Source organism: Caretta caretta, chromosome 3 (assembly GCF_965140235.1).
Source record: "Caretta caretta isolate rCarCar2 chromosome 3, rCarCar1.hap1, whole genome shotgun sequence".
Taxonomy (NCBI): Eukaryota; Metazoa; Chordata; order Testudines; family Cheloniidae; genus Caretta; species Caretta caretta.
The window spans coordinates 110,159,726-111,237,676 of record NC_134208.1 but is presented as its reverse complement, the minus strand read 5'-3'; the positions used below and the strand labels follow the sequence as shown (position 1 = coordinate 111,237,676).

The 1,077,951-nt window shown below is 41.7% G+C and overlaps 4 protein-coding genes, 4 long non-coding RNA genes and 1 other non-coding gene across 11 annotated transcripts; 3 read left to right on the top strand and 6 right to left on the bottom strand.

Moving 5' to 3' along the window:
* Positions 1 to 310,571: 310,571 nt before the first annotated feature.
* On the bottom strand, positions 310,572 to 315,886 carry LOC125634089 (uncharacterized). Its single transcript, XR_007355790.2, has 3 exons — positions 315,825 to 315,886; positions 314,994 to 315,137; positions 310,572 to 313,511 (listed from the first exon to the last, which is right to left on the bottom strand). It is a non-coding gene; the product is annotated as an uncharacterized LOC125634089 (long non-coding RNA).
* Positions 315,887 to 336,083: 20,197 nt separating this feature from the next.
* LOC125634967 (uncharacterized) lies at positions 336,084 to 358,742 on the bottom strand. Its single transcript, XR_007356100.2, has 3 exons — positions 358,517 to 358,742; positions 336,723 to 336,928; positions 336,084 to 336,451 (listed from the first exon to the last, which is right to left on the bottom strand). It is a non-coding gene; the product is annotated as an uncharacterized LOC125634967 (long non-coding RNA).
* Positions 358,743 to 360,168: 1,426 nt separating this feature from the next.
* On the bottom strand, positions 360,169 to 937,800 carry UTRN (utrophin). 3 transcript variants are annotated; one of them, XM_048844328.2, is made up of 77 exons: positions 937,596 to 937,800; positions 935,883 to 936,049; positions 826,798 to 826,859; positions 810,427 to 810,519; positions 809,517 to 809,594; positions 803,741 to 803,833; positions 802,653 to 802,825; positions 799,039 to 799,154; positions 797,593 to 797,756; positions 796,722 to 796,922; positions 795,487 to 795,668; positions 794,593 to 794,743; positions 792,601 to 792,720; positions 790,372 to 790,473; positions 785,442 to 785,549; positions 784,682 to 784,861; positions 783,160 to 783,329; positions 778,987 to 779,110; positions 775,808 to 775,895; positions 770,971 to 771,209; positions 770,540 to 770,720; positions 754,655 to 754,800; positions 752,157 to 752,369; positions 741,295 to 741,408; positions 740,249 to 740,404; positions 737,563 to 737,733; positions 735,246 to 735,425; positions 734,350 to 734,484; positions 733,703 to 733,852; positions 731,508 to 731,669; positions 731,082 to 731,210; positions 728,173 to 728,346; positions 727,372 to 727,527; positions 723,547 to 723,717; positions 719,855 to 720,034; positions 716,795 to 716,923; positions 716,492 to 716,662; positions 715,301 to 715,462; positions 714,520 to 714,657; positions 713,968 to 714,120; positions 702,181 to 702,357; positions 696,712 to 696,900; positions 694,498 to 694,670; positions 685,898 to 686,048; positions 684,306 to 684,481; positions 682,833 to 682,968; positions 680,371 to 680,520; positions 679,137 to 679,221; positions 673,016 to 673,230; positions 671,655 to 671,772; positions 668,129 to 668,334; positions 665,541 to 665,695; positions 656,971 to 657,160; positions 557,512 to 557,684; positions 549,168 to 549,324; positions 520,013 to 520,142; positions 502,974 to 503,242; positions 500,611 to 500,757; positions 499,088 to 499,166; positions 495,327 to 495,387; positions 478,226 to 478,287; positions 476,778 to 476,852; positions 467,764 to 467,965; positions 457,034 to 457,119; positions 448,072 to 448,229; positions 444,387 to 444,553; positions 438,918 to 439,029; positions 417,708 to 417,844; positions 415,470 to 415,508; positions 415,173 to 415,238; positions 406,360 to 406,425; positions 392,433 to 392,591; positions 391,760 to 392,003; positions 376,696 to 376,804; positions 374,829 to 374,915; positions 364,700 to 364,722; positions 360,169 to 362,384 (listed from the first exon to the last, which is right to left on the bottom strand). In XM_048844328.2, the coding sequence occupies exons 2-77, from the start codon at positions 935,959 to 935,961 to the stop codon at positions 362,376 to 362,378; spliced, it is 10,632 nt and encodes a 3,543-aa protein (XP_048700285.2). In that variant the 5' UTR covers positions 935,962 to 936,049; positions 937,596 to 937,800; the 3' UTR covers positions 360,169 to 362,375. The 3 variants fall into 3 exon arrangements, with proteins under 3 accessions (XP_048700285.2, XP_048700284.2, XP_048700287.1); XM_048844327.2 differs by lacking the exons at positions 935,883 to 936,049; positions 937,596 to 937,800 and adding an exon at positions 877,004 to 877,125; XM_048844330.2 differs by lacking the exons at positions 656,971 to 657,160; positions 665,541 to 665,695; positions 668,129 to 668,334; ... (48 more) ...; positions 935,883 to 936,049; positions 937,596 to 937,800 and adding an exon at positions 648,332 to 648,927.
* LOC125634092 (uncharacterized) lies at positions 761,083 to 763,100 on the top strand. Its single transcript, XM_048844331.2, has 2 exons — positions 761,083 to 761,992; positions 762,581 to 763,100. Exons 1-2 carry the CDS (start codon positions 761,410 to 761,412, stop codon positions 762,733 to 762,735), a joined length of 738 nt encoding a protein of 245 aa, XP_048700288.2. The 5' UTR covers positions 761,083 to 761,409; the 3' UTR covers positions 762,736 to 763,100.
* Positions 937,801 to 979,694: 41,894 nt separating the features above from the next.
* On the bottom strand, positions 979,695 to 979,777 carry TRNAL-UAA (transfer RNA leucine (anticodon UAA)). The gene has a single exon. It is a non-coding gene; the product is annotated as a tRNA-Leu (tRNA).
* Positions 979,778 to 993,137: 13,360 nt separating this feature from the next.
* STX11 (syntaxin 11) lies at positions 993,138 to 1,019,828 on the bottom strand. Its single transcript, XM_048844333.2, is given in 3 exon segments — positions 993,138 to 996,511; positions 1,019,538 to 1,019,769; positions 1,019,772 to 1,019,828. Coding segments are annotated over 3 exon segments (1,161 nt in total). The 3' UTR covers positions 993,138 to 995,639.
* A 7,964-nt stretch (positions 1,019,829 to 1,027,792) lies between these two features.
* LOC142071575 (uncharacterized) lies at positions 1,027,793 to 1,044,223 on the bottom strand. The gene is made up of 6 exons (XR_012667690.1): positions 1,044,137 to 1,044,223; positions 1,042,687 to 1,042,840; positions 1,039,153 to 1,039,246; positions 1,034,446 to 1,034,547; positions 1,031,333 to 1,031,486; positions 1,027,793 to 1,028,765 (listed from the first exon to the last, which is right to left on the bottom strand). It is a non-coding gene; the product is annotated as an uncharacterized LOC142071575 (long non-coding RNA).
* Positions 1,044,224 to 1,061,516: 17,293 nt separating this feature from the next.
* Positions 1,061,517 to 1,062,502, top strand: SF3B5 (splicing factor 3b subunit 5). Its single transcript, XM_048844334.2, has one exon. It carries the CDS (start codon positions 1,061,686 to 1,061,688, stop codon positions 1,061,944 to 1,061,946), a length of 261 nt encoding a protein of 86 aa, XP_048700291.1. The 5' UTR covers positions 1,061,517 to 1,061,685; the 3' UTR covers positions 1,061,947 to 1,062,502.
* A 226-nt stretch (positions 1,062,503 to 1,062,728) lies between these two features.
* LOC142071574 (uncharacterized) lies at positions 1,062,729 to 1,066,009 on the top strand. The gene is made up of 2 exons (XR_012667689.1): positions 1,062,729 to 1,065,627; positions 1,065,663 to 1,066,009. It is a non-coding gene; the product is annotated as an uncharacterized LOC142071574 (long non-coding RNA).
* The last annotated feature ends 11,942 nt before the right edge of the window (positions 1,066,010 to 1,077,951 follow it).

The window sequence follows — 1,077,951 nt, the reverse complement described above, 5'->3', positions numbered from 1 at the left end:
AAGCACTCTTGGCCCGTAATGCAGGCTTCACTGCGTGGCCAGGGTGCATTGAGGGACAGAGATGGCACAGAACAAATGAGTGTAACACAGCAGGGCAGACAAATTGTGACCAGATCTGTGCGTTACTTTTGGCTATGCTCATTTATTAGGGTTGCTCTTCTGGTGGGGGGGGGGGAGGGGGTGTCTGTAATTCTATCAATGTACTGCTTGTGTCACTTGTGTTCTCACATGGAGTTCTACTTCTCCCTTCTGCAAGTCCCCTCCCAATGGAGCTATCCTGCAGGACCTAGGTTCCCCGGGGCTGGGTTCTTCCAGCCCCAGAATCAGATGAACACACACACACACAGATCATGTCGGAGAGGACTGGGTTAATCAGCACTCCCAAGCTGACCCTCCTATATGTCCCTCAACTCAGCAGGCTGGGTCGAGCAGCACTTCCAAGCTGCCACCCTCATATGCCATGGACAGCGCACTGGGATAGAGAACCCCTGAGCAGGCTGGGTGGAGCAGCACTTTCAGTCTGCCACACTCATATGCCCCAGATTCAGCACGTCCCTCTCCCCACTTTCACGTTACTATTGTTCTGGTGGTAACTCACTTGATGAGCAAACCCCACAGGATTTTTGGGCGCTGCAGGGATCTTTAGCTTAGGTATGAGGAGAGTTGCTGCTGAGCGATGGGGAAGTCAAAAAACACCCATGAGGGGGAGAGAGAGAGAGAGAAGCAAACAGCTTAACCATGAAAGATATTTATTGCCAGGTAATAACCATACAAGGGGAGCCAAACAAACAAAACAGTTACAATATTAAATCTAACTTAAATTTGATTATAAAAGTCAGGTTTAGAAAACTATAACTGATCACACAAGTCAGGGTCAGAAGGCTACCCCTAGAGAGAGAGAAAGAGAGAGAGAGAGCTGGGTTCTCACCACTCCATGAAGCTTGAATCAATCGGGGTTTCCAGGTGGTGGTGGTAGCTCAGGGTCCGGAGTTGTCAAGGTTCCTCCCCCACTCTGAACTCTAGGGTACAGATGTGGGGACCTGCATGAAAACCTCCTAAGCTTATCTTTACCAGCTTAGGTCAAAACTTCCCCAAGGTACAAAATATTCCACCCGTTGTCCTTGGACTGGCCGCTACCACCACCAAACTAATACTGGTTACTGGGGAAGAGCTGTTTGGATGCGTCTTTCCCCCCAAAATACTCCCCAAAACCTTGCACCCCACTTCCTGGACAAGGTTTGGTAAAAAGCCTCACCCATTTGCCTAGGTGACTACAGACCCAGACCCTTGGATCTTAAGAACAATGAACAATCCTCCCAACACTTGCACCCCCCCTTTCCTGGGAAATGTTGGATAAAAAGCCTCACCAATTTGCATAGGTGACCACAGACCCAAACCCTTGGATCTGAGAACAATGAAAAAGCATTCAGTTTTCTTACAAGAAGACTTTTAATAGAAATAGAAGTAAATAGAAGTAAAGAAATCACCTCTGTAAAATCAGGATGGTAGATATCTTACAGGGTAATTAGATTCAAAACATAGAGAATCCCTCTAGGCAAAAACTTAAGTTACAAAAAAGATACACAGACAGAAATAGTTATTCTATTCAGCACAATTCTTTTCTCAGCCATTTAAAGAAATCATAATCTAACACATACCTAGCTAGATTACTTACTAAAAGTTCTAAGACTCCATTCCTGGTCTATCCCCGGCAGAAACAGCATATAGACAGACAGAGACCCTTTGTTTCTCTCCCTCCTCCCAGCTTTTGAAAGTATCTTGTCTCCTCATTGGTCATTTTGGTCAGGTGCCAGCGAGGTTACCTTTAGCTTCTTAACCCTTTACAGGTGAGAGGAGCTTTCCCCTGGCCAGGAGGGATTTCAAAGGGGTTTACCCTTCCCTTTTTATTTATGACAGGAGTGCTGGAGACAGGCAGCACCATCAGTCAGGAGAAGATGAAGTCCCCATGGAACTGATACAGACTTTGGATCCAGGCATCAGAGCACTTACTTGAGCATGGGTCGGAGTTTTAGTAGGGAAAGAACAATGTGTTAGGGGGCTTATTCCTTCACCCACTTATTCACTGGTCCTTCTCGCATGAACAGAGAGCAACAATACCCGAAGTCCAAAGGTGCAAACAATTCGATGTTTATTGGGGTGAACTTCCAGCAAGCATGATTCCAGTTTCCTTCCTTAGTGTCCCCCTTCCCAGCTCTGACACCACAGAGCCTTACCTGTGTCCCTGTTCCCATTCCCCCCCTTAGCAAAACACGATTCCAATTTCCCCACCCCCATTCCCTGTTCCCATCCCTCCCCTCAATTCCTGATTGACTGCAGACTATATAGTAAAACTTGAGTTCTGCTTAGCTATACCTTAACCAATCATTTTACTGAAATTTAACTAACCAATCCTAACATATTGTAACATGCTTATTTAACCAATTATATCTCACCACCTTAATTAGTTTACACCCAGAAAAATTAATTATACAGCAGACAGAAATAATCACAAAACCAGACAGAGATTATACAGACAAACAATAGGGAAATGGGGACTACAATGATAGAACACGACCAAAATGAGGATTTCACATCCCAGCTATTGATAAGTGAGTTCTTGCCAGACAGGATGCTATCAAACTAAGTTTCCTTTTACATTTTCTAGGCGCTTCCCTTTCCCTGGAGGAGATAGATCAGATCACCTTTCTAAGAGCCCCAGATTGCCTTATTTCAGTGTGACTAGTTTGAAATGTGAGGATGCGACCGTTCGCTTCCCAGCTTATGGCTGCCTCTTCTGCTTCTCCAGAGATCTTAGCCTAAGAACAGGGCCTCAGGCTGTCACAGTAAGAGAAGGCCCTTACACAAGCAGACAGTGATTTTGATTCTTTCTTTTATATCTCTATAACTAGCTAAGTGATAAGAATACTCCTAAATTCTTAGAGTATAGGCCTTTACAGACAGGCCTGAATATCTATATCCTAACTGTGACAGGGTCGGGCCAGATGGCTATAGGAGAGTAATAGAAGGCAGATATATTAGCCCCAGGCTAAGTAGGTCCATTTTCCCTGGGTAAGGTAACAGGGAAGGTTCCAGAACAATTAGGAACCTTCTGGAGACAATTAAGACAGGCTGATTAGAGCATCTGCAGCCAATCAAGAAGCTGCTAGAATCAATTAAGGCAGACTAATCAGGGCACCTGGGTTTTGAAAAGGAGCTCACTTCAGTTTGTGGTGTGCGTGTGGGGAGTTGGGAGTTGGGAGCAAGAGGCACTAGGAGCTGCGAGTGAGAACGCAGACTGTTGGAGGACTGAGGTGTACAAGCATTATCAGACACGAGGAGGAAGGTCCTATGGTGAAGATAAAGAAGGTGTTGGGAGGAGGCCATGGGGAAGTAGCCCAGGGAGGTGCAGCTGTCGCACAGCTGTTCCAAGAGGCACTCTAGACAGCTGCATTCCACAGGGCCCTGGGCTGGAACCGGGAGTAGAGGGCGGGCCCGGGTTCCCCCCAAATCCTCCCAACTCCTGGTCAGACACAGGAGGAGTCGACCTGGACTGTGGGTTCAAAAAACGGCTAAGCTGAGGGCTGCCGTGAAGCTCCAAGGTGAGCAAATCTGCCAATAAACGCAAGACCCACCAAGGTAGAGCAGGAACTTTGTTACATAACACAATGGATCAAGGGAGAACACTAGATTTGTTTATGGGTAAACTGATGACTTAAAGTCAAAAATGTTCTTAAGTACTTTGCAGAATAGGAGCCTCAGAGAGGGATGTTGTGAAGCTAAATTAGTTCATGTCCCAGTTTACTTTGGAAGTGCTGGTTCTGAGCCTCGGCTTGGGGGAAAACATGTAGCAGTTCAGTTCCTATAAGCCCCTGGTCACTGGGAGAGCAGCTTTTTCTCTGGGCATGTTTACTATGCAGCACTTTAATAACCAGTCTTACCCCGTATATTAATATATACAATATAAACATGTGCGCCTTAAGAAACCATCATTGTTCCCACACACCAGCAACTCTTCTAACGCTTGCTGATCTGCTTTTAAGTTTCATTTAATCACTGATCTTGATGAGCGACAGCAAACAGCAGGAGATATGAACCATTCCGCATAGCTAGCTACTCCAAAAGGGTCTACGGCTGGAGGCGGTGAATGGCTTTTGTGAGTCAGTAAACATCAAAGTGAAGCACATAGTGCCTGCAGAAGTATTGTGAGTTTACGCCAATGCTCTGGATCTGGGGCTAACACTTCCCTACCTTATAGTTATGTGTATTGATTCTAGCGGTAATGGAGTGTATCTTTAAAGAACAAGCTCTTGTTCTGAGATTCTTGTCTATTCCTGAGAAAGCTTCTTTGATTCGAGCCTTCCACAGCCCTTGGTTCAATCTCTCTTCTTCCCCTCAGGAACTCTTGTTTGGGTGAAAAGGCAGCAGGTGCCTTTCAGAAAAACGGCCAAGCTGAGGGCTGCTGTGAAGCTCCAAGGTGAGCAAATCCACCAATAAGTGCAAGATCCACCAAGGTAGAGGGGGAACTTTGTCACAACTGGTGTGAGAAGTGGGATCTGGTATTCACAGTGCGGCGGAAGAAGGAGGGTGTTTGGAAGGGAAAAAAAAAAAAAGGGAAGAAGCACACCGGGTTAAACTAGCAGCACCAAGCCCTAGAGCTCAGGTGACTGGGCCACCAGGAGAACCCAGGTGGAAAAAGAGAGGCGCTGAAGGCCCACCAGAAGCCACAAAAAGTTGGAGCACTAAGGGGGAAGAGGATCGTGATGTTAGACTACCCAAACCAAGAGACCAGGGAATGGCTAGGGCTCCATACAGATGTTACGCCTGCGGGAAGTGGGGACACATAGCTGCACAGTGTCCCAATGCCGAGGAGCCTATGCAGTGTAACCTGGGAAACTGGGCAGACCCATGCTCCCTAATCCACCTTGTGGGGGTCTCACTAGCCCCATATATGTACACTAGACCAGTGAAGCTAAATAGGATAGAGACCACAGCACTGGTTGATTCGGGGAGTGCTATCATGCTTGTCTCAGGGAAGCTCGTGAAGCGTAGTCAGCTGCTGTGGGCTAAGCATACGGGGATAACATGTGTCCATGGGACAGTTGGTTATTACCCCACCATCCCAGTAAAAATCAAGATTCAGGGAAACATTACTGAGGTAGCAGCAGGTGTAGTCCCTAAACTCCCATACCCACTGCTCATAGGGAGGGACTTCCCAGGGTTTGGAGACTTACTCCCGATAGGCGAATTGGAGAAAGGGGGAAGCCCTAAAAGTAGTGAGGCATCCACAGTAGACTGTCAACCCCCAACCTTCTCTGAACTATCCCCAGATTTGTTCTCCACTCCCAGACAGCGTAGAAAGATGAAAAGGGAAAGAAGGGCAGCTAAGGCCTTGGGAACCCGAATACTGGCCCAAAGCCAGAGGGTCACTCTCGTAAGTAGGCGGACCCAAGCAGCTGAAAAGGAGGCTACCCAGGAGGGAGAAGCACCCGAGTCTGACCCACACCCTAACACCTCTGAACCAGTAGAGGCAACAGAGACTGACTCCCTAGATCTCAGGCAATTAGCCCCAGGAGAGGAAATTTTGGATGGGACCAGGCTGAAGACCCAAGGTACAACAACATTAGGAAGGAGGTGACCAAAATAGATCCCCGTGGAAGGGTCCCCGTGAAATAGGTCCCCGTGGAAGGGAAAATCCAGGGACCAGGACCCTACTTCATAATGAAGAAGAATCTCTTATACCGGGTTGCACCAGTACAGGGACAGAAGGTACAGCAGATCCTAGTACCTCAAAAACACCAGAATGCTGTATTAAGTCTGGCCCATAGTCATCTTTTTGGGGGGCATTTGGGGCAAGAGAAGACCCTGGCATGGGTCCTGCAACGATTCTTCTGGCTCGGAGTATACGAAGAAGTGCGGAGGTACTGTACGTCCTGCCTGGAGTGTCAGCTGCACAGTCCCCATCCCCACTTGAGGGCACCTTTAATACCCCTTCCCATCATAGAGGTCCCCTTTGAGCGAATAGCCATGGATCTAGTGGGACCCCTGGAGAAGACAGCCCGGGGCCACCAATATATACTTTTCGTTCTGGATTATGCTACTCGCTACCCAGAAGCCGTCCCCCTGCGGAACATGGCCTCTAAAACAATAGCTAAAGAGTTGGTGGGGATCTTTGCCCGAGTGGGGCTACCAAAGGAGATATTAACAGACCAAGGTACCCCATTTATGTCGAAGCTAATGAAGGACCTCTGTATGATGTTCCATATACATACCCTGAGAACTTCAGTCTATCATCCGCAGACCGATGGGCTGGTAGAAAGTTTTAACTGAACCCTCAAGGCAATGATAAGGAAAGTGGTAAGTCGAGACAGGAAGGATTGGGACACCCTACTACCCTACCTTATGTTTGCAATCCGGGAGGTACCTCAGGCCTCAACTGGGTTCTCCCCCTTTGAATTATTATACGGACGCCACCCTGATGGCATACTAGATATTGCAAAAGAAATCTGGGAAGAGGAACCCAATGAGGGGAGAAATATAATTGACCATGTGTTGCAGATGCGAGAACGGATAGCCCAGGTCACCCCTATTGTACGGGAACATTTGGAAAAGGGGCAGGAGGCCCAGCGAACCCATTACAATCGTCAGGCAAAAGTCTGACAGTTCCAACCAGGGGATTGGGTGATGGTGTTGGTACCCATGGCAGAAAGCAAGCTTTTGGCCCAATGGCAGGGGCCCTATGAGGTGGTTGAACCCGAGGGGAAAGTAAGCTACAAGGTGCGGCAGCCAGGAAGCCGGAAACAAGAACAAATTTATCACATTAACCTCTTAAAGCCTTGGCACCAACGAGAGGCATGTGTAGTGGCCCAAGAGACCCCGATCCAGGGAAATAATATGCAGGAGCAGATCAGGATATCCACTGATCTGACACCAAATCAGAAGAAAGAGGTAACTGAGATGATCAACGAATACCAGGATGTGTTTTCAATCAAACCAGGCTGGACCACCGAAGCATATCACCACATTATCACAGACCCTGCGGCAAAGATAACTTTAAGGCCCTATCGGGTCCCAGCAGCAAAAAGGGAGGAGATCAAGGCAGAGGTAAAAAGAATGTTGGAGCTGGGAGTCATTGAAGAGTCCCACAGTCAGTGGTCAAGCCTGATTGTGTTGTTGCCCAAACCCGATGGCACCACTAGGTTTTGTAATGACTTTTACCGGCTGAATGAGATATCCAAATTCGATGCATACCCCACTGCAATGCCCGATTTTTGACCACCCTTGATTTAACAAAGGGATACTGGCAGATTACCCTTGCCAGAGATGCGAAAGAAAAGACGGCATTCTCTACACCAGAGGGTCTGTTTCAATATACTTTTCTTCCTTTTGGACTGCATGGGGCACCTGCCACCTTCCAGCGTTTTATGGACAAGCTCCTACTTCCCCATACCAGTTATGCAGCGGCATACCTGGATGATGTGATTATTCACACCCCCCAACTGGAAACCCACTTAGGAAAGGTGGAAGCAGTTCTGGAAAAGCTAAGACAGGTTGGCCTCACCGCCAACCCAGCCAAGTGTTCTATAGGGCTAGCCGAGGCTAAATACCTTGGCTACATTGTGGGAAGGGGCATGGTCAAGCCCCAACTAAACAAACTAGAGGCTGTCCAAAATTGGCCCTGGCCAAACTGGAAAAAGCAAGTCTGGGCATTCCTGGGTGTGATGGAGTACTACTGACAATTTATTCCCCATTTTGCCACCAGAGTGAGTCCCCTGACAGACCTGATAAAAGCCCAGGGTCCAGACATGGTGAAGTGGACAGATGCCGCAGAGAAAGCATTCATGGATCTACAGACAGCCATCTGCAGTAACCCCGTGCTTATAGCCCCAGACTTCAACAAAGAATTCATTTTACAAACAGATGCATCTGAAATAGGATTGGGAGCTGTCCTATCGCAGATGGTCGGAGATGAAGAACACCCAATTCTCTACCTCAGCTGGAAACTCCTCCCGAGAGAGCAGAAGTATGTCGTGGTTGAAAGAGAGTGCCTAGCTGTGAAATGGGCCATGGAAACAAGACGTTATTACCTTCTGGGACAACGGTTTACCTTTGTGACCGAGCATGCACCCCTCCAGTGGATGCAGCAAAATAAAGAGAAGAACACAAGGGTGACCAGATGGTTCCTGTTCCTACAACCTTTCCAATTCACCATACAACACCGGGCTGGAAGCCACCATGGCAATGCAGATGGCTTGTCACGAGTACACTGCCTGATGTCCAAGTTGCCCAACCCCGTAGTGTTGAGCAGAGAGGGGGGGGATATGTGACAGGGTCAGGCCAGATGGCTATAGGAGAGTAATAGAAGGCAGATATATTAGCCCCAGGCTAAGTAGGTCCCTTTTCCCTGGGTAAGGTAACAGGGAAGGTTCCAGAACAATCAGGAACCTTCTGGAGACAATTAAGACAGACAGGCTGATTAGAACACCTGCAGCCAATCAAGAAGCTCCTCTCCCCATACAGCGATCAGATCCCGTACCTCCCGTTCGGTCCATGCTGGAGCTCTTTTGCGATTCTGGGACTCCATCATGGTCACCTCTGCTGATGAGCTCTGCATGGTCACCTGCAGCTTGCCACGCTGGCCAAACAGGAAATTGAAATTCAAAATTTCACAGGCCTTTTCCTGTCTACCTGGCCAGTGCATCTGAGTTGAGAGTGCTGTCCAGAGCAGACACAATGGAGCACTCTGGGATAGCTCCCAGAGACCAATACCATCCAATTGTGTCCACAGCACCCCAAATTTGACCCAGCAAGGCCGATTTCAGCACTAATCCCCTTGTCGGGGGTGGAGTAAGGAAATCGATTTTAAGAGCCCTTTAAGTCGAAAAAAAGGGCTTTGTCATGTGGATGGGTGCAGGGTTAAATCGATTTAATGCTGCTAAATTTGACCTCAACTCCTATTGTAGACCAGGGCTAAGTGTTCATCATGAGTAGGAGATTTGCAATGTGGCCCAAATGTAAAGATTATACACAGATACATGATCAGATCCTGCAGTCCTAACTCAGTTTAAACTCCCATTGATCTCATGGACAGTTTTGTATGAGTAAGGGCTTTCAGCATGTGGTCTATATAAAATAAGAAAACACAGTCCATAGGAAATAAATGTTCCATAAGAAAAGAGAAAGGTAGCAGATAAAGGAATAGTAATGCCTCATCAAACATTTTATGGATTTAAATGTTGATCTACACATCAGTACCTTCTTTCATTACGGACTAATACTGTATATAGAACTGAGGCTATGTCTATCTGGCCCTTACGGAGTTGTGATCTGCAGTGTTGTTGATCTGCAGTGTTGTTAAGTCCCCAGTAGGGACGCTGCAGGTGTGAACTAAAAGGTACTTAGTTTATATTCGTGTGGTCCTCTTTAAACAGTGCGCACCACAATTTACACTCCCATAGTCTGAGTTGCGGGGTCACATAAACAAGCCTGTGTGTCCTTGAAGGACTGGTGAAACACAGCATTCATATTCTTTCAATATGATACTCTTAAAATGTCTTCCAGACTAATTTGATTTCCTCTTTCTCTCTTTCAAATCGTCTCTTGCTATGCATTTATTGAATTTTTCATTGTAGTTTTTACTGGCCTTTGAGTAAATGCTGTGAAGTACTAGCTGAAGGTTTTTTAAAAGTTTGATTTCAAAGTCTTAATTTTTAAGGCTGCAAATGAAAATTGTAGAGTTTTTCTTTAAGAATGCATTATTCTGTCTCTGAAAAGAATTTTTCAATTTTTTCCGTGCTTTTGAAATGGAATTTCCATTTTCATTTCTATTGCTGGAGGAAAGTGAAACCTACCACCAAAGAAGGTGACATTCCTTATTCAGATTAGTTTGCTATAATTTCTCCAAAAACACCCAAAGTGCAAGCCCAGTGCATCCCAATCAATCCTGTCAGTTATTTGTTACGGGAGGACTAGGAGTCTGTGAATTAGTCTTTGCTTCTTTCATCAGACTGTCAGGACATTTTTTTTTTCCTTTTTAGAGAATAATATCAGCTTACATCTGTGCACCTTTCATCTCCAAGGACCAATAGCACTTCACTATGTATCTGTCTTATCTGTCTGCTGGAATCACTGTACCTACTGTTGAAACGTGCCTGCCAAAACCTCAGGAGTAGGAAATGGCAACTGTTTAACAACTTACAGCAACACTACAACATAGTTACAGAGAGAAGTAAATAAGAATCCAGTGGAAACTGCAGGGGAAAATTAGATTAAAATGTCACCTGTAAAAACGAAGATGGAACTAACATTGCTATCTGAATAACAATATGCTTTGTTGCATCTCTTGTCTGCTTATTGCCTCTTTTACATTTTAAGAGCCTTCCAGAGGCGGCTTTGTTTCTTTATTTGGCTGTAAAGTGCCTAGCACACTTTGAACACTATGGCCAATGCTTTCAGAAGTGCCCATTAATTTCTGGGTGCCTCCATTTTTCGTTGCTTCATGGGAGACACCTCAGGCCTGACTTTCAGAGATGCTGAGCCCCACATCTCCAGTTAAAAACAATAGGAGTTAAGGGTGCTCGATGGCTCTGAAATTCAGACCCTAGGTGTCTCAAGGTAGGCACCCAAAATTAGTGGACACTTACAAAAATATTGTCTGTAATAATAATAAATTAATGAGGTTTGAAAGATATATTTAGTCAAGTTTGAGTTTGGTTGGACTGGAGGGGGGTGTTAGCAGAGCCGTCCCTAGGGTATGGCGAATTGGGGTGACGGCTCTGGGCCTCGCGCTCTGGGGGGCACCGTGGGCCAGCACAATTGGCCAGCATGGTCGGTCGTTCACAGAGGTGACGGATTTCACAGAAGTGACGGATTTGTCATTTCTGCCTCGGGCTCCACACTCCTCCTAAGGACGGTCCTGCGTGTTAGCACTCACACTTACATAAAATACTGTGGGATCAAGTAGTCAGGGGCTCTTTAACACCTGATATGAACAATAGCACAACCAGTAGCACGGTATCCCTGAACTCTCTGCTGGTGCATTGGGTCAATACTAGGTCAGAAAGACACATGCAACCTGCACAGTCACTGTTGCAATTTCCTAAACACCTGAATTATACTGTGCCAGAAAATAGGCAGCGAGTGAAGTGGTCCAGAAGATGCCACTGCCTATGGCAGCATTCTCTGTTTGAAGCTCTCTGAATTTTCTGTGTCATAAGTTATTCTGACAATTCTTTTGCCAGAAGCTGGGAATGGCCGACAGGGGATGGATCACTTGGTGATTACCTGTTCTGTTCATTCCTTCTGGGGCACCTGGCATTGGCCACTATCGGTAGACAGGACACTGGGCTAGATGGACCTTTGGTCTGGCCCAGTATGGCCGTTCTTATGCTTATGACTGGGAATACAGAAGAGTGATTCCACAGTATTGGCATTGGTATTGGACTGAAAGATTTCAATCTCTATTAGCTGAGATCATATAGAAGAATCTAAGATACAGAGGAAAGGTCTGAAGAATCAAACAGTGTTACATGCCCATTTTTCAATCTTGAGGAAAGTAGTAAGGTCATTCACGTGGATAGCTTTTTGGGTATGATGTTTGTCATGAAAATTCTGTTGATCCTACAAAGCACAGCCCTCTCCATGTTGAGGTCATGCCACTAAGGCAGAAATAGATGCATATTTCTAGATCATCTTTGGCACTTCCCACTGTACAGGTGGTTTTTTATCGCAGCTACTTGTGAACACAGAATAATTATGTGCAGTTGATTCAGTTTGCTGAAGAGCTTTACTGGAAAATTGGTATTCATGGTAATAAATAATCCCTAATAATCATGGTGATGATTTGGTCATCATCAGACATAATTACATAGGAACCCTATTAATTAATATCATTTGCTAATCATTACTCAGTTAAGTGCATGTGGAAGAATGTAAAATTGAGTAAATAACTTTCAGATATGAAGTCCTTTTAGGCAGGCTCATGCAACTCACCTGGTACAGTTACAGTGTAAGATCTAAGACTAATTGAGCTCATACTGTGCCTCTCCATTACCTGAAACTCAGCTACACTGAAATGAGATTAAAGGGCTGCAAGGGATATTATGTTTTTAAAATACAGACAATTCACGCCTGGTTCCCAGATAAGCATAAATCCATATTAATGTATAACTGAACAATAGTTTATATGTAAGTTGCCATAGCAATCAGCATATTGTGCCATCTGGGACCTTCCTTGGCATGTCAGGGGAAAAATAATGACTGAAGCTACTCAAAACTTTGTTATACAATGGCATTAGGTTAACCTGCAGTGTGACTGGTTGTTTACCATGGTGATATAGGAACGGAAGACTTGCCCTTCTAGATTAGATCATTTGTTTATCTAGCTTAGCATTTTGCCTCCTGTAGTGATATTTTAGAGGAAGATGGAAGGCTCCCAGAATCCACCTCTTCAGTTATGCTATACTGTGTACAGAGGAGAAAAATCCCTCCAGAACCCTGCTGGCAATTAGCTTACACCCAGAAGCATGATATTCAATTATCCTTATTATTTCATCTTGCAGAACTGCAAATGGTGCTTAATGATCACATGACACTCTCCAGCCCTTTTAGAAACCCATTCACGTTCCAGGACTCTTTGACCTCTTGTGGAAGTAAATCCTGTAGGCAGAACTTGAAAGCACTATTCCTTTTTATTTGTCTGAAATTTAATTTCATAGAGTGTCCTCTTGTTTCCCTGCTCAGGGGCAGGGGAAAAGGCAGGACAGGACAGTTATAGGTCCATCAATGGCTATTAGCTTGGATGGGCAGGGATGGTGCCCCTACCTTGTTTGCCAGAAGCTGGGAATGGGCAACAGAGGGTGGATCACTTGGTGATTACCTGTTCTGTTCATTCCCTCTGGGGCACCTGGCATTGGACACTGTCGGAAGACAGGATACTTGGCAAGATGGACCTTGGTCTGACCCAGTATGGCCGTTCTTATGTTCTTATCCTCACACCATTCACAATGATGAGCACATCAGTTAATTCTACTCTAACTCTTCTTCCCAGACTCAATAAGCCTAGTTTCTGCAATATGTCAATCTTTCATCCCTCTAGCTAGTTGTGTTGCCCTTCCCTGGAGTTTTTTAATCTTGTCTGTACCTTTCTCAAAGTGAGGCAGTTGAAATCGAGCACAGTGCTCCAAATGAGGGTGTAGCACTGGTCAATATAATGCCACTGAAATACTTTCTGTATTATTTTCTATCCATTAAAAAAATATAACCAACCATCTTCTATGTGTTTTTAAAAGCTACTACACACTGGTCCAAACATTCATCTGGGATAAAACAAAAGGGCCCAATTTTGGCCTGTTGTGAATTGTCTTGGGACAGAGTAGTGTGAGGAAGAGTTATAGCAGAGGAGCAGAGGTTACTCAAGCCATCTACTGGCAATCTCTGGCTAGAGCAATGGGTGCTGACACACTGATCTCTGCAGCACTTCTACTCCAAAAGGAAGCTCAATGGGTTTGCTCCCTGGGGAAGAAGATGCAAAGATAAGAACAGGAGGAGGATTTAAAGGGAGCATTGAAGACAGTGGCAAAGAAGGAGCTTAGAGAGACACTAGGAGTTAAACATGAGGGAAAGTTTTGTTGAACAAAGATGTTCAGAACTCATGTCCTTTTAATTTCTCTGACACAGTGTCAAAGATTTCTCACAGCAAGCTAAGTACATGAGAAAGAGATGACGTCAAGTAAGTATTTCAAGAAGGCTAAATCTGTTAGCAGCGTCAGCATTGCTGAAGTAAGAAACGGAAGGAGGAAGAGATCAGGAGATTTGTTTAATAGAGAGGGTGGATAGATCAGCCTGATAGGTTTGTCAGTTGCACAATAGGCTGCTGTCCTGGAAGAGACCTCACCTGAAGAGCAATGGCTGCCTTTATATAGATCTGGCTGGGAAAGTGCAGGAAGGGAAGTTTACACTGCCTGTGGTAGGATGGAGTATTCAGCAATATTACCCTGGAAAGACAGCTATTGCAGTTTTCCCCCAGTGTTATCCATCAGGCCTCATGCCAGGGTCCTGAGGGATTTATCGGAAACCCACAAGTTATAAACCCTAATCCCCACCGCACACATTTCATGGTGACCAAAGGAAAACTAGACATGTCTTCCTTTGAAGTCCCCAAATGTTGTTTCTTACATGGCCTCACAAATTACTACAGAAAAGTGAGGGATGGTCCCATGCCTGTGGGATTGAGGGTGCTGCCCACAAAATGCCAAACTGTGCACCCTTACCAGTCTCAGAATGAAAGGCTGTGATTGATTCTTGGACAGCACACTGTCCAGATTGCCAGGCTTGCTAGGATTCTGTTGTGGTATTACACAATCAGAGTGCGAGGTTTGCCTTTCTAGTGACAAGGTATTTCTGCGTTCAAGTGGGATATAAGCAAAAAAAAAAAAAAAAAAAAATGGAGTGGGGGGCCTAAATTTCGTATCCTATGGCTAATGTAAAAAGGAAGGAAAAGAAACCATGAAAAACTAAAAATGATATAAAAGGTCTGACAAATACCCAGAAAATCTAAAGAAATTAAACCAAGAACTCCAGCCCTAACTACATATGTAGTAAGGCTCCAATCCTGTCCTGATCTACCATATAATGATGTTCTCCGATTCACCCATGCCAGTAAGGGGTTCAGTCAATGTCTCCCTGGTAACCCTAGGTTTCTTGAGTCAGAACTCTGGCCCCAACAGCCTGCCAGCAGCCCACCAGGCTCCCCTTGGCTTTGCCCAACCTGTTTATTCCTTGCGGACTGATCTTAGTACCCTCCCAGCCCCGAATATGCCCCCAAATCATTGTCCTGCAGGGTCCAGTCCCTCTCACTGGACCGCCACAGAAAAAGTATTCAGTTCACTGCCTCTACAGAGACAGGATAACGTTCCAACTTGTCAGCTTACCAGTGGCCCACACTTACACACTTACTGAACTTACACAGCACTGATGATTTATGATGAAAGCAAAACAATTTTATTAACAAAAGAGCAGAGTGTAGGGAGCCAGGGTGGCCTCCCTCCGAACCAGAAGGTAAAGAGCCATTCTGTCAGCCGGAGTGGGCGGAGCCAGGCCTAGCTTACTCCAGCCCCCCAGAAGGGAAGGGGTGGAACAGGAAGTACAAAAGGTGGGGCCCTTAGCCCAGTCAGGGCAGCACCAGGGAGGGAAACAGACACAGGCTGCTCCCTATAGAGCCTGCTGCTGAGCCAGGGGATGCCCTGGACCAGGGGACTCCTGACCTTGAGGAAGGACTTGGGCTACCAGGACTGCCGGCCGCAGAGTACCCCGAGGGACTGGAGGAGCCAGGCAGTGACCCGAGCCCGAGTGAGGCCAATGCTGAGGGTGAGCTGGAGCTACCAGGGCTACCGGTGGCTGAATATCCTGATGAGTTGGAGGAATCAGAGGAACCCACTCGAGAGACCGGATAGGAAGTAGCCTGGGGCAGAACTGGACAGTGCGGTGAGTCAGTATTTGGTCAGCATGTTGAGGACGGATCCCCACTGACTCAGTGGTGGGACCCTCTCCTCCCTCCACTGTCAAGGCCCAGGGCCGGACCACAGTGGAGTCGGGTGGGCCTGCGTTCCCCTACCCTGCCTCAGGGTGGCAGAACCCTGATAAAGAGCTCTGACTCTTGCTGGCAATCCCCGGCCTGAGGAGCATGTCACTGACTCTTGCCGGCGCTCCCTGGCCTGAGGGGTGCATCACAGACTCTGGCCAGTACTCCTGTGTTGCGCCAATTACGACGGCACACCTCCTTCCGCTAATTCCCCGTCGATGGAGAGGTATGATCAACACCTTTTGGCGAGGCAGTAGCTCCCCTATACCACCCAGTGGCTCCATGGACCAACTGGGACCTTGCTACACAGGGATTAAGTGATGCCAAGTAAAAGACAAAAAGAACGAGGAGTACTTGTGGCACCTTCGAGAGTAACAGTTAGTCTCTAAGGTGCCACAAGTACTCCTCGTTCTTTTTGTTGATACAGACTAACACAGCTACCACTCTGAAAGTAAAAAACAGAAGGTAGAGATTATTACAAGCAAACAAAGGGAAAACATACATTTAAAAGTCTAAAACTTAATCTAGCAAGAGACAAGTTTGGTTTCTTTTGCTCCCAGTCTCCTTTCCAACTTTGTAGTGGACAGCTGGCCAAGTGAGATCAAATTGCATGGTTTCTTTGAAGTGTAACTTAGGGATTCACTCGCCCTCTCTTTATAGTTCAGTGAACCTTTGAAATCAATTCTTCTGAAAGGTCCCCTCAGATAAAGTTGCTTAGTTCAGGAGTAAAGGAGCCATGAGGTCTGGAATATGAGGCTGTATGCTGGTTCCTCCTCCACTGGTAGTTGCTACCATGCAAATTATCTCTTTGTACTGCAACCTCCAATATAAACAAAGAGTGCACTGAATTTGGGCCACACCTGGTTTGAGATGTTGAGCTCTTTCCTTTGTCTGGAGAAAACTTGTTTATCAACTCCTCCTGACATGCCTGGTTTAAATACCTTTTTTCGTCACAGGCTTTAAAGCATAATATTAGTGAATATCCATAATTTCACATACAGCATCGTTACACATATTTTACATTGATATTAACCAGTGTGTTATTAGTTTCAAATGATATCTCAGAAGACCTATTTTGTTCAAAAATCATTGTAGTAGTGTGTAGGGTGTGAATACAGGGGTGCCTAGGGTTACACACTTGCTTAACTGAGTAGTAGGATTGCAGTTTTTGCCATTGGCTTCAGTAGGAGTACTCCCAAGTGAAAAGATAAGCATGTGGATAAGTCTTTATAGGCTCTGGGCCTACTGTAATTGGGAGAAAATGCACCGTCAGTGCTGCCCTAGTTTGCAGGTAATGGTGTATCTGTTCTAAAGTGCCACCATGATAGCACTTCAGATAATTCTGCCACATTCCATTCCCACACATATAGGTAGCCAACTTTATCGTGCAATGTTTCATAGATTTCATAGATATTAAGGTCAGAAGGGACCATTATGATCATCTAGTCTGACCTCCTGCACAATGCAGGCCACCAATCTCACCCACCCACTCCTGCAATAAACCTCTCACCTATGACTGAGCTATTGAAGTCCTATGTTATTGTATAGGTCTCCAGAAACTGGGTAATCACATTCTGTATATTACACCAATGTACAGGGATCACACAAGAATAGCATGATATCTCATTGCATATGTCGGTTTACATCTGCGACTTATTTTCAACTACAGAACAATTGTTCATAACCTGGGCACAATGATATGCACAGGAGAATTCTAGTTTTTCCAGATGCTCTGATCTGTAAAATAAGTGATATCACAACTGACATTTCTTTGTTTAATACCGTTAGGTCCTAACCTTCTCCCATAGAATTCAATGACAAAACTCCTGTTTTTAACCTTGTCCTCCCATTTTGTAGAATCTGCTTCAGGGTACATTTTACCTAATTATTAAATTCCTCCAGCAACAGACTTTTCAGTCTCTCCTATTGAGTGTCTTAGGCCCTAACCCTTTTGACTGAATTACAGAAAAGATTTAAGGCTCCTGAATAATGGGTTTGCATTGCAATATGTTGGATTCAGCAGATTTAACTGACCGTACTAATGGCATGTTGATATCTTCTGCCAATAAATAGCCTCACAAAATAACATCCTGTAATAATAGAGAGGATCTTATAAAATCCCCTAATGTTGTGTAGAAATGCATTAGGTTTACTTTGGAGGATTAATTATTATTCATTCAATAAGAATTGACAGATCAACTAATTCACAGATTAATTCCTTAGAGAAGGAAATTAAACTTCTTCAGGCGGAACACACTAAACCTGGAAAATTGAGTTATCTTTCAAGAACTGCCCTTTAAGAAACTTTCTCTCAATGATCTTTGTGCTAAATAGGCATTTGCTTCCAACATGACAGAAAATTGGAGATAAAGATGCTAAGGTGGAGGCAAATTAAGTAGGAAGATAGTTCAAGAACACTCCCATTGATCAACAGTCACTGTGTGCGGTACTAGAACATACAACAAAGGAGGAGATAAATAATGAGTAATTGCTATAGGAATTATATGTCTGATATGCATCTAAACAAAAACAAATACCACGACCGGAAAATTGGGTCGTTAACTTTCTGTACTTTTGTGGGAGAAGCTGATGAAATGATCTTGCATTTGTTATCTCGCTGAACAAGGGTTGAACTTAGTCAAACAGAAATTATAAATGGGCTTTAGGTGAAGTTTCATAAGACCTTGAGTCCCTAAAGGACAGATACTCTGATTAAGATGTATCAAATCATTATTTATTCAGTACAGGACAATTAAGTTCTTCTTGCTATAAATTCAAGTAAAATACTTCATCTTTGATGTTCACATAGATGAAGTTTTCCTTTTTAATGTGAAAATCTTCACTACAACCAATGAAAAGAACTGACCCTTCAGCTGCAGACCCTATTGCTAAAATATTCAGGATGGTAGGACAGAAGTTATAATGAAATCTTTCAACTGCACTGGACTGTTTGGACCAAATTCATCCCTGCTGCAAATAGACATGTCTCCACTGAAATCAATGGATTCCTTCCACATACTCCAGGGCTGAATTTGGTCTGTTTTACATTTATTGGAGAAATCCTCCAAGCATTAATTTAATGCTCTTTCTAGATAAGGAGAAGATTTTTGATGTATTTAGCATTTTAAAATTGCATTATATTAGAAAATGTGACTGTAGGTTTCTGGTTTCTCACATGGCTTACATATGTGGTTCTGTTGCAGTCTCACTCTTTATCATGAGGAACTAGACAAGTGCGTCCTCTCTCATTTGCCATGATGATAGAACCCTTATCTACAGCAGGCAGAGAACAGCTGTCTAGTGATGGGTCACAGCAGAAATAGAGGAATAAAAATATCACTTTGCAAGAAGATGTTTCATTATTGCAGAACTGTTTTTTTCCCCTAGCATTTTGTCTTGGTGTTGTAGATGGGAGGGTGAAAAAGTGCGAATAATAACCATGCAATAACTCTCTTTCTCTGCATAGGGATTACAATTTCAAGGCATATTATCAATTCATGTACTCTCAGATACATACAGCTGTGGTTTATTGGATAAAGAGAGTGAAAATAGAAAAAATGGCTGGATTTACTTCTCTCATTAATCAGAGGAACAAATTGCATTAAGAAGTTGATGTTTCTCTGGAGCAGGAAACTAATGATTCTGTGAAAGACATATAGGAAATAATACTGAACCGCTGCAAGTCTTCTACTAACTACCGCCAAGAGCAGCAAACATTAGACATAAATGAATAATCCCAAACCGAGTAGAACAGCCATTAGATACAATGATAGAAAACCTCCTTTCACAATCTCTGGCATCAACCTTCCTATGCAATTACAAATTGGCAGAAACAAACAATCGGCTTTGAAACAAGACAAAGAACGATGGGGAAGCCTGACTTGTTGCTGTAAGTGAATGAACCTCTATCTTCCAACGCCACTTTAAAAAAGTGAATAAATGAGAACATATTACTTTGTCCCTTGTGCCCTTCAGAAAAATCACTTAAAAAGGTCAGCCTACTTCAGATTTCTGCTACTATTAAATCAAGGAAGAGCTACTTGAAGAGCCATTAGAGATGAGCCAAAACAAAAACCTGGGATCTTTGGAATTTCCCCTGGCTAGCCAGTCCATCCAGTCCCCTGTTTGGAGGGGTCTTTCTCACAGTAACAGGAAAGAAAAACATTTTAAAAAGAAGGAAAGCTGATTGTAAGATCACAGAAAATTGGCCAGAGGATAATAGTACCTGAAATTACTTTAAAATGTGTTTCAAAAAATTGACTAGATCTCTAGTGGGCAGTGTCCTTGTAAGGTAAGTGCACTCGTTCCAGGCTGTTACTACAGAGGAAGCTTTCATTACCATCCCCAGGTTCAGTTTGGAACTGGTCAATCTGTCTTTCATATCTTTTGGATTGGGCAGAGAGAATGAGGTGGCATCACTTCTTACAGATTAACAGCAAGTACACAGTATAATAATGGACTCTGAGCCTGATTCTCCTCTAATTTACACCTGTTTTACACTGTTGTAACTCCATTGACTTCAACTGAATTCCTGAATCAGGCCCTATATTGTCCCAAATCATCCCTATTGAACTCATGCTTTCTTTAAACAACCTTTGGCTTGGTGTACCACTATTATTTATATTTTGGTAGCACCTAGTGGCCCCAACTGAAACTGGGGACCCACTGTGCTCGGTGCTGTATAGATTCAGAGTAAGAGAGAGTTCCTGACCTGTAGGGTTTACAAACTAACTAGAGAAGGAAAGACAAGAGAGGGACAGAGCAGTGAAGTGATTTGCCTAAAGTCACACACAAGGTTAGTGGCAGAGCTGGAAATAGCCCTGTGCCCTACCTGCTAGAGCATATTACCTCTCAAATGCATGTTGCTGAACTTTGGCAAATAGGAATACTGGACTCTGGGGCTTGCCTGTTTATTCTAAACTCATCTGAATGTCTGTTTAACTCTCAATTATATATGCTGAGCCTGTCCCACTGAAAATGTACACGAGTATTTCTGTGATCACTGGTCTAAACTGACTCTGGCTAATCCAAAGTGGAAACTTTGGAGAAACAAACAAAAAAAAAAATGTAAACATCAGGACTCAGAAAAAGGACCATGAAATCACAGGAATGCACTGTTATTGTGGTCTTAAACTACTTTGGTTTATTGGAAGGAAAGAAAGAAAGACTTTTAATTTAAGTTCTCTGAAAACAGAAGATTGAGCATGCCCATAATTTCATAAGAGAGGCAAACAAATTACATGTTACCATAAAGAACCAGATGCTCATTGTGGCCATTGCAAATTGAAATGATGGTGTTGGCAATCTTCTGAAGCTTTAGAGAGTTGAATGTATCATTATAAACCTCTCTACCACACTGCCTCTCTACCACAGCAAAGTGTGCAAATCTCTAGGAAAAAGGGACAGTAGGAAAACAAGCTACTGTACTGACCCCGTCAGAAGTCAAAAGAGAATAAAAAAGTGCTCTACATAATAAAAAATTGCTCTAAAAATTCCAAATACATTGTGAGACCTTTCTGCTTATTGGAATTGGCATCTTAATGCCTATGAAGTTAAGAGCCGGTGAGCATTATCATTATAGACCCAAATTGTTAGTAATTTAAACCATTCACTCTAAACTGAGACTTGCTATGAAGTGTCTCAGTTCAGAAACACAATATTTTTTAACCATTTCAAAGAAAAAAACCTCTTGATCTTCCCAGGTAAGTGGATTATTATATTGTAATTGATCCATGCCCTTGGGATTCAACCTCCATTGGGTTTTTTAATTTTAATAGTTCAATAAAGTTATAAATTGCCCAAATGCTCTTTCACTTCTGTTTGCATTATAATACATTATTTATGGTAAACCCTCAGTCACATCAATTAACTTAGTGGAATAGCCTAGGTATAAATGAGAACAGAATTTGGCCTTTAGATACATAAAAATCCTTGACAAGTAATTACCGCTAGAATGTGGTTTAGATACTTGTTGGTATTTTACGATGGCCAAAATACTGAGCTTTAAAAACACAGCAAATTGGCTGACATGAGATCCCTTTTCAACAGAAATGCAATCAATATTTCTACACAAGAGACCAATTAGTATGATAGACCAAAACAACTCAGACTTGTACAAGCATGTGATAAATGAAGGTGCGGGGTTTGCTCCCTTTTATGGACACCCAGCCAGCCAGTAGCTATAATATCCCTCTTAGTAGCTGTTTCTTAATTGTTCTACCCGTAGAGGGTTAAAAAGTCTCATTGCTGTGCATAGGTAAAAGGAAGTGAGTGGGCACCTGGCCAAAAGAGCCAATGGGAAGGGTAGAACTTTTTAAAATTGAAAAACGACTTCTCTTTTGTCTGTCATTGTTCTCCCAGGAAGAGGCAGACAGGGCAACAGCTATGCTGTAAAAAGCTTGGGCCAGGTATGAAAAAATCATCAATATCCTACCTAGAAACTATTTATTTAAAACCCCAGATATGTAAGTATATCAGGAAAATGTCTAGGAAGACGCGATTAGGTTTATTTCTTTTATTTCTTTATGGCTTGTGGATTCCTCTGTGCTAACCCCAAATGCTTTTGTTTTGCTTGTAACCTTTTAGCTGGACCTCAAGAAAGCTATTCTTGGTGCAATAACTTGTTTGTACTATACACTGAAATGTAAGTACAGTATTTATATTCCAAATAATTATATGGTAAAAATGAGAAAGTAAGCAATATTTCAGTAATAGTGTGCTGTGACACTTTTGTATTTCTATGACTGATTTTGTAAGCGAATAGTTTTTAAGTGAGGTGAAACTTGGAGTACGCAAGACAAATCAGACCCCTGAAAGGGGTACAGTATTCTGGAAAGGTTGAGAGTCACTGAGTTAGAACACATTTTGACCCTTTCATCTCCAGTTCTGAGGGTAATTCTGTCAATGTCTGTAACAGACAATGAACTATGACATTCTTGCAACAGTCAGAGCTATAGATAGATTAGAGATAAATAGAAACTGGCATGCAGATTTCCAAGATGACAACCTGTAGGCTTGTGTAGACAAGGAAAAGTTTCTCTGGTGTGAAAAAAACAACATAATAGCCTGTTTTCGTAGCAGTTCTGTATCTGGAGAGTCTGAGAACAGAGTGCCCAATCCTGCACTGCTTACTCAGGAGAGTGATCCTGACTCATGTGAGTAGTCCTATTGAAGGGAGGATTGCTTGCCTGAGAAAGGGCTACAGGCAGGCTGCACACTGTACTGGGCACAGGGATTAATCTGTAAGTGGGAAAATCGCAAAAATTATATCCAGTATACATGTGACCTTAACTCTGCCCCTTGTGATTGTGCACTATGATACAGTTTTTAATTGAATGATCATGTACTATTTCTCAAATAAAATATGCCAAGGTCTTGGAAAAAATTGTAAAGGAGAAAGTAGTTAAGGACATTGAGGTCAATGGTAATTGGGACAAAATACAACATGGTTTTACAAAAGGTAGATCATGTCAAACCAACCTGATCTCCTTCTTTGAGAAGGTAACAGATTTTTTTAGACAAAGGAAACGCAGTGGATCTAATTTACCTCGATTTCAGTAAGGCATTTGATACGGTTCCACATGGGGAATTATTAGTTAAATTGAAAAAGATAGGGATCAATATGAAAATTGAAAGATGGATAAGGAACTGGTTAAAGGGAACACTACAACGGGTCACACTGAAAGGTGGAGTTCCTCAGGGATCGGTTTTGGGACCAATCTTATTTAATCTTTTTATAACTGACCTTGGCACAAAAAGCCAGAGTGTGCTAATAAAGTTTGCAGATGACACAAAGCTGGGAGGTATTGCCAATACAGAGAAGGACCAGGATATCATACAGAATGATCTGGAGGACCTTGTAAACTGGAGTAATAGCAATAGGATGAAATTTAATAGTGAAAAGTGCAAGGTCATGCATTTAGGGATTAATAACAAGAATTTTTGTTATAAACTGGGGACGCATCACTTGGAAGTAACAGAGGAGGAGAACGACCTCGGAGTACTGGTTGATCACAGGATGACGATGAGCCGCCAATGTCATATGGCCATGAAAAGAGCTAATGCGGTCTTGGGATGCATCAGGCGAGGTATTTCCAGTAGAGATAAGGAGGTTTTAGTACCATTATACAAGACACTGGTGAGACCTCACCTGGAATACTGTGTGCAGTTCTGGTCTCCAATGTTTAAGAAGGATGAATTCAAACTGGAACAGGTACAAAGAAGGGCTACTAGGATGATCCGAGGAATGGAAAACCTGTCTTATGAAATGAAACTCAAAGAGCTTGGCTTGTTTAGCCTAACCAAAAGAAGCCTGAGGGGAGATACGATTGCTCTCTATAAATATATCAGAGGGATAAATACCGGAGAGGGAGAGGAATTATTTAAGCTCAGTACAAATGTGGACACAAGAACAAATGGATATAAACTGGCCATCAGGAAGTTTAGACTTGAAATTAGACAAAGGTTTCTAACCATCAGAGGAGTGAAGTTCTGCAACAGCCTTCCAAGGGAAGCAGTGGGGGCAAAAGACATATATGGCTTCAAGACTAGGCTTGATAAGTTTATGGAAGGGATGATATGATGGGATAGCCTAATTTTGGCAATTAATTGATCTTCGACTATTAGCAGCAGATATGCCCAATGGTCTGTGATGGGATGTTGTATGGGGTGGGATCTGAGTTACTACAGAGAATTCTTTCCTGGGTATCTGGCTGGTGAATCTTGCCCACATGCTCAGGGTTTAGCTGATCACCATATTTGGGGTCAGGAAGGAATTTTCCTCCAGGGCAGATTGGAAGAAGCCCTGGGGGTTTTTCGCCTTCCTCTGCAGCGTGGGGCACGGGTCACTTGCTGAGGATTCTCTGCACCTTGAAGTCTTTAAACCACGATTTATATGGGTGAGAGGACATAGGTGAGAGGATTATTGCAAGAGTGGGTGGGTGAGATTCTGTGGCCTGCATTGTGCAGGAGGTCAGACTAGACAATCATAATGGTCCCTTCGGACCTTAAAGTTTATGATTCTATGACTTTACCCAGGGTACAATCTGAACCGATGAACAGCTGTGTCCCCTCAGTTCTCCAACCTGGGGTGACTTTTACACTGCTTTGCTGTGAGAGCCACCACTTCTGGTCTGCTCACACACAATCTCCAGCATGTAAGTTATTCCCAGTTGTATTGTATGAGTGCTATGGCCAGCCACTTTTGAATTATACTGCAGAGCAACACCAGCAAATTCCCAGTCCTAGACTTTCCTCAGAAATGTATGTCTTGTACTGCCCAGCCCTCTCCTAGACAATGCACACTCATATAAAGTCCATCATTTTATTAATAGAAAATGTTATGCACAAATCCTGTTATCCCAAATGGAGTTTCCCAAACACGTCAATCCAAACACATTAGGTTTACATAAAACAATAAAACAAGTTTATTAAGTACAGAAGGATCGATTTTAAGTGATTACAAGTAATGAGGCACAAAAGTCAGAATTTTTCTTTACAAGAAAATAAAAGTAAAACACCTAAATTAACAAGCTAAGTGAATTCAAAGCAATACTTCTATATCACCATGTTTCAGCAGTCTTACTGGTTGAATTTCTTTCAGTCAACATCCCTCCCCCAGTCCAGTGCTGCTTCCTTGTTCTTCAGGTATTGTCAATGCCATGGGTAGAGAGAAAGGGAAAAATAATTTGAGGCATCTGTTCTTCCTTCTTATAGTTCTTTCTCTTCTTTGAGAATCATCTCCAGCAGAGGTTCAGAGACAGAAACTCTGTGTTGCCAGGAACCCAAAGCTGTTTCTTTGTCAAAATGTAAATTTTTCACTCATACCCTCTTTCCTGCCAAAGAATGGCCACTTAACCAGGGGATGGGCCACAAGAGGCATACAGTATACTACACATCTACCTAAGCATGTAGAGAACAAAAATATTAGGGGAGGTATTTCACTGAATAACCATCAAAAGTTTATATAAAATTCTTTTTTTTTTTTTGGAAAATAAGTAAAAAAAGTCAGAATACAAAAAGAAATGCTAACTCCACATCTCAATACAGAGTGTAAGGCTCAAAGGTACTTTAGAATTCTCTTTGTATTGTTACAACATTAAACATTGGATTGTGGTTTGTGGGTTGTTGATAAAGGAACTCCAATCTGCTTTTACTGTCGCTCCCACACCTTAGTTAAAACACATATTAAAAATTAAATAATTGGATTTCAAAAGTGAAATAATCATTCGTTCTGGGAAAGTTTCCCTTTTTTTCTTATACATTCAGTAAAGTCATTCAGAGGATAAAATGTTGTTTAAATGTTTCTTACCAGACCTAAGAGTCTTTCTTGGAGGATGGGGGGAGGAGGAGAGGAGAAAAGATCAATCACTGGGTGGATTTTGGTTCAAATATTCTTGGTAAGATTATTCCTGCTTTTTAGACAAATACCCATGAGAGGGGAAGAAAAAGGACAGAAAAGAAATGAAAACTTCTGTGTCTGATACTGGCTTCATTGAAGCACTGCAGGCAGGAAACCAGTGCACAGGGTCAGTCATGAAAAGGTGTGTTTTTACCTCTGGACCCCAGCTCAGATCTCTAGTCTGGGGTGACCTCTGTTTGGCATTCTCTGGCTTCCTCCCACCACTTCTCCTTCATGCTGTGGCTCCTTATGTTGTCTCAGCCTATCATGCTGGTTATGGTGATGGTATAATGAATCTGAATTAATTCCCAGCAGTAGTGAAGCCTGGAATTGAACAGAAGACAAAAAGATTGGAAAGAGAGAACATAAAATGAGGACAAAGCAAAACACAAGGAAAGGGAACAGCAAGAATTCGAAGGTTGCTAAGGATTCTGCTGGCATGTTCACTGGTCATTCTGTGATCTAGATATATTGAAGAATTACCCTGGAGTCCATGGGTAAAAGTGAGATGGCCTTGAATGTGATCTCCAGATATGAGGATCCCTAGGAACTCCCCTTAGCCATGTTTCTCTCTCTAAAATGTCCAGAAAAGACATGGTCAATCAACATCTTCCCAACTTGTACAGTCAATGTTTCTAACATCATGATTGCTTTACAATTCAAGGAATTTCTGCTCCATTGTTGTGCTGTGTTGTGACCTCAATAGTCTTTGGACATCTATTTCACCATTGCATTTCAGCCTAAACATACTCATTTCTTGTAATTACTTTGGCTTCGTCTTGTACTTCATCTTGGTTTTTATGAACAATTTTATATGACATCTTTACAAGACAAGATGATCAACTATTACCTTTCACCCACCTGGTTTCAGCAAGGCATTTGAAAATCCAGCAAATGTTTTGAAATCTCCATTGCGTTCCTACATGTTGCCAGCATATCTGCTAATTCATCTCCCCCTTTTAATGAAATAATTTCTTTATTAAAAATACATTTTAATTCAACTAGCAGAATAACAAGACCTGCAGCAAGACAGCCACTCAGTTACTAAACTACATTTCCTAAAAAGCCAATATGCTTAAGAGCAAAAGGTTACACCACTTTCCTGAATATAAAATGCTTCAGCTTCTGCCTGTGTCGCCATTAAAAACTGCATATTACTTCAACAAGAGCACCAGGGGAAAGTAGCGGCTTTTTTATATCCTTAGTCCTTTTGTTGCAGAAGAAATCCTACAATTTACAAACAAAATGTGGTACCTTTAACAATATAAATCTCTGCATTATACAACACCTCCTTCTTGGTTGCATAAGACTAATTACAAAATTAGAGTTTTTATTTACTTTCCCCCAGACAGAACAAACCTCCGTCCATGTATAAAATCTTCTTAAGGATTCAGAGCTCTTTAAATACATCTTTTACGCAATACACTCCTTACTACAGAGAAAGACTTGCATATGTCAGGGTTACTTTAGGACATGTCAAAAGATTAATAAAAAGTCTGCTGACCAAGAAGCAAAAATCATTCAGATCCTTAAAAAAAAAAAAAGAATTAAAGTCTTCTCTAGTTAAAAAAAAAACAACCAACCCAAACCTCCTACATTTTGCACACAGATCCAGTAATTCATCTCTTCCTTTTAATGCAATAATTCCTTTATTTAAAATACATTTTAATTAAACCAACAAAATTACAAGGTCTGCAGCAAAACTGCCACTTGGTTACTAAATTACATTTCCTAAAAGCCTGTACACTTAAGGTTACACCACTCTCCCAGATAGAAGCAAAAAAACATTAAAAAAAAATCCATCCTCATACTGGCAGATCTCTGTTCCCATGCTGATTCATTTCTGTATTTCAGGATTGAGGCTTTGGTGCTGTAGAGAGTCACCTTGTCTAATTCCACACTTAAACTGAGTGTCTATCACTGCCAAGCTTATATGTCCTGAACTATTGGTAGAGAAGTATTTTAGGATTCTTATGAATACTTTTTAATTTGAATGTGTCGTTCACACCAGTATCTCAGAGAGATTTAATAATGAGGCATTGGTGTGGTACATTTAATAATTCTCAGGGGGGTAAAATGGCTTTTTTAACATCCGCTGTAAAAGAACTGAGAAGAGGATTTTGATGTTTTCTCTCTCTCTCTTTTTTGATAATTTTTTTAAAATACAAATTTCTTCCAACTTCATTTGTCAACATTAACATACTATGTGACTTTGAAGGCTCTTCTTCCCTGGCAGGCACTTTGTCTGTCATTGCCATTGTGCTGTATTGTCACAGGCATTGAGAACTCATTTGTAGTCCAGACACCAACAAACTTTAGCAGCATGAGTTCCCTACGGTGAAGCAATTATTCCATCCGAGGGCTCTTATTATCCTCATCATGCCATTAATTTCTGTATGATTTAAACATGTATTTACCAGTATCTGTTAGTTATATAGCACTGACATCCTAGGTGTAATTCTTGAAAAACAGCTAACCTTCTGTTTCCAAGTTCTGAATGAAATTAAGTTGATATTCTCAGACCTTTTTTTTTTTTTACAGTTGGGGCACGTTTGTACACTTAGAGGTCAGGTCTTCGGAGGTGCACTCATTACTCTCATAACTCCCCATAAAGGAGCTGAAGTATAATGGGAAGTTTCAGGCAACCTGAGTTATAGGCAGCGCTGCCAGCTGTAGCTGTACCAGCTGTGTCTATAATTAGGGCATTTCTTGCACACTCAGAACTCTCATTTGCCTCAGTGGACACTTTGGATTTGCTAGGAATGCAGGCTTGGGGTCTATATGGGTACAAGGCATAGCTTATCATTTTTGGCAGGAAGAGTTTGCACACTGAGGACAAAAGATTTAAAGGACTTGATTCTAGCCTCATGCTTCAGTCATTCTTTCCATTGATGTCAGTGGGACTTTTCTGATAAGTGAAGGTTGTAGGATCTGATTGATATTTTGCAAAAAATATTAACTAGATAGAGTAGTCATTAAGGCTAGATTTTGATATCCTTACTTACATTAAGTAGCACCCTTATTCTACAAGTAGTCCCATGGACTTCAACAAGGGTAAAGGTATCAGAAACTAGCCCTAAATATTTTATCTGAAGATGTAAGCAGGGTCTGAATGAGCTCTCCCCTGACATCTAGTGATGAGTTGGGGGAAAATTCTTCAGGAACACACCATATTTGCATAAACACACCCTCTGCCTAGGTACTCAGCAGAGGGAGCTGCTTTGCCAAAGTGATCAATTGCGTCTGTGGGTTACAAATCACTCCACTCGTTATATTTTGCTTTCCACAACCAAATCTCTGTACAACTTTTCATGAGTGATGTACCCGAGTATTCGGGGCAAAAGATCTATCTGGCTTTAAGATTAAACTCGGTAAGTTTATGGAGGAGATGGTATGATGGGATAACATGGTTTTGGTAATTAAATATTCATGGTAAATAGGCCCAATGGCCTGTGATGGGATATTAGATGGGGTGGGATCTGAGTTACCCAGGAAAGAATTTTCTGTAGTGTCTGGCTGGTAAATCTTGCCCATATGCTCAGGGTTTAGCTGATCACCATATTTGGGGTCAGGAAGGAATTTTCCTCCAGGGCAGATTGGAAGAGGCCCTGGAGGTTTTTCGCCTTCCTCTGTAGCATGGGGCACGGGTCACTTGCTGGAGGATTCTCTGCTCCTTGAAGTCTTTAAACCACAATTTGAGGACTTCAATAGCTCAGACATAGGTGAGAGGTTTTTTGTAGGAGGGGTGGGTGAAATTCTGTGGCCTGTGTTGTGCAGGAGGTCAGACTAGATGATCATAATGGTCCCTTCTGACCTAAATATCTATGAATCTATGAATATCTAAACTGTATTGTTAAATCTATTCACCTGAATTTGGGTTATTGCTGTTTATGTGCTCTATGTATCATATGACTTTTAAAAACTAACTTTATATTTGTGGATAATCTAAGCACTATAATACCAAGATGTACAGACACTCTTTTCCCAACCTATGTATTATATAATTTTTTAAACATTAGCTTTAATAAATTGTTTAAATTTTAATTCAGGGGTAATGAAGTGTTGTTATCCCTGTTGTATAAGGAAAGGGCAGCAGAACTGTGCTTAGCCTGCCCTCACTGAGAGGTTCCCCCTAAACTACCTCACTTGCTAAGCAGGGGGTAGGGATGCCAAATCTCAGTGAAAGAGAGCGAGAGAGTAGGGATGGGTATTCCTACCTCGTGGTGTGGGCTCTGCCTAGGGAATGCTAGACATCATTTGACTCTCACTCTCCAGTTTATAGACTGAGTTGATTCAGATGCCTTGTATTGTTCAGTGATCACTAGAGCTGAAATCACTGATAACCAGGTACTGAGCCTTAGCTCTGGGGTGGGACAGTGTTGCAGTGAAAGAGACTGCAAAGCCTTCACTAGTAGTGAGGTTCCCCACTATCCTCTGAAATGACCAAGAGTTGAAATCACTGAGAGCTGGGTGAAGTGATCACCCCTCGGCACTTGCTGTCGCAGCACAGAGACAGCAGAGTGCGGTGCCAGTCGCAGCAGAGTGAATGAAGGACGGCACAGTGGCCGATGGCGAGCCGCAAGAGCGGTGAGCAGTGACTGCAGAGTGAATGGTGGCAACTGTGAAGCAGTTGCAGCGGTGGTGCATCAGCTGAGGTGTTGCTGGGTGCTTCCAACGCACCCCCCTTGCGTGGGAGGTGAGCTGACGTGAATGCCCCTCGGAATTGTGGGTCTTTGCTGACCAAGAACGGCAACTCTGAGTGGAGTGCAGCGGAATGAGAGGGGAGTGATGTGGTAAAGGAACATTTGCTGTTGGACTTTCATAACTCAAGGTGAGAAACTGAGGCAAAGGGCACTGCCCAGCATACTCTGGGGTGGGTGTTTGCTCATGGTCATATGCTTTCAAATCATGGTTGTGGTATTTGCCCAAATTAATGCTGCGTTCTTTTTCCCTTTAAAAGTTTTCTTTGCTATACACAGACTCAGTACTTGCGAGAAGGGAAGTATTGCCTCTTCGAGGTGCCCCCAGGTGGTGGTAAATTTTCCAGATTACTGGGTGGAGACTCAAGCCAGTTCTGTTTTGTACTATTAAGGGGAACCCCTAGATATTGAACTTGGCCCTTGCTGCTGCTGACTGCACTGGGCAGAAGGGTTACAAAGAAAATATTAATAACCAGACAAAATATTAAATTAAGTGTTTACAAATACAATATGATGTATCAGAGCTCTGTTTTGAAACAAATGTTTATTTCCTGAAGGTCAATTAATATTGCACCAAATGCGAAAAGAACCATACCAGATTATAAGTGTCTCTCATGTGTTCAGGTTTGTAGGCAATAAATCCAGGTAAATATTAAAGAATTTAGTGCTACTTTCACAAGAAGGTACAATGAAAGTGTAGTTTCAAAAACTTGCTAGTTTATCTAGTCATGTATAAGTTCCAAGCAGGACATAAAATTATTTTAATTGGTCACAGTTTTCATCTCCCAGAATTATTATTATAGTAATTTATTTGTAGTTTATGTGCACTGAGCTGGACTGACTTTGTTAATAGGAATGAAAAGCAATATTTGCAACAGGTAATTAACTGGTGGCAAATAAATTTGGGATGGGTTAGTGATTGGCAACATCAAAAGCACAAGAAATTTGGTAGCATATTCAAAGTGTATACAGACATATCCAAAACCCACTAGTTGAAAAACCAGCCTGGAAATGTAATGCAAAGTCTTTTCCACCAAATTTTGGGGCTTCTTGGTTTCTCTCTGGTTGGAAATATCACAGTAGCTTTTACCTAGTTCAGTAGTAGCCTGACTTTCCAAGGAGCTGAGCACTCTTACCCCCTGTTGAAGTCAATGGAAATTAAGGGTGTTCAGCACCTCACATAATTGGGCTCTGTGTCTGCCTCTGGACCCAGCCCAAACTAGAAAGTGTAGAGACACACTGACATTTTTTAAAATGATAATAAAAGAATTTTAAGTGCATGTTTCAAGCTTAAAGACATTTGGACTGGGTTTCAGGCTTTACAGGAAGTTCCGATAATTTATTATAATGTTCAAACTAGTTCATTCTTCCCTGCAGATTCTCTGCTTCTGACAAGAAGCATGAAAAGGGGCCACATCATAGCAGGAGAATTGTTTGACACAGCTCCCTAGTCAATAAGAGTTTCACTTCCTTCCAGAAATGCATGAGGGTTTAATGGGAAATATCTAGATCATGCTTCATGTCAAAGTTTTCATGCACAGCTCAGGTTTATGGACAGGATGAGCAAGTCAAAATTCTGTACTGGACTATCAGTCTATTCAGATGTTTTTCAAGGGGGGAAAAGCCTTTCCCTTTCTCTTTCTAATCTTTTCTATAATGTACCACTGTAATATCACTATAGTATCTAAGCACCAGATGAAAGTGGTCTTGTTCTGCTTCAGGATAGATGATAAGTCCCATTCAGGTAACAGAATAAGGAATTCTGCTTATATATCCTTATTCAATAATCACCTACATTTTTCTATGTAAAGGTTCCTTCTTGGGGCGGGTGTTATCAATATTTTTTTCACTTGCAACCCAAAGACACCCACTGTTTTCATTGTTACCTGAGATCTGCGCATTCAGGGTGCCATATATAGCCAAAGTAGGCATTTATATTCAGTGCACATACACTGGATAATTTCTCTTTTAAAAATAAAATAGATTAATAGAATATATTGGATTGTAGGTTAAGTGTACAGCTACATGTTCAATCCAGAGAAGAGGGAATGCAGCTTCCCAGAGAGAAGGAAACTACTGGCAGTGGGAGAAAGAGGAAAAGGGAAGAGAAGCAGAAGGTAAAAGAGGTAGTCCATGGGGTGTTCAGTGAATGTAGAGCATGTAAAGTGGAAGGGTAATAGAGGCTTGCAGCATGCAACAATTGATCATTAGGTGACGGTGATCAGTGTACCCATTCATTCTCCAAGGATATCTTCAGTACGTACTGCAGGGATGCAAGTGGTTTACCTCCCTTTGCCACCTTGGGCTGTCTAGGATCCTCCGATTGCAGCCCTGCCATTTGTCCTGTATGTCCAACACTTTTTCCTGCAGGTTTTTGTTCAGGCCCCCTTGTTGCCTCTGCAGCCCAAGATTGGTCCTCTAAAGCTAATCCAGTCTTCCACCCCTGACATCCAGCAGTCAGTCACTGTAGGCACCGACCTGCCTCCAGAGTTGGTTTCAAGTTAATGATGTCTTCTGACATAACTTTAAGCCCTGAGAATATTTGCTCTTCACCCTCTTATCTCATGCCTGGCCACCTAGCTGAAATTCCATTCTCAATGCAGAGGGCACGACTTGTTTCTACTTTTTCAATAGACTTTGCTCTGAGATATGTGAGAGGAATTTTTTGACCTCCTTGTGAGCTTTGAAATCTTTTAGAGCACCCTAGATGCTTTGGGGTTAGGATCAATTAAGTAAAATCTGTTTTGTAGGGGCTTGGTGACAAGAATTCAGAATGTGGCAGCCGTGTGATGCACAAACAATTTCACATTTACAAAAATCATGAATTGCATATGCCATGAGGTGATATATATTCAAGAAATCTACGTGCTGCATCTGATTATATTTGGAATATGATCGTGGCAATATATCTATATCTTGTTGCCACGATCATCTTCCAGATATAAACATATAAAACTTACTCTGCAGAAAATATTGTGACCATCCATGCTTCCCCACAGAAAACAACTTAGGTTGAGAACCCCTGTTATAAGGAATTAGGCAAACTAACACAATAATTATGTAACAAAAATATCTATTTATGCCAGTGACTACAAAACACTACAGTACTTATACAAGAGGATTGCAAAATCCACAATTTTTATAAAATTTCACTTTGAAATTGAGAACATTCTAATTTTCACACTGTTGCTTTCCTACTATACCGCACAATTAAACAGTCTGATTGTAGGTCCGTGAAGTACTGTTCATCTCTGTGGAATCCTTTACATTCTGACCTAGGACTTGCACAAACTCTGCAATGTAATAAAAGATGAATGTGAGAGATACTGGACATTGTACTGGCTGCCAGTGGTGCCTTACATAAACAATGCCATAATTGGAGAATGGAGATGGAGAATCAGTGTTACAAATACAAAAAGGACAAAATCAGGAGGAAAGGGTTTGAATCTTTGGGCTTCTGAAAAACTATGACAAAAAACAGTATCATACTTTTAAAACTAGAAATAAGTGCTTGTCTTTGTCCTTTTAATCATTGTTCAGCTTGACGATTTAATGATTTGTTCCAATCTGCCCTCTATTAAAGACTCCCCATTTGAAGGTGTTTTAATGGCCCAAGGGCTTGTCTTACATAAATATTTAATACCAAATACAATTGAAGTAGAATGTTCGTAATCCCTCATCTTCATACTTAATGTGTATAAGGCACCACTTAAATAAAAGGAAGCACAGGGCTGCAGGGCAATAGCATTAATTAAGACTTCTACTCTCCTTTATATACATGTCTACAGTATTATGTTTGCCCGTCCTGCACTAATTTTCAAAGCCTGACATGAAAAGAGTATGTTTTACTGTTAGGCATCAATACAGAAAGTTGCTGATTATAAATAACATGAAGCAGAGACTGACATGTTCCACCTGCCCAAACCAAAAGATTTCTCTTAGTTCCGCAAAGACTTTGGCAAACTGCAGACCTAAAACAAGAAGCAGATGTTGGTATGCATGCGACACTGATAAAGTAACTCACCTTAGGGAGGTGGGGGGCTTGGAGGTAGGTTCCTCACTTTCCCAGTAGTATTCCCCCTTTCATGATAGTATGTTGGCTTCCTATTTTGGCTTCCCAGGCAGTAGGTGATCATAATTTCAAATCAAGAGAAGAACAAGGCCCACTGTAACAGTTTCTGGGTCAAAGCTTGGGCCTTGCAGAGGTACTAAGTGTTCTCATGGTCAGTAAAAACCTGTGCCGGGTGGCAATGGTGATGCCATTTTTCAAAAGCAATTTTTATTATGAGGCGCTCGTTGGCCAATATTTCATAGTTAAGAACATAAGAATTCCATATTGTGTCAGACCAATGGTCCATCTAGCCCCGTATTCTGTCTTCCAACAGTGGCTAGAGCCAGGTGCTTCAGAGGGAATGAACAGAACAGGACAATCATCAAGTGACCCATCCCCTGTCATTCATTCCCAGCTTCTGGCAATCAGAGGCTAGGGAAACACAGAGCATGGCTAATACCATTGAGGTACCTATCCTCCAGAACTTATCTAATTCTTTGTTGAACCCTGTTATAATTTTGGCCTTCACAACATCCCCTGGGAACTTGTTCCACAGGTTGGCTGTGCATTGTGTGAAGAAGTACTTCCTTGTGTTTGTTTTAAACCAGCTGCCTATTAATTTCGTCAGGTGACACCTAGTTCTTGTGTTATGTGAAGAAGTAAATAGCATGTCCTTATTCACTTTCTCCATAGCATTCACAATTTTATAGACCTCTATCATATTCTCTCTTAGTCATCACTTTTTCAAGATGAAAAGTCCCAGTCTTTTTAATCTCTTCTCAGACGGAAGCTGTTTCATATGCTTAATCATTTTTGTTGCCCTTCTCTGTCCCTTTCCCAATTCTAATATATCTTTTTTAGATGGGGTGACCAGAACTGCATGTGGGCATACCATGGTGGGCATACCATGGATTTATATAGGGGCATTTATGATATTTTCTGTCTTATTATCTATTCCTTTCCTAATGATTCCTAACATTCTGTTAGACTTTTTGACTGCCACTGCATACTGAGCAGATGTTTTCAGAGAACTATTCACAATAACTTCAAGATCTCTTTCTTGAGTGATAAGAAGCTAATTTACAACCCATCATTTTGAATGTATAGTTAGATTATGTTTTCCCAGGGCATTACTTTGCATTTATCAACACTGAATTTCATCTGCCATGTTGTTGCCAAGTCAACTAGTTTTGTGAGATCCCTTTGTAACTGTCATAGATATAAAGGGAAGGGTAACCACCTTTCTGTATACAGAACTATAAAATCCCTCCTGGCCAGAGGCAAAACCCTTTCCCCTGTAAAGGGTTAACAAGCTAGGATAACCTCGCTGGCACCTGACCAAAATGACCAATGAGGAGACAAGATACTTTCAAAGCTTGGGGGGGCGGAGGGGGGAACAAAGGGTCTGTCTGTCTGTGTGATGCTTTTGCCAGGAACAGATCAGGAATGCTCTTCATAACTCCTCAGAACTTCTGTTAAGTTAGTAAGTAATCTAGCTAGAAAATGTGTTAGATTTTCTTTGTTTTAATGGCTGGTAAAATAAGCTGTGCTAGAGGGAATGTATATTCCTGTTTTTGTGTCTGTATGTAACTTAAGGTTTTGCCTAGAGGGATTCTCTATGTTTTGAATCTGATTATCCTGTAAGGTATTTACCATCCTGATTTTACAGAGGTGATTCTTTTAAATTTTCTTTAATGAAAATTCTTCTTTTAAGAACCTGATTGCTTTTTCATTGTTCTTAAGATCCAAGGGTTTGGGTCTGTGTTCACCTATGCAAATTGGTGAGGATTTTTATCAAGCCTTGCCCAGGAAAGGGGGTGTAGGGTTTGGGGGGATATTGTGGGGGGAAGACATCTCCAAGTGGGCTCTTTCCCTGTTCTTTGTTTAACACGCTTGGTGGTGGCAGCATAGGGTTCAAGAACAAGGCAAAGTTTGTACCTTGATGAAGTTTTTAACCTAAGCTGGTAAGAATTAGCTTAGGGGGTCTTTCATGCAGGTCCCCACATCTGTACCCTAGAGTTCAGAGTGGGGAAGGAACCTTGACAATAACTCTTCGCAGTCTGCTTTGGACTTATCTATCTTGAGTAATTCTGTATCATTTGCAAATTTTGCCACCTTACTGTTTACCCCTTTTCCAGCTCATTTATGAATTTGTTGAACAGCACTGGTCCCAGTACAGATCCCTGGGGGACACTACTACTTACCTTTTTCCATTCTGAAAACTGGCCATTTATTCCTATCCTTTGTGTTCTGTCTTTTAGCCAGTTACTGATCCATGAGAGGACCTTCCCTCTTCTCCCATGACTGCTTACTTTGCTTAAGAGCCTTTTGGTGAGGGACCTTGTCAAAGGTTTCTGAAAGTCCAAGTACACTATATTCACTGGATCATCTTTGTCCACGTGTTTGTTGACCCCCTCAGAGAATTCTAATAGCTTGGTGAGGCATGAATTCCCTTTACAAAAGCCATGTATGTGGACTTCCCCAACAAATCGAGTTCATCTATGTGTCTGATAATTCTGTTGTTTATTATAGTTTCAACCAATTTGCCTGGTACTGAAGTCAGGCTTACCGGTTTGTAATTTCCAGGATCACCTCTGGAGCTCTTTTTAAAAATTGGCGTCACATTAGCTATCCTCCAGTCATCTGGTACAGAAGCCTATTTAAATGATAAGTTACAGACTACGGTTAGTAGTTCTGCAATTTCATATTTGAGTTCCTTCAGAACTCTTGGGTGAATACCATCTGGTCCCGGTGACTTATTACTGTTTCATTTATCAATTTATTCCTAAACCTCCACTAATGACATCTCATTCTGGGACAGTTCCTCAGATTTATCATCTAAACAGTATGGTGCAGGTGTGGGAATCTCCCTCACATCCTCTGCAGTGAAGACTGAGGCAAAGAATTAATTTAGCTTCTCCACAAAGGCCTTATCTTCCTTGAGTGCTCCTTTAGCATCTTGGTTGTCCAACAGCCCCACTGATTGTTTGGCAGGCTTCCTTCTTCTGATATACTTAAATTCTTTTTTTTTTTTTTTTTTTGCTGTTAGCTTTGAGTCTTTGTCTGGTTGCTCTTCAAATTTCTTTTTGGCCTAATTACACTTTTAAACTTGAGTTAATTTGTGCAGGAGTAAGTTTTTGAGAGAAGTATGCACAAAGATGCAGAACTGACTGGAATCTGTGTTGCTGTGCAAAAACAGCCCTGCAGGCCATGTTGGACTCATCCATTTCCATTATAAATGGGTGAGTCGGGTCAGTTTGTGCCAGTTTTGGGGCTGTGGTGAAGGCAGACTTCAGCTGGCCAAAAGCAGGCTGGGCTTCTGGTGACCAAATGAACAAAACAGCATTATGAAGGAGGGAAGCCAGGAATTATTTGTTCAGAGAAGTTGGCAATAAACCACTTATAAAAATTCACAAAGCCCAGGAAGTGCTGAAGTTCTTGGAGGGTCCAAGGTGCTTTCTAGTTATGGATGGCTTTCACCTTCTGTGGGTCCATCTGAATACCCTCCAGGGTGATGATGTAACATAAAAATTCAGTGGTCAAAGGAGCTCTTCCCTAGTTTGGCATACAAACCATAGTTTTTCCAGGATGGACCAGACATGACGATAGTGCTATTCAGGGCCCTCAGAAAACATTGAGTCTGTGTGTAGAAAACAAACTTTTAATAAAATGTGGAAAGTAACCCAGTATTAATTTGGGAAAGCACCACAAGCATAATTCATAAGCATAAGACCATGAGCAAAATACCCACCCCAGAGAACATTGGGCAGCATCCTTTGCCTCAGGTTCTCACCTTGTGGTGAGAAAGTCCAACAAACAAAAATTTCTTTAACATGCCTCTCCCTCAACCACACTCCACTCACAGTTGTCCTTGGTCAGTGGAGACCCAGAGTTCAGAGGTGCATTCGTGTGAGTTTACCTCCGCCCTGGGAGAAAGGCACCTAGTTCACTCTGCCATTGCTCCTGACAGTTGGCCGGCAACTCTGCTGCAGCCTCTTGGATGTCTTGAAGTCCTACCACTTGACACAGTATCCATAATGTTCTAGCTATAGTGAAGACTGGTCTGTTGTGATAATTGGGCCTACAAATTTACCCTAACTGAGAATTCAATTGAGAATACCCTAATTCAACTGTAGAAAGTGAGTGAAAGTTCATAAAGATGTCACAATAACCTATAATAACAAATGTTGATGGGAAAATGATTTCAAAAGGGAGACAGAAAGACTGACAAAAAGGCCTATTGGTATAACTCAAGGACTGTGCTAAGACCATGTTTAGCAGTCAAGAAGAGTATGGAACCAGGAATCAATGATCCAAAATCAGTGTGTTGGAAACTAGGCCTGAGTGGTGGACAAACTAATGAAGGGATGGACTATTCTGCCCGCTACTCCCTTTGTGGGTCCTTAAGGAAGCAGGCTTTGGGGAGAAAAATTGGCTAACGAGGCAAACTTCACCATATGGCTGTCAACCTTCCACCTCCTGGGACCCAAAGCCTTTGACATCCTGATTCTGAGAGATGTCTGGACAAGACTAGGCCGGAGAGAGGGACCCAGATATATCACCACCTCTGCTGACTCCAGCTAAATCCCAAACCCACCTTGGATGAAATGGGATTGGACTTTAAAAATAGCAGCAGCAACAACAGCTCCAGCTCATCTCGACTAACTTCTCTTTCCCCCAAAAGGACAGTTATTACCATCTTTGATACCGTCTTCTAAAAACTCTCTCCAGTTAACACATTGGCCAAATCACTCACTGACCAAAGACTTGATTTTCCACAGCCTTTGCTAGAAGCATCTGTTAAAACTGGAAATGCCTCATCAAGGTTCAAGTCTTTCAAAATCATTTCTAAATACAGTCTACTTCCTGCAGCTGACATTGCTCTGATGCTTGTTATTTTCCTTCTCTGTGCCATCTCTAAGTCACAATGCTTCACAGGACATATAACCAACAGGAGTCCTCATATGCAATTTACAGGCGTACATCAGTTGAGATATTTGTAGTGCAGTCCATGGTTGTTGTATACGGTCTTGGAAGGTCATCTTTTTCTTTGTTGGTTGTAACTTTATCATGAAGGTCCTGCTGTTTGAAAACTGAAAGCAGATTATCAATATCTTAGTTGCAGAATTTTTTTTCCCAAGAAGCCCTACTTCTGGAAGTTTTTGTAGGGAATTTTCATTTGCCCCATTGATCTGTTCTAGAATCCCATTCAGACTTTTAATCAGGTTTTATGTTTTTAGTTACACTTTACTAGACACCTAGAAACACTCAAAAACAGAGGTCATATAAATAAAAATATATTACTTTGATTAATAATAGGAAAAAATAGGTGACACTTTCCAGAGTTTTATTATATGATCAGTAAGTCCCCATATAGGTAGAGCTCTGTGCTGGCACGTAGTCTGACTGAGTTTAATAGCGCTCCATGTGAGTGCAGACGTCTGTTCACATAGAGCACATAGCAGGATTGGGGCCACCATGGGCCAATTTTTACTTTCACTTCTATAATTTGGAGGAGAGCAAAGCTGTCCATGAAAGTTCTGCATATTTGTTTTCATATTTTTGGTCCATTGTTCATATCCAAATGTGAATATTGCTTCAGTTTAAGATGGGGACATTTTTTATTTTATATTTTCTTTTTGTTTCATCATGTTGTTTTCTTAGTTTCTTCTTTGCATCTTTCTCTCCTTGTGTTTATCTGCAATATTTCTCTTCTATCTTATTTTCATTTCATCTCTCCCTCCAGGGCACAGAACCCTCTCCCTCACCTTCCGCAGATCCTGGCATGAAATTGTTCAGCATCATTTCATACCATGAAGTACCAAGGGAGAAACACTCTTTCCTGCAGGTATTTTGAGGTTGTTCACTGGAAATACTATAATAATGGCAGTGGCAAAGACAATCTTATTTTATTTCAGTTGATCTGTACTCTCTTCATATTTGTTGCTGCATCAAAGCCATGGGGGTCTCTGAGGTTGCCCCTGCCCTGTACCTCTGTCCTGCCTGGCTGATGTCAGGGTCTCTCTGTCAAGTCACCAGATATGTTCATATTTGGGACTTATGCTCGTTTTGGCAAATAGTTTTTTTTTAAAGTGTCAAATTTGTACTGATCATAGTGAAAGATTTGCAAAGCTCTTCATCAAACTTTAGTTTAAAGAGATGAAGTTCCTGTGGTTTCAGATGCATGGCAACAGGTGAGGATCATGGAGCCTCAGAAAAGAGAAAAATTCGGGCAGATGCTGGTAATTATATGGAGATAATTTAGTTAGAATATTGGGCTGATTCTCCATGGCATAGCACTTGGTAAGCTCCTTTACATCTGTTCAAACTACAAAACCAAATCAGAAGGTAACATTGTATACCCACTTCACACAGGTGCAAGGCAGGGAAGAAGCAGGCCCACTGATTACCTCCTCTGCCCATATTGCATATATTAGTAATGAAATGTTCATCCTGTGCAGTTGAATGTCAGATTTCGACTCGAGGGGCAGTGTGGCAGGAGTGTGTGTGGGAGAATATAGGGTGATATGGATATAAACTAGGGCTGTCAAGTGATTAAAAAAATTAATCATGTGATTAATTGCACTATTAATAATAGAATACCATCTATTTAAATATTTTTTGATGTTTTTTACATTTTCAAATATATTGATTTCAATTACAACACAGAATACAAAGTGTACAGTGCTCACTTTATATTTATTTTTGATTACAAATATTTGTGCTGTAAAAAACAAATGAAGTAGTATTTTTTAATTCACCTCATACAAGTACGGTAGTGCAATCTCTTTGTCATGAAAGTGAATTTACAAATGTAGAATTATGTACAAAAAATAACTGCATTCAAAAGTAAAATGTAAAACTTTATAGCCTACAAGTCCACTCAGTCCTACTTCTTGTTCAGTCAGTCACTCAGACAAACAAGTTTGTTTACATTTTCAGGAGATAATGCTGCCCACTTCTTGTTTACAATGTAGCCTGAAAGTGAGAAAAGATGTTTACATGGCACTGTTGTAACTGGCGTTGTAAGATATTTACATGCCAGATGCACTAAAGATCCACACCATTGCAGAGGACATGTGTTCATGCTGATGATGGGTTCTGCTCAATAACAATCCAAAGCACTGCAGACCAATGCATGTTCACTTTCATCATTTGAATCAGATGCCACCAGCAGAAGATTGATTTTATTTTTTGGTGGTTCAGGTTCTGTAGTTTCCACATCAAAGTATTGCTCTTTAAGACTTCTGAAAGCATGCTCCACACCTTATTCCTCTCAGATTTGGAAGGCACTTCAGATTCTTAAACCTTGGGTTGAGTGCTGTAGCTATCTTTAGAAATCTCACATTGGTACCTTCCTTGCATTTTGTCAAATCTGCAGTGAAAGTATTCTTAAAACGAACAACATGTACTGGGTCATCATCCAAGACTGCGATAATATGAAATACATGGCAGAATGTGGGTAAAATAGAGCAGGAGACATACAGTTCTCCCCCCAAGGAGTTCAGTCAAAATTTAATTAACACATTTTTTTAACGAGCATCATCACCAAGATTTCCTATGGCTTAATTTTGTGTTCAGGAGTTACTGGGATGGTCTGTGTTCTACAGACTTCATTATTAGAAATAGTAGTAGTAGTCTGTCTGGTACACTGATCATATATGGAGAATAGATGCAGGTCCTGATTTTGCAAACACTCACACCCCTGAGTATCTTTCTGCACGTGAGCTGTCTCACTGAGCCCAATTCACCGTTGCCTGCACCACGTGTAGTCATTTACACCAGTGCAAAATAGGTGTAAAACCCTGCCAAATCAGAGCAGTGGAATCTTGCACTCACTGTACACCACTGTAAATGACAACATGATGACAGGAGCATGGTGAATCAGGGCCACCAAGTTTAAATGTTTGCAATATGAGGGCCAGAGTTGGTTATATACCCCAACCTGTGGATCACTTTTTTTTAATTGATAAAATATTGTCCCCATATCAACCCTCTTTTTTGGGAGAGTCATGGGTGGAAAGGAAGCACAATCCTTCACTCTACTCTTCCCACACCCTGCTGCATTGCTCTGTTGCCTGATTTTACTAAGGGTATCAATCTAGTGCCTTTGAGTTTAAATGATGCAATATGCCCTTATGCCTGAGATGTTAAATCAATTCACAGTTCGGCTTCCTGAATGTACTCTGCCAATTATTTCAGGCAGAGCCCTATTGATCTAAATAAACTCCCCACATAAAACAGTTCCCATCCCAGAAAGGGTAGAATACTGAGGCTATAAAATCATTTTTGTTTCTAACTCTGCAAAAACAGGACCATTTTTTAAACTTTTATGACAAACAAGCTTGTAAATTTTAACAAGAAATAAGGATTGAATTTGGAATATAATTGCTTTCTGTCCTCTCTACATTTGATAGATTGACAGAAATCAGCACTCTAAAAGGGCATGGAGGGAAGTAACTGACAGGCTTTTAAAATTTATTGTGAGCACAGTAGAATTTTGCATATAGGTATAATCACCATCTCTAAATGTTTGTATATAACCTGTCTTTTAAGAAATATAAAAATCCAAGTTTCTGGCTTCTTTTAATCATTAAAGATCCTGTGACACTTCATTCAAGTTAAGTTTTAGCCCTACTGTTCTGGCCAAATTCCAGCTTAGCTAATTAAATTTGACCTCGCTCTACAATTTCAGCTAGATATAGCATTCTACTTCACTCCCTCCCCTAAACTCTGTGACTCGGTATTGTTGCTGTGTGTTGCTAATTAGGTGTTTCCAACTCTAAGTACCTCTCCATCCCACAGCTTCCTGCTGCTCTTTATAAGGGAATCAGCTCTTCCATACACAGCTGGTTCTATGAATTAAACCCCACCTCAGTTGAGGCAGGCAGGGCTAATTGGAGGGGTTGGTCAGACCCAGATCTCGATCCCTTTACAGTCACCTTTCCACTCTTTATTGTATTTTGGAGCCAACCAGTGGACTGCACAGCCCTCATTGTTAGTTAGTATAGCCTCAGAGTCTCTGTAATGTATGCTCTGCTTCCCAGGGCACTCTACAGGATGTGGGAAACAGAAGAAAACAGGAACATGGCAGTGTTCTGACCAAGTCCCTCCCCTTACTGCCCTTGGCATATCTCCTGCACCAGGATCTGGGAGGATAACTGGTGGAGCACCATTTCAGCTCTTCTAAACTGGTAGGGGAGTGTCTGCTTATGCTTGGTGTATTACGTGGGAGCAGTTTTTGCCCTTTTACTGCACCTATATGCTGCTAGAGCAACATAAGAGGGCATTAGTGCAGAGATAATCCCAAACCTACTGAAGGAAATGGAAAGACCCCTGTTCACTTCCATCAGCTTTAGATCAGACCCCAGTGTTGGCTTTCTGCTTTTAAACAGTGCTTCATATACCAGCTGACTTCTTCTTTAAGTAAAAATATAAAACCAAGTTGTTTCCTGGACATATTTCCCACCTATTGAAGAAGGAGAGTGCTCAGCCATTGGAAAAAAGATAGTATAGCTCCCTAAAAGGGCAGTCATTATTAGATTTAGTAGGTCTCTCGCTGTTTACTCTGACTACATGTGTACATTACAAGCAGTGTATTTTCTACTGTTCTCCACACCACGCTGGCAGAGATGTGATTTTGAGGGTGATTGAGCACACCCCATTTTTCAAATCTATAGCAATTATGGAAACATGTGCTAAATTGTGTTGTGCTTAACCAAGGTGAAGATTTACAGTGTTCAATAGCAATCATCATTCTTAATTGCTTAGCTGTGGTCATGTGGCCATACATTAGGCTAGAACATACAGCAGATAGGGACCCACTGCTTTATGACCTTTTAAATGGTTTTGGTTTAATACTGCCTGTAAGATTCCCCTTTGCTTCTTTATTTTTTAACGTTCCATAGTCATAATTCTTCTATTGAAAAGGGTCTGGGAGACAGAATAGGAGAGCAAATACTGGCCTCAGGCCTCAGCATTTGACAGACAGCACAGGAGAATGAATGCTCACTGTTTCTCTCAAATGTCGTCTTTCTTTCTGGGCTTCACATACTGCTGCATTCATTATTTGCATCATGGTAGTGTGCAGGCCCCAACCATGATCAGGGCCCTACTGTGCTAGGAATATACACATGTACATAGTGAGAGCCAATCCCTGTCCCAAAGAGCTTACAGTCTAAATAGACAAGACAGACAGAATGTAGGAGGGAAAACAGAGGCACAGAAAGGTGAAGCGATTTCCTCAAGATCGTACAGTTGATGGCTGAGCAAGGTCTAGAAACCAGGTCTTCTAGCCCAGTACCCTAAGCATCTGCAGCTCTGTAATGTGAGTCCTCAGCCCTGGAGCACTCCCTGGCAGCCCAGTTCAGCCCTGCCATTGCATCTCTGCCTCATTTTCCCCCAAAATGAAAGTTTTAATAAGTCCACTGAGGCAGACCATCACATGAAAAGGCCTCCTCATCATCATCGCTAGCTGAAGAGAGGAGGGGCAGAGTGAAATGGGGGATTGGCAGACTAAGGTTATGTCCAAGGTCCCTTACCAGTGGCCTTTATGATCCAGAACCCTCCTCAGGAGTCAGGGGCCTCTTGGCTCTAGCAGTATAAGGGTCCCTCTTCTTGGGTCAAGGTTACCCCCCCATGGATGCCATACCACAAGGACCCTTCCTCAGAACAGTGCATAATTCCTCTAATCTAGGATTTCTGCTGTTGCCTGATAGAGTCTGTTATAGTAGACGCAAAAAGAAAAGGAGGACTTGTGGCACCTTAGAGACTAACAAATTTATTTGAGCATAAGCTTTTGTGAGCTACATTGGATGCATCTGATGAAGTGAGCTGTAGCTCACAAAAGCTTATGCTCAAATAAATTTGTTAGTCTCTAAGGTGCCACACGTCCTCCTTTTCTTTTTGCAGATACAGACTAACACGGCTATGTCAAGGTTCCTTCCCCACTCTGAACTCTAGGGTACAGATGTGGGGACCTGCATGAAAACCTCCTAAGCTTACTTTTACCAGCTTAGGTTAAAACTTCCCCAAGGTACAAACTATTTTACCTTTTGCCCTTGGACTTTCGCTCCCACCACCAAACGTCTAACTGGTACATTATTAGGAAAGAGTCCGTTTGGAAAAGTCTTTCCCCTCCCAAAATCTTCACAAAAGTTACCCCCCCCTTCCTGGGGAAGGTTTGATAAAAATCCTCACCAATATGCATAGGTGACCACAGACCCAAACCCTTGGATCTCAAGAACAATGAAAAAGCATTCAGACTCTTAAAAGAAGAATTTTAATAGAAGAAAAAGTAAAAAGAATCACCTCTGTAAAATCAGGATGGTAAATACCTCACAGGATAATTATATTCAAAACATAGAGAATCCCTCTAGGCAAAACCTTAAGTTACAAAAAGACACAAAAACAGGAATATCCATTCCATTCAGCACAGCTTATTTTACCAGCCATTTAAAGAAATCAGAATCTAACGCATATCTGGCTAGATTACGTACTAAGTTCTAAGACTCCATTCCTGTTCTGTCCCCGGCAAAAGCATCACACAGACAGAGAGAGAGGCTTTGTTTCTCCCTCCCCCCAGCTTTTGAAAGTATCTTGTCTCCTCATTGGTCATTTTGGTCAGGTGCCAGCAAGGTTATCCTAGCTTCTTAACCCTTTACAGGTGAAACGGGTTTTCCTCTGGCCAGGAGGGATTTTAAAGGTGTTTACCGATCCCTTTATATTTATGACAGGCTGCTACTCTGAAACCTGTCATTATAGTAGACAGTTTGTCTGAGATTTAGCATAGTCCTTTCTTTCCGGAAACTCATAGACTCATAGACTTTAAGGTCAGAAGGGACCATTATGATCATCTAGTCTGACCTCCTGCACAACACAGGCCACAGAATCTCACCCACCCACTCCTGCAATAATCCTCTCACCTATGTCTGAGCTATTGAAGTCCTCAAATCATGGTTGAAAGACTTCAAGGTGCAGAGAATCCTCCAGCAAGTGATCCATGCCCCACGCAGCAGAGGAAGGCAAAAAACCCCCAAAAAACCCCTCTGCCAATCTGCCCTGGAGGAAAATTCCTTCCTGACCCCAAATATGGTTATCAGCTGAACCCTGAGCATGTGGGCAAGATTAACCAGCCAGACACCCAGGAAAGAATTCTCTGTAGTAACTCAGATCCCATCCCACCTAACATCCCATCACAGGCCATTGGGTCTATTTACCACTAATAATCAAACATCAATAAATTGCCAAAATTATGTTATCCCATCATACCATCTCCTCCATAAACTTATTGAGCTTAATCTTGAAGCCAAATAGGTCTTTTCCCCCCACTGCTTCCCTTGGAAGGCTGTTCCAGAACTTCACTCCTCTGATGGTTAAATAATTCCAACCCAGTGGACTGTCTCCTATGATCTTCCCAGCCAATCTCTCAGACCTCTAGCTTAGGCAGAGGATCTGGTGAAACTTTAGGCATTATGAGAATTAGCAACATTGCCTTAACATTTGTTAAGGAAACTACTAGTATTTACTTATTGAACCCGAGATTTCATTGCTCTCTTAAGTTAAAACCATTCAAAAAATGGAGGCGGTTTCAGTTAATAAACTGAATAACTTATACAAATCTTTCAATTAATTAGATCAACATTTAGAAATAATAGACATATGTACAGAGGAACTAGAAAACTGACTAGCTGTGCAACTGAACTAGAAACAATTCAATCTGTAGATCCTGTGGTTAGGGATAATATACAGATGTGAAGAAAAACTGAGAATCCCCTTAAACACAATAATCTGAGTTTTCAGTTTTCTTAAGGTTCTTAACGGTCCCTGAATTTAAAAAAAACCTTCAAGAGACCATGCCTTTTTCTGAAAAGGCAATTTAAAAAAAAAAACTGATGAATTTTAAGCTAGCAATATTATCTCTGGCTGTCTGATCTTCAACTGTAAGGAATTTCTCCTGATTGCTAAATCTTTGGTATAGAACATGACAGGGTGTGCTGGCATTTGAACTGCAGTCCAGGAGGGATGTCCATTCATAGTCTGGAATACTGGAGAGATCTGAGTCCCATGAGAGTCAGGAAAGTGTAAATGTTTGTTCTCAAGGTGAAATAGTTGGCATGCAGCAAAATAGACCTTAGCAGATAGCATGCACTTTCAATGGCACTTTACAGCATCCAGCATGTGATCATTGTCACTGTGCCTCAGTTGATCACAGCTGAGAATGCCAGATTCAGGACAGATGGTATGAAACAGGGCAGACCCACCCTATTCTGGTGGTTATTCTGTCATTAAAATTTTCCAAGTCAGCAACAAAATGAGCTTCTGTATCACCACACTGGTAATCAAGAAGCCAAAAAAAGTCCCCTAAGGCATTCTAGCTCTTGGCTCACCATCCAGACAACTGGACATTATTATGAGAGGTTTACAGAAAGCCAGATTCATAATACATAAAGTTCTTCCAATTCTAAGGGACCAGCCACTTAGCCAGGCCAATATCTAACTCAGATCCTACCCCAAAATTATGCTAGTAGCCAATCCTTTAGTATCTAAAAACTAAAGGTTTATTAATTTAAAAGAAAAGAAGAGCATTATTAAACGGTTAAAGGGGATCATTTCGATTACAACTGATTTTCAGAGATGCAGGTCAGGATCATAGCAGTGATATAAATCTGCGAGCTTGTAAAAAGTCTCTCTAGATTCCCCCAAACAAATTGGGGGTCATTCAGTTCCCTGTTTTAAGCTTCCTTGTTAGAAATCCAGTCAAGAGAAGTGAAGCAGGAAATGAAAACAAAGCCGTGATGTCACAGTCTGCAATTTATAGCCCAGCCCAGGTGCATGGAAAGATACTGGCTCAAGGTAGAGTCCAGGGTCACATGAGCATGAAAAGTTACTGGTAGAAGATGGAGTCTTAGGTCACATGTCCTCATCACATGTCCTTACACGGTTTGCTGGATCATGGCCACTGGCTTCTCGCTGTCTGAGGCATCTACAGTAAAGGCCGACTGGGTGGGATGGGTTTCTGCAATGGGCCATTGTGAGAGTAGAGTGTCCTTAATGGACTACCAATACATAGCTGTCTAGCCCTAATGTAAATCCTATCTGGAGGGTGTCACCTGCGAACACAACACATGTTTGAGATACAAATACATAGCCAATATTCATAACTTCAGCTACAGTGATGATACATGGATTTAACCAAGATAATCATACTTGATAGACTGTACCTTTTCCATTGACACCTTACATGATACACTTTGTACAGGATTTGTTGCAATTGTGCAACAGTGGTAGCAACAATGATGTAAATCGTCATCTTCCTTCTCATACAGCACCACAGTCGTGACAACCTTAAAATCACATTCATTGCAGGACGGATGTAGGAGAATCTAATTTCAGCATTGCTTTTTCATTCCCTGTGATCATCCCTACGACATCTTTCTTTCCTTGCAATTTTTACTAGGAAAGCATATTTCCCAAATGAAGAAAAAGCTGCTGAGATTACAGTTATTGTGAGCTGCCACGTAATGCAGCACTTTTTTTGCTGTGTAATCCCATCCTGAATAGAAGGGAAACAGGTTCATTGTAGCTTACATGAGAGTCTTGTTGCTGTTCTTGGCATTAATGTGGAAAAGTGATGGTAAATATAGTGTGGAGTGCTCTATGATGCTCAGGCATTCTGCCCAAGTACACAGACCCCTTCGCTGTGAAGCAGAGTATTGAAATGCAACCGTGTTGTCGTGGCCCCCTTCAAGCACCCTTCTTCCTTCCCTGGCGCCTGTAGGGTAAATACGCAGCCCTCCTAATCTTTCTGGTCTTAGAAACAACTTGAAAAAGTCTCAAGTAACAAAAAAATAAGGTGGCAGAGTTACTGTGTCATCACCTTTATTGCTGTGAGTTTCACATATTCTGGAGATGATCCCATGGTAAATGCCATTCTGATTCTATTAAGGTTAAATTTCAAATAGACAGTGAAGGGCAAAGCCAGAGCTGAAATTAATTACAGAGAACAGTGCACATCTGCTTCCTGACACCTGCTTGAAGTCACTGATGCTGACACCAAAATGGGTTAATCCTTCTTCAGAGTCCAGTGCGCAGCTCAAGAGCTCGATGTTGCTAAATGACAAGATAAGTCCATTTTGAAATAGAAGGATCGGGGTGAGGGAAGAAATTAAAGTACAAATTGTAAATCATGCCTAACAGCAGAGAAATTATTCTTCTGTCATCAGCCAGTTTCCCCTTGGCTTATAGCAAACAAAATAGCTCAGTACAGATGCACCACAAATTAATGGCCTTGAATAAAGTAATAGGAGGGTATAATGAGACACTTATCCTTCTAGTAATTGATATCTAATTTTGTTCCTGTGTTGTGGTTTAAACCCCTCCTCCCCCCGATCTTAGTGCTCATGGAAAGCGGATGTTATCAGCCCTTGTCTCTATGCTTGCATTTATTTTCAGATTTCCAGCCATTGCACTAATATTGGTGCCACTCCACTGATGCTGGGAGTGCTAGTGGAGACAGGTTGCTGGTGGTCTAGCCACGGCACCACCTAACCTGTTGACTTGCACACACGGAAGAGGAGACTTACAAGAATCTCTAGATTTATATAAAAGCTTCTTTCATGCAAAGGGAAATATCTTGCATATTATTTTACCACTCAATTGATTTATTTTATAATTGCATGGCCGTGATTATCTTTCAAACATAACTGTGGGTTTCTTGCATTATTTTTGTAAAGCCATATTCCATCCATGGTACAGCCCTGAGCACTCATACAAGCATTGACTGTAGACAATCAAGAGGAAACACTAGTTGCCAATAACCATAATCTCTCTCCAGCAAATCAAAGTAGTCATCTGAAGAACAAGGTGTGATTGTTCCCAGGGTGAAATTAACCCCTTTGCAGTGGTTCAGTTGAAGGCTTCTTCACACAAAAGAATTGCATTGGTAACCTTGTGCTGAGGGAGGGAAGGCATGGTTAGCATGGACTTGTACAGGGGCTTCTAAACCATGATGTGCTAGCAAAGCAGTCTCTCAGCTTGCCCCAAATACATTGGCATGGAGTGTTGCAATTTGGGGGGTGGGGAATGTGGCTGCAGGGACCACTACATTTATACTTACATAGATCCTTAGGGTGGGAACCATCATACATGTGAGTAGAGGTAGCAGCTGCTATATCAGAGGCTACAGTAGTAACCTTTCCCTGGTTAGGATGACTATTTTGCCTGCCTATGACCTCACCCTCACAGAATGCATGACATAAATAGTTCAACTTTCATCACTCTGCCATGATTCTAGTGATACTGCAGGTCTCAGGGGCAAGCAATGGTCAGTTTTTATTTATGTATGTGCATGCACCCCATAAATCCATTTAATAAAATCCTTTTATCATGTGTCCTTCACCTACTCACCTGCATCTGACTCACTGCCTCAACTTCCCACTTCAGCGTTCCAAACCTCAGCACAGCTTTAAACAGCTATTGTCAAAAATGAAAGAAAAATCAACCTACCACCAGAAAAATGTCTCCTTACCCCACTTTCCTTTTCAAATGGCATTGGGCCAGGCCCAAGGATGGGCAGTATACAGTGCTGCCCCAGGGATGAGTTGAAGGGCTTGTATCTCACAACTCTGCAGAACTGGGGAAATGGAAGCTCTTTATACCATTGGAAAAGGGATTTCCCCCTGAGATACACACCACTTAGTGCTTCCCCATGGGATGGTTGCCATGATATTGTACCTTAAATTCACCAGATTATTGTTTATAAAAAAAAGATGATATTTAGGTAATTTAGAGGTGGTTTAAGTTTATTAGCTTTGATTTTTCCCTCCTTCAGAGTCTCGTTCAGTTGGGCGGCATGGTGCTAAGTGACTCATCTCTTTGAAGGCAGATAAGATAAATAGCCCCAATATAAATGTTTTAAAACTCTCTCAAACACATTTCTCAAGTAATTTTTCCTCTGTCTAGGCAGCATAGGTAGGATACTTGATGGTGCAATGTGGTGTAGAGGTGGTATGCAAACTGACTATTCATGGTCTCCAGGCTTTTCCAAGCTTGTGTTGACAAAAACTTTTATCTCACAGCATCATGTGTTCTCTCCACAGGCAGCACGAGACAGCTTATACAGCTCTTGAGACTACATCAGAATGGAAGGGCTTATATAAATGAAAGAGAGCCTATTTAGTGGCAAATGAGTGATATAGACAGGATAGTAATTTTCAATTTTATAAACTGATCTAGATATAGATATAGATATGATGTGTGCATGCATGTTTTTTTTCTTGATATGTGCATGGAACTCCCATTATATGGTACAGATAAGCTGCTGTACAATGAAAGTAAACTAAATCCCTATGGGTTGAAGTATGAATCTTAGATACATGCGGGGGGTTCACTCAATACTACATGTTTAGAGCCACATTTTCAGCCTTTAAATTTCTGCCCAAAATTGAATGCCAGTTGCATACTTGAATACTTACATGTCCAGCTTCCTCATTTCAGGCACATTTCATGTTGCTAGAAGTGCAAATAATCTGCTATGGTCTTCCAATTCATTTTGCTGGGGCAAAAACAGAGGTTGACGCACAGCCTGGCTGTAACATTACCAAGCGTTGTTCCAGGGGCACCGAGATAGGTTACTTTAGCTTGTCTTGCTGCATGGGTGCAGAAGAGACAGGAAGTACCCTAAACAACGGGTTTTGTGTAGAAAAATGGAATGTTGGCCAAATTATCAAAGGAGGCTGCTTAGTGTAAGCGTCTATAGTGACATCTTGGGATCAGACATTTTGGTTTCACTGCTCAGACTCCTGAGCAGGCTCTGTTTATATGCCAGACTAAGCTACTGTACTGTACCTGCCTGTTTAACCAGCAGGAGAAAGACAAAAGCTTTGCTTTCCAAACATTACAAAACAACGAATGGAAGCAAACCAGGGGACAAACCCCATTTAAAATACCTCCTTGGCATAAAAGTGCAGAACTGCCAAAGCCTCTCAATGAAATGCAGTAAAAACACTTTAAAATATATGTTAATGGGAAAGCTCCCAAGTGTTTTATAATCATATCGCTACTTAATTAGTACAGGTGTTCCGTTGACTGGGGAGGATGTAACGACCGCATTGCTGCCAAGTGTAGAACTAAACACCAGTGCTTATCAAACTAAGAAAAATGCACCAGGGTCTAAAGTCCCTGTAATATGTTTGATTCCTTTAGAAAAACAAGCAAAGAACAATGAACACATTTCCTTACACAACATTTTATATTTATAGTCAAAAGCCAAAACATACAGTAAAAATAATTTCATATCATTCCCAGCACTTCCATGCTGCTTTTCATCTCAGTATCTCTGGATGCCTTTTGATGGGCAGGTACAACTAATATATGTTGTCTCAATTCCCCCCGACCCCCTTCGGTAAGGAGGCAAATATTATAATGTGAATCGGCACAGGCAAGAGGATGAGCTGTATAATCCCATAGGCTTCTTCCACTTGTAGTTTCTAAATTATCCATTTTATAGACGGGTGAAGTGAGACACTGAGGCGTTTGTGATTTGCTTAAGTGAATGGATGAGGCAGGAGCAGGTGAGTGCTGGATCCCAGGTCTGAGCTTTGACCACTCAGTGTCACTCTCGCGAGTGAGAACAATCAGGCACTGACTTGTAGTCAGTGGGGTTCGGTGTGAGTGTAGCGAATTGCAAGATCAGAGGCTGTTTGACTACGAAGCGCGGTTGCCTCCCTCCTTGGTTCTGTTTAGGAGGAAACATTTTTCTTTAAATGGGGAAACAAACGTTTTAATTTCCCCCAATCTCTCCCTTTCCCTGTGACTGGGTCTACCCCTGGGTCTTGAGGGCTTACTGCAAGCTAAGAGGCAACCTTAGATGAGAGCCTCTTGTTAAAATATTCACTGTGAATTCCTCTGTGGTGGTGTCAATGTAGTGACCTGAGACTGCATACAGTGGAGTTAGATTTCCATATAGGCAGATTCTGCTTTATTTAGCTTTTAAAAAGAAGAGATTTCATTCCTGGCGAGAGATGGCATGGAGTACTTAACAGTTCTGCCTGGGGTGCAGGTGTGGGAAGCTAGGGTCTGGGTCATCTGGTGAGAGGCCACTGCCACTGCCAGTAAAGCAGAGAAGGGTTTGGATATTCCATCTTTATCTTCTTTTAAATTCTGAAATTCCCTTTCACTCTCAGGAACCAAACTCTCCTGCTCCTCCCCCAACCCTACCCTGCTCCCTGCCCTGAGTCCCCACCCTAAACAAACACCCTCTGTGACGTTCTGCTCATCCGTGCAGTTGAGTTTCTCTGGCACCTGAATGACCTAGTTCAAAGTACCCTGTGCATTAAGTGGTTCTGAAATGTGCTCGCCTCCGGGCCCTGTTTTTGCAGCACCACATACTTTATTAGATTTGACCTCAAAACTTTTATGGTTTTCATGTGAGATCCATTTCAAGCGGTAATTACTGCTCATTGTGGTCTACACGGCCAAACACACTGATATAAATATTCACGCCTCTGTGTGTCAAGGCACTGGCAGGCTCAGAGACCTTTTTCCAAAGAAAGCTGCTGCCTTATCAAGTAGGATCATGAGCGAGCCATTGGGTCTGAGCCATTCCCAGCAAAAAGTTCAAAACCCCTTAGGAAGGGGCACGCTCAGCAGGGGTCAATGGCTGATCTGGAGCTCCTGCTGACACTACTAAAATCCACCAACATCTGCTATACTTTGGGCACAGTTTTTGTTTCTGGGTGCTCATCCTGATTCTTAACGTTAGTAGCAGATGGATCTGGTTTTGAATGCTGCTGAATCTCTAGACTCCCCCAAAATCACAAAGAAGCAGAGCCTCTTTGTCAGCCCGGCACAGGGCACCACTCAAGCCAAGGCTGGAAACTCACTGACCAAAAAATTATTAATGAATAATTCTCTAAATTCTGTCAATGCTTGTATTTAGAGTAAGATCTCCCCCTCTCCCCTCCCCGATTATCAATTTCTTGATATCAATGCAGCCAAAATCTGCATCTCCCTCAGCTAACAGAAAAACAACAAATTTGGCTGGATTCCTTGTTACGTAGCTCTGAAATTATGGCTGTCCTAGGTGACATGACATTGGGTAAAGCCCCAGGCATAGACCGCTTTTCTGCTAAATGTTATGCCCGATTCAGACACCCTAGCTTCTGAAGTAGACATTGAGGCTTTGGGTAGAGACACTATGCAGCCCTAATCTCAGTCATGCTTAAGTCAGACAAAAATGCTCAAGAATGTGTTATTAACCAATATCAACTCTGATATTAAAGTATTGTCTAAAATCCTAGCTGGGCCATTAGAAAAAGTAATGAGGAATACAACACATCCAGACCAGGTGGGTTTTATACAAAAGAGACATGGGTCAGACTACACTTGTCCTCTTATCAGTGTGCTGTCCTACTATCAAAGCTCCTCAGAACTGATGGTTATTTTGTCACTGGACATGAAAAAAGCATTTGACAGAGTTAATTGGAAGTATTTATTCCTCAGTCTACAAAAATTGGGATTTGGTCCCTCTTTCCATTTCCTGGATTAGACTTTTGTACTCCAGTCCTAGTGCCTGTGTAGTCACTAATATCTAAATCTCCCTTCCTTTCAGTCTTCATCATGGTACTATACAGGGCTATCCCCACCACCACCCCTTCCTATTCGATCTGGCCTTAAAGAAACTGTCAGTACAAATCAGACTGCAAAAATAGGGTCCCAAGAGATGATAATATGCTTACATGCTGCTGATATACTTTTATTCATCAACAGCCCCCTTCAGGCCATCCCCAACATATTACAAACTATTGAATTGTTTGGAAAAATCTCAGGGTACAGATTAATTGGCACAAGTCAGAGGATTTCAGTATCTCTCAAGGTGTGCATAATGTCACCCTCTTAGATCATGCTTTTCACTGGCAGCAGATGGAAATTAGGTACATCAAGGAACATCGGGGGGTTGGATGGGGCAGGAGTCCTGGGGGGGCGGGGTTGGGCAACAACCCCCTTGTGGGGTGAGGAGGTAACCCATTGTTAAGATTTTGGCAGCTCACCACTGGATGTACCTGAGGCATTTGGCTTCCACTAGCCCAGTTGTACATTTGGATGGGTTAGCGGTGACACCCACTTTCCTCATGGTTTCTAGTACTGCATCCACCAGGTGGGTCTTCCAGTCTTGGCTGTGTATGACCACATCATCCAAAAAAGCGGCTGCATATTTGGCATGTAGATGTAATAGTTTATCAGTATGTTGCTGGAAGATTGTTCGTGCTTCATACAATCCAAAAGGGGGGACCATGTACTGATATAGGCCCTCTGGTATAGAAAAGGCAGTCTTCTCTATGGCCACCTCTGTCAGAGGCATTTGCCAATACCCTTTATTGATCAGGTTAAGAGCAGACAAGAATTTTGCTCTTCCCTTATTGTCAGTTAGCTTGTCTATTTGAGGTATGTGGTAGCATCAAACTGGGACATCTCATAAATTGGAAGTGATTGCAGAACCTCATGGCAGCATCTGGTCAGGTATCAGAACGATTGGACTGGACCATTGATTCTAGGACTCTTTGATGACTCCCAGCTCCAGCATCCTTCTAACTTCTATACTGATCCCTTCTCTTTTGGCCTCAGGGATCCAGTATGGTTTAACCTTCACCTTTACTCCTGGATTTGTGATGATGTGGTGACGAGCTTCTGTGGGTCTGCCTGCCTTCTCTGACAACACATTGTGGTTTTGCTCAATCTTGAAGACTTTTGTACATTGTTCAGGGGTCAATTCAGGAATTTTTACTCGTCCCTAGTTTATCTTCCTGGAGTGGTGTCTCTAGGGTGACCATATAAGCTCCTCTGTCTTGCCAGTAATGGGTTGACGTGGTAGATTTGCTTCTGCTTTCAATGATCAAGTTGTCCGTTTTTAAAGTGAATTTACCCAATGGCCTCTATTACTTCATATGGTCCCTGCCATCTGGCCAAGACCTTGTTTTCTGCTATGACACCACCACTGTTACCCAATCCCCTGGCTGGAGTTTCCAGACCTTCACTTGATGATTATAATAGGCCTGTTGGGCCTGTTGTGCTTTTTTCAGATGTTCCTGCACTTTGGGGGTTACCTGCACTAATCTATCCTGCATCTGTGTCACGTACTCAATGATGTTCATTCCTTGACGAAGCTGTTCCTTCCAGCCCTCCTTGGCAATGTCCCATATGCTGCCAGAGTGGCGACTATATAGCAACTCCAGGGGGAAACTCCCATGGAAGCCTGGGGAATATTCCTTATAGCAAAACAACAGGTAGGGTAGCAAGGTACCCCAATTCTTCCCATTTCATCTCACTACTTTCCATACCACGCCCTTCAGCATTCTGTTAAAACTGTCAACCAGGCCACCAGCCTGTGGATGGTAAACCGAGGTTCATAGGGCCTGCATTTGAAGCCTTGCACACAGGTCCGTCATCAACTTTGACACAAAGGGAGTCCCTTGATCCATCAGAATCTCTTGGCTATTCCTACCCAAAAGAAAATTTGGATTAACTCCTTTGCTATCATCTACCGAGAAACCCACAGTTTCAGTGAAAGAAGGAGAGAAATAAAGGAGAAATTACCTCTGAGACAGTAAATATGACTCTGTCCCTCCTGTGAGTTACACATTTTTATGTACAGGGTTCCTATGCCCAGGAACCCTGTCTTTAACAGCATCCATCACCATATTTTCAGCTAGCAAATATAATTCAAATGTTACTTGTTAAAAAAAAAAAAAAAAAGGAGGCTATGATTTTTGTGTTTTACGTGGAACTGTAGCTGTGTCTAGTACTCACATTAGGTCTCACTTTTGATCCTAGATGTGCTGTGAAAAAGGGCCTTGCATCATAATGAAAACATAGTGAAGCGTAAACTAAACTTTGTTGAACATGTCTGCACTGTACGAGTATTTATATAGTGCTCCCAAGGTCTTGGCCCCCGAATGCACTGGGTTCAGTGTAAAACCAGGAATGGCTTCTCTGAGGGCACTCTTCTTTGGCAGTTCCAAAGTCCTGGTCTGGAGTTTGGAGGGATTATTCCAAGAATCTTGCAAACACATGACACATTTGAAAGTTTTAACAAAATCTCTGATTTTGATCACGATCCTTGATGACAAGCTGCTAAGAGACAATGTTGAATCTGCCTTGATAGAAGCTGTCTAAAATATGAATAATCTGGCAATAAAATAAGCTTCTTGGGAGCTATAGGGATCAAGAATTAGCATCTATCCTGTTCAAGTTTTGAAAATAGCTGACTCTGCAACTTCTGAATGCCAGGGAGAGACGTGAGCTTCTCTCAGTTTGCCCTGTGACTCTGCTTCCAATTTTAATGAACTAACATTTATCTCTTGTTTTTCAGAATGCAGCCTCCCACTCTAACTAAAATGAAGTGTGTTCAGATGCGTCTCCCTCTGTCGCAGACTGTGAGGCCAACTGGTTCCTTGAAACAAATGGGAGCACAAGGTTGGGATGTCAGTGATAACTTTTACTACACCTTTTAAAAAGAAATTGGCACCCAACTTCCTTAAAGACTCTAGTGGCACCAGGGTGAATAAGCAGCTGTCTCCTCTACTTCAGGAAGCAAGGATACTTAACCCTCCTAAAGAAAACGATCCCTTGCTGTGATGAAGCAATACATCTTCTAGCTGAGATGTGTACCTTCAGATTGAAGGAGCTGTTATTATTCTCCACCTAATCAAGGATGTACTGCAGACAAGACACATAAAAATGAGCAGCTCCTTCGCAGGACGCCTGCATATTCCTCCACATAATGCCCTCTCTGGAATTGCTCACCTCATGAGCAGCTGCCCATTTCCATCGTGCTGCAAAAGCCTTTTCATCACAGCACTGGAAGCATTTATGAGTTATGCTCACAAAATTGGCATCGGGCTCCTCCTGGGACGGGCTCTGATTTTGTTCTGTATGGGAGTGCCTGTCCTGCAGTAGTTACAATTGCTCTCATTTACATAGATATCTCCTTCTTCAACAGGCCCACAGCCGGGCTGTCTTTTTATATCTGTTGCTTTTTGAAAGGCCTTGTCATGAACCATCTTCAGTAATACAAATTAGAACTGTTAAGGAGAGTGAACTTTGTTACACTGTCTGCCTGTCTCAGAATCTGAAACTTCTTCTATAGGTGGGTCGTGAATATAGGACTTGAATGAAGAACTAGAGAGAGAAGTAATTTACTCTCTCTGCCCTATTACTGCTTAACTTTGGCTATAGCTGCAATTTGAGAATGTATCTGAGCTCCTTCCAGTAGTGCATTCAGCAACATGACTAACATCTATCATGTGTGGTTCATTCTCTCTCTCCCCCTGTCCCCAGGTGGAAAACTCTGTGTGTGTGTGTGTGTGTGTGTGTTGTTATTTTTGCTAAGGTTTTGATTAAGGGGATTTTATTTAAATGTACACATTGTTGTATGTTTGATAGAGAAGGACGGTTGAAGAAGTATGCCTTGCGCTTGGAGCAGGAGGTGGTGTGATTTTGTGGTGGTCTTTAGTTTCTTTAGTTACATGTTCCACAGTCTCAGACTGATCCTGACAAAGTTCTGTCTTCTGCACAGACAAGCTTTATCCTTATAGTAGAAAATTCTATTGTGCCTGAGGAGCAGAGTTGTTGACCCTGGTCTTTATCCCAGGTGATGTTATAGATATGCTTTGCCTATGCCATTGAGCACCTTCAAGATAAGTACTGAGATTTTAAACTTGCCTTGGGTATTCTATGGGAAGCCAGAGTAGAGGGCAGAGGACAGGTCTGATATGCTTGTGGTAGCCCATGTTGCTGAGGAGACCTATGAATATGAGTTCATGTTCCCTAGAAAGGGGTATTTTAATTTAATTGTCAAGCTTTTAAATTTTAAAATAAAATCTGCAAATACTGATTTGTATCCTTAAAGAAACTAGCTTTCATTTTGTTGTGCCCCTTTTGTGTTCTTGTTTTAAGCTCGAATTCTCAAACATTTGCAAAGAGCAAATTTCAAATAGTAAAATTAACCAACAAAGCAAATAGTGAATTTCAAAGTTTGTACTCAAATTTGTGTTTGAATGTTTTCACTGTTGTTGGTTAGTTACTTGAAAGGGATGACAATTTTTCACTGATGAAAACTGGCTTTTTGAAGTAACAGAAACTTTAATGAGAATTTACATTTTTGTCAAAATTTTGTGGATTTTCATCAAAAACTGAAATGAATTTTTGCAGGTTTTTGACAACTGAAAATCAAAAAAGTTTGAGTTTCAGGTTTGGGGGTTTTGTTGTTGAAAACCCCAAAAAACTCCACAATGTGGACAAAAATAAAAAAAATTGTTTTGTTAAAAATATTTTTGCAGCAAATAAAATACATTTTTGACCAGCTCTGTTAGTTACACAAGGCTAAATAGTGTTTATTAGACACAGTCCATTGTAATGGCAGGCATTCTGTGTCAGAGAGTTGCCTGCTTGAGGAGCCCCCTGGCTGTGCTTGGGGAGGAGGGAATAAGAAACTAAGGAGTGTAGCATACTGCCCCCTGCATGGTGAGCCAGTTCCACAGGATGGAGCCATGGTTCTGCCTGGTCCCTCCCCCTTCTTGGCAAGTTACTCCATGGGCTTTGGGGACTGGAGAAGCAACTCAAAAGCAGTCCCTTCACTATTCCTCCTCCAAGTGCATGGGTTATGATTCTTACACTGGCTGTGCTACTGAGAGAATGTCCATACTTCCTTCCCACAATTGCATGGCTATGGAAGGGACAGTCATAATGTGTCTTTTACTTCTCTACTTAGGGAAGAGAAACAATACTTGTGGTTTAAGTAATTAGCCAACACAGCATACATCTTAACCCTTAGCAGTGAGCTGCTTGCACATGATTTGAAGATCAAGAATTATATGCTAAGGAAATTTCCAAATAATTTCAAACAATAAATAAAATCAGAGGATTTTTTCCCCATTTGTTTGTGGAAAATTTGCAAATAGAATCAGGAGAAATTGATCAAATACATTTATCCTTTATTATTTGACCAAGATTATTTGAAAAAAATATGTGTACTTGTTTAAAAATGTATGTTGCTATGCAAATCTTTTCTTCTTTTCCCCATATACATTAGAGTTGGAAAAGTTTCATTAGCTCACAGGTTCCCAGCCTTGGGATCCTGAACTTCTGCTAGAGGATTGCAAATAGGTTTCAAGGGACCACGACCATCCTTCTTTTAAGAATATAGGACTAGAGGGGCCTCTTAGGTCATTGAATCTAAACCCCTGGTATGACAGGCATATAATCCCATTCATAAACATTTTAAGAGCCAGCCATCTTAAAACTAGTAAATGGTTTATCTCATTATTCCTAGTGGGAGGTTGTTCCAGAGCCTCACTCTGATGCTTAGAAACCTTCTTTCAATTTCCAGATTAAATTTATTCACGGCCAGTTTATACCCATTTGTTCTTTTTCTTTATGGTTAGATGGAAAGGGGTCCTGAAATGTATGAGACGATCCTGAGCCTTTTTTTTTAAATGCCATGGACCAAAGCTCAGGAAAGGTTGAGAAACACTCTTACATCATCTTCCATTATTAGTACAGAATTCCTCCTTACACTATGTTCACCTGTGGTTTATCCAATTTTAAATAGTACACTTCTCTCCTGAAAGAACATAGACTTCTGAAGCCAGAAGGGACCATATTATGACCTCCTGCATCACACAGGTTATAAAATTTCACTCAGTGATTCCACAGTCTAACACTCTGTCAGAGTGCATAAATCTTGGGTAGAGTTTATTTCTTTATTGACTGGTAAATCTCTTCTGCTCTAACATGTACATTTCAAAGGGCTCTCACCCTGACCTGCCATTTAAATCAATTTTTGATAAAATTAGATCAGTCTGTCCAAAATAATTACTCCTTTTCATTTTGAAGGATGACAGCTTGCTTTTATTCTTTGCTTAAAAGCTGTGCCAATACCAGCCCTGTTCTTATTTGATTCCTTCATAAACTTTGGATTCTGAAATTAGAGGAGATTACAGCCTCTTGGATTAGTTGCCTAGACCCCATCCTCGAAAACGTACAAAGCTGGCAAATGAGCCAAAGGTTAGCCTTACGGGTTGATTTCTGCTTAGCAAATGAGAGGGTATTATGGTTCCCTTCCTATACACGGGGTATATAGCAATAGTCATAACAAAACTACTCTCTACCCAGTCCTTGCGGCTAAGCAATAAATGTATAGACTATCAAGATGGTCAATGGATTTTTTTACTATCTGAGATACAAACCTTTGTCCCCCTTCTCCATTGAATCTAGTCTCCTGCTTATATTCTGCCATGATAGGGGCTGTTACCATCTTTTGAACAATGTGAGAGAAAAGGTGGCTGGTGACTGTCATAAATATAAAAGGAAGGGTAAACACCTTTAAATCCCTCCTGGCCAGAGGAAAACCCTTTCACCTGTAAAGGGTTAAGAAGCTAAGATAACCTCGCTGGCACCTGACCAAAATAACCAATGAGGAGACAAGATATTTTCAAAGCTGGGGGCGGGGAGAAACAAAGTTTCTCTCTGTCTATGTGATGCTTTAGCCGGGACCAGAGCACAAATGCAGGTCAGAACTCCTGTAAAGAGTTAGTAATCAATCTAGTTAGATATGCATTAGATTCTGTTTCGTTTAAATGGCTGATAAAGTAAGTTGTGCTGAATGGAATGTATATTCCTGTTTTTGTGTCTTTTTGTAACTTAAGGTTTTGCCTAGAGGGATTCTCTATGTTTTGCATCTGATAACCCTGTAAGGTATTTACCACCCCGATTTTACAGAGGTGATTCTTTTACTTTTTCTTTAATTAAAATTCTCCTTTTAAGAACCTGATTGCTTTTCATTGCTCTTAAGATCCAAGGGTTTGGATCTGTGTTCACCTATGCAAATTAGTGAGGATTTTTATCAAGCCTTCCCCAGGAAAGGGGGTGTAGTGCTTGGGGGGATATTTTTTGGGGGGAGACATTTCCAAGTGGGCACTTCCCCTGTTATTCTTTGTGTAACACTTTGGTGGTGGCAGCTTTTAACCTAAGCTGGTAAGAATAAGCTTAGAGGGTCTTTCATGCAGGTCCCCACATCTGTACCCTAGAGTTCAGAGTGGGGAAGGAACCTTGACAGTGACATCACATACAAGTGATTACTTCTGGCCATAGGAATGTCCAATAGAGTTCTCTACAGGTAGTATCCTGTTTTTTGTGGTTCCTGTCTGTTGGTGCTTGCAATCATAAAAGAATGTCCTTATTACACAGAAAGCATCCCCTGTGCCCTCAATCCCTGTCATATGACCCCTTTTGGAGATCACAGAGCAGCACTTAGCAACCATATTGTGGGTTCCCTGGATCTGTACGGTATTCACTCCTCTACTGTATTTCAGGCAGATGACTGGTTCCTGATGTGGTATGAAAGTAGTCGCTTATTTCTTTCCTGCAACATTTCTTCTGCACCCAGCCTGAGCTTGCATAATATGAGTGGAGGGAAGGTTGGTCTATACACATCTGAGTAGCATTTGCACTTCTGATGTCATAGGTTTCCTGGGTTTGTGGGTTCTTCCTTTACGCAGTGGTCACCACATAGGTGTGGCCTGGCTTCCATCTGAGGTCCCCACACAGGATGGAAGTGATGGAATATTTGGTAACAAGTGTTCTGAGTGGTGGCTGGGTAGCATAGCCTCATGTGACAGCTGATTTTGAAAATCCTGTCTCATGAGTGTGCAGCTAGAGCCGGAGTCCCATATTTTCAAAACTCCAGCACTGCCCACCTTATTTTTTTGAAATTTCACTGGTATCCAGAGCTACCAAAATAGAGCATGCAGATTTCCTGCTGTGCACACAGATCATCCCCTTTGAAAATTTCCCTGTACATTTTCCACTCACTTTTTGAAATTACATAGGTACCTTTACGCATGAGCTGTTAAGTATGTTTATTAAGCAGCCTTTCCTGTTTAAATTTAAAACACACATTATTACAACAGTATGTGAATATGTAACAGAACATCCTCTAACACTGGCCTTATGATTTCAAGCGTGATGTAGAACTTTAAATAGATCCTCTTAGAGAGAGAGAAACTTTCACTCAATTCCTTTCTTCATGCATAAAAAAAGGTTTAGGCTAGCTTCTAAATCTCCTGATGACAGCATCATATAAAATATCATTTTAAAATAAAATAACTAAATCACTTATTCCATATTTTCTCTTAACAAGAGAAAATTACTTCATTTTAGCCAACCACAGAAAAAGGAATCTTAGTGGCATGCTTACGTTTTGGCAAATTGTTTCTTCATCTGAAATTTTATTTTCCATGAAGCCTTGAAACTATTTCTGTTCGCTGCATCAAGGCTTCGGGCCTGTAATCACCAGTGATATGCATAACATTATTATTAATAAAATACATGTTTGATGAGCCCCATTCTCCTAATGTATTCAGGCAATACAAAACAAAACAAAACTCCACAATTCCCCTGCTTAAGAAAAATACAGATATTGAGCCAATGTGAAATGTTTCAATAATAGCTAGAACTGAGGAGCAAATTAGACCCTCCAAATAAAAATCCAACAGAAGGACTTGAAAAGCATTAGCAAGGAAGGCTTTGGATGCTTGTGGTTAAGACACTAGTTGGGGACTCAGGAGGTCCAGTTTCTAGCTCTGTCATAGAGCTCCCATGTAACCATGGGCAAGTCACATAATCTCTGCAATTCACAAATCTATAGAATGGGTCCAATCATACTTAATAGCTCTGACTCTTTGTCTTGTCTATCTAAATTGTAAGATTTTTGTGGCAGGTACCGTCTCTTAGTCTGTACCGTGCTTATAGCAATCGGGCTCTAATCTCAGTTGGGGTCTCTAGCTGCTACTGTAGTATAAATAACAAATGCTCTTTACAACAAACTCTTTTTTTCCAAGGTGGGGTGCATCCCACACCCGGAGTGTGGGAATAGACGGCTACGATAAGTATAGGGGAAGTCTGGAGCAAGCCTCAGAGAGAGTTATGAACCATATCTCAACCCCATATCTCAGACTTATCTCAACCCCAAATGCAAACCAAGTCCTGTTGCTGAACTTTGGGCACTGCATATTATTGGGTGCGCTGGTCACAGCACTCTTCCTCTTGGAAGTCTATGGTTTTAAAGGAAGTTCTGGACAGAATGTTATTACATTGTGAGGAAGAAGGGAACTTAACCCAATTAGTTTCTGTTTCAATCAATGCTGGTCAGGCACACTGTAGGGCTGCACATGAGTCTTTGTCCTAATATACGGATTTTAAAAATCCAATACATGACTAGAAAATAAAAAGGATTGACGTTTCACTTGAGCTATCCGTTCCCTCCCTTTAATCGGGCAAATAGACCCCACATGAGGGAACTCCCAGCAGGAGACCTTCATCCCGACCCTAAGGAGAGTTCAGTGAACTCCCAGGGCAAGCCGGACAGACTAAGCCTGAGTCAGCAGCCCAGCCAGAGAGATTTCTTGAAACCCTCTATGCGTGGGCAGCATTGTGGACTTTCCCCCACTTTGATAGACACTCTATTGGGGTTTGTGATTATCATTTTGACCCATCCGAAAAGACTTAAGAAGGCCCACAAAGGGCAGGACCCCCTTGCAAGTAGTGAGGAACTAGGGCCCTGTGCTGGAGCCACCCAGTGTAAATAATGGGGTGCAGTCAGGTTCTCCCACTATCTGGGGGAAGAACTTCAGGGAACTCTGTTATGCTCCCCAAACCACTCTGCTTAGACAAAATACAACAAACTTCTGTGTGGATTCTTCCATCCTCTCAGTGTGTGGTCCCCCTTTCTGGGTTCTGGTGTGAAATTTTGTCGCAAAGTGACATGCCTGCCACAGTTGCTTTTTGAGAGTGATTTGCTATAGGCTCCCTGTAAGTCTTCAATGTAGACTCTATCTGCAACCAACTTCATGAAACAAGTTTGGGATTGCTCACAAAAGAGACAACGAATGCCATACTGTGATGCATTCTGATGATCATTGTGTTTTGACTTTGTCATTTGAGGTTTTTCTCCAACTCACTGTTCTTATTACTGATTCTCTATCTGTAATAAATAACACAAATGTGAATGACCTTTTTAATCTTCTTTTCCTTTTTATGTTACTTTTTTGTACATTACATTTCTAATGACCTTACTAAATGACCTGAATTTAATAAGATATAATACTTTAAAAAATAAGAAAAAAACATAAAATGTTAATGTCCTTGTTCTGCTGATGCCTAAGTGACCAGCAATCAAATTTACCTTCTACTGCCTTTTATGTGGAGAAAGATATATTTATGTGACTTTCCTATTTAAATGACCCAGACTAGTTATTCTTCTCTATAAATTAGCACAAGAAACTTGGATAAAGTTACAGTAACATGAGAAATAAGAAGTTCATTGTATAACATTATTGTTTCATAGGCAATTTGTAGTTGTGACCTCTTGCCATGCAACTCTTTGTTGCCTTGCAGTTTCTGTCATTGGCACTTCATGACAGTGATACTTTCAGATACAGTTATTACTCGTGACAAGATTTCAAATTGAATTCTTTGTTTGTAAAGGGATCACTATCATGTGGTGTGGCCTTCATCCTTCCTTTATAACCTCCATTTGGGAGGTAAGGCAAGAAAAACAAAATTAGGAAGATATAAGGCTCTCTCTTTCCTGCTTTTCCCTTCTGCCCATGTTTGTATTTTTTTCCTCCTCCAAAATATAATACAACATATATTGCCTGTTGTCATCATGTACATTAGCTAAGCATTCATACTCTACAGCAGTATTCACTGCTTCACAGTTTAAATTGCAGTCTGTTCATTTGCTTGGTGAGCAAAGATACTGGGCATGTCTATACTACAGACTTACATTGACCTATGCGAGGTCAATTTACAGCCAGCGCATTAATTACTGGGGTGACTGATATCCACACTGCCCCCTTTCTGTTGGTGGTGTGCATCCTCACAAACAGTACCTACATCAACTGAAGAGGAGCAGTGTGAAGGGCTGAGAGTCAGTGCTCTCAGCTCCCTGTATCTCCCCACTGGGAGCTCTGCTGCCCTCCCAGGGTCTCAGCTCCCCACTCCTGGATGCAGCTGTGAAATTGACAAGACAGCCAACAGGTGATATAAGTAACGCAGTGTCTACACAGATACTAGGTCACTCAAACTACACCGACATAAGCCCTATGCCTCTTGTGGAGGTGGAGTTATTATGTCAGTGTAGTAGGGCACTTACATCAGTGGGAGCAGAGTGTACTGCCTTACATTGACCTAACTGTGTAGTGTAGACTAGGCTTTAGAGATTCTGGGAAAGGATCTTTTCTTCTTTACTGTGTATTCCATCCCCACACACACATACCCCTCACATTTTATCAGGATGTGGCCATACAAATGGGCTTTTCAAGAGCAAATGTACAATTCCCAGAGGGAGGGAGATTGTAAAAACTGGTGTGATGGGCTAATTAGACTTTAGGACCCTATCTGTGTCTGAACAATGGCCCTGATTCTGCTCTGACCATTTTTGCACCAGTATGACTTCAGTGGAGTTGTTCATGATTTGCAGCAGTGTGAGATCAGAATCAAGCTTTACACCGTCCGAATATCATGTCAAATCATAAAATATACAAATAGATCATGTGAAAATTAGATTCTATTAAATTTCATATCTTCTAAAAAAAGATACAAATATTGAGTGTGACACATTAGTTCACATCCTATTTTGAAGCTCCTTTTGCATATACTGTTTGTAACTCTGTAGATAGTCTTGTGGTTAAAGCAGTGACCTGAGAGTCTTAAAATCTGGCTTCAATTCCTGGCTCTGCTACTTACTTCCTATGTGACCTTTAACAAGACCATCAGTGAAATAAAGATAACATCTTGTCTATTTAGATTATAAACTCTTCAGGACAGGGACTGTATCTTACTTTAGGTATGTACAGTACCTAGCACAATGGGACCCGCATCTTGGTGGGTGCCTGTAGAAGCTACTGTGATTCAAATGACAGAGATAAAAATAAGCTCTCATTTTTCTCTTTTAAGAGACTGATACATTGACATGGTGGAAACTATCTATGGAAACATAACTATCTTATTTATTGTATAAGATGAACGACATTGACAAATTTCACGTAGTATGAGAGGAGTTTGTCTCATATAAAGGAAAACACAGATGTTCATATACGAGGCTGATAGCTGTTGTAGGAAGAGAAAGAAAGAAGGAAGGCAGATGTCACATCTCTGATCCTGCAAAGACTTACGTACTTGCTTAACTTGAAGTCGCTTCATTGGGTTTCCTCATAATGCATAAACTTAAGCATGTGGATGCATCTTTTCAGGTTTGAGGCCTATTTTTAAGTGTTTTGTTTACCTATAGTTTATTTTTAAGTGTAGGTTAAAATCAATCGAGACCTGATAAAATGGAAAATAACGGAAGATAGGAAATCACTAAGCTATGGAAGGAATATCTCACCCTAATTGGCATGAAGTCTCTTCACTTTTGTTTTTGAGGGCAAAATGATTACAAAGTTTTTAGGGTGACTGCCTCTCATATTAGCTGGGCATGCATCAGAAAATACTTCTGATTATTTTTGGCCTCTCACCATACAACAACATGGCTGAATTGGAGTTCCTAATTTTCACGTTAGTATGCATTAACAGCCCAAGAAAACCATCTCTAAACATCCAACTCAGAATTTTCTAATGTGTTGCATAAGCAAAGCACTGCTACAATTAATATTTTTGCATAAAAAGAATAAAACTCATTTGAATCAGCTATACACTGCCTCCTCTCAGTGAAATGCTTCTATGACTCCACCTGAATGCATTCAGTAAACTTTTGTATACACATTTACAGTATGTTGTTCTGAATATATTTATGACATTTCTTTTTATAGAAAAGTAATTATATTAATTCTCCAAGCTATCACAATATCATTATGACCTGGATTCCCAAGAGGCGTCTTTTAAAATTAAAAGAGATTCTGCCAAAGATTACATGTGGCATAATCTTCCCAACTAAAACTGAGTATGTAAATGTATCTGGGGAATCATAGCCCAGCTAATAGCTTCATCATCTCCCTTTTGAAGCACTATCCCTGGAAGTTTCAGTGGAGAACCTAAAATGCTTTGCCTGCTAAATGATTTACCAGCATTTCCTTTTGGTCACACCAAGCAAAATTCGGCCAGGCCCTCAACCGATGTAAATCAACACTGATGTCAGGAGAGCTGTGCTGACTTACAGTGGCTGAGGGCCTGACCCGCTTCTATTCATTTGTTTCTCTGCCAAACCCTCTTCCAACAATATCATGTGCTAGTTGTTTTTTCAAGGCAGAAGCATGTCGAGAATGATAAAGTAGCCATGTGTAGTACATTTAATATCAGACTCTTGGGTGATTGCTATTTCATAAGTAATTGAGCATTTTCTGAACTAGGTTTTGTATGATCATTAATGTTATACACACCTCTTTGTATCTTATACTTTTGACTTCTATAGCATGTTCCAGTTCAGGATTTTGAAGTGGTTTACAAACATTAGTAAATTAAACCTCACAATTCTCCAGTGAGGCAGGTAAATTGTATCCTCGCAAATTTACATATGGTGAAACTGAGGCACAGAACATCAAATGACTTGCCCATGACAAATGGCTGTGATTGCAATAAAATTCAAGTCCTCATTTCCATTCCTATGTTTGAATGTCAGGGCTATCATTTCCCCCTAATAAAATATGTATTATATATAGGTGTGTGTGTACATACAGTTAATACATTGCTTTTATTTATATTACAGTAGCATCCAGAAGGCTCAATCAGGATCAGGCCCCGTTGTGCTAGGTGCTGTATAAATACATAAAAGATACAGTCCTTGCACCCAAAGAGATTATTTGATTCTTTTGCAAGCAAACATGTATACTTTTTAATATACATTTGCAAATGTTTTATGATTACAAATAGAATTGCTAGTAGATTCTCACATTTAGGAACACATGAATAGGTGATAAATAATTATATTCAGCCTTACATATTTGCATATTCATTCCCTCTTTGTGTGACATCTGTTTTTTTTTTCATGGTGCATTCTTTTGGGGTGCAGTTTAATTGAAATCTTATGATTAGTTTCACTCAGCATGAGAGCCCACATTTTAGTGAACATTTCCATCATCATGGGTAAGTGACAGGTTTCAGAGTAAGTTTCATGGGTAAGTGGTTATCCATCAGTAGTTAAAATAGTGTGGAGCACAATGGAACCATATCACCTGCTTCTCAAAAAGCAGGAGTAGCCTTTTGTGCTTCTACAAGGAGTACAGTCCATTTCCTATACGGTGAAATGGCAGCACACCTCACTTCTCTCAGTTCTGCATTTTCATATTGTGCCATATCAGAAAGCATCATGTGACATCATCACACAATGAAACAACTGATCCAAGTATCCCGTGGTAGCCTGCAGTTCTGAGGTCGACGATTCAGTGTGTCACTGCCTGACTCTGATGACAACTCCTGTGCAATCTAGGTTGGGGGTAGGCTCAATCCTAGGAGCATGGAGGAGAAAGGGAATTAGTAACGTGTGTATGGCTGCATAGCTAGTTAGAATGCACTGGATGGAGGTTTCCTGTTAAAGAGGAGTGAGACCATATGATGTACCCCGGTGAAGGCCACATACAGAGGGAGAAATATAGCTTTCCAGAGGCACTTGAATTATTATCGTATGGAGTTCTCAGGAAACATGAAGTGGCTCAAGCTCAGTGCTGTGTTGCGTAAGGACACAAATATTAACTATCCCACTAGCATTGGTGGAGCATGGCACCCGGAACTGGTGCTGAATCTGACAGCCTACAGCCATCAAAGTCTATGGGTATGTCTACTATGCACACGAACTCAGGCTGTGACTCAGGTTTGAGCCCAAGTCCCCCCTCCATCCATACACAAATCAGTCTGACTCAGGCCAGCAAGCACTTAGGACCTGGGTCCTAAGACCCAGGTGGGGAGTGGGTGTGGGCACGGAGTCCTTCTCTGACTTGGGCCCAAGCTCTGTCATTTTGCAGTGTGGATGCAGGTCAAGTTGCAGACCCAGAAGATTTGCATAGTGCAGTATTGGTGCATTAGCACAGCTGTGTGACCCAACTCCAACAACTGTAAACCCAGGTTTACAATGCTGTGCGGGTGCAAAAGCGTGGGCTTGGAAACACCAAGCCTGGGTCCCACAGATCCAGTGTTGCAATTCAGTTACTTTATGAGATTCCCACTCCTTATAAGCTCTGATTCAACGTCATTGCAATGGAAGCTACTCGGGTGTCTGTCTGAGACAGAGCAAACTTGTTTAGAAAGGAACTAGTGAGACACTCTTATGTTTAGCAAAAAGAAAAGGAGTACTTGTGGCACCTTAGAGACTAACCAATTTATTTGAGCATGAGCTTTCGTGAGCTACAGCTCACTTCATCAGATCTGTTAACATCTGATGAAGTGAGCTGTAGCTCACGAAAGCTCATGCTCAAATAAATTGGTTAGTCTCTAAGGTGCCACAAGTACTCCTTTTCTTTTTGCGAATACAGACTAACACGGCTGTTCCTCTGAAACCTGTCTTATGTTTAGGAAGCCAGAATCTACCATCAGATATGCCTGCTTCTGGCTCTCATCGATTTCAGTAGGAGCACATCTGAGGGCAGAATCTGACCCAAATTTTTGATCATACATATAATAGCATTATATGTATAAAATTAAAATGTAAAAATAATTAGCCATTGGGCTGCTTGTGCTGAGGGTTTTCATTGACTGGGACCCCGGGATGGAACAACCTGCCTAATTATCTTGTAACATCAACAACAGTGGAAAAACTGCTGCTAGAAACCTTTGTAGTATTTCTCCACACAAAAACACTTGCAGGTCCCCCTTGTGTTAAATTTTCTTCTCCCGTGGCATTTTGCTTGGCTGGTATTTATCTTGAGAAGTTATTTTGTTCTGAAGTGCTTTCCAAATATTTTTTCCACCTCACTTAACTGTGTTCCCAATCCTTCCAGTAATCAGAAAATGTCAGACCTGAAAGTAAAAATGTCAGACATATAAGGAGAAATCCCTCTAAATGACATTGAATTCACTTTGTAGAGCTTCAAAGAGTTTAAAAATAGCTTTTAGATATATAAAAATTCTACATTCTATATCGTCTCTGTTATTCTTAAGGAATTAAATCAGTTTCCATGTTTTATTTGCTATAGTAGGTCTAATGCTTTTTTGGTTGTTTGTCTCTAAGACCTGGAGCTTTTAGAAAGTCTTTAGGTTCCTTTTTTTGCCCTGAATACAATTATCTATGGAAGGCTATAAATACTTGTGTGATTTCTACGACCCCTTAACCTCTTATCACAGTTCTGTCTGCCTGCTTCTTCCCCCCCCCCCCCGCCACTGGCATCCTCACCTTTGACTTGATGTTACTGTACTCTTAGTATCTTTCGTTTCATCATTCTCAGTCCCTTGTTTCTCTGTTGGGCTACTCGAGAACTGATTCATTGCTTTTCAAACTGAATCTAATTTTCTCTGTCTTTACCACCCACCTTTCTAACTTTATTGTTTGTAACTCCAATTCTTTATGTTCCGTATATTGCTCCTTTTGTGCTGTATTACATGTATTATTCTCCTCCTCCTGAAAGCCACCTTAATCATTTCCCACAGCAGGGTCAATGGGATGCCTTTCTCCTTCTTCTCAATCTATGGAGGTTGAAAAAACTTTTATATTCCCAGGCTCCTTTTGCAGTATTTATCTGTTAACTTTTGAAGACCAGCTTTGTCTATTGCTGAATGAGGTTTTCTGATGCATGGTCATGTAAGATTTCACCTATCTATGAACTGCGGCGGAGGGGGTCGGGGGGGGGGAGGGAGGGAAAGATGGGGGAATCTTTCCTGGAATAGGAAATGAGGATGTGTCTATATCTCTTCCCATCCTTCCCTTGAACAAGATCTTCTCTACTGTTGTACTTCTGGTTCTAAACTTCCATTGACTGGTCACCCCAAAAAATCTAGTCTACACTGGCCGCGCTTTAACATGGCTTGTGTGGTCCATGGCGTTGTGCTGGGAGAGCTCTCCCAGCGCTCTAAAACACCACCTCCACAAGAGGTGGCTCCCAGCACTGGTGCGCTGTCTACACTGGTGCTTTACAGCTCTGAAACTTGCAGCGCTCAGGGGGGTGTTTTTTCGCTCCCCTGAGTGAGAAAGTTGCAGTGCTGTAAATTGCCAGTGTAGACAAGCCCTTAAATGTCTTCAAACTTCCTCTGTCATTGACATGCTTGTGCTATGTATGTCTTTGTAACTTTCTTAAAGAAAATATTTTTGGAGCATATCTGTCCCAAGAGGATTTCAGTTAGTTTTTGCTCAGAGAGGGTGAAATTCAACCCTGGTAAACGGCCACTGCAAGATCTAAGTGACACTTAGGCCCAATTTTGAATGCGTAAGTGGTACATAGAGCTTGTGGTGGTGAATTATTATTGAACAAGTTTATTATAGTAGAACCTAAGGACCAGCCAGGATGGGGAGCCCATTGTGCTAGGCGCTGAAAATCCAGTCCAAACTGTAGAAAGTTCTCTGAATGTCCACAGGTCCCAGCTTTGGCTGCTTCTGCAGCTGCTCCTACTGGCTGTTTCCTCTGCAGTTTTTCCCTAATGACACATTAGTTCTGGAGCCTCCAGAGTGTGTGGGAGCTGTCACCCATATACAGTTCTGAGTATCAGGGTGGGGGTCCTGGCTGTAGGGGTGGGCCCAACTGGGTCTCAATTTACCCTCCCCTCCTGAGTGCAACAGTCCCTACTGCACTGGGTGCTTCACCCAGAGCAATTTTCAGCAGTACTCTTCTCTGAGACCACTTGCCTTAGTAAGAATCCAGCAGCACTGCTTCGTGAATTTAAATGGCCACCACCCTCTTCGCTCATCGTCTTTTCTCCTGTTTAGTTTTTCAATAAAAAAAGGAGCAATGACACAGTTTAGTCTTAATTGCTTTTATTTTAGATAAAGGGAAAGAAGAACAAACCAACAAAGAACAGTATCTCTCTGATACAGGCTCTGCCAGCTGCCGCACAATGACAACTGTCTTTGCTGACAGCAAGCACATAGAAATTTAAAGGTGCTAGAACATAAGCACCATGACTGCATGACACGCCAGGCTTCCCTAGCCCTTCTATATGTGGGAGCAAAAACCTTGCTGACCCTCTTTAAACATTTCTTGGAGTGAAGTGCTACTGGAATAATCAGCGCCTATCTGATCTACTGCAATTGTAAGCCCAGTTGTTGGAAAGTAGGTACAAGTTCATAAAATGTTACAATAACCAGTAACAATGAATGCTGATAGAAAAGATATGAAAAGGAAACAGGCTGAATTAGCCCAAATAAAAGGGGTGACTGATGCTACCCAAGCACTGTGTTAGGGTCATGACTGATAAAGAAGAAGAGAACAGGATCAGCAATCAGTGGGCCAAAATTGGTGTGTTGGAAGTTAAGCCTAATCAGTGAACAAAATAAATGTGGGAATGGCCTATGCCACTCATCACTCCTTGAAGTTTTAAAAAGAGAAACTTTGGGACCAAAGTGGCCAACAGGGATCTTCTTCACTCCAGAACTTCTGCCATTCACTTTTTCTTTTTGCAAGTACAGACTAACACGGCTGCTACTCTGAAACCTGTCAATTATTGGGGTGTCCTCCTGACCCACACTGGTGAGGATGCCTGAAAATCACTAAATAACCAGTGAGTACGCCAGCCTGATACATGTAAGATCCTGTTGCATCTTCTGTTGCTTCACGTGTTCCTTTATGTCCCCCACTATTTTTCTCCTGTGTTCTCGTTCTCTCTCTCTCAGCTTTTCATCTGATCCTAAGACCAGCTGCACCACACAGCACAACAAACCGGAATGAGGCTGCCCATTCAGCTCTGCCCTGTTTGAGAAGGACCAGTGAAAGCAAGGGACCTACCAGATCAGTCGGGTGGCATCCCATAGCAAGAAATTAAGCCAGAATCCAGAATAACTGTTATCAAATTTCTAGCTCATGGTATCCATCCATGATTGACCAGCAACCTTGTATCCTGAGAACATCAACAAAAGCCGTGTTTCCCCCACCTGTACTTTCCTATCTCGTTTCCCTCTTGCGTCTGTCTGTTTTGCCAAAAGGCAGAAAATGTAAACACTGTTCTCAGTGATCAATTCAAAATCCAACAGGGTTAATCCTTTCTTCCCCACTCTCGGAAGGATTGCATGATAGAACAGGAGGTCTAACCGATATCCTCTCTCTCAAAAAGGGACTTAATCAGTTTTGATTGTTTGCTTTGTTGGACAATTTAAGTTTCAAAATGCTTTGTTTTATTGTTGATTCTTTTCCACTTGTGTATCCCAGTCAATGTATGTTCCAATTTTGGCATGAATTTTCGTTTTTGTGCCTTGGAGCTAATCAGACCAAGATCTCTGTGCTCAAAACCTTGAACCTAGTTTAACTGTTCAGTGTTGCATGGTGACAGGGTCATGTTAATACCTTTGACCCTCTGGGCTCATTTAGCCCATCCAAGTTAACGCAACTGTGTCTCCCCTATCTTACTGTGATCTCTCCTCTCCTAGTTCTACTGGTGTCCATTTTTAATGAAGTAACTCTGTCAGGCCTTAAATTGGCCTCCTGCTCCTGGATGAATTTCACCAATTGTGATCAGCTGCTCAACTTGCTGTTCTAACTGCTCATCAAGTGCCTCCTCATGTTGTTGGTGGGCCTTCCCCAGTTCCCATTCAGCATACCTGCACCTAGTTTCTGCAGCCTGTCTCTTTTGAGATTATTGTGCTCTGTTATAGCCTTTCCTTAACACACATTAATGCCTAGAAGCAGATTACTTCAATTGTAAGCTCTTTGAGGCAGGGACTGTCTTTTTGTTCTGCATTTATTTAAGCTCTGGAACACACTGGCTAGGGAGGTTGTGGAATCTCCATCATTGGAGGTTTTTAAGACCAGGTTAGACAAACACCTCTCAGGAATGGTCTAGTTATTACATAGTCCTGCCTTGAGTGCAGGGGACTGCACTAGATGACTTCCTGAGGTTCTTTTCATTCCTACACTTCTATGATTTGTACAGTACCTAGCACAATGGGTCCCTGGGACTTCTGGGCACTATGTGATCCATATAATAAATAATATGCTGTACTGGGCTCAGCTTCTGAATTACCACCTTGAGTCCTAATGTCTCCAAAACCTATGCTCAAAACCCTCTAAAACTTATAATCAGGAAAAGGAGGAAGATAAAACCCAGAAGATTCCATCTGTGTGGATTTTGACAATAAAATAGAAATTATCTCGGATTAGATGGCTTTGGGAATTGAGAATGGAGTCATCAGCCTTTCACTTTGAGATCACTGGTTCAAATTCAGTCCAATTTGTGATTGAATGAAATTCTTTACTATCTAATGACAGCTCAGCAGTTCAAAGAAAACATTGTTTAGCTAAGTCTGGTGCCTCCTAGTGGACAGGAGTCTATATCACAAGCACCTATATCACAGCTGCTACTACTTGACATCCTGATCAGCAGCCTCAGAGGACCAAAAGGCTATTAATACTGAAATACCCACTCGCTCCTAGAGGTGCTCCAAGAAGTCTAGGTTTATGGTGTACTGGTAAGACAAAGTGAGGAAGCTTAAGAGTGGTTGCCTTCATTATACCTGTTCTGTGAGTAGAGAACATCAGCCTCCACTGGTCTCCATCTGGCACCTTTTACCAGAGCTAAATGTACACTGAGAAAGCAAACTAAAAGCATCCCATTAGGTTAAAACTGGCATATTGTATAACTCTAGGAAGTCTAGTCTTTTTTTTTTTTCCCTTTTGTGGACACACTCATTCAACCAGATAACTGTGTAGAAAGAGAGCAACTCATGTCAAGGGACATAACTGGGGCTGAGATAAGAGGCATTTCTGGTTGAGAATATGTTCACAGGCCATTGAATTAAATGGAAAGACTCCCCTTAGATTTCAAATGACTTTGGATAAGGCCTAAATGGAGGGTGGATACATGAGATTGTATTGTATTTAATGGCTTACCTTTTCTAATATTAGTGCTTGCTTTTCCTTACTACTCTCCCTGGGATATTATTCATGATGTGTCTGTGTAAGCTAATTCCAATGCAATGTTTCCATTCCACTTGCTGCCTCCCTCTTTAGGTAAGCAATCAGGTCACTCTGTATGCAGGATTGTAATAGAACTATCAAGGGAGGTTTTTGTGCAAGGCAAAAATTTTGGGGGAAAAAAAACACTATTATTTTCCTCATTAGTGTGTAAATTAGTAATTTTCCTCGTTATTTTAAAAGAAAATATTCCCAAGAGTAAACAGGCAAAGAAGTTCAATTTTGGATCTATTTACTCTGGCAATATTTTTTATGCAAGAAGCATCAATGATTTTGTGTTGCATAGAAGAATGATGCAGAACCACTAATTAAACTCATTAGAACTTCTGTCACAGCTAGAGGGGCTTATAAAGTATTTGAGTTAATTAGGATAGAACTGCTTATATTTTTTTTCCAAATCAAAAGATTTAAGAAAAGAGAAACAAGGTGCCTGGTGTTATTTCAGGCAATGTGAATAAAATATAACATAAGTGTCAAGAACGTTTCACTTATTGAAAATTTCTGGTCCATCAAAAATAATTTGGATATTTTAATAATGTGGAATCTAAAATGTAATGTCAGTTTTATCTACATGTTAAGATGAGGCTGGAGTTTTGTGAATTGACCCCTAGGAGATATTTGATTTCTCTATTCGTATTGAGAGAACGTGATCCAGAATTACTTTTTCAGTAGTAGGGCAATCTTTTTCTCCAACCAAATTTCTACCTCTAGGCCATATCTACACAAGGGAAACTTTCTAAAGATTCACATACTGGCCCACCTCCACCAGCATTACCAACATGGGGAGTCCTAGTGTTGATGGGTTTCCAGCCACCACTGGCATTGTTAACAACTGCATCATGTGACCTTGTTCAGAGTAGAGCTGAGTGATTTTTTGTTTTGTTTTGTTTTTGTTTCAGTAAGAAGCTGAAAAAATCAGTTTGGGTTCAAAATGAACCTTTTTTTGGGTTCTGCAAACTGAAAAATCAATCTCTAATTCCTAGTAGTTAGCATTAAAAACACTGGTGGCCCATCTACATTATGGTTTCCAATCTTGCTACATTCTGGTGGAACAGAGCAGGTGTTAGCAGCAATGGGAATGTTTTAGAAAACATCTCTAGTGCAGACATCACTATAGTTGTGGGAGGATAGTTCTGTTTTCATGTCTACTGACTTCTCTGTCTATGTCTTCACTATCATTTTCAGCTGTCCCTGCCTACTGACTCAGCTCATGTTAAATGTCCTGGTGGTGTGGGCAGGGTCTACCAAGTTCCACATACACTTCAACCTCTCAATCTAACATGGATTGGGGAACGCAGGTTTTAGATCACTTGTCTAATGCAGATGAAACTCCTACTATACACAAGGCCTCTATTGACAGGGTGCTGATAGTGGTGATGGGTTTTTTGCAACGTAGACAGTAATTCAATATAGTAACCATATGGTAATGACTTTGTCACTGCCAACCTGCCTGCATTTGAACTGGTGAAGTAGAAATGAAAGGTTCTTTATCCCATTACCAATTTTTCAAGAACATCAATATCTGCACCAGAAAAATGAAAATGGACTAGTTCTCTACGCATTCTAGTGTCATAGAATTTAAGGTCAGATGGGACCAGCTCATAATTTAATCTGACCTCCTATATATCACTGGCCACCAACTCCACCCCCACACTAAACCCAACAACTGAAATTAGACCAAGGTATTACAGCCCACAGGAGACTCACCTATTATGTGCCATGGGGAGAGAATAGGCAGAGTTGAGGTGCACCAGTGCCTAAGGCCCTTGTAATGGCAGAGTATTAATTAAGGGACATATGTAGATTATCCCGGCAAGCAGCCTTCACCCCATGCTGCATAGGAAGGCAAAATATCCCCAAGAGGACTGTCAATATGATCTAGGGGGGACATTCCTTCCTAATCCCACATATGGTGATCAGTTAGACCCTAAAAACGTAAGCAACAATCAGCTAGCCAAGCACCCAAGAGAGAATGCTCAGTGCTGCCTCAGAGCCCAGGCCCACCCCCTGTCCAATGTCCCATCTCCAGCCATGGCCATCTCTGATGCTTCAGGGGAAGACAACTAACCCCTTCCCTACCCAGGATACATGGGGGATAAGGGTGAATCCCTTCCTCACCCTGCTGGTGACCGGCTGAAAACCTGAAGCATGAGCTTTTAAGAACATAAGACATAAGCCAGAAGTGAGCCCCAGGACTGTTGAGCCCTGGCCCATACTATTACAAACAACCTTGTCATACAATCATACTCATAAATTTATCCAACTCTCTCTTAAAATTAATTGTTTGCCCCCACAAACTATTGGGTGGCTGTTCCAGAGCCTCACCCCACTGATGATTAGAAACCTTCTTCTAATTTCCAGCCTGAATTTGTTCATGGCCAGCTTACACTCATTAGTTCTTGGGACAACATTGTCCTTTAACTTAAATAGCTCCTCAGTCTCCCTAGTATTTGCCTCTGTGGTGTATTTATAGAGCGCAATCATATCTCCTCTCAGCCTTATTTTTGCTAGACTAATCAAGCTAAGCTCTTCCAGTCTCCTCTCATAAGACAGGACCTCCATTCCCTTGATCATCCTAGTAGCACTTCTCTGCACCCATTCCAGTTGAAATTCATCTTTCTTGGACATGGGTGACCAGAATTGAACACTGTTCCAAATGAGATCTAAGCAGTGCCTTGTACAATGGCATTAACAAACATCTCTATCTTTACTGGAAATGCCTTGCCTGATGCATCTTAGGTTCACATTTGCCTTTTCAACAGCTGTATCACATTGATGGCTCATAGTCATCCTGTCATTGACAAACACACTCTGATCTCACTCCTGCTCTGTTGCCTCCAACTGATGCGACCCAAGCTTGTAGCAGAAATTCTTATAATTAGATCCTCAGTGTATGCCCTTGTACTGTGTACTATTGAATTTCATCCCACTTCTGTCACTCCAGGCTTGAAAGTCATCCAGATCTTCCTCTAGAATATTTCAGTTCTTCTTTGTATTGACAATGCCTCTCAACTTTGTATCAGCAGCAAACTTCATTAGCATATTTCTACTTTTTGTGTCCAGGTGTGACAGGGTTGGGGAAAACACCGTTCAGTGCGGGGCGAAGGCACCCCGTCACACTTCTAACTCCAGTCTATATACTCACCCTTCTTAGCGGGGAGTGAGGCCCAATGGCCAGAGTCAATAAATTGGCTCCAGACGGCAGGGCAGTAAGGCCCAGTGGCTAAGTCAATAAGTTCACCCTAATGAGACAGGGCAATGTGGCCCAATGGTCAGCAACAATAGACTTGCCCCTCTTAGTAGGCCTAGTAGCCCTAATCAGTACATTCACCCCAGGAAGACAGGGTAGTAAGCCCTAATGGACAGAGTTCATAGATTCACCCTCCTTGGCAGGGCAATGAGGCCTAGTGGCCAAATTCAGCCCAGTTTGCAGGGCCGTGTGGCCCACTGGCCAATGTCAATAGATTTGTCCTAGTTAGCAGGACTGTAAGGCCTAGCAGCCAAAGTCCATAGATTTGCCCTTCTCAGTATGGTAGTGAGGCCTAATGGCTAGAGTCCATGTATTCACCCCAATAGCTGGGCAGTGTAGCCCAATGGCCAAAGTCAATAACTTTGCCCCTCTTAGCAGGGCAGTGAGGCCCCGTAGCCACAATCAGTACATTCGCCCCAGGAAGACAGGGCAGTAAGGCTTACGGGCCAGAGTCCATAGATTTGCCCTTCTCGGCAGGGCAGGGAGGCCTAGTGGCCAAACTCAGTCGGGAAGGGGGCCGCACAGACAAGGAGGGGGGTGGCAGCCCTGATAGGGGGGTCCAGGCCCTCCCTCACCACTGGGCCCCAACCCAGGGCCCAGGTAGTGGAAGGCGCATGTGCCACTGAGTCAGCAGGCGGGTGGGGGGGTTCCAACTGAAACATGCTGACTCAAAACTCCAGTTCACTAACCAGGCCACTATCTAATTCCCCTGGGTTGCTTCCTACCATAGCACCCGTTGCTGCGGTCTGGGTGTCTCTGCTGTCTCCAGGTTCCCCAGTCTGCACTGTCCCCAGTGATTCCTGATGCAGCGGGGTCTCAGTAGGCACCTTAGTGTCTGCTTGGGTTACAGTGTCTCTGATCTCTATGGCCTTGGGTTTTGGCTGATCCTCAACTAGAGCCAGCTGAGCACTTCCCTCCTCCTCAGCAGTCAGTCCCAACTGAGCTGAGCTGCTCCCTATTATACCAGTGCACTTGGAGCATGCCCAGTAGAGTAAAGGGGGCATGGCTTCCTCAACCCACAATGTAGGGTTAACCCTTCCCCGTCCAGTGCGGGGCGAGTGCACCTAGTCACACCAGGTCATTAAAAAAAATACTAAATAAGATCAGGCTTGTGATTGATCCTTGAGGAACTACACTAGTAACCTCCCTCCAGTCCAATAGTTCACTAGTTTCAAATAGCAAAAAAAGGACAAACATCCCAAGGCTGACAAGTAATCAAACAAGTATGTTTGTTCTATCATTAAAGAACAGGGAAGTCACACAAGTGTTGATGAGAGGAAAAAAACCCCTCCCAATAGTAACTAGTTTTATGCCCCAAATAGCAAACATATATAAGGAATATGAAATTAAATTTAGAGCACAGTGAATATTAAATCCTTTTTTACTGTAATTCTCTCTCTAAGACTCAATCTATGGGTAGATGATTTACAACTCTAGCATTAAAATAAAAAGGAATTAGCGTTCACTCCTGGAGATATGGAGATGAGGCAATGGGACTCCCCTGCTCATTAGTGGGAGAACAGACATGTTGTGTTTGATTACTAGTCAGTCTTGGGGGTTCTATTCCTTTCTCATTGATTAAAATGTATAGAGAACCAGCCAGTCTGGTGATGTTTTCCAGGTACGGCAAGCAATATAAGATTGCCAAATCCATGTTTTAGCCAAGATATATTACCCTAAATAAATGCTGCTGTGAGCTGCTCATCAGAGATTGGAACTTCAGTGAACAGTTTCTTCTAACCTTTTAAAACCCCTCCTTTCTAAAATAGAGAAGAAAAGAGATTTACAAAGTTCTGAAATCCACTTCAGTGGTTCCTAGTGTGCTTATGGTCTAATCTGTAGTTGGTGCAACACAGCTCATCACTCTTCTTGTGCTGTATTGGAATTTTTATTAATTAATTTTAGTCTTTCTCTTTCCTCTATCTTGGGACACTGTTTTCACTGTGCAGGATAGAATCACTCTCACTGAAGTCAATGGCATTTTTATATATTCCATTGGGGGTATAATTAGGTACCCAGAAGAGGATGTTGAAAAGTCCAACCCCATCCCAATGCAGGATTCTTCACTATAATATATTCCATAATGCTCTAAGTTGAAATGACCTTTGTAATAGTTACCCCCACTTTCTGGAAAGGGAGTTCATGGAACAAATTCATAGTTCTGATTGGTGACTTATTGGTTCTGAATATGAGTGAAGTTAACAACTGATTTTTTTATTTAGGTACTAATATTTAACCTTCACTTTCTCTGCACTAGCTTAACTGGCAACCTCAGTTCTGACCTCACCACTTGTGCAGAATAATTGATTCTTGTTCTCTTTGTAACATCCCTTTAGATATTTATCAACATTATGTTTACTCTGTCATCTTTTCTCCAGACTGAACATGTCTAGTTCTCAAAATCTTTTTTGAAAGCTCTCACTGTCCAAACTTTTCATCATTTCTCTTGCCCTCCAATTATCTTGTTTCAATTTGTTTGTCTGTCTTTGTTCTGGAGTTGCTGATTAATGCTTGCCATCAGCTAAACAATTGTTTAATGAGAATCTTAAAATGAACTATCAGAGAGGAAAGGGAAGAGCAGGATAAGTGAAGGAGAATGGAGGAGAAAAGAAAAGATAAAGAAAAGATAGCCATATTTTAATGGCAAAGCTATTTTGCTAAAGAAGTCCTCAATGGCCCTTTCCCCTCATTCAAAGTGTACAAATTTCATTTTTTTCATAGTTTCCAAGGCCAGAAAGGACCGTTGTGGCCATCTAGTCTGACCTCTTGTATAACAAAAAGCATAGAACTTCCTTCCCCTAATTCCCAGAGTAGATCTTTCTGAAAAACATCCAGTTTTGATTTTAAAATGGCCAGTGATGGAGAATCCACCATGACAATTTGTAAATTATTCCAATGATTAATTACTCTCACTGTCAAAAAGGTACACCTTATTTCCTGTCTGAATGTGTCTAGATTCAACTTCCAGCCATTGGATCATGTTATAACTTTCTCTGCTACATTTTGAAAAGTCCACTATTAAATGTTTGTTTCCCATCTAGACACTTATAGACTGTAATCAAGTCACCCTTTAACCTTCTCTTTGTTAAGATAAATAGATTGAGCTCTGACTGTATCACTATAAGGTATGTTTTCTAATCCTTTAGTAGTTCTCACGGCTCTTCTGTGACCCCTCTCCAATTATCACCATCCTTCTTGATATTAAAAGCATTTTCGTGGATTTTTTAAGCCATCATGCCAGAAACACTTTGGAGAGCAGGGTGGCACAGCAAGCTATTTTTTGTAGGCACAGTTCATGTTTTGTAACTCTTCTTACTTAACCTGCTTGCCCATTTACTAGCCTACAAACCTCTAAGCCTCTTTGGGAAAGGGAATAGGAAGGGGCAGAAAAGCAAGCAGGGAGATGTAAGAGAGGATAGCAAAGAAGGCCCAGTCTGTACTTAGGTTTAAATCATGATGCTAGCAGTAGTTCTATGCTATCAGTTTGCCTGCCCAGTGGTGGCAAAACTGATTGATTTGTGTCTCCTCCCTTCCTGCCGGCAGCTGAGAATCTGAGCCAAAAAGTGACTTATCTTACTATTTCCATCAGTGATAATTTTGGTCTACTGTATTTAGCAATATTTTTCATATTTCCTTATTCCTATGGAAGGATAGGGGTGCACAGTCTTCTCCATTTCGCAGAGGAATAAGGAAATACGAAAAATATTGCAAAATACAGTAGACCAAAATTATCACTGATGGAAAACTCAGATACTTGCTTTGTGGACTGTGGTTTCTACTAAAATGGCCAAAATATATCTAACACTGCATTCTCTAGATTGGCCAAGGCAGTTATCAAAGAATTCTTCATTAGGTTTTTTAAAAAATTGTTCTATATGTTGGCTAGTATATAGTCTCCGGATCCTCGTGCCCTTTCATCTTCGCTCTTTTATTGCTTTCCCCATCCCAGAGTTCTCTTTGGATTTCTGGAGAACTGAAGGTCAATTAAAAGGTGGTCTAATGCTACTTGCTTGTTTAACAATATCCCATCTATATTGATGATGTAATTAAAATGTTACAAATTATGAATGCCACTAGAAAATGCTTAGTCATCCCTGCCAGACTTCTAGTCCTTGCTCCAAAGCATGGGAGCACTAGAGCTTGTCAGAAAAAAGGTCACTAGCATTTTTTTTAATGGGCAAAACCCCATATTTTCCCCCTAGTCTTGCTCTTGAAAATGGCTGAACTGTTTTGGCTGAAGTTTAAAAAAAAATCTTCATACTCAGGCAGACACCTGGTATGGAAAATGTTAGCTCAAATGGATACAGTTCGGCAAAGCTATAAGGAACTGAAACAGGGTCTTCTAATGGGAAGTGTCAAATAACCTTATTAATAGGTGGTGCTTATCATATAAACTATATACATATAAAAGTAACAATACTTTATGGATACATATATACTCTTAACACAACAATAGATTATTTGAGCTAAATTTGATGTTGGTATAAAAGTATGCACTAGTCTACAAACTTAAATGGAGCTGCCCTCATTTACACCACTGGTAAATGTGGTCCAATGTCTGTGCCTTTGTATCAAGATAAGACCCTTATCATTAGCATAATTGCTTAAATGAATGTTCTAGTAAACAAAATGCAAACACAATATAACAAAACAATACTTTGTTGCAGGCACTGACATTACTTATAATAAGAACATGAGGAATTTGATAAATTAAGCCAATTTGAAGTAAGTGAAGAAAGACTAAAAGCTCTGGGAAATCTTATCTGAAATCCAAGCTGCAGGTGGTTCATAAAGCAGCCAAGTTATGGTGAGCATACCAAGGCAGCATTGCCTTCTCTTTAGCTGGTAAATGCTGTCTGTTCATAGAAGCCAGGGAACAACTGGCAGATGTTATAAAAACTAAGGAAGAAGATGTATAATGCATGAAACAAGAAGATGCTATCATTTAAAAACACTTAGATAGGCCCACTTTCCTTTACAGTAGAACCTCAGAGTTATGAACACCAGAGTTAAGAACTGACTAGTCAACTGCACTCCTCATTTGGAACCAGAAGTAGACAATCAAGCAGCAGCAGAGACCCATCCCCAGAAAAAAAACAAATACAGTACAGTACTGTGTATAAAGTGAACTACTAAAAAAATAAAGAGACAGCAGCATTTTTCTTCTGCATGGTAAAGTTTCAAAGCTGTATTAAGTCAATATTCATTTGTAAACTCTTGAAAGAATAGCCACAACGTTTTGTTCAGAGTTACAAACATTTCAGATTTAAGAACAACCTCCATTCTCGAGATGTTTCAGAATAACAGCCGTGTTAATCTGTATTCGCAAAAAGAAAAGGAGTACTTGTGGCACCTTAGAGACTAACCAATTTATTTGAGCATAAGCTTTCGTGAGCTACAGCACCTATGATGGGAACCACAAATTAATAGCACACGACCTAAAAAAACGCACAGCAACCCTCATGACTAAAAGATTTAGTAACAAAGGGCAAGTGGTCTACACACACAAGGACTAGAGGCCTCTGCCCACACACAAAACTATTTCATGTGTCCTTCTCCCCTGCCTTGCCACTGTCCCCTTGCAGAAATGAAGATGTAATATAAACTGTCCTCCTGCCTCACCTAGAAAAGAGGATGTAATAGTGATCTGCTAGAGGGCATTGATACAAAGTTGGTCTTGGTTCTCTTACCACAACAGATAAGGGAATAAATGGGAGGTAAACCCATTGACGTTGGTGGAGACACATTGGTATAACAGTGTGAGATGAGACTCTCACCGTAGGTGTCTTAAGGTTATCTGTACACTCTAGGCTAATGAGGTTATGTACTATTAGTTAGGAGATAAATCAAGATAACTAAGCAAATTTCATGAGTTTTGGTTCACAGCAACCTCCTGTGTATTTCTTCTTACTTTTCTATTTATCTAAAATCCCTAATTTAGACTTGGCCTCCTGCATTGATATCCTAGCTATTACTATAGAGTAACATTGTGTTCCTGAGGAAAAGGGATCTGCACACCTTCTCTTTAGAGCTAGATTATCTATTACATCCCCCTTGTTCCTGGGTTTAGGGGCAAGAGAGAAGGTGCATTAAGGGATGGGTGGTTTATACTATGGTTGAAATGGTTATACACCCAAACAGATGTTATTCCGCACCCACAAAGTACTTCTTTCTCCCAGAAACTGCTTAGGATAAGGGACAGTGATTGCTTTCTATTGGCGTACCCTGCAAAAGAATGTTACTATGATCTCATTCTCATTACTCTTCTGCAGCTTATTTCGCTGTCATTTGTCTTTCATTCTAATCTCAGTTGCCTCGTGATCTCAGCATTCCCCACGACCCCCCATTTGCCACTCCGAGCCCTGGGAATAAACTGATGATTCTAAAGAGGTAAAAACAAAAGTAAATTCTCCTGCACAAGTTGCTACCATGGAACTCACTCCCTGAATGGAGGAAACAGCCTGTGGTAGAGTCTCTCTGTCTGTCCTCATTAATACCTACTGACAGATAGTTGCTCAATTACTCTAATTCTTAATTTTCTTCCTACCCTGCAAAGCTCCAGAACATTCTCTGCTCAGACTTGCCACTCACCACATTTTCAGCCCCTCTAACCACAGCTTTTGCAGCAATTAAAAATCAATGTACTTAGCGGATACCCCAAACTGTGATACTTCTGAAGCCCTCATTTACAGAGCCACAGCTGTGGGTTTCCATACGGACAGCTTTACGATTTCACCTTTTCCTTTTCTAATTAACTCCTGCTTGTGCTATAGTGTACATGAGGATTCTCTTTTACCCTTTTGCTGTTAACAATAAGTATCTCAGTTTTATAAGAAGTGAGATGAGATTGTAGTCAAGGGAAGTTTCAAAATGGCAGTGTTTTTTGCTTTGTGGATCTCCATCTTCAAACATTAAACTTTTAGGTGTCCGTAAGATACAGGTCCTATCAAACCTGTATTGTTCCCCTGGACACTTTTGAAAATAACCTGTCTTTGCTCTTTGCTGGGAATTGTACCCTCCGCCATAACTAGAAAACAGAGGGTTGTACACAATCATTTACCTTTATTTGTCTTCAGGTTCAATGTCCTGCCCAGATGCATTACCACAAGGATTTTTTAAAAATTAATTTCAACTAATTTTGACATTAGCCTGTAAAATGAGAGGTGCAGTTCTCTGATCCTGAGTCAGTGGGCTGCCATTAGAGGCTACTGATTTTGCAATGCATTTGTACAACTTTCTTTAAAATCACAGAAATATTATATCAGGCCACAAGCAGATTGCGACAGTTTATGCCATTCTGAAACCAACAGGAATAATGCTTTGCACTTACAATAATAATACTTTTAAATGTGCAATGTTTGGTACAAACAAATTACTTACTGGATGTGGTACTTGCCTTTAAACATCTCAAAGCACTTTACCAACATTCACCACTCTATTATAGCGGTTTAATAGAGTGGTGACTCACATCCAATGTTTGTAAAGTGCTCTGAGAAACTTGAAGACCAAGACACCATATGCTACTGGCTTAGGGACAGAAACTATGGAGTTACCCCAGCATAAAAATGGTGGTATTGTGTAGTATTATACCCATTTTACAGTAATATAAAGTTACTTATCTAGTAATTCAGTGTAAAGCCAGGAACAGGATCCAGGAATACTAACTCCAAGCCCTCTGTTAGAAATGCATGATCACATACCTTCTCTACTACAGGACATTTGTGTTCAGCACATGCAAATTCAAGATGTTGATTTCCTTCTGCAAAATATAAGCAAGATCACAAGGTGCAAATCCCAGATGGAGCTGACATGATTACAGGGCTAGCTGTACCTCTGCTGCCTTTGTGGTCTCTCTGAGTTCACCCTCTCAAGTGTCAGGCCCTATACCTTTACCGATCCTGGGACGGACTTCCACAATTCTCCCACTCTTAGCCTGGGCCCTGGGCTTACAGTAGTTGTGTTATAAACCATGCTTACCCAGAAGCTACAACTGAGTTCAGATACCTGCAGTTCTTCCCTTTGGGAATGTGTGACTAGTGGTAACCACTGATTATACAGCCTTCTTACAACAAAGTACTGTTTATTTTGCAATATGAGCAAAGCATTTAGAGAAAAAGGATTTTAAAAGAACCAACCGTCTACACATGTCTGTCTTCCTGAAAGACTCACCGTTCCCTGATGGTAACCTAACCAGGCCTAACTTCTTCAGGCCCCCTATGCCCCATTTCTCAACTGGGATCTTGTGTCTCAGTCTGGTTCTCCTGAATGACGACCTCTCTTCCTTGAGAGAATGTTCCTTTTTTAACCTGCCACAGTTTTTTTGATTTCCTGGCCTTTTCCTGGCCTGGCTTTGTCTCTTAACAACACTTGATTGTTTCAGAATAACAGCCGTGTTAGTCTGTATTCGCAAAAAGAAAAGGAGTACTTGGAGTAAGGAGAGTGATCACTTTAGATAAGCTATTACCAGCAGGAGAGTGGGGTGGGAGGAGGTATTTTTTCATGCTTTGTGTGTATATAAAAAGATCTTCTACACTTTCCACAGTATGCATCCGATGAAGAGAGCTGTAGCTCACGAAAGCTTATGCTCAAATAAATTGGATAGTCTCTAAGGTGCCACAAGTACTCCTTTTCTTTTTACTTAATTGTTCACTAAGGAGGCTGATACTGAGCCATTCTTCTTTTTTTTTCCTGTTTGTTTATCTCAACAGCCTCCTATTAAACAAAGCCAATATATTTAAACATTTGAATAAATCGGTCAACAAACACTATTCATACATTATTACAGAGCAGCTCCAAATTCATCACAGCAGCTTCTTGAGTTTCTTCAATATTATGAACTGATTCTGAATTGAGGCTGCACTGTTTAAACAAGATTTTCAGCTGAGAATTACAGCATGACTTCAGATTTATATAGTTTGGGGATAATTTTTATTTAACGGCCACTTCTGGTATTTGGATCAATCTGTTTGTGGGATGGTATTGAACAAAAGTTCCAGTATAGGTGCATCTAACGTAGCATGAGAGATCATCGTTACTAAAAGGAATACCCCAAATGAGTAACAGCTAGTTAATATTTAAGCTCCAGTTGTATTCTCTCTATAAAAAAAGTATAGTAGGATTCTATGTAAATTCTGTCTCAATGACTTCAGACAGAATTTCCTCACTTTTCTAGTTAAAATAAGTCTGTTCCATCAGTTCTGAAACCTAACTCTGGAATTTAAGAATCAAGCTATTCCATTTCTGGCTTGTGCACTATCACTGGGAATAAGGATTTTGCAATAGGCATTTAGTTAACAATTCTGATGATGATGCACAAACTGGAATAGAATTCGGCTTGTTTTCCTGGAATTGTGATAGCTCTGCGGTGCTCAGAGATGTAAAAGTAGTTAAAATTTATTTTTGTTGCAAAGTAGATATGGCCGAAAATATAAATAGGGAGATGATCTCTGCAATGGTGCCATTTTCACAGAAACTTTTCTGTCAATGATCTAACTTTAAAATGTAAGGCTTTGATCGTGCAAAAGCTTATGCACATGTATAACTTTATGCATGGTGAGTAGCACAGTGAGCAGTCCACTGACTTCAGTGAACTACTCCATATTGTGTACATTTTTATCACATTTTAAGTGTCTGGCCCAATGTTTGAATTTGAGGGAGAAATCTTCAAGCCATTATGGTTGTCAATACTCCATTAGTGGATTGGATGTAGCCGAGTTTTCAGTATGCTACTGTTCTACAGAAATCGGGCTTCTCTTGGGAAGATTGTGTGGAAAAAATAAGAACAGTATATTTATTATTCTTGCCTTATTTTCATTTTCTATTTTTTTCATCTTTTTAATGTTTCAGTATCTCCTTCCTCAATTTTTCTTCCTTCTCCCCTTTCCTTGTACTTTTTTCTCCCCCTTTCCATGTTGAAACTAGAAAAGGGGTAGGGGATGGAAGAGTAAAAAGGGGGAGGAAGGAAAACAGATTAAATGAAGACTCCAAAACTTAAATATTATTTTAAAAGGCTACATTTTTTAATTTTAATTGGAACATTTTGAAAATCTTTTTTCATGGACTTTTAAAAAAATATTCAAAACAATTTGGTCAACCTTAACTGGTTATCTGGTAAAAAGCCAAAGTAGTTTTGTCATGACCAAAATGAGGTATATCATTCACATTTCCCTGGGTAAGATGCTGGACCATTAAAAGGAAAGTCCTGAGGATGAGATTGAAAATAGCACTTTCCAGTTTTCACCATCCTCTATTGGCTGTAATAGTACTGGGTTTGTGTATTTGTTTTTTCATTCTTTTTATTGATCTTTCTCGCTCACATAAATGATTGCTCCAGAAACTCTTTCACAATCGCATAAAGTGCTTCTGTATTATATTGCCCACTACCCTCTGCATGTTCTCATAGCACATTTTATACAGGACAGCTATGGAAAATTTAAAACACAATTGCCATGTAAGTCCTCTGTTCTTTTCCTTGGGAGACATTGCTTCTAGTATTTAGGTAAGGGGACTTGAGTCACGCTGTTAAGATTTATTTCCAACCCTGTCAGTGACTCAGTCTGTAACTTTGGGCACGATATCTCTCTATGTCTCAGGTTTCCCATTTGTAATATGGGGATAAAAATACTTCTCTCTTTGGGAGTATTATGAGGCTTAATTAATTAATATCTGTAGAATGCTGTGACACCCTTGAAGTACTATAGAAGTGCAAAGTGACTGTGTTCTTTTTCACCCTATGTATGCACATGGTATGTATAGAATCTTCTGTAAGCCTTATCCTGGGAGCAAGGGGTGGCATAATCTAGGCTATAAATGTGTTTCATTTATTTGGTTTTCTTTTCTAGCAGTTGCATGCACAAGAATAGACAACCATCAGAGTCAAATTCTCTCCTTCATGCAGTTTCATAAACAAGTGGAGAATCAAGAAGCGAGAGTGGCCTAACATCACCACGCTAGGCCCCACTTGGTCCGGCTCACTTTGTCAAGGCCAGAATATATTGGTTCCCTGCTGAGGCCACATTGATCCAGGATAATGCTTTGACTTCTCTCTCTCACTGACTCTGTTACGAGGAACACTGTGAGTGAAAAGAAGCTTCACACCATGATGCTGTTTTTCTGCGTGACGCCCAGCAGGGGTGGGGGGTGGGGGAGGAGAGAATAAAGGACAAATGAAGGGCAAGGGCGAATAAGGTTATAATTCTTCAGCTGCTGTCAGTTCCTTTCATGTGTCTAATGTTTTGCTGTATAAATGGAGGACATTACTTGTATCACAGAAGTCTTATATCAAAGAAGAAACAAAAGCTGGCCAAAGGGACCTTCAGTGGGACTCATTAAAAGACTCCTCAGGTAATCAAATGCCTCTTTCTCAGGCCTGTTGGAAAATTAGTTATCTAATAATCGGTAGGTGGTAGCCAAAGACAGCCACCCATCTCATAGTCTGTGTCTCTCTAGCTAAACCTCCCAATGCACATGTTATCAATTATTGCTAGATGCCAGCCTCCAGCAGAAATTACATAAGCATGTTGGAAGTGGTCTGCAGTCAGTGCTAGTGTTATCTGCACACGTAATGGCTATATGTCCTGTCCTTTGAGTTTTACATAATAACTTCATTAGTGTACGAAAACGTGTGTTTTTTTACTGGTAGATGTACGTGCATATATTTGTGTGTGTGTATATACATACAAACATAAATAAGTGTGTTTGTACATTTATGTGTAATTCATTCTTAAGTGTTCAATTTAGTGATATAGTAACCTTTGTCAAGGGAAAACATTTAAAGACATAATTTGGATGATATTCTAAGCTAGTACTTTAGCTTGTGTTGCATTTCCCAGATTTGAAATGCTCATAATTCAGCACAATTACTGGGAAGCCTGTGATTTACTCACATTTTGCATAGGATTTACAGCAAATACACATTGCTAGTGTATGGCTTTTATAGCTTGCCCTCATTATGTCATTGTGACAAAATAACCCTACTAAAATATATCCAAATTATATAGAATATGCACTGATTATGCCAAAGGTTTTCAGTTCCTGAGAAAAGTTCTTAGTCATGCAATTAGATCATATTTTGCTACAGACAGGTACTTTTCCTAATGTATTGCAAATGCCCAAAATTGACCTAATTAAGCTAAATGTTTTAAGCAAGTCTTAATCCACAAACTACATTGTGCTGCTAGATTTATGCTTTACACTTCATCAGAGTGCAATTTAGAATCCACCTCACCATTTATGTCAGTAACAGTATCCTTTTTTTTCTTTTTTAATTTAGGTAAATTATAATATTTGTGACGATGAAGGCCTGCTAAACTCAGACTAGAGCCAAGATGGTTTATTTGCTGAAAATTCTTCCAGAAATCTCTGCCAAGACACACCAGTTTTAGCATGCAGAACTTCTATTCCCCTTTTCACAAACATGCTTCCCAACGGCATGCCATGACAGTTTTAGTAAGTAAGTAGGTGGTACAACACAGCGTGCTCCATGCGGTGCAAGGTCACACAGTGCAGAGAATGCCATTTTGTGTGAGGGCCAGACAGAATCAGCCTAGTTGGCCAGATTTGTCCCATTTGTGCCATTTGGACAGTGCACAGTCGGTCAGGTATGCAGGGCACGCAATGCCTTGCATACATAGACTGCAAACCACTGATGCTTCCTCAGGCTCCAGTGATGTCTGCTGTTCTCATTCTGTCTCTGCAGGCCCCATTAAAGTCTTCAGTTCCAATTATTTGCACCCCCCAGACACTATTCCTTTCTACAGCCCTGTAAACTCTGCTCTTGCTTATGTTCTCCTATAACATCCTCCTCTGGACTCAGTATTAGTGTCTCTTCTTTGCCTTCAACATCCTTCTAATAAAATCTACTGTTCCTCTGGTTCACCAACACCCTGCCCTCTTCCAGCTTTCTGTTCCCATCACTTGCCTCATCATCTCCTACCCCAAAATATGGTGTTCATGGCAGATATGGCAACTTCCTGCAGTATCCTTGGAAGGCATTGTTGTATTAAATTTATGTATCACTGTGGGCCAGGATTGTACGTAACTCTCTAGAGGGGAGATGTGACAGATATTGCAACCCCATGCAGTATCTTTCGGATTCATTGCTCTAAATGAATGGCTTATATATGATTGTGTTCTACTCCGTGGGGGACAACTATCACAGCTCCTCCAGAAACTAAAAACAGTGGGTGGCGATTAAGGCAAATTAACCTGATTGCACTCCCCCCTGCCCAAGAGGTACCACCTTCTGGAGAGGCTCACATATACTTTCCAGAGACCAACAGAAAAAGATAGGACTTTTGGATAAACAGCCTGAGTTTAAACTGGCTCACGGCCTTCCGTCTGATCCAGCAAACAGAAAGGGCCTTATGTCCAAGGGGGGTTCCCAGTCCTTGCAGAAGGGTTGGAAGGACTTGACCTACTAGGGCTCCATAAGACAGAAGGGTGACCTCTGGTAAGTGATGAGTTTGTGTGTAAGTTCTTTTATTGTTTTTAAAGTTTTCTCTTGCAATGCTTTCACCTTATGAATACATGTGCTTGAGTATAACGGACTGTGTGGTAACTGGTAACTGCGGGCAATTATGCTGTTCATAGCCCTTGGCGAGAAAGCAAAGTGCAGATGCTGGCCTGTTTGGAAAGTCTGGCTCACTGGGAATATCACAGTGTAAGACAGGGAATTGTGCAGCCTTGAAAACCCTGGTCAGGAGGCACAGAGACGTGGGTCTCTGCCCAAAAGAGGTGATGGCTGAGAGCTAGAAAGCTAAAAGTGGGTGCCTTTGGTGGATCATGGAGGGGTAATAAAGGTACAGCTGCCCTGAACAGTGGCAGTGTTCTCTCTCCCATGGGGGAAAAAGGAAGAAAATCACAAATACGGATAGAAAATGAAACATGTACGAAGAGCAAAAATATTTCTTTCAAACACCAATCTTAAATTCCTCTTACATGTAAGGACTGTTACTTAAACTGAGGAAATGAAAAGAAAATGTGATAGAGTTTCATTTGAAATAGCCGACCCCTCACGCTGAAGGAATCTGAAATGAGCCAACATGAGCTTTGCATTCTACTTTCTCTCCTCTGTTTTTTTTAAAAGAAACTGACATTATTTCAAACCTGTCATGTCTCATTCTAAATAATTTAAGAATTTGTACACTGCTGCTGCCGATCTTGTTTGTCTCGACCAGCAGTCCCCTCAGGATAAGGTGTTTATAAGTTAAAAAAATAAATGTTATAACTAAATAAATAATACTTTCAACTGTTCTGCTGGCATTCGCTTGTAGCCAGTGAAACAGAAGTGGGAGGCCTTGGAGAGCTGAGGGGAAGCAGCAAAAAACAGAAATGGAGAATCTGAGTGCTCTCTCCCAGGGAAATTTGAAATGCCAGGTACAAATTCCTTCATTTTAGATAAATTTAAGGCAATTCAGCCTCTCACTCCAGTTAAACTCAGCTGACAATAATCATGCTCACTGGACCTATCAAACACCCTCTTCCTCGTACACACACTCATGCCTCAGCCATTCTCTCATGCAATCACTTATGCTTACTGCCTCTCTCTCTCATTTCTCTGTCACACAAACATATGCACTCTTATGATTTCTCAGGTGGGGCGCGGGGGGGGGGCAGAAAGCAGGGGAGAGTAGAGGGTGGGGTCCTGTGAGGCAGTGTGTGTGAGAGGCACAGGGCAGGGAGTGGGGGAGGGGTGGGAAGGAGTGGAAGGGGGCAGAGGACTGTGTAGGGATGAGGTGCAGAGTGGGGTTCTGGAGGTGGGGATTCTCAGGCACTTGGTGTGTGGGGGCCACAGGAGAAAGAAGAGCTGCTGGAAGCGGGGCATGAGGTGGAGTCCAGGTGGCAGGCATTGGGTGGAGTTCCATAAGAGGAGGAGGAGCTGCTGGTTGCTAGAGGGGTGGAGCCTTTACCAAGGCTTCAGCCAGCCACTTTTCTACATGTGTTCCCTGGGGGTTGAGTATACTTTCCCTCAGGGGAAAGGCGTATAAATTTGAGTATCACTGACCAGTGTGATATTTTTCTGGTATATTGTTTTATCCTAGTGACAGAAATATTTGTGCAAAACAATTATGTGGTGACAATTATGTAGGAAAATGTGTACGTTCAAATTTTAAAGAAGTCACTTTAGATTGTACTTCTTTTAGTGTGTAGGTGCTACAATAAAGGCTGAACACCTGCTTCCTATCAAAATTAAACTTAGGGTTCTTGTTGGCACACATCCCTCGATGGAAAACATCTCACCCTTAAATCAACAGACCAACTACCTATAGCCTTGCAATCACGACACAATACCAGAGCCACATCAATCATGAAGTTCAACTGCAATGAGCCCCTGTGGAGAAAGGCTCTTGTAGGCAAAGGGTTGACAATGAATCCCCATGTGTTTGTCCAACCTCTAAATCAAATTACATTTCTGGAAGAGGTGCATGCCTAGAGACCCGAGTTATAAACGATACTTGCAAATTGAGACCCAGCAACATCTTGTGAGGTGCAATACTGCAAGCTGTGGTTTTCTGATGTTGTCAGCAGCTTTTCAGTTCAGCGCAGCAGCAATCCAATTTAAATGGCCATCAAAGCAGAGCTGAATGCATTAAATGGGTCTCATTAATGTCATATTTAATTTAGTGGTTCAGTGTTGAAGATGTTCATCACTGTCCTTTGCTAAATTCTGAACTTGTGGCCAACAAGCTTTATAAATTATATTTACATCTTAGGCAAGATAAACATTGAAGAGTTCACATTTCCAAACAGAAAAGGAGTACTTGTGGCACCTTAGAGACTAACCAATTTATTTGAGCATAAGCTTTCATGAGCTACAGCTCACTTCAACTGCTCCATGTTCTGTTCCCTTTTTATTTTTATATTTTTTAAACCTGCTACGGTTGGATGACCAGTTTTCCCTTGGTTACTGATCTAGAGCATCCTAGGAAATCTTGATGGGGAGAAAACCACAACAAGGCAAATAACACCTAATTAAGAACTTTTTGTTCGCTCACTCTCTTGCTGCACAGGTCAATCCAGTCTTTTCCCACTTTGTAGACCACTTGAAACGACTGGGACTTCCTACTAACCATAGAGATCTGGCTGCCCTTTACTAAAATCAAGGAGACTTGTATTAGATGTCCTGTGAAGGTGATTCGTCCTCTTCTTAGGGACACGTGAAATATAGATGGAAGTTCTCACCTATGGGCACTGCACAGCTACTTCACCCTTTCCAGAACTGGCCTTTGGGCCCTTAATTTGGGAGATGCAGAAATGTAAATGAGAATCTTAGCTTTCATCTTCTTAAAAATAAAAAGAAGTAAAATTGCTAGCCCTGTTCCTTTTGAGGACAGCCTATGTGAACCAATTGCTAGGCTTGAAAGGAACAAGCATCTGGATACTTTATTTCTGCAGCAGGAAGTGGCAATGGGTTGTGGCAGGGAGAAACCTAGAGTAAAGTGTGACAGTAATCTTTTACTAAGCTTTGAGCCAATCTGCATTCCATATGACTGTATAATATTAGCCAGCAGGGTATGTAATGTACTAAACTGGAGTATTAGACCCGAAGGGCAAGTGTAAACTTCGTGAACTGTTGAACTTTCCAACATAGATCAGAATTGCAAAAAAAATATTTGTGCTAAATAATTGCATATTAAAGCCACTGTGAAAATTCAAAATTTAACAGACTGGAAATATTTGGAATGCAGCAATGCCAAAAGTAGCCTACAGATGATCGTGGACAGCATAGTAGATAGAAAGGATACAATATGACAGAAAAAAATTAATTTGTGATTTTGAGCTAAACTCGCAAAGGCATCCTCTCCTCATCCAAACACCAAGGAACCAATAATCCTTCTTTATGTGCCGAAGCATAGACCATACCTAAATAAACAAGTTCAGTTTGTCAACTCAGTACCGGAAAGATGTCAGTGAATTGGAGATCATTCAATTTGGAGAACAGCAACAAAAGTAATTGTTATATAATGGTTTGAGATATGAGAAAGATAATAAGAATTGATCAAATCATGGCCAATTGTGTATGTGGGAAGGAATAAGATGTCCATTTGCAAGTATTTAAAGAGTGTGAATATTAAGGAACAAGAGGTATTGGTTAACATCAGCAGCAAAGAAAAATTTAGGGTGAATATCAGGAAACATCCTAATCTCAAAATGTATTAGATTGTAGAAAAATCACCCAAAGGGTATTTCAATGCTTAAGTCATTTAAAACTAGCCTGGGCAAAACATGCTTTTCAAAAATCCTACCTGGAATGTGTAATTGACCTTAGAATCTTTAAAATTAAGCAAGTCGAACATAAAGGGCCATTTTCATTGTTAGTGAATTCTTATGGGTATTCAGGTTTGGAAAATACTAAGGGTCAAATCCTGAAAGATGCTGAGCAGTTGCATTTCTAAGTCTGTATCTTCACTAAGAAGAAAGGCGAGTTTTTGATGTGAGGTAAAATCTTTGTGAAGACAAGGCAGTTAGTAATTTTCACACAAATTAGCAGGTCTAGTGAAAGACTGCCTAGTCGCAGGATTTGTCTGTTTGTGTTTATCTCCCATGCCTAATACAAATCTCACCTATCAAGGGGCGCCTATGCAATTCAGATGGCAATGGCTGCACAGTTTGAAAGCTTTGGTTCCAGCTAATAGGAGGCTCTGCGGAAAACAGAAGACATGGTGATAACAATTGACAGACAATGCTGTTTTGACTGACTAATGACAGTAAAGCACAGAAATTCTAACAATAATAACTCAAGAAGACTAAATGTAATATCAAAGAATCTCCCATTATTGAATTTTTAGTGGTATTTCCAAAGGTGGAGACACTGGGTATAACCAAGCTTTTTTAAAAAAATTTTTGCAATGAATTTCGAAAATCTTTTTGTTTCAAAAAAAAGAAAAGGAGTACTTGTAGCACCTTAGAGACTAACCAATTTATTTGAGCATGAGCTTTCGTGAGCTACAGCTCACTTCATCAGATGTATACCGTGGAAACTCCCATCCCACTGTCCTGCTGGTAATAGCTTATCTAAAGTGATCATCAGGTGGGCCATTTCCAGCACAAATCCAGGTTTTCTCACCCTCCACCCCCCCACACACAAATTCACTCTCCTGCTGGTGCTAGCCCATCCAAAGTGACAACTCTTTACATAACCAAGTCGGGCTATTTCCTGCATAAATCCAGGTTTGCTCACATCCCCCCCACCCCCATACACACACAAACTCACTCTCCTGCTGGTAATAGCTCATCTAAACTGACCACTCTCCAAGTTTAAATCCAAGTTAAACCAGAACAGCTGGGGGGGGGGGGGTAGGAAAAAACAAGAGGAAACAGGCTACCTTGCATAATGACTTAGCCACTCCCAGTCTCTATTTAAGCCTAAATTAATAGTATCCAATCTGCAAATGAATTCCAATTCAGCAGTTTCTCGCTGGAGTCTGGATTTGAAGTTTTTTTGTTTTAAGATAGCGACCTTCATGTCTGTGATTGCGTGACCAGAGAGATTGAAGTGTTCTCCGACTGGTTTATGAATGTTATAATTCTTGACATCTGATTTGTGTCCATTTATTCTTTTACGTAGAGACTGTCCAGTTTGACCAATGTACATGGCAGAGGGGCATTGCTGGCACATGATGGCATATATCACATTGGTGGATGTGCAGGTGAACGAGCCTCTGATAGTGTGGCTGATGTTATTAGGCCCTGTGATGGTGTCCCCTGAATAGATATGTGGGCACAATTGGCAACGGGCTTTGTTGCAAGGATAAGTTCCTGGGTTAGTGGTTCTGTTGTGTGGTATGTGGTTTGTGGCAAGTAATTTCAAAATGACCATGCTGTATATTTATTGGAAATGGTCACAGTAGTGCATTACTTTAGCTCCTCCTACAATCCCCTAATAGCAAAGGTCAGAATGATCATCAGTGAAAAAAATAATAATGCTGAGAAATTTATTGTTAGACTTCAAGAATTACCCCCATTAAGGTGATTGGGACAGTCCACTCCTCTCTTAAAGCTGTTGTTTCAGGTTGTCTGTTTGTGGATTCAAGAGGACAGCATTGCATTAGTTCACATTCAGATGGTTTTCTTCATAATCAGAAGTGTTTATTTTTAAAAAGAACTTCATGGGCCTTGAGGATACTCAGTACCTGACAGAAAGCACTCAGCAACTTATCTGATTTGACTCTTTGACAGTAAGCTCTTTGGGAAAGGTACTATGTCTTTCCATATGCTTAGTAAAGTTCTATGCATACCTATGATGGTGAAGAATATTCAGTGACCAAGTGGAATAATAGCATGCAATTTATTCTCTTGTGCAGAAGTGGCTGCTTTTCAGTGATGGGTAAGTGATATCAATTTTGCTGCAAGTGGATTGGGATCCTTTGGGTCAAGAGGTGCTCTACAAATTTACGCATCAGAAAGGACGGGTTGAGTGTACACACCAGAAAGAGTGAAAGTCGAGTTTATTCACAAATGTAGCATTAGAGTTTGTGTTTTCCTTGTTTCAAAGAAGCTAAAGTGGTCAGAATGTATTTTGCATATTAATGCTGTATATTAATATATGTTATATTTTCTCATCCTTTTAAATTCATCCTGTTATAATGGCACAGGTTGCATTAGTTGGTGTCAGTCTAAGTGCAACGCTTTGATAGAACATGATATGGCATAAGATGGATGTTCAGCTCCATAACATACTTTTTCAAAGCTTGTGTTGTTAAATTTTCAAATAGTTGAATGAGATTTTTGATGTCCTATCACCATATCTTTATCAGCCCAGTGAACAGAATGCCACACCAAAACTCAGTATTTTTAGCAACCTCTGGGTATAATGGCAACCACTGCATCAATTAGGTCCTTATTACAAGAAATAGCTCATATGATTTTGGTTAAGCTCTCACAGTGTGTTGTGTTAACTGAACTCTTAATAATGAGAACACAGTCTTCTGGCAGATTTGAGTTAATGCAGTGGGTGTGTTATGGTTCTATAGTACACCATGTTCTTAGTGCATTTTGAACAATTTAAATATTAGATTATGCAAGTAGAACTCATGATTAGTTCTGGTTGGGAAAATGTTTTTTTTTTCCGGTGGAAAATGTGGTTTCTTCAGTCATCAAATTAACAGAATTTTGCCATAAAATATTTTCAATTTTCTGCTGGGAAAATTGAAACAAAATGTTTAGTTTTGGATTGAGTTGACCGGAATTAAAACCTTTAATTTTGGGTTAATTCTCCATTAATTTGCATCTGCCTGAACCATCTTAGTACTTCGTGGGTATTGCCGTTGAAGTGCCTCATCCCCTATTTACTTCTGTGGACCCGGCCACATCTCCAGTGCTACACCCTGGTCTCCCTCTGGCTGAACCATTGAGGTGCATCATGGGAGCTATAGTCTGGCAGGGAAGCCCAGCCCTTACGGGAGAATAGGGGCAAGATGCACCATGACAGAACAAGCAGACGCAGTTAAATGTTGAACCAACATGTAGCACAACATTTTGATTCGGGAATATGACAACATTTTATTTTGATAGAAAAAGTTGAAATAAAACATTTGGCTATTTCCAAATCAAAATTCTTCTGAACCTTTTGTTCTGTGAAAATTTTTGATACTTCAACTTTTCATCAGGATGAAAACAAGTGTCAAAATATCGAATTTCCCAGAGGACAGAAATTCTGACTTTTGATCAGCTGTGCTCATGAGCCAGATTTCCAAGCTATCTCACTGGCTTGGAGAGAAGACTGTGGATATGAGAAAGAGAGCTATTTCAGGGAAGTGGTGGAGGAATTTGGGAGCTCTCCAGAGCTTCTTGTTAAAATTCTGCAGCCAAGTTGAAGGCACAGGCAGAAAAGATTTCCCTGGGTCTAATTTGAAGGGTCACCTCCTTTTTACAAAGAGCTTGATTATCCGTTCCAAATACAACTCTTCTCTCTGAGCTCATAAACTACTTCTGAAGAGCAAACTTTTGCCTTTGGAATACACAAGATTTCATCACATGTAAGGTATGCTTCAGAAATTGTCGTTGTAGAGTATAAGCCTAGTCCCCTATGAGGTCTTCCACCTTCCAGCACCAATTACTTCTCAGGGTAAATTATAAACATTTTCAATCAGTGCTGCTTAATATAATTTTGTCTGCCTGTTGTGTAGTGGTGCTGCCTGACTGCCTCCTTGCTTGTGGTCATTATGTTTCTGTGGGAAAAGAAATGAATAGATTTCCCTGTCTCTTTCCCCTCCACTATGCATTCACAGACCATCTCAGTGAAGTAGAAGAAAGGGGGACATGATTGAGAGGGCTTTGTCCTCTCTCCATAAGAGATTGTTGTTAAATATGTCGCCTTTGGGCAAGTTTTATCAAATAAATAAGTCTTGTAGTGCTCTCTAAAATTTGTTTGCAGTGTTGCTGTATGAGAGAGACCAAGTTGGTAAGGTAATATATTTTATTGGACCAACTTCTGTTGGCGGAAAAGGTTTTGAACTACACAGAATTCTTCTCTGCAGAACAGCTTTAAAAGACGAGCCTGGGAACTTAAATTCATAACGCTGCTGGACACTGATAGTCAGGGACATTGGTTTTATGGCTCATTACAACAATCTGTGACATACACCTGCCTGCTAACTGTTAATGGCCCTCTTGAAACCCCTTATATATAACAATCCAACCTTTATTGCCCACTCCATCTCAAGTGAGATCCTACAACATGTGTTAACCCTTATGCTTAACTATCTGTCCCAACTTGTATTTAGCTCAGACACTCTGATTTCTTTCCCCAGACCTGAAGGAAAATTCCAAGTAGTTCAAAAGGTTTTACCTTCCACCAACAGAAGTTGGTCCAGTAAAATATATTACCTTGCCTATCTTGTCTCTCTCTAAAATTTTTCAGACTTTGGATCATTCTAATCTCCCTTAGTAGTTCCTTGTGCCTCAGCCGTGAATACTTTATCTCAGGTCTCCTGATCTCATCCTGGGTTTGGTTAGCTGCATTGTTCCAGAGGAATGCCCTTGTCTCAGTGAGTCAGGGATGAAGAATCAGTCTCTACAGTAGCTACCTTATTTCCTGTCTGAATTTGTCTAGCTTCAATTTCCAGCCATTGGATCATGTTATACCATTCTCTGTTAGACTGAAGAGTCTGTTATTAAATATTTGCTTCCCATGTAGATACGTACAGCCTGTTATCAAGTCACGACTTAACCTTCTCTTTGTTAAACTTAGTAGATTGAGCTCCTTGAGTCTACTACTATAAGGTATGGTTTCTAATCCTTTAGTCATTCTTATGGCTCTTCTCTGAACCCTCTCCAATTTGTCAATATCCTTCTTGAATTGTGGGCACCAGCAGCTGTGTATTACATCAGCAGTCACATCATCATCAAACCAGAGTAAAATGACCTCTCTACACCTACTGGAAATTCCCTTGTTTATGTATCCAAGGATTGGCCACAGTGTCACACTGAGAACTCATGTTCAGCTGATTATGCACTGTGACCCCCCAACCCACAGCCATCCCACACACCACCACAAATCTTTTTTCAGAGTCATTGCTTCCCAGGATAGGGTCCCCCATACTGAAAGTATGGTCTACATTTTCTGTTCCTATATGTATACGTTTACATTTGGCCATATTAAAAGGGACATTGTGTGCTTAAGTCCAGCTTACCAAACGATCCACATCGCTCTGTATCAGTGACCCATCCTCATCATTATTTACCACTTCCCCAATTTTTGCATCATCTGCAAACTTTATCAATGATGGTTTTATGTTTTCTTTCAGGTATTTAATAAAAAACGTTAAATATCATAGTACCAAGAACCAATCCCTGAGGGACCCCACTAGAAACACACCAATTCGATGAAGATTACCCATTTAAAATTACATTTTGTGACCTAACAATTATCCAGTTTTTAATCCATTTAATGTGTGCCATGTTAATTTTATATCTTTCTAGTTTTCTGATCAAAATGTTACATGGTACCAAGTCAAATGCCTCGCAGAAATCTAAGTATATTACATCAACACTGTTACCTGCAATCTCATAAAAAAAGATAAATTAATTTGATGGCATCCATCTATCATAAATCCATGATGATTGGCAATAATTACGGTACCCACCTTTAATTCTTTATTAATCAGGTCCCAGTATCATTCATTTGGCGATTTCTTCCAAGCCTGTTATGTATATTTGTTTAAGGCAAAGGTCTTGGAATCAGGAAATCTGAGTTCTATTTGATGAGTCTGACACACATTTCCAATTTGACCTTTGGTAAGTCACTTAACTCCACTGTGTTTCAGTTTCCTCATCTGTAAAATGGAAATAATATTGCTCACCAACCCTACTTCAGCAAGGTGTTGTGAAGTTAAATACACTGACATTTGTAAATTGTTTAGATGTTGTCTGATGGAAGGGGCTGCTAAAGTCCAAAGTACTGTATTTTTATTATTGTTTTATTATAAAACTGAAATCACAAGAAAAAGAAAATATGTTTAAGTTTTCAAAATTTCATGGCCCGGAAGTGAAGCTATTCAAACCTTATGAAAATCACACCATTTTTTCCTCCCCAGTGAAGAAGACAACTTCCTTTGTACTTAAATAACCCTCTTTCCTTTGAGGAGCTCAAAGCACTTTATAAATATGACTAAATTAAGCCCCACAGTGCAATAAATCCACGTAGAGACAGTTACAGTACAGGCCCCTGTGGAGCTGGTACTACAAACCTTGGTCTTTCAACTCCAACATAACCGACCTTCACCGCTGGAGCTGGTATAACAGTGGGAGCTATCTGCTAGTAGTACAAGAAGTAGTAGGCCCTTCTATCCCTTATGTTGGCCAAATGCTTGAGAATGACATCACACACTTCACCAGTACATTACAACACCCCTTTAAGAAAGGCAGATATTATAATAGTCATTTAACAAATGAGCAAAGTAGGCACAATGGCCCAGATCTTCAAAGTTGTTTATTTAGACTCTTAACTCCCATCGATTACCTTTGAGGATCTGGGCCATTGTGCCTACTTTATCCATTTGTGAAATGGTTGTTATAATCTGTGTCTTGATTTCAATGGAAGTAAATACCTTTGAGGATTTGGGCCAATGTACTGAAATGATTTTTTTTTCAAGGTCAACCGGAGTCAGTGGCAGAGCCAAGACCAGTATCAAAAAGGCCTGACATTTACTTGGTTGTTCTCAGCCCTCAATTTCCCTTCCTTTCTCACACACATTCTTTTGCAGAGCACTTTGAAATGAGAGGGGAGATGTTATTGTGGCTAGTGACTTTCTAGCCAAATGGTGGTAAAAAAATTCAGTACAAGGGCTGGAACTATGTTTAAATTTATTTTATAATTCTACATAATTAGTCCCCCAGTGCTGAGTCAAGATTTTATATGGAAGACTATACTGCTACTTCAGAGATAATCAAACCAATGTATGACACTTCGTTCCCAACCAGATTGGCAATCAGCTGTAGCAATTCAGCAAACTGAGCCACAAGGCAATGTAATTAAGCAATAAGCCACAGAATGACATGCGTTAGTAAGCTAGTGCAGCAAGCCTCAGATAGGCTGTGAGGCACGAAGTCTAATAATGCACATCCAGAAATAGCTGATTACTATTAGAACATGTGTGGAAAACAGCATTTGTACCTTATTTTTTCCTAATCATACAATAATTTGGAGGAAATGTATATGGATAATCAGAATATCCAGAGTTACAACCATAAGAATTAAAGATTTGAACCTGTAAGGTGCTAGGCACCCTGGCACTGATCCAGCAAAGCACTTAAGTATGACAAGAAGTTAGTGCATGCATGTGACATTATCAAAAAGATTCCCCACCACCCCTGTCCAATCTGCTTTGAGTAATCAGTGTCCAAAGCCAGTCTCCCATTTTTAACATGAAAAACCTCTTTAATGGGGCACCTATGCATCATCAAATTAAACCCAATTTCCAGAAAGTTTCTACTTGTTAGTCTCAATGGGCTAAACCAGAGGTGGGCAAACTTTTTGGCCCAAGGGACACATCGGGGTTGCAAAACTGTATGGAGGGCCGGGTAGGGAAGGCTGTGACTCCCCAAACAGCCTGGCCCCCTTCCTCTTATCCACCCCCTGACTCCCCCCCTCAGAAACTCCAACCCATCCAACCCCTCCCCAGCTCCTTGTCCCTGATTGCCCCCTTCCAGGACCCCCCACCCCTAACCAGATCCCTGGGACCCCACCCCCTATCTAACCACCCCCGCTCCCTGTCCCCTGACTGCCCTCTCCTGGGGACCCCCCCGCCCCTAACTATCCCCCGGGACCCCACCCCTGACTGCCCTGACCCCTATTCCCACCCCCAGTCCCTGACAGGTCCCCGGGACTCCCATGCCTATCCAACGCCCCCTGCTCCCCATCCCTGACTGCCCCCCAGAACCTCCGCCCCATCCAACTGCCCCCTGCTCCCTGTCTGCCCCCACAGAACCCCCTTATCCACCCCCCTGCTCCCCACTCCCTGCTCCCTTACCATGCCGCTCAGAGTGGCAGGACTGGAAGCCGCACCGCCCTGCCGGAGCCAGTCACACTTCCCACGTGGCAGCATGGCTGCAGGGGAGGGGGGTAACAGGAAAAGGGCCAGGGCTAGCCTCCCCAGCCAGGAGCTCAAGGGCTGGGCCAGATGTGGCCCGTGGGCCATAGTTAGCCCACCTCTGGCCTAAACTTACTCAAAATGGGAATAATTATGTATAGAGAGATGCAGCTCTTTTAGAGGTAATTATGGTAACCATACCGATATATGAATGAGACAATAAATGTCTCCCAAAGGGCTAGAAGATTTTCAGCCTCTTGGGTTTATGCACTTTTGGAAAATTTTATATCTACTCCTTTCTACTATAATTAGAATAATTACCAACTATTCCCACCAATGTAATTATGGAACTATTTTCCAGTTTCTTTGAAATAAACATGATTAATTACATCAGTCCCCATCTTCCCATATAGTAAAGTAGAGAAATACTGCATTTTTTCGAAGAACTCAGAAATTTTTCAGATAATCTCTTGGTTTATGGTCCAGCCCATGATTTATGGTATTTTCCTCGATAAATGTTTCTGCCTTTTTGAAAAGCAGTCTGCTTGCCTGAAAGTTTTTAATTTTGCAAATTATTTTTGTTTTGTGTAATAAGGTTCAATCCAGTCTTCCGTAGCACTGAAGGGAAGAACATAAAAACATTTGAAAAGGGAAGAATTACAGCTTTTCTGGAAGCAGAGAAAATGGCAAAGCCACCTCAGAAACACAGAAGGAAGGGGAGCTGCACTGAAGTGTTTGTAGGTTGAGGCAGGAGAACCCAAATAGCACCATGAGATATTTTTTCACAATTCTTGTGAAATTTCACAACAATGAAAATAAGTATATTTTTTGCTGGGCCCAAAGAAACATTGAAGAGAGGTTTTCTGAGGTGTCATGCCCTGAATTAATTCTATTCTTGGCCTTTGAGTCTTTCATGGGCTAACGTTGTGCCCTGAGGCATCATTCAATCTAGTAACGGACCTGGGAAGGGGTTATGCTATACAATATCCAGGAGCTTCCAAGTTCTGCCTTTAGCCTTACGTGCAAAACTTGCATAACACAGCTGTAACATATTCTCTGACTTCCCAGTAGAAACTGCCTTTTGCAATGACATAATGTTCAGGTGGAGGCATGAAATGATTAAGAATTCAGCAAAAACATGAATTTTCATGAGCAGTATACATTTTTATTTTCTCATAGATCTTTATCCACCAGGCGCTCAGGGACATTTCTCAAATGCCTGAGGACAGGCTATTTAGTGAAAACAAAAGTAACAGGCAAACAAAATGACGGAGACAACTCTAAAAGTCAATTCTGCCCAAAGTACTAAACGCATTAAAAATGTCTACTACTATCACCATCATCATTACTGAATATTGATAAATATTCAAAAAAAGAATTAGATAAATTCATGGCTGATAAGTGCATTGTTGGCTATTAGCCAAGAGGGTCCGGGATTCAACCCTCTGTTCTGGTTATCCCTACACCTCTGACTGCCAGATACTAGGACTAGACAACAGGGGATGGGTTACTCAATAATTGCCCTGTTCTGTTCATTCCCTCTGAAGCATCTGACATTGGCCTCTGTCAGAAGACTGGATAATGGACTAGATGGAGCATGGGTCTGATCCAGTATGGCCATTCTGATGTTCTTAAGTAGTGCCCAGAGGCCTCAGTCAGGAGCTAGGTGCCATACAAACATAGGGGTGAGGTCCCAGAGACCTGGAGACAGGTGAACGTTGTACCTCTCACACCAATTAAATACCAGCAAAACAGGCAGAGGACAAATATATCCTTAGATATTTGACTACTGTTTATTCAATACTCACAGTATATCTGCCTGCAAAAATACTAGCACACTTGCCCAATTTTGTTGAATACTGACGTGTGATAAACATATATGATTTGGTAAGTCTGAGCAGAGTCTGTAGTTTTACTCAATTTAATAATACCATCTTAAACAACACATCTTGGATGTGTAAAGAGGCTCATTCTGTAATGGTGACATGCTGCTAAGCGGAGCGACTCGATGATCACAGCATGAAGTTTAAAATAATAAGTAACAGCCAACATGGATATGTCAAGTACAAATCATGCTGTACCAATCTACTTTCTTTCTTTGACAGGGTTACTGGCAGTAGACATGATATCTCTTGATTTTAGTAAGGCTTTTGACACAGTGCCACATGATATTCTCATAAGCAAACTAGGAAAGTGGGCTCTAGATGAAGTTAATATAAGGTAGTTGCAGAACTGTTTGAAAGAGAATAGTCATCAATGGTTCGCCGTCAAACTAGGAGGGTGTATCTAGTGGGGTCCTCACAGTGGTCAGTTATACAGTCCTGGGTCCAGTACTATTCAATATTTTTATTAATTACTTGGATAATAGCGTGGAAAGTATGCTTATACGATTTAAGGATGACACCAAACGAGGAAGGGGTTGCAAGCACTTTGGAGGACAGGATTAGCATTCAAAAAATGATAAATTGGAGAAAGCGTCTGAAATCAAAAAGATGCAATTCAGTAAAGCCAAGTGCAAAGGGTATATGCAAAAACTACTTGAGTGATCAGATGATTTACAGTGCAAACTGTAGTTTTCTGACCAGTGCTTGGTCTGATTTGAACTTGGGGAGTATGCAACAGTGACGGGTGGCCATAGTTACTTAGTAATGCAATGACAGCTAGAAAGGTTCAAGACACCCTTATGGAACATGAAACAGTTCATGAGTTTTATGTATCCCAAATGGAATAAAGGGAACTGACTTGGGGTGCCTGGTGACCTCTCTACATTCTTTTTCAGGACATTTGTATCCATCTGATTACAAGCACTATTTAGCATTGCAGAACTCTTTGAGAGATCAAATGCAAATGCCTAGAAATAAGTGCCTCCAAGGAAGTTAAGAAGGAAATGGTTCAATGCCAAAGGAGAAAACTGGCATCAGCTAAATTTACAAAGGACTTTAGGACAAAAGGTGGGGTGGCCTCTTCTGATATACTTTCAGGATGTAAGGAAAAGAGATTGCAGCAGGATATGGAATGTTGGCATGTTGAGGATAGTTCAGGAATATTACAGTAAATTATTTTAGGAACAAACCATTTCTCCTTCCCAGCTGCAGCAGGAGTTGGACAGTACTGCAGGTTTTTCAACACTGGCAGATAAGGAACAGGATTTACTTGTGAGACCAATAGAGGAAATGGAGGTTTGTGCAGCTAGCTTGTCACTGAAGAAAGGAACATCCTGGGGGCTAACAGTTTGAATGGCATTTTTTCAGAAGTTTATGGATCCACTCTCAATGATGCTCTTGTGCTGTCACTGATACCTTGCCTAAAGGCACACTGGGATCTTCCTTTTATGAAGGCTTTTTAATATTTTTTAAAAAGAGGATTTGGGAGATATTCCTCTTTTGAACACATATTACAAAATGTTGGCTTCCATTCTAGGCAAGGGTTTGAGGGAAATAGCAGGGAAATTATTGCATCCTTCTCAGTGTAATGCCGTTAAACATCACATGGTGACATTTTATGTAGTTTATGAGAAGTAATTGAGATTGGGCCACAGATAGAATAGCAGGGTTAGCTTTTGATAGCGTGAATCTTCCTTCCTTATTGTCGGTCCTGTCTCCCACAGGATCGTATGGTATTCTCCCACAGTTTATTAACTGACTGAGGTTTCTGCATGTTCATGCACTAAGCATCTCTTTAGTAAATGAGTGGAGGAGAAAGGCTATACAGACACATTTGGGGATAAGGCCTGGGTCTCCCTTGAGTCCACTGTTGTATGGTTTTTCTTTGCTGTGGGCAGTGAATGGTGCCAGAAGATGTCAGGGATTAAGGGGGAGAGGAATTGCATGCTATGAATGGAAAGCCTCACCCATGCAGATGATGGCAGAGTGCTGGTGGGCAGTGAGGAAGGTAGGGACACATTCTTTGGCACGTCACATAATTATTCAGCTGTGGCTGCAGCAGTGATTAACATGAAGAGCAAGGCTTTGTGGGTGGGGATTTCAGGGTGCTCTTTCTCGCTTCCAGAGAAGTTGATAACTGTGATGAGTCCTCCCAGGGTGATAGATATTTTGGGATTCTTCTTTGGTGGTGATTCAGTAACTAAGGTAAACTGGGAGAAGTAGTTTGCCTCCCACCAGGTTAAGGTACTGAGGTGGAAGAGATGGTTCATGATATTGGCAAAAAGGGCGAGGTTAATTAAAACATCCCAGATACCCCTTAGCATTTATACAGCATATGTGTATCCTTCCCCCGGAAAACTGTGGGTGAAATTGACCGGGTTATTTTTACAGATGTTCTGGGGTAATGAAGAGAAGTATAATCTACCTGCCAGCTAAAGAAGGGAGTTTGGGGACAGTTTGCCCTGAAGATTTCTTGATGGTGTTGGGTTTTGTTTTCTAATTTTCATAGAGTTCAGATGCATGGCCACTCATATGCCAGTGTTACTGGGAAATGTCACAAGGGAAGAAATAGAGTACTGGTAAGAAAAATGGGATGAGGCCCCTACAATTTTTTGTTTGTTTGTTTCTGGAACAGCACAGACGACTCTCTCTTACATACAACTTTAAGATGCATTTCCCATTGGCAAGTTCAGGCAACAGCATTCTAGCACTGTGGCTCACAGTTTCGAGAGCACTATATCAGAGTGTGCTTCAGGAATAAGAACATAAGAATGGCCATACTGGGTCAGACAAATGGGCCATCTAGTCCAAAATCCTGTGTTCTGACAGTGGCCAATGCCAGCTGCTTCAAAGGGAATGAACAGTACAGGGCAACTTATGATACTGGATTAATCTTCTAGTTTTCAGGCCAAAGAGTCTGTGTGGGAGGGGGTGGATGATTTTTTCTTGTATTTGGGATTTATTCTGATTGTGACTGTAATTTCTCGTTTTTTATTTTGAAGTTTTTATTTCAATAAACATGAACAAACAGTTCATGAGTTCAACAACAATAACAGCAACAGTTCAACAATAAACATGAGTGCAAACAGGAGAATTTCTGAAATAACCAGCTAGAGGGAAAGAAAAACAGTAAACAGCTGAGTGAGATGAAGGAAAAATATTTCGGGGTAGCTATGAAGTTATATTATGTATTTACTTGAAAACTGAACAAACATCTACCAGTTTTCATGATTAAAATGGCTTAAATTAAGGTAATAATAAGGAGTCCAGTGGCACCTTAAAGACTAACAGATTTATTTGGGCATAAGCTTTCATGGGCTAGACCCCACTTCATTGGATGCATGGGTTCTAGCCCAGAAAAGCTTATGCCCAAATAAATCTGTTAGTCTTTAAGGTGCCACCGGACTCGTTGTTGTTTTTGTGGCTACAGACTAACACGGCTACCCCCAATACTTAAATTAAGGTAGTTTCATTGAATAAATGCTATTAAACTTTTATGTATTCTGCCTCTGAAAAGAATATTTTAAGGTGGGAGGAAAAATATGTTAAATAAGTAATCCTGTGGGAATAGCATTTACATTACCGTAATTAAATGCAATCATAACGTTGGAAATTATGCACAGAGAGGTTGAGGGCTGATTTAATACTCAGGGCAGGGAGCATAGAATGTAATTTATGAATTAAGGGTGTTTGCAGTGATAACTTATTGAAAGGAAAGAGGTAAAAGGGATAATGGAATGGGGAGATAGGAACAAAGTTTACAGAGGAAAGGCTGGGAAAAGGCAGTTAAGAAGAGGGAAAATGGGGTGGGATGAAGAAAGAAAGAGGAAAAAAGCAGCAGAAGGAGGGAAAGTGAAGCAGTGGAAAAGCAAGAAGGGAAGGAGGGCAAGGCACTGAGGCAGCAAGGTGCTTAAATACATGCCTAACTTTAAGCATATGTGGCGGAAAGGGGAGTAGGAAGGCGAAGGGGTATTGCCAGATCTGTGAATGAGAGATGCGCAGGATTTCTGTGTATGGAGTTGGGAACAATCTATCAATGGAAGGACATTGTTACTCAGGATTCCTGTCTATAATGGGTCAGTTATTGCACAAAATAAATCATGTGTTTTGGGAAAGGAAAAGACAGAATTAATCGGGGGTGGGGGTTGGTTATATGGAAATGTTGAACACATAGGGACATGGTGGTGGGTGCACAGGGAGAATCCAAAGGTTCACCAGGGATGGAGAGACACAGAAGGAGGGGACCCAAAGAGGGGGGGGAAAACCCAAAACCTTCCCAACTCTCATGATACAGATGAACAGGAGAGAGGTATGGAGGCTCTCTGAGGGATAGAGTGGGGAAGATGCCCCACGACTCCCACCACAACCCTCCTGCTGCAGCTTCCCACATCCTGCCTTCCTCTTAGCATTGTTGCAAGAACTTCTGCATTTAAAACGGTAGTAACTTATGCAAACACCAGTTTTTCACGGGTGTAACTCATTGGATGTTTTCCTGATTTACACTAGGGTGTCTGAAGGGTGACTCGGGCCCAATCTTCCATAGACGTGTGATGGGAGATGCATGAAGACACAAGGTCTTATTGTTTTGGTGCAGATTTAGGGCAAATAATGTCCTTGTCTCATTGCCTGTGGAAGATCTTCTGGCAGTGGAAAATGATGCATCATAGTAAGGTAGCACCTGATTTAGGGGAATGCACAGTGGGTATGCAGCTCCGGTGAGATGCAGGGGTTTGCTTTGCAATGGCTCACTGCACACCATGAGGGCAGGTAAGGATAGAGCATGTGTGGGAGAAGGCAGGGCTGGAAAATATGCTGCTCTAGAGCTTTGCCTCCTGTATAGGGGTGCTTTGAGAGCCATGGTTGCTCCTGCAGCTAGCTAAGACTAGAGCAGGTCCCTGCACACTCCATGGCATAGGATCAGAGGGTTCCTTTCCCCACTTATCCTCCTAGCCCCAGCTCAAATGCTTGAGTTGGTCACTGGAAAATGGATTTGCCCCCTTAACAAAATGTAACTCGCCATGCTGGCAAGTAGAGAATTCCAAATAAACACCAAGTGGACATTTTTGTTGTTGTTGCCATAAATGTTGAGTTGTGAAATGTTTTTCAATGTTCTAAAAAGCTACATATTGCACCTGAAATTTCAAACTGTTCCATCTCTAAGGAAGCTGCTGCTTAATCTGTTTTAAAAATCACATAAATGTGCCTATGGGCTTGTGCAGTACTGGATGCGTTCCTGATTGATTTGCATATGCACCTGACTAGATAGGTGTCTAGCTAACCATGTGCCTGGGCAGGCAGAAGATGTGGGTGTACACTTCTAGAAGTGTGTGCACCACACAGGACTGCATATCTATGCATGGCAATGTGTGCCTACAGATTGACTGAAAATACAATGCCCAAGAGACTAAGATAGATTAACAGGCTAAAAGCGATGAGCTCTGTTTATCCGCAGAACAGGTGCAGCATGGGAAATGGCAGTGTAAGATTCCTTATACCGAATCCTTGTGCAGAAACCACAACTTGGGGTCTGGGCATGTCAGTAATTCATTCTCTGTATTCCTTCGGTCCTTGGCTTCTATGCCAAACAGAGCTAATCATGTTGGTGGATTCAGTGAAGTGGAGTCCTGTCAAATAGGAAATAGATTGAAATCAACCCATTTTACATATGATATCCTCCAGCCATCAGATGATAATGACTTTCTGTCACTACCCAGGTTTAGTGGATTCACACCAGCAACTTAGAGGAGAAGAGCTCTAGACCTCATAATCAATGCCCTGAGCAACTCAGTCTACCACTGTTAAATTGTTTTCAAGATGAGTTTTGGCTTCAGAGCAAAATTCAAGTTTCCCCCCGCTCTGAGCTGTATTGATTTATGGCATTAGATATTCAATTCTTTACTTGTGACTCAGAAACTGAATTTCCATAAATAAAAAGGGTTAGTGAAATATTGAAATAGATGGCTGTCTGAAAAATGCTTGCAACTCATTTTTCTTTATAAAAAAAAAAAAGCTCAGCTTGGCTTGCATTTATAGCGGAATGAAGAGAATCTGTAGCCATGTGAAATGGGGTTTCAGGAAAGGTTTTAAGGACCAATTACCTTAAAATAACGTGGCTTTCCTTTAAATGCAGGGATATCAATAACAGACTGTTGTTCTTGAAGCCAATGATACTGGGGTAATGTAGCTACAGTGGTGCCTTTCAGCTTTTTGTTCAGCTATAAAAAGCAGCAGGGGCATCAAATATTGAAGAGCACATCAGGCATCTCTCTGAATTTATGTATGTTTGCTCAAGGTCTGCAACATTGTAAATGCTACTGGGATTTCACTCAGGTAAAAGCCTTCAGCACATTGATGTAGGTCAAATTTGGGGGCAGCTTTTTACTAAGTCGTCCTAAGGGATTACTGGTAGAGAAACACTAGAGGGGACAAGTCCAGTATTTTTATTTTATTTTAATGCAGAGAGCTCATCACTTTTCCATACCTCCAGGACATCTCAAAATAAGCATTCTGGGGGTAGGGGTGGGGATATCACTGAAGCAGAGTTTTAGGGGCTTAAGTTTTAGAAAGACTTAAGGATGTTAAACAAACAGTAAAGTAGGGAGTCACATCATCATCTTCTGAGGACATCTGTAACACTGAATTGCTTTAGGGTATTCTCTCTTCACAGAGGGTTTTACCATGATATTAATTTAACAGACTTTTCAGGAACTTTGCCCCCAAAGTCCTTTTCTGAAATCTTCAAAGCGCTCTGCAACTCAAACCAGATTTAAAGAAATAGACAAGAGTCTGATTTGAGAGGTAAGGGTTCATTGGGGTGAGTTTATATTTAACCACGTGCCTTCCGTTAGAATGCTAGAATTTTCCAGGTTGCCCGCTGAGTGAATGCTTCAATTGCGGGTGTGTGTGAGTGCACATTTTAACAAGCAGATTTAAACAAGAGGAGATGCTGCATAATATATCAGCCCACACAAAGAAACCTGTTACGGTTTTGAGCAAATACCAGCATATTGCATGATGAGCAAGTTAAAAACGTACAAAAATAAAAAAGTTACAAACCCAAGCAAATAGGGTTTAAGGTGCACTTCCACAACAAGACACAGTCACACTCAAATAACAACTGCATACCTCGCTCTCCTCCATTGTGTTGGTAACCTTGTAGTAGTCTCAGAAAAAAGCAGAAAGTATTGTATTTTATTTTTTATAGTTCGATTCAGAAAGTGTATTTTCTTTTTCGTTGTAAAAGCGTATTCATTTGGATATCTTTACTTGTCATGACTCCATCTGCCACCTGTTAAAAAAAGGATGCATAAGCACCCTTTGAACATCCAACTCTACAAAAAGCAACAAAGCATTTGTCTTTTTGAAAATGGCTTCCCCTATGACCACTAGGACCAAATAAACCTTGTTTTTTGGATTACTGAACGAAAACTGAATTTGTAATGGAATGCATTGGGAAGTTACATTTAACAGAGCCAGTAGCGTTGCAAACTCTTTAGCTACCTTTGATGATGACTGTTCCATGTAATGAAATGGATGCAAATCTGAGACTTTGTTTCTGATGCCTCTACTGATGTGTGGAATGTAGTAGATGGTGGTTGTGCAACTAGTGAAGTCTTCATCTCTGGGTGGAAGAGTAGAGGTTACGCAGAGATAGACAGGGAACTGGTTTGTTTCCTTTGCATTAGATCTGGTGGAATGGAGAGTCAGCTATTTTCAATGGATCTATGATGATTTACAGCTGAGGCTCTGACCTGTTTTGTGCAACCTACCTTAGTTGATACACCGTGTAGTGTTTGTATATATGGTTATATTGTGCACATACATCTGTCCTCAGTCTACAAATCGTTAAAGTGAAATTATAGTTAGAAAAGTGACTAAAAAGGGCATTGTGAAAATTCTATACTTATTCTCGTGCTGACTTCCCTATTAGGTACTGTGTGCTGAGTTTACAATGCTTGCAAAGTCTTAATTTTTGTAATGCATCAGCCTAACAAATTCAACTGGAGCCCTGAAGCTCAAATGGTTTTCTGTTTCTTACATCAAAACTTCTGCAATCATAATGGAACTGAAAGTTTCCTGGATGATTCACAAGACAGTCTAGACTCCAGTTCACCTTTATACACCTTTGTTGGCTCTCCAATACGAAGAGGAGTAAATAGTTAGGGTCAAAATTTTCACACCTGGATGCCAGAAGTTAGGTTGATCTGATGTTCAGGATTGTTGAGCACCCACAAATCCCATTGAAAGAGGCACGTGGCTATCTCACCATACACTGTCATTTTATCTCACGTGTATTTTAAGGTCATGGTTGTTGCAATCAAGATCTCTTCTGAACAAGGCATACTAATGTTCCTTACTTTTACTCATAAAGCCATATATATATATATATATACACACACACACACAATGATTCATAGTTTAGTTCTAGTCAAAAAATAACAGATTTGTCTCCGTGCAATACCTACATGTCCTGTAAATGTGTCCCTCTCTCAGGCACTGCCTCCTTGGTTAGCTTTTTTTTTTTTTTTTCGTATCGGGAAGAGGGCAGGGGCTGCTTTTGAAGGGTTAGTGACATCATGTTATCGTTTGATAAATGGTGTGACACTGACTTTTTGTGCTAGCGAGTGGCAAACAGAAACTTCATTTACCGCTCGTCACATCTGTACATAGAAATCATTTTGCCACTGTGGTATATGTCACTCTGCACAATGGGGACAAATGATGCTTAGAAATAGAGAAATTGAAGGATTTTTTTAATTATCCTTTTGCTTCCTTATTCAACAAGTCCCTAATTTAAATAAGGTTAAAATCACATTGCAGCAGTGCACCAATACTCTGTTTTAAATACATTTTGGCCATTAATGGACTTGAAGTTTACATTGGCTGTTTCTGTTACCTTTACAGCATAAAATCCTAAGGAATCATTCTTTGCCCTTCCCTGCCTTTCAGTCAAGCATCGCAAAGCACTTGACAAACATTAATTACACCTGGGAGCAAGCAGCTGTGGTAGTTAGTATTATGATGTCTAAGTAGGAAACCTGTTGTTGTCTCAAGCTCTGTTGCATTCAAGCAGCCACTTGCATTCTTTTACATTTACCATACTGGCATTTGCGAGCAGTTAATGACCAGATAAGTACCAGTGGGAATGCAGGAGTTCATTCTCAACATTTAGCTGAGGTTTTAATGAAAAAATGTCACATTCAGGAAGAATCCTGGGTAATGATTGGCTGAAAACAGCCATGTGATCAGTCTGTAGAAAGTGCATAATCCTAAAGTATGAAACAATGTTAACCAGTTAAATTTCATATCAAAATGATTGCAAACAATTGGCTGCAAACTTAGAACCTAACACTGCTCATAGTTTTATGTAGCTCCATTGATTTATTTGGAGCTATTCCTCATTAATCATAGTGCCAAACAAAATCAGGCTGTAAACTTTTTCTGGAGCTCCAGTTTCATTGCTTTCTTAGATCATTAGTTTAAAAATAACAGCACTTTCTGAGGTTTACATAGCTAGATGGATGTCTAAGCTAGGTGCTTGAATGACTGTAATGAAGAGTATATGCAATAATATATACATTGTCTCTCAAAGTAAATTAGACCTCAATCAGACTTTAGCTTAAAAGGTTAAATCACTTACCCCAGCCTACACAGCAAAAGGGAGCAATAGAGTAGAACCCAGGATGCTTCAATTCTTGACCTCTTCCTACTTATTCCAAAATTATTAAAATCTAGCACCATTATAAATAAAATTAAATATGTATTTTACATTAGCAATGTGATCTCTGTTATTTCAGTAATGTGCCATTCCCTTGACAAAAGTATTCTCTATAAAGACAAAGACTGAATAAAGATAATCCTCACCCTTCAAAATTTCTGTGTGACAGCTTTTGTTTGACTGGACTCTTCGGTTTGGATTGCCAAATGGCAGAAGACACATTTGCCTGGATCCAAGAGACTGAGTACAAAAATGAAGCTGAAGATTATGCACTGCATGTCCTAGAAAGTAATTTGTCTTTTGCTGGCGCACTTTCGGGAAGAAGTAGTTTCTGGAGTAAGGCAGAGCATGGAGAAGTTTGGTTTAAAATATGCATCTGTTTCTACAGATCCAGATCGTGTAACTTGGTGAACATCACACTAAGGACACTGCAGTTACTGTACATTTTGTTTTTTAAATGAAGTTTTCTAAGTAAATTTTTAAGGTTGTACATGAGTGCTTTGTTGTCATATGCTTAACGTTTATGTACTTAAGTCTGGTTTTAGTTGACTAGGGCTCTGACACTAAGTGATAGAGTAGAGAATTGGGTCCCTGGGGTGGGATCTTTCAAAAGCAAAGTTCCCAGTTACATCAATACTAGTCACTGCTGATGTCCACTATTCATTTTCTGTGTTGAATACACACACTATAAATGAGAAAACTGTTTAACATCAACAAACCTAGAGGGAAGGACAGTGCTGTAGAAAGCTCAGACAAATAGGTTTGAATAACAATGTCCAGTGATTCTAATAGATATTAACTGCATTATAATGCCTGAAGATGCTTTACATGTTGTAAGCACCACATGGCAGAATATCAGAGTAAGTGCTGTGGTATACAGTCCGCTGGAAGGGTACATCAACATTTGAGCGAGGGGTGTAATTTCCAGCCACACAAATACTAGCTTTGATAAGGACAGCATGCTAAAATAGTAGTGTTAGCCAGGGTGGTGCAGGTGGAGGAACAGGCTTGCCAACTCAAGTACAATCCCACCATGCTCTAGGCATCTAGTCAAGTTGCTCAGGCTGTCCCACTGCCCATGCTGCCCCACTTCTATGTTTAGCGCACTTGCTCGATGAAAGCTAGCATGCGTATGGTCACCTGAGCTGGGAATTATACCCTCAGCTCACCTGTAGACATATCCTACATGTCTGGTTGTGTGCTCTGTGTACTATGAGCTCGAAGGCAAACGCTGTAGGTGCTGCAAACACTAGGCTCGACAGGCTCTAGGTCTCAGTGGATTCCTATAAATACACACTTTGAGTAATCGAGGACTGCTTTACTACAGCTTCCAGAAACACAAAGTGCAAACACCATAGGCCCAACTGCTTTTAACAGTTACAAGGAAAAGATCAACACAGATCATAACCCATCCCTAAGGACAGACGACACTAAACTGGGAGGAGTGGTAGATACGCTGGAAGGTAGGGAAACGATACAGAGGGACCTAGACAAATTGGAGGATGGGGCCAAAAGGTTCAACAAGGACAAGTGCAGAGTCCAGCACTTAAGACGGAAGAATCCCATGCACCGCTACAAACTTGGGACCGAGCAGCTAAGCAGCAGTTTTGCAGAAAAGCACCTTGGGGTTACAGTGGGCGAGAAGCTGGATATGAGTCAACAGTGTGCCCTTGTTGCCAAGAAGGCTAATGGCATTTTGGGCTGTATAAGTAGGAGCATTGCCAGCAGATAGAGGGACGTGATCATTCCCCTCTATTTGGCATTGGTGAGGCCTCATCTGGAGTACTGTGTCCAGTTTTGGGCCCCACACTACAAGAAGGATGTGGAAAAATTGGAAAGAGTCCAGTGAAGGGCAACAAAAATGATTAGGGGACTGGAACACATGACTTATGAGGAGAGGCTGAGGGAACTGGGATTTTTTAGTCTGCAGAAGTGAAGAATGAGGCAGGATTTGATAGTTGCTTTCAACTACCTGAAAGGGGGGTCCAAAGAGGATGGATCTAGACTGTTCTCAGTGGTAGCAGATGACAGAACGAGGGGTAATGGTCTCAAGTTGCAGTGGGGGAGGTTTAGGTTGGAAATTAGGAACTTTTTCACTAGGAGGGTGGTGAAGCACTGGAATGCGTTACCTAGGGAGGAGGTGGAATCTCCTTCCTTAAAGGTTTTTAAGGTCCGGTTTGACAAAGCCCTGGCTGGGATGATTTAGTTGGGAATTGGTCCTACTTTCAGCAGGGGGTTGGACTAGATGACCTCCTGAGGTCCCTTCCAACCCTGATATTCTATGATTCTATGACAGCCCAGTACAGGGAGCTAATGGCAAGCATCTCACTATCCTCTTGCCACCAACCCACTCCACTGTATCCTCTTGCTGCAGCTACTGCGAGCCACTGGGGATGGGGAGATGTCTTCCAAGTTCTTAGACTGCCTTGTCTTTGCGCCACAGTCAGCTTCTCCAGTCTCTGCCCCTCCTCCCATGCAGCCTCTGGTTCTCTCCTGTGCCTGCTCCCTTCTGACCTCAAGGAGTACTTCCCTTTCCTGTACTCTGGGGATTATGCAATCCTCTACTGGCTGTCAGACTTGGGCATAGCACAGTGCAGGTTCATTATAAGACAAGTGCTTCTTATTTCATAGGATCCCAAAGCTCTTGGATACCTGGGTTAGGCAGAATCTGGCTGGGGGAGCCCAGGATTGGTACTGAACCTCTCACTTTCTGTCTCTGCCAGCACGCCCACCCCTGTTCCTTCTGCCACCATTGACACAGCCTCCCCACTCCGTCATGCCTCTTTGCAGCAGCCAGGGGTGCCCCCGGAATTTTTTCACATGGTACATACATGTATCACATGAGCCAGGGAGATCCCACAAATCACCACCAATCCCTGTGGAGCCATCCCCACAGCAGCCACTGGCCCCAGCACCTCACCCACCAAGTCGGCGCATGCTCAGCTCCTGTTGGGTTGGAGAGCAAGCCCGCCACACACACACCTCGCAGTGGGAGCTCCTGGAGACAGAGGCGCGACCGGGCCAACCTGAGTGACACTGCAACCCCCATGCACCAGGTTCCAATGCCACTCGGTGTGGGAGCCTATCAAACCAGGGGCTTGCGGCAAAGTGCCCCTTTTGCTCCCCTCCCCACTCTGAGCATCCCTACTGCCAATGGTACATAGTGTGTACCCAGCTGCAGGCACCATTTGTCACAGCTGCAGCTTCATGTGCCAGATAGCTAAAGAAAACGGGTCAGGAGAAAGTGCTGTGCAACTAATAACACCACAGGATCAAAGGCATTGTATTACCTGAACACCTTTAATCTATTCCTGACTAAAGTACCAGCGCAATACATAAAGGCCTTTTCAAATGATGTTGGCAGTGCTGTTGTAGCCGTGCTGATCCCAGGATATTAGCAAGACGAGGTAATATCTTTTACTGGCGCCAACCTATGGCTCTTGAAAGGAACCCGACAGACAACTATATACAAGAAACCCAGGGATCACCACATGTCCCTTTACAGAGCCAGGAACCACCCCAAACACACCAAAAAATCTGTAATCTACAGCCAGGCCCTCAGATACTACGGAATATACTTCGAGGACAAAGTCTGGTATATATAACTTACCACACTTAAAACCACCTTCCCCAAATAAGTACACTCCGCTAGAGAAATAGATTGCATATTTGGGCCACCCAAATACCCTGAGAGAAGCTGCTTCAATGTAGGGGCGAGGGGTGGGGGGGACCACCAACCACACATGCCTAGTTGTCATCTAGCATCCCACACTTACTACCCCAAACAATCACAATGTATACTCAGTGTGGGGACCACAGCCTGAAAGAAATCTTTCCCAGACCCTCCTCTTCTGGCCTTTAAACAACCATCCAACCTTGCCAAGCTGAACATCAGAAGCAAACTACCCACATACTAGGATGTACCAACACAAAGCTGTTATGCTTATACAAAGCACATGAGATCTTTTTATAGGGGAAAAGGCAACACCCCACATTTATTGAGAATACAGCAGTTAGCATATACTTTTCAGTCACACATACACATACCATGCACACAGTCCCGCCAGTCGATGTTTATAATTACCAGTCCAGAGTCTGGATCAAATTTAGTGGCCAGCCAGATTGGTCACAGAGGGGAGCTGGGCTCTGTTGGTCATGATCTGATGCTCCTGGAGTTGTTGGCAAGACGAACCCAAAGCCCCATGGCAAAGCACCCTGTTCTTATAGTCTTTTTTCCTCCATTGAAGTCTGTGGATTTTGCTGTGTCAGTTTATGACTGGTTACTCCTCAGTGAGTGTTATCTTTTGATGGTCCAAAACACCTCCGGGAGGGTCATTGTGTCTGGTTTCAATTTAATCAATTATCTTGTGGTTTAGGATGCCAGCCTTCACCTCAGGGTCGTCAGTCTGCCCCTCCTCAACCATGGATGCGCTTTGATGGTTCTCTGGTGTCTCTGAGTCTATTCACTCCTCCTCCCTTGGCCATCTGGCTTCAAAAATGGCCTTCACATCTTATCTTTCCCTGATGCATACATTCCTCATTCACACAAACAGTTCTTTGCAGAGACCTTCAAAAGGTAACAAATAGCAGTGTTTTATATTGAACAAGAACGGCATCATAAATTAGACCTTACTAAATCTTGTAACTGTCCTTTCCCACATTGGGGCCTGGGCCTCCGAAATTAACATAGACACAGACAAAATCCTGTCTGTTACTTACAAGGCATGAAAAGAAAATGGCTAATACTAGTATCCACTATCCTATTCATTTATTCAAATACCTTAATTCTTACTAAAAAACATACAATGTATATAGCCAAAACATAATCAATTATATAACACAGTACCCATGGTACAACAAAGCGGCACCAGACCCTGCCAGAACAACTGATGCAAATGCTACAATGATCAATATCCCCACAACACACCTGTCAAGATCCTGTGTCCTACACAAGCCTATCACAACATGTGGTATATCTCTAGTCCACTAAATGCCCCTATAACAACTATGTGGATGAAACGAGACAATCACTATGCTCCAGAATGAGCTCACATAGAAAAATGATAAAAGACCAAAACACCCTATCACCTGTGGGTGAACACTTTTCACAAAACAGTTACTCCATATCGGACCCCCTCAGTCCTTCTCCTCAAAGGAAACCTGCCCAATACCTTCAAAAGACGAGCCTGGGAGCTTAAATTCATAACTTTGCTAGACACTAGAAATCATGGCCCCAATAAAGACACAGAATTTGTGGTGCCCTACAGCAGTCAGTAACCCCCACCCCCACCCCACCCCCCACACTTTGTCCAAGGACTACAGGGATGTTAACTGCCCACTTCACCTTGAATGGTCTCTTGCGACATGTGTTATCTCCTTATGCTTAACAATCTGTTCCTCCTTGTGACATTCTGAGTACGTTTGCCAGACCTGATGAAGTGCTCTGTGCAAGCTCAAAAGCTTGCTTCTCTCACCAACAGCAGTTGGTCCACTAAGAGATATTAGCTTACCCACCTTGTTTTTTCAAATGATGCAATGGATCCAGTTCTGAAGGTTTTTTACCTATTCAAATAATAAAAGCACTTAAATATCTCAGTGTATAATCCTGCAAATCCTAATTTAAATTAACAATTGGAACACAAATTGGGGTGGGGGGAGGGGTCAGCAAAGGGACTCATCATGTAAGAACTACTTTCATGAGTAAAGATTTTCAAGTGTGAGCCCTCATGTTTGTTAGAGAGACATAAGTTATTAAATCAGAACCATTTACCACAGTAACTGTTTTTTATAAATATACCTCTCCTAGGATGATATGCTCATTGCTGGGATGGGCATCATAATCTCCTCCTACATCTATCAACACAGAAAGAGGTTCTGGGTAAGCTCTGTGTGGTAATAGGGAGACTGAAAAAATGACACTCCATTTACTTCTTATACATCTTCTGATGTGTATCTTTTCTTTTTTAAGTGCTCATATGTCCCCACAGTACTATAGTGTCTGAGCACCTCACCATCTATGCCGGTATCCTCACAGGGATGCTGTGGTTAATAGTGTTAGCCCCATTTTACAGATGGGAAATTGAGGCACAAAGAACCGGAGTGACTTACTCAAGGTCGTGCAACTAACGAATTTGCCAGCTACACACTATAGCTTCCTCTCACCTCTCATACGCTCCAATGTATGGGGGACGGTATAGATACCATAGCAAAGAAAAAACGTTAATCCTCAAGATGTGTGCACCGACATCTTCGGCACCCCACATTACCTTATCACTGTTGCTTTTCTCCTTCTCTCCCCTAATCTCCCCCATATGTTTGTTCACACCTTTCATGCATCTTGACTCTGTAGGCTTGGCAAATGTGTTATGGTAATTACTGAAGTGCAGTAAATATGAAGCTGCTGTGGGACAGCTTTTATTTATCTGTAATGCGTAATTTATCGGGCCACAGAAATAATAATAAAATAAACGCAGCGGATGAGTTATGAACATTATTAGTGTACGTTGAATATGCAACTCCGATGTGTGTAAGTCTTCTGCCAGATGGTACTGGCAGCAACAAGGGGTTTAATATGCAGGGGTTCCTTTTAACCAGGGCTGGCCTTACAGGTGGGCGACCGCCCTGAGCGCTGTGGTCAAGAGGCTGCAGGAGGGCTGTGCCCACCCGGAAGGCAGGGGGAGGGGATAAACAGGGCTGCAATGTGGGAGCCACACACTCACACACGTCCCCACTCCACCCTCCTGGCAGCATGACACCTGCAGCACCATCCTGGCTCCACCTGCTGCTGTTCTGCCTGCGAGTGGCCTCATTTCCCCTAAGGCTGGCCCTGCTCTTTTCCCGAAGAGCAGGGCCTGCTCTTAACAGAACCAACTCCTGCCCCCACCCAGAGATCAGGGAAAACTAACCATCACCTCTGGGTACCCTTAAGGGTACATCTACATGGGGATAAAAACCCACAGCTGCCCCGGGTCAGCTGACTCGAGCTCACAGGGATTAGGCACCAGGGCTGAAAAATTGCTGTGTAGACATTTGGACTCAGGCAACACTGTCCCTCCACCAGGTCTAAACTTCAGCCCCTGGACTAGTGATTTCAGCTCCAGTAATCACTGAGATGAAAGGATGTTGTTTTTTTTTTTTCCCATAGATATTTAGGTCAGAAGGGACCATTATGATCATCTAGTCTGACCTCCTGCACAACGCAGGCCACAGAATTTCACCCACCACTCCTGCGAAAAACCTCTCACCTATGTCTGAGCTATTGAAGTCCTCAAATCGTGGTTTAGAGACTTCAAGGAGCAGAGAATCCTCCTGCAAGTGACCCGTGCCCCATGCTACAGAGGAAGGCGAAAAACCTCCAGGGCCTCTTCCAATCTGCCCTGGAGGAAAATTCCTTCCCAACCCCAAATATGGTGATCAGCTAAACCCTGAGCATATGAGCAAGATTCACCAGCTAGATATAGATACTACAGAAAATTCTTTCCTAGGTAACTCAGATCCCACCCCATCTAATATCACATCACAGGCCATTGGGCCTATTTACCATGAATATTTAATTACCAAAACCATGTTATCCCATCATATCATCTCCTCCATAAACTTATCGAGTTTAATCTTAAAGCCAGACAGATCTTTTGCCCCCACTGCTTCCCTTGGAAGGCTATTCCAAAACTTCACTCCTCTGATGGTTAGAAACCTTTGTCTAATTTCAAGTCTAAACTTCCCAATAACCAGTTTATATCCATTTGTTCTTGTGTCCACATTGGTACTGAGCTTAAATAATTCCTCTCCCTCTCCAGTATTTATCCCTCTGATATATTTATAGAGAGCAATCATATCTCTCCTCAACCTTCTTTTAGTTAGCCAAGCTCCTTGAGTCTAAACAAGCCAAGCTCCTTGAGTCTCCTTTCATAAGACAAGTTTTCCATTCCTTGGATCATCCTAGTAGCCCTTCTCTGTACCTGTTCCAGTTTGAATTCATCCTTCTTAAACGTGGGAGACCAGAACTGCACACAGTATTCCAGGTGAGGTCTCACCAGTGCCTTGTATAACGGTACTAAAACCTCCTTATCCCTACTGGAAATACCTCTCCTGATGCATCCCAAGACTGCATTAGCTTTTTTCATGGCCATATCACATTGGCAGCTCATAGTCATCCTATGATCAATCAATACTCCAAGGTCCTTCTCCTCCTCCGTTACTTCTAATTGATGCGTCCCCAGCTTATAACTAAAATTCTTGTTATTAATCCCTAAATGCATGACCTTACACGTCTCACTATTAAATTTCATCCTATTACTATTACTCCAGTTTACAAGGTCATCCAGATCCTCCTGTAGGATATCCCTGTCCCTCTCTAAATTGGCAATACCTCCCAGCTTTGTATCATCCGCAAACTTTATTAGCACACTCCCACTTTTTGTGCCGAGGTCAGTAATAAAAAGATTAAATAAGATTGGTCCCAAAACTGATCCTTGAGCAACTCCACTTGTAACCTCCCTCCAGCCTGACAGTTCACCTTTCAGTAGGACCCATTGTAGTCTCCCCTTTAACCAATTGCTTATCCACCTTTCAATTTTCCTACTGATCCCCATCTTATCCAATTTAACTACTAATTCCCCATGTGGCACGGTATCAAACGCCTTACTGAAATCTAGGTAAATTAGATCCACTGTGTTTCCTTTGTCTAAAAAATCTGTTACTTTCTCAAAGAAGGAAATCAGGTTGGTTTGGCACTATCTACCTTTTGTAAAATCACATTGTATTTTGTCCCATTTACCATTGACTTCAATGTCCTTAACTACCTTCTCCTTCAAAATTTTTTCCAAGACCTTGCATACTACAGATGTCAAACTAACAGGCCTATAGTTACCCGGATCACATTTTTTCCCTTTCTTAAAAATAGGAACTATGTTAGCAATTCTCCAATCATACGGTACAACCCCTGAGTTTACAGATTCATTAAAAATTCTTGCTAATGGGCTTGCAATTTCATGTGCCAATTCCTTTAATATTCTTGGATGAAGATTATCTGGGCCCCCTGATTTAGTCATTTAATATGGGATTTAGTCCCATTAAGCTGTTTGAGTTTTGCTTTTACCTCAGATATGGTAATATCTACCTCCATATCCTCATTCCCATTTGTCATGCTACCATTATCCCTAAGATCCTCTTTAGTCTTATTAAAGACGGAGGCAAAATATTTGTTTAGATGTTGGGCCAAATTGGGTTCTTAATTGAGTCTGATCCGCTCTGTCTTTAAACACTGAAGAGACAGGTCATGCAGTATGGCGGACTCTTTAAATAGCAGCCACACCCCCACATAAGTGTACATGTCCCCACCCCCTCTGACTTCCACTTGGACATGGCATTACTACACCCTGCTTAGCGAGCGAGGCTGAATTTAGGGTTACCCTGCTAAATCAGGGTATATTACGTATAGTTCAGCCCTTTAGTCAGACGATAAGGATAACAACATTTCATTGCCCCTGCAGCCAATACTAAAGTGAATTTTAACCCCAAACAGCCAAGATCGATCACTTTCTCAAAGCAGCTCTATCCCCGATCACCTAGGAAAAGTATGTGTGTCTATGCAACTACAGTCACCTCCTGAGGTCTTCCTCTGCCCCAGTTCATCCATAGCTGGCAGGGGAGAGCTCATTCACACCCTGGCTCACACATGTCAGTTTTAGGTAACTGTCTAATCATAACCACCCTGGAAGTAAGGCACTGGAACCCTTTATAAGGGTAAAAGTGACCATAAATTACATGAGGACAATCTTTAGCTATATTCCTCTTAAGCTGTTACCATCCATATGGATGTTGTATCCCTCTTTGGATTTTTAGTGTGTTCCTTAAATTACTGTTCATGAGACTGATTCTCTTTTTCAGGTTTTTCTATGTTTGAAAAGTTATAAGGGATCTGTTTCATAGGGGCAACTACATATGCTTTGTCATATATAAGTGAATTGTTCAGCCTCACTTCCATATAATCTTCATAGTTTTTTCTTTTTAATGTCATAAAAGAGTGACATTCAGGTATGAATTTAAATGTTTCCCGAGATACTTTTCGTAGTGACTATGATTCTTTAATAAATCTGAAATCCTATGTTCTCATTAATTAACAAAAAGAGTGATTAAACAAATTTGTTTGAAGGAGTAGGTTTATATCTATAGATGGCACACTCTTATTTTTCATAGTTTCCTTGCAAAGCAGAAAACCAGAATCTGAATATACTAGCGGTGAATAGATTTCAGAGTAGCAGCCATGTTAGTCTGTATCCGCAAAAAGAACAGGAATACTTGTGGCACCTTAGAGACTAACCAATTTATTTGAGCATAAGCTTTCGTGGTCTACAAGCTTATGCTCAAATAAATTGGTTAGTCTCTAAGGTGCCACAAGTCCTCCTGTTCTTTTAGTGGTGAATAGTTTCTTATCAACTGCCTTAGGAACCACAAAAAGAACATGAATGTCAGGAAAGGGAAAATAAATCTTTTATGTACTTCTGCTGAAATTGATGGTATTACATAGGGGTGAATTTAGTAGCCCATTGCTTATCTTTGCACAGGCAAAACTCTACTGTGGGCTTGGGGATGATGGAACAGAGAACAAACAGGGTTAAAGATGATCATGTTTCTTGTGTCTGCCGTGGTCTGTCTTTTGCTGTCCTCTTCTAATCTATGCTGTGAGACACTGAGCCTGAAATGAAGCAAAATTAAAGTGTTTCATTATAACTAGGGAAAGCCCATTCACTTACTATATCAGCATGGCCTATTGCTTCTAAAGATCACAAGTGCCAAGAATTATTATGAATACTTGAGGTCATGTCTGTCAGACTTTGGAATCAGAATGGTACCTTTCATAGCAATGAATAAAGCTGATGTAATAGTTCATACATGTATATTCTGCTTTTTAGGAACAGGAGAGATACAAACTTAGGGTCTAGTGTTGCAAACAGTTACTACTGGGAGCAGACTTCTCATGGTAGTAGGGCTTATTCACAATAGAAAATAGTTGTAGGATATTATGCCTTTAAGATATGGGTAAATGAAGACTGCGGTGGTAGTTTCTATTATTAATTTTTTGTTGAAAAAGCTTAATTTGTGACCTGAGAAATAGTGAAGTGTGTCGCCATCCATTGCAATGCTCAGTTTTTATGCCACCACTTTTTAGTTAGCAGATTTTGAGGAGTATTTAATGTTGGGCTCAGTCCTGTTCCCACTGAATTTCATGGCAAAACTCCTACTGATTGTTCCCCAGAGCAGAACCGGGTCCATTGTATGACTGTCTAACTTGAAGAATAAGAGAAACCTATGTAAATACACACAGCACCTGTAACTCTGATACAAAACAGAGTAAAGCAAGATCAGAATCTATACCCAGATATGGAGTACCCTTTGCTATAATTAGCAAATAGTAGAAACATGCAGTTCTTCTTCTTAAATTGCTACATCAGGACCTGAAATATTGTCTTGAATCTCTCTCTGTGCAGCTGTCTTCAAAAAGAGAGAACAGTGATTCTGAAAATGTTTGGCTCATATGGTCACCCATAGTACAAATAATAATGAACTAATAAAATAATAAGCTAAAATAGAGAATCCAGAAATTTATTAAACTTTTTTTTAATTATTCTGGGTTTGATTCATTTTGATTTTCATGAGTTGGTTCCATTAGATTGAACTGAAGCTAATTTGTTCAACACTATTTAGAAAATCGCGCTAGAGCATGTTTCATTGGTCCTTTCCTGTGTGCAAGTATTTAGTAATCTGATTGTTGTCAAGTACTATATGGCAAACTCCATCCAACTTTCCTGATTTCCCCACCACCACCTTTAGTTCCCCCAGAAAATACATAATCTTCTCCAAAGTCAATAGCCGGATAGATAAGCAAATGAGTGAATCTTTATTTTCCCCCTGACATATGCCACCTCTACAGATCTAATGCCAGCTGATAGAGTGATATGGTTATACACCATAATCAAGTAGATTATGCACAGACTTGATTAGCACCAAGAATATTTTAATAGCCAAGTCAAAAGCAATCTGGAAATGTTTATTGATAAAAATAATTGGGAAGATAAATTCAAGCATGACTAGGGAGAACATATAAATATCAAAATTACGCTTCATTTAGTCAGTTTTAAATGAGTTCATTCCAAATATACTTCTGAAACTAATCAGAGCTGAGTAATGCCCAGATCAGGTTTACACGCATGACCTATGAATCCACAAGCATCTACAATAGGGTGACCAAACAGCAAGTATGAAAAATCGGGACAAGGGATGCGGAGGTAATAGGAACCTATAGAAGAAAAAGACCCAAAAATCGGGACTGTCCCTATAAAATCGGGCCTTCTGGTCACCCTAATTTACAGTAAGTTTCATCCTCTAGTTAGGGGACTGTCATTTGAAAATGCCTGGAGAATGGGAAGTTGGCTGCCTGAAGTAAAGTCTGGTACATAGCTGACATAAACTTTTTAGTGCTCCACTGCCTTTGTAAATCTACTTACTGCATGACAATATAGTTTCGATCGTATTCACTTGCTGTCCAGGCTACTGCTAAATGAACACCAGTCTTACACAACACACTTTACAGAAGTTCCCATGGGTAGCAGAAAGTGGACCATTGTGTGCTCCAGAAAACCATGCTCTACCCAAGAAAATGAAAATTTACTTCTCAACCTCTGCTAAGCTCCATATTAATACCTTTGTTGGATCACGTGCTGTTTGTTCCCCATTTAGGTATTCTTGCAGGCTGGCAGGGTACAGAATCCACATTTTACAGTCTCTCGCTCCCAGGATCCACCATTAGCCTCCCTCTTGTCACCAGGAGTGGGCAGGTATGTGAAAAGTTCCATTTATAGAGCTGCTTTCAGTTGTTGTTGCAAACTGCTTTACAGTAATTCATGAAGCTTCACAACACTCCTGACTGGTAGGTAAATATTGTTAAACCCATTCTACAACTGTGAAAACTGACAAATGACAAGGTTCAGAGACTTGATGAAGGTCATTTAAACAGCAAATCAGCAGCAGAACTAATCATACAACACAGCAACTAGAGTTTAAAAAACAGGAGACTAAAATTAAGGGTTTAATTCTGTATTTCGGCACCTAAATAAATGACCTGATTTTCAGAGGTGCTGCTGAGGTCCAACTGCTCCCATTGATTTAAATGGGAGCTGTTGGGCACTCAGCACTTTTGAAAATCAGGTTTAGCAGGTGCCTAAATAAGACAGCAACTTTAGCCTCCTGGGCTGGGTTTTGGGGATTCGTGTGCCTCACTCCCCTTGGCTCCTTTGAAAATCCCAACCCTATTTTAAAAAAATTCTTGCCTCAGAAGTCCTGTCTCCCCATCCCTTGTTCTAAGCTTTAGTCATCACTTTCTCTCTCAAAATCCACACATACCTCTCAAACAACACATATCTCTAAAGTTCAGAAAAATGTTTAAACAGAATCCGTTTTCAAACAATTTCCTTTTTTTAGGGGAAAAAACACTGGGGATTTTCATTATTGCCAAGTTCAGAACAAAACAAAGCAAAAATACAAGTCTTGTCACTTGAAATTTTTAGCTCCCCGCGTTTCCTTTTTCTTTTTCAAAGAACTGTCTGAAATGCCAAGGATGGCTGAAATAATAAATCAAGTAGACATCTGGAAAAAATATCTTTACTTCAGTGCCAAAATGGGGGAAACTACCCTAGCAGTGGGTGGCACATGGATGCATTAATGGAAGTGTGATATAGCATGGTTTATACATACTTTATAAAATTGTTTTGGTAAATGACATTGCTGCCAACTTACCCTTTAAAACAGGTGATATTTAAACAATTTGGGGCTGATTCTTCTCTCGCTTGCATTAGTGTAAATCAGGACTGACTTCACTGAAGACAATGAAGTGATACTGCTGAAAGTGAAAGGAGAATTACGTCAGTTGGTCACAGGAATGTATTAGTTTATGCATCCTGAGGGGAAGCTGGGAGGCATTTCACACTCTAACAAAGCCTTCATTAACTACGGATCTGGAGGCTGTTAATACTTCAGTAAAATATTTTCAGCTGTTTATCTCAGCAGTATTATTTCATTCTAAAAGGAAAAAAGTTATGGCTTTAGGTAAATATATTGTGATCTCCATCTGAATGTGATTACAAAGCATCTCTAATGGATAAAGGTAAAATAGGAAAGTAAGTATTTAAAACCACTAATCAAAAAGAAAGATAACTTGAGTCAAAAGAGAAGAGCACAAGTATTTGTTACATTGTCTGACTTATGAATTGAGTCCATGGATCTATAATTTTTTGCAATATGTCTCATCCAGGCACAGCTCTAGTGGTTCTAAGGACACATCTCTTCCCTCAACACAAGAACAAACATCAATTCAAACATCCATTGTTGAGGTAGTGGCTGACTATGATTTTTGTGCAGGAGCGCCTCATTTCCATTAACCCTCAGAGAGCTGACAGTTGGCAAATATCTATCTGGGTTTTCAGGAGCCTGGCTGGGGTCACTTGATGAGCAGTTGAGGAGAGTTTCCTGTAGCAGTGATATTAGACACACTGGACCTCTTGCAGTCCCAAACTGCTTCTCAGCTCTTGGCTGCCAGCACCTCTCCTTGACCCCCATGTTGCACAGCACACCACATATGCCCACATCTCCACTGTCAGTTATCAGTATGACCCACAAGCTGGTAATCAGCAGGGTGGAAAATGGGAGTGCACACCTGGAGCGAGAGAGACAACTGGCTACAAGCCAGAACAGGTGCTGATGGCAACAGGAACAGCAGCATGGGTGAGATGGGAGAGTGACATGAGTGCATACACCATGGAGAGGGGCATTTATTGTACAGAACCCTATCCTGGGGTGAAGTCTCAAGGAGCTGAAAGGTGCCAGGAAGTCATTTTAACCAACAAAACCATAAAGCAAAACTCCTGTTGAAAGAAAGCACAGAACAGAACCAAAGAAAAGATGCAAACTGAGTTTAGCTTAAAGGATGAAGATTGATTAGAGCTTTCTAGGGTACAGTATTGTTTTAGTAACAGACTACAATGTCCCTAGGCTGAGAGAAAGCACACAAATGTGGGCCATTGGAAATTATTCTTGAGCTGTTAAGTTGGACATATCTTTTCAGAGAGCACATGGCAACTTCCTCATCAGAGTGAGGAAGCGAGCGGTGAGCATAGCAGGGCACATTAGTCAGCTGCATCTGGAACTCAAGCTGTTGGTTTTGACCTATAGAGGCCAAAGGGAAGGGTGATATTTTCTAAAGCACCTATGTGACCTAGCAGCCTAAGTCCCGTTCCCAAAAGTGAGTTGATTAGGCAATTAGGACTGGGCAACTTAAGTCACTTTGGTGCTTTTTAAATATTTACCCCAAATGTAAATCACAAGTGAGGCAAGGCAAGGGAGCATCTGTGTATGTCTACATGGCAAAAAAAAAGAACAAAAAACCCCCACCTTGTGGCAGTGAGTCTGTAGCCTGGGTCTACAGACTTGGGCTCGCACTACAGTGCTAAAAATAGCCATGGAGGGTATGTCTACTCAGGGATAAAAGCCCAGTGGCATGGCTGCAGCTGGCCTTGGTCAGCTGACTCAGGCTCACAGGGCTAAAAATTGCTGTGTAGATGTTTAGGCTTGGGATGGAGTTTGGGCTCTGAGACCTTCCATCGTTGTAGGGTCCCAGAGCTTGGGCTCCAGCCTGAGCCTAAATGTCTACACAGCAGTTCTTCAGCCCCGCAGCCCAAGCACTGCAAGCCCAAGTCAGCTGACCCAGGCCAGCCATGGGGTTTTTTATCCCCATGTAGACATATCCATAGACTCCCAGGCTCAGGCTCTGAAGCCTGAGAAAGGGGGGAGCCGTGTTTGTCTGTTTGTTTGTTTTTGCCATGTAGCTATACCCTCTAGGGTCAGCTGCTGGAACCCCTAGGAACAGCAAATAGTGGGCACACTCAAAATATTTACTTAGGTGCTAGAGAAATTATCAGTTCTAGCATTATTCTCCGTTTTAACTACAAGGAATATTTCTGAAACCTTTTCAAAATCTGGCCCTTAGGCACTTTAGAAAATGTTACCTAGCTGACCACTGTATTTACCTGTCAGTGTGTCCACGAACAGAGGGGTAAAGGGTGCTCCCCACCATTGAGCATCTGAAGAGACTCAATGTGAAGTTTCTAAGCTTTTGGGAGGAATCATTTAAATTGAAAAGAGAGAGAGAAAGAGATTAATTGAAAATATGTACAGATATGAGTCAGCGCTTATGCAACTGCTTAACACCAGAGTCAGCACTACAGCTATGGCATAATCTCCTTTGATACGTTGTACAGTATATACCATTATCCATGGATAATTAGTATATCTTTAGTTCCTAAAGAGCTTCTTTTTAACACTTTAATAGTTGTGACTATTTCATAGCATAGAGAGTAACAATTACTTCTATACAATGAGAATAGAAAATATTACCTGTGGGACTTCAAACAGAAATTTAATTACAAACCAAACAAGTGTATCACTTCATACCTGAAAAAGATAATATTAAGTCTGGTCTACCCACACATTTTGTACTAATATAGCTATGTCTGCAAGGGGTATGATTTTTCACCAAAATAGTTATACCAGGACAATTCCTAAAGTTGTCAGTAGAGTTATATAAGTACAAAGTTGCCTTATATCCATGCAGCTTTATCCCTCTTCCCATACAGGAAGAAGTTATAATAGGCTAAGTACCGTTGTACCAGTATAACAGTGTAACCAGGGAGATTGTAGTGTACTCTACTGGTACAGTTAAAAAGATACAACTTACGTTGTACACAAGACCTGAATGACATTGGAAAGCAGAATCAAATTGTCTCTGGTAACAAATCAGGGTTTCACTAGTGCAGCTTTTCTATATATTTAATACAATTTTGTCATTCGTGCTGCAGTTATGGGGCTTAGAGGAGTTTTTAACATATGGATTTTTCTATTCTGCTGAATTTCAAATAACTATTGTTTGCCAAGGGTCAAAAGTGGAAGGAGAAACTTTATGCGGCTCTTGATCCTTGCCATCCAAAAGTTATATGGCACATCAGTTCTTGTTCATCCCACAATAGCATGCTAAACTGTGTGCTGGCAACTGTGTGAGCCCGTCATATATCGTGCATAGCCAGAGTAAGCATGTGGTCATATTTTTCCCTGCCTGATGCCTAGTTTCTCATCTTCCTGCAACTGTAATACTGGCAGTGAGGCAAAAGGGTTAGAAATGTATGGGTGCAAACATGTATTCCACTACATTCATTTTGTCTGTATGTGACTGAATATATTTTGAAGGTTTCTTTCTTGGCCAGAATTAATTCATTGATCGATTCTGTTCTAAGGGAAGGAAGGACAGATCCTAGCACACCTCCTGTCCATTACTTTTTACCTCCAAAAAGGAGGAGAAGTTGGAGGTGAAGAACTGGTAGGAAAGCTCCACAAACTTTTTCTTCATTTCTGGTATAATGACAAGATTCCAGAAGACTTGAGAAACACTAACATTGTTACAATCTTTAAGGAAGGAGATAACCCAGAGTGTGGAAACTATCGAGGCAGTGCCTTGCGATCTACAGCAGGGAAAATTCTTGCCTGTATCCCCTTAAACCAATTACTTTCCCTTGTTGAGGAAATATTGCTGGAACCTCAGTGAGGTTTTAGACCATCCCACGGGACAACTGACATGATCTTTGTTGCCCGCCAAATCTAGGAAAAGTCTAAGGAGCAAAATCAGGACCTGTACATGGCTTCCATCGATTTGACAAAGGCCTTTGATTCTGTCAATCACAAAGCCCTGTGGAAAGTGCTGGCCAGATTTGGCTTCCCTCCAAAATTTAGTAAGGTCCTAAGGCTTCTCCATAATCAGATGACGGCCACGGTTCTCTGTAATGGCCTGGAGACAGAACCTTTCATCATCAAAACTGGGGTTAAGCAAGGATACCTTATTGTCCCAACCCTGTTCTCCATCTATTTAGCAGTCATTTTGGTACTCGTTAAAGACCACCTCCCCAATGCAGTTGACATTCAATACAGAACGGATGGGCAGCTCTTTAATCTTCAGCGTCTCCGCTCAAAGTCTAAAGTCCTCAAGGCATCCATTACTGAGCTTCAGTATGCTGATGATTGTGTCATCCTCACGCACACTGAGAATGACATTTAGTCCATGCTGGATTTTTTTGCACAAGCTTACCAAAGCCTAGGACTCTCACTCAATATTGAGAAGACTAAAGTGCTCAATCCACCTGCTTCAGGCCTTGCACATGACCCACCACAAATCACCATCGAGGGACAGACTTTGGAGACTGTGAAGCACTTTTGCTACTTCTGTGCCAACTTTCTCAAAATACAAAAATTGACAGTGAGATCCAGCACCGGATCCAGTGTGCAAGTGCTTTCTTTGGGAAATTCCTCCAATGCATTTTCATGGGCTGTGACCTACGGCAGGACACCAAGATCCAGGTCTATAAGACAATTGTTCCTACACGCCTCTATGGATGTGAAACCTGGGTGACCTATCGACAGCACCTCAAGAGTTTGGAGAGGTACCACCAATGATGCATCCGGAAGACCCTTCGCGTCAAGTGGCAAGATCGCTGCACTAACACCAGCATCCTTGCTGAAGCCAATGTCACCAGCATTGAAGCAATGATCCTCATGCACCGACTTTGCTGGGCTGGACATTATGTGCGGATGCCAGAGTCTTGCCTCCCAAAACAAGTCCTCTACTCTCAGCTCACCCATGGTCAGAGATCCTGTGGTGGTCAGAGGAAACACTACAAAGACACACTGAAAGCATATCTTAAGAAAACTGAAGTGGACATCACAAGCTGGGAAGATCAAGCCACCAACCGCCCTCAATGGCACCACATCCTCCATCAGGCAGTAGCCTGCTTCGAGGAGAAGTGCCTTACCCTCAAAGCTGAAAAGAGAGAGATGAAGGAAAAAGAAAGAACTTTCTCCCAGCAGGCTGCTGGCCTGCCACAAAATGTCTGTATCTACTGTGGGTGGACTTCCAGTACCAGGATCGGACTCCTGAGTCATCTCAGGACCCATATGTAAATCCAGGGTAGAGATCATCTTCAAATCAAGGGATTCCCCAATCAATCACTTTTTACCTGAGATATATGTGCACGCATTGTGTTGTATGTGAACGAGCAAGCCACAACATTCAATAAATTGAAATTGAGTGTATTAGTTTTCAACTGGATTTTTAAATGGTGGTATGACTGAGGCAATGGAATGCAGACATAGTGTAGCTCACACTGTGCTGGCTCAAGCTGTCACAAATGTTTGGGCAATAGATTTGCAGAAGAATGACGATTGCACTCAGGTGTGTGCATTATCAGCAATACCCCATCATACCCCTCTTGTCAGGAGTAACGTTTTGTATATATATGCCACTTGTGACCTTCCTTTGAAAATTCTCAGTTGGCACATGCACCACTGATGCCTGTTGCTGCATATGCTAAGGCCGGACGTAGTGCTCCAAACACTTTGAAAAGGTAGCCCATGGTGATGGTTCCAGCTTTTAATATTCACTCTTTGATCAAGTCAGGGTTTTTTGTTTCTGGCTTTGTGGTATGAGGTTCTTTTTATGGGGGAAGGATGTGTCTGCATAGGGATTCTATTGACAATCAGACAGCAAACGTGAGCTGGAGGAAAATGTTCATCTATAGCTAGTTCTTACTCGTATAACCCTGTTTGTTGTCCAAAAAATTAATAGAATCTTATTTAAACCCTTCAACATTTACTAGCACTGTAGTTAAGTACAACCTAATTCCAGTCTAAGCAAGTGTGCCTCTAGTTTCCAAGCAATAATGTCAGTATGACACAATAGAACAAAAGTGTAAGTCACTTCCACAGCAGTCTCCTTAGTTTAGATTGATTTAGTCAGTACTTACAGCATGCACTAAGAGGTATAACTAGGTTCAAAAAGAAATCTGGAGGATAGGTCCATCAATAGCTATTTGGTCAGGGACACAACATGCTCCAGATATCCCTAAACGTCCACCTGCCAGAAGCTGGGACGGGATGGATCACTCGAAATTGCCCTGTTCTGTACACTCGCTCTGAAGCATCCAGCACTGGCCACTGTCAGAGACAAGATAATAGGCTAAATAGACCATTGGTCTAACTCAGTATGGCGATTCTTATGTCCAAAAGGAATATTGAGAGGAAAAGGGCAGGAATAAAATTCTAGAAAGAGAAACTTTTTTTGTCTTCAGAGGATACTTCCTATGAGGGTGAAATGCCTAATTTTGATAATTCTGGCAGGACTATCAGACCCAACCACTTAAACTGAAATCTGGAGCAAGCAATAGCTCACTCAGACACTGGAGTTTCTGAGGTCTGGTTCCATGCATCTCACTGACTGAGCTGATGTGATATAACCAGGGCATGTTAGATGAAACTCACGTCATTAGAAGTGATGGCCCCCATCACTGGGTGCAGAATTATTAGACACTGACAGAAAGTGCTATGAAGAACATCCAGTTGACTCAAAGCATTCATAAATTCTTTGTCTCCCTTTTCTTTTCTTCTGGTGTGGGATTGAAAGCAGTTTTCTCTGGACCATTTAATTAGCCTGTCAGTATATGTTTGGAGGCCTGCTAATTCATGAGCCTATAAGACTGATTTATGGCGTGCGATGTCAGTACTCTCAGATGGAAGAAGAGAATGAAGACAAGCTTCAAATCAAAATCACACCACAGCAGAACCATAGGAATGTAAGGCTGGAAGGGACCTCTAGTCCTTCCCCCGCCATGCTGAGGCAAGATTGAGTCTATCTAGATCATCCCTGTCAAAATTAATACTGAGATGTTTCTTTGTATAAGTTTTTTTTATTGTACTGCCATGATAGTGTGACTTCTTTGTTTTGTACAGGACCAAAAGAAAAAAAAAGCCGAAAGAGTAGAAACACATGCCACTGCCCTGTGGCCATAGTACTACCGGTGTCTCCTGCTCTAGTTATAGGAAGAGATCACAGAATTATTGCAGGATTCTGAGTCAGTGAATTTTCATTGAGTCAAAGATATTAAGGTCAAACGAGGCCATTACAACTATCTACCCTGACTTCTTGCATAACCCAGTCGATAGCCTTTCAGCCAATAATTCTTGCCTGGAGAGCATAACTTCTGGTTGAGCTAAAGCATCTCTTTAAAAAACAAAACATATATTTTAGTAATCTTTAAATTGGGCCCACACTCTGCCTTGCAAAAAAAAAATTGCTATTCAAAAATCTCCATTAGCCAAGTTTTGCTTTTTAAAACTAGAAGCTTAAAGCTGGGCTCCAAAGAGGGAAATCTTCAAAACACCTAAGGGATTTAGGAACCACAGGTGCCAGCTTCCTCCTTGCCCTGAGGGTGCTCAGCAACACCCAGGCCATGCCCCCACTCCACACCTTCCCCCAACCCCCACTTCTTCCCCCCCAGTTCTGCCCTCTCCCCCAAGCATGCCCCATCCCTGCTCCTCCCCTCCTGCCCAGCACCTCCTGCACGTCGCGAAACAGATGATTGCGGCAGGCAGGACACACTGGAACGGAGGGGGAGCAGATACTTGGCAAGGCTGCTGGAGGGGTACGGAAGGAGCTGGCTGCCTGTGGGTGCTAAGCACCCACTAATTTTTTTCCGTGGAGCAGGCTTGGAGCACCCACAAAGTTGGCATCTGTGTTAGGAACCCAAGACCCACTGCAAGTCAATGGAACTTGCACCCTCAGTCCATTACACATCTAAAAATCAACCCAACATCCATATTTAGGGGTGGGATCTTAACACATGTACACACACACACACACAAAGGCACCTAGCTCACATTAGCTTTCAATGGAAATTGGGTGCCTACCTCCTTTAGGCACTTCTGAAAATCCCACATTAGGCTCCTAAGTGACCAGATTTTTGAAAGTGTTGAGTACCCTAGAGCTCCCATTGAACTCAATAGGTGTTGGAAAACCAGACCCCTTATTTAGAAGTCCAACTTCAAGGTCCTATGTTTGATTACTGTTTTCCCTGTAAACGGCACTTGCAATAAGTACTTTGTACATGTGTTTTAACCTTTTGCAATGTGGAGAGCGCAGATGTCTGTGGCTTCTTCCTCATCTGCCTTTCCAGTTAGCAAAAGAAACTGTGCCAATAACTTCTGGAGGTGCTCCACTCCTGCAGCTGTGTTCTACATGCAGGGAATGCAGGAGATTATTTTCTTAAGTTTAGTTTGTTGGCTCCCAGACACTATTCCAGCAAACTGAAATTTTAGTTTTCCTTTGATATTCCCAGCTCCCTGCCAATCTCAGGGCACGAGAAGAAGAGACCGGGACCCTCCTACCACTTCCAGCTGAGCTCCCAAGTTTTAGGGTTACAAGTCCTCCTTTTCTTTTTGCGGATACAGACTAACACGGCTGCTACTCTGAAACCTGTCATTTTCCAAGGGGCCGTCATTATGCCCAAGCAACTGCTTTGCATGCTATCCCTTGCACACAAATAACAATGTATGAATTCCTACTCCCAGCTAGGCCTGTGGTGTAACGTGCTTTGAGATCTACTGATGAGAAAAGCTAAACATTATTACAAAAAGCATGGGTGCCTTGCCTACAGAAATGTTTGTGTGCAACAGATAGACATGGATACAGCAAGAGAGGCCACATTTTGAAAATCTGATTCTTAACATCAACAGGATTAATTTCCTAGTGCCACAGCTGTGTAATTCCTTTTATGAAGTGATGCCCCTTTCACCAGCTGGGACGGAGTCAAAAACCCTGAGAGCTCGGGACAGTGCACTTAAACACCAGAGCAATAAGCACTTTAGAAATAGTAGTGGAAGATTAGATTACGGAAAAAATACAGCTGCACGGAGAGTTTTAAAAAAGTGAATAGGAGGTGAGGGCACTTAGAAACTTGAAGGAGGCACTCACCGCCTTACGTTACCAGGCCTTTTATCAGAGTTTAACAGAAAATTTACTGGTTTCAGAGTAGCAGCGGTGTTAGTCTCTAAGGTGCCACAAGTCCTCCTTTTCTTTTTGAGAATATAGACTAACAAATTTATTCGAGCATAAGCTTTCGTGAGCATCCGATGAAGTGAGCTGTAGCTCACGAAAACTCATGGTCAAATAAATTTGTTAGTCTCTAAGGTGCCACAAGTACTCCTCTTCTTTTTAGAAAATTCACTGTGTATTTAGTATATTACCCAGATTACCTGCACCTGAGTACAAGCATAATGGACTTTTGGTGACCTTATCAGACTTTTGTATATTTCCTCTTACTTATTACATATCTAGCACTATGCATGTGCATGGTGTTATCTCTGTATCCTTGACTGTGCTGTTTTACCCCATACCCATGCCATTGTACTACGTCCCTACATTAAGTGTATTTACAAGATCCCTCCAGTGCTCAGATCTATACTATGTAAAGAGGACCAATATTGTGTAGAACTCCTCCTCAGCATGTCTACATATAGCAGATAGGATGAAAGAATACATACAATTTAATGTGTCAAAATGCATTCGGTACTTATTTAACAATAAGTTATTAAGGAATCGAAGGATAGGGTCCTGGAGTTGGGGGCTCTTTTTTTAGGGTTTACTATACGTATTATAAAATCTGGTGCTGTCTATAATCTTCCTTCAGCTCACTCCTCCTCTCCTGTTTTCAGAAATATTTCTTCACTACTGAGCACCATTGAAAGAACCATGGACGACCTCCCACAGAGTAATGGGGCCCACTTATTTTATATACACACACAGGTTCCTCGAAAGGGTAGTTATCTTACCCAGATAATCTGTCGGTCATCTGGAAATATAATGGCCTTTTCCAGCTACCTTTAATTCCACATTAACAAGTTGTATGGAATAACTAGAAGTGTTCCTGTATCTCAGTGGCATTCAAAGCTAGGGATGGGTTCTGACCCTTATTGAAAGAGGGAGTCCGATTTTATCCAGGATCTTTTACAAAATGGTGAAGTGCACCCTAATACAGAGCCCATTGTGCTCTTGGATGTTTCTTTAACAGATCTGCTCTAGGAATTATTTTGGGGGGGTTCTATGGCCTGTGTTTATAGGAGGTCAGACTAGATGACCACAATGGTTCCTTCTGGCCTACCAATTCTCTCTTTTACATTGGGTTGGAGGGAGTTCTATTTTTCTCCCTCCCTAGGGGGCTTAATATTTTCCATGCAGTCCCAGTACATCCAGGAAATGTGCTCATCCATAGGGATGATTCTGGTACATTCTGATGGAAACTGTGGCCCGAGCACTTACAGAATCCAGCAGGATACCTGAGGAAAAACAAGGCTTCTTCCTTGGGAATAAATACGTGAATATACTATAACATTTTCTGAAAAATTCATATCAAATAATAGAGTTGAAAACTGGGAGCCCAGCTTTTAGCATCACATGTGTAGGGCCATTTCACAAGGATTCTATTTACAGTGTTCAGGCACAGAAGTTCTACTCAATTTTATGCCACAGCAACTTTACCCAGTACAGGTGTTCAGCTTTTGTTAATATTCTGAATCAGTCTGTCCACGTAAAAACCCATTCCATAAAATATGTATGCTCCTTTAATGTCTGGTTAGCGTTACATGTACAGTAGCCAAGAAGATGCTGCACTTCAATTATTCAGAACCCCCCCTTTCTCCCTACATACTGTACAAGTCACTATTTTCCCCCATAAGTTTGCCCAACTCAGAAAGGGACAAGAGGTTGTGAAGACACACCACAATGCTTCACTGTGAAATATGCCACTGAAACAAAACGTAATTGAAAAGGTAGACAAGTAAATCAAATGAATCAATTGCAGCAGCCTGAAGGTGATCCTATCAGGTCCTCAGTGCCAATTTTGGAAGTGAGCAGTGCTGTGCATTAGGAATACAGTGTTTTGTGACATTACTCAGGGTACAATCTGGACTGTTGAACAGCTATATCCCCTTAATTCTTTAGCCTGGGGTGCCTTTTACACTGCTATGCTGTCAGAATATCCATTCCCAGCTTGCTCAGCTTTCAGCATGCAAATTCACTCCCAGCTAAAACCATGAGCACTCTGACCAGTCACTCATGAATTACATACAGGATGACACCTGGAAGTTTGTAGTCCCAGCCTTGTTCCCCCAGAAATGTGTGTCTTGTTCAGTAGTGTGCTGGACAGTACAATGCAAGTTCAGAGAAAGGCCATCATTTCCGATGAAAAAGATAATGCACTAGTTTTGTTATCCCAAATGGAGTTTCCCCACACACTTTAATCCAAATACACTGGTTAAGATAAGATAAAATAAGTTTATTAACTACAGAAAGATAGATTTTAAGTGATTACAAGTGATGATGCATGAAAGTCAGGATTTGGGTACAAAAAATAAAAAAAGAGTAATACACATGCTAATACCTAATTTAACAAGCTAAGTGCACCTAAAAGCAAAGGTTTTGTCTCACCATATGCTGCTGTAAATTTCATAGGCTGGCTCTCCTTTCAGCCTGGGACCACTCCCCCTAGTTCAAGTTCTTTCAGAGTCCTTGATGTTCCTCCTGCTTTATAATTCAGTTCTTTGTATTAGAAACATCTTTGCTGAGTCATGGTGACACGCAATCCATTGTGGATGTGAGGTTTGAATTGTCCCTGTGAGGAAATGTAAATTTCTTGTTTGCACCTTCCTCCGCTGGAGGATGGCCACTTAAATGGGTAATGGCCTGTGAACACCTGTCTGGGATGCTAGTATGTCTTTGTCTCTGAAAAAGGTATTATCCAGAATTACGCATATTTCAGTAATCATACAGTAGAATCTTATAACTTGGCATACAATGTTGCTACACATCTTAACAGGTTAAAGGTATTCAGCAAATTTTGATTTTTCAAATGATATTTTGTACAAAATATGTATCAGTCTTGCAAAAGGGGTGACCATAATAGTATAGACTGTCACATATATATTTGGGCTTTGTAGAAGAAGGGGGAAAGGCTGAAAGACTCATGGCTATTATAAACTCACTTCTGGGAACAACAGTGTGTGAGAGAGAAACTAACCATTTCCTGATAACCATTAGTAATAATAAAAGTCAGATCCTCAGATGATGTATTCTGGCACAGTTCCATAGATTTTTAATGGAAGTATGCTGATTTACACAAGCTGAGGACCTGGCCCTTGGACCTTACATAGCACTGTGGATGCTTTAGATGGGCAGGAATCACTCTTCCACTACTAAAACACAGGTTTCAGAGTAACAGCCGTGTTAGTCTGTATTCGCAAAAAGAAAAGGAGTACTTGTGGCACCTTAGAGACTAACCAATTTATTTGAGCATGAGCTTTCGTGAGCTACAGCTCACTTCATCAGATGTATCAGTGAGCTGTAGCTCACGAAAGCTCATGCTCAAATAAATTGGTTAGTCTCTAAGGTGCCACAAGTACTCCTTTTCTTTTTACTAAAACACAATCACCTCTGGGACAGGATCTGGCAGTTGTTTCACAGCTCATGGTAATGTTACAAAATAGTTTCGAGCAGGATATTAAGAAAAATATCACATGCCATTGAAACTGCTATGGAAATTTAGATATAGAATATAATTATTTCCTGATTGGGATCACCAGCTGTATGGCCACCTTTTTCTATATTCATGTTGCCAGTGACCAGTCTGCTTCAGCAAATATTTGCCTAGGCCCTCAGCCCAACTCTTCTCTCACACTCATTTTACAGATGTATAAATCCACTGAACTCCATCCTGTTTGTGGAAGTAGATCCAAGACCAGTGAGAAGGGTGTCCTATTAGACACATCATGTCATCTTCCTCACAAACAACCAGAACACAAAATCCTTCTCAAAAGTAACCAGATAACCATTTAATAGCCTCTAGAACACATCTCCTTACAAGGGGAAAAACACTAAAAGAAAAGAAACTGGTAATCACAGTACTAAATTATAACTGGATAGAATGCTCCTTGCTTGCTGAAATCTGGTAGTGCACATATTGTGAGCACTGAATTAGACTTCTAGGAAAAATCTTAAAAGCATTGTTCTTTCTCTATCGAGTCAAGCTGTCCTTCGTGACCCATCTCTTAAGATGAAAGGGTGGCGTTTTGTCAGCTCTTCAGCTCCATCCAATGTAGAGTGTAATTCTTTTCTCTCTGGGTGGTAGATATAGGAAGATTTTTTTTTTCCCATAACAATTTACTTTTAATTAAAATGCATATTTCTGGACAATCCAATTAGCTTGGAGTTTTTCTTATGTTTTCAAACTAATTTCCTTCACACTTTTAGCACTTCTAAAAATATACACTGCCTTCTCTATTTCCATTAGCCATAAGGGTACGGACTCCAGGTCAGGGACAGTGTTAATTTTGTGCCATGTACAAAGCAAAGTGCATGATCTATGCTTAGCAAACAATTATAATAAGTCCCATTCCTTCATTTGATTTTTGGGAATGCAACAAGAATGTGGGTGTTATCGATGCAGTATGGAACACAATAAGCCCACCCCACACCAATGTATACTTTTCATTTAGAACCACACTTCTTTGTACTACTCCTTCCAACTCCTGCATTAAAGACTTTCAGCACTGAAACCGTCTCCTCTATCCATCATTCAGAACGGTAGCACAGGTAAGACTGACAAAGAATACAGAATTATTTTATAACTAACTGGAGTTGGAAACCATTTCTAACTAAATTAAAGATTAGCCACTGGGAATCACTCCCATTATTTACAATCTCTAGCTAAATTAAAGTGAGCTGTGGTTTTGCAAGGACCTTCAGCTAACCTGTCATGGCTCTCTGACTATAAAGCTCAGAATTTTCTTTAGATATGATGGGGGCGGGAAGTTAATCTTGAACTAAAGAAGGATTTTTTTGTGCAGTGTGGAGGAAGCATCTGTTAAATTTATTAACTGAAGTCTACAGTTGTCAATTGAAATGATTGCAGAATATCTATCCTCACAGCTGGAGAATGTTTACTTTAACAACTTCATTCCCAGAACCAGCTATGCAAATGTTGACTTATTCAGGAGAAAGGGAGACTTACAAAAATCTCAGAGAAAGTCCTCTCCACAGGAAAACCTCAGAAACCACACTTAAATTCTAATTACCTCATTTCACAGATCCTCTTCTGGGCCAGTGACCCTTCATAATTTCACCTGCCAGTCTACTCAGTACAGAAAGAAAAGAAAAGCTGTTATCAAAATACAACACTCCTTCAAAAACCAAGGATTTGTCTACATGGGGGAATTAATCTAGAATTAAGTAGGGTGTGATGTTTAAGCAGAATAGCCAACCTTGATTAGCTCCCTGTGTACATGTTCTTATTCCAAAATAAGAGTACATTATCCTGAATTAGCTTAATCTACTTCCAAAATAGATTAAACTCATTCAGAATAAGGCACTTTTATCCCAGAATAAGAATGTCCACACATGGAGCTAATCAGGAATAGTTAATTAGGAACAGCTATTCTGGAATAACTCTCCATGCAGACAATCCTTACCTTGTAATTTACACACCAATTCCTGCACTCAGTATGATGCAGGCAGTTCTTTGGAGGCTGCTTCAGAGATTAAAGGTGTTGTTGCAGTGTTAAAACATGGGACTATTTCACCAAAAGATATACATAATTGTACAGACACATATACACAGAGTTTATATACATGTGATGATAGGATTTTTCTTCAATTTCTTAAGATGTCTCCTAAAAGCAATCCACACAGCAGTGGATGTTGGAATACTGCGGTCATAAGAAATATTAATTTAGTGTCCTTCTCTATGATGGAGCTGTTTCATATAGTCCTTAAGGCTGAAGCTAGATTCCCTCCAGGATCCATGATGGATTTGAAAAACAAGGATGTGAAAACACTAGCTACAAGCTGACACCCATGTAAAAAACATTTTCTGGCCTTTGCCAGAATCAGCTCCTTAGGAGCAGCACACTGGGATATTTCCCAAAGAGAAAGTCTTAGATATATTACAATTACTTTTAGCAATGCTTCCCAAAAGCCAAAGGTTACTTGAACAGATGAGGGAGGGAGAGACACCTCATGCACAGAGACAGACTTTCATGTGTTTTTCTTTCTACCATTCCTCATATTCTGTCATATGCCTTCAGTGAAATTTTAGTAACGTTTTTCCTCTGCTGGTGAGCTGTAACAATATAGTCCTTGGGACTCTGACATTGTAATTTGTTGCCATGACAATGATAGTGATATAATAAATTAAGCTACTGCAAGGTCTCTGTGCCTCCAGACAGAGGCTGCAGGAGATGGGGGGCATAGAAATTTGATTTAAAACTTATGAGAAAATGTCCCCCGTCCCTCCCCCAGCAGCAAATATAGAGTATCTGCTGCTCCCATTGAAATTAATGGCAGTTCTTCCACGTACATCAATAAGAGCAGCATAAGGCAGAGTTTGTCGTGGAGATTATTATGCAGAAACAAGAGCCTGTGAGAAATAAAAGCTGCTTTTGCAATCCCATATTATAAATCCATTCTTGCTTTTTGGATTTTTTCTCTCCATGAAAATAAGAGTTAAAAGTCTGAGCAATGAGATTGGGTGGTAATCTCCAAAGTATGACACTTTGTTTTTTAAAAGGACGTGTTTGGCTATTTTCCTTGCTCAGGGAAGACAAACCCTCCTAAATAGGCTTTGCCAGTGATTACGGACCCACTGGTCATGACACAGTGATATACAAGATGAGTGTCAAGTCAAACTGATCACTTAATGAGCGAAGGCCTTAAGACAGTATCCTTCAGCACTCACTCACATGCATAGTCTTTAATCACCTGAATAGGTCCATTGAAATCAAGGATTAATATAAGTGAGAACTGATTCCATGGCTAAAGGTTGAGGATTGGGTCCTAAAAGAGACTAATTTTGATCTATGTCACCAACTATTTTCCTTTTCTATGATAGTAATAAAAAGCCACATCTGTCATTGGTTGTCTAGGTATGACAAATGGATGGTCTTGGTCCAAATATCAAGAGACAGCAATCTGCATGCATGAATGATCGTCAGAATCAACACTAATGATCATTCTTCATAGAGGTTTCAGTGGAGAGACTGAAGGCTACATATCTAAGGAGACCAAACTACCATTTCATTCTTAGATGTGAGCCCTCTCTCTCTCTCTCTCTCTCTCTCTCGAGTTCAGGATTCAGTCACACAGCCAGGGTGGGTAGAGAAACTTGCAAGAACAAGACTGGCTTCACCCGGCAAACTCAAACAGCAGCAACATTTTCAAAAGTGCTTAAGAGACATGTAGGCACTTCTGAAAAGTTTTCCATTGCTTGTGTTTGCAGGGCTAGCTAGTTTTTTGTGTCCCTGTAAGCTGAGCACATTTGATACAGAAAGAATTCAGGCCCAGATCCACAAAGGTACTTAGGCCCCTAAATCCCAGTTTTAGGCTTCACTGTGGACTGCAGAACTTCTGTTCAGCTGCTTTCTCATCTTGTAAGCACCTACACTCACTCAGCAGCTAAACTGTCAGGGTAAAAGTTCCCTAGGTGCCTGTGTCTGACTCTGGCCATGCATACTGCTGCCTCTCTCTAGGCACCCAGATGCCCATCTTCTGCCTTAGTCCCAGCACAATCCACAAACTGAGGAAAGCTAGGCAGAGGAGCACCTCTCTCACCTGCCGGGCCTGATCTGGTAGGAATGCTCAGAGGCTGCCTACTGCTTCAGACTCCATTCAAAATCTGCCCATGGAAGAGATGGTGGTGACGGTGCCCACCTTATAACTTTTAGCCCTGTGGTTAAAGCACGCACCTGGCATATGGGAAAGCCAGGTTTAATTCTCCCCTCTGTCTGATGGGGAGAAGGATTTGAACGGGAGTCTTGTCACCTCTCAGGAGAAAGCCATAACCTTTGGGATATGTGATATTCTCATGTGGGGTTCCCTGTCACTCCTGTTGGAGTTGTTCCACTTTGGATGAACATTTTAATAGCCAGAGAAAGAATCAGAATCACTCTATGGTCTGATAGTTAAGGCTCCCACCTAGGACGGGGAAGATCCAGGGTGCAGTCCCTGTGCTTCAATGGCTCTCTAATTAGTTATACAAAGTGGAACAGCTTCAACGGGAGACACTGACTGAACCCACATCAGACTATCCCATAGCTCAATAGTTAGAGCACTCCCCTGTAGAGGTGGGAGATCCCTGTTCAAATCCTCTCTCCACATCAAGCAGGGGGAATTGAACCTGGCTCTCCCACATCCCAGGTGAGTGGTTTAACCACTGGCTAAAAATTAAGGAGAGCATCACCACTGGCCACTTTGCAAGGAATGGGGCAGGTGCCTAACTCACAAGAAACAACTTAGGTGCCTAAGCTGTCTTATCTGCAGATGGCAGATTCCCAGAGGTGGATCATTAAGCAGGGCTAGGCTCCTCCCCTCAGCCTAGATTTAGGTGCCCAACTCTGTGAGAGAGGCAGGGCACTTTTCTCTTGGTAAATCAAGACTAAAGTATATTGTTTCTCAAATTATTGTGAAGTAAGTTTTAGAATCTTATCAGACAATTGAAACTCCTTTAAGTATGGGCAAAACAATTTATTTAAGGGCAAGTCAAGTCTGTTTATTATTAATAATCTCAACAGTTGATAGCCAGGCAAAGTAGGCAATCTTAATTAAATCCAATGGAATCAAAGAAAATATTTAAACCAGTTACTTAGAAAAAGCCATTTACAGAACGGTTTTAAAAACAGGCTAATTATAAATATTAATAATCCTAAATCCAAATAAAATCCCACTATCTTTCTTTTCCCCCAGAGTTTAGCCCTGTCTCTTCTCCAGGAATACATGGTCTGACCACTTGGTGATTCACAGCAGAAACATTCGGTAAATTACGTTACAACAGCCTTTCGATATTCCAATAAAATCATGACAGGAGTTTTAAACCTAATTCCCTGGCAGTGTTAGTTAACTTTCTCTCACCAATCCATTTTGAAGTTTACGGGAGGTTTTACTTGAGCTGGTTTCTTCTGGAGACTTCGGTTTTCTTAGCTGTTTGAGGCAGCTTGCTTCTAGAGTGCTGTGTTTAAGCAAGGTAGCAGAGGGTGGGAGGGAAGTGATGCTTACTTCAGAGTCTTTAGGCCCTTCTCCTTCCTAGTGTCATGAAAGGAAAGAAAAACACACCTCCTTCCAGCATGTTTAGATTCAGAATTTGTTGCTGTCACCCTTTCATTGGCTTTATGCCTTCAGGGTTGGCTCAGTTGCCAAGAAAGCAAGAGCTAAATATAACTTTGAAAGTTCTTTTGTTCATCCATTCTCTGAGATATTCTTTCAATTGATTAGAGTTTGACAGGAAATGAAATTCTGTTTTCAAAGAGTCCAAACAGTCCTGTTCTTTATAGAAAAGTTCTTAGTTCTCAGAACAGTCTTTTAAAACTAAGTAAGTCTTACAAAGCCTTTAGCTTAAATAATTAAAAATCTTATAATAATTTTTGGAGAGATGAATCTTGTCTTTCAGAGTTGGTTTAGGGTAGCCTGAGCACTGCCAGTAATTAATCAATTTCCTATTAATATACATATTCTATAATTAAATGGCTTCTTACACTAGTAATTAGTTTAGCATCAAATGACCTTGTGATATTTGTACATAAAACATCTTACTATTCACATAACAATGTTATCAGACAGTTACTATATGAAGACTTGCATTTAGATAAAAATATAAATTTTAAAAGACATTTATGCTATCTTCAGCATTTGAAAAACAAACAAAGTTTTCAAATTTCAGTGGACACATGAGTTGGAAGTAACCAATATCTTCTATAAAAGATTTCCCACCATAAATATTCTCCAAGTTTGAATAAGGAAGACGTTAGTGTGTTTACAAAAGAAATCAATTTCAATAATATTTCTAGAATCCTTTGGTGAGTTTAAACTAAGGTTTCTCTTTGCAAAGATGAGGGCTAAAACCACTTTGACGTGGTTTATAGGTTTGATAACACACCCTAGGCCTGCCTCTTCTTGGAGTTTTCTAAATAAAAATAAAAACATCCTCACATTTTGACACAACCAGAACTCTTTCTCAAACACAAATAATTTACAAAATCTGTTAGACTAAGATATCCCAATTGGTATAGATATGATCTTTTACAAGAGGGATGACCCTATCCTTTGATAAGACTGTGATAGGTTTGGTTGCCTTTTGTCCAAATGGTTTCCCGATTTACTACCTACCATTTATAACTATATTGCAATTTGTAGTTGTCACAGAGAAGTGTAACTGCACCTATATTTCCTCTCTGTAGTCTCTGGGCTCCCAGCCCCTCAGCTGTCACCTCTCTTGAGTGGAGACCTGTATCTCTCTCCCTCCTGACTGGGTTTGTTTCAGGCTGTACAGTTCCCTGCAAACACTGTGATATCCTCAGGAAGCCAGGCTGCCTAAACAGGCCAGTGTCTGCACTTTGCTTTCTCTACGAAGGGTACGAACAGCTTTTGCCAGATACCACACAGAAAGCACGTTTCAGGTGAAAGAATTACGAGGAAACATAAAAACAACAACATTTCCTATGTGCTTGCTAACAGCTTATCAGAGATCACTCATCAATCTTATGGTGCCTCAGTAGGCCAAAGTCCTTCCAAGCTGTGATGAGTGGTGTTGTGTGTTACCTTCCTGTTCTGTTTCCTGCTTCCTGAACTCAGTTTAAAAATCAGGCTACTTATCCAAAAGTCCTTTCCTTGTCTGTTGGTCTCTGGAGAATTCAGACTAAACTAGTATATACAAACCTCTCCAGGTGATGATTCTGGAGGTGTTACAGCATGAGTGAATTTGCCTAATCACCCACACTGTTCTTAGTTCTTGGAAAATCCGTGGTCACTTCCACCTTAGAATTACATGCAATCCCTGTCCCACAATGATACATTAACTCAATATAGTAAGATCTCCTAAAAATATTTCAGGGAAATTGCCATATCTGCCCCAGTAATTACAAACTCATATAGAGTATTCTATACAAAGGACAGATCACAATAACTAACACTTATGTACATCTTTAAAAACACAGTATAAAAGAAAGTAGTATAGAACATTAAAGCAAAACAGGAGTTATAATGTTGGATTCCAAAATATGCGTAAACACACTTGAAGGTAATAAAGGCCATAAAGCCATGTTTAACTTTGACATTTGCTTGTCCTTTGAAGATAAGGTAGAAACCTCATGAGACTCCTTTGGTCAGCTTGAATATTTCCTATAATTAAGAAAATAGATATGCATATGAGGTGCTTTCCTCCAAGCACATATATATGAAAGTAATGATAAATATATTGTGAGCTTCAGTAAAGGCACAGTCATGTTTAATGAGCCGATATTAAAATTATAATAATTTTAATACAATTTTGCATCAATATTGATATATCTCACTGACAGTGCCTAAGTGCCTAACTCAGGCTTTGTGGATCACACTGTTGTTCCAGTGATTTCTAGGTGCCTAGAAGTTAAGCACCACAATGCTGAGCACTGCAATCCCTAAGTCCTTTTGTGGACCTGGGCCTCAAAGCCACTAAACACGGAATCCAAAAAGGCTATTTTTGCAGCTACTTTTCAGAGTGATTTGCACCCAGATCAACCCCTGCTTTTCCCACTAAGTACTGCGAATACACAGATGTCCATGGGAAAAACATGGGTATCTGTCAAGGTTCCTTCCCCACTCTGAACTCTAGGGTACAGATGTGGGGACCTGCACGAAAAACCCCCTAAGCTTATTTTTACCAGCTTAGGTTAAAACTTCCCCAAGGTACAAACTATTTTACCTTTTGCCCCTGGACTCTATTGCTGCCACCATCAAGCGTCTAACAGATATATAACCAGGAAAGAGCCCACTTGGAAACGTCTTTCCCCACAAAATCCTCCCAAACCCTATACCCCCTTTCCTGGGGAAGGATTGATAAAAATCCTCACCAATTTGCATAGGTGAACACAGACCCAAACCCTTGGATCTTAAGAACAATGAAAAAGCAATCAGGTTCTTAAAAGAAGAAGAATTTTAATTAAAGTAAAAGAATCACCTCTGTAAAATCAGGATGGTAAATACCTAACAGGGTAATCAGATTCAAAACATAGAGAATTCCTCTAGGCAAAACCTTAAGTTACAAAGACACAAAAACAGGACTATACATTCCATTCAGCACAACTTATTTTATCAGCCATTTAAACAAAACAGAATCTAACGCATATCTAACTAGATTGCTTATTAGCCCTTTACAGGAGTTCTGACCTGCATTCCTGCTCTGGTCCCGGCAAAAGCAGCACACGGACGAGACAGCCTTTGTTTCTCCCCCCTTCCAGATTTGAAAGTATCTTGTCTCCTCATTGGTCATTTTGGTCAGGTGTCAGTGAGGTTATCCTAGCTTAACCCTTTACAGGTGAAAGGGTTTTTCCTCTGGCCAGGAAGGATTTAAAGGTGTTTACCCTTCCCTTTATATTTATGACAGTGTCCTACTACGGCGTTGGAACAATGACTATCTGACTGAGCTACAACCTGAAGACAAGATACTCTTTGGCTGCATCTATGCAATCCTGGAACCAGAACTAGCTGCTCTACATTTCTGTCTTCAGGAGAATCTGGGCAATGGGTTTAGCCCCTGTTCTTTTTGTCAAAAAAGGGGGATCCTGCACCTATGCTTGGATTACGGGACCCTCAGACAAGTAACTTTCAGAAACCTGTACCCCTCTTGCTCAACCTGGAGTTGTCTGACCATGTGCAAACATCCCAGTTATTCACTAAGCTTGACCTGCAAGGAGCCTATAACTGGTCAGGATAGGAGCAGGAATGGAAGATGGCTTTTCAAACCAGGCATGGCCATTATAAATACTTGATAATACCACTTGGTCTCACATGCCTGCCTTTGAAGTGATGCCACTACCTAGAAGGGCCCCAGCACCCAATAAAGTGTACATGGATCATAAAAATTTATATCTTCTCAAGGCTAACATACTAAACCACAAACAACTCTGGGTCCTGTCCTGCACATGTTTTAACTTACCACCCCAGAACAAGGCCACCAAGGGTCACTCAGGGTGACTTGTACAGAACCACCATGCATCCTTACGCCCTGCAATTTTCTGGACACCACCATTTCCCAAGCCCTCATATCTTTAATCTGGTCAGTGAAGGGGGAGGAGCATCCTCCCAGGAATTCAAGATTGGAAGCAAGAGGTAACATCAGATATGGGATGGCTTACTCTCAGCGTACGGTCACCTATATGTTCTGCTAGGATGCCCACAACTGGAGATACTGAGACTCAGCCACAACTCCTGATAGCAGGCTTCAGCCACCTCAAGACCCTTCTCTGGATTGCCTGCTCCTTCTGGTGTCCCTGGATGTGTGCAATTGTGCATTCCTAGGTAGATTCTTTCAAGGTATGCACTCATACCAAGAGGCTGCACACAAGATCGCTCGGCACTCTGCAAGCCACCTGATAGACCTTGGGAGGCCATCACCTTCAATTTTATAGTGGAGCTCCCTGTATCTGACAGTTATTCCATCATCTTCACCATGGTCAAACAGTTAACCAACATGGCCCACTTTTCCCCCATTGCATACCTTCCCACCAGAGAAGAGATGGCTCAGCTCCTGGTGGTGCAGATTGTCTGTCTCCATGGACTCCCTAAACTGGTCACATCTGACTGAGGTCTGCAATTTGTTTTGCAATTCTGGTGCAATACCCTGTGGCTGCCTGGGGTCTGTGCCTACACATGCTCCGCCTATTACCCCAGATCATTGGCCAGTCCAAGACAGTGAATCAGGTTTTAGAACAGTGTCTATGGTACTTTAAAAATTGTCATCAGAATGACTGGTTAGCTTTCCTGCTCCAGGCAGAATTTGCTACAATAATGCTGATCATGTCTCCAGGGGGCAGAGTCCATTCTATTTGAACTTTGGGTTCCATCCCTGTCTCCATCTGGCTATACCTGCCATCTCCACAAACCCTGCAGCCACGAGCTGGGTCTGGCACATCCACAAAGTCCAGGAAGAGCTTAAGATGCAACTTGAAAATGCAAAAAGGGAGTACTAGTGATACACTGACCAGAAAGGCCCAATGTTTGCAGTTGGACAGAAGGTCTGGCTCTCAGCACAACACATGGACTGGTTTTGTTGCAAACTAGCCAGGTGATCAACCTAGTAACTGTCAGGCTCCGACTGTCCAGATCCAGCAGGGTTCATTCAGTGTTCCATGTATTGCTGCTGAAACCGCATGTCAATAACTCCTTTGCTCACTGACAACAACTGCCACTTCCTCCAGTACAGGCCCAAGGTCATGATGAATATGAGGTCCGTGAGATTTTTGGATTCTAAAAATCAAACACTTCCCTCTGCTACCTCATTGATTGGTAAGGTTACAGCCCCAAGGAGTGCTCCTGATGATGGTCATCCAGGTCCATGCGCCTGACTTTGTAACAGCCTTCCATTCATTCCACCCAGTTAAATCTGGCCTGGTATGTATGTGGGGTGCCCCTAGAGAAAGAAGTCACATAAGGAATGGCAGGACTCAAACCCAGGTCAGCAGAGCCACCAAGCAACAGGCACCTCCACACCACTACTTGACAACAACAATGCACAAACCACTGCAGATGTACACTACAGGAAGTCCCTCCCGTGAGATCTGATTAGCAGCTGCCTTGGAGGCTCCTGATTGGCCCCTTGACCTCATATAAGATCATGGAGCATACCAGGAAATGTCTAGGTAACAATGTGGATCCATGCTGAACTGTCACAACCAATTCTGCTCCCAAACCTCTGGCATCGGCTTTGACTTGGACTCGGACTCTCTCTCTGGACCTGAAATCTTGACACAAGTTCTAACCTCTGGTAATGACCTCAGCCCAGAAATCTGACCTTGAGCAGCTCATGCCCTGACACCTGTCCCAGGACCCTGATTGTCCTTCCTGAATAAGCTATACCCCTTTATACCAATATTCCACCCATGAGATTTATCTCATCAAGACTCAGTGATGAGAATTAAGTCACAATTTAGCTTGTATACTGACACTTCCAGTTCTTCCTATTTATTCCCCATGATCCTGGTATTTGTGTATGGACATCTATGATTCCTCTTTGTCATGCTGTCTGGCATGGCTTACAACTGAGTGTGCCAAAATCAGGGCAGACTGTCAGAAAACAAGGCAGACACCCTAAATTGGTGGTATTTCCATAATTAGATTTCACCAATCCAGTAACAAATGTGTACTCCTGGATCACTACATTAGTCTTACCAGGGAGTCACAAACAGTCCCCTTAGGCTCTCCAGCCCCTCTTTACAGCCCAGACAAACTCAACTTTGTGATGAAAAGTTATTAAAACCAAAAATCATCTCACCATAGGTTACTCCCAACCAAGGGGTTGGTCACTTACCCCAGGTCAGTGGATACTCTGGATCTCACCCCAAAGACAATGCTAAGAAAAAGAAATGAGAGTTATTGAGACATTAAACCAGGTAAAATACATTAACTGGTGATTCCAAGTTTGTAGGTCCAAAGTGCTAGCAGAGATGTAATGACCTGCTAGCTTTCCATAAGTCTCTCAGGGTTACCCAACATAATTTTGGAGTTCTCTGTCCAATCGCTCAGTGTTTCACCGTGTCAGAATCCATCAGTCCAGAGATACAGAATCGCTTATAGCTGTTTTCCCCAGAAAGCAGTCTGGCAAAGGTCCCTTACAGCATGAGTCTATAGATTCCCCATTGCTGAATACAATGACCTGTGCTTTGCAGTTTGCATGCTTCTCCATTTACAGTTCTAAGGCTTCAATCCCATTTCATGGGCAATTAGATTTCAGATATATGCATAATGCATTTAGTTACAGTAATTCAAATAATCATTCATTAGTTTTCATGAATAATGTGATAGCCAGAAACAATCCTTCATTAGTTTTCATGCAGTTTTATGCATTAAGTAAATTCTCATCCCAAAACGATCACACACTTTTGATCTGGGGTTATCTAATTACAGGGTCTACATATATAACAAATTGTAATGCAATAGCATTCAACTGGTTACAGATAAATGAAGACAATACTATCACATTGCCTTTGAACTATGCCAACACACAAGTGAAGTGGCCTGATCACTTTACAATGCCTTTTTGATTTCTATTAGCATGCAAATGAGTTAGTGTGCTGCCTTGGTCTGAGCGGGCAACCTGCAAGCCTCACAACCTTATTATAATTGCTCTCCTAACTTGTAGCCCTCTGTTAAGGTCACCCTTTCTTGTACCCACCTGTGGGCTTTTGTCAGCCTCTTTGAACCTAGCTTAAAGCTCTTCTCAGTAGGTTGAAGAGTCAGTCTCTGAAGATGCTGTTCTCCTTCCTGGTCAGGTGGACCCCATCTTTTCCTGTTATACCCATTCCCATCTCCTCACTCCAGTCTTTGCTTGTATGCCAGTGCCATGTACTGAGCACCCTTGCTTTCAGCTCCCCACCCATTTCAGCACTGGTGCCTGTGACATCCACTAGACCTGTTCATCCCCATCCCAGTCTTGGCATTCTGGAAACATGCTTTGACATGGAGACAGAAATGGGGGGTATGGAAGTGGTTTGCGGGGCAGAGAAGATGCTCCCTACGTTCCCCCACTGCACAGTTCTGACCCCTTCCTTTCCACACTCCCCTGCACTGCTCTGGCCTCCCCTCTTATCTGAGAAGTAGCACCAACTGGGGGAAGGGTAAGCACCACTTCTATTTCCTGAAAGTATGTTACTGGAGGGGAAGATGCCCAACTTTCCCCTTTATGGCTCTGCTCTGTCAGCACTTTTGAGCTCCCAGCCAGCAAAGGTCCCTTTGGGAATGACCCATATTTGGAGAGGGATCACAGAAAACTACTTTTTTTGGAAACCCAATTCTTCATCAAAACTCTAGTCAAACTGGGCTTTAAAAACAGCATTGGGATGTTCTGTCTTCTAGGGGTGTGCTGACACCTTAGTAGCTGTGTCAGAGCACAGTCTTAAGGGATGAAGGTTGGCAAGAAGGCAGAGGTCCCACTCTGCACCCTTGCAGCCCCCACACTCTGAATTGCTCTAACATGTCTTCTCCACCCCATTTCACCCTCACTGCTGTAACACACTCCCCATATTCCCTAGCTCTGCTCCAGAAAAGTTATATCAGGAGCCCCTTGACCAAATGATCCAGCCATTTGCTTTCATCTGATCACACTCAGTTCCATTGTTCAGGAAAATGTAGCTCACGAAAGCTTACGCTCAAATACATTTGTTAGTCTCTAAGATGCCACAAGTCCTCCTTTTCTTTTTGCGGATACAGACTAACACGGCTGCTACTCTGAAACCTATAACAATTATGACTCAGGCTCTTCTTATACCCTACTTACTAGAGTCAGTCATCTTCCCTTTATTTCATTAATGCGGATTTCCATGACAATACTTTTGGTCGTAGGAAACAATTTCCAAAAGCAGCCCCTGTAGAAAGTAAGGACCATGCAGAACACATGTTCTCTGAAAGCTGCCAAGGGTAAGGCACATGAATGTAGCTCAGGTTCAATGACCACAGCATGTCTCCTTGAGCCACCCCAGTCACAGTTACGACAGACTGTCTGCAAACTTTTTGGCTTCATCAGAACCCTAATCTTTGCTGCAGGTATACAATTCATTCTCTTAGCTGCATCAGTTTAACTTGTTCTTACCTGGAGTTCCAAACTTCACTCCAATATCTTTTTGTATATTACTTCCTCAAAGGAGCAATGGGGCTGTGCATTAGCTGAGATCAATCCCAAGTGGGTAGCTTACAGTGACAGTATGTGCACAAAAAAATATAAGAACCAAGTGATTTTGTAAATATATGATTTTTATGAGGGGGTTTTTCTCAGGAACCTCTTGCACAAGTGACCCCACATTGAGCCAACCTACTGTACCCTTCACCCCCAAGAGGTACAGCAAATTGCAAGACTATCTGAATCAGCATATGGATTTTAGAGTGCTTAGAATAGTTGTCCTTTAAACAGTAAGTGATTTTCAACCTGGACTATAGTAGAGCCTCTCTGATATAATATATATGCAAATACCATGGATGCCAGAGCACCTCCTCTGCTCTTTCAACTTCCCAAAGACCATCAAGAATCAAATGCACCATCTTTTGCTATTAAAACCACCAGTTTTCCCTTATGAGCTAAAGTAGAAAATCCAGTACTAGAGAACTATCATATAAATAGCTCTGACAAAGTTCCATATATATTTATTTCAGTAGTGGGCAGTTATGCACATGCACAAACACACACCGACTTCAGGGTGCTCTTTAATATCTTCATTTTACTACACACTTTCACATTCATTCGTAGAGCAAATTTGTTGCTCTCAGATCTCTATGGCAGTATTCAACTTTGATTTCCCACTCTCCCTAGAGCTGTGGCTCTCTCCTTGATGTCAATGGGAGAGCTGTACATGGAGTGAAAGTATAATACCAAAGCAGAGCAGTATGCTGTGTTGATCTGAGAAAAGAAATTTGCCTTTAGTGTTTTAACCAAGTTACAAGTGAAGATATAGGTCTCGCAGCTTGTGCAGATACCCTGCACAAATTTATAAGCCATTTTGCCATCGTTCTGTCCATTTCTCACATTCTATATTTCCAAATATCATTCTGATTGCAGTCAAGTTTCTATCCGCACAGGATGCTGCTTGTATCCTTGGAAAGGATGGAAGATATTTAATTTCCTAGAATTAAGGATAGAGGACACTGACAGGAGAGGAAAAAAACAAACACTTTCACATGGCAATAGAACTGGCCTTGGAAGGAGTGAAAAATGATAACTAAAATTTAGAAATCTCTAAAAATCCCTAAAATTGCTTTTCTTTATAAAATAATGTTCTACATTTAAAATCCAATATATCATTGTGTACCTAGATTAGAATCATATGCCTAATGCTATTATAGAGGAGGAATTCTGGATCTTCAAGTATTAAGCTTCCATTTCTAACGCTGAGTTGGCCTTAAAAAAAAAAACACCTAGGATTTAAATTAGGACTGTCAATTAATCTCAGTTAACTCACACAATTAACTAAAAAAATTAATCATGATTATCGCACTGTCAAACAATAGAATACCAATTGAAATTTAATAAATATTTTTGGATGTTTTCTACATTTTCAAATATATTGATTTCAGTTACAACACAGAATACAAAGTGTATAGTGCTCACTTTATATTTATTTTTGATTACAAATATATGCACTGTAAAAAAGAAATCGTATTTTTCAATTCACCTCATACAAGTACTGTAGTGCAATCTCTTTCTCATGAAAGTTGAACTTACAAATGTAGCATTTTGTACAAAAAACTGCATTCAAAAATAAAACCTTGTAAAGTTTTAGAGCCTACAAGTCCATTCAGTCTTACTTCAGCCAATTGCTCAGACAAACAAGTTTGGTTAAAATTTGCAGGAGATAATGCTGCCAAATTCTTGTTTACAATGTCACCTGAAAGTGAGAACAGGCGTTCGCATGGCACTTTTATAACCGGCGTTGCAAGGTATTTATGTGTCAGATGCACTAAACATTTGTATGCCCCTTCATTCTTCAGCCACCATTTCAGAGGACATGCTTCCATGCAGATGCTGCTTGTTAAAAAAAAGCGTTAATTACATTTGTGACTGAACTCCTTGGAGGAGAATTGCATGTCTCCTGTTCTGTTTTACCTGCATTCTGCCATATATTTCATGCCATAGCAGTCTTGGATGATGAGCCAGGAAGTGTTCATTTTAAGAACACTTTCACAGCAGATTTGACAAAATGCAAAGAAGGTACCTGCAAGTGTTGGGAGGATTGTTCATTGTTCTTAAGATCCAAGGGTCTGGGTCTGTAGTCACCTAGGCAAATTGGTGAGGCTTTTTACCAAACCTTGTCCAGGAAGTGGGGTGCAAGGTTTTGGGAAGTATTTTGCGGGGAAAGACGTGTCCAAACAGCTCTTCCCCAGTAACCAGTATTAGTTTGGTGGTGGTAGCGGCCAATCCAAGGACAAAGGGTGGAATATTTTGTACCTTGGGGAAGTTTTGACCTAAGCTGGTAAAGATAAGCTTAGGAGGTTTTTCATGCAGGTCTCCATATCTGTACCCTAGAGTTCAGAGTGGGGGAGGAACCTTGACAGTACCAATGTGAGATTTCTAAAAATAGCTACAGTATTTAACCCAAGGTTTAAGAATCTGAAGTGCCTTCCAAAATCTGAGCAGGGCGAGGTGTGGAGCATGCTTTCAGAAGACTTAAGAGCAACACTCCGATGCAGAAACTACAGAACCCGAACCACCAAAAAAAGAAAATCAACCTTCTGCTGGTGGCATCTGACTCAGATGATGAAAATGAACGTGCATTTGTCTGCTCTGCTTTGGATTGTTAACGAGCAGAACCTGTCATCAGCATGGCCTCATGTCCACTCGAATGGTGGTTGAAGCATGAAGGAACATATGAATCTGGCGCATTTGGCACATAAATATCTTGTGGTGCTGGCTACAACAGTGCCATGTGAATGCCTGTTCTCACTTTCAGGTGACACTGTAAACAAGAAAAGGAGTACTTGTGGCACCTTAGAGACTAACCAATTTATTTGAGCATGAGCTTTCGTGAGCTACAGCTCACTTCATCAGATGTTTACCGTGGAAACTGCAGCAGACTTTATATACACACAGAGAATATGAAACAATACCTCCTCCCACCCCACTGTCCTGCTGGTAATAGCTTATCTAAAGTGATCAACAGGTGGGCCATTTCCAGCACAAATCCAGGTTTTCTCACCCTCCACCCCCCTACCAGCAGGACAGTGGGGTGGGAGGAGGTATTGTTTCATATTCTCTGTGTGTATATAAAGTCTGCTGTAGTTTCCACGGTAAACATCTGATGAAGTGAGCTGTAGCTCACGAAAGCTCATGCTCAAATAAATTGGTTAGTCTCTAAGGTGCCACAAGTACTCCTTTTCTTTTTGCGAATACAGACTAACACGGCTGTTCCTCTGAAACTGTAAACAAGAATTTGGCAACATTATCTCCTGCAAATTTTAACCAAACTTGTTTGTCTGAGCAATTGGCTGAAGTAAGACTGAATGGACTTGTAGGCTCTAAAGCTTTACATTGTTTTATTTTTGAATGCAGTTTTTTGTACATAATCCTACATTTGTAAGTTCAATTTTCATGATAAAGAGATTGCACTACAGTACTTGTATGAGGTGAATTGAAAAATACGATTTCTTTTGTTTTTTTTACAGTGCAAATACTTGTAATCAAAACTAAATATAAAATGAGCACTGTATACTTTGTATTCTGTGTGGTAATTGAAATCAATATATTTGAAAATGTAGAAAACACCCAAAAATATTTAAATAAATGGTATTCTATTCTTGTTTAACAGTGCGATTAATCATGATTAATTATTTTAATGGCTTGACAGCCCTAATTTAAATCTCTCCTTGGTCTACTAGTGATTACTGTCCTGTGTCTGGGACAGGGTAACTTTAGGGGAAGAATTCCACAATTTGGAAGGAAAGAAGGCTCTGGGAAGATTGTTTTTATATTTAAAAATGAGACCTGTCTGAAAGTGCCCAGAAGCTTTCAATGTCTGAAATTTACAATCTTAGTATTGCTGCATTTTATACCAGATGAAGGCTAATTAATATTAATATATCACAAACACACACAACCCCTTATGAATAACACCTTACATATGAAATGGTGGTTTTGTGTACTTTTCCACAACATAGGTACCCGGTTTTGTTTTGCTCAGTCTTTTGTATAATTAATCTGATGTTTTGAAAGTCAATGTTAATGTATGGGCTAAATCCTCAACCAGTATAAATTGATGTAACATAAGAACGGTCATACTGGGTCAGACCAACGGTCCATCTAGCCCAGTATTCTGTCTGACAGTGGCCAATGCCATGCCAGATACTTCAGAGGGAATGAACAGAACAGATAATCATCAAATGGTACATCCCCCGTCACCCATTCTCAGCTTCTGGCAAACAGAGGCTAGGGACATTTCAGAGCATGGTTTTGCATCCCTGTCCACCCTGGCTAATAGCCATTCATGGACCTATCCTCCATGAATTTATCAAGTTCTTTTTTGAATCCTGTTATAGTCTTGACATTCACAACGTTTTGTAAATTCCTTGTTTACAGCAGCTGAAGATCTGGCTGGCTGTTTACTATTCATCCCTGATAAACACTCTGAGAGTCAGGCATACTTTGTCATCAGGAGGTTTAGTTGGACTATTCAGTGTTTTTTTGTTTCATTTTGTTTTGGTTGGTTGTCTTCCCCCTCGCCCCTCACACACACTTTCAGGGCAATTTCCTGTGGCTGCCTTCATATAACCCCCTCCCCTGGTTAGTTTGTGAGTTTTCATTTCTTATGTTGATGTTATATCACTTAAGCCACACACATATACTCTGTGGAGTTTCTTTGATTCCAGAAATTTATCATTTCTATGGGTTTTGCAAGACAGTAATTAGGAGTGAAAATTAAACTTTTATTTGGATTAAAATTCAACCAGCAAACAGCAGAGAAAGACTAATCTTACAAGGATAATGCTGCTCTACTGGAAACATTAGTGAGTGTTTGAACTGAAAAATCAATCTTACTGTTACCTTGGATGCATGGTGCACTGGCAAAACTAGGGACTGGGATGTGCCATGTAAAGCAGTATAATATTGGTCATGTTACATGCTGAAATAAGGCAATGTGAAAAGTTCCTAAAGTTATAAAAATCTTGTTTATTAACAGTGCTTCTGGCCATCACCTGGGAGTGATACCTGGCTTCGAGTTAACCCAGGACTCTTAGGCTCTCATCCTGCAATAAGCAGGAGGACCCTTGCCCCCACACTGAGCCTCATTCAAGCCACTGGGATGCAGTTGTAGGATGAAGGCCTTAGATTGGATCAACAAGAGCTGAGAGAGTCACCACCTAAAGATAACCCCTTTAGCAACTCTCTCACTGTTAAATGACTATATTACAGGTCACTGCCACAACAATTTTTCAAACATTCCTACCCCTATCCCCTGTGATGGCAAACTATGTCCACTGATACTGAGGGGAACCCAGACCAGTTTCTAGCATTCCCTCCCCAACAATGACTTGGTCTGGGTTCCCTCCAAAATCAACAAAGATTGGCTGTTGATTTCACAGATCCCAAGGGCCACCTCTGGACAGCTGTGGGGAGGAATATATACAATCCACGTTTTTTGGTTAAAAAAAATCACTGACACAACAGCCATGCTACTTTCACAATGAAAAGGTTTGGAATGAAAAATGAAATGAGAGCTCGTATTAGCCTTGACCTAGCTAGACTTCCAAAAATGGCGGGGCGGGCAGAGTACAACCCTGGGCTACATGGCCCACAAAAGCTAACTCTGACAGGATCAAACCCTACAGTGACTTTCTCACTTTGTCAGAATCTTCTGAGTCTGTCAGATTCCCAAAGCAATGAGCAGCATTTAACAGAGGAGACAATTGTCAGCTTGGGTGTAGAGTCGATGGATAATAAGGGCAGGGCTATTTCTGCTTTGTGTATCATACGCTTCCCAAGCCTGTCTTGAGAGGAAAAGTGAGGTCTGCTAATAGAAGACAGTCTAAAGCCATAATGACCCCTCTCTACAGTTAGCTCTGTTCACTCTGAATTTTAAGGCCAGACTGTGACTGGCCCTTAGCAAGTTTGCAGGGGGGTGGGGGGGAAATGAGGTGCCTTCCCTGCTGCCTGCCCCTGAGCTTGGGAGCACAAGCACTGTACACATCTAGTGCTGTCAGTACGGCAAACTTCCACAAAAGCAATGAAGTGAGTCAAGGCCGTGGCCCCACCTCTCTGCACACCAGCTAGTAGAGGGGAGTGCATGCTACACTCTGTCTCAGAGTGGCAGAAGTGCTATAATGTGTGCCCCCGAGAAGAAATCCTGACTGAACTCCACCCCTCCAGAGGCTCCAAGTGCAGTGTGGCCTGGCTGTGGCTTTAAAACAATCTAACCCTCTGGTGTAAAAACGATGCACATGGAATGATTTTAGAAACCCCAAACATCTGATTTACCTCTGTGATCACAGTGTGGGTTATCCAACGCCAGCCAACATACAAAGTAATTGAAAACACTTGGGTCAGAAGGGATCGTGCTGTGGTACTACTACGAATGAATAATTAAAGAAATCTAAATTGCAGGACTTCAGACAAAAACTTGTACAGTCTTTAAAGACCTATAAGTAAGGCCCTACTTGAATTGTGGAATGATTGTCAAATAATTGAGGCTGAGTTACAGACAAGACATAGAAAATTGTAGAAAAGTAATAATAGACCTTAGGTAATTGTGGTAATTTAGAAAAGCCAGAGAAGAACTATTTGTTTAAGAAAAATTTGCTGGAATAATATAAATACTCAAGTATTATGTTATACCTGCTAATTTTTTTTGATAACCAAACATTTTGCTGCAACTATATTACAGTCCTTAATGCGTGGGGCTGACAGCCACAGCCATAGCTGCTATCTGCCTGGGTAAATGGGTTTCTACTGTACTAATAGGGTAACGTGTGTGCTGCAAACTTCAAAATGTATGCAAAATTGTGGACTGTGCAAAGTAAGCTAATTAAAATCAAAATTGCAGTGAAAGCCTAATATTGTGTGATCCACAATTTTGCAAATTAAGTAGGCCATTACCTATAAAAACCAGTATCCACCCTTAGCTGAGTTTTTTTAAAGTCAGCAATGGGTTAATGGAAACTTTAGCTTCTTCGATAAAGCTGCCTAAAAATCAAAATGGCTATATACAGGAAATGGAAGGAGGGACATGTCACTAAGGAAGTATACATGAGAATAATTTGAATGTGTAGGGACAAAAATCAGGAAAGCCAAGGCAAGGAATGAATTACAGCTTGCAAGAAATGTTAGACAACAAGAAGGGGTTCTACAAATGTCTGACAAAAAAAGAAAGATCAGAGATGGTGTGTGTCCGTGCTCAATGGAGAAGGTAGGGTAACCAGACAGGAAATGTGAAAAATTGGGACGGGGGTGGGTGGGGGGGTGTAATAAGAGCCAAAAAATCGGGACTGTCCCTATGAAATCAGGACATCCAGTCACCCTAGGAGAAGGTAGGCAGAGCTGCTCAATGCCTACTTTGCCTCACTCCTCTCAGAAAAAACATCATGACTAGACAACTAGTGAAGTTACCATAGACAAAGGGGAAGGGATGCAGATCAGGATAAGTAAAGAACATGTCAGAGATCTTCTGACCAATTTGAATAAATTCAAGTCAATGGGGCTTGATGCTATTCACCTCAGGATGCTGAAGGAATTAGCTGAAGAAATCTCAGAGCCAGGGGCAATAATATTTGCAAACTCATGGATGACAGGAGAGGTCCCAGAAGACTGGAGAAAAGGGCACTTTGTTAACCTCTTTTAAAAGGGGAAGAAAGAGAAGCTGGGGAACCAGTTCAGTCAGCCGGACCTCAGTACTGAGAAACTACTAGAGCAATGTATAAAACATTCAATTTGCAAATACTGGAGGAAGAAGGGGTTGCACCAAGCATGGATTTGCCAAGAACAAATCATGACAAACCAGCTTATTTCCTTCGACAGGGTAACTGGTTTGGTGGATAGGGGGAATGCAGTGGACATAATATACCTGGACTTCAGCAAGGCTTTTGACACATAGTTTCACATGACATTCTCATAAGTAAGCTGGAGAAATGCGGGCTCAGTGGAACTACCATTAAGTGGATACATAATTGGTTAAACCACCACAAACAGTAACTATTAATGGAATGATGTCTGATTGGAGGGAGGTCTGAAGTGGAGTTCCACAGGGATATGTTTTGGGTTCAGTGTTTAACATCTTTATTTATGACCTGGCTGTAGGAATAGAGAGCATACTGATCAAATTTTCAGATGACACATAGCTAGGGGGAGTTGCAAACACTTGGGAGGATAGAACTAAAATTCAAAGAGATCTTGATAAATTGGAGAACTGGACTATAGACAACAAAATGAAATTCAACAAAGACAAATGTAAGGTGCTACACTTAGGGAAGAAAAACCAAATGCACAAATACAGAATGGGGGATAACTGGCTTGGCAGCAGCACTGCTGAGACAGATCTGGGAGCTGTGGTGGATCGCAACCTCAACATGAGTCAATGTGATGCTGTTGCAGAAAAAGCCAGTGCAATTTTGAGTTGCATTAACAGAGGCATAGCATGAAAGTCATGGGAGGTGATAGTGCCACTCTACTCAGTGTTGGTTAGGCCTGAGCTGGAGTACTGTGTCCAATTTTGGTCACCAATGTATAGCAAGGATGTGGAGAAACTGGAAAGGATCCAGAGGTGAGTGACAAAGATGATCAAAGGGATGGAATGCAAGCCATCTGAGCAAAGGCTGAAGGAAGGGGGTATGTTTAGTTTGGAAAAAAGGCAATTGAAGGGGGACATGATGGTGGTCTTTAAAGGCTGCCATAAAAAGATGGAGAAAAGTTGTTCTCTCTTGCCACAGAGGGCAGGACAAGAGGCAATGGATTCAAATTACAGCATAGCAGATTTAAATTAAATCTCAGGATAAACTTCCAAACTGTAAGAACAGTAGGACAATGGAACAGACTGCCTAGTGAAGTTGTGGAAGCTCCTTTGCTGGAGGTTTTCAAAAGGAGGCTGGAGAGCCATCTGTCTTTGATAGTTTGGCCACAACAAATCCTGCATCTTGGCAGGGGGTTAGACTAGATGACCCTTGATCCATTTTAACCCTAAGGTTTGATGATATATTGTTAATGGCAAAGGATGATGTCCTAGCATTTATATAGATGGAAACTTTCAAAATGTTTCAAAAATGCATCCCGACTGCCAGCATTTGTCATGTTATCATTACAAAGCAAGAGAGATCAAAGGTAGGAAGCACTGTGAGTCCAAATAAAATACCACAGTATTCTGCAGGAATAACTCAAACTGTTGTCATGCATCTATTGCACACTGTAGGGCTTTGGAGCATGGCTCCAGAATAAAATAAAGATTCCTTGTCCTTTGTTTTATATCTATTCTGTTGCCAGTAATGCTGCAAACTGACTAGCCATATACAAATGTTTTCTTTTAGAGTTTGTGAAAGATCCCCAAGTTGTTTTCTGAGACTACAGATGTATGACTCTCAAGTCAGAAACAACTGGTTGAGTGTTTTATCACTTCCAATGCCCCTTCCACCTCTAAGGGCTTGTCTATACTACCCGTGTCTAATATAGATGCAATAAATCGAATGATGAGCACTCTCCCGTTGATTCCAGTACTCCACCAGAATGAGGAGCACAAGTGGAGTCGATGGGAGAGCATCAGCTGTTGACTTACCACAGTGACGACACCGCGGTAAGTAGATCTAAGTACATCGACTTCAGCTACGCTATTCACGTAGCTGAAGTTGCGTATCTTAGATCAACCCCATGCGGTAGTGTTGACAAGCCCTAACTTACCACTTTAGGTGTCACTTTTATCATTAACACTTCAAATGCCCCTTTCACTCAGAAAGTACTTGGCAAAAAGAGGTGTCTCTAAATACATGGGATTTAAGCCTCCTTCAAAAGGCCTAGACAACAAATAATGTAGTGGGCCAAATTCTTCCCTAACATACCCCCTTAAAATTCCATTGAGGTCAGGGCAGAACTAAATTAATTCCATCTCCACTTACACCAAGTTGATGCAAATCTAGAGGTTGGGTGGTTGTTAGTTACAAATTCTATAACAAAAAAACCACTGTATAATAAAGCCTACCACTAATAAAGTGGCAGAAGGGGACATTTGTAACATATTTTAACAAAACAAGTCTAGTTCTTTATCATTAATTTTTTCAATGAGACTTCATGGACTACATTTTCAGAAATGTCTAGCTGTTTTAGGTACCAAAATTAAGCCATCTTAAAGGGGTCTGATTTTCTGAGGGCAGGATGCTCAGAACTTTCTAAAAAACAGTCCTCCTTACAGTATCTCAAATTGGGCATCCAAAAACAGAGGCACCACAAATGACGAATCACTTTGGAAAAATGAAGTCCATGTGTAAAACCTTCAAAAGTGCCAAAGTCACTTAGGAGCCCAAGTCCCATTGCAAGTCATTGATTTAGGTGCTTTTAAAAACAGGACTTTTTTAGGTGCTTTTGACACTTTTTACCCCGTCTTTTATTTTCCCAAACAAAGGCTATCAGACATAATATTTCATAGGCTGATGGGGAGGCACGATGTCAAGTGTGAGCAGACCTGGGCTCTGTTTCCAATCTTGTTGCTGTCAAAAAGAGGCCTGTCAGAGGCTTTGTTTCCAGACTCAGAGCACCCAGCAGCATTTTATTTCCTGCTCTAGTGTTAAAGGATGGACAGGTTGCCAACCTTCCACAAGACCTATGGATACAAAAGGGCAGGGGCCTTCCTTGCCAGCTCTGTCAAAGAGCCATCAGCCAATCTGGAATGTCCTGGAATGGGAGAACAGGCCAGTCTTTACATCTGAGAAGTCAGTGGAGCAGGTGAGGTAAAAGAAACTGAAGTTTTTTAGAGGAGATGCCTAACGGTAACTGCAAGGGAGGTCAAAGTCTGCTGTGGGGAAGGGTTTGCATGGAAAATGCAAGATGAACAGAGGTGATTTCAGTGTGGGAAGGAGATTCCTAAGAGCCTGTTGTAGGGTATAGGCAGCTCCCCAGATCCTATACTGGAAAGGGATCTTTTCGGGGACCAGAGGAGGAAATCACTGGCTTTGCATGAAAGCCATGAGGGCAGAGATAAGGGGAGGATACTGCTTCTCTAGTGCAGGGAGGATGGAGTAGGAGACCCAGAAGTTCCTGGTTTCCAAGCCCTGTGAAAAAATTCTAGTGAAGAAGTGGGCTTTGCCTGCGCTGTAGAAGCCACAAGCAGAGGAAGCATTTTACACCTTAAAAGAACACCTTTTATCACTCAAGACAATTATCTCTGATGTGAATCAAGTAGTCTGTCTGATCGTCAAGTATTGCCCACCTTTAGTGCTGCTGCCTCTCTTTATCAGAGCCTTTTCCTTTTACTGTGAAAGCCTTTGTGAATCCAGCCAGCAAAACATTAAATATTTTATGCCTTTTCTGTAATAAAAAAAGTCTGCATCTGTCTTAAAATGCTTATTTAAAGGGCTCATGATCAAACTACAGTAGCTGCAAGCTCAAAGAATTTTCTCAATGGTGGGACATCTGATGGGTGTCCTGATTTTCACAATGGGTATCTCAATATATTCAGCAATGTGTTTGTTTAAATATTCACACTTGTTTGCTTATAAGCAAGCTTTTAACGTATTTAATTTTGGAGGGTACTCAAACTCACTCTCTCCTGGCCCCCTCAGGACTTGTGGTATGCCATTAATGCGTCCTCCTAAGGTATTGTTAGCAGCTCCATGCTGTCATTCTGCAAGATATATTACCCAGAGGTAAGTTAATTGTTAGTTGGTATAAAATTTATGATGTGCTGTGAAGTGTCACATGAAGTGTTTCATGGAGCAACAAAATAAAAAAGCAGAGAGAACAAGTAACTGCTAAGCCTTCAGGCATTGCATATACATTTATGAGATCCTCTACAATTCACTTCTCCAGCTTGTTTTCCTAAAGTTGCCATGGGTTTATTTTCAACTAAAATACAAAATAGTACCTCTAACATTCATTTGTTTAAAGTGGACTTCACTCTGTGATTAGTAAAGTACTAATAATGATGCCTACATTTACAAACATGTCCTTCATGGCAAACCCGGACCCATGGTAATGGCTCAGAGCTATCTCAACACTGTTGTAAAAACCTTCTGTGTTCAATTCCACACACCCCGATTTAGTAGGAGCCACATTAAGCCTTTTATTTGACCAAAGTTACTAAGTTTTCCTACTCACTGCCTGGAAGTGTTGCCTGAAGTATTATAGGGATTCCTTTGTAAGAGGGAAATGTCTCTCTGTAGAAGATTTCAGTCGCTAGATGTTTTCATGATGTTCATACTTAACTCTTCTACAGTATTTTACATGAAGAAAGTGCTATACTAACATTAACTAATTAAGCCGTATAACACCTCTTATAAAGGAAATAACTGCCTCAGTTGGCCCATTTATAAAATAGACATAGCATAGGTAAAAATGACTTACCTAGAGGTAACACTGTGCTTAGAACTCAAGAGTTCTTGACTGTCTAACCTTTGCGTATTCCTATTTACCAAAGCTACTCTTATATAGTGACTGTTTGCAAGTGCTGACTTTGATGGTGAGCACTCCCTCTACCAATTTCTAATGTACCCAATTACTGTGGTAATTGCTGAGATCCAGCTCCATGGTTATTGCACTATTTAAATCAGAACTGCAGAGATGCGGCTATCTTGGTTCAGTGGAAGCTCACAAGGAATGGATTAAGAGGAAGCATTCTTCCATGGAACTCTGTGCTGAGGAGTCTTCTACCCCTTCACAGACTGGATTAAATTGAGGTGAGCAGAAGGGTGAAAGAGAGAAGTTTGCATTTCCTGTTTCAGAAAAACAAAAGTTCTCTTATCTTTTGAGGTGGAGGCCCATTGACTCAGAGAATCACTGCAACCTTGGCTTTCACAGGCCCCTAGTGATGCCTTTCGGATTGCCTGTAATACAGAACGAAGTGGTAGCCATTATAATAATGAACAAAGGACAAGCTATCTTAGAGTACCATTCCACTATCTGGTTTGCTTTTAGGGCTGGGTTCAGAGAGGTTCAGAACCAACTGAACAGTTTTTCCTAGAGATGAACTCTTCCTTGTTCTGTGGGTCTGGAGTGTATAGAATTGTTTTCATGACAGGATGTTGCAACAGAAATGTCTAAGTAGTGTCTGGCAAAATTAGCTCCCCACATTCAGGTTTGCCGCAGAAGGTTACATTATGTTCTGATTTACTCCCAAACAGTTTGCCAAGCACTATTTTGTTTACAAACCACCAGGGCTCAATTTCAGAAAACTGCCATTTTACAGAAATCATTTTCAGGGTCTTACTCTTTCCTGAGGATTTAAAGCATGGAAATTTGGGCCCTGACATACATTATAAGCACAAAGATATAGATGAAGCATGGAGAACAAGGAGGAGCTGTCTTCGTAAAGCAAGGGTCCTAGAACACAGGCAGGGCTGGTCTTGGAAAATGCTGCCACACCACAAAATTACTTTATTGAGGTAGTTAACAGGAGTAACAGGAACCTGGAAAATTGAGCAGGAGCAGTGCCATCTGTTGGCAATGCCTAACATATATCATTTCCCTCATCATGATTAATGAATCACCACTCCGTAGCCCACATTGATCATCACTCTATATTCAAACAGCCAATGCACAGCAGTGTTACTGTCAGGCCACTGGTTCGTGATGAAAGATACTGAAGGGCCAACCGTTCTCAGCAAGAAATTTGTCTAAATTAGCATTTTCCTGCATTCCCTAGATTGTGATTTTTACTAATTTGTTCACCACTTGAAATGTTTGACGAAAGTTGTGCATGAACAAATTCTATCCTTTGGATTTGCTACAAGTTTGCTTGTTTGCCACAAGTATCAATAGTGAAGCTGTCTAATTGGTCATCTAAGTCACATGGCATTGTGTCTGTTCCCTGACAGCTTTTTCAAGATGGCCTTGTGAGTGCTTCTGTTGTGAATATTTGCACAGATATAAATTTATATGAATATTCGAGGGATTTTCTCATGGGACATTCTTGCAAATGTAAAGATATGTCACTTGCATTGATGTTTGTGGGAAACTAATAAATAAGGTTGTAAATTAGTAGAGCTGGTCAAAAAAGTGATTCTATTTTCCATGACAAATTTCAAAGAACATAAATTGTTCATTTTAATTGAAATTTGAAGAATTTTTTGGGTTAACACCCCTCCAAACCAGAGTTTTTGACAATGAAAATTGTAAAGCTGATTTTGTTTTCAGATTTCAACCCCCTCAGCCCCCAATGACTTGTGTTTTCAGTAAAAATAAATAAATAAAAACAGATTTATTTGCAGAAAAGAGGACTGGAGGGGAATGAACCAATCTGAGAAAAAAAGATGTACATCTAGAGAAATAAGAAAAAAGGTGCTTACCCAGGAAAAGGTAGTAAGGAACAGGCACAAGAATGTCTATGAACTGTTGGGAAAGGAAGGGGTAATTCAGGCAGAGTATTTTGTTTTTAGGTATTGTCTGAAAAAAGGCTGCAAACCACTGGGGGTGGAATAATACAGGTATGCCCAAGGGATTTGTTTCTATGGGTGATTTTATAAACTGTGAACTGATAGCAGGAGCAAAATCATAAAGAAAGAGCCATTTGGAAAGTGGTGTCTTGGGAGCTATAAACACAAATCCTGTTGTTTGCTAACAGGATTTATGAGCAGAATTCCCCATTTGCAATGTTACAGACTATGTCCTGAAAAGATCAGAATATATCCAGTGTTGCTTTATTTAATCTGCTCATTTTTATTCCTTTATTTTTCCTTACTACTCAAGGTGTCATCATATTCCCAGCAAGAGGGAACGTTTGCCGGGGGTGCAGCACTTGTCGGCTGCATTGGTATGGGAATTAAACTGTGTAATTTCATCCCCTGAGAGCCAAATTCTGCTCTCAGTTGCACTGCACACAGGAGTAACTCTGAATTCCAGAGTCACTCTGGATTTACACTGGTACAACTAAGAAAAAAAAAGAAGTAAGGCCTGAGAAGCTACTGTGAGTGGCAGCTTTCGAAGAGTCCTGACTTTTCACTAGCAATTAAAAAAAAATCTTTTCTAGCACACTTAAATGTGCAGGGTAATTATGAGCAAGGAAACAGGCATTTCTTACATTCCCTGAAGACTGGGGGCTTATTATCCTCTAATGTAAATTGGTGTAAATCAGGAGTAACCCACTGAAGTCAATGATGCTATCGTGGTGTAAAACCAGTGTGCTAAGGGAATCCAACTCTGTGTCTAATCATGTTTTGCTTCATCCTAATGAGATAAAACAAATTCTTCCTGCCATCTGATTTGAGTTCTGTTAAGGGAGATAAATAGGTGCCAACACACCTTTCTACAAAATTCTATCTTAAGATACATGTCTTTGATGATGGGTTTGCATAGGTGTTGCCACAACCAAAAGTAAAACATTCAATTATTGAAATGTAACTTTTTCATCACTTTGGAAAGAAAATTTAGCTCAGATGATTTGTTTAATAGCTTATCCTACTAATAATTTTTAAATAAATTACAAGACCCCTGTCCATAGCTCTAGGTGCTGTACAATAACTGAAGAAAACAACTTACAAATCCAATTCAAAATACAAACAGAAGGGTGAAATTCTCCCCTGTGCCAAGAGCCAGCACAAGGCCAATGCAAATCTCAAAATAAGCTTAAATGTCTTCATGCTGGCCCTCCCCACAGAAGTAAATTTTACCCCAAGTGAAACTTTAAGCCCAATCAAAGTCATTCACACTGAAAAACATCACCTCTGAAACTAAATAATAAAATTATTTTGCTATCTGAGAGAAAAAAGGGAGGAGCACCTTGCCCCACACGTGTTTGTCAACTGGGAAACAAACAAAAACAAAAGCTCCTGCTAATACCACTGGAAGTGAAGTCTGCAGGGAGATATTCAGACAGAAGCTGTCTTTGGCACAAGAGTTACAGCCAGTGTCACATGAGCTCAGAGGAAGAAGCCATGATCCAAACTGGAAGCATCCCTTCACATCTCCTTTTATCTGTAATCATGATGGACCTGTCTGAAATGTGATCCATATCTATTCATTCAGGGGATAATAAAAAAATTAATTAAAAGTCCCTTTCAAAATTACATCAAATTTGTATCTACTGTAGTTGATTATGTGTAACTATTCTGGACAGTTTGGTGGAATAATCTGGATTGTGCTTCATCCTGAGATGCAGATATTTTGGTCTAGTCATCTTGAATATTACATTCCAGTTCATCACTGCCTTGAATCTTGTGTAGTCATTTCCATGAGTGTGAGGTAGATGTAAAATAGTACCATTCTGGTCTGATAGCATTTGACATCCCCTTGGCACTGGTATAAATGACTGTACAAGGCACAGGGCAACTGAGAATCAAGCAACTGAGCATCTTAGAAAATAATATCACTAGATACCAGAGACCAAGTCAAGGCTATGAAACTGGTGTCTGTAGTTGTTTCATCTTATTTGCTTAGGAATTCAATATTAGTCGCTTGTATCTCCATCTGTGTTTGTTTTTCCACAGAAGCTGTTAAGAGGAGAGAGAGAGAGAGAGAGATTATGCTTCAGAGGAGATGGGGAGAATTTCTTTATCTGCATCTATTGAATTAGTTATATTTTGTGGCGTGGAAGCTGGTTCTATTCAGTGTATATTGGTCATTTTTAAAATAAATTTTAGGTTCTTATAAATCCATGCTAAGTATATAAATATTAGATCTTTCAATTGGTTCCAAACCTAACTAGAGCTGCTAGAAAATTAACATTCTAGGTCAGGACTCAGAATAAGCCTTGTGGATGGGGGGAAGTGGTAAAGTTTTTGATACGGTCTCGCATGACCTTCTCATAAACAAACTAGGGAAATACAACCTGGATGGAGCTACTATAAGGTGGGTGCAAAACTGGTTGGAAAACCGTTCCCAGCGAGTAGTTATCAGTGGTTCACAGTCATGCTGGAAGGACATAAGAAGGGTGGTCCCGCAGGGATGAGTTCTGGGTCCGGTCCTGTTCAATGTCTTCATCAGTTATTTAGATAATGCCATAGAGAGCACACTTATAAAGTTTGCAGACGATACCAAGATGGGAGGGGTTGCAAGTGCTTTGGAGGATAGGATTAAAATTCAAAATGATCTGGACAAACTGGAGAAATGGTCTGCAGTAAATAGGATGAAATTCAATAAGGACAAATTTAGGAAGGAACAATCAGTTGCACACATACAAAATGGGAAATGATTGCCTCGGAAGGAGTCCTGCGGAAAGGGATCTGGGGGTCATAGTGGACCACAAGCTAAATATGAGTCAACAGTGTAACGCTGTTGCAAAAAAAAGCAAACATCATTCTGAATGTATTAGCAGGAGTTTTGTAAGCAAGATACGAGAAGTAATTCTTCTGCTCTACTCTGCGCTGATTAGGCCTCAGCTGGAGTATTGTGTCCAGTTCTGGGTTTCACATTCCAGGAAAGATGTGGACAAATTAGAGAGAGTCCAGAGAAGGGCGACAAAATTATTCAAGATCAAGAAAACTTGACCTATGAGGGAAGATTGAAAAAATTGGGTTTGTTTAGTCTGGAAAAGAGAAGACTGAGGATATAACCATTTTCAAGTACATAAAAGTTTGTTACGAGGAGGAGGGAGAAAAATTGTTCTTAACCTCTGAGGATAGGACAAGAAGCAATGGGCTTAAATTTGCAGCAAGGGAGGTTTAGGTTGGACATTGGGAAAAGCTTCTTGTCAGGGTGGTTAAGCACTGGAATAAATTGCCTAGGGAGGTTGTGGAGTCTCCATCATTGGAGATTTTTAAGAGCAGGTTAGACAAACACTGTCAGGAGTGGTCTAGATTAGTGGTGGGCAACCTGCAGCCTGTGGGAATGGCGAACCGCTGCTACTGGGAGCTGCAGGTGGCCGTGCCTGTGGATGGTCAATGTAAACACTGTCTCGCAGCCCACCAGCGGATTACCCCGACGGGCCGCGGGCAGCTCGCAGGCTGCCCACCACTAGTCTAAATAATACTTAGTCCTGCCATGAGTGCAGGGGACTGAACTAGATTACATCTTGAGGTCCCTTCCAGTCCTATGATTCTATGATAATATATGGGCTTAATTCCATGCTCTGGCATGGATTTCCTATGTGACCTTGGGCAAGTCACTTAGCACTAGATCTACAAGGGATTTAGGCACCTACTGCCATTTCAGGCACATAAGTCCAAAATTTTAATCCTCAAAACCTCTTGTTCATCAACTCCATAGATGCCTAAATTCCCTTGGCAACTAAATTTCTACTGGCAAATATCCTATAGCGACTAAATTTCTACCACCTGACTAAACTTTTGCACATGTGCAAAGCTCCCTAAATCCTGATGCTGCAGGGCTGCTCAGTGCCTAGCTCATGCCTCAGTTGCAGCTGGATTCACAGACTAGACATTCCCTTGCCTATCATGCCTGCAGGACCCAATCTAGTAGGTGAGCTCTGAAAATGCTTAACTCCATGTGAAAGATAACAATAGTACCCCACTTTCCTTTCCCCTATGTACAATAGCCAGTGATTAAAGTACTCACCCAGGATGTGGGAAACCCAAATTCAAATCCCCACTCTGCCTGATGTGGAGCAGGGACGTGGACCCAGGTCTCCTAGCAGAGTGCTCTAACCCAGGGGCTATTCTGGTGTGGGTCTCCTTCAATCTCTCCAGTTGAAGCAGTTCCACATTGTATAAATAATTAAGTAGTCATTGGAGTAGGGGTATTCTACCCAGAGGCTATAGTAAATCATCACTGGGCCAGTGAATGAAGTATTTCATACAAAGTGGAATGACGACTACACCTGTTTCCCCCCCTCCGTGATCCCTTAAGGGCACATGCTCTAGGCTCCTGGCTCCATAGCCGTCACCTCTCTTGGGTAGATACACATGTCTTTCTCCCTCCTGAACAGGGTTTTTCCAGGCTGCACAGTGCCCTGACTACACTGTGATACCCCCAGCAAGCCAGGCTGCCTAAACAGGCCACTGTCTGAACTTTGCTTTCTCTCTGAAGGATATGAACAGCTGAATAGGGCTGTATTAAGGGGCAGGCAACCCAGGCAACTGCCTGGGGTGCAGGGCTCGAGGTGTGCCAGGATCAGGGGGCTGTTTTTTGTTATGAGTGACAAAAGGAAAAATAGAATGTTTGAAGTAACACGTTTCAGGTATTCCGTATGTGGATTCGTTTTTCACTAACCGCCTAGAATGTCCTGGACTTTTGTAGAATCTCCAGACTTTGTGAGAACTACATTTTCCTCAAACGTCCTAGAATGTTGTCAGCCGTGCCCTTGTGGCTATATAAGGGGCAGGGCATCGCCAGTCAGTCAGTGAGATACAAGAATGAATTTAAGTGAAGTGAAAGCCCAGAGGCGATATTGTGAACCTTGTTTTATTGTGAATGTGTACTTGTATTTTAATGAGTTCAGACTCATTTAAGGATGCTGCAGAAAACTGCCATGTCTGTCCAAAATACAATGGAGAGCTATATATCCTACTCATTCCCCCTACAGACTGCTTGTACAATCCTCTGCATGCTGACAAGAAACATGTTCAGTGGCAAACTATATCAATTCTATACCGATGAGTGCAATGTTACATACCTGAGTCTCAGTACCGAGCACTTTTGCTGCCAGACGAAAAGCCAATCTCCAACAGGACTTGTGTGCTCAGAGAGACTCTCTACATTAAGAAGCTGTTGCGCTATCTAATTTTATGGGACAGAGGAGGAGGAGAGATCTGTAGCTCAAATGAAACAAAGATGGCAGCATTAATCACAGCTGTGGTGCAGCATGAACGTTAGGTATTAATAGAAACATGTAAACCATGAGAAATAAAGAGCTTTGGAGTCAGGTCTTGATGGCTGTGTTCAGACCATTAGAAGGAGATTAATAGGATGTGAGATGCATTACCGATCAAAGGTCTGCACGCAACTCTGAAAACTAATGTGTATTTGCCATAAGAGTAAACAGTCTCCACTGTAAAATTAAATATATAAGACTATGACAAAGCAGGGCACGTGACTCACCACCTCAGCGCCGCCTGCTGACCGTCTTGGGGATTAGCTCTCAGCCCTTCCAGTCTGCCTTCGACTAGTAGTGTCACACCTGCCATCTTCTCTCTTTGGACCTGCATCACTCCCCAGACCACGGCATCCTCTTCTGGGCACAGTCCTCTGGCTGTGCCCCCATTCCGGTATCTCCCCACTTCTGGGGGACCAGCAGTCCTTAGTCCCTCCACTTACCTCAGCAGCCAACTGCAGTCCAAGGTCCAGCCCCTCGCCTCAGTCTGGATACCAGCCACTCTCCTCATTGGCAAGTGGGGTGCAAGGGCGGGGAACGACCCAGGCCTGCCCACTACTCTGGGTCCCAACCCAGGGACCCTATAGCCAGCAGCCACCTACTACCCTCTTCCAATCTGCTGCCTATTTTCCCTTGGCCACTTCCCCCATAGCCCTAGCACCCTCTCAGCCCTTGTAGCAAGGCCCCAGCCTGGCAATGTTCAGGCAGCAGCTCACCCTTGCACTCTGCTGCCCCTGCCTACTACTCTATCTATGGTGCTTCTTCAGGCAACCAGTCCTCCTCTCTTGCCTTCCAGGGAGAGATTCTGTTTGCGCTGCTGAGCAGCCCTTTATATACGGCCCTCACCAGCCCTGATTGGCTGCTCCAGCAAGCCTTCCCCCTATTGGTGGGCTCAATAAACCCTTTCCTGATTCGTGGGTTCTGTGCAGCCTCCCTGGTGCTGCTTTTAACCCCTTCTTCTCTCTGTGTGGGGCAGCCATCCCACCACAAGGACCCTTAAAAACACATGCGGGGAGGCCTGATTCTTAAAATCAGCCACCCCACTTTTACCTGTGGATTATGGAGTTAGATGTCTGCCTGCTTCCTATTTTGTCCACAATTATTTGTAGGCAAAAAAAGAGAGAAAGCAAATTAAGGCCCATAGTGTGTATGAAGTACAATAATGTGATTCTTAGCTTGGAGACTTGGCTTGCAACAGCTTTTCTACAAAAGATAGAAACATAATTGGCTGGCACAAACAAAAAAATATCTAGAGCCAAAACAACAATATAACAATTGTTTATAGCCATTGGGTGAACTTGATACAGTTTAGTGGCTCAAATACCATTGAAAACTGCAAACGCTTATTTGAAACTGGCCCACACTTCTTTGTCTGTCACATTAGGCCTCACTAAAGCATGCTCTGTTTTTAGATTTCTGGTATTATGTTGTGCCATGCATATTAGATATGCAGTGTATTGACCTTTCTGTTTTCTGTCCTGTGTGATTCCAGGATATGTAGATGGAAAATCGAAACAGGTAAACAATTTCAGGCGTCAGACTGAGGTCTAGGTTTGGTCTGAGCTAGTTCATATTTTATCTGAACCAGCTTTGCCCATCCCATTACCACACAAGGACCTAATGAATTACGGCCAATTTTTCAAAAACTTTATTTCGTGCACACATACAATTATTACACTCAACCTGTTGCTTGCTCAAACACAAATTTTTTGTTGCAAACACAAATGTGGGATCTAACAAAGGCCATTTGAAAAGCTGTTGCTAAACATGAAAAGCATTGGTTAAACACCAAGCAATGATTATTGCAGACGGTTGGCAATGTCAGGACATGGTACAATATACCAGGGTATGGTGCCAACATCCTAGGGAAGTAAAGCTTTCCTTTCACTCCTTGCCTCAGAGAACTATGCACAACTTCCATAAATAGGACAGGCAAGAGTACAAAGGCCTCGCAAAGAAAAGTGACATGAGACAGGGTCACCTTGCAAAAGTCTGCAGAAGGAACTCAAAGTCATGATCTTATATCATGACAGTCTGAGGAACAATATTCATAAGCACTTGACATTTCAATTATGGTGAACACTAGGAAGGCTTGAGTGATTAAAAATAAAAGTAAATGGAGTCAAGCACTGCATCCATTCTCTCTATATGAGACCTTAAGCCGGTGCATCAGTGCACAAGACTGAGCAAGAGACAAGAGGTTTATGAGATATAGTTTCAGAAAGATGCACCTGAGTGAAGTCCCTCTGCAGCTTCTATTCTGGTTTATAAACTCAGACATCTTTCAGTTTAACTTTTAAAAATCATATAAATTAAAGATTGAAAAGACCTGTTTATTCATCTAGTTCTCACTCATTTTTCACAGAACACAAAATGCACCCCTGGCTTCACCATGACCATCAAAGGCCCACAATCCTTTGTGGCAACAAGGATTATTCAGCTGGGGTCATATAGCAAGAACCCATGTCTGGGTTTGGTTGCGGGAGACTGATGTTTCGTGGGATAATGGTTCGGAGTCTTCTTCCTTCTCCTCCCTGCCTTCACAGCTCTCACTGCTGCAGGTAACACTGGTTCAAGAGGCAGTTTACTCTTAACCTGCTCTTGCCCAATCCCTCTAGGTTCTAGGGTAGGATTATTCTGTCTCTTCCCCACCACCCCTCCCTGACCCAAACTTGTGGAATGTAACCTAACAGACATTTGCTCACTACCTGCTTGTGGGTCATACCATGCAGTTTGAGACTTATTGCTCTAGTTCATCCACCCGCGGGTTTCCTTCAGCGTATTCTTTCTCCAAGACTTTATCCAGTTTAGTTTTATTTGTCCCTGGCAGATTAATACTCCGTCACTTCCCTTGGGAGACTACTCCACGGTCTAGCAATTCACCATCAGACAATCAACTATACAAACTGCGTTTTACAAGCTGCTGCTAGTTTTGGTTCTTCTCAGAAACCATCTCTCTGTTCCTAGATTGCTTTGAGATGAGGAAAGTAAGGAAGAGATTATGGTGATCTGTATAAAAATATCTTCCTGGGATTCCCCTCAGAGGGTAGCCGGACTTCCATCTGAGAAAAATATGTTGTAATTAGAGCTGTGCAAAATGTTCCTGCCAGTACATAAAAGCACCAAAAAAAAAAAATAGCCAGAGGGTTTCATTCAAAACACAAAAATTCAGACTAGGATGAGTTGATTATGAGTTTGTTACCAAACTGACCCCTGGGCTATTGGGTCTGAAGGGGAGAAACCCTGAAGAAGTGAGTAAATGCTTGTATCATCCTCATGAGGTGAGCATACTGCATTATATGCAGCTTGAATACCCTGAAACATTGGATGGGAATGTGGAATCTGAACCCAGATCAGAACTTCAGTTAGCCTCTCTCTTTCCAATGGGTTGCATGAAAACCTGGGATTAGAAACACCCCAGTACTTTGCAGGGTTAAAAACCTATATCCAATGCTGGCACTTGGGTCCATCTCTAGTTGCAATAAAGCAGAGTATGTTGCATAAGAAAAGTGATAAAGATGTGAAAATACATTAATTGAAATATGTCATATTTGAGATGGTCCATCCCTTTCATGGCTCAGGCTTAATGACTTCTGTCCTCAAGATACTCATTACCACTATTATCTTAAAGACAGGAGTTCCTTTCAAGTGTCATAGGGCAAAATGGCTCCCTTTTTGTCAAAAAAGGAACCTCTGAAAGATTGGTCTTGTTTTGGCAACTGAGGTTATTCAACTGAGCCATCTTAAAGGGCTTTTTACTCTTGAAGCCAAAGTTGTTTTGCTAAGCTCTGAAAGGGTTGCTACCTCTGTTGGTAAAACTGTCATTTGCATTTACGATTGATATCCCACTTCAGTAACTTGTCATTAAAATGGACTAGGAGTTCAATATCTTTTGCCTTTTTCAACTATTTTCTCTCTCCACAAGGACTAACCCACTTTGGAGCCCAAACTCTTCTTGACCATTTGGAAAGCGGGACAGTCTGAAGAGATGCATCTGGCTTGTGTTTGACAACTGGTGACCCCACGCAAGAATAGATTTAACCAGTCAGCAGAACCCCTCCACCAGTTGACATCTGGACTTGCATAGATTCATAGATACTAAGGTCAGAAGGGACCATTATGATCATCTAGTCCGAACTCCTGCACAACGCAGGCCACAGAATCTCACCCACCCACTCCTGCAAAAAAACCTCTCACCTATGTCTGAGCTATTGAAGTCCCCAAATCGTGGTTTAAAGACTTCAAGGAGCAGAGAATCCTCCAGCAAGTGACCCGGGCCCCATGTTACAGAGGAAGGCGAAAAACCTCCAGGTCCTCTTCCAATCTGCCCTGGAGGAAAATTCCTTCCTGAATCCAAATATGGCAATCAGCTAAACCCTGAGCATATGGGCAAGATTCACCAGCAGGATACTACAGAAAGCTCCTGGTTAGCTCAGATCCCACCTCATCTAACATCCCATCACAGGCCATTAGGCCTATTTACCATGAATATTTAAAGGTCAATTAATTACCAAAATCATGTTATCCCATCATACCATCTCCTCCATAAATTTATTGAGTTTAATCTTCAAGCCAGATAGATCTTTTGCCCCCGCTGCTTCCCTTGGAAGGCTATTCCAAAACTTCACTCCTCTGATGGTTAGAAACCTTTGTCTAATTTCAAGTCTAAACTTCCCAATGACCAGTTTATATCCATTTGTTCTTGTGTCCACATTGGTACTGAGCTTAAATAATTCCTCTCCCTCTCCGGTATTTATCCCTCTGATATATTTATAGAGAGCAATCATATCTCCCCTCAACCTTCTTTCAGTTAAGCTAAACAAGCCAAGTTCCTTGAGTCTCCTTTCATAAGACAAGTTTTCCATTCCTCGGATCATCCTAGTAGCCCTTCTCTGTACCTGTTCCAGTTTGAATTCATCCTTCTTAAACATGGGAGACCAGAATTGCACACAGTATTCCAGGTGAGGTCTCACCACTGCCTAGTATAACGATATAAAAACCTCCTTATCCCTGCTGGAAATACCTCTCCTGATGCATCCCAAGACCGCATTAGCTTTTTTCACGGCCATATCACATTGGCAGCTCATAGTCATCCTATGATCAACCAATACTCCCAGGTCCTTCTCCTCCTCCGTTACTTCTAATTGATGCGTCCCCAGCTTATAACTAAAATTCTTGTTATTAATCCCTAAATGCATAACCTTACACTTCTCACTATTAAATTTCAACCTATTACTATTACTCCAGTTTACAAGGTCCTCCAGATCCTCCTGTATGATATCCCGGTCCTTCTCTAAATTGGCAATACCTCCCAGCTTTGTATCATCTGCAAACTTTATTAGCACACTCCCACTTTTTGTGCCGAGGTCAGTAATAAAAAGATTAAATAAGATTGGTCCCAAAACTGATCCTTGAGGAACTCCACTTGTAACCTCCCTCCAGCCTGACAGTTCACCTTTCAGTAGGACCCATTGCAGTGTGTGTCCATCACATTTCTACAGATACCATTTGAACTAGAACCCTGAAGGCGTATGACCAGTTTCCAAGCCCACTAGAGGGACAGTATAACACTGATGACATCTCTGCAGGTGTTAGAGCACCAGCAAAGTTTTACTTTGGATTATAGAGAACCACTCTCTTATGTTTTGTTGTCAGTCAATTGGCAATGACGCTAATTGTAAGAGAAGTGTTGTACAATGTATTTATTCATTTATTGTGTTTTTAAACAGTGGCAGGTACCGCTTTGACTCCCCTTGGCAAACACGACCAGCTTCATGGCTTGTCTTTCTATACTATAAGAGATGGCCTCCGCAAGAAAAGTTCATATGAATTAAATATAAATACTGATCTTGTAGCAACTTAAAAGAGTTCATGAATTAATTATAGCATGGTCATTGAATATTAGTCTTAAATTATGCACAGATGCGAATGTTATATTTATTGTCATTTAATCATACAAAGACATCTGTTAGAACATTAAAAAACTAGCAAACTTTTTCCATAAAACAAAGAGCCATAGCTAATTTGCAGAATGTAAGGTAATTATTTGGCTTCTTTTTAATGAATGTACTGAAAATCCTGAATGACCATGACATTAACTGCATGCCTAATGCTTTATTTTAGGACACCTTCCAAGCATCATGCAGAATAGTGTGCACAGAGCTTAATGATCATAGTTTTGTATTGAACAGTTGGCCCCCTGGCACACATACCTTTCTTGTAAGTATGAAAGGTCTTTATAATTTGAGATGCAACATCTTACTCCTGCATCTGCCTCCTTACATGGGAATTGAGACAGGAGAAAGCCAAGCGAATTGCCCAAGGTCACAGTGTGAGTCAGTAATAGATCTGAAATTGGAATTCAGGCCCTATCCTTCTCCATTGTTCAATTGTCTGCTGTCATCTTTCACAAAAGATGAAATTTAAATAATGTTAGGACTCAGCTAACACCACAAAAGCCCTCAATTTCCAAGCAAACCCCCAAACTCCATCCTTAACTTAGCCCGTTGTCTGTAAGTAATGTGAAGTCTTAAAGGTAAGAGATTTTAAGTATCTAACAATACTACTTCTGCATAATCTGGCAGGAGAAACAGGGAAATGTCTGCCTTAACTCTAAACGTCCTTACTTTTGTGCGTATGATTCAAATTCTTATCATGATCTGAACATTTAAATAATTTAAATAATGGCATCCTGGTTTGTATCATTATGCTTAAAAGTTCTGGTACCATTTTAACCAGAATCTGTAAACTCTGAGTTCAACATAGAAAACTGTCAGCTTGTGTCAAACTTGATAATGAATGATCACACTAGTAGGGACTGGAAATATTTGTATTTATTTGTTGTGGATCAAAGGCCTGTTTCTCTACTCACTTACACTGGTTTACATCATTGTAACCCTGCTGACTTCAATGCAGCTCGTCACAGTTTACGTGGGTGTATGAGAAGAATCCAGTCCTCGTGTCCCCTGCATAGATCTGTCCTTGTCAGTTGTGGAACTGGGCAGTCTAGAAAGTTGGAACCTAAATGACTGAACTAACTGGACATTTCTTTAGTTAAAAGCTGCCTTTCCTAGGTTTTGCTTAATGGTCAAGTCTCTTATCTTAGGATTATTTTGACTAACACCCCACACCCAAGGATCTTTCACTATACATTTTTCAGGTAGTTAGCTCCTTACATCATGTGCCTGCAAGGGTTGGGGGGGGAGATACCAGTGAAAGGAGGACACTCAGGCCTAAGAATAGTAAACTAGGCTTTATTGAAGGAAGGAAGGAAGGAAGGAAGGAAGGAAGGAAGGAAGAACTTACACTCCAATCTGCGCAGGGAGCCCCTAGGACACGTGGAGGGGCTGCAGGGGACTCTGGCCGTTCGGGACAGCTGACCAGGCAGGACTTCCCCGGGGGGGGAGTCCTCTGCGGCGCTATATTTTCCGCGCTTATCTCGGGGTTACATGGGGTCAACAGCTGGTTACATTCTTATATGTATGATTTATGCTTATTACAGAAACTAACTTGTTTACAGGCAAAAATATGCTGAGCTATGCTACAATATCTTTTGGCAGGGTTTGTCGGACAAAGTTCATTGAAACTGCCTGTATCCTTCGCTTACATCCAGTCACGTACTCAGTCCAGCACTTAGCTCCTCGCCAATCTTCCACAACCTTGCCCCTACACTCTACCCCTTGGCTGACTGAGGTGTATTAGTTACTGCCACCAGTGCACGGCAAGTGTGTGCACTGGTTTGGGGGTTGTTAGTCGAGCCAGGAGGGTGGAGGAGCAATTCACGCAGCATTGAAGAATGACAAACATACATACAAAGCCCAGTCATCCAATCAATAGCAGGAGCCCAATGCGTCTCCCCCAGGTGCCGAGATCTGGAAGCCAGAAGGTAAGCCACCGCCAAGGGTCATCCATACAGAAGCCTCAGAGCCCACGTCATGTAACACCTTCAAGTGGTCCATCACATTATGAACATCAGTCTCGATGCACTTATCCTGATTTGAGTAAAAACAACAACTTTCATTAATCAAAGCACAAATGTCGCCTTGAGCGGCTAATAAATAGTCCAATGCCATATGATTTTGTAAGACAACTTGCAACAAAGAAGCTACTTCTAATTGCAGGGCTTGGATTGCATCTATGGTATTATTCTCTATAACCTCTAATGTGGGTGAAATATTTACAATAGCCCGCTCAGGTTTGGCCACCCCTAGCCAGGGGAGGAAAGCGTGGACAAACTGATGGAAGCCCGTGGGTCTCTGCACAATGGGGTTTGGGCTCCGTCGTGGTCATGCCACCAATATGTAATTATGCACTGCATGAGCGTGCACTGCGGCCCATGGAATGCCAGCACTTGCCAATTGGGGGGCATGTGAGCAGTACCAACAGTTCGACTTGTTACCTGCTAGTGCCACCGATTGCATCCACTGGACGGCCGAGTTGTGGTGCCAAGTGGCTTGGGCACCTATTGCAGCTAAAATTAGTTCAAGGATTATGCCATAGAGAACATGCCGTAGGGCCATCACAGGTGTCCGCCTTCAGGTGGCGTGACCAGGACACTCCATGGACCCACCCAAACTGCAGTGCGGCGGTTATGGTTGCCTGGAAGAAAGACGCTTAGAGGGCACATAAATTGGGGTATCTTCCCCTTTTAGCAGTACGAGGTGTCTCCGGGACCATCAGCTAGGATTTCCCCTTCAAGTGGGTTATGTTTGGTGGGGTCGTGGACCCAAACTGCATGTCCAGTCGAGCCGAACCCCCCCATCCGAGTGGTGGGTGCAAGCGCATCCACTTCCTATACATTTGCGCTCGCAAATCAACTGCCCAATACATTCGCCTTGGGGAAGGGTTACTGCCTGTGGGCTATTGTGAACCAAAAGCACCTTAACCTCCCTGGTATAGTCAGTGTCAATTACTCCCACTGCAACATTTATGCCCTTAAGGGCCGGACTGCTGCATGGGGCAATGCGCCCATAATAGCCTTGTGGTAGTCCTATTGCTAAGCCAGTACTTACAAGGTTCCGGCTATTGGGCTGTAGAGTGAGGGACCCGCAGCAAGACCAGCACTTCCCGGGTTGGCCCGAATGGGGAGGTGGGCTTGCGGGTGCAGGCGTGCACTCACAACACATGCGCTCGATGACCTCCCCCTTGAATCTAGCGTACGGGGTGGAGCCGTACAGAGGGCGGAAATTGAGCACAGCCATGGGCTGGCGAAGATTACAGCTCCACCTGGCCAGGGACTCAGTGGGAGATAGTTTGGGTAACTGTTCTTTAAGCAAGCCATTCATGCGTTCAGTGAGCCTGATGCCCTGCAGGTGGTATGCAATGTGGAACACCCACGCAATCCCCCATCCCCTAGCCCATTTTCTTACTTCCATTCCCATAAAATGGGTTCCCTGGTCACTTTGCACCTCAAGGGGGGGATCTGTAGTAGCGGATGAGTTCTTCCATCCCCTTATAGTCTGCTCCTGTGTGGCACTCGCGCATGGGTATACAAAGAGCAGACCTGAATATGTGTCTACTGCAGTTAGCGCGTATTTATGTCACTGACTTTCAGGCGGCGGGCTGATGTAGTCCACCTGCCATACTTCCCCAGGTTTCTGACCTCACTTCAGGTACCCCTTCTCTGCTTTTAAGCGCTGGGGGGAGAGCCTGGTACACTGTGGGCAGTGCTGGCAGGCATCCTGCTGCGCACTAATCGTCGTCTGCAAGCCATGATCGGTGGCCCATTGCATTGCTTTTTCCCCTCCCAGATGACCACTCTTTGATGTATCCACTCGGCCAGACCGGGGGCGGCTACTACATATACTGTGACTATGTCATCTACCTCTCTGTTGAACCGGGCCTCCTCTGATTCCCCCGTCAGGTGGGCATCTACTTGACAGACAGCAACAGGCCTTTAGCTACAGGCATCCAAAATGGCAGGCTACATGTTGTAACCCCAAAGGGATTTGTCATGCACCTTCCAGCCAGTCGCATGCCAGACAGCCATCCATTGTGTCATGCCTTTATAGACTGCCCAGCTATCCGTATACATATGAAGGGGCCCTTGGTTCTCTGTGATGGTCATGAATGCCGCCCATAGCTCAGCCCACTGACTAGACAGGCCAGGGCCAGTTTCGAACAGTATTTCCTCAAGGCAGGGATTATATGCAGCCACTTGCCACCATTGTTCTGCCCCCCTGTATGAGGCCGATCCATCAGTGACCCACACGACCTCTCGTTGTTGTTCGGTTAAGGAGGGATAGAGAGGGGCCTCCATACAGGGGGGTTGAGGCACTTCAACCGGGGGGCATAAGTGTGCTGGCCTCCGGAGGGCAGTTCCTCGAAGGTGACAGCACCCAGAAGCCATGCATGCGCATCGGTAATGCTTGCCTGGGTCATTTGCATACGCAGCTGCAGGTAGTGTTTCCACTTCCATAAGGTCTGAGTCTGGCTACCCCAGTCCGTGTGAGTGGGCTTTTGTCCCAGACCCAAAGCATAATCGGAAGCAGGGTACGCACCTTTACAGGCTTTGCACCCATTATGGGCTCAGTTTGCTGAAGGGCCCATACTACTGCAAGCAGCTGCTGCTCAAGGGGTGTATAACGCTCAGACGAGCCTCGTAGGGATCGCGACCAATACTCAAAGGGGTCCTTTCGAGATGACGCTTGCTGCCACAGCCCCCATGAGGCCACATGGTCAACCACCGTTACCTCGAGTTCAAAGGGGATGCCTCATCTGCCTGGGCTCAGCACTGCGTGTTGGCTGAGCGCCTCTTTAGCCTGCTGGAATGCGGCATGCTGCTTGGCCCCCCCACCTAAACGTGACTTTCTTCCAGATTACTGCTTGTATGGGCTGCAAGATGTACCCTAGATGGGGAATAAATGTGCGCCAATACCCAAGGAGGCCCAGGAAAGTTTGGGCTTGGCTTACTCTAGTGGGTTCTGGGAAGTGGGTAATTTTTGTGGGATCTTACGTTGAGGCCCCGACCAAAGTATTCCCAAGAGGATCACCTCCTGGCTGGGCCCCTGGATTTTACTAGGGTTGACAGCCCATCCCCTGGCTGCCAGAGCCTGCAACACATTGTTCTTGGCCTCGGAGAGTGCCACCTCATCGGGCCCGCTCAGCAGGACATCATCAATATAGTGCTCTAGTACCACTCCCTCTGGAAGGACTAGGTCTCGACTAACCAACTGGTGGCAGATGGTTGGGCTATGCTTGTAGCCCTGAAGCAGCACAGTGAAAGTGTACTGCCGATCCTCCCATGTAAAGGCAAATTGATCCTGGCTCTGTGGGGCAATGGAAAAGAAGGTATTTGCCAAGTCCACCACGACATGCCACTGCCCTACTCGCGTCGCGAGGCGCTCCATGATGGAGACCATGTTGGGAACTGCCGCTGTCAGGATTGGGGTGACCCTATTCAGGTTGCGGTAGTCTACTGTCGTGCACCAGGTTCCGGCCTTTTCACGGACTGGCCAAATTGGGCTGTTAAATGCACTCATGATGGGCGAATGATGTCCGCCTAGAGCAGACCTGTAACGGTAGCGGTTATTTCCTCATGCCCACCAGGTATCCAATACTGTTTGGCATTGACCACTGTGGTGGGGGTCAGAAGCACCATGGGGTCCCACTGCGGATGCCCCCACTTATGGTTACAACCGCTCGGACATACAGCGGGCGCCCAAAAGAAAAGGGTCCCCATTGGGTATCTATGGCCTGCCCTTGGAGGAGGTGGAAGTCAACGAATGGCTACGCAGGTGGTGTCGGAGAGAAGGCTTTGGATTCTTTGACCATGGGATGGTGTTCCATGAAGGAGGAGTGCTGGGCAGAGACGGGCTCCACCTTACAAAGAGAGGGAAGAGCATCTTTGCGAGCAGGCTGGCTAACCTAGTGAGGAGGGCTTTAAACTAGGTTCACCGGGGGAAGGAGACCAAAGCCCTGAGGTAAGTGGGAAAGCAGGATACCGGGAGGCAGCACAGGCAGGAATGTCTGTGAGGGGAGGGCTCCTGCCTCATACTGAGAATGAGGGGCGATCAGCAGGTTATCTCAAGTGCTTATATACAAATGCACAAAGCCTTGGAAACAAGCAGGGAGAACTGGAGGCCCTGGTGATGTCAAGGAATTATGATGTGATTGGAATAACAAAGACTTGGTGGGATAACTCACATGACTGGAGTACTGTCATGGATGGTTATAAACTGTTCAGGAAGGACAGACAGGGCAGAAAAGGTGGGGGAGTAGCACTGTATGTAAGGGAGCAGTATGACTGCTCAGAACTCCGGTACGAAACTGCAGAAAAACCTGAGTGTCTCTGGATTAAGTTTAGAAGTGTGAGCAGCAGGAGTGATGTAGTGGTGGGAGTCTGCTATAGACCACCGGACCAGGGGGATGAGGCTTTCTTCCGGCAGCTCGCAGAAGCTACTAGATCGCACACCCTGGTTCTCATGGGTGACTTTAATTTTCCTGATATCTGCTGGGAGAGCAATACAGCGGTGCATAGACAATCCAGGAAGTTTTTGGAAAGCGTAGGGGACAATTTCCTGGTGCAAGTGCTAGAGGAGCCAACTAGGGGGGGAGCTTTTCTTGACCTGCTGCTCACAAACCGGGAAGAATTAGTAGGGGAAGCAAAAGTGGATGGGAATCTGGGAGGCAGTGACCATGAGTTGGTTGAGTTCAGGATCCTGACACAGGGAAGAAAGGTAAGCAGCAGGATACGGACCCTGGACTTCAGGAAAGCAGACTTCGACTCCCTCAGGGAACGGATGGGTAGGATCCCCTGGGGGACTAACATGAAGGGGAAAGGAGTCCAGGAGAGCTGGCTGTATTTCAAGGAATCCCTGTTGAGGTTACAGGGACAAACCATCCCGATGTGTCGAAAGAATAGTAAATATGGCAGGCGACCAGCTTGGCTTAACGGTAAAATCCTAGCGGATCTTAAGCATAAAAAAGAAGCTTACAAGAAGTGGAAGGTTGGACATATGACCAGGGAAGAGTATAAAAATATTGCTCGGGCATGTAGGAATGAAATTAGGAGGGCCAAATCGCACCTGGAGCTGCAGCTAGCGAGAGATGTTAGGAGTAACAAGAAGGGTTTCTTCAGGTATGCTGGAAACAAGAAGAAAGCCAAGGAAAGTGTGGGTCCCTTAATGAATGAGGGAGGCAACCTAGTGACAGAGGATGTGGAAAAAGCTAATGTACTCAATGCTTTTTTTGCCTCTGTCTTCATGAACAAGGTCCGCTCCCAGACTGCTGCGCTGGGCATCACAACATGGGGAGTAGAGAGCCAGCCCTCTGTGGAGAAAGAGGTGGTTAGGGACTATTTAGAAAAGCTGGACGTGCACAAGTCCATGGGGCCGGACGAGTTGCATCTGAGAGTGCTAAAGGAACTGGCGGCTGTGATTGCAGAGCCATTGGCCTTTATCTTTGAAAACTCGTGGCGAACGGGGGAAGTCCCGGATGACTGGAAAAAGGCTTATGTAGTGCCAATCTTTAAAAAAGAGAAGAAGGAGGATCCTGGGAACTACAGGCCAGTCAGCCTCACTTCAGTCCCCGGAAAAATCATGGAGCAGTTCCTCAAGGAATCAATCCTGAAGCACTTACATGAGAGGAAAGTGATCAGGAACAGTCAGCATGGATTCACCAAGGGAAGGTCATGCCTGACTAATCTAATCGCCTTCTATGATGAGATTACTGGTTCTGTGGATGTAAGCAGTGGATGTATTGTATCTTAACTTTAGCAAAGCTTTTGACACGGTCTCCCACAGTATTCTTGTCAGCAAGTTAAAGAAGTATGGGCTGGATGAATGCACTATAAGGTGAGTAGAAAGTTGGCTAGATTGTCGGGCTCAACGGGTAGTGATCAATGGCTCCATGTCTAGTTGGCAGCCGGTGTCAAGTGGAGTGCCCCAGGGGTTGGTCCTGGGGCCGGTTTTGTTCAATATCTTCATAAATGATCTGGAGGATGGTGTGGATTGCACTCTCAGCAAATTTGCAGATGATACTAAACTGGGAGGAGTGGTAGACACGCTGGAGGGCAGGGATAGGGTACAGAGGGACCTAGACAAATTGGAGGATTGGGCCAAAAGAAATCTGATGAGGTTCACTAAGGATAAGTGCAGGGTTCTGCACTTAGGACGAAAGAACCCAATGCACAGCTACAGACTAGGGACCGAATGGCTAGGCAGCAGTTCTGCGGAAAAGGACCTGGGGTGACAGTGGACGAGAAGCTGGATATGAGTCAGCAGTGTGCCCTTGTTGCCAAGAAGGCCAATGGCATTTTGGGATGTATAAGTAGGGGCATAGCGAGCAGATCGAGGGACGTGATCGTCCCCCTCTATTCGACATTGGTGAGGCCTCATCTGGAGTACTGTGTCCAGTTTTGGGCCCCACACTACAAGAAGGATGTGGATAAATTGGAAAGAGTCCAGCGAAGGGCAACAAAAATGATTATGGGTCTGGAACACATGACTTATGAGGAGAGGCTGAGGGAACTGGGATTATTTAGTCTGCGGAAGAGAAGAATGAGGGGGGATTTGATAGCTGCTTTCAACTACCTGAGAGGTGGTTCCAGAGAGGATGGTTCTAGACTATTCTCAGTGGTGGAAGAGGACAGGACAAGGAGTAATGATCTCAAGTTGCAGTGGGGGAGGTTTAGGTTGGATATTCGGAAAAACTTTTTCACTAGGAGGGTGGTGAAACACTGGAATGCGTTGCCTAGGGAGGTGGTGGAATCTCCTTCCTTAGAAGTTTTTAAGGTCAGGCTTGACAAAGCCCTGGCTGGGATGATTTAATTGGGGATGGGTCCTGCTTTTGAGCAGGGGGTTGGACTAGATGAGCTCCTGAGGTCCCTTCCAACCCTGATATTCTATGATTCTATCATTCTATGAGGTCTATACCCAATATGTATACATGAATCACATTCAGGTGATTAAAACGGTGACTCGTATGTGGGGGGGGGGGCTTCCTGATGGCCAGCCGTAACTGCATTGGTGCAGACCAAATGTCCGCCCCTCCAAGGCCACTCACTGTTACCAACCAGCCCCAACAGGGCGGGGTGCCATGCAATATAGTCACCTCCACTCCTGTGTCCACAAGGGCCATTACTCGTTGTCGCGCCCTGCTAGGCCAATAGATCTCTACTGGGACATAAGGGCAGTAGTCCCCCACTACATAGCGCCTTACCTCCAGGACTGGGGGGGTGAGGGGGAACCACCACCACGTCAATACTGGGCGGGCAGTTTCCATTCAATATAGTCTGCCTGTGGGGCAGACTGTTGGGGCTGCTGGGGGATGCCATCTACCTTGTTTTGGGGTCCCCCTTTTCATCCGGGCCCCCATCCTTTCCTTGGTACGCTGTTCCGGCTTAAGCTGTAACCAGCGTTTTAACAGCTCAGCATTGGTTTTCCCATCCACTTCCCTCAGGGGAATCTTTAAACATAGTATTGTGGCTAACCCTCTCCTTTTACTCCACATTCACCTGCCGCGGCTTTGTGGTTTTCATCATACTGTCAATTTCCGTTAATTGGATCATGAGCTGTGCCTCATCCCCCACCAACCCTACGACTCCCCCAACCATCGGCAAGATCATCGCCTTGAGGTGTGTGGAGGGGGGGGGGGCATTCCACAGAAGCCTGGTATGGATCAGCTCTACGAAAATGCTCAGCAAAGATGCCGGTGAGCATCCCCAGTGGCCGGAGCTCGCTAACCCCCTCTGGGAAGGAGGCCCACTGTTCCAACCCATCATCCTTGTCTACAGGCAACCTGCAGATGATTTTGACAGCCATGGTCAACCATGCCATGAGGGAGGGATATGGATAACTCGCCTCCAAGTTGGCCCCTATCTTGAGACTCCTACGAAGGAGGGGGTCTCTGGTGAGGGAGCCCATCCTGCCTACCTCAGCGGGGGAAAGGGTAATCGCATCTGCTCCATCGTCCCACAACCATAGCAGCCAGGCCAGCAGTGATTCCTTGGGAAGCTGCTTGAAACGCTGCACAAAATCCTGTATCTCGGAGGATTTATATTCCCAGATAAAATCCCTTCCTACCATTTGATCGTTCTCCCATGCGGTCCCTCGTATTGTGTCTCGACAATGGGCTGCAGTTGTGGGTACAGTCCCGCCTTCCCCCTCCCCGGGAGACTCGTCCCCACTTGTCTCCCAAATGTCCCCATCCCAGGTCTCTAGATTCCAGTCGCTTTTGCGTACCAGTACGCGTACGGCAAGGGGATGCACGTCTTGCTGTCCTCCCTTTCGCAACCGGCTGTTCGCAATGTGAGCCGCCATAACCATGCATCGGTGCTCTAACCGCTCGGCCCATTCGGCCGTACTAGTGATGACTTCTTGGGTTAGTGAATGGGCCTCATTTGCTTGCTGCAAATCAGCCTCTAATCTTCCTATCCTCTGGCGCTGAACCAGCAGCGTCTCATCCACCGCATGAAGCGTGGTCAGGAAGACCCATCCCAGGTCCCCCACTGCTTTTCGCTCTGCGGGTCCTACTTTGTCCAGCCGGAGCTTGAATATCAGTTCCTCCAGCCTAACTGGGGTAACCCCCAGCTCCTGCTCTAGCTCCGGCCATGCAGCGGGAGCAACCAACCCTACCAGCTTGCAAGCCACCGGTGCCCACCATCCCGTCGAGGGCCACCCGGGGATGCGGCTCTCTCCCTCCCCCTTATCCTTCCTTCCTCAAAGAGGCATCCCTCCACTGGTGTCCTGTTCGTGACGCCAATTGTGCCCGCAAGGGCCGGGTGGGGGAGATACTAGTGAAAGGAGGACACTCAGACCTAAGAATAGTAAACTATGCTTTATTGAAGGAAGGAAGAATTTACACTCCAATCTGCGCAGGGAGCCCCTAGGACAAGTGGAGGGGCTGCAGGGGACTCTGGCCGTTCGGGACAGCTGACCAGGCAGGACTCTGCCGGGGGGGGGAGTCCTCTGCGGTGCTATATTCTCCGCGCTTATCTCAGGGTTACATGGGGTCAACAACTGGTTACATTCTTATATGTATGATTTATGCTTATTACAGAAACTAACTTGTTTACAGGCAAAAATATGCTGAGCTATGCTACAATATCTTTTGGAAGGGTCTGTCAGACAAAGTTAATTGAAACTGCCTGCATCCTCCACTTACATCCAGTCACGTACTCAGTCCACCACTTAGCTCCTCGCCAATCTTCCGCAACCTTGCCCCTACACATAGTCTATATTCATGTGGGAATTAAAAGGCTTTAAAATGACAGGTTTATTTTTATTTCCAAAATAACGATGCCACTAGTGAGTTACGTGAGATTCCGATGAAGTGGTGTGTTTAATAGGAGTATTAAGGGAAGAGTGCCAACCGCAGTCCTATTCAGAGCCGGTGAAGATGTTGCAATTCAAGCCAAGCCAAGCCTTTAATACTGGCTGTTCTGTGATGCAGAAATGGAACCACACCAATGCAAACATCCTATTCATCCATAAAAGCCACTAAATGCTTCCCTCTTCCTACCATTCAGACAACATTCAGGTTCAATGCCAGGGGTTCCAAAGCACTTTCATAGTGTAGTTCACATTTTAATATAGGATTGTCATGTGGTATTTGCCTTCAATCCTCCAATTCAGAAATGCCTAACATCCTGGGGAAACTACAGTGATTGTTTACATGAAAAAGCAATACCGGGAAAGGATTTATTCGTTTGCACCTGTCTTTAATGTGACTTATTCTTGTGAAAAAAATTAATTAGTTTCCCCTTCTATCTGTTCTGTACCTGTCAATCCCCTGTACCTCCTCTGCTAACTCCTGCCCTTTTCCTCCTCTCCCCCTGCATGTGCTTCCCAGTTGCTCCTGTTTTCCTGCTGTGCCATACTGCCTAGCAGGCTTTATTCCCTTTCCCCTGTCCCTTTCCCCTGCTTACCTGGACATTCCTTTTTAACAGATGGCTGGCAACCCACAGGTTGTTCCTATTTCTTCTCACTCTCCTTTGTAGCAAAGGCCCCTAACACAAACATCTAGACTTCTTGTTTGCAGCTGCCTTTATGGCCTTCCCAATAAGTCTTTGCAATTCAGAGCCAGCCTCCCACTACAAACCTCCTACAGGACTTTTCTTGGCTTGGTCCATGTTTTGTGCTCATGTCTGTTCCAGCATGATGCATACTAATTTCTTTCTTTAAGAGTGTGGTTTAACCCATTGGGCATTACCCATTATAAAACATAATTGCATCTTCCAGCTTGAATATTGGATGGTGATATTTTTACCAAAGAACTGGGAGTGAGACTTTTGACATTCTTTTAATCTAATGTAATTTCTAGTTTGGGTCTTCTAATGTTTTGCTTGAGATGGTACTAGATGTTCAATTTCCCTTGTTTGTTTCTTTTGGTATATTGATTAGCAGAGCCATTCTAGTCCTTACACACCTCAGACTGTAAGTTCTGTGGTATTTAGACTTCTACTAAGAAAGCTCTGACATCAATTGGGATTCAATTGGGTTCATAAAAAAAAGTAAGAGCAGCAAATGATATTGGTTACCTGTAGCATTTATCGAAGATGAAAAAGCCATGCTGGAATCAGTGGGCAACAAACTACAGTGTTGTAAAAATAAAGTATTTTACTGTAACAGAATATTGATTTGCCACAATATTTAGTAATGTATATTAATATCCTATCATGAAACCCCTGCTGTTAGCAACTATTAGCATGCTCAATATATTCAGAGTATTTTTGGTTTTGTTTGAGAGAGGAAGCCAGATGAATGAATCCTAAAATGGAAACAAATTAAGATTTTTTAATGTATTTTAAATGAATATTTTACTAATGCTTTCAATAATACAAGAAACATACAACTAATTATGGCCAATCCAATCCAGCCTTGAGTGACAGAACATTGAAGAGGCCTAACAAACTGAAGTGTTTGAGACAGTTATGCAGCAAGTAATTTGTACTAACCCCCTAATCACTGGATCTAGACACCCCTTTTTCAGCTCTGGGTCAATATATGAATTTTGCATCTGGCCCCTTTATAAAGGTCAAAGCCAAAACCTCAAATCCAAACATTCCCAAATTTTGGGAAAGTTCAGATCCTAACAATGCAGCTAAAGCCCATAACAAACACCAGAGAAAAAAGGCAGGCACTGATAGGAAACCTACATTATTCATTACTCTGTCAGATGTTTTGAACTATTGCTCATATAAATGAATTTCTTTAAATAAAATGACATGGTGATTTGGTCTCCCCATTAAAAAGAGTGATAGTGACATTTGGTGGCCATCTGTCCATAGCTCTAAGAAAGAGAAAAATCACTTTTCATCAGAAAATCACCAGAAAAATCTCTGGTGTTTCCCATGTCTCAGGTGCATCGAAGAAAAGCCAAAATTTACAATATAGAACTAGAAAAACCAAATCAGTATATACATGATTGATAGTGATTTGTGATGATTGCAATACAATATTAAGAATTCTTTACAGACTGTCCTATTGGGGCAATTCTTGCATTTCTGTTCTTAATAACGATCTATTCAGGAAGCTTTAACAGGCTTACAAATCATTACTAGGTAAACATGAGAAATAAAACATCAGACATTACAACACTGAGCTTATTTTTTTGTTTAGAGAAACATTATGCAGTAAACATCAAATTTCTGTGCCTAGCAGGGTGTTACCGTATTACAGAGTGAGCCTTTTTACACTACTCAGGATGTGTCATTTCAGCTGATTTTATTAAATTGAATGGAACTCCTGACTCTGTACATATTTATCGAAAAAGGTATGTTAATTGAACCATTCATATTCAACAACATTGGGCAGGTGAGCTCGATTCTGTTTTGCAAGTGAAGGTGCTTTGAATATTGAATAAATAATAACCAAATATCTAAGTATCTATTTGTCTTCTGCCTATTTTGCTGGGGAGGTAATTGGTGCTTTAATTTTTCCATTACCACCCCCTCCCATATTTTTGGACCATTCCTCTCATTTGGGGCCATTTTTCTTTTTACAGTGAGAGGCTATCCATAGCCTAGTTGCTACTGGCAGCTGTGAGATTAATTTTTCAATTCTTTGCACACGGCCATTTCCACGAAGAAAGCCTAGGAGGATACGACTTACCCATCAGTGTGCAGCAACGGCACACATGCACCCTTTTGACATGCATACGTTCATAGATTGGAACGAGTGTCACAAGCAGAAAGACTACACATGTCATTTTGATCAGGGAGACGTTAACATCAAGAGCCATATTGATGAGTATCCTTCTGCTGTGTGATAAGGAAAGGGTCTAGCTTTGCAGCGGGGGAAGAATTTCTATATTTGTCTAATTACATATCATTAGAAATTCTAATAATAAATGCTCATCTGTGGTGCCCTCTCCCTGCTGTTGCCCTCTATTTTTACTCCCTGTAAACAAGGTCCTTACAAATCTCAGTATGGGGTAGAATTTTAAATCTTCAGCTCCAATTATTTTCTCTCTTTCTGACACCTCAGCAGGAAACTGGAAACCTTATCAGCAGAGACGGGGGGGGGGGAGGGAACCAAAATAGTTACGCTCCTTTCCTCTGAGAAATACATTGAGTGTGCCTGTGGAATCAATAATCTGTGATTGTAATAGAGAAATGGGGCAATGGACTTTTCACTCCTGAGTCTCAAAGACCGCTGAATCCCCAGACAGACTATGTTCAGGGAGGAGCATGGCTAGGAAGTCAAAGGGTGCAAATTCAGACCCCAATCCAATTAAATTTAATGAGACAACTGACACATGAGTTTGTAGGATCAGGGCCTAAATATGCATTTTGTATATGCATTTCCATTGGAAGTCAGGCCAGTCCCTACAGGATGTGAGAAACATGGATCAGTTTAGGACTTTACATAAGACAACCTTATTGTTCAAGCCTTACCTTAACACTTCTACTGTGTTGCTACAGAAAATCCATTGTTATATTTTTCACTGTGTGCGATACACCATTTTCCAGCACCTAAATCTGAATAGTTTAAGTCGCTGATGGATGTCCAGGATTAAATTGTGGTAAACTGGTACCTATTTAAATGACTTCTATGAAAATAAATGACTGTTGCTAGAAGCTCAGCAATAATCTCCAAGCAGTTTACAAACAATGAATGAAGCCTCTTAAAACCCCAGTGAGACATTATTTTCTCCATTTTACAGATGGGGACACCAAAGCCCAGAGAGATTTAATTGGCCTTCTTTAGGATACCCAGTGAGTCCGGGGCACAGTCCCAAATGTTCTCACTCCCATTTCCATACATCAACCAGTACACCAGGCCTGCCGTAACTTTCATTTGAACTTCATTTGATTTTCACAAAAAGTTCTCCCAGGTTACTACCTACTATAGAGAAACAAAAGTATCAAAACTTTAGCCACACTCTTCTTAATGGGAATGGCATATTAAAGTGCAAATATCTAATGCAGCTTCCTCCAGTGTCCCCAGAAATATCCTTTGATAAATAATGGGGGTGAATAGAAAGCATGAGAAAACTGGATCACCAGAAAAAGCTCCTTTTTAACAATTTTTTCTTTAATTCTCACAAGAGAATTAAGTTGAGGTATTGATATTTGAATGCAGGGGCAACGTCAGCCTCTTCCCAGTGGGGCCAGGGGAGGTGGGCTAGACAGAAAATTGGGGGGCTGTGCTATACATCTCAAACTGGGGGATGCACCCCCCTTCTCCCCGGGAGTGTAAAATGTATTCGGGTGTGGGGACCGGAGCTGCCCAGCTCTGAAGGCAGCGCAGAAGTAAGGATGGCTATACCACACCATGTCATCCTTACTTCTGTGTAATGTTTGACCTTTGCACTGGGAGGGGTGGCTACAGGAGGGATAAGGCAAATTTTGGAGTGGCTATCGCTCCCACAATCCCTCTCCCCTCCTCCCACCCGCACCACTCCTGTTTGAATCTTCTGAAGAATAGATGAGGAAGTGGAAGTCACCGCATTCGGAAAGGCAGAGAGGGACAAACATTTGCAATAATACCCAACCTCTTTTCAGCAACTCCTAACCTTCCCAGGCTCAAAGGGCCTGAAAAACAGTGGAGCCCCTTCTGTTCTGCTGTGCGTGAGCATGTAGAAGGGTGGCTGAACTTCTGTCCACAATGGACTTTGCACAACCTGCTCAGCTGTCTCTGGCAGTATGAAGGGTGTGAAGGCAGAGCCAGTGGTGTGGCTGGTAAGTCTACACACAGGGTCTGTACCAGGCCATTGCTACTACTACAGTACAGACCAGAGGCTTCAGCAGTGGCTGCATGTGCCTGCTGGGAGAGGAAGCTTTAGTTGCAATTGAGTAGGTCCTTGCATGAATCCCAGGAACCCTGGTTTTCCGTGAGAGATGAGAATTTGACTGAGTACTCAAATACAAGTTTACTACATTTCTTTTTTTAATTATATCAGTTTAGTCCTGGTCAGAAGTGTCTGATTGACAGCCCCGGAGACTGAAGCCCTCTGCTTATTCACAAAACAAACAGAGGCAGTGAAAGCTTTCCTACACATCCCAGCCCACTGGACCAGAGCCTGATTTGGAGAAACCCTCTAGAACAGTAGTTCAATTTCCATGCCCCCTTCAGGCTTTGGCTTCTCTAGTGAGCTCAGAAGTCAGCCAACTAACCATAGGTATGTTCGGGGTAGTCAACATTTATGACTTGGAGCCATTTATTGTGTACATGGCTAACCCGTGTATCTGTATGAACTTAATACTGTTACTCTTGTCCTCTTTTCTCCCTCTTCCCATCTATCATGTGTTATGCTCACTTGTTCTCTCTTGTCTTAAATTAGATTGGCAGCTCTCCAGGACAGGAATTATGTCTTCCTCTGTATTGGTAAGGCACATAGCAAAGGGGGCCCCAGTGCTAAGTGGGGCTTGTAGACACTCCTGCAATACCAAATTGCAGTTTTGCAGTTTAGTGGCCAGCATTGCACATCTTAAATGCAGATGTCATGGAGTTGTCTTCCTCAATAGTTCTAGCCCATCAGGTCACCTTGGAATTCTACTCTCAGGCCTTGTACCTACAGAGTGTCACAACTGGTTCTTTCAGCTGAGCCTGATGACTAGCCAGGCTATCCTCCAGGCTGGTTAATGAACTCGGCTAGGTTGCATTAGGATGGCCTAATTGGACAGCCTGGATGATTGGCTGAAGGAAGCCTGCAGATCTGCAGCAGCAGCAGCAATGTTGCTGATTGTTTCTGCCCTGTTCCTGTCTTGCTCCAGTTCTGTGTTTCCTTCCTGGTTTCTGATTCTGGTTCAGACCTTTGGCTCTGGTCCCTAGTTTCTGCCTCTGGCTCCTGGCCCCCTCAGTCCAGTTCTAACCACTCAGGTGGGCTGCTGGTGTGTGGGCTCCTGACAAGAAGTAGCCTGGATTCATCTCCCTAACTCTCATAAGATTACTTCCTCTTTCTTGCAACCACTACATCACCTGTTCTCTAGGGAATACTCCTGAGTTCAGCTACATTTTAAGAAGTTTTGCACAACCAGAGGAGCTGTGCAAAGTACAGTAGGAGAAAAGCTCCAGGCATGAATAAACAACAACCCACCAGCAGTGCCAAGAAATGCTTGCTAGTAAAGAATGTTGTTGAAAACAGAAAGAGGATGAATCCTAAATTGTACTGGCTACTGTCAATAGATGAAGAAAGGAAATAGGATGCTTGGTGAAGCAGAGCCAGACCTCCATAACCAAGATAGATAATCCAAAAAAAGTATGAGCGAAGCAGAAAGGGTGTGGGTGAGGAAGAAGCCCAAGAAAATTAAAGTTGTTCTTTACAGGCTGCAGGGGTGATTACATGAAAAGGAAAAAGAAGAAGAAGAAGAAGAAGCAACAGTAGCTGTTTGCATCTCCTGACTGAAGGAAGAAGTGCTTTAACACCCAGAATGCTGGCATTTTTCACACTGCTAGCTAAGTGAATCTATAGGATGATATATAGGTCTGGATTTTACCTAGCCCTTACCTGTGTGAGCAGTTGCAGGAAGGGAGTAAAGAGCCTCCTCCCATCTTGTGTGACCTGCTTAAACAGGAGCTGCTCCCTAATTATTCTCTGAGGAGCATAAGAGGAGTGAGGACCAGGCAGAGCCCTGGCTCCACACATGCAGTAGGGTGTGTGTGGTGGGAGGAAGGAATATGGTGCACGCTTTAATAGGATGTAACAATTTGCTTGCTCCTCCATGCTCTGAGGATCTCCAGGAGACATCTTTTGCCTAAAGGAGGCAGAATGCTTACCCTGAGGCAGCATGGCTCTGAACTGCCCTCAAAACGGTACTGTGCCTAAAAGACCCAGCCTTGCCCAGAGGTAATAAACGATGATGTGAGTGTGGAATTCATATCTGTTCTAGCTTTATGAAGCTTTCCCTTTATCTAGCTGATTAGTATCAAGAGAGATTTCTAAATATCAGGCTAAAACGCAAGGCTTGATCCTCCACTGCATGGCACATTGGGTAAATGTTTACACAGTTCCAATCTCATGGGCAACAGGCATTGCAGGCCAGGGGAGACTGAGCCTACCCAAACAGCCAGGTGTGACCCCACCCACACTCCACCCCAAGGCCGCCCTCCTGCTTCCTGCTCTTCCTCCTTGGCCCAGAGTGGGGGTGGGACTTGGGCAGCCAGCCTGTGGTGACATAGGGCACCTAGGGCCAGTGTTCAGGCCACCCAATGCTGGGGTTACCTGCCCAGCACTCCAGGACTGGGGGACTATACATATATATATATATGAGCACAATATGTTATTGTTGGACAGGAATTTAAGAAAAAGGAATATAACTTGCAAATGAACTACTGGAACATAAATATGGCTGCTCAAACAACCTGGAAAGGGGAGGAAACAAAATCACACCTTCTTCTGTTGGAACAGTCTGGTGGTCCTCACCCATGGCCAGGTCTCCCATTGGACATAAGATTTTCGGTAAAACAGAGGAAGAGCTTAATCCCAGTGCTGCTTATTCCAGAGAACAGGGCAAAGTTCTCAAGCAAGTTAAAAGAGAAGATGACAGTATGGGAGATAGGTGCCCAGGCACTTTTGAAAATGCCCGTAGGTGCCTATCAGCATCTTTAAGCACCTAAATATCTTTAAAGCCTGCCCTATAAAGATTTATGCAACTAGAACTACCCACATTAGTAAAGTTACTCACATGCATCTGCATTTGCCGGACTGGACCTTACACAGAGGTGAAAGTAAGCCGGTACGCCGGTGCGCCGTACCAGGACCGGCTTTCTGAGAGGGCAATTTAAAGCCCTGGGGTAGCGGCGGCGGGGCTGCAGCAGGGATTTAAAGGGCGCCGGAGCTCCAGCACCCGCCACCCTCCCGGGGCCCTTTAAATCCCTGCCTGAGCCCTGCTGCCAAAGCCCTGGGGTAGCGGCAGCGGGGCTCCGGAAGGGATTGAAAGGACCAGGGTGGTAGCGGTGGCTGGAGCCCCGAGCCCTTTAAATCCCTGCCTGAGCCCTGTTGCCCGAGTCCTAGGGTAGGGGCGGCAGGGCTCTGGTGGGGTAAAGCCACCGCTACTGCCCCGGCCCTTTAAATCACCACCGGAGCCCTGCTGCCAAAGCCCTGGGGCGGCAGCGGTGGGGCTCCAGCGGGCATTTAAAGGGCCGGGGCGGTAGCAGCGGCTGGAGCCCTGGGGCCCTTTAAATCCCCAACGGAGCTCGGCCACTGCTACCCCAGGGCTCGGGCAGCAGAGCTCAGGCGGAGATTTAAAGGGCTCAGGGCTCCGGCAGCTGCTACCACAGCAGAGCCCCAGGCCCTTTAAAGCTCTGCCAAAGCTCAGAGCCCCGGGGTAGCGGTGGCAGCCGGGAGCCCCCAGGGCTCCTCAGTGATTTAAAAGGCCCGGGGCTCTGCTGCGGTAGTGGCAGCTGGAGCCCTGGGCCCTTTAAATCACCCCCGAGCCTCAGGGCTCCCAGCCGCCTCTGCAGCTGGTAGCTCGGGGGTAATTTAAAGGGCCCCGGGCTCCCAGCCGCCACTGCGGCAGCTGGAGCCCTGGCCCTTTAAATCAAGATTTAAAGGGCCCCGGGGATTTAAGGCCCTGCCTCTTCCGGTTGAGGCCACACCTCTTCTGATTGAGGCCATGCCCCCTGCTCAGGACTCTGGCGTACCGGTAAGTCCTCTAACTTAGTTTCACCCCTGACCTTACATTAATTGAGCTACACTCATACCACACTGAACAAATCCCCCGAGGCTTTTTGCCCAGATGGTGGGAGAACCTGAAACACCCAGTTATTTACCCCAGGTGTCTTCAGCCTGCTCTTTACATGTTCCAAGGGGCCCTTGCTCTTTGCAGGCCTTCTTAAATCTAGCTGGCTTGCCCTGGGAGTTTGCTGCACTCTCCATAAAGTCAGAGTAAAGAGCTCCTGGCTGGGAGTTCCCTCCATGGCTTCAGGAGTCACTCCTTCAGTCTACTCACTGCTTAGAACGATCCGCATCCTCCCGCTCCATCCCCACTGCTGACTGCAGTTTCCTCCCTTTTAAAGGCCTCCTTGCCATGCATGCCTAACATATCTGGAGGCATAGGGCTAGCCTTGTCCCCAGCATCTCTCTGGGACCCTCCTCTCCAGTGTGGGGTCTATACACCACATCACATCCACATTCAAATTTGTGGAGTATTGCACATGGTTAAAACAAATGCATATATTTGTGTAAACTATTCTTTATTTGATCTTAAAACTTCTAATGCACAGCACTAAGTTCACCTAAACCTACCCCAGAAGTTGCTATCAAAAATGCATAATCTGTTATTTTTCTCTTTTCAAAGAAGACTTTCTTACGCACTCTAACCTTTCTCATAAATATTCTGCTACAAAATTGCAGCACATTCAATCTACTGACTGAGTCAGTTGACACACGCTGGTACAATCAACATAAACTGAGCTGTTTATTTGCAGGCTATGTTGCTACAAGTCTATAAAAGTATGTAAAGCTATTGAGTAAGTAGTCCACACAACACCCCTGGATGAACTACCAGAAACAAAGGCCTTTTTTCCCCTATGGGTAGAGCTAATCAAATGATGGGGGGAAATACATTTGTGAATAATTATTCCAAAATCCAAAATTTGCCATTAATATTTTATACAAAGATTGGTTTGACCAGTTTTAGTTGTGAGTTAAAGCAGGGGACCCTCTTTAAGGATGCCTCTCAGAAAAAGAATAGCAGTACGTCTCGTTCTGACAGACCACTAAACGGCAGAATAAAATACATGCTAAACACCAAGGATATTTTAGGAAATGTAAAAGGCTTACATGGGATCAGCAAATTTTACACTAACCAAGCAAATGTTAAAACAAAAGTAAGATTAAAAGAACTTGGCAGAATGAGGCAGGCTAAAAATAACTCTATTCAGGGTAAAGTTAAACATAATACAGAGAAACTAATTGTATCATGCAGTTAAAAACACCTCTCTATAAAGGCCTATAAAAACAGAAAAACAACATAATAAACAATACTAGAGGAGATAGAGGAAGACAAGTAAATAAGGAAAACAGGCCATAGTTTTCACAGAAGGTTTAAAGAGTGAAAGAGCAATCAAAAGCACACATCAAAGGGAGGAGAGATAGGTAGCGCAGAGAACTACAGCGTCAGCATCACCATAGGATCAAATCCAGTTAAGGTTATAGTGGAAATGAGTGAGGTGGTTTCCTCCTAGCCTGTGGTGTTTGTGCACACAGGACAGAACTGTTAGACAATTTGACACGATTAGCCAAAGAAGCCTCGAAACAGAACAACATTCCTGCAGTAGTGTCTTTCCAGCAGTGGTTGCTAAACTGGTCCATGGGCTACTAGTGGACAGCAAAAAGCTGGCTGGTCGCAGCTGGCTGGCACTAGCTTTTCCTTTTTTCTAGCTGCTAAATTGAATAAAAAGACAGCTAGAATACGTATGAATTACTTTTCCTAATATTACCTGTCTACATCAGCAATTGCTGTCGTTCCATAGGGATGTAACAAAGGAGAGAGGAAGTGCTCCTCACAGTTGTGAATGGGCTAGGAGGTGGCCCATGTGATTGAAAATGAAAGGGGGCGTGAATCAACAATACAAATCTATTACCTTGTGGTCCACACTACAAATTTCTTGTGAGGAATTCTTGCTTTTTAGCATTGTATTTAGGATGTTGTCAGCTGTCTACCAGAATATCCATTATAAGCTCTCCTTTTCAGAGGAAAATATTTTGGAATCCACTTCATAAGAATTTGTGTCCCAATCAATGGCCATTCTTCCCTATTAAGTTAAATTCTCAACTAACAGAAGATACCTTGTTATACCTTAAATGGTTCTCCATTGCTCCCAAATTGCTTCACTTCACTGCATGAGTCTGTTGACTCAATGAAGATATAAAGATAATTAGGTCTGCCTTTAGGAAAGGCAGAAAGTGATTTTTCCCCATACTGAGCTAAATGCTATACCAGAGAGATAGGATGCCAAGTTTTGGAGAAGACTTGTGATGCTGCTCACCTAAGAGAAAGAGGGCATTAAATAGAGCTTTAAGAGGGCCTTTGCTGAACTATCACTGCAGAGGTCACTTGAGGAAAGCAGAATTTACACCCAGGTATCCCTCTGAGTCTTACTTTATCACACAAATACAGATATAAACAACAAGCGACAGTAAGTCCAGGTTCACTTTCTTGGGGTGGAAAACAGAGTGAGGTAGGAGGAGCAAATTTCAGCAGAGTGCTGGAGTTTTAGTTTCATAGAGAACTTTATTATGATAATTAAAAATATCCACAGATTTGAACGATTTGATCTTATTATTGCTACTGCTGTTCTCCCCTCTGCCTTACCTCCTGTTGTTTGCTATCCTGACTTGTTGCCTCTGCACTGGGACTTGTTGCCTCTGTAAGTTCCTGTTGTTTGACTGACCAAGGCTCAGAGCAAGAGAATTTTCAGGTGAGAGCTCCTCATGTCTGAAACTTACCTTGTCATAAAATCCATAAGAGAATGGGGTTTAGAGTTTCAGGGCACAATGAAGACCTTTATCTAACTATTATGCCAGACTCTACAAGTTTTTCATTTAAACAGGTTCATAACCTCGTTTGTCATTTTAATCTGCTTCTGAGTTTCCCAGACATCACTGCACTGTGGGCACTGCACAAAATAGGAGGCATTTTTAAAAAATGCATAAATGTCAACACTAGACAACACAAGTTGTCAAAATATGTCTTCTCTTAGTCTACCAAGGCTTTAGAATAATCAGTGCATGCATCCTGCTGGCAGTGGCAGAGGACCGAAATAGACTAAGATATTAGATTGGTAGTGGCAAGAGCAGCAAATATTTAAAGCTAAGGATATTCCTCAGAAACATTCCTCCCCTTTGAAGATTGGGGAAATTTCAGTCTACATCCACACTGAGTCTTGGGCTCACCTCTTATCCTGCCTTCTTTCGAAGAACACTGAACTTCTCACAGAACTGAGGCAAATTCAGTTAAGCCAAATGCAATGGTGTATCTGAGGACAGGGTTTGACCTGCTACTTTGGTCTTCCAATACCTGGGTGATCATAATACAGAGTGTGTGTTCTTTAGCACTGTTCCAGATGTCAAGCACATCTTTAGGCTTTACTGCCAGCAACTTTGGCTAATCTCTCTACCATTCCACCAACCCAGTAATAGTCAGAGCTGATCAGGTTTAGTGGCGACTATAGCTAGAAGGAAAAAACTCTTATTACTGAAATGGTTTACTGCTCTCAGGGTACGTCTACACTACGAAATTAGGTCGAATTTATAGAAGTCGGTTTTTTAGAAATCGTTTTTATATATTTGAGTGTGTGTGTGTCCACAGAAAATGCTCTAAGTGCATTAAGTACATTAACTCGGCAGAGTGCTTCCACAGTACCAAGGCAAGCGTCGACTTCCGGAGTGTTGCACTGTGGATAGCTATCCCACAGTTCCCCGCAGTCTCCGGAAATGAGATTCAAAAGTTCGTGGTTCTTTTCCTGTCTACCTGGCCAGTGCATCTGAGTTGAGAGTGCTGTCCAGAGCGGTCACAATGGAGCACTCTGGGATAGCTTCCGGAGGCCAATACTGTCGAATTGTGTCCACAGTACCCCAGATTCAACCCGGCAAGGCCGATTTAAGCGCTAATCCACTTGTCAGGGGTGGAGTAAGGAAATCAATTTTAAGAGCCCTTTAAGTCAAAAAAAGGGCTTCATCGTGTGGACGGGTGCAGGTTTACATCGATTTAATGCTGCTAAATTCGACCTAAAGTCCTAGTGTAGACCAGGGCTCAGAGAGCAATGGCTAGCATACCAGCAGCAGTCTGACCTTCGATCCTTAATAATGGCACGCACACACACACACACACACACACACACACACAGGGGCAGCTACTTTTACAGGGCATTGGGAACAGTATGTCATGAGTTTATGAGTAATGAAAGACTTCAAGGGCACTTTATATGAAATGGTGCTAAGTACTTTCTCTGCCCTAGCAAAGGTCCATTAGTTATCACTTTAATCGAGTCAGTGCATTAGTCTTCAAGACGAACTTTCACATTGGCATTCCTGGGAGGCTATGGAATGCACAGGAACAAAAGACAAGAAAGTCTGTCTGAAGTGTTATGTCAATATAATTTACTGTAGGTCTTGCTCTAATATCTAGTATGGCAGCTCACCATAAGATAAATGTGTCTCCTCAATTCATCTTGACAGGTAGGTGGGGTATCCTTTTTTCCTTATTGGCCAGATTTTCAACTGGTGTAAAATAGCATTGCTTCATTGACTTCAACAGAGCTACAGTGATTTACAAAAGTTGAAGATCTAGCCCTACCATTATTTTGTTCTTCCTTCATTTAGTTTCTTGTATATATCTAGTGTTTTTAATGTCCCATTTCACTGTCACTGTCAAAGAATCATCTACTGTTTTATTAAAATTTTAAGTGAACTCAGTGTGGGTGAAAAGTGCCAGATTGACAGCCCTAGAAACTAAATCCTCTAATTCTATCCATGGAGTTACAGCATGGGGAGCAGGAGTACAAAACAGCACCCTGAAAAACTGCTTCAACCTTTTGCCTGGGGTTCTAACTTACAAAGGTTTGAGGGCACTGCAACATCCAAGCCCATTCAATTCTTGGCCTCACTGTTGATGCTAATAGTGATGCTCATAATTAATGGGTAATTCTTGGACTGTACATTGTGTTCTGGAAGACACTTGAAGAGTTAATACAAAGCCAGAAGTAGTATTGATTGCCTCCGTCAAGTCCAGCTTTTGGTGATAAAGCAATTACCTGTTTTGCAGCAGTTCTTGTGCTTTTTGATCCTGCCTGCCCCGCAACCGTGACATTGTGTCAGGACTGGCTGGATCCCACAGAGAGAAAACAAAGGGACAGGAATAAAGGCAGAAAGGGCAAGTAAGAAGAGGCTTTGTTTCCATCACTCTAAAATACCAGAGCAGCTGGAAGAAGAGGGTGTGCTGCTAGGCTACATTGAAAGACAGACAGTGGAGAGAAAGCAATTAAAACTGTGGAGGGCAGTAGAAGCAACACCCAGATGAGAAGACAAAGAGAAAAGCAACCAGAGCAGAGAAAAATAAGCTCTGCTGTAAGCGTATATGCCTCTCTACATTCCCTGCACTACAGAATGACACATTGTTTATGTGCACTTCATACAGTGCAGCCAATTCATGCTATTTTATTGAGAGTCTGGCAATATGTCATGTTTTACTTAAAGCCCCAGTTCCTGGAAACAAGTAGAATTCTCAACGTTTATTTTCTGAAAAATGTATATTTCTAGTCCTCATTATTGCAGTGGAAAGCTTGAAAATGTGACTGGGTGCACGCAAAAAGCTCAGAAACCAGAAGGCAAATAAAAAGAACCCCACATTTGCTGCTGTTTTTAAATATCGTGATTGGGAGGAGGGACTGACTCCTGAGTTTTGAACATCTGAGGTTAGCAATACTTTAATGTTTGAAATTTGAGCTGTTTAGATTGGACACAAAATCATACAGTATGTTACTGTTCTCTAATTGGATGAGAATAAATGTTAAAATCTGTTTCTGAATATTAATCCTTATGAATGTGACTTTGAAATTTGCTCTTTGTTAACTAGTCTACAATGTTCTTCTAAAATTCACGGTTTTGGTGAATGATAAACTAATTTGCTCAAATATTGATGGAAAGCAAAACACAAACAGGACACGGACATGGCTGAAGCAAATGTATATGAAAACTTGAACAAGTAATAGTGGAGGAGTTTTGGAGGATTGTCCGAGCAGTAGTCTACTAAATCCTGTTTTCTTTGGGGAATGGTAATGGTCCTGACTGTCACTGCAAAAGATTCAATCAGCTACCTGACTATCTAAAATATGTTCGCCAATTTCTGTGCCACTAGCAACCAAAATTCTAAAGTGGACCACCAGTTGGCTATGCTTACGGTATGGACATCCAACCAAGAATCAGCTTTTTTAGAAGAACCAAAAGAAATCATCAACTCTGACCAACCAGAAGGAGCAGTGCAAAACTTTTCTCAGTAGCTCTAGGAATCTTTCCAGTAGGCAGGAGAAAGGAACTGTACATCTACAGAGAAACATCCTGTGAAAATAAACACATTGCCTATCACCATTAGACAAGCTTTCCACCGCAGTAAAAAAAATCTCCCTGGACATTTTCATTCTGCACACTATTACAATCAGAAAACAAAACAATCAACCCTGTAAGCATGAGATGAAAGTAAAATTCAAGAAAAAAGTACATTTGAAATAAATCAGCATGATAAAGCTAAACTGCCTAGAATCAAAACATGCACACACACAGACCTGGAATTGAAAAATCATATGCTTAAGGGAAACCAAATCAAAGCACAGATTAGTGAGGAAAGTCTACAATAATCAGACTGAGGAATATACATGTGAATACCACGAATCAAAAACCTTACACCTCAAATGACTGCCATCTCTGCCGGTCACACATTATTTTTTCGTATCAGTCAACCCACACCTACAAAAAAATGAATACCAATTAAGAACTCTATAATAAAGATAACAATAAAAAGAGAACTCTGTTACCCACAGTTAAGAAAGGCATGAAGTGAAGGAGCATTTAAACAGAGGTGTTTCCAATAAAAACAAAAGATAAAAAAGAATCTGTTGGGAGTGTAGAGTGGGAAACTGAGCCATATTTCCACCCAATTTAGGGTTAATCAGTTTTTGCCTTTGTTTAATACTTTTCAGACAGAATTATTGTCATTTATAGTGTCTGGACACATATTTCTGACAGATGAGTAGTAACACACAAGACGGATTAGGTAAATGGGCCCAAACTACTGCATTCTGGGGCACCAAGAATTCCTTTTTTCCTCCATGATGGTCATCACCTCCCCTGAGCTCCTGGTCTGGTCTTCAGTCTCGTTCTTCAGTTTCTGATCTGGCATTTCTCCAGTTTAGGGCCCATTTTCACATGTATTCTAATACATTTTCACATTCTCCATAGGGCTGTCAACTGATTTAAAAAATTAATCAAAATTAATCATGCTATTAAACAATAGAATACCATTTATTTAAATATTTTGGATGTTTTCTACATTTTCAAATATATTGATTTCAATTACAACACAGAATACAAAATGTACAGTATTCACTTTATATTTATTTTTATTACAAATATTTGCACTGTAAAAAAAACAAAAAAAATTGTATTTTTAAATTCGCCCATTACACGTACTGTGGTGCAATCTCTTTATCATGAAAGTTGAATTTACAAAAGTAGAAATGTTAAAAAAAAAAACATGTAAAACTTTAGAGCCTACAAATCCACTCAGTCCTACTTCTTGTTCAGCCAGTCGCTAAGACAAACAAGTTCATTTACATTTGCAGGAGATAATGCTGCCCGCTTCTTGTTTACAATGTCACTTTAAAGCGAGAACAGGCATTCACATGGCACCGTTGTAGCCGACATCACAAAATATTTACGTGCCAGATGTGTTAAAGATTCATATGTCCCTTCATGCTTCAACCACCATTTCTGAGGACATGCATCCATGCTGATGATGGGTTCTTCTCAATAACAATTCAAAACAGTGCGGACCAATGCATGTTCATTTTCATCATCTGAGTCAGATGCCACCAACAGAAGATTGATTTTCTTTTTTGGTGGTTCGGGTTCTGTAATTTCCGCCTTGGAGTGTTGCTCTTTTAAGAATTCTGTAAGCATTCTCCACACATCGTCTCTCTCAGATTTTGGAAGGCACTTCAGATTCTTAAACATTGGGTCGCGTCATGTATCTATCCTTAGAAATCTCACATTGGTACCTTCTTTGCATTTTGTCATATCTGCAGTGAAAGTGTTCTTAAAATGAACAACATGTGCTGGGTCATCATCCAAGACTGCTATAACATGAAATATATGGCAGAATGTAGGTAAAACAGAGAGGAGGCATACAATTCTCCCCCAAGGAGTTCAGTCACAAATTTAATTAACACATTTTTTTTTTTTAACAAGCAGCATCAACATATTCTCTGGAATGGTGGCCGAAGCATGAAGGCGCATACGAATGTTTAGCATATATAGCATGTAAATACCTTGCAATGCTGGCTACAAAAGCGCTATGCGAATGTCTGTTCTCACTTTCAGGTGACATTGTAAATGTAAATAAACTTGTTTGTCTTAGAAGTTGGCTGACTGACTGTGTAGACTAGTAGGCTCTAAAGTTCTACACTGTTTTGTTTTTGAGTGCAGTTATGTAACAAAAAATCTACATTTGTAAGTTGCACTTTCACAATAACGAGATTGCATTATAGTGTTTGTATGAAGTGAACTGAAAAATACTATTTCATTTGTAATCAAAAATAATACTATAAAGTGAGCACTGTACACTTTGTATTCTGTGTTGTAATTGAAGTCAATATATTTGAAAATGTAGAAGATCAAAAATATTTAATAAATTTCAATTGGTATTCTATTGTTTAACAGTGAGATTAAAACTGTGATTAATCACGATTAATTTCTTTTAATTGTGATAAATTTTTTGAGTTAATCGTGTGAGTTAACTGCGATTAATCAAGAGCCGTAATTCTCCATTACCTAATTTTCCTCCAATCACCATTCAACACATTATCACCCATTGATTTTTACATGACTCATGTACAAGTGTTAATCACCTAATGTCTACAATTTTCCTGCCAAATTTACAGTTTCTGGGTTGTGTTGCCCTGGGTCACCCTCTGTCTAAGTTTCCCAGAAACAGGGGAGGGGATTTTTTAAGCATTACATGTCTGTATCTCTTACTTACATCTTCCAACACTTCACATTATTTATCTTGCCAACAATATCATTGTAAACAAATCAGCAAATTTTATCATAGAGAAATTAATGAAAATACACTTATGCCAGGCAAATCTTGCCCGGCATGTTATCTTCGCTATACTTACTCAATATCCATCATTACAATTTATTAAAAATATAGTTAACAATGCTTGTAATCTTAGCATTAGCAATCCTCCATTTTAATGTTATAGATCTGCACATGTTTTTATAAGTATATTATCGTCCGCTCCTCTCAATCCCCCTCAAAATTAGAAGGGGGTTATGGAGAGCACACTCTGATAGATTCTTTAATGTCAACATTTCTTATGTTCTACAAACACAAATTTGTCAGGGGATTTTTACTCAAAGTCAAAAATACTTGGTGCTTTTTTATAACTAAATCCCATCTGTATTTTTTCTGTTACAAAATTTTAGGTTCTCTGGGTTTTAGGCATCAGTTTTTTGTCGGTTTTAATGATTCTTCAACAAGTCACAGAAAAAATTCCAACCAAAAATTACAAACAATATTAAAAATAAGCATTTTTATCCAGCCTCAATGGAATTTCCCTAAGAAAACTCAATATGTGTCTATAAAAACTGCTCAAATCAAGCAGTGCTGATAGCAAATTTCATAGCTTTACCCACAAGCCCAGCATTTTAAAAACCATTACTTTTCTGGCAATCACTGCTGTATTAATTTAAATGTAGTATATGGGCCAAAGATTTTAACACAACCCAGTCTCTGTCCAACTTTAAACATTGTTAAACAAGATTAGGTGTTTGGTATGCAGAGACCTCAGTTTGCTTCGTACCATGGCAAACACACCATTAAGAATCCTTTTATTAAAATACAAAAAAAGAAGGGGAAACAATTGAAGCATTTGAAATATAAGGTATTAAACAAGGTTTTCTGTGACCATTGTTGCATGGAGGGGCCACACTGAGCTTGTTCAGTCAGGGCAAACTGCAAAAGAATGGGGCAAACGATCCTCCAAACTGGTGGTTATTCTAATAAATATTAGAATATTGCACCCAAGTTTCATCTCAATGTTAATATTCCCTTCTGATCTCTGAATCAATGGACTATAGTAACAGACAGGAACCCTCTGGTTACATGGTTAACATCTAACAAGATATAAGTAAACAGATACCATTAATATTTACTTCTACTTCTCTAACCATATAGGTTTACATTTCAAAGCGCTAGTCTATCTAACGTGGCTTTGTTAGCTATTTATAAGGAATGGCCCTAATTTCCATGTATATACTTTTCTAATATGCCTTCAAAGGTTGAATTTGGGTCATTTAGCCTGCTAGTCGCCTAAACCTTTCTGGCTCAATGTCACACTTTCATTTTAAGAACATCCCTTATTCCCTTTTCCTTTAGTTGGAAACAGGTTTTAGAAGGAACCCCCCCTTGTTTGACAATCTCTTAGAGCAGAGTTTCCCAAACTGTGGTCCATGGACCACCAGTGGTCCATGAGCTCCATTCAGGTGGTCCGTGGATAGTTCCCTCTAAGGTTCGTGCTTGGGTGGTCACACACGAGAGAATGAAGGGCCACCCACCTCATTAGTGGAGCTGCACAGGCGTGGGTCCACTAATTAGGTGCCTGGACTCTGGAGAAGATGCACTTGTAAGGTGAGGTGGTGGCCTTGGGGGGGAATAGGGAGTAGGTGGGAGGGGGCTGTGCAGTGAGAAGAGGGGGTGGGGGGAATTTGGGATGTATAGGGCTGCGGCAGCCAGAGAAAGAGGTAACTTTCCCCAGCTCCAGGGCTGTCGCCGCAGGGGAGAGACAGCCCTCCTTCCCAGCCTCAGCTGTGTGGTGGGGGAGAGACCCCCTCCTTCCCAGCCACAGCTCGGGGGCTGCCATGGCGGTGGAGAGAGGGCACATCCATTGCATTAGAAAGGTAAGACTACTGATATTAAAATATGAGTTGTGTGCTTTTATTTGTAGAACAAAAAAAGATAATTATTATTAAGGGTTTTTTTTATATAGTGCTTTTATCCAAAGCACTTTACAATAGTTAGCTAATGGTACAAACAACATTTGGAAAGATCATTAAGTGACCCGCTGAGACCCTCAGCAATTTTCAAGTGGTCCACGAAAAAAGAAGTTTGAGAACCACTATCTTAGATGGTATCAAAGATAGTAATAATTGTCCTTTGGGGGAGAAGAGAAGAAGTCAGCTGAGATGGCCTGGGGCAGTTGTTGCTGCTCTTATTAAAGTTCAATCCCATTTTATCCAGGTGAAGTTTGGGATTCAGCTGAAGCCCAGGTAGGTACCAATGTCATCTGGCTCCCTTTTTGCCCAAGTCTGGTCAGGACATCTCTCAGGATCAAGATGATGAAGGCCCAGGATCCCAGGAGGGGACAGCCATAATGGTGAAACTAGATCATTTTTTTCCATAAAGTCTCTTTCCTTAAGTACCCATGGAGGGTAGGCAGAATAGCATTTTGTCCACAAATTAGACCTAGTTTTCAACACACCGATTTTGGTTCACTTTATTTCTGGTTCCAAACTTTTCTTGTTATTAGCATGATCTTCATACAGTCCTTGAGTTATATCAGGAGGCCTTCTTGTTTGTTGTAACTCAGTCTGTCTCCCTTTTGTACCTTTCCCCATCAACATTTGTTATATTAAGTTATTGTATCGTATTATGAATTTTCAAATACATTTTACCTGACCTCACAATTAGGGGAAATTTGTAGGCCCAATTATGATGACATAATCATAATCTGATTATCTATCTGTTATATCATTTCTATCTACATATTATCCATTTTTACACATGCACACAAAAAACAAGACAATCAGTCAATTTCATAACAATGAAGTGAAATTAATCCACTTATGTTGTTTGTTTTGTAATATTGCATAATTTGGGTCCTGATTTAGTTGAATAAAAGACTGCATAATCCCATATTTAACTGTGAGACTAGGTGGTAAATTATGATTAAAGACAGAAAATAGCACTTGGGTTCAGTCAGATATCAGCTGCATTTGTATTAGCTATTTTAAAGAGAATAAAAGAAAATTCAATTTCAAGAGAGAAAATAAAATAAGAATGAAAATTCTTCTCCATAGTTTTTACACTATAATTAGTCTGTCTTGTGCCCAAAAGGATGTGGAAGAAAACCAGAGCATATTATCTGAGTGACAATGACTAATGAAAATAATAGTAAAGTAGTGACAGCTTTTTCTAATACAAAAAGGACCATTAGGCACAAAAATGCTGCTGTCGCACACATTGCTACAGGACTCTGGTATTTTCATGTGTTTATAATCAGTGGTTGGCTAATACTGCAAAAAGTTTTCCATTAATAACCCTATAAAATTTGTTCATGAATTTGCGTCAGCTGAGTTTACTGGAAGGAATACCTGATGACATAGCAAAATTTAAGAATATTCAGAATATTTTCTGAAGGTGTGTTTTGAATTCAAAACCATGAGTATGTTAATCTTATTCAGAGAGTTAAATTTATTCTTTTGCCACTTCTAATCCCATTTTTGTTATGGGATGTCACTTAACTTCATGACTTAGTGAGGTTACTAGTTCAAATTGCAAACCAAAAATGTTTGGATAGTCATCCAAAATTCTGGATGCTTATTTAAAACACTGAAACTTTTGAGGTTCCCCCATCTACAGTGACAAGATAGCAGCAGAAGCACCACCAATGTCTTTTCTCAGCCAAACAGGTATATGGTTCAACACCCAAGAATAGTCTGAGACATATCACATGGTCTGGCTGACAGATTTTTTTCCACTGAATTATATAATGATGTGATTTGTGTTCAATAACAAGGAAGCATCCCTGCAGTTTCTGTGTGGCAAACAAACGTTTGTCTAAAATAAGCGGTACTATACTCTGTCATAATACCAACTGGCAGTTAAACCAAACTTAGCCATTAGAAGAGTCCTACATCTCCAGTATGAAATTGCTGTGAGTGTTACCCTCTCACCACTTTTGCTGAATTAGAATAACTTTTCTAACAGAGAAAACAGCTAAAGAGAAACTTCCCAATGGCCAGGTCAGTCAGAGCAGACATGAATTTTCTCAGCTTGAAGTCAGTCATATATCACAAAATCCTATTCCTGTAGATTTTAACTTCTTTGTTGTTATCAGATAGTCTCACTTGAGTGGGAACTACTGTATTTTTTAATATAAAGGCTGCTGGGAAAGAATTCAAATACTGCTCATTTGCATCATTTTTCTGAATCTCCATAATTGACTGAAGAGGTAATTGATTGCAGCTTGTGCTTAAAATGACATGTGGGCACACCAGTCTCTTTTAGAAGACTGAAAACTTCTAAATGTTTGTTACCATTAACAGAGATCCGATTTTTGACCCTGAGATATGAGGTTTTATTGATGTTACTAGGCCTGTACCTACCAAAATGTTCTGTTACTGTAGAAATCACTGCAGAACCCTAGAGGTCTTGCTTGCCTGAGCACATCCTGATTCAGCAATCGAAAGATGCTTCTTTTTCCCTCCATCCCTGAGCTCAAGATATACCTTGAAATCAAAAGCCTCGACCCATTTCTCTGGGGGTTTGAAATCCATTCCCTCCATCCCCACACAGGACAACAGGTTTTACAAATCTTCCTGGTCAGTTTTATATCTGTCTTGTGGGCAGAGCACCTACTGACAGCATGTGCTTGCCTTCCTATACAAACGTTCTGAGAAGAAGATAGAGGATTTACCTGAAGTCTTTGGTGAGATTTTCAAAGCTGCCTTGGACACACAATTCCCATTGAATCCCAGTCTTCATTTTGATTCCCTCTGCACCAGGTGCAAGTGGAATTTGGAAAACGTGGCTGGCCTGCTTTGCTTAGTTGATGTCTTTACCCAGTTTCATGGCAGCTGCAAAAGGCTACTGCTGAGTCTTCTCTGGTGAGGTTGAGGTTAAAGTCCCCATGATTTTCCATTAAGTTGTGCTAGGGGCTACAAATATTTGAGACATCCATTCTGGGATGAAGCAACATAATTAAGACTAATTTCCTGAGCACAAACTGAGGGACAATGGCAATTATTTTGGAATTTCTACCTTATTTGTCAACAGGCTTCTTTTATTCCCTCTTCTGCTTTTCTCCTTTGTTCTCTGCTGTATTTTCCCATTTAAAAATAGTTTCTCTGGAATACATTCACAAACAGAGTAACCATAATATAGCTGTGATTCAAAAGAAAAAAAAAGAAAAACGTTCTAAAAAATTCAGATTTTTAAAAGAAGACACACTGTGTTCTTGTTGCACCCTGAAAACTCTGTTCTTGCACGCACAAACCAATATTTTTGCACAGATATTGGGTAACTTAATTATTTACATGTGCCAATTACCCAAATTATGAACACAAATACCACTTTGTGCATGCAAATGCAAGTTTTTGCTGGTGCAGGGGAAGTGTGTTAATCCATAATCTTTAAGCATTCTGAAAATTTGAACCAAAGTTGCGTCCTTTTTTTCCAAACCCCAGAAGCAGAAAATTCCTTTGGTGAGTTTTGAATACAGTTCAACAAGCCAGAAGATTGGATCTGGAACACCTGACCCAGTTCAGTCACTATCAAGATTAGAAGATCCTCTTTTTCAATTCATGGGCATTTCAGGGTTAGTTTAAGTTTGTACAAAGTTTTAGTTCATTTTTAAGTGTTTTAGAATCTGCTCATTTCTAGTCACTACTGAACTAGACTATCTTCAGATCAGGAGTGGAAATCTTAATATAGCAATATAAATCACCTGCCCCTTGACAAAACAAAAAATTTGAAAGTAAATAATTTGGTGCATTCTTGATAACATTACAGAAATTATTACCATCAATTCATTCTGCTTTGAAAATGAGAACAGGAGTTCAAGTCATTTTTAAAGTAAAATTTCTAATTTTACATTTGACGCATTGAGTTGCCCTGTCTTCATCTACTGATCTCTGGAGCCATACCATTGTGTGCTGTGTTCCCATCAGATCTCATACGCTAGGCAATTTTGAGATGGGTCAGTACTTGGATGAAAGTCCTGTTAGGAATACCTAATTATTATAAGGAATGGGGTTGGTAATTGCAGTGGATGGCACTCTTCCTTCCAAATCTGTTTAGAAACAATGCCCTAGCATAGTGATAGGATACGATATGCTGCTAGAAAAGGTGCATTTCAAATAGAATGGTCTTGGAAACTTCTGTGCATGAAATACTCCTCAAAAAGTAGAAAGATTCATAATGAGTAGAGTGTAAACACCATTGTCCTGGCCATATGTCCTGGCTATATTTCTCCATGGGTAATTTGCTAATCTAAATTCCCCTGGAAATTAAACAAAGTATTTTACCTCCTCTTTTAAACTGTTGTGTAGTTTATGGTGTACTCTGTTGATCAGCGGTACCACTCTCGGGGTTAATAATTGGTGGTGCTAATGAAGAAAGATTGATCTCCAAACTGTTGAGATTTGGAAGAATTGGTTTGGTATTTCACTGCCCAACCACCTACAAGTAGGTACATGGATATCTCATTGTTTGGAAGTAGTTGACCTTTTTGAACTACAAATCCCTCTCTAACAGGAATCATTTGTTTTTAAGATTCAAGGGAATGCTGAACAACTCAGTTACTCAGAGGCTCTCTGTCTGGAATGGAATTTCTTCAGTAATTTAGAACATCTATAACAAGCCATTAAAAGAGTGGAAGTAAAACTAAGCAAAAAAATCACTAATGATTTCCAATAACCATGTTTTCTAATTACGTTAGACATGCTAATGGACTTTCCAGTTACCATTCTGGAAGATATATCAGAAATAGGAATCAGAATTAGGATATAGTAAGTAGGCTCCCCCCTACCCCCCGGGTTACCTGCTGCGGTGCAGGTTGCCCCCCTCGACCCGCCCCAGCTCCCCTCCGCTCCGCCTCCCTGGGCCTGAGCATGAAGCCACCACTTGCTTCTCAGGCCCCCCCAACCCCGGCTTCCCGCGTGAACATTTGTGTCACAGGAAGCCAGGGGAGGGGGCAGAGAAGCAGAGCGGGGCAGTGCGTTCAGGGGAGGAGGCGGAGCGGAGGTGAAGTGAGCTGGGGCTGGGCGCGCGGCGGGGAGCTGCCGGTGGGTGCTCTGCACCCACCAAATTCTCCCCTTGGGGGCTCCAGCCCCGGAGCACCCATGGAGTCGGCACCTAAGGTGCCACTTTTGATGTGATCAGTGGGGGGAGCGGCCGCTGCTCCCCCCCAGCTACACTACCCCGCCCCTAGGAGACAGAGGGACCTGCCGGATGCTTCCCGGGAGCTGCCCCAGGTAAGCACCACCGGGACTCCTCACCTCACCCCCTGGCAGGTCAGTCCCTCTGGCTCTTAGGGGTCGGGCAGGATGGGCACCCACTACGGTGGCCCACAAGACCCTCCTGCCCGGTTCTGGGGGCAGTCAGGGGACAGGGGAGGGGGGTGGATGGGGCAGGGGTCCCGGGTGAGCATCAAGGAACGTGGGGGGTTGGATGGGGCAGGAGTTCTGGGGGACAGGGGCAGGCCACAACCTCCTCGTGGGGTGAGGAGGGAACCGGTTGTTAAGATTTTGGCACCTCATCACTGCATAGACTCACACATAGGTGTGGGAAGTAAAGGTGTGGGGGGTGCTGCAACCCCCACCCCCAATGTTTTATGTGGGGTCCCGGCTGCTGGTTGCGCATGCAGGGTCTCAGCTCCCGGCCCTGCACATGGGGTCCTGGCTACCAGTCCCACGCCCAGCCCTACACACAGGGTCCTAGCTTCTGGCCCCGCACCTGAGGGTCCTAGCTGCCAGTCCTGCACGCGGGGCTCCGTACCTGCCCCCAACCATGGCCCCGGCCTTAGTCCTCTTACCCCTCTCCAAGTCCCCCCCGCAACCCTCCTGGAGACATGACCCTGCTCCCAGAGTCACCTCAGGGGGTGGGAGGGCAAGGTAAAAAGTTTGGGGATAGTTTTGCTGACTTTCAGCACCCCCACTATTAGAAGTGTTCTAGCACCATGGGACTCTCAGAAATGTAAGACTAGAAAGGACATCAAGAGGTCATCTAGTCCAGCCCCCTGTGCTGAGGCAGGTCCAAGTAAACCTAGACCACCCCTGACAGAGGTTTGTCTTAAAAGCCTCTAATGATAGGGATTCCACAACCTCCCTATTCCAGAGCTTAACTATTCTTATAGTTAGATTTTTTTCCCTACTATCTAACCTAAATCCCCCTTGCTGCAGATTAAGCCCATTACTTTTTGCCCTATCTTTGGTGGATTGGAGAACAATTGATCATCATCCTCTTTATAACAGCCAATACCATATTTCAAGACCATTATCAGGTCCTCCTTCTGTTTTCTTTTCTCAAAACCAAACATGCCCAGTATATTTAACCTTTCCTTGTAGATCAGGTTTTCTAAGCTGTTTATCATTTTTGTTGCTCTCCTTTCATTTTCTGCATTGTCCACATCTTTCCTAAAGTGCACTGCCCAAAACTAGACACAATACTCCAGCTGAGGCACCAAGCAAAGCTGAACAGTTACTTCCCGTGTCTTATATATGACACTCCTATTAATACACCCCAGAATATTAGCCCTTTTAGTCCTTGTCACTTTGTTGGCTCATATTCCATTTTTGATCCACTATAGCCCGGATTCTTTTCTGCTGTACTATAGCTTACCCAGTTATTCCCCATTTTGTAGGTGTTAATTTGATTTTTTCTTCCTAAATGTAGTACTTTGCACTTGTCTTTATCGAACTTCATCTTGCTGATTTCAGACCAATTCTCTAATTTGTAAAGATCATTTTGAATTCTAATCCTGTCCTCCAAAGTGCTCCCAGTGTGTTGTCGTATACAAATGTTATAAGCTTACTTTCTACTCCATTATGTAAATCATTAAAGTATTGAATATTAGTGGATGTCAGACAGACCCCTTGTGGCACCCCACTAGACACAGTATGAAAGTGTTACAAACTACACCTGAGAGGACACGCATACAAATGCTACGAATTATACCCGGTAGGACACGCACACCAATGCTACGAAGTATACCTGATAGGTCACGCACAGTTCGAATCTAGGCTGAGGCACATAAACAAAGTCCACAACTGCAGAGTTCCTAAAAGACACTAAGTTTATTACACTCGAGCGTGGTGCCCCCCTGTTAGCCAGGAGGGGACCCTGAATACAGATTATACAAAGGTTATATACTTTTTAGCAAAGCATGTTGCCCTCGTGCATCGGAAACCTTAGCCAATAAACAAACCCTTTTCTTATCTACCACTTATCCCTGCTTGGTGCATTCCTCGTGCTAAACCAGTATGTTAATTACACAGCATGGTCCTAAAGCCATGCATCAGTAACTTTTATTATCAGGATGGGAGGCCTCACATCAAAGGCCAAGAGATAGGGAGTTAGAGACTGACAAAAAACGGATACTGGGAGTCAAGGCAGGCTGGAGACAAGGAGGAGGATTTTCACAGGGATTCAGTATCTAAGGATCACTCCTCCTGGTGTATGATGTGCTTGCTTTTAGACAATGGTGGGCCCCAAACCAAAATGGAGTCACATGTGCTAACTTTTCCTTAACAAAAGCAACCCCCTGATAACTATTTTTTCAGCACAGGTTTTCAATCACTTTATAGTGCACCCACATTAAAGTAATTTCATCTTGACCACATTTCCCTAGTTTGCTTACAAGAACGTGGGATTGTGTCAACATGTTTATTAAAATCACGGTAAATCACTCCCCCGCTCCATCCACTAAACCAGTAACCTGTCAAAGAAGTAAATTAGTTTGATGTGGCATGATTTGTTCTTGACAAATCCATGTTGGCTATTACTTATCATCTGATTATCCTCTGGGTGCTTACAAATTGATTGTTTAATATATTTTTCCAGCTATCTAAGTTAGGCTGACTGGTCCATAATTCCCTGAGTCGCCTTTTCTTCCCCTTTTTAAAGATAGGTACTATGTTTGCCCTTCTCTGGTCTTTTGGGATCTCACCCAACCTCCACGAGTTCTCAAATCACTAATAGTTCCAAGATTGCTTCAGCTAGTTCCTTAAGTATCCTACAGTGAATTTTATCAGGCCCTTCTGATTTGAATACATCTAACTTATCTAAATATTCTTTAACCTGTTCTTTCCCTATTCTGGTTTGTGCTTCTTCCCTCTTGTTGTTAAGATTATTTGTATTAACCATCTGGCACAGTTATCTTTTTTAGGGAAGACTGAAGCAAAATAGCCATTAAATATTAGCTCTCCTTCCCCACTAAGCAGTGGACCCACATTTTCCCTCTTTCTTTTGCTCCTACTGTGCTTATAGAACCTGTCCTTATTGTCTTTATAGCCCTTGCTAAGTGTAGGTCATTTTAGGCCTTACCGTTTCTGAAGTTGTCTCTACCTGCGTGCTATTTTTTTTTACTCCTCCTTAGCAACTTGTCCACTTTTCGTATGGTTCCTTTTGATTTTCAGATCACTGAAGAGCTCCATATTGGCCTTCTACTATTTTACTTATCTTTTCTTCACATTGGGATAATTTGCTGTTGTGCCTATAATAGTGTCTCTCAGAAACTGCTAACTCTCCTGAACTCTTTTTTCCCTTAGGTTTTCTTCCTGTGGGACTTTACCTACTAGTGCTCTGAGTTGGTTAAAGTATGCTTTTTTAAGTCCATTGTCCTTATTCTGGTGCTCTTACTCCTGTCTTTCTGTATGTCGGAGCCAACCCTCAGCAGTGCCAGTCCCCTGGCAACCCAATGAGTGCATAGAAGCTGTCTGATCGATTGCACCACCTGACTGGCTGCAGGAGTCTGCAGATAAATACTTAAGCTCAGGAGCAGCAGCAGTCCAATGGCTGCTCAATGCATTCCTAGCTTGCAGCTGCACTTGGTCCTGTCCCTGCCTCCACTGTCTCTAGCCTTGCTCTACCCCAGCCCCAGCCTGTAACTGCTCCCGTCCCTACCTCCTTCCTGACTCTGATTCAGAACCCTCGACTCCATCCTCTGACTGCCATTCAGGTTAACCCTTTGGTTTAGGTTTTGACCTCTGGCTCCCGGCTCAGACCCTCGGCTCCACCTTCTGACTGCAGCTGCGGATAACTCTTCAGCTTAGGCTTTGGTCTCTAACTCCACCTATGACCCTGAGCTTTGCTCCTAGACCTGTCCCATGTGGATGCAGGTCTAACTAGACTCTTGCTTCAACCACTAAGCCAGACTGCCCAAAACTCAATCACTGACACCTTAAAATCATGCAGCCTATCGTTTCATGTTCACTTTCACCCAAGTTTCCTTCCACTTTCAGATTCACAACCAATTACTCCTGCAAGTCAGAATCAAATCTAAAATGGCAGTCCCATGACTACTTCCTCTATATTTTTTTTAAAAAACAAGAAATTGTCTGCAACACATTCCAATAACTTACTGGACATTTTGTGTTTTGCTGCATTACTTTTCCAACCAATATCTGGCTAGATGAATCCACATCCCCCAGCTCTTGTGGTTTGGATATTTCTGTAATTTGTTCTAGAAATGCCTCATCCACGTCTTCTTCCTGATTTGAGGGTCTATAGTAGACTCTAACATGACATCCCCCCTGGGTTTTTTTCACTTTTTATCTTAACCCAGAGACTTTCAACTGCTCTGCCTCTCACTTCCTTCTGTACTTCAGAGCAAGTGTGTACCTTCTTGATGTACAATGCAACACCTCCTTCTTTTTCCCCTGCCTGTTCTTCCTGAACCAGCTATGCCTTTCTTTACGAATATTCCTGTCAACATTTATCCCACCAAGTCTCAAAGATGCCAATTCTGTCGGAATTTTTCTTGTGTACTAAGACCTCCAGTTCTTCCTGTTTATACCCCATACTTGTATTTTTGTTTCAACACCTACGATATTAGGAGATGCTCAACACAGTTTTCCCCCATTACTCCTATGACCTTATGAACATAAGTATTTTCACCGTTATATAACGGTACTACAATTATTTTCTTTCTTCTTTATATGATACCAGACATTTCACTGCCTGTTAGAATTGGTCGACTATTGTAGTTTACCCTGACTATAACTTTACAGAACAGAAATATCTCCAGGCTTGTTTGTATTCCGTAAGGCAATTAATTTAACATGTCCCCCTTACGTTTATGAACAATCAGCATTGCCTTGAGAAATATTTTAAGGCATGTCTCTGTTATCTCTGAAACGGTAAAACATATAGCTTCCTTGAGATTCTGACTATAGAGTGGAACTCCAAATTATGGAGAATTATTTCAGCATGGTGTCAATTCACCATCCATTTGTATGCATGCAGCTTAGTTCACACAAATCATTGTACACAGTGGTAGAGCCAGGTTTTGCAACCAGGGAGGGTGTGAGTCATTGGTGGTGCCACTTTCAATTATTCATACAGTCTAAGGCCGGAAGGGACCATTATGATCATCTAGTCTAACCTTCTGCATATCACAAGCCATAGAATTTCCCCAAAATAATTCCTAGAGCAGATCTTTTAGAAAAACAGCCAATCTTGATTTTAAAATGGTCGGTGATGGAGAATTCACCACGACCCTTGGTACATTGTTCTAATTACCCTCACTATTAAAAAAGTATGCCCTATTTCAGTCTAATTTGTCTACCTTTAACTTCTAGCCATTGGATAAGGTTACACATTTCTTTGCTACAGAGAAGAGTCCATTATTAAATATTTGTTCCCCATGTAGGTACTGATAGTCTGTGATCAATCACTCCTTAACCTTTATTTTGTTAAGCTAAATAGATTGAGCTCCTTGAGTCTATCACTATGAAGCATGTTGTCTAATGCTTTAAACATTCTCATGGCTCTTCTCTGAATGCTCTCCCATTTATCAACATCCCGCTTGAATTTTGAGCACCAGAAATGGATGCAGTATTCCAGCAGCAGTGGTTGCACCACTACCAAATACAGAGGTAAAATTACCTCTCTGCTCCTACTTGATATTCCCGTTTATACATCCAGGATCGCATTAGCTCTTTTGGCCACAAGCGTCACACTGAGAGCTCATGTTCAGCTGATTATCCACCACAACCCTCAAATCTTTTTCAGAGTCACTGCTTTCCAGGAGAGAGTCCTCCATCCTGTAAATATGGCCCTATATTCTTTGTTCCTAAATGTATACATTTACATTTATCTATATTAAAGCACATATTGTTATAGCTATTGGCTTGCTAATTTCACCCATTATCATGCCTGCGTATTTTACACTCTATCATACCTGGCACTGCAACACCAATCTCAGCCTGGTATCAAGGGGCGGTCCTGGGGGAGGAGGGGTTGGAAAGCGAGTCCTCCCAGCACACACTTGGCAGCAGCAGCTCCTGTCTCATTTCGCTGCAATTCCTTTCAGGTTCGCCCCAGCCAATGGAGGGTCAGACAGGCCAAATTTCAGTGAGTCCCGTTGCAACACGGTGCATGAGGACTCAGCACCACACAATCCCATGCGCTATGTCACAAAGCCCATAGTGGGAAGCCAGGGCCAGCTCCATGGGAAACAAATTACTGCTGCTGGGTGAGTGCAGGGTAGGCTCGATTTTCAGCCCCTTTCTGAAAATTTGTGTTGTACACCCAGTGCTTGAATTATGGGGGCAAAATTAGGGGGCCCTGAATGAATGCAGATGTCCGGGAAGCAGCACAGAGCTAGGTGCCACAGTATCTCTTGGCCAGCTTCTGTACTGGCAGCCTCCATGTTGCTGAATTGAGCCGAACCCCGCTGTGGCAAGAGTGTCTTCTGCCCTCTACCTTTACCTCCTACCTTCTGCCTTGCCTCCTCTGCTACCCTTAATTGACCTTTGGCCTTTACCTGTTAATCCTTGTCTTCTGGCCCTGCCGCATCCGTTCCCCCAACTGTCCCTGACGTAGTACACCAAAGGTATATGTATCTCTTTACACACCAATGACAGATTTATATGAGTGTAGCCCATTTACATGGGTGAATAGGGTTTTGTGCATGTAGTGAACTCTACCATTCATGTGCAAAATGATATTGAGCAAGTGAGGCAAAGCAACAAAATGCACCAATTGAGGCCATATGTTGACAATTCTGCCCCCAAACGTAAACTAAATATTTTTATATCATTTTATTAATTATTTGATGTTGGTCTTGTTGTGGTCATTTTTTAACTACTCTTTAAGGCGCTTAGCTAGAAAGAATGTCTTGATTTGGGAAGTAAATTATTGTCTTCACAGCAGATCAAGTCTGCATTTTCCTTTAAATGCTATCATATATTACACCGTGTCTATCTGTTAGTTGAGCATGGATTTAAAAATGGAAGTTATTGACTGACTTTGGAGATAAAAAAAAATACGGAATTGCATAAGTTACAATAATAACATAATTAGAGACCCAAACCTGTACCAGCTAATTGGCTCTTAGTGCATGCAAGAATAAAAAGCTTAAAGATTATTTTATTGACAATGACAATAGACAATATGAAAACATCCACGCATTAAACAAACTACTCCTGAAAACACTTAGAGAAAGCTGTTTCAACATAATATCATTGCTAAAGAAGGTGAGCACCTAATTAAAAGGAGACCAACTGAATGTCAGAGTCGACTAATCATGTCATCAGCCAATTAGGGGAAGCAGCAATTTCATAGGGAGATTACAAAAGCAATGAAGGGGGAGCACAATCATTTTGATTTAAAGTGGTTTTAACTTTAATCATGAAAGGCACATCTGTCATTAGCTGTATAATCTAAAATGGCTCTTTTTTAGTTCTCTTCAGCCACTGTAGAGCACAAAACAGTCACTTTGACTTCTTCTTCAAAAATGTGATGAGGTGATTAAAATGAAGAGAGACCAGTGAGTGTCTTCCTATCCTCTTGGCTGCATTCCTTCCAGCTCATTAACACTGTGGGCTAAAATTTTTCATGCCACATCTCAACTAGCACTCTGAAAGGAGACACAAGGGGTGAACTTTTCTCTCTGTGCCGACTTTGAGTTGAAAATTCAGAATTGTTTTCTTTTATCTCTAATGTATCCAGATGCCATAGCAATGAGTGCCCTAGGGCCTTGATCCTACATAGACCAGGTACAGATTATTGTACCGATAGGGCCAAACCCTACTATGACTGCTTTGTGCCACACATGTCTACACTTACCTCTGGAGCGATCGATCCAGCAGGGGTCGATTTATCACACCTAGTGAAAACGCGATAAATTGACCGCTGAGCACTCTCCCATCGACTCCAGTACTCCACTGGAGCAAGAAGCGTATGTGGAGTCGACGGGGGAGCGGCAGCAGTCAACCTACCACAGTGATGACACCACGGTAAGTAGCTCTAAGTACGTTGACTTCAGCTACGCTATTTTCGTAGCTGAAGTTGTTTAACTTAGACTGATATAGCTCGCCCCCCTAGTGTAGACCAGGCCTCAGGTGAGGCAACTTAAAGTCAGCTTAATCAGGGCCTCCTGAGGATACTTCCTACACTGGAGTCCTCCCCTTAAGTGGCACAAAGCCAGTGAAGCAGTTCCTAGGCCACCACTTCCCACTCCTGGTGTAAGGAGTGTGTCTGGGGTGTGCTTCTGCTCCAGGAATTTCTGGCTGTTTGAACAGGCCAGGAGCAGCTGCTGTGTGTTAGTGCTGCCTTCAGACTGCATCGAGACAGTGCACGTGGGATCCAAGAGGTGCAAAAGTATCTCACCCTCCTTCCAGTTTTTCACTAAGGCCATGTCTCCACTACAAACAGTGGTTGATGCAAGGTATGTCAGCATACAGCTTTTGAAGTTTGTATATTGCTTGTGTAAGTGCATCATTACCAGGAGTGCTTGCATGAATGTAATGTGCAGTGCACCATTAGCAACTATCCCAGTGTGCTACACGTCATCATCCAACACAATGTCTTGTGGGAAATTTTTGCAATGTGTTGTGGGATAGCAATGACTTGCCCAGGAATCTTTAGGATCAAGGGTTAAGTACCCAGCATGCAACTTTCTCCATCCCCTAGTGCAGTCCCCACCCCAACGGTCCTGTCACCTTCAGGCACACCCTCAGGTGACCTGTGTGTGGCCACATCCCCCTCCCCATCGTCACTTTTGGGTCCTACCCCCAGGTCAGCCCCACACAGCCCTAGCCCCATTGCCTTCATTAGACTGGCCACATGTAACCAACAGCACTTGGCCCAGTTAACTATCCTACTGGTGATCTGTGAGCCAGACTAGCCTCTGGGTCCCTCTCCTATCACTGGGCTGAATCTGTGGGGCTAACAGGAGGTTTTGTTTCCCTGTGAGCTGACAACTCTGACTGTTACCTCCAGGAGGCATTCTGCACATCACAAAGGAACTGTTAAACCATAGGTACTTCTTGCGGCTAACGGCAACTGGTAACAGAGCTGACTGCTATCCCCTCCTTTCTGTGATGCCAGTCTTTTGGGAGCACATTCCATAACTAATCAGTGAACTCCCTATACTTTATGAACCCATCTTGGCCCTGAGGGACTGGGCTCCCCACAGCGGCTCAGGCTCCCTGGGCAGCTCTTACCATGGCTTCTTACCAGCTTCTGTTCAGGCCAGGAGGCAGGGCCCTTAGGGGAAGGAGAGGAGCAGGGGGTGGGGCCCCATGGCTCAGGGTGTGGGTGGGCCAAATGTTCTTTGTGCCCGGGGCCTTTGCACATAGACACCGGAATGCAAGCAACATTGACAGTGGAGAAGCAAGTGGTGATCATGCTCTGGAAGCTTGTAATGCTGATTTTCTACTGGTCGGTGGGAAATCAGTTCAGAGTTGGAAAAGTCATGCACATGTGTAGAGCCATTAATTGTCTCCTGCTATGCAGGACCATGATGCTCAGCAGTGTGCAGGAAATAGATCTGGAGCAATGGGGTTCCCGAACTGCAATGGGGCAATAGACGGTACGCATATCTCTATTTTGCCACAGAGTACATCAACAGAAAGGACTACTTTTCTATGGTTCTGGATCACAGGGGATGCTACATTAATGTCAATGTGGGCTGGTCAGGGAAGGTGCATGATGCTCACATCTTTAGGAACACAGGACTATTCAGAAAGGGGGGACAAGAGGTCTTGGGACTCTGGTCGTGTGTGTGGGCAGTGGAAGGGGCAGAGCCGGGGACTAGCATCCCCGAAGTGGGGCTCCACCCACTGCCCATGAGTACAGACAGCCTTTCCTGACTGGTGGAATACTATTCACAATATTGAGATGCCAGTAGTGATTCTGGGAGACCCAGCCTAATCCTTAATCCTCTGGCTCATGAAGACATACACTAGCCGCCACGATAGCACCAAGGAACAATTCTACCAGCTCAATAGGTGCAGAATGACTGTTGAATCTGCTTTTGGCAGATTGAAGGGATGCTGGCAGTGTTTACGCACTGGAGTGGATCTAAGGGAGAAAAATATCCCAATGGTTATTATGTAGAATCATAGAATATCAGGGTGGAAAGGACCTCAGGAGGTCATCTAGTCCAACCCCCTGCTCAAGCAGGACCAATCTCCAAGTAATTCATCCCAGCCAGGGCTTTGTCAAGCCTGACTTTAAAAATCTCTGAGGAAGGAGATTCCACCACCTCCCTAGGTAACTCATTCCAGTGCTTCACCACCCTCCTAGTGAAAACATTTTTCCTAATATCCACCCTAAATCTCCCTCACTGCAACTTGATACCATTACTCCTTGTTCTGTCATCTGGTACCACTGAGAACAGTCTAGATCCATCCTCTTTGGAACCCCCTTTCAGGTAGTTGAAAGCAGCTATCAAATCCCTCCTCATTCTTCTCTTCTGCAGACTAAATAATCCCTGTTCCCTCAGCCTCTCTTCATAAATCATGTGCTCCAGCCCCCTAATCATTTTTGTTGCCCTTCGCTGGACTCTCTCCAATTTATCCACATCCTTCTTGTAGTGTGGGGCCCAAAACTACGCTACCCTTCCATCTTAAATTAAAAATATGAGTAAATTCAAGGCAGGACAGCTAGCAGCTATCCAAGGTGCTGAGAAAGGACTACTACAGGAACTTCAGCTTCATAAGGTAGGATCTGAGGTATGGCATCCAGAGCTACAACAGCCTCTACAGAAAGTGCCCCCATGTTCCCCTGCACGTTCCGCCCCCCCCCACCCTTGTTCAATCTCTGTAGGTTAGCTCCAAGAGGGATTTTTTCTTCCTCTCTTTCTCACCTTTTTTTTAGCCAGATTATTTTAAGAGTCAAATATTTTTTACCCATGCTCAGCCTTTCAAAAAATCATGAAGGGATTTTTACCACAAAAGTTACAGCTCTGCAATCTGATTTTGGAAACCACTGCACAACCTGTTGCAGTCAGTGAGCAAAGCCAATTGTCTTCATGCACAGAAAAGTGTGACGTAGGACTATACTTCTCCTACCACATAGTCTTGCAGACACAAACTTATTAAAATTTAGCACCACTCTCTCATGTTGTTTACTGCATTTGAGGCAGCAAATTAAGTAGGTAGAGTTCAAAGTGTGGCATGGCCATTTACTGTGCAGATATATTATTGGAAATATGCCTTTGCACTGTTAATCACTCATGCTATAATGAAGGCTGAATGGGAAATTAGGTGTCAAACAAGGCTGTATTTCTTTTGTGGAGAACTCACCATATCATGAAAAATACTCTTGCTCGCTTATATTTTTTTTCCTTCCCTTGATTGTTTGGAAATAGCTTTCTTGGTACTTGGTACAGTCTCCTAGCATTTCTTTAACGTCTGCAGATTTCAAACAATATAATGACAGTAAATAATCATCCTGTACTTGAAATTACATCTCCTTTATTTCTTGAAATGCAGAACAATATTTGAAAGGAGACCTGGAAACAGTGCTAAGAAAGCTGAGGGAACAGCACAGCCAGGAGCATCAGAACATAGATAAAAGACGGTGTCTAGTATCTCTTCAGTTTAATCAGTCATCTCAAAATGTTGATGAAGAAACCAAGGACTTCCACAGTGAGTGAAAGGAAACAATAAGAGCAGTTTTATACGGCACAACTTATGACAGATGTGCCCTTTGTGATTAATGTTAGAACCCCTTTAAATCAAAAAGGATTATGTTCCCCTGGAGTTTTGGGATTTTTTACCCTTCCCCAATGCAACTGCATAATCCCTTAATTAGCTGGCTGACTAATTGTTAGAATCAGACCTACATCATTCATTTGAACTAGACATGCTCTGACTGACAGCTCTCTGGGTATAATTTATTTTACAAAGCCACTTTTTAAAACAAAGATATATCTAAAGGTTGTATTAAAGACTCTACCTTAAATTGTAAAAACTAACTTTTGCAAGGGAGTTATCACTGATTTCTTTAGTCATAAAATGAAGCCCAGGGAGGAAAGCAGATGTTGCATATAATTTGAGTGGAAAGTTGATGTCTCTTGGGCCTTGCTGAAGCTAAATAGTAACAAAAGCTATGTATTGAATTTGTGCAAGAAAGTATACATCAAAGGAACTGCATAGTCCAGGGAGCTGGAAATGAGATAGTAACAATATCCAGTCACTATCAATCAGATTGTCACCATTTTGGAATGAATATCTGTTTTAGTATGAAATGAATTATTGTGTTAGTCCAGTTCCTAATGTGCAGGTGTCCACATCACAAACAAAAAAAAAATCTGTGGGATTAGCTTGGAATCTTTCTTAGCACTCTCAGTGGTATGCTATTGAGTGGGCAGAGGAGCTGAACTGTGAAAATCTCCTCAGTCCAGTATTGGGGAACATTAGCAGGGAGGTATGTGGTAAAGCTTGCACTGCTACTGCCTCAGGATGAGAAGACTTCACTCTAGGGCTGGTGAACATGTTGGAATGGCAGCCCCAAATATTTCCTACCGAAAAAGATGAGAGGAGTTGTTCTACCTATGTATCTCTGGATTTTATACTTCTACCCGTCACCACAGTATCTGATCATCTTCAGCATAAAATCAATAGCAATAATGAAGTGCCTAATGGTCTTCATGGAGTCTCTAGCATGTCTCCTTTTTCAGGGTCAAAACTCTGCTTGGGATTTTGGGTTGGTTAGGGTTTTGGAGTAGAGGGCATGTCAGCATTGTGACTGTCATTCTTGTGGTGGATAGGCTTTTTAAAGAGGAAGGTTTTGGAAGCCTTGCCCTCGCTTTCAGTGGCAACAGGATGAGACCATGAGGGCCTGATTTTGAGAGGTCCTGAAAACCCAGAAGTCCAATGGGAGCTATGGGCTGAGCACCTCTGAACATCAGGACCTTAGAGTCTAGAACCTCAACACTAATGTGTGTGTGTTCATCCACCTCTAGTTATAACGTTTCCTCTACCACCCCAGTCCTGCCAGCACTTGTGCACATACACTGTACATAGTCCCCGTCCTTTTCACAATACCACGCACCCCATGCTATGGAATAAATGGTAGGAGAGCAGTTGGGGTGAAATATTAGATGGCAGTTTAACCCCTCCTGATTAAAAGAGTTCTCATTTTAAACATATGCAGATTTAGGATTTTTATTTTTTTGACACAACACTAATTCCAGTCACGTCAACATAAAAATTGATGGGCATTCTTCAAAGCCACAGTGAGAGGCTGGGTAATAAACTATGCATCACAAAAAACTAAGTTATGGTTACACAGGAGGGAAATGAAAACTTGTCTGCCAACTAAAAAGCCCTGAAACAAAACACAAGAGACCCCAGTCACCTACATTATATTCCAAAGTTTACCAACTATCCTGTAATTGCAAAATATATCACAATAAAGGAAACTTAGCGTTTTACAAAATAGGGAATTTGGCTGGAAGGATATTAACTGCAAAATACCAAAGCCACAGCTAAAGGAAGTAATTATTGTTCCTCAAAGATTATTCCTCCTGCAGGAGTTATAACTACCTCATCAAACCAAATAAAAATGGTATTCTTACAATTTCTATCAACAGCCATTTCTGCCTCAGATGCAGTAGGCAGGAAAGAATACATGGACAGTGTCCCATTAGTACAACTCACATTAGATAAAACAATATGCTAAATGCTGCCATAATGGGAGAGGAAATGGAAATTGCTATTTAAAACCCAGTGAAGGGAAACCTCCAGGGGAGAGAGGCTTGTTATTGAACTTTACACTATAATCCAGGAAGACATTGGACTGTTTAAACAGCAATTGTAAGAGGAGTGTCTCTTTTCAGGTACCTGTTTTTTATGATAAGAAATGATCTAAACTTGTGTGCCCAAACAAGGTCAGGAAATGGCCTTCATCATGCACAGAACTGCCTAATGTCACTGATAGAGATGGATTCGAAAAAAATCCTTTAAAAAGAAAAATCAGCCAGACTGGAACAAACCCTGCATAAAATGCGCTTAGACCCTGAGAAGTGGGGAAGTAAGAAGGGTTTTGTAATAGGGAGATTAACTGCTGACAATGTAAAAAACAAAACAAAACAAAAAACACACCCCACAAAGAATATAATTCAAGTGACATATGAATTGCACATTGTTGATGCAGTGTTGTAGCCATGTAGGTTCCAGGAAAGCTTGTCTCTCTCACCAATGGAAGTTGGTCCAATAAAAATATATTCTCTCACCTACCTCATCTTTGTAATATGCGTCTCAGGTCCTTGCAATTGTGGTTTCTATCATTGCACACAACGCCTTTGCTGGGGATGAGTCAGATTATGAATGTTTGCAACATGGTTAAGCACTCAGAGCCAGAAAACTGTAAGGTTCTACATGCAGCATTCAGCGTTAACTCTCTCAATCCCCTTGTGTCCATGCATTACAACAGTTTTTAATTAAATGCGTGATTGCACACTATTTCTCAACTAATTCAACAATATGTTTTCCTGCAAGCTTAGATACATGTATAACATTACTTCTTTCATTCTTTTATGCTTGTACTAATTTCATTGTTTAGATGGATACTTTTGAGATGGTAAATTCTTGCCTCTCTATGGTATGTATTTTAACGATTTGGTGCCAGATTGTGATTGGCCTCTGAGCACATGTGCATGGTGGTTGGGTACAAGGTACTGGTGTTGGATCATGAAACAATTAAAGAGTTTCATAGAAATGGATGCTTTCTTCTTACAGCAAAAAAAAAAAAAAACTACTAGCTTGTGGAATATAGTGCATTCTTTAGGGATGACAAGGTATGGCTGGCCAAACATTCTGAATTCTAGAATATCCATCAATAGACACTGGAGATATTCAAGCGGTGGTGATGGATGAAAGGTAAAAAAGATGAAAATCTAGCATGAAATGAAAAAAGTGATTTGGTTTTCCCAAAATAGGCAGTATAACATAAAAAACACCACGGTGTCTGTACAGTTATAAGAACTAAAGGAAAATTCCCCTGCATTCGTTATTTTTCTTCACTAAATATGAAATCAAGCAGGTCTGGAGGATGCTTACATTTCCAAAAGAATGTATATATCTGTTTACATCTGGATTCCCTTATAATGAGAGAATCTTTGCCAACACCAGAGAAAGTCTGGATCTGTCTGAAGAATGCACTGAAACACAGTTAGGAGGACTTTTCCTTTAAGAAGTCAAAACATACCAATACTTTTCACAGCCAGATTTTTTCCCCCACTCCATATAGATCAAAAAGGATATTGGAACATTTAAATAGCCAGGAGAATTTATTTCAGATAAAAATGAGCTAACGATGTCCCATATCTAAAGATTAAATATTGAAATAACTTCTCCGCTCTATTCAATTTTGCACGATGTTGACAGTGATAAACTGCATGATGAAGTGGGAGTTCAGTTTAAGACAGAAATGATTCCCCCCAGAGGGGACACGAGGGCTGCTAGTAGTGTGATGGTGTAAGAGAAAAGTTAAATTAACATAATCAGTTGCATCCTGGTACACAGGCATTGGTCGGATAGTACTCTTGTCCGTTAATGGCATCTTTATGCGTAGGAGTGATTGTTTTTTGTAAGACTTCCTTTAAGATGTGACCAACCACTGTCAGGATATGAACAAGGATTAAATTTCAAATAAAAGAGATTGAAAACAAATAGATGTTGCCCACCAAAAACTTTCCAAATGAGCCAGACTCTACCACTGCAGCAGCTAGCTTCACGCAAACAGCTTTCATTAAAAAGACAGTCTGGAAGCATGTGTAATTCCTTGGGCATATTAGTGATAGAAAGGTAAGGAAGCTGGCATTTGATTCATAAAAATTGACAGAATCATAATTTCAATTATGTCACCCTCTGAGGTGGAGCAGGGGGATTTACTCTCAGCTCTAGGTCCTCTGGTTGCTGGAAATTTTCATAATACAATATCATAAATTAGTTAAGTTGGGTATCATTTGAAAGCCCTTTCTTCCATGAACACAATGGTACCAAACATGACAAACCTAGTAGATTAGAGATAGATATGGGGAATTCTATGCCAACAAAAAATTAAAATTCTGCGCACAATATTTTAAAATTCTCCATATTTTATTTGTCAATACAACATGATATAATCACACCAGTTTCAATTATTTTTGGTAATTTATTGCAAAATACCTGTCAGTAAGTATGTTGTAATAACAGGCAACAACAGATTCGGGAAATGTTTTTTGACGAATAGATTCCCTACTGGCATATTAATAGAGAACTGAGTAATAATTCATTTAAACTACAATACAGAACTGTCTTTCCCTCCCCCTTTTGGCCCTGTGCCTCCACTCCCATTCAGCCCCTGCCCCCGTCTGTCCTTTCCCACTAGCCCTTATGAGCCCGTCTGCGCCCCCCCCCCCACCCAAGCAGCCCTACACTGTCTGTCTCCCCCATCCCATCTCCTGACCCGGCCCAACAGCCGTTGTGAAGAGGGCACTGCAGGTTCTTCCTCTTCCTTAGCTGGCTGGGAGCTGCTGCTCTGTTCTATTGCCACAGCACCCTGCAGTGGACAAAAGGTGGAACTGCACCAAACTTTCCAGCTGAAGCAGTTTACTGAACAAAAAATTAAAAATATGCATGGCACATTAATTATGCACATGTGCAGTGGTACATAATTCCTCCAGGAGTATATAGGTTACAAATCAATTTTTGGTTAATTATTAGGGCTGTCAAGAGATTAAAAAACCAATCGCTATTAATCACACAATTAACTGTGCTGTTAAACAATAGAATACCATTTATTTAAATATTTTTGGATGTTTTCTACATTTTCAAATATAATTATTTCAGTTACAACACAGAACACAAAGGTACAGTACTCATTTTATATTTATAACAAATATTTGCACTGTGAAAAACAAAAAATAGTATTTTTCAATTCATCTAATACAAGTACTGTAGTGCAATCTCTATCATGAAAGTTGAATTTATAAGTGTAGAATTATGTACAAAAAACTGTATTCAGAAATAAAACAATGGACATCTTTGGAGACTACGAGTCTACTCAGTCCTACTTCTTGTTCAGCCAATTGCTAAGACAAACAAATTTGTTTACATTTACAGGAGATAATGCTGCCTGCTTCATGTTTACAGTGTCACCTGAAAGTGAGAACAGGCATTCGCATGGCACTGTTTATTTATGATATTTATGTGTCAAATGTGCTAAAGATTCATATGTCTCTTTGAGCAGGGGGTTGGACTAGATGACCTCCTGAGGTCCCTTCCAACCCTGATATTCTAGGATTCTGTGCTTCAACCACCATTCTAGAGGACATGCATCCATGCTGATGACGGGTTTTGCTTGATAACAATCCAAAGCAGTGCAGACCAATGCATGTTCATTTTCATAATCTGAGTCAGATGCCACCAGCAGAAGGTTGATTTTCTTTTTTGGTGGTTCGGGTTCTGTAGTTTCCACATCAAAGTGTTGCTCTTTTAAGACTTCTGAAAGCATGCTCCACGCCTTGTCCCTTTCAGACTTTGGAAGGCACTTCAGATTCTTAAACCTTGGGTCGATTGCTGTAGCTATCTTTAGAAATCTCACATTGGTAGCTTCTTTGCATTTTGCCAAATCAGGCTGGCCTTACCATGAGGAGAACTGAGGCAGCCACCTCAGGTGCCAGACTGTAGGCGGGAGGGTGGGGTGCTCCACGAAGACCCAGAGTTTCAAAGTTCTGGCCCAAGCGAGCAGGTATGGGGGTGTCATTTGAGCTCCCTGCCTCAGTTGCCAAAATGTTGTGGGCCAGCCCTGGTGAAGGTGTCCTTAAAATGAAGAACATGTGCTAGGTCATCATCCAAGACTGCTAGAACATGAAAAATATGGCAGAATGCAGTTAAATTGGAGCAGGAGACATACAATTCTCCCCCAAGGAGTTCAGTCACAAATTTAATTAACACTTTTTTTTTTCAAAGCGTGTCATCAGCATGGAAGCACGTCCTGTGGAATGGTGGCCAAAGCATGAAGGCGCATACGAATGTTTAGCACGTAAATACCTTGCAATGTCAGCTACAAAATTGCCACACATATGCCTAATCTCACTTTCAGGTGACATTGTAAATAAGAAGGCAGCATTACCTCCTGTAAATGTAAACAAGCTTGTTTTCTTAGCGATTGGCTGAAGAAGTAGGACTGAGTGGACTTGTAGGCTCTAAAGTTTTGCATTGTTTTGTTTGAGTGCAGTTATGTAACAAAAATTCTACATTTGTAAATTGCACTTTCACAAAAAAGATTGCACTACAGTACTTGTATGAGGTGAATTGAAAAATACCATTTTTGTTGATCATTTTACAGTGCAAATATTTGTAATATAAAGTGAGCACTGTACACATTATATTCTGTGTTGTAATTGAAATCAATGTATTTGAAAATGTGGAAAAATATCCAAAAATATTTAATAAATTTAAGTTGGTATTCTATTGCTTAACAGTGCAATTAAAACCGCAATTAATCATGATTAATTTTTTTTAGTTAATCATGTGAGTTAACTGCGATTAATTGACAGCCCTATTAATTATACTATAACACAGGGATGCATTGCTTACACAAAAAAAAAAGACATTGATCTTTGGTATTTGTAGGGAAGTTAGCCTTGACACGTAGGACTAAAAACATTTATCAAAGTCATCCTCAGTGTTATCTCCATCTAGGACACGATTGCTAGACACTGATCCTCATCTGTGCTGCATTCACACATCTCTGTATGAGGCAGGCTGCTAGCCTAACATTTGAAGGGTGGTAAGCATCTAGTCTTTGCACATGAGCATTTGTTTAGCTGGAGGGTTGATTCAGGATTGCATAGTATTTCACACAACTCATATGATCAGTCCATCCTCAAGACCCATCCAGGCCTGATTGAGCTGGTGGGTGGGGGGTGTAGTTTTGAATCTGCTCAATCGTCCCTAGAGACTTTCTAGCACTAATTTGTCAACACAATGAGATTTTACTGCATTATGCTAACAGACTACATTTCGGGATTCTCTATGCAGAAAAGGAGAGATGGAAAATGTATTTACCCACTTAGAGCAATGCCTCTCTCAATCTGCTGTGATTTGAAACCATTGCAGTTAGCAAGACCCAGATCCTCAAAAGGTATTTAGATAACTCCCTTTGATTTCAGTGAGAGCTAGGTAAGTGCCTAAGTACCTTTGTGGGATTGTTCTCAAGGTTCCAAACAAAGACCCAGCCACTGAGCTGCGGCTGAGTAATGATTGAGGTAACATGGAGTGGAGGGAAGGCAAGGGAATGTGAAAGTGACTTAAAGGTACATTTCTTTTCCCATGATGGAGGGAGAACTCCAAGGCTACATCTACACTATAAACTAGGGATGGGATTCCCCTGCTCCTAAACTCAGCATGACTCAGCCATGCCTCCACTGCTACCCATGTTACGATGGCTATACTGTTGTTTATACTCATGCTAGCTTGATGACAGCTAGTGCAAGTATGCATATACAAGCAGGGAATCACACCCCAGCTCATAGCGTAGACATAGCATTAGACAGCTAGGCCCAATCCCCTAGAAGATTTTGAGTATCGGGACTTTAAATTGGATTCTATGTTCAATGGGGAGTGGAGCACCAGGCTGGGGGTTCTCAGGGTCCGGTGTTGCTGAGCAGGCAGGCAGGCAATGTTTTCTATCAGTTGGAGTATCATGGGGTAGGTAAACCCTGTCCCGGGTGTCAGGTCACATGTGGCCAAAAGAAAAGGCAGAGGCGGTACTGCAGCCAGTTAGGTTCTATGCTGACAACCCTTATTATAAAATGTGGTAGTATTGCCTAGTGACTGGGGTCAGTAAAGATGCCCTTCCACACAGGGCTGTGTGGCCCAATGGCTAAAGTCAATAAAGCAACCCTCCCAGTCAGGGCAGCATGGCCTAATGGCCAAAGTCAGTAGAGTGGCCCTTTCATTCAGAGAAGCAGAACCTAAGAGACTTAGTCAATAATGCGGCCCTTCCACTCAGGACGGTGTGGCCTAATGGCTGGAGTCAATAAAGCAGCCCTTTACAGGCAGAGCAGTGTCTCCTAGTGGCCAGAGTCAATAAAGTTGCCCACTTCTGGGGTATCGTGTGGTCTATTGGCTCATTGGGGAAGTGGGACACCACCACCAGTGTGGAGCCCAGGGTAGGGGGACTTGGGCCCTCCCTATTCCTCCAAGTCCCAGCCCAGGGCCCTTGCAGTGGTGAGGGTGCTCACCACTGAGACAACGGGGATCCTTCCAAAACACACCAACCCATTTCCTGGTTCACTCAGAGAAAAATCAAAGTTTCCTGGGCTGCTTCTTACCCTTTCTCCCTCAGCGATACTCCACGGTCCCCCTGGGTCTCTGGGGTCCTCAAGTGACTTAGTCCCTGCCAGCATGGCCTCTTCTCTGGCCTCGGCAGACTGCGTGGAGTCCATCTGAAGCTCTACGTGCTGTGGCTCTGTAGTCAGAGCCTGAAGCAGCTCCCTGGAGAGAGCCTGCAGTCATACGCCCCCCCTTCAGCAGCTTGCCCTGATGGAGTTGGGCTGCTTCCTTTTATACTCTGCGTCCAGGCTGAGCATGCCCAGCAGAGTCAGATGGGCAGGGCTTCCTCAGCCTGCAGAGCACAGTTAGCCCTTTCAGGGCTGGTGCAAGGTAGGTACACCCCTTCACATGGAGCTTCTTCTAGAGTGCTTGGAAAGTGGAAGTGTATAGTTATTGCTGCCCTATCTATTTCAGCACCCAATTGCATTTGTTCCTGGAATTCCCAAATATCTGTGTAATGTACATATTTGATTACATTCTGTATATTTTCATCTATTTATACCTCACTAAGTTATGGGAAAGAAGTAGCTTCCTTCAATATTAAAGATGTTAAGCCAAGTTAAACTTGTGCTATGTTTCTGTACAACATTTATGCTATTAAAGTTTCAGTTTATTTTCCACATGTGCCTTAATCTTTATAGTTTAAGATCTGGTTCCAAATAATTACAGGAGGTAAATCCTGCTTAAATAGGATCAGGGAAGCAGAAGAATGTCTCACATGAGGGATTTAGAGCACTCAACTGACACTAGAATTTAAAGTCACAGTTGATTACCAATGATGAAAATAATGTGTAAGTATTCTCCTGAAGTAACCAGAACTACCTGTTCTTAAATTTTAAAGCAAATTCTTTTCCCCTGTAGAGCAGGCAAAAGAGTCTTACAAAGTCTAGAGAATCCTTCAGGAAATCCGTTTTTTCCCCCATTACAATGCATGGTGTCTCTTATATAAATGGTATCCTGCTACAGATAAATATACCACACAGTGGCTGAATACAACTGAACACTAACCTACCATTCATAGTAAAATGTTCTCATTAAGCACCTTTTAGTTCAAGATCCTTGCTCCAAAATACCATGCTATGACTGCCTGCAAATTCTCACTGAATGCAGCTGTTCCAGTAGCAACTGCTTATTGATGATCCTTAAGATTTGAGTAGGGTATAAGGAAAAGTCACTCAGGCAATGACTGTAACGGTTTGACTTACATTGTAAGTTCTTTGAGGCAGCGACTTTTTTTTGTTTTGTGTTTGTATAGCCCCTCGCACAATGGGGCCTGGTCCACGATTAGGGCTCTTGGGCACTACCACAATAAATACATACAAGACGAATAAACTGGATACAGTCTGCCCTCAGTTGTACTTGAGCAACCAAATTTTAGCTAATTGTAGTCAATATGGTCTTGTGGGTAAACTGAGGGCAGAATCTGGCCTATTTATTTAACCATGTAGAAGACTACTGTGAGAGAGTCAGGAAGCCATATCAGAATCTTCTCAGTTGCTTATTTGTGAAGAAGAGAGAAAGCGGAGTTCTTCATTACCCCTCCCCATATCTTCTCATCATGAAGCCAATGACTTGGAGTAGGATGCAAGGTTCAGATACAAAATGGAAAGGAGGTTGCTTCACCCCCTGCCTTGCTCTTTTCCTTTTACTGAAGCAGCAAGGAGAACATTATTGGTCTTCTTTTCCCTCTCTGTGTAGTCCCTTTTATCTCATTGCCTTATTTCTGACTTATTTTTCTCTCAGTGAGAGAATAGATTTTTTCCCCCTGAAAACTCAATGATACTTAGTAATTAACAAATAGAGATGTGCAAATTGTCCTTCTCCTCCTTGATTTGACCTGGACCACAAGCATCATCAAATTATCCTGGAAGAGCTGTTCATCTTTGTGGTGGGGTAGTTGCCCCATCCACTGAGAAAAAGGCTGGAACAGGCCTTTTGAGTCTGCGCAGACCAGCAGCCAATCAATAAAGGCCTGTGGAGGCCCAATCAGGGGAAGGAAGAGGCAGCCAATCTACAGGCTGCCTAGCAGAGAAGAAGGTAGTCTCTCTGTGACTAGTGAGGGAGAAGGACAGGCTCCTGAAGTAAGGGAGCCTGCCCAGCACTGCTCTGTCCAAGGTGCTGGCTCCAGGTGCAGGAGAGCGCTCCAGCCCCCTTACCTGCCAGGCTGCAGACCCTGCTACAGAGGGCTGAGAAGGTGCACAGGGCCAAAGGGGAACTGGCCCAGGGAAGAATAGGCGGACAAGAGGGGAATGAAGGATGGCAGAAAGAGGCTGCTGCCAGAGGGTCCCTGGGTCGGTACTCCCTCTTCCCCCCCTTACACTGTACCTGGCCATGGAAGATGGTGGCCAGTATAGACTGCATCTTGGCCCTGAGCTAAGGGGCCAGACTTTGGGTTGTGGTTGGTCACTGAGGCAGGTGAGAGTCCCAAAAACTGCTGTTAATGCCTCCCCACCCCCGCAGGGGGTGAGTCTGGAGTAGAGGGCACTGCTGGAGGGCAGTGTCCTGAAGCGGACGCCACCAAGCGGGGAGCAACGCAGGTCCCAGGGCAGCAGACCAGACAATGGGCAAGACACCATGCGCTGAGGACGCTCAGCAGCAGACAGAGCTAATTCCCAGAACAACCAGTGGGAGGTGCCAGCAGTGGTGAGTCTTGAACCCTGTCACAATCTGTGTGAAACTAAAAAGGAATTAAAATATCACATGGTGTTGTGAGATTTCCACCCTGAACTAAATACATTTTGAATCTAACCTTTTGACATTCTGCCCATCATCACTAAGAACTAGAGAAGAGACAAGTCATTTTGGACTGATGTTTCTGGACTTTTATTTCCCCACAACCTCCTACCTCTCATACTGTTTTTTTTTCTTCCCATCATAGCGAGTACTCTTGCTCCTGAGGATATAGTTCAGGTCAAGACCCCCAAGATGCAGAAAGCCATGGTCACACTTTATAATGAAAGTATTGCAATTTTGGTGATTATGCTTTTTGATGAAAATTTTCCAGTAATTGATGTAATCAGAAGGTTAATTACTCAGTGCACCTTTGGTTTCAGAGCTCTTATAAGTACTTTTAGAATGGTATTTATGCTATAAGAGATTACATCCAACCCCTTCTGTCCAAACTATGTTAAAAGAACATTATGGTTGCAAAGTCCAGCACTTAAAAGTTAGGAAATGCCAGAATTTAGGTTGCCTGTGCAACCTTAATTTGCTTCTCCCACCTCCTCTTGAGCATTTTGCTACAGTCTTTAATTACATGATCTCATGATTTTTCCCCACAAGATCCAGCCTTAAGTGAATTTAATATCACTTTATCTTCATCATTCAATGTGTGGCCCCATGCCTTATTTACCACACACCAACCAAACCATGCACTGATTACAGAATTACTAAATTTCCTCATGGGCATCTCTTTTGTGCTCTCACCCATAATAGCTGAGTACTTCACAAACAGTAATGAATTTATCTTCACAACTTCCCCTGTGAAAAATAGGTGGTGATATTCTCATTTTACAACCAGGGAAATCGAGGCACAGAGATTATTATTTTTAACAACATCTAAATTGGGGGAAAAAATCCTCTAGTTTTCTGTGCCCAAATTGAAACACATAGGGCTTGGTTTTTTCAGAGTACTTAGCAGCATTTTATAGCGCTTTAAATGTTCAAAGCACAACTCCTATTGATTTCAGTTGTCAGTAGTGGAAATCCATCGATTCGCGGATGATCTTTACCACGGATTTACATATTCATCCCAAGATGACTCGGGAGTCTAATTCTGGAACCACAGATCCACCCGCAGTTACAGATATTTCCTGGCAGGGCAGCTGCCTGCTGGGAGAAAGTTCCCTCTTTTTCAGCTTAGCCAATCCTAAGCATCTTGTCCTCTAACTGCCAAGGTGCTTGTCCTCAGAGTGGGCCATTGCCAGATGGAGGATGTGGTGCCATTGAGGTCAGTTGGTGGCTTGCTCCTCCCAGCTTGTGATGTCCACATCAGTTTTCTTTAGATATGCTTTCAGTGGGTCTGTGTAGTGTTTCTTCTGATCAGTAAAGGATCTCTGACCATGGGTGAGCTGAGAGTAGAGGGCTTGTTTTGGGAGGTGAGAATCTGGCATCTGCACACAATGTCCAACCCAGTTGAGTTGGTGCATAAGGATCATTGCTTCAATGTTGGGGACATTGGCTTCAGTGAGGATACGGGCATTAATGCAGCGATCTTCCCATTTGATGAGAAGCATCTTCTGGAGGTATTGGTGGTGGTACCTCTCCAGACTCTTGACATAGGTCATCCAGGTTTCGCATCCATAGAGGAGTGTAGGGATGACAACTGACATAGATCTGAATCTTGATGTCCTTCTCTAGGTCATGATCCATGAAAACGTGTTGGAGCAGTTTCCCAAAGGAAGCACTTGCGCACTGGATTCTGTGCTGGATCTCACTGTCTATTTTTGTATTTTGAGAGATTTGGCTGCCAAGGTAGCAGAAGTGCTTAACAGTCTCCAAAGTCTGTCCCCTGATGGCAATTTGTGGTGGGTCATATGCAAGGCCTGAGGCAGGCTGATAGAGCACTTTAGTCTTAATATTAAGTGAGTCCTAAGCTTTGGTCAGTTTGTGCAAAAAGCTTTTTGAATTCAGTTATGGTTACAAGGGCTGAGCCCTTCTGCAAATCTGGCTCCATGTGTCTCAGGTTGGGCATCCAGAAAATGAGGAACACACAATCAGTGAACATCTTTGAAAAGTCTGGTTTAAGTGAATCTTGACTGACATCACACAGGAATTCTGTGGCAGAGGCAGGGATAGAATCCAGTTCTCCAGAGCAGCACTCATTTTCCTTAACCATGAGATCCTTTCTTTTCCTACAGGGCCCTGCCTCATTCACTGCACACCTTCCAACTTCTGAAACAAATGAGGCATGCTGAGTACAGACAAGTCTTCATCACACAAACCTATTTTTTCCCCCCACACAGGGAACGAATGTGATCATGTAATTAATTGTAGATTGTATCATAATGCATACTCAAAGGGGGGTTGTAGCGAGGCGCACGCTGGACCCCTCTGGTTTCGGAGGAACACCTCTGCTTGACGCAACACCAAGGTTCTTTATTTACAGTTCTTTTCCTGCCACCACTTTCCACCTATGTACAAGTTTCACAGCCAACTTTGCCAAGTGCAGGCCTGGCTAGCAACAGATCAGAAGGCTCCCACCTCCCTCTGTGCCTGTCCGTTCTCTCCCCACCTTCCTGTGGCTTCCTCCCAGCCTTTATAGCCCAGGCTAATGAGGCTGGCAGGTGCTGCCCATTACCAGGCAGACACAGGGCTATTCAACCAGCCCCAATCCATTGGCAGGGGCTGATTAAGTGCTTCTCACTCAGCACCCTGTCACAGGGCTTAATTAAGACTGCACAGGCAACCTTAATTCTGACTTTCTCAGTTTTCAGTGCTTGACTTTGCAACTTTAACTTTTTTTAAAAAAAAATATAGATGGATGTAATTTCCTAATTTTTTTAAAAATACAGACTGAAAGACAGGAACCATGTTGACCCACAACAGGGGTCATCAGCAAGGTCTGGCCCATTAGAGCAACAGTCCAGAGCTCTATCACTTGAGCTAGTAACTGGTAGCAGTAGTAGGCAGTTATCTTCTGTGTAAAATAGTCACTAGATGGGAAGGACAGACACACTTTGCCAGTGGACAGAGGACTGTACAGACTAATGACTCCTGGGTTCAATTCCAGGTTCTGTAGGGGAATGTGCACTAGTAGCTAGACTCTCTGCCTCATGTCCCTAGTCTGTCTCGGTCCCTTTTTGCTGCTATCTTCCCTGTGCCCATACCTGGTCTCTGGGCCCTTACTATCTCTCCCTCAGCTCCTGCCTCCCCTTTGTTCCTATCCAGCCCCTCCGTTCCTGCCCCCATCCCACTCTGCCCCTATCCCCTCCTCCCCATTCCGATCCATCCACCATAGCTCCTGTACTAGTGTCCTTACAGTCACTGTATTATGAAGTGTAATTGGCAACACTTTGTTCTTTGGTTTTAGCAAGCAACTTTCTTTACTATTGCAAAAAGTAGTTGGAACTACATTGCAGGGTGAGGAGAAGAAAATGTAGGTTACATACCTGTAAGCTGGAAGTTCTTTAAGATGTGTGGTTCCTGTGTATATTCAACATGTGGATACACAAGCACATCATACACCTGACATTGGTTGTTTAGTGTTCACTGATCTGCACCTGCATGTTGCTTTCCTTATGCTCTGAACCAAGGGTGTAAGTCTAAAATATCAAGGATGTCTACAGATTCTGGAGATGACTGGTTACTTTGCACCAAGGAAGAACTACTCCTCCATTTAGCCAGATAACATTTTTCTGGTGAAGTCTTAGATGGTGAATAGATTGAACTGCCTCCCAGCATGAGCATTCTAGGTATGGTGCCTGTCCAAATAGCAGGCCATGAAGTGAAGGGGGCCTGTGCTGGGATGTCTGGTCTTGCCATTTTCCAGAGATGATAGACCCAGGAAGTGTTGGGTGCTGATGGGCAGATGCGTTAGCAGAAGGTCCAGAAACCAGAATTGTCTGAGCCAGTTGGGTGCTATAAAAATAACTTGAGCTTTATCATTTCAAATCTCCTGCAGAACTTTGATAACAGAGGGATGGAAGGAAAGGCATACTTAAGATGCTCTTCTATTATGGACAGACTATCAGCCCAGGAGCTGAGACCCAGAGTTTCTCTGCAGCAGTAAAGGGTGAACTTCTTGTTTGTTTAGGATGCAAACAGATCCCAGGATGATGATACCCGTAGTGTGAAGATCTTTTTCAAAATGGAATTGTGTATTCTCCACTCATGGTCCGTGGAGAAGTGGTTGCTGAGATTGTCCACTAGATAATTCTGTACATTTGGTGGGTATGTAGCAGAGAGAATTGTGGTTTCTGATGCACCACTTTCTTAAATTGCTTCTAAGCTGAGAGGACTGGATTTTGCTCCACCTTGTTTATGTAAAAGACAGTCATCATATTGTCTGACATTATTTGGACATGGCAAGATTAAATAAGTGAGAGGAATGCATTGCTGGCTAGATGACTAGAAAGCTGCTATGCATCATGGCTTCCTGGGAAGATGAAGATTTTCCAGCTGGACTCCCCATCCAATGAAGGATGCATCTGTGACAATAGTCACATTGTGGGAGTTCCTTTCATCACACCCATACACTTGTTCTGGGTTCATCCATAAGCCAACGGAATCTGTGACCTTGGCAGGAATTGTTACTCTATTGCCTCACTGACAGAGAGCACATGAACACCAGACTAGAGCCAGGGCTGTAGGCAAGTAGGTGAAGTGATGAATGGTGTTACGTAAATATATAATGCCATATGGTCTAGAAGGGAAAAGCAGACCTTGACAGTGGCTCATGGTCTGAAAGTGACTTGTCTTATCAAATTGTTTGTATATTGGAATCTTTCCAAAGTGATTTAGGCCCTTGATGAGATCAAATGTAGGGTTGCTCTCAAAGTCTATAATCCTTGAGAGAGTTAACATGGGCTTTTCTTTGTTGAGACAGATTCCCAAAGCTGCTAGAAGATGGAGCAAGAACCAAGTCACTGATGAGACCTCCTGACTGGAGTGACCCATTAGGAGCGAGATGTCCAGATACAGAATTATGTAGCTGTGATGTCTCATTTGGGCCACTGCTACTATGAAGACCTTAGTGAAGACCCTGGGTGCTGTTGTAGCCTGAATGGAAGTACTCTGAACTAGCAGTATTCTTGTCCTACCGGAAACTTGAGCCAAGATCTGAGAGAGGTCTTTTCCATAAAATGTTTTCTCAGCTAGAACTCTTGAGGCTTGAAGGGGAGACAAGTGACAAATGCTGCTCTTCACTGAGATATGCACCTCTCACAGACAATAGAGGCAGTGTTGGTGCTTGTGGCTCACAGAGAAGGAGTGGGGGTAGGAGACAATTGTTAAACCCTCAAACTCTGGGCACAGTCTTTGCCCATGGGAAGAAACTCTCCAGGGCAGGGAGAAAACTAAACTATACTAACTCTGCTAAGACTAAAAGTTCTAACTAGACTACAATACAAAAACTATTTACAATATATTCATAGCCCTGGTCTACACTAGGACTTTAGATCGAATTTAGCAGCGTTAAATCGATTTAAACCTGCACCCGTCCACACAATGAAGCCCTTTATTTCGACTTAAAGGGCTCTTAAAATCGATTTCCTTACTCCACCCCTGACAAGTGGATTAGCGCTTAAATCGACCTTGCCGGCTCGAATTTGGGGTACTGTGGACACAATTCGATGGTATTGGCCTCCGGGAGCTATCCCAGAGTGCTCCATTCTGACCGCTCTGGACAGCGCTCTCAACTCAGATGCACTGGCCAGGTAGACAGGAAAAGAACCGCGAACTTTTGAATCTCATTTCCTGTTTGGCCAGCGTGGCAAGCTGCAGGTGACCATGCAGAGCTCATCAGCAGAGGTGACCATGATGGAGTCCCAGAATCGCAAAAGAGCTCCAGCATGGACTGAACGGGAGGTACGGGATCTGATCGCTGTTTGGGGAGAGGAATCCGTGCTATCAGAACTCCGTTCCAGTTTTCGAAATGCCAAAACCTTTCTGAAAATCTCCCAGGGCATGAAGGACAGAGGCCATAACAGGGACCCGAAGCAGTGCCGCGTGAAACTGAAGGAGCTGAGGCAAGCCTACCAGAAAACCAGAGAGGCGAACGGCCGCTCTGGGTCAGAGCCCCAAACATGCCGCTTCTATGATGAGCTGCATGCCATTTTAGGGGGTTCAGCCACCACTACCCCAGCCGTGTTGTTTGACTCCTTCAATGGAGATGGAGGCAATACAGAAGTAGGTTTTGGGGACGAAGAAGATGATGAGGAGGAGGTTGTAGATAGCTCACAGCAAGCAAGCGGAGAAACCGGTTTTCCCGACAGCCAGGAACTGTTTCTCACCCTAGACCTGGAGCCAGTACCCCCCGAACCCACCCAAGGCTGCCTCCTGGACTCAGCAGGCGGAGAAGGGACCTCTGGTGAGTGTACCTTTTAAAATGCTATACATGGTTTAAAAGCAAGCATGTGAAAGGATTACTTTGCCCTGGCATTTGCGGTTCTGCCTTTGCAAAAGGTTTCTGGGGAGGGCAGCCTTATTTCGTCCTTCATGGTAGGACACTTTACCACTCCAGGCCAGCAACACGTACTGGGGAATCACTGTAGAACAAAGCATTGCAGTGTATGTTTGCTGGCATTCAACCAAAATCCGTTCACGCGGTGGGAGGAGGCAAAATGCGACCTTGTAACGAAAGCACATGTGCTATGTATGTAATGTTAACTTTCAAGGTTTACCCTGAAAGAGTGTAGCCACTGTTTTATAAAATGTGTCTTTTTAAATACCGCTGTCCCTTTTTTTTTCTCCACCAGCTGCATGTGTTTCAATGATCACAGGATCTTCTCCTTCCCAGAGGCTAGTGAAGCTTAGAAAGAAAAAAAAACGCACTCGCGATGAAATGTTCTCCGAGCTCATGCTGTCCTCCCACACTGACAGAGCACAGACGAATGCGTGGAGGCAAATAATGTCAGAGTGCAGGAAAGCACAAAATGACCGGGAGGAGAGGTGGAGGGCTGAAGAGAGTAAGTGGCGGGCTGAAGAGAGTAAGTGGCGGGCTGAAGACAGGGCTGAAGCTCAAAGGTGGCGGCAGCGTGATGAGAGGAGGCAGGATTCAATGCTGAGGCTGCTGCAGGACCAAACCAGTATGCTCCAGTGTATGGTTGAGCTGCAGCAAAGGCAGCTGGAGCACAGACTGCCACTGCAGCCCCTCTGTAACCAACCGCCCTCCTCCCCAAGTTCCATAGCCTCCACACCCAGACGCCCAAGAACACGGTGGGGAGGCCTCCGGCCAACCAGCCACTCCCCCACAGAGGATTGCCCAAAAAAAAGAAGGCTGTCATTCAATAAATTTTAAAGTTGTAAACTTTTAAAGTGCTGTGCTTAAAGTGCTGTGTGGCATTTTCCTTCCCTCCTCCACCACCCCTCCTGGGATACCTTGGTAGTCATCCCCCTGTTTGTGTGATGAATGAATAACGAATGCATGACTGTGAAGCAGCAATGACTTTATTGGCTCTGCAAGCAATGATTAAAGGGAGGAGGGGAGGGTGGTTAGCTTACAGGGAAGTAGAGTGAACCAAGGGGCGGGGGGGTTCATCAAGGAGAAACAAACAGAACTTTTACACCGTAGCCTGGCCAGTCATGAAACTGTTTTTCAAAGCTTCTCTGATGCGTACCGCGCCCTCCTGTGCTCTTCTAACCGCCCTGGTGTCTGGCTGCGCGTAACCAGCAGCCAGGCGATTTGCCTCAACCTCCCACCCCGCCATAAACGTCTCCCCCTTACTCTCACAGATATTGTGGAGCACACAGCAAGCAGTAATAACAGTGGGAATATTGGTTTCGCTGAGGTCTAAGCGAGTCAATAAACTGCGCCAGCGCGCCTTTAAACGTCCAAATGCACATTCTACCACCATTCTGCACTTGCTCAGCCTGTAGTTGAACAGCTCCTGACCACTGTCCAGGCTGCCTGTGTACGGCTTCATGAGCCATGGCATTAAGGGGTAGGCTGGGTCCCCAAGGATACATATAGGCATTTCAACATCCCCAACAGTTATTTTCTGGTCTGGGAATAAAGTCCCTTCCTGCAGCTTTTGAAACAGACCAGAGTTCCTGAAGATGCGAGCATCATGCACCTTTCCCGGCCATCCCACGTTGATGTTGGTGAAACGTCCCTTGTGATCCACCAGAGCTTGCAGCACTATTGAAAAGTACCCCTTGCGGTTTATGTACTCGGCGGCTTGGTGCTCCGGTGCCAAGATAGGGATATGGGTTCCATCTATAGCCCCACCACAGTTAGGGAATCCCATTGCAGCAAAGCCATCCACTATGACCTGCACATTTCCCAGGGTCACTACCCTTGATATCAGCAGATCTTTGATTGCGTGGGCTACTTGCATCACAGCAGCCCCCACAGTAGATTTGCCCACTCCAAATTGATTCCCAACTGACCGGTAGCTGTCTGGCGTTGCAAGCTTCCACAGGGCTATCGCCACTCGCTTCTCAACTGTGAGGGCTGCTCTCATCTTGGTATTCATGCGCTTCAGGACAGGGGAAAGCAAGTCACAAAGTTCCATGAAAGTGCCCTTACGCATGCGAAAGTTTCGTAGCCACTGGGAATCGTCCCAGACCTGCAACACTATGCGGTCCCACCAGTCTGTGCTTGTTTCCCGAGCCCAGAATCGGCGTTCCACAGCATGAACCTGCCCCATTAGCACCATGATGCATGCATTGGCAGGGCCCATGCTTTCAGAGAAATCTGTGTCCATGTCCTGATCACTCACGGGACCGCGCTGACGTCGCCTCCTCGCCCGGTATCGCGTTGCCAGGTTCTGGTGCTGCATATACTGCTGAATAATGCGTGTGGTGGTTAATGTGCTCCTAATTGCCAAAGTGAGCTGAGCGGGCTCCATGCTTGCCGTGGTATGGCGTCCGCACAGAAAAAAGGCGCGGAACGATTGTCTGCCGTTGCTCTGACGGAGGGAGGGGCGACTGACGACACGGCTTACAGGGTTGGCTTCAGGGAGCTAAAATCAACAAAGGGGGTGCCTGTACATCAAGGAGTATTTCAGGCAGGACTGCACGGAGGGTTCCAATAAGAAATGGTGCACCTAAGTTATCGTTGTTATTGGAACAAGGAGGTTAGCCTGGCCTCTGATTGATACATGGCTAGATTTACCTCGCTGCACCTTCTCTGTGAGTGACTGCAGTGTGACCTAGAGGAATGAGTCCCCTAGACAGGGGAGGAGGCAAATGAGTACAAAACAAATCTGGTCTATTTCTTGTTTTGACCCACTCCATCTATCTTTTACATCTTTGGCTGGCAGCAGACGGTGCAGAAGGACTGCATGCCATCCACATCTCATGGCTGCTTGGCAGAAGATGGTACAGTACGCCTGCTAGCCATCCCCATCTCTTGCCTGCCTGGCAGAAGATGGTGCAATACGACTGCTAGCAATCCTCATCTCTTGCCTGCCTGGCAGAAGATGGTACAGTACGACTGCTAGCAGTCCGTATCGCCTGCCTGCTCACCATAAGATGGTTCAATAGGACTGACTGCAGGACTAAAGAGAATGACCTGGTCAAGTCACTCCAAATTTAGTCCCTGCGCCCATGTCTGCCCAGGCGCTCCCAGCCGACGCGGCCAGGAGCACCTCGGACACGATGAGGACGACTACCAGTCGTATTGCACCGTCTGCTGCCAGAAGGCAAGGGGTTGCTGCTACTGTGCAGCAAAGCCGTACCGCGTCTGCCAGCACCCAGGAGACATAGGGTGACGGTTACCTGAGCGGGCTCCATGCTTGCTGTGGTATGGCGTCTGCACAGGTAACTCAGGAAAAAAGGCGCGAAATGATTGTCTGCCCTTGCTTTCACGGAGGGAGGGAGGGAACGGGGGCCTGACGACACGTACCCAGAACCACCCGCGACAATGTTTTAGCCCCATCAGAGCGCTCCATTGTGACTGCTCTGGACAGCACTCTCAGATGCCCGATTGTTTGCCATTGCTCTGACGCTGGGAGGGGCGCTTACAGGGTTGGCTTCAGGGAGCTAAAATCAACAAAGGGGGTGGCTTTACATCAAGGAGTATTTCAGGCAGGACTTCACAGAGGGTTCCAATAAGAAATGGTGCACCTAAGTTATTGTCCTTATTGGAGCAAGAAGGTTAGCCTGGCCTCTGATTGATACATGGCTAGATTTACCTCGCTGCACCTTGACTGCAGTGTGATCTAGAAGAATGAGTCCCCTAGACAGGGGAGGGGGGGGAAGCAAATGAGTACAAAACAAATCTGGTCTATTTCTTGTTTTGACCCACTCCATCTATCTTTTACATCTTTGGCTGGCAGCAGACGGACTGCATGCCATCCACATCTCATGACTGCTCGGCAGAAGATGGTACAGCACGACTGCTAGCAGTCCGTATCGCCTGCCCGCTCACCATAAGACGGTTCAATAGGACTGACTGCAGGACTAAAGAGAATGACCTGGTCAAGTCACTCCAAATTTAGTCCCTGTGCCCATGTCTGCCCAGGCGCTCCTGATCGACCTCACAGAGGCGACCAGGAGCACCTCAGACATGACGATGACGGCTACCAGTCGTACTGTACCGTCTGCTGCCACAAGGCAAGGGGTTGCTGCTACTGTGTAGCAATGCCGTACCGCGTCTGCCAGCACCCAGGAGACATAGGGTGACGGTTACCTGAGCGGGCTCCATGCTTGCCATGGTATGGCGTCTGCACAGGTAACTCAGGAAAAAAGGCGCGAAATGATTGTCTGCCCTTGCTTTCACGGGGGGAGGGAGGGAACGGGAGGCTGACGATATGTACCCAGAACCACCCGCGACAATGTTTTAGCCCCATCAGGCATTGGGATCTCAACCCAGAATTCCAATGGGCAGCGGAGACTGCGGGAACTGTGGGATAGCTACCCACAGTGCAACGCTCCGGAAGTCGACGCTTGCCTCGGTACTGTGGAAGCGCTCCGCCGAGTTAATGCACTTAATGCACTTAGAGCATTTACTGTGGGGACACACACACTCGAATTTATAAAACCGATTTCTAAAAAACCGACTTCTATAAATTCGACCTTATTCCGTAGTGTAGACATACCCATAGCTTCACTAAGAAGAAAGAAGCACAGACAAATCTGTGGACACAGAGGATTCTGACTCAGGCCAGTAAGAAGGAACTAGAGACATGTCAGTCCACACCGAGCCTTACACCCTTGGTTCAAAGGACAAGGAGAGCAACCATGCAGGTAAAGACCAAACACCTACTTTCTAGAAATCTCTGATCTCAGGCACGTGGTGTGCATGTGTACCCATGTGTAGAATACACATGGGGACTAGTACTTGAAGAATCAATTACTCTTTTCCACTTTGGGTGCTTTACTGAAAAGCAAATTTAGGCACTTTCTTCTTCGTGAGCACAATTCTTTGCACAACTGTGTTTGTAAGATTCATGTCATGCAGTTCATAGAATATCAGAGTTGGAAGGGACCTCAGGAAGACCTCTGTGGTTTTACTGGTTGTATCATTTAACTGAGTATGGACACAGTGAAATGAACAGGGATGGTCAAAACAAGGTAATAGGAAAAACTGTTTCAATAGCATTTGGCAGCCTCATAGCAAAATATTTAAAGCAAGAGCACCATTTAACTGTGTACCATTCCCCTTATGTATTTTCAGTCTTTTCATTATCTTTTTGATATTAAGTAGCCTCATCCTAGCATTTTAAACTCCTCCTCGGTTATATTTAAATGTGTTACCACTCTTGGCAGGTGTGAACAATTAAGTCTAGATAGGTTTAGATATTATTTACCCAATAAATGAGTCCCATCATCCACCCAGGAGTGCAACCAACCTTACATATAATTGCATGGTTTCAAAGGGAGCAATTGAAGATATTTGCAGAACAGGGGCAGTATCTAGTTCAACAGCTAAATTTATACTATAAGGCAAAGAGTGGAATTAGAAAAGGTCACCTGGCAGCATTACACAATTGTCGATGTGATCACTTGTCACGGGCAACGAGGTTCTGCCTTCTCTTGTGTTCAAACTACAGAGCACAACAGTGGCAGCAGAGACCTCATTTTTGCAAATACTTTGCTAGAGTCTCCAATGATGTATCAGAGGTCTATTTTTCAGGGAAGAATGAAGTGGCCAGCAATACTGACATTCTTTTTTTCATATCATTGCCCTCTGCTGTCAAATACAGAGAAGGAATCTAGCAAAAGCTAAAGGGTTGTGGGGTTTGGAACATCTGTTAATAATATCATACATGGGAATCTTAACTTCACATGCCATATGTAATGGGGCTCAACTCACCACTGTGGTGCCTCCTGCTGGCCATCCTGGGAATTCTCTCTCCTTTCACCAGAGCGCCCTCATCTAGTGGTGTCTTGCCCATCCTCACTCTCGCCTCCAAGACCCACGTTGCTCCCTGGACCACGGCGTCCTCTTCTGGACACAGCCCTCTGGCTGTGCCCCACTCAGTTCTGTCCTGAAAGTCCTCAGTCCAGGCACTTGCCTTGGTGGCAAACTGCAGTCTCTGGTCTAGCCACTCACCTCAGTGGCAAACTGCAGTCCATGCTCTGGCCACTCCCCTCAGTGGCAGGTGGGGAGGCACGAGGGGTGGAGAGGGGACCCAGGGCCACCCACCACCCAGGGCCACCCAGGTCCAGGCCCAGGGACCCTGTAGCCAACAGCCATGTACTGCTCCTCCTCCTACTCTGCTGTCTGTTTCCCTGGGCCATTTCCCCACAGCCCTAGCACCTTCTCCACCCTTGTATCAGGGCCTCAGGGCTTGTCTACACTACCGCCCGGGGTCAATCTAAGATACACAACTTTAGCTACATGAATAGCTTAGCTGAAGTTGACGTACTTAGATCTACTTACCGCAGTGTCTTCACTCCGGTAAGTCAACAGCTGAAACTCTGGTCAACTTCGCTTGTGCTCCTTGTTCTGCTGGAGTACCAGAGTCAATGGGAAAGCGCTCAGTGGTCAATTTATTGCATTTATACTAGATGCGATAAAGTGACCCCCTACCCCACCCCACTGGATCGATCGCTGCATGCCGATCCGGTAGGTAGTGTAGACAAGCTCTTTTCAGTCTGGCAGACATTAGGTGGAGCTCCCTCTTGCTCCCCTGACCCTGCCAGGCACTGCTCTGTCCATTGTGCTGTCTCTCTCTACCCTACTATAGGACAGTCCTCCTCCCTTGGCCTCCTGGGAAAGACTGCCTCTGTTCTGCTCAGCAGCCCTTCTTATGTGGGCCAGCCTGGTGCTGATTGGCTGCTCCACCAAGCCTTCTCTCTATTGGCTGGCTCAGTAAGTCATCTTCTAATTGGCTGGGTTCTGCACAACCTCCCCAAGGCTACTTTAACCCTTCTTCTGCCTGTGTGGGGCAGCCGCCCCACCACCACCATTTTATCAGGACAATACTCACCAGCAAATTATGAGTAAGGTTACAATTTTTTCAGGGTTATTTTTAGTAAAAGTCATGGACAGATTACAGGCAAACAACAAAAATTCATGGGAGCTGTGACCAGCCCATGACTTTTACTAAAAATAATGGGGGGATACAGTGCAGGGGAGGGAAGGAATGATAGCTGGAGCCCCAGTGGTGGGGGGATTGAGAGCCCAAGCCCCAACACAGGGGGTAGGGGGACTGATAGCCCCATGGCCCTGGGGCTGGCACAGTCCCAGATCCAGACCCTGCTGCAGCCACGAGGAATGAACAGTCTTGGCTCCAGCCATGGGGGACGGGGAGGGTGCACCATCCTGTCTGCAGCCACGGGGGAGGAAGGGGAGGCACAGCCCTGGCTCTAGCTGAAGCTGTGCAGGGAGAGAGGCACATAGCCCTGGCTGAATCTGCAGGGCAGGGATGCACAGCCCCAGCTCCAGCCCCGGCTGAAGCCCCGGGGTGGGAGGTGCACAGCCAGACTCCTGCTGCAGCTGTGATGGGGGAGCACAGCCCCGGCTCCAGCTGAAGCTGCAGGTCCAGGGCACAGAGCCCAGCTCTGCCTCCATTACTGACAGCTGATGTGGAAGTCACAGAGGTCTGGTAAAGTGACAGAATCCATGACCTCCATGACTAAATCATATCCTTAATTATGAGTTTTCAAATGACACCTTACAATATTATTACAGTTATGTGTAGGCTGTGAATACAGGGCTATATTCCATCACAAGGATGTAATAAAAATGTGGCACAGGATTCCAGTTAAGAGGCTGCCTTTAGTTCCTGGCCTCAATGACATGAATCGTCATTAGCAAATTTTATATCCCACTCCCATATGCACTCATTTCAATGGTTATTGTTTCTCAGGAGTTCGTATGTGTCTGACATCACTCACTGACTTCGGACTTGTACATCACTAATACTGAGAGCAAGCCCAGGCCCCCTTTCTCCAAAATAGAGCCATTTACAATGGAGGGTCTCTAAAAGGCAATACTTTATAGTATTAATGGGCTTCAAATAACCCTACAGTGCAGAATCCTCAGCTGGTCAGTCTGTCATAGAGCTTTTTGGCCAAACCTAGAAATTATCACTGTTTGTTAAGCACACATTGGCTCCCTCACCTCTCTCACAGGGCTCAGTAATGATTTCTGCAATCAGTCACATCTGCACCATTAACAATAGTATGTTATCGTACTTATAGCATAGCACAGGTTGTTGCATTGACTTTTTGTTTTAATACAGTGGTTATGTGGGTGCATCTTCCCAGTTTATAAGCTATTAGAATAACTGAAGTCCTATCTCTGACAAAAAATTACCAATAGATTGTGGAATGCAAACAAATTTAAAAAGTCTGACCTTTGTCACATTTAATTTTTATATTTTCATTCTTTTAAAATAAATTCTATGTAAATATAAAAGTGATTCTGGAATAAAGTATTTTTTAAATCAACAGCTTAGACTGCAAGTTCCTTGGGGCAGAGTCATGTTCTGCGATTGTACAGCACCTAGCACAACGGGTTCCTGGTCCATGAGTGGGGGCTTCTAGGCACTATGGTAATAAACATATTAAATACATTAAAATGCAACTGGAGACAACAAATATCATTAATCTGAGAGATAAGATAAGTGAGGTAGTATTTTTACTACTTGTGTAAATCTTAGGTACTTATATGTCTCTCTTCCCCCTACCCATCATCCCACACACACCATAGTATCCAAGCCCTCAAAATCTAATGTGTTTATCGTCACAAAAAAACCCATAGATAGGGAAGTGCTATTATCCCAATTTTAAAAATGGAGAACTAAAAACACTAAGTGGCTTGACCAAGATCACAGAAGATGTTAGCAAAGCATGGGATCAAACTACTTGAGCTAGCTTCCTAACCTCTGGACTGTCACTCTGCTTCTCTTCATTGCCTGATTTTCAGATTGTTGAACATGCAGCAGCTCCCATTGACTCAGCACTTCTGAAGAGGAGGACATTTATTTGGCACCTAAAAACAACATATGAGCCTCACCCATTTTTAAAAATATTGATCTTCATGTACATTTAGGCCCTTATCCGCCTAACTGATTCAAATGAGAGGAAGGGATTGCCTGTGTGGAGCAGTTTGCAGGATTGGGATAGTGGATGTTATTGTTGCAATATATTTCTTAGAATTTCAGATGTATTTTTATCTTTAAATACATTTTATTCTATACACAGGTCAGCCACCATATTTAGACCAGCCTTAGCAGGGTTTTCTGTTAGTGTACCCTGACTGGCCCATGCCAGGACTTTCATCTCATACCCATTTGGTTGGGCATCCTTTGCTCACAGGACTGGTATCTTCTCTCAGTCAGCCCTGACAGACAGAAGTCCCATGTTTATTCACAGAAAGGGTATACTGTAGACAGAGAGATGCCCCATACAATCCTGCCAAAGTGCATGACTGACTTGGACATACATCGTGGTGAAAGAGTCAGAGGTAAGAATTTTGATCAGTCTCTACACTCATTTGGTCCTTGGCATCTCTACCTACAGTGGTGCTAAGTAGGTCTCATTTTTGTCATGTGGATGCCTTAATACTGGATCAAGACCTCTGGCTCTTTTCCAAGAAGAATATAAAATTCAGATGGTAGTGGCTAGCTTTTGGTCACTACCATCCCAAGCTTGGTTCAAACAAAGGTCAACTAGAACTTTATTTTCCCTTACTAATCCCCCATGCCATACAGCCTTCGCCATCCCCCTATTCCGTCATATTAGGTGTGACAAAGCTCTGTCCTTACCTCCGTTGGTCCCGTGTTCCCTGGCAGATTTCGCTAGGCTCAGAGGCTCACTGTGACCCTGCACATAACCCTTCTCTCTCTAGAGAGAAGGGTCAGTCTACTGAGCCACTTTCATCATAAGCCAGCGAGGGAGGTGAGGAGAAGTTATCCTTCCTTGCATAGTCTCTGTTGTCTCCCAGTCTCAGTGATTAATCGGGGGGTAAAGGTGGGGCAGGGGAGCCTGGGCCCACCCTCTACTCCAGGCTCCAGCCCAGGGACCCTAGTAGTATCAGTTATGGTAGCTGACCTTTTAGAAACATTACATGTACAATTCCCTGGGCTACTTCCCCCACAGCAGCCCTCACTTCAAGCTCCACTTCACCCTTACCTCAGGGCCTCCTTCCTTGTGCCTGATATGGCATGTACTACTCAGCCTCTTCAACAGCGCAACTTCCTCCCACAGCTCCTGACATGCACACCTACCTGACTAACTGGGAGGCTTTTAACTAGTTTCAGCCAGCCCCTGATTGGCTTCAGGTGTCCCAATCAACCTAGTCTTCTCCCTGCATTCTGGAAAGTTCTTAATTGGCCCCAGGTGTCTTAATTGACCTGGAGCAGCTGCCATTTCACTTATCCTCGTACCAGGGATTTGTTTAACCTGGAGCTAATATCTATCTCCCACTACTTTTCTATAGTCATCTGGTAATGCATAGGTAATACATCCATATGGTTTATACTCTTACTGCATAAAGGCCTTGAAAGAGAAGCATTAATGTAGTGTTGAAAGGCAAATCCACCAGAGTCTGGCAGGTCCTAGCAGATTATATTAAAGTGATCAGCCTGATGAATGTTCAGGTTCTGATGCTTTTCTTTTAAAAAAAAAACCTTGTCTCCATTAAGACTTTTTTTTTAATTGTGATTGAAAGATGAAAGAGCCTCATGACCTTTAAGAAATCTTTCGCCCTCCTCTCTGCCTACTTCCTCCTACAGCACTCTTCCATTAAAAATATAAAAAACATTTATACTTTTCTTTTTAATTGAACAAGATCAGCTCCAGTTCCTGCCAGGCATCACTCAGATGCAAACTGAGTACTAATTGCACGTACTAATACTAATAGTACTCAAATTGCAAGTACTAATAATCAGAGTCACTTGCTAGTAGGGATAGAAGCCCCTGAAACTGAACTCTCCACAGCAAGCTGGATTTCATTATGTTGCTTTTCTATTTAATATCTGCTTTTAAAGGTTAGAGGAAGAAACTCTCTTGATGTATACCTGAGATTTGTTTACTTTGCTGATCCTTGCCAGATGACAGTTTTCAATGTCCACAGCAATCATTTCTAGTCTCATGCAGACCTAATTTTGTCCTGTTGAGCATAAAGGCAGCTATACTGCAACATCTCAGGATAACTCCTATGACAGGTGTTAATTACATAGGTATACAATACACAGTGATTTATCATGGGCAAACTTCACACAGACACCTATTCCATATAAGTCAACGTCTGTGTTAGGACAGAAAGATTTTGCCTCATGTAATTCTATGATAAGACTATGTAAGTAAAGCTTATTTTTACTGTATTTCTAAGCTCTGCAAAGCAAAATGTTATAGTCTGTGGAAGTAGGGAGGATATTTGAGATTGTCTTTATTTACACTATTACTGCACTATAACTAACATAGTATCTATGGTAAAGCATAATTGTATATGCCATAAGAATGGCCATACTGGGTCAGATCATTGGTCCATCTAGCCCAGTATCAGGTCTTCCAACAATGGCTAGCACACGATTCAACAGAAGGCATGAACAGGACAGGGCAATTATCAAGTGATCCATCCCCTGTCATCCAGTCCCAGTTTCTAGCAATCAGAGGTATAGGGATACTCAGAGCATGGGGTTGTGTCTCTGACCAGCTTGGCTAATAGCCATTGATGGACCGATCCTCCATGAACTTATCTAATTCATTTTTTAGCCCAGTTATACTTTTGGCCTTCACAACATCCCCTGGCAACACGTTCCACAGGTTAACTGTGCATTGTGTAAAGAAGTACTTCCTTATGTTTGATTTAAACCTGCCGCCTCTTAATTTCATTGTGTAACCCCTGATTCTTGCGCTTTGTGAAGGGGTAAATAACACTTCCTTATTCACTTTTTCTACATCATTCATGATTTTATAGACCTCTCTCATATTGCCCCTTAGTCATCTTTGTTCAAAGCTGACCAGTCCAAGGCTTTTTAATCTCTCCTCACATGTAAGCTGTTCCATATCCCTAATCATTTTTGTAGCCCTTCTCTGTACTTTTTCTTAATTCTTTCTTGACATAGGGCAACTATAACTGCATGCAGGGTGTGGGTGTACCATACATTTATATAGTGGTATTATGATATTTTCTATTATTATCTATTCTTTCCTAAGGGTTCCCAATGTTCTGTTAGCTTTTTTGACTGCCACTGCACATTGAGCAGATGTTTTCAGAGAACTATCCACGATGACCTCAAAATCTCCTTCTTGAGTGGTAGCCGCCAATTTAGAGCCCATCATTTTGTTTGTATAGCTGGGATTATGTTTTCCAATGTGCATTACTTTCCATTTATCATCACTGAATTTCATCTGTCATTTTATTGCCCAGTCACCCAGTTCTGTGAGATCCCTTGGTACTCCTCAGAGTCATTTTTGGCCTCAGGGCCCAGACATATAAACAAGCTTTTCAATATTATTATATATTTAATCTCTATACTTATTTTTTCCTCCAGGTGGCCCAGCTAAATTCTGCTGTAATTAGTTCATTTAACACTAATGATTGCATGGCTTTTGCCAGGTGCTCTCAGAGAGTAGCAGATGAGTTGTTCCTCACAAATCTCATCTAAAGATCAGAAACTCAGTCTCAGACTCATGTCATGGTCACTGGTGACCCTCAAAAGTGATACGACCAGTGATTTGAAGTTCAGTCTTCTATTTTCATTCAGGAAGACAAGAAATAAATGAGGGAGGGAAATTATGTATTCTATTGTTAATTCAATCAAAAATATATTCTAATAAAACAACGAATTGTTGAAAAGATTATTCACAAAAGTGAAATTTCAGAAGGGTTATTTTTCTATAACTTGTCATGATCTTTTTTATCTAAACTTTTACTGAAAAATTTCAATAGCCATTCTGATAACATTTTCAATAATATTTGAAATAAAATATTTTTAAAGGCACAAATTTTTGTGAAAAACAAAAATTTCAATATTTTTAAAAAGGCCATTTTTCAACTAAAAATGCTTAGTTTGAAAAATTTTGACCAACTTTATTTACAATATTGGTGAATTTATTTGTGGGAAATTAAGGACCTCTTTGTGGATATTTTAAGATATTGGCTATACATTTTTCAAATCATTTAGTTAAATGAATAACATCATCCTTTATATAAAACAAACTACATGCCAACTGTCTGAGTCACCTCCCGCTTGGGTTGTAGAATTATTTGGGATCTCAGTATATTAAATCCATCAGCATATTTTCTGATAATACTTATGCAAATATTTTTCAAGTTGCTACTACTTAGTTTTTTCCTTAGTGGGTGGAAGTTTTCTACTCACATTGCGGTGCTGACTTAAATTAGACAATTTTGTACAAGCAGAAGAGGTGGTGAAATACAGTATCTAGTTTAGTTCCATCTGGATATATCTCAATACCCCAAGCCCTAATTTATTTTTCACATCAAAAACTTGGCATAGTTCACTTGTGCATCTCTAAGGACTTAAAAGAAATATAACCTCACAACACAGCAGTTCTGTTCACAACATATAGCAAATATGTAAGAGTTACTGAAGGCTAATCTTACAGTGGTTTGAGAGGATTCAGTGTCTAGATCAGCTACAGTAGTGAAACTGTCATTAGACTAAGAAAAGGAGTACTTGTTGCACCTTAGAGACTAACCAATTTATTTGAGCACGAAAGCTCATGCTCAAATAAATTGGTTAGTCTCTAAGGTGCCACAAGTACTCCTTTTCTTTTTGCGAATACAGACTAACACGGCTGTTCCTCTGAAACCTGTCATTAGACTGCGGACTTTGTTTAGCTAATATAATGTATAACGTTACTACTCAGATAATAGGTAGTGAATTGTCTCTCATGTGCCTTTCAAAACAATTCCAAACACTAATGTGGCAAAGTAGATAGAGCCATTACTCACATCGTCCTTTGTGGGGGCCCCCAAAGTAGGTGCTCCAGGCATGGTCATCAGGTCAGCATGTTCCATTGTATGCCAGAGCACACAGGCTTTTAAAAGGGGGTTACACTATTGCCAACATACCTCATATGTATTCAATAATGGTTTCAGCCTCTTTTCCTAATACGTACTTCAACACCTCAATAATATTGGGATCCCAAACTTAGAAAGGTCAATTAGCCATGTATGTTATATTCATTAGCATTTATGTCAATTAGTTGCCATGGTATACCTGCAGTTAGTACATGAAAGTTTCAGTTAATCTCAACATCCATTACATTTTTCCTAAAATTCCAACAGTCTATTCTTGTAGTTTTGTACTTCCCCTTTTCCCAGCACATAACAATTTTGTTTACGGTTATACTTACCTTGAGACTTAAGGTCACGAGTCAGTTAGTTCCTTATTGCAAGCTACTCATGTGGAGGTAGGCCTTGGTTATTTTAAGCTAATTGTCAGATAGGCCTGAAGGTCTTGCATTACAACAATATTTATGCCTTATCTATAAAACCTAGATGTGGCTCTTATACAAATGGTCACTACACTACTATAGATACTCTGGTGATGAGGATAGTGTAAGAACCTACACAGAATGGAACTAAACTGAAATACTGGTCTTGCTCCTGCCATGGTTTGCAGGATCTTATCAGATAGTCCTACATATAGTATATGTACAGGAGATGAATTCTGCAGTGCTCTAGGTAACTCTATACGTTATTGTAGCAAGACAGGACTCACCCTTGCAGCGCCTCCTGCCGGTCTCTCAGAGAATTAGCTCTTCCAGCCTCTGGAGCGCCCTCTGCAGGCCAGTGTCCCACTTGCTGCTGGCCCCCGTGTCCCTCCCAGACCCTGGTGCCCCTTCATCCTGGGGTGCTGCCCCCGGCAGTATCCCCACAGTCTCAGGGTCCCCCTTCTCCAGGGAACCCCCACTTACTATCCCCACCTCACCTCAGTCTTTGGCTACTGCCAGTCACCACTGAGCCCCCGCACACTGGGATAGACTGCAGCGTATAAGCCAATCATCACAGGCAAGGTGGGGTTTGGACCTACTGCCTCTTCCTACCTTTGGGCTGTCCCCTACAACCCCAGTACCTATCCAGCCTTACACTAGGCCTGCAGCCTGAGGAGTTTCCAAGCTGGAGCTCCCCAGCTCCCTTGGCCTTCCCCCAGCACTGCTCCAGCTCAGGTACTCTAGTACACACCCCAGAAGCCAGGCCCTTCTCCCTCTACAGCTAGAGAAGACTCTGGCTACTCCTAGCCCACTGCCCTCTTATAAGGGCCAGCTGAGGCCTGATTGGGGCATGGCCACAGCTAAGCCAGCTTCCCCCAATCAGCCTGGGAACTGCTTGCTCCCAGCTACAGCCCTCTCCCAGGTCTGATTTCAAGCCCTTCAGGAGCAGGTGGCCACCCGACTACCAGAGGGAGGCCTCCCTCTTCTCTGGCTGCCCTGCTGGCTGGAGCCCTCCCTCTTCTCTGGCTGGAGCTCCTTCTCCCTCCCTTGAGCTGTTGCTGGTTAGAGTGCTCCTTCCCTGGATTGCTGCTGACACTGCTGTTGGGGGGGGCTTGCCCACCTGTCCCCTCCTCCACCTCTCAAGGGAGAAGCCAGGACCCCACTACTGCCACCCGTGAGGGGTCCTTCCTGCCTGGCCACTAGGGCTGCTGCTGCTCCATTTGTCCTGGGGAGCTGCTAGAGTCTGGAGCAGGAAGACAACTGAGAGGATCATCGGCTGCTGGGGGAGCACACAGACACTCTGGAGACCACTGTGGAGGGGACCATTAAGGACTGAGTGACTATCGAACTGCGCTTTTGTGGTGGGAGTCCTGACTGTCTGTGGGGACGTAGGGGGTGTGGTGTGGAGCCTACCCCCTGGTCCATCTGTCCCCCCACCAACTCCTACCACCAGCATTGCCCCCTACCACCACCACCAGCCAGCCACTTAATATCTGCCTCAAGCTCCTGCCTCTAGGACTCCGCTGCTTGCCTGGCCTGCCGCGCCCATTTCCACCATTTGGGCCTGCAGCAGCAGCCAGCTAACCATTGACTTTTCACAAGCACATGTGGGTGCACTTACTCCCCCCCCTTTTTTTTTGGACTGCCCCCCCCTCTGATTACAGCCCTTTGTCCCCCCCGATTCTTTGCTTAAGCCCTTTGCAAGCCCAGTTTGTTTGCCTGCCCTCCCTTTTCCCTCTGCGGTGCGGTTTGGTTGTCCCACCCGAGCCCTACAGCTAGCCCCTTGGTTCCCTTGCCCCACCCCCAGCCTGGTTGCTCCCCTTCCTTTACGGCAACCCCGTTGCCCTGATTGGCTCCTCCCTTTGTGCCCCCATCCCCCTGTTTGGGTTGATCACTGCACCCCCCTGACGTTATTGCAACCTTCCCTCCCCTAGTGCACCTAGAGGAGCCAGACTTCCATCCTAGGTTGGTAACTGACCCCCCGCCCCCCAGTCCTTTATAGCCCCCATATCTGCCCCCCCCATTTCGGTGCCCTCCTCCCCTGCCTGCAGCCTAGGGGGGAAGAGTGGTTGACCTCCCCCTCCTTTTCTCCAGTATTTTTCCCTAGCTCATTGTGGCGGGAGATACGATGGGGTGGGATCCCTGGGGCAGACCCCGCCCCCCTGACACCTCCCCTAGCCTCTACTTCAACCACTGCTGTCGAACCACCTGCTATCACCCCCACTGGGGCACTGGCAGGGGCAGGCAATGGGGTGACCTCCACTGCTGCCACGTCCCTCGCCCCCTCCAATTCTGGGAGAGCTCCCCCAGACGGCGGGAAGGGCTGGGGAAAAAAGAAGGGAGAGAGCCCCGCTAAAAAGACTAGGCCCTCCATGGCAGGGGCTGACCCACTGCTGCAGCCCTGCCTTTGGCCGCGGCATCCCTCCCCGCTGCTCCCTCCACCAGCACCGGGGACGCCCCCCCTCTGGCTCCTGGAGCGTATGCCCAGGTGGCAGCAGCCCTCCCCCCGCTGCCAACTACTACGTCATCTCTCCCAGCCACCACCGCTGTTACCATCCCTAGCGGCCGGGGCTCCTTCCCTACCTTGACCAGGAAGCACGGCGTCCGTTACCTCCTGGTGCCCGCCTCACCCCACGTGGGTGGTAGGGCACACAGCCATTGTGGCGGCCGCAAGAATGTATGGCAAGGTCATCTTTTTCCTTGCCTCAGAGGCTGCCACCCAGGAGGCAGGGGAGAAGGGCCGGGGGGGGGGTGCGTGTTCATCCCCCTGGAGCCGCTGGGGGATCTGGGTGCCCGTGTAGTCCTGACCTCCATTCCTCCCCCAGTGCTGCCCTCCCTCTCTACCCTGGGGAAACCGGTCTCTGTCATCAGCCCTCTCCTGCTGGGCTGCAAAGACCCCGCCCTCCGTCACATTCTCTCATTCCGCCGGCAGGGCCAGATACAAGTGCCGCTGCCGGTGCATGATGGAGAGGCACTTGAGGGGTCTTTCCTGGTCCCCTACCAGGGGGCCCATTAGCGGGTGCATTATTCCACGGGGGAGGTCCCTCGCTACCTCTGCCGGGCGATGGGGTATGTCTGGAGGGACTGCCCCTTGGCCCGCATGGAGGAGCACCCGGGATGCCCGAGCCCTGGGAGGGCGCCAGCCCTGTTATTGCCGGTGCACCTGGCTGCCTGGCACCCGGAGCCACCCCTCCTCCTTCTCAGTCCACCACTGCTCCCGCTCGGGCCCAAGGGGTAATCCCCCCCAGTGTGCCCAGATGAGTGAGAGAGCCCTGCCTCTGCTGCATGCACTCTGACGGGGCCCGTAGAGGAGGGTGCGGTGGGGGTATCGCCAGGAGTGGGAGAGGGCCCCCCCCAGGGGGAATCTGCTCTCCCTCGTGCTGCCCCACCATTGCCTTCCTAAGTCCCCGAGTCATCTTCCCTGCCCCCAGACCCAATCCCTGTTACTCAGCCTGCAGACAATGCCATGGATGGCTGGACCCTAATACAGGGAAAGCGGGGCAAGTAGAAGGCTCGCGCTCTGCTCCTGCCATCCGATGTGGAGGCCCGCCGGAAAACTAGGAAGGGGGGCACCGCTGTTAAGTCTTCCACCCTGTCCACAGCCACATTCCATCCACCGCTGCCAGCTGGGGAAGACACGGCAGCACCTGAGATGAGCACCACCCCTCTGTCGGGGTCCCTCCCCATGGAGGCCTCTGATGGAGCCCCTCCTGCCCACTTAAAAGCTGAAGCCCCTGCGAGTCCCAAAGCGAGCGTCGCCCCGGATGCTGGCGGGGAGGGACCCGGGGTGGTGGGAGGTGATCTCCCCTCCATCTATGAGGAGATTGAGGCCCTGGGTCTGACCCCGGTCACCCAGCAGGAAGACAACCCTCTGCCAGTGGGCCTCAACCTGAGCAACCTCAACCTGGCCCCCCCTTCCCCATGCCTCCTCCCCCTGACCACTGCTTCTGCTCCTGTCTCGGAGGGTCCCCTGGAGTCTTCGACCTGCCCGGTCACAGGTGGCACTCCACTGATGGCCACCGAGGCTGCTGAGGCAACGGCCAGTGCCTTGTGGCTGGGACCCGAGTTACCGGGGTATCCCCTGTTGACGTGGGGCAACCGACTTCCTTCCTGGGCGGGGCCCCCACTGAAAATTGCCCACCTTCTGATGCCATGGCTGTCACACCTGCTGTTGAGCCTGAGCCCAGCATCACTGGGGACCCGCTCCCCATCCCTCAGACCCCTGAGCCAGACTGAGGGGAGACACCTCCCAGCGGCCTAGTTATTGGGACCCAGGATCCCGCCTCTGTCCCTCTCCCCAACCCTACTCCTGACCCCGTCCCTATCCACTCCACCTCCTGCGATGCCATTGCCGCCCCTGGGGGTGTCTCCTTCCCTCTCCTGGAGGGTGACCCCCAGAGAGCGGCCTTTGTGTTTCCCTGTCCCGACCCACTAGGGGTTGCTATCTTCCCTCCGCCGCCCCTATTGAGCAGGGGTCTGAGGCAGGCCACGTGGCGCCGGCCCATCGGGCGCCACGTCGAGGGTCCGCACCTTGCCTGCCCGTCTCGGTGGGCCACAGGGCTGTGCCAGAGGCCCCACCGGGGGCTAGTGACCCCACCCCCCATCGGCTGCGAGAAGAGCTGTGGGAGTTTCTAGAAAACGTCTGTGGCTCCCGTAATAAGGTGCAGCTCGCTCTCCAGCGATGAGGGGATTTTCATCAAATCCTCCAGGCAGTAAGGGCCTTTATGGGGGACAGTAAAAGGACCAGGAAGCAGGGCGCCATGGCTTATCACCGGGCCCCCAGCTTCCGTGACTCCCTGCTCAGCTTTGGGGTAGGTCACGGTTTGCTGCACGGCCCACTGGGGGCAGTGAGCGTCCCTGCCAGTGAGGATCCCCCCAGCCCTCCTCATGGCACCTATCACCTTTGCAACACTGAACACCCGGGACTGTAGGATGGGTCTCCGCAGGTGCCAGTTGCTCTCCTTCCTTTGGTAGGGGGTTTTTCTGCAGGAGACCCATACGGATCTGGCCGTCGAAGACAGCTGGCGGCTGGAGTGGGGGGACAGGGTCTACTTTAGCCATCTCACAGTTCGTATGGCTGGAGTGGCGACCCTGTCCTCCCCCGACCTACGGCCCAAGGTGCTGGAGGTCGCCGAGGCTGTGCCAGGCAACCTGCTGCACCTCCGGGTCCGCATGGAGGGGCTCGTGGTCAACCTCATTAACGTCTATGCCCCTACATCAGGCCCAGAGTGGCTGCATTTTTATCAGCAGGCATCTGCCTTCCTCAGCTCCTTGGATCCCCATAAGTGCCTGGTCCTGGGCAGGGACTTTAACGCCACCCTCGAGGAACGGGACCGCTCGTGGACCAAGCAGAGCCTGGCCGCCACAGACATCCTCCAGGAGATTGTCGAACATCACTCCCTGGTGGATGTCTGGCGCGACCACCACCCGGACGATGTCTCGAAGTTTAACTATGTCCGGGTGGAGGCCCATCGGTCGTGCCACTCCCAGTTGGACTGCATCTATTTGTCACGCTTCCACCTTTCACAGGCCCACTGCTCCAGCATCCGACCAGCCCCTTTTTCAGATCACCATCTGGCCACCATGACAGCCTCGCTTGGAATCTATGAATCTACAGAAATGACAAAACCCAAATTATTAACCACCAACCAAACCACAATCAGCAAAAAATGATGTGCAAATGACTGAGGCTGTACTGTATATTAAAATTAACCTTGTGTTATAATGGGTCTAGTTCTCTACTGTTGTGCACTTTGTGTAGTTATTTACAGCTGCAGAAAGTGAGTGTGAAATGCTACCATTGGTGTAAAGTATGGGAGAATTGTGATTTAGAGAGATCTGTGTCTATGTAACTAGATGTGAACTAGGAGCCATAGGCTTCCTATTTTGGGAAAAATGCATGTAGGAGGCAGGAAGGATCATTAATTTCCTCACCACCATCACATCAAGATACAGTTTTCCCCACAGGAAAGGGGTTTCAAGCCCCTAAACTGAAGATTTGGGACATCTAGTGAGACCCGGGACATCCACACAGCCCTTCCCCCATTGGGCCTTTCCCTCTCCCACCAGAAACTGGCAGCAGGATTTAAGGTAGCATGCCTCAGAGCACCCAGCTCTCAGAGCATTCTGGCCTTAGCTGTCAGGCTAGGCCCTGCTACATCCAAAAAAAAAAGCAGAGAATCTGGTGTTTACTTTGTTTGAACCCTGTGATGCCAGTACGAAAAAATCAATTACATTTTCTTTGTCGTTGTCAATTTGACTTTATTTCACTGCATGGGACTCCTTTTTCAAAATCAATGATGTTGCAACAATGTAAGTGACAGATATGTTTTCAAAATCTGTGTGTTTTCATTCAGACTGTGATTAATAGTTTGAGAGGGGGTTCAGTATGATATGGATGAATTAATTATTTCCTCTTAGTTCTTCCAGCTTTCTACAATGAACAAAAAAAAGTGACATCCTATCAAAGATATTTAACTCTCACAAAAGAACCCAAGTTAAAAGAATAATTTAAACTGAGATCTGTTTTAGTAACTAAGCAATTGATATCACAAAATTGGAAATCCTTCTTATCCTAAAAAGAGACCCAATTTATGAGAGGATCTAAGTGAATTAGCTGCGGGGGAGGGGAGGGCAGGATTTCAGCCAAAAGACAGAAATTAAGTAATGTCACCTAGGATTCATAGTTCCTACTTATACTGTTATTCTGAGCAGTTCTGGTGACTGCTTAGGCCACAGACTGTGGTTGGCGCAAGTTCCATCAGGATACTGCTGCCGCAGTTATGTCGCTCGGGCAGGCGCAGACTTCTCTGATTGCGTCAGCACTGTGTGTACTCACCAGGAGTGCTTGTGTCAATGTGAAGTGAGGTGCACCACGAGTAGAGATCCCAATGTGCCGTGTGCCGTTGTCTAGCACAGTGTCTTTTGGGAAATTTTTGCAACGTGCTGTAGAATCAAAATGACTGGAAGCTAGAGGTCAACTTTCTCCATCCCATAACGCCATTCATATCCTATAATTTTCATGCCTTTTTAAAAAATCCTATAAACCTGTGTGGTGCTTTTCACATCTGCCATCTCTGAGAGAAGCATGGAGCCTGCAGAGCTATGCACTAGTCTCCAGAACATTGAAAATACAGGACACATGATTCTCCTGTACTTGCAAACCCCCAGGAAGTAGTGCAACAACAGGGGACATGACAGTTTCTTAAAGGAAAGTTTGCTGTGGGACAAAGGAAAAAAAATTCAAGATTGCTGGTGGCATTCACAGAGCAGCTGCAAACGGTGAAGCACCACTTCTGGGTCGAAGTCACAAGCACTGACTGGTGGGATCATAGCATAACACAGGTCTGGGACAACGAGCACCAGCTGCGGAACTTTCACACGCAAAAGGCCATGCTGCTGAATCTGTGGGCCGAGCTCACACCAGCTCTCGAGCAAGGGAACCACAATGAGAACTGCTTTGACAGTGAAGAAATAAATGGCAATCGCACTGTGGAAACTTGCAGTGCTGGCTGGCTACTGGTGAGTGGGAAATCATTTTGGAGTTGGAAAATCCACTGTTGGAATTGTTGTCTTTAAGTGCATAGGGCCATTAATCATCTTTTGCTAGGCGGGACTGAGAGTCTCAGCAATGTGCAGTGGATGCATTTGGAGCAATGGGTTTCCCAAACTGGGGCACGGGGAGAGAGACAGTATGCATGTCCCTATTTTGGCACCAGATCACCTTGCCCCAGATAACATCAACAGAAAGGGCTACTTTTCTATGGTTACTTTTCTACATTGCCAGCCTATTTACTGCAATGGTGCCAGTTGAACTCCTTGCAGAGTGGCATGGGAAACAAGGAGGAAGAAACAAGGCAGCCATCCCTAGAAACATTCAGGAGAGGATTGCGGAGTACCTCCACGAAAGTTTCATCTCTCAGTAGGATAAAAGGGACATCCCTACACACATAACCAAATTGCTCTGCATGCTGCCTGTCCCCTATCCTAACCCAACAGGAGAATGAAAAGCAGGTGCGAGCTCCACATCTGTTTGTTGTATCTCTACTTCCGCTCATACGAGTAAAACAGTGAACAGTGGAAACCTTTTTCATGTTAACTTAGGGATGGTCCAGGCACCATCTTTAAACTTAAACACTGTAAGGAAAAATGCATGCACACACTTATCCAAGTTTCCTTCCCCTTCATCAGGCTCATCTGGGATTGGCTGGACTGTGGCTCTCTCACACAGGCCCTGACTCTCTGCATGGCTGCAGTCCCTTGCCATGTCTTTCTTCTCCTTCTGTTCTTGGGGTGGGGTGGGGGAGGGGGAAGTCTGTCTTACACTCCTCTGAGGTATCCAAAGTGACCTAAAGGGTGCTGGTGGGTCTTCACCAAGAATGACACAGAGCTCCTCATAGAAGCGGCAGGTTTATGGCAAAGCACTGGATCTATTGTTGCACTCCCTGGCCTTGTAGTATTCCTAGAAAAATCCCTTCACATGGCACAGCTTCTGATCCCTGTCTCACCCTATGGCCTGCATCCCCCATGCAATCTGCTCAAGGATATCCATGTTAGTATAGCTGGTCTGTAGCTGCGATTGCTCAGCCTCTTCTCCCCACAGGTCCAGGACAACCGATAATTCCTGTCTACTCCAGGCAGGAGCAAATCTAGGGTATGGAGCCAACATGGTCAACTAGGCAGTTGCACACAACGAGGGTGAGCTGCTAAGTGGGCTCACCAAGGTGGGAAATCAGGAAAAGCCATTTCAAAAACATGCAAGGGATTTAAAGGAGCAGGTGGCTTCCGGTCTCTGTGATCCCTGGGCAGTGGAGTTTAAAATGATGGCCAGCGCTTTGTCACAGCAAACAGGGCATTATGGGACAGCTGCTGTAGGAAAGTTAGGTTCTATGCCATTCAGGGAGATGGTTTTACTGTGTCATTGTAATGGGGCAGTGTAGGCTGCGTGGCCATCCCTCCCAGTCACTCTCTGAGGGGGGCCATGCCTCCTCACTGCCATGTACTGTACAGGTGAGCTCAAAGGGGGGAATTAGCTGCACCTAGTGCTCCAGCCCTACAGCCAGGCAGAACAATAAAACAGTCTATGAGCCCCGAGGCAGCAAACAGTGAGTAGGCTCTGGCCTGCAATCAGGGCAGAGCGGTTAAGCAGTCTAAGAGCCCCAGGTAAGGGTGAGCACCTACAGAGTCTAGGGGCTCAGGTAAGGGTGAGCAAGCAGTAGGGTACCACAGACCTCCTGGCCTAGGTTGGGGTGGCAGGAGTTAGGGGAACACGGACCCATCCAACTCCACCGCATCCCGGCTCAGGACCCTAACAAAGGGGGAGTGGTCCACCACTGCCTCAGTGGGGATCTGCAACTGGGTCAGCAGGGATCCACCCACAACACGCTGACCCTTTATCAGGCCAACATTCAACCAGACAGTCATCTAGTTCCCCTGGGCTACTTCCTACCTCCCTGGGGTTTGGTACCTCTATACCATGAGGGTCGTCCGTTATCTCGGGGATCTCTGGCCAGTCCTCAAGGAGGCAGCCCCGGCAGCTCCTCTGCAGGCTCCAACAGCAGACGGAATGCATCTGTCTCCTGTGGCAGCTCCATACCAAGTGAGCTGCAGGGCCTGCCTTTTGTACTTCCGCTTCCTGTCTCGTCCTTCCGCTTCTGGCAGGGCGGGCGTGGCTCTCCTGGTTCCACCCACCAGGGGGTGTGTTGTGGTCCCTCCTAGTCACTCTCTGAATTGGGGGGCACATCTCATTACAGGCGTTTATGTCTGTCAGAGACAAATTTTCATGCAGACACATGCACACACGAGTCATTTTAAGGTTTCTTTTAGATCACAAACTTCTTTGAGATGGCAGGTTATGTTCACACTCAATTAACATTACTGTCAGGATGAGGGAATCAGAAACCCACTCACTTAAGACAAAAGGGAGCTGTCTATCTGCCCAGGAGTTTGGACGGAGTGGCAGAGGGCTTTTGCGGAATATTGTTAGTGTTTTGGAAAGGGGAAGGCAGAACACACAGAAGCTGAGAACAGGGAGAGAGAGGCAGAGGCAAAAAAACAAGAAAGCCAAGAAATAGCCTCTGAGCACAGCATGACCCTGGAAAAAGCTAGAGAGAGTGCTCTTGGGTCTAGTGTTGCATAAAGAGGGCTTGGGCAGTAAACTAAGAAGTGCTCCTTTTGTTCTTGGTTTCTCCTGAATTTGGCGAAGCAGGATTTTGTACCTTCCTTGTAAATAAACAAGACTGCATCAAAGAAAAACACAGACTCCATCAATTTCTACTTCCAACTGGAACATCCTCAGGGCCCCAAACTTTGACTAGCCACTTGGGTCAAAAAGGGGCAGCAGAACAGTACTCCTTGTGCTTTCCCTCGTATAGCCACACAAAAGCAACTATGAGACAATATAGCCCACAGTGATGAGCTATAGCCCTTGTTCCAAGCAGCTTTTATAAAGAAACACAACACACAGGGTAACATTTCAGTAGAGGGAGGATGTGGAGAGTATTGATGAGGAGAAGTGTGGAAGGATTGCTTGGGTTTGAAAAAGAGCATGAGTGCTTGGTTGATGAGGATAGGATGATAATTCCAGGAAGAAGATGCAGTGTTTTAGACAGCACAAATCTAGAATGGGGGAGAAGTGAAGTAAGGAGTAAGGCAAGCTGATTGAGAACGGCATCTGAGGTGGGAGAGGGCGTACTGGGAAATTAGAACAGAGCGGTAGGAGGGACATAATTACAAAACAAGGAGCTTGAGTTTGAAATTTTGTTAGGGACAGGAAGTTAATGGAGTTATTCAAAGTGGGGTTAATTTTATTGACCTTGTAGTGTAGGGCCCAAAACTGGACACAGTACTCCAGATGAGGCCTCACCAATAAGGATGTGGATAAATTGGAGAGAGTCCAGCGAAGGGCAACAAAAATGATTAGGGGTCTAGAACACATGACTTATGAGGAGAGGCTGAGGGAGCTGGGATTGTTTAGCCTGCAGAAGAGAAGAATGAGGGGGGATTTGATAGCTGCTTTCAACTACCTGAAAGGGGGTTCCAAAGAGGATGGCTCTAGACTGTTCTCAATGGTAGCAGATGACAGAACGAGGAGTAATGGTCTCAAGTTGCAGTGGGGGAGGTTTAGATTGGATATTAGGAAAAACTTTTTCACTATGAGGGTGGTGAAACACTGGAATGCGTTACCTAGGGAGGTGGAAGAATCTCCTTCCTTAGAGGTTTTTAAGGTCAGGCTTGACAAAGCCCTGGCTGGGATGATTTAACTGGGAATTGGTCCTGCTTCGAGCACGGGGTTGGACTAGATGACCACCTGAGGTGCCTTCCAACCCTGATATTCTATGATTCTATGATCTCTCTCTCTCTCTATATATATATATATGATGTATATAGAAACATACTCATTCATATACAATGTATAAAACACCACACAAATTGTTTATCTCATATCTGAATACTGCAACAGAAAAAACATTTTTGTACGTGTGTGCTGTTTTTAGCTGTATACACACAGCCTATCCTATGAAAAGGAACCTGCAGTCTGCACTGCAACAACAGTATAATGTTTAGTAGAAAATTCTCTTTTATATGATACTGTGGCTATCAATAAGAAGTATTTGATGATTTAACTGGGAATTGGTCCTGCTTCGAGCAGGGGGTTGGACTAGATGACCTTCAGGGGTCCCTTCCAAGCCTGATATTCTATGATTCTATGATTCTATTTTTTTAATGACTGGTTTGCCATTTTTTCGCTGTGTTCCTATGACAGCAATTATCTCATAGTTGCAGGGATTGTGACTGGGCATGGTATTTTTGTATAGTGTAATTTCCTCTGATTACTATATTGTGTAACATGAATGCTGCACTTCATCATGCTATACAATATCATAGCAAGTGTGCGTGGCTGCTGCCTTGCCTGTGGCTTCTGTGGATAAGGAAATGAAATATTAAATTGAAGGAAGACTTCTGGTTAACACAATTATTCGCTTACTGGACTGCACTTTCAGTATGCATAAAAGATAGAAGAAAACTGGAAAGAATAAGAAATTACACAATTTCTCTTCATAAAGATATTTTAAAAATCATCAAAAAGCAGAAATTAATTCATACAGAGTTCCTGTTACTAATGCTGACTAGGCTTTGGAAGCAACCAGAGTAATATCTAGTTATTTATATAATGTAATTAATGCAATACTGAATGTCTAGGGGTTATTTGGGGATTATTACAAGTTTATTTGAAGCTTCAGGTTATTTAATTAGCATTTCTTATTCCACCCTGCATCCCAAATAGCATCATAAGACCACTCAGCCATAACGTATAGTACCCTAGCCTGACAAGAATCTAGAACAATTTATACACTACGTTACACCAATGCTGTAGGTACAGTCAAGGTAAGCCAGTGATTTATCAGGTAATTATTGTGCTAGTCCCACCCAAACAGCAGTCTCTTCACTTGGTATTGCCTTATTGGACTTAACTCCAGATTTGTGCCAGGGTAACATAGCAGAATTTGTCCCTGTGTATTTAATCTTGTAGAAGGGGTGAGATGGGGAGGAAGACATTCAATCCATTCATTGTTTTTTCCTAGCTAGCACCTGGAACAGTTAAATGCACAGTAATTTTCCTGAGGCCTTGATGTGCTACTGCATGAAGGTTGTGCCCTTTAAACTACAGAATAATTACCTGAGTAATGATTCACTTACTGCAGTGAGAGTGCTGCAAATAACAAAGTCCTGTGTTCCTCTTGGCCTAGAACGCTGTGACGCTAGCCTTATGACTTCAGCAGAACTATTCCAGAGTTACACCAAGACAACAGAGTCTGGACCACTCTGCTGTCAAAAAAGAAAGGCACCTTTTTGTTTGACTCTTTAACCTTTGAGGACAGTAAAGCTGATGATGAGCTGCTAAGTGTGTGAGCTGCCATGAATGTAGGGCTGATTCTTGGAGATTAAAATCATTGAAGGTCACAAAGCTGCTAAAACTTTCAGAGATAATCAGGCAGATAATGCACTAAAGATTAAAAATGATCTATAGTTTCTGAGACTTGCTGTCACTCTTTCTGACTCACAGTTTGAAATGCAGTTGTGTCAGTATCTGATAGCCTGGTGAACTGCCCCAAAAAACTTCCACATGGGAAACTGCTGACCTACAAGTATGTTATTACTGGGAGAACCTTCACTAGGATCTAATGCTTCCAGGAGCGACAGAAAGAAGTAGGAGATCATACTCTGAGGACATAGAACTGTACCAGTGTCAAAAACACCTGACTTTTTCATTGATGAAATTATAAGTGTTTAAAGATTACACAGTTGTGTACAAAAGGGCTGACTGTAACTCTTTGCTATTTTAAGTTCAAGGGGGGAGGGAAATATTAGTTTCTGGCATAAGCAGTTTTGTACAGTTCACTCAGAGAGGCGGGCAGGTTTTTTGTTTTGTTTTGTTTTTTACAAAGGAAAATCTGCTCTTGGCTTCCTGAAAAAAAAGTGAAACATACTGTGATGGGTTGGATCACAACTGATGTGCCAAGACTACTTCTGCCCCTGCTTTCCCTGCCGGCTTGGGACTCCAGCACCCTGTCTTGTTGAGCCAGACACAGCAGTCTGCTCCAACACAGACCCAGGGTCTGAACCATGTGCCCCAAAGCTTCAATGGTAACTTAGCAAGGATCAGACTGATGAGTACCTACTAACACTCCAGAATCACCATCTCCCTGTCCTCTTCAAGCACACAGATACAGGGATGAGGAAATCTACTGGCCTCATTTCTAAGCTGCTAGGAGGCAGGGGCTTCAACAGAGGTGTGTTGGGAAGCTGCTTAACTCTGTCTCTCAGCACCTACTGCCTCAGCCTCTTGTGTGGCGGCTCTGCATCATCTGGTGACTCAGAGTTCAATACCATTGACTTTCAAGTACCAAAGCTCCCCGTGCATCAAGGAGCCTTTGCTTGGTGGCACCCCCTATTTAACTAATCATGCTGCTGGGATTGAGTGTGGGGCCAGGTCTTTATTCACATGAATGATGCTGCTACTGAGTCCCAGTGATCAGAGTCTCAGGTTCTATCTTTCATGGTTTACTGGTCCATCCTAATGTCGGACTTATAGGAGTCTCCTTGGAGCATGTCTAGGAAGACTTGGAGGTGGACATACGTTGCCTGTACATGCCATCAGTTCTGGAGGAAGGGGCTGATTGCTGGGCTTCATTAGGATGTAAGATTTTAAAAAGGAAGGTTTTGGAGCATGAGAAACACCTGTGCGCTTTCAGGAAATAACACACTGGGCTTCAGGCTTCGAGAACTCATTCCTGAAGGGCTTAGTGCCATGCAGCACTGAGTGGAGCTTAGGCTGTCTTGAGACACACAGGATTGTTGTTGTAATGTTCCCTGGAGAGCCAGACACATTTGGCTGTGAGTCAACCTTGCCAGTGGAACTGAAATAAAACCCTCTATTAAAGACCTACAATGGTGGTCTACATCACTGTTCGAACTAAGTCATCTGAACCCCAGTGACCCAGCCAGGGCTGCCACAGTGGGCAAATAATAAATAAGGTGAGAAAGAGAAGCCCCAGATAGGGAGCAAAGAAATCAATTTGTTTTTCAAATTAGGAAGAAATGCTGGGGGGGGGGGGGATTTAAAGAACGAATGTAACTACTTCATGAAAAGACAGTAAAATCACATGAAAAAATCAGGATTCATAGGCCAATAAATTTAAAAGGCCTTTAAGGACTGAATTTTTTCTTTAAAGCAGACAAAGTTTTCAATAAAAGTGTTATCCCTGACTGAGTCTTTTTCCAATGGGGACTGACTTAGCAAACTGATTGGAGAGCAACCACATGCTTTTGACTTTTCTACCTGGAGTTTATGCCTTCCTTCTTACATGATTGTTGCCCTGCCCTTTGTTGAAGAATGGTTTTGCCCCTGCAGTTTTTACAAGCACAAATGATATTCTAGGCAATCCAGTTTAATTTCTACCTTAAGATGGTTTTGAATTGATAAGTGAGTTCTGTTTGACACCATTCCAGTTTTAATGGGCTTTGACACACATTCTGCACAGCTCAGAGGAAATGCTCTTCTTCATGAAGTGTAGGTGGAAACTGGGCTAGCAACAGTATTTATTGATTGATTGATTATTCAATAAGAATCAGGGCCACATTGTGCAAGGCACTGTATGCACATGTAATAAAAAACTCAAAGAGTTTATAATCCAAGTGCATGATGAGAGACAACAAGTAGATAAACAAATGAGGGAGGGAGGGAGGGAGGATAAGGTAACTGTTATTGTGTTCAGTGATGACTCATTGCTTAAGGTGTTTATTCTGTGTCTGATTCCAACTGGCTTTATTAGAACAAGAGCTTCACTGTCTGCAAAGCTCAGCCCTTAAAGTCATGAACAACCATGAAACAATCATGTCTAATACAAGTAGCTGTCACAGCACACCAACTTTCTAAATCAGCTGCATACCTAGTCTCTCTTCAACCACAGCTGAAACAGTTATCCCTAGCTTGGTTTCAAGTGCTTCCTGGGCAGGGCCTATATTATTTATTTATTTACTTCCCTCTGGCGGAAATTACTTTTATGTCAGCTTCATTCCAAGGATCTTTTCTTCTTCCCCTTGTCAGGCAATTCAGATAGGGAAAACCCCTTATAATCCTCACTGAATGGGCCTTTTTCAGTCTGTCTAAAACCAAGCCAAAACAGTGGAAAAGAAAATCACTCACAAGACCTTTGGAAACTAAGCAATATAATTCAAATTAATATTATCTACTTGGACATATTCTTGGCAGGCATATAATTTTGCCTAATAAAGCTAAGTTATTCTACACACGCACACACACACACACATAGACAAAGAAGAGTGGAAAGTCCCAAGGAACTTAATGGTGTGTACTGTAATTGTGTTCCATTAGTCTTTTTTCCTTCAGGTGATGCTAAGTGGCCTTAGTAATAAAAGATTACAGTGACAAAGGTTTTTACATTTCAATTAAGGGCTGTGATTAATGAATATGTTATCTTAGTATTAATGGACTGGCAGTTTGTGACAAGTTGAAGACATAATGGCTTCTACCATTACTTTTATGATAATAGATGTTAGCACTTTAATATTAATATTTCTCACATCACATCAATGTGGCAAAAAATCACCTACTAAATAAGGAATGATTAGAAAAGGGTCTCTGGGGGAAGGCCTTTTGGAAAAGAAAATACTCATTAAAGTATAAAGGAGAAAAGGGAGGAAACAGCTGGCAGGCCTCCAGGTTCTGAACCTTGTCTGCTGAAATTCCTGCTTGCAGCCACTGTTTCTCCATAAACTTGCCTAACTTGTGGAAGGAAAGGGATACAGGTTACTGTGACATACTGGGGTTCACCCAGGTTAGTAATGGCTTCAGTCACTGTCTGACCTATACCCCTGGGATTCTTGTGGCTGTGAAGCTTTGGTCCAAAGCTCTGACCCAACAGCCTACCAGCAGCCCACGTGCCTTACCCTGGCTTTGCCAACCTGGGTATTGCTTGCAGGCTGACATTAGTGCCCTTCCAGCCCTGAATTCATCCCCAAATCATCGTACTGCAGTGAGCAGTCCCTCTCCCTGGACCTTCATAGAGAAAGAGTTAGGTTGGCTGCCTTTACAGAGACAGAAAAATACTCTAAGCCTTCTAGAATCAGACACTTTACTGAATTTACCTAGCACTGATGATCGATAATGAAAGCAAAAGAAGTTTATTAACACAAGAACATGGATTAAGTGATACCAAGAAAAAAAGATAAAGGTAGAAATGGTTATAAGCAAATACAAGTGAAAATATGCATCTGAAAGTCTAAAATTGAATCTAGCAAGTTACAGTCTTTGTTCAAGATGGTTTCTCTCACTCTCAGTCTCCTTTCCAGCTTTTTACTGGCAGGCTTGGCCAGGACCCATCACAGGGATCAAATCACTTGATTTCTTTGTCTCCCAAGGTGAAGGATAAAGATGAAGTCTCCTCTCTGTTCCTTATATCCCCAAAGAGATGTCTTTGTCAGGAAGGCCCCTGAGGACTCTGTCTCCTGTCTCTCTCTCTCTGTCTCTGAGATGCAGGAGCCATGTTAATTCCCTGTCTCCTAGTTCAGGATAACCACCCCTTCCCCCTGCGCCCCACCCCACCCGTTTAGCTCAATGGTTTTGTTTACTGATAATAAATAAATTAGGGTAAACCCAGATTTTTTGTCTAGGACAGAACAGTTTCTCTCTTTCACCTAGGCTAGACTGTCTGGTCTCAAACATATTCTAGTAACATCATACATAACTAACAACTTCACACATAACGTTAAAGTGCATTTTACAATTATATTAGTAACCAGCATGTTATTAGCTTTTATGTGATACCTCACAAGGCATATTTTGTACAAATATTATTGTGGTAGTGAATAGGATGTGAATATAGGGATGCCTGGTCACAATCACTTAGTAACAAACTGCATTGCATTTAATGTCCTTGAGACTCTTGATGCATCAAAAATACTCCCATTTATATTTTAGTAACATTGGGGAACGTACTAATGAGATAGCCTTGTTTTAATTCAGAGTCTACATATTTGTATAAGTATCTTATTATTTATTAATAAATTAAATACTTAAGTCAAGTCCTTTTATACATACCTGCTCGCTCTTTGTGGCTCCCTTTTGATTTATGGACTAACTCAACAGAACAAAAAAAGACCACCTAGTATCACAGAGAGGAGCCCAGTGGAGGAGTAAATCAGCAAAATAGTGACCCTGTTTCAAGGCAACTTCTGTTCATTACATAGGTTCGGTCACATTCAGCAAAACCACTCAAGAAACTCACACACAGCCAAGTGAGTCATGAAAAATCCTCTGAAGAAATTAGACTGGGCTTCTGTTTGTTTCTGGATTTTAGTGATGCTCTGGTTCAAAACACTTCTTTTTGTCCAACATGACATTTTTCTTTGGTTGTTTTTTGTCTTAGTGCTTGTCTGCCTTGCCTGTTTAGGCCCTGATCCTGCAATGAGCTCTGTACTGGCAGACGCCCACTGAAGTCACTGAAGGATCGAGGTATTAGACTGTAAGCTTTTGGGGGCAGGTACCATCTCTTTCTCCATGTCTGTAAAACTTACCACAATGGAGCCCTTATCCTAACAGACCCCTTTGGTGTAATACAAATTTTAAAATAAAAATTAATCTATTCTTCCCACAGTTCTCCTCTTTTCTTCTCACTGTGTGTTGAAGGTCAATCAATCTCTTACTAATGCACTTTTTTTCTTAAATTGAATTTCATCCAAATGCACACAAGCATTTAACATAATAAGCAAGTCAGTCTGAACAAAGTAAGCATAGTACTTTAGTGGAAATAAAATTGTCAGTCCTAGAAGTCTCCCAGATTTTGGCAGGAACAAATGGTCAGTGGCAAATTCATGCTTGAAGTGTGTTATTTCATATTCTTCTTCTTCTTTCATCTTGACTTATTTTCCAATTTATAAGGTATCATCCAGAAAATGATGGAACTAGAAAAATGACCATACGACATAGAGGACCAACAATGAACCACATTTAATGGCTAATAAATAGTTAAAATGACCAATCCATGAACAACTCATCCAGGCTAGTCAGTCATTGTGCATACTTAAAATGAACAAAAGCATTTGCAGAAATCAGGATTGCCTCATGAACCGTTGGTAAATAAAAACAAAGGAATTCAGCCAGCTCAAATTGTAAGCAGGCATTTGACAGTGACATGGCATATAACATTTAAGATTTCTCTATTGATAGAAGCCCAAAATGATGTGTCAGGTTTCTAGAATTTCTTGTGAAAATTCCTGCCTCTCTCATTTTGAATTATTTTAGTACAGAAAGTTGTAATTTTAGCCAAAGCTTTTATGGCTAGTCTTGCAAGCTTCCTGAAGATTTCCTCCACCCCCACAGGTTTCTACAGAAAGTCCTGTAGGTATGGGTACTTTTTCAATAGATATTTATTTCTAGTTTACAAAATCTGTCCACAATTACCTCGCCTGGGCTACTGGACTAACTAAAGGATTTAAGAAAGGCTTTTGTTTATTATGTTTAGGTAGTTAGTCGGAGAGTGTCTCTTTTCCAACAAATGTATGCGCTCTCTCAACAGCAAGACATTTACCAAAAAAAAAAAAAGTCTGTATTAAATTCCCAAATGCCCACTCTCTTGTATGGTGTATCCTGCTCATTAAATAAGGCTGTACAAGGAATTTCTTTTAAAAACTGTGCTTTTTGTCCCACACAAAAATAGCTTAAACTGTTAGGGTCCCACTCTGGAACGTTTACAGAAAACCTCAACACTGTTGCAAAATCTTATTGTTTTCCATTCTAGCATCTCACTGGTGAATCTGCACCCATATTTTAGCTAATGTTACAAATTCTTCCTTCCTTCCTCCTTTGAATGTTCCTGGAATTTTCCTGAAATTCCTCTCTCCACACCCTGTGAGAAACTCAACTTTAAATGGTTATTTAAAAATGAAAAATTGTTAGATGTGAAGGATGTTTTTCAGTTTCTGGTATTATATTGAATACAGGTTGAAACAAAGGTCTTGCATATAGATGCTTAGTAGCATAGCCGGGAAGAAAGAAAAATCAGCTTTGATGAAGGTGAGCTAATGCAAATGGGTATGAACAAGGGTGTTTCTATAAATGAATGAAGGTACTGAATGCCAAGTAATGTTATCTCTAAGCGATTAAACATCATGACTGGAGAAACAAATGCCTTCGCTGGCCAAATTAATAATAATTCTTTCCTGTGATCCAAATGGTCACCAAAGGGTGCTTCTCACCTCAAGGGAGTCTATGGTTCAGAAAACCAAAAAACCTCCAGCCAGTAATTTAGGTGTAGGATTCAGATACTCTTACTCATGTTGGGAAGTAAATTTACACCACAAGTAGCCACATAGAAGCCAATGGGCTACAAAGAGAATAATAAATAAGAACAAGCAATGACAAACAGTATAGTAATTCAGCCCAATTACAATCACTCTGTCTCTCTCTTTGAGAACTTCCATCTGAAGTTGCACTTTCTAGCAGAGAGAGATCCTCTTCCTGTTGGGACACGTTCACTAGAAGAGAAGCTGAAATAGACGCTGATTATCCAGAATCAACAAGTTGATCCCATCTGTTTATGACAAACTATTTAGGCAATTTACTAATAGGCCCAGGATGTTGTGTTCCCCAAAGTCAGATCTTAACTTAAGTCCCATGCCCATATGATTACTAACTATCATGCTATCCATGCTATTATCAAGAATTTTACAAGTGGGAAGGCTACTTTAATTCTATTTCTTGAAGAAAATGTTTAAAGAGTATTCACTTAAGATCTCAGCATGTATTTTTTAACCCATAGAGTTGCTTAAAGACTGGTTTTTCAAAAGGCTGGTAAACAGAAATCAGGAGTCAAATTCAAGTTAAATCCCACAAAATCTGTTTTAGCTAAACTAGATGTTCCAAGTTAGGCATATTGACACCTAGAAGGATACAAGCAGTTGTTAAGGGGTCATTTCCAACCATCCCTTCTCATATTCCAAAATGAAAGGAGAGTCACACCAGGATTTGGGTATGGAAAAGGGAGTCTCATTATGGAAAAAGTTGAGAATCACCCTGACCTAACTGATCTCCTTGTTTGCTCGCCAGGAACATGATGTGCTAATAATGTTCAAGAATTAGCATGAGAAACTGTTAGTACAATTTAAGATTATATGTCATTACCCCCAGCTAAAATCAACTTCAGTACTACTGACCTTTGCCTGGGGCACGACTTACGTTTGAACTTTAAACGATAAACCCTGGATGATAGCGATGACACCTTTTTCCGGGGTAACACCACCTGAAGAATTCTTCAAAAGGGAGCTCTCTGCACTTCCTTTAAGAGGGCCTGAATCTTCACTGCCTTGCACTTTAGGAAGTCACTTGCGCCTCTGCAAAATGGCAGTAAAACATTACTATTCAGATTTGGTAGCATTTTTACACCTCTTTTTCACAGGTGTAGATGATCACAAAATTGCAAGGAAGTGGAGAATCAGATCCTGTACATGTCAGGCAAGTCTACGCTACAAAATTAAGTCTACTTAAGTTACTTTGACAAACAGCCACTGCAGTTATTAAATCAATTTTTCATGTCCACACTACGCTCCTTCTGTTGGCAGAGCGCGTCCTCCTCACCAGGAATTCTTCCACTGATTTAACTGTAAGCATGGAGCATTCTGGGGCACTGTCCGCGGAGCCGTGCCGCGAGGGGCTGGCAGCCCGGGCACCTTCTGCTCTAAAAGAAAGGACTCTAAAGTGCCTTTAAAGTTTTATTTTTAAACCTTCTCATAGTCAGTTCAGTGTCTGAGATATCATTCCAGTTCCACAACTGTTTAACACATAGTTGGTCAAATCATTTTAAAAATTGGAGTTTAAAATGCAAAGATTTGGGCATTAAGAGCACTAAAAATAAAGATGGTGCATCATTAATCTGGCATAAACCGAAGCTACATTTTTCTTTTAACTTACTATTCTTTGACGGATGAGTGTTGTAAAGATAAGCAGTGGGGGGAAATGCTCCATTACAGTTAATGGACAGTATATGCAGACCATAGGGAGAGAGCGGGAATGGGTAGACAGCTAAAGAACTAATGAGTCAAAATAAATAATGAATAATCAAAAGATTTTCTCAGCTCTGAGACTAGCCAAGATTAAATGCAAATAGCATTAAAAGCTGGTAACAATCAATTATGCTGTTTAAATTCCCCTCGTATTCACCCCATAAGCCTATGTTGTACTTTGCAGGTCCTGGAATGATAAATGGAAATTCAGTTGAATGCTTTAATGGACACCATCATTCTCTGAATGGCATCCTCCGAACTGCATATTATGCAGCCCACAAAGGTTTAGTGGAAATCAACCATTAATACAAATGCATCCCAACAGTCGGGTTGGATGGCTCCTGGCTTGTATCAACACACTGCATCCCAGGTGTATGATGAGGTGATCTGCTTTTCAAAATGAGAAGTGGGCAGAACTGTTTCAGAGAAGTCTGGATACCTCCAAACACTGAAGTGTAACTCTTCTGCCTGGTGTCAGTCACTGCCCAGTTCAGCAACAGGTCTCAGGGACCTCTCTTCAAATAAATATAATGTACGGCTCAAGTATCCACCTAAAATGTTATCCACTCCCAACATTTAGGAATTTAAAAATCTGGCATCCTTTCCAGGTGTCTCTTCGCCATTCACAAGCACACAGGAGTCCTTGGGAATATGAAACCACAAACACCTTTTATCTGGGAAACATAAAATAACCATATACTTACATAAAAATAAAACTAAGTAAATCCCAATATATCACAAGAATGGCTGACACCAAAGTCCCAGTTAATAGTTGTCCTGTTTACTGAGGCCCAGAACTCTTATGCACAAGACAGTTCCCACCCACTTACAGACTCATTCACAAAGCCAAATAGACTAAGTGGTAGTCAAGTGTCTGTCAAGGGTGGCTTCTCTGCACCAGTCCAGCAGCAAAGCCCACACTATACTTTTGTTCCAACATGCATCGACTTGGTCTAGCTCCACCAGCTCAGCTGCTGCCTACTCCAGATGAGGAACTCAACTCCTCCACCACTGGTCCAATCCACAAAGTAAGCTGTACATAGGGTTCAGAATCTATGGGAAGGAAACCCAGAGCAAAGAAGAACCCGTAAGGAGCTTAGACAGAGTGCTCTGGTCTCCCCTGTTTCTGGCACAAAGGGCGGGGCTGGCTTGGCTCCGCCCACTAGGGGGTCTGAGGTGGCTCCTCCCCGTCAGGCTTAGAGGGAGGCCACTCTGCCGCACTACACTAACATTCAGTTCATAAAATGGTTCATAAAATGTCACATCTGCGGCTAATTTCCATTATCAGGTTCCTGCTTATGTTCAGAAAAGAAAATGAAGTTTGGCACAAAAGAATGTAAAATCAAAAGCAAGCTGGTATCAAAAGCTCTGTGGACCAGTTGTCAATGACCTTTAGTGTGTCAGTCACTGATGGAAATCTCTTGGAGTAATTAACAGTAATAGCATAGAATGTGTTTTGCCTCACAAACTTCTAAAAGCCCCAGATTCATTTAGATCTACAAAACACTATATTCTCTTGGTATTGGATATCTGATTTAGTTCTATAACCACCATATTGTTTGGGTGCTGGATATCTGTTCCCCCGTTAAGAATATCTTCACCTACTTTCATGCATCACTTTGGTAGTCCATCAGAGCTGCATGAGCTAAAAGTTGCTCACGAGGTGCTTGAGCCAAATGGAGTGCCCACAACTCTGGAGTTTACTTTCCTGACTGGTATGACAGCTCCAAATGGCTCACTTTTAGCTTGGTACAAGGCCTTTCTCTCAAGCTTTGGCCTAAATGAAGGGGGTAGGGTATATGGTTATTTACTTTGCTTTTATGAAAAATCTTTTTCTTTCTGCTTTTGGCTTAAAATGTAAAGACCAAAGACTGTGTACATCTGTAGACTTAGGGATAATGCTAATTCTTTTAATTATACATAGCCAAATAATAGATATCTTCTTTCAAAGGAGCATCTCAATTTGCATGTGAAGTGGCATAACCACAAAACCCCATGTACAACCAAGGAATGGAAATGGATTCAAGACCCTGGTCTGGTGGCATAAAAGAGCTGTAACTGGCTGGATCTGGTCCCCCAGGAACATAAGTTCTCCACTTGGTGTAGAGCGTCAGGAATAACCCCGTACCCTCCCTCTCATAGACTCCAGTACAGGGTGTGTGTGACAACAGCGTGGCTGGAAGAAGTGGAATGTGGCTGTGTAACAACTATTCTCAGCTGCCAGATGACTCCTTAATGGCAGTTCAGCAGTGGCTGAAGCAAGAATCCAGGGCTGCGAGGATGGCTTAAAGCAATCTTTGCCATGCCCACCTTGGATGGTGAAGTAAGTGGACCCAGCTCCACCCATAAAATCGAGTGATAAGAGGTCTACCTGATTTGCATAAGAAAATGTTGTTTGCATGCATGTCTTCCAGTTTATCTAAACATGCAGATGACCGCACACACAAAATTAGGGATCAAAGGTAGGGGACATACTGATCTCTCCTTGAAGACTTGATCCTCGTTGTTAAGTGAGTGAATGGTTTTTACTGCACTGATCTAAAGCAATACTGGAGGATGCCAGAAAATGGCATCAAGGTCTCTTTAGATCTCAAATAGAGTGAAAGAAAGCAGAACCATAAAAGGAACAACTGCTCGAGCCAGTTGTAGCCTCTCGTATAAAAATGCTGCATCTGCTACTAAAGCTGAAACTTTCCAGCTGCAGCGAGGGTCAGATACCGGTTTCCTGAATTAAGCTGCACACAGAGGGATGTCCAGGAAAGGATGGAAGAAAACAAAAAGTCCACAGCTCAGCTAAGAAATACTTACCCTTCTGCTCTCTTTTCATTGCTTTCTTTCCATGTTTATCCTTCATGCTATGGCAATGATGTTGTGTGCTAATAGCACCACCAGATGTATTCCTTGACAGATGCTTCTGGATGATTTCTCCAGCTACTGAATAACTAAGGTCTGATTCTCCATTGCCCTGCATATTGTGTAGCCATTTACTTATGTGCAGAGTGAGTATAAAATGCTACCACCATCATGAGCAAGTGAAGAATTCTGATTTGGTAGTATTTTACACCCACTTTGCGCAGTTGTAAATACATGACTGCACAAAAGGCACGGCAGTGGAAAAATTGGGTCCACTAAATTTGGTTGTTGGTTTTGTTTGTCGGTTTTTGGAGAAACAATTTTTTGGGCAGAGTACAAGGAGGGTTGGGTTACCCAGATATACTGGTACCTTGGCTATCAGTGTAAGTATTCCGAGCCCGGGCCAAATCTAATCATAAGCCAAAGAGATAAGCTTTAACAAAGCTTTGACAGCTTTAATATAACAGGAATTAGATACCCCATTGGGGCACACTGAGATGTCGAGCTACTGAGATTGCAGTGTAATTTTTTTTGTCTGACATATCCATTAGTTGAAGTTCAGACTTATAGCTTTTGTCAATAGGATCAATATAAAGCATGAAAATTTTCAAAGCTCCTGTATCTATTGCCTGGCTACCTTTATTTTTTTAATAAGCAGCTCAGTTTCCCTTAAAGCTGTTAACAATCAAGAGAAACAAATTGTGTTGCCTTTGAAGTGCCTGAAAAGGATCACTGGTATTAACATCTCCAAGATATGGACACTTTTAATACCATTTCCCAATTTGTGCCTGAAAGCTTAGTGAACAATGAGAGCCCACATTAATGAACACAGCCTTTCAATTAAAAAAATAAATAAATAGAGTCCAAGTCTTTGTTTAGCTCTTCATAAATTACTCTAGTTTCTTTGCCATTGTTTTCACACTCAGAGAGAATGTGAATATCTAGTGGGACTAGAGTATAGTAAAGAAGGGGCAACATTAGACTGTAATCAGTATAAAGGTCATTGTTTAATAAGGAACCTGGATATAAACAGGGCTTTGTAGATTTGTTTTTTCTAGTTCCCAGACCAATTAACAAGAACCTGTGTTGCCAAGCATCACCACACAGGGTCTGCCTAAAAGGGAGAGGATTCCTGACTACATGCTAGTGATAGCTCATTCATTTCATATTAGAAGTGGGCCCAAACTGGACAAATCAGTAAGTCAACTAGAAAATCCAACTGATGGTATGATGATGGAGAAGCAGAGCCACAAGAAAGTTCTTCATTTGAAACAGGGAATCTTCGCAGCTAAGTTTAAGACAAGCATTGGGTGTTGGAATGTTAGATTACTTTGGAGCACAGGTAGGCTGATACAAGTTTTCAGAGAAATAAAAATCTTTGGCCTAAGTATACTTGGACTGAGGGGGATAAGATGGATTGGATGAGGCAAATTATCATTGCAGGGCATGATTATTTTATATTCTGATTGAGAGGATGACAACACTGGTAAGGGGTAGGCTTCTTATTGAGCAAAGAAGCTACTAAAGGACTGAAAGAATGGGAACCTGTAACTTCAAGAATATTGACTGCATGCTTTGTGACAAACCATGCAAAAGTCACAGTTATTCAGTGTTATGCACCATCAGATGATAGGGATGAGCAGGTCAGACTGTTTCTGTGAAAGATTGCAGAACATCCTTGCAACATGATGTTGTGATCTGTAAGAGAAATCTAAATGCACAGGTTGATGATGATCATAGTGGAAAGAACTCATTACCAACAGACATGGCATCCCAGGACAGAGTGACAATGGAGAACATTTTGTTGAACTATGCAGTCTTCGCTTTGGAGTTCTTTTGTATCACTACCTCTACCTGGAAAAGTGCTTTGCATTCTCATTTTGAATAGGATGAAAACTGGTATTCATAAAGTACTCAGGGAAGGACAGGCTGGATTTCAATCTGGTAGGTCATATTCTGACCAGATTTTCACCTTGAGAAGACTTTTTGAGAAAGGCTTAAAATACCAGCAGAAGATGGTTTTTAACTTCCTTGATTTTACAAAAGCATTTGCTAGTGTCCACAGAGAAGCCCTTTGGACAATTTGAAGCACTATATAATTCCAGCAAAGACTGTCAATTTGATAAAAGCTTTATACCACAAGTCTGTGTGCTGCATTAGGATAGCAAGTGGAGACACGAAGGAGTTAAAGATGGTTATTGGTGTACGGCAAGGTTGAGTATTATTTCCCCCCGGCCCCATCTCTTCTGCATTGCTATAGACAGTGTGATGAGAAGGGTGACAGCTGCTGCAGAGGACACTGGTATTATTTGGGCAAGAGCTAAGCTCTGAGATTTAGATTTTGCAGATGATATAGTCATACTGAGCAAAAAAGCAGACGTGGCCAAAGTGGAACTTCATATCAGTACACAGAAGACTAAGATCACGGAGACAGGAGAGAATTCTGTCAATGCTGGTGGATATCTTGATTGATGGAGAAGAGTATGAAAGAGCTGAGGACTTCATCTATCTTGGAAGTACAATAAATGCTAATGGCCGGCACACTAAAAAAAAAAAGTGAAGGCAAGCATCAGCAGAGTAAGTGGATCATTTTCCCATTCGTCAAACATTTGGAAGAGTAAAAAAATGCATCTACACACTCAAATGGGATTGCCCAACCCTATTGTCCTCCCAGCACTATTTGACAGCTCAGAAATATGGCAGATGGGGGAAGCACACAACAGAAAGCTGAGTGCACTCCAACAGCATTGTTTAAGAATAACCGTGGGAATTCGTTGGAGATCGTGTAAGCAGTGTGAAAGTGTTGGCTGCAAAGGTCAGCAGACTCAATAATCAGACAGAGACAGCTACTATGCTTTGGCCATGTCTCAGGCTACCACACAGAAGCAGCCCAAGGTAGGTCTGAGACTGGATCCCACCTGGAGGGAACAGAAGGCATGGAGGACAAAGAATGACCTATTGCAAGACCATAATGGAAACATCCTTTTTGATTAAGATAACTTATGATGAAGTCCAACATCTTGCTCTGGACAGGCAGCAATGGGAAAAATGGGTTGTCTCATTGCCACTAGGCACGGGAGATTCTAAAGCTCAAAAGCTTTATTAGGACTGAACAAATTAGTCTCCATGAGCAATCAGGTTCTATTCAACAGGGGTACAATAACTGAAGAACCTAAAGTTTCTTCGCTCCAGGTATATTTCCATTCACTGCCAAGACTAACAGAAAGCACAAGGTGATACATCTCTTCACTCCATGGAAGCTTATACTATTGATGGACGCAGCATGCTCAAAGAGAAAAGTCAATGAAAGGTCTGTAGGAAATAGATTGATCTCACACCCTCACTCATTCACACAAAAAGGAACACGCGTCTATTCTGTGTCTTTTCGACCAGGAATATCTGTGCGTCTCCAAATTTTTGACCGCTGTTCAGAATGAGCGCTTTAGGGTCCTGCTTCAGCAAAGCAGTTCAAGCCATTCCTAAGTTTATCCTTAAGTCCAACTGACTAACAATAGCCACTGCTTCATCAGCAAAGAGCGAAGCTGAATGCAGAACTAAATGTAGAACTTTATTAAATCCTGTGTGCCTTGTACCTACCTACCTACTGCCCTGTCCATGGGGCTGCATTGCTCCTAGCCTAATTAGTTCTCCTTCCACAACAGTCCTTCCAGGATCGTGGGCTCTCTGACTCCAGTTCCATTGATCGTGATTAGGGCTACATTTATGTCATGGAGGTCATGAAAGTGACAGAATCTGTGACTTCCAGAGACCTCCATCACATTCTCTGCTTCAGCCCTAGGGTCTGTGGGACTCTGGAACTGGCAGCCAGAGGAGCCCTGGCAGGGTTCTAGCAACAGCTGACAGCAGTGACAAGGGGCCCCCTCCAAAGTTGCAGCAAGAGGTGACAGACTCCTGAAGGGGCCCTCTTCAGGGTTCCAGTGACAGGAGACAGCCTCGCGTGGGGGAATAGGTAGGGGGCAAGCAGCTGGGATGTCCCATTTTCATTTTGGGAAATATGGTCACCCTGCAGCTCCCAGCTGCTCTGCGTGGAGGGGACCCCCCCATTCAGATTCCAGCTGCCTGCAGGTGGAGGGGGAACCCCACAGCTCCCAGCCACCATGGTGGCAGGGGAAACCATGGAGCTGCAGCAGCAAAAGTCACAGACAGGTCACAGCATCCATGAATTCTTGTTTATTGCCTGTGACCTGTCCATGACTTTTACTAAAAATAACCATGACAAAATCTTAGCCTTAATCATGATATAACCGCCAAAAGGTAATAGCTTCAAGAAAACATAATCCATCATACTCTTCTCCATAGGGAAGTTCTTGCACCTTTTCTTGGGTTGCTATTTTGAAATCTTGATGGCTTCTGTTTCCTCCTTTTGGAAAACTCCAAATCCATGACATTATTTTAGCTAGGATTCTGTCCAAGGAATTGGCTGCATCCTGGAGACCCCACCTGCTGTATGGCTGCATCAAAATACCCTAACATGTTAAAAGGGTATTTCTCAGATTTTGATTCAGTATGGAAATTAAACTACTCTGTCACTACCTAGAAGTGTTGCCTTCATGTAAGGTTTAAGGCATACTGGTGGGTAGATGAAAGAAGGTTGCATTCCTGCTGCCAAACTGTACTGGTTCCGTGGATGCTGGCATTTTCGCAAGCATTAAAATCTGTGCAAAAAATAGTGTCTAATAGAACACTGTACTGCAGCACAGAAAATAATAGAAGTGGCATACATTAAATATGCTACCCAGTGGAAACCTGCAATCTAATCTTACCTAGCTATGAACATCACATTGAATTCCTGGCACTGTAATACCTACAGTGTTCATTTGCCTCATTTTTATGTTGATCTCAAGCTCATCCTCTTATAAAAAATGAAGAGATCAGCAAATATTCAAGATATTTTTATCAGCATTAAACAGTCATTGTATTCAATTTTCTCTTTCATTATGCATACCACATTACCCATTTAATCCCAAACAAATACACTCATATATATATACACATAAGATTTGCCAAGAAGTTATTGTGGAGTGAGTTTATGGAGATCCTGAATTTCTTGTACCTACCTACCTACCTATGGAATGCATAATACATCAAGGAGGACTTACCAATGAGTGCTTTGTTCTATGGATAAATTACAAGTAGGGATGATTCTACGCCTGAGCCCCAGACCTGAACATTCCAAAAGGCTGGGAAATTCTCATTGGAAGAGGATCCAAATTTTGCACCTAGCTTCTCTGAACAATAGGTGAAATCAGAAGCCCATATCAGAACACCTGAAACTTTGGGAAAGTTGGAATCTAGATCCAGTTCTGAACTTTGCAGAAAGTGCCACTTTCTACTTGGATCCAATAGGCTCCAATTAAATTATCTCACTAAGAGTCTTAAATTAGGCATAAATGTTTTATTACGAAGGGCTTTAAAGACTCTCACTTGTTTTTCTTTTCTTTTTTAAATCACGTGGATTCAAAGGCTGAAATGTTAGAGAACTGCGAATTGATGAATAAGTTATGAAACACACTGAGGAGAAGAAAGTGCAGAAATACAAATCAGAATTCCAGCTCTAACTATGAAGGACATTTCAAGTTGCACTCACCCTGTCTCTGCGGATATATTTTAAATAGGCCATCAACACAAGTTTTTCTTAAAAGACTGTTCCCTCCCCCTTTTATCATAACTAAGGATTGAGTTAATATTTTGAGTCCAGTGTTCAAATCCAATTTAAAAGGGTGGTTGCCCTGTCAGTTCCTTGATCCTCATTTGTTTAAAAATTGGCCCTCCCTTGAAGAAAGACAGGCAGGCAGGAGGGCCAGGAACCAGCAATTAGGGATTTGCATCTCAAGGTGGATGCAATCGGGACAGTCACCCTCCCAAATGCCAGAGTTGCGGAGAAGGAACAGGGAGAGGCAAAGTTGGTTTCATTGCCTCTGCAAAATTACTATTTGGGTCTGATCTCCTCCACACCCGTCTTCATTATAAGCAGGACTGCCACCATTACTCCTCTCAATGCTCAGGAAGACTTTTGAACTACAAAGAGCAGGAGAGGAAACTGGAGCTGTTTCAGGCCAATCCTTCTCTACCCCTTCTGGATCTGGGTGAGCTGCAGTATTGCCATCCCTGAAGAATTCAAAAAAATTAATAGCTGGCTGGGATTTTAAATAAATAAATAGAATTGGGACCCTTTGTCTTTACCTTTTAGCATTGGAGCATTTGAAGTTCACATATGCAAGTTTTTCCTTACAACAGTGATGCTAGAAACTTACATTTATATAGAAAGCTGAGCTTCTCAGCTAATCACAGGTACGCAAGAGCTGAGGATTAAAGAAATACATCAAATATCATGAGAGTCAAAATAAACACATCAGAATTAGCAACACTGGAGCTTAATCCTTCGATCTGGGATGGGCCAAGGAGTGAGGGTCTAGCCAGACATAGCTTCATTTCTGCTACCCTCCAGGAAATTATGTAAAAGGTTGTCGTGTTAGGGAGCAAGTAGCCTGGCAGTCGCTCTATTACAAAATAGGGTTTGTAGAGCAGATCAGAACACAAAGTTCTTGTTTTCGCAGCCAGTGACATTGGCCACAGCTTTTCCTGCTCCCCTGCCTCAACTCCCTGGCATCTGTGGAATTTTGGGATGGTGCTACTCCCCCGCAGCTCTCTCTGCCCCAGCCAGAAAGATGTCTCTGGGGAAGAGCCATTATCTGCTTTCCTACCTGCCAATCTCTATAGTGAGCCTGTCCTGTCCCCCAGTTACTAATGTGACTTGGAATGAAGCATAGCTTGGATCCTGTTCCTGATCTCCAGCTGCCTGTAGGAATTCCTGGTGCTATTCCTCTGCCTGATAGTTGCTGAAGAATGTCACTCTTCATCAGCCATGCTACATTCTCCAGCCTTCCTCCTTGCTGTAGCCATGAGGGCTTAGGATACAGCAACTCTTTAAAGTCATAAGTGAAAATGTGTTTGATTGGTGTTATCTGGACCGGTGATCTGCTACGTCACTCCAATCCTTGACTCTGGGAGCCATCATTACCCTGCTCTGCTGTGAGAACCCCCATTCCTGGGCTGTTCACGCACAGCCTCTGGCATGTAAGCTGCTCCCAACTATTTGCAGCTGAATGACACTAGTTAATATCTCCGGTCCCAGACACAACCCTCGGAACCTCTGTCTTACAGTGTCCAGTTATGCTTGCTGGACGCTGCAAGCTTATCTGAGTTTGTCAATTTAACAGAGAAATTGATATGCACCAGGCTTGTTATCCCAAGGGGAGTCTCTGACATGCTTTAAACCAAATGCACTACTTCAGGTAGAACAAACAAACAGATTTATTAACTACAGAGATAGATTTTAAGTGATAATAAGTCTAAGCATAAGAAGTCGTATTTGGTCAAATGAAATAAAAGCAAAATGCATTCTAAGCTGATCTTAACACTTTCAGTGCCCTTACAATCTTAGATGCTTCTCACTACAGGCTGGCTGGTTGCTCTTCAGCCAGGCTCTCCCCTTTGATCAGCACTTCAGTTGTTTGGTGGTGATGGCTGTAGATGAAGGTGGAAGAGAGAGAGAGAGAGAGAGCATGGCAAACGTCTCTCCCTTTTATCATGTCCTTTCTTCCGTCTTGGCTTTACCCCCATCTTCAGAGTCAGGTGAGCATTACCTCATCGCAGTCCCAAACTGACCAAAGGAAGGGGGGTGACTCCCTCAAGAGTCCAACAGATCCTTTGTTGTTGCCTAGGCCAGTGTCCTTTGTTCCTGTGAGGCTGGGCTGGTTTTGTCCCATACATGCCCTGATGAAGTGTGAACTGTCCCTCTGCTTCTGGAGAGTTTTGCCTGGGCTTGCTTTAAGCCATGAGGACACATTTACAGCCTCATAACTATATACATGAAATTACAACCTACAATATTACTACAACAACAATGCTGAGTGTATCATGAGCCTTCTGAAGACACCCAACATGACAAACTTTGCATTAGATACCATACAATCATATTATAAGGATGAACATGGGGGTGCTGGGTGTTCAGTACAGACTGTCACATCCACCCTAATTTAAATATATAATAAACACAGACACACACACGATCACAATACACTCTGCTCCAGAGGGGCAAAGGACTGTAGTAATGGAGAGTGAGAGTTGTATGGGGCAAAACTTGGTGAAGTACTTGCTCAAACATTATGCATGGTTCCAAATAGTGCTCTCACACTCACTCTCTTTTCTGAGCAAGAAATTCACGGACACATTTTCATAAAGAAAAAAACAGGTTCAGCTCCCCAGCTGCAGTTTAAATGTCTCACTTGAAGAGAAGAAAAAAAGCAGCAGCAGCAGTCAGTCTATGGACCCAACATGACTTAAAAGATCGTCCCTTTTTAATCTTAATGACAGCATGTTGATATTTCTATGCATCAGCAAGAAAGTACACAAAAAGATTCATGGCCATTAGCATGTTCCCACTTCACCATAGTAACTTATGTTTCAAAACCAAAGCTCATCTTCATTCACAAGTGATACCACAGCAAACAAACATTAAATAAATGTATTGATTAGAAACATTTTACATCAGTTAGTTTCCCTAATAGAGGAATCATTTAAGAACACTTTACCAGATGCCCAAAAAGCCACAGTTGAGAAACCGACCTGGTTTAGAGGGGAAGTGAAGACAACTATTAAAAAAATAATAAATAACAAATGGAAGAAAGTGGAAGTTGATAGTAATGAATATAAATCAGAAGACAGGAATTGTAGAAATTTGCAAGGGGACACAAAGAGAACTCTATAGCCAGTGGAGTTAAGGACAATAAGGAGTTTTTAAAAATATATTAGGAACAAAAAGAATCTTGACAATGGTATTGGTCCAGTGTTAGATGGAAATGGTAGAATTATCAAGAATAATACAGAAGTATTCAATAAATATTTCTGTTCTGTATTTAGGGAAAAACATGAGAGAGTCTTATCATATGGTGATTACAACACTCTTTCCATTCTGCTTGTATCTCTGGGGGGTGTTAAACAGAAGCTACTAGAGTTACAAATTTTTAAATCAGGAGGTCCAGTTAACTTGCATCCAAGAACTTTAAAAGAGCTGGCTGAGGAGCTTGCTGGACCGTTATTGCTGGTTTTCAATAAGCCTTGGAGCACTGTGAAAAGTCCAGAAGACTGGAAGAAAACTAATGTGCCAATTTTTAAAAAAGTAAATGGGATTACCTAGGTAATTATAGGCCAGTAAACTTGACATTGATCTCAGCAAGATAAATGGAGTAGCTGATATGGAACTCAATTAATAAAGAATTAAAAGAAGATAACTTGATTACAGCCTATAACTATCTATGTGGGGAACAAATATTTAATAATGGGCTCTTCAGTCTAGCAGAGAAAGTTATTACATGACAATGTCTGGAAATTGAAGCTGCACAAATTCTTACTGGCAATAAGGTGTACATTTTTTAATGCTCTCGCACTCACTCACATTTTTTAAGGTCAAAATAATTAACCATTAGAACAATTTACCAAGAGTCATGGTGGATTCTCCACTGACACTTTTTAAAACACAATTGGATACTTTTCTAAAAGATATGCACTAGGGATTATTGTGGGGAAGTTCTATGTGTTATACAAGAGGTCAGACTAGGTGATCAGAATGGTACCTTCTGGCCTAGGACTCTATGAACCTATGAAAATTAGTATTTTATAAAATGGGTATAGTTTTCCAATTAGAAGGTAAACTTTTCCAACACTGTATGTCAGCTAGCAAAAGGCAAGCCTCAAAAAGTTGAGTTCTGTTCTGATAAGCCCCCAAAAGTTTGGATCCTTACCTTTCTCTAGCTGTTTTTAACCATGCTATAGAATTTCATAGTGTGGATATAATTCTTTATTAAAGTCAATAGGCTGGCTCAAAAAGTCTATAAAATAGTTATTTTGTATTATATTCTAGAGGACTTTTCCATAATGGTTGTAGTTTGACCAATTAATTCTCCCATCCCTCAAGTTAAAATGTCAAGTTTTGTGAGGAAATATAAATGACATACAAAGGAAATTGCTAAAAATTTCCTTTCTCCCTAATGGCATCACATGCAACCTGTGCTGGCAAAGCTAGTCACTCAGTGCTCAATGGAGGTGTACGCAGCCATCTGGCCACTGTGTTTTTTTAAACTATTTTTACATGATTACTTCAAATAATGACTTACATCTCCTAAAAGTGAACATCAGTTAGAAAAAGAAAAAAACTTCCCAGAAGATTTGGCAGCATATCACAGATTACTAATGAGGAACCAAAAGTTGCCAAGGAGAATGGTCCCATCTCAGATGTCACTTTTGATAAATAGCTTTAAGTAAAGATGCCTTCAACAGGAACCTCCTGTCTTGGTGAAAACTTAGTTTCTGTGATAACCCAAGCCCTTGATTTCCTTGTAATGAACTAAGAAGCCAATTTCAAATTCTTCACAAAAGACAGTGTCACTAATTATTTCATACCCAAAATTTCCCCATCACTTTATTGTTAAACATGGATATTTTGCATCACATTCTCAGCTGATGTCAATCAATCTAGCTTCATGACAGTCAATGGAGTTATGCCAATTCATACCAACTGAAAATGTGACCCTTTATTTGTAGATTGTTGGCTGTTTGGAGCAGGGATTACTTCATCTTCTGTGTTTGAAAAACACCTAGCATGTTTTGGGTACTACCACAATATACATTAATCATCATCATGGGTATAAATTTTAGAGAGTAGCTTTTCCCCTCTTATGCTGAGAGATCTTGTACTGTGAAGGCTATTTGTTTTTAAAAATCCCCATGATGTAATACTAATGGAAAATAATAATAAATATCATTACAACAACAAAACCAATACTGATTTACTAAAAGTTGCATCCATTCCCCTAAGTGTTTTTAAAACACCATTTGTGGGAGCTAAAGAAAATCTATTGTTTCCCCTGTGGAATACAGAGAACAATAAAACATGTTTATTTCAAGTTAATAAAACCAGAATTGCGAAGCCTCTCATCTTGTGTGCTTGAGAATGGAGACTGAAGACCCCAAATGACAAGTCAGGATACCTCACCAAGAGTCTGTGGTAACACTTACAAGAGTTTTATATCAGTGTAACTCTATTGACTATAACAGTTACTCCTGATTAATACTAGTGCAACAGAGATAAGAAACCTGAACTATTATACCATAGGGAGTCATCAGTGGCAGCCAGATGGTTGGTGTTTGTGCGTAACTAAGTGGTAATCAGAAAGAGTGCCTTTACTTAGACTAGTTTCCATATCTATGCAGAAGTTAATCAGGACATGTTTGCAGTGATGGCCTGGTTTAGTCATCAAAAGAGATTGTTTCTTGCATATCATCATATAACAAGACAATTTACCATGAGCCATGCCCCCATAATAATTCTGCTTAAGTTGTAAAGATAAATCAAGCATTAGTAGACTGATATGGTCACCGTCCAGGGGTTATGGATCAGATAAATACACATTAAAAGGGATTGCATGTTGACCCATAAGATGTTTGGTGGCCTCTGAGAAATGAACTATTTGTCACAAACCTTTTCACAGTAGATAGGTGCCCACAGCATAAAAAAAACTCCACCAACCTAAATAGTGCCCTTATAGCCAGTCTCAGGAGAAAGGCCAAGGACTGGACTGGCATGAAGATTGAACTATCACATCTTGAAGGCCAGACTGGAGGCAGAAAGCTAGTGCAGTTGGAAGAGCTTGCTCTGCCAGTCCTCTAAATTTACCTATTTTGTTGATAAACAGGGAATTTCTGTCTCCAGAATTGTCAATCTCACATTTTCACCAGGTACTGAATTTACACCATAAACATTAAAGAAAAAATTTAAAAGTTTCAGAAATCATTACATTACAGTCTGAAGGTCTTTATTAAAGAAATGAGGTACAACAATCCACTCTTCTAGCTGCTTTTATGATAGTACTGAGGTAAAATTACCTTCTGATGGAAGAGGGGCTTTTTATTAAATTGTAAATACACGATGCAACAAACACATGTAACAATGAATTAAGAGAGAAAACAGATGAGAAGAGGAAAGAGTCTTCATGAATTGTGGGATTCTCATTTCCGGTTAGTCTGTAGAAAGATAAAGCTTAGTAAATGTAAAACTAATCCTAAGGATGACAAAGAGAAAAGTAAATTCAGCTGGATCGTTAAGAGTGTTAGGAAGGTCTGTATAGATGCATAGATTATACACCAACAAACTAAACATACAAAAAATGGTTATACTCTACAATTAATTCAATTCAGTCTAACTTCCCCTCCCCCGGCCCATTCACCCCTCCACCTCTGAACAAAGAAGAGCAAAAATTTCAAAAAACCTAAAGATGAGGTAGATGGAGGAGAAAGACTCCATGAGACAATCAAAAAAAGAGAATTTAATAGCAGTATAGACACACCCTTCATGATTAATCACCGTTGGGAGGCTCCTGCCACAGGCCATCTGCAGGTGTTTAATTGCAGTGTAGGCATACCCTAATTGGTCTAACTGGATTTTGAGAAACAAAAGACAGGGATTATTCCAAAAATGGTGAATCCTTTTGTATCAGCAATTCCATTTAATTAATTTAAAACTGAAATTGAACTTTTTCAATGTATTTAAGAAAATAAGACTAAAGAGTTTTTTGCACTATTAAACCATGTAGTCAGGACAAAGAAGTTGATAGCTCCCTCAGATAGAGTAAAAGATTATAGAGTCTGCAGAGTAAAGTTTCCCCTGCAATGAACTCAAACCCTTCAATTGAGATGTACAACGTATTAACCTACAGTTCTTGAAAATATGATAATAAAGGAAATTGATATGAAAATATGATAATAAAGGAAATATGATAATAAAGGATAATTTTAAAAGATATTCTCTTAGTGTGAGAAGGCATTTCAGATTACCTAAGTAAGGCTGAAGATGTCAGTTTTACGAAAAGATGGAGGAGAAGATTGTTAGTCTTTTTAGAAATTAAATAGAGAGTCACATAACATGAAGATATGTGACAACATGACAGTAATTTCAATAGACTGAAGTGTGAACCCAATTATCCCAAACAAATGAAAAATGCTCCTATTATTATAAGTATAACTGTATTATTTAAACAATACCATATGTGTACTAGAGGCTTTATAGACAAATAAAAGGACCAGATCTGTAATTTAGACTAAAGAGAGCAATAAATAATGATGAACAAGTATGTGGGTGGGGAAAGAATCAGGAGGACAAGGGATATTATACAGAGTGATCATGAGATATGTTTCTGTTGCGTACACTTCATCTCTTAAACTGCTTGATTCAGCAGCAATGGAAGGCTTGTCAAAAGTCTTGCTGTTACTGGGGTCCTAGTGGGGAGCCAGCTATGATCACTCAATTAGGGTGAACTGCAAAGAATGGGGCAGACAATCCCCATACAGCTGGTGGATATTCCACTACTTAGATTCACCAACCCAGCATAAAACAGCTTCTTTATTACCTTACTGGTTACTCAGAAGTCCAAACAACACACTTCCCTAAAAGTGATCCAGCCTTAGGCCTCCATCCAGGTACCCACGTCAAATATGATGAAAATTTCTGTAAATCTTATTTCATCATATAAAAGAAAAGGTTCTACCAATCCCAAAGGATCGGACACATTACCTCCCAGGTTAATGAATGTTTCAGATCTTACCCAAATACACGCTACAGCCGGTTCTTATTAATTAAACTAAAATTTATTACAAAACAAGAGAGTATGGTTAAAAGATCAATATACATACAGACATGAGTTCAATCCATTGAGGTTCAGATTCATAGAAGAGATGGTGAGCTCTGTAGTTGCAAAGAGTTCCTTTAGAATTCAGTTAATAGGTTATAGTCCAATATCCAAATATCATATTCCCCGTGTAGCAGCATAACGGGAACCTCAGTCTTGCGACTCAAACTTCCCCTGATGAAGCCTAAGCAGATCTGAGATGACGGAATCAGGACCCAAGGATCTTTTATACAATTTCATGTCTTTTGACAAGTTGGAGTTCAAAAGGCAATTAGCATGACTTTGAAGGAAGTCCATCACTGCCTTATGTTAAATCTATAGCTAAGTACCAATTTGCTTGTTCCTCCACCATTCACACATTGTTTGCTATACATTTCAAAGAGATGAATACAGAGATATCCTGTGTTTACAATTCATTTTAATGATCGGATGTTCTTTTGACCTCTGAATTATTAGAATACAGCATAGACAGGGACCATTGATTACACTGTCAACCCTATTCATACATATGTAAATACACAAAAACACAAACATTATCTCCCCATGTGTCTTTTGAGCGTTATTTATTTTGCAGAATGTATAACCCTTTCTGGCCATGCATCACACTTGCAAAGGGTTGTGAAGGAGGTAGGAGAAATTGCATGACATACAAGACCAGGGAGGATGTTCCAGGCATAGAAGGCAGCATGAAAAACAGCATCTAGTGCAGATTCAAAACTGCAAACTGTACTAAGTTAATAAAGCATGGTTGGGCCCATTTACTTATCAGGGTCCCAACACACTGCCTGTGCCTTCATAGCTGTGGGAATTAGGGGTGTTGGGGGTGCTGCTACACCCCCAGTTTTGAAGTGGTTTCCATTATATACAGAGTTTACAGTTCAGTTCAATGCCTCTCAGCATCCCCACTACACAGATTGTTCCAGCTCCCCTGCCTTCTACTGCAATGAAAGGCAATTCACCCACACTGAAGGTCCGATAACCTTTAGCAGTCATATTGTAGCCTAGCAATTCTTGTAGGATGATATACTCATATCATGCAGGAAAGACACAAGGGCCTCACAGAATACCAAGATTGAGGCCAAAAGTCAGTTTGGTGGCTCAAATTAGGTCAGAACCTAAACCAAAATGTGAAATCTTACTAGGCTTTCAGAATAAGCAGAAAGACCCAACTCAGAGAACTTTGATACCTATAGCCATAGGTGCTTGAACTAGGGGGCTGCCGCACCCCCTGGCTTGAAGTGGTTTCCATCATATACAGGGTTTAGTTTGGTTCAATGGCTCTCAGCACCCCCAATATACAGATTGTTCCAGCACCACTGCCAATAGCATTAGACTATGACAAAGAATACCCATAGGCTGGTGAGAGAAAGACAGATGTTCCCATCTGATAACCAATAATCATTTTTATAGATTTTTAGAAATTCCACTACTCTGTAGCCGCCACAGTACAATGGACATAGGACAACTGAAAGACATTTTTTCTTACGCAACATTGTGGAAGAAGGTCACATTTTCACCCCTCTACGTTCCACAATTTTGGGATACAATATGGGGGACATTATTTCCATCCTTCACTCTATAAAGAGGAACGGACTGGTGGCAAACTTTACAACAAAGAGATCCTGCATTAGTTCTGCTGGTGTATAGAACAACCTCCATATCAGTCATCAGAGCAAACCCAGTTCAGCTGCTTAGGAGTTGACTGACCAGAAGTATTGAACACAAGCTGCTGGCATTAGATGTAGTTACACTCAGAGATCCATCCTACATGGTTGTGTGTGACCAAGGCATTCAGTACAAAGGAAACAGTCAACATCATCATCTGGCTTCAAACCCAAATTAATTGCTGTGTGACCCTAGTGGCAATAGTTGTATACCATGAAAACCTCCTAAGCTTACTTTTACCAGCTTAGGGTTAAAACTTCCCCAAGGTACAAACTATTTTACCCTTTGCCCTTGGACTTTCGCTGCCACCACCAAACGTTTATCTGGGTTTATTTATTAGGAAAGCGTCGTTTGGAAATGTCTTTCCCCCCAAAATCCTCTCAATCCTTGCACCCCACTTCCTGGGGAAGGTTTGGTAAAAATCCTCACCAATTTGCATAGGTGACCACAGACCCAAACCCTTGGATCTTAAGAACAATGAAAAAGCATTCAGGTTCTGAAAAGAAGGATTTTAATAGAAGTAAAAAGTAAAAAAGAATCACCTCTGTAAAATCAGGATGGTAAATACCTTACAGGGAAATTAGATTCAAAACATAGAGAATCCCTCTAGGCAAAACCTTAAGTTACAAAAAGACACACAGACAGGAATATCCATTCTATTCAGCACAGCTTAATTTCTCAGCCATTTAAAGAAATCATAATCTAACGCATATCTAGCTAGATTACTTACTAAATTCTAAGACTCCATTGAATGCATCCGATGAAGTGAGCTGTAGCACATGAAAGCTTATGCTCAAATAAATTGGTTAGTCTCTAAAGTGCCACAAGAACTCCTTTTCTTTTAGCCTTAATAAAGAGAGGTAACTCTTAGGGCTTGGCTACACTTGCAGACGTAGAGCGCTGGGAGTTAAATCAGCCTTCAGAGACTGCAGCAGGGAAAACACTGCCGTGTGCTTACACTATCTGCTGCAAGCCCACTGGCGTGGCCACATTAGCAGCTCTTGCAATGCCACAAAGAGCAGAGCATTGTGGTAGTTATCCCAGCGTACAAGTGGCTGCAGCATGCTTTTCAAATGGGGTGTGTGTGGAGTGTTACAGGGAGTGTGTTGTGTTTATGTGGGGGGAAAGACAGTGTGTTTTGGGGGGCAGAGAGCGTGTCAGCATGCCGTCTTCTAAATTCAGACAGCAGCAGACCCCCCGCCTCCGGTCTCTCTCTCTCTCACACACACACTCACAGCATTCTACCATAATGGTTGCTTTGTCCTGGAGCAGATAAGCAGCCGGCTGTCAGAAACGGAGCTTTGAAAGGGGATATCCGCATGCCTGCAGCCGAATTCAAAACAATGACCAGAGGCGCCACTTGACTTCAGGGGAATATGGGACATTTCCGGAGGCCAATCACAGTGCAATAATGTAACACATCGTCCACGCTGACACCAAGGCATTTCAGCCGGGGTGCAGCACGCTGTATGCTTCTCGTGAAGGTGGATTACCAGGAGCGCTCCAGCTGCAGAGTCCAGGCGCTCTAAGTGCCTTGCCAGTGTGGACACCTCAGGAATTAGGGCGCCCGGGGCTGACTTAATGCATTCTAACTTGCAAGTGTAGCCAAGCCCTTAATGAAAATAGATCTTTGAAAAGAGTCCTATTTACTGAGTTTATATACTTTTGGGATTTTGCTAATCAACTTGGCAAAACCATGCTCAAATGCCAGAAGATGACTAGCTCTGGATGAGGGTTAAGCTGATGACTCATCTAGATCTATTAATTCTTATTAAAGAATATACAGAAAAAGGAGTGGAGTGGCAGGGCTGGAGAAGGGATTGAGTGAGTTTAACTCTATAGAGCACGAAGCCAGATAGAAGGGTGCCGGGGACAGTTCTATGCAGAAGATCTAAACAATCAGAGAGAGAGGCAAAAAGAGGCAGTATAGCTTCACAAATAATAATGTTTTCTAGAGCTGGTCAAAAATGGGAAAGGAATGTTGCAAAAATAATTTAAATTTCTGAAGTTGTTTCAATTTTGCAGGGTTCAAAACAGAATGATTTTCAGTTTTATGCAAAAAACATTTTTTGATATTTCACAATTTTGAATTTTAAAATTTTTCAAAAGTCATTGTTTTTCTTTTTTCTTCTTTTTCCCACTGAATTCAATAGAAAGAATGATGTCCAGAGGTTTGTTCTTCACTTTTTTTCCCCCTACTCTAACTTTTCAAATGTTAAAGAAATTTTGGAAAGTTAGAGTGGCAAAAGGAAAAATTAAAATTGGGAAATGAGAAATGACCTGGGGATCATCCATTTTGCTACATTTGTGGGTTGGGAATCCTAAAACAAGACACAAATTTTGAAATTTTCTATTTCAACCAAAGAAAATCCAGAAAACTTCTGGAAAATAAAACAAAGCTTTTTGCAAAAGATTTTGGTTTTGAAAAAGGTAATTTTCCTTTATAAATAATAAACTGCATGAAAGATTTCAGCCAGCTCTACTGTTCTCCTTATTCTAATAAAGTTCCTTTTTCAGTGTTAAAAGAAAAACTGGTTTCAGAGTGGTAGCCGTGTTAGTCTGTATCAGCAAAAACAACGAGGCATCCTTGTGGCATCTTAGCGACTAACAAATTCCTTTGGGCATAAGCTTTTGTGGGCTAGAACCCACTTCATCAGAAGCATTGAGTCGAAAATACAGTAGCAGGTATAAATACACAGCACATGAAAAGATGGGAGTTGCCTCTAACAGACCTAAAAGTGGCAATTCTTGAACAAAAAAACTTCACAAACAGACTCCAACATGAAACTGCAAAACTGGAATTAATTTGCAAACTGGACACCATCAAATTAGGCCTGAATAAAGACTGGGAGTGGTTGGGTCATTATAGAACCTAATTTCCCCCTACTGTTATTCACACCTTCTTGTCAACTGTTTGAAATAGGCCACTCTCATTACCACTACAAAAGTGATTTTTCCTCCCGTTGTATCCTACCGTTAATTGAATTGGCCTCATTAGACTGACCCCCCACTCAGTAAGGCAACTCCCATCTTTTCATGTGCTATGTGTTTATATACCTGCCTACTGTATTTTTCACTCCATGCATCTGATGAAGTGGGTTTTAGCCCGCGAAAGCTTATGCCCAAACAAATTTGTTAGTCTCTAAGGTGCCACAAGGACTCCTGGTTGTTTTTTTTTAAAAGAAAAACTATTTGTGATTCTCTATCACTGTCATATAACCAGCTATTCCCTTGAATTAAAAATAATTATCTGTCTAACAACAATGGTTATGTGTGTGTTTTCTTTAAAAAAAATACACAGAATAAATTATTTGCATATAATTTTCCAGATAAATTTCTCATGAACTAAGTACAGGTTTAAAAAAATAAAATAAAAACAAAAACCTCCTCTAAATCCCTTATATTTGTAAGTGTCTTGTAATTTTCAATATCTTACTAATGCATTCAGAAAACAATATGGGAACCCTCCAGTGGGTAATTTAACACCAGTATGTTTGCATGGCTTCTTACCAGAGACTATTTCATTTATTGAATAAAGTGCCTGATATTTCAAAGCCATTGAGTTCAAATCCTATAAGGGTTGTAATTTTTATGAAATATTAATCAGACATTTTCTCTCAGAATTAAATTATGAAAAATTATACCATTAATGAGTTTTATCTTTCAAGGAATATTTGCCACCTAAATTTGGTTTATTGTTATTAGCTTTTAGAATTAACTAAGAAACGTGCTTTTAGGACTCTTTCAGAGGTTTTTTTAAAATTGTATCATTAAAATATTGATATGGTCAGAAAGATCAAATGTAAAAATGGCATCTTCTTACTCAGCAGATTGGCTCCAAAGATATATCTTATTACTATACAAAAAATAAATAAAGTGTACTGCTTTTCATTTATGTTAGCACTGCAGAGCTAATTTAACTTTGGGAGAATAAGCTAAATTCTCTTTTGGCTTATGCATCATCAGCAGAATTGTTACGTAACTTCCAACTGCAGGGGGAAGGATAGCTCAGTGGTTTGAGCATTGGCCTGCTAAAGCCAGGGTTGTGAGTTCAATCCTTGAGGAGGCCATTTAGGGATGTGGGGAAAAAATGGGGATTGGCCCTGCTTTGAGCAGGGGGTTGGACTACATGACCTACTGAGGTCCCTTCCAACCCTGATATTCTATGATTTCCCACTGGTGATGAAGTGTGAAATAGAAAGAACACAGACTGACTTAGTTTCTGGGTACAGTTTACCAGACCAGCAATTAGAAAAACAACAGCATCTTTTGACTGGTAAATTGAACAAATTTTATATGGAGACTCAGAGAAAAACACAGAGCATCACAAGGTCATTGTTACAGAGTCACATTTCATTGTAGAACCACATTTCTACTGCATTAGTGGAAAAATATGGGCACCCTCTACTGGTTAAAATAATAAATATGTTCAGATGAATATTAGTGTTTGCTGCAAAGATATGGGGAGAAATTTTGGCCCTAAATAAGTCAATGGGAATTTTGTCATTGACTTCTGTGGGACCAGGATTATTTATAGAAGAAAATAAAAAGAAGTATATATGCACAGTTCAGGCTATTTCCTATGGTTGGGGGGTACTGGTTCAGCCATTTGCCTATAGGCAGAACCCCAATAGCTCTGCTTTGGCTCACTTTCCCTGAGATCACAGTTGGTTATGACCCTTCCACTCACAATAGCAGAAGACTTAATGAAAAAAAAAAAGGGAATTCACACAAATGAAGGGAGCATGTTTTGATTATTAAGCCCATTACACAAATTGCTTCAAATCGTAAACATTAGTTTGGGAATCAAGTCTTTATTTTTATTTCCATTTATCTGGAAGGACCATTGAACCAAAGGAAAACACATGGAACACTGGCAGAGTTGGAGCTTTGCTATGTTTGGGCTGGAAACTGAAATCCATCCTCGCCCACATGGTGCCCACAGAAGAATCCCCAGACATTCCAACCTGAAGAAGCAACCATGATTAAAAACGAACAATGTGCTTCTGCCCACTCAAGGTAATGTAACACGTCGTCCACACTGACACCCGGGCGTTTCAGCCGGGGTGCAGCAAGCTAAATGCTTCTCATGAAGGTGGATTATCAGGAGTGCTCCAGTTGCAGAGTCCAGGCGCTCTAAGTGCCTTGCCAATGTGGACACCTCAGGAGTTAGGGCGCCCGGGGCACAATGACCCTTAGCCCATAAACCTGGATAGCTGGTAGTGTATACTGAGCATTCGTACAGATTTCCTGGGACAGCTACTGCAAAAAAAGGATGATCACAAGAAAACCTGGACAGGTGGTACACTACTGTCCCTCTTCTCCCTCCTCCAGTTCCTGTCACCCTCCACCTCTACTCTTCCCCATCCTCTGGCTCCTGGAACCCCTCTCCCCTCCCCTTCTATTTCTCACCACTTTGCATTCCAATCAGGCTGCTGCATCTTCCTCCTTGAGTCCTTGCTACCTGGGTATCAGCACTGAGGTCATTGAGAGAAAAGGAGAGACATTTCCCTGCCTGGAGCCATTGTGGCCCCTGGCAACAAGAGGAGCAACTGTAGGAAACATCATGCTCAGCTCTTGTAGCCCTTGTCTGAAGTGTGCTCCAAAACTCTGTGTGCACAGTGTGTGTGCACTCTAGTTGCACATAGGAGCAGTGAGGGAATGGAGCATTTTCAGTGCAGATGGAATCTTTGGAGAATTAAACTGCCAAACTCTACAAAGTCTCTACTGAGCATGTGCAAACTGAAAATTCAGTGACTTAGAACTTGGTCAAATTTAGGTATATTTTCATGAGGACAGCAAAAAGCACATCCCTGACACCAGGGCAACACCTTCCTCTCATTCCTCCCCCCATTCCAGACATTTCAAGTCTCTGCTCCAAAGTATGAAGGAGCAAGAGCTTCTCAAAGTGGTTGTAAGAATTTAATATGGGAGAAACAACCTATTTTCCCTAATCTCGTTACCAGAAATGGCTGAACAATTTTTGCTGAATCTTTCCAAAAAAGCCTTCAGCACAAGACAGACTCTCAACCTTAACTACAGTCAGCAGTTCCAGTTCCAACTATAGTAGTTGTATTAAAAATATCTACTAGCTCTAATACAAAAAATAAATTCTGTATATCTTGAGGATTCAAAACTATTAGGTTTTAAGCTAGGGAATGTCTTTTTTATTAACGTTATGTGTGTGTACAATACTTACCAGAGTCAGCCTGGAGGGCTGCAGTAGAAGTAAATATGAATTAATAAACTAATAGTCATAACGATAATGTCATACTATGAACCTATACACTTTGTGTCTATGATGCACATTTGATGAGGGATAAGGTTCAGGAATTTTTTCCTCCAAAAACTGATTCATCCCTAATAAAACGCCAGAGCTCGCGGTAGCTATAACATTGCTTACTGAACCATCACCATGGATGCTGTTTAAATGAAGATTTTCTTAACAGCACCTGTGGCTGAGATGAGGAAATTAGCTATTGAAAAAGAAATGTGTGTCATTAATGGTATATTGTGCATTCAGGGATGATGGGAGCTATTGCAAACAGAGCTCACTAGGACAGAAATATCCAGTTTTTTCAAAAGCCTGTTTTAAATTCAATTTATAAAGCCCAAACTGGGTTGACAGTAAAACCAAATCCTACCGAGCTATTTGCGACCTTGGCTCACATGCTGAGCCTCCTAAAGAAGACCAGAGATTCAGTCCATATACTATACACTTCCTCACTTAGTTTGTCTTGTTTTCCACTTGTTTGACTTCCATTCCTCTGCTGTCAATTTTCTCTCTTGCCCTACTCAGTCTCTACTTAAATATCAGGACAAGTGATTTGCTTGCTGTATGGTTCAGTATAATTGAAAGTGTTTCCAGCCTCAAATGGTCAAAAATCATGACTCAGGTCCCAACAAATCATAAAATTGGCTTAAAGAATCAAAGTTTTTTCAAAGGATACATTCTAGGTTTTTATTTGCTTTTGGTGAGGTTAGTAGTTAGGGTACACACAGGTCACTTTTCAGGCCTCTCTCTTCAACACTTAGGCCTAGAAACTTACTTAAAAAAAAGAAAGAAAGCTGAGATTGCCACATAAGCAGAGGATTCAGGAGCTGGGGCTTTATGACATACACCAAATAACCCAAGATTTATGAAAAAAATTCCAAGACCTGGTGACACTGCGACATTTCTTTTGTGTTCTCTTTAATGATGTCCTCTTTTAGCATCTTCTTTTGTCTAGCTGTAAAATCAATTGTAGCTGGTTTAGGGCCAGATTATGATCCCTTATTCACACTGAATAGTACCTTACACCACAAACAGTTCCACTGAATTCAGTGCAGTTAGGTACTACTTCATGTGAGTAAGAAAATACTCTGTAAAGGAGAGGAATGAAATGATGTTATGGAGTGATCATGTTATATAAAGATTTATTAATACTAATAACGCAAGAGAGAAAACATTCACGTGAAAAGACAAACATTCAACATGCCAGGCCTCTTTGCTAAACTAGGATATGCCACTGGGATTTGTTTTAAGCAGCTGTAAACTTTTCTGACATCTGTTTTATTGCTTCCTCATCGGCATAGCTGCTACTGAATATCAACAGCACAGGCTACCAACACAGGATGAGCGGAGTCAAATCTCATCTTGGGAATTTCTGCTCCATTCTGGAGTTAGGGAAAGTGAGGCTGTGATTTGCTAATGGTCAGGCAGGAAGTACATAAAAAAAGCAGGATCAGAGTCCAGATCTTGTGATTCGTAACCTTAATATTTCTTCATGAGCCCGCAGCAGAGCTCCTGCATATTGCACAACAACATCAGCCTTTAAGAGGATCCTGCTAAAGGGAGAGTGTTTTGACACCAGTATCCTGAAATAGTATAGGGAGAAGATTAAAGAAATCTGGGGGGGAAAGGGCCTAGAATCAATGACATTGATAGTCATGTAAGCAGTGTCAGGATGAGCTCCACCCTGACATCTGGTGGTGAGGTGTGACAAGTTGTGGAAAAGAACTTCAGGGGCCGATCTCATTTGCATAGGCACACCCACCACGCCTAGAATGAGACCATAGCTGCCCAAATGGTCACTTTGGCTGCTGTGGGATCCCCAGTGTCTCTGTTATTGGGGCAGGAAGAATAAATTGTTATTACCCTGATTATGGGAACTGTGCTTGGAACTGTATGTGGCCTTTTGTTATGATGGAGGGATTCACCATCAACTAAGTAGCACTCGCTAGGCAAGGGTCATGGGTTCCAAAACTGTGTGAATGGAGAGAGGCTGGGGACAAGTATTAATACTTGGTGGCTACGGGCTCCTTGGTGAGGGCCTTACATGCTAATTGCACTTCCTCCTCTCTCCACTGTGGAATATCAGAGCTAATTTTGATTTCATTAGAAGTCTAGTTATAGGCTGCTGAGCTCATTTTGGGCTGACAGTGCACCAGCACTGGGGCTCCCCTACTACAAGCTGAATTCACCTAAGAGCTGAAATCACTGAGTGTTGTGTTAAGTAGTGGGGGAGCCTGAAGATATATTGTGGAGCAGTTGGCGGGCCGGCTGGAGTGCCTTGCGGACCGGCTGGTGGAGCAGTTTGTGGATGGCAGGAGCTGCTTGTGGGCCGTGGAGCTGAGCGAAGGAGTTCGTGGGGCGGCTGGCGGAGTGGAGCGCAGCTGAGCGAAGGAGTTCGTGGGGCGGCTGGCGGAGCGGAGCGCAGCTGAGCGAAGGAGTTCGTGGGGCGGCTGGCGGAGCGGAGCGCTGCTATGGAGCTATGGGGCGGTCAGCTTCAGATCATGTAAGGTGCCTCTTACCCCCGTCCCATTTCCACCCAGGTTGGGAGGTAAAGCTCCGCAGACAAACTTTCGAACTCTGGGGCTGCCCTGACCAGGGACAGAGACTTTTGGGGCATTGGACTTTTGGGACTTTGAGTGATTTGGGGTTGCTGGACTCAAGAACCAAAGGGAAAAGGGCATGCCCCAATTTGCTTGGGGTGGGTTTTTTTTTTTGCTCATGGGTTGTGTTATGAATCCTGTTGGTGGTGTTTCCCAAACATAATGCCACATTGTTTCTCTCTGTTATTAAAAGGCTTTTGCTACACTCAGACTATGTGCTTGCGAGAGGGGAAGTATTGCCTCTTGGAGGCACCCAGCGGGGGTGGTATATATTTGTCCCAGGTCACTGGGTGGGGGCTCGAGCCGGTTTGCATTGTGTTATTGGAAATGGATCCCCTAGATATTGAACCCGGCCCTTGTTGCTGCCAACTCTGACGGGCAGAAGGGTTACATTTATCTATCCAGGATGTGCTGTTCTTGCAGTAAACAAAGCAAAAGAAAAGAGTCTGTTAACTCCAAAGCACATTTAAAGAAAGTGATTTTGGCCAAACTAGATTAACAGCAAATCATTTGAGGTAATTTAAATTGGTTGCTTACACCTTGAGTTTGTTTGATTTCTTTAACTCACCTGAACTTTCACCACTTCCTCTCCTAGCTTCAATTAATCTTGTGTTCTCCAAGCATTGCTAGAAATATAATATGCAGTACGATATTATGAAGCTTTCACAGCGTTCATGCTCTGCACATGTTTTCCTGGACAGGTTTCACAGCAAACAAGTCATGCTTTGCTGTCTGGTTAATCCTCTTAATAGAAGTGATGGGGAGCCAGGAGAACCAGCACCTTCAGTTTCCTCTTCGTTGTAACAAGTGGGTGTACAGAGAAACAGCATTGACCCAGTCACTTCCCCGAACTCTACACACATTGGGGGACAGAATTTAACTATTTATGGATATATTTTAACAGTAGACACAAGATGTGTAACACATCACATTCTGGGTTTTCCTTGGTCCTGGTCTTTTCATCCACAGGCTGGCAGTGTCCATGTTGGCTATGCAGGCGTGTTACTCTGTGCCTGGGAAAACAGAGAAAGAAGCTTTTTTCAACAGTAATAACTCCCCCACTGTGTCCAGTATAAGGAGAGCTCTCTATAACCCGGGTCACTGCCATGCCAGGTTTGTGGGAGTATGCAAATAGATAGGCTAGATCCACAACATAGCATGCATGGTTAGTAGGTAGCTCATCTTCAGACATACCAAATATTCCCTTCAGGCACCCTTAAGCTTTTCTCCCATCTTTCTTCAGATCCAGCAGCAGGTTTCCCCCCGCCCCCCATTTCAAAGTGTTCTCTGCTTTGAGAAAACGGTTTATTCCTTCCCACCATCACAGTGGGTTAATTCTGTTCAGAGAGGATTCTATGTTAGTAGTGTTATATGTTGACATATGAGACTTGATAGCATCATTTAATGTGATGTTTCAAATGTGCCACTGAATATGCATTGAGACTGTACTGCAGGAAACAACCAGGCTGCTTTGGAATTAGGAGTGAAATATGGGAATCCATAGAGAATGTAGATTCATTATTGGGGGCTTGCAGGTTCTCTGTTTGCACTAGAAGATTTCTTGTCAGCTGTCCAGATGTCTGGCTATTTTAACATCCAGAGTGTACTCTCTAATACAAACAGCGCCTTAGAAATGTCTACAAAAAATTAAGTGGTTTTTACTTTTAAATTAAATTATATTTAACATTTAAAAGGTCATATTCATTTACCATTTAAATTATATTTAACATTTAAAAGGCCAAATTCTAAATGGTCCAGGAACACATGCACATTTATGCTGCAAATGAAGAACACACCTGTATTCTGAGTGATAGCAATTCCCTTCTCCTGAGCTTTCCCGCCACCCACTACATACAATATACTCCAGAGCAGTGTGTGTTTGTATAGTGGAACTCTACATGGTTAGGTCAGAAGGCATACATGTGTAAACATGCAGATCTTATTCCCTGATAATAGACCCTCATTCCCCAATAATATTGCCCCAATATACTCCTGCATGGCTTCAGTGTTAGAAGGCCAATGGAAACTCTGAAGAATGGCAACCAATTTTCATAATGCCAGAATTTGCCCTTAAATGTTTTCCCTCATCTCCTTCCCTTAGGCAACAAATCTGCTGCGTAGTATCTTGAGGCTGTACTTATTCCATTGCATGAAGTAAAAACTATAAATGCACACTAAGTCATTTGTTCTTTACCCTAATCCAAAACTGGCCTTCTGAAACAGGGTATTGATATATACACCGAAGTACAGATACTAGCATATAGCAGACTGGGACTGGGTCAGTCAGAGCCATTTCCAACCTAAAGCACATAGCAATGGCAAATATACCAGTTTGTTCATTATTTTCTTCCTAGACACAAGGGAGAGAATGTTAAAGCTAAAAATAAACCCCAACACCTGTACTTTTTTCTTGTACGGAAAACTGGCATCCAACAGAACAAGATGACTAACCAGCTCCTGGTGATGAATATTCCTCCCACAGACAGAAATCTTACCTCACCTGTCTCTCCCCGCTGAACTCTGATTGTGCTTGTTCATGTCAGGCAAGCATTTGCAGGGCAAGACTGCAGGCTCTGGGAACATGCTGAGACACCTTATGCATTTTCCTCCAGCTCTTTGCACAGCCATGTAGGTGCAGCCTGAGTTTAAAAATGACACACAACTTTGATGCGTAGCTGCAGCTAGATTCTAAAGTACATAACCTGCTACATTAATTTTTATGTGTTTAATCATTATTATCAGCTGTTCAGTGCAGCTGCAAAAGTTTCAGGCATCCAAACATAAGTTAATGCTTGATTGCTTTTATAGGAAAGAACCTCCCTCCCTCACAGCAACTTCCTCCGTTTCACTGATGTTTCAGATGCAACGCTATTTAAATTTCATTGCCAGTTGCATCTCATTTACAAAGGTAACAGAGTGATGGGAGGGGAGTATGAAATTGGGATTGAGTTGGTTGAACTTTATGGCTAGAACCTAGCCACATATTTCTTCTGTTGTCCGTACTTCTTCTAACAAATAAATACTCCCATGTAATGCAGAAGGAATTAATGTCTTTGTGCCCACTCATAGGTGTAGCCAAATGATTTGAAACCAGAAGCAAGCATGGAATGTTTTATTGTGAGACGGTAATTATCTCGGCCACAGGAAGATCACAATACAGTATCATATTACAGTAGGGAGTGCAATTTTCTGATAGCTAGTGGCATTATGAATGTTGTATTGTGGTCATGTGAGACATGAAAGCATCACTTAATATGAAATTTGAGCTGTACCACCACATATGCACTGAGATCAGGAAAGAAATTAAAGGGAAAAAAGAACCCTACCTTGCTTTCCTTTTGAGTGTCTCAGTGAAACTGGAGTGGAGGACAGAATGTCAGAGGCTGTAGAAATTGGAAGGAAGATGAAGAGCAGCACAAGGAAACTTTCAGTTTAACCAGTTCTGTGATTAATTTAGTTTTGCTCATTCTTACGTCACCTCCCCCCCCCCACCATCAGGAATAAGCTAATCTCCCCATCCTTTGACTTACACAGGTGTGCCAACCAGCACACTACATGTTCCAGAGGTTGTCTGCCTTTAATGACCATGTGCAAGTGTAGTGCTGCAGCCACACACTGTACATTTCAAGAGAAGATAATGGCCTATCATAAAAACTTCCTTCTTACCCAAGGGAGACTCTTCTCTCCAAGATCAGAGGAACATTCGCAGGAACATAAAAACTTTCACACTGTGACTTCTTTTGCAACACAGACAAAAAAAATTCCTCCCCAAATGTCATTCTATGATCAGAAAAAGACAAAAAGGATATTCGGTGATCAGACTGAACTCTGTGTCTGGAAGTTAAGTTACTCACACTCCACTGAGCCCATGCCTTATTAGTTTGAGAGATCCTGACACTCTTCTTGGGATAAAAGAAAAAATGACCACATACCCCGCAGCTTAAAATGTCTATGCTATTAAATCTGGTGAAATAGAGAGTGCTGGCCCATGTGGCCAGCTAAAAAAAAACAGCATGCAGAAGAAGAGAGCTGGACACCTTACTACAATGGAGGAGGAACTATCTTTGAAGAGCCTGCGGGCCATACCTGGTGTCCTGCATTACACAGTACATTGCGTATTACTATGATACTACCATACCTCCCAATGTCTCCCACATTTGCCTCTCTCCCTATTGTGAGATTGCACTCCATATGTTTTATGGAAATATGCTTATGAGTGTGAATATGATGTAACTGGAATATGCTTTATGCAAGAGGTCTCTTGTAAGGTATCATTACAAAGCTGATAATCGACTGAGTGTGTTAATCTTATTTGTATGCATGTATCATTCTTGTATCTGAAGCTAGAAATATGAAGTATAACTCTGAGGCCCTATTGTAATTATGCAGAGTATGTGCCTTTAATGATGGTTTAGAATCTTGATGGCTCCCATTGACTAGAACAATTGGTTGTAAATGGTTTATTTACCTGCAAGCCTTCCTGTGTGAGCCAGCCCAGGAAGAATGGAGGTTAGGGTCTCACAGGACATGTGAGCATGTCACCTCATACTGGAATCCATCTTAAACCTGGTGCTTTTCCATTTAGGAGGAGGGTTGGGGACCCAGAGAAACAAAAGATTCTTGCCTTGTGCCAAAGCTATAAAAGGGGGTGGAACAGAACAAAGGTGGCTGCCAGTCATGAGAACACCCCTGTTTTCCACCTAAGAAGTCTGCTAGAAGAAACAAGGACTGTACCAGGGGAAAGGATTGGGCCCAGACTAGGAAGGAGTCTAGTCTGTGAAAGAAGCTTATTGGAACATCTCTGAGGGTGAGATTTTACCTGTAAACAGTTTCTTAATGTATTAGTCTTAGACTTACGTGTTTTTGCTTTATTTTGCTTGGTGGTTTACTTTGTTCTGTCTGTTACTACTTGAAACCACTTAAATCCTACTTTTTATTCTTAATAAAATCACTTTTGTTTATTATTGAACCCAGCGTAAGTGATTAATACCTGGGGGGGAGCAAAAAGTTGTGCATACCTCTCTATCAGTGATATAGAGGGTGAAAATTTTATGAGTTTACCCTGTATAAGCTTTATACAGAGTAAAACAGATTTATTTGGAGTTTGGATCCCATTAGGAGGTGGGTGTCTGGGTGCTGGAGATAGGAGACCTGCTGAGCAGTTTTTGGTTTAAGCCTGCAGCTTTGGGGGTGTGGACCAGACCTGGGTCTGTGTTGCAGGAGCCTCGTGGTGTCTGGCTCAACAAGGCAGGGTTCTGGAGTCCCAGGCTGGCAGGGAAAATGGGCTCAGAGGTAATCTCAGCACATCAGGTGACAATCCCAAGTGCACCTCTGTGACCAAACCGGTCACACCTATGACTTCAGAGTTCAGGCCACTGTGTGATGTCCCTAATGATGCCCTTCATTTCAGGATCAGCATCCCTCATTGTCACTAATCTTGTGATTTAGTATGTCCCATATTGTGGCATTATAATTCCACGGCACCTTAGGCAACTGCCTATGTCATCTGTCCCTAAAATTGGCCCTGGGCAGAGCATGGATAGGAGATCAAAGGATGAGGTTACATACCATGAACACTGCAACTATATAGGCACAAGTTCAGGATGCAGCAAACCTCCAACATAAGCTCTAAACTCTGAATTCTCCTACTTCCCTCACTATGTGTCAAAATCTCATTTGTAGCTTGGATTTGTTCATTTTAACAATAAAACATGTTAAAATAATCTGTCAGGGAAAGTGCCTGAGAGTTGACCCAAAAGACTAAAGCAGCTGTAGTGATGGGAGCTGTTCTGCTGTCTCTGGTAAATGCATACCAGTACTTAGACCCAGAGCATTTCACATTAATATTATAAGAATTTTGTTCACCAGTTAGACTCTGACCTAAGGACAACCACATTATTTTGTATGCACAGTAATTACTCATCCGTTAATAGTCCTCCATCTATCCCACTCAATCCAATAAATCCATATGATAGCACTATCTAAAGCAGCAAATCCATTTTAAAGCTCTACTGAAGAAAAGCTAAACAAAAATGTGTATGCCACGTGATCATTCAATACTACTCACTAGTACTGTTGACCCTCCATGGGAACAATAGTAGATTTAAAAATTGAAAGAAACTAACGACAAAACCCAAGAACTACACAGTTCTTCTCTCCCTTCACCCCATCCCACCTCAACCTTCCAGCCCACAATGACCCACTCGCTGTACATTTAACCTATCCACCAATGGCTGCTACACTATACCTATGAGTTACTTGTGTGAAACAGAAAATGACATCACCAACTTTAAGTACAACCTCCAACTATCTCTGACTTTAATACTCATATTATCCTTGATAAATCACCAACCAGCAGCTCATCTCCACTCAGATTAAAAGGAAGTGTTGGACATATCTGGAATATTTACTCCAGATGCCAACACTGACTCCCACATGAAGCCGTTACATGGAAATCAGCTGGTGTGAGGAAATGTGGGTGTCTAAGAGAAACCTTAAGATGAATCCATAGCAGAGACGGCAGAACAGTCAATCTCCACAGCGTAGAGTAATGGAATCAGCAGTAAATGACAGAGAGGGACGGAAGAGACTCGTTTCCACCTGTGCACCACAGTTGGCTTGAGAAGGACATAATAATAGTAATAATAATGCGTAATTCCTTTATGGCTTTCCATTGGCTGGCAGGTTGACTCCCTAGGCCAGCCAGAGAGAAATGCTGTTTATGCCATGTATGACTTTCTACCTACTCACCAGTACTAGGGAACATAGAGGGTGACAAGTGGTTGGCATCCATAGTAGCTCACTTTGGCTGGCCTCAAGAATGGACCTGCTGGCCATTTAGCCGTTATGTCTGCTACCTGGGGGTGGCAAAAAGGGAGAACTTATTTCCACTAGGTTTTCCCAGAAGAAAGCTAGGCATTCCCAAAATTACCCACCCATACTATTCACAGCCCAGAAAACAGACTCTGATCTACAGCTACACTGCATTCCAGAAAAAAAATATTGGCCTCAAATGCTACTGCAGCATAATGCACCAAGATATTCTCTCTGATGAAGAAAGAGCAGTCTGTGTTGTATTTATGACAGCTTACTGATCAAAGCAAGACAGGCTCTTAGATGAGTACACTGTGTCTCTTACACCTTACCAGTGGTATGTGAACAACAGCCAAAGAAGACATTCTTTTTCTAACAGGATATTGGGATAGCTTTGAGGCTCAGAGAGCAGGTAGGATTCCTATTTCCTGCATTGCCACAGGGCATTGCACTTCTGCTGTTACCAATACATAGAGGCAGCAGCAAGCAAACACACAAGAAAACAGCTGTGCTCCAAATTGCTCATTTCCCTCACACATGCACAGACCATACAAAAACAGCTGGATTGTCCAGTCACAAAGTATCACACCTGTCTTCTTCACTGGAGGCAATGTTAGCCAATGTAAAAAATACTTGGGGATTCTGGTTCACACATCTGCTGCTTCACCTGTTAATTTCATTTTATCATGCAGGATTTTCTTGACAGTGAACAGCAGACAACCATCACGTTGGAGCTGGTGTGCAAGATTTGGAACCATTTAAGCCACTCTATGAATAGTTATGAGATTTTTGCCCAAATCCATTATCCTTAAAAACACACACACACCCTTGCAGTGCTTTAGGTAATCAAGCCTGATGCCATGCTACTGTAACGCTGACAGACCCCAGTCATCAGCAGGCAGGATCAAACCTGGGGCCTCTGGAGCTTAGTGCATGAGCCTCTACCGCATGAACTGAAAGCCATCTGGCTGTTAGCTAAGGCTGTAGAGCAGACTCATTTTCTCTCTTTCTCTCTCTCTCTCTCTAAGGGGTCTCGGTGCCACTAAATGGGACAGAACACCACACCCAGAAGGTGTGTGGGTTACCTACTTCCCCTAGGTGAGGAAGCGTGTCCTGAACTTGAGACTTTCCAGTTGAAATCCTGGACGAGCCCCCACTTGTAACACTGACAGACCCTGGTTGGTGGGAGGGATCGAACCTGGGACCTTAGTGCATGAGCCTCTACCTCATGAGCTAAAAGCCAGCAGGCTGTTAGCTCAGGCTGTAGAGCAGACTCATTTTCTCTCTCTAAGTGGTCTTAGTGCTACCAGATGGGACAGAACACCACACCCAGAAGGTGTGTGGGTTACACTACCTCCTACATGATTAAACTATCACTACTACGCTCTTATACCTCCTGCGCTGGGGGCTTGGGGGTCAGGGGAATAAGGCAGGTCACAGGCAGCTGAGTGTAAGGAGAGAATTCAACCTTTGATTGAAATTCAACTCCACCATCACCTTCTTCTAACATCACTCACACAGAACTAGTACCCTATCTGATCACAAATCAGGACAGCTGATAGTATAAGAATAAGTGGTAGTGACACTGATCTCTAAGGTCATTGAACTAAAACTTAAATAGCTAAAGTGAGCTCTGTTATTTAATACTGGAATAAAAGACTATCATTTAGTGTTCAAAAAAAAGCATCTGGCCAAACTTGCACCAACCCTCCTCACTTTTCTTCAGTTGCTTCAAGCTCCTATGGCTAACCCTGGAGCATCCTCCCCCAGGACCCCTCGCTATCCCCTCTTCACTTTGGAGAGTTATGCAGCCACTGTGGAGTGAGTGCAGGATGGGCTCATTTTCCAATTCCCCCAGTCCTTCCCTCTACAACAGGCTGAGATAGAAACAGCAATCCTCACACATATGCCTGACCGCAGGGCCTGATGGTTTTACTCAGCCCCTCCCAAGAATATTTTCACCATCCTCCTATGGACAGAGGTGATGCTAGTGGTCAGAGGAAAGCAATCTGAAGAGTTTGCAGCCACAGGGCAGTCTCATGGGGTTGAAAACACACACTCACAATTGGTCAGTTTGGTCTGCGGTACAAGTGCTCCTAGATACTTCCTGAACGCTAAGCTCTCACATAGCAGCAACTGCAAGTAGTAAAAGGAGACACTAGTGAGCTGTAGTTCACGAAAGCTTATGCTCAAATAAATTGGTTAGTCTCTAAGGTGCCACAAGTCCTCCTTTTCTTTTTGTCCTATCCCAGTAGACAATGACCCAGCCTCAGCTCTACCAGCTTTCTTCATTTCTCATCTGGTTTATGGCAATGTGATATACCTGGGCATGAAGATACCATCCCTTAAGAAACTCCAACTAGTATAGAATGCTGCGGTGCAGTGGTTCTCAACCAGGCTATGTGTACCCCTGGAGGTACGCAGAGGTCTTCCAGGGGGTACGCAGAGGTCTTCCAGGGGGTACATCAACTCATCTAGATATTTGCCTAGTTTTACAACAGGTACATAAAAAGCACTAGCAAAGTCAGTACAAACTAAAATTCCGTACAGACAATGAGTTATTTATACTGCTTTATATACTATACCAGTGGTTCTCAAACTGTGGGAGAGTTTGTTTTAATGCAGTCACCAGAGCCAGCATTAGATTCGCTAGGGCCCAGGGCAGCAAGCTGTACAGTACTGAACCCAAAGCCTGAGTTTTTAAGTGAGGTGAAACTTGGGGCACACCAGACAAATCAGACTCCTGAAAGGGGCATAGTGATCTGGAAAGGTTGAGAACCACTGCTGCACTGCACCTCCTCAGCAGTACAGGCTACCACAAGGCCAAAATAACCTGTCCTCTGATCTCTATACTGAATCAATACTGCATATAATACTGAATTAACTCAAAATCTTGGTCATTATCTTTAGAGCCCTCTGCAGATACAAAAAAATTGGATCCGCATCTGATCCACATCCGCGATAATTAACTTGTATCCGACCCATGAGCCGTACTCCACCTTTTATATGTATCCACATCTGCACCAGCACTGTAAGAGCCCTGCGCGGATACAAAAATTTGGATCTGCATCTAATCCGCAAGCCGCAAAGATGGTAAACCATACAACGGCATCCATGGATGAAGATGTCTGCGGATATAAAGCAGTTATCCACGGGTTTGCATGGCTCTATTTATCTTCACAGAGTTCAATAGCCTGGGACCAGAATACCTAAAAGATCATCTTGAGCTCAGGATGAAGACCACGGTTGATAACTCCTCTCCTCTGGCACAATGGAATTCTCTACATTAAGGGCAAAACTCATCTGTGCAGGAGATAGAGCTTTCTTGGGGGCTGGTCCAAGAATGTAGAATGAATGCCCAGGAGCTATGAACCATCACAATCTTCACCACCTTCCATTCCAAGTACAAGATGGACTTTTTTTTTTAAAACCTTGCCTTCTCTACAATAAACATATAGCAGCATGTATTTCACAAAAAATAATCAAAAAGCCTACAAGAACAAAACACTCAGTTGCACACACAGTTCTCCCTCGGGGGAGAAGCAAAGAGAGAGAATGAAGCACAGATGAATAATGACAGTCACATCACTTAATGTGCTACTGGAAGGTGCTCAGATACTACAGTGATGAGGGCGGTGTAAGAACCTATATAGAATAGAAATGCTGGAGAGAGAGAAAGAGAGAGATCTGTGATTGCAAGTAAAATTATTAGTTAATTGCAAAGATTTTCTACTGCAAATATTTTTCAGAACTGTGTGCTAAATCAGAGACCTGATAAATCTGTACATCCATGGATTTCAAATATGTGAAACTGTTGAAAATCTGTTGTTGCTTCACTTTACTTACCAAGGCCTGAGTGCTGTGTTTGTCCTCCAACAGCGGATGATATCACAATTGCAAGGCTTTGTAATGTTTGGTTTGCTTGGGTGGGTTATAAACTAATCTGTAGGCAGCAGCAGCTGCACCTAATGATTTTTAGTCAGAGGGAGAGATAAAAAGATTCAGGGGAAGACAGACGTTACTCATGCTCAGTCTCTGAAAGGAAGGGCATCAAAGCCAACAGTAAGTCATTCTGTCAGGCCGAGCTCCTATACATTCAGAGAAACACAAATTAAACCACTATTTGTCGTAGCACCTTTTAGTTCATGCCCTGGTTTCAGAAACCAGCCTGTGAGGTGCATTAATGTTGATGGCTGCTGCAGGTGCTCAGCACCTTTTAGCAGTTACACAGCATTTTGCAGGATAAGTCCATACAAATGCAAGAAGGTTGCAATGTTATGCCTTGAAGAGATTGGCTGCTGTTGCAGTACAAACACCAGTTCCTGAACTCAGGTCTAGGCAGATCATAGAACCAGACTGAAGAGGCAGTCATTTGATTAAAAGGATATTAGATTTAGGTGTGATGACAAAGCAGGGGGTGAGGACACGGAAATTTGTTTTTGGCAAATTTTGGTTCAAAAAGACAATCTCCTCCTGAGATCAGCTATTCTCACAAGAGTCCCATGTTCTTGGGCTGAAGACTAGTGAGAATAGCTGTTCCTGCAAATTTTTGGCTGCATACAAACCAGAACCATACAACACGTTCCTTCTGGTTCTGAAACTAACCTACAACACTGAAGCAGCAAATTCAGATCCAAGGACTTGAACCTAGGTCTTCCCTGAAATAGGAAGGGGGGTGGATTAGGGGCTGCGATTTTGGCCCATCTCTATTTTCAGTTTTTAAGTTTACATATGCTGTATATGCTATCAGATGCATGCCCACAGCTCCCATTAAAGTCAATGGGAGCTGCATTTTTTCACATATCCTTTTACTTATTTGGGATCTTTACCTATTAAGTGAACATTGCAGTTTATATTTAAGAAATTGGCATGCTGTAAGGGTACGTTAACATTCCAGTTTCCCCAAGAGCAATACATAGATACAATCTTATGAACCAAATGTTAACAATCCTTTGTGGCTGGAAAATGAAATGATGCAGCTGAAAGGACCTGGCCCAGGGACAACTGGGGAGGCGGGTGAGGGGAGGTGTGAAGATGGTCAGTCCTTATAATAGATTAATTGCATCCCAGCTGTTCACCTGTACCATCCTGTGATAAGGGCCTGTTGTTATAATCCTTCTGAAAAATAACAACTCGACATGCATAGTACTTCCCATGCTGTTTTAATGGGAGTTATGTTCCAAACTGCACATTAGTCACAGATTATTGATAGGACATTAAATTCCAGCAGAGCCAGAACAAGTTTTCACAGGAAGGTTTACTTCATAACTGTCCCACTGACTGCATGAAGCCAGGATGGAGGGAAAGGGAGCGTCAAGCCGATGTACTGTTCTAGGCAGCTCGGTATTATGCAAACCACAATTTATTTCACTGGGTGTTTGCATGAAAAAAGAGTTCCACGAATATAACAGTGGATCTGGAAGAGCAGCACAGAGGACAGTGTCAATTGTTTTTCTCAGTGCAGCTGTCCAAAGCAGTAATATTGACTGTGGGAAGTGGTTACTTTGCACTATCTGTGTACGTCTCATTATGAAGCCATGGAGTGATTTTCCTCCCCTTTGTTTTTTACACTATAATTAAAAATAAGACAATTCCCAAATACCAAATACTATGTTAAGGGCATTACTTAAACCAAATAAAGACAAGAAAATCTCTCCTTAACTTGTCCCTCGTTGCCCATGCTATACCACTTGTGAGGTCTCCCGTGCTTCTGAGACTCTTTCAGAGCTACTCTGAGATCACAAAGAACTCCCTGCAAACATCAAAAGATGAGCCATTTCTCCCTCCATAAACTAAAGAATATTGCGACCACTTTAATCCCTGCTTCTTTTGAAGTCTAAAAGCCTAGGGCAGATACTCGACTGCAAAATAAAACTTTCCTTGGCTCCACCTAGCAAGTGAAACACAAAATGACAATCAAATGAATTTCCTGAAGCCTGACACTCATTATTTATACAGCACCTAATAATCTACATACTTATATCTGACCCTTCTTTTTTGATAATAATTTATAGGTAATATTTCCATTTTATTATCAGGGTTGTTTTGAAGAGTCTCTGAAAGCATAACGATCCTTCCGTTTTGTTTTTACTAGGGCTGTTGATTAATCGCAGTTAATTCACACGATTAACTAAAAAAAATTAATCGTGATTAATCGCACTGTTATACAATAGAATACCAATAGAAATGTATTAAATATTTTTGGTGTTTTTCTACATTTTCAAATATATCAATTTCAATTACAACAGAGAATACAAAGTGTACAGTGCTCACTTTATATGATTTTTATTACAAATATTTACACTGTAAAAATGATAAACAAAAGAAATAGTATTTTTCAATTCACCTCATACAAGTACTGTAGTGCAATCCCTTTATGATGAAAGTGTAACTTACAAATGTAGTTTTTCTTGTTACATAACTGCACTCAAAAACAAAACAATGTAAAACTTTAGAACCTACAAGTCCACGCAGTCCTACTTCTTGTTTCGCCAATCGCTAAGAGAAACAAGTTTGTTTTCAGCTACAGGAGATAATGCTGCCAACTTCAGCAAAGAAAGTGAGAACAGGCATTCACATGGCATTGTTGGCTGATGTCCCAAGATATTTACATGCCAGATGCACTAAAGATTCATATGCCTCTTCATGCTTCAGCCTTTGTTCCAGAGGACATGCTTCCGTGCTGATGGCGCTCGTTAAAAAAATAATGCGTTAATTAAATTTGTGACTGAACTCCTTGAGGGAGAATTGTATGTCTCCTGCTATGTTTTACCTGCATTCTGCCATATATTTCATGTTATAGCAATCTCAGACGATGACCCAGCATATGTCGTTCGTTTTAAGAACGCTTTCACTGCAAATTTGACAAAATGCAAAGAAGATACCAATGTGAAATTTCTAAAGATAGCTACAGCATTTGACCCAAGACTTAAGAATCTGAAGTGCCTTCCAAAATCTGAAGGGGACGAGGTGTGGAGCATGCTTTCAGATGTCTTAAAAGAGCAATGCTCCAATGCAGAAACTACAGAACTCAAATCACCAAAAAAAAAAATCCACCTTCGCTGGTGGCATCTAACTCAGATGTTGAAAATGGACATGCGTTGGTCCACACTGCTTTGGATGGTTATTGAGCAGAATCAGTCATCAGCATGAATGCATGTCCTCTGGAATGGTGGTTGAAGCATCAAGGGACATATGAATCTTTAGTGCATTTGGCATTTAAATATCTTGCAATGCTGGCTACAACAGGTGCCATAAAAATGCCTGTTCTCACTTTCAGGTGACCTTGTAAACAAGAAATAGGCAGCATTATCTTCTGCAAAAGTAAACAAATCTGTTTGTCTGAATGATTGGCTGAAAAAGAAGTAGGAACGATTAGACTTGTAGGCTCTAAAGTTTTACATTGTTTTATTTTTGAAGGCAGGTTTTTTTGGTACATAATTCTGCATTTGTATGGTTCAGCTTTCATGATAAAGAGACTGCACTACCGTACTTATATTCGGTGAATTGAAAAATACTACTACTTTTGTTTTTTACAGTGCAAATATTTGGAATAAAAAATAAATATAAAGTGAGCACTGTACACTTTGTATTCTGTGTTGTAATTGAAATTAATTTATTTGAAAATGTAGAAAACACCCAAAAATATTTAAATAAATTTAAATGCTATTCTATTATTGTTTAACAGTGTGATTAATCACTATTAATTTTTTAAAATTGCTTGACAGCCCTAGTTTTTACTCCTACTTATCTTCAGTCTCCCTACATCACAGTAACTATCTCTGTAGAGGAGGAGAGCTAGGTGCAGTCACTTCAGTGTAACTGCTGAATCAAAAATAGCTAGATGAGAAACTATGGAGAGACCCAAGGTACCTTCTGCACTTCAGGGACAGAACATGCTGCCTCCCCAGCACTACTACTGGACAAAGAGTGAAGGACTGATCATGATACACAGCCATTTATCTAGGCAGTCTTCAAAAAGGGAGTAGAATCAAGTGACCCAGAAGTCTTTGCTTGCCTGTGTGTATTCTTCATATGGCTTAATGGTTATATAGAATGCTTGCAATATTATTACAATTCAGCATAGTATTTGTGAACCCATGGGTTATGTTCATCCTGTCTGTACTGATGTTTGGGATTTGTATAACAGGTACAAGAGGAGAAGACCTAAATGGGAAGAAAGAAACAGGAAGGTGAGGTCCTGCTGAGAGGAGACAGCCAGGAGACTGAGAACTAGGAATTTGCTCTGTTTGTGTATGTTGCTGTGCTGTGCTTGATGAATCAGACTGGGAGAGGACAATTAATCCTGTTGTGTAAAAATCTGATGAGCAGGCTTTTCAACACAACTGGTACCATGACTCAGAACATGAGAGGTAAGCTTGTTCTGGTTTCCGATAATGGAGGACATTTGTGGGACAAGACCTTCATTATCTGAACAAGACATTTTTACCTCAGGTTAACTGATCTGTCAATTCACTCATTGTACTTTCCACACTTGTAAAAAGCTAGTGTGTTCCAACATGTTTGATACAGGCTATGGATGTAAAACACAAAATTGATAAGCAATTAACGCAAGGCAAAAAATTCTACTGAGGACAAGTGCTATATAATTTACCTTACAAAAAAACAAGTAATTATACTGTGAACACTACAAAGTCTCCTAGTTGAAATGGCATCTATTACTCCAACAATCCCACACAGACATTATCAAAAACTCCTAGCCATGTCCCCTTTTTGACTCTCTGATTCTATGAATATTCCTTTGCCTTGGTTCTTTAGTGAAGTGTTCTTAATGAACTGGTGCTGCTCTATTCCCTTCATAGGCAAATATTTCTGCTGAAGCAGATCCCCGATAGCTGCCGACACGTACACACACAATGCAGATTGGTGATTACTATCTGCTAGTTACATGACAGGAAATCAATTTAACCTCCATTACAATATTAAACCAGTGGAAATTACATTTAAATTATCTTACAAAGTCTGACTCAAAGAAATTAAAGCTGAACCTTTGAGTTTGAGTTAAACCTCAACAAAGTTGTGTAAGTCACTATAGAGCAGGGGTGGGCAAACTTTTTAGCCCGAGGGCCACATCTGGGCATGGAAATTGTTTGGCGGGCCATAAATGATCACAAAATTGGAGGTTGGGGTGCAGGAAGTGGTGAGGGCTCTGGCTGGGGTGCGGGTTCTGGGGTGGGGCTGGGGATGAGGGGTTGGGGTGCAAGAGGGTACTCTGGGCTTGGACTGAGGGGTTCAGAGGGTGGGAGGAGGATCAGGAATAGGGCAGGAGGTTGGGGCACAGGAGGGGGTCAGGGGTGCAGGCTCCAGGTGGCACTTGCTTCAAGCAGGTCCCAGAGGCACATCCCCCCTCCAGCTCCTACACAGAGGCGCTGCCCCCGTCCTCAGGCTCCACCCATGCAGCTCCCATTGGCCATGGTTCCTGTCCAATGGGAGCTGCGGGGGCAGCAGCATGTGGAGCCCCCTGGCTGCCCCTACACGTAGGATCCAGAAAGGGGGACATGCTGCTGCTTCCAGGAGCTGTGCAGAGCGGGGCAGGGCAAGCTCCTGACCCCACTCCCCAGCTGGAGTGCCAGAGCACGGCAAGCTCCGGACCCCGCTCCCTGGCGGGAACTCGAGGGCCGGATTAAAACTTTTGGAGGGCCGGATACAGCCCCTGGGCCGTAGTTTGCCCACCCCTGCTATAGAGCCATAATAGTGACTCACTCCATACAAATGCTTTCATCCTGAAAACACTTAGGCACGTTGTGTTGCCTACCCCAAATGTTCAAAAATCATGAGTCGGATCTCAAAATATAATGAGAGTGGCTCAAAAATAAGATATTTTAAAATAATAAGTTGTGGGGAGGTTACTTGCCTTTTGTTTTTTCAGCCTTTAGAGTTTACATTTTCCAGCTTTTTCTCTGCAACCATGAAGCCTAGAAATTAATTTTTTTAAATGAAAGCTGAGATTGATTCTCGTGACTCCAGGTGCTGGAGCTTTAAGACCACCACCCAATATCACAGAAGTTGGCAACACTGCCAAGGTGAATAGTCCCATTGAACTCAATGGAACTAGCCACACATGCAACTGTTTGCAGGACCAATGCTTAAGGCTGCTACTAGCTTTCCATTATAAGTACAATATTTATGCATATACCAACTTCCTTTAAGAAATCCTGTTCCACTTTATTTTTATCATGTGTGGTCTCCTGCCAGATATCATGCATGTAAAAAAACTGAGATTAATTGAACAAGGAAGGCGTAGCAGAGATGGGAGAATTTTACTTAGATTTGTCTTTTCAGTTTCACATCTTTCATATATATATTTAAAAATAGATTGGTGTAGAAACTCCAGATTTGTTTTATTCCTCTGTCTGCAATAAAGAAAGTGCCTTTGAGATTTTTAGGGAAGGGTTGGGGTTAATTTCCCAAATACTTCTCTCTAATTCTGCATTATGAATTCCACTGCTCTCAGGTTGATATACTATAGGTAAGGCTCTGTGTTTGTCATGGAGATCATGGATTCCGTGATTTTCTTGGATTTCTGCAGCAGCTGGTGTGTCTGGCCTGGGGGCTGCCTGAGCAGTTCGGGCAGCCCCCAGGCCAGGCACACCAGCTGCTGCGGGTGCAATCTCTGCTCCCCCCCCGGCCCCCCAGCAGCAGGAGTTTGGGTGTGTGTGGGGGTGCTCAGGGCTGGGGATTGGGGCAGTGCTTACCTGAAGCAGGGGGCTCCCCTCCCTCAGATCCTAGCTCCACATGCTGCCTTTGCCAGCAGACACTGCCCCCGCAGCTCCCATTGGCCATGGCTCCCAGCCAATGGGAGCTGCAAAACCGGGGCTTGGGGAGGAGCAGAGGCAGCATTTGGAGCTCAGGAGCCAGGTAGGGATCCCGCCCCAGCCCCACCAACCCTCCCACCCCAGCACCCGCAGGGCCTCCCCAAGGCCGCATCCTTCCCTCCCCCCACGGCCATCCCGAGTCCTCCCACAAGTTTTAGTCAGGGGTATACAGTGAATTTTTGTTTACTGCCCATAACCTGTCCATGACTTTTACTAAAAATACCCGTGACTAAAACGTAGCCTTAACTATAGGACATTTGCAGTGGTGATTGCAAATGTCCTATAGTTAGATTGCAGATTCTTAAAACAGATTGCAGGTTCTTAAAACCTATAGATGGACTAGCAGGATTAAAATACAAATAAACTGTGGTTCTACTCTTTAAAGAGACTAAGTGTAGATTATGAAGATTTACCTTTGTTGTGTCTCAATGATGCCTAATCAAACGTGTTTACTTTACAATTACAAGAAACTTCTTATTGGCTTTAAAATCAACCTGAGTTCTTTCCTTCTTGTATATTGCCAACAACAAAGGCCAGATAAATGCCCGATGTATATCCTTCACTGCATTTCTTCAAATTCTGCCTTCACTGTGAAACTCCATTAGTGTCATTAGGTTTACCCAGCTGTAAAGCACACAGGAGTCGAGCAGAGGTTTCAGAATCTACGGCTTGATTCAAAATACAAAAAAAAAAAAGGGTAACTGCTAAAATATGCAATTTATCTATTGTGAGATTTCCTAGTGGGAACATTCACTGATTTGCTGGATCATCTGCCATGCTGCCTCTCATGCTCAGAAAAAAAATTATACACCCAAAGATGCCTATAACATTCCTACAGGCTCTTTGTAAGGTAAATTGCAGACAGAATAGATTTTTCAAGGAAGTATGAAAAAAAGTGATGAAGTAGTATTGCACATAGGAAAAACATGGAAGCTGACTCCTGACATTACCATGCAGCGATTAAAGGACTGTAGGGAGCCAGGGTGGCTCCCCTCCGAACCAGAGGGTAAAGAGCCACCCTCTGAGCCTGAGTGGGCGGGGCCAGGCCAAGCTTCCACCAATCCCCGGAAGGAGATAGGTGGGACAGGAAGTACAAAGGGCGGGGCCCTCTGCCCAGTGAGGAGAGCACCTGGGAGGCAGACAGACACAGGCTGCTCCCTCGCAATCCTGCTGCTGACCCAGGCGAAGCCCTGGGCAAGGAGGAGCCTGACCAGGGGGAAGGCCTGTGGCAACCTGGGCTGCCGGCCGCTGAATACCCAGAGGACCTGGAGGGGCCTGACGGCAGCCCAGGCCAGCGTGAGTCCGATACCGAGGGGGAGCGGGGGTGGCCCGCAGCGGAATACCTGGAGGAGATGGAGGGACCGGAGCGACCCGCCTGAGAGAGACCGGGTAGGAAGTAGCCCAGGGGCCCAACTACACCGTGGGGTGGGTGTGTTTGGTCAGCGGGTGTGGATTGCCCCGCTGACCCAGCGGCGGGACCTTCGCCTCCCACCACTGTCAGGGCCCTGGGCTGGAACGCAGTGGAGTTGGGTGGGCCTGTGTTCCCCTACCCCGGCGCTCCCCCTGCCGGAGGGGCGCGCTATGGACTCTTGCCGGCGCTCCCCCTGCCTGAGGGGCGCGCTACGGACTCTTGCCAGCGCTCCCCCTGCCTGAGGGGCGCGCTACGGACTCTGGCCGGCACACCTTCCCGCTAATTCCCCAATGCCTGGGAGGTGGGGCCAAGGCCTGCCACGGAGACCATTGCTCTCCATCGCCCCTAGGGGCTCAGAGGACCGACCGACACCTGTCACAAGGATATAATCTGAGCAGGCCTGTCTGAACCTACGCTGAACGACCATTCATGCGACCAGGCATCTGGCTTACCAAAATCCCAGTTTTCCAATTAGGTCCATGTTATGCCCAGGCAAAACACCATTGAAAGGTCTGCCAATGCAGACCTGATTGCAGGGCTGGGACCTAGCAGAGCTGGTAGAAGAATACTCACAGCATATTTAAAAATGTTTTCCCATCAGTTGCCAAATAGGTCATTCAGTAAGGTATTATTTTCCCACTAGTCAACCAGCTCGCTAGATAAATACATCAGCAAATACAACTATTCTCTTCTCTGGCTTATTAGCAAATAATGTATTCAGAAATTATTTCTTTCAGTATCCTACCTGCTCTACTGGGTAGTGTTCACAGTGCAATGCACATAGACAGCGTGATTACCACTTAGTGGCCATCAACAGAACTGCAGCCTTAGAAAAAATGGTTATTTTTTTCCATTCTCTAACTATGATAACCTGTCTGAACATATAGGCCCTGATCCTGCAGTTGGCTCCTCATGTGCAGACCCCCCTACCTACATGAAACCTGATCAGTGGGGCAGATTCTCAGCTGGTAAAAACTGTCGTAGCTCCATTGAAGAGCTGCCCCAATGGATCTCCACACAGGCTCAGTGTTCATGGGGTCAATTTCAGGATCAGAGCCTTAGACAGCAATTAAATGAATAATTTGTCATCTACGAGCTTAACATGCAATACATTAACAACAAATTCCATATATACAAAAACTTTTTTAGGTTATGTGCATGAAGGCATGAATTCAAAAGGACAGTATCAATATTAAGAAATAGTTTGCTATGCTGGGCTAAAAAGTGATCCATAAATGAACACAGAGGCACTCTTGAAATTAACCTGAAGGACAGTAATAAATCTTCATCACCTCCAACCTCCTGAAATTTCAATAGGGATGCAACAAAATATAACTGACCAAATCCTCAGAGGGCTTAAACTCTGATTTAAATCTCTCTCACACAAACACACACACACAGACCCACACACACACGGGGCTATCCTGCAGTGAAATCCATGGAGTTATATCAGAAGACAACTACCTCAATTTTTTCCTAGGGTTTCTCTCCTAGTGCAGGGTAGGGTTGTGAGCTGCAGTTTCCTGGTCCATTTCCAACTAAGGCAATTATTCTTGGAAAAGTGTTGCTGGGGCTGTTAACTGGCCAATGCATTCTGTCTGAGAGGCGACTGCCTTTCAATGATGGGTGAAGCAGTGTCTGTATATGATCCATATAGCACTTCACAATCTTTCTGGATGAAACATCTTTTACTGGTTGTTTAACCTGTGGGACTGAGTGAAGCCATTTTGTAAGCATGAGGTATTATTAATACTCCCCCTTCGTGCGAGCCTAGGGAAAAATCTCACTTGGGTTTATCACAGATTTTAAAAAATTTCTTCATATTATGGCTTTGTATTGAAGTTCAAAGCTTGACTCATAGTAAAAAAATAAGTTTGATTTTTAAAAACAGCTTTTGTAGCCTTTGTCTAGGTGACTTAGCTTTAAAATGTTTAATTACTAATTTCAAAAGGCAAAAGAAGTGGCTATTCCTAAAGCCCACCTTTGCTCAACGCTTTCTTCTACCCAGTACTCCACAATACTTAAATGTCTAAAATATATTTGGGAAGAAAAATGTCATCACTTTGAGTGTTCAGAGATTTAACTTTGATCAGAAAATTTACTGGCAACTGTGTCATTGGTGGTATAATAATCTATGGAGGTATGCTTCTAATTGACAAAGACAAATCCCTCTCACTTAATTCTACAGTGGGATAGGGGAAAATATCTATTTTCTTTGTAAATCCATATTTCCATGCTTTCATAGAGATGGATATAATCTCCTCCAATTGGAGAAAAGGTAATGGGAAAAATTACAAGAAGCAGTGTATTCATGAGTGTCCCTGTATATTAACTGCTCTTGAAAAGTGAATTAAAAGAATCAGACTGTACTTCTTTTTATGTAGTCTATTGTGTTACCTATATTATTACATTATTAGCATAAATCCATATGCAATATGACATGAAGCAACCTAACTTGCTGTTCATATTCACTTTACAACTGCTTTAGTAATTGTAATGAAAAGAAATGCAACAATGGCAAACTGACAAGCAAAAGTTAGATTCCCAGACAGCTAATCCTGCTTTTTAGGTTTGGTTTACTTTGAACCAAATATAAAGCTATTATCATCAGTGTCATCAAGAGGCAACATTCAAGGGAACATTTTTTTTTAATCACAGCAAAAAAGTTGATATTTCATCATCTGGCAAAGTTATTCTTTAAAACAATCTTTTCCCAGCAACTTCACACTCAAACATTACTTTATAAGGCAAAGGAATAGTAGAAGTGAGTCAATTTTCATACCGTGGTAGTCATATGCAAGCCAATGGGAATGTCCAGAAGGAAACAATGTCACTAATTGGCAAGGGGGCAACTGCACTGACCATCTTAAACAAGATTTAGTCTTTGAAAATCTACAGCTTAAAGACCAAATTATGAAACTTCAGTTTAACTGTTATTTCCATTTTAACATATGGATGGAAAAGCTGGAAATCCACCAAGTGTTTATACAGGCATTTCAATGCCTTCAAAAGCAAATCCCTTAGGAAAGTACGAGGTATTAATGAATTTATAACCAATACTGAGCTCCATCAGAGAATTCAATAATCATGAAGCTCTAATGTTACCCAGTAAAGAAGAGAGAAATATCTTGGATAAGTGTTAAGCATGAAGCAAGAGAACGCTGTTGCCTGCTGACTGTGAGGGTGTTGGTTCATGTTTTTGCTGTGACAATGCACAGGTTGATTATACCCCACGTCCTGCAACGAAGATTCACTAACTGGGCAAATCAACTTTGGTGGCTGTCTGGCTACCAGCTAGCAGACAAAACAGTAAAGCCATTGTGACTCTCAACACTTCTTTAAGGCATTTCAAATACTGCACCGTGTCGAGTCTCTTCCCTTATAAACTTTAAAAAGCCGTCTCTGGGAGGTGAACATCTAGGTCACAGCAGTGTGCCTAGAACAGTTTACATTTCAGATTGTTTTCATTAGTTGCAGCTCTGATATGTCTGAGTCTACGCTGAGGAGTAATCTTTGAACAAGACTCACACACAGCTGCAAACATCTCCCAGTCTTCTCAGTCACTAGCTGCAGCCTGTGTGCAGTGGGGAGATCTATGTGAGCCTCATTACTTTCTTCTGGTATTTTTCCACTCTAAAAAGCAATTCACACATGTGATGTTTACCCCTCTGAGGAATGCATCTGCTGTATTTCATTGTACACTTTTTAGAAGTGCAGCCATGTAAATATAAAACTTGGTGAAATAACTACTGAAAATAGGTGATTTATTTTCAAATCGATATCTGCCCTGATTATTCCAGTAGCTTGAGAGTACTGAACCTTGGGGTGGGGGGGTGCTGAGTCTTACAAGCCTCAATCATCTATTGTCTTTTATGTTACTGCTGTGAAAAGATGGGAAAGAGATGCTGAATCTCTACAGAAATATCTAATAAGGCATTGTAACGTGATCAGTAGTTTAACATTTTTACCAAATTTACTTGATTCATTAAGGCTTTTTTGATGTATTTGGGGAGGGATGATCCCTTGATTCCTCCAGGACTTTGAAGAGATGCCCCCCTTCATCTACCCTCTTGATGCTCACAAGCATCACGATACCACACATTGAATGCAAACACATTGCAAGTGGCCACAGGGCAGAGGGTAATTTAGCACAATTATTAGAAAGTGCTTAGTATGAATGTGACAGGTTTGTATTCTAGTTACATTGCAACATAACACTGAATTCAATTGGGGGAGTTGTTCAACCATGAATAGAGACTGTTCACCTCTAAGGGGTTGCAGGGCTGGGTCCTCAGAGGGTAGCTTTTTCATAGAATCATAGAAGATTAGGGTTGGAAGAGACCTCTGGAGGTCATCTAGTCCAACCCCCTGCTCAAAGCAGGACCAACCCCCAACTAAATCATCCCAGCCAGTGTTGACAGATTTTAGGAAGGTCAGAGAACAGTCAAGATATTTGTCTCCCTACGCGCATCTATCATCAGGGTTTAAGATCGCCCAAAATAAAAACCAATAAGGGAGTGTAGGAGTAAAATGCAGGTATGTTTATTAGACCAACAACAGTCAAACAAGGTAAGTAAACGGGATATGCTCTAAAGGACTGCCAACACAGATAAGTAAGGTAAATAGGTAAAGGTGACACTAACTATACTGACTGTGACCAAAAAGGGTTTACACCCTCTCCAAGATGGGTCCCAGGTAAGGGGTATGAGGAACTTGAAAGGTCTCTACCATTTCTTGTAGCTTATGTCTGGAGCTTCACGACCTCACGACGCAGATTGGGTCCGGAACCGACCAGGTGACTCAGTGGGGTGAGGAGTGGACCTCAGGCAACAGGTAGGTGGTAACTCTGCTTGATGCTGGTGATTCTTCTTTCTCCTATCCTGCATCGGCGTGGCTGCAAGTAAGATCCAGGTGAGAGGGTGGCAGCTAGAAGCTCACCCTTGCGTGCAAGTGTGTTAAACCCTCCCACAACCCTAAGGTGCAATGTTCTGGCTTATGCACCTGAGTAGAACACACTGCTGTGGTCCAGCACTCTGCCACTCAGATGGGCAGCCCCGTCCTTCTGGCATGCTAGCCCTTATATGCCCTGCTGTTCCTGGTCAGATTGCATGTCACATGGTTATTTGGTTTCCCACCTTTTCGGTGGGAAGGGCGAAAAACTATACCTGAGGAGCGGGAAGAAGGGCATCCAAGATGGATTCCTAGTTGTTGTTGCCAGAAATTCAAGATGGCGTGTGGTTATTAATGCCAAAACAGAAATTTCGCCCCTTCTGTCCCCTCCTTGTCAGCAACCATTCCCTTCAAACATCGGGATCTGATGCCGGCACACCTGGATTTCTTGTCTACCTTTCTGAAATTGTTGTGAGCCCACCTGTATTGTGACAAATGCAATATAAACATAAAAAATTGCAAAGAAAACAAGATCCTAAAAGATGCACCAATATGTGCCAGGATTCAGCAACCTTGGTGGGGGTCAGTGAACAGAGATTTCCACCAATTACTTATAGCCGCTGTCCTCTTCACTCTTTTGAGAAGAACCGCTTCTATTTGTTCTGATGAGTGGTGAACGATAAGCATAGCTGATTACATGGTTCTATGACCTCATTGACATGCCTGGTGAAGTCTGGGTGCTCCATCAGTTGGCTGATAAGTGAGATGTTTAGTCCCAGACTCACCAGTTCGACATGGTCATAAAGATAGTACGTAGTTTGAATGGCTCTAGATGTCATCCTTTCTGATTGAAACATCACACACCTCTATGGTTAAGACAAAACATAAGCACAAGTTTGGGTGGATGTCATTATCTAGTCATTATTGACAGGCTGGCTATGGTCAGGGGTTCCTATGGTCAGGGGTTCCTGTTTGATTAAGAAATGGCAATGTGGGTGGGGAGCCTTCTGAGGATATGGAACGGATTCTCCTCTGGTGTGACTCCATTGCCTTCATGAAGTTAATCCTGATTTACTCTAGCATAAGCAAAAGCGAATCTGCTCTTATAAATTCCCCACTTTGGCCTCTTGGAGCTCAGTACTAGAGCTGTCCCTGTGCAAGATGGAATAAAACTGTTCTCTCTTTGATTTTAAATGCTGTTTCTGACCAGCTTTGTTTCAGGGCCCTGCCACAGGTCCTCAACTCACGGAGCACAGCCCCAAGCCAGGACAGCCTGCAGTCTTGTGATTGCAATTCAGGAAACAAAATGTACATACAAAATCAAAAGCATCCTTCATTCCAGTAAGGCTCATGTTAATTTCAGTTCTTAATCAAGCAAGCTTACTGATCTGTGGAGAGAGAGACTGTCAAACAGATGTATCCCAGGATACCTCTTGTTTGTCTACAAAGCTTGATTCATAATTTTTCATAACAAAATGAAACACAGGTTGATGTTTCATTTCAACAAGTCTTAGTGTTCAACCTCTGACTGAGTAAATTCATTACAGGAACAGGGCCTAGGATTTGGGGGAGGAAGTGACATTCTTATTCAAGTCCATGTTTTATCCAGTCAAGTTTTAATTTGTTCACATCTGTCTTTATGGAAAATTGAAAGGGGCTATAATTACAGCCTGTTGGAAGCAAGTAGGTAAGAACCATACTTTCCGTTACTGAGGGGCCACTGGGATTAGAGAGAGGGATTTACATCTGGGCAGAGATTCTTTTTGCCTCTCTCTCTCTGCCATCTATTAAAACCTCATCACCAACCAATACACACTAAAAGGCATCTAGCAAAATCAGCTGAAGCCTCTCATGTGCCTCAAGGCTTCTGTCAAGAGAAGATCAACAGATGAGTAGGAGAGGGCTATCTTCTCTTTCAAAGAGCTGCCTTGACTGAGTGTTACACTAATATTTTAACTGGGCCGTACTGGGAAGGAAAGTTTCCCCAGTGGCTACAGAGAAGCACTTGAGTCTCTTGAGGTTCTAGGAAAGTGAGGGGGGGTGGGGGAGGGGAAGTTGTTTGACTTGGTTGTAACATAACATAACATGCCAGCTGTGCACACTGCACTCCAGCATGCAGACAGGTTACTGCGAAAGGCTGGGCTTTGCTTCTTGTATTTTGGGCTGTGATGTCATCATGGTTAGTGCTCTAGTTGGGTGTTGTTCCAGTGGGGACCACAGCAGGATTCACTACTGACTTAAAGTGGATGCTCTCTTCAGGCTGCGAGGTCTTTGGGTTCAGAGACAGATGATTGCACAGGCTTTCCTGCCACCATCACTTCCTTTTCTACAGCTTAAACTACTTACTGAAACAAAATACCACAGGGATGAGCACCTTATAAATGAGAAAGCTCTATTAGCAGTGCAACAAGGAATCATTTGTCTGATAGAAATAACCTGACCTTTCTGTAGTAGCTAGTTGTTTTTCAAAGCTTCATTCATACTAATTTAATTCTTGCCACAAGTTTGCCATAGGAAATATTATGATGGCTGTAAAGCGTTCGTTTTCCCCCAGTGACAAGAAACAATGACTAACCTGTTCCCTAACTGTTGTTCTTCGAGGTGTTGCCCATGTCCATTCCACTTCAAGTGTGCATGTGCCCAATTGGAGATTTTTCCCTCACTGGTATCCATCAAGGTGGCATACGTGCCCTCTGCTACCTCACACTGCTGCACTATAGGCTGAAGGACAAAGCCAACCCTGGCCCACCCCCCAGTGCCTTCTTACCAAACAGACTTCTACACCCAGGAGAAGGAGGGTGGGTTGTGGAATGGACACGTGCAACACATCTCAAATAGGTCAGTAACCATTCCTTCTTCTTCGAGTACAGCACATGTCCATTCCACTTTAGGTAACTCGGGAGCAGTTTGGTCTCGAGGTGGGATCAGAGTCTACCTGAACAAGCAGAATGCTAATGCTTTCCTGACTTCCAAAGTGTGGAGTCTCTTTTAATCTTCATGAGCATGAGACTTTGGTAGAAAGAAGGTAGATATGCTGCCTGCTTGACGTGGAAGTGAGACCACTTTTGTGAGACATGTCAGAGGGACAAGTGAATTTTGTCATTGAAGAAGGCTGTATATAGAAGTCCATACAATTGAGCACGTAGTTCACCTGCTTTCCTGGCTGAGGTGATTCCAACAGTAAAGTCTACCTTCAATGAAAGATTTAGCAAGGAACAGGTAGATAAATAGAACAATTATAAATCGGAGGATGGGGGGGGGAGGAAGCCAAGATAGCTGCCAGATGGACCTTGATGGAACTAATGGTTAGACATTGTTTTAGGAATAAGAGATAGTCCAGAATACAGCGCATTAGAGCCGGGTCCAGGGAAACCCTTGGCCCAGATGGAAACCCTCCTTATACTTTGCCAGGTCAGTATACCTAGTAGATGTCTTTCTACTACTTAAAAGTAGATCATGAACTCTCTTTGAACAAACCACTTCCTGGGAGGTTAGCCACGGCGCATCCAGCTGTCAGGTGGAGGCCCTGCAGGTTGGGATGGAGGAAGTGATCGTGATCCTGAGAGATTGGGGCTCAGTCTGGTGGTAGAGTCAGTGCCTGATTTTCACCAACAATCTGGGAAGGAGTGGAACTGAAGGAAATCTATATAGAAACTTGTCTCTGTAGGGCAAAAGGAAAGCATCTGGCTGTGACCTAATCAAGAACAAAACTGATGACACTTTCTGTTGACTTTCATTGCAAAGAGGTCTATATGGGGAGGCCCTCAGAACTGGAAAATGCATCGGGCCATGTCTGGAAGGAGAAACCACTCATGATGACTGGTGAAAGATCTGATAAATTGTTCTGTACACCCATAAAGTGAGAGGTTTTGAGGTTAATTGAACTGGTGATGCAAAAGTCCCATAGCCCAAAAGCCTCTCTGCATAGCAGAGTCAACTGGCCTCCTCCTTGCCTGTTCACATAGAACATGGCTGCTGTATTCTCTGTAAATACAAGCATATTTCTTCTCTTGACAAGCCAGTTGACTAGCCCTCAACTCCCTTACATTTATACATATTTAAATACTGTGTAGACCAGGGATTGGCAACCTTTCAGAAGTGGTGTGCTGAGTCTTCATTTATTCACTTTAATTTAAGGTTTCACGTGCCAGTAATACATTTTAACATTTTTAGAAGGTCTCTCTCCATAAGTCTATATATTATATAATTAAACTATTGTCGTATGTAAAGTAAACAAGGTTTCCAAAATGTTTAAGAAGCTTAATTGAAAATTAAATTAAAATGCTGATCTTATGCCACTGGCCTGCTCAGCCCGCTGTCAGCCTGGGGTTCTGTTCACCTAGGCTGGCAGCAGGCTGAGCGGGGCCAGCATCCGGGACCCCAGACCAGCAGTGGGCTGAGTGGTTCAGCTCGCTGCCATTCAGCCCACTACTGATCTGGGATTCTGTCCGCCGGCTCCTTCCAGCCAGGGTCCCGGCTGCCAGCCCCGCTGAGCCTGCTGCCAGTCTGGGATCCCGGCCCTGCGCACACAGAGTGGGTACCTACCTTCTCCCTGGTTCTAGCCCATTCTCTTCCTCTCTCTCTGCACTGAGCTAAGGGTGGGAGTGCACTGAACACAGGGATGGGGGTGAAGGAGCAGGCTGGGGGTTGGGGTGCAGGGTCTGGCCAGTAGCTAGAATGAGGGAGGGGGGTCAGGGTTGGGGCAAGAGGTTTGGGTGTGGAGTGCTTACCTGGACAGCTCCCATTTGGTGCGAGGAGTGCAGGTGGGAATGTGGGACGGTGCAGGAGCTCCTGTTTGGTGCTCAGGGTGGGGGTGGGAATGTGGGGGGTGCAAGAGTCAGGACATGAGGTGTAGGGGGGCTGGCTATGTGTGGGGGGTGCAGGAGTCAGGGCTGGGTATGTGTGGGGAGGGTTCAGGGCAGGAGGCTGCGGTGTGGGGGGGTGCATGGGTCAGGGCAGAGGGCTGGGTGTGTGTGAGGGGGTGCAGAAGTCAGGGCATGGGGTGTGGAGGGGCTGAGTATATGCGGGGGGTGCTGAAGTCAGGACTGGGGTCGTGGGGAGGTGCAGGGATCAGTGCAGGAGGCTGGGGTGTGCAGGGGTTCAGGGGTCCAGGCAGAGGGCTGGGAGTGTATGTGGGGGGGTGCAGGGCAGAGGGCTGGGGGTGTGGGCTAGGCTCGTAGGGGTGCTCCCAGCCCCCTGCCCAGAGCAGCTCACGGCAGGGGGCTGGAGGGGAAATGCCGATTCCACCCCCTTCCCCAAGGCCCCGTCTCCGCCTCCTTCCTGGAGCAGTGAGTGCGCTGCGGCTCTGCTTCTCCCTCTCCCTCGCAAGGGCCTGATCGGCAGCAGGGAGGGAGAGGAGTAGGGGCAGGAACCCAGCATGGCGGGGGAGCTGGGAGCTTGCCTGCCCTGCAGCAGTAGCCGGCAGGACCAAGCTTCTTCACTTTGCCCCCGCAGGGTGGGGGGAGGCGGAGAAGAGTGGGTCGGGGCGGGCAGGATTTTTAATGGCACGCTGCTGCCTGCTGGGGTCCCGGCCCCGCTCAGCCCGCTGCCGGCCTGGGTTCGGCAGCAGGCTGAGTGGGGCCAGCGGCTGGGACCCGGCAGGCAGCAGCGTGCCATTAAAAATTGGCACGCGTGCCATAGGTTGCCGACCCCTGGTGTAGACCATAAACCTTGTATCTGTAGGGAACCCAGGTGAGCTCCCCAACCTAGGGCGCAAGTGTCTGTATGCAGAGTTAAAGCTGGCTGAGGAGGGGCAAACAGAAGCCGCACGCACGAAGGATTTGTCCACCCGTTTAGAGAGGACAAGATCTGAGTGGGCACTAGCACCACCATGTCTAGAGGGTAATGAACTGGAGAGTACACCAAAGCTAGCAACTTTTACAGTTTCCTGAGATGGTGCCTGGCATATCAGACAACGTAAGTACATGAAGCCACATGCTCCAATGCCTGAGTCAATGTTGTACTATCACGGTAGGATAAGCCTTCAGCAATGGCCAGTTTCATCTGAAATCCTGACAGAGGAATAAAAGCCTTGGGTTCTGTAGAGTCTAGGACCACTCCTATAAACTCTGTGTTTTGTACAGAAGAGACTTCTCTGTTGATAAGTTCTAGTGTATTGAAGATGGATTGGAGGAGAGACCGGCGGGACAGCACTTGAGCTTGGATTGGCTTTTCATCAGCCAGTCATCAAAGTACATAAACACGTGTATTCCTGACCTCCTCAACAACATCACTACCATCTACATTGTGAAAACTCAGGAAGCTATGGACAGGCCAAATGGTAACATTATAAACTGGTAATGGAATTGATGGACCATTAATATGAGGAATTCCCTATGGCTTTGATGAATAGCCACATGGAAACATGTCTCTTTCAAGTCAAGAGCAGCATACCAATGTCCAGGATCCAGAAAGGGAATAATAGAAGCTAACATGACCATGAGAAATTTTATTTTCTTCAGATGTTTGTTGAGCTGCCACAGGTCTAGTATAAGGACTGAGAGCTTCTTTTGCTTTCAGGATTAGGAATTAGCGGGAGTAAAACTCCTTCCCCCTGAATAACTGAGGAACTTTCTCCACGGCTCCCTGCCGGAGGAGAGATTGCACCTCCCAAAGAAGAGCTTCACTATAAGAATGGTCCCTGAAAGGGATGAGGAAGGAGGGATGTGAAGGAGGGATAAAAATAAATTGAAGGGTGTATCCCAATTCCACTGTGCTTTAGGACCAGCTGGTCTGAAGTGAAGCAGGACCAAGCATTTAGGCAGTGGGATAGCCAGATAGCAAACAGAGGAGTAGGAGAAGCTGGCACCATGGAAGCTGATATGCTGTCCTTGATAAACACATCAGAATATTTGCTTTGCTCCCAGATTGGCTACATGAACGAGGAGTTGCAAATGAAGGAGGGGTGGTCTTCTTCTATAACCTCTGCTCTTTTTCTTGTTAGCTCCTGGTAGCAAGGCATGAAAGTAGGAAAGTGGTGTGGCTGCTGAGGAGAGAACTTCCTTTTCTTTGTGGCAGGTGTATAAATGCCCAGTATTTTTAGCATTACCCAGAACCCCTTCAGCCTATGCAGTTTGTCAGAGCAGGCTCCTCAATGGGCAGATCCTATATGATCTGTTGGACCTCTTGAGGGAGACCTGATGACTGGAGCCATGAACATCTATGTATTGTAATGGTCAATGCCATCCTGCAGAGTCAGCAGCATCCAGACCTGTCTGAAGTGAGGTTCTAGCCATTAATTTACCCTCATCCACCACTGTAAGAAATTTTTGCCTCATGCCTTCTGGAAGTCGGTCCTGAAATTTTAATACACTGTACTAGAGGTTAAAGTCGTAGTGTCCCAGCATTGGCTACTGGTTAGCAATCCTGAGCTGCAGGCCAGCCATTGACTAAAGCTTTCTTCCAGACTGAGTATTTTAGTATCCTTTGATTTTGGGCAGATGCCTGCTGCCCCGCCCCCATGATCTCACTGCTTAGCAGCTGAGACCAACAACCACCCCAGTAGGAGGGGTGTAAAAATGCTTGTACCACCCCAGAGGGTACAAAATACTCGCATTCAGCCCACTTTAATGTGGGTGGAAGGGAAGCCAGAACCTGCTATAGTACTATGGTGGGCTCCAGAATAGCTTCATTAATTGGAAGTGCCATCCAAGGTGGTCCTACAGCAGTCAACATGTCAATCAGACTAGCGAAATCTCTTCCACCTGGATATCCAAGGTAGAAGTCACCCTCATTGATGGGGGGAATAACCTTCTGACACCACTGCCTTGTCAGGTGAAGAGGAGGATTGGGGATGGTGGAGCCTCCTCTGGCACAACCAAGGTGAGGATTTACCAGAGGACCATCCTCCTTTTCAGTATTAAGTGCAGTACTGTGCAAGGGCTTCCCACTTGTACTAGGCCTTGACACCTACTTGAGGAAGCAGAGCTGGTAGGACAACATGCAGAAGATGACCTGTTGGAAGGCAGAAACCCCCAAAAGGTTCCAAAATAGGCATTGGTCAGGACCCAGAGCCCAATTCCTTCGAGACCATAGATCCATAATGGCACGCCAAGATGGGCCCATCAGTAGGTTCCATTGGGGTAAGCCCTTGGAGGGGAATGGTGAGGTACAAGACATGACTACAATACGTATGACCCAACCTCTGAGTCCAAAGATGAATCAGCTTCCTCTGACCAATGGAGGGGCTGTTCCTATCAGTGCCAGTGAACAGTGCTGAGAGCCCAGAAAAGATGGCATGGGAGAGATTGCTGCTGGTTTCCCTCTGGATGGCACAAACGATGAAGCAATTAAAGATCTAGAGTGACCACAGTACCAAACGTTGGGTGGTAGTGATGAGTTGATAGCCGCTTGCTGGTGTGACAACACAGATGGCACCACTAAAAACTCAGTGGTACCACTTCAGGGGCCTGTCGCAATGTGGCCTGTGCTGGCACTGGCATCAACAGTCTCACATGAGCAGACGACTGCTACAGGAAGTGCCTCAACTTTGAGTGCACTCTACTTCCTTTGCTCACATGCTTGCTGGACTTTGGTGACAGGGATCTCCCAGAAGCCGAGTCCTTCCAGGACAACTTGCAGTACTTCTTCCTCAGCACTGGGGAAGGAGACTGGTGCTAGGATCTAGCCAACACAGGAGGGCTGCTCCTGATGGAAGCAGGAGTGCTCGGCAGCCATTCTGAGCGGGAAGACTCTGCAGGTGGGCACAGAGCTGCCTCCATCTGTAGAAATTTAAAGTCTGGCTGCCATGTCTCTCTTGATCCTTGGTGTAAAGTCCCTACAAATGGAGACCAATCCCTGATCAGAGACTCTCAGAAACACTTTAGGCAACTGCACTGAGGGTCACTTACTGACACTGGCTTTCTGCAGGAATGACCAAGTTTGAAACCTGGTGACATGGGCATGCTTCAGCCCTGATACCGAAACCCAACAAAGGGAACCAAAGTGCATAACAACACTGAAAAAGAGACAATACTAAAAACCACCCGACGCCAAAACTATGGCTAAAGCAGTACCAACTATGTACAGAATAGGCAAACTGGGAAAACTTGCAAAGGTAGGATAAGATGCTACAACAAATGTCACGGGCGCTAAGAAGGAACTGAGTGGGGATGCTCTGCCATTTATACCATTGTGCAGTGGCACGAAGTGGGCACATGCACCACCCCAGCTGGTACCGCTGAAGGAAAAAATCTCCACCAACTGTGCACTGAGTGCACACACAACGGAATGGCATGGACATGTGCAATCACTCGAAGAAGAATTGTTTGCATGTCCATCAGCTGTTCAAATATTTTTAAACAAGTATGTTGTGCTAGTTTGTATAGGTATAACAAGGGCGACTGAGGGGAAGAAAAGGAGGATAGAAAAGCTGCCTGCCCTAGTGCACGCATCGTTTATAGTCCTCAATGGAACTGACATTGTCACAAGCACTTGGCATTCATTCCTGTGTGAATGTGGCATGATGAATTCTTGGCTTTCCATTTATCAAGGGTCAGTGGATTCAAGACAAAGTTAAAATGGATCTTTAAAGTGCCATGGGTTAGAAAACATGCAAGTTAAAGTCCAAAGGAATTTCTAAACCTCATGGCTTTGGAAGATGTAGAAGGGCCAGAATCTGGCATAAAACTTAAGTGACGATTCATGCTTTTATTACTTACTGTGACATTTAATTGCCCTAGTGGATGGTTTCACACACTCCCAGACAGAATTCTGTCCAGATTAAAAACTGCAGATTGTTACAGCAGAAATCTTGCCCACCCGAAGCATTTTCAACATGTCCACCTGTCAGTCTTTGAACTGACTACTCAGGTCTCATACAGATAGGATAGATATTCTGTTTTACAGAAAATATCTGGTGTGGCTTATTTTAGCAACTTCCTTGTGATTTATTCATTGAGTGAAGCATTGAGGTCCAGCCAAGAAGCTGCCCAATGATTCACACCTACAGGTGTAAAACCACCAGGCTCAGAGATTTATGTGTAGCCAGGTCGTTCAAATTGGGAATTGCCCGGTCTTTCTCCTCCTGACACTATCTCAGTTTCAGCTTTCAAGTTTCATCTCAGACTGCACCTGTCTGACTTGCCATATTCCAAAGCACAATGAAGTGCTAATTTACTTTTCACTGAAGTACCTTGGCATTCAGCATCTGGAAGCGTGATGGCTTGATGTGATCCATCTATCTTTGACAGACTGATTCTCTATTAGTAACTTCAAACCTGATGACTTTTGTAAAGGTAAACAACAGGAGGAGAAGGTGGAGATATTGATAATACATGGCACTTCTACAGAGTCTTTTATCTAAGAATCTCAAATTTCTTAAACAATTGATGGAGCCTCACAACACTCTGGTGAAGCAGGCATTATTGTAATTTTGCAGATATGTAAAGTGAAGCAAGAGAAATGACATAAATCGCTCAAGGTTACAAAGGGAGTCTCTTTCAGACTAGGATTAGAAACCATGGATGAAATCCTGGATCCACTGAAGTCAGGGGGAGTTTTGCCATTGACTTCAACCCAAATCTCCTGACGCATAGACCCATAAGCTATCCACTGGGCCATGCTTCCTTCCTCTTCATATAGGGATAACTGGGGAACATTACCTCATCAAGAGCATTTTAAGATGCCCATTGGTTGCATTTTTAAAAGGTCATCCTAATTTTACTGTGGCCTCTTTCAAGTCCAGCAAGCCTGGCTTGCAGGATATCAGAGTATCTCAAAATAAATGTTGGAAAAAGTATGGAAAGAGAGTCATAGGTGAGAGGTGCTGGCCACTTTGTTTCATTCAGTGTTGGAAGATGCTCAGATGTTACACGGATGGGTGTAGTGTAAGTAGGGGAACAGAATAAAATCCTAAACTAAGGCTGATAAAACCTTTATATTTCATCATGACTTATTCTTTCTATAGCCATAATGTAATGATTCTGGCTGACCCTGAACTTTGAAAACCTCCCTCCATTTTTTGCCATCTTACATTGCTTTAGACATTAGGCAATGTGTTTTCAAATCAGATTGCAGGAGTTAGCATCTAAGAATCCCATGCCACTTCTCCTCGCAAGGCCTTGTTCATCATTTTAAAAAAAAATTGCCCTAAGCTAGTATGGTTCTTAAAATGAAATATCAAAGTGTTGTAGTTTTCTGTTTGTTTTAGCTGTTTGATAAAAGATTAAAGTCTATTCCCTAGAACGGTGTTCAACACACCACAGAGTGCTCCCCAGTGAAAACAACCAAGAGATGGCAACTTCTATCTTGTTTGATTCCCAGCATTCAGTAGAATAACTAATCATGTCTCAGTGCTCTGAAAGCTGGTCAAGACTCATTCCTGTATGGTAGGTACTGTCAAATGCAAAGAACTGAAGGGAGAATGGGAGTCTCCCTTCAAACTGTGGATGTATCGATGCAGCTGTGCCACTGTAAGCTCTGTAGCATAGCCATAACCCAAGACTGAATCTCCTTTGTGAATCTGCCCCTCCTGGTGCATGGGTTGTAACTGGAAGCTAGCCAAGTCTCTAAGCTCTGCCCCAACACCATGGAATTGCAAGTAGCACCAAATATGAGAGACAAGCTCATCCTTGCCATCCAGAATGCAGAAGCCAAGACAGTTTTAAGCTCTGGTAGACTCTGCCACTGTGCTTCGTGTGCGTGATTTTCTCTGCCGAGGAACATTTCATATAGCTGATGATTCCCGGGAGCTCTTTGCCTGTGAAACAGACCTGACCTTTTCAAGCTCTTTACTCCAGGGTGCTTTACAATAACTAAAACCATTCATTGAAACATCACCACGTAAACCAAGGTTACAAATCCAGCCAAGCTTGTAAACTGATGCCATTAACATTGCTTTTGTTATTAGGAATGAACATATGCAAATTCCCAGCTTTGTGATTTCACCCTTTCATCTCTTGATGGTGATAGAGTCAGGATATATTCATTGGCTTTAGCTACATCTCTCCTATGTAGTAGTCCTCTCTGTTCTAGGGCAGCTCAGTGTTAAGGTATAAAACAAATATCACCTGCAAAACCTCACCTGCTGCCAACTGGGCGCTTGTGCAGAGAATACCTTCAGGTATCATATACCTCCAGCTCTGAACTGTCATTAATCACAACACATCAAGGATATGTAACTATAGCTCCTTCTGGCTCCTGTCCTGGTGCAGCCCCAGTCAGCCACTCTGTCCCTCCCAGGCTTGGGGCAGGTTCTCAGCTGCTTCACTATGTGATGATCTGCTCCCTGTAACCCTCTTGTCCAGAGCTCAGACACACACCCCGTCACACTCCTTCTCTCCACATCCCTGGAACAACCAACATTTCCTCTTCCCGGAGCAATTAGCTCTTCCTTCCCCTTAGGACAAGCTTTTAAAGGGGCCATGCTGTACTCTATAAACTACAAGGGGGTTACAAATATAACTATTTCTCTTACTGACACAAACAAAACAGTAGAGAGGGTTCCAATTACTGATTCAAGAAGAATGTAGTGTCCATCAGGTCATAGAGGATGGGGATTTCTCAGGTGTGCGTATATAGTATTCATCCATAGTTGCCATGTCTCCAATGACCTCATATTAATACCTGTAGGGCTAAAATCCCAGTAAGTTGAAAGTTAGGAATCAGAAAAAACTTTGTCCAAAGAAAGGCCCCAACACACCACCACCAACTTCATCACCTGTAGCTTTAGGAAAGCCAAACTTCAGCTAGACTTCTCCTTTTTAACCTGAAGCAGAAACACTTCTGTGCTCCAGCACCAGTCATACAAATCAATATTATACCCTGTTTAATACACACACTGATTTGCTGGTAATGTTTCAGCTCACAGAGCTTTTGTCAAAATGATTTAAGCAGACAAGTCATCTGCCGCCCAATCCATAATCGGGTTTTCATGCTTAGGTTGTCCTAAATGCACATGTATAGGATCAAGGATCTTGCTGCTGGAAAAATTGAATTGCTCAGTTGAAAAACGTCACAGTCTTTCAATAGCCCATATCCTAGCTCTCTCTCTCTCTCTCGCTGCAATGGGTATACCAAGTAGGTAAGAGAACAAAACATTTATTTTATATCTTAATTTATAAAATGTGTCCTATTACAAGAAGCCTTAGTGTAAACATACACAATTGAAAACAACAATTACTGTTTAAAATCACAAGATTCCAGCTCTCTCAATTTACAAACACAGTCGTACATCCTGCTAAACCTGCCTGCACCCTTCCTCAAGCACAACCTGGGGGCAAGAAGAGGATCCACCATGCCTACAAGGTCAGGAAACTCAATTCCAGAGTTGAGCAGCCTCCACTAATAGCATCCAGTCACCTGCCTCCTTATACTTAGCTCTGGGAACGGAATTGCTTGAGGGCATCATTGCTAGAGTCCTGCACCGATAAAAATTTATATCCGCAGATGCAGACACCCACGGATATAAATCGGTATCCGCAGAACAGCAGGGCTCTCCCAGGAACCGCAGCAGTGAAAGGAGCAGAACGTGGGGCCAGAGCGCCATGTCAGCAGCTCCTCTGGCACAGCTGTTCCGCCCCCAGCCCCACCCCACTGGCAGCTGTCCCTGGTGGCACGCTCATGTTCAAGTGGCACACACGCCCCCAGACAGGAGATGCAGACAGCTGCGTGGAAGGGGGGGGGGGAGGAGGAGGACTGGGGGTGGGCAGAGCCGGATTAACCTTTTGTGGGCCCGGCGCCCAACATATCTGTGTGCCCCATGGGGGCAGTAGAGCATGGTGCAGGGGGGTTGGGCCCTGGAGTGAGTGGCTGGCCAGGGGCATGGCATGGCGGGGCAACCCTGCTCTGCCCAGCCCAGGGTGAGGGCATTATTTACAAACTGGCAGTTGCCAGACGCACAGTGGCCCACCCAGCCCTATGCTGCCAGCATGCCCCTTCCCCTCCGGGGGGGGCATGACATGCCACAGAGCCCCCCCACCCAACACTGGAACAGCCCTCAAATTCCCTATGGCACAACACCACCCACGCCAGGATATAGATATTCAAGCCTGTCTGTAAAGACCTATACTTTAAGAATTTAGGTATATGTTTATCATTTAGCTAGTTATAGAGGCATAAAAGAAAGAATCTGTGTAAGGGCCTTCTCTCACCATGACAGTCAATCTGGGGCTGTTGGAAAGGTGAACCAATCTATCACCTCCAGAGAAAGGGAAGAGCCTAGAAGATGTAAAAGGAAATTTAGTTTGATAGTTTTCTGCCTGTTAAGAACTCAACTTATCAATAGACACAGCTGGGAAACCCTTATGTCTTTATAGATGTAGTTGTGAAAACCTCACTTCTGTATTGTTTTGTCATTATAGTTCCCCCTTTACTATTGTTTATTTGCATGGTCTCTGTTTGGTTCTGTGATTGTTTCTGTCTGCTGTATAATTAATTTTGCTGGATGTAAACTAATTAAGGTGGGGGGATATAATTGGTTAGCTAATCATGTTACAGTATGCTAGAATTGGTTAGGTAAATTTCAGTAGAATGATTGGTTAAAGTACAGCTAAGAATATTACTATATAAATTAGGGGCAAACAGGAAGTAAGTTGGGATTCAAAATAAGAAAAAAGGAACTTGGATTTAAGCTTGTTGGAAGGTCACCCCAATAAACATCAAATTGTTTGCACTTTCGGACTTCGGGTATTGTTTCTCTCTGTTTATGCGAGAAGGACCAGGGAAGTGAGAGGGTGAAGGAATAAGTCCCCTAACAAGCCCCTCCACAACTGCCCAGCACCTCGCACAGAACCCCCACTCCCTAGTGCCCAACACACACAGATCTTCCCCACCCCCTCACAGCCCAGCACCCCGCCCCTCCAGACGACCTGCCTCCCAGCTGCATGCACCAGCCCTGCTGAGAGGCGACTGTCTGCCAGTGCAGGTCCCATGGTGGGGAATAACTCCAGCCCCTCGGGAGCGGTACAATCAGCCAGGGCCTGCCCCAGCCAGCCTCCCTTAGGACCCACTCGCCTGGAGGGGCCCAGCCAAACCCGCATACTGTCCCACCCAACTGGCTGAGACTGGCCAGGCTTCTGCACCAGTCCCAGACAGCTCAGCTCTGGGGAGGCAGGTGAGGCCCCACAGGTGGTGGGAAGCGGAGACTTCCTGGAGCTGGAGGTGCACTGGGGTCCGTTCAGGGGGCAGAGAGAAGCCAGCGGGTGGGGCCAGGAGGTGAAGAGGAGCCCTCGGTGGGTAGGCCGGCCAAGAGGAGCAAGAGCTGGGCAGGATGGGGAGAGCCAGCGGGCTGCTGGGGTCTCAGGCACAGTGCAAGCAGAGCAGGGTAGTGCGCCTTCTGAGCATGGGCCTGGCTCCATGGCATCACTGACTCCATTGTAAACCTGGCACTGGAGGTGGGGCTGCAGGTACAGCTGCGCCAGAGGAGCTGCCGGCGTGGGGCACTGGCTCCTGGGAGTGGCAGCTCCACGTTCTGCTCCTTTTGCCGCTGCGGTTCTCGTGAAAGCCCTGAGGTTCTGCGGATACCCATTTATAGCCACAGCTATGAATTTGTATCCACACAAGACTCTAGCCATCTGAACTCAAATGTCTGGGCAGTACATGAGGAAAGGTGTGGTCTCTTAAATAGCCAAGACCCATTAAAATCAAAATCTTGAACTGATCATGTAACTGAATAGTAATCCAGAGTTTTTCTGCTGTAACATACTGCTGGCAGCCAGTACCACCAGAGGCTCCAGGGAGGCCCTATACAGAACGCATTCCAGTAAGCCAATATGGAGGTCTCAAATGCAAGTCACCGTGTTTGCAGAAAATGGTGTGTTCTAGCCTGAGAAAAGGGGAGACAACTATCCTGGGAAGGGGTTGGACAATTTCAAGCAGGTACGCCCAGGAGATAAGAAAGGACTCATAAATCCAAAACTGCTTCTTGTTTGTAAACCACCAGTTGAACTAAAGCACTGTGTCCCCTAGCTGGAGGCCGCAACAGGTTTAAAGGTTCATAAATTGTGTGTGTGTGTGTGTAGAAGAGAGTTAGAGTGAGTTTGTCCATTGTGTGCTTGCTTGAAGATTACAGTGTGGTCTGTTTTGGGGGCTATGTGCTGAGCCAAGTGGCCTAGCAGGCTACACTGAGAGCTTGCTATCAAGGCTCTTGCCTGCTATTCCTTGATCCCTAATCCCTTTAGGATCTTCTGACAAGAGGGCAGGGCTAACTCAGGGAGAAGAGAGGGGTTAAAAAGTCAGCTCCTAAACAACCAGTGGATCAACAGAGACTTTTGCAATGGAGTTTAGAGAGGGAGCATGAGAAGCAGCTACATCCAACAAACATTCTCTAAATTTAGGCCAATAAACATCCTTCACCCCCTCAAACAAACAAGACCCAGCAAGAGTAAAAATAATGCAGGCAGAAGTACAGCAGCAGAGTAGGGGCAATCCAGTTTATTGCACTGAATGCAGCAGATATTATTATGATGTATGTATGCATTCAGTGCTGGTAGCTTATAGCCCTACAGGGTATGGGTTCCTGAGGACAGAGTGGCTGAACTGGAGGAGTTAATGGAGACAGAAAGGTACATAGAGGCACAATAGAGCAGTCCCACCCCCCCACCCCCCCGTCTGACAGCCTGTGTGCTGTTAAGAAGGATGAAAATCTCAAAGAAGGAGATCATCAAGCTAGACTGTAGTGACACAGTCCCATAGTTGAGACCCTCCTTCCAGATGATATCATGGTATCCTCTCACACTGAGGATACCCATCTTGAAGAGGGAACACCAGTTACTAGAACGAGCAAGGTAATAGTGGTGGGAGATTCAATTATAAAAAATACAAATGCTTGAAATCTTAATACTAACATGGGTGAACTAGAATGCCTGGCATAAAAGGAGAAAATTGATATAATGTGCATTACAGAAACTTGTTGGAATGCAGATAATCAATGGGACATGGTAATACCAGAGCACAAATATATAGAAACAACAGGGTAGATTGTGCTGGTGTGGGAGTGGCATTATATGTGAAAGAATGCATAGTGGCAAATACAGTAAAAATCGTAAATTAACCAAACTGTAACATGGAATCTCTATAGATAGAAATTCTCTGCTTGAACAAGGAGTATAACAGTAGGAATATACTACCAACCACCTGACTTGGATGATGATGGTGATTGTGAAATGCTCAGGAAGATTAGAGAGGGTACAAAGGCAGAAAACACTATAATAATGGGAGATTTCAACTATCCTCATATTGACTGGGTATATATCACCTCAGGAAGGGATTCAGAGAGAAAATCCTTAGACACTGACTGCTTCTTGGAGCAGGTTGTCCTGGAACCCACAAGGGGAGAGGCAATCCTTGATTTAGTCATAAGCGGAGCATGGGATCTTGTCCAAGAGGTGAATATAGCTGAACCACTTGGTGGTAGAAACCATAATGTAATTCAATGTATCATCTCTTCAGGGGACGGAAATGCCAAAGAAATCAACCATTGTAGCATTTAACTTTAAAAATGAGAACTACATAAAAATGAGGAAGCCAGTTAAATGGAAATTAAAAAGAAGTCACAAGGGTGAAATGCCTGCAAACTGCATGGAGACCATGCAAAAACACCATAATAGAGGCTCAAACTATATGTATACCCACATGAAAAATAAAAAGTAGTAAGACGACAAAAAAAAAAGCCACTAGGGCTAGCCATCAGATTAAAAGAGGTAGTTAGAGACAAAAAGACACCCTTTAAAAATTGGAAGTCAAATACTCCTGAGGAAAATAACAAGGAGAATAAATTCTGTCAAGTCAAGTGTAAAAGTATAATTAGACAGATCAAGAAAGAATTTGAAGAGCAACTAGCAAAAGACACAAGAACTAATAGCAAAAAAAAAATGTTTATGTAATCTGAAGAAGGGAGGCTGACAACCAGTCAGTGGGGGCCCTGTACTATGCTAAAGGAGCACTCAGAGATGATAAAGGCCATTATGGAGAAGCTAAATGAATACTTTGCACTGGTCTTCACTGCAGAGGATATGAAGGAGAGCCATACACCCGAGCCATTCTTTTTAGGTGACTATCTGAGAAACTGTCCCAGATTGAGGTGTCAGTAGAGGTTTTCGAACAAATTAAACAATAAATCACCAGGACCAGACAGTATTCACCCAAGAGTTCTGAAGGAACTCAAATATGAAATTGCAAAACTATTAACTTGTTATGTAATCTATTGCTTAATTAAGTCTCTGTACAAGATGACTAGAGGGTAACTAAAGTAACGCCAATTTTTTAAAAAAGGCTCCAGAGACTATCCTGGCAATTACAAACCAGGAAGCCTAACTTCAGACCAGGCAAATGAGGTGAAACCACAGTAAAGAATAGAATGATCGGACACACAGATAAAAACAATATTTTGGGGAAGAATCCACCGAGCTTTTATAAAGGGGAATCATATCTCACCAAGTACAATTCTTTGAGGGGGTCATCAAGCATCTGGACAAGGGTGATCCAGTAGATATAGTGTACTTGGACTTTCAGGAAGCCTTTAACAAGGTACCCTCAAAGGCTCTCAAGTAAAGTAAGCAGTCATGGGATAAGAGAGAAGGCCCTCTCATAGTCAGTAACTGGTTAAAAGATAGGAAAAAGGATCAGAACAAAGGGTCAGTTTTCACATTGGAAAGGGGGAAAATAGCTGGGGTTCCCCAGAGTTCTGTATGGGGACTTGTGCTGCTCAACAAATTGATAAATGATCTGGAAAAATGAACAAACAGTTAGGTGGCAAAGTTTGCAGACGATACAAAATTAATCAAGATGGTTAAGTTCAAAGCTGACTGCAAGAGTTACAAAGGGATTTCACAAAACAGGGCAATAAAATATCAACAATGAATTTCATCTGCCAAGTGCAAAGTAATGCACATTGGGAAACATAATTCCAACTATATACACAAAATGATGGGAGTCTAAATTAGCTGTTACCCCTCAAGGAAATTATCTCAGAGCCGTCATGGATAAGTTTTGAAAACATCCGCTCAATGTGCAATTAGGATCCATTAAGAAAGGGATAGATAATAATAATGCCACTCTATAAATCGATGCTATGCCCATACCTTGAATAATGTGTGTTCAGTTCGGGTCTCCCCATGTAAAAAAATATTAGAATTGGAAAAGATGCAGAGAAGGGCAACAGAAATTATTAGGGGGTATGGAACAGCTTCCATACGTGGAGCAATTAAAAAGCCGGGGACTGTTCTGCTTAGAAAAGGGGGAATGTGATACAGGTCTATAAAATGATGAATGGTGTGAAAAAAGTAATTGTTATTTACCCCTCCATGTAACACATGACCTAGGGGGTCACCCAATGACATTAAAACAAAAAAGCAGATTTAAAACAAATGTAAGGACTTCTTCACACAACTCACACTCAACCTGTGGAACTGGGATGTTGTAAAGGCCAAAAGTATAGCCAGGTTTAAAAAAGGAATTAGATAAGTTCATGGAAGATAGACCTATCAATGGCTATTAACTATAATGGTCAGGGATGCAACTCCATGCTCTGGTTGTCCCTAAACCTCTAACTATGAGAAACTGGGTCACTTAAAATTGCTCTGTTCAGTTCATCTGTCACTGACCACTGTCAGAAGACAGGATACTGGGCTAGATGGACCACTGGTCTCACCCAGTAGGGCTGGTCTTCTGTTTGCCAGCATTTTGCCCATGGGGATGAAAAAAAATACAAAAAGCTGATCCCATCTGCCTCCTGAGAAACCCCCCAAAGAAAGTTTGGATTTAATGTTAGATGTCTGAGAAAGGGTGGGTGGGGTGTCCTGGTGTGTGTTTTCCTACTGAAAGGGAGTGAGTTTTCATTAAAGAAGAGAGATTAGGCTGCCTTTCTGTGAGGCTGGCCTAGCCTATGGTTTTCTTACCTGGTAAATCAGATAAGGAGGAATTTCAGATTGCCCTGTAATCCTATCCCTTTCATTCAACCCTAGCCTTCATTCTAAACTAGGAGAAGAAATCCCACCACCTTCACCATGTTTTAACCCATAATACTCTGTGCACCACCAAGAACAGAGTATATTGGTAATTAACCTGGGAGAGTCTTGGGTAATGTTTTTAAGGGTAATGTTTTTAAGGCTGACGACAGCCAGCAAGACTTCAGATAGGTTTTCCTGGCCTTTTAGGGAAAACCAAAAATACCTCATCCTGCTGTAATTCCAATAGTTAGCAAATGGCTAATTAGACTTTTAATTTAGTCATGGAATGTTTACAAAATTATAAGAGAGCGCTCATCCAGTACTCTCAGTATCACCGAGAGACTTTTAAAAATACACAAATGGAGAAGGGATCGAAAGCTGAAGAAACAGGCACACAGTTCAAGGTACACACACGCACATTTTCTCTTTCTCACTGCTCCACTTCCCTATCCAGGGTCCTTTGGTAGTATTGGATTCTATAGGGATCTCTTTCTGCTTTGAATACAACTCAAGATTTTTTTTTAGTTGATAGAAAGAGTCTTACTCTTCAACAGAAGTTTAGTGGTTTCTTTTGGGAGGCTTTTAATTTCATGACTGTGAAAATGTGCTTCAGCAAATACCTGTAGTCCTCATACGCAACCCAAAGTAATGGGGGCAGGGCCTGTCTCTTTAAGAGAAAGAATACCTCTCCTTTTCCTGGTTTGGAGCCAGAGCCCATAACGATGGCTACCATATCAAAGTATGGGAAGGGTGAGGGCCAGTGCCCATCTTATAGATTTTGTTTCTAGAAAAAGACTGCGTTTGTAGCAAACATACCCCTGGAAACAATGGAGGAAGTAGGTGAGGATGCTGGGAACACATCAGCTTTGTGTGTGTGAAGAGGGGAGAATTTTCTGGAAGGAGAGGTAAAGTCAGATTCAGCCACCAGGAAAGGCTCATTAATCCACTCTAGCATCTCAGCAGAATTGTGGGTTTGACCACTGACACCCCTTATCTACAGAAGTCATGACACCTAGATTCTCGGGCTGCTTCATGGAGACCTTTGCCTCCACAATCTTCTTTCCCCCTTTAGGGAAAATGCATGGACAGCTCAAGAACTGCTTCAGCCACTGCCTTGCTCGACTGTGGAAAGGGGATTTCATGGTGAAAGCCAAAATGGCCCTGTAGCGATGCGACGACTCACCGGTGTGGAGCCTCCTGCTGGTCATCTGGGAATTAGCTCTTTTCCAGCTTACGGAGCGCCCTCTGCAGGCTGGTGTCTCACCTGCCGCTGACCCTGTGTCCCTCCCGGACCCCGGTGCCCCTTTAGCTTGGGGTTCTGCCCCAGAAATATCCCCACATTCTGGGTCTCCCTCCCTGGGGAACCCCCAACCCTCTAAATCCATCTTGCTTCAGTGGCTACTGCCAGTCATCATCTAATCCCCCGCTCATTGGGGCAGACTGCAGTGTAACAGCCACTCATCATTGGCAAGGGGTTAGGACCAGGTGCCTCTGCCTATTCCCAGGCTGCCCCTCTGCAGACCCCGTACCTTTCTGGGCCTTTACCAAGGCCTTCAGTCTGGGGGTTTACCAGGCTGGAGCTCCCCAGCTTCCTTTGCCCTTCCCCAGCACTGCTCCGCTTAAGGTACCTCGCTCTCAGGCAGCTAGCCCTTCCCACTCAGCTTCTGGCCCACAGCCCTCTTATAAGGGCCAGCTGGGCCCTGATTAAGCCAGCCACATCTGTGGTCAGCTACATAGTCAGGGCCAGCTCTAGGTTTTTTGCCACCCCAAGCAAAAAAATTTTTTGGCCGCCCCCTCCTTTTTCATGTGAGGCTTTTACACGTGTATCTGCCTGTACCTGAATTGGGGTCCTGCCAAATGAATTAACAGTACTGGGGTTCACCCCGGCTTTCAGCAGCAGCCACACCCTCTTCACGTCCCCCTGAGCCGCGGCGTTAGCCAGCAGGTCCCTCTCGCCGCCTGCACGCCTGAGGGCACCAAACAGCCAGCTCGCCCCGAGCTCCCCCACTCCACTGCGTTAACTAGCGGCACTGCTGGGACTGCCCAGCATGATAGATTTGCACCGCCTTTTTTTTCCTTACAGTCCCACCCCACCCCGATCCTGCAGGGGCACCTGTGTGCAGGGCTCCCCCCCGCCGCGGGAACGATCCCAGGAGTAACTTGGCCGTCGTCTCCCTGCTCACCTGCTCACGCGCACTCCCCATGCAGCGAGAGACCGCAGGGAAGTGGCGGGGGCGGCTGCAGTGGCTGGGTTTGGAAAGCAATCCCTGCCCCTCGCAGGCGCCCTGCCGAGAGCTGTCCCCCTCCCCTGCTAGCGCTGCGTGCCTTCCTAGCTTTCCTCCGCCCTGATGCTTCACTCCCTGCACAGCCGGTCTCCTCTCCTCCCAGCTGCAGTGTGTCCCCCCGCCTTGCTCAGTCACCCCCGCACACGGGCATCCCCCCCACGCAACCCCCTCCGCACTGAGCCTTGAGCGCTCACTCTCTCCTGCAAAGAGGGGCGCCCTGTGGCTGGGCTCACCACCAGCTAAGCACCGTCTCCTCTACCGTGACTTTGCCGCTTGACAGCGAATCTGGACCCAAGCCAGTCTCAGCCGGCCAAAATCGCTCTCCTGATCTCGACAGAGCGACCCACGTGGTGGATTTTTTCGGAAAAAAAAAAAAAAAAGATGGCCAGAATGCCACCCCTGGAAATGTGCGGGCTCAAGCACATGATTGTTTTGCTTGTACCTAGAGCCAGTCCTGTACATAGTCAGCTTCCCCCAGCTTCACTCCCCTTATTTCCAGCCACAGCCCTCTCCCGAGCTGCATTTACCATTGGCTTCCCAGGCAGAGCTCTTGCTGAAAGGGCTATGGAGAAAGAGGCACTAACGGGATAGGCAGGAGATGCATAAAAATGAATTTATTTGTCTTTAATGATTTAAGGGTTAAGTGTGATCTCCAAAGTGTGATGTGAGTACACTAAGGGTCTAATTTTCAGAGGTGCTAAGTGCATCTGTAAATCATGTCCTAGACCACTGTTCCACATCTTGCCTATTCCCCTTAAGAACATCGGAATGGCCATACTGGGTCAGAGCAAAAGTCCATCCAGCCCAGTATCCTGTGGGCAATGCCAGGTGGCCAATGCCAGGTGCCCCAGATGGAGTGAACCTAACAGGTAATGAACAAGTGATCTCCCTTCCACTCTACAAACACACAAGCATACATTTAAAAGGCTATGCCTGATTGTGTTCCCTCCTTTAAAATTTTCTAGTAAATGTAGCAATTTTAAAGAAGATCAATTCCTATTTCAAATCATTTTTTTTAAATTGACTATTGGATCATTTGCAAATAAGTTGCTTTTCCCCATAGCTTGTTTTATTTTTTTTTTAAATACAAAATGTATATAAGTAGCATCAACCAACCTTGTTTGGAAACTACAGCAAATTGTTTAAAATATGTATTCACATATTATTTGTAATACATACAGTATATATTTTTTTAAAGCAAGCAGTCAATTGCTTGGTTGTTTAAATTTAAATCTGCCACACAGCAGAGAAGGATTGCAGAGTGTCTGTGTCACCAAAGAAGGAAAATTGCAGAAGAATATGCAGAGATTTATTTTTTAATTTCCCCCATATGTTGTTTTCATAAATGTACCTTGAAGCCTGAAATACTATCCCACGGGAATAGTTTTTAAAATGTGGTTCATTTCCGAGCTGAGGAATATCAAAGCAATCTTGTGTTAAAAATTAATTTTATTTCAAATGAAATGTATAATATGTATCCAGATTAGAAGGGAGAAGAGTGATCATTCTCTACCACAAAACTCAAAAGAATGACATACCTTTTCTCAATGTTACTGCAATATACTCCTTTTATTTATTATTGTCTCAGAGGAAGAATGTTACAATGTAGTGTTTTAAGTAGCTTTTACTTGGCAGAAGAGTAGAGGACATAGCTTGCATACAAACACAGGCAGAAAAACAATTTTATACATAACCTTTCACAGACAGAACAAAAAAGCCACCAAATTGACTACTGAGACCTTTTGAATTCAGGGAATTTTTTAAAAGGATTTCTTGCATTGATATGATGTGGCCTGGTAAAAACAAAATACCTTGCAGAGAACAGAGCATAAAGCTATTTTCAATACTACTCATGAAGATTGGGTCTGAGGTAGAAAGGCGGTCATGGCTTTTCCTCTTCTGTAAAACTATTTTCCTTCTCAAAATAACTCTACTACAAATATATTTTTTCATAGATGAAGGAATCCTATAATAGCCAGTCTCTCCCCATCCCACCTTGACAATTCCTCCATTTCCCCCATCCAAAAAGAATAATACTTATCATTTATACAGCACTTTTAATCTTCAAAGCACTTTACAGACACTAGCTAATTAAGCCTCAACACCTCTGAGAGGTAGGTAAGTATTATCATCCCATTTTACAGATGGGGACAACTGAGGCAGAATGGTTAAATTCCTTGCCCACAGCTTCATATGGAATCCGCACCAGAGTCTGGTTTAGAACCTGTGCTCAGACCATGCCTTAAGCATATACTGGTGAGTGAAAATTATGAATGTAGGACATTCTGGTAGGCACCACCTCAGTGAAGATAATCAGGTATTAACAAATCCTGATGTTTTAACTGCATAACTTCTAGAATGAATACCAATAGAACTATCCAATTTGTAGCTTTTCAAGACCATTCCGAGATTTTCCTTCAACAACATTATTTTAGGATATGATTTTGTTTCCTCTCATTGTATCTGAAAATTGATTATTGCATGCCATTTACCAATCAAATATGTGTTCTGAAATTAAAACAAGTGTCCATGCAACACTGTAAACTCAACAGTGAAGGCAGAAGAACCCATCACCTGATTGCTAATTTGAATATTTGTATTGTAAATCAGTGACACAATCTTCCCAAAATTATCCCTACCTTAAGCACATAAATAAATGAACAACAAATGAGCCTTTCAACAATAAAGAGCAAGACTGAATGAAAACGTCCAGGGGCCCTGAACTGGTTTAAAGAAAATGTTCCAGCCCTGATATTATTGGAGAGGGCTTCTTAATTGATTAGACATTTCCAAAAGGAATACAAAACATGTGTGTACATTCAGATCTTATGTATAAGATCTCTGGTAACTGGTCTTTACTTTGCAAATTGGAGAATCAAGGCTTTAAAAAAATGTTTGGCACAACTTGGAACAACAAAGCTCTGTCTCTGCGGGGAAAATAAAATTGCATTTAGTTAGAGAGATCCTATTAAAACAACTTAAAATATTGTTAAGTCTTTATGTAGCTATCTCCTGATTTTTGAGTTGAAATAAATCTTAAAAACAAAAAAACAAAACTTATCAAACATAAAATCTTGAAATGCCCTTTTGGTGCATAGCATTTATTACTGTAGTTTTAAAAGAGGGTCTACAATTGTTAAATGGAGCTTAGCCTTCACACATTGCCACTATGATTTTTTTGTTAAATAATAATTGTGCAAGTTATGTGAACTTGTTATTTTGCCAATCTTGGAGACAACGGAAGGGTCTTCAGAAATCTATCTGGTTAGATGGCTGACACAAGTATAAATAACCTGTACAGAACAGTGAGGGTGTCAGAAAATAAATGTTTTTGCAATGGAAATGCAAAGAACTGAAAGGAATGTATAAATGTAACATTTTGCTCCGAACTCTATGCAGTTCTCTTTACTGTTATTAAAAAGAATGTATATAAAGCCCCCGCCCCCTTTCCCAATGCTATATATTTATACAAATCAATGACAAATGTATAATCATTTCCAAATACTCCGCTATTCATTAATTTACAGTTGCATAGAAAGGGAAGAAGGAGGAAAAAAAGAACGTATTATAAAAACACAACTTCCTCATCTTTGGGTATTCAGTGTTTTACTATTTCAAGTAGAACACACAATCAAGCTGAACAGCATGTTCCAAGGTCCCATGCAGTCTTCTGACTAAGCAGAACTTGTGATTGGCATTTGTAGAAAAGGGCCATACTGCAGGTCAGGAAGTGTTGGTTGCCTTCGAAATGAATACTTCACATTGCCTATAGTGATGAGAAATAATGTCACAACAATATTTACATACATAGTCCTCTATGCAGTGTCCTGAACACCCATGACAGAATGCAAATACGAAATTTTGAGGCAATTTAAAATAAATGGGGTATTCCAAGTGTGACAGTGCCCCCCATAAGGCTTTTTGGAAATATGCTTATGAATGTATATATGACATAACTGGAATATGTGTTATGCTACATATGCCATGTAACATATCTATGTAAAGATTATGATCTACTGAATATATTCATCCTATTTGTATGCATGTGCCATTGTTGCATTTGAAGTTATGAATATTGGCTGTATACTTGTTTGATTTTAAATAACCTTAGTAAGGCATTTGGTCAGCTTCTTTAGAAAGGAATTGGCAAGTTAAGTGCCCAATCAAGAAGCATTTAATGAACAACGGATGTTGGAAGGCCCCAATCCACATAAGAAGTCTTTCTGGAGACATTCAAGATACCATGTGGGCAATGGCTGCTGCCTGTAAAAACGGAGTCATGCATGGACATGTGACTTGCCCAGGTGACTCCAAAACTCCATCTTGGAGCTGGACTTTGAATAGTAGAGAGGAGGGTGTCTTCTCCCACAAGAGAAAGTCTATTTAAGCCCATGGGAGACCCCTCCATTTTGTCTTCAGCTGGCTAAAGAGATAGCCTCTCCACCCCCAAGGATACCTGAAAGAAACTGGAACAAAGGACAGTAACTACAGGGGGTGTGCCGGACCCAGACTAGAAGGAGACTAGTCTGTAAAAGGAAGCTTACTGGAATTCCTCTGAGGGTGGGGTTTTATCTGCGTTCAGTTTTCTTAGATATAGACTTGCGTGTTCTATTTTATTTTGCTTGGTAATTCACTTTGTTCTGTCTGTTACTACTTGGAACCACTTACATTCTACTTTCTGTATTTAATAAAATCACTTATTAATTAACTCAGAATATGTATTAATATCTGGGAGGGGGTGCAAACAGCTGTGCATCTCTCTCTATCAGTGTTATAGAGGGCGAACAATTTATGAGTTTACCCTGTATAAACTTTATACAGGGTCAAACGGATTTATTTGGGGTTTGGACCTCATTGGGAGTTGGGCATCTGAGTGTTAAAGACAGGAACACTTTCAGTTTAAGCCTACAGCTGTTAGGGGATGTGGTTCAGACCTGGGTCTGGGTTTGCTGCAGGCTAGCGGGTCTGGCTCAAACCAGGCAGGGCACTGAAGTCCCAAGCTGGCAGGGCAGGAAAGCAGGGGCAGAAGGAGTCTTGGCACATCAGTTGGCAGCCCCAAGGGGGTTTCTGTGATCCAACCTGTCACACCAAGTATTAGACTTATAGGCGCTGGATTCAGCAAAACACTTTAGTCCTTGCTTAACTATAAGCACATGCTAAAAATAAGCCTTTTAAAGTGCTTTGTGCTAAACGCTTTAACAATTTTAAAAGGGCCACAGAAAACTTGTATTACAACCATAGATGATAATGCTTCGCATTTATACAGGGAAGTGCCTTGCCCAAGCCTCAGAGTGAGTCAGTGGCAGAGCTGGAATTAATACACAGCTTCTAGCTTCATGCTCAATCCACTAGGCCGGGATACTTGCTTCCAAGCTCTGGAGCCAGGCTGCTTCCTGTACTCAGGGAATAGCACCCCTTCTCCAATGGGTGTGGAAATTGCGGAGTGACAGATTGGCAGTCTGGCCATCTTCTTACCACACTGTATCTCTACAAAAACTGGGGGTGTGGAACTTTCATCAGAGAACTCATGGGGCATGTTTGAAGTCCTCTGAGAGCCTGTTAAAAAGTAAGGTTCTTCTCTGGAAAACAATGCAAGTTAAACTAAGGGTTGGGGGTGGGAGGGATAAATTAAAGGGACTGCAGCCCCAAGTTATTTAGTCATTGACTGTAAGTCACAATTTAATTTATCCCCTTCAGAAATGATCATAATTTGGGAGAAGCCATGAAAATTAGACTATTTCTGTTATTTATAGACATATGGCATTACTTTCTCATATAATTAGTGTATATATTTACAGCTATTTTTGTTATTTATGTTTCTGCAATTTATAACAGAAGTTACTGAAGTTTTATTAGCAGACATTCCATCCAAGAAAAAAAGTGCCATCTGTTTTTGAATGACCTTTTTTGACTTACTGATACAAAAAATCAGTAGCATTTAAATCAAACTAGTTTGCTTTGTTTTTGTCAGCTGAATGCGTATACCTGAAAGCCAATAATTTGTTATAAAACCAAAGGAGCTCTTCTGCCTGTATTATATTAACACTATGGAAAAAGTGCACCATGCAACATGTACCATACCTGTGGTCTGCCAGCGAGACTTGCTGTAAATACACCAAAAAAAAAAAAAAAAAAGTTAAAATGCAAACGTACAGAATAGTACGAGAGTTAAATATTATTGTATTCAGAGAATATTTGCAACACAAGGAGAGGAAAATTTCATATGTGAACTTCATAAAATGTAAAAGCTGAATGGTGCTTTGAGGGCCAAGGCATAATTTTCTTAGCATCATAATTACTCTAATTTATCACATCATTGTAAACACTGAGCATGTGATTTGCTGACAGTTAACACTTTGTGTCTTATATATCTATACAATATTTAAGATTGCTGCATTTCAGTACTGTGAATGATAAATGTGGGTCATTCTCGAGAAATCTGGATTCAGTTAAGAGTAATAATATAAATATTATAAATATTGTGTTAACTATGTGGATAGCTCATTATAAGTGCAACCATAACAACAACAACTGATGATCATCCCTTAGGAATCAAAGACTATATGGACTTGTACACTAACTTCCTTAGGGTTACACTAAAGGACCAGGCCCCAGTAATGCTCTCCCTGTTAAGTTCCACTATAATTTTTTCCAATTGATTTTCTTTGGATACATTTTAACAGAAGAGGTCAGTGCTGTATTTAGCAAGATTTACAAAGCATATTAACAAAGGTGAGTGGGAGACCCAACAACTTAGGAGCAAGAGTAAAGGTCAGGATGTGGGAGGAAAGAAGCACACAAACACACAGGAATCTGTGAAATATCCTTGGCAAATATATAGTGAGCTATATTCCAAAGCTAACTCCAGGTATCTACTTCATTAAACTGAATGCGTTTCAGGAAGTCTTTTAGAAATTGCTAGAGAACAAACAGCCAAAATGAGAAAGGAGGGGGTGGGGCAAAAATCTCAGGCAGTGATGTTTTCACAAAAGAACTGTTTAGCATCACGTTATGAAGGTTTCAGAGTAACAGCCGTGTTAGTCTGTATTCGCAAAAAGAAAAGGAGTACTTGTGGCACCTTAGAGACTAGCCAATTTATTTGAGCATGAGCTTTCGTGAGCTACAGCTCACTTCATCGGATGCATACTGTGGAAACTGCAGAAGACATTATATACACAGAGACCATGAAACAATACCTCCTCCCACCCCACTCTCCTGCTGGTAATAGCTTATCTAAAGTGATCATCAAGTTGGGCCATTTCCAGCACAAATCCAGGTCTGCTCGGCAGCTCTCCAACACCACTTTCTACAAGCCATTACCCTATGATCCCACTGAGAGTTACCAAAAGCAACTACAGCATTTGCTCAAGAAACTTCCTGAAAAAGCACAAGATCAAATCCGCACAGACACACCCCTGGAACCCTGACCTGGGATATTCTGTCTACTACCCAAGATCCATAAATCTGGAAATCCTGGGCGCCCCATCATCTCAGGCATTGGCACCCTGACAGCAGGATTGTCTGGCTATGTAGACTCCCTCCTCAGGCCCTACGCTACCAGCACTCCCAGCTACCTTCGAGACACCACAGACTTCCTGAGGAAACTACAATCCATCGGTGGATCTTCCTGATAACACCATCTTGGCCACAATGGATATAGAAGCCCTCTACACCAACATTCCACACAAAGATGGACTACAAGCCTTGGATTTATGCTGGAAATGGCCCACCTTGATTATCATGCACATTGTAAGGAGAGTGGTCAGTTTGGATGAGCTGTTACCAGCAGGAGAGTGAGTTTTTGTGTGTGTGTTTTTTTGAAAAAAAAAAAAAAAAAAAAAGGAGGGGGGGGGTTGAGAAAACCTGTATTTGTGCTGGAAATGGCCCACCTTGATTTTCATACACATTGTGAGGAGAGAGAGTGGTCACTTTGGATAAGCTATTACCAGCAGGAGAGTGAGTTTGTGTGTGTGGGGAGGGGGGGGGCGGAGGGTGAGAAAACCTGGATTTGTGGTGGAAATGGCCCAACTTGATGATCACTTTAGATAAGCTATTACCAGCAGGAGAGTGGGGTGGGAGGAGGTATTGTTTCATGGTCTCTGTGTATATAATGTCTTCTGCAGTTTTCACAGTATGCATCCGACGAAGTGAGCTGTAGCTCACGAAAGCTCATGCTCAAATGCCACAAGTACTCCTTTTCTTTTTACGTTATGAAGGTTACAGGTCAGAGATTAATAAGTCAGTGTCATTAAAACCTCTAGCTACCCCTTTGTCTGTAACAAATTGGAACAGATTGTGTTCACCAACTTCCCCTCTTTGGTACATGTTAGTAAACACAAGACAGAGGTTGTGACTAAACTGCACCCTTTTCGGTCTCTATGTATTTATCTATTTTAAAGATACCCGTCTATCACGGATGTATGTACAGGCCTGTGCTCCTGTGTAAGACATCAGTGTACTAGTACAGAGCACATTTCATACCAAAGTGGGCATTTCACAAAACTAGACAGCCAATAAAAACAGAATGCTTTGCCAAGAGTGAGGATAGTCCAGTGCTTATGGCCCTAGCCTCGGACTTGGGAGACCTCAGTTCAATTCCCTGATCTGCCACAGACTTCCTGGTGATCTTGTGCTAGTCACTTAGGCTCTCTGTGCCTCAGCTCCATATTTGTAAAATTGGGATAATAGCACTTTCCTATCTCACAGAGGTTTTGTGAAAATAAATGCTATATCTATACTAGAGAGCTTGCAGCAGCACAACTGTACCTGTGCCAACGGGTGAGGCAGCAGTGGAAATGTAGGCACCTAGGGGACTTTAACAGTGTAAATTTAGGCACCATGGGATTTTAGGAACATCTAGGTTTAGGCAGTAGCTTAGCAGGGGTTTTGAGCATGTCAAAGTGTCTAGACTTTGCATCTAGGCACCTAAAGTGAGAGTTAGGCCCCAAATCCTGTGGTTCTGGGCCTAAGTGCCCCCAGTTCTCAGGAAAGTGGTGGCACTGAGCAACTTTTAGGAGATGCTCAGTACCTCATAGAAGCAGACTTGCTGGCAGTTAGTGTAGAAGATATTTAATACCCCACATTACTGAAAAGATGGGATTGCTGAAGTATCGTGTACATTCAGTCTACATAAGCAATGTAGATTCAACTTTGTAAAGCACAAAGGACTTCCAGCTGGGCTAGTGACAGACTATTACACGGCTCCCATTAATTACAGCAGCTTGGGGCATCTGGAGGAACTCAATTCTTGTTTGCTGCAATAAACAGTAGTGGACAGGGTCTATATACCTTTATGAAATGGTTATTAAAGAAGTATGTTACCTGACATTCTATTTGTCATAAAAAGTCCTTTAACTTGATTATATGAATTATAATTATATGAAACCTGATCCAGGAGACAAAAGAAAAAAAATGGTAGTAGAATACACAACAGAACCTCTTCCCACCCTCTAAAAAACGAAAAACCTGGATATTTTTATCCGCTTTCAGCAGCAGAGAGCCTCCCTTTCCCAGAGGGAAAAACAGTTACCTATCTCTCGTAACTGTTGTTCTTCAAGATGAGTTGCTCATGTTGATTTCATTCTAGGTGCGTGCATGCCCATGTGCACAGTCATCAGAATTTTCTGCCTTAGCGGTATCCATAGGGTTGGCTGGAGTGCCCTCTGGAGTGCCACACTCATGTGTCAGTATATCAGGTGCTGCTGGCCCTTTGCCCTCTCAGTTCCTTCTTGCCAGCAACTCTGACAGAGGGGCCGCAGGGTCAGTAATGGCATACCAGTCTCCCGGATCCAGGGAGGAGATGATGGAGGCCAGGGAAACCATGCGGAACTTCAACTTCTTGAGATGTTTGTTGAGTCTCCACAGGACCAGAATGGGTCTTAGGAAATAGTGGAAGTAGAATCCTTTCATCCTCATTTCCCAAGGGACCTCCTCCATTGCCCCCAGCTGGAGAAGGTTGTTAACCTCCTGAACAAGGAGTTGCTTGTGAGAAGGGTCCCTGAAGAGGGATGGGGAAGGAGGGCCGGGGGGGGGGGTGGCGGCCCAGAATTGCAGGGTGTATCCTAGACATACAATTTCTAGCACCCAATGGTCCAAGGTGACCCACAACCAGGCCAAACAGTAGGAACGAAGACGGTTGAGGAAAGGATGAGGTGGATCTGGGGAGTTGACTCTTGAGCGCACCCTCAAAATGAACACTTCTTGCCCCTGTGATGTTTTGCCAGGCCGGGTTGCGCAGGTGAATGGGAGGAGGAAGGGCAGCGACGACTAAAACTCGTGTCCCAAGGCCATGGCGGCGGCCGGAACTACTTCCTTGCCAGCTGAGGTGTATGCAGATCCAGCGAGTTGAGGGTGGCCCGAGTGTCCTTTAGTCCGTTCAGCCTTGCATCTGTCTGCTCTGCAAAGAGTCCAATCCCATCAAACAGGAGATCCTGGATTGAGGAGACTGGAACTGTGCCTCATGACCACCGCTGAGGTGACCGCCCGAACAAGGTCCTTTACCCTTGGTCCTTCTTGCTTGGTGCCTGGTCATGCTTTTTTGACTTCTTTTTGGGCACTGGCTAAGGGGAACAGTGCCAGGTACAGCCCGGTGCTGAAGGTGCACTATGAACCGAGGCAGATGTACTGGGAGTGAGGCCAGGTGGAGAGCAGCCTCCATGAGGAGAGCTCTCAAACGGATGTTGCGCTCTTTGTGTGTCTTGGGACAAAAGTTCGTACAGATATGACACTTTTCTTTTACATGCGATTCTCCCAAGCACTTCAGAGAGCTGCCTTGGGGGTCATAACAGGCACAGACCTGTTACAGTCAGTGCAGGGCTTAAAACCCGGAGACCAGGGCATTCCCTGCCTGGGGCAAAGTCCCTGCCGGGACCCTAACTTACTAATTACAGTGCTTAACTGGTAAGTCACTAACTAACTACAGTAAACAAAACTATTTACAACTCTAATACACAGAGTGAAAAAGAAACTGCTGACCACTTGGCAATGCAAGGGAGAGAGGTGCTCTGACCAACCACCCCGGGTGGTAAGAAAGAACTGAAAGGGCATAGGGCCGGTGGTGCCTGATATACTGAAGCATGAGTGCGGCACTCCAGAGGGCGCCATAGCTGACCCTTACAGATACCACTAAGGCAAAAATCTCTGACAAATGTGCATGGGGGCACGCACACACCTAGAATGGAATCAACATGAGCAAACACTTGAAGAGGAATTCTTATTTTTCATAGTTAATTTTCCCCCCTTTTTTTCCCTGGGGAAAAAAACCAAAACAATGTTTTCCTGACTACAGAAAAAGGTCAAAAGCATCTTATCTGTTGAGGATAACGGACTCTTATCATTGTCCCATGGACCAGTTAATGTCATTGCAAAATACAAAGCTTTCCCAACACATTCTGTTTTGGATTGTAAGATTTCACTAGAGAAGGACTTCACTGAGGGACTGTATTTCCATTAGATTTTATTTTTTTGAAATTGCAGCTATCATGAGTTTGCTCCCAGGCTCCTTACTGATTCTAACTCAGGGAAATTACATATTAAAAACTGGCTGTACTCGAACATTACACTCTTACAAAATGACAGACTCTATCTGTTATTAACTCACTCTACAATAGTGCCTCATCTCACGTCACACATGCTGAAATACTCAGCGACAACAAGTTGAGTTAAGGAATAATAACAATACATGTACTACTACTAAATATATTATTTAGGGCTGTCGATTAATCATAGTTAACTCACACGATTAACTAAAAAAATTGTGATAAAAAAATTAATCGCAATCACAGTTTTAATCACACTGTTAAACAGAATACCAACTGAAATTTATTAAATATTTGTGATTTTCTACATTTTCAAATATATTGATTTCAATTACAATACAGAATACAAAGTGTACAGTGATCACCTTATATTATTTTTATTACAAATATTTGCACTGTAAAAATGATAAAAGAAATAGTATTTTTCAATTCAGCTCATCAAGTACTGTAGTGCAATCTCTATCATGAAAGTGCAACTTACAAATGTAGATTTTTTTTTTTTTGGTTACATAACTTTGTAAACAAAACAGTGTAAAACTTTAGAGCCTACAAGCCCACTCAGTCCTACTTCTTGTTCAGCTAAATCGCTAAGACAAACAAGTTTGTTTACATTTACAAGAGATAATGTTGCCCGCTTCTTATTTATGTCACCTGAAAGTGAGAACAGGCTTTCGCGTGGCACTTTTGTAGCTGGCATTGCAAGGTATTTACGTGCTAGATATGCTAAACATTCATATGCCTTTCATGCTTCAGCCACCATTCTAGAGGACATGCTTCTATGGTGATGATGCTCGTTAAAAAAAAATAATGCATCAATTAAATTTGTGACTGAACTCCTTTGGGGAGGAGAACTGTATGTTCCCGCATTCTGCCATATATTTCATGTTATAGCAGTCGCAGATGATGACCCAGTGCATGTTGGTCATTTTAAGACCACTTTCACTGCAGATTTGACAAAAAGCAAAGAAGGTACCAATGTGAGATTTCTAAAGATAGCTACAGCACTCAACCCAAGATTTAAAAATCTGAAGTGCCTTCCAAAATCTGAGAGGGACGAGCTGTGGAGCATGCTTTCAGAAGTCCTAAAAGAGAAACACACCGATGCGGAAACTACAGAACCTCAAACACCAAAAGAGAAAATCAACCTTCTGTTGGTGGCATCTGACTCAGATGAGGAAAATGAACATGTGTCAGTCTGCACTGCTTTGGATCATTATCAAGCAGATCTCATCATTAGCATGGACGCATGTCCTCTGGAATGGTGGTCGAAGCATGTAGGGACATATGAATCTTTACTGCATCTGGTATGTAAATATCTTGTAACACTAGCTAATACAGTGCAATGGGTATGCCTGTTTTCACTTTCAGGTGACATTGTAAACAAGAAGTGGGCAACATTATCTCCTGCAAATGTAAACAAACTTGTTTGTCTGAGCAATTGGCTGTACAAGAAGTAAGACTGAGTGGACTTACAGGCTCTAAATTTTTACACAGTTTTATTTTTGAATACAGTTTTTTCTGTACATAATTCTACATTTGTAATTTCAATGCTCATGATAAAGAGATTTCACTACAGTACTTGTATTAGCTGAATTGAAAAATACCTTCTTTTGGTTTTTACAGTGCAAATATTTGTAATAAAAACAAATATAAAGCGAGTGCTGTACACTTTGTATTCTGTGTTGTAACTGAAATAAATATATTTGAATATGTAGGAAACATTGAAAAACCTTGAAATAAATGGTATGAATCAATCAATAAATCAATTGAACAGGTTATGATTAATAGACAGTTTCTCAACAGAACAGCAAATAAGCCATTACACTTCACCCATTGCTGTCATTAGTGGCTGTAAGAGACAACGCAACTCATCAAATGTGCACACAACACCCATACACTTTTATCATAAGTAGAACTCATCATCCAACATTTATAGCAGAAGTTACTCTGGAAAATGCACTGAATAATACACATTAGATGTGTTTCAACATTAAATTACCTGCCCTCTTGATCTGACCCCTTCCCCTGCAAACTAACAAAAGAAACCAAACTCCTTAATGAAGACGAATATTGTACTATGCTTCAATTTTTAAAACTGAACACTACTTTACAGTTAGAATGGTCTTAAACCTCCCTCTCCCACTACTTATTTGAATCTGCTCCAAATGCTTCGATTACTCAGTATGTAAGAACCACAACATATCCATTTTGCACCACTGCTGAGCAAACGAATTAGCCTTTGGACCTACCTCTCAAAAACCAAATCTTAGCCAGATGTAATTTTAAATGAGTGAGAAAGAGACCTAAAATAAGGTTTATAAATAAAACAGCAGGTATAAATTTTAATCTAAGTGGGGCTACTCCAGCTTCATGAAAAAGAAACATAAAAAAGCACAGCTGATTGGGCTGCAGTGAAGGAATTTCTCAAAGTGAATTTCTGAAAGGAAATTCTATTTTGAGCAAATAGCACTAGTTAGCTAGTAAGATCTTTGTGATGGTTACTGGTGATACTTTGGCAAAAGTGGCTGACATTACTACTAGTAAACCCCAGAAGTTATATTGCGGCTAACGGCATCCTGCATTGGAGAGGGAGATGGGGAAGGGGGGGACGACACCAACAGGAAGGGATCACATCAGCTGGAAGGATTGCGGCTAACTCTGTGAGGAATGCTCTGCAGGTGCTAGGGAAACTCATATCAGAGAGGGATGCAGAACCACTATTACAAGCTCAGCTCCACTCCCCAGTGTAGAAAGGGCATGGAGTTTAGAGTTGCTATGGGGAGTAGATTCTTCCACTCCTGTTCAGGGAAAGCACAGACTGGGATTATGGCTGTCTCTTGAACAGGAATGCAAGGGAGCTAAAGAACCCCCCATTCCCTGTGGGCCTGAGCATGTCCAACCATGATCTAACCCCATACTGCTTTCACCATTGCATTACAGGCCTTCACAAAAGCAAAATAAAAAACATGGGAGGAGGGGATACTTTTCCTTTGCATTTTCCATTCACTACAGTGACAAAGAAACAGTCTTATGGCCAAATGTGAGCGGTGCTGAGCACCAGCACTACTGACTGACATCAGTGAGAGTTCCTGCAGCATAGCACCTCTCAGAATTAGGCCCTTAACATGCACTATAGTGGCCAGTAATCTAGCACTAACTCAGGACCTCAGGGGACTGTTGAAACAAGCCATGTTTTGCAAGATACTAATTTGCTTTTTCAAAATGTGTAAAATGCATTTTCTCTGATGCAATTCTTCAAAGACACGCAAAGTGTGTCGGAGAGATAAAGGGAGTGTTTTAATAGGGTTCAGCAGAGTTTGAGAAACGGAATACAACATTGAGCGAATAGCTGACTTCTTTGGCAGGGATAAGAGATAGAAACCCTCAACATTTTTTTTCCCCTAGTGGCCATCTTCATTACTTTGTGGACATTTAAAACAAAGCTTTACAAAGATGCTATTGAACACCAGAGCTTTTATGGATGTTTTTGCTCTTGCTTAGCTAATACTGAAAACAAATTTGTTACATATTATAAACACAAGCTCCCTGCAACATCCCACAGCTAGGAACAATAGCATATACACAATGCTGGCAGAACTAAAGGGATTCTATCTTGTGTGACCAGAGAATGCATTGACAGTAGGAAGAGAGGTCAGCAGATACATGAATTAACTGCTGTAAAGCGCTCACAGGTGTCTGAGGTGCCTCCAGCTGTATAATCTTTTCCAGGGAGCCTTCACAGCACTGGAAAAGAGACCATGATTCTCTTTCCTCCTCCACCGCCAGCCTTCCTACTTCTCCCCATGGCTGGCCCAGTCTCCATGCCTTTCTTGCAGGTCAACAGAGTGTCCCTTCCATGGGGCATGGAGGAAGGCATTCCAAGGAAGGCAACGCAGTCTCACCCCTGGATGCTGGAAAGCATGCACATAGGGTGTTCTCACTGGGTGAATTTAAGTGGGTCAATCTGCTCAGGCTCAGGAGACAGTGTGTGCTCAGCCCTTAGGGGAGAAGGCTATGCCTGGTGTCTCTCTCTCCTAATATTTTATATGGTTATATTCAAACTATTTGAAGATATTTTAATTGATGCTGCCTAGAAAATTGCACAGATTCCTGATCTGGGAGGTCAGTGGTGTGGTGAAGGACCCAATCCTGCAGTTCCTATTTTGCCCCCTAAATTCAAGAGAGATCACTAGCACCCAGAATTCCAGGGGCTACATTTACTACTGGTATACGTGAGCATAACTCTATTTACATCAGCAGAGAATCTGGCTCTGCATCTTCATTTCTTCTTCAAGACACAATTGAAGATCCTGTTTGAAGCAAACTGCTTTTCTTAAAGTAGGCCATGTTCGAGTGAATATTTTTTCTTTTTTAAACACAGGATGACTATGATTTAATTTGGCTTCATTTTATCACTCGCTATGTACGTTAAACAGTTTCAAAGAACAGGATTACGCAGCCATCACATCTTGCCAAACGTTCTTATCAGACTTAAGCTTCATTTTTCTTGGTCAATATTCTGCATATGACCTATTTGCAAATAAGGTTCAGTCTCATATCTATACTGCTCCGTGTTAACTTTCCAGAGAATGACAAGGGGAAAGAAGCAATGGCCGGGGGGGGTTGGGGAGCGGGAAGGGAGGGAGACAGATTTCACTATACTTAACACTTACAGCAGCAAGTAGGAAATGTGCTGTTGATTTGTTCCATGACATCTGTTAGATCTGTGCTGGTATCATGAGGTGGGCCTAACAAGTCATCTGCAGATATGACAACAAGATAAGCAATAAATTTAATAAGGAAAAAAAAAAAAGAGACAGATTCTGAAAGTCATTCCCATCTAACCTACCGGCTAAATGCTCTTTTATATTTAAACTGAAACCCCCTACTTGAAGCATTTGTAATGTAATGTGCAGGAATTGCTCATTGATAATTGACAATCTTGGGAGGGGAGGTGGAAGCTCAATTATCAATTTACAACTGATCTCATTTTTCTACTTTTGAGGCTTAACCACTGTGCCTGAGATTTAACCAAAGGAAATTGCCCACATGAAGCAGAATGTAAGAACTTACTGTTAAAATAAATAAATTATTCTCTCATCTTGTTAAGCATTTTTGGCAGCTGCACATTTGATATTCTGCTTTATTTTAAAACAATTTGCTGCGCAATTTCCAAAGCAAACAAATCTGAGATTTTTCAAAAAACATTTATCTTCCAGATAGTCTTTGTTCAATATGCATCAGCAATCCCATCAGTGCAAATGTTTTCCAGGCCATTTCCTTCCTTGTTTGTTTCTTAAAGGGCTTCTTAAATTTAGCCAATGAAATGATTAGGGAAATCCGTTTGCTTCACTTTTGGCAGTGTTATTACAAAGCATCATATATAAATCTATCAGTTCATGAAAATAGCATGACAAAAGTTTCATGTCACATTTACATTTTTTATGCCAATACTGAAAGAAAATGCTTTAGTATGAAAAACAAAAATCAATATTTTTTTAAAAATTGTTTCCACTGCATTGGAATCAGATTATCAATAGTTCAATGATTTGCATATAAGGAGTGGTGGTTTCTGCCCTCTTAGCAAAGATTTAATCTCTGAGGCCTTGAGTCAGGAGTTTAACCCTATTAAGGACTTTAAGCACGTGCTTAAGTTCAACTGAAGTCAATGAGAATTTGAATTAAGTGATGTCCTGGTAGGGACGGATTTAAGTATGTGCTTCAGTGCTGTCCTGAATTGGACCCAGAGTCCTGTAGTAATATAGCTCCATTACTTTTGTAAAACACTACGTAGTACTACATCTATACGATATTATTGGAATTAAAATGTACATCAACTGTTAAAATAAATGAATAAAGTATGTTAATTGAACAAAGTATGATGCATTAGTCTTGTTTTTTAGTGTTTATCTGCAAAGGTTTTCCCAGCCATTAGTGAAAATTATTGAGGTTCCAATAGAATAAGGTTTAAAATACCCATTTAGGTAAGATTCACCCATGTGCAGAGGGTCTGCACAACTTAAATCCCACTGAAATCCTAACAAATAAAAGTTTTTTCATCAGAATGTCACTATAAGATGAAGAGGTTCATTATATCCAGAATTGCATTTAGGACTAGGAAATTATACTATTTGCTGTCTTTAAAGAAAGAGTGCTTTGCAGCCTATCCTTATGATGTGAGATGCATACCATGGCTGTAGGTTTCTTCAGTCCGATGGGATTTAATTCTTCCCTCAGTTCATTAAGGGACTGTGTCAGTAATTCCCCTTCTCAGAAGGGACAGGAGACCAAGTAGTATACACTCTCATCCATTACTCATAAAAAAACAAGTCTTCTTTCCCCAAATCACAACACTATATTATTCTTCTCATGATGCCCAGTTCTGAAAACTCCTACTACCAATTGCAGTGAGCTTTGCACCCAGCAGTGTTAGCTACAAATTATAATGGGACTAATATTGCTACTTCAGGCACACATTAGTAAACCTGGTTGCAACCACTTGTAGACAAACATGGCACAATATTTGACCAAAGTACTAACCTGTCTGATGAAACTGTGAGCTGGTGTCCTGATCAAATGAGTAGCTGTGAGCAGAATACTGGGGTGAAGCACAGGAAGAGACTCCATTAACTCTGGAATCAGATTCAGGCTGAAAGAGGTTTAAGAAACAAAAATTCCATCATTACAGTAACGCAGAAGTTTACATGTACCAAGTTGCACGCGCGCGTGTGTGTTGTTCCCTTTTTAATCACTGTCATCCATTTTTCTTCCTTTTCTCTTCTCATGTTATTTCTTGTTTCCTTTTAATTCTTCCCCACTCATCTCTGTTCCAATGTGGGTTGATCTTAGGAAGATATAGCTTCTAGGAAAATAATCTATAAAGAAAATTTGACCTTTCGATGTTGTCATAGTCAGCCTCCAATTAGCTCCATCATGTTAAGGCAGTGTTTGGCTGGGCATGTGTTCCACAGAGTAACAATCTCCATTACACAAAACAGTCCACTCTTCTTGCCCAAATCCCTTGGTCAGGCCAGGAAGGGATAATATGAAAGAATCTTACAAAGGGGCTTGGGTCTTCCATTAGACTATCTTGGAATCCTTAGGAGAGGTTAACTCCACACTCTTCAGTCTTGTATAACTTTATAAAATTCTCCCCACACACCAAGTCAAGCAAACACTAGTTTTCAATAAGAATTATGTCCAAATGAAGTTTAAAACTTCAGCTGCTTTTGTTATAGCCTGTTCTAAAATGCATGGAGTGTGCATTTAAAAAAAAAATACGTGTGTGTGTATAGACATGAATATAGCTGAACTGCTTTGTAATAGTGACCATAATGTAGTTAAACGTAACCTGTAGGGGGAGAAATACCAAAGAAACTCAAAACAGTAGCATTTAACATGAAAAATGAGAAGCAAGCTAAATGGAAATTAAAAGGAACAGTCACAAGAGTGAAACGCTTGAAAGTTGCATGGAAAAAATTTTAAATCATCATCATACTAAAGGTCAAACTAAAGGTATACTCCAAATTAAAAATACAACATTAGGAGGACAAAAAAATGCCACCATGGCTAAACAGAAGAGTAAAAGAAGCAGTTAGAGACAAAGAAGACATCCTTTAAAACTGGAAGTCATATCCTAGTGTGGAAAATAGAAAGAAACATAAATCTCTGGCAAGTGTAAAAGTATAATTAGACAAGCCAAAAATGAATTTGAAGAGAACCTAGCAAAAGAGACAAAAACTAACAGCAAAATTGTTTTGAAGTACTTCAGAAGCAGGGAGCCTGCCAAGCAATCGATGGGAGCACTGGACAACCGAGGTGCTAAAGAGCACTAAAGGAAGACAAGGCCATTTGGAGAAATTAAATGAATTCTTTGCATCGGTCTTCACTGCAGAGGCAGTGGGGGAGACTTCCCATACCTGAGCCATTCTTTTCAGGGGACAAATCTGAAGAACTGTCCCTGACTGAGGTGTCAATATAGGTGGTCTTGGAACAAACTGATACATTAAACAGTAATAAATCACCAGCACCAGATGGTATTCACCCAAGAGTTCTGAAGGAATTCAAATATGAACTTGCATAACTACTAACGGAGGTATGTAACCTATCGCTTAAAATAGGCCTCTGTACCAGGTGACTGGAGAATAGCTAACATAACACCAATTTTTAAAAAAAGGTTCCAGAGGCAATTCTGCTAATTACAGGCCAGAAATCCTAACTTCGGTACCAGGGAGATTGGCTGAAACTATAGTAAAGAACAGAGTTATCAGACACATAGACAAACACAATATGTTGGGGAAGAGTCAACACGGCTTTTGTAAAGGAAATCATGCCTCACCAATCTATTAGAATTCTTTGAGGGAGTTAAAAAGTATGTGGACAAGGGTGATCCAATTGATATAGTGTACTTGAACTTTCAAAAAGCCTTTGACAAGGTCCATCACCAAAGGCTCTTAAGCAAAGTAAGCAGTCACGGGATAAGAAGGAAGATCCTCTCTTGGATCAGTAACTGGTTAAAAGATAGGAAACAAAGGGTAGGAATAAAAGGTAAGTTTTCACAGTGGAGAGAGGTAAATAGAGTTCACCAAAGATCTGTACTGGGACAAATGCTGTTCAACATATTAAAAAATGTTATGAGAAAAGGGGTAAACAGTGCGGAGGCAAAGTTTTCAGACACTATAAAGTCACTCAAGATAGTTAAGTCCAAAGCTCACTGTGAAGAGTTACAAAGGGATCTCACAAAACTGGGTGACTGGGCAACAAAATGGCAGGTGAAATTCAATGTTGACAAATGCAAAGTAATGCACATTGGAAAACATAATCCCAACTATACATACGAAATGACGGAGTCTAAATTAGCCGTTACCACTCAAGAAAGAAAACTTGGCATCATTGTGGACAGTTCTCTGAAAACATCTGCTCAGTGTGCAGTGGCACTCAAAAAAGCTAATAGAACATTAGGAACCATTAGGAAAGGGGTAGATAATAAAACAGAAAATGTCATAATGCCACTAAATAAATACATGCTATGCCCACACATTGAATACAGAATGCAGTTCTGATCACCCCATCTCAAAAAAAGATATATTAGAATTGGAAGTACTATAGAGAATGGCAACAAAAATGATTAGGGGTATGGAACAGCTTCCATATGAAGACAGATTTAAAAGATTAGGACTGTTCATCTTAGAAAGGAGATGACTAAGGGGGGGGATATGATAGAGGTCTATAAAACTGTGAATGGTGTGGAGAAATTTTCAGGGTTCCTAAGCACCCAAAACTACTTAAAATCAATGGGGGCTCAGCAGTGATGAAAATCAAGTCCTAGGTGACTCATGTTGGTGACCTAAAAATTGAGGCACCTAGTCAGAAGTTATTTCTAAAATGTTGGTTGTATTTAGTTTGAGTATATGTATATGTGTACATACACACACACTATATCTATATATCTATATCTAGATATATGCACAATTCTTGTGCATACACACACAAATACACATAAAATGTAAAAAGATCAAACTGTTGGTTCAATGTAACATAAATCCCTTCTGATATTTTTGAGTTTGTTCAAACATTCCTAAAAAAATTCATTTTGAGGAAGAGACTAGTCATGGAAAATTCCAGCTCCAGAGTTAAATATTTTGGGAAGCTATGAGTATGTGACAACAGGTGTTTGCGTAGGTTTGCAACCTTAACCACTGTTATCATGTATGCTGCTGAATGCAAATTACTCATCTTCCATGTTATTTAATTAAACCTGGAAAAAGCAGCCACAGAAATTATTTTAAAGAATAATACTTTAGGACTAAAGTGGAAACAATTACTGTTTAACATTCTGACTTTTAAAACTTAGACTGAAAAAGTATTTAGAATGACTAAGAATGATGTTAAATCAATGCAGGGAGTAGGAAAAAGATGGAAAAACATAACTCCTACACTGAAAAACCCTGCTCTCCTTTCCAGCTCAAACAGCCTTAAGTGAAACATTTAATTTCCTCAGACAATTACTAGCTAAAAGATACCTAGAAATTGTTTGACGATGTGAGTTTGCCTTCCCCTCCATATACAATAGAAAGAAATATTCCATTGAGCACTTTAACAAAGCTGTTTTTCCCCTCTCCAAACGTCACTTTTTCTTTCATTATGACATTATGAGTACACAGCATAAATCAAGGAGCACAAGTCTATATTCAGCGGAGACATAGAAATGCTTTCAGGATCTCCAGGTGTTTTATTATCAAGAAGTTCACAGGCATGGTGGCTGACTGTTGTGTAGTTAAGTCACTTGCCATTCAACTTCAAGCTCAAATCTAACTAGAGAATCCAGATAAAATGAGTTTTTGTTGTTCTTAAAATAGTGAAGACCAAGGTAGTGAGAAAGCTGTCACAGACAATTTCGTACAGCTGCTAGTCTCAACTTGGGAAAAGCCTAGAACTGCTGTGGAACAGAGATTAAAGGTCAAGACAGACTGCTTCTTCTAGAACAAATCTGAGGTCAGTGGCATAGCAGCTGCCTACCTATCTAACAGGTGAACTGAGATTAGTAAGAGAGAGAACATTTGAATTCTCAAAGTTGCTAGAACCCTGGGCTAGTTTTGGTCACCTCATCTTACAGCTGTAACTGTGAACAAAAAGGTGCAGAGAAGGGTAAGGAAGAGGATCAGTGTTATGTCTGGACTTCATACAAAGCAATACTATAGCAATCAACACTTTCAAATTTCACATACAGATAAACTGAATTAAGCCTGGTGAGAGATTACAAAACCAAGATTAATTAGGATAGAAAGGAGATCTTGAGGGATTTAGAGGTAGTGGTGAAAACAGATTATTTCCTCTTAATTATGCCATTTCACAGCATGAGAACAAGGAGCTTGCTTGGTGAATTCAACGGCAGTTAAATTTAAAACAAATAAAAGGAGATGCTACTGTACTCCACATAGTCTGTAGTCAGCCTACGGAATTCATTGCCACAGGAGGTGAGAATCAAATATTGCAGCTGGATTTTAAAACAAGCCTGTATAATTTTATAACCAGTAACATTTCATGCATGCACACTTTAATAAGGGTGGCTATGCCAAAAAGGATCATCAAATCTCACACTTCAAATGATTGTTGCAGAGGGCAAGAAAGAATCTAGGACTACACAACTGGCCAGATAAATTATTTTGCCTTCTCTGAAGAATCAGATACTAGAAACAGCATACCAGGCTTGATCCAGTATATATGTAAGTAAATCAATCCATCCATATAGCTCCTTCAACCTGAGGATCTCAGTTTTTTTTTAAAAATATCATATCATCCCCATTTTGCTGATACCGAAACTGAAAGTGTCTTGCCCAAGACTACACAATGGGTCAGTGTCAGAGCTGAGAACCCAGGAGTCCTGACTCCCAGTAAATGCTCTACCTACTAGAGCTCACTAGCATAACACTAAGCAGTCTACTTTCTCCCATGTCAACCACACACACACGTATCACAGAAAAGTTCAGGCACACATTCAAAACGAGGCAGGCAGCAACATTATACCAAATGAGATAAGAAAATAGGCCGAGACTTTCCCCTGCACTGGGGCTGCTTTGTGCCATGTTGCTGGACAAATAAAATCCAGAAAAAACAAAAGTAGTATGAGCATGTGCGCATTTTGCTCCCCAATCCAAAATCATTTTAATCTACAAACAAATAAAGAGAGGAGGTGCAGGCAGGCTCTTCTCCAGAGAACTCTGAAATTCTGAAGCAATTTTCTACATTTTAGTAGACACTTCAAAATAGATTTTGAACAACCTCTCTATGTCCCATGCAACTGTCTTCCCTCAAGAGGAAGCTGGCAGTGTTTAGAGGCTAGGAAGTGTATAAGAAACTCTCTCTTCTTCCCTTGTCAGCTGCTGTTGCTTTTCCATCCACTGGTGGGAAAGAAAAGGAGCCACAGGAAAAGTCAGCCAGGCATCAGCTTCCTTGTCCTGCACTCACCTCAGATTTCTTTGCTAGGTACATCCTTACTCCACTAGTCGGAGAATGAGGGAAGTTAGCTCTCTGCTTTTTGGCAAAAAGAGGGGGAGCTGTACTCTACCCCTGCTCCTCCTTATGGTCTAATCCTGTGCCTACTGAAGTAACTGGCAAGCTCCCATTGACTTCAATAGTGCAGAATCAGGTCCCATATGAAACCTCTGTTCAATAGATTAGTCAAGTAGGAAAGAATCACCACACATCTGTAAAGTACAGATTTGTAATGTCCCTAGTAACAGGGTCTTGTTTTTGAGTGCAGGACTGGCTCGAGGCACCAGCAAAGCAAGCAGGTGCTTAGGGTGGCACATTTCCAGGGGCGGCATCCGGCCACCCTTTTTTGCGGGGGGCAGTTGCACTCTTGGAGCTGCGCCACTTAGACGGGGCGAGGGCGCCGCACCCCTGGCCTCAGTGGGAAGGGGAAGCCCCAGCCCCGGGATGCTGAGCTGCCAGGGCCCAGCCGCTACCTGGGGAGGAGAGGGCGAGTCCGGCCGGGGCTGCGCCACCGCATCTGCGCACTGGCTGCTGCGCTGCCTTGTGCCACCCCTTATATCGGGGCTTGTCGGCGCGGCCGGGCGGGGGAGGAGGGAAAGCCCCTGCAGGCGCTGGGAGAAGGTGACGTCACTCCCTCCGCTTCCAGCGCTGCCTGTGAGCCCCAGGCCCAGCTGAGCTTGGGGCGGCAAAAAACCTAGAGCCTGTTTGTGTGGCATGGAACCTGTAGTTTCTAAAGGAGATGAAGACGGAAAAGAAAATAACTTTTTTATGTCTCCTCTTTACAATTAACATGTCGGTGTCAAAACTGTCACATGCCAGTTCTGTTTCATCTCCATGTTTGGCACTATAATCAAACAGACAGACAAACATGACAGTGTGTGTGTATATGAGAGAGTGCATGCATATGTCTGCTATGTTTGTTCCCTAAAGAATTTCCTTCAACACTCTCAAATACAGATCAGACTGTTATGGCAGGACAGTTTTTAAGTTTTACTAGTTTGCTCCCCACACATCTGTACGTAGAGACACCCACTCTGCATCTACTGAAGAAAGACGTACCAGTGCTTTTAGATTCATTGACAGGTTATTATCCCAAACAACGATCATGAGGTTACCCACTGTAACTAGGCAGCTGAGTGAGAAAAGACGGTCTTGCAGCTGACAGAAGACAGGAACAAACAGATGATGAGAAATGCCAGTGATGGCAAAAAAATTACTGTAAATAGGACAGTATTTTCAGACTAATACTAGTGATTATTATAAAGAAACATTGTGACAATCAGCTAACCATCCATCTCATCAGTGATGAAAAATGATCTCTTAAATCACATATCTTTAAAACAGATTTCTTTAAGGAAGTCAATAAAATTAAAGAAAAAGCAATAAATAAAATTTATTTGGACTTTCAAAAAGCTTTGATAAAATCCCTCACAAGAAAAGAAAGAAAGGACAGCGTTGAAGGTAAAGGTTTGTCATGGATTAGAAATTGGCTAAGAGACAGAAAACAAAGTAGGAATAAATGGTCAGTATGGAAGAAGGTTAATAGTGGGGTGTCCCAAGGATCCACACTAGGACCAGTGGTGAAGATAAATGCATTAATGATCTTTCATATAAAATAAAGCAAAGAAATGCACCCTTGAAAGTACAACTGGAATTATTCATAAACACTGATGTGCTCTAAGTGAATCACTGAGGAAAAAGACCAAGGTGTAATTGTAGACAACTCACTAAAAACATCTGTTTAGTGTGTAGTAGTGGGTAAAAAAGCAAACAAGATATTAGGCGTGTACTTAGAAAGGCATACCAAAAACTATGGAGAATGTTATGTAAACCAGCGGTACACCCGCTCCTTGAATATGGCACTCAGTTTCTGACCACCCCACCTCAAGAAGGGTAGAGCAGAAATAGAAATGGCCTGGAAAAGGGCAGCCACAATGATTAGAAGCATCAAATAGCTCCCATATGAAGACAAAGGAAAATTAGAGCTGTTTATGTCAGAGAAGAGGCGACATGATAGATGAGTTTAAAATAATGAAATGTAGAGTGAAGGTGAATTGTGCTCTTCCATTTACCCAGTCAGAAAGAACCAGGGGACACTCAATAAAATTAAAAGGCAAAGCTGCTACAATTTTTTTTTTTTTTTGCACAACACAGAATTCACCTTAACTGCCAAATGATATTATTGAGAAAAAGAGCTTATGAGGATTCCAAAAGGATTACACAATTATATATACACACAATAAGAATATCCACAGTTATATTGGATGGAATAAAGAGTTTTAAGGAATGTAAACCCTCATACTTTAGGATGCAGGCTAATTATTAACTATCTGCAGTTCAACAGAAACTTCCCTGATGAGCATGTTACTGCACAACCACCTTTCAAGGAGGTTTTAAAAACCTTCCCCTGAAGCACCAGGTAATGGCTACTGTCATCTCAAGATACTGGACTAGATGGACCACAGATAGGAAGAAACGGTTACTCACCTCCTTGTAACTGTTTCCTTCGAGATGTGTTGCTCATATCCATTCCAAATAGGTGTGTGCGTGCCACGTGCACAGTCGTCGGAAAGTTTTTCCCCTAGCAGCACCCACCGGGTCAGTTGTGGAACCCCCTGGAGTGGCGCCTCTATGGCACTCAATAAATGACCCTGCCGACCTGGTGCTTCCTCAGTTCTTTCTTGCCAGCTACTCCGACAGAGGGAAAGGTGCATGGGTCTGGAATGAATATGAGCAACACATCTCGAAGAATGACAGACAGTGAGAAGGTGAGTAACTGTTTTTTCTTCTTCGAGTGCTTGCTCATATCAATTCCAGTTAGGTGACTCCCAAGCCCTACCTCGGAGGTGGGGTCATAATTATGGAACAACAGATTGGAGCACTGCTCTGCTGAAGGCTGCATCATCTCTAGCATGCTGGGTTACGGCATAGAGAGCGGCAAATGTGTGCACAGAGGACCAAGCTTCCGCCCTACAGATTTCCTGAATTGGCACGTGGGCCAGGAACATTGTCAATGAGGCCTGCGCCCTCGTGTAATGGGCCATGGAAAGCCGGGGCTGGAACGTTGGTTAATTCATAGCAGGTGCGGATGCAGGAGGTAATCCACAATGAGATCCTCTAGGACAAGATCGGGAGACCTTTCATACGTCTGCTACCACCACGAATAGCTAGTTCGACTTTTGGAACAGCTTTGTGCGTTAGATGTAAAAAGCAAGCACTCATCGAACATTCTGAGAGTGGAGCCATTGCTCTTGGCTGGTCACATGAGGTTTAGAGTAAAACACCAGCAGAAAAATGCCCTGGTTGGAGTGAAATTGGGACACATTTGGAAGGAAAGGCGGGTGAGGCCTGAGCTGCACCTTGTCCTTGAAGAAGACTGTGTATGGAAGATCAGAGGTGAGGGCCCTGAGCTCCGAGACCCTCCTTGCCGAAGGAAGGAGGAGGAAGGCGTCTGCAAGGGAGCCCTGGCTCTGGAAGGAGCAGAGCCTCGGGCACTTCCTGTTGCTCTGAGTGGTGAAGAGATCGATATGGGGAGTTTCCCACCTCTGGAAGATGGTGAAGATGACACCTGGCCAGATGGACCACTCGTGGTTGTGGAAAGATCAGCTGAGGTAGAACGATAACTCGTTCTGTGATCCTGGGAAATACGTCTCCTCCAAATGAATAGTGGGGGCTATGCAGAACTCCCACAGCTGGAGGGCTTCCCAACAGAGGGGAGAGGAATGGGCGCGACCCTGCTTGTTTATGCAAAACATTGCAGTTGTGGTGTCCATCCTGACTCCCGCACATTGACCACTCAAGTGGACCTGGAAGGTCTGGCACGCTAATTGAACCACTCTCAGCTCCTTGAAGTTGATGTGGAGCGAGAGCTCATCTTGAGACCAGAGGCCCGGCATCTGAAGGTCCCCCAGGTGTACGCCCCACTCCCACGCCAACATGTCTGTTACCAGGGACGTGTCTTGTTGGTTGAACTACCAGCCCATGGACTGGAGGACATGACCTGGAAGAGTGACCACAGAGTCCAGACTGTTGCATCCCGGGCAGTACGGTGACGCAAGCCAAATTTGGAGAGGTCTGAGATGCATCCTGGCATGCTGTACCACATATGTACAAGATGCCACGTGATCGAGTAGTCTTAGGCAGGCCCTTGCTGTGGTGGTAGGGTACCATCAGAGACCTTAAATGGAGTCTGAGATAGTTAGAAAATGGGTCTTCAGCAGCAATGCTCTGGCACAACCTGAGTCCCGCACTGCCCTGAGAAACTCTACCCTTTGAGTTGGTATCAGGGTCAACTTGCTCTTGTTAAGAAGAAGGCTCTACCTGATGAGCGTGGATACATATCTGTACTTCTACCTGGTCCCTGCAGTACCCCCGGAGCAGCCAGTTGTTGAGTTACCTGCCTCCAGCGAAGGAAGTCGGCAATGACTGATATGCACTTGGTCACTACCCGAGGAGCTGTGGACAGGCCAAAGAGGAAAACTGTAAACTGGAAGTGGTTGTTATTGACCACAAAACTGAGGTATCGTCTGAGAACAGGATGAATGGATATATGAAAGTGTGTGTCCTGGAGACTGAAGGCGGCAAAACTGTCTCCCAGATCCAGAGAGGGGATGATCGAGTTCAGGGAGACCATGCGGATCTTCAGCTTCACCATGAATCTGTTGAGACCCCACACGTCTAGAATGGGTCTGAGTCTCCCTTTGGCTTTGGGGATTAGGAAATAACAACCTTTCCCTTTAGCTCCTGAGGAACCTCCTCCATTGCCCCTGCAGCGAGAAGCACCTGCGCCTCCTGGATAAGGAGTTGCTTGTGAGAAGAGTCCCTAAAAATGGATGGGGAAGGGGGAGTGGGAGGGAGGGGAGAAGCAAAATTGGAGAGAATAGTCCACTTTTACCAAGCGAAAACCCAGCAATCTGATGTTATTTGGGACCAAGCACAGTAGAAGTGAGATAGACGGTTCAGAAAACAGGGTTGAGGACCCGGTCCATAGTCTGACACACCGTCCCCAGTTACACCTTCAAAAGGCCTGCTTAGAACCCAAAGAGGTGCACGCCTAGCCCTGAGTGGATGAGGGCTGGGACAGCTTCCGTCTGCCATTTCTACAGCACTTCCTAGAAAAATCCTGCCTAGGACGAGGTTGGTAGGGACATTGAGGAGGTTGTGGTTTAAAATGTTTCTGCTGAGTAGCCGGGGTGTACACTCCTAGCGACTTGAGCGTACCATAGAATCATAGAATATCAGGGTTGGAAGGGACCTCAGGAGGTCATCTAGTCCAACCCCCCTGCTCAAAGCAGGACCAATCCCCAACTAAATCATCCCAGCCAGGGCTTTGTCAAGCCTGACCTTAAAAATATCTAAGGAAGGAGATTCCACCACCTCTCTAGGTAATGCATTCCAGTGTTTCACCACCCTCCTAGTGAAAAAGTTTTTCCTAATATCCAACCTAAACCTCCCCCACTGCAACTTGAGACCATTACTCCTTGTTCTGTCATCAGCTACCACTGAGAACAGTCTAGAGCCATCCTCTTTGGAACCCCCTTTCAGGTAGTTGAAAGCAGCTATCAAATCCCCCCTCATTCTTCCCTTCCACAGACTAAACAATCCCAGTTCCCTCAGCCTCTCCTCAAAAGTCATGTGTTCCAGTCCCCTAATAATTTTTGTTGCCCTCCGCTGGACTCTTTCCAATTTTTCCACATCCTTCTTGTAGTGTGGGGCCCAAAACTGGACACAGTACTCCAGATGAGGCCTCACCAATGTCGAATAGAGGGGAATGATCACGTCCCTCGATCTGCTGACAATGCCCCTACATATACATCCCAAAATGCCATTGGCCTTCTTGGCAACAAGGGCACACTGTTGACTCATATCCAGCTTCTGGTCCACTGTAACCCCTAGGTCCTTTTCTGCAGAACTGCTGCCAAGCCATTCGGTCCCAAGTCTGTAGTGGTGCATGGGATTCTTCCGTCCTTAGTGCAGGACTCTGCACTTGTCCTTGTTGAACCCCATCAGATTTCTTTTGGCCCAATCCTCTAATTTCTCTAGGGCCCTCTGTATCCTATCCCTACCCTCCAGAGTATCTACCTCTCCTCCCAGTTTATTGTCATCTGCAAACTTGCTGAGGGTGCAATCCACACCATCCTCCAGATCATTTATGAAAATATTGAACAAAAACGGCCCGAGGACCGACCCTTGGGGCACTCCACTTGATACTGGCTGCGAACTAGACATGGAACCACTGATCACTACCAATTGAGCCCAACGATCTAGCCAACTTTCTATCCACCTTCTAGTCCATTCATTCAATCCATACTTTTTTAACTTGCTGGCAAGAATACTGTGGGAGACCGTGTCAAAAGCTTTGCTAAAGTCAAGGAACAACACGTCCACCGCTTTCCCCTCATCCACTGAGCCAGTTATCTCATCATAGAAGGCAATTAGATTAGTCAGGCATGACTTGCCCTTGGTGAATCCATGCTGACTGTTCCTGATCACTTTCCTCTCCTCTAAGCGCTTCAGAATTGATTCCTTGAGGACCATGATTTTTCCAGGGACTGAGGTAAGGCTGACTGGCCTGTAGTTCCCAGGATCCTCCTCCTTCCCTTTTTTAAAGATGGGCACTACATTAGCCTTTTTCCAGTCGTCAGGGACTTCCCCTGATCGCCATGAGTTTTCAAAGATAATGGCCAATGGCTCTGCAATCACATCCGCCAACTGCTTTAGCACTCTCGGATGCAGCGCATCCGGCCCCATGGACTTGTGCTCGTCCAACTTTTCTAAATAGTCCCGAACCACTTCTTTCTCCACAGAGGGCTGGTCACCTCCTCCCCATGCTGTGCTGCCCAGTGCAGTAGTCTGGGAGCTGACCTTGTTCGTGAAGACAGAGGCAAAAAAAGCATTGAGTACATTAGCTTTTTCCACATCCTGTCACTAGGTTGTCTCCCTCATTCAGTAAGGGGCCCACACTTTCCTTGACTTTCTTCTTGTTGCTAACATACCTGAAGAAACCCTTCTTGTTACCCTTAACATCTCTTGCTTAACATGTCTTGTACCCCTTGAGTCTTTTAGGCTATGCAGCCTGGAGTCAGTTTGGGCTGCAAATAATCCCGCCCCATCAAAGGGCAGGTCCTGGAGGGTCTGCTGAACCTCAGGTGGCAGATCTGCGGCATGCAGTCATGAGCGTCTCCTCATGGCTATACTGGAGGACAAGGTGCACACCACTGAGTCTGCAGCATCCAGTGAGGACTGTAAAGAGGTCCATGCTACTGCCTTGCCCTCCTCAACAATAGTCCCAAACTCCTTCCTGGATTCTGAGGGTAACAGTTCCCTATATTTTTGCATGGTGTTCCAGAAGTTGAAGCTGTATCTGCTCAGGATGCCTGCTGATTAGCAATCCTGGAGCTGTAAGCCTCTGGTAGAATAGACCTTCCTGCTGCAAAGGTTGAGACCTTGACCGGTGCCAAGAACGGTACTTCTCCCAAGACAGGGATCTGTGCCAGGATGGTGAGCAGTGTCGCTAGTCCGACCGGTGCTGCGAGTCCAAGCGGCGTGGTGAGATGGATCAGTGCCGCGACTCAGAGTGGTGCCTTCTTGTCGATACCGGAGAGCGGTGCCTTGGAAATGCAGGCGGATGCAACATCGCTGGCTTGCCTTGGGATGGTGCTGCCTTTGGTGGCGCTGGAGGCTTGTCACGGAGAGCCGGGTACTGCGGTGCCATCATGGCAGTGAGATCCCTCAAGGCTTCAAAGGTGCCTGGGGTGGATGGTAGCCCCATCTCTTCCACCACATGGCTTGGGGAGTCCAATGGCACCGGATTCAACGGTCCCCTTTGTGGGGCTGAAGTCGACAGTGCTGGCTTCAAAGCTCTCGGCGCTGGGACCTCCTCCCTGGGACGCGCTCCATTGGCCAGCTCTGAAGGAGTGGGTCTTGAAGGTGGAGATCCGCTCCTAACCTGCTTCCATGTCGCCAGGGTATGGGACAGTTCCCACCGACTTCGCTGCTGGGGAGTGGCGGTGCCGCGGGTTTCTGAGCCCAGCATCTTTCCGCAGTGCTGCTTCTGCCACGGATGCTGGAGCGCTCTGCACGGATGAACTCTGTGCCGGGTCTTGCCGTGCCGAGGCGGATTGCGGTCTCAGTGCCACCTCCAGAAGGAGCTGCTTTAAATGGAAGTCCGGCTCCTTTTCTGTTCTAAGGCGAAACCCTTTACAAATCCTGCATCTATTGGCTTGGTGCACCTCCCCCAGACACTTTAGACAAGCGTTGTGGAGGTCACCCATTGGCATGGGCTTATTGCAGGACTTGCAGGGTTTGAACCCTTGGGACCAAGGCCTGCCCTGAGTCCGCAAGGGGAGACTACCTGCAGAGATGAGAGAGTAGCTCAGTCTTTGGAACTGTTTATTTCTTGACCTTTCTTCCAGGACTGTCAACAAGGGTATGAATTAGTTCTTAGGTGTTAATAGAATAGAATAGAATAGAATAGAATGCCAAGTGTGATGTCCGTTTGATCTGATATGTCCAACAGGTTCATTCGGAACTGGACTAAGACCACACACTTGGCCCACCTGTGTCAGGGAATATTTGTCACATTGAACTAGGATTGATCAGAACTGGTGATCTAGAAGGCAAAAGTGATGTACCATCTCTGCAAATTTCTCAAGTTCCCAGATCCAAAACAGTGCAATCAAAACAATGCTTAAAAGCCAGCTTTTTCTGTACCTAAACAAGACTGTCAAAAAAACCACCCCATAGTTATTGGCACTTTCAAGAAAGAGGTAGGTTTCTCTACTGCAACTTTCAGTTGTAGCTACACCATCATTTTACTGCACATCCCAGATGTATATATGTGTTACTCAAAAGACTTGGTAAAGGAATTGTCTAGTTTTCCCCACTTTCCTTAGGAATTAATTTCTTCACTGCCTGCGAGACAAACCTCTTCGTCCTCTCTATCATCATAATTCTGAGCAATGGTGCAGTGCCCAACTTTAAAAGCCAGACCAAGCTTTTGGGGAAGGAGTGATAAGGAGCAGAGAGATATGGGCGAGGCAGGTATATTGTGTGGCTGGGCCCACTGGCTGAAGAGGGAGATGGATTTTTTTCCTCACTTTTTTATTTGTTTTGAGAAAATTGCTGCACTTATTTTTGTTATTTAAGTAGTTCTGAAATTTTCATAGATGTCAAAAGTGCCTTGAGCTCTTGGAAGGAAGGAAGGAAGGAAGGAAGAAAGGAAGAACGCCAGCCATATTATTAGCATGCTGAACATGCCGGATGATTATTTGGTTATTGGCAGGAGGGTGCCAAAACTGGCAGTTTTAGGGATAGAAAATGTTTTAATTGCCCCATGTGACAGGTTTTATCAATGGGGGATTTTTGAAGCATCATTTTGCTTCAAATTTTGTTTTTTGCTATCGCAAATATATTTATAACTGAAGGTAGAAAAATACACACCCTTTTCCAGACCATCAATAAAACTGAAGGCAACAGAGTAAGCTAATAAAGAGAGAAATGTCCACAAAACATTTAATGCATTTGCATTGAATGCAAAAAAATTCAACGCTGACATGAATGCCGTCTCACAAGCATGAAAGTTGACGGAGGGCGCCACTACTTATTGTACCTGCTCAAGCAGCTGCCGTAGCCGGTGAAGCTGAGATTCCAGCTGTTTATTGTGATCTTCCAATATTTGCATTCTGGCCTCCAAACGACCTTTGTGCTGCCTTAGGAGTTTGGCCTCAGCAATGAGCTCAGCATCTTCAGAAGTGTGCTGGGGCGATACAATGGAGTCTGGGGGGGAGGCAAGAGGGTTTATTCCTCTCCGAAGATGTTGTTCCTTTAGCTGCTCATATTCCACCTGGAGACTCCTAGTACAATTATAAAGAGAAAAAGGAGATTACATTTCATAGCAGCATACATGACAACATAATTTAATATATTTCCCCTAATTCAGTGCATCTTTTCATTATCTATATCTTTGGAGCCTAAGTACCTTATACCAAGATAAAGTCTAGGCTCCCAGTGTATGATAAATTAGACAGCTGCAGCACAAACTAGGAGGAGTGAAATTGCTACTTTGTTAGACTGTCTGATCACAGGCCCAGCAACTTAACTTACAAAGGGCCATTGTGAAGAGCTAAAACTCCGATCAGGTTTTCACCAGAAACTGAGACTTCAGTGCCCATTTCAGTTCCTTTTCTCATTTTGTCCAAACAATGATTATGCAGTGTGTGTGCACGATTAAAACAGAGTTAATGAAATGCCAGTTCAGACGCTGCACTGGAAGATTACAAAACCTTTGCTCTTCCTCGAGGTTGGCAATGATGCGCTCCAACTCTCCCCGTTCTTCCTTTTCCACTGACTTCAGGATTTGGGCAGGACTCTGCGGTTGACTCACAGGCGACTCTCCTCCCAGAGTTTGACAGTACTGCTGGATGAGGGCATGTTCATCCTCTCTAGAATAACAAAGCAACACAGATGGAAACAGCTCATGTAAATGTACTTGATACCACTGGAAGTATAAATTAGCCAATGATCTAACAGCTTTGCTAAGTTTGTCTTTTTAAAAAAGGCTGGCACGGAGGTAAGTTGGTCTCCAAGAGTTTGGGACACAGCTGTCAGTTATGTGTGGGTGAACTATACATATCCATATTTTTTCTGACTTGCTCCCGGCATAAATATCCTGCAGGATTAAAAAATCCACATGAAAAAGAAAGATGTTCTGTATTAGTGTAAAGCCAGTTTAATTTAAATGCACATACACAGCGCAATGGCTGGTGATACTTCTAAAAGAAGCAAACAAAAAAAGAATCAACTACTCCTTGATGTCTTTTGCAGCAGTTGTGTATTTTAACAACACACACCTGACATCTAGTGTACTTTGAGAGATGGGAGAGAAAATGCTAGACATATGTTTCACATGCTCAATATCCTAGTAAAAATTATAGATGGGAATATTCACAGATATCTTAGCATGGTCATAGATCAGAGATACAGAAAGAACTGTGTGCTTAGCAAAGTGGAATGGTTGTGGCATTAAAGAGGAAACATGTTATGCTTATAAAATATTCTGTGAAGTTTTTATAAGCATAACAAACACAAGTTACAAATTGGTCTTTTCGCCCATTTCTTAAGATTGTGGTTCTCACATAGGCAACATACTCAGGTTCTTTGAGGGAGGTAGCTAGATCCTTCTGGCTAGAGCAGAAATTATCTTGTGGTAGGCGGTATGGAGGACCTGAGGGATCCAGTAATGGCTATTACTATTTGGCTGAACCTGCTTTTCTAGATGCATCATCCTTCCCCCCACTTCTAAGTCTATTAAATAATCCTGCTTTTTCTCCCTAATAATCTTCAGATGGATAGGAGGTAGAAGATAGACTCTAAATTCATTCTCTTCTTTAAAGAGAAACTGCTGAACCACAAAAAACTTGAATGCTAGAGAACTTTCTCGATAAATTCCAATCTTTACACATTGGCTTACAAACAAAAGCTGTAATACTTCCTTCTGTACAGCATCTATCAGACCAACTGTACCCCAAAATGCTCTAGAATTAAAGAATGAATAATCACACAGGGAGAAACACATTAACAGCTACAGATATGTTTTGAGATAACATCTGGGAAAGTGAAAGAGTGAGTGAAAGACAGAGAGATGGAAAGAAAATTCTAGATGGGAACTAATCACAGAGGAGAGAGTCCCTACACCAGATGTCCTGAGAATGTGGGAGGGTACAGCGCTAGATGCTGAATAGGGAGAAGAAAGGGAAGGGACAGGGAACAAGAGAGGACAAGACTTGTGAGGTAGGCTGAATCTAATCTGACAGGGGATGGAAAGAGGGCTGTTTTGACACTACGGGTGAAAGCCTAGTCCATTGAAGTCAATGAGTATTTTGCCACTACAGTGGGGCCTAGGATTTCACACTAGGAGGACAGTTTGGAATCAGTAGAGGGTGTTCTTTCTTTCTTTGTTTTGGTGTTTTTCCATAAGGATGGGAGTGGTACAGCTATTTTACATGGGAGAAAATGGTTAACAGCAAAAAGATATGATGAAAGTTCTGTGTGTGGAAATAAAAACCAATTCCTCTAAAAATAATCCATAATTCAGAAAGATAAAAAGACTAAACCATAAACTATTTATTATTGAATGTATAGCCATCTCTTTCCTTAATTCATGTCTTCAACACTCTTTCATTTAAAGGTTACATTTTAGACATTTATTAGGAATAATAAATTCTTTGCCATTTTTGATTGAAACAATTACAATTCACCCAGCATAACTACGGCTGAGAGAACTCTAATGCTAACATCTGTCTTAGGCTATTACAAAAAAACCTCTGCAAAATGCTCCTAGTATTGACCTCTGTCTTCCCAAAGAGGGAAGTCCTTGTCCCACTCAGACACCTATTTTGGAATAAACTTACTGGAAGTCTTTTCATGAAATAATAAAAATACTAATTGGAGTTAAAACAGATATTTGCTGTTCTGAGGAACTTGGAAGTGATTTATTTTCTTAAAAATGAACATACAACGTTGTTGGGTCTAATTTAGACAAACAGTAGCATCCTGCTACACAAACTATTTCTCATCAACAACGTTTATCTCTTGTTATGAGTTTTTCGTCAATGAACTAACCCATAACTCCTTGATCCAACTAATGGTGCAATGGACATAACCAAAAGTAACCTGAGCCAATGCCCTATACTGGACATACTTAAAATGACAACTGGTTATTTGGAAAATATTTATTTTTGATATCAAATATAATGGAACATTTAAAGAGACCTTTTTTTAATAGAATATGGCCAATAAGCAACACACACTTATGTAATACCATTCATCCCAAAACATTCAAATGTACAGTCACATTTTAATTATTTGAAAAAATAGCTGCTTAGAAGCAGACTCCTTTGATGAGAGACAAACCACAGTTGTGGTGGTTGGTAACCAAGAGGAATTAAACACTCATATATGTGAATTACAAGCCATCTTTATGGATGGCAATGACTTCTCAAAGATACATCAAGTCATCATCATGAAGGGCATTCTCTATTCTCACAAATGCATTTAGGTAATGTATATAAGCCCTAATGAGAATTATGAACATAAACTGAGTGTGTATGTATGTTAAACCTTCTTTAACTGGGTACACTGCTGAGGCAAGGATGTTTCCTGATAGCTCACTGCATACACAGCAAAATCTGTGCAAAAGACCACTGCTATTAGGTAACCTCCTAGAGACAGTGCCAAAATATCCACAAATGTATGCAGTAGTTTTCTGCTCTTTATTAGAGGATCACTTCTACTAAGTGACTGGTGTAAGCTCATTGAGTATTTGCTTCCGGCACGTCTTCCTGTACACTAGTTCCTATGTTAGAGTAAAATGGAAATATCTCCAATATTTCTCTGCTTGAGTATAAGTAAACTACTCACTATAAGCTGTTACGTGGGCTTCTGCTTCTTGACTCTAGCTGGATTTACTTGTCATTTAGGTATGAAAGTTTGGGGTTTTTATCAAATACTTATGTTAAGTAACCCAAAGTGAAAAACCACCAATTCCACCTATATCATGTGACAGTCCTGTCAATTGTTTCAATTCATGCTGTTTCAGTCCACATGCATTCATTTATGTTACAAGAATTAAAAACAGAATAGAGATGAGAAGCTCCTTCCTCTATGCTCCTGTTTTGTGTAATAATCTCTCAACTGGTGCAGGGATGCCTCAGAGCTCCTGGACACTGGGCAGTGGGGCCCCCAGGAGCTCCTTGCCATCGCGGATGGACCCCACAGCTCCCAGCTGTTGTGGGCGGCAGGGCAGCAGGGATGTCCCGGAACTTGGAGCAGCCATGGGCGGTGGCGGTGCCCTGAGCTTGGACCCATGGGCAGTGGGGGGAAGCCGCAAGCTCAGAGCCGGGCCCTTCGGGTTGGTGTGAGGACCCCACAGTTCTCCATTTTGTCATGCATATTTTTAGTAAAAGTCACGAATAGGTCACGGGGTCCAGTGAATTCTTCTTTATTGCCTGTGACCTGTCTGACTTTTACTAAAAATATGCATGACAAAATCTTAGCCTTATTGATGAACACTGTTGGCAGGGGTAGAAAAAGATCAATGTGCAGGTTGTTTTTTCATTTTTCTTATACCTACAAAAACAAGCCCCTTTGTCCTTTCTTCTCCCAGCTACTTTCATATCTCAGTGAAACTCATAATTGCTTCTTTTCCAATAACCTAGTTACAAACTAAAGGCCTGATTCAAAGACCAGTGGGAATCTTTTTATTGACCTCAATGGACTTTGGAGCAGATCCTAAAACATTAGTGAAAAACTGCAGTAGCTTGCCCATGTTCTTCCTTTATCCACCTTAAAAATATTCTCCAGTTATAACTAAGATTATTGCTTAAGTGTATTTCAAGGGAAATTATGATGTTGCATAAAGCCCTAGAATATTTGTAGGGCTTCATAGAATAGAATCATAGAATATTAGGGTTGGAAGAGACCTCAGGAGGTCATCTAGTCCAATTCCCTGCTCAAAGCAGGACCAACACCAACTAAATCATCCCAGCCAAGGTTTTGTCAAGCCGGGCCTTAAAAACCTCTATGGATGGAGGTTCCACCACCTTCCTAGGTAACCCAGTCCAGTGCTTCACCACCCTCCTAGTGAAATAGTGTTTCCTAATATCCAACCTAGACTTCCTGCACTGTAACTTGAGACCATTGCTTCTTGTTCTGTCATCTGCGACCACTGAGAACAGCCTAGCTCCATCCTCTTTGGAACCCCCCTTCACTCTTCTCTTCTGCAGACTAAATAACCCTGGTTTCCTCAGCCTCTCCTCGTAAGTCATGTGCCCCAGCCCCCTAATCATTTTCATTGCCCTCCGCTGGACTCTCTCCAATTTGTCCACATCCCTTCTGTAGTTGGGGGACCAAAACTGTACTCCACGTGTAGCCTCACCAGTGCCGAACAGCGGGGAATAATCACTTCCCTTAATCTGCTGGCAATGCTCCTACTAATGCAGCCCAATATGCCATTGGCCTTCTTGGCAACAAGGGCACACTGCTGACTCATATCCAGCTTCTTGTTCACTGTAATCCCCAAGTCCTTTACTCCAGAACTGCCGCTTAGCCAGTTGGTCCCCAGCCTGTAGCGGTGCATGGGATTCTTCCTTCCTAAGTGCAGGGCTCTGCACTTGTCTCTGTTGAACTTTATCAGATTTCTCTTGGCCCAACCTCCAATGTGTCTAGGTCACTCCGGACCCTATCCCTATACTCCAGCATATCTACCGCTCTCCTCATTTTAATGTCATCTGTGAACTTGCTGAGAGTGCAATTAATAAAGATGTTGAACAAAACCGGCCCCAGGACTGACCCCTGGGACACTCCGCTTGATACCAGCTGCCAACTACACATCAAGCTGTTGATCACTACCCATTGAGCCTGACAATCTAGCCAGCTTTCTATCCACCTTATAGTCCATTCATCCAATCCATACTTTTTTAACTTGCTGGCAAGAATACTGTGGGAGACCGTATCAAAAGCTTTGCTAAAGTCAAGATATATCACATCCACCACTTTCCCCATATCCAGAGAGCCAGTTATCTGATCATAGAAGGCAATCAGGTTGGTCAGGCATGACTTGCCCTTGGTGAATCTATGTTGACTGTTCCTGATCACCTTCCTCTTCTCCAAGTGCTTCAAAATGGAGTCCTTGAGGACCTGCTCCATGATTTTGCCAGGGACTGAAGTGAGGCTGACTGGTCGGTAGTTCCCCAGGTTCTTTTTCCCCCTTTTTAAAATATGGGCACTGTATTTGCCTTTTTCCAATCACCTGGGACCCCCTCCCCCAATCACCACGACTTTTCAAAGATAATGGCCAATGGCTCTGCAATCATACTAGCTAACTCCCTCAGCATCCTTGGATGCATTAGATCTGGACCCATGAACTTGTGCTTCTTAAAATCCTGGAAGCCATACAGAATCACCCCACTCAAAGCGGCATGTTCTTGGACATACTGAGAAATGCTGGCAATTCTAGCCTCACTCTTCAGGTGAGAAGCGAGTGCCACAACACAGCACTGAACCAGACCGAAGAGACAGAACATTGTGAAATCAAGTTTTTTGTTTTTTTTTTAAAAAAGATGGTCTAAAACATTCATTTAACTGATGAGTGCAACTATTTCTTCAGGGCTGTTGTGAACGAATGGCATCATTTTGAAGTGCAGAGACATCCTTATGGTGAGAGAGAGACGTTTTTGTGAAAAGTTCAGGTGATACACGAAGTAAAATATTTCTATTTTGGCTACTTGAATTAGTTTTTAAATAGATACCAAAAAAGCACTGTCTAAATTACAAGTTTATTCATTAAGCACTGACGTCTAAAATAGAACTTTTTTAAAAAGTGCTCCCAAAGCTGAATTCTTATATGTTAAAGTCCTGTTCTGTCATTTCTGGCATGACGTGATAATCTGTGAATTTTTGCATAACATTTATAAGACACTGAAAAATGAAATTTACAAATAATAACGTCTGACAGAACCCTCATGGTACTGCTACTAGCTGCTGTGACTGCAACAGATAAATACAAACTGATAAAAAAAACTACTAATTTTTTTTTTATTTCGAACTCTACAATCATATTCATTCAGGACAGGAGATTTTCTCCCCTTCTCTCTCACTGTGGCTACCTCACATTGAATACAGAGGACAAAGATTGGAAGTATTGATTTGTCCATTATAAGCGGCACATTCTTACAGATAACATTCCTGTTCAATGAACACCAGATAAAGGAAGAAATCTACTTAAGGAAAAGATGAATCTCTGCTATGTATCTCTCCCTCAACCTTCTGTCTGCCTCGCTAAATTATTGGTCTGAAAGGCAGGACCTTGTGTCTGCACTAACAAATCTCATGACAGTAATTAAGATAGATCTATTAGTGGCACCGGAGTTTTAATTCAGGGTTTCATGATGACAGAATGGCCTACAAGACAAGGAAGCAGCAAATGCACTCTGGCAAACAAACATTTTGATATTGCGAATCCATTACACTTTCTTTTCCAGAACTGATAGGGGACGGTAGGCAACAACCTCTAAAAGCAGAGAATCAAAATCAACTCCTCAGCCTTTTTCAGTAGTTATTCCACTGTAGATTTTCAGCTTACTTTGATTCAAAATCAGGATCATGAAGATGGAGAAGTTATAAGACTGCACTGTAGTGTTTAGTGCCTGTGCCATTTAGCAGAATGACAGCACTAAGGTGTAAAAATGGGCTGCAGGAAGGTCAAATTTAAGAGAGGTGCATCTCACGTAACAAGCCATGGAAACCTGCACTTGAAACACGCTATTCTGTGTGTGTGTGTGTGTGGATATCTTTAAATAGGTGTATATAGATTGTATGCATAAGTATATGGAGAATAAGGGGCAAATGGGTGTAGTTTCCCACGTCTTTCAGAGCATTCAGTCTGAGCTCTAAAAAAAGATCAAGTCTTTCTGACAGAATCATTCTGAGCTCTGGTGGATTCTTGATTCTATTTGATTGAGAAAACCAGATAGTAAATTAAATCTTATGCACTAACCTGAACGTGCTGGTGATAATTGTATTTCCCCCTTTGACCTAGCGTTGTTGTGAAAAATAGCAAAATCCTGAAGGTTCAACATCGTTGTCAAAATTTCTCTCTCCCGCTTTCACTTTTGCTTATCTGTTCTTTTCCCAATTTATTGCCAACTGAAATTAATTTCTCTCTCTGACTGGATGGTCTTTAATTTCTTGATTGTCACTAGCTGATTTAGGCACTTTGAGGGAGAACATGGCTGCTGTGCTGCTGAATGTTCAAGGTAAGTTCTAACACGGCACAGTTTTTGGTGGCATGTTCACCAGCATTGGCAGCATAGAAGGTGTGGAGTGAGACTAACAGCAAAGGGATTAATGAGAAATGTATTGTCTGTCGTAGCAGACATATGTGCATATTCTAAATAGATCTCAACCTCTTAGGTATGGTACATGTACAGATTTGATAGAATAGTTATATAGGATAATATAAAAAGTTACTTCTAATTATACATTGTGGCATTTCACAAACATTTAAAAAGTAGAAGAGAAGAAAAAGTTAGTTATGTTAACAAAAATTATCAGTATTTACTGATACAGTACTGAGTTTTGGCCTATTGCTTTATGCAGATCATTACAACTTATTTCATTAATGCTATAGATTAAAATGAGTATAAATTCAAAATAATTATTTTCTCAATAATGTTCATTTTCCATTTACTACACTAAACCAGTGTTTCTCAAACGACATGACCAGGATCTCTGTGAGACACCAGAACATTTGGGGAAAGAGTATGAGGAATATCTTAATCTTTTTCCTCATGATCATTCTGAGTTTAGAGTCAACAAAGGGGAATAATCTATTTTATAAATGAATAGCCATTAGATTTAGCTGTATTTGCTAAAACTAGGGGTGTCAAACGATTAAAAAAATTAATGATTAAAAAAATTAATCACGATTAATTGTGCTGTTAAACAATAGAACATTTACTTAAATATTTTGGATGTTTTCTACATTTTCAAATATATTGAAAATGTATTCAATTACAACACAGAATACAAAATCATTTTGTATTTATTTTTATTACAAATATTTGCACTGTAAAAAACAAAAGAAATAGTATTTTTCAATTCACCTAATAGAAATAACGTAGTGCAATTGCTTTATCATGAAAGTTGAACTTACAAATGTAGAATTATGTACCAAAAAAACCTGTATTCAAAAATAAAACAATGTAAAACTTTAGAGCCTACAAGTCCAATTAGTCCTACATCTTGTTCAGCCAATCGCTCAAACAAACAAATTGGTTTATATTACCAGAAGATAATGCTGCCTGCTTCTTGTTTACAATGGCACCTGAAAGTGAGAACAGGTGTTTGTATGGCATTGTTGTAGATGTGCTAATGATTCATACGTCCCTTGATGCTTCAACCACCATTCCAGAGGACATGCATCCATGCTGATGACGAGTTCTGCGAGCTAACAATCCAAAGAAGTGTGGACTGACACACGTTCGTTTTCATTATCTGAGTCAGATGCCACCAGCAGAAGGTTGATGTTCTTTTTTTGGCAGTTTGGGTTCTGTAGTTTCTGCATCAGAGTGTTGCTCTTTTAAGACTTCTGAAAGCATGCTCCACACCTCGTCCCTCTCAGATTTTGGAAGGCACTTCAGATTCTTAAATCTTGCGTCAAGTGCTGTAGCTATCTGCAGAAATTTCACATTGGTATCTTCGTCGCATTTTGTCAAATTTTTAGTGAAAGTGTTCTTAAAACGAACAACATGTACTGGGTCATCATCCGAGACTGCTATAACATGAAATATATGGCAGAATGCAGGTAAAACAGAGCAGGAGACGTACAATTCTCCCCTGAGGAGTTCAGTCATAAATTTAATGAACGCTTTTTTTTTTTTTTAAATGAGCTTCATCAACATGGAAGCATGTCCTCTGGAACGATGACTGAAGCATGAAGAGACATATGAATCTTTAGCACATCGGTCATGTAAATATCTTGCAATGGCAGCTACAACAGTGCCAAGTGAACGCCTATTCTCACTTTCAGGTGACATTGTAAATAAGAAGTGGGCAGCATTATCTCCCGTAAATGTAAACAAACTTGTTTTGCTTAGCTATGGGCTGAACAAGAAGTAGGACTGAGGCCTGGTCTACACTGGGGGGTGGGGCGGAGGAATCGATCTAAGTTACGCAACTTCAGCTACGTGAACAACATAGCTGAAGTCGACGTACTTAGATCGACTTACAGTGGTGTCTTCACCGCGGTGAGTTGACTGCTGCCACTTCCCCATTGACTCCGCCTGCGCCTCTCGTGGAGCTGGAGTACAGGAGTCGACGGGAGAGTACTCGGGGTTGATTTATCAAGTCTCGAGTAGATGTGATAAATCAACCCCCGCTGGATCGATTGCTTCCCACCAATCCAGCGAGTAGTGTAGACATACCCTAGGTGGACTTGTAGGCGGTAAAGTTTTATGTTGTTTTGTTTTTGAGCGTAGTTATGTAAAAAAAACCCCTACATTTGTAAGTTGCACTTTCATGATAAAGAGATTGCACTACAGTACTCATAGGAGGTGAATTGAAAAATGCTATTTCTTTTAGCATTTTTACAGTGCAAACATTTTTAATTAAAAATTATATTGAGTACTTTGTATTCTGTGTTGTAATTGAAATTGATATATTTGAAAATGTAGAAAAACATCCAAAAATATTTAATAACTTTCAATTCCTATTCTATTGTTTAACAGTGTGATTAATCACGATTAATTTTTTTCATAGAGATTATTTTTTTTTAGTTATTCGCCTGAGTTAACTGCGATTAATTGATAGCCCCAGCTAAAACTAAATTAACCTACAAGAAAAATTAACAGGACCCCCTTGTTCAAATGTTTAGAACATTCTTCCAGAATTAATGTAGCAAAGGCTATGAAGGAAAAAAAATTCTCCTTTTCTTTAACATATTTACATCAGGAAGGTCCTAATATTTTGCTTGATTTAGACACATTTTGGACACTCTGCATTGGACACTTTCCATGCTTATGTGCTGGCCGCCCTTCCCGCAGCCCCCATTGGCCTGGAGTGGCGAACCACGGCCAGTGGTAGCCGTGATCAGCTGAACCTGCGGACGCGGCAGGTAAACAAACCGGTCCAGCTTGCCAGGGGCTTTCCCTGAACAAGTGGCAGACCGGCTTTGAGAACCACTGCTTTAGAGCATGAAAGTGTGTTAACAAGCTCATTAACAGGGTTCAGCTGACAAGACAGAAGTAGCAACTTTCCAATGTTAAAAGTGACTTTGCCCCTATTACAAGTTTGCAATACACTGAAGGACTCTCAGGGATCAACAAAATAATACCAAATAACAGAGCTCTGATTATGAGCAGTACAGAATTTGATTTACAAATCAGTAATTCTCTCCTGAGGCCCAGCAGAATGCACTAAGATATAGGGATTTTGCCCAGATAGGTTTATATTAGATGAGCCTGAGATTAAAAATTTTGACCTAAATTTCAGCCACCCCATAAAGTTCAGGTTATTCACATCCAGAGATTTCATTTCTGTGGTATGTTGTATCTAAAAAACCTTCAGATGGGCCTGAACCAAAATCCCAGGTATTACAGAAGTTCAGGACCTGAACTGGGATCTGGATCTGAATTTCATAGATGTCTTCTATATCTACAGTGGGCCTGTGACAGGGGCCCATTGATGGTTCACCACTCTGTGTCATCAAGTCTTGTCAAGCATTACATACTTATTATAGCCAACACACTGTTGTCATAATCTGAATCTAAAAGATTTCATGTAAAGTATCATATACAAACTGGTAAGATACTGATACTGATAATCATTGAGTGGTGTATGTATGGGGTATGTACTAAGAGTAATAAATACGTACTAGAATTATGTTCTTAAAATGTGTTTGGAAAGCAATGCACAAGCCCAGTCTGCCTTAGACAAAGAATGTGCATTTGCTTGTCAGGCGGAGACAATGAAGATACATTTACATAGAAGCTAAATAAAGCTAGTAAGCAGGGGAGAAGACAGCATGCTGCCCATGCCCCAGCAGAAGAGAGAAACTTTATCTGGGGAAATGCTACAGAAGAATACATTTCAAAGGTTTACAGGGCTATCCAAAGGGGGTCTGAACTTCAAATGATAAGCAATTGAATCAACTAATTGTATACGATATTCCTGTATTATAAAAGTGTATTCAGTAAACCTGGGACACACTGTTGATTAAAACCATTGTGAAATGTATGCATTAACACTATATAAGGAATTATGGATACTCACTGATATTATGCTTTAAAGTGGGACCAAACACATGGAGAAACAGGTTTTCTCTCAAACAGAAGGGAGGGCAGCTGTCTCCAATGTAAAATTAAGCATTATGGAATCAAAACAATGGAAGCCCTGTTTACATATGAATCAGTGGGGGAGGATGGAAAATCAACAGGAAGAGAAGAACAGCAGGAAAACGTCCTGCTTCTTGGAACAGGGTCAATAAACTTTAGGAGATATAAGCGGAAACAAAGTCATTTTGGTATTCTTCACCTGAAGAGGTAAAGGAACTGAGCAAGGTCCTGGCTAGAGAGTCCAATCAGCTATGTTGGAAAAGAGACTTGGTGAGAAACACTTCTTTGAACAAGAGACGCTACTTTATTAAATCAGATTTTGGTCTTAGAACTATATTTTTACTTTTGTTTGCTCGTGCCCCATTCTATCTTTATTCCTTCTACTTGGTATCACTTAATCCTATGTCCTTTTATTAGATAAACTTGTTTTACTAATAATATAAACCAACACAGTGCTGTGATTGAAATAAGAGAATTTGTCAAATTCCAGCTAAATTAATGAGCTGTTGCTTACTGACTCTTTAAAGAGCAGCAAACTTAACTTCTGTGAGCATTCTGTAAGGGGGCTAGACACGGCAGGGAGACATCTCTGGGGAACTCAGGAGTTGGGGCTTCACTGTTTGTTACCTACAAGGCAAGGTCTGGACTGGCAGAATCCTGAAGAGTTTGCTGGCAGAGCAGACAAGCTAGTATGTCATACAACTTAGCAGTAGCAAAACTTTCACTTGCTGAGGCTCAGAGGAGTAGCAGTAACTCACAATTCTGGGAGCCCCAGCAGACTGTCACAGGGCCAAATCAAAATTTTAAATCAAAACACTTTTCAATTTTGTGGGGGTTATTTATTTAGTTATTGGATCCAATTATTCCAGTTCAAGCACATCTCAAGTAAAGCCTGAAAAATACCTGTAATCAGAACCAGGGCGCAACTGGAAAGAAAGAGTTAGTGTTGCTGCCCTCCTTGACACCTATGGCTCTGCTCTTACAAATACTTAAGCACATGTGTAACTTTTCTCTACAGAATCAGGACCTAAACTTGGAAGTCATCCCAGCATCATAATAGACAGAATTTACTGAATTAACCTTTGTTATGAGGCTTGAGACCAATTTCAGACCCAGGAGTTTTAAACATTCAAAATCTTAGGACAAAAGAGGGGATGAATTACTAATAAAATATTACATGTGCAAATTATGTTTTAAATGTTAGAATACATGGTTTATCTGTCTCGCCATCTTATTAGATTCATTAACTGGGAAATAAACTACTCAACCAAATGTGTAGGCATTTAGCAGCTTTCAATTTTTCCTTTTATGAATACAAGCCAAAAGGCAGTGAGTTTGCAAGTTTTTCAAGTGAACCAAGAAAGGATAGCTCTGCATTCCAGTCACTGATGAACTCACTAGTAAGGAAATATGTGAAAACAGATTTAGTAGCTTAAAAATTGTGAGAGCGAGAATGCACCAAGTGTGCAGGAGTATGGAGAAGACTTCAAGGTAAACTTAAATGTTTCTTTGAAACAAACTTTTTGAAATTTCAAATCACTAATGAAAGTCATACTTAAACTTAATACATGATTAGGTTTTAAAATAATAAATACATTAATTTTAAAAATGAAAGGGCTTTCTACCTAATGAAAATTGAACAACAAAGATCTGTGTTTCCCCTGCAAGAGCTGATAATATCACAAATAGCTAAAAAGAGCCAGGATTTATCTTCCTATGCTTGGACGTTCACAAAGCTCCCAATTTCGGTCTTGGCAAAGACATAAGAAGTTTTTCAGATATTTTTGCTTGACAATGAAAAATTATTCATATTTAATCTATCAGGAATTTGGTATCTTTTTTATTCAGCACATCAGTTCATCTCAATTAAAGCTTTTTATAAGCAAAATATCCCATAACGCTAATAACAATGTGTCTCCGTGTAGATGAGCCAATAGCTGGCAAAATCAATATAATTGTTCTGCACAAGTAACAACACAGTTCTAGCACTGTATATTCCTCTACTGAATAACTTTTTTCTCCTTTAAATTAATGGGCTAAACTAGAATGAATTTATATGTGCCTTTCAGCTGAAATGACCCAATTTCTTGAGGCAGAACCACTTCACTAAATGACACATCAAGCTGAACAAACCCTGCCAATTTATACCATTACTGCTTGGAAGCATAAAATTTATGCAGGCTTTTTTGCGCCCCATTTATTACCTACTTTGATTGGGACTAAAATTCAGCACTGCAACCAATGAAGATTATATTAATTAGACATTTATAATCAAATGAGTTGGCCTTTCCCAGTAGCTCTAATTGCTTGATTTACTTACACACTTCCTGTGGTGGAGCTGCTGTCTGTCAACAAGGAACCATTGGTCCTTTCCATTTGTGCCAGCCTGAAAGAAAAGAGAAATGTGACTTTGGGAGACCATGCAGAGAAAACAGACTGGGATCATTCTATTTGGGAGTGTTTCAGATATGCCAATTCTTGAAGTTGATGAGGGTTGAACCCCTAAACTGCTGGTAGTTCACAGAAAAGGCAATGTGGATGGATGGATGGATGGATAACAAAAACACACTAATAACTAAGGTGTTCCAAGTATTTTAACAAAACTAGAAAATATGGTGACATTATAGGTTTATCCACAGAAAATAGAATTGGTTAGTCTCTAAGGTGCCACAAGTACGCCTTTTCTTTTTGCGAATACAGACTAACACGGCTGTTACTCTGAAACCAGAAAATAGAGCGCAGTGGTATGAACCACTGATATGGATGGACTTTTATGAGAAAACTTTAAGTGAGTTAACAAAGTCTGCCTGCCCACTCATCTGCAGCAAGTACATTATTTGGCAATCCAATAGAAGACCATTAGATTTTCATTAGCATTATCACAATCATCATGGAACCTTTGAAGCTATGCTTAAATAAATACTATTGCACAATGGACAAATTGACCTATAAAGTATTAACAGACATATTCCTGGAAAAATCATAAATTAATATAGAATAACCGTGGGGAGCTATTGCCTGTATTTCCCATTTTAATAGAATTAATTTAAAGGTTTGGGTATTACATTTTTATAAATTAAAAATATAAACTGTTTTTGTCATGCTATCTTGCAGACATGTTATCTTGTTATTGTATAGTTTGCGCAGCATTATGGAAAGAATAAGATAAGGAACACAGAATGACAATCATTTAAATTGAACGCTCATGGAGCAAACATCATCTTGGTAATTTGTTTCTTTAAAGATGTGCTAGAAATTGTTTCAGGTCTATTCAGTAGTTTTCACTGCATAAAAGGAATACAAGCCATTCTAGAAACATTTAATGGTGTGTGTAGATCCATGGGTGGCACAGACAACTCCCCTTATTACTCTACTGAATATTTCTATGGAACCACCCTCTTGGAGTCTACAAAACCGTAAGGATGTCTCTTAACATTTTCAAATCCAATAACTGACTAAAAATAATTAAAGAAATCACTGAAGATTAAAATAGAAGACAAGAAGAATTTCCAGCACTGGATTTATCTTGTTGATAAACGCCTGAAGTTGAAGGAGTTCAACCTGGTTATAAGAGATTTACTGAGTTAACGTTGGAAATAATGATGACTCTAATGTGCAACAAATAAAATAAAGAACAACAGAAACAATCAAATATCTTTCATCAAACTTATACTGACCTCAGGAAAGTGAAATTCCCTCCTCACGCCAGGAGTACTTCCCGTTCAGAGACCTGAAACCTGCACTACCTCTGTCCTCTGGGAGTTGGACCAAATAACCTAATAGGTCTTTCTTTTCCTGTTCTAATTTCTAGGATCCTAGGGAAGCTACTATGGCATTCACTATAAAGAAAAATTACCACTTACATTATATAGACATATTTGAACTGAAGAAAAATATAGTGTGCACCACCCCATGGCTCATTTTTGTTAGTTTTCTTTTTTGTCTAAGAGCAAGTTATTTAATCTGTAAATGAATTAGCCTTCTTTGAAAAAATTAGAGGCAATGAAGGAAAACCTATTATAAGATAAAGGACTCTTGATATTCTTGGTCACCTTATTCCACTGAAGTGGAGGCATGGTATAGCATGTGATGGAATAGCACTATCTAGACTGGATTGTGTATTTGGAAGTCACGTTTTTAACTCATAAGATGGCATTCAGATAATCCTCTATTTCTAGACCTTGATCTCCTGTAGATCTTCAGCATTAGCTCACACTGAATAAGCCTGCAGTAATAACAATCCTAGTCTCCATCTGTAATGTTGCCCACGTAAGCATCTATGTGGCCTTGAAAAAAAATTCTAAATTTAACTTCAAGGCACCCCTGTAAAATAGAAAAGTGGCATAACTATCACTATTTCACAGAAGGGCAAGCTGAGGCACAGAGTGCTTTAGTGACTTGCCCAAGGTGTCTCAGCAACTCAGTAGCAAAACTAGGAATAGACCCAGATCCTCTGACTCCCAGGCCTGCGTTCTAGCCCAGGGGTGGGCAAACTTTTGGCCTGAGGGCTACATTGGGGAATAGAAATTGTATGGTAGGCCATGAATTCTCACAAAGTTGAGGTGCGGGAGGGGTGAGGGCTCTGGTTGGGGCTGTGGACTCTGAAGTGGGGCTGGGAATGAGGAGTTTGGGGTGTAGGATGGTGCTCTGAGCTGGGACCGAGAGGTCTGGAGGGCAGGAGGGAGATCAGGGCTGGGGTGGAGCTGGGGATGAGAGGTTTGGGGTTGCAAGAGGGTGCTCCATGCTGGGATCGAGGGGTTTGGAGAGCAGGAGGGAGACTAGGGGTGGGGCAGAGGGTTAGGGCGTGGGGAGAAGGCTCTGAGCGGCACTTACCTCAAGCAGCTCCTGGAAGCAGCAGCACATCCCTATAGCTCCTATGTGTGAAGCAGCCCCTGACCCACAGAGAGGGGCCATGCGGCTGCTTCCAGGAGGTACGTGGTGCGGCCCCCAACCCAGTGTCCCAGCTGGAGCATGGCTGAGCCATGTGGTGTGGCCCCTGACCCGGTGCCCTGGCTGGAGTTCGTGGGCCAGCTTAAAACGGCTCGCAGGCCAGATTCGGCCTGCGGGCTGTAGTTTGCCCACCCCTGCTCTAGCCACTACATCATACTTCCTCCCCTGTTATTTTAGTCCTGTGAAGACATGTTTGGAACAGTTCTCAACAGCACACAGAGCCTATCATTACAGTTTACAAAACTCCTCAAATAGACATAATGGTGGAAAATGAGGATGGCTGTGGAAAAAGTGGACTAATGAGGTAAGCACTGGTGACATGGCAGAGGGGGTGATATAATGTGAGAGAAAAGCAGCTAGATAAATAAGGGCAGCGTTGCAAAGAGCCTTGAAAGTGAGGACAAGACATTTGAACATGATGTGATGGAAAAATGGGGGAGTTGGAGGATGGATTCAAAAGCAAGAGGGAGGGGACAGAGTGATAGGCAGGGGAGATTATATTTGTGGCTGTGTGTTGAAGGAGGATATTGGGAAATGATGGGGACAAGAGTTTTAGCTTTGTAGACCGTAAGAAATTATTCTTATAGAGGTTCACATATGGCCTCCATGTTTGGCAGAAGGGACAGGGAACAGCTGAAGAGTCTCCCAGGTTCTGGACTGGAGAGACAGGGTGGACATTGGTACTTACTAAAACATCCTTGGTAAAACAAATGTCTACATGATTTTAAGAAAGTATCCCTAAGTTTTCAAAATGTAGGGATGGGCATTTTAGTTCAATGCAACTCCCATAAATATCTATACTGTCTGGTTATATGGGCCCATGGGTCCCATGCCCCACCCATATTCTGGGGCTGCTTTGGAGCTGGCACCCCCGCAGAGGAGAAAGCCCCCATACCAGCATTCAAGCTGTGCCAGAACGGAGTTCTGGAACTTCCTTTTGGAGCCAGAAAAGCATTCCAGAACTTCTGATCCAGCTCCCCCTTCCAGAATGAGTGATGATGGCTTGGTAACCTGGGAAGACCCACGGGGAATCCAGGGTACCCCTCTCCTCCTGGTGCAGGCCTAGAAGAAGAATAGGTGGAGGCAGCAAGGATGCCACCTCCTCAAGCTGCCTCCTCTACATCTTCTGCTTCTGGGCCTGCTCCAGAATGAGTGATGATAGCCTGGTAACCAGGCTGCCCAAGTTACTGAACCACCATTTCTTCTTCTGTGGAATGGGGGCCCTCCTGGGCTTGCCCCATTTATTGAGCTGCCATCTTTCCATCTGGAGTGGGAGTTAGGTCCAGAGCTTATTTTAATTTTTTTCTCTTACCTGGGGGATCACCACCCCCCAGACACTCAAGTATAGGGTGCTCCATCCCCTACATCACTGCTGGAAGATTCACCCCTTGATCCCCACCAAAAATTTTACAAATCTGGCTTTTATATAAAGGTCAGTGGTCAACAAATGACTAAAACTTGAGCAGCTCTGAAAATGTGAGCTCTGATCGAAAGACCATTGAAATTAATTGATGTCAATGGGCTTTGGAACAGACCTTTTACTGCTTTAGATTATACCCCAGTTCTGATACACAGCCACCATTGATACATGTCGAGTATTAAAGGGCAAGATAATACCCAGACTTTTGTTTAAGATCATTAAAATTCTAACAATTAATTTGGTGTAATGCAGGAGACACTAGAAGATATAAAGACGACAAATATCTCCTTTTATAACATCTTGGCGCCAATATTTTTAGGGTTGTGACATGTACAGAATTATTGATGCCAGTCAGCAGAAGAAGAGAGTCTAGAATTATGCTCTCCTGGTTGCTATTTATTATTTGTATGCTTCTCTGCTCCAGAAATTCTGAGTCCTTATCCTTGGGATATTGTGTTGGTCCTTAATTGCTGAATGTATGTTTATTAACTCTTTTCTGTTCTGAAACCAGAATCATGCTCAGGTTGCCCCATTTCTTATTTATATTGTATCTTTGAGGTGGGGGTAGTCTTTCTTAGGGGTTAAATTGATTCAGCTGCTTGGGCTGGGACAGTAGGCAAGGAGGGATGTATATCCCCCAGAACTGAGAGACTCAATATGTAGCTGGGACAGAGAGACCAACCAGCAGAGGTCACCCGAAGTCTGCCTCAGAGACAGCTCTAACCGTTGGGCTACAGGAATGGAGCATGGCTTGTGGTCCAGGCCTGGCTGAGCCAGACAATATATCTAAGTAGCCATTTTGATTTTGGGACCTGCCAATCAGAATAAAAGGCTTGAGATTGACAGCTTCAATCAATTTTGCTTTTGCAGCTTTGCTGCAAAGACCACCTTCATTTGTTTACATTTGTATTGATTTAATAAAGCTATAGTCATTGTGCCTTTTCTTGTGAGGTATCTTTCTGGCAATCTCCTAGAATGGAAGATTAGACAACCTACACAGAATAGTCACTGCCAGCTACTCAAACAAATTATGTTACTATTTATAGTATGAACAATATTTGTTGAATATTTTAAAACACTCGACTCCTTCCCTAAGTAACTGAAAGGGGGAATTCAGCACAAGAGCTCAGGTCAATCATAAATGTTCTGCATTTTGAAAGAGAAATACCAGTTGGACCAATAACAAAAAACAACCCAGTTTTAATATGCAGGCATATAAAACTGGCATGCAGAATATAAGGTGTCACTAAAATAATTTCACTTCTCTTAAGCATATATTAATAGAAGAAAAACAGTTCCATTAATTTAAGAAGGTCAAGTTATACAAGTAATTAGCATTTTCTTTTAGCTTCTGAACATGGTAGGTACAGTTATAGTTCTGTAATCCTCAAGGACCCATCCATCAGTAACATGTGGTTCAGAACACTTCCAACTCCCCTTTCTATAGCAGTATGACCATAATCAGGATTGGTCAGGCCAGCATGGAGTCATCACAAATGGGACTAATGGAATTATCTATTATGGTACCACTTACTGCTCTACAGTAATCTTGAAGTGTGGTTTTCACCTGGGCTCTATGAATCATAAAATCTAAGTGCAACAGGATGAATAAAGGATAGACAGACTAAAAATACTGACATCACTCCGATGGAGGCCAACTTATTTCTTAAATCCAAGTTTCCTTGCTTTTGTCTGGTTTCAAGCTGGGCTCAATGGAGTTGTGCATGTTTTTGTGTGTAATTATATCACTGACCTATTTTTTATTGTCACATGGATATTGGTGCTACATTTTCCCACATGAATGGCACATATCTGAGCAACTAAAGTGCTTATGATTTTAGCCTTTAATAATCATAGAAATGTAAGGCTGGTAGGGATCTCAAGTGGTCATCTAGTCCAGCTCCCTGTGCTGAGGCAGGACTAAGCATATCAAGATCAACCCTGTTGCATGTTTGTCTGACCTGTTTTTTTAAACCTCAAGTGATGAAGATTCCACAATCTCCCTTGCAATCCTATTCCAGAACTTAACTATATACTTAGAGTTAGAAAGCTTTTCCTAATATCTATCCTTAAGCCCATTACTTCTTGTCCTACCTTCAATGGACATGGAGAACAATTGATCAGAGTCTTGTTTGTAACTGCCCTTAATATATTTGAAGACTGTTATCAGGTTCTCACTCAGTCTTCTTTTTTCAACACTAACCATGCCCAGTTTTTTTTTAAACCTTTCCTCCTAGGCCAGGTCTTCTCAACTTTTTATCATTTTTGTAGCTCTCCTCTACACTCTCTCCAAAACTATATATAGTATTCCAGCTGATGTCTCCCCAGTGCTGAGCATAGCAAGACAATTACCCCCCATGTCTCCTGGAAATACACGCCAAAATGATATTAGCCTTTTTTGCAACTGCATCACACTGTTGGCTCATATGTAATTTGTGATCCACTGTGACTGCCAAATCCTTGTCGACAGTACTTATTTTCTAGTCAGTTATTCCCCATTTAGTATTTGTGCATTTGATTTTTCTTTCCTAAGTGTAACATGTGGCACATATCTTTATTGTTCATTTCAGATCAACTTATTAAGGTCATTTTGAATTCTAATCCATTCCTTGAAAGTGTTCGCAACCCCTCCCAGCTTGGTGTCACCCATAACTTGTATAAGCTGCTCTTCACTCCATTATGCAAGTCAATAATGAAAATGTTGAAAAGTACTGGAGCCAGGACAGACCCCTATGACACCCCACCAAATAAGTCATCCCATTTTGAAAGTGGCCCATTGACAACTACTTTTGAGTATAGGCTTTCAACCAGTTATGTATCCACTTATATTTATTAATGGCAAGACGAGAAGGACAAAAACATTAATTGTCAAATCAAAATGAGGAAGTTGTGGCTGGTAATAGGTAGCACTTAAGTGTTACTTTTCCCCCTTGTATGTATAATTGGTCCTTTTCTGATTGCATTTTCCTTTACAGCTACAATGTTTTTTAAGATGGTTTTGAAGCTGTTTCTTTGTGGTGCGTTTAGATAAATTCAATGGCAAGTTATACCAAATTATTTGATTTTGACTAGCAGATATAAGCTCTGCATTGCCTTTAAAAAACAAGAAATGAAATGTGAGGAGACTAGATATTTCTGTTGCAGTGCATAAAGCAAAACTGATAAGCTCCGGTTCTAGATACAAATCAGCTTCTTTGTTGTCTGAAGGTGAATTGTAAGCACATACCTCTAGGGTTGAACAGTGCTGAACTTCCCACTCTCCTGGGCGCAAAGAGGTGAAATGCCCATACAGTCACTGCAGCACTCAGCAGATCTTGGCAGCATAGCAACTCTGCCCTAGCAAAACACACTGGGGTACTGGCTCCGAGTATGGCCCTAGAGAATCTGTCACATAGTCCAGAGGTTCGTAACTAGGGGTTCAGGGCCCGCTAGGGGCCACAAGCAGGTTTCAGGGTGTCCACCAAGTAGGGCCAGTGTTAGACTCGCTGGGGCCCCAGGCAGAAAGCTGAAGCCCCACTACATGAATCTGAAGCCCGGACCCCCACCACCCAGGGCTGAAGCCGAACCCTGAGCAATGTAGCTTTGTGGGAGCCCCTGTGCCATAGGGCCCCAGGCAACTGTGCTGCTTGCTACCCTAATGCCAGTCCTGGCTTTTATATGCAGAAAACCAGTTATTGTGGCACAGGAGGGTCGCGTAGTTTTTAATAGCATGTTGGGGGGGGGGAGAAGGACCTCTGAAAGAAAAAGGTTGAGATCCTCTGACAGTCTATTTGTAACAATTTATTCTTCTGATGTAGAACAGAAATTCACTATTTACAACTGGAGCTGCAAATACACATTTACAAATACAGCTGTAGCCTCAAGTGAAAGGAGGGGAGGTTTACAAAATGGCTCTGAGGTTACTTTGCAGAAAATCATTTATGCTCCAAGAATTAGGACTTATTCAATGAAAACTTTCTTTCAGAAAATAATATATTCTATAGTCGCTAAATAAGAAAATTTTATATTAGGTCAGCAACTCTTTCCCAAAACAGTTAGTATGCACGATGCAGAAATCTCTTAGAATCTCAGGACCCCAGAGATGAAAAAGACCTATCCAGTCCCTAGTCCTTCTTCCCACATGATACAAGATTGTTTCCTAAGGAATTGTCAAGAGTTTTGTCCCATCTACTTTTTTACTGTTATGACTCAAATCACAGAGCTTCCACCATGTTGCTTGGGAGACTAATCTACAATCAAATATACTATTCTACCGCCCTCTAAAAATGGATGCAAGTAAATGCAATACTTCCTCAGTTTGTTTCAGAATCAAATTAAATGGCAGTTTATTCCTTACTTTATTTTACCCTCCGCTGAAGTTCAGTGGTTAAATTGATATTTTCAATTATGTACCTTTCCATGCTGGGTCTTTATTTATGAAGACTAGACATATTAGAAGGTCAGAATGGAAAGAAACTAACATTTGCAGAAACTAACATTTGCAGAAATCCCACAGTAATGCTGCAACACTATCCATTCTATACTGATCAACAACAATTTTGATGTATGTATTTCATTCAATATCATTACATTTTAGTTAGGATAACTCCCCAACTCTTGGGGTGGAAAGATTTAACTTTCCTCTGGGTATTAAAAAGTCATGAGACTTAGTCATGCCTTTTTAATAAATACTGTCCATTCAACATAACATACACTTCACCCTGCAGGAATCAATCCCAAAATGCAGAGGTGCAATTAAAATAAGAAGTCTGTATGTTTCTTACCTGGTGGCATACTGCTCTATCCTGGAGTGTGTGTCATCATGAAATAGCTGTGGAGACTGGGAGGGACTATTAAAAGAAAATAAGCACAAAAATGTTAATAGTATCTAATGTAATCTAATTACAGAGACAAGGGTTTAAAAAAATTGAAGACTGATGAAGTTGTCAAAAAATAGGCTGTTATGTGGGCTTTTGGCCAGGTGTGTATAACAGGTCATACAAATAGGTAAGCAATTAGTCAACATTAAGAAAACAATCAGCATATTCAGCTTTCTAGATACAAGAGTTGTGCATACTCACTCATATTGCTCTGGCCACATACTGATGAGTGTGATAGGACTGCAAAGAAGAAAGAAAAAAAAGAGAAGGAAACGACAGAACAAAAACTTTACTGCAATTAAGCAAGAATAAGGTGTAAAAGCACAAACTATCTACCAATCAGCCCGCCCAGATGATTTACATTAGCAACATCTATGACACAGGAAAGCAGTAGCAACAGAGACTGCCGTGTGCCATGTGGAGGATAGGACAGTAACTGAAGCATTTTTTAAAAAAAGGGAGTTTTAAAAAATACACCATCACCACCACACATTGAATTAATCATCTAAAACTATGCCTAACTTGTTTAAATTTGGAATTTCTTATATTTAATTGCTAAGACTTTTCTTTAAAGTTACCTGTGAAACTGAACTTATAACAACTTATTTGTAGAAAAATTAAAAGGCTAAAATCAAGGTTATTACTACAATATTTTTCTATTACATAGCAAATAACAAACAAATATCCTATAAGGGAGAGGTTTTTCTTAAAGACAAAATACTTATGGCTGTTTTCATAGAATATCAGGGTTGGAAGGGACCTCAGGAGGTCATCTAGTTCAACCCCCTGCTCAAAGCAGGACCAATCCCCAACTAAATCATCCCTGCCAGGGCTTTGTCAAGCCTGACCTGAAAAATATCTAAGGAAGGAGATTCCACCACCTCCTTAGGTAACGCATTCCAGTGCTTTACCACCCTCCAGTGAAAAAGTTTTTCCTAATATCCAACCTAAACCTCCCCCACTGCAACTTGAGACCATTACTCCTTGTTCTGTCATCAGCTATCACTGAGAACAGTCTAGTCTAAGTTTTATTGCTTATGGAACGGAAGCACTGATAACATCCGTCGAAGTGGGTATTCACCCTCAAAAGCTTATGCTCCAATACGTCTGATAGTCTATAAGGTGCCACAGGACTCTTTGCCACTTTTACTGATAACATAGGCTACAGCCACCCTTTGCAGAGAGACTATATGTATGCTTACCTCATAGCTTGACAATACACCTTTATCCCGACCTGTTGAAATATCCCTACTATTCTAATCCTTAGCCACTCCTAAGCTGGACTACCAATCTGCCAGGGAGGTTGAAGTGTTCTCCGACTGGTTTTTGAATGTACAATGTACATTGGCCAAACCGGACAATCTCTATGCAAAAGAATAAATGGACACAAATCAGACATCAAGAATTATGACATTCAAAAACCAGTAGGAGAACACTTCAACCTCCCTGGTCACTCAATTTCAGACTAAAAGTTGCAATTCTCCAACAAAAAAATTTCAAAACCAGACTCCAACGAGAAACTGCAGAATTGGAATTAATTTGCAAACTGGACATTATTAAATGAATACTGGGAGCGGATGGGTCATTACACAATGTAAAAACTATTTCCCCATGCTAATTTTTCCCCTACTGTTACTCACACCTTCTTTTCAACTGTTTGAAATGGGCCATCCTGATTATCACTACAAAAGTTTTTTTTCCCCTCCTGCTGATAATAGCCCACCTTAATTGATTAGTCTTGTTACAGTTGGTATGGCAACACCCATTTTTTCATGTTCTCTGTGTATATATATCTTCCTACTGTATTTTCCACTGCATGCATTCGATGAAGTGGGTTTTAGCCCACGAATGCTTTGACCAAATAAATTTGTTAGTCTCTAAGGTGCCACAAGTACTCCTCATTTTTTTTTTTTTGTTGATACAGACTAACACGGCTACCACTCTGAAACCATGCATATATGTTTTAGAATGGTTTCATTCACTTTAAGACAAGTATTGTGTTTATAGCACTTGAAATTCCAGGAAATAAAGGAAAGTCAATTAATGGAATTACTCTCATTGTCTCTTCAATGCATCTTAATTTTTGTTCTACTAAAAGTGGCCTCTCCTGACAAGTAGTAATAAATAACTAAATAAATAAAAATAAACTGTTCTCCATGAGAAAAGTTTACCAAAAAAAAAAAAAAAAAAGAATTCCAACTTCACTTTTTTCTGAATTCCATGACTTTATGGCAACATATTTATACAACCAAAGTATAAAATTATTTTTAGAAAATAAGCAAAGAAAGTAAAATAAAACAAAAAAGGGTTCACAAAAAATATTCCCTCACTAAGGTTCTGGTACGATTGCTTCACATTAATTTTGTTTTTGATGTTTTTTTTAAGGGGGGAAGAGGCTTCTGAACCACATGGCAGAGATCATGCTTCATTCAAACTTACGCCTCCAAGTTATCGCCTTCAAGAACTGTTTGCACAGGAAGGTAGCCAAGTCGTGGGTGCTTAGCAAAATACTTCTTTGACCGGAACTTGTTCTTCAGCACCTTAGTGAAGTCGCGTACATCTTCTCCGGATGTTGTCTAGAACAGTAGAGAAATAAAATTAAACATTTCTAATTGGCACTGGGTTATATCTTAAATAACGCTGGAAGAGTACATATGGGGGAACTTCTAAAAGCTGGTGATTTTATACTCTATGAATAGCCTGAAATTTACATTAGCAATAGTGGAAAAATGCATCGCCAGGATTTGTTATGCTGGCTTGAAAACCCACAGCGCTTAAACCTGTTAACAATGAATACACAAGGTTTCTTTATATTTTATGAAATGATGGCTAATAAAAACTAGAAGTTACAAGCCTAAAAAGGCATCAAATTATAATCAAAATGATAAAAAGTAACAAGCTATTTTGTTTAGAAACAATTACAGTCAATTCTACTCACAAAAAAGTATTGTGTTCTTTTAACTATATAAAGCAGTTATGATGATGTATTCTATAGCACTTGCTTCTCTAACCCCTCTCTCCATTTACATGTCTGAGTACTGGTAGGGCAAGAAAGCATATACTTTATCAACAGGGTCACGTAAGAGACTAACGCATTCTACTTTTCCAAAAGTGCCACAGAGTATTGAATGACCTCTCCATTGTCTGATTGAACTGAAGAGAGTATCACAAGCAGTAGATTGCCCACTCAGACTCCATGCTGGGTCACTGATTTAATATTGCCTTTAAAAAAATAGGTATTATCTGCTCAATCATAAGAGCTCCCCTGCCTGCAACACCTGAGTTTTCCTTGGATGCTTCCTAGTCAAGTTACCAGAACTAATCCTACTTCTCCTTATTTGTATAACAGTAGCTCCTAGAGGCCCAAACTAAAACTAAGGCTCCATTGTACAAGGCTGTATAAAGACCTAGTAAGAGGCAGTCCCTGACCTGAAGAGCTTACATTCTAAGTGTATGTCCATACTGCAGTATAACAGCTGCAGCTGGCTGACATCAGCTGACTCAGGCTAACAGAGCTTGGGCTGAGGGGCTAAAAAACTGCAGTGTAGATGCTGAAGCTCAGGCTGGATGGAGCCCAAACTCTGAGACCTCATGAGGTGGGAGGGCCCCAGGGCCCAGCCCGAGCCCAGAAATCTACACTGCAACTTTATGCAATCTACAGAAGCTCCACAAGCCCAAGTCAGTGGACACGGGACAGCCACAGCTGTGTTACTGCAGTGTAGACATAACCAAAATAAAAAGACAGGCAAAGGAAGGATGGAGAGGAAAAAGACAGAACAGTGAAGTGATTTGCCCAAAGTCACACAATAGGTCTGAACTTGGAATATAACTCTGGTGTCTCATTACTTCCAGTCTAGTATCCTATTCACCAGACCCCAAGAGCCTAAACATACAAGTTATGGCCATCAATACTCTCAGAAGCTTTTCATTTTTCCCTGTTGATGCTGTCCTTTTCAAACTGGCACACATTCATTTTTCATCTGTTTGGAATGACTGCTTTTAACATTATCTATATCGATTTTAATTTGAATGGTGATGGCAACATCTCTTTCATCTTAGAGTTCAGTAACTTCTGCTAAAGAAACATCAGAAAGAGTATAAAATTTGTCGATGGGTCTTACATGAAAGTGACCTAAAAAACCTCAGGAAGGGAGTTGTAATTTTTTTTAAACTTATACTTAAAATGCATAGAACTGTTCCCATCTGTTCTAGCTATACCATCTTCAGCATGCTTCTAATTGCAGTACCAAAAACCAAAACCAAACTAACAAAAAAAAGACTATTTCCTTCCAAAAGCAGCTATTCGTTGAAGATCACAATGGAATCTATTGCTTTACATACAAAAGGACTCTTTCCAAATGGTTCTAGGTGTTTTCTCCTCACTACAAATTATAAAATTACATGAAACAGCATATGATATGGTGTCACTGAACGACAGAAAATTCTATGTTGGAAGCAGCTCATCAACATAAAGTGCTGCTAAAGCTAGGTGGAAATCCACAGTGAAAGCAGAGCTATTAACATTTTTCAGAGTTGTAAATTTTTTCCCCATTAACTACTGTAACAACCTCAGATTGAATAAGTCAAGCCTTTCCTGCCTTTTATTTCTTACTGTGAAAAGAGGTAGCTCTCATCCCACATGTTTAAGTATTTAATGTAGATACACCCGAGTATTTCATTATATATTTTTATGCAAACTGAACTCCCTTCAGTAACAGTATATGATTAAATTTATGACAGGTTTCAGAGTAGAAGCCATGCTAGTCTGTATTTGCAAAAAGAAAAGGAGTACTTGTGGCACCCTAGAGACCAACAAATTTATTTGACCATAAGCTTTCGTGAGCTACAGCTCACTTCATCGGATGCATCGTCTGATGAAATGAGCTGTAACTCGCGAAAGCTTATGCTCAAATAAATTGATTAAATTTATGTGACCACTATCTGTTCGAAACAACCTTAAATCTGGTTGAGAAGCGTTTGAAGAGCAGCATAGAATACAATGAGCAATAAGGTAGAAAAGCTAGAATGGAATTCACGGGTCCTTTAAGCTCCAGAAGATATAACCCGGTGGGCTCCCAGGGAACAGCCTCACAAGATCAGTCCCAGAAAACATCTATTAGACTCTCAGATTATCCAAAAAATGAACATGAAGCCCAATGGGGTTGCCTACTTTCATGCAAAATAACCTGAACAGATGGAACTCTGCCACAAGGCCAATCAACTAAACTTCTAATTCTTGTGAACTATAAAAACAAATGCCTTTTAATCTGCCAAAATGTTTCTCTGGGGTACAGTTTATGTGGTATGACAACCTGACCTAACTGCTTAAAAGGACCGATTTGGTTAAGAAACGAGAAATAGAACACACTAAGCACTGATATATTAATAATGGGGGAATATTTTATCTATGTTAAATGTGTATAAGTCAGAGCTTGGAAGAATCATACAAACAAACCATCATGTAATTACAAGTCAAGTGTTAGTCATGGGTGTGCATGTAGCTGGTGTTGCACGGTATTCTAGGGTTGCCATCTTTCTATCTGCAGAATACTGAACACCCTTGCCTTGTGCCTTCCCTGAGGCCACGCCCCTGCCCCACCCTTTTTCTGAATCCCTGGCCCCTTCCTACTCCCTCCCTCTCCTCCACCCTCGCTCACTCGCTTATTTTCACTGGGCAGGGGGTTGGGGTGTGAGAGGGAGTGAGGGCTCTGACTGGGGATGCGGGTTCTTGGATGGGGCTGGAGATGAAGAGTTCAGGGTGTGGGAGGGGGCTCTGGGCTGGGGGAAGTGGGGGGGCTCTGGGAGGGAGTTTGAGTGTGGGATGGGGCTCAGGGTTGGGGCATAGGAGGGGGTGAGGTGTGCGGGCTCCACGTGGCTCCCGGAAGCGGCAACATTTCCCTCTGGAACTACGGAGCCGGCGGTCCAGGCAGGGGCAGTGCGCAGAGCCCCCCTGGCCACCCCTATACCTAGGAGCCAGAGGGAAATGCTGGCCGCTTCCCAGGAACCATGCTGCAGGCGGCCAATCGGACTTTTAACAGCCTGGTCAGTGGTGATGACTGGAGCTGCCCAAGTCCCTTTTTGACCGGGCATTCTGATTTGACGCCTGACAGCCCTTTAGCATATGTACTAGATATGCTAAACATTCATATGCCTCTTCATGCTTCGGCCACCATTACAGAGGACATGCTTCCATGCTGATGAAGCTCGTTAAAAAAATAATGCATTAATTAAATTTGTGACTGAACTCCTTGGGGGGAGAATTGTATGTCTCCTGCTCAGTGGTTTACCGGCATTCTGCCACACATTTCATGTTGTGGCAGTCTCAGATAACAATCCAGCACATGTTTGCTTTAAGAACACTTTCATTGCAGATCTGACAAAATGCAAAGATGGTACCAGTGTGAGATTTCTAAAGATAGCCATAGCACTCAACCCAAGGTTTAAGAATCTGAAGTGCCTTTCAAAATCTATGGGGGACAAGGTGTGGAACGTTGTCAGGAGTCTTACTGAGCAACACTCCAATGTAGAAACTACAGCACCTGAACCACCAAAAAGAAAATCAACTTCTGCTGATGGCATCTGACTCAGATGATGAAAACGAACATCGTCAGTCTGCACTGCTTTGGATCGTTATCAAGCAGAAACCATCATCAACATGGAAGCATGTCCTCTGGAATGGTGGTCAAAGCATTAAGGGTCATACGAATGTTTAACATATCTGGCACATAAATGCCTTGCAACACCAGATACAACAGTGCCATGCGAACACTTTCAGGTGACGTCGTAAATCAGAAGCAGGCAGCATTATCTCCTGTAAATGTGAAAAACTTGTTTGTCTTACCGATGAGCTAAGGAGGACTGTGTGGACTTGTAGGCTCTGAAGTTTTACACTGTTTTGTTTTTGAGTGCAGTTATGTAAAAATAAATAAATAATTCTACATTTGTAAATTGCACTTTCACAATTAAGAGATTGCACTATGGTATTTGTAAGAGGTGAAATGAAAAATACTCTCATCTGTTTTACAATGCAAATATTTGTAATCAAAAATAATAATATAAAGTGAGCACTGTACACTTTGTATTGTGTTGTCACTGAAAGCAATATATTTGAAAATGTAGAATAGAACAATAAATTCTATTATTCTTGAACAGTGCGAATAAAATTGTGATTAATCATTTTTTTATTGTTTGACAGCCCTACTACATACTATACTAACGATAACTATTAAGCTAAGATTTAAAACTATTTACAACTATTTTATTTTACAAGTTATGATTTAGGCCACGTGGGAGCTAGAAGAAACTGGAGAGGTGTTGACCCGGACTGCTTCTTATGCCCTCAGTTGGGAGCCTGAGGGAAGCTACTGCACATGTGCGGGTAAACGAACACTGCTTTGAAGAATTTCTGTACTTGGGCGCATGGCATGCATGCATGCATACTCACGTGTGGAATACATCTAGGGACCAGCATTAGAAGAAGAACCAAAAGTCACCATAAGCAACACAACTGAATGCTGTTACAATTTTTATAGTGTATTGCTGAATGATGTTACTCTACACAACGAGCTGAGAAGTCATATCAACAAAGTCAGTTCATCATTTGGCAGACTGTTAGGCAGAGTCTGGAAGCAACATGGTAGTAAGCTTCAAACCAAGCTACTAATAAAGTAGTCATGCTTGTTGTATGCGTGTGAGACCTAGCCCTATTTCAGGCATCGCATTAGGCTTCTAGATAAGTTCCATATATGAGGTGTGTGCGCCATACTTTGCATCAAATGGAAGGATAAAGTTACCAATAAGATTCTGGAACACAGTCACTTCACAGGAACTGAAGCCACGCTTATTGCATCAGTTATGCTGGGCTGGTCGTGTGTTGAGGATGGACAACATCAGAATGCCAAAGCAGTTGCTGTATGGTGAACTGAAAGTGGGCAACCACAAACAAGGCAGCCAGAAGAAATGCTTCAAGGACACACTGAAGCATAACTTGAAACATTGCAACATTGACACTGACAACTGTGAGTCATCAGCGACAGATGGATCATGTTGATGAGCAGTAGTCAACGATAGGGTTACCCAGTTTGAGATTAACCACTGTATGGATCTCGTGACAGATGCTGAATCGTAAACAGCAGCAGACTGAGGCCTTGTCTACAGTACCAGGGAAAGTCGAACTAAATTACACTACTCCAGCTATGTGAATAACATAGCTGGAGTCGACGTAGTGTAGGTCGACTTACCACAGTGTCTATACCATGCTGTGTCGATGAGAGACGCTCTCCCATCGACTTACCTTACTTTTCTCATTCCGATGGAGTACCAGAGTCGACTGGAGAGTACTTGCGGTCGATTTAGCAGGTCTTCACTAGACCACTACATTGATCCCCGCTGCATCAATTGCAGTAGCATCGATCCCTGATAAGTATTGACCTGGCTTCAGCAGTCACAGTTTATAATTCCTTCCTTGACATCCAACTATCTATGAACTTCATGCGGAAAAGACTGCCACGCATGCATGTCTTTTTAGTCACAACTGTACTCACAAAATGTAAAACCATTATCAGTGTGCCATCTTTGATTACGAAGGATGATGACAACAACATGGGGAACAAATATTTGATAGTGAGCTCTTCAGGCTAGCAGAGAAAGGTATAACACGATCTAATATATGGAATATGAAGCTATACAAATTCAGATTGGAAATAAGGCGTACATTTTTTAATGGTGAGAGTGATTAACCATTGGAGGAATTTACCAAGGGTCATGGTGGATTCTCCATTACAGGCAATTTTAAAATCAAGACTGAATGTTCTTCTAAAAGATCTGATCTAGGAATTATTCTGGGGAAGTTCTAGGGCCTGTGCTATACAGGAGATCAGACTAGATGATCAGAACACTCCCTTCTGGCCTTGGAATATAAAAATAATCCCCAAACCAAATAGCCCCTCACCATAGTACATACCTCATTCACCGCCTGCACGAATTCACACAACTCTCCCAGCACAACAAGCACACACAACAACCCTAAACATACACAGCTCCTCCTGGTAGCACACACTAACACACTCAAATCAATACAACTACCCACATAACAACACAACCAGCACACACAAAATAACCCCAAACATCACTCTGAAGATTATAATGTTGATGCGATGAAAACAGCTACAAGTATGGTTGAAAGCTCTTTTTGTTTAGACCATCACCAAGTTCAATCATCACTGGCATTTGTGGTCTGTTACCATCCAATTCTGAAGCCATTTTCACCCCCCTCTTTTTTTTTTTTTTTTTTTAAAGGCACAACTTTATGAATTATACCCATGTAACAGCAAAAGGCTTTCAGCTACAAGTTATTTACATTAAAGTAGTACTCCAAACACCTGACTGTGCTAAGCATCGTACAGAGTAAAAGATTGTAATCGGAGATTGTATTGTAATGCACGTGCACATGAAACAAAGTTTTATATTTGTGAGGATGGCCTTATTATTACTCACAAATGATGAAGCTATTATTGAATTATGCAGGCAACCCTAAAGAAGTGCCAGGAAAGCCTTTTGCAACCCAGCACACCATCAATTATTCTCCAACAATCCATACATTCTACAAAAAATGTTTTAGAAATGTTTTAGTGAGTTTTAAATGTTTAGTGAGTTTTGTATCCCTCTGCCTATAAAGTCAGGATGACTCTGTATCATGAATCCAACTATACTGTATGAAGAAAATTCATAAATACTAGAAGACTTATCTAAAATAGATTTTACATATACATGGGTGTTGTAGTTTTAAGGTGAGACAACTCTGGATCTTAAAGGGCTATAAGCTACCTTTTGGAAAGCTGGGAAACTCTCCAACCAAATGGTACAAAATGTATCAGTTCCTTGCCCTGAAAATTCATAATACGTTGGAGATTAAGACCCTGATTTTGAAAAGCACTTAAGTATGTGCTTAACTTTAAGAATCTGTTTAAATCCATCCCTATCCAGCAAAACACATAGGCACATGTTTACATTAAGTGATTTTTTTTTGTTTGTGAGCTGTAAGATGGGTTAGTAGGCAGAGCATAAATGACAGTTTCAAAGGTGCATCACAAATGACCTTATTGTATGGCTATCACTAACAAGTAAAAAGAAAAGGAGTACTAGTGGCACCTTAAAGACTAACCAATTTATTTGAGCATAAGCTTTCGTGAGCTACAGCTCACTTCATCGGATGCTCACTAGTACTCCTTTTCTTTTTGCAAATACAGACTAACACAGCTGCTATTCTGAAACTAACAAGTAAGTGGAGTTTGCATACCACTACAGAAGCACTGTGAAGATTCCTCTCCTGGAGGTGATGATTTTGGAATTCTTAGCTACAGGAATTCTTCGCCTGTCTCACAGTAAGAGTACAAACCCAAGATGTCATTACATCTTGTACCTTTGGAAAAATAATATTTTTTAAAAAATATATCACACAGAAATTGATCTTTCTGCAATTTCAAGAGTAACCATCTGATTTTAGAATTTAGCAAACTGGAAGGAAAATGGGTACTAGGCTGCCAAATGTCAGAACAACTATAATACAAGCAGTGCTAGAGACAGGAAGCAATATTCACTTTGACACAACTGTTTGGATTCAGACTATTCTGATCAGCTGTTCAATCTTCTAAGGGCATGGATTAATCTCTGAACTCTACAGCTGAAAATAATGTTCTGCATTTGAAATAGCCAGATTCATCTTCTTTCAGCACACTTGTTATTTTCCTTCTTCTTCACAGAACAAAGTAATTCTGATAAAAACAAAGTGATAAGCTTGAAGGAGTGAAAGCATCGTAAAGTGGCGCTTCCCTGTGCCAATTTGTTGCTTACAAAATACTCAGACATGCTGTTTAAATGCTCAGGAAAGTAACCGCCTTCTCAAAATGTCAGCAACCATTACATTTTTGGGGTGTTGTCCTAGAGGAAGGTTCTTAAGAGGAATAGTTGAAAGGAAGCTTTATTGTGTCTGAAACATATTTTTCCCCTGAGGTCAAACCATTGGTTGGACTAATAATTTTTGACATCTTGCCTATCGTGTTATGAAATTCTTCAGAGAAATACAATATTGGTCAGATTCCTTCCAAGGTAAGATGTCAAGAATAATTATAACAACAAAGGAGCAATCCTCAGAGAAATTTGCATTTCAGATTTGAAACATTACCAGAAGAAACTCTAGAAAGGAGACAACCCTACCTATTTCTTGCATCACTTTTGACAGCTCAGTTTACCACGAAGAAGCAAACCAATGACAGAAGTTGCAAATCATATACTGTAGGCAGAGTAATGAAAGAGTAAAGAAATTAGTAGTGCCTTAACAGGAGCAGGACGGCAGGAGGTACCATGAGCTGAAGGAAAGGACAAAAGGATCTCAATAATAGTAACCCCAAGCATTACCCATTAATCTGCCTCAACAGTAATGTCCATCTTACTTTAGAGAGACACAGTGAGTGAGATAATATATTTTATTGCATCAGCTTTTGCTGCTGAGAGAGACAAGCTTTCAAGCTTACACAGAGTTCTTCTTTAGTTCTGGGAAATGTACTCAGGGTGTCACAGCTAAATACAAGGTGGAACAGATTGTATAGAATAAGGAGTTAACACATATTTCAAGGGACCATTCAATCATAGAATATCAGGGTTGGAAGGGACCTCAGGAGGTCATCTAGTCCAACCCCCTGCTCAAAGCAGGACCAATCCCCAACTAAATCATCCCAGCCAGGGCTTTGTCAAGCCTGACCTTAAAAATATCTATGGAAGGTGAAGAGGCCCATTAATACCTCTCCAGTCATAGGGTGAGGGAGGAAAAAGATAAAAAAGAAAAGAAAGCGGGGGAGGGGGGGTTAAGTGGGTTACAGATGGTCGTAATAAGCTATAAATCCAGTCTCTGTTCAGTCCGTGATTTTTAATATCTAACAAAGTTATGAATTTAAGCTCCCAGGCTCATCTTTTGAAACACACCAAGAAATCTGTTATCTACAGCCAGTCACTCGAGTACCACAAAATATACTCCATGGAGAAATTCCGGGATATGCACCATAACACACTTAAAACTGCCTTCATCAAACAAGGACGCGCCATCGAAGTAGAAGATTGCCTCATGGAACAGGCCACCCAAGTATCCCAAGAAAACTTGTTTCAATACAGAAATAAAAACCACTCCTACCACACATCCCTAGTTGTCACTTACCACCCCACACTGGAACCTATACAGAAGGAAGCTCCCTTCAGACCAGAACCCACCAATTCAAAGTGGCACCAGACCCTGCCAGAACAACAGATGCAAAGCCTGTAGACATATCTTCACAGCTACAATGTTCAACACACCTTTCAAGGTTCATGGGTCCTATACATGCCTATCCCAACTTGTGGTGTACATCATCCAATGCACTAAATGCCCCCAATAACAATAATACAAGACAATCATTATGCTCTCAAATGAACTCACACAGAAAAACGATAGAAGACAAAAACACCACACCATGGGTGGGTGAACACTTTTCACAAAGTGATCACTCCATTTCTGATCTTTCAATTCTCATCCTCAAAGGAAACCTGCATAACACCTTCAAAAGACAAGCCTGGAAGCTTAAAATTATAACTTTACTAGACACTAAAAATCATGGAGTGAATAGACATACTGGATTTATGGCTTATTACAACAATCTAGAACCCACTTAACTCCCCTCCCCTCCCCTCAGCCTTTTCCCTTATGACTAGAGAGGTGTAATGCATCACTTCATCTTGAATGGTCCCTTGAAATCTATGTTAACTACTTATGCTAAACAATCTGTTCTACTTTGTATTTAGCTGTGATACTGAGTACATTTCCCAAACCCGAAGAAGAGCTCTGTATAAGCTCAAAATCTTTTCTGTCTCACCACCAAAAGTTGGTCCAATAAAAGATATTACCTCAGCCATTTTGTCTTGCTAAGGGGAGTACTTTTCAAACATTGCTGTGGTTCAGTTTCATATACAGACTATGTAGCACCTTTATCATACTGCACAGCGGATAAAGCTGCTTGAGAGCATTCTAGATGGATATGATGGTTGCTCACTCTAAAGCAGCAACAGCTTTACAGATTTATTTTTGGATACTTAACACTTAATACAGTATATCCTACCTCTTACAGTCAAGGTACACAGAGACACACACAAGCAAAAGCAACCTCTGTAGAGCTGTAAAAACACATATGACTGTTGAGGAGGGTCAATGGCCCTAACTCCACAAACCCTTAGGCATGTATTTAAGTGCTTTCCTGAATTGGGTTTATGTTCTGAACTGTGGGAACGGCTTTGAAAACGGTTACCTGTCTCTGCAAAATTATCTATGTATGAATTATTATATTAAAATTATGATTCCCTCCCCTGCCCCTCTTTGTTAAAAACATTTTTGCCAGATAAGGGAATTTAATAGCTGGACAGGTTGAACATAGTTATTGGGATCAAGCATTTGTGCTGGATGTTTACATAGAAAAGGCCTAGTGTAAATCTAGGCATTATTACTGTTTTGGATTTCAGGCCAAATTCTTAGCTGATGCAAATTAACACTCAATGGAGCCACACTGATTTATACCAACTGAGAATCTTGCCCTCTGGTTTCACTGCCAACTTAAAAACAAAATCTTGAAGCTGCTTTCCAAATTATCCTGATTATTTAAATTTATGGCCAAACCAGCTTCTGAAACAAATCCCACACACTGAGTTGCTTATCCAACCACAACTCAAAGGTTTTCCCCTCCTATATTTAGCCCAAGTTGCAGATTTCAGTTTTACTTATCAACTATGAGGCATTTATATTTTTCTAAAATATTTATTGTAATGTTGAAATTAATACATTAACAACTTTGAGACATTAAGAGACATTTGTGACGAGTTCAAATTTGATTCATCTATGTTTATACAGTGCTTTGCCAATATGGGGCCAAGAAAGACTTACATTGGCTTCTGTGGTCACTTTGGATCAGGTCTATAAAGCTCTCTAAAAGTGCCAACTATCATTATTGTAGGTAAAATGTACACGTTTTCTGTGCTAGAAATATATATTGAAATAACAATGCAGCCTACATGGATTGTGAGACACAAGTCATTGTCTACAATGCTGAAGAAATTGGGTTATACCACGGCAAACACAAACCATGTTACAAACTATTGCTTTTTGACAGATTTCCATTTAAAGGATTTAAAAAAAAAAATCTATTCTCTCTTTCAAAGTTTTTTGACATTACCTTGATTTAAGTGAGTTCAAGATACAGAGGGGGCTGCAAGGCAATGCATCAACAGAAATAATGTTGTTAACTAACCATTTAAAATAACATTGACTTTGTTTTTAAATCAATTATTTCTGAGCTACCTAGAAATAACTGGTCCAACAGACAGGTTTCAGTACACCAGAGCCTCCAGCTTTCTACATGGCTAGAACTAGAGGGGAGCTTTCAGCATGGCCTATGAAAGGCCCCAGCCCCCCAGATCTAGCCTCAACAATACCCCAGTAGTATCTCTGCTTGGACAGTTTGAGACTATGACAATTGCATGTCCATCCCACCTCCTGGGCCTGTCCAACTTCCTCCTCCTCTCCATTCTCCCATCTCTCTTTCCTCACTTCACCTTCCCTACTCCAGCAACCTCATCTCCTCCTTTTTCCTCATTCTCTCTTTTCACCCCATCATCCCCACCAAAATTACACCAGATGAATTTGCATGCCAACTTGCTCCCTGACCTCTTGTTTATATGCTGTACCTCTTTTCCCTAATATATTTTTAATGTTTGGGCTTTTTAGGCGGAAAGCTCTTTGGGATGGGAGTGGAAACTGTCTTTCTACATGTTTGCATAGCACATAGCACAACAAGATCTTGATCCCAACTGGGACCATGGGGCATCAGTGTAAACAGGGTGACTATTACTGCAAATGTGAATACCACAAATATTTGTCTCTGTCACATATCAAATTCCTTGCTTCAGGCTCAAACTTGAAGAAGTCAGGAAGGAATTTTTCACAGCCCGCATTTAGAGTATTGCATATATCTAGCTAAGTGCACTGTGTTTTCTGTCTTGCCTCCCCAACATATCTTTGACTAGCACAGCAGGAAAGGATATCTTATTACATGGATCAGTGGTCTCAGCTGGTATGGCAAACAATGTGTTTTGTTCTTACAATTTTCCACATATTCCAAATATTAACATATACAAAGGTTACCATGGATATAAGCTGAAGAAGGGGAATTGGAGAACCTGACCTGGAAAACAGCTACAATTGTATGCATGTGTAGCAAATATATTCTAACGTTGTTAGGACTTTCTGGTTAAGTCTTCTCAGGAGGAAAATAATCCGACAGTGGCTATGGCTTTTGAAAAGAAAAGAAAAATGTACAAAAGTAAAAATCAAATGGAAAAAGATGACTTGTTTCATCCACACAATCAATATCAATAAACGTGTTGTGACAAAGTTCCTCCCCTGCCTTGGTGAGTCCTGTGCTTATTGGCGGACTTGCTCACCTCAGAGGTTCACAGCAGCCCTCAGTTTGGCCACTTTCGTGGCTCAAATCTGCCGTTTACTCAGTTAGCCTCATCACTGGCCAGCATGGGGAAAAGGAAAAAGAACAATCCCCGCAGTCTCTGCTGATCATAGAATCATAGAATATCAGGGTTGGAAGGAACCTTAGGAGGTCATCTAGTCCAACCCCCTGCTCAAAGCAGGACCAATCCCCAATTAAATCATCCCAGCCAGGGCTTTGTCAAGCCTGACCTTAAAAACTTCTAAGGAAGGAGATTCTACCACCTCCCTAGGTAACGCATTCCAGTGTTTCACCACTTAGTAGATCGGGGAACAAGCCAGAGACCTTCCCCTCTGGTGGAACCCACAGTCCAGGTCAACTCCTCCAGTATCAAGTAGGGAGTTGGGGGGATGGAGGGAACCCGGGCCTGCCCTCTAGTCTGGGTTTCAGCCCAGGGCCCTTTGGATTGCAGCTGTCTACAGTGGCTCCTGTAACAGCTGTGTGACATCTACAACTCCCTGGGCTACTTCCCCATGGCCTCCTCCTAACACCTTCTTTATTCTCACCACAGAACCTTCCTCCTCATGTCTGATAATGCTTGTACTTCTCAGTCTTCCAGTAGTATGCCTTCTTACTCTCAGCTTCTTGCGCCTCTTGCTCCCAGCTCCTCACATGCCCACCACAAACTGAAGTGAGCTCCTTTTTAAACCCAGGTTCCCTGATTAGCTTGCCTGTCTTAATTGATTCTAGCAGCTTCTTGATTGGCTGCTGGTGTTCTAATCAGCCTGTCTGCCTTAATTGTTTCCAGAAAGTTCCTGATTGTTCTGGAACCTTCCCTGTTACCTTACCCAAGGGAAAGGGACCTACTTAACCTGGGGCTAATATATCTGCCTTCTATCACTCTCCTTTAGCTATCTGGCCTGACCCTGTCACAGTGTACAATGTTAACTACTCCCTTCCACACAGACACTTAACATTTGATGAAAAAGAGAAGGCAATGCAGAGCTTCTTGTCCTCATTACAGTGTAAGGTAAAAAATCTTTCCTTAAAACGAGGGAAACTTGACATAAGTTGGCTTATGTCAGACCTGGAACACAGTACAGAGAAAACCAAGAACTTAGGTATGTGAAAATACGATACAAGAAAATGAGACTGTAACCAAACACTGACTTTAAAACAAGATTGTTTTTTAGAGCAAAAATTAGAAATTCAGGAGAAGAAATTGCATATCCAAAATGTTCCAATTTTAGCGATCCCTGTTGAAGAGGAAGGAACTTTTCTTACATTATGTATTTGCAAATTAATCCTGCAACTGCTAAGACTTAACATTATGGATGGCTAAAGGAAGGCATCTTAAACCAGATCCTCCAGGGCACGAACATGCTAAGTACCATTGACTTCAATGAAAGTTAGGCGCCTAAAATACCTTTGAAGATCTGGACTCCTGTTACTAGTATGGGGTGACTGCAAATAAAACAATGCAATGTTAGGATGAACTTGACTATGCCAAGACTTATGATTAAGCATCTGAGTATGCCCAGCAAGAAGTAGAGCTGATGTCAACTGCTCTAAGAACTGGTGTGACGGCTGTTACCTTCGCTGACATACTGAGCACACAACAGGGGACTTCCGAGTTCCAGAGCTAAAAGCATGCTACAGCTTGAGATAATAAGCCAACACATTCTAGCAGGGGTTGTAACAGACTCAAGCCCTCCAAGAACTGGGCACAGAGGGGGGACCTGTAGCACACGCAGCAGCACTTAATAAAAGTATCAGGCCAGATCTTGGTAAATGTGACTCTTGCGGTTTCATGAAATGTTTTATTGTGTTAAAAGTTATATCACACCAAAGGAGGAACAATTACTTCCTTCAGTTCCTCTCAATTTGCAAATGAATCTTATAGGAAAATTCTGCCAATTTAAGGAAAAGTTGAATTTTTTCTAATTGCCATGCGGGCTGCAGAGGAAGCACTTAAATCAGGTGATGGTGCTTCTCCACATGATGGGCCCAGCAGCACTGCAAATTGCTTTTATATGGGAGGAGGAAGGAGAAAAAAGGTTTTGGCACAGATTATAGATAAATGTGAAAGATACGCTAATGTAAGGATATTAATTATGAGCTGGGATATTTTACTCTTATGAAACTGACAAAGCTCAGACACGAATTTGGGGAGTATACAATTCCTTAATGACTTCTGTGTGAAACATAAAATGGCCATAGAGGCACACTCTGTTGCAAAAAGTTGATTTAGCATTGACCCAAGCCACAGCGATATATGAAGAGCCAATCAAAGAACTGAAATGTAGACTCCGATTTCAAGTGACTTGACAAAGAACGTCTATATGGCATCATTTCAAAAAGATTGAAACTAGATGTAAAAGAAAACAATGAGCAATTACAAGAAAAAGGTTAAAAGATGTTATTGATTAGATGAGGTCACATAAGCCAAGAAGTTATCCAAGAGTTGGCTGAATATGCCAAAATGCAACCCCCCCCCCACCAAACTATGTCATACAGCAAAAGCATCTTCATGACTGGAGAACTGTACAGAAATATCACATCTCTCTCTGTAGGTTCAGTGTCTGCAGCACAAACTGCTTCACTTTGGCAAATATAGCTATTCGTTAGCGTCAGAGTTCTGGACTGTAAATTGGATAGTGTAGTATAATCCAATGTTATCCCAAGGAAAACATAAAAATGATAGTTAAGGAAAGGGTACTGAAATATAAAGTAAACCTTGTTTCATATTTGGGATATAAAATACTAACAGAAGGACAAGTTATTATTATAACTTGTTTAAAGGTTGGTAAACAGACCTCATTTGTTGAGTATTGGAAAGGAAACCCACCTCCATATGGAATACCCCAGAGAATATTAATGGCAACAGTCACAGAATTAACAGATACACGCATTCATCAGCAGAAAGGAAAAAACCAGGAGGTAGAATAAAGATTAAACAGTTGAACATTTTGAAATATTTACATTTTAATATTTAATAAAAGTTGTTAAAATGCAGAGAATTAAGCCATTTGAAAGTCATTACTGCAGTGCTGCCTTCAGTTTTTTGAGTTTAAAGGTTGATTTTCTTTTAAAATGTTTTCAGGTTTTGTGTGTAAAACATGCAGCTGTGAACACAAAATGCATAATTGCACATGGAATTTCTGCTGGTTTACTTTGCAGTTCTGTGCACAGTTACTTATTTTGTATATGCAACATGTTTTTTCTGAATCACAGATATAATTTTCAAAATATAGGTCGCAGTCAGCCAATTAACTGCTAGGGAAGATGAGACAGGAAAAATGGGGATGTAAAGAGAAAACTAATTACAGAATATGGAAAAAAACAGAACTGACTTAACAAAACTGTGATATAACATGAATATCAGCTTTCCTCAGAGTAGTTTCATTTATATAGCTACAGTATCTGGCATGCTAATTTACCAGCCCAATCCTACCATTAAAGTTTACAAAATTAATGAACTGAAATGTAATGTAACTCATGGCTATACCGCATGATAATGAACCACTAGTGCTACTCAATATCATTTGAATTCTGCTAATAGAGATGTACAGCATGCAAGGGGATGTTATACTAATAAGCCCACCTACTGCAGTAATGGAAAACAACCAAAATGTATCTAATGCTTTCTCACTCTGAGGATCCCCATAGGGTTCATGCATCAATATAAGAAATGAATGAAAGAAGGTCAGATTCAAACCTGAATTTTGTTCTTTGGGTTGTATATTCAAGGTATAGATGTTTGAACAGTTGTACTTAAGATGCAAATCCAAACACTATATCCTTTATTTTTGGTGATTTGAGAGTTCACACAGGTCACATATCAAATAAAAAAGCAAACTTTAGAAAACAAAAACTATACTACCATCCTCGTACCAGGAAAATAAGAGGTTACTCACCTTGTGCAAAAACTGTGATTCTTTCAGATGTTTCCCCCTCTATGGGTATTCCCCTTCAGGTGCACATATGCCTCTTGAGCACTTGATTGGATACTTTCCATTGGCCCACATATGCACCTTATAACTCCTCATGCTGGACACCGAAATTACATAGGGATGCACAGGCGAACTGCTCTCAGTTCCTTCTCCACCCGAACATCCCATAAAGAACTGTCCAAAGCACAGGGGAAGAAGGGCGGGTAATTGAATACCCATCCAGGCACACATCTCAAAAAACTGCAGTTACTGCATGAGATGAGTAATCTCTTCTTCGAGTACTGTCCCTATGGGTGCTCCACTTCAGGTGGCTTCCGAGCAGTATCCGAGGGAGGAGGGAGCTTCATAATTGAGTCTAGAACTGACGTTAAGTGCTTGGTACTGCAGTACTATCAGATCTGGCAGCATGGATCAATGCACAATGTTTAGAAAATGCATGTATTGATGTCCATATAGCAGCCCTACATAACTCAGACACTGCCATGTTCTTGAATAATGCTGCAAATGTTGCTTGTGAACAAGTACAATGTGCTATTGCCCTTCGGTGGCTGCATCATAACAAGTGGTAATACACCCAGATATCCATCTCAACAGTCTCTGAACAGAGATTGTGGCCCCTTTGAATCTATCTGCGAAGGAGATGAAAAGTTTAGGTGAACTTTCAAAATTGTTTCATACTACCTAAGTACAAAGATATGAAAACAGTTCTCTTGCAGACAGTTATGTGGTTTTGGAAAAAACACTGGTAGATTAATAGATTGGTTAAGAGGAAATTCTGACAGTCTCTTAGGTAAGAATTTAGGGTGCAGGCGTAAAGAGAGTTTGTCATTGAAGAACAGTGTAAAGGAGGCGGCGGATGGGATCTGCCATCAAGGCTCCAAACTCCCCGACCCTACAGGCCAATGTGATGGCTACTAAAAAAAGCCATCTTAATAGACAAATGGAGAGAGAGCAGATTGCCATTGGTTCGAATGGAGATCTCATAAGGTATTCTAGTACTAGGCTGTGGTCTCTAATCTGGGGACAGAGAGTCCCCAAACATTTAATAAACCAAGATGACATAGGGTGAGCAAATATGGAGAACCCTTTACTAGGGAATGAAAGGCTGATATTGTGGCCAAATGGACCTTAATTGAACTGACAACCTTATTTCTTAATTGAACTGACAACCTTAGATCCAACAGGTAATCCAGGATGATTGAGAATGGCACAACTTCAGGCAGACACCACCAATGGAAAAATCTTTTCATTTCTTCAGGTAAGTAATACAGGTTGACTCCTTTCCACTGTTTAGAGCAGTAGGATCCTAATCCTGTGAACCATGGAGGAACCACAACCTGAAGTGGAGAACCTGTAAGTGGGGGTGAAGCACATGACCCGCATCCTAGGAGAGGAGATAAGGACTGGTCAGAAGCTTGAACAGCCATTGAATACATAGACGAAACAGGTAAGGGTACCAAGCATGTACCAAGGACACCAGCCAGGTTGGTACTATAAGGGTAACTTGGCCTTGTCCTGCCTGAATTTATCACCCTTAGTATTAGCGGTATTGGGGGAAATGTATAAAACAGATCCTTCTTCCAAGACAGAAGACAGGTATCTCCCAAAGAGTGGTGCCCCAGATCCCTCTTGAGAAGAATAGAGGGCAATTCTTGTTCCTGGAGGTGGCGAAGAGATCCACTTCTGGAAGTATCCCTCTCTGAAATATATTGTGGAGAATTTGAGAGTCTAGCTTCCATTCATAGTCCTGCAAGAAGTCACTGCTGAGAATATCGGCTGTGGTGTTCCGATTTTCATGACAGGGTTGATGTCATGGTAGGCATCTACCATTGACCACCCAACCAGGAGAAGGAGTGGAGGAGGCTGTGATGGGTTCGGTCACAGAGACCCCCTTGGGACTGTCACCTGATGTGCTGAAACTACCTCTGAGCCAGTTTTCTTTGCCAGCTTGGGACTTTAGAACCTTGTCTTGTTGGGATAGACACACTAGCCTGCTGCAACGCAGACCCAGGGTCTGAACCACGCCCCCAAAGATGAAGACTAAACTGAAAACAGTTCAGCATGTACTGCTGTCTCTAGCACCCAGACATCCAGTTCCCAATGGGATCCAAACCCCAAATAAATCCCTTTTACTCTGTATAAAGCTTATACAGGGTAAATTCATAAATTGTCCGCCCTCTATAACACTGATAGAGTGTAATGCCCAGCTGTTTGCTCCCCCAGGTATTAATCACTTACTCTGGGTTTATTAATAAACAAAAGTGATTGCACTAAGTATAACAAGTAGGATTTAAGTGGTTTCAAGTAATAACAGACAAAGTAAGTTACGAAGCAAAATAAAACAAAACTAGGGGGGAAGGATAACTCAGTGGTTTGAGCATTGGCCTGCTAAACCCAGGGTTGTGAGTTCAATCCTTGAGGGGGCCATTTAGGAATCTTGGGCAAAAATTGGGGATTGGCCCTGCTTTGAGCAGGAGGTTGGACTAGATGACCTTCTGAGGTCCCTTCCAACCCTGATATTCTATGATTCTATGATTTCCTGAAATTTGGATCTAATGAGCTAATGCACCAGCTCCATAGGTTCATGGCTTGTTGATACAGAACATGCAGGATATATTGTCTTTCATGACCCAGACTGATATCCACCGATGAAAGGTAGGAAATGAAAACAGGCGTCCCTGACTTCCCTGAGTTCTAACAGATTGATGTGGAAATTGGTTTCCTGAGGTATCCATTTGTCCTGAGTCATGAGGTCATTGACATGAGCTCTCCATCCCAACAGTGATGTGTGTCTTGTCATAGTTACTCATGGAGCGGAGCGACAGAAATAAATGCCTTCACAGACACTGAGTTGATCTTTCCACCACTCACTCGGAGAGTATCTGTCATAGGCCTGTCCATGGAGCTTCTGTCTGTAGAATAGGTTGTTCTGAGCCAACCCAAGAAACAGCAGTTGAAGGTGTATATATCTTTCCCCCACCAGTAAAGTAGCCTTAGAGTTCTTTAGTGTGTACAAGGACTCATCCCTGGTCTCCAAGAAAAGCTTATGACCACTGAAGGGGAACAGTGTTCTAGTCTTCTTTCAGAAACCTTGAGAGTTGGAGTCATGACACCCTGCATGTAACTACAGCGGTGGAGATGGACCTTGCAGCAGCATCCAAGGATGCTTGAAGAGTGGCTCTGGCCAATAACTGATCCCCTGAAATGATGGACTGGATAACCCTAAACAAACTATTTTAGAAACTGTAAACAAGATAGCTAAGGCATGCTCAAGGTGAACATGTTAAGGCTCTATCTCAGGCTAAGATGGTTGAGAAGGGCAGTTCATCTGTGCATCCCTATATAGCCTTGGCATTCAGCACAAAGACACAGAGCACATGCATGGGCTGAACAGACACTGCTAACAAAATCTCTGATCAAGGGTTCAAGAGGCGCATGCACACTGAAGTGGAGCACTTATAAGGACACTATGCGAAGAATTACCAATTATTTTAGTTAAATTTCACAGAAAACACCTCGTAGAAACAGCCTTAATTGAGAATCCCATGACTACTTACATCAGCAAGAAGATGCACAGTTGTGGAAATTAATGATGGTTAGTTACTGCAAGGGGACTTTTCACATTGCTTTTTGGGGTGTCCTTATAAAAAATAAGCTAATTTTTTTCATTTCTCAGCAATGATCTAATTAAAAAATCCAAATAAATATTATGAATTCAGAGGAAAGGCTGGCATATTTCCAAACCAGATTTTGATAAAGTAGGCCAACTACTGGGCCTGGACAAATTTATCATGTACTTTGAAAAATACTGAAGTTTATTATGAGTACACAAATGTTTATAATGCAGTAGTAGCAAAGTGTATCCATCTAATCTAACAACACCTCTTCCATACAAATGCTTATGTATATTGTAGGTTTCTTCAATACTGTACATTTGTTTTACAAAAGAGAAATCTATCTATATTAGGACTATAGATTGCCACCCCTTATCTGAGAGCCTTCCCTGTAAAATCAATAACAAGAGCAAAGTCCCTAGTGGATTTCATGGGGAAATGCAGCAACACAAGCTATGGTAGAGTCTATACCAAAAGTAGGCAGCCTATTTAGCTGTCAAAGACTGTGCAAGAAAAACTAGACTAATGCAAAAATAATCTACTGGAAACAGTTAGTAAATCAGCACTCACAGGTATACAGTACTCCACCATTGGGTAATTTAATTTATGGCCCTTAGCTGTACGGCCAGAAAAGAAACAGCTCTGGCAGACATCATAGTTGAAATGTTTCAGGCTCCGGTACCTGTGGAGATATTAAGCAGAGTTATTAAGTCATTTACCGGAGCTTCCTAAATTTAAGTTCTATTATTTGCTTGCTATTAAATCTCATAAGGTAAATTAGCTTACTTTCTCTCTCTTTTGTGTTCTTAAAAAAGTGGAGAGGAAGTTGCTCTTTGAAATGGTGACAGCTCATTTGACTTGGATGCTCTGTAACAACAGCAGTGCAAGGGGGACACTGAGTTTGTGAAGCTAAGCTTAGAAACCACCATGTTTGTCTTCATAGATTAAATTGTGGGAGCATGGCTCATCTGCCTGATGTGGTTAAGTCACATCAGTTTCATAGCGAGCAGCAGACCAGAGAGTGATGCTGCCAGCATCACGTCCAACTGCCTTTGATTGTCCTAACCCGATAGATCAGGTACCCATTTTGCAGCTGGAGGAACTGGAGGTGGCCTTTCCATGTGAGATCAAGCAAGGTTTGAATCCACGATCTACCACTGAGCCACTGCATCTCTATAATACTGCCTGATATAAGACACATGTTTCAGCATACTGCTTCAGGATGTAGCCCATTGTCTGTGTATCATGTGACATGACACCTCAGAACAGAAAACCTTGCAGAACATGAATTCATATGCGGGGAGTAGAGGTTGGCTCTGGGAGGTATAATGTGAAAAAACAGAGTTTATAATTCTACAATTTAAATCCACTTTTAAAACTCGTGGTTGCTTGAACACATTTTTACAAAAATGTGCCTCAGCAATCCTTCTGTGAACATCCTCAATTTACCACCTTCCTGTGCATGGTAGAAATCTTTCCCTGTGTAGCAGCACAGCACAGAAACAACAGTTAGTAGAGACAGAAAAACACAGCAGTATCGCAGGGTTGGATTTAGGATCTGTGTAGAGCCCCATGCAAGAGCTTATGCATAAACTGCACCACTCTAGAATACAGGAAGACTCCTCTGACCCATAATTTCTCCCCCCCACCCAGTCTCCTTGCTTAAGGGGATCATATTTGCTATTGACCTATACAAGCAGCAAATTTCAGTGCCCCCCTCTACCCGATACCAACTCAGCTGCACTGCCCAGCAAATGTGGTGGTGAAGCTAAGGGTGCACAGCACGCACTCACTTCTGTATGCCTAGACCTAAGATCCAGGTAGCCCATATAGAAGTGTAAGGGGGTTCTTACCCTTACACCTCTGGGCAGGTGTGCAGCCTGGCTCAGATCTAGCCCCAGTTAGAGAGAGCAAATAAAAACAACCCCTCCAAAATATGTTGCATGTATTTAAACTGCACTTGCACATATGCTCTGGTATGTCTTGATTTCAGCTATCAGAACCGAGCAGGGGCTGCTTATGAGTGAGCCAATTTAGGCTTGCTTTGTGTGGCTTTGGTCTACAGAAGCCATGATGTTTTGTTGGAGGGATTTAACATTCTTTTCTTTTTTACTTCTATCTCAATTCTCGGAAGACTTCCAGCCCCACAATTTGCCAGAAGTTAAGGCTGTAGCAGGAAAGGTTGCCTTATCTTTTGGCCCAAGTCCCAAGAAATTAAAGGGAGTAGTGGAGCTGGAATCTGTGCTGTTGGGATTTTAGGGTAGTGACTTCCAGTAGCTAAAGCAGATTTAACTAAAAATGCTGAGTTACTGTGTACCAACATGTGAGAGAAAAACAGAATTATCCTCCAAGTAACTTTATGCAGTAGAAACTAGAATGGCTGACCGTGTGAGCACAAGGGCTCACCTTCTAGTTTACGTCTTATGTTCCTGAAAGGTCATGCTTCAGGGCTTTAGCCAAACACCTACATGGGTCGGGAAGGGATTCTCCCCTTACATTCCTTGTATTCTGGTGGGGAAAGGGTTTGCTCTCCTTCCTCTGAAGCATGGCTGGAGATGGGACATGGGATGGGGGTGGCCAGGGCTCTGAGGCGTCACTGAGCATCCCCTCTTTCAGATGCTTGACTGGCTGTTTCTTGCTCACATGCTCAAGGTCTCTCTGATTGCCATATGTGGGGTTGGGAAGGAATCTTCCCCCAGGTCAGATTGGCAGGGACCTTGTGGATTTTTTTGTCTTCCTCTACAATGTGAGAGTGCAGGTCGTTTGTCAAGATTATCTGTGTACATTGCACTTAATCATTCCCCTGCCATTGCAAGGGGCTCAGGAATTGGTGTGCCTCAGTCCCTCCTATTCTCTCCCTGTGGCACATAACAGCCTAGTCTCCTTTGGCCTATAATACTTGCGTCTAATTTCAGTTGCTGGGTTTAGTGCTCAGGTGGTGTTGGTGGCCTGTGATATACAGAAGTCAGACTAGGTGATCTGGTGGTTCCTTCTGGCCTTAAACTCTATGACTCTGACTCCACTCCCATGTGGGTGTCCAGGTCTTTGGGAGGGAGGGGCTCTTGCCCCTCTAGAGGAGTCTGAGCTACCTCCCTCATATGAGGTGTGATATGGGGCCTTGCCTTACCCCACTGGGGGTATCTGGTACTGCGCCTGGTATGTATGCAAATAATTCCCACTGGCTACCACCAGATTCAGATGAACAGAGGGAAGGTAGGGTAGGCAACCTTTGTTTTTTTATTATTAGCGTTAGAATGGACTCCTATGGGGAGTGTGAAGGGGTTGTAAAAGAAGATGAATGGCTCGTACATTTCAGCAACTGTCAGGTTGGCAGAATAAATGTATGTGTGGTAATGGGGCATACTGGGGCACTGCTGAAAGACGGAGTGGCATTTCCTGGCTTTCAGGCATTTGAATTTTGCTCAACGCAACGTTCACCAAGTGACCTTAATGCTGCATTAATGTAGTTTTTTGTCTTTGAACAGTATATACCTTTCTTAAAACTAACAGCTCAGAAAGACTAAAAGGCATTTGCTCTCAGGAAAACCAATGAAGCCCAACAAATTTTGGGTTAATAGGCCAAGCCATTTTGGAGACATGATGTCCAAAAAAAATTAGGGATTTTTTCAGAAGGTCAACAACAGGGAATTTTAAAAGAACACCGCCTTATGCATCCTGGCCACAAAATTTAAAAGCCTCTACTCTGATTTTTTCCAAAGTTCCTAAGTGAAAAAATAAAGGTATACTGGGATGAGATGTGATGTGAAATTTATGAGGAATTGGTTTCTATTTTGGGAAAGTTCTGGGGGTGGTGCTGAAAACTGAGCTCATAAAGGGAATTTCAAACTTCAACTGTTGAGCCACTACCTCATTTCAAACATTTTGATCTCATAGAGTAGTATAGGATAGTATATATCTATAGTATAGTATAGTCATAGTATAACCTTTCCTAAAGCTGGACAGTTCTAAAACATGTCAGATAGATTTGAATCTGCAATCGAGTAATTGCTTTAGTCACCTTACAGAGATTTTAATCCTACCCGTTTGGGCAATATTTAATGGAGAGAAAACCTAAGTGTTTTTTGTTTTGTGATGCATAAGAATGTGTTTGTGTATAATTTATAGATTTACTTTTAAGGTACACTGATGCAGCTGTTTATATGATTTATGCAGGGCCCCACATAAAATATGGCCAGTTAAATCACTCTTTGCCATGATGTTATATAAACCTCTGGCTGTGTTGTATAAACTGCAAAAAAAAGCTATTTCCCTGCCATCTTCCTGCTCTCAGCTTCTGTCTGTCTGCCCTTTTGACTTTCTTTTCCATCTCTGTTTTTTTTGTCTGTGTTTTTCCCATAGAGGGAGTTGAGTAAGATTCCTGCGTTTGGGCCTTTTATTGTTGCTCTTAAAAGGATAGAGGGAGAGGCAAAAAGAGGAGATTTTTTATAGTTCAAACGAGCACAAGAGTCACCTGTCCCACCAGACCTACTCTCAGAATGGGCTGAATTGTCTTGAAGGGGACATGAAGGAGAGTTGTAAGAGGCAGAAGCTGCCTTCTGTAGCTCTTAAATGTCACAGGTTACTTTCATGCACACAACAAGGTGAAGGGGAAGTGATATGAACCTCCTAAACCTTGCTCTGCTCTTGTATGCTTTTATATGCATGCTTTTATATTCCATAATTAGTTGTAACAGATTTAAAGTGTGGTCACCAGCCAATCCAAATCATAACATTTTTGGGACTAAGTTGGAGAATTTTCACTGTCTTTTTCTTTAAAAATTTCCCAGGCTTCTTTTGGACAGACATGGGAAGAGAGACCTAAGTTAGATTGTTTAGTGCTTTTGGAGAGAGATTGTACAGAAGACTTATCATAGCAATGTATTAATGCTCGAGCCAAAATGAAGAGAGATTGCAGCTTTAGGGTATTTCAATATTGGCTAGTGTCCATTACGTTGGCATGATTTGCTGGAGAGCATAATGCCAGACTCAGCGTAAAGTATAAACATGAACAAATATATATAAAACTTTCCAGCTGCTCAGTTCTATTTCTGATGTCTACAGAGTACATAAGCTTATTTATACTTCATTCACTGCCTATTTGCCCCCACTGATGCAAAGACACCTCTGTGACAGCATTTCTGGTATATGGGTCAATCACAGAGCCCTTTAGAGTCTATCAGCACCATCTGCAGGAGGTAGAAAAATAAACTAGCTCTGGGGACACAGCAATGAAATCCAGATATTGAGCAGCCTGAGGAGAGCAAGATGAACTCATCAGTCAGATGGGAGGGCAGTGGCAAAACAAAGAAGGGCAAGTAATTTGGCAGGAAGATATGATCTATTATATTAAGAAAAACCCATAACTAGGGCCCTACCAAATTCATGGTCCATTACGGTCAATTTCATGGCCATAGGATTTGAAAATTGGTAACTTTCACATTTTCAGATGTTTAAATCTGAAATTTCACGGTGTTGTAACCGTGGGGGGTCCCAACCCAAAAGGAGATGGGTGTGTGTGTCACAAACCTGTTGTAGGGGGGTCATGGGATTGCCACCCTCACTTCTGTGCTGTCTTCAGAGCTGGACAGAGTGGGAATGAGGGGGTGCAGAACTATCGGCAGCCAGGAGAGATACCCAAGAGCAGCCCTGCAGGGAAAGAGCAAGTCCTGTCCTGCCCCAGCCCTTTGCTGGGGCGCTCCCAGCAGCACAGGGAAGATACAATCAACTCTACAAGCGTCCTCCAGCTGCAGGAAACTCTGGGGCTCCTGCCCAGTCCCAGAGCATCCTGCAGCAGGTGGAGGCACCTGGAGGTGGGTCTAGTCTCCCCCCCCCCCCCCCCCCCGAGCAGCTGTGCAGGGGTATGGACAAGTCCTGTTGACTCCTGTCCCTCCCCAGCCCAGCCAGAGCTAGGAGGCCCCCTTGCTGGGGTGCTCCTAGGAACAAGGGGACATCAGATTTCATGGGGAAAAGCTTATTTCATGGCCCTGAAATTGGTAGGGCTCTACCCATAAAACTCTGTACCAATTCCACTCTTCTTACCTAAAGCCAACAATTGGACATTCCTTGCAGATGTTGCACTTGGCCTGGTGTTTTGCTGTTTCTGCAGCTGCCACTCGGTGTAGAACTGGTAGCCATACCATAGACTGTGGCTCCAAACGCATCCAGTCTATAAACTGCTTTACGCTAATTTCCGGCTTATTGTGATTCTGGTGAAGGAAAACCAAAACACAACAATAAAACGTAAAACACAAGATTTTTTTTTTCATTACTCTATTTTAAAACCAAAAATCAACCCAGCTGTAGGCACTGCACAAAAAACCCAACAATATAATTATAAATATGAGAAATAAGACAGCCTTCATTAAATTTCAAGCAAAGAAACAAATAAGGTGAGCCTGTAAAAAAGGAGGAAAAAAGCCAAAAAGGGTAATAAATATGGGGCTACCAGTGACCCATACTAAAAATTATCTTTGAAATAGAAGCTGTTAGAAGGAATTGGAAAGTCAAGGGAAAGAAAGATCTGCACTGACAGGCTACTTTTAGAAAAGGCACCCTTGCCTGCTGACGTAAGATGCGGCAACAGGCCACCTAAAAAGCATAAAGTATTTGAGTGTAATTACTCATTGCGGTGAGGCTAAAGGAAGCGATAGCAATGTTGGCTATTTTTTTTAAAAAGTCCTAAACATCGCAGAATTTAAATTAACATGTACACAAATCTAATATAAATAATAATTTAAAGTAAATCTATAGGCAACCACATTATCATCACACTTGTTCCATGGCAAGCAAACATGTTTGTGCAGTTTGAATATGCTGAAACCAGTGGAGAAACCTTGATAAAATGGAAATATATTAATCATATTTGATGATCATAAGGACATGTGCTATTGTTCTGAGTTCCTGGCAAGATAAATAAGACACAGCCTAAAAAACATCAATGGTAAGCAGTAATGCATGACCAAAAGTGACTCATTGCACAAATGAATCCCTCCCAGTAAGTGGTAACACCAAGGAAGACAGTAATAATGAGCTCTACCCATCAGCAAGACATTTGTTTTCACAGAACTAAGGACACCATAGCTCTGACACATCCAACTGAAAATATCATCCAAGCACTCCTCTAGAGCAGAGGCTTAACTGGCAGGGTCCACCTGACAAGAGAGATGTAACTCTATCGTCAACAACATAATGATACCCTAGTGTGTGTTTAAAGATTATCTTGCCAGGAGGCATTATGCATACACTGAATATCACGGGATATGAGATAGATCCTTGAGGGACAGAACATCAAATACCTTATTGGTGACACACAAAAAGTCTGTCACCAACAATTGAATCCTCTCTTCTAGATAGGACTTGAACCACTTCAGGCCAGGACCAGAAACACGAGCAATATCTCATATTTACTGAAGCAGTAGTACGAAAGCTTAGGAGAGGTCTAGAAGGGCCAACCTGCAAACTGACCTTGATCTTAATCTGGCAAATTACTCATGAACCTAATTCATAGATTCCAAAGCCAGAAGGGATCATTGCTATTGTCTAGTCTGACCTGTATAACACAGGTGATAGAACCTCCCCAAAATAATTCCTAATAAACATGGTCTTAATTCCAAAGGAAGACCAGAACCCAGATTGGAAACTACCACTTATCTCTTATAAAAACAGTTTATACCACTCAATCTTTCTGAGCGCCGAACTAACAAGGGAATAAAGCACAAAGATCACTGAAAAAAATCCCAGATGCCGCAATAAGGAAAGGTAAAAGAAGAGATGTTGCCCCTCTTCCACGGAAGTCTTCTAACATTCTCTTTTGTAGGATTTAACAAAGTCACAATACTATTAAATGTCTGACATTTCACTTATAGAGATTAATTTATATACAGCATAGTGACTTTTTATTCCCTATCTGATTCTTAGCATTGCTCAAAGACAGCCACATTCACAAAAATAATATATGCAACCAACGTAATTATCACTACAAAACAGCTAGAGCCTTGGGCATCCTTTACAAATTCAAAATTTGGTTGTGTTCCATTAGAACGTCTTCTCTTTCCTCCTATCTTCCCTAAAAAGACAGACATCCCCTGCAGTCTAATCAACAGCCTGCATACAGCTGAACTGCAGTCCTGTACTATGATCTGTCTGTTGCATAAAGACTCCAGACATATAAATGACTATGTTGCAAACATTGTGAAATTGCCAGCTCCCTTGTAAAAAAACTAACACTAAGTCATCTCCTGATGTGTAGGATCAAAATTACTAACATCACTCCCCTGAACGGCTGAGATGAAGCCTTGTTCCAACAGAAGAAAGTGTGTTGTACCCACAATATAAGGCTGCCCAGAAAATGTAACGCAGGGTAAGTAATTGCTACTATCAGTTTTAACAGGGCTGAAAGCTGCCAAGACTGCCATAAGCTTAAGGGTTTTAAGATACTTTCAGATGCACTCAGAATAATTTATTTTCCTGCACTGATATGTCATTCACTGGAATTACCTTTTACCAAAATCCTCAGCTTCTTGTTTTCCAGAGCATGCAGGTCTCTGAATAAAACTTAACTGATGAATTATGTTTTTAAACACCCACCTGTTTATTTTGTATATGCCTTTTAAAAGTGGAGATCAGGAGCATACTGTACTTGTGAGAGGAAGGATTGTCCATTGGTCAGGGCACTAACTTAGGACTTGGGAAACAGAGTTCAATTCCCTTCTCTGCCACAGACTGTGTGATTCTGGGTGAGTGACTAAGCTTCTCTATGCCTCAATTCCCCATCTGTAAAACTGGGATAATAGTACTTCCCTACCTCTTCAGGGTGGTGTGAGGATAAATACATGAAAGACTGAAGTGCTTTGAGATCTACTGATGAAAATTGCTATATAAGAGGTATTATTATTATTTTCAGTATGGCCATTATCCAAATACAACACTAGTCATTAATTTGACTCATTTTACATACAACCCACAAAGAGAAAACAAAAACCTTTTAAAGAAATTTCAGACGTCTTGGATGGTTTTGACACAACAAATCCTGCATCTTGGCAGGGGGTTAGACTAGTTGACCCTTGCGATCTCTTCTAACTCTGTTCTATGATTTGTGTGAAAGACAGACAGAGAAGAGTCATGGTTACCACCTTAAAACAGGTTTTAAACGTTTTATCACTATGGACTGGGCATACTCTGTCTTTTTTCTTTACTACAAGAACAATAAAAACAATCCTTACATTATAGTTTTGCCATTAATGGGAGCTATAGGTGTCACTGAAAATCACACCAGTTATTGAAGTATGTAAATGTGGATTCAGCTTTCTGCCTTTATAAATCCAAGTTTAAAAATTTTGACCTATAGCTGAATTACTTTAGAGTGAATAAAAATGTGTAAAATTATTTTTTCACATCTGTAATATGTATTTCTTAATATAGCTCTAATGCATAATTGTTTTTTAGGGTGATCCAGTCTATTCCTTGAAACCATTTACATATTTTAACTCTTGATCTGCCTTCTGTTGGTCTTCCATGAAAGAGCTGCATTTAATACTCATTCTAATTACATATTTGGATATACAGTGTGCCTTTTATTATTTTTACACTTTACTATGAAGAGACTGTCTGCTAATGCCACAGTTGATTTTGACCTAAATAAAGTTTCTGAATTTATAAGGAGGTACAAAACAAAAAAAAATACAGCTGACGCATTTCATACATAAAGAAAGGGTGTTGAGCTTACCTGCTGGAAGCAGCTACGAACACTGGGTTCAATATTACTGCCACCAAAAGCTGCTACTTCTCCAAGCTGCCGGGGGATCTGGATGGCATCATGAAGCAGAAGGCCAAGCTGCCTCTGGTCACACATTTCTGTAGGCCCTGCCACTTCCTTAAAGAGATCTGCAATACAGACAATAGTCGATGGCTCATATGGGAAAGTCATTTTAGTCTCAGTCTGGTCTTTTTTCTTTTTCTAATTTATTTGTCAGCACTTCAGCTCTATGGGTTTTATAATATTTCCTATTCCAAATGTAACTACGATGGGTTTGATTCTCCCATGGCTTACAACCGTCTTATCTTAGTGTAAATCAATTAACTTCAATAGTGTTTTTCCTGATTTACACTGATGTAAATGAGGATAGAATCAGACCCAGTAAGTGTAGTTTATGCTGCTTATTTTAATATTCTTTACAACAAGAAGTGAAATAAGCACTACCGTATCATAGCTCCCGATTTACAATCAATTAACTATCTGATAAAAATGTGGGAAATACCACAAAACAAAATAATATAGGATTAAAATAAGACATTATATTATATTTATTTTTGCAACTTATAAAGTTTTCTGTGTTAACACAAGTATGATAACTGACAACATTTTATGCTAAAACTTGAGCTATCAGTAGATAGGAATGGGATAGAAGAAAATTTGCATCTGAACTGAGAGATATCAGACATGGTACATACAAAAGTTGAAAGATTTGAGAATCAGCCAACCGGTCACTGATCTATCTACAGCTACTTATGCTACATCCCTGGATAATCACATCCTTCCACGCACTTTCCCTTCGCTGGTCCCTCCTTTCCTGCAGCACATGTCAACCCCTGGAGCATAACTAGAAGTATTGGGATGATATTAAGAAAAGAAAAATTGAGGCTGAAAAAGATCAGGAATACAGTTCCTGATAATGAGACCTATTGGACATTGGAATAGTTTTTCAAGGGAAATGTTGGAAGCCACTTGAATCATTTAAAATCAGGCAAGACAAGCTTTGTAGAATAGTTTGTAGGCAACAATTTTGCACTGACTACTGAATATGGATTAGATGCAAATCAAACAGGTCTCTTTGGGGGGGAAGGGATAACTCAGTGGTTTGAGCTTTGGCCTGCTAAACTCAGGGTTGTGAGTGCAATCCTTGAGGGGGCCATTTAGGGGATCTGGGGCAAAAACATTGGGGATTGGTCCGGCTTTGAGCAGGGGGTTGAACTAGATGACCTCCTGAGGTCCCTTCCAACCCTGATATTCTATGAATCTTCCGTTTCTCACTTCTATAAAGTCCAACCACTCAGGAGACAATTGCATTAGTTAGAGGTTTCTGCCTAAATGATCAGCAACTAAATAGATAAAAGGGTGGCCATTTAAACAATTATTAAAAACTTTAGCTGTTGAGATTAATGGAGCAGTGAAAAAAATCTAAGAGCTGTTTTTCCAGGGTGCTGACTGGAGTCTCAGGAAGACAGTAGTGCAGCAATTTATATTCACGCGAAAGGTTTTTTTTGACAGTTAAGAAGTCAAAGGGTTAAATCCTGGACCTCGTGAAGTCAATGGAGATTTTGCCTCCTCTGTTGCAAAATGAGGTCTTTCATACTTTTTAATTAAAGAATCTATTTGTACAGTTTTCCATATATTGCACCTCTTATCATAACACACGTGTTGTTTAAGAATGAGTATAGTTAAAAAAACCCATCTGACTACATTTCTGAGGGAGAAGCCGGCAGAATCTGTAAGTGTAAGCACTTTGCATAAAAATTGGGCACAGATGTTTTTTGGTATGGTGGTTGGGGGGTCATAAGAGGAATTTCACAAAAGGGACATCTGGGTTATCAACTGCATTTTGGCAATTTTGACGTATTTCTTGCTGGTTTTGGCACCCTCGTCATAGGCTTTCAGAGTCCTGGGCAGTTTTCTAGGGAACAGCAGTTGGAGTCATTTTTGTAGCAACTACGGGTCACCTTTGCAGAGCTGATAGGAGGACAGAGCTACCCCTCTGAGGTGTTTCTGCTGCTCTCTGTGCATAATAAAAGTTGATGCAAACGCAGGCACAAGGGCTCGGCAGTCACTGTGACGGGGAGAAAGGTGGAAGAGCACATCTTCTCAAGTCCTAACCCTTCCATTGATGATGGGGGTAAAAAGATGAGTTAAGAGGGGTTAGGGGGAGAGAAAGGTGATCAGCTGATGGTGATCTAGGTAGGAGGGTTTTTTTGTTTGTTTGTTTGTTTGTTTTTTGCAAAAGGGATTTGTTTAAATCATTCACAATCCCTCCCTGTGAATTACTAACCCAGAGAGACTAACTGTGCTGGGGCCAAGTGCAGAGAGAAGTCGGGGGCACCCAGCACCAGCAGCTTGACTGTGTTCTGCAGGGGAAAGGAACCTCCTGAATCAAGAATACAATAAGCCAAAGCTCCAGCACTTTCTGACCAACTGACTTCAACTAGCCTAGAAACAGGAACCCTGGCAGGTGAAGAGGCTGGCGGTGGCTCTGATACTGAGGGGGAGCGGCAGGGGACAACATGTTGATAGCAGCTCTGATGGGGAACACGCGGTGTCTGTTACTTTCGTAGCGGAACCCATCAATCACTCACTGAGGATTCCACAACCCATAGACTCCAAGAAATCGTCTACAAGTTGAAACCAGTAAGTAGTTTAAATTCAGGGGGAAAAAAAAGAAAGAAAAAAAAAAGGTTCCCCTTCATCAAGATGGGCAGGACAGGTGCGATGGGGGAGCTGCGAGCTTAGACATATTAGAGGTATGGGGGACCCTAATCTAATACTCCCAAATTCCTGAGAATGCACACACATTCTGATAAATACAATTCTGTGTCATTCAGATTCATAGATATTTAGGTCAGAAGGGACCATTATAATCATCTAGTCTGACCTCCTGCACAATGCAGGCCACAGAATTTCACCCACCCACTCCTGCGAAAAACCTCTCACCTATGTCTGAGCTATTGAAGTCCTCAAATCCTGGTATAAAGATTTCAAGGAGCAGAGAATCCTCCAGCGAGTGACCCGGGCCCCATGCTACAGAGGAAGGCGAAAAACCTCCAGGGCCTCTTCCAATCTGCCCTGGAGGAAAATTCCTTCCCAACCCCAGATATGGCGATCAGCTGAACCCTGAGCATATGGGCAAGATTCACCAGCCAGATACTACAGAAAATTCTTTCCTGGGTGGCTCAGATCCCATCCTATCACAGGCCATTAGGCCTATTTACCATGAATATTTAATTACCAAAACCATGTTATCCCATCATACCATCTCCTCCGTAATCTTATCGAGTTTAATCTTAAAGCAAGATAGATCTTTTGCCCCCACTGCTTCCCTTGGATCTTGCTTATTGGAAGAAGAGTCTTTGAAGAAATATGACCACAGGTTGGTAACTACAATGCACACTAGGCAGTGCAGGAAAGTTTGTTCAACACTTTCCTGCACTGTTTGTTCCCAGTAAAAATTCCACCACAAGCGTGTTGTCTGTGTCTTTTGCTGGCAAAGACTGCTGAGCCACCAAATTACATTTTAGCGCTGTCAAACCAGAGCCATTCAAGCAGCTACAAAGAGCCCAGTGACAGAGACTCCATAATTACAATGAAATATGACCTTAATTAGAAGCATAAACAGAGAAAAAATGTATTTAAGACTAATTTCATTTGTTCATGCTGATTGTCTCAGAAATGGGGTCTATTTTCCCCACCTAAAAATAAAATGCAGTACTAGCAGTTCCAATCCTTACGAAGGATGAGAGGTCATGGGGTTGATTCTCCCACAGTTGAACTGGAAAGTCAATTTTCCAGGGTCTTGTACATTTCTTGAAAACTGAGTTACTCAACCAAAAGTAGAGATCTTTCAATGAACAGTCTTCCTCATGGCATCCCAAATCCTTCAGGTCCTGAGTCCTGGATGGCATCGTCCCAAAAGCCAAGGAAACAGTAAATTTGAGATGTTTTCTGTCAGTCTCAAAGCTTGTTTTAATTGCCATTCACACTCATATCCTGGGGATGAGTTCCAGATTCAGTGCCAGAGTTCAATAAATAATTTAAAACATCATTTATTCAAGTAAATTTACCTTTGTTTTCTGCTTATGAATTATAAGCAAGCAGAATGGGCTTTTCTTGAATGTATTTGTTATTTGAATTTTGCCAATTGTTTTCAATTGTGGATTGATTGCAAACAATTTTCTGTGACTACCTGATCATCATTCTTCAAGTTATGTTTCTTAGTTGTGACAGGTCAGATAAGTCACATAGTAGTGCATCTGTTTCCTGTCTGGAAGACTGTGAAAGAACTCAGTCATGAATAATCACGTGTGAATTTAAACTTTAGTTTCTGTGAATACTTACATATGACTTTGAAGTTTGCTTTCCAAGAGTACTTGTGCCAGTAGAACTAAATAACTCACAAATGGCCTATTTTTTCTGCAGTATAAATGATGTTATGTAACTAATTGATAGTAATGACACTGTATAAAAGAACTGACAATAATAATAGAAAGAATTGTAGAAAGAATAGTAAATATGGCAGGCGACCAGCTTGACTTAACAGTGAAATCCTTGCTGATCTTCAACACAGAAAAGAACCTTACAAGAAATGGAAGATTGGCCAGATGACCAGGGAGGAGTATAAATTTATTGCTCAGGCATGCAGGAGTGAAATCAGGAAGGCCAAATCACACTTGGAGTTGCAGCTAGCAAGAGATGTTAAGAGCAACAAGAAGGGTTTCTTCAGGTATGTTAGCAACAAGAAGAAAGTCAAGGAAAGTGTGGGCCGCTTACTGAATGAGGGAGGCAACCTAGTGACAGAGGATGTGGAAAAAGCTAATGTACTCAATCCTTTTTTTGCCTCCGTCTTCACAAACAAGTATGGGCTGCACAGCATGGGGAGGAGGTGACCAGCCCTCTGTGGAGAAAGAAGTGGTCTGGGACTATTTAGAAAAGCTGTACGAGCACAAGTCCATGGGGCTGGATGCGCTGCACCTGAGGGTGCTAAAGGAGTTGGTGGATGTGATTGCAGAGCCATTGGCCATTATCTTTGAAAACTCAGGGCGATCTGGGGAGGTCCTGGATGACTGGAAAAAGGCTAATGTAATGCCCATCCTTAAAAAAGGGAAGGAGGAGGATCCGGGGAACTACAGGCCAGTCAGCCTCACCTCAGTCCCTGGAAAAATCATGGAGCAGGTCCTCAAGGAATCAATTCTGAAGCACTTAGAGGAGAGGAAAGTGATCAGGAACAGTCAGCATGGATTCACCAAGGACAAGTCATGCCTGACTAATCTAATTGCCTTCTATGATGAGAAAACTGGCTCTGTGAATGAGGGGAAAAGCAGTGGACATGTTATTCCTTGACTTTAGCAAAGCGTTTGATATGGTCTCCCACAGTATTCTTGCCAGCAAGTTAAAGAAGTATGAGCTGGATGAATGGACTATAAGGTGGACAGAAAGCTGGCTAGAAATTGTCGGGCTCAATGGATAGTGATCAATGGCTCCATGTCTAGTTGGCAGTTGTTATCAAGCAGAGTGCCCCATGGGTCAGTCCGGGGGCCGCCGTTTTTTTTTTTCAATATCTTCATTAATGATCTGGAGGATGGCGTGGACTGTACCCCCAGCAAGTTTGCAGATGACACTAAAGTGGGAGAAGAGGTAGATACCCTGGAGGGTAGGGATAGGATACAGAGGGACCTAGACAAATTAGAGGATTGGGCCAAAAGAAATCTGATGAGGTTCAACAAAGACAAGTGCAGAGTCCTGCACTTAGGACGGAAGAATCCCATGCACTGCTACAGACTAGGGACCGAATGCCTCGGCAGCAGTTCTCCAGAAACATTCCTAGGGGTTACAGTGGATGAGAAGCTGGATATGAGTCAACAGTGTGCCCTTGTTGGCAAGAAGGCCAATAGCATTTTGGGATGTATAAGTAGGGGCATTGCCAGCAGATAGAGGGACGTGATCGTTCCCCCCATTCGACATTGGTGAGGCCTCATCTGGAGTATTGTGTCCAGTTTCAGGCCCCACACTACAAGAAGGACGTGGAAAAATTGGAAAGTGTCCAGTGGAGGGCAACAAAAATGATTAGGGGACTGGAACACATGACTTATGAGGAGAGGCTGAGGGAACTGGGATTGTTTAGTCAGCAGAAGAGAAGAATGAGGGGGATTTGATAGCTGCTTTCAACTACCTGAAAGGGGGTTCCAAAGAGGATGGCTCTAGACTGGTTCTCAGTGGTAGCAGATGACAGAACAAGGAGTAATGGTCTCAAGTTGCAGTGGGGGAGGTTTAGGTTGGATATTAGGAAAAACTTTTTCACTAGGAGGGTGGTGAAGCACTGGAATGCGTTACCTAGGGAGGTGGTGGAATCTCCTTCCTTTGAGGTTTTTAAGGTCAGGCTTGACAAAGCCCTGGCTGGGATGATTTAGCTGGGGATTGGTCCAGCTTTGAGCAGGGGGTTGGACTAGATGACCTCCTGAGGTCCCTCCCAACCCTGATAGTCTAGGATTCTCTGATTTTAATAGTAATGAACAACAGGCATTTTGTTTATTCTGTTCTTAATATTTCAGAATTAGACTAGGTTATACAGTTATTAAAGCAACTAATAAACATTTTAACACATTCATTAACTCTTTGTTTGCTGTATACCTCTAGTCTACAGCTCAGGAAAGCACTTAAGCATGTTCTTAACTCTACCTCTATTCAAGAAACCACATAGGCAAGTGCTTAAAGTTAAGCATAAGGATTTTCCTGAATGGGGATGCTTTCTTGAACTGGGGCTTTAAGTGTGTACTCTTTTCTTAATACAACTAGGAATTTTATTTGATCTAGCTTCTTCCTTATATCACCTACACAAATCTGCAGTCTTACAAAGATGACTGGGAAGCAGTTTAATTATATCAGGAATTGCTTCACCAAAACATGTTTTCAGAATGCATCTGAGTCAAAGTATTCCTAACTGTATGGGACATGAACTTGGCTTTGTGTGGTAGATAAACAGACAAACTAATAAGGTAAATGGAAGAATAGCCCAGGGGGAAATTGTTCTTCATTTCCCATAAAACCAACTTGCCAAAAGCAGAGCAACAGAGGAAGATGCTACTAACAATCTGTGTTGCTTTGAGACAATCTGACCACATCAGATAACACTTCCACCCCTCTAAAGAAAAGTCTTGTATTGTCACAAGCTCTGGAGGTTCATCAGGAGGTGGACACTAAAGCTGACAATTATGAATGTCAAAACCTGACATACTGAAAAAGAACTGAATATAGAAATTAAAATATAAAAAGATATTTTATGTTAAGTGACAGAGTAACTGTTGAAGTCCTAAAGAAACAGATCAGGAAGCTATTTAGATATTTAAAGTCTCTTTGATACAATAAGTTTTAGAATTGAACTTGTGATTGTCTTAGTACACAAATCTTCTGAGACAAGTAAGTTAACCTTTTGTGCCCCCAAAAACCAGAACTCTTCACTTTAATTTGTTTCTGAAGAGTGCTGTAAACTTGTAAGTCAATTATGCAAATTTGTACTGGCGGTCAATTGCCACTTTTGTTTTATATTAGAAATAATTGCTGAAGTTTACCTTCACCTAGCCAATTTACTATTCAACTTAAAAGTTTGTATTTAGTCTCTACAGGAATATTTGATCAACAAGGTCTATTTTACATTGTTGAGGGCAATTTTGAGTTTGGAAAAAAAAAATCAACCTCTGTGAAGTTTTCCTAATATTTTGGTTGGTTCTTACCATTTTATCAAGGGAACCTAACCTTTAGATCCTACAATCAGCTTTTCATTTTTCACAAATCCCATTCTGCCACCTTATTATGAATTTTGATTAGTTGTATAGAGACTCAGCCCTCCCCCTTGTTCATGAAAACAAAGACCAATTCATATGAACTAAATCATGCTAGGGAATAAAAAAATGCACAACATGCTGCGGAGAGACTATGACTGTACAAAACCACAGATGTTGAAATTGGCCCCAAGTCACAAGATTTTTGCTAATTTAGCCATGGTAATCAACAGTTTACATAAAAGTGCTCTTTTTAAAAGCCAGGAATATATTCCCAAAGAGCTCCACAGTTTTCTTTGAAAGGTATAACAAATATTCTCTCTATATACTATTACTTACTTCTGTTTCTGCGAAATGTGTCAGACTGCTACTCCCATAAAAACGAACTTTAAGTTCCATAAGTCCATACTGTATTATTAGCCCTCCCCTAGGACTGCACTAGTCCTTTGTTCTGAATTACTCATAAGGTACTGTACAGTAGAATGTCACTCTATGTTTCTGCAAATATTTTTGCTAAATGTTGCTATTTTACTAAAGGTTTCCAAAATGTCCAACATCCTCAATATTTTCAAAATATCTAAATCAATACAACTTCATGCCTTTGTTCTATTACATTGGGCAAGGTTTTAGCAGGAAGTTCAGATGATGGAGCAGTATCTGCAAAGTGGCAGTCATCCTTCCTCAAACAGACCCATTTAATGCTGCTGCTGTATGTTGGTATATTTCCTCGCAGCAGTTTATCGAACCTATGCACTTGTTCCTATCAACTCTGACTTGTTTGATTTTTCCGTAAACTGAACAGATGAATGTTGCACCATTTTGTTAAACGGGTAAAGGATCATTCCAAATATACGTAAAACAAGACATTTTTCTGGCTTCTCTATAGAAACCATGTACAACTACTTAATCCCACTTTACCATATGATGTAACTGCATAATTTACAAGTCACGGCATAAAATCTACTTGCCCACACTTTACCCCAATGACCAATGACAGTGAAAAAGCTCATGTTATTCTACTATCTCATCCAAAAATATTTCTTATCCTGGGCAAGAGGATGATTTTGCTTTTGTTTAAATCATGACTCAGTGTCTTTTAATATAAAAAGTACAGATTCACACATTTTATGAAAGAAGTTCTTACTTACATCTGTACTTTTCTTCTAGAAGACCCTTGGAAAGAGACATCAACCCAATCTTCAGGGACTGGACTCTGATTTTTCCTGTCCGACCCCTGAAATTGCACAAAACTATTAGAGAGCTTAAATACAGTTAATATTATAGTATAGGTTCATTTCAAATTGAAAACACCTAGCAAGTTATACAAACTATACCTAAATTCTTTAAACAAGATACTTCAGGTCTTTAGAACAGATAATCACATTAAGGGAATTCTCCTTCACAAAAACTAAACTTGGGTACACGTCATCTTAACATTTCACATTACCCCCAAAATGATGAAATTTAGCACTATAAAAATCATAGCCTTATTTGATAAATGTGATCTACACAACAAAAAGTACACACCAGCAGACAGGTGGGAAGCACACTGCACAGTGAGAGATGGGGTCTGTAAAATGAAGCTGAGCTCTTGTACTGTACAGATTCATTAATGTTTTTTACCCACTGTGCTTCATCTTTCTTTTTAAAACATTTTGGTGTATCGATGCACCAGTCCATAAACAGCTGAATGTAAATGCTAATTAGAGAATGTGGAGCTGTTCGCAATATGACTTCAGACTCATGCTGTCTGACATTTTAAAAAATATCAGGATACACACTGAGCTCCAAACGATACAATTTTAAACCCATAAGCAAAATGCAGTTCATAATTGGTACTAATGTGATAAAGTCAGGAAATGGAGAGAAAGGACCATCATTTAAGAAAATTCAAAAACTGCACTAATTAAGGACTTGCTGATTTTTGCCTTTACTAATGACCCTTCCAACGCTGAAAAATATGCACATGCTTCATTTCTGACATGGTGTGCATGAGAGGAGTTGTTAAAGCAACACACACGTTTTTGTTTTCAAATAAACAAACAAAAAATGTTTTGAACCAAAAAGTGAAACAAATGGGAAATTTGTCAAAACCAGAACTGTTCACAGGAAAGGATCGATTTTGATAAATTGTTACTTTCTACTTCAAAAAATGTTGTCAAAAAATTCTGGACCAATTCCAGTCTCAATCTCCGCTCCCAGGCTCCTAGTCCAATTTCAGAATCCCCCATTCACCCGATTCTTTGTCCTCATCCCTGTTATTAACCGATGCCAGTTCTTCCCCCGATATACCAGCTCCTTGTCAGATCTACCTTCCCTTCCCCATCAATACCTTCCCTACTGGTTCTCTGTCCCAGCCTCTTTGCCCAGCCAGACCAAGTGTTTCTCTTGGCTCCTCATCCAGTCTCAGTCTCCTCGCCATCTACTGGCTCACATTCCCATACAGCGCATTTTCCTCCCCAGTCCCCTTGACCAACCAGTCCTAATCTTCCTTCTTGCTCTTAGCCTTAATCTCTACCCATCCAAATCCCCAAGACAATTTCTCTCCCCCTTTTTCTTGCCAGCCTCCAATCCTAGTCCCCCTATCTGGGCTCTTTGTCTCAATCTACTCCTCCCAAACCCCAAACGTGCTCATTGCCTTAATCTACTCACACAGTCCCTCAAACACAGGGTGGAAGAGGAAGCTGCCTGATTTGAATGCAGAGGGATAAAGAACCTCTCTTCCGCCTCTGCATTTGAATCAGGAAGCTTCTTCCTCTATGCTACCAGGACCTGGACCTGACACAGCACATATTAGCCCAGAGCTGCAACTACAGGTTAAGTCCCGCTCAGCCTAGGATGAAGAATGCCCAGTACACAGAGCATCTTTGGGGAATTTAGCTGTTAAAATATAAAAAGTTTGCACTGAGCATGTGCAAAATGCAATTTTGCACAGGCCTATAAATTGGCCATATTTGGGTGCATTTTTACAGGCATAGGAAACCAAACATCCCTAACCCCAAAGCCACACCTCTCGTCACCTTCAAGTCCCTACTTCAAAGCATGGAGATGCTAGAGCTTTCCAAAGAAAAGGTCACCAGAATTTTTTAGGCTGGGCAAAACAAGGTATTTTTCCTGGCCTCATTTTCTCAGAAACAGCTGAACCATTTTCACTGTTATTTTCAAAAAAATTCACACTTAGCATGGAAAATTTTAGCCCAAACAGTTGAATTTTTGCCAAAGTTATAAACAGCTGAAAACAGGTTCCTATAATGAGAAGTGGATAATCTTAATAGGGCGCAGTGCTACCAGCCTGACCTATCATTTGAACGCAACACTCGAGAGTCTAACGTCACTATACTGATCTAACGACATTTGGTATGACACAACTCAGATGCATCATCATAAAGATTACATGGACAAGACAATGTAATTTACTGTGCACCTATCACTGCAGCAACTCAAAGTCATGATTTGTTTGTTACTTCACTGTGGGATCCAAATTGAGAAGAGTCCATAAAACCATTATAAGATATGTTGGAGCAAAGTTGCCAGTTCTTGATTAAAAGAGCACAATATGTGAGCCAGCAGGAAGACTGGAATTTGCTGCCATTTGACCTAATTTCAAGTAAAAAATGGGACAAGATAAAAAATTATAGTAAATACAACATCTATGAATGGATCACTGGCAATTTTACAACAACAAAGCCATGATTCTTTGTAGGAGGAGCAAACCACAAATGAAAGATAATGAGGTGGCTCTAGGAGAACAGCTTTGAGTCTTACAGAAAAGCTTGGGTCTATAACATTGCCTAGCATACACATCACAGACAATTGGACACACAGAACGCAAGACAAAAAGCACACCCAGCCTTTCAAACAGGCATTTATACAGAAAAGACCCCTCACTTCAGGAGACCTTGACATTTGAAAAGATTAAATTTCCCTCCAAAATACAACAACCTGATAAAGTAGTTACAAAACCAGCGGAAAACCCATACAAGTTTCCCTATGGACACTATGTGGTTCATTTAGGGTTCTTTGAATTACTTTCAGATAAAAAGAATGGGTCATCGACCACCATAGGGAAACACACTATACACCACATATTGTGTTCACCTTAACACAGGTGAAGCAACTGCTTCGGGGGGGTACTATATTTTACTGTAATCTATAAGCTTGTTAGCCCATTTCCATGTAAGTGACACATATATTTCCTAAGACTGGACAATGTATGATATCCATAAGAGATAATAATGTACTTATTTATTTATTTGTGCTTTCAGATTAATAAAATTTATGTAAGTGTCCTAGTGCAATAACCTACCTGTGAGATTTATTTAAAAACCCGTACGAAGTACTTGACTCCTCACACAAACACTTCTCTTCCCTCTATAAGACGTTTAAAACTATTTCACATTGTACCTATAAGTTATATTTTCAATACTGTATTTTTAAAGGTGTTCTAGACAAGCCAAAATTCTCTCAAGGAATCGAGTTTAAGACTGAAACATATTTACAGGCAGATGCTAATCAACAAAATAACCTTTTGGGTCCCTGAGAATATAAAGGCTGCAGGGAGTCTGCTCCTTTTTTCTATCGAGCTTGAAGAATTAATAATTCTCCATATGTCAGAAAATAGCAAACACAACAGACTTCATTGTTGCCAATTGTACCTAAAAAAAAATTGCTTCTTTTTAATGGCCATATACATCAGTAGGTGAGTTTTACTACAAACTGGGAAATGTTCCATCTGCAAACCACTAATTAAATCTCAGGTTGACAAACAGACGCTTTTGTAGGAAGTTTAATGATTTGAAACACTGTATATGTATAACATGATGCAATAAACAAAGGAAATGTCAGGAGACAAATTATTTCCTTTCTAAAGGACATTTCAAAAATGGCAATTTAAAATGATTTCCCAATCTTTAATATTTTTGGGGATGGAGAGCGAGGGGGTGAAGATGGAAAGAGAAAGAGAATATTTACTCTCTAATTTTGAGAGTAAGAAATCTAATATTTTTCTTATTTTGTACCCTAAGACTTCTGTAATCAGTCTAAAGAGTTTCGTTTCAGACATCATATCAACACTTTCAACACAATAACCAAATAATGTTCCAATGATAAATACAGAGGAATCAGAAGTTAATATTCTCCTTTGACACTATCCATTTTCTGATACTAAGCATGCAACAGCTTCCAAGTCAAGGAATGTATCTGAACCTGCCCCTCTCTCTGTTTTCCACTGATACATTTGTGATGAACTGGAAAAAATGTAAAAAGAAAAGGAGTATTTGTGGCACCTTAGAGACTAACCAATTTATTTGAGCATAAGCTTTCGTGAGCTACAGCTCACTTCATCGGATGCATACTGTGGAAAGTGTATCTTCTACACTTTCCACAGTATGCATCCGATGAAGTGAGCTGTAGCTCACGAAAGCTTATGCTCAAATAAATTGGTTAGTCTCTAAGGTGCCACAAGTACTCCTTTTCTTTTTGCGAATACAGACTAACACGGCTGTTACTCTGAAACCTGGAAAAAATATCAGCTCTATTTCTTATGAATATTGTGTGTGTCTCAGTTTCCCTGTTCAACATACTAACACGGCTGCTACTCTGAAACCTGTTCAGCTGTGTATTGCTACCTGCCTGAATGCATAGAGTTAAATCGAAGGAAGCTGTTAAGGCACTGATGAGGGGCCCAGAAAGAAAGTTAAAATAGTGACATGATAAGACAGCCAGGTACCCAGCTTCAAGGGAGTTAAAACAACAATGGCTGGGCCATCAGTTGAGGGGAGAAGTCACCTAGCTGGTTGTATCCAGGCTAGGATATCCTATGGATGGCTCTAGAGCTGTGAGACTATCCCACTTCGCAGAGTCCTAGAGCCTAGGCTCAAGCCTCAGCCCAAATGTCTGTACTGCAATTAAACAGCCCCCTTAGCCTAAGCCTTGTGAGGCCCAGTCAGCTGTCACAGGCCAGCCACAAATGTCTAATTGCAGTGCAGACATACACTCAGAGACAAGAGAAGACTGCAAGGAACCTGGGCATTTTCTCCCAGCTCAGAGATGGAAACTAAGCCAGATCTGCACCAGTGATGAATAGAAAGGTTAAACTTAGGTAAGAGAACATGCACATAGGTCTCTTATTTTAAATCCACTTTTCTAAGCACTGTGTATCTTTTGGGCAAAATAAATCATGCTTTGTTTTGAAGAAGCTGTCTCTTACTGCAAACGTATGCTGTCACCGACTCCCAAAGAGAAACCCCATGGTGTGGGTGGTGTCTTAGAGACCTTGGAAGGCGGGACTGAAATTCTCTTATTTCTCCACAAGCAAGGCAACATTGTCAGCATAATCTTGGTCTGTGGTACCCATCGGACTGCAAACGAAGCCCTGATCTGAGGCTGGGCAAACTGTGGACGCCACCCCAGGAGAGGAAAAGGCCTGAGGCCTGAAGTTTGAGGAGGTGCACTCAGAAAGACCCTTAGTGAACCTAGGCTGGTAGCAGTCACATTAGTTATCTAAGGGCACAGCTTTCAGACCCTTCTGTGGTTCCCCGTCCCCTAAGAACTTCACAAGATAAATACATGGTAGGTAAAGCGCCTCGCTAGTTTACAACTGCTGGTTGGTCAGTCAAAATGTAAATGAACCTAACAGGGGTGAGGGAGGAAATTCTCCTCAGTAGGTTGGAAAAACGGAACTTGGCACTGGGGAAGATGGGAATCCCTCATCTATCAGAGGCCCACTCTGCTGGGGATCCTTCTGGGCCCACCCCAACTAATCATAAGTATTTGGGTGACAAGAGCATATGGAGAGAGTTCATGTGCCCCACATATGTACCTCCTTCGTGGGGGATCATGAGGGAGGAGATCTGTAATGACGTACATAGAAACTGATTAGTGATGTTTTAATGAAAACTGTATATTGGTGTGATTTTGGGACTGTTTTACTGTATGAAGTTTAAATCAATAAGGTGCAACAGCAGAGGGTTGAGGGGGAGGGAGACAAGAACCGCCCTGGAGTACTTGGGAGATGCCTCTGCTCTGTTCGTTTTGAAGTGGGAAGAAATATGTGACAACTTGGAGAATCTATGTACAACATATGAATTCTGACTGATTTTATGAAATCTACAAATAAGTAACCTATAGTGTGTATTAAAATCAGCCATGCGCATATCAGAGATCACATACCCTATCTGGAAACAGCTACAGGACAATCAAAGCAGTCATTTACATGGAATGACTCTGCCTGGCAATACAGTGAAATTTGGCCAAGCTGCAGGACACTGGTTTTCTGTCCCGTTCATCTGCAGGGAGGAGGGTTGGAGAAGTGGAAATGCTGCAGCAGCAAAAAAGCAACAAGAAATAAGGTGTTGGAACTGACTTTGAAAAATTCAAACTCTATGAGGTCCAGGACACACAGAGACGTACTTTCCAAGCTAGAAGGAACCTTTTGATCATCAGATCTGAACAAGCTGGAGGGAGCGCGTTACATGGGCCAAGAGATTGAACCTGAAAGCTGATCAGGAGCAGAGGAGGGTCTGGGGACCCTGAAACAACTGAACTAACACCCAGTGCGCACTCAGTGTAGTGGGGACACTGGAAGGAGGGATTTTGTGGGCAGATTTTGTCCAGTAGGGGGGCTCAACCAAGGCTGTGAGAGAAATATAAGCTTGGAAGAATTTGATTTAAGGGGGAGCAAACATTCCACTGTATATACACAAACCGTAGAAAAATATTTCCATTGATGAGAAGCAAAATTTACAGATAAACAAAGTGAGAAACTTCCGTTTAAGAACTTAGAGCCCCACCTTAATGTGTATAAAACGTGTTGTAATGAAGGCTGCATAAAGCACGTATTTACAACTCTATTAAAAATTATGGTCTGACCCCTCGCCACTGAATTTTCTGTAACTGTGAACATTTAAAATGACAAGAACTGAAAAAGTGGTTAAAAATAATCAAAATTATCTGTCAAAATTATAAAAAAAAAAGAGAATCAAATTCTGACAAGCTTACAGATACATAACTATACAATAAATAACTGAGATGTTCCCTGTTGTAGCCCTAGAATTGTGGAGTTATTTAGGTAGAATAACTGATTAAAATAATTCTGAGACACAAGGTGAGTGAGATAATATCTTTTATCAGAGCAACTTCTACTTCTACTTCTACTACTACTACAGAGTAGTACCTTCTACTAACTACTAAAGGCAGTTAGTAGAAGGTACAAGCTTTTGAGCTACACAAAATTCTTCAGGTTGGGGAAGGAAGCAGAGAGTGTCTGAGCTAAATACAAGTTGAGACAAGATTGTTAAGGAGAAGGGGTAACCTGTGGTAGGCAGTCACTTGAAATGAAGTGGGCAATAGTGGGTTAGACTGTTACCCATAAAGGGTTTGAAGTGGGCAACTAAGGGTAGAAGGCAGTGTGGCATGTTACAAATTGCTGTAATGAGCCATAAAACCCCAGTGAAGGCCACACCTTTTGATGTCATGAAATTTATGAATTAGTTATAGAGTTATGAATTTAAGTTCCCAGGCTTGCCTTTTGAAGGTGTTTTGCAAGTTTCCCTTGAGGACAAGTATTGAAAGGTCAGAAACAGAGTGATCACTTTGTGAAAAGTGTTCACCTATGGGTGATACGGTGTTTTTGTCTTTTATTATTTTCCTGTGAGAGTTCATTCAAAAACGTAGTGATTGTCTTGTTTCACCCACATAGTTGTTACTGGGGCATTTGATGTACTGAATGGGGTACACCATGTGTTGGATAAGCATGTATAAGACCCATTAATCTTGAAAGGTGTGTTGTGGAATGTACGATCATTGTAGCAGTGGAGAGATACTTACTAGTTTTTCATCTGTTGTTCTGGCAGGATCTGGTGCCACTCTGAGTTGGTGTCCTGGTTTATGGGGAGTTTGCTTCTGATAATGAGCCTGGAGAGCTATGTGTGGGGGGCAGGGAAATTGGGTAGTCTAAAGACCAGCAGAGGGGCTTCCTGAAAGATTTCTTTCAGGATATTGTCCCCATGAAATATGTGTTGTAATTGATTGATGATACCTGTAAGGGTTCCAGTGTGGAGTGGGAGGCGACAATTATAGGGAGTGCAGTCAGTGAGTTTCTTTTTCCTGCAGTGAAGCAGGTTCGCCTGGGGTATTTGGGTGGCCCTTTCCACGATGCAATCTACTCTTTTGGTGCAGCATCCTTGTTTGGTGAATGAGGTTTTAAGTGTGTTAGGTGTGTATCTTGGACTTTCTCCTTGGAGCAAATTCTGTGGCATCTGAGTGCCTGGCTGCAGGTAACAAATTTCTTGGTGTGTCTGGGATGGTTGCTGGATCTGAGGAGGTAAATGTGATGATAGGTGGGTTCCTTGTATATTATTGTTTGCAGCATTTTTTAAGTTGATCATGGTGTCCAATTGATGCTGGTATGGGAGTGGTCTACAGAGATGTTGATGGATGGGTAGTGGTTGTTTAAGTTGTGGTGCAAGTCCATGAGGGAGTTTAGTTCATCCGTCCAGAGGATGAAAATATCATCTATGTATCACTGGTTTCGTGGTGCATTTTTCTAGAGATTCTTCCTCAAGGTGGCCCATGATGAGGTTGAAATTGGGGAGCCATCCTAGTACACATGGCTGCAAAGTGTTTGTTGTTAAATGTGAAGTGGTTGCGGATAAGGATGAAATGGATGAGTTCGGTGATGTATTTTGGGTGGATTTCTGAGCATTGTGTATTATCTTGTGTGTGTCTGAGGCAGGCAGTGATGCAGTCATGGTGAGGGATATTGGTGTATAGGGAAGAGATAGTCATGGCCAGGATGGTGTTCTGAGGGAGGTTGTTAATATCATGGAGTTTCTGGAGTAAATTGATAGCTGCTCCTTTGTCCAGAAAGTAGTTTAAGGGTGGTTTCTGTGAGTCTTGATACTTCTTTGGTAAGAGTGCCATGGCCAGATATGATGGGTCTGCCTGGGTTCCCCGGTTTGTGTGTTCTGGGAAGCATGTAGAAGAAACCTGGGGCGGGTTGTGGGGGGATGTGGTTGCAGAGTTTTTCTTAGAGTTGTCTGGGGAAGGATTTGATGGTATCTTTAAATTCCTTTGAGTTCTTCATAGTAGGAGGTGTGAGAGTTGTCTTTGGCCTCATTGACATAGTCATCGCAATTAAGGACTACACTAGTGTCCCCTTTGTCTTCAGGTTTGAACACAATCTGGTGGTTGGATTTCAGGGACTGTGTAGTTATCCCCTCAGTGGTAGAGAGACTGTGATGGATGTAGTGTCTTGAGATTTCAGTGTCAATTTCTTTTCCTGAGGCATTCGATGTTATGATCCAGTGTGTGGTTTTGTTCTCTGGGAATCAGATGATTCTTATTTCTGTCAGTGGGGATGTGGTAGTTGTAGATAGTGTCATCTTTGTTGTGAAATAATTCCTTAAGGAGGAAACGGTAGAAGAATTCTTTTTGTTCTCTTCATTAGTATATTATCAGGTTCTGTGGTTGGGCGGAATCAGTCCACTGGAGAGTTCAGATACTTCAGTTCTGGTTAGGCTGGGGTGGGCAAACTTTTTAGCCTGAGGGCTGCATCTGGTATGGAATTTTTATGGCGGGCCATGAACGCCTGGTGAGGGAGGGGTACTCTATGGGGTGTAGCATGGGAGGGCTCTATGAGGGATGTTACCGAGGGGGTGGGAAGGGAAGACTCATGGGGTGTGGCGGCTCCACAGCGGCAGTATTGGGGACTCCTACTGGCAGTGACACCAAGGCAGCCGTACCAGGTGCGGCCCCTGGGTGGTTTCGAGGCTCTCGAGGTCGGGGCCGTAGGAGACCATGAGGGGATTGGGCATGCTGCTGCGTGGGGGGGAGGCGGGGGAGGGGCTGCCACATAGGAGCAGGGTTCTGATCCTGGAAACATTGTGGTGAGGTCACGCCTACGCAGCGTGACTCTGTATGCTGGAAGATGGTGCTCATCAAGGGAATTATGAGTTAGGGCTGGGGAGCGCCAGGCAGGTGGAGCGGGGCAAGCTCCTGACCCCACTCTCTGGCGGGAGCACTGGGCAGTCAGAGCGGGGCAAATCCCTGACCCTGCTCCCCAGTGGGAGCTTGAGGGCCGGATAAAAACGTCTGACGGGCCGGAAGTGGCCTACAGGCCGTAGTTTCCCCACCCCTGTGGTTGGGGTAGTCTTGCTGGGCGGATGTTGTTAGGGTGTTCTTCAGTGTCCATGTTGCCCAGTGTTCAATATCTTGGTTTCTGCGGGAGCCGGTTGTTAGTTGGTTGTGGAGTTGTAGTTAGTTTCACTGTTTGTGTTTGTGTTGGATGGCTGTTATCAAGTTTTTTTTTTTAAGAGTTATTTTGTAATTCTGGCCATTTGTTACCTTTATATTTGGAATGGATGCTATGCAGGTTGCAATGTTCTCGGTGCTTCTCTGTTTCGGCACCCAGCACAGTAACACTAATTACCAAATGAAGGACACACCTCCTTTACATTTTTTATGCTTCTAGGGTAGCATTTTCCACACATACATACATACATACGCTTGTATTCCAGGGCGTTTGAGTAGGTGGGATAAGAAACAGGCCATTTTAAATACCCATAGTATCACCAGTGAATCGAATCAAACTCAGTGTCACCAGTGAATCAGACAGAAACTTTATCAATAGGAACAAATGCATGTTTTTCACTGAAGTATTAATTGAAGTTTTGCTATCACAGCTTTTCTCTCACCACCCAAAAAGAACATCTCAAAAAAAAGGTAGACAAATCTAGAGTGCTACGCTCTAGAATCTTCTCTTCTCTACACATCATGCCAAGTACAACCCCACTGAACTCACTGTACACATGGTATACATTTTGTGTATACTACATTGAAACAATGAGCTACACGCTGTAAATAAGAACACGTTACTTACGTATCATACACGTTGAGCAGCCAGTTGAGACACATATCTACACAGAGAGGAACATTCACCAGGTCCTTGTACTTCTCTTCAAGTCCAGTGTAAGTAGTAGTGAGACAACTGATCACATCCTGGACACCAAGGAGCTGGTCGTTTTGGCTCAACTTGTGCTCTTTGAAAACTTCATTTGTTCTGTTCAAATCCAACAGGTCCACTAATAACATAATAAAAAACAAAACAAATAACAATGATGCCTCATCACTGGATTCAGTGTTTGCCTCCTGAATCCTCATGTCATTATAGCATTAATTACAGGCAGGTTAGCGGAAGCAGCGGCTTAGCTGTACTAACACTGGTGAAACACTCCTGTTAAGCAGGGAGCTACAGCTTTGGCTGTTTTTGTTTCTTATTTGTTTGTTTTCTGGGTTAGTTTGGGTTTTTTAATCTTACAAGCAAACAGCAAAAACACTCTGCTACTCAGCATAATGTTTAAAAACACCTGATGAGAACTGTATGATCAGAGAATTCTGCCCTCAGCTGCAGAATTCAGATGGGATTCCACTCACTTGACTGAGAGTCTTCTGCAGCGCTCAGAAAGCAGAATCTGGCCTTGACTGCTAAGGTGTCAAACTAGCATTGAAGGGCTCTAATAGTGTAAAGCTGTGAAAATTCTTTGATCATAATATTTGATAGTAATGTGCATTACGGATGCAATGAGGACTGATTAACTGAATAGTAGATGCAGAATTATGAAGATTTAAAAGAAACTAAGCCCTGGTCTACACTAGGACTTTAGGTCGAAGAAAGCAGCATTAAATCGATGTAAACCTGCACCCGTCCACACGATGAAGCCCTTTTCTTCGACTTAAAGGGCTCTTAAAATTGATTTCCTTACTCCACCCCTGACAAGTGGATTAGTGCTTAAATCGGCCTTGCCGGGTCGAATTTGGGGTACTGTGGACACAATTCAACGGTATTGGCCTCCGGGAGCTATCCCAGAGAGCTCTATTGTGACCGCTCTGGACAGCACTCTCAACTCAGATGCACTGGCCAGGTAGACAGGAAAAGAACCACAAACTTTTGAATCTCATTTCCGGAGACTGCAGGAACTGTGGGATAGCTACCCACAGTGCAACACTCCGGAAGTCGACGCTTGCCTCGGAACTGTGGAAGCACTCCGCCGAGTTAATGCACTTAGAGCATTTTCTGTGGGGAGACACACACTCGAATAAAACCGATTTCTAAAAAACCAAATTCTATAAATTCGACCTTTTCGTAGTGTAGACATACCCTAAGGAGAAGCAGCTTGATGTAATTTTCATCTTATATTTTTATCCTGTTAGTCAAGGTGATAAAGTGCATAGTCATGCAAAATCTTCAGGCTCCCTCCATAAAAGAACACACTTCTGCTATGAATTTCTGATGGATAACAAGGAGTGGTGATACTAAAAAGCACACTCAAATGTAATAGTGATCATGAAAATCTAATTATCAGCTGGATGATGAGAAAGAAAAGGCGGCTTTTATTGAATTCTTTCAAGTCACTTTATGTAATGAAAAGAGGCATATCTTTGTCTAAAAGAAGGAAGGACAGTAAAAGCCAAATGGTGGCATAATTCTCAGTGACATCTTTAACTACACAAGTTGGAATTTTAGCAAGAAGTAGTGGCAGTTTCCTGGCATCTTTTCCCATATAACTACAGTATCTATAGCATGAATTTGAAACTCCATCATTCAAAACTGTTTCTTTGTGAGCAGAGTTATTAGTGTATTAACAGTATAAATGTCACTTCTCAATGGAAATAAGTCTTGACAGTTCTAGGATGAATTATAAATTGCTGTATACCAGGATAAAATAAGGACCCAAGAATAGGGTGACCAGATGTCCCGATTTTATAGGGACAGTCCCAATTTTGGGGTCTTTTTCTTATATAGGCTCCTATTACCTTCCACCCCTGTCCCGATTTTTCACATTTGCTGTCTGGTCACCCTACCCCAGAAGGGCATCAGTCTTTGTGCAGCGTCAGATTGGTTCAGCATGGCCTGAAAAATGAGATACGCAGAAAACAGACACCATAACGGCAAAAACTAGAATGTTACTGGATGTCTAGCTATCTTTCTTCTGCCTATGAGCAATTCAGTTGAACCTCAATGTTTTCTTCTACTACATAGAAGGAGATACATGATTTAAAGAAGCCTATGTTCCCTATCCCCGTTTTGTCCAATCCATTTTCCTACACACCTTTGTAAAAATGAGACTAAGGCAATAAAAGATTTCCTGTATATTCCTTGCTTTTCCCTTTCCTGAAACATGCATATTGTACTCTGACTTTACAGCACTCATCCATACAAGATATTAGATTCTTGTAGGTTGTTTTTGAAGGAGAAGTTATTGTCAGATATCTCAGGCTTGGGAAAAAACACTACACATGCACAGGCTGGATAGGGGAGGACTAACTATAGCAAACCGTTTGTTGGAATGGTAGCTACTATGCCTTGCAGTATCAGGGTAACATTATACAGTAGTTGAAATGAGTGAAATATACCCAAAATGGCACACAAGAAAATTAGAATTCAAAGATTGAAACATACACAGTACAATAATCTTTTATTTCATATTCTGGGGAGTCAGAAGCAAGACTATAAAGTACTATCAATCTTCAAACATATCCAGTCCAAGAGGGTTGAAGAGTATGTCATTTTTTTCACACCCCCTGTGCGTGAAATACAGGAAAGAACTCAGAATTGTAAGGTTGTCATAACTGGTGTCCTTATAAATTGTATTATTATTCTTTCTGTGTTGGTAACTGCAACTTCCCCAGTATTAAAACAGAACGTCTTCATCCTTGTTAGTTTATTTCATTAGGGCAACGGGAACTTCCCACCCCTTTTGAATGCTAAAAAGGAAGTAATAATGTCTGGAACTGGATGTTCCTAACACAGTGGCCTTTGCAATGAATACCTCTGTGCAAGCAGATAATAGAGCTACTCTGTTGACTCTAGGACTTGACATAGAATCATAGAAGGTTAGGGTTGGAAGGGACCTCAGGAGGTCATCTAGTCCAACCCCCTGCTCGAAGCAGGACCAATCCCCAATTTTTGCCCCAGATCCCTAAATGGCCCCTTCAAGGATTGAACTCACAACCCTGGGTTTAGCAGGCCAATGACATGTTATGCTTATGAAGATCTTCTACTAACAGCAGCGCTTAAGATGCTGGAGGAATTCAGCTTTTAATCTTTATACCTCACAATACATGAAGGAACTGAACACACTTTAAGGGCAGTATAGTTAGAGCACTTTAAGGAAATATTTCATAGTTATGTAAATTAAGCTAATAAATCAATGCAAGTGTAATCATGTCTTGGATAAGACTAATTGCTTGTGGAGTACGGTAAGAAGGAATTTACCCTATCCCAATGTATAGCACTGCTCATCTGGCTGGTTTAATCTGGACATAGGAGGTAATCATACAAAGCCATTAGGTACTGCCCTCAGTCAGAGACAGTATACTGAATTCTACAGACCTGTGGACCAGGCCGCAATACCACGCACTCACTTAAGTGAAGTTCTTTCAGTTCATGTGCAAATCTATACCAGTGGATGAGTGGACAGAAAAAAAAATCTCTCTTCTCAAAAGGTCAACTTTTTTAATACAACAGCAGCAAATAAGTTAGAGGGACAATTTTGTGTACTCCATCATATCCATGCAAATGAACTAGGTCAGTCTCTGGCTGCTGTACATGGCTACTGATAATTATATTTTGCACTGAAATAGCACCTTACATGAAAAAATCTGAAAGCACTTTACTAGTATATTATACTAGTTTCAGAGATGGATGAATATCACAGAGAAGTTAAGTTTCTTGTTCAAAGTTGCACAGTGAGCCAGTGGCAGAATGGGAGAATAGAACCCAGGAAGCCCTATCTCCACTAACTTGCTCTTACCATTAAAATTCTATCTTTCTGTTGAATGGACACAGACTGTAAACGACAGCCCAAAATCTGGATTCCAGCAGGGTCCTTAAATTATGTATTACTTAATTGGGTTATGCAGCTCTACTACTGCGTTACCAATTTACACTTCAAAGTCAAAGTTCATTAAGTGTCCGTAGGCTTAACACTCCTTCAGTTTTGTCCTTGCATTCTTCTCAAAAAGGCCTTTTCACAGTTATGCACTCTGCAGCTGTGACAGCAAATTGGCACATTTTACAATCTACAGTGACCCTATTTGTAGCGATTCAATTTGACACTTTCTTTGCCTTAGTGCATAAGCCAGACATAAGCCTTTCTGAAGTGTTGTACATTCAGATACCTTTAGAGACATTCCACATTTAAATTATGAGAAATGATTTTCTTTTTTCAATGGAAGGCAAATGACAACTTGGTCCAAGGGGTGAATAAGAGACACAGCAGACATGTCCACACCCTTCCTAAAAAAAACCCCAAAATCAAAAGCAGAATTATAGATTTATCATTTTGACTCTCTTTATATATAGGCTACCCTGAAGTATCTGCTGATGGTGCGCTCTAAATATCTCAGTAGTAATCCTAAGAACAGAAATGTTCTAATTACTATGGTCACAAGGAATCAAACTGTACCTTTGGCTGGATGTCAGGTATTCATTTGTAAGCAAACAGTGACAGAAAGAACAACATAGATTTTTGAAAGTGTCTATAAAATCAGGCTAGCAAATATAGAGTTTGGGTAAAGGAGGCAAGAAAGTGTGTTTGGAAGCTGAAAATTCCTCAGATTAGTTTGCTTTGAGGTGCAAACAGCAATGTGTTTCTCAGCGATCCGTATGCCTCCTGAGTCCTCCTTCTGTATTAAATAAATCCATTTTCCAAAACACATGTTCAATTAAGTTCGCAGATTTCTTTGGCTGTCTCTCCTTTCTTCAACTTGACAGCTACATTCTCACACAAGAGACAATGAGATTCAGGACATAAGAGTTAAGAACAGCTATACTGGGTCAGAGCAAAGGTCCATCAAGCCCACTGTCCTGTCCTCTGACGGTGGCCAATGGCAGGTGCGCCAAAGGGAATGAACAGACAGGTTATCAAGTGATCCATGTCCTGTCACCCAATCCCAGCTTCTGGCAAACAGAGGCTAGGGACACCATTCCTGCCCATCCTGGCTAATAACCATTGATGGACCTATTTTCCATGAATCTATCTAGCTCCCTTTTGAACCCCGTTATAGTATTGACCTTCACAACATCCTCTGGCAAGGAGTTGCACAGGTTGACAGTGCATTGCGTGAAAAAAACACTTTCTTGTGTTTGTTTTAAACCTGCTGCCTATTAATTTCATTTGGGGGCCCCTTGTTCTTGTATTATGAGAAGGGGTAAACAATACTTCCTTATTTACTTTCTCTATACCACTCATGATTTTATAGACCTCTATCATAACCTCCCTTAGTCGCCTCTTTTCCAAGCTGAGAAGTCCCAGTCTTATTAATCTCTCCTCATACGGAAGCCATTCTATACCCCAATCATTTTTGTTGCCCTTTTCTGAACCTCTTCCAATTCCAATACATCTTTTTTGAGATGGGGTGACCAAATCTGCAGGCAGTATTCAAGGTGTGGGCGTACCATGGATTTATATAGCAGCAATATGATATTTTCTGTCTTATTATCTATCCCTTTCTTGATGATTCCCAACATTCTGTTCGCTTTTTTGACAGGTACTGCCCATTGAGTGGATGATTTCAGAGAACTATCCACAATGACGCCAAGATCTCTTTCTTGAGTAGTAACAGCTAATTTAGACCCCATCATTGCATATGTATAGTTAGAATGTTTTCCAATGTGCATTACTTTGCATTTATCAACATGAAATTTCATCTGCCATTTTGTAGCCCAGTCCCCCAGTTTTGAGAGATCCTTTTGTAGTTCTTCGCAGTCTGCCTGGAACTTAACTATCTTGAGTAGTTTTGTACATCTGCAAATTTTGCCACCTCACTGTTTACCCCTTTTTCCAGATCATTTATGAATATGTTAAATAGGACTGGGCCCAGTACAGATCCCTGAGGGACACCACTATTTACCTCTCTCCATTCTGAAAACTGACCATTTATTCCTATCCTTTGTTTCCTATCTTTTAACCAGTCACCAATCCATGAGAGAACCTTCCCTTTTATCCCATGACTGCTTATTTTGCTTAAGAGCTTTTGGTGAGGGACCTTGTCAAAGGCTTTTTGAAAATCTAAATACACTATATCCACTGGATCTCTTTTGTCCGCATGCTTGTTGACCCCCTCAAAGAATTCTAGTAGATGGTGAGGCATGATTTCCCTTTACAAAAACCATGTTGACTATTTCCCAACAAATTATGTTCATCTATGTGTGACAATTTTGTCCTTTACGATAGTTTCAACCAATTTGCATGGTACTGAAGTGAGGCTTACTGGCCTGTAGTTGCCAGGGTCACCTCTGGAGCCCTTTTTAAAAATTGGCATCACATTAGATATCGTCCAGTCATTTGGTACAGAAGCTTGTTTAAATGTTAGGTTATAGATGACAGTTAGTAGTCCTGCAATTTCACATTTGAGTTCCTTCAGAACTATTGGGTGAATACCATCAAGTCTTGGAGACTTAATACTGTTTAGTTTATCAATTTGTTCCAAGTTCTGTTCATGGCTCTGTTGCTGGTCAGCTGGGTGACCTTGGGAAAATAACTTCATCTCTCATTGCCTCAGTTTCCCCATCTGTAAAATGGTAATAATACTTACACCTCCTTCGGAAAGCACTTTGAGGTCTATGGATGAAAAGAACTATATAAGAGCTAAGTGCTGTTATTCCTGCATCTTCCCACTTTGCTATGTGGGAGGAGGGAAAGAGAAGGCGGTTCTTCCCCAAAACTTGTTAAAAGCACCATGAATTAACATGGATGGTTAGTATCTCCACTTCAATTTTGCAGAGGTCAGGCTGAAAGTCAGCACTGTGTTTGGATTTTGAGAGAGAAACCTTGTAAAGTGACATTTTTCAGCTGAGTCATTTGTAGTCATTTTGCACTTCCTTAGCTCTGTGGAGACTTGTACTAACCAGTCAGCTGGATCCTGGACATGCAACTAAGGTTAGAGACCTGGAACAAAAATAAAAGTGCTACCACTAACCCACTGAGCAGAGTCTGAATATTCCTTTTGCACCTGTCATATTTTGATTTCTCCTTCCTTCCGGCAACTGCCTTTCAAATGGCTGCTGTGACCCCTCTTTCCAAAAGCTCCAGAAACGAAGGCTTTGTAGTATGAGCCACACCCCCAACCTTGCAGTCCTGTTGTCAGAGGTGGGAAACCAGTACAGTCCCCAAGCGGTGAATCTGCAAGCAGGAGTCCTAGCCAATCGCTTGCTCCACTGGTACTTCAGACTGGCTATCCTTTCCTCTCACTTCTTCCCACATACTCTACAGACTACTGTACTGTAGACACTTGACAGTTGATTATTCCATTTATAATACAAGAGTCTGATTCCTGAGTTCAAATCAGAGGAGCTACAAAAGCCATACAATATTTTAAGCCAGTTGTTGCCAAATTTATAACAAATCCAAGTCTTGGCCCCTTCGTGCACTACTATAACCCCCTCAATACCACACACTGGCAAGGTTCCCATATCATACCTGTTTTTACCCAGTCTCTCCCCCTTACTGCTGTTCTCTCTTTTAATTCCTGTCTTTCTTCCTTTTCTATGTATTTAGTGGCTTTTTCCTTTCCATTTTTATTCTTTATTTTACCTTTAGCTGTGTCTCCCCAAGTCCCCTCCTCGTTTCCTCATCAATCTTTTTCCTCCAGTTTCCTATTCCTTCCGTCGTCCACTTCCCTCCCAGTTTCTTCCCCATCTGCATCTCCCCTCCCCTCCCCTCCAGCCTTCTCCCTCACAAATTCAAAAAAACAAAAACAAACCATCAAAGCACTACTCATCATTTTCCACTGAAACCGACCTCCCTAAGAGCAATAGACAGCAGTCCAAGGCCAAGTTAACTCTGCCAAAACAGGATATTTCTGTTTTTCCTTACCCTGACTATTCATAAGAATTCAGGGGAAATGCTGAGTGAAAGGATAAATCTCAAAGGAAGTTAAGGCCCTGAGCAGGCCACTCAGATGAGAATTTGGGATATCTTGTTTTGAGGATGAGGAAGCAATTGACAGTTTTGAATCAGAAGGACAGCTCTAAAATCAACCAAACAAAATCCCCAGATATGCTACTTCTAAGACTTCCAAAACTGTACATGTCAACCTTAAAAACAAGCCTTTAAACCACACTTTAATAATGAAATAACACAAAAGGACTTCTCAAAAGAGTGTACAATACGGAGCATGTGCAATGCACTCCTGCTTTCTGGATACCTCAGAGAAAAAACACTATATAAAGTGAAAACATTTGCTATTAGTAGTGTATTTGTTTTCCACAACTTTCCTCTATTTGTAAGGAACGTTTACAGCAAACCCATCTAATAAAGTTAGAAAATGGACTAAAGTAAATTTACAGACATTAAGACCCTTTACCTGCACCCCAACTCTGAGCAGTTTACACAATTTGAAGTTCACACAATAAGAGTCATTTTCCGTCAGGGCAAATATTTTTGTATTAAGTATAACAGTTATAAAAGATGATGAAATAGCCCAGTATTGGACTTGATGATCAGAGATCAGCTTCTTAATAAGAGTAATTTCCTATTGCATAGTATCACTTCACACTATGGATTGTATATACATGATGCACATTTTCAATTTTTTTCCCCATTTGCTTTTCAAAAAATAACCAGGGGAGAAAGCAAGTTAATTTAGCTCATTCCGCTGATCTGCCCTCCTTTGTATTCATTAACTTTGTTAATTCGTAACAGTGACAAGGGCCACGGGCAATTAATGTCATTTTTTGGTGTGAATGATGAACTATCAAGGAGACATCTGACCCCCCCCACCTTTTTCTCTCTTTCTTTTTATTGATGTTAGTGTCTTTAGGATCAGGCCCACCCTCCTTCCCCCAAGTACTGCACAGAGTGATTAATTCATTTTGAAGGATAAACTTACAGCATAATGCCTTTTGCAATCTTCGGATTTTGATGGCTGTACGGTATGCAGAGAAACGTACGTTGTTCAAGTCAGCTGAAATATTACAGAGCAGAAATATTAGTGGTTTCTAAATAAGCACCAATACCAAGAAATCCACAAGTCTTCCTTAACACAATTTCCTAAATCATCATATATCAATAAAGTTTGAGGTTAATTTCATTTTACAAAGCTGGACAGGAGGAAGGAATACTATATTTCAAATCAAAATACAAAGACAGCCATGGAGTTAGGACCTTAAAGTCAACAGAAAGACTTCCCCTGGACTTCAGTGGGTCAGGACCTTAGATATTATTACATTTTCAATGGTGTGCTCAGTATTTTCCAGACAAGATGAGGAAAAAGTCCATCTCCCAAAGAACTCACAATCTAAAAACAGACAATGTACAGATGAAGGATAGGGGATATGATACAACAAATGTCAAAGTGATTGAGTGGTGAAGTTTAGCAAGAGTCTTACTAGCTATGATTTCCATAATGTAATGATTTTGTTAACAACTCTGAGATGGGAACATGGATGGATGGATAGATAGATGAGCAGTCAGAAAGATATATACTACTAATTTTACAAACTGTTAAATACAGTCATATCTTTTCCAATTTAATAACGTTTTATCCTTGCATTCCTCAGACAGAGGGCATTTCAGAGTAAATGCAGATGTTTACATAGGTATGCTGCTGAACCAGCCCTACCCTACCATCATAAACTAGGCTTTATTGCTCTGAGTCATTGCAAACCTTAGCATTCTACAGGCTATGCATCCTTGCTTAAATGCACAGGGAGCCTGAGTCCTATGATCACCCGAGGATAGAGATATAATTGCTATTTGAAATTAAATAAATAAAACAAACACTACATTACAAGGTAACATCACGGAAAACATTCTATTGAGTTAAAGTTGTTTACTGAATAACAATATAGATTGTGTGATTAAAATACAAAGTTTCCTAGCTCTAAGTCTTCAGTCACGTAGCCAGGTATGCTTAGTTAAATTCATGACAGCTCAGTCATGGGCAGCAGACAATGAGATTTTCAGTCAACCCGTTAGAAGTGGTCCCCACATTTTTCTGGCTCATGCCCCCCCGACCCCTGTCTGCACACTGCCCACCAACCAGGGCTGGGAGCAGGGCTGTGCCTCAAAGGGAAGAGAGGAGATGTGGACAGGGGTAAGGGGGCCAAGGCTGGGGCCAGGAGAGGAGCCAGAGCCCGGGGCCAGCAGCTGGGGCCAGGAGCCAGGAGCAGAGCCGGGTGGTGCTTGCTCCCCGCCCCCCGGGGGGGCTAGCTCGGGCCCCAGCCGCACCCTCCTGAACAGTCCTCTGTGCCCCCATGGGGGGCACCCCCCACAATTTGGGGACCTCTGTGTTAGATGAACTCCATAAAATTGTTTATGTAAAGGAAGTGTACTCACCTAGGGACTGGAAGAGTTCAGACATTTTAGGATGATCCCAACAGGTTGTTTGTGTCTGGTGACTATAAGAGAATGAGAGAAGCAAAGTTTGAGGAAAAACCCCCGAAAAGAAAACACATTTTGCGGCACATACAGATTAAACTCTTTGGTTATAAGCAAAACAGAAAAATTCCTCAGCTCTTATATCAAATTACAAGATTTGTATCATCCAATTGCTCGAAGCATTTGATCCAATAATAACTTGTAAAATAATCATCCCATATTTAGCATCCAATAGAATGATTTATTTCTGATCCTTTTTCAGTCCTACTTTTGTCTGTTCTCTCTCACTGTATCAGTTGGACTCTGCTTCTGAAACCAAGATGACAACTAATAAGGTAAAGATGCAAATTCCCGGCTATCTCAGCATACCAAACTCATTTTTAAATTAAGTGTTTTTACAAAAGGGAGGCTTTTATTCCATAGTCTTCATTATGCATTTGCAATTAGTCAATATCAGAATACAAACAGTGATCTTATGACTTATCCATAACGCTTTTAATGAAGCGCATAATAAACTTTCTCACATGTATATCTGTAGCTACCTAATGTCACAAGATGACTTTCTGCATTTATGCTCTCAGAACATGAAGATACAATGAACACCACCTTTTAACAGCATGGGTTAATCTATCAAAGTATCATATATCCAGCCATGTGGATAAAATGCAGCTTATCTCATACCCAATGAAATCTCAGTTTTTTCATCAGTGATGTTTTGGTTCTATTTCTGTATATTAATTGCTGGAAAGATGACACATTCATACCACACGCAGGTGTTTAAATTTAAATCAAATTAATTAGACAATTAATATACTGGATGTTATACTAAAAAAACCACAACATTCCTGCTAAGAATTAACTAGTTAGTACTGTAAATGAAATGATCCCAGGTTAGAGAATTAAGCAATATTTAATGAAGCGGAAAAACCTACTGTCTTTAATCTTTGTTTTCATTTGAATTTGTCAGCAAACAGACAGAGATAAGCATAAACAAATGTTTTCATAAAATTACTTAATTTCTGAATGAATAGAAATGTTACCATGCGTGAGAAAATGTGCTAATTGTAGCTTTTTTAAGAGAGGACAGTAATTTGAGGACTCTATAGATTTGTCATACTCTTAAAAAAAGAAGGGGTATTTATTTGAACTTGTCAGTAAGCAGACACACAGATAAGCATAAGCAAATGTACAGTACAAAATAAATATTAAGAACTGGCTACATTTTAACTCTTGATAGTTTTGATTTTTTAAAGGTTCTCTGCTTGTTGTACTTTTTTTGGTAGAAGTTATTTAGCATATTATAACAAAACAAGGTGGCATGGTACTGTGACCAGGATTTACCAAAGAAGTGAGGGGGGAACAAGAACGATGTCAAGGTTTGATAAGCATCCAGGGGTTCAAACACTCTTTAAAAAAAAGTCTGGACTGAAAGTCTCATGAAAATAAACTTTCTTGGGACATTTCTGACATTCAGAAGAACTGGGTTTCTTATAAAAGAGTATCCAAATATTTCAGAACCTTAAAGCAGAGAAAGTTTGTTTCAAATCTGGCTGTCAAAGCTTCCTGAGCAGAGGGAGGCACTTAGTTTTCCCATATACAGACGCTTCGTTCATAACTGAATTACAAGATGGTATTTTGCCATTGAACTCAGTGGGCCATATCTTCAGCAGGTGTAAATGGAAGATCTGGCCCAGTCATACCTTCAACCACTGCTGTAGAGAGAGGAAGCGTTTGTTCTTTTTTACTAAATATTTCTTGACAGACATTTGAAGGCAAAAAATAGCAGCATACCCAAGTGACAGGACTCTACCCAACTTACAGATTCGTCTGTTAGACCTGAATTCAGGAAAGAATTAAGCATCTGCTTAAATCCTATCCATCTCTATTCAGGAAAGCAATTAAACATGTTAATTAACATTACACACATGCTTAAAGTTACAGATATGCTAAAATGCTTTCCTGAACAGGGACAACTTCCTAAACTGCAACCTTAGACAGGTTTCAGTTTCATAATAAAATTGTGTGAACTGAACACAAAAAAGTCAAAGCCTTGATATTCTGGACTAGAAAATAGTGCCAATGTCAAAAGAAACACATCCAATCATCGCAGTTTTACAACTTCTAAAAGGAAGCCTTAAAAATGCCACTAATATATGCCCTTGTCTGCAACAAAGTCACCTGAAAGAAAACAGTAACATTGCTAGATTTGACAGTTATTCCCTGTCAGACAAACTAATAAATCAGCAGTGAAACCAACTCCGAAAGAAAGAAAACCCGTGTTTCTTGGTCCACTGTTGGCACAGGGCTATGGCAATTTACTGTGCTGCATTCTGAATGATTCTAGTGTAGCAATAAATTAAGATTCCTAAACCAGGGTAAGGGGCCTGTATAGCTTCAGTAAATGGGAATGGCAAATGTAATATAATGGTCTGCATTGATCAGCCCATTAAGTAATCTGAGAACTAGTGCCTCAGCTGAAGAGGCAGGAGGCTGATATTGCCAAGTGTCTCCAATACACTATTAAGTGAAATGCTGTCATTATCACCTCAGCTGTTTCTCACTGGCCTACATTACTAGCATCAGCTGTATCCATCAAACTGTATGGTCACAGCTAAAATACGGGCCATTAGTAAAGCTCATTTAGGAACACTCATTTGAAGCAGTAATGAGTCTCGCAAAAAAAAAAAGCGACTGGTAAGTGGAACATGGTAGTTTGAGAAACACTTTTAAACACTGTTTATATCCGATTTTTAAAAGTTAACATTTCAAAGGATTTAAAAGCTAAAATATTTGTTATAGTCCAATCCCCAGATGGAAGTGCATATAATAGATCACGCTCTGGTTCACCCCAAACCCTGTTTATCTGACTGTGCCTTCAGTGTCTTCACACACTTAGTACTTTACTGAATCAGGGCCTCTGTACCTCAGTACACTCATCTGTAAAACAGGTATTATGAAACTTTACTACCATCAGCTGGAAGGTGCTGTAAACGTACAAAATTTTAGTATTAGCTCCTATTACCTATCAAAAATAATGATGAAATTATATTACCAGTGATGGCTCAAAATTTCTCCTCCCCAACACAGAATTATTATATTCTATTAGGCCCTAAGAAGTGGCATTTTTCTTCTTAAGAACTACTGTATAGACAATTCAATATATTTATGACAAAGGGGGAGGAACCTAAAACAACTTTTACATAGAAAACGTAATCACTTCAGAACATCTTTTTAACGTCTACTGTAGAATGCCAGGACTTGTGACATCTTCACTGGCATAATCGCGGGCAATCTGGACTCCTGATCCTGTAGGATTAACATCCCCAAAATTGGATAACTAAGTGTTAAAAACAGTCTGGGATCCCTGGATAATTTTTCTTTTAATTATATCATTATTATTAAAATTACATATATACATTTCTGTGGCACTCTTTAATTGAAAATCTCAAAGGGCTTCACAAGTGTTATTTTAGCCTAACCATATCCCACATGAAGTGTTATTTTCCTATTTCACATATGGTTAAAAAATGAGGTAGAGAGAAGTTAAGTGAATCTGCCCATGTGACACAGCCCAAAGGTAAAGTAAGGATTATACTCTAGGAACCCTCTCTCCCAATGCTCTGCACTTTGCACTATGCCTCACTGCCTCCCTGTCATGGAATAACCACCTGGACAACTGAATTTTCCCTTTGACATGAAAAGACAAAGAATGTCAACATGAGATCTGTGCTATTTATACAAAAATCTTCCCAGAATGCAGCCATTTTCAACAATTACCCCTATAACTCTACTAAGATCCACTATGTTTCACCAGTTGGAGTAGCGCATTCTGAACATGTCTGTTCATGGACTAATGGATTTTTAAAGACCTCTCTCACTCCTTTTATACCGGTATGCTTTTGGTCAAATGCAATTCCATCTGTTAGTAAACTGTATGAGAAAGGCAACCCTATGACCCATAGAACTGAAAATGGGATATAGAACTTTTTTCCTCTAGGTTACTGATTCAATATAGCCCTGTTTTCTAGTGACCAAAAAGTTATTACTATTGGATAGCTGCTAGGTGTTTACATGAAATGAATTTGGTTGTCTAAGTCTTATTCCCAGAGGACAAAGCTTTACATCATAAAACCACCACTCATAGTTTCCAATCTTGTTGGCAGGTTTAGCAGAGAGGCTTGCTCCCAGCCACAGTGCAGACATTCCCTGAATGACCCACGTGTTGGAGGTGACCCATTCAGGTGAAAGCAGCAGTGCATTGTCACTGCTGCTGCTGGTGGTGTCACTGTTCATGTTATATCTCTTCTGTGGATTACAGACTACAGTTTCCAGGGCAGAAAAGCTGGCACCTTTCATACACACTGTGTTCAAACACACAAGCACAAAAAAGCTATATGAAAACTGCAAATGAGGGCACATTGGATAGGGCTGTAAAAATGCTACGATAGCTTCATATTAATAAGGAGTTAAAAAGGAACCAATCTCAATGATGCTATTTCTCACAACAAAATTGTGTTTGATGACAATTTCATAACACACCGGGACTTATGTGCACACAAATCGAATTTCACAGGAAGAATGAATGCGTGTGCAGGTAACCTTAACATGCAACAAATAAGAATGTCAGTTAAAGAGTCATTTTAAGGGTTTCAAAATAGGAGGCAAGCAAGATACACCAATTTGTGTGGATTTGGTTTAAAAAGCAGCCCTCTGAAACGAGACTCATCTTTCTGTGCTGTAGACACATTAGCTTTTGTGCAACTGATGCATGACTAATACAAATAGACCAACCTATAAAAACTGTGCTTAGAAAGTAAAGAGGCTCATAATGCTGGATAGACTCCTGCAAAGATGACATGGACTTGCAGAGACTGGGGGTAGAACTCTCTTGCTGTGTCCTGATGCCTCTTTTATGCATACTCAAGCCATAGTGACCAATATTGGTTATGATTGCTCAGCAGGGATATCTTCCAGGCACAGTAAGGAGCCATTGGATGCTTCTTTGCTTTTCTGATATCCTGGCTAATAGGAGAGTAAACATGCAGAAAAGAAACTCTTTTGACAACAAAGAAAACCAAGAAAAACTATTAAAATTAAGACTAAATTTTCCCTTAAACCTTAAAAAGAAAACCAACCAACCAAAAAAAACTTGTAAAAGGTGTTGTATTAACAGCCTCAGAGACCAAAAATAGCTACAGCAGGGTAATGACAGTGCAACCTTCTCACTATCCTACCAATGGGCTTCAATCTTTTTCTGAAAGTTCTCCCTGGTCAGAGAGGTAGTGACAATTAGGGGGAAGAGATTTCAGTCTCAATTCCCATTTAGGTCTGAACCCCCACTGAGACCATGCAAGGGTAACATTTAGTGCAAAGTGTCATGATGGTTTTCACCACACAGCTACCACAGTCAATCCTTACAAAATTCAGTTACTAGCAAGATGTGTGATATAAACATGGGGAAGCTAAATTATGGTCTTCAAGCAATTCAAACTGGGCAATATTTAGTTCTGTCTCAATGATTTCAACTCTATCTCTCAAACTGCAAAGCTAGAAACAGGACATTTATATTATAGGAAAGGGGAGATTTCTAGTTTTCCACATTAGGAGGCACAGCACTTTATCTTAGCTCTAGAAATCCCAAGAAATCTCACTTTAAATCTGTGACATTTTCAGGCATAGAAAAGCTATTTTAGGTATTTTTAGATGTGTTTTAGATTTATTCATTTTAAATTTGGTCCCTTTTTGAGCCCTGTACAATTGGACTTGTGACAATTACAGTGCCTGAATTTGTAGAACTGTCTCAATACAAGTTTTTAAAACTCTGACACATTTCTAAAAGTGTGTGTCTTTTGTATAAACAGCATATACTGAATACATGTATTAGCAGGAGTGTCGTAATCAAGACACGAGAAATAATTCTTCTGCTCAACTCCGTGCCGATTAGGTCCCAGCTGGAACATTGGGTCCACTTCTGGGCACCACACTTCAAAAAGGTTTGGACAAATTGGAGAAAGTCCAAAGAAGAGCAATAAAAATGATTAAAGGTCTAGAAAACATGACCTATGAGGGAAGATTGAAAAACTTGGGTTTGTTTAGTCTGGAGAAGAGAAGACTGAGGGGGGACATAACAGCTTTCAAGTACATAAAAGATTGTTACAAGGAGGAGGGAGAAAAACTGTTCTCCTTAACTGTCTCCTGATGGAGACATGATGGAGATAAGGTTTAATTGATATTGTTTGGGATAATTGTTCACTTTAAACTGTAAACAATCTGGAACAGGTTTGTCTGTTTTCTCTATTTTGTATAACACCTAACACAATGGAGACCCAATCCCAACCGGGGCCTTCTGAGTGCTAGCATAACAAATATTTACTGCCACCTCTTTCAATAACTTAACTTGACGCTTTGACACTCATGAATAGCTCAATCATCCCAAAGTCTGTACATCACACCACCTTGTACTGTATTAATTAAAATATTCCATTACACACAAATCCTTCGGTGAAAAACCAAAAATGAGTAGTTGGGGGTTTGACATACTGGATCCAACAACACTGTTACGATGCCAAAGTGACCTAAGATGGCAGTATATGTAAGGAGAACCTACTCACATTTGGCAACTGGATAGAAGGAGGAAAACTATTTTTCCCCACTGTTTTCTTTCTAAAGTTACCACTAGCTGACTCATTAGACAGAGATACCAGTGTTAGTGCGAAGTGTGGGGAGAAAAAAAAAGGTCTATTTTCAAAATATAGTGGAAGCGACTGTAGTATATATAATGTAATGAATCCTACTTGCTGCAATTAGATTATTGTAAAAAAACCAACACAACATAAAGCAACCTAGTATACAATCTAAATGAGTTAAGAAGAGGGTATGAGAATCAGATTTATGTTTAGTCTGCAGTTTGGGTTCAGATTCAACTGCTGAAATCTCAGCCTAAAATGTCAACATGGTACTTATAGTAGGATATGATATCTATTATGTAATTATAATTTTGTTATATGTGGATTGTTTTTCTTTTGTGCAATTATAAAAAAGACTAACCATCTTTTCACTTGCAGTTAGGGCTGTGTTGATCCCAGGGTATTAAAGACACAAGGTGGGTGAGGTAATATCTTTTATTAGACCAACTTCAAAAATTACCTCAGTTATCTTATCTTTTCATTGGTTCACAGAAATAGCTAAATACATTTATGAGTCAGATCTTGTTAGGCAGTCAATAAAGACTCAAGAGTACAATATCTCAATTACCACCTGGAATGAAAGACAACTGTTCTATAATGGATTCATTGTACCAAAATAGCATAAATATGGTAAGACTGTGATACGGAGGAGTTTCACAAGAGCAGCTGGTCTACCAATTTAGACTGAAACCTCACAACAATCTTCCAGGAGATTTTAAGAAGCTTCCCAGTCAGAACCAGAAAATAGGATCTGATCCAGCACTGAAGCCAAAGTAGTAGATTTGGATCTAGACATTTGACTCTGAACTCTCCTACTTCAGAAAACTCAAAGATTCCACCAGCAAGTATTTTCCTTCCTTCACACACACAGTCAGTTCAACAGTGCTATCAATCTCAACACACACCAAAGAACTGAAAAATGATTGCATTTTTCATACAATCCTAACATAATCTGTTTTATTTATTATGCAAACAACTGGACCCAATTCTATTGCCTCACCTGTGTTGAATAGCACCTTATTCCACAAGCAGATGAGTGATTTCATTGAGACTACTTGTGGAATAAGACATTACTCAATTTGACTGAGAGAGGCGAATCAAGCCTATTATGAATATACCTCTGAAACAGGTCTGTTTGAGGGGCAGTGGGCAAGTAGGCCTTACAAGGTCTACAGGAGGGTCCAGAGAGAAGTTCCCAACCTGCGGACCATAAGAGGCAAAAAGGAGTGGAGTTCTTCTCTTGTGGAACTTAAGAAGTCTGCAGGAGAGCAATTCTTCTGCTACAGACATGCCAAGCTCCAGGAGGTCCCAGAGATAATCTGTGTGGGAGTGGGTCTTTTCTTATAGCTTAGACAGAAAAACAGTGAACTGTTTCACTGACTACGCCACAAGGCAGTATTTTTGATACTGAATTCTTTTTCTGTTGGTTTCACATATGCGACTCATTCGGCAAAAGTATGTTGTACATCTCATTCTCTAACAAAAATTATTGACAATATAAAACCATATTCTACAATATTCCCAGTAAGATACATTTCATGAGAAATCTGAAGCCTCCCCCAAAATAAGACCAACATCACAGCATGAACAGATTTATGTATTAATAAAAATAAATACAACTGGTTACAACTAATAGTGTTATAACTTAAAAAATCTGAAAATTAATAAACTGAAAAAATAGCCCAGGCCTTCAATTTTAGAAGAAACTGGGGGCAACATCAAAGTTTTTGTCCTCAACTCTCAGACACGAAAATTTCAGATACCAAATTTATCATACAACCCATGTGTTATCAACTCCATTTGATGATAAACTTTCTAATAATTCCCTTTGCCAATTAATACATTTTTAACATTTGCTGGACATGTCTGTTAAAATGATAAGTAATGAAATAGTTAACAGTGTTGCCATTTAAATTGTTATTGGTAGGTATAAGCGTTAGCCACTCAATTGAGTTGAATGGGACAGTTCGCACATCTCAGAGGTATTGTTTTAGGCTGCCTGCAGACTCAGGAATACTCTAGTCACGTAATCAGGTTTTCTCCATAACAATGTAGGTTAGAGGTGGGAATTATTTTTGTAAAATTCCAAAGCGTAGACAAGGCTAGAGCTAGTTCTAATACTGATTTGGCTCACAGAAAATATACCCTGGCATGGTGTATTTCTGAAGATGAAGTTTTTTGGATGGGATGTAAAACTGAAGTTGTGATCTCTAATAGTCTCCAGTAGTCATTAATAGTCTCTAATAGTCATTAACAATTCCATGGCACTTTACAAGCTGGCACTGTTGTCCTGGCTAAATTCCAATTGGAGGAATTACTTCCTGCCTGTCTAAGCTCCTCATACAGTTTCATCTGGATACAGCATATTTAACTTCCTTTCTTAAACTACTGCAAAAGTGTGCTGTAAAACAGCCGGCATGCTGTTGTAAGGGCAGCTGCATTTCAGTAGTGGGTGGAGTAATTTCTGTATGTATACTGTGAACTCCCTTAGGACAAAAAGCACTACCTGTAATTCTTAATTAGAAAATGAAGGCTAGTGGTAACTAACGAAATAATCTCAAAATTAAAACTATATTACATTTGGAGGCAATTTAATTATTATTTTCCCCTTCAGTTCACACAGAAGATGGTATTATGAATGGGGCCAGGAGGAAGAAAAAGATTTACTTCCAGAGTCAGTGGATTTTTTTCTCTCCCCTAAACTAATGGTACAACTGAGATCAGAAGAGAAAGAATTGTTCTGAAGGAAGACTTGAAAAGTACAGCATCAAGATTCCTCACCCTGGAGAGTTAAATGTGATATAGAAGGGGATAAAGTAGCTTTTAAAATGTTTTTGATGATGCTAGGTCCTTTTCAAGATCATTTAGAAGTATGTGATTACGGATTTTGAATTTAGTGGCTTGATGATGATGATTGCTGGGACATCACTGCCCTTAAGTAAAATGCCTTCTACAATATTAAATTTGCTTTGATCCCTCTCATTTCCTTTTGAGTTCTTCTGGACAGTACAAATACCTAATACATTATAAATATGGAAAGACTCGTAACTGTAATAGGATTAGTTGTGTTTAACTGAACACCACTGAGAAATGCCAGGGTAATTATTTCTTTCCTCCAGTCCTTTCACTGATGACATATTCCTCAAATTTATTTACAGACTGTGAATTTTAATGGATGTATATTTCAATGTCGTTTTTTAAAAAATGAGTGGATGTAAATTTTCATGGTTTTTTTTTTTAAATTTTGTATGAATATACATTTCCTTAAGTTTTATTTTTGCATCATCTATATGGAGGCCAAACATGCCTTGTGTGCTTCAAATGGTTATAAATAAAAAGTTGCAGAGAATGTCCCATTAAAGCCCACATATCTTTGCAGCACAGCCAATGAAAAATGCATTCAATTTACTGCTTGCTCAAAGAAATCAATTTTTGCCTCTTGTAACCATTTCTCCAAACTTATCACATTTATTACAAACAATAGTGGATTATAAATACTGTGAGACTTATATTCTATCCTTCTCCATACGGCTCATTAGTCCCAGTCTTTTGGACACGTTCTTGTCAAAAAGTTCAAAAAAATCAACTTTCCTCAAGAGCATTTAGATTCTACAGATGTAGACCTCAGTCACATCCTCAGTTTCAAACACCGTCCACTGAATTCTACTACAATAATTAACCCAAAATGACAGAACTATGGAACAATTTGGTAATATTTTGCATTAAGAAGAGATAGAATAGAAGTTAAATAGGACCAAGAAAAATCTCAAAAGCCACTTGGCAACTTGTTTTATGTAATAAAAGATTTGAACAGGAGGAAACAAAATAACAGAGTAAATTGTATATATTAACAAACATGTATGTTCAATTCAATCAAATATTTTCACTGTGCAGAGCATAGAAGCATAAACAGCTTCATAAATCTGGGCTCTAGAGAACGAATCTCACGTCCATGGAAACCAAACTCTCTCTCCTCTTCAAAGTACTCCACTGGTTTTCCTCTTGCTCAAGTAATAGGGGGCCAAAAGGGTTTTGTGCAAACCTCTCTTAGGCACATTACATGTAATTGAATAACTATACAACACCAGAACCAGTATGCACATCAAAATTAGTGAACAGGTGGGAGGGGAAAAAAGCCAGCAATAGAACCCTCTTTTTCTTTGAGACATCCCTGTCTGGGCACATAATAGCCTGTTACCATGGGCATCAGGCAGGAGACAGAACAAATGCTACTTATCTCAAAATACAGACGTTTTAAATCGTTTTGACACTCTCCTTACTTACAGATCCATTGCAGGCTAAAACACACCCTCCACCTTCTCAGAGAGAGTTTCCTAATTTGTGAAAAACACTTCCCTTATTTGTGTCATAAAACTTGTGAGGATGTAGTATATTTTCAAAAAAAATCATCATCCTAACAGGTGTACTTCTGCAGAATCCCAATTCAAAGGTAAGATTATCTGCAACTCATCTATCACATTCTCACTCTCTGAATATCTCTGACAGATGTCAAACATTGTATCATACTCTTTGTAAGAGGGTGGCTTGCTCTTAAGGGCTGAATGCCTGGGGCCAGACAACCCTGATTACTGAAAAGGCACACCTGGAAGAGATCAGGTGATTCCTCTATAAAGGAGCAGTAGGTAGCTGCAGTGAAGGGGGTCTGTTTAGGGAGACCAGAGCAGGAAAAGCTGGACACAAGCTGCTGGTAGTGAAGAGGCTCCAGCAGAAGACCTTGGGAATGGAAAATGAGACTACAGGCAGGAAAGGCCTGGGAGTGACCCAATGAGAGGGTAGAGAGATGGACTCTGTTTTGGGATGCTGAATTTTATTTTCTATGAATAAACCCAGACCCCAAGAAGGGGTGTTGTGAATGGCCCCCCAAAAGGGTGTGTAGTGTATATTTAAGAAGCCCTTTGAGGGGGAAACTGAGGCAAGGAGACACTGTCCTAAGGCTACCAGGGGGCATCAGCAGGTGGCAATTCATTGATGCTCTTATTCTCCCCCTTTTTCAGTTCATTTTTATCCCTCAACTCAGACGAAAGGATATCCAGTTTATTAAGCCCCATCTCTCTACATACAACCCCGACAGTAAAAATAGCACAAACAGCATGCCTTAGGATATCTCCTTGAGACCATTAATCTTAAATATAACTATTCTTGAAAGAAATGGGATGCTGAAAGACATCACTGCCTAGACTCCAGGGCAGCCCTGCTTCTCTTTCAGCTTAAGTTATGCGTTATATCAGCTCCAGGTTTACACTTCATTTAAAGACCAGACCTTGGCCTAAGCAACCAGAGAAGCCAGCGAACAGAAGCAGCTAACAGGGGAGTTTTGCGAGGGAGTTTGGAGGGAGAGTGTGAAGGGGGGCTAGATTCATTTAACATTTTTTAAACTTCCTTAAACTTAATGCCAAAACCACCCCCTGATAAAAAAGAAAACATCAACAAAAGAATGAGCTGCAGGATTAAAAATAAAGAGAATGCAGGCAGTAGTCCAGCAACAGATTGGGGGCTTTCCAGTTTAATGTACTCAATGTGGCATGTATGATTGATTACCTGCCCTATGGGCAGGTGGTGTATGTTTGCGTTTGGTGCAAGGAGCTCCTGACTCTCAGAGACTGTGTATGGGCTTTGGATACCAGAGTGGCTGACCTGGAGGAGCTAAGGGACACAGAGGTATACAGATGAGACTTTCCAGGACACAGCAAAACAGTCCCAACCCCTGGTCTGACAGCCTCTGTGCTGTTGAGGAGGATGAAAGTCTCAGAGAAGGAGAGCATCCAACTGGAGCAGAAGAAAACAATCCCATAGATGAGACCCTCCTTCCAGATGATGTCATGGTATCCTCTCACACTGAGGATCTCTCTCCAGGGCAGGGAACTCCAGTTACTATAAATTATAAGATGGGTGAACTAGAGTGCCTCGTATTAAATGAGGAATATGATAGAGGTCTATAAAATCATGATTGGTGTGGAGAAAGTAAAGAAGGAAGTGTTATTTACTCCTTCTCATAACACTAGAACTAGGGGACACCAAATGAAATTAATAGGTAGCAGGTTTAAAACAAACAAAAGGAAGTATTTCTTCGTACAATGCACAGTCAATCTGTGGAACTCTTTGCCAGATGATGTTGTGAAGGTCAAGACCATAACAGGATTCAAAAAAGAACTAGATAAATTCATGGAGGATAGGTCCATCAATGGCTATTAGCCAGGATGGGCAGGAATGATGTCCCTAGCCTCTGTTTGCCAGAAGCTGGGAAAGGGCAACAGGGGATGGATCTCTTGATGATTACCTGTTCTGTTCATTCCCTCTGGGGCACCTGGCACTGGAAGACAGGATACTGGGATAGATGGACCCAGTAGGGCCTGACCCAGTATGGCCATTCTTATGTTGAATCCAGAAATATCATTAGGAAAATTAAGTGACAAGCTAATCTGTACATTTGTCCAAGAACTCGTTCCTTGTATAACTGGTAATTATTGCAGATGTGAGATTTCTCTCTTGAATTGTACTGTCAAAGCACACGAATTGTTCAATTAAATATGTTTTTAATTATGGCATTGTTTTCCCTCTCTTCTCCTAACTAGGTCTGAAAGTAGGGAATGGACATAGTTTAGGGTTAGGGTTATACCAAAAATATATAAATTTAAATCTGGATAAAATGCCTCAGCCTGATAATTCCCCAAAAGACAAAATTAAGAATCAGCTTTTTTCTGACACTTTTTTTGTTCTGTTTTCCATAATTCAGTACTTCCCTTACCTGCTGCTGGCAAGTGTGAAGTTTGGAGACAGTATGCAATGAGAAAATAAGGCAACTGCCAAGGAAAGATGGCCTAGCAGATTGTGAAGCTATAAATATTTAGCATTCTTCAGCATGCTTTTAAAAAACAAATAAAATCTGCCTATTAAATATCAGATTGTTCTACTTTTTTTCAAGGCATAAATATCAAGGCAGTCTACATCAAGCTTATAGTAAAGAAAAAGCTCTGCAAAAGCCTTCTTGTGGGGACAGTGGGTGAATTTTCTACTTCAATTGCTTTGGCCTTGCTTATTAAAACCAACCTTTATAAAAATAGACAAATGATGAAAAAAATCTAGTGGGGACATTAAAAGACTCTTCCACTCGCTGCCTACACTTGACCATTCCCCTTTTATAATGCTGTCTTAATGATTATTGAATGATGATAGTGCTTTGTCTAAAAATCCTGACTGGCCACAGCAAAATTTTACAGCCAAGTTTTGTTTGTTTATTTCTAAACCTCAGGTGTAAAGTTAGTTAAAAACAAAGAGGTTAGAATGACAAAATCCGCGGCTCGACTACAGCTGGAATTAGCCAAATTTCAGGCTGAGGAAAAACAAAGGGAACATGAAAGACAGATAGAACTCATGCGGCTGGAGAAGGAGGTACAGGAGGCTGCCCACAAGAGGGAAATGGAGGCAAGGAAGCATGTGGAGGAGGAGAAGGAAAAAGAGAGGAAGCATGTGGAGGAGGTGGAGAAGATAAAGGCTCAGCAGAATATACCAACAAACCCTAGCAATCCTTCTCCAGGTACCACTTCCCATCCCAGAAAGTTCCCCACCTACAAGGCAGGTGATGATACTGAGGCCTTCTTAGAAAACTTCGAAAGGGCCTGCGTTGGGTACAGCATCTGTGGGGCTGCCAGATTAAAGTAACTGTTTTGCCTGCTTTGCGATCATCCTTGTTGAATCTTTTTAAAAAAATCCTCTGCTTTATTACATAAAACATGATTTTATTTATTTCAGCTAAATCTCTTGTTAGCAAACTCTTCTCTTTGGCCAGCTCTGATAATTTTATTCTCTTTTTATGTTGTTTTCCACCAAGGTAATTAACAAGATATGACTGGAAAGACTCAATACTCTGAATTTCTTAAGCAAGGATCTACATAGTTGGTCCAGACTCAAATAATGTGTAGCCTGCTTTCGAAATATATATGCTATGTATGTTTAAATTGTTTCTCTTTGCTAATCAAAAAAGTGCATTAAAATTGCAAAGTGATGCACTCAAAAAAGGCAGGAAATGCAAAGATCATGTTGCCAATGCAACTGTATCTCGCTGCTCTCACCCCCCCGATATGCATGCGTTATTATACATTAACTATAATATAAGCTTTCACATGAGATGCCTGCCTCATTCAGCAAGCAGGCTGGGGAAGCCCCCAAATGCACAGAGTGCGCTAAATAACAAAAAAGAAAAGAAAAGAAAAGATTAAGGGAGAGAGGCAGCAAGCTGTGCAGTTAGCTAACAGACACCACTATGCTCTGTCATAAGCTGCAGACAGGTTGAGAAGGAACTGGAGAGGCAGCGGGTATACTTTGCCCCAGAGCACAATGGGGAGGAGGGTGCAGGCATGGACCTGCAGAACTGGTGATGAAAATCTGCAATTAAGGGTGCATGGGTTTGCAGATATCTTGGTGTGGAGCAATCATAGGGACATTACTCAAAGAAGAACCCCAAATGTTAACTGTGGTGAGGGGGAGACCCATGATGCTACTATAATGACTGAGTGCTCCTTCCTGTCAAGAGAAGGTGATGAGGTTCACAAAGCAGCCCAGATGATGTAGCTGTGAGGTACGAGGAGCCTCTACAGGGCTCTCATAGCTGCTGGTGTCAGAGAGGATCAAGCACCACAAAATCCAGCATTAATTGTAGGTTGGAAGAAGATGCACCAGTGACTTCTCCCCCTCCTACCCAGAGATACAAAGCCGTGAAGAAGGGACAAGCGTATCCAGAATGAGAGAGGCAATTTGGGAGATGCGGGGGGAGGAAGGGATCCCTTCCCTCTCCCCCAAACTATGCGTAGCTTGGCAGAACCTCTATCAGTACTAACACCTCTTTATCCCCAAATGCTCCAGCCATTGGAAGATGAGTCAGTGTGAGCAAGGATGAGTCAGTGTGATCAAGGACATAGCAGCCAAACTCACTTCTTCAAGCATTTAACTTCCCTGCACACCTAGCACTGCAGACATGGTTGCACCAGTTTTGCAGCTGCCTGAAGCAGGGTGGCCTTTTGAAGCACTGCAGAAAGGGAGAGGCACTATAGACTATGCTTTTTCAGTCTCCTCCTTCTCACCTCAGCTCCTCTCCCCCATCCTGGGCATGAAGGAAGGAATCTCCTACTCTGAGGAAGAGTAGGAAAGGCTGGGCAAACACAGGCAGAGAGACAAAGAAATAGTACAATTAACTTCATATTTAGAACACCCAAATATTTCTAAAATAATTTTTAGTGAGACTCTGAATGCGAGCTCTACAGATAAACGACAATGTCATGTACTGCAGCATAAAGGTTTTGATGGCACTGGTTTGGGATGACCTACGATGCTCACTCATAGATATGCTACAATGAGGAGTAATATGGCCCTTCCAAACAGACACTGACAACATTTTGCATGGACTTTCCCCCACTCAGAACTAAAACAAACTACTCCTGGTTTGGTTTAAAATGGCTGTGCCATTTTAAACCAAACCAGGTTTAAAATATTGGATATTCCAAACCAGGTTTAAAATATTGGATATTCCAAAACAGCATTTATCCCTTTTGCAAACAGCTGCTGGTTTCCTGATAGAGCCATGATCTTTGTCCTTCTAGCATACAGGAGAAAGTACAGGTATATAAACATCATTATATAAGAAAACTGATTGCAAATGATTTTTTCCATTAGAACACACTGAATGTCTCCACGAAGACCTATTTCCATTATTTACAATTTATTCAGCAAATAGGTTAATTTTATGCCAAGTCGGTATTTCAAAAGCAAAGAAAAAAACTAGGAGAACAGGAAAAGCAGAAGGATCAGCCAGATGGCTATGCATATAGGAGCTCTGAACAAAAAGAAAAACAACAGATTTTCAACTGTAAATCATTTACTTTTTCTTTGTAAAAATTAGTCACTACAAAAATGCTTCTCAACTATGGACTTTGTCATTAAATGATTGAGAGTAGATATACCATGTATTCAGACTTTTACAGAAAAACAATCCCCCCCCCCCTTTTTTTTTTTCTCTACGGGTTAGGCTTTGAATGAACAAGGTTCTTAAACATGTGCCAAACTTTAAGGACACGAGTAGCCCTATTGGCTTCAATGGCACTACTCATGTGCTTAAAGACAAGAATGTGCTTAAATAACCTTGCTGAATCAGAGCTTCTATGCTGGATGATTTGTATACATTTGTAAACCAGTGCTCATATTGTAGAAAAAATATATAACACATACAGCATGATACATTAAGCAGTGAGTATACTGGTAACATTTCTTCTAATATTGTAACATTAGGTTCGTAACAGGCTTAGCTCACAAAACTCTTTGCTTTCTTTAGTGCAGCTAAATGAGAATCAAGGCCAACTTACTTGATGTAATAGGGCACTTTGTTATGTGAAACAGATCTCTGCCATGGAAGCTGAACTGACGCTGGGGGGAAAAACATAGGAGGTGGTGATTAAACAGCACCTGTCTTAAAAACATGATTTCTTTTTACATTTAAACCCTCTTATAATAAATTAAGTGGAAAAGGCTCTAATTTTCCAGTCAGGCTTTCAGTAATTCGGCTGGAGAAAACCATGGTAATATATCAGGGTGGTGTTATCCATCCATTTGATGCCAAGCAAGAAATAAAATAAACAAATATGGTGATTCCATTTCAAAGAAGGATAATAAATTGTAGCTTAGTAAGCCATCCACTCAGAAGCAGGCTAAGAAGGTATTTTAAAACTTTTTCCTATTTGCAGCAATGGGTTTCAGAAATTACAAGCAATTTAAGCTTTGGAAATATGGGCCTCCACTACCATAATTAATATACTACAATATAATGAAAAAGAAAAATAATAACTACGCTATTAGTTATTTTCCTCAGCTCCTGTTTGCAATCCAAATTAACATATATTAATGTTCTGTGAAATACAGAAAACATTAGACCGATCCCCATGCTCCTGGAGACAGTAATCTGTGCAAAATTTATGTAAATCTGATAGCAAAAAAGGTAATCTGTAAAGTCAGGTTGCCCTATAACACACCCACAGATAAGACATACAAAACGTAAAATACAGTACAATTCTGTTTATCTAAAAGTCTCAGGAGACACCAGAAATCTTTAGATGAAGAGTGAGGATAGGTGGCAGATTATCTTCGAAGTGGTCACATGCTGGGCATCCCCGTATACATATTCCATACCTCCACATACTTTATATCTCCCCAGAGGACATAACCAAACTGGTGTTTGGTTAAACAGTTTCTACTATATGGGAAATTCACTTCATCATATTCACTGTGGAAGCAAATGATATTTGTTCTTGAAAGAATAAGAAGGAATAATTAACCAGCACAATGAGACGAATTTATATTCAACACACAAGCCAAAGTTAGACCCCGAACGTTAGGCATCAAATCCCATATTTAAACATCTAGGCAAGTGGGATGAAAATTCTGTCCACATTGTTCAGAGTTAATAAATTAATTTACTAAACAACAGATTAATTGGGGCAAAAATATGAATTTATGAAAAAAGTCTACATTTTTATATGGCATTGAAAGAATTAAGCAAAAATTCTGTGCCACCCATAAAGGAGAAAAAATGTATCCATATTTTAATAAGTGTTGCTAATTTGTAAGAAAAAAAGTTCCATGACCAAGCAGTCATTTTATTTTCTCATAATTTGAAACAAAGAGAATAGTAGGGCTTGTATTTTAAGGATTTGTAGTGTGGAGAAGAGAAAGAGTGAAATCACACGGATAGGCCAAGATAGCAGACAACTTTAGAAATATGTTGCTTTCAGACCTTCATTTCCTAATATTGTTAGTGATTGCCATTGATTTCTGCGGTACTATTATTTGAATGATGTTAGCTAACTGAGAAGATTAGCCCCCTCTGAGTTTTGCTCAGATTTGACTTATTAGTTATGAGTGACTGCAGATATTCTGCACTGGCAGGCAGAGAGTCTTGATAATATAATAATAGATTTATCTCTAATTCCTGTGGATCAAGTGATACCATTCTTATTTAGAACCATACTCAATAAAAACATTGTCCATTTTCTGTGCTGCATGAACCTGTGCAAAGATGAATTTTTTTTAAATCATTATTTATGGGTGGAAGATGAACAGAGTAATTATTGATTCTGGGCCCCAGTACGAATATTGCAGATATTAGTAAAAGGTTGGATGCAGTTGAGGGAGGCATTGAAGAGGGTGGCTGAAGGCTTTGGTTGAAAAGTACAGCAGGCTGAGTCACAGAGCATATGCAGATAACAACTGATTGACATTAATCTATTCTTCTAAGAATACAAAAGATGAACTATAGAGTTCTGGAACTGTGGACCTGTAAAATAAATTAAAATGAGCAAAAAATCAAGCTAGTATTTCTGAAAGCTTTGAGACAGTACCATGGGTTTCTTTTAGGGAATTATGGATTATTTTATACTCATCTACATTAGGGATGGCTAAACTTGGCCAACATGAGGGTAAGCTGTAAGGAGCCCAAGGATTCCAAGTTGAGAAAGGATGCAATTAGATTGCAGATGTCTTCCCTCTCATAAATGTTGGTGGGATGACAGAAATAGATCAGGGAAGAGCTGGAGCATGGGTTGGGGCAACCTACTGAGATTGCTTCAAGCTCTCCTCTGTGTCAGGTTGTCCTTTGTAGAACAGGAGTGACTAGTGTTTCAGGATTGACTGCCAATCCCCGAAAGGGACATTCCTCAAGAACAAAGCAGAGGCATGCTGGTAAGGCAGCTTGAGGATGCTTCTTTAGCTGTACTAATTCTAAGACTAAACAGAGTCCTCCAGTTTCCCAGGCATTCCCTGGTACTATTGAGGTATTTTATTTACTAATTTGTGCAAAAAAGGTGTTAAGTGGCTCTGTTCTCAGGGTCACTGTTGAAGTAACTGGCAGGACTTAGAGGTACCAGCTGGTCTGCAAATAGGTCCCATTTTGGAGGAATTGCTCTAAAAATCTTTGTCCTATGTGTGACCTGTATTTTTGAATTAAATGTATGACACTGCACCTCTTTCACCAGGCTCTTTATTTCAAATGCACTTGTGGGTTTGAAATGAGAATATGGCTGTTACATTTCCTGAAAAGGGGACAATAGGTATCTAGGGCTTTTGAAATTATTTTAGGGTATTTGGCTTGTCAGCTGACAAGATGCTCCTAGCATTATGTCACGTATCAGCATACAATACATTGAGATCTATGGAATCAAAAGTGGAATATAAGAATTAAGTCATTTATATGACACTATCTGCCCATCTCAAAGCACCTGAACAGAATACATGACAAAGAGCTATGATTATTATTGCAGTGTTCATCTAAAAACTAGAGACAGGCCTGAATTAACACCTTATATCTAAACATACTTGAACTTCGGGGGTGCTGGTGGGTGAGAGAAAGATTCAGAAACCGAACATGGATCTTTATTCCACAGTTCCATTATGTTTCCATAATGGAGCAAATGTTGGCCATGAATCTGAAAATCCCATAAATACTTGGGGGTTCCAGATCTATATTTCTAATAACTCAGTACATGGGAATAAATAAATAAAATTGTCTCTCCAAAGAAGAAGGAAATTGTTAGACTTTTCGCCTCATTTGAAATTCTGAAAAGACAGAGCATGTCATACAATGAAACTTTTGATTAGTGTGGGTTTTTTGTTTTGTTTTGTTTTTTGAAGAAGTTTGACCAGCTCGTGTCTTGTATCAGTTTGGTAGCTAAGGTTAGAGGTAAAGATAATTTGAATGAAAAGAATATGGATATCAGAGGGCAAAAGGACAAGAACTGACATATATCACACTCTCTCTCTATAAAAAATAGATGCTTGGTGGAGAAAAGCAGCAAAACCTGCAAACAAAGAATGAGTGGTTAGATAGGTAGGAGTAGAACCATTGTGCATGGAGACACCTAGGTGATCCATGAGGATGGAACAGTATAGAAAGCTGGAGTGAAATGAAGAAGAATGAGGAGGAAGAGGGAATCAACCCAGCTGAAAGAACGGAGTAGTTAACTACAAGGAAGATAAACTTCCCGATGTTACGGGTCAGTTAAGGGTATCATTGTGAAAGGGGTGACTGGAGAGAAAACTACTGTCTCAAATTTATCAATTAATTATTAGCACCTACTGGAGAGAAAATTTTGAGATGTAGAGCCAAAATCCTGGTGTGCTTCCTGTAGCAGTTTAAGGCGATCCTCTACAGATACCTATACACAAACAAACAAAAAATAACAAGGTTTCTTATTTATTTCATAAAGGAGGAGTCACAATAAAAACATTGGTTTGCATTCAATTCCAAATAAATTTCATGTGTCTTCCAGATTTATTTATTCTCAGTTCATTTACATCCACTGTTTTTCTTTTTAAAAGCAAGGTAACGTTGCACTTGTGTAAGCAATGCAGATCAATAATGAACAACAGAAGTTTCATGGTGACTAAAGTTGTCCATTAAAATTTCTGTTTTATTTCTCCCCATTTCTCTTGTCCAACTATCTGTAGTCAGCAGGCCTCACTTTGATCGTATCAATCTTACAGCTGCCTTTACAAGATGGGACCATTCTGGAGCATGCTTCTTCACTGGCTGACAGGATGGCCAGACTTCCTTCTGGTTTACTAATTAAACTTCACTAAGCATATGCAGCAGGGGCTTGGCTGTTTAGCTAATTCTCTTTAAGGCAGAAAATCATTCCAACACCAAATTACATTTTGAGAGACAAGGAGGGATGCTTCAGAAATGTTAATAACTTTGCCTCCCAGGACAGCTTGTTTTGAGCCTAGTAGCCCAGGAGCTTACATCCAAACTCTGCAGGTTCCCAGCAACAAAGATAAAGATAAAGGAGACATATTTTTTCCCTCTTTCAAAACATTTTGATTTCCCCAATTCCTTCTTTATGTGGCAGGAGACAGTCTGAGATTTGGGGAAATCAAAATTAACAGAAGTGGATTAACAATAAAAATACCATAAAAGATAGTGGTTCAAAGGGAGTGGGTTAAAAGATTGGTAAACTGATAAATAAATTAAGAATCCTCATTATCTCATTCAGCATAAAACTGTAAATGAACTGAATAGATACACAGGTTCTGCCTTACCAGTCCTAGACCACTGAAGCACCAGTGAAATATAAGCCATATGAATTCACTCCAGACCCCTCAAGCATGTTTTGTTATCCTAAACCTTCACTTCCTTTCCCCCACCCCATGGTCCCAGACCTATCAGTGTTCACATTATTCATGAAAAATTCCCTATGGAAATTGGACATTTAAAAAAAAAAAAAAAAACTTTTACACAGATGGCAACACAGCAGAAATATATGTGCCAACTTTCAAAAGTTTCAATAACTATGATTTATGGAGTTATTTCAGTGCTTACAAATTGGTACAAATATTGCTAACACACAGATGAAACAAAAATAAGATGTAGTCTCTGAAGAATAATGCAGTCCCTTCAGTGAGTGAACTGCTGAGAGAGCAGAAAAGGGAGGCTATCAGTCAAGACAGTGAAGGAAAGACAGCTCCTTTCATTGCTATTTGCCACTATGGAAACAGAGTCAAGAGAGCAATAAGGGAAAAATAGTAATAATTTGTTTTGTAAGAGAAAAAGAAGAGTACTGCTGAAGCACTTCCCCCTTCAGGGAAAGGAGGAGGGCATACCTGCAAAAGTTTCCAGCGCATATTCAGGTCATCCAGCTGGCGAGACATCTTTAAAGATGGATGAAGGTCAAGTGGAGACAGCTGACTAGATAAATCATTCACTGTTTTAACTTTCAAGTTGATTGGTGCAATCTCTTCTCTGAAAGCCTGATAGGAAAAAAAACACACACTTGGCTTGACCACCATCTTACAGAACAGAATAAAAGCTTGCATGCCAAAGAAAAAACAAGTTACATTTGGTTGACACTGACACGGCAGTATAAGGTGGCTATGCTCAACAAGAGCATGCAGAGGAGATAATCAGCACTCTCTCTGGAGGAAAGTCTATTTACTTAAATAGTCTGACTGTAAAGGATTCTTCCCAGTTGTATTATTTCACTTTAAATCCACTCCTGTACACAGGGCCCATATAAAGCCTACTTACATCCCACTTAAGCCATCAAAATAGGCCTTAAATAAGTTTTTGGGAGTGCATAGGGCTTGTGCGGTCATTCTGCACAGGGGTAGATTTCATTCAATACTGCAATATTCTTCAGTGAGTTTCAGTAATACTAAAAAGAAAAGGAGTACTTGTGGCACCTTAGAGACTAATAAATTTATTAGAGCATAAGCTTTCGTGAGCTACAGTTCACTTCTTCGGCTTCACTTCACATTCATGAAGTGAGCTGTAGCTCACGAAAGCTTATGCTCTAATAAATTTGTTAATCTCTAAGGTGCCACAAGTACTCCTTTTCTTTTTGTGAATACAGACTAACACAGCTGGTACTCTGAAACCTTAGTAATACTAGTTCACATAAAAGATTCTTAAACCAAATCTATTGAATAAGCCTGACTATTGTTCCCTGATCAAAAGCTGCTGGCAAAATCTTTATTCAAATACCTCATTACTGAATTAGCAAACAAGAGGCAGTGCATCTTCCAAGGAAAAGGAATAGAATACTTTATGGGATTCTGACTGTACAGTTAAAACAATTATGATTAAAAAGAAGAAGAAAGGTTTTCTGAATCAAACTAAACTAAATATAACATTAAAAAGTAAAAGTTTTAGTTATGGTTGAAAATATGCACTAAATGTCTTTCTTGCTGTGAGCAGGTAAAAATAATTGTTTGATGCTGTGAAGAGCTTGACTAAATGTTACTGAACAAGCCAATAACAACTAGAAAAAGAGAAAGGTTTTTTGGACAATCCAGTTATTCCCTACCTTCCCTGAAACTATGCCTGATCAGTCCCATTCACAGCAAGAGGGGAAATTTTGGTTTGTGGGCTGCCTACAGTCCTCCACAACTCTAGCAGATCTTTCTGATTTCCATAACAATGAAAATTTAATAGACTTTGCTTTACCCTCCTTTGCAGAAATGACATCAAGATATGACACACTGTTTCTTAACAAAAGAACAAAGAGCTATTCTCTGCAGCATGCGAGAGCTTGGTTTACTATCTATATGAAAATGGAAAAGGGGGAGGAATGTATGCATTACTCTTCTTAAATCAACTGCAGTCTGGATATAAATCAGCTTTGACTGTGTTTGACTCAAAGTTTCTAGGTTCCATTGAACCTGAAAGTCTGAGCAAAACTTCAGAGGACGGAGATGTAAAGCCCTAGTCATGTATGTATGAACACCAGTAAAGTGAAACAGTCAGATATACTACTTACATAGTACCATACATGCACATAATTATTTGCAATACATATAAAGATGGAATCTTTTTGCAAATGTTTACATGCTAAGATGGTTGATCCTTTCATGAGTAACTTTACATGCTAAGGTCAGAAGTAAACCTGTGCATTTGAGCATGGCTTTGATCACTGTGTATTGTGCGTGCTGTATGTTGGAACTGAAAGATTTTGTTGTGAAGCTAAGGAGTCTGAGTGTTTCTAGGTATGACAATTTCGGTACTAAGGAATATGAAATGAAGTTAGTGACAATTATAGCTGTTGCCTTAATTCGCAATTTCCTTGAAGTTTAATAATTGTGTTATAGGAAATGCCCTGGAGCAAACTTAATTATAAGGCCTTGTCCATACTGTAGGCGGCATGCCGGGTATGCTTACCTAGTGAAAAGCAGCCTATGTTCACACGGCAGCACGTAGCTACATGCGGCAGTGAAAGGCTCTGGTGTGGGAGGCAGCTCCCTGATACTAGAGCCTTTCACTGCGGTGAGGAAAGGCTGTGGCAGAGGGGAGGCAGCAAGGAAGGGCTTTAGCTGTGAGGAACTGTTAGAGTGTTTCCCTGCTGCCGACCCACTGCCAGAGCCTTTCCTTACTGCTGGAGCCTTTCCCTACAGTAGGGAAAGGTTCTGGCTCTGGGGCTCTCTACCCTGCTAAAAACAGTTGTTATATTCACATAGAATTTCATGCTTACTGTAGTTTTCTCAATGTGTTCCTGCAATGAGTCAATCAGTAAATCTCCTACTGGTTTCCAGCCATTTCGCACATTCTCAGCCTCTTTCAAGTCAGCATCCAGGTCGTCCATGGCACACTGCAAGTCTTTTAGTTTCTCTAATGCTTTGTCCACTAGCTTCTGCCAATTGTTGGCACTGGCATTCAGGCTCTCCCATTTCTCTTTCACCTCTGAAGACTGCTTGCGCACAGCTTTGGCAATTCTCTGTGCTTTCTCCTCAGGAGTCAACTCTGCAGTGAAAAGGTGGTTTCAGGGTTTAGGATTTTTTTTTTTTTAAAGCTGCTGTTCATTTTTGGTTGAACAGATTTAATTCTGTACAAGGAGCACATTCAATAAGACGTCCAGCCAATTCAGAGCTCATCATAATCCAGCAGATTTTTCTTTAAATAACTCAACAAGTAAAGTCCAATAAAATAAAATGAAAAACAAACTTTATTCTTAAAGAACAACATGGCTAGGATAATTGCTAAGAAATTCATCCTCATTTTCATGCATTACAAAAAGCAAGAGCCTAGGTAGGACTGGCTATTGGTGTTTGTGGTACCTCTGGAATCTGCAAGAGTAATCTGCAAGGTGTGTCACCTCACTTTCCCAGTTCATGAACCTCTACCCCAACCCAAATCTTTTTTCTCTCTTAACTCTCTGTTAAAGTGAATCACGTTTTCTCAGTTTCACACCTTAAATATTTCCGCAGCTCTGCAACAGTGATTTTAATGTTAATGCCCCACTTAAACAGTCATATAAATGGAGTACTGCAAAGCTAGAGCTGCACAACAAAACCAAAAACAAAACCAGGATTCCTAACCAAAATGACAGAGTTGAGATTTTGATGCACATTCCTCATTAATTTCAATGCTTTATGTCTAAATCCTCTAAGCAGCTTTGAAAACTGCATCCAGGATCCCCAGAAAAATCCCATTTATGTCAATGGAGACCTGTTATAACTCAGCAAACAAAGCTGAAGGTAGGATAAATATGGCAAGGATGGGTGCCTTAGTCTTAAGGAGATAAAATGGATGATGACACTGATTATGTCTGGAAGTTTTTGTTTAAATCCCACTCAGAGTCAAGACCTGAGCATGCATAGTATTATTTGACATTATTGTAACTTACAAACACACTGTCTAAAGTTTTGCACTCTGACAGTATGTGTTAAGTATGCATATGCCGGATCTCTTCCTTCTTATAAACAATTGGTGGGAGCCTGATAAGTGGTCTACTAGCAGCATGATGTGCGGACATACAGGAGTTCCAAACTTGGGACTGAGCAATGGCTCTCATTTTCTAGAACAGGGACCGAGAGTGCACTCAGCTTGTAAAGAGAAGGCAAATCTCCATTTCACACTCAAGCAAGACCTTTTGGCTGGCACTCAGAGTGGCCTCAATGAGCTCTGGTAACAGCTTCATCCAGCCTCTTTCATCTGAGGGAATGCTGCTGTCACAGTGACTGAAACAAAAAGTAACTCCCAGAGGACTCCTCTTTCCTGCAAGAGACCCTCCTCCACACACACACACACAATTTCTGCAGGCACATAAATACTTGGAACAGCAGAAGAAAATTATGGTGTATAAACCAAAACACACACACACACACACAATGTTACATGCACCTAAAAATAAGCTAAATGTTATTACACTCATGCCTTTGTACAGAAAAGCAGCAGCATTTTAGGAACATTTCATGTATGCAGTTTTAACCATTAAAGGTGAATGTTGTCTAGAAATATAAGAAGGACATTAATGAAAAAAGATGAAAGCAGCATTTTTATTGAAAGAGATCAAATGAGTCAAATAACCTTCCATCTAGTGGTGGGTAGCCATTAAAAATATCTTTATAACTGACTTGGCTTATCAGTCAGGCAGCTGTAAAAAAGAAACAAAGGGAACAGGTTTTTCCTTCTTTGGAGGACCAAATGTTATAGTCAAAAGTATATTATTGTGATGGCAAAAATATATGCTATTAATATGCCTCTAATGAAGGTGAATACTAATCAGTTTGTTACCCCCTGGTCTCTAACACTTGCAACCTTGCTGGGGATAATTAACACAAAAGAAACTTGTAAAAATATTCAAGTCCGTACTACTCATATTTTAGCTAAGAAAAGCAGACATCCTTAACTAGGTGTAAGAGTGGATGGAAGGACCTGGTTTAGATTTAAAAAAGAATTGCTATTAGCCCATTGTGTGAAGTTTGAAAAACGTGTTTATTTATTGTGAGCCCCTGCCTTTCTTTCTTTTGGTACACACAAGAATGGAAATACCATCAGCATCTATTTGACAACAGCTGAAGGCAGAAGTACTTGAAGTTTTCTGAAAACCCCTGTTTTCCTATGATTTTTTTGAACAAAATGCCATGACAAAGCCTTGTTGGAAACTGCAAAACAGCTTGCAAGAAATTTTATTGCTGACTATGTAAACAAAGTAAGAAAGGGAACTAAAAAAAAATTCAACAGAACATGCACAACAGTGGAGTCAGAGGCTAATAGGTAGACTGGAAATAAGACGTAAATTCTTAACAGTAAGAGTGTTATAGACTATACCCCTGTATTCATCCCTTGAACACTATTGTGATAATTTTTGTACAAAGTATGCCTTGTGGGGTATCATTTGAAAACTATAATTTGCTGACCATTATTATCTTGGTAAATTATGTGTGATAACATTAGATGTAAAGTTATAAGATTTCACTGTGCAGTGTTACTTAAACATTTTCCAAGTCTGGGGATTGGCCAAACCAGTTCCTCTGAGACAAAGGGCAAACTGATGCCTCAGCCAGGTCTAAACAAGGTCAATGGGCCATTACCTGCTAAATGGTCATTCTCTGGCAGGAAAGGGGGCATGGGTGAGAATTTGCATTTTGCATTTTAGCAGAGAAACAGCATTGGGTTCCTGTCCAAGCAGACTTTTTGTCTCCTGAATCTCATCTGGAAATAACTCTCAAAGGAGAGAGAGGACTATAAAAAAGGAGACACCACAAGAGCCCCTCCTCCTCCTCTCTGTTCTCTCTATTCACTGCAGCAGAGCGAGGGTGCTGCCTTTACTCAGGTACTGGATGGATCACTTGATGATTGCCCGTTTTGTTCATTCCCTCTGAAGCACCTGGCACTGGCCACTGTCGGCAAACAGGATACTGGGCTAAATAGACCATTGGTCTGACCCAGTATGGCCAATCCTATGGGTCCTGGCCTAAGAAGTTTGGCTAGTAATAATGTTGAGAACTTGTGGTGAGAAAAACTTAACAAACTACATTAAATTTAGTGCAAAGTTAGACACTAGTTGTGTTTTAAATTTATTTTTCTTGTAACTATTTCTGACTTTTATGCCTCATTACTGTATTTGCTTAAAATCTATTACTTTGTAGTTAATAAATTAGTTTTATTGTTTTTATCTAAACCAGTGTGTTTGACAAACTCGATTTAGGATAACAGGATTTGTGCACATCATTTCAATTAATAAAATGATGGACTTTATATGAGCTGGGAAGTACAAGACATACATTTCTGGGGGGAAATCTGGGACTGGGAGTGTGCTGGAGTCACCCTGCAGTATAATTCAGGTTGGTAAAAGTTTGAGTGTGATTGGCAGGTTGCAAATGCACACAGACATAACTGGGAGTGACTTATATGCTGGAGGCTGTTTGCGAGCAGTCCAGGAGTGGAGACAACAGCAGCAAAGCACTGCAGGCTGAAGGGAAGGGATGAGACAGCTACTCACTAGCCTAGATTGTACCCTGGGTATGTCACAGAGGCTAATTAACCATTAGATCAATTTACCAAGGGTGGTGGTGGATTCTCCATCACTGACCATTTTTAAAACAAGATTAGATATATCCTAGGAATTTGGGGTAAATTCTATGGAGTGTACTATACAGGAGGTCAAACTAGATGATCACAGTAGTCCTTTCTGGCCTTGGTTTCTATGATTGTCAGTTTCAGAGCATTATTTGAGTTCTAGAACTGGGGAAAAAAACTCTTAAAAATGTAAAACTATTTTGAAGAAAGTCTGAGAAAAGGCAGAAAGAAGTTTTGTACACCCAATCTTACTAGATGTTTCAGGGAAATATTCCAAGCAATTCCCAGACTGCCACAAACTATTAAGGAAAACTTCCATCTGTGTACATTTTAGCCTGCAGAGCCATAACTGAGCCAGATGCTGACCATGCTTGGAGATATCAAGGATTTTATGGAGCAGACTTCCAGGGACACTTGTGACAGAAAGCTGGGGCTGCACAGGTAGATGTGATTAGTCAACAGGCTATGTAGAGTCCCGGGCACCGGGAACTGGTAACCTAGGCATGATGAAGACCCACTATTTGTGACATTGAGAGGAGAAGAATGGAGGAAATCATCCAAGAGATGCTTTGAGAAGAATTCTGACTAGGGATGTTAAGAACCACTGGGGAACATATGAGAGGCAGAGATTCAATGTTGTTCTAGATTTGTTTGTTTGTTACAATTTTATTTCCTATAGTTAACGTGCAAATCTCAGACTCTACCCTGCCACCTGAACAACTCCACCACAGGGTTCTGCAACACAGTTTACCTTATACATTAAACTCAGTTTTCAGATGAACTTTTTACCCAAGCCTTTGCAACAGATTTCTGCAAAGGGGAGAGAACGGTCAACTAAAAGCTTTTAGACAGAATCAACTATTAAAGTAATAAATTATATAGACAGGGCAATAACAGAGGGTTTGAATACTTGGGGATAGATAGCAAGGGAGTTTTCATTTTAATTCATTTGGGAATTATTCATGTTAAGAGTTTACAACTGCCATGAGCTTTTCTAAAATAATCTGAATTGACTAAAATCCAGTGACAACAAGTCAATTTACTGATCGTAAAGTCCCGGGACGATTTCAAAATAATTTCTTGTGTACCAAATATACTGATGCTGTGATAAAAAACAAAATGTAATAAATACTTTCCATTTGGTTTTTTGGAATAATGCACTTGCAATTAGTTACTTTTCTGTACAGTATAACAACTTGCAGGTTTTATTTAGAAAACTGAACACTGTTAAAAACTAAGAATTGTTTATGATAAAAGATAATGATCCTCTTTGGAGGATTTAACAACTAAATAAGAGATAATCTGACATCTCTGCATAAAATGGTGATGAGATACAGGGACTTAATTGTCTTGGTCAGGTGGCTAGTGACAATTTGAACTACTCAAGCCACCAGCTAACTGGCCTCAACTCTGGAAGAATGGGAAATCTCTCTGAGAGCTGTTGGCTGATCGGTATTGACAGTAGGCTCAAGAAAGGCCTCATTCTCCAACCTGATTGGAAAGCAAGTATGACAGCACTTGATGACAGTATTGGGTACAGAAATCAGAAAAGTATTCTACACTGAAGGGGGGAAAAACACTAATAAGGTGACCCTGAGAAGATGGTGGTGATGGCAAATGTTGGGGAAGAGAAGAAGGAAAATTCTTTTACTTGGTTTGTCCTGCTAGCTAAAACCAAACAGAAGCACACGTGACAGATGTTGGTCACATCCCTTACTGTGTGGAAGGCACCTAGAGACCACGGTGACAGGTGTAAGAATCAGAACTGAACAGAAATAAAAATAGAAACATTATCCTGATGCTGTTGAAAGGCATGTGAAAGTTATTTGTTAATTCACTGTCACTGTGCAAACATGACTATTGCATTTTATTTGAAAAAATACCTGTTGTATTAATGTGTTGAGACTGTTTTATTTAACTTTAGAAAACCCTTGGGGGTGCTTATCAACTTGCTTTACAAAGACATTTACTATGGAAATAAAGCCAGATAATTAGTTTTATGAGGTATAAAATCATTTAACTTCTATTCACTTAAGAGACGAATTCATCTTGCATAACTATATTTGCCATTGTCATAGCCCAAAGTGTTAACAAGAAACCTCTTATTTTTTAAAGCAGAGAATACATTTGCAGTGACTTTGGTTCCATAGTCTAGAACTGTAGACCTGATTTCATAAAAGATGATTTAACAGTGACAATTTTCCTGGGGTTAGGAAATCTTTTCATCAGTCCATCATTAAACAAGTTGGCACAGGGATACAAAACTCCTTTATGTTGTGACAAAAACACCATACACTCATTATTACTTTTTTTGTCTTTTGATTGATCAGTCTCTTTTTGATGGTTCTTATTACATTATCTCCACTTCAGCAGCTGCTCAGAAAGTAAAAAAAGCTCTATAATCATCAGACCATCTGGTTACCAGAGAGGAAAAATATTAACGGACCTTGGAATCAGGGAAGAGAAAAAAGAAATCCACTGCTCTGGTTGCAACTGCTTCATTTCAATAAGCGTCTTTTGTCACAAAGTGATGAAAATAGCAAACGTTTTTCTAAATGTCTAGCGGAGGTAAACTGCAATGGGATGTGAACTTCTGAAACTGAGCCTTAGAACACTTATTTTGAGAATTAAGGCAAGCAAACAGGTTTCAAGGAGTGGACAATATGTAAAAAGGAAAATATTATGTATGAACAGTATGTTGCTTGTTTACAAATTTATTTTAGAGAAGTTAAGCTGCTCCTAGTTCTACCAGTTCTTGGTTTTCTGAGCACTTATTCTTCTTCATTTCTCAATCAATAGAAAAAGTGATCATTTTAGGGCCTGACAGGAGCTAGTAGTTTCTCTCTCTCTGCTTAGCAATCATTAAATTTATTTTCCCTTTCCTTTACTATGCTCTTTAAACAGCATAGAAGAACTGGAGCCGATTTAATGTCCATTCCCCCAATTATACAGAACATGTTCTCTCTTCCACGGTTCAGTGGGTCTTTGCAGCAGAAAGTGATGGTGCAAATGACACTGTCATCATTATAGCACTTTCAGAGCATTTGAACAGGCATAATGGGATACTGTCAAGTTCATAATCGGAAGAATCCAACAGTATTGTCATCACATAATTATGTCTAGCATCACTCCAATGAAAAATATTCTTCAAGCTTCTAATAACCCTGGCAGAAAACTTGCTTATAACAAAAAGTACTACAGGAACAAGAAGTTTAGATAATGAGAAGCAACTGGGTACTACAAAATGTAGCAATTAGGCAAATTCAAAGCAGCCATCCACGCAGGGATAACATGGCATGCCACTAGTTTCTCATAATTCATATATCTACTGTGCATATAGTTGGGGGGGGGGGTGAAGATAGTTGATCATTTTCATCTTAACCCTTTGGTTTTTCTCTGATTAGCACTGAAAGTTCTTGAAATCAAAGAAAATTAAAAAACGATAAAGAATGAGGAAAATGGCTGCAGGATAAAAGACAAATTTTTTTCAACCTGGAGATGAATGAATTACTAGGAGCAAAGAACACTGAATATCTGAAGAGTGAGTTCGTATATTGTGGGTATTTCTGGGAAGAACAGTATAAAGTCATCAATAAAGGGAAAGAAGAGGGATGCTAGTACTACATGCGTCCCCTGAATATTAAATGCAGTGTAGTTGAAGCCATGTCGGTCGCAGGGCCTGTGAAAGAGAAAGTGGGTGAGGTGATATCTTTTATTGGACCAAATTCTGTTGGTGCAGGAGACAAGCTTTCAAGCCACACAGAGCTTTCCTTATTCAGCAGCCATTGCATTAACATACCAACAGGTAAATCTGAAAGAGAACTACTATGACAGGAAAAAGCAGACTTCTCTACTACAGATTAAGCTGAAAACTCACACAGCAGAACTATTTTTTGAGCTTGTCAGAAAAGTATATTAACGCTTATTCCTAACCTTTTCTATTTTTAAAAGGGAAAGTCAGAAAAAATATAGCTATTTATCCTTTTTATTCTTTGCACTGTAAAATTATTTAAATTTAAAAACATATGGGCCAACCTAGTAAGTGATTAATTTCATGGGCCAGTCTCTTGGCTCCCAAGCACAGTGGAAGTACCGGAAAGGCAGAGTGCTTCGCCCCTACAGAGAAACAGCACTTCAGGTGCTCTGCAGCATTCCTTTGGTCACAGACTTTGACAGGTGTTCCACCTCTCCCCAGTAGGCCAAGAGGGGTCCTGTGATACAGAGGAGAGAGCATGTGAGAGCACGTACACAAGTGACCAGTACAAGGTACTCAACTTTTTTTTTTTTTAACCAAAAATTGCTTCAATTTTGCAAAAGCGTTGTGACTTCAAATCAGGCCACAATATTTTTGCAAAATGGAAGCAACTTCATGGAAGTGTAAGGCCCAACTCTCTCATCAGTGCAGAGTAGCTGAAAAGCCAGCTTTAACTGCTCCCCCGTCCCGATGACTCCCCACTGTGTAAGAGGAAAGCTTGGATGGCACAGAGCTGGGGTAGCATCTCTAAGCCACCCCTTGCTTTCTGCAGTCCCCGGTGAACAAGACATTCATCTGGAGAAAAGAGGCAAGACAGAGGCACCCCTCTGCTGTGGTGGTGATTCTAGGCAGCCCAGGATGTGGTTCTGCTTCCTGATGCACTGGGGGTGAATGGTGTGAGGGCCTAATGTTCCTCCACCAAAGACCATCTATAATTTTAGTGGCATAGAGGCCAGGCCTGGCAGTTCCCGGAGGATGATGGAAGAGACAGCTGTCCATCCCCTAAAGACACCTCACTGGTATGTTAAAAGGTGACTAAAATAAAAAACATATGATCACAAGCCTTCTCATCAATCAGCCTGTTAATCGGCTGCACTATTAGCAGCACCGGTGGGAGACCTAGTACTGACACAGCTCTGGTGACTTCTGGAGTCTTTACAAGCATGTGTCAATTAACCCTGATCACTAAAAGGATATCTACACTGCTGTTAAATGCCTGCTACTGGCCTGGGCCGGGTGACTTGGGCTAAGGGGCTATTTAATTGTGGTGTAGATATTCAGACTCGGGCTGGAGCCTGGGTTTTAGGGCCCTGTGAGATGGGAGAGTCTCAGAGCTTGGTCTGCAGCCTGAGCCCAAGTGTCTACGCCGCGATTAAAGAGCCACTTAGCCCGAGGCTCATGAGGCCAAGTCAGCTGGCACAGGTGAGCCGTGGGTTTCTAACTGCAGTACAAACATATCTTAAAATTCCCGTTGGTGCTGTTGATGGCATTGGTAGGATTTTTGGGTAACATATCTGTGCCCGAGAGGGCTGGGGGGGGAGATACCAGCAAAAGGAGGACACTCAGGACTAAGAATAGTAAACTACGCTTTATTGAAGGAAGGAAGGAAGGAAGGAAGGAAGGAAGGAAGGAAGAACTTACGCTCCAATCTGCACGGGGAGCCCCTAGGACACGTGGAGGGGCTGCAGGGGACTTTGGCCATTCGGGACAGCTGACCAGGGAGGACTCTGCCGGGGGGGAGCCCTCTGCAGCGCTATATTCTCCGTGCTTATCTTGGAGTTACATGGGGTCAACAGCTGGTTACATTCTATATGTATGATTTATGCTTATTACATAAACTAACTTGTTTACAGGCAAAAATATGCTGAGCTATGCTACAATATCTTTTGGCAGGGTCTGTCGGACAAAGTTCATCGAAACTGCCTGCATCCTCCACTTATGTCCAGTCACGTACTCAGTCCACCACTTAGCTCCTCGCCAATTTTCGCAACCTTGCCCCTACAATCTCCTAGTGTATCCATGGCACAGTGTACACATTATAGGAATCAGTACTGCTCTGGAAACATTCTGTGGTCCACCTGGTAAACAAATTGGTCTATTTGCTGTCATATTACAACACTAAAAATAACCATTATATCCTCAGGTTCAAATCTCACTTCCCCTACTCCAGCTGCCCAAAATTCGGTTTTAAAAATCTCCTCTTTGGCCATGTGCAGGATTCCAATGCCACCTCTGGATAGGGAAAGAGGGTGTTTACATCCCTGGCCACTTGTTGTGCTTGTTTATCTGTCACACACCTGTCCACTAGTGAGTTTGAGATGACTTCACCTAGAACACCAAAGAGCCAACATATAGTAAAAAAATTTGGGCTTTACCACTATAGACTGAACTTAAACTGGTGACCTATACGCCTGGCTAAATATCCCTCCTCCGCTCAGTCAGTCAGGCATTACATCTTTGGTAGTTATAAAGTTGTAATCTTAGTACGTCTCCACTCTTCCACAGAAGCTTTCAGAAAAGACAAAGATGGGTGAGACCAGAAATTGTAATATAGGGAGAGATTTTCAAAAGAGCCTAAGGGACTTAAAAGCATATGCTCCATTGACTTTCAATGGCATGTGCGTGCCTTATTCTTAAGCTCTTCAGCACATCCTCACGCCCTTATACAGTAAACCACCTGGGGTTGAAGGGAGTGGCTTTTCAGGCCTTCTAACAACCAGCTGGTTCAGTATCTTGGTAGGTGTATGGTTACTAGCTGCACTGGTACTTTGGCAGAAATCGGTGTTTCAGGCAGCAGTTCAATTCCCACCCATCAGACAAAATGATAAGTTTTAAAACTTTACTTAAGTCCTTTATTGTATTTTTCCTTGCTATGGATAAAAATATTATATCAGGGAATTTATCTCACTGCATTGGTGTCACGGAGTCCCTGGGCGATGCTCTGGAACTGCTCCCCATGAAGCCAGTCAGGACTCTGGGGCAGTCGCCTTTCTGTGAGCAGCCTGTCTTCAGGACACGCAGCTCACTCAGCTTCCACCTTCCTGGGTCTGACCTCGGAGCATTCAGCATCCTCTGCCCCACCGTGCGCTTCCCCCAGCGAGTCCGCTCAGGCGGGGCTCCTGGGGAAGCCAGAGGGTCCTGCACCCCAACTCCGCAGTCAGACGTGACTCTCAGCCAGCCAGTAAAACAGAAGGTTTATTAGACGACAGGAACATGGTCTAAAACAGAGCTTGCAGGTGCAGAGAACGGGACCCCTCAGCTGGGTCCATTTTGGGGGGCAGTGAGCCAGACAACCACGTCTGCACTTCACTCCATGTCCCAGCCAGCCCCAAACTGAAAACCCCCTCCAGACCCTCCTCCTCTGGGCTTTGTTCCTTTCCCGGGCCAGGTGGTCACCTGATTCCTTTGTTCTCCAACCCTTTAGCTCTCGCCTTGCAGGGGGGAAGGGCCCAGGCCATCAGTTGCCAGGAAACAGGGTGTCGGCCATTGTCTGTGTCCAGACTCCTGCACACACCTGCCCTCTAGGGCTCTGCAATGATCATACACCCTTACTCCACCCCCTAGATACTTAAGAACTGCCTAGGGGAAACTGAGGCACCCCCACACTATTCAGAGGAAACATTAAGAACAGTCCCACTTCGTCACAATTGGGCAGCAGGAAAAGAAAAAAAGCGGTTCCCCTTCATTTATATATGAAACACGAACACATGCCAGATGCCTGCTAGAATAACTAAAGTATATGCATGTAATTTACTGATATATGATATTGTTCTGATGCAACTGTGGTATATTTTTGCATTTCTAATTTAAAGGTAGAACAGATGGTGAACATTAAATTAATTTAAAGTGATGTGTCCATCAAAATAACCTTTGCTACCAAATAATTGCTCACTAAGTGGGGATTTGATCATTTTCACCAGCTTTCTACACTAGCAATGCACATTGATATGACTGAAGACTTCTGGAAATGTTCGCAATTTCACTGTATCATCCTGATCTGTCAGCACTTTATTTTATAGTACACTTCATAAACTGAATTTTAAGGACAGGAATGCTTACCATATCAAGAAGGTCATATGGTTGATCTGTGGTTAAGCCGCCCAAGGAAAGAAAATAACATTCTGTTTTTCTGTGTTTTTCATGGGCTGTAACTTCACTAATAATTCTTGGATCTGAGAAACTAATTGGAGTTATGTTCTTGATCTAAATGTCTGCAAGCAGTTAATTATACTCCTCTAAATTTTCTTACTATATATCATGGACAAGTGACAACAAAGCTAAAAATATAAACATTTTCACAGTGCCCTTATCTTGTTGATTTATAAAATCTAGCAGCTGGTTTATCAGTCTACTGTATTTAGAAACTAGAAGTTCAAAAGCAAGAAACAGGCTTGTTCTTTTGTGATGATGTGATCCCTGGGGAGATGAAGATGAAATCAGAAGAAAAAACAGATGGGATAAGAAAGAACTCAAAAAATTAAAACTTCCTGGTTTATGGAGGTTCAGTGTTCAGAAGGGCCAGTTACTGCACGGTTGCAACATAAGGCCGACACGCTAAACGGGAACAGCATCAGAGCTAATATCGTAACCTAAGTTAATGTACTTGTTATCGTAGGACATATAACAAGATCTTATTACATGTAATACAGCAATGGAGTTAATATAAGGTATCTTGTAATGCATGAGCAGGTATTGTACTCCTCTTACAATGTATCACCTGACAACAAAGAATTTATGTAATTGTTTAGGGACTTTTTAAAGTATCTTTTCTTTGAGCAAACCCCACACTGATTTGTGTGGGCTCACCTCCAAATTTTGTCCAACACCTTCAAACAATGTATTCCGTCCCTTCCACAAAAAGTGTAGAGGAGCAAACAGGCCTTGCTAAGTGGCTGTAAGGTTAACAGAATCAGGCTCTCGTGAACTGAAAAGGGAAGTGAATTTTTCAGTTGAGGACCCAGTGCAGAGAATGCACCATTTCCGTTCTCCTTGCACTTAACCCACAGGGTATTAGACCACGAACCTTGGACAATTTCAACTATCGTAGTATCACAAAAGAATAGAGGCAGTCACTGAAGTAACTAGAACCCAATCCGCTGAAGGCTGTATATGAAAAACCTTAAATTGGATCTGGAAATAAATAGGAAACAGGAAAGAAGTTGTAGCACTGGTGTTGAGGTGGTTTCTATAAAGGATATTTCTAAAACAGGCACCCTGCATACTATCAGGCAGCAAGTTTCAGAGTGGTTTTAAAGTACAGTCCCAAATAAAGTGCCCTATCGTAATCAAATCTTGTGCTGAAAAAGGTGTGGATCCTGTGGCGAGATCCACATGTAAATGAGTGGACACAAACCTTTTGTTGAGTGTCAGAAATAAGAAACAGTATTGACCACTCACACTATACCGAATGCTCAGAACTAGTTCTGGAACCAACAGGCTGTGCATCTGAGTAATAATGAAAAGGAAACTTTTCCAACTAGGGAGCAGGGATCTTCTCCACCAATTTCTCCAGTCCACTAGCATAACCTCAGTCTTGTGCAGGTTCAGTCCTCATCTAAGCCGCAAGCCTCACAAGTTACTCATCTTATTATTCCACATGCATTTCCTCATCACCTTTCCATATGTTCCATACACCCTTATTATATTGCAATCTGAGGTCCTATCTACACAGGAACAGAGGAAAGTCAATTTGGATCTATAAGGGTATGAATTTATATTGCATTAGTTAAACCTCATTAAATCCTTTTGTGGAGATATTCATACAGAATGAAATTGCCCTTAATTCAGATTATTTTAATTTACTTCAAAAGTGTCCACATGGGATTAATGTGGTTTAACTAACATGCTTTAAATTCTCACCTTTAGTTGATTCAGATTAACTGGCCTGAATGTTCCATTGCAGACAAGCCCTAAGATACTGTTGAATACTTTATACCTGCCTACACAGAAATTACATTTTACATAAGTCTGAGCATAAATTAGCTAATATCAGGCTAAATAATCTAATACAAAAACTAAATTATAGTATAATTCAATGTATCTTTGTAAAGTGCCTTTCATAAAAGAGTAACAGAGAACGATCAAAGACAATGTCTGAAAGGAAAAAAATCTGACAGGATCTATTTAAAAATACCATCAACATCTATGACACATTCTTGAAATATAGTAATTTTGTTAATTGAGTAGTTATTGTGTATTTTCAGATGTAGAGAGAGATCAGTGAGATTACCAAGTACTTTACTGTTTACTTAAGACACTGAATTGGTCTCATATTGGAATTAGTTGGTCATCATTTTGCATTATTCTGGAACTCTCATTTCACTACATGCACATATTGCCCAGACCATAAGGGTATTTATCCCAGGTATATCCTTGCACAATTGGCTATGATGCATTAGAATTGTGTGTTTTGGGGAAGAGGATTTTTTTTCTCCTTACTCTGAAACACCTGGTGTTGCCCCCAGTGCAAGAAGCGGGTTACCAGACATGTTCTCATTAAGAAAGATGAAAACCCTAACTCTTATTTTGTTATTATCTGTATAAGAGTAGTGCCTAGAGGCTTTAATCTACTTCTGGATATCATTGTGCTTGATAGACTGAAAGAAAGTCACTGCACACTGAAAACTATGATCTAAAGGCAAGATTCTGCCACACCTACTCCTGTAGAATAGTACTTTAATCAATGGGATTATTTGCGTCTTTAATAAAGTGGAGAAAGGCATAACAAAAACCTGTGTCTGGAAACTGAAGCCAGACAAATTCAAATTAGAAATAGGGCAGAAATTTAAGTGAGGCTGATTAACCACGGGAACAAACTCCCAAGGGAAATGGTAGATTCTCCATCTCTTGATGTCTTCATATCAAGACTGGGTGCCTTTCTGGAAGATACACTGCAGCCAAACACAAGTTATTGATCTCCATACAGGGGTACCTGGGAGAACTGAATTGTCTATGACATACAGGAGGTCAAACTAGACGATGCAATGGTCTCTTTCTGGGCTCAAACTCTATGAATCTACGTACAGCAAGGTACTGTTTTTGCAATATGATATGTGGACAGGAGATATTCATAAAACACTCTCAGACCACCAGCCTGCCAATTATCATTTGGCAGTTTTCTATGGTCAGCCAACCTCCTAGTCTGTCCCCACTACCTTTTGAATATTACAAGATACTATGTTTTCATAATATTGTACTGTGAGAATTTAACATGTGTATCATCATCTAAAGATCACTCTCGTGTTTTCATTCAACACTGACCAGCTTACAAAAATCAAGTCCTGACAAATACTGCTGAATAAAAAACACCTGGCACTAGTGGTGTGTTATGATTTGGCACAGATTGATTTGGGTACTTTTACACATTTTGAGACGTAAGTTATAAAATTTGTTGAGCTCATGACTGGCTGAATGAGCAAAGCTAAAATCGGAATATATTATTTTCATCTTCATGACACTTCATGCAATGTTGGCCAAACAGCACATTTATTATATATGCAACATATCAAATAAGATGCAAAACTACCAAATTTTGCATAACATACTCCTGATTTTTCAAAATAGCAGGAGATAAGATCTAATATAACAACCAAGAAGTAAGTATTAGTCAACGAAAAAAAGGTTAATTTGTTTTAACCAGGAGGTGTTCAAACTATGCAACGCAAAGCCAAAGAAGGGAATCAGAAATGAGGAAAAGAAAAAACTCTTTGTGGTAGAAAATTACACAAAAGTAAAGTCAGATTGCTATAACATTAGTTATTTTTAATTAACATTAAGTTGAAAAGTCGTCTAGGAAGGCTCTACAGGATGTATGAAATCAGGAGAATGAATATTAACACAGGCCAGAAATAATCATATAATGACTTTGCAAATTATATAGAGTACTGAACGATATGCATTTGCATGGTAATTCAGATTTCTGCAGATTACTAGTTTTTTTCTAGTACAATTACAATGCAATTTTCAGCAGTAAGATTTCATGATAACAGAAGAGATACAATTATGAATTCACTCTACAGATATATGATACACTTCTACACCGATATAACGCAGTCCTCAGGAGACAAAAAATCTCACCGCATTATAGGTGAGACCGCATTATATCGCCCCCTGACAGGCACTCACCGGCAGCTGCGGGAAGCGGAGTAACGTGGCCCCAGCCCGCTCCACTCCGCCAGCTCCCAGCCATGGCGCTCCGCTTCCCGCCACCGGTGAGTGCGGGGAGGTTGGGGAAAGGACATCCTCTGCAGTCACTGGTGACAGGAAGTGGAGTGACGCAGCCCCAGCCCGCTCTGCTTTCCTTATCCTGACCCCAGCCGTGTCACTGGGGGGTTGGGGAAAGGTCCCGCACTCACCTGCGGCGGGAAACGGAGCACCGTGGCTGGGAGCTGGCGGAGTGGAGCGGTCTGGAACCGAGCTGCTCCACTTCCGCCACTGCCGGTGAGTGCAGGGGGGATCCCTTCCTCCAAGCCCCCCTCCCCGAGTGACACGGCTGGGGCTGGGGCGAGGGAAGCTAAGTGGGCTGCTCCTGGCGCCCCGCTAATCTCCCAGGCCACTCTGGGACTGCGGGTCCCCCAAAAGTGCCCCCCCACAGCTCCTGCCTCCCAGACCCTGGTGTGGGGGGGGGGGGTTGGGAAGAGCCCCTGACTGCCTCCGAGACCCTCTGCCCCTTATCCAACCCCTCGGCCCCGGCCTGACACCTTTAACATGCTGTTCAGAACAGCATGTTGGAGCTTTATTGCGTTGCATGAGAACCCGCGTTATATCAGGGTAGAGGTGTACTTACTATATGTACTATATACTTATACAATTATTACATTTTTTTTTCTTTTGAACAATTATGAATAGACTTACGACTTTTTCTCTGGTTCCTGAAAATAGCTAAATATGAGTCAACTCTTGCAGTCATTAAAGAGTTAAACATTCAAATAGCTTAATTACCACCTAGAGATGAAAGACAACTGATCTAGAACAGATGTGTTTCATTTTTCATCAGGCAATTCCAGAATCTATTTTGGTTAATATTTTACAAAGAGTAATATATACAGATTTTAATGGCTTATGTTCCAATATTCTTCACAATCATATTTCAGGTGCATAGCTTTGTTATTGAAGCAAGAATATACAAAATTGCACTGATGTTATCCATATTTTGAGTTTATAATGAAAGGCAAAAAATTCCAGATGTGCCTCCTCAAAATGTTTTTGATATAAAATATAGCCTTCTGTGATTTATTTGTACATTTCCTCCTTCCATCATTGAACACTGGATATTTACAAAGCAATGAGGGTTATACTTGATCAATTTGTAGGATGTGAAATGCCCAATTGCTTTAGAAATTCTAGAAGGCTACATAAATAATGAGCTATAAAATGTATACTGGGGACCTAAAAAGTGGTTTGATGTTGCAACATTCATTTTACATGTTCCAAATATGAAGAAAACAGTAACTGACCCGTTTTTGAGTGCAGGTTTTTTCTTGGTTCTTCAGGGCCCTCGATTGGTTGGTCGGCAAGGAAAACTCGTGCCTGGTCTATGGCATTCAGAATGGTTTGCTCTTTATCCTTCAGTTCACGCCTCAGTGCCTTATGGAAGGGAAAATGAGAGTTGCATTTGTAACTTAATGTTTTGTACAACAGGCAATGTAGCAACTGCTCCATTTTCATCCCTCTGACCTGTGTAGTGAGTGACTAATAGTCAACATTTAATTCATGTTGCAAGACAAAAATTTAATTTTGCAAAAGAGAGATGGGAAGAAAATGAATTTAGACTGCAGAGGTTTTTGCAGAACTAAGTTAAATATGTGAATACAAGAAAAATGATGATGATGATGATGAGTTTAAAATATTCACCAAAAGGAAATTATTATACTTGAACTTACACAAAAACACACTTCGAAGCCTTCATTACTATCTGAAGGATTCATAGGATATAATAGACTGCTCTGACTTTTTGTTGTTGTTAGCCAGAGCGAAAAAAAAAATACATTCAATGGAACACAAGCAGATAATTTCACAACTGGTAATGAGAACTGCAGAAGTATTTTAAATACTTCACAATATGTTAAGTTAAAAAATATGAAAATTAAGAGGCAGGAACAAATTGAACTACACAGAATCAAAACTCAACCAAAGAGAACATATTATGAAAAGACAGTCTCCAATTAGCGTAAAATATTTTCAGCCTGTTACACCAAGGCAATTGCAATTTTTCTTTGAGAGGTTTTTCATGCAAATGTAAATGAATCTCAACAAACTTTATTCTATAGTGCTTTTGTTCTTTCATTTGTAAAGGGCTGTGTGTGTGAATTTAACCTTCCTCCTTTGAAGTCTTGTGTTTATGAGCAGTGCATTCCAATATTCTCTTCTGAAAAACATTTAGCTCCATACAATCTTTTAAAATGATTCTTCTCAGATATAAATAATTTTTCATGAAACATTTGCATGTTACTACTACTGTAAATACACAATAGCTATGTATTATGCTATGTATTATGGTTTTCTGCTTTTAAATATAATTTTTTTTTACATCTCTAATTAAAAATAAATGTTACTTTTACTGAAAAAGGCCAGTCACTCCCCACTGCCCACAAGAAACAGCATAGTACTCCAGGGACTGTATAACAGAACACACATCTTTTTCCCCTATAAAAACGAGTTCCTAGTGGAAGGATAAGAGCAGAAAGCAGGAAAATGTCTTACTATCTTTTTTCCAGATATTTACATATGGGGTGACACACACTAAGGCCTCAATTATGCAACTGGATCTACATATGGGAAGACCCAATGGGACTCCATATGGACACAACGGTCTGCTGCACGGATCTGATTGTAGAATCAGGGCTTAAAAAGCTCGATTTTAACCTCCATTCTGTTTTGCAACTAAATTCTAATCTTAATCCTCCTCCCTATTCTCTCCCCAAATTTTCTTCACAGCAATGAACACGTGAAAATAACAGTTTTTCCTTTGAGAACACACATGGCCATTCCTCAGAACCAACACAGGGTATAGCACATCATAATGAAATTCTCCTGCACATTTGACATTAGGAGGTGTCGAAAGCACAGCATTCTCAACACCAAGGGCTTGACCCCAATAGGTCTATTCATATGAGTGAAGACAAGAATGCATATATTTGTGCATCAGATCCCTAATTTTAAATAAGCCTTACTGACCAGCTTTTCCTGATTTAAAACTCTACCCCTCCGTTTAGAGGGCATTTTCATTAGAGATAGTACAGTATGCTGGATACGTTATTTTAAAAGTCTGAAAGACAATTCAAGCCAGATAATCTTTCACTGATTTTCTGCCCAGTTTACTTTCTAATTCCTTTCTTGCACACAAAGACTACATGCACATTTTAGCAGTAGTGAGGCAGAGGGGAATGGTACTGTACTCATTTCACAGCCCTTCCATTGTTATTAGATATTCGTAGTACATCAAAACAGTTCCACTAAGCAATTAACTTCAGCATGAAACAGAAACACACACACACAATAAATTAAAAGAGTCTTTTATAGTACAAAAAGAAAAGGAGTACTTGTGGCACCTTAAGGTGCCACAAGTACTCCTTTGCTTTTTGCGGATACAGACTAACACGGCTGCTACTCTGAAACCTTTTATAAATACAGTATTTCTTTTATCACCACCTAGTCAATTAGACTCTACATAACTAAAATAAAAAAATCAATGTGGGTAAATAAGATCACATGACAACTAGTACAAAGTCAGATAATTTCTCAATAGTTTTTAAACTAACCGGCCCATAACATTTCAATATAGAGCACAAAGCTAAAATATAAAACTTGTATGTCACCAGCTGCTGTCTGGAATTCCTTTCCTCCAGTTCTATCCCATTCCCACCCCCTGCCCTGGATTCTGTCTTCCACACTCCACTGAAATTGTTCTTGTCAGTCACTAATGACCTCTTCACGGTCAACTTACAGAGCCTGTAATCCATCTTCCTCTTCCTTGACACTGTCAACCATGCTCTTCTTCTGTCCTCCCGTAGCCTTTGTTAATCAGCCTTTCCGGTTTCTCCTCCTCCTCCTGCCTAATTGTATCTTCAGCAATACAGTTAGTGGTCATCCTTTTCTTCTTTCCAACTTTTGGTGTGGGTCACACAGGGCTCTGTCCTTTCTTTTCTCCTATATATCACACATCACTAGACAATCTTATTTACTTGCACAACTTTACCAGTCATCTTTTTGCTGATGACTCTCAAATCTCTCTCTCCATTCCAGACCTGCTTTCCTCCATGCAAACCCACATCTCTACCCATCTTTCTGAAATCTCTTTGTGGATTGATGTCCAGCCATCAACTTAAACTCAACATGGCCAAACATGACCTCTTGGTCGCTCCTCTTCCCCTTGCTTCATCACCATAAATAATAATATCTTCTTCTCAGTCACTCAGGGTTATAATCTGGATCCCAACATTGAGTCAGCCCTAGCTCTAGAGACATACATCCAGACAGAAATCTCATAGCTGCTTCTTACATGACCTGTCTAGGATTCAGTCCTCCTTCTGGCCATTCCATCAAAACTCTCATGTATTGATGCCTAAAAACTTACTCTTCCCAAGTCCATTCAAAATTCTGCTGCTATAATCATCTTCTTGGCTTGTTGCTCGGACCATGTCAACCTGCTCTTTGAATCTCTCTGCTCACCCCCAACCACCTCCCAAGCTCTGCATCAAAGCTTTGTATATTTACCCTTATGGACATTCACAGCTTTGCCCAGCTCCAGTTAACTGATTGTGTAACTTAACCTCTTGTTTACCACTGACAATGTTCCATTAGCTTTCCCAGACTTCACTCCCCACCATGCTGCTTCTGCCTCAAACACCTCTGGCGCACACTCACACCAACCCTTATGCATCAAAAATACTCTCCATAAAATTCCATACCGACTCTCCTTATCCTTCTTCAGATGCATCCTTTAGTCTCATTATAATGCATGCAAAACCCAGCCTCCTGACTTAGGCAAGTGATGAACTGCAACTATTTAAGCCCTACATATCAAGTCAGTCCACTTCAATATTTAAATTAAACACAGAACAGATTACAATAAACCTCTTAGGAATAATAAACCATCTACACATTACCAAGTAAGAGACCAGTCCTAAAAGCACTCTGTATGCAGGAACTGATTCTAGATAAGGAAGTAAGGCAGGAGGTCAGTATCACTGGCATATGCATAAGTTTCCTTGGGTGAGCCTTGGATGCAAGTCTCTACTTCTGAAAGTTTGTTGTTTGTGTATCATTAAAATAGAACTTTAGCTTTAAAATTTCCAGGATAATATTTTTTTGTGCAAAAAATACATTTATTTTAAAATGTTTGTGGGTTGGTTTGGTTTTTTACCCTCTGAAGTGAGAGATTCCTTCAATGTTAACTCCAAATTAATGAAGATTTTCATGTAAGGGTTTCCATAGGATTTTTCAACCCCTGAATTTTTCAAAAGTGTTCAGAGAAAGGAGTCCATGTGGAATCTGTGCAGAAATTCAAGCTAAGCTTTGAAACTCTATAGGGATGGATCTCCCCATCTTCCTAGATTGCCTCTAGTTTACAATCTCAAACACTAATGAGACTCTTCCCTCATCTCTCATTTAAATTCTCTCCATGACTCCTTCTTTGGTTCTCTGCCTACCATGCCCTCCATTATAGTTGTCTGACTTGAGACTCCATTTAATGGAGAACTTTATCTAGAGGATGAGGAACATACGGGCATTAAGTATGCATAGGGGCATGTATACTTGATTACTTCCACATCATCAGTGGAATTCCTCATCATTAATTCCTCCCTACCGTGAGATCCTTCAGCATGAAAGGGATTTTACAGATGAAAAATTAATATTCAAATAGCAATGATTTGAGAGTAAAAATTAGTGTCTTATTTGTGCAACATGCCCTGTAGTTTACATATATCTAAAGCTACTTCAAAAATATGCTCCAACCCAGTCTTCTTATTCCTTATTTCTTTAGCAGTACTTAATTTCCTAGTCTGTTTTTGTGCCAGTAAAAAGGAATAGCAAAGAGAATATGTGATGCAATAATAACCGAATCTATCAGCAATATCCTACATTTCCTTCCAGACAAATTTTTCTGCAGTGTACAGATAATGAAAAACAAAAATCCACTTGTAAGTCTACTCCTTTGCTCAAATTTCATTAATCTGAAGTGGACTGAGGACAGGATTTGATTGGAAATTCAGATCTATAAGAACACTATGGAGAATAAAAATAAGACATAAAAAAACCTATTCAGAATCATAAAGAAGGCTGTAATAGTAAATTTTACTACTATATTAAAGATTTTGGTATAATACCTGTGAAATGTATGAACACATTTTTAAGTTTTAGTTAGTTTTGCAATAGCTTCATGGACTAAATTAGTTAAGGCATGCACAGTGCTGGCCCATAACTGGCAGCTTTGAATGCAGTCTGGGTTGTGGTTTACTGTAGCTGACTAGGTGATGCTGCAGAGATATTGGGAAATTTTGGCTCACCCTGTGCACATCTATGGTCACTATACAGCAATTACATTGTTAGGCTAAAGTTACATTCCTTAAGCAGTGGTCACATTTATTTATATTGTTGCAACTTTATGGCAGTTGTCTTTGCCCTGTTCTGGGATCAGACTGGTATAACTGAGACAAGCTGCTAACTTCACTGGATGGGAGGACTTTCAGCACGGAACTGTCCCCAGCAGTACAAGACCAGCAAAGAAAATGTGGGACCATTCGCCGAATGAATCTCAGTATGGGAGCTTGGGTACTCCCCACCCCGCACACCTCCTCTGCAGCATGGGGTGAAGATTCCCTGCTAGGATCATCTGGGCACATCTCACCTAAATTACTGCCTGCCATTGCAGGGGCCTTGAGCATTGGCGGTACCTCAGTCTCTCCTCTCCTCTGCCTGTGGCACACCACAATTTATTGTCCTGAGGACTGAAACACTTTGGTTTAACTGGTTGGGCTCAACACAGGGAATTTGGGTGGAATTTAATGACCTGCAACATGCAGGACATCAGACTAAATGTCTGATCCTACCTCATTTTCTCTGGCATTCACTATGTTAGACATCCAACATAGTGAATACCAGTGATAATGAGGTAGGATCAGAGGCTATAATAGGGAAAGAACAAGTTAAAAATTACTTAGACAAGTTAGATGTCTTCAAGTCACCAGGGCCTGATGAAATACCTCCTAGAATACTCAAGGAACTGACTGAGAAGATATCTGAGCCATTGGCGATTATCTTTGAAAAGTCATGGAAGACAGGAAAGAACTCAAACGACAGGACTATCTATAAAAAGGGAAATAAGAACAATCTGGGGAATTACAAACCAGTCAGCTTAACTTCAGTATTTGGAAAGATAATGGAGCAAATAATTAAGCAATCAATTTGCAAACACCAAGATAATAAGGTAATAAGTAACAGTCAGCATGGATTTGTCAAGAACAAATGGTGTCAAACCAACCTGATAGCTTTTGCTTGACAGGGTAACAAGCCTTGTGGATGGGGGGGTGGGGGAGGAGGAAATGGTAGATGTGGTATATCTTGACTTTAGTAAGGCTTTTGATACTGTCTCACATGACCTTCTCATAAACAAACTAGGGAAATGCAACCTAGATGGACCTACTATAAGGTGAGTGCATAACTGGTTGGAAAACCATACCCAGAGAGAAAAGGAGTACTTGTGGCACCTTAGAGACTAATAAATTTATTTGAGCGTAAGCTTTCGTGAGCTCAGCTCACTTCATCAGATGCATTCAGTGGAGAAAAAAATAAATGTTAGTCTCCAAGGTGCCACAAGTACTCCTTTTCTTTTTGCGGATACAGACTAACACGGCTACTACTCTGATTCTCAGAGTCATTATCAGTGATTCACAGTCAAGCTGGAAGGGGATATTGAGTGGGATCCTGCAGGGATCAGTTCTTGGTCTGGTTCTGTTCATTATCTTCATCAGTGATTTACGTAATGGCACAGAGAGTACACTTATAAAGTTTGCAGATGATACCAAGCTGGGAGGGGTTGCAAGTGCTTTGAAGGATAGGATTAAAATTCAAAATGAGCTGGACAAACTGGAGAAATGGGCTGAAGTAAATAGGATGAAATTCAATAAGGACAAATGCAAAGCACTCCACTTAGGAAGGAACAATCAGATACGCATATACAAAATGGGAAATGACTACCAAGAAAGGAGTACCGCAGAAAGGGATCTGGGGGTCACAATGGATCACAAGCTAAATATGAGTCAATAGTGTAACACTGTTGCAAAAAAAAGCAAACATCATTCTGGGATGTATTAGCAGTAAGCAATACTCCGTGCTGATCAGGCCTCAACTGGAGTATTGTGTCCAGTTCTGGGCACCACATTTCAGGAAAGATGTGGACAAACTGGAGAAAGTCCAAAGAACAACAACAAAAATGATTAATGGTCTAGAAAACATGACCTATGAGGGAAGACTGAAAAAAATGGGTTTGTTTAGTCTGGAGAAGAGAAGACAGAGAGGGGACATGATAACATTTTTCAAGTATGTAAAAGGTTGTTACAAGGAGGAAGGAGAAAAATTGTACTCCTTTACCTCTGAAGATATGACAGGAAGCAACGGGCTTAAATTGCAGCAAGGGTGGTTTAAGTTGAACATTAGAAAAAACTTCCTAACTGTCAGAGTGGTTAAGCACTGGCATAAATTGCCTAGGAAGGTTGCGGAATCTCCATCATTGGAGATTTTTAAGAGCAGGTTAGACAAACACCTGTCATGGATGGTCCACAAAATACTTAGTCTATGGGGTATGATAAACCAAGTTTCATATTTTAAAGGCTCTTGTAGTAAAAGTCATCAGGTTAAAGATTCCACTGAAACTTACAAGGGAAAGGGGAAACAAGAGCACAAAATCTGACTGTCAGTCTAGTAAAAAAACCCTGCTCTTTAATCCTGAGTTTAAACAGCGTTGATCAATAACACAACCGTCCTCCACTTAGTCTTTAAAGACCTACTACAAAGCAACATTGCCGTCTACTGTTACATTTTATGCAAACTCTCAGAAAGCAACAATAGAGCAATGGCAGCATTCATTTCACAAGGATGAGGGACATCCTTCTGACGGCTTGAAAATGACATGGTAATCCCTAACCTCCTATACCCAAGTCTTCTGTCATCTAATGTTGGTTCTCTGAGGTCATGGAATAAACCAAAACTAGTAAAATTAATAAAATCATTATCCTATGATATGCTGTCTATTTTGATTCCTTCTTCCTTCAATAACTCTGAAGGGTATGGTTGACCAATTCTAATTTGGGATTTCATGTCTATTCCATTACACCAAGGCAATCTAAGACTATATGTGCCATCTCTTCAAGGGAGATTGTGATGGGGCTTCTGCTCCACACAGCCCCATAAGCGGTTAATAGAGCCCCAGGGAGGCTGCACAGGAGGCAGCCAATTGGAGAGGGGCTGCAAGGAGTAGCCAGTCAAGGCCGGGGGGGCCCATATAAGAAGGGCTGCAAAGCAGATGGCATGCTGAGGCCCTGAGACAAGGGTGGAGAAGGTGCTAGGGCTGTGGGGAAGTGGCCCAGAGAAGTAGACTGAGGGGTTGGAGGGGACGCAGCACATGGCTGCCATCTACAGGGTCCGTGGGCCAGGACGGGGCTGGGTGGGCGGGGCCAGGTCCTCCACTGAGGAAGTGGCTGGACTAAGGGACTGCGACATTCCCCTGGAAGGGGGGAGCACAAAATGCAGCACAGCCAGAGGGCTCTGTCATGAAGAGGATGCCAGGGTCCTGGGAGTGAGGTGGGTCCCTGGATCAGAAGAGGGTTCACTGGCTAGCAGAGCTTATCCCGGAGACATCCAGCAGGGGGCACCACAGTGGTGAGTCACACCCAGTCACAGAGCTATTTATGAGTATATGTGACTTCTCATATTAAATAATGCTATTTGAAAGCTAACATTTTCTAAATCCTTCTTCAACCAACGGAATGTATTGAACTGAGGACTTCCAAGATTTCTGATGGGAATGCTTTATACCAGAAGTGTTTCCTCTCTCGAGGAATTACATTGCTGTGAAAACTTTCACTATTCATGATTTTTATGTTATATGGTATACCACATAGCACAAACTTCTTTCAGAGTTAACTTAAAATTTCTAGCATAATGAGTGGGCTTCCAAAATTAGATGCTACTGATTTATAGTCTTTCATTCTTTTTTTGTTGCACAGGCTTACATAGAATATCTCAAAGAGCAAGTCTACTTAGAGGCTCAAAGACAAAGCTAATTTCAATGACAACACATGAAATAATTTCTTGAAAACAGAACACATTTAAATCAGGTTTCATTATGCACCCCTTTCAGTGAAATAAAGACACACATTACTGGAACTCAAATCTGTTTGCCTCATTGTAGCTTTATGTAACAATCAGCTCTGCTTGTGTTTAATTACCTAGTCATTCTTCACCAGGTGTTGGAGAAACTACACTTTCTTTTGTGTTTTGAATGGAAATAAAAAATAACTGAGCACCGAGAAGTGTTGGAGATAAGCTGTTTCTATAGATCACAGAGAAATCAAGTTTGTCACTGGCAGCTGTTGCAGAACATTAAATATGTCTGCATCATGAAAGCATGAACTTGATCAAATAAAAAGAATAGAAAAGGTAAATGTAATAATGTGTAGTGACTGTTCCTCCATGTCAGTCAATGCATCTTCTTGCTGTTTCATATGAAGTCCATAGAAGAAACATTCTAGTCTGTGTGTGTGAAAAACCAGATATAATTACCCCCAGGCGATAAAACTATGCTCGCAAGCCAAAAATAGTATTTTTGTCATAAGAGGCAGGTTTTATATTACATTCTCTCTCAAACTTCAGCACTCAAACAAAACAATAAACAACTGTGACATATTCTAAATGATGCATTTTATTCTGTGTTTGACTACTGCATTCAGTTGTTACTTCAGACTTCATCTATACAGGACCACTGATATTTATTCTCATTTATACACCCCTGAAAGCATGCATGGTGCTTCACAAAAATATGTCAGACAGAATCCCTACTAACAACCTAAACTAAAGCCTTGTCTACACTACTGTGGCAAGTCAACCTAAGTTATGCTATGTAAATAATGTAACTGGAGTCGACTGATGTAGCTTAGGTCAACTTACCGCAGTGTCTCCGATGAAGTGAGCTGTAGCTCACGAAAGCTTATGCTCAAATAAATTGGTTAGTCTCTAAGGTGCCACAAGTCCTCCTTTTCTTTTTGCGAATACAGACTAACACAGCTGTTACTCTGAAAAGTGTCTACACTGTGTTGCGTTGACGGGAGATTCTTTTCCATCAACTTACCTTACTCTTCTCATTCTGGTGGACTACTGGAGTTGACTGGAGAGCACTCTGCCATCGATTTAGCGGGTCTTCGCTAGACCTGTTAAATCAACACCTGATGCATCGACCGCAGCAGTGGCAGTCTACCAGTAGTGTACACATCGCCTCAGATAAGACATAAGAGATGGTGATAAACCACTGGAGAGGGGAATGTAGTAAAGGGGGGCAAAAGTAACACACTTATCCAAAAAGAAAAGGAGTACTTGTGGCACCTTAGAGACTAACCAATTTATTTGAGCATGAGCTTTCGTGAGCAAAAGGTAAGATTCAGAAAAACTGCAATCTATTCTCTTTTAGTTTACCAAATGCTGCCTGGGAAAACTATTGCTATATACAAAATTAGAGTGATAACCCTTAGCTCACATAACATGAGAGGGGGGGAATGGAGTTGCTCCTGAGCCACAATAAGTGCTATGCAGTACAACAGCCCTGCAGAACTTTCTGTGACTTATAGGGAAGGTCAGTCAGAATTTAAGATCATAATTCTGAGTAAGGGAGAGAATTAGACTATGTATGCTGATGATCTCTTACTAGAAGGCCATAAATGTTAGCTTAACTAGGCCTTTTCCCTTAATTTATTGAAAATGATATTCACACAAAGTACAAAAGGTATGGAATTAACAAAAAGCATGCTAAATGTCATCATTCTGTTCGATTACTTTGCATGCCTTTCTTGTTCCCCATCCATCCTGAAAATACTACCAAGTATGGTACTTCTCAACATGACAAATCCTATTCAGTTTAACGTGACTACTAATAATATTAAGCACAATATATGAAAGTAAGTGTGTATAGAAGAAGGCCATTAGAACATAAGCTCGTTGAAGCAGAGGCATTGTCTTCAGATTTGTTTTTGAAGCACCTAGAAAAGTGACGACACTACAGACATAAAGAAAAGGCAATAATATTCTATTTTTGACTCTGTGAATTTGTTTCCTGTAAGTACTTGTGGCACCTTAGAGACTAACCAATTTATTTGAGCATGAGCTTTCGTGAGCTACAGCTCACTTTCATCTGATGAAGTGAGCTGTAGCTCACGAAAGCTCATGCTCAAATAAATTGGTTAGTCTCTAAGGTGCCACAAGTACTCCTTTTCTTTTTGCGAATACAGACTAACACGGCTGTTCCTCTGAAACCTTTCCTGTAAGTACCATTACTTTCTCTGGTACACACGTGAGATTTAGTATATGAAATCTGAAACTAGGGGTATTCTTCCTGGAAAACAATCAGACCCTTAATGACATTTTTTGTCATTGGAATATCTATGGTAACACCCCACACATAAGTATGGGCTTTCACCTCAGTATTCATACTTTTTGCATGCTGTGTATACAACCCATCTGAGGCTTTTAATAGTCTTTGCAGTCTTGTAGTTTAGAATCACACATGGCTGGTGCTTATAATTACTCCTTAACATCTATAGAACAGTCAAGTTTGTAAAGAGCTATGAAATTATAAAGAACTATACAGTAGAATATATATTAGTATTTCTATAAATACAGTAAATTGAAATTCTCCACCTGTACCTATTGGGGTACTTTTGTAGTGCCTCACAAATAATTTAAAAAGTAAAGAGGCTCTCATTCCTCACCCCTTCCTTCTTCACTTGTATGGGATAGTTTCAAAGGTGGACAGTTTTCTTCTTCTTCCTCTTTTTAACATAAGAATTTTGGAGCTGCAATTAACAATGTTCACCTACAGAGATCTTGAAAGACTCCGGCAAATATGTATTATTTCTTTCAGGGACTAAAAGACACCTAATATTTATTACATCATAAGTTATAGATAAAGGCACAATTTTAATATGATGCCATTGACACAACTGTACTGCATTCCCACATCTATACTGGAAAAATTAATATAGGGTTAATATTTGAGAGAAAGATGTAAACCTGTAGTTAACCACTCAGCAAAAGGGAACAGTCTGTCCCCTTACTGAAGAGCTGCAGTAAGCATTTCCACCCCCATGAACATGACAGAGTCTGAGTATGTCTAGGAATGAGACAAGGCACTGCTTAATTGAGTAAAGGTTACTAAGTAGGAGGCATAATGATGTTCATTAATAAGTCTTCCACTGACAGTAATTTTACATAATTGGATCTCATAATTCAGAGTCCTCTGAAATGAGACTTTTATTGTTTGCACTTCTAGGTCAATGATTGTTTCAGCTGAGGAAAGGGCCTGGGTTATGTTGCTAACAAAGTTTGAAGGGCCCTGCAGAACAGACGGTCTTCTCCTCAACCACTGGAAAGTTTGAATGATTATGAAATTCGGTTTTGAGAGAAAAAACCCTGCTAAAATGTTACACAGCATGCCCCTAAAAGGCTAGCTGGTGCCAGAGTGCCCACTGTCTTGGGATGAGTTTTGTTACATCTTTGAGATCTTTGTTGTCACATAAAAGTAACCTGAAAGATTAAAGAAAAGGAGTACTTGTGGCACCTTAGAGACTAACCAATTTATTTGAGCATAAGCTTTCGTGAGCTACAGCTCACTTCATCGGATGCATACTGTGGAAAGTATAGAAGATCTTTTTATACACACAAAGCATGAAAAAATGGGTGGTTACCACTACAAAAGGTTCTCTCTCTCCCCACCCCACTCTCCTGCTGGTAATAGCTTATCTAAAGTGATCACTCTCCTTACAATGTGTATGATAATCAAGTTGGGCCATTTCCAGCACAAATCCAGGTTTTCTCCCCTCCCGCCCCCTCCACACACACACACACACAAACCCACGCTCCTGTTGATCGCTCTCCTTACAATGTGTATGATAATCAAGGTGGGCCATTTCCAGCACAAATCCAGGGTTTAACAAGAACATCGGAGGATGGGGAGTTGGGGGAGGAAAAAAAAGGGGAAATAGGTTAGCTTGCATAATGACTTAGCCACTCCCAGTCTCTATTCAAGCCTAAGTTAATTGTATCCAATTTGCAAATGAATTCCAATTCAACAGTCTCTCGCTGGAGTCTGGTTTTGAAGATTTTTTGTTGTAATATAGCAACTTTCATGTCTGTAATCGCGTGACCAGAGAGATTGAAGTGTTCTCCGACTGGTTTATGAATGTTATAATTCTTGACATCTGATTTGTGTCCATTTATTCTTTTACGTAGAGACTGTCCAGTTTGACCAATGTACATGGCAGAGGGGCATTGCTGGCACATGATGGCATATATCACATTGGTGGATGTGCAGGTGAACGAGCCTCTGATAGTGTGGCTGATGTGATTAGGCCCTATGATGGTGTCCCCTGAATAGATATGTGGGCACAGTTCGCAACGGGCTTTGTTGCAAGGATAGGTTAAACCCTGGATTTGTGCTGGAAATGGCCCACCTTGATTATCATACACATTGTAAGGAGAGTGATCAACAGGAGCGTGGGTTTGTTTGTGTGTGTGTGTGTGTGTGTGTGTGTGTGTGTGTGTGTGTGTGTGTGTGTGTGTGTGTAGGGGGGGAGGGGAGAAAACCTGGATTTGTGCTGGAAATGGCCCAACTTGATTATCATACACACTGTAAGGAGAGTTATCACTTTAGATAGGCTATTACCAGCAGGAGAGTGGGGTGGGGAGAGAGAAAACCTTTTGTAGTGGTAAACTCCCATTTTTTCATGCTTTGTGTGTATAAAAAATCTTCTATACTTTCCACAGTATGCATCCGATGAAGTGAGCTGTAGCTCACGAAAGCTTATGTTCAAATAAATTGATTAGTCTCTAAGGTGCCACAAGTACTCCTTTTCTTTTTGCGAATACAGACTAACACGGCTGTTATTCTGAAACCTGAAAGATTAAGACTGCACTGCAGCAGGGCAAATTCCCAGCTGCAGCTCTGTCTCCAGCCCTCAGCGATCCATCCACTCTGAATTTCTCAGATAGCATGTATTCAGGGCCCCAGTTTTGGGAGGTCCACTGTGCATCTTGTGTATTCACTGCATTTGGGGAGTTTGTATTTTTGTCTTCAAGAAAATCATCTAATATTCAATATCCGCTTTATATTTGGCAGCATGTTTGTGTCAAGCCAGGGCTCCTCCTTCCTGACTCTCCCTTACTTAAGCCTCGCTCTCTTATCAATGACAATTTTGGCATAGAACAGTAAATGGGGCAGCAAGCTTGTTTTCCTTCAATGAAATGTGTGCCTATTCTTTAATGGAGAGAGCAAGCAGAAAGAAATTAAAAAAAGATAATGTAAAAAGATCTGCTAGAATACAATTCTTTTTTGCTCATCCCATGGTTTCAAAGCTAAATCAGCTAATACTAGTTTAAGGCTGTTACAATATGACAGCTAAAAAAGGGCAGAAGAATCATTACATTTGATAGCACTAATAAAACTACACAAGAAGTGGATGAACACAGACTTACGTTAGGATTGGTATGTGTATGCTATAACAAAATTCTTACAGTGCTTTAAAAAAATCTGGTTAAGATCCCTAAATGAACATTTAATATGAAAATTCATATTGGTTCCACCCCAGTAACAGCAAAAATGATGTCTGAGTCAGAGTGTGGCGTGTGCATGCTAACGACCGGGAAAGAGTCCTCTACGGTCTCTCAGCATATAGTAAATCATGCCCCCAGTGGAATTTTCAAAAACACACACAGAGGTAGGGAGGAAGAACCATGATGACTTCTGCTTCTTCCATCTCTAAGTACTGTTCTATCTTCATTAGACTGTAAAAAGGCCCGTGTCTGATGCTTTTCTCTTTGATGGAGGAAAGAGACCCGGTATTTTTCTCAACTTTCAAGGTGGCACTTTACAGTGGTGCTAGCTTTAGTACTTACTTTAAAATAGCTATATAAACTCCTTCCAATTTTACAGATGCTTTTATGCCAAAGGATTACGTGTTTTATCGGAAGGAGAATTAACCCTATTATCCTGGAATGCAGCCACCCTCTGGAGTAGAAACACAGCAACCATCCTCTACTAGCAATACTCCAAAGGCTAGACGTTTTCTTTTATTTTTTGTGGAAGGATCTGATAGGGGTGAGGACACAGAGCAACTTCCCCATGGAAAATTTGGAACGCAAGATTAAGTCGTTTACACTTGAAAGTACAACCAGTACTTGGGAGCTAACCAAGGATTCTTGCAGAAGAAAACTTCAATAACCAGAGGTGATCACACCCGCTGTTTTACATCACACTAAAAGGAGAGCACTTCCAAAGCATAACGCCTGCTAACGCCATGCAAAAAGATTGATTAAACACAGTCTGAAGAGAAGAGTGCCATCTACTGAGCCATCCCCACTATGGCCTGTAGAAACTAGGTTTTCCCTGGGCTTTCCAATAAGTACGTACACAGTTATGTAAAACAGAGCTGGGCTGTCTCTCAATCACCATGAGTTATATGTTATAATACAACTGATAAAGAAAGAACACTATATATTCCTTATGATTCCCCCTTTCCAAACTCATCACACAGATACAAGGTGGGTGAGGTAATATTTTTTATTAGACCAACTTTTGTTGGTCCAACAGCTTCTGTTTCACCAACAGAAGTTGGTCCAATAAAAGATAATACCTCACCCTCCTTTTCTCTCTAATACACTGGTGATAAGTTTTAAGCACACTTGTGCATTTCAGGAAGTTAATAGTCCGCATCAGTGGTGAAAGAACATGTTTAATGTATTGATGTACTCTATGGTTCATCCAAGATTCAGGTAGCAGCAAGTAAGTGCTATTGACCAACCTGTAGGTAAGGCACATACAAAAGAAGAGCTGGTCAGCTGCTGAAACTCTGAATAAGATTGGAAGTTTCAATATTGGTTCTGAGAAGCTGCTTACTAGAAACATTCCCATATGAACACAATGCATTATTCACAGTAAATTAATGTTAATTTAACAAAAAAACTAATAAAAGGTAACAAAACAAACCCATAATAATTAAGTTTCCAACTTCTTACATGCATTTATTCTTACATAGTTCATGCTTTTGTCATAAACTATGGGTATGACTATACTTTGAGCAAGGGTTATAATTTCCAGCTTGAATAGACATACCTGCACTAGTTCTAGTCCACTAGAAACAGAGTGTAACCACAGCAGCGCAGCCCCACACACACGTACCCATCCAAAGTGCTACGTATGTTCTTGGGGCGGTTAGCCCCTCCTGCTGCTCACTCTGCTGTGGCTGTACTCTTATTTTTAGCTTGCTATCTCAATCAGAACTAGCGCATATATGTTTCCTTGAGCGGGAAATTTCACCTGCAGCTCAAAGTGAAGACATACCCTATATATCAGGAGACTGGGAAGAAGGCAAATTCTTTAGACATTTTCATTATATTTTAAAGATATTTTAGTAATTTACATACTTTCACTGCTAGATTAATTGATTGGACCAGATCATTAACTAAGCCCAACTCAGTAGCTTTAGCAGGATCTGTGAGCACTTGCAAAGGGGTTTCTTTCTCATTGACAAGGCACTGGATGATGCAGGGACCACTTTAAAAAAGTTTCAAAAAGAATGGATACCAGTGTCTCTATCCTAGGACAGGACTGCGGACAGCCGAGGAACTCGACTGTCAAATGCACTTAGGCCTGGTCTACACTGAGGGGGGATCGATCTAAGATATGCAACTTCAGCTACAAGAATAGCGTAGCTGAAGTCGACGTATCTTAGATCGACTTAGAATCACTTACTTTGCATCCTCGCAGTGCGGGATCAACAGCCGCCACTCCCCTGTCGACTCCACTTCCGCCTCTCGTCTTGGTGGAGTTCTGGAGTCGATGGCAGAGCAATCGGCAATCGATTTATCATGTCTACACTAGACGCGATAAATCGATCCCCGATAGATTGATCACTACCCGCCAATCCGGCAGGTAGTGTAGATGTGGCCTTAGAAAATAACATAAGAACGGCCATACTGGGTCACATCAATAGTCTATCTAGTCCAATATCCTATCTTCCAACAGTGGCCAATGACAGGTACTTCAGAGGGAATGAACAGAACGGGCAGTCATTGAGCGATCCATCCCTTGTTTGTGCAGTCCCAGCTTCTGGCAATCAGAGGCTAGGCACACCCAGAGCATGGGGTTCCATCCCTGTACATCTTGGCTAATAGCTATTCATGGACCTATCCTCCAAGAACTTATCTAATTATTTTTTGAACCCCATTATAGTTTTAGTCTTCACAACATCCCCTGGGAACAAGTTCCACAGGTTGATTGTGCGTTGTGTGAAGAAATACAATACTTTTTGTTTGATTTCATTGGGTGACCCCAGGTTCTTGTGTTATGTGAAGGAGTAAATAACACTTATTCACTTTCTGCACACCATTCACAATTCTATAGACCTCAATCATATTCCCTTTTAGTCGTCTCTTTTCCAAGCTGAAAGGTCCCAGTCTTTTTACTCTCTCCTCATACAAAAGCTGTTCCATATCCTTAATTATTTTGTTGCCTTTCTCTGTACCTTTTCCAATTCTAATAGATCTTTTTTGAGATGAAGTGACCAGAACTGCATGCAGTGTTCAAGGTGTGGGCATACAGTCCTTCTACTAGTAGTAGAGGGAGAAGGGGATTTAGTATAAAGAGATCTAAAATGAAAACTCAGAGATCACCTAATAATCTGACTCAAGGTTCAGACAATAGAATCCTTTTGGGAAAAATCCTTAGAAGTGCCTACATGACTTAGGAGCCTAAGCCCCATTGAAAGCACTTTGGAAAATGTTACCCATTGAGTAATGGCATGTCCTACAAATCCCAGCTAGCACCATATTCCTCCATATTTCAAACAGGAGTGTCTGTCTCTATAAAAGGTTGCTCCTTTCCTATGTTCCCCAAAGGGCTCCAACAGGAAATTATAACGGACCCTAAAAACAACAGTTTGTCTAAAAAAGGCTAAGTATTCCACAGCTTGCCCTTTTCATTTATTTTTTTAAAAGTTTATGTCCTAGAAGCATAAGAGAGCACATCACAGCCAAATGGAGCACATCTGATATATATGCCAAAAAGAAATAATGAAGGACAATTCATGGTTCCTATACATTTCCTCAGAAGAATGAAAAACTTCTATATTTCTGATATTGTAAAATATCTTGTTTGTGTTGAGCACTGCCAGACTATATAAACGAAAGACATCTTCCAGGTAGCAGAAAGCAAAGGTGATTTGATAATACCTATGTAATTGCCATAAAAATTAATTATACTGCCAATTATTGCACAATCTCTAAATATGTGGTATTTGAATAACTCCACTAAGTATGGCACTGCAGATCAAATAGATCATTATTTTAATTAAGTATCCTTCTTCAAACTAGCCCTGGATGATTCACTCTCTGCAAAGGATGCTTCAAATATTGCACTGTAATAATTTTCATCTGCATTTAAATGGGAACAGCTGTCTGGACATAACAGACTGAGGGCTAGTCTACACTAGAAAATTGTATCAACCCAGCTACGTTGCTCAAAGGTATGAAAAATCCACCCCCCTGAGCAGTCTAAGTCCCCATCGAGACAGCACTAGCTCAATGGAAGAATTTTTCTGTAGACCTAGCTACCCTCTCTCAGGGAGATGGATTACCTATGGAGATGGATGGAGAACTCCTCCCGTCAGCATAGGTAGTGTCTATGCTGAAGCGCTACAGTGATGTACCTGCAGTGCTGCAGCTGTACTGTTCCGAGTGTAGACAAGTCCCGATATAATGAAGTCAGAGAGTTTAAGGCCAGAACAGAACACAAAACCATTTAGTCTGACCTCCTGTATAGCAGAGGCCAATACCACTTCAGCACCCACATGTTAAATCCAACAACTGAAATTGGACCAAAGTTTTACAGCCCACAGGAGACTAGACTATTATGTGTCACAGGCAGAGGAGGGACAAAGGAGTACCAATGCCCGACGCCCCCACAATGTCAGGGAAATGATTGTGAGATGTATTCATATAATCCTAGCAAGATATATCCATATGATTCACACCCACACACTTCAGAGGAAGGTGAAAAACCCTTTAGGTCACTGCCAGTCTGACCTGGGAAATTCGTTCCTGACTTTACATAGGTGATCAGTTAGATCCTAAGCATGCGAGTGAGAGAGAATGCCACTTCAGAGGCCTGGCCTACCCCACCCAGTATCCCATCTCCAGCCATGGCCATCCCTGATGCTTCAGAGACAGGGGATTAAAAACAAAACACACTCGCAGAATATACTGGGGGGCTGGGGGTGTTCCCTTCCTGCCCCCTGCTGGTGACCAGCTGCAACCATGAAGCATGAGTTTTTAGGAACATAAGACTTAAACCAGAAGTGAGCCCCCAGACTGCTGACCTCCTCCTCTTACCATCACAAGCAACCCCATCATACACATGCACTCAAATTTGCCCAGCTCTCTCTTATAATTCCTTAAGTGTTTGACCCCACAACTTCTATTGGAAGGCTGTTCCAGAACCTCAGTCCTCTGATGGTTAGGAACTTGCTTCTAAATTACAACCTAAATTTGTTCATGTCCCATTTATACCATCCATTCTTAGATCAACACTGTCCTTTAGCTTAAAGAGTTCTTCACCCTCTCTGGTATTTACTCCCCTGATGTATTTATAGAGAGCAATCATATCCCTCCTCAGCTTTCTCTCTGCTAGACTAAACAAGCCAACCTCTTGCAGTCTCCTTTCATAAAGCAGGCCTTCCATATTCCTAATCATCCTAGTAGTTCTTTGTACCTGTTCCAGCTTAAATTCAAATGATGAAGAAAACAGCAATATAGGACTTAAAATTCTGTCCTCTGGGGAAAAGGCAACACATTATGATGAATAGCACTGAAACATCAAAATGCTCTCTCAAAAGTATTTCAAGAGATGACATCTTCAAGGATCAACCTTCAAAACGAGGAAGTGACCCATTAAAATAGGGACCCTTCCTCTTGAGATGAATTGCCGCAGCTGACGTATATGCAAGATCATCCGAGTAGATAATGCAACTTCCTCATCATAAAGAAGAGTCCCTGGATTTATGAGGCTACCTTCTTTGCAGCAGGAAAAGGAAGAAAATGTACATGCTCCACACTGACCCTGATTAGCTTCCGACTGTAAAACTGCACAATATACAACATACATTAACACAGTTTGGTACAAATTTTGTCTGAGCTATATAAACCCTTAAACAGGTTTTATAATGGAAATGTTGACACAATCTCAAACGCAGCAACCATGGTTTGCAGGCAGTGATTGCTACAAGTTTTGGCTTTCATTATTCTATTTTATAAATTAGTAAATTTTATATATTGTAAACAAACATTTGATTTCTTCAGTTTGATATATTTATGTTCATGTTCAAGACGACACCAGATACCATTTGGAGTGTGCCACTTAATTATCAATATCACTCAAACATTCTCTGTCAGAGCCAACACCACTATATCTACCTAGATTTATTGACACCCATCACCACACAGTAGCATCTGAGTGCCTTTCCAGCATAACACAAACAATTGTGTCTTTCTCTTCCTTGTTAGCCAGCTTAGTTTTTTGTTGTTTTGTTCTTTTTAATGATTCTGGAGTATAAAAAAGTGGGAGTGTTGGTATGAGTGAAAGTAGTGGGCTAGAAGGATGTGGTTTCAAATCCCAAAATTTAGCCTCATATCTAGTGCTGACAACGCAGTGCAGTAATGCAAGGATGTTGCATTGTCATTCTGATGATATATTAAACTCCTGCTTCTTTCTACTCTTTCTTTGAGGTTGTATTGATGGAGGAAGTTAAAAGTACCATTGCATTAAAAACAAACAAAAAAAACCCGCCACACTCAAATGACAAAGTCATTAAATGAGGTCCTAAAACAGGTTTTAAATAAATGTGTGAGTACCTGTTGAGGGCACAAATTTGCCTGCACAGTCACTGCATTACCTGTGTGATATATATAAATTATACTACTGTAAAATTTGGAATATTCTTTAGAGAGCATGATGCATATTGGAAATATTTAAGAGTATTTGAAAGATATATAAGATTATTATGTATACTTTGGTTTTAAGATGGAAAGAGCTATGGATGATATCCATGTATAGGAGATATCCACACGGGAAAAAAAATTTTATTCACCCTCAAGGCCTCACATCACCTCTTCACCAGGACTTACTCTAACATCTCAAACTCCTGAGATGCTTCAAACAATTGCCATTTTGAAAATATCAACTTGCCATACAAATGTTTCATTTTCCTCCTCTCAAAAATGGAATTTCCCTTCTAAAATTACACCAGCCTTAGACTGAGGATAGACAAGATTCAGCACTGAAATAGTGAAACTCACAATACATAAAAATGTAATCACAGTTTAAGATTGAGTATCCTACAGCTCCATGAGGCAAAAAACAGGAACTTTGTACTACTGCTAAAGGAGATCCCCTGCTTCCCCAGCACTTGTTTCTAGCCCTGAAAGGGCATTAGGTAATATACTTCAAAATAGTTCTATTTTTTGTTATAAAAAGCTGTTTCAGATAATTGTAGAATTTTTTATAGCTCCTTCTGAGCTCTGTAGTTAGGCTCATGATAACTATAAAAACACAAACATTTCTAAAATAGTTTCTCTGTAACATGACAGACCATCTATGATGTGTGACCTAACAAAGGTTTTATTAGCACTCCCTTGGATCACCTTCATAATGCACCCATCCCATATTCATGCTGATAATACCTTCATACGCCTCACATCATCATGTATTTTCACCCGGAGTTTACCTGACTTCACTTGTATGTGTGTATAAAATGCAAGCACACATACAATTGATCACACTTTGAAGTTGCAAATACCTGTCCATATCAATAATAAAGTGGCTCCTTTACTTGTCCAAATGTTAGAATTTGCACCCATAAAAATCCACTACAACACATGGGTCTGGCCAACACAGCCTAAAAAAATTTGCATGCAGCGTATTTACACCAGAAAAATGTTGGCTTGTGTAAATCCCTGTGCAATTTTGTGCATGCACCAGTGGAGCCAAGGGGGTGAGAATCAGGCCATTACATTTGTTACATAATAGGGGTTACATTTACACACACATTCATTTCAAGTAGTTAAGATTTCATATCACTGGAGAAAGCACATATAATATATTGATTTGCACCATGGTTCATCCCAAACTGAGGTAGCATCAGACAAGCGCTATGAACCAATTGCAAGTAGAACATACTTTGACACAATCTCTGTCTGGCTTCAGTATATTTCAGACTGAGTAACTGCTACTGAAAACTTCTGCATAAGTAGAGGCCTTATCAAACCCAATTAATCCTCCCTTTGAGATTTTAAAGGGAAACCGAAGTGATTATCTCTAATGTCTTAGACAGCTTAAATGAAGTCACTAAAAATTGCACACGCAGTCCTAGCTCCCAAGTAGCTAAATCTTCTTTTTCTTTGCAGTGACAACCAGGACAATACGAACAACAATTGACTGCAGAGGCAACAGTAGTAAAATACTACCCTAAGAGAAAACCCCAAGATTGTAGCATTTCATCCAAAGCCTTTGGTACAACATACACAATCCAGGGAACTATTTTTACCTGTGAAGGGGTAATTCAATTGCATTTACCACAGCAGCCATTCAATGTTTGTTTTTCTACACACCTGATTTTTATCTCTTTGGCCTGGTCTAAACTGGGGAGGGGGCGGGGGGCATGAGCTAAGTCGGTCTAAGTTACGCAACTTCAGCTACAAAAATAGCGTAGCTGAAGTCGACGTACTTAGAGCTACTTACCGTGGTGTCATCACTGCAGTAGGTCGACTGCTGATGCTCCCCCATAGACTCCGCCTACACTTCTCGCTCCAGTGGAGTACCAGAGTCGACTGGAGAGTGCTCGGTGGTCGATTTATCGCGTCTTCACTAGACGTGATAAATCGACTCCCGTTGGATTGATCACTCCAGAGGTAAGTGTAGACATGCCCTCTGACCACTACTACAATCATCTCTCCCATCATTCCTAGCTCTCCAAGATCAGTCTCTCTCTCTTTCTCCCCCTTCTTTACCCCAATCTCTCAGCAGCCTCTTGTTTTTTCAGAGACACGGTGGGTGAGATAATCTCTTTTATGGGACCAACTTCTGTTGGTGAGAGGGACAAGCTTTCCAACTTATACAGAGCTCTTCTTCAGGTCTAGGAAACAGAGTGTCACAGCTAACTACAAGGTGGAACAGATTGTTTAGCATAAGTAGATAATACATATTCCAAGGGACCATTCAGTGTGAAGTGACAAATTAACACCCCTCCAGAGATATGGTGAAATCTCAGACTTCTGGGTAAAAGTTTTGAAAGTCCCTGAGGAATTGTTAGGTTATTGGGTGAGTAAATACCAAATGACTCACAATGGAATGTTGTAATGGTGGCAAGATGTACTTTAATGGAGCTTGTGACCTTTTGAGCTCTAGGATGTAATCCAATATGAATGGTAAAGGAGCAGTCAGCGCTGAGACATGTATGTTGTCGCACCAAGTCTGGAACCTTTTCTCTTTGTGAAGGTACATATAGCGTGTAGTTAAGTGTCTGCTATTTAAAAGGATCTCCTTTAGCCCTTCAGAACAGGTCATCTCAGGGGCTTGGAACCATGGAGGAGCCATGTCTTCAGATGCAGAAGTTCCAGTTTCAGATGGTGAATTTGGCCTGTGTCCTGAGGAGAGGAGGTATGGAGCTGGTGGAAGGGTTATCAGTGGACAAATGTGCAAGAGGTAAGGAAACGATATTTTTCGGGGCCATGTTGGGGCTATTAAGGTGGCTCTGGCCCATTCCACTTTCATCTTGTGTAGCACTTTGAATAGTAACTCTTAGAGATTGATGTGCAACATTGACTCTAATGGGGGGGCCACTTGCCCTGTGCTGTATGGTTCTGTAGGTATGCCCCTCAGATGAATAGGGAGATGTTGGTTGTCAGTATCAGGGAAGGTGATGGCTGGAGGAAGGGGACTCCTGTGTAGACATTGCGGGGTTTCATCCACTAGTCTAATAAGTCCTTGACTTTGAGTGGTATCGAGAAAGATTTATTCAGACTGTGTCTGAGTGATAAGTAAACTGTACGGAGCCAGACCTGGAGGCAGCACATCTGTAACTTGACATGTTTTACCACAAATGTGGTTGCTGACATACGACTGAGCAATCTTAAACAAGTTCTGGCTGACAGCTGCGGACTGGTTCATACGGTTGTAATTAGACTATCATGGCAAATCTGTGGGTTGGTAAGGCGGCTTTGACCACCACTACCAGTGCGAGTGGGGCCCAATAAATATCAGTAGTTGTACTGGTGTCAATGTTGATTTTAATGTGTTTATTTCAAGGCCTAGTCTTGAGAAAAGGTCCATTCTTCTTCAAATGTCTTCAAGCGCGTCAGCTCGAGAGGGAGCTTTGATTAGACAATTGTCTAGGTATGGGGATTTTATAATTCCTTGTTTAAAGAGGTGTGCTGCTACCACTGTTAAAACCTTGGAGAACACTCTGGGTGCTGTGGAAAGGCCAAAGGGCACTTTGTACTGATAATGTTCCGACCCCAGGGCAAATCTTAGGAATTTCCTATGAGAAGGGTGTATGGTGATATGGAAATATGTGCCTTGGAGGTCGAGGGCTGAGAACCAGTCTCCCTGTTCCACTGCTGGGATTATTGTTGATAACATGACCATCCTGAACAGTGGTTGTTTCACGAACTTGTTGAGGTTTCTCAAATCTAGGATCAATCTCCACCTGCCATTTTTCTTTTGCGTTATGATGTGTTTGGAATAAAATCCTTTCCCTCTGTGTCAAAATGGGACTGTTTCTATGGCACCCAACCATAGCAGGTGATTTATTTAGTTTCGCAGATGGTGCTTATGGGAAGAGTTCCTGAAGAGGGAGCAGGTAGGGAGCTGGGTAGGCAGAAGGGAGAGGAACAGAATCGAGTACCCATTGCTGATGATTTCCAACACCCACTTGTCAGAGGTGATCTTCTGCCACATTGGGTAGAAGTGGGTCATATGGTTACCAAATTAATGGAGTATCTTCAGTGGTTGCAGCATGTGATCCAGGGGGAGGCATCTCGGGGCCTCAACCAAATTTTCAAAACTGTTGATTTGAGGTGCATGGGTGAGGTGTGGATGACTATGTTGAGGTCTGTCTACTCTTGGGACATAGTACTTCTTTGCAGGGACATAGTACTTCTTGTCCGCTTGCTTACACATAGGAGGTATCAATGCTGGGGTATGCCAGATCACCTTGGCTGAGTCCAATAAGGCCTCATTGACCGGGAGTGCGATTTTAGTCTATGTGGAAGTCTGCAATATATCCAGCAGCTTGTGCTGTAATTCTTGCACTTCCTCCAAGGGGATTTGGCGAGAGTCTGCTATTCTACAAACCAGTTCTTGAAATAGTTTAAAATCATTACCAGATGTTGGAGGTGGTGGCATAATTGCCTTATCTGGCGAGGACAAGGAGATGTTGGTTCTACCTCAGGTTTGGGAGGCCTGCATACAGATGAATATGGAGAGTGCCGGTGTCGAATAATCCCTCTGATTAATGGGTGGTTTGTGAAAGTGTTGCCTCTACATAGCACAAGTGTCCCAATAGGGCTAGTGTGGAGAGATAGGCATGTAGGGTGGCATCCACGGAGTGCGTGTACCAAGATCCTGGGTTGGTTCTGGACTCCTGATACCGAGGGCGTGTATAAGGTTCGCATTGTGCAGTCCCCTGGCACATGGGGGGAACGCATGGTGTAAACCTCTTCATCATCTTCTTCCTCCTCACTGGAGAAGGGGGAGGAGGGCCTACATGGTGAAGGAGATTGGTGCAGTATGTAGGCGTGGCAATTCTGGGGTGTCAGAGACAATAAGGTCTCTCAGGAATGGAATTCTTGTTGTACCAACAACAGCAGCATCAGGGCTAAGGGTCCCAGCAGACGCACCTTGCAGGGCTGAAGCCCCGAGCCCCGGCAGGCGTACCCAGCTCTCGAACTTCTGAAGACTGTTGTATGTGGCTCGGAGGGTCAGTAAGTTTGGCCGCCCCGATCTAGGCACTGGTGAGGACAATGCTGATGGTGCCAAACTTAGTCTACATTCTCCCAATTCACCAGTAGGTGGCACCAAAAGGTGGTACCAAAGCACTTGGTCCCACATGTTTAGTCGGAGCAGCCAGTGCCAACTGTGCAGCTTTGGGCCTGTCTTTGCTAGTACTATCTTCCGTGGTCCTGCCCTCTTAGGGTTCTTGGACTTATCAGTAGTGACTGTACCGGAAGTCCCCAGGTAGTCACTAGAGCCGAGTCTAACTGTGGAAGATGTTGAGGCGACTGACCTTGTGGTGGGACCCTTTTTCCTGGGATGGCTCCTTGAGAGGCGAGCTCAAGGTCCATTTCTTGCCATCTTTATGAGAGTCTTTTCTTTTTACCGTGCACATCGAGCGCGGGGCGGCAGATGACAGTGCCGGCAGTGACCGCTGTTAAGGAGAGATATTGGGGCCACAGTCTGAGTCTGACCGCAGTGCACACGCCATCATTAACATTTTTAATTACAGCTCCTGTTTTTTTCAGGCCAAGTCTTGAAGTTGAGGTAGTCAGTGCACATCTGTGGTATATGCCCCTCTCCCAAGCAACGAATGCACCGTGAGTGCCTGCTGCTTATGGGGATGGCCTCATGGTAAGATTAGCACCTCTTAAACCTGGGGGATCCAGTCCTAACCCAGTGTAAGGAAGAAAATAGAAAAAAAATACTATCCTAGCCTAAGGAGTAACAGAGAGGAATTTTTTTAAAAAAGGCGGGGCAGGAAAATGTAAGAAATGGAAATAACTATCAACTATAAACCTTTAACAGAAACAGTTACATTGCTAAAGGCAGTAAAGATTTTCTCATCAAGGTCTCTGCTAGAGATTCCATCCCACATCAAGGGCAATTGAGAAGGAACTGAGGGCAGTTGGACTGCACAGCGTTATACAGTTGCCACTCGCATGTGCAGCCCATGTTGCATCCCTGTGTGTAGGATTAAAGTGCACCTAAAGTGGAGCACCCATAGGGACACTACTTGAGGAAGAAAAGAGAAATACCACATGCATAAGCCTTTTAGAGTTGATCAAAAGGGATCCTCTTCATTCCACGTCCTAAGTAGGGACAAGTCAAATATGTTGGAGGAAGAGAATCAGCAAAAAGATCTTTTTCGATTTTCATAGAAGAGACAGCAATTGCTCTGTTTGATGTAATACTGAAGTAATATACAGTACCTATTAAATATAGGAACATAAGTGTTGCCATAGAGGATCAAATCACTGGGTGCATCTCATCTAGGTTTCTCCCTCTGGCAGTAACCAATGGACAATGCTACAGAGGAAGGTGAAACACCACATCCAAATAGTTCACACTTGGGCAGGTGCAATGACATACATGTGGGATGAGAAGAGAGGATGTTAACTAAAGGATCTCTTCCTCCCAGCAAAGATAAACGTTAGAAAATAGTGGTTCAACCTACAACTCAAAATTATTTATACATACATATACACATCATACATACACACAAGAAATCTGTTCATTTCATTTTGTTGCGTGGTGTGAGAAAATGCTCAGAATCAAATCTAAAACCAGACACTGTTCTTGGACATCGTATTTCAGCTGACAGCGTCAAATTCTGCTGTGCCTGGGACTCCTATTTAACCCAAACAGCAGTATACTGGGGAACTTTTACTGCACAGCAGCTGTGTCCACCCACACAGTGCATGGCAACAGGGTCCACATGGACAGTTAGTGCACGGCTTGCTGGAGTGCTGCAGGTTTACACCGAACCTTGCCTCATACTAACTGTTCATCTAAACATACCCTCAGAAGCTGCACATCTGCATTTAAAAACAGTATTTGGCCCACAATGGGGTTTTGTTGTCATTATTTAAATTCTGGAAAATGAACAATTGTGTAACAATTGGTAAGGATGCTCCAAAACCGCATCTCTATAAAGATATACTTGGTGTGTTCCATAATCTATACCTAGCTTCACCCTCTCCCATAATGTGAAAGAGTTACTCCTTAAGCAGAGGATGGGGAATATGGAGTCTTGATGTTTTCTCCTTCATGTTGCCACTATCTCACTAGTACCTAGGATGAGTCACTTAACTTCTTTGTTCCTCAGTTTTCCTATCTTTGGGTAGAACACCCATTTTTGTGAAGCATTTAAGATCTTTAAATGTTATATTAAAGGTTTGCTTTCCATGTAGTACTAGCATACAGTATGTGCTAAAGTTCATTTGAAGACAGTTAACACCTGTTTGACAGACTTTAAAATATATATTTATCTGCTCCAGTCTTTTATTGTCTATCTGATCTTAAAAAACCCTCTGTTTGATCACCATAAAGTATTCACATAAGTTGCTCCTGCAACAGCATGATTATTTTATTTCTATTTCTTTTTTTGGCCAGGTGGTGCGGGCAGAGAAGATGAACTGTTATGAAACAAAGATCCTGTATTTAAGGAAATACCTTTATTAAAAATGAATGCATGAAGAGATACATAGGGTACCAAAAAAGATTTTTTTTTAATTTTCCTATTAGGAGTTAGCAGCTCTAAGCCCCTCAAAAAACCTTACTAAGGCAGAGCATCTTTCTATTGGTCAAAAAATTGCATGTGAAAAATATTTACATCCCCACTAAACAGTCATAGAAAAGAAACCAGTGTGTTATTGTGCAGAACTACTCAATTTGACAAGTTATATACATTATGATTAAAGTTATAATGCTCACTACCAGGATACATTTGGTTTAATAAGTATATTTACTGTACTTGGAGGCTTTTGTATGTGTATATTTTAATGTACACCAAGATATTTTAGGATTCACTAAACACCACAGAAAAGCTAGATGACAAAATGTGAGGCCTAACTAGTTTTCTTTTTGTGCTTGTAAGCAGTTCTGAGTCTTTGAAAACAAAACTATCCACTAAACAGAAAAAAACAATACTGGCCATTTAACAGTATGTGGAGAACCCTTAAGATAATTCTACTAAATTTAGAGTCAACATTGTTTTACAGTTCTTGCTTAGTTCTTATTTTTATAGGGTCTTGATCAGTTCTGCTCACAGAATGATAGACTTACCTGTTAGAAGATGAAGAACACCAGGAAATGGACCAAGTTTTTCTTCAGTAAAAATATATAAATCAGAAACCATTCTGATGTAATTTTAAATAGAGTTTCTAAATTACTCTGATCTGGTAAGAAAATGTGGCCATGGTTTAAAAAGGTACACTTCTCAAGATTTATCATTAGGGGAAATTCAAATCTATTTCTGCTTATTCCTTTATTTTAATATATTTATTTTCTAAATGCAGCCAACTCACTTTACAGTGGTCATACTGTTGCTGTAAAGTTGAAACATCCCCTCCAATGGGCATCTGCTTTTTCAGCTCTTCATCTTTCACATTCAGCCATCTGATTAGCTCTTCCAGTGATGTCAGCAGCCTGTTCCATTTTTCTGCACTTGCCTCCAAGTGGGCCCTGCAAAAAGATAAAACAGTGTCCTACTCAGAGGCTTGCCCTATATCCAAAATCTACTACATTTTATTTGAAGAAACTTGTCCCTGTTAGAACAGGAACACGTCCCTAACACCTACATGCAAAATAACTGCTTGAATGTGCATTAAAAGTCACCACTTTAAATCATTTTGCACTGCAAAAGCAAATTAGTCTGAGAGACAACAGAATGTGGACGAATGTCTGTCTGATGTGTGAATCTGCCTCAAACAATGCAGAGTGCATATCTGAGAGGGATGAAAGAAAATCCCCACTCTCTGTTATGAATCTGAACTTGTAGTGTACAAATTACATACATCTAATCTTTGCACCAAAATACACTATTTCTGAACTTTTGAGGGAAACTTAAATCTTTGATGCCAAGAGCCCAAATCTCCAAGGCTGAAAGAAATGATGCACACCAGCAATCAGCAATCATCAGAACTAAGTAATTAATTATGAATGGCTGAAAAGTAGGGCTGTTAAGCAATTAAAAAAATTAACCATGATTAATCGTGCTGTTAAACAATAATAGAATACCATTTATATAAATATTTTGGATGTTTTCCACATTTTCAAATATATTGATTTCAATAACAGAATTACACACTTTATATTTTTAATATCAATATTTACACTGTAAAAATAAAAAATAGTATTTTTCAATTCACTTAAGTACTGTAGTGCAATCTCTTTATAATGAAAGTTGAACTTACAAATGTAGAATTATGTACAAAAAATTACTCCATTCAAAAATAAAACAATGTACAACTTTAGAGCCTACAAGTCCACATGCACTTACTTCTTGATTCTTCAGCCAGTTACTCACACAAACAAGTCTGTTTACATTTGCAGGAGATAATGCTGCCTGCTTCTTGTTTACAATGTCACCTGAAATTGAGAACAGGCATTCACATGGCACCGTTGTAGCCAGCGTTGCAAGACATTTACATGCCAGATGCACTAAAGATTCATATGTCCCTTCATGCTTTAATCATCATTTGTGAGGACATGCGTCCATGCTGATGATGGGTTCTGCTCAATAACGATCCAAATCAGTGCAGACCGACGCATGTTCACTTTCATCATCTGAGTTAGATGCCACCAGCAGAAGGCTGATTTTCTTTTTTGGTGGTTTGGGTTCTGTAGTTTCTGCATCATAGCGTTGCTCTTTTAAAATTTCTGAAAGCATGCTCCACACCCCGTCCCACTCAGATTTTGGAAGGCACTTCAGATTCTTAAACCTTGGGGTGAGTGCTGTAGCTATTTTTAGAAATCTCACATTGGTACCTTCAAATCTGCAGTGAAAGTGTTCTTAAAACGAACATCATGCTGGGTCATCATCTGAGACTGCTATAATATGAAATATATGGCAGAAGGCGGGTAAAACACTCCCCCAGGGAGTTCAGTCACAAATTTAATTAACACTTTTTTTAACGAGAGTCATCAGCATGGAAGCATGTCCTCTGGAATGGTGGCCAAAGCATGAAGGAGCATACGAATGTTTAGCATATCTGGCATGTAAATATCTTGCGATGCTGGCTACAAAAGTGCCATGTGAATGTCTGTTCTTACTTTCAGGTGACATTGTAAATAAGAAGTGGGCAGCATTATCTCCCATAAATATAAACAAACGTATTTCTCTTAGCGATTGGCTGAACAAGAAGTAGGACTGAGTGGACATGTAGGTTCTAAAGTTTTACATTGTTTTTTCTTTTTGAGTGCAGTTAGGTACCCAAAAAAAGCTATATTTGTAAGCTGCAGTTTCATTCATAAAGAGATTGCACTATGGTACTTGTATGAGGCGAATTGAAAAATACTATTTCTTTTGTTTATTATTTTTACCGTGCAAATATCTGTAATAAAAATAATATGAAGTGAGCACTGAACACTTTGTATTCTCTGTTGTAATTGAAAAATTTATATTTAAAAATGTAGAAAAACATCCAAAATATTTAATAAATATAAATTGGTATTCTATTGTTTAACAGTGCAATTAAAACCGCAATTTATCACGATTAATTTTTTTGAGTTAAATAGCGCGAGTTAATTACAATTAATCAACAGCCCTACTGAAAACACAGTGGTGGCACAGGCTATTTACTACATTAAGCCTGAGTCAGTGATTCGTTTCTGCAGTATTGTGCAGTAATGCAGTTAAAAAGCATGCCCTCACTGTAATTTCTCTTGATAATAAGAAAAGGAGTACTTGTGGCACCTTAGAGACTAACCAATTTTTTTGAGCATAAGCTTTCGTGAGCTACAGCTCACTTCATCGGATGCATACTCTGAAACCTCTCTTGATAATGGTAGACATTCCTGTTTCCTTTATTTCTCCCTCTGCTCCATTCCAAGCTATCCTGACATGGGACCTTCAACCAAGATTAAATATTTAACAGGCAGTTGTGTAATCTCATGCCACTGCCTTTCTACTGTACCATCAATATACATAGTATTTTCTGTTCTCTAGCTGCCCTCCCTACAACGTCTAGACAATTGTAGTAATGTCCCTCTGTTCTACTTTAATTCCGGTCATTCTGTGCTTTTGTCAATTAATTTTGAACCCAACATATAAATTACTTATACTTGTTAACAATAATTTCACTTGCCACATGTCAGCCAGGTTACAGAGCAGAACTAAATCCTTTTCAATGTAACTTGCTGCTAGCTCCATGGTCTCTGCTTTTCTGTTATCAACAAGCAGTATTATATATATTTGGTTTCTGTCTTTTTTTTTTTAAATACCTGCTATTTCAATTTTTTTAATCCATTTTAGCTGTTACTCAGACCTTAACTCTTTCAATGCAACACTACTTCACCTGCCTTCCTCTGTGCTGTCATCTTAAATAGCAGTTCCAATGAATGCCCAATACTGACCGTTATTAATCTGGCACTACTTGGAGGTGCATATGAAATATGCTGGAAGGTCTACTTCAAGAGGATCATTTTGGTGGGGTTGTGATACTTAGGAGGGGTGTGTGGTTCTGAAGTGAGGGAGGGATACGAGGTGGATGAATTGGGAAGCACTTGTCATTGGGATTAGATGGAAGCAAGATTAATTTGTAGAGGCAAGGTGTCTCCAGGAAGGTTGAGCTAGGAGGATTTAGGGAGAGGAATCTGTTCTCTCTTCACCCTAATCCATGAAAGCACTTAAGCACCTATTTTGTTTTTAGCAAGTACTTAAATGTTTTCCTAACAAAGATGCACTTAAGCAGGTGATTTCCTAAATTGGTGCTCCTAAGCTTCCAGCCTCCCCACCATTCGTCTCTCTTAATGCTGAATTCAAGCCAGCTGTCTATATGCTGAGATTGAACATACAGCCAGCTTGCTGCCCCACACGGACTTGTGAAATGAGGTACTGCAACGGAGTACAGAGCATGATGTTGGAATCCACACACTGCCTTGCTCCACAGAATCTTCTAATTCAAAAGGGAGAAAGCCAACAGAAAAGTAAGTGGCACACTTGAACCTATTAAGGCCTGAACCCAGCTTTAAGGTAGAGAGGGAACCAAGGGACTTCAGTGGGAGGAGTCACACAGAGGGCAGAGACAGAGTGCCTCCAGCAAATTCTGTTGAATGGCAAAACCCTAGTTTCAGCAGAAAGGTCTGAAACCCCAGGACTGCTAACTCAAGAGAATCTCGTAAATAAGTATCCACTGCCATCCAATAAACCACATGCAAAATCACTGCCAAACAATACATTTTCAGAGTCCGCTCTTTTAAATCTAATAAAGATTATGTCCCCTTATATCAAGATACTGCACTGTGCCTACAAACTTCAACAGTATCTATTCAAAATATTTCACCCCAAAGGTGACTGTGTTTCAAAGCAATATGAAGAGATTCATGTGCACAGTTTGTATTTACATATTTTAATTTAAACTTTTTGACCATAAGCCCCTCTTAAAAATAATAAACTCAGGGAACTCCTAGGATTCTCAACACTCCGCCTTCCCCTTAATCAGTGCATTGCACCAGCCCTCCTTACAGTAGATGGAAATGGTATTATGCTTTCTACCGCATGTGTTATTGCTCTCTTTTGCACCTTTTAGGAAAGAGGACCACATGTTGAGTTCACTGCTTTGCTGTTGAACCAACAGACTGGCCTTTTATTAAATAAAAGAAATCTCTCTAACCGCAGTTGATTTACTTGTACTGAAATGAGACATTTGTGGAGATTTTTAGGTCAAATAACAATTAGATTTAAAAAGAACCAACCTATCCATCTAAGTTGCTCTCACCTCTAAAAGCTGGTATTGCCTGAGGTTTTACAATTCTGTTCCAGTTATTTAGCAGACTTCCCATATGCAAAATGAATTGAAACTTTGGAAGGAAAAAATATGTCACTAGTCAGATATTTAAAGGACACTTTAACAGTGTTTCACTGTTAATTTAACATTCCCTGCAATAACATTAATCATAAATGAACTCATTTGGCATTAATGTGAATTTTGTGGTATACAATACGAGATTAAATTCACTATTATTTATCATTAATGAGTGTCCATTTGTGTGCCAGATTAATGACAGTAGTAGAATATTACCAGCATATGGTTTCAAAGTCTGGTGGAACCCAGATGTTCAGAAAAAGCCATTAAAGTAGTATAAAAGTACTGCTTAGGAATGAAAATGAGTAAGTATCTCACCAGAAACATTGTAAAGAGGTATAAAAGAAATGCACACTTAATGTGAGTATCATGGTTTATTTTAACCCAGCATTCCTGCTTTTATTTTCAATATTATTCCTTATAGAAGTGTGATATATAGCTGCCATAGATGAGTGGACACATGCTCAAATCTACAAAGGAAGAATTAGGTTTTTGATGGAATTCTGCTCAGGGTATGTGCTAAGCAGCAATGGAAAAAAACATCGTCAGGTTTGGGTTTCAGCCACAAGGTTCAGTGAATCCATTTTGTAATCTCATCTGTATTTGTGACACAGGCATCAGTAGGGGAAGAGCTAGAACTAGGGGGAAACTATGTGGGTCTGGAAGGCATCTTGAGTTTTGGAGACTTTTTGCTTTTCTTTTGTACCTCATGGAGAAAAGATTTTTGTCCCTGTTTGGAGACTGGTCCCACTCTAGATAGTGCTTCCCACTCTAGAAAGTGCTTTCCTCTGCAAGGAAAGCTTTGACTTTCTGTGCCCCAGTCACTGGATTCATACAAGAGAACTTCCCTGAGAAGGCCATTTGAAGTGGACTGGGTCAAGGGATTTGGAGGTGGGGGCAGCAGTCAGTGGGGGATTTATTCCAAAAGCATCGCAGGTTGGTGAGGAAGGATGTGCCTGCTGGATCCCAAGCATTGAACTAGGCTGATATTCCTTCTGGAGATGTCCCTATCAGATTCTTGGCTGGAAGGGAGGAAGGCAGAGGCCACAAAAAGCAAGCCAGACTAGAGCGAGACTCTGCAGGCTGAGAGCAACTGTGAAAGAACTCCCTTTCTACGGACCCTGAGAGATTCTTCTCACAGCTGGAGCACCTCTTGGCCTTTTGGCTTGCTCTGTTTGGATAACTCCATCACACTGGGGGACAATGGAACAAATGGAAGAAAGAAGTTCAGTGGGTGGTCTCATTCAGGGAATCACTCTTCCTCTCCCACACTTCCTCCTCTCACCCCACAAAAAACCTTTTGTCCCCTATACAAAAAGGGCAGAAGAGGAAAAAACACCAATCACTGATGCCCCAAAATTCTGCTTTAAAAGACAGGCCTCTAATGTAGAAGACAGGAAAATGCTGAGCTGCTGCTCTGTTCATGTTGTAGACAGCAGAGAATCAGGAGTGACAGTGGAATAAGTGTGGTCAACTCTTAAAATTCCTCTGGCATTAGCAAGAAGAGAGATGCAATCCAGGTATCTGAGATTGTGGGCAAGGCCACAATTGCCAGAAATGTAAATTTTGCAGTAGCTTCTGGATTGTATCTGAAAGTACACCTCTAAATGCTGGCAGCCTTTCCAAACTATAGCACTCTTTGCACATGGCAACAAGCGAGGAAACTAATCATTCTGGATAAAATCCACTCCTGTAAACAGGGCTAGCACTAGGCTCGATGTTCCATTTGAGTCTCACTTCAGTTTGATATTAAGGGTTTAAATTGGATTTAAGTGGTGCATGGGACTTGTGCTAGCCATTTGCAGGGTGAATTATACTCAAGAGTGCCTATTTCAATAAGGACTAAAGCCCAGATATGAAAGTGCGCATGATTGGAAATTTTATTCTGTAAAAGAAATGGAATAATCCTAATCTGGGCACAGTACAAAAACAGAACACAAAATCACAGCAAAATCAGACTTTTCAAACATCAATATTAGCCTATAAATTCAATTTGTGGTTCTTCCCAGACCTATTCTACATTTCACTTATAGTTCACCTCTCAATCCAGGCACAGCAAGGAAACAGAAGCATAAAATGCAAACAATTAGAGAGAAACAGTCTTCACACAAACAATATTTATCATTTCTGTCCCTCTCAGATTTTTTCATTATTATTTTATTCTTCGATTTAGACAATAGAACTATAAGTGAAGCATGGGGCTGAATAGGCAGAATCACAAACATTTCAGTTTCAATGGATATTAGAAAAGATTAATCTGTTCTGTATATGTTACTCCAGTTTGTCGACAAACTCTTTCCAGACTGTTTTTAGTTGTAGTTCATATTCAGAGTGACATGCTGTTCAGCAGCATAGTGGATGTCAACAGTAATCACATCCACACTGCTAACATTAATGATGTCCTGTGGACAGCGTGTTCCATGTATGCACAGAAATTTAAAATAGCTTTATATCAAAAAAGAAAGTATTTCCACAAACCTTCCTTTTAAAATAGCAATCACAGTTTTGTGCACAGCCTCTTGCCTCAGAATTAATGACTGACTGGGGTAAATGGCTCGAGGGCAATTTGGACCATTAATTTCTCTCAAATGATCATTAATCCCCAGGAAAGGTCAAGTAACTCAGCTGTAATTGCTGGAACTCTTCAGCTGTTGATTAAACTGTAACATACGAACGGCTTTTAATCTCCCTCTTTTGGTGATTTATTCGGTGAGTGAAGCTCATGGAAGTCCAAGTTTAAAGAAACTTGCTTCAACTAATCACAAAGCAGGTCAGTCTCTGCAAGCTCCCTTCCAAACTCTGTTGGAGCCCTTAAATTCCAAAATATGCTATTCTGGCTGTGGGCTGAGCAGAGGCTGCCCCTTGGGCTTGTCTGTGTGACAGTTCAGCAATACGGCTAAGAGGAGTCTAAAATTAAATGACGCAGTCATTTGTACCCTTAGTTTATAATTTAAACTGTTGTGCCAAAATTCAAGTCGATTGAATTTTCTGGCCTTTGGAGAATTAATACGGATACTTAAGATTACTGGAATAGAACACAGTATAGTTTGCTTTAATCAATAGCAAAGTAATAGGTATTAAAACCTCTGTAAAGGCATTTACAAATAATTAATTTTAATATAGGATTCAGTTTACTCCCTACAACAACTATAAGATAATATTGTCTTCTTACAAAACGATATTTTAAAGATTTTAATGGAGACTCTTGTACAACATTGGATTGGATGTTCTAAAAGATATACTTTGGGAATTATTTGGGGGAAGTTCTATGGCCTATATTATATAGGAAGTCAGACTAGATGATCAAAATGGTCCCTTCTGGCCTTGGAATCTATGAATCTGTGAACATTTAAAAAGGCAGGGGTTTTTTTTTTCCACTATTAAGTTCAAAATAAAATAAATGAACACTCCTTTTGCCTATCTACTCACTTTTAAACAATTTTTCATAAATCATCATCTGCAAAGATCTTCCACAACACACACACAAAAATACAAATCCACATACCCAGGATATGAACCGTATAAAAGTACTAACTTCAGTTAAAAATATAGATTCTCTTCACACCAGATGTAACTCTACAGAGACCTTCTGATTTGCAACACTGAGATAGGAGAATCAGGCCCACCTTCAGAAGACCTTAATAGCATGTGCAGCTGTAACCTGCCAGTTTGTACACCACTGAAGAGAGTTACCTAAGTAGTTAAACCTCCATGGTTAGCAAGTGCCCAGAGTTCTTATATCTGAGCCCAAAAGTCTTTTAAACAAGAGAATACAGCAATATTTTAGAACAACAATGAAAGCCAGACATTGTCCCATTCTTATTTTGATGTTTCTGTTACTAACCTGATGCCAGCTGACTTTGCTTTCAGGTCATTCCAGCGCTGGTTCATGTCATCAAGACGGTGCTGGAGCAGTGCCGCTTCCTCTGAGTTTCCCAAGGCTTTTACCATTTTCTGTCTGTTTCCATCAATGCTCTTGAAGATGTCATTGTGGGCATCAATCTCAGCCTGGATGTCCTGGAAAAACAAAGAGAAAAACTCAGGTATGTTAGTTCTGTAACTAGAGCAGAAGGGATATATTTGTTATGAGCTTCCCTCCCACCACACCTCTGATGAAATTTGCCAGTTATCAAGATGGCAACATTGGAACTATTTTGCAATATTTTCTTCTAAATAGAAAATTTCCCACTATCTGGATGTTTGCAGAAAAAAGAGCCACATTTCCATGAAAATCTGTAGTTGTGAAATTTCAAGGAGTTGCCAAAGGAGGAAGTAACTCAAGCCCAGGCTGTCTAGAGGACTGAGCACACTGCTAGGAGCCAGGAGACACGGAGCTTTATTTCCACCCCCAACTAGCCTTAATAGTACTTTGCAATTGGATAGCACTTTACCACCATTAATCCTCAAAACATATAGGTAACTATCATTATCCCTATTTTATAACTGGGGAAATGTGAGTTATAGATATTAAGTGGGTTGTTCAAGACCACACAGCAAGCCAATGTGGGAACTAAATCTTCTGAATCCTAATCCTATGCCTAAAGCCTTCAGACCAGCAACCCCCAAAGCAGGTGACTTGACCTTTCTGGCTGGCACTTTCAAAAGAGCCGAAGGAGCAAAGAACTCAAATCTCATTGACATTGCTATTATAAATATTAATAAATAATAAAAATAGCAGTTAGGTTCCTCACTGTCCTTTATGCCTTTGAAAATCTTCCCCACCTGACACTTGTCTATATGTGGCTCCAGAAATGAAGTCCCCTACATTTTCAGATGTCATTTAAGGTGACTACCGCTACCCTCTTCTTCCTCCACTATACAACATTTACAAATGCACTCCCAAATCTTAACAGGCAAAAAGTATGTGATCTCAAGCTTCATCACACTCACTTGCCCCTTAGCTCTTTAAAATAAAATACAGCAGGAATTTCATACATATCCAATGAGATCCACTCACCCTGCAGTGCTTTAGGCTATATATTCTAGTTAGAAACATTCACAGTGTATTTCTGCAAGTTAGACCTAATTTTACTGACTACTACAGCAATCACTAAAATCTTTTTCCAGTTCAACTACTGTACACTAGCTTTTGCGATATATGGTACAGTATACATGAGAGGGCAGGATACATGTTATACTCTGCAGTAGATACTATCACTGGGGGGAAAAAAATTAAAGTAAAAGTAGATGGCAAGTTCCTCATTTCCCAACCCTCCAAATGAAATGGAGTATATTCACTGATCTCACATCTTCCCCAAAAGACATTACTGTAGTCCATCAAACCAAGCATGTCACAGCCTTCATTAAAATAAAATGCAACAGCACTGACTGACATTGAAAGAAGCTCCAGTATGATCAGCCACTGTTTTCTAACATCTGTGTATGAATGTAGAAATAGACAAATGTAAATGAATGAAAGAGCCCTGGAAATCTCAATGAGATCAAACAACAAAGATTATTACAGAAACCTGTTACAGATACAAACAAAAACTTCCTTTTTCAGGGGAAACAAGTATGAAATCCCTTAAAGTTTTAATTCTTCCAAACTCTCTTCAACATAGGCCATCCCTTCCCAGTGGGCTTTTAAACACACCCCCAAGTGGGTGGTGCTGCATCTAAAAATGGCTGCTACACATACGACAGACATTGGGAATGCACTGAGTGTTGATGTTCACTTGGGATGCTGTGAAACTTATAATTATACTCCTTCAAAAAATCAGATGAACAGCTGAAAAAATGAAATCTTTGGGGGAGAGTCTATACTTGACAGAAATCATGGACTGCAAAAACATGTATATCTCTGTTCCTTCAGAGGGCAAGTAAATTACTCCCTGTGCCAGTGAACATGGCACAGTAACTCTGCCTGGCACTGCCACTGAACTGCCATGTGGCTTTGGGCAACTCACTTTGCTATTCTGTGCCTCAGTTTCACCCATGTAAAAGAGGGACAATGATACTTGTTCTGCTTTGAAAGCTAGATGATATTATATTTCTCATCATGCTGAGAACAGACCTTATGAAAGGGGTATTACGGGAATGAATTTGCACTGCAGTATTGGAACCTGAATTAGGCAGCAGCGCCATCAAACTCCAACAACCTTCATATATTCATGAGAGTATCTGTGGTTCTGATCCTTCATGTTCATACATGCAGGCAGATCCCTGCAAATGTGTAGACACCTTAAAATCAACTAGACTCTCCACAGTTGCAAAGGGCTGATCTTGTAAGAATGGGAGACTGGGTTGACATTTGAACTATGTATTTCACAGACCTAGCCAAATCTCCATCTCCAATCTTACCTCTCCGACACTTAAGTAGCAAATCCAAACTGATTTCTAATTTTACAACAAAAATATTTTGGGCTATTCAGAACCTCCAATCAAAATGTCAGCCCTGATTTCATTTAAAAAGGGACACTGGTTAGTATGTTCACTTAGAAGATCAAAAATAATGTTTCTTTCAAAATGGTTGTGATTCTTGTATTTGAAAAATGCTATGTTATGTTGAACAAGACACTATGAATTTATTGTCTTTGCATTCCTGTTCACATGATTCATCTATGATGCCCATGCTACTGTTTCTATGCTCCTTTGAGGAGTACAGTACAGTTCAGTGAATAAGCTTTAGTAATTAACTTGTCTTCCTATTGTTGACCTTCTCTGGTTAGACAGAAACACATACTACCAGTTGCTACATAAACAAACACAAAGTGGTGGATCAGTTTCTACAAGAGCAGAGACCTGCCTCAACAGAGCTTATGAAGACAATCAGAACAGGGGCTCCCCTACTACACACATCAGCAAGCCCCTGGCACAGATGGTGGGTGTGGGCAGGGTGGATGGTGGAAGGTAACGGATGGACATAAGAAGAGCCATTTATCTGCACTGGAAATATAAAAGAAAATAAATTTGTTAGTCTCTAAGGTGCCACAAGGACTCCTTGTTTTTATTTTTAAAAGAAAAGACAGTTAGCTTTTCTGTAACTGGTGTTCTTTGAGACATGTTGCTCATGTCCATTCCGTATTAGGTGTGTGTGCTCGCCACATGCACCAGCGCCGGAAGTTTTTCCCGTAGCAATATCCATAGGAGACCAGCTCTGGCACCCTCTGGAGTGGCACCCACATGGCATGGTACAAGGGGCACCGCCGCCAGCTCTCCCCAGCCTCAGTTCCTTCTTGCCGGAAGTTCTTACAGTGGGGAAGGAGAGCGGGTCATGGAATAGACATGAGCAACACATCTCGAAGAACACCAGTTACGGGAAAGGTAACTGTCTTTTCTTTGTCGAGTGCTTGCTCATGTCCATTCCATATTAGGTGACTCCAAAGTAGTACCCCTGGAGGCGGGGAGGAGTTCAAGGACATGTAGATTGCAACACAACTCTGCTGAACCCAGCATCGTCTCTGGCCTGCTGAATGATGGCATAACGTGCCGTGAACGTGTAGACAGAGGACCATGTTGCCACTCTACAGATGTCCTCAATAAGGATGTGTGCCAGAAAGGCCGAAGAGGATGCCTGAGCTCTAGTCGAATGGGCTTTGACAACTGGCGGCGGGATTGCCGCCAGGTTGTAACAGGTCTGTATGGAAATCCTCTGTGAGGACACCAGAAGGCCCTTCGTCCTGTCTGCTGTAGCGATAAAGAGGTGAGTCAACTTACAGAAAGGCTCTAGGTGAAAAACTCTAGGTATGCTCTAGGTAAAAAGCCAAGGCCATTCAGATGTCCAAGGCATGCTGCCGCCTCACCTCACTGGTCTTGTGCAGCTTAGGACAGAACACCGGGAGGAAGATGTCCTGGTTCATACGGAAGGTAGACACCGCCTTCGGCAGGAAGGCCGGGTGAGGCCTCAGCTGTACCTTGTCTTTGTAGAATACGGTGTACAGCAGTTCTGAGGTCAGGGATTTAATCTCAGAGACTCACCTCGCCAATGTCACCGCCACCAAGACAGAGACCTTCCATGAAAGGTGGGAAAGGGAGCAGGAGTCCAGCAGCTCAAAGGGCAGGCCCAGGAGCCTGGAGAGGACCAAGTTAAGATCCCACTGTGGGACCAGAGTCCATACCTGCAGGAAGAGTCTCTTGAAGCCTCTCAACAATGTGACTGTCAGGTCATGAGAAAACACCGTCTGGCCCTGGATAGGTGGGTGAAAAGCGGAGATGGCTGCTAGATGCACTCTAATGGAAGAGTGTGCCAGATACACTGTACGGAAGAGCGCAAGGGACAGATGCTATGCTCGGATGACCCCTGGGAAAACCTTATCCACTTGGCCAGGTAAGTCAGTCTGGTTGAGGGCTTCCTGCTTCTCAGAAGGATCTGTTGGACCTCATCTGAGCAGGTCTGCTCCTCTAGGTTTAGCCACACAGCATCCATGCCGAGAGGTGGAGGGACATGAGGTTGGGGTGCAGGAGCTGACCATGGTCCTGTGACAGTAGGTTCAGTTGGTTGGGCAGGGGTTAGTGAGGGGCCGTGATCAGTTCACGAGCATGCCGAACCAGTGCTGGCATGGCCATGCCGGGGCGATCATGATAACCTGTGCCTTGTCTCTCTTGATCTTTGCTAGGACCCTGCTGTTGAGAGGAATCGGAGGGAACATGTACATCAGGTTCCCTGACCGTGACTGGAGGAAGGCATCAGAGAGGGAGTCCTTGCCCAGGCCTGGCAATGAACAAAACTGGTGGTATTTCCTGTTTAGCCTGGTGGCAAACAGGTCTACAAGGGGAGTTCCGCACCTCTGGAAGATCATGCAGGCTACCTCTGGGTGTAGAAACCACTTGTGGTGAGAGGAGAAGTCCCTGCTGAGGTGATCCACTAGCCTGTTCTTGATGCGAGGGAGGTGACAAGCTTCCAGATGGATTTTGTGGTTGGTGCAGAAGTCCCAGAAACAAGTGCTGCTTGGCAGAGAGTCAACGAACATGCTCCCCCTTGCTGTCGATGTAGAACATCGAGGCCGTGCTGTCAGTCAGGACTCTCTTCACCTTGCCTGACAGGTGAGGTAGGAAGACTCTGCATGCCAAGCGGACCACTCTGAATTCTTTGACATTTATGTGTAACATCATCTCCTCCAGGGACCCTGGGTCTGGAGGTTGCCGAGGTGCATGCCCCAGTCAAAATCCGAGGCATCCAATACCACCATGATGGAGTGATGGGGGATGTCGAACGGAACCCACCCTAGGACGGTCGTGCAATTAGTCCACCATCGCGGTGAGGTGAGTACCGTCAGGGGAATGGTAATGACCTTGTCCAGGTGATCTCTGGACTGGGAATAGACAGTCGCCACCCACTGCTGCAGGGACCTCATCCAGAGTCTGGCATGGCGGACATGCATGCTGCCATGCGACCCAGCAGGTGCAGGCAAACCATGGCCATAGTCAGGGGGAAGACAGAGACTTCCGCGACAGAGACAGGCCCCTTCTCCAAACCTCCTGCTCTCTCCATCCCCTCTCCCTCTGTCACTCACTCTATCCCACCCTCACTCACTCATTTTCACCGGGCTGGGGCAGAGGACTGGGGTGTGGGAAAGGGTGAGGACTCTGGCTGCGGACGGAGATGAAGGGCTTGGGGTGCAGGAGGGGGCTCTGGGCTTGGGGTGGGGCTAGAAATAATGAGTTCTGGGTGTGTGAGGGGGCTTCAGGCTGGGATAGGGGGTTGGAAGGCAGGGAGGGTGAGGGATACAGCTGGGGTGCGAGCTCTGGGGATGGGGAATTTGGGATGGAGAAAGGAGGTAGCGAGCTAGGGCAGGGGGTTGGGGCATGGGAGGCGGTTGGGATTAGGGTTGTGGGCTCTGGGAGGGTGTTTGGGTGTGGGAGGGGGCTGAGGCATGGGGTTGGGGTGTGGGAGGGGGTTCAGGGTGCGGGCTCTGGGCAACACTTATCTCAGGTGGCTCCAGAAGCAGACGGCATGTCCGGCTCCTAAGCAGAGGGACCAGGGGACTCTATCTGCTGCCTGTGCCTGCAGGCACCGCCCCTGCAGCTCCCATTAAGCCTCGGTTCCTGGCCATTGAGAGCTGCAGAGCTGGCACTTGGGGCGGAGACAGCGCATGGAGTCCTCCTGGCTGCCCCGTGCCTAGGAGCCAGAGGGACATGCTGGGAGCTCCCCGGAGCCGGGTAGGGAGCCTGCCAGCCCTGTGCCACAGGACTTTTAACAACCCAGTCCTGCTAACCGGAGCTGCCAGGGTCCCTTTTTGACCAGATGTTCCGGTCAAAAACCAGATACCTGGCAACCCTATTACAGAGTGAAATTCTGGTCCTAAACTACACAACAGTATTCTGTAGCAGCCATGTTTGAAATGGCTTTTTCAGAATGGAAACACCATAGGACCCTCAATTCAGACTGCAGTAGCACAAACTGTGCCACTATAATTACTGCCACTCATGTTTTTGTTTAGATTTTGCTTGTTTATTCATATATGTGTTTCCATGATGTTACATGCAGAGCCATAATATTTTCTTCTGAAAAAGGTCTTCAGAGCCTGCCCTCCACTAACGGTCAAAATATGACGGGTTGGAGAAAACTCCTTATTCCCAATCTGGGGTTTAAGCAAAAACAAACAGAATGAACTTTTAAGTAAAAGGTAAAATCTCACTCTTTTCTGTTCTTAAGAAACTCGAACCCCAGAATACTGCAGTTATTTGGTTATAAGTACTAACGCACAGAAGTTATGTTATTAGCCACTGTGGATAAAAAGATGTATGTCAGGCTTCGCTAAATAGCGTGTTAATGATACACAAAACCATATTAAATAATAATATAGTTTAATAGTTAAAATTCATTTTGGAAAAGTCCTATACTATTTAATACAAAATTATAATATTTCTATAGGTTTCTTTGTGACAACTGCTTAGAATTTAATAAATATTTTTCTTCTCCTGTAAAAAATCTATAGCGTTTTAGAGAATTTCTATAGAACTCCATTAAATTTCTATAAAAAGCTACTGGTTTCATTCCCAGCAAACTCAATATGAATTTCCCATAAAGCAGAGACTATAATAAGGTTTTAAGAGTGATAATCCCCAGAGGACAGTATCCCAGGCTATTTCACCATTGTGGCTTTATTTTGTCACTCTCTCCATCTGCCACCTTCTAACTCCTGACCTCTGAGGTTTATGAGTGCTCCACAAGGGAACTCAAATGCCATGGAAAGCTCTTTCAATTGGAATAACCCATGAGTGTCAATTGCAACCGAATGGAACAGCAACATGCCAGACAGACATCAGCCAGGACATCTCTATTTGATCACTACCAATGAGGGCCCACAGTGGTTAGCAAAGCAGTGGAGCCACCTTAGGGCAGACTACTTGCTCTGTTTTGAATCAGATACATTATTATATTTACCTACTACTGCTGTAAATTGTCTGTGAGTGCATTTGTAGGTCAGATTCAATGCTCACTAGCCTCCATTGCAGGAAGGGCTTTGCATTTCTTATGGGGAAGAATACACATTAATTATGTGCTTTTCTCCCCCAAAGAAAAAAAAAAAGCTGCAGCCAAAAACAGACCATTAAGAAATAGGAGGAGGATAGCGTCAAGAGAAACAAGGGACAGATTTCCTGAAGGGGCACTTTCTTCTAGCCCCAGAAGAGAATTCTGACTTTTGAAGGATTCCTCCCATCTCCTATGCCACAGAAGCCTGAAGTTGTCTGCTTTTAGGCAATCAATTCAGAAGGAATTCACACACAGAAGAGCAGCACACATGTACATGCAAACCCTTGGGCAGAACTGCCACGATCATAAATCCAGTACTGGCAGAACTATGTATAAAGAAAGACATTAAACCTTCTAAAATGTCACACAGACAGCACTGCCTATCATATCTATTGTGATTACTGTGTAAGTAGGTCAAAGCAGTATACAAAAGCAATCGGCTCGAGTAGGACAGTAACTTAGTGTTTAAGCTCTCAGATACTTTCTAAAAAAAGAGTTTCAAAGGAAAAAACCCTCTAGATAGTATTTTTCATCTCCTTATTTTCCATGTTCATATTACCAAAAGTCTTGCACTGTAGCAAGGGTTTGCAAGAAGCTGACTCAATTCTCAATCAAACCTGTAGAAAAGCTTAACAGGGGACATGCAAAATGGTTAAGGATTCTTTTAATAACATGAACTATTTGTTTTCAAAGCTTGAGATTTCAAAGTGTGTTGACATGTTTTAATTTTCTTAATACTGGACAAATTCTGCAGCCCATGTGGCAATGACTGAATGTCTGAAGGGCAGCATAAATCTAGTTCTACTAATTCCAGCAGTTGGATCTTTGGGACTGAATAAAGCCAAAGCAGCACAAACCTCTTCAGTGTAATGTGACTCTGCTTTTGCATATGGGTTGCTCAAGCTTTGGGAATTCCATCTGGCTTCTGCATTACCACCACAGTAATTCTCTCCTTACAACATGTATTCATGCTTCCAGAAAGTTAGGAGTAGCTACAAAGCATGATCTCTCATGATGCTAGTATTCCTGGCAGCAAACCATTCTGCCAAAGGATGAACATGATGTGTGCATGTGTTTATTGGTGTCATGGGGGAAAAGGCACATGAGGAAGAGTTGTTCTGAAAAATACATATTCAAATTTCTGATCACAGTTCAAATAGTGAATGTTACATGAATATTAACAACATTCTTCTACAGTACTTAGTTATTCTCCTATACCATATTAGGAAACCCAACACAAAAGATAAAAGGATACAGCAAGCTTTAGACAAAAAAAGCAGAGAAAAGCGGAGATTTGTAAATTCTGCCTTTTGTCTAAAACTGCTACAATCAATTCTTTTAACAGGAATAAGATACTGGATGTCTTTCATTGGCACATTCAAAAACACAAGGGAGGATGTGAAATGTGCAAACACGAGGGCTCTATATGGTACAAAAGAAATACACTAGTGCTAGCTACTACCACAGCTACTTTCTAAACTGTCGTTAAATGGCCCAAAGGCATCTAGAAGAATGAAGCTTACTAACATCTGGTGTCTGACCTAAGCTTTTAAGACAAACAGCAGCAATTACAGCACTAATGTCCAGATATTGCCTACAATTACTGACTCTCAGAGAGGTTAAGTGTAGCACAAGATTTGTGTTACACGTACTATATACTTATTAAGAAAAAGCACATGTACACACAAACAGCCTTTTGTTGTCAAACTGTCACCTGCTGTTACCAGCTGTCACTAGAAGACACTTTTTCATTCATAATGGTGGACCTGCAGTACAATACCCATCTCACTGTCTCTGCAAAGTAGCTGAGAAGTCGCAGATGAAACTGCAGTTGAAGATACTACAGAAAGCTCACACCTATCAATCTTTTCAGAACAGTGGTACTACTGATTTTGAAATGAAATTAAATCATTGAAACAAACCATCCCTCCCGTAAGAAGAATAAAAAACCTTCACTGTATTCAACAAATAACTTTAGTTTCAGTTTCCATCAGAGACTACATTGGTAATGTCTCTTTTAGAGTTGTTTAGGTGACAAGTATTTATATAACAAAAATTGCATACAGAGTATGAACAGTTTTTAGGATTTTAGGGCATGGGTGTGTGGCTTTCTCCCTTTCCTATCAATAACCTACAATTATTTTTAAAGCTGAACGCTTAGGAAAAACAACATTTATTTGCCCTCCCAACTGTGGCTCTGTATAACACCAGCAGATTTACTGTGTATTTTCCATGGAAAAAAAGACTGCATGAAAACACAGTAAGTGGAGCCAAGCTAAAGATTCTGTTACATGAACACATACTACTGGTCTCAGAAATGCTGACACTTAGGTGAAAGTGGTACGTTTTAGATGAGTCCAAGTACCATACACTCTGATCAGTGTAATTGCTACACAACCAAGCATCCTGCCTCACAGCATTACAGTTATCAGGGGTTTAGATAAGGGAAAAGACTAAAACTAGATTGGGATGAGGAAGAGATGATGAAGGTGTGGGGAGAGTACTATTCTTATTTGATAAAGTCATTATACAGTTAAATTCACTCAGATCTTTTAGTTTCACAAAAACAATTTTCAGTTAAATTAACAGCAGGTTATGGAGCATTCTCTCCTAATGTCAAATTACATGAAATCATGAAAAGCACCCTTGTACTCAAGGCTGAGCAACGCTGAATACTTCTGTGACTTATTTTAAAAAAGAGAAAGAAGGTGATTGGCAGAGTAAATGCTACAACAATACCTCTACAGACTGTGAAGGAAGAAAGAGAGAGAAAAATATTACTTTTAAATATTTGGGAGTTGACATCTAAGGACCTAGACAAACAGAAAATGAAGTTGGTAAAATTAGAATGACCTGCCCTTTTGTTTCTTTATTTGTTTGAAAAAAATAATACCTTGAAACTTGTCTCCTCGTACCTTTTCAAATTTTGTCAGCAACTCCTGTAAGCTGAAGGTCAGGCCAATCATGGTTAGGTGTCCCTTCGAGCCTACATCTTTCTGATAAAGATCCTCCAGTCAAGTCTATAGCCGCCAAAAAGTTTTGTGTTTTGTTTTTTTCCCAACTATGCCTCCTTTAAACCCTGAGGAAAATCCTGAGCACGCATCTCCCTTGCACTGTACTCCTTTGGTGGAAGCTTACATTGTATCAACATTTTAGTGTTCCCACTGCACCCACTTGTTCTTATGGGCTGGGCAGTTCAAAGTGAATGGACTCGATGCTATTTTTTCTGTTAACCAGGTTCCATGATGCTGGCATGTTCTCCTTGTCTCTCTAGACGACCCAGGATTCCCTTTTGTTCACCCCCTCTAATGACCTGCAGGTCCCAACAGTTTTCTGCTGGGCCCCGAGCTCAACGTTTGGTCTCAATTACACACAGCATAAGAAGCTATATCCTCGTGGCGTGCAGAAAGAAAAAAGTAAACTACTCCAATCTTGTTCCACTCAGGAGATTTTTCCCCAAAAGACATTTTTGGGTAGAGAAACCAAACGCCATCTTCTTTAGAGGGATTAAAATAGGGCGAAGTAAACTTCGGTCTGAAGAAAAAGAAGAGTTATCACCAAAACGCTGGACAGGAGGCCACCCCTTCTCTCACTCACTCTCTTTCAGCCACCAGCAGATGTGTTGCTATGGTAACGACCAAGCTAGTTTCAGCCCATTTCCTTCTGTCGGCCTAGCGTAGGGGATGCTGTCGTGAAACAGAATTAAGGCCCAGTTTAAAAGAAAAAAGTTGCTTCCCCTATTTAAGCGAAACCTCCAACAAAGGATCACGTTGTCACCTCTGAAACCTTCGCTGGGGATCTCATCCATAGAGTCCTTCGCTGCTCTGCCAGCAGTGTGCTAATCTATTCCCCAGCATTTGTTTGTTGTTTTACTCAGCATCCTCCCTTCCACCACCCCACATGCTGCTCAGCAGCTAAGCTCACTCCCACTTCCTGGAGGCCTCCCTTGCTGCAAAACATTAATAACGCTAAGAAGTGCAAAACTCCTGGACCACTAGCCCCCCACTTCTGCACTTACTCATCACACTTCCCTCTCCTCAAGAGGAAACTGGGATATTTAATCGTTAAATAGGTTTTTTTAAAAAACTGTTAAATGAACTGTAATATTGCAACAAAAGCCTATACACACACACACGAACGTCTTATTACTTCATATGCAGATTGTTTTCATTTGAGGCCTTTGCTCTCATTTCAGCAAGAAACCTGACACCTGAAGTTTGCATACTAGGGAATCTCAATTTAAAATAATTTCCACTTGAAACAGTAAACATGTGTGTGGCGGCCTGTTGTAGCTATCAATATTTTCTGTACATCGCTTATTATTCAATTGGCAAGTGCTTCAATATGCTTTCCAGCAAGTGAAAAATACAGTAATAGTTTAAAAAACAAACCTAACACTCACAAAGTATCTCTGTTATGGCTATCACTCATGTCACCCTTCTGTGAGCCATGCGATGGTTTCACTTTTTTCTTCTTCATTATGTCACTATTTAGAGTGCCAATAAAATTATTATATGACAAAACTGTTCAAGTGACAGATTGTTCACTGTCTGCGGTATGTTCTCTGGAGACAGGGGAATGTTTTTAAGATGAACATGTTTTGTAAAATACATTAACATGAGCAGGATTTTACTGCAATAATTGGTCTTTACTTTGTTTACATGTGTATGTATAAGTATGTTACACACATGAACACACCCAAACAAACTAGACAAATGTTCTACAGAAATAAAATTATATTCATAATATTATGTGATAAAATTAGAATAATTTTGCTATGGGTTGCCAACTTCCTAATTGCAGAAAACCAAACACCCTTGCCCTGCCCCACTGCCCACTTCCTCCATCCCCCCTCCCTCCATCACTTGCTCTTCCCCACCCTCACTCATTTTCATTGGGCTGGGGAATGCGGTTGGGGTGCGGGAGAGGGCAAAGGCTCTGGCTGGGGGTATGGGCTCTAGGGTGGGGCTGGGGATGAGGGGTTTGCCATGCAGCAGGGGGCTGTGGGCTGGGAGGTTTAGAGTATGGGAGGGGGCTCCGGGCTGGGAAATGGGGTTGCAGTGTGGGAGAGGGCTCCAAGCTGGGGCAGGTGTGTGGGAGGGGGTATAGGTTCTGGCGTTCGGAGTGCGGAAGTGGTCTCCGGGCTGGGGCAAATGGTTGAGGTGCGGGAGTGGGTGCGGGATCCGGGAAGGAGTTTGGGTGTGAGCTCCAGGAGGCGCCGACCACAGGCGGCTCCTGGGAAGCTGCAACACGTCTTTCCAGGTTCTAGGCGGAAGGGCAGCTAGGGGACTGTGTATGCGCAGTGAATTATTCCCTAGGAGCCAGAGGGACATGTTGCCACTTCCCAGGATCCATGTGGAGCCAGGCAGGAAACTGGGCAGGGAGCCTGCCTGCCCCGCTGAGCCGCCAACCAGACTTTTAATAGCTCGGTCAGCAGCGCTGACTGGCACCATCAGGGTCCCTTTTCGACTGAGTGTTGTGGTCAAAAAACAGACAGGAGCCTGGCAACCCTATTTAGCTAACCAAATTCATAGACAGTGAATCAGGAATTGTTTATATTCATTCAATTTTTTTTTTAATGGAAAGCAATAGCTGTCAATACATTACTAGTGAAAAGTGAGTTCAGCTACATCCGACTATATCTGTATTTTGCAAGGACTCTTCTGCATTTTACCTCCATAACAAAGGCTGCCAGATGGCTTGTGGGATTGGTAGTTCACATAGAGCTTTCACCTGAGGTGGCTGGTTTCAAATTTGCATAAGGAGAGTTACTAAATAATTGTTATTCTCCAACAGACTTGCTGGTGGTCTCTGTGCAGTTCTAATGAGCAGGTATCCACACCACAAGACAAACACATTGGTACTTATTGGCCCAATTGACATATAAGCAGATACCTTAAGGAACAAATTAAGGAATCACGTGCAGTGATGCAGAATTCCCCCAGGAGTAAGTTACTGTACTGTCAGTGGAAAGCTTGTTTCATCCCTAGAAGATTAGCTCAGAGGTATTTGCATGAAGGTTTAAACTGGCAGAATGTCAGCTTCTTAGAACTCTGGTATTGAATTAAGACTTTTCTGTGAGCTGTACCTTTCATTATTATATTCCATTTTTGTTATCAACAACAGATGCATTGTTTCTTTTATACAAAATTATGATGCTGATCATGAAAATTTAAACAGTAATATGTAATAAATAGTGTAACTTTTTATGGTATATGTAGCATCCATGGTTGGCACCTCTTATACCCAACACCACCATTCAATGTCTACAGAATTATTTTCCCACAAAGACTATAGTAAGTATTTGGCAAAATAGAATCTAGCTAAATGAGTGAGGATTTTTTTCTTTTACCAGTGGAGACTTTTGTGAATATTAGTCTATTTTCATTTCATGTGAAGGAGCATCAAGACACTTTTATTGCTAATTTTACAGTTCAGATTGAAGAGCCAATTTACAGAAAACGTTAGGTTAATAGTAAATTGTGTATTGGAACATTTTTCACAGAATTCTACAGGACAATTCAATACATTTCCACCTCACTCTACTTACCTTTCTACATCTCGTGTAAGATATAAAATAGATCTTGTTTTGGAATGTATGATTTTTTGAATGATAGGATAGGTAACTGGGAGCTGCCCATTACTGTCTCCAACTATGCAACATAAGAGTATTCCTCTTTTTATATAAAGGCTCATTTTAAACTCCCTAATCTTCCATAATGGATCCTATTAAGATCTAAAATATAGACTAGTCTGATTGGTTTTAGACGTATTAACTGTGCTCAATTTTCTTCTTCTCTAAATTAACCATTTACTGAAAAATCTGAAAATAAATATAGTGTGTCAGAGCCTTAAGACTGTACCTGCCCTGCAGGGGGATTCCATTGAATTCCTGTTTATACAAAACCCCACTTCTTTTCTGCAGGATACAGAAATTTTAGGTCTGATTCTTATTGACACTAAGGTCCCTTTCCATTGCACTGGCAGCGTAAAGGGGTTGGCTTTAAAGTTGGCATAAATTACATTTACACCCACATTAGAGGTGTCTTTACACTAAGCCCATGTAAATATAGTGTGTCAGAGCCTTAAGACTGTACCTGCCCTGCAGGGGGATTCCATTGAATTCCTGTTTATACAAAACCCCACTTCTTTTCTGCAGGATACAGAAATTTTAGGCCTGATTCTTATTGACACTAAGGTCCCTTTCCATTGCACTGGCAGCGTAAAGGGGTTGGCTTTAAAGTTGGCATAAATTACATTTACACCCACATTAGAGGTGTCTTTACACTAAGCCCATGACCCCAGGCCTGTACACAAAGTGCATACGTCAATTTCTGTTTGACTAGAGTAGGGGTGGCCAACCTGAGCCTGAGAAGGAGCCAGAATTTACCAATGTACATTGCCAAAGAGCCACAGTAATAAGCAGCCCCCCATCAGCGCCCCCATCCCCCCTGCTTCCAGCGCCTCCCACTCACCGGCAGCCCCGACGATCAGTGCCCCCTCGCCACACTTCCCAATCAGCTGTTTCATGGCGTGTAGGAGGCTCAGAGAGGGAGCGAGGGCACAGCAGGCTCAAGAGAGGGGGCGGAAAGGGGTGGAGTGGGGGCGGAGCCAGGGGTTGAGCAGTGAGCACCCTCCAGCACATTTGAAAGTTGGCGCCTGTAGCTCCAGCCCCGGAGTCGGTGCCTAGACAAGGAGCCGCATATTAATTTCTGAAGAGCCGCATGTGGCTCTGGAGCCACAGTTTGGCCACCCCTGAACTAGAGCATCAACCTTTCCTTTTCTCAGTGACCCGAAACTGAAGTTACTATGATAGGACTTTAGTTATTTTTTTTTTTGTGTGTATATATATTTTTTTTAAAGCAGCACTTGTCAGATGATTTGTAAATACCTAGACAGCAACCACACTCTTCTTTTGCTGAAATTTCCAACCCGAGTGAAGTTATTACACGCTGAGCTAAAGATCATCACAGAAGGATGTTTCTTATTAGCTTTCAGTATGTGGAGCTATTGTGTCAGCTAAATGGTTCACATGCAGATTTTAGCATTGGTCTGTCGAAAACAGAACATCTAACATTTGAAATTATGAATACATCATCTTTACTCTTGGAATAAAATCTAAACTGCAATATCTATAACTGTGAATTTAGCACTGACCAGAACAAGGAGCTTATTTAAAGAGAGGGAGCCTAGGGCTCCCTCCTCCCCCAAAGGTACTTATCTTTCTGGGAACAAATAGATTAACATAAAAAACTTTTTCTAGCATTAGGGTAGGAGATACATTCCTACTGTAACATCTTTTCAGAACCTCAGTTGAAGTCAGTTGAATTGAAGTCCTTGCATCTTCTAAATGTAACAATGTTCCTAGCACATCTCTTTATTCTTAATCTCTTGTATTTCTCTATATTGAAATTGGCAGGTTTCCATGCATTAGTCAGGTAACATAATGAACTTTATGTTATAATATTCTGACATCTCCTTTTCAGTTCAACCACCAGCATAGCCTCAAATATGTCTAGGTATTTTGCAGTTCAATCAGTGAAAAAAACCTACAATTAAATGTTAAGGAAAAGTAAATAACGTGCCCTGATTTAAAACATTTTAAATTAAATAATGTTTTAATCTTATTGGATTTAATCAACTAACCTTAAAATTCAGAGGATGGTTTTAGTTTCTGTTTTGGGGTGGGGAGGAGCACAAGGGAGTTGAGTGATGTATTCTGAACAAATAATGAATGAGAGAAAGTGACAGAAAAGATTACTCATAGCCTCCCTTATAAACACTGGAAAAGTTAGGTTAAAATAGGTGACTATTTCTTACAAATGACAACAATCTGAGATTTCCAATGTGTAAATGTATTTATGATAGTGAAAGTGCTTCTGCTGCATTATATATGCTTCAAGCATTTTGGGTCAAATTCTGTGGACCCCTTCACACATGTGCAAAACCCAAAGCAGAAAAAATTCAGTGTTCCACTGAGCAGGAAGCAGAATGACTTTTCACCTTCTGTGTACAAAAAGGAATAAGCACTATGATGGCTGATCTAAGCAAGAACACTGAAGATGGCCAGAGGTTAGCGAGCCACGAAGGTGTGGCTAATGAGATCATGTATAATACGGATCCCCTGACCCAAAAAAGCAACTAGGGAAGAGAGTTTCAGCTTTCTCCTACGTACAGTCTGCAGTAGGAGTCATGGAGTTGCTCCACATGGGCTATAACAGATGCAGACTCAGAATTTAATTTTTTATCCCCAGATACATTTCCCTGACACGGCAGCCAGTTTGTTTTCTTGGGCTGTGTGTTCTATTTAAGGATTTTGTTTCTGGTCTGTGCCTCAGTGAGATCCCTAATTAAGATAAACATGACAAAATATAACTTTCACTGTAACATTTGCAAAGAAAGAAATGGCAAAGGGAGGAGACAGCGCAAATTAAATGCGCATTCAGCCAAACAAAAGTAAAGTGCTCTTTTCAGTTCCTGTGCAAAAAAGGAACTGAAAAGCTATTGGGAAAAAATGGGATTTGGGATAAACCTGAAATAATTGTTATTCACATGCCTAAAGCACTCATCAGCATATCTGGGCGCTGTAAACATAAATCCTTCTTATACAAGGGACGACCCCCCCACATACACATTTAATGCGTGCACAATGCCTGGTGCTCTTTGATCTGAGGTGATACGGCTGATCGTTGGTTAATCAGAGGCTGTATTTTATTCGTCACTAATGCAAATATCACTTTTGGTTCCAAATTCAAAAATTTAGTTTGCCCGCACCTAACCAATCTTTACTTACATAGAGAAATAATGAAATGATGAATAGATTTTATGTACAGCGGTTTTGAACATGCTCTTATGATCATTGGTTTGGCCAGCAAATTTATTGTTAGCACTGACCTATTCCAGCACTTCTCTCTAACACCTCCACTACACTGAGCAGTGAAAGATGGCCACATTTTCATTTGTTTTTTCTTTCCCACAACCTTTCCTCTCAATATAAAGAAGATTATATAGAAGACAAAGTAAAAGGAACGTTAAAATAACATTGGAGCAATTTTCAGAGCTGCTGAGTAGTTGAAGCTCCCGCTGAGGACAGTGGAAGCTGCAGATACTCAGAACCTCTGAAAAAATCATGTTTTATATGTTTTATATATTTTAATCATTAGAATCATAGAATCTCAGGGATGGAAGGGACCTCAGGAGGTCATTTAGTCCAACCCCCTGCTCAAAGCAGGGCCAATCCCCAATTTTTCCCCAAATCCTGAAATGGCCCCTCACGGATTGAATTCACAACCCTGGGCTTAGCAGGCCAATGCTCAAACCACTGAGCTATCCCCCTCCCCCGAAAAGCAACTGGAATACAGTAAAAGCCAGCTTGTGAGGAAATAAAGCCAATCAAAATATGGCAGGGCACCAAAAGGCATTGCAAATAGATGAAATGACTCTTTTCACTGTGTCAAATGTACTTTGGAGGACAAGAGAGTCCTTATTATTATTTTTTGTAACAAAGCACCTGTTTAAAGAACGTATTTCCCATAATGGTACTAGGTTGTACATTTAACAAGTTTCTGTAGCAACTGGCAAAATCATGTTGTATCTTCACTTCCCTCAGTGAAGAAGTAGTGTTTGATTTATGTTATATTTTAAGGAACATATGCAAATACCCTATATTTATTTAAAAAAATCAAGGTTACCATTACTATCCTTCGAAAATGACGACAGCAATATGGTATGACTCACACTTAGCTTCACAGGAAAATGAACCAGCACAATAGTTTGACTGCTATTTTTTTAAATATTATGCTGTTAAATAAAAGGTAGACCATATGGCTAGACATTCTCATTAACACTTCTTCATTCAGTCCTCAGCCTCTGAGATCTGCATTAAAATGCTGTCAAAATTGGCATACTACGTATCTTCACGTGGCATTCACTGAATACACAAAGTATAAAATAACTTCATCAGTACATTTTGCAAGATAGTCTCAAGATGGATCTTTTTGACTGTTCAGCAGAGTTCTAGACTGTGGCAGACAGAAAGAAGCTGAGTGATGTTCAAACAAAAAACAAACAAACATTTTTTCATACTGAGGAATGGAAGCCACTAATCTAAAATGTTTCCTAGAAAGGGTATGAGTTTTAAGTAATCCCACACACAGAACTGGAGGGCAGAATAAGAGGCATCACTCATGGCTAGTATATTTTTAAGTTCATTTCCTTTGTGAAACTATGTGTCTGGTTACAGAGGAGAGCAGCATTAGCAATTCTAGACTCAGGTCTTTGTGGGACGTGCCTGTGCCCTACTTTGACAATAGCAGCCACTGAGGCTAATGAGGTCTCTGACAGGAATGAAATGAAGTTCCACTCTTAGAACAAAAGAACTCCCATTGATTTTTTTTCCTCTTTCAGCTGACGTAAATAATCAAGTAACCATAAATTTGACAAGGAACAATTGCTGCACTGTCCCTTATATGTGCATCCTGAAAGGCATTTAAAATCACCATGAGTAGATGGAAAATGGACCAATGTCAGTTCTTTTGAGCTATTATACAAATAGCAACTCACTCTGTGCTACAATGCAACCAGTAGCCACAATCATCTACCAATGAAAAAATGATGGCTTAGTGGTCTAAGCATCAGTTTAAAACTCCTCACAGTAATTCTGAATTACTACAAGGGTGACTAAGCCCTTCATCCTTCCAAACAAGTTCCATGCAATTTATAGATATGACCATTTTTAAAATACCAAACCACAGAACTAATCTGTGCTGCATGGATATTAATATTCCAATGGCATTTGTCATGAAAACAACGGTTTGCCACAGTAACCCTGACCAAAATTTTCTTTAATCTTCTATCCCTTTGATCTGCTACATTTCCATGCTAGTGTGATGGCTGCCCTCTCAGCTGACAGGCTGGGGATTGAACTGGGAACTTCCACAGCTAAGAGCATGAGCTGCTATAGCTCAAGCTAAAAGGTCAAACCCCTGTAACACTCCTATCCTTGGAGCTGGGCAGAGAGGGGGACCTATAAAACCTACTCACCCATGAGTTACACGAGGACCTGTTGTTTCTGCATGCTTGGACACTATATTAAAAGGAGGGTGGAAAGGATGTATTGTGTTTTATCCAAATTAAGTTCCTCCCTCAGACTTCTGGAAAGTTCTTAATGTGGTCTTTAGTTTGACAAAATGAGAATGCCATGGTTCCCAATGCACACTGACAGCACTATGCAAGGAAAAAATAGCCCGCTATAGAAACACATCATAAGCACTATTTCTTATCTTAGCCCTCTTACAGCTTGCAAGTCATTTTCCCCACAGCCAGATCTGACATCTTAACTTGGCTTAACTCTCACTCAGTGACAAACTAGTTTTTTCTAAACAGACAAAAACTGTTGCTAATTTTCTCTCTCTGCAGGGTAACACCTGAATTTCTACTATCGCAGTCCCTGAGCAATCAGATTCTCAATGAACCTACATCATGTCAGCCACTACTCACCAAGGACCATAATCATAAAAAATACATTTTTTTTAAAAAAGTAGCTGGGTTCCGCTTAGCTGAGCTCAATGAAAGTCCACAAAATTGCTTCCAACTGATTAAATACCTCATTACCTGTGAGGAAAATGGTAGCTTTGGCATTAATACACCTAAAAGTTAGTTTTGAATTGTTTTACTTAATGTAGCAGATTCCTTAATGATTCCTGTCAGAGATAAAGTAAGTGTCATGAATAAAAGAAAAAAGAAAAAGGAGGCTATACATTGACATAACACAGCAGTGGACAAATCCCTGAAAATGCTAATGCTGATCACTGTATAAATTATAGCATAGAAGAGAACTATTAGAACTCTACTATGTGCCTCCCTCTCACACACACTGATACTGGAGTATCTGTAAATAATGAGAGAGCCATGAGTGACTTAAGAAAGGAGTTGAAGGCTTAATTCTATTTTCTTGCTTTTTGGAGTATAAATCATAGAAATATAGGGATGGAAGGGACCTTAAGAGGTCCTCAAGTCCAGCCCCTTGGGCTGAGGCAGGGTCATTTAAACCTAAACCATCCCTGACAGGCGTTTGTCCAACCTGTTCTTAAAAACCTTCAGTGAGGGGAATTCCACAATGTCCCTTGGAAGCCTAAGCCAGAACTTAATTTATAGTTAGAAAGCTTTTTCTAGTATCTAACCTAAATCTCCCTTGCTGCAGATTAACCCGGTTACTTCTTGACCTACTTCCAGTGGACATGAAGAATAAGTGATCACAGTCCTCTTCATAACAGTTCTTAAGTTATTTAAAGGCCATTATCACTTTCCCTTACCCCCCCGCCCCATCGTCTTTTCTAAAGACTAAACAGGCCCAGTTTAACCTTTCCTCTTAGGTCAGGTTTTCTAAATCTTATCATTTTTGTTGCTCTCCTTTGGATTCTCTCCAATTTGTCCACATGTTTCCTAAAGCTCAGAATTGGACACAGTATTCCAGGTGGGGCCTCTCCCGTGCCAAGCAGTGTGGGACATTTACCTCCCACATCTTATGTACAACGAATTTCATCCTTTGTGACAGAGTTACTAGCCTAGTGGACAGGGGGAAGCTCTAGACAGTGTCTTGATTTTAGTATTAATTTAGATGGGATATATGAGCAAAAGATGTTAACGTAAGTTAGTCAACATCCAACATCATACAGTGTTAAACAAGGTTCAGGGTTTACTATACAGGGACCTCAGCCTGCTTAGTACCATGGCAAAGACGACATTACAAATCCTTTTAACCTTTTATTAAAAATAAAGAAAAAGAAGGAAAAACAGTTAAACCTTTTGAAATGTACAGTATTAAAAAAGACTGTTCCTTTCCCCTTTGGATAGAGTTTTTAGAAGGAAAACCCCCTTTGTTTGAGAGTCTCTCTTTCATAATATGAAAGATGGTAATAACTGTCCTTTTGGGAAAAAGATGTTAGTTAAAATGGACTGAATCTGCTGTTGCTGTTAGGATGAAACGGGATCAGACTTTATGTGATGGTTGGGCTTCAGCTGGAGCCGGTAGAGGTGGTGATAGCTGGATTTGTCTCTCCTGTCAGGACATTTCGCAGGATCAGGATGACAAAGGGTTGTGGTTCCCAGAGTCAGTGGGAATGGCAGCCATAAAGCCTATTCCACCTACCATTCCCTCATTATTTTGGCCTAGTTTTTGACATACCAATTTGGGGTCACTGATTTTTGGTTCCACGCGTCTTGTTTACCAAGCATGATCTTAATACAGGTTTTGAGTTATATCAGTAGGCCTTTTTGTTTGGACTGATTCAGACTATCTTCCTATCCTATCTTTTCCCGTCAACATTTGTTGTTATAGGTTATTGTGACGTTTCATGAACTTTCACATACTTTTTATAGTTTAGCTTACAATTAGGGTAAATTTGAATGTCCAGTTGCCACAACAGGCTTTTGACACAGACCCACAAGACATTCTTATAAGCAAACTAGGGAAATGTGGTCCAAATAAGGTGCGCAACTGGTTGCAAGACCATACACAGGGTAGTTGGGAGGATGTATCGAGTAGGTGCTACAGAGGTCTGACCTGGGTCTGGTACTAGCCAATGTTTTCATTCATGGCTTGAATAATGAAGTAGAGAGTATGCTTACAAAATTTACAGGGTTGCAAGCTCTTTGTAAGACTGGATTAGAATCAGAGTAACCTTGACAAATGGAGAATTGGTCTGAAATCAACAAGATGATAGTCAATAAAGACTAGTACTTAGGAAGAAAAAGTCAAATGCACAAGTAGAAAATGGGGAATAACGGGCTATGTGGTAGCACTGCTACCCAGGATCTGCTGGGGGTGTATTAACAAGAAATGCGTTAGCTAACCCAAGCATCATAAAAATAGTTATTGACTGTACTGTTAGATGGCAATAGTTGTGATTAAGCACAGATAGGCTATTAGCCATCACTGATCAGGTTTCTGTGGATTATTATTGAACAGTTTATTTTTCAGGATGGAAAGGCAGGTTTACACTATACGCAGCTGTCATGCCAGTGTGAAAATGGTGAAAAACACCAAACACCACACCCACGCTGCATAAACTTCATTCAGTAAACATCATATTCCATATGTCACCACCTGTTGAACTAATGGATGGAGGAAAGCATCCAGTGGCTGTAGATAAGCATTTGGCATTTTCAAAAACAATATTTTTAAAAAAATTATCAACTAGAAAAAGGCCTTTGGGAACAACAGCAACAAAGAAAGTCTGCAATCAATACATATACACACAAAAATATGAAAATGGAAACAGTACCAAGCATAGCCTGTCGTGGATATGTTCACAATGTTACCAATGTTAGACTGACCCAGTTCAAAATTATCCAGACCTAATTTTCACTGGATTCATCTGAAGGAAAAGAGCATGCATGGTATGATGATACCTTGATGAAAGGTGAACCTGTTGTGTGGAAAACCTGTAAGAAACTCATCCATCTTGCAGTTTCAGCAACTGGAATGATATGGGTATGAGGCCAAAATTGCAAGTATCTCAAATCCTCAGGAAAATGCATCTTCCAGTCTTTTTTCAACACCAGATTGGGTAATTGAATACTAAAATAAGAAAAGTATTCAGCCAACACAAGTTTGATATTTTGATAATAAATTAGCTATAAGACCTTGCACCTCTAAGGAGCTCAATTATTGCACTGATGGCATCCACAAAATTCTTCATAACAAACGAGACTGAACAACCTCTGATGGGCATCGTTTGCAGTCCAACGTGATTGGCTTGGTTTGGAGTATTTCAGACTGAAAAACTACTCTTGTTTTTACTACTCTTAATAGCCTCTCAAAGCTCTGCAAAAAGATTCCAGAAACCAGACACAATATTACTGGCACATCATTTTAAAGGATGTTGTGAGAATATATTAATTTTTATGTAGTCCTTTGAACATACAAAACCATGTAAATGTTTATCATCATTATTATTTAATAATAAATTATATGGCTGTTCAAGTCTGTATTTTACAGGTCACAGGAAAGGGCCTCTACAGTTAAAGTTGCAGAAGAAAGCATCCAGTGGTTTCACTTGCTCGTAAATTTCCAAACCAACCTAATTAGAGCTAAAAAAATTTATGTTTGATCCCTACCCAAATGAGACCTTGTTGATGGTTTTTAGTTTTGTTTTGTTTTTTAGTTTGTGCAAAATCCATTCAACCATTTCTGAGGCCTGGTGTATACACAAATGTGCACTGGTTTAATTAAACCAGTACAAATTCTTAGGCAGACTCTCCTACCGCTGCATACTGTGGCTTATTTTGGCTTAACTTAAACCTGTTCCTAATCAATTTAGGCTAAACCAGATAAGCCTAGTTTAAACCAAAATAAGTGTGGCAACATAGCTCTTTTGCACTGGTTTGATTAAATCAGTTTAAAATTGCAAGTTATATGAATGCAATTCTGTACCCAGAGAAGACCCGAGTTATGAGAGAGTGAAAAACAATCTGCTTTCTCTTGTAAAACAGTTCTAAGCTCAATATTTTTGACAGTGCTGCAGCTAAAACAGTTAACTTTCAAACATGATAGTATTTTGTCTCCATACTGAGGACTAATGGTTTTGCTTATTTTGAAAATTATATACATTTTCCTTTACTTGGCATACATATTTGAAATTTGAGAACCGAACATTTGCAGCAGAAAGTGTCCTCACATATATCACTTATATGCTGTGCTTCTGTGCACCTGCAGTTTTTTTTCCCTATTATTTCTAAGTTCCAAAAACAGTAACAGCAAAAGGATGCCATACCACAATCTTTAGTATAGGTTCTGCCATCGGTATTAATTAGGTCTTGTTATACATATGTATTTCCAATATCTGTCTTTCTGTTTAAATACGTAACTTTACTTAGTACTTTTATGCTGTAAAATGTATAATAAAATTCCAGGTTTTTGACAGATTTTAGCTGTTCATTTTCAAGAGTTGCATTTCATGTCAGCATGTCAAGAAAAACACATTTTAACTATTACTTAGTACATCCTTCCATTTTGATTTCTCATGCTAAATTCAGGCCTTCTTCAGCACTCCTTACTCATTCAAAACTCTTACTGACTTCACTGAGGGTCTTTTCTGAGTCACAAACATAGAATGAGTGAAGAACAGCTCCTTAAATCACATCTCAATCTAAAGCAAAAGTAAGGACAGGAAGAAGAGAGAAAAACAAGTTAGACTCAAAGAAAATTAAGGCCAACCCTTATTAAGTGACTACTCTCTCTCTTCGCAAAAAGAAAAGGAGTACTTGTGGCACCTTAGAGACTAACCAATTTATTTGAGCATGAGCTTTCGTGAGCAAGCTGTAGCTCACGAAAGCTCATGCTCAAATAAATTGGTTAGTCTCTAAGGTGCCATAAGTACTCCTTTTCTTTTTGCGAAGACAGACTAACACGGCTGTTACTCTGAAACCTATTCTCTCTCTTGTTGAGCAAATTGCTTATTTCCATGTTTATGCTAACAAACCTTTCTCTCTTCAGCGACTATGTGATGGGGTGGACTAGTCCCGCCACACCAGAGACCGGGGGAATGCAAAGAAGCTCTGGGCTGGCTGCTGGAACTCAACCAAGATAGAACCCTGAGGTAAAGGTGAAGAATGAGCTGGGGCAGCAGGGAAGCGGCCCAAGGAATCAAAGCAGAAACGCAGCTTTGGGGACAGGGCAGACTGCTGCTATCTGCAAGGTCCCTGGACTGGGACTCAGAGTAGAGGGCAGGCCTGGGTCGCCCTAGGGTTGCCAACTCTGACTGACGCTATTCCGGGAGATTTTTTTTCCCCAACATGACAATGTCATTTTCTTAAAATATCCTATTAAAAATCTTCCGGATGGCTTTCAATAGGCACCAGGAGATCAACGCCAATTCTGGGAGACTCCAGGCCAATCCTGGAGGATTGGCAACCTTAGTGCGCTTCCCCCGCCCGGGAAAGTGGCCTGGACTTTGATATACCCTAGAAGGGGAACTGAACTCTTTTAGTGGCCCCGCTGAAGAGTTGGGGCCAGAAAACCCCAGAGATGCAAAGAGTCTCCAGGGAGGGAATCCTGGGGGACATGGCCTCTCACCAGGTCCAGGACCGCTTGAAGAGCAGGGGCAATTCAAGGGAGCCCAGAAGGGACAGAGAGAGTTCAGACCAGGGTACTGTGGTAGGCCCTGCCAGACTGATCAAGGAGCAAGCACAGGGATAGGGCTGCAGATAAATGAACCTTACAGAGGGCACTCTGATAGGCCCCCATTGGATTTATATCCTGGAAGGGATTTGATTTATCTCACATACAGACTGTGTGCGACTCAGCCATTGGTCACTGAAGACTCATCACAAAGCAGAGAGAAAGTGCAGGCATACGTACTCGGCCAAGGGGGCACTTGCAAGAGGTAAGTGCACCCCATCACAGACCACCACATATCCTTTCCAAATCCTTATAAAAACGAGTGAATGAAAAATCTTCTTTATACTCAGCAACCAACAAGACTCCCTGGTAACAGTTAACCACATATACACAGACCTGCCAACATACTGTCAACAAAACAATACAAGTTAAGACCTGGTTTAATAGAAAGTTGCAAATATTGAATAATTATTATTACCTGGCTGACCCCACCCTCATTCCTGCATTCATTTACTCTCTGGACTTAACATCCATCATTGAGAGGAGCTACCTCTTTTGGACCTTGCCTGTATTTTGCCAGGCAAAATCTTTGTTAAAATGGAGTTAAGATTGGGGTGTTGTAAACATTCCAAACCAAATGTTATTTAAATCAAAAAATTCCAAGTTAAGGTTAAACTTAGGGCTTGTCTACCTGGTGGGGTAATGCACACTACAGGGGTGTAATTTCTAATGGCAGTTAACATGCTGAACGTTAATTGTCCCACGAAGGCCCTTCTGGGGCACCTTAAAGAATCCTAGGGAGTTTTTACCATAGTACTGTTTGGATCCTTTATGCGTGCATTTTCATTCCTTAACACATTTTGATTTCTTTTAAGTTTTTAACCTTAACTCTGAAATTCCTGAGTTTATAACTCTGTTTTGGGATAATTATTATATCCTTGTAATTTACTTTACCCTGATGATGCTGTATGGAATATGTGGAACACCTTATGATATGGTTGATACCAATATTATAAAACTGCAAGGAATCTGACCAGATATGCTGTGTGAGGTATCTGTGAAAATGTTATAAATTTCCAAGTATGATCATCTCTTTAATATGTTTGTATCATCTTTGTATTATAAGTTATAGATATGTATGGTATATCTGTATTTTAGAACTTGTGTTGTGTTTCTAGGTGACACCACCAGACAGATTGGCATCAGCATTGCCTAGTCTGTTCGATGGCCCATCAAGGGTCATCAGCTATACAAAGAATCCATTGAAAGGAGCCAAGGGATATGACTTAGCAAAGCATATAGAGACATGCCTATGGACAAAACTCTAAGACTTTTCCATGTCCATGTGATGTGAAGCTTGTGTTTGGGACACAGGAAGTACAAGCTATGTGGCAAAAGGAATATAAAGGGCAGCTGCATCTTCTCCATTTTGTCTTCAATCCTGCTTCTTACCTCTGGAGTAACTTTTCTACAAACAAAGCTCTGAATGACTCATCCAAGCTGTGGATGTGTTCCAGAGGGACTTTACAAGCCAGCAAACTCACCAATACTGCTAAGAACCTGATATATGGACTTGGAAGTCTCTGTATGCATCTGACTGCTTTACCATTTAACAACTCTCGTTCTTTTTTCTTTATAGGCACTAAAGGATTGGCTGGCAGCGTGGTATTTTGGGTAAGATCCAACCTAATATTGACCGGGCAATGTGGCTGGCCCTTTGCATAGGGATCAGAGTTTTTTTAAATAACTTCTCACTGTACTGTACTTAGGTGCTGATTGGGAGCCAGAGAATTGACATACAATAAGGGGTCTGTGTGGTTTTTTTTTTTTTAACTTCTTGATAACCAGTGTGAGAGATCAGAAGTACAGTTTGTGACTGGTTGGTGAGTTTAACTTCAGAGTTAACCACCACTTTTGGGAGTATCTGCTCTCCCTTTTGCAGCCTGCCCTGACCTTGGCATTTTCAATGAGGGCTACCACAGACACCCCAGGTCACAACCCTAAATTACTGATATGTGCTGTTCAGTTTTAACTCTATTTTAATGTAGCATGCCAGAGAATATATACAAAATACAGGTTTGAATATCTGAAAAATCTGTCTCGTCAGCAGAGGCTGGTGCCTAAAACCTTCTCTTTCAGAAAAACTCATGAAGAACAGTTCTCTGTGTAAATGGCCACCACCTCCCATTGTTCCCAAAGAGAGTGAAACCAAAGAATGTGGTGGGGCATGGGCTGTCAGAAAGAAGAGATGAACATACAGTCCGACTGAAAGCAATGAGAGATACATGTGTTTCTCAAAGTGGGCACCCGTGGCTTCAGTTCCATTAAGGAGGATTGGAGATGCCTGCCATTTTGAAAGAAATCTCTGTTGAAGAACATTACTCTTCAGCTTCTACTAAACAAGAAACTTTCAGATGTGAATAACTGAAAAAACCCATTGATCTTAAAAAAAAAAAACGTCAAACATAATCTATGTAGAAAGTTTAAATGCGTTTGAAGCTGCTGCATTATTCTGCTATTAAAATCATTCAGAACAAAATTAAAGTGTGAAAACGGGTTCTAAATTTCCTAAATACTTACTTTTTAAACTAATTTTAACTCCTAAGCTACACAATATATTTACTTGTAAATACTTAAACTCATTCATACTCAGAGTGAGACTAAACCTTAGCTCAAGTACAAAACCAAAGCCAACCTTAACTATGCAGCCACAATTGACATCTCCATACTTTAGTCCATAAAAGCCATATCAGTCTTACAAAGGCACTTTAAAGAGCTTAAAAATGCACAAACGTTTGCTGCTATTCTTGTCTAGGTTACTCTTAGCCTGGTAACGAACAAATGTGAGACACTGGTCCTTTAAAATGTATTGTTATAACTGAAAAAGTTGTTTGAAGCAAAGGAGAAAAAAATGTTTTTAACCTGGATGAAATTTATGTTGTTTCCACATTCATATTCCAACTAATGGTCAAATTCACAGTATTTTTAGGGTATCTGTGTGGAATAGCAACAGGTCAGAACTGGAATAAATTTGAGACTAAAACAACTGAGCAAAGGTTGAGGAGATACAGATTCAGAGATTTTAAGGCCAGAAGCAATCATCTAGTCTGACTTTCTGTATAGCACAGGCCATAGAACTTTCCCAAAATAATTTCCTGCCGGATACCTTTTAGAAAAACATCCAATCTTGACTTTAAAATAGTCAGTGATGGATTAATTACTCTCACCATTATTTCTGAATTTGCCTATCTTTAACTTTCAGCCATTGGCTTGTGTTATACCTTTCCCTGACAGACTGAAGACCTATTACTAAATATCTGTTCTCCATGTAGGTACTTATACACTGTAAACAAATCACCACTTAACCTTTTTGTTAAGCTAAATAGATTGAGCTCTTTCAGTCTAGTACTATAAGGCATATTTTTTAATCCTTTAATCATTCTCAGTGATCTTCTCTGAGCTCTCTTCAATTTATTAACATCCTTCTTGAATTGTGGGCAGCAGAACTGGACTTAGTATTCCAGCAGCAGTCAGAAATACAGAGGTAAAATAACCTCTTTGTTCCTACTTGAGATTCTACAGAGGGCTATAGCAGACACCAACTAGTACTCATATTGTGCTTTATCTGTTGGGATACTGATCTATAAGCATTCAAGATCATTTTCTTCTGAGTTATCACTGACTCAGAAACAGGTAATGCCATTTTTGACAGAGTCCCACTCAACTTACTCATTTTTGCCCATTCAATCCTTTCTAAATAGGTTATAACCATTGACTTTAACACTCCAATTGTGAGAATCGTCTCACCAGATTTCAGTAATATCAACTAAGTTGAGTTTATACGCACAAATAAGCAATTCCAATTCCTCTTATTCGTTACCCAGGTGCCTAGCATTGGTGTTATAGGAAATTAAGAATTTTTCCTCTTCCTTTGGCTTCTTGATTAATTTTGTTCTCAACATCTCAATCTTGTGCTGAGCGCTCTTATCTTTCCCTTTTTTTACTCCTCTCCTGCTATTAGTTTAAACCCCTCCTGAATGCCACACAATGCAATGGGGAATGATTTCTTGTAATGACTGAAGGATATAGAGCTGATTAAATGGTACCTACGAATCAGTTCACTTAAGCTCAGAACTATTAATGAAATGAGAAACACTTGCCTCTCTCACCAGCTTCTAATTAAAGGCTTGTTTTTCAGGCTCCAAGTCTTAATCACCCAGGTACACTTGACTTTTTCACTGTTTTGTCATTCAGTAATTGGTGAGCTGGGGAACAGAGTGCAAGCAGAATTTGAGGAACAACAGTGTGGCCAACTCTCATGATTTGTCATAAGTCTCAGGATAATTATTGTTTACTTTAAAGCCCCAGCTCCTGGAGTCAAGTGGATATGTGATTATTTCAGCCTTCATTCTTAAAGAAAAAGCAAGTTTCTAGCCTTTGCGGCTATGGAGAAAGCTTCAAAGCTTCAAAATGTGACCCCAGTGCACGGTAAAGGCTCAAAAAGCAGAAGGCAAACATTATTTTTACATAATCTCATGATTTTAAAGCCAATCTTATTATTTTTGGTGAACTCATGATTTTTGAACATTTAGGGCTGGCAATACTGGAATGTTATCATTGGTCTCATGCTGGACCACAAATCTCTCTTTAGCAGTAACAACATGAGTCATATTTAAACTGAGTCAGAATGACAATTGAGCGGATCTACAGTAGTTCATTGCAGTGCCATCTTGCAGCATGGATTCAAAAAGTGACCTAAACTCCCACAGTTTGGGGCTGATGAAGACAAAGAGCAATAAAGATGGCATGAAATCAGTATTACACATGAGGAAGCAACAGCCTAATCTAAGCAAAGGGCCTAGTGTCATTAACAGCAATACAATTTTCTGAAGAATAATGTTCCACTCTTCCAACTAGAGGGAAGGGTCGTCTGCAATTGTTTGGAGAAGGGTTATGATAGGAAAAAAAATCAGATTCCAAACTGAAGAGATCGCTTTGCCAGCGCTGCAGTGACTATGGTGGAAAAAAAACAAAATTAAGGAAGGGTATATACAACAGTGAAATTGGGAGAAAGAATCATTCATGTATTGAAGCAACTAAAACTTTTTCAAAGGAGGCTACAAACAGTGCGGCACCCAACTCCCATTACATTTCAATAGGATTTAAGTCCGTAATGTTATAAAACAAGAAAGCCCCACACAATAAATATTACTCTCTGGAATCAATACCACCCTTTGGGGGCATGTGAAGTAGGTTTGGGGGAGGAGGAGAAGAAGCAATTCATGCTAATTCGCAGAAAGGGAAAAACACTTCCATCTGACAGCTCCCAGCCACACAACAGTCTCAGTATGACAAATATAAACACTGACTTACTAAAGAACTGATTGTTTAATATAAACTCCAGATCTATATTTTCACCCACAAAGAACAAGACTGCAGTCTACGTCTCAACTATATAAATTATTAACATTACTTACTCAAATATGGATAGTACAGTGAACACCACTGGGATTTTTGCTATTATTGCTGCAGTATCTACAAGGCATTGTGATGAAAATTCTACTGCACGAGCAACTTCCCCATGAAATTCCCTGGTAAACAATAGAAGCAGGAGCAACTTTTAAATTTTGCTATGACAAATGAGGGGCTACAGGAAGCCTATATTGTTTGCTTTTGCAGATAAGCCTCTTAGCCTAACTGATGTGCACAATGATGGCAGAAGTAAATAACAAGGCAGTTGAAAAGCTGTGATGCTTGTTAAAGAAAATTTTTAAAACAAGTTATGTAAACCTTATCTGCAATTTTAGAATAAATACATTTAAGATTTATGTGGAGGCAACTCCATTTTAGCAACAGATTCTTCAGTATTACACATCTAGTTACTATCTAGTCAGACTTTTTTGTTGTTGTTGTTAACATTAGGGTCGTATGAAATAGAAATCATCTATTAAAATCTCCCCTTTTTTTAATGAACTTCATATTTAATCCGGTTATGTTTTCTAGTCAAAGCCATAAGGCATGAGATACTGAGACCTCACAAGGGCTACTGATGACTTATGCTCCTTCACTCTGTGGCAAGTGGACAAAGAACTACAGCATCTTCTCTCACAGAGCTGGATAAAGGGCCAATGACAGAGGAAGGAGAGAATCCAAAAAATATAGGAGAGGTAAAAAAGTGAGAGAATTCTGTTTATTTTTTAGATAGTTAAGAAAAAATACACATGCTATCATAAAATGTTATACTACAAATGACTATGAGCCCAAGTTATGGTGTTGGGGAGGCTATAAAAATGTATCATCAAAATGGCTAGAAATATGAAGAAAAAATACATTCCCACTGTAGCATGGTTTTTTTCTTTTATTTCCCTCCTCATTACTGGAAAATTTTGTTATAGAGCCTGCTTAGAGGCAGTGAATCTTGTCAATTTCCAATAGCCAAAGCAAGAGCAACTCTGTAGCACACATCAGCATTTGAAATTATACAACTATACAAATTAAAAGCAAAAATACAAAAGTGCAAGATAATCACCAAGGTAAGACAAAATCAGATCAAATAATTCCTGTAGCCCCAAAGGGGGCTGGCTATCTTAACAGGCAAGTCTGCCCATGTCCATTTCTTATGGAAATTTAAAGAATCATCCACATACAATAGGTTGAATGGAATACAATCAACTTAAACACATCTAACTTTTTTAAACGGTTATTGTTACAGTACATACAAACACTAACTAAAAAGAGGAGAGAAATCTATTCCCAGTTTACTTTGTGCATTTGGCAACCTTGTTGTGTAGTCAATTTCACTGTTAGTCTTGTCCAGCCCTCACTTAATCTAACTGTATGTGTGGGCCTTTCACACAGCAAAAGGGGAGAGAGAAAAATGTAAATATAGGAGAAACTGGCTGTAAAATTCCAAAGAGTGGCTGGGGGACCAAGAGGCAGGTGTGGTACCTGAAAGTATTTAACTCCCCAACACACACACACACACACACACACAAACTGACTAGATTTAAAGAGTAAGTACCAAAGAAAATCAGTTGTTACAAACTAATTTAGACTGAATATTTGACATTTCTTCAAACTGTTACATAAAGGTTTCAGAGTAACAGCCGTGTTAGTCTGTATCCATAAAAAGAAAAGGAGTACTTGTGGCACCTTAAAGACTAACAAATTAATTAGAGCATAAGCTTTCGTGAGCTACAGCTCACTGCATCCGATGAAGTGAGCTGTAGCTCACGAAAGCTTATGCTCTAATAAATTTGATAGTCTCTAAGGTGCCACAAGTACTCCCTTTCCGGTTACATAAAGGCAGTGTCATGACCCACAGACCTCGAACCTGGGTTCACAGGAGTAGCCACGCTTCAACTCTCCACTTGGTAGTCTGCTGACAACTGCTGACCAGGTCCAGGGCCGGCCTTAGGAGTGGGCCATCCAGGTCACAGCCCAGGGACACTATCGTCAAGGGGGTGCCGTGCGGCAGTGCGGAGGTACGCTCTGCATGGGTAGAGTCAGAAACTGCTCCCGGCTGGCAGGGGAGTGCCGCGTGGGGGGGCATCCAGATTTCTGCCCGCTCCCTCCCGGCAGAGGAACATGGGGGAGGCAAGTGGTGACGCACAAATACTGCTCCCCCCTCAACGTTCCTCTGCGCCCACTTAGGGGGACTGTGAGGAGCAACACCAAGCACTCCATGCGTCCAGGTCACTTTCCCCACCTGGGCTGTGCTGTGAGGGGAGTATCAGAGCTGCTACTCTCCTGCCCTCCCATTATGCAACCCAGGTGGGGAAAATGACCTCGAGCCAGGGAGCCCTGATACTGCTCCTTGTTCCCCCACCGCAGCTCCCTAGGGGTGACAGAGGGGCAGCGTTCCAGAGGTTGGGGGGGTTGGGGGGGAGAAGAGGGAAATGAGAAGCAATGCCAGCTGCTCTGTGCATCCAGGTCAGTTTTCCCATATGGGCACAGAAAGGGGGTGCAGGGATTAGGAGAGAAGTGGGCACGGTCCAGGGGTTAGGGGCAATGGGGGGGTGGGGAGCCCACAGGAGTGCCAAAAGACAGGTTTGCCCAGGGTGCCATTTTCCCTAAGGATGGCCCTCTCCATGACTCATGAAGCCCTGCCCCAGTTTAAGGCTCCACCCCTGATATCTCAGCAGCAAGTCCCAGAGCAGCTGATTGGCCCGCTGGCTCTACTTAAGCCTAGAACAGCAAGCTGTCTGAACAACTGGGATCCAACCGCTCTAGACTGCGTACTTTGTGCCTCTTGCTCTTCCAGCTTGACTTCCTGGCATCCTGACCTGACTTGGCACCTGATCTCTGACGTTCAGTTCTAATCTCTGGTTTGTCTCCTGCCTCCGACCCCCTCACATCCTGATCCGGCCTGACTCTGATTACCCACTCATGGTTCCAATCCCATGTTTGTCTATTCCTTCTCATCTCCCAGTTGACTCTCGACTCCTGACTGTGGATTCCAGCTCTGACCATTAGGTATGGCTGCCCATGAGCCAGCCTTGATGGGCAGTGAAAAAGGCCTTTAAAATTTGAAAATTAACCACTCTGTCACTGCAATATTATGAAAATGGAAACAAATGTTACTGCTTAAGTAAACCTACAAAGGAGAACGCCCTGCTGCTGCAGAAGCAGCCATCCAGCCCAAAGGAGTACCAGCTCATTTTTGACACGTGCTTCTGAAGTTGTACTGACGTTGCTGATAATATCAAGGGAACCAATAAGAATGGAACCAATAAAGATTGTACTGGCTCTTCCCTAAAAAGCAACAAGTGGAGGAGCAGGGCAGAAATGCAATTTTTGCCAACCTGAAATAGTCTAAACTAATAAGGGGGAAACATATATTACTTTTCCAGAGACAGCAGTACAGAGAAGTAAAAAAAACATTTAGAAAGTTTCTAATGCATCTACTCAGTAAAAACTGAATGAAGCCGATTCATTCACAAACCTATAAATATTGAAAAGAGAATTCCTTGAGTATGTAAAATACATACCACTGAATAATACAAAGACACATTCCCTGCTGCAGAATATTACCTCAGACAGTACCTGAAACATTATTTCTTTTGAGATAAGGTCCCTTCTGAAGTTTGTAAGTTATTATTTGACACACAACCCTACAATCTCTTTAGAAATTGGCTAATTTGATAAATTGATATAGCAGATATGTATGTATTGATTTAATGTGAAAAGAAATCAAAGTATTACTTATGAATGGAATACTAATATCTAGCTTTTATATAGCATTTTTCATCTTTGTAGAATGCTTTACAAAGGAAATCTGTATCATTACCCACAATTTACAAATTGGGAAACTATAAAGATTATGACTATTTTGATAGTCTCTTTCTCCACTACTGTTCATATGCTGTTTGTTCTATTTGTTCAGGAGTATCGAACCCATTCTATGGACAGGGAAGTCAATATTTATTTATGATCAGTCGTCTCAGACAAATATTTTGGAATATGTAATACCCTTAATTCAGAGTAGAACTTCAAATCATATCAACAAGCGGTTTCCAGGGAAAGAATATTGCCTGTAAGTAGTAATTACAATTATTATTTAATCATTGTTGTCTGCTTATTATTTATTCAGTAATTTCTCATATTCAGCATCATTCAATGGGAAAATGTGGTCCCCTTTAAGAGTATTGCTATTTCACCCCTTTGTTTCTCTTCTATCCTAATCCTGCTTTCTATGTTTCTTTCACTCTTCCTTGTCTTCGTCTCTCTCATCTGCATGTTCATTCCACTGTATTTCCTTCCCTTCAGTAACTTCCACTGTACTTTTTACTCCCATCTCTTATTCCATCTCATATGCTAAACTGATCAGCAACTAATAGTGAATACTGACATTTAAAGTGTCATCATTAGATTTGAGAATTAACACCCACTACAAATTACTGGGAAAGGAAGCATTCACATCTCTCAGGGTGACTGCTTCATGCTGTTTGCAGGCTCAGGTAGTATACACTGCATAGGTTACACTACATTAATATTTGGAAGTATTTTTTCTTCAGAACCGTGAGGGCTAGAAATTAAAATTTTTGAAATGAACAAAGACTTATATTCTGCATAATCTGATAGGTAGGCCCTCCCTCTAAACACATCAAGGCAGACAGATATATCCAGAAGGCCAGAGTTGAGATTCTGTACTGCAACACAGAACTCATAGCCTGGGGGCAGTTGTGCCCTCCCAGTCCTGAGATGTTCTAAGGCAGTGATACTCAGACTGAGGCTCGCGAGCTGCAAGTGGCTCTTTAATGTGTCTCCTGTGACTCTTGCCAGCACAATATTAAAACACTGTGTGATTGCTAATTTGGCTCCAGACATATGAGGTCTCAGTATCACTGCTCTAAAGTCTATGGCTCCCATCGTAATTTAGAAAGCCCCACCAGGCTGCATAGGCATGAAAGAATTTCAAATTTTATGAATTTGCCAATTAGATTTTAAAGCTGAAATCTAACAAGCTAGGTTTGTCAATTGGATAGATGTTATAATCATTATAGATTGGAATCAAATAGAATAACCCCTTTTTACTGAGTCTAGGAAGCATTAGTTTACTAATTTTAATGCTGGGTATCTTGTTAAGTCTACAACTCTCTAGTGAGTAACCCAAGAAACCATATTATGGATTTTAAATCCTTTATCATTCCAAGCAAATTGGCCTAAAAGAAATTTGAACCATAACTTCAAGCAATTGCTTTTGATATTCTAGACTTGTCCCTTTTGAACCCATCCATTCAAATAGCAGGGACCAAACACTCAGAGGTGCCTTAAAGACAAGTACATCCCCCCGCCTTGGAGAAATGTTGGAAGGGAGATAAATGTGTTACATATTAAAGAAATGATGATCAGAAGTAAACTCGATAAGAAATCTTGATGATTTGCATTGTTCTTTCATATAACTGCTGAGCCTCAATCTTAGTCACTGACAGTAGCTTGAAAGACTGTATTGGTTGTTCAGTAGTACATGCCTTGAACATGGTATGTATCCTATGTGTATCCAGAAAATATAGTTGTAATACCTTATTGTAAATGATCCAAAATATCAATAATGAAAGTCAGCCCTACACTCAGAAAGGACAATGGCAATTTACACCAGCTACGGATATACCTCCCAGCTTTCTTCTTTTATTCTGTATATGTATGGACCTAGAAAGCTGTCTTACTGATTTCAATTTTTAAAAAAATCAAAATTATACTGTATAGATGAGGTTACGGTATCTTACAATTAAGTCATACGGGCAGAGTCAAGAATTAACCTTCTATGAATCTATGAATATGATGCAACTCCTGCTTCCTGTCCAGTCAGGCATTAGTGAGAAGGCAGAGCTGTATACAGCTCCTGTGTAAGCCTACTTGCAAAACATCATTGTTAATCAGTGCCTTTGGGCTGTATAGAGTAGGTTATTTGTTATTCCCTCAGCCATCTATACTTCCACTCCTCCTTTCCTCCGCCCCCCACATCGCACAGTATAAGTGCGACATAATAAAACCACAAGTATTTCACCAAATATCTTAAGTTTAGATTCTAGTTTCAAAGCACAGTAAGGAACTAAGACTGTATTAATATCAATGGTGGATGAGCTCTTCTGCGCAGTGGTAGAGACATCTATACTATGGATTTTTTTGTTTAAAAAAATCCTCTCTTTAATCTGATACCGTAGATCTGGAGGTCATAGCTTACTTACAGGAGTGGTCGATTGGCCATCCATTGGTTCATTCCTTCCATTCAGAGATCACAGAAGCTAGAGGTTATGCGTGGTTCAACAGGGTGTATCCTTTTTATTACCCCTCCTGTCCAGTGTGTTGGCCACCAGGCCAACATGTCTAGCAATCACTGTGCAGGTGACATTCATCTCCATCTCTTTTTCATCAAACCCAGATTCTGTAGGTTTGTCTACATTAGAGATCTAGATGAGGAGAGCCCAGTTACAACTTTATCCACACAAAGTGAACTGCTGCTTGTGAGCAGAAGGAAGTACCTAAAAGCATGGGCTGTGGACAAATGTTTACAAAATGGTTCACAGCCTCAGAGCCCTCCTAGACTCACTGCGGCTCTTCGATACCCAGGTGGTGGCAGCAGCGACTTGTACTGGATTTTGTGTCCTTGTAGCTGGTCAGGAGACTGCTAGTTCTCCTCTTCTCTCATTTGGACCAGGTGACCATGCCCCATGGTTCGCTCATTTCACACTATGCTAATTTAACAGACTTTATTTGGAGCTATAACCGGAGCATCACCTGGTGCAGTATACGCCTTCCCATTTCCTGAGTGGAACAGTCTATTATAAGAACACTCCACCTCTCTTGTTGCTGCTGCTGCTGATTTTAGAGCAAGCAAGTGTTGAAATCTCTAATCTAGCTTCCTATTTACCGATGAATACAATTTAAATTGTCATCAATTATCTTCTTTAAAGCCCTGCAGAGTGTGGTATATGGTTCCAGGAGTGACTACTAGTAGTCTTATACACCACTGGGGCAGTGAGGTGCTTTTAGTGGTTCCTAGAGTAAGATTTTTTAAAATCCAAGGCAGGGCCCTCTCAGTCATGGACCTCTGCCCTTGAAATGCATTTTCCTTAGGAGTCCGCAAGAGCCCAGGTTTGACAAGCTTCAGGTCACAGAGTGTAAGGTCCATTTACATGTAAGATCCATTTGCATAGTAGTTTTTATTTGTTTTGATTATTAATTACTTTGAGTGACTTTGGATTGACATTTGATCTTACAACACATAGGCAATATTCAGGATAACAATCAATTTTAAAAGGCTTTATCCAGATGCTCATGAAATGTTTTTGTATTTACTGTGCCCTATGTTGCCATAGCACTACGATAACGATACAAAATAAGTCTCATTGGGCTGCTGACTATGAGATCTAATTCTCAGACTTCAGGGGTAGCATCCCAAAGTCAATTAACTACTCCACAATTTCACCTTTTACTTTAAAAGAAAAGGAGTACTTGTGGCACCTTAGAGACTAACCAATTTATTTGAGCTCACGAAAGCTCATGCTCAAATAAATTGGTTAGTCTCTAAGGTGCCACAAGTACTCCTTTTCTTTTTGCGAATACAGACTAACATGGCTGTTACTCTGAAACCTTTTACTTTGTGGCTTATCATCAATTAAACGTTATCGGTCCCGAAACCATAAGGAATCACAAGAATGATGGGCACACCATAGAAATCCAAACAAGGCTGCTTTTATTTTACTTATGGCTACAAAACAATACATGGAATTAGAGTCCAGATACCACTATGGTGGCCATAGATGCATAAGTGAGGGGAGAATTAATTTGCCCATGACCAATGGACACATTTTCCATCACTGTAGCAGGCGGAATGCTGCACAAAAGCTTAATGGTGTGAACTGTACTGTTAACAGGAGGGGAGAGAAACAATTATTCACAGAACAATTCAATTACTTTTTCTACTAGAAGTAAAAGCTACCTTGTTCATGGATTAAAAAGTCAGTCAGTAAGTCATTTTAAAATAATTCCAGCACCCAAAATTCTCTGCATTTCGGAGTTCACAAAATCCTCCCAGTTGGGATTTATCCCTATGGTAATGTATGTTGTAAACACTTCTACAGAAACATTCTTCACACCAATAAAGTGCAAGGAATCTGCACGGCATCCCACACCACTTTGCCATCTCTCAATTTTAAGAGATGTATTTAAGGCTGTCCTCTGAGGATCCCAGATAAATATTCAAAAGCAATTCTCACCTACTACTCAGGAATATACTAACGCTGAAAATCACACACAGCCTCACTTCCCTCTAAGCTGTGCAGCTGCACAGCTGCCTATTAAGCCCCGCGCAGGGGCTCAGGCTGGGGGAGTGGCACCCCTCCCTCAGCCCAGCCCCAGCGCGAACCTGCCGCAGCCAGGGGAGGAGCTCCTCCCCCAGCTCAGCCCAGCCCCACTGGAGCTGCTGCGGCCGAGGAGAGGCACCTCTCCCACAGCCCCGAGTTGCTGCGGCGAGAAAGGGCCAGGGGGAGTCATCTCTCCACACTGCAGCCCCGGGACAGCCTGTACCCCAAACCCCTCATCCCTGGCCGCACCCCAACCCTCTGCTACAGCCTCGAGCCCCCTCCCATACTCCGAACCCCTCGGCCCCACCCCTACCACATGAATTTTTGTTATGTGCACCATATTGGTGCACATAAAATTAATTCCGCACATGGACATAAAAAATTAGAGGGAACACTGCACACAGCCCACACATATTAGAACCCATATAATGTGAGAAAACTTCTGGTGAAACTTCTACAAGCCTGCAGAGAACCTGCTGCTTTTTAGGATTCTGTGTGTTCTATTTTCTTCTGTTCTATAGGCATTCCTATCCAGGTTCTCTCAGTGACAGTCAACCAGGATGTGTAATGGAGAGAAGAAGTGACACTGATGCTAACCATCAAGAGGAATACTCTGACAACTCTACTTTGTCTAGTAGTTAGTATATCACTTAAAAACAGACAAGCATTGCAAAAAATGTCTTCCTATCCGAACGCATGAGCAGTTACAATCCTTCATTTCTTTTTAAGGACAGAACCAACTAAAAGTGGTGCCTTTGGCACAGTCTCTTTGGAAGAATGCAGCTAACCAGTGCTGTAGATTTCTAGCAACATGCCCCTCAAATACATTAATTTAATATCACATTTTAAGTTGCTGTGTTGGGTGGTCTCATCCCAGTAGTTTCAGTATGCATAGAAACTCAAACACAAACTCAAAATAATTCAATCAAAAATTAAACAGAAAATGTCTCTGAAAACAGTACCCCGTCTCCTCCTCCTGCAAATATTTCTATCAAGCTACTGTAGCAGTGTTTATTACAGCAAGTACTGTACCATTAACAAGTGTCAACAAAGGAAAACTATGGAACATACCATTTAAAAGATATGCTATCTTCTACAAAAAAAAAATGCCCTGTGCAAGTCAGCTAAAAAGAAAATTAACCGTAGCTTGCAACTCTGCACTAATACAGTACCCTCACTCTTTGTAATTGCTGATGTAGGGGGAAATTGCTCACTTTGCGAATCCAGCATGTCTTGACTTGTCTTCTTGAAATTTCAGAGCTGTACAAACCATATCTTTGCCAGTGCATAGTAACAATTTATTAAACTGCAAATTAGGTGGCTTTACCTCTACATCTTGGGAGAGGGATTGCAAAAAATATAAATGTATAATAATCTGGTATTTGCAACAAATTAAAAACCAGTTAATTACATTTAAGAATAATTTTGGTTTAGTATCCGAGAAAATAATTTTCATTAACTCGTAATTAAATGGAATTTGTTTTTCTACAGAATAAAATATTTATATACAGGTTTTTGCAATTAAAAAGATATTCCCAAGTGAACCTTAATTGTATCTGCAATACTCACTACATGACTTTTTCCTCTTATAATTAGCTGGCAAAAGCCACCAATGGACATGAATCAGAACAAGCATCAACTAAGACAGACAGAAGTCTACATTATATGAAAAGCACTATATAAGCAAGTCTTGGTCAGTTCTCTAGGCAACAATAAAATCAAATGGAAACCAATCAATTCTCAGTTGTACAAAGGTCATTATATATTTTTAAACAGTTAGTTTGAAAAGAAATTCAGACTTTTAAATTATGAGTAAATAACTCTGAAGAAATTACCTCTTCCTCTCAACCTCTCTCCTGTGGAATTATAAAGCAGAGTGGAATCATGATCCTGTTCTATATTACATTAGAAATTAGAAACCCAAGATCTTTCAGCTTCTTACAAAGTCTTTTTGGGTGTAAGTACAATAAATGGTCCACAGTTATTCATTCTTCTTATTCATTCTTCTTATTTTTATGTGGTGCAGAGCTTATCTAATTAAGCAACATATAAACAAAAGAGTGAAAGAAGAAATCAATAAAAAGGAACATGGCACATCTCATTAGTTCCACGTCTTTTTTTAATGCAAGGATTGTGAACACGGCCCAGAGGAGAAGATTACTATTTAAAAATTTGGCAAAAGAAGTTTGTTTAAAGGAGAAATTTGAAGGAGGAGAAAGTGATGGCAATGGCAGGGAGGGAAAACTCCACAGCAAGGAAAACTTGTAGCTCCTAAGTGCAAGAAGTCTGAGTGCACTAGACCAACCACCACTTTGAACTACTGGTTAAAGCTTCACCAAAACGAAGGTGCAGGAACACAGATGCAGAGCTGGAATATAAAAATTTCTGTAGTGCATCAACCCACATTTTGAATGCATCATGAATCACCTCGAGTCTCATGTGTCACAGGTTGTCCATGTACTATAAATTGCCTGGACCCATTCATCATTAACTTAATGAAACATTAAGGGCGGGATTTTTGAAAGCACTTAGTGTTGGCTCAACAAAGCAGAGCATTATATATAGTATATAAAAAGAAAACTTGGGCCACTTATTTCCCTTATACCTCTGAGGAAAAACCTACACACACATTCTCCAAGATATCAATAGTTTTTGGTATCAAAAGCTACTGGATGCCTACTCGCTGGATGTGACTGGGTTATATTACTCTTACAGCTAAACTAAAATTATTTTCAGGGCAAGAAACAAGCACATGCAAGAGAACAGAGACCAGAGAGCTATTTTAATTTTCAAATTTCTTCTTCATAAAGTATCCTTTTCTCCTCACCGGACAATAAATGGTCCATATGCATTCATGCTTCTTTTTATGTGCTGCAGAGCTTATCTAATTAAGCAACATACCAACAAAAGAGTCAAGCTTCAGAGGGGTAGCCGTGTTAGTCTAGATCTGTAAAAGCGGCAAAGAGTCCTGTGGCACCTTATAGACCAACAGACATATTGGAGCATGAGCTTTCGTGGGTGAATACCCACTTCATTGGATGCATGTCGTGGAAATTTCCAGAGGCAGGTATAAATATGCAAGCAAGAATCAGTATAGGGATAATGAGGTTAGTTCAATCAGGGAGGATGAGGCCCTCTTCTAGCAGTTGAGGTGTGAACACCAAGAGAGGAGAAACTGCTTTTGTAGTTGGCTAGTCAGTCACAGTCTTTCATAGAATCATAGAATATCAAGGTTGGAAGGGACCTCAGGAGGTCATCTAGTCCAACCCCCTGCTCAAAGCAGGACCAATCCCCAATTTTTGCCCCAGATCCCAAATGGCCCCCTCAAGGATTGAACTCACAGCCCTGGGTTTAGCAGGCCAATGCTCAAACCACTGAGCTATCCCTCCCCCCTTTGTTTAATCCTGAATTGATAGTGTCAAATTTGCAAATGAACTGAAGCTCAGCAGTTTCTCTTTGAAGTCTTGTCCTGAATGGCTGCAGGATGGCTATCTTTAAATCTGCTATTGTGTGTCCAAAAGAGTGAAAGAAGACATCAATAAAAAGAAGCATGGCACATCTCCTTAGTTCCACATCCTCCTTCTGGCTCTGTGGATAAGGGGAAAGCAGTGGACATGTTATTCCTTGACTTTAGCACAGCATTTGATATGGTCTCCCACAGTATTCTTGCTAGCAAGTTAAAGTAGTATGGGCTGGATGAATGGACTAGAAGGTGGATAGAAAGCTGGCTAGATCATCGGGCTCAATGGGTAGTGATCAATGGGTCCATGTCTAGTTGGCAGCTGGTATCAAGCGGAGTGCCCCAAGGCTCGGTCCTGGGGCCAGTTTTGTTCAATAACTTCATTAATTATCTGGAGGATGGCTCGTCTCTCTCACCAACAGAAGTTGGTCCCATAGAAGATATTACCTGATCCACCTTGTCTCATTAACATATGTCATTCTCATTCCCTTCTTTCCTTCAACTATATTAGAAAATCTTTTTCTAGATCAGTCCCTGCTGACTTGATTTACTTGGACACAGAATTAAAATGAACAGTATCCACTCAGGGTTGTTTTCTTCTCCCTTCCTTAATAAAACTGAGGCGTTGTCTACACTCTCCTGCCAACAAAACCGCTGCCACTTGTGGCGGGGGGAGGAGGGGGGAGTTTTTTCCTCAACAGAAGAGAGCTCTCCTGCCAACAAATAGCAGCTACACTGCGTGCCTTTTGGCAGCACGGCTCTAGCGGCACAGCCGTGTCATAGCATAGGCATAGCCTGAGTCACAGTGAAATCAGTCCCAATTATCTTTGGAAGAAGAGAAATGTCTTTGATCAGTGGTAAAAACTTGTCCTTTCACAGTACATTAAAGGAACGCGTGAAAAGTCTTTATATTGTTTAATTGGACCACAGCTGAAACATTCATATTGCATCAGTTTCCTACTAAAAATAAAAGCAAATGTGACTATGTTCCAAACTAGCCCTTAGGGAGTTGTAATTAATACTCCATCCAGTAGGCATCTGTTCCCCTACATGATACTGACCTCCTGATTATAGCACATCAATAATTTTCTGCAGATAGAAATTTACATGGATTTCTATAATGAAACCACTATGCACAGTGCTACCCTCACTGATTCATTTGGCCTTTACCTTCCTAAAAAAGGAAAATTAAATTTCACAAAATATTTAAATTTGAACATTTCAATTCATCATTAATGACTTAAAACCCTGAACACTTTCCATTCTGTATCATGTAGATTTGGAAGCAACAAAAGAAATTCAGGGATGGGTAGTCCTTTAAAATATTTCTTTCACTGGTTCCCATTCATAGTCAACAGGAACTCAGACAATACTCTCCCATTTCTTTTTCCTTCTCTCTTTGAGGAATTAATAGAATATATTAAATCTTGTCTTGATTATAAGTAGGTTTAGCAGAATTTGATTTTAACAGATAATATAAGTGTTTTTTCCTATTTCCATCTGTTTACGCAGTAACTGACATTCTTCGAGATGTATCCCCATGAGTGCTCCACTTCAAGTGTATATGTGCCCCTGCATTTTTGATCGGAAACTTTTGGTAGCAGTGCACATTCAACTTGCTCAGTGCCTTACTCAACCTTGTGCCCCATACCGAGGCTACATAGTGTTGCACAGGCAAACCGCCCTCAGTTTCTTCTCTACCACCAAGTCCTGCAGAGGAAACACTGAAGCAGAGGAGAATGAGGTCAGTAGAAAACCCAAAGGGGGACACATTTCTGAGAACTAGTCACTGCACAAGGTGAGTAACCTCTCCTTTGAGCATCCCATTGGCTGCTGGACTTCAGGTGATAGCCAAGTAATATCCTCACAGAGAGGAGGGAACTTCAGAAAGAGTAATACTGAAGATAGAATTTCATTGCCAAATGCAGCATCCGATCTAGAGGCATGTACCAAAGCATACTGGTTGGAGAAAATATATACTGAAGAGCAGGTTGCAGCTCTTCAAATTTCAGCAACTGGAACATTCTTAAGTAATGCCATTGAAATAGAATGCAACCTTGTACAATGGACTAGCACCCTAGGAAGAAGCTGAATGTTGGGCAGACTCTTAACATGAGATAACACACCCAGAGATCCACCTCAAGAGTCCTCCAGTGAAGATTGTGGATCCTTTTGATCTAACCCCAATTGAAACAAAACAGTCTGGGAGACTTTGTGAATGGTTTGGTTGGTCTAGATAGATGACTAACATCAGGAAAAACAATCTGGAAGGTGAATGGTGTGATAATATGAAACTCGGAAGACACTTAAGGTAGAAACTTAGGTTGTAGTTGTAATGAGACCTTTTCCTTGAAACACATTGTAAATGGGTGGACTGGCATTAAAGCCCTCTAGTAATCTGACCTCCAGGCAGATGTGATGGCCACCAAATGTTTTTCATTGATAGATAAAGCAACAACTCATAGCTAATGGCTCAGAATGGTAATTCATGAGGCAATTAGAAACAAGGTTCAAGTCCCATGTTGGAGCAGGTTCTGTAATTTGATGAAAAAGATTCCTCAGGCTTCAGACAAATCTGGATGTACAGTAACTCCTCACTTAACATTGTAGTTATGTTCCTGAAAAAGGCGACTTTAAGAAAAATGATGTTAAGCGAATCCAATTTCCCCATAAAAATTAATGTAAACAGGGGGGTTAGGTTCCAGGGAAATTTTTTTCCACACGCGTGCACACACACACACACACACACACACACAGAGTTTTAAACAAACAATTTAATACTGTGTACACCAATGAGGATTGTGAAGCTTGGTTGAGGTGGTGAAGTTAGAGGGTGGAATATTTCCCAGGGAATGCCTTACTGCTAAATGATGAACTGACATTTAGCTGAGCCCTCAAGAGTTAACACATTTTTCTTAATGTAGTCTCACACTCTACAAGGCAGCACGAATGGAGGGAGGGGAGACAGCATGGCAGACAGAGACACACACACCCTGTGTGTGGGAGAGAGACAGAAGCGCATTGCCCCTTTAAGTACACTGACCCCACTCTAAGTACACTGCCTTTTTAAGTAGATCAGGAAGTTGAGACAGAAGCTACAGCCAACAAGCTCTCTCCATCCTGAGGCCTGTTGTGTCCCCACCCTGCTCTATATGGAGAAGGGGTAAGCGGGGCGCAGAAGCAGGGGGACACCCTGACATTAGCCCCCCTCTTTGCCCCCCCCAGCAAGCGGGAGGCTCCCTGCTCCAAGGCAGAGGGTAGGAGCAGCACATGGTAGTGGGGGGAGGGACAGCTGAACGGCTAGCAATTGATAGCCTGCTGGGTGGTTGCCACACAGGGAACTTAGGGGAGCGGCCGGTCCACCCTGGTTCCAAGCCTCCCACCAGCTAGCTGAATGGGCTACTCTTCCTGCAAGCAGTGGACAAAGCAGGCAGCTGACAAACAACGTTATAAGGGAGCATTTCATAACTTTAAACGAGCACGTTCCCAAATTGATCAACAACGTAACAATGAAACAACGTTAACCGGGACGACTTTAAGTGAGGAGTTACTGTATGTTGATGAGCAACAACAAAAAAGCCTTCTACTGGTGAATGAAAGGCTGTTAATAGCCACCCAGCAAACCTTGGCAGAACTCATAGCAAGACCTAAAATTTTTTTTCAACAGGTAGTCTAGAACAATAGAGGGCAAGAAAAATCTGACAACGGGAACAGCAGAGATGGTAACTCTTCCATTTCTGAAAGAAAAATACATCCTGTGGACTCCTTTGTACTATTTAACACGACCTGTTGCACGTCTGTTGAACAGGAAGTATCTAACCCAGACAACTATCAAGGAGCCATGCCTGGAGTTGCAGAACTTCTAGACTGGGGTGAAGTGCCCAACTAGCATCCTGAAACAAAGATGGGAACTGATAGGAAGTGTAGTGGTGGACAAGAAGTAAGCCTAATGAGATAAAGGTACCAACATTTTCTTGGCCAAGTTAGTGCAATCAAAATTACTTAGGCCTTGCCTTGCTTGATCTTGTTGAGAACGTTCAAGAGCAACAGCATTGGTGGACACATAAAAGAGGCCCTTCATCCATGGAGATAAGAAAGGCATCTTTCAGTGACTGAGAATCAAGTCCTCCTCTTGAACAACACTTCTTGCATTTTGCACTGGCTATGGTCGCAGAAAAGCCCACTTCTGGAAATCTCCAGGTTAGAAATATGCTGTTGAGGATTTCTGAATCTAACTCCCACTCGTAACTCTGAAAGAAGGGTCTCTGAAGTTCTTGGCTGATGGTAAGAAGCTGAGAGAACTACCTGGTTGGCTATTGCACCAATTACAGAGCTTTATCGCTTTGGCACAGAGTGAGGGAGAGTACGCCCCACCCTGAAGATTGATGTAGACCATGCAGGGCAGGATGTCTATTGTGATCTTGATGGATGTGGCTTTGATCAGCAGAAGGAAGTGGAAGCAAGCCTGCGGACAGCTCTGAGCTCCAGAATGTCAGTATGCAGAAGGTTCTCTTGGGGACACCATTTGCCTTGGATGGTGAGGGATCCGAGATGAGCTTCCCATCCCAGAGGGATGGGTCTGATATTGTTACAAGAGCCAGAGGAGCCTGAAAAAAAAGAACTCCTGTACAGACCTTGGAAGAGTTCACCCACCATTTGGGCAAATCCAAAACCAATGGGGAACAGAGACCTCTCTGTCGAGATTGTGCTTGTCTAGCAAATCCAAGGAGGAAGTTGCTTCACAAGACCAAAGAGAGAAAGCACAATTCCCAACTGCCATGTATCACAATTTCCTATTCTGTGCCTGTTCATCTCTTCATTCCGCTGTTCCCCTTGAGTTTTTGGAGCAGTCATCCAGGGAGGCAAAGTTTCAGAATACTTTCCTGTCTGACTCATCAAACCTCTCTCCATTAGGATTTTGGGTATACTCACTGCATCCCCCAACAAGTCTCCCAGTATTACTCCTAGACTCCGCCCCTTCCACCCTCCCCGAGTATGATCATGTGACCATGCAGGACATAAGTGAGATTAAAACCTATAGCACAAACCCCTGCCACATCTTCATCACGGCTCAGTCAGAATGCAGCAATGCAATATATCTAGGCATGAAGCTTTCACCGCTTAGGTAACTTCAACTGCACCATGTCTCCCAGCATTTTCTCGGCAACATAGGTTACCACAAATACATCAGACCTGTCTTCTGCTCACTATACTGGCTTCCCATAGACTATTGAACCAAGTTTATAAGTAAGAACCTATATAGAACAGACTAGAACAAAACTTCCCTAGACTTTGAATGTTAGTGCACAGAAGTAAACAGACTCAGTGTCTCTGCTACTTTTTGCCTCACTCCAATGGGCAGCATGCAAGAGGGGCAGAATGTGGGTGGGACCTGCTTTCCCAGCATTCTAGCCAGAGCAACTGAGTCAGTGCAGATGATGGAAGGGATAATAATCACAACTGGCCAGGGCCAGAAGCAGATTGTTTTTCTTTTATACCATAGGGAAATTAGAGGAGGAATCTCAGCTGCAGGCTGTCCTTTACATAGACTAATATTGCATATGCACAGTCTAGTCTTTAGGCATTATATGGCCACTCTTAAGAATAAAATAGGATCAGCCTCCATGGTAACATAGCCAAGGAACTGTCATGGCTTAAACAGATACTGAAGCTGGTTTATTTTGGAAAGGGCTCTGAGTAGGCAACCATCACTTGAAATGTGCTTTAGATAGTAGCTTTCAGACTTCCATATTTGTATTAATGCAGACACTATAGATAAGCTTTTGAGCCATAAAGGTCCCTTTATTCAGGACCTGGAAGTTTAATCATTACCCCGTAGAGTAACAACAATCTTTGTAAGTGGCTTATGTGTCTCAGGAAACTTTTAAAGATGGGAACAACATATGTCTGTTTGAAGGATAATTGCATATTTATTGCTGTCTGTTAAGACTGCTGCTTCAGTGACTCTTTTCACAGAGGCATCCATCTCTTTCCTCCCCTTTAGTCAATAACTGATTTTCTAAAGCATACAGTCTCAGACCTAAGTTTGAAAGAGTATCAATGATGCATGTCAGGATTTTCAAAATCATTAGCAATAACTGAATATTCTCTCACTATTAATTGTTTTTCAGATACTTCAGAAACATCTTAGTGTAAAGGAGAAATGAAATCCATTGATTCTAGAAAAACAACAACAACAACAACAAGAGGCCAATAGTACAGCATTTACAAAATACTAACTTCATGGCAACGGTATTGCTGCTGATGGTCTGCTGTTTCCATTGAGGAAAAGACAGAATAGAGGAAACATGCTAACAAAGACTAATAATCAAAAGATGGGAGAAGCTTTTTAGAACACAATACATTCTATAGTATCATAGTTTTGCCACTTCTTATTGAAAGAATCATATTAGGGCAAGTTATATATATGAAGCACTTGTCAGACAATTCCTGAGTTATTGCCAACAGAAGTATCACCTCACTGGAGTCTTGCAAAAGTGTTATCAGTCTAAAGATAAATGTTCTTGTGATTCAGTTTACGTTGAAAGCTCAATTTTCCAGTACTGGCAATGGCAAACAAGAAAGCCAACAGAGTCAGGAACAGGATATGAAAATCACAGCATTTTAAGAGGCTCAAATAACAATAGCCAAATAAGATAACAATTAGTTCTTAACTACTAGGTATTTTTTAAAGCTTTGTGTTTCACCCAGATGTATACTACAAGATTCCAAATATTCAAGGTTTAATCGTATTCCTTGAAGCCTTTCCCACACTGGTCCCTGTATAGTCAGTAATGAAATTAGATGGAGAAAGCCCCTGGAGGGGATGTCTCTCTATTTATAATCATTGTCACAGTCTAGTAGGGATGATTAATGTCAGCTGAAGTCATTTAATAATTTGGGAGTCTACAGTGCAAGACATGCAATTTCTTACTGCAGTAATTAAACATTCAACTCCTTTTTTTCTGTTGACCCCTGAACAGCTCGAAGGACAAAACACAATTGCACTGTCAACCAAGACTACCATACCTACTGTACAACTCTAATATTCTAGCTGCGAAACACTACGAAATAACTGTTTGGCAGTTCTAGGTTTTTAATGACTCCACTGACATCTTTCCTGGCCTGTACTATATGAGGACACCGGAAATTCAAGAGGGACTGTGCTCTTCTACTTGCTGTAGCAAAAATCTATTGTGTTACAGGAGTTTCTGTAGAGCTCACCCTTGATTCTGAATTTTAGCTATAGGTATTCATATGAGTATTTCAGACGTAAGATACTGACTCGATGTACTCATACTCATTAGCCTGTAAATATCCTTCTGTCATAATAATCAGTTTCACATTAAAAAAATTTAGAACTACTACATTAGTATCTCAAATCACGGGCTGCATATATAAGCAGATTTACATTCCATAGCATTTGTAAGGCAAGCTAACATCATCTAGTCCTATATTTTTTAATTGAATTCCCACTTTTTTTTAAAACTGTATATATACATACACACTTACACAAGTATGTATTTTCTATATATAAAGTATTATAATTACTATCCTCTTAAATTAGCATACTTCATATTTTCCACATAGCACTTAATATCGTTCCCAGTATTAACCGGCAAAATATGATGTAACCGGCAAAATATGATGTGTACATCATTTCCTACTATTGCATAAAATATATCAGCAGAATGTGTGTTTTCTCAACCGGATTTACAAGGTCACGCCATCTATTTTTTTAAAAATTCAACAAATAATGAACTGCTTTCTTGCAAGAGAACATGTCTGCAAAATGACACAAATGGTTTTTACCCTTTAGGAACAGCTTCTTTAGAATCATTTATAAAAATTAATCTCAGGCTACTGTCATATGTAACACGAAATATATTTATAAGCAATCTCTAGTCCATTTACAGGTTAATAGGTTGACATACTCATTATCCCTTTTTATTATATTTGATCTACCATTAGTTCTGAGGGGGGTAAAATAAATGAAGCACAGTATTTGATTTTAAAGGAGCTAATTCATCATTCATCATTTTAAAGGAGCTAATAGAGATTGAGTCTGCTCCCATAAAAGCCAACGCAAGACCCTGCACTGAATGAAGGCAATGGAAGTTTTGTCTTATTTGCTTAGGTCACCAGTGCCCAAACCTTTTGAGCAACTGCACCACTTTCATACACTAAGGGCCAAATCCTGCTCATCCTACTCTGGTTAGCAATATATTGTGACATTCAGTGGGACTGCTTGTGTGAATAAGATAAGCAGGATTTGGCCATAAACCCTTGACTAACAGCTCATCTTTCTGCCAGTATGCTACTCTGTATTTCTCATTCATTTATGATTCTTCCAACCCATAATGAAGCTTAGGCTCTCCAACACCTTAGAACATAAGAATGGCCATATCTGGTCAGGCCAAAAGTCCATCTAGCCCGGGATCCTGTCTTCCGACTGTGGCCAATGCCAGGTGCCCCACAGGGAATGAACAAAACAGGTAATCATCAAGTGATGCATCCCGTCGCCCGTTCCCAGAATCTGGCAAGCACAGCTAGCATCCTTGACCATCCGGGCTAATAGCCATTGATGGACCTATCTTCCATGAACTAGTTCCTGAAAGAGCACATACAATTGATTGGACAACCAGTTATCTAAGCTATGTTAATGAAATACAATTTTACACTATTTCATCTAACAGATAAACCACGAATCATAAGGAGCTCTTTCCTGAATAGGACACCCCTAAACTTTCACTCCAATTGCAAAAAAAGAAGCAAAAAAAGAGTATGAAAATTCCTACAACCATAATGGAGATAAGGTGGAGGAAAAATAGAATTAAAAAGTAGTAGCCAAAGTTTCTCTGTATTTGTCATTTAAGGATTACAAGCTTTAGCTGTACAAGACGACCAACACTGAATGATTCTACCCATCTCATCCTCTAGGCCCAGTCCCTCTGCTGCGTCTTCTTATGACCACCCCCCAGGTGCAGGGACAATTTGAAACTTGCCATTCATTTAAAAGCTAAATAGTGTAACTTCTGGTTCCAAAGTTAAAGTTTAGTTAAGAGCGTAGCATAAAGATACGTTGTATGAACCACTTAATTGTTCTTCTAATTGATTTATTAAAAAGATAATTTAAAATGTTGAGCCAGATTCTAAAGTCAATAAGCTGTACCATTACACTGGGTAATTTATTGTGCTTCTCAGGTGGCTGACAACACTTGGTCTAAGTTTTTAAAAAGTGACTAATAATTTTGCATGATTCAATTTGTGGGTGCCCAACTTCAGACTCTTAAAAAAACGCCTAATTTTCAAAAAGTACTGGGGCACCTGCACTCTGAAAACCAGGCCCTTTTAAGATGTCTCAAGTTGGACATCCAAAATTTGAGACGCAAAATGTCACTTTCGAAAATCTTCAGTTGTTTTTTAGCCTTATGTTCACAATGCAATATGTATATATCAGTAACCTGCTAAAAGACACCATGCTGTAGCCTGTGACTATATTAAAATACAAAATTTCCCCCACAAAAAAAATAGTGTAATTTTCCTGTTACAGCACAAATAAGAAACTTTTAATCAAGCTGCAGTACTACGACCTTGTAGAGTACCTTTTACATATGTAGACCCAGCAATTACAGTCACAAAGCACTGTGGTCACTGATATAATGGGCTATTTTCTAAATGTTGACAAAACCAAACAGCTTTATTTGAAGTGACAGACAGGTTTAATTAAAGCTGTGAGCTTGTGAGATTTCCCCCTGTTCCGAGATAAAAATTTTCGTCTCTCAGAAAAGAAAAAGTTGTTTTGTTAACAGACAATATGAAATCTGTAAAATGTTGAATAGAGAAATTTTATTACTATAAAATAACTGGTCATTGCTCGGACTCCAGAGTGCAAAGAAAAAGCTTTTTTAAAATGACAAATACCTAGAGTGCTACAGCTCTAAAAACAGTTCATATTGGTGATAACTTGACATGCAGTAAATGTCTTCTGCGTCTCCCGATGATAAAGATAAAAGAGCCATTTTTCCAAAAGGGACTTTTCTTGGTTAGTTGCATGGAGCCTTTGAATGCTGCTAACATTGTTACGTTACCAAGCAGTCCCTGCTCCAGATTGCTGAACTGCTTCCAAACATGTTTTACTTATTTTAAAAATTCAGTACATGTCCAGCTCAAATGATTCCTGGAAGCACCTGACTCTTCCCAACCAAAACAAAAAATTCCACTGTAATAAGCATTCCAAAGTATCATCTTTCAGAAACTGCATGAGTTACAAATAGCTTCCATGACCCACATTTTTAATGGCCCAACACACCCCTCCCTGAACTTTCTTCAGTGCTCCAGCTTTTTATATGGTAATATGTACATACACATTCAAAAAAATCAAGTTTGTGTCTCTTAGTTGCTAATTAATACAAAAGTAATTATTTGGCTGATGAGGTGCAGCACTGAAACACCTCTAAGCTTAAGTGAAACTCCAGTCCTGAATAATATTAAGTTAAAACTCTGCATGATTATTCGAATTCCTTTTGTACAATTTTAGAAACTTACGCAAAATGCACACAAAAAATGAGTTAAGAATGCCTGAGTGAATATTTACTAATATCACACTATTTGTTACAGTTACCTATGTTTGCTATAATTATAGGTGTTTCCTATTATTTAAAATTCTAACGTTTCCAGTCTATTCTCTGCATCCAGAGAATGTTCCAGGTCATGTATACACTGACTGCTATAGATTTTCTTCCTATTAATATGGTAATTGTTATTGATCATACAACTTCCTTTAAGCCATTAGTGTGCATACTAGCCAGTAACTTTTCTTCACTGGTTGGTTTTAAGTGACAGCAATAAGCGACTAATAATTTCTTAGATCTTACCACAAAGGCTTCTTGGTATTCAATTATTCTGATATACCATGCAAGAAAATTCTCTGCATAGTAAGGTAAATATTCAGTATGAGGCTTAGCAAGATAAACAGCAGGACAATGGCTCACAACCTCCAGCTAATGATTGATTGATGGGCGATCACTCGTTGCCGAGTATGATCATCTTCCATAGTAGTTATGCATCCTCAGGTGGCTAATAAGGCCAATCCTTGAACCACAAGTTCTATTGCAATGAGGGCAGATGTTTTCAGACTCAGCAGTAGGCTGTTGACCATGACTGGAAGCCAGTCTCTCCTTCCTTCTGCGCCTCTTGTCCTCTTCAGCTTGTCAGCGAGCAAGTTCAAAATGCAGGGGACCATCATGTGGGAGGACTTTACTCCATTTTAAGCGATCCTGGGCAAGTGTCTCCCAAGTGTCAATGTCAATATTACTGAAGGACAGCCTAAAAAAGTGTAAGTCCTTATAACTGTTCCATGGTCTACCCAAGTTACAGTACCCTTCTTTCAGCTGAGAGAACAGGACATGTTTTGGGAGGCGATGGTCTGGCAACAGGGCAACGTCATCAGTCCAGCGGAATTGCTGACAGATGATCATTGTCTCGATACTGGTGGTCTTTGCCTCTTCCAGAACACTAATATTGGTGCACCTGTCTTCCCATTTGATCTTCAGAATCTTATGAAGGCAGTGTTGATGGTGCCTCTCAAAGACTTTCAAGTGGTGTTTATAGGTTGTCCAAGTTTCGGTCCCATACAACAGTGTTGGGAGAATAATGGCTTGATAAACAAGAAGCTCGGTGTTTGTTCAAATATCGATCTTCAAAAACCCTGTGCCGTAAACAAGAAAAAGCTACGCTGGCACAGCTTAAGGGATGTTGAATTTCTGCATCAATATCTGCCTTGGATGAAAGATGACTTCCAAGGTAGAGGAAATGATCAACATTCTCCAGTGCCACTCCATTGATTTTGATAGATGGGGCAATTAATACCTCATTTGGAGAGGGCTGATAGAGCACTTTAGTCTTCTTGATATTAAGAGGGAGACCAAGAAGTATGTAAGCATCGGCAAACATATTCAAGATAGTTTGAAGATCTTTCTCAGAGTGGGCAAAGATTGCATTGTCATCAGCATACTGAAGTTCGACAATAGATGTTGAGATTTTACTCTTGGCTTTCAGCCTGCTAAGCCTCAACAGCTTTCTGTCCATTCTGTAAATGATTTCAATGCCAGCTGTAAACTTCCCAGCAACTAGGTAAAAAACGAAGGCGATAAAAACCGCAAGCATGGTTGGAGTGATGATACAGCCCTGTTTTACTCCTGTTTGTACTTTGAAAGGTTCACTCTGGGAGACAGTGCTGTTCAGAACAGTTGCTTTCATGTTATCATGAAGCAATTTTAGGACACTGATGTATTTATCAGGACATCCAATCTTAGAGAGTATAGTCCAGAGGGCATGGCGATTCACTGAATCAAAGGCCTTAGTTAAATCAATAAAAGCCATGTATAGTGGTTGGTTTTGCTCCCAACACTTTTCTTGCAGCTGCCGTGCTGTGAAGATCATATCGACAGTTCCATGACACGGTCGGAAACCACTCTGACTCCAGTAAAATTTCTTGTGATAGGGGCAGAAGGCGAGTTGCAAGGATCCATGCCAGAACTTTGCCTGCAATGGCTAGGAGGAAGATACCACGATAATTTCCACAATCCGCTTTATCCCCTTTCTTGAAGAGGGGTGACAATCAGGGCATCCCTCATTTCACTAGGTATCTCCTCCTTTATCCAGATTTTAAGGATAAGCAGGTAAAGCTGCCGAATTAGCTCTGGTCCACTGTCTTTAAAGATTTCAGTAGGGATCCCATCTAGACCTGCTGCCTTGTTGTTCATCTGCTTGGTAGCATTGTGTACCTCATACAAATTAGGAGGGTCTCCGAGCTCATCCCTAAATGGTTGATGACGGATTTGCTCAAGGACTTCATCTGCAACCACAGAATTACGGTTAAGGAGATCTTCAATATTCTTTTCAGCGAGAATTGATGGCTTTGTTGTCCTTCAGAAGTGTGGTTCCTTCCTTAGAGCAGAGAGGATTCATACAATGGCAAACTGGCCCATAAACAGCCTTGGGGCACTAAGGAAACTGCATGTATTGTGGATGTCCGCGAGATGTTGGAGTTCTTGTGCTTTCTCAGTCCACCATTTGTTCTTGAGTTCTCTGGTTTTACGTTGGACTTTCGCCCTCGCCTTGGCATGGGCTTCTCTCTTGATATTACAATGTATGTCATTCTGCCAATGCCATTCTCACATTCCCACACTTTCCCTGACCACCTTCTTGTTACTGACCTTCTTGTTACCTGTAGAAACCCTTCTTGCTACTCTTCAAATCCCTCCAATTGTATTTCGGCCTTCCTGATTACACCCCTGCATGCTCAAGCAGTATTTTTATACTCCTCCCTAGTCATCTGTCCAAGTTTCCACTTCTTGTAAGCTTTCTTTTTGTGTTTAAGCTCAAGCCTTATGTTTAAGCTTAAGCCTTTTTGTTTTTGCTCTGCCCTGCTTGTTAAAGGCATGATGTATGCTGTGAAGGTGGTGGGACTCCTTTATAAATAAGCTGCACAAGGTGTTGGACCAGCACAAGGGTCTCTGTGTAGTCTGTCGATAGAGACAGAAGCAGGACCAAGGAGGCCCTGTTACAGTGGCATATTTAAAATAGGGAGGTAAGCACTGTCAAGGTCTATCACAGGAACACCTGAAGCTGTAAGATCTCAGATTATGTAGTCCATATTGTAATAATTTGTAACACTCATCCCTGGGGACCAAACTACACTGGCCTCCATCCTCACTTTCTCTAGCACCACTGACCAAACCATTATCCTCACAGTCACTCATGGCTGTACCTTTGGGGACAACTTCAACTTCTTTTCTTTCTTTCCCCCACCCAGGCTCTCTCCAAATTTTGTCAATTCTCTCTAGGACATTTCTAAATTCTATGCGTTTCTCTCCATCCCCACTGCTGAAACCCTGGCTCACACCATGCATCTTTCTCATCTTAACTCCTCATCTCTGGCCTTCCTGACTCAGACCTTTTCAATCTATTCAACAGACGATAGCTAAAATAGCATTCTTCTCCAATTGTTTCAATCATCATATCCCAACTCCTCAATCTCACATTCAAGACACTTCACAACTTTTTTTCCCACCAACGTCTCAGATTTCTGTTCAATCTCCCATCTAAAGTATTATATCCTGTTCATTCTTCTTGATGCCCCATTTATTTGGAAGAAGCTTAGTCTTCCAGTGCATTAAGCTTTCTTGTTCTTTTTCTATAATTTCTCCTCAAAACTTGATACTTTTCTATTAATGCCATCTACTTCTGTCCTCTTGTTCACAGCGGAAAAATTCAGCTAACAAGCTGCATTTAGCAAAAAAGAATTACACTCTCTAACACTCATCCCTTCCGTCTTTTCTCTATTTTTATAATTTAGGTTGTGAGTTCCACTGGGTTTTTATTTTTATTTGTGTAAAATATGCCATGCTTACTTATAGTACTGTATAAATTCTATGCAATAATAATTAAAATAATCTGCTGCCAACAGAAAATTGCAGCTGGATTAAATTAAACAATGTTTTCTAAATATCCTCATCTGTTGATTTTGCTGGAAGATGGTAATATTTAAGATGCCTGTGGCATTCTTGGATTTGGTTTGCTTATCCCCACAGATTGAAAGTTCGCGGCGCTTTGTTCCTCATCATGATCAAACGGAAATATCTTTGAGGGAGAACTTTGTGACAGAGAAATACAAACCGGTGAATTAAGCAAAATATATTCAAACAAAAGTGTTTTCTCATGCAATTTTCTATAGAAACAGATTTGTATAAGCAAAAAAACACCAATACCATCTGGTGCAGCTGCCTCATAATAAAACACATTTGTAGATACACCTTAATGGTTTTTATACCTGAGTGTCTAGAGATCTAATGGCAACACCAGTACTTTGGGGCAAAAGCAATTTCTCTACAGATGAATAATTCTATTAGCAAAGGTTTCAAAAGCTCAATTAAAAAAAAAAAAGTCTGATTTTAACAGTCTCTATTCAGCTTCAAAAGTGAGTGCCCGCCAGACCCCGAGGCTCAATAGCAGCACACCATGTTGGCTACCCAAGCACAGGTGCAGCCCAAGGGACTGCACTCATTGCTTTGATTGCACTCACTGCCTGGACAATCAGCAGCAAAAGTCACAACCACAAACAAAAAGCCAACAAGCCCTGAGGATGACAATATTTTGTTGCTGCTGCCAGTCATTAAACCTGTTATAGCAAACATGGCAGACTCTTATCAAGTCATTTTTCATTCAAACCTGTCAAATTCTGTACAGAAAACTTTTAATCCCTTTAGTGACAAGCTACCAAAGAGCCAGAAGGAAGAAGACAGAGAGACCAATTACAACTTTTGACTGTTGAACTCGCCAGTTCCCAGGTGCTCTTGCTTACATTTGGGCATTTATCTTCACCCCACATATGTACAAACTTCACTATCTTTATTTACCTCTAACTGGAAAGACAGAATTTTACTGTAATTGTACATTTAACTCACCCTGGCATGAAAACTTAACAACCCAGTCACAAAAACTAAACAATAATGAAGAGCAAATCAATTTTACTTGATCATTAAAAAAAAAAAATACTTGCCATGGACAAGCAGATTTACCTAGTGGCATAAAATCCTAAAAATATATTGTTAGGTTCCTGGGAGATAAGGGAGAGAGGTCTAGAATGAGGAAGTAACATTAAATATTTCATACATTAAACAGAATTTGTCTTTGTTTTAACTCCATGATAAATCCCATGTTTAATCTCAGGTGGGTATATAACAACAGCCAACAATTCAATGAGAGAAAAGATGGATGAGGTAATATCTTTTATTGGACCAACTTTTGACAGGGAGAGAAACATGCTTTCGAGCTCACCTCGGGTCTGGAAACAATCACAGTGTTACAGCTAAATACAAGGTCAAACAGATTGCTTAGTTTAAGTATTCACCACACATTTCAAGGGACAATTCAAGGTGAGGTAGCCCACTGACACCCCTCCAGCCAGCAGAATGGAAGATAAGATGAGGTTGTTAGTGGGTTATAAATCATTGTAATAAGCTATAAATCCAGTATCTCTATTCAGTGTATAATTTTTAGTGTCTAGCAAAATTATAAATTTAAGCTCCCAGGCTCGTTTTTTGAGAATGAGGACAGAGGTCAGATCAAGAGTGATCGCTTTGTGAAAAGGTGATGTGGTGATTGTGTCTTTTATTTCCCTATGCAAGTTCATTCAAGAGTGTAGTGACTGTTTGATTTCACTGACATAGTTGCTACTGGGGGATTTAGCGTACTGGTTGAAATACACCACACATTGTGATAGGCATGTGTAGGACCCATGCGTGACACACTGTCCTTCGAAGTAGCACCCTGGAACCTCCATATTCACCACTGTCATAAATTATGATGTGTTGTACAAAGTATGCCTCGTGAGGTATCACTTTAATATCCTGTTGGATTGTATGTGCTATCTTGGAGTTATGAAGTATTGCTGTGTGGATTACTGAAATATGCTGTGAGATTGGGAACACCCACAACCAGCCTTTCAGTTACAACAAAGGAGTAACCATTGATAGCCAGATAGTCATTAATGGCTCATTAACACACAATCCACTATTCATCTTAAGAGAAGGCACATACACAAAGGAAACTGTCTGACCCCCAAGTCACAGCAAAGATCTTTCTAGCAGATGGAAGAAGGTATAAAAAGAGAGATAGTGACATCATTGCTTAGCCTCTCTCTGCCCCCATCTAGAAGAACATCTGGGGGACAAAGATTTTGAACTAGGGAACTTTGGTCCCAGGCTGAAAGTTAGTCCCAGTGTACTGAGGAACTGTAACCTGCTTGTACCATCTGTCAGAGTGAGAAAAGCTGTTTGATTCAACATCTGCTTAGACTAAAAGTTTAGGATTTAGAATGCGTGTTTCTATTTTTATTTCTTAAGGTAACTATATATGACCTTTATGAATACCACTTATAATCACTTAAAATCTATCTTTCTGTAGTTTATAAACTTACTGCAATGTTTTATCCCTACTGAGTTTGTCTAAGGGTATGTCTATACTACCCACCGGATAAGTGGGCAGCAATCGATCCAGCGGGGGTTGATTTATTGCGTCTAGTCTACGTTAATCATTTAGCTGAAGTTGCGTAATTTAGATCGATCCCTCCCGAGTGTAGACCAGGCCTAAAATACTTGGGAAATCTGCTCAGGTTACAAAGATTGGTGTGTGTCCCCTTTCCTATGAAAAAGTGATGATCTAAGTAATGGACTTACATTAGTCAGGCTTCTGACCAGTGCAAGATGGTACAGTTCTGGGGTGCAAGACTGGGAAGCTGGGGAAGAATTGGCTGGAGCCTCTCAATTGGCTGAGAGATCATTCATGTCCCTGCCCATGGATTTCTGTTTAAGTGCAGTGACTATCAGAGGTTTGTAGCTTGACATCAGCATCACAGTGTGAGAGGCTGCCCAGGTTGGTGGGTTTGAAGGTCTCAGCGGTCCCACAGTCCAGGTTGCGCCCCGGGGACCCCATCACACCATGGATCTTGAAAGGTGTCTTGTAGGGGGCGTTGATCATTGCAACAGTGAAGATATGTCTGCAGATTTTGTATCTGTTGTTCTGGCAGGGTCTGGTGCCACTTGTTGGTGTGTGGGCAGCTTCCTTCTGATGATGAGCTTGGAGAGGTTGGGGCATTGTTTGAAAGCAAGAACAGTAGGTTTAGGAAAGATTACTTTAACATGGGGTCCCCACTGACTATGGGTTGTACTTGTTTGACACCCCTTATGGGTTCCAGTGTGGTAGGTGACAATTCGGGGTGGCCAGTCAAAGGGGGGTTTATTTCTGTACTAAAACAAGTTTTCTCTGGGTCAGTGGGCTAATTTCTGCTTCAATTCTTGCAAACAAATGCCACTGAAATCAATGGGAGTTGTCAGAATGCACCCAGGAAGAGAAATTGGCTTGAAAAGTATATTGTTTTGCTGGGGCAGTACAGTACATTAAGTCATGCAAACCAAAACATTATCTAAGCCAAGGGTCCTCAAGCATTTCCCATATCACAAGCCCCTTTTCCATTCATGACCACTCCCCCCGCTTGGTTGGGACCCCTTTCCCATTTGGCAATGTGGAAAGGCAAGATGGTCATGACTTCCTAACATTTGTTCATGAACATCCTCTTTTCTGCCACAGCCTCCCGGTGAATTAAACCATGTGTCATAATAGCTTGTACAACACACTGAATTCTAGGCAGAAGGCTGCTGTGTTTTTTGGTCATGGCTCAGGCATTATCAGTCCAAATATCAATACAGCAATGTCAATCCAACCCAGCTGCAAGCTTATTGTTAGGAAGTTTTGAAGATTCCGGCCCCCTAGCCCTACCTCCCCATTGCACGTCCTGTCAGTGGAGAACAAAACATGGTTCCCTCCCCTTCATATTGATCCAATAATAAAAGTTTGACAGAAGAATATACAACTTTAGTTTCACTCAGTTCTGTTGAGAAGTACTACCTCCCTTTACCTTTTCTGAATGGCTAATCCCAAACACCTGCAGCCATGTTGTGAACTTGTTAGCTGACTGCAGGAATTGCTGAGCCATTGACAGCAGCAGATCACACCTTAACTTTAACAACATCCACAGCATATGGGTGGAGGGGTGCACACATGCAGTCAATGTTTCCCTAGTAATGAGATGCTTTTCAGTAAACAGTGAAACCAAGTACGATTTCATGTTTACAGCATTGCCATTCAATGAAACAGCCTTCTGATTTTGAAAACCCATAGGCATATGCTTGAGAAATTCCATCAGTTTCTTCAAGGTGGATGTTGGGTCTCCAAATAGCTCAGCGCTCCCTCCTTTAAAAGGCCATATGCATGCCCTAATATCCTTTGCCAGCTACCAGTGACAACTCCTTTAAAGGGAGGTTGCAGCCACTTTGCTGCTTGGCTCCATGGGACAGTGCAGGGAGATGCATTGTACTCCAATTCAGAAGAAAGCTAGAGAGCAAGAGGCAGCTGTAGGCTAGTCCCAGCACGGCAGGGAGACAAGACAAAATGTGGAGTGCCTGGCTGCAGCAAAATGGTGGATTCCATGGTAAAAAATGCTGAATTATCTGAGGTTCTCCTTACAGCCAAAGGTACTGAAACTAGGGGTCCTGGGGTGGAGCAACACCCCCTAGCTTGAAGTGGTTTCCATCATATACAGGGTTTACAGTTTTGTTCAAAGGCTTTTAGCACCCACACCGTAAAAGTTGTTCCAACACCACTGCCTACAACCATTAGGGTTAGAAACATTTATTTTAAATAAAAAGGAAACCGATTGAGAATCCTTGATCTAAGACACATATTACTCAGGAACTAATTAATGTTTTTCCCAGAACATTTATAGGAGATGCAGAAAATCCACCTGCATTGGCACCCACATTACTTAGAAGAAACAACAGCTTGGCACAGTTAAGCCCACGGTCAAGCCCAGGAGCAAAATTAATAAACGCAATGTTCAACTGACCAAAACAAAATAGGAGAAAATAAGATTTACCATCAGCATTTTTCATTTAAAAATGTAACTTTACTGAACTGAGAGCAAACAAGCTTTTGTTTGAAGACTCCCTGGTGCTACTGCAAGCCTTTCAAAAATGTGATGGTAAATGAATAACTCATTATGCGTCTTCAACTGTATCCAGCTCACTGAGCTGTACAACTGGATCATTTACTGTGAGCTACAGGAAGTGTAATAGACGGAGGGAGTTAGCATAAGAGATACCAGGTTAGTCTACTATTTGCAGGATCAGATATGGAAATATAAAAAGTACATTAATTGCTATGTGTCCTGTATTTGGAAAATGCCTAAGCACATTTTGTATGCAAAGTGGTTATAGCTGAGTCGGTCCCAGGATACTAGAAAGACAAGGTGAGTGAGGTAATATCTTTTATTGGACCAACTTCTGTTGATGAGAGAAAAGTATTGAGCCATAGGGAGCTCTTCTTCAGGTTTGGGATAGGTATTCAGGGCTGGTCTTCACTATGAGGAGATCAATGCTGCTGCAATTGATGTAGCAGGGATTGATTTAGCGGGTCTAGTGAAGACCCACTAAATCGATGGGAGCGCGCGCTCTGGTCAACCCAGGTACTCCAGCTCTCAGAAAACAGTGAAGGAAGTCGACTGGAGAGCGTCTTCTGTTGACTCAGCACCATGAAGACACCGGGGTAAGTCAATGTAAGCTACATCAACTCCAGCTACGTTATTCACATAGCTGGAGTAGCGTAACTTAGGTCGACTTACCCCCATAGTGAAGATGAGCCCTCAAAGTCAAACAGATAAATTAGCATAAGCAGTTAGCACACATTTTAAGGGATCATTCAAGGTGAAGTGACCTGTTAACAGAGTCTTCTGGACAGAGAACTTAAACTCCCTCATATATTTCCATCACAACTTCAACCCATCTATTAAACTTTCTGTGTAACATTCCCACTCTAACATGAACATCAATATCAGCTTCAACAATAGAACCATACAGACAACTATCTACAAGAAACCCAAAGATCACCACACCTATCTTTGTAGATCCAGCAACCACCCCAAACACACCAAGAAATCAGTTGTCTGAAGCCAGACACTCAGATACCACAGAATATGCTCCAAGGAGAACGTCTGGGATATATGCCTCAACACACTCAAACCTGCCTTCACCAAACACTCCACCAGAGAAGACGACTGCTCCATGGAATGGGCCACCCAAATACACCAAGAGAACCTGCTTCAATACCTTCCACCACACATCCTGAGTTGTCACCTACCACCCCACATTGGAATCCATACGGGGTATCATCGAACAACTACAACCCATACCCCATAGGGACCACATCCTGACAGAAATCTTTCTTGAACCCCCTCTTCTGGCTTCAAACACCACCCCAGCCTCTCCAACCTCATCATCAGAAGCAAGCTACCCACAGATCAGGACAAACCAACTCAAAGCAGCACCGGACTCTGCCACAGAAACAAATGCAAAACCTGCAGATGTATTTCCACTGCTACAATGATTGACGCCCCCCACAACCCACCTTTCAAGATCCATGGGTCCTACACATGCCTAGCATAACATGTGGTGTATCTCACCTCCAATGCACTAAATACCTCAATACCAACTATCTCAGGGACACCAGACAATCCCTATGCTCTCAAATGAACTCAAACAGGAAAATGATAAAAGACAAAAATACCATATTGCATGTTGAACAGTTTTCACAGGTGATCACTTTATATCTGACCTCTCAGCCCTCATCCTCAAAGGAAACCTGGCACAGCACTTACAGAAGTTAAGCCTGATCGGTTAAATTCATAATATTGCTAGACACTAAAAAATCCTGGTCCTAATAAAGACACTGGATTTATAACTTATTACAACAATCTATAACCCATTAACCTCCATTTTTGTCCTATGACGGGGTGTTAACAGGCCACTTCACCTTGAATGGTGCCTTAGAATGTGTTAACTATTTATGCTTTTAAACAATCTGTTTGACCTTGTATTTGGCTATGACAGTCTGAATACCTTTCCCAGACCTGAGGAATACCTTTCCCAGACCTGAGGAATACCTTTCCCAGACCTGAGGAATACCTTTCCCAGACCTGAGGAATACCTTTCCCAGACCTGACAGTCTGGTTCTCTCACCAGCAGAAGTTGGTCCAATAAGAGATATTACCTTACCCACCTTCTCTCTACCACATTTTTGGCACTTCCATAATAAAAAATAATAATTCGAATAATGACAACACCTACACTAATATCAATCTATGCCATAGGTTCTGACAATATAGAAAAACAATTATTCAATAATAAATCTTACCCAAACCTTTATTCATCATCCCTGTACTTATTGGTAAGGCACACATAATATGTGTTAAACATTGTTCCATGTTTCAAGCCAACCTGGCAAAAGAGTCAAGGATTATGCTGGCACCATGACTGAGTTGGGCAAAAAAATTGCTAGTTAAGCTTAGCCCCTTCCAACAGAAAGATTTTTGGCAGGGCCCCAATCCATATGGCAGTCATCCCACAGAACACCATTTTTACTGGTAATTCTACAGGTATTTAAGCACTGCACTTTTTTTTTTTTCAGATGGTTTTTAAAGTAAAGTAAAGGGAGGAAGGAATGAGTGACAAAGATGGAAATTAGAGTTCATCAGAAGAAGAAATGCTGAGCCTTTGATGTGGTATAAGAAGAATGACATAGTTCAAAAGTCCTATCCACTCTGAAAAACTAGGGAGACAGTAAATTTAGGCTTGGAATTTATTTCCTTGAGTTATTTTATGTTAGAAATGTAATATTTCAACTTATTCTGTGGCAATATTATTTTTAAGAAGGCAAACACACACCAAGGGTGTCATTCTTCCATTCCACCCTAGGAAGAGGTCAATGTGTGCTAAGCCTAAGTGCCGCCCCACTGCATCCACACAGCACAGTTTGAAATCAAACACATCAGTGGAAAGCACTGCACATCATCATAGCAGCACCGTCAGAGCTGACCATCATTGTGAAAACAGTCCCTATGCATGAAGAATAAATTATTTTTAAACAATTTAAAAGCCAACAGTCATGAACAAGGAACTTTAAAAAGCACCAGGCATCCTCTTTTCCCCAGAAATGTGGGAGGAGAAAAAACAAATCAGATAAACTACCTTCCTCTGCAACAAAAGGGCTGCCTGAATACAAACACTATTATTAACACGAATAATGTTGGGGTTTTTTTAAATGTAGTTTCAGTGATTTTTTTTAAACTTTTAATTAACACATTTAAAACTGGTTGCATACTACTCAACCAAACAAGGGCATGCTGGTGGGAGACCAAACATGTTTCTTAATATAAAGTCACATTGATTTAAAACAATGATAAAAACAGAGGGACAAGGAAACTGCAATCTGAAGCTGGAGGATTCCTGCATCAATACTGTAGAAATCATAAGATTGCAACCTTTTAAACGAGCACTGATACAATGACCTGACTCCAACAATTAGTTTCCAAGGAACTCCTGTGAGCCAAATAATTGAGAGGCTCACTCTTACCATTTTGATTTAAAAAAAGGAGTAAAGTCTATATGGGAAATAAAGACAACTGCTGAGTTACTGATGAAATTATGGGATTATTTTACTTGTAAAGTCCCCTAAGCAGGGACATTCTCTTCTTACTTGCCTCAAAGAACTAGTACACTTTTGGTGCAATGCAAGTACTTCAGATTCCAAAGAGGTTGACTAAGATTGTATCAGCATCTTCATTATAAACTTCTTTTTCCTCTAGAGAGTCTGTGATTCAATAGGTGATTCCCTGAATCAGAACCGAAGCATCAGCATGGTATTAAAAGATACTGTGCTATCAAAAGACCCAACTTTCAGATGACAGGTAAAAAACAACACCCTAATGCAAGCGGTCAAAGATTCCATGTCATTTTCTCAATAATAGGAACTACCTCAGTGCTTTGATCTAATTCTAACCTGAGCTAGTGCATTTCACTTACCCAATTTCACCTATCACTTTAATGGGTCAAGGTGACCAACACTACTTCTCTCTAAACAGCTTTGCTATGTTGCTGAGACAGAGCAGCTGCCACATTCCACCTTTCCTCCCATTTGGAATGTATGGTCTGTAATTCTGGAAAGGCTAGCAAATGATGCCATATAAATAAGCAATATTAATTAAGGCATAAGAAATACTACTTTGGTCATCTGTTTGGAAACCAACAGTATTAACTAAATGCTGGATGGGAATAAAATGGTTTACAATGTAGCCAGATCTGGTGCTAACAGCAAATTTTTATATTAGGCATCTACAACTAAATAACAAAAAAGGATACAGGGTTCAGAGGGAAACAAAGAACACTCAGCATCAACCACATTTGATTAAACCAGAACCTGAACCACTCTGGTGACAAGCAACAACACTGTATTTTATTTAAGTTTGCTCATTACATGACACTAACATTTTCCTCCCATCCCACCCCTCTTTAAAATTTAGCATCACAAATAAAGAATTCAGCCCCTGTAACAATATATCCGACAGGACCATGAAGAAACAGACATCATTTAAAGGGCAGCCTTAATTTTTCTAATTTGCTTCTCTGGGCAATTTTTCATGCTGCCCACTATGCACCAGTCTCTCTGATTCAGCATGCCTAGCCATTTTAAGTTCCTCATTCAACTCCCTCCTAACAGCCTCTCTCTTTTCCAAGGCTCTCACGAACTGGGTGGGATTATATATTTAAGAGGGATGGCATTTAACAATTGTGAGAAGTTGATGGTAGAGTTCCTCATTTTATTTTATTTTTAGTATTTGGGGAGGAAGAACACTTTAAGGAAAGAAAACAAACAAAACTGTTTAAGAAAATTGAGGTTGTAAAGCTTACAGAATCTGTTTTATCACTGTCTGAAGTTATGCCTTAAATGATCTGCACCGCATAGGCCTAATGGGTTCAAATAGACGCTGAATTGCCTTGCTTTTGATACTTAGTCTCGTATCGTATTTTTAACTCAGCCTAGTGTACCAACAAAATTACTGTGTGCCTACATATTTATCTTTCCAAAACATATTATTCCTTTCACTCTGGAAAGGACATTATTTTTATGTTGATTGAAATATATTTCTTTTAACGACGGAACTATTTCAGTAGTCGAAACTGAGAACATGACAGGTCAAAAGAGAAATTAAATGATTCACACTGCATTAAAAATTCCAAGTCCCAATAACACTCTAACAGATTTTAAACAAACAAACCTATTACGTACACAGATGCTCTGCAAACAAAATGAAAAAATCCACAAAACAGCTGTTCTGCTTTCTACTCAAAGTTCATAGGATTCCCCACCATCACCACCAATGTCCAAATATCACAAACTAAACATCAGAAACGGGAGCGTAAACATTGAATATATATGTTAACCCTACAGAAATCACGCAATCCCTTTTATTTTGAAGATGTGCCGGACACTAGTCCTACAGCTCCCCAGGGGATCAGTGCTTCTAACTGCACACGTTCAATTCACTGTCGACTTTGATCCAATGTGACTACCACTGTTGGCACTACAACTTTTGGAGGGAATCCCCTTTATGCAGACTCCATGAATGGCCAAGACGATAATGTAGAACCTACTCTTCAATCTTTGAAAACTGTCCTGATTAGCGAGACTTAAGTAGTAAGAACAAGAGTTGAACAGTCTTTAAAGTGTAAAGTGGCTATACAAATGTATTCAGTAACACAGAAAAGGTTGCCTATAACAAAATAGCTAAAAGTGGGAAAAGGTAGGAGATACATAAGAATTTTATCCTGCCAGTTTTAATTACAATACTTTTTATGATAGTTGATTTCTGTATGTGGGTGAGGCATGTGCGGATAGGTTTTGCCGAATCTCAGTCTTTAACTCCATCTATGATTCTAAAACCTGCAAAAGAAAATGGCTAAACCATACTAATTTTCAGGCTGATGTGTCAACTATTGTTTTTTAATCTGGTCATCTATCTTTGTTTATTTTTCTTGACTGATAATTTTAGAATTATTATAGTTTCATAGGAATCCTATTGACTTTAAAGAACTATTAAAATGATGGTGTCCCCTTCTGAACAGGATATACTCTACTGAGAAAATATATCAAATATTAAAACACTTTCTCGGAGCCAAAAGGCCTGATGTATTATGGCTGGAGCCAATAGGGGGAAAAAATAATTCCAACTAATATTTTTAAACTGAACTGTTTACTTACTATGGACTCCCTTTTTCATTTATGGAACAACTGAACCCTAACTTCTGAAAGGTTTAGGCTATATTTTTATTAGTTATTAAACAAAAGAATATAGATCCCTACCTTATGGAAGATCGATTAGTCAAATTTACCTTGTATAAAATTGTTCAGAAACTAAACTGTTGACTTCCGTTGTAATTCAGGAACATCTCAAATAGAAACAAACCAAGCACTTGCTTGGGAAGTTCTCTCTCCAAATATTTACCATATAACAGATTTTCAAGGTATATGGCATACCAAAGGATACTCTGCTTTTGACAAGCTGTGTTACTACACACAAAGAATGTTACTTAAACAATAAAAGAGAAGCGATTGTAATTTATCTCTTAACCATTTTAATTTTTGTGTGTGTTTGGGAATGACTTCTGTTGGGAAAATAAGAGCTGATCATCTCTGTAACTTTCCATACTGGGGTCATTATTATTGTATGTTGGTTTATTTAAGTTAATCAGAAGAGTTAAGAGTGCTGAATTTCAAGTCAACTGGAAGTGCCAAAACCACCATAGAAAATTTGGTGGAGGGGACAGCTGATTTTCAGCAGGAGTTGGGAAAAAACAGTACTGGTCCCAGTGTGGGTTTACAGAAACCCACAACCCTTTTCAACCATCCAGAAGAGTGTGCCAGTATATGCACACATACATGTGCACACATAGCTTTAAGAGGAGGGTAATCCCATGAAGACCAGGATGGGACACTGACAAGAAAGGCAACTTTCTGAGGAGTCAAGGAGAGGGGACATTTATAGATTTGTCTGGTACCACTCATTTCTTGGAATCCAAAGACTTTTACCACAGTATGCTTTCTGAGCCAGCAGCTTCATTAAACAAACGTGTCAATAAACATAACAAACTTCCTTCAAATGTTAGATTGCTCTATAAACAAAAGATTTGTATGTGTATTGAAGACAAAGACAAGAAAGTACCAGTCTACTATTTTGTCAAGAAGAATTTGCAACTTATTGCCTGGCATAAAGAAAAGAAACACAATAGAAAAATTAAAAAGTGCCACAGCAGTCTTTTGTAGCAAATGCAAGTAAGCTATAAGCACATATGGTTCACTAACCGTTTACTAACCCTTTGTAATTCCCACCAGTTTAATTTGCTGTGCTTTAAGTGATCAGCCTCGAGTTATTATTTTGCCTTCTACTTTATTTTCCATAAAGTGTTCACTGCTTAGACCTGTGGCTCAAAGCTTTCAGACTTCTGTACCCGTTTCAGGAGTCTGATTTGTTGCATACCCTAAGTTTCACCTCACTTAAAAACTACCTGCTTACAAAATCAGACATAAAAATACAAAAGTGTCATAGCACACTATTACTGAAAAAATGCTTACTTTCTCATTTTTTACCATATAAAATAAATCAACTGGAATATCAATATTGTACTTACATTTCAGTGTATAGTACACAGAGCAATATAAACAAATCACTGTCTGTATGAAATTTTAGTTTGCACTGGCTTTGCTAGTGCTTTTTATGTAGCCTATTGTAAAACTAGGCACTATCTAGATGAGTTGATGTACCCCCAGGGGTACACATACCTCTGATTGAGAGCCACTGGCTTCAATGTACTCTCTGTAGTTTGCTCCATTTCTGATAAGCCAGAAGAAAACAATGAGCTCCTATAAGGTTCTAAAATCATCCTTCTGAATTTGTAGTCCCTTTGTTGATTAAATAAATACATATAACGTCTTTTACTTTCCAGTGCCTATGGGAAATTGCATAATAATTTCTGTGTAATGAGGTCTATGGAACAGTCCTAGTACCCTTCAACCTTTCTTCAAAGGGCAACAGATAAAGCCTCGTTCCCATTAATGATACTTAATCTCTAGTTTATTTAGAAGTAAAATGACACTGCCAATGTTTTAATGAAGGCATTTGGGCATAAAACAGGTGTTTTTTGTTTCAGTAGGTTTCTGCTTTCTGACTCCTACCAAGTAATTATTTTTAAAGCAGAAACTTCAAAGAGTGATACATTTCAAAGAAGTGCTTCACATATTCTCCAGTCCTACCATCAGTGAAACTTTTTATATGCTACAGTAGGACAGCAGGACATGTGCGCTGCTTAGCAACTAAATCAAGTTAAATTGCATAAAACCACAGTTTAATAAAATAATTTTTATTTCTTGTGGTGTCTTATATGGCAAGAAGGAATTTAAATAAAAAAACCAAGAACATTCTTGATCATTAGAATGTTAGACTAAGTCACACCACGGAAATAGTAAACCAAGATATTCTGCTCCCATGTCTTATCTCCTCTTCCTACCCACTTTCTGCCCCTGTACCTTGCTTAGAGGAATGCAAAGGTATATAGAGGATTTTTCCAAGCATATTCCAAAATAAATATTTATTTCTCCACATGCGTGCATGCACGCACACCCCAGAGGTGGCCCAACTGTGGCTCACAAGCCAGCTGCGGCTCTTTTACCAAGTGCTGCTTGTGGAGCCCCCACACCAGTGTTCCCTCTCATTTTTCCCCCGCATGTGGGGAATGAATTTTGTTATGTGCATCGATATAGAGGTGATGTAGGACACAATGCACATAACAAAATTTATGTGGCGGGGGTTGGGCCGAGGAGTTCAGAGTGTGGGAGGGTGCTCAGGACTGGGGCGGAGGGTTGGGGTGTGGGGAACAGGGTGAGGGCTCTGGCTGGGGATGAAGGGTTCAGGACTGGGGCAGAAGGTTAAGGTTGGGAGGGCTTTAGGGTGGGGCAGGAGATGAGGGGTTTGGGGTGCAGGAGAGGGCTCGGGGCTATAGCGGGGAGAGAGAGGAGCACCTCTCCCCACCACGGCAGCTCCATGCCTGGGGCCGTGGGATAGGCACCTCTCCCATGGCTGTGGCAGGTCTGGGCCAGGCTGGGTCGGGGCTGGGGCTGCGGGAGAGGACTCTCTCCCCACTGCAGCCCTGAGCGCCTGCACAGCGCTTAATAGGCTGCTGCATGGCCACGCAGCTTAGAGGGAACTTAGCCCCATTCTCCGCCTACTATAATGGGGGCGGGGCAGTAGAGATCAGGACCTCTGCCTTGCAGCGGGGTGGTAGGGTAGGGGCTTCTGCCGAGCGGGGCGGGAGTCTCAGGGTTTCTGCCCCGAGGAGTCAGGGGGAGAGGCCCTCAGGCTGAAGCCTGAAGCCCTGAGCCCCATCAGGCTCCTCTCACAGCGCTGAAGCCTAAGCCCTGGCCCCCCAGCAGGTGTTCCCCAGCTCTTGAACTTCTGAAGATTTGTCCTATGCAGTTCACAGGGCCAGTAATTTTGGCCACCCCTCATACATAGAGTTCATTCCTGCATATAAAAATCACTGCAAGAAGAAATCTTCTAACCTTAAAAAATAAGACTATTGACTTCTCATGCTCTGGTTAATAATAATGCCTATAACAAATATTGCACAATTCATTATTAAATGCTGTGATCAAGAAGAAACTTATTGCAACCTGATCATGCACTTGGATCCCCTGGGTGGACCACTACAACTATGCAGAGCTCTACTGGCTGGAGGATTACCCATACACAGCTAATTGTCGGATTGAGTCCTACATATGAATCTTGTGGTTGTGAACCATACGAGAACTTTTTAATGCAGGAGCACACGCTATATTTTTAGGGTGAACAAAATTCTCCAAAATTTCAGTGAAAGGAGGAAGGAACATCTGAGTGTAGAACAATATAAAATCCACATGCTATAGACTAAGTCACAAGAAGAGTTGCATGCAAGTTCTACTAAAAGGTACTTGATGAGAAGCACATAAAAAGTATCATGGCGCATGTCTATGAATGCCTATTCTATGCTTGCCCAGCTGGTTCAGCTCTCCACATACTAGTTAAAAATGAGAACCAACATTACTAATTAGGATTATACTTAACGTACTTAAATTATAATGAAAGAAATACAGTAGAAATCTCATCAAGCCATCTTTTTATCCTCTTCCAAACCCAGATGGCAAATCTTAGAACACATTTTCCTATCTTCAGTAACATCTGCCTTCTTAGCAAACTCATCATTGAGTTCTGTTTACAACTTTGAAATTGCTTCTGCATCTGCAGGACAAATGATTTATCTCAAGAGAACTAAAGTGTCTCTCTCTTATTTTAAACTAAGTCTATTTCCATCACACAAGCTGAAATATGTAGCTGACCTTTTCCACATGCACACAAAAGTGGGCATTATAAGATACATAGCACAGGTAAGTAACAGCCGATGAACAGCTCCATTGTGATCACATTGGAAATACTGCAGTTCAGTTCTCTGTGTGCCCAATTTGACATGAAAAGTATTGACAAATTGAGTTTTTAGAAGAACAAGAAAATGATCAGGGAGACTGGAGGAAAACATTTTGTAGTATTCAACCAGCTTAGCAGAAACTCAAAAACACTACTAGTAAGACCAGACAACATTTGTTAACTTTAGCAATAGCACATAGTAGAATTGGTATCACCTCCTCCCAGACCAAGCATCCTCTCAATTAGAATATCCAGTTGAGTTGCTGAAGATTTTTCTTCCAGAGAGGGAAACGATCTGGCAAAAACAAATCTTCTAGTCTAAGCAACAACAACCCATCTTCAGGAAATAGCAAGTAGTGCGAAAAAGGGAGGTAAGACTGGATAGAGGACTGTAAAATGCATAGTTCATATTGGACTATCTTGGAATCACTACATAGAGAATGACAGAGGAGCCATGTGCAGAGGCCAAGAGATCCAGTACACAGTACTTAAACAAATGTAATTGATCGTGAGGCAGCTACTATATAGATCTCTGTTGCAGAGGCCATTTTGGCCCAATGGAGTGAGTAGAAGAAGCTTTAATAATAGTAGCTGTTTGGATATTATGTACAGCAATCTTTTCTAAAACAGCATTTTATCAAGCTGGCTATGGAAAATTTGAAGGATTTGGTTCCGAGAGAGAGAGAGAGAGCGTGCGCGCACATGGATGATCTTCTAAATGATTCATTAAATTTCAGATATATTTCCACCACTCTGCTGACATCCACATTTCCTCATGGTGGTTCTGGCTGGGACTGAACAATAGAAAGTCTGTTCAGAGAAGTGCTCAAGGTGGTTTTATTCCAGCAGCAGTTCCCAAACTTTATAAGTTTATGCACTACCTGCTGAAAAATTGCTATGAAGTAAATCGATAGGACATCAAACACAAGTACAGATTTGGGATCCTCTGCTCTAAGGTACATAAAGCAATTTTGTCATTTTAGAAGACACAATATGGTTTTTGAATACAGAAGCAGCATTTTCCACTAACCCATAACCTTGGCAAGGGACTGCGTTAGAAAGCAGATCTCATTCAATAAAAGTACACAGATATAGAAAGCAGGCTTGAATAGAAGTAAACATACAGACAGTTGAACTCTCACATAAAAGAAAATTTGACAGACTGCTGGCATGGCTAACCATGATGATCTCAGAAGTATGGTGCCTTTGGGGGGCTCAAAAAGAAAGGAGTAGGACCATGAATGATTGGCATTATAGATTGTGCTTACCTAAACTTCCTCTTGAACAGAGAGAACTTTTCTCACATAGCCATATACACCAAGAAATAAAAACCTCCCAAATAAAGTACATTAATTAGGAGACTCATTCTGATATGCTGCGGATACATGGACTTTAGTCCCGTAAGAGCAATTTGCTGGTCCACATACGTTTCCCAGCTCAGTGGGCTGTTATCCATTGTAAAGAGCTTGTAAATCCAGAATTTGCAGCAAAGTTCATTCCATCACAAAACTCCTGTTTTTCCACTATCTGCATGACTGGATAACCTGATGGAGAACAATGACTCAGTCTTTGTCTGCTATGTGAGGAGTGATTCCTGAATTAGAGATATCTGTGGCAGTCTCTCTGCTAGATTGGGGATTGCTTGCCCTTGAATGCAGGTTTCAAATCATACTTGTGGGATTTTCAGGAGTTGGCTGAATATTTAATTTGAGAGCTAACTCCTGACTTACAATGGCAGAGTCTTCAGGTGGGGAGATACTAGGAGATCATATTACAGTCTGGGCCTCTGCTGGATAGGGTCTGTTGTTAGGAGTTCTTGTGCTTTCCTAAGGAGTCTCTACTTCATCTTCATCCTCCTAAGACTCAGAGCATCGTGTTTGAATGATGGTTGAATGATGCCAGCAGGCATGGCAAAATTCCTATCCTGTGACAAGTAACAATGGTACCTCCAAAACTGGGTATTTCCTCGACTTGGTGTGGTAATACTCAATTGCTCCACCCAGCTGAGTAGACATACAGATTAGAGAGTTGCTTTTCACTTCCCTAACTCACCCCACCCCAGAATTAAGTGTGTAAAAATAATAAATGTAAGTGTCAAGAAATTAAATACCAAACCAGGAGGTGGAAGAGAGGTTATGGAAAAATCAAAAAATGGGGTGTGGGTGTAAATATAAACAAAACTGACAAAGAATCAACTTCTGCACCGATGCTGGGACAGTACCAAACAGAAATGGACGTCTAAACATATTAAAATCAGGTTAAACAGTGCTAAACAAGACAAATCATCATATATAGCTTTATGCCGTAGGCTTTTTAAAGGACTCTAAATCACAGTCATCTTCCACACTCTGTGGGTAATTGGACTTAGGTCTGGAAAGAATAAAGTTTAAAGCCTTCCTATACCAGTTTTCTATTTAGCTGCCTGTTGTATTCTGTCCCAGAGTTGTGTTTCAGACAGTTTCACAACAGAAGTTAACGAGCAGATTTATTTTCTCTTTTCAGTCCTCATGTGGATGCGATACAAACATTTGATATCTATGCAGTCTTCCTTTTTGGCAAATTCCAAATTTTTTTAGCATAATTCCATCTATACATTTCATGTTACCATTATCCTTCCTGACAGGAAGTTTTCCTGTTTCAGCAGCATGGCTAATTTCACAAGTTATGGCCTCATTTCAATAACTGCATATTATTCTGGCAAAATTGGGGGGGGGGGGGAAGGGTGTGATCCATTTCCCCTTCTTTTGCAAACCAAAAATTCCATAACAGCCATCTGTTTTTACTCTTTGTCTAGTCCCCACTCTTTGTAATCTACCTTTCCCACAGGAGAAGCTTGTATATTGTTTATTTTTAGATCAGTAGGGAATCCAGTAGTTCTTTTATGGGTAGACTAGAAGTCTGACAATTTGGTTTCCTCTGATATTTTTTAATTTTCCAAATCTAACCAAACAGCTGAGACGAATAATAACAGATCCTCTAAAAATCAGCTGAGTGGCATAAAAATAGCTTATTGGAATATATAATAGTTGGCTCTTAGATTGCACCTTTCATCTCAAAAGCTTAAGTGCTCTCTTTTTATCCTTGTGATTTTCCACAATTTTGAAGAGAAAGACGTTAAGTGATTTGCTCAAGAGTGCAGTGGAGTAGTTGGGAACAGAACCCAGGACATATGTTCTAGCCACTAGAAAAACACTGCCTCATTTTTCAATTCATCAGGTGAGCTACAATTGCTGGCACTGTTATTCAAAGGACTAATGCCCACACTTTCAAAGCTCATTCTCTGCTGCAAACCTCAATTTAAGTCATACAGCCACATTTTTTCTAAGCATTTCAAACAATATCAGCAGATCTTGATTTTGCTGGTTGGGTGCAAGTCTCTGTTCTATTAGGGAGGTTGGTTTCCTGCTCCTGAGAAGGAAAGAAGAAAAATAAGTCTGCATTGCAAAAAATACATCAATGTCATTCTCTGAACATTCCATGCTGCATTGAGTGCTGTGGAATCTTGCGGCTCATCATTTCTGTCACTACCAAAGAGTTTTGCCCTATAGCATAGAACTACAGTTTGGGTACCAGGGAGGATAAGGGGGAAATTATCCTACTGTGTAGGCATGCATTTAAAAAAAAAGTTGACAAAATTAGAATTATATGTAGGGACAAAAAGTTCATGAAAATAATCAGATACCAGGAATCAAGTTAATTTAAGGACTCTAAAAACCTTGATTTTCACAGAGCTTCAGTTCCAAATTTTACAGCACAGGCCCATTACTAATCAAATCTCTCTTTTACTATGTTTCTATTTCCTTTTACGCATGCTCCTGCACAAGGAGAGATTTTATCACATTATTTTAAAGAATCACAATTCTGACACAATCCATGTTATTTGCCTCAAGACAAAATCACCACACTTCTCTCAGACTGTTAATTTTTTACAGAAAGAAAAGGAAGCAATTCAGAGCTGATTGTTTTGTGACGCTATTAGGCTATATACAGTGAAAGATCAGACAAAGCAGATTTTCTTTTTAGTGAAAATACCGGAGGGAGTCTGCATGTTTCTGCTGTTCAGCTGCCAGTGGCTGGCAAATACATAGTGGCCCAGCAAATACCATTAGGAACCGTAAAGATCTTTTTATGGACAAGGGGGAAAAAAGTGTTGTCTCCTAACAGAGAAATAGGAAAGGGTAAGCGTGGGACATGGGGAGTATTTTGGAAGGTCTGTCAGTTTCATTGTGTGTTTGTTCTCAAAGAACTTGAAGGGAAGAGAACAATCATGAAAAACAAGTAATTTCCATTGTGCTGTGAAAGATTAAGTGATCCTATTTTGACTGCTGTTTGGGCAGGGGAAGGAGTGAGGGGTTCTCTCTATTCTGTAATGTAATGTTTGTATTCTGTAGCCACTGAGTAATTCTTTCGCATCACAGAGTGAACCAGAGTGACAGTGGTTGAACTGGAACATTTGAAACGGAACATGAAAGATAACTGGTTGGCTCAGTGGGCTAATATTGTGTCCTTCCTCTCAAACATGTTAGTTCAAACTGAGACCAAGATGGCAGTGAGAGAAAGCAGTGACCTCAGGTGACTGTTCCGGAACCAAACCACAAAGGCCACCACAATTAGCACTAATTGGCACATTAGTGGTCAGCCTCAGCAGAAGAGGCAAGAACTGAACCAACACTGAGACTGAAGTACCCATCCCTCCATTAGAGCATGGTCCTTCCGGGTCAGGGATTTCGCATACTGCTGGGACAATGTGGAAAAGCTTGCATTCCCCTGCCAGTCCACAGATTCAGGGTCACCACTGCACAATTAACATTTACAGCATCCTAGTATTTGTATTTGTCACTGTATTTGCTTATTGTATATACCTATACTTATTGTAGAATAGAAAATACCACCATAAGGTATCAATGGCACCACAAATTATTATTTTCTTTAGTGACAACCAAAATGAACATACTACTTCAGTCTACAGGACAGTCACCCTCACCTTTCACCAACAGTAACTTTACAATCACACACCATGTAGCAAAAATTATTTGTTTTCCAGTGAAATGCTTTGTAGCAAACTATGACATGAACTGTACATTAAGCGAATATGGGACAGTGCAACGTAAAGCCGAAGCAAGTCTGCAGTTATTAGCTCAGCAAATTTTAATGTAAGATATTCAGTTTCACGTGTGACCTGGGAACATTTGGTCTCCTCACTCTCTGCACCAGTTAAGAATGGGAGGGTAAGAGGTGATAGGAGTTTACGTTGCATCATTCTGTCAGAGTTCCTAATGCCTGGGGTGGCACTTCAACTTCAAAAGAGGTTGCTTATTTTTCTAGTTGTTCAGCGAGTGCAGTACCCATGCTATTAGTTTTGGTGATCTGTGTGAAACAGAATTAGGTTATATTTGGAGAAGACAGGCAGTTTTGGAGGAAAGAGTTGGTGAATCATTATAATCCTTCCTTGGAGCCATTCAGAAATGCTAAGTACAGCTTGAGGGAGACATTATGAAACAGTACATCACGTATGACTTTTATGCAGGAGTATGGGATTTGGGCTGAGGCAAGGTCACAGTTGGATGCTAGTGGGACAGAAAGAGAGTTCTTGCACTGCAAAAAGAGTAGCAATCAAAAAGTGCTGTGTAAAATATTATAGAGGATATCATATATCAAATATTGATCCAGTTCCTGTGAACACATGAAGTTCAAGGAAGTCAATTTTCCCATTAATCCTACGCTCAGTCCTTAATAAATCTACCCTATATTTTGTCTTCTTTTTTGTTCTTTCTGCATTGGCAACGTTGTTTTCAGCTCAACAAGCCAGACACACAACTAAACCTGATGTGATTTCTAAAGAATGTCATAAAATACTTTTTTTTTAAAATAGTGATTTTAAAAAAATTATTATTATTATTATTTTAAATACAGAGTATCGGGCTTTAGCCCTTGCTAGAGAAAACCTAAAAGATGCTCAGGAAGAGCAAAAAGCCTGGTATGATAAACATGCCAGAGAGCGTTCCTTCAAAGTAGGGGACCAGGTCATGGTCTTGAAGGCGCTCCAGACCCATAAGATGGAAGCGTCATGGGAAGGGCTATTCATGGTCCAAGAGCACCTGGGAGCTGTTAACTATCTCAAACCCCACTTCAAACCTAAAGTGTACCATGTTAATTTTCTAAAACCCTTTTATTCCAGAGTATTAAAGTTTCGTCAGTTTACAGCCCAGGGAGGAGATGACGCTGAGTGGCCTGAAGACGTCTAGCACAAAGGAAAAAGTGAAGTGGCATGGAAGAGGTGAACCTCTCTATGATCCTTGGACATATGCAGTGACAGCAGATCAAGGAGCTGTGTGCCAGCTTTGTGCCGATGTTCTCAGCCGCCCCAGGTCGGACCGAACAGGTGTACCACTCCATTGACACAGGTAATGCTCACCCATTTAGAGCCCAACCTTACCGGTGTCTCCTCAAACCAAAACTGCTATAGAACGGGAGATCTAGGACATACTACAGATGGGTATAATCGGCCCCTCTGGCAGTGCATGGGCATCTCCAGTGGTTCTAGTTCCCAAACCAGATGGGGAAATACGCTTTTGCGTGGACTACCGTAAGCTAAATGCTGTGACTCGCCCAGACAACTATCCACTGCCACGCACAGATGAGCTATTGGAGAAACTGGGACGTGCCCAGTTGATCTCTACCTTAGACTTAACCAAGGGGTACTGGCAAGTACCACTGGATGAATCCGCCAAGGAAAGGTCAGCCTTCATCACCCATGTAGGGCTGTATGAATTTAATGTGCTCCCTTTTGGGCTGCGAAATGCACCTGCCACCTTCCTAAAAACTTGTAGATTGTCTCCTAGTGGGATTGGGAGAATCTGCAGTCACCTACCTTGATGACGTGGCCATCTTTTCTGATTCATGGGCAGAACACCTGGAGCACCTACAAAAAGTCTTTCGAGCGCATAAGGGAGGCAGGACTAACTGTTACGGCTAAAAAGTGCCAAATAGGCCTAAACAGAGTGACTTACTTTGGACACCAGGTGGGTCAAGAAACTATCAACCCCCTACAGGCCAAAGTGGATGCTATCCAAAAGTGACCTGTCCCAAAGTCAAAAAACAGGTCCAATCCTTCTTAGCGTTGGCCGGATATTACAGGCGATTTGTACCACACTACAGCCAAATCGCCACCCCACTGACAGACCTAACCAAAAAGAAACAGCCAAATGCAGTTCAGTGGACTGAAGAGTGTCAGAAGACCTTTAACCAGCTTAAAGCGACACTCATGTCTGACCTTGTGCTAAGGGCCCCAGACTTTGACAAACCGTTCCTAGTAACCACAGATGTGTCCGAGCGTGGTGTGGGAGCAGTTTTAATGCAAGGAGGACCGGATCTAGAATTCCATCCTGTCGTGTTTCTCAGCAAGAAACTGTCTGAGAGAGAAAGCCACTGGTCAATCAGCAAAAAGGAATGCTACGCCACTGTGTACACGCTGGAAAAGCTACGCCCATATGTTTGGGGACAGCGTTTCCATCTATAAAGTGACCATGCTGCTCTGAAGTGGCTTCACACCATCAAGGACAAAAACAAAAAAATTCTTCGGTGGAGTTTAGCTCTCCAAGATTTTGAAATACAACACATTTCAGGAGCGTCTAACAAGGTGATGACGCACTCTCCTGTGAAAGTTTCCCAGAATCAACTGGTTAAAATTGTCCTTGAAATGTGGAAAATATTGTTAGTTTCTATATAGTCAGTAGTGTATCTAAAGGTACATGTGCCTTATTAACTCTGTTTTCTCCTAGAGCTCCAGGAAGAAGTCACAGCCAGTGTGGAACTGGCTGTCCAACACGATCTGTGATTTGGGGAGGCATGTCAAATATAAAGGGAAGGGTAACAACTGTATAGTATACAGTACTATAAAATCCCTCCTGGCCAGAGGCACAAAATCCTTTTACCTGTAAAAGGCTAAGAAGCTCGGGTAACCTGGCTGGCACCTGACCAAAAGGACCAATAAGGGGACAAGATACTTTCAAATGGGGGGGGGGGGGGGGGAGAAGGTTTTGGTTTGTCTGTCCTGCGTGCTTGCCGGACACAGATCAAGGAATCAAGCAATCCAACTCCATTAGAATTAGTAAGTACTAGCAAGGGAATGCGTTAGCTTATTTTTGTTTTCGCTTGTGTTTTTCTCTGTGCTGAGAGGAAGGTGTATTCCTGGTGTTCTTTTTGCAACTTTAAAGTTTGGCCCAGGGGGAAATACTCTGTGTTTTTGAATCGGATTACCCTGACAGATTCGGGAACTAATTTTCTGGCAGGAACCATGGAAAGCCTTTGGGAAGCTCATGGGGTGAATCACTTGGTTGCAACCCCTTACCACCATCAAACAAATGGCCTAGTGGAGAAGTTTATTGGAACTTTGGGGGCCATGATACATAAATTCGTAAATGAGCACTCCAATGATTGGGACCTAATGTTGCAGCGGTTGCTCTTTGTCTACAGAGCTGTACCACTGCCCAGTTTAGGGTTTTAACCTCGCAGCCATACACAAGTTCAAATGGTGAAGGGGCCATTACAGTTGAAGGAGTAATGGGAGGGGTTTATGCCTTCTCCAGGAACTAACATTCTGGACTTTGTTGGCACAGCTGGTCTTCACCAGACGTGCTACAGAAGCACAGTTGTGTCAGTGCAGTGGCACCGATGTAGCGCAATAGTGTTCAGAGGGTTCCCTCCTCCCCCAGATTTGAAAATATCTTGTCCCCTTATTGGTCCTTTTGGTCAGTTGCCAGCCAGGTTACCTGAGTTTCGTAACCTTTTACAGGTAAAAGGATTTTGTGCCTCTGGGCAGGAGGGATTTTATAGTACTGTATACAGGAAGGTTGTTACCCCTTCCCTTTATATTTATGACAAGTGTAAAAGAACAAAATGTCTCAGGTCATCCGGTCTTAATACCAATTGTGTGAAACTTGTTCCCTATTATAGATCCACTACGATTTTGTCCAGTTTAGTATCAAAATGGGTCAGATGTTGAGGGCTCTAACGAACTACTCCCCTTGGGAAGTCACAGGGTACTAGATCTTGCTGTCAAAAACTTTTCTAACTATTTAGTCTCCATAACTTATTTTAGTTCATTCTAGTACTCTGAATTATTACCCCCTTATTGTACTAAATAATTTATATCTTTGGTTAGCGGTTACACTCTTCAAATATTTGGAAATGGCTACGTAACATCCCAACACTCAAATACTGGCGGAACTCTACATCTTTAAGACTTTTCATCTGTCTTTATAAAAAAGTTCCTCTAGTCCCTGATCATTTTACACTCTTCTCTGATCTTCCTCCAATTTATCACTCTCTCTTTTGCTACAGACGCTCAAACCCCAACATAACATTTGACATGTGGATGGTTATCTCCCTGTCCCATGACATAATGCCTGTGTAAATGTAGCCCTAGTTGCCCTGGACTTTTATTTACCACCCCTCCACTGCCACACATACACCCCAAATCAAGTCTAATTTGATGTTAATAAATATTTGAAGTGTGACAGCAGATATTACTGTTTTCTAAATTTCTCCCTCCCGTTGAGTATTTATGTTTCGAGTTATTTTTCCCTACCTTCATTTTTCAAACTTCAATTTCATTTCAGGAAAAATGTGGACAAATTGGAGAAAGTCCAGAGAAGAGCAACAAAAATTATTAAAGGTCTAGAAAACATGACCTATGAGGGAAGGTTGAAAAAAATTGGGTTTCTTTGGTCTGGAAAAGAGAAGGCTGAGAAGGGACGTGATAACAGTTTTCAAGTACAAGAAAGGCCGTTACAAGGAGGAGGGAGAAAAATTGTTCTTCTTAACCTCTGAAGATAGGACAAGAAGCAATGGGCTTAAATTGCAGCAAGGGAGGGTTAGGTTGGACAGTAGAAAAAGCTTCCTAAGTATCAGGGTGGTTATGCACTGGAATAAATTACCGAGGGAGGGGTGTGGAATCTCCATCATTGGAGATTTTTAAGAGCAAGTTAGACAAACACCTGTCAGGAATGGTCTAGAGCAGTGATTCTCAAAGCCGGTCCACCGCTTGTTCAGGGAAAGCTCCTGGCAGGCCAGACCAGTTTACCTACCTGCCGCGTCCGCGGGTTCGGCTGATCGTGGCTCCCACTGACCGCAGTTCGCCACTTCAGGCCAACGGGGGCTGCGGGAAGGGTGGCCAGCACGTCCCTGGCCCGCGCCGCTTCCCACAGTCCCCATTGGCCTGGAGCAGCGAACCGCGGCCAGTGGGAGCCGCGATCGGCCGAACCTGCAGACACAGCAGATAAACAAAGCAGTCCAGCCCGCCAGGGGCTTTCCCTGAACAAGCTTGAGAACCACTGGTCTAGACAGAGTCCTGCCATGAGTGCAGGGGACTGAATTAGAGGACCTCTCAAGGTCCCTTCCAGTCCTATGATTCATTTATATTTTTGCCTACATTTTTAATCTTTACTTGAGTTATTTCCCTGTTCTCAATTATGTTCAAAACTCCTTCTAATTTAGAATTAATGTGCTGTTTACCTCACCTCTAGATCATCAACTTAAAGTAACATTAACACCAACCAGACCTAAAGCAGACACTGATGGAACCAGTAACCACAATGTCCTAACTAAATACACTGCAATTCATCATAAGCCTGTGTGTAATACACTTTAACCAGTTTTCAATCCATGCAAGACAGGGCTCATTCCAAAGCAATATCAATTATTTTTTCAGAATCAGACAGATATACAATATCGAATGTTTTGCTGAAATCCAAATGGATTGATTCCCTTGTTTTCCCTTCATCCACAAATTTAGTAATTCTAACAAATTCCAACAAAAAGCAATCAATTACTCTTTGGCAGTATCTATTTATAAACTCTTCTCATATTTTTCGTCTGTTTTTCTATAGATTTTTAATTATTTTCTCTCTCAGTAATCCTTCCATTATTTTACTAGGGAGAGGAGAGACACATCAAGGACAGTCTCCAAGATGACTTACTTTCTTTGAAAATCAGTACTAATACGCTTTTTTCCAAGTCTTTCCCAATACCTCATTAAGTTTTCCATGACTTTTTAAACATAAATTATCAGTTCCTATATTGCATATAAACTGAGCCAGTTGAGTTGCAGATGTTCATATTTCCAAGTATTACATTGCCTGTTTTTTTATAGGATCTTTCAGACTTCATAGTTTTTTACATTTCTTTATTTTGCTTGTTGGAGACAGATTCCAGATAGGACTTCAGTGTTCATTTTTCAATAATCATTCATTTAATCCCACTCAATCTATTAGTTAATTTCTCTCTAGCAATCCTTTCCTCTCAATTCTTATAAATCCTTTAGTCTCACTAGCACTCCACCAACCTACTTTTATGGCTCTTAATTGTCCCATGTAAATCATTCCTCTTCGGGTTGCCTTCAATTTACAGTGAAGATTTTTTTTTAAAACAACCTTCAGATCTTTGAGTGGTACTTTATAAAAAGCATATTGGCCACTAATTGTTCTTTGCCTTCATTTTTTTTTTAAAGATATTAATAGTGTGTTGCTTTTCAATCATCATACTTCTGTCAGGCTTCTTCCAGAAGGGCAGATCTTAATACTGCCTCTCATCAGACATTACTCACTTGATTTCTCAATTCCTCGAAATTCACTCTTATGAAATCTAATATCCTTACGCTAGAACATTCTTTAAATTAATTCCTTATTCAAATAGCTCATGTTTCCAAGGTTTGCTTTTGTTCTTATATTTGTCAATGTACATTTCTTTGGTGGCAGATCTTCGTAGATGGAAAATCTGAGTCCCATGGCTTGTTTGCAGGGCAAGTTGCTGAGCAGCAAGCCAGGGTGTGAATCTACAGCACACCAGCTTGCTGTTTGTCCCATGTGAACACTGCTACAGCACAATAAAATTTCCAAATGCAGCAGCCACACTCTGGGACTTTCACTGTGCTGTTAATGCGACCAGCCAGCTCTGGGATTGTGATTACATTTACTCTCCCTTTAAGGGCTCTTCACACCAACAGAGTGATATAAAGCAGCCGTAGTATAAATGAGAATTAGCTCCAGAGTTTCTACTATTGAGATAATAAATTTGCCTTATACATAGTTCAGGAATGCCTTTGATGATGTGCATATGGCTGTACTTGTCACTCATCAAATATTAGGCAGTTAAACAATGCCACAAGTACAGTTTTGACCACCCCAAGAGTTGCTTCAGGAAATTCTGGTTCTCTCTCTCCTAGTGCCCTTTAATTCTGCTATTGTTTCTCCTTTTTGCCCCCAACTGATTGCCACTACTTCATCAGCTTGAAAAGATGTCAATACTTTACCAAGTTCAGACCATTTAAATATTAAAGGTGAAATCCTGGTTCCACTGAAGTCAATGGAAAAACCTGTATTGACTTCAGTGGGCCACAATTTTACTCTAGCCTTTTGCCACAACAATCCCTATATTGATTTTTTTTTTTACCTTATTCCCAGTCATGTTTTCCCAACTTCCATAAGACTGTAGCACTCTATACCTCAAAGCAACACCCATATTCACCCATCATATAATTATGATATATTTCATACAAAGCATGCCATGTAAGATATCATATGAAAGGTCATAATCTGATTAAACAGATTGTTCTGTCAAAATATGTATTGCATTAGTGTGTATGTAGTTATGAGATTTTGCTGTGTGGTTGTTACTGAAATATGTTGTACATTTAAAGAGTCTCTACTGCTAGTTCCCCAGTGACAACAAAGGAGATGATCCACTCCCAGGAGAGTGTTAAGCCACCATCAATCAGCAGGGGAGTTATTAACAAGGGATTTACAATGCTGTAAGAGGACTGCACCAGCACCATACAATGGGGGATTGCTCAAAGCCCACCGGGACACGTCTGGACTAGTGTTTTCCAGGCACATGGACTGAGGATATACAATGGGGGACAGTGGCATCATACCTTTACCTTTTTCCTTCTCCACCAACGATGGAAGCAACAGGAACACTGGGAAGACAAAGATGAACTGAGGAAACAGACTGTGTATTAAAACTGTAACCTAGCTGCAACATCCATTGAGGTAAGAATAACTGCTTGATCCAAATACTGCCTAGTCTAATAAGGTTTAAGATTTAGATTGTGTGCTTACCTTTTATTTTCTTTGGTAACTATCTCTGACCTTTTGTGCCAACCACTTATAATCACTTAAAATCTAGCATTCTGTGGTTAATAAATCTGTTTTATATTTTAGCTAAAACCCGTGGGAAATCTCAGCTCAGTTTATAAAGGTTAGTGTGTGTCCTCTCCAATCAAGGGAGAGGTGGACTGGGTAATAAACTTACACTGGTCAGGCTTCTGATCAGGGCAAGACCATACAGTTCTGGGGTATAAGGCTGGGAGCATTTGGCTGGTACCTTTTTCAGTGTGATTTGTGACTGGTTCAGGGAGCATTCATGCAATCTAGCTGGGCGTGGGACCTCACATGCTGTTGTACTCAGTGATAAAAGGGACTGGAGGGGTTTGGTGCTTGTCAGTAGCAAAGCATTGTGAGAGACAGCTCAGGCTGGAGAGTTAAGGGGGAACAGCGGTACCCCAGATCCAGGTTTTACCCCGAGATCCCATCACAAAGTTGTTGCTACTTTCAATATTTGAGGACATCACCAATGTCACAGTGAAAGGTGACTCTGAGCTACCTTAGTGTTCATTATATTCAATTTATTCAATATCTTCATACACGTTTTAGATAATGGCATTGAAAGTACACTTATAAAGTCTGCAGATGATACCAAACCGGGAGGGTTGCAAATTCAAAATGATCTTGACAAACTGGAGAAATGGTCTGAATTAAATAGGATGAAATTCAATAAGGACAAATGCGAACTACTACAATTAGGAAGGATCAATCAGTTACACAAATACAAAATGGGAAATTATTGCCCGGGAAGGAGTACTGCAGAAAAAAGATCTGGGGTTTACAGTAGATCACAAACTAAATGTAACACTGTCACAAAAAAAGTGATCATCATTCTAGGATGTATTAGCAGGAATATTGTAAGCAAAACACAAGTAGTAATTCTTCCACTCTACTCAACACTGATAAGGCTTCAACTGGAGTACTGTATCTAGTTTTGGGGACCACACTTCAGAAAAGATGTGGACAAATTGGAGAAAGTCTAGAGGAGAGAAACAACACTGACTAGAGGTCTAGAATATATGACCAAAGGAGGAAAGATTGAAATAAGTCGGTTTGTTTAGTCTGGAGAAGAAAACTGAGGGGTGACATGATAACACTCTTCAAGTATGTAAAAGGCTATTATAAAGAGAAGGGTGACAAACTGTCCTCTTTAACCACTGAGGATAGGACAAGTAATAATGGGCTTATATTGCAGTAAGGGAGGTTTAGGTTAGACATTAGGGAAAAACTTCCTAACTATTAGGGTAGTTAAGCAAGGGAGGTTGTGGAATCGCCATTGTTGGAAGTTTTCAAGAACAGGTTAGAGAAACACCTGTCAGGGACTTAGTCCTGCCTCAGTGCAGGGGACTGGACTAGATGAACTATCAAGGTACTTTCAGTCCTACATTTCCATGATTCAAAACTTTTAACATCACTGTCTTAGTATATTCACTAACAGTAGTGACAATAAATAGCAGAAAAGGAAGAACATTTTTAAAATATGAATTTATACATATTTTATGTTTTAATTTTTTTGATGAGCACATTTTTTCAGAAGAATATTCTCTCATATACCAGCTCTTTCCAATTCTCTTTCAAATGGTCTGCATACATGCTAATAGTGTGTAGTAATTCTCCAACAACATAATACATATTTCAAAATGTTCACTACATTTACCTGACTGAGCTATAAAACATTTTATCATTTTTGTTACAAGCATTCATAAAAGCTTTTTAATTTCATATAGTGTTTTCATAAGTAATGTTGCAGTTTTAGCTTTAGGGGAAAGATCACATGTTTTATACCTTCTCATGAAGCAATTTTTCTAGTCTTCAGTGATAACCTCATCCACTCCCAAAATATCTGAAACCAGTTTGGACGTAACAGTAGAAAATGTGCTATTTGAATAATTTTGCATTGGATAATTGGTCTTTTAGGTTATTCCATCTCTTACTTCTGAATTCTATGACGCAATAAACTATTTAAAAAAAAGATGTCTGACAAATAAGGCAAAGTTAACCATTGAATGATGACATTCTAGTATGCTCTGGTACAACGTAACTGTTGTCCTGCTACACATACTAGTTATGTCCTCAAGTGATTTCAATGTACAAAAATAGTTATGTAGCAAGTTCAGTGGAGGAGGATCATCAGAAAAAGAGTTAAGCATTCTTCATTGTCTTCGTGTCTTCCTATCATCTTCCAACATTCTAAATGTAGTTCAAGGAAGGGCTGAGTTTTGTTTCTGCTTTTAACAAATTTACAGCCTGAAGACTCTGAGTTTTAAGTTATTACTTTACCATGCTGCTAAATTAGAAGAAAAGCCATTCTGATTACAATTTGAGGATAATGCCTGTTTTTGTTTATGATGCTCTAATTAAATAAGCACCCTGTTTGTCTGAGCATTCATATTGCTGATGCTAATTTCTTTGCCATGGCTGACTTTCTCACTAACTTCAGAAGGGGCTTCTTTTACATGGAAAGTAATTAGTATTTGCTAGGTTATGCAATAAGAAAAAAAAACAGTGAGGCACCAATCTGTTCATTCAATAAAGCATTCAGAACCCTAATAATGATTATGTAACTTCTCCTGCAGAATTTAACTGTTAACTCTATATTTCCACAAATATACAAGAGACGTATATACTGCATTTTTTCCAAAGGTTTGAGGAGGTGGAGATGACCACTTGAGTGTAAATAATGATTTCCTTAAAAGCTGTTTTCAATTTGTAATTTAATTCTCAGAAGCAAAAATGGTTCCATCATCAGTCTCAGATATCACTGCCTTACACTGACACCTGCTGGAAGTGGCTCGGTTTGTAAATATTTCCTTTTCTATCAGTAGCTGATTTAGCAGGGCAGGACAATTCAAACTCCAGTTTAAATCACCAGGCTATCTATAAGAAAAACATACAATATATAATCACAAATTTCCCAGAGTCTACCATTCAGTCAGAAAATGTTTTAAGTAACAGCTTCTTTAAGATTTTTAGAATCCCTTGGGTAGATTTAAACTCAGAAAACTATATACGTGGTTAGTTTCTAGACTTCCACTTAGTAGACAATTACTGCTGCTATTACCTCCCGTCTATAGTATTCATTGATTACTAGCAAGTTGACAAACATTCTGTTACAAGGTAGTTTATCTACAAACATAAAAATGACTAAAAAGATGCTTTTATGTATTCATATTTACTAGTAATTTTTCAAAAGAGAATGAATGTTTTCTTCTCCATTCATAAAAAATTGCTTTATTTGCATTACAAATGTTCTTTACCAAAGCAAAGTATTCATTGTTAAAATGACAAACAAAAAGTACTGAAGCAGATATGCTTAAATAACTTGTATTTACACAACAAACTAGCTATTCTCAATTGTTCATTTCTGTGAACTGAAACACCACTTAACTACATTATGTAAATAGGGGACAATTTCCAATGTATATTCAAAGGGAGTACGATCATCCCAAAAAGTCAAAACTCTACCCATGCAAACTTACATTCTATTCAACTGGTCAAGTTTGGAAGTAATGAAAGAATATAAAGCATTTGGGCAATGCCTTTGTAGCTTATTTCACCTCCAAATTTCCCTCAACAGAAACTCTCTCACATTGATGCAAAACTTCATGATTAGCTAGCAGCATGCCATTTTCCAATCCAACAAAAAATGAACACTGAGAACTTTTCAAGTTTACCTTCAGACATACGTTGGTTTACATACCTCGTATGTAATTTGTGTGCATTTTCAATATGAAACAAAAAGGTTTAAAAACATCATAAGCACCAATTAACCAACAAATGGATTTCATGGTAATATCAAAATACCCTGTTTTTCTCTTGGGCATGCACCTCTCCCAATATCTGTACTGTCAAAACTCCTGAAAGAGAGAATTCACCTGTTAGGCTCCAATAACCCATGACAGCATGACTGACACACACATCAGGCTATGTTAACTGCCTAAGAAATGGCTTCCGAAATACAGCACAAACTTGCATTCAAAAGTCTCACATCCATGAAGTGACAATCCTTTTTAAAAAAAGCTGACTTCAAGTGGGCTGCTTAGGATATTTCCACAGCAACAAAGTTGTCCAGCTGTACCTGTGCAAGGTATGGAACAATACTACAGTCCTGCTGGAATCTGAACCTTCAGTCTCAAGGAATGAGATAATAGTTCTATTCAAACAAAAAGTTGTCAAATCTGTCAACATGATTTTCATCTAACTTTTTTTTTAAATTTTGTAGAACACTAAAAATATTAGAATCAGAAAATAGAAGTGCTAACACTGTTTACTAACCTGCTGAAATCATATGCTTGTTTAAAGTTTGTTTCAACTCAAAACCAAACAAAAAATAGGAATTTAAGAAAGCTGAAGTATCCTGGATAATGACTAAATAGGAGTTGAAGAACTATAACATTTGCCAGAACCTAACCATCATCCCTAAATAAATAAATAGACTTTTAGGGAAGGTAACTGAATATTAAGAGTTCCTTCACAGAAATCCTTAAATGTTATCCAAAAACATTTTATCAAAAAAAAAAAAAACCACTTCAGCAAATGCATTTAAAACATATTTCACATTCTTGAATAACTCACATATATGTATGTACAACAGAATATAACAGGCTTTCAAAATTTACTTTCTAGGGTAGGATGCCTTCTATAGGATGCCCATCTTATTTGTTGGCTTTTTGAGATAAAAGTAAGGTCTACAGACTCTCAAAGGTCTGTTTTTTCCCATTTTTTACTCACCTTACAAAGCTTTTGGTAACGTGGAGAAGAAACTGCCATCCTCTGCAAGCAATGCAACAAGACCACAACTTTCTGCAGAGATGTTCTCACCACAGCCATCATTTTAAGTTTGCCACACTTCTGAAGACACCTCAGAATTTGCATTATAAATGAAGAGCAACTATGATTTCCTCCTGGTCACTGGACAATGATTTGCCAGCTCTCTGAGCATGCTCGCTTCCAGGATTGCTTTTGACAGCTACAAAGCTTTAAATGTCTCAAAGGCAAAGGAGGTTCATACAGCATAAGTTTCTCTCAATTGAAAACAAAAACCAAGAAAATAAAACCCTTTACAGATCCTCCTAGCTAGTATATGCTCAGCTCAGCATGCACAGAGAAAGAACGAAGTTGTTGAGCAGCCGAATGTCTGCTACCATACTGGAATGCACTAAATAGCAGAGAAGATTGTTAACTGAAACATTAAAGCTGCAGAAACAAAACAGAATTCCCTTAGGAAGACAGCTCCAACATATCCCAATAGTTCTTCCCTTATAGCTGTTTTATAGTGAGAGAGAGAGAGAGAGAGAGAGAGAAAAAAAGAGAGAACACGAACATGGCATTCACTCCCTCACTCGGGAGAACTGTGTTCTCGCTCTCAGACTAAATGCAGCTCTGGCAGAGCTGTGGAGTGAGTGAATAACAGACCATGTTATCAATCTTGAGAGAAGAGCAGAGGGACACCTGCCCTAATTATATCAGCCATATGTTAAGGGCTAATAAATCATATACAGGCACATCTCATAGCTAGATTATTAATAAAAAAGGAAAGACTGCTGGGGACAAATCTCTTTCCTGTGAAAACTCTCCTAAAGCTAATTCATCCAAAGGGCTCCCAAACGAATAATTTCCACGCCAGTAAGCATGAATATTTTTAAGATGCCATTTCCAATTAGAACCTTTTCCTGAATGACTCATTAAGAAATGGAAAGAATAAGAGTGAGAATATGATTTTGGCAAACTGAACATTTCAAGTCACGATCACGATCCCTAGACAGGGTCTCCACTGCCTTGAATCCTCAGAGGCAACACTTTGATGTATATTCACCGTAAAGCAATATTATTTAAGCAAGCTATCTAACAGCAGAAATAAGACACAACAATGTGGGAATTTTTTTTATACCTATAACATACTCCAGGTGTAATCCAACCAACATACGCAGCCATATTACAGCACCACCACATCCAGCCACGTCTTATTGCTTAGAGGGGTGAGTCAACCAAGACATTTTCATTTCTATTAGAGGTGCTGCCAGAACAAACATCCAAAAACATCAACACAGCAGGAAGCAAAACAGCCAGAGTTTTAGACTACACTGGACAACGTCACTGCCTCAAAACAGAGACAGATCCAACTTTGATTATAGCAGGTATGGCAGTCAATGCAAACTGGTAAAAAAAAAATTAGTGTTCTAGAAACCCATCAAAAAACAGTGCACAGTGAAGAAAGAACACCCAGTGAGCAAAGCCTTTTTGAATTATTTTTACATTCATGTACCTGGCTTCCACTATCATGGCATCCTAAAAATTCTCCAAATTAAGGGAGGGAAAAAAACACATTGCTGATGGTAACCACATTGCTGAAAGAACAGGAAATGCACTTATACAACTACAATACATACCAAAACAGAACAGAAAAAATATTAAATTAACATATTAATTAGAATGTTGGGTCTCAACCTGGGGTGTCAACCCCCCAAGGGGAGATACCAACAGGTCCAGGGGCTCTCGACCGCCTTTTCTTTCTTTATGGATAGATAGGAGAGCAGAGGAATGTCCAGAAACTATGGGAATTAAGAACATAAGAGCTTCCATACTGGATCAGACTACAGTCCACCTTGCCCACTGTCCTGACTCCTGCAGTGACCCATGACAGAGATTCAGGGGAGTACAGAGAACAGGACAACTATGGAGTGACCCAGCACTGTCTTTTACTCCCAGTTTATGGCAGTCAGAAGTTTAGGTTTTACCTGAGCAGGGGGTTGCATCCCTGCCGAGCCTGGCTAATAGCCATTGATGGACCTATTTCTCTATGAACCTACCTAGTTCTTTTTTTAACCTAGTTATGCTTTTCGCCATCTCAACATCCCCTAGCAATGAGTTCCACAGGTTAGTTTTGCATTACGTGAGGAAGTACTTCCTCTTGTTTGTACTCCACCTGCTGACTTAACATAGGGTGACCCCTGGTTCTTGTACTGTGTGAAAGGGTAATACTTCTCTATTCATTTTTTCACACCATTCATGATTTTACAGACCTCTTTCATATCCCTCATTAGTTGACTCTTTTCTAAGATGAACAGTCCTAATCTTTTTACTCTCTCCTTGTATGAAAGATGTTCCATAACCTCGATTATATTTGTTGCCCTTCTCTGAATCTTTACAAGTTCCACCATAACTTTTTTGAGATGGGGCAATCAGAACTGCACACAACATTCAAGTGTGGGTGTTCTATAGTCTGATATAGGGAAATTATGGTATTTTCTATCCCTTTCCTAATAGTTCCTAACATAGTTAGCCTTTTTGACGGCTGCAGTTCATTGAGTGGATGTTTTCAGAGAACTATTCATGGTGATTCCAAGATCTCTTTCTTGGATGGTAACAGATAATTTAGAACTCATCACTGTATAATCATAATTGGGATTATTTTTTCCAATGTGCATTACTTTGCACTTAATGTTGAATTTCATATGCCATTCTGTCAAGTATCAAGGGATAGCCGGGTTAGTCTGTATCCACAAAAACAACAAGGAGTCCGGTGGCAGGTTGAAGACTAACAGATATATTTAGGCATTAGCTTTCATGGGTAAAGCTTCTTCTTCAGATGCATGAAGAAGTGTTTTTTTACCCATGAAAGCTTATGCCCAAATAAATGTGTTAGTCTTTAATGTCATTCTGTTACTCAGTCACCCAGTTTTGTGAGATCCCTCTAACTCCTCACAGTCTGCTTTGGACTTAACTATCTTGAACAATTTTATATCATCTGCAAACTTTTCCACTTCAGCTTTCACCGATTTTTCCAGATTATAAATGAATATATGTTGAACAGCACTGATCTCAGTACAGATCCAAAGGGGACCCCGCAGTTCACTTCTCTCCATTGTGAAAATGACCATTTGTTCCAATCCTTTGTTTCCCATCTTTCAACCAGTTACTGAACCATGGGAGGACCCTCCCTCTTCATCCCATGGCCACTTAGTTTCCTTAATAGCCTTTGATGATGAGAGAGCAAGTCAAAGGCTTTCTGAAAATCCAAGTACAACTATATTGACTGGATCACCCTTAGTCTTGCTGATTCCCTCAAAGAATTCTAATAGATTAGTGAGGCATGACTTCCCTTTATAAAAGCAGTGTTGACCTTCCCCCCCACCAATCATGTTTATCTGCTAGGTGTCTGATAATTCTGTTCTTGATTACAGTTTCTACCAATTTGTCACCCAGTGCTGAAGTTAGGCTCACTGGACAGTGATTTACAGGATCTCCTCTGAGGCCCTTTATAAAAATCAGAATTACGTTATGTACCCTCCAGTTATCTGGTACAGAGGCTGATTTCATTGTTAAATTGCAGAACTACTAACTATGGTATGTAACCTGAGTTCCTTCAGAACTCTGGGGGTGAATACCATCCATTCATGGGGACTTATTAGTGTTGAGTTTGTCAATTTGTCCTAAAACCTCTTCTACTGACACATCAATTTGAGACACTACTTCAGATTGGTTGCCCAAAGAGAATCTCTCTGATGTAGGAATCTGCTCTGCAGTGAAGACCAAAGTATTAATTTAGCATTCCTGCAAGTACTCCTTTGTCATCTATTGGCCTCACTGTATGGCAAGTTTTGTGCTTCTGATATACTTAAATCATTTTTTACTGTTAGTTTTTGCATCGTTAGCAAGTTGCTTCTCAAATTCTTTCTTGGCCTGCCTCATTATATTTTTATATTTTACTTGCCAGAGTTTCTGCTCCTTCCTATTTCCTGCATTAGGATTTGTCTTTCAAATTTTTAATATATGCCTTTTTGGCTCTAATGGCATCCATTAATCTGCTGTTTAGCTATGGTGGCATTCTTTTGTACCTTTTACCATCTTTTTTGATATGGGGTATACGTTTATATCCCAAATTAAAGGATTAAAACTTTTCTTTGTAACGTGGGGTGATAGCATACAAGAGATTTGAGCCACTGAATTAGGATATGAGATCTGGCACAGGATGAAGATGAGAATGGAGACTGCAACCAGTACTACATGCTCATTTTTAGACTGCAGCATTAGATATATTCTACAGAGCTAGAATACAATTTACCTGTTCACCTAGAAGATGCACACTTTTTTTTCCAATGTCTAGCCTGACTGGATAGCCAATGTCTAATTTCAGGTTTAGTTTGAAAATCTGAAAAAATTAATACAATTATGTATCTATTATTAATCTGCATATTATCCATGTGAAAATCTCCATATATCTTTCTAGTGCATCAGTCAGCATGGTATGGAGGCACCAATTAAAATTAATATTAAGGCTCTGATGAATTCACAGAACCTCAGGTATTGCATAGCTTTGAAGTGACCACGTTATACATTGCTCAGTTTTAAATGTTTCAAGTGCTGGCGTACTCCCTTTCAGACAGAGCGATCAGCTTGAAGAAGATTCTACGTCCTTGCCTTGGTTCCCTGCGAAGCAATCGGTTCTCCCCCCTTCTGTATACTCCCTTTTCTGAGAAATAGACAGCATGTAGGAATATGGGAAAATTAAACACTTCCTGTCTTTAAAAACTGCCTTAACTTGCTTTTGTGTTTTTCCATTTCTTTATTCTCTGCTCGCACTCTCTCCCGATTTTATTCTTTTATCTCCACATTAAATATTATACATTTCTCTATCTTTGTAATTATTTTCTTTCCTCTTCCTGTTTGCTCTTTATTTTCCCATTACCAGGCTCTATCCCTAGCTCACCTCCCCCTCTTCCAGGTCTCCTATGCATACATCCCCCTGCTTATACCTGTGCTAATGCCGGCTTGTTCTGCTGCACCCTGTGTTCGTGATGGGATAATCCCTTCTGCATGGAGTCTGTCTAGAGCCAGCCTTCTTCATTTAAGCAGATTCTTCTGCCCAACACCAGCCTCCTCTACCACAGCCTATGCATTGGATTGGATGGTCCCCCAACCATAAGTTCTTCCTCCTTGAACAATTTTAAAATAGATTTCCCAGCTGGCCTTTTGGCTTCCCACCTCATTCTCACCTCCTCATTTGACCGTCACTAATGAATCAACTATTCTACTCACCAAAATGGCCGCTCCTCAAACTCATCTTCACTAAACACTGCAAATATCATATGAGAGCAATTTCCCCTTCTCACCTATCACCACCTCACTTCCAGGGCATAGCCCACCTACAATTCCATCCAGTCTTTTTGTAATCTCACAGCCATCAGTACCCTTGATTTCCACACCATTCTCCATCCCCTTCTCTCTTCTCTCAGCTCCTCTGCCTCCATTCAGTCCTTCCCCCAAAGCAGAATTATAGCAACACATTCTACTCACTTCATTTTGACTCTTTTTCCCCTCTTATCCACCACAAAGTCTGTTCCTTCAACCCCCTACCCTGACTTACACTCAATATCTGATGCTGCCACTTCCCTTCCCATACCACTGAACACTTCTGGACTTCCCATGGCAAAATAGATTTCTTCCACTGCAAATCTGCCCTCTCCTCTTTCAACTGTACCATTTTCTTTGTCACCCATTTCATCCAACACACGCAAGGAATTAGACCACCAATAATAACAAGGTTGATGACTAGTTAAGTTCATTTTATCTATTTTAAAAAACAAACAAAAAACTTACAAATGATTTGGAACCATCAAATTATGCAACAGCTAACCTGTCGGAATCTAGTCATGTTACTCTAGTCCTCTCTTCTTTTATTTGTTAAAACCTCATTTGTGTCTTGTTTCAAATTAGATGTGTCACAATCTGAACCCCTTGTAAAGTGCTATTCAATCAGTGTATAGTTCTCCTAAAGAATCTCCCCTTAAAGCAAGGACAGTATGAGCACAGCACATGTTTTGTAACCAATTTGATTTAGGAAATACAATGCCTTGTACATTTAAACACATGAAATTGTGAGATAGACGGAGTTTCATGTTAATGTATATACCACAGCACCAGGGTTAAAAATAAAATATTTTGAATGTGAACAGATTGTGGGTCTGAGTCTGGAGTAATTTTATTTCTCTTTCCTGTAGGTATAACAAGAAAGACTAACTGTACAGTGCTGAAAGAAACATAAGATAAAAAACAAATGTCTGAAAACACAAGAATACACTTGGAATTATTACATCAATACAATAATATGAAAATCTATACTTTTAGAAGACTAATGATCATCAGAAAGTGAAAGTGGCCTTGGAAGTTGGGGGGAGGGAATTTATTTCAAAGTCACTGAGTTATGAAAGCCTTTGATATGTACTATAGTTAAACCTTTCATATCTGAAAGGGAACTTAAAATTATGTGTTGACTCATGGGTAGGTTAGGAGACTATGCTCCCTCTGCTGTGCAGTGCAGAACAGAGCACAGCCATGGTAAAGATAGAAAACAACAGTAAAGGGTGTTGAACTAAGGGAGGTGGACATGTGGCTGCGCTTTAGCTTTCTTAGCCCCAAACAGTCACCTCTAGCTTCTCTGTGGCCACAGAACAAGAACTCTGCTCCTTGTGGATGAGAAGGAAGATCTCTGTTATTTTAAAAATGGAAACTTTGTACAACTACGGAGAGCTGATCACACCTCATGACACAGAGGCCAAAATAAGGCCTCTTCTCCACTGTCTTACCCCTTGTGTACTCATTTTCACCTGTGCAGAGGGGGTGTAAAACACTAACATTCTGATTTAGCCTTTGAACAGGTGTAAATGACTACAAGGCAATGTAGAATCAAGCCCTCCACACACCACACTATCTCAGATCATTAACTCTCTGTTGTCCCATTTCAGATCCCTTACATCTCCTATTTGTATACGAAGTATTATTACAGTATTTCCCATCTGTGCTGGATTTACCTCCTGCTTTTGTGATTAACAACCATGGAAGGCTTTTTTTTTCCTTTTTAAAGGAGAAAATGCTAATTCATGGAAGATAATTACAGACTACTATACCACCATGGTACAATAGTTACATGAACATATCTAGAGAGGAATATTCTGATTGGCCACATTAAAGCATTGGCCATACTATGTCTGCTATACAATAAACTACTCTTTCCCTAAACTTTTGTTATCACAGATTTTAGATTAGTTAGTTTCATTTAAATTATATAGATATGCTTAGATCAATTGCACAACGGATTCTAACAAGCTCTTGCTCATTAAAAACTACTCGAGCACCATCAATTTAGACCATGAAAAGATATTACTCCAAACTTGGGGCTGGACTGTGTGGCTGACCTATCTATTGTGCTTTCTTTCCCCACAGAAAGAAAATACATTACATTAGATGATAAAGTAAACTAACTGAAGGAGAAACAACATATTAAAAAAATTAGGAAGAAAGGGGGATAGCTGTGAAGGAAATTCACAGGATGTCAACAGGGCAACCAAAGAATCCATATTATTTCAGAAATCATTTTAACCATTTATCTCCTAGCACAAATGCAAAACATGGAAAATTATTTTAATCTAGTGGAATCCAACCTTTTCAGCCTGAGGCCCAAACATAGCATTACAAAGAGGTCAAGTGTCTCCAATCAACCCTTTGGTACATATTCTCTGCCCTGCTCTCTTCCAGTTGTGCCCCTAAGGCAGAGCCTGTGTCGCCCTCCCCACATATTCCAGTAAAGAGGCATGTTGGGTATGGAGAAGGGAAGTAGCTGGAGTGTGCTGACCCTAGGGGGAGTCTCCTGTCTTCCCCTCCCCCGCCATCCTCCTTTTGGCCTTTCCTGAATGGCTGTGTGAGGGAGGAGGAGCCATTCTTTGCTAGGTATTCCTCAGGCCCAGGGGGGAATACCTAGCTTTCCCAGTCTGGCAAGGAAGTAGGCAATGGAGCAAGCAGAGCCACTTTCTCTTCTCACTCCCATGTAATGCAGCTGGTTACCAGCAGGTTACCAGCAGGGGAACTGCTGAGCAACAGTGAAGGGATAGCAACAACTCAAAGCACTCCCGGCTAACAACAGCTCTGCTGCTGGGGCTGCAGGGAAAGTGCCTAGGAGGAGGGGGGAGTGAGGGAGGCATCTGAGAAGGCATACCTGTGCTGCCTAGTGGCAGGGCAGAGTCAAGCACTTAAGTTAAACAATTGGGTGTAGCTAAGGGGGCACATTTTCAATTCATAATATACATTTTCTTCTTAATACAGCTACCCACCAGGGTCACAATTTAGAACCTGAGGGATGCAGACTGCCCAAGACAAAGGCTGGACACCCTTGCTTTAATCCCTAGTAAGGATTCTTATGTTTCATTAAATCAATAACTTCCTCCATACCCATTGCCATTTTGAAATACTGTTTTCATGAATAAGATGCAGGATTTCCAGTTTATTAGGTGCCTTTTCCCTGTCAGATTCACAATAATAAATGTGTAAATAGTAAATGTAAAAACACACACACAAACACACTCTCGTGCTCTTACCTGCATCTGTTTTTTCAGTTCCCCAATACAGGCACTGTCCTCCAGAGCAGTCTCCCGCTGGGATGCATCTGCAAGGACATTAACTGTAGTTTCTGCCTCTTGCATCCACTTGAGAAAGCCCTCTAGATCCTTGACTAAGGCTTGCACTATCTTCAGTTCAACCTCCAAGGCATTCTGCCTATCACCAGCTCTGAAAGCACAAATAAGACAGGCATCTCAATTTTTTTTCCATTAAGACATACCATATCATGTGAATCATAAATGCAGATACTGTAAGATGATCTCAAGATTCATGAAGATAAAACACTAAGAAAACTGTACAGACTGTTCCCACTTGTTTTCTTTTATGTTAGGTCATTGGTTCCTGCAATGTTGCATCTGTATCTATCATTCTGTACTGGATATATGTAGTACACCCCAAACCCCTGGATTTGTGTGAGGAAGATACAAATTATTCAATAAAACCTAACATTTCCATCTATGTGTTATCATAATGGCTGTGTGACACTGCAAGTGTGAGAAGCTGTTATTGCCACATTTTGAATGTTTTTCTCACTGCTGTTAGCAGTAGCCCGTTGCTGTGAATGGAAACCATTTCCCTAAAATTGAATATACTTTACACATTACAGCATTGTGGAATATTGAATAGATGTACTTCATTTGCATTTGTTTAGGAGAGCCAAATGACTTCCATACCCTAAAAATACAGGGCTTCCACGAACATAAATGGTATTTGCCTTTATGTGACAGTGTGGACTTAACACTAGCTGACAACAGCCCCCATTAGGGTGGAAACATCTAACTGTATTGACACCTCTTGCCTTTGATAATTTTCTTGGTGAAAATCATTGAAATGTTGCAAAACCAGTTACCTCGAATTACCTTAATTTCTCCAAATTGGTGGCCTTATGCCCAGCATGACCGCCTCACACTGGAAGCTAAAATAATGTTTGCAATTCTCTATACCGATAGTCTTTTGGTACCCTAGGAAAGAAGTGTCATATTTAACATCTGTGGGTTTTCTTTTCTCCCTGTGGTCAGGAGTACATACCTAAAGAATGTGCCATATTTCAAAACTATAAGCCCAAAAAGATACTGGTTACAACATCCCTCAGCCCACACCGCTTCCCGCAGCCCTCATTGGCCTGGAATGGTGAACCGCGGCCAGTGGGAGCTGCAGTCGGCTGAACCTGCGGATGCTGCAGGTAAACAAACCAGCCCAGCCCATCAGCGGATTTCCCTGATGGGCCGCGTGCCAAAGATTGCCAATCCCTGTTCTAGCTCAAAAGGCCAAGTGAACAGTAAATCAACTGATAACCTTTTGGTAATATTTGACAGAAAGGTCAATGGTCAAATCTGAGATTTTTCCATACATAGCAGCTCATAAGTAATAAGCCAAATTTAAATATTATGATTCAAAAAGACACTTAAATGACTGAAATTGCATTAAACAGACTTGAAGTATTGCTAACATTCAGTGGACAGATCAAAAAGTCAAATTTGGGGGAACCGGCTCAGGCCCATATCTAATAAAGAGCAAGATTTTGCCAGCCTCACTCATGCTGAATAGAAGCTTTGTACCAAAGAGTAAACTCAACTACTAGGATACCTGAATATCTGGCAGAATCTAGTCCAAAACAGACATACAGAAAGGAGAATTCCAGTGTGTGGTTTCCAATTGTATAATCACACACACTTGTGAGCTTATAGTGATTTCATCATAATAAATCACAAGGGATAGTGTCAAAAGGCTGCAGAGCAAAGCCTCTCAAACTGTGGTCTGCGGAACACTGAGCTCCATTCAGGTGGTCCGCGGATACTTCCCTCTAAGGTGTGCACCTGGACGGCCAGACACGAGTGAATAAAGGGCCACCCACTTGCAGGCATGGCTCCACTAATTAGGTGCCTAGACCCTGGAGCAGACACATGTAAGGTGAGGTGGTGGCCTTGTGGGGAATAGGTGGGAGGTGGCAGGGGGCAGTGCAGTAAGAAGAGGGGGTGGGGGAAATTTGGGATGTGCAGAGCTGCGGAGGCCAGAGAAAGAAGAGACTTTCCCCAGCTCCAGGGCTGTGGCTACCAAGGAGAGACTGCCCTCCTTCCCAGCCTCAGCTCTGTGGCTGCCATGGTGGGGGAGACAGGGAGAGATCCCCATCCTTCCCAGCCCCAACTTCGGGGCTGCTGTGGCAGGGGAGAGAGAGAACAACTTTATTACAGAAATGTAACAATTCAAAATTGTTAGTTAACATTTTTTAAAAAAAGAAAAGGAGTACCTGTGGCACCTTAGAGACTAACCAATTTATTTGAGCATAAGCTTTCGTGAGCTACAGCTCACTTCATCGGATGCATTCAGTGGAAAATACAGTGAGGAGATTTATATATACACAGAACATGAAAAAATGGGTGTTTATCATGCACACTGTAAGGAGAGTGATCACTTAGGATGAGCTATTACCAGCAGGAGAGGGAGTGGGGGGGTGGGGAGGGAGGGGGAGAAACACTCACCAGCAACCACACACCACACAACAGAACCACTAACTCAGGAACCTATCCTTGTAACAAAGCCCGTTGCCAACTGTGTCCACATATCTATTCAGGGGACACCATCACAGGGCCTAATCACATCAGCCACACTATCAGAGGCTCGTTCACCTGCACATCTACCAATGTGATATATGCCACCATGTGCCAGCAATGCCCCTCTGCCATGTACATTGGTCAAACTGGACAGTCTCTACATAAAAGAATAAATGGACACAGATCAGATGTCAAGAATTATAACATTCATAAACCAGTCGGAGAACACTTCAATCTCTCTGGTCACTCGATTTCTGACCTAAAAGTGGCTGTTCTTCAACAAAAAGACTTCAGAAACAGACTCCAACGAGAGACTGCTGAATTGGAATTAATTTGCAAATTGGATACAATTAACTTAGGCTTGAATAGAGACTGGGAGTGGTTGAGTCGTTACACAAAGTAAAACTATTTCCCCTTGTTTATTTCCCCCCCCACCCCCACCCCCAACTGTTCCTCAGATGTTCTTGTTAACTGCTGGAAATGGCCCACCTTGATTATCACTACAAAAGGCCTCCCCCGCACTCTTCTGCTGGTAACAGCTCATCTTAAGTGATCACCCTCCTTACAGTGTGCATGATAAACACCCATTTTTTCCATGTTCTGTGTGTATATAAATCTCCTCACTGTATTTTCCACTGAATGCGTCCGATGAAGTGAGCTGTAGCTCACGAAAGCTTATGTTCAAATAAATTGGTTAGTCTCTAAGGTGCCACAAGTCCTCCTTTTCTTTTTGCGAATACAGACTAACAATGGCTGCTACTCTGAAACTCAACATTTTTAAAAAATCTCATTTACCCATTACCAGTTATACATAGCACAGTATGAAACTGAATTTGATGATGTTTTTTCAAAATATGGACCAAATAAAAGTGAGTACTTTCAGTAGGACTCTCATTGTATAGGCACGTCTACCAGTAGCTGCTATCCGAAATGCTGCTACTAATTCAGTAAACTGTCTCTTCCTTCCAAGTCAGAACTAAACTAACACTCTCATATGGTGTCAATGGCAAAGTGTTCATGAAGAGGCTGCTGTTTAGAGGAGACATAAAAGCAAAATCCTCACCACTTGTCATTTTTGTATGTGTAGGAGTTTCCCTGTTATTTTGGCCAAAATTCTAACCTTGTACATTTACATTCAACCTCCTTACATTCTCCTTAAATTTTAAATGAAGGAATGAATTTTCTTCCCCTCCTTCCTGCTGTACTGTGCTGTGCAGTGTTTGCTCAATAGTATTAAGCAGTTGCTGTGTTTGAAGCTACAGGTGGCTGAATTTCAATAGTGGCTGAAATGATCCATAGATGCAAGACCTGATTTTAGAAACAAAAGAAGTTTCAGGTTACCAGTTCCCTCCAGGATCAAGCCCATGGTTTGTACATTAGTTTATTGGCACTCTGGAAAAGCATTGCATAAATGCAAAACAACTGTCATTTAAACGCAACAAGTCTAATGTTATATTTTTATAACTATTCTGTTCAAAGAAATATCACTTGAATAATCCCCATCTTTTAGAAACTAAGTGGTTCCTACACACTCCAAATTCCGGCTACTGCCATATAAACTATTGACAGAGCAGTACCCTTTAATTTAGCCCTGCCTCCATGGCTTGATGCTTCTGGCTCTAGATCTGGTGGGAATATGCCTGAACATTTATCTTCTTATTGAGGAAATAATAATGGAATGTTAATTCGAAGGATAGGGTGCTTAATAAATATGTTGTCTAATAACACAACACCCTCTAAAATTAAAGCAATGTAACTCAAAGAGAGTAAGAAATAAAGACGTCAAAGCAACTAGGAAGTCTTGACTTCAAAATCATTTCCCTCTGTAAGGATTTCCTTCACAAACAAGGGAGTAAGTTTGAAGGTGAAATAGCGATGAAAACAGAACAGTCTGGAAATAAAGGTGGCTTTCAAAGAAACAGACAAGCTTCAAAGTATACCTTGACTTTAGCAAAGCTTTTGATAGTCTCCCACAGTATTCTTGCCAGCAAGTTAAAGTAGTATGGATTGGATGAATGGATTATAAAGTGGATAGAAAGCTGGCTAGATCGTCAGGCTCAACAGGTAATGATCAATGGCTCAATATCTAGCTGGTAGCCAGTATCAAGCAGAGTACCCCAGGGGTTGGTCCTGGGGCCACTTTTGTTCAACATCTTCATTAATGATCTGGATGATGAAATGGATTGCACCCTCAGCAAGTTCACGGATGACACTAAGCTGGGGGGAGAGGCAGATACTCTGGACCCTATCCCTACACCTCCAGCATGACCTATACAAATTGGAGGATTGGGCCAAAAGAAATCTGATGAAGTTCAACAAGGACAAGTGCAGAGTCCTGCACTCAGGATGGAAGAATCCCATGCACTGCTATAGGCTGGGGACCGACTGGCTAAGTGGCAGTTCTGCAGAAAAGGACCCGGAGATTACAGTGGATGAGAAGCTGGAGATGAGTCAACAGTATGCCCTTGTTGCCCTTGAAGGCAAACGGCATATTGGGCTTCATTAGTAGGAGCACTGCCAGCAGATCGAAGGAATGATTATTCCCCTTTATTCAGCACTGGTGAGGCCACATCTGGAGTACTGCGTCCAGTTTTGGGCCCCCCAATACAGAAAGGAGGTGGAAAAATTGGAGAGAGTCCAACAAAATGATTAGGCAACAAAAATGATTAGGGGGCTGGGGCACGACTTATGAGGAGAGGCTGAGGGAACTGGGCTTATTTAGTCTGCTGAAAAGGAAAGAGTAAGAGGGGATTTGATAGCAGCCTTCAACTACCTGAAGAGGGGTTCCAAAGAGGATGGAGCTCAGCTGTTCTCAGTGGTGGCAGATGACAGAGTAAGGAGCAATGGTCTCAAGTTGCTGTGTGGGAGGTCTAGGTTGGATAGTAGGAAAAACCATTTCACTAGGAGGGTGATGAAGTACTGGAATGGGTTACCTAGGGAGGTGGTGGAATCTCCATTCTTTGACGTTCTTAAGGCCCGGCTTGACAAAGCCCTGGCTGGAATGATTTAGTTGGGGTTGGTCCTGCTTTGAGCAGGGGGTTGGACTAGATGACCTCCTGAGGTCTCTTTCAACCCTAATCTTCTATGATTCTATGAATCAAGACAATTGACCCAGATTTGTAAGCCTAAGAACTGGTGCACTGGACAGGAGGATGAGCTGAACTTTACACCTAATTTCATCACTTCAGGAATGATGGCCGCTGCACTAAATTTTAATATCTCAAAACTTTCTGCTTGATTGAAATTGAGAGAAAGGACTATAACAGGCTTACATTCTATCACTTTCATGCTATTTGAACTAAAGCTGAAAACATGTTATTAAGTATGCTCTTCATATTCCAGCAGCATGATTAATATATCAAATGGTTTGAGAGTGATGATGTGGGTAACCTAGGAATTTTCCGTTTTTCAGTTAGAAGAAAAACTAGGGCTTATGTGATGGCCTAGTGGTGATCCACACTGTTATAAAGAAGACTTAGATACTTTTCATTTCATTCTCAGAAACTGCAAATCCAAAACTAAAAGAAAAGAGAGAACTCTACCCTGCACCGTAACCACCTTTTATGACAATACAGCAAGTGCAGTCAGACTCCAAGAGGAGTCCAAATCCAGTCATGAAAGGACAGAGTCTCTGACAAGGGTCTTCCAAGGTTGTGGAATCCATACTGGATGAAATTCAGACTTCCATAAAACTGCAAAAGTGACACTGGACTAAGGAGTCCATAGGGAAAAAAATATGTGAATTCTATTAGTAAAGCCACGATCAAGAACAAGAAAATCATTCCCCTTTTAATTTTAGGCTCTTCCCAGCCTGGCCCGAACACTAAATTCCATCAACTTGTTTTTCAGATTCATACTAAAAATCAATACTCTGCGCGGGGGGGAGAATGTGTCAGGAAGAAACAACTGGGATGCTGAAGACATGGAATGTAATCCATTATTGAAGCTGTGAAGATACTGATGAATTACCATAGTTTTAGCCCTTGAGTATAAAAATGTTATTAGCCACTGTACAGCATATCCAATTTACACCACATCAAACTGGAGGGCTCAATCTCTTTAATGTCAATAGCTTTAAAATTAGCTGTTGAAAATTTAAAGTTCTGCTGGAATTATGTTTTATAGCTGTATTGTAATGCTATTCAGAACAGTGAGTCTTCCAGCTCAAGTAACTAAGGAGAGTCTTCCTGGTTTCTCCATGCATGAATACTGCCAGAACAGACCATGTAGCACTTCTAAAATGATATTGTAAGCATAAATCTTTATTTAACGCATAAGCCATAGAACTGAACTTTGTGCACAAAACAATCTCTTCCCCACCAATGCCTCATGTGAAGTAAGCCTCAGATTGTATGGTATATATGGCCTAGGTTGCCAATCACAAATACAAACTGAGATTTTTATTTCCATTCTTTTTTCATTTGGGCAATTACAGTAACAGCCATAGGGATGACCCAAAATCCCAAATCTGAATGTGAATGGGTGATCAAAAAAGGACCTGATCCATGAGATCCTCAACACTATGAAGTGGCCCACACTATGGAAAACAACTGGGAATCTCTGTCATAAACCAATGCCTTTTCCCACAGTGTGCCTGGAGCCACAGGAAGTTAGGTGCCCAAATCCCAGTGAACTTCAATGGGTTTTCAAACTCCTTTGAAAATTCCAGCATATAACTCCAGACACATCTAAAGAGGGATATATTTTTGTTCTCTCTCTCTCTCAAATCATCATGTAAGATGAGCTACAAAGTTTTATGCCATTTCAGTTGTCATCTCTGGAAATAACCAGGAAAGCATTTGTATATATTCCATGCCACATCAAAAGTGCAAACTACTAAGGTAGAGTTTTCCCTCCCAGGAAGAGTAACAAGATTCTATACACTGCTTCCTTCATTACCTCTGATACTTACTGCATGCCACTGCAGTCACCTCCTCCTCTCCCATTAGGTCATAATGCCACTTATACAAAACTTTCATTATCCATCTCTCTCTTCTCATTCACTTTCAGCTACAAAAGCAGTTTCGTTGGTTGTCGTTATTTAAAAAGACTTTTTAAACACACTGAAGTTTTCCCCTAATAATGATTCTCCCTACTGAATCATCATTAAATGATTGGGCCAGACAACTATCGTGTTTAAAGCTTTTGATATTCAAAAAATATCAGTCATATACTATTCTTGTATCATTTGTCTGTCAGCTACTAAAAAATATAAAACAGGAGTTGAATGGAGATTTGATTACCTTTCAGGCAATATACACACACATATATGCACATATACACGAGTGGGACCATATTTTTACTGAAAGGAAGACTTTCAGCACCCAAGTAACTACATCTTTATCAGTGAGTGTAAATAAGTAAATTTCAAGCGGAGAATAATTTACTCTTCTTACAGCTCCTCAAGTTAGATACTCAGGTTGAAAAATAAAAGGTACCACATACGAGACCCACAAGAAATGACAAACTGGAGGCACTTCAGGAAAAGGATCACCAAGATCTGAAGAGGCTCATAGGAATTAACGTATGTCAGAAGACTGAACTGAATACATATAGACTCACAAAAAGGAAACTCGGAAACCATCTATAAATATCCAAAGGTGCTGATTTCAAAGAAGGGAAAGAATTGTTCCAAATGTTGCAGACACAATTGGCTAGGGGCAAAGAAATAAGACTGAACGAAGGAAAAATTGTGACTCTACATCAGAATTTATTTATTTATTTAACAAGAAGATCAATACGTGTATGGAAAAGTCTTCCAGGGTCAGTTATGGGAGTTCCCATAATCAGAAATACTCAAAAATAGACTCCCTCTGATATATGTGACTGTTGAACAGGGATAACCCTACTTGCTACAGAAAATGAATGGGATTACATGACCTATGAGGGCCTCTCATATCCATGAGTTTATGTCCAATATTTTGACTATTTAAAATTGCAAGATCTAGATTTACCATGTACAATATTTACATTCAACAGAGCCTTGAAAAAGTTACCTTTGATTCAGGTTTATCCAAGATGTGTTTAAGTGATCAGTGATTTCTTTCACCTTCCTTGTGTCATCATCACTGTAGTCCAGCAGAATTTTATTAGACAGGTCATTGAATGCAGCCACAGTTATGTCCCCTTTACGCAGCTCTTGTATTAGCAGCTAAGGAGAAATTTCAGAATAAGTCAATAGAAATAAACAAGGCATCAGAGCAACCTTAAAATCAAAGTCTGATTTCTTATATTTTGAATTTTGTTAAATTATTGCACACACAGACTATAAAACGTTTATGTGTATATTTTCTTGTCTGACATAAATCCCCTATTATTAAGGCACTATAAATTTCAGTAGATGCTAATGAACTATTCAAATAGAAATATGAGAGAAAAAACTTGCCAAAGAGAACAAGGGACTACACAAATTCTTTTCTGCATTTCATTGCCCATCTTTGCCAGCTGTTAAGCAAAATACAGAGTAAAAATAAAGATGAACTTCAAAATCAAAATATTTTTTGAAAAGTCTGTTTTGTATAATTTTTCTCGCACTGTGTTCCACGTAAAACCTCTAAAATATTATGAGACATGCACCTCCTGCCATTAAAAATGGGAGGAGCTGGAATTTTTCTTCAGGAGCTGTAGGCCCTTCTCTTTATAGGGAATGATATCCCATACTTGGTAACCAAAGATCAGAAGAGCATAACGCACGCCTGCTTACAAACAAACCAATAATACGCTGCTGTACATTACATATTAACAACAGAGAACATAAGAGGAAAATTAAATTAAAAAAAGGTTTAACGTTAAGAGGATAAAGCTCAAACTGCAGAGTATATGAGAGAAGTACATTATGAATGGTTATTCATAATGTGTGAATACATTAAATATATTTTTCCATAATCTAAACATATTTAGTCTAAACTCTTCATTTTGCATGCTTCACTCATGCTACATTATCCATCATGGTATATTTATTAACAAACATTTAAATTATGTCCTTTAATAAACAGTGAACCATTTTACTCCCACTGCAGATGGGTTTAACTCTGGTCCACTGCTCTAGCGTATCTGGTGGGCACTAACTCTAATATCCAGAAAGGGCGTTTAGGTGGCAGTACAAAAGTGAAAGGGGAATACTGACGGGGCTCTCATGCCTCCCTAGTTCTGGGTGCAAAGGATTGGAAATATATGTGCTTCACACAGTACAGGCACTGTTGATGCTTTTCACTGACAGAGAAGGAGCAAGGGCAGGAGACACAGTTCTTGAATCCTGGAACTCTGGGCATAGTCACAGGACTGCGGGATTGTCCCCAAAAGGGGCAGGGGAGTGAACTTATCGTATCCCAATTATAAGCTTACTAACTATAGACTTATTCTAATTAAAACTAGATATATACAAACTATTTATGAGTTTACTTTACAGATTATGCACTGAAGGAGGACATGATCCCAACTCAGGCCAGGCAGCAGTAAGAAGGAACTGGAGAGGCGTCAACCCACACCACCCTTTATGCCCTCGACCAGGAGCGCAAGGGAAGCTATTGCACATGTGTAGGTCAACTGACACTGCTCTGAAGTATTTCTGGACTCCAGCACATGGCATGCATGAGTACCCACATGTGGAATATACCCTCAAGGAGGACCAGCACTCAAGGAAGAATATTTGAATGCTTTTTGGAACATTTGATTAATTCTCACCACATTTTCTCCCCCCTCCAACCCAACTTTTATCCTAATCTCCTCCCCTTAGACTATTTTTTCTAAAATTACATACTGTCTCTATCCCTTCACTCCTCCACCCAGCCCAAGAACCCCCCACATTGATTGAGTTTCCTCCTCACTTGTGATTGTGAACCTTTAGTTCATCTTGTCCTACTCCTCCCCTAGCCCTCTCTATCCTTCCTTGTATCAGAGAGGCATGGCCAATCTCTGAGACACTCATGTCCTATGAAGGTAGCAACCAGCCCTGAGGCAGTTGGATTTGCTAATGTACTACAATGGATTTACTGGAATATCAAAAGCAGGGTACCTGATGAGGGATAGAGAACACATTTATTCAAAGAGATTCATAATAAGAGGTCCTTAAAGGACCTTGCACTCTGCATTTGGGGTGACAATTCAGGTCAATTTTGGAATCAGTTGGCCCATCTCTAATAATTACTTCCACTGTCTCCAGTATGACTAATAAATTGCTGTGAAGTAACATGCACTATGTTCAGTGATTGTATGATAAGCTTGTGTCAGCACATTGCATTAATCCTGTGCTTAAGTAAGGGAATTTATTAGATGGAGATATTAAGTGAATGTGATACAAATATATCGGTTATATAAACATATACAGACACACTCGCACACGCACCATAAACTCACTACTTTTCACCAAACACGACTCTCAGGAATTCTGAACAAAAATAAACGTGGCTATTTAGAATATATAATTATATACAAACAGAGGTATATACTCAAACAAGCACAGAGAACCTGTCAAAGGATGTTATCAATATTGAATCATATACTTCTAAGTCAGAGAAGACCTTAGGCTGACCCAATGACATCATACAGTCTGAGGAAGGAATTAGGAAGCATGAACAAATCTTACTTTGTTTTCAGAAATCTGTTTGATAAGTGTCTCTTTAGGAGCCTGCAGAAGCATGTGCAGACGGATATCATACTGTCTTACGATTTGTTCCATTTCTTGCCTCTGCTCATCCCACTGCACGCTGTCAGAAAGCATGTATTTTAGCTGCTGCTGCCGTACCTCCACACCATGCTGAGTATTGTCCCACTGGTTCTTGACCTTCTCTACTGCAGAGGAGAATGCAGAAAGTTATAACCTGAAGTTCACATCCACTAGCCAGGACTTCCTTATCTATTGTTTCCTGTGACCACCTGAAATGGAGCAAACCACCTGTATACAGAGCTGCTGCAAGACCCATAAAAATACTTCTGCCGCACATCAGTAGTATTCATACTCGCAGAGACAAGAGAAAAGGGCAAGTGGTTATACAGATTAGCCAATGGGTAAACAATAGTGAACAGGGTTAGGAAGACTGGTTTTATTAATGCATATATAGTCTGTCCAGCACAGTGATACACAAAATAATAAAGTGTGGGTATAAGGCCACATCTACACTAGAAAAGGTTTGTCAGGATAACCATTGATAGCTGGCTAACCTTCCGAGCAAAGAGACAGCTTACAACTGCAAAAAAGTGCTTGTGCCAATATAGCTTATACTGGCCTCTTTACCGGTCAATACGTTTTTATGCTGGTACAACGGCCGCCACACTAGAGTTTTTGACAATATAGAAATATCACCCAAAATAAAAAATAATCACATCCCTAATCTACATTACTATACCAAAAAAAGTTTCTAGTGTAGACTTGGCCTAAGTAGCTTTTACAATAATATACAATAATCATTCATTACAATGTATTTCCTTCAAATATTACTAGTCCAAGAGCTGTCAAGGAGATTTAGCTATGTTGAAAGTTAAAAGGGGGAGTAACAAACCATTCTGTTACTAGAACTAGAGGTAAACAAAGAAAGAAAGGTCAGATTTTCCAACTGTGAAATTATAAAATGTCCTATTACTCTAGAATTTTGACCAGTTTTCATCATACTTCGAAGAAATATTTTCCTTTGCATTTAGAGTAAAGCTAGGCAATGTTCAGCACTAACTAACTATACCAGCCTAAGTTACAGGAGTGGCTCATAATAAGGTTCATACAGAACTTGGTTTCAGCCTCAACAAGGAGGAGACTCATCTCTCCTGAACACATTTAAATCCTGCCCACCTTGCTCACACAAATAACTCTCTTAAAATCAATTTAAGTAATAATTACCAACGAGTTATGTAAATAAAGCCTATAGTCAGGAGCATATTGTTCCACTGATTTTTAAGAAATCTATATAGAGTTTTACTTATATATTAATGGTAAGATATGGGTCTCTGTTATTTATCTACATGAGGCATATTTTATTATTATTTTAAAAATAAAAATTCTTTCAAATCGATTAGGGTTTCTATGGACAGATTTAGAAACTTTCTGTGCATAGATAGGAAAACCACTGTCACAGCCAACCGAACAGATAACTTAAAGTTTGACAGTATCTGCACCAATTCTAAATGACATGGTAATTCTATTACAGTCCTTGCCATTTTCCTTCAGTACTGCTACTTCCATCACCTATGGATAGTATTGATTACATTTTTCTGTTGTATATCACACTCCTGAGCACATCCTGAGCACGGCTTTTATAGAAAAGATTCGCACTTATAATAATAGTGCCTCATGTACATAGGACAGATTTTTTTTCTAAAGAAAAATCTTGTGTACTTATTTCCTTTCTATTTCTAATGCTGTCTATTTTAGGTACTTACATGACCCCAGCTACCATAATATCTGAGCAACTCACAATCTTTACTGTATTTAACTTATAATACCTCGATCACCTTTGTTCTGATCTGTGGAAAATCAAATGGCCTGTGTTCAACACAGATAATACATAATACTAAGTATGCTTGATTCCAATTTATATTTGTTTATCAGCTCCAGGGGTATTTATTTTGCTGTTAAACAGATATAAGTGGGAATCAAATACACTTGGGTACTCATGTCATTTTATTTTCCACATCTGAACAAAGGCAAAGAAAAGGGCCATATTTAATTTAATGGCACTTGTATGAATTCTAATCCCATATAAACGATTTCAAAGTATTCTAAACCATCAGAGTTCTCTTATCTGCATGAGGGCCTCTTTACTCATCCTTCACCAGTAAGAAATGGTACACTCAGCTTCACAACTCTCTCCCTGAAGAATGTTGACAATAACTTGTACCAGAAAAGCTATTGTATTGGTACATAAAATGTACTAGAGTCACCAACTGCAACCTGAGAGCAGCTTCAGAATGATTTCAGTAGTGCTAAATTAGAGCTATGAAGAAAGAGCTCCAGCACCCCTAACAGAAAATAGAAAAATGTTACTATATTGGATAAATGTTAGGTTCAAAAGCAAACAGCAGTTGCTGATAAAAAAAAATCAGTGATTTCATTAAAACAGCAGAAGCAAAAACAACAGAAGTGAAAATGGTGTAACATTCTGCACTGGCTAATGTACTGAAGAGGAGAATCTCCAGAGCATTCAGGTCTCCTCTGCAAACCTAGCTGGAAAAAAACTCCTGAGACAACTATCAACATTGGCTGTCCATTTAAACCAGGACCCAGATTTTTAAAAATATTTAGGCATTGTGGCGCTTATCGTTGCAATGCTTAACTTACTTAGACAACTAAATCTCATTTTCAAAAAGGACTGCCAATAGGATTTAGGTTACTAAGCATCTAACTCCCTTTTGAAAATGAAATTTAGTCTTTTAAGTCAGTTAAGCGTTGAAACATTGAGTGCAGCAATGCCTAAGTAGCTTTAAAAATCTAAGCCCAACTCACTGGCTCTGAAGTTTTTATGGCACATTATTACAGACAAGAAATATCCTTTCCATATTACAGATCAAGACATTTCCCCCCATTATATGCTCAATTTGACCCTCCACTCTTTATCTCTATTAAAGATTCTTTCCACTTTCAACACACAACTCAATTATCTTGGCTTTTTCTTTTTTTCCTCCTATTCCCCAAACCCAACAAACAGGGACAAACACTATCAGAGTCTTTATTGCCCTCAGTTACAAAGTGTTGAGAACACAGCAGTTCATAATGAAATAAACAATACATTAATTCCTTTATACCACTGAATATGATGAAGAGAATAAGCAGGAAGAATTTTGCAAGCCGTTCTCAAGCCTTTCATGAGCTACTCTGTACTGAGCTATCCAAGATATCTCCCCTCCTCCCCCCATACTTAAGAAATGGACAGTAAAGAAGCAGGAATATTTTAATTAGTGATTAGTGATAAATGTTTTTAAATAACACTGGGAAACTGAAAGTCACTTGACTGTTTTGACTGCTAAGTCCTACATGCGTACAAGCTAGTCTGCTATAATTAGGGAAAATGTTCATACTTTATTAAGAAAGAAAATAAAAGTTTATTTTAGTAAAATGAAAAACTGATTATGCTTGCAAAAAAAAATATATATATATATATATACATATATGAGAGAGAACTTACATTTTTCTGTGATCACTGTCCTAACATCTGAACTGGAAGTTTTATTTTTCAAATTTTGAGCCAAAGTAAAAACAGAATCCAACTGAGGATGGCGCTGCTCTAAATCCTCCTTTGTTATCTGTAAGAATCAATATTAGATTTTTTTAATTACAAAATGCAAATTTTAACATTATAAAAACATTTTCTGGACTACATGCAGTTATGAACTTAAGACAGATTGTGCTTGTAGACAGCTGTTCCCATCTATATTTTAGAAGTATAATTACTTTCAGTGTCACAGTATCATAAAGCTACTTTATTTTGATCGGCTATTATTGAAGATTCTGAAGTGCAGATTAATCTATGTGAGCTACACATTAATTGGAAGTGAAACACAATATTTTCGGCTACCTCTTTTTTCTCTTTTGTAAATTAGTTTCTCACTATAAAACCTAACAAAGCTATTACTAAAGAGTAATCATTATTAAAGGGGAAAAAGAAAATCAGCCTGTTTGAGGTAATCAAAAATGTCTTGTATCCAAAAATGAGAGTATAACATGATTTTTGCAAAGTGCTGCCTAATTACTATACCAAGATGTAATGAATGCTATGAAGTTAAAAGAAAATCTTAACTTCTCTAAAGCTACCATACACTGAACTCTTCTTCGAAAAATTCTGACATTAGAAGTCACAATACAATGAGTTGCTCAGGGTTTGCCTAGTTTTTGGTCATGTTTTAACTCATATTGATTAATGTACAATTAACATAAGTAAAATGATCACAAATGCTAATGTAGACACTCACAGATATCTATGCCCAGTCCTGCCTCAGCCCCAGGTGGACTATGATCAGGAACAAACATTTGTGAGTGTCTAACATTAGCATTTACAATCGTTTTTCTAATTTAAAATTAAATGGAAATAAATTAACTTGCATTATGATACAATCTAAAATACCCTTATATTGCACAGATAACAGCATAGCTTTCTAAACTGACCAAAAGCTGATGTACTGACTTTCAACAAAAGGCATATACCAGCAAAAGATTTTGGTAATGCCCCTACATATATTCACTCTACATACAGCACTTTTTCACAAAATCAGAAGGTCTAGGCATAAAAACAGTATGGCCCTGGAGATGTAGGACACCAAGGGCTTAACAGGGGAAAGAAGAAGAACAATTTTAGAACTACAGTATATATAACAAATTTTTATTTCTTAAACAGTCATTTTCAAATAATTTTCACTAGCTGCAGTAAAGTACAATGATTTTCTCTTTGTTTCTTCCCTCACAGAATATATGGAAATTAAAAAAAAAAAAAAAAAACCACTAAAGTTGTTGTGTATCATCAAGATTACTAGTTTCTCCAGTGACACGTACTTTCATTCGTGCAATTGTACGATTGATCTCTTCTGCATTTCCCACAGTGACTATGTTCGACTTGAGCATCTGGTCAATCAACACCAGCCAATCAGCCAGTTCAGTTGTAGTTTTATCCAGATCAGCAGGTGCAGAAAGTTCCAAAGCCTGCTGAGTCTGTACAGGAGCTTCAAAGGGAGAGGATAGTAGCACCACGTTTTGGACAGCAGGATAAGCTGAAACAATAAATATAGTCAGCATTTTAAAAAATATTCTTTCCTTAATATTTAAAAAAATCAAGTCCAAAGTGACACTGGTAAGAACTACAAAAACCATGGCATTTTCTGCAAGATCTACAAATTCATGCCAATGTGTACAGAGAAAGAATAGCAACAATGACATTTGAAGCACCTTGACAACAGCACACACAAAAAAATCCTTCAGAGAACACAAAATACGTCACTTAATTTTATGCCAATAAAGAGTGACCCAATGATTCACATTAATTAGAAAACAACAATGGTTTCCAAAGAAGGAAATGTTGCAAAAATCAAACCTGAATCACAATTACTTGAGATACAATAACTTGCCGAACTAAAAATATCAGGGTCAAAGAAGAGTGCATATGCCCTGGACATGTAGATATTGTTTCCAGTTGGGTAGGAAAGGGAACTACGGACCCACTCTCTGAAAGAGAAAAGTTACTTACCTTATAGTAACTGGCAGTTCTTCAAGATGTATAGGCCCTATCTCTATTTCACTGTAAGTAGGCATGCACTCCATGTACCTGGAGCTGAGAACGTTGAAAGCAGTGGCCATTGGTCCACACATACACCCTGACTCAAGCAGACCAACCGCCTCAAGTTCCTTCTCCACCATGAATCAGAGATGATCTGCGGCAGAGGGGAAGGAGGGTGGGTAGTGGAATAGATATATGGACCACACATCTTGAAGAACCTCCAGTTACTATAAGGAAAGTAACTTTCTCTTCTACTTCGAGTGCTGGTCCCTGTGTGTATTCCATTGTGGATGACTGATAAGCAGTACTCGTATAGAAGGAGGGTACGAGGTTGCAGATGGCAGAGCCGAATGAAGGATTGCTGTTCCAAAAGATGCATCTACAGAGGAGCCTTGTACCAAGGCATAGCATCTAACAGAAGTATGGACTGAGCTCCACAAAGCCGTCTTACAAATATCAAGTAGAGGCGTTTCTTGAATCCATGCCATAAATGTTGCTTACATTCTTGTGGAATGAACTCTTATCCCACGAGGAGGGGGAAGATTAGACAACTGATAGCAGAGCAAAATATGGCCAGAGATCCATTCTGAGATTGCTTGAGAGGATACAGCCTGACCCTTTCCATTATGGTGACAAAAAGTTTAGGGGATTTCCTGATTCTTTTCATTCTCTGCAGACAAAAGGTTAAGGCTCGCCAAACGTTGAGGGAATGGAGCCTCCTTTCTTCTAAGGATGCATGAGGTTTTGGGAAGAATACATATAAGTGAATAGACTGGTTCAAGTGAAATTCAGACTACTCTGCGGTTGAATTTAGGGCGCAAACTTAATGAAACCTCATCCTTATGGCAGGATTGGCCATCAATGGCCCCTGATCACTAACCCTCCTGGTGGAAGTGATTACTACCAGTAATGAGACCTTTATGGACAGGAGAGACATGGAGCAAGAAAGCTAATGGTTCAAAAGGAGGCTTAGTGCGTACTGAGAGAACAAGGTTCAAGTTGCATTGAGGAACAGACTTTTTTAATAAGCGTAGGGGTTCTGATTTGGTCTTTCCAGAATCTGCTAGTCAGAGGGCATGCGAAGATCAAGTAGCCCTGTGAAGGCAGATGGTATGCACCGATTGCTGCCAAGCACACCCGTAAGGAACTGATGCACAAACCTGCTGTCTTCAAGGAAAGAATATAGTTCAGAATTAAAGAAATATCTGTGGCTTCTGGAGAAATAGGTCTGATGCACTCAGATAGAGAAGAGATTCCACTTGGCTAGGTAACAATTCCTAGTGGAATCCTTCCTACTATTAGAAAGGATGCTCTGTACAGCTTCAATGCACAATTACTCTAAGGACGATGCTCATTTAGGCTCTGAGATGTAGCAGACAAGGATCGGGTTGCCTGCTCTTGCCATTCCACTGAGTAGGGAGATTGGGAAGCATAGGAATAATGGTCAGTGCCTCAGATGACATGTGTAGGTGGTCTGGGAACCAAAATTATCTTGGCCAGTTGATGACATTAAGAATAACTCATGCCCTGTCCTGCCGAATCTTGCGCAAAACTTGAGGCCGTAGTGGAGGGAAGGCATAGTTCATATGATCTGACCATGGAAGATGTAGAGCATTGTCCTGTGAGCAGCAACCCAGGATTCCTCTAGAATGGCGTATGTTACATTTTCTATTTATTTGGGAGGCAGACAGGTCCCTGGAGGGGGACCCCTCCCCCGAGCAAAAATATTGTTTACCACAGAGTTGTGAAGCACCCATTCATGATCGACCACAAAGTGTCAGCTGAGAGTCCGTTAGCACATTCTGGTTTCCTTGGAGGAGGACTGCCAACAGGGTAATCTGATTATCAATACACCAGTTCCACAGACTAACTGCTTCTGTGCACAGAGGGGTGGATTTGCTCCAACCTTTTTGTTGATGTAAAAAGACTGTTGTGATGTTGTCTGACATTATGAGGGGATGGTGACCCTGCACAAATGGGGGAATGCTTTTGCAAGCCCTTTGAACTGCTTGTAGCTCATGGACTCTCGAAACATCCAGGGGCCTCGCACTGCACTGTTGTTCACATGAGCTCCCAACAGGGATGTGTTGGTAATGATTGTCCTGTCCCATGTGGAGGCAAGGAAGGGAACGCAAATGCACAGCTGGAGGGGATTCTTCCACTATGACAAGGATGACATCCTTTTGCTGGGAACAGTCACTATGGTGCTCACGGACTGTTGGTTTGGCAAGTACATAGTTTGAAGCCACTCTTGTAGGCAAAACAAAGGTGGAGTCTAGCAAAAGCTGTCACATACGTGCATGAGACCATAAGTCTTAAGGGGGAGAGAGAGAGGGGGGGGGGGTCTTGACAGGCACTCTGTGGCTGGCGATGAATCTGTCACGGAAGTCACAGATTCTGGGATTTTATGAGATCTCCGTGACTTCTTGAAAATTCCAATAATTCAATCCAGGGTGGCAGGGCTTGGGCTCCGCCTTCAACAAATCCGTGATTTATTGTTTATTGCCTGTGTCCTGTCTGTGACTTTTAATAAAAATACTCATGACAAAATTGTAGCCTTAGTTATGATCTAGTCTACGATAAAGTTCATAGCTTGAAAAAGCTCTGTCAATAAAATCCACAAATTTCGAACAATTCAGGAAGTCATACTTTCCCTGTAGCGCTTGGTAACTGGCTGTCCTGAACCACAGGCTAGAAGAAGAAAAGACTTTCCTTCCCAATAAGTTGAGACACTTGCCCTCCTTATCAGTCGGGGTAGATCAGGGTTGTTGCCTAGATCACTTTGCAGTGGCTAAAGAACAAGAAGTATGGTGAGAGAACAGGAATTCTGCCTCTTTGACAAGGCCATAATGCCCTTTTAGGTATGGGGGTGCAGGTAGCTCGGATATTCCAGAGCACTCTAGCTGGTTCCAGGATGGCTTCATTAACTGGAAGGGATATTGTACTGGAGCATGTCCAAGGGCTTGGTTTAAGGATCCTGAACCTTCTCGAGGAATCTGCAGCTCCCCTACAATTCTTTGGAGTTCCTGGAATTGATTATAGTCATCATGGGGAGATGGAAACAGAGTCACCACCATGTCTGGCACTTAAGATGGCAAGCTCATCGGATCTGATGGAAACACTGGATCCGGTGCATACTCCTCCTCAGTAGGGTTCAGGGGCAGCTCCAGTTGTCCCCTCAAAAGGGGAGGGGAGGGATGACTCCCTAGCAGACGAGACCAACAGGATGGCACTGGTCCGATGGGCGCCAGTATGGCCAAAAGGATGGGTCAAATGGAGGTCATGGTGGTCAACAGTTATGAGGTGCATGGTAATGTGAAGGTTGGTCACAAGTTGGCCCAGGATCTTCTGACTGGGAAGGTTTGTCCTGGAGAAACAGGGCATAAAGGTTCATTGGGCAATTCAGAATCTCCCAAAGAAGAAAAAAAATTGATTCCAGTTCCATAGGTAGTGCCCATGGTGCTGCTGGAGGAAAATCATAGCCCAGAGATGGAATGGGAGACAAACTCCTTCCAAAGGCCAGCTTCTGTGGTGGAGTTGTAACCTCTCTCAAAAGGGAGGGAACCAAAGAAGTGGAAGTCTCCGGATCTGAGAGCGTGAAGATGTCCTCAGGAGGAGAGTAGGTCTCAGCTCTTCCCAAAGTGAGAGGATTCCTGTGTGTCTGAACCATTGGAGCCACAATAAAGACAGTCTGTGCCACAACTGTTGCAGATGGTACCATGGGTGGCCAATGCTCTCAGCAATATATCTTCATCAGTACCACCAGACCACGATCTGCTGCCAGTGAAGCCCTAGACTTCTGAGCTTTCTTATCAAGCCTCTGAGACTTAGTACGTTCCAAGTTCTCCTGGGCTGAGCTAATACTCAGTTTAGGCAAGATTGGATCCGACTTCTTCTAAGTGGATTTGAAGGAAGACTTAGCTTCTGGTTTATGAGAATGCTTCCTGCTCTCCCACAAGACCCTACCAAATGCTCTGTTGAAGCACACTCCTTCACTCCTGATTTGGCAAACTCCTTGCTTAGCTTGGCTCATGCATAGGGGACTGTGGTTAGGGGTTCCCTAGCCATGATCATATTGGGCCACACGGTGCATCAGGAGGCAAAGTTCTCACCCTTCCCGGGAACAAATGGCAGATACTGCACCCTGCTGCAATGTGGGTTTCCCCAAGGTGTACAAGGAGCATTAGTGGTCATCGCTGACTGAGAAGGATCATGGGCAGGAATCACAAGTTTTGAAGCCCAGAAACTTGGGCATAGCCTAGTATCCAACCCAGTCCACGCAGCAGTTAGAAGGAACTGGAGAGGCAGTCAGTCTACCCTGCGCTTTGTCTCTTCAGACAGAGGCAACAGGTGAGCCGGGTGAGACACTGCTTTCAAAATTCTCTGGCTCCAGGCCCATGTGTACCCACAGTGGAATACACATACATACCAGCACTCAAAGAAGAACTGAAGTATTTCTTCCATTATGGCTAGGTCCAAAACTAGTACTTTTGGTGGAAAACCACAAGATCTTTAAAATTCTCAACACAGAGCTCACCTCAGACACAAACAACTTAGCTACTGCTTAAGGTCTTGCACAGATTTAGCAATTTACAGCTTGGCCTGATGTCTGGTTGGATGGAGCAGGAACAACAACACTTCTAGTCTGGTCCCCATCCCTTCTTTCAACACTCAAACCTGGTTACATTGAGGGCTCCCAATCTTACAAGTCAGGTGGCTTAGGGATGTGCATATTTTAAAACAAACACTTCAACGCATCACCAGATCACCTTCCAAAAACTCCACAAATTACAACTGCTCTTGGTTTACTTAGTTCCAAAAACAGATAAGTTCATCAAGCAGAAGTTCAAACCATGGACGTTTGCCTTCCAGTAACAAAAATTATGAACCATTGTTCACCTAACAGTCTTGATTTCAACTCAAGTCAATACAGACCCTTGACAGGCTGAGATTATAACGAAGTGTTTTGCTCCATTTAAGTTTTCCTTGGTAAGGAATTTTGAAAAACATTATGAATCCATTTACTTAATTTCAGATTGTAATCTCTTTCAGGCAGGGACTGCATTTGTTGTGTGTTTGTACAGCACCTAGCACAATGGGTTTCTGGTCCATGGTTGGGGTGCCTAGGCACTATGGCAATACAAACAACAAACAAGCAGTTTTATTAATCAACAGTCAACTCTCAAGCAACAACAAAAAACTGTAACCTATCCTTTTCCCCAATTAAGTGCTCCAGTGTTGCCAATAATATAAAAGCAGTCCTAAATACAAGGATGCAAAACCTTCATATTATAATCTCCACTTCACCCAAGTTAGTATAATTATTTTTTTTTTACTGCAAACAGGATTAAACTCAACCAAATTAGACATGACCGTAAAATATGTTTTCTGCTCATCACTCACCAGAAGGCTTTGCCTGTGTCACAAGATGGAGCTGCTGAACATACGCCTCGAGTTCTCTCACTCTGTCAGGTACCTCTTTGAACAACTATAGCACAGAATGCAAGTGAAAAAAATACCCGTAAGAATGTTTGCTTTTTAACAGCTACAAAGAAACACTTATTAACATAGCTAAACTACTGATCACAAAATACACAAAAATACTAACGCTATGTTTACAAAGAAGATTTCTTTAGACAGCAAACAAAGCATCATAGAAACCGATCATTTAATAACCACAAGCAATGTCACCCTGTGCTCAAATTTCGTTTTTATATCTATCTATAGTGTAGTGTTTTATATATGTGTATGTCTGAGTTAAGAGTCAAACAGAACAGAATTTAGAGACAGGTCAAAGACCCTCTTTTCCGCCCAAGTACCCAAGCTGTGACCCATTCACTGCTAGTTGAGATATTAGCAGAGGCACACAAGATGTACCATAATATGAGGTGAGGTTTTTTAAAAAATTTTAAAAATTATCCCACTACTAGAGCCAACCAAATTTAGTTACACTATTATTTTGGGGAAAGGAAAGGAAAAGAAAAAGGAAGAGGGTTACTTGGCTTGAGGAGGCAGCAAGAGAGATACAGGCATCTTTTTCCTCCCCACAGCTACCAAATCTCTCTTCCCCCTGGTAAATGCTCAAATTCCTGACCCACAACCAAACTGTCCTATCAATCTTCTCACACAACCTCAATCACACTACTCCAGTCTCTGGTATTCTCCTATCTTCATCTGGTCATCAAGCCAAAGAGGTCACATTTCATTAGAATTGCTAATTCCTACTATCTAAAAGGAAAGAGTTTGGTTTTATTTAATACTTGCTATGATAATTGCAAACATTCGATTTCTTAAGATGATATTTTGAAAGGTCAATTTCTAATTGATACTTTACAGCTTGTTTAAAAAAAAAACACGGTCTAAATCTAGCTCTTTGAAAGAAAACCAGTTCAACCAGAAAGATCCAAACCAAAGGAGAATTCATATGAATTGAACAATTTTTACATGAGTTTAGCACTTAAGACATGGAACAGTACTTATGCTCTACACTATGGAGTCTAGCCTTCCCTCGACATGCATGGACAGCTTCCAAAAGCATTAGTGGGAGTCACACGTGTATGGAAAGGACGACAGACCTCTGTCTAATAAACTACTAGACATGCTGACTACACATAATCAATATGGAGAAAATACACACCTTGTTCCATTTCATGCTGATAGTCCTTAAGGTGTCAGAAATTCTCTCTTTTTCCTGAAAACCAACGCTTTTATCTGAAAGTATCTCAGGTTCAGTTCTGTTCAACCATTTCAGTTTTTCTCCTTGTACTTCCATTTCCTCAGTTAAGTCCTACAGGGGGCAAGAGAGAGCTTTAGTCTGAAGATGACTGTGCATGCGCGCGTGCAGACACACACTCACACACACTCACTCTAATAAATGTTTTAGTTAACTAAAGAATTTGACATTTGGAGAGTTCATTAGGAAAAATTAACCAAATCAAACAGCATATAAACTAGAGATCTAATAACTAAAGCCCTGCGTGGATACAAAAATTGGTATCTGCATCCAATCTACAATCCGCAAACATCTGCAGATATCCGCAAATTTGCAGGGCTCTACTAATAACATCCCAAACAGAAAACATTCAGATTATTTAAAAACTTTACTTGATTATCAGAATTTATTTTCCTCCTACATGAAACACAAAAATCTGAGGAACTGAAACTAAAAGAGAATAGCAAATGGATCTGCTTTTATACATTACTCGTGAAAGCTACTCAACTGCTATATGCATACTTGGGTTTGGTTACCTTTTGGTGTAGCCAATATATCCAGAATTATAAAGCACTGATTACCGGTGTCTCCACCTCAGTTAAAACTACAGTCTGTACCAGTTTTCAAGTCTTTAAAAACTAAGGCCCCAATCCTGCAACAAGCTCCGCACAGGCAGACTCTTGAGGCCTGTGTAAAGAGTTAGTGCACAGCAAGCTGAGGATGTAAATCTACAGCGCACGAGCCTGCTAAACTGAAAAGTTTCCTAGTGCACGATAGCAGGGTCCACTCAGCTACTCAGTACGCAGCAAGTTAGTGAGCTGCAGATTTACTCCCCAGTTTGCCCCAGACTAAATCAATGTCTAGAAAAGCACACATGCAGTTTGTTACACAATCAAGACCCAAGATTGCGCTGAGGTTTTTTTTTTTTTTGGGGGGGGGGGGGAGGGGAATTTTAAGTAAATGGTTTTGAGTAAAAAACCTCATTATCTTATTTTGATTCCTGAATCTTCCCCCCTTATTCACTGTTGCCTGTGTTAATGTTACATTGCAGGGCAGATCCAGCAAAAAGTTTTTCCTGTGTGTAGTCCCCAACTGACTTCAGTGGGATTATACATGGGAAAAACGGTCTGGGTTCAGGGCCTCAAACTGTAAGTACTGCACAACAGGTCTTCTATTTGTCTGTAAAGCACTTAGCACAACTAAATAAATAATTACACTGTTAACAACAAGGACAACAACATGTATGCAACCATTTATCCATCCAGATTTTTATATAATTGACGCTCATCAGACTATCTGAGTGCCTATAATGATCATTAGTAATACTTTCCTAGCAGGGTTCGCGCCCCCCAAAGTGTGGGCAGGGAGGATATAATGATCACGAAATAAGATTAGCTGGCAGGGAGAATATAATGATCAGGAAATAAGATTAGCTTTGATAACTACTGGTTGGGCACTATACAATAAACTGTACTCGAATGAACAATTGATGTAATTGTAACCAATTTACCTCATTTAAACAGATTTGGAGAAAGTTTGATTTTTGTATTCTATTTGGGGCCAATAGTTGAAATTTCAACGTAGTAGCATTGCCAGACAGACTGATCTGTTCCAGTCTATTCAGGTCCTGACAGCATTCTCTCATTATCATGCTCACAGATACAACAGTATTATGTTATCGATGTTCAACTCTGATAAAATTTAAAAACAAAAAAGTATTCCATGCTGACTAAAAGGACAATTAAAAAAATATTCAGCTTCCCAGTAACAGGACACAGGTGTCATTGTTTACATATATTTTAGTTGGCTATTTACTTGCTTATTTACCTTAAAGTACAATAAAACATTGACACACACACTGGATAACTTTATAGTAATCAAATGCATTGTGATATTAATTTAACTTCCTACACTTCAACCTCAAAAATGTTAATACGACTCACCTTGACAAGTAAAAACACACTTCAAACAAATTATAATTACGTGCCCTTGTTATAATTTTTGATGGTATTCAGTCTGTTTAGTCACATGAAGATATATAATGTTCGCAATTGCCCTTACTATTTCACATGCCACAAATTCTTTTTCAGAAGTGCCAGGTGTTGTTTTTGAACTGAGAATATAACAAAAACACTAAGGTTCCACGGCATAAGTATGTACTGACTTACTGCATCCAATGGCATCTTCTCCTATCTCATACACAACTCTCAATTGGCCCTCAGTAAAAGCTGTCCCTTATTTTGGTAATTAATCCCATGTCACTTTATGCCATACTATTTTTCTTGTGCCTCTCCTCATTTTGGATATTTGTCCCACATTAGGACCATGGCAGATTCAGAATTAATGAAAGACACACATGCACTCATACACATTTTAATCCATCTTGCCTTTAATTCTCGCAGGTTTTCTTCAGGGTTGAATGTAGGTCTCATTTCCAGGGAATTTTCTACATTTTCCAACCAGCAACTAAACTCATCCAACTTCTTCCTGTAGTCCATTAGCTGCTGATCCTCTCCTTTCAGTCTAAAAAACACAAATCCCACAGCGGATAAAAGACTAAAATGAAGCAAATCAACATACATGATTAAATGGAGACAACTTGATTAAAAGTGGAAGAAAATACATGTTTACTGAGAAAGACACTTGCAGCAAACCTAACGTTTGCAAAATGTCACATTCAAATACTAAAGCCTGTTGAGGTGTGAGACATACTGCTATAGCAGCAAACACATTCCCACACTACCTCCAATGTGACATGCAGCTCTCGGTTTTACACTAATGAGAGTTACCAAAAGAGTTGGTTTTGCTGATCAACGGATTCTTTCCTCAACCATAAATAAGCAAATCACATTCCAACAACTATGGCTTAAACTTTACTTTAAAAATCTCCGAATAGGTTTATTCCAAATAAAATATTAAATTAAAAAGTGCACATGAACCAAGGCATCATAAAGCCAAGTTTCAACAATTACTAGGGCCTAATTTCTATAAGACACTAAAAGACCATTGTCTGTGAAAATATTCAGGAGAGCCTCTAAACATGCAAACATTGGGAAAGGACATTTTCTTGTAGTACATGAAAACTTACTCGGTTTCGCCTAATATAATAATCAAGAAGATTTTATTTATTTTCTATATTCAGCAGAGAAGACTAAAAATTAGATTTGTTTCAGAAAACTCAAAAATAATATTAATTATGGGGATTTAGAGTCACAATTTCTATTAAAATTAAATGACACACAGGCATTTCATATCCCACATAGATATTCTGAAAACGTGTACTTTTGCTCAGACTACCCTTGAACTTTGATCTTTTACACAACATGTACAGTAGTACTTCAAAATGGATTCTGATCTTATTTATAAACTGTCCATTCAGAAAAACAAACAATTGTGTATGAGTCTTTCAACTCCTACAAAAAAATATATTTTCTCTTTGTGTCCTCTATTACTTTGTTTTTGGATTTCAGACAATACGTTCAGGTTATTGAAAATTAAAGATCAGCAGAAATGTACTTACAGCTAATTCCTCTGGGTAAGGTTGAACTGAACGTAGCAGTGGTCCCTCCAAATAATCCGATTTTGCAGTGAAGCCATTTTAAGTGGAGAAAACTGGGGGGGGGGGGGGGGGGGGGGAGGGGCTTGTGTTTGTTCGTGTTAACAGCAATCTGAGTAGTCAATTGCTGATGCTTTTATGAGAAAGTGGTTCTATGAGGCAGTTTGAAAATGGAGTCTAAATGTCAGGAAAATTCAGACTAATGATAGTGTGCAATAGAATCCTATACCTCCTCTGGACTCTTCTAATGAGATTTTCCCCATCATATCTGCTCAGACACCCAAATTTCTGATTAACTTATTACCTCTGTTGTCTATCCACAATCTCAGCAGTAATTGCTTTCCAGCGTTTATTTAACCCCGCCAGTTTTTCCTGCAGGAAGCTCCCATCTGTAGTGGAGAGTTTCTGTATGATTCCTTCCCCAGTTCTGTTCAGTGCTGAAAAGCTGGTCTGATGACTGCTGACTCCTTCTTCAAGTTCCTGTCACAAGTATGAAAACCACGCAGAATTTTATTACTGACCTAACCTGACTTTGATTTATGGTTTATAACATTGAGAATGCATCCTGGCTGCATATTATTTTACCAAAAAGAGCATTTTAAAGAAACTTTACATCAACAATATGCAGCTTTAAATGATTGATTAAATGCTCGTTATTAGTAAATTGGCTTAGACTTAATATTTTTAAAAGACTGATGCACAATCGGCTATTGAATACAACTGAATACAGGATAAAAGAACTGACTTTTACATGGTTAGTATTAGCATCTACATTCATGCACTGATGTTTTTATTAAGTGCTACATTTTTTTCTTTTTTTAAAATTGCCCACAGATTAAAATTATTTTTCACCAGTTATTCTCTGAACTTGTGTGCACCGTGTACTTGTAACCTTACAACACTGTAGCTGGGATAATTTTGGCCATGCTGCCATAAGCTGCGGAGATCACAAAAAATCCAGGCAACTGAGGAAAGTTAGATAAAGTCAGGTTCAAACCTTAACCTATCCCTCGGGGCTAGAAAAAGCTTTTTACATTATTAGTACAGGATCTCTTTGTGCCTAGAACAGAACTGACTATGATTCCAGGAAGAGAAAGGAAATGCCCTAGAAGAAAACGCCCAACAGCACTAAGAACAAGAATAAAATTCAAGCAATACTCAGTGGATCATAAATTTCTCCTGTAAAACACAGGTATTTAACATTTGGATTTATAAAATATAGATATAGATATATATATAAATATAGATATCTGGTATTTATATAGGGTATTTTTTTATTTGGGGTTCATTTTAAAGTTATGCTTTAGCTTCTTGCTTTTAGCTAAAACCTTAATTTAATTTTGTAAACAGAAAAATTGCTTCCCCTTTCTTGGTGATACATGAGAAGAACCAGGAAAACAAAATCTGAAAAGGCAAAACTAAAGCAAATAAAATTACATTTTTCTGGAGTCTTTACACAGGACAGTTTTATAAAAACAAAACAATTGTGCTTGCTTTCTACTCAGAATGGAAAACTAAACCCTGCAATAGCCAATTATAGATATACTGATTATTTTTAAAAGTATACCCAATTAAGGACTACAGTACACATTAATTCTAATATATTTTTAAAAGTACCCAACTGAACCTTCATATAGGAAAAAAAAAAATCAATAGAAGACAGGGACAAAAGCCCTGTTTTCTAACCCCTGATTAAAAAACTTTAAAAAACAATTAACTGAAATTACAATCAGAAAAGCAATTTCAAGTTACACACAGACCTATTTTCCTGCGAAACTTTAGAGGACCACCACAATTTCAAGATATATTTTTATTCATGGGCAGATTTGAATTTTTGGCTCAAATCCATGCTCAACTTTTGTCAGCTTCCCTGTCCTTTGACTGAACGCCACGTACCTGCTGATGCATCCCAGCTGTCTCCAAATCCAGGCTACCATCTGCAGCATGGGCATCAGCCAGTAACCCTTCAGCTTCTGTTATCCACTGTGTGAGGTCATTGAGATCGCAATGGAACTGCCTCCAGTCTTCAATTGCTCTGTCAAAACAACTGTTGGGGAACAAGAAAGGGTTTCAAAATTACCTAGACTGTTTCAGGGAAAAGACATGGGCTGACCTATTTATATTTAATATGAAGAGTAGTTAATTCATAACAACTTGTCCTGCAAAATAAAAAGGCCTGATATATTACATTTAAGTAAGTCTTGTACACTGAACAGTTCCTGTCATTGCACTGACTGCGAAAACCAACCACGCAAACCATCACTGCCTTCTAAATTGAAGGAGCTGAGGGCAGGGCTGAGGAATATTTGGTTTCCATGACTGGGGAAATAAAGATTAATTAGCTGCAGCAAAACTGGTCTGCAGAACAATTTTTTAAAATAGTTCATACATCAGAGGGCATGAAAAATTAAATATGATTAATTGCTCAGCTTGGGTTTATTGCTCACAAAACCACGATTTCCTGCTGCCAGAAGCCTTAAAGAGTGAAGCTGATCTTCATCACACTGCACTGATTGTGAGTGTTACCACTCCACTTCCATTGGATCAGAAATAGACCTGCACACAGTAGGTCCCACAGACTTTAGTACACGGTAAGTTTCAATATATTTTACTTTTGCAGCATCATTAATGTTAAGTTTAACTTAAAAGGCAAACATTTTCTCTGGCATGCAAAAGGACAAGTAGAATAGTAGTATAAATGACGTTTTCATAGGAGCTAAAAGGACAGCGACAGTAGGCGGACACAGGAATTTTTTTTTTTAAATAAACCAAGAATATACTCTTCAGAAAACCATCTTAGCCAGGCACGTGACTTTTATAATTTGTTGAGTGCTGACGGTATCTCTGCACTGTGTAGTAGATAAGATCTCTGTCCCCAAAGGATTTACAGTCCACGTAAGACAAAGAATTCAGAAGAGACACAACACACTGATGGACAATATCATGTCTCACTTCAAAATACTGCATTTTGTTTGCCTTTACAAAATATAAAACAGAGGGCAGATATCCTCAGCTGGCATAAATCTGCATAGCTCCATTAATGGATCTGGAGTTGAGATCTGGTATGAATTTAAGAAGGCAGTTCATTTTTGAAGACCGAAATTAAGACATGGTACTAGTTTGCACAGTAGGAGTATGAACCATTTTTCCATAAACTTCAATAGGAGTTGGATCTAGAGTTCCACTAGAGAGGAAAACCTCAGTGCTTATGTATACAATGATATTTAATAAGAAATAAGTTTCACTTGTCTTTATATCATGAGATACCAAACCCTACAGATGTGAACCAATTTTAAACTGTGAACACAGCATCTTTTTGCCCATCTCAAATTTTTCTTTGGTTTCACACAACACTAATATATGTTTAATTCATCCTTATATTTTTGAATTCATCATTCTGACTGGCTGTCATAAATGTAAAGGGAAGGGTAAACCCCTTTAAAATCCCTCCTGGCCAGAGGAAAAATCCTCTCACCTGTAAAGGGTTAAGAAGCTAAAGGTAACCTCGCTGGCACCTGACCAAAATGACCAATGAGGAGACAAGATACTTTCAAAAGCTGGGAGGAGGGAGAGAAACAAAGGGTCTGTGTCTGTCCGTAGGCTGCTTTTGCCGGGGATAGATCAGGAATGGAGTCTTAGAACTTTCGTAAGTACTCTAGCTAGGTATGTGTTAGATTATGATTTCTTTAAATGGCTGAGAAAAGAATTGTGCTGAATAGAATGACTATTTCTGTCTGTGTGTCTTTTTTGTAACTTAAGGTTTTGCCTAGAGGGATTCTCTATGTTTTGAATCTAATTACCCTGTAAGATATCTACCATCCTGATTTTACAGGGGTGATTCCTTTACTTCTATCTACTTCTATTTCTATTAAAAGTCTTCTTGTAAGAAAACTGAATGCTTTTACATTGTTCTCAGATCCAAGGGTTTGGGTCTGTGGTCACCTATGCAAATTGGTGAGGATTTTTACCAAACCTTTCCCAGGAAGTGGGGTGCAAGGGTTGGGAGGATCTTGGCGGGGTAAGACGTGTCCAAACTATGTTTCCCAGTAAACCCAGTTAGAGTTTGGTGGTGGCAGTGGATATTCCAAGGACAAAGGATAAAATTAATCTGTACCTTGGGGAAGTTTTAACCTAAGCTGGTAAAAGTAAGCTTAGGAGGTTTTCATGCAGGTCCCCACATCTGTACCCTAGAGTTCAGAGTGGGGGAGGAACCTTGACACTGGCCATCTTTGTAGACAGATTTGGAGTACCTGTATAAATTCAGATATAAGCTTGATTTTATTGTATCCCATTAGGAAATACCAAATCTAACTTTTCAGTTATTTACTTGCTGTGATTTAAAAAGTTACAATTTGTAACGGAGGAGGAAAAGGACCTTGGAGTATTGGTTGATCATAGGATGACTATGAGCTGCCAATGTGATATAGCTGTGAAAAAAGCTAATGTCATCTTGGGATGCATCAGGAGAGGTATTTCCAGTAGGGATAAGGAGGTTTTAGTACCATTATATAAGGCACTGGTGAGACCTCACCTGGAATACTGTGTGCAGTTCTGGTCTCCCATGTTTAAGAAGGATGAATTCAAACTGGAACAGGTACAGAGAAGGGCTACTGGGATGATCCGAGGAATGGAAAACTTGTCTTATGAAAGGAGACTCAGGGAGCTTGGCTTGTTTAGCCTAACTAAAAGAAGGTTGAGGGGAGATATGATTGCTCTCTATAAATATATCAGAGGGATAAATACCAGAGAGGGAGAGGAATTATTTAAACTCAGTACCAATGTGGACACAAGAACAAATGGATATAAACTGGCCACTAGGAAATTTAGATTAGAAATTAGACGAAGGTTTCTAACCATCAGAGGAGTGAAGTTTTGGAATAGCCTTCCGAGGGAAGTAGTGGGGGCAAAAGATCTATCTTGCTTTAAGATTAAACTCGATAAGTTTATGGAGGAGATGGTATGATGGGATAACATGGTTTTGGTAATTAAATATTCATGGTAAATAGGCCCAATGGCCTGTGATGGGTTTTTAGATGGGGTAAGATCCAAGTTACCCGGGAAAGAATTTTCTGTAGTATCTGGCTGATGAATCTTGCCCATATGCTCAGGGTTTAGCTGATCGCCATATTTGGGGTCGGGAAGGAATTTTCCTCCAGGGCAGATTGGAAGGCCCTGGAGGTTTTTCGCCTTCCTCTGTAGCATGGGGCACGGGTCACTTGCTGGAGGATTCTCTGCTCCTTGAGGTCTTCAAACTACAATTTGAGGACTTCAATAGCACAGATATAGGTGTGAGGTCTTTTTTAGGAGTGGTGGGTGAAATTCTGTGGCCTGCATTGTGCAGGAGGTCGGACTAGATGATCATAATGGTCCCTTCTGGCCTAAATATCTATGAATCTATGAATTTTGATGGTTGCTGATTGAGTTAGATCTAATCTTTGCCAAGATGCATGCATATTTCCTGGCCTAGATTTTTTTTTTTAATGTTTGTTTTACTTTGTTTGTATGGCTTAGTTTTAACTACCAAGTTCAGTTAAATTGGGTTAGCTTACATCTTACAAGGATTGAAAGATAGGCTTATCTGGGCTTCAACTTGTAAACATGAATGATTCCCCCAAAATGAAATCTGTATATTGTAATGCAACCCATTTAGAAAATGAGCAACATTTAGTTTACATACAGCTTTAATCTAAAAAGTTTTGCAAACTGAGTATACTTTAGACAAGATCAGTGGTTCTCAACCTATTTACCCTTGTGGAATGCATACATAGCTTTCTGGGTGTTATGTGGGCAGCATCTACACAATATATATACTACCTGTATGGCCCTGAGGCTGTCACATGAGCCGCAGCTGTGTGTTAATTGGGCCACAAGCAGCCCACAGGTTTATGAACCATTGAACTAGGTACAAGCGTTCTTTCTTCAGAGATCACTGTTTATTGTTCATCTTTTAAAAGCCAATGAATGAGAACCTAACACCTTCTGATTTCTTCAAATAAACTGTTATAATATCCCAACAGTAACATTTTAAGAACCGTGGGCCTGGTTAGAGTACAAATGGCTCCTTCACATTAACATATACAGTGACTTTTACATTTAATTTATTCATCACAAAAAAAAAAAAATCAAAGAACACACGAACACATGGGGAAGTCAAAGCAGGTAATGGGAATTAGTGAAAAAAAGAAACCTTCCCAAACACACCTTACCTTAAGAAATTAACCCAGTAAAACGATCTCTACAACTAAATGGGAAAACTAGTTCTCTTTTATTGCCAGTGGAAACATTTGAACACCTAAGCAGGTCTCAATGCACTTGGTGAACACCCTTGGAGCTGATGACAGCTCGTAGGGAAGTACTGTGAGATGGGTCCCTGAAAAGAGCGGGAGGTGAATTGGATAACGTATCCCTCATTTACTGTGCTGAGCACCCACTTGTCTCACATGACATTTTCTCAAACTCAGTGGAAAAGGGACAGGCATGTTCCAAAGGCAGTTGATATAGTTAGTGTGCAGTCCTCAATGGAGCAGTCAAAATGACTGCATGAAGTTTGTGTTGTCTGGTAAGAAGGGCCTTCTGTAGATGAAGATGACTAATATCTTCAAGGAAGTCTTGACATTCGAGGAACTATATGACCTCTGCTAAAAAGAGGATCTACAGTAAGGGTGTGACCTAAACTGTTTATCTTAGTCACTGGAGTGTAAACTAATATACAAAGTATTGAACAGGAGTCTTTCAGTTTGCACCCAGTATTTTCTGTTTCAGGGTGGTAGCCATGTTAGGCTGTATCAGCAAAAACAACAAGGAGTCCTTATGGCACCTTAGAGACTAACACATTTATTTGCGCATAAGCTTCGTGGGCTAAAACCAATTTCATCTGATGCATGGAATGGAAAATACAGTAGAGATACATAAATACACAGCATTTGAAAAGATGCGAGTTGCCTTACCAAGTTGGGGGGGGGAGGGGGTCAGTGCTAATGAGCCAATTCAATTAAGGTAGAAGTGGGCTAGTCTCAACAGTTGATAAGGAAGGAAGGAAGGAAGGAAGGAAAAAATGACTTTTACGGTGCTAATGAATTCAGTGTAATCAAGGTGGCCCATTTCAAACAGTTGACAAGAAGGTATGAATATCAGCAGGGAGGAAAATTAGTTTTTGCAGTGACCTATGCAATTCCAGTCTTTATTCAGGCCTAATTTGATGGTGTCCAGTTTGCAAATTAATTCCAGTTCTGCAGTTTCTCGTTGGAGTCTGTTTCTGAAGTTTTTTTTTTGTTGTTGAAGAATTTTCACTTTTAAGTCTGTTATTGAGCATCCAGGGAGATTGAAGTGTTCTCCTATGGGTTTTTGAATGTTATAATTTTTGATGTCAGATTTGTGTCCATTTATTGTTTTGCATAGAGACTGTCCGGTTTGTCCAATGTACATGGCAGAGGGGCATTGCTGGCACATGATGGCATATATCACATTGGTAGATGTGCTGGCTGATGTGGTTAGGTCCTATGATGGCGTCCCTTGAATAGATATGCGGACAGAGTTGGCACTAGGGTTTGTTGCAGGGTTTGGTTCCTGGGTTAGTGTTTTTGTTGTATGGTGTGTAATTGCTGATAAGTATTTGCTTCAAGTTGGGGGGCTATCTGTGTCATTGCAAAATAGTTTAGACTCTTCAACACCCTTCAAATGGTAAAACTTCACCTATATTTTGCAGCTCTTTCAGAATGCCAGAAACCTGCAGCCAGGAAGAGTACATTGTGGAAATCACAATGTCACTGAACACAAGGCTGTATCAGCAATATCAGTAGCTGCCTGAAGGGATATACTGGCCATGAGATACCCCTCTGAAACTAGAGCCATAAACTGTTCTTTATATTCCTCTGGCAACTTGTCAACAAACTTTGAAATTGTAGAGAAATTAATAAATATATATTTAAACAAAAAAGCCTGACAGTTAGCCACTCTCTTTTGAAGAGAAACGGTAGAGTAAGTTTTTTGGTCACATAAATCCAGCCTCTTGAATTCTTTGTCTTTTGGATGGGACTAATGGGATCATTCATTAGTGACCATGACCACCAAGGAATCAGAAACTGGATGGAAAAAAATCAAAATCTTTTTGATCGATTTGATATTGTCTGTCCACACACTTGACCTTAGGTGATATAGAGGAGTCTGCCAGAGGGTTTTTGCCAGCTCCAGAAAGGCTTTATTAATAGGAAGGGAACCCCTTTCTGTGGGCAGGAGTTGGTAAAACATCAAGGATGCTGTGCAATTTTTTTTCTTGCACAATTTCCATGTACATTCCTAAGGAAGTGGCTACCCTCGCCATGAGGTTCTGGAAGACCTCTAAGGTCCTTCGGTGTGGGGTGGGGGAGGAGGGGAAAAGAGGAGATGTCCACTTTGGAGTGATGGCTTCATCTGCAGAAGATAATTAACTATGGGTAGGGAACATCCAGAGGTTCCTTCATCATTTCTCCTTCCTCCATAGGGTCCAGTACAGTGGGTGAAGGGATGGTAGCAGGATCATGGGTAGAGGTTTCCTGCACTGGGGGAGGAGTAGACTCTCTTTTAGAGTAAGATTTAGAATCCTTCAGCGCACCCCAAGACCAGTAAGACACTGCACTGCCTGAGTCATCCATGGTGGGAGACACCATGCTGGTGCCTCTTCATAAAAAAAACTAGCCCTGTTTCTTAGATCCTGTCTCTCCAATAACAGGTCTAATAGGGCAAACTGAAGACTTCTAAAGCAATAGAGTTTCCTCCCTTTCAGAGACCAGAGAAGAAATGTAGATTTCTTCAGAATAGGGAAGAGCAGTCCCATTGGTGCTCAACGTGGACTGGGAGACACCCACGAATACAACAAAAATGAGGATTCAGGTGGTTGGAATGCTGATAAAGTGGTCAGTTTAGATGATGTCAAAGGAGCCGGTGCAAGTGCTGCAGAAGTCACAGAGGTCCGTGAAAAAGACACAGAATCTGTGACTTTGAGACCTCCATGACAGATTCGCAGCCTTACTGATATTCTATGAAATTAAATAGGATTTTACTGACTTTTTTTTTTTAAAAAGAGACAACAATGGTACTTGCTTTTAATTATGTCACCAAAAAAAAAAATCCAGAAAAATATATTATGTACCAACAAAGCAAGGATGAAAGAAAATAAAAATTATATATATATATATTTCAGTCATGTGTATAGTATATCAGTCAAAATACTACCATGACTGGCACCCTATATATATATATATACACACACACACACACCATACAGAGAACAAGCAGCATGCATAAAGACATCCCTTTATGTAACAAATTGACAGAGGAGGATGGGGAGTAGTATTTTTAAATTTCTTCACGTGTTATAAGATGTGCATGTTTTACAGGGTGAGGGTTTAAAAAAAGTGTTCAAGACTTCATTTTCACAGTTACCCATTCTTGTTACCTCCATTCTCTCCCCTTTTAAATGCTGCAACTACAAATGAGCTCTTTCAATACTTTAAATTTACTAGTACAGCCCAGTTCAACTTGGGAACTACTGATTATAGAAATCGCAATCCTTAGTATTAAATGTTAGCAAGATCAGACCCTTCCAGTTTAATTAATGATAACTTCCTGAATTCCATTAGAACATTTTCACCGTTTTACAACCACAATGGAAACTTCTTATAAAAATGGTCCGTGCATTTCAAACAATATAGCAGTTTTACAAGTGATTAACTGTAACAGCCAGCTATTAAATTATCTTTTAAGTGTAAAACATCCTATAATTGTGTCCAACAGTTAGCTTTCAGTTTAAGATTTTTTTTAAAGAATTGAAAACATTCATATTTGCTCAGTGAAAATACATGAAATTTAACTTGTACTCAAAAACTGTAGTTCTAACATGCTTAGCCAATCAGAAAAGTTTAAAATACCTGAAAATTTATTATTGTTCATGTTAAACTAAACAGATCTCATCTGTTTTCTTATACATTTACTTAATTGTTCTTTCAGGATCACTCAGCTGGAAGCAATTTCTTCTTATTCAGCCACATTTCAATGTAAAAACATTTACATCACAGATTATTGCTGTTTATCATGCACACAGTGCCACAGGTGTATAGCATTTTACCAAACATTTAATATATATAAAAGACAACTCATAAAAACTTTTTGAAAACATATCCCATTCAACACATTCTCTATTAAACCAGAGCTTTGTAATATCCTTACAAAATAAAAGTTGCAAACATTTTGCTATAATGTAAGAATATTCTACACTATCAAGTAAACCAATCATTTAAGATATTCTAGCTAAGGCGGATATTTTTTTAATAAAAACCGCAATACAGTTTGTATGATAGCCAGTGTTAAATAATGTTCAAAATTATTTTGCAGCATTGAAATAGGAAGCGTACTGATTAAACTCTTTGATTAAGTTTTGTAAATAGTTAAAATTCTACAAACATAAAACAGTTACCAATATTCACATCAAAATATATTCCTATAAAATCAAACAGACTTACCACTTCTGATCATTGTACATCCTATTAATCCTGTCCCACTCTGCATTCAGCTGTGTTAGTGCATCTCCTATTTGAATTGCTTCAGGTCCAGATGCTTCCAGTATAACATCAGGTTGTTTCTCATGAATGACTGCAATCTGGTCCCCAAGTTTATCCAAAACGTCTTTTATGTTCTACAAGCACAGTGATGGCACCAACCCGTTAGTAAAGTCAACACCAGCAGGAAACAAGAATAGTCAATAGCCCCTTCAAAAAACATTGTGAATATTGCCAGTTGAATAACCAGAAATGTAAGACACTGGCTATCATGGGAGGAGCACCAGCAGTTGATAAATCAACAGAGAAAAACTGTTTTCAGTTGCACCTTTTTAATCGATCCTTTCCACAAGCTTATAAGACGACAACAGATATTTAAAGCCAATCGTTTTTTAAGTTAAGGGAACAAGTAGTATTAGAATGAACCTCACTTTTTCCTCTTATTCTTTTGAGCAAAGACTGCACTTGCAATACACTGAAGGTTAATTTATCTCTTTCTTCCTCGTCTCATAAGAAAAGGGATAGTTTAAATTACTCCCCACCTTACCTGACATACCCCGAACTGCATTAAAGTAATGTGAACATTTTAACTTTAAAGGACAAAAAGATTTCAGAGTTAATACTGCCAATTCCAAAGATATTGCAGTATTGTGTCTAGGTGTTACAGAACATTACACAGTTCTGGCACTATTTTGAGACTTCATGATCTAGATACAATGGCATATGGATGAAATAGCAGAATTGCCTTGTATTTATCAATTGTAGTTTCATCATTTCCACAAATCCCATACAAGTCTGCATGCTGTTTTTCTTCCAAATGTATTTTAAATAATGTGAGATTGTCAAAAAGAAAAATGTATGGGACACTATTACTTAAAACTATGATGAGCCTTTTTAAACCCATACAGTATTACTATCATCACTGGAATTCCTCCTCGGTGGGTGCACATATACAGCAAGGAGGGAATAGGGACTGAAAACAGCATCATCATCACAATGGATTAAAACACCCCACCCTGACAAGGCATGATGTTATAGTTATGTATGCTTTTGAAAACCTTTGGGTGAGTACCAGTAATTGCTTTTCTCAGTGAAACAATTCAGCAATTTTAATTCTCCCTTGCTCCAAAAACTAATAAATGGTACTAGTCCAGAAGTCCTCAGACTGAGGTCTGTAGAAAGCTGGTGAGTCACATGTTGCTAGATCTTTCTCCTTGTTTCCAGCTGCTTTTATAGAACTTCGTAAAGAAATTACAAAGACGCACCAGGACATGTATACAAGCAGCAGGCAACAAGCAGAAGCAGCAGTCAGCTTAGCTACCTCTGTTAGGGGACATTGCTACAAAGGGAAGCTTGTGCAGTGAATGGGAAACATCAAAAGGCAAAAAAACATGAATGGAACAGAGACGTATATGTGGGATGAGGAATGAAATGAAAAATAAAAGGAGACCAGCTATAAGTTTCAAAAACTTATAAAGTAAATGGGACTTAGACTCCTAAGTATCTAATTCACTTCTGAAAATGGTCTCAGGTGCTTTGGAAAATTTTACCCAGCAAGTTACTTTTTCAAAAACAACAATTAACGAAGTATGTAAGTATCCAATTGACTTCAATTGGAATGAGTTATGGGCTTAGGTGCTTTACTGAATTGGGACAGGAGTATTTTCAAGCTTAAAGTTAAACATTATTTGCAGTAAACTCAGCTATGAACAAATACTTTCCTAATACTTTTCCAAATAACAGCTACGGTTACTACAGGGATATGTGTATGAAATTACGATTGAGACAGTGGAAGGGAAGTTTACCCATTAGGCTCTCTCTCTTGAAATAAGATGTTGATCACATTGTGAAAAAAATTGGAATCCCTGTAGCAGTCAACATTTTAAACAGACAACTGTAAAATTTCACTGAAAGAAAACAACCACTTCTCACATCTCTACTTGCCATTTCAAACTTGAGTGTTCCAAACAGAGAGAGAGAAAATATGCACTGACACGTGACAGTTACGAACAGCAGCTACAGTGGGAAGGACACAAGTAGGATTTATTTATTATTTTCTTCATGATATATATTGAACCAGTACACTACACAAGTTGAAAATGTAACCACTGAATCATTTCTTGGTTTTCATCCTTTTTTGTTGCTCTTTTTGCAATACAACACTTAAATTTGCAATACCTTCAATGAGTCTTCCTGAGTAGAGAAGTCCTCATAGACACCAGTGTTTAGCTCTGGTGCATTCAGCAACAGTTCAACATCGGCCATAGCCAGCAAAACTCTGTTAATTTCAACGAGGTATTCATTAGGGAAAGGAGAAGCCATAATTCCTGATGGATAGTTGCCTTTTAACCTCAGGACAGGGATCGCCTAAAGAAACATAAAAGGTCATTTAATTATTTATTCTTCTCAATTTAATGCATTTTGGAAAAAGAAAAATCCAAAACAAAAAGGCTACTGTTACAAATGAAAAATTTCTACTATATTCAGAGTAGGCATTTTCTAAATTAAAAACAAAAGACATAAGAGTTCTTTCTATCATTCTCAAAATTACCCAATATCAGGATTATACCAGCAATTAATTAATTTATTTTTTAAATCCTTTTAAAAAAAAATCTTTTTAGTTCTCCCACCTTCATTTTTGTACCTCATGCCATAACACTTTCTCCCTGGACTCATGTTTACAGGAAACAAATGGAAAGAAAAGATAGTCTCTGCTTTCCTGGTTGTCAGTGCTTTACTGAAGACAAAACACAGTTGTAAATTTACTCCAGCACATCCCACCATTTTTCCTCCCTGTCTTCTTAGCACTTTTTGCTCCCTAAAGAATTTTTAAATATCCTCTTGTAAGTTTTAAGCTTTGCATGGGATGACTAAGGCCCTAAAAAGATTTAAAAGCATGTGAGCACTTTTCCAGCAAGTACTAAATATTCTTGCTGAAAGATGCTTACATGGTTTCCAGCATCAACATAGTTTGTGCCTCACTTTCCCTCATAATGACAAAATACTGCAACCGAGTGCCATATTTGTATGTATACAGCATCCACTGTATCCATTTTCCAGCCACAAAAGATTAGCAACTTCTGGGGCCTCTGGAATCATCTGATGTGGCTCCTATAGACCAGAATCTGTTTGGGTGAATTTCTAGTTAGCAGAGAGGGAAGCACTGGTGGTGGTAAAATGCAGCTTTCTTCTATGGCATGTGATATAGATGACATAAGTGCACTGGAGAGTTCCTGGAAATTAGCTCCAGGTGGCCTAGGTTACATCGTTGCCATATCTGGAAAAGACATGAAGCAGATTTTCCATGGGCTGAAGCATCCTGGAAATGGTTTCCTGTTTCAAAAGCTTGTTAAGGGACAGAGGACACTGTGTTGTCAGAGGACACTGAAAACACCAGAGCTTTAACATTAACCATAAAAATTAAAATCTTGCAATGAACATTCTCTGCTTCACCTGCTGTATGTAGAACACACTATCATGCTTACATGAAGCAAATGAGCTGACAAAACTGCCTGATGGTGCAATGAGTATCAGAGCTCTATATTATTTGCAAGTTCCTTTGTGTTTTGATCAAATGGCTTAGTAAGGAAATTGGAGAGGAAATGGAAGAGTTCTCTCTTATAAGTAAGAGGTTGTGCCAGTTTATTGAAGTGCCTACAGAACCAGTGTCCTATTTGAACTCCAATTCAATGCCAAATCTACTTGTCCCTTTTAAAATATATAACAGTCCCACAAGGTACTTTGGGGGGAGGTAGGGGAGAAGGTGAAGTGATGCTGACTGTAATATTCTAAAAAGTGTTCTTTGTAATGACAGCAGTGAGAACATTAGTAACTTCAATGCCTTTAATATTGCCTCCGCTGAATTGTGTAGACATATTGAATAGATCACTCTTAGTACCAACATTAAGGTTTGCTGCCAATTAGCATGATGGTAGAAACACATATCAGAAGAATTCATCTAAATTTTCATCCTGTGTCTACCACTCTATATATAAACCATAAAAAAATTCAAAGTTACTCTAAAATTCATGATTGGGGTTTTTGGTCAACTCACTTCAGGTGTTCAGCTACCAAAGCAGGGTAATTAACTGCACCAGTAACAGCATGAAGTGGCATTTTTTCTTTCCTTAAGCTATTAAAAGTGATCTTCAAAAAATACCTCTACTTACAAAAGGTCTCTTCCGCAGCTGGGTCTGCAATCCTTAGAACAGTATTGAGGAAGATCAGCTTTTTGTGCTCCACTCCAAATGGACAGACCAGTTATTCAATCTCAGGAAGACTGAAGGAAAACTGGCAACTTTTGCAATTGATTTCTGCATAGCTGCTGTTCATCTGTGATATTTTGCATTTTCTTCCTCCCATTGTGCGGCTAAATCTCTTACAGTTGCTCAAATCACTCAAACGACATCTGGCCTCCTCCTCATCCACTACCCAAATGTACTTCAATGGTCAGTGAGACAAACAAACAGCTCTCCTTCTCCCTTGATATAATAATTCTGTGTTTGATCAATAGCAGTGGCTGAGAACACACACTTGGGTCTTTCACTCTATGAACTTGTCAAGCTTAAAGTTGTATTCAATGTCTGGATATTTCTGGGCACCTTAAACACGTTGTTCAAATCTACTAGAACCCAGTGGGCATAATCTGCGTGGTCAAGAGTAAAAGAACCACAGAAGGGCACCTAGCTGTTGAATGAAATTTATCTCAGGTACTGAACACTTCTAAGGAAGGATGCCAAACTGCAGTGCTAGCACTGGACTGAAACTGGACCGTCAGGGCACTGCCACAAGACTACTAATTCATAACATGTTATGTCTCAGCCATTTATCATGCACAAAAAAAAAATCATGATGTACAAGCACAAAATTGGGTCTAATGCAATTGAGAGCATAGTTAAAACATAGGGGCTTAAAATAATCATAAGAACGGCCATACTGGGTCAGACCAAAGGTCCATTTAGCCCAGTATCCTGTCTTCCAATGCCAATTGCCAATGCCAGGTGCCCCAGAGGGAATGAACAAAACAGGTAACCATCAAGTGATCCATCCCCTATCCCCCATTCCCAGCTTCTGGCAAACAGAGGCTAGGGACACCATCCCTGCCCATCCTAGCTAATAGTCATTGATGGACCTATCCTCCAGGAGTTTATCTAGTTCTTCTTTATAATCTTGGCCTTCATAACTTCCTCTGGAAATGAGTTTCACAGGTTGACTGTGAGTTGTATGAAGAAATTCTTCCTTTTGTTTGTTTTAAACCTGCTGCCTATTAATTTCATTTGGTGGCCCCTAGTTCTTGTGTTATAGAATATCAGGGTGGGAAGGGACCTCAGGAGGTCATCTAGTCCAACCCCCTGCTCAAAGCAGGACCAATCCCCAATTAAATCATCCCAGCCAGGGCTTTGTCAAGCCTGACCTTAAAAACTTCTAAGGAAGGAGATTCTACCACCTCCCTAGGTAACGCATTCCAGTGTTTCACCACCCTCCTAGTGAAAAAGTTTTTCCTACTATCCAACCTAAACCTCCCCCACTGCAACTTGAGACCATTACTCCTTGTCCTGTCATCTTCTACCACTGGGAATAGTCTAGAACCATCCTCTCTGGAACCACCTCTCAGGTAGTTGAAAGCAGCTATCAAATCCCCCCTCATTCTTCTCTTCTGCAGACTAAACAATCCCAGTTCCCTCAGCCTCTCCTCATAAGTCATGTGTTCCAGACCCCTAATCATTTTTGTTGCCCTTCGCTGGACTCTCTCCAATTTAGCCACATCCTTCTTGTAGTGTGGGGCCCAAAACTGGACACAGTACTCCAGATGAGGCCTCACTAATGTCGAATAGAGGGAAACGATCACGTCCCTCGATCTGCTCGCTATGCCCCTACTTATACATCCCAAAATGCCATTGGCCTTCTTGGCAACAAGGGCACACTGCTGACTCATATCCAGCTTCTCGTCCACTGTCACCCCTAGGTCCTTTTCTGCAGAACTGTTGCCTAGCCATTCGGTCCCTAGTCTGTAGCTGTGCATTGGGTTCTTCCGTCCTAAGTGCAGGACCCTGCACTTATCCTTATTGAACCTCATCAGATTTCCTTTGGCCCAATCCTCCAATTTGTCTAGGTCCCTCTGTATCCTATCCCTGCCCTCCAGCGTATCTACCACTCCTCCCAGTTTAGTGTCATCCGCAAATTTGCTGAGAGTGCAATCCACACCATCCTCCAGATCATTTATGAAGATATTGAACAAAACCGGCCCCAGGACTGACCCCTGGGGCACTCCACTTGACACCGGCCAACTAGACATGGAGCCATTGATCACTACCCGTTGAGCCTGACAATCTAGCCAACTTTCTACCCACCTTATAATGCATTCATCCAGCCCATACTTCTTTAACTTGCTGACAAGAATACTGTGGGAGACCGTGTCAAAAGCTTTGCTCAAGTCAAGAAACAATACATCCACTGCTTTCCCTTCATCCACAGAACCAGTAATCTCATCATAGAAAGCGATTAGATTAGTCAGGCATGACCTTCCCTTGGTGAATCCATGCTGACTGTTCCTGATCACTTTCCTCTCATGTAAGTGCTTCAGGATTGTTTCCTTGAGGACCTGCTCCATGATTTTTCCGGGGACTGATGTGAGGCTGACTGGCCTGTAGTTCCCAAGATCCTCCTTCTTCCCTTTTTTAAAGATTGGCACTACATTAGCCTTTTTCCAGTCATCTGGGACTTCCCCCGTTTGCCACGAGTTTTCAAAGATAATGGCCAATGGCTCTGCAATCACAGCCGCCAATTCCTTTAGCACTCTTGGATGCAGCACATCCAGCCCCATGGACTTGTGCATGTCCAGCTTTTCTAAATAGTCCCTAACCACCTCTTTCTCCACAGAGGGCTGGCCATCTATTCCCCATGTTGTGATGCCCAGCGCAGCAGTCTGGGAGCTGAGAAGGAGTAAACAACACTTCCTTTTTTACACCCTCCACACTGGTCATGATTTTATAGACCTCTATCAGATATCAATACTGACCTTTGATGCAGTATCACAATAGTGGATAGGCACTGTTAGAAAAAACTCGCAACAATTACGCATATGCTGACTGCACAATTCTGTCGTGACAGACAGATCTAGAAAATTTATAAACCAGTACATGTGCATGCTACTATTTTCAGGGTGTCCCTATATGTTCATTTTGTTCACATGCTTTATTACTTCACCAACTTCAGTGATTTAATTCTGAAGACATAAATCCAGCTCTCTCTTCTGCAGCCATGCAGGTCTCCCCGGCCTTGGAACCAGTGTGCTTCTGCTGCAGAAGGAGAGGGCCGTCTCTTTGCATCATCTGCATCATCATCCTTGCTCTCTTCAAAATCTTTCCTCAGCAGAGCACAAGGTGTAAAAGAAGACTGAGAATGGACAAATGCCTAAAAGTCATGTAGGACAACTAAGGTGCACTAACCCACATGCTGTGGTTCTGCAGCTACCTCCATGGCAGAGGATGAAGGATGCTACAAATTATTGCAGCACGCATGCCAGTATGCACTGGCCAAATGCAAGGCTCTGGATTTCATTCAAATGGATAGTTCTTTTGACTTATCTTTCTGTCCTGCTGCATTATAACATACAATTGTTTACCTTCCATTAGTAAAAAAGCTTACCTGGGATTTGAACTGCATCTGTTGACATTCAGCAAACTGGGTTTCAACTTGTTGCCAGCGCTGACAAACATTAGTGTGCTCTGCTTCGCCAACTGGGCCATATTGGGACAGGTTGCTGCTCTTCTTCTGCAAAGCAGTGAATTCCTCGCGGTGCTGTTCGAGCTCCTGAAGCAGTTCCTGCAGAGTACACCTAATTACAGCTGGCTGCAATCACTGAAAAGTTATTTCCCCCTTTTCACGCATCATTCAATGGGTAAACACACCAGAGTGGTGTATGTATATTACTACACTACTGCTTTATATATTCAGCTTTTCTCCTCCTTAAATGTGGAGATGCAGAACCAAGAAGGCCTGGGGAGGAACGGTAATTTCTGCCTCACGTAATTATGTCCCTTGCAAGTTGGCTCACTCCAGCTAAATCTCATGTAAATCTGGTGTTTTTCTTTTTAAAAAATCGTAAGCATGGAAATTTGGTGCCCAACTTTATCTTAAGCACCAACAGATAAAAAGCAAATCAAAGATCAAGTGGTTGAGCTATTGCCTTGGAAGAGGTGACTGGATGACCTAATTGTCTTTTCCATCTCTAATTTCACTGCTGAAAGGACAGGTTTATTAAACGTTTTGACCCATATCCTCAAAGATATCTAAGGAGTCTAACCCTTATTGCTGTCAAGGGAGATAAGCACCTAAATACCTTTGAGGATCTGGGCATCTCTCCTTACAAAATACACATCTTCAATATGAATGGAGAATACTCACTCAGAGCATATATTTTATACAATAAGGTACCTCAGTTAATCAAGCTTCCACTGTATTCCCATCTTTGCAAATAAACATCCTGTTGGTCAGGGAAATCCAGCATTTCAAACCACTCTTGCCATACACACTGAATTCTGGAAACAGGCTTTTTCATTTGAGTATTGAGATTGCTGTGTCAGTTTTACATGCTCATCCAAGTTAAATCTATGCAATCAGTTAGTGCACAAATTTTCTACTTAACTACTGCGAAAGAAATTGCTCACATTTATGAAATCCTGAGGTCTTTTTAAGTAAGATGAATAACAAATACAGAATAAGAGGAAAAATGGAGAGCTTTACTTAACTATGAGAGAATATTACTTATGAGCCTCTGGTGGCTGTGTTCTGACCCAATTAAATGTCAACACCAGTGTATCAGGAAGAGAACAGCATGAATACCAGCAGCAAATTCCCTTTCAATCTGTAAAATGATCATTTGTTCATGTCAAATAATTTTCTAAATCTTGGGGGTGAGGGAGGGGAGTAATCTCAAGAACTTTAGTCCACTAATTTCCTCCTGCAATTTAAGAATTCATTTGCCTTTATCTCAGCTAAATCATAGGGTATAGCAAGGTAGGAAGAAAATCTAAATGAGAACCATCCTCTTGAAATTGAAAGCGATTTTAAAAAAATGCCTTCACACTGAAGATCCAGCTAGAAAAAAGCTCAGGGAAAGTTTTATGAAAGCTATAAACTCCTGATTTATGCTTCTCCAGACCATATATATTTCAAATAAACTTTGTTTCAGTATGGGTGGGCAAGGGACACATAGCATATCATCAATATTTCAGGAAAGACTATCAGCCATTCTATAGAATAAGCGTATACAATCCTAAGTGGGTAGAGTCCATCCCACGCCTAACAAAAGTATACATTTATTGAGTGTTAAAGTCTTCCCCTTCCTTGGCCCTGGTTTAGTAACAGAAAGGTAACTCTTAAGTAATACTATATGAAACCCAAGTCTAAGCTTTCTTCCCAGGCTTATCTAATCCGAGAGTTGTTTCCCTCAAACTTGCCCATTCCAAATACTAGCTCCATCTTCTTGAGCGCTTATCTCATGGTTGCATATTGAGCTAGCTGCATCAGTGAGTTAACAAAACTCACCGAACACTTTCCAATCAGGATCGAACCAGAAGTTGGAAATGCATCAGGCAAACACTGGCAGCTTAGCAGAGAGTTGTGTCAGGTTTCTAAACTGGGATACTTCCAGGGATTTTTCCTCTTCCGCATAAAGCATCCTTACTGAGATCACAGGCACACAAAGAATCAAAATGTTTGCCCTTGCTGGGGGGAGGGAGGAGAAATTAAATGCTTTATCAGGTGATTCAGCATTTTTCTAGTTTCAGGATCAGACTGTCCGTTGGCTCCATAGGAACTCTATGGCAACTGGGTTCATCTTGACTGATCTTTCTTGGGAGCACAATTTCTCACTTCAGAAATGTTGACATTTAAAAAAAAAAAAGCCTCAGGGGACATACTTGCTAGCAAGAGTTCAAGATCACTCAACTAAACAGATAATACACAAGCCACAAAAACAAACCTCTGGAAGTGGAAGTTTACACTCTACTCAAAGCGCACCTCAGTATCTAAAGTCTGGGGGTAAAAGGGTATGAAGCAATATCGGCACTATACTATCTGAGTTTTAGATCATTACATTCAAACAGCTCATCCTCTCTGTAAATCCAACTGATTTAACAATACTGGTTACATCTGGAAGCTAGATGATGTTTTCAAATAGAGTAACTGATTGTGAGCAACCAACCTCCACATGAAAATTCTGGTCTATCAACATTCTGTGCTACGTACATACATTCCTACATGATTTTTTACATACAGGAGCCACCTTAAAAATTTACTAATTGCTTTATTATTTAAATGCCTTTGATTCAGGAAAGCATCCTGTTCAGCAAAGCACTTTAGCATGGGTCCCCTGAGTACTCAAATTATGAGTAGCTGTTTTGTCTGTACTAAAGCCACATGTATCCTTATCCCATATTGAACCCACATTTGCCCTCCTCCCACTGAGCATTCATAGATGCACGGACCTCCCTCCTCTCCCACTGTCTACTCCAGAACTCACTGCATGAGGCAAGTCAATGCTATAAAATCTCTGAAGGCTGCAGAGGTGCCTTTTTCCTTTCTTCTCAGTGAAGATTCCACCTTCCTATCAATAGGTCCTTGCGTAGAAAAATTACTCTTTGAAGGATCCTTTGTTAGGGAAGAGAAAGCTGGGATGCTTGATGCCAGTTTTGCTTCAGTCTTCACTAAAAAGGTTAATGATGACCCAATACTCAACCCAATTAATATTAACAGGGGGAAGGAATGCAAGACAAAATAGGGAAAGAACAGATTAAAGAACATTTAGGTAAATCAGATGTATTCAAATCAGCAGGGCCTAATGAAATTCACCCTAGGGTACTTAAGGAACTAGCTGAAGCAAGCTTGGAGCTATTAGCAATTATCTTTGAGAACTTCTGGAGGATGGAAGAGGTCCCAGAAGACTCGAGAAGGGCAAACATAGTATCTATCTTTAAAAAGGGGAACAAGGAGGACCTGGGGAATAATAGACCAGTCAGACTAACTTCAATATCTGGAAAGATACTGGAACAAATTATCTAACAATCAATTTGTAAGCACCTCAAGGACAATAAGTTTATAAGGAATAGTCAGCATGCATTTGTCAAGAACATATCATGCCAAACAAACAATTTCCTTCTTTGATAGGATTACTGACTGAGTGGATAAGGGGGAAGCAGAACACGATATACCTTGATTTTAGAAATGTGTTGGACATATTTGCTTATGAGAATGTCATGTGGAACTGAGGGAAAGGTGGTCTAGATGAAATTACTATAAGGTGGTTGAAAGACTACACTCAAACAGTAGTTATCAACGGTTTGCTGTCAGACCGGGAGGGTGTACCTAGTGGGGTGCAGAGGTCAGTCCTGGGTGTGGTTCTAGTCAATATTTTCATTAATGACTTGGATAATGGAATAGAGAGTACATTTACAAACTTTGCAGATGACACCAAGCTGGGAAGGATTGCAAGCACTTTGGAGGACAGGTTTAAAACTCAAAATTACCTTGACAACGTGGAGAACTGGTCTGAATTCAACAAGATGAAATTCAATAAAGACAAGTGCGAAGTACTTCACTTAGGAAGGAAAAATTAAATGTACAACTACAAAATGGGGAAGAACTGGTGAAAAGGATCTGGGAGTTATAGCAGATCACAAACTGACTGTGAGCCATTAATATGATGCAGCTGCAAAAAAAGGCTTATATGATTCTGGGGTATATTGAAAGGATCGTTGCATATAAGACATAGGAAGTAATTATCCCACTCAGCACCGGTGAGGTCCCAACTGGAGTTCAGTGTCCAATTCTGGGCAACACATTTTAGAAAAAGATGTGGACATATTTAAAAGAGTGTAGAGGAGACTAACAAAAAATGATAAAAGAAGATTTAGAAAACCTGACCTATGAGGAAAGGTTAAAAAAGCTGGGCATGTTTAGTCTTGAGAAAAGACGACATGGGGGGACTGGACACCAGTCTTCCAACGTGTTATCAAAAGGATGATGTTCAGTTGTTTTCCATGTCCACTGAAAGTAGGACAAGAAGTATATGGGCTTAATCTGCAGCAAAGTAGATTTAGGTTAGATATTAGGAAAAACTTTCTAACTAGGATAGTAGTTAAGGTCTGGAACCGGCCTCCAAGGGAGGTCATGGAGTCCCTATCATTGGAAGCTTTTAAAAACAAGTTGGACAAACACCTGTCAGGGATGGTCTAGATCAGTGTTTCTCAAACTTTTGTACTGGTGATCCCTTTCACACAGGAAGCCTCTGAGTGTGACCGCCCCTTATAAATTAAAAACCCTTTTAAAAATATTTACCACCATTATAAATGCTGGAGGCAAAGCAGAGTTTGGGGTGGAGGCTGACAGCTCGCGACCCACTATGTAATAACCTTGCAATCCCCATAGCACTGGTGCTGGACTTGATGATGTCTCAAGGTCCCTTCCAGCCCTATATTTCTATGATCTCTGGAAGGGTAGTCAGACTGGATTTGTTTTGAAGTACATTAAAATGCAGCCTTGTTCGCCTGTATAAGGTCTTAAGATTTTGTGGGAAATTATATTTCCCGGCACTGAGTGGAAGCAGTTCTTCATCCCACAAGGAGACCTAAGACTCCATTGGTTTACTCGTTTGTGGCTTGCTTCCTCTCAGAGATTCTCTGTCAGGAATGCACAGTATAGAAAAATCCAGAGAACTGGAAGGGACCCTTGGGTGAATGGTGAAGATCTGAAATCTGTGCTGAGAGGCCCCCCACTGTCTTTCCTGTCCAAACCCATCTGGACTCAGTGTCCGAAAGGGATATGGGCAAGGTGAAAGATTACAATGGCTCACCTCAAGATTAGACAACCTCAGGAGTTCTTTAGCTATGAGATTTGTCCTTTGTTTGATGGGAAGCCTTAAGAGGCTCTTTGTAAAGTATGAGGGGGAGGAGATTGATCCTCTTGGGAATAAGCTGCTGTCTGACATGCAGGGAGATCTTAAGCATCCTGTGAAGTAAATATAGTCCCATTTTAATATGGCTTGTCTCAGGGTGCCTGCCCCCTGGTGCAGCAGTAAACCCAGACGGGTCATGCACATAGGCAGGAGTGATTAATGAAGTACCTGATAGAGCAACCAGATACAGGTTCAGCTAACAGATGTTGGGACTTAGAGTCCATCATTAACAGCCCACTGATCCTGCAGGTACACAATAGAAGGTTAAATGAGTTAAAATGCCCATCTAAAGGGGATTACCATTAATGTGAACCTGAAACCTTAATGTAGCTATCACGATATACAAAGTCGCTAAGGACAGCAGACCAGCTCTTATAACCTTATGGCTGTCATAGGTAGCTGATGCAATGGGGCACTTAATGACATGTATCACATTAATATTTCATGCTGTATAGGTCTCATTCGGAGCATGAACATTCCCCATCCCCCTCTTTAATTGGTCCTGGGTTTAAAAAGTTACTGAACAATTAAAGAGATTGATTGGTTTTAATTATGAAGCTTCATAACCAGAAATTCAGAACTAACTTCACAGATTGCCTAACCCCCAAGCTTGTCCAAGAAAGTACTTACTCCTTCACAGGGCTTTTCATTGTTACTGCATAAAATATTAAACTAATTGTCATATCAGCCAAACTATCTTGGTAGGATGAAAAGGAGAAATAGAAAAAAGAATTCGTAACCTCAGCACCTAAACACACAGATTTCTGGACAGGAACTAAATCAATAAATAGTGTCTTAGCGGAAAGTCCTCTCAGATTATTTGGGAACTTCTAGCTGTTTGGGAATCTAACTATTACACACAATAGAATTCTCATAAGTAATATTTCACCCTTTGTAGTTAAATATTAATTCTCAGACAAAAATTATCTTTAAAGAATTATGAGGTTACAAAGTGAAGTACTCAGAAGTTTGCACATGAAAGTGAAAGTTGCTTATGCAACCTAAACTGCACCCTCTTTTGCATGTACCTTGATAGTCCATGTTTTTTACATGATCACATACTAGTACTCAAATAATGCAAGACATCAGAATCATATTATTTTATACTACCTTGAGTAAGTGTACAGAACTTTATGCATAATGTAAAAAAATTAGTATTCTCAAAGTTTAAGAGAAATTATTTCATATGTTTAATATCTAGGTTTCATTTTTATATTCCACTGAATTACAGAATATATCATTTTTCTTTAGAAAATTAGCACACAATCCAGCAAAGATTTACGCACGTGCTTAACTTTACACACACTGAGTATCCCCACAAACTTCAATGAGACTTTTTATATTGTGTAAAGTTAAGTACACATATAAGTCTTTATACGATCAGGGCCTGACATATTAATATTTGTTTAAAAAAAGAGGAGAAACCTAAGAAAAATATTATACCTATTTCCAAGTTAAAATTAACAGAAAATAAATTTATGGGGATTTAGTATGTAATTACTTCTTTAGACAAATTTCTTCTTAAATTGCGTATAAATGTGAGGAAGGGGTCCCCAAAATTGATGGTATCATGTTCCCCTGTACTTTTATCCGTATGAAAATGGTTTGTTTCCTTCTTCCAGTATTTGGTGTGAATGTACCCTTCATATTCTGTTTATGTTATATGCACACACTTTTAACACCATTTATACATGGCTGCATAGAATCCTGATGCTGCAAAGAGTTCTCTATGACACAGTGTTTCCCATGCCACCAGCTCCATTAACTTCAGTGAGCTATTCATATGCAGCTCATTGGAGAACTGAGACCACATTTACATTTTATTTACAGTAAAGCTATTACATTGTAATAGGATTTAAACAGGACCACCCAAACCCAATCAATTCAGTAGCTCTTTACAGAGTAAAATTCAAATTTATGAAGAGGACCATAATAAAATACAATAAAAAATAGATACGGTAATACAAAAATCTCTTTAAATACATATATTTCAAATTTTAAGAGATACATATGTACATGTATATTAAAACTGAATGCAATTAGAACGAATGGGTGCCGCTGGAGGATGGTGGGTACATAGCTTTACAGCGCTCTTCCTCACCTCCTACAGTCCACAATCATCAGCAGCTGGATTGCTTCCCCCCCTCCCCCATTTAACATTCGACAGATATTATTCTACAACTCTTTTCTTTTAATACGTTTATGGATGCTGCACCATCTCCAGACATTCTAAGAAATCCTAAAAGGTACAAGCTGTCAAATCGCCCTCTTGCAGCCAAGATGGCCAACTAGGGAGAGGCTTCCCTTCTGAGACTAGATGAAATTATGGACTGGCTAAAAATAAATTTCAAGTGAACAAACTATCTTGAGAAAAATATCTGAAGACGTAACAGATCAAAAATATTACTAGTACACATCAAGCTAATTTGCAAAGTTTGGTATCAAGATTAGAGGAAGCTGAGAACCTTAACTAGAGACAGCACTGAACACTTGCCTGTAATAAGTATTTATATACAAAAAAAAAACCGGTTACTTACCTTCTTGTAACTGTTGTTCTTCGAGAGGTGTTGTTCTCATCCATTCCACATTAGGTGTGCTCGCGTCACGTGCACAAGCGTCGGAAACTTTTTCCCTTAGCGGCTCCCGTCGGGACCCCCTGAGTGGCCCCACTGCGCCGTGCATATATACCGCTGCCAACCTAACCCCCCCGAGTTCCTTCTTGCCAGCAACTCCGACAGAGGGGTAGGAGGGTGGGAAATGGATGTGAACACCACATCTTGAAGAACAGTTACGAGAAGGTAAGTAACTGTTTTTTTCTTCTTCGAGTGCTTGTTCACATCCATTCCACATTAGGTGAATCACAAGCTTACCTCTGGAGGAGGGTAGGAGTCACAGAACAACTGCTCAGAGGACCGCTCTGCCAACTGCCGCGTCCTCTCTGGCCTGATGGTTGACCGCGTAGTGGAGGTGTGCTCCGAGGACCAGGTGGCTCTCTGCAGATCTACTGGATTGGGACCTGTGCCAGGAAAGCCGTGGAAGTCGCTTGCGCCCTGGTCGAGTGGGCCCTGACCGCCAGGACCAGAACACCTGCGAGCTCACAGCACGCCTGGATGCAGCTTGTAATCCAAGACGAGATCCACTGCGCCGACTCAGGGAGGCCGTTCATCCTCTCTTCTATGGCCACGAACAGCTGCACGGATTTATGAAAGGGCTTGATGCACTCCAAATAGAACGCCAGGGCTCAACGGACATCCAGGGTGTGTAGGCTGTGGTGACTCGGGTCCGTACAGGGTTTTGGAAAAAACACTGGCAGACAAATGTCCTGGCCCAAATGGAATTGGGAGACCACCTTAGGGAGGAACTTGAGGTGCGGTCGGAGCTGCACCTTATCCTTGTGAAACACTGTATACGGTGGCTCAGAGGTGAGAGCCCTCAGCTCAGACACCCTTCTGGCCAGGGTAATGGCTACCAGAAATGCCACCTTCCAGGAAAGGTGGAGGAGGGAGCAGGTAGCGAGGAGCTCAAACGAGGGTCCCATGAGCTTAGAGAAGACCAAGTTAAGGTTCCAAGAGGGCCTGGGGGGCGTGAGTACAGAAACATCCTCTCTAATCCTTTAAGGAACCATCCAACCACTGGGTTGGAAAACACCAAGCCCCCCAAAAACCCTGGATGGAAGGCGGAAATGGCCACCAGGTGCACTCTGAGTGAGGACGGGGCCAACCCCTGCTGCTTGAGGTGCAGGAGAATGGCTTGCACCGGGGCCTGGCACGGCTGTACCTGTCAGGGCTCACACCAACAAGAGAACCTTTTCCACTTGGCCATATAGGTAGCCCTGGTAGAGGGTTTCCTACTGCCAAGCAGAATCTGCTGCACAGAAAGGGAGCACTGGCTCTCCAAGGCATTTAGCCACAAAGCTTCCATGCCATCAGGCGTAGCAACTGCAGGTCGGGGTGGAGAAGCCACCCGCCGTCCTGCGTGATGAGGTCCCCGTGTAGGGGCAGGACTACCGGGGCCTCCACCAACAGCTCTAGGAGCGTTGTGTACCAGTGCTGGCGGGGCTACGCCGGGGCGATGAGGACCACCACTGTGACCCTGCGTACCTTGAGCAGGACCTTGTGTACCAAGGGGAATCGCATACATCAAGCCCCCACCCCATGGGATCACAAACACGTCTGCCACTGACCCAGGCTGTGGTCCTGGAATGAGCAGAACAGCGGGCACTGGGCCTTGTCCCTGGTGGCAAACAGGTCTACCCGCGGAAACCCCCACCTGTGGAAGAGCGAAAGCACGACATCCACTCTGAGCATCCACTCATGCATGCGATATGACCTGCTGAGGTAGTCCACCTACTCATTTTGCGCCCCCGGGAGATAGGACGCCTCGAGGAAAACGGTGTGGGCTATACAAAAGTCCCAGAGGAGGAGAGCCTCGCGACAGAGCGGCGAGGAACAGGCCCTGCCCTGCTTGTTTATATAAAACATGGCAGTAGTGTGGCTCACGAAAGCTCATGCTCAAATAAATTGGTTAGTCTCTAAGGTGCCACAAGTACTCCTTTTCTTTTTGCGAATACAGACTAACACGGCTGTTCCTCTGAAATATGTCAGAACTGTCACACTGTGACCACTCAGAGTGGCGTGAAAGGTCTAGCAGGCTAGACGAACCGCTCTGAGCTTCTTCACATTGATATGGAGTGACCGCTCTGCTTTGGACCACAAGCTCTGAGGTCCCCCAGGTGAGCCCCCCATCCATGGTCTGATGCGTTGGTCACCAGCATCAGGTCCGGTTGTGGGATGGCAAAGGGGATGCCTTTGCAAACCACAGGCTGGGACTGCCACCACAGCAGGGAGTCCAGCACGTCCCTTGGGGTTGTCACTAACAAGTCCAGGGGGTCCCTGCCCAGGCAGTACACCCAAGTGAGCCACGCCTGCAGCGTCCGAGTCACAGTCTGGCATGCTTGACCATGTGCGTGCATGCTGCCATGTGGCCCAGCAGCCACAGGCAGCACCTGGCCGTTGTCATTGGAAACTGGTGCAGGGAGGTCACTGCTTGCTGGATAGCTCAGAATTGGGATACTGGAAGGCTTGCCCTGGCCTGCACCGCGTCCAGAACCGCCCCTATGAATTCCACTCTCTGAGTGGGCATGAGAGTGGACTTGAGGACGTTGACCAGGAGCCCCAGCTCACGTCCACAGACGCGGAGCTCGACCGAGACCAACTCCAGGAGCGATGCCGGGACAGTGTCCTTGAACGGCGCACCATTGCCAGATTACCCCTCAACAGCACCAGTGGCAAGGGTGCCGGCGGATTCTCCCTGTACAGGAGGAGGCTCATCGCCGACAGCTCAATGAGGTCCTTTGCCGCCTCAAAGGTGCCAGGCGTGGAGGGCTGACCCATTAAGTCCTCGAGCCCATCGTCCGCACTGAGCTCACTGCGGCCTGGGCTCGGTGGGATTCGTGGTGCCGAAGCCACTGGTGCCGCACCAGTACAGCGGCCTTCCCGCTCTTATCAGCGCTCAGGGCCTTGGAAGGCACCGGCCTCCTATGCCGGGAACGTCCGCGCCTTCCTTTTGGCCGCGCCACGGGCCGCACCGGGGAGGACAATCGGTGCCGGGGCCTAGTCTGGTGCTCTGGAGCCGACAGCTTTCGGTGTTTAGCCGGTGCCAGGTCTCCCGACAGCTCCGAAGCAGTACACACCGAGGAAGCCGGAGCTGATGTCGGGTGCTCTGGGCCCGGTGGCTGCAATGCGGCTTCCATCAACAACTGCTTCAAACGAAAGTCTCTTTCTTTCTTTGTTCTTGGCTTGAACGCCTTGCAAATCTTACACCGCTCAGTTTGATGCTCTTCCCCCAGGCAACGTAGACACGAGCTGTGGGGGTCACTAACTGGCATAGGCTTGCGGCATGTGGCACAACCCCTGCGGCCCAGGGCGGGTGCTGGAAGCCTCCAAGCACCTAATCACTTAAGTGTCCACAACAAAGGTAAGCTCACTAACTGATAACAGCTGTATATAAGAGAGAGGCTAAGGGACTGCTCTCATACGAGAGAGAGAGAGGTTGTTCCAACGCCGTCACAGACGGGAAGAAGGAAGTGGAGGGGGTCGGGCGGCAGGGGGTATATATGCACAGCGCAGTGGTGCCACTCGGGGGCCCCGCCGGTGCAACGGGAGCCACTAAGGGGATAAGTTTCCAATGCTCATGCACGCGACACGCGCACACCTAATGTGGAATGGACGTGAACAAGCACTCAAAGAATAACCAATTTAAAAGAAAGTTAGACAGGGGTTGCTACTGCTCCCCCAGTAATGATAAGACAATGCTCCAGGCTAATCCCAGACTGACACAATGGAAAAATTAATACAACCCTTCTGGACACACTCCTTACCATGATGGCATCAAAAGAATATCCCTGAGCAACAGCACACAACTCTAATATGAAGTCATTTATTACCTTCACTCTTAATTTTTTAAACATCTGTATTTACCTGTAGTTTTTGTTCATCTTCCTCTCCGTGCAGTCCTGACAGATGGTGCTCTGCCTCATTCAGCCAGTTCAACAGACTGTCCTGTTCTCTCTTATATTGTGAGAACGCAGGGGAGAGCTCCACCGCCTGTCTCCTTTGGAAAGACCTCAGTTCCTATAACAAAATAGGCATGGGGGATACGCAGTGTGAGAAAAATTAATGGGGGGCGAGGGGGGTTTTACTTATTTATTTTAAATCGAGCTCAGATTCTGTTTAGTATGATGTGGGGGTTAATTAATTACAACAAGTTCTGATTGGCTCGGGGGACAGATTTAAACATTTAGAAAATCAAACTGCAGAAACACAAAACTATAACTTTGGAGAATATTTTGGAATTAGGGATCACTGAGTTTCAGTCAGTCGTTTTTTCTGTATGTACAATAAATATGCTGAAGGCTTTCATCCCCTAAACCAGGCTACTACGTGGTCACAATCAGATTTCAAATCGGCTTCCAGAAGTCCACCAGGTAGACTGCACCAGAAGTCAGTCATGTTAAAACTCTGAAGTCACACCTTTACATTGTTGTGCCTTGTCTGCAGAAGCAACAGCTGCAAGCGGATCTTCTCCCTCTTGTTGTCCTCCATGGGCCGCTGTAACACTTGCTCCCCACTCCGTAAAACCTCCTCAATCTGGGCTCTCTCTTCATCCATCTAAAAATTATAGAAGCCTATGGTCATTTACAGAAAGCCCAAGTTAGAGTATTCAAAATGGATTTGTGGACTGCCTGAATGCTAACAAAATTAACACTCAGACCTGTTAAGCATCCCACCGTCACCCAAAACAAATTGGAGCTGAGAAATTCCAATTCTCCACAAGCATCAAAGACTAAAGGACATATAAAGCCATCATTAAAATAGATTGAGACAGGATGGGGAGTTCTCACTGCACCAGCCAAAGAGCAGGGGTGAACAAGGCAGACAGTACAGCTTATCCATGCTAGGGAGAGGAGGAGAAGCTACTCTACTCATCCCCTCATTCTGCCCCAGCCGCTCTACTTTACTGCCAATTTAAAGTGGTTTTCAGTAAAATAATCCTTAGAGGTTTTTAAGGCCCGGCTTGACAAAGCCCTGGCTGGGATGATTTAGTTGGTGTTAGTCCTGTTTTGAGCAGGGGATTGCACTAGATGACCTCCTGAGGTCTCTTCCAATCCTAGTATTTATGAAAATTGTGGTATTACATATTCATTGAGATATCAAAATTTCCTTTTCAGAGAGATCAGTTAATTCAGCAGTGTATTTTAAAGAAACAAAGAAGAGGTGATCAAGCTGCTTAATTTATCCATTACTCACAAACCTTTTCATCTTCATCACTTGATTCCATGTGTTTTTCCACAACTTTTAACATGTTTTGTAAATCACTCTCAAATTTGTCAAGGTCTGCAGAAGCCACTCCAGGTTCCTGGGGTTCTGGCTCGACAGAAAATTTATAAGGCAAGGGTTCCTGACCAACAAGTATCTGTAGCACAAAAGCAAAACAAAAACCACACAAATTAAGGGCTCAATCCTGCAAATACTGAAGTAACTCATGTAAATGTGACTCTCTGTGTAAGTAGTTATCAGTATGCATGCCTGTCTGCAGGATCAGGCCATAAAACTGTATACTGAACTATTTATTTTCAGAAAATAAAGCTAACCCCCTCCCTGCCCAAACAAACAGTATTACTCACCCCAGGATTCAAAAATCCTGAATGAGGTTTCCCCAAAATCAGGAGATTTTAAAATTAATTAGTTTGGACTGTTTTCATTTGGTTTCTGGTATTTGAGCCTTTAAGGTTCATAATTTCAAGCTATTTTCCACAACCAAAAGGGCAAGAAGCTTAGCTTTCATTAAAAAGAAAAGTGAGACTCTCATCATACACATGACCATGACAGAAAAATACCAAAATATCATGGGACTTGTAATGAAATCGCAGGAGTTGCCTCATTACAATAACTAGAGATAACTAGGTAGAATGTTGGTACATGCCAGAGACTTTCTGCCAATGAATTTCAGCCTGCAGGCCTCTGGCTAGCCTAGTCCTGTGGCCTCTCTCTAACAGAGACTGACAATCATGCCAAGATATGGATTTACTTTATCGTCTAAATAAATGACTACTGGATAATAGGTTAGTGCCACTTAGGGTGACCAGATAGAAAGTGTGAAAAATCAGGACCGAGGTAGGAGGTAATAGGCGCCCAAATAAGAAAAAGCCCTAAATATCATGACTGTCCCTATAAAATTGTGACATCTAGTCACCTTAGTGCCACTACACCCTTTCACGTATGATCAAATTCAGGATTCAAACCTGCTGATTGCTAGGTGTGACTGGCTACTTACTGAATCCTTTATTTTCTCATATAGAGATTTACATAGATAAAAAGTATCTTTGTATATTAAAATGAAGTTATCCCTACAAAGCTGTTAGTAGTAGTATACCCACACAGACATTCAAATGTTTTTAAAATATAAATTAACTTCCTGGTTTTGTGACTCTTTCTTGCTCACCTTAGCACTTTTGATGTGCTGTGATACCTTCTCAAAGTTCCGGTTCAGTTCAGACAGCTTCGGTTCTACAAGTTCACGGCATGACACGCCACGACTGTTCATTAAGATAACGGCTTGGTCTCGCACGTTATCCACTCGAAGACTCACATCATCCAATTCTGATATCAAACGCTGAGAGGAAAAAGCAGCAGAAAGTTACTGCAGTGCAGAGAAAAATCAACAGAAAAGCTAGCTCAATCTCACATGGAATCAAAAAGTGCTATTATTTTATAAGTCCCTGCTTTAAAAGATTAAGTTTACAACCTTCACTGTTTCTTCCTTTTTGCTCACTGGCTTTTTCTCAGTCTCATCCAGCAGGGCTTCAGCTTGATAGAGCCAAGTACTTATGTGGGCAACATTCTCATCAAAGATTTCCAGCTGGCTCTGATGATTCTGGAAAGGGAAGCAAAAAATATATCCAAGTAATAAAAACAAACATATCTGTAAATGTCCCAGGTAGGGAAATCCTAAATGAAATATAAAAATGCTACACATTCTTTAGGAAGAAAAATACTGAACATTTTATAGCACTTTTCACACCTTCAATCAACTTTATAAACATTAACCAATGAATCTACACTCTGATGATGTAGGTAAGAGTTAGTGTCCCAGTTTTACAGACAAGGAAATGGACAAAGGTAAAGAAGGTGTTTTGCACAAGGCCACACAATTCTGTAGCAGAAACAGGATTAGAATTTAAGAATTCCCGTTTTACAACATCATAATTTCATCACTAGTCCACTGTGACTATTGAAAAGTCATGCATTTTCCTTTTTAAAAGGATATTTTTCTCCCCATGTAGCTGTGTAAGAGACCTACACAAACGAAAAAGGAAAGTGACGGACTCTACAGGAGAAATACTGAAATGGACTGTCAGATTCACAACGAAAACGCAGGACAAAAACAGAATATTTCCTCTAATCTCTATCAATTATAGTAATCTTAGATGTTTCATAACAATAGTAGGTAAAAACAATTCAGACTAAAATGTGATTTTGTTTTTAAATTGAATACCTTTTTGTATAGCTTTCAGTGTGGTTTTGATGTTTTGTTGCCATTTATGCAATTCCTGTCCTCTGATTCATCACATCTGATATGCATTTCTCACTTTACAGATAAATAGTCATGCGATGAATATACTAATCCTTCTGCTCTGATTGGCTCACATATTTACAATTTTTAAGCTGTGCGCTAGCAACAGAAAACACATGCATCTCTGCACTCCCTCTGTCTGATGCTCCAAAGTTCCCATTGGGGAGAAACACGATAGTTATTTTCACGAAAGAGGCGAGGAAGAGAGAGAGAAAGAAAGAGAGAAAAGAAAGAAAGAAAGAGAGAAAGAGTGAGGAAAGGAGAGAAATGGGACAGATAAGCAGAACAGGGGGCCAAATGGGATTTCTTCTTTAATTTAAGACACAGATACAGGGCCCAATTCAGGAAAGCATCTCTATTCAGGACAGCACATAAATTTAAGCATGTGTTTAAGAGCTGTCCTGAGTAGAGATGGACTCAAAGCAGGTCCCTATATGCTTTCCTGAACTGGAAAAACCACCCTCAAAGTATCAGTGTATTACACAATCACCAGCTGAGCCACCAGGAGCTGGGGAAGCCACCCACAGAACATTCAGCGTCCCGTAGAGTGGGGGAGAAAGCAGTATTTTGTATTGCTCAACAAGGATTCTTCCAAGCAGATGAAGCAGCAGCACTGGCAGACTCCAGAGGGCGAGCAATCCATTACTCTTTGCTTGTTTTTTTTCTTTACAATGCAATGATGCTAACCACAAGCGATATAGCAACTTACTTAGAAAAGGTTACATGGAACTATATACCACCCCTGGAAGTCATCAAATGAATGATTCATTAACTATGTTGCTATTTATTTGTATTGTGATAGCACCGAGAGGGTCCCAATCAGGATTGGGAACACATTGTGCCAAGAGCTGTAGAAAAGCATAATAAGACAAAGCCTCTGCCCCAAAAGGCTTGCAGACTAATCTGAGAAGGTCACAGATGAGTATGATCGTAATGAGGACAAAAAAAAAAAAAGGGGGGGGGGGAAGATATTTAAAAGTACCAAAACTAGTTGGGGGTGGGGGGCGGGTGTTCAGGAGAGGGGTAAGGTGGGGGTTGCTTTATTATTTTGGTTTATTTTATTCTATTCCATAAAATCAGCTATCCCCAACTAATGACTAAACCATTACAGGATACATTATTTCTTATAGGTGTCACAATAGAGATGGGTCTTGAGGTGACATTTTGATGAGAAGAGGATAGTGACCTTCCATCCAGATTAATTCAGGGGAGAGCACTACATGTATAAGGAGGGGTGTAGAGGACGGTAGAGAGACAATTATGGGATAAGCTGACAAATGGGTGGACAAGACTGGCATCACTGGTGGACCAGAAGAGGCAAGAAGGTGTCTCAATCAAGGACTCGACAGGACAAGTAGGGCAGAGCAGAAAGTAAAGACAAGAAGCTAGAACTTAAGTGGTGAAATAGAGGATGCCAGTGTAGGGTTTTAAAAGGGAAGTAATGAGATCCATGCAATAAGTAAACATGGTGATGCTGGCAAGGTGCATTTTGAATGGATTGGAGTGGAATGGCATGGCATGTGTGATACGGTGACCAGCAAGAAAGAAATTGCAGTAAGTCAGACTGGAGAAGATGAGGACCTGGATAAGAATTTAACAGTGCAGCCAGAAAGAAAAGCCTGAATGTTGAAATAAAAATATATCACTGTTTTTATTCACTATGACTAAGCATCACTTCCAATGTAGTGAGTTAAAAATGACAACTTATCTGTCTGCTCAGGAATTTATGTAGCTCCATCACTGTAGCAAGTAGGCACTAGCAACGTGCATTCCATTCCCAAAGACCATGTGGGGGCCAACGTCTGTAAGCTAGTCTGAAACACATACTATCTCAAAAGAATTTCCTGCTTCCTCATTTCACGTCTTCATAACTTCACTTGCCCTGGCTGCACAGCAAGTGGGCTGCCAAAAAATCTATCCCCCGCTTCCTTTAAGACATTGGTTCCCAAACTGCAGGGGGGGGAGGACAGGGAGCAGGGGGGGTTAGATGTGGGGGTGCGGGGGGTTGGATGATAGTAAAGGAGAGGTGGGGAGCATGAGGGTTTCTCGAAAATTAAAAAGGGGGCATGGTGCCGAAAAGTTTGGGAACCACTGCTTTAAGACAATGGGCACAGTGGAAGCTTTACTGTCAAAGTAGAAAGAGGACTCTAAATTGTTAGTGGTTGGTTGGTTGAGGGGGCGGGGGACAAGAGAAGAACCACACACAAAATATTTTATTCACAAACAATTTACCAACAAGGTGTTGCACCAGTCTTCAGTCCAGGTCCGAACTCGACTCCAGCCAGCATTAAGAACACAGAGTTTCTCCTCCAGTGAAGTCTCGCTGCCTTCCACCAAGGCCTGGAGCGCTGCACTGCTCTCTGTGATGGTGTTCAGATCAGCTTTCCTTCTTTCCAGCTCTCTCAGTACATTCTGAAACAAGAGAAACACTTAATAGGATACCACCACATCCAGTGGATCACAAAAGCCAGGAGGCAGTTAGTATGTTTGTTTTTTTAATGGTTTATTGCTTTTCACCACAGAAAGGGTGTGCATTCTGTCTGTACATCACGTAGTGGAAAAAAATTACATTCATTCAGTCAAAAAAATCTTGAATATTATTTAACTATTTTTGAAGCAAGTATTACCTAAGCAGATAATTCATTTACAGCACACACTGCCAATCACTACAATACAAAAACAGCTGTGATTTTAAGAAGAGTCCTTTTCACACTATAAAGCATCATAAAGAGTGAGATTTTCAAACACACTCAGTATTGGCCTAACTCTGCTCCTACTGAAATGTTTTACCATTGATTTTAGTGGGAGAAGAGTTAGAGCAATGCAAAATGCTTCTGAAAAATCTCAACTTCCTTTTTGCAAAATCCCATGATCATTTTTCCATATTTTGTTATATTACCACAATGCTTCTGTTGCCATATATGCACATATACAACAGACAGAACTATTTCAATTAAGTGTTTATGTCTTCCTTAAATTTAAAAGTCTGTGTGTCACCTTGTTTTTCATCATGGCATGTGTTTAAATATATTATAGAGTGCTCAAGAGTTTTATTAGCCAGGGGTAAAGGGAGTTACCATACAATCACCTTTGGGCTCTCTCATACTTATAAGGAGGATTTCAATAATACAGTTTATTACCTGAAAATAAATAAATTGATACCGTGAGAGAAACCAAATATATAGTTCAAACTCTCATCATATAGGGTCACTGTTCACTAATGTACTCAAATCTGGTTATTTACAAAGCTCCCTGATTTATATAATTATAGAATAATAGAAACGTAGGGCACCTTGAGAAGTGACCAAGTCCAGCTCCCTGCACTGAGGCAGGACCAACTAAACCTAGACCATCCCTGACAAGTATTGTTCAGCCTATTCTTAAGAACCTCTAATGATGGGAATTCCACAACCTCCCTTGCAAGCCTAACCCAGAATTTAACAACTACCCTTATAGTTAGAAAGTTTTCCCTAATATTGAACCTAAATCTTCCTTGCTGCAGATTAAGCCCATTGCTTCTTGTTCTGCCTTCCGTAAACATGAGCAACAACTGACTGCTGTTCTCTTCGTAACAGCCCTTACTATATTTGGAAACTGCTATCAGGTTCCTCCCCCCCCCACCCCGTTTTCTTTTCTCAAGACTAAACACGCCCAGTTTTTCAACCTTTCCTCATAGGTCAGATTTTCTAAACCTTCCCCCTCATTTTTATTCTTCTCCTCTGGATTCTCTTCAACTTGTCCACATCTTTCCTAAAGTGAGGGGCCCAGAACTTGACACAGTACTCCAGTGCCAAGTAGAGTGGGAATTACATACAACATCTTACATACAACACTCCTGTTAATACACCCCAGAATGATATTAGCCTTTTTTGCAAATGCATCACATTTTGGGCTCATATTCTATATGTGATCCACTATAACACAGATCCTTTTCAGCAGTACTACCCCCTAGCAAGCTATTACACATACTATATTTGTGCATTTGATTTTTCCTTCCAAAGTACTTGGCACTCATCCTTATGAAATTTAATCTTGTTGATAATTCAGACCAATTCTCCAATTTGTCAAGGACATTTTGAACACTAATCCTGTCCTCCGAAGTGCTTGAAACCCATCCCAGTTGGTGTCATCTGCAAATTTTATAAGATACTCTCCATTCCATTACCAAGTCACTAATGAAAATATTACAGTACTGAACCTCAGACTGACGTTGTGCGATCCCACTAAATACACTCTCCCAGTTTGACAGTGAACCATTGACAACTACTCTTTGACGATAGTCTTTTAGCCAGTTGTGCACCCACCTTACAGTAATTTCATCTAGAACATATTTCCCAAGTCTGTTTATGAGAATGTCATGTGGGACAGTGTCAAAAGCCTTACTAACATCAGGATATCTCACATCTACTGCTTCCCCCCATCCACTAGACCAATAAACCTGTCAAAGAAGGAAATTAGGTTGGTTTGGCATGATTTGTCTTGACAAATACAGGCTGACTATTTCTTATAACCCTATTATCCTCAAGGGGCTTACAAATTGAGTGTAACAGTATCTTTCCATATATATTATAACTTTATATAAAATATATAAATATTATTGTATTTCTCTTTCTCTCAGAGAGAAAGAGAGAGAGAGAGAAGTACTTTGAGCCACTCATCCGTCCTTCGGTCCATTAGGTGAATAATTATTTATTGATTAACCTCAATGTTCTCTAACTACAGCAACAAATAATGAAAAACAAATAAGCAATTAAGTTAGAAAAATGTGTTGAGTTAATGGAAAATATGACTGCTGAGTAACTATCGCATCAGATATAACATGACTGTATTCTTGCCAATGCAATTTTGCAGTTGTGAACAAATCAGGGAACCTTAAATAAATTTCCATGTATCAGTGTGATCTATAGTATAAATCCTTTAATATAGAATACATTGAGCTTGTCAGAATTCCCCCCCCCCCTTTGTGGAAAATTTCAATTTATCCTTGAAAAACCCAAACGGTTTCTACAAAATTCTAGAATTCTTCAGTTTTTCCAGCAAAAAGTCAAAATTTTCCACAGAAAGCAGACGAAAAAAACCCTTTCCATTGAAAACCCAATTTTCCACCTAAAACAGTTTTGATGGAAACTTTCTGAACAGACCTGTTGCTATGATAGTAATATTAATGTGTTCATTGATTAACACCATATTTATTAAGGATTAAGAACTATGTAGGAGACATTATAAGATAGCTAAACAGCTAATTCTTAACATCTTTAACATTGTCCTGGCATTTATACAGAATAAATAAACTCACAGTTTAAGATATTTGTGATACCACAGATCTGATTCCGCAATGATCAACTCCAGTAAGAACTAAGCATCTAACAGGCTTGGGAACAAATGGGGAAGACCCCAAATTCCAGACAGAGTCACTGCAGCGTTAATGCAATAAAAATAGTAATTGATCTAGGAATTATAATTATGGCTGTCAATTAATCACAGTTAACACAAGCAATTCACTTAAACAAATTAACTTGATTAAAAAATTAATCACAATTAATCAGAGTTTAAATTGCACTGTTAAACAATATAAACACTTTTGGGTGTTTTTGTACATTTTCAAATATACTGATTTCAATAACAGAATACAAAGTGTACAGTGCTCACTTTATATTATTTGTATTACAAATATTTGCGCTATAAGAAAGATAAAGAAAAGAAATAGCATTTTTCAATTCAGCTCATACAAATGAATCAATATTTGAAAATGTAGAAAAACATCCAAAAATGTTTAAATAAATGGTATTCTATTAACATTGATTAAATGTTTAATGATTAAACTGCAATGATTAAAACTGCAACTGATTTTTTTTAATCTCCCAATTAATCGTGATTAATTCTTTTAATCGTTTCACAGCCCTATAATAATATAGCTTGCTTACTTTAGCCCAGCCAATTTCTGTATCCAGATCAGCAAGCGAACTCTCTGAAGTGGACTTTTGTACCAATTCAGTCTCTGTAAGGGCTAGCCATTCTGACAAAGAAGCAGTTTCTTTTTTCATTTTGCACGCCAGCTGCAATGCACGTTCCAGGTCTTGTTTCCCCTCAGTAACCTGCAGAAAGAAGCCAGCAATTAAAACTCACTTGAACACATAAAATAATGGCATTGTAAAGTTGTCTTGTACTGCAAAGTGCCCTGAAAAGAATATTAAGTTCTTTACAATTTTTACATCTTACTATAAAGAACAAAACCACCAATTTCCTCCCGCTAACTGATCAACAGTTGAAACTACATAATACACTTACACAAAGAACAGAAGAAACAAATGGGCATGTCACTTCTTTACAGCTACTAACTGACAAATTTAACCACTGACTAGGTGATCACTAACAGACTGAAGCTTAAAGCTAAATGAACTTAAATGTAATAGTTATTATGAAAATGAAAATTCTGTTTTGTTTATAATCCTGAATCGAAATGTTACCTCAAAGTGTTTTATATTCACTGAAGCCTCCCTGAAAAGGAACTCTGTAAAAGTGGCATTGGGGGATTCCATTTCTATTGTGTCCCAATGGCTTCCACTTCAAATGTATTGAGCATACTAGTAGTTTTTTTTCCCAACTCAACTATGGGTATCAGAATCAAAATGGATTATTTCATTCTTGTTCATCACCAGTAATAAAGATCTGCAGGAAAACCTTTGTAACTTCACATGTCAAAAGTGTCATTATTGCCTTCAAAGGTAGTGCACCACGAGGGCTGACCGGTACTTTCTAAACAATTCTGCTGATGATGCATAAGAAATATAATGCAACTCCCTTTGAGTTAGCGGTTCTACAGGTCTAACAAAAGCATTCAAAAGTTTTGGGTATTTAAATTAGCAGACGTCCCTTCAAATACACTGAGGGAGCAGATTTGTTGAGTAAGGTAGTGCCATTTTTCAGTTACTTTCCAGAGTAGAACCACACTAACGTATGAGAGAGAGACAGAATGAATCTTCTCGAAATATCAGCCAAAGACTTTGCATTTACCAACCAGTAAGATTTTGAACAAAAATCAAGTAGTAATTGTTTATGTATTTATTTTAAACAAGCCTAAGACAATTCTAAGGCCCAGCCAGTGATTACACCAGAATACATTAATCAGTTAAAATTGTCATATATCCCTCCATAAGAGAAGACATGGTATATATTAGATAGTTGACAAATTATTTATAGATGAGATTTTCCCTCCCCCCACCCCCGTGTTTAAGGGGGGGAGAAATATTTGTTATTTAGGTCCAAGTGGATGAAGATGAAGGTATTACTAGCACAAAAACAATTACATTAAGTTAAAAGACCGAGATATTACGAACCATCCTCACTTGTCCAGATAAGTCGAGACTGTAACATTAGTAGGCAAATTATATTGCCAAAAATGTATTCAAAATCTCAACAATAAGAATTTATCTTAGTTTAGTATTTGTACTTGTATTCCTTTTGTGTTACTCAGAACAATACATCCTCAAAAGTTCTGAAAACAAAAATACCTTGGCTGTAGTTTTAAATCTTTTTCCTAAATGGCTTTGGAATGCTGTAAGCAACTCTGCTCTTCTAATAGGCTGTCACAGATTTTTCTACCGAGGTGCATAACGAGCAGTTAATGCACAGGTCTCAGTGGTATCTTTATTGGTCTGAATAGCCTCCACTTCAAATTGCTTCCTGGAATATTTTATTGTTCTGAACATGTGTGAGTGAAGTAATTTGGCCATATACCATAACTTTAGCTGAAGAATGCTACATTGCGAAAATTCTGCTTCCTTTTAGATTTTATGTCTTAGCTAAAAATAGAAGAAAACAAGTTTTCTACTCTTTTCTTTATTAAATGTTTGTCCAAAGAATTATATTTTCTTTAGACTGGGCACGTACATCATTCCATGACTGAAGCAAAAATCTGAATCAGTATCTAATGGAGTTCTTAATGTCTATAACACTATTAGTTTGCACTGTTGTTGTAGCAGTGTTGGTCCTAGGATATTAGAGAGAAAAGATGGGTGGGGTAATATCTTTTATTGGACCAACATCTGTTGGTCACAGACAAGCTTTCGAATGACAGTGTTGCAGAAGAGTTCTATGTAGTTCAAAAGCTTCTCTCTCTCACCAACAAAAGTTGGTCCAGTAAAAGATATTACCTCATCCACATTGTCTCTTCACTAATGTTACTTGTATTTCCTAAAATTTTCATTTCACTCCCATCATGAAGGAAAAACTTGTCAAATGGATCTAGCTATCCGCCAAATCATTTCTAGTGACCTAAGCACCCCTGGAAGACCAAATAATCATAAAAGTGTCTTGAAAGGGGTTCAAAAAATTGCTGATGAACACACCTTGTTTTAGGATTTCATACTATAGGTTGCTAAAAGGAGATATGCTATAAGCCTGCCCAAAGACAACCCAGACGCACAGCAAAGAATGGAAACGACCTTGCCTCCGTGAGGAACAAAAACCACCACCTACCATCAAATTGGGATAGTAAGGAGGAGCAGGATCTGCTCCACCATTCTGTTCAAAAAGTGATTTTTTTTAAAAGACTAGAACAAGCTAAAACCAAAACTACTGTATCTGTGATCATGCTGCAATTACATGAATACGAACTGTTACACTTAAGCTCTGATCGTGCAACTGATTATGAATGGATGCAGCAGTTTGCCTGCACACTGTCAGTTCATAAACTTTAAACCCAGAAGGGATCATCATGATCATCTAATCTGATCTCCAGCACTTTGCAGGCCACAAAACCTTGCTCACCCACTCCTATCAGATCTATAACATCTGGCCGAGTTACTAAATTCCTCAAATCATGTTTTAAACACTTCAAGTTACATAGAATCCGCCATTTAGACGAGTTTCAACCTGCAAGCGACCTGTGCCCCATGCTGCAGAGGAAGGCAAAAAAAAAAAATAAATGGGTCTCTGCCAGTCTGACCTGGGGGAAAATTCCTTCCCAACCCCAAATATGGTGGTCAGTTGGACCCTGAGCATTTTGACAAGATCCAATGGCCACCTGGGAAAGAATTCTCTCTTGTAACTGAGAATCTAGTGTCCAGTCTCTGATCATTGGGGATATTTGCTACTAGCGGTTTTATCACATCATCCCATTCATAAACTTATGAAGCTCAGTCTTCAAGCCAATTCAATTTTTTGCCCCCACTGCTCCCATTAGAAGGCTGTTCCAGAAGTTCACTCCTCTGATGGTTAGAATCCTTCATCTAATTTCAAGCCTACACTTGTTGAAGTCCAGTTTACATCAGTTTGTTCTTGAGTCCACAATAATGCTCAACTTCAATAACTCCTCTCCCTCCCTGGTATTTATCCCTCTGATATATTTAGAGAGAGCAGTCATATCTCCCCTCAGCTTTCTTTTGGTTAGGCTAAACAGGCCAAGATCTTTGAATCTCCTCTGAGAAGGCAGGTCTCCATTTCTCTGATCATCCTTTTCTGCACTTGTGCAGTTTAAATTAATCTCTCTTAAACATGGGAGACCAGAACTGGATACAGTATTCTAGATGAGATCTCACCAGCGCCTTGTACAATGGTACTAAGACTTCCCTGTCTACTGAAAATAACTTCCCTGATGCAACCTAGGACTGCATTAGCCAGTTGCAGGATCACAACCTTAATTTGAAACTCTGAAATCAAACGTACCACTGCTCATACATGAGTATTTAAGAAAAGGAAAAAAGATAAATGCTCTATATTATATGGTATATATTTGTCACTCTTCTTACCTGTGCACCCAGATCATTATAAAGAAATTTTAGTGCTGTGAGTTGTTCATCCATTCCTTTTGGATTGTCTGTTTGCTGTTTTTGTACAATCTGCCTTCCTGTCTTGATTACAGTCTCCACCTCAAGCTTCACTTCACTTAGAGTTTTATACAGTTTCTGAAACCAGAGAAAAATACCTACTAAATCTAAAATGTAATCGTTCCCTGGGACTGTTAAGAACTTGGACATCACAATGCATATAAATGCTGTGTATCATCTTCTTCAGGTCAAGTAGTAAGAAGCAAAATGTTTCATCACAGATCAATTCTCAAATTTCAGATGATCCATTTTCCACTTTATTATTAAACCGAATATTCATAAAATTTACTGTGCATCACCACCAAAGGAGCTGGCAGAGATTTCCCATGATCCCTTCTCTTTTTTTACATAAAGGTATTAGAATTAAGCTAAAATGAAAAGCCAAGTAAACACTTCTCTCTAAAGTGCATGTTGCCTCCAGAACATGAGCAATAGCCAGGGTGGGGAATTTTGATAAGTGTTGTACTACTTATATCCTGTAATTAACAAAGCATTACCTTTATGACTATGTATTTTCCACTCAAAAGTATTACAACTTTTATCCAAGCCTTTACCCAATAACAGTTCTGTTTGTATACTGTGGCAAGTTATATAAGCATTTACTTTAATCAAGATACAGAACTAAGCAAAAAATCCTAAGCACATCATTTTAGAGAAAGAGAATGTTATATATGGGTTAAATACACAAGATTTGGAAAAAATCCACCAATAAAAGTACTTTACCATACACTTGTCCAGGTGACACTGGATTACATCGGGGTCAGTATCCTTCACATCCAAAACATGGAGTTCTGCCTTTACACTATCCAGTACCCGCTTACAGTCCAACATGCGCTGCTCAAAATTGGCTGGTTTCTGGAAAAGTTGATACTTCGTGGATACCTCTCGGAGTTTCCTCTGTTTATAAGACACCAAAAGGGATCATTTTAAATTAATATCTGAGCTTTGAAACAATGTTTAAAACTTCTCCCTTCAGATTCCATTTCTTTTTTCTTTTATCATAATTAAACAATTCAATGCATGAGTATGCCAATTTCTTAGTACAATTTAACATGACATTATCCATCCTTAATTATCTTTCTTCTGCAGTACAACAGGCTTCAGACTCTACAACACATACTTCCGAAGTAACCATTCCATTAAAAGAAAAAAATCCCTTTGGCTCTGTGCATTCCAGTCTATGACACTTAAGGAATTAAGTTATTTGCTAACTCCTTCCCCTGGTACTTTCAAGCTCCCATTCAGACCATTTTTCTTAGTAGCAGCCATGTTAGTCTGTATCCCCAAAAAAGAAAAGGAGGACTTGTGGCACCTTAGAGACTGACCAATTTATTTGAGCATAAGCTTTCGTGAGCTACAGCTCACTTCATCGGATGCATTCAGTGGAAAATACAGTGGGGAGATTTATATACACAGAGAACATGAAACCATGGGTGTTACCATACACTCTGTAACGAGAGTGATCAGGTAAGGTGAGCTATTACCAGCAGGACAGCGGGGGTGGGGGAGGGAGAAACCTTTTGTAGTGATAATCAAGGTGGGCCGTTTCCAGCAGTTGACAAGAACGTCTGAGGAACAGTGGAGGGTTGGGGGGAATAAACACGGGGAAATAGTTTTACTTTGCGTAATGACACATCCACTCCCAGTCTTTATTCAAGCCTAAGTTAATTGTATCCAGTTTGCAAATTAATTCCAATTCAGCAGTCTCTCACTGGAGTTTGTTTTTAAAGTTTTTTTGTTGAAGGATACTCACTTTGAGATCAGAAATCGAGGGACCAGAGAGATTGACGTGCTCTCCGACTGGTTTATGAATGTTATAATTCTTGACATCTGATTTGTGTCCACTTAATCTTTTACGTAGAGACTGTCCAGTTTGACCAATGTACATGGCAGAGGGGCATTGCTGGCACATGATGGCATATATCACATTGGTAGATGTGCAGGTGAACGAGCCTCTGATAGCGTGGCTGATGTGATTCAGCCCTATGACGGTGTCCCCTGAATAGATATGTGGACGCAGTTGGCAACGGGCTTTGTTGCAAGGATAGGTTCCTGGGTTAGTGGTTTTGTTGTGTGGTTGCTGGTGAGTATTTGCTTCAGGTTGGGGGGCTGTCTATAAGTAAGGACTAGCCTGTCTCCCAAGATCTGTGAGAGTGATGGGTCGTCCTTCAGGATTGATTGTAGATCCTTGATGACGAAAAAGCACAAGAACAAATCCACACAGACAAACCCCTGGAACCCCAACCAGGGGTATACTATCTGCTACCCAAGATCCATAAACCTGGAAATCCTGGACACCCCATCGTCTCAGGCATTGGCACCCTGACAATCCATTGTCTACAGCCAAGCTCTACGATACAACCGCATTTGCTCCAACCCCTCAGACAGAAACAAACACCTGCAAGATCTCAATCAAGCATTCTTACAACTACAATACCCACCTGCTGAAGTGAAGAAACAGATTGACAGAGCCAAAAGAGTACCCAGAAGTTACCTACTACAAGACAGGCCTAACAAAGAAAATAACAGAACGCCACCAGCCATCACCTTCAGCCCCCAGCTAAAACCTTTCCAACGCATTATTAAGGATCTACAACCTATCCTGAAGGACGACCCATCACTCTCACAGATCTTGGGAGACAGGCCAGTCCTTGCTTATAGACAGCCCCCCAACCTGAAGCAAATACTCACCAGCAACCACACAACAAAACCACTAACCCAGGAACCTATCGTTGCAACAAAGCCCGTTGCCAACTGCGTCCACATATCTATTCAGGGGACACCGTCATAGGGCTGAATCACATCAGCCACGCTATCAGAGGCTCGTTCACCTGCACATCTACCAATGTGATATATGCCATCATGTGCCAGCAATGCCCCTCTGCCATGTACATTGGTCAAACTGGACAGTCTCTACGTAAAAGATTAAGTGGACACAAATCAGATGTCAAGAATTATAACATTCATAAACCAGTCGGAGAGCACGTCAATCTCTCTGGTCCCTCGATTTCTGATCTCAAAGTGAGTATCCTTCAACAAAAAAACTTTAAAAACAAACTCCAGCGAGAGACTGCTGAATTGGAATTAATTTGCAAACTGGATACAATTAACTTAGGCTTGAATAAAGACTGGGAGTGGATGTGTCATTACGCAAAGTAAAACTATTTCCCCGTGTTTATTCCCCCCAACCCTCCACTGTTCCTCAGACGTTCTTGTCAACTGCTGGAAACGGCCCACCTTGATTATCACTACAAAAGGTTTCTCCCTCCCCCACCCCCCACCCCCGCTGTCCTGCTGGTAATAGCTCACCTTACCTGATCACTCTCGTTACAGAGTGTATGGTAACACCCATGGTTTCATGTTCTCTGTGTATATAAATCTCCCCACTGTATTTTCCACTGAATGCATCCGATGAAGTGAGCTGTAGCTCACGAAAGCTTATGCTCAAATAAATTGTTTAGTCTCTAACGTGCCACAAGTACTCCTTTTCTTTTTTTGATTTACACTATGTAAATGCATCCACCATTTATTTTTAAAACCTGGTTGACTGCACAAAGTGATTTGCAAGTGGACAAAAGCGGTTTACAACTGGAAGCTGACTGAGTCTAAATTCATGGCTGGGATTTCTTTACCTGCAGGACATCCAGCTGAGTTCCACCACGAGGAGACCTGCATTCAGTGGAAGCTGAGGGCAGTGACCGTGCATTTTTCTTGAGCTCCTCCAAGGTGGATTCATGAACTGTGATTTCTGCTTGAATTTTCTGCCAATATGTAAAAATGAGGGGGGGGGGGGGGTCGGGAGGGGAGATAAAGGATACAAAACCCTTAGGGTATGTCAGATATCGAACAGTAAATCCACTCTGAAGAAATGTACCATAAATACTATGAAGTCTATGCTGACTTTGATGACTGCTTGCTAGGTTGAATGCCATTATGTACATTACAGCAGCTAGTTTAATGCATCCTTCCCCCACACAAACAGAATATGCTACTCCAAGGAGGTAATCATCTTCATACACCAGAAAATCTTATGCAGTGAAAAAGCTCTGCTGGAATACCTGGGCCTCCCGTGGCAGCTGGAAGGCATCTATTCTATCAGTCAAGTAGGAGGCCAACTGTTTATCCAGCTCTGTTAAGTTTTCCTGCAAGACCTGCAGCATGTGATCATTTTCCCGCATGGTGTGAAGCTGCTGTTCCAAAGCAATCTGCCTGCTCACTGCCTAAAGGGGAGGGAAGTATAAGGAGGAGTTGTTCAGCACCAATATTTTTAAACTTTGTCTCAGAATATGAAAAATAAATTCACACACAAAATAGTCATTAAAAGGAACTCCACACAGCACTGCCGTCTGAAACCTGGCGTGCAATTTATACCAGTAATTGAACAAAATAAACAAAAACAGTAACGCAGAAGGGAAACTCTGATGCTAAGTCTCTTTTTAATCACCTCAGTAAACAGAGGCAAAGTAGTTTGTTAAAACAGCTATGTTTCATAAATTGGATCATACAGGATTTGGGGAATTTGTAACATGCATCAAAAAACATTTCTTCTTGACTAGTATACAAACAAGTATTTCCTTTACGAATAATAAACTCTCTTCCCAATTCTTTTTCCATTTGTTCAAAAGCAAAAAGGGAATGTTACCTGTAGAATCACTTCTCACAAATGAATGCCAGTTCCCCTACCACCAGCATACATGCACACAAGAAACAAAACACCTACCTAACTTCCAGATGACCACACTAAAAAGTATCATCAGTGCAGCTACCAGGAAAGAGGGTTATTTGGAAACAAATAACCAAAGTGTAAAAAATCTAAGAATAATATTGACATATACATTTTTAAAAAGCACACCCCCACACACCATTCCAAGATAGGGCAACCAATTATCCAAATACACTGGACTCAGACTATGCTTCTCTGTCCTTACCCTTCAGGTAGGAGCCTGGGTTACGCGATTATGATATGTAAATTTAATAACCTGAGATGCAGCTACCATTTCACTGCCCATTATATCTATATAACATATTTCAAGACTAGAAGGGTCCATTGTGATCATCTAGTCTGACTACCTCTATAACACAGGTTTTTATAACATAGAGCTTCACCAACATAATTCCTACAAGCATATATTTTAGAAAAGCATCCAGAGTCTTGATTTAAAAATTGCCTGTGAAGGAGAATCTACCACAACACTCAGCAAATTGTTCCAATAGTTAATTACTTTCATTGCTAAAAATTTCCACCTTATCCAGAGTCTGAATGTGTCTAACTTTCAGCCATTGGATTGTGTTATACCTTTCTCTGCAAGACTGAAGAGCCAATCATCAAATATTTGTTCCCCATGTAGAAACTTCAGGGTAACCAAGTCACCCCTTAACCCTCTCTTTGATAAACAGATTAAGCTCCTTAAGTCTACTACTATGAGGCATGTTTTCTAACCCTTTAGTTATCCTCATGGCTCTTCTCTAAACCTTCTCCAACTTATCAACATCCTTTCTGAACTGTGGACACCAGAACTGGACACAGTATTCCAGCAGTGGTCACACTAGTGCCAAATACAGAGGTAAAATAACCTCTCTACTCCTACTCAAGAGTCATCTGTTTATGCATCCAAAGACTGCATTAGCCCTTTTGGCCACATGTCACAAAACATGAAGAGGAGAAAAATAAATACTCAAGACTTTAATGTCAGAAGGGACCATGATGATCACCTAGTCTGATCTCAAGCAATGGCCTCCTCACATACTTTATTTCAGTTTGACTTTGTTCTAATCATATTCAAGAATAAAAATGGCAACCGTACATGTTCTTTCAGTGTTAGGGAAAATGTGCAGAGATCTGCTTCTGGCACTACAGTTTTGCTAAAATATAGGATAGTGGAAGAGGAAATTTAATCTGGAGTACTGGGATGAACTCCATTTCAAAGCGCATTTTAAGTTTTGAAAATGAAATCTCTTCCATTTTGTCACAACTATTTGGAAAATGAGGTAAAAAGATACTGTAGCTTTTCCAAATAATAATGAATTAATAGAAAAATAAACGATCGTGGATCTGAGTCTGATGGCGATTTTCTAAATCAAGTATGCTTAACACCATTGTGAACACTTTTCTGTATTACTGCCTTTCAGTCTTGTGTCCATGATTTGAATGGCCTAACCATAACCATTTCAGCTTTTGTTCAAACCCATCTGAGTGCACGAAGCTGACTGTGACACTTAAAGGCTTCCTCCCACCACGCCCCCAAATTCTTACCAAGTGACTTAATTCTTCATAGCGGGCATTGAAAGCCTCCAATTTTTCACTGATGATGTCATCAAGAATCCCTCCATCAATCAACGTCTGACCAAGCTCCCGAATCTGGGTTCGATTATCAGCTGGATGACGCAGGACAGATTCCAGGGACTAAACAAAGGAGAATGACAACAACTGTTAGGATGCTGAATTTTGCTTTGTTTTTAGAATTCAAATTTTGGCTGTACGCAGAGCACCTTTTATACTCCAAATGTTCTCTAACAGAATGCGTTAGGTACAGCTAGTGCAGCGACTGTAGAGGGCAAGTTCAACAATCGTTATGTTTTCAACAGATAAATCACAGCACTTATTTGCTATTCACAACTACCCCAAAATGAAGGCTACTGAGAAGACTTAGCAATTTATATGGGGCAGAAAACAACATGTAACTGTATCTCTAAATGATACAAAGTACAATAATCTTTAGGCTCCCTCATAACTGTATCTCTTCACTGGTTATCTTTACAATTATCAGTTCTGTAGATTTAAATAAATTATATATTCATTTGACATAGGAAATGAAAAGTTCAACATACATTTCTGTATGTATATATACACATTTAACAGGGCTATCTGAAAAGTCACCAATCCAATGGGATGACTAATACCTCAAGAGCTTCATTGACAGCATTCAATTTATCAGGTAGATTTTCTGTGCTTTGCACCCTTTCCTCTAAAGAGTTTAGCCAAGCAGTTTCTAGGTCCAGATACTGAAGCAGCTCAACCCAACAGGACCATACCTCCTAAAGGTAATACAAAACTGAAATTAGCCTAAAGAGCATTTATTCAGATACCTCTGAGCGTTCCAAGTATGAACAGATTTGCCTAAGATAGTAGAACAAAGAGCACTATTATTCATAAATGCAACAAAATTCGAACACACGTTACAGTAGGTTTTGGAGTTGGATAGCAAATGCTTCTTTTTTTTTTTTTTAAGTTGGCTCCTGGACACAAGAATAAGAAAAACAGTGTTTCATAATGCAAAGAATCTAGATATCTGCAAATCACATAATACAGCATAGGAAATTTACATGCAGAATTAATATGTACACTCATATCATCATACCATACCACTCATATGTCCTTCGTAAAAAGGACCACATTTACTCCTATCCCACACGAACCTATACTTATTTCAGTTTTATTATTAGAGTTAACATTTAAAATGATAAATAATAATGTTGTTCTGTGGAGATTCTTTTTGCCATTTTGGAAGCAGTGGCAACACATAACAGAGCTGTGTGACAGTACTCCTTGGCTGGAGAAATGTTTATTGCAGTACAATATGTGGGCCTAGTTATTGGACACAGAATCAAATCAAAATTAGATGGTGCCTTGTGGATTCCAGTAACCTACCCCTGAAGAAAAAGAAAGTGATAGTAAACTCTGTGTTCACAAAAGACATTGGATTTAACGATGAAACCTCACATTTTAAGTGTCCATCGCCATCTTTTTCTTGTGCCTCTTTCCTGAGTTTTATTAATTTGAGAGCTATGAATCGTACCTCTAAAGTGTGGCATTTCCCCCGGATCCGATTACACAGTAGTTGGTAGTTCTCTAACACAATGTTAAGTTCGGATGTCAAGTGCTGACCACCAGATGGCACTTTTGCAGCTAACACCTTGATATTGTCTTTCAAAATCTTCACCCGCACTTCTTTCTGCAACACATCCTCTTTCGCTCTCTAGTCAAAAAGATGTATTATTTGATCAGCTTCTGCTTAATTCAGTGCCCCCCCCAGTAGTTAACATAAAACAAACCAAAACAATTTACTAATCTGATAACTAACCATTAAATGTTATTCTAATTATAGGCTTAAAAGGCTCATCCTTATATTGCTGTAGTTACGTATGAACTGACCAAATGCTGACTTGCACACATTTTGACTGAAGCCCATGTGTCTGTTTGTGCATATTTTACATGTACACACGGATGGTAAACAAATACACACAGAATGGTCTATTGAGAGAATAGGGAGCCTCCCAAGACTTCTGAGCAGCAGAAGATTAAGCACACATGCTTTTGATATGTGGATCTGAATCTTGGCTGGCAGAACTTAATTCCAACAGAACTTGGACCCCAAAAGATCCATGGACAATAAGGGATAGGAGAGAAGAGCACAAAGTGAAGTCAGTACAGATTCAGGTGGGAAAGGGATTGTTGGCCCAAGCTATCTTATATTGTCTCTTGTGCTGAAATTTACCATACTGCAATATTATGGCTCAGAAGACACCTCATAACGCAAGCAGAGTAGCATGTTAAATACATGTTAAGTGGCAGCAAATGGCAGGAGGGTAGCACACATGTCAAGCCAAGGACTGAGGCAGTTTGGCCCAAAAGAGAATGACAACATGAAATGACAGCCTCCTTACCAGAAAAGATATTATCCCCTCTAGGTTAGAGAAGGTAGAGGTAGGTTAGACACCACAAAAAAAAAATGCTGCCCTGGGGGTCCTTCTCTCATTTTTCTCTGTAGGTCCTCGCCTCCACAGTTTGAACCATATGCACATGGTTCTGTTCACGTATTCTTTTAGGATGGGATTTTCAAAAGCGCTTATCGTTGGTTTAATTCTGCTCCCACTGAAGGCAATGGGAGTTTTACTATCAATTTCAATGACAATGAAATTAGGCTTCTGAAAATCCTTGAAAAGAAAAATTTCTTTTCCTTTCAAATATTAAATGCAATCCCAAAATAATACCCTTTATCAACAACAGAAGAGTTTGGTTAGATATTAATTATATGCTAAAACTATGGTCAACCATCTAGATTATTACAATGTCCCTATCACATTAAGTAGTATAGGGTATGAATCTGGACTAAACAGACACAGACTGCACTCAGATTTCTCAGACATTTATTCTACTGAAAAGACGCAAGGAGGTTCTCTGGCCTGTGTTATTCAGGATGTCAGATTAGAAGATCATAATAGTCTCTTGTGGCCTTGACATCTATGAAAAACCCTTGCTGAAAACTGCTTCACAAAGACTCCTTGAGAAAAGCAATTTATAACTTTGAATGTAGATGTGTCAGGATAGTAGAAAGTAAAAATAGACCCTATATTTAATATTCTACTGGATAACCTGGGTCTATAATTGTTTTAATTCCCAGACAAAAATGCTAGTCAGTTCTGTACCTCCACGCAAAAAGATTAGATCATATAGCCATCTGTTGGGTCAATGATCTATATTCAACAAGAATATATATTTTAAATTTGGGACTGCTGGCCTGGAAGTTGAGAGGAGCAGGGACAGGGCTGCTTTTCTGACATTAAAGTCACAAATTTGTCTTGGTTACAAAATACAAAGCAAGTTTGTTTTAATTTTTTTCCCCACATCAAGACACCATATTTATTCAAGGACATATGACCCAATGGCTGTAAATGGATGGATCAGTTTATAGAATTGCTAATTTACGTAAGTATAATACCACATTTTCTCTTGTTTTCTCAATTTTTGGCTCCTGCAATAAATTTCTATTGTTCTCACTTTTCACATCTTTCCTTCTCCCCACGCCGACCCCGACCCAATTTCCTACAGACATCAACCCTGCTTGTCGGTCAGGGTGGGTAGCCTTTTATTATGGAACTCTTGCTGCTGTTTGCCCAATGAGAAAATCTGCTTATTCAGCCTGTGCTTTAAAAATTAAAATTCAATAAAGTGTAGTTGAAGAATAGCACTAATCTTATCATGAGCAGAACACCCTTCCAAGTAAGTAATCATCATATAAAACTCAAGGTAAGCGCCCAGACAAAAAGTGTTAAGTGTTGTTTTTTATTTGTTTATGCGTAACCAGGTCTTTGTAATGATCTAGTATTTCTGACCTTCATTTCCTCTACAGCATTCTCTAGTTCTTCTGGAGATTTGTACTCAAAATCTCTCTCCAAGTACTCCTCTTCAGCCTGCGTCATCCATTCTTGCATCTCTGCCAAATCCTTCTTCAAGTTTACAGTTTTTTCCTGACTTTCAGACAACCGATTTTTTTGACTAACAATCTAGAAATGTCAACAAGAAAAGTTAAGGTGGTTTCACTATTTGAAGTTGTTCACATCATTTGAAACGCATTTTAACATAGACTCAAAGTCAAGTAATTAAATACCCTCAACCCAAATATTTTTTACAGTTCTCTTTTTAGATAAAAAGATTCAGAAATTCAAAACTAATAATTTTAGCTATTTTAAGCAGACCAAGCCACCTGCTTCCATGGAGGAAGACCAAGATCTGGCACGGACAAAAGATACGTCTTTCCTCTCTGAGTATAGTCTGGTGACACTCCCAGAGATACTAGAGAGTATCAAGTGCCCTTCGGTGTCCTATCTTTTTAGTTTATAAGTATTAATAAATAAGTAGTCACTTAGGAACTTCACAGGTGTCCCTATGTTGCTCACCATGGCCACTCAAGACACATTCTCTTGCTCCAAAAGTACATGCCCCTGCCACTTTAGCTAAAGAAAAGTCACAGCAACAAGCAGTATATGGCCTATGGCACATGGATGTGTAATTCTTTTTCTATCCAGAAGAGGTACAAACACATTCTGATTAATGTGGAGACCAAAGACTGGAGAGGGAGGGTCAGCACTGGAAAACTAACAGTAAAAAAAAATTTTTCAGAAGGGTTTTGAAGGATAGGTCAAAAATTGGGTGGCACACAGTGTCAGAAATAATATTCCAGACCTCCCAGGCAACTTGAGAAAAGGCCTACAACTGTCTGTTAGGGAAAGAGATAAGATGAACAACAGGCAAGTTGACTTGGTAAATCAGATAATCTTTAACTACAAACAACTAAAAACTGAACAGGAAAAAGATCTAAAGCAATGATACCCATTAGATATGGGAATAATGCATTTCAACTTTTAGTGCATTTGTCAGAGGATTTACTGGGCCTGGGTTGAGCTTTCAGCCGTTTTAACAGTTGAATATATAAGGTGTACTGTAATTTAGGAAACAGAAGTTTTGTTTTAGGAAACAAAAACTTTATTTTTTTACCAGCAGCGAGGAATTACCAGTCACTCTAGAGAACACATTTTTTTAAACTCCATCGGGGGACATTATAACACAGAAGATGGCTACTATTTTCCTTTTAGGGTAAAATTTTAAATTTGGGCCTGTCAATCTCAAACCTGTTCCCTTTTGTAAGCCACTTTCCAGACATGCCTGAGAACGCTTCCTAATATGGAGCTCAACTGTATTGAGTGGAAAACCGATGGACCAGTTTGAACAATGCACTAAACTAAAATTAACCAAAAGGTAAATTAACTGGATTTTTGATCATTTATTGTAAAATGAAATACTGATTTGACAAGGTACAATATTAAAACTATATTCCCTTGTGACAGAGTGCTGGGAATCAGCAACTTAACCAGCACTCTGGTCACTGTTTAGCCAGTTAAGCCCTGGGCAGGGCCTGATTAAGAAGAGGCGTTTCTGATTATTAGTTCAGATTGGGGTTGTGAAGCTAATGAGCCCATTAACAAGGAGACTGGATAAAAGAACACAGGAATAAAATGCAGGAGACAGAAAGAGACAGACAGACAAGACTAGCAGGACCTGACAAAAAGCAGTTCTCTGGGAAGAGAAACTTCTCACACATACATGCTTTGGAAAAGGAGTAGTAGTAAAGATACATAATATTGTAAATACTATGACTGTACTAATATGTAAAAGCTAGGGTGACCAGACAGCAAATGTGAAAAATCGGGATAGGGATGGGTAGTAATAGGAGCTTATATAAGAAAAAAGACCCAAAAATCGGGACTGTCCCTATAAAATCGTGACATCTTGTCACCCTAGTAAAAGCTGGAGGAGTGACACACTGTAAATAAACCGCATGGTGGTATCTACAGAAGGGAAGGTCTCTGTGCAAAACAAAAAGAGGACAAGAGCAATGGGACCCCGTCACATACCTGTTTTAAAAGTCTTCCATTATTCTCATTAAAAATGATTTCAATATATTACTTTTAAAACTTAAACTAATGGCCATCTATCTCCCAGAGCCACAAACGCAACTCCAAATGAAGTCAATGGGACGGTGTTTTAAGACCTCTGGCAATAGAGCATGCGTGCTGCAGGCTGTTCTGTTCAACAGAACCAAAAGGGCACATCACAGGATGTTAAAATGTGACTTAAACATACTTAATAAAATGAAACACATGCGCTGGTAAAAACTATTCTTGATCAGTCATCTTTTCTTTTGATTTATCATTGTATCAACAACTTTTTGAATTATAAACATTTAAAAATTAGAAACAGACATTTACCTCAAAAAGTTCAGTGTCAAAGTAAAGCATTGATTCCTTGAACAAGCCCATCATACTATTTTTTCCTTGCAGGCTACAATATCAAACTACAAATTTCCTTTTTAAACAGATTTTATAAATGGGATGTTACATCTAAAGGTTTGACTATTCTATTATTACCCATCTAGCCCATTAACACCCACAGAGTAAAAAAGCAATGAACAGTTACAGTACCAGATAAAACAAATAAGTAGTAATGCTATCAGTTACTGACCTGTTTGCTCAGTTTCTCCCATTTTGCCTCGCAGTCAAATAGCCTAGACTTTATCCAGGTATCAACTCCTACAACAGGCTGGCTTCTTAAAGTGGACTCTACTTCTTTCATCTCTTTCAAAGTCAGCTCAGTCTTTTCCATTTCATTAACAAACATCTAAACATGTATCAGAGAAAGAACATGTTAACAACCCCTATTATGGGAGTACACGAATTATGCATTTATTTTTGTAAGACATCTGTACGATATGCATTCCTGTCATTTTTATTTTCTCAAATACATCTGTACTAAAGGCAATGAGACACCAAGATAAATATCAATCCTATTCATATACCAGTCAGCAGAGTGTGTACCATAGGCATAATAGACAATATAACTATAGCCCACCTGACTCAGTCATTACATCATTCAAATTAATATTCAAAAAATGCCAAATGCCTATATTATCCCCTTGGAACGCCACGGGTTTGAAGAGGATGCACAAGTGTTTTGGACATTTCCAAATTTCCAGAAACAAGGGAAAGCCACACAAACAAACTGACTACGTTTCAGGGTTTATTCACATGCTCTCAGCCAAAATTCATAACCATTGGGGGATAATACTACTAGTCATTGGTTGGGAAGAAAGGTTGAGGCCCAGAACTGGGGAGTTGGGAGATTTGCATGTGGTTCTTGACTCTGCGCAGGACTTCTTTTATTACCAAGGAAAGTCACTTTTTCCTCTGTCCCAGGTCCCTCATCCATAAAATGTGGGAAACACTTACCTATCTATCATGGGAGTTGTGTAGCTACATTATATTAGATATTTGTAAGCATGCTAGGAGGCCTGGAAGAAGCTCTCTGAAGTGCAATGTATTATTAGGGTCAAATGGATTGAAGGGCTAATTGAAAAATACAACCTGGACAAGAAAAAGATGACAACAAAGGGAAAGAATTTTTGCCATGCTTCACTGAACGTGTCACACACTCTGTTTAATAACAGCAGCAAAATAATAAAGATGAGAAAAACACTATTGCAGAAGGTTCCCTAGATAAGCAGAACTCACTGTGCATTGGTCAAGCTGTCTTTGAAGCCCTTCAGAATCTCCTTGGATAGCCTGTTCTTTCATTAAGAAGTCCTTCACACCATCCATCCACTTCTGAATGATTTTTGAATCAGCCTGAATTGAACACAGTAACTCCATGATGAACAGCCTATAACTACAGCATTTCAACAGCTATCAGTAACAAGGGAGGACAATTTTAAAAGCTGCTAGCATAGCTTCAATTTCTGTTCTGTTTGAGAGATTTGTTTCCCACCCTCAGACTTATATGAATGTTTGTAAAGTAATACATGCAAGTAACAAAACTTCTAAATACAGACTGCACTGATCCTGGCCACTAAACAGGTGCACAGAGGAGGGGGGTGAGTACAGGGTTAAGGAGTTTCTGCCCACACCCTACTGTAAGGCCTCTGTGAAGACCAGGCACAACTATAGGCCACTTTGTAGACAGGAGTGCAGGGACTGCCCCCGCCATATTCCCCAGAAATGCACTGTGCCCAAGGAGGTGGGGCCATGAATCCTTTCCCTCCCCATTGCACTGCACTGACACAGGTAGGAATGGTGCACACTGTATCTCTTTAAAAGGTGCAGTACCAAGGATGCTCCTCCTCCGTGCCTGCTGGGGACCACTGGGAGGCATTTTGCCTTTCTAAGGAACGCAGATGTGTAGAAAATGTCACACCTGATCACAATAATGATCCACTAAATCCAATCGCCTATCTCAGAGTGGCCATTACCAGATACAGGGAAGTGTCTTAACTCTTATCAGTTAGCTTATGCCCTGAAGAATGAAGATTTGTATCCCTTCTAACAAAAAAGTTTTATCCTGTCTAATGTAATTGTGGATGTGTAATATTGTTATTTAAGCCTAATGTTTTAAAACCCCTTCTATACTCGCTGCTTCAATTATATTTGGGATAAAGAGGTCCTTGGGTTAGCTACGCTTTGCAGAAAAAAAGTATTCATTTTCTCATTTTTCAATTTGTTGTACCTCAGTTTCACTTTATGCTGACACAACCATTCCAATACAGAGCTGTTCCTTAAAAGCTACAATTGAGTCTTATAAAGTATATATTCCATACTGCATTCCAAAGCTGAAGAAAGGTATATCTTATTTCATTGGAACCTTGTAACAATAATACTTTCAGGATCCAAATATGACACTGCCAATTTCTAAAAAAATATCTGCATTGGAAGCCCATTAAAGCACTGCAGTACTTATTTTTGTCCCAAATCCACTATTGGAAAGATTTATGGTTAGATTCTTGACATTGTTTTGTTCCTCCTCCAGCTTTTGGAATTTTCTGCAGCTGATTAGACTGGTTTGTGAAATCAGTTTTCAAAACAAACCATAGGAAACTCCAACAGTGAAACAACAGTTCCATATGAAATATGTATTCATTTAAGACTAAGATTTGACAGTTTACTTAAGCACGTGCTTAACGTTAAGCACATAACTAGTCAAACCAAATGCAATAGGATAATTCACATGCTTTAGAGTTAGGTATGTGCTTAAGTACCTTGCTTTCGAATGTTCTTATTTGAAAAACCAGAACATTAAGATTATTTGCAGTGTTGTTGTAGCCATGTTGGTCCCGGAGTATTAGAGACACAGTCGGTAAGGTACTGTCTTTGACTGGACCAACTCCTGTTAATGAGAGAACCAGTCTTTTGAACTTACTCTTCTTCAGGTCTGGGAGATGTAGCAGTAATGCTGAGTACCTCTCTCAGACCTGACAGGGAGCTCTGCATGGGCTTAAAGGCTTGTGTTTCACCAACAGGAGTTGGTCCAATAGGAGTTATTACTTCACCTACCCTTGGGTCTCAGACAGTTGAGATGTGGTTTCATCTTAATTAAATTTCATACTCTGGGTGCCCTACACCTCTGACTGCCAGATGCTGGGACTGGACGACGGGGATGGATGACTTGATAATTGCCCTGTTCTGTTCACTCCCTCTGAAGCATCTGGCATTGGCCACTGTCGGAAGACAGGATACTGGGCTAGATGGACCATTGGTCTGACCCAATATGCGTCTTACGTTCTAGGTTTAATGAAGTAAATACTTACACATCATGCAGAAAGAGAATGAGTCAGTCAAATGCATAAGGCAGGGGGTGTTTTTTTTTTTAAATTATACCCTAAATTTGGATGAGGTCAATAATAGGACAATTTCATCCCAACTGGAAACAAAGATTACATGTACTGAATATCAACATGAGTCCCTATAAGAAGCATGTGCAATATTTCTTTGCAGTAGGTTAAAGAAAAATGAAAGCAAGAGTATAAGTATGCAAACAAGAGAACCAAATATTACAATATGGTGGAAGTATGATAATCTAGAAAAGAATTTGAGGAGGGAAGAGAGACGAAAAAGATACTTAGCATTCCTTTTAAAACAACTACAACGCACAGACAATCCAGGAAGTTTTTGGAGTGTGTTGGGGACAACTTCCTGGTACGAATGCTGGAGGAATCAACTAGGGGCCGTTCTCCTCTTGACCTGCTGCTTACAAACACAGAAGAATTGGTAGGGGAAGTAAAAGTGGGTGGCAACCTGGGTAGCAGTGACCACGAGATGGTTGAGTTCAGGATCCTGACAAAAGGAAGAAAGGAGAGTAGCAAAATACGGACCCTGGACCTCAGAAAAGCAGACTTTGACTCCCTTAGGGAACTGATGGGCAGGATCCCCTGGGAAGCTAATATGGGGGGACAAGGAGTCCAGGAGAGCTGGCTGTATTTTAAAGAAGCCTTATTGAGGGTGCAGGAACAAACCATCCTGACGTGCAGAAAGAATAGCAAATAGGGCAGGAGACCCAGCTTGTCTTAACAGTGAAATCTCTGGTGAGCTTAAACTCAAAAAGGAAGCTTACAAGAAGTGGAAATTTGGACAGCTGACAAGGGAGGAGTATAAAAATATTGCTAGAGCATGCAGGGGGTGTAATCAGGAAGACCAAGACACAATTGGAGTTGCAGCTAGCAAGGGATGTGAAGGGTAACAAGAAGGGTTTCTACAAGTATGTTAGCAACAAGATGATGAACAGGGAAATTGTGGGACCCTGACTGAATGGGGAAGGCAACATAGTGACAGATGATGTGGAAAAAGCTGAAGTACTCAATGCTTCCCCCCCCCCCCCCCCAGTTTTAACAGACAAGGTCAGCTCGCAGACTGCTGCACTGGGCAACACAGTATGGGGAGGAAGTGAGAAGTCCTCAGAGGTGAAAGAACAGGTTAAGGACTATTTAGAAAATCTGGACATGCACAAGTCCATGGGTCCAGAGTGGGAGGGGACCCAATGCATTCAAGGGTGCTGAGGGAGTTGGCTGAGGTGATTGCAGAGCCATTGGCCATTATATTTGAAATTCATGGCGATTGGGGGAGGTCCCGGAAATTGGAAAAAGGCAAATATAGTGCCCATATTTTAAAAAGGGAAGAAAGAGAACCCAGGGAACTACAGACCAGTCAGCTCACTTCAGTCCCCAGCAAAATCATGAAGCAGGTCTTCAATGAATCCATTTTGAAGCACTTTGAGGAGAAGAAGGTGATCAGGAACAGTCAACATGGATTCACCAAGAGCAAGTCCTGCCTGACTAACCTGATTGCCTTCTATGATCAGATAACTGGCTCTCTGGATATGGGGAAAGCAGATGATGTGATATATCTTGACTTTAGCAAAGCTTTCGATATGGTCTCCCACAGTATTCTTGCCAGCAAGTTAAAGTAGTATGGATTGGATGAATGGACGATAAAGTGGATAGAAAACTGGCTAGACTCTTGGGCTCAACTGGTAGTGATCAACAGCTCGATGTCTAGTTGGCAGCTGGTATCAAGTGGAGGTCAGTCCTAGGGCCAGTTTTGTTCAACATCTTTATTAATGATCTGGATGATGGGATGAATTGCACCCTCAGCAAGTTCACAGATTACACTAAAATGAGGGGAGAGGTAGATACGCTGGAGGGTAGGAATAGGGTCCAGAGTGACCTAGACAAATTGGAGGATTGGGCCAAAAGAAATCTGATGAGGTTCAACAAGGACAAGTGCAGAGTCCTGCACTTAGGATGGAAGACTCCCATGCACTGTTACAGGCTGGGAACCAACTGGCTAAGCAGCAGTTCTGTAGAAAAGGACCTGGGGATTACAGTGGACGAGAAACTGAATATGAGTCAGCAGCGTGCCCTGGTTGCCAAGGCCAACAGCATATTGGGCTGTATTAGTAGGAGCATTGCCAGCAGACTGAGGGAATTGATAATTTCCCTCTATTCAGCACTGGTGAGGCCGCACCTGGAGTACTGCATTCAGTTTTGGTCCCCCAACTACAGAAGGGATGTGGACAAATTGGAGAGAGTCCAGCGGAGGACAACTAAAATGATTAGGGGGCTGGAGCATATGACTTACAGGGAGAGGCTGAGGGAACTGGGGTTATCTAGTCTGCAAAAGAAAAGAGTGAGGGGGGATTTGATAGCAGCCTTCAACTACCTGAAGGGAGGTTCCAAAGAGGATGGCGCTAGGCTGTTCTCAGTGGTGGCAGACAACAGAACAAACAGCAGTGGTCTCAAGTTGCAGTGCAGGAGGTCTAGGCTGGACATTAGGAAACACTATTTCACTAGTAGGGTGGTGAAGCACTGGAATGGGTTACCTAGGGAGGTGGTGGTATCTCCATCCTTAGAGGTTTTTAAGGCCCAGCTTGAGAAAGCCTTGACTGGAATGATTTAGTTGGGGTTGGTCCTGCTTTGAGCAGGGGATTGGACTAGATGACCTCCTGAGGTCTCTTCCAACCCTAATCTTCTATGATTCTATGACAAAGCCATATAATACAACGTATATTAAAACTCAGGGCCAGATCATACCACTTATGTTCTCATGTGGGGGTGGTCCTCTTAATGCACAGATATGAACCATTCGGCACAAAATGGGAGCGCTCACACTTATTTGGCACGGCCCCCACCCCTGCCGAGGGCCTCTCAGCTGTCCACTTTCCATGTGGAGAAAAGGAGGGGAGATGGTGATGGCCAGGGGGGCGTATATCATAAGACCCTTAGGAGCCCCTTCAGAACTCTACCTAAAAAATAGGACACACTTCTCTGTATTCTCTCTCCCAGGTCAGTCCCTGCAAGGAGGAACCCAGGGACAGCTGCAACCACAGAGCAGGAGAGTTCCCTGGCAATTCTGCTCCATTACCAGCTGTGCTACCTGAGAGATATAAGAGGCCAGAGCCAGTGCAGGAAGCTGAAGAGATGTGTCAGCTTTAGGGGCAGGCTTTGTCGCCTTCATGACAGGGAGGCAAACCCTGCCATCCATGGACAAGATGCTGAGGGGGAATCCTTCTGGATATTTCTACACAACAGTCCCTCCCACAGCTATCAATCCAGCGGATGTGCGAGTGTGATGGTCTCTTTAGAGTGGGATCATTTGCCAAATAGTATTTTCTACAATATTTTCCACTAAAATTTGTAAAGCTACGCACCATTTAACAAAGCTGAATAAAATGAATGTTTCCTCTCTTATTTCCCAAAGTGAAATCTAAACACACATTTTAGTCCATGTGCCACTGATGACCCACAGAATTCGCTTCCCACAATTAAGGGGAAATTCCATGGTCCCTTGTAGCATAGTCCAGTGAACAGGACAGGCTCTGCCACTGACCTGCTGTACGACCTTTGATAAGTCACTTCACTCTCTGGGTTGCCTATATGTAAAATGGGGATAATGATATTTGTCAGGTGTAGATCTCAGAACTAAGTGTTCATATTGCTGCAAAATGTAAATTTAAAAGCATGAGAAAATTGATTAAAAACAAAACAATAATCATGTAAATGCAAACTATCTTCATTAGGATCTCACTTGCTTCAACTCACTCCCATGTCTCTTGCCTACCCACTCATCTATCTGCTTTACTAAGTCTGGTTATAGAATATCTATGCAAATACAACTAGTTTACAGATTAGATCCTCCCTCCCCTGGCACTGCAAACTTCACTCTGATCTGCCCAGTCCTAACCATGAAGTTTTTGTTTCAATCTTCATGTTTAAACTATGATGGTTTTTAAACTACAGCATCCCGGGATATCACCGCCAATGTATGCACTAACAAAGCTCTTCAAAGGAACTCGGAAGCTACAAATATGCAGCTTTATGTAGGTTTGTTCGTTTATTGATAGCTTTACAAAACATTCAGGAAATGCTGGCAAAAACTATCAGAAAAAAGTTTCAGTGTATTAAAAAACACCCACATTTAAGCCATTTGAAGAACCTCTCCTCAGGCACCACCACTGCACATTTCAGAATACTTCAGTACGGTCTCCTTCTGCAGTTTTCTTAAGCTTTTCCCCTCTGTTAAAACTATGTACTGGTACCTAGTTCCCCGCTGGGGAAAAAATTCTGTTCTTAGATCTGCACAGCAGAACTCAACTTCAGCATTCTGTTCTCCCTATGTCTCCAGAACTCCTATTGACATCAGTGGAACATCAGCAGCCTTGACATCAGTGGGTGACCCAAACACACAGGGAGGGCAGTACACTAACATTGAGTACTACGATGAAGATCCGAAAGGAGAGTTTTTCCCTCAGCTTGTAGCTGCATCACATCACGGAGATAATTCTGATACAATAACGGAGTACGCTACCTTGTTCTCTCATGCTCATGTGTATGCAAAAGGGAGCATTTTCAGGGCCCAATCCTGCACAGGATAAGCATGTTTAAGTGGGTGAACATGGGGATTATTCAAATGACTGCAGTAAATGTTGAATTTGATGTGCAACTAGTTACAAGAAAGATATTTCAGAGGAACAGCCGTGTTAGTCTGTATTCGCAAAAAGAAAAGGAGTACTTGTGGCACCTTAGAGACTAACCAATTTATTTGAGCATGAGCTTTCGTGAGCTACAGCTCACTTCATCAGATGCATACCGTGGAAACTGCAGCAGACTTTATATATACACAGAGAATATGAAACAATACCTCCTCCCACCCCACTGTCCTGCTGGTAATAGCTTATCTAAAGTGATCAGCAGGTGGGCCATTTCCAGCACAAATCCAGGTTTTCTCACCCTCCACCCCCCCCACACAAATTCACTCTCCTGCTGGTGCTAGCCCATCCAAAGTGACAACTCTTTACATAATCAAGTCGGGCTATTTCCTGCATAGATCCAGGTTTTCTCACATCCCCCCCCACCCCCATACACACACAAACTCACTCTCCTGCTGGTAATAGCTCATCTAAACTGACCACTCTCCAAGTTTAAATCCAAGTTAAACCAGAACATCTTGGGGGGGGGGGGGGGGGGGGGAGGAAAAAACAAGAGGAAACAGGCTACCTTGCATAATGACTTAGCCACTCCCAGTCTCTATTTAAGCCTAAATTAATAGTATCCAATTTGCAAATGAATTCCAATTCAGCAGTTTCTCGCTGGAGTCTGGATTTGAAGTTTTTTTGTTTTAAGATAGCGACCTTCATGTCTGTGACTGCGTGACCAGAGAGATTGAAGTGTTCTCCGACTGGTTTATGAATGTTATAATTCTTGACATCTGATTTGTGTCCATTTATTCTTTTACGTAGAGACTGTCCAGTTTGACCAATGTACATGGCAGAGGGGCATTGCTGGCACATGATGACATATATCACATTGGTGGATGTGCAGGTGAACGAGCCTCTGATAGTGTGGCTGATGCAATTACAAGAAATTAGAGGGAGTTCTGAAAAGAACTGCAAAACTGAATGAGGAGCTGAGGCAATACTTAAAAAGTTAAGTATCTATACTTAAGTGAGAACTAAGAGGGAACCATTGTAAGTCTACTAGTAATTTGAACGATGTGAACATATGGAAGAAGAGGAGTTATTTAGCATGAAGGGCAATACTAGGAAGAATGGGGTGAGATTAAGAAAGGGAAATTGTAGGCTTAACATCAAGATAAACCTCTTAAAAGTGAGATGCATGCAGAATAATCACCAAAGGTTTTGGCTGAAATTCCATCACTTGGCAGGTTTAAAACTAGACTGGGGAAAATCCTGGTAAATTTACAACAGGGAATAACCCTGGCCAGCCAGAGAGAATAAGTAGATGACTTAAATGGTCATTTCCAGCTCTAGACTATAAAACAGAGATGCTCACCTTAGGCCTTCTCCAACTCACTGAAATCAACGAAAAGGATTGCCATTGACTTCAACAGAAGTAAAATCAGGCTGCCCCCTGAGCTCAGACCTTCCCTACTTTTTAAGATCCCTCAGATCGGTGCCATGAAAGTAGCAAAAAAGTGAGAGTTTTGATGAAACAGAGTGAGCATATCTTGGCAGAAATGGATCTCCACCTGATCCTGGGCTGCATAAATAATTAAGCAGCAACTATTTTTTAAACAAACCAGGTATTTCTGATAAAGTAGACAGACCGCTCGTACTCCTCTCAGTATTACAGGCAACAGGACTTCCCAGTAATAAACAGAAAGCAGCAGATAGCTTCCTTCTGAGAACTCCCTTCACCTCCCTCTAATTTCAGACTGCTTTGTGGATTCTATTTACAAGTTTATTAAATAGGGCCATATTTCAGTGATTGTTATACCAATACTCAGAGAGCTTGCCCAGCCAGTTACTCAGGGGTAAACTGGAAGCCAGCTCCAGATCTAGGATGAATAATTAGTAAATAACCTAGCAAAATACTCACATGAGCATGTGAGTGTATACTCTGTCCCTACGAAGGAGTGAGGCTAGGATTTAGCACCACAAGTATGTTTTTCCAAGCTTATGGTAGCAAATCCCAACCATTTTTTCATTTATCAACCTTAATCAGCTTATCCAGCTTTGACTAAAACTCTGCAAGCCAGGCCTATGTTACTTAGCCATACCATTAACAGTCTCAACTTAGACAAATGTAGGTCTCCACTGACAAGTTCTTAGTATAGGGTTGGCCACCACCCAAGCACCCCCTCGTGCCCAGAGGTGCCTCTGCAGTAATCTGCTCCTGTAGACTTCTTCACATGGGTCCCCAAAATCAAGACAGTCCAAAAGAAATTAAAACATTCCTAGCCTGGGGTCCATTTTATTCAGTCCTCAGAAATACACAGGCCCTCGAGGCCCCAACCCCCATTCAGCATCTCTCCCCACTTCATTAGAGGGTTAACAACCCCTTTTTCCCAGAGCTGGGCACAGTTCAATGTCTCTGCAAGAGTCAAATCTTTCTCGTTGCTGCAAGCTAACTCCTCTGACTTGTATTTCCTGAGCATTCCCCAGCTAGCTACAGCCACCTGCTGCCTTTTACAGGGAATTTCCTGATCCCGCTAAGGCGAAGCTCATCCTGTAATCAGCGCTGACTTAGCCTGAGGCTCAGCAGCCCATGGGGCAAACCACCCTGTTACATCCTTGTCTGGATTAAAATTTCTCCAAGTAAAGTGTACATTCTACCCCCCACTCCCACCCCAAAAGTAGTGGGATCAGAAGAGGAAAAAAGCACTCTCTCCTTTCTCTGAATCTTATGCTATATTTTTATATATATATATATATATTATAAAACATATATTCTTCAAATGGAAGAGAATATAGAGATTATTCAAAGATGTTTAATGCATATTAAAACATCTCCAAATAAGGCAGATTCTTGAAGTGGAAATATAAAATTCAGACAGCAGTTCAATTTGAGAGCTCAGCATCTCCTTTGTCAGCAATTTCTAGCTGCAAAACGGTGGTAAAGGAAACTTTATATTCAGAATCTGGAACTACCATAAATGGACTAATTAGGGATAGATGAGTAGATCTCCCAGACACACATTTTTTACTTTCTAGATTTTGAAATAAAGAAAGAAGAGGAAGCCCAGATCTGAAATGTATTCAAAATGTCTGCTTACACACTACACTAATCACATTAGACACACCAATGACTCCTTATTAACGGACAGACTGGTTTTTAATCTGCTCTGATTGGCACACACTCTCCACTTCGTAATTACAAATGATGGTTAGCACTATATTTTTGAGCTACATTTTGAAAGCAAGTTATGATGCACTCAATTTTCATGTTTTTGCTTCCCCATAGAGATAGTACAGATTAATAAACTGAGAATGGGAAGGCGACCCAGAAGTTAATTTAAATCCATTTTACACAATGAATCTGTGACACAGAGCAAGTAATCCCTCCCATTCTAAAGTGAGGCTATTTCCTTTCCTTCCTCAGAGAACTGTTGCCGAGGATTGCTTGAAAAGCGTTTTAAAAAATGATGAAGTACCATACACTGTAAATGCTAATTATTCTTACTAACCATTACCCACCTTCCTGAGATTTCAAAGACTAATTTTTAGAACTGGAAAACCGTTCCTGTATATCACCCTCCTTTTTCCCTTACTCTTTGAAGGCACTGTGCCCAATCCAATACTACACTTAATACAAACTCAACTTCAAGGGACTCAGGTTCAGCAGCAGAAATGGGACTCTTACTTTTCAGACACAGAAAAGCAAAACATTTAGAGCTGTATTCTGTAAGGTGCTGAACATCCCTGAGAGGCGCTGAATGCTCTCAGCTTCCACTGACATCAATGAGAGCTGAGGGCACTCAGCACCTAGCAGGAGTAAACTCTTAATGATAAACTTGACCCTTGCCATTCCAGAAACAGAGTAAAAAGGAGGATTTTTTTTTTTAAGTAAAAATTCTCAGATGATCAAAAAGTAAATCAGAGGTTTTAAAATTGAGAGACTCATGACAACACTACACTATGAATACTTCAGCATTCCCTGTGATAAGATTTTTATATTGTACTCAAATCTGTGGCCAATACATATTTAATGTTGAAATCAAACATCAGCTGGATTCATACTTGCATAGGGAAAAGGAAACGGACTTTTAATGGGTATGTAAACAGATATAAACCCAAATATTTTTCACTTTACCTCAAATATTCTCAGTTTAGAGACAATTTCCTCCAGTAGGTGAACATCATTAGAAAACTTGACCTTTAACTTGTCCCATTGCTCCTGTACACGCTTGAACTCTTGCTTGTAGATCTTTGCTATATCAGAGGAAGCATGTTTTTCCAAAGCTTTTGTTTCTGCAGCAAGTTTATCTACGGTGGGTTTCTGGCCTTCTATTGTTTCACAAACAGTCTGCAGGGAGAAAACAGAAAAAGAATGTACATATGAGTAGTACTTTTAGGGTTACCATATTTCAAGTTCCCAAATAGAGGACACTGCCAGAAGGGGAGAGTTGTGGTGGGAGAGGGATACAGCAGCCGCCACTCTCTGGCCACCCAGCTCTGAAGGCAGCGCCATTGCCAGCAGCAGAAGTAACGATGGCAGTACCAAATCATCGACATTTGTTCATATTTCAAAAATCGGCCCAGACCGAGACTGGAAAACCAAAAAAGATGTCCTGTCCAGGAAAACCCAGACATATGGTAACCCTAAATACTGTGATATACCCAGTATGTGCACACATGCAAATAGTCTACATTAAGGAATTTGAGTCAAAAGAGGCAGAAAATGGAGCTAAGACACTCCCTTCAGCCTCAGTGTCCCATTGATATTGCATGTTATCACATAAATCAAAATATGTTACAGGAAGCACTATGGAAGCAATGGCTACCTTGGCTTTTGGTGCTGCTATACCAGTTGTAATATAAGATTATAGTAATAACAATAGGCGTCATGATTTTTAAAGTTCTAAAGAGCCACAGGATAGGCCAAATACCTAATTTTCAAATATTAACTACAAAGAAAACCCTCACATCCTTTGAGACAAATTTAAAATAAGAACCGAGATCACCACAGTTTTACTTAAATCAGGCATTTCTGTTAGTGTTCTGAAGTTTGGTTTTTTAAAAGAATCCCACAAAAATGCTAATATTTGCACCCATTGCTGACTTGTGATGATCTCTAATTACACGTACTGTAATGGGGAAGTTTTCTCCTCTATGAACATTTTAACATTTTCAAATTCACCATGTAATTAGTGAGAAGAGACACACAGGAAACTTATTTTGTGCTTCCTCTTATGACTGGCACTTGCTTATCAGTCTGTACAAACTGCAAAGTGTCCATCTGATAAGTCTGTTTTCAGGCTAAAGTTTCTGGAAAGAAGATGCACTTTCTGTAAAGGGGTATAATGATATACCTGAGTGGTATAATGATGACTAACGCAATCCCAACATAAGCTCTATGCCGCAGGCACTTATGGCTCTTTGTTAGTGGTGAGTGAAGAGAGCAGACAGACTCAGGTTCCTCCTACTCAACATCATCTGAGATCTTTGCTGCACTCCACTATAACTCTCATGTCTCTCTTTCTTATACTATCATACATCTGCACAGTATCTCTCTTCAGGTCCATTAGTCACAGAGGTGGAGTGGGATTCTTAAACAGAAGTCCAGTCAGACAGACCCCAGAGACTAAAAAAATGTCATGTTCAAGATTTCCAACAGCTCATGTACTAAAGGCTTCTGCCAACTTTAAATTACACAGCAGCAGTATCAAAAGAGCAAGCTATAGAATTCCTGCCATATTGTAATCAGCTGTCTATAAAGTAAAGCACTGATAGCCTCACTTACTGGGGATTTTAACACCCCCAAATACCCACCCACAAAAAAATAAAACCCAAAAAAAGAAAAAAATTAACCAGTGATTAGTCTTCAGCAGAGTTCCTCAGCTTCATCCCCGCTCTCCTATACTAATGCATAGAAAAAAGTTTCTCCATGCACAGCATAGTTACAAAAAGGGGTGAGGAGGGAAGAACACTTAATTTAGGGGGATTTTTTTTAAACAGTTTAACTATTTGGAGAGAGAGAGAGACACACACACACAGACACGAAGTGGGAGGTTCGTATATTTGTATAGCAGGTTTTGACAAAGATATCTACTTACTTTATAAAAAGAACAGGAGTACTTGTGGCACCTTAGAGGCTAACAAATTTATAACAAAAAATAACTGGTTAGTCTCCAAGGTGCCACAAGTCCTCCTGTTCTTTTTGCGGATAAAGACTAACACGGTTGCTACTCTGAAACCTTTACTTACTTTATATACATGCAATAATAGTAAGTGAAGTCTCACTTCTCTCGAGCTACAGATGTTTTAAAGCAATGGTCTCCACGGTTCCAAAGGGCCAGTACTCTTTGTTTCTGAAAGGCAGGTTTTCAATAGCTCACAGCTATACTTCTTCACAGTTTAGGATAAAAAAAGATAGGTTCCTTACCCAACTGAAATTCCAAGGTGATGGGAAAAAGTTTAAATTATCCCAATTCATTTGGCTAGAGTACACCAAACACCTCTAGTCACAGTTAAGCTGGCTAAAGCACTGGGATGTAGGATGGGAAAAAGCAGCTGCGTTAATGCTTCTTTGGGGTAAGTAAATTATCAAGACCACCAAATTTATAGATGCAAAAGTGAAAATAAACTTACCTTTGTCTGCTGCAAAGCTCTCTCAGCCTTACTTGGGTCACCCGCGGCACTCATGATGGACGGTACTTTACTCTCCAATTCATTCAATATATCTTTCAGCCTCTTCAAAGTGTCCAAGTAATCCTGGCTAGGCTGGCATTCTAGCTCTGTTTTTGATAAAAAGGTTGCTATTTTTAAAAGAGGGAGGAAATGGGCACAGAATATTTTTATTTCTAAAAGGAATTAAGCTATATTTCATATATTTGAATGAATGCTAGAACACAAACTCCTGCAGTCAAAATACTGATCATCATGCTAGCAATTCAGGCCAAAATATGCAAAGTGCTAGGACTTCATGGAAAATTTTTTGGTGGGGGTGGTGGTAGTTTATCTGTAGGTGTAGTTGTTGGTGTTTTTACATAATGAAGTATCAGAGGGGTAGCCGTGTTAGCCTATATCCACAAAAACGAGGAGTCTGGTGGCACCTTAAAGACTAACAGATTTATTTGGGCATAAGCTTTCGTAGGTAAAAAACCCACTTCTTCAGATACATGGAGACAATGAAAAAAATTTACAAAATGAAGTATCAGTAAGGAGGAGGAGGACTCTTTCTTGTTGCGGTTTTTAATTCTAGGGAGTCTTTAATCCTAGTTTTAAAAGTGATTTAGGCACTTAGGAGCCTGAGTCTCATTGAAAGCCAAAAGGACTTAGACACTTAAGACCATTTTTGAACATGGAGCTTAGCTCTGAAAATTTTAACCTACGTCTAATATTCCTGAAGTAATAACAGGGAGTGAATCCATTCTGGCAATACATCAAATAATATTTGGAAACACTGAGGAGCAGCCTAAAACTAGGGACCTATGAATCAGCAAGTTAGTATGTGTTGTGAACTGTTTGCACATCTTTATTTATTTTTAGGCTTGGCAGAATTCTTTTTTATATAATTTTGATGGATAATATTTTTTTCAATTTTATTTATTTGAATTTTCATTTGTAGGAAATCAGGGAGCAGAGAATAGGGGCATCAGACAATTATTTAAAGTACAGTAGATGTTGAGATTCAAAAAGTTAAAGTTTTATAATGATCAAAACAAACAAAGTATATAGTCTTAAGTCAAACTCTGATAAGCTCTCAAAGTAACATTTTTCTTACTTTGCCTATCTCGAAATTTCAGTCATCAAGGAAATATTTTTTCCATCAGATTGCGTGTGTGAGGTGAAATCAATTGTGTGTGTGTGTGTGTGTGTGTGAGGTGAAACCTTTATCAATAAAAATCTAATCCTTGCAAGCCTATTTATTTTTAATTAGGTTTCCTGCTTCTGACTTCTTTGGAATCTCAAAGGATTTGTTAGTCTAAGGTGCCACAAGTATTCCTTTTCTTTTTGCGAATACAGACTAACATGGCTGCTACTCCGAAATTTGGCATATTAGTTTGTGTGTTTCAGAAACTACCAACACAATACTTAATTTAAAATCAGCACTGAACACGATTATGGCTATCAAAATAGTACCGCAGTATGTGTACTCTCTGGCCTCTGAATATGCAAAATTCTTCACTGCCACCACCAAAAATTAATCAAAAGGCTCACTTTCAACAATGGGTTGTTAAAACTATCAGTGCTACTTCATACCATTTCTAATTGAATAATAAGTGAACACTTCTGGAGACAATTAGACCTATCCAGCAGCACCATTTCTCAAAGGAAGCCATATCAGTTTTAAGAGGAAAGCTTTCATGATATAGCAAGTAGGAGCACAGTGTTTAATCAGTGAAACCTGCTGATAAGGAACTGACAGTGAAATTCCAACCCTATTTGAAATAAAATTCAAGTTGCAATTCTCAACACAACATTCCTATGGAGCTGTACAAGCTTATAAACTCTGCAGATTCCAAGCACCAGTACTTCTCACCATTGTAGGAACTTATAAATGCTGAAGGTTCCTTCTATTTGCAAGCAATTGAAATTATGTTAAACCACAAAAAACACAGTATACTGCACTATATGCAGTTTCCACTACATAAGAAAGTTTTTTTAAACAAACAATAGGTTCTTTTATAAAAGTTCGGAGAGTACCTTGGGGGCAAATACCATGCACCCCAATCTGCAGACAAACTACACTTTCAAAGACTATAATCTACACTGAATATATTATCTGACCCCTTCAATTAGGATGTGTTTCCTAGGTAATAAATGGTTAAAATATATGGTCATTCATAAACAAACAAGCTTACTTCAAATGATTTTCTAGATATTAAAAAATCTCAAGCATATTCCAGTCACATCTTGCAATGATCTACTGCAATGTACGTTACCAATATATCTGTTTATATGCACGTGCACTAAATGATAATAATTACAAAATAATTCATCACAATGAGCATGATAAAACCCCATAATTTAAGCATAATACGTGGGAAACTTTTCTGACAATGTGAGTTGAAGAGCTCGTTCCTTACGGGATGCATTAAATAGCTGCCCTAATAGCATAGCATTTTAATCTATTTTTATTGCACTGGAAAGACAGCTTTTCTCCTCCCCCAACTGGAGCCAGCATAAAACACTTCATCCAACCTCTTTGAAGTATAAAACAAAAGACTATGGGGTGAGGAATCTACTTATAGATCAGTGCACTTGATATTGGGCTGTAAAATATTAAAAGCCACATATTTGTGCACTACGTTTAAAATCCCTCAGAAGCCAGTGTGCATGACTTGAATGTTAATAGTGAAGCTTTAATGATACAGAGAGGCAAGGAGAATGTTCCTGAGAAGCAGGTCAAACTCCTAAAAGCTTCAAAGATGGAATTCATCTTCAGACAAGTATTTCCAAAAAGAATTATGTATGCTCGACAAAGCTGAAAGAGAAAACAAATTTCTTATGCACATTTCAATTTCATAGAGCTCTCTATCTTCCATTCTTCAGTGGCATGTGGTTGGCTAATTTACCCTGCACTAAAGTATTATTTATTTCTATAATGCCACAGGCATACCTAGTTCTTTATCCTGTATCATATACTTCAAATATGTTTTGCTAATTAATTAAATTTAATTTCAGGAATGCAGCATCCTTGCATAATCACTTTTCCCATTAGGGAAGAACATATTTAACAAGGTGTATGGAGGAGGTAATCTGGCACTCCAATTTTCTGTTACATTCTATGGGCCTCATCCAAAACCCACCGATGTCAATGAAAAGACTCCTGAGGAATTCAGTAGGCTCTGAATCAGGCCCCATACAAATAACTATTTAAATTTAATCATCAGTACATAGGAAAGCAATTCTTTAATCTAATCATGAACTGTCCTGCTTGCGCCTTCCTACCAAGTGACAGTAAGCAGCTGTTTCATGGGGTTCTGAGCTCCCATTTTAGACATGGTAATAATAGTGGAAGCCCACCATTTTAATTTGCTAAAGTAATTACACACCTTTCAGGATTTTTAAAAGTTGTTCTTTTATGTATGAGTTTTAGTTAGCTACACTGAGGAAAAACGTATTTTGAATTAATGCTTGAGGGCCTCATCTAAAACCCACTGAAGGCAATGCAAGCATTTCCACTAACATGAGTGGACTTTGAATCAGGCCCCTGCCCAGAAATGCCGAAGCTAAGGCTTTGCATGTACACCTTACACTTTAGTCTATGCAGTTACATATTATACTCCTAGGAGAATTCTGCACCAGAAATTCTGCACCAAAAGTTTAAAAATTCTGCAAATTTTATTTATCAAAAACAACACTATATAATCACACCAGTTTCAAATATTTTGCTAATTTATTTCAGAATACCTGTGAGCAAGTATGTAACAATACAGAGACACAAAAAATATCCCTTAGGAGGCAAGAGTTAAAGAAACCTCTAGAACAACTCAGTTCCTGTTTCTTTGCCCCCTCCCCTACAGAGCCCAGCTGGGGGTCCAGACATACCATCCCCTCCCCACAGAGCCCAGTTATGGGGCCCCACCAGCCCAGAAACTCACACCCCTTACCCCCCCAGAGGCCAGCTGTGGTCCCCACCCCACCCATGGCCCCCCCTAGCCCAGACACTCACAGCCCCTACCGCCCCAGAGGCCAGCTGCGGTGCCCATCCAGACCAGACACTCACACCCTCCTCTCCCCCACAGCCCACTTGCAGAGCCCCCCTGGCTCAGACACTCACACCCCTTACTCTCCTAGAGCCCAGGGATCCAGAGGGAGAAACATCCTGACGCTGGGTCCCAAGCTTGCAAAGAGTTTCCTACACACTTCTTTCTTCCCTCAGGGCATGCTGGGAACTTCCCTGAGTCTTGTCTTCTATTTGTGAGCGAGGCTCTGCTGGGTCCAGCAGCCCCTTGGGGCAGCCAACATCTCTGCAGCCCATTTCTGAGGTGGGGGGGGGGGGGAATTCTGCACACACAACATTTATTTCTGCAAAATTCTGCATTGTGCAGTGGCACAGAATTCCTCCCCCTCCCCCCGGAGTAATATTATTTATTTTGAAGAGCCCCTGCCTTATTTCATGTCAGAGTGATTGGTGAATGAGACTAGAGGCCCCTTACTACATTCAGTGAGGATGATGTGCACTGCATGAGGTTTAAAACTTTGTAAAGTAAAGCATTTAGCAGTCAAAAAATTCTGAAGTTAAGGACGTCTGTGGAATCTTAACTCTTTGCTACCACTTTTGCTGTATTATGTTATAGTCTTGAATGAAATGGTCACATCCCGTTTTTCTCCATAGGATCACTGCCTTGTTCAACTCACAAAATGGACTGTGCGCAGAGAATGAGGTAAATGTTCAGTATTTTTCAATGTAGCCGAAACTGATAGCACTGAAGGTCTATGATCCAACAGACTATGAAATATCGAACAGCACATAAAATCACACTACATTTAAATATAGTTCAGGCATAGATACTGAAACATAGTTCACATAACTTAGGATTTATTTCATGCAGAAGAATGCTACTTTTTTGTAAATAAAGGTACATATATGCCCATGTTATCATTTACTAAGTTTAAAATTGGCTAAAAATTAAGAATATATTAGAAATTTTAATAGTTTTGCTTAATGAAAAAGTAGTTGGACATCTTTAGTTTACAAGCATATATGGTAATACAGATATAGGTCAGTCTGGCAGGAGTCTATCCAAAAGCTCTGCATCAGAGGAAATGCTACAAGTATATGAAAGATCTTAATAAAAGACCTAAAACGAGATTCCTGAACAGATCATTACCATATATGTGTTTGTGCGTTTACCATTTATATATTTGGCTGCAGTTAATTACAAAAATAGCTCCATCAAGAGGTTATGGTAGTACATGAAGTTACTAATTGACTCCATGAAAGAGGTAGATATTACCACATCCGAGGTAGAAGCTAAACTTGAACAGCTTAATGGGACTAAAACAGGGGGCCCAGATAATCTTCATCCAAGAATATTAAAGGAACTGGCACATGAAATTGCAAGCTCATTAGCAAAAATTTTTAATGAATCTCTAAACTCAGGGGTTGTACCGTATGACTGGAGAATTGTTAACATAGTTCCTATTTTTAAGGAAGGAAAAAAAGTGATCCGGGTAACTACAGGCCTCTTAGTTTGAGATCTGTAGTATGCAAGATCTTGGGAAAAAATTTTGAAGGAGAAAGTAGTTAAGGACATTGAGGTCAATGGTAATTGGGACAAAATACAACACTGTTTTACAAAAGGTAGATCATGTCAATACAACCTGATCTCCTTCTTTGAGAAAGTAACAGATTTTTTAGACAAAGGAAACTGAGCGGATCTAATTTACCTCGTTTTCAGTGAGGCATTTGATACAGTTCCACATGGAGAATTATTAGCTAAACTGGAAAAGATGGGGATCAATATGAAATTGAAAGGTGGATAAGGAACCGGTTAAAGGGAAGACTACAACGGGTCACACTGAAAGGTGAACTGTCAGGCTGGAAGGAGGCTACTAATGGAGTTCCACAGAGTTCGGTTTTGGGACCAATCTTATTTAATCTTTTTATTACTGACCTTGGCACAAAAAGCCAGAGTGTGCTAATAAAGTTTACGGATGACACAAAGCTGGGAGGTATTGCCAATTCAGAGAAGGACCTACAGGAAGATCTGGATGACCTTATAAACTGGAGTAATAGGATGAAATTTAATAGTGAAAAGTGCAAGGTCATGCATTTAGGGATTAACAAGAATTTTTGTTATAAACTGGGGACACATCACTTGGAAGTAAGAGGAGGAGAAGGACCTCAGAGTATTGGTTGATCACAGCCAATGTGAGCCGCCAACGTGATATGGCCATGAAAAAAGCTAATGCAGTCTTGGGATGTATCAGGAGAGGTATTTCCAGTAGAGATAAGAAGGTGTTAGTACCATTATACAAGGCACTGGTGAGACCTCATCTGGAATAGTGTGTGCAGTTCTGGTCTCCCATGTTTATGCCCTGGTCTACACTAGGACTTTAGGTCGAATTTAGCAGCGTTAAATCGATTTAAACCTGCACCCGTCCACACAATGAAGCCCTTTATTTCGACTTAAAGGGCTCTTAAAATCGATTTCCTTACTCCACCCCTGACAAGTGGATTAGCGCTTAAATCGACGTTGCCGGCTCGAATTTGGGGTACTGTGGACACAATTCGATGGTATTGGCCTCCGGGAGCTATCCCAGAGTGCTCCATTCTGACCGCTCTGGACAGCGCTCTCAACTCAGATGCACTGGCCAGGTAGACAGGAAAAGAACCGCGAACTTTTGAATCTCATTTCCTGTTTGGCCAGTGTGGCAAGCTGCAGGTGACCATGCAGAGCTCATCAGCACAGGTGACCATGATGGAGTCCCAGAATCGCAAAAGAGCTCCAGCATGGACCGAACGGGAGGTACGGGATCTGATCGCTATTTGGGGAGAGGAATCCGTGCTATCAGAACTCCGTTCCAGTTTTCGAAATGCCAAAACCTTTCTGAAAATCTCCCAGGGCATGAAGGACAGAGGCCATAACAGGGACCCGAAGCAGTGCCACGTGAAACTGAAGGAGCTGAGGCAAGCCTACCAGAAAACCAGAGAGGCGAACAGCCGCTCTGGGTCAGAGCCCCAAACATGCCGCTTCTATGATGAGCTGCATGCCATTTTAGGGGGTTCAGCCACCACTACCCCAGCCGTGTTGTTTGACTCCTTCAGTGGAGATGGAGGCAATACGGAAGTAGGTTTTGGGGACGAAGAAGATGATGATGAGGAGGAGGTTGTAGATAGCTCACAGCAAGCAAGTGGAGAAACCGGTTTTCCCGACAGCCAGGAACTGTTTCTCACCCTAGACCTGGAGCCAGTACCCCCCGAACCCACCCAAGGCTGCCTCCTGGACCCAGCAGGCGGAGAAGGGACCTCTGGTGAGTGTACCTTTTAAAATGCTATACATGGTTTAAAAGCAAGCATGTGAAAGGATTACTTTGCCCTGGCATTTGCGGTTCTCCTAGATGTAGTCCTAAAGCCTTTGCAAAAGGTTTCTGGGGAGGGCAGCCTTATTTCGTCCTTCATGGTAGGACACTTTACCACTCCAGGCCAGTAACACGTACTCGGGAATCACTGTAGAACAAAGCATTGCAGTGTATGTTTGCTGGCATTCAACCAAAATCTGTTCTTTATCTCTCTGTATTATCCTCAGGAGAGTGAGATATAATTCATGGTCACCTGGTTGAAATAGAGTGCTTTTCTTCAGGGGACACTCAGAGGAGCCCATTCCTGCTGGGCTGTTTGCCTGTGGCTAAACAGAAATGTTCCCCGCTGTTAGCCACAGGGAGGGGAGAAGGTTGAAGGGGTAGTCACGCGGTGGGAGGAGGCAAAATGCGACCTTGTAACGAAAGCACATGTGCTATGTATGTAATGTTAACAGCAAGGTTTACCCTGAAAGACTGTAGCGACTGTTTTATAAAATGTGTCTTTTTAAATACCGCTGTCCCTTTTTTTTTCTCCACCAGCTGCATGTGTTTCAATGATCACAGGATCTTCTCCTTCCCAGAGGCTAGTGAAGCTTAGAAAGAAAAAAAAAAACGCACTTGCGATGAAATGTTCTCCGAGCTCATGCTGTCCTCCCACACTGACAGAGCACAGACGAATGCGTGGAGGCAAATAATGTCAGAGTGCAGGAAAGCACAAAATGACCGGGAGGAGAGGTGGAGGGCTGAAGAGAGTAAGTGGCGGGCTGAAGAGAGTAAGTGGCGGGCTGAAGACAGGGCTGAAGCTCAAAGGTGGCGGCAGCGTGATGAGAGGAGGCAGGATTCAATGCTGAGGCTGCTGCAGGACCAAACCAGTATGCTCCAGTGTATGGTTGAGCTGCAGCAAAGGCAGCTGGAGCACAGACTGCCACTGCTGCCCCTCTGTAACCAACCGCCCTCCTCCCCAAGTTCCATAGTCTCCACACCCAGACGCCCAAGAACGCGGTGGGGGGGCCTCCGGCCAACCAGCCACTCCACCACAGAGGATTGCCCAAAAAAAAGAAGGCTGTCATTCAATAAATTTTAAAGTTGTAAACTTTTAAAGTGCTGTGCTTAAAGTGCTGTGTGGCATTTTCCTTCCCTCCTCCACCACCCCTCCTGGGCTACCTTGGTAGTCATCCCCCTATGTGTGTGATGAATGAATAACGAATGCATGACTGTGAAGCAGCAATGACTTTATTGCCTCTGCAAGCAATGATTAAAGGGAGGAGGGGAGGGTGGTTAGCTTACAGGGAAGTAGAGTGAACCAAGGGGCGGGGGGTTTCATCAAGGAGAAACAAACAGAACTTTCACACCGTAGCCTGGCCAGTCATGAAACTGGTTTTCAAAGCTTCTCTGATGCATACCGCGCCCTCCTGTGCTCTTCTAACCGCCCTGGTGTCTGGCTGCACGTAACCAGCAGCCAGGCGATTTGCCTCAACCTCCCACCCCGCCATAAACGTCTCCCCCTTACTCTCACAGATATTGTGGAGCACACAGCAAGCAGTAATAACAGTGGGAATATTGGTTTCGCTGAGGTCTAAGCGAGTCAGTAAACTGCGCCAGCGCGCCTTTAAACGTCCAAATGCACATTCTACCACCATTCTGCACTTGCTCAGCCTGTAGTTGAACAGCTCCTGACTACTGTCCAGGCTGCCAGTGTACGGCTTCATGAGCCATGGCATTAAGGGGTAGGCTGGGTCCCCAAGGATACATATAGGCATTTCAACATCCCCAACAGTTATTTTCTGGTCTGGGAATAAAGTCCCTTCCTGCAGCTTTTGAAACAGACCAGAGTTCCTGAAGATGCGAGCTTCATGCACCTTTCCCGGCCATCCCACGTTGATGTTGGTGAAACGTCCCTTGTGATCCACCAGAGCTTGCAGCACTATCGAAAAGTACCCCTTGCGGTTTATGTACTCGGCGGCTTGGTGCTCCGGTGCCAAGATAGGGATATGGGTTCCGTCTATAGCCCCACCACAGTTAGGGAATCCCATTGCAGCAAAGCCATCCACTATGACCTGCACATTTCCCAGGGTCACTACCCTTGATATCAGCAGATCTTTGATTGCGTGAGCTACTTGCATCACAGCAGCCCCCACAGTAGATTTGCCCACTCCAAATTGATTCCCAACTGACCGGTAGCTGTCTGGCGTTGCAAGCTTCCACAGGGCTATCGCCACTCGCTTCTCAACTGTGAGGGCTGCTCTCATCTTGGTATTCATGCGCTTCAGGGCAGGGGAAAGCAAGTCACAAAGTTCCATGAAAGTGCCCCTACGCATGCGAAAGTTTCACAGCCACTGGGAATCGTCCCAGACCTGCAACACTATGCGGTCCCACCAGTCTGTGCTTGTTTCCCGAGCCCAGAATCGGCGTTCCACAGCATGAACCTGCCCCATTAGCACCATGATGCATGCATTGTCAGGGCCCATGCTTTCAGAGAAATCTGTGTCCATGTCCTGATCACTCACGGGACCGCGCTGACGTCGCCTCCTCGCCCGGTATCGCGTTGCCATGTTCTGGTGCTGCATATACTGCTGGATAATGCGTGTGGTGTTTAATGTGCTCCTAATTGCCAAAGTGAGCTGAGCGGCCTCCATGCTTGCCTTGGTATGGCGTCCGCACAGAAAAAAGGCGCGGAACGATTGTCTGCCGTTGCTCTGACGGAGGGAGGGGCGACTGACGACACGGCTTACAGGGTTGGCTTCAGGGAGCTAAAATCAACAAAGGGTGTGCCTGTACATCAAGGAGTATTTCAGGCAGGACTGCACGGAGGGTTCCAATAAGAAATGGTGCACCTAAGTTATCGTTGTTATTGGAACAAGGAGGTTAGCCTGGCCTCTGATTGATACATGGCTAGATTTACCTCGCTGCACCTTCTCTGTGAGTGACTGCAGTGTGATCTAGACAGGGGAGGAGGCAAATGAGTACAAAACAAATCTGGTCTATTTCTTGTTCTGACCCACTCCATCTATCTTTTACATCTTTGGCTGGCAGCAGACGGTGCAGAAGGACTGCATGCCATCCACATCTCATGGCTGCTCGGCAGAAGATGGTACAATACGACTGCTAGCAATCCTCATCTCTTGCCTGCCTGGCAGAAGATGGTACAGTACGACTGCTAGCAGTCCGTATCACCTGCCTGCTCACCATAAGACGGTTCAATAGGACTGACTGCAGGACTAAAGAGAATGACCTGGTCAAGTCACTCCAAATGTAGTCCCTGCGCCCATGTCTGCTCAGGCGCTCCCGGCCGACGTGGCCAGGAGCACCTCGGACACGACGAGGACGACTACCAATCGTATTGCACCGTCTGCTGCCAGAAGGCAATGGGTTGCTGCTACTGTGCAGCAAAGCGGTACCGCGTCTGCCAGCACCCAGGAGACATAGGGTGACGGTTACCTGAGCTGGCTCCATGCTTGCCGTGGTATGGCATCTGCACAGGTAACTCAGGAAAAAAGGCGCGAAATGATTGTCTGCCCTTGCTTTCACGGGGGGAGGGAGGGAGCGGGGGGCTGACGATATGTACCCAGAACCACCCGCGACAATGTTTTAGCCCCATCAGGCATTGGGATCTCAACCCAGAATTCCAATGGGCAGCGGAGACTGCAGGAACTGTGGGATAGCTACCCACAGTGCAACGCTCCAGAAGTCGACTCTAGCCTCGGTACTGTGGAAGCGCTCCGCCGAGTTAATGCACTTAATGCACTTAGAGCATTTTCTGTGGGGACACACACACTCGAATATATAAAACCGATTTCTAAAAAACCGACTTCTATAAATTCGACCTAATTTCGTAGTGTAGACATACCCTAAGAAAGATTAATTCAAACTGGAACAGGTACAGAGAATGGCTACTAGGATGATCTGAGGAATAGAAAACCTGTCTTATGAAAGGAGACTCAAAGAGCTTGTCTTGTTTAGCCTAACCTAAAGAAGCCTGAGGGCAGATATGATTGCTCTCTCTAAGTATATCAGAGGGATAAATACCATGGAGGGAGACTGACTATTTAAGGTCAGTACCAATGTGAACACAAGAACAAATAGATATAAACTGGCCATCAGGAAGTTTAGACTTGAAATTAGACGAAGGTTTCTAACCATCAGAGGAGTGAAGTTCTGCAACAGCCTTCCAAGGGAAGTAGTGGGGGCAAAAGACATATCTGGCTTCAAGACTAAGCTTAATAAGTTTATGGAAGGGATGATATGATGGGATAGCCTAATTCTGGCAATTAATTGATCTTTGACTACTAGCTGTAGATATGCCCAACGGCCTGTGATGGGATGTTAGATGGGGTGGGATCTGAGTTACTACAGAGAATTCTTTCCTGGGTGTCTGGCTGGTGAGTCTTGCCCACATGCTCAGGGTTTAGCTGATCGCCATACTTGGGGTCGGGAAGGAATTTTCCTCCAGAGCAGATTGGCAGAGGCCCTGGGGGTTTTTCACCTTCCTCTGCAGCGTGGGGCACGGGTCACTTGCTGGAGGATTCTCTGCACCTTGAAGACTTTAAACCACGATTTGAGGACTGCAATAGCTCAGACATAGATTAGACGTTTGTTACAGGAGTGGGTGGGTGAGATTCTGTGGCCTGCGTTGTGCAGGAGGTCAGACTAGACGATCATAATGCTCCCTTCTGACCTTAAAGTCTATGATTCTATGAAATATATTTCACTGAAACCTTGCATATATTCAATAGTTTACTGTCTGACTGCAACATGTGGAGTACCTTCAAATCCCCTTCACTTCACAGTAGCAGCTGAGGGCACTCACAGCCTTGCAGGGTAAAGCCCATAGCCAGATAAGATCCCCCCCTACATCTGTGACCTAAACAATAACTGTTACTATCACCTATTTTTTCTGCTTGACAGAACCAGTTACTGAGATTCAGAAGATGAACTCAATAGCATAGAGGCTACTTGTGGTACCCAGAGCTACTTCCATTACAGTGGTTGAACAGGTGAACTAAAAGGCCAGTTCAGCCCTACATAGAAGCCAATATTCAAGCACTGACCCATGCACCCACAAAAAAAAAAGGGTGTGTGTGATTTCACATCATCTTGCTCCACACTACACCTCAATTTAAGTAGTCATGAAGAATGTAAAAAAGATATCTGGATTTTGTGAGATTTAGCTGGTCAGATGAATCCTCTAGAACAGTGGTTCTCAAACTGGGGTCACCCGGATGGCGTTAGACTTGCTCAGGCCCAGGGTCAAAGCCCAAGCCTGGGCCCCATCGCCCAGGGCTAAAGCCTTCAACCCAAGGCTGTCAGCCCTGGCTGATGGGGCTTCAGGTTTGCCCCCACCCACAGCCGGGCTCAGGCTTTGGTTTAGTCCACCTCCCGCCCTTCCCCCACCAGAGAGAGCAGGGCTTGGCCAGGCTCAGGCTTCGGTCCCCTCTTCTGGGGTCATGTAGTAATTTTTGTTGTCAGAAGGGGGTTGCAGTGCAATGAAGTTTGAGAACCCCTGCTCTAGAAGCTCTCTAGAGAGTCACAACTAATGAGACTTTCTGTAATACCACATCTCTCATGGATCATATACAACACAGCAGCAGATAGGACTGAAACCTGCATTGTTGCCTATTTTACAAGTTTCCCCATCTCCTTTTTTTGTCAAATAATTATTCTTTTCCTCAAAATTAATTTTAATCTTGTTCCCTTACCAGTCATTCCTCCAGAGTTCCCTCATATCTGCTATACAGCAGTGTTTCTCAACCTTTTGGTTACCATGGACAGGGTTGTTGCCTTCCTAAATTGTGTCAGGGAGACCTGTCCACAGACCAGTCGCTGAGAAACACTGGTATACCGGAACTGAAGTCTGCTAGAAACTCTTTCTTTTGCTTAACGTTTCTTCTGTGTAATTTCAACCAAATTTGCAGACACCACCAAAATCAGAGGTAAACAACATATAGAACTGCAAAGTAACCAGCAAAAGGTGAGAGCAGTCAAGTCCGCAGGCTACAAGAGGAGGAGACTTGATGTTAAAAAAAGCTGTACACCCAGGAAGAAATAAATAAATAGCAGGCACGAGATGAGAAGATGTACCTAACCAGTTGCACCACTATGTTATTTTCACCTTGTCTGTATCTCCTTAATACAATCCTGATATTAATTTTTTAACATATAAAGCCATATAGTTGCTGCAGGAAATGTGGGAGATCAGATTGGGAATTCAAAATGGGAGGTTCCTCAAGAGTTATTTCAAGTGTGATTCTATTCTGAAACCGGTCCCCTCCAGTTCTATGAGATAGGTATATCTCCATATTATAAATAGGACACAGCAGATCAGTTATTTGTGTCTATTTAGAAGCCTATAAGCTCAGCAACTAGATCCGTTTTCACTACTTTTTACTCCAATTGGCACCAGAGAACCAACACAGCTTCTTATGCACCAAGAGAAATGCTTGTTAATTTTCCATCAGTTACACCCACATGGAGGGCAGTGAGCACAGATAACACTATAGGCCTAATTACGAGAGATATGTAAACAGCTATCTTAACTTTCATGGGGCACTGGAGGAAAACTACAGAGAGGAGCCAGCCAGAGACTGCAGCTGGAAGGGGCAGAAGTAGCCAAAGCGGGGACCACCTCTGGACAATCAGAACTTTTTACAGTTTTAACAGGACTTTCTATTTCCTGTGCTGATTGGCTGTTCACTCTAATCACCCCCTTCCCTCACAGCCTCTTCCCCTTCAGCTTCACTCCAAACCTGCTCCTCTTACCCTCTTGCCCTACCCCGTTCACCCCCTTCCCTTTCTATTTAATTTATCCTCTTCCGAACAAAATCCACCCACAAAAAAAAGTGGAACTAATGTGTTGTTTGCTGTGATCACAAGGTTGTCTTTGTTTGTTAAGACCCTATGTTTGTCTCATCTATTTGGCTTATAAGTAAGGCTACAATTTTGTCAGACATTTTTAGTAAAAGTCAGGGACAGGTAATGGGCAATTAACAAAAATTCATGGAAGCTGTGACCTGTCCCTGACTTTTACTAAAAATATCCATGACAAAATGGGGAGAGAAGAGAGTCTAGCACCCTGCCCTGCTATGGATTCCCCTCCCGCCACACAGCACTGCCAGCAGGCGTACCCCGCAGCTCCTGGCCACCAGCAGCTGCGGGGTGAAGTCGCAGAGGTCTGTGGAAGTCACTGATTCATAGCCACCAAATCATAGCCTTACTTATAAGCTCTTCAGAGCAGGGTCCAACTACTACCGTGTGTTTGTTTGGTGCACAGCACAATGGGGCTTCCACAGTAGGTTGGGTCTTAGTCATAACTAACTTCATAAACATGATTAATAATAGATCATAGGCTAGCAGAGCTAGCAATTAGGACATGTTTTTTAAACTTGTAAATTGAATACATTTGATAAGGAAATCAGAGACACAAACATGGAACCTTACTATTATTATATGTATTATTAATTATTTTGATTGCTGTAGTGCCAAAGGGCAGCAATCCGGGCTCCATTATGCTAGCCACCCAAGAATCATGTGAGATGGTTCCTGTCCCAGAGAGTTGACAATCTAAGTCTAAGACAAGACAAAACAGGTAGATACAGAAAACCGACAAACTACGGAAGTACAAGGCAATATGGAGACAGATAACTTTACAGGGGCACTTTACAGACTTTTAGAAGAGAAATGTATTTTAGACATAGTTCTCAAACTTTTTCCTATTTTGTAGATTGTGGCCTAACCAACCAGCCAACAATCAGAAGAGAACTAAGTTTCTTGGCAGCACAGCAATTTATCCCATAATTTTAGCATATACAATTCATAAAAGCATAAACGTTTCCTTTCTTAGACTATAATTGGCTGGTGCTGGGTCTGGTCCTACAATGTGTATGTCAAAAATTCCCACTGTAGTCAACAGGAATAGTGGCAGAGTGAAGGATTATAGAACCAGACTGATAAATGTATCACTTTTTTAATTTATTATACATAGTTCCAACAGTGTACTAGACATCTTCATAAGGGGTGAACTGTCCTTGACAAGAATAGTTGCAAGCGGTTTCTTTAACTGTTATATTTATAACAGTGCACGGTATAATTAGGTTTCAAGAGCAATAATCTGTCCTTATATTACCTTTCAGAAATTCTAATAATTCCTTTCAGCACTTTCTATCATTTTCTGAAACTCTCTCTGGATATCACGGACTTATAATGTAACCTACTCTAAGAACTAATGATCTGTGGATAAAAGAGGAAAATGGAAAAGCTACTTCTACATTTCTACACAGCTACAAATTCTACATGGCACTTGCAGTGCGACTACATGATGTATATAGTATGTCAATGAAGACCTAAGACAATCATACACATTATACAGTGCAGCACCACTTCTTTGCAGGCTCGGAGAACATCAGACTATGCACCAAAAGAGTATGTATCAAAATCTGATTTTTAAGAGGGACAGAATCAAAAGAGGCATCAATGTGATTTAAATAGAAGAAACGGAATATTTACCTTTATTCAGCTGCTGATGCCATTCTTCCAATTTCTGTCTGACAGATCTGAAGCGATCAGTAAAACTGCTCAAGCTGTCTTGGATGAAATTTGGAGCAGCAGGTTGGGATGTGAGCACCTTAGAGGTAGCAGTCTGATGTTCAATTTGAGGGCACAGACTTAACAGATGAGTGAGCTCCCGCTGTGAAAAAATTAAAAAACACAAAAACAAAACAAGACATACATTTAAACCATTTGTATAAATAGTTGTGCTATGATTATTCAACAGATTTAGGATAACCTTTTCAAATGCATCTAAGTCCCATTAATTTTAAGTAAGACTTGAGTGCTTTTGAGCTGATTAGTTTAGCCTGTGTCAGAGTAAGGGTGATCTGGGGTATTCCGTTCTTCTATAAGTTTGATATCAAAGTAAACAAAGTTGCCAACCTTACCTGACATGACTCTTTCAGGGCTGTTAAAGATGGTTGTTGCAATGATGAAGTGACATTTTTTAGCCACACCTCCTTCTCATTTATAATCTTCTCAAGTTCACCTATTTCCCTAAAGTATGTGTTTATTTCATCCTGGTATTGTATCTTTCTTGCCAGTTCCTCCAGGTGCCTGATCACCTCTTTCCACTCTGTCAATATCTGTTCCAGGGCACTTTTCACATCCTCAGTAAAAAGTTCCTCTGAGTCAATGAAGGAAATAAACCATTGTGGTTAGAGAAACTGCAACACATCTTGATTTACAAGTATCTAATCATTACATTCTTCAGATATATTAATGCAATATATATATATATATATATATATATATATATATATATATATATATATATATATATATGTTTCATCTATAATCACACAGGTGATGGTTTTTTTTTTTGTTTTTTGTTGTTTTTTTTTACTTCCAAGTCAGCCTTCCTTGAAACTATGTCAAATAGTGGTAACAAGCATTTTGGCTTTTAATTTCATGCTTATAAGCAAGACTTAGGGTATGTCTACACAGGGATAAAAAAAACCTGTGACTGGAGTAAGTCAGCTGATTCAGGCTCAGAGTCCAAAAATCACTGTGTAGATGTTCGGGCTTGGGCTCCAGCCCAAGCTTCAGGATCCTCCGCACTCGCAGGGTCCCCCAAATGTCTACACAGTAATTTTTAGCCCTGCAACCTGAGCCCCACAAGCCCAAGTCAGTTGACCCAGGCTAGCCACAGCTCTGAGTGCCACTCACTCCCTCTGACAAACAAATTCACAGTTTACAGTGATGAGCTGCCACCCGTTTTTTATTTTAAATATTGAATTGTAGTTTGCAAGTTAACATTTAAACATCTTAAATCATTAAATAAAATTAACTTCATTAAACAATGGGCTTTTTAATGAAGTTTTCCCTGCAGCTCTCTAGAGTCACTGTTGAAAAAGGCAAGCAGCAAACTAGAAAGCATCAGTCCCTAACTGTACACTGGGGTCAGTAAATTTGTTGAAAGGGTGGATGGAAATGCTGCATTGTCAAGCTGGGAAAGAGGAGGAACAGTACCAAACAATGTTACATTGCAGACAGATGTGATTAAGAACTAGATGTTAATAAGAATAATAACTGCAAAACACAAGCTGACAAACACAAGGCTATTGCCAGCCCACAGAGACTGAATGAAGCATTTCTCTAGCTCTCACACACTTTTTTTTAAAAAAAGACTGAATAAATTTGAACAGCCAGTACAATACATGCCTTGAAGATGTAATATTGTAACACGAACAGACTTCACCCACACACTTCTCTCGCTGTGTTTGTATTTTTTTTCCCTTGTGGTTGGTAAGTAATTGGGGATTTTGTCTACGCTAAAACGTTATATATATGCTTGTCTTCATCACACTGCCTTGAAACTTGCAATCACTTTCAGTGCTGGTAACACCACGATTTGTAGTAGAAACTGTGGCTTATGTACAGTGATCTTACAGATACTTTCCAGATTCATAACCTTCATCCCTGCAGCACCATTATTAATAAGACATCCGATGAGGTGAGCTGTAGCTCACAAAAGCTCATGCTCAAATAAATTTGTTAGTCTCTAAGATACCACAAGTTCTCCTTTTCTTTTTGCGGATACAGACTTACACAGCTGCTACTCTGAAATCTATTATTAATAAGATATCTGGATATTCAGGTATATGAAGAATTTGTAACTTTAATTAGCAAGGCTATAAAATCTAATACTCTAGTATAATGATTGAGGCACTCTGAATTACAGCCTAAAATAATCAATAATTCAGATTCTTAAAAATACTCTTTATAACTTGCAGTTGCAAGTTTATGTTGCTATTTCTGTTTCAATTTGCCAAATCCTTATACAAGGTGTATTTGGATGAGACCTTATGAAGTATATGCACTAGGTGAAGAAGTCATAAATTTTAAAAGAGAAATCTACATATTTTCAAATACCAGCAGGAGAGTGGGGTGGGGAGAGGTTTTTTTTTCATGCTTTCTGTGTATAAAAAGATCTTCTACGCTTTCCACAGTATGCATCCGATGAAGTGAGCTGTAGCTCACGAAAGCTTATGCTCAAATAAATTGGTTAGACTCTGAGGTGCCACAAGTACTCTTTTTCTTTTTGGGAATACAGACTAACACGGCAGTTACTCTGAAACCTTTCACTTTACCATAAACCAACTCAATGCTGTGTTTAAAGAAAAAGGTGTATTCACCCCAGTTAATAAGCTTGTGATGTGTGTGTGTCTCTAAATGAACCATATTATTTCTCTGAACTACCCAGGAGAGGTTAGACATTGCAGAACACGTGGTTTTGGTAAAATTTGGGAGTAGGAGTATGTTGGGGGTCACCCTGCAAGTAGCAATCATGACTAGTGGAAGCTAGAGTAGGAATGTGGACAGTCTGCTGGGGTCAGAGCACCTGACCCACAGCTGTCTAGCACAAAGACATTCAGGATGCAACCTGCATGCTGGCAGGCTGGCTGTGAATGGTCCAGGTTGGGAGCTACAACAGCAAAGCACTGAGAGACACCTAAGGTAAGGGGTTATCATTGTCTGCCACCACACTGGTCTGGACTGCACCCCCAGAAAGTGACACCAGGTCACTGACAAAATTAGAGATTTGAGCACTAGCAGGAAAAGAATAGTCTGGCTAGACACTCCTAGCAATAAGGGCTTTCTGAGTGGGAAAAGCCAACTGTTGGGTAGCCTAGCAGAAGTTTTATGAAGTCTATCAGAAAAAATGGTCAACACCAGTGGTGTGCACTATTAGGATATAGATATTCAGGCCTGTCTGTAAAGGCCTGTACTCTAAGAATTTAGGTGTATTCTTATCACTTGGCTAGTTCTAGAGGTATAAAAGAAAGAATCAAAATCACTGTCTGCCAGTGTAAGTGCCTTCTCTTACTGAGACAGTCTGAGGCCCTGTGCTTAGGCTAAGGCCTTTGGCTAAGCAACAGAGGCAGCCATAAGCTGGGAAGCGACCGGTCACAACCTCACATTCCAAACTAGTCACATTGAAATAAGGTGCTATTGGGCTGTTAGGAATACAATCCTGTCCTGATAGTGCCTATCACCTCCAGAGAAAGGGAAGCGCCTAGAAAATGTAAAAGGAAATTTAGGATGCTGTCTGGCAAGAACTCACTTATCAATAGCTGGGATGTGAAATCCTCACTTCTGCATCGTTGCATCATTATAGTTCCCACTTTGCTATTGTTTGTCTGTATAATCTCTGTCTGGTTCTGTGATTGTTCCGGTCTGCTGTATAATCTGGGTGTAAACTAATTGAGGTGGTGGGATATAATTGGTTACATAATCATGTTACAATATGTTAGGATTGGTTAGTTAAATTTCAGTAAAATCATTGGTTAAGGTACAGCTAAGCAAAACTCAAGTTTTACTATATAGTCTGCAGTCAATCAGGAAGTGGGTGTGTGGGTGGGGGAAATGGGAACAGGGAATGGGGGTGGGGAATTGGAATCATGTTTGGCTAAGGGCAGGAATGGGAACAGGGACACAGGTGTAAGGCTCTGTGGTGTCAGAGCTGGGAAGGGGGACACTAAGGAAGGAAACTGGAATCATGCTTGCTGGAGGTTCACCCCAATAAACATTGAATTGTTTGCACCTTTGGACTTCGGGTATTGTTGCTCTCTGTTCAAGCAAGAAGGACCAGGGAAGTAAGTGGGTGAAGGAATAAGTGCCCTGACATGCACCACAACACTTTTAGTAAGGCATGCAACTTTACACGTGTATGCGAGGTCATGGCCTCGTATGTGCGAAGGATCCCATGTTGTAGAACATGTGGCATGATCTCTCATGTGTGTGAGATCACACGGTGTGGAGGATGCAATCTGGTTCTTCAAAATGATGTCCTCCATGAAGTGTTCAGGGGCCAGACAGAATCATCCTACGGGCACAGTCAGTCCTGGGGCATGCAATGCAAGTGTTGCATACACAGACATCACTGTCAACACGCTAATGGTGGTATGCATCACCCCTTTTACTAGCTGAGAGCTCTGCTAATCATAACTATGGTGCCAAGGTGCAATTGTGGACTAGACCTCAGAGCAACAACCATTCTGTCTCCAGAGTATGTGAAGAGCTGCTTTACAGAACAATGAGACATGCTTTACTGACAGCATTTCATTATATTTATTGGAATTATTATCTAGGAATCCTTTGGCATGGCTGAAAGATTCAGCTTTCACTGATGTTCATTATAAGTTTTCAAAAGTTCGGGTTTTAACAAACATTCACTGAGATTAGGTCTCAAGCTATGATCGTCTTCTTTGCGCCATGGGTAGTGACTGTATTTCCAAAAACACTGACGAGAGTTTTTACACAGAGTCATAAACATGCATAAAGTAGACAAATATTCAGAGATAGATACACTGATATTTGTCCAATTCAAACTTTGCTCTAAAACGGCAGGCCAGTATGCAAGTCTTTAAGACAAATGCTTTGTGTAAGATTCCAAAAGAACAATATATAATTTGAACATTGCCTTTTCCAGCGTCTTCAGATCATTGGAAATAAAACAGAAACCCTAGGAGGAAGTGAATGGACACATACTACTTTAGAGAAATGTTTTCAGAGCTGACCTTTTGTAAGTTTTGTTAACATTCACATGCATTGTGTTCACCAACACAATTAAGACCCATTCAGCTCTCTAGAAGAGAAGAGTTGAAGAAAGACTTAATCTGGAAAAGTATCTTCAATAAATGCCTCTGTTTGCACTCAGTCAAGTGCTTACATCACTTGCCTCCACCAAAACAAAATGAAAGAACTTTAAAGATCTCTTACCCTTTCCCATTTGATCCAACAGATTCTGTCCGCTTTGGCTCAGATCATCTATCTTCTGGCTTTTCTCGGCCATTTCTTTTTCTAGGGCCTGTGAATCAAATCCCAACAAAGAACATAGTTTCAAAGATGGGCATTTCAATTGACATAAAAACTTTTTCAGTACAGCACATAATACGTACTTCCCTGCCACTCCCCAGATAACTCAGGATTTCTTTAAGGAGATTCCAGTTGCAAACAGCAACACATCTTTGAGTGTTTTCTAGTCATGTTTCCTTCAGAAACTAGTGCAAAACTGTATTACATAGTAAAACTTACTGGTCACAAAAAAAGCGAAAGATTAATCATAGTAGCAGGATACCAAAAATAAAAGGTGACCAAAACAGTCTAGAGGGCCAGTGATGGTGAGATGTGGACCCTTTCATATATGAATTCCAATTCAAACCTGAAACATGCAGCATGTGACTAACTATTTAGCAGCCATTCAGTGTCCCATGGGAAAGTGACTTTTCAGTTAAATTCATATTAAAATACAGTAAAAAGTACAGTTGGAAATCTCAGAAGAGAACAGTGGGGTGAAGGTAACAGCCCACTTACTCAGCAACACGGGCCAGCAAGGGCACACCACTCTACACTCTCTGTACTGGCCTCCCAGGGAATATTTTATTCCCTGCATTTAAAGCCAACAAGCATTTTCTCCCAGTGCCAGTTGCAAGAAGTTGATAAAACACTGCAATTTTATTCCTAGTGTTGTTGTAGCATTCTTGGTTTTTTGGTTTGATCCATGTTTATTAAGTTTAGTCTAAGTCAAATTCAGCCAATGGGTAGAATTTCCTGGCCTTTTATTCTTGAATGCTTAACTCCCATGTTCTTTTCCAGTTAATTTTGTGTGCCTTAAAGGACCTCATTTTGGTCTCCTAAATGTCTCTGGAAAACTTTCATAAATTCACAGAAGTAGGATTTGGCCCCAAATTAACAATAAGTGAACAGTGTTATCCGCTGAGTAGAGCTAACTGCAGTAAATTACACTGTGAGCTGCAGAAGTTGGTCCTGCAGACGTATGTAATTCTGTTAAAGAATGCGTCGAATCCTGTGAAATCTGAAGCTTCCAATTTGCCTAGAAAGTAGATATTGCAGATGCAAGCTTCTCCATGTTGTCCTGCCTACACATTTTTAAATTTGTTCTTTTGAGAATGCCCTGACACTTGCAAGATCAGGGCTCCAGGCGCTTTTATTTTTCCCTCTCTCTCCATACCACACATCATTAGAAGTGAAACTGTTAATTCTTTCAAATAACTGAAGTTTCTTTTCCCTCCTATCATTTCCCCCAAAAAAGCTTCTTTAAAAATAATTGAGTAATGAGGGAAATCTGAGTCGAATTGATGAGCTTTCAAATGTGGTGTGAAGGCAGAGAGATTCATGGTCATTTTGATACATTCTGGGAGTGAAGTCTGCAATAGATGCTGGAGGCCTAGAAACCTGCCCTCTGTAGTAATGGGTGTATTGCTCCAGTGTGATTGTGTAGAGGGAGATGGTTCCTCAGATAACCTGTGCCAGCCCTGTGGAGAGCGCTGAATACCAAAACCTCAACCTTGAATTTAAATTTCTTAAATCGAAACTGTCAAAATCATTTCCCTTCTTCCTTCCTTTTTATTTTGGGGGCGGGGGGCAGTAATTAAATTATTGGTTCAGATTGGCTTCTTTAACTTATTAGTAAATATAGGGCGAACGTTTTGAAACTGGAGTGGCTCCATCTTCCTTCTTAGCTCTTCTCTCGTTTCCATTTCCCAACATATCCATTGTGCTCAGGTCAAACAGCTCAGCTAAATAATCCTTCACATCCTTAACCCACATTTCACTGGGTTTTTTTTATTTTTAAAATCTCACACACACATCAGGAACCCCCTCGCTACTCCCCCTTGTGTCATCCATCTACCCCTCCTTCCAGTTCCCCCTCAAAATAAATCTTCTTGAAGGGATGCACAAGCCACAGTCTCAAATTCAATTAACTTTTTAATTATAAGCCCTCCTGATGCATGCCAGTGACCTCACAGACTTATTGTTTGCACACTCATCCTTTTCTCCATCAACTCTTCATGTTTGTCACCCTCTACTACTCCTGTCTTAACACAGACTCCAAGCCTGCAATTGACAACAGACAGGTGGAACTGCTACACTTCCCTGGAACCCTTACTTACTTAAATGGGGCTCCACAGGGGAGCATGCTGTCTGTGTGCTGTAAATTGCAGAATTGGGATCATACTGTAACTCTTCTGGGCAGGGACTGTTTTGTGAAGAGCCATGCACATTTATGGAGGTTTATGAATAATAAAATAATAATAATAATAGCAGCAGCAGCTATAACATCCTTCCATATAGCCTCAATGTCATCTTTTTGCACTGGAGCCTACTCAAAAGTGAGCCTCCTTCTGGAGACTTACATATGCACATTAAGATTCCACAAGCAGATTCAAGTACTGCTAATATTCCAGTAAGCTTTTGCAAAGACAATGCTTCAAAAAAAAAAAAAAATGGTGACAAGGATTCAGGCTTCCAATGGCATGAATCCAAGACAGAGGAGGCATAGCTCCCACAGGGTCTTGTAAATTCTACACTGTCTCACAGGCTGGTGACAGTTTTATAGCAACAGTACTGTATAAAGCATATAATTACAGGGACTCTGACCTATGCTAAGATTCTAAGTAGTAAGATTCCAATTACTTTAGCAATAAAACACTTCAGGCTCTTCTGAGGGATAGGGTGGGCAGAGGGTATGCCTCCAGGGGATTGTGTATAGAGACTGCCCACATCTGTATACTTCCCCAAAGTTTCTTGAGTTTTCAATCAGTCCCCATCTCCAGTTGTCAGCCATGAGGCCAAAATAAGTAGCCAGATAGAAAACACAATAATCCTCAAGAAATGCACTTATTACTACACTGAAGATAGATATTAGCAAGAAAAAAACCCCAACTCCCAGTAAATCAGTAAGCATGACCTTACAGCCACAATATCGCTTATAGCCAATCAGAGAGTTCCACATTTGTCCAGCATTCTAGAGCCATTTAACAATGGGACTTAATCCACAGAAACCTCTCAGATCGGACTGTACCACCAACTGATAGCAAGCAAAAACTGACACAATAAACTATTCACTGGAACATCCTTCCATCTTCTCAGTTTACCTTCAACTTTTCTTTCACGTTTGCAGTCTCTCTCATCTTCTTGTATTCTTTGATCTCTATGGCCTGAATGGCAGTTTTTGATTTCAAAATCCAGTTCAACAGCTCAGCATTTTCAGCATCAAACCTGGTTTAAAAGGTCAGACAAAATTTTTCATCATTTTTTTTTCTCCCCATTCAGTCATTGTGTCTTTTATTTAGTTCCCCACGTTCCTCCATCAACACTGAGAAAGCAAGGTGGCACACATACATTCATGTATTTTCACATTACTGTCCTACCACAAGTAAGCAGCGACAAACCTCACTGCTTACAGGTTTCAGAGTAGCAGCCGTGTTAGTCTGTATTTGCAAAAAGGTGTACTTGTGGCACCTTAGAGACTAACCAATTTATTTGAGCATAAGCTTTCGTGAGCTACAGCTCACTTCATCGGATGCATTCAGTGGAAAATACAGTGGGGAGATTTGTATACACAGAGAACATGAAAAAATGGGTGTTTATCATGCACACTGTAAGGAGAGTGATCACTTAAGATGAGCTATTATGAGCAGGAGAGTGTGTGGGGGGTGGGGGTGGGGGAGAAGAAAACCTTTTGTAGTGATGATCAAGGTGGGCCATTTCCAGCAGTTAAAAAGAACATCTGAGGAACAGTGGGACGTGGGGGGGGGGGAAGATAACGGGAAATCGTTTTACTTTGTGTAATGACTCAACCACTCCCAGTCTCTAATTCAAGCCTAAGTTAACTGTACCCAATTTGCAAATTAATTCCAATTCAGCAGTCTCTCGGAGTCTGTTTTTGAAGTCTTTTTGTTGAAGAATAGCCACTTTTAGGTCAGAAATCGAGTGACCAGAGAGATTGAAGTGTTCTCTGACTGGTTTTTGGATCTTAGAATTCTTGAAGTCTGATTTGTGTCCATTTATTCTTTTACGTAGAGACTGTCCAGTTTGACCAATGTACATGGCAAAGGGGCATTGCTGGCACGTGATGGCATATATCTCATTGGTAGATGTGCAGGTGAACGAGCCTCTGATAGTGTGGCTGATATGATTAGGCCCTATGATGGTGTCCCCTGAATAGATATGTGGACACAGTTGGCAACGGGCTTTGTTGCAAGGATAGGTTCCTGGGTTAGTGGTTCTGTTGTGTGGTGTGTGGTTGCCGGTGAGTATTTGCTTCAGGTTGGGGGGTTGTCTGTAGGCAAGGACTAGCCTGTCTCCCAAGATTTGTGAGAGCGATAAGTCGTCCTTCAGGATAGGTTGTAGATCCTTGATGATTTGTTGGAGAGGTTTTAGTTGGGGGCTGAAGGTGACGGCTAGTGGCATTCTGTTATTTTCTTTGTTGGGCCTGTCCTGTAGTAGGTGACTTCTGGGTACTCTTCTGGCTCTGTCAATCTGTTTCTTCACTTCAGCAGGTGGGTATGGTAGTTGTAAGAATGCTTGATAGAGATCTTGTAGGCGTTCGTCTCTGTCTGAGGGGTTGGAGCAAATGTGGTTGTATCATACAACCTGGCTGTAGAAAATTTTTTCATGTTGTGTGTATATAAATCTCCCCACTGTATTTTCCACTGAATGCATCCGATGAAGTGAGCTGTAGTTCACGAAAGCTTATGCTCAAATAAATTGGTTAGTCTCTAACGTGCCACAAGTACTCCTTTTCTTTTCACTGCTTACAGACTCTTTATTAAACTGCCATAGTGAAAACCATATCATCATCAACTTCCCTTGCAGGAACTTTGATACAATGATACCATTTGTTTTCTCATTTTACAGATACCTTACAACACATGACATAAGGTCCTATAGGATGCATCTTACAATGCTATAAGCATAAGAATAGGTTTCCCTAAAACAAAACAAAATTAAAAATATGAATGAGACAACTAAGGACTATTTTTTTTCCAAACTGTAAATATATGTAAAAAATACATATTAGCTAAAATGAAGAACCAGCAGCTAAAGAACCACATAATAATTCAGAGAGCAGCTAGCAAAAGCGTTATAAATGATCAGCTGATTGAGAAATATCTTATAATCTGGCTCTTCAGCTACACTAAGGGCTTGTCTACATAGGAAAGCTAAGCCACTATCAGCTAAGGTGTGAATTTAAACCAACATATTTACACCAGAATAGCTCACCATAAAAGTGACTTTTTTAGGTTTAGTTTAAACCATTTCCAAAAGTGACAAATTAAACAAGAAAAAAATAAAATAAAAACAAACACACACTTGGGACTATACCAGTTTAACTATATTGGTTTAAAGTCACACTTTAGATTATACCAGTATTACCTTCCCATGCAGAACAACAGCCTGTAATTAACCCAGTGAGAAACTAATTCCAGCAAGTTACTGTTAATTCAGTCAAACTGTTCATGGGAGAATTTGCAGGTTTCCTGCCATTGTTCATTTATTGGCTCAAATGTGTGTTGCTGGGAAGTAGCAAAAACATCAACTGAAAGTTTAACCTGTTTTTTCCAACTCCATTTTCTGATACAGCTTTAACACTAGTAAAGGGAGATGGTAAAATGAGGCAGGATCAATCACTGCCTTAAAAAGCAAAAACAGTTTACACAGTATTATGAACCTCTAATTCAAGAACTGTAAACAGAGAAGGATGATCTTATGGTTAAGACATCAGACTGGGACTAAGGTGCTCTGGATTCAATCAGACACTGCGCTACAGACTTGTCAGGTGACTTCAGACAAGTTCCTTTATCTCTCTGTGCTTTAGTTCTCCATCTTTAAAATGGGGATATTTTAAGCTATAAAAAGATACAGCTATTTCTTACCATGTGTAAGAACAGCATCTAGCACAGTAAAGCCCTGCTCTTGGCTCAGGCCTCTAATATTAATAAAGTACAGAAGACAAACCGCTGACTGGTCAAATAAACTATTGAATTTTTCAAAATAGAGAGTAAACGGAAAATGACATGGATAAGACAAGTGCATGCACAACATCTACTCTGTTCATTTATCTTGACCATAGTAATTTAGTTTTCGATACAATATTTCATAAAGGACACTAAAGTACATTTTGCTAAAACACACCACACACCCAAATGAGTTCCTCGCAATGAGACCTTAATACCTTCTGGTCTCTGCTATTAAATATATAAGAAGGCTGGGGGCAGACCACCAGTTTTTCTGTCCAGATAGTTGCGACAATGTATTTTAATGCAATTACAAGTAAATAATAGATTAATAAATTATATATTCCTAAATAAAATAAATATTACTCGGCACTTGCATGGTGCTTTTAATCTAAAGATCTAAAAGTGCTTTACAAGGGAAATTATCTCCCTTTTTCAATGGGGAAACTGAGGCACAGAGAGGCTGAACACCACATTTTTCAGTGGTCTTGAGCACCCATAACTCCATTTGAAGTTAATGGGATCTGCAGGTATTCTGTATCTCTGAAAACCAGATGGTGAATTGACTTCCACAAAAAACACACAGTGAAGCAGAGACAGAGCTACAAACAGAACTCAGGTCTATGCGAAAATGTCTTCTAAATAAATAAACAAACAAAATGGAGATACATTCACTTTTTGAGTGGTGGAAAAATTCATGATTATTCGTTACACACCAATTTCCAGAAGGTTGTGTGTAACATCCTTAAACCTTTGCACAAGTGGAGGTGCAATGCAGAGCATACGTCACTGTCAGAGATGGGGACCGACCAAGTATAATTGGGGCCCGCACTTATGTGAAAATAACAGATTTTTCTTTTGAATCACAGTTTGGAGGGGGGGGGGGGGGGAGCGGAATCAAAAAAACAATTGTGTCAACCTGAAACAAAATGTTTGGCAAACCAAAAAGTCGGAAAAAAAAACACAGATGATTTTTGAAAACTCATTTTTTAAAACTTAGTTTTGAAATGTACTTGAAATTTTTTAAAGAAGTCATTCTGCATCAAAAATTCAAAACACATTTTGTTTTAGCTTTTCTTTTAAGGTTTTTCTTCCCCCGGACAAACAAATCTACAAGCTCGCAAAACGTTTTGGTCAACCCAAATTTGCATTTCTTGTTTAAAAAAGTTTTGGCTGAAAAATTTCACCCAGCACTAGAGGTTATAGATATTTCTTACTTGCATAAAGACAATTTCATATATAAAGACTAAGGAAAATAAGTTTAAAATATTGTCTAGTGAGTAACAAATACCAATAATGCATTCTTACCTTTTTTTTGCTGCAATATCCACGGGTATCTGCCTTTTCTTCGGTGGTGGAGGTGGTGGTAGTTCCTGTCTGGATTCTTTTATCATTACCTGCTCCTTTACAGAAATCATTTCAGTAACTGTCTTCTGTGAAACGTGGGACACTCCGACATTTCCCACAGCCTGTGTTACCTACACAAAAAACGATTTAGCAAATAGAGTTTATATTTTACGGGACAAATTCTGTGTGGTTTTCCTCCCCCCACCCCCCAATTCAATTATATTTACATGTCATTCAAACCCATTTAATAGTTAAATTAAATTAAATAGTAAAATCAATCTCTTTTAGACCTTCTCATCTGTAGATCTCAAAGCACTTCAACAAAAGAGTTAAGTAATATTATCCTAATTTTTCCAGATGCGGAAACTAAGCATCAAAATGCTCAAATTGACTGAAAGTTTGTAGCAGATTGAGTAAATATAATCAACAAAGCAAAGGACAGATTTGCATTCACTGGTAAAAACTAACACACGGGGGAGGAGAGGGGAAGGAGGAAGAGGAGTTGTTGTTTTTAAGTATAACACAGAACTTTAATGTTTATGCTGCCAGTTCATCACAACTAGACTCCAACTATGCAAAAATTGACATGCAATCCATAGACCCATTGGGAGTCTATTGACTTTACAGGGCTTTGGACTGGACTCATGGGAGTGCTCTAGACAGTTAAAGTCAAGCACGTGATTAAGTCTTTTTCAGAAATGTGGCCTAGCTCAGTACTTCTCAAGCTATCTGATGTAAGGAACCGGCATTTTTTTTTTTCCAATGTGCGCGCAGACCGGCAGCCGATGGCTCGTGGACCGGCACCGGTCCACTGACCACCACTTTGAGTCGCACTGGCCTACTTACTCATCACTCCTTACTCAACGGGAGTTTTGTCCAACTAAGAAATACTAACTGGAGCCCTAAATAGCAAGATATATGTTGTAAACATGCAAGCTTTGCTCTTATTCTTGCATGCCAAAATAAACGTTTACTTCTATAATTTCAGTATATCACAGTAAATCTGAGAAAATGTTAAGAAAAAAAATCACACTGGTCTAAATTCAACCTTGGTATGACTCCAGGTACTTATTTATTCTGACTTCTAAAGTATCACCAATTCAGCCAATCTCAGCACCCTTACAACAAAAATTCACATAATCAATAAAATTCCAAACAATATAAAATAAACTATTTTGCCCACCAGTAAAAGATAAACATATTAATAAGCCCTCTCCCAGCCCCAACCTGAATGGAAGAAATTGAGCCCCACACAGCTGTGTCAAAAAGGTTAACAAATTTGGGCTGTGACAGACCAAGGGAAGTTCACAGAATTACATCAGGGATTAATTTAGACATAAGTAACTGAATGAACCTTCCTTTACCAAAACTGGTGCCAAAGGCTTTGCTGAGCAATTCTGTCCATGGTGACAAAGATTTTTATTTTTTTGAGTATATGGACACATCTCGAAGATTGAAAGACAATTTAATATTGTTTGCTTACCTGATTAGAGAAGTCCTCAAGCTTCTGAACTAAGCTGTCCCACCTCTGAGTTAGTTCCTCCAAATCACTGTCAATTTTCTTTGAAGCCCTGTTATTCCCAAGGAGCTGTGCCACATCCTGACCAACCTCACTTAGCTGATCTAGCATGTGACGCTTCATTCCCATATCTTCCTTCAAAATCTGACATTTAAAAATATATATATATATCACTTAAAGGTCCCAAATATTTCCCCACCCCTTCCCAGATTTTACTCAATTTTTCTCTTAATTTCATAGACAAACTTATCCCATGATCTACATGAACTATGTTTTAAAAACAATTCTTTATCATGCAACAAGAGAAAGAATTTCATAAAAAATCTGCCCCAGAATCAGCTATTATATTGCAGAGTATTCAAGAGTACACATACTCCAAAATTTAGTATAGGTCTTAGCTAGCACTAGGAACTATGGAAAGTGTCTTTTATTGAAGTCTTCAGTGAAACAATGGGAACTGCTGACCACAGAGGCAACTGGTCATAATGCGGCACAGAGAACCAGAGTTTGCCACAATAAGTTAAATACTCAAAACAGATGTCATTTTACAAAGAAAGAACTCCATGAAGGACTTTGACACACATAAGGAGGGAAAGTGTGGTCTGATTTTCAAAGGTGCTGAATGTTCACAGCTCCTACTGACATCCAATAAAGTCAAGCCAAAAACATGTTACTTATTCATGTTTTCTAAATTGACAAGGAAGACCAGGATACCAATACTCACAGCCAGTTTTCGAACATTCACACTCAGCTCTGTTTGATCTCTGAAGTTCCTTGTTTGGACTTTATTTAAAGCCTCCTCTTTTTCAGTTAACCAAGCTTTCAACAAGCACTGAAGAGGAAAAAGAATACAGCACTTCTGAAACATACTACAGTGTCAAACAACTCATGGCAAATTCCTCCTTTCAGATCTTCTTGTTAGATCACACCACCACTGTTCTGCAATCCTTACACGCAACAAATTTCTATTGGCATTAATAGGAGTAGCACACATGTAGGGATAAAAGAATACTAAATTAGCTATCTGCCAGAAATTCAGCCTGAATTTACAAATTATTATACCAGAGTTAAATGCAGTGAAATATTTAGAATAATCCATTTTCCTTCTCATCACTAGCAGGCCCAGTGCTCCAAAAATCTTGCTCTCAGGACCTGTCAGTGCTTCTAGCCTTGGCAGCTTGTCGCAACCAACTTTCAAATCATATGATTCTAATTACCAGCCTTGAATCTTTCTCAACTTCAACTGAAACACAGTTTTAGCAGGCAATGCCTCACAAACTGCTAAAGACAGACTGACACTAAGGATACACTACTGTCGAATATCACAGATGAGAGGTGCTCTAACTTTTTCATAGCATGGAGCACATCTTTAAGGAGAAACTGTCTCATGGCTCCTCCTCCTCCCATCTCATCTGGAATTGTGAAGACCACTGTCCTTCCTCATCAGTGGTCAAATACCATCGTTGTGGTAACAACAATGCCTTATGTGAAAAAATGTTAGGAATTTATATTAGCTTCTTTTAATATAATTTAACAGCTGGAAGCAATAAGGAGCTGCCCATGTCCCATCCAACATTCCATGGACCACAGTTTAAGAACCACAGGGACACAGGGGGTTTTTTTGTTTGTTTTAAAGCAGCCCTAGTAGTTCACTAGACATTAGACTATAAAACGGTCACCAGGATCCTCCATCTAGCTGTGCAGTTTTGGCATTGGCCCAGGACTGATTAGCAACTCCTGGACCTAAGACTACTTTAGTTTTCCCTTCCCATATAACCTGAGTACATAAATGTATAGACAGGAAAATATACGGGTGATGAAAATGCCATAAAGTATGAAAGTACGAAGCCACACCACCACATATTCACTGGAAAAATTAAGCTGATGTTCCAGCCAACACACTTTATGTAACTGAGTTAAGAAGCTGTTCAACGTGAATGATTAATCTCTGCTAACTTAGCTGACAACGATAACTCGCCTCCAGAAACTGAAACAATATAATCATTACAGTGCTAAGAAAGGAATGGCAATGACTGACTAATGTGTTTCCTGAGTGGTAAGAATTATGCTGCCTCGGCAGTTAGGTGTCCAAAGATTCTTTAAACACAGTCACCAAAAGACTGATGCATCTCTGCTCATTCGTCCAGCTGCCTGGTGCAATGGTGGAAGCGACAGCAGCTGACTGATCTAAAATATTTTTCCCAATGACAAATATTTTCCTGGAACTTGAAATTAGTTCTAACTTCAGTATTTCTAGTTAACTTAGTTTTCCTGGAACATATTAAGCTTGGTAGTTACAGAGGACTGATCCCAAGCCAGTACCTCAAACTGAAACAATTGTTGCTTTAAACCACTTAATTATTTCTTCAGATGAAAGGACATTTTGGTAAAACACTGACATTTCCACATCATCACACTCACTATATTTTAAATATACAGTAAAAAACCTTCAAGGATTTTTCACTTTCAGAGTCATACAGTTCATGTACATTATGTAAAATACTTGCACATGGAGACTCACATGTAAGTTGCACTCATTTCCACTGATTAAGCTGTTCCCATTTCCCGGTTAGCAAGCAATCCTCCTGAATGCACATCTGATAAGAACTGCACTTGCAGCTCTGCAAGGACCAGAAGCACATTCACATAAGCTACTTTGACATGGGAGTAGTTGAGGGCCTGTACCCTGACCTGGAGTGGGATTAGTGGCTCCTCTGTTCATCTCCTTGACTCAGATATAAGCCTACCCCACACAAAAACTGCCATAAAATTTTGCTCTACATTTCTCTGCTTATACAAGAATATATGTATGACATTTGAGAGACCAGTTTCTAAAAACAGCAGAGTCATGCTAGCTACAATCAGAATTAACGGTAGTCTATAGAAAACGTTACTGTAACATGGTTCTCAGATGAAAAAAATCTCAGGCCTGGTATACACTACAGAGGTTAGGTCAACATAAGACAATTTATGTCAACCGAGGTCTGTAAGCATCTACACTAAAGTGTAGTTCCCACTGACGTAAATTGCCCCCTATCTTAGCTTAACTTCACCTCCATGAGACGCATTGCGTTATGGTTGATGTAGTTAGAGAAATGCAGCGTCTGAGTAGGCACTGTGTTACTTACATCACCTGCTGGCTGTCAGCCCTGTACAGGGCTCACAGCTGGAGCCGTCCCCATCCCAGGGTGACAGCTCAGCAGCAGGGCTCCAGCTGTGAGTGCCCCACAATGCCCCACACAATTAAGTCGGTGGAAGCACTCCTGGGGAGGACACGCACCACCAACAGAGGGGGCGTAGTGCGGACATAAACCACTGCAGCTGCACATCAAACTAACTTAGGTTGACTTAATGGCATTATATAGATCTGCTCTCAGTCACAGAAGCCAGGCTGGAACGCTGCTAGCTACAACGGGATAGATACCATTGTTCTACACCCACCAGCCATAGGACCCAAACAGATTTTATTTTTCATAGACGTGAATAAGCATATCTTTATTCTTTATAGCATTTCATGCCTCTATTTAAGAATACCAAGCTGCCAAAGTACTGCCCAACTATTGCTATTAAACAGGACTACAGAATAAGCACTAGCTCTCAAACAAGGGCTCTGACTATCATAGCTGAAGAAAGCACCCAGTGTGGCTGTTTACGCTAAGACTTAAATTGTTATTTTTAACATGCTGTGCAAATAAACCTAAGTGTAGTGTCACATCAAGTAGGCTTAAACTCATATTGCCATCTCTTTGTATCTCAAAATTATGTAAATAAATCAGCAAATATTGAGATAGGGCACGTACCTCATTCTATTAAAGTGCCTGTTTTATTTTATATCCATAACTATAAAAATATTAGTCACAGGATTGATTAGCTGGCTGCAAAACAATGTGTTTGTGTGAACGCTGGCAGCACATAGAGCACATTTGGGAAAGATTCTAGAATTACCAGGCTGCCAATGAGTTAGTGATTCACTCTTACTTCGCTCTCAGGGTCAATGACCAACAGTTTCCATTTTACTCCATTCTTGACCGGTCTTAACCGAAATAAAACAATCTGTTATTTAAATACTGTTTTACAGTTTGAATATAAATCAGATACAAATCCTTTAACTATCTCACCATTACACAGACAAACATGCACTCATGGGTGGCAGGTATAATAGGCAAGGGGAGGGTAAGCCACCCCAAACCCAGGCCACGGCCCCACCCATGCTCCACCCTGAGGCTATACCCTGAGACTGCTCCCTCACTCCCCTAAAGCTGGTGGGGGCTCAGCTCAGGCCGGTGGCCTGGAGCTTGGCCGGCCAGCGGCAGGCTCGGGCAAACTGGTACTCAGGCCGGCATCTGGGGCAGGTGGGCCATGGCTCAGCTCGGCTCCTCCAGCCACAATGGAGGGGAAGAGTGGCAGAAGGGGTGGGGCTAGCCTCCCCGAAGGCGGTTTCATGTGCTGCCCATATATACATGGTTAGCTAACAAGACAGGAGAGTCCAATGTCCATGGGGTCCTAAGTTGACAAATTATCCTCAACACTCCACAAATATTGATCCTGCAAGATAAGATGCTCAGAACTGCATTGTGATGCAATTACTTCTATATTAAAGTCACTGGAAATGCACACTGATATTATTATGAATGAGGAGTAAGGATTATTTATTTTAATAATGCAAGAAAAATGAAGCTGGAATGCAAAAATGTGCAACTGATAATTTTATTTTCTACAACGCTTCACCTGTGGAACACACTGGCACAATATATTACGGCAAAACAATCATTTTAATTTTTTAAAGGATTATATATTTTTACAATTATGAATACCACTACATTGGACAGGATAAAAATGTGCAAACTCTCATGCCTAGACTTAAGAAACTTCTTCCTCGGGGGCTTGAATAAAAGGGTCACTGTGTTCAGGAACCCAAACCAGAATGACAACAAAATCCAACTCCACAGGGCTGTTTTCTCCCTGAGAGCAGTTAGTCCTTCATCAGAAAAACAAAACAAGAAAAGAAAAAAAAAAAAAAACAAGCTCCTTCCAGGTTGCCCCATATCCCAAATCCTCCTTTGTATCAAGTGGAGGAAGAAGAGCAACCTGGTCCCCTTCACCAGGCCCCAGTCCAATCCTTTCCATTGGAGATGAAGCTCCACTCATCTCTCACTGGCAAACCCTCTCCACCCTGATTCATTGAAAACCTGAGATACTTAATGGCTTCTCTTTCATAAGGCACAGCTCTTCGCTCCAATCTTCAATGGATTAGTTCCCAGTTTCCTTTATTTAGTTCTGAAACCTCAGGCAGTTCCTACTACATGGATTTTTGATCTCAACAGAGCAAAGGGATTTAATTACTTCATGATTCAGCTACTAACAGGTAGCTATTGTATCCTACCACATCACATTATTGTTCATTATCAGGGTTTTAAAGTTTCCTCAGGAGCATGGTAGAGACAAGGTACTGGACGAGATTGGTCTGAGCCACTACAGTTATTCCTACATTACTTTTATGTACAGGTTGGCAGGTCCCAAGGAGAAGAGATTATTTTGCATCTTGTGGCAAATAATTTTACAGATGAAAATTTTACAGTTTGACAAATGTTTTCGGTAGTTACAACTGTAATGAGTTAGAATCAGAATTTTGGGATAATTGCACAACTTCCTACCTGCTCTTCCACAAACTCCTGCCACAGAATCTGAATGTCTTGCAGCTTCATCCAACGTTCCTCAGTCCAATGACAAACTGCTGTCCAACGCTCGCCAAGTCTCTACAACAGCAAGAAATGTTAATGAACATTCAGTCACACTTTGAAATGCATAAAAAGCTAGATATTCAAACACATGATTTTCTCTAAATCTCTATAACCTCTTTCTAAAATGAAAATTATCCAAGCCTAGAATTGCAATTATTGTTGTACATAAAGTCAAAGGAGGGAACTTTTAAGAGTCCTCAACAGGTGGCCTAACTCTGAAAATCCCACATTTTACCATCTCTTGTTTTAAGCCAAGTAGTAGTGTTTTTAATGTAGGACATTTTGGGGAAAATACTTTAAAAACTACAAGAAGTTATTTAGGCAGTACATAAAAAGGTCAACTCTTCAAACAGCAATATACTTTACAACCAAATTTCACATGTACATATCAACCAAAATTACTTATACAAAAGAGAAGGTAAAAAAAAAAACCTACTGTGAATCATAGAATCATAGAATATCAGGGTTGGAAGGCACCTCAGGTGGTCATCTAGTCCAACCACCTGCTCAAAGCAGGACCAATCCCCAATTAAATCATCCCAGCCAGGGCTTTGTCAAGCCTGACCTTAAAAGTATCTAAGGAAGGAGATTCCACCACCTCCCCAGGTAACGCATTCCAGTGTTTCACCACCCTCCTAGTGAAAAAATTTTTCTTAATATCCAACCTAAACATCCCCCACTGCAACTTCAGACCATTACTCCTCGTTCTGTCATCAGCTACCACTGAGAACATTCTAGAGCCATCCTCTTTGGAACCCCCTTTCAGGTAGTTGAAAGCTGCTATCAACTCCCCCCTCATTCTCCTCTTCCGCAGACTAAACAATCCCAGTTCCCTCAGCCTCTCCTCATAAGTCATGTGTTCCAGTCCCCTAATCATTTTTGTTGCCCTCCGCTGGACTCTTTCCAATTTTTCCACATCCTTCTTGGAGTCTGGGGACCAAAACTGGACACGGTACTCCAGAGGAGGCCTCACCAATGTCGAATAGAGGGGAACGATCACGTCCCTCGATCTGCTGGCAATGCCCCTACTTATACATCCCAAAATGCCATTGGCCTTCTTGGCAACAAGGGCACACTGTAGACTCATATCCAGCTTCTCGTCCACCCTAACACCTAGGTCCTTTTCTCCAGAACTGCTGCCGAGCCATTCGGTCCCTAGTCTGTAGCGGTGCATGGGATTCTTCTGTCCTAAGTGCAGGACTCTGCACTTGTCCTTGTTGAACCTCATCAGATTTCTTTTGGCCCAATCCTCTAATTTGTCTAGGGCCCTCTGTATCCTATCCCTACCCTCCAGCGTATCTACCTCTCCTCCCAGTTTAGAGTTATCTGCTAACTTGCTGAGGGTGCAATCCACACCATCCTCCATATCATTTATGCAGATATTGAACAAAACCAGGCAGAGGACCGACCCTTAGGGCACTCCACTTGATACCGGCTGCCAACTAGACATGGAGCCATTGATCACTACCCGTTGAGCCCGACAATCTGGCCAACTTTCTATCCACCCATTACTTTCGCATAGTTCCACAAATGAAATTGCATTAAGGGTAAAATTTTCAAAAGTGTCTAGTCTCTTAAGAGTACAAATCTACCAGACTATCAATTATCTTCTGTAAGCTGGATTTGTCCTCCAAAGTGACTTAAGCACTCTTAAAAATGGGTTTTGGACTTTTGAAAATTTTACCCTGAGCAATTTTATTAATTCTTTATGTTGTTATAAGAAACGAAGAGCAATCTCTCAGAGATAACAATGATTTAATAATTTGTTTACAGCGCAAAAAATGTGTCCAATTTTAAAATTCCATTCCATGTGTGGGGTATTTTCTGTATTCGGGCAATGACAAATTAACTTCTTATTTTGGGGCCTGTAAGCCAGGTCTTCTGCAAACACCTTTCTATGCTTCAATTCTAATATTTTATTTCAGAGGAATAAAGCATATGCTAACAAATCATAGGTGTCAAAATACACTAGTGACTGAAGTTGGAGAAAAATTATGAATTAAGCTAGTTTACAATTAAGAGGTACTATATTTACAGCAGCTTCACAATTAACTATCAGATAACAAATGGACGAAAACCAAGCCATCCTACATAGTTTGTAAGTAATGTAATGTAGTACAACAAACAGTACAAAACATTTACCTGCAGTTGTTCTTCCAGTACAGCTGTGGCACTCTCACCACTGTTTTCATCAACAATCACCACCATGTGGGTCAATGAGTTTACCTTAACCTGCTCTATCTCCAGATCATTCTGCAGCCCCTGGAAGAACAAATCAATGGTTACAGGAACTAGATGGGGTAAAGAGACACCTTTTTGGCCATAGCCGTTAAAACTGTTGCTGTGGAAAAGTGCTGAAGACTCAACAATTAAGCAAATGTTTTATTAAGGAGAGCCATATCTATAACGTAACTAAGTACTAGAAAATGCAACTAGAAAGTGTAATGAAGCTAAAATACATTATTTCAGACGATGGAAGATACCAGGCAATAAGAAAAAATTATATATTTAGTTTTTACCAGCCTTCTGTTTTCCTTTACAAAAAAAATGTTCTTTGTGCTCTCACAAATAAAAAGGGATGTCTGAAAATTCAAATGTTTGGCTCTCAACAGCTAATGACATTCTGAACCTCTAATGATGCATGTAAAAAAGCTAAGGGTTTCTATAAAATGTGTTCCTATACATAATAAAGTATCAGATTGCAAGTATAACAGCAGATTAAATTACTTACTATGCACACTTGTCTTAATAGGTTTTGATGGAACAATAATTACAACTAACTGTACAGCTTTGATGATATATATTGGACACTATGTTCAGAGACACTACTGACAAAAGACTACACAACAACTACAAAGAACATGTAGGAGAAGAGAGATACTCCTGTTATTTAGCAATATAGAAGTGTAGGTATTGTAAATATCTAGGTATTACACAACAACATGTATCACCAGAGTACCTCTGCCCCAGAAATACAGTTTTATATTTTCTATAGCATCTTTTATCCCAAAGGATCCTTGGTCCAGTAGATACAACACCGGAGTAGGATTTGGGAGATCTGGGTTCTATTCCCAGCTCAGCCAGTGGCCCGCTGGGTGACCTTGAGCTAGTCACTTTATCCTCATTTTGAAGATTGGGTAAGTGAGGCACAGACAGATGATGATACTGACTTCTGCAAAGCACTCCGAGATCCACTAATGAAAAACACTATATAAGAACTATGCATTATTATTCAAAATCTATATACTTCAAGCCACACTGAAATGTAGCCACTACTCAAGATGGAGGAAGGAAACAAACACTGCACTCAACTCACAAAACTGTGAGGGGCGGGGAAATTTTTACCAATGCCTTTCAAGGGCAAAGCCTACTCTTGTGGCAGTTTTTATAGCCTCTCTAATGCCCTTTTCCCTTAAGATACATACCTTACTGGGAACCGGGAAGAAGGTCAATAAGCTACGTCCACCTCAGAATGAATGTTCTTTTTAATGCTTACCATAGAATGCCGTAAGAGTGATGAGCATTCAAAAGCCCTCTCCCCTCTAAAAGCACCTGGGGCAGAAGGCAAGACTCTGCTCTAGAAACTTGGCTTAGAGCCATAGCACTAGTGGAGTGCTGGGCAAATAAAAGAGCAATTTCTTCTTGGCTTAGTGGTTTGTTGGATGGTGGTGTTTTTTTTTGGGGGGTGAGGGGTGGGGTTGTTTGTTTTGTAAGTGGCAAGAGGTACAGTGTACTTGAGCACACTCTGCTCTTCATTATGGATAAATTATTTGTTATTTTTCAGCCCCTCTCCTACACAGGTAACTTAATGACGAATTTTTTTATGCAGCAAACAAGGCAAGATACGCAACTTCCACTAAAGGTGCTTTACTCAGTTAGTAATCAAAGTGCTTTCAAAACTGTCCAGTTCTCTTCCTTTCCATTACCATCCCCTTCCACATCAAAACTATCAAGCATGGGCCTCAGTGTACAACCAGATCTGAATCTTTCCTTAAAAAAAAAAAAAAAAAAAAAAAGAGGACCGTGAAGTGGCTGCCACAATTGTGTTTCTCCATTGTAGCCGTCACTAAGTTTAGAGCTTCGAGTATTTTTTCCTATATCATGTGTATTACAGAACAGGCAAAAGCCATTTACTTTATGTACTTCTATCTGTTTTTGAAGTGACTCTAAATCTTCAGCAAAGGCCTGAGATTCCATCTTTTGAATGCGCTCTTCTGTGACGGTCAGCCAGTCAGACAACTGCTGCAATTGCTTCTTCTGCAGTTCCATCAACACATCATGCAGGCTGCACATGGGAGAAAACAAAGGCAGAGTAATTCCAGAAAGGCTTTTGCAAGTAAAAAGCATAAGATCTAGGTATAAATAAGAGGAAAGCCACATAGCCATATCTAAGTCATTTATGTCTAAATAAAATTGTTCGGCATTTAATTCTAAACTCAAGAAAACATAGTTAAGCTTCTGTTTACTCCTCAAAAGTTAGTGAAATATGCCACCAGGGTACATAGAAATACGCTCAGAATTTCTAACAGCTTAATTGTTTCTTGCATCAGATGTTCACTCTTAACGACAATGTCAAGAGCAGCAATGAAATGCAGTTTCCCCCTTAATGACTGTAATAAAACGTAGCAGGAAAAAATCCTTCAGATAGTCCTTAGTATATAATAAATAAATACCACCCTTTACAATGACTGAAGGCTTTTATTTGTTTGAGAACTTAAATTATTACAACAATTTTAAGACTATTTGCTACACGTAGAAGCACTACACTGCATTTTCAGTCTGGCACCTTCTACATTATATACATATAAATATTTGCATTAAAGTAGCCAAGAACGCAGGTTTTTTTTTCTCCTTCTTCAGCAAAGCAAGGAGAGGTTACTGAGCCACAAACAGGATGGATTTAATGCTACAAAATGACAAGTCCATTCTGAAAAATCTGATATTAGGCCTCAAAAATCAGGCTAAATACACACGGACTTCCATTAACTAGTTTGCCAGCTATACAAGAAGTTTTAGGGCACAACTCACCGAGCTTGCCTGTCCATGCTGTCCACTCTTAGAGCTTCCCATCGAGAGTTTAGCAGTTTCATTTGTTCCTGGATCTCATTCTCCTCTTCCTCTGATAGATTGCCCTGTGCTATCAATTGGTTCCCAGCCTGCAGTACACTACCCACACTACTCTGGTGTGCAGTAAGCTCCATCATAAAAGCCTGGAAAAGGTACAACAAATGACATCATCTTAATTTGTGAGCTGCCATCAGGAGTTTATAACAGTCTTAGTAAATTGATAATGTTCAAACCACAACGCTGCAGAATAAGCTGGCATCATCAAAAGCACAAGCACAGCAGACCTTAACCCACTGGTCTCTACATCAGAAAATTTCAAAAGAACTGCCAGTATGTGTTTCGGTAAAGCAAAAGAGGTGGCAAAGGAATAAAAATAGATCTTTCCCAAGAGAAGAAGTTGCAGGTTAGGAGACAACCTTTAAAAATAAGTTTAAAAATAACAAACATATTAATTGGAAACATTGAAAACCAAAAACAGAATGAACTGCAAAGAAAGCAGATACGTTTTCAACTATGGAAATAAGAGTTTTTATTTATTTATTTATTTATTTATTTAACAAAAAGTCCAAAAAATGTGCACATGGGAGGGGGTCTTCTCTTCTCTTCTCTATATATGGTCATACAGCTCCTACACATGGAGAAGGCAACTATTGTGAAGGTAGCTCTATTTTCTGATGACATGTGATCATATATTTTACATTGACAGAAACACAGACTAAAGTATCTAACAGAATTTTTCCATCTCCAGCACCTACAGCTTTTAGCAACATTATACTTACAACCAGAAACCTCACACTAATAAATCGGGAAACAGCAGGACCAGCTCCTCCACTGGTGTACATCAGCATAGCACCATTGGATCTGGCCCATAAATCATGACAAAGTCTATAATATTCCCTTCAAATAATGTAGAAGTTGAGGAATGAGGACAAATTGTGCACTAAAAGTAACATTCTAATAATCAATTATTTCTATTATTTAAAAAAAAAAAAAAAAAAAACCCAAAAGGTTAAAACTCAAAATCTAATGCGCAAAACAAAGCATGATGCAAATGACACAAGCCTTAAAATATCCTACAAATGTTCAGTATAAATTTAGCAAAAGCAACACAAATGAAACAGAAGGGTGTTTTTATAGTATCAAGAACTAACAATTTTAAGAATGGGCTGGAAAAAGACCTGCCAACACAAACTTACTTCATGGGTAGCAAACTGCTCCTTGACTTCTTCAACATCACCAGATATGTTATCTTGCTGATATGTATCTTCAGCTGAAAGCAACCATGTGAGGACCTCTTCCAGAGCTTCTTGGTAGCTGTCCAAGTCCATATCCACCTCAGTCACAGTGCTAGGGGTTTCTGCTCTAGAACCTTCATGTTCCTCTTCAGGTGTTGCACTCTACATAGCAAAGAGGAAAGTAACATTTCTTAGGAACGCAGAAATGTTGTTTCCATAATTGGCACAAAACACTGATTGTTTAAGATCCTTTGAGTACTTGAGTGATGTGACAGTGTGTCTGTTATGCCAACTCTTAACATATTAAAATAGGATAGTTGGTTACTTTGTAGACTAGAGGGGCCAACTGTCAGATCTGATTATTTTCCTTTTTTTTCTCCAAGGGGAATACAGAATCTAGAGGTCACCACTAACAAATAAAATCACCCTCATTAGTGTTTATTAAATTAAGTCAGCAGGTGACACTGAAGTAGAGCGGAGGAGTACCAAAGAAAAATAAAAACCTCTCCTCACGCAAATTCAATTCAGGATCAGGAGCCACCCTGTCCAGCACACCAAGATGAATGAGAGCGATGGGCAGAAGCAGGAAGCTTAAAGCGTTAAACTTTCCAGGACAAGTAGACAATTGTCGGTGTAGGAAAAGGGAGCGGGAGGAGAAGGAAAGGCAATGCTAGAGTGCAGATGAGAGAGAGAGAACCAGGAGGAGGATTGTCAGGGTGCAATTTTAGTATCCTCCAATGAATTTTGCAGGGGTCAGGAGGGCTACCAGTATACCTGAACAGGTGAAAATTATAGCCAAGAACCTTCCAGACCTGGATGGACAGAAACATACTTGCTGTATATTAAATGCTCCTCCTTCACATTCCTTTTTGTATCTCCTTGGAAGAGTCTCCACCTCGCGGATGTCTTCCATGGTGACTTGCTGAGGAAGGACCTCAAACAAAGAGGTCAAATACATGATGATAGATTTTTTGTCAGGAAGCTGTACAGCAACATCTACACAGGAAATTTTAAAAAAATGAAGTGAGACTGCTTTTCTAGAAAATCTCCTAGATAGCTATGGTGTGGTCTGTATACCAGAAAGCGTCAGGGTCTAAAAGTTTTATGCCAAAAGGTCAGGCCTTCCTTCCCCAATGCATCTGGAATGGCTAACAGATCAGAGCAGCACCAGCAATGGAAAATGCAAGTAAATAAATAAATAATAGTGGAATTTACTTCTTGGAATGCTAGAATATTTTTGGTAAGAGGTTGGAGAGATTCTGCCCCAACTTTTAACTTCATGTTTTAAAGCTGATCCCCAACTCTTCAGAGCAAAGAGGCTCCTGAAATCAAGGATTTTAGTTTGGAAAGTCTTGGGAAACTCAATGCTTACAAAAGCTGAGCAGAGAACAAAACGGAAAGTCCACATTCTGTCAGTCCCTACAGAGTATAGGCAGTGCAGCAGAAGCTACCGAATCCTATAAACATACCAGTTTCCTCAGAGCTGCAACAAAACCATAAGTACAGCCCCGTACCATCCCAATGGAGAGTCAGGCCCCATTATCCTCACTTGGGGGGATACACTGGGTGATGGGCTTAAAGAGCTCTCTCTAGACTGAATCTTATCTCTATACCTGTACCTCTAGGACTGATCACCTAATGCTGTAGAGGCCATCTGCTAATCTATTATGCAGGATATATCTTTGGGAAGCCCAGAGTCCACTCAGAGCGGTGGGGCTTCAGCAGAAGTCATAGAAGCTTGGTAGCAAGTGCTCCCACAGGTGAAGCATTTAAGCAGTTAATAAGTGGCTACTGCTGTTCAGTGGACATAGAAAGCAAAGTGGGTTTGTGTATGAGAAGAGCTACCCAGTATATAGTATTTAATGTTTTACATGAGCCTGAAAAATGCTTAGTTATTTATAGTTTTAACTCCTACACGGTTTGACATGTACAATTATAATCAACTCATACTTCATTTTAAAAAAAAAAAAAGAACAGATTGCGAACCAGTTTTTGCTTCTTTCTCTTCCTTAACCAAGGATCATCATTTGTTGCATCACTTAATTTTAAATAAAAACAATCAGTGAAGACAGATGTCACTGTTACACATACACACACACACATCCACACCCCCCCTTAGTAACTGGATCTCTCTTCAAAGACAATGGCTGAAGACAACAATAAGTTACAACTGGAAAACAACTTGACACTGTATTTACATTAAAAGTAAATGGAAGTAAATTTTGAACACTTATCTCAAAAATGATTTTCTAATCAAGAGCAAGCAAACACATTTTACCTTCAGGATCTAACAATTTTTCTATTCCCAAGTGGCTTTTGGCTATGGTGAAAGCATGTTCTAGTCTCTCAGTTGGGGTCAACTTAGTAACTTTATCCCAACTGAAGAGCTCAGGTCTGAAAGAATAAGGAAAACAAAATCAACCGGGGGAGAGGCGGGGGGAGGAACACCTCACACACATCAGATAGTGTTACAATACAATTACAGATTTTAAAAAAGAGTAACCGAGACCCCAAGCAGAAAACTCTAGTATGTGCAACAAAATTCTGAACATATTTGAATCACTAACTTTATATCTATATGACTGTAGTTATATTCTCATCCCATGCCACATAATACACTCTATAACTGCTATTTTTGTAACAACATTTGAAGAGATAGAGTCAATTTTAAAAATGTACAAATCTATTATTAAAATATTTATTTTTCAGCATTACTGCAGAGTATTTACTTTTTGTGTTGCACTCAGTTTGGACAACGTAGAAGAAAAAGTCAGTTTCCCTTTTCTTTCGAGTCATTTTGCTTCCAAGTCCAGAGCACTATGATTAGCATGGCATTGCAGCATTTGAACTGCAAACATCACAGGGATAATCATTTCCCATTTTTTTTAAAATACAGACATCGTGAATAATTGCCATTTTTTCATAAGATTTCTAAAACTTGGTAGAGGAGGGATGGGGTGGGTGCTTAAATGCAACTGAAATGAATACAGAGCTGAGGACAGAGGCAGATTTACAGTAAAAAACAGGGTGCCCTGGCACAGCACCCCCCAGTGACAGGGCCCCAGGGCCGGGCAGCTGCGGAGGCAGAAGCCTGGTCCTGCCGGCTCCTGGGGCTTCTGAACCGACCAGCAGCCAAGCTCCCCCCTCCCGTCTCCTCCCCTGAGCGTGCCGCGTTCCAGCCCCTTCCTGTCCCTCCCAGAGCTTCTCGGGGGAGGAGGTGGAGAAGAAGCAGGGCCTTGGGGAAGCAGTGGAATCGGGACAGGGAGGAGCAAAGGCGGGGCCGCTGCACTCCCCCTACATATACACCCTCCACCCCCCTGCCATGAGCCAGTCAGGGCCGGGGTCTGTGGTCTCAAGTTGTGGGGACGCCCCCAGCCCCCTGCCTTGACTCCTGCATCCCCTCACGCACCCCCAGTCTCCTGCCCTCTCTGACTCCTATACCCCCCCATTCCCCCACACCTTGAGCACCAAAGGGGAGCTCCTGCACGCATACCCCACATTCCTACCTGCACCCCCCTCGCACCAAATGGGAGCTGCCCCAGGTAAGTGCTCCACACCCCAACCTCCTGCACCAACCCTGAGCCCCATCCTGTATCCTAACTCCTGGACAGACCCTGCACCCCAACCCCCAGCCCGCTCCTGCACCCTAACTCCCTCCCAGACTCTGCACCCCCAGTCCACCCAACTCCTGCACCCCCTCACACACACCCAGCCTTGACTCCCGTCCCCCCATCCCATCCCCTTGCCCTCCCTGATTCCTGCACACACCCAGTCCCCTGCCCTCCCTGACTCCTGCACACACCCAGTCCCCTGCCCTCCCTGACTCCTGCACACACATCCCCAAATCCCCACCTGCACCCCTCGCACCAAACAAGAGCTGCCTCAGGTAAGCACGCCACACCCCAACCCTCTGTCCCAGCCCTGAGCCCCCTCCCACACCCCAACCCCCAGCCTGCTCCTGCACCCCAGCCCTGAGCCCCCTCCCGCACCATAAGTCCTAGCCAGACCCCACGTCCCAACTTTTTTTTTTTTTTTTACACATTTTTTTACATTTTTTTAATAAACCGCTCTTATCCAAATCGCTTTACAAGAGTTAGTTAACAGTACAAACAATATTTGGAAAGATAATTAAGTGGTCCACCAAGACACTCAGAGATTTTCAAGTGGTCTGTGGAAAAATAAGTTAGACTTCAAAAACAATCAAAGTACCTCACTTTATTTTCATTTACTTCCTATTACCCATAGGAGGAGGAGGAGGAAGAAAAAAAGAATGAAAAAGGGGGGTGGAAGGGGAGATGAGAGAATGTTCTTTTTCTTGGCTGGGTCCCAAGGAAGGGCCCCAAAAATGAAGCTGAGCACAGGGCCCCACTAACTCTAAATCCGCCACTAGCTGGGGAACAAGACTGAATAGGGAGTTAAAGGTTCAGACATGTAGGAAAAGGTTAAAAAGCTCTAACATCTAACATAAATAGGATAAATTGCAACTAATAGGATTTTAATAATTGACTACAAACACTAGAAGGAGGGTTAGAAAAGGATTTACAAAATGATACCCCTATGAGTAAAGGAATAAAGTAAAGAGAAGGAATATTTAGGTGACATTAAAAAAAAATCCATTAGGCAGCTAGGAAGTTGCAATTTTTGCTGATAATAATTTCACACCTCCTATTATTTTTTGCTACCCTGTCTCCCCTGAACCCCATCCCAAACTGTTTGTTCATCACATCACATCCCATCCAAACGTTATGCCTTGCGTTTTGGATTAGAAGATCACCGAGGCAGGGACCGACATTTAGACAATGACTGTACAGTACCTGGCACAGTGGAGCTGTGATCTGGTTGGCTCCTAGGGGCTATAACTATACATTTTAAATGAATAATTATAAAATTATACTGTGGAATAGCTCATTCTGTGAAATGATGGATCCTGAAACATTTGTGAAATTTAAAATTACACTGGACTGACCAAAAGCAGAAATATCTGATGAAAGTCATACTTTTTTAAAAAATTAGGAATGATTATGTCTACAGACTACCTAACACACCTCCCAAGACAAAGAATACATGATCTTTGCCCAGAGCAGCTTAAACAATACCTCTCAGAAGAAGGGCCAAGGGAGAGTAAAACACCACAGGATAGAAACAAAGAATTGTATTATCCTTTGATTCTTCTGTTAAGTAATGTATGCCAACTGTGTGAGAATAATTACTTTGTCTCTCAAATCACACTTACTCAAAACTAAGAGGGAGCCATGGTGCCTGTATTACTTGTTGATTTGTTTCAAAGTGTTCCTTTATCTACTCACTAGAGATGCTACAAAAAACAAGCTGGACTGGAGCCTTTTTTCCAAGTGTTTTCAGTTTGGGGGAAAGGAGTAAGATGGTCTAACAGCCAAGATATCCTCTCTGTAAAGATGTATTCAGCTTGCTTTCTAGTTAACGTATGTCATTTGCGATTTAAAACACTCAAGTACTTTTATTTTTTGGTAATTGAAAAGTGAGCAAAGGAACAGCAGGAGTTACAGTGTAGCCCTGGCTTTGCCCTCTGCAAGTAAGTAAGTGCTGGATTGGCCAATTTCCCTCCATTGTTAACATAACCACACCAAAACAAAAAAATAAATCCCCAAAACTAAAAAACCCATCACCAGTGAATCATTTAAACAGTCTAAAAGCTGTTGTCAAGTATCAGGGGGTAGCCGTGTTAGTCTGTATCCCCAAAAAACAACAAGGAGTCTGGTGGCGCCTTAAAGACTAACGGCACAGTCTCTAAAGACCTTCAGTCTTTAAGATGCCACAGGATTCCTTGTTGTTAAAAGCTGTTGAACACTCCAAGATGAAGAAGCAAAAGCTGCTTATTGGTGTAGCTGTCTAATCATCTAATATGTCACTTACTTGTGTCTGTGGATCACAGCATTAAAGGCAAGTCCATCAGTCCAGCTTGTGGTAAAGTTCAGAACATTGACCTGACTGTAAGGCCTTGTGGATTGCCGAACCCAGCTCAGCAGGATTTTCTCACTGTTTGTCTGCTGCAAGTTTGACATGATGTCCTTCATGACATCTTTCACCTGCAGAAAGCAAATAATCAGTCACAACTACAATTTTACACAAGTTAACTGTTGATCTGCCAAACCAGCATTTAAGCTGAGTTGTTGCACCAACTGGTATCGGAGTTCAAGACACTGTTTTCACTAAACACAATAGGTTAGCTGCAGACAGTGCAGCTGAGGAAGGGAGCCTTTAAGACACTTTGCACCCTCCTGATCAAGGGCTGCTGTGTGTGCAGAATGGGACCCTAGTGTAACAGTCTACGACTGCTCTACGTTACAACAGCATCCCCAGTGCTGCCCAGGCTTGCACGGCATACGCTATGGCTCTGTCTCCTCCTGTCCTTGGTTCTACCCCTAGCATGTTCCCCTATAGTGGGCCTTGTAGGGGGACGATTCCACATGGGGAATTCTCCTGAGCCTCTTACACGCCATTCGCTGCTTTTATATGATGCCTAAGCAGAGACCAAAGTCCCTCCCAAAGCATCCAATTCTCCTCTCACTCATGCTTGTGTAAATCATGAGTAACTGCATTAAAATCGGGGAGGTACTTTGGTGAGACACTAAAACCAGGCCACAATTACAGTATCCAGGCCATTCTGCTACAACACTTTAAAAATACCTTGCAAGTAGATCTGTACAGAAAGCTTGAATAAAAATGTAACGCTATTGTCTCCATTTAAAATGTTTCTGTGTGGTAACAACACTAAGAACAGAACCAATTGACTGAGTACAACTGGACACGTAATTAGAAAGTGCGCTGTGGGATTCAGCCAACAGAAGAGGTCAGAAACTAAACTCTGATCTACACTAATTACAAACTCAGAAGAAACGTGATATTTTCCACGCTAGAGGACAAAGAAAGGTTTGTAAGAATTTAAAAAGATCAACGTGGAAATTCCTGGAAAGAGACCCACCTCCCCAAAGCTTCCTCACCTGCCAGTGCAAGATGATGCTCCACAGTAATCCCAGCGTCAGTTTGGGATTTCCATCAACAATGTCAGTCCCTCCTATATTCACCAATTCCACCTGGAGGAGACATTAAATTAACATTTCTCACCAAGGATTTGAGTGTCCTCCCATTTTCTTATCTACCAACCAGCCGTTAGCAAATGAACAGATACATTTAATTTTGTGGAAATTGCCAAGCAGAGCTGCTCTCTTCAGAAATCTTATCTGAATTTGTCATGAAGGCAATCAGAAGCAAAATACATAGGCAACAGAGTAAGGGTTCAATCCCAACCAGCAATATAGGGGGGTACCAAAATCAACCAATACACAGGCAAAATGCAGTAATTCGTCTGTTTTGCAAGGTAAGAGGTAATCCTTAATACTATAGGGCATTATAGAGCCATGGAAGTGTCATAATTACAAACAACTTTAGTTTTCAGATTGACACAGGAGCCACACATGACAAGCTTTGTATGTGGTAACACAATGTCCAGGGGAGAATCAGTTTGCATTCATTTTAACTGAAGAAGTTTAATTAGGGCTTACTTCAACAAAAATTATATTTAATTTTTCAGGAGGGGCTGCAAGGGGCAAGATGACATTGGTTTTATCTTCCTTTTTAAATTTCCTTAATCACTCATGATCTCTGCTTTTTTCTTGACACTTCCCCTCTTGTTTTAACTTGACCTCATCACTTATGGAAGCTTTTGAACTCTTCTTCATTTCTATTTTACACTGTGAAATGTAAAGTTTTTGAAACAAACTCAGTTCTTACTCCTTTTTTCACAAGAGAGTACAAACGAGAGTCAGATTCCACAGTTTTTCCTCAGAGAGTTGAATAAAAGGGGCGGACCAATGAAAAGAGCAAACTGCCTAGAAAGCTGTGTGTAATGCCAAGGTAGCGTTATCTTTTAAAGTTAAGCAGTCCATAAACAATGTCCATAAGATGTCTTAATGGGAAGAAATCTGAACTGATAAATTTAATGTAGGGAAGCCAGAACTAGAGACTGGAAATTCTCTTTTTGGGTTATGAGCTCTCCAAATCCAAAATGGACAATGGGATAGCATACCTTACAGCAGCAAATCTAGAGGCTATAGAAGAAAGGCAATTAAGGTGACCATGGTGCTATGCCCAAAGGCAACACCACCTCCACTGCAGTATCAAGCACTCAGTGGAAGAACTTAGATTACGCCTGGGTTGAGGCACTTCATTAAGCACATATACATGTGTGTCAGGTGCAGCAGCAATTTCTTCCTCTACGCAGAATAGGGGTCATTAAGCTCACAGAATGAATGTGAACAGAGAAGGAAAGCAAATTCCACTCTGCCTTACACAGTTACTCTGATACAACAGTGAATCTCTTTCCTGCTATCTCATCTGATAAAGCATATTTTGTTCAACATCTTTATTAACGATCTGGATGATGGGATGCATTGCACCTCCAGCAAGTTCACAGATGACACTAAGCTGGGGGAGGTGGGGAGAGAAGAGGGAGATACGCTGGAGGGTAGGGATAGGGTACAGAGTGACCTAGATAAATTGGAGGATTGGGCCAAAAGAAATCTGATGAGGTTCAACAAGGACAAGTGCAGAGTCCTGCACTCAGGATGGAAGAATCCCATGCACCGCTACAGGCTGGGGACCGACTGGCTAAGTGGCAGTTCTGCAGAAAAGGACCTGGGGATTACAGTGGATAAGAAGCTGGATATGAGTCAGCAGTGTGCCCTCATTGCCAAGAAGGCCAACGGCATACTGGGCTGTATTAGTAGGAGCATTGCCAGCAGATCAAGGGAAGTGATTATTCCCCTCTATTCGGCACTGGTGAGGCCGCACACGGAGTACAGTGTCCAGTTTTGGGCCCCACCCCTCTACAGAAAGGATGTAGACAAATTGGAGAGAGTCCAGCGGAGAGCAACGAAAATGGTCAGGGGGCTGGGGCACATAACTTACGAGGTGAGGCTGAGGGAACTGAGCTTGTTTAGTCTGCAGAAGAGAAGAGTGGTGAGGGATTTGCTAGCAGCCTTCAACTACCTGAAGGGGGGTTCCAAAGAGGATGGAGCTCGGCTGTTCTCAGTGGTGGCAGATGACAGAACAAGGAGCAATGGTCTCGAGTTGCAGCGGGGGAGGTCTAGGTTGATACTAGGAAACACTATTTCACTAGGAGGGTGGTGAAGCACTGGAATGGGTTATCTAGAGAGGTGGTAGAATCTCCATCCTTAGAAGTTTTTAAGGCCTAGCTTGAAAAAGCCCTGGGTGAGATGATTTAGGTGGTGTTGGTCCTGCTTTGAGCAGGGGGTTGTTCTAGATGACCTCCTAAGGTCTCTTCCAACCCTAATCTTCTATTACTAGTTGGTGTCTGCTATAAATCACACAAGGGAACATGACGAGCTCCTTATGCTCCTATCTATAATGTGTAGGGAAGAAAAAGCTGTGTGAACATGTGGGACAGGACTTCAAGTTAAGTGACGTGCTGGAGGGTAATATAATTTATGCCAATGATTAAAGGATTAGAAAACATGATTTACAGTGACAGACTCAAGGAGCTCAATCTATTTATCTTAATAAAGAGAAGGTTAAAGGGGTGATTTGATTACAGTGTATAACTACCTATTTGGGAAACAAATTTGATAATGGACTCTTCAATCTATCAGAGAAAGGTATAACCCAATCCAATGGCTGGAAGCTGAATCTAGACAGGATGGAAATAAGGTGTACATTTTTAAAGGTGGGGGTAATTAATCACTGGAACAATTTACTAAGGGCCATGATAGATTCTCCATCTCTGGCAATTTTTAAATCAAGAATGGATGTTTTCCTAAAAGATATGTTCTGTGAATTATTTTGGAGATGCTCTATGGCCTGTGTTACACAGGAGGTCAGACAAAATTATCAGAATAGTCCCTTCTGCCCTTGCAATCTCTGAATAATCACCAATAATACAGATTCTTCAGTCTGCCTGTGTAACTCCACTGAATTAGTGCCGAGTGTCACCTTTTCAACCAATCTTTCTGTTTGTTAGAAGAATGAAACTGACATGGAATCACTGGGACAGACATGGAACCCCAGAGTCACTTTTCAGGAAGACACACATTTTAAAGCAGCAGAAACTTATGTTTTTGGAGAGACAGTGAGGAAGGCAATGGGATGGGAAGGGAGGGAGAGAGAGAAAAAATAGTCACCAATGCAGATAATTTAACCATAACACTGGAAAGAAAACTAGGATGCAAAGAGGGGAACACATTATAATGGAAGGACTCCAAGTGCCGCCTGCTGAAAATTATTTTGTAAAAGGTGTGATTTAATCTGAGTGGAGAAGGAAAGGTTCTGAGAACACGTAACAGAAATGCTTATGGTTTTGGAACCTGTGTGATTATAGACAACTCTTTCAATATCCTCTCTGTATCTGTACTAAATCCTACATCCAACCCTGTAACTATACTTTATGAAAACCATTGCATGTTCTGATCTTCAAATAGCTTTTTCTATCATCATATTCTAAACTATTCTGCTCACATGAGTGAACTGAAGTCACAGCAATCACTGTAAATTTTGACATCTAGTACTCACCTGTTCCTTAGAATTTTTTTTTTAAATACTCAATACTAATTCTTTCAAAAGTTATTGATATTTTATAGCCCCTAAGCTCCCAGGTAAGAGGGAAGTAACCATATTCAATGGCACTTCTTCCTCCTTTATCTTAAAAAAAACTCTTAATATTTCTGAACACCTGGTGCAAATCATGTGAAGATTCCTCACAGCGTCAGCTGACTAAGGCTATCTGCACATTTCCAAAACGACAGATCTTGGCAAGTCAAGGAAGAACCAATAAAATCAGTAGTTTAACTCAATCCCATTTACTATTTTCATAAAATAAACTAAATTAATTTCAGACTAGAAAGACTCATTACTTATCCTTAGAAAAGCAAATAAGTGTGTGCACAGTATGTCAGAGAAGAATAAATCCTTGCCTGCGTCAAGTCACTTCCTAGTAATAGGATTTTAGTCCAGCAATACAAAAGGGGAAAGTTGCTCAGTAATATACACCAGTTTCAAATCATCATTTGATCAGCAGTATACAAATACACTGGAACCCAATTACAATAAACTCAGACATGCTGTAGTCTGAAGCTGACTGTTATTCCTGAATTATTTCAGTCCTGCCACATGCAAAACAGCAATTCTGATTAGAAAAAACATATGTTTATCATGAAACTCTTCTGTGAAGAAAAAAAATACAATTGCTTCACTAGAAGATTACAATATAATGCAAACAGTTGTCAAACATTTTAAAAAAAATCTTGTTTTCCTTAAAACTGTACTGTTCATTTTTGATCAGCTACTGAAGATTTAGAAGCCTGGGACAACTCATTAAAGACCTGAACCAAAACTCATGTAGTCCTATGGGCACTTTGGCTCAGATCTTAAAGCAGGGATTCTCAAGCTTTTTCAAATCAAGCCCCACTTAGAAGGTTTTTGGGGTTTTGTAAACTTGAAGCCCCACCCCAAAAAATCTGAGTGAGTGGCATTGCAACCTGGTGCACGGGGTCACAATGCCACTAAAATTTGACCCTCCAGGCCAAATTTGAGCGAATGGTACTGCAAACCCATGCATAAGGTCACAATGCCACTCACTCAAATTTGGCCTGCACGTCCCTCCGTCATGAGTGGAGTTGTGACTTGGCACTTGCCCTCCCCTACCCCTTTTACTGTAAGTACTGATGTACTGGAAGGCTTGCCGTGCTCCCCTCCCTCCCCCAAAAGTTTGACACCCCCCAAACACGAGAATCTCTGCCCTAAAGGGATATATAGAGATTCAAAAACTGTCATGTCCTTGAGATTCCTGCTGTATCTTCATCTGAGAAGCCTCCTATTTATCCATCTAGATTCCTGCACTGCGACCATCAGTTTAGCGTAAGGTCAACTACTTCCAAGCTGAAACTGTGTGGACAGCTTCGGTTTGTTGAGTTAAGAATTTTTGCAACAAATATTTTAACAAATGTTCTCTAATATTATTGTATGTATTACAGCAATGGAAAGAGCAGAGCCGTACTGTGCTAGGGACGGCACAAATTATAGAAACATACTCCCTGCTCCAGAGAATTAACAATCAAAGTCTCCAATCCCACTAACATTCAAGCACGTGCATAAAATTCAATATATTGTATTTTTAATTTTAAATAATATCTATCATGTGTTATTTCTAAGGCCTGTTGCCATTAGACCAATTGAGGATTGATCAAACGACTCTTCAGAACACTTCTACTGGCTGAATCATAGAGATTTCTAAAGAAGCCATATGTGCCATATATAGTTTACATACCAAAGGTTTGGTGAAGTAGTGCTCAAACACTACTATCATGAGTGCATCTAAGAAACCAGATTAAATAATATTGATTCAATAACATACACCGACTAGAAGTGATAATGACTTATAATCGGCAAATAATGAGAGATGAAAACGTAAAACGGTTTAACCCACACAGAGAACAAATGCCTATAACCATTCAGTTCCTCTTCATCAAAATCTCATCCAAAACTATGCCATTTTCGTAACATCTTGCTTGCATTTAATTATTTCACAAAAATATTAGACAGTTGAAAATACTGACCACATGAATTGTGAATAGTTTTCATTGTCTGGTGGCATTTTTATTTGCTGTGTGAAACTGGTTTATGATCTGCAATTCCAAGTCTTATCTGAGAAGACTTATTAAACCAAAATTACCACAAAAAATATTTTAAGTTACAATATAAGCTTACACTGTTCTGATGTAAAACTTGCAGTACTCTGTTGACATTATTTAGGGCATGTACTCTTGTGGAACCACGTTCTTTGGGCTAAAAATAAAAATACAAAGTTACATTTTGTTCGTGTCAAAACACTTGACAGTTGAAAACAAACAGAAAAACGGGAAATTTGTCATTTTATCGTGTTATTTTTATAAAGAAAAACAGAAAAATAAGGAAAACTGCAGATTAAAGAATCTTTACTGAACTATGAAAAAAAGAGTAACACTTAATACAATACTCCTTATATATTGAAACAAACCTCAGTTTCAGAATGTTTCAAATTTATACAAAACTCCGTAAGTTTTAAATTTTCAATGTGCTGCGGAATTTTGTAGTGGTAACATAACTGCCTTGTGGAAGTTCCCAAGTGGGGGGGGGGAAGGTGAAGTTTTTGGCAGTTCGACAGAGCAGCTGGGATTATTGGCTCCTGGAAAGGAACAAGAGGCAATTTGTTGTTTTGACACCCATAAGACAACTGAGGCCTTGAGCACTGGGGAGAGGCTGCACTTCCTCTTTTTTCATGCCCTACTTTGGGTAGGGGCAAAGAGAATTTAAAATTCAAAGCAATACTTGACAACACCAGCCACTACATTTCCCCTGTGCTACCACAATCTGATTCGTGCAGCAGGCCTGCGTGGAGCCCTATTGCCCTATTGGTGCGAGGATCCAATTGCAGGATCAGCGCCATAAAGCTTATCGTGGACTGCCACAAACAGGTATCAAAGCATGAAAGACTCTCCGTCTTGTGATGCCTTGCAACTTCAATGGGCTTTAGATCAAGCCCAAAGTTACATGCACTACACAGTGGGATGTTTGTATTTAGGAAGCACAGGTCAGGTGGTTACCATCCTTCACAATCACTAATTAATACTTTTCTTACCAGTGGATTTCCTGTGAGCCCTTCTAGAAGATCCAAAAGCTTCCTTCCATCCTTGAGCTCTGTGAACATATCCTTAATTGGTGGCTTCCCACTCTACAGAAAAAAAATAATATGGGAACAAAATGAGAGTTTTATTTCAGCAACAGAAGCCTCTTTAAAATTAGAGAAATTTTAATTTTGCATCATATTTTCAATTCACGGTTATTGTAAAAAAGGAAAAAAGAAGAGTCCCACAACTGTGAGTTGTGGCCATCCTCTACAGATGAAAATTCTTTCCTTACCTTTTTGCTTTCTCCTTCACTGTACATCTACAGCCTAATATCGACACTCTCTGAGCACCCCCAGCTCGTACTAACTTTAATGTAGGTGCTTCAACACCCCAGGGAAAAAAAACCCATGTGCTATACTTTTGGAGATTTCTTTGAGAAGAAATGTTCTGTTCTAGCTACACCTAAGGCAGAACTAAGACTATGAACACATTAAAAGGAGAGAGGCAAACAGATTCTCAACAGCAAGATTCTTGGCTAAATTCTCTTGGTGGTGTTGCTTTTCATTGTGGGGCTGATCCAAAGCTCACAGAAGTCACTGGGAATCTTTCTGTTGTCTTCAATGGGCTTTGAATTGAGTCCTTAGGAAGGAACACCACCACTTCTGTCCAGATTAGTTGACTAGAAGATGCAGAAATTGGGATTTCCATTAATATTTTGAAACTGTTCACTTTTTTCCCCCAGCCATGTATTCATTTTCATGGAAAAAAAGTACAGGAACAGAATCCCAGTAACCATTTCTACTGAAATGGGTACATAATTGGTGTAAGTTAGGCAACAAAATTGTAATATCAATCCTTTCCTATACTTCCCTTTAGTCTCATTATCCATGGATCCAATCACAGATTCTATGGAAATGGGACTGGAAAAAACACAGGCAGCCAGTAGAGCCAGATTAGTGTGTTACATTCATCTAATGGCTGTGTGATATGCAGATGAGTGCCAGATTGGAGAACAAAATAATTCCAAAAGGTGTCTAATGTCCATAACATTTCAGAATTTCACTACACCATCCCCTTAACTACATGCCACTCTTTTTCAGAAAGCAAAACCGGTCAATTTACACAGTTATGTCAAGTAGTTGTGCTATTACCACATTCACTGTCCTGGCTCCTCTTTCCCCAATGACAGGTTTATAAAAAGAGACAAGAATTGCCGAGTTCTACTAATACATTAAAGCAGAAAAAGCAGAACTCACGCTTTGTAACATCAACACAATTGCAAAACGGGATTATTTACATGTGACCCGAAGCAGCCAATTTTTTTTTAATAATGTTTATTGTTTCAAAGCTACTTTTTGGTTTCAAAACTTAAAACCTTAGTTAGAGCAACAGCTGCCAGAAAAGTCTGATACTATTAAAAGAATTTATAGAATCAAAGTTAAGCTATTTCAGACACTGAACCACATTGTGATCTCGTTCACATCAGCATAATTGCAATCAAAGTGCAGTCCCCAGTTTTAACTAAAACCATCTGAAAAAAAATAGTAAGGATGCTCATGTAACTGACACAACTCAACGTTATTTTTTTTATTTTTATTTTTTAAAGTAGCAACCATCCAACATTTCTGACATTAAATTAATGCAATAAACTTTTCTGGCAGAAGGGTTACCAGTCAATTACTGTCACAATCGATTTTATAAAAAGTGTGTACAGAGCGTATATATACACACAAGTCTAGGATAGAGAGAGCAATGCAATTGACATACTATAATTCCAAACAGAGTAATGATGAGATAATGTGCACAAATTAGAGTTTATGAGCAGGAACATTACATATCAGTATTTAATAAGTGTAACTATACCCTTCCAAGCATGGTAAGACCACCACATATTCACACTATTCGCATATGCTTTTCAGGTGATGTATATGTCGTACAGTTCAACCTCAACCTTTAAACTTGGCCTGGGATGGCAGAATGGGAGAAAGGAGAAGGTGGAATTTCTTGGATACTCCCACACAATGTGGTGTGCCATGGGAGCAGCTCGGCCATCACAAATTACTTTTACCACGAATACCACCATACAAGCCAACTTAATTTAGGATTGGATCAAGGGATAGGTGATGGGGTCATGGCAATTAAGGTGCACGAGTCACTGCTCCTGTTGATTACAAAATACTTGACCATGAGGGGCCAATGGAAGCTTGACTAATTGGAGGAAACCCCAGGGCCCCCCCCGCCCCCCCCCCCCGTATAAAAGCAAGTACCTGCTAATGTGTGTGTAAATGGTTGGGCTAGGGGGCTACTACAGAGTCTACCCCTGCCCAGTTGCTAAATAGCAGAACCAAAGGTGCCAGATTTGTGGCCATGGGGAAAGGAAGAGGGTAGGGAAGTTAATATTCCAGAAGTCCAAGGATTTCTTTCCCTCAGGAATCCGTTGTCGTTAGTTTGATGCACTGATAAAAGTTTCCTACAATCTTGCCAATTGTCTTACAGAAAGAAGAACAAGTATTCTATTTTGTGTCCACGGTTATAGGCTCGAGCTATGTGTGCATCACCCCAGAATTGCATTCCTCTTCATATTAGTGGCTAACAAACACATATAAAGATTCACAGAGATCTATAAAATGTGCAGAGCCTGAAAATACCAATATCAAATATCCTGACATGCATTTTGATAAATAGCCCACAAGCAACTTTTCTGTCTCTGCTGTGGGACTGTAACAGTTTTGTTGGAGAGGATAAAAAGATCTTCATTATGCTGTATTACATTTAGGAGGTTCTGGACATATACCATCTGATTTTTTTCCCTACTTGGATGTTTTATTTCTCATTTTAAGTATACGAAGAAAAACCTGATTATTTCCTGCTCTGAGACATTTTGTTGTGCAGGTCATGATATTTTTCCATCTACAAGTAACTTTCCACATACTGTACTGCTTGAAAAAGTTTCGATCCGCTTTTTCAAGAGAATGGTTTTATTTCACTGGCATCAGAGCAACACTTTCTTCTGCCAGTTTAAACAGCCATCAAAAGAGCTTTAGATTATTTCTGAAATTTAAACTACTCATTTCTCCTTTACTACAGCTTTCATTATCCTCAAAATAAACAGATAGATAAAGCAATATTTAAAAAACTGTTTTGTAGATTTGTAGAAAGCTTCCAGAGAAAACAATGCACGGTACTGGGATGAGAACTAGGGTCAGATGATAAAATAATAAAGGTATCTTAGTACTTTGTTAGGTTGCCATCCAATATGCCTTGGGAATTATTTTTCCTTTTTTCCCCCCAAAATAGAGAGTCATAGAGCCCAGTTTCAAATATAATTCACTATTTTGTAAATTTTGCTAAGCACTTTGGACCCTTGTAGGAAGGGAACTACATAAGTGTTATTTTTATAGCAATGTGTTAATGGCCAGATACAAAGCCCCAGGAAATCAATAGAATAACTGTCTCCCAATTACTTCAATGGACTTCAGATCAGGACTGTTAAAAAAAAATTGGCAAGATTTTCCACCACTTACCATTTACACTGCTGCAAAGTGAGAATAAAATGTTGCCATTCGGAACTGGTGTATTTTATATTCACTTTTCACAGGTGAAAGTAACTACACAAGGGCAAAGCAATGGAGGCCTAATGATATCCCATAAAACAGCCATTTTATCACTGAAGAGATCTGATCAAAACTGAGGTACTAAACACTATTAAAGTGACAATCAGACAAATTAGACCAGGACCTGAAGCCAGTGGCAAGTGCAAACACATCAGGCCATCAGCCAGGAAGTAAGAGAAAATGAAAGGCGGCAGAGGAGTCCAGAAGAAACAAATTTAACAGGTTATATAATGAAAACTGGTTACTCACCAAATAACAGAATCAGATGAGAAGTTTTAAGGGACACTATCATTTGAAAGCTACTTAACAGACCAAAATTAGTAGAAAGAAAAGGAGTACTTCTGGCACCTTAGAGACTAACCAATTTATCTGAGCATAAGCTTTCGTGAGCTACAGCTCACTTCATCAGATGCATCCGATGAAGTGAGCTGTAGCTCACGAAAGCTTATGCTCAGATAAATCTTTTTTCATCTTAACTGTACTATAATAATTTCATGTCAAAGCCACCTTACTCCCACTCCCTCAGGCTGCAAGTTTGATGCTGTGCCTCCTTGTAGCTCTCCCCAGAATTTCACCCCATGGCTTCTAAACTTGATCGGATACTCAACGGGCCAGTGAGTGTGACAGAAGCGCTGAAGGATGTGCTCTGAATGAAGTGTGCTGTTCAGCAGACAAGTTGCTGGCTGCACTCTTCACCAGGTGGCGTTTACTTTACAGTCACTAGCTGCATTTTAAGGTACAGCATGTTGGTCAAGCCTGGAGGTCATAAGTGCATAGATTACTGAGACTCATTTTATCTCTGACAAGATAGGCCAAAGTCTCTTGGAAAGCTGGAGGTCATTTTGAGTGCTGTTGCTCTCTGGATATCTAAAATTCAGGAGGATTTTTTTCTAGGCTACAACCACTTGGACAATGATGGTTCAGACACGCTCTCTTGAAGGAGATGTTTTATTGGCTGATTTTTAAAAAGTGTTTCCCTTTATGCACAAGCACCATTGCCATCTTGCCTGAGATTAGGCATCGATTTTTCATCCAGGAGTTGATCTCAGTCAGGTGCTGCAACAGTAATAACAGATACCCAGCTATCTTTTTCCGGCATTTCAAAACACTCATTGCTGGTTTTTAGATAGATGTTGAAGAATACAGGGAAAGAACGAAGCTTTGAAGAACTGTCCAGATGAGAGAGCTCCATAAGCAAAGGTGCTGCTGCCTACCGTAAACACCCTGGGTACTATTCATCAATTAGGAGCAGAACCAACACACTGTGTTTACTCCTGCCAGATTTCTGAGCAGAACCTCACAGTAGCCAGAATTAAGCGCTACAGAGAAACAGAGCAGAACAAGGATGGAAGTTTGCCAGTTAATCATATGAAGACGTGCCACTCATATTGTTTTGAGCCATATGACATGTAACCAGGTTATCTGAGAACACATGTAGCTTAAGACAGCTTTCAACTAGTTTCTCAATTACCTTCGTAGAACTGAGTGACTGGATACAAGTCAGTAATTGCAAGGTCAGTTACCTCAAGCTTCAGTTTCATGCATACCAGTGAGACTGTTCCGTGTTTAGAGGAGGGAAGTAGGCAGCAGTCTTTGAAAGAAGCCCCCTCTCTCACTCTGTGAGCAGCAAGCCCAGATGCTCTTGACCATCATTCACCAACCAGAGCGGATGTGGGTCAGTGTCACAGACAGAGAATCAAATTTCCTTCAGTGTATCTAGGATTACCTGTTGTGCAAATGGGTTGAATTTTGTAAAGGAGGGTGTAGCACCATTAGATCAGTGCGGAGCTATGCTAAGTGTTCCTCCTCCCTGAAATTTATAGGATATAAAGTAAGATCTGGCCCACTGAAAGTTAAGTAGTCTTATACTACTAACAACTCTCAGATAATCCACTTACATACGTAAGCTTCTGCTGCTAGCTTGCAAATCTGTGCAGTTTTATTAGAACAAATGACTTCCTGTATTTTTCAATTAAACATCCTTAAGTTTCCATTTATTACTAATAGAGAAATATTTCAAATTCAATTATGATGAAATAAGAGGGTTCACAAATTCTCATTAAGAAATTTCCTTTTTCTAGGTTGTTGCTTAGTTTATTTTGTTACAGGGACTGTGCAATTTTATTTTGTTTTTACAACCTCAACTGTTTGCACTCTGTGTTTTACTTGTAATGTATTTTAGTTTATAAACAAAATCAACTCACAATCATAAAATCTGTAAACAAAAGCCATTATAATAAGTAGTGCCTGGTTACTTTTAGCAGAATTTCTTGTAGCAGAGAATTTAACATGCTCTCCTTTCTCATTAAATGAATTGAGGATAGCTTGTAATAAAAGTATTTTAGTAAGAATGTGTCAACATGGGGGGTAAAACGGCCTGCAGAAATCCAGCCTCTGTTAAAATCCTCCGCTTACAGAAACATTAGCAAGAGCAGCAGCAACAGAATAAAAGAGTCATGATCCCTGTCAGCTTCATACTGATGCACCTTAGGGGGCACCAGGGAAATGGCGTGTGCTGGAAAAGCGAAGGTATAATTCTCCACCAGCTGTGTGGTGAGACTCAACAGGTTCCAGTGTTTAAAGCAGTGCTGGCAAGAACTATAATAAAGTATTAGGTCATCCACAGCCTCCTGAAAACCAGTCATTTAGCCATATTTTCCCAGATAGCCTAAATTATATTGTGAAAAGGTTGAGGATTTTTTAACCTGCAAAATTGTCCAGTTTGTGCACCCTATAAGATGCTAAGTAGTTAAGTCAAAATTGGGACATTCCCATATAAAATTATGGCCATGTGTCAACTTTAGTCTTGCAGGCATGGAGGTTAAATCAGGGGAAGAGATCAATGTAGTTAAATTAAGTAACTAGAACACAAACTATTTATTATGTTTTAATTTAATTTTTTTCCCCAAAGAGATTATGCTAATGACCTTTGCAATTTAGTTACACTCCTCAATAATACAGGCACCAAATAAAAAGCAAAGATAACTTGATCATGCCCAGTGCCAAATCATGAGTCCAGTACATGGGAACTTGATGTGGGAAACAGTTCAGAAAGTGAAAAGGTCATTGTACAACGTACACGATTGCGTCAACAAATAAAATCTGTTGTAGCTTCCCAATTTCTAAGTTTAGACCACAACTTGAAAATATTTCTGTAAATAAAGATGTGAAAAAACTTCTTTCGTATATCTGAAGGACTAATAGAAAGGAGGACAACAGGGCCCAACATACAGGAACACAAACAGAATACATTTTTCAGGCCCCAATTTAGCAAAGTACGTGTACATGTGATTCATTTAAGCATATGCTTAAGTCTTATTCTCTTTAAAAGGACATAAGCCCATGCTTAAGTCCCCTGTTAAATATACTTAAGCCCTTTGTGGTCTTCTGGTCTTCTTACCAAAAAGCAATTAATAGAATTAAACATTAATGCTGATGCTTTTTAAAAAATAAAAACAATCAAATAACCAATTAAGTCTCCAGAAGACAGGTGAAGAGCAAGAAGATTCATCATTGAGCTATAGTGCAAAGTTTAATTAAACAAAGATGACAGATATAGGTTAAAGTATTTGTAGAACTGAAATAGGGAGGTTACTTACTGTAACTGGAGGTTCTACAAGATTTGTGATCCCTATCTGTATTTCACAGAGGGTTACGCATGCGCACCATGCATCCGGAGCTGGAGAAGTTGAAAATAGCGTCGGTTGGTCCGCGTATGCACACTGGCTCACCTCATGCCTCAGTCCGAGGGAATAAAGGGTGGAGCGGACCAACCACCTCTCCACAGTTCCTTCTGTACCGTGATTCAGGTCAGATCCAAAGTGGAGAGGAAAGAAGGCAGGTAGTGGAATACAGGTAAGGATCACACATTTCAGAAAACCTCCAGTTACCTCCCCTTCCTCTTTGAGTGATGTTCCCTATTGTATTCCACTGACAAGCAGTACCTAAGTAGGAAGAGGGTGCGAGGATACAGATCAGGGGTGACCAAACCGAGGCTTGCAAGCCGCATGCAACTCTTCTACACTCAAAATGCAGTTTGCGGAGCCCCCTACACCACCACTCCATTCTTCACCTACCAGACTGAGGTGGCAGGAGCTCAGGGCTTCTGCCCTGAAGCAGGATAGTCGGGCTAGGGGCTTCTGCCCTGCAGGGAAGAGGGTCTTGGGGCTTCAACCCTGGAGGAAGCAGATTTCCTGGGATGCGGGCTTCAGCAGGAGTGGGGCTAAAGCCCCCAGGCCTGGCTGACACGCCCAGCTCTTGAACTATTGAAGATCATCATATGTGGCTTAGAGCATCAGTAAGTTTGGCCACCCCAATATAGATGCTAGGGCTGAGTGGAGTATCACCACCCCAAAGGAGGCATCAGCAGAAGAGTCCTGCCCCAGGGCATAGTGTCTTGAAAACGTACAAACGGAGTGCCATGTCCATGCCATGCTACTTTACAGATGTCCAGGAGGGGGACCTCCTGAAGAGATTCCATAGTTGTTGCTTCCATAGTTGTTGCTTGCACTCTGGTGGAATGAGCTCTTACCCCATTGAGGGATAGAGGGGAGGGAAAGTTCAATAGCTGATAGAGTAGAATGAAACCCAAGATCCATTTGGAGATTCTCTGGGTAGAGATGCCGTGGCCTGTCACTCTTTCCACTACAGTGATGAATACTCTCAGGGATTTTTTTAATTGGTTTTGTTCTCTGCAGGTAAAGGCCAAGAAGGCCTGCCAAACATTGAGGGAATGGAGTCTTCATTTCTCTCCTGAATCATGTGGTTTTGAGAAGAACACTAAACTATTAAAACCGCTAAAACTATTTACAAACTAGATTATTCTTATTTTGTAGAGCAAAGCCGAACCTGTGGACATTAAAGGTTCCAACCCAAACTATGCAGCAGTGAGACGGAACTGGAGAGGCAGTCAGTCCACCCTGCCCTTCATCCCCTTGGACAGAGACATGAGGTGAGCTACGGCGCACACGCAGACCAACGGACACTTTTCAAATTCTCCATCTCTGGACTCATGGTGCACCTGCATAATTCTGAGCGGAATACAGAAGATAAAGATACTGCCACTGTACTCTCAGAACATAAGAAACACTATTGACAGTATGTTGAAAAGAAAAAAAAAGCAAACAAAATATGGAAGCAAACTTCAGATCTAACAAGCAGGTAAGAAACATGTTGCAACAGAAAATCCATGATTTATCTGGTCACCTGCGAATATACTGAGCCTGGTCCCACTGAAAATGATAAAAGATATTATTAATTCTCGCTCATTTTTCTCGCCTGGGTTCATGCATGCATGCTACAGACAAAGATCCTTCCTTTCTTCATCCTCTTGAACTGGATTTTTAAAGAGTAAGTTTTGAATGTCTATTCTTTTGATTTTTTTCCCTTAACTAGGTAAGAATATTTCAGTTCAAAATTAAACATAATAAAATCACACTGAATGGGCAGACTATTACTTTCATTTCTAGCTCCTAACTTAGAGGCAAACTAATTGATTCATATTACTTTTATGCCAAATGCCATTTATCCTCACACAACATATTGAAATTAAAAATGAGGATATGTTTGCATATCAAGATTACTTTACAAAAAAAAAAAATCAGATTAGAGCACTATTCTGAGCTCTGGTAAGAAGTAGGTAGAAGTAGTAGAAGAAATAAGAACAGGCCCAAACACTGAACCTGAATGTTTTCAAAGGTTTAGATCAGTTCAGATAAATACAATTTATGCCAATACGAGAAATGTTCTGTCCCCAAACTGATGCTGATATTCCACCAATCTGCTAGGCTCTAGCTATCTTGCTGAGCCAGGTTACATCTTTCAGGGTAAATGGAATGCAATTTAGCAAAGGAGAATCTAGATGAATTTTGAAAAATGTCTTCTACTGCAAAAGTAACAATAATTAGGTTAAGGAATACTCTACCAAGGAAATGAAAGACGTTTCTTCTCTTGAGCCACTCAAAAATTAAACTGGAGAAAGTACTACAGATATCTTGGATTGTATTTCCTTGGACAGACAAGACAACTTAACAGATCGTTATGACCTCTATTTTTGCAGGATCCATACACTGCACATTCCATAATCTCCCTGAATCAGACACACATAATCCTTTTTGCAATGTCTCTGGCCTGGAGAATCCCCAAATCATGTGAAATTGTAGACAACAGCAGGCCCAGGCAACATAATTACAGATTTATCAGACTTGCCAAGACACTGCAGTGCATTTGGCAAAATGTCAAAAAGGTAAGGGGCCCAGCGTTTGTTGTGTGCTAAAACAAACCTTAGATTGGAAGAGAGAAAACCAAAAAGCAGTAATGCTGAAAGAGACCTAAAAGTAACAGCAGAAAGAAGATTTCACGTGACTTTTCAGTCACAAAACAAAATTAATGTCTGATAAGTATGGCAGAAAACATTTAAAAAGCCACTGTGATTTTAAGATGCATACACAAGGGAATAATCTTACAAAACAGGGATCTAAACCGTCCCTCTCTAATAACTCCAATTCAGAAAAGTACTTTAGCATATAAACAGCTCTTTAGGAGAGGGACTATATTTGTGTATGTTTTTTCAGTCTTTAAAACAACTGGACCAGGAACCTGATTGGGGCATATGGGTGTTATCAACGATTACTATTTTTATGTATTTGTACTAACGTTATTATAGGCAGAGCTGATAGCACCACCTATTACAGCTGCCCACTACTTCCAACTGTAAGAATATGGGGTTTCAGTTACTTATAACTTAGCCAAACTTTGACCATTTGAGCTGAATTTTTCCATGACAGGTGTCTGCCTCAGGTTGAATATTTCTGCCATTTCTGAAAACAAGACTAGGGAAAATGTGCATCATCCATGTTAAACAATTCTGGAAACATTCTCTTGTAGAAGCTCTAACACCCCCATGCTTTGGAGCAGGAACTTGAAATTTGCCAAGATGACTACCTTTGCATCCGGGATGTGTCTTTTGCTATACATGTGAAAATCCATCCCCCTTCCCTGCCTACAGGGTTCAGACCCAGGGCCTTGATCTGTTGCAAGATCGCTCAAAGGCCTGCACCTGACATAAGGAGTTCCCTCCACATCAGCATTCCACCTTGGCACCCGAGGAGGGGACAGATGGCAGAAAGGCATGGGGGGCTCCCTCAGGCCTCCTTCGTAATGGACTCTGTGAGGGGGACAGCACCAACCCCCACTGTTGCCAGAGCTTGCTCAGCCAGCTCCACGCACTGCACTTTCTCAGGGCGTGCAGAAGCAGCCCTATCGGCAGTCACCCTAGATGCCTTTTAGAGGCGGTCTAGTTCGAGGAGGGGGAGATGCTGGGCCCACAACTTGCTGAGGCTTTCCCCCTGGTAACCAGTACGCAGTCCTCCATGGTGTTGGGGGCTGGCCAGTGGCGTTGGGTCCAGGGAGTAAGGGCAATGGGATCAGGACTTGGGGAGAGAGGGGGTGTGAAGATGGGCAACGGAGAAAGGGGTGTTCTTCCCCAGAGATAGGCCCCAGACATTGCAGCAACCTCCTCTTGCATAGACACCCCCGATGGCTTTTATCAGCAGCAGGGTCTGTCCACTCGGCTGGGTTCAATGATGGGACCATCCCTGGCATCCAAGTGAGACCGTCAGCTGGTGCTGGTGGAGGAGGGGGAACTTGGCAGGTAGGATCACCAGTGGAGGCAAGGCCAGCATCCCTCGAAACATTCCCCAAAGCCCAGCAGGGGGAACACTGAGCCTTTCCCTGATGAGAAGTGGGCCCAACAGGGCATTCTAGTTGGGAACGAGGAAGGATGTTCCAAACTCCCCACACACCGCCGCCAGCAACTGAATGGGGACTTGCCAGCAGAAAAGAAGCCATGCCTCCTGGTCAGGGTGGGGAAGAGGAGGCAGTGGCAGCAGTAGAGGGTGCAGGGACCACAGCAGATGGCACTGGGACAGCAGACGGAACCACAGCCACCTGTGTGTAGGCCCTGGGTGCTGAGGAGCCAATGCCCCTAGAGCTGGTGGATGGATGGCAGGGGGACAGGGAGCCGCAACCGATGGTGTGGCTGCCGCCACGGAAGGAGCTTTTTGGGCGGGGATCTTGCCCTTTTTCCTGCCATGGCCCTTTCCGACAGCTATGGGGGCCCCCTTAATGGCAACGGTAGTTTTGGCAGTACTGTCCCTTCTTCTGCCTGCTGCTATCAGCAGCGGTGCTAGTGGTGGTTGCCACAGGGGCAGTTAGGGGAGAAAACCTAGGTGGGGCAACAACAATGGTTAGGGGTCCCCATCCCTCAGCCCCCCACCCCACACAAGGCAAAGCTGCTAGAGAGAAGGACTTGCATATAGCCTGCTCAGAGTCCACCTTCAAAGTCAGATGATGGGAACAGCCAACCAGGGGATGGAAAGAAATGATCAAGGGAAGCGTGGGGGGTAGGGAAAACGGAGGCTGACCGCTCCTCCCCACTAGCTTACATAGGATGCGGGGGGGGCCACAAACAAAACAGGAAGGGTTAACAAAATAAAGGAAGGAGGGCTTGGAGCATAATAGGCAGTGTGTGGGGAAGCACCAGCTCCTTCAGGTGAGGGGCACCAGTAATGGGGGATCAAATGAAACAGGAGGTGGACCACAAGAGCAGAAAGTGCACAAGTGCATGGGGCAAACAGGGCCAGGCAGGGCAGAAGACAAAATAGTAAGTGGAAGGGGTCTGGGTAGGGGACAAACAACAAAAAGTGTGGCTTGGGTGGGCTAAGGAAGGCAGTTAAACAACAACGTGGGCCCAGGAGGGCCAGGCAAAGAGAAAGCAAAGAGGGAAACTGGCACAACAGGGGAGGTAGGCAAACAAACAGCAAAAAGCAGGAAAGACCAGGCAGGGCAGGAGAATTATATAGCAAACAGCAAAGGGGCATAGGGGTCAGGTAACAAGCAAGTCCCCACATAAAATGGGGAGGGAGGAGCTGCAGAGAAGAGGGGAACCACATGCAACAACAGGAGCAGCAAGCTGCAGGGGAGACAGACCACGTGAGATAGGGGGCTCCAAACCATGAGTGTTGAGCACTTACAGCTGCAACTGAAGTTTATGGGAGTTGGGCTTTGAATGTATAAAGTGCTATAAGTACTATGAAAAATCAGGTACTACGGGTCTCAAGTTGGGAACCCCAAACTTTTGACCTAATATCTGAGTTTTCCCATCTATGAAATGGGGATAATATCTCACACACACCCCGCATCTCACAGGGACATAGTGAAAATAAACTTAATATGTGTGAAGCACTCACATGCTAATGGATGCCGGAGAAAAACCCATGAGGATTATTAATAATTTAGTCTTCAGAGCAGGGTTTCAATAGGGTACAGTAAACAACAACTGGGGCCACACACTGAACAAAATATTGAATAGCTGCTCATTAATTGAACACCACAAACTGAAGTGAGCTCCTTGTTAAACCCAGGCGCCCTGATTAGCCTGCCTTAATTGAGTCTAGCAGCTTCTTGATTGGCTGCAGGTGTTCTAATCAGCCTGACTGCCTTAATTGTTTCCAGAAAGTTCCTGATTGTTCTGGAACTATTCCTGTTATCTTACCCAGGGAAAAAGGATCTACTTAACCTAGGGCGAATATATCTGCCTTCTATCACTCTCCTGTAGCCATCTGGCCCAACCCCACATAACAGAGGGAAGGGGGAATTAGATGTGGCACAGGTAACCTTAATTCTGGCATTTCCTAATTTTTGAGTGCTTGACTTTGCAACCCTAATAATGTTCTTTTAATGTAGTTTTTTTGCATGTTAATTATAAGCATAGATTAAATTAGAGGTGACAGAGGGAGAAGGGGTAAGGACAGGATAGGAAGTAACAATTGTTCGAAGAGCACACATTTGAAGGATAAACATTTACACCCGAGTATAACTATGAGTAGCAGTATGCAATTAAAAAAGAAACGTTTTCCAGATATTCACTCTAAACCTTCCTGACAATTGGTTACATTATTTTGTGGAATAGTCTCTTTTGGAAATTGGCAGAAGTCCTATAACCTGTCTCTTAACAGTAAATTGGACAACACAATAGAAAATGAATATTAAGGGACAGATTCCCCTGGCTTAGTTGTGTTGGTTTGTAGCTTTCCAGCATTTTTGCAATTTATAATTGTTTCCATATTTAGCTTTTATGTTGAGTACATATTAATAAGATGGGGTATTTTTCTGCCCATTTTTCTTACAATACCTGAAAGTGTACAATTTTTAAAGTATATAGATTTTTAGAATTAGCTGGATCATCTTCTGATGGTGCCAGCTTCATAGACTTGCTGAAGTCATATGAAGCTGGGTATACTACAGCTTTCAGTAGTTTGAGGCTTAGCAGAGTAAATTAACTTCCTTCTTTACCACTTAAAGTATTTTAAACTAACTCTGTTTTATAAAAAAATTGATGTGCAATTGGGGTGTAATTAAACTGCCAGTGTAATTCTTGGAGTGATGGACGAGACAAAACAACAACATTGTTCTATACTGTACAGAAGTTTTTTAAACTACTTCCAATTGGTTTAATTAAAGTTCAAGCAATTTATAAAGTGCATGAAACTGAAGTGGCTATGAAATGGCAATATTTTCTATTTCTCTGTACATTAAATTGTTTTATACAGCAAGTACAGCATAAACTATTTTCCACTCATTTATACATTCAAATGAAGGGTACTTACAGTACAATTAATGTTCAAGTTCCTAGAGCCTGAAGTTAGAAATTCTTTAAGCAATTTCTCAGTTTTATATCCATTTATATTTTCTGTGACAAACTACATAAACCTACCCAATTTCTCTCATCTTCACATTTCTCTATCGTGAGAGATGTCCCAATTAATCCAACTGTGATTTACAGAAATTACATTTTAAGCAGCCAAAATGATTTCATAAATACAATATTTTGATGAGACTGCTTTCAACTACTAAGTATTCCTGTCTCATTTCCTTAGGTTCTTAAAAATATAAGCTAGGCTAATATATTATCTTTCTACCTACACCTTTTATCATGTTCATCACCACAGTATCCAAGTGCATTAGTCTTCCTAAGCTAGTGCCCTGCCTGTGCAAAGTAGCCATACCCAGTGCTTGAGCTGAACGTGAAAAAAAAATTAGAAGTGCATCATACAGGTGATCACTTTATGCCCTAGAGTACAAATCTTCTAACCATTAACTTAGCTTGCATAACTTCATGTGTTATTAATGGGTCATGAAATTGCCCAGATTTTTCTAAATCCAGCCATAGTATTAGACTACTTCCTGTGAAAGAGAATCCCACAGGTAGAATGTGTGTCACGTGAAGTGCCATTTCTTTTTATTTATTTTATATATATATTATATTATATACATATATATACACACACACACATACCAGCCCTTAATTTCATTGCTTGACATTTTAAGTTACATTTGCCCATGTCACATCAAAAATTATACCTTGAGATTGAATAAATAGAAAACACTTGTCCTTTCACTTGAATTGTGATATGCTAATGAAATAACATTGTCAATTTTTCTGTTTACATACTGATTGGGGCCCAAAATAGGGAGAAAAATATCACCATGCTTCAAATTTTTCTCATCTTGTTTTTGCTTTTTCCCTTTGTTCATTAAGCAGCATTGAGAAGGTGGTGTCCGGCATGTTCAACTTACACACTCTTCTCCCCAAACTAAAACACTGGCCAAGATTATCTTGGCTAAAAGCTAAGAATCTCAGCTATCAGCCAAAATGAACCTTCAGACCAAAATGAATAAAATCATACCAACCTTGCATTTAAATGATATACTGTAATTTGGAGAGTCGAGGGGAGGGTAATCAAACCTCTACATTCTGCAGACCAAGCTACAGCTTTGAGAAGTCTATGATATTATCATTTCCCACAACATTGTCACAAAGGTTTTTAAATTTGTCTCCTCGTACTCATCTTCAAACACTGGACTTCACATGCATGTACCTTTCCACACTAGTAGTCCTATTTTCAGTAGCCTTTCTGGCCAAGAAAAAGATGTTCTTTACCTGAGGCCAACCTGGATTCCTCTTTTCATGCTATTAACTAGGCAATAATCCCATGGCCATTGTGTTTATTGAAGATGGAACCTTGTCCATAATCAGCAGAGTGGCATAAAGCAAGGTTTAAAATAGCTACTTTTCTTCCCTGTGAGATGTTACAACTTCCTTTCCCATCCCAAAATAAGAAGCAATGTCCTCAATACGTTTTAAGTCACAGGAAAGTTAGAGTGTGAAAGCAAAGGAGTGTGCAAAAATGAGTGAACAATTATCCACCAATTCATAACCAAGACTCAAACTGGAAGCACCTTGTGGACGAGTGGAAGTTCACTGACTATTTTGTATGAGTAGAAATGACTCAGCATCAATATAGTGGAGACTAGTTTTTATAATCCACACTAATGCACTCAGGATATTGTATGCAGAGTTAAACTATGAACCGAACAGACACTGCCACGCAGAAAACTGTAGTTCTTAAAACCTGTATGTATATAATTGTCTCTCACAAACTAACAAGAGTATATTGGTGCAATACTTTTGAGGGGATACAGTGTGTTTAGTTGAGGGGGAGGGGGGGAGAGAGAAGGAGACATTACCAATATTTTACTTAAAACATATATTCTGCCATTATACATTTTACTATGTTTTTCAGAGACAGTTCTTCAAAATTTTGAGCCAAGTACATTTAGTAAATGCTAAAAGCCCTGAAACAAAACATGGCATCTAGAACTGAAATTTATTTGATTTCTATTGGAATTTTTGAAAATTATTTCTACCTTGGAAAAGCGAGCATTTATCCATTTTGTAAAGGTCTTCTTCTGTACATCATTGTGTTCATCTAGAGAGAAAAGAGGGGAGGGGGAAAGAATGAGTGAACATTTATTCTTTAAATTCCTCAAATAAGAATACCTCAATCTTGGGGTGTCAGAGATAGCATTTCAAAATAAACAATTCCAGCCTCACTGTGAAGAACTTGCTGGCTACTTTGCAGATAGAATTGCTCAGATTCAGACCAAACCTCCTGCATCCAGGGTAGAGGGCAATGTCATGACTGCAAGACAGCAACTGTGGAATCTATTGTGTTCAAGTTACAACCAGTGACAGTTTATTTCTGGAAGTGGTGGGGGCACTCTGGGCCTCTACATATGCATTTAACATTCAACTACCTGAAAGGAGGTTCCAAAGAGGATAGATCTAGACTGTTCTCAGTGGTAGCAGATGACAGGACAAGGAGTAATGGTCTCAAGTTGCAGTGGGGGAGATTTAGGTTGGATATTAGGAAAAACTTTTTCACTAGGAGGGTGGTGAAACGCTGGAACGCGTTACCTAGGGAGGTGGTGGAATCTCCTTCCTTAGAAGTTTTTAAGGTCAGGCTTGACAAAGCCCTGGCTGGGATCATTTAATTGAGGATCGGTCCTGCTTTGAGCAGGGGGTTGGACTAGATGACCTCCTGAGGTCCCTTCCAACCCTGATATTCTATGATTCACATCCCTCCTGGCTGCTAACCACCAAGTGAGACAGTGGGCTCTTTGCTGGTGGAGCCTGTCAGCACCTTGATACCTGATAGCGTGTTACCAAGGAGGCATTGGTGAGGCCCTTACTCTATTATTAAACTCTTGGTGCTGCTAATCTCATTGATCTCCTAGTTTGGGGAAATGCTAATAGAGAAGGCTATGGCAATATTCACAGTATTCAGACTTCCTTAACCCTAGGCCTGGATTAGAACCTGTGTGGGTGATATTGGATGATCCCCTCTTGGCAATCGAATAGGCAATTCACCCACACTGATTTTTAACTCTGTCAGTTGCTTTCGATATAGCTGATCATGGAGGTGCTATTGTATTGACAAGGTTTCAGGCCTTAAATGAAAGCAGATGGACCTCTGAAGTGGTTCACTCCTTTTAATATGGAAGGACCCAGGTGGTCATTATGAACTATTGTACACCCAGCCCAAGAACCCCTCAGAATAGAGGACAGCATGATTCTACTCTGTCCACTTCCTGTTCAACATGCATATGAAGCTGGTGGTATACTGTCTGCAACATCCGTTGAAGTGAGCTGTAGCTCACGAAAGCTTATGCTCAAATAAATTGGTTAGTCTTTAAGGTGCCACTAGTACTCCTTTTCTTTTTGCCTGCAATAAGTAGACGATACCATCTGGAACAAATGCAGTGGAACAAATGATCCAATATCTATTGGATAAGACATGGACAGGAACCTATGGAAATCATGAAAGTGCCCCAAACCACGATCTTGTACATATTTTCTTCCTTGAAATTGATTAAATGTATTTGTAACATTCATTCCACGCAAACTCCATGAAATTCAATCCTTTACTGTTGTGGATTTTTCTTAAAAAAAAAAAAAAACCCACGTGATTTGCACAGGGCCCTCGTTGTGGGTGAGGACTAGCAGCTAAAACTTAATCCAGACAAGACAGAAATAAGGTTGTTGGGTAGGAGAAAATAAACCAGAAGAATTTGTAAAAATTACATCATCCTTCATTAGTTATGAAACAAGTTTGCAATTTAGGGATATTATGAGATTTAAAACTACCACAGGATGACTAGGTTGAAATCAGGTTAAAGATATGTTAAAGATATGTCAGAGTACTTTTTTACCATCTGCCTTGTCCTTAGAGTCACCTTGTGTTTCAGATTCAGACTTTTTACACTTATCTATGTCTTTGTCACCACAAGTTCAGACTAAACACATTACTTTGAGCTACACGTTGAGCCTATTCAGAAGATTAAATTCATCCAAAGCATAGCAGCCTTTTAAATATAACAGTCTCACACTGGACACAGAACCATGATGATGCAAAAACTGCACTGGCTGACTATCAGCATCTGAATGGAGTTGAAGGTGTTGGTTTTGATCCATTAAAGCCTTAAATGTTTGGGGACCCAATTACTTAAAACACCAACCCCTCCCCATGCCACACTGCAACAGTTCTGGTTAATACAGCCATTTGAAATGGCACTCCCAGGACATTACAGAGAAGAGGGAGCTGCCAGCCTGGCATTCTTCACCAGGGTCCCTTGACTCGAACACCTTTCCCCTATGATCCTCGAGGGCTCAGACATACTGACAAAGCTTATCTATTTTTTCAGACATTTGCTAAGAGGACAGAATAAGGGTTGGACGAGGGTATTTATTAGTATGACATAATTAAGTTTGGGGGCCGGAACTGATAGCGACTGTATGGGTTTAAGCATTTCGTATTAATTTTGGGGATTAATATGAATGGAAAGCCTTGTAGGGGTGCCCAGATTATCATCCCAGTGTTTAACACAAAAATAAATAGATAAATAATAGATGAGATGAAGACTGAAATACTGAGCATTATTCGCTAATCTCCATCCCCTACCAAGACCCCATCGATATGCACGTAGAACACATCTTTTCATGGGCTTGATTTGTCTCTTTGCATTCCTAAGCCTTTGAGAGAACCAACACCAGTAATTTAAACCAATATTTGAGGGTTTAGGTGAATTTAATTTGGTTATCATTGAAAAATAATAAAGCAGGTTTATTAATGTTTGCAAAAATAAAAGTCTCAATGATCATGTAAACCAACAATGATTAAGAAACAAATGAAACAGCATTTGCAGTAAACTGTCATCTGACCTTCACCACCACAACCCCATGCACACACTCTGACACCCCACCAGGAGTTTACAGTTAGTGCTACCCCAGAAAAGCTTTGCTCTATAGGTTTCCTCCCTCCCTCCCCCCAGTTTTCAGACCCAAGGGCTGAAGTACTATCTAGGCATTTATACCACATTCATCACTGCGGTATTTGGGGGCAAGGATTGTGTGGGCAACACAAGCATCTGTCAATGCAAGCAACTGGACTAGCAGACTATTTCATTTCACTTTAAATGGGAACCCCTTATTTTTTCAGCTTCTGACAAAGTGACAAAAATACACACACTCACTCCAATCCTCTGTTTTAGGAATTTTCTACCTACCCTACATCAAAGAATTTATGTGACCCCATCAATTTAACAACTAAGCATTCTTGCAACACAAAAAGTCACATTTACTTTACGTTTCTCCAAAGCATCCTGCTCACTTTCAGAACCTGTGGATGTTACTTTCCCCTCCAGGCCACACTTTTATATTTGATTTATAAAGCTCTGAAATTAGCATTTTAGTAATTAGTGATTATAGTTAATGAGAGGTCATGTCTACCGTTCATTTATAAATCCCCAGGAAGAGAATTTCAGATCTGAAAGGCTGATGTACTATTAACTAGAGCAACACACACAATGCCCAATTAATTTTATGTGCTACCTGTCTGTAAAGGTAACTTCCAGAGACTGACATTATGACAGACGACAAACTGTCTATGTTTGACCAAATAAAATATTACCATTCAGTGAAGCATATGATACAATATACACACACCTTCATGTGCATGACATTAACTTTAGATTTTTCAGGCATAGGCCAATAAAATTCTCTCTCAAAAAAAGACAGAAATAAGTAAACATTATGAACCAAAATTATGTTCTCAGTTACACATGCGCAACCCCAAAGTCAATGGGGTTGCATAATGACAGTACAGAATCTGGCACATAACTCACTCAATTATTACAGAAACCATTCCCTCGGTTAGTTTCTTACTTTTTAGCCCTGCCCTCAGTCATTTAATGACCTTTCCTTTGAACAGTTAGTTGCTGATCCCTCTTCCCAAGGGATGACATCACCCAGAAGCTCTCAACGGAGGGTCCGCAGCCCCCCCAGCCCTTTAGGGGGGCCACAGGGCCCCATGGCTGAAACCCAGAGTCCTGAGCCACAGCACTCCCGCTTATAGCCCTGCGGGGAGTTGCAGGGCTGAATCCTAGAGCCCCGACACTCCAGGGGACATACAGAGAGCTGACACTCCCTCCCCCCCTCCCCCCGCAAACTGCAGTGCCTTACCCAGAGAGGAGCAGTTCCACCCACACACCACCTCCTCTCCCTCCCTGGCCCCCATCCCCTGCTGGGCCCTTGATTGTTTATAACATTTGGGGGGGGGGGGGCGCACCTCAGAAAGAAAAAGGTTGAAAACCCCTGCCATTAACAATAGCAAAAGACATTTTCAAACTCTCACAACAAAGAGAAAAGAAAAAAGGATTTTCTAGCAGGTTGGTTGGTGTCTCTTGTACCATGTTGTGTAACAGGAGTATGTTTGTGTCACTGGACTGCACTCATAACAAATGGCTCTTAAGATCAAATGCCAGAGCTTCATTCTGAAGTTTAAACACCTACAGAACACACTGGCAGCTTTGCATATTCCTCCACCGCAAACATTATCCTTTCAGTTGATCAGGACCTTTTCATACTCCAGTTCTGTTCTAGTTTTCAGTTTATGCCTCCTTTTTGTTCCTGAAAACACTATTCATACTGATATACATATAGGAGGGGACCGCACTGAGTTGTGCTTTGCCCTTCACTTAACCTCTGCTTCTAGTATTCACCTTTAAAGCCAGCCTCCTACTTTTACCATTTACATTACACTTGAACTATACCGGATTTTTTATTTATTTAAGACAAAAGATTTGTTCAGGGATAGTTGGAAGAGCACATTTTTGTCATGAAAAGGGCACTGGTGAGGTTTTATGGGCCAGATCAAACGGTCCCACTGCCTTTTGTGTCAACCAGTCCAGCAAGAGTGAACGAGGGTCAACGTTCATCTAAGTCAGCCTTAAATTTGCCTTGCACCCTTTGTTTAAGCTTCTAATTTTCTACAAAGAAGGAATTTAGAAATAAAATAAGGAATTAGCCTCTGGGTTTTCAATTATGGTACTAGGAATGTAACAAAATTAGAAATGCCTATTTGTCTAGCCTTGGGGTAGGTACACTGTATTTATCATAAATATCTCCTCACATCACACCAGTATGAGTTTACAGAAGAAAGGGGAAAAGTGCTCAGTTTTTCTGGGCGGGAAAAGCAGTTAGCATTTGTAATGTATTAAGTATACTTAAAAATAGAGATTTACTCACATATGTCATCATAAAATCTGTGTATGTATTATTTACAAAACCGAAACCACTTAAGTGTTTACTTCCAATTAATGGAGTAATACAAAAAAGTCAAAATAAAAATGCTGTCAGTACAGTAGGATTTCATACAGTGGCTAGCACAAGCAACCCTGATGCCGATCAGGGCCTCTAGCATTACCATAATATAATTACTAAATAATTATCTTAATGACTGTCACTGTTTAAAAAGATAAACTTAAGATTGTTAAGCAGATCCCCTCCCTTCTCATATATGACCGACATTAAACAGGAATCTGGGAGGAGTAACCTTTCACCTCCATATTGCAAGTCTGCATTTCGCCCAGGTCAATAATGACCACAAGTCTTACCACTTTCCGACGCTTTGGTTGTCCATGTGAAAAGAGCTGGGGGTCTCAGCCCAGGTCCTAATGTACAAGTATCTACATGCCAAAATTGGCATCCTTGTTGGCAGTATCATTAGAGAAGCCAAGAATCAGTTGAGGACGAACACTAACCCCCAACACTTTGAGGTGGTCAGTGCAGGTTAGGGTACAGAAAAATGGTTGGGGCATGACGGAAGGAGGCTGATAGGAAAGGAGGAAGTAATGGTGGATTGACAATCATTTAAATTTTTAAAAGGTCAGCCAGAACTATGGTTCTTTAATATCATCATGGGCCAAATCCCACCTCACAATGAAGACAAACTTTGGTTATTGACTTCAATGGGACCTGTGTCTGGCCCCTTATCTCTCCATAAGGCCCTGTCTATATTGGGAATTTGCCCCAAAATCCAGTTATCAGTGGCTAGCCACTAATGTACTTACACTGGTTCACTCTACTACCGAAAAAAGAAAAGGAGTACTTGTGGCACCTTAGAGACGAATAAATTTATTTGAGCATAAGCTTTCGTGAGCTAACGCTCACTTCATCGGATGCATGCCGTGGAAAATACAGTGTGGAGATTTTAGATACACAGAGAACATGAAACCATGGGTGTTACCATCACTCTCGTTACAGTGTATATGGTAACACCCATGGTTTCATGTTCTCTGTGTATCTAAAATCTCCACACTGTATTTTCCACGGCATGCATCCGATGAAGTGAGCTGTAGCTCACAAAAGCTTATGCCCAAATAAATTTATTCGTCTCTAAGGTGCCACACGTACTCCTTTTCTTTTTGCGGATACAGACTAACACGGCTGCTACCCTACTACTGAAGTAAGGCAAAACTAAAAAGGTAGGGTAATAACTCCACCAGCGCAAGTAACGATGGTGCCTGTCTGCATTGGGGCTTGCACCAACACAGCTACATCAATGACCGTAATAGTGGTAAAACCCCAGCGTAGGCAAGACAAAGGAATACAAGATACAGCCTCTTTAAAAAAAATTACACCTCACTTAACTATTTCTTGGAATAGATGACATCAGAAACAAAACACCGAAGAGGAGGAATCGAGGACCCTGACACTCTCATGAGAGTATGCTGCAAGTCTCTGAGCTAACAGTATTTGCTTGACAAAATACAAAGCTTACCTGGAAACTGGTGTCCCAGCTGCTAAAGAGATACTAAAATAGCTGTTTCCATACCTCCCAGCTAAAATATTCTGACATGCCATGTTGCCAGTCTCTACACATAAAAATGAAATTTAAAAAGAAACTTGAGAGTGAAGGCTCACAGACACATCAATGATACTGAGACATCAGACAATAGGCCCTTTTCAGACACCTACACATATCAGTCAGTTACTGCACTGTTTTTACATAATGACAATGCAGAACTAAAAATGCCAGGCACAGTGTCATAACACCTACAAAGTACCTACTGTAGGTGGCAGTCTCAAAGGTTATGGTTAGGAATCCAGGGTTGTTCTGTTGACTCATATAGGGCCTGGTGCTAAAATCCTGCATTACGATTACTGATCATTAAATGGGTACAAAGAGGAGCAGAGAGAGCAAACAGGAGACACAGATGAAGGTTAGAGTAGAAGGAAGGTCCAGTGGTTAGGGCACTAGACTAAGATTTGGGAGAGCTGGGATAAAGTTGTTGATCACAGATTTCCTGTGTGATCTTGAGCAAGTCACCTGACCCTCTCAGTGCTGAAGTGAGACTGGGCCAATTAACTGGCTATAGAGATATGGAAAAGATAACTATGAACTAGATTTGCATAACAGACAGTAGGTATTTGCATTTCAGATGGAGGTTACATTAATGTTATAATTGATTTCCACATATTCATGTGCTCCCATTTTCCCTTTTTAATCTCTCTAACCTAGGAATTATTTGGCTCACTTGCATTCATGGAGGTGACTCACCAGTTTTAAGATCAGAAGTGATGATTATAATCACCTAGTCTAATCTCCTGCATAACACAAGCCATAAAATTTCACCAAGTAACTCCCACATAAAGGCCATCTGTGTACCAGAATGAGAAGACATCCAATGGATGTTGATTAAGAGCTGAGAAAAATATAGCAGTTTTAAGGGGTGGAGGAAGGCCAGGCAGGCAAATGAGGACTATAATTTGTAGCTGTCCAGATGTATCTCAACTATCAGTTTTTCACCTGGACATCTTACGATCAGTTATGGCAACAAAAATTATTACAAATCCAGTGGACAATATCATGAACAACCAAATGATCCAGGCACTCAAGAGGCTGTTCAACATTTCAAGGGGGAAAAAGGACATGGGAATCCACCCATCTCCAATTATTCTGCAATATTCTCTTACCATCTTTACTACATCTTGTATTTTTTTTAAAAAGTAAATTTTGTAAAGGCTGTAACTGCTGACTTGTAAAACAGAATTGATACAAGGTGGAAGGACACATTTTGGTATTCCATAGCAGAGGTGAAATTTCCTGCTTGAGAGAGGACGGCCGAGAAAGGCACAAGGCTAAATGCACAACAATGGGAGTCAAACAACTTGAACACCACATTTAAGCAATAACTAAGTTTCAGGAGCATGGCAAGCAGTACTAGACTACTGTATGCGAAGAGGAAGCTACATCCTTCTTCCATTTAGCTTACCATAGAAGCCAACATGTATAGGTTCATTTCAAGATTTTACAACTAGGATTGAGAGTCTTAAGCAGCAAATCACCACACATTTTGTTCACAATGCTGGGATTAAAGATAAAACTGACCAACTTTGAGTTCTGAATTAAAAGCAAGCAATTAATTAGGAAAATTAGTCTACTATCCCAGTTGGAATGCAATGATAGGAGAGATTCAAATTCTTGGACCACACCGATCACTCTTGGCATAAAACTCACTAGTTTAGTTCTGAAGAGATTATACTCAAACTAGAAAGGGTCCAAACAAGGCTCGCTATTTTTAAAAGTGTCCCAATTGTCAATTTATAATTTATATTTATTGTTGCAAATCTTGATGTATGTGGGAGAACTGTTGATGGTAAAGAACTTTAATTTAGCATGAAAGACTAGAGAAAACTTTCCTGAATAGTAATGTGTGTTAAATATCCAAGGAGAAACACTATCACACAACTGACATTTAATCATTACAAATCAGATCAGAATACCAGTGATAAAACAACCTACAGTCTGTCTAGAACTTAATTATTTTCTGTGTGCCTCAGAGACAAAAAAGGTTTTGCAAGAAAACGTCATGCAGCAAATATTAGGGAACATTTCAAACAAAAAAAAAAAACATTCTTCTCACCTGTGAAGATATTCTGTTGACAGGGGTATTTCAGTAAGATAAAAGGAAAGAAGGTGAAGTTGTTATGTACACTACAGATAATTCAGAAGTAAAAAAAGATGTCATGCAGGTTAAACCTGCTCCAGTATAGGTTAGCATGGATAATGTTTAGCATAATGGTACAGAGGTAAAATGTTAGTGTAATACTAAAAGCCATGCAACTATTTGTATCCCTCCGCTGAACTCTTTAGTAACAGCCTAATCCTGCAAAGTGGTTGGCCTCTCCTGAGTGGTGATTTTATTGAGCGTTGAGGGAACTCACAAGAGGTGCTGAGTACTTCACACGATTGGACCCTATCATCATAACCCTATGCCACCAACGACATCTCCCCTTCCCCCCTCCAGTCACGTGTGAACTTTATAATCACATTTGTGCTAAAGTCAGGGCACTAACTTTTCATACACAAACAAAAATAGACTCCAATGGATGAAAAAATTGAGGGGAGTGTAAAATAAAAATATTTAATTGTATTTAAATAAATTAATGATGCTTAGACATGCCTACAAAGAGGGTTAACTAAATACCATACAACACAGGCACCGTAGCCACCATTCCAATTTATTTCAGCAGACGACAAATTAACTAGGGTTATTTAAAATAAATGGAATTTATACTAGGCTGTTAAGAAAGATTTATGAAGTAAGTTGCAACCTACTGTAGTGAGTCTGTTAAACTTGTTAAGTATAGGTATAGTTTTGATATATTTGGTTGCCTCAAATTTCTGAAAATAGAGGAACAGATGTAAGCCAAACAGGATATTTATTGGGTCATTTCCATAAAAGGTAATGGAAAATAAATTCTTTTATAAAGTAGTAATTAACCCACAGATTTAGAAAAGAAAACCGTAAAGAGTTTTCTTTTTTTTTTTTAAGAGAAAATTGTGATAAGCCTCAAAATTAATTTTATTTTTTTTGCCACTTGAGTCACACTTCTCTAGATAAAGATAGAGATGGGATTTAAAGATTTTACTTCAAAATAATAAACTTCATAAATGTCAAACACAACAGTAACAATAATAAATGATTGGTTTTCCTTAGAACTTTCATCTGAACACCTCAAAGCATGCTATAAACATTTAGGCAAGCATCACTACTCATCTGAAGTTGGCATTATGATCACTTTCCCATTGGCCAAGTTGATAAATCACTGGGTTAAGAGATTTGCCCAAGGTCATACAGCCAGTCAGTATGAGATACAGGAACAGAACCTGGGGAGTCCGGCCTGCCAGTCCTCTTAGGTTTTCAGGGATATTTTCTAGAAAACATACATATTGTGCTGTTGGGTTCCCAAAAGCCCTTTGATTCCCATTTACCTGGGAACTCCTGTAGCACTTTACAAGATCAGAGAACCCTGTACACCGACCATATCACAAATAAAAAAGACCCAGTGAGCCAGAGAAGCATGATAGAACAATGCGTTCCCTCCCCCCGGCCTCATCCCTATCCACTAAAACAAAATCGGAACTACTCTCATTCACTGGCAAATCATCTTTCCTTCTTTCTATTAAGCTACAAATGTTACTTATTGAGATCCCAGATTTTCATTCCATTGTCATGTGTGGCTGACACCAGTTCTTATTCACCAAATGACAGTTCTCTGGGATTCCTCTCAAAAAAGGAGTGAAATAATGGACCCTTCCACTCGACCAGACAGGATATATTACTAAGAAATAACCTGCAAGATGTTTAAGTACTAATCAGCTCTGCTATAGGCAGTCTAAAATATACACAAAACAATACAATTACCCTTACCAATCTTGAGAACCACGTCTCCAGTCTGATAGGACTCTCAATGCACTGAACCAGTGAGACTGGAAAAAGAAACAAACCAGCAAACTTTCGATGCAAGCTACCCTTTAGCTCAATATGCTGTAATCCAGATCCTGTCACCAAACCCAGCAACAGAAGGAAGTCCAACTTCTAACTTAAAATGGTTTACATTCAAATGGATGGATTTTCACATGGCCACCTCACAGTTGATTTTTTTTCTTCTTTTGTCCTCCAAATACACCGTCAAGAAAGTATCCAACACGATAGAAAAGTAAACATACAATTTACCAGTGTAAACTATGCGCCTTAAAAGCCTCCTTAAACCTGCAAGAGGTAATTATTCACAAAATTTTAAGATCAAACAGGACCACTGTGATTGGCTAGTCTGATATCCTATAATACACAGGCCACAGGGCCATTAATTCCTGACTGAACAAGACCATATCTTTTAGAAAAACATCCCATCTTGATTTAAAAATTGCCAGTGATGGAGCATTCACCACAACACTTGTTAAGTTGTTCCAATACTTAATTATCCTCACCATTAAATATCTGCACTAGTAGAACCTCAGAGTTACAAACTGATTGGTCAACCACACGTCATTTGGAATTGCAAGAACGCAACTGGGCAGCAGCAGAGACGAAAAAAAGAATATATAGGACACTACTGTGTTATAACGTAAACTACTACAAAAATAAAGGGAAAGTTTAAAAAAAGATTTAACAAAGTAAGGAAACTGTTTCTGTGCTTGTTTCATTTAAATTAAGATGGATAAAAGCAGCATTTTTCTTCTCCATATTAAAGTTTCAAAGCTGTATTAAGTCAATATTCAGTTGTAAACTTTCAAAAGAACAACCATAATGTTTAGTTCAGTTATGAACAACCTCCATGGCTGAGGTGTTCGTAACTGAGGTTCTACTGTACCTTTGCCTGTATTGAAATGCAGATTATTTGCTTGTGCCAAGCTTATCAAGCGACCCAGATCACTCTGAGTTTATGATCATCTTCATTATTTACCCCTCCCACAACGTTTGGGTCATCTGCAAACTTTATCAGTAAGGATTTTATGGTTTCTTCTAGGCCATTGATAAAAGAGCCTATGGCCAAGAACAGAACCCTGAGGAACTTGACTGGAAACACTCCCACTCAGTGATTCCCCATTTACAGTCACATTTTGAAATACATCAACCAGTTTTAAATCCATTCAATGTGTGCAATGTTTATTTTGTATCTTAATCAAAATGTCGTGTGATACCATCAAACACCTTACAGAAGTCAAAGTCTGTTACTTCAACGCTATTACCTGTATCAACCAAACTTGTGATCTCATGTGGGGAAAAAAAAAAAAGGACATGCAGTTCGTTTGCCAAGAGGTATTTTTCCATAATCCATGTTGATTGCCATTAATAGTATTACCTTCCTTTAATCCTTTGAGTCCCAAATCAGCCATTCCATTATTCTACCTGGGATCAGCATCAAGGTGACACACCTATAATTACCCAAGTTGTTCTGTTTACCCCTTTTAAGAAACGAAACGCATTAAGATTATTGTGGGACAAGTAGGTGACAGAGGCTAGCATTAGTGGGGCACAAGGCAATTAAAATCCCATTATTAGTTGAAAGAGACTGGGTCAAAAATCATTTCAATCCATGCAATGTGTTAGGAAAGCCAATACAAAAAACCCCACAAAAACAAGAAGTTATCAAAAGTATCCCTGCACACTTGTATAAGTATAACATTGTATAAGGGGACATGCTGGATACATTGTATATGAGAGGGCATGCCAAAACAGCTGTTAAAGGAGATTGTTAAGGGTGGCAGGTAATTGGAAGATACATGACTGGTCTCAGGGATCTCGAAGGGTGGTGACTAAAATCTTTTTCTTCTTTTGTCTGTAACTTCTCTGTAACTTGTTCTCCAAAAAACTGTATAAATTAAGAGACACAAGCCCCACTCAGGGAGCTCACTTCTAAATGTATTAGCAGAGCAGCTTTGCTAATAAAACGGTGTGGTCTGATAAATTGTGAGTCTGAGTCACTTTGACACACTATAGTTTGAGCCAAGAAACTTCTGAAGTGGGGGAAAGGAATCCACTTCCTTCGACAAAAAGGCATACTACCCTCTTTAGTAATGCTCTTTCACTTGCCTCGCTGCCAGGGAAAGGTGTTCTGCGCAGTCATGAGCAACGGGCCTTTGCACAATAACGTCGGACTACATAAAGCTTGAATGGTTGAACAAATGCAAAAACTACCTTTCTGAACAGAAATATAGCAGATTTTTATCTAATATATTTCTTGATTGCTGCCATTTGAGGAGGAATGAGGAGAGTATAAATGGGGCATTGGAGTAAAATGCCATCTCTCATAGAAGGTCCCTTCTCCTGGCACCTGTTACAGAATTTTTGTTTCTTGCAGTTTGAACAGGATAACAGGCCTACACATGGCTGGCCCTACAGAACTGGTTTTCAAACTTTTTGAGCTGAGCCTCCTCTCCCCCCCGCCCCCTTTAGAGTTACAATTTTTGGTTTTGCCCCCCAACTCAGACAAACAGTGGGTCTTGGCTCTCTCCCCAAGCCCCGCTGTGCTGAAGCCCGAGCCCCGCTACACTGGACTGAAGCCCAAGCCGCCTGGTGTCACCATGCCCCTCTAGAGGGAGTGTGCCCCACTGTATGAAAACTTCTGCCCTATGTCCTAATTAAGCTCCCATTACCTTCAACAAAATAGTTGTCATGGAAGCCAATTTACCCCCTGAAGTTGAATACCCTGCCTGATTAACTGCCTTGACAGTTCATAAATTCAGTCCTACCTACTAAAGGAAAGCGTAACTATCTGGCACGCACTGAAACACGAGTTTTTATACAATCAACACTACCACTGAATATCAAATTGGTATGACCCATGTTATATACAGGTAACCCTATGCTTTGTAGAGCTTATTGTAGCTCACCACAATAACTTCTTGCTAGTTATCAATGGTTCACTGTCAAACTGGGAGGATGTATGTAGAAGAGTCCCACAGCAGTCTGTCCTGGGTCCAGTACTAATCAATATTTTTTATTAATTAATTGGATAATGGAGTGGAGAGTACGCTTGTTAAACTTGTAGATGATACCACTGTGAGCGGGGTTGCAAGCACTTTGGAGGACAGGATTAAAATTCAAAATGATTTTAATAAATTGAAGAATTGGTCTGAAATCAACAAGATGCAATTAAATAAAGACAAGTGCCAAGTACTACAATCAAAAAGGAAAAAAAAAATCAAATGCACAACTACAAAATGGAGAACAGCTGTAATACTGCTGAAAAGGACCTGGGGGTTATAGTGGATCACATATTGAATATGAGCCACCAATGTGATGCCATTGCAAAAAAGTCTAACAACATTCTGGGGGGGGGGGGGGGGGGAGGGGGAGAAATTAACAAGATTGTCATAGGCAAGACACAGGAGGTAACTGTCCTACTCTACTCAGCACTGGTAAGGCCTCAGCTGGAGTACTGTGTCCAATTCCAGGTACCACACTTTCAGAAAGATATGGACAAATTGGAGAGAATCCAGAGGACAGCAACAAAAATGAGAGACGGTTTAGAAACCATGACCTAAGGAGGAAACGTCAAATAACTGGGCATGGCAAGTCTTGAGAAAAGAAGAATGAGGGATCATCTGATAACAGTCTTCAGATATGTTAAGGACTATGATCAGTTGTTCATCATTGCCACATAAAGTAGGACAAGCAGTAATGGGTTTAATCTGCAGCAAGGAATATTTAGGTTAGATATTAGGAAAAACTTTCTAGCTATCAGGGTAGTTAAGCACTGGAATAGGGAGGCTGTAGAATCATCAATGGAGGTTTTTAAAAACAGGTTAGACAAACCTGTCAGCAATGGTCTAGGGTACACTTGATCCTCCCTCGGTGCAGGAGGCTGGACTAGATGACCTCTCAAAGTCTCTTCCAGCCCTACATTCTATGATTCTATAAAATGTTCCCCAGGATAAACTATACCTAAACGGATTTCAGAGTAGCAGCCGTGTTAGTCTGTATTCGCAAAAAGAAAAGGAGTACTTGTGGTACCTTAGAGACTAATAAATTTATTTGAGCATAAGCTTTTGTGAGCTATAGCTCACTTCATCAGATGCATTCAGTGGAAGATACAGTGAGGAGATTTACCTACATAGAGAACATGAAACAATGGGTGTTACCATACACACTTTAAGGAGAGTGATCACTTAAGGTGAGCTGTTACCAGCAAGACAGTGTGGCGGGGCGGGGAGAACCTTTTGTAGTGATAATAAAGGTGGGCCATTTCCAGCAGTTGACAAGAACATCTGAGGAACAGTGGGGGGTGGGTGGAAATAAACATGGGGAAATAGTTTTACTTTGTGAAATGACCCATCCACACCCAGTCTTTATTCAAGCCTAAGTTAATTGTACCCTGTTTGCAAGACAACCCCCAATCTGGGGCAAATACTCACCAGCAACCACACACCACACAACAAAACCACTAACCCAGGAACCTATCCTTGCAACAAAGCCCGTTGCCAACTGTGTCCACATATCTATTCAGGGGACACCATCGTAGGGCCTAATCACATCAGCCACACTATCAGAGGCTCGTTCACCTGCACATCTACCAACGTGATATATGCCATCATGTGCCAGCAATGCCCCTCTGCCATGTACATTGGTCAAACTGGACAGTCTCTACGTAAAAGATTAAGTGGACACAAATCAGACGTCAAGAATTATAACATTCAAAAACCAGTTGGAGAACACTTCAATCTCTTTGGTTACTCGATTACAGACCTAAAAGTGGCAATTCTTCTACAAAAAAACTTCAAAAACAGACTCCAACAAGAGACTGCTGAATTGGAATTAATTTGCAAACTGGATACAATTAATTTAGGCTTGAATAAAGACTGGGAGTGGATGTGTCATTACACAAAGTAAAACTATTTCCCCACATTTATCCTCTCCTACGCCCCTCCCCCCACTGTTCCTCAGACATTCTTGTTAACTGCTGGAAATGGCCCACCTTGATTATCACTACAAAAGGTCCTCCCTCCCCCCCTCCCCCCGCTCTCCTGATGGTAATAGCTCACCTTAAGTGATCACTCTCGTTACAATAAAAATAAAAGGAGTTCTTGTGGCACCTTAGAGACTAACCAATTTATTTGAGCATAAGCTTTCGTGAGCTACAGCTCACGAATACAGACTAACACAGCTGCTACTCTGAAACCTCTTATGTTCTCTATTTATATAAATCTCCCCACTGTATTTTCCACTGAATGCATCCGATGAAGTGAGCTGTAGCTCACAAAAGCTTATGCTCAAATAAATTTGTCAGTCTCTAAGGTGCCACAAGTACTCCTTTTCTTTTTGTTTATACCTAAATGGAGTATCAAAAGAAATGAGAGAATACAGAAATGGAATTTGTAGTGAAAGGGAAGCCAATCCTAGACTGTCAGAGCATATCAGGACTTTCCAAAACTCCAAGCCAAGGGATTTCCGCAGACAGTTGCTCAGGTAAGTAATTGTGTACACATATTCCACGCCCCATGCTTTACTTATTTTTTTAATGGGACTGTGGTAAAGATAAGTGAGTATGATCTGGATTTCAAACAAACACTGTTACTAAAGGTTTTTCTGATGGAACTGCAGCATTGGGAACATGGAAATCAGCATCCCATTTTGTACACACAGGAAAAAAAGGGTCATCTAATTAATGTAGAAGACTGGAAATCGGACAACTTTCCCACAGCTTCTGGTGACATGGTGTCTAAGTCAGTTAGATCCACAAAGACAATGCACATTGGAGAAATTTCCTGATCAGTTTTAAAACGTCTTTAGAAATTTTAAAACCAGTTAGAACCATAGTGTTTTAAGGATGCCTGAAAGACTTCTAGTGAACCAGTCTGAAAACTAAGGGTATGTCTACACAGCTTGCAACAGTAAGTCTCCAACCTGAGTGGACAGACTCAGGCTTGAGGGTTTCGCACTACCATGCTAAAAACAGCTGTGTAGACATAGAAGCTCGGGCTGGTTCTGAAGCCTGGAGAGGGGGATAGGCTCTAGAGCTCAAGCCACAACTTCAAAGCTCTGTCTACGCAGCTATTTTTAGTGCAATAGCAAGAGCCTGAGTCTGTTGACCCAGGTTAGGAGGCTCACTGCTGCAGGCTTCCACAGGCTGTGTAGGTGTGCCATTGGGTGACTAAAGTAAAAGCTGTCTTGAAATTAGCGCAGAAGAGAGAGAGAGAGAGAAAGAAAGAGAAAGAGAGACCACATTAAATGGCCTAAAACTAGATATAAAACTGGATAATACCATTTTAAAACTGGATATAATGTTTCTCCAGTAGGGGAGACAAGCGCTATGTACTTTCGCATGCACTGCTTTTAAAAATTAATACTAATTGCCTCACAGGAGCACTGTGAAGATTGTTCCCTTGAGTTCTGAGATAACTGAATGGAAGTGTAAGACAACACATTAAAAGTTTCCCACCTCCCCAGCCCTTGCTGTGGATGTAGGATGTTCACCCTGAAATGCTGATGAACAATCAACATCCATCAGGTGCAGTACTGGACTAAATTAACATGGTGATGGAATTCAAATAAACTGAAGGATCACTGGACAATACCATCATTGTGGGTCACAAGTCTGCTCCTTTGACAGGGCTGGGGGAGGTTACATGGTATCTGCATCTTTCCCTTTGAAGAGAATAAATCTAGTTGTAAGCAATGAGGATCAAAGACTCTTAACGAAACATAATTAGAACTGAACTTGCTACTACTGGCTTCCCTTTTTGACAAGATGGAAATATGGTTTAAAAAGTAGTTAATTTTTAAGGGTTGTGTCTTTATGAGAAATAGGTATGTCAGGAACTGCAGAATCAATATGTCAAGTTCTACACATGGCAAAAAGAGTCTGCAACAACACTGGTCATTACCCTGTCTCAATTCTGGGGAAGCAGATAATCTACAAGGCTAAAGAAATGAGGAACTAAAGTAAAAATCATTTATTCTGGGAAGTGCAGCTTTAAAAAAAAACCTAAAAAACAAACCAAAAAAAACAAAACAGAAAAACAAAAAACCCTGCATTGTGCATAGTTTGCTAACTAAAATAAAACACTGTAAACCCTTTTGAAGATTAGCTTATTAAAATACTAGTAAACTACCCTCATGGTGAGGGAAAGCACTATACACTGGCTCGAGGCTCCAGAATACTCCAGTGGTTGATGTGACATCACAATACAGAGCAGCACACTGGAGAAGCTGACAGTGATCTGAGTAGTGCCTGAACACCGTTGAACTTTAAAACATGTTCCCTCCTACTTAGGTAATTTACCTAACGATCCTTTCATCTGGGTACTGGAGCCATTCAGCATTCATACTGCTGAAGTTTATTACATTTTGACAATTCCTTTTGCAGTGAAGCAGAAAAGCCCTATACTAAAATATAGCAATGGGTACGAAAATTGTGTTTGCTTAAACATCATAAGACATACAGAGAGAACAACTGTGCTTCAAAAATGGGAAATACTATTAAGTGGAGTCCCTCAGGGGTCACTGAAGATTTACTTTTCTCTCTCTCACAGTGACTCTATAAACCAACAAGATGGAGAAACCTGCTAAAAATTAGTTAAATTCATTTTACACACATTTCCAGAAGCAGGGAGCAATAAATATAAAGTGATTTGTACACACTCTGGGCAGACTATGAAATTCAATGGTTAAATAAAATAAATAAATACATACCATACTTCTCATTGGCTGAAGTACATGAATAGAAGCATCAAATGAATAAAACTAATAAAGCAAGAACATTATTATTTCTAAAGCACTAGAATATCACTGCACATCTCTAGAGAAATGTCTCAAAATGCTAGCAATATGCTGAAACATGACTGTATCATAACAGCCACAGGATGATCTGGTGAAACAATATTATTTGGCCAGTACAGACCTTGCTAGAAATACTCCTTAGTTTTGTTCACTACCTTAAAGAAACAATTTGGCTATAATAAAGGCATTGTGTATCTGACCTAGGATTTAAATGGTATTTTTATTTGTCTTCACGGCTCCACTGATATAATTTAGGAAGACAAAACAATTTAAAATAAAACATTACATAGCCAGAGCTATTTATAAGCAACTCCAGACTAACACGGCTGCTACTCTGAATCCAGCCCTATAGTCAATCATCTCTGTGTCATGCAAGGGCAAAATTAGGAACATTTTAACTGCTAAACTTTGCCAACAGGCTATATAAAATAAAATCATTTTCCTTCTTGTAGTAGCTCAAGAAATTGTTGGCTGGTCACCACAGTTTACGCACAACAATTATTGAATCACTATACTTTTATAAAAATATGGCAGTCTTAATAATGTGGCACTATTTATATGCTATATAGTACTGTGGTAATAATGGTTACACCATCCAATTTCCTGTGTTATACATTAGACCCAAGCTGTGCATCAGGGACCCTTGCAACACTACTTTTTTTCTATCATTAGTCTCCTCTCTCTGAGTCCCCGGTGCAGTACAATGCATACTGTGTGTCATATTTCATTTGGCATTAAATTAAACATATTTCACTCTGTCAGAGTTTTCAGAACACTACATATTTTTGCATTGCAACACAGACCTGAATTGTGGAAGTTGTCCAGGTTTGGCAGCTGAGCAGGGAACAGATGTGGCTTCTGCTACTCACGACAACATGGGAGGAAGTTTTGGTGTTTGAAAAGTGTAAGCAACTAAATCCTCAACTGCCTCCTGTCTGCCAAATACTTATGAGATTTATCACATCCTCCTCAGCCAGAATTTAGCAAACTCCATTTTCCATATGTAGCTCTTAAATCTTCCCACTTTTTTAAAGCACTCAAGCCCCTTACTAATTTTAGGTTTCAGAGTAGCAGAATTTTAATAATTCTTCTACAATTTCGCTGCAGTTTTTAAGTCCTCTTTCTGCTACTGAGTAGCACAAAAGAAATCACAGAATTATAGAAGGGATCCAATCACAGCCATGAACAACATTTACCACCATATCAAACTGAAAAGCTATCTTTGCTGTTATCTACCACCCCTTAGACCTTTCCATAGCATTACTGCTTTCCAAGCCTGTTCTTCTAAAATTGTACATTATGCATAACATGTATTACAGAAAGCAGAAAACATTTAATCGGCTATAAGGGGGGAAAAATACGATGTGTGAAGGAGCATAGTAAATCATTTGCACCCTGTTTAAAACATCATGAATGCAAGCAGCAACACTCACTAGTCTTGACATATGTGGAACACCTTGACACACGTGTCAAAATTCTGTAATGTCCATGGGACTTACCACTTCATGGTCAGTGGGGGAGGAATTCTTGTGACTGCACATGCACAGCTGGCTAGAAGACGTTAAAAATCAATCACTTGGCTGCTATTTTTTATTTTTTTAATTCATATTCAAGAAGGAAAATACTTCTGATATCAGTCATTCGCAGTTCAGTACTTCTGGAAATCTAAGGGCATTTTTACACTTGGAGCTGGGAGTGTGATTCCCAGCTGAGGAACAAAATACCTGCACCACCTCCAACTGAGCTAGCATGCTAAAGATAGCATACCCATGGCAGCACAAGTAGAAGGAGGAGCTACTGCCCCATGTCGGATGGGCATTTCTGACAGGCACACAGTGAGGGTGGCTAACCCCCACCACCACCTGCGCTGCCATGGCTAAGCACCATTTTTAGCATCCTAGCTCTGATTAAGCTAGCACAGTGTGTCCTTAAACTAGTAATCATAACCCCAGCTCCAAGTGTAGACATACCCAAAGAGAAGACCCTGTTTGAAAAGTCCCTCGGTGGCAAGTAACCAAAGTAATCCTTCATTTACTGCACTGTATGTGGAAAACTCTGGTTCAATTTCCTGTCAGAATCTCATCACCCAGGCCACTGGGGCTTTGGAAGGCTACAGACAGGGGTGAAAGTAAGTCAAGTGACTTACCGGTACTTTGGGGCCAGCCCCAGCCCACCCTGTAAGGTAACTGCCCCCCTACCAGGGTAGCAGCAGCAGCCCGGAGCTCCCCTCTTCTACCACCCGGGCCCTTTAAATAGCCGCCGGAGCCCTGGGGAAGCGGCAGGGCTCCGGCGGCTATTTAAAGGACTGGGGTGGCAGAGGCAGCTGGAGCCCCAGCCCTTTAAATAAACTCTGAAGCCTCCGCTACCCCAGGGCTCCAGGGGCTATTTAAAGGGCCCACGGCTCCCCTGCTTCTACCGCCCCGGTCCTTTAAATAGCCGCCGGAGCCCTGGAGTAGCGGTGGCAGGGCTCCAGTGGCTATTTAAAGGGCCCGGGCGGTAGAAGCAGGGGAGCCCCAGGCCCTTTAAATAGCTGCCGGAGCCCTGCAGCCGCTACCCTGGGCTGCAGTAGCGGGGCTCTGGAGGCAATTTAAAGGGCCTGGGGCTCCAGCCACTGCTGGGAGACCCAGGCCCTTTAAATTGCCCCCTGGGGTAGCCTGGCTGCCCCAGTACAGTGCACCGGCTCTTGCCAGTACGCCATACCAGGGCCTTTAGGACGGCAATAAAAGACTCATGGCACAGGCAGGGTTTCAGAGCCCGGGCTCCAGCTAAAATTTCACAGCCCAGCAATCCCAGCTCGAGTCAGCTGACCGGGGTGCTGAGACTTAGTGCCCATGGTTTTTTTTATTGCAGTGTAAATATACCTAAGATGGCTGTCAAAGTCAGAAAAAGAAATTGGGAAGAAAACTCTGCAAATACCCGAAGAGAAGATCCTAAGGCAGTTTGTAGGAAGAGGAATGCATTCACAAAGACTTTTGCTCAAGAAAGTATTAGCATGCCCAAGCATTGTCTCTAGCAGATTATATTGGTTAGCAATTTTTTATATTTAATTACAACCTTTTCCATGTACGAGGTTTGCTTTCAATCCCACAGAGAGCAACACAATGAAAATAAAAAAAAGTAACTTGCCAAAGGAATAAATAAATAAGAACTCCAAAGCCTCAGTTGTGTCTATAATCAGAGTTGTTCTACTCTTTCAATTCATGTCACTCTGGTCCATTATTATTCCTCAAGCCTTTATGTGGCTGTGGAAGAAGAGAAAGAACAAAGGATGACTACTAAGCTTTTTATCCTTAAAATCTAGAAACTAATTTGGGTTCATTAAGTGAGCATTAAAAGATAACACACACAGGTTCCAGCTGTCAAGCTGGAGTACCTAGATTTCATGGCAGTAAGTGCAATGTAAAAAGCAAAGATAGATCATGACATCCGCCTAACAGAAGTGTGTTTTTATCGGTTCTACCCTCTTACCTGTGTATACTTGAATAGTAGACATGGAATTAACTGAGGCGCCATTATCATTCAGAACAAAGGGTTTGGAATAATAAAGGTGACCTAAAATCGTATTTCTTTACTTTACCAATACATATTCAGTTGCATCATCTGGCTCCCAAGAAAGCATCGTTCTGCAATTTCACAAGCTCTATGCACCTACCATGAAGCATTTAGGCACCAGGGGAGAACTGATACGAGGTAGTAGTTTTGTATACTGCATTTTTCTCATTTTATTTTTGGGGGGTAATTTTATATTCTTTTGGATAGTGTTCAAACAGTTGGCGCAATGACTATTCCCTGACTCTAGCTCAATCTATCCCTTTCTCTAGATGCTGCTAAAGCAGTCATGGCTCATAAAGGTTCTCTTGAAGAGCAAATTTTACTTTTTGACTGTAACAAATTACTTCATTTTTGCTGATGACATTGTTCTGCTTAGATCAGCATAGCTCCAAATGGAAGAAACAACAAGGCAAAACATATGGCTATCAATGTCCCCAAAGCAACCATCAGAATAGACAGAAATACTTGAAGTAGCAAGTTATTTTACCTAACTACGGAGTGAGATGTGCAATGATGGCGACACCATGTTAGATGTCAACCAACGAACATCAAAAGCAGCAAACAACTTTTCCCAATCTTTTCAAGTTTATGAAAATAGCATGACTGGAATGGATACAAACATACACATTTTTGACACCAGCATCGTGCCTGTCATCATTTATGGAAAAGAGCCGTGAAAATCTATGACAAATTGATAGCTAGCTTATTCCAAAGTAAATGCCTGCAGAAGATCCTCAGAATTAATTAGACTTGCTTGCAACATTAGAAAGTCTAAATAGAGCAAACCAACCTAAAGCATCACACATGGAGAGAAGAGGATGATGGATATATTTAGGACATGCTAGAAGGATGCCACCACCACAACTTCCAGTTCAAGTGATAATATGGACACCACCTGAGAACATTACATTGAACAATAGAAAAAGAAGCCAAATACCTCAACATGACACTCAGAAGTCCGAACAGACCAGCACAAGAACAAAAGTGGTGGAAACAGCTGGACACCTCATGCACTTGAATGTGCAGGAGAATAAAGAGAAAAACGAAAGAAAGAAATAACATGCAAATAGTGTTTTGGGAAAAGATATCCCTGGATCATGGACTTATGCACTCCCACCCCACTTGCAAATTAATCAGTTCAAACGCTGCTTTTGGAATTCCTTGCTTCAAAGAACCAGAAAATATTCTGTTGCTCATATATTGACTGTTCCTCATTGACTGGACAGTGGGGCAACACAGGAGCTACTCCTGAAGAAAGTGGATTTTTTTAAATAATTTACAGTTCACCTTTCGAAGAAACTGTTACTCAACTTGTTTTACACTCATGCCAGTCAAACAGGCAAAGGTAGCTAGCTATTTGGGAGGAGGGCTGATACTGTGGCTTAGCAGTGGGTGCAGCAGAAAGGGAGACTCAGCCAGCAGACTAAAAGCAATTGCCAGATGAGGGAGCTGTCATCTGGGCAGTCAGAGGAATCCTCAGCCACCCCATTTCAGGCACTACTTTCTCTACACAACACAACGGGATCTTAGGGTACTGTATTCACTGCACTGTTAACCTAGGCTCTTAACCAGGTACTCCTCACACAAAAACATCTCTGTCCTGTGTTTGGAGAGGAGTTAAAACCGGGCTAGTTACACAGTTGGGAGGGCACGTTAGAGTCCAGTATCTACTTTAACTCAGTTTGGAAATTGCTCACTTTGCAGTGAGAACACAAGCAAAAAAATAAATAAATCACTCAAGAGCGGATAGTTCTCAAATACTCTTCCCACAATTGCCCCAAAGGACAGACTAGTTCTCTCACGGTTGACACAACTGACTGGAAAAGATACCTACAACATCTCAGCACGAAGAACCATAGGATACACCCCCAGACGCACATGGGTAAATGCAGAAACAGTGAGGACACAGTAAAACAGGCAGGGCTTTGCTGAGGAATGCTCACACCCAGTAAGCTAACCCAGGTGCTCAAACTCAAGTTAACTGTAAAGTGAAGTGGGGTTAGGGATCTGGCCCATGGTCTACACTTCCTTTAAAAAATTCTCTTCTATAGTTAATATGAACTTAGATGTCTGACAGTATTGAAACAAAAATTTCATCAGAGATGAAAATTGTCGGGATTAGTGTCTGTCCGGGCCCTTAAACACCTTCCTATACATATTCACCCCCTCATCCTATAATGATTTGCTTCACACTTGTGTTAACAAACAAGTCACAAAAAGGAAAGAAACATCTTAAGGGGAAAATCTTAAGGAAAACAGCAACAAAGTACTTAGGTCAATGAGCGATATACATTTTCAATTAAATTCAATGGGTTTTGCCCATTGAATAAGCCTGGTAGCAAGGAAAAGTAGTCAGGTTTTGTTAAATGTTAAATCAATTTAGAATCCTGCATTATAAGTTTGTGGAAGTTATAAAAGTTTTGAGGAAGACTATTTAGGGACAAAAAGGAGAAAACCCACACAAACCAAAGCTATGCCTACACTTAACACACAACTTTCACTGTAGCTCTTCAATTTAAACATTCACTACAGCTACAGTTGGGAGGGGTTCTCCCATTGCTATAGTTAAGCCACTTCCCCAAGAGGTGATAGCTAGGTTGAGGGAAGACTTCTTCTGTCAACCTAGTGCTGTCTACACCAGGGTATTAGGTAGGGTGACCAGATGTCTCAATAAAATCAGGACTGTCCCGATATTTAGTTGTTTGTCCTGCATCCCGACTGATGTACGGTTGGGACACCATTTGTCCCGATATTTTGCTTCGGCCGCACTCTGGCTTTTTTTTTTTTTTTTTTGCGTGGGGCGGCAAAAAACCTAGACCTGGCCCTGGCCTGCGGCTGCCCTGCCATTTCTCCTGATATTTTGTTCTTGTCATCTGGTCACCCTCGTATTAGGTCAGCTTAACTACACTGCTCAGTGGCGTGGATTTTTCACACCCCCTAGTAATGTAACTGAGTAGCCCTAATTTTTCATCATAGGCCAGCTAAGGTTGCCAATTTTGGTTGGACATATTCCTGGAGATTTCATCATATGAACATCTTTATGTAAAGATCACTCCAATTCCTGAAGACTCCAGGACAATCCTGGAGGGTTGGCAACCCTAAGGCCAGCCCTGAGAAACTACCTGTAAAAGGGTATTAAAAGTCTACAGGGGGACAGCAGAAATTCAAATAAGAAATCAAAGGACTTCTCCTTTGGCTCCATGTAATTAAAAGAAAAGGCTAACCACAGGGAGTAGTCTCTACTAACCTAAAGATAAACAAAGTGATACTTGAGAAAGAACAAACACTCAGCCTAGCCGCTTCTTGTTTTTCAATCTCACTGAAACCAGGTGTCATAAATATAAAGGGAAGGGTAAACCCCTTTGAAATCCCTCCTGGCCAGGGGAAAGCTCCTCTCACCTGTAAAGGGTTAAGAAGCTAAAGGTAACCTCGCTGGCACCTGACCAAAATGACCAATGAGGAGACAAGATACTTTCAAAAAGCTGGGAGGAGGGAGACAAACAAAGGGTTTGTGTCTGTCTGTGTGCTGCTCTTTGCCAGGGACAGAACAGGAATGGAGTCTTAGAACTTTTAGTAAGTAATCTAGCTAGGTATGTGTTAGATTATGATTCCTTTAAATGGCTGAGAAAAGAATTGTGCTGAATAGAATAACTATTTCTGTCTGTGTATCTTTTTTGTAACTTAAGGTTTTGCCTAGAGGGGTTCTCTATGTTTTTGAATCTAATTACCCTGTAAGATATCTACCATCCTGATTTTACAGGGGGGATTTCTTTATTTCTATTTACTTCTATTTTTTATTAAAAGTCTTCTTGTAAAAAACTGACTGCTTTTTCATTATTCTTAGATCCAAGGGTTTGGGTCTGTGGTCACCTATGCAAATTGGTGAGGCTTTTTATCCAACATTTCCCAGGAAAGGGGGGGTGCAAGTGTTGGGAGGATTGTTCATTGTTCTTAAGATCCAAGGGTCTGGGTCTGTAGTCACCTAGGCAAATTGGTGAGGCTTTTTACCAAACCTTGTCCAGGAAGTGGGGTGCAAGGTTTTGGGGAAGTATTTTGGGGGGAAAGACGCGTCTAAACAGCTCTTCCCCAGTAACCAGTATTAGTTTGGTGGTGGTAGCGGCCATTCCAAGGATAACGGGTGTAATATTTTGTACCTTGGGGAAGTTTTGACCTAAGCTGGTAAAGATAAGCTTAGGGGGTTTTTTCATGCAGGTCCCCACATCTGTACCCTAGAGTTCAGAGTGGGGGAGGAACCTTGACATGGTGGCACAGTGGTGGGATTAACCTGAAATCATCTGAGATCCAGTTGAGATTTTTTGAACTAGAAATACAGATTTTAAAAAGGAAATTTTTTTTCCTTTGGAAAGAAAGTCCAGAAAGCAGCTTTGAAACTGAAAGCAGCTTGGTTTCTCTCTGCTTTGTGGCCAAGCAGAGACAAAAGGGGATTATCTTGTGAATTGCAGGTTTTCTTTGCCTGGAGGCAGGGTACTTAACTCCAGCAGGGAAATTCACAGTCTTCCAACCCAGGGTTTTTTTTTTCTTTTCTTCCTAAAAGTAAATAGGGGGTGTGTGTTCTACCCATTTGCTTTTTCTTTGGGCTGGGTAAGCAGGTTTCCAAGCAGTTGGAGGTTTTTTGCTTTAATTTGGGCCCAGAGCAGAGACAAGGGAATTGTCTTTTTCTGTAGGCTGACAATCACTATCAGAGAATAGGTATTCTATTCCAGCACAGCAAAATTTTACAGCCAAGTTTTGTTTGTTTATTTCTAAACCTCGGGTGTAAAGTTAGTTAAAAACAGAGAGGTTAGAATGGCAAAATCCGCGGCTCGACTACAGCTCGAATTAGCCAAATTTCAGGCTGAGGAAAGACAAAGGGAACATGAAAGACAGATAGAACTCATGCAGCTGAAGAAGGAACAAGAAATGGAGGCAAGGAAGCATGTGGAGGAGGAGAGGGAAAAAGAGAGGAAGCATGTGGAGGAGATGGAGAGGATAAAGGCCCAGCAGAATATACCAACAAACCCTAGCAATCCTTCTCCAGGTACCACTTCCCATCCCAGAAAGTTCCCCACCTACAAGGCAGGTGATGATACTGAGGCCTTCTTAGAGAACTTCGAAAGGGCCTGCCTTGGGTACAACATCTCTACTGACCAATACATGGTAGAGCTGAGGCCGCAGCTCAGTGGACCCTTAGCTGAGGTGGCAGCTGAAATGCCTAAAGAACACATGAACAAGTATGAACTGTTTAAATCCAAGGCGAGAGTCAGAATGGGGATAACACCCGAGCAGTCTCGTCGGAGGTTCAGAGCCCTAAGGTGGAAACCAGACATGTCATTTACCCGACATGCCTACCACATTGTGAAACATTGGGATGCCTGGATATCAGGAGCAAGTGTTGAATCTCCAGTAAATTTGCCCTTCCTAATGCAAATGGAACAATTCTTAGAGGGTGTTCCTGAGGAAATAGAAAGATACATCCTAGATGGGAAACCCAAAACTGTAATTGAGGCAGGAGAGATTGGAGCCAGATGGGTGGAGGTGGCAGAGAAGAAGAAAACTGGTCGCAGTTGGAGCGGAGACCAGAAGGGACCACCCCAGACCACACCCTATTACCGGGGGCCGCCCAAAGCCCCACCTCCCTCCCAAAGAACCCTCCAGACCCCTTATCGTCCCACCACCCCGTTCTCCAGCAACCCTCCTCGCCCCAGTGACCCGTCAGCTGGACGATGTTTTAAATGTAACGAGCTGGGGCATGTAAAGGCCAACTGCCCCAAGAACCCCAACAGATTACAGTTCATTGCACCGGAATCACACCAGAGGTCCACAGGCCCAGATACCTCCCAGATACCCTTGGAGCGGAGGGAAACTGTGAGTGTGGGCGGGAAGAAGGTCACCGCGTGGAGGGACACCGGAGCACAAGTGTCAGCTATCCATGCTTCCTTAGTGGACCCCAATTTAATCAACCCAGAGATCCAAGTGACGATTCAACCCTTCAAGTCCAACTCTTTCAATTTGCCTACAGCCAAGTTGCCTGTCCAGTACAAGGGCTGGTCAGGAATGTGGACTTTTGCAGTCTATGATGATTATCCCATCCCCATGCTGTTGGGGGAAGACTTGGCCAATCATGTGAAGCAGGCCAAGAGGGTGGGAATGGTCACCCGCAACCAGGCTAAACAAGCCGTGAGGCCTAGCTCTGTTCCAGAAACTTCTATCAGGACCCAGTCAGAGGTGATGGACCTGGACCCCAGGCCAATGTCTGCAACAGCAGTAGTGGATCCAGTCCCAGAGACCCAGACGGAACCAGTCCCAGAACCGGAACCAGCCGAACAACCAACACCAGACCCCGTGTCAGCACTGAATCCAGTACTTGCAACCTCAACAACGGAGGGCCCCACCGAACCTGAACTGGCAGCAGCCGATAACCCGACCCAAGAGGCTCAGCCGGAGCCTGAATCCCAACATAGTGCACCAGCGGAGAGCGGTTCACAGTCAACAGAAACAGCTCCATCCCCTATATCGCTTCCAGAGGGACCAAGCCTAGGTCCACAATCCCATGAGGAACTGATGTCTCCAGCATCAAGGGAACAGTTCCAGACCGAACAGGAAGCAGATGAAAGCCTCCAGAGAGCTTGGACGGCGGCACGGAGCAACCCACCGCCTCTCAGCTCTTCTAATCGATCCAGGTTTGTTGTAGAAAGAGGACTTTTATACAAGGAAACTCTTTCTGGTGGACACCAGGAAGACTGGCATCCTCAGAAACAGTTGGTAGTTCCAACTAAATACCGGGCCAAGCTCTTGAGCTTAGCCCACGATCACCCTAGTGGCCATGCTGGGGTGAACAGGACCAAAGACCGTTTGGGGGGGTCATTCCACTGGGAGGGAATGGGCAAGGATGTTTCTACCTATGTCCAGTCTTGTGAGGTGTGCCAAAGAGTGGGAAAACCCCAAGACCAGGTCAAAGCCCCTCTCCAGCCACTCCCCATCATTGAAGTTCCATTTCAGCGAGTAGCTGTGGATATTCTGGGTCCTTTTCCGAAAAAGACACCCAGAGGAAAGCAGTACATACTGACTTTCATGGATTTTGCCACCCGATGGCCGGAAGCAGTAGCTCTAAGCAACACCAGGGCTAAAAGTGTGTGCCAGGCACTAGCAGACATTTTTGCCAGGGTAGGTTGGCCCTCCGACATCCTCACCGATGCAGGGACTAATTTCCTGGCAGGAACTATGAAAAACCTTTGGGAAGCTCATGGGGTAAATCACTTGGTTGCCACTCCTTACCATCATCAAACAAATGGCATGGTGGAGAAGTTTAATGGAACTTTGGGGGCCATGATACGTAAATTCGTAAATGAGCACTCCAATGATTGGGACCTAGTGTTGCAGCAGTTGCTCTTTGCCTACAGAGCTGTACCACATCCCAGTTTAGGGTTTTCCCCATTTGAACTTGTATATGGCTGTGAGGTTAAGGGGCCATTGCAGTTGGTGAAGCAGCAATGGGAGGGATTTACACCTTCTCCAGGAACTAACATTCTGGACTTTGTAACCAACCTACAAAACACCCTCCGAACCTCTTTAGCCCTTGCTAGAGAAAACTTACAGGATGCTCAAAAAGAACAAAAAGCCTGGTATGATAAACATGCCAGAGAGCGTTCCTTCAAAGTAGGAGACCAGGTCATGGTCTTAAGGGCGCTCCAGGCCCATAAAATGGAAGCATCGTGGGAAGGGCCATTCACGGTCCAGGAGCGCCTGGGAGCTGTTAATTATCTCATAGCATTCCCCACCTCCAACCGAAAGCCTAAGGTGTACCATATTAATTCTCTAAAGCCCTTTTATTCCAGAGAATTAAAGGTTTGTCAGTTTACAGCCCAGGGAGGAGACGACGCTGAGTGGCCTGAAGGTGTTTACTACGAAGGGAAATGTGCTGGTGGTGTGGAAGAGGTGAACCTCTCCATGACCCTTGGGCGTATGCAGCGACAGCAGATCCAGGAGCTGTGCACTAGCTACGCGCCAACGTTCTCAGCCACCCCAGGACTGACTGAACGGGCATACCACTCCATTGACACAGGTAATGCTCACCCAATTAGGGTCCAACCTTACCGGGTGTCTCCTCAAGCTAAAACTGCTATAGAACGGGAGATCCAGGATATGTTACAGATGGGGGTAATCCACCCCTCTGAAAGTGCATGGGCATCTCCAGTGGTTCTAGTTCCCAAACCAGATGGGGAAATACGTTTTTGCGTGGACTACCGTAAGCTAAATGCTGTAACTCGCCCAGACAACTATCCCATGCCATGCACAGATGAACTATTAGAGAAACTGGGACGGGCCCAGTTCATCTCTACCTTGGACTTAACCAATGGGTACTGGCAGGTACCGCTAGACGAATCTGCCAAGGAAAGGTCAGCCTTCATCACACATCTCGGGCTGTATGAATTTAATGTACTCCCTTTCAGGCTGCGAAATGCACCCGCCACTTTCCAAAGACTTGTAGATGGTCTCCTAGCGGGATTAGGAGAATATGCAGTCGCCTACCTTGACGACGTGGCCATATTTTCGGATTCCTGGGCAGACCACCTGGAACATCTACAAAAAGTCCTTGAGCGCATAAGGGAGGCAGGACTAACTGTTAAGGCTAAGAAGTGTCAAATAGGCCTAAACAGAGTGACTTACCTTGGACACCAGGTGGGTCAAGGAACTATCAGCCCCCTACAGGCCAAAGTGGATGCTATCCAAAAGTGGCCTGTCCCAAAGTCAAAGAAACAGGTTCAATCCTTCTTAGGCTTGGCCGGTTATTACAGACGATTTATACCGCACTACAGCCAAATCGCTGCCCCACTGACAGACCTAACCAAAAAGAAACAGCCAAATGCTGTTCAGTGGACCGGAAAGTGTCAGAAGGCCTTTAACAAGCTTAAAGCGACACTCATGTCTGACCCTGTACTAAGGGCCCCAGAGTTTGACAAACCGTTCCTAGTAACCACAGATGCGTCCGAGCGTGGTGTGGGAGCAGTTTTAATGCAGAAAGGACCTGATCAAGAATTCCACCCTGTAGTGTTTCTCAGCAAAAAACTGTCTGAGAGGGAAAGCAACTGGTCAGTCACTGAAAAAGAATGTTACGCCATTGTCTACGCTCTGGAAAAGCTACGCCCATATGTTTGGGGACGGCGTTTCCACCTGCAAACCGACCATGCTGCACTGAAGTGGCTTCACACCGTCAAGGAAACTAACAAAAAACTTCTTCGGTGGAGTTTAGCTCTCCAAGATTTTGATTTCGACGTCCAACACATCTCAGGAGCCTCTAACAAAGTGGCTGATGCACTCTCCCGTGAAAGTTTCCCAGAATCAACTGGTTAAAATCGTCCTTGAGATGTGGAAAATATTGTTAGTCTTTATGTACTTGGTAGTATATTTAGAGATGCATGTGTCTTATTAACTCTGTTTTTCCTAGAGCTCCAGGAAGAAATCCCAGCCAGTGTTTCACCCTAGCTGAGATTTGGGGGGCGTGTCATAAATATAAAGGGAAGGGTAAACCCCTTTGAAATCCCTCCTGGCCAGGGGAAAGCTCCTCTCACCTGTAAAGGGTTAAGAAGCTAAAGGTAACCTCGCTGGCACCTGACCAAAATGACCAATGAGGAGACAAGATACTTTCAAAAAGCTGGGAGGAGGGAGACAAACAAAGGGTTTGTGTCTGTCTGTGTGCTGCTCTTTGCCAGGGACAGAACAGGAATGGAGTCTTAGAACTTTTAGTAAGTAATCTAGCTAGGTATGTGTTAGATTATGATTCCTTTAAATGGCTGAGAAAAGCATTGTGCTGAATAGAATAACTATTTCTGTCTGTGTATCTTTTTTGTAACTTAAGGTTTTGCCTAGAGGGGTTCTCTATGTTTTTGAATCTAATTACCCTGTAAGATATCTACCATCCTGATTTTACAGGGGGGATTTCTTTATTTCTATTTACTTCTATTTTTTATTAAAAGTCTTCTTGTAAAAAACTGACTGCTTTTTCATTATTCTTAGATCCAAGGGTTTGGGTCTGTGGTCACCTATGCAAATTGGTGAGGCTTTTTATCCAACATTTCCCAGGAAAGGGGGGGTGCAAGTGTTGGGAGGATTGTTCATTGTTCTTAAGATCCAAGGGTCTGGGTCTGTAGTCACCTAGGCAAATTGGTGAGGCTTTTTACCAAACCTTGTCCAGGAAGTGGGGTGCAAGGTTTTGGGGAAGTATTTTGGGGGGAAAGACGCGTCTAAACAGCTCTTCCCCAGTAACCAGTATTAGTTTGGTGGTGGTAGCGGCCATTCCAAGGATAACGGGTGTAATATTTTGTACCTTGGGGAAGTTTTGACCTAAGCTGGTAAAGATAAGCTTAGGGGGTTTTTTCATGCAGGTCCCCACATCTGTACCCTAGAGTTCAGAGTGGGGGAGGAACCTTGACACCAGGTAAGAACTTTGTTCACCTATTTCAGAACATTACATCCCAAATTTTTCTGTACTGTTTGGGATTGGGATTGTTTACAGAAGTAAGAGTCCATGCATGGAGATCCATTTGCAGAATAAGGTCTTAAATGAGAATACAAAGAAAGATGACAAAGATCTGAAATAATGCCTCCTAAACACAGAAAATGGCCTTGCATGACTAAGGGTATGTCTTCACTAGTAATGTTAACGCACAGTCGTGGCACCAGCACTGGGGAGAGAGCTCTCCCAGCACTATAAAAAACAAAAACAAGGACCACGAAGAAAACCACCTCCACAAGGGGAGTAGCTCCCAGTGCTGGGATTGCTGAAACTTTGCAGTGCTGAAAGTTGCAGCACTCAGGAGGGTATTTTTTCACACACCCCAAGCGCTGCAAGTTTCAGCACTGTAAAGTAGCAGTTTAGACAAGGCCTAAGATTCAGGAGACCCGTCTCTAATAAAATTCTGAACTTCTGTGCTGCACTATCTACTGTTCATTTTAATAGAGGAAATCGGACTAAGTAACTATCTGCACCCCGAAGTCTATTGCCAGTACACTTAAATGAACAGAAGGCAAAGCACAATGCTACATATTATGGTTACCACCACCAGTAATAATAATAGAGCAGATGTCAGCCTGGTGATATAGTTGTTCCCCCTTGCCCACTTCCCTCACAAGAAAGATTAGGAACCATTGCTCAGGAGGAACACACGGCTGTCAAATAGTTTCTATTGGAAGTCCAGTGCTTCCCAAATGCTGCAGGTAATCTTGCAGACAGTTTATTGTCAGTGTTATCTCTGCCACGCTCTAATGGATTTCACTACGGAAAATAACATACTGCCAAGAATTACTAATTTAATGCTACAGTAGGAGTATCTGATATAGGATCAGTGATTGGTTGAAGGGGTTTTGTGTAAACAGAACTTCTCAAGTGATGAAGATGTCAGCAGAAATAATAGAAGTATTAATCAAAAGCCTTTAAACACTAATGTTTTTATTCATAAAAAAACAAACAATTTAAATGGCTCCTTAAATAATCAAACATCACACTAGCTCACTGTTTCCTTATTTCACAGATGGAGACCCTCAAGTAGTAGCTGATTATTTACTGGTGCATGCCTCTGCTCTGTAAAATGCTTGAGGATACTTAATAGGACAGTGTTATCATTTGGAACAAGCAGCTCTGGTAAACTTGCCTTGACTTGCTTCCTATCATATTAGAATGCAGTTGGTCATGTGTACATGGGTGTGTGTGTGTGATGTGATGGTCTGAAGAGGTAAGACGAGAAAGAGAAGCCAAGTCATTAGACTTCAACAAAACACTTGGAAAATGTCTGACTCCTTTCTCTGAGTAATCATATACCAAGTGACTATAACATATGGTTAAATCAATGACAGGTTTCAGAGCAACAGCCGTGTTAGTCTGTATTCACAAAAAGAAAAGGAGTACTTGTGGCACCTTAGAGACTAACCAATTTATTTGAGCATGAGCTTTCGTGAGCTACAGCTCACTTCATCGGATGCATACCGTGGAAACTGCAGCAGACTTTATATACACACAGAGAATATGAAACAATACCTCCTCCCACCCCACTGTCCTGCTGGTAATAGCTTATCTAAAGTGATCATCAGGTTGGGCCATTTCCAGCACAAATCCAGGTTTTCTCACCCTCCACCCCCCCACACAAATTCACTCTCCTGCTGGTGATAGCCCATCCAAAGTGACAACTCTTTACACAATGTGCATGATAATCAAGTTGGGCCATTTCCTGCACAAATCCAGGTTCTCTCACCCCCAAATCGCACTGCGGATTTGATCTTGTGCTTTTTCAGGAAGTTTCTTGAGCAAATGCTGTAGTTGCTTTTGGTAACTCTCAGTGGGATCATAGGGTAATGGCTTGTAGAAAGTGGTGTTGGAGAGCTGCCGAGCAGCCTCTTGTTCATATTCCGACCTATTCATGATGACAACAGCACCTCCTTTGTCAGCCTGAGGCTGTGGATGGCATTGCGTTCCGCATGGCTGAGGTTATGGGGCAAGTGATGCTGCTTTTCCACAATTTCAGCCCGTGCACGTCGGCGGAAGCACTCTATGTAGAAGTCCAGTCTGCTGTTTCGACCTTCAGGAGGAGTCCACCTAGAATCCCTCTTTCTGTAACTGAGAGTTACCAAAAGCAACTACAGCATTTGCTCAAGAAACTTCCTGAAAAAGCACAAGATCAAATCCGCACAGACACACCCCTGGAACCCCGACCAGGGGTATTCTATCTACTACCCAAGATCCATAAACCTGGAAATCCTGGGTGCCCCATCATCTCAGGCATTGGCACCCTGACAGCAGGATTGTCTGGCTATGTAGACTCCCTCCTCAGGCCCTACGCTACCAGCACGCCCAGCTACCTTCGAGACACCATTGACTTCCTGAGGAAACTTCAATCCATCGGTGATCTTCCTGATAACACCATCCTGTCCACTATGGATGTAGAAGCCCTCTACACCAACATTCCACACAAAGATGGACTACAAGCCGTCAGGAACACTATCCCCGATAATGTCACGGCTAACCTGGTGGCTGAACTTTGTGACTTTGTCCTTACCCATAACTATTTCACATTTGGGGACAATGTATACCTTCAGATCAGCGGCACTGCTATGGGTACCTGCATGGCCCCACAGTATGCCAACATTTTTATGGCTGATTTAGAACAACGCTTCCTCAGCTCTCGTCCCCTAAAGCCCCTACTCTACTTGCGCTATATTGATGACATCTTCATCATCTGGACCCATGGAAAAGAAGCCCTTGAGGAATTCCACCATGATTTCAACAATTTCCATCCGACCACCAACCTCAGCCTGGTCCAGTCCACACAAGAGATCCACTTCCTGGACACTACAGTGCTAATAAACAATGGTCACATAAACACCACCCTATACCGGAAACCTACTGACCACTATTCCTACCTGCATGCCTCCAGCTTTCACCCTGACCACACCACACGATCCATCGTCTACAGCCAAGCTCTGCGATACCACCGCATTTGCTCCAACCCCTCAGACAGAGACAAACACCTACAAGATCTCTGTCAAGCTTTCTTACAACTACAATACCCACCTGCGGAAGTAAAGAAACAGATTGATAGAGCCAGAAGAGTTCCCAGAAGTCACCTACTACAGGACAGGCCTAACAAAGAAAATAACAGAATGCCACTACCCGTCACCTTCAGCCTCCAACTAAAACCCCTCCAATGCATTATTAAGGATCTACAACCTATCCTAAAGGATGACCCAACACTCTCACAAGTCTTGGGAGACAGGCCAGTCCTTGCCTACAGACAGCCCCGCAACCTGAAGCAAATACTCACCAACAACCACATACCACACAACAGAACCACTAACCCAGGAACTTATCCTTGCAACAAAGCCCGTTGCCAATTGTGCCCACATATCTATTCAGGGGACACCATCACAGGGCCTAATAACATCAGCCACACTATCAGAGGCTCGTTCACCTGCACATCCACCAATGTGATATATGCCATCATGTGCCAGCAATGCCCCTCTGCCATTTACATTGGTCAAACTGGACAGTCTCTACGTAAAAGAATAAATGGACACAAATCAGATGTCAAGAATTATAACATTCATAAACCAGTCGGAGAACACTTCAATCTCTCTGGTCACGCAATCACAGACATGAAGGTCGCTATCTTAAAACAAAAAAACTTCAAATCCAGACTCCAGCGAGAAACTGCTGAATTGGAATTCATTTGCAAATCGGATACTATTAATTTAGGCTTAAATAGAGACTGGGAGTGGCTAAGTCATTATGCAAGGTAGCCTATTTCCCCTTGTTTTTTCCTACCCCCCCCCCCCCAGATGTTCTGGTTTAACTTGGATTTAAACTTGGAGAGTGGTCAGTTTGGATGAGCTATTACCAGCAGGAGAGTGAGTTTGTGTGTGTGGTTTTTGGGAGGGGGGTGAGAGAACCTGGATTTGTGCAGGAAATGGCCCAACTTGATTATCATGCACATTGTGTAAAGAGTTGTCACTTTGGATGGGCTATCACCAGCAGGAGAGTGAATTTGTGTGGGGGGGTGGAGGGTGAGAAAACCTGGATTTGTGCTGGAAATGGCCCAACCTGATGATCACTTTAGATAAGCTATTACCAGCAGGACAGTGGGGTGGGAGGAGATATTGTTTCATATTCTCTGTGTGTATATAAAGTCTGCTGCAGTTTCCACGGTATGCATCCGATGAAGTGAGCTGTAGCTCACGAAAGCTCATGCTCAAATAAATTGGTTAGTCTCTAAGGTGCCACAAGTACTCCTTTTCTTTTTGGTTAAATCAATGTTATTTCTCCTATGTTACCTTGGTGTGAGCCAGTAAAATACACACACACACACACTCCCCCCCCTCCCAATTTAACAGAAGGACTCCGCCATTGGAATACTCTCTACATTTAGGAGAGAAAACAGCTGTGTGGTAGGAGTTTTCAAGATCCTTCAGACAATCTAAGAAACTCTGCCAACTTCAGTAATGGAAATTCATATACTGAACACAAATCAAAGCGCGGGGCTGGTCTACACTGGCAACTTACATCGGCATAGCTACGTGTCTCAGGGTGTGAGAAATCCATGCCCCTGAGAGACAGAGGGCAGCGCTACACTGGAAACTTCAAAGCGCTGTTGCTGGAGTGCTCCCATGGCAGTGCTTTGAAGTGCGAGTGTGGTCGCCACGAGCACTGGGAGAGAGCTGTCCCAGCGCTCCTGGTAATCCACCTCCACAAGGGGATTAGCTCCTCGAGCTCGGAGCCTGTTTACACTCATGCTTTAAAGCACTCTCACTTGCTGCGCTCAGGGGGGTGATTTTTCACACCCCTGAGCCAACAAGTTAGAGTGCTATAAAACGTAAGTGTAGCCAAGCCCAGAGTTATCCCAACCTATCCACCCCTTTCCATCCCCCCGTGTAGACTGTAGTAAATCGACAGAGGACTTCTTTTGTCAACCTAGCTATCACCTCTCGGGGAGGTGAATTACCTACACCGACAGCCGAATGCCTCCCATTGGCATAGGCAGTAGTGGTTTAAACAAACCTACGCCCCAGGCTTGGTCTGGACGGAAATGTTTTATCTGTATAGCTACATTGGGCAGTGCTGTGGAGAAAAGAAAAAAAAAGAGAGCCAGAGGCCTCTGTGGTGCCTCCTAAGCAGCCATATGGCCTCTATCTCATTGCTCCCCACTGCTAGATCCCTGCAGGAAAGGACCTGCCAGGAGGAACAAACAGGCAGCAGTCACAAGAGCAGGGACTGAAAGTGAGGAGAGCCAAGTGTCATCCCATCTCCCCCTCAGCTACCAGTTAGAGCATCCAGTCAGGTCCCAGCTTCCACAAATTCCCCCACAAACCCAGCTATACTTTTCTTCTCCAGGTTATTCAGCTATGCCTCCTGGACACCCCTTCCCCCCAAATCTACCTATCCTTCAGCCCCACATCTCCTCCCAAACATCCTCCTTTCTGGACATCCCAAACCCAGCTTCCCTCAGCCACTCCCTCCAGCTCCCTCATCCCCCACTTTTCACTCAGACAGCCCCACAAAGACAGCTGTTCTTGCTTCTCCCCACCCCCAACAGCTGCCTCCGACTTCCCAAAACACCCTTGAGCACACACTAACTTGTCCCAGCTACCAAGTTTTGTGCTGCTCCATTTCTTACCCCTGCCACTCCTTGAGGCAGGACATACAGAACTTAACCTGAGGTTTGTGGTCATTTGCAAATAAGTTGCATATTAGCAACTATTTGCCATAAAATGTCACATGAGGCTACATGAGACCTGGCCATTCTGTACAGCCTAAAATACAAAGAGGCAACAGTTACTCTTTGTTCCAGGAAGCTCACACAACTTTCACTAAAGTCCAGAATAGAAACAATTATCAATCAGACAAAGGCTAAGAATTAGATGCTAAGATAATGTTTTCAACACCTGATAAACTTTTCCTTTGTTTCTAATGCACTTGATAATCAACTATCCCCATACCCCAGTACTCCCACTTGCAGTCTCATTATTAAGTTCAGGTATTTAATTGTTCCTTCCAAAACAATTAAAAGGCTCACTGTTACATTTCTCACTTTTTGTAGGCTGCCCTGAAAGCAGGATTTCCACTGACATTTCATGAGGATAACCCTTCATACGCCAAAATCAAAGCAATGGGTTAAAGTATGCACATATTTTACAATACCAGATTATTACTATTCTTAATCTGTGCATAAGTGAAAGGGGAGGTTGTTCTGTTTTTTGTTGCTAACTTTCATTCTTACATCACATGCGCACCATGCAGAACGCTCCAGTGATCAGCACAAGATATGCTCTTACAGGCTTATACAGAGTAAATAATAAGACACCGAACTGCCAGACAGGGCTGCATTTGCCTGCTGGCCAATATCAAAAGGCTGTAGCAAGCAGGCAAATACACTGAAGTCTTGTTCACACACTCCCATTTAAGATCCAGATTCAAATATCCTTAAAAGCTGGTAAACACAACCCTTGCTAAAATTCACAAAATTTAAGGGCTCCCCAGCATTCACAGGGCTAATGGCTTTAGAATATTAATACGTCTCCACAAGGTTAATTCTTCATTGACTTCAGTGGAATCCCTGATACTAGGTACCTTCAAAATGCAGTCTGTTCTAAACTGCTTCAAAAAGATCCTGAGCTTTCATGAGTGTGGTTCTTCAAGATTCAGAGCCAAATATTACCATTTTAAATGTGAGACTTAAGTTAATTCCTAATAAACTCTCACCTAAATTTGCATAGTAATGTAAATTCCTAGTTATGTTACCCAGCAAAATCAGGAAATTCCATATTTTTTATCTCCTAGACTACTGTCCGAACCAATAGGGCTAGCAAGGAGTCAATTATCCTGCACTAGACTGGTCACCTAGAAGCAACCAGCTTTAAACCTTCTTGGTCCAGGACTATCCCTCACGGCTCCTTCAGCATCTCCATAGGCACCCAACTCCACACAGTCCTCAATGGCAATGGGATAGTGCCAATAGGCAAGCGTGATTACCATTGGATTAGGCACTGGCAAGACCTCATCTGGAATAATACATGCAGTGCTGATCTCCCATGTTTAAAAAAAAAGTGGGACAGGTGTAGAGAAAGGCTACTAGGATGATCAGAAGAATCTGTCTTATGAGAGGAGATTTAAGGAGTTTGGCTTGTTTAGCCTAACAAAACAAAGGAGGAAGGGAGAGCTGATTGTCGCTCTAAATAATCTAGAGGGATGAATGCTAGGCAAGGAGACGAGTTATTTAAGTTAAGGGCCAATGTGGGCACAAGAAAAAAAATGGATATAAACTCATCATCCATAAGTTTAGGTTTGAAATTAGATGAAGGTTTCTAGCCATCAGAGGAGTGAAGTTCTGGAACAACCTTCCAAGGAGAGTAGAGAGGGCAAAAATGTAACTTGTTTCAAGAATGACCTTGATATGTTTAGGAAAGGGATAGTATGATATTGCCTACAAAAGTATATGGCCCATCTACAACAGCTATTAGCAAATATCTCCAACAGCCAGAGATTGGACTCTAGATGGGGAGAGCTCTGAGTAACAGACTTCTCTCTCAGGTATCTGGCTGGTGGGTCATGCCCACATCCTCAGGGTCTAACTGATCGCCATATTTGGGGCTGAGAAGGAATTTTCCCACAGGTCAGATTGACAGAGACCCTGTGGAGGGCAGGGGTCATCTTCCTCTGCAGCGTGGGGAACTGATCAGGTTTGAACTAGTGTAAATGGTGGATTCTCTGTAACTTTAAGTCTTTAACTCAAGATTTGAGGACTTCAGCCAGAGAACATGGGACTACTACAGGAGTGAGTGGGTGAGGTTCTGTGAACTGTAATGTGCAGAAGGTCAGACTAGATGATCATGAAGGTCCCTTTTGCTCTTAAAGTCTATGAGACAGTTCAACCAGGGCCCTCATTTTCCTCCTCATTTCAGGTAATTTTGTCGATCCCCTCAAAACTCTTGCATCACAGTCTCAGTCAGCTGTTCCCTCACCCTTTCTTCTCACTCTCTCTCCACTTATGTCCAGCAAACATGACAAAGAATCTATATGAAGAATTACATCTTCTAATCATCCCGGGGGACTCCCAGAGACCTAACCAGCCCCTGAATCCCAGAGTCAAGAACAGAACCTCCCTTTCAAGGCCCTACCTTCACCTGGATAGGAGACCCTCATTCAGGGGGATGGGAATGGCAGTACAGTTCCTTAAGGTAAGCATACAATTCAATGAATGAAACTTAATCAGCTCAATTTAGAACATTCTTATAATTGTTCAAACACAAATACCAGTTTTTAAGATTAAGCTTACCACTCTTATCAGTAAGCACTTTAGGGGCTGGGACATAGCCCTCTTTTGTGTTTGTGCAGTTCCTAGTGCATTGTGGTCACTAGCAGAAACGAACTAATAATTCATAATAGCATTTCTGTAATATCAATAGTAGAAGAGCTCTGCAATTCTTAATGACATTCCTTGTCTTAGCTACAGCACAGAAGTTTTGTACAGATTTCCTTGCAAGTCAAGATCTGAAAAAAGTTGTCCGAAATTTCACCGTCATTTAGTAGGATAGGCCCCAATTCTGCAAAGTCAAACTTGCTGAATTTTACTCAATGTAGAGTGTTCTTGGCAATTTCAGCAAGGCTCCACTGAGCGGAGTCTCCCCACACTGAACAGATTGCAAGGTCAGGGCCCAAGTCTTCAATACATAAGCAACTCTATGGATTCCTTCAGAACATTGATTTTGTAAGGTGGATTTTACTTTTTAAAGATTTTTCTCAGCACTAGGCTGAAAATCCTCATCTTATGAATTGCAGAGAAGATCCTTTATCATTATGGATTCCATGATTTTCTTTTAGTATTTTGCACCCCAATCCTGCAACAGAGCCCCGTTCAACTTTATGCAACCGCATGTGGGTGTTAGGATTCGCCCACATGAATACCTTTAAGGACTCAGTCCACCAATTAGTATAGTCATGGATTCTAGAATCTTGTCTCATATGATTAACAGTCTCATGACAACCTACTTTTACAAACTGCATTTAAATTTTCCCCCCTTCCATTTACAACTTATGATGTCTCATAAGATGCAAATTATATATAATCTAATTGACTTCTCAAAGAACTCATTTGGTTCCATTCTTGTGGATAAAATAAACAGAAAGATGTGGAAAAATTTTTATATCAGTAGCTGCTGTTTTAATTTTTAAAAAACCCACTACATGCATTTAAAAATTATGTCCCAGAACAAAATATATTCAACTTTTGTATACTTTTTTTAAAAAAAAAACACCTTTTGCTTATATCCTCTGAGAAGCTACAAAACATTTTCCCTACTAGTTTTGTCTATATTATTTAGCAACCCTGGATTTTATCTGCATTATTTTTGACTCTATTGTTTATGTTCGCAGTAAAGGAATGATCCATGTATCAGTATAATTGCATCTGGCAGTTTCTGGGATTGAGGTTTGTTAGCTAGCTGGTGCTTTTTCTAAATGTACAAGGCAACAATGCAAAACTTCAAGAATCAACCAAAGCCTTTTTGTTGATTTTCTTAAAGGAATTACCATAACAATTAAAAATCACTTTTTAAATGTCTAAATAATAAGAAGGATCTTTTTAAAGAAGAATTCAAATTATCAGAATCTTTTCCCTCCAGCTGATTTAAAACATTCCAAAGCAGATTATAGGAAGACCTTGTAACACATATTCTTCTTCTCTCAAGTTATTTCTGTGGCAGAATAAACCAAATTAGCAAAGCCCACTTAGAAGCCCACATTGCTACTTAGGATTAGCTTCTTTTACATATCAAAAGTCACCAAAAAGTAAAACAAAAAACAATCACACCACTAGAAGCCTGCAACACCAGCAACACAGATTTATTTCTATTTAGAATTTAGGCTCAAGCACAAACCTAGAATAGGAAAAGGACCTTTGTTTTAATTCGCTTAGGTGTAAGAATATTCAGAGTAGCAGCCGTGTTAGTCTGTGTTCGCAAAAAGAAAAGGAGTACTAGTGGCACCTTAGAGACTAACCAATTTATTTGAGCATAAGCTTTCGTGAGCTACAGCTCACTTCATCGGATGCATTGGAATCACATTCCAGGATTAGATCAGGATGCTACAGTTCTCTATCCTTTTCTCTAGATATCTCTAGATATCTTCCGTTACTCCTGTAGGACAGACCCTCAGGAGCATTTCTGAAGTCTGGTCTGTGAGACAGGTTGCCAGCCACTTTCTGTTTGGAATCTACCATTCTCTCTCACGCACATGCATTTTCTGCAGAATCCAAATATTTCTGTGTGACATTTTTATGAAGCATCACATCACATAAGGAAATACAAGGTATAATATGACATTTTTCCTGGAGAAGAAAAGAAAATCTACCCTTTTTTGGGGGGCAAATGTAATTTACTTTTGCTTGTTTTACCTGATTACTATCGGTCTCCCCACACATGCTGAAAATGAACTTTACACACTGGCTAGTTTTCAGTATCTTCCCACAGTTACCCTCAGCTGCAAGCTCTCTCACAGCAGTGTTGTGCATGCCACCAGTCACTGGCTGAGAGGTTAATAACTCATTTTTGAATCCCAAGCGTAAATCCAGACTGATTCTCTTGTGTGAAATGCACTGATCTACAAATCAAGCAAGGATGATGAAGCCATATTAGTTAACTATCCCATTATATACGATGCATGCAGTTAAGTCACATTAACTATTTCTTCTCAAAGAAGTAGTGTCATGGTTGAGGACTGATGAACTCTCTTTCACAGAGTTTACTAGGGCATGTATAAATGCTTGAAATCTACTCTAGAAATTGCAGTTATTTGAAGCCGTCTTTAGCAGTATGTTCAGTTTGCACGTCTGCTCTAACCTATGCCATTTTGTACACAGAACACAGCCTAACATTCTATCTACACTATTAAAACCTAGCGTGTTCCAGTACCGGATTACAAACTGGTAGTGCTCAAAATGGTTAAAAAGCAGTTTAGTCTCACTTGTCTAGAGTAACTGAACTGCATCTTACTCAAGGATTCTACAGCCTTGCACTCCAACACTTGTGTGGTTCAGTAAGATGGTTAAAACATAATCTGGTCCCATCTGCACAGGCAATCCTACACAATGTTTTAACTCTCGAGCATTACCAAGTTATCACTGGTCTTGCTTACATCATAGCTTTTACTAGTGCAAACTGGACAGAAGAGTGGATAGATGTCTACTTGAACACCACCACCACCCCACAGAATCCATTCTGTAAAGGAACCAGCTTGAGAAACTATCTCCCTTCCTCTCAGCATTCAAACACACACACACGTACACATCCTCACTGCATTTATGTGTTATCATATGAAAGTTACTTTACTAAAAATGTATTCCCCCCCATACTTAGTTAAATCTCATCTTTGACAAAAATATTTTTTAAATTCTAACATTTGAATAAACTTCCAAGAAAATTCAAAGTTTCCAAAACTATACAGAGATTTATACCTAACATTTTGTTATAAATTATTTAATTTTGTGGAGGTGTTTCCATAATCTAATCCATCTGGACATCAAACCAACTCATCTGTTACAACCTACTTTTTTAAGCAGAAACTTCAATCACTTTCTCCATCGCTCCTTTAAGATTAATATATAAAAATTTATTACAGAAATCCATTTCACCATATCTTGAGCGTTAAACCATGACTCATCTTACTTCCCCTCCAAAACAATTACACATTTAATTCAATGGAAGGATAGTCCAGGAGTTAGACCAACTCACTTTTTGAATTACTTGCTTAGTAAGATTTACAATACACTCCATCCAGAAATAAAATTCACAAACCAGGTCACATAACAGACTGTATTTCAGCCATTCTTGTACTCATAGCTGACTAGAACAGGAAGCATATGGTGTTGTTCAATTAAGGGTCAGAGCATTTCAGTGGAAATTCATGAAAGTGACAACATCAAATTCATGGTCAGTCTAGGGAGGATCCCTGTTTCCCACAATGCTGCAAGTACACAAGGATTGTTCTTTATTTTTTTGCAGAGGGTTGGGTTTTGGGGGGAGAGAAAGAGGGAAATTGTTTATCTTTTTACCTCTCATGGTTACAAAAATTACTCTGAGTATAGAGAAAAATATCTCTCTATTTTTCAGTTGTTTACTCTGAGTTTAAGAACACTTAAGGGATAGTCAGCATCAATAGTTGCCATCATTATTAGTCAGTTTCCCATGTTGCTCATGTGGGTCCCTTTACGCAGCAATGGTAGAGAGAAAAGGGTTAGAAAAAATTCCTTGAAAAGCCATGAAAATTGACAGAACAGCTCAAGGGGAGGTATTCAACCTGAAACTACTTACAACTTATCCTTACAAATCGATTAGATATCAAGTTGACTGTATCCCTTTAATATAATTCAAGATAAAAAGGTTAAACAGCAGAGTTGTTGCCAAAGGGAAATAACTGCATGTATACAATTTTTAAATGTTTCTAAAAAGCAAAACACAAAAAATTAAAATGATTGAAACAATAACGTCACACACTTACAAAAGGCTACCAGTGTATGGGATGGCACAGAGCAGGAAACTGTGTTTGAACAGCTGAAGAAGGCAGGACCCTCATTCTTTCTCCCAGTTAAGGTCCAAACTTAGAAAATCCAAGGCCTCTCTAGCTGGACCAAGTCACTGGAATCAAACCAGCTGAACTGAAGGTCGTCAGATTGTATCATTGAGCACCACATCCAGAGCTTTGAATGAGGCAACAAACCTATTCCTAACTATATAGAGCTTGTACTCCATGATCCCTTTAGCATCAAGACTAAGAAAAAGAGACAAGAGAAAGGCACTGCAAGATTAAACCCACTCAGGGAAGAATGTTTATTTCAGACTTCCCTGATGCAAGATCATCTCATACCCAATAGATTCTATTTATGCACTCATCTGAAAACTCCTTACGCAGAGGAACAGTTTGTGCATTTGCCTGAACAGCCAGTACATAACTCATCACTCCTAAAAAGGTTTGGGATGAGTAGAATGCAAAAGGAACTACATAAAAATGAAATATTTTACACAACCCAACTTAGCCGTGTACCACCATACCAGTAGATATCACAGAATCCAAGAGCTTAGAAGGATTCAAAAGAAGATTCAATCTTCATAAATGTAATGAGACTATCCCATTCAATCAGAGAAAAAAATTAGTATGGTAATAAACCCCCCAGGTTTCAGGGTGTAAAACAGCCTCTAATTAGAAACATCCACTATAGAGAAGTTAGTCCATAATTGCCCACTACAGGGTTTCTTACGCTTTTCTGAAACATCTAGTACTGGCTCTTGTCAGACATGGGGCACTGGACTAGCCACACGTCTGGTTTGAATTTTTACAGACCGTTGTATGTAGCAGATCACAAAAATATGCAACATCAGCACCCTAGGGCATAGATCAGATTCAGCTGGGCCTTGCAACAAATGCACAAATACACTTTCAGGCCAACCCAAGCAGCCACCCATGCCACTGTGACCACACTGCTATTTTTAGCATGCTAGCTTGAGCACAAGTAGCACGTGTCTGTGTAGCCACACTGAGAAGCACACTCCCAGGTGCAGTTGTAGACATGTTCTTAGAGAAAGAAGAGTCTTCCTAATAGTTTGGGGTTTTTTTAATATTTGGGTTTAACACAAGGAATTGGCAAAGGGTTTAGTCTAGTTCTTTTTTTGGCCTAAAACAGTTTAATCCAGCCCTAGCTCATACGGTCAAATATCAGATTTTTTCAGAAAAAAATTATGGTGATTTCTAGCAGTGGTTCTCAATCAGGGGCACACATACCCCTGGGGGGGTACATCAAGGTCTTCCAGGGTGTACATCAACTCATCTAGATATTTGCCTACTTTTAAAACAGGCTACATAAAAAGCACTAGCAAACCCAATACAAACTAAAATTTAATACAGACAATGACTTGTTTATATTGCTCTATAGCAGTGGTTCTCAAACTGTGAGTCAGGACCCCAAAGTGGGTCACGACCCCATTTTAAACTTGCTGGGGCTCAGGGTTGAAGCCCAAGCCCCACTGCCTGGGGCCAAAGCCTGAGGGATTCAGCCCTGGGGATCAGGTTACAGGCTCTCAACCAGGGCAGTGGGGATCATGGAAATCCTGACTCCGAAGCTCAGGCTTCAGGTCCCCCTCCCGGGGTCATGCAGTAATTTTTGTTGTCAGAAGTGGGTCGCGGTGCAATGAAGTTTCAGAACCCTTACTCTATACACTGAAATGTACGTACAATATTTATATTCAAATTGATTTTATAATTGTATGGTAAAAATGAGAAAGTAGCAATTTTTTAATAACAGTGTGCTGTGACACTTTTGTATTTTTATGTCTGATTTTGTAAACAAGTAGTTCCTAAATGAGGTGTAATCTGGGGTATGCAAGACAAATCAGACTCCTGAAAGGAGTATAGTAGTTGGGAGGGGTTGAGTGACACTGATCTATAGCACCCAAAAGGGGTCAAAGCCTGGAAAATTTACAGACCTGTACATTTGCTACAAACAGTCAAACCACCATTAAACCACATAGTCAAAGCACTGCAAACTGCAGCTTTTTATACATGACTGAAAAAGATTTGGGGGTTGTGGTGGATAATCTGAACATGAACTTCCAATGCAACACTGTGACCAAAAGGACTAATGCAATCCTTGAATGTATAAGCAGAAGAATCATGAACAGGGGTAGAGAGGTTATTTTACCTCTGTATTTGGCACTGCTGCTGGAATAATGTGTCCAGCTCTGGTGCCCACAATTCAAGAAGGATGTTGAGAAATTGGGAATGGCTCAGAGGAGAGCCACAAGAATGATTAAAATCAAGATTGGATATTTTTCTAAAAGATATAGTCTAGCATGTGGGGAAGGGCGGCGGGGAGAGTTCTTTGGCCTGTGTAATACAGGAAGTCAGACTAGTTGATCACAATGGTCCTTACTGGCCTTGGAATCTATGAATTTCTGCTAAAAAGCGCTCTCCTTCGTTTTTCACCATCTACTTTCCTGTTTCACTTATGGTCCTTTGATTATCCATCTATATCCTGAAAGGTCTTTTCCACTCTAACCTCTCTCTCTTTTTCACCCTTTCAATGTTTCCGTTTACTGTTTCTCTAAAACTCCCTCATTCTTTGTTTAAAGAAATGTTTCCTTTTTTAATTTAGCTTCTTTTCTCGATCTTCAGTGTTTCCCTGGAGAAGATCCAAAGGAATGCAACTCACAGCTAATCTGTGGATGAACTAAACTCTTGAGAGCTTTCACAAAAGCAGCGTTCATCAGTTAACAAAACACACTACTTACAATACTGTCTTCTTCCCCCAAGCCTGTACTCTAGGAAAAACAGGTACAAAAGATACAAAAAAGAGTCCTCCAAAACAGCTTTTCATTCAAGATGGAGAAAAGCGGAGCTCAAAATGTTCCTTCTGATCAACAGTTCAGGCTCAAGACAAGCCTCCCAATGTCTTTCTAGCCCTGGCAGATCAAGAGATCTGACCTTAGAAATGACCTGCTTCTGATTAACATTTTGTTTTTATTTCACTTCAGCTTTAGTAGGATTCAAGAGCATCCCAGCTCTCCAAAGTCTGGTGGAGCATTGTTAGCCAAACCCTTGGATCCAACTCCTACTGAAATCAACGAGTATGCCCAGAAATTTCTATTGACTTAAATGGGAGTGAATTGGGCCTTTAAAGCTTAAGGACCAGATGCAGACCTTATTTAACTAGTATAAATGCAGACCAACTCCACTGCTCCAAATTTATGCAGAAGTAAGCAAAATCAAGAATCTGATCCCACAACTTTATTCTACTGGAAATGGGGAATTCCTCTTCTAAAACAGCATAGGTTTCTTGCTTTAGCAGTTCACAATCCCGCAGCAAAAAATTGGGTCAAAACTGAAATTAAATAAAAGCAATGGGTCAAACTCTCTGCTGTTTGACTTTAAACCAGCAAAACCAGCTGATGGACCTGTGCCAATTTACATCAGCAGTCAGCGTGAGGCAATTATTATCTCAGATCTGACGCCCTGCCATAGCTAGAGTACCATCCAAAAAAATGGAATTCAGAGATATTGGAATCTTGAATCTGTTCCTGCTCTCCTGGTCTAGTTTTTTTAGTCCTGGTTCCATACTTCAGAGCACTACAATTTTCAATTCCTAAAGAAGTTTCAAACAGGAAAAGAACATGCATCCAGGTTTGTCTCCCCACAAACCCCATCTGGGTTATTTTCAGTTGCAGCAAATCTCATTCATCTGTCACAAAAAACATTAAAGATGCCTTTTTTCAAACTTGGATTAAAAAAAAAATCATTTCAGCAACTGTGCTGAAATGTGAAGGGGGATAAAGTTGTTAAAAGGAAGTATGTACAATCCAATATACTCAAATCACAATAAGCAGAACTTTATTATATATGCTTAATTGGACAATCAAATCCAAAAGATCCAGTGTTTCTCTCAGCTAACAGGAAATGTCAGCAAGACTTTCCGATCTTGTCTATACTCACTTTTCATACTCCAAAGTGCATTCTCCAGGAATCCAGTCAGTGACAGAGTAGACATAATTTTAATAACTAACTTCACCAAGTTAACACTTCAGATTTTAAAATATATATCAATTCCAAAAGGTGTTGTGTGACAATTGTCTAGCAGCAAATGCTAACCAGCCACAATTCACATCGTGCTTGCAGCAGAGTTGTGCCCCAAACAGCACATTCATAAACCAGTCGGAGAACACTTCAATCTCTCTGGTCACGCAATCACAGACATGAAGGTCGCTATCTTAAAACAAAAAAACTTCAAATCCAGACTCCAGCAAGAAACTGCTGAATTGGAATTCATTTGCAAATTGGATACTATTAATTTAGGCTTAAATAGAGACTGGGAGTGGCTAAGTCATTATGCAAGGTAGCCTGTTTCCTCTTGTTTTTTCCTACCCCCCCACCCCCCCCCAGATGTTCTGGTTTAACTTGGATTTAAACTTGGAGAGTGGTCAGTTTAGATGAGCTATTACCAGCAGGAGAGTGAGTTTGTGTGTGTATGGGGGTGGGGGGGATGTGAGAAAACCTGGATTTATGCAGGAAATAGCCCGACTTGATTATGTAAAGAGTTGTCACTTTGGATGGGCTAGCACCAGCAGGAGAGTGAATTTGTGTGGGGGGGTGGAGGGTGAGAAAACCTGGATTTGTGCTGGAAATGGCCCACCTGTTGATCACTTTAGATAAGCTATTACCAGCAGGACAGTGGGGTGGGAGGAGGTATTGTTTCATATTCTCTGTGTATATATAAAGTCTGCTGCAGTTTCCACGGTATGCATCTGATGAAGTGAGCTGTAGCTCACGAAAGCTCATGCTCAAATAAATTGGTTAGTCTCTAAGGTGCCACAAGTACTCCTTTTCTTTTTGCGAATGGCTGTTCCTCTGAAACAGCACACTGTAAACTATCCTTCCCGTGGACTGTTTCCTGCCATGCCTTTAATGTCACAGCGCTGTTAGACTAAACAAACAAACTGTGGTGTTAACAAAAACATGGCTAGCAAAAGGTAAAATTTACTTCCCTGTATCTCCACTCTTGGAAATATATATGAGACTTAAATATGCACTTACCTGGGGGACGAGAAGAATCCTGGATAGCTGTATGCCCAAGAAAAGCAAACATATACTTTTTCCACTGAACTTTTTTGATTGTCTGAATGCTCATGATCAAGCTTAATGTTTAAAAACAGGAAAAGTGAAGATGCAGAGGAAGTGCACACCAATAACAGCATGAGAACTGCATGCTGGGATTTTTGGAGGGGGAGTAGAGGAGAGAATTGGTTTTTCTATGAAAGAACTGGACTTAACCACAATGTGAGCCGACTCAGGAAACACGTAAACCTTTTACAGTTGAAGAATGTATGCAAATAACATAGACTTGAACTAATTAAAGGTGCCCCCACGTAACAATTTACCAATACAGTGTTTGTGTTCTTGACAAAAATAAACTTTGTCTTTCTGCTTCCAAAGCAGTAGTTCTACATACCGAAAGTAGAAAAGAATCTGTGGCTATTCTAGACTATTGAAATGACATGGAACATCCTTTAAAGGCTATGAAAATACTTTTTAGCATTTAATTTACAAAATGCTGTAATGATAATAAAATAATATTTATCACGGATATAGCACTTTTCTTCTTAATTCATTATAGCAACACTCCTGTAAGGCAACTACCAGAAAGTACTTTCATCAAGTATTTCAAAGCAGTGCAGGAGATTTAGGCATAAATCTTCCATTAAAATGAACAGAAGACGTACAGCTGAACTGATCTGAAAATAAGCTCTGTAATGTAGGCATAAACAAAGGTTGAAATCCTCAATGTGTAGAAATGTCAAGTAAGACGGAGGCAAGAATAGTAATGTTCAGTTTTAATAATATGAAGTAATATTAGCACCACAGTTAATAAGAAGTTGAAAATCATATTTGTATACACAAATACCCCAGGGTGTCCCTTCAAGAAGCACAGGACACACAACTCCCTGTTCTCCCTTTGGTGTTCTGAAATCAACAAGCAAGAGAGCTCTAAACTCTGGAATTAGCTAGTTAAATGTCTTTCAGTTTAATTATAAAATATATTTGTAATTCAAGGCTACATATTTTAGGATCTTAATCTGTGTTTATGTATTCACAGGGAAGGTAACAACAGGTAAGTGATGTATGATGAAGAATATATTACAGACAGAGGGAGAGCTCTGTACAGAAAAGATAAAATAGTGCAAAAAAGGATGCCATGAAACTTACCCTAGGTACTTTTGTATTAAAGTATATTTTAAGAATAGTGCCCACACAGCAATGTAGTGGATTTCTTTAATACATCAGACTGATGAACTTCTCCCAAACAAATTTTACCAAGACATATCTCATCCAGGTCAATTTTTAATAAAAGAAAAATTACTTAAAACTAGGGCTGTCAATTAATCGCAGTTAACTCACCCTATTAACTCAAAAAAATTAATCGCAATTAATCACACTGTTAAACATAGAATACCAATTAATATTTAATAAATTTCTTTGGATTTTTTCTACATTTTTGAATATATTGATTTCTATTACAAACACAGCATACAAAGTGACCAGTGCCCACTTTATATTATTTTTATTTAGGATGATCAGATAATATCAGGACTGTCCCGATATTAAGTTATTTGTCCCGATATTTTGGTTTGCAGTTTGGGACCACACATACCTGGGGTCCCGGGCTGGCGGCACTTATGTGGGGCAGCTCCCGCCTCCAAACAGGGAAGTGGCCACCGGCAGGTGCCCACGGTGCAGCCTTTAGCTAGGCAGAGAGACAGCAAGAGGGTCTCCGTCTCTGCACGCTGCACTGGTTCTGTCCTGCCCAATCAAAGCTGCGGGGGCAGGGCTTGCAGTCGCCAGCAGCACGCAGAGAGCCCCCTGCCCTGACCAGACCCTACCCTAGGAGCCAGAGGGACCTGCCGGATGCTTCCCAGGAGCCATCCCAGGTAGGCACCGCCAGGACCCCCCACCCCCAGCAAGTCCCTCTGGCTCTTAGGGTCGGAGGTGTCAGGGGGCAGGCTGTAGGCTGCTCCTGCCTACAAGCCCTGCTCTGCGGCTCCAGCAGCTCCTATTGGTGCTTTTCCAATGGGAAATGGGAGCCACGGAGCTCGCACTTGTGGCGGGCGCAGCACATGGAGAATCTGGAGTCCCCCCTCGCCACTCTGACCCTAGGAGCCAGAGACCTCCCAGCAGGGCAGGTGAGTGCGGCCAAGGAAGGGGGTAGGGCGTCATGGAGTGAGTGTCTGGGAGGTCTGTGGGGGGTGCTGGGCTGTGAGGGTGTGGAGGGCACTGAGCAGTGGGGGAGGTTTCTGTGTTGCTAGGCAGTGCGGGCCTGTTGGGGTGTGCTGGGCAGTGGGGGAAATCTGTGTGCGTCAGGGCACTGGGCAGTAGGGGTCTGTGTGGGGCATCGTTCAGTTGTAGTGGGGCTGTGGGGAAGGGCACTGGGAGGGAAAGAGGAAGGGGAAAATCTGTGTCTATTGGGAAACTAGCAAGTGGGGGGGGTTCTGTGTGGGATGCTGTGCAGCTGTGGTGGGGCTGTGGGCACGGGGGTGCTGGGTAGGGGTGGCGGTGTGCACAGCAATGTGCATTTGTGGTGGAAGGGCTTGGGGGGGCTCTGGGCATAGTAGATTCAAGGGGTGCGGGGCACAGTGGATCCAGGGGGGCGCTGGGCAGGGGAGCTGTGTGGCACAGCATGGGCCCACCCCTAACAGGAAGGGGCATGCTGGTAGCACAGGGCGAGGTGGACCAGTGTGCCTCTGGCCATGCCATGCATGCCCCATTGCCCCTGACCAACCCCCCACTTCCCCGCTGCTCACCTCCTCATCTGAAGGTGGGGTAGGGAGTGATGGGGTGGGTCCCGGCATTACTTATCTGGGGCGGCTCCCAGGAAGCGGCCGGCAGGTCCCCGAGGTAAGCATCAGCTGGGCTGAACCAGCAGTGTGGCCCGGGCCAGTCCCAAGGCAGGGAATCACTCTTGTGAGCAGTGTGATCAGCCAGGACAGGGCCTACCCCGCCACGTTTCTTCAGGACCCACTTGCCTGGAGGGGCCCAGCCAAACCCCCCCCTGCCACACACACACACACTCTCACCCGCCCCCACTGGCTGACTCTGGCCCCTCTGCTGCACCAGTTCCAGGCGGCTCGGCTCTGCGGAGACAGGCAGGGCCCAAGAGGTGGCAGACACGAGACTGTCCAGAACTGGAGCTGCACTGGGGTCCAGCCAGAGCAGGGGGCGGAGAGGAGCCAGAGGGCTTGGTGGGATCTGGGGGCGCAGCACAAACTGAGCGGGTTATGCCACGGCCCCTTCTGAGGCCTGGCGCCACTGAATCACCATTGTAAACCCGGTACTGAGAAGACTGCCCTTTTCTTGAGGCTGGGAACAAAAAAGTCACACTTAAGTTCAGCTGTTTATGACCAGGCTTCGCACTGCACCAGATCCAAACCTGCTCTTGACAAACGAGCTGTGGGACCCAGCCGATCCAAAGTGAACTGAAGTTGCCCATTTATTTTAAGGGGCGAGGACAGCTCCCCCAGAAAGGTATGCCATCTGGGAAACTCACTCTGCAACAACAGAGGAAAACCCACCCCAACCAATTGAGCCTGGGTGGTTGCTGACCTCCTCTCTGGCCCACCCACAGGACTGAAGTGTTCCAATGGCTCTCAGCACCCAGGGCTGACTGACAGCCCTGGAGCAGAACCACTCTGCACTCGGGGTGTCCTTAAGGAGGACTGGGCAGGCCAGCTCGCAGGGAGCCCTGACTTCCAGAGCCAGGCAGGGAGTCCCCTGAAGCCGGCTCCGTGGATGCAGCAGGGGGGCTAGAACTGCCAGCTCTGAAATGAGATGCGGCTCTGTGCTCGATGGGGGAGGCTACTAGAATCTAAGAGTTGCCATTTCCAAGCTTTTCTTTCACCTCCTGTTTTTCCATGGGGGGTAGGGTCAGGTGCCCCACAGAGGTAATAGCTGCATCCTTCCCCCAGCAGAGGGTGTGCAGACCAGTCCACCTAGCTCATGGCAGAGCCAAGGAAAGGAGGCACCTGCCTCTGCACGTGCTGATTCCCCCCAGGGCAAGCCGGGGCTGAGCACTGCTAAGTTGCTGCCCAGTTCACTTACCCACATTGGCAAGCAGAGATTGCACCTGGCAGCGTACATCTGCTTGATGTACAATTGGGACGCCATCTGTCCCAATATTCGGGTAAAATTTAACATTTGCTAGTGAAATAGAAAATCAGTGTATTGAGAATGTCCCATTAAACCAGACTGTAATCTGTTCTCTACTGGCAATTTTGATTTTTCAGGTTTTCAAGTGTAATGCAGTTTACAGTAGGGATATGTAGTTTACAGTTCTGAACCACAGTGCATACCCTAGGACAGACTACAGTGGGCACGTAATAAGACTGCACGGTTTTTTTCAGCGGATAGCTATCTAGCTAACGGTCTTCAGCCAAAATCCCCACCCGAAATGGCAACGGCAAGGGAGGAGCCAACTACCAAAAAACAAAACAAAAACAAAAAAAAGACAGTGCAGATACAGGACAGAATGGAAAACCACTTACACCTGGATTCAGAAATCCTACGAGTGTGATTCGAAAGCTTTTTGTAAAGCATGCAGGAAGGAAATTTAGCATTTGCCATGGCAGTGAGTCTGATGTTAAACATCATGCTGATTCAAAAAATCATGAACAAAACCACCAAGACTCACAAGAGCAATACCCTGGGGTCTCATTTTTTCAGCAGGCCAAATGAATCCTTCAACAAGGTTAGCGCTGCTGAGCTAACTCAAGTTTACCACACAGTAGTCCATCAGTACTCCTATCGCTCAAGTGACTGTAAACTTAAACGGACGCCTACCCAGTTTCCAGATTCAACGATTGTGAAGCACGTCAGCTGTGGCCGGACTAAAGTAGAGTCATTGATCAAAAATGTGCTGTCACTGCTCTCGACAGAATTTTTAAGAGACCTCAGCAAGCCAAATGGTCCCTATTTCTCAGTTGCCACAGATGCATCTAGCAAGGGCAACGTGTAAACTTTCCCCTTATCACGGAGATACTGGACACCCGAACATGGGGTCCAAGATAAACTGTTAGACTTCTATGAGCAAAGCAAAGACTGCAAAGGCAATAAGCAACACATTACTTGAAAAACTTGCGACACAAACTAGACCTAAACAAAGTGTCTTCCTACTGTGCTGATAACGCAAACATGAATTATGGAAAGCGACAATCAGTGTACCAGAATTTAAAAAAAAACAAACTAAAATATCTTGCCTGCAAACTGCCCTGCCCATGTTATGCACAACGCCGTGAAACATGCTAGCAATATCCTACAAGTTGACATTGAGACTTTGGTGATTAAGACATTCAATCATTTCAGCAGTTCTGCTAAGAGAGTAGCAGCATTGAAGGATATGTTTCACTTTGTGGATATGGAGTATGCCACTTTACTACCCCACATTCCGACACTCTGGTTGAGTCTTTTCCCAGGTGTAAACAGGCTTGTAAATACGAGGCAGGTTGTTAGAAACAAAGTAGTCCTTATGGGCAGTGAGACATGCCCAATAATCTCGATGGATGCTGTTCTCAGACATGGAAAACTGAACCAGGGGAGGGGCTTAGCAAATTTGAGGTTCACCTGTTTTTTCTCCAAAATGTCCCATAAATCTTCAGTGATACCGTGCTCTGTTTGAGAGTATGACAGCATGCGAAGTGTATGCCATAATGAATACTCTAAGAATTAAACTTCAGCAACGGAAGAACAACAAATTCTTTGGCTTCAAAGTTGAAAATGCTTTAACTGAGATGCTGCCTGTCACTGCTGCATGTCTCCAGAAAGACTTCATGAAATTTTACAATGTGTCAATCCTATATTTGGAGAAATGGTTTGATTTTTCAACAGCTGGCTACTTGTTCAACACCCAGTGCTTGAACATCAAAGTTAATAGTGCATTCGAATACAAGGATCTGTCTGCGACCATGACAGCTGTAAATCCCCAGAAAACAGTGGATCTTGATCAGATCTATGAGGAGTACTGTATCATCAAAGACATCAGCTCCAAGTTGGAGCTTGGAAAATACTCAGTTGTGGAATTCTGGTCTCAAGTGCTAAGAAACAAGGACGGTAGCACTGAATTCCTGAACATGACAAAGCTGGTGTCATACATGCTCAGTATACCAGTAAGCAATGCATACACAGAGCGTGTATTTTCAATCATGAAAGATGCACGTACTAATGTCCGGAATCGACGCAGCATAGACTTGGTACGGAGTGAAACGCTTGTCAAAATGAATTTCCAGATGAGTTGCAAGGACCTCTACAGCTTTGTAATTGCCCAGAAGCAAGTCATGACTATGGCAAAGTCATCCAAGAAGTACTAGACTTCTGGCATGTCTGAGAGGTATGCAGATTGTGAAGTTGATTTATTGACTGAATAAAAAACCCTGCCCTTTACATCTGTATGTTTAAATATGGATTACAACCAAGTCTATAATTTAGTCAGGGGGCCCATGACACTCCAGACCTCTGTGACTTCATTTGCTTCAGCTGTCAGTGGCTGAAGCTGGGGCTGAAGGCAGGACTGTGGGCCTCCTCTCTGACTGCTGCTGGAGCCAGGGCTAGAACTGGGACCCTTTGCTCCCCTGCCCTGCAACTGGGTCTGACTTTGCAACCAGGATCCAGCGTCCCTGTCCTGCGGCTTCAGCCGGGGCTCGAGCTGGAGCCCCGTGGTTTCTGCTGGGGGCTGGGATGATGAGTCCTTGCCCCGTGGCAGCAGGGGCCGTACACCCCTCTTGCAGATTCCTAGGGTTGTGCGCCCCCTCTCATGGCTCCAGTCGGGGCTGTGCACCTGTGGCTGTCTTCCCCCCCGCTCACCCAATGTATCCTGATATTTCACTCTTGCGATCTGTTCGCCCTATTTTATTACAAATATTTGCACTGTAAAAATGATAAAAGAAATAATATTTTTCAGTTCACCTCATACAAGTACTGTAGTGCAATCTTTTTATTGTGAAAGTGTAACTTAAAAATGTAGGGTTTTTTTGGTTACATACCTTCATTCAAACAAAACAATGTGACACTTAGAGCCTACAAGTCCACTCAGTCCTACTTCTTGTTCAGCCAATTGCTAAGACAAACAAGTTTGCTTACAGTTATGGGAGATAATGCTGCCTGATTCTTATTTACATCACTTGAAAGTGAGAACAGGCATTCGCATGGCACTTTTACAGCCGGTGTTACAAGGTATTCACGTGCCATATATGCTAAACATTCATATGCAGCTTCATGCTTCAGCCACCGTTCCAGAGTACATGCTTCCATGCTGATGATGCTCGTTTAAAAAAAAAACAAAAAAAAAACACGTTAATTAAATTTGTGACTGAACTTCTTGGGGTAGAATTGTATGTCTCCTGCTTTGTTTTACCCGCATTCTGCCATATATTTTATGTTATAGAGGTGTCGGATGATGACCCAGCACATGTTCATTTTAAGGACACTTTCACTGCAGATTTGACAAAATGCAAAGATGGTACCAATGTGAGATTTTTAAGAATAGCTACAGCACTCGACCCAAGGTTTAAGAATCTGAAGTGTTGTCCAAATCTGAGGGGGACGAGGTGCGGAGCATGCTTTCAGACATCTTAAAAGAGCAACACTCCAATGAAGAAATTACAAAACCCAAACAACCAAAAAAGAAAATCAACCTTCTGCTGGTGGCATCTCACTCATAATGAAAATGAACAGGTGTTGACGGTCCACTCTGCTTTGGATTGTTATCGAGCAGAACCAGTCATCAGCATGGCTGCATGTCCTCTGGAATGGTGGTTGAAGCCTGAAGAGACATATGGATCTTTAGCGCATCTGGCCCGTAAATATCTTGCGATGCCAGCCACAACAGTGCTGTGCAAACATCTTTTCTCACTTTCAGGTGACATTGTAAACAAGAAGCGGGCAGCATTGTCTCCTGCAAATTGTAACCAAACTGGTTTGAGTGATTGGCTGAAGTAGGACTGAGTGGCCAGGTAGGCGCTAAAGTTTTACATTCAAAAATAGAACAACGCAGTTATTTTTTGTACATAATGCTACAATTGTAAGTTTAACTTCATGATAAAGAGATTAAACTACAGTACTTGTATTAGGTGAACTGAAAAATACTATTTCTCTTGTTTTTTTACAATGCAAATATTTGTAATCAAAAATAAATATGAAGTGAGCACTGTACACTTTGTATTCTGTGCTACAATTTAAATATATTTGAAAATTTAAATAAATGGTATTCTATTATTGTTTAACAGTAAGATTAATCGTGTGATTTATCACAATTAATTTTTTTTAATCACTTGACAGCCCTGCTTAAAATTCAAGGTTCATTACTGCTAACGATTACACACAGGTGTAGGCCCAATCAGCTCCCATTCATCAAGATATTGACATAGTTAAATGTTTTCAAAGTCAGTCCCTAAATTTGAATCTATGTAATAACACTCACTGATGTAAAACTAAATTGTGTTAGATGTGATTTGCAAAGGAGTCACTTATAGAATTAGCAGGTTGCAGGAACAATAAGACATTAAAATAATCTAAAGTCAAAATGAAACTAGGGCCTCTGCCAAAATATCACACTAGATGCGAAACACATATCAACTGCAAGAGCTGGTAACCAAGACAGGAACATGCTGAGTTTTAGGAAGTAGCCTTAATACTAGAGCTAGGGGATTGTTTAAAAACAAAATCCTAAGTGTTCAACACATGCATTCTAGCTACAAACTACTTCATTCATTCTAATAAGATGGTCTCATTCCTACTACTACAGAATTCAATAGACCATTTATTTAACAGCTATCTGTCTAGGGTATGCAGTCTCTTTTATTCATTCGGGTGTTGACAACAGTAATCAAATTTTGTACATACCACTGGCTCTATTATAGCCCAACAGTCACTGGCTGGTTGCCTAGTTTTCTTATCATCCCACAAGATTTAAAAAAAAACAAAAAAAAGGCCAAAGAGACCAGCTGAAACTACAGAGGAAAGAGAGTGTAAGAAGTGGAGCAAAGGCATTTGGTTCTCCCACAAGCAGAAACTAAGAGTCTTTGACATACAGCTACCTATTACCAGGTAAGAAGAAGAATATTCAAACAAGGACAGATCGACACCAGCACAAAGCAAACAAACAGTCTTTAATAAATAGTTTTTTCAGGAATATAGTCTTGAGGCACGTTTGAATAGGGATCATTTTCCTTTAGGAAACCTCAACTCCACACTTAAAAAATGGAGTCTACATCCACCAGCTCAGATCACACCCCCAGGAAACAGAGGGCGGAGGGGCGGAGAAGGAAAAAGCGTTGTTTAAAAAAAAAAAAAAAGGAGAAGGTGAAGGCGGGGGGGCGGGGGGGGGAAACATACTGCATCCTGTTATTCTAAGGCAGGGGTGCCCAAACTACAGCCCCACGGTCCATACTTGGTCCGCCAGAGCATTTCATAAGGCCCGCAGCCTGCCTCAACGCTGTATGCTAACAGCCGATTCATTAGCATTGTGTCATGTTTACATTATTTTAGTTTACACAAATGTGTACTTAGATAATGCTGTATATAGAAACAACCTTGGCTTAATGGTGAAATCCTAGCGGATCTTAAACATAAAAAAGAAGCTTACAAGAAGTGGAAGGTTGGACATATGACCAGGGAAGAGTATAAAAATATTGCTCGGGCATGTAGGAATGATATCAGGAGGGCCAAATCGCACCTGGAGCTGCAGCTAGCAAGAGATGTCAAGAGTAACAAGAAGGGTTTCTTCAGGTATGTTGGCAACAAGAAGAAAGCCAAGGAAAGTGTGGGCCCCTTACTGAATGAGGGAGGCAACCTAGTGACAGAGGATGTGGAAAAAGCTAATGTACTCAATGCTTTTTTTGCCTCTGTTTTCACTAACAAGGTCAGCTCCCAGACTGCTGCGCTGGGCATCGCAAAATGGGGAAGAGATGGCCAGCCCTCTGTGGAGATAGAGGTGGTTAGGGACTATTTAGAAAAGCTGGACGTGCACAAGTCCATGGGGCCGGACGAGTTGCATCCGAGAGTGCTGAAGGAACTGGCGGCTGTGATTGCAGAGCCATTGGCCATTATCTTTGAAAACTCGTGGCGAACGGGGGAAGTCCCGGATGACTGGAAAAAGGCTAATGTAGTGCCAATCTTTAAAAAAGGGAAGAAGGAGGATCCAGGGAACTACAGGCCAGTCAGCCTCACCTCAGTCCCTGGAAAAATCATGGAGCAGGTCCTCAAAGAATCAATCCTGAAGCACTTGCATGAGAGGAAAGTGATCAGGAACAGCCAGCATGGATTCACCAAGGGAAGGTCATGCCTGACTAATCTAATTGCCTTTTATGATGAGATTACTGGTTCTGTGGATGAAGGGAAAGCAGTGGATGTATTGTTTCTTGACTTTAGCAAAGCTTTTGACACGGTCTCCCACAGTATTCTTGTCAGCAAGTTAAGGAAGTATGGGCTGGATGAATGCACTATAAGGTGGGTAGAAAGCTGGCTAGATTGTCGGGCTCAACGGGTAGTGATCAATGGCTCCATGTCTAGTTGGCAGCCGGTATCAAGCGGAGTGCCCCAAGGGTCGGTCCTGGGGCCGGTTTTGTTCAATATCTTCATAAATGATCTGGAGGATGGTGTGGATTGCACTCTCAGCAAATTTGCGGATGATACTAAACTGGGAGGAGTGGTAGATACGCTGGAGGGGAGGGATAGGATACAGAAAGACCTAGACAAATTGGAGGACTGGGCCAAAAGAAATCTGATGAGGTTCAATAAGGATAAGTGCAGGGTCCTGCACTTAGGACGGAAGAACCCAATGCACAGCTACAGACTAGGGACCGAATGGCTAGGCAGCAGTTCTGCGGAAAAGGACCTAGGGGTGACAGTGGACGAGAAGCTGGATATGAGTCAGCAGTGTGCCCTTGTTGCCAAGAAGGCCAATGGCATTTTGGGATGTATAAGTAGGGGCATAGCGAGCAGATCGAGGGACGTGATCGTTCCCCTCTATTCGACATTGGTGAGGCCTCATCTGGAGTACTGTGTCCAGTTTTGGGCCCCACACTTCAAGAAGGATGTGGATAAATTGGAGAGAGTCCAGCGAAGGGCAACAAAAATGATTAGGGGACTGGAACACATGACTTATGAGGAGAGGCTGAGGGAGCTGGGATTGTTTAGCCTGCAGAAGAGAAGAATGAGGGGGGATTTGATAGCTGCTTTCAACTACCTGAAAGGGGGTTCCAAAGAGGATGGCTCTAGACTGTTCTCAATTGTAGCAGATGACAGAACGAGGAGCAATGGTCTCAAGTTGCAGTGGGGGAGGTTTAGATTGGATATTAGGAAAAACTTTTTCACTAAGAGGGTGGTGAAACACTGGAATGCGTTACCTAGGGAGGTGGTAGAATCTCCTTCCTTAGAGGTTTTTAAGGTCAGGCTTGACAAAGCCCTGGCTGGGATGATTTAACTGGGAATTGGTCCTGCTTTGAGCAGGGGGTTGGACTAGATGACCTTCTGGGGTCCCTTCCAACCCTGATATTCTATGATTCTATGATTCTTCCCAGAGCTCTTGTTGCCTCCAGCGTAGTTGGGGGAGGGGAAAGGGGACAGTGGCATCATACTATTATCTATTTAGTATCCTTAGTCCATGTGCCTGGAAAACACTAGTCCAGACATGTCCTGGTGTGCTTTGCTGAGTCCCAGAGTTGAGCAATCCCCATTGCGTGATGGTTGCACAACTCTTACAGAATTGTAAAACCCTTGTTTATAAAACTTTCCTGCTGATTAATGGTCATTTAACGCCCGCCTGGCTGTGGATCACCTTTGTTGTCACTGGAGAACTAGCAGTGGACAACTCCCAAACTCACATCATATTTCAACCACCATACAACAAAGTCTCATAACTTCATACACACTAATGATATACGTATTTTGACAGAACCTAGAACAATGGATTTGAGCAGATTATGACCTTTCACATGATATCTTACATGGAATGCTTTGTATGAAATACCACAATCATTTATGAATGATGAATATGGGGGTTACAGGGCTCTACTTTGAGGTATGGTGCGTCACTGGGTAGTCAACCTGGAAGAAATTTATCATTTACATGGGCACTAAAAGGACAAACAGCTTCTATTATGCAAAGAGAAGAGGAGATGGTATCAATCATTTTTAGAACCCATAGAGCTCTTTTTAAAAAAAAAAAAAAAAAAGTATTCTTCCGCCAACTGATTCAGTTTCATTAATAACAGCACCGATGTGGCTGTGCAATAAAAGCTAATCAACTGACTCATTTTGCAAAAGAGGTATTTATAGATTACAAAAATCTTAAATCTTTCAAGAATCCACAGTTTCGTTCACTTTTTCCTGAAAAGTGTTCCTGACTGATGACATTAAGAGAAGCCATATTGTGGTCCTTTTCAAATTTCACAGAGAAAGATATTTCAGAGACAGTATCACAGAACATCTGGAAAACCATAAATATTTAGGAATAAGTTATTATTTATATTGTAGTAGCATTTACAGGACCCAGTCATTGGTCAAGGTCCCCACTGTACAAAAAGGACAATCTCTATCCCTAAGAGGTTACTGCTGAAGTACAAGACAAGGGACAACATATAGGAGGAACACAAGATAAGATGACAATCGTAGTTACCATGACAGTTGTTTCAGCACACCAACTGCCCAACCCCGGTTAAGTTTTTTCTAGGCATCACGACAGAACAGAATTTTAAGAGGGATCTGAGGAAGGCCAATAAGTTCGCTTTGCAGATGTTTATGAGGAGCCTCACGTGTGAGTGGCAGCATGGGAGAAAGCACAAAGAGCATGTTTGAAATTTTACCAAATGGGTGACGAAGACTGGCATCATATGCAGACTGGAGACAGGAGCTGACATCTCAATAGCTTCCTGGGAGTATCTTAGTAAGCCCTCAGTCAAGTTCATCAGGAGAGCATCCACAACACCCACATTAACAGCATGAGCAGCCAGCTCTATCAGAGACTCTTCGAGCTTCTGGAAGCCTCTAGTTCAGGGGTTTTCAAAGTTCATTGTACTGCAACCTCCTTCTGACCAAAAAAGTTACTACATGAGCCCAGGAAGGGGGACTGAAGCCTGTGCCCTGCCACCACAGGCAGGGGGGCTAAAGCCAAAGCCCAAGGACTTCAGGCCCAGGTGGGAGGCCTGTAACCTAAGGCCCGCTGCCTAGGGCTGACACCAAAGCCTGAGCCCTGCCTCCCAGGGGTGAAGCCCTTTGGCTTCTGCACCAGATGGTGGGGCTCGGGCTTTGGCCTCAAGCCCAACAAGTCTAATGCCAGCCCCAGTGACCCCATTAAAACAGGGTCCCGACCTCCAGTTTGAGAACCACTGCTATAGTCCACACAAGGATGCTCACAGGTTCGTTCAGACACTAGCAGACACATTTACCTAATACTTATCCTTACGGTTATGAGTCAGTGCTTTCATTTAGAACAAGAGTTTATCAATAACACTGATAAAGGAAGTTTTATGTCAATTATTTTTTAAATCACTACAGGTTTAAGTGTAGGATTTAAGCATGTTTGCTTATTGTTGAAGTAACTGCCAAATTAAGTTTAAATGGAAAGAAGACCACACAACCAGCAGAAGTTTGTCCAGGTCTTTTCTATGAAGATTTTTCTCAAACACATTCTTATCCAGATCTGCCATTCCATTATACTTTAGGCCACCTCAACACCGTCTCCCAACTGGAACATGGACCTAGGATTGGAGACAACTCTTTTCAACAAGCGCTCTGGCAGGGATAGAGACTGATTTTTAGGTGGTGCAGGAGGTAGCCAGTTATTGTGGGTGGGCAGCTGGCTGGAGTTGGATGATGCTGAGAAGGAAATATTTACCAAGGGGAGAACACACATACAATTTTATGGGGCGAGAAAAACCATTTTGTAAATGGTGAGACACTATAAACATGGAATACAACAATACCATCTTCACAAAGTCCCTTCTCAGAACAGAATCACACTAAGACAAAGCTTAAAAATAAACTTGAACAAATAAGATAAACTTTTTTCAATACAGAATAGGTACAGACTCTTTACCTGAATCAAGAAAGATAAAGTGTGTTATCAAAAAATGGTATTCCCAACCCCATAAATGGGTTAGAGTGAGTCTATAAAATCTTAATGAAGCTGCTATAGATGTGGGTGGGGGGGGGGGGGGCGGGAGAGTGGCATTGCATTACTTTACCCCACAGGAGACTTGCAACCGTTGCTAGTAGAGGGGGAACATATTATGAAACCACTCCCCACAAATATAAACAAACCCTGGCAGAAATCTCAGGGGGCGGTGACCCCACGTGTCTCCCCCCGCGCCAACATTGCCTAAACACAAATGTAGGGTAAAGGAAACTGGGATATGATGTTGTTCCAGTTTTATTTCCACTGGAGCCCTGCACCTGCTGTTGGCTTCTCACTGTACTGTATACGTGACTTCTACAAGATAGAAAAGGAGTACTTGTGGCACCTTAGAGACTAACCAATTTATTTGAGCATAAGCTTTCATGAGCTACAGCTCACGAAAGCTTATGCTCAAATTGGTTAGTCTCTAAGGTGCCACAAGTACTCCTTTTCTTTTTGCGAATACAGACTAACACGGCTATTACTCTGAAACCTGTTCTACAAGATAGGAGCAGCTACTATACACTTCCTATTTCCTCTCCAAGTCCATATCCTTGGGGGATAGTGGGTTGGGTTTGTAACTGATCTGAAGAGCAGCTGCTCTTGCTGAGTTGTTTATGAGTTTAAAAATGTAAGCTGTCTCAGTAGTGTGTACCATGCTGATGATGGAGGACAGATTCAAGAGTCTGAGACTGATCCGTCGAAAGACTGTGTCAGAAATGGTGGGTTTTCCCAACAGTGGCTGCTAGCTAAAACTTGCAGCAGTGTCACTATTAAGGAACATGTAACACGGTCACTGTTATATAGCTATTAAATGAGTAATAGGAAAACCATTCCATTACTACCTAGATACATATCTCTGGTGATAAGAGCACTCTGCCAAGGCAGACCCACCCTGAGGAAAACAAAATATGAAATTCCTTTTGTTTCTACTCGCCTGACTCAGATGCGCAAGAGTGATGTGACAAAACCTGATTTGGACTTGGTCACAGAGCTATTCTGTCAAACTTATATTTGTTAAATCTCCAGAGGCATGAGCTAATTGAATCTCTAGCCAAACACACGTACATCATGACATATTATATATAAAAATCTAAGATAATCAGTTTCAGAAAGAAAAAAAAAAAAGAGACCTGAGACTATACACTAATCTATGTACAAATCTAAGGACAGAAAGTATCACTTATATCACAGACAGTTCCTACAGGTCAGTCATATTGGGTAAAACTTTCAAAAATGTTTAAGTGACATAGGAGTCTGAGTCTCCACCTCCAAAAATAATAGAAATTAACTCCTTCCCATATAACTAAAGTCCAGTAAACAGCTTTCTAAAGTTAAAGTTATGGCCATAGACATGTGTTTTTGCTGGATTTGTATACATAGGCACCTTAAATTTTATATTAATAGTTTTATGTATCCTCTCAAATTGTACTTTATGTAGGTGTTAAAATTTATTTTTAAAAGACCAAGCACACAAACAAGAATACTCCTTGCCCTTCATTCCAAAATATCTATGTGTCACTGCTTCACTGAGCCCAAGAACCCTGATCCACATGTGGTACTGAGATACGCTTCACTGTATGCAGACAAAGTGACCAAAAAATATACCATCAATGATAAAATTTACAGAAAGACAAAAGAAACCTGAGAACATATTAGAGTTTGAGAACATATTAGAGTTTGATTTAAGAATATTTACTGTGTATATTTTGACATGATGCTCACAATTTGTATTTTAATGGTTATAAAAGCTTTAACGTTTTGAATCTCAACATCTCATCATTAAATAATTAGTCTGACATTCCTTCCCCATAATTTCACCCAACTGTGAAATTTTAAAAAGGATAAAATTTGAAAAAAAAATGCGTAAGACCCCACGTTTCATGCAATTGTGAGAATTTAAAATCAATAAAAGTCTAAAAATGCTTAAACATTGATATTATCTGTCAAAATTATAAAAGAATAAAAATCTAACTCTGCCAAACCTATTTCTAGTTAACACTGTTATCGAGGGATGAGGGAGGGAGAAATCGCTATCCACACAGGTCAGAGACCATGTTACAGCTGTGCTTACAGCAAATGTGTTTTAACGTAGCTATCACTGATGTGGTTTCATCACAGTAGGGATACGGAGCTCTAAAATCTTTGCAAGGGGCTGTTATAAAGTCATACATATATAGTCTAGCTATTTCACCCTGGAGGAATAGAACCCCTAAACATCTTCTGTTTCATGGATTAGATACCACTGTGATAAGTGCAATATAAAATCCTTAAGCAGATATTTATAGATTTTATATAGGCTATTTTAATCCCAATGGTACTAAAAGACATTCTCTTCTGGCACCGCTACCCATTGGCCTGTTGGCGAATCAGACTCCACACTGAGATGTTAGTAGGCTACCAGGTATCTAAGCACCAGCCCACCCACCACACACACCCCATAGTTTCTCATTACAGTATTCTAGGCAACACCCTTTTCTCCTCCACACAAACATTCTCTCTGCCTGTATTTACTAAGATATCTATGGGTCCAATCCGACACCCGCTGAAGCGAGTACGAGGCCTGCGTGTAATATCCTTAGAACAGGCTAAGGAAAATATGAAATCAAGTTTTGTAGAAGAGGTGAAGCACTTCCCACCCAACTGCAGGTGCTGAAGCCAAGTAGTTCATCCATCCACCATGTGACGGGAATATGCGGTCCATAATGTATTTTTAAATATTAATTTTAAATATGAGAGAGCAAGAGCGCACGCTCATACATGAATTCATTTCAGATTCTAAATATCTACCTGATATTTCAGGACTCATTCAGTTTGGTTAATGGGTTTTCAACAGCACATCATCTCTGTAGTACGCATGGTAACGTGCTTTAATTGACTGATGCATAAAAAAATGAGCCTTCTTCGTCTAGTAGAATTATAGGTCATCAAAAAGATACGGATTTTTGTGAAAAAAATCGAACTATTAAAGCAACGTCTGCTCGTAAACAGCATCCTCTAGATGTAAGGTTGTATAGGTCTTGGGGTCTCAAAACAATACCTAAATCTGAAATAAAATTGAAGGTGTCCATATGTAGTTGAATCCAATAGCTTGGCTGCAATTGCTTAAGTATTTGCATTAAGAACCTAGTACTTTAGAACTACTCTGTCAAAATTCCTTCTATACTAAAGTACATTTAACACTCCTTATTTCCATGCCCAGTAAATTTATTCATAATATTTTTCAAATACACATTTCCATACTAGTATTAACAGGACCTAAATACATATTAATACAGTACAATCAAATCAAAAGACCTGCTTTACTAATGTCTCCACAATATTGGCTGACATAACATAGATAGATACAGCTAATATCTTGGAGTTATCTACTGAGCCACTATTCTTATTCATGCTGTCATGTGTTTCTTTCAACCTATACTGACTCAAGGAAGTGGCAACACAGCCACATTTTGAGACACTCCAACATGAGTGAAAACAGAGGTGTCTGACAGCTAAGTAGTAAGTTATATCTAAACTTAAAAGGAACATTTCAATAATTCTTTACATTATATGCATTGCATATATGCAGAATAATGTTTAATCCTCCAATTACTGCAAATGCCTACAAGCTACCTTGCGTTCAAGACCAGGCAAATTCACTTGGCCAGTAAACCAGAAAAGAAAGAAGAGTGTACAGTCTTGTCTATACTAGAAAAGGTTCCAGTACAACTATCCCAGCAAATTCTCCTAGGGTAGATGCCACTGATACCAACAAGAGTATGCCTTGTCAGCATAGCTTATACTGGTTCTCCAACAAAGTAAGTTATAATGGCAAAAACACTCTTGCCAATGTAACTGCACATACACTAGGGCTATTAAAAGCATAGAAATGTTTTTAAAAAAAAATACATCAACATTGCTAATCAACATTGCTCTACTGGCAAAAAATTCTAGTGTAGTTTTCAGGATTAGCTGTTTTGTTACAAAACCAGAGGGCAAAATTGGAGCCAAAGGATCTCTCGCGGTCCTTAACACCTTGCATATAAATGCAAATATATCCAGGTTCTTCATTACCAAGGCACATAGAGCTATGTCATTGATTTGCTCTAACTCTGAATTTTTTTGTATACTACTTAATTCAGTAAAATGTCAACCAGCGTCTCGCACCAGCACTGCCTATTACTGCGTATGCCCTACTCATCTCTTCGTCTGTGGTTCCTAGCCCCCTTTACACTCTAATGAACTGGGAAATGTGTATTCTTATTTATGAATATAGTACATGCCTGTGTTTATGGTGAGTTACTTGCTAGGTAGCTAGATCAAAGAGGATTGTTAAAGAAACCAAATCAAGAAAGGTGTCAAGGCTGACCCCCCACTCTGGTACTGAGTGCAGAAGATGGGGGCCCACAAGGATTCTAAAAAATAATACTGGCAACTCCAGGCTTGTATTAAACTTCCAAGGTTACAGCTGTTTTTTTGTTTTTTTTTTTTTAAACTTTGGATGGGTAGATGCTGCCACCAAAGTGCAAAAACCCCTTTGAGAACCCAGGAAGGCACACTTGGGAATTCCTTCCTTCCTGTGGGGTACCCTCAAGCCCTTTTACGCCCCCTCCAGGGAAGAGCTGAGAAAGAAAAAGTAAATCAGCTGTTGCCACCAGCTAATTAAAGAACATGGACAAACCTCTTAGGGACACAAAAATCCAATCCTGTTCTTAAAAGAGATAAATTTTATTAAAAACAAAAAAAAGATAGAAAATAAATCTGGAATGTAGGCTTTTTGCTAGATTTAAAAAAAAAAACAAATTACACGGATTAAGCATCAAGATAGCTTTCTTGAGGTCCAGCTTAAAGGTTACAAGCAAAACAAAAGCACCCGGGTTAGCACAGAGTCCACAAGCCATAAAGAAATAAAAAAGATAAACCTAATAGTGTCTTCCTAGACATTTCCTGATCTACTTACATATCTGGGGTTTTAAATGAGTAGCTCCCAAACTCTTACAGCATAGCTGCAGCCCCTTCTCTCTGGGAGAACAGACAAACAAAGGGGAAGTTTTTTCCCAATTTTAAAAAGTTCTAGACTTCCCATTAGCTCTTTGGTCAGGTGCCCACTCCCCTCCTTTGACCTATGAACTTTTTAACCCTTTACAGGTAAAGCAAGTAGAGAACAGCCACTAACAGGGATTTTATAAATAACTGGATGCCCATAAAAGGGAGTTTATACACACACACACCTCATTTATCACAAAAGGCAAAACAACGGCCCAGATATGAAGTATCCCTGCAAAACATTCAAACACAATAGCAAGGTTTCTAGCCATGACAGGAAGATAGAGGACAAAGCAAACAAAATCATTATAGACCCAGGCTCAGAAAAGAAAAGGGGATGGGGGGTTGACCAATTTGGGAGCAGCTGCCTAACGGATGTCAGTCAAAAGCTGAAAGACTGGGACTGACAAAGAGACAAAGTCAGAAGGAGGTTTCCTGCAAGCCTAGAGTCCATGGTATTATGCTTTGCTTTACCTTTTTAACCCATTATACGGTATTCCTGTTGTCTCATAACGGTGCCCCCTTTTGAAAAGGCTGTCCCTTTGTCACTGCCAACATTTTCTGGTTGCCTAGCTTATGAAGCGGAGAATGCGTCCAATGGGGGTCCAAGCTCCTTTGGACCTGCTGAAGAGCCACACTGAGAAACAGAGGTGCTGAAGCCAGGGACCAGCCTTGGAGTAAGGGAGTCATGGGGCTCCCTCTTGGGAAAAATGGAGGGCCAGGGATTATCCTGTGGGACCATGACTCTTTCATATAACTTATCTCATTCATATACAGTTCCATATATTCTAACTGAAGTACACTGTAAGAGTTGTATGAATGATAAGTTACAAAATTGTATTGCACTGTACCGCTTTGCTTTTTTCAGCTTCTGGCATAACCACAGCATTACTCTGAAGTTGTTTTTTAAATTTGTTTGTTTCTTTGTCATCACAGCGCTTTTGACCTTTCAGCACATTAACATCCCACTAAAGGGATGTTACTGTTTAAAATAACTATTATTTGTATTACAGGAATGCCTAAAGGCCCCAACCAAGATCAAAGCCCCATTGTGCTAAGCACTGAACAAAACATAGTGAGAGATTCTAGAGTCCCTGCCACAAAGAGCTTACTGTCTAAACCAGTGATTCTCAACCTATTTACCATTGTGAGCTGCATATGCAGCTCTGTGTGTGTGTTATGTGGGCTGCATCCACACAATATACATACACACTACCTGTATGGCCCTGAGGATGTCACATGGGCCGCACCTGTATGTTGATTGAGCTGTGGATTGCTGCCGCTCGTCTAAACAGATAGGACAACCATGGGGTGGAAGAGGAAATAGAGGCATGAAGAGGTGAAATGACTTTCTCAAGGACAAACCTAATCTGTGGCAACACTGGGAGCAATCCAGTGCTCATTGTCCATTGGAAACACTGGCTCTCCAATGCCCAATTTATGGTGGGTTATAGTCTGGGATGGTAGCTGAAACCCAGGTTCAAGCTGCAGAGCAAACTTTTATTGCCTGAGTGAGGCTTAGGCCTTGCCTAAGAAAGAAAGTTACACCAGCTTAACTAAAAAGGTGTTATTTTTAAAGCAGTTTAATTAAACCAGTGAAAACCTCTTTTTTGACACTCTTATTTCAGTTTAAAAGTAGCATATTTCAGTTTAGCATAAACTGATTCCTAATTGACTTAACCTAAAACTGAAATAGGATATTAGTTAAAATTAGAGGGGGAGGGGGTATTTTTATTTCTTTTAAAAACCACACTTGGAGGTAAACGGTACAATTTTATGTAGACAAGACCATAGGCAGTGGCGGCAGAGTTCTAGAGCACACAGCCAAAAGAGCACAAAAGGAATATGACAAGAGATTCCCATGCAAAAAAAGAATTCAGGTTCAAAAGGTGTTTCAATGAAGTTCAGCTAACAGCTCCTTCCTGTCTATCCCCATCCCCCCCACATACATACACATGATCGCTCTTTGTTTACATAAATTCTACATTTTTTAAAATGCCAAGAGATCTGGAAGTGAACAGTTAAGGAATCCAGCCAATATCTCACCACATAACCCTTCATCAGTCACTGTCACGCCACTGTAATTAACTTTGCCTCCCTTATTTCATTCTGTAATTTAAATGTATAGTCAGTACTGTGTAGAAAAAAAGATGACCATGCTTTTGTGCACCACTGGTGCACAACTGTGATAAGTCTTGTACAAAGTATGTTTTGTAAGGTATCATTGGAAAAGTTGTCGTCTGTTGAACAATATCCTGTTTATGTGTGTTTTATCATTGTATATGAAGTTATGGATCTTTGCTATGTGTTTGTATCCCAAACATGTTGTGTTCTACCCACAAGACAAGACCAACCAAGGTCAATGGGCCATTAAAGAGAGTCAGCTTCCAGTGGGACCCACCTCCGGATGCCTCAGACACATATAGACAATGGAGGTCCAATGACTCAGCAGGGCACATAGAATATGTGATCCCTGACTCCATGTTTGAGACAGTAACTTTCCATGCAAATGGACTGGGAGGTATAAACTGGAGACTGTAACATCGCCTTCTTGCCTCTTTCCTGTTCCACATCTCTGGACTATGATTTCTAACAGGGAAGCTTTGAACAATGGACTGAGGACCCCCAACCTTTTGGGTGATCCAGAGAGACTTGCTGCAAGCTAGCAGATTTAACAGCACTACTATTATCCTGATCTATAGGAGCTGAAATCAACTGCAAAGTATGTGATTCACTTTAACCATTTAATAATTCTCTTGTCTTTTTTTTTTTTTTTAAATAAATAAATATTTAAGTTAGTTTACTAAAGACTGGCTACCAGCGTGGTGTTTGGGTAAGATCCAGGCATACATATTGACCTGGGGTGTGTCTGGTTCTTTGGGACTGGAAGAACCTAATATATGTGATTTCTGGTTTTAATAATCATTTATCACAGAAGTCTGGTTTGTCTGGGTGGTGCATGAGGGGCTAGAGAGCCTGAAGGGGACTGTCTGTGGCTTCATAATAAACTAGTATAGAATTTTGGAAACAGACATCTGTTACTGGCTTGGCGAAATCTTACAATAAAACATGCCCTGTTTTCTGACAATCTGACCTGAGGAGACTGGCGCTTTTAGATGTGTCCCATTCCAGGCAGCATGACAGATACCATGCTAAAGCCCTCATCTTACAGTGATAAAGGCAGGTGGACCTCATGCCCCAGCCCCAATGAATTCAATGGGGTTGAAATCTGCATGGCTATTCAAAATAAATATTGCACCAGACCGTGCGCCTTGGTTTTGGTCCCTTTGTGTAAAGGGAGCATAGAGATACCCTAAGAGCGTAAGAGAGGATAGTGGCCTCCTTGGAGGGCATGAAGCTAGAATAGCAGGATTTTCACACCTGATGGAAGTGGTTAGTAAGGGGTCAACAGGAGGCACAGTGGAGGTCTACCATTCTGACAATGATCAGAGTACTCTGAAGCAGCCTTCAGGAGCCATTTTGGCAGCCAGTTGGGCCAAAGATCCAGGGAGCAGGCTGAGAGCCACTTTCGCCAGTAATCCCTGACCCAAGCACCGGTCAGCCAGACCTAGATAAAACACCCAGGGCATGATCCAACTGTCATTGATTTCAACAAGAACTGACTGGAACAGAACTACCTGAGCATACTTATGAATCTACACAAAGCTATTCTGGTTTTGTTTTGTTTTTTTTAAAACTCTGCCAACTTCTCCTGATGACAGAAGTTGAGCTGGAAAGCTAGTCCCCTAATATGGCTATTTTGCTACCTCTAGATACTACCACAATTACAGGCACAAGAAAGATCAACAGCACTGATACTGCCCAGTTACTGTAATGACTGTTTGACCAACTCCCACTCTCTCACCAGATAATCTTTGCTCAAAAATACCAAGAGAAGAGAAACTTTATGGCATAACATATTTGACGTTTGTCCTAGTGCTCCAGGTCAAGAGTTTCAATGACAGGCTAGTCCCACAAAGACTGAGCAAATTAAAACCTCTACAACAATTGCACAGATTGTTAGAAGTCATGCCAGGATCGTTGGTGTGCTTTTCTTTGGAAATACAAGTATGGACACTTAAAAGAACATGTAACTATTCTGAAAATATTCAAACACACTTTCACCCACTCTGAATTTTGGCTCCTGCTTCATATTAACAGTCAAGAGTCTGAACAACAAAGCAACATATTCCAAAGCAGAATAGTGACTAATTTTCACAGAGTGCGAAAATTGCTCCATCAGATAGTTGAGGCCTAAAAAGAGGAATACCAGATTGAACAGAATGGCTAAAAGAGGACTCCCACCAATCAACTCACACAGGTTATTTAGTATAGTAAATGAAGTTGCCAAATTCCTTTAATTACAGATTAAAATTCCAGGATTGCACAGGTATCTGCCATCATGTCTACTCCATGCAACATGTAGAGAATCTGGGCAGAGAAAGGCCAGGCTGTATGTAGCAAAAAGCTGACAAGGTATACCACCATAAATGAACTGGGGACTAACACGAAAGAAAATAAGAATCTAGCTACTGTTCTTCCTTTCCTCAGGCAACAACAGCAGGACGCACAATCGAATCAATATGGACTGTGGAGGGTAATAGCAGCGAATATTGGCAGACTCAGATCAGTTCTTTGACTGCAGGGCGTGCAAAGGGATGGCTCACGGTTACAAGAATACAACCACAGAAGCACTAACTCCAAAATGAGATACAGTCTCCCATCTCAGGAGTGAGGTAGCCGGTCAGAGCTTCTGATCTGCACTTCCAGATATTAAACAGGAATCCTGCAAGAATTTAAAATTCCAAAATTGCATTAATGTTTCTCCAAGTGCTGAGGGTCACAGCCAAGGACAATTAAAACACCAATGAAAAGAGTGAGGAAAGTTCCCACATCTCTTACATAGTTCTGTTGCTTCAGCCTGTCAAGCTGTCGAAACACTGTAAGAAAAGAAAAGTATTCTCACTCTGGTGTCCGGGCAGCATTCTGTAAACAGGTTATTTTTTTTCTGCCACTTAAAAGCCTCATGCAATTTTAGCTGGACAATGTATTCTTGGTTTCCTGCCCTACACTGAAAAAATGGATAAGACAATCCACCCCAGAGGGGGCTGGATTTCCGTCAAAGGAGCATTAGACGGAATTAGACTTTGTCTACACTGGCACTTCGTCTGCAAAAAAAAAAAAAAACACACAACTTTTGTTAAACAAAGGTATTTAAAGAAAAAAACACACCACACACCCCAAACGACAGAAGTTTTACAGACAAAAAATGCCGGTGTGAACAGCACTTTGGCGGCAGGAGCACTCTCCTGCCAACAAAGCCGCTGCCGCTCATGGAGGTGGAAGTTTTTTTTGTCGGCAGGAGAGACCTGTCCTGCCAACAAACAGCAGCTATGCTGCGTGCCTTTTAGCAACACGGCTGTAGCGGCACAGCGGTGTCACTAAAAGCCTTGTAGTGTAGCCATAGCCTTAGTGTTTATAACTTGTCCATCAAACAAAATATGTTAGAGTGCAAAATATTGTTCTTATAAACAAATTAGTTACAATAATCCACATAAGATGTAATTAAACCATACTAAGTCTGGCAGCATTGTCAGTTTAAAAGAGTCCCCAGAATGGTTCTGTAACAGCCTGAGTATCCAGTTTAGTTTTAAGATATATATTATACATAAAACGTGCGTGCACGTGCACACACACACCAACTTACTTTACTTGCAAATCTATAATGCACAACACTGTAGTATCTAAACACTTCCCAAGTAAGCAAGGACCCTAGTGGACTTCATAAAGTCTTCTGTTCTCCCTTCCTTGCTACAAGCAGCAGGACATGCAACAAAAGAGGAGAAACCACTCCGTGTACACATGCATGTGTCTAAACATACATGCACTTATTGAGAGACTGGTCATCCTTACCTAGCCTGATAGCAAGTGTGAAAAAAACAGGACACTTTCAGGAGGTGAGGGGATATAGTTACGTATATAAGACAAAGCCCCCTATTATTGGGATATCTGGTCCTCCTAGGCTAGGTAGATATGTAAATTAGAACAAACCTAATTTCTATACAAAAAGAAAAGGAGTACTTGTGGCACCTTAGAGACTAACCAATTTATTTGAGCATAAGCTTTCGTGAGCTACAGCTCACTGCCGATGAAGTGAGCTGTAGCTCACGAAAGCTTATGCTCAAATAAATTGGTTAGTCTCTAAGGTGCCACAAGTACTCCTTTTCTTTTTGCGAATACAGACTAACACGGCTGTTACTCTGAAATTTCTATACAGTAACTCCCCACTTAACGTCCTCTTGCTTAACACTGTTTTGATCTTACGTCCCTGCTCAATGACAGAACATGCTCCATTTAAAGTTGTGCAATGCTTTGCTAGAACATCGTTTGGCTGCCTGCTTTGTCCACAGCTTGTAGCCCCTCTATCAGCTCCCCTACGTCCTGTCCCCCCCACCCCCGCCTCCTGCCTGCCAGTAGACCCGGCAGATCAGCACCCTCCCACTCCTCCCCCTGCCTCCTGCCCAGGGCAATCAGCTGTTTTGCAGCGTTCAGGAGGGAGGGGGGAGGAGCGAGGACACAACGTGCATGAGGAGTAAAGGGGGAAGGGGGGGGGGAAGAAGAGGCAGGTTAAGGGTGGGGACTTGAGGGAAGGGGTGGAGTGGGCAGGCCGAGGGTTGAGCCCCCCCGCCCCTGGTGCTTGCAGAGTAGAAGCTGCTGCTGCACAGCGTGCTTCTCCTAGCCTACAGCACCTTCAGCCTCCTTGCCTGCCTCATTGTCTCCAGTGCCAGTGGGCTGTGCCTGTGTGGGGTAAGGCGGGGGAACCTCCCAACTATAATACTGTACAGCAAAAATAATTTCCCTGGAACCTAACCCCCATATTTACATTCATTCTTATGGGGAAATTGGATTCGATTAACATCCTTTCACTTAAAGTCGCATTTTTCAGGAACATAACTACAACATTAAGTGAGTTACTGTACTAAAAAGTGATTCCCCAACCCCTGAATAGGTCTTATGAACAACAAATGCAGAACACGCAAGCCGTAGCACTTCAGTGTAGACACTACCTATGCTGATTGGAGGGGTTCTCCCATCGGCATAGATAATCCACCTCCCCAAGAGGCAGTAGCTAGGTCGAAAGACTAATTCTTCCATTCACCTAGCACGGTCTACACTGGGGATAGAGTCGTAATAGTTACATCTCTCTAGGGTGACCATATTTCCCTATGCTGAATACGGGACACTTGGTAAAGTGACTCACATTCAAGCAAGTTTAACAGCAATCAATCGTACTGACATTCAAATTAACATCAAGTTGACTGAGCCCGTTAAAAAGAAATACTACGTAGTTGGATTCTTTTTTTATTTACCTTCTTATCTTTAAGATTTTAGAGTTCACACAGGGAGGGATCGAACACACACACGCCCCCAGGACAGACCCACCTCTCCTAGTACCATGTCTTCTCGAGGAAAACATGGGGGAGCACGCAGTGGGGCCCCCACCACCACTCCTGTGTCGCTAGAAGCAGCTTGTCCTTTCCTGCCCGCACCGTGTCAAAAGGCAGCTAACGCCTCCATGCTACTGCTAGCCACTCACATAACCCAGCCGCCTCCTGTCCCCCAGCTATAGCGTGGGCAGGAAGGGGTTAAGCCCTAAGGATGCATTGTGCACTAGGCCCCAGGGAACCTGACTGCAGGGACTTCAGCAAACTGGGCCAGAGAGGTGGCTCAGCAGAGGAGGGTGCCTAGGGGACAGAGCAGCCCGTGCTCCCTGGGGGCAGGACCCAGGACAGAGAAGGGAGGGTAAAGAGGGTGCTAAGCCCCTGCCCTGGGGGCTGCTGTGGTGCCTGCCGGTTTGGGGCGTGAATAGGCTGGGTATCACTCCCTACCACCACCACCACCCCCCTCCCTCCAGAGCTTAGCTGAGGGGAAGAGAGGCTTCCCCAAGCCAGCGCTGTGCAAGGCTTGGCTCTTCCTGGCCAGAGGCCCGGGCCAGAGGGTCTTGGGCTTTCCTAGGGTGGCAGCCCAGCCAGAGGCAGCAGGGGGAAGGAATGAAGGAGCCTGCCGGCCAGGCTGTTGATGAGCTGAGCGCTCCAACCCAGGGCTGGTTCTCCACACAGCACTGGGAGCAGGACGTGCCCTGCTGGGGCAGAGTGGGGAATATAGAGAGCAGTGGGGCATGAGTGGAGGAGCAAATGGGCAAAGCAGGGACAGGACAGCAAGAGGGGAAGCATGTAAAGGACCAATGGGTGGGCAGCAGAGGTCACACGTAACTGTGGCGCCTGCCTGCACTCACCAACCACCAACCCACCAATCACCGCAGCTTGCAGCCAGTGCCCACCAGAAAACGGGACCGGGCGGGGGGGAAGGAGGGAGGAAGGAAGGAGAGAGAACACCTTCTGGCTGAGAGCATGGCAGTGTGGGCTCACTGATGGACCAGCAGGGGAGAGAATGGCCATTCCGTGCGCTTCATCTTCACCCCGCCACCAACCTTGCACACCCACACCCCATTCTTTGCCACTTGACCCCCCCACTCACTGCTGGTGGGAAGGCAGCTGGCGAGCAGGGATCCGGCCAGTAGCAGGACCCACAAGTACTGATGGGCAGGGGGAGAAGAGACAGAAAATACTGGACAATTTGCCCATTTTCAAGAAAAAGTCGGAACACCTGCAGGAGAACTTAAATATGGGACTGTCCCTTTAAAAATGGGATGTCTGGTCACCCTACATCACTTGGGATGAAAAATCCACATGAGTAATGTAGAATTCCCAGTGTAGAGCATCCTAAAATAAAAACACAAAGTAATTCCTCCCTTGGCTGAGAAGGAGCACATAAGGTTCAGACAGCAAATAAAGTCGAAGAACCAAAAGAAAGCCATATACAGTACATTTGGAAGTGAAATTAGATTTTCATTTTAAATAAGTCAAGCTCAAGAAAGCTAGCCAACTGCTGCTACCCCCACAGAACTCTGCGTGCTTATTTGTGGCTGCCCAACTGGGTGGGGACCTTCTCACGTTGATGCACAATTGTAAGATTTTCCAGCATATTCATGAAATTGCAAACCTCCCCCTGCTTGCTCATTTTAGCAGCTCAACCACAGTTTTCAATTTTACACACACACACACCCCATCTAAAAACAAATCTTGAAGAGGGTAGGGAGGAGTTAGGAAAGAGAAATGTACAGAGACTATAGAAAGAACAGCTAGCAATCCCAAGCAGGGATTTTCAAATTCAGAGTCAGATCCAGAGCCCAAGAAGAGGTGTGTGTATTAAATGTGTCATACCATAAAGGAGAGCAAGAGGCAGTAGGCTGATGACCCTAAGTCATTTGTCCAAGATGCACTCTCTCTCTCTCGTCCCCATTTACCTAATGCACATAGATTTAGTCTAGCTATATTTTGACTTTTTAAACAAATACTGAATGACAAAAAAAAAAGTGTATGCATTTTCCCTGCCTGGTATTTCATTCATTCTTGAGAATGAATTCTGTTTACAATCAAGACAGCTGCTATTCAAGGCCATAGATTGTAAGCCATGCAATTTATTTGGGCAAGGAGAGGTCCTGCAAAAATCACAGGTCCCCTGACTTTTCAGATATTAAATACTAAAGAATATAAGAATGGCCGTATTGGGTCAGACCAATTGTCCTTCTAGCCCACTATCCAGTCTTCCAACAGTTAACACTGCCAGATGCTTCAGAGGCAATGAAAAGAACAGGGCAATTATTGAGTGATCCATGCTGTCTTCCAGTCCCAGCTGCTGGCATTTAGAGGGTTAGGGATACTCAGAGCATGGGATTGCATCCCTGACCATCTTGGCTAATAGCCATTGATGGACATGTCCTCCATGAACTTATCTAGTTCTTTTCTGAACCCACTTATATTTTTGAAGTTCACAATATCCCATGGCAATGAATTCCACAGGTTGACTGTGCATTGTGTGAAGTAGTACTTCCTTACGTTTGTTTTAAACGTGCTGCCTATTAATTTCATTGGGTGAGCCCTGGTTCTTGTACTTTCTGGAAGAGTAAACACTCCCTCCACACCATTCATGATTTTATGGACCACTATCATATTCCCCCTCCTCCCATTGTTTCTCTTCTAAAATGAAGAGTCCCAGTCTTTTTACTCTCTCCTCATAAAGAAGCTGTTCCATATCTCAATCATTTTTCTTGCCCTTTTCTGTACTTTTTCCAATTCTAAATATCTACATTTGAGATGAGACCACCAGAACTGCACACATTATTCAAGATGTGAGCATACCATGGATTTATATAGCTGTATTATGCTATTTTCTGTCTCATTTTCTAGCCTTTTCCTAATGGTTCCTAATATTCTGTTAGCTCTTTTGACTGCTGCTGCACAATGAGCAGATGTTTTCAGAGAATGGTCGATGATGTCTCCAAGGTCTTTCTTGAGTGGTAACAGCTAATTTAGACCCCATCATTTTGAATGTATAGTTGGGATTATGTTTTTCGGTGTGCATTACTTTGCACTTGTCAACACTGAATTTCATCTGCCATTTTGTCACCCAGCTGTGAAATCCCTTTTAACTCAAATTTAATTGACATAAAAAATGACTATTAAAGACTTGTTTTCGATTGTGGAGATAATACTGAAAATTTAAACTAGTTGATGCGATTTGGAGTTTGTCACAGTGATCCACAAAGTCTAAGGAGAAATCTCTGAATCAATTCACAGTTGTGGACAAGAAATGGTGCCAAACGTGAATGCTACCATTCACAATAGTAGAGCTGTCATCACCAAAATACGCCGGCCTAATACCAGCTTGCAAAAGTTTTAACTGACAAAAATGCTAGTGTAGACAAAGCCTGAGTTAGAGAGCCTGCCTACTACACATTACGACAGGTTTCAGAGGAACAGCCGTGTTAGTCTGTATTCGCAAAAAGAAAAGGAGTACTTGTGGCACCTTAGAGACTAACCAATTTATTTGAGCATGAGCTTTCGTGAGCTACAGCTCACTTCATCAGATGCATCTGATGAAGTGAGCTGTAGCTCACGAAAGCTCATGCTCAAATAAATTGGTTAGTCTCTAAGGTGCCACAAGTACTCCTTTTCTTTTTACTACATATTAGTCATACTAATGCCAGTGATTATCTGTAAGCAGATGAAGTATGAGAAAAACTCATTTCACAGTTTTACCTCTCGATTAAGAGAAGAAAGCTTTTCTACAATATAAACACAAAGAAAATCTCAATTGAACAGGAAACCTGAAAACAATTCTTTAAAAATAAATCAATGACTGTTAGTAAAGAATAATTGTGTGTCCCAGAGATACTGTCTTAACATAAACAGGTCTTTGGTGATTCAAATTTAAGTGGGATTAATACCACAAATGATACCCTTCATGCACCAGAATAAAATCACTCTCCCACTTCACAGCTCATTTAGAGACTGCATAATGAAACAGACAGCAAGAAGAACAAACAAAGTTAAAGATAAGTGAGTCAAGTAAATTTTTAGTAGCCGTAAACATATTGGTGTCTCCCACTGAAAAAACATATACCCATGCTTGAGAGTGAACTACTGCAGTTAGTCAGCCCTATCGAAAGATTACATCTAAATTTCTTGGACTGCTGAACTGCTTTAAAAAAAGATTCCAGTTTCAAGCAATCAATAGACATTAAGTGACAAGAATTACAAAACCTTTGATAAGCCAGGAAAAATCTCCAGCTACAGGAAAACCACAAAAGCATCATCCCACTATCAGCAGAAACAACTACAGAAGTCTGAAAAGAGAGAGGAAAGAGAAAATAGGGTGAGTGGCCAAAAAACAAACCCACACATAGGAGAAAAGAGATCAGAATCCAAGGGGCGGGATAATTACAATCCAAGGCACAAATTACAACAAGGGAATATTTTTAAATATTCTGATGCTTAATTTATCACTTTATATCTTCCAAGACATCTTAAAGGCAATTCCAAAAGGGATATGAGATATAATAAGAAAAGGAGTACTTGTGGCACCTTAGAGACTAACCAATTTATTTGAGCATAAGCTTTCGTGAGCTACAGCTCACTTCATCGGATGCATACTGTGGAAAGTGGAGATGATCTTTTTATACACACAAAGCATGAAAAAATACCTCCCCCCATACATCCGATGAAGTGAGCTGTAGCTCACGAAAGCTTATGCTCAAATAAATTGGTTAGTCTCTAAGGTGCCACAAGTACTCCTTTTCTTTCAGCTATATTGAGTCTCCTTCGCTATATTAAACTGGAAAAGGTTTCTAATGTATTTTAAGGTACTTCCCACTTTCATAGACCCAGACTGATACGTAGTGAAAGGCTTGTCTGTAACAAGTCATTACTTGAAGTAAAAATTTAACAGATCATATTAAATTTTGGCTAGATCCGGTTAATGAAGAAACTACTGACAGAGGGTAGAGTGTCCTGATCTTTACATCTTGACTTTTCATTACCTATAACAGACAGTAAAATTTACTGAGCTTTCCACCTGTACAAAGCTGCATAATTTATCTCTCTCCACACTACACAAAGCAGGTTAAGAGGGACTCCTATTTCATTCAGTCTATTGTTTTGCCCATTGTTTACCTGCCACACATCCTGTATCCAGTTTAAGTAGAGCAGGTGGGTCAAGTGTGACACAGGCATAATGTAACTGGGTGTGCATGTTACAAGGGAATTGTCTTGTAGATACTAAGGGTATATCTATACTACCTGCCGGATTGGCGGGCAGCAATCAATCCAGCAGGGGTCGATTTATCACGTCCAGTCTAGACGCAGTAAATCAACCCCAGAGCACTCTGTCGACTTCTGTACTCCAGCACCACGAGAGGGGCAGGCAGAGTCAACGGGGGAGCAGCAGCAGTCAACTCATTGTAGTGAAGACACCACAGTGAAGAAGTCTAAGTATGTCGACTTCAGCTACGTTATTCACGTAGCTGAAGTTGCGTAACTTAGATTGATCCCCCCCACTAGTGTAGACCAGGCCTAAGCTACTCAAGAACCATGTCTACCACTATTTCAGTCACCAGAAATCAAGCTATTTTAACAACCAGCTCTATTCTTCTGATTTGTATGGTCTCTATCCTTCCAGATTTGTTAAACTTTCTTCTTCAAAGTGAATATATTTTTCATTCCTAACACTGGCTCCCTTCAGTCTGGGCAGGCTGCCACAGAAGAACAAGGACCATTCTGAAAAGAAAGTCAGCTTGAAAAGATTAAAGGAAAGAAAGTGAATATTCTTCAAATCTTTCCACTAAAGTAAGATTCCTCATTTTATTGGAAAAAAGAATTCCGCCCTATTCAAAGAATGAACTGTACAACAGCCCAGAATAAAGCACAATGGAGATGAGTCAATCCCCAGGCCAATTTGACATTTTCTGTTAAAAGTTAAAACTCACTCAAAAAGAAAATCAAACAAAATATCATTAAAACCTGAAATTAAGTTGAGACAACTGTTGGGGGGGGTGTGGGGGGGAGGCTACAGGACATTTCCCCCACACATACACTCAAAGTTTAAAAAAACAAAATCTGAACGAACAAAAATTACCATCCATCAGAAAGGCTTCAGAGTAACAGCCGTGTTAGTCTGTATTCGCAAAAAGAAAAGGAGTACTTGCGGTACCTTAGAGACTAACCAATTTATTTGAGCATGAGCTTTCGTGAGCTACAGCTCACTTCATCGGATTCATGCCATGGAAACTGCAGCAGACTTTATTTATACACAGAGAATATGAAAAAATACCTCCTCCCACCCCACTGTCCTGCTGGTAATAGCTTATCTAAAGTGATCATCAGGTGGGCCATTTCCAGCACAAATCCAGGTTTTCTCACCCTCCACCCCCCCACACAAATTCACTCTCCTGCTGGTGATAGCCCATCCAAAGTGACAACTCTTTACACAATGTGCATGATAATAAAGTTGGGCCTTTCCAGAGAACCTGGATTCGTGCAGGAAATGGCCCAACTTTATTATCATGCACACTGTGAAGAGAGTTGTCACTTTGGATGGGCTATCACCAGCAGGAGAGTGGGGTGGAAGGAGGTATTTTTTCATATTCTCTGTGTAGAAATAAAGTCTGCTGCAGTTTCCACGGCATGCATCCGATGAAGTGAGCTATAGCTCACGAAAGCTCATGCTCAAATAAATTGGTTAGTCTCTAAGGTGCCACAAGTCATCCATCAGAAAGTTAATGTATTTTTTTTCTGGAGTAGCAAACTGGCAGATTTGATTCCAATTTTTCTTTACTAATAATCTATTTTCAAAGGATTTTTTTAAACACAAAATGCTCTCTGCAAATAAACTGTTGACTTCACCTGGAGCAGCCTAAAAGACCCTGAAAGATTTTCTGCCATTTTTATAACACATATCCGGTTTGACTCAGGCCCTGATTCTGCAATTGGATCAACATAGCGCAGGCCCCAGAGCCATATCAAATCCCATTGATTTCACTGGGGCTTCACACACATGTAATCATACTGATCCACTTGAGGAGACTAGGCCCTAAGAATTTTAGGAAATTCTCCCACCAGTGGTGCAGCTCTGTAAGTATGAGCAGCAATAGGAACACTCCCGAAGGCCAGCCCATAGCATTTTTACCAATGTTAACTAAGTAACTAGCACGATCAGAGAATTCCCCCAAAATTCTCAGGCTAGACACAACAGAGATGCATAAGCAAGGGGGCAGGCAAGTCTGCCATGCTTTTTAGCTAAAAACAAGCCTAAAAAGAACGGCAAGACAGAATTAGAGTCTATAAAAATAACTGTGATGGAGTACATGGGAGTCCTGGCACTATTCTTTGGAAGGCTTTAGATGTTACACAAACTTTGTATTGCGGCTATAACCCTCTTTACTGGATTTTTCCAATAAATTGACCACAAAGCATAGAATATTACCTCCACATAGCTGGTGTCCATCAAGTCTCTCGGCTAAACAAGGAAAGCTACGTGAGGTTGAAAGAGTCGTCTCCAGCTCCATTGCTGATGGCCAGATTGCAAATACTAGATGTCCCTGCATTAAGCTAAAAAGTTTGGGTACTAAGGAGCATTTCCATTTGGAGGGGGCATTCTGTACAATCATTGTGGTTGGGGGAGGGCACAGGAAAATGGAACAATCAGACAAGAACTCTCTTGTGGTCAGCAGCATCTTTCATCCGAAGATTTCAAAGATTAGTTATGCCTCTCAACACCCTTGAGAGGCTGGTATTATTTCCATTTTACAGATGGAGAAACTGGGGCAAAGTTCTTAGCCTGTCCCATTTCTTTCCACCATTATTTCATCTTGCTCTACGTTCAATTTATTTATTCCCTTCAAGAATGCCATTTTAAAACCTTGAATAAAATCTCTGCTTCATCTGTATTCTTATTTGAAGACATACTGAAAGTACTGATCTTTTTCAAAATTAAATGTATGGTTATGCAAATTACACTTAGTTATTTATACCACACGGAAGGGGAACCCTGAAATGGAATTAGAAATTAGTTAACCCTGAGCAGACTTGTCAAACTAGTTATATGTTATTATGGAAAAAGGTAAATTGTAATTACAGGATCAGTTCTCATTAAACTATTAGAAAAGAAAAACCCATTCATCTTTTTCCACCACACTCTCCATTATGAAGTATAATTATTTTGTAATAAGATTGTAATACAAAAAGCTTTGCAATTGTAGAGCAGTAGGTTAAGATAATGCAATACTGACATTTGGACAAACAAGAGCTAATTATTCGTAAAACGAGGAGACAGACTTGGAAAATTTGAGATTCAATACACCCACACCTGAAAGGAAAAAAAAAGGGGTGGGGAAAGAGAAGAATCAAAGACTATTAGAAAATACAGCGTTTGTATAGTAAGTTAGAGGCAGTTCCTTTTAATAAAGGTACATAATTCTCTCTGGTTAAACTATTTTGATTTGGCAGCCTTTTGAAATTTATACGAACAATTGCATTTTTTTTTTTAAATCTGAATACTCTGTATAATTCCTCTGACAGATAAGGGGCCCCACAACAATATAGTGTTTAAGAAAACTCAAGCCATTGTAGAGACAACTGAAGATCCCCATACATTTCTGTGTCTATTACATCCACATCCTTGTCCTAACATTGTAGTTTCATTGTCTGACAAGACTTGGAGTCCTTCTATAGTGAAGTACGCTGACTGGACACCCAGGTGGCTCAACCCCAGTTTGATACATGCAATTTCTTCATTCACAAATAAAAGAAATGACACAGAATGAATATTTTTCTAAGTGTTCCACAAGAAAAAAAAAAGTTACACAAGGTTTTAGTAAAAAAATTATTCAAGTTCAGCTATATTCAACACACACACACACTTGCAGCATAAGGCGGTGAATAGAGTTGACTGGAAAAATTCCAAGGAAGAATATTTGTCACAATTTACAGATTCATCAAAATCAAAACATTTTGCAGAGACTGTTCACTTCCAATGAAGTTTCAACAGAACTCAGAGGCAGTATTTCTACATCTACATGGTCACCCACCCAACTCCTCAGGACTTTGCCAGGCAGGATGTCCTAGAGCAGTCCACAACTCTGGGGCAGCCCACCATGCAGACGGCCTGGCACAGGGGACCCAGGACTCCCATAGTCCATGGCTCTGGGTCAACACGCCAGGGCACGCCAGAGCCACAGCTCCATTCCCTTTCACAGAGGATGTCAAAAAATATATATTTATTTTCATTCCAAACTGAAACAAAACCAAGTTCTGAATATCAAAACCCTCCCAAAATTGAATTACCTTTCTCTGCCCAGCTCTAGTGGTGAGGTTTGTGATTGTCCTTAGTTCAAGTTCATTCTAAAGTCTCCGGACTGGCCTCCAAGAAAGCTGTTTCCGATACAGAGGATCTAGAAGTGTAAGGTCATGCATTTAGGGATTAATAACAAGAATTTTAGTTATAAGCTAGGGACGCATCAATTAGAAGTAACGGAGGAGGAAAAGGACCTTGGAGTATTGGTTGATCATAGGATGACTATGAGCCGCCAATGTGATATGGCTGTGAAAAAAGCTAATGCGGTCTTGGGATGCATCAGGAAAGGTATTTCCAGTAGGGATAAGGAGGTTTTAGTACCATTATACAAGGCACTGGTGAGACCTCACCTGGAATACTGTGTGCAGTTCTGGTCTCCCATGTTTAAGAAGGATGAATTAAAACTGGAACAGGTACAGAGAAGGGCTACTAGGATGATCCGAGGAATGGAAAACTTGTCTTATGAAAGGAGACTCAGGGAGCTTGGCTTGTTTAGCCTAACTAAAAGAAGGTTGAGGGGAGATATGACTGCTCTCTATAAATATATAAGAGGGATAAATACCAGAGAGGGAGAGGAATTATTTAAGCTCAGTACCAATGTGGACACAAGAACAAATGGATATAAACTGGCCACTAGGAAATTTAGACTAGAAATTAGATGAAGGTTTTTAACCATCAGAGGAGTGAAGTTTTGGAATAGCCTTCCAAGGGAAGGAGTGGGGGGGGCAAAAGATCTATCTGGCTTTAAGATTAAACTCGATAAGTTTATGGAGGAGATGGTATGATGGGATAACATGGTTTTGGTAATTAAATATTCATGGTAAATAGGCCCAATGGCCTGTGATGGGCTATTAGATGGGGTGAGATCCGAGTTACCCAGGAAAGAATTTTCTGTAGTATCTGGCTGATGAAACTTGCCCATATGCTCAGGGTTTAGCTGATCGTCATATTTGGGGTCGGGAAGGAATTTTCCTCCAGGGCAGATTGGAAGAGGCCCTGGAGGTTTTTCGCCTTCCTCTGTAGCATGGGGCACGGGTCACTTGCTAGAGGATTCTCTGTTCCTTGAAGTCTTTAAACTACGATTTGAGGACTTCAATAGCACAGATATAGGTGTGAGGTTTTTTTTGTAGGAGTGGTGGGTGAAATTCTGTGGCCTGCGTTGTGCAGGAGGTCAGACTAGATGATCATAATGGTCCCTTCTGACCTAAATATCTATGAATCTATGAATCTATGACAAAGGTCCACTGTGCCTAAGGAGTGGAGTTGTTTACCATGATCACCCAAAGCTCTGGGGTGGAGACCTTGTAGATTCCTTGGGCCCAGGCCACAGAGCACCCAGAAAGTAAGGACCAAAATCTTGAACCTGACTCAAAATTATATGAGAGCCCTGTGTAGGAAGCAGAGGACAGGTCTAATGCGTTTGTAGTAGCCGGCATTGCTGAGGAAATATGTTGTAGCACTCTGTACTACTTGGGCGTTTGCAAAGCACTGAAAGCTTCAGGCCCAGGTATTTTGCTGCAGCCCAGTCAAGCAGTGACAGAGTATTTGCAGAATGAAGGAGACAAATTGGAGTTGGCTCACACAGCAGAATTCACAAAACTTCAGTCTCTTAAAGAACCCCACATAGTATGCAATGCATAGACAACAAGCCCCTCACCTTCTCTTTCACGATTCACATTGCCGAGAGGCAATGAATTCTGCCTCAAAACTGGGAATTTTGCTACCGTGATCATTGATTACTGAATAATTCAGTAACATGTGCAGCTCTTGAGAAAAGAAGAGGAGGGACTGGGTAGTGTCAGCTGAACCACTGAACAGCTACCTCAAGAGGGAATGTCAGGGTAGTTGCAGGAGGAAGCAGCTGTTTTTCAGGGCTCCAGAACCCCACCAGAGCAGAGCTCCAGTCATATAAAGCACAGTATGGAAAGCACTTTCCCTAGCTGCAGTTACACAGAAGTGGAGTTCCACTCTTATGGCACCCCAGACGACAACAGTTTTCTCCAACAAGCCTGCTCATTTTCCCTCCAAGACTCACAGCTTGACCACTCAGCCCCTCCTGCCCAATATGACACTGCATTCACTTCATGCGCCAAGACAGGCGCATACACCTTAAGAACTCAAAACGGCAGGCAGGCAAGCTCAGAAGTCCGAAGTTGGCTGTAAAACGGCTTTTCCCCCCTCCAAATTTATACAGCTTCTTGACAAAAAAAGGTAAATCATCATCTACACAGTCACATAATCCCATTATATTCAGAGCCTGGATTACAGTCCCCTCTTCTCTGATGTCTGAAGTGTTTTATGACTGCTAAAGCAATCTGTACTTCAAGATGACATTTTACCCTCATCTGTCTAAGTGAATTTACTGTGATAGCCAAATAAAGTCTTTCTGCCTCTTCTCATGGGCACTACGTAGGGAATTCTACCAGAAGCGTGGGGGGGGGGGGGAAGCTTTGGGGAAAATTTACCTTATCTGATGACCTGATTAAGAGACCATAATTATCAATCTGGGCTGGCAAAATCTCTTCACTGCTACAACCTTTCCGGACTAGACCTTAATGACAAGGTCCTGTCAACCGTACACAGGCAGGAGCAGAATTTTCCTTCCAACCTTTGCCTGTCCCATCTACCCAACAGGTGCCTGCACTTCAATGGTTAAGTGATTCCTGCACGTATACAATAAGCCACTTTGGAATTCTTCAGGTTAAAAGATAAAAGTTTTGTTACAAAAGTAAAATAAAGTTATTTTCAATCCATTCAGTCGATCATTATCTCCTGGCCTAACCTCAAGACACAGTAGCTTCTTACACAACACAAGCTTCCATTATAAAAGCCTATTTTGATCATCTAACTTTGACTTGGAAAATGGGCTGAGTCCAGGGGTGAAAGTAACTTACCAGTACGCTGGGGCCAAGCTCTGGCCCCTGGAAGGGGGGGGCCAGGGCCAGTCTCAGCCCACCCTGTAAGATAAGTACCCCATCCCCTTCTCCTCCTCCCCACCCCCCACCCCCCCCGCCACACAGCTATGTCGCTAGAAGTCGGGCAATGTAGCCACTGTTTGTCGGCACTTTTGCAGACAAAATACTTCCACCCCCAACAAGAGGTATTCACATTGTTGACAGGAGAGCGCTCCTGCAGACAATGCACTGTTCACACTGACACTTGCCCCAGCAAAACTTTTGTCTTTCGGGGGGAGGGGACAGGTGGGTTAGCACCTTTGAACAACAAAAAGTTGTGTCACTCAACTGCAAGTGTAGACGTAGCCTAAGTCTCTTTATTTTCCCTCAGTTTGCCTCTGGCACTAAATTTGTTGCTCCTCCCTATAACTTGTTTTAGAGGGAATAAAGTGCTAATTCAGATTTGTAGCTACAGCGAAGCTATTGGTGGGGATAATCCAAACAAGTCCCATAGCAAGTGACACTTCCCCTACTCTTTACATTATCTCCTTTGATAAAAACACCAGTATTTGTTTTAATCAACATATTCATTCTTTACGATTCTGGAACTCATTGGCATGGAGCTGCTACAGGGTCCGGTCATGCACAACCGTGTCATACATTTTTTCAAGAACTGACTGGTTTTGACTGGATGGTTGAAGTGGAAGCCATTTGGGATATTTCATTAGCTGCAAATTTTTCAAGTCAAAGAAAGCAAAGAACAGATCTCATCCTTGTGTCTTCCTTATGGGGATGAAAATCCACATTAGTATCCTTGTTTCGTATTATTGCCCTATATAAAGTGGTAACTATATAACTCTGCCTACTGATAAAAGCAGTGATAAGAATATATTAACATAAAACCCTTTCTCTCAAATTATTGGGAGAAAAGAGGTCAAAGAACTACTGAGAAATCTTTGCTCACAAAAGATCTAGAAAGATAGGTCATGGGGCAGTTTAAAAAAAGAAAAAAGAAACCTACAGTTCACATGGAGTTCATTAACATTATGCTTCCAAACTTCTAAACCCATTTCCTTCAATATTTCATGACTAAATAAGCACATTTCTCAACTGTTGATCCAGGCAAACAAAGTCTGAAGCTTAGCTGTTCTTAGCTTTAATTGTGTCCACACCCTCATGCTCCCTCTGAAAGAAAAAGAAAAGAAAAGAAAAAAAAAAGACGGTATAAAGATGTGTGAGAGGCCTGTCCAGCATTCTTGTGAAGGGGAAGGCACTGCCATGTGCAACGGAAGTTGGGAGGGACATCAGAGTTCAGTTCTCCTCCTCAGGTCATAAGAAAGTAGACATGGCAGGCACTGTATCGAACCTAGGGGAATAAAAGAGATTTCACTCAACTATGAAGTGGCCTCCTCTAGCTAACTAACGACTGGTCTCCAAAGGGAGACATGTCTAGCCCACCTCAGCTCCAAGGAAAAACCACCACTTTTTTTTTTTATATATAAATAAACACACACACACACACACACAGAGTATGAGACTTTGGAGAGGATAGAGGGGAATAAAAAGAATACTGGATAGGATCTTGAGGGATCCCAAGCTTCTTATTAGGAGCAAGGAGGATAGAAAAGAAAAATCACATGCAATAAGAAACAGACTATAAATGTAACTAGTTTTCCAACCTTTACTCTATGTGAACAAGAGTAAATCTCAGCAGCAGTTACGACACTTGGGCAGCTGGAGAGGGAAGCGGGGGGGGGGGGCACGGGGAACTGAAAGAGGCTGTGTTTATACTATGGGCACTACAGCAGCACAGCTACGACACCACATCTGTGCTGCTGCCGCATCCATAACATCGATGTTTCCTACGGCAACAGGAGGATTTTTCATTGCTGTAGTTAATCCCCCATCCCAAATGGCAGTTGGTAGGTCCAGGCGTTAGGTCTCCATAACTTCGGTTCTCAGGGGCGTCAAATTTTTACACTACTGAGCACCGTAATTATGTTGATCTAACTTAAGAACGGTCAGACCAAAGGTCCATCTAGTCCCGTATCCGGTCTTCCAACAGTGGCCAGTGCCAGGTGTCCCAGAGGGAATGAACAGAACAGGTAAGCATCAAGTGATCCATTCCCTGTCACCCATTCCCAGCTTATGGCAAACAGAGGCTAGGGACACCATCCCTGCCCATCTGGCTAATAGCTATTGATGGACCTATCCTCCATGAATTTAGGATCTAGTTCTTTTTTGAACCCTGTTATAGTCCTAGCCTTCACAACATCCTTTGGCAAGGAGTTCCACAGGTTGACTGTGTATTGTGTGCAAGAGAACCTTGCCACTTTTTAGCTACCTGCCATTACATGATCTCAAATGAAAAACATTCCCCATTCAATTACTGTTTCTCATCAGATCCTACCTGTATTTTATCATCTTTTATCCTCTCATCTTTTATCCTCGCCTCCTCATTAGGACAGAGGGAATCTCTTTTTATTGATCCTCCCCTACGGGATGTCTGAACCACGTACTCCTCCGCACCTGTCAGCTTTCCCCCAGCCCTTAGTTTAAAAACTGCTTTAACTTTTAAGCGTAGACCAAGACAGACTATATGTTCCATGATCCCAATTCTGTTCAGCTTTCACAATTGTTAACAGCACAGCTCATCTTCATGGGAGGAAAGGGAACCTACTCCAGGCACCCCAAGCAGCAGAAGACAAGCCTAGCAGCTACAGTGGAAGTCAGAAACTCTGAAAAGGTAGATGCAAGTGTAGCAAAGAAGGGCTGGAGGCACCCACAATGATCTACAGCAGCCGCTGGTCACACTTTTCTTTAAAACTAAATTTCTTTTCCCATAGCCCAATCATTTGTACCTGGCTAATTAGGAAACAACTGTTTTCTTGCTGAAAGTTAATGAAGCATTTGAACTTGTATAAGATGCACTGACTTCAAAGAAGAGCAGGTGGGGGGGGAAGAAATTCACTAGTAGCTGCTGTCACACTAGTTCATCATAAAAATTGCCATTATGCACTCTTATTCCCCCTTCCCTCTGCTCAATTATGGAAACCCTGGTTGTGATTCTAGAATTAAGGTGGAGCTGACTTTTGCATTTCAAACAGGGATTCAACCACTGTTATTTTTCAAGATTACAGTGCATCCTCCCCAAAATTACAGTACTCTCTTTTTTAGGACAGAATCAATTTTCTAAGAATTTATAAGTGAATCCATTAGTTAGTTTAGGAGTTAGAATGAATTAGAAATGGCGCCTCTAAGAAATTTATTACCTTGCATCAGGCCATTCTTTCGTCCAAAATGATCTTAATAAAATAATGCAAACTCTTCAAACTTGAGAAAAGGAAGGAGAAAAAAAAAAAAAAAAAACACTTTGAAGCATTTACTGGAACACTAACCTCAAATGAGATACCCAACCACTGATCAGGAGGAAGAAACATAAGCAGTCTTGGCATCCAGCTGGATTCCTCACTGCTCCTGGACACAAAAACAGTAGCAGAATGGAACATTTTCCTATCATCTTCATGAGCCCAGAGAGCACATCCCTTCTTCTCCAACGAGGTCCTTGGCACTGAGATAGTCTAGCCTTCATTACTGACCAGGCTAGACAGCTGCAATTTCTTCTATCCAGGGCTGAAGACAGACTCTCACATCACTCAGTAGCTGATTTATTGAGCATCAAAGGCCAGAGAGAATACCATCACTCCTGTGCTCTGTGACTCCTGATTCATTCACCGATTAAATTTAAAGTTTTACTACTAATCTACAATGCTTTGAATGGGCTACAACCAGGCTATATGAGTATTTAGTTCCTGGAAAGTTGGGGTGAAAATTTACCCCACACTAGCTTGCCGGGGACCGACCGTCCAAGTTGACCCTGCTAACGTGCATTAACAGTTTGTTAATGTGCTTTGATCTAGTCCTCCTTGAAATAAAAACTAGAGCAAAGCACATTAACAAACTGTTAATGTGCATTAGCAGGGTTCACACAGACAGTCCTCAGCAGACACACCGCAGTTTGCCATGGATTAAAGGCATGGCTACACTAGAGTGTTTATTTAACTATTCCCCCAACTACATAAATGCCAGTGTGGACAGTGCTATGTGAGTGTAACTTATGCCAGGGGAGGTGGAGGGGGTGATTTATTCACACCCCTGAGCAACACAAATAATGCCAATATAAGATGTATTGTAGACGTACCCTAAATGTTCACGTATATAACCCTGAAGAGACCACTTATCAATCCCCAATCAAACAAGTTGGGGACACTCTAAAAGGACACTATAGCTAAGCCCCATATAAAAATTCCTGAGCACAGGTGCAACAGTCAAAGCAGGAGAAATCTGAACATGTAATGCCGTCCCAGAAGCCACCAGACAAACCCAGACAGTTTTCAGGGTTAACTGCAAGTTCCATCTCTTCAGAACAGCTTTTTCCCAGCAAAGGACCTTCCCCCACTACTGAAATCTGTTTCCATGGAGTCCTGAGAGGAAAAGAGCAGCAGCACATATTTCTGAAAAGTCAAGACAGAGAGTTGGGGCTCCCTTTGTGAGTGATTTATGCTAACCCTAGTTGTTGCTCAATGCCAGGTTATATCAGATAGATGTCTCAGAAGAAATTAAGAAAAAGGGTGGACCTGTTGTGGCATTTAAATACCATTTCACCCAGACTGATTTTACATTAAACAAAAACATAGCTATGTAAAAGCTGTTAGAGACCAGAGATGTGCATGCTACTCCCAATATGCACTTCTCTAACTGCTCAAATAAATTCATCTAAGCAATACTTTCCTTTGTGCATCCAAAATTGTTTGCTTTTCATTTTCTTTCTATTAAATACCATCCAAAATATTTAGAATGTTATCCAGGACAACACTTTTTCCTTCTCAGTAATTTGTGACATAATATTTGAGGGGCATATTCCTTCTAATTCCCCTCCCTTGACACTTCAAATGTAGTGGAGGAGAAGGAGGGAACCACACATACATTTGATTTAAAACAAAACAAGCCAGTACAGAGAAATTAACAAAAACTATTTGTTAAATGGATTATGAAAATTTTTCAAAGTATTTTGTTCCAAGACTCAAAACCTCACATTTCTCCCAAGCTAACTGCATAAGCCAGCATCTGCCCTTAACTGTATGTATGCCTGTCCAATTCCACATCCTTCTTAACTGAATTACTTTGTTCCACCTCCACCAGGTTTTGTATCACTAGCAAATTTTTAAGGCCAGAAGGAACCACTTAGACTACCTAGTCTAACTTCCTGCACAACACAGGCCATAACTTCTGAGTGATTAGACCAAATTGTCACATGTTCCCTCTCAATAGCCCATGGAAAAAATATTTTCTTCAACTATATACATCCTAAATACCAATCCACATGTGTTACTCAGTCACAATTTCTTTCCCTCACAAGTACCCAAAAAATTTTAAATATACAAGGCACTACTTTGTCCACATAAATATGCCACATTCTATCAGCACAATATGCATGCCAATCAGCAGTTTTCCCACAGCTCTTCCTCAGGTAACAAGACAAATTTCAACCCTCTCAAACGTGAAAGAAAACCTAAAGCACAATAGGTATATTGCTTAATTTTCAGAGGTGCTCGGCACCTGCTCCAATCTATGAAGTAAGTCATAGATACAGGAGTTGGCAGAACCTCTGAAATCAGGCAAATGTGCTAAATGGGATGAAGGTGTTAGTTAGCAAGAATATTATTGTAGTGGTTTGGAGCAGAGTTATGAACCAGGACCTCATTGTACCAAGCGCTGTACAACACAGAACAAAAAAGATAGACTATACGGTTTTGGGAGCAGAGACTGAGCATAAGACAAGAGATGGACAGACAGATAGGGGAGTACAAGGAAACAATGAGACAATACTGGTCAGCATAACAAACAGTGATCTCAGCACATCAGCAGCCTTGACGTTATCAAGTTTTTTTGTACGCATAACTGAAAGGGATTTTTAAGGAAGGATTTATATTTTAAAATCCTAATAAATAAATAACAATAAATAATAAGGGGGTAGAGGTGTAAAGCTTTTTCTAGACTGTACAGTGAATACTTTTTAATGCCATCACTACTCTAGTCCATGCGATGCCCTTTCACTTAACAGCTCCTCTTATGCTACTGAGGCCCACATTCAAAATTGTTCAGCCAAATCAGAAAGGAGGAGTATATTGTGCAGGAGTACTCTGAACCTCACACTAATAGGATTTCTGGACACTAGAGGAAACTGCAGCTACAGTACACTTTCTGTAGATAGTCTTCTGTCATGATTTCCAGTTTTGGAATATCCTTTTCTAGGTACAGTGAGTTAGATTCTCAAACCTGCTCTGTTCCCTCTGTATTGCACAGGCAAGGAAAAGGGAGAGAAATTGCCCGTAGCCAGCTGAGGATATCCACACTTCTTCTCCAGCGTGTGGGAGGCCCCACAAGCACAGAACTGGCTCTGACACCTTCTACTTTGCAGCCTCTATCTCAGGAGTGGGGAGAGATGTGCTGCAGGAGGGACCAGAGTTCAACTAGAGCCCCTTAGCTTCTCTAACCTGGGAGGGGAGGGGGCACCCCTGGGGACAGTAATCAGCTCCCCAGCAGCCCCCTCATTCTGCCAAGCCCAGCAGATGCACAAGGTAACTGACCCTCTCCTCTGCCCCATACTTTATTGCTTTGCGTAATCTGTTTGGCATTTCCTCATTTTGGCTTGGTTTGTTTCCTTCCCCACCCCCCAAACATTAGCTAAGCTTCTGTATAAGCCTTCCTCAAGTCCAAGTCAGTTATGCATGACTTCCTCAGGTCAATTTTCTCATTACTTTATCCAATCACTGTATCAGATTTCTTGACCGTCCCTTAAAAATAACTCAGACATGTCCTAAACAAATCGCAGTTTTCACATTCACAGATTCCAAGGCCAGAAGGGACCATCATGATCTAGTCTTCCCCAATATAATTCCTAGAGCAGATCTTTTCAAAAAACTGCCAATCTCTATTTAAAAATTGTTAGTAATGAAGAATCCGCCTTGACCCTTCATAAATTGTTCCAATGGTTCATTATTCGCACTGTCAAAAATTGACCTCTTATTTTGAGTCTGAATGTGTCTAGGTTCAACTTTCAGCCATCAGATCATGTTATACCTTCCCCTGCAAAGTGTTTTTTAAGTGTTCCTTTATTCTGTCTCCATTCAGAGTTTCCACTGCCTCTACAGCTGTTCTGCCTTGTATTGAGCTGTGACAGTACGTTTCCCGGGCCGAAGAAGAGCTCTGTGTAAGTCTGAAAGCTCGTCTCTCTCTCCCCAACAGAAGTTAGTCCAGTAAAAGATATTACCTCACCCACCCATCTCTTTAATATCCTGGGACCAACACAGCTACAACTACACTGCATTTGGCAGCTGCTGGCATTTATAAAACTGCAGTTTCTTGAATAATCCCATGGTCTTGGCTAATGGAAATGATTCCACACAATTTTCTCTCTAGTCCCCACAGAGGTTTATTTATCTATCTGCCCAGTAACTTTTGCAGTTACTTTTAAAATTCCCTCCCTTCACTTTGAATAAAATAATCACTTTCTGAAATGCTAGTTCATTGTGTATCCATTCTTAATTCCAGAAATTTAATAGAGAAAACCAGACTCCTGATATGCGCTGACCATTAAGTTATCCTTTCATCAACATAAGTCCACCAAAGGAAACCACAGCCCCTGGCTGCCAAAAAAAAAAAAAAAAACACAGTACACACAACACACCTTAGTCATAGTTTAGATTGTTGTTTTATGCCAGCTGCAGTAAGTGCAACTCTCCCCTACACCAAGCTGGGAGCATTTCAGTATGCAGGAGGAGGAACAGCTGCTCTCTTCGGACTTTTGAATTTCCATCAAGGGAGGGTTACTCTCCATCACAATGAAGGCAGAATAACGTATTCAGAACATGCATAATATATACATCTACAGATATTTCACAGCAGAGCATCTGTATCAGCTGGAGGATAGAAAGATGGTCACAGTCAATTTGTTCTCCCTCTGTTCCCCACCCCCCAAACACACTGAATTATAATTTTCCCAGGCTCTTTGCCAGTCCTCCAAAACCAAAAGTGTTAGTTAAAACATTGCCTTGCTCTTCCCTTTTCATAGACGTGTGACACATTGTGCCTGGTATAATCAAGAGTGTTTACTCTACTAGGAGGAGTTTTCAGTGAGAGGAAAGGTAAGTAATTTTATGAAAGATGCCAGTAGTGACATAGCTAAGCCTTGCTAAATGGCTTTAGTATATACCAGTACAGTACCACAATCTTTAAGAACATTATATGTAGGATAGAGAGAATTAATATGTTTCCACATTTGATTAGACTCATCCCCGCCCCGCTCTCAAACTTGTGAATGCTAAAATCTTCCCCAAAAGAGAGTGTGTTAGTTAGGGGGGTAGGGTTGACAAAGAATGTCAGTGGTCTGTCCAGGCATGTTACCTATACTTGTGTTTTCACTTTCCTTTGAATCGGTCTGTCATAAATATGGGAAATATGTTTGCTTAAAATCTATTACTTATACAATTCCAGGAAATAAAGAAGCTAGATATGAAGATTCACGGCTCGCAAAAACAGTGGTAAAGACACTGTAGCCATTAAAAGCAGAAGGAGATGTGAAAATACATGAGACCTGCAATTATATTGATGGGAACCAAAAATAGGTTAAGAATTTGAGGAAGAGGGACCCTCCCTGTCCCCACCTCAAACTTCTCAGTGGTTGCAATTCTAGTGCAATATACAGTGAAGCTTGTTTGGTTTTTGTCTCTCCATCACAGCACTCCTGCATGGGAGTGCAATTTGTTAATGCACTGACCGCTATTTATTTGTATTACCATAATGCCAGTCATAGACCAGGATATCCAGTACCCACGACCCTTCCACTCATTTCAGCCAGGCAATCAAGTCAGGTTTGGAAGTAGGAAATTCTGCTCAGAGAGGTGAAATCAAACCAGATTTCTGTACAACACACAGAACAAAAAGATTGTAAGCTCCTTTGGGAAGGGACAGTCTAAATATAAGGCAAATCACAACAGACTGATACAGGGGAGTAACAAAATAATGAGATATTAGTGACAGGTCATGACAGCTACCAAAACAGGTTGTTCCATACAACAAAGGCTAAATGCAATATTTTACCATTTATATAGTATCTTTCAACCTGAAAGATTTATACATATACTAAACAACTGAAATACACCCCGTCTACAGTAGAGTGTGGAAATCATCCAGTATTCTGCATAAGGACAAGGGGTAAGGAGATTTTGGCCGAAAACACACTGGTAGAACCCAATCCTATAACAAGACTCAAATGTCTATTTTTAAAAATGAGGAACGACAGTAAAAATTTTGTTGTGCAACAATCGGATATTGTACTGAAAGGGGAGAAATAGCCTTGCAGAGTCCTTGGGGGTAGAGATAAGGTAGCAGCAGCATTTAAGGGACATTGATCAACTCTAACGGACCAATTTTTAAAAAGTTCCAGGTTTCTGATCAAGCACTATTTGAAAATTCCTTTAAAATAACAAAACTATTGCTGCTCCCCTGTTTATGTTTATAAGGTCTGTTTCAGTTAGCCATTTTCTCCCTAGCTAAATAACTATACACAAAGTGAATACGTACACAAAAAAAGAGAAACATCTGCTAACTTTTAAGTTTTAGCAATCTCAGGGGTTACTGAAATAGTAATGCCTGTAAAATTTTCTGATCATAGAATCATAGAATATAAGGGTTGGAAGGGACCCCAGAAGGTCATCTAGTCCAACCCCCTGCTCGAAGCAGGACCAATTCCCAGTTAAATCATCCCAGCCAGGGCTTTGTCAAGCCTGACCTTAAAAACCTCTAAGGAAGGAGATTCTACCACCTCCCTAAGTAACGCATTCCAGTGTTTCACCACCCTCTTAGTGAAAAAGTTTTTCCTAATATCCAATCTAAACCTCCCCCACTGCAGCTTGAGACCATTACTCCTCGTTCTGTCATCTGCTACCATTGAGAACAGTCTAGAGCCATCCTCTTTGGAACCCCCTTTCAGGTAGTTGAAAGCAGCTATCAAATCCCCCCTCATTCTTCTCTTCTGCAGGCTAAACAATCCCAGCTCCCTCAGCCTCTCCTCATAACTCATGTGTTCCAGACCCCTAATCATTTTTGTTGCCTGATGTGATTTTCAAATTCACAAGGCCCCATTAATTTGCTATAGACCCACAGTTTGAATTTAAACCACCAAAAAAAATTTAAGCAATCAGAAGCCCCAGTGAGAAAAGGCCTCATCCAAAGCCCATTTGAAATCAATGGGAGTCTGTTGACTTCAGTCACCTTCGGATTCAGGCCAATCCCTTCTAGTTCAAATTCTTTTATTAATGTTTAACAAGTTTCTGATTGCTACAGTGGTACATATGTGCAAATGCTCAAAGTGATACCATAACCAGCTGGTTTCCTCTACATCAGTCAGTCAGTCAATAGCTGCTTCACCTGGCAATTTTTGCACTTTAAAAAAAGATAGGTTTCAGAGTAACAGCCGTGTTAGTCTGTATTTGCAAAAAGAAAAGGAGTACTTGTGGCACCTTAGAGACTAACCAATTTTTTCATGCAGTTGATAGATTTCCACTCCATACGGCTAAATGCAGTACCTTGCATAATGACAGGTTTCAGAGTAACAGCCGTGTTAGTCTGTATTCGCAAAAAGAAAAGGAGTACTTGTGGCATTCATGCAGTTGATAGATTTCCACTCCATACGGCTAAATGCAGTGCCTTGCATAAAGCCACAAGTACTCCTTTTCTTTTTGTAAAAAAAGATAGATATCTAGATACAGAATTAGGACATGTGTTGCACACAGTATATTCAACAGTCACTGTTTTATGGGCCAACATCCAAGAACTATGGAATGAACATGTCTCCTTCTCAAAGCATGTCCCAGGGCAGGGAGATCTCTTAGCAAAACAGCCGTTGACCACCTAAATATCCTCACGAAGCAGTCATACTTCTCTTCAAACAACAGCGTCAACTCCCAAAAGTGATCCTCACCAAAGAGCTCTCAAAATAAAAGTACAATTTTTAGATCAGTTCTTCCAAGACCCTGTCAACCACAATTAAAAATGAAAGCTAGATCAGGAGAATTAAGCTCCTACCAATCTACTCTTGTACCTTAAAATGCACCTGAGGCACTCAGTAATATTCCAGAAATGTTTTGCCTGTCTGTCTTACTGTTTAATTATATACACATTACTGTTCAAACTATCATGACAGATTTCAAGTGGGGGTTTTTCCTCAGTGTTACATAATTAATCACAGAAAAAATCTGTTCTTTAAAAAAAAAAACCACACTGATTACAGCACTGTTCCCACCCCACCACACACAATAAAGCAAGCATCCCCTGCATTCCTTCTTGAAAGCTTCTGTTTGAAAACCAAACACAAAAGCACCGATTTCTCCAAAAGGATCTTCTTTTCAAAAAAAAAAAAAAGCTACATTCTAGATTACATATAAAAATTGTTTGTGTTATGGAAAACATATCCATTAAAATGATTTTTGTTTTAAGGAATAATACAGACATATGTAAAGTTTGAGCTATGCCCATTTAATGTCTCCAGATGCCTGGAATACCCTATATAAAATGGTAAATATTTTACTTAAAAACACAATATAACCATTCAATTGACAGATATGCTATCATTTTTCAAGAAAAAAAACAAACACACACCCCACACAACTAATATTTGCACACTAAGGACTGTTCTACAGTACACGGTTATTTCTTTGAATTAGCCAAGTTAATTCAAAATAAAACTGATTCCGTCCACACGGCCAAACAGTTTTTCGATTTACAGGGCTCTTTAATCCAGTTTCTGTACTCCACCTCAGCAAGTGGAGTAGCGGTAAAAATCAAGATTGCAGTTCCGGATTACAGGATGCAATTTGACGTTATTGGCCTCCGGGAGCTATCCCAGAATGCTCATTTGTGACTGCTCTGGACAACACTGTCAACTCCAATGCACTAGCCAGGTGGGCAGTAAAAGCCCCGGGAACTTTTGAATTTCATTTCCTGTTTGGTCACCGTGGCGAGCTCATCAGCACAAGCGACCATGCAGAGTCCACCATCACAAGAGACCACACAGTCCCGGATTCGCAGACGAGCGCCAGCATGGTCCAAACAGGAGGTACTGGATCTCACTGCATGTTGGGGAGATGAATCGGTTATAGCAGAACTACATTCCAAAAAACCACCCACACACGCAAATACGTACACTAAAGTCTCCAGGGCCATGACGGAAAGAGGCTACTCCAGGGGCACAGAGCAGTGTCGTACAAAAGTCAAGGAGCTCAGGCAAGTGTACCAAAAAGCCAAGGAGGCGAACGGGTGCTCTGGGTCACAGCCCCATACATACAGCTTCTACCGTGAGCTGCGTGCAATAATAGTGGGTGACGACACCACTACCCCACCACTGTCTGCAGACACCTGCAACGGGGGAGTTGCACGGAGCAAGGAGGATGAGTTATTGGAGGACGAAGAGGACGATAGTGCACAGGTGGCAAGTGGGGAATGCGTTTTCCCCCCCAACCAGGAACTATTCTTAACGCTGGAGCCAATAGCCTCCCCCGACTCCCAAGGCGGGCTCCCGGACCATGACTCTGGAGAAGGCACTTCTGGTGAGAGAGAGCCTGATAGGAGCCATGCAGTGTGGGGAAACCCAGCTGTGCTGGGCTGTTCACGTTTAGTTTAAAGGGCTCATCCCTGCTCAGAGCCACACGGTGGGTGCGGGGGTTGTGTGAAGCAATCATCCCAGAGAGCCCGCAGGCCCTCTTTATATGGCAAGCCCACCAGGCATTGCTTGCTATGGGAAAGGGGGCGCGGCAGTTTGAAAGCATTGAAATGAATGCGGAAGCAGCAGAACCCCGCATGCCCCTAGGGCTTACCATGGTTGCCTGCAAGCTGAATTCCGTTGCCCTGCCACGCGTGATGGCTTACTCACACCAAAGGGGCAGGCACTTCAGTATGAGGCAAAATGGGACCTTGTACAGAAAGTACCCAGCACACGTTCTCAGTGCAACAGGCAATTCATAGAAAGTGTCCTCTTTGTTCTCTAAAATGTATCTTTTAAAATACTACCCTCCCTTTTCCTCCTCCCACAGGTGCAAATGTTTCAACGCCCTTATCTACTCCGTCCCAGAGGCTGGTCCAGATTAGAAGGCGGAAAAAACAAACTGAGGACGACATGTTTGCTGAGCTCATGCAGTCCTCCAGCAATGATAGGGTCCAGCTGAATGTGTGGAGGCAAACAACTGCGGAGTCCCATAAAGCGTTCAATGAACGCAAAGAGAGGAGGGACGCACACGATGAGAGCAGGCAAGATGCTATGCTCAAGCTCATGGGGGAGCAAACTGACATGCTCTGCTGTATGGTGGATCCAATGAAGGAAAGGCAGCAAGACCACGGACTGCCACTGCAACCCCCGTGTAACTGTCCTCCCTCCTCCCCAACTTCCACAGCGTCCTCACCCAGACGTTCAAGAACACAGGGGTGGGAAAGAAGGCTATGGGGACCCACACACTCAATCCCAGAGGATTACACAAGCACCAGAAGGCTGACATATCCTACATTTTGATTTGGTTTCCGGATTTGTCCTTCCCTTCCCCTCAACCCCCCTAACCGAATCTCCCCCCGCTTCCCCGGTCTACCTTCTCATTTCTCTCAATGTGTTGTGCAAGAAATAATAAAGAACTGTTTTTAAACCATTGTGACTTTTTTTTTTTTTAACCACACACGGAGCGGATAATTTCAAGAAAAACAAACAACTGTCACACCATACCCTGCCAGTCATGAAACTGGCTTTCAAAGCTTCTCTGATGCACAGTGCACCCTGCTACGCTCTTCTAATGGCTCTGTTGTCTGGCTGTGCGAAACTGGCCACCAGGCAAGTTGCCTCAACCTCTCACCCCACCATAAACGTCTCCCCTTTACTCTCACAGATATTGTGGAGCATACAACAAGCAGCAATTACAATTGGAATATTGGTTGTGCTGAGATCTAACCGAGTCAGTAAACTGCGCCAGCGCGCTTTCAAACATCCAAACACACATTCTACCACCATTCTGCACTTGCTCAACCTGTAGTTCCTCCTTACTACTGTCCACGGTGCCTGTGTACAGCTTCATGAGCCATGGCATTAAGGGGTAGGCTGGGTCCCCGAGGATAACTATAGGCATTTCAACATCCCCAACAGTAATTTTATGGTCTGGAAAATAAGTCCCTTCCTGCAGCTGTTCAAACAGACCAGAGTTCCTGAAGATGCGAGTGTCATGCACCTTTCCCAGCCATCCCACGCTGATGTCGGTGAAAGGTCCCTTGTGATCCACCAGTGCTTGCAGCACCATGGAAGAGTACCCCTTGCAGTTTACGTACTGGCCGCAGCGGTGTGCCAGGGCCAAGATAGACGGAACGCATATCCCTATCGCCCCACCACAGTTAGGGAACCCCAGCACATTAAAGCCATCCACAGTGGTCTGCACATTTTCCATAGTCACTACCCTTTATAGCAGCTAGTCAATGATTGCATGGGCTACTTGCAGCACAGCAGCCCCCACAGTAGATTTGCCCACTCCAAACCGATTCGCGACTGACCGGTAGCTGTTGGGCATTGCACACTTCCACAGGGCTATGGCCACTCGCTTCTCAACCATGAGGGCTGCTCTCATTTTGGTGTCTTTGTGCTTCAGGGCAGGGGACAGCAAATCACGAAGTTCCACGAAAGTGGCCCTACGCACATGTAAGTTTCGCAGCCACTGGGAATCATCCCATATCTGCAACACTATGTGGTCCCACCAGTCTGTGCTGGTTTCCCACACCCAGAATCAGCGTTCCACAGCATGAACCTGGCTCAACGCCACCATGATCTCTCAATCACCACATGCCGTGCTTCTAGGAACGTCTGTGTCCTTGTCCTCATCAGTATCGTAATCGCGCGGTCATCGCTTCCTCACCTGGTTTTGCAAGTACTGCACGTACAGCTGGTTAATGCACGAGGTATTTACAATGGTGAAAACTGCAGTGGAGACCTGAACGGGCTCCATGCTTGCCGCGCTATGGTGCCTGCAGGGTAATCCTGGAAAAAGGGTGCGAAACGTATGAGAGCAGAGTGGCAGCGGAAGAGGTGCTGTTCAAGTTCACAAGTGTCAAACAGAGGTGGGAAATGGTTGTCTTCGGTAGCTTTCAAGGAGGCAGGAGCCCAGGGCAGACAACATGGAGAGGCTCAGTAGCGCAGCAAGAGTGGGAGAGCAGAGTTGGCAGCGGAAGCTGTGCTGCTCGGTTCACGATGGCTGAGCAGAGTTGGCAGCAGAAGCAGTTGACGAGGAAAAGAAAGTAGATATTATAGAGATTACATAGGAAGACGAGAGGAAATGTGAGGTGGATTCATAGTAGCAGGAGAGCAGTGGTGCACCATACTGCACCGTCTGCTGAAAGCAGTATGGCATCTGCACGCCAAAAAGGCGCGAAATGATGGTCTGCCATAGCTTTCAGAGGGAGGAGCGACTGAGACACACCCAGAAACACCCACGAGACCATTTTTGCCCCATCATGCACTGGGAGCTTATCCCAGAATTCCAATGGGTGGCAGGGACTGCAGATTAGCTACCCATAGTGCACCGCTCTGACATTTGATGCTAGCCTCAGTACTGTGGATGCACGCCGCCCAATTCATGCGCTTAGTGGGGACACACAAAGACCAAATGTATAAAAATTGCTTCCAAAAATTCCAATAGAATAATTTCATACTGTAGATGTACCCTAAGAAGAGAGGTTAACAGTAAATACAGTTCTTCTGCAAACCTTGGGTTGGCTTCCATGTAGTTGCCAGGGTTAAAATAGTTATTACTCAGTATAGTTTTGGTCACAATCATATGTTATTCTAAACATACAATAGATTTAAAAAAAATAAAATCCATTACGCAAAACAGCTTTAATACACTATCTAATCAGAGTATGTGCCTATATTTGTCTAGTCTATGTAGAGTCTCTCCCAAAATTTGATTATAACTAATAAATCCTAATTAGACATACTTTAAAAAAAACACAACACCTCACACCCTCAAAAGACTCTTCTTTAGTATTATGCTTTACAAGAAAGGTTACTGAATGAAACCAAATGTGTTTATGATTAGTCAAACAAACTAGGGTATTCTCAAGCATTTATGACTTGCACTTCTGTGGCCTTTGTATCACTGTCTTAGAATATGCTTTCTTACTGAACAAGACAGTATTGGTAATGCATTCAATAATGTGTTTAGAGCCATTTATGTACTGGGTAGGTCTTACTAATCCAAAAATATGATGTACCACCCTCACAATCTGAACGTACAAGAATTCCCATGCACAGTGAATTTAATCTTTGAATGACAGAACTAGATCTTGAACTAAAACTTTTCTATAAACGTTAATATTTTTCCAAATATTCTTATGATACAGTTTCGCAGACACTAAGGTTTTATTTTTAAAAGGTAGGCATATAAAAAGATCTATCCCCCTGCAAATTGGTTATGAAACTGTGTAACCCAGGATTCTTTTTCTTTGTGTAAACGACTTTTTTAAATTGTTCCATCTTATTTTTTTAGTACTTAGTTTTTTGTACTTTTATGGCAAATACATATCATATGGTATTTCTACAGATTATTCATTCTTCCCATCCTCCAACTGTATAGTGCACTTATTTTTCTACGTTTTTCTTTAGAATTGTATATTTAAAGTAAGTTCTAGTTCATTTTTAATTCCGTAATATTGAGAAATAACAGAAGACAAATGCACTGCTATGCATGCGACATATCCTAGCAGATCTGTAAGGCCTGACATATTTTAATAAATTAACATGAGTAAACACCATTTTAGCTCAAATAGCTATTTCTATAATTTTCTATGCATTCATACGATCTGCTTCTGAATTTTCCAAAGCCAGCTAATTAAAGCAGCAAATCTTACAAAGATTGGTCATGTACTCAGTTTGATTGTTTTCTGAGGATTATATTATACACTCACAGGCAGCGAAAACTTTTTGCTGGTCTGCATTCTTTCCTTGCTGCCCCCTTTTTGAAATACTGGACATTCCACTGAACACAAGTTACTATTTCACTGCTAAATTTTGCTCCCTAAATTATTAAAATAATCCAGGCATCTTAAACATCTTGTCTGGCAGCTTTGTTTAGTTAGAAAAAGAACAAAAACAATGAATGGGAGAAAAGTTGCAAAAAAGTTTAACTTTTTGAACCTCAGGGTCTATGGTCATTTATTATTGTCTGGCCCTTACCCATTGTGTGATTCCCCCAATGCTTTTCCACAACAGTGAAAATGTAAATTGATAAAAATGCTTTAAAGTACACACTGATATTTGTCAAAATTATAAAAAATAGAAAGATTGAATTCTGCCAATCCTACTTATAAGTGGCACTATATATTACCCTCCCACAGAGGACTCAAATTAGCTGCTTTTTTAAAATCCCTATTAAAAAAAAATCTGCGCTACAGTAATGAGACATTTTAAACAAATATTCTGAAAATTTAAAATTGACTTATAAAGAAAATTCTGACAAGCAGCTGTTTTCTTGCTTCCACTATTAATGAAAAGTTGTGCATGCATACTTACATCTCTAATCTCTATCTTGTCCCATCCCATATCCTCCCAAAAATATATTTGTGAAGTCAGCTGTTACAAATAATTAGGGAGCATTTTATGAGAAGTGAATTATTTTACAGTAATATTTTTGTTGGACTTTGACCATTTGTATCTCTATCATGAACAGCAACCCAAACTGAAAATACAAATGATAAATGGAACACTGGGTTCTTTCCCATTAAAGTGCCAACATGAATATCGCTTTAACTTAGCATTTTTCTTTTTTCAGTGGGGTAAGAGGAGGGGAAAAGTATGCAAAATATATATTTTAAACCTGGCAATTAGCCTTTACTTTGTTGCTGTCTATACTTGGATAGATTATGTCCCTCTCATTAAAAAAAAAAAAAATCACTCCTACAGGCTTAGTTAGACGGGCTGGTTCAGATCTCAGCTATGCAGTGTAATAATTAACTTTAAAATGTGTAGCGATGCATGCTGCATATCTGAGAGCCAAATTTAGTCCTTAGGGGTTTTGAAAACAGGATTAAAAAAAAAAAATCCCATTTTTCATTTAGGCTAAAGTTGAATTAAGTCATTTCTGATTTTAGTATAAACAGATCTTAAATATATAATTAATTTATGAGATGAGAGAAGTAAAAAGGCCTACTGTAGATAGGTGTAGGTCCATATCAGAACAGAAATTACAGCACATTCTATTTATACAGAGGACTCATGAAATACAGCAATGATTCCGCAAAATGCCTGCAAAAATTACAGTATTTGTTAAAAGAAAAGGAAGACTTGGGGCACCGTAGAGACTAAAAAATTTATTTGAGCATAAGCTTTCGTGAGCTACACAAAACACACACAAAAAACCAGGTGCTCACCAACCCAGACTCCTTGGCTTATAGTAGACATTTCCAACCAGGTCAAATATAGTCCAGAATTTGGAAAATATCTGAATGAAACCACAAATATTGTTTCACAAACTGCACTTCCAGAAGTTAAGAAAAATTTTCCACACTCTGAACTTGTGCACTACGAAGAAAAAAAAAGTGGAGATTCCTAAAACTAAGCTGTGTTCACCAAAGGCCTGATGCAAAGACATCTGAAATCAATTAAAAGATTGCCATTGATTTCAATGGGCTTTGGATCTGGTCCCAAATTTATATCCTACTTAATTTGATAGATAGATAGATATAAATAACCTGATTATACTAATTGCATATACATAATTTTGAGTCTGATCTATCTGCATTTGCACTAAGACACAAATATATTTTGTAATTACGAAGCCATTTTGTTACTATTCATAAATAATTGGAAAAGTTCCAGTTTGTTACATTGTGGATATCAAATCGTCTGCCTTTAGGAGACAAAAGACAGCCTTTAGGATAAAACACTGAATTAGGGATTGGAGCGTATTCAGTTTTTGTTTCTGCAAAAAGATTTCCTGGGTGCCCTTAAGCAAGTCATTTCACCTTTCTGTGCCACCAATCTGTAGAACAGGGTAATAATAGTTCCCTACTTCATAAACATATTTTAAGAATAACTTCATTAATGTCTGTGAAGCACTCACATACAACAGTGATAGGAACTACAAAAGGACCCATAAGCAGAACATTTAAAAATAGTTCTGAAAAGAACATTAGCCAGAAACTGTTTCTTTGACACAAATGGTTTTGGTGCAAGACACACCTGTGGTGCTAAAGTGAGACAACAGCAGCAGATCAAAAAAAGTAGATTAATTTTTACAGAGTACTATTAAACATGTAAAGCACCTTACAGTGTTGCAACCCTGTAATAGCCATTCTCCCCAGCTTGAAATAAACACAGAAGCAGCCGCCAAAACTTGGTTGCATAAGCGCACTTATTTAAACACATGCTTATTTACAAAAGCAGAGGTAATTATAATGCAGGAGGTGGAGCTTAAATAAAAAGATTTGGTTACCAATGTAGAGATATCCAATTATTTTTATACATACACACGCACACACATATTTCAGTTGTATCAATAAACTCCAGTTAGAATCAGTGCCTCCGTGTGCTAGACGCTACACAAACATACAGAAAGACAAAAAAAGTCGCAGGAACTTAAGAACATAAGAACAGGCCCTACTGGGTCAGACCAAAGCTCCATCTAGCCCAGTATTCTATCTTCTGACAGGTTTCAGAGGAACAGCCGTGTTAGTCTGTATTCGCAAAAAGAAAAGGAGTACTTGTGGCATCGTAGAGACTAACCAATTTATTTGAGCATGAACTGGCTAATGCCTGGTGCCCCACAGGGAATGAACAGAACAGGTAATCACCAGGTGATCCATCCCCAGTGGCCAGTTCCCAGCTTCTGGCAAACAGAGACTAGGAACTTGTCAATTAAACACAGTTTGTCTCACATTATGTGATGCATTTTCATAATCAATGGTCTATAAAGAAAGAGATATAGAATTTTGTTTTTCTTCAACCTACCAGATCTGGACTTAATGATATCACTGAATTCATTGTGTCCTCCACCAGGTCCTTCCTCTTGATCTGAAACCGCAGCCATTCTTGTACAGCCTTGAAGTTCTTCGCTGGTATACTCTAAACCCTTCCAAAAACAGTTCCTATGTACAGGACTGGTTTACCATTAACACCTAAAATATAGAAGGAAAAAAGTAGTTAAAAATTGATCATTCCATATATTAAACCAGAAATTATTATTAAAATCTATACATGTGAACAATGGTATATGCTTGACATTCATACATGTTTTCAGTGTATATCAAATGTTATAAATATCACTGTCATTAAAAAGTTCTGTTCCTCTTCCAATTAAAGAACATTTTAACATAACAAACAAAGATTCAAATTTGTTTTCTACTCCGAGTACAAGTCAGAAAGAAAAAACACAGCCAAGGAAACTGCTTAATGTTAGTCTACTGGGAAGTGCAAAACATACAAGTGAAATGAAAGTGAAGTCATTACACTTTAAATTTACTTGGGACATCAAAGACAGACTTTGGGGCAAAGATCAAGAATTATGAAGCTTATCATAATTGGACTATCAACATTGTATACCTAACTTTTAAAATCTTAGGTATTTGGAAATCAGTTCCACATTTCTTCCAATGCAACACTAATCAAACCACTATTAAGAACATTACCCTCATCACTTGCTAGTCCCGCTCCACAGAACAGAAACAAACTCAGACGGGCTGGATTAACCCTTACTGGTGCGCAAATTATAAAGGAAGCAGTTTGCCCTCTACCCCAGAGCCTGGATAGGTTCCCAAACTTTATATAAATATTCCTCACCAAGTTATATAGGGGGTTCAGTTACTTGTCTCCTACGGAGTTTAGACACATAACATGAAAGAAGAGCGTGATTTTTTCTTCTTAAATCACATCTCTTTCCCCACCCCCGACACACACACACAAACGTGTTTTCATCTAAATGACACCTGCAGAAAGCGAGAGCGAGAGGAGAAGAGAGAAAGAAGTAGCCTCAAGATGCTATGTGCTGAGAAACAATTGTAACACATTGGGTGGGAGGAGAGGAAAGTGACCAAACAAGAGGTCAGATCACTGGAGCAACAACAATGCGGGCTGCAAGTGGGATTCGGCTGGCACACGACCACCTGCCCCCTCCCCGCCCCCGAGTGACCCGGAGCAACCTTTACACCTACGGTCCCAGTCTGTATCTTCCCCCACAGTCGGCGCTAGAGCGGCCACAGCCCGCAGGGCCCCTGAGCCGCGAGGGGCCAAACCCCCTTGGGTCCAGGCGTCGCCCTGGCCCTGCCTCGGGACCTGCTGCCAACCCCACAGGCCGTTACCAGCAGCGGGCACCATGCTATGGGCATTGCTCTTCCCACGCGCGCCCCAGCCCCGCTGCGAGGGCTGGGAACGGCACCTGCAGCTCCGAGCGAGCCGCCCGCGGCCCCACACGCAGGGTGTGAGCCCTGGCTCCCCTCCAAGGGTCTGGCTGTCGTTACCCCCCCACCCCCCATTCGTGCCGGGGGCTCTCTCCACCCGCGCACCCGGGGCTGGGCGGCTGTCGGCTCCCCACGCCGGGAGAGAGGAATCAAGTCCCGCAGGGGGAGTGCTCGGCCAGGACCCCTCCGGAGCTGGGCACAACACCCCCACCCCCTTCCTCGCGGAGGCGCCGGCGTCCCGCCCCCGGGCTAGCGCTCTCTCACTCACCTCCTGCACGCCGCGCCCAGCCCCCGCTGCACCCCACGCCCGGGGCCAGAGAGCTCGGGCTCGGCGTGAAGCACCCCGGGCTGCAGCTCCTCTCCCCTTCGCCCGGCCGGGCTTCCCACCGCCGGGGCCGGGACAAGCGGCAGCGGGTGCAAAACAAAACAACCAAAAAATAAAAAAAAGGCTGTTCCAGCTGAAGAATTCCTGCTTAACCTTCCCACCCCCGAGCCCCCTCCTCCGCCCTCTCGCCGCGTCCCTCGGCAGTAGGAAGCGGCTCCAGCTGCCCCCTTTGCAGACGGGCTCTCAGCAACTTTTTGTACAAGCTGCTCCTCCTGCTGCTGCTGCGGCCCCCGGGATTTCCCCTTTGTTTGTAGGTGAGACAGGACGGCGCTGAGACTCCGGGCAGGGCTGGCGCTAACCGCGCGCGCCTGCTTCCCTCCGAGCAAGCGAGCAAGAGGTGGCGGGACAGGCAGCGCCCGGGCTGCGAGTGCTCCCAGCTGCTGCTGCGCCTGGAACTTTGTTTGTTCCCAGCTCCCCTCTCCCCGCCCTCCGGCTAGAGCAGTGGCGGCGGCGGCTGCTGCAAGCTGGCGATGGGAAAGTGGCGTGGCAGCATCATGTGACCGCCTGCCCTGGCAATCAGCCCTCGGAGATCCTCGGCACGGGGCGCCAGACCCAGCTCCCCAGCCCAGCCTCTGCTTGCCCTCCTTTTTGGGGCGGTCGCTCTCCCCCTGCAGAGTGGGTGAAGGTTAGAGGCCGTGTTTGCTAGCAGGGAAGGCTGTGCTCTGTGGGTGGTTGAAGGAGACCTTTCCAGCCTCCACATTGTCCCAGCCCAGCTCCAAGTTGTTCCCTAGCAGGCTGGGACTGAGTTACTTGAAGGAAGAGGAAGGCCGGGAAAGGACCCTGCACTCAAGGAATGAGCTCGAGCAACTGCCTCCAATGAAGTGAGCTGTAGCTCTCAAAGCTTATGCTCAAATAAATTGGTTAGTCTCTAAGCTGCCACAAGTACTCCTTTTCTTTTTGCGGATACAGACTAACAGGGCTGCTACTCTGAAACCTGCATATTCAGAGACGCCCATCCAAACCACACATTTGCATGTACAAATGAGATAATGACAGGTTTCAGAGTAACAGCTGTGTTAGTCTGTATTCTCAAAAAGAAAAGAAATACTTGTGGCACCTTAGAGACTAACCAATTTATTTGAGCATAAGCTTTCCTGAGCTACAGCTCACTTCATCGGATGCATACTGTGGAAAGTGTAGAACATCTTTTTATACACACAAAGCATGAAAAAATACCTCTCCCCACCCCACTCTCCTGCTGGTAATAGCTTATCTAAAGTGATCACTCTCCTTACAATAAGAAAAGGAGTACTTGTGGCACCTTAGAGACTAACCAATTTATTTGAGCTTGAGCTACAGGAAGTGAGCTGTAGCTCACGAAAGCTCATGCTCAAATAAATTGGTTAGTCTCTAAGGTGCCACAAGTACTCCTTTTCTTTTTGCGAATACAGACTAACACGGCTGTTACTCTGAAACCTCTCCTTACAATGTATATGATAATCAAGGTGGGCCATTTCCAGCACAAATCCAGGGTTTAACAAGAACGTCTGGGGAGGGTAGGAAAAAACAAGGGGAAATAGGTTACCTTGCCTAATGACTTAGCCACTCCCAGTCTCTATTCAAGCCTAAATTAATTGTATCCAATTTGCAGATGAATTCCAATTCAGCAGTCTGTCGCTGGAGTCTGGATTTGAAGTTTTTTGTTGTAATATCTCAATTTTCATGTCTGTAATCGCGTGACCAGAGAGATTGAAGTGTTCTCCGACTGGTTTATGAATGTTATAATTCTTGACATCTGATTTGTGTCCATTTATTCTTTTACGTAGAGACTGTCCAGTTTAACCAATGTACATGGCAGAGGGGCATTGCTGGCACATGATGGCATATATCACATTGGTGGATGTGCAGGTGAACGAGCCTCTGATAGTGTGGCTGATGTGATTAGGCCCTATGATGGTGTCCCCTGAATAGATATGTGGACACAGTTTGCAACAGGCTTTGTTGCAAGGATAGGTTCCTGGGTTAGTGGTTCTGTTGTGTGGTATGTGGTTGCAGGTGAGTATTTGCTTCAGGTTGGGGGGCTGTCTGTAGGCAAGGACTGGCCTGTCTCCCAAGATTTGTGAGAATGTTAGGTCATCCTTCAGGATAGGTCCTTAGGATAGATCCTTAATAATGCGTTGGAGGGGTTTTAGTTGGGGGCTGAAGGTGACGGGTAGTGGCGTTCTGTTATTTTCTTTGTTAGGCCTGTTCTGTAGTAGGTGACTTCTGGGAACTCTTCTGGCTCTATCAATCTGTTTCTTCACTTCCGCAGGTGGGTATTGTAGTTGTAAGAATGCTTGATAGAGATCTTGTAGGTGTTTGTCTCTGTCTGAGGGGTTGGAGCAAATGCGGTTGTATCGCAGAGCTTGGCTGTAGACAATGGATCGTGTGGTGTGGTCAGGGTGAAAGCTGGAGGCATGTAGGTAGCAATAGTGGTCAGTAGGTTTCCGATATAGGGTAGTGTTTATGTGACCATCGTTTATTAGCACTGTAGTGTCCAGGAAGTGGATCTCTTGTTTGGACTGGACCAAGCTGAGGTTGATGGTGGGATGGAAATTGTTGAAATCATGGTGGAATTCCTCAAGGGCTTCTTTTCCATGGGTCCAGATGATGAAGATGTCATCAATATAGCACAAGTAGAGTAGGGGCGTTAGGGGACGAGAGCTGAGGAAGTGTTGTTCTAAGTCAGCCATAAAAATGTTGGCATACTGTGGGGCCATGCGGGTACCCATAGCAGTGCCACTGATTTGAAGGTATACATTGTCCCCAAATGTAAAATAGTTATGGGTAAGGACAAAGTCACAAAGTTCAGCCACCAGGTTAGCCGTGACATTATCGGGGATAGTGTTCTTGACGGCTTGTAGTCCATCTTTGTGTGGAATGTTGGTGTACAGGGCTTCTGCATCCATAGTGGCCAGGATGGTGTTATCAGGAAGATCACCGATGGATTGTAGTTTCCTCAGGAAGTCAGTGGTGTCTCGAAGGTAGCTGGGAGTGCTGGTAGCGTAGGGCCTGAGGAGGGAGTCTACATAGCCAGACAATCCTGCTGTCAGGGTGCCAATGCCTGAGATGATGGGGCACCCAGGATTTCCAGGTTTATGGATCTTGGGTAGTAGATAGAATACCCCAGGTCGGGGTTCCAGGGGTGTGTCTGTGCGGATTTGATCTTGTGCTTTTTCAGGAAGTTTCTTGAGCAAATGCTGTAGTTTCTTTTGGTAACTCTCAGTGGGATCAGAGGGTAATGGCTTGTAGAAAGTGGTGTTGGAGAGCTGCCGAGCAGCCTCTTGTTCATATTCCGACCTATTCATGATGATGACAGCACCTCCTTTGTCAGCCTTTTTGATTATGAGGTCAGAGTTGTTTCTGAGGCTGTGGATGGCATTGTGTTCCGCACGGCTGAGGTTATGGGGCAAGTGATGCTGCTTTTCCACAATTTCAGCCCGTGCACGTCGGCGGAAGCACTCTATGTAGAAGTCCAATCTGCTGTCTCGACCTTCAGGAGGAGTCCACCTAGAATCCTTCTTTTTGTAGTGTTGGTAGGGAGGTCTCTGTGGATTAGTATGTTGTTCAAAGGTATGTTGGAAATATTCCTTAAGTCGGAGATGTCGAAAATAGTATTCTAGGTCACCACAGAACTGTATCATGTTCGTGGGGGTGGAGGGGCAGAAGGAGAGGCCCCGAGATAGGACAGCTGCTTCTGCTGGGCTAAGAGTATAGTTGGATAGGTTAACAATATTGCTGGGTGGGTTGAGGGAACCATTGCTGTGGTCCCTTGTGGCATGTAGTAGTTTAGAAAGTTTAGTGTCCTTTTTCTTTTGTAGAGAAGCAGAGTATGTGTTGTAAATGGCTTGTCTAGTTTTAGTAAAGTCCAGCCACGAGGAAGTTTGTGTGGAAAGTTGTTTTTTTATGAGAGTATCCATTTTTGAGAGCTCATTCTTTATCTTTCCCTGTTTAGTGTAGAGGATGTTGATCAGGTGGTTCCGCAGTTTCTTTGAGAGCATGTGGCACAAGCTGTCAGCATAGTCTGTGTGGTATGTAGATGGTAATGGATTTTTTACTTTCAGTCCTTTTGGTACCATGTCCATCTGTTTGCATTTGGAAAGGAAGAAGATGTCTGTCTGTATCTGTAGAAGTTTTTTCATGCAGTTGATAGATTCCCACTCCATACGGCTAAATGCAGTGCCTTGCATGACGACAGGTTTCAGAGTAACAGCCATGTTAGTAGTAATGGCAAAGTTCTTGGTTCAGGCTTGTAGCAGCGATAGAATAAACTGCAGGTTCAAATGAAGTCTCTGGAGTACGTCCACAGCTTGGATGGGTCATTCAGTCCTTTGTTTAGAACTTCAGTTTGCAGCAAAGTACCAAAAGGACTGAAGGTAAATATCCATTACAATCTACATACCTGGATTTGTGCTGGAAATGGCCCAACTTGATTATCATACACATTGTAAGGAGAGTGATCACTTTAGATAAGCTATTACCAGCAGGAGAGTGGGGTGGGGGTTTCATGCTTTGTGTGTATAAAAAGATCTTCTACACTTTCCACCGTATGCATCCGATGAAGTGAGCTGTAGCTCACGAAAGCTTGTGCTCAAATAAATTGGTTAGACTCTAAGGTGCCACAAATGAGATAATGGTGCACACAATTTTGCCAGTTTGTACATGCAACTGACAGGTAGTGTAGAAATGCTAGACTTTGTGGACACACCAGATGTGTCTAGCTTTAAAAAGGTGGCCCTATCTGTAGTCTACCTGTTCAACAATTTTCCAGCCTAGGGGTTTTCTCCTCCGCTATATATTTTCTGACACTTTTCATTATCCTTTGCTAAATATATATCAATTCTCTATTTACCTCATTCTTCCACCTCAAGATCTTCCTGTAGATTCCTTTTCTCTTGAAATTTAACAAATAACTCTCTGCGAGGAATAGCAGGAGAGGAGACTGGAGGAGTTTGCATTGGACATTTGTTTTGTAGAATAACACTACTGAGGGGCAAAATAAAACGCAAGGGAGATGCTATAAATATATAATTTACTGCATCCTAGCTTCAAGTGGAATGAGTTTGTAAATAATGTGAAGGGATGTTAACAACTGCAACAAAAACAATGCCCTGAGTTCACTTTAATATGATTTGCTATTGTGAGCACAATCACATTTACAGTTAATTTTAAAGTTGTATGTTGAGTGATTTTAAAAAATGACAGAACAATTAAAGTCTTGCAGATTTGTGTATCAAGAGCAGGAGCTTGCTGTCCTGAAAATTTCCAGACGGGGGCTAATTCTCCTGGGCACGTCTCACATATTTGCAGAGCAATTAAAGTCTCAGATTGTTTTGTGTCTCACACCATTATAACATTACTTCCATATATAATGACATTATACCTTAAATTGAGAACCTCAGCTCATGGGGTATTGACAGAACATGAAGGCACACCGGTTGTGACATTATTAATCAAAGTATTTATATAGCATCTCCCTTGACTATCTTGCCTGTTTAAAATGTATAAGACAAGGACTGTGTCTTACTATGTTTGTGGAGCATCTAGTACAAGGGAGTCCTGATTTGGGGCCTTTAGATATTAATGTAATAAAAATAATTTTAAAATTATTATGATATAAATGCCAGTCGACACTGAGAAGCGGGATATATTCATACTTACCCTGGTAGAGACTTGGTATTCATTGCCAACAGCAAAAACACTGAATAACAGTGGTAGATTTCAGGCCAGAAAGACAAGTTAGGTACTTTGTCACCACAGTGAATGTGTCTATTGGCCCCAATGTAGCAAAGTCTCTTAGACCCTCCATCCCTAGACAATGAAGTGAGACACAATGTTTTCTTTCATGTGAAACATTTGTTAGGTAGATCAAACAACAAGACACACGCATGCAGGTACGCACACACACACACACACACACACACCCCTTAAATTATTAAAACCAGTCTGTCCACAATACTGGAAGATCACTGGACACAGCAGGGAATAGTGCAGAAATTGAGAGCACTGATTCTATCATCTTTATCAGTGATGTTAATAAAATCTCAGACAGTGAAGGCTCAGAACTTGCATGTCAAAGAAATACTGTACTAGTCTTACAGTTAACGCACAAGACTCAGAGGCAGAGGGTAATTTAGGAAAAATAATCTCTCAGAACAGGGAGTCAGTCTTTTTGTTCTGAGTTTGTATGGTACAGAGTTTTGTTAATGGTGTAAGGCCTAGCACCCTGATCTGTGATTGGGCCCCTACACACGACTGCAATATAAATAATAACAATCATAACAGAAGAACTGACTTTTACTCCTAAGTCTGCCATAGATTTCTTATGTGACCTTGGGCAAGTTACTTAATCTCTCTGTGCCCCAGTATCCCTACCGCTAAAACAGAGATAATAATACTAAACTACATCCCTACAGTTTTATGATTATTCATATTTTGAAGCACTTGGATATCCTCAGATCTCAAATTACAGGCATTATAGAAATGCAATGTATTATTTATATTAAAATATAATTATGTACTATATAACACACCTCTATATGTATAGTTTGATAACTTGTTAGAGTTTTTTGTTTGTTTGTTGTCTATTATATGTGACCCCGATAGATCAGTAATAAAAAATAACTTGCATGTATACAGAAACACATTTTGCTGCTTGCATTCTGCTTTACTAAATGAACAAATGTTTGCATACATACTGTATTGTAATTCCACTATTATCCCAGAAATTCCCAGTGTATACTGAATATCTATGCCGCAGTGCCTGTTCAGTAAAATTCCAGAACACAGCTTCCATGAATATAATAGCTAAAGATGACAAACACATAGATCTCTACGATTCGATACTTATCCAAGAGCAAGGAGTATCCTAGCAAGCTGGGGAAGAAAAAGAAGTAATTTTTCACTTCTGTTGCTACCTAGAGGTCTAGGATTAGCAATGAGTCTAGCAACGTTTGAGTCTGCCCTAATGTATGTAGGGAAATCTTCACTGAAAGGATGGAGAAAGAGGTCTGTCTTTTGGAAACTGGAGTGACATGATCAAAGTCGCTTCAGACAGGTTACCAAAGAGCCATGGGATGGTAATATTTTCAGTCATTACACTCTGGGGCTGGATTCAAAGGCTCTATATCCCATTACAAATTCTCTCAGCATCCAGTTACAATATCCTGACTTTCATAAACTGACACCCACACATCACCACACCTATCTTCACAGATCCAGTAACCACCACAAACACACCAAGAAATCTATAGCCAGGCACTCAGATACCACAGAATATGCTCCAAGTAGAAAGTCTGGGATATACACTTTAACACACTTAAAATCACCATCACCAAACAAGAATACTCCACCAGAGAAGTAGATTGCATCATTGAATGGGTCAACCAAATATCCCAAGAGAATCTGCTTCAGTGTGGAAATAAACTCCCCTCCAACTGCACACCCATATAGGGTATCATTAAATACTTACAACCCATACTCAAAGGGGGCCACATCCTGAAAGAAATTTACTGAACATCCTCTTCTAGCCTTCAACCACCCACCCACCCTCTCCAAGCTCATCATCAGAAGCAAGCTCCCCACAGACCAGGACGCACAAACTCAAAGCAGCACCAGAGCCTGCCAGAACAATAGATACAAAACCTGCAGACATATCTCCACTGCTAAAATGATCAACACCCCCCACAACGAGTGGCCGATTAGCCACTGGGCTGACTGGGCCCAACTGAAAGGCCCCCGGAAAAAATCCACTGCTGCGCAGCAAAAGCCTCGAGCCCTGTCTGCCAGGTGGATGGGGTGGGGGAACCCCCGAGCCCCGACCCGGCTCCCCAGCAGCAGCACTCAGCAGTGGGATGGGGGAAGTCATGTGTCGTCCCCCCAACCAGCAGCTCTTGTCCCCGGCAAAAGCCACGGGATTGCGGAACCCCCCCCCCCCCAACAGCCTCCTTCTGCAGCAGAACCCCCCCAGACAGGGGAAGCCCCAGTGCCCCCCACAGGATGGCAGGGGAAGCCCCGGTGCCCAACCCCACTCTCTCACAGAAGTGCTGGGTGGGTGGGGTGGGAGAATCTACAGTGCCCCGACCTTGGTCCACCACAGAAGCACGGAAGGTGCAGGGGGAAGCCAAACCCCCGTTGCAGTCCTGGGACTGGAGGAACTGTCACTCCCCACTGTGCACTGGGGCTGTTGCATGAGGACAGGGCTTCTCCAGCCTTGGGGCCGCAGTGGGGGGTGGCAGAAGGGAGCAAAAGGGGTTGCAGGGCTGCAGTAGGGGGCAGAATGGGGGGGTCTGGGTGGAACAGGGACAGGTCCCGCCTCCAGGGAAGGGGCAGAAAGGGATGGGGCTGGGGCTGGGGCTGAAGGCAGAAGGGTTCAGAGAAGGGCCACCTACTTGGTCTGGCCAGGATCCCAGGAAACCTTAATCCACATCTGCCCACAACACACCTTTCAAGATCCATGAGTCCTACATATGCTTATTATTAGAACATGTGATGTATCTCATCCAGTACACAAAATGTCCCAATAACAACTATGTGGATGAAACCAGACAATCACTACTCTTTTGAATGAACTCAACAGGAAAATTATAAAAGACAAAAACACCCGATCACCGATAGTTGAACACATTTCACAAAGTGATCATTCTATATCTGAGCTCTCAGTCCTCATCCTCAAAGGCAATCTGAACAATACCTTCAAAAGATGAGCCTGGAGCTTAAATTCATAACTTTACTGGACGTTAAAAATCATGGACTGAACAGAGACACTGGATTTATAGCTTATTACATCAATCTCTAACCCTTCCCCCCCTCATTGCCACCTTGACTTGAGGGGTGTTTATGGGCAACTTCACCTTGAATGATCCCTTGAAATATGTGTTAACTCCTTATGCTAAACCATCTGTTCCACCTTGTATTTAGCTATGATACTCAGAGGGTTTGTATACACTTAAACCCCCTCTGACCACACACCCCTAGTTGTCATTCCACACTGGTATCATTAAACACTTACAACCCATATTCGATGGGGACCCCATTCTGAAAGATATCCTTCCTGAACCTCCCCTTCTGGCCTTCAAACAACACCCCCAACCTTGCCAACCTAATCATCAGACGCAAGTTCCCCACAGACCAGGACACACCAACTCAAAGTGACACCAGATCCTGCCAGAACAACAGACGCAAAAAATTCTTCCATTGACCTAGCTCTGATCTACACCAGGGGTTAGGTTGGTATAACTATGTCTCTCAGGAGGTGTGGATTTTTCACACCCTTGAGAGACGTAGCTATACCAAAGTAAATTCCTAGTGTAGACCCGGCCTAAGTATATCTCCCAGACCCAGAGAAGAGCCCTGTGTAAGCTCAAAAGCTTTTCTTTCTCACCAATAGAAGTTGGTCCAATAAAAGATATTACCTCACCCACCTTCTCTCTCTAATAAACTGATTCTGACAGTTACTTAAAAAGAGGTTAAAGCATTAAACCTTTTCTGTAAATACATTAATTTTGTTTTAATCAGGTGGGATCTTTTTCCTCTTTACATTTTAATAGTTATTTTTAATGTTTTACACAGAAGGGGCATCATTCTGGGTCAGAACTGTCTACTACTCTGTGTTTGTACAGTGACTAGCACAAGGAGGTCTCTGATTCTTGGTTGCTCCTTGTGCCGCACTGTAATAAACACAGTAACATTTTCTTCTCTGAACTGCACTGTGCCAATGGAAGGTGAGTATAATATCTAAGACAAGTATTGCCATATGGACGTGGGAAGAGAATATTGCCCTAAGGTTTGAAACATGCCTCCATTCAGACAAGTGATCAAACTCTGTGCATTTGTCCTTTAGATTGTAAATAAGGCAAAAGCACAGAAATTCTTTTTGTAATGTGTTTATACAGTGCCTTGCACAATGGGGTGCCAATCTTATTGTGGTTTTTAGGTACTTCTGTAATATAAATAAAAATTATAATAATGTATATGTTACACCTATGTATATTTTAGGGCTTTGGATTGTAATGGTCTGCACAACTGCGAAAGCAATGAATAGCACAACAGTGTATTCATTCAGGCATAAAAAGGGCTCCACAAGAACATTTGTCTAAAATACTTCAACAAGACCCCTTGATTGCTGTGGGACTTTAAGATTAAATCATGTGACATGGTCTAAATTTCTGTACAATATAAAAGAAATGAAGAAAAATACATGAAGAAGAGCTGAGAAACCCTCCAGGGAAAGGAAAGGAAGGAAAAGCAAGGGGGAAAGCAACAGAAAGCATGAAGAAATTGGCTGAAATGAAATGTATCCCTCCAATTTTGGCCCACATCAGTAAATACTTTTGTTTCCTTTGCTCTCCTTACCGCTATTTTTAGGATGCACTCATGATTGATAGGTTTACAACATAACTAAGAACTTCGAGGTCAGTACCTGGTGATAGACTGCTATAATAATACATGTACCCATTCATCAATGCTTTGTCATGATTTCAGAAAACCATTCTATATTAAGAAAGACATAAGATACCATATGGATTGCTGTGTAAGTAGAACAGCTTCGTTGTCCTTATCTGCAGATCACATCATGTTGTCATTCTCAGTTAATGTAGCAGGTAGATTGTAACTTGGCAGGAATTTTTTCTTCAGCACTTGTATCTTTAGCTCCGATAACAGTTATACAGTGCTTCCATGTTGATATATTATAAAAATATGTTAGTACAAGCCTCTTACTATTTTGGTACTTAATTTTCTCAGAAGACAAAACAATACATAAACAACAAACATTATCTGTAAACTTGAAATATACTCCATTGTATATATATGAACACAGGAGTATCTATATCATGTGCGATCATGCTGTCCATTCACAAACTCTTGTCAAGTCCCTCAGAAGGTACTTACAGTTGTTTCTAATCTTGACTAGCCAGATTATTTTGGTTTATCTGTACATTTTGCTCCTCATTGGCCATCCATTTTCATGACTTCAGAAATACATTAAATAATCCTGGTTCTTGTGTGAGCATTGGGGTACCTCCTGTTAACTGTGTGCCATTTTGAAAATTCACCATTTATTTCTACTGTTTGTTTTTGTCTCTCTTAGCCAGTTTCTGATCTATGACAAAACTTTACCTAACTAACTTTTCCATAATAACCTCTTGTGAGGGACTTGATCAAAGGTTGTTGAAAAGTCCAGGACAATGATATCTACTAGTTCATCTTTATTTTCTCCTTTTGGGACATGCTGAAGGAATTCTAGTAGCTTGCAAAGGCACTTACCCTATCACATTATTTCATCTATGTGTTTTGTAGCTTTTTTTCCCTTGAATTATTTTTCAACCAGTTACCCGGTACCAAAACACAGCTCACTGGTTTGCAATAACTCGGAGAAGCTCTAGCACCAGTTTTAAAAATAGGTACAACATTTGCTACCCTCCAGCCCACCGGTAGAGTAGCTGAATTTAATGAGAGACAGCATAGTTTTGTTAATAGTTCAGCTATTTCTGTGATTAAATTCCTTCAGAACTCTGACATGTATATCATCCAATCCTGATGACTTGTTGCTATTTAATTTATATTTTGTTCCAGCACCTCTTCCTCAGTTCCTGACAGTGCCTCACTCTTATTACCAGAAAAGAGGAGGTCCGGGGTAGGAACCTCAGCAACATCTTCTGCAGTTTTCAGAGTAACAGCCGTGTTAGTCTGTATTCGCAAAAAGAAAAGGAGTACTTGTGGCACCTTAGAGACGGAGACTGATGCAAAGAAATTAACTAGCTTCTCTGCAATGTCCTTATTCTCCTTCATTGTTCCCTTCACATGTCATTAGCACAGCAGACTCTCTCACAGGCTTTCTGCTTCTGATGTACTTACAAACTGTAATGACCAAGATCGGGCCACCTTTAGAACCACTCTCTAGGGTGACCAGATAGAAAGTGTGAAAAATCGGGACAGGGGGTAGGGGGTAATAGGCACCTATAAAAGAAAAAGCTTCAAATATCAGGACTGTCCCTATAAAATCAGGACATCTGGTCACCCTACTACTGTCACACACAGATCTTGCCTCTTGCATGGAAGTAGAGATTCAAGGTGTGTCTGCAGTACCATCTATCACCATCTCCAGGTCCTGTAGATAGGGTGGAGTCAGGGTAGGGTTGGGGAGTTGCACTTTGTCCTCTCTTATCTGACAAAAGTTGCCTCCAAAAACTAATACAGATTCTGATTTTTCCACAGGTCCCTCCTCCTCCAAGGAACCTGGAGGCAGTACAGCAAGAGGGGGTCCCTGGTAGCCTGTCTCCACTGGAAGTTCCGGAGAGCTGAAAGTAGAAGAAGCACCAGAGACCAGAACTGCTACAAGGGTACAAGGCTTCTGCATAGATGACCTTGGCCTTCTTCCATGGATCAACAAAGGTATGTATAGAAGAATCTTGTTCCAACATAATGTATGACCGACCACCTCTGTAGCTGAAGTTACACATTATTTAATTATGATTATTTATTATCTGCATTGCTGTAGCGCCTACAGGCCCCAATCAGGGATCAGGGTCCCAGTAGGCTAGGCCAGTGGTCTTCACTATTTTTGAAGTGGGGGCCACTTTGGCAAAAAACCTTCAATGTGAGAGCCCCATCAACGACTAAATTAAAACATTGATTACTACTCCTTAATGATGTAATGTTACAGAGCCACTCGTGTAACTAAAACAAAGTCTATTTGTACAATAAAATGATACTCCTTTTATAAAATAATAACCAGGAAAATATATGGAATTAAAAAGGCACCTATGCAAATAAACTTTTTAAGAGCAGAATCATTGAAAACTTACTTTAAAAACTGGATGAGCGAAAGTGTACCTGTTCCTCCTTGACTTTGTTCATGCAGTATTTGTAATCTGTCATCCCAATCCTAGTAAGGCAGTCCAAATGTTATTTGTTCCTTTGTTTTCTTTTCACAATATTCATTGTTGAAAATGTAGATTCACAGGTATACGTACTGAAAAATAATGATAGCATTTTTTGCACACAATGTTTCAGAGATGGGTATTGTGTATCAGGGACCATGTTCCAGAAAAGATAAACACCTGTATTAAGTTCAGACTTCTTGTCATTTGTCTGAAGTTACAAAATTTCACTCTCCAGTTTAGCACGGTTATTACAAATGTCTGTGATAATTGGTGACAGAGATGTCACTGGTATGTGGAAGGGGTTCTCAATTAAATTTAAAAACTCCTTGTACTCCATTATGTCTTTGAATCGAGACTCGAATTCCACCCTTAATTCTCCCAATACTTGTACAAATGAATTGTAATTGAAATGTTTCAAAAGCTCAGGATTTTCTAAGGTGACTGCTCTGAGTTTTGGAAGGTGAACAAACTGCGTGTTGGGAATGAATAATGTCATAATCTTGTTTTGAAAAGCAGTTATGACATGCAACATGTTACTAGGAAGTTTCTGTTTCCCTTGCAACTGGAGATTTAGTGCATTCAAATGGCAAGTGAAGTCAGTCAAAAATGCCAGCTTAATTATCCACTCTGGATTTTCTAAGTCTTTCTCCTTCTTCCCTTGCTTTCAAGGAAATCATGAATCTGAGGAAGGAGACCCAAAAATCTTTCAAGGACTCTGCCACGAGAGAACCATCTCACTTGATTGTGCATCACTAGGTCACCATAGCTTTCAGAGTAGCAGCCGTGTTAGTTTGTATTTGCAAAAAGCTCACAAAAGCTTATGCTCAAATAAATTGGTTAGTCTCTAAGGTGCCACAAGTACTCCTTTTCTTTTCAGGTCATCATACTCTGTCTCATATTCTTCCAGTAATGCTCAAAACTGTCGGTGATTCAGCGCTCTTGAAACAATAAAATTGACCACCTTTACAACCAACTGTATGACACTTCGCATTTCACTATTTTTAGTTTACCCACAATTGCTTCTTGGTGTATAATGCAATGAAACACGTCAAATTTGGGTATTTCTTTTCATTTCCTCATCAGGCCAATCAATCCATTCTCCTTCCCTCAGATATTTGGTGCACCGTCTGTACACATGAAAGTTAGCTTTGTCCAGTCCAAGTTATTCTCAGCAAAAAAAATCAAGCAGGGCAGTTAAAATATTTTCCCCTTTGTTTGACCTTTCAAAGGTATTAAACACAGCACTTCTTCCCGGAATAATTCTTCTTTGGGGAAACGAACCCAGACTCACAATTGTGAGACATCACACATATCTGTACTTTCATCCACCGCTATGCTAAAACATGGTGCTACTAAAATATCTGCAGTTAACTGTTGTCAGATTTCTTTTCCAATTTCCTCCACCCTTCTCATTATGGTTGTGTCAGACAGTTGCAGCCCTTTTATTTGCTTGAGGATTGCATTTTTGTTATTGAAATCAGCATATAGAATTTCCGCAGAGGCAAAAAACATTCTTTAGCAGTCTCTGCCTCAGTAAATGCCTTGTTATGTCTTGCTAAAATCCATGCAATTTCGAAAGATGCCTCTGTCAAACATTCTGCAATGGACCTCGATCTCTGTATTATTGTTTGCTGGCCTTTTAGTGAAGCAGCAAGTTGTTCAATTTTACTTTTTCTTAGGTTCCTTCCAGGTGGGTAATTTTCGCTGAAATTTGCATGCACTGTTGTGTAATGGCATTCTAAACTGCTGCACTTAAAACCAGAACACATCTGCTGACAAATTAAACAAATAGGTTTCATACATGTTTCATTAAAGCACAAAGAAAAACTCAGTCCACTTTTCTTGAAACTTTCGGTTTTCATCTTCCAAAGCACGTACCTTTCTCTCTTTTTTTGGCTCACTCTGTGAGGGGGCTCAGGGCTGGGGCATGGGGTGCAAGAGGGGCTGGCCCCAGGAGGCTGCAGGTTGGGCGGTGGAAGAGAAATGCTGGTCCAGCATAGCTGGCACTGCTGTACTCATGCTACTCCTGGCCTTAATGCTGCAGAGCTATTCAGAACCTGCCCATTGAAGGGGGCGGCACTTACCTCAGGCGGCCCCGGCCCCAGGCAGCTTCTGGAAGGGGCCAACGCACCCCTATGGCCCCTCGGGGGGCAGGTGGCTCTGTGCGCTGCCCTCTCTGCAGGCACTGTCCCCACAACTTCCATTGGCCACGGTTCTCTGATTCCAGCCAATGGGAGCTGAAGGGGTAGTGCTTGCAGGCAGCATGCGGAGATCTCTGCTCCCCGCCCCGCGGGGCCACGGGAGCGTGCTGGCCACTTCTGGGAGCAGCAAGGGGCCGGGACAGGCAGGGAGCCTGCGTTAGCGGTAGCCCTGCTGTGCCACCAGAGATCACGATCGACAAGGAGCCGCATTTAGGGTCTATAGGAGCCACCACTGGCTCACGGGTCTAGAAGTGAAAAACACTGGGCTAGGCACTGTAAAACATAATACACAAGGCTGTCCTTGCCCCCACAGAGTTTACACTCTAAACATATGATAAGAGTCAACAGGTGGAGAAAAACAGAGAGACGGAGGGAGTGGGAGGACAAGTGAATGGTGAAACAATTATATTGAGTACAGTGAGCAGCAAAAACAACATGCTCACCACCTATTACAGCTTTATTAGATTTGGTTGCTTCTTTGATCTCAGTCAACATGGTTATCTCCACTCAGAAACTTTTATCTCATTAGATTCAATGGAATATATATATATATACACACACACACAAGGTTCCAAAACAGACGCAAACACACAAATATATATATATAATCTCTATTATATACATTTATATAAAAATTTATATATATATATGTGTGTGTATAATTTATCATCATTTAGACGATAACCACCTTAAGAACATTACATAAATGCTACATTAATGAACAATTATAGCCATCAATTTACCTTCCTGGTATGATTTTCTTAACTGAACTAGACAATTAAAAACAGCAACAACAACAACAAGGTATCTTTGCAAGACAGGAAGCTTTAGGTTAATAAAAAGGTGTGTTCATATTATGGGCAGATGTAAATTGTTACTCAAAGTCATGTTTGATACAGATTGTTTTCTATTTTATTTATTTTTATTCCATTTGTTTCCAAGTTGTTCTTATTTTATCAGTCTGAGTTATAGAATTGGTTTCGGCTTGATTGGTGGCCAGACATATAACACACAATGGTTGGGTAGACAAATTGTAATTTCTTTCTTTTTAAAGGGAGTGTCATTTAGTGGTTAGAACAGGGAACTAGGTTCTTCCACTGGCTTATTATATAAATTTCAACAATTCCCTTAACTTCTCTGTGGCTCAGTTTACTCATCTGTAAAACAGGGATAAGAATTCCTTCACAGACGCTTCAATAACTCATGTTTGTAAAATAAAGCGCACTGACTGAAAGATGATACAGAAATGTATTTTACAAATTAATGGTCCCACATTGCTGAAAATATTTATCATCTGGAGGATCTGAAAGATAGGGTGGATTTTTTGGGGGTCTGTTTTGTTTTGGGGGGAGGGTGTAACACTTAGTGGGCTTAGTTCCCAAACCCACCTTTTTACTCCCCTGATCCCGAGTCAACCAAACGCTGAAATGGCCCCCAGCACAGGATGAATTATAAGCATGATTTTAAAAAATGACCAAACAAAATCCATTTAAATTAAACTGTGATTTGTTTAATTTAGATCAATGTTGGAAAATTTAAATCAGATTTTTGTGTAAATTCGCTAGTTCTTTATTTTCTTCCCACTATAGAGTCTTCAATGGCTCAAGTGGATGTTGTGTACCTGTGCTGGCTTTAATCTAGCTAGCGCAGCTAAAAATATCAATGAAGACACAGCAGCACAGGCTTCAGCGGTGGCCATATGAGGCTGCCCAGGTCCCTGAGTTTGTACTTGTGTTGCTAGGCCACACTGAAGCTCATGCCACCATGTCTTCGCTGCTCCTTTTCACCACACTAGCTCTCTGTGATCACACCTTTGATTGCAAGACAGACATACTCTGAGATGTTTTGGAAGCCCCATCCATAGGTGCCAAACTTTAGGCTCCAAGCTTTGAAGAATTTAGCCTGTATGTATTAAAACGTTCAATAACATTATTAATACATTGAAAGTCTAAATCACTTTTCATTGTCAACACTGAATCAATTGTGTTTTAAAGTGACAAAGATTTGATGTTCTAAGTGAAAAGCTTGTCATAAAAATATAATTTTAGTCCCTAATGTTGCAAACACTTATGCACATGCTCAACTTTAAGCACATGAGTAGTCCCTTGAAGTCAATGGGTCTATTCACATGAATAAAGTTATGTACCTGCTTAAATATTTGTTAGGATAAGGGCCTTTATTTATTTTGCTGACAGCAGTTTTGTAAAATGAAATAAGATAACCATCCCACAAGTAGTTGCTTTTTTAAAAGAGCATTTATAATTTAGTTCACTATATATTTTTATCTCCATTTGCAAAAGGACAAATTTTAAAATTAGTTTTACAAAGCCTCAACCTGATTTAAATCAATTATCTTTTTTTAAAAATGAAGTGATTTCAATCTTAATTTAAATCAGTGATTTCAATTACCTTGATTAAAATCACTCCACCATCCCTAAACTCGTCTACACTGTAACTGGAAGGTGTGACTGGAGCTTGTGTAGACCTACCGGAGCTAGCTTTGACTGAACTAGCTTGCTAAAAATAGCAGTGTAGTCATGGCAGCATGGGACTGAGACAATGGGTATGTACTCTGGTGGCTAGCCTCTGACACCACAGCTAAACTACTATCTTTATTGAGCGCTAACTCCAGCAAAGCTAGCTGAGATATGCCTACACATCAGTGGTGGGTGACCTGCGGTCTGTGGGCCACACGCAGCTTGTCAGGATAATCCGCTGGTGGGCCGTGAGACAGTTTGTTTACATTGACCATCCATACAGCCCATGCCGCTTCCCGCAGCTTCCATTGGCCAGGAACGGTGAACCGCAGCGACTGGGAGCTGTGAGTGGCTGTGCCTGTGGATGATCAATGTAAACAAACTGTCTCACGGCCCACCAGCAAATTATTCTGATAGGCTGCAGGTTGCTCACCACTGTTACACATGCTGCAGCCACACCTCCCAGTTGCAGTGCAGACATTCCCTTTCAGCAGCCTTTAGGCTAGCCCTTGCCTACAGCAAGATCTGGTGGAATGCCACATGCTTTGCTCTCCCTTCCTCCCCCCTATGCCGAGGTGGGTGGTATAGATCTGGCCATGCCAGTTTTGCGGCTTCTGAGGATTCCTCTGTGTCAGAGGAAAATCTTGGCTGTCCCTTTAAGGCAGCTTTCCAGCTGCTTTTGTGTTGCTGGAACCAAGAGCAAGAACTGAGCCCAACAGATGTTGCGGTTTTGAACAATGTATAAGTCTAATTTATATTCTTGGGACTATTTTCAATGTGCATGCAGGGCTGGATTTTCAGTAGTGATGAGCACCCACAATTCCAGACAAAATCAGTGGAACCTGTGTGAGTTTAGTATCTCTGCAAATCAGGCTTATGCATTGTATTTTTGGTCTTTATATACTTGGCATAATGGGAAAAATTCTGCATTCAGACTCCAATGGGAATTGCATGCATGCAAGTAAGAGAAGAACTTTGCCCAATGTACGCAATTCCTTAGGAAATTAGACATTTTCCAATAAAACATTTTTTGCTGGCTATTTATATTATTTTGAAGCCAGTTATTTAACTGCTGTGCTAGAATTTCTGCATGTAATCATTCCTACTCCATTTTCTTCCATGAAGCAGACCTGAACCCCTGCCAGGCAAACTGCCTTGAAATCACAGCAGACAGAGAGGGAACTTTTGAACATCATTTACTTTGGGACATTCTAAACCAAAGCCAAAAATGATCTTCCAATCCAGACAGGAACTTAAATAAGTCCAGCCCTGCCAAGTACTTTATCATTGTAATGCAAAGAGACAGAGACCACAGAACCATCTGAAAAGATAATTGAAGCCATTTTGATGTTCAGGGGGAAAAAACAGTTAAGCCTTTTTTGAAGGCATTATTGGACAGACTGAGAAGAGGAGGGGGAAATGGAAAAGACACACTTAGAAAATCAGTGAAGTCTGTAAACTGGAGTTGGATGCTGATGAGCAAGTGAAAATGAAATGTTATAATTAGTTCTTGCTAGCAAAGAAGTCACAGCAACATTCCTCATTTCAGAAAATAAGTTTGCCATTGAACAGAGAGAGGATTTTGCTGAGCGTACAGGGATCAGATTCTTTCCAAAGGAACTAGTATGCTAGCACATTATTCACTTGTAATATAATATTCAAGCACTGTACAATCTTAGGGACCGATCCTGCGAACATTAGCTACCAAGAGTAGTGCTTACTACGGTACAGTAGTGCTGAAAGCTCCAACTGAGACGTGCGTGCCATCATGCTAGACCATATACAGACACGTAGGAAGACAGTCCCTGCCCCAAAGAGCTTGTTGAGCCTAGGAAAAAAGCTCTATTTTAAAACTGAAGTGTAACGAGGGCAAGTTAAAACATTTTAGCTAACGTGTTTTAAAAAAAACAACACTTTTTAATCCTAGTCAAGACAAACCCAAAGAGTTTATAATCTAATCAGAAACGTGATGCAATAAGTGTAATAAACAATAGCTGTAAACAGGAGCGGCTCTAGGCACCAGCAAAGCAAGCACGTGCTTGGGGCGGCACAATTCCAGGGGCGGCGTTCCGGCCACCCCCTTTTTTTTTTTGCTTGGGCAGTTGCGCTCTCTGAACTTGGGGCAACAAATTTTTTGCTTGGGGTGGCAAAAATCCTAGAGCCGGCCCTGGCTGAAAAGGAGAACGAGAAGAAGAGGATAACAATAATAAATCACAGGCTTATAAAGTTTAGCTTTGGGTAGAGTTTGAGGTTTTTAAATCATTTGAAATTTAAAAAAAAAAAAAAAAAAATCAGCAATGCTTACACAATCGAGCAATCAACAGTTTTTTGTCGGTATCAGCAGAAAGGAGATTTGAAGGAGAGATTTGAATGAGGAAAAGGTAGTGGCATCACAGGGCTCAGGGAGGGTGTTCCATTGATAAGCAAAGCAGGTAGAGATTTGTGGGAGCAGCTTCGCTGAAGTCCCTGGGGCCACTCAAGGTAATAAGCACATTGCTCAGTAGTAAGTGGGATCAAACCCTCATCTTCACCATGATACTTGTTTCTTAATTGTATTGATTTAATTCACTTAAGACACAAAAAGCATCTTCTCCAGACTCCAGGTGCCTTGACAAATAATTAAAACCACAATCCTTAACAAGAAACAAACAAAGCAAAGCAAAAAAAAAAAACCCAACAACATCAGCAGAACAGCAGCAAATCCCACCCAACAGCCAATAAATATTCATAAGATGCCTATGAAGTACCCACTGGGTAGAGGGTAGGGCAGCAGTATTTGCTGCGCTACTTCAGAGTGCGGTTGCCCCTGCCAACACAAACCTCAGTTCCAGCAGGCTCCAGCCAGTAGCATCTGATAAGGGCCCCTGTTCAGGGTTATGAGCAAAGGCCAAGGATAGACCCAGCAGAGAAGGCAAAATACTTCCCAAATGATGGGGAAGGCAGATGAGCTATGACCTAAGAACCATCTGCTTCCTGGTGTTCCCAAACAAAATCACCACTCTATATCTCCCCTATCCCAGGAGATAGAGTGAATCAAGAGGCATCTGATAAAACATGCTCCACACTTTAGACCGAACTCCATAATGCGTATGGTGTCCCTAACTGATTTGAGAAAATACACCAGGTTTGCCACTTGGAATGTACAAACCCTAAATAAGGTTGGGAACCAGGTTTCGTTAGTCCAAGTGTTGAAAAGATACAATGTTGCAGTCGCTGGGATAACCAAGTTGAGACTCATGAAAAATGGGGTTAACATTCTGTGGAGGATGCAAGTGTACTGTACTCTGGAGGAACCAGCCATACAAATGGGGTAGCACTTGTCTTCTGTCCACCCTTTACTAAATCACTTACAATGTGGCACCCTATTTCTGATTGACTGCTATAGGCCAGGTTGATACATCGCCCTGGGCAGCTGTCCATCATGATAGCCTACGTGCCCACCGAGGAAGCTACAGACACTAATAAAGATTAATTCTGTCAGCAGCTTACAGCAGTGACGTACTTTGTTCCACAGCAAGACAAACTTATTATACTTGGAGATATGAATGCTGCACCAAGTTGTCCCAGAAATGGCTTTGAGACTACTATTCTCGGGCCCTTCTACTCTAGAACCATAAATGACAACTCTGTGAGATTTCTCTCCTTTTGCAGTTCTAATAATATTATCATCACTGGCAGTTGGTTCAGGCACTTAGAGGAAAGAGCTGGTTCATATACTGGAATCATAGTATAGCAAGGTCATATTGGGTCTACAGAGGTGCAGAAGCCCTGGAAAATACTGACCATTGTCTCCTTGTTGCTAAAATGGCAATTAACCCCCAATTTCTGCACAAGTGCATCTGTTATGACACATTAGGCACAATGCATCTGTGAAAATTCAGCACTTGCTAACAAGTACTCTGTCACAGCGCATAACAAATGTGACACACATGGCACTGTCCCGGATGATGTAGAATCACTTTGGACAGCCACAAGCACAGTCATCTAAGATGCAGATGCCATTCCCAAACTGAAATGCTACAAGAGATGTCCTTGGTTATCTGATGAGACATTTCAAATTCTGCAAAAGAAATCTGAGGTGAGACGACACTGAATGTAAACATTTACAAGCTATTTTTTGGGCAAGAGCAAAAGTGGATGATGAAGCTTATTTTGGGAACTTGGCAAAAGAGGCAGAAGAGGGAATCAGATCTAATAAATCATGGCCTGCATTCATAGCTATTCTGTCACTTTTATCCAAAACTGGACTTTACGTGTGGTTTAAGACAATAAATAAATTGGCAGTAAATTGTCATCAAATGGGAGCAGCCAGCAAGACATCCTAAGAAGTATCAGTTTAGTAGCCTCAGCCATGAAGGATCTGTATAGAGTCTAGAGCCAAAAAAAGATGAAATTATATACAAAAGTACGGATTTATCAAATCTGTGTACTTCTGATCCTCTTATGCAGACCTGCAAAATGGATGTTGCTTAAACAAGAGAGCAGGAGGCTGAAGGCGTTTCATGTATGTTGCCTTTCCAGAGACAACTACTGGACAAAAGATGGTTTGATTTTATCCGTAATAGGAATGTATTATTGAAAACTGGCCTCAATAGGATTAAAGTAATCATTGGTCATCGCTGGCTGGTACTTTTTGGCTACATAGCTTGCCTCAGAGATAAAGTCCCTGCACGTCTAGACCTGAAGATCAGACTTGGGGTCAGCAGGGGACATTGCCTGGCCATGGACTGGGAACGGTCACGAATGCTGTCATCCATGATTAACCTGACAGCACCAGATTCAGTAATAATCCTGTGGAGTTTTTGGATGCCTGGAATAAAGCTGTATAATGAGGCCACAAACATTCGGTGGTATAGATCCTTGCTGTTTAAGCGTGTCGTTGTATGAAATATCTACAAAGTAGAACATGAACTATTCTTTTCAAGGCTCTATTACCATTTGTTGTCGTTACTGTTAAATAAGTAAAACCATATTTGAGATCAGCAATGGGCTGGAGTTTTCCAGGTAGGTAAGGCTACTTTGCACCACCACTTACAGCTTTCAAGCAACAGCAGGCTCATGAAGAATCTCTTCCTCCACAGGGGAACGCTCAGCTGGCAGAGATGGCTCAACCATCTCCTATGCCAACCATCCTGATACCTCAGCAGCCACCACCTTTACTTCAGTATAATGAGACAGGGGGAGCATGTAAGGACTGTGCCAGGGTCAGAGAGTGGGCAGGAAGAATATAGGAGGGAGCGGGGCAGAGCTCAGCTCTACTCTACCTAGTCTTCCACTGGCTTTAGTTGGAGCTGCCCATCTGAAGCCCTAAGTTGCACTCGGGGCAGACAGCCCTGACTCAGAGTGCTGCAAATGTCTCCTTGCAGCCCCTCTTTGTTCCATCCAAGCTCCACTCAGAGGGAGTGGAGAATAAAGCCCAGTGTGTTTATTGTTTTGCCGCTGAATTTAAAAAAAAAATTGATTCCTAGTATTTGAAGGACATAAGTCTTTACAGGCAGAAAAAAATATTCAGCACCATTCATGGGGTTTCCCAACTATGCCACCACAACCAGGGGATTAGAGTTTCACTCGTTCATGTGTGCCCCCTCCAATTGCCCTCTGCTGTTTCTTCTTAGTTTTGTTGGTGCCAAGAGGCCTCACTGGAGGAATTCAACTTTCTGATAGTGAAGATAATTTCAGAGAATAGACATTGCAGATGTGGCTAGAAACAGAGCTTCTTAGACCTGAGAGGATGCAGTGAACATAGACCTTGGGACCATGGCCTTTTGGGAAATGTAGGTTAGCAATTAGATGGTCGTTTTGTTGCAGGCGTTGTCGATTGGTTAATTTAGAACATATGATTTTACAACAGGAATCTTTCTATTAAAGGTCAAGGGTGATTTACCTATTCTGTTTGCAGCATACGTAAAGTAAAGAGGGGATTTTTCTTTTGAACAGAGAGGAAGATTTAGATGGTTGGGTTATGAGCATCTCTCCTCCTCTAGGCCCCAATGCTGCCAAGAGAATCATGCGGACATCTCCCTCTGCCTACAGGGAACCACAGTAATGTCTTCAGTGGGTGCCTGAGTCTGCTCATATGCTTCTTTTTGGAGAATAGGGTCCAAATAGATTTGCAAAAATAATCACTGAAGCCTTAATTATCTGTTAGTAAAACAATGTACAATAATCTGCAGAAGAGGTGTTATGGGCACACAGTAACAGGTTTCTAAAATATAAGGTAGGATGGTCAGAAGAAGCAAATATAGAAGTTCAGATAACTGGTTAGTTGTGCTTCTTGTTTATACCTCCTTGGACATATTTAGTTGGTATAGCTGATGAAAGAAACATACAAAAACATTTTTTAAATGACTGTTTAGGTTTTTTTTAATTTTCTGCCCAACTCAAATAATAGATTCTTTATTTGGGAAAAGAAATTATTTATTTATTACATTCCTAGTGTGCCAAAGCCACTCAAAGGTTTCAGAGCAGTAGACTGAAATAAATAATGTATTGTGCAAATGATCATGCAACCCCCTACCTGTGCAAATGATCATGCAACCCCCTACCACCACCAAAAGATACAGAAGATACAGAATGCAGCAGAAGGATAAATAAAACTGGCTGAATATTTTGAGTTTCAGAACAGATAATATAGAGGATTTACTTTGGCTTCCTCCATTCCTATTACAAATAAATCACAGAATAAGTATTTTAAAAATAGCTGTTGGTCCCATTCATTACATTATCAAATGCTACAAATCTTCCAAAGGACTTTCTCCCTTTTCCCACTGAATATCTCTTCCCATGAATGTTTATTTAAACCTGGATTTTTCTGGCAGGATAGCAACAAATAAACAGAAGCAGAGTAACAGCAGCAACAGGAAAGAAATGTTAACAAGTTAGAATATGAAAATAAAAAAAAAAAATCCTTTCAGTGCTTTTGAGTAAGCCTACAAATCCCTATAGTTGGCTCAAGCATTTTGCTAATCCAAAGCCTTACACCTCCAAGACACAAATTCAAATCCAGCCAAAGTTGTCACTGACTGAACATTTCTGTAATGTAATAATGGCTTTTTGGCAGCCTCACCTATTTAAAATAAGAATAATAATGATTTTGCATTTATTTAATAATTAAATTCCTCCACTTTATTTAAATCATCATTTCATTGGTGGGCAATCAATCATTTTGATTTGACACACAGACTCTAATAATATCTAGCTTTTATACAGCACCTTTTACCTGTAGATGTCAAAATGCTTTACCAAGGAGGTCAGTATCATTATCCCCATTTTACAATGGGGAAAACAAAGAGTTACCCAAGATCACTCAACAGGTTAGTAGATGAGCCAGGAATAGAACCAGGTTACCTCAAAGCTAGGCCAGTATGTTAGCCACTAGGCCACAGCACCTACTGTAGATAGTGCGATAGTATAATGATATGTAAGTATAATTTTACCCATCACTGGAACACAGCTACCTCTCTGATGAGTAACAACTGTTTGAGGCCCTGAGCCTGCAATAGTCATGCCAGTGACTAATGAGGGTAAAGTTACTTGCATGTGTAAGTGTTTGCAGGACTAGGGCCTGAGACTACACAGGAAAACTACACATTTCAACACAGAAGGCAAAGGCTACTCTGTCAAACTGAAATAAACTAGAATATAGGTAAATGAAATGTAATTACACCTGTGAGCATTTAGCCAGGAAATCAGGGTTAACACCTGTACTCTTCTCAGAAGAGATGTAGGATGCTGCCACCTCCATTTTAATTCCCAGCCAAAAAAATGGGACCTCTAAGAGCAAAGCAATTTTCTAATACCACTGTAGGGCCATTGGCTAAGTAATGACTAAGGGTATGTGTAGACTGAACTCATGGAATATGACTGCCGCTTGAGCCAACATCACCATGCTAGCTTTAATCTAGTTTGCTTGGGTAGCAGAACAGTAAAGCTTCAGCACCATGAGCTAGCCCCACACGTAATTACCCACGGTTCCTGGAAGGTCTGTACAGCCTGTGCTGCAACCATAGTGCCGACTCCATGGGTGTTCCAAGGTTGGTGCACCCACAGGGAAAAAATCAGTGGGCACTGCACCCACCGGCAGCCAAGCTCCCCGCTCCGCCTCATCTCCTCCTTCTCCTCTGCCTCCTCCCCTGAGCGCGCCGCGTCCCCGCTCCTGTGCCTACCTCCCAGCGCTTGCCACCACCAAACAGCTGTAGCAAGCTCTGGGAGGGAGTGGGAAGGAGCGGGAATGTGGCATGCTCAGGAGAGGAGGCAGGGAAGAGGCAGGGCCGGGGCAGGGATTTGGGGAAAGGGGTTGGAATGGGGGTGAAGTTGGGGTGGGGATTTTGGGGAAGGGGTTGGAATGAGGGCAGGAGAGAGCGGGGAAGGGGTGGAGGAGAGGCGGGGCTGAGGGCAGACGCGGCTCGAGCACCCACCGGCGCCAGAAGAAGTTGGCGCCTATGGCTGCAACAGCTTCCCTGGTCCAGGATCTAGACTTTTAAAGCTAGCTTCGGTATGTTCATTGGCTCTAGCTGCAGTCACACCCAGTTATTGCAGTCTGGCTATGACCTAAGAGAAAAAAGTGCCACCTACTGAAGCACCAACCCCTTTCTGCACCTATGTTTTCCTTAAGCAGCCTCCCATCCAAATATTAACTGCTTCAGTTATGAGCTCTGACAAGACCATATGAGATGGCAACTAGGCAAATGTCTAATCGCACAAATCCAAATACCTCTGGCCTGCCCTGCCCCTGCCCCAAGGCCACGCCCCTGCCCTGCTCCTTCTCTCAGGCCCCACCCCCCACTCATTCCAGCCTCCCTCCCTCGGTTGTTCACTCCCCCCCACCCTCACTCACTTTCACTGGGCTGGGGCAGGAGGTTGGGGTATGGGAGGGGGTGAGGGGTTCGGGCTCCAGGAGGGAGTTTGGATGTGGAAGAGACTGCGGCAGGGTGTTGGGGTGCAGGAGGGCGTTTGGAGTGTGGGCTCCAGGAGGGAGCTTGGGTGCGGGAGGAGATTGGGTCAGGGGGTTGGGATGTGGAAGGTGTTAGGGGTGCAGGCTCCAACCAGGAGGTGCTTACCTCAGGCAGCTCCCGGAAGCGGTGGCATGTCCAGCAGCGGCTCCTAGGCTCAGGGGCAGCTAGACAGCTCTGCACGCTGCCCCCACCCACAGGCACTGCCCCCGCAGCTCCCATTGGTCGAGATTCCCTGTTCCCAGCCAATGGGACCTGTGGAGTTAGTACTCAGGGCAGGGGCAGCGCACAAAGACCCTCTGACTCCCTGTGCGCCTAGGTGCCGCGGGACATGGCGGCCACTTCCAGGAGCAGCGTGGAGCCAGGGCAGGTAGGGAGCCTGCCTTAGCCCTGCTGCACTGCTAGACCTTTAGCGGCCTAAAATCTCCCAGATTGGCTTCAGTAGCCTCCAGGAGATCAAGCCTGATTCTGGGAAACTTCCAGCCAAATAGGGAGGGTTGGCAACCCTAGCGGAAGCACTGAATTACCAAGGATTCAGTCTTGTGTATCTGAGCTCCACTTAGCACAGAGGAGAAAGGGACCATCGGGAAGCCAATTAAGAACCCTGATTCAGTTCTGGCCTGGCCCTGGCATTACTTAGAGCAACTGAGGGGTTACTTTAACTCACAGTAGTGAGGAATTGGCATAATGGAGCCCAATTCTGCCACATCCCCAGCGCACCATGCCTGTATCAGGCTCTCTCTCACCCAACATCTTGTCCACCAAAGTGGAGTGAGGGCCTGCTCCACAGGCTCTGCTGGCTTTTTGACAGCAGGGAGTTCCACTCTGCAAGAAGAATTTTCCACTAACCTTTTCCAGCTGGAATCCATGCTCTTTGTGTCACCTGAGTGGCACAAAGTAGTAGAGCAGATTGGAGTCCCAAACATTTATGTAGTACATTATTTTTCAAAGTGCTGTCCATATAGCTTTGCAAACTTCCCAACACCTCTAAGCTTTGGAGCATGATGAGGTCTCAGAATTACCAGTGAAGCAGGCAATCTCTTAACAGGAAAGTGGCAAAGGCTTCTACACACACTATTTCTAACCAGCTGAGAGGTTTATTTGTAATAGCACCGATAATTCTGCTATCTGAGCACTCTCTGGGTTACTTGGATTGGCACAGAGAAGTCCTCTGTAGGGTTCATGTGATCTTCAGCTCTTCTCCCTTTTGGTATTTGGAGGCTCTGTTTGAGATGTGGTTTTGGTTTGGTTTAGGGAGTTTCCTAGTGGTGAGAGGATAATGATAAAACTTTTCTATCAAAGAGGAAGGTCTTGCAGCACAGCCTAAAAGTGGTATACTTTTTGATTAGTCTAATCTCCTCTGGGAATTTATTCTGCAGTGCATCCACTTGACTGAGAATGCTTTGTCTCCTATCTTATTTGCTTTGACCTGGGCTTTGTGATCTGCATTGCCTAAGAAAGATACAATTGTTTGGGCATTTCACAGATGAAGATTCAGTCTCTAATGTAGCTGGGACCTTGTTACTTAATGGCTTTGAAGGTCAATTTAGATGTGGAGTGAGAGCTAGAGGACTGTCCAGAGCAGAGGGGTAATGTGCTCAGAACAGGTAACCCAATGGAGGAGGCTGCATTCTGCTCATGCCTTTGCATTGTTTTCACATGCAGTTTCAGAAAATGATATGAGGTCTGGACTCACAGCAGGCCAGGAGTCTGTGTGCTTTCCCAGACAACTTCCTGGGCCACCCTCCAGGGTTAAATTGTGAGCACAGACCAATCAGAGGGCCACAGAGTGCTATCGCGCTGGACTCTTTGGGCGATACTTCCCGTGGCATGTAATCTCCATGGTGCTCCTTGGATGTAGGTCTGCATGGGCTCCTAGTTGAGATGTGGGAATGTCAGCTGGCCCAGGCTCTGTAGATCCAGCTTCCAATCCCATGGATCCTTATATATGGATTACAAGGTCCAGGCCCTCATCCAGAATGAAGGGGCAAAGCTTCCTAGTAAGCAAGAGATGGATTAAGGTACTTTCTGACACTACCTGATCATCCCAGACTCAGTGCCAGCATGGCTGATGCTGGGTGAGGGAAGGAATCTTTACTTGTCAAGGAACAATAACCAAGGAACCTCAATTGTCATGAGTATGGATGTGTGGATTCAGGGGGAAAGAAAGTAAAAGACTGTCAAGGAAAAAAGTCTTTGACTAGTTTGTTGTGTCACACTGAGAGTCCCCTACTGCAGACGCATAACATGGATTTTGTTTGAACTTGCATTGTTTTTTAAAGCAGATGTTTACAAAGAGAGGGCACGAAAGAGCTGTTGGTTCAACATAAGGTTGTATCATGTGGTCTTTCTGGCCCACAAGCTTGTGCATGTGACCATATACAATATGTTTAGTCTACGCCATCACTCTAGCTCCTGTTATAGCAGAACCAGCCTACTGTTCAGCTGCTCAATGGGACTTGGCTGACTCAGCTACCACAAAACCATCTCAGTCCTCCAGTAGTCCAAGTCCAACGCAAAATCAACTGCTTCTCGCAACTGGCATTCACACTGAGCAATCAAAAGGTTATAAAGCTCTGTGCAGACAGAATCTTACCAAGTTAAGAAAAGCTTCTGTCACCAGAATCTCTCAGGCTCCATTGTCTCAAATACATTCTGCTCATTTTCCACTTCAACTCATAAGCCAAGTCTTTCCCTTCCTATTCAGTTTTCCCCTGCCCCTGCCTGATGGAGGAGAATGCTGATTAGCTAAGACCAGCCTCATTTTGTCGCTCCACTTCACAGAAAGGGTTCTCTCCATTTGCTGCAGAGAAGGCATATACCGGTCATTTCCTTGATCTTGAGCAGGTCTCTCCACTAGACTCAGAACTGGGTCTATCCACTCCATCATACAACTTTATCCACTTACACTGATTTTTGAGACATTATTACCAAAACAACTAAACTCTGCAGGAGATAAAGATACCAGATTAATAGAACAACACTGATTCCATGTCACCTACCCCAATTATTCTACCACATTAGGGAGGCAAAAGAATAGGATCCCATTAAAGCAAAAAATAATAGCATCCATTAGTTTTAGGGTGAGAAAAGCTATCTGGAGATTATGATCAAACAAAAGTGTCCCACATTAGCCTTATTGGATAGTCCAGTGCTTTTATGGAATATAATACAGTCAAATTTATTATCATATTGATAATATTTTAAAGCAGTCCTGTTCTCATGCCAGGATTATTTGTAGTTGTGGCTGTAAGCCTTAAAATTAAAATTTACATATAAAAAAATTAAAAATTGCACTAAAGAAATTTATTCTTCATTTGACTTAAATTGTCATTAAGGGACCATTTTGCCTAATGCAAGTCAAATTTCTATTTTACTTAAGATAACGTATACCTTTATATGCTAGATTTGATTTTATTGTAGTGACGGAATTATGTATTACATTTTCACAGCAAATCATAACAACATATCTCCTATGCTTAATGAAGGGCTGAACACCTGGCTTTCATTATAATTACGCAAACTTTGTTTTTGTCATAATAAAATAGAGATTGTTAGTATTTTGGGTGGGGGAAATAATTCAAAAATCCAAGGCAGAGTTGCTGATAGTGCCACAGCTCATTTAGTTTACATATTAGAAGTCATTCTGAAACTGAGGTTGAACTGGGTGGAACAGTGTTACAAGTGTTTAAACCATGAGAACAGTATTCTTAATATAGCTGTGTGCAACTAACACAGTGGGTGGAATTCCCAAAGGAAACCAGTAAATACTGTTACCATATGTTAAAATAACTTCACTTTAAAACCCTGAAAGCTGTAATCATATTGATATGAATGTGCTGGAAAAACTGAAATGCATTTTGGCTCAAGAAGCTAATGTTTTGTTGACAGATTCTTCACAGCAACAGGCACCAAATGCCAACAGTAGAAGTACAAAAAAAAAGGCACAAAAGTGTTATAAAGTGGGAGGAGGCAATAAGTTGAAGAATGCAAAGTGGAACCATGCAATGTGCTAAAATGCAAATGAAAGTCTGTCCCTTTAACACAGACAGCAGGGTCTTTCCCTATACCCCATCCCCATCTGTAGTGTGTGCATATGAATGGAATACAAAAGGCTTTATCTAAGAATGCCAAATACCCTAAAACACCAGGCCTTTGACCTTATTCTGACCTCAAGAGGCAACAATAAAAAGACTCTAGCAACAGAACACTTGAGATATTACAAGCTATGCAAAAAGCTAGGCAAGTACAAGTTTAGGTTTGAGATTTTAACTGCACAGCAGTCAGGATATTCGGTGGTGGTTCCCACAGCAAATTTAACTTTGGTTCTTTTTGCATATGCACTCCAAGAAAGCCTTTTGTTTTTCACATGATCTGCCCTTAAACAGTAATTTTTATGAAATAATACAGTGTTATATATGTATATTTAAGGTGCTGTTTAAGGTACAATTTAGTGGGAGTGCAGTACTAAAAATCGTTTGATGAGTAAACACAATACAGCAACCGTTTTTAACATGCTGGGTGCATTAGGTATGCACATTCTAGGTAGACTGCTATGGGTGCTGCACACTGGGATAAAAGAGATCATATTTTATAAATATAAAATATAAATAGACAAATAAACAAGCCCTGGCTTCTTTGGCCACTGGTAGTACCTGGCCTGCAGTGCCATTAATTTCAGAATGTAAAGGAAAGGGCAGCTCTGTTCCCTATCCTCCCACTTTCTCTGATTGACCAGATGCCTCAGGAGAGTGGCAGGAGCCAAACAAAAAACAAGGGGAAGAGAGCACTGAAGGACTTGAGAACAATGGTGCTGTCATGCCCTGGGTCTGCTTCCACTTCCTGCTCATACCAGAAAGCAAGGGATACAGCAGGCAGCTCTTTAAGCTGTGGTTCATCCTCCTGCAGCTTGCTCCTGAGTGGACTCAACTTCCAGAGCAGCACAGAGCCCTATAGTGGGTTGGGAGAGAAGGAGGGCAGAGCTCCAGAAAGATACAGAGAATCCCCTGAGGGAAAACAATGGGACTGAGAGAGCAGTGTTGAATTGTGGTCCAATGGAGCGAGGCCTGAGGCTGCAGTGAACAAGACACAACGTCCACTAATCAAAGATGAAAACAGAAAATTTTCCACAAATGTTTCCTTTTTGTTTGGATTGGGTCTCATGGTTCATTCCAGCCCACGGGATAACTCTCTGGTCTTGTGGATGCTGTCTCATGCATTCTTATGCATGCCTGAAGCTTGGAATGTTCACTGAATGCAGCATCAGTAATCTCAATACAGAGCCAATGCAGAGCCTTTGGAGCCTGTGAAGCATGCCCATACCCCCTACCCACGCTTAATCTTGGGGAATGGGAAATGTCAGGACTAATCTCAATTTAAAAAAAAAAAAAAAAATCGAGCCTCTCTCCTTGTGAAGTGTCTTGAAAATGTAAATTGATCACTAGGACTGAAAGGCTGTCATTGATTTCTCCTAATGTGTGCTTATTTGGAGTCCCTCTTACAGCCATGAACGGTTCTGTGAAAACCATGCTCTTAGTTCCCTCAGTTTTTGAGAACATCTCAGACTAACTTTGTGGCTGTGTGCAGAAGGACCAAATCAAGCTCCCTCTCAGTCAACTGCCTCCTCTACTGATTAGCCAGAGTAGCTTCTGACCACAAGAAGGAGCAGCTCAACAGCACGAGAAGCAACATGGTCCAGTAAACAAAGTCCTGATCCTGCACCACTGAAATCAAAGGGACTCTGCTTTTTACTTCAATAAGAGCAGGATCAGCCTCTATATGTAGAACTGGTAGCAAGGGACATTGTTATACCAATAAAATAAAAACCAACAGGATCTTATTAAAGGGAAAAAGGCAAAATACCACATTTGTTGTGAATACAGGAAGAATCATAGTAAGCAGTTAGTTATAGCTATAATATTCCATTCAATTTCATGTTTATTCACATATTCATTCACACACACACAGGTTCTGCAAGGTTGGCATCATAGTTACCAGCCTTAGAGTTGCTCATGCCAAGCCACTGGCCAGGTGGCCTGGACATGAGGAGGGAGCAGGGCCTTGTCAGATGCTCATCTGATGCTCCTGGAAGTTGGTTTGCAGAATCAGACCCCAAAGTTCTCACTTTCTAGAGTCCATTTGTATAGGAATTTCTTCCTATGCCAGTCTATGGGAATTGCTTCATCAGCAGATAGCACATTCCTGACGGCTCCGTGCTGCTAGATGTTATCCTGTTCTTTGGTTCTCCCATTCTTGAGGCTGTTGGGTGGATTCCAGTCTGCCCTCCAGGGGGGTCCTCTGGTTATTTCCACTTGACGCCTTCTTCAGCCAATGGACACTGGATTCTTAGGCTGTCACCTCCCTGATCATTCAGTTATTATCCACACCAAGCATCCATCCATATACATCCTCTATCTCTATTTTAATCACAATTGAGAATACAACAAAAGGGTGGGGAGTCTCTGGGTGCTGTTTCTGTTGTTAAAGAGTATTGCTTTGAGTCTCTCTCTCTGTGAATTGCTTTGAGAACAGACTCTGTCTTAGAATGTACTAATGCAATTAGCAGCTTGCAAGTTTCACACATAGAGGGAGAGAAACAGTACCAAAAACCAAGAGACCTCTTAATTAGTAATACCCTGGAATCTAAACTATGGGGAATCAAACTCATTTGTGATTTTAATACAGAACTTCTTTAGTATGATTCAACAACATCTGTGTTCTAACCCCAGCTCTGATGATGCTGCCTTGTCTGGAAAGTAGGGCTGTCAAGCGATTAAAAAAAATGAATCACAATAAATCGCATGATTAAAAAAATTAATCATGATTAATCGTGCAATTAATCACACTGTTAATAGAATACCATTTATTTAAATATTTTTGATGTTTTCTACATTTTCAAATATATTGATTTCAATTACAACAGACTGCAAAGTGTACAGTGCTCACTTTATATTTATTTTTATTACAAGTATTTGCACTGTAATAAAACCAAAAGAAATAGAATTTTTCAATTCACCTAATACAAGTATTGTAGTGCAATCTCTTTATCATGAAAGTTGAACTTACAAATGTAGCATTATGTTAAAAAAAAAACAACCCTGCATTTAAAAAGAAAACAATGTAAAATTTTAGAGCCTGAAAGTCCACTCAGTCCTACTTCTTGTTCAGCCAGTTGCTCAGACAAACAAGCTTATTTGCAGCAGATAATGCTGCCCACTTCTTGTTTACAATGTCACCTGAAAGTGGAAACAGGCATTCACATGGCACTGTGGTAGCTGGTGTTACAAGATATTTACATACCAGATGCAGTAAAAATTCATATGTCCCTTCATGCTTCAGCCACCATTCCAGGGGACATGCATCCATGCTGATGATGGGTTCTGCTCAATAACAATCCAAAGTAGTGCAGGCTGATGCATGTTCATTTTCATTATCTGAGTCAGATGCCACCAGCAGAAGGTTGATTTTCTTTTTTGATGGTTCAGGTTCTGTAGTTTCCACATCGGAGTGTTGCTCTTTTAAGACTTCTGAAAGCATGCTACAAACCTCATCCCTCTCAGATTTTGGAAGGCACTTCAGATTCTTAAACTTTGGGTTAAGTGCTGTAGCTATCTTTAGCAAAAAGAAAAGGAGTACTTGTGGCACCTTAGAGACTAACCAATTTATCCGATGCACCCGATAAAGTGAGCTGTAGCTCACGAAAGCTTATGCTCAAATAAATTGGTTAGTCTCTAAGGTGCCACAAGTACTCCTTTTCTTTTTGCGAATACAGACTAACATGGATGTTACTCTGAAACCAGCTATCTTTAGAAATCTCACATTGGTACCTTCTTTGCGTTTTGTCAAATCTGCAGTGAAAGTGTTCTTAAAATGAAGAACATGTGTTGGGTCATCATCCGAGACTGCTATAACATGAAATATATGCAGAATGCAGGTAAAACAGAACAGGAGACATACAATTCTCCCCCAAGGAGTTCAGTCACAAATTTAATTAACACATTATTTCTTTAACAAGCGTCATCAGCATGGAAGTATATCCTCTGGAACGACGGCTGAAGCATGAAAGGGCATATGAATCTTTAGCATATCTGGCATGTAAATACCTTGCCATGCCAGCTATAAAAGTGCTATGCAAATGCCTGTTCTCACTTTCTGGTGACATTATAAATAAGAAGAGGGCAACATTATCTCCTGTAAATGTAAACAAACTTGTTTGAGCAATTGGCTGAATAAGAAGTAGGACTAAGTGGACTTGTAGGCTCTGAACTTTTACATTCTTTTATTTTTGAGTGCAGTTATGTAACAAAAAAAAATCTACATTTGTAAGTTGCAGTTTCATGACAAAGAGCTTGCACTACAGTACTTGTATGAGATTAATTGAAAAATACTATTTCTTTTATCATTTTACAGTGCAAATATTTGTACACAAAATACAATATATATGAAAATGTAGAAAAACATCCAAAATATTTCATAAATTTAATTTTGTATTCTATTGTTTAACAGTGCGATTAAAAGAGAGACTAATCGCAATTACTTTTTAAAACTGTGATTAATTTTTTTACTTAATCGTATGAATAACTGCAATTAATCAACAGCCCTACTGGAAAGCTCTTCCCACACCTGCTGGCCAAGCTCTCACTAATATCCTGGGGGACATGGATCAGCGTTCACGTCGCACTCTCCGTCAGTACTTGGCCCAAGCTGGGGAAGCTAATGAGCCAACCAGGAGACCAAATTCGGATGAATCCTAGTCATGTGCCACCTGAGGCATGTTGCACATATGCTAAGAAGAAGACTCACATCCTCCTAAAAACTTGCTTCTGCCATTTAGCCCAGAAGAAGTGAGATGGTGGAAATGTGCATCAAAACCAAAAGAGGTACCGTAACTCTTCAGATGTGTACATAGCTTACTGAGATACGTAACCATGGGATCTTAATATCATGAGGCCTGTCTGTCCTTTCCCCTTGCCCCCTTTTTTGTCTGCTTATGACCTTCATTTTGTTGTCTCTTGACAAATTTGTCTCTTGACAAGTACTGTACAAACTTCTGGCCAGGGGCTGTTTTTGTTTGTTTATGTGAGGTGCCTAGCATATTTTGGGTGTTCAGAAAATAACTAGTAAATAATTATCGAAGTCTTGATCCTGCACTCCCTTAAGAATTAGAGGTGGACAGGAAACATTTGTCCCATTCTGTGAAAATTTTTCAGATTTCAAAACATTTCCCATTCCACTATGGGACAAAACAGATCTTTTAACTTTTTTCACATACACATGCATCACATGTGTGCATGCACACAATAGGCTTGTAGTCAGAGCACTCACTTGAACCCAAGTCTCCCATGTCAGTCCACTAACCACACAACCCTTTCCTGAAAAAAGTTTGGTTAGACAAATCAGTATGTGCTGACAGAAAACCATTCAGTCAGATTCCCAACCAGCTCTACCTGGTGGGGTGTTGTGATAATGAATTAGTTAATGGTTGTAAAGCACTATGTAACTGCTAAAATTCACCAAATACACATAACCCCTCCTGTATCTTCTAGAGGCTCCCAGATCTCCAGTTTAGGTGTTGAGAACTATGCATTGACCCTGGCACAAGCAGCTGGGTTCCACTTCTCATACAGCTGGAGGGCTGGTGATAACCTGAAGATTACCTGCTTCCTTTTTATATAAAATAACTCAGATTTGGGGGAGGAGGAGTTGGTGATGTCAGATGGGCAGAACAAGCAAACATACAATCAATCACCTCCCTTAGCCCACGCCAGGATCCTCAGACTGACCTTGTGCATTGTGGTGTTGTCCCAAGGACAGGAGTTGGCTAGATCTGAGAAGCAAGAAAAATAGTGGGTAGCAAGTTGATTAGTTCCTTTCATCAGGTGAAGGGGGTTAGGGAGCATCAATTTTAGTCTTAGCCCTGGGTATCAGGAAGGATAGATCTATCACTGGACAGACTGAAAGCAGAAATCTGGGATCAAAGGTGAAGTGCATTTATTTCAAAATGTTAGACACTATGAAAATGCTACATACTGTGTGCATCTTCGTTTTAAGTTATGCTCTGAACTTGTTCTTACGGATTTTAGTCAGTCCTCTAATTACTAATATTTGTCTCTGTACACATGCATCAAACTGCATGGATTCTGGAGTTAATTTAGAGGGAAGAGCACCACCTACTGGCTCACTTCCTGTGCTTTTCTTGACTGGAGGTTTCTTGAGAAGAACTTTTAAATAGTAGTCACTATTTTTGGATTTCAGCTGTCAGGGTAGGATGCAGCTGTCTTGCTACAGTATGGCCCACCTGTTTTTTTCCAGTTTATTATTTTCCTTGATAGGGATCAGGTTGATAAAGTCTGTGCTGCATCTCCTGGGAGACACAATATAGAAGGTGAGGCCCAGAAGCACGAGAGGCAAAGCAGGTTTTACAACTTACTGCAGGTTTTACACCATCCTGCATTGCCTGGATTCTGGGATGCTGCAGGAATCAAAATGACCCAGACAAGTATAAATTTGATGAGCAGCCTTATTGCCTATGGGTGGCTCTGCAATCCAGAGCTTCCATAGCATTAAGTATTACAGGTTCACCCTTTCCCACTCCTTCCCTTGCCCCTCTATACATACCCCTACACCAGGGACAGCAAAGGAGTACAGCATAAGGCTGTTCACATGAACCCTATGCGATTCTCAGACCATTGCCTCTCCTTTATGAGCAGAGCAGTGTACAGGGCCTGGAGAAGGGGCCATAAGCTGACCCAAGATCTTTTGTGTTCACTATAGGAACACAAACAACAAAATAAATACTTCCCCAGGACAAACTAGTGGGGATAAAAGCAACAGGAAAATATCATGGCATACCTGATAGACTCTGTAGTGAATAACTCACTTAAATCTCCATTTCATGCAAGTAATTTAGGATTACAGGTTTCTGCTAATATTAGACACAAGCTCAGACATTCCCTTTTAAATAGCTTTGTCAGTTACCTCTGCAGCATGTTAGGAAATATTTCTAAAAATGCTCTGACAGTTATTGCCAAAGCCAGCCCTGGGGTATCACTGTTTCAAATATATTTAAATGAGATTTGTCTGGGAAATAAATAAAATATTCTTCGGAGCAGAATTAAATACATTTGCCTCAATGCCAAAAAGTTTTAATCCCTGAAACTTTTTTAAAATGTGTGCTCTACATACAGAAAAGGGATTACACATAACAAAAGCAGTAACTTGAGACACTTCCATTTTTAGTGATATACAGAAACATTTATCAAGTGAAGACATGACTTCAAGAAGAAGAGCATGGTCAATTGTGTCAAAGCTGGATGACAGAATAAGGAGGATGAATATGGAGTACTGGTTCTGACATTTGCCAAAGAAGAGGTGTCAAGGTTCCTCCCCCACTCTGAACTCTAGGGTACAGATGTGGGGACCTGCATGAAAACCTCCTAAGCTTATTTTTACCAGCTTAGGTTAAAACTTCCCCAAGGTACAACCTATTTTCCTTTTACCCTTGGACTTTATTGGTGCCACCGCCAAGCGTCTAACAGATATATAACCAGGAAAGAGCCTGCTTGGAAATGTCTTTCCCCCCAAAATCCTCCCCAAACCCTACACCCCTTTCCTGGGGAAGGCTTGATAAAAATCCTCACCAATTTGCATAGGTGAACACAGACATAGTCTAAACCCTTGGATCTTAAGAACAATAAAAAAAAAATCAATCAGGTTCTTAAAAGAAGAATTTTAATAGAAGAAAAAGTAAAAGAATCACCTCTGTAAAATCAGGATGGTAAATACCTTACAGGGTAATTAGATTCAAAACATAGAGAATCCCTCTAGGCAAAACCTTAAGTTTCAAAAAGACACAAAAACAGGAATCTACATTCCATTCAGCACAGCTTATTTTCTCAGCCATTTAAAGAAAACAGAATCTAACGCATATCTAGCTAGATTACTTACTAAGTTCTAAGACTCCATTCCTTTCTGTTCCCGGCAAATGCATCACACACACAGACAGAGAGAGACTTTATTTCTCCCTCCCTCCAGCTTTTGAAAGTATCTTGTCTCCTCATTGGTCATTTTGGTCAGGTGCCAGCAAGGTTATCCTAGCTTCTTAACCCTTTACAGGTGAAAGGGTCTTTCCTCTGGCCAGGAGGGATTTTAAAGGTGTTTACCCTTCCCTTTATATTTATGACAAGAGGTCACTAGAGACTTTGGCGAGAGCAGTTTCAACTGAGTGCAAGGGTCAGAAGCTAGATTGGAGAGAGTCTAGGATGGAATTTGAGGAGAGGAATTTCAGAGAGTGATTGTAAACAGCACACAATGAGATTAGAAGATTAAAGGGAGATGGCACAATAGTTGGAGAGGCAAGTGGGGCTCTCGTCCTTGACTAGGGCGCCTAGACACTGTAGAATAATTAATTAATAAACAATAATAATAATAATGGCTCTGCAATGCTAGTCCTTCAGTGAGGGGTCAAACACCTTAACTGGCCAGGGCAGCTGTCTGAATGCACTACAGTAGGTTGTCTTTGGTTGATTTCACTCAGAGTATAATACGGAGTTCATACTTTGACAAAAATATAGCCCACGTAGTCACAGTTATATCCATATAAACAGTGTATGTAGACCAGGCCTAAGATGGTGGATAAGGTTTAAATAGAAATCAAACCCAAAAGTGGCCTAATGTCCAGAGATACCAGCTGAGTCAGTACCTAGAATGAGGGAGAACCTCTTGCCTATAATCTGGTGATCCACTTTGGCCAACACCTAGGCGTGGGGTTGATAAATTCTGAAGGGAATAGCACATAGTCCTCCACAGCCAGAGAGAGGGTCATCATAACACAGAATTCTTGAGGGTGGCAAAGGAGGAATCCAGGAAAACAAAGGAATCCTGTAGGATGTACTCTACTCCTAAAAATGCTGTGATAATTACACCCCATTTAAGAGAAAGGAAGACAGTTTAACAAATTCATATTGAAGAAAACAACTGCAGCAGATATTACATTTGTCTGCTGCCTCCAGTCAAAAGCCTGTCTTGAGAGGCAAAAAGCGCGTGTTTTTCAATCCTTTTAGCTCAGTCAGGTTTCTTTAATACAACTGAAAAGGCCCTGTAAGATGCAGGCTAACCTGTTTGAAGCCATGTTGTCTGATCCTGTTGGAGTCTAGGCAATAATACAGCTCGCTATGTTTTCACATTTGTTAGCCTGCTTCTTACAGAAGTTTTTCAACCCTGTTAAGCTAAAGACATTGACCCAATGTGATTGAAAAAAAAAACATCCTTTTTTGCCTCTCAAGAGTAATGCCGAAGAGTAATGGGATTAAGAAGTAAAATTCTTAAAAGGTCTATTTAGAACTAGTATTATGTATGGATTTGGACAAGGAAGTAGACAAAGAATTAATGAAGTCTGGTTGACAACACTCAATTGTTGCAGCTATTAAATCTCATAGATGATTGGGGAAACTCCAGATAGAATCAGACACACTGGAGGGATTGAATAACACTACAGATGTTGAATTGGAACTTGGATAAATGCAAGATTATATACACTGACAAAAAATAGTCTAAACTCAAGTACCGGTGGCTCCTGCATGGGTATCCTGCAAGGGCAAGAATTAGGCATCAATATTGGTAGCTTATTGAAGACATCATCCCTTTGTGCAGCAGCAGAAAAATGAAAATAGGAGGAAAAATGAAAATAAAAGGTCAGTTCCTGCTCCTGTTGAAGTCAATGGCAAAACTCCCATTGACTTGTATAAGGGGGAACATATTTCTTGAGTGCTTCCTGATGGAGGAGTGTGGTACTGCAGTATTTTTCTCAACTCTGGCACCCCCTGCAGGCTGCCAGCTAACCTTGGTGGGTCTTCAGCAGCTTGACCCTCTGGCCACATCACAAAGTCCAAATGCAGCCCCACCAGGGCAGGAAAGAGTCTAGCAAACAGATTATTTGCCCTCTCTAGGGTTTTCAGCTCTGGGTCCTTTAAATTCAGCCACTTGTTCAGGCTCCCAAATAAGGCCAGTTCCCTTCTTAAAGTTTATGGCCCTTTACCTGTGACCAGTGGGGAAACCTGGGCCTGTCCACTACTCCAGTGTCCAACCCAGGGACCCTCTACACGCTCTGCTGACTCCAATCTGTTATTGCTATTTCCCTGACTCTCTTCTTACCAGGCCCCTTTTATCTCCAAACCTATCTCAGGGCCAGGGTCCCCAGGTTCTGCTCAATTGTCAGGGTGGGGAGCAGCTTCCCTCCCACCCACCCACCCCCAATCCCAGCCACAAACTAGGCAGCCTAGGCCCTGCAGCTCCTCTTATCTGAGTTTGCTAGGCTCTGGCCATGTTCCTTGCTATCTTGTTCCTTGCCCTGCATTTCTTAGGGACCATCATTATATGTGCTTCTAAATCCCCCAACCAAGGGAAAAACATGCCACCCACTGGCTCCTCTAAACAGGGTGGGAGCCCCCTTCTTGGGCCATTTCTTCCACACTCTTGACTTGAACAGCCTTTCTGCTGCTGCCTCCCCAGCTGCCCTGGGCCTGGAATCTCCTCTCCGCATGTCTTTCATGTCTCACTAAATCTGTTTCTGCTGAGTCTCTGTCTCCATTTGTACTCCTGTGTCTGTCCCTGTATTTATCTGTCTCTACATGTGCATATTTCTGCATGTTCTATGTCTCTCTCCATCTGCATATGTAAGTCTTCATATGCATAGCTGGTTTCAGAGTAGCAGCCGTGTTAGTCTGTATTCGCAAAAATAAAAGGAGTACTTGTGGCACCTTAGAGACTAACAAATGTATAGCTGTGTCAGTGTCTGCTTGTCTGTCTTTTCCTGCTTGTGCATCTGTCCCTGTATGTTTCCCTGCATTCAGACTGTGTATGTATGTCTCTCGCTCTCTTGCTGTGTGTGTTTGTGGCTGCCTGTGTGTGTCTGCAGGTCTTTACTTCTGTCGTGGCATGCCAGTGTATCTATGTGTATCTGTTTCTGCATGTCTGTGCATCTCCATGCATCTCTCCCTGTGTGTTGGCATGCTTGTCCCTGCATGTCTGTGTCTCTGGAAGTCTGGGCGTCGACCTCTGCACGTCTCTCTGCCTGTCCATGTGTCTGTGTGTCAGTCTTTGCATGTGTCTTTGTGTGTGCATCTCCGTCAGTCTCTGCATGTATGTGCGTGTTTCAGTCTCAGCGTCTCTGTACCTCTCCCCCTGTATCAGTTCCTGTGTGTCCGCATCTGGCATATTTGCCCGTTTGTGTGCAGAGACCATGCCTGAAGGAAGCCATGTTTACCCTGTGGCGGGAGGATTTTCCTACACTAGGGGTGCTGTGATCCCGGAAGATGTTTCTTTACACAGTTCTGCACAGTCCCTGTCCCAACGTGCAAGCAGCAGCCACAGCTCGGTTACATGCCACTCTTCCCGGTGTTAAGTTGGGTGGCTGGGAGTCTCCCTGGGGCATGGGCATTGGTTACATTCCCTCCTTGTGAATTTAACGAGCCCAGGGGAAAAAAACATCAGCTACCAGGAGTGGGGTTCGAACCCACGCGGACATGCGTCCATTGGATCTTAAGTCCAACGCCTTAACCACTCGGCCATCCTGGTGCAGGTGCAAGACTTGCACGAGGACACTGCTACATAGCTGCCGCCGCCAAGCCCGACTTGTCCCATCTACGGGAGGAGAACGGGGCCATTAGCCCCCAGCGGGGCACCCCGCAGCTTGTCATCGTCAGCGCGGGAGGGCGCAGAACCAAAGCAGCGAGCGGGACGCGCCGGGAGAAAGGCGGGCCGCGCCCGCGCGGGGAGAAGCGGGCGGGGGATTTAGTGTGAGAAGGGCGGGAGTCGCGCGCTCCGCCCGGCAGCGCCAGGTCACGGCCTCACCTCACCCCCCTGCCCCCCCACGATGGGAGCGCCTGGACCGGCCGCCCCGCAGCCAGGCCGAGGCACGGTGCCCCCGGAGCGCCCCCCTACTCCACACCCCCCACTGCAGCCCCCCAATCCACATGCCACTCCCCCCACATACTGCACCCCCCCACTGCGTCCCCCATCCACACCCACACTGTGCCCCCACACTGCATCCCCAATCCACACCCCACATGGCACCCCACACTGTGGCCCCACTCCACACTGTTTCCCCCACTCGCTGCACCCTCCAGCTGCACCCCCCACACTCTACCCCCTGTTTCACCCCTCCCCTGGACACCCCACGTGGCACCCCCGCTGCGCACTCCACACTCCTTCCCGCCATGCTGCACACCCCACACGGCAACCTACTTCCTGCACTCCTTCACTAAATAAACCCGCACCCATTGCACCCCTATATGCAGCCCTGCTTATACGCCACACCCCACTGCACCCCACATCACCTCCCACATGCCTCAGTGCACCCTCCCCCACCCACTACACCCTTCACTGCCCATACACCTGCACCCCATACGCACCATTACATTCTCCATACACAGACACTTGCTCTACTGTATCCCCCCCTAAAAAAAAAATCACTAACACACTCCCCTCCCTCACAAACAGCCAGACAGAGAGCATGGAAACTTCTGCCTGACAAAAGGGTAAATTTTTCTGAAAAGTTGTAATTTCTGGAGTTTAGAATAAAAGTACTTCCACCCCCAGGGTTCCAGTGCCCTTGTTGGGTCACCAAATGAAATTAATAGGCAGCAGGTTTAAAACAAACAAAGGGAAGTATTTCATCACACAGCGCACAGTCAACCTGTGGAACTCCTTGCCAGGATGTTGTGAAGGCCAAGGCCATAACCGGGTTCAAAAAAGAACTAGATAAATTCATGGAGGATAGGTCCATCAATGGCTATTAGCCAGGATGGGCAGGGATGGTGTCCCTATTCTCTGTTTGCCAGAAGCTGGGAATGAGCGAGAGGGGATGGATCACTTGATGATTACCTGTTCTGTTCATTCCCTCTGGGGCACCTGGCACTGGCCACTGTCAGAAGACAGGATACTGGGCTAAATGGACCTTTGGTGTGACCCAGTAGGGCCGTTCTTATGTTCTTATAGTGCTGTGTCATGAAAGTGCCACTCTTAATAACCATAACAGGCTACTGACTTTGCTCCATTTTGCGCAAAGCCAGCAAGAAGCAGGTATCATGGCTGAAATGCTGCCCCTCACTTTCTGTTTAATTTATGTAATAAAAGCAGTCTTCCCTTTCCTCTCAGTCTTTCCCTTTAGAGGTCTTCCCTTTCCCCTCAGTCCTGCATGTGGTACACACCCTTGGGCCTACATGAAACTGAAAACAAATCCTTCCTTGCTCTATTTCACACTTATGGAACAAATGACATTTTGTTTGTTCTTTGGCCATTTAATTAATGCTCTGAAAATGAAATTAAGTTGGCAAAACAGTCACATTCTAAGGCAGTGAAACCCTATGGTGCAAAGTATTTCCTGGCAAAACTGTGGTTTCCTTAAGGAAATGAAGAACTGTTCAGAAAAAGTCCCAAACAATTGTGATAATGAAGAGACCATCAGTCTACCAAAAAGGAAAGAAAGAGAAGAAAACAGACACTAACTTTATTATTTACTGACATTTTACTTATTCCCATTTAATTGTATACTGGAACATACGTGCCCTGGCTGATAGAAACAGGCTTCTCTAGTTAAACAGGTTTCTTTAGGGGGGAAAATGTTACTCCTGGAATTGTATGGTGTCGCCACACCTTTCCCTTCAAAGGCATGTTCGGTCCCACAGAAATCTGAGCACTATGTATGACACATGAAATCAGGCAAATAGTTACATATTTTCTGTATGTAATAACTAAAGGCAAAAGCAGGATTTGACAATGAAAAATGTTTCATGTCTTTCAGTTCTTTTTCTATAAATATATAGGTCATTTTATATTGAGGTTCCATTTATAAATAGCATATATTAACACTTTAACAAATCATAAATCAGTTGCTAGTGTCGCACAGGTCACTACATTGCTTCTAATAATTTATAACTCCTTTAGCTGATGTTCTTGGAATTCTATAACATATGCTATCTATATTAATGGGTCCTAAGGTTAGCAGTGCTGGATTTACAATGGCGCCAGTGGTACCATGGAGCCGGACCCATGCTCAGAAGGGGCCCTGGCCTGCTCCGCTTGCACTGCACCCCGAGACTCCTCCAGCCCGCTCCCCTGCCCCACGCCCACCACATGCTCCTCTCCACCCTCTGGCCCCACCTGCCTGTTCCTCTCTACCCCCTGGACGGAACCCAGTGCACCTCTGGCTCCAGGAACTCTCTGCTTCCCACCACCTATGGGGCCCCACCTGTCTCCCCGGAACTGAGCTGCCTGGGACTGGTGCAGAAGCCTGGCCAGTCTCGGCCAATTGGGGCTGGGGGGGAGACAATGCGGTGGGGCTTGGCTGGATCCCTCCAGGCAAGTGGACCCTGAGGGAGCCCAGCCGGGGCAGGCCCTGGCCTGGCTGATTGTGCCACTCCCAAGGGGCCGGAGCGATTCACCGCCCTGGGACCAGCCCTGGTTGCACTGGTTCCTCAGCCCAGCAGACAGCCACCTCCCAGCAGGGCTGGTGAATGTGGCCAGGAGGCAGAGAGTGGGGTTGGACTCTGGGGAGGTGTTCTGGGCTGTGAGGGGGGAGGGAAGATCTCTGTGTGTTGGGGCACTAGGGAGTGGGGGTTCTGTGTGGGGTGCTGGGCAGTTGTGGTGGGGCTGTGGGCCCCTGGGCAGGGGTGGTGTGCAGGGAGCTGTGCATTTGTGTGTGTGGGGGTGGGTGCTGGGCATAGTGGTTCCAGAGGACTCTGGCCATAGGGAGTCAGGAGGGTGTTGCAGAGCTGCCGACTTTCTGATTTCCCTGGGGGTGCTTGACCCCCCCGCTCTCCCCCTGGCCCTGCCCCCACTCTACCATTTCCCCCAAGGCCCCACCCCTGCCCCGCCTCTTCCTGCCCCATTCTGCACCCTCCCCCGAGTGCCCCCTATCCTCGCTGTGACATTGCACTCTATATGATTTTTATGAAAATATGCTAATGAGTGTGAATATAATGTAACTGAAATATGCTTCATACAAAAGGTCTCTTGTAAGGTATCATTACAACGTTTATAATCTACTGAGTGTGGTCATCCTATTTGTATAAATGTATCACTCTTGTATCTGAAACTAGAAATATGAAATATAACTCTGAGAAATATGAAATATAACATACTGTAGTTATGCAAAGTGTGGGCCATTAATGGTGGTTTGGAACCTTGATGTCTCCCATCAACCAGGACAACTGACTGTGGATGGCTCTGTTTGCAGGCAGGCCTTCCTGTAAGTCAGGCTGGGAGGAATGAAGGCTTGGGGGTCTCACAGGACATATGATCATGTCACCTGGTACTGGAATCCATCTTAAACCTGGTGCTTTTCCATTTAGAAGGAGGGATGAAAACCCAGAGAGAGACAAAGGATTCCTGCCTTGTGCAAAAAATATATAAGTGGGTGGAATAGAACAAAGGGAGGCAATCATGAGAAATCTCCAAGCTATCACCTTGAGCTGGAGCAAGGGCTGTACCAGGGGAATGGATTGTGCCCAGACCAAGAAGGCATCCAGTCTGTGATAGAAGCTTATTGAAACATCTGAGGGTGAGAGTTCATCTGTAATCATTAGGTTTAAACATGCGTGATTTTTTTTTTTTTTGGTTTGGTAATTTACTTTGTTCTGTCTGTTATTACTTGGAACCACTTAAATCCTACTTTTTGGTATTTAATAAAATCACTTTTTACTTATTAATTAACCCAGAGTATGTATTAATACTGGGGAGGAGGGGGGCACAGAGCTGTGCATATCTCTTTATCAGTGTTATAGAGGGAGAACAATTTATGAGTTTATCCTGTATAAGCTTTATACCAGGTAAAACGGATTTATTTGGGGTTTGGATCCATTGGAAGCTAGGCATATAAGTGTTAGAGACAGGAACACTTCTTAAGCTATTTTCAGTCAAGCCTGCAGTTGCTGGGGGATGTGGTTCAGACCTGCGGCTGTGTTTGCAGCAGGCTAGTGTGCCTGGCTCAAACCAGGCAGGGCACTAAATCCCAAAGCTGGCAGGGAAAGCGAGCTCAGGGGTAGTCTCAGCACACCAGGTGGAAGTCCCAAAGGGGGTTTCTGTAATCCAACCCATCACACTCACTTCATCTCTTCCTGCCCCTCTCCCTCTCCCTCCTCCCCAGCGCCTCCTGCCCGCCACTGAACAGCTGATCAGCAACGGGCAGGAGGTGCTGGGGGGAGGGGGAGGAGCTGATCAGTGGGGCCGCCAGTGGGTGCTCAGCACACACTATTTTTTTTCTGTGGGTGCTCCAGCCCCAAAGCACCCATGGAGTTGGCACCTATGGGGTGTTGGGGAAGGAGGGCTATGTGGATCGGTATGGGCCCACCCCTGAGGGCAAGGGGCATGCTGGCATCACAAGGCCGGGCGGGCCAGTGTGCATCTGACAACTGCCGGTTTGTAAATAGTGTCCTCGCACTGGGCTGGGCAGAGCGGGGCCGCCCCTGCCATACCATGCCCCATTGCCTTTGGCTGGCCCCACACTCTGGGGACTGACCTCCCCGTGCCATGCTCCATTGCCTCCATTGCGGCCCACAGATGTGTTTGGCTCTGGGCCCACAAAAGATTAATCCAGCCCTGCAGGGCAGAAGAGACCATTGTAATCATCTACACTGACCTGTAAAACACAGGTTATGGGATTTTCCTGCATTAATGCATGTGTGAATTAGAACATATCTTGTAGCAAAACACCTGTACGTATCTGTAACATGCTCATGACATTAATGATTTATTAAGCCATATTATTATAACATATGACCAATGTAATACACACACAACCACACATATGATGATATACACACAGGACATTAAATGTCATGTAATATATTAGTAGCCAGAACCCCAGATCAAACCAAACATGCCTTTGAATGGAAAGGTTGATCAACTCTTGTTATTAGAAACAAACAAACAAAAAAAACCCAAACCCCACTGTTTATATTATACATAAGAGAGAGAGAGACTCACTCAGGTCTGGTCTACGCTACGAAGTTAGGTTGACGTAACACCTTGCGTTAACTTAGTTGTGCATATGTCTATACTTAAATTTTTCTCCCACCAATGTATGTGCCCCATTATGCTGTCGTAGTAACATCAGCTCCCTGAGCAGCACTAAGCCATGGTCAATATACGGAGACTGACACAACACGACTGTAGACCCTATGTTACCGACGTCAACCCTAACAGCCTTCCAGCTGCTGTTCCACAATGCCCAGCACTGAGCACTCTGGTCACAATTGTGAATTCCACTGCCCAGGTGTCACACATACTTGGAGTCCCCCCCTCCCCCTAAATCCTTAAAACCCCCACAAATGCTTGAAATGTCTTTTTCTGGTTGTCGAGCCTGGTGAGCACACCTCTATCTGCTCTCCGTTGTTCTGAGCAAATGCCCAGCTAACCATACGAGCTACACACTCCAGACATGCTCTACATGGAGTAGACAGGAGATTTTAGATTTCCTGGGCCTGTGGGGAGAAGATGCTGTGCAAGCACAGTTCCAAGCCAGCTGTAGAAATGTTGACATCTACGAGTAGATTGCTTGGGAAGTGCAGTAGGTGGGTATGACAGGGACCAGCAGCAGTGTCACATGAAAGCCTAGGAACTGCAGCAGGCACAGTAGAAGGCCAAGGAGGTTAACTATTGATCCAGTTCCAAGCCACAGACCTGCCACTTTTACAAAGAGCTGTATGCCATACTTGGAGGAGACCCTTCCACCACCCTGCATGCCACCGTGAATACCTCAAAGGAGCTTGAGTCACAGGCCCCTGCCATGAACCATGAGGAGGAGGAGTGGTATAGTGGCCAGGCGACCAGAGTGTCCAGCTGTGAGCCAGGACCTGTTTTTGACTGCACCAGATTCAGCCAGTCCCTGAAGCTGAGTATGGATGATCCTAATAGAGGGGAAGGAACTTTGGGTAAATGTGTAAATACATTTCTCATTATGGTGATGTCCCCCTTCCCCGCAACTTCGGTATTATCTGCTTTTCATTCTCCTCCAGAGTTAGGTGGGAGGGGCATGCATAGCAGTTTGTTTCTGTAAATAGGGATGTCACTTGAATCCTCCTGAGAGATCTCAATGAAACTTCCATGGAAGTACACTCTGTAATCCTCTCCTGAAGGTTTCTGGGCATGGCAGCCTTATTTCTTCCTCCACAGTAGGACACTTTCCCATGCCAGTCAGTGATAACTCCAGCGGGCACCATCGCAGTAAACAAGCTAACGGCATATGGGCCTCATTGATTTTAGGATGCCAGCAGCAGCTGTGCTCTCTCTGCCATTGTTAACCTCAGGAGTTAGACATTTTCTAGAACCACTGCCTGTGGAAAATGGTGCCAGTATTCATGGCCAGTGTCCTATGCTAATAGTTTCATGGAACTAAGCAATTGCCTCCTCATTTCCCTTACCCCTGGTGGGTCAGACTCACCATGGCTTGAGCTGAGAGTGGTACCAACACAAACACTCAAAAGTAGAAGTGTCAATGAGCATGTTGTGTTTCACACTTTAGGGGAGCAAGGGAAGGGGGGAGTTCTGAATGTTAAGTTTTGCTTTCCATGTTATACTAATACTGGGGCACCTGGCATTGGCCACTGTCGGAAGACAGGATACTGGACTAGATGGGTCTTTAGTCTGACCCAGTGATGGCTGTACTTATCCTCTAATATTTTTATGTTCTTAAGAATAGTACTTCTGTGAGTTTTATCTGTAGCTGTGGCCTTGAGAGGGTCCCCTTCCACACTAGTGGAACAACTGGTAGGACATGGCTCTGAGATTCTGGATGTCAGTGCAGCATCAGACCTTGAACAGAGGGCATGGAGGGTGAATATTGCCGACTGTATGGAGATGGAAAGAGCAGACAGGAGAAAGACACAGGAAAAGGAGAGAGGGATACACCAGGACATACCTAATGGGTCTTCTCCATCAGCAAACTCAGATGCTGCAGTGTAGACTCCTATGGAGCTCCAGGTTCAACAATCCCAGGCTCGACTCCCATTGCAGTCTGTGGAGAACTGCAGCATAGCTGTTCCCTAAGCACTCCCCCGCCCCTACCTAGTATTCTACATGGCCTCAGGGCCTTCACATCTGCTTCCACTCCACGCTGGGAGAAAGCGTGGACAACCCCAGCTTCATCTACACTGACGTGTGAGAGCCACGGTTGATATTTGTGTAGCTACAATGGACATCAGTGTCTGCTTTATTTATTAAGGTTCCTAAATATTTTTAAGTTAAAATGTATATACTTTTAAGTTCTTCAGGAAATTTTTGAGCTATTTTCATAAGTGAATAAAACTCTTTTGTTTTGAAAGTGAGTCATCTTCATTAGTTTACAACACATGGTGTATAATGCCTGCTGGCAGTAAAAGTAATGGTCTTGCATACTCACAACCCATAGGATCAATGCCAAACAGTGTAGTCATAAATGTATAGCAAGCCCCCACCATTAATAAGTGCACTGTCAGGAAGCACCACACAATTCCTAACAGGCCCACAAACTGCTGTATCACGTTGAGTCTAGTACACTACAGCACATTAACAGTGAGCCACAATAAAGTGCTCTTTCAAAGCCTCCCTGAGCTGTATAGCTCCTCACTGAGTTCATCAGATAGCCCTTGTGTCTGGCTGTTCAAACTCAGCAGACAACCGCTCACCCTCCAACCCTGCAACAAGTTTTCTCCCCTTGCTTAACAAATATTATACAGGACACAATGGGAAGCTATACCCACTGCAATATTCTTTCGCACTGACATCCGGTCTGGTGAGGAAACACTACCACTGTCCCTTCAATCTACCAAAAGCACATTCAACTGTCATTCTGCACCTGCTGAGCCTGTAGTTGAATCTCTTATTCATGCTGTCAAAGTGGCCACTATATGGCTTCATGAGACAGGGACTAAGGGGTAGGCTGGGTTCCCCAGGATCACTATTGGCATTTCAGCATTGCCAACGGTAATCCACTGCTCAGGGAAGAATGTCCCTCCTTGTAGCTTTCTGAACAGTCCTGTGTTCTTAAAGATGCACATGTCATATACCTTCCATGAGCAGTGCACACTGATGTTGGTGAAGTGCGGGCACGACCACGTAGCCCATTCTGCTGATGTACTCTGGGGCCAAAATAGGGATATGCGTGCCTCTATTGCTCCACCACAGTTTGGGAACCCCATAGCTGCAAAGCTATCCACTGTGTCCTGCATGTTGCCGAGAGCTGCAGTCCTGTGTGGTTGTAGATAGTTAATGCACCCAGGCACTTGCATGAAAATGGCCTCCACCGTGGATCTTCCCACTCCAAAATGATGTCTCACTAACTGGTAGCAACATGGCGTGTAAGTTTCCACAGCATGAGAGCCACTTGCTTCTCCACTGTCAGTGCAACTCTCAGTTTGGTGTCCCTGTGTTGGAAGGCTAGGGGAAGCTCGGCACACTGATCCAGGAATGCGCCCTTGTGCGTCCGAAAGTTCTGAAGCTGTTGCTCATCATCCCAAGCCTGCATTACATTGCGGACCCGCCAGTCAATTCTCGTTTCTTGAGCCCAGAAGCAGCTCCTCAATGAATGCCACCAATAACCTTGAATTGGTTCTCGCAATGACCCACAGCAAACTGACCACCAGGAAATCATCATGTTCCCCACAGTTCTTCTTGTGGCTCTGCAGATACCAGAGGATCATGCATCCTGTGCTTGCAATGCTTATGACAATAGCGCAGAGACGTGCAGACTGTATGGTGGCCAGCTACAGGTCCCATGTGGGCTCATGGGAAATTGAAAATAGGCACAAAAATTATGGGGTAGAGATGACATAATGAGATGAAGAGCATTACATTATGGGAAGTTGACCCCTTTTTCCCAGTTACCTCCGGGGGTCTCGTTTCTGCCTCACCACTCATTGCCACAACTTTCCAAAAGTCAGCGTCCTTATTGGTGGCAGGTTGCAAATTGAAATTCCTACCTATGGTGCACCACACTGTGCAACAACACAAGCCCTCTTAACGAGTACATGCAGCACTGATGCAAGGAATCAAGTATGCAAGTGCACAAGTGATATGCTAAATGTGGTAGCTATATGCTGCTGTAACTTGCGTCAGCACAACTTTGTAGTATAGCCATAGCCTTAGTTTGTCACCCAAATTTGGGCCTTTCCCCATAAATATATCAGGAACTGTCCCTGACTTCAATAGGAATTTACAGGACTTTACAACAAAAAAGTGTTAATATGACTAGATCCAATCATCACTGTCCATCTTCTTTTTTGGTTAAAAATAAGTGTTCTTGGTTGCTAGGCAAAAGTAATCTTGATAATTGTCTTTCTTTCACAAATTGCAAAATCATTAAGATAATGGTTCTGAGAGAAGTGAGAAGGAGCTGGATAAGTAATATAATTAAGATTTCCTTAGCATTATGGATATGTGGCCAGGTTAAAAGTGACATACAACAGTTTCCTAAGAGGGAGCAGTTCTTCCTTGTAGTACAATGAAATGCTGACACCTTTCAGAGACATTTGGCTCCTAGGTGAACAAATCACAGGCCTATGCAAAACTAGAATTGAAACAGCTGGGTGTGTGCACATGTCAATATGTATGCACTGAATGCAACGTCTCATTAAGTAACATTCAGTCACTATTTGAACAATGGGGTATTAATATTTTAATTTGTTAATTGATAAAAATACATATTTCAGTCATTAGCCCACCCCAATTCAATAGTATTTAAATTATTGTAATTCTTAATCTAAAATATCCAATTAATTATTTTCCACCTCTCCCCTTAATTACTATTTTAATTATTTTATGACTAAAATTTCCTCTCTGTTCTCAAGCACTGAATTATAGTGAATGTTTATTATTGAAGGGAATTGTCTATTGTCTATTATTGAAGGGAAACTGCATATTTTACAGTTTGTGCCACACCACCACATATTGTTTGTATAAATGCCAATGCTTAAAAGTAACCTCTTTAGCTAACAGAAAAGGACTGATGATCATAAAAGTTGAGAGGCTACAAGATAAATATTTTTAAGAACGTTTTCACTCTTCTGCAATTTCCTGACAAGATCTTTTAAGCATTTCAGATCAGCAGCATCTACAAGAACCTGAATGCTGAAAAGCTTCCCTACAGATGTGTACCCAAGCACTGCACTTCACAGCTGTTTACAATTACCTATCACCTTCTCTGCAGTAACATCCAGAGGAGTGAGGATTTCACCTATGTATAATTTTAGAAGCACTGAAGTTTTCTGGAACTTCACACTTTTAAGTAGCCTCTGCTAACCCTGTTGTGAAATTACAGAAACAGCAGACAGCAAGCTCCATTTTAAGTTCCTTCTATTTGTAAATGAACCCAAATACTACTACATTTATTGTCCTCTAAATTACAGAATTGTAGAGATGCTTCAGTATTCTCTGGGGATTCCATGTTGGCACCTACAAACTAGTGAATCTGAAATTTGCTGGCATGGCCCTTTTAAGATTGAGTGTTCTGTGTTGACCTGCATCTTTTGTGTGTGAGCTCCAATTTCTTGCAGGTTCTCTCCTTGAACCAATAATTATTTGCATGGTGAGGCTGTTTCCTACAGTTAAAACACACAATGTTTGAGTGTTCTTCATGTTGTGCTTTCTGCTTGACCCAAATGTGCGTTGCTCAGTTTTCTTGATACTGTTGCAACTCTCTGGCATCTTTACTAGACGTCTCCATTGCTGCTGGTGGTAAAACAGTAGCACAATGGTGAGATTTGGGGCTTATAACTGGGGAACCCATCTGAATGTCTTTGCAGAGGTCCCCCAACTTCGTAAAGAGGTGGCACTGAATGCTCCATCGACCACTGAAATAGCCCTGCTCTTCCACAACATAGGTCCAATATACATAGGCCCTACAATGAAACTGGTAAATGGAATGTGTAAAACTGTCTCTTCCGTACTCTCTCATTATTGTATATTTCCCAGGGTGTTGCAAAACCATCCTATTTGTGCACAGTGTGCACCTAGAGTGCTAAAGTTAAACATCTGCATTTTGTCAGCACATTTCAAAAACAGGGTTGTAATTGAGACTAGGGCACAGTGGCTGGTTGTTTATTACATTTCTGAAGAAAAAAGTATTAGGTTCACATGAAAATCACATTGTGTTTTATCTGCTGTAGAGGCAGTCATGTAAACGGTCTATAAAATGATAGTTCATTTCCTGTCATAGTCATATCCTTTTCATTTTTAGAGAGATCTGAAGCATCAAGTCTTGCAACTGTGCCCATCTCCTTTATCTTCCAGTTGTTCCTGGCTTTCTGACAAGGCTGGAAAGTTTATTCAAATTTCTAAAATGTAACTATATGTAAAATTAATGTAACAGTCTAGTGTGCTGTCCAAAAATCCCATAAATATCACAAAGTAAATAGAGGGCTGCCAAAAGATATATTCCATTCAGCCCAACCCCTCCTCAGTCGCTTTACAGAAAAGAGGAAAAAAGTTTGGGCCAATTACTCTATTTTTATTGCTTTGATGGAGGGAGACGGGGGGAAGACTAGACGCTGTACAACCTTTTTTCCTAGATGATTCTCTCAAAACAAGTGCCAAAGAGATGCCCCCTAGACTGCTGCAGTTCTTGGGGTGGCCTGAACCCTTCACGTTGAAGTTACAATTTAAGAGCGTTCTACCCCAATAACTCAAAGCAAATTTTATAAAGTGTAGCAGAAACATTGAACCCTCAAAGGTGCAATAGAATAACCACTAACATATAGCATTGAATATTCCTCATCCATTAGCGAGTGCATGGTATGAGTAATACAATTTTTCCTTCAATGCTAAGCGCATAATTTTAGAGGAAGTGCAGCACTGTGTTAGGGCTCGCTTGGTTTTCAGTTCCCCTCTGCCAGTACCAGGAGGATCCTGCCACTGTCACCAATTTCCTCATGAAGCTCCTGCCATTCCCCTCACTTCCTCTTTCACATTAACTGCCTCCTCCCTACTCCTCAAAGCCAAAACAAACCAAAACACCTTCTTTCTTTAAGGCCGTTGCTCCTGGCTTGAATCCTGTGGCTTGGAAGGTAGTGCCGTGTCATTGGCAAAAGGAGGGTACATGCAATCCAACTGTTTGCATCTCCCTAAGCATGGCTCTAGATTTACTCCAGCTCATTTTCCCCATGATTCCTTCCATTCCCCAGCTTGTTTTATAAATGCACTGACACGCTATCAAGCCCCTTTTATCTTCTTCCCCCACCCATCCTATGGGGACCTGACATTGTGTTTCATTCTTTGTAACTACAGTGAAACCCATCCTTTCCAAAACACTATGTAATGGTGACAAGGCAAGTTCACAGACTGGTAAAGTCAAAAAGCAGAGCATTAAGCAATACACATTTACAAGAAACAGAACTCTTAATTCTTGAAAGTAGTTCACTATTTAACTTCACAAGCTTTAGATTTCTTAAGAATATATTTTACAAGATATATTATATACTAAATATAGTTTTTCCATCTTGGACTAAACTATTAATTGGGGATTGCCAATCACAGCCTGTTTGGATGCATGCAAGCCTTAACTACTTTCACAACATAACTGTATTTTTCTTGTTTCAAAATAGGTTTCTTCTTCTTGCTTATCTCAGTTCCTTTCCTGTGTGACAGTGAGGATGCAGCATTAGAATGGATACTAGCAATGTGATGTTTTAAATATGATCTTAAGGATCTCTCCGAGCTGCTGGATTTAATGTGTACCCCTTTTTACAATGGAGGAATGTTTAAGATTTTCTGAAAAAACCTGAAGTGTGAGTTACATTGGCAGGGAACAATAGCAGGACATTTTTTCACATTAATGTTTCAGGCACACGTGTGAGTTGATGAAAGAGGGTAATGTTTGGTAATGTGACTTTTTCCAAGTTCCACAGAATATCAATGTGCATGGAACCATTTAGATCTGCCGATTCAAGGTGTGACTCTCTGCATCTTTACCATTATGCTGAAACACTTTTATTGCATTTCCAGATATATACATGTACAAAAAAGAAATACAATTAGAACATTTACATAACTTTATCATAAAGGGGGAGGAAAAAGCTACAATACACAGAGCAAACAGATTCACGTTTTTCTGGGGCCTGATTTAAATCCAGATTATGATATCCTCGCTTTGTACCTTTCTTCAGAAACAGTCTCACTCACTTGATTGGGACTACTTATGGAGTAAGGTGCTACTCAACATGACAACAGCTCTTAAATATTAGTAATGGGTGCCAGCCAGTCCATTTGACGCCCCAGTCTCTTCCCCCTTACAGTTCAGATTTGAATTGTTTGAATTTTCCCAAGCAAATGTAACACTGATGGCTTCAAGACTTCACTGTATACCACAAACATTCTCTTGTTTGAGGCTCATTTGTCCCCTACATAAATTCTAGCTAATGAACACATGCAAATACAGGCACAGGTGCTTCATATAATATTTAGTTCAAAGCAGTGACTTTCAGCTTGAGAAAAAAAAAAGTTCTTGTCCACAGTTCTTCATCTAACTCCCTCATCCTCCATGTGGCAAACCTGTCCAGCAAGCAACATTTTCTTGCTAGGCAAAGAAAGCTTAGAAGTGTGTATCAATTTGTTTTTGCAAGGCCTTACTGTTTTATAAGTAATTTAAAATAATTTGTTACAATATACATTTAGTGTGCAAAAGACAGAAAGAGAAACCTTTCATTGTGAAGGGTGCAGAAGGATAGCTGGGAGCATCTGGGCAGGAAATCACCAAAATACAAATGTGAAATGTTAAAATATAATATTATTAAAAGGACATAAAAAAGGGGAAAAAGTTATCCAAACAGAAGATCTCTGAAGTCACTAACTTCTGGAAAGGGGAGGGGAAAAAAAATAAGAAGTCTTGTATGAGTTCAAAGTACCAATAAATCACAATGTAGCAGAAAGCTGCTTAGAAACACATACTGTAGTTGGAATATTGTGCATACTTTTGGCATTGCCCTCTGTTCTCATTAGGACTAACATGGAGCACAAAGGACTTCAAAAGTAAGGGCCAAATTCTTCAGCTTTCAATCAAGTGAAACCAATGTAATCAATTAAGGACTGCAAAATTTGGCCTTAAATTTCTCTCTTCCTCCCTTTTTGTCCAAACCTAATATGGTCAATCAGAAACGGTTTTACAGGGAGGAGGGAAAACTTTTCAAACCCAATAAAAGGAAGTGTCATTTTGACTCCAAAATGTTGGCTCATACAGGAGTATTGAATAAAGGCGTCTATTCTCTCTTCAATATGCAGTTGTCCCAGAGGCAGAAGACAGTCCTATCTGTCTTCATATACAAACCAGAGTAAACATTGTTATTAATACCTTCATGTTAACAAATACAAAACACAATATATCAATACATTGTCTTACAAAAATAAGCATCTATTTACAAGGTAAATCTGTCACTATAACTTCAAATTTGTGTGTGTATGTGAATCACTAAAATGTTGCATTTGCCTTCCAGACAAATGTCCATTTATGGGTGTTAAGTCACATTTGAGAAGAGATGGCTGCATTAATTTTATTTATAGGGCTAAAAATCTTTGAAAAGTTTGCCATGACCATTTTCAGTCCTCCAGCAGATGACATTACAACCTTAAAGAACAACATTAAAACAGAGTATTTAAATGACTAAAGTAAAGAGTCAATTGAAGAGAGGTCTTAATTTTTCAGTGTTTCCTGTGACCTGGTCAAAATTCTGGTGTGTTCACAATGATGAAAGGGATGGGGGGAGAGGAATGAATACTTCTTGGGACTGAGTTTGATCTTATCTACACTGGAATAGATCAAAATTCACTTCGTTCATTTCAATGGAGTTCCACTGGTGTAAAACTAGTGTGAGATCAGAATCAGGCTCCTTGTGTAAAAAGGTTTAAGAAAATAATTCTATATTTTCTGTAAATAGTTTAACACACTTACTGTTTCTTCAAATGAATGTGGCAATGAATTGCTTAAGGATTGCATCACATGGGCTCCAAGTTTCCTAAAGGCAGGCAAACTTACAAAGCACCACAGAATTACATCACTACAGCAATAGAGCTGTACCCTATGCAGTCTCACTGTGGAAGATAGAAAATAGCCATCTCGTGGTACACCAACACTCATCCTTCATCGATTAACCTATTAGCCTTTCATTCATTCTTTTAAATTAGGTGGTGTCAGGTTGGAGCATGTATCATTTTATGAGGCTCTCTTAAGCACTCTAGCCTAGATTACAACCAAATAGGTTAGGTTTGAATTTTATTTATTTATTTTTTAAAGATAATAAAATTTGCCAGCAACATTTGGCTTTTATTAGCACAAAATCTAAGACAAGGGGTAACCACCACCCCCTCCAAACCAAAAGCAATCCTGTTCCAAAAAGTAGCCCATTTTAAAAGTACTATTTCAATTGTACATTCTTAGGGCACATTCAAGTTGGTCTGTAAGGCTTGAGTAGGAGAATCAGCTTTTGCAGCACGAAAAGCAACAGCAGAGGAGTGTTCGACAAGGGTGTTTCCGCCTGTATTCCAAAGCTTTCCTCACCTGACATTTAGCCTCTCCTACATAGTCCTCAACTTTTTCCACGTTCAGTTGAATGATGTCGAAGGTGTCAGCCTGTTGCTCCACCAGTAGTGCCACCTGCAGAAAGAGCTCATGAACTTCCCTGATGCGAGTCTCCAACTTCATCAACTCTTTGTGTCGCGTCTCTATCTCATTCAATGCTGCACGAGCCCCTCTGACATCAGACAGGAGATTCTCGGAGAAAACGTCCCACTTGCCTTGCTCAATCATGTCCTCAATCTGGTTTCCGGAAACATCCTTGCCCATGATCTCCAGCTGTCTCTGGATCCGAATCTTGCAGTTCTCCCGCTGGTTCATCTCTGCCTCATTGTACTCAAACATGGCTTCCTGAAAGGCATGCATGAGGTCAACATAGTGATTCTTCGATACACGGGTTATGACAGACATCGTGCCATGTTTTGTTTCAGCATCTTCACTGAAGTCTCTCATTGTCTGGAGTTTCCTGTGGATGCCTTCTCCACGGGCCTTGATGTCTTTGGCGATGCTGTTAGTATCTCGTTTGATACTACTAAGACGGCGCATGGAGGTAAGAAAGCGGTTATTTTGTTTACCTAGCCGTTTGACGTCCTCTTTCAGGTGGAGGTTGTCTGTTCTGATACTCTGGACATCTTTGTAAAGAGCTGCGAGGGCATCATCAGTCTCGAACAGGAGGATTTCATGAGGTAAAATCTCATCATCCTCATTGTTAGGAAACTGTTGGTTATAAAGCTTAGCTAACTCATACAGTTCATATAACCGGTCTTTCATCCTGCCTGTAGGAAAGAGAGTTGGGGAGAAGGGAAAAAACAAAAACAAAACAGAAAAATTAAAGAATGTATTAAAATGAAAAAAAAAATTTTTTTTAAAGTTTCACATTTAAAGTATCTTTGCATAAAACACACCACAGAATACCAGTTTCTCTTAAACTTCCCTGCATCGCTTGACACAGGTCATTGGATTAGAGGAGCGAAGACACTGGCACTTGAGTCCCCTTGTGGTAGCAACAGGGCTCAGTAAATTCCCCCCGCCCCTCCCACTTTTTTACTCATGCATTATTAAAAGCTGTGCATCCAAAAACCTGTCAATAGTTAAAATAAAAAAACATTGCCATGATTCTTGTAAACAAATAATTAAGGTTTAATAAGAAGCTTGCAGTCATTACTGCTGTGTGTAGAACAGCATAGATCTAATTGAAAAAAATCAAGATGCCTCTGCACCTAGATGCCTTCTAGACCCTAACCCTTTACTGAATCACTGACCCCAATGATCAGAAATTCTGCCTTTGCAGTTCCTGCCTCAGTGAAACCTGTCAACATGTTTGCAGAGTACAAACACATGCACAAAAAATGTAGCAGGGAAAGAACTGGTTACAAGGATTGATAGGGAAAGGTTCAGGCTGGGATTTTAGGAGAGGAGGGGGGCACCTAAGGGGATCCATGTCTGTTAAAGCCCAATTTTGGTGTCGTTCAGTGAGCGCTAAATGTGGAGCTGTCAAGGTTCCTTCCCCACTCTGAACTCTAGGGTACAGATGTGGGGACCTTTATGAAAACCCCCCTAAGCTTATTCTTACCAGTTTAGGTTAAAAACTTCCCCAAGGTACAAACTTTGCCTTGTCCTTGAACAGTATGCTGCCACCACCAAGCGTTTTAAACAAAGAACAGGGAAAGAGACCACTTCGAGAAGTCTTCCTCCAAAATATCCCCCCAAGCCCTACACCCCCTTTCCTGGGGAAGGCTTGATAATAATCCTCACCAATTGGTACACGTGAACACAGACCCAAACCCTTGGATCTTAAGAACAATGAAAATCAATCAGGTTCTTAAAAGAAGAATTTTAGTTAAAGAAAAGGTAAAAGAATCACCTCTGTAAAATCGGGATGGTAAATACCTTACAGGGTAATCAGATTCAAAACATAGAGAATTCCTCTAGGCAAAACCTTAAGTTACAAAAGGACACAAAAACAGGAATATACATTCCCTCCAGCACAGCTTATTTTACCAGCCATTAAACAAAAGAAAATCTAATGTAGTTTCTAGTTAGATTATTTACTAACTTAACAGGAGTTGGAAGCCTTGCATTTCTGATCTGTTCCCAGCAAAAGCATCACCCAGACAGACAGAACCGTTTGTTCCTGCCCCCTCCAGATTTGCAAGTATCTTGTCCCCTCATTAGTCATTTTGGTCAGATGCCAGCAAGGTTACCTTAGTTTCTTAACCCTTTAAGAAAAACCCTCAGATGAAAGGGTTTTGCCTCTGGCCTGAAGGGATTTTACAGCACTATAGCATATAGTATATAGAAAGGTGGTTACCCTTCCCTTTATATTTATGACAGGAGCAGACGCAGAACCAACTCTTTATAGAGCTAAATAAAAACTAAAACTAAACATCAGATTATCCTAGTGGCACGCCTCTTCCATTATTGGAGCACTGTATGTTTATTTTCAAAATCTTGGTACTTGAGACATAAAACTAAACTATCGACAGCAAAAACAAGAGATCAAATTTACTAAAGCAAGGATTCTGTGGCACTGCAATTTAGAACCTGGAATTCCATGACAGGGCCGTTTAAATTAAAGAGAGTGATTACTGAATTAAATAAGAACATGAATAATGCAATAAGCATGCTGCCTCTAGTGTTCTATGTTTTGACACTAAACTGAATTTTACTCTGCCTTACGTTTTCATTTTTCAAGTGCATGTCCACGCTAGCCTTTACAAAGATGTTAACTACCATGAATTGACACTAAATTATTTCAAGGTTAAAAAAAAAAAGCTTAGTGTAGACATGGCCAAAGGGTATAGGTGTGGACCCAGTGAAGACAATGGCAGTCAAAAATGCAGATTTATGATCTGTTGCATAGTTTTTAAAAGTTAAAGAACAAAAACAAAATCCTAATTGCAGCCCCCTCACACAGTAACTACCCTCTTTGACGCACATACCTTAAAGTTTTGTAGAACAGGCTTAGCAGGAATCTTGCTAGGGATTTTAAAGAGCTTTTAAGCCACAATTCTGCAAATGCTCATGCATACGCTTATTTTTATGAACATGAATAATCCCACTTAAAGACACTGGACACATGCAAGTGTTTGCAGGATTGAGGCCTTAGGGCTTGTCCTCAAGGCAAAATTTACCAGTGGTACCAATAAAATTATAGTAGTATAGCCCCAGAGTAGACACACTTACCTTGGCATAATAGTGGCTTTTTTGGTTTAGCTTTATTCCTTTCCAGGCAATAAACCTAAAACAAAACAAAACAAAACAAAACCACCCAAACAAAAACCAAACCAAACCACATTCTTTACACCAGTATAAGGCTATGTCTACACTGGCAATTGAACGACAAAACTTTTGTCTTTCGGAGGTGTTTAACCAGCCTCAAAGTCCCCCGCCCCCCAAAACCAAAAACAACACAAAAGAAAGGGCAAAAGCTTTGCCGTGACAAGCACCAGTGCGAACAGCGCATTGTTGGCAGGAGCGCTCTCCTGTCAACAATGCAAACGCCACTCATTGTGGGAGGAAGTTTTTTGTCAGCAGGAGAACTGACAAACAGCGCGACTTTTCTATACTACAGATAGCTAATAGCATCAAGCTGTTTGTGGTGATTTAAAAATACATACTACAGTAGCAGAAATGAGCTAAGGCACATAAATCTCTGTCATTTTTTGAGGCCAAAAAGGTTTTAAAATTTGTTAACTTAAATGCAGTGTTGCATGAGACATCTCCCCACCACCACCACAGAGAAAAGAAAAAGATGGTTTGGGTCCTGTTAAGACAGAGAATTCAGTCTTCCACAAAAAGCTTGTGACAAATTAAGAACGGGGACCTAGCATGAGGTTTTGGTGCTGGAATATTTCTTGCCTCTTTCTGCTCTAAAAGCAGGCCCTGAGCACCTTCTCATGAAACAGAATGATTTACTCCTAACAATTTCAAAGAAGATATTTGTCTTCCTGTTCTCATAGTAGGTTTTATAACCAAGTTTTACATGCCACCGTCAATAAAATGGAAGATGTGAAATAATATGAAATTATTTGGGCACTGTTGTGAAGCACTGGAGAGGCAGACTATGGATTCAGCCACTCTAAAAAAGATCAAACTGCCCATGAAGTACTACAGTAGTCTAAATCCAAGATAAAAATAATTGAAAATTAATTCCTTACTCTAAACAGTATCTGAAATTTTTTAAATTGCAAGAATACTTTTAGAGAATGTAAATTACGCTTCACCATGCGCACTCTTTGTTTGTGTGTTTCATCTAAACTGAATAAAATACAGAAAACAAACAGGATAGCTTAGATAGTTTTGCTTATAAATTAGTTTCCTTTTTCAATTCTCATGCACTAGTACAGTGCTAAAGTGTTTGGGGATAGCCACCACAGGAGACTATTCAAAAACAACAACAAACAAACAAACAAAAACCCTACAGATAGCCACTGAAATTAAAAATAAATACATAAAAAGTAAAACAAAAACAATTGTGTTAGAGAAATATAAATAGCTATACCCACTTCTCTCTTTCATGAGAGCTAACCCCTAAAAGTGTGTGTCATAAATATAAAGGGAAGGGTAAACTCCTTTAAAATCCCTCCTGCCAGAGGAAAAATCCTCTCACCTGTAAAGGGTTAAGAAGCTAAAGGTAACCTTGCTGGCTCCTGACCAAAATGACCAATAAGGAGACAAGACACTTTCAAAAGCTGGGAGGAGGGAGAGAAACAAAGGGTCTGTGTCTGTCTATATGCTGCTTTTGCCGGGGATAGATCAGGAATGGAGTCTTAGAACTCTTAGTAAGTAATCTAGCTAGGTATGTGTTAGATTATGATTTCTTTAAATGGCTGAGAAAAGAACTATGCTGAATAGAATGACTATTTCTGTCTGTGTGTCTTTTTTGTAACTTAAGGTTTTGCCTAGAGGGATTCTCTATGTTTGAATCTAATTACCCTGTAAGGTATCTACCATTCTGATTTTACAGGGGTGATTCCTTTACTTCTATTTACTTCCATTTCTATTAAAAAAGTCTTCTTGTAAGAAAACTGAATGCTTTTTCATTGTTCTCAGATCCAAGGGTTTGGGTCTGTGGTCACCTATGCAACTTGGTGAGGATTTTTACCAAACCTTTCCCAGGAAGTGGGGTGCAAGGGTTGGGAGGATTTGGGGGGGAAAGACGTGTCCAAACTATGTTTCCCAGTAAACCCAGTTAGAGTTTGGTGGTGGCAGTGGATATTCCAAGGACAAAGGATAAAATTAATCTGTACCTTGGGGAAGTTTTAACCTAAGCTGGTAAAAGTAAGCTTAGGAGGTTTTCATGCAGGTCCCCACATCTGTACCCTAAAGTTCAGAGTGGGGGAGGAACCTTGACAATGTGTCTCTCTTTAAAGTTTAAACTCGTCCTCTTCATAGGCAGCCCATGAAAGAGAAACTGCTTAAGTTTGCAGAAACAAAAGGAGTACTTGTGGCACCTTAGAGACTATGCTCAAATAAATTTGTTAGTCTCTAAGGTGCCACAAGTACTCCTTTTCTTTTTGCGGATACAGATTAAGACGGCTGCTACTCTGAAACCTGCTTAAGTTTGGTTCAAGATTTACATTTTGCAAGAACAGCTTATATAAAACCTAGGATCGAGGGAAGCATTTCCACCTCAAAAAACAAACAAATCCAATTACAATTAAATTAAAATAAGCATCCTCCAGCAATATTGAAAATGCATCTATTGCAGCATGGAGGACCCAAAAATGAAAGTGTTGAAACAAACATTAAATTGATCTCATTGATTTTCATTGTCGAAACTGAGAGAACTTCAAGAAATACATACACAACCCTCCAACAACAAGTGACAAACACACACTTCTAGTGATTTTAAATATTAGTACATAGGTAAAGAAGTGTGGTTATACATTGACAATGTTCCTTTAAGTCCATTCTACATCCTAAGGTGTGAAACTAGTGGTGAAGACTGTAGGGGAGCTGTAGTCGGTCAAAATGACAGCTCCGCTGGATTTAAAAAAAAAAGAGTTAGTTGGTACTTCTTAGGGGTGCAAAGATAACCCGACAAAACCCAAAGCTAAGCTGAGAGTGCAGACAGCCTGAAAGAGGTGAAAATGAATCACATTCATCTGAATCAAGTGTCATCACTGTAACCTAATTAACTATGCTGTCATTTTAGCAGAAACATTTCCAGTATGGTTTTATACTGAGGAGTCCAGTGATGCAAAAAATATTTTACTGCAGGTCATCTAGCCGATACTCAGTTTCAAATGTCATAAATATATAGTGATGCTAGTTCGCTTTCACTAGATCTAAAATCAAAGCACTATTAATGGTAAGCTTATTCTCTGGGTGAGGTGCAAAGGTACTAAACCGGTGTCAGTTGAAAAGATTTCCCCATTTAAAATCCCTTAGCAGTAAATAAGAGGCAATTTGAAGCACAAGCACGGAGCACTGCTCCAACTTCAATGAACTAGCTTCACAACGCCCTTTTGAGACAAAGGAAGGGTCATCACCATTTTATATATCAGAAAGCTAATACGTGCACTCTCTCTACAAGAACACTGTTTTTGAAAGTTATTCTCTTCACAACCATCAAATATAGCTCCAGCATTGCTATCAGAGTACCTTCAAGAAATGCTCCAAGAATTAATTCCTTTAACAAGAGCAAAGAGGATTCTATAGCTAGACTTATTTACATTGAGATTCTCACATTTGTTTATAGTGTGGACCACAATTTTAGAAAGCCTGCCTTGTGGATCACCTCCCTCCCATTCACAGTCATCATGACACATCCCTGTAGTAACTAGAGAAGTTACTGTACTTACATTTAAAAAAAGAAGTCAAGCAAGGAGTGTATTTTTAGTAGTCTTTTCATACAATTTAGCAGTTGGACGTTAGAAAAGCCTGCACTATGTGACTAGCCAACTCTTTTCTGTCTCTCTTTCTGTCACACACAGAGAGCGTTTAATGAAGGTTGCAGTTCTGGTCCATATAGTGAGTGCTCCCCAAATTAGGTAAATAAGAGGAAAGCTAATCAAACCCAAATTCTAGACACAACAGAAGCGAAGAGAACTGGATATGTGTCTATATGCACAGGCTGATTATCAGAATTGTACAGCTCAACAATTAGTCTAGGACAAGATTTTCAGTGCTTATTTAGGTGCCTAAAGATGCAGATAGGTTTCAGAGTAACAGCCGTGTTAGTCTGTATTTGCAAAAAGAAAAGGAGTACTTGTGGCACCTTAGAGACTAACCAATTTATTTGAGCATAAGCTTTCGTGAGCTACAGCTCACTTCATCGGATGCATACTGTGGAAAGTGTAACCAATTTATTTGAGCATAAGCTTTCGTGAGCTACAGCTCACTTCATCGGATGCATACTGTGGAAAGTGTAGAAGATACACTTTCCACAGTATGCATCCGATGAAGTGAGCTGTAGCTCACGAAAGCTTATGCTCAAATAAATTGGTTAGTCTCTAAGGTGCCACAAGTCCTCCTTTTCCTTTTTTAAAGATGCAGATAGGTACTTCTGAAAAATCTCACTAGGCACCTAACTTCCCTAAATCTGATGTTCACATGCTGATTAAAACACCAACAACAAAACAAAACCCTACCCGGTGGTGGTCAAAGCCTCCTGTTACAGCCCAGTAACTAGTGTTATCAATTTAAGAAAAATATTTTACAAAAAGTTGAGTGTGAAAAGCAGCTGAGCAGGCAAGAGATATAGTTCATAATTCTACACTTACTGTAACGCCACAATCGACTGAAGACGACTTGGAATATCACATCAAAGTGGTTGATGTCAATTCACACCTGTGGCGACAACATGTAACATGAAACTATTGTACCAAAACTCCTTCCTGGCAAGCCTGTAGAATCCGGGTTAAAGCGCCATTGTCATGTTAACATTCTGTGAATATAGTTTTTTTTTGTATGTTAAAGTTGTAAAACCAAGCATTAAAAAAAACTGGGAAATGCCAAGATGATGGTTGTCTGTGCAACCTTTGTTTGCGCCTCTCTTGTGTGATTCAGTCTTTAAATTATATGATCACATATTTCCTCCGCCCCCACACACCCCGTGCCCCTGCCACATTCACTGAACAGGATGGACAGTACTCACCAAATGAGCAGCTATTCAATATTTTATATTCAATGTATGACCTCAGGTTTTATTTATTGCAAACCATTCGAGCCATGCACTGAGTATAGTATTAATTTCCGCATGGGCTTTGCCATGGTACTCACTGTAATATTTGAGTGTTCAAAAACATTAATAATTTATCTTTGGATAAATTACATCTGTGGGGAAGGGTGTTATTGCCCTTTTATAGATGGGGCTTTAAGGCACAGAGAGATTAAGGGCAAAACTGTCATTAGTCCACTAGCTTTGGGTGCCCAATTTGAGATGCCTAGGGCCTAATTTTTCGGAGAATTGCTTTTGTAGTACTTCACATATTTGAAGCACAGTTCCCACTGACTTCAGATGCAGCAGTGAGGTGTCCAGGTAGTGTGGTGAAAGGGGAACACCCTGACTTGCCTGAACATATAGGGGGTGAGGTATGGGAGGCAGACAGGCAGGATGGAGGATGTGTTCTGGGAACAGAGGGAGAAAGGGGCAAGCTCTGGGAGGATGGGAGCAGAGGAAGGTAGACAGGAGGACTCACATGGGGAAGGAGTGGCAGGATCAGACTGGGTGATATGGGGCAACTGTCTGCAACCAATAGAACATACTCTTTCAGAATCTGGAATAGAACCCAGAATTCCTAGTCCCAACAGTTCTTTGTTGTCAATCAATAGCAGTAAAGTGGCAAAGAGTGTGTACTCCTCCTCTAGTGGCTTGCCCAAACAGAGCATAACAGCCTCTTAATGCTACCAGTTGACCCATTAACTCAAGTGGAAGAGGTCTGTTCTGTGGATCTACTGCTGATCCTCGAAATTGCAAAAAAAAAAAAACATATTCAAAGAACATTACGGTTGCAAAGTCAAGCATTCAAAAGTTAGGAAATGCTAGGATTGAGGTTGCCTGGATTCTGATCCTGCCTCTGCCATAGAGTTGCTCTGAGGTGCTGGGCAAATCTCTTAAACTAAACTTTGCGTGTGTAGCCACTAACTGTGTGTTCCACATTAACTTGTGCCCAACTTCACTCTCAGACATAGCCAAACCATTTTAGCGAAAACATTTCAAAAAATTCAACATGAGGCAGGCATTCGGCATGAAATTTCAGCCTGAATGGCTGTTTAGCTAATTATAAGCAACTGAAAGCAGGGTCTTAAAATGGACAGTATCGGGCAACCTTAACTATGGGTGGCGTAATTATAATTAAATAGCACTAGGGTATAAAATATTATTCTTTGACAAGTACAGGCAGTTGAAGTTGGTCCAGTAAAAGATATTACCTCATCCAACTGGTCTCTCTAGTATCCTGGGACCGACAAAGCTACAGTCACACTACATACATAAGTATAGGCCTAAACATTCACCCTTTGAAATTAGTGGTAACAGTCCCATTGATTTCATTAAGCTCTACGTGAACAGGTGAGAGTATTTTGCACGCTATCATAAAGACTCACTTAGGAATATGCAGTATTGTCCAATGCTGTGATATTGTGAGGACCAAGCACAACGGGGGAAGAGATTCCAGAAGACTGGAAAAGGGCAAATATAATGCCAATCTATAAAAAGGGAAATAGGACAACCCAGGAAATTACAGACCAGTCAGGTTAACTTCTGTACCTGGAAAGATAATGGAGCAAATAATTAAGCAATCAATTGCAAACATCTAGAAGATAATAAGGTGATAAGAAACAGTCAGCATGGATTTGTCAAAAACAAATCATGTCAAACCAACCCAATAACTTTCTTTGACAAGGCAACAAGCCTTGCAGATTGGGAGGCAGGGGGGGGGGGCGAAGATGTGGTATATCTTGACTTTAGTCAAGCTTTTGATGCTGTCTCGCATGACCTTCTCATAAACAAACTAGGAAAATACAACCTAGATGGAGCTACTATAAGGGCAGTGCAAAACTGGCTGGAAAATGTTCCCAGAGAGTAGTTATCAGTGGTTCACAGGGCATAACAAGTGGGGTCCTGCAGGGATCAGTTCTGGGTTCGGTGCAAATGCAAAGTTCTCCATTTAGGAAGGAACAACCAGTTGCACACATACAAAATGGGAAAGGACTGCCTAGGAAGGAGTACCGTGGAAAGGGATCTGGGGGTTATAGTGGACCACAAGCTAAATATGAGTCAACAGTGTAACGCTGTTGCAAAAAAAGCAAACATCTTTCTGGATGTATTAACACGAGTGTTGTAAGCAAGACACAAGAAGTAATTCTTCGGCTCTACTCCGTGCTGTTTAGGCCTCAACTGGAGTATTGTGTCTAGTTCTGGGCACCACATTTCAGGAAGGATGTGGACAAACTGAATAGAGTCCAGAGAAGAGCGACAAAAATGATTGAAAGTCTAGAAAACATGACCTATGAAGGAAGATTGAAAATATTGGGTTTGTTTTGTCTGGAACAGAGAAGACTGAGAGGGGACATGATAACAGTTTTCAAGTACGTAAAAGGTTGTTACAAGGAGGAGGAAGAAAAATCATCTCTCTTAACTTCTGAGGATAGGACAAGCAGCAATGGTTTTAAATTGTAGCAAAGGAGGTTTAGGTTGGACATTAGGAAAAGCTTCCTAACTGTCATGGTGGTTAAGTACTGGAATAAAATGCCTAGAGAGGTGGTGGAAACTCCATCATTGGAGATTTTTAAGAGCAGGTTGGATAAACACCTGTCAGGGATGGTCTAGATAATACTTAGTCCTGCCATGAGTGCAGGGGACTGGACTAGATGACCTCTCAAGGTCCCTTCCAGTTCTAGGATTCTATAAAAACCTGACTGAAAATGTCCTGGTTTAGCCCTCATTTTTTTCATATGTAATTTTTAATATTCATTTTGAAATGTATACTTTCAGCGAGTCTGTCCCTCTAAAGAGTATTTTCCTTTTGCAATTCAACTGTTCTCAGACACACACGGAATGTAGACTACCTAATGTCTGCAACAGTCGGGTTAGGTGCTTGAAGCTAGATCCTCTCCTGGTGTAAATTTTAAATTTAGCCAGCTAAGTATCTGTCCCATAGTTATTTTCCCATGACAAAATGAAACTTCTGTCTATTAGTCACAACCCAAACAGTGTTCCCATGATGCATAGGAGAGTTACAAATTCTTGATGTGGTATGTGTTGCAATAAGATTGCAACTACTGTACGTTTAGCTCTCTGAAATACCTGGTTACTGAGTGGCTTGGGCAGAGCAAACTTTAAGTACAAGCAAAAGCTGTGTCAGCTAATGAGGGCTCTGAATTGATGCAATTTAAAATATCTGTCAAAACAAGATATTTGCAGTAACGGAATTCAGTGGCACAGGTGACCTATTATTTCACAGTGCTGCAAGTGTTCATTTCTACTATTGCTCCAGTGTTCTGCATCATGCTGCTTCACTAATTATCCCACTGCCACGCAGCGTTCACTCTCCAAATTTAAAAAGGCAAAAACCAAACAATTGTCTCTAACTGCAAAGGACTAGTTTCAGTTTAGGCAGAGCTGTTACTGCTTGATTCAGACAGTCAACTAAACCCTGATATGTATCATAGCAGGCCAGATCTTTGATAGCAGATAGCACCAGAAGGTTAAATTGATTAAATGAGCTGTAGCTCACGAAAGCTTATGCTCAAATAAATTGGTTAGTCTCTAAAGTGCCACTAGTACTCCTTTTCTTTTTGCAAATACAGACTAACACGGCTGTTACTCTGAAACCTGTTAATTGATAACCGGAACAAAAAAAAAAAAACACCTTTGTTTAAGTTTTAGGATGTACATATCCAGTGCCCTTGACTTTTGAGAAGAAAAACTAGTGAAATTTCCAAAGGCTTCAATGCTCCGTATATCACAAACAGAACTGGGGAAATCCAGTGTGCTTTTGTTTCTTTTTTGTAGCATAAATAAATTAATCCACTAAGTAATAACAGTTAATGAGAATTGGTTAATAGCATTTACTTCCCCAAATACTGGCGAAAATCTTAATACTAATGTGGATGTGGATATAGCAACAGGATATATGGAAACAATAAAGTGTCAGTTGCCACTTAAGAAGATAAAATACAAACATTTCTAAAATGCATTTTGAGCCACAATACACATTTTTCTTTCATCTGCAACTTCTTCCAAGAAGCTAAGAGCTAATACATATTGTAATATAAAAAACATAAGAATTGCCATATTAGATCAGACCAGTGGTCTGTTTACTCTAGGATCCTGTCTTTGGCAATAACCAGTACTCAATGTGTAAGAGTAAGATACAAGAAATCCTGCAGTGGACAATTATGAAATAACCTGGCTATAGGAGAAGTTTCTTTATAATCCCATCTCAGTACATTCCTGTAGTTTTCCCACACTGTGGACAATTTAGTGCTGATGGACTTTCACCCAATTAGATCATTTGACTGTCCAAGCATTCCTTTATGTATTTATGCAATGTTGCAGCTGTGTTGGTCCCAGAATATTACAGAGACAAGGTGGGTGAAGTAGTATGTTTGATTGGACCAACTTCTGTTGATGAGAGAGACAAACTTTCCTTTGTCTGCAGTAGATTAGAATGCAGTCACAAGACAACAGTCTCATGCTCTTCCTTAAATTATTCTGATTTTATTTAAGAAACATTGAAGTACAGCTGAAATGTTCATTTTAAAAGAGGTTGACATTGATCTAATGACAGTTTTCTACTGACTTATTTCAGTTATGAAAGTAGTACTTATTGTACAGTAGATTTAATAATTTTGTCTGGTGGATGCAATTGTGCAAAAGTGCAGTTGTGTGATACAACATTAACTTGGAGAACAGATGTCTTTTACAACATGGATTTGTTAACAAGATGGCTTTCATAGGAGAATGATGATCCGTCATCTCTCCAAAGGTAACACAATTTTGAGTAGGGTGTGTATTGTGTATTTTAAAAAGTCACTGTGCACATTAAGTAGTAGCTGATATTGAAGTTACTTCTTGAGATCACAGTACACACTAAACCAAGATGAAATTATGGCCTTTGAATTATAGAAATACAAGAAGATCAGTAGCTACTGAACTATTTCTTTAGCATTTTTAGAACTTAACACGAGCAGGGAAAGGAAGGGGATGTAAGCAGGGAAGAAAGGGCTGCTTTGGGAAAGCATCCTGTACTTCTGAAGTTATCACAAGCCTGTCAGCTCCCAAAACATCACTCCCTGACAGTCTAGAGAAGCAATTCTCTCCACTATAGCCAGCAGCTTACAGAACTACAGACTGCGATCCCTCAAGCCATGTATCTGTTTTTCCTCTCTCTCACAAACTAGCTCTGCACAAGGCTACATACAGTATATATACACAAGAGGGCTTGTGGCACCTTAGAGACGAACAAATTTATTTGAGCATAAGCTTTCGTGAGCTACAGCTCACTTCATCGGATGCATTCAGTAGAAAATACAGTGGGGAGATTTATATACACAGAGAACATGAAACAATGGGTGTTACCATATACACTGTAAGGAGAGTGATCACTTAAGGTGAAAAGAAAAGGAGTTCTTGTGGCACCTTAGAGACTAACCAATTTATTTGAGCATGAGCTTTCGTGAGCTACAGCTCACTTCATCGGATGCATACCGTGGAAACTGCAGCAGACTTTATATACACACAGAGAATATGAAACAATACCTCCTCCCACCCCACTGTCCTGCTGGTAATAGCTTATCTAAAGTGATCATCAGGTTGGGCCATTTCCAGCACAAATCCAGGTTTTCTCACCCTCCACCCCCCCACACAAATTCACTCTCCTGCTGGTGATAGCCCATCCAAAGTGACAACTCTTTACACAATGTGCATGATAATCAAGTTGGGCCATTTCCTGCACAAATCCAGGTTCTCTCACCCCCTCACCCCCCTCCCAAAAACCACACATACACACACTCACTCTCCTGCTGGTAATAGCTCATCCAAACTGACCACTCTCCAAGTTTAAATCCAAGTTAAACCAGAACATCTGGGGGGGGGGGGGGGGGGGGGCCTAAGGTGAGCTATTACCAGCAGGAGAGCAGGGGGAAAAAAAACCTTTTGTAGTGATAATCAAGGTGGGCCACTTCCAGCAACTGACAAGAATGTCTGAGGAACAGTGGGGGGGTGGGGAATAAACATGGGAAAATAGTTTTACTTTGTGTAATGACCCATCCACTCCCAGTCTCTATTCAAGCCTAAATTAATTGTATTCAGTTTGCAAATTAATTCCAATTCAGCAGTCCCTCGTTGGAGTCTGTTTTTGAAGTTTTTTTTGTTGAAGAATTGCCACTTTTAGGTCTGTAATCGAGTGACCAAAGAGATTGAAGTGTTCTCCGACAGGTTTTTGAATGTTATAATTCTTGACGTCTGATTTGTGTCCATTTATTCTTTTACGTAGAGACTGTCCAGTTTGACCAATGTACATGGCAGAGGGGCATTGCTGGCACATGGTGGCATATATCACATTAGTAGATGTGCAGGTGAACAAGCCTCTGATAGTGTGGCTGATGTGATTAGGCCCTACGATGGTGTCCCCTGAATAGATATGTGGACACAGTTGGCAACAGGCTTTGTTGCAAGGATAAGTTCCTGGGTTAGTGGTTCTGTTGTGTGGTGTGTGGCTGCTGGTGAGTATTTGCTTCAGGTTCGGGGGCTGTCTGTAAGCAAGGACTGGCCTGTCTCCCAAGATCTGTGAGAGTGATGGGTCATCCTTCAAGATAGGTTGTAATCCTTGATGATGCGTTGGAGAGGTTTTAGGTGGGGGCTGAAGGTGATAGCTAGTGGCATTCTGTGAAGCAAATACTCACCAGCAACCACACACACCACACCACAGAACCACTAACCCAGGAACCTATCCTTGCAACAAAGCCTGTTGCCAACTGCATCCACATATCTAATCGGGGACACCATCGTAGGGCCTAATCACATCAGCCACACTATCAGAGGCTTGTTCACCTGCACATCTACTAATGTGATATATACAATCATCTCATTCTCTCCAAGTTTAGAGATGTAAGTGTACCCTGGGGTGAGAAAAGTCATCCTTTAACACCAACTGTAACATTTAAAGACCTACAGAAATCTCATAAAACTATCAAAACTTCAACAGAATATTGCAGGTTACCCATTGCAGGTTACAGCTAAGACCTGCTTCCTTTCCTCTCTGGTAGGATGAGCTCTCTCTCTGCTTATCCACCCCTGTGTTTTAAGTACTCTACGTAGGAGTGTGTCCAATTGCCAAGGTCATAGGCCAGTTCTCTTTTAAAGACTTGCTCAAGCACAAGGGTCTACTTCTCTTTTCCCTTTCTTATTAAGATTTAATTAAGCTTTTCAGGATAAGCTTGCATCCCCCACCCCATCATTTATTTGAATAGCTAAATAGCAAAATTCTTGAATACTAAGTCCCATCTCAGAGCATGATGTCATCCCAGGACACGTTAATTACATATGTCTAATGCCATATCTAATTCCCTGGACATGTTAGCTTTTAACGATGCTTCCAGCCTTTGACCGCTTTGTTTATCCAGTAGACTCAATCTTCAGGATGTCTATTGTCTTCCCCAGCTGATAAGAAGAACTAGGAATCAAAAACAATTAACATTCAAATGCTTGGTGCCTCTAGCACTATGAAATGAGGCATTAACCACTTGAATGTTAATTGCCTTTGAGTGTCCTCTTTGACTAATCCACATTTCTGTAATAGTGTTCAACACAGAGCAAGACTGTATTGCATCTCCTGAGTAACACTTCCCACGTCTATTTATATCTCATATTTCCCAGGCTTATTTCATGACCCTGTCTACCTTGATATTTCCAACATACCATTTATCATGTTATCTGGATGCTAATATTAATGAGTCCCTTACTGGTACCAGCCATCTTTTGCAAGGAAAAAGTTTTATTGGACCTTTTATCCAGAAGGCTTGGGCTAAATGAGGGTTGGGAGCAGGTGAGGATACAGATAGATGTGTAATTGCTTTGTTTCCTTCCTTGATGTATTTATGCGCCAGCAGTGGGCAAGAATTTTAACTTAGAGTATTTTTTTATTGTTTGTATTCTAGCAGCACCACAACATGTAAGTAAACATAGTTCCCGGATAGTCAGAGTAGAAAGCCTGTTTTATTGTACCCAGCTAGGATTCAAATCTCTTCAAGAGTTAATGAGACCATAAATTAGTTTTCAAAGTTCTCTGTGGGAAAATTCTGTACAGCTTGTGTATCACTACTGACCAGTTTCCAGCATCCTAAGACAGTCTTCTGACCTGGATTTGTAATAAGAGTCCCTTGGTCATCTTGGTATACAGACATAGAATATCAGGATTGGAAGGGACCTCAGGAGGTCATCTAGTCCAACCCCCTGCTTGAAGCAGGACCAATCCCCAATTTTTGCCCCAAATGGCCCCCTCAAGGATTGAACTCACAACCCTAGATTTAGCAGGCCAATGCTCAAACCACTGAGCTATCCTTTCCCCCCCTTCATGGGAAAGAAGGTATGAATAGTGGAAGTCTAGAATGCTGCAAGTCACTCTTTGAATTTGATTGATTACAGCTAAGTAAGTTTGGTTTCTGAGTGTCTTATACCAGGGCTGTGATGACTAGATTAAAAGTTTCATTCACCCTCACTGTAAGGCCCATGAAACAGAGTTAACCTTAGCATTTGTGGTCCCTCCGCCCCAATATTGCCGATTCCTTTTGACTGAGGATCATACATGTATGCCAAAAGCATTCTAAGGATTTGGGTGAGGGTTGGGGAGAGGATAAATTAGTTGGGTGTCCTTGAGTGTACAGGAAAGTAATTCTACAGGATTGTACTGGAGACTGTGCATGTCTACCAACTTTTTAAAATGGTTTTGCAAGAGGCAATCATCAGAAACACTGAAGGCTTGGGGCTAGTGGGCCCATTTTGGTGAATTTTAGCATTTGTACGGCACTTTATAAACAACATCTATTCATCACAAGACTCCTGAGAAAATATTTATTTCTTCAATTTTAAAAAAATACAACTATAGCTACACATCCAGTGTTCTGGGCTCTTACCCTACACATTAAAAACAAAAAACACAAGATAAAACAAATATATCTTTATATACACATTTTGGTAATTAGGTAAAATAGAGTAGAGGAGTTAGTGACTTGAATAGAGTCACAGAAATCATACGTTATGCAAGTTATACAAAAAGAAAAGGAGTACTTGTGGCACCTTAGAGACTAACCAATTTATTTGAGCATGAGCTTTCGTGAGCTACAGCTCGGCTCGGCTGTAGCTCACGAAAGCTCATGCTCAAATAAATTGGTTAGTCTCTAAGGTGCCACAAGTACTCCTTTTCTTTTTGCGAATACAGACTAACACCGCTGTTACTCTGAAGCAAGTTATACAGTAACACATACATATCACTAATGCAAGCAGTAAGACACAGCATCCATGCATTTCTGGGCAATTACTATACTTCTTGGGCATCATTATGAGTCAGTAGGTAGTATTAATAATACTAAGCACTTACTCATACTGTAATGCACGTAATGTAATGTTTGAACATATAATCACCATGATATTCCTGTATGGAAGACAGGATCAAGTGACTGTACCCATATGTAACAATCAGGGTCCTGATACACCAAGGAGAAAATGGGGGTCTGAACCCCAAAGAATAAGCAATTGAATCAGCTGTTCGTATATAGTGTTACTGTGTATAAAAAATGTCAAGTAAGATCTTTTATTAAAGCTTGTAATGTTCTGAACTCAATGGTCATTAGGACACACACACACAGGTTTTTGTTATAAATGTATGCATTATGTGTAGAAAATTGTAATTTTAACTACAGTACCTCTAGAACATCATCTCACAGCAGTGTGGTGAGGCAATCAAGCAGGGAGGAATCTCCCAGGCCAGGTGTTTATAAAAAACCAGCTTCAAGCACCTACATTGTCCAGCCAGTAAGAGATGTTATGGGAAAACAAAATTTGAAACCTGAAAAGAAAATCCCAGTCTGGGAAACCCCCCTGCTCTGTGTCACCATGAATTACCACACTCTGAGAAAAAGGGAAGGGGGAAAAAAAAAAAAATAAAGAACTGCAAACCCTGCTAAAAGGGAAGGGATCTGAAGTGAAGGCTATCCAGAAACTGAGGGCCAGCAAGAAAGTGGGATCCTGTCTGGGAAGCACTGGATCCCCTCTAGGACCAAGGGCATACTGGGAAACTGTTCTGATGCAATAGGTAACTTGTATTAGAAAAGGGAATACCAAAATGTAAAGCCTGAGATTACATCTTTATTTTCTGTGTAACTCAGATGCATTTGCTTTCCCTTACTATTTCATCTTTGAATCCATGGATTTTTCTATTAAATAAACTTTGTTTATTTTTACCCCAAGCAGATCTTTATTGTGCAAACTGTGTGGAGTGTGTGTGCCAAAGTGAACTAATAATTGGGGGCAGGTTTCACATCTTTGAAGGTGATGAACCAGAGGGGAAAATTCCAAGTGGCTGACGGTCGACAACTTGGGGAGATGGATTGGAGGGGTGGGGGAGGAGAACTTGGACCAAAAGTGATTGTTGAGGTCACCATTCAAGTAGTAACGAGGCTGGTGGAAGCCAAAGTGGGACCTCATGCTTGTAAGCTGGCTACTTGTGTCAGAGCACTAAACCATAGCAACACAGTATTAAGATACCCAAACGTACAAGGCAGATGTGACAGAACCCTTTATTGGTCTGGGTGATGCCCCCAAACGTCACACCACAGAAGTACAATATGATCATGGAAATACTATTTCTATTATGAAATAGAATTTATAAATAAAAAGCAAGCAAGAGGACATTAAACATACATCTGAGCAGTAACATCAGGTTGTCAGTGGTTATCAGTCAGATAAACCAATTTATACGGATAATTCTAAAGATAGACAATTCTGAACAGTCCAAGGTGATAGACCATACATCCTGGTGTAATGAGTAAGTTTATGAAGATAAGAGTGGAGGAAATTTTTAAGTTTCAAATAAAATCAACACAGAATTTAGAATACATATCTTGAAATATCATGGGGGGGGCAAATGGGGAGGTTTGCATTCTCATATAGTTATGCTGCTGATCAGACAGCATTTTTAAAAACTATCTCCAACCAACATTGTGTTACAACAGATTATTGTTCAATATTATTATTAATCTAAATTAGTGCCTTGATACAGTTAGGGCCCTAATTTTGAGGGTTACTGCAACCACTACAGCAGCTCAAAAGCTATAAAGGGTCCAAAAAGCCAGCTTAACTGGCCCCAGGAAATACCCCCGGCAGTTACACCCACATCCTGCAAACTCAGCACAGGGACATGCCAATAGTTGGAATGCTTTGTACTGATTATTCTGTAGTGCATACCAATCCATGTCAGGGACTGGATCAGCCCATGTAACAAGAGAGAACCCTGGAAGTGAAAATCCACTTTTGCAATGCTAGCCTTCCCTTCCCACCCCATCCCTTTCCACACACCCTATTACACTTGGAGAGAGAGCACAGATCGTGACCTTTAGTCTATAGCTGCAAAATACTGACAAGCATTCCACTCCAAATACAAAAAATGTAACCACTCTTGCAGAACTGGACCCAGTGGCACAAAGCACTTCTTCCCAAGGCAAGCCCCTGATGAAAATGAATGGGAATCATGCCTGAGAGCCCAGGAGTCGGTCCATATTAAATTGTTCTTTTTCTGTGGCAGGATCATGTTGTCCCTATCTCATTTGTGTCTACAATGCATATATATTCTTTTAGAGTAGATATTTTTTGAGATGTAAACTGAAACTAGTTTGAAGCAGAGGGTCGATCTTGCACTCTAGTTCATTTCAGTCCAGCCGTGTGCAAGACCCATAGTCGTCCCCCACCCAGCTTGCAATTTAAGTTAAAACGGAAAGCCACCGCCATGAGGAAGTTAACCTCTATATCTTCTTGTACATTTAAAGCAGTAGCTTGTAATCTGCCTTGGCCACTTGTCATATACAGAGTTGTGTCTGTAAAGGCAAGTCAAAGATTAAAATCAGCAGCACTGATTAATGAGATCATCCTGCACAAGAAAGATTTCCCTAAACAGAGAGAGCAATGTATTCTTTGTTATACTCCTGGGACACCAGCAATGTTGACAATGGTGCAAAAGCATAACTAGAAATATTATGGCATATGGCACTTAGAGTATCCTTTCCTGATCAAGTATATAGAACCTCACAAGGTGTTTTTCTTGTTTGTGTTTACAAATTGACTTCTAATACACAACTGCAGCCACACAAGTCAGTATCATAAAAGGCTCTGCAGTGCTAGATCTATTTTATGGATAATGAGGTGCTGATCTGTAGAAGTATATGGGACTGCCTTTGGTAATTTTTGTTTCTTTTTTTCTTTTCTTTCTAATAGATTCTTGAGGGTAGTTTGGGTACTTTCCTGTTCTAGATGCATGAAAGATTTAGCAAGGAGGCATGGGCTGAAGTGTTTTCAGAATGACGGCAACGTTCATCAGCTTTACATTCATCAGCTTTATCTCCGGCCTGGAGAGTGTAGCTGAGTGTCTCTTGTGGTTCAGGTGAAATTGAGGAATGGATAACGGTGAGCTGGTTCAGACTTGAGCCAAATAAAACTGAGATGTTTATGGTGGATGGGGGAAGTAACTATTAGGTCTGCTTTCATTCAGGGAGGCCACGTGTCGTTTGTTACAAGAAGTTCACAAATTGAAGAGCTGGTCAGATTTCCAGATGATTTCAGACAATCAAATATCAGCGACCAGGGCTACTTTCCCCCCCATTTGTGTAGTCGTCTCAGTTTGCAAACTTTTCTCTCAAATACATATATTCAGTGAAACAATCCAATACTCAGTGGTAGAGATGGCTGGAATCATCCTGAAAACATTTTGACTTTTCATTTTAAAAGAAAAAGTTTGGCAATTGCAAATGAAAACATTTTCATTTTTTGGGCAACCATTTTCAATTTAAAAACAAACTGAGGAAAGCAGACACTGCATTTTTTTAATAGTTGAAAATGTTTCTTATGGAAAGAAGTAGTGAACTTAAGCATGTAAGTTACCAGGCTGCCACTCTGTTACTGTGTACCCTGGTACAGAACATGGCTTTAATCTCTTACTAGATCCTGCCTGCAGTGTGGAACCCTATTTGTGCTGCTCCAACAGCAGAAACCCACAGGAAATTCCTCTTGCTCTCTCCACCCTGCCTCCCCTTCATTCTGAGTCAGGTACAACACATGTGCCCGTCTATAGTTGTAATGTACTATAGTACTGTCCCTCCACCACTCCTCACACACTATTTTTGCTCCATAAGCATGCAAAGAAACTACTACAATAAAAAGAAAAGGAGTACTTCTGGCACCGTAGAGACTAAAATTTATTTGAGCATAAGCTTTTGTGAGCTACAGCTGTGGCACTGTAGAGACTAACAAATTTATTTGAGCATAAGCTTTCGTGAGCTACAGCTCACTTTGTCTGGGGGGCAGAATGTGAGAAGGAGAGGACCTCTATTTGACAGCAAGGTAACACTAATTTAACATTAGTTAAAATCAGAAATTGCAAATTGCACCGTAGAGACCAACAAATTTATTTGAGCATAAGCTTTCGTGAGCTACAGCTCACTTTATGTAGCTCACGAAAGCTCATGCTCAAATAAATTGGTTAGTCTCTAAGGTGCCACAAGTACTCCTTTTCTTTTTGCGGATACAGACTAACACGGCTGCTACTCTGAAAACTACTACAATAAAGCAATTTGTGACTTTAACTAATGTTAAATTAGTGTTACCTTGCTGTCAAATAGAGGTCCTCTCCTTCTCACATTCTGCCCCCCAGACACATAAGTATTCGTCTAGACTTCCCAGCACTATAAAAATAATAACTTAACAGTTTATTAGTTACCATTAAAACTATAGTAGTAAACCCAACCAAATCACATGAAGAAAAGGAGTACTTGTGGCACCTTAGAGACTAACCAATTTATTTGAGCATGAGCTTTCGTGAGCTACAGCTCACTTCATGGTTAACCTTCACGACAGTATGGCATGACATGTGATTTTGTATGCTGTTGTGTTGCACTTATTTGCAATGATCAGAAGCTACTATTACCACAGAAAATGATAATCTGAAACATTAGGCACATTATCCACGAGAAGATGTTGTGTCTCACCCTTCTATTCTTAATAGAAACCTAACCCTAACAACACCTGTTATCTTACCGTTTTTCACTAAAGGGAAAAACCAAAACATAGAGACTAGCTGGCTAAATCCATTGTTTAGTTCATAAATTCACCTGCCATATTTAACTGGTCACTCAATATATTGTCTGTCCTCTAAAGCCTTAAGCAGAAAAAAAAATTATTCATGGGGGAAGGGCACCATAAGAAAGAATAAAGGCTCAGCCTCAGCTTCTCAATCTGAAAAATAAGAATACTGTCTTACCTATCAAAAAGGAGCACCACAATTACACAGCCCTTTGAAAATTTGAAGTGCTAAGTAACAGCATTATCAGAAAATCATGCCACGGTTTAAGTTTTCCTCAAACTGTGAGGCCTTGCATAAAAGCCACTGATTTTCCTTCTTCGATGTCTGAACACTTAAAAAAAAGAAAGCCTCACAATTCAAGGGTAGGAACAGGATGTTTAAATTACCATTTTCAGGCCAATGCCAGTCCTCTGGTCACTTCCTGTCCCACTAACATACAGTTTGTATTACAAAAGGCCATCTCAGGTATATGCAGGTACTCATTCATTTTAGCAGGAATGTCAATTCCAATCAGTTAGTAGGAAGAGCCAGAGAAAACTAACTTGTTCAGTCAGTTAATCATGGGTCATTCTGGGGTGGCTAAGGAAAGAGCAAATGATTTTTATTTTCTGGATCTAAAGGCAAATACACATATTAGCTGGGTTTGGACTGTAATACACTACCAGAACTGTTAATGAAGTTAGCATTTGTTAGGGTACATAGACTGGAGGAGTAGGGAGATCCTGATTTTGTTCTTCTTAGTGACAGGAAGAAGAAATTACAGCTAAATACATTTAAAAAAAAGGATTTAAAATAGTTTTCAGCCAGATATTATAAATTCACCTTCTAAACCTGTTACTTTCTTGAAAAACAGACACACTGCATCTCTTTTCCCTGAGATAAGAAAGAAACTATTTCAAAGCACACCCAGGTTCAGAACACTAGCTCGGTGGGACACCATAATATTGTTCTCTCTTTTGCTTCTGTTTGAAAGGGCCCTGATACTTTACCTGGGGCTCAAGCACTTCTCCAGAGAGATGGAAAAGAGTCAGTTCCTATGTTCCCCTGGAGGTTTCCAAATGTGGCACAATTTGAAGGGCACCTGAACTGTGCTAGTTTCTTACTGGCTGATGGTCTTCCAATTAAAGCAACCATCCGTTCCTTGTTACGAAAGGGAAATACTAGGACACCGGCGCCCCAAGTTCCCGTCCTAACTCGGATTGTTCCCTTAGTCCACGGCCACCCCCCCGCCCGTCTCCGGCGGGTACCGCATCGGCCTGTTCGGCGAAGTTCAGATGCTACAACGTCCCCCGAAGCGAGCGGCACAGCTCACGCCCACCCCACCCAGCCGAGAGCGGGGCGCGCCCCTCCCCAGGCGGCGGAGAGGCGTCAGGCGGACTCGGGGCTCCCACGAGCAGCCGAACGAGAGAGGGGCGCTCGCCGCCAACCCCAGGCGGGCCCCGGCAGCCCTCGGCTCGCTCTGCCCAAGCCGCAAGGCAACAGGGCCCCCGGCGGAACTCACCGCTCCAGGAAGATGGGCGAGAGGCGGCGCCCTCGCTGCTTGCTCCAGCCGCGTCCTCGCGCAGAACCGTGCCGCTTCCTCGAGGGAGCCTGTCAAGCCAGGCTGGGCGCAGGGAGTTTCCCCGGCCCCTCACGGGCCCCGCCCAGGCTCCTCCCCCGCCCGGGCCCATTGGCCGCAGGTCCAGGCCGCGGCGGTGACCGGCCGCGGAGAGCCGGGGGGCGGGCGGCGAAGGAGGTTTGCAGAGCCTGGGAGCGAGCGGGGGAAGGGGTCTCCAAGTGGCTGCCTCGGCATGGGGCGAGGGGGAAGCCCGGGGTCCGGAGGTGGAAATGGGGGGTGCGCGGGGCTCCCCCAGGGTCTGCTGCGGGAGCCGTGGAGGATTTGGGGAGCGACTGGTACAATCCCCTCCTACTCCCCCACCAGGCCTGCTTCAGGGGAGAGGCCGGCGGTGGGTCACTTCCGAGAATTGGCTGAGGGGTTTCCCCAGCTGCTAGGAAGTGTGGGTGGCTCTGGTTATAGCCAGCAGCTGGGTCCGCCATGCTCCTTGCTACCCCCTTCCCGGTGCTCTGGTTCAGAAGGGGCCTTTTGCCAGCTGTGCCCAGATGAGCACCTCGTGAACACGTGCGGGGGGCTGGCACAACCTCGCTTAAGTGGCTCTTTTAACCCTGCTCTGTGCTGCTGATACTCTCACCTTCTTGTCAGCTGTTTGAAATGGGCCACCTTCATTGCATTGGCCCCATTAGCACTACAAACGTGATTTTCGGGTAGTATTCACCCTTTCTTGTCAGCTGTTGAGAATAGGCCACTTCCACCTTAATTGAATTGGCTCCTTAGCACTGAAAACCCCCCCCCCCCCCCGCACTTGGTAAGGCAACTCCCATCTTTTCATGTGCTGTGTATTTATACCTGCCTACTGTATTATCCACTCCATACATCTGACGAAGTGGGTTTTAGCCCACGAATGCTTATGCCCAAATAAATGTGTTAGTCTCTACGGTGCCACAAGGACTCCTCATTGTGAGTGCAGTTAGAGCAGGTTGGGGAGCTAAATAAAGGGGTGTGGAGCAGAGGGTGCAGAGTAGGGGAATGAAAGGGGAGGAGATGATTGAGAATAGAGCATCAGAACAGAGAAACAGCAGGGTGAGTGGGGGGAGGGATGTAGGAGTGACAGGGTGAAGAGTAAAGTTAAGGGCAGGGTAGAGGAATAGGAGTTCCTGGGGACCTGAGTGGGAGGGGGTGGGGGTGTGATGGAGGGGGTGCGATGGATCAGAGCATGAGATATCGGGAGCAGTTGCGTAGCTAGGATGGGACATTTGGGTGGGTGGGCAATGATGGGGGGAGGAGGGATCAGGCCTGCCTACTTCCTCCAGCCAGCCTTATGGGGGGTGATGGACAGGACCAGGAGCAGACCCAGCTCCATGAGGAGAAGCTGCTCTCCAGCAGCAATGGCTCCCATCCCAGTCCCACACCGGGCCTGGCTCCCCAAGCGGCAGGCCTACCTTTTTTGAGGATTCCTCTGCTGCCACTGGGTCGCCTGAAGCTTGCTCCTCCCAGTGGCACATTAGCCACTGGGCCAAAGTGGTGTGCCCAGGGCCTCCAGCCAATTGTGGGCCCCTGGAAAAATGGGCACCCTGTCCGCTCTGCCTCCCTGCCCGGCCCTCCAGCCAGGGAGCATGGTCAGGGTGCGGGCGCTTGCCCCACTCTGCCTGCTCCCCAGCTAGAGCACTGAGTGGGTGGAGTAGGGCAAGCCCCCGCACCCCGACCACGCTCCCTAGCTGGAGTGCCGGGCAGGCAGAGCAAACCCCCACATCCCGACCCTGCTCCCTGGCTGGAGCACTGGGCAGGCAGAGTGGGGCAAACCCTGAGCGCACTCCCCAGCTGGAGTGTCGGGCGGGCAGAGCGGGGCAAGCCCCCCACTGCCTGCAGGAGCGCTGGGTGGACAGAAGGGGGCAATGCTCCGCGCCCTGCCCTCTTCTTGGCTGGAGCACTGTGCGGCTGGAGCTGGGCAAGTCCCTGACCCCGCTCCCCGGCTGGAGCGCCGGGCGGAAGGAGTGGGACAAGCCCCCGCACCCCAACCCTGCTCCACGGCTGCAGTGCCAGATGGGCAGAGTGGAGCAAGCTGGGGCCGAAGCAGAGCTGGGTCTGGGTCTGGATGCTAAGTGGGTGGGCTGCGGCCCATGGACGCCCACCCATGGCTATACTCCTGATTGGGAGTAGGAGGCACTGCACAGAATGATACAGGAGAAGGGAGGTAAGTGATAGACTGAGAATTGTGGATGGAACAGACGCAGCCCCAGTGAATGTCAACAATCGCCAGTAGCAACAAAAGTGGCAGAAAGTCAGACTACAGTTTTTTGGGCCCTGTTCATGTTATAAGTTGTAATCAGTTGCTGGCATGGTTGGCTGTACACATGGCTTGCGTTTGAATACAAGAGGTTAAAACTTTATTTGTGAGTGTGGTAAGTATAGTAACTGTGTTGCATTAACCGTATTTTGCTGTGCCAGAGGCCTAGGGGTAGACAAAGCATCATGCTGTAACAAGTACAGCTTTTTTGCGGTGTGGACCAGACACCCTAACTAAATTTGTATAACCAGTTTGACGAGTCCTTCTTCACTGCTCTGTGTGAAGTACAAAGCCCATGCCAAATTCAGTTGTGAGTCTATTAGTGTAATTTACCCAGGAGTTGTACTAACATACTCTGCCTTAAATTGGGTCTGTACTGAAGAAAACTTCCCCCAAATTCTAACCACTTTTAAAAACTCGTTCAGCTAAACACTGTTAAAAATAGATGGACTGTAACATTTCTCTAGTGAAGATGAAGCATCTAAGTTACTTCAAACTTGCTGAGCTACGCTCACTGATGTGCATCTTTCACGCCATTATATCTGACTTTTGGATCTTATCATCTAAATCTGGAAGTTTCAAAATACAGAACTTAGGTTTAGTCTTTGTAGGTCCCACGCTGTAAATGAAATAGCATCTGTACTTTCTTCATGGCTGTTGTGCATTATAGGAAAGTTTTAAGCCACCTGTATTATTTCAGCAACACACTCTTGAATGTTATGTGAAAATTCATTCACATTGGAGATTGTTGCCCTTAGATAGTCTTTGATGCAAACTTGCTTTTTCCTTATTTGCTGTTGCTTTTCCTGTCACAAAAACAGCACTCTCTTCAGCAGCACGAGAGGAGTTAAGTGTTTTACAGTTAGTGGTCAGTTAAAGAACATAAGAATGGCCATGCTGGGTCAGACTAAAAGTCCATCGAGCCCAGTGTCCAGTCTTCTGATAGTGGCCAATGCCAGGTGCCCCAGAGGGAATGAACAGAACAGGTAATCATCAAGTGATGATAAAAGGTGATAAAAAGATATTGAGCATTATACCTTTTACCCCCTAAGGGAACAAAAGGCCACAATTAAAAACAAAAAAACACCCATTTCCCTTCAGTGAATGAACTCACTCAGTTTTTGTATGTAATACATGTGCTTATGTTTTGTGAAACATAAATCCAGAACTGGAGATTAATTTAGATTGGGGTGGGCAAACTACAGCCCGCAGACAGTTTTAAACTGGCCTTCAAACTCCTGCTGGGGAGCGGATTCTGGGGCTTGCCTGCTCCGGCGCTGCGGCTGGGGAGCAGGGTTGGGGCTGTGCCACACGGCTCTTGGAAGCAGCCACATGGCCCCACTCCGGCACTCAAGCCGGGGAGCAGAGTTGGGGGCTGCTCCAGGAAGCTACGACATGGCCCCGCTCCAGCTGGAGAGCAGGGTCAAGGGCCGCTTCATGTGCCTCCCAGAAGCAGCAGCATGCCCTGCTCCGGCTCCTACATGCTCCAATTGCCCCTTCTGGCGCTCCAGTGGGAGCTGCAGGGGCGGTGCCTGCAGACAGAGTAGCATGCAGCGCTGCCTGGTTGCGCCTCCACCTAGGAGAAGGGACATGCTGCTGCTTCTGGGAGCCATTTGAGGTAAGCGCCACCTGGAGTCTGCACACCTGAGTCTCTCTCCATGCCCCAACCCCAGCCCTGATCCCCCTCCTTCCCTCTGAACCCCTCGATCCCAGCCCAGAGCACCCTCCTGCACCCCAAACCCCTCATCCCGAGCCCTACCCAGAGCCCATACCCCCAGCCAGAGCCTGCACCCCTTCCCACACCCCAACCCCTTGCCCCAGCCCTGATCCTCCTCCTGCTGTCTGAACCCCACAGTCCCAGCCCAGAGCACCCTCCTACACTCGAAATTCCTCAGCCCCAGCACCACCCCAGAGCCCGCACCCCCAGCTGGAGCCCTCATTCCCCCCCGCCCCACATCTCACTCCCCCTCCCCAGCCCAGAGCCCCCTCAACTCCTCATTTCTAGCCCCATCCCCGAGCCCGCACCCCCTACCAGAGCCCTCACCTTCCTGCACCCCAACCCCAATCTTGTGAGCACTCACGGCCTGCCATACAATTTCTATTCCCAGATGTGGCCCTCAGGCCAAAAAGTTTGACCACCCCTGATTTAGATCATAGATCTTCCATTGGTGACAGAATCCTGCTCTCCACAGACGTAGAGGGCACCTAAAGGCAGCAGAACACAGCAAGGGAGAAACCTGCAGAGGCTCTGCATGTTTCAGAGGAGAGCTCTCTCGCCAACAAAAAGCAAAGAGGCTTGCAGGCAGGCTTAAGGAGGAGGAGTGGTGGTATGGCCAATTGTTCCACAACTACATAAACCTAATGATAACTTAAAACCCCTCAGAAGGGAGAAGCAAGTGCCAGGGTTGCTACTTCAGCTAGAAGCAGAGCAACTCCACTCACTTCCAGGGACATGGTGGGGGAGAAGGAAGAATTCTCTCCCATCCATCCACCCACACAGAATTGCTGTGCAAACCCCATTTGGCCTAGGTTTATAGGTGGGACTGGTAGAGCTGTCTATTATTAATGTTACCTGACACAATTCCCATTATAAAATCCTGTTTTCAGTTGCTTATAATGTTGCTGGATTTTATCTGTCTGGACTGAAGTTCTCCATGCTGGGTTTTTGCCTCAGGTTTAGTTTTTTGGGAAAATTCTAGGCAAAACTCTTCAGCCATTTCCAAAAATAAGGCTAGGGGGAAATGCATTGTTTTGCCCACGCTTAAAAAAAAAAAAAAAAAAAATCCATTGACTTTTTTTGAATACTTCTAACATCTCCATGTTTTGGAAGAGGGACTTACAATTTGTGAGGGGACTGGCCTTAGTATAGGCCACGTGCCTTTTGCCAGCCCTGTAAAAATCCCCCTGAATTTAGCCAAGTTATAAACCTTAAAAAAAAAACCCAACTCTTCAGTGCACACAAACTCTTAAGAAGACTCTACTGAGCATAACAGCTAAAATTTCTAAAGAGCCCATCGTCACTGAGCTTGCTCAAACCTCTCAATGCTCCTAATGCAGACCATAATGCACATGTGCCATCTCCTCACAATTCCTACATGGAACTGGACTGCACATGTGCCATCCCCACATTGTGTGCTCCAGGCCAGGGCTTCAGGGGCAAAATTGGATTTTCCCTTTAACGATTGCTCCAGGTGGGGTGGGTCCAGGCACTGTCTCTCCTGTGTGCTTAGTAACCCCCCTGCTTGCACCCAGGCATTGTGACCCGTCTGATTTGAATGCAGAAGGGACAAAAGCTAGACTGGGGAGAGGGAAAAGAGTAGATTGAGAGAAGGAGTCCAGTGAGACCAAGGGCGACAGGTGAACCCACACTTCTGGGAGGTCAGCCCCCCGGCCCTATCCCCCTGCCCGAGCCCCCCCGCGCAGCCAGAGCCCTGAGTGCCCTAGCTGCATGGGCGCCTCAGCTCCTGGCTGCCAGTCTGAGTTGAGCCTCTGCCAGCTTCAGGGGAGCGTGGGTGGGGCCACGGCCTGGGTTAAGGGAGGCTTAGCCTCCCCTGACCTTTGATATTCACTGCCCCTGGGTGAAACTGGGCCTGGAGTTGGGGAGAAGCCTGGAACTGTGAGCTAGGGTGGGGACCTGGGAGACAGTTGGCAGGGGAGGACAGAGATCTGGCAAGGAGGTAGGGGGAAAAGACTGGGACTAAGAACGAGTGTGTGTGAGGAAATAGGAGTGAGGGGGAGGGGAGACAGATCTGACAGGGAACTGGGGTACAGGGGGAGAACTAGGACTAGTTGGGCAAAAGAGTATGACAAAGGCCAGGAAGGGGGAGACTGAGATTGGATGTGGAGCCTGGGGAGGGAGACTAGCACTGGGAGCCAGTGGCGGGGAGGTAAGAGGCAAATTGGATGAGGAGAGACAGGGAGGGAGAAAGTGTGAACAAAGAGTTGGGACAGGACTCCTCGCTGGGTGAGGAAACTAGGACTGAGTACATGGAGGGGTGACAGTGGTGGGTTTTGGGACTCAGACTGTTAGACTAGGACTGACTGGGCAAGAAAACTGGAATGAGAAGACTGAGGAGTAGAGACTAGGACTGCATAGTGTCACAGGGTCCACTCACTGCTGGTGGTGCCTCCTGCTGGCCATCCTGGGGATTAGTTCTGGCCAGGCATTGCACCCTCCTCTGGTGGGGTCTCTCCTGTCCTCCGCTCATCCTACGGACCCCTCTCATTCCAGGGACTGCAGCCTCCTCTTCATGACTCAGCCCTCCAGCCACGTCACTGTGTGGTTCTGGTAAGTAACAAAGTCTTTCCCAGACTGAGTTGTCCCAGGCAGTTCACAGTCCTTTGCTTGGTATTTGCCACATCTTCAGTGACTGGTAGGAGAACCTGGGCCCATCCTCTACTCTGGGTTCCAGCTCAGGGGCCCTCCAGTTAGCAGCCAAGGCCTGCACTGCTATTCTTTGCTGCTATTCCCTGAGCCTTCTCCTACCTTCCTGTCTCCCCACTCTCTGGGCTTGCCAGCATCCCAACTCCCTTCACCCAGGGAGAAACCGTGGATCACCCTCTATAGTCTTAACATACCTCCCTTGGAGTGACTTCAGCCTGCTTTCCTGCAGCCCCCTTCTGTTGTCTGCTCCCTGGCTTTATGGAACTCCTGCTTTTTCCTGCCCTGCTGAGCCTGCTCCCAATCAACCCCCTGCTCTCTGGCAGCTCCTCCTCCAGGTGCAGCCAGTGGAGTTAATTGGCCTGCCTGGTCATCTGAATCCTTTCCAGTCCTGCGTGGATAGACACCCATCATCGTAGGGAATAAGAATGGTTCTGCGACAAGGGCTGGGATAGGGAACAGACTGGACTGGGGGAGGAATAGATTGGAGGGGATGGGCAGATGGGGTCAGGCTTTGGAGGAAACAAGTAGAAGAGCCTGTGCCCACTACAGCACGCTCCCTTGCAGAGCCTGGAATGGAACCCAAGACTCCCCTTTCCTCTGCTGTCAGAAAACCCACTGCCAAAGTGTGTGTCTCCTCTCCCTTAAGTGCTGGTCCACATGGATGATGACAATTTACTACTGCTATCAGTTACTACCTTAGCTCAAGTGACTGAGGTATGTGCAGTGGATCTAAAGGTTCCAGACACATAGATGCAATAGGTGGGTGTCCACATGATGCCAAAGGATGGAATTTCTGTCTTTCAGTTAGCTTTTTAAAAAACCCTAGGAAATAGTATATGATCATGTAATTAAAGACAATTGTTATACTATCCACCAGGGGCCGAATTAAGATTGAACAAGCAACCTTAGTTCTCACATTTTCTACCTTTTGAGTGCTTCACTTTGCAACATTAATGTTCTTTTAATGTAGCTTTGTGTGAGCCATAACTGATATAGGCTTATAATTGATATTTGCATGTTTACTTTTATAGTAAATAAGGGGGTCATTTTTGATGTATGTAATAGAATTTGAAGATATAAACGATGACTGAATTTGAATATTTAAATACCTTCCCTTGGCTGTTCATTCCTTGACACACATGCCTGCCAAGAGAACTGAAAGCCAAGTCAGTTCACAGACACAAAAACTGTTAACAGGAGTTTTGACTGAATAAAGACTTAAAGATTTGGGGCCAGATCCTGCAGCCTTTACTCACATTCAATATGAGTACAAGCTATAGAATTGAATCTTTGGCCCTCTTAGTCACATAACTGACAGCACAATGTGTATATGTTGCATCAGTAATCTTGTGTAATATGTTCCAATGCTGAGCCTATTTAAATTGGTACATTTACTCAATATCTAGTTCTCAAAACCCTTTTTACACCATGTGACATTTTCAGATAAGGAACTGATGAAAGAATGAAGTGCAATAAGAACAACTTGAAGACAAAGCCAGAATCAAGCTGTGAAAGAAACAAACAGCGTTTTATTGAGGAAGATTTTTCCAGAGATGTTCAAAGGCCTACTTAAAGTGCTCTCCTTCTCACACACACACTCTCTCTCTCTCTCTCTCTCTCTCTCTCTCGGAGAGAATTACTTTCCATTTGACGTGATGTAGTTGGGGCTTTGTTCTGATTTCGCAAACAAATAATTTTAACTAAAATTTCTTTAAAAGTTTATATTAAAGAAGTAATTTCATACATTGCATGACCTCTTCTCTTATCCTCTAAATCTCTCCAAAATTACTGCTTTTGTATAATCTCCCTCCCTATTCATGAAATATTTCTGTGGCGGTTCTCAGCTATGGGTTGGGACTCCACAGTGGGTCGCGACCCTGTTTTAATAGGTTGCCAGGGCTGGCATTAGACTTGCTGGGGCCCAGGGCTGAAGCCCCAGGGGTTCCGACCCCCTGCCTGGGGTGGCAGAGCTTAGGTGGGCTCAGGGTTGGCCTCTGCTCCTGGGGTCCTGTGGTAATTTTTGTTTTCAGAAGGGATCACAGTGCATTGAACCCCTGGTAGAGTATCCCTTTTATTGGGTGAAATCCTGAGCTAAGTGAGGTCAATGAGAAAACTTCCAAAGACTTCAAAGAGGCCAGGATTTCACCCATTATATTTTTCTGAATCAGAGTGGGAAGGACCATAGGTCTATTACAAAGCAAAGTGTACACTTTAAAAGCATTCTATAAATAATAATAATAATAATAAGCAGCCATAAAAGAAAACCCTACATTTCTGAGTACAAGATTTGTTCCTCCTCTTCCCTCTCTTTTTCACATCCATCTGGATCCATCTCCTTGGTAGTATTGATCAGTTAGGCCTGGATCCCAGCATCCATTTAAAGCTATCTGCAGGATCAGAGGATTGGATACTTTCTTGCTTTCCCTCTTCAAACATAATGTTCCTTCATAAGGCTGACTACATCACAAGATTTCAGGGACACAGCTTTCTCCTTTACACTGGACTGAAGAAAATAAATGAAACAATTTAGAAAATAAAAACCATTATAGCAAACATCTAGAAATAAAATTGCTTGTTAATATAACTGCATGGGTCATCAAGGATATATTCTGGCTGGTATAACATAAAACACTGATTGAGAATTAAGTAAACCCGTAGGCTGTTCCAGAAAAACTGCAGTTAAGAATGCACTGTGTGACAGGCTAGTTGACCAAGAGAGGAATTAAATGCTTATCCAGAAATATTTGCTGCCTGCAACATCATTGGTGGAGACGGTTACCTGCACAGATTAGGGCACCCCACCTTTTCCCAGTCCGTAGGGCTCCAGGCAAAAACCACTTATCCTTACCCAAACCATAGGGCTCAGGGCCATATGTAAACAATTCATAGGGCTCAGGGTGTAACTAACCTGGTCGATTTATGTACGCACACCCTTTTCCAATACATAGGGCTCTGGGTGTATACTACTTCTGCAGGTTTGCAGGACCTTTTACCAGTGAAAGAACCTTACACAGTAATATACTACATAACCTCTATTTATTAACAATCACCAAAACCAGACTGCCCACGCTACACATACAGTGCTCACCACTCCCAGTAAGACAGATGAACTTTTTTTGATGGCCAGTCAGGATCAGGTCCACCTGCGGGACTCCAGTTTCTGCACAGTGTTATTGGCAGAATGTTGAGGTCTGGCAGCTCTGATCTTTGGGGCTGTGTCCTGGAGTTGGTTCCCAAAGAACTTCCTTTTGGACCTCAATTTATATAGTGAAATTTGAGTCCTGTTTAGCTGTACCTTAATCAATCATTATACTAAAATTTTACTAACCAATCCTAACATAGTGTAACAAAATTCTCTAACCAATTCTACTCCATCACGTTAATTAATTTACACCGAGCAAAATTAATTATGTAACAGACAGAAACAATTAAAGAACCAGACAGAGACCATACAGATAAACAATAGGGGAGTGGGGACCATAATGATAAAACAATAAATTAGGATTTCACAACCACAACTATTGATAAGTGATTTCTTGCCAGACAGAATGCTATCAAACTAAGTTTTCTTTAGCCATCTTAAGATCCGTTTCTTTATCTGGTGACAGTGGGTGCGATTAGGACAGGGTCTCCTTCTTAACAGCCTGATTTTTTCATTGTTTTTATGTAATTTAGATGGAATGTGAGGATGTGACTTCCTGCTTCTCAGCTAATGGCTGCTTCTTGGCTGCTCTTTTAATCTGGCTGCAGACAAAGGCCTTAGGCTTTAGGCCTTACAATATGGCTGCAGACAAAGACCTTCTCCTTACAGAGACGGTATGGAAGATCAGATGGGTCAGGACTGAGGCTCCTCCTGGGCTCTTGCCTCTCTCGTGATGTATGCAATTTTTATTATCTCCTCAATATATGTGCTGCAATGCTGTATTACTGTTACTAATTAATGTTATGGAAAAGGGAATGAACAGTGAGATGGTATAATTTGCAGAAAATAAAATAATTTAAATTAGTTAAGACTAAACGAGACTGTGTGGAATTTCAGAGGGAACTAAACAATCAATCTGAATGGTCAGCTTGATGGCAGAAACACTTCATCACTGACAAATGCAAGACCATATACTGTATAAGAATAATCTGAACTGCTTCCTCTATATTAGGTATAGCCTCTCAGGCAAAAGACCAGGGTATCACTGTGAACAGCTCAGCGAAAATATCTGCTCAATGTGCAGCAGCACTAAAAAACAATCAAGATGCAAGGATAAATTTAAAAATAGAAGAAATAATACTGAAAGTATTGTTATGCCATTATAGATCAATGATATGCCCATGCCTGGACTATTTTGTTCAATTCTGGTAACATTATCATTTGGGGGATGTTCTGTGGCCTGTGTTTTACGGGAGGTCAGACGAGATGAGCACAATGGACCCTTCTGGCCTTGGAATCTATGAATCTCTATATATAGCTGAGGTGGGTGATCGAATGATTTATTTATGAAAAGAGATTGAAAAGTATGAAACTTTTTAGTTTAGAGGGGGGACATGATAAAAGTACACAATATAATGAATGCTACAGAGAAAGTAAATCTTGTACTCCTATTTACCCTCTCTCATAATACAAGAACAAGAGAAAATATCCTGATTATTTCCTGATTGTGTACTCTTTTTGTTGGGTATAAACTGTTATGGTTTATTGAGTTACATGTGTGTATCAGACCCAATAATCAGTTTTAAGGATATTGCAGCAATCCAAGATGGGGTCTGAACTGTCATCTTGTGACTCCATCTTGTGACCCCCTGTCAGCCTGGCCTAGATGAAACTGGATTGAACTGTTTTTTCTTGCCACTGGGCGATCCCATGGCCACACCACCTCAGACTGTTTCCCACCTTTCCCAGGATCATACCATGTTTTCCCACCACAGACTCTATAAAAGAACTGTAATCACAGACTGGTGGCACAGTCCATCACAGTGACTGTGTGTGCGCGATTCAGGTCTTCATGGCAGCAGTGCACCACCGAAGAATACCATTCATCCCCGGAGTGAGAAGAAAGAAGAAGACGCATTCCACCTTACCTGTCCTGCTCCTGGGAACGCCAACATCCAGAGGGTTCTCGGTCCGCTTCTTCAGTTCCAACAGTCATCGAGGGACTCTCCAGCGCTCCTCCTCCACAGGTTCCAATTAATCCATGGAGTAGAGGTCCTGGACTTTGCCGCCGCCACTGAAGTGCTGGGAATACAGTGAGACAAATTAGGGTTTCTTAATTGGGGTTATATTTTCTTGAATGCCAGGGTGGGTTCGGTTTCAATTTTCAGCCTGAGCTTTATGCTCATAGGAAGGGCTGCTGTGTCACTGGTTTTGTGTTCTTTATATAGTTATTGTTCATTCACATATATCCCTTCCCTTATCTGTAATTTATTCCTTAATACACTTACCTCTTATTTAACCCTTATTTCTTTGTCAGCTTTTATTTATTGCACACCACACAAGGGAAGAGGGGAGGAAATCTGCACCAATCCACTGGTGACTGAGATGGCAGAGGGCAAATCTGCTCTTTTGGGAAAAAGGGGCTAGTTCCTATTCTGATACCTACACCATTTATACATTCAGAGTTATCTTGGCTTCCCTTTGAGATAACATTTCTGGTGACCGCAGCAGGACTCTCTGGGGACTGGATTAGCTATCTCCTTAGGGTCCTGTTAGGCTATTTTATTTTTATTATGTGAACAGCAGCAGTTTCGGTCCTTGAGACTCGGGGAGGGAGTTCTTACTGGGATATTATTGTGTTAGCCGAAGGGCAAGTGAACCAGTTGGCTCCTTTCCCACCTCTTTTGACAAAGGGTGGGATTTTATCCTAGCTCCATTGAAATCCTGTTATTGTGGATCAGGGGTCGCGGGACACCCGCCCACCCCGCCCCTTTGGTAACAGATAGCGGTTACTGGTTGCCCTGTCCAGTGAAGTTAGTACTTTTCTCTGTACAGGGTAGGTACGGAGTGGTCTGGGCCCCAAAAGCGTGGCCACTTTTCTTTGGCAGAAGGCAGTGTATTAGACTAGCCTAGCCCGAGCCGAGGTGCCACGTATAAAGGCACGGATTCTTACCGGAGCCCTCCTATCTTCACTTAAGTTACCCTTTAAATTCTATAGTTGGGCAAGCAACTCCCTACAGCACGATGGACCGAATTTTCAGTCTACAAGGATGGACTCCCCAGTCTAATAAAAATTCTTTGGATCATGCTATCGATTCTTTCGGGAAGGGAGAAAATCCTTAGCAGCAGGAATCACTAGCAGGAAGGGATTCCATGGGTAAATTTTCCATCTTGTGGGCTCCCTACCACTAGCAAGCCTAAGCCCAGTAAAAAGGAACAAAAATGAGCTCTAATTTACAGCCTGACCATGGCCGGCCGGGAGCTCAATTCTCAAGTGATGCTGCTGAAAGAGCATGCAGACCAAGGACTTGAGAAGTGCAAGCAGCAAACCAGCAGGCTGAACAGCAAGCCGCTGAGCTGCAAGCAGCTAAGGCCACTGTATCCACTCTAATATTACAGGTGGCTCAGATTGAACAGCACCTGAGAGACCTTAGCGCTAAAACTACAGCGGCTGAAAGAAAAGCAGACGTTAAAACACAAGAACTGCTGGAATCTCAGGCAGCAGTTAGTTAATTAAAGAGCCTGCTGACAATCGGGAAAGGTCTGTCTCCCATGCTGGGTGTCAACGCCACATCAAACAACTGTAAGACCAGCTGTACTTAACATAGGCGTTAATAAAGGCAGTTGACACTAACCCCTTGGCTGCCTTAACTATGGATTGGTGTGAGGAACATCCACCAGAAAATTGGTATGGGAAAGAGCAGCTACCCTCTGCACCTCAAAGCTGGGAGGAGGTGGAAGCTGCACAGAAAGGATGCCCATTGGCTCCTGTGGTGATCACAGTTACACAATTTGAAAACACTGGGCAACCCCCCTTGGTAAAACACCAGAGCAGGCTAGAGCCATGGGAAAGCACATGCGCCCTTCTAACCAAGATACAGTGCTTAACGGGTTAGCCAGATTATCTGTTACACCACATTTGACTCAAGATGATGTGATATGTATACTAAGGGAATGTATGTCTAATGATGATTTTGCAGCTCTTCCTTATAATGTATTAATTGATGCAAATAATGAACCATCTACTATCTATTCATGTGTATTTTGACTGTTTTATCCACATGATAATGTAATGGGCAAGGCATATTCAGAAAAGCAGAGTGTAGAGGAAAGGCCAGAAAAATATTTTCTGAGGAAAAAATTGTTATTCTGGTTGGCTAGACTAGGGGTGAACTGAAATGGGGTAATCATTTAAGATACACCAGAGTTAAGAGAACTTTATGTACAGAGTTTAGCTCCTAGCATATGGCTAGCTATGGGTCCAGTAGATATATGTAACACTTGGCTGCCTTTACTAGAAGCAAGAGCTTGGGAGATTTTTGAACTCCAGAAACTAGCCCATCAAGGAACATCAGCAAAAAGGAAGGTAGCTATAACAGTAAGGAGACAACAAATGGTAAAAGCAGCAACACAGGACAAAGTTCCTCCACTACTAAACCCCTGGACAACAGAAACTTTATGTTCAGAGGAACTGGAGATGAGATAAGGATTTTTAAAAAGTGTATGCTAAAAAGATTATCTCAGTACGAGCCATGGGACAAACTAAATAAGCAGAGACTGTCAGGAGAGGACATGTTTCTAAAATTGGCTAAATATGAATCTGGGCAAAAGGCTGGAGGGCCAAGTTCCGATGCTCCTGTAGAGTCTGTCTCAACTAGCAGTACTTACTGAGGAGGCCGAGCTTCCCAAGCCCCTGGTATGGTAGCCTCTGTAGTTAATGATGAGTGGGGCAGGCCTACAGTAAAAATTAAAATCATGGGAAGCTTTGGAAAAATAGAACAATCGATGCTGGTGGATACAGGGACCTCCACTAGTTTGTTATGCCTCAAGGGAAATACTACAGCTAAGAACTTGCCAGTAAGAGAACTGAAATCTTTGGTCTCATATAACGGTAAAGAAAATGTCATTCCTTTTACTTATGATGTTACATGCCATATCGGGTCTCTATCTACACAGGCCTCATTTGGACTGCAAAAATTGGATGGTACAGGCATAATAGGAATAAATCTGTTGCAACGACTGGATATAAGTATTGAATTACCTAATAGGATGTTGATTCAAGCCGAGCACGGAGAAGCAGGTATTCTAATCCCTGCAACACACCCTATCTGTGCTGCCAAGGCTCCAGAAGAATTGCAGTTTCCTGTATGGGAGACAGAAATCCAACAAGAAAAGGAGTACTTGTGGCACCTTAGAGACTAACCAATTTATTTGAGCATAAGCTTTCGTGAGCTACAGCTCATTTCATCGGATGCATACTGTGGAAAGTGTAGAAGACCTTTTTATATACACACAAAGCATGAAAAAATACCTCCTCCCACCCCACTCTCCTGCTGCTAATAGCTTATCTAAAGTGATCACTCTCCTTACAATGTGTATGATAATCAAGTTGGCCATTTCCAGCACAAATCCAGGTTTTCTCACACCCCACACCCACACACAAAATCAGATGTCAAGAATTATAACATCAACCAGTCGGAGAACACTTCAATCTCTTTGGTCACGCGATTACAGACATGAAAGTTGTGATATTACAACAAAAAAACTTCAAATCCAGACTCCAGCGAGAAACTGTTGAATTGGAATTCATTTGCAAATTTGATACAATTAACTTAGGCTTGAATAGAGACTGGGAGTGGCTAAGTCATTATGCAAGGTAACCTATTTCCCCTTGTTTTTTCCTACCCCACCCCCCTTCCTCAGACGTTCTTGTTAAACCCTGGATTTGTGCTGGAAATGGCCCACCTTGCTTATCATACACATTATAAGGAGAGTAGTCACTTTAGATAAGCTATTAGCAGCAGGAGAGTGGGGTGGGAGGAGGTATTTTTTCATGCTTTGTGTGTATATAAAAAGATCTTCTACACTTTCCACAGTATGCATCCGATGAAGTGAGCTGTAGCTCACGAAAGCTTATGCTCAAATAAATTGGTTAGTCTCTAAGGTGCCACAAGTACTCCTTTTCTTTTTGCGAACACAGACTAACACGGCTGTTACTCTGAAAGAAATCCAACAAGTTATCAACAAATACAAGGAGGTGTTTGCTCCTAACAAACTAAGTTGTGGAAAGGTTCAAGCCTCAATAAAGGTAGAAAGTCCTGATGCAAAGCCTATACATCAATACCGGTATTCTGCAGAGGTGAAGGAGGGGATTCGACCCACAGTAAAGGCATTATTGAATCAAGAAGTGCTGATACCTTGTCAAAGTGTCTGCAACTCTCCTATCTGGCTGGTTAGAAAGGCCGATGGACGCTCCTGGAGGTTAACCGTGGACTACAGGGGATTAAACAAGGTGACACCCAGGTTGGCCCCCGTTGCTGCTAAATTTCCAGAAGTGATGAATTTAATCACTGAAGGTGCGTGCTGGAACAGCATCCTAGACATCTCTAACGCCTTCTTCTCCATACCACTCCATCCCTCCTGCTACTATAAATTTGCTTTCACTTATGAAGAACAGCAAGTCACCTTTGCAAGAGTTCCTTAAGGGTATCACAATACTCTGAGTTTATGTCATCGTATCGTAGCAGCATTATGAAAAACCACCTCTTACTATGACAACATTGTCAGTTATGTAGACGATATACTGATAGCTACCAAAACCAAGCAAGACAACATCAAAGCTCTAGATGAAGTACTAGGAATTCTGAAAACAGCAGGGTTCCTAGTAAACCCAACCAAAGCTCAGCTAGTTCAACTGGTAGTCTACTTAGGGATGCAACTGGGCCCTGCCGGGAGGAAACCTGATACCAGTTGAATAGAGCTAATATCTAAACTGCCTGCTCCAACAGATCAGTTAGCACACTCAGGTCCTTCCTAGGCCTGGTTGGTTTTTCCAGGGACTTCATTGAAGGTTATAGTGAGAAGGCAAGGCCACTTTACCAGCTACTTAGGAAAGGCCAACTATGGAAGTGGGGTGAGGGAATTGTACAACAGCTGAAGCAAGCCTTAATGGAGGCACCTGCACTGGCATTGCCTCAGATGAACAAACCCTTCCACATCCAATTAGCAACCACTAACACAGCAATCAGCTCTATCCTACTGCAACAACATGGAACTTCCTTGAAGCCCATAGCAGATGGTTCCAGAGTGTTATCAGGAGTGGAACAGCAATTCACTGAATGTGAGCGAGAGGTATGGGTGCTGGTTCATTGGGAATATATAGTGGGCATGGCTCCTGTAGTGTTAAAGTCCCCGCAGACTCCTGTGAAGTATGTGCTGACTGGAAGAGTAAGCCACCCTTGTCTAGCTAACTGGACCTTAACTTTGATCAACAAAGAAATACAGGTAGAAAAGTTTGCACATCTTAGCCTGGCACCATTCGCACTTTGAGTTCCTGCACCAAAAGAGCCCCTGATAAATCACTGGTGTCCTCTTCCTGAGAATATGAATCCTGAGATCATATCACCTTTCAAGTTAGAATCAGTGTTTGAAAAAGCTAAAACTTGTAACCTAGACCTCTGGGTTGTGGATGGAAGCAGCATGTACATCAATGGAAAGGCAGCCACAGGGTTTGCAGTTTTACATGTTGCATCTGACAAAGCATTCCAAGGAACCATCGCACACAACTCAGCCCAGGCTGCAGAAATAGTGGCAATTGTAGCCTTGGAAAATGCTGAATCTTCCACAGATATTACCATCTGCACAGATTCTGACTGGGCAATGAGGGCATTGCTGGACTGGATGGTTATTTGGAAAACAAAGAAATGAGGACAGCAGACAACCAGCCAGTTGCTTATGCCGGATATCAGCAATATGCATGGCAGTTAGCTGAGTCCAGGAGGGGTGACACTTTTTTGTTTAAGGTTAAGGCTCACTGAAAGAATCAATCAGAAATCACTCTCCTGAATAGCAAGGTGGATCGACTGGCAAAACAAGCTGCAAGCTTGGGACCAGAGTTTAGATGGAACAAGGTAAAAGCAACCATTGATGCCTTAACACAGGGGTGGGCAAACTTTTTGGCCTGAGGGCCACATTCGGGTGCAAAACTATATGGAGGGCCGGGTAGGGAAGGCTATGCCTCCCCAAACAGCCTGGCCCCCGCCCCCTATCCGCCCCCTCCCACTTTCTGTCCCCTGACTGCCCCCCTCAGAACCCCCTCCCATCCAACCCCCCCCGCTCCTTGTCCCCTGACCGCCCCCTCCCGGGACCCTGCCCCTAATCGCCCGCCGGGACACCACCCCCTATCCAAGCCCCCCGTTCTCCGTCCTCTGCACCCTCCCACGAACCTCTGCCCTATCCAACCGCCCCCTGTTCCCCATCCCCTGACTGCCCCCCTACTCCCTGTCCCCTGCCCCCCAGCCCCGGCCCCCTTACCATGCTGCTCAAAGCAGCATGTCTGGAGCAGCGCCACCTGGCTGGAGCCAGACACGCTGCCGCGCTGCCCTGCATGAGCATGCAGCCCCACCGCCAAGAACACTGCCCTCACGGTGGCGTGGCTGCGGGGGAGGGGGAACAGCAGGGGAGAGGCCAGGGGCTAGCCTCCCCTCCGGGAGCTCAGAGGCCAGACAGGACGGTCCCGCGGGCCAGACGTGGCCCGCAGGCCGTAGTTTGTCCACCTCTGCCTTAACATCAACAGACCCCCACTGATCACCAGGACATTATAAGGTTACAATCACAAGACCCAGAAATTAGGAGCTAGTAAAGGATGGCAAATGCAAATCCTATACCATTAAACAGCATTCATCTGGTTTAATTACGGTAACTAAAAACAAGGGTGGAGACCAGGAATCTACAGAGGATGGTATTCCATTGCTTGTAATCCCAACTGTGCTTCGACAAGAATGGATACAACTGGCACATAGACAGGGTTATTTTGGAGTCCAGAAAACGCTATGTAAATTGGCTACTGTGGCCTGGTGGCCAGAGATTGCAAGAGATACGGAGCATTATATCAACAACTGCCTGAGATGTGCTCAAAATAACCCAGACACCAAAATCATCAAAGCACCTCTTCTCCATAAACCAGTGGATGGTCCATGGGTAAGGGTGCAAATTGATTATATTGGACTCCTACCTCAAACAAATAGGGGAAACCAATATTGTTTAGTATGCATTGACCTCTTCTCAAAGTGGATCGAGGCTTATCCAGCATGTAATTGTACAGTTCAAACTACTGTCAAGTTATTGCTGGAAAATGCATTCAGTCAGTTTGGTCTACCAAGAGTCATCGATTCCGATCAGGGTCCTCATTTCACTGGGGAAATAACCAAACAACTCTGTATAGCCCTGGGGGTGCGTGAAAGATACCATGTAGAAGGCCACCCTCAAGCATCTGGCCTTCTAGAAAGATCAGATAGATCTCTGAAGACTGCACTCCGGAAAGTCACTGATTCCTCAGGCAAAAACTGGGATCGATACCTCCCATTAATTCTCATGGCAATGAGATCCACCATTGGATCCCACGGTTTCACTCCTCATGAGGTGTTATTCGGACGACCTATGGCAAGGCCAGAACAAAGGTGGGTGCCAGAAGGGGTACCCCACGATGAATATCGACCAAGAGCAATAACAGACCAATATATAAAATCCATGCTAAGGGTCATCACTGGTGTGCAAAGGGCAGTAGCTGTGACCCTAAAAGCCAGTTGTAGGAAGATGGACCAAAGGCTCAATAATAACCTTAAGTTCATTGAATGGAATGTGGGTAATCAAGTTCTATTCAAGTACTATTCAGAAAAAAAAACATCCACTCAGTCCTAGATGGGTTGGTCCTGTTACCATTATAAACAAAGCAAGTCCTACTACTTACTAGCTGGAATTAAAATCTGGGAAGAAACGAGTCACCAAATGGTTTCACAGCACACAACTCAAAGCGTGGAAGGGAAACATCTGCCTAGACAACACTGTAAAGGAAAGAGAGAAGTAATCATAAACCACCTTAGGTAAAATTAATAGTTTCATGTTTCAGAGTAACAGCCATGTTAGTCTGTATTTGCAAAAAGAAAAGGAGTACTTGTGGCACCTTAGCGATTAACCAATTTATTTGAGCATGAGCTTTCGTGAGCTACAGCTCGTAGCTCACGAAAGCTCATGCTCAAATAAATTGGTTAGTCTCTAAGGTGCCACAAGTACTCCTTTTCTTTTTGTTAATATTTTCATGTTTTCTTTTATAGGGTACTGAAGAAAGCATGAACGCTCCTGAAAAATATCTGATGTCTATAGTTATGGCATGGTTATGCCTAAGGATTTGTCAAGGTCTAATAATTCAAGAAAACAAGCACTGGTTTGGTTAAGTGAATGAGAGTCTACTCTACAAGTGGAAGATCCCTGTTTTTGAGTATGACCAGGTTGAGGATTCAGAAAAGGAGGTATATACACAAGAGGACTTTGAAAATGAGGAACATGATGAGGAGTATGATGAAAATTACGAGAAGGAAAACAAAGGAGCTAGAATCCAAATGTTGCCAAGGGCACCACCTAAAGCCCCAACAAAACCCTTTCCAGAGGAAATTAGGACAGAAGCACCGCCTAAGGCACTATTTAAAATACGCACTTTTGGATTTAAACGGGGAAAACGAGATCTGCCAGCAACTCGAATCCCTCTCACTCCTGCATATTGGGTCGTCCCTGAGGATGTAATGACTGGATTATCCAGCATTTACTCCTACATAATGGAAGGGTATTGTTATTTAGTTATAAAGGAGAATAAAGGCAACAACTCACTGGTGTCATTCACCCTACACGACAATTGAACACACGACCCAATGCTAAATCCAACTGGACAGCTAAAATATATTAAAAAGTTATCTAATGGATGTGCGTGGATGTTGGTCGCTTTCCCTTTCATAGGTTGTTCACAGGACATATAGGGATGTTCACTGGGACGTATCCAAGTGTATCAACTTTAAAATCAGCGCACCTTCTATCACAACACCAGGCTTTATAAATATTACTTCTAGTTTACATCACCATAATCTTCAATCCACCTCAATTAAATTATATGCGTATCCTCCTTATACCAACAAACATTTAATCATGAATCTATCCTGTCAAGTATGCAGAAATCAATGTTCTCTCTCTTTGACTAATTATGTTTCATCTAAGTTTTGCAAATTGGATGACTCAGTAAAACGACAACCTCATTTGCACAGGAATTCTCATGGTTAATACTAGTATTTTGCCCGTTTTAACTGAAAACATTTGTTCAAATTGACCATTGCTCCACCACCACCAATTAGTAGGACCTTTTGTTTTCAAAAAGGATGTATCAAGAATTATGATGATTGAACCTCAGTTCGGCCTAAAGAAGATCATAATACCTATTCAGATCTCTATCATTCCACTACATCTTCCGCGTGCACCCTTTCTGACGCCCTTATTAATGGGATGGAGAGCATGGCTACAAGGAATCTTGCTATCCTCCTTACAACAAAGAAAGAAAAGGGATATGATAGCAAAGGTGCTCAGAGGAGTAGGAGCTGGACTTGGGGTAACTAATACCATCGATGAAAACTTCCTTGCCAAAAGAATAGGTGATCTGAGTCATGACGTGTCAACATTATTGGAGCCACTATCATCGGAGTTGATGGGATTAGGAACCACCAAATTCAATATTGTAAATATCCTCCCTTATTGGTTGGATATTCAGGACCAAGATCACCTACAGGTATTGGGAGCTTTTGGCATCCTGCAACCAAATTTATCTGAGGCACTTACCTGTATGGAAGCTCAGCAATGATTATTAAGTGTGGCAAAATCAATTGTAAGAGATGCCTTTGGAGTTAAAAAGAATAATTGTAAATAACGCCAATGAATTTGAGAAAAGGCATCATGAATGGTGGAGACTCATTAGTTTTACGTACTATTCCCATAATGAGACTACTATAGCCCTTGTACTCACCTTAAGGTCAGCTGTTGAGGAAAATATCCTCTCGTTCCACTAGAAATTTTTGCCAACCAATCCCTAATGGTGCCTTTGTGGAAGAAAATAAATGGGTGCATCTTAAGGGGAAAGAGTATAAACCCATTTAATGTACAAGCATGTACTGAGCAGAAAGGGTTGGGATATACTTGCACTGAAGGCATATGGGAGGAGCCCCATGTGTGTCTAAACTCTTTGTCAGGAACATGTAATTACGAGCTGCACCACCATTCCCTTGGTAACCAGTCAGCCATAGTGCAGGTAGATAGACACTGTGTCTGTGTAAGAAGTCTGTGTCCAATGTTTACTGTAAATAGGTTTTACCATATAATCAACAATTTTATTGCACATATTTGTTTGTGTCAAGTATCTAGTCTAAGGGGATGTGATATAAATGTGACGTTGCATGACCTAGAGTCAGAAGTCATTCAGTCTAAATATCGACTATACGACTACATAGAGCCTATACATATTGGAGCTGACTTAGAGGCTATCAAGAAATTACTACACCATAAACAGCTCACCTATTATATCAACAACTTAAAAACAGAAGGTCTTAAGACTCTTCTCACGGTCCACCATTCGGTGGATAAAATCAAATGAATCCTTAAGAAAGTAAAGGATGAAACCACACCACTACATTGGTGGGAAGGTATTTTTACCACCAATGTGAGTGAAGCTCATGCTGCTTGGATCATCATGCTCCATCCAATTATGGTACTCTTAATCCCACAATTTCTTTTAAACATTTAGTACGACCACATAAATGATTATCTGTGCAAGCTCAGAAAGGTTAAGAAAAGGTCTAAGCAAGTTCCCTTTGACATCTCTATTCTTAATACCTAGGTATAGTTATTTAGTTAGATACTTGCCTGTTGTATTATCTGTGAATCTTTATATGTGCATTGTTATGTTGATACTTACCTTTGTTATAATTCTACATTGTACCAAGGTTGTTTGGGACCTTTGTACTTAATTAAGTAAAAAGGCCCCAAGGAGGGGATATGTTGGGTATAAACTGTTATAGTTTATTGAGTTACATGTGTGTATCAGACCCGGTAATCAGTTTTAAGGATATTGCAGCAATCCAAGATGGGGTCTGAACTGCCATCTTGTGACTCCATCTCGTGACCCCTCTGTGCACTGTCAGCCTGGCCTGGATGTAACTGGATTGAACTGTTTTTTCCTGCCACTGGGCGATCCCATGGCCACACCTCCTCAGACTGTTTCCCTCCTTTCCCAGGATCATACCATGTTTTCCCACCACAGACTCTATAAAAGAATTGTAATCACAGACTGGTGGCACAGTCCATCACAGTGACTGTGTGTGCGCGATTCAGGTCTTCATGGCAGCAGTGCACCACCGAAGAATACCATTCATCCCCGGAGTGAGAAGAAAGAAGAAGACGCATTCCACCTTACCTGTCCTGCTCCTGGGAACGCCAACATCCAGAGGGTTCTCGGCCCGCTTCTTCAGTTCCAACAGTCATCGAGGGATTCTCCAGCGCTCCTCCTCCACAGGTTCCAATTAATCCATGGAGTAGAGGTCCTGGACTTCGCCGCCGCCACTGAAGTGCTGGGAATACAGTGAGACAAATTAGGGTTTCTTAATTGGGGTTATATTTTCTTGAATGCCAGGGTGGGTTCGGTTTCAATTTTCAGCCTGAGCTTTATGCTCATAGGAAGGGCTGTTGTGTCACTGGTTTTGTGTTCTTTATATAGTTATTTCTCGTTCACATATATCCCTTCTCTTATCTGTAATTTATCCCTTAATACACTTACCTGTTATTTAACCCTTATTTCTTTGTCAGCTTTTATTTATTGCACACCACACAAGGGAAGAGGGGAGGAAATCTGCACCAGTCCACCGGTGCCAGAGACGGCAGAGGACGAATCTGCTCTTTTGGGAAAAAGGGGCTTGTTCCTATTCTGATACCTACACCATTTATACATTCAGAGTTATCTTGGCTCCCCTTTGAGATAACATTTTTACACAATGGATAGTTCAATGATGTGACTCATTTTCAAGGAGTATCACTTATACCAAGATCATACTAGGATTTTTTTTTAAAAAGTTACACATGTTGAGCAGTGTGGTCTCAAAGAATGAGGAAATCCCTAATTCCAGTCTTGGCTCTGCGACTTGACTCACTGTGTAGCCTTGGGCAATTTATACTTTTGTTTCAGTTTTTCCATTGGTAAAATGGAAATAATAATGATCACCTGAAGATCTGACAGAGGTTGTTAGGATTAATGAGTTAATGTTCTTTTACTAATGCTTTGAACATATAAAGTGTTGTTATATGGATAATGGAAACATCCATAGTTACATCCCAAATCACTGCTGTTCCATGTCTGTTGAAAAATATCACCCTCAGCTCCTTGACATAGACTGTACTCTTCAAATGTTTCACTGGATGGAACATAAGAATTGCTATGCCAAATCAGATCGGTAAGGAGAGTGATCACTTTAGACAAGCTATTACCAGCAGGAGAGTGGGGTGGGGGGAGAGAAAACCTTTTGTAGTGATAAACACCCATTTTTTTCATGGTCTGTGTGTATAAAAACATCTGCTGTATTTTCCATGGCATGCATCCGATGAAGTGAGCTCTGGCGCACGAAAGCTTATGCTCAAATAAATTGGTTAGTCTCTAAGGTGCCACAAGTACTCCTTTTCTTTTTGTTTCTGACAGTGGCCAACAGAAGGTTTACAAACCCCAATATAGAATACCCTATGCACAGGGAAGTTTCTTCCAAAATCCTATATATTCGTGGTTGCTTTATGCCTAGAAGCATGAAGGTTTCTCTTTCTCTAGACTTCTCTCACAAGCAAGTATTCCATAATTCAATTGTGGTTTTTCTGGCACCTACCTTTGAAGCAGTTAGAAACAGGATACTGGACAAGACAGATACTAGGCAGGAACATCTTCTCCAACTCATATCTGTAGTTATGTGCTTGGCTCCAATTCTGCAAGCTAATCTATGTGGGCAGGTCCCAATGCCTGTGTAGAGCCCTACTTTACTAGAATTCTGCCCAGGCATAAATAGCCATTTGCATGGATCAGCTTGCAGGGATCATCAGATGCTAAATCAAACTCCATCCCTCGCACCTGTAACTATTTCAAATAGTGAATTACTGTGTTGTGGAGCTATACTTTTTTGTTTGTTTTTGTTTATTTTGGGTCAAGCTAAATTTTAGTTTTAAACATAATAGGTTGCTAGCAATCAACTACTACATAATAGGCCCAATTCTTAGTTACGTCAAACTCCTTTACACCACTCTGAGAGTACACTGCAGTGCAAAGTGAGTGTAAACTACATTTATGCTTATTTGTAAGCCCATTTATACTGCCAGAGCAACGTAAAGTCACCTTAGTGTATGTGAGGATCAGACTCAATGTAATCTAGCCAATATTAATAATCACAGATATTAGCACTCCAAGCCCCTGGACACATATTATATTAATTAGTTTCCACATTTTTATTTTTAGCTTTCTGGGTGAATTTAAGTGTTCATGGAACTGAAACATTAACTAACTGCTGAGTTGAGTGGTGGAATATGATGTGGAGTAGATGCTATAGAAACGTCCTCACCCCACTGATCTGCCAACGGATCTGTATCTGAATCTACAACACCCACTATTTCAGCACTAGTCTTCTGCCTTTGACAGAGACTGCCAAATGTACCAAACTGCTGTGTTTTTTAAATCTTACCTTCCTGTGTGAAATAAATTCTCCTGAAAAGAACTCAGGAGCCAAATTTTTTAAACGTGTGTAAATCCAGATTAATTCAATTGAAACCCATGGATTTACAAGGGAATAAATGAGAGCAGTATTTGGCCAAGCGAATGGTGTTCTATGTACTTTGCAGTCCTTCATTAGGAAGGACTAAGCCAGTGGTCCCCAAACTGTGGGACACGCTTCCCCAGGGGGGCACGGAGAAATGTTGGGGAGGTGCGGTGGGGCCTGGGCCAGCCCCCATCGGGGGCGGAGAGGGAGTGCCACCCAGCCCCACTCATCCCCCAGCTCTGCTCCAGCCCCTCCCCCAGCCACAGCCCCAGCTCCGTGACTGGCCCAGCCCCCAACCTTGGCCCCCAACCATGGCCAGGCTGTGGCTCCACACCTGGCCTCAGCTGCCAGCCATGGCTCTGCTTCTGGCCGCAGCTCCATTCCTGGTCCCAGACCCACCCCCAGCTTCAGCCCCCTTACTCCTGGCTGCATCCTCACCCCCTGGGAGCTGCGGCCCAGCTCCTGGGCACGGGGGGTGCGGAACGAGGTGGGGGGGCACAATCCTGAAAAGTTTGAGGACCACTGTACTAAGTGAAACTGTTGAAAAAGGATGGACTGTTAAAAGATCTACAGACATAATGCTCCAATGTTAGAGACTTTTCTCTTGTTTATCTAGGAATGGATGTAGCATTCTTTTTCAATTATGCCTGAAAAGCATTTGAAACAAACTTCTGAATTCCTTGTGAACCACAACTTGCCACCCATGCATGGCTTTTTAGGTTCATTGCACATACATGGGTTCTTAATAGCTACAGAGTCAGTTAAGATTGTATCAAATGCCAGATTGGATTAATTTTGTGTCTTGTGTTGACACAGAAGAGATGGCATGTGCCAGCATGTTTGACTAACCTAATAGCTGAGTAAATGGAAATTCAAAAGTATTTTCCCATAGTGGGCCAGTAATAAACCACTGGATTTTTGCACTGTTCCCATTAGTTTTGGATGCAGAATAAAATCCTTATATGTGTGATAAAGAAAAGCTTTTGTTTGAGTGAACAATTTTATTTTTATTCAAAGGTATTTATCCACCACCTATCACCATAGTACAATACAAGTAAGTTACCATAACTAGCATCACAGTATATCTGCATGCACATAATACGGCTTACATTACAAGCAATAAACTTTCAAAGCATAACGAGCACAACCCTTTGTGACACTACAGCTTTAAAGAGTAGAGATGGGAAAACCTTGCCAGTGGTCTCAATACTAGAAATACCAGAGCTAGAAGATAGCAAAAAGCCTGAATAGAGAGGTGCAGCTCAAACAAGTTTCTGAATGCAGCCTGGCTCCGGTTTAGGTGTAATTCTGGCAGTACTGAATTCCAGAGGAAAGTTCCTGTTATCAAGAATGCCCTGCCCCAACCCCCTCAGTTGTCAGCCTTAGGAAAGTGATTGGGCAGATTGCCTGGCAGATCACAAGGGAGAGGTACCATGGGATAGCTGGGTCCTAGACTTTTAAGGGCTTTGAAGATGGTAATCATTCACTTATGGAAATGATCTGACAAATGTAATAGAAAATGTTAGCCTTCTGTAGTTTTTTGGAGCATCCTATATAAATAACTAGAAAATGACATCCTTTCTACTGAATAGATAAACAAACAAAAACAACCCACAAACCCCAAGACAGAAACCCATTGTATGGGTTTTTAATTTCTATAGAACCATATTTATTTATAATCCTTATTCAATTCTATAGGACTTTTCCATAAAGGGCACCTTGCAATTCATTCGGAAGGGGCTTGGCAGCCAGCAAAGACTGCACAGAATATTCTCTTATCATATAGCCACTGTATTCTGAAGGCATTGATCACTAGCTGAAGCTTTCAAGTGGCTTGGTTAGCCCCAAGAAGAGTACTTCACAGTAGTCTAACTTAGAATAATGTAGCAAATTCTGCATCTGAGAAGAAAAGGCATAGTTAGCCAAAAGGCTGTCTGAAGCTGAAAAAAGCCTTTCTTGGTGACTAATTTGGGAATACATGGGCAGAGAGCAATAAATTTCACAGACCATCCATGACTAATTATTGTTACTGAATAGAAAGCCAGACAGGTAATTTGTAGATAGCACATTAATGGCATGGCAGATTTCCATGTATCACTTTTAATGAAACCATGTTATATTTATGTTTGTATTTGATAGGGTTGTGTTCTAGCAAGGAAACAAATAAAAATCAATGGTACATATTGAGGTGCAGGGATATTTGTCAAACAAGTCATGAACCTGAGCTGAGGAAAATAGGGGCTCGTGTTTTATTTTTTGAAACCTAGCTGTAGACAGTTGTGGCTATTTAAAAGATACTGCAAATAGTTTTTCAGCCACAGTCAAGCACTCAGAGTACAGAAAGTGAAGAATTACTGGCACTGAATAGCTATAAATGTCCTTTAAAAGGTTCACTGAAGTCAGTGGAGTTATGGTGATTTATACCAGCTAGGGAACTGGCTCACCATTAAAAATGAAAATGAGTGGGGTGGCAAGTGGGAGGACAACTGTATGACTGTATCAACACAAGGACCAGTAATTTCTAGTGAGTGCAATCCCACAGGTGGTGGTTCAAAGTACGATTAGTCAGGAGGGTGGTAAAAATACCTTAGTCGACCTAAGCCTTGGCTACACTACACCGTCCACCAACAGATCTGTATCCATTGGGAATTGCAGGTAAAAAAAAATCATGGTGTAGCCAAGGTCTATGGGCTTGTCTACAGATGGAGTTATTCCTGATTATCTCTATGTGTGGACTCACTTATTCCAGAATAAGAGTATCCACACAGAGTTGATCAGAATTTTTTTTTTTACCTGCAAGGGATAACGTGTCTAATATATATGTATGATGAAAAAAGGCTATTTTTAGAGACAATGGATTTCACATAATTAATATAAAGCTACATATTAGAGCTACAACAGAAAATTCAAATGACTTAACTTTTGTTTCTGGGGAGCATTTTTGTACAATCTTTTTACTCTTACTTTTTTCCTTTACTCAAAGGAAGCTCTTGGGGGCAGGAACTGTCAGTGGCTAGCACACTGAGCCTCCCTTCTTGGTCGAGGCCTGTGAGCACTGCAATATTGTAAATAATGCACAGGAAACAACCACCACAAGACAAAATGCAATCCAGTCTAAACTAACTGTATGGAGTCATGGAGAGTAATTCAAAACAAATAGAGAATACAATAAAAGTGTTTTGTGACACATTGGTAGGATAAAAGCTATACAAAGTTTGCGAAATAAACTTTCCTCCTTATAGAATAATGCTTGTAAGGACTGACAAAAAACTAACAATTATTTCTTTGCAGTTATGGAAATAGGTTCCTCTCCAGAAGATGTATGAGTTTATGTAAATAATATTTTAATACAGTATACTATGTTCAAATTTAGCATGTGAACACCATTCCTAGAGTCAGAGTGGATGTGCTATATATTTTTAATTATTTGTCACGTCATCAGATGTATAATCCTTCACCATAAAACATCACCTCCGCCTCCAAACACTTTTATAACAGCATTCAGGAGCAGATAAATGCAGTTCATGGATGTAGAAACCCAAAACATGATTTCTTAGGGTTTGTGTACACTTAAAAACACTACAGCATCACTGCTGCAGCAGCGTTGCTGTAGTGTTTCAGTGTAGACACTACCTACACTGATGGGAGGTGTTCTCCAGTCAGTGTAGGTAATCCACCTCCCCAAGAGGCGGTAGCTAGGTCAACATAAGGATTCTTCCATTGACCTAGTGCTCTCTACACGGGGACTTAGGTCAGTTTAACTACACCACTCAGAGTGTGGATTTTTCACACCCCTGAGTGACGTAGTTATGCCAGCCTAACTTTCTAGTGTAGACCAGGCGTTAATCTAAAATGTAAATGGAAAAGTGCTTTAAATGTTACTTTCATGAGTAAACAATGCTCAATCTTCAGCTAGAGATGCGAAGTGTATACTTACTCCTGTTCAAAATAATGCATCAAAATACTTGGACACCCAACAGACACATAGATCACCCCTTCATACACAGATCTTCCTTCTTTACCAAAGAATGAGGTTCAGCTGCCTTGACAGCACTGGCTTCCCCCTCATTCAGACCCTGTGGAGGACATCAGGAACACAGAGACTGGACAGCGCAAGGGAAATCCCCACTTTCTCCCTTCTAGCTCTGTGGAGCCTATCCTCAGGCTGTATTGTCTTTTCTCCAGAGCCCCTCCATGGGGCTGGAGCCTCTAGACCAGAGGTGTCCAATATGTTTTCCACTAGCCACAATTGGCTAATAGCCTATTGAATTGTGGCTAATGCATGTGGCTTTTTTATAATGTGGCTTAATGTCACTTTTTTTTAATGTGGCTAATAAGAAAAATTCAAAACCACAAGTGTGGCTAGCATCGAATTTCTATTGGACACCGCTGCTCTAAACAGATAGAGGATTCCTGGGAATTCACCAGGTTTTGAGGCAAGCTTTGCAATATTTTTCATGGTGGGGTAGGTTCACCTCTGAGTCACAATTGCTCCACTGCTTCAACCTTATTCCTGAGGAAAATTCAATATGATGGGGGCTAATTCAATATGATGGGGTCTAATTTAGCTACAACTAATCAGCAGAAAGATCTTGGAGTCATCGTGGATAGTTCTCTGAAGACATCCACGCAGTGTGCAGCAGCAGTTAAAAAAGCAAACGAGATGTTAGGAATCATTAAAAAAGGGATAGAGAATAAGACGGAGAATATTTTATTGCCCTTATGTAAATCCATGGTACACCCACATCTTTAATACTGCGTACAGATGTGGTCCCCTCATCTCAAAAAAGATATACTGGCATTAGAAAAGGTTCAGAAAAGGGCAACTAAAATGATTAGGGGGTTGGAATGGGTCTCATATGAGGAGAGATTAAAGAGGCTAGGACTTTTCAGCTTGAAAAAGAGGAGACTAAGTGGGGATATGATAGAGGTATATAAAATCATGAGTGGTGTGGAGAAAGTGAATAAGGAAAAGTTATTTACTTGTTTCTATAATAAAAGAACTAGGGGCACCAAATTAAATTAATGGGCAGCAGGTTTAAAACAAATAAAAGGAAGTTCTTCTTCACTCAGCTCATAGTTAACCTGTGGAACTCCTTGCCTGAGGAGGTTGTGAAGGCTAGGACTATAACAGGGTCCTATAAAGAGAAGTGGATAAGAGAACTGGATAAATTCATGGAGGTTAAGTCCATTAATTAGCCAGGATGGGTAAGGAATGGTGTCCCTAGCCTCTGTTTGTCAGAAGGTGGAGATGGATGGCAGGAGAGAAATCACTTGATCATTACCTGTTAGGTTCACTCTCTCTGGGGTACCTGGCATTGGCCACTGTCGGTAGACAGGATACTGGGCTGGATGGACCTTTGGTCTGACCCAAATGGCAATTCTTATGTTTTTATGAAAAGTAATTTACTGCTGGGCTATACCAGCACCTAGTGCATAATGGCTCAGCTACTCTAGCCAGTGAGAGTGTGTATGCACATTGGGGAGAGGAAACAGGGGTGAAGCCACGACTGTGCCCATTCTTTGCTCTCTCCCACCCACTTGCTCTGGGGAGGGAGTAAGTAGCTGAGTAGCCTCCCTTACCCTAGATCCAACCACCCACGGAGCATTTTAGAAGTTCACAACCATACCTGAACTTTGTGGTTAGCGCCCATATTTCATAACCAGTTAAACCAAAATCCCAGCCCTGATGCACCCAATTTTTGAAGAAATTTCAGTTCAGATCTGGAGCCAAACTTAGTGACTCCCACCACTACCAGATAAACAAATACAGTACTAGTAGAATAAATAATAATAATATTTTGCACTTAAAGAGCATCTTCACCCAAGCAACTCAAAGCATTTCAGCCTTCATCAGCACCAATGTACACGTGCTCTTCGGTATTTTAAGACATATATGTGTTGTGTGTACAAGGGACATTGATGATACTGCTTTAAAAGTGTATTCATATGGACCTGATGCTGACTAATTGAGGTTCTGACAAGGAAGTGACAGTTTCTCATTTTGCTGTAGAAGTGTTAGAACTTACTGGGGTTAAACACTTGACTGGCTTTGCAGACCTAGCTTAGGTTGCAAAGACACTGTAATGCTTAAAAGTGTGAAGTATAAGAAATGCGTCAGTGGCAGTGTGGGTTCAGCTTCATGTCTACTTGAGAATGTAGGAGGAAACAGAATCTTAACTGATAATGAAATTTTCCATAGGGCTAATTTACAAACAGCAAGCAGTTATATTTTGTGGTCATATTTTTGCTTGTAGTCATAAGCAAAGCTTATCTGGACATTATGTACTGTGCTTGGGTAATTAGCTTTTGTAACTCACAAGAAAATAGATGGGCTAGACTGGGGAAGAGCGTCAGATGCTTAGCGCAGGAGAATGGGAATCAGACGATCTGGGTTCTATGCCTGATCTTGCCAGTAACTCACTTTGGGCAAGTCATGCTCTCTACCTCAAATGCTCTCTACCTCAGTTTCCTACTCCATAAAACAGGACTAATAATACTTCCCTGCCTCACAAAGGGATTGGGAGTGTTAATGAACTAATGTTTGTAAAGCATTTTGAGATCATTGGATGAAAAGTACTATTAAAGTTATTCATTTGCATTATAAGGAAGTGATGTGTAATTGCCTGGCTGGTGGTTACCCTTCATAAGTATTTTGCTAGATGTAAGGCTCCATGACTCTTTAATCATACTTTAGTTGCTATTATTTCTTTGTTTGGAGAAGCATTCCACATACTAATTTTCCTTAGTGCAAAGAAGTTTCTCCCTAATTTTCCTTTGCCCTCCAGATCTTCTGAATTAAAAGCTAAATTCTGCTTTCAGAATTTATTCATACCAACTCCGACTAAAATCAATGGAAGTTGACCTCATGTATCTTAGGGAAGAATTTGGCTCTCGGTTTCCATTCTACCATTTAAAAACTTTATGCCAATTCAGAGATTCCATCCCATTTTCTAGATCTTACTTATGAGTGAACATATCATGATTCTGTTTGTGCCCTTTTACATTTACTCTTTTCTAATGGAATATAAGTTTAGTATTCCTACTCCTGTTCAGAAAGTCCAAAAATGCAGCAAACAAATGCAAATGAGAGGTGGGTAGGGTTTATTAAAGACATTTTCCAATTACCATTTTCTTTCTACAAAGAGTCACCATGAAACATTACATCTGATGAAGTGGGTTCTAGCCCACAAAAACTTATGCCCAAATAAATTTGTTAGTCTCTAAGGTGCCACAAGGACTCCTCATTTTTTTTTCTCAGCTAATATGTAACAGAATCTTATTGAAAAAGCAAATGCTTAGGGTAGTTCAGTAATCACAATCTATATTTGATGAATTTGAGGGCCAGATTATCCCATATCTGCCTATTGCAAGGCTTAGAACATTAGAATGGCCATACTAGGTCAGACCAATGGTCCATCTAGCCCTGTATCCTGTCTCCAACAGTGGCCAATGCCAGATGCTTCAGAGGGAATGAACAGGACAGGGCAATTTCAAGTGATTTATTCCCTGTCATCCAGTCCCAACTTCTAGCAGTTGGAGGTTCAGGGACACAGGGAACATGGGGTTGCTTCTTGCACCTTCCTCTGAAACATCTAGTGCTGGTCATTGTTGGAAACCAGACAAGAAGGACCACAGGTCTGATCCAGTATGACAAGTCCTATTTTCCTCACTGCATGATCATACTGTGTACCTAAAGCCATAAATCATGCCTTGTTTAGCAGAAATTTGGACAGAAGAGCATATCTGAAGTAGACGTGTCACTGCTATGGTTCATGTTGTAATTAAATCTGATCTCCACTCCAGGTTACAGGTGTGATCTCCACTCCAGGTGTGTGTGCATGTGTGAAAGAATGTGATATTCAGCTGAGTCACTGGACTAGCTTGTTTTATTATTTTAAATTATGTAAGTAAGTTTATGACTCAGAAATCTGTGCAAGATTCCATTCTCCATTTACAATATAAATTAATTCTGCAGTAAAGAGTCATTCAGAGAGAACCTTTTAACGGTGATGCATGTACAAGGGAGCCAAGGTATGGAAACAACCGTGGCTGATGTAACTGAGAAGTTAACTAGCATAGAACAGGACAAATACTTTTTTAGAGAATGGTAACCTCCTCACCTGCCCCCTGCCCAAAAAATAATTGTAATTGTTATGTATGGAAAGAAAGGAACTGTAACAGAATTTGATTGGACTGATCAATGCTTGTGCTGTATGTCATATATGGATTAAATTTACTTTTATACAGCCATTGCCTACTGCTGCTGATGTGCGCTTGTCCCTTGGTTATATAGAGTGAGTGGCATATGTCTGTAAAGACCAGCCTGAAAGTAAGTTCTTTGTCTTTGTGTTTTCTCCCCAAAAGGCAGGAAATAATTTCACACCTTTTAGTGTGCCACATGAATTTCAAATGTCAATGTTATATCATGTGTGAGTGTCAATTGGAATAGCAATCATTCTGTTCTTGCAATAGTGATTTTGCTTCCGGCATATCATGAAATAACATTTCAACCTTCTTTACAATTAGAGTCTGATCCTGCAAAGTGCTGAGTGTAGTCGATTGGGGCCAATGAGCTCAGCATCTTGTGATACTGAGCCCCTAGTGCAGGGGTGGGCAAACTTTTTGGCCAAGGGCCACATCTGGATGGGGAAATTGCATGCAGGGCCATGAATGTAGGGCTGGGGCGGGGGTTGGGGTGCAGGAGGGAGTGCGGAGTGTGGGAGGGGGTGCAGTGTGCTGGAAGGGGCTCAGGGCAAGAGATTGGGGTGCAGGAGGGGTGCAGCAGGGGGCTCAGGGCAGAGGACCGGGGGGGGGCAGAGGGCTCTGCACACTGCCCTCGCCTGAGGGTACCTCCCCCAAAGCTCCCATTGGCCACGGTTCCCTGTTCCCAGCCAATGGGAGTTGCAGGGGGCAGTGCCTGCAAGCGAGGACAGTGCGCGGAGCCCTCTGCCCCTCCCCGCTCCCAGGGTCTGCGGTGCCGGCTGCTTCCGGGAGTGGCACGGGGCTGGCAATCCTGCAGGCCGGATCCAAAGCTCTGATGGGCCAGATCCAGCCCGCGGGCCATAGTTTGCCCATCCCTGCCCTAGTGAATAGTGACCACATGTTTAGGCCCTATCTGGAGTAGAACACTGGAGAACAACCTAGGAAGATGCTTGTGATAATTTTCCATTACTTCCTTCTCCCTATTAAAAAATTTAAAGTATCTTGGTAGTGTTGACAGATGCCTGTGCTGGCCCTCTGCACAGAAGTAAATTTTACCAATATCCATATTATTATTTTTATTGCAGTTGTGCCTAGGGGCCTCATTGTGGTAGGCTCTGTACAAAACAGAGTTAGAGCCAGTCCTTGTCCCTGAGAGATTGCAATCAAAATGAGTAAGACAGACAAAGTTGGGGAAAAGGGAAAGAACACACAAGAAAAATGATAGTTTACAATCACCATGAATCAGTTCTGTAGGGGGCTTTTCCCAAGCCATAAAATGGCTTAAATACCAAGGTGGATGAAGCAGCTGCTGTACATGAATATGCAAGGAAACTATTTTTCACATGGATTTTTTGACTGCCTTACTGGTAGTGTATGCACACTATAGAAGGCAGTCTGCCCATAAGTCTTACGACAGCGTTGCCAACACTCACAATAATTGGTGTTTTTCTTAAAGCTTGAGCTCTTGGAGTCATCTGAATAAATGAGAATCTCAGCTTATGTATTTTTTTTAAATGTAAGTTTCTAGCCCTCATGGTAGAGGAGAAAAACAAATGTGATTCAGTGAAATCTAATGGCTTAAAATACAGAAGACAAAAAGAATCGCAATTGTTTTAAATCTCATTATTTTTAACCCAATTTACGATTGTTAGGGTCTGAATGATGAATTTTGAATGTTTGGGGTTGGCAATACTTTGTACAGTAGTCTGTACCATGTAGTCTAGTGCAGTGTTTCTCAACCGATGGGTCATGACCCCTAACAGGACTGAAATTATTATTACAATCTAAAGCAGGGGTTCTCAAACACCACTGCACCGCGACCCCCTTCTGACAACAAAAATTACTACAGAAGCCCAGGAGGGGGGATTGAAGCCTGAGCCCGCCGGAGCCCCGCCACCCAGGGAGGGGTGGGGGAGGGGGAAGTGCAAAGCCGGAGTCCTTCAGTCCCAGACAGGAGGGCCTGTAACCTGAGCCCTGCCACCCAGGGCTGAAGCCTTTGGACTTGGGCTTTGGCCCCAGGTGGTGGGGTCGGGCTTCAGCCCCACACCCCAGCAAGTCTAACTCCAGCCCTGGTGACCCCATTAAAACAGAGTCGCAATCCACTTTGTGGTTCCAACCCACAGTTTGAGAACTGCTGATCTAAAGCATAGAAATCCTCACTACCCCACTCCCTGCCCGTCCTTACCCTTTAAAGTCAGGTATTCTCTGACAAGCTCTCAAAGCGCACACAAAAACTATAGGCAGGGCTGCTCACACTGCCTATTATTAAGGTTGCCTGACACTTCACATTATAAAACCCTGTTTTCAATTGCTTATAACTCTGCCATAGTTTAACCATGAAATTTTCTATGCTGGGAGTCTTCCTCAGGCTGAAATTTTTGGAAAGTTTCAGCCAAAACAGAGTAGCCATTTCCGAGAATGAGATTAGGAAAAAAATACATTTGCTTTACTAATGGTAAAAAAAATCTGGTGACCTTTTCTTTGAACAGCTCTAGAGCCCCCAGCTTTGGAGCAAGGGAGTGAAATTTGGCAGCCAGGTGACTTGTGCTGTCCCCTACAATAATTCACTCAAACTTGGCCAATTTAAGAGCCTTTGCAAAAATTGCAGATCACATATGCTCAGTAGAGACTTCAGAGATTGTAGCTACTGAAATCTCTGAAGATGCTGTTTGCTCAATCCAGCCTGGGACCGAGCAGGATTTTCCCAGCAATTGCAGCTCTGGTCCGCTACTGGCCATGCCAGGTCTGGGTTCAGGCACTTCAACTGACAGCAGGGAGACTGTCTCTCCTGTGCTCTCAAATGTTGCCTGGAGGGGCCCATGTAGCATAGACAAGGAACCTGCCTGATACATAAAGCAAAGGGGAGGCCAAACTAAAGTTCCACAAACAACTTTAATTTTGGCATATCCTAACTTTTGAGTGCTTGACGTTTCAACCTTAAAAATGTTCTTTTAATGTAGTTAGTGTGTGTGTAGGTATGTATTAACTTATACAGGCTTATTGTTATCATTGATATATTTACTATAAAAGTAAGCTAAAAACGTAAGGGGGTAATGAACACTTTTGCTTTTGAATAAGAGATTGCCAACCTGAGAAGGTTGAGAAACACTGGTCTGGTTAACCGTCTCTTCTGTTATCAATATCCCAGAACCCAGTAACACAAAGATAAACCAGCTCTATTGTATTGTTCAACTTATCCTTAGTTTAAACTTTCCTAAATATCTATTGCCATGATCAACCACAATGATTTCTGTGTATCCATTATTGTCTGTCATGTCAGTAATCCTCAGATCAAAACTCCATAAAATAAATTAGTACACTGCATTTACGACAGCATCAAATGAACCATTTTGGTCAGTCATGTTAGCGATTCAGAGATATCAACATCTCCGCACTTCTACTGAAAGTATTTTTTGTACTTTCTCAAATTTCTTATCTATTGACTCAAGTGTGTTTACAGATGAGTATTAGACTTGTGCGTAATAGAAACGTTAGAGTTCTGTTAAGATAAGGATTATGACACCACTGTTCTAGTATCTAATTCAAATGATAAATATTAGCGTTTTTTAAATAGATAGGCTTCTTTGTGGAAAGTAATTTTAAAATAGTTTCTTTAAAAACATAAATACATATTTAAAAAACATGAAAATGAAGACTGCTATATTAAGCAGTTTTGAAGGGTCAGACAAAGAAGGGAGAATGAGAGTTGTCTTTTTCTCTGTCCTAACTTGCCCTACTACACAGAAAAATTGTAGTGGATACAGAATATTGGTCATTGTTCTGATCAGCTCCTTCTATCTTAGGCTGACCATAAAAAGTTAAAGTGGGGTTTTCTGTTAAGGGTGATTCAAATGTGTTTATGCTACCATACAAGCCCACTTATTCAGGACAGACTGTTGTCTCCCTCAGCTCTGTATTAGCTGTGATACTTTACCTGGGATGAATGACATAAAAAGATCCTGGAAGAAAGGTGAGAAGGATGAGGGAAAGGAGAAATCAGAGCACAGCTGCCTACATAACTGCTGATTACTGATTCTTGATTTTAAGATCCATTTTATTTACCAAAATGCATGAAAAAGAACATAACTTTGTGAATTTTTAAAAATTATCCTGCAGTAATTATAAACAGTTTAAATTCACCTGAGACTGTCTGCTCTATTTTTAGCATTAGCAGAAACTCAGCACATTAGAGAGGCTTTTATTTTCAAAATAAAGGCTTTGGAATAGAGAGCTCCTCTCCAAATATCAAGTGATAGTTATCTCTTTCTGAGACTTTTGATGTGTTCTTTAAACAGATGCTCTCTCTGTTTGTCCCATGTTTCTTAAATTGCTCTATTTCAAGCTTTTGTCCATAGATGCTGTGCTAGTGAAACTCTAGTGTGAAACTTCCTTTAAATGCTCCTGAATACTATGGAATAAATTATCAATCACTTTCTAAATTAAACTAAACTAACCTAGTGTTAAATATTGATCTAGGGTATTTATTATTATTACATAATCCATTACATATGTATGACCTAATGCTGGGAACTGGAATAAAGGTGTCATCACTATGAGAGTGTATTACTAACTATATTAGTCACAATGTGAAACTATGACTTCATTACCCAGATCATCGCAGACAACCTTTAGCCTGTCTTGTAAACTGCTCCATCTGAGCGGATCCTTCTATGTAAAGCCATAGTGAGGTCAATGGGGCTCAGCATTGGTGTAGGGGCCCGTGGAAGGCAGCCTGCAGGCTCAGGTCCTTTATCCCCTACTATGCCATCATATACATGCCACATATGTTATAGAAAAACTACTTTAAAAATGCTTCAGTTTTGATAATGGCAGAAGTGTACATCTAGCAATACACGTTGCAGAGGAGAATTAAAAATTGAAATAATGTGTTAAACCTCTCTACAAATTTCCTTTAAAAAGCTCATAATTTTTAAATCTAATATTTCAGGCCCTTCCAGGGTTATAAGCTGGGAATCTCTCTATTCCTCTGTACAAAGTTTCTGTCGCTAGTTGGGATGCATTGCTAAATATCAAACCTTAAACATGTCACTGGCCCAGTTCTGGATAGTGCTTGCCCTGGGCCTCAGGCAAATGTAATTTTGGGAGTGGATGCTAGATTTAGAAAAAGGATAAAACATTTTAGTTGCAGGTTGATTTAAAAAGCCAGACACATACTTGAAGCATATGCCTTGTAGTGGTAGGATATGGTATTTTGTTGCTTTTATCTCGTTTTTATCATTTTCTTACTATGTACAGCTTTGGCTAGGATCCAGTGGCACAATCCTGTTCTGTGAAAAGTGTTTTTTTTTTCCTACACCATTAAATCAGATTCAAAACATTAAATAAAGCAAAATTTCTAGGAAATTATTTAAATTTTTTCACCATGGCTTCCTTGTTTTTATGCTAAGATATATTATGAGTAATTCACTTATTGGAAAAGAATCACAATTTGGATAGCAAGGATGAGAAATGGGGAGAGGGAAGGAGAGGTCCAGTTTGTGGAAAAAGCTTTACATAGGATTGTTCAGTAAAGAAGAAAAGATCTTCCAGCTGATACTTACTGGGCCAATTTATGCACATTCTACAGTTACATGAGTTGTAAGTCATCAAAGTACTTGTCCAATTATGTGCATATAATAAGGTTTGTACAATGTATATGACACCATGGGACATCTGGTGGAAAAAAAACCACAGAATTAACAAGAGAGAGGTTTTATTAGCCTAGCATGACAGAGTCGATAGAATCTGTGCAAGTAATTGTCAAAGAATCCTGTTAGGAGCCAGAGAGGCCTGCTTATAAGAAAAATGCATAATCTCTTCCCATGCAATGTATTTTCCATCCAGGAATGAGAATTCTTTCCTACCTTAGCCCCACATTATTCTCACATATTTCCATTCTGTTCAGGCTGGTCCCTGGAAAAATCTCAAGCAATTTATTGTCAGGGAGATCTCTGTGATACTGTAGCAGCAGCAGAACAAACCAAAATAGTGAGGGATGCCGTGATTTCTAGTAAGTGTCAGAAAATTAGCAAAGTGCGTTTTGTAATGTTTCCAGATGCATGTCAAATATAACAATGCTCATATAACAATGCCCTTCTTTCTGGATTGATTTGTCCCTATGATTGAATTGTATTAACATAGCATGTGTGGGCTCTCCTGTTACATGCAGGACCAATGGGAGGCTTAAAAGATCAAGTAAAACCCCGAGGTAGAAAATCACAGTGTCTATCTTTCTCCATTGAACTAGCTGTCTCACATGAGAACAGTCCCACTGACTTTTGCAGCAGCAACCACTCATACTGATTATTATTGTATTCAAGTACAGGACAACTCTGACACCCAGTGGCCAGTTAGAGTCACTGCAAGTGTAGATTTCTTCTGGTTACTGGGCATCTCCTAACAACTTGGAATGATACAGTTTTTACTCTTTACGAATTTCAGCAAATAAACACTATTTCCAAGTGTTTTTATTGTTTACATCAACATATTTTTGCAAATAAAAACACCAGTTACTTCAGAGAATCCAAGTATGGAGAAACTGTAGGCCCTTAATTATTCAATATTCATAATCATTCTTGTATAAAAATCATTTACTGAAGCGTTAATTACTTTAATTGAAAATTCTAATAGTGAGCCAACTGACAGTTACAAGTATAGGCCAATACCTTTAATAAATTATTATTGTGAAATATATGAAGATTAATGTCAGTAATTCAGGATCTCATATACCCAAACCACATCTCAATTCTCTTTCAAGTCAATAACAAAGCTCTCCTTGATCTTCATAGGTGTAAACTCAAGCATCAAGTAGTTTTCTGAAGTGGAGATGTGGATTTGATAATGCAGTTATTACATAATTCACCTGTCTGGGAACCAGATAAGCACCATATTATAAAACCAGGCTAGAGAGTATCTGGGAATTGCATATAATTCCACAATCATGGGTCCTCAAAAAAAAAAAAAATCCAAAAAACATCCCCTCCCCTCATAAACAAAAAACCCATCTGTCTACTTTTCTCAGGCAAACTATTTAAACACAGTTGTGTAATGGGTGTGGTTTTTCTCCCACAGCCTATTCCAGCTCCTGAATATATATATATTCATATAATATTTATATGAATATTTATATAAACAAAAAGAAAAGGAGTACTTGTGGCACCTTAGAGACTTATGCTCAAATAAACTGGTTAGTCTCGAAGGTGCCACAAGTACTCCTTTTCTTTTTGCGAATACAGACTAACACTGGCTGCTACTCTGAACCCTTTATATAAACAGAATCTCATTCCTGCTTTAGAAATAAGCACCCCAGGAAGCCTCACATTGAAGAGGCAGAACTGTACCGCAAATAGCCAGGCTGCGGTGCACCTAGAGGGAAGTAAAACCTCGTTTCTAAAGTGTTCCGTTTTCTAACCATTTCCTCTGTTCAGAGGCACGACGCCATTCTGTGCTCGTAACCCCAAGAGGCGAGTAAGACGACAGACACGTGCACAGCAGCAGACCGATGCACGCCACAAGCAACCTGGAAAACACTCCCCATGTCCCCCTCGGCCGCTGTGCCACTCTGCGAGCAGCAGCACTCCCGCTGCAGGGACTCTGCTTAGCTCTGCGGGCCCAGGGGGCAGGGCTCAGGCACGCCGCCCAGGCTCCGGACGGAGGCGCTTTGAGCAGAGCCGGGGCGGGAGTGTCGCACGGGGGCTGCCGGCGCGCTCTGCCCCAGTCCCCGCTGCACCGAAGCACTGGGCGCACCTGGCTGCGGGGAGCCCGTTGGGCCGGCCAATGGGGGCTGGGCCGAACCCAGTTAAACCCCCGTTACAGACACGCCCCGGCCTCGGAGCTGCCCAGGAACGAAGCGAGGGCCGGGTGGCCGGTCCTGGCCCGGGCGGGCAGCGCCCCGCTCCCGCCGTGCCCGTTTAACAGCCACGACGTGCCCGAGCTGGGCTCAGACCCCGGCGCCAGCGAGCGCTGCACGAGGCTCCCCGAGAGCGCGGAGCCGGGGGGTCAGCGCGCCTCGCGCCCACGGGCTGTTTGTGAAAAGAAAGACGCAGCTAGCGCCCGGCAACAGAATCGACCCGCCCCCGCGCGCTCTTCGCAAGCCCAGGGACTACAGCTCCCAGCATGCAATTGGGGCCGTGCAAGTGCAATCAGCGCATGCGCCCCCCCAGAGACGGGTGAATTTACCTCATTTCTCAGCCGGGCGCGATCCCATCATGCCCCTGGGCGACAGTTTCGTTTTTCTCCTCAGAGTGCGAGGTTTTGTGACTCATCGACGTAGTGTCGCTTGAGGGAAGAAAGGGTCGGGAGCGGGGGTACAACTACGCATTTCCTCCCAAACGTCACTTCCGGTCGCCATTTTGTGCCTGAGCCGGGTGAAGTCTGGAAGCGTCTGGGGCTCGGTGGTGTTGAGCCGGTCGGCTGCCAGCGCCGCCATGACGGATCGTTACACCATCCACAGCCAGCTGGAGCACCTGCAGTCCAAGTACATCGGCACGGGCCACGCGGACACCACCAAGTGGGAGTGGCTGGTGAACCAGCACCGCGACTCGTACTGCTCCTACATGGGCCACTTCGACCTGCTCAACTACTTCGCCATCGCCGAGAACGAGAGCAAGGCGCGCGTGCGCTTCAACCTCATGGAGAAGATGCTGCAGCCCTGCGGCCCGCCCGCCGACAAGCCGGAGGAGTCCTAGCGCCGCCCCTCCCTCTGCCCTTCCAGGGGAGCCCCCCTCTCCGTCCCGCCCCCCAAACTTTTGGACCCGACCCGGTTTCCCGAGAACTCGCCCCGCCCGCAGGGGAGCGAAGCCGGGATGGATTCGGGGCGGGGGCGGCTCTCGGGAGGAGCGAGAAGCTGCCGTCTCGACACCGCCGGGGGTGGGAGCCTGGGCTCGCCGTGCTGGACCCTGCTGTTTCTTCCCGCTCTCGGCCGCGAGTGAGCCCGGCAAACGTATTGCTTCGCCGCCCCGCCTCTAGCAGCGACCGTGGCCCGGAAGGGAGCCGGGACTGTGCCAGACCCCGGGCGGGGGAACCTGGACCCGCCGCTTCCCGAGATAGGGCCTAACTACGAGGAAGGCACGTGTCTTCGCGACCAGCCAGTGCGGGGCCCGCTGCTCCTGAGGGGACTCGAGGGACTCGGCCGCGAGCCCTTTCCTGTGGGGTAGCACTGTTTGCAACCCCATGCCACACTTTGTTTAGCTATACGGATTTTTTATTTGTATGTGAAATAAAAATGCGTTGAGTGATTTCAAATGTTGTTCCTGGTGATCTGCCTCTAATGGCTCGGTAGACAAACCAGGGACTAGTCACCTATATAACTATACATGGTGTCAAGTATCAGAGGGGTAGCCGTGTTAGTCCGTATCCACAAAAACTGTGAGGAGTCTGGTGGCACCTTAAAGACTAACAGATTTATTTGGGCATAAGCTTTTGTGGGTAAGAAACCCACTTCTTCAGATGCATGAAGTGAAAATTACAGATGAAGGCATTCTAGATCAGTATAGTAATGCCTGCATCTGTAATTTTCACTCCACGCATCTGAAGAAGCGGGATTTTTACCCACAAAAGCTTATGCCCATATAAATCTGTTAGTCTTTAAGGTGCCACCGGACTCCTTGTTTCTATACAACTATAGTAATGTGTGTTCACAGGGTTTTTAGGTGCATTTGTTTCTAAAGCATGAATCGTGGCTTCCATAACTGCAGCTATTTCCCCATCTTGCGTTCCAGGCATTTGCTTACCAAATTTCAAACCTGTAGATTTGATGGTGCTCCAAGGGATTAATTTGAGTCATGAATGTATTGTGCTAGTAAAATGTGCAACACAGCCACCTTTTTCAGTAAGTAATTTGATGCTTCCTGGCCCTGAATTACTAAGTGGGATACACTTATTATTTTCTCTAGTAGCTTGTTTGCTCTTGTCTCTGTTTCCTCTGGGCACTGTTGGGTTCTCTAAACCTCACCCCATCTTGTGTGGTGCATATCTTCTCTTCCTCTGGTTTCCCCTCCTTTTGTTGCTTTCACTCTTTTCTCCCCCTTACAGGTATATAGTTGTGTTGCCTCTTCTATTTTGACCATTGTACTAACAGCAAAGTGAAACTTCATCTCCTAAATGCTTGAATGTATACAGCAACAGAGTACAACACTGCAGGGAGTCTGGGAGAGATGAAATAACTTTTTGCTGAAAGGCTTCTCCCCTATTAGTAGTTTACATAAACTTACCCATTTCCACAACAAGCAAAAATCTATTTTGTTTTCTGTCCAGATCTCCTTTTAATAATGTTTATGTTTCTATCCTGGAAGAGTAAAGTATGTAAAACCCTAGTGTAGAAGACTTGGGCAGAGTGATGAAATGCTAGGGCAACAATTTAAAACTACTGTTAACTTGACTGGCAGAGTGGATTGTGCTGCTCTTGGCTTGTTTCTAACTTGAGAATATCATACTGTTTGCTTGCAAAAGCAAATAGTTTGAGTTTTGGGAGGTAGAACCCGATAACATTTATGGAGCTCTTATTTTGGGAACTGGATGGTAATGGCCACGCTCCTTTATTTTTAGTTCCAAATTGAAGTATTGGTTTCTTTCTAGTGCAGGAAGGGGAGGTATAGTACTGTGTGCAGCTAGGAGCTGCATTGTCTCCTCTCTCCTGCACAAGTGTTTCCAAAATGATGACCCTTTTCACATGAGATGAAGGGGAATCTGTTAATTCAGCTATTTAGTAGAGCATACACCATGATCACATGTAGGCTAGACATAGGCAGAAGCTAAAATAAAGCTTCAGCACATCTGTTTTATCTAGCACAGGGTGGATACAGAAATGCATTTCATTACAGTTCAGCATATCTGGATATAAAGTTTATCTTTTTAAACCAACAGTTTTAAGTTTGGGGTAGACAGATTGTCTTTCTGTGCTGTCTATTCTTTTATTAAGGCCTTGCTTTCATGAGTTACCAGTTAAATCACTCTGAACTCCCCTGTGTTGATACCGTATGAGTGACATTGGTTTAGCATAAATCCTTTCTCCAGTAACAAGCTAAACAAAACAACCCACCCTTCAGCTTTTAGTACTATAAGTGGCCACAGTGGGGAGGTGTTTTTTGTAGAACTCCATCACTTTTAAATTCACACCTTTAGGTTATACTGAACCTTTCCCATGTAGACAAGGCCTTAAATAGAGACCCTGTTCTAGAAGTACCAGTGATTAGCCAATATTTGCTCTGTTAGCATTTGACTGTTACAGTACATTGAATGTATAGAGGTAAAAATGGTGCTTGAGGGTGATAAAGTTCTACACAAATAATGCTTGCAGTTCCTGTCTGAAGACAAAGTGCAAGGTATAACAAGTGACTAAGTTTAGTTTCATTTTTTTAAAATTGACGGTGTTCTTCAAAGAGTGGTTATTTGTGCCAGATGATGCACAAACATGTAAAGTCCACAGCTTGAAGGATAAAAGCACTGTTGGTAACTTGGACCTTCAGTGACAAGACTCAGTGGGGAGTGGATGGGGTAGAGTGAGGGTGAGGAGGCCCCTGCAAGGGTAGACAGGAAAGTCCTGCAATCCTTTGGGCTGAAAATGGCAGGTAGGTTGTTGAATCTCTTAAAAGTGAAAGAAGAATCCAAAGGCTTCACCTTGCCCACTATTAAATCCATTCCTGAAGAAACCATATGAAATGTTTTATGGGGAAGCTTTATCAATTGGCTTATCTAGTGTAACAATGCATGTTCTTGTCCATATTACATTAAAAATGCAATTTAGGGGAGTGTAGTAGGGAACTTAATGTGCATCAGCAGGGTCTACCTCAGTGGTGGGCAACCTACAGGCTGCATGCGGTCCATCAGGGTAATCTGATTGCGGGCCAGGCCTGTGAGACATTTTGCTGATGTTGACTGTCCACAGGCATGGATCCCTCCAGCTCCCAGTGGCTGTGGTTCATCACTGGTATTCTGTTGTTTACCAGTGCAATTAAAACTGCAATTAGTTTTTTTGCGTTAATCATGAGTTAACTGCGATTAATCGACAGCCCTAAATTTAATACAACATTCTATTGTGTAATGCTACAAGGATTTGTTTTAAAAGACAAAAATATAATTTGAATGCATATACTCTAGACAACTTGAAGGTTTGAATTGAAAAACAACCCTCAAATCTTTCATAGGGTTCAAAACTATTTAAGCTATTATAAAACATGCACCAGAGAAATTAGGGCTCAGGTTATCCTAACTCATTTTTATTTGACCATTCAGTATTCAGGTCTCACATTATAAGGGATATGTTTTGATATGAAGGTTTGAATAGCTAGCAAACAGTGATGCTATGACACCTAGTTTGCCAGAGGCTAAGTAAAAATGCCTCTTGTCCAAAGGCCACCTTTTGTTTAAAGGTTTGTAAGGCGATTATGAGTGCTAAGGTTTAAAGGTTTGTAAGGCGATTATGCCAGAGTGCTAAGGCTATGAATACTCCAGAAGTAACATCTCATTTTGCACAAGCTCAAATTTGTTATAAATTGAAGGCCCAATCCTACAAACCTTTATTCACATGAGAATTCCTACTCAAGTATTCTCATTGAAACAGTTAGGACTTCTCATGTGGGTAAGGATTACAAAACAAAGAATAAGTGATGCAAATGTCAAAAAACAAAAGCAAAGGGTTTTTCTTAGGTATTTTTGCTCTACTTGTGAAACATTTGATGTCAAAATATGTAATGTTTAAAAATTATAAAGGAGCTTTTATAATGGGTGATAAATTATGTACACTACATATAACCTAATAGGAGCCATTGACATTTACTAACATCTGACTTAATTCTGTAGTCTTTAGGGACACAAAACTCCTATTGACTTCACTGGGAATTTTGCTTGCAGAATCAGATCCATAATGGGTCCAATTCTGTGAGATGGTTTTAAAATTTTTATTAAAGCTAAAGTTAAAAAAATTATATAATAGGTTGAGAAAAGAGTGTTTGTACATCTGGGTATAGTTCTTAGATTACCCACAAATACAAAGTTTGTTTTTAAAGTCATATGATACATAGAGCACATAATCAGCAATAACCCAAATTTAGGTGAATAGATTTCACAATACAGTTTAGATATTAGAATCCGAATACTTGGGTACATCACTCATAAAAAGTTATACAGAGATTTGGTTGTGGAAAGCAAAATATATCAGAGTGGAGATTGTCCCTCAATAATTGAGAATTAGGTAGGTTGTCCATTTAGAAAATACAATCCACGAGGAAAGTATTTCAGTTACTTGCCTGACTGCGCTTCTCATCGGCACTCCAGCTCATCCCTCCTGGTATTGCCGACATCCGATGATGTGTTCTATGTAGATGTCCCTCGACCACTTGATGGTGTCCAACACCCTGAGTTGCCATGTCAGCAGAGCACAGTGTTGACCAATTCCGCCTTCTCTCATTACTAGTGTCCTGTGTGCCCAAAGCTCCGATGATCAGTGCGTGTCTGAATCTGGTAACCCTTAGCTCTCAAGGTTTCGTTCAGAGGGGCATATTTCTCTACCTTTCAAGCTCGGGCATCGTGGAAGGCCGGAGTCCTGTTCTCGAAGGGCACTGAGACATCCACCATGATGATCGTCTGGTCCTTGTTGGTGATGATAATGTCCGGTTGCAGTAGTGTTTACGCTGAATGTAAAATACCTGCTTTCGTATATTAATTACTTTGCTGTTGAAACCAAAACCAACCATTTTACATTGCATTACGTTGTTGTTGTTTGCAGTAATGACAGCCATCAAATACAAAAAGTAGAACCAACTACAACTCCTCCACAACCCATGGAACTTCACCTCCAGGCTAAACCATGCCACCAGGTCCCACCACATGGACACTGCACAACACCCCACAATTTATCAATAATACCCCCAACAAGCTGAATTGGCTGCTCCACGACGGAACCTGATACTATATTAACATGGAGAACTAGAAAATTCTCTCACCTTGATTATCATACACATTGTAAGGAGAGTGATCACTTACATAAGCTATTACCAGCAGGAGAGTGGGGTGGGGGGAGAGAAAACCTTTTGTAGTGATAAACACCCATTTTTTCATGGTTTGTGTGTATAAAAACATCTTCTGTATTTTCCACAGTGTGCATCCGATGAAGTGAGCTGTAGCTCATGAAAGCTTATGCTCAAATAAATTGGTTAGTCTCTAAGGTGCCACAAGTACTCCTTTTCTTTTTGCGAATACAGACTAACACGGCTGTTACTCTGAAATTTATCACAACTGCATCTAAAATGATAGTACCACAGATTAACAACTATATTTTTTGCTCAAACATGAGAATTCAAGAATAGCAGAAGGAAGACAGGCAGTCCTCAAGAAAGAAGTATGAAATAAAAGTGTACCAACCTGAAGATTCTGCATTATTCAGATATGTTCCTTTCATGATCTTCAATGCGGCTTCCTCCTGAGAAGGAACACTTCTCATGAAGATGTTTCATTCGGGCAACCAGGTCTTGCATTTCTTTGTTGCACTGTTTGCATTTTGAACGCATGCCTGTCTTACCCACAGGTGGAGGAACTTCATTAAAATATTCCCAAACTGGGTCTCTTTTACGGCCTGCTGCCATTACAGGTTTTCCCTTCCAGTGAGAGAATGGTATGGTAGATCTCAAATCAATGAAGGCTACACTCAGAAAGACTTCAAAGACTTTTAGAATATGCTGCTCAAACAGTTTCACTTTTGTTTCTACGGCCTGTCCCTCCCTTCTCACATTTATCTCCAGACTTCTTCTCCTTGTCCAGATCTATTTTGCCCCCAACAATCTTCTATTCATTGAGCTTTTTGAAACTTTGCACTTTTAAAGAGAGGTAAGGGATTGACTCTGTGTACACAAATTTGCAGAGGGACAATAGGGTTGAGGTCTATTATTTCCCACCTCTATATTTTTTTATTTTATTTTATTTTATTTTAGAACATTTTTGCTGTTAACAAGCATGTTCTCTCTGGAGATACAAATTCACAGTTTGAGAACTGCAAAAACTAAGCATTTCTGATGGTATCTTCTAGACTGAGCACTGAGTCCCACTGGGTAGATAGAAAGATTAACCTAAAGAATCTATACAGAAGCCCCTGGAACCTCATAAGATTGGGTCCCTAATCCATGAACTATTGGAACTCATTTACAAAACTTTTCTTAAACATTACATGAATATATTGTCTCATACTATAAAATTAGAATTTATAATCCCTATTCCATGATGAGATATCTTAATTAAAACTATCTTTAGATAGGGTTTTTCCTCAAAATCATTTTATAAAAAAAATCCAATTTAAATAAAAAATCTGATTTTTTTTATTTAAAAAAACAACAACATTGATTTTTATTCAGCCTGGACAGTGCTCAGATATTCCCCCCCACCCCCCAAACACATGGCTAAACTCATTCATTTCATTCTCATCCATAACAATTTCATTTTATATTCAATAACAAGCACTTTGTCCAAACCATGGGAACAGCCATAGGTACTACGATGTCTCCCCACTATGCCAATCTCTTCATGGGCCACCCGAGGAAGAATTTCTGGAAAAATGCACCACAAAACCAATGATAAACCCAAGATACAGCAATATTTTCATGTTCTGTATGGGCGACCTAAACTCCCTCATAGATTTCCACCACAACTTCACCCACTACCACCCAACCATCAAACGCTCTCTAGAATACTCCCGCACCAGCATCAGCTTCCTGGACACCACAATCTTCCAGTTTCAACCATAGAACCCTACAGACAACTATATACAAAAAACCCACAGATTACAACACCTACCCTCACAGATCGAGTAACCATCCCACACACACCAAAAAAATCTTTTATTTATAGTCAGGCCCTCAGATACCACAGAATGTGCTCAGAGAAGAAAGTCCAGGATACACACCTTAACAAATGTAAAACCGCTTTCACCAAATAAGGACACTCCACCAGAGAAGTAGATCGCATCATGGGACAGGCCACCTAAATACCCCTAAGAGAACCTTCTTCAAAACAAAGAACAAATGAACCAAAAGCCCCCCACACATCCTCCAATGCACACCTCTAGCTGTCACCTACCATTCCAAGTAGGAATCCATACAGAATCCATAAATAATTATAACCCATATTTGATGGGGACTGTATCCTGAAATAAATCCTTCCCAGCCCCCTCTTCTGGCCTTCAAACAATGCCCAACACCATCAGACACAAGCGCCTCACAGATCAGAACCCACCAACTCAGAGCAGCACCAGACCCTGCCAGAACAACAGACACAAAACCTATAGACATATATCGACTACTACAGTGATCAATACCTCCCTCTCCCTAACGCATCTTTTAAGATCCACGTGGTGTCCCTCATCCAGTGCATTAAATACCCCAGTAACAACTATGTTGCTTCTTCCTGACACTGGATCTTGTAATGACTTTGCCTTTTTGAATGAAAAGACCTTCATTATAAAATTTCAGTTCCCCAGGTACGTACTTACTGGTAGTCATGAAGTCACCCCTTCACCTTCTCTTTGATAAATAAAATGAGCTCCTTGAGTCTATCACTATAAGGCATGTTTTACAATCCTTTAATCATTCTCATGTCTCCTCTCAGCACCCTCTCCAATTTATCAACATCCTTATTGAATGGTGGACACCAGAACTGGATACAATATTCCTGCAGATGTCACATCAGTGCCAAATACAGAGATAATATTGTGACCAGGTGCCTGGGATGGGCAACACTGAGAATGCCACACTCAGAGCAGACTGCAAGAAATAGGGCAGACAATCCCCCCCAAACTGGTGGTTTATTCTATAATTAGATTTACCAAACCAGTAACAAAAGAGCTTCTGCAGCACCACACTGGTTAACTGGAAGCCAAACACAGTCCTCTTTAGGTATTCCAGCCCTTGGCTCTCATCCAGACAACCCAATCTAGTATAGTGAGAGGTTATTGAAAACCTATGTCACCATATGTGAGATTCTTTCTAATCCCAAAGGATCAGACGCATACCCCCAGGTCAATATGAATCTCAGATCTTACCCAAATATCACAGTCAGCCAATCCTTAGTAACCTACCTAAAAATGTATTTATAAAAGAAGAGAGTTATAAATGGTTAATAGAACATATACATACAAATGATTACATCTATTGCTCTCATTGATGGTACTGCCTACCCACAGGGAAAAAAAGGAATCCAACCCCAACAATTCCCCCAAAACGCCACCACCACACATTGCAACTTTGGATTATGGTTCCTTGGCTTTAAAATTATTTCCTGGTTGACTGACCTTCCAGCCATTCATTAGCGAGGGACAGAATTTTCTCTGTGCCAGAATTTTGCCAATACTTCATCAATACTACCCTCTTCCCATGAAGTTAGGGAAGAACATGCATCTTAACAGTTGTTAAAGTAGATTTAACAATGACGGGCAGCTCTTTCTGCCCCATCCAAGGAAGAGGGGGAGCTGTGGAGGAGCCCTGTTTACCCAAACCAGGCTGAGGAGGGGAACCTCCCCTCTCATTTTAGCACAGGAAGCTGCACTCCTCTGACATTCTCCAAATTCTCCTTACTTTAACCTCATCACTTTAGTTAAATGTTTGGGGCCACTGTGAGCATTTTCAGTGGATTCCCTTTGACACATGGTCCAGCACTTGATTGCAATACTGTATGGTGAATGGAATTAGGTACTGGGTAATGGACAATGTTAAAGCAGTGTTGCATGACTTTCAAAGATCAGGGGGAAAATCCATTTTCTCTGCAAAATTAGGATTAGCCTGCACAGCAGGAGTTCAGCAAAATACCTATGGACCAGCAGTAACAGGAACTAATTACTTTTCCTGGCAATGTTTCAAAAAGAGACTTTCATTCCATGGCATATTTGATGAAAGAATTTTAAAGCAAGAAGAAATTGACAGTAATTTAGATATTCACAGTGCTATTATTTCTTTTCACAACCAACTTCTCTTCATCTCTTTCTCTGTTTGATCCTTAAATCCTGAATTTAGATTAGTCTGTTGCTAGGAAAATTACTGTGATATGAAAATTCATCACAATTGTGACTTGAGGTAAGTAGTGTGTGTTTGTGTTTGGGGGTTACTTGCTGTGTGCTGAGCTTGTGTTTGTCTGTCTGTCTGTTTGTTTGTTTATCTGAAGGACCGTGTGCTGTGGCCGGCAGTTGGAAGCTGTGAGCTTCTAAACAAGGTTTGAATTCTAGAAGCTTCTGTTCATTGGCTGAGCCTTAGTCAGGGGGTGGGGCAATCAAGAAGGCCAGGGCTTTATAAAGCAGTGAGCAAGCAACCAGGGACCACTAACAGGGAGTTTTGAGAGGGAGTTTGGAAAGGGGGCGAGGTACACTTGCGAGTCTCTAAAATCTTTAAACTAAACTATAATCAAAACTTCTTGATTTAAACAAAAACCCTATCATTAACCTAGGTAGTTGTAGGAGAAATGCAGGCAGAAGCCCAGCAGCGGAGTGGGGGCTAACCTGTTTATTGCACTCAGTGTGGCCTCTATGATTACCTGCCCTGTGGGTGGGTGGCGTATGTGTGCATTTGGTGCAAGGAGCTCCTGGCCCTCAGAGACTGTGTACGGGCTTTGGAGGCCAGGGTGGCAGAACTGGAGGAGCTAAGGGAGGCAGAGAGGTATGTTGATGAGGCTTTCTGGGACACTGTAGATTTGTCCCACCTCTGGTCAGGCAGCCCCTGCGCTGTTAAGGAGGATGAAAGGCCCAGAGAAGGAGAGCAGTCAATGGGAACAGAGGGAAACCTTCCCATAGTTGGGACCCTCCTTCCAGCTGATTTTGGTGTATCGTCTCGCACCGAGGGAACTCCAGTCATTAGGAAAAGGCAGGTGTTAGTAATGGGAGACTAGATCATTAGAAACATATGGTGACTTGCCTGCCTGGTGCGAAGGTTGCGGATCTCTCAAGGCATCTAGATAAACTTAAGTGTAGTGCTGGGGAGGAGCCAGTGGTCGTGGTACATGTACGGAAGGGTAGGAGAGACGTCCTGGAGGCCAAATTTAGGCTGCTAGGAAAGAGACTGAAATCCAGGACCTCTATGTTCTGCTTCCAGTTCCATGCACAGGGCCAGGTAGGCAGGCAGAGTCTTCAGAGTCTCAATGCGTGGATGAGACAATGGTGTAGAGGAGGGGTTTCGATTTATTAGGAACCGGGGAAACTTTTCGGATGGGGGAACCTATACAGGAAGGATGGGCTCCACCTAATGCAAAGTGGATCCAGACTGCTGGCACTTCACATTAAAAAGGTTGCAGAGCAGCTGTTAAACTAAGAGATGGGGGAAAGCTGATTGCTGCAGAGGCGCACGTGGATCGGACAGAGACTTCTCTTAGAGGAGAGTCTATTGATAGAGATTCTCTAGATTTTAGTCAGGAGGAGGGGATGGAAGAGGATAAAATATGGGCCAGATCAGATAAGAAACATTCACATAATGAATCTGACACGTCAGAAAAGGGCAGACAAAATAAGCAGTGACAAGTTTTTAAAATGCTTGCACAGAAATGCTCGAGGTCTAAATAATAAGATGGGTGTACTAGAGTGCCTCGTGTTAAAGGAGGATATTGATATAATAGGCATCACAGAAAACTGGTGGAGTGAGGACAATCAATGGGACACAATCATTCCGGGGTACAAAATATATCGGAAGGACAGAACAAGTCATGCGGTGTGGGGGGGAGTGACAGAAAATATAGAATCAAATGAAATAAAAATCTTAAATGAATCCACATGTTCCATAGAATCTCTATGGATAGTAATTCCGTGCTCTAATAAGAATATAACAGTAGGGATCTATTATCGACCACCTGACCAGGACAGTGATAGTGATAATGAAATGCTAAGGGAGATTAGAGAGGCTATCAAAATAAAAACTCAATAATAGTGGGGGATTTCAATTATCCCCATATTGACTGGGTACATGTCACCTCAGGACGAAATGCAGAGACAAAATTTCTCGATTCTTTAAATGACTGCTTCTTGGAGCAGCTGGTACAGGAACCCACATGGAGCACAGGATCTGGTCCAAGAGGTAACTATAATAGAACCACTTGGAAATAGTGACCATAATAGAATAACATTTAACATTCCTGTGGTGGTAAAAACACCTCAACAGCCCAACACTGTGGCATTTAATTTCAGAAAGGGGAACTATGCAAAAATGAGGAGGTTAGTTAAACAGAAATTAAAAGGTAAAGTGACTAGAGTGAAATCCCTGCAAGCTGCAGGGACACTTTTCAAAGAAACCATAATAGAGGCTCAACTTAAATGTATACCCCAAATTAAAAAACACAGTAAAAGAACTAAAAAAGAGCCACCGTGGCTTAACAACCATGGAAAAGAAGCAGTGAGAGATTGTCATAAATATAAAGGGAAGGGTAAACCCCTTTGAAATCCCTCCTGGCCAGGGGAAAGCTCCTCTCACCTGTAAAGGGTAAAGAAGCTAAAGGTAACCTCGCTGGCACCTGACCAAAATGACCAATGAGGAGACAAGATACTTTCAAAAGCTGGGAGGAGGGAGAGAAACAAAGGGTCTGTGGTCTGTCTGTATGCTGCTTTTGCCAGGGACAGAACAGGAATGGAGTCTTAGAACTTTTAGTAAGTAATCTAGCTAGGCATGTGTTAGATTATGATTTCTTTAAATGGCTGAGAAAAGAATTGTGCTGAATAGAATAACTATTTCTGTCTATGTATCTTTTTTGTAACTTAAGGTTTTGCCTAGAGGGGTTCTCTATGTTTTTGAATCTAATTACCCTGTAAGATATCTACCATCCTGATTTTACAGGGGGGATTTCTTTATTTCTATTTACTTCTATTTTTTATTAAAAGTCTTCTTGTAAAAAACTGAATGCTTTTTCATTGTTCTCAGATCCAAGGGTTTGGGTCTGTGGTCACATATGCAAATTGGTGAGGCTTTTTTATCCAACATTTCCCAGGAAAGGGGGGGTGCAAGTGTTGGGAGGATTGTTCATTGTTCTCAAGATCCAAGGGTCTGGGTCTGTAGTCACCTAGGCAAATTGGTGAGGCTTTTTACCAAACCTTGTCCAGGAAGTGGGGTGCAAGGTTTTGGGAAGTATTTTGGGGGGAAGGATGCGTCCAAACAGCTCTTCCCCAGTAACCAGTATTAGTTTGGTGGTGGTAGCGGCCAGTCCAAGGACAACGGGTGTAATATTTTGTACCTTGGGGAAGTTTTGACCTAAGCTGGTAAAGATAATCTTAGGAGGTTTTTCATGCAGGTCCCCACATCTGTACCCTAGAGTTCAGAGTGGGGGAGGAACCTTGACAGAGATAAAAAGGCATCTTTTAAAAAGTGGAAGTCAAATTCTAGTGAGGTAAATAGAAAGGAGCATAAACACTGCCAAATTAAATGTAAAAATGTAATAAGAAAAGCCAAAAGGGAGTTTGAAGAACAGTTAGCCAAAAATTCAAAAGATAATAATAAAATGTTTTTTAAGTACATCAGAAGCAGAAAGCCTGCTAAACAACCAGTGGGGCCCCTGGACGATCGAGATACAAAAGGAGCACTTAAAGACAATAAAGTAATCGGAGAGAAACTAAATGAATTCTTCGCTTCAATGTTCACGGCTGAGGACGTTAGGGAGATTCCCAAACCTGAGCCGTCTTTTGTAGGTGAAAGATCTGAGGAATTGTCACAATTTGAAGTGTCACTCGAGGAGGTTTTGGAATTAATTGAGAAACTTAACAGTAACAAGTCACCGGGACAAGATGACATTCACCCAAGAGTTCTGAAAGAACTCAAATGTGAAATTGCGGAACTATTAACTGTGATTTGTAATCTGTCCTTTAAATCAGCTACTGTACCCAATGACTGGAAGATAGCTAATGTAACGCCAATATTTAAGAAGGGCTCTAGAGGTGATCCTGGCAATTACAGACCAGTAAGTCTAACGTCAGTACTGGGCAAAATAGTTGAAACAATAGTAAAGAATAAAATTGTCAGACACATAGAAGAACGTAAATTGTTGGGCAAAAGTCAACATGGTTTCTGTAAAGGGAGATCATGTCTTACTAATCTATTAGAGTTCTTTGAGGGGGTCAACAAACATGTGGACAAGGGGGATCCAGTGGACATAGTGTACTTAGATTTACAGAAAGCCTTTGACAAGGTCCCTCACCAAAGGCTCTTATGTAAATTAAGTTGTCATGGGATAAGAGGGAAGAGCCTTTTATGGATTGAGCACTGGTTAAAAGATAGGGAACAAAGGGTAGGAATAAATGGTAAATTTTCAGAATGGAGAGGGGTGCCTAGTGGTGTTCCCCAAGGGTCAGTCCTAGGACCAATCCTATTCAATTTATTCATAAATGATCTGGAGAAAGGGGTAAACAGTGAGGTGGCAAAGTTTGCAGATGATACTAAACTGCTCAAGATAGTTAAGACCAAAGCAGACTGTGAAGAACTTCAAAAAGATCTCACAAAACTAAGTGACTGGGCAACAAAATGGCAAATGAAATTTAATGGGGACAAATGTAAAGTCATGCACATTGGAAAAAATAACCCCAACTATACATACAATATGATGGGGGCTAATTTAGCTACAACTAATCAGGAGAAAGATCTTGGAGTGATTGTGGATAGTTCTCTGAAGACATCCAAGCAGTGTGCAGTGGCAGTCAAAAAAACAAACGGGATGTCAGGAATCATTAAAAAAGGGATAGAGAATAAGACGGAGAATATCTCATTGCACTTATATAAATCCATGGTACACCCACATCTTGAATACTGCATACAGATGTGGCCCCTCATCTCAAAAAAGATATACTGGCTTTAGAAAAGGTTCAGAAAAGGGCAACTAAAATGATTAGGGGGTTTGGAATGGGTCCCATATGAGGAGAGATTAAAGAGGCTAGGACTTTTCAGCTTGGAAAAGAGGAGACTAAGGGGGGATATGATAGAGGTATATGAAATCATGAGTGGTGTGGAGAAAGTGAATAAGGAAAAGTTATTTACTTGTTCCCATAATATAAGAACTATGGGCCACCAAATTAAATTAATGGGTAGCAGGTTTAAAACAAATAAAAGATAGTTCTTCTTCACTCAGCGCGCAGTCAACCTGTGGATATCTTTGCCTGAGGTGATTGTGAAGGCTAGGACTATAACAGGGTTTAAGAGAGAACTGGATAAATTCATGGAGGTTAAGTCCATTAATGGCTATTAGCAAGGATGGGTAAGGAATGGTGTCCCTAGCCTCTGTTTGTCAGAGGGTGGAGATGGATGGCAGGAGAGAGATCACTAGATCATTATCTCTGGGGCACCTGGCATTGACCACTGTTGGTAGACAGGATACTAGGCTGGATGGAACTTTGGTCTGACCCAGTATGGCCATTCGTATGCTCTTATCAGAAGTTTCAATTACAGCAGGTGACAACTGTTGAGGAACTAAACATTAAAATATAAATATCTTGGTAAGCTGTATAAATGGTAAGGCAAACTATGAGAAATTAAAAATGGAGTTTTAAGTAGTTTTAAACTTTTCCTAGATTCGCAGTCCATCACCTTGAACACATAAAAAGACACACTGGCATAAGATTAATAGAAATAGCTAAGTCTCACATGAAAAGATGGATTTTAGAAATAAGAATTTGAGAAATACTACAATGAGTTTCTTGTAGTCTTGTTTTGAAACTAGAGTAAATAACTTAAATCTCAGTGGGAGCTTTGCTTACCCAAAACACTGCAGGATTGTGCCACTAAAGATCTTCCTGAGACAAAGATTAAATTGATCATTTGAGCTGAAAATAATTCAGAATATTTTGGATAGGAAAATGGTTTGAAAATAATCATGTTGCTTTTTACAGCTGCCTACTATAGGATAATATGCAATTGGCAATCATAAATGAAAATCTCTCAAGGTTTAAGTGGTTAAAATATTTGTTTTTTCAATATTGTGGCATGGTGGTTTCTCCCACCCTCACTGACAGAAAATGTAGATGTAAGCATGGGGCTGAAATTGTATGAGAGAGAGAGAAGTGTAAAGAAATTGCTGCAATGGGACTTAATTTGATCCTGCAATCCCTACTCAGACAAAATTTACCATTAAAAATCAACTGATGGCAAAATGTGGCTCAGTGGGAAGCATTATTGGATCCCATATTGGGAATTAAAATTATTTGCATTTTAAACATTTCATTTTAGTATGGTAGTTTTGAAAGGTACAGAGCGCAACAGGTTACAGAGAACCACAAAGAACTTGTTTAAATGTGTGGGAGCATTAGTAGACCAGGTACCACCATTTTAATCATGGTATAATGTAGATCTGTTTCAAGCAGGGGTAGACAACACCCTAGGTGGTGTTGGTCCTGCTTTGAGCAGGGGGTTGGACTAGATGACTTCCTGAGGTCTCTTCCAACCCTAATCTTCTATGATTCTTTTATGAATACAGTGCTTAAAATACCTATAACTGCCTGAAGCCCTGTTTATGTATATAGAATTTGAAGATTTTATATAGATCAAGGTTAATATTGTAATAATAACTCTTAACCAGCCAAGGCCCAAAGCTGGGCCATAATGTATGACAAAGACCCAAAATAAGGGACACAAAAATGATTAAGGAAACTTAAAATGTTGTGTGATTCCTTCCTTCAGTGCAAAGAACCCCTTCTATAATCCCATTTTCATGATTTTGAATTGTTAAATCATTTTCTGCAATAAGAGTGTTTGTGGTGAATATAGGCT

Bases quoted from the DNA above. Each gene is read 5' to 3' on its own strand.
- SF3B5 (XM_048844334.2), top strand. From the start codon at position 1,061,686: ATGACGGATCGTTACACCATCCACAGCCAGCTGGAGCACCTGCAGTCC.
- UTRN (XM_048844327.2), bottom strand. From the start codon at position 877,097: ATGAGCATTCAGACAATCAAAAAAGTTCAGTGGAAAAAGTATATGTTT. The intron at 785,550-790,371 runs GTAGGAAGTTGT...TTTCCTCTTCAG, and splicing joins AGGAGTTTGTGGAAGAGCAG to TGCTTGTTGAAAGCTTGGTT. The intron at 686,049-694,497 runs GTAAGTCTGTTT...GTTCCCCAACAG, and splicing joins ATGTACAATGATCAGAAGTG to TTGTTTTGACAGAGCAATTG.
- LOC125634092 (XM_048844331.2), top strand. From the start codon at position 761,410: ATGCAGAGCTCATCAGCACAGGTGACCATGATGGAGTCCCAGAATCGC. The intron at 761,993-762,580 runs GTGAGTGTACCT...TTTCTCCACCAG, and splicing joins AGGCGGAGAAGGGACCTCTG to CTGCATGTGTTTCAATGATC.